At 38.9% G+C, this 1128200-nt stretch overlaps 7 protein-coding genes, 3 long non-coding RNA genes and 2 pseudogenes across 40 annotated transcripts; 7 read left to right on the top strand and 5 right to left on the bottom strand.

Moving 5' to 3' along the window:
* Positions 1-97459: 97459 nt before the first annotated feature.
* LOC101689705 lies at positions 97460-210149 on the bottom strand. 3 transcript variants are annotated; one of them, XR_006604055.1, is made up of 8 exons: positions 210039-210149; positions 207977-208168; positions 189400-191764; positions 188630-188736; positions 184114-184302; positions 171826-173111; positions 170895-170993; positions 97460-97574 (listed from the first exon to the last, which is right to left on the bottom strand). It is a non-coding gene; the product is annotated as an uncharacterized LOC101689705 (long non-coding RNA). The 3 variants fall into 3 exon arrangements; XR_006604053.1 differs by lacking the exon at positions 97460-97574 and having other exon boundaries at positions 169041-173111; XR_006604054.1 differs by lacking the exons at positions 97460-97574; positions 184114-184302 and having other exon boundaries at positions 169041-173111.
* Positions 210150-254245: 44096 nt separating this feature from the next.
* On the bottom strand, positions 254246-260773 carry KCTD12 (potassium channel tetramerization domain containing 12). Its single transcript, XM_013057213.2, has one exon. The coding sequence runs from the start codon at positions 260365-260367 to the stop codon at positions 259384-259386; it is 984 nt and encodes a 327-aa protein (XP_012912667.1). The 5' UTR covers positions 260368-260773; the 3' UTR covers positions 254246-259383.
* Positions 260774-262913: 2140 nt separating this feature from the next.
* LOC123389462 lies at positions 262914-266256 on the top strand. Its single transcript, XR_006604060.1, has 2 exons — positions 262914-264063; positions 264360-266256. It is a non-coding gene; the product is annotated as an uncharacterized LOC123389462 (long non-coding RNA).
* LOC123389461 lies at positions 265100-288133 on the bottom strand. The gene is made up of 5 exons (XR_006604059.1): positions 287962-288133; positions 279562-279646; positions 271037-271080; positions 268310-268488; positions 265100-267920 (listed from the first exon to the last, which is right to left on the bottom strand). It is a non-coding gene; the product is annotated as an uncharacterized LOC123389461 (long non-coding RNA).
* A 13725-nt stretch (positions 288134-301858) lies between these two features.
* On the top strand, positions 301859-310876 carry ACOD1 (aconitate decarboxylase 1). Of its 2 annotated transcripts, XM_004754401.3 has the most exons (5): positions 301860-301975; positions 305239-305400; positions 306258-306347; positions 308154-308359; positions 309263-310876. In XM_004754401.3, exons 1-5 carry the CDS (start codon positions 301964-301966, stop codon positions 310206-310208), a joined length of 1416 nt encoding a protein of 471 aa, XP_004754458.1. In that variant the 5' UTR covers positions 301860-301963; the 3' UTR covers positions 310209-310876. The 2 variants fall into 2 exon arrangements, with proteins under 2 accessions (XP_012912668.1, XP_004754458.1); XM_013057214.2 differs by lacking the exon at positions 306258-306347 and having other exon boundaries at positions 301859-301975.
* Positions 310877-328911: 18035 nt separating this feature from the next.
* On the top strand, positions 328912-338214 carry CLN5 (CLN5 intracellular trafficking protein). Of its 2 annotated transcripts, XM_013057216.2 has the most exons (6): positions 329015-329146; positions 329622-329727; positions 331783-331948; positions 332446-332490; positions 333436-333661; positions 336229-338214. In XM_013057216.2, the coding sequence occupies exons 3-6, from the start codon at positions 331865-331867 to the stop codon at positions 336738-336740; spliced, it is 867 nt and encodes a 288-aa protein (XP_012912670.1). In that variant the 5' UTR covers positions 329015-329146; positions 329622-329727; positions 331783-331864; the 3' UTR covers positions 336741-338214. The 2 variants fall into 2 exon arrangements, with proteins under 2 accessions (XP_012912669.2, XP_012912670.1); XM_013057215.2 differs by lacking the exons at positions 329622-329727; positions 332446-332490 and having other exon boundaries at positions 328912-329146.
* Positions 338215-340974: 2760 nt separating this feature from the next.
* On the bottom strand, positions 340975-359248 carry FBXL3 (F-box and leucine rich repeat protein 3). Of its 4 annotated transcripts, XM_004754408.2 has the most exons (6): positions 358861-358989; positions 357454-357623; positions 354267-354615; positions 351578-351700; positions 348057-348228; positions 340975-343477 (listed from the first exon to the last, which is right to left on the bottom strand). In XM_004754408.2, coding segments are annotated over exons 2-6 (1290 nt in total). In that variant the 5' UTR covers positions 357456-357623; positions 358861-358989; the 3' UTR covers positions 340975-342833. The 4 variants fall into 4 exon arrangements, with proteins under 4 accessions (XP_004754465.1, XP_004754466.1, XP_044926814.1 ...); XM_004754409.3 differs by lacking the exon at positions 357454-357623 and having other exon boundaries at positions 358861-359248; XM_045070879.1 differs by lacking the exons at positions 357454-357623; positions 358861-358989 and adding an exon at positions 359043-359170.
* Positions 359249-370379: 11131 nt separating this feature from the next.
* MYCBP2 (MYC binding protein 2) lies at positions 370380-643374 on the bottom strand. Of its 13 annotated transcripts, none has more exons than XM_013057218.2 (85): positions 642742-643374; positions 614427-614502; positions 606501-606716; positions 598475-598628; positions 594129-594325; positions 587589-587831; positions 587291-587362; positions 585582-585678; positions 581540-581613; positions 581269-581407; positions 579467-579543; positions 578357-578561; positions 576755-576919; positions 574003-574161; positions 571630-571834; positions 569097-569242; positions 568670-568771; positions 560307-560414; positions 553820-553939; positions 552431-552512; positions 544673-544790; positions 539205-539409; positions 538446-538599; positions 529899-530071; positions 528725-528850; positions 528504-528631; positions 522719-522810; positions 520145-520279; positions 518239-518322; positions 517121-517217; positions 514231-514423; positions 513445-513719; positions 509760-509981; positions 505142-505333; positions 502686-502892; positions 501734-501865; positions 497874-498052; positions 495431-495573; positions 494001-494101; positions 493095-493313; positions 486545-486770; positions 485160-485278; positions 484407-484494; positions 482016-482065; positions 480073-480245; positions 478693-478837; positions 475780-475995; positions 472418-472473; positions 469550-469665; positions 466444-466541; positions 465627-465743; positions 464547-464687; positions 455906-455980; positions 452776-453000; positions 451778-451910; positions 448054-448176; positions 445114-445293; positions 430633-432276; positions 429367-429536; positions 428383-428627; positions 426100-426267; positions 415453-415610; positions 413918-414117; positions 412931-413080; positions 409484-409644; positions 407773-407929; positions 407366-407590; positions 404438-404503; positions 402783-403022; positions 402375-402473; positions 394809-394889; positions 393508-393774; positions 392758-393041; positions 391269-391365; positions 388993-389112; positions 387152-387253; positions 386315-386443; positions 385809-385941; positions 384519-384622; positions 382291-382479; positions 381382-381489; positions 379940-380149; positions 377189-377296; positions 376370-376535; positions 370380-371208 (listed from the first exon to the last, which is right to left on the bottom strand). In XM_013057218.2, the coding sequence occupies exons 1-85, from the start codon at positions 643041-643043 to the stop codon at positions 371093-371095; spliced, it is 14292 nt and encodes a 4763-aa protein (XP_012912672.1). In that variant the 5' UTR covers positions 643044-643374; the 3' UTR covers positions 370380-371092. The 13 variants fall into 13 exon arrangements, with proteins under 13 accessions (XP_012912672.1, XP_012912673.1, XP_012912674.1 ...); XM_013057219.2 differs by having other exon boundaries at positions 402384-402473; XM_013057220.2 differs by having other exon boundaries at positions 445114-445269.
* A 55-nt stretch (positions 643375-643429) lies between these two features.
* Positions 643430-967177, top strand: SCEL (sciellin). Of its 10 annotated transcripts, XM_045070864.1 has the most exons (36): positions 643430-643585; positions 681533-681637; positions 760516-760687; positions 803791-803930; positions 812598-812861; positions 878414-878475; positions 879443-879560; positions 882282-882341; positions 885999-886067; positions 891028-891096; positions 891890-891928; positions 894006-894086; positions 896081-896146; positions 913100-913180; positions 915356-915421; positions 918634-918693; positions 922644-922688; positions 923661-923720; positions 924021-924080; positions 927639-927698; positions 928200-928259; positions 929667-929726; positions 933775-933834; positions 934480-934539; positions 935568-935627; positions 938377-938439; positions 942056-942115; positions 942259-942318; positions 942461-942517; positions 950242-950298; positions 955854-955946; positions 956651-956722; positions 958547-958621; positions 962283-962391; positions 964642-964744; positions 966193-967177. In XM_045070864.1, the coding sequence occupies exons 6-36, from the start codon at positions 878433-878435 to the stop codon at positions 966207-966209; spliced, it is 2043 nt and encodes a 680-aa protein (XP_044926799.1). In that variant the 5' UTR covers positions 643430-643585; positions 681533-681637; positions 760516-760687; positions 803791-803930; positions 812598-812861; positions 878414-878432; the 3' UTR covers positions 966210-967177. The 10 variants fall into 10 exon arrangements, with proteins under 10 accessions (XP_044926799.1, XP_044926800.1, XP_044926802.1 ...); XM_045070865.1 differs by lacking the exons at positions 643430-643585; positions 681533-681637; positions 760516-760687; positions 803791-803930; positions 812598-812861 and adding exons at positions 861073-861255; positions 864067-864181; XM_045070867.1 differs by lacking the exons at positions 643430-643585; positions 681533-681637; positions 760516-760687; positions 803791-803930; positions 812598-812861 and adding an exon at positions 861073-861255 and having other exon boundaries at positions 928203-928259.
* LOC101680165 lies at positions 705449-707128 on the top strand (annotated as a pseudogene).
* Positions 967178-997235: 30058 nt separating the features above from the next.
* On the top strand, positions 997236-1056400 carry SLAIN1 (SLAIN motif family member 1). 3 transcript variants are annotated; one of them, XM_045070882.1, is made up of 8 exons: positions 997236-997355; positions 1011109-1011248; positions 1038961-1039110; positions 1040234-1040383; positions 1042476-1042817; positions 1048590-1048745; positions 1053361-1053646; positions 1055318-1056400. In XM_045070882.1, exons 2-8 carry the CDS (start codon positions 1011206-1011208, stop codon positions 1055391-1055393), a joined length of 1203 nt encoding a protein of 400 aa, XP_044926817.1. In that variant the 5' UTR covers positions 997236-997355; positions 1011109-1011205; the 3' UTR covers positions 1055394-1056400. The 3 variants fall into 3 exon arrangements, with proteins under 3 accessions (XP_044926817.1, XP_004754475.3, XP_044926816.1); XM_004754418.3 differs by having other exon boundaries at positions 997341-997942; XM_045070881.1 differs by lacking the exon at positions 1038961-1039110 and having other exon boundaries at positions 997341-997942.
* Positions 1056401-1065845: 9445 nt separating this feature from the next.
* LOC123389463 lies at positions 1065846-1070140 on the top strand (annotated as a pseudogene).
* The last annotated feature ends 58060 nt before the right edge of the window (positions 1070141-1128200 follow it).

The raw sequence follows: 1128200 nt of genomic DNA, 5'->3' as shown, positions 1-1128200 counted from the left end.
TGGCAAACTCAAAAGTAGCATGCAGCTTGGGTCTGCACCTGAGAGTGCAAGTCGTGAGTAAAGACATTATCTTTGGAGAGCAAGGATGAATGCTCCCATCCTAAAAGTTTTTAAGAATTAGGAAGGAAGGAAGGAAGGAAAGAAGGGAGAAACCACCTCGGTTTGGAAAGTACCCAAAGCAAATCCATTAAAGAAAGCTAAAACTGTTTCTAGAAAATTTCCTTAGATCTTCTGAAGTTTGAACAGAGCCACCTTTTTGGAAAGCTGAAAACCCACATGACTGTTTCTCCTGATCAGGAAGAGAAGCTGAGGCTGCTTGCAATTTAGCTTCCCATCTTCGAGAGGACACGCGAGCATTGGACTTGCGAGTATTGAAAATCATATGCAGACGCTTTAGGAGGGAATGACAGCAGTCTCCAGTTGTGAGGGAGAGTCTACCCTGCACCTGCAGCTGGGTTCTCTACCCCAAACAGCTAGGAGCATTTTTAAGTTAAGACTGGAGAGTCAATTTAAGAAGCAAAAAAAAAAAAAAAAAAGGAGTGTGTGTGTGTGTGTGTGTGCGCGCGCACGCACGCATGTGTACTTACTCTGCTTATCTTTCTATTTGTCTAGCTGAGCCCAGGAGAACGAGAGATACATGACTTAATAAAGGGATGTAATATCAATAGAAGCTTTTCTCCATCCTTTGTTCTAGCTGGATTTGAAGGTCAGTGTGATTTTACCAACAAATGCTGCCTATGAGAATCCATGGCGGAAAACAAACATTAGCAACAGGGCACAATCAAAATGGGAAATGAAGGACTAGCGGCTTTCTCTCCCCACCTCCCAACCTCAGCCTCCAGGCCTGAATAGTGTGGACTGACCTACCGACAACAGATGTTAGGGCTTTGTTCTTTCCTTTCCAAATAACAAAAAGCCCCCTGGGTTATCTCATCTGGGGGAAGGGAGGCTGGACTACAGGGTCACTCATTTGAAAACCTGAAGCTGAAGTACAAACTATTCCTTCCCTTTGCTTCTGGCTTTCGTCGTCTCTGGTCCACTAAGCACCATCAGCTCTCTCTGACACCCTCCACCTATTTAGATCTTTTCTACTGCTTTATAATTTCAGTTTGTTCATGGCTTTGGCGAGTCACAGTCCTCGTCCGTGACATCCTCTCAAAAAAGAAAACTCTGTGGAGGTTGTGGTTGGCTCCAGTCACTCTTTGGTGTCTGGTCATGGTTCATAAATATTTGGTCACCGTTGCGGCTTGAATTGTGTCCCCTCAAAGGACATATGGATGCCCTTACCCTCCTAGTACATGTGAATGTGACCTTATGTGGAGATCAGGTCTCTGCAGATGTGATCAAATTATGATGCAGTCATTGGGGTGGGCCCCTAATCCATGATGACCAGTGTCCTCGGAAGAAGAGGGACATTTGGACACAGACACGGAGGGCAGATGGTCCATAAAGACTGAGGCAAAGACGAGGGCAATGTTTCCATAAAGGAATGCTGGGGCTACCAGAAGCAGGAAGAGACAAGGAAGGATTCCCTATTACAGGCTCCCTGCTGATACCTTAATTTTGGACTTCTGGCCTCCAGAACTGTGAGAGAATATATTTCTGTTACTTGAAACCCCCCAGTTTGTGGTATTTCATTACAGCAGCCCTAGAAAACTAACAGTCTCCTTAGTCAATTGTCCAACCATCATCCAAATATCGGGAGAGTGTCAAATGCCCAACGTAGGAAATTTCTGCACTTTAACTGAGCTTGTGTAAGTAGCTGATGTCTACTCTCTTGTCAAGAACAAACCTGGTGACTATTACTAATAAAAAATCTCCTCAAAAAGCAAGGGAATAATCTGTTCTTTTTTGCCAGAAGTACATGCTTTATTTTACAATTTGGGGAAAAGGAAAAATTTTCAAATTGGAAAAGGAAAAATTTTCAAAAGAAAGAAAAATCAGTTCTTTCTTCTAAAACTGAAATGAATGAAGTGCTTTGAAAATGTCTTTTTATTTTCTCCCATGTAGCCAAGTTCTCATATTTTTCAAGAGAATATCTAAATATAGGAAAGATTCTGTACTTAACATGGGCCATCATTCTTCATTTTTTTTTTAATTCTTTGGTTCTCAAATAAATAAATAAATAAATAAATTCTTCGGTTCTCATTACCATCATGAAAATTACTTTTTTTTCCTAGTGCTAAACTTTTTTTAAAGTTTTTAAATTTTTTTTATAAACATATAATGTATTTTTATCCCTAGGGGTACAGGTCTGTGAATCGCCAGGTTTACACACTTAACAGCACTCACCATAGCACATACCCTCCCCAATGTCCATAATCCCACTCCCCTCTCCCAACTCCCCTCCCCCAGCAACCCTCAGTTTGTTCTGTGAGATTGAGAGTCACTTATGGTTTGTCTCCCTTCCGATCCCACCTTGTTTCATTTATTCGTTTCCTTCTCCCCAAACCCCCCATGTTACATCTCCACTTCCTCATATCAGGGAGATCATATGATAGTTGTCTTTCTCTGATTGACTTATTTCGCTAAGGATAATACCCTCTAGTTCCATCCACGTTGTCACAAATGGCAAGATTTCATTTCTTTTGATGGCTGCATAGTATTCCATTGTATATATATATACCACATCTTCTTTATCCATTCGTCTGTTGATGTACATCTAGGCTTTTTCCATAGTTTGGCTATTGCGGACATTGCTGCTATAAACATTTGGGTGCACTTGCCGCTTCAGATCACTACGTTTATATCTTTAGGGTAAATACCCAGTAGTGTAATTGCTGGGTCATAGGGTAGCTCTGTTTTCAACTTTTTGAGGAACCTCCATGCTGTTTTCCACAGTGGTTGCACCAGCTCGCATTCCCACCAACAGTGTAGGAGGGTTCCTCTTTCTCCGCATCCTCGCCAGCATCTGTCATTTCCTGACTTGTTTATTTTAGCCATTCTGACTGGTGTGAGGTGGTATCTCATTGTGGTTTTGATTTGTATTTCCCTGATGCTGAGTGATGTGGAGGATTTTTTCATGTGTCTGTTGGCCATCTGGATGTCTTCTTTGCAGAAATGTCTGTTCATGTCCTTTGCCCATTTCTTGATTGGATTATTGGTTCTTTGGGTGTTGAGTTTGTTTAGCTCCTTATAGATTTTGGACACTGGCCCTTTATCAGATATGTCGTTTGCAAATATCTTCTCCCATTCTGTCAGTTGTCCTTTGGTTTTGTTAAGTGTTTCCTTTGCTGTGCAAAAGCTTTGATCTTGATGAAATCCCAATAGTTCATCTTTGCCCTTGCTTCCCTTGCCTTTGGTGATGTTCCTAGGAAGAAGTTGCTGTGGCTGAGGTCGAAGATGTTGCTGCCTGTGTTCTCCTCAAGGATTTTGATGGATTCCTTTCGCACATTGAGGTCCTTCATCCATTTTGAGTCTATTTTCGTGTGTGATGTAAGGAAATGGTCCAATTTCATTTTTTTGCATGTGGCCATCCAATTTTCCCAACACCATTTATTGAAGAGGCTGTCTTTTTTCCATTGGACATTCTTTCCTGCTTTGTCGAAGATTAGTTGACCATAGATTTGAGGGTCCATTTCTGGGCTTTCTATTCTGTTCCATTGATCTATGTGTCTGTTTTTGTGCCAGTACCATACTGTCTTGATGATGACAGCTTTGTAATAGAGCTTGAAGTCCGGAATTGTGATGCCACAAACTTTGGCTTTCTTTTTCAATATTCCTTTGCCTATTTGAGGTCTTTTCTGGTTCTATATAAATCTTGGGATTATTAGTTCTATTTCTTTGAAAAAAGTGGATGGTATTTTGATAGGAATTGCTTTAAATGTATAGATTGCTTTAGGTAGCATATACTTTTTCACAATATTTATTCTTCCAATCCAGGAGCATGGAACATTTTTCCATTTCTTTGTGTCTTCCTCAATTTCTTTCATGAGTACTTTATAGTTTTCTGAGTATAGATTCTTAGCCTCTTTGGTTAGGTTTATTCCTAGGTATCTTATAGTTTTGGGTGCAATTGTAAATGGGATTGACTCCTTAATTTTTCTTTCTTCTGTCTTGTTGTTGGTGTAGAGAAATGCAACTGATTTCTGTGCATTGATTTTATATCCTGACACTTTACTGAATTCCTGTGCAAGTTCTAGCAGTTTTGGAGTGGAGTCTTTTGGGTTTTCCACATATAATATCATATCATCTGCGAAGAGTGATAGCTTGACCTCTTCTTTGCAGATTTGGATGCCTTCAACTTCTTTTTGTTGTCTGATTGCTAAGGCTAGGACTTCTAGTACTATGTTGAATAGCAGTGGTGATAATGGACATCCCTGTCATGTTCCTGACCTTAGTGGAAAAGCTTTAGTTTTTCTCCATTGAGAATGATATCTGCAGTGTGTTTTTCATAATGGCTTTGATAATATTGAGGTATGTGCCCTCTATCCCTACACTTTGAAGAGTTTTGATCAGGAAGGGATGCTGTACTTTGTCACACGCTTTTTCAGCATCTATTGAGAGTATCATATGGTTCTTGTTCTTTCTTTTATTAATGTATTGTATCACATTGATTGATTTGCGGATTTTGAACCAGCCTTGCAGCCCTGGAATAAATCCCACTTGGTCGTGGTGAATAATCCTATTAAAGTACTGTTGGATCCTATTGGCTAGTGTTTTGGTGAGAATTTTCCCATCTGTGTTCATCAAGGATATTGGTCTGTAATTCTCTTTTTTGATGGGCTCCTTGTCTGGTTTTGGAATCAAGGTGATGCTGGCCTCATAATATGAGTTTGGAAGTTTTCCTTCTATTTCTATTTTTTGGAAAGTTTCAGAATAGGAATTAGTTCTTCTTTAAATGTTTGGTAGAATTCCCCTGGGAAGTCGTCTGGCCCTGGGCTTTTGTTTGTTTGGAGATTTTTGATGACTGTTTCAATCTCCTTACTGGTTATGGGTCTGCTCAGGTTTTCTATTTCTTCCTGGTTCAGTTGTGGTAGTTTATATGTCTCTAGGAATGCATCCATTTCTTCCAGATTGTCGAATTTGTTGGCGTAGAGTTGCTCATAGTATGTTCTTATAATAGTTTGTATTTCTTTGGTGTTGTTTGTGATCTCTTCTCTTTCATTCATGATTTTATTTATTTGAGTCTTTTCTGTTTTCTTTTTGATAAGTCTGGCCAAGGGTTTATCAATCTTATTAATTTTTTCAAAGAATCAACTCCTAGTTTCATTGATTTGTTCTACTGTTTTTTTGTTTCTATTTCATTGATTTCTGCTCTGATCTTTATTATTTCTCTTCTCCTTCTGGGTTTAGGCTTTATTTGTTGTTCTTTCTCCAGCTCCTTTAGGTGTAGGGGTAGTTTGTGTATTTGAGACCTTTCTTGTTTCTTGAGAAAGGCTTGTACCGCTATGTTTTCCCCTCAGGACTGCCTTTGCTCTGTCCCACAGATTTTGAACCATTGTGTTTTCATTATCATTTGTTTCCATGAATTTTTTCAATTCTTCTTTAATTTCCTGGTTGACCCATTCATTCTTTAGAAGGACGCTGTTTAGTCTCCATGTATTTGGGTTCTTTCCAAATTTCCTCTTGTGATTGAGTTCTAGCTTCAGAGCATTGTGGTCTGAAAATATGCAGGGATTGATCCCAATCTTTTGATATCAGCTGAGACCTGATTTATGATCCAGGGTGTGATCTATTCTGGAGAATGTTCCAAGTTCACTAGAGAAGAATGTATATTCTGTTGCTTTGGGATGAAATGTTCTGAATATATCTGTGATGTCTATCTGGTCCAGTGTTTCATTTAAGGCCTTTATTTCCTTGTTGATCTTTTGCTTGGATGATCTGTCCATTTCACTGAGGGGAGTGTTAAAGTCCCCTTTATTGTATTATTGTTGATGTATCTCTTTGATTTTGTTATTAATTGGTTTATATAGTTGGCTGCTCCCATGTTAGGGGCATAGATATTTAAAATTGTTAGATCTTCCTGTTGGACAGACCCTTTGAGTATGATATAGTGTCCTTCCTCATCTCTTATTATAGTCTTTGGCTTAAAACCTAATTGATCTGATATAAGGATTGCCACCCCAGCTTTCTACTTATGTCCATTAGCATGGTAAATTGTTTTCCACCCCCTCATTTTAAATCTGGAGGTGTCTTTGGGTGTAAAATGAGTTTCTTGTAGGCAGCGTATTGATGGGTTTTGTTTTTTTATCCATTCTGATACCCTGTGTCTTTTGATTGGGGCATTTAGCCCATTAACATTCAGGGTAACTATTGAGAGATATGAATTTAGTGCCATTGTATTGCCTGTGACTGTTACTGTATATTGTCTCTGTTCCTTTCTGATCTACCACTTGTAGGCTCTCTCTTTGCTTAGAGGGCCCCTTTTAATATTTCCTGTAGAGCTGGTTTGGTGTTTGCAAATTATTTCAGTTTTTGTTTGTCCTGGAAGCTTTTTATCTCTCCTTCTATTTTCAATGATAGTCTAGCTGGATATAGTATTCTTGGCTGCTCATGAAAAGTACTTTAACCTGAAATAAATCCCAAGAAAGAAACACCCACAATGTGCTATCCAATATAGTTCAGTTAGTCCCTGTTATTTTTTTGTACTGAACTGTTATTGATAAATGACCTTGTGTAAGTTTAAGGTGTACAATGTGTTGATTTGAGACATTTACACATTGCAATATGATTGCCATGGAAGCATTAGCTAATACTTCCATCACGCCATGTGGTTGCCAATACAGCATAGAGAAATCAGGAAAATGAAGATGTGGGGCCATGGAGAAGAGAAACAGGAGGGACCCTGAAATAGCTCCGTGAAGGGCCTAATAGTAAAGGTTGTTGACTTTGAAGCCTGCCAATTTTAGCCCAAAAGCTATGCTAGATAACAAGCAAATGAGTGGACATAGCCCCATGACAGTAAAACTTTACAAAAGTAGAGACAAGGATTGGATTTGGCCTGCAGGCCCTGGTGTGCCAACTCTACTCTAGAGGATCAATGCAAACACCTGTGGTTTCTGATGAGGTTCTTCATTGGTCAGCACCCAGCATGGAAGCGTACACCATCATACCCAGGAGGACAATGCTGCCAACGGCCTCTTTCCTGTTTCTCCAAAGATTCAGATACAGTCAGTTACAGTGTAGGGGAACAGTTACAGTGTAGGGGAACACATGCAGCCAATGATCACACTTTCAAGGCATTACCCAAAGGAACCTGGTGCTCCTAGAAGATGTGTTCGGACCTTCCTCTGCCACATGGGACAATTGAGAAACCCTCAGAATTTCAGTGTCTGTTAGTGGTCACACTTTACCATTTGTTGACATAGAGCCATACAAATATTCTTTCTCAGAAATAACAGTAGCATGGAAAGCAAAAGAAATCCTTACCACAAGGATACTTAGATGCAGAAACCAGTATAGGTCCACAGCCCCACAGCAGCCAATAAATCTGTTACCACGGACAAATGCTTAATGACAGCAGAGTGCATATGAGTGCCCCCTCATGTCCTTAGAGCCAAAAAGAAAACTGGCACCCCATTCTATAAGGACAGGACCCAATATATACCGTCACTGGCCACAGAGAGCTGTAACATAATGTCACCCTGGTCAATTCTCAAAGCCACTCGCACGATCCATAAAAATCCCAAAGGCCTTGAACCCACCATTCTAACATGCTTAGAATGTTATTAATTGCAATAATTTCTATCTATGGTCAAAGACAGACCAGAAATGTCACAGTGTCCTGACCTCCCAATGTCCAAACGCCTCCAGAACGTTGTGCCAATAGATCGCTCAGCCCTAAACCACCTCCTTTTACAGTGGAAGACTCCATCACAAAACAACAACAATAGCAACAACAGACCCAGAAAACAAACAAACAAAAAACATTCAAGCCTCTTTTCTGCTAATGCTGTGATATGCTAGATCTGGCTTATACCTGCTTATCAGCACTAAATGTCACATTTTCAGAAATTTTGCGAGCCAACTGACATCCCACTGTAGTTCAAAATCAGCCTTACTGGGAATATTTATTTTAGAAATATCAGCAAATACTACAAATCAGGACCTTTCTTCTCCCATAGACTAATGTTAAACATTTACCAGAACACCACTGACCCTGTCCCTGCCTCATTGCACCAGCCAAAATGTCCTTATGTTTTAATCAGACAGTCCATCTCAAATTGACGCCAGCGTCCAGCAACTCCATGCCTTCCATTTGGGAATCTACCTGTTTAGCCATCCTCTCCTTGCCACAGAACAAAAGGGAAAGGTAGTCAGCTGTTATTCCTCCCAGTGACAACACATCTGGTCCACACTTCAGATAATCCATCTCAGAATCACTCAAGATACTCCTACAGCAGTAACAGCTGTTATCACCGTGATCATTCTGTGATCCGACCCCACCGCCCATAAATCCTCCAAAAGGATGGATCAAACTTTGAAAAGATTAAATTTAAATATGAGCAATTGATGAAACTAAGGTAACATTGTGTGTCAATTAAATATACATCAGTGAAAGAAAGAAATAAAAGTGGGCATTTGAAAATATTATGACAAATATTTTAATTCCAGATTAAGTCAAAAGGAGCACATCCCCCACAAGCAATACAGCGTAAGACTAATTCCTCAGACAAGCTGCTTCTGCAAAGTTGAGAAGAAAGAGCAGCTGTGAATTTTGGCTTCAGTCCAGCTTGATAAGTTAGAGATGGTCTGCGGCTGTTCGTGGAAATTTTAATGTTCACAACTACACTCTTTAAGATCTATAACAGGGATTGTTTATCCCTTGCGGTTTGCAATTGATTTCTCTCCCACAGAAGGGGAAATAAGCCTTGTTCTAACAGTAAACCCTTCTAGACTGCAATAATAACATAAGATGATGAATCCTATTCTTTCATTATTTTTATAACTGTGCTCCTCCTGCCCTCTCCCTCATGTTTTTTTGTGCCTAATGAGAAAGAAAAAAATGATAAAAAAGTGTAGATTTATCAACAGATCATTCCTGAAATTTACACATAAAATGCTATTCTGACTAAAAGAATCACCCTCAATAGTCAGCCATAATGTATACATTTCTACCATTAGAGATTCATTCCTTTGGTTTAAAAAATTAGTGTATTAAACCATCTACATTTTAAAATGAGCCAAATTATACCAAACTGGGAAAACTTACATTCTTCAAACTACATTCTTTGGGCGCCCTGAGTTAACAAGGCTCTGGATTGCACTAAAGGAATGCATAAATGAGCTTAGACCTGCCCAAGAGAGATCTTGATGAAGAAAAAATAGTTCCTTTGAAGTATGTCTTTCTTTTAAAGACTTTATTTGTTTGTTTGTTTGCTTGCTCGCTCATTTATTTACTTGAGTGGCAGGAGAGAGAGAGAGTAGAGCATGAGTAGAGGGAGGAACAGAGGAAGAGGAGAGGGAGATAATCTTCAGCAGACCCCGGGCTGAGCACCAAGCCCAATGTGGGGCTCACTCTCAGGACCCTGAGATCATGACTTGAGCTGAAACCAAGAGTCAGATGCTTGCTTAACTAAATGTGCCTACTCAGGCCCCCCGATGTGTGTCTGAAGATAGTACCATCTCACATTTATCTCCACATCACAAGGTAAGATGTTAGGTAATATACCCAAGATGACACCACTACTAAATGGTAGAGCTAAGTGTTGAGTCAAGATCTAATTTCAAGACTCAAGTCTTTTTCTATACTATGTTGCTCAGGCAGTCAGAAATGAGGAATCGAGCTCTGGTAATAGACAACAATCTCAGAATTATGCCATGTTTTTATCCTGAATGACAGCTACCGTAGTCTATGACAGGTTTAACTGTTCTTGGGCAAAAGTCTTTGGCCAAAGCATGATCCTAAGGATTTCATTTTCTGTTTTTTAAAACCCACGTATTAGGTATTTACAGAAAGGTAACCTTGAGAATATTTATTTACTAGGACTTGTATTAGTTTTCTGTGGCTGCCATAACAAGTGATCACAAACTGTGTGGCTTAAAACAACAGGAATTTATTTCCACACAATTCTGGGGACACAAGTTCAAAATCAAGGTGCCAGCAGGCCGAGCTCCCTCTAGAGGCTCTAGCAGGGACTTCTTTCCTAGGCTCTTCAGCCTCTGGCCACCGTAGGCATTCCTTGACTTACAGCCACATCTCTGTTTCCATGTAGCCTTCTCCTCTGTTGTCTGTATTGTTTTTCTTTGTCTCTTCATTATAAGGATATTTGTGATGACATTGAGGAACCACCCAGACAATCCAGAGTATTGGCTTCTCTCAAAATCCTTAACTTAAATCCATCTGCAAATAACTCTTTTTCCAATTAAGACCAATTATTAGTTCCAAGGATTGGTACTTATTCTCTTTGGGTTGTCATTATGTCATGCTTGGTGAAACCTACGTTTCACTCACATGCAGGAGAACTACATGCAGTGGTAGTTAGACTGTCAATCTATCTTGGCTTCTTTGGACAAAATAGGCATAATACTACTCTTTATTCCTTTTCCTCCCCATATCCCTACCACCATCCCCAGCCCCTATTATCCCCCACACCACCTTCAAACCCTGGTGCTTGGATCATGTTTAGAGGGATCCATTTCTGGAGTACAGGTAAGCCATAGGCTGTAAGTAACATTGTCCTTAAACTTTGGCTACTAGGATACTTGCCGTGGATCTTGTACTTTGGAGGCCCTCACTCTGGCTTTGCTATGGCTGTACCCTTCCCCACAAAGCAAAGTCCATGGTTCAAGGAGAAGTGCTGACCTAGGGCTCATGCCCTCCCCTCCCATTCGAGATCACATTCTGGGAACCTGTAGTCTCAAAATTCCCTGCCCACAGGGTCCCTTTGTCTTTCCTCCCAAGGAAGGACTGAACTGCCAGTATGGACACCCCCAGGCCTGAGAGATGCCCAAGATGAAGTTATTTCAGGTGTGGATTTGCTCTAACGAAGACACTGGGACATCTACACACATGCACTCCAGGCCAGAGCCAGGTGTGGGAAGTGAAGGTGGGAGGCATATGGACTGAGAGCATCCATTCATTCTCTGACCCAAAGCCCTGAAAAGGTGGATCTGGTGGTGAGGATGGAGATTAAGGCAAAACCAGGCATGGCTAAGATCTGCTCTTGGCTTCATCATGATGGGGCAGGAGATGAGAATCCCAGTCACTGTGGACAGCCAAGCAACTATTCTGCTTGTTTAATACCTACCAAATGCTAAAAATATATAATGCTTGCTTTAATATGTTAATGGTCTTAATAATGTTCATATTTTTTGACTGAATCATTTTACTTCCTACAATTTAGTCCTTAAAAATATTCCAAAATACAGAAGAGGTGTTAATATACAGATGTTCATCCCCCCCACCATGTTTTAAGATAATAAAAAGTTAAGTGTCCCAAATGGCCAGTGACAGACAGGTAGCTAAATAAACTGTGGTATATTTAAATCAACATAACAGAGCTTATAAAAACAATGTTTACAAATTGTTTTATGACACGGAGAATCTCTATAACCTTGAATAAAAAATAAAAGATATTTGATACAAAATTATAACTATAAAATGGTCCCACCTGTGTAAAAACTAATTCTAGGGGGGAAAAAAATGACTTCATGGAAATGACCAAAATATTAATTCTGCACAGACAGGAGTGTTCTAGATTCTTTTTATTATACTTCATAATTTAATTAACAAATTCTTAATTTTTTGCACCACAGACATTACTTTTACAACCAGATTTTAAGCAGCAACACTAAAAATAAAACACTAAGACCACTGACACATGATGTTAATCAGTCTCTTCCCAAAACCACACAGGATGACAGTTGAGAGAATTTTTTTTTTTAAGGATATAAAAATAGTAAGAATGGGGACAACAGCAACACAATTTTAGAAACTAGGAAACTGGTGGATAAGAGCACATTGATGATATAAAGCTGAGAAAAATGACCTTACTACCAGCAGCACAGGGAAGTCAGGCTGATCCATAGAAAAGTTCAGGAACTAGAAGAACCCACTCATGTAAAAGCAGGAATATAACTGGGCTATAAAAACTAGAAGGCCAATGGAAAATCTGCACAGAATTTATTTAGAACCTTAGTAGTCTCTTCCACTCCAACAGAAGATGGGTTTATTCTCTTAAAAAGAGTGAACCAGAGGGAGTCTGAGCTGGAGGCATAGGCAGAACTGAGGCTCAGTGTGTTATTTTGAGAATAAGGGCAGTAAGTCAATGGTGAGATCCTTGCTTGCTTCCTCCAAAATGCTGGTGGAGAGGCTTACAGTTTTCAGATAGGAAACTGACCAAACCAAGAGGAAGGACACATGTACTACAGGTTAGGGGGGGTATCCCTCAGTATAAAAGCCACCCAGTGATAAGCCTTTCCATACACATCGTTACCTGCCACCCTTTTATTGCCTCATTCTAAAAAATAAGTGGAAGCCAAGGATCGTAATGCTTTTGCAGAAAAGTTTCCAACATGAAAGAGAGAAGTTAAGACATCTAAAAAGTAGAAAATAACTCAAGGGAAACAAAAATATTGCAGTGAACAGAAACTTTGAAAAAACCATAATTGAAACCTTCAGAACAGTGAGATAGTATCCTTAATCCACAAAATCAAAACACCAGGCAGTTTTCATTTTTCTGATGGGTGTGTAGTATTCCATTGAATATATCTACCACATCTTGTTTATCCATTCATCTGTCAATGGACATCTGGGCTCTTTTATTAGTTTGGCTATTGTGGACATTGCTGCTCTAAACACTGGGGTGCAGGATCACTACATTTGTATCTTTGGGGTAAATACCTAGTAATGTGATTCAGCCGTCAAAAAAAAAAAAATGAAATCTTGCCATTTACAATGACATGGATGGAACTAGAGGGTATTATGCTAACCGAAATAACTCAATCAGAGAAAGACAATTATCATATGATCTCACTCATACGTGGAATTTAGGAAACAACACAGAGGATCATAAGGGAAGGGAGGGAAAAATAAGACAAAATCAGAGAGAGAGGCAAACCATAAGAGACTCTTAACTACAGAAAACAAACTAAGGGTTGATGGAGGGGAGGGAGGAGGGGGATGGGGTAACTGGGTGATGGGCATTAAGAAGGGCACTTGATGTAATGAGCACTGGGTGTTGTATGCATCTGATGAATCACTAAATTCTACCTCTGAAACTAATAATACGTTTATATGTTAATTACTTGAATGTAAATTTTTTAAAAATTTAGAAAAAAAATAAAGTAAAATAAGTAAGTTTCTTTAAAAAAAAAACCTTTAAAAAAACAAAACGCAAGGCCATAAATCTAAGAATATTACAGGGGAAAAAAGCTCTTTGCACTTTACAAATAATATGATAGCAAAAATAAAAATCTCAAACAAAAAGGTTTGGAAGCCAAGTTAATTGTTGCAGGATGAGAGTGGTAGAGCTGATCCTCAAACCTAACTTCCCACTATTCTTCTCCCTTCCTTCCGTCAGTGCCTGTCCCCATGTGCTCTCATGGATGCAGGCCGTGGTTTAAAGAATTCATCTGCACCATCTAAGCCTTCCTTAGAACTGTTATATCAAAGCTCTCACTTCACGAGCAATAAAACTTTATTGCCAGATTCTGCCATTTATCTGGAAATAGAAGAATAGGTTTCCCCCGCCCCCTGTTTCTCTCTTCATTCTTAAATGCATTCTATGCAATAATTTTATAATACCAATTGCCCACTGGGTATTTTACTTTATTTTTCCAGGCAGCCCACACAAAATGGACTCTCCTTTATAGCCTTTGGAAATAGTAACTTGAATTAGAAAGAGGTATTGACATGCTCCCAGAGGCAATCCACAGCTCCAGCAGTAACTTCCACTAACACCAGCCAGCTCCATCTGAGGAGAAAGCAGCCCCATCCTGAGCCATTCTTCGCTCAGCCCTCCAATCTCGGAGATCATTAATTACCCACTCCGTCAGCACATTTGCGCTGTATCTGTAGGTGCTGACAACACAAGCCCGTCTTCTTTTATATGGTTCTTTGAAACTTTCACAGCAGCCAAAGCTCAGATTTAATCATTTGATTCTGATGTACTTTCTTTAACACATTGTAGCAGCATTTAAGTACAGTATGACAGGTCTGGGACTGTGACAACCCTACTGATCAGAGCTTTTCTCACAGCCAGGGGTCCTTCTTTGTGAAAAGTTAAATTCCTGGCTTTGCAAAGCTTTTAGTCTTTTAATCTGGGGGTGCTGAAAGCTTTTGTTTGTTTTTGTTGCCTTCAATACGTCCTAGAGTTCTAGGAAGATCAAATCGACAATGATCAAACTGGTTTCTAGTTGCACTGCATCAGAAGCATTACAGAAAACAAAAGCCCATTCAAAGAGTTGTACTTTTAAAACTGCTATGGGAAACTCATAAAATAAAGGTATTTGAGGAAGTCATTCACACCAGTAAGATGTCTAAGCAATTAGAATTTGCCAAAAATGAAATCTCTTGGTCCGTCCAAACCACACACACATACTTTGTAATTTATGAACTATGTTATTTGGAGCATGTAAGTTTATCTTTACAAGAGCTGTAACACTTATCAGATAGAATTCCCAAAATAATTTTGCATATCATTATCTCATTTGATTGCATGTGTGGCCCCGATGAATATGGCCAGGGGCTCTTATCTCCAATTTGTAGAGGGTGAAACCACTTTTACAATGAGTGAAAAGGGCTTCCTTTTCACTTCACATAAATGTTACTCCTTTGCATATACCAAAGCTTCTAGAAGTAGCTAAAAGCCAATAGGAACTCAGTAAATGTTCTGGTGGAAAAGAAACATATAGGTTTTCAAAGAAAATATTGGTTTTCAAAGTTATATCTTACAGGACTTCAAAGGAAAATATTTGCAAGAATAAAACACATGATAAAATAATGATGCAGCTTCCTGAAAAAAAAGTCTCTAGACTCATCCTCATAACCTAAGTCATCCCTGGGATAATAGGTCAGCCTGGCTTGCTCCATCTTTTATAATATCCTTGGGTCAGAAATCAACAAAGTAAATTAGGTAAAACCTAACTAATGTTGGGTTACTTAGCAAATGGCTATTAAAGAAATAAAGTCAGTTCTACTATTTTGAATTACACAAAGCAACTCAAAGAATGCCAACAATATAACTTTAGTGGAGAAATAAGTAAATTTTATTATTAGCAAATAAAATGGTCCTTATAAGGGTTGCTTTGTGTCTATAGTCCTGTGACATAGGTGGCCCAGTTGCTGGGTGATTATCTATTTCCCTGTCTGACCACCTCCACCTCCCAACCCCAGGGTACGGTCTGGGTCTTATTCATCTTGATTCTGCCAGAACCTATCTGATCCAAGTATTATGGGCACTCAATGAATGTTCAATGAGTAAGTTAATTAATGAATAAAGAAACTGAGGCTGAATGGTTGTTGGATACATCTTGGCAGAGAAAACAGCATAGGCTGCAGAGTGAAAAAAAAACTTAAGTTCCCATTCCAGCTCATCCAAAAAGAAGCTGCACGATCTTAACTATTTTTTTTAAATATATTACTCGGTTCTTATGCTGATGAAACTAAGATAGAAGACACCGTATTTTTTTTTTTTAAGATTTTATCTATCTATTTGACAGACAGAGATCACAAGTAGGCAGAGAGGCAGGCAGAGAAATGGGGAAGCAGGCTCCCCACCAAGCAGGAAGCCCAAAGCGGGGCTCGATCCCAAAACTCTGGGATCATGACCTGAGCCAAAAGCAGAGGCCTTAACCCACTGAGCCACCCAGGCGCCCCCAATCTTAACTTTCTCAACCACTCGGAGTCCCTCTTGCCTCAACTATGAAAGGAGCATAACAGGAAATAGTGCCTATCATGCAGGGCTGCCCTGATGAAAGGAGAGAAGGGGGTAAGCATGTCACCTGTTTTCCCTGACACCTGGATTCTCTATCAATTCACTTTCACTATGAGTTGTTGTGTTGTGTGTGTGTTGTTTTTTTTTTTTTCTACCAAGCAAGCTAACTTTAGATCTCCAAATATCATAGCCCTGAGTGATTAAGCTCTGAAACAGAGTTCAACTAAATTCACTGTCCTCCTTCAATACACAAGACAGGAAGTGATTAATTAAAAGTGTGTGCCAGTGACCACCAATTAAAATAACAAATGAATAGTGCCTATGCTACCATCCACCAAAAATTCTCCATGAATACAGCTTTGATGTTAGATTATTAATCTTATTGAGAGTGAATATTCATTTGACGGCTTTCAGATTAATAAGTGAGTCTCAGTAATTTGTGGGAATTTGGACTCCAAAGTGATTTAGTGACAGCAATTTCTACATAGAGAAGGTATGGCTCATGAAATAGCTTGGAAACCAAGATTAAGGCCAAACGTGATTGAAAGGAAAAAAATAAAAATCCAAAACCTCTGTGGGAATTCCCTACTTCCACCCCTGCAGAGGATAAAAACCCCCGACCTGGTGTGATTTCTAATTCCCTGTAAGCTTTTCTACAATGCAAATGTCACGGTGAAAAATTTGGCAGTTGCTTTCAGGAAGGTAAGTTGCCCAGATCACTAGAAAATGTTTTGACATTTAAGTGACCCTTCCATTCTGTTTTACAAAAGGAGTTCCAATTAAGCTCAAAACTCTCCTCTTATTTACTATCCTGGCCCTAAAATGAAGGCCATGAGAAGCTGAATGCTATTTTTGCTGTGGGAGCAAGGCTGAGTGCTCTGTGAGAGAGAATAAGAACTCTCAGCCACCTCCCAAGAAGACAAGAACAGATGAAAATTGTTTTTTGTCTTGAAATGTATCACCATTTCCCCACAGCATTGTTTTTTTGTTTTGTTTTTTTGTTTTTTGTTTTTTGCTTTCTCTTGGCTGTGGCCTAATATAGATGCTCAATTCAGCTGCTGATACTTCGGGAACAGTCTGATGTTGGAAGGTTCTGGTCCTGGTTTTGCTACAAATGTATCATGTAATGTCAAATAAGCCGCTTCATTCCTCAGAACCTCTGTTGCATCAGATCATTTCTGAAGCCCCTTCCAGCCCCAATTCTACAGTGCGTGCATTTAGGGTCAGGAGTGATGGGGAAAGCTAGAGGGCCATCTGCCATCCCCTGTTTCCAGCAGAAACCCAAATGCTAAAGTAGAACAACTAAAGTGATCTGAGGCTGAAGGGGGGACTCCACAGTTACTCAAGTGAAGAGTCCAGAAATGAGACCCAGACCTCAGCAGGTGCTGGCAGGCTCTGGCAATCTAGGGGGTTCGAGTTCCAGACTTATTTGAAATAATACTGGACAAAAGACACTCCTGTTTTTTTCTCCAGGGCTAATTAGTATTCTTTCCTTGCAGGCTGCTGGAATCATACCAAAGTAGCTCGAGGGAAAAGGTGGAAATGGTTATATGAATAAAATCTGGACCTAGGAAAAGACTGGAATGGTGAATCCTTCAGGAAGTAGTCTCTTGCTTACAGTCTGGATCACTGCTTCCTCCTACATAATCTGGTCCCCCTCCCCACGGCTCTCCTCTTCCTCCTCCTCCTCCTCCTCCTCCCCCTTCCCCTTCTTCTTTTTCTCCTCCCCTTCTCCCTCCCAGTAAGCTTTCTCTACTCTCCAGCCACATAGAGAAATAGGAACCACCGCTCCTGACTTTAGATGTTACAGTTCTACTCATATTTAGAGAAAAACTAGCCTTTCTGAATCCATTTCCAATTTCCCTGGACAGAGGTTCTGAATGAACCATAATCTATGCTTATCCAACTGTGGCCAAAAACCGTTGGTGTAAACTTCAGCTAAACTAAAACTTCAGCTGTGAGATCGAATCTTGCTAAGCCCTCCTCAGACATAATAGCACAATTTGAAATGTTATATGAATGTTCAACCTCACTCCCTTTCAGGAGGCAGCTAATGGCCAAAACAGTTTTTAAACTGTTGAGATTGATATTATTTTTTTTAAGAAGGGCTATGCAATTAACTGCAATCAAATTTAAAATGAGAGCTTTTAAAATGCCTTTCCAAACTTCACTTAATTTAGTTACTGTGACTTGGTTCATATAATTCAGAATATTTGACTCCAAAGATGATTTCCTCTGGAATCTCTTCTTGAAATAATTTCCTTAGTCAATAGGAAACATTATACTTGAGTTCCCTGATAGGTTAAGTTTATAGCTTCCCTTGTACGGAAATTCCAAATTGATGTCAGGACACTGAGGATAGCTTCAGGAATTTAAAGGAAGAAAGAAATGGCCAGGAATATTTAAATACTCTTTCCTCAAGGAGCATCAAAGTAATGATTGCTAGTTCCTGTGAGAGATTTATAGAGCCTTTCCTTTCTTAGCTGACAAAACATATCAATTTATTTCTACTTGCTCATTTATTCAGCCAGCAAGTAGTTATTTGCTGTCTACTCTGCAAAAATAATAATTTGCTAGATTCTTTTTTCCACATGTAACCAGATTGGTCATTTGTTACCAAGAGAAAAATGTGCTCCACTATGCCCAATTATGAGTCATTTTAAAAGTCATTAAATATCTACCAGAAATACATTTTCAGAGTTTTATAAGTTTTTTATTCCTGGGTAAAGAAGCACATGTAAAAATAAATAAATAAAATGATAGACAAAGAAAGAAAGCATTAGTTAAAAGTCACGTGCAATCCCATTCCTTCCTCTGTCAGACAGTTTGCTTGTAAATTCTGACGGATTTTTTCCTATGCATACCCTGATACAAACTATATATGCCTGTAATTAACAAACATATAAATGCATATAAGACACACATGCACAATTTTATTATAGAATCAAAATGAAAAACACTAGCCTGAAACTAGCTTTGGCCACTTGTCACTATATTATAACTATTTGCTCTTAGCTACCTGGACCTTTTAAAAGGTAACATAGTGATCCATTATTTGAATGCAGCAAGTATCTTTCAAACTACCTAATTATACTCATTGTAGGTTATTTCCAAGGTTATTTCCACTTTTTATATGAACATGGCCTACGACAAACATTCTTATCTGCCTATCTTTGTTCGCTTGAGTCAGCATTTCCCAAGAATGAAATCCTAGAAATGGAATCACTACATCAAAGAGTACACACAGTTACCATTTAAGTAATAGCTGCCATTTGCTTTCCAGAAAGCTTTTACCAAATTACAACCTCACCTAGAATTCATGGTGATGCCTGTTCTCTACGCCCTGGCCGCCCTGGCTGGTGCTAACTGCCTAATAAATCACTGCTACTTGTCCAGAGGCAGAAAGGTTATTTCAATGTTTTAATTTGCATTTCTTAGCAACACGCATTTACCTATGTTTTGGGGATTTCTTCTGACACTACCGATTTATTGTTCTTTGCTTCCTTTCTATTGGATTAGTCTTTTTATACGGATTTGAGTTTGCTTTAGATAGCATTGCTGTTAACCCTGTGTTGCCTGCACCTCCATTGCCTTTTGTATAACATTTCTCCAGTTTTCGATTGCCGTTCAGCAAGCCTATGATCTGAAACTAGTACAAAAAGTTAAATCTTTGATGTAATCAAGAACATCCTTTTTTTTTTCCCTTTGTTTCCTGGTGTTCCCCTCATATCTTCTTGCATTAGCTTTCTATGCCGCTGTAACAAATCACTACAAACTTGTGGTTTAAGACAACACGCAATTATTAGCATGCCATTCTAGTGCTCAAAAGTCTTACACCCGAGGGGTTGGTGGGACTGCATTCCTTCCGCAGGTCCTAGGGGCGAATCCATTACCTCTCCTTTTCCAGCTTCTAGAGGCTGTCTGTATTCTTTGTCTCATCACCCTATGCCCCTGCATCTTTAAATCTAGTGGTGGAGCATTTCCAGATCTCTCTCTCCCTCATCTACCTCCTTCATCATACCTCCCATCTCTGTCTCTGATGCTGACCCCCCTGCTTCCCTCTGATTAAGACCCTTGCCATTACATTGCACCCCCCAGATAACCTAGAATAATACATGCATCTCAATTAATTAAACATCCACTTTAATTAATCTGCAGAATCCTCTAGTTAGTAAAGTAACAGGTTAACAGACTTCAAAAAGTAGGACACGGACAACTTTTATCAATGGGTTATAAACATTATTCCCTATATTATCTTCTACTATGTTATGAGTTTGATTTTTTATAATTGGAAAAATCTAGGCTTTATTTAAGTATAGTATGGACATTTATTTAAACCTCATAAATGGTGTTGGGTCCATGGTCAAAGGAACGAGACTGATACAAAGCAAAGGTCAAGCAAAGCTTTATTTCGTGCCAAACATCAAGATTTAAACCTACCACTCCGGGCCATCTCTTGCAAAGAGGCAATCTCTCTCTGCCTTACAGACTAGCTTTTAAGGGCAAAGGCCCTGTGGTTGGGCCTGGCCACACACAGGTAGCCAATGAGATTGTAACACAGAGAAAAAGCTGCACAGTCATGCTAGGTCACACATAAGTGACCAATTGAATTACAATTTACCCTATAGTAGCTATTTGAACTAGCCTATCACCTTGGTCAGAATTGGCGCCCAAAGGGTGGGGTCCATACTCCTTGGTAGCTAGGGAGACAGTATGTACCCACACTGATTGGATACCTCCACCTGGCCTGACCCACCCTTGTATTTGGGCTTTGTTACCTGGGACTGGTTTCCCGGACTTGCTTTAAAGTAAGTTCCCTGAGCAGGGGAGTTGGGGGGCGGCATGGTCAGTTTAAGTTTTACTGCATAAACAACAAAATCATTGCTTAACCGGATGGAATCGCTCTGGCTAAATAGGCCCTTACAAAAGGGACATCTGACTGGCTTAGTCAGTAGAGCATGTGACTTTTGATCTCAGGATGGTGAGTTCAAGCCCCACAGTGGGCATAGAACTTACTTTTAAAAAACTGAAAATAGGGGTGCCTGGGTGGCTCAGTGGGTTGAGCCTCTGCCTTCTGCTCAGGTCGTGGTCTCAGGGTCCTGGGATCAAGCCCCACATCAGGCTCCCTGCAGAGGAGCCTGCTTCTCCCTCTCCCACTCCCCTTGCTTGTGTTCCCTCTCTCCCTGTGTCTCTCTCTGTCAAAAAAATAAATAAATACTTAAAAAAATAAATAACCTTTGCTTCCCAATGGAGTCACTCTGGGCACTAGCCTGCGCTCTGGGTAACACGACCTCGGCTTACACTCCTCAGCCCATGGGAACAAGGCTTCTGCCACCTCACATCTTCTTTCCCTGGAGCTCCCCAGTGTCCTCCTGTGCCCCGTCTCATTTGCCATCCTCATGGCTGCTGCCAGAATGTTCCTCCCCAAAGTCAAACCATCCATGTCACTTCCCAACTGAAAACCAACAAAATTTCCCCACTACCTGCAGGATGCAATGCAAACTCTGTGGGGAGGTGTCCCGGTCCCTGTGGGTTTGGACCAAGGAGTTCCTGTCCAGTTATCCCCCTGCCAAACCCCTTGTGCTCTCATCACACTGAGCAATGTGCAGTTTGGAAGATTCCCAATGTCTTCTTTTATCTCAGGCTTCTGAGCCTTGTGTTCCTCTGCCGGAAATAACCCGCCCTTCCCCATATCTGCCAGGAAAGGGCCACCACTTCCCAAGACCCAACTCTAAAATTGCATCCTCTATAGAGGCTTCCCTGAAGAGCCTCCCTACCTCCCAATCCATATCTCATAGACCAGACTTATTACCTTATCAGTTCTTTTATTATTCTCTGTAGCTTATAGAGACTCAGGAGACAGCACAGGGATTGTTCTGATGGCTTTTACAGTCTCTCAAAGTCGATGTGCTTCTCTGCCCTAAGCCAATCAAAATTAACGCATGATTACAGAAACCCAAGGAGCTCGCCCTGCAAAGGACTTCTCCAGGTAAGTTCAGAGGAATGTGTTCAAAGGAACCAGTTCCTCTCCCTAAACCTCTTTATATCTGTCAGACACAAGGGCAGGAAATAGATCCTACTGTATGTGTATAAATGAGAAAGGAATTGACTACAAGAAGTAGGTGCTCATAAAATTACTGGAGGGGCTGTAGAAGAAGCTAGGGGGCCTTGGAACTATGGGGTTCCAGAACACTCTACCATAGGAATCAGGCAGACACCGCCTTCAACCCACTGCTACAGACACCACAAGGGTCCTATGAAGTGACAGATTGATCTCAGATGCTGTAACTGCCTCTCAACCTTCACTGCTCTGAGCCTTGCTGACGGGTACAAGGCTTCAGCCTCTCCTTTCCAAGTCTCAACAGGTAGAACCTATTTTACACAGACAATATATCAGCTCCAAGAGTCTGGTGAAATTAGACTTAAGTTTTCTAGCCTTTTGCAACAAAAGACAGGACACAGAGAGAGAGGTGGAAATGTTGAGAGGTGGGGATACGTACAGCCAACAGACCATCCCAAATCGCCCCTTTTCTATAAATATTTCAGAGCTGCCACGGCTCTGTTCACACCGGTCTGAGTACATGGAATATTGTCCTGAGGTTGGTTAGCATCTGCCTTCCTTCACAAGACCTCAACAATGGGGACCATGTCAGCTCTATCTCTATCTCATAGCTTCTCAAGACTGATCCCCAAGCAAGGCACACAACAGTGAACTAATACATGTGCACAGAGGGCCAGGCCATCTTGTGTACATATCCCTTCTGGCCTCACCACACAGCCCATGTCTTACCTTTAAGACACATGCACAAAGCAAGAGAAGAAATCAACCTATCACAAGAGCACAGATTCTGGAGCTAGAGAGGTCTGTGTGCAAGTCTAGGTTGCATATGATCTTGAGAAACGTTTCCTCGCTGAACTCAGTTTTCCTCAGCTTTCCTTCTTTGAGAGGCTTGTTAGAAATGTTGAAGAAGGCAGTGCAAGAAAAGCACAGGCCGGATGCTGAGCGAGGGCGGGGTGTTTGCCCCCTGCTGCTGAGTCCCGCCCTATCTATGTTTCTTGGTCCATCTCATGTATCTGCAGTCGGGAGGGTAAGCACTAAAAGACATTACAAGGAACATCAATTTTAACTTTTTTCTGCTGTAACTGATCATCTTAATTATTTTGTCCCTTCAGAGTCTTTTATCTGAATATTTCGAAGGATGTTACAAGCATGAATTGTGATACATAATTGATAACTAGAGTCGCTGAGGCTTAAGGGCTGAGGGATTTGTCAGTTGTCTAGTGGTCCTCATAAAACCAGTAGCCTGGGGGTGCCTGGGTGGCTCAGTGGGTTAAGCCTCTGCTTTCAGCTCAGGTCATGATCTCAGGGTCCTGGGATCAAGCCCCGCATTGGGCTCTCTGCTCAGCAGGGAGCCTGCTTCCCCCTCTCTCTCTGCCTGCCTCTCTGCCTTCTTGTGATCTCTCTCTCTCTCTGAAATAAATAAATAAAATCTTTCAAAACAAAACAAAACAAAACAAAAACAAAACAAAAAACCAGCAGCCTGCTAGGCTTTCTGCTATGCTTTCTTTTTTTTTTAACTCTTCTTTCTTCTTTTCTTCCTCTTCTTCTTCCTTCTCTCCTCCTCCTCCTCTTTTCCTCCTTTCCTGCTCCTCCCCTCTTCTCCCTCCTCCTCCTCTTCCTCCTCCTTCTTCATAGTAGTAGGAACAGTATTTAGTTGTTGCCATCTAAAATCTGATTATCCTCTCTGCCTACTTGTGATCTCTGTCAAATAAATAAATAAAATCTTTAAAAAAAATAAAATGAATTAAAATAAAATCTGATTATCTGCAAAAGCCTTTTTCAAGATGGCTTGTTATTGAGTGCTCTAACCAAAATTACCTGTTTAAGGGCGGAGAAGAGTAAGAACTACGGAGACAGAAACCCTAGTGTCAGATCAGTTTTCTGCTTCTAACCTAGTAAAATTGAGACAACATTTTGTACTTTATCATCTTGTTTCTTTTTCCCTCAGATTCCTGAAGCTCCAATCTTCAGCACATTAATGTGGTGTGGGGAGCCGTAGAGCTGGTTTTATCCCCAACCCTTCCTCTAGTTCCTCTGGGACAGGATTGAGTAAGTAAGACTGACAGTCTGCGGGTTTTGAAGCCTCCTATCTGAACTGACTAGTTAAGCCATGTCCATCCCAGCTGCGTGGTTCTGTGAGCCCCGTGCACAACTCTGAGGCCCGCGGACAGCGAGGAACCACAGCATTCTTCATCAATGGTGTACAAGAAGCCAACAATCTCTTGGCCTTCCTTTCCAAGTAGAAGCAGCAGCAGGTAGCAAAGAAGAGTGAATCACGATTTGTCCTTGCCAGGGCCAGGGCCAAGGAACCATCGTGTTGGGGGCTGCTGGCATGCCGGGGCCAAGCAAAGCGGGGAGGTAGCTGAGAAGACAGCTTCACTCTCATGAAATGCTAAATACTTGGAATGGGATGTTTATGCAGGAGTCTTCCATATAATGACTTGGGCCCATCTATGAGTACATCTAAACTGTGTAGTCATGCAAACTAAAGGAAAAAATTTTAAAAAAAGAAAGAGATCAGAACGTGATCACACTAAAAAGAGACCTTTGAAAATGGGTAATCCATCTCTTATCCACCCTTATCCCCCTTCTTTTTTATGGATAATAAATATAAGAATGAGAAGAGAAATTAATGATTTGCTCAAGGTCATCCAGCTTATCAGAATCTGAGTTAACTTAAGCCATCTGATTCCTAGATCAAATCCCACTAAAGTATAGGTTATAGTGTAGATGCCCTTGTGAATTATACTTGGCTACTTCTGGACTCAATTGGAATAAGAGAAAAAAAAAAAAAAGAAAAACAAATCAGCGTGCCATTCCAAAGTATATATTCAGACTGGACTTAACCCAGTCTGTCTGGTCTAAACCCACCCCAAGAGGTCCAGGCTGGAAGCACCAGGCATCCCAGAGACTCCTATTGTGAAATCTTCCTTGGTTCCATTAGCTTCCTTAGACTTCCGGTCAGCTGCTTTGCACAAGTGTCTCTTTCATGTCAAGCTCTACCTGTGGAGCTTCTGACCCTGTAGAGCAGTCTAGCTATGGAAATCAGACATTGCTAGCCAGATTTGGCTAAGTAATGATATATTTTTTTAAGAAAATCTGAAAATCCCAGTGGTTTACTAAAACTAGTATTTATTTCTCACTTCTGAGTCTACAGGTCAGCTGGGACTCTGTCTTTGTTCTGTGCATGTTCTCATTCTGAGATATGACACAAGCTGAGAGGATAGCTCCTAGCAAGGTCCTGTTCCCATGGCAGACTGTGAGAGCGAAAGGCTGAACCAAACCACACAGCATACATGTGTTGTTGTTTGCAAGGGCATAAATCATGTCCACCCACATTCCATCAGCCAAAGAAAGTCACAAACATGGCTCATCCCAAGTATGGGACATAAAAACACCAACTAGGGTTGCCTGGGTGGTTTAGTTGTTAAGCCTCCGCCTTCGGCTCAGGTCATGATCCCAGGGTCCTGGGATCGAGTCCCACATCAGGCTCTCTGTTTCACAGGAAGCCTGCTTCTCCCTCTCCTGCTTCCTCTGCTTGTATTCCCTCTCTCACTGTCTCTCTCTCTCTCTCTGTCAAATAAATAAATAAAATCTAAAAAAAGAAAACATAAATAAGTAAATACATAAAAGCACCAACTACTCGGAGTCATGGCAAGGGTGGTGATGTAAGATATTCTTAGGAAGACTAGGTAGGTGGAAACAATAGTGAGACATACCACAGCCTAAAAATGCTGGTAAGTAAATGATGCTTTCTTGAAGCATAAAAGGCAACCAGCTGTACTTGGTGTAGATCAGTTAAAGAAAGTGAAAATCATAAACATTTTCTCCAAGGCCTTTGCAAGGTGAATAGGAGTTTTCCAGTCTTAAAAGATTGAAAACGCATTCTACATAGGAAAAAACACCGTGAGCATTAGCATGAATGCATTAAATAATGTATTCAGAAAATTGTGAGTAATCTTGTAAGAATGTATCATATTTGTTGTCCTTTCCTCCTACCTAGATAAAAAGATTCTTCAGTGTATAAAACATATACACACAGACAGATGCTTAAGATTCAAGGGGGAATCACCGGAGAAAGGTGAGGTTTAGGAGATGGTGTTGATTCCCTAAAACTTCCTCAAAACTCTAAGTATTCTTACATACCTGAGTATTCAAAACACCACAGAGTAATGGGAGGGTGGCTATAGCTTACCCCAAACTTGGCACTAAAGTTTCTGAAAATAAGGAAAGAGAAATTGTTACTTACATGGGTCACTATGTTCAGAATATAAAAAGAAACCACAAGAGGGTTCAGTTCTAGGTAAAATGGAGTGACTCTCAACACCTTGTCTCTCCCATTGAACGCAGCTATAAAATCTGGATGCAAGGAGCAGCTATTTAAAGACTACGAAAAGTAGAAGATACATTAGGAAACCAGACCAAAATCCAAAGCATTGCTAAACTGGTAGTAAGTTTACCATTGTTTTTCTCCAGTAGCTCCAGCCAGGACTTGAAGGAAACACGGGAGGCAGGTGTTAAGGAGACAGAGTCCCAGGGAAGGCCATGAGTTCAGCTCAGTGAACGGGAAGGAGGTCTACTGGTACCAACAACAGCAGTATCCAGTATCCAGGCACACATCTAAAACTCTGCAGAAGGACATTTAATCCCTGATTGGAGAAGCTGTGGTCCCAAAAGAATGAGGTAAACCTCTGTTGCTTTTTTTCCCTCTTCCTTTCCTTCCACCTCTTGGCCCTGGACACAAACACGGCCATGGGAGGGCATGGCAGTGTGTGCTAAATAAAGTCCTAAGCTCCTGACTGAAAGATGGGAAAGAAAATCTCTTAAGAAATGGAAAACACCAGGGAAGAACTCAGGAAACTGATTCCATAAGGTAATTTATGACCTCTGAGTCTCACCTTGATCTGGACACACGTGGATCTAATCCTAAACCGCATAGTGAAGACTTTAAGGACTGAACCAAGATAGAGACCATCACCCAGGACCCAGAATGAGCCACTGGGTGTAACACATGTGAGACAGTTATGAATAGCACTGAAAAGGCTTTGAAAATGGAAGCATATTTAACCATGTCCAACAGAGGATTGGTGAAAATGGGTAGCCCAAACCCAACGGGGCTGATTCCCTGCTAAAACAAAAATTGCAATACTTTCCCTTAGAGTCAAGCAAAATGTACAGTTTCACAATATTCAAAATGTCCAGAATACAATCCAAATCTACTCAATATATGAAGAACCAAGAAATTCTCAACTCACATGGGAAAAGGAAATAAAAAGCTATCACCGCCAAGGTGGCTTACATGCTGAAATTATCTGACAAAGACTTGAAAGCAGCTACTATAAAAACGCACCAATAAGAAATTGCAAACACAGTTGAAACAGAGAGTTAGAAAATTTTGGCAAAGAAATGGAAGATTGAAAGAAGAACCAGAGAGAAATTTTAGGACTGAAAAAATATAGCACCCAAAATAAAAAAAGCTACCGTATGGGCTTAATAGCAAAATGGAGATGACAGAGAGAAGATTCAATGAACTTGGAAATGGATCAGTAGAAATTATCCAGCTTGAATAACAGAGAGGAAACCTGTTTTTTAAAAGATGAGTAAAACCTAAAGGACCTATGGTACAATAACAAAATGTCCAATATTTATGTCAGAGGTAGTCCAGAATAAAAGGAAAGAACGTAATGTAGAACAAAATATTTAAAATAGAACAATGGATGAAAATTTTCTAAATTTTATGAAATACATAAAGTATGGTGAACCCAAATAGGATAAGTATAAATAAATTCATGCCCAGACACATTATAATCAAACTGCTGAACACTAAACACAAAGAAGGTTATCTTGAAAGCATCCAGAAAAAAAAAACGATGCATTGCTTCCATGAGAACAATGATTTTAATTACTATGTATTTCTCATTAGAAACCATGGAGGCCAAAAGATGGGAACATATTTATAGAGTACTCCTTCTGGTAACAGCAGAATATACGTTATTTTTAAATGCCCACAGATATAGCAAGAGTGACCATATCCTGGATCATAAAATCTTCAACAAATTTAAAAGAATTTAATTCATTCTAGAGTCCTCCAGAAAAATATCTCCAAGTTCATATGGTTGTACGGGTGAATTCTATCAAACATTTAAAAAAGAAATAACATCAGTTCTAAACAATCTTTTCCAGATAACAGAAGAGAATGAAACACTTACAAATCATTTCGTAAAGCCAGCATTACTCTCATACCAAAAGCGAAAGACTGAATAAGAGAGACAACCGCGGGTGCAAAACTCCTCAACAAAATATCAGCAAATCAAGTCCAGCAATATATAAAAAAGAGTGACACATCTCAACAAATGCAAAGCTGATTTAACATTTGAAAATCAGTCAATGTATCTACAATATTTTCACTCCCTATGGAAGGAAAAGCACACATTCATATCAACTGATACAGGGAAGACATGTGACCAAATTCAGTGCCCATGGTGATAAAAACTCCAAGAGACCTAGGAACAGAAGAGAACTTCCTCAGACTGATAAAAGGCATCAACAAGAAACCCACAGCTAACACCATACAGAATAGTGAAAGTCTAAATACTTCCCTCCCAAGATAAGGAACAACACAGAAAGATCATCTTATCACTTTGATTCAAAATTGTACTGGAATTCTCAGGACAATGAGGCAAGAACAAAAACTAAAATGCATACACCGCGGAAAGAGAGAGAGAATATTATCTACTGAAAGATGACACAATTGTCTGCATAGAAAATCCCAATGAATCTACAATAAATCTCCCAAGACAAATATATGAGTTTAGCAAGGATGTAGGATACAAAGTCAACACACTGAAATAAATCATATTTATATTAGTAATAAACAATTAGAAAGTGAAATCTCTTAGAGATACCATTTGTAATAGCTCCACAAATATGAAATATTTAGGCATAAATCTAACCAAACACATACAGAATTTGTATACCGGAAGTTACAAAATGCTTATGAAATCTGGAAATTACAAAATGCTGATGAAATATAGCAAAGAAGACCTTGATAAATAGTCATATCATGCTTATGGACTTGGAAACACTATATCTTTAAGACACCAATTCTGTCCAAACTAGATTTAACATAATTAGAATCAAAATTTTTGCAGGATTTTTGGTAGATACAGACAAGTTAATTCTAAAATTTATATGAAAAGCAAAGGAATTCAAGTAATTGATGCAATTTTGAAAACTAAGAATAAAGTTGGAGTAATCCCACCACCCTATTTTAAACCTTACTATAAAGTTATAGTACCCAGTGTGATACTGGGGAAAGGTTAGACATAGAAATCTACGGAACAGCATAGAGAGTTCATAAATAAGATCACACAAATACTGCCAGTTCGTTTTGGACATATGCAAACATTACTCAATGGAAGAAATGGTAGGCTTTTCAACAAACGGTACAGAGCAATTGGTCATTCATACGAAAAAAAAAAAAGAATCTCAACCCAAACTTTACCCCTTAGGCAAAAATTAACTCAAAACGGATTTCAGACTTAAACATAGAGTCAAAACTATAAAACTTTCAGACAAAAACAAGAAAATGTATGATTTTTTTATGGCAAAAACAAAAAGGTGCAATAATCCTTATAAGTAATAGAAAAAAAACAAAAACAGTAAATTAGACAAATCAGAAGTAAGAGTGCTTGCTCTCTGAAAGATGCTATTAACACAAGGAAAGACAAGCCACAACCTAGGAGAAATCTCGGCAAATCACATTTTCAAAAAAGAACTTTGATCTAAAATATGGCAAAAACTCTTAAAACTCAACAGTAGGAAAACACACAATCCCAGGTTTTTAAAAATGAGCAAAATATTTGAGCCCCTCGTAAGGGAGGACATGCAGAAGGCAATCAGCACCTGAGAAGACCCCAGACAGCGCTAGCCGTTAAGAACGGCCAATGAGAATGGCGATGAGATTTAGGACACATCTATTAGAATGTCCAAAACAAAACTTACTGACAGTGTGAAGGGCTGGCAAGTGCCAGGGCAACGAGAACTTTCAGACATTGCTGATGGGAATGAGAAAGAGCTCAACTGCTCTAGAAAACAGTTGGGCTGTTTATTAGGAAGGTTAACATACCCTTCCCGTGGGGGGCCCACTTTCTCACTCCTAGCTGTTTCCTCCAAGAAACAAAAACATGTCCCCACAAAAAATGCAGCATCGATGGTCACAGCACCTTGATTTCTCATAGCGAAAAACCGAGAACAATTCACATGTCCTTCAGTGGGTGAGGAGATCAGCAATGTCACTCGCACCCACGTCATGGACTATTACTCAGCCAGAAGAAAGAGAGAAATTAGTGATTCCCACAGCAACCTGGGTGACCCCAAAGGCACGATTCTGGTGGAAAGAAGCCACTCAGAAGTTTCTGTATTGTACGATTCTATTACATGACATTGTCCAAAAGACAAAATTGAAGTGACTGAGAACAGATCAGCACTGGGGGATTAGGGAGACAGGAGAGATGTATGACCATAAAAAGAAAGCCTCAAGGAGATTGGGGGTGATGGAAGTATTCTGTATCCTATTGGGGTGATGCTTACCTGAAAATAGACAGATGTTAAAATTTAACTATACACACCCCAGAAGTATATTTTACTATGTATTAATTTTTCAAAAATGTAAAAAATATTGGTAAAATGTCTCCACTCTTCGTACTCTGAGTCCTGTGTGAAATTTCCCTCATCATCGTAATAAATGTAGTGTAACGAACAGTAATAAATACCAGATATCCTGAAGGTGAACCCACCGAGCTATTTATTCATGAGTTTATCCATTCATTTATTCATTCACTCAACAAGTTCTTACTGAGCACCTACTTCTTCCCTAGACACTATGAGTCACAGGATTCAGCAATGTGTATTGTAAGACCGTAGTTTGAAACATCTGCCAGGGCAGGCTGAGGGCACAAGTTAAAAAACCACAAATTGTCAGAGCGATCCTACATGAGCTGAAATAATAAAACCCTGGAACTCAGCTATCCTCTGCTCTGACTTAAATTGAGGACAGATTTTAGAAGATGGAGAGGAATAAATGGGTTATAATATGTAAGTATTAGTTCTCCCAACCGAGCTTTTAATAAACAGTAAGTGGCAGGGAGTTCGAGATAATATCCCTGCTAAGCACCTGGAGTGCATTATTCCATCTTTTCAGTTAAATCCAGAGCCACTTGATTTTTGAGTCAGCCCAGCTGGGGGTAGAACCACTTAACAAAAGCTGAGAAGTCTGACAAGTGCTCCAGCCCTGATAGAAAGCCACTCTGCCTCGACCCAGAGAAGCTGGGGGAAGTGGAGATGGGAAAGGTCATGAAAAATCTCCATAAGGGATTCAGAAAGTGTAAGCTTGAGCCATAAAAATTTTAGGTATATCCCATAGAACTTACTGTATCAAACATTGAACCATATTCCAGCTCAGTATTAGGAAATGACCACCAAAAATTATTATATGGGTTTTGGGTTTTTAAATTGTTAATTTGTCTAATTTATAAAAGGTAAGACAAGGGGCACCTGGGTGGCTCAGTGGTCTAAAGCCTCTGCCTTCAGCTCAGGTCATGGTCCTGGGGTCCTAGGATCGAGCCCCGCGTCGGGCTTTCTGATCAGCAGGGAGACTTCTTCCCCCTCTCTCTCTGCCTGCCTCTCTGCCTACTTGATATCTCTCTCTGTCAAATAAATAAATAAAATCTTTAAAAAAAAAAAAAAAGGCAAGACTACTAGTATGAACTGAATTTTGTGTACCCCCCTCCCCACACACACAAAATTCATATGTTGAAGTTCTAACCCCCAGTGTGATGGTAGCGATGGCCCTTTGGGAAGTAATTAGGTTTAGATGAGGTTATGAGGACAGGTCCCCCATGATGGAATTAGTGCCCTGGTAAGAGAAGACACCAACGCTTTCTCTCTCTCTGTCATTTGAGGACACAATGAGAAAGAAGTCAGGAAATGGGCTCTCACCAGAATCCGACAGCGTTGACACCTTGATCTCAGACTTATGGTCCCCAGAACTGTGAGATATAAATCTGTTTAAACCACTCAGTCTGTGGTATTTTGTTGAGACAACCTGGGCTGACTAACATACCGCTTCTAGGTCATGACAAGAGTAAGATCATTATAATTGGTAACATACACTGAGTGCTTAAGATATGACATATCATTTCATTCAATCCTCACAATATTCTTGTAAATTAACTTGCTATCATTATCCCCAAATCACAAATAGTGGAATCTTTCCAAAGTCACCCAGCTGCGGGTAGCAGATGTGGGGTGTAGACAAGACACTAAAAGGAGTTCCAAGGTGCAGCCCACTGCAAACTGACGTTAAGAACCATCCAAAATCTTTACTATTGACCTTGAATTAAGGCGCAAGTTCTAAATAAGACCTGGGTGGAAATGGTCCCTATGGAGATCATAGGGTTAATCCATAAACGATTCCTATCAACGAAAGCCACCTATAACCTTCCATGATTCCTGGAAGATTTCTCCCAGATAATAAAGCGCGTAACTAAAAGAGGTTAATGGTAGAATACAGAGTACTTAAATCTTCCCTCTAGTCAAATAACTAAACCTTTTCAATGCCCGCCAGCCAAAATCAATGAGGAACACATCTATATTTAAGCAGGTCCAACTTCTGGCTCACTGCAGCAGAGGAGACCACACACCATGAGGAACCACGTATATCTTAGTTAGAGGGAGTCAGAAAGACCTAGTAACAGGTATCAGGCTTCGGTTAGGTGACTTCAGGGGAAAGTTTCAGGGATTGCTCGGGATTGGATACTCTCAGGAAGCAGGACGAACTCTGTAATTCTAGAATTCTTAGCTAGGAGAGGAGTACAAAGTCAGACTGGAGCTGTGATTGGAAGGAAGCAGTGGTCACCCCCAGCAGGCAGGAAAAGGGAGCGTTCGGTATTTTCGTGGTATGCACAGTGACCTGGTTTTGTTAGCGTGTGCACTAGACTGCCGAGCGGGCTTGTTTTGTGTCTCACTTCTGCATGGTCACAAAGCGACCTTGTCTGATGGCCCTCTGGGAGGTTCTTGTTCAACAGAATGGCACCAAGGCCCGGCGGTCAGGTTCAAGCCAGCTCCTAGCAACAGCAGTGCCCAGCTGACAGCACCAGACCCGTCCTGAGCTGGCGTGGGCTGCTTTTCTCTTTCTCAACTTAAACTTTTCTTTCTGTGCTCATAAAATATAGGCCTGGGAAAATGAAGTTTGCAATGTACCAATTAGGTAATTGGCATTGAGTTGCCATTCAGATGGAGTGTCTAAGAAACTAATTAGCATATAATTGTAAGGGAATAGTGTTGTCCTTTAACAAAAATGAGATAGACCACTCCCTGAATCAACAAGCTATATATTATGTAGCAGTGGGTGCCCTTTCAAAAAGAACAAAATCCCTTTCAGCGCTCTTCCTTGGCACAGAGATTACAAAATCATTTTTCACCCTGTCCAAACGCATCTAAATGTTTTCTTAGTGTCCACTGAGTCTTTCCAAGGCAAAAAAAAGAAAGAGATCATGGAAGCCAAGGGAACATTTAGATTTTAGTAGAGGGACTTCTTGGTGACAAATACAGTGGAAAGAGTGTGAGTTTTAGAATTAGATTATCTTTGTCTAAGCAGTGGCTTAGACTACATTGCATGAATGACCTTGAGCTTGTCGCTTAAACTTTCTGTAAAACAGACATAATAATTATACCTGCCATCACACATTAAAGATAATTGAGATTAAAAAATAAGAAAACACTCTATAATCCCTAAAAACATTCTATATACTGGCCATATTGTTCCAACATATATAAAGTACTGTGCTACTGATTTTAAATGCATCACTGATGTCTTAGAAATAAAGATAATGAGGGGTGCCTGAGTGGCTCAGTCAGTTAAGTGTCTGCCTCTTAATTTCAGCTCAGGTCATGATCTCAGGTCTGTGAGCTGGAACCCCATGTGGGGCTCTGGGCTCTGTGCTCGGCAAGGAGTCTACGGGAGATTCTGTCTCTCCTCCCTCTGCCCTCCCCCTCCCATTTTTTTTAAAGATTATATTTATTTATTTGACAGAGAGAGATCACAAGTAGGCAGAGAGGCAGGCAGAGAGAAGGGGGGAAGCAGGCTCCCTGCTGAGCAGAGAGCCCGATGTGGAACTTGATCCCAGGACCCTGAGATCATGACCTGAGCTGAAGGCAGAGGCTTTAACCCACCGAGCCACCCAGGCACCCCTAGTAAATAGATACATCTTAGAGGAAAAAAAAATAAAGAAGAAGAAGAAAGAAGGATAATGATGTAAAAAAATATATATATACCAATCATATTAGGATATCCCTTTAAATTAGGCATAGAATGTTTTTGATTTCTAAAAATCCTCTAAAATTTGTCGCAAGTTTATATAAGATGTTTACCTCAGGAAAGTTAAAAAGATTCTCTGAGACTCATCTCATCTACTATCAAACTGGCTCAAAGCCATTAATGTAAAATAAATGACCCACGGTATCATATTGATTTATTATTTCATCTTGTAAAAAATATTCCAGTCCTTAGGGCTCTGAGGGCATGTAATTTTCAAAGAAGAATAAATAGTGAGACTAACTCAAAATTAAAGGCACAGAAAATGGCTACATTCTGTGAAAGCAGGTTAAATAAGTAGTTCGATCAATATGCATGTATCAACGGAGAATTGGAAGCAGGAGTTTCTCCCTGGCTCTTAAGGTACAAAATCTTAAGGAAAAAAAGAAACAGCTCGATGAATAGAAGATAGATTTGAAAGAACACGTGATGAGCAAGGGTCTAAATGAAATTCACTGGGCTGTCTTGAGGAAGCAAAAATAGAATACATGGAGACACACTGCGGAGCTCAAGAGAAGAGGTCCCACTGTGAAGGCACCATGCAGACTGAAGCCAAGTCAGAATGCAGAGATGGCCCAGCCTCCACCCAGCCATCCAGGCCATTGTTAATACCCAGAAGCACCATGGATACAGTCAGAGCTCATAAACCAGCCCATCTCCCCATGCCTGCACCAAGGAGCTATACCAACTCTCCTCCCCACTGGAATTCAACGAGAACTTTCCTTTGACAGCAGTGCACATGGATCAGTGGCCGTTGACTAGCCAGCATAAGTGACATCCAGTAGAGCCCCAAGACTCTGCTTGGTCTATATCAGTCTAACCTCTATGGAAATCCCCTTATCCCAAGGAATTCATAAGCCCCAGGTCTATATGGGGATCTGAAGCATGGCATCTGGTGAAGTGGTCAGGGTACTAGAGAAATTCCACATTAGCTGATACTGAACAAACCCAACCTAAGATCCCCCTCTCTGGAAAAATGTGTGTGCAAAATTGATGAGAAAAAGGGATGCCTGGGTGGCTCAGGTGGTTAAGCATCTGCCTTTGGCTCAGGTCATGATCCCAGGACCCTGGGATCAAGTCCTGCATCAGGTTCCTTGCTTAGTGGGGAGCCTGTTTCTCCCCCTGTTTGTGTTCTCTTTCTCTGACAAATCAATAAATCAAAGCTTTAAAAAGGAAAAAAAAAAAAGAATTAATGAGAAAACAAAACAGAATTCCTTCTCCTCCAAATATCCTTGAGGATCCCAAACTTCTAAGATGTCTATTAGACCAAAGAGATTACCACACCATACACACATTTATAATCCTTACTGAGCCTCTTGATTTAAAAAGTCAAGTGTTGGGGTGCCTGGTTGCTCAGTGGGTTAAGCCTCTGCCTTTGGCTTGGGTCATGATCTCAGGGTCCTGGGATCAAGCCTCACATCGGGCTCTCTGCTCAGCAGGGAGCCTGCTTCTCCCTCTCTCTCTGCCTGCCTTTCAATCAGCATTTGTCGACAATTAATTTGTGTGGACAGATACACATTTGATGGACTGTCCCAGGCTTACTCTGCCATTCCTCACTAGGCATCATCAATACAGTTTGGAGACTTGTCCCTGTTCCAGAGTGAGCACTAAGTAGTCTAGACCAAAAATGGAAATCTCTTCAACTACAAGCATCAGAAAGCCCTTCCAAGCCAACAGCTCATGGCATTTCCCAGGAAACAGCCATCAGCTCTGGAACAGGCATGTGACTCAAGTCAGGTCAAAGAGCCATCAGGGGCAAGTTTTCAGAGAGAGTCACGGGTAGAAATGCTCTCTTGCTCTTCTGCCAAAATTGTTGAGAAAGCAGAGAGCTTCATTTGCTACTGGCCGGACCTTCATGACAGTCAGGGATCCAGCTTTAGCGTGGAGCCTATGCTGTGAACAGCCGACAAAATGAAAAAAGTTGGGATCCTTAATTGCACCCTAGACTGGACCAACCTATCTCAAGGCCAGCCCTGCTTAGCTAAGTGCCACCCATACAGTTAATCAACAACTAAGCCAGTTACATTTCTGCTACTTGTGACCAAAAACAACTGAATCAATATATATGGCTATGATGCTAGTTTTAGGAATATTTGTGGCTCTAGAGACCAAGATATTTCCTAAACACAGAGTCAGTTTTCACCTGAAAATATACCCTGTTCGCATTCTCCTAGGTAATGGCTTGTCCCTCAGATTAGAAACCAAAAATAATATAAAGAAAATCTTTAAAAAAAAATAATTAGAAGGCTTTGGGAGAGGATCAGAGTTAAAACACCCCTTCTTGACCCTGTAGCAAAGAGACCACATGTTCTATGAGAAAATCAAAATCCCTTGAAGGGATTGAGTGTATTCCTAATGGGAATGGGAATTAAAGTGAGAAGACTCTAAGAGAAAAGAGAAAAGCTAGAGCACTGGATGCTGACTACTCTTGTTTGGAGATTCTCTTCCAGGGCTTGACCCAAGAGGTCCTAGGTTTTATTTTACTGATGAGCAGCATGTCCCTTTGCAGCATTGTGGTAAACTTGTGGCTATGCTGGATTGTAAATGGACCAGACTCAGCATCTAGATAGTCTCAGACGTGACAATGGTGACGGGGGCATAGTCCCTGGGTAGTGTTTTCTCACCTGAGGAATACCCACTTTAACAGGATTTGCTGTCCAGGGTGCTCATGAAATCCTCCGGCACCATGAACACCCAGTCAGCAGAGTGAATTCGTTTCCTTCTATGAGGCACCTGTGAGGCCCATGCAGCCTGAAAACGAGAGATTCTCTGAATCGGTACCAGCATACCACTTTATAGATGTTAAGACCCTGCCCATCCATTTTAGAGGATCTTGCAGATTCTCGTTTCAACAGAAAATCAATATATGGAAAGTAATTCATGTATCAGCACAATTAGCAGGGCACAGAGCAGAGACTAGTAAAGTAAGCATTTTTTTTTTTTTTTTTTTACTATTTGGAGTAAAAAATAAGTTACTGCTATTTTTTTCTCCCAATTGCTCAGCAAAAGAAAATACCATTTTAGGATGTCCACCTTTACTGGCTAGTTGTAGATCTATTTGACTTTAATTGCTTTTTTAGGAGAAATTTTTATCTATTACATGAATGCACCAGGCTGACTTACTAAAAAATCTATAGAACCTTTTCATCAGGAAAAAAACCAAGTTCCTGAAAGAAAATAAACCTAAGAAAAAAAGTACCATGCAAATCACAATGTAATTAATGTTTTTTAGTTTGGTTGGGTTCTTCTGCCTGCCTCCAACCAATTGCCCACATTATCAGATGCTTCTTGTGTAATTTTGATTCAGCTAAATCAACTTTAAAAATTAGCTTATTGTCTCACTTTTGTCACTTATTTCAATCCCAAATATATGTTTTATTTGAGCTCTTTAAAAAATTATGCCATGCTTTGAAATATTCAATCTTTGCCCTCAAGTTTTAGCGGTTATATTTTTGTTGTATTGAAGTGAGAAATCACTCAAGGGAGACACAGCAGCACTCTCCCTTCGAATGGCTCAGCTATGTACTGTATTTGAACGTTATCAATATTAGATAATGTTTTTGAATTCTTTTGAAAATAGAAAGTCCAAAACATCAAAAGGAAATCTCTTAGATAGGCACCACATGCCACTCCTATGGTTAAAAATGGAAAGCTAATCTTTGGAGCAGGAATTCATAGTGACACCAGATCTCTGCTTTTGGTTATTATGATTTTCATTATTGCTCAGTAATTGGTTCGTAGGGCAGTAAAATAGGACACCACAAGACCCATTTTCAGCACAGCAAGCAGTTATAGGGTTCACCATGCAACCTGCAATAGCCTTACTGTGCAATGAGAAATACATTTCCACCCTCCACACTGACAATGTTGCCAGTAGGACTGCACTCACAAGACAATAAAACTGAGACCAATAGGCTACACCATCTCTGGTTGGGCGGGTAAAGCACAAAAGGAGTTGAAGATTTGGCAGAGACCAGTTAATTTGGACAAGGGATACCACCTATGCAAAATCATTTAAGTCCTAATGTGGGTCTAGGAATGACTCTTCTCAATGGTCAAATTAATTTTATAATTGTTAAGATATTGTTTGCAAGTGTAGGCAGTGCTATTTGCATAAGGTGTAAATGAATGTGATTCAGATACCTGGTATTTCTGATTTACCAACGCTGCCAAGATGGTCTGTGAATAGTAGGTGAGGTAGTTTACTCCCCTGATAATTCTAAGGGGATTATATGACAACTAACAAATATAGCAACAGAGTCATTGGTTACATCTCATTCCTTGCAGAAGGTACAGAACTGAGGTATGCATTCCGTTGACACATCCCTTTATTTTCCCCGCAAACATACAGTGAGACAGAATGAACAAGGTACTGTTCGAGGAAATAGGAATGATCATGAGACGAGGCAGACACTGCACTTGCTGTCCTGTGGCTGTCCACAGGAGGAATGACATGAGCCAGGCACCTGTCCATTCTGTTTCTACAGTAATCACAGCACGACCTTCAGAGCCAGACAGACCTGGAGCAGAATCTGGGCTCAACTCGCAAATAACTTACCACTTGTGTGCCTTTGGGCAAAACACATAATTTCTCTGAGACTTGGTTCTCTTGTATGTTAAAAAAAAAAAAAAAAAAGGTGGGGGAGGTAATAGTAATATTTTCCTCATAGAGACTTTTAGGATTCAGATAATCTTGGAAAATACCAAGGCAAGTGCTCAAATAACAACTCTCCTTCAAATGATGACAATGTGGCAATGACAACAGCAATGAGGATGGTGGTGGTGATGACAGTATTAAATGGGGAAGGAAGATAATTATTAGAACTTCAAACAGCTAGAGATGACCACTATCTTCTATGTATAACTTGAAGTATATCAGAAAACCCTAATTCTAACCACCAATGGAAATATACCCGATCTTTAAGTCTGCCCCTTAGGAATTCATGCCTTTGATTTCAGACCTTGTACCTGTTAAAATACAGAGGCAGGGAAGAAAAAACATGCAGGCATATTTTCAGTCCTTAACATCTTAGGATGAATTATTTCATTATATCCCAAATGGAGGACTTATTCGACAAGGTTTTCATTTGTGGATAAGAGGAGGGGTAGAGGGGCACCTGGGTGGCTCAGTGGGTTAAGCCTCTGCCTTCGGCTCAGGTCATGATCCCAGGGTCCTGGGGTCGAGCCCCACATCGGGCTCTCTGCTCGGCAGGGAGCCTGCTTCCCCCTCTCTCTCTGCCTACTTGTGATCTCTCTCTCTCTCTCTCTGTCAAATAAATAAATAAAATATTTTAAAAAAAAAAAGAGGAAGGGCAAGTCCAAAGTACAGGGCGTGGTTATCAGGCATATATGGGACCTGCACAGTCAAGAGTATGTAGACGTAGCACTTATGGTCAAGAAAGAAAAAGGGAAGGAGCTTCTGGGGGGCTCAGTCGGTTAAGCATCTGCCTTCAGCTCAGGTCATGATCTCAGGTTCTGCACTGGGCTCCCTGCTCAGTGGGGAGCCTGATTCTCCCTCTCCCTCTGTCTGCTGCTCCCTGCTTATGCTCTCTTTCTCTCTCTCTATCTCTCTCTCTCTGTCAAATAAATAAATATAATCAAGAGAGGAAGGAAGGCGTACAAAAGAAAGAAAAGGAAGGAAGGAGAGAGGGAGAAAGGAAGAGAAAGGGATAAGGAGAAATGGCAGCAGGCGGGAAGATGGGAAATTTTTAAATAATGGCTAATGTGACTATTGTAAGGACTATTCTGAAGACTTTGCATGCACATCTCCTGTGGTACTCACAAGAAGCTTCCTAGATACAACTATTCATACTCCTGGTTTACAGCTGAGAATTTGGAAGCAAATCAATTTTAAGTAACTTCCCCAAGATGTACAGGTAACGTGAGTGGCAAACGCCAACATCCATACTCCAAGATCCTGACTGCAGAGCCTTCTCTTAATGACTGTCCCCAAAAGGTTCTTTCAGCACTTCAATCACATGACTGTTTTGAACTGTGTGACATTTAGCCAATATATTACTTAGGGTTCTCCCGAGACACAGAACCAATAGGGTATATTTGGTACATTTAAAAGGATTTATTACAAAGGATTGGCTCACATGATTACGGAGGCTGAGAAGCCCCGGGATCTGCCATCTGCAAGCTGGAGGTCCAGGAAAGTCAGGGGTGTAGTTCCAGTGCAAACCTGAAGGCCTCAGAACCTAGGGAGCCAATGGTGTAAAATGTCAATCCAAATCCAAGGAGAACAGGAGAAGATGGGATGTCCCAGCTTAAATTGAGAGCAAAGCTGCCCTTTCACTCTATCTTTTTGTTCTACTCGGGCACTCCCTAGATGGGATAATACCCATCAGTGTTGCCCAGGGCCATCTTCTTCATTTCTGTAAATGCTCATCTACTAGTTAAATACCCTCACAGACACTCATCTTCACTAAGCAAATGCTCATCTATTATTGAAACACCCTCATAGACCCATCTGAAAATCATATTTTACCAGTTATCTGGGCATCCCTGAGCCCAGGTAAGTTGACACATAAATTTAACCATCTCAGCCAAGATTCTCAAAGTTCTTGGTATGTTTAAGTCCATCCTCTGAATCAATGGGAAGACCCATTTTTCTATCAGGAACTTTCTGAGCCTACAACACAAAAGGAGACAGTAGAAATGAGACCAAAGGATTCTTGTGTCCTGATGCTTTTATGGGGACGGTCTGAAGAGATACAATACGTGCTGACCTACAGGCAAGGTATTTTGGAAGTCCTTTATAAGGAAGGGACAATTGCTTCCCTTTGAGCACAGCTGTTGGAGTGTAGCAAAGAGTGCTTTTTTTGACACAAGATAGACATTGATACTTAACAAAACAGGGCTCCTAAATCCATCACTTTGGTAATAGATGGAGTAGGGACACTACAGCACTTACTTTCTGGCATTACGTGCAGCTGTGGTTGTATTGGACACTGGCAGCCCGCACCTTGGTAGAAATGTGGGCAGGAGGCAGAGGAACAGGGAACGTATGAAATGTCTCAGCTGAGGAACATCTTGTGGGGATTGAATCTTTTGCTCCCTATTTATGATAGCTCTCATGGGGCTGGCCTGAATTAAAAGTAAAATGAATTCCTCACCCTGGAGAACCAAGATGTCCTTTATAGTTTCCGGCTTCAGCTTGGGACAACTTCTAAGTCTTATTACTAATGTTCTCTTTGCCTTCTGAGCTCAGCTGGCAGAGATAGGATGTTAGCTCCCTACTGAGGAGGATTATGGAATGAAAGACAGGGATCAAAAAGTGGGAGAGGCCCTTTTCCACCCCACAGACCAATGTTATCTTTTAATTTTCATCAGTGTTATGACTGTGGAGGAGGGTATAAAATCAAGAAAAAGAATGGAGGAAGGTGACACTTCTAAAATGACTTCCAGACCTATTAAAACATCAAAGCCAAACTATTCCCCCAGGAATCATAACAGTTGAAAGGAAGACATTTCAAGAAATGTTTTTCTTCATATTCACAAAACCTAAAGCTCCTCATCTCCATGGTATTCTACGTTTTTATGTATTTTAGCAGCTTATAATGACTTCAGAGAAGAAGTAAAATTATGAGCGCATTTTGTTTTTAGATTGCATTTTAGATTATATGTATTTATTATAAGATTCTATTGATTTAGATTTTATATATATTATATACATATCATATATGTAATCTAAAACACAATCCTTAATCTTTCATTATCATTCTAGCCTTATCCAATAGGGACGGAATAAAAATTGAGGTTGTCATGTATATCAAGATAGATAAAGAACACTTCTACAGGACTATTCTTTATGGAAATATTTTTTATTGTCACAGAAATGTTTCTAACCCCTGGAACACAAAAAAAGTGTGCAGATACAAAAAAGCTATAAAAGGCTCTAAGGACCTACAGTTAAGAGGACATCTACCTCTAGAAAAACACACACCCCTCTTTAAGTGTAAAGCTCTGCCTGAATCTCTTTCAGATAGAAAGAGCACCATGATACGGTAAAAATCAAACCTGATTTGAGTCAACTTTTTAATGCACAGTAAGGTTAATAGGATAAGCAGTTATAAACTCCTGGTAGGCTTATGAACTCTTCCCAGACGTTTTTACATTAGAAAACCCAGTCGTCAGACATCTCAACTTTGGGGGAGAATTTGCTCTTCCAAGCTTGCTGTAGCTCTCACAGGAATGGAGGAATAAATCTGTCTTCTCTGCCAGTATCCCCTAGCAAGAGGGGAAGCGGAGGTTTCAATCTCTCCAAGGATCCGTTTGTGCTCTCGGCAGCAGGCAGTGGGAGCTGCCTAAACAGATTCCTTCTTCTAAGGCTTGTGTGAGACTAGAAATCATGATGCAAACCAAGGGGTCGGGCGTATAATACATTTGGCGTTACTGTCCCCAGATAGACACGTACAGGTCAGACCGTGTGTACTGATTGGCCATGCAAGAACTATGGTCACCATATGTTCAGATTTCTGTGTTTTCTTAATTCTATTTCCTCCCCACCTTCCTTTAGCAGTTTATGGTTCCTTTTCATTGACAAATTACCAATGCTTAATTTATAAAACAGACAAAGTGTAAAGTCACCATAGTGAGGAAACCAAAACAAAGGGAAAAAAAGCAAAAAGAAATAATAGATCAAAATACTTCCCATCACAGAGGTATGATCTGTTTTCAACCTTTGAGCCTCTAGAACACTCAAGGGGAGCAAACACTACTCAGAGGTGACCCGACTATGATATCATTTTATATCTGTTTGGCGGGGGTAGAGAATGTGGGAGTGATACTTGTTTAATTTACAAATAAGCCAGCTTCCTAAAACAAGGGCTAAGGATCTGAGAGATTATTAAGCATTTTTAGAGAGCACATTTTCTTACTCTGGCTTTATCAAAATAAAAAGAAAACATCTTGAATTAGAAAACCCCAGGAAACTCCCCAGTCTGCCCTAGTACCTAAATGTCTAAATAGTATCTTACGAAAATAATAAGTAAGTACCTTTCATTCCAGGCTCTTGCAAATCCCCCAGATACTTAGAGCTCTCTCCCAGACTGTCCTGTTAAATCTGCTATCAGCTACAGGCCCCTGCTCTAAGGCCAAGTCACTGTCCTAATTGAGGATTATGAGATTCTCTGTCCAAGATTAAGCACTTGCCTATTCTGACTTGTTAAAACTTAATTTATTTGTCCAAACCCCAGCTCCCCTAAAAGAAAATAGACTTGATCTTAAAATAAAGGCAGTTAAAATGAAGGCAGTTAAAAATTCCCATATCATAAGGAATTTTCTCCTTTCCTATAGCTAACTAATGGTATTAACCTACTCAAGAATGTTTGCTTAAAAGGAGATGACCAGGACGAGGATATGGAATAGAATTTGCAGACTTAATTGTCTTTCCAAGCAGCTTGGTGCTTGGGATAGTGTCCCAAATTGAGGGTCATAAGCACCAGAAAGGAATGCTTCCCTCTCCCAGGCTTCATTTCTACTGCTAGTCTCCATGACTGGCTGATGGTGTTTTGATTGGTATCAGCCCATCTCTGAGAGTCTCTTGGTCTCTGGAAAGTACTAGTAATGTCATGGTCTTTGAGCTGCAGAAATAAAGATCTGATCTGGTTTCAGTATCTTCACCAAGGCTGGGATACAGTAAAGACAAGAAGCCTACTGGTGTAGAGCCAGTTGGTCAATGACATACTTTGGCCTCACAGAACACCTCTGTTCAAAGGTCAATGCACTGTGTTCAATCAACATTTTATAATCTCTTCCCTCCTTCCTTCACCCTTTCTTCTTTTTACCCTCAAGGCTATTCACCATTCCCCTAACATGCCAAGAACACTCATAGCTGTGTCTTTTCCTCAAATTGTTCTTTCTGTCTAGAGTTCCTTATGACTAACTACATCTGAGAAGTAAGCAAAGGAGAACTTTTTCCAAGGTGCCCAGTCCAGATGGATGGAAGGAAAGTGGTGCCATTAAGTGCATTGAGATGCAGACACAGTGAGGAACAGACCTGGGAGGGAAGGAGATAGTGGAGATAATCAACGTGGGGACCTGTCGTGTCTTTAAAGATCTATAAAACATTTCAGAAGAGAGCCACGTAGCAAATTATTCAGGCAGAGTTTGGGGAGGGTGATAGATACATGAGAATCATTAAAGCAGTGATAAATGAAGAGATTTCCAAAGGAATGACAGGAGAGGGAGAAAATAAATAAGATGAATGAGGACAGCACCTTGGTAAATGTAGGAAAATAGGACACCAAAAAAATGTAAACAGTGTAATAAAATTCCCCAAAAATGAAGAGAACAGGCAAGTAGGAGAACCAGAAGACAGAAAGTTCTTCACACAAACCCAGGAAGGATCAATAATGTCAAGGAGTATCAAGATGCGAAGCAACAATAGAACTGGGAAAAAAAAAATGAGTCATTAGATATGGTCATTACAAGATTAAGTAAAAAAAAAAAAAAGATTAAGTAAACCTTGAGTGGAAGGCACCCCAGCTAACCCTGGAATGGGACTGCCTGGGTTTGTAGACTAGCTGAAACTCTGTGGCCTTGGACAGATTATTTATTCTTGCCTCCATGTCCACGTTTATAAAATGAGGATCACGATAGCACCTACTTTGTAGAGTTGACACGAGGATCACATGAGTGACCACGTTTAAAGTGCTGAAACCACTGCCTGACACGAGCTCTACAAGGATGTTTCCTGCTATTATTGATTATTATAAGATTTCAAAGAGGCAGAAAGCAATACATAGATGGCCAAGCATATTAATCTTTGAAGAAGTGTGGCAATAAATCGAAAGGGAGAAACTGGGCACTATCTTCAGTAGGTAAAAGAGTATAGGCACTTTTCCTTTGACTTTCCCCTACAACAACACTAACGGTAAAGGAAAAGAATATCAAATTCATGGATAGTTTCAACATCAACTAGTAACATGGAAACTGAAATTCTTGTCAAATGCTGGAAAACACCACCAAAGTCCTTATGGGCATTCCTAATCTGACATTTTTTAAAACGTGGAGGTCAATGCCTGTTGGTCTGATTTGCTTAAGGTATATTTTTATTTCCACCAATTCTGTGATTATTTACCTTGTTTAATCAAGTAACTATCAAGTATATTCCTTTCTCATTGTCTCTACTTTGGCTTTAAGAAGTAATCATTGCATTATATTAGATTTGTAAATAAAGCAATTCACTCTATCCAGAGAAACATTACAGAAAAACTAATCTATACAGCACATGTTATTACATTAAGTGAGAACAAATTATGCTTCCCCAAATAATTTTACCTTAACTCTGGCCATCAATCATCTCATACTTAGTAAACAAAATGATTCTTCTCTTTAATTATGTAAATCCTTACATCTGTGAGTGAGAAGTAAGCAATAAAGTAAAGATTTATTATAAGGAATGTAAGGTACTTTTTTAAAATTAAAAATGACTGTAGTTTTTAGTTTTCCCAGAATTTGGTGTCTTTCTGTTGATACAGTATTCCATTGTATTCTTATTCCTTACCCTTACAAAGCTTCCATTCACATCAAAAGTATGTTCAAGACCCTGACCGTGACCATGAAAGTTCTCTTTGTCCTTATGATTACATCTGGTAGAACTTAGCTGGCCACCTGCTATCTATTATTTTATTTAATATCATAGGATACTTTGGCCTGTTCCACAGAGCCTTTCAAGTGAAGTTTGGTTGGGATTTTTTATTGTTGTTGTTTCTTTTTTTCTTTTTTCCATTTTGAAGAATGAGAAACTAGAATAACAGAGAAAGATTTTTAATTTGTTTAAAGATTTTATTTATTTATTCAACAGAGATCACAAGTAGGCAGAGGCAGACAGAGAGAGAGAGGGGGAAGCAGGCTCCCCGCTGAGCAGAGAGCCCAATGAAGGGCTCTATCCCAGGGCCCTGGGATCATGACCGGAGCCGAAAGCAGAGGCTTTAACCCACTGAGCCACCCAGGCGCCCCGATTTTTATTTTTTTAAGCCCATTAAGAGCTAACATTTGGAAAGGAAAGCAGCAGGATTTTCACAAGCACGTTACCAACTGACCATATGGTGACCAGTAGAGACCTGGTAGGCATGGTAGGTCCTGTAAGTCATGGTTTGCCTATCCATGTCATGCTCCACCAATCATTCTATAAAAGAATCTTAGTCCCACGGTGGGCTCTCTTTTTAAGGGACATTTTTCAGTTTCCTAGAATTTGCAAGGACACAAGTTTAACTTGGGAAGCAAAACTAATAAACATGATTGATGAATTATCAGCAGAGTGTCAAGCACTGAGAAACTGTCCATAGGTGCAGTCAGAATGGGGAAAAAGGACATCAACAGTAAGGAACAGAAGTGAACATCCACCTGACTGGAAAGGTATGAAGGGTGAGGAAAGTCTCCCGGTCGCAAAACTACATGCAAGAAAAATCCCAGCAGCCAGTTCTGCCCAGGGAGAACAGAACCTGGTGCACCTAGGAGAATGCCTCACTGGCTTACACACCTGCCTTCTCATGGACCCCTCTCAGTCCATACACTTCTTGTTTTATCTGGAACAGTAGAGTTTATTTATAATTTGACATTTTACATATTTTATAACTCTACTAAGCCTGTAAATTACAACAGAAATGTCTCATATGGCAAACTAATTACTAGAAAAGAAAGAAAAAGAAAGGAAGGAAGGAAAGAAACAAAAGGAAAGAAAACAAAAGGAAAAAGGAAACATAAAAATGTGTGTCCTCCTTAGAAAGAAATTCGTGTTCTTCCATGGTTTATTAGGTGTGGCTACAGACTATTTTCCAAAGATGTTTGTGCTTCTGGTCTTCTCTCCTTCAGAATTATGCTGCATGGAACACGGAGTCCTGTGTGGCCCCACGGAAAATCTGCCCACAGCTTCCCTGGCAAAGCGTAACCGCAGCTGCTGTCAACAGACCTAATTCTGGCTGTGTGTACCAGCCATACACATGGAAGGGACATCCACCTTCCTAGACATTGTTGTGGCCCACTGCAGGTGTTTGATTCTATTGATAAACTGACTTTAAAATGACATAGCTGATTAAGCCATTTCCAGGAAATTTAAAAAAAAAAAAAGGAGCATTGGTTTAGAGGTTTAGATTAGATTGAGCATCAGGAAAAAAACCCTCTGCCCTGCATCACTGCCAGTCTTGCCAGTTGACTTATTTTGTTGTGTATGGAGGGGTGGGGGCTGGGCAGCCTGACGGCTGCTCACCAGTTGTCTCATTGACATGGCTGCACAGAGCTCCCCCCATGCTCCTCAAGCCTGAGACCACCCACTCCACACCTAGATCTGCAAGGACCTTGAAGGACACTTCATAAACTCTACTCTATGCCCCCACCACGTACCTGGCTTGATCCCCGCTGCTCCTTTTCGGTTTATCCTGATTTTCTACTCAGTCTTTCATTCTATGACCCAACTGATGAGTCAGTAGAAATCACACAAATAAATCCTTTTTTTTTTTTTTAACAAGTAAATCCTTTAACACTTAAATGTATGTGGCCGAATTCAGTGAAGAATATTGAACAAGTGCTTAATGTGTTTCTTATAGTTAGCTGCCACACAATGGTCGTCATTTTTAAAAGGTAAGAGAGAGAGAATTTCTTGAAATTCTGTTCCTTGATGCAGAACAGATGCTAATAACTTACCAGAAAAGTATTCAATTCTCACACAGGTAACTGAAATTCCTTTAAATTAATAAGCGTGTCAGCCTTGTTACTTTTTTATCTTAACAGTGGTACCAGGAAAGAGCTTTCTTAATCCAGGAGCACCAGTCATTTGAACTCTGCCAATGAACTCTAGATTTCTGACTAAATTTATTAATATGCCTCATTACCAGACTCCAGCAAATCACAAGTGTATTATATTACTTACTCATTAAGAAAACGTTTTATACGTCCACTATTGTGCTGTGCTATATTCAACCATAAATGTGGGGTCAAAATGCCTCACAGTCAGTGAATATTTATATATGTGTGTGTACATATACACAAATATATATGTATGCCATAATTATATATAATTATATATAATATACAAGAAAAATAACAGAAGACAAGGAACGTTACTTCATGCCATTCTAATCTGAGCTCTTCCTCAATTTGATGTTACCCTAATACCTAATTTCTCAAGGCCACCTTCATATTCTGAAAATGGGGAGTTTAGACTACATGCTTGCTTAGAACACTCATAGCTCTAAAATGTCAATGAGTTTAGATTTAAAAAGCATAAATATCTAAAGTCATGGTGATAAAAAACAGAGGGTAAAAAATATAGTCAATAATACGGTAACAGTGATGTCAGGAGACAGATGATTAGCTATACCTGCGGCGAACATAGCATAATGTATAAACTTGTCAACTCACTATGTGGTACCTCTGAAACTAACATCACATCATGTGTCAACTATACTCAAATTAAAAAAATAGTTAAAAAAAAATAAACATCTAGACAAGGTAACTTGGGCTAAGTGTTGACTGACTATAGATATTAAGGAGGTTTAGAGTAGAAGTCAATCATGGCAGCCTGGCCGGGGGAAGACATCCAGAAAGAAGGCAAAGCAGACCAGGTTTGAGGGATTATAAGATGGATGGGGCGACTGGCGACTTGAACTGCCTACTGAGGTGGTGTGGTGCGCAGCTACATTCAGATGATGGAACCAGGTTCCTTATGCTGAGGGGACCGATGAGGCTGGCTGAAGGGGGGGAATTATAGAAGCTGTGATGAAGCTGAGAAGCAGTTAGGAAGAAACCGCTTCCTTCACATCACGCTAACTGCTTAAGTTACTGGTACATAATTTTTAACTGAATATAAGTAAAAAGCCAAATCCTATTTCACAATAGAGCATATAACCTTCACTTTCTATTGAAACAGTTACTCACACTGGATTCTTCCTATTTTTTTTTTAATATTTATTTGTTTTATTTTATTTTAGAGAGACAGGGAGACAGGGGGTAGGGACAGAGGGCCAGAATCCTCAAGCAGACTCCCTGATGAGTGCCGAGCCTGTCTCAAAGCCCTATTAGAGGCTTGACCTGGGGCTCCATCCCAGGACCCGATCATGATTTGAGCTGATATCAAGAGTTGGACATTTAACCAACAGAGCTACCAGATTCTTCCTATTAAGTACCAGGTAAAAATACATCATTCAGGGAAAATAGTGATTTTGAAATTAGATAAAGGATCTAAGGAAATAGGCATGCTTGTATTCCTTTTCCAAGCCCAAATAATCTCCCAAGAAACCGAGAATATGAATATCAGATTTAATTCAAGGATTCTGCACCAATAGGATATTTCGTCCAGGATTTCTGGGTCTCTGACCACATAAGGTTTGCTCCCTGTGTCCAAGCTCCTCTCCAAAAGTGAAGATTGAAGATCTTCATGCTGCTTGTTCAGCCTAGCTGGGCTTTCAGTTAGTAAGCAAGCCCTGAATTTGTAGGACCTTTAGCCCCACCTTTAGTTTGGCTGCCCTATGGATGTTAATCCACTTTGTCCCAAGTGAACCCCTGGAGATCTGTTTGGATGCCAGCTTCACGTTCATGTCTGAATTCTACTGTGTGTGCACCATTCACAAGATGGGGCTTTTTCTCTTATTCCTAGTTGCTCCTCGAGTTTCCCTACCTTGAATTTTATCCCAAACTCTAGTCTTCTTGTCTGGGGTTATACTTACCTAATTTGCGACAATCCCCTATTTCAAGAGCCATCATATAAAAGACCAGAAGTTTTCAGTTTAAGCGGTCTCCATTGCTTACAGTCATGGTTCATTGCCCCATCAATGTTTATTTGGGCACTCCCAGGATGCGAGCCTCAACAGGGCTCAACAGTGGTTTCAGGTGCCCATTAACAGGACAGGAAGGTGTTTTGTTTTGTTTTGTTTTGTTTTGTTTTGTTTTTTTAATAAACATATAACGTATTATTAGCCCCAGGGGTACAGGTCTGTGAATCACCAAGTCTACACACTTCACAGCGCTCACCATAGCACATACCCTCCCCAATGTCCATAACCCCACCACCTTCTCCCGACCCCCATCCCCCCAGCAACCCTCAGTTTGTTTTGTGAGATTAAGAGTCTCTTATGGTTTGTCTCCCTCCCGATTCCATCTTTTTTCATTTATTCTTTTCCTACCCCCCAAAACCTCCACAGGACAGAAAGTTTTGTTTTGTTTTTTAAGATTTTATGTATTTATTTGACAGAGAGAAATCACAAGTAGATGGAGAGGCAGGCAGAGAGAGAGAGAGAGAGGAGGAAGCAGGCTCCCTGCTGAGCAGAGAGCCCGATGCGGGACTCGATACCAGGACCCTGAGATCATGACCTGAGCCGAAGGCAGCAGCTTAACACACTGAGCCACCCAGGCGCCCCAAGGACAGAAAGTTTTTGAATTGTCTCTTAGCTCCCAGAAGATTCCAGGATCTATTGCCACTGTTAGTCAAAGTCTGTCCCCCAAATTTGATTGTATCAACAGCTCTTTTAAGGCAGTGGGAACGAAATGTCATTTCGTTTAAGTATGGTTCTGGATCTCACTGTAGCTCTCTTAGGAACTCTAGAAAGGAATTTATAACACTCTGTACTTTGCCACATTTTTTTTTTTTTTTTTTACTGCTGTGTAAAAATCACCATAAACTCAGCGACTGAAAACAGCATCCATGTATCTCACAGTTCCATAGGTCAGAAGTCCAGGTAGACTTAGTTCTTTCATGGAGCCAAAACCAAGATGTCGACTGGACTGATTTTTATCAGAAGACTCAGAGGAAGAATTCACTTCCAAAACCATTCAGGTTGTTGGCAGAACTCTCCCTTCCCTGAAGCTCTCAGTCTGAGGTGCCTTTCCCTCCTGACTGCCAACCAGAGTCTACCCTCAGATTCTAGAAGGAACCCACATTCCTTGCCTTTTCCATCTTCAAGTAAACAATGGCACATCAAGTCCCACTCATGCTTCAAATCTCTCTGACTTCAGTCACCAAGCAAAGAAAATCCTCTGCTTTTTTTTTTTATTTTTTTAAGTTTTTATTTATTTATTTAACAGAGAGAGAGAGATCATAAGTAGGCAGAGAAACAGGCAGGGGGGTGGGGGAAACAGGCCCTTTGCTGAGCAGAGAGCCGGATGTGGGGCTTGATTCCAGGACCCTGAGATCATGACCTGGGCCGAAGGCAGAGGCTTAACCCACTGAGTCACCCAGGCACCCCCAAAATCCTCTGCTTTTAAAGGCTCATGCAATTACATTTAGGCCCACCTGGATAAACTCTTTTTGCTCAGGTCAACTATGCCTATGTTATGGGTTCAGTTGTGTCCCCCCTCAAAAAGATATGTTCAAGTCCTATCACCCAGTACTCTACAATGTGACCTTATTTGGAAATAATTTGAAGAGGTAATCAAGTTAAAGTGAGGTAATTAGAGTATACTCCAATCCAATATAACTGGTCTTCTTATAAAAAGGGAAAATTTAGACATATAGACTGACACAGAAGGAAGAGGATGTGAGGATATATGGAGAGAATGTCACATAAAGAAAGAGGCAGAGTGCAGTCCAAGGATACCAAGGATTGACCTCCCCCAGCAGAAACTAGGAAGAGACAAAGAATGATTCTACCCAGAGTCTCAAAGGGAGCATGGCCCTACCCATACCTTGACTCAGACCTCTAGATTCCAGAACTGTGAGTTTCTCTCGTTTTAAGCCATCTATTTGTGGTGCTTTGTGATGGCAGTTGTAGCAAACTACCATGTAACATAACACAATCTGAAGAAATGATAACTCACCACATTCACAGGTTCCAGGGATTAGGGTGTGTGTGATGTTGAAGAACTTTCCTAGAAGCCCCCTACCATACTTACTCTATAGCTCTTTCATAGAATGTGAAGATCCTATGTTCTGAATCCCCCCAGCATCTTTTTCTCAGACCACATTCCTTTCTCCTCCCAAGGCAGAACACAGACCCACTGATTTTCTTCAACGCTTTATTGAGATGTAACTGATACACAAAAATCTGTACATTTTTAATGTATATACCTGATGAGTTGGGACATATGCAAACTCCTCTGAAATCATCATTACAATCAAGGTAATAGATATATCCATCATCTCCCAAAGTTTCCTGTGTCCCTTTGTTTTTGTGTGTGTGTGTTGTAGAAACATCTAACATGAGATCTACCTTCAACAAACAAATTTTTAAGGGCGCAATGCAGTATTGTTAACTCTAGACACTAAGCTATACAGTGGATCTCTGGAACATACTCATCTTACATAACCGAAATTTTATATCCATTAAATTCTTCCTTGGCTCAGAGCATTTTTTAAATTTCCTTACACAGAATTCCTTTTAGTAGACTGAACTGGGACTACTATTCCCTCCGACCAAAGCCCAAGAGAAGACATAGAAAAGCCCCCTAAATTCTTTTTCAGGGATTCAATGACCAGAAGTTGGAAAGACAGTTATGTAATTCAAATACCAGGAGCACTTTACATAGTTCCAAAGTGCTCAAAGTAGCTTTGTGAACAAGACCCTAAGGATGACTCTGGATTACACGAGAGGAACACAAGCACAGCTAGTGCGTTAGGGAGCGACGCCTCTGTAAATGGTCTACCAGACGCACAGATGCTGTAAATGCTCAACACAATGTCTTCATCAGAGCAATTTGTTCTTACTGACCTTACTTGTTTAGAACAGAAACCTCAGGTCTGAGCATTGTTTTCCAAATTCCCAGCCTTTTTGGTACCTTTCCTCTCCCTCTCAAAGAAGGATTGATTTCCCTGAAGCCACTTAAGCCCCTGGAGTGAATAACACAGACTTTGTCTGAGAAAAATGGGATTTCTGAGGTTCCTCTTTTTTTTTTTTTTTTTTTTAAGATTTTATTTATTTATTTGACAGAGAGAGAGATCACAAGTAGGCGGGGGGTGGGGGGAGCAGGCTCCCCGCTGAGCAGAGAGACCGATGCGGAGCTCGATCCCAGAACCCCCGGATCATGACCTGAGCCGAAGGCAGAGGCTTTAACCCACTGAGCCACCCAGGTGCCCCTCTGAGGTTCCTCTTGATCTCCAGATACTCTGTCCTCTTATTTCCTGTCAAACACAGATGCTCCTCTTTCCACACCTTTTCTATCACTTAACAACACTGCTCTCTCTTCCTTCCCCAGGAGAGTCTCTGCCAAACATTTTCTCCATATGTAGACAATGCATCATACTTTCTGAGAGCCATAATATCCATTCGTAAGCATGAATTACTGTAGGCTCAGGGCCCAGAGATCAGCCTTGACCCAAAAGCTTTCCCCAACAGGCAAGAAGGGAGAGTCAGCAGCCTCTGTGGGTTACCAGGCCAGAGAAGCCTGTCAAACCCCACCATTTGGAACTGGTATGTGAGCGCAGCATCTGAGCACAGGTCTTTCCAGGGACTCAGAATGTAAAACATTCTGCAGGCAGGAGCAGAAACCGAAGGAGTCACCGGGCAGAGGTGATAAGCCTCACTCATGACACAAAGAAAAGCATGATTGGGTAGAAGCCACAGGAAAAGAAAAATAAATAAATAAAGGTAGTGTGAGAGTGAAAGGGAGGGGAAAGCAGAGACAAAGAAAAGCAAAAACAGCAGAATGGTAAGGTAACTGGAAGAGGAAGTGATGAGTTCCACCTCTGAGGGCAAAGCCCACCGAGTCTTTGCCAGCTGTGTGCTAGGCGGGCAGAGCCAGCGTCCTTAGTTTCCTTAAAATCAGTCCCCAGCATCTAACGTTATAGAACATTTTACTTCATTTTCTCAACCTTATTTTCTTCCATGTTTTACACCCTCAAATGGACTTCGGTTCTATCATATAGTTTCAACTCAAATCATTACATTTCAGAGAAAGAATATATACATGCCACCATGACCTGTCCTCTTAAGAGGACATTACTGATTTTTTAAGGCAGACTTCGATTTTATATGTAAAAACCACGTAACCAATGAGCAAGTTCAAAGTGTTTCACCAAAACTTTATAGTATAAGAAAGGAAAAAGTATCTTCCTAATGATTTCCAACATTTAAGAAATGTATTGACCCAAGGTTATGCGTCACTGCTCTTAAACATTTTCTTATCATGAATCTAACACCCTACTAGAAAATTGTGCCCCAGGAAATATCACAAATTGAACAATTACATAACCACTACCAAGTCAAGAAATGGAACATACTTCTCATACTCTCCTTCAGTAACTTCAGTAACTTCCTTCTTTCTTCCCAAAAGATAACTGCTATCTGTAAATCCACTTCTGGTCTGCACTTACCTTTGGCTCTAGTTCTGTCCCCCTTGGTCCCATGTCACAAGTGCAGTTGTGTTTCTCAGCAGACATCCCTGGAAAAAAAAACTGGGCTTACTGGGCTTACCCCTCCTGATTTCCTTTTTCACCTAGATCTTGACTCTATAATTCTTTACCACCTTGTTAGCTAACCAATGCTTTCAAACATATTTTTAATTTATTTTTACACCTTTCATAGGTATTCTCTATTGTTGTAGTTGGACTGAATTGCTGTATCAGCCATACCAGAATTGGAAATCCCAGGCAGACGAAACCTGCAGTTACTCTTTTTAACCTTCTTCCCCTCAGCCACAAAAAAGCATGAGAATATATTCATGGCTCAGCATATAGACACAGAGTAGTGAACTTGACCCCAGTATTTTATCTTCTTTTATAGTAAGCTACAGTCTTCTAGACATAGTATATTAACACTCGAACAGCATTTTAACTTTCCACTTACCTTCTAAACACTAACTGATTATTTAACTACTTAATTGGGGGATTCTAGTGCTTATCCATTCAATATTTACCTAGTGGAAATACTGATTTGTGTTCATTTATACATCCATTCAAATATTTTTGATGGTTTCTACATGCCAAACATCGTTTCAGGAGCCAGGACAAGGCAGGCAAGAGCTCTGCCTAGGAGACATAGACAAAACAAATACTTGAATAAGTCAGAAAATTGACAGAGGGTGGCATAAAAATGATTATGTATTAAGAAATATTATGTGAAGAATTAATATAGATTGTTGTGAGAAAATAAAGAGTGATCACTTTATAATATAAATCATGAAAGGCTTTCTTGAGGAGCTGCTTCCAAAGCTCAGATACGGAGGAGCCACAGTGTGTGGTCAGAGAGAAGAGCACTCTGGGTAAAGGAAAGAGTTTGTGCAAACACTCTGGAGCCAGAACAAGCCTGATTCATTCAAAAAACACAACACAGGGCCAGTACGGCTGAGTATAATAAGTGAAAGGGAAGGTGCAGTAAATGAGGTAAGAGTCACATACTGGACCAGATTAAGGTGGGCTTTGTCACCCAGTATAAGGAGCTGATATTTTATCTCATCATGGTAAGTTTTAGGGAATATTTAAATGGGTTTAGAAAGGGAGAGGGAAGGTGGAGTTGACAGAATCTACATTATATTTTTAAAACAATTTCTCGGGGCACCTGGGTGGCTCAGTTGGGTTAAAGCCTCTGCCTTCCGCTCAGGTCATGATCCCGGGGTCCTGGGATCAAGCTCCACATTGGGCTCCCTGCTCAGCGGGGAGCCTGCTTCTTCCTCTTTCTATCTGCCTGTCTCTCTGCCTACTTGTGATCTGTCAAATAAATAAATTTTTAAAAATCTTTAAAATAAATAAATAAAATAAAACAATTTCTCTGGCTGCCATGTAGAGATTATGCTGTGCAAGGGGGTAAGTGAATTAGTGTTGAACAAAGAAATTATTTTTAAAATTACATAGGTTCTCTCTATTTTTTGAAGATTTTATTTATTTGTCAGAGAGGGATAGAGAGCAAGCACAAGCAGGGGAGCCATAGGCCGAGGGAGAAGCAGGCTCCTCACTGAGCAAGGAGATAGATTAAGTGACCTGATTCCATGGCTCAGGGATCATGCCCACAGACCAGAGTCTATGGCAGATGCTTAACCAACTGAGCCAACAAGGTATCCCTGCTTAGCTCTTTTAAACAATGACTATATAGTACTAGGAATTGGTTACAGTGGCGCCTGGGTGGATCAGTTAGTTAAGTGTCTGCTCAGGTCATGGTGCCAGGGTCTGGGATGGCACCCCTCAGTGGGGATCCTGCTCTTCCCTCTGTCTGCCATTCTCCCTGCTTGTCCTCTCTTTCTCTCTCTGTCAAATAAATAAATAATATCTTTAAAAAAAAAAAAGGAATTGGTTATAAAGCTATAGAAGACCTAAGATTTAAAACAGGGTATGATGAAACAACTTGAGATTCACCTCTACTACTTCCAGATTGAAGAAACCAAGAAAAGTAGCATGAACATGGCCCAGACACTAGAGTCCTCCAACAACAGAACCTTCATCATCACCTTGTGTCTAGGTCAAAGCATGGAGATATCAAGTGTGTGTTAAATGAAGGTATGCCAATTTGTGATAGACCATATGAGAATGGTCACCTAATCATCAAATTTAAGGTAAACTTTCCTGAGAATGGCTTTCTCTCTCCTGATAAACTCTTTTTGCTGGAAAAACTCCTACCTGTGAGGAAATAAATAAAAGAGACTGATAAAATGGACCAAGTAGAACCGGTAGACTTTGATCCAAATCAGAAAAGATGGCGCCATTACACCATTACACCGGGGAAGCAAAATAAGATGATGAACATCGTCAAAGGGGGTTGTTCAGTGTCAGACCTCTCAAAGAGGGCAGTGAATAATACCACTGGCATCTTTTTTGGGGTAGTGAACAAGTGAAGGACTATAATCATAGCTCACTACTTGCTATTTTTTTAAAATATTCAACTATAGTTGTGTTTTAAAAGTTAAATGAATAAACTCAAGTATAAAAGCTCAAAAAAAACCTTCTTATGTTCATATAGTATCATGGTAGGAGCCTTCTTTAGGTCTACACAATATGGGACTATCTCAAGCAGCTGGAGCCACAGAGAAGATGTGTTATAGGAGTCATCACAGCAAACAATCTTCCACCAATTCTCTCTCTACTAGGCAAATCTACCTACAAGCCAGAGGACAAGGGAGGCTAGGAAATTTAGTTCACTGAGGCACTGAGCTTTACAAGAGATCAAAGAACAATAAGACAGTTGACCAGCCACAAGACAAAAGCAGAAACAAGGAGACCAAGAGGAGCCTGATGAAGTAAGTCAAATGAAAATTATAGTTGATTGGACCATAAAGGTAGAAATGGAAATGACCACAAATAAATGGAGTCAATATATTTGAAATACAATTAATAAAACTCATTGGGAGAGCAGATGTAACAAGTGAGAGATAAAGTGCAAACTTAGGGATAACTTCTAGATTTTTTTGCTTGAACAACTGAAGAGATAATGATACCTCTAAAAGGATGAGAGACTAAAAAAAAAAATCACTGGACTTTAGATGTGCTAGAATTAAAAATTCTATTTTGGCCATGTTAAATTTTAAGTGCCAATTAGAAATCTATATGGAGATTTGGCATGGGATAAATGAGCCTAGAATAATGGGAAAATATCAGGACTCAAGATATAGAACTTGGGACTCATTGGTATAAACATTGTTTAGGAAAAAAATGGGATGGATGAAATTACCAAAGGAACATATATAGACAGAGAAAAGACACCCAGGAGCATTCCAATACTGCATGCTGTTGACAGGTCAACAAATATAAAAACAGAGAAAAGACCATTATATTGGCAACCCAGAGATCACTGATGATTTTGACAACAGCCACCCCTGTTTAGTTGAAGGCATAAAAGCCAAATTAGAATGGGTTGAGAAGAGAATATAAATATTATATGGGGGGAACTATCAGGCTATTATGAAGAAATTTTGTTCCAAAGAAGAGCAGAGAAATGGAGCCACAAAGGAATGAATTTTTCATCTTTTTAAAGATAGGCTATTTAAGATAGGAAAATTTGATTAGATATTGATGGAAGGGGCGCCTGGGTGGCTCAGTGGGTTAAGCCTCTGCCTTCGGCTCAGGTCATGATCCCAGGGGCCTGGGATCGAGTCCCGCATTGGGCTCTCTACTCAGCAGGGAGCCTGCTTCTCCTCATCTCTCTCTCTGTCTGTCTCTCTGCCTATTTGTGATCTCTCTCTCTCTCTGTCAAATAAATAAATAAAATCTTAAAAAAAAAGTTTAAAGATATTGATGGAAAATTATCTAGTGGAGGGATACAGAAGATGCAAGAGACAGAGGAGGAAACTTGATAGGGCCAAGACCTTAAAAAGTTAAGAAAAACATGATTCAAAACACACAAGTTGGAGGGTTTGACCCTTGATAGGCACAGGGACACTCCATCGACAACTCCATCAGAGTTGGCCACAGAAGCAGGTAGGTTGGTGGCTGGGGATCTCAGAGGGTTTCTGTTTAATTTCTTCTGTCTCAATAGTGAAACATGAGGACAAGGTCATCAACAAAGAGTGAGGAAGTAGGGTATGTAAGAGTTTAAGGAGAGTTTGAAAGAGGGTTTGAAATTGTTTTGAAAAATTAAAAATAAATATGCAAGGGATGTATATTAGGGCTGCCCTTTATAATAGCACCATCGGAGTAGATGACTAACAGATTTTAACTAGGCAAGTACAACAGAGCAAATGAAGGACTTTAGGACAGTTACTGGTTTATGATGGTGCACTATGGAAACAACGTAGAGTCATGTCAAAAATGAGTGGCTAACTCTCTCCTGAGTAGATATGTAACACACCTAGCTAATCACCTACATGATAGCAAGCAACGCAGCCTTCTTTCAGTACCACAGAATGTCTGTATATGGCTGAACATCTGCTCAAAGCCAAGAATGACCAGCCTGACCAAACCAAGCAATAGAATCCAAGAGTTTTCAATAAAAAACAATGAGTGTCTTCTACTCCAGGAGTTCATTCTTAATTCCTTACAAAATAAATATTTGTGTTATTCAATTATTTATTTATATGGGATAACTAGAGGGGGGAGGGTATTAGTATTTTTATCTACTGACATACGTGTGTTTTTTTTACATTTTGGTGTTGAGACCCCTATGTGAAACTCTGTAAACTCTACTAAGCTTGGTCAAATGAAACAGATTCTTACACCCAGGAATCCAAATTCCCAGGAGGCACATGGAAGCATTTCATTTGAAGCCATCTGATACAAAAGGTCAGAAGCTGGGAGGCTAAAAACAATTTTTCTCTATCATGGACCATTCTGGTTGGTAAACTGGCCGTGCCAGTGACGACTCAGTAACTCAGCCTATATAAAACATGCTCCAAAGGGTCCTAAAATACAAGATTAGGATTTCTAGTAGATGTGAAGGTTATTGGCTCTAAGGGAATGATTTTTTGAACCAGCGGAAGATTAATGAAAGATTTGTTAGAAACCACAAATATAATTTCTTCTTCTGCAGTTTCCAAGATCACATTGCAGAACATTCCATCTAGAAATCAGTAATGTGACAAAATAGTTTTTGTTTTACTCTAGGTAGACAATAAATACAATGCAGTGATTTAATACAACTGCATGAATTTCTTTCTCCTTTATTGACATGGCATATGCATCATTTTTATCTACCATGTCAGCTGCTATTATAAATATACTGATTTTTGGTATTCCTTAAAATAACCCGTTTGACATCATTTGTGTGATATACACATGCAAAACAAATTTGACATAAAAACAAAATAACCACATATAATTTTCTATTGCAAGAGTCCTTTTGGAGACTGAAATTTCTAATGAATAACCTTAATCAATTTATAATCCTGAGACACTGGAACTATAAAAGATCTCAGAGACCATCAAGACCAATCTTCTCATGTTAAGAAATAAGGAAACTGAATCCCAGGAAGGACAAATGTGTTTTATACAGGATCACACAACTCATTAGAAACAGAACAGGGACAAAAACCCAGACCTTCTGACTCCACTCAAAACACTGGGCTGGTGATCAACTTAAAATTTATAGACCACTCCAAGAAATAATAGATCTATTGAAAAACATACTTATGTAAAGTATGAGGCAGCTTTGTTAAGCAAATAATCAGAATCTTAATGAAGTCAGGATGATATTAATGAAAATTAAGAACCCAGACTAGTGAAGAAAGGAAAAATTATTAAACAGCTAATAAACTTAGTTTCCCCCATTAACTTTGCATTGGCTTACCGGACACTTTAACACTGTATGAGAGCTATATACAGATGTCTTTTATCTTTTAATCCTAGTCTTAAAGGATCTGGAAAGGAGCCACAAATTCCAAGAAGCCGGAGAAACAAAAGTAAATATAAATGGGCAACCATGTTAATTTAAGAAATTTCAGGCAATAGTTCATGTACCAAAAATGAGTTTGAAGACTAGATGTTCTACAAACAGGAAAAGCTTAGGCATCAAAATCCAATTTGATCAAACCACTTTGTACAAAGGAAAGGAAATTGTGTGCAAGATAGTTTGCAATGAGGTTGTCTGTCATTTCTGAGAAAAAGACTTTATATTCATACAAGATTCATAAGCAAAATCATGTCAAGTATGATGGTGTTGTTAAAGGATATAGCTGTAAAGTCAATGCATCCACCACAGTAAAAATTATCTTTCATGTAAATATTGAGAAACATTTTAAAATGTGAATTCTAGTTACTAATTTTAAACATCCAGTGAGAAAATGACTATAAAGAAATTGAGCTTATGACTGTCTGTATGCGGGCACCAAATGCCACCAGGAAAACACCCCAACCCAGTCTCTTAGGGGTCAGTAACAATGTCCCTGGCCAAAATGATTGTGGGGTGAACAACATATATCCCTGAGAGGGCCAGTAAGACCTTCTCAGCATTGTAATGATCTGTATATATTTTAATCTCATGATTACAACCTACAAAACCAAGACCTATACCAGTATCTGAAAATTTAAAACTCAATATATGCTTTATCTCAAGAAAAAGAACTCTAAGATTGGTTCACCAAATCTTGAAAATCAACATTGTTAGCTGTGAATATAGTTCCTATATTCAGAGTTCAGTAATTCCTATGTTTTTAAATAATTTCTTACATAAGAAATGATGTGTTATTATAGAAATGTAGAAAATATGCACATAAACAAAAAAACTATAAAAATGAATTATAAATGATAGGAAATTAAAAGAAGGCAAGGATGTCTCCTCCCTCTACTCTATATAATATTATATTGGAGGTACTTGCAGTCTTGCTGTAAATCACAAAAAGAAGGCATTCCAATTGGAAAGAAAAAGTAAAACTTGCCTTGTTCATAGATGACATAATTTTATATACAGTAATTCTTAATGAATCTACAAAATAAGCGATCAGATCTAAAAAATGAATATAAAACAGTCATAGTATATAAGGTAAATGTGAAAAGTCAACCATATTTCCATAAACCAACAACAATCTTTATGTTCTAATAAATAATTGGAAATTTTAAAAATTCTAAATGCCACTACAAGAGTATTAACAAATGAAATAGTGAGGATAAACTTAAAACACAAATGCAAGATCTCCACACTGAAAACCATAAATATTGCTGAGAAAACTAATGGAGACCTAACTAGGTAGAGAAACATACCATGTTCATGGAATGATTGATTCAAAGTTAATCAATTCTCTCCATATTGATCTATAGAGTCAATACAACTTCAATAAAAATGCCATGAAGGTTTTTTGACTTGACAAACTGACTCTAAAATCATGCGGACATAGAAGGGACCTAAAAGAACCTGAAACAAATTTGAATATGAAAAACAAAGTTTGGAAATGTAATCTACCTAATTTGAAGATTTACCATATAAAGCTACAGTTGTCAAGGGAGTGTAATAGTAGCATAAAAATAGACATATGGAAAAATGGAACAAAATAGTGAATCCAAATATAGTTCCACAAATACATACTCAGTTTGGGGTCTTTAATTTTTCTTGGTCTGGTTTGGTTTGGTTTGGTTTTTCATTTTTCATTGTTTTAAAATTTTATTTAAGTAATCTCTTCACCCAACATGCAACTGGAACTCATGACACCAAGACCAAGAGTAGGATAGGAGTGGAGCCTACTTTTAAAAAAAGATATGTTTGGCTTTAAAAAAAAAAAAACAACTTACCAAGGTTATCTGTAGAGGAAAAAAGAATGTTTTTTCAACAGATGGAACTGGACAGTTGGATTATCACTGTGGAAAAAAAGATGAACTTTAACCCTTACTTCACACTGCAAACAAAAACCAACTCCAAATGGATCATCAATCTAAATATAAACTTTAAAACTATAAAACTTCTAAAAAATAATAAAACAAGAAATAGAAAAATCCTTTGAAGTCTTGAGGGAGGCAAAGATTTAATAAGTAGAATACACAAAAATGAGTACTTTTTAAGGATATGATTACATGGACTTTAGAAAAATTTAAGACTTTTGTTTCTCAAAAAACACCACTAAGAAAGTTGAAAAGCCAAGTCAAAGACCAGGAAAGAATTTTGCAATACATATACCTGGCAAAGGACTAATGTCTTGAATAATAAAGGACTCTTACAACTCAACTGGATGATAGTCCAATAAAAAACCAATGGGAGCACTGGGGTGCCTGTGTGGCTCAGTCAGTTAATCATCTGTCTTCAGCTTAGGTCATGATTTCAGGTCCTGGGATTGAGCCCCACATCAGGCTCTGCACTCAACAGGGAGTCTGCTGCTCCCTCTCCCTCTGCGCCCCCATCTCTCTCTCACACACACACTCTCTCTCTGTGTGTGTGTGTGTGTCTCAAATAAATAAATAAAATCTTTAAAAAAAATAATATGAGCAAAGGATTTGGATACTTTATAAAAAAGACTTATGTATGGCTAATAAGTACGTGGAAGGGTGTTCAATACCCCTAGTTATCAGGGAAATGATAATTTAAACAAGATACTGCTACAAACCCACTACAATTGTTAACATTATAAACACCAATAGGGGGGCGCCTGGGTGGCTCAGTAGGTTAAGGCCTCTGCCTTCGGTGCAGGTCATCATCCCAGGGTCCTGGGATCAAGCCCCACATTGGGCTCTCTGCTTGGTGGGGAGCCTGCTTCCCTCTCTCTTTCTCTGCCTGCCTCTCTGCCTACTTGTGATCTCTGTCAAATAAATAAATAAATAATCTCTAAAAATAAATAAATAAATAAATGAACACCAATAGTACCAACTATTGACGTGAATGTGGAGCACCTGATACTCATACATTCATTACTCATGGCCATGTAAATGGTGCACTCATATTGGAAAGTATTTTTACCCAGCAATTGCACTCTTAAATATTTACCTGAGGAGCTCCTAGGTGGCTCAGTCGGGTAAGCATCCATCTCTTGATTTTGGCTCAGCTCATGATCTAGGGTGGTGAGATAGAGCCCTACATCAGGCTCTGTGTTGGGCATGGAGGCTGCTTAAGATTCTCTCTCTCTTTCAGTTTGTCCCCTCCCTAAAAAGAAAAAAAAAAGATCTTTACCAAAGAGCAATGAAAATATATATTTATAAAAAGTCGTGACATAAGTATTCATAGAAGCTCTATTAATAATAGCAAATAAATGGAACAACCCAAATGTCCATCAAAAGAGAAAAGGATACAATCAGGTACTGCTCAGCAATAAAAAGGAACTAACTACTGATATATACAGAAACATAGCTAAAATCTCAAAATCATCATGCTAAGCAAAAGAAACCTGAATCAAACTACATACTACAAGAGTCTATTTATATAAAATTTTAGAATGAGCAAAACTAATCCATAGTGACAGAAAAAAAAGTAGTGGTTGCATGGGGCAAGGAGTCAAATTTTTTACTGAAAAGGAGCATGAGCAAAATTCAGGGGGATGATGGAAATGTTGGTATTTGTATTGTGGTAGCAGTTCCATAGGTATATACATCTGTCAAAACTTGAAAGTATAATAGAGCTTCCAGACTGACAAGCAAATAAAAAAGAATGAAGGAAATTTTAGCAAGTCAACAAAAGTATGCAAATGGAGAGGGGAAAATAAATAGCAAACATCAAATAAGAAGGCATAAAATCAAGTATATCACATGAACCGACCTATTTTTAAAGGACATTCTGGCCTCTGTTTTAAGAAGAGACTGAGAAGGTATAAGCAAGTTTTCTTCTAAATATTGCCTCTATAAAGAAGTCTTCTCTGGCTCCCTTGTCTAAAGCAGTCACACACATCCCATTTATGATTATCATACATAGAAAAATGCATAAATGAACAGAAAAATTACTAGAATTAATGTTGTATTAGCAAGAGTTCTGGATACAAAAAATAATAAATATATAAATCAATTTTGTTTCTGTGGAATAAGCAAATAATTGTAAAATATTTTGAAATATCACAATGGCATCAAAATATCAAAAACCTAGGAATCAATAAATTATAAAATATTACTGAAAGAAATTAAATAAGACCTAAATAAATGGAGGCATGTAATCATTCTCATGAATTGGAAAACTCAATGTTATAAAAATGTCAACTCTTCTAAAATTTATCTATGGATTCAAAATTTGTTTATGGTTGAGAATTTCTACAGCTTTTGGTAGAAGGTGGCAATCTAAACTCCATATTAAAATGCAAAAGACCAGGGTGCCTGGGTGTCTCAGTGGGTTAAGCCTCTGCCTTCAGCTCAGGTCATGACCTCAGGTCCTGGGATTGAGCATGCTCAGTGGGAAGTCTGCTTCTCCCTCTCACTCTGTCTCTGCCCTCAACTCCTGATCTCTCTTTTTCTCTCAAATAAATAAATAAAATCTTAAAAAATAAAATAAAATGCAAAAGACCCAGAATAGCCAAGATGAAAAACAAAATAAGAGTACTAACTTACCTAGACATAAAACTGCAGTCACTAGAACAGCTCAATATTGCCTCAAGGATAGACAGATACACCAATACAACTATTAAAGAGGCCAGAAAGAAATTTACACATGTTCGATGACCGGATTTATGATAAAGATAACACTGCAGAGCACTAGGGGGAAAGAGACTACTTCAATAAATGGTTCTGGGTCAATTAGATATTCTAAATAAATGAAACTGCATCCCTACCTTATATTATATAGAAAAATCAATTTTAGGTAGATTGAAGACTTCAATGTGAAATGCCGAACAAACTTCCTAGATGAAAATGTTAGTATATATCTTTAGGATCTTGAAGTAGTTTCACCCGAATATAAAAGTCCTAATGATAGGGAATAAGATTGATAGATTATAGTGAAATTAAGAACCTCTACTGGAAGATTCAAAAGAAAAAAAGTACATAGGCAAGATATAGGATTGGAGACGATGTTTGCAACACTTACTTGCAACAAAAGACCCAAACACAGACTGCAGAACTCTTATAAATCATCATTAAAGATACAATTCTACTCACTTGAATAGGATAACCAAAAGGTTCAAAAAGGATAACCACACGGTCAGCAAAGTTATGAAAACTGTCCAACCTCAGTAGTAACCAAGAAACACAACCTGAGATCATAAGTCAGTATCACTCTAAGTGCACCAGAATGACAAAAATTTTAAATCTTGATAATATAGTGGTGATAATTCACTAATATATGCATTTATGATTTCCATGTATAGTGTCCTCCACCATACATAAAAGTTACAACTAGTTAGAAAATAAATGGTGGGGGAGAGGAGTCAAGATGGCGGAGAGGTAGCAGGCTGAGACTACTTCAGCTAGCCAGAGATCAGCTAGATAGCTTATCTAAAGATTGCAAACACCTGAAAATCCATCAGCAGATCGAAGAGAAGAAAAGCAATTCTGGAAACAGAAAAACAACCACTTTCTGAAAGGTAGGACCGGCGGAGAAGTGAATCCAAAGCGACGGGAAGAGAGACCCCGGGGGGAGGGGCCGGCTCCCAGAAAGCGGCGGAGCAACGGCGCACAAAATCAGGACTTTTAAAAGTCTGTTCCACTGAGGCACATCGCTCCAGAGGCTAAACTGGAGCGAAGCCCATGCGGGGTCAGCGTGGCCTCAGGTCCCGCAGGGTCACAGAAGGATCAGGGGTGTCTGAGTGTCGCAGAGCTTGCGGGTATTGGAACGGGAAAGCCGGCTACAGAGACAGAGCCGACAGTAAGCTCGCAGCTCGGTGTTACCTTGAACCGGTCGCAGGCTCGGTGAGCTCGGAGCGCGGCCGGAGGTCAGGCAGACGGGAGTAACTGGCGCTGTTCTCTGAGGGCGCACTGAGGAGTGCGGCCCTGGGCTCTCGGCTCCTCCGGGCTGGAGACCAGGAGGCCACCATTTGTATTCCCGTCCTCTGGAACTCTACGGAAAGCGCTCAGGGAACAAAAGCTCCTGAAAGCAAACCCGAGCGGATTACTCACCCCGGCCCCTGGTAAGGGCGGTACAATTCCGCCTGGGGCAAAGACACTTGAGAAACACTACAACAGGCCCCCCCCCCAGAAGATCAACAAGAAATCCAGCCAAGACCAAGTTCACCTACCAAGGAGTGCGGTTTCAATACCAAGGAGAGCAGCAGAATTCCAGAGGAGGAGAAAGCAGAGCACGGAACTCAGGGCTTTTTCGCTGTGATTTTTTTATGTCTTGCAGTTAATTTAATTTTTTTCTTTTTCATTTTTTTTTTTCTCGCCTTCTGGTAAAATTTTTTTTTGAACTTTTACCTTTTTCTTTTTTAACGTTTTTTAACCAGTTTATCTAATATATATATTTTTTCTTTTTAATATTTTTCTTATTTGTTTTCTTTTTTTTTTAAATTCTTTTCTCTTTGTTTTTCTTTTCTCTTTTTTTTTCTTTCTTCCTTTTTGAACCTCTTTTTATCCCCTTTCTCCCCCATCACGATTTGGGATCTCTTCTAATTTGGTTAAAGCATATTTTCCTGGGGTTGTTGCCACCCTTTTAGTATTTTACTTGCTCCTTCATATACTCTTATCTGGACAAAATAACAAGAAGGAAAAATTCAACACAAAAAAAACAAGAGGCAATACCGAAGGCTAGGGACCTAATCAATACAGTCATTGGTAATAGGTCAGATCTAGAGTTCAGAATGACAAGTCTCAAGGTTCTAGCCAGGCTCGAAAAAGGCATGGAAGATATTAGAGAAACCCTCTCGAGAGATATAAAAGCCCTTTCTGGAGAAATAAAAGGACTAAAATCTAACCACGTTGAAATCAAAAAAGCTATTAATGAGATGCAATCAAAAATGGAGGCTCTCACTGCTAGGATAAATGAGGCAGAAGAAAGAATTAGTGATATAGAAGACCAAATGACAGAGAATAAAGAAGCTGAGCAAAAGAGGGACAAACAGCTACTGGACCACGAGGGGAGAATTCAAGAGATAAGTGACACCATAAGACGAAACAACATTAGAATAATTGGGATTCCAGAAGAAGAAGAAAGAGAGAGGGAGCAGAAGGTATACTGGAGAGAATTATTGGGGAGAATTTCCCCAATATGGCAAAGGGAACGAGCATCAAAATTCAGGAGGTTCAGAGAACGCCCCTCAAAATCAATAAGAATAGGCCCACACCCCATCACCTAATAGTAAAATTTACAAGTCTCAGTGACAAAGAGAAAATCCTGAAAGCAGCCCGGGAAAAGAAGTCTATAACATACAATGGTAAAAATATTAGATTGGCAGCTGACTTATCCACAGAGACCTGGCAGGGCAGAAAGAGCTGGCATGATATTTTCAGAGCACTAAATGAGAAAAACATGCAGCCAAGAATACTATATCCAGCTAGGCTAACATTGAAAATAGAAGGAGAGATTAAAAGCTTCCAGGACAAACAAAAACTGAAAGAATTTGCAAACACCAAACCGGCTCTACAGGAAATATTGAAAGGGGTACTCTAAGAAAAGAGAGAGCCTACAAGTGGTAGATCAGAAAGGAACAGAGACCATATACAGTAACAGTCACCTTACAGGCAATACAATGGCACTAAATTCATATCTCTCAATAGTTACCCTGAATGTTAATGGGCTAAATGCCCCTGTCAAAAGACACAGGGTATCAGAATGGATAAAAAAACAAAACCCATCTATATGTTGCCTTCAAGAAACTCATTTTAAGCCCGAAGACACCTCCAGATTTAAAGTGAGGGTGTGGAAAAGAATTTACCATGCTAATGGACATCAGAAGAAAGCAGGAGTGGCAATCCTTATATCAGATCAATTAGATTTTAAGCCAAAGACTATAATAAGAGATGAGGAAGGACACTATATTATACTCAAAGGGTCTGTCCAACAAGAAGATCTAACAATTTTAAATATCTATGCCCCCAACGTGGGAGCAGCCAACTATATAAACCAATTAATAACAAAATCAAAGAAACACATCAACAATAATACAATAATAGTAGGGGACTTTAACACTCCCCTCACTGAAATGGACAGATCATTCAAGCAAAAGATCAGCAAGGAAATAAAGGCCTTAAACGACACACTGGACCAGATGGACATCACAGATATATTCAGAACATTTCATCCCAAAGCAACAGAATACACATTCTTCTCTAGTGCACATGGAACATTCTCCAGAATAGATCACATCCTCGGTCCTAAATCAGGACACAACCGGTATCAAAAGATGGGGATCATTCCCTGCATATTTTCAGACCACAATGCTCTAAAGCTAGAACTCAACCACAAGAGGAAGTTTGGAAGGAACCCAAATACATGGAGACTAAACAGCATCCTTCTAAAGAATGAATGGGTCAACCGGGAAATTAAAGAAGAATTGAAAAAAATCATGGAAACAAATGATAATGAAAATACAACGGTTCAAAATCTGTGGGACACAACAAAGGCAGTCCTGAAAGGAAAATATATAGTGGTTCAAACCTTTCTCAAGAAACAAGAAAGGTCTCAAGTACACAACCTAACCCTACACCTAAAGGAGCTGGAGAAAGAACAAGAAAGAAACCCTAAGCCCAGCAGGAGAAGAGAAATCATAAAGATCAGAGCAGAAATCAATGAAATAGAAACGAAAAAGACAACAGAACAAATCAACGAAACTAGGAGCTGGTTCTTTGAAAGAATTAATAAAATTGATAAACCCCTGGCCCGACTTATCAAAAAGAAAAGAGAAAGGACCCAAATAAATAAAATCATGAATGAAAGAGGAGAGATCACAACTAACACCAAAGAAATGCAAACTATTATAAGAGCATATTATGAGCAACTCTACGCCAATAAATTTGACAATCTGGAAGAAATGGATGCATTCCTAGAAACATATAAACTACCACAACTGAACCAGGAAGAAATAGAAAGCCTGAACAGACCCATAACCAGTAAGGAGATTGAAACAGTCATTAAAAATCTCCAAACAAACAAAAGCCCAGGGCCAGACGGCTTCCCGGGGGAATTCTACCAAACATTTAAAGAAGAACTAATTCCTATTCTCCTGAAACTGTTCCAAAAAATAGAAATGGAAGGAAAACTTCCAAACTCATTTTATGAGGCCAACGTCACCTTGTTCCCAAAACCAGACAAGGATCCCATCAAAAAAGAGAGCTATGGACCAATATCCTTGATGAACACAGATGCGAAAATACTCAACAAAATACTAGCCAATAGAATTCAACAGTACATTAAAAGGATTATTCACCACGACCAAGTGGGATTTATTCCAGGGCTGCAAGGCTGGTTCAACATCCGCAAATCAGTCAATGTGATACAACACATCAATAAAAGAAAGAACAAGAACCATATGATACTCTCAATAGATGCTGAAAAAGCATTTGACAAAGTACAGCATCCCTTCCTGATCAAAACTCTTCAAAGTGTAGGGAGAGAGGGCACATACCTCAATATCATCAAAGCCATCTATGAAAAACCCACCGCAAATATCATTCTCAATGGAGAAAAACTGAAAGCTTTTATGCTAAGGTCAGGAACACGGCAGGGATGTCCATTATCACCACTGCTATTCATAGCACTAGAGGTCCTAGCCTCAGCAATCAGACAACAAAAGGAAATTAAAGGCATCCAAATTGGCAAAGAAGAAGTCAAATTATCACTCTTCGCAGATGATATGATACTATATGTGAAAAACCCAAAAGACTCCACTCCAAAACTGCTAGAACTTATACAGGAATTCAGTAAAGTGTCAGGATATAAAATCAATGCACAGAAATCAGTTGCATTTCTCTACACCAACAACAAGACAGAAGAAAGAGAAATTAAGGAGTCAAACCCATTTACAATTGCACCCAAAACCATAAGATACCTAGGAATAAACCTAACCAAAGAGGCACAGAATCTATACTCAGAAAACTATAAAGTACTCATGAAAGAAATTGAGGAAGACATAAAGAAATGGAAAAATGTTCCATGCTCCTGGATTGGAAGAATAAATATTGTGAAAATGTCTATGCTACCTAAAGCAATCTACACATTTAATGCAATTCCTATCAAAGTACCATCCATCTTTTTCAAAGAAATGGAACAAATAATTCTAAAATTTATATGGAACCAGAAAAGACCTCGAATAGCCAAAGGGATATTGAAAAAGAAAGCCAAAGATGGTGGCATCACAATTCTAGACTTCAAGCTCTATTACAAAGCTGTCATCATCAAGACAGCATGGTACTGGCACAAAAACAGACACATAGATCAATGGAACAGAATAGAGAGCCCAGAAATAGACCCTCAACTCTACAGTCAACTAATCTTCGACAAAGCAGGAAAGAATGTCCTATGGAAAAAAGACAGCCTCTTCAATAAATGGTGCTGGGAAAATTGGGCAGCCACATGCAGAAAAATGAAATTGGACCATTTCCTTACACCACACGCGAAAATAGACTCAAAATGGATGAAGGACCTCAATGTGCGAAAGGAATCCATCAAAATCCTTGAGGAGAACACAGGCAGCAACCTCTTCGACCTCAGCCGCAGCAACATCTTCCTAGGAACAACGCCAAAGGCAAGGGAAGCAAGGGCAAAAATGAACTATTGGGATTTCATCAAGATCAAAAGCTTTTGCACAGCAAAGGAAACAGTTAACAAAATCAAAAGACAACTGACAGAATGGGAGAAGATATTTGCAAACGACATATCAGATAAAGGACTAGTGTCCAGAATCTATAAAGAACTTAGCAAACTCAACACCCAAAGAACAAATAATCCAATCAAGAAATAGGCAGAGGACATGAACAGACATTTCTGCAAAGAAGACATCCAGATGGCCAACAGACACAGAAAAAGTGCTCCATATCACTCGGCATCAGGGAAATACAAATCAAAACCACAATGAGATATCACCTCACACCAGTCAGAATGGCTAAAATAAACAAGTCAGGAAATGACAGATGCTGGCGAGGATGCGGAGAAAGGGGAACCCTCCTTAACTGTTGGTGGGAATGCTAGCAAGTGCAGCCACTCTGGAAAACAGCATGGAGGTTCCTCAAAAAGTTGAAAACAGAGCTACCCTATGACCCAGCAATTGCACTACTGGGTATTTACCCTAAAGATACAAACGTAGTAATCCAAAGGGGCACGTGCACCCGAATGTTTATAGCAGCAATGTCCACCATCGCCAAACTATGGAAAGAACCTAGATGTCCATCAACAGATGAATGGATCAAGAAGATGTGGTATATATACACAATGGAATACTATGCAGCCATCAAAAGAAATGAAATCTTGCCATTTGCGACAACATGGATGGAACTAGAGTGTATCATGCTTAGCGAAATAAGTCAAGCAGAGAAAGACAACTATCACATGATCTCCCTGATATGAGGAAGTGGTGATGCAACATGGGGGCTTAAGTGGGTAGGAGAAGAATAAATGTAACAAGATGGGATTGGGAGGGAGACAAACCATAAGTGACTCTTAATCTCACAAAACAAACTGAGGGTTGCTGAGGAGAGGGGGTTTGGGAGAAATGGGTGGGATTATGGATATTGGGGAGGGTATGTGCTTTGGTGAGTGCTGTGAAGTGTGTAAACCTGGTGATTCACAGACCTGTACCCCTGGGGATAAAAATATATGTTTATAAAAAATAAAAAATTTAAAAAAAGAAAAGAAATGGTGGGGAATCAATATTAGAAAATCAATTAGAATAGCAAACAAAAATGGGTCTAATGAATGCACAAATGCCTAAACAATATTTACAAAAAGTAGAAGCTTTTGTCAAATATTTAATTCAGCCAAATTAATTTAATGTAATTTCAGTTAGAATCCTAATTTTGATGATTCTGTTGGGGCTTTGTGGGGGAGAGAAGATGGATAAAATTTTTTTAGGATTTGTAAGATAAAAAAGGGTCAATAATAGAAAAGAAGATTGTGAACAAAGAAAAATGGTAAGGGGGATATATGCCTTTACAGATATTTAAATTTACTGTAAAGTCATTAATAATCTCTGGGACTGACAACAGAAATAGGTAAATATATTTGTGGAACAAAGTAGAGTCAAGAAATAATCCACAAAAGTGACATTTTAATTTGGTGGGAAATAGTTGGTTTATTAATAAATGATCTTGGCATAATTGGCCGTCTACAAGAAAACAAGCTGGATCTACCTCGCACCATATGCCAAAATGAATTCCAGATGGGTAAAATTTTAATGCAAAAATATTTTTGAAGTTTCTAAAAATTAGAAAATTAAGAAATTTTCACAAGCTTGAAGTAGAGAAACACTTTCTATGCAAGACATAATGGTCTGAAGCCATAAATAAGAGACATATTTTGACTTCACAAAATTAAAACATATATATAGATGTCAAATCCACTGTAAACAAAGTCAAAATAAACAATGATAAACTAGGAAAATATTTGCAGTTCATGTGACAAAGGACTTCTATATCTGACAAGCCAAAAGAATGCCTCTAATTTGAAAAATAATGAAGAAATGAAAGAAAAATGGACAGAAGCTATAAATAGACCATTCAGGGATGCCTGGGTGGCTCAGTGGGTTAAGCCTCTGCCTTTGGCTCCTCATGATCTCAGGGTCCTGGGATCAAGTCCCGCATCGGGCATTCTGCTCAGCAGGGAGCCTGCACCCCCCTCTCTCTCTGCCTGCCTCTCTGCCTACTTGTGATCTCTGTCAAATAAATAAATAAATAAATAAATAAATAAATCTTTAAATAAATAAATATGCCCAACTGGCCAATAAATGTGGAAAGATTCCTGGCTTCATGAGAACCTAGAGAAGTAGAAACTATAGAACAATTGAAGTGGCCCTTTTCACCCACATCAGTAAAAATAAGATGTATGGCATTCAGTGCTGATGAAGATGTGGGGAGAAGAGCACTCTCGCATTTTCTTGCTGGAACACAAGCTCCTTGCAATAAGCTAATATTGAGAGGTCCTGCAATTGCTATAAACTTCAAAATATACATATCTTTTGACCAAACAATTTCACTTTGGAAAACCTATTCTATAGAAACAAAAACATCAATGCATAATGATAAATACAAGGATGATTGTTGCAACGATTTTTGTAGCAATAAAAAGGGAAAAAGAAAAAGCCCTGGAAAAAAAAAATGAATGTCATCAATACAGAAATAGTGAAACACATTGTGGAATATCCATTCTATAGATGTGACTTTTTTTTTTTTTATTTTATTTATTTATTTGACAGACAGAGATCACAAGTAGATGGAGAGGCAGGCAAAGAGAGAGAGGAGGAAGCAGGCTCCCTTTTGAGCAGAGAGTCTGATGTGGGGCTCGATCCCAGGAACCTGGGAACACGACCTGAGCCGAAGGCAGAGGCTTTAACCCACCGAGCCACCCAGGTGCCCCTAGATGTGACTTTTGAAACAAGAGAGAAAGGAAGGGGGAAATGGGGAGGTGCAAATCAATGGGTATAAAGTTGAGGTTAAGGGGCACCTGGGTGACTCAGTGGGTTAAGCCTCTGCCTTCGGCTCGGGTCATGATCTCAGGGTCCTGGGATCAAGCCTCACATTGGGCTCTCTGCTTGGCAGGGAGCCTGCTTCCTCCTCTCTCTCTGCCTGCCTCTCTGCCTACTTGTGATCTCTGTCTGTCAAATAAATAAATAAAATCTTAAAAAAAAAAAGTTGAGGTTAAGATGAGTAAGTTCTAGAGATCTAGAGTATCTAGATTATGCCTCTAGATAACATTGTATTGTCATCTAAAAATCTGTTAAGAGGGTAGATCTCATGTTCAGTGTGCTTATTACAATAAAATAAAATTTTAAATTAAGAAAAGAAAGGAAAACATTTAGATCAGTATCTATTCACTTATGGATATCCAGGATGCATAACTAATTTGCATGCAAATAAGGATCATATGATAACTACTTTGTAAAAGAGCAAATGAGATCCTGTAGGTGTGTATACATTTCTATGAGCACTGAGAAAGTCCCAGAACTTTAACACCCAACATATATATATCAGTTTGAAATATCTGGGTATAGAAGGAATGAGAAAAGATCATATCTTGGTACATCTTTGGATTGTTTCACTAATTTCAATGAGCACATATTTTGTAATTACAGATTTTTACTCAACACCTCTTCTAGAATACTTGTTAACTAATTGAAAACAGACATTTGACCATCGTTTAGTATAAACTCACACATTCTAATTAATATAAATTCTTTCTCTTCTCGTCTCTATCACTCTTCTTTCTTGACTTGGCTTTTGCCCTCTCTCTAACCCTTCCCTAGCTCCCTTGTTAGCACCTTTTCCTCACTCATTTTTTAAATCAAGTCATTTCTGATCATCCCTTCCCATAGCCATTCCTTTCCTGTGGGCTTATGGTCTTTATTTCTCTTACTTATGGTCCCAAATCACCACAAATTCAGAGAAATGTAGGAGACAGATAAGGAAATCAAAAATTAAAATAGACTGAGAAAATCTCTTGATGTAACATACATTAAAGTTCTAGAGGGAAGTACACAGAAATCCATTTTGGAACACCAAAAAGTTACCAACCACCTGGGGCTAAGCCTTTACAGCAAAATCCTGACATGGGAAATGGTGGGTGTATGTTGCCATTCATTGATTCTCGTTTTCTCCAGCAACATTCAATGTTAAGATTAACCACATGAATTATAGAAGACGGCCTACTGGACTAAAATTGTGCTAAAAATACATTTCCTGTTCTGAAAAATGTAGAGAAATAAAGATGCTGCCAGGCTAGTAAAATAGGCCAACCAAAGTATCAATCTGGAATTCAAATTCAGCAGAAGAAATAAGAATCATGCAAATGCTATCCTATTCTTCTCTAAGTTTCCAGCATTTATATTTTTACTCCTTCTACAAGACAGAGGCAGTGCCTAGCTTCACAGAGCCATGCAAGTGAGATGCATGCAAACAGAAAAGGAGCACAGGATGTTATGGTAATGCACATTTGTCGTCCTTTGGTTTGATTAATTAATTATAAAACTTTTTGTTATATGTGTTGATTCGGATGATTTGTTCAGGGGTCATTTTTCTTTTTTTTTTTTAAGATTTTATTTATTTATTCAACAGACAGAGATCACAAGTAGGCAAATAGGCAGGCAGAGAAAGATGGGGAAACAGGCTCCCTGCTCAGCAAAGAGCCCAATGTGGGGCTCGATCCCAGGACCCTAAGATCATTACCTGAGCCGAAGGCAGGGGCTTAACCCACTGAGTCACCCAGACGCCCCAGGAACATGACTGCTCCTTGCAAGAGCACTCTTGGAACAAAAGAACGTGGAAGAATTCAGGTAGAGCTCTACTGATTTCCCCTCTTCTCATCACACCACAGCACATGACCGCTACCGGGATGGGAAGGATAGACACAGGAGGATTTGTTAGAATTGGGCAAGCACACCTTTTTGACTCTTTGGCTGGGTCATCTTCCAGAACACAGAAATATATTCCTTCAATAACATGGGGAAAAAAGTTTATCATCTCGAGAACTTGCTTTGTATGGAGCAGAATTGTATACCTATGGAGAACATAACCAAAAGCTCTCTTAGAAATACCTGTCTCAGCTCCTTTTTTTTTTTTTAATAGATTGAGTCAGAGCAGAGCAGTTAAATAAGATGTTCAAAGTCTCACAGCTACAAAGTAGTCTTTCAATTCCATAATTCTATGTCCCTAAGGCAAATGCTTTGAATGAGAAGCAAGCAAATATTTCTTGAATTTCCACAAACATGAATTAAAATCTTTTTGAGAATTTCTACAGTAGGAATGCTACTTTAAACACACAAGGAAAAGGGGTGCCTGGGTGACTCAGTCATTTAAGTGTCCACCTTCGGCTCAGGTCATGATCCTAGTGTTCTGGCCTTGAGCTCTGCAATGGGCTCCCTGCTCAGCCAGCAATGCTCTCTTTTGCTCACTTACTCTCTCTCTCAAATAAATAAATAAAATCTTTTAAAAATACACAAAGGAAATTTGCTATTAAAAGAAGCTAAGCGCAGAGGACCATATCGGAGGGGATGGAAAACTGAATGGGAAGGAATCAGAGAGGGAGAAAAACCATGAGAGATTCTGGACTCTGGGAAACAAACTGAAGGTTACAGAAGGGAGGAGGGTAGGAGTGGGGTAACAGGGTGATAGGTATTAAGGAGGGCATGTGTTGTGATGAGCACTGGGTGTTATATGCAATTAACAAATCATTGAACACTACATCACAAATTAAGGATGTATTATATGTTGGCTAACTGAATATAATAATAAAAAATAGAAACATTAATTAATTAATTGTTTTTTACTGAAATAAATACCCTTTCATCAATACTGGGTTTCAGTTTTTAAATACTACAGTATTTTTCTGAGCGAAGGAAGTAGTGCATTATATTCTTAAACCATATCAGTGAAGAATCAATGCTCTTGTCACAATAGCTAGAGAAAAATCATTGCAATGATCTTATCAACTCTACCATTAGTTACTGAAAAATGTCTTGTGTTTCTATTCCACTAAATAACGTGCCCAGTGTGTTCTTCTTTTTAAAGATCTCATTTATTTATTTGAGAGAGAGAGAGAGACAGAGAGAGCGAGAGAGAGCATGAGCGGGGTGGAGAGGGAGAAACAGCCTCCCACAGAGCAGGGAGCCCAGTGCGCAGGGCTTGACCATGACTTGAGCTGAAGGCAGACGCTTAACCGACTGAGCCACCCAGGAGTCCCATGTGCCCAAGTGCTTTTAAAAAATAAAGGAAATCTCAAGATTGTCCAGTCAGAATAAGATCAGCACATTTATTCACTCCCCATCCCGGGAAGTTCTGTTAATTCTGACTTGCCTTTTGCTTCTCTGCCTCCCTCCTTTAGACCTTTCTTTCCTGGCATTTTAATTTTTTTTTTATTACACGTTTTTTGTCAGCTGCAGGGCACCACCTGTTTCTGAGCACTTGGCATTCATGTCTAATAAATTGTTCTATAAATACTTTGGAGCCTTTCTTTATGGTCCTTGTCAACCTTTCCCTACTACATTTTTCAATCTTCAATGATTATATTTGCAATCATACCTCAAATAAGAGGAGAATATTCAGTCCTGGTCTAAGAGAAGGCACAACATTTGTAAAGGATGGTAGGTGAAATCATGTCTATTTTGGGAAATGGACATAACGTACCACAGCATATTCTCTTCCTCTTTATCTTTATCCCAGTGCTGCTTTTCCTTTTGGTGCTTGTACCTCAACTATAACAACACACTGTAACAACTAAATGTTACACTAATGTAACATTTTAGTTCAACGAATATTTCAGTGCCCAGGGTGTGGCATCCGCTGAATATCACAGACGAATGAAATATGGCCAGTGCCCTGGGAGCACGCAGTCCCAAGTGGAAGGAAAACAGGGTTCAGTTACTATATTACAAGGTGGTTAGTGCTTCCTAATAGAGGTATTATCATGGATCGAAACATTGAAGTTGTTCTTAAACTGCATCTATGGAGTAAAGCATATGAGTAGTGTACACATGGGGAATTAGAATCCAAGGGACTAATGGAGGCAAATGTTACTTAGAAGACTCTGCCTGTGGCTATCTTTGGCCACTGAAGATTACCCTGTTCTGGAATTAGGTCCTCCCTCCCTGAATATCCCAAAGTGGATTCTCCTTCAAATTCCAACCTATTTCTGCCCCTTCCACAGGGCTGGCTCAGTCCACCTCACCTGGGGACCTCTGTGAGATATTTATGCATATACCTAATCCAGTCTCCAACTTCTTTCCCTGCCCTAAGACCTCTTCCCCTGGCAGTTCCCATGAGTGAGTTTCTCCAGCTCCTACAGCCTGTAATTCCTCACTCACTCAGTGGCTGGTGCTAGTCTCAAGCACTAGGACCAATCACTGCTTTGGAAGACCAGATCTCCTGCTCACGCCCCAAACAATAACCCATATTAGCACAGAGAAGACATCCACCTGAAGAGATTGCAAACTCGGGGATATGAAACCAGCCAAAAAATAAAGATGAAAGGGATAGAAAAAGAACTAAAACTATCAACCCAGGGCAGAAACGAGATTTCAAATAGAATAGCGAAGTCTGACTGGAAGCATTTTCAGGGGGTTCTCCAAGGTCACCAGGTTGATCATTTCCTTTTCTCCTGATTTGCAGTTTGTGTTGGAGTTTTGTTCTGTTCTGTCTTGTTTTGTTTTGCATGCCTCCAATAGTTTCTTCCCACATCTCGATAGCCCAGAAGGAAAACTATAGTTTTCTCTTCATCCAAATGCCACATTTAGCCGCTTTAACCCACACTTAAAGCACCAAGAATTCTGTCTGGAGAATTGAGTGGGTAGAAAAAGGTAAGTAAGTGCTCTGGTTCAGCTGGGTTCAATCAGTCCCCATCTTCCAGTCGGCGCTTGAAAGAAGGAGGCTTTTAAACCTCAGAATACTTTGAAGAAACTCTTACAACTTCAAAGGAGTGTCAGTGGGAGCCTTCGAAGAGCATCTTTTCTAGCTTCTCTGTGATGTCCCTCCCAGCCGAAGCTCTGAGGTAGAACCTGGTGTCTCCAGGCTCCTGGGTTCCTTCTGTGAAAGAAGCTGACTCTTCCCCGTTTAGTTGGGACTTTTGTCTGGCTACTTCATGCCTTTTTTTTTTTTTCCCTGAAACTATAGCATCTTTGGGCAAGGATTTCCACACGTTTTCTAAGCAAGGGCTTCAGCTTCGGTCTTATCTGAGGGCAAGTTCTCTGGGCCTGCTTCTCCCACAAGATGTTGTGTTTCGAAACATCATCAGGTCTCTCCTTTAGTGTGATTCATCATGATACTATTTCCTGTGTAAACTTGTGCCATGCAAATACTACCTCATGAATACTAAAATGAAGGTGGAAAGAGAAAATATTCAGCATTTCCTCAGAAAACCTTAACGTCTTGAATAATTTCAACATACTTAAGTTGAAAATGCTTATATGAGTCCCATGCATTTCAGACAAAATACAGACCGGTGTGGGCCGAAAAGATGCTGGTAAATTATTTAGAATGTAGTGAATTTCCCGTAGAGACAATGATATAAAAGATTCTCAAATGATATGGTAGCAGTCCTCATTAGCACATCTGATTCCATTTGACATTAATTGTACCACTTGCGATAGCAAACTGCACGCATACCAGAGAACCCCAGAACATATCACATACTCTGCCATAACTCCCCACCTCACAACCAGCCCTCCTTGGCCTACCGCCAGAACGGCACAAAAGGGGAGAATAAAACAAATGTTTGTCTAGCAACTATCAAGTGCTGAGATGGGGTAACATAGAAATTGTTACTTGATTTCCTATCAACAAGAAATTTGAAAAGCCAGCCTGATAGGAACTATAATTATATGATTATAGAATGTTAATGTTGCTCTATTTCCAGGGGCAGACTTACAGTATTCCTCTGTGCACCAGGGGACCCTGCTTGGTGATAGATGTAAAGAGGAATTAAAATGCTGTTTCTATGCTCAGTGGAGTTTATAGAAGAATGGGCAAAGCAAACACCTAAACAGGTAAATGTCCTCAGGAAGCTATTGCTTTCATCCAGTCTTCATTAGCAGGATGGGTCTAAAACTACGCACCAAGAGGGGGCACCTGGGTGGCTTACTGGGTCAACCAGAGGCCTCTGGCTGAGGTCATGATCTCAGAGTCCTGGGATCAAGGTCCAAGTTGGGCTCCCTGCTTGGTGGGAAGCCTGCTTCTCCCTCTTCCTCTGCCTGCTGCTTCCCCTGCTCGTGATCTCTCTGTCAAATAAATAAGCAAAATCTTCAAGCAACAACAACAACAAAAACTGACCAAGAGGTTTGGAGTAAGAACTAGCTGCACTAAACAGTTTTGATAAGTATCAGCCCAGCACTTACATGCATCACGAAACCTAACTTCCACCCTGACCGTGACGTTTCACGGGAGACCGCACAGAAAGCACAACAAGCAACATCCCACAAGGTATAAGAACAGTAAACCAGGCTGCTCTCTTCCCTCCCCTCCTTGATATTTCATATTACGCGTAGAATTTTTTTTAATTTTTAAACATTTTTTTTAATTTTAAAACTTTTTTAAAAGATCAAATTCCAGATTTCTGAACCGCAGAGGAAACTGTCCAATGTAAGAGCATAATTGTTCTGGTCTCTTACTTCTTCCACTGTCAACAGCTCTCCCTGTCCAAAGCTGTGAGAATGTGGGTCATCTCTGCAGGACGGTCCCTCATGATCACTCAACGTTGACCCCAGCTTGCTTCTGCTCAGAATCCTACATACACTGGCAAAGCCCGTGTTGCTACAAAAGGACATATTTCTAAGCCGGTGCGGTGTCGTTATTTGCTACAAAAGGACATATTTCTAAGCCGGTGCAGTGTCGTTATTTAGAAATAAACGTCTATGATTTCCCTTTATCGTCTTGTTCAGTAAGTGTCCCTTTGTTCAGAGTGACCTGGCAACGTGTGACTAACGGGAACTTGCAGCCAATTTTTTAAAAATCCATTCAGAAGTCTCCATTGAAGGAGGGAAAAACTGAGAGCCTAAGGACATTTGAGAAAATGCCAGGGGCTTGTTCAGAACTTGCTTATTAAACCCCAGACCTAGTTAGCAATAAGTTCTTCTCTTTTAGGTGAATAAGGAATGATCTCTAAGGTGCCTGCTGCTATGATTTCAAGCGAGCAGGGTTTCCTTAAGAGAGCAAGCTTTTTAATGATATGAGCAGTGGATCTGAACCCTTAAGCTCTTACTTCAGAAATTCATTTCAAGGGACTGATTTCTGCTTTCAGAATTCATCAAAGCCCTAGCCTGTCCTTACTCCGTGGAGATGAGCTTCTTTAGAGGAACGTGCCTTTATGTGATGTGTGCCGCCCAAGCAACATGTATTTTTAACCTGGGTGCGCCATACTGGGGCAGGGCGGGGGTGGGGGGTAGTCCACAGAAACGTTTCCAATGGGTGAAACAGCCTCTCTCCTATTCGCTCCAGTCTGGGAGCAAGGCATGAAATACAGTGTTCCATGCATTTTAGTTCTCAATTAAAATTCTTCTTTGTCCTCGGTCTAAATTCTTAATCCAGACTCGACTTAATTTCTTTCTAACACGGACTCCTGAGCCGCTGAGGACAACTGAGGACCCATAAAAATTTCCATTTATACCTGGAAAGTCTTCTCCAGCAGGCCCCTTTGAGAGGGAGAAACTAAACAAGAGACTAGTAAGAGCTCACCACCCTGCATTCATCTGAAGTCTTACACAGGTGCATTTAATCTTCATAATTATCCTATGAGGCAGCACAATTAATGTCACCATATTACAGCTGGAGACAACTGAGGCAGAATGTTTTCAAAGTTACACAGACACTGAGTGATAGAGACAGGTTATAAATCCAGGGGCCACGTGCTGTGTTACCAGGGCTGGATGTGAGAAATTTCCTTGGATTGACCCTCAACAATTCTGAATCATTTATGGTGGGTTGGGCTAGGAGAGGGATGGAGGTGGTGGATGTTGGGGCAGCTCACATGGCTCACGAACCAGCCATTGGCCCCAAGCCCCACCCCACAGAGCTGCTTATTGAACACAGCTGCACACGACTGCATGGAGACCAAGTACCAGTAATTTTTTAAACTCTGATCATTCTAACACACAGGTGGGGTTGAAAACTACATCTCATAGACTGTTAACTCTAGTCTCTCCAAGGAGTGAAATCAGAGGAGAGAGGCAGTGACGTCATGTTCAAGATGGCCTCTGTCTCTTACTTACATAGAAAAAAGTAGCTGTCCATGTCATGTTTTGGACTTGGCAATGGGGATGGAGATTGTAGGTAAGGAGAAAAGTTCTTACCTCTGCCTATCCAAGAGAGTCAAGAGCAGCAGAGTCAGTGGTGTGAACAGCCAAGAGCAGATTCTCAAGCAGACTGGAAAGGACCATGGTCCAGGGAAGAAACTTGGCAACTTATTCAGTAGGAAATAAAGATGAAGGAAATCAAGCAGAGAGGTCTGACACCAAAGAGCTGGAGTCCAGTTCCGATGTCTGGGCTTCAGAGACAAGAGGAGAGTTCATACCTGACCAGACTGGCACAAACCAGGGAAAGCTCTGGTCATGGAGGAACTGGGATCCTAGGAAGGATGCCCACTTGTGGAGAAGTGGCCCTGAGGCACAGTCCTTGAAAGACCAGTTCACTAGGTCAAGGTTCTGAGAGGACCAGAAACCAAGCTGGCCTGACTAGGAGCCTCTACCTGAACTTGCTAAATGTCCGGGGCCTTGGCCATGTCCTTGCCATGTCCTTAGAAACAAGGATGATTTGACTCCTGGAGCTGATATTCTGCAGGCAGTGCGCCAGCAGACCTGATGCATATAGTGTCACTGCAGCAGGCATGACGCTCTGTGAATTACAGTTTTTCTGGCAAGGCAACTTCAGTTACATAGACTGAAAAAAATAAATAATCAAATCAGATGCCATTGCAATGGAGCAACACAATGAGGCCATTCCATCCCCCTCGCAAAATTTCTTATGTAACATCAAGGTCTAACTTCCTGATTTTTAGCAGAGTAAAAGTGAAAAACAAGTAGAAAGCATAGGTATCCACAGTGCAGCATAGATGTGAAACATAAGGGATGTGTATCATATAAAAGCCAAGATTGGGACCAGAGGACATGGCCCCATTATGTTCATATAATGATTACACTATCCTTAAATTTTCAGTCAACACAAGAGAGGAAACTTTTGGAGAATGAAGAATGGCTCCCCATGCTGCCAATAAGAAAGACACAGCTACCATACTGTGTACCTGAAACTTACACAGTTCTATATGTTGATTATTTATCAACGAAACTGGAAAAAAAAAAAGAAATAATGTGGCTAGACAAGACATCTATTGTATTGGCAAAACAATTTCGGCAGCTTAATTCAGATGCAGTCTTTGAAAACAGTATCATTCTTTCACTCTGACCCATTTGCTTAGAAATGATGATGATAGATCACCCACGTACAGTTACCGTTCACAAAACCTCAGATTCGTGGAGCTTCTTGGGGCAGAAACTCTAATGGTGCTTAACACAGAATAGATAGTCAATGGGTATTTATTGAATTGAAAGCATGGTATACGATGACCTCAATATTACCCATCACTGGGGTGGCAAGGGTAGAAGTTTCAGAAGGAATTTAGGTGATCCACCAGAATGCATTCCTGATGAAGGATTTTTGGTCATGAGCTGGAGTAAAATAGTGGTCTCATTGGTTACATTTACTAGGATGATAAGTGTTAAAGACATCTACATTGTTTTAAATATTAGAATTACATCATACCACACCTGGGAATATATGGACTCATTTCCTCTTCCATCTCTTTAATGGCACATTTACCTAAAACCCATTTTATCATAATTTATTATTTTATCTATACTAGAGAAGCGTAACTCCACCTGAGAATTTTTTCTATTCCTTTAGTTTTCTATTTTGACAAACTAAACTTCAAAACTGTCTTTAACCAACCTGGAGATATTCCGTTTTAATTTCTTATTACAAAAAAAAGTTCAATAGATTCATAGCCCTTCATGTATGCTAGCATGTTCTCAGTTTCTTTGACATTTCCAACGTCCTTTCAAAGGTATTCTAACCTATTTCTGCTCATATTAAGGATTTGTTTTCATCTAATTTATCTAAGACAACTTTCATTTTGTTTAAATTTTTGCTAAGCATTTAGTTATGGGGCTGTGCTAAGATGCTCAACCTTGGAAACTTTGAAGCAACACAGCCAAAGAGACACGAATCACTCCTTTTTGCCTAATAATCTTGAATTAGTTGGGAGGTAACCTTGAAATAGATGCTTTGGCAAGGAGCTCAAGTTGTTCAAGAGTGAGGTGGAGGCAGAGAAGAAGAGCTATCAGAGGTATAGCCTGCCCAAGGCTCTCCATTTGCCCCACACTCCACTCCAGAGAGGGTTTCCTTTCTATAGGAAGCCTAAGGACACTCAGATCCCTTTTAAGGATGTCACCATGTACGTTCGTTTCCTATGACTGCTGTCATAAAGTGCTACACACTTGGTGGCCTGAACAACACCTATTTATTCTCACAATTCCAGAGACCAAAAGTCCAACGTGGTTTCACTAACCTGAAACCAAGGTACAGACAGGACCACACTCTAGAGGAGAATCTCACCCTTTGCCTTTCCCAGTTTCGAGAGCTATATTTCTTGCATTGTATCTCTGGCCCCATCTTTCACCTTCAAAACCAGCATCACGGAATCTTGCTTCAGCGGTTATTGCCTTCTTTGTCTGTATCAAATGTCCCTTTGCCTCCCTTCTGTAATAACACTCATGATTGCATTTAAAGGCCCCCTAGATAATTCAGAATAACTCTGTCTCAAGATCCTTAATTTAATCACATCTGAAATGTCTTTTTTATCATATAAGATAGTGTTCATGATTCCAGGAATTAGGATTTAGATATCTTCCGGAGCCATCATTCAATCTATCATAGTTTGTTATCCTCCTTTCCATATTTTAACTTGTTTTACTAAACATGTTATTTGTATATATTTTGAAACCTTTGTACCACAGTAACAGAACTTTCTTTTATCCTTATTTATTCTACTTTTCATCCATTCACTCTTTCCATTCAAAGTTGTGTACCTACTTTTTGCCAGACAAAACAATAATCAGAGCAGACAGATATGGCATAGATGTTGAAGTGATTAAACAGGAAATTTAAGATAACTATGACTAAAATATGAAAAGCCCTAATGGAATGAGTAGGCAACATGTGAAAATAAATGGGTAAGGTGAATGGAGAGACAGAAAATACAGGAAATAATTAAAAGGAAATACTACAAATCAAAAACACTAGCAGAAATGAAAAATGTCTTTGATGGGCTCATTAGTAAGCTGGAACACAGTAAAGAAAGAATAAGTGAGCTTGCATATAGGTCAATCGAATCTTCCCAAAGTGAAATCAAAGAAAAATAAGTATTTTAAAAAACAGAACAGAACATCCAAGAATTATGAAAGAATATGAAAAATATAAGTATACTTAATGGGAATGCCAGAAGAAAATGAGAAAAAGAAAGAAGCAGAAGAAATATTTTAAGGACTATTGACCAAGTAATTTCCAAAATTAGTGACAGACAACAAACCACACATTCAGGAAGCTGGGAGAACACCAAGCAGGATTTAAAAAAAAAAAATCACCTTAGACCTACACATATCCTTCAAACTGCAGAAAACTAAACACAAGAAAAAAATCTTGCAAGAAGCCAGAGAGAAGAAAACACCTGACCTCTAGAGAAGCAAACATAAGAGTTACAGTTCACATCTTGCTAGAAACCATGCAAGCAAGGAGAGAATGGAGTGAAATCAGTAAAGTATTGAAAAAAGAACCCCCAACCTAGAATTCTATACACAACAAAATTATCTTTATAAAGTGAAAGAGAAATAAAGACATTTTAAGAGCTTTTTCAGACAAATAAAAACATGGAACTTACCACCAGCAGAACTGTAGGTGGAAGGAAAGGGATATGGTCAGAAACTTGAGTCCACATTAAGAAAGGAAGACAGAGAAGGAATAAATGAGGGCACTTTTGTGTGTCCATTTGGTGGAGCTCTGGTTTCAGTTAGTCAATCAGGCACTAAATCTAGATGTCATAGATGTGATTAAAGTCCATAATCAGTTGACTTTAAGTGAGATTATCCTAAATAATCTGAATGAGCTGATTAAATCTGTTCAAAGTTCTTAAGAGCAGAGCCTGTTTTCTTTCACTTTATAAACAAGAAACTTCACATGTGGACAGTGGTTTCAGCTTTAAAAGACCAGAAGTTCCAGCCCGCCTTTCAAGACAGCCTGCCCTGTGGTTTGGGACTTGCCCAGCCAGTATAAAATACATATATTAAATATGTATGTAGATATAATGTGCATATATATATACATATATATATCTCACTGGAATTTTAATTTGAATGTGTTTGTGAGTGAAACTGAGTATTTTTTTCATGTGTTTAATTCTTGGTTTACAAGGGTAGCTTTTCTTGGAAAATTGGTACTTTGTGAAAGGGAAGGGGGAACAGGGGGAAGGGAAAGGAAAGAAGAGAAGGAAGGAGGGAAGAAGGAAGACAGGGACGAGATATACTGAAACAGTGGATGTCTCATTTTAACATGATTAATTCATTTCATTTGTATTATTTCTAAGTTTGCTTTAAAATTTTTAGTCTAGAGATGCCTGAGTACCTCAGTTGGTTAAGGGTCTGCCTTTAGCTCAGGTCATGATCCTGGGGTCCTGAGATTGAGTCCCAAGTCGGTCTCCCTGATCAGGGGGGAGCCTGCTTCTTCCTCTCTCTCTCTCTCTGTCCCTCCCCCAGCTTGTGCATGTGCACATGCTCTCTCTCCCTCAAATAAATAAAATCTTTTTTAAAAAAGTTTTTAGTCTAGTTTTTAAAACTTCTCTTTTACTTTTAATCTTTGTAGTTTTAATTAACATTAATATTTTAAGTGTTAATTTTCAATCACATCCTTTTTTTAAATTACCATTCTTAACCTTTTATTTTCCCCCATGGAACGCCATTTCGATTTCCTCTTCTTTTATACAAACTTAATCTGTTGACTGTGTTTCGGAAGAATTGTGTTCTGACTGCAGTGGGGAAAGCCAGCAAACATGAGAGATGGGGAAATTACCCTGTTGCCTGTATTATCTGCTACTGCCTAATAATCACCCCCAAAATGCAGTGGCTTAGATGCAATAGTCATTGCTTACCTCTCGTGATTTCTAAGGGTCAGGAGCTCACACAAGGCACCTCAGGACAGCTTGCCTCTACTGCAATATGTCTGGGGCTCCAGCTGGAAGATTTAAAGGCCGGCACCTGGAATCCTCTGAAGGCTTGCTCACTCACAAGTCTGACATTTGATTCCAGCTGTCAGCTGAGACCTAAGCTAGAGCAGTTGGCTGGAACACGTACACATGGCCTCACCAGGTGGCCTGGGCTTCTGCACAACATGGTAGCTGAGTTCTAAAAGTAAGCAAGCTGAGAGAGAGAAAAAAAGACAGCAAGGTAGAATCATACTCCCTAATTATAACCTAGACTTGAAAGTCACGCAGCATCACTTCTGCCACATTCTGTTGGTCAAGACAGATGCAAACACACATCTAGTTTTAATAGAGGGAGGATATTGTTAATGTCATATTCTTTGAAGAGTGTATGAAATGGGATATATATTGGTGGACCCATATTTAGAAACTATAATTTGCTAGAGTGCCAGATGTATCTGAAACAATCCTTTGAGTTCTTCCTAAATGAAACTTCATGCCTTCCAAGTGTGGCTATAAAAATAAATAAATAAATGCAGGAACAAATAAATGAATGAATAAATTACTTCCCTTGGTTAACTTGGAATGATTTGTGGCACTATATTTCTCTGCCCACCATTTACTTCATTGAAGATTGTCAACCACTCACACATTCTACAAATATTTGAGAGTGCCTGTCACGTCTCAGTCACCGAGCCAGCATCTAAAAAAATAATGACAACATTACAGATTCTCTGTCCTTAATGAGCTACAGTTTCGTGGGAAATACTGAGAGTAAACCAGAAATTGTAACTCAAATATGTCTTGTTTGAGAACAATGGTAAGTAGTGTTCTACAGAAGTATCTAGGAAAGACTCATTACCTAGACCTTGGAATTGGGAACAACTTCCCAAGGGAAGTGACATCTAATGTAGAAATAATGAATAAACAGGAGTTAACCAGGAAATATGTATTCATAATGCAGGAATGAGTGGGGGCAGAATTATTCAAAATAGAAGGAAGAGCACGTTCACAGTTCACAGGCGAGAGAAAGTATGGCTTGATCATAAACAAGTACGTAATTAGTTTATTATGGCTAAAATGTTTGTTTTGAAAACAGTCATGAAAATAGTTGAGACTAAATTGTTCAGAGCTAGAACTAGAAAGGCATGTTAAGGAAATGGATGTACACTATTGATCAGATTTTTTAATCCCAACTTGTCCTACCCCAGGCTTCAGATGTTCTATGCAAAGCATGTTCTCCAGTACAAAGACTCCTTCAGTCTCTACACTATCCTTTCTTTACCCATGGAGGGCAGGAAGAGACCGAAGAAGGAGGCAAACTGCCCCAGATTGGTGGGTATCAGTTTTTACAAGCAAAGGAACTTAGTCACAAGGCTCGTCTTGCGCAGCCATAAGACAAGTAGACCCTAGATCAGCCAATCAGAATCTTCAAAGTATATAAAGGCCTTAACTGGGTTTAGCCACATATACCATCCAGATGGTCGAAACAATACATTCCTCTCTCTCAAGGCTGTGACCTTGAGAACACCTCCCACTTTGGAAGAGGTGGGCAGAGCCTACACTCCAAAGACAAGGGAGAAGATGAGGAGCCTCTGATTGCTTGGGTCCACCTCAGGGTCAACCAGCAGTCACATCTACTTCATGAGCTTCCCCAACATATATCAAAAATTCAGAGACAACAACTGTTGGCAAGAATGTGGAGAAAAGGCAACCCTAGAATATAGTTGGAGGGAATGTAAATTGGTACAAGCATTATGGAAAACAGTACAGAGGTTCTATAAAACATTACAAATAGAACTACTATATCATGCAGCAACCCTACTTCTGGGTACATGTCTGAAGGAAGTGAAATCAGAATCTCAAAGAGATATCTGTACTGCTATGTTCACTGAAGCACTGTTCACAATGACCAAGATACAAAAACAACCTAAGTGTCCATCAACAGACAGAGGAATGGATAAAGAAAATATTATATATATATATATATATATATATATATATATATATATATCCATAAAAAAGAAGGAAATCCTGCCATTTGCAACACCATGGATGGACATTGAGGGCATTATGCTAAGCACAAGTCAGACACAGAAAGACAAAAAGGCAAATACTGTATGGTCACACTTAACATGACAAATCTAGGGGGGGGGGGAAGCCAAATTCATAGAAACAGGGTAGAGTGGCAGCTGCCAGCAGATGGGGAATGAAAGAAATGAGATTTTGGTCAAAGGGAACAAACTTCTAATTATAAGAAAAATTAATCCCAGGACTCTAATCTTCAGCATGGTGACTCTAATTAACAATACTATATAATATACTTGGAAGTTGCTAAAGAGTAGGTCTTAAATGTTCTTACCACACAAAACGTATTGTAATTACATGAGGTGATGAATGATACATTTATCACATTGGGCACCATAAATGTACATAATGTTATGTGTCAATTATATTTCAATAAAGCTGAAAAAATTCTAATTTTAAAAATCCCCCATACAGGGGTGCCTAGGTGGCTCAGTCAGTTAAGGGACTAAATCTTGATTTTGGCTCAGGTCATGGGAGGATTTGGGGGTCATGAGATCTAGCCCCTGCATCAGGCTCCATGATGGGCATGGAGTCTGTTGGGGATTCTCTCTTTCCCTCTGCCCCTACCCCCACCCCCACTCATGTTGTCTCTCAAAAAAAAAAAAAAAAAAAAAATCCCCTACATAGTCTTGGTGTACAGTAGGAACTCAGTGAATGTGGGAGGAAGGATTTCTAGTGAGAGGCAGTAGGTTGTACCAGAAAGAATACTGAATTCTACCATTAACTTACATAAGTCACTTTTCTTGAGTCTCAGCTTCTTTGTTGTCAAATGAGGAGACTGGTACTTTCATCAGAAACCCCAATGTTGAAGAATTTGCTGCTAGCCCTGTAACTTTAAATCCAGCACACTCATATTGTATTTTTTTTTTCTCAGAAGAAATATATTGCTTTGGAAGAGCCCAATCAAAGAGCAATAGAAAGAGAAAAATAGTCTACTAACTCAACATATCACTTTATATAAAAATAGAAGAGGCTCAGAAAACACTAAAGCTTGGTAATATTTTAAATTCCTAAGTGAAAATAATATGTGTATGTTAAAACCCTGAAAGCAAAGAATTAACTTCCTCTGATATCTGGCAGCCCCAGAAAAGAGTGATAGATTATGTATTTGCTTGTTTGGAATGCCATTTATATTCTATTCAGTGCTGGAAGATTTAGAACATCATGAAAATGTTGCAGCTCTTAGGGAAGAAGAAAAGAAAAGAAATAATAAAGTTAATCCTCGGATTAAATGAAAAAAAATTAAAGGAAGAAGAAACAAATCTCAGAATATAATGGAAACAGATATCTTCTAAGAGGAAAAGGGAGTATATCATGCAGGTAAATGCAAGCTTAAAAAGGAAAAAGATAAATTTGTAGTAGATTTGCCACATTACTGAAACACACCACCAAACAAACACCAGAGCTTCACTCTATAGATTTAAATACATAATTGCTTCATGGTCCTGCTAAATGAATTCAAACCTATAATTGCTTAAGTTCCTATTGTAAGCGAAGTTTTGCAAACTCTCAAACACATTTGGGAAAAAATTGCTACACTCAGCTGTGGCTTGAGAACAATCAAAAGACGCTCATGGCATTTCTCAAGTTATAAGAAAAATATTCAAGTATGGTTTATTCTAATTTAGACCAGCATCCAATTAAACCCAAATTTTGCACAGTTCTTCATTTGAGCATTAAAACTTACTTTTATTAAAAAACTTCAAAAAGCATTCTTTTGCATTTTCTTCCATATTCCCAGTGAGATGCGTTATCTGTACTGAATTTATCATTCAATGCAGTGGTACCAGGTGGTCTCGGAGGCTTAATGAGGATTTGATTACAGGCGCAGGGGGGGAAAACTGCAATGAAAATGCCTTCATTCTGGACACTTAACTTTCTCATTTGTCTCAATATGTTACTTTTTAACTAAAGTTTCATATTTATACCTAGCAGAGATCAGGCTGAAATAGCAGGGCTTATCAACATTGGCTCGACAGAACTGTGTTCAGATCTTATGTTGCGGGGCACCTGGGTAGCTCAATGGGTTAAGCCTCTGCCTTGAGCTCAGGTCATGGTCTCAGGGTCCTGGGATAGAGCCCCGCATCGGGCTCTCCACTCGGCGGGGAGCCTGCTTCCCCCTCTCTCTCTCTGCCTGCCTCTCTGCCTACTTGTGACCTCTCTCTCTCTCTCCTCTCTCTCTCTCTCTCTGTGTCAAATAAATAAATAATCTTTAAAAAAAAAAAAATCTTACATTGGCCTATTTTCCCAGACCGTATCCTCTGTAAACGGAGAAGTCAAGGAGATTCCATCCATAAGCGACTCTACGAATAAACAGGCAGGTGACATCTAAATGGTTCCACATGGCTTACTACGCCATGGAGTCAAGTTTTTAAGATAATTTTAAAGGGAGAGAGGAGGCTGTAAAAAGGAAAGAGGAAAGGAATTTGTTTGCAGCTGATGTTCCGGAAAGGAAAGCTAATGTCAAATATGACATAAGTTTAATAAGTCACCGTCTTGCCAAAGGTGACTAGTTACTTTTGAAGGTAATCCTCTCTGAATTGGGCTAGAAAAACATTTGACTGGCTAGTATCACTTAAATAGACTTTAGTTCTAAACAAATGGGAGGAGAGAAACACTGAGTGCCTGGTGACCTCCTGCTCTCCCCTAGCTTCTCTATTCCCGGTTATATTTCTCTTTTTTGCTACAATCCCCAACTTCTATATAAGGAAATAAAGCCTCTTTTGCTCTGCTGAGTACTTTTATGAGTTTTGGTTTTTCGGCGGGAGGAAAGGGGTTGGGGGTGAAGGATGAGAATTGCTTTGCAAAAAGCAAGAAAATGATTTCGAACTCTGTGACCGATGCGGGATAAAAAGAGGCAGAAAAATAGAGGACTATATGAGTGAAGTCTCCAAAAAATGAACAGAAATCATAAGGCAACCTTTAGATGCTCAAATCTGTGATTTTTGCAAGATTTCTTAGAAAACAATATTTGCATATCAGGAGCGTGAGAAGCTTTATTTCATATCTGGGTTACACATCAAAATAAGCCCTGAGCATAGAGGGGTCTGAATATAGAGACTGAAATCAATGGCACTGAACAAGGTCAGCTGGAAATCATTATCAGAAAAGGTCATTGAGACTCTGGTCTTGAAGACATCTCTGAAGTCATTTAGCCCATCTCCCCCATTGCCCTGGGACCCATCCAAGCCACCACAAGCAAACAGCATTCCTGCCTTCCGACACCCTTCCTTATGACAGAAGAGTCCACCGTTTCGCCAAAACATCACCCAATTCTCACAGTATCTACCAAAAATCCACATAACTGAACGACTCTCTAGTGCCTACAAATTTACCTACCATTTAAAGTCAGCAGAATTTGTCAGCATCAATGAATTAATCCGTTTTCCTAAGAAATGTTTTAATAATTCAGCTATGAGATTAATAATAGAAGGTTTTGCTAAAACTACAGCTCATCAGTTTCCCAGAAGGAATCAGCAATTATATCAAGACTTTCAAATACCTTTTCTCATTACTTAAGGTATGATTTCAAATTTGGCTTCTTTTAGAGGGAAGAAATAGTTTATGAACATGTACTGGTGGGAAAGTCTTTTGTCAGCATCATTTGCGGTTTATTGGGATGGAATCACTGCGGCCTGAAATGGGTCTGCTGTGCCCCACCAGACCAAAACAGCCAAAAGGCTAACACAAGCCATTCAGCGTGTCATTAAAATTCAGTGACAATCAGGGTGGAAGTGACCTTTACAAATGAGGAGACAAGGCCAGGATGGGCGACTAAACTGTATTTCGAACATGATTTCATTTAGCCATCACAGTTAGTTCATTCTTTTTTAATCTTTAACTTGTGAAATGACAAAAATGAAGGCAGGTTTTAAAAGAGAGAGAAAGGAATGAAGATAATTCATGAGCTTGGCACACATATGCTGAATAATGCAACATTTACCATAATAGAAATAGCCCACTTTTTTGTCTTAAAAACACTTGGTTCTTTTTTCATTGAAACTAGACACATGATTGCTACGACAAAAACAGTACACACTTCTGAGGTCCCAAATCTTTCTTCCATTCACCAAAATCAAACAATAACAAAGTTTGGTTTTTGTGTATAAATAGCATTCATAAAAACATACATATACTATATTTAGATAATGACCTATTTTAATTAATAGCTGAAAAGAAATATTTATTCTTGTTTTTTTAGTCCTACATTACTGGGAAGTGTCCTACTCTAATTTTATGTCATTGTTCTTCTCCCTATGGATTCAGGCAGAACACGTACCACAGAATAAAGACATTTACTACCTAAAAAGCCTTTGCAGCAACTGTCCATTTGATGAACTTGTTCGCTTTGACTATAATCAAAGCACTGATAAAAACCAAAACAAGGCGATCCTGGGTGGCTCAATGGGTTAAAGCCTCTGCCTTCAGCTCAGTTCATGATTCCAGGGTCCTGGGATCAAGCCCCGCATCAGGCTCTCTGCTTTGGTGGGGAGCCTGCTTCCCCTACTCTCTCTCTGCCTGCCCCTCTGCCTACTTGGCACTGTCTGTCAAATAAATAAATAAAAATCTTTGAAAAAAAAATTTGGGGAATGGGAAAGAGTTTAAGGTGAAAATAGAAAAAAAAAAGTCTACTTTTCCAATGACTCCAAACAGGTAAATGTTGATACAAGACCCCATCTTTATCGATTGGGTCTAGTTTCTAGACATTAGTCTACCACACTGGGCCATTCACTGAGGAATCCTCCCAACCAAGTTCATGGATGGAAAAGGACCTACAGATGTTTCCAGGGGAGTCGGCGGAGCACCGGCCACAAATGGAGGCCATAAGAAAACTCAGTACCGTTTGATTTAATTCATTTAGAACATTATTATTAGACTACAAAAATGTAATTTAATAGAAATAAATTTATGTATGACAGAAAGTGTTTGGTCTCAGCTGTCTTAAATGATTGAATTGTCATAGATTTTGTTGATGCTGATGCCGTTCTCTTATCCCGAAGTGCATACATTAGGTTGACCCGTGTCCAACCCATCATGCCCTTCTCTCCCGGAAAAGCCCTATTTGGAAGCTGGTAATTCTGTTTGCCTCCTAAGAATGGTTGCTGGTTTTCCTTTTTGTTTGTTTCGGTTACACTGGATTTTGGTTTTGTTCACATCTGTCTTTGACTAACTTTATAATCTTCAGATTTTCTGGTATGTGAATGGTTTCATGTCTTTAAAATACTGTCTTTTTTGTGAGACATTGTATGAAGTAGCCACAAAAAGTCAAGAGGAAATTAACTTTTTTTCTTTTTTTAAAATTTTTTATTTTTTATAAGCATATAATATATTTTTATCCCCAGGGGTACAGGTCTGTGAATCACCAGGTTTACATACTTCACAGCACTCACCATAGCACATACCCTCCCCAATCTCCATAATAAATTAGTCTAAGGGAGGGGCACCTGGGTATCTCAATGGGTTAAGCCTCTGCCTTGAGCTCAGGTCATGATCTCAGGGTCCTGGGATTGAGCCCCGCATCGGGCTCTCTGCTCGGGGAGGAGCCTGCTCCCCCTATCGCCTGTCTCTCTGCCTACTTGTGATCTTTCTCTCTGTCAAATAAATAAATAAAATCTTAAAAAAATAAAAAAGAAAAAAGGTAGTCTAAGGGAAATGTCCTTTCTTTTTTTAGTGACTGCTTCATTAAGAGGCTTATAACCCAACTCAGACCAAGGCAAAGTAGAAGATGCCTTCTTGGGAGCTTCTGGGAAAAGGACGCCTGCCTAGGGGAGCTACTGGATGGAACAACATCTCTTGTCCTGACTTTTTCATGTCTAGAAACTGCTATGGCATATTACTGTCTACACAGAGAGCCAACACTAAGAATGGCAGATCACAGATGGAAAGAATTTGAATCTCTAAAACCTCACTGAGATAGGACCCAGCCATCCCTTAGATGTACCTGCTGTCCTACTGCTGATCTTCCTATTTTATACGAAAGAGAACTTCATTAGGGCTCAAGCCAGTGTGAATCAGAGTTTCTATTGCTTTCAGATGAAAAGACTCTAACTGATGTAACATACTTAACCACATTGATTTAGTTCTTATTATGGACAAGACCCCATGCTCCTTCCCTCAGACTCTCATGAGCTTCCCCAAAAGATGTGAGAAATAGTACAACTAACTTTGTGGAGAAACCAGTGGACTGTGTAATTTTTAATGAATAAGCTGTACTTGATATTAAATCACAATTTTAAAATAGAAATATACACGCTGCTATGATAGCACAGCATCTGGAGCACCTAACCAGAAAGCAGGAGTCTTCCACCTCTTTTGCTTAAAGAACATAGAAATGGTCAAACAATATATGACTTTTTTCCTGCTGAAGGGACTGCTGATCTAACTCAATCATGTTGATAACCAAGTATTTGGCTGGGGTCTGAACCGGATTCCCTCGCCTTGAAAGGGAACAGTAGAAGCCCTGAATACTCAGAGCCAGAGGGAAAACCAGACCAAAGACCACTGGGGGGGGGGGAGGGAAGAGGTTTGAAGATCCAAGAGACAGAAGCCAAGTGTCAAATCCAAGGGTAAAAGGCAAGAATCAATGCCAGGGCCTAAAAGCTAAATGAACCTGTAAGTCAAAATCCAAGCTAATTAGAACCAGCCCAACAAAACATGGGTTTCCAGAACTGTCTCCACCACTTCTCCACCACTCCACAGCACAACTGTATTTGTGCTTCCTTGAAGGAGACAGCAGGTGTAGGATGCTTGGAAAGATGAAAATGGCTTCCAAGACTAGGACTGGGCAGGCAGCCAAGGGTCTCAAAATCAGAACTGGGTTTTAAGCACTTAAATATGAATAACTACAATGGCAGGAAGCAAAGTACTTGTTGCTATGGCAAAAATATGAAAGCAGAATTTTTCTCTTGTGTGGCAAGGGCTCTCTAGTGAGAAATAATATGAGAAGACACAGGTGTTATGGTCATGATAAAGGTCAATAATCCTCAAGTACATTTGAGGATGCTGAAGTTCTATAACACTCGATCATTGAGAAAGAGCAGAGATCAAGTGTCTTTTGCATAATTCTTCCACCAAAAGACATCGAGACTAACTGAAACTCAAGTCTGGACTGTGGGATAGCCCTCTGGAAAACACCACTGGGGATCCACTGCCGAGCAGAGCAGGCTGCCTGCCGAGATGAAGGGAACCGTCACCTGCCGGAGGTTATGTTACATATTGTGGGCCATACCGATCGGTGCATCCGAATGACTGTCAATATCCAAACTTGAAACAATTCCAGTGATAGGAATGAACATTAAATATTTACCAGCCAGTGCACCACCAGATCAATGCGCTCATCTCCCTCCCTTGAGGACACACAATAATAAATGAATAGACTTGGACCAGCAAGAACGGTTTGCCATAAAATTGGAAATCAGTGATACCACTATGGTTACATGACTAGAATAAGCAATAAATGGAGGCTGCTGTCATTTTTTTAGAGAATAGTATAATAACAAGGAAATAAAAACAAGGTAAAGGGAAAATTTCCTTATATCTGCTTTATTTATTTTGAATTTGTTCGATGAATTCTTCCAGAAGTCCCAGGCTACGTGTCCTTTACAAAACGACATATTGTCCCAAACTAACAATGTCTCCTAATCCTAAATCAAGTTTCTGTCAATCTGTCCCTTAAAATATTTTAGGTTCAGATTCTCAGTTTGTGTCTCTGCTGAGAAAAAGTCCAACGACTAAACGTCTTGAGGAGGAATGGAAGGTGGGGTTGCAATAAATAGTGTCAAAGGAAGAAAAATATGTGTGTTTTCTTTTCATCTTTATTTCATTCTCTCAAATCTCATGCCTTACAAGTTCTGTGAACCAAAAAAAAAAAAAAAAAAAAGTGCTCAAGTCCTGACTTACCGTGGAAAATTCTGATGTTAATGTTGTCTCTCAGAACTAATGAGCTCTAGGACTTGATCTAGCTAGTTGTAGAAGCTTCTCTGATATAGTTAATAGTAAGATTGTGACTACAATACCACGTCCCGTCCACAAACCGGGTAAGGTCTTCCAGCAGTATGACAATAACACCTTCGTGGCTTTCATTCACTCCCTCCCAAATTAAGTGACTAAGTGACAAAACCAAATAGAAGACATACCTGAGAAAACGCCAGAGCGAATCAGCCAGAAGCTGCATCCGGGACCAATGTGTTCCTCCCCTGAGCCAAAGAGTTGGCCCCAGCCAAATCCAAGGAGGAGACCTAGGGCACACAGGTTGGTACAATCAGAAAATACGTCTCCTCTTCGAGAAGAGAATTGGCACTAACTAAAGAGAAAGATAAGTTCCAATTTATTACAAGTAGGGAGCCCTATGAAGTAGAAAACCATTTCAGGGGCCTAAAAATACTTTTTTCCTCTGTTGCTAATTTTGAATGTTGCTTTTCCCTATACCTGAATATAAATTCAGCAGGATTCATAATATGTGAAATGAACAAAGGAACTTGTTAGAGCTTTTCTTTATCATAAAGCCTGCTCTTTACCATTTCACATGTTACGTTTCTCTATTTTATGCTAAAATTTCAAAGAGCGCTTTAAATGTTAGATTGTTTTCCTATAGAATTTATCTTCCTGTAGAAGTTCCAAAGCCTGTAGAGCATGCTTCTAAAATGATGGGAAAGCATACATATGTCAATAGTAGGAGTTGTTTAGTTCGCAGTGCCCCTACAATTACTCGCTGAAGTTGTCATTAGGTAGGTTCATTCGGTTTTAGGGTTTTGGGGGGATTTTTTGGGTTTGAGGGTATTTTTTTTTTCTTTCTTTGTTCCTCCAGTCTATGCAGATTCTGCAAACCCTCTGGAGAAAAGGCCCAGTCAGTGACTTTCTTCTTGCAATATCTGTATCAAGCCAAATTAACAATATGGATACCAATATGCCACCATTTATTAAAATGCTAATTTCATTTAATAAATCATCAATGATCATTTATTGAACCTCTAGAATGTGCTACTACTACTATTGAGCCAGGAGATAAGGAGACAAGTTAGCAGTCTGGCAGCAAATCGTGAAATCCCCAGGGTTTTCCAGACAAGTAGGGTTCAAATGTGAAAATGAGCGTGTAAAGAAATGGGGGTAGAGAATTTTTCAGTTTCCAAGATTCTGCTTGGTGTAAGCATTGTACCCTTTTGCAGAACAAAACGCTGCAGAGGGCTGTTGCCGTGAGATTGGAGACACTAAAGTAAAAGGCTTTCGTTAAAGAGCAGAAGCCAGTGAAATGTGGTCGGAAGCTCCCAGTCCCATGATGGATGAGAAGCCAACCCGGGTAGAAGGAGGGAAGAGAGTGCACATTGCACTGTGCAAAGAGAGCAAAGGAACTTGAAGACCTCTGGGGAAATCCAAAAGAACAAAGAGCATCCAGAGAAGGGGGAGTAAGGAAAAAGAAAGTAACAGCCACAAAGACTTGGTAGAAGCAAGGCCAAGAAAGAAGTCCAAAGAACATAAATTATCTCATGTGATACTTTTTTAAAATGCTTTGTTACATAATGTAGGGTTCCCACTCCTACTCAGTTCTGCCCACCCACCCCCCGCTCCTCCCCAAGGCCTCCTGCCAGGTCTCCCTCCTCAATGTCTTCAGTAAACACTACCAAAAAAAAGAAAATACACATACAAAAATCTTTGATATTTATTGGATTTCTTGACAAAACCATTGACTATAGAACATTCCAGATCTGGGTTGAGGCAGACTGTAACAGAATCCGGATGTGGCCGAGGAGACAGTGGATACTGGGCTGGTTTCACACACAGAATCTATCAGCAGGACAGATGCAGCTTTTTCTGAGGCCTAAAGTAGTATCAGGAGGATTATCATTTAAGAAAAAAAAAAAAAATCCACAAAAACACACATTTATCTTCAGGGGCTTGGAAGGAGGCCATACAAGTGAAGGTTACCAAAACTAAAGCTTCGTTTGCTTCGAATCAACCTGCCTATGAGTCAGTCAAATTATGGAGACTTTTCCGAAGAGAAATACAAATATTGTTTGAGAGTTTTCTTCCTTTAAGACAAGAACTCAGAACTCTGGATAAAGTGGAGAAAGGATGGGACTATATAAAAATAAAGTTATTTATAAAGTCAATATTTACCATTAATTATCTAAATCATTTCCTATATACCCATCATTGACACATTCTTTTAATTAAATGCATGTCTGATATAGAAACCATCTCATTATGTTACTATAATCAGATAGGAGCAGTTTATGTCATTACGTTTAAGTACACGTTAATTCCCAGTGTCAAAGTATATATAGAATGCTGATTGCATTGGTTTCCAGTTACTCTTATTAAGACTTGTGAATAATCTGCATGAATTATAGAGCATGTTATTATTGTAATTATGGGTGGAAGATAAACAGAAAGTATACCGTGCTTATTTTTTAAAACCCCCTTTACAATGAGGGATGTGTGTCTAAGAAGGAAGAAAGAGGTGTTATCGCTTCTGGCATGGTTTCACTAAACAACTTCCCTGATCTATGCCCTTCCTGCAGCTCAGTGCCTTCCCTGCCAGAATTTTCCACCAAGAATCCATACAAAAGCATCAGGAGAAGATCATTAGAAGTATATCAAATATGCAGATTTTTAATCAGAATATTACCTTTCTACCTGCATTCATGTTGATTTCGCACTAGGTGGAAGTTCAAGGCAGAGCAGGAAATAAAATGCCATTTGACAGTTCTGTTTCAGCACAGAACAGGGGTGCTGGCCCAGTCTCCCCTCCCCCTTCTTGGCAACAACCTTGGCTTTTCCTATGAAGGACATGACTCCTTCCAGTTTTCTGGTCCCTTGAGACGGTCTCAAGGGTATTGAAGGGACAGCATGTGACCCAGGCCAGACCAACCGGACTTGCCTCCCTGGGAGGCTGCATCTATCTCTAACAGCATGAAAGGCAGATGGAAGCCATTGGGGCTGAGTTCTTCCAAGGCCACAGGCCAGAGAAGACAGTGCAGTGAACAGCAACAGTTCCCTGAAGCCCGTCCAGCTCCCGTCCTTGCGCAGGCGTGGTGACTCAGCAATTCCTTCGCATCTGCAAGCTATCCAGAGCCATTCCTGCAAAGTCCTTCTGTGCTTAAGTCAGGAAGAGCTGGGCTCTGTTGCTAGCGACCAATGGGTCCTAACATGGGGAGAGAGGTGGTGACCTCCATGAACAGAGCAGTCCATCATCAGAAGAGCGGCTCTTTCTGATTTTATAGTCATGTTCATTTCTCTCTATAATCTTGGAACTACACTAAAAGGAAATCTGAAAGCAGTCTTAAAAGCAAAAAATCCCCTCCCCTCCTGGGGAAACAAAAAACAAAACTTCAATGAAAAATTTAAAACATTAGTTTTTACTAATGTTTACTATTGTGGATTTCACAAAATCCACAATACCATGTCTAAAACTACTTAGACAAGATACAACAGGAGAATTTTCTTTTGGGATTTTACATATATCCCAAAAGAAAATGTGGGGTTTTTTTTCCAAGTACTTATGAAGCTAAATGAATTTGGGTGTTAAAAAATTATTTCTTGTGGTTTGAGGACTTACTGAGACTTTTCTTTAAACGCTCTTCAAGACCTATTTGCAAGCTTACCTTCATTCTTGGGGGACTTGAAAAATAGTCTAAAAATGTTTAACTAATTTTTAAATTTGTCAAAAATATTTTCAGGGGCACCTGGGTGGCTCCGTGGGTTAAGCCTCTGCCTTGGGCTCAGGTCATGATCTCAGAGTCCTGGGATCGAGTCCCGCATCGGGCTCTCTGCTCAGCAGGGAGCCTGCTTCCCTCTCACTTTCTCTCTCTGCCAGTCTCTCTGCCTACTTGTGACCTCTGTCAAATAAATAAATAAAATCTTTAAAATATATATATTTTCAGCACATTTGTATTTATGTATATGTCTGGATTACTTGAAAGAGATTAATTTTGACAAGTTGAAATGAGAAAGGCAGTTACCTCCAAAGGCAGCCTAATTGCTTTATCTACTTAAACAAGGAAACAAGTAGATAAAGTGAATTTTCCAAGCACAGCATTCTCCTAATGTGTTCACCACCAGCCTGAGAGGTTAGCATAAGACAGTCTAATATGCCCTCAGAAGAGATCTCCAATTACCTTTCTATATGGAATCTGCCATTGGAGGCAGGCCAGTCATGTTCATTTCTCTCTATAATCTTGGAGCTACACTGGAAGGAAGGCAGGCCTTTTCTCTCCAGACAGGACTTACATGCTGCCAACTACAGAGGTTTCTGCTCTAATGTCTCCATGTAAATTCCCCGGATGTGGACCAAATGTATTTCTAGACTTGTACATGAAAGCACTTTTAAAACAGCAAAGCCAATCTATGTCCAGCATAGCTGTATGAGATGTATTCATAAATTGCTAATAATTACAAAATAACCCTTGGCTTTTTCTGCCTATATTCTGGATCATTCAGATTGGACAAACTCTGTCAAGAAGCAGTCTCTCTGATCTTACAGAGAATGCTTACCAACCATACTTCAAACCAGGGTGTGGCAGTGGAAAGTTTATAGTTTTAGCAAGACCTATAAACCCCTAGATAACATTTGCTGATACTAAGATTATGGAGATAATGTGTACTGTGGTGGCAAAGAGAAAAGCAAATGATAAAAATCTTGGTAACACCTATTTTGGGTCCCGCTTAGAAATCAAAGGTGAAGTAGAATATGAATTGAGTTCCTTTAAAAGAGCCATGTGAATTATGGGGTCAGGGTGGGCCACAGACAATGTGGTTTTGTGGCCCATACAACAGGGATGGTACCCACGGCCATGTTCCCACATGCCCCATCTCTGGGAACAAACCTTGGGTTGTTTCTCCTCAGTTCCCCCAAGTAAAGGCGTGAAGGTTTTATTTTCCATGTCCCATACAGTCCTGGGTGTCGAAGACCTGTATTTTTGCTTTTGTATTCTATAGTTAGGTTTGGGAGTGACATTGGCATTTGTGGGTGTTCTGGGTCCCTATAAGGGGGTGAGATCTGTACTCAGGGGCTCAGACAGAGCTGAACAAGCATCACTGTTGCCCATCACATCAGCTCTTGGTGGAGGTCCCCACCAGATATCCCCTCGAAAACCAGTTGCTGAAGCTCCTGGGCAGGGATGGACAAGCACTGCCAAGGCCACCTTGACCTCAGTGCTGTTCCGATGGCAGAAGCCCCCAGAGTCTCAGTGCCCTTCTGCTCCCCTTCCTGTGGTCACTTCAATGTGGCCATTGTGTGGCCCATTGATGGCCTCAAGTGTCACAATCCATGCCTCATCCTCAAGCACAGCCTCCCAATGCTCTCCCGCTAGAGAATCACTATTTGTTTTCTCAGGACACCCTCCTTTCTCCCGGCTTCACTGCCCTCACCCACTCCACCCAGCTGAGATGACTCTGCCTCAGACGCAGGCATGACTTCCCTTGAGAGCTGGGTAAGTTTCGAGGAGTCCTTGCTCAATAAGAGCAAGAAGCTATCCTTATCTAAGCACAGAGAACAGGTTTGGGTAAAATATCAACCCAATCTCCTGCATTCTCTCCCCTCTCCAGTGTGAGGGGTGGTCTCCTCATTGGAGAGGTAGTTTTGGTTCCAGTTTCTGGACTTTCTCTCACTTGCACCAATGAGATCTCCCAATTCCTAGCCTTAAAATCTCTTCCTTGCCTGATTATGGAGGGAGTCTTTACCTTCAAAGCAAAAACCCTCCAATATCCCCCAGGTCTCCATACTTCTCATCAAAGATGGTACAGCATTCCCTCCTCAAGAAGAGATTCAATACTTTTGGCATCTTGATGCCTGAAGTTGGGGTCTTTCCAGGCCGAGCCCTTTCTATGATACACTCTCAGTCATGGGATTATGACAGCCTCTGTCTAAAAACAGCTGGGATTTCTGAGCATTTACCTCAATGCCATTTTTCTCCTGGGGACACAACTCTGATTTCAAACTGACTTGTTCTAATTCTTACCCAGGATTATTATTATTATTATCTGTTTGTGGAACAGATGTGCTTCAAACAAGGACTCTTCAGAATTCCAGACAAGTGTGCCCAGGTAAGGGGTATGAATTTCAACAATCACAGAAGATGAGTGTGCACAAACAGATATTTCTTTGTATCTTCATAACTCGACACAGCCCATACACTCCTTTTTTTCTGCTGATGACAAAAACATAATCATTTCACATGGATATTAAAGAATGGTAAAACAGAAGGCTTCAGTCTGAATAGTGGTGGGAGCCCCCAAACCATAGACACCAACCATTTTCACTCACATTTCACTTCCTGTCATGGGGATAGTGGAGAAAAACCAGTTATGTGACTACTGGCCCCTAACTGAGTGGTGACGGTAAAGCAGGGAGTGTGGAGTCTTGTCATCTCTAGTCAAGTGAGAAGAACTTTAGTGGGACCATTGACAAAGCTTTCTATGCACAATGGGGTCAAAGAATTTGATCCCATTGTGCATAGAATTTTACTCAATGAAGTTATGTTCTTCTCTCACAACTTTCTTGGCGTGACCATTCAGGGTGGAGAGAGACTTTGTCTTACCCCTTTAGGTGAGCTCTAGGGCAGGCCCCTCACGTTACCTGACTGTTCTCAGATAACGTTCACCAGTCATTTCAGAACCGCTGAAAGTAGACTTGTTTTAATAATTAATGTACGTTTGAATGTAATCACCAAAAATTTCATTCAGGATTAAAGTGTCCACCTTCCCTAGCTCAAGCCTGTGCTGAGGGGGAAGTGAGCTGGGGGAAAAGAAGCGAGAATCTGGAGTCCTCCTTTTTTATTCTGTCAGCATCTCCAGGAACAAACCTCCACACTGGCTATAGCTTCTCACCCCTCAGGGCTTGGAGCATGGAGAGAAAGAGGAGTCAGAAGCAGGACAATATCTCGCTCAAGTGGCACTACTCTGAGATTGGTTTCCACAGAGCCTGGCAGGTGTTTGAAATGGAATTTTTCTCCTGTGGAGGTTTCTTCAAAGCCTCCTTGGCAGCGGGCTGAGGCCTGTCCTATGTCTGTTTGCTCTCAGATCTATCCTTTACTCTACCTGCTCTGTATTTCCACAGGGCTGGTTTCTTGGGGTTTGGCTAGTTGGAGGCACTGAATGGGAAACAAAAAGCGGGAAGAAAGGGAGGAGCCAGGGCACATCTTTCCATGTCACCTCATATCCAGTGGCCCCTCCAGCTGTGGCTGTGTTGTCTCAGAAGCTCGGCTCCCATGAAAGAGCCCCACTCAGAGTCCAGATCCCTTCCAGTGGTCCCAGGGCATGGGCTGCAGTAACACCGCCCCTCACGTTGTCCTCCAACCCAAGGGCATAGCAGCTTCCTGCTCATGCCCATCTCTGGGTCACCTCTCCACCCCCTGTCTGGATCTCAGTTCTTCTGTCACCCATATAAATCATTCACCACAGCAAAGTCCCACCACTGTAAACACTGGAAAATGTCTCTGTTTTCCTAGTTAGACTCTAATGGGGTGCTCCTGGACACATACACACACACACACACACACACACACACACACACACACTGCTGCCCCATGACTAGGGAACCTCCCCTTCAACCCCCTGACCTGGGAGTGTAGTCTGGCTTGCCACATGCTGCTTTTCCCTCAATCCCTGCTCACCGGGAACACTTGTGCATCTTTTAGTGGAGGACCCCTCTCCCTGCCAGTGGCCATCCTGTCTAGAATCTAAGATGAACCAGCTTCATATGTCCTAGACATGGTCCTCGAGGAAAAACCCACCACGGAAATGGTCAATGGAAATCTAATTATTCCCTGTCTTAGCCAGGGCTCCCTCAAAAGCAGACTCTGATACAAAGGCTTGGGATTGTGACCTCAGGGAACAGGAGTGAGGGATGGGGAGTGGAACAGTGGAACTCTAAGAGTTTCCTCTTAGAGTTCTGCCTTAAAACCTTACAAATGTATTATCTGAGGGTCATGAGGTCAGAGGTTTGAAATGGGTCTTACAGGCTGAAATCAAGGTGTTGGCAGAACCGGTTTCTTTTGAAGTCTCTGAAAATAAAATCCATTCCCTTGGGTTTTTTTCAGATTCTAGAGAATGCCAGAATTCCTGGGCCCTAACTCTAACCTCTTGCTTCCAACTTCATACCTTGCACTCTGACTCTACTGCCTCTTCCTTATAAGGACCCTTGTGGTTACATTTGACCCATCCAGATAACCCAATAGAATCTACCCATCTCAAAATCTTTAACCACATCTGAAAAGTCCCTTTTGCCATATAAGATAATGTGCTTAAAGATTCCAAGGTAAGAATGTGACCATCTTTGGGGTGTCATGATTCAGCCTACCACAGACATACTGGCCACTGCTGTGGGCAGTTCAGTCCTGCAGAACCTTCTAAATGGTCTTACAAAACCCTTCTCAGAACTAGCTGCCTAGAGGACGAAAGGGAGACAATAGCAGCACCCATCCCCTGTTGATCGAGGTTGTCTCTGGGGCATTAACTCCCACAGCCACATCTCATGAGGGTGTTGGGGGGAGGAGGAAGAAAACCCTTCAAAGGCCTAAAAAGGAAAAATCAGGATTTATCTCTAACAGCTACTACAAGGAAGAGATACAGAAAGAAGCTCCAAAGACTGGACTAAAGCACCAAGAAAGGCAGTTAAAGAAATTATTCTTTGCCTGGCTAGAGTCAGTTCTTACTGAAAGTTCAAGCTCTTCTCAGATAACATAAGAGATAGAGCCTCTGAGCCCTGACTGGGCAGATTTCTAAAATGTTACCAGAGTGAGAGAATCAGGAGGTCAACAACACAAGCTACTCCGTCATTCATGTTCTCAAGAACCACCACCCTTTAATGAGAAGGCACCTGGACTTGTAGAAAACATTAGGGCTGACCTCTGTCTTCCACCATTTACTAGAAATGGAAGAGAAGTATCTGTGGATGGAAACTGCCAGAAGCAGAGGGAGTAACACCACTGCACTGGGAATCACGAGTGTCAACAAAGACAATGCTGTCTCATTGATCAGAGAGGCAAAAACTAAGAGGAGGAAATAGATAGAGTTTTGGAGAGGGGATGAAAAAAATGAGCATTCTGACAATTTCTTTGGAAGCATGAACTGATAGCTTTTTGAAATGCAGTCTGGCCTTTATCTACCCAAATGTAACAGGTGCAGCCCCTTTGACTCAGAATTCTGCTTCTGGAGGGAAAACAAATCTTCCAGAAATATATAGACAAATGAGTAAAAAAATCATATGAAAGCATGATTGTTACAACATTGCTTTGAATTGGAAATTGTCTGAGAAGTTGTTTAAGAAAAAAAAAGGTGAGGTAGTTCTTTATGTACTGACGTGGGAGAAGCTCATGATACATAAAGAGAAATAAGCAAATTGCAAAATAGTGGGTGTGGTACGATCCTGTTTATATTTCGCAAGAGAGTATTTGCATGTGTGAAAGCTTAGTGTGATTTGACTATCATGTCGCAGCCCTGCTACGTTCTGGAACAGCCTTCGCATTATTGGTCCCTCTCACGGCCAACATGGGCTTCACAGAAGAGAAGCTGTAACACCAGAGCGGCTTCCTTTGTGGGACTTCTTCTTTTGTTTATGAGTAAAATGGGCGATTACGATGACAAATGAATATGAAGTCTGTGTTAATGAGAGTGCTGACAGCAATAAGAAAAGAAAATCCATTCTCTTGAACAAAATGGGATATCATCAATTGTTAGATGTGGCCAGTGGTGTTTAAGTTTTGCTTGTTGCTATTCTTAAAAGAGTTAATGAAACCCCTCTAGGTAAAAAATAATTTTGCTTTAAAATTCTAAACTCTGGCACCCCTGGGTGACTCAGCGGGTTAAGCATCTGCCTTCAGCTCAGGTCATGATCTCGGGGTTCTGGGATCGAGCCCCAGGTCAGGCTCCCTGCTCAGTGGGGAGTCTGTTTGTCCCTCTCCCTCTGCCCTCATATGAGCCTGTTCATGTTCTGTCCCTCCCCCTCTCTCACATAAATACATAAAATCTTTAAAAAATAACAAAAAATAAAATAAAATTCTAAACTCTGTATTCCCTTTTCTATGAAAATAATTTATTAAATGATTATTGTTAAAGCAAGACAAAATGCCTGAAGAAGACTATTACTATAGCAGGAATAATTTATATCTATTCCTAAAAGCCTGGAAGGTCTGACAACCTCGGGCTAAACAGAGCATGGGATACGGATGTTGCTGTCTTGCAAAGCCCCCACTGAAATAAAACTGGAGGAACAAAACCAAGATGGAAACCTACAAGGACTGAGAGGATATAAGAGGGTATAGTCCTGAATGGAAAACGGGTGTCAACACATTTTTGGAAGAAGGAAGAGTGTGAAGGAACCGAGAAAGCTGAACAACAGGGTTGTCAGTGGCAGGAGGGGAGGACATGAACAGGAAGTCAGTCATTTCATTCAACAAAACCCAGAAAGTCCCGGGCAGGCATGGGGGCACAGCTGCCTGAAAGTGTTAAGCTGGGAATTGAAAACAGGAGCATCTGCGAGCCTGTAGGAGGGAGTCAGACCTCTGGACCCTCGTCCTCATCCGACACAACTGGGCCATTGCTGTTGATGGGGGCTCAGACACATACGGCAGCTTCCTTGATCGCTTTCCTGTCCACTAGGTATTGAGCTCTTCCTGGAAGGGAGTTGGGGTAAGATATTCTCCTCAAGGAGCAGAGCAAAAAGCTTTGGGACAGCCGCTGCTTCTTCGCAATCCTGGGAAAACTGCCACCATCCCGGTAAGATGTAGAATTCCAAGATCGTGGAAAGGGCAAAGACCTTCTCCAGGGGACCAGAATGTGGCTCCAAGACTGAGACCGTAAAGCTGTTTCATGGTATAATGTCCCTTTGCAACTGGTTTTGCCCCAAAACACATCCTACAGTTTTGAGAGAGCTAGAAAAGAGAGAGAGAAGGTTGGTGGGGAGACCATTGTCTACCCTGGCAGAGGGGAAAAAAAAAAAAATTGTATTAATCTAAGATGGCAGAACACATCAAATTTAAATTCCAGGCTTATACCCACTGCAGTCAGCAGAAAGCCCTGCCAACAATCGACAGCTTATTCGGGAACTACCCAAAGCAGCAAAATCCTAGAGCAAGCATGCATAGATCCCTTGTCCTGGGAATTAGCAAGAATGAAATCCGGAGACATCTGGTAGAGGCCACAGCTCCAGTCAATGTGCACAAGCCAATGACCGCACAGGCTGGAAGAGCCCCCAGAGCTGCTCAGTGTCACAGGACAAATGTTGCCCAGGTATGAGTTTTCTATTCAAATCCTCTCAGCTCAAGAGAGGTGGATCCTATAACAAGTACTCACTAAACCGAGTTACAAAAGTCTAAGATGAAGAAGACCCACAATCCGAAAGAGTTAACAAATTCAACGGAACTTGTTAGTGACTGTGGAGCCGGAGTCACCAGATGGCCGATATCAGGACCTCTCCTGGCCCAGCTCTATTGGTGACCTGTTGCTACCATACTGTCACCTAAATACCAACCACTAAGCCTCAGTGGCTCACAATAATAAATATTTATTTTGCTCACAAATCTATAGGCCATCTGGGTAGTCCTGCTGCTCTAGGACGGGCTTAGCTGATCTTGGCTGGACTCGCTTACGGACGGGCAGCCAGCTGGGGCCTGATTGTCGAATGTGGCCTCATGATACAGTTGGGATAGCTCCCCTCTGGTTCTTACAGTTCCTCAACCCAGCAGGCTGGCCCAGCCTTGTTCTTACGAAGGAGGTTGGGGTCCAAGGTAGCAAGCAAGCAGCACCCAAGGCCTCTTGTGGCCAAGGCTCAGAATGGGCTCATCTTTGTATCTGCTGCCTTTTATTGGCCAAAGCAATTCGCAGGCCAGCCCAGTTTCAAGAGTGGGAAAGTAAACCACCTCTTTACAGGAGGTGCTAAAATTTTGCATTGCAGGGAGCATAGGAAGAGGGAGGGGTGATAAATGAAAGCCATTAAAGCAATTAATCTACCCCACCAACATCTTGACATAAGAGAATTAGTTCCCTGAGTAAATCAGAAGAACTTGGTTAAAGGCAATGTGATATCCTAGAAGGAAAAAAAGAAAAAGAAAGAAATGTGTGTATATATATATACATATATATATATATTCTTTCTTCATGTATATATATATGTATATACATATGTATATACATGTATATCAGTGAGAAAACTGCTACAATCTGAATCAAGTCTGTATTTTGTGAATAGCAATATTAAGTTCCTTGTTCTGACCAATTCAGCACGGCTCTAAGGTGTTAGCAAGAGGAGAAGCTAAGTGAAGGACATACAGAAACTGTACTGTCTCTGCAAATTTTCTGTAGAATTAAAATTCATTCAAAATAAATTTATTTTTAAAGAGCATTATAAAAAGAACCTGGAGGGAGCCACTTTGGTGTGCAGCCCCCGAAGCTGGGTGTACCACCAAGTCCCGGACAGCACTCTGTCCTATTTTGGGAAACCCCCGTGGCCTGAGAAAATCTGGCAGCACGCAGGGCATGAAAAGCCTGGGCAGGTGGCTTGGCCGGGGCCGCGTCTCTGCAGACCTCCCAGGCAATAGCTGCCCTGAGCCTCCAGCTTCAGCAGGGGAGGGGCTGGCTCCGCAGGGCAAAGAGCTGTGCCAGCATCCTTTCTCAGGGTGTCTGAGGGCTGCTGACCCTGCTGGCTGTGGCGGTGGGAGCAAACGCCACCTGGCCACAAGCCTGCAGTGCCTGGGGAGACTCTTTTCCTCTCTTTTCAAGTGAGTGAAATCTAGGCTTGGCTGACTCCTTCTGGGAGACGTGACAAGCTTTGTGATTCTTTGTGAGAGTGACAAGCAGCAATCTTTGGCGTCCTCATCCCTGAGTCTAACGGGGAGACCAAATAAGACACAGAAACACAGGATTATGGTACAGTGGGACAAGATCCATGAAGGGCAGTTTCCCAGACCTGGTTACTCGAAGCAACCCTCCCTCTGGGCACTACAACTGGTCAAAGAAAAGTCTTTCCCCAAGGTGTGCTAATCAGACCCTGTCAGACTCTGTCATATAGGAGATGGGATCTCTGGGAGGAAAATGGAGGGCTATCTTTCTTTCTCTGATATTAGAAGCAGTTATAAAAATACAGACTGTCCGAAGGTAAAATTACCAGATGGAAGAACCAGGCTATGGAAAGAGAAAATCATCACAATGTAGCTGCAGCCCCTGGATACAGCCAAGCCTGAAGCCAGAGGGACCTTTTGGACTTCCATACCTCTGGCCATAATCCACTTTGAGTTGGGTACTCTCACACTTATACCCACAAAAACCTTGCCTATTGCAGAGATCAGGACCTACAAGTGGGGTTGGGAATTAACAGGCATTACAATGAGCATTCAGCTGAGATTAGGTGAGATGCCAGGCAGGCAGGGTGGCCTTTCGCGTTATGGGAGGATAACAGGGCTTGCTAAATGCAAACAAAACAGCTGGGCAGATTTGTCGTATTTGTGTTTTGGGATTCAATGCAATTCATCTCTGTGTGTCTGGGGAAACCAACTGTGACAAAGTTAAAGTGGGTTGACCCCCAGTTTCACACACTTTGGGACGGTTCCTAAAAGTCTGGGACCAAACTAGCTCTCTGATGGCAGAAAGGGAAAGTTCCACAAAGCCTCACCAAAGAGATTACTTCTTCTCCCCGAAATTCTTATGAAGATACAAAAACTGATTCTTCTATTTCCAAAGGAGGTCACGTCAGGATGCAGGAAGAGGTAGAGCACAGGAGAAACCCTAGTTCCCAGGTCTCTCAAATATATTCCCTGTCCCCCAAAAAGCTACAATTCTCCCCATTTTAAAAAGACTTCCATAAGAATGAACCCCACATCATTATCCCAGGCCAAGGTTCCAAGGGCAGGGACCAAGAGGCACCCAAGTAAAGACTTTCTGCTAAGAGACAGAAACTCCAAAAGCAGGTTGGATTACGGAGCCATGTTATAGTCAGACTGCTGGTCTCTGTCACCAAGCCCGCTGCATTTCCAGAAACTAAACAGGCTGGCCTCCCTCTGAGATCTCAAGGCAGTGTTATTTCCACAGATTGTCCCAGCCCTGCAAACAGGCTTCTGATGGATCGTTCCACCCCTAAGGCAATCCCCAAGCCCCCAAACCTACACTAAAGGAAAATGGGCTCCAGTTCTCCAGCCGTTCTTCCTGAACTTTATGGGTAAATTCAAGGGAAGGATTACGGGAAGTCACATTTCAGCCTGCCTCTGGCCCAAGCACCAGGGCAGTATGACCGGCAGTAAATGGGATACTGCCCTCTCACCCCATCTGGCTTACGTCTAACCCTCAACTGATTCGGAATTAGGAAGGAAGAAGGATGAGTAATTAAGCTCTGCCTCAAACCCCAAGACCAGAAGGTTGGTACTTTTACCCCGCAGGCTTTAGGGACCAGGAGGGAACTATCACCAGTTTCAAACAGGATTAAGGCAGGGGAAAATTCATGGTGGGGTTCGTGAAGATAATCATGACAGCACGGTACATTGGCAGGAGAGGGGCTGACTACAAAAATGAGGAAGCGACAGCAATAGAAGAACGAATAATGGCTTGAACCACAGAGCGCAACGAGTAACGAGTATGGAGAAGCACTGGGGGACACAGAAGTTGTGCAGAAGATGAAAATCCCACCAGCAGAGGAAATAAAGCAAAAGTGCACACCTTGGAAGCCAGCACTCAGATGAAACTCTGCGGACTGTAAATAGAGACAAGTCCCTCGTGTTCTGTTTTCGTTGGAGGGAAGGGAGCAGCGGACAGCTGGAATTCTCTCTGGAACAGAAGGAAAGATTTTCAAACCCCTGTTTGTTTTACACTTGAAAAGGATTTGTCCTGAAAATTTCCAAGCTGTATAGATGTTCTTAAGGGACCTTGGCAAGACATACACAAAAGAATGCATTGGTTGGCTTAGCTGAATCCGGCCTGCTGGGACCTAGGAGCCACCAGCTCCACGGCGCCAGGTTTTAGGTTAGATAATGAGGTTAATTACATTCCTTCTGGGTTCCCTGTAACCTGGATGAGAGCACAGCACTAAGCTAGCCTAAAGGAGTCTCCTGCCTATGGAAATACGCAAACCAGAAAGTTCTGAAACACACTTCCATGATTTATAAAAGCCGGACGAGATTATTACCTGCCCAAAGGAGTTTAGCATCCGTCCATTTCCCCCGATAGTCCTTCCCTGACTGGGATTCTATGGAACACTGCCTTTCTTTCCATAACTTAGCTCCCCTCCTCCGTCACAACTTTGTGACAGTCCCTAGAGAGTTCTTTCTACCTGGGTCCCGAATAAACACCCACTGGTATCTCAGGCAAATGCAGATTCTGTTTGGTAATTCTAGTCTGTGCATCGTATGGGGTCAATGGGAGGACTGAATGAAATCTTGCAGGGTACGTGCTTAGCTTAGCTTCTAGTATATAATGAAAATCACATATGGTGGCTATCCCTAGTTACAAATAACACTGAAAAGTCTGGCTTTGGCTACAAAAGGATTTAACAAAAAGACACTTCGATGTTCCGAGTATCTAGGAACCCACCCCTAATTTCACTCCAGTCTCTACTTCTTCCTCTGTCGATGCCTCTCTGGAATTCATATATCAGAAGAATTCAGGCACATAGATGCTTAAATTTAATTAAAAAAAATTAATGGCAATCCAAACACCACCCAAGCATTCCTTGGCTAAGTGCAAGATTATTATTCACTAGCACACTCGGGCTTCTCACCCTTTACAAAGAGTAAAAATTATTTCTCATCATCAGCAGGGAGACTTAAAGTTCTTTCCCAGAAACAGCTTAGAGTTCTTTCCCCGACTTGGCCAGCTGCACTTGAATTCAGGGTTTCCGCCCTAGAAAGAATGCGGTTGAGTCCAAGTGGGATGAGTCACTGAATTCTAAGCAGAGAAGTTTTCATCTCTTTTAAGAGGAGCAATGGAGAGTTCCACGTTTGTGGTGAAACAGTGCTTGAAGGGGACCAGGACGAGAGCCATCCAATGTCACATCCTCTCTTCCAAGCTTCACAGCTAGGAGAGGAAGGGATGAACTGACAGGAAAGAAAGAAGAGCTGAACTCTGGCAACAGGCCACTTGGCCTTGTGGAATTACCAAGTAAATCTTGGCCAAGAAAAAAAGGTTCTTGAGCAATGGTATGGAACATGAAGCCCCTCCAGATGCTCATGAAATGCTTGTTGGCGTCTGTTGAGAGCCCTGGGCCTCATTGAGGTCTGCTGTGCCGCTTGCCACTGATAGACCTACAGACTGCATCCTATCTCCACCTTCTTTCGCCGAGGTCTCTATAAACTACACTGTTACTTTTTTTTAAGATTTTTTTTGTTTATTTGACAGACAGAGATCACAAGTAGACAGAGAGGCAGGCAGAGAGAGAGAGAGAGGGAAGCAGGTTCCCTCCTGGGCAGAGAGCCTGATGCGGGACTCGATTCCAGGACCCTGAGGTCACAACCCGAGCCGAAGGCAGCGGCCCAACCCACTGAGCCACCCAGGCGCCCTACACTGTTACTTTTACTTTTGAGATTTGCAACACTTAACCCTCTCCCAAACATCAATCACGTGGAATGTGAAAATGAGCTTTTGTGGCATTGTTTGCTGGAAGAACAAAGTTTTCAGAGGGATTTAGGAATATGGGAATCACCTAAGCTTTTTTTTTTTTTTTTTTTAATATCATCACTGAGGATGGGACCATTTAATTTTGTCAGTGTTCTTCTACATAATACTCCATTGAATCATCAGCTCTACCTTGAGAAAGGTCAAGTCGATATTAGTTCCATTTGATAAAATCATGTAACAGGCATGTAATGAACACCTACTAGAATTCAAACTGCCGTGCCGGGTGCTTTGGGAAATACAAAGCTGAGTAACACATGGTCCCCACTCTCTAGTAGCTTTTTTTTTTAATTTTACTTATTTATTTGACAAAGAAAGAGAGAGCACAAGCAGGGGGAGCAACAGAGGGAGAGCTGAGCAGGAAGCCCAATGCAGGGGTCCATCCTAGGACCCTGGAATCATGACAGGACCTGAATGGCTTGGAATCAAGCCAAAGGCAGATGCTTAACTGACTGAGCCACCCAGGTGCCCCTCTTGTAGCTTTCAATCAAGAGGAAAGACAAAGCAAAGTGAGCTATGAAAAGCTTTGGATTATTTCCCATAAACTCATGGAAAAGCATGGAAGGATTGTAGGCAATAGCATGACACAATCCTAGTGGTATTTCAGAGAGCTCCCCCTGCCTGCAGGATGGAGAACAGATTTAAAGGAAGCAAGCAAGTCAGAAAGCACCAAGGGGCTACTGCAACAGTCTAGGCAAGATACAGAGGAAGCTCAACCTAGTGCCCGGAATCCAGAGAGAATGCGGAGAACACATTAAAGGATTTTAGTCAGGGAAAATTAGTAGGACTGGTGACAAATGATTGACTGATGGGGGCTGCTGAGGAAATGTGAAAAGGAACATCACGCCTAAGTCTTCAGCAGCTGGGGGGGATGCAGTACAGTGGCAGAGACAGAGAAGGGCCAGGACAAAGGAGCCTGGGAAGGCTTCAGGGAACAATGACACCGCAGCGGACAAGGTTGGGAAAGCGGGCTAGGGCAATGAATGCCAAGCATGGAGTCTGGGCTTCAATTCAGTGAGCAATGGAAGCTTTTAAGCCGTAGAACAACAAGACTGAAGCAGTTCTCTTGGAAAACTAACCTGATCAACAAAGAGACTGAGATTTCAAAAGGTTAACTGGGAAGACAATGAGTCAGCGTCAGAGGTGAATCTAATATGCAGGTCTTTGGACTCTTGGTCTGATCTGTCAGAGGAGGAAACTTGCCGGCTTCTCAGAATTCTAAATACGCACTCCCGTCTCCTAGAAGTCTTCTGCCCTTCCTGAATCCCACAGCCTTTAGGGTCAGCTTGGGCTGGACAATTAGCACACTGAGAATGGATGGCTACTTGTATTTAATATCAACCGAAGAAGGTTGTTCTAATCACAAATGTGCAAACATCAACTCTAATTGTTAAATGTAGATAATAAGACTCCTCCAAAGGTAGGAATCTAGCAGAATTAAAAGGGTACGGAATACTATAAAAATAATAAAATGGCTTGCCAACACAAGTTAGTACTATAAGACAACAGAAGTAATAACCACATTTTACTGAAGTTGTAATCTGTGACAGCAATGACTTCAGCCATTATTTTGTCTTCACAACAGCCGAATGGCAGAGTCGGCATTCAGGCCCAGTTCTAACTCACTCCAGACATTTGGCTTTTAAATAATCTGCTTTTCTGCCCTTCCCAGTCATTTGCTAGGGAAAGTCCGAAAGAAGCTAGAAAGAGCAAAAGAGCTTATTTTTGTACAAGGACATGGAGCAGTGATTTTCTTGTGGCTGCGTAGGCCACTGTAGCAGACAGACGTCTTTTACCCGGAGCCACAGTGAGAACCGACCAACTCTGGTCACGTCCCCTTTGCAATCTTCCCTACTATTTAGGAAGAACAACAAGATCCTGTTACACTGGAAATAAAGACAGGGGAGGGGGACAGCATGAGAGGGGAGTGGGCTGCCATTAACACCACTTACTTTAAATAAACACTGCATGAACAAAAACAACCAGGAAATGAAAACAAACAAAATTCTAAGGAGTGTGTGCCCTTTCTGTATGTGCGTGCACAGAACTAGAGGGAAGGCGCTGGAAAACCAAACAGCCAGAGTCAGCAGGAAGCAGTGGGCTTTCCTGTTCACTTCTCAGAGCTGTTGTTTTCATGACATAAAATGCTGTGTGTTGGCGCTTCCATTTTATTAAGGCCCTTGGGTAGATTGTTTCTTTTTTAATGAATGACATTATTTGCTAAAATAAATTTAATAAAGAAGTTCCCGTGGGAGCAAAATGATGAGTTTTTTTTTAGCGAACATTTTGTAATATAACGTTACCTCAACATTTCTCTTTATCATATTTATTCATGACCAGGCAGTGAGTTTTAAATCTGCTCCTTTTGGAATCCATCTATTGAGAAGAATGAAGGTTGGGCTTAAGGAGAAGTGAGTCCAAAGGAGAGGAGCTCCTGTGCTGGGCTAAACATTCATGCTGGTTGGAAAGGAATTACGGAAAAAAGGAGCCATAAGAAAATACTTTGTCAAAACAACATGACTACAGCATGCAAAAATTAACTTTTTAGGGTGCCTGGGTGGCTCAATGGGTTAAGCCTCTGCCTTCGGCTCAGGTCATGATCTCAGAGTCCTGGGATCAAGTCCCGCATTGGGCTCTCTGCTCGGCGGGGAGCCTGCTCCCCCCCCCCTCCAGATCCCCTACCTGCCTCTCTGCCTACTTGTGGTCTCTCTCTGTCAAATAAATAAAATCTTTACCAAAAAAAATTAACTTTTTACTAAAACAGATTCTTAATTTTTGCCCATGATTAACCTAATATTCTCAGTTTCATAGCACTGTCTATATTATATCAAAGTATTGGCCCGTTGTAATATCAAATTAAGGATAATACGATCTTTGGGAGTCATGTAGTCCATGCAATCAGCTGCAAGCAATTCATTATAAATGGCGATTCCAGAACGAACAAATGTCAATTCAGAGGAGGAAAGACAGAAGGGAAGAGTGAGAATGAGAGAGTAAGGGCAAGGAACAGGGGAGGGAATCACTCCTAAGCCCAAGACATGACTCCTGATGGAACAAGGTGCATGTTTCACTTTTATATTTAAGTTATTAAAACCAGATAAAACAAAGTGGCTTAAGAAAAAAGAAGGGAGCAGTAAATCTCAAAGACGTTGTTCTTATAGCCATTTAAAACTATAGTTTAGGGCGCCTGGGTGGCTCAGTGGGTTAAGCCGCTGCCTTCAGCTCAGGTCATGATCTCAGGGTCCTGGGATCGAGTCCCGCATCGGGCTCTCTGCTCAGCAGGGAGCCTGCTTCCTCCTCTCTCTCTCTCTGCCTGCCTCTCTGCCTACTTGTGATCTCTCTCTGTCAAATAAATAATAAAATCTTAAAAAAAAAAAAAAACTATAGTTTAAATAGATAGAACACGCCATGAAATTAAATGCTTTCCCAAAAAAAGAAATAGGAAAAAATCAAATAAAGCGACATGATAATCTTGGTACGTGTTGACCTTTAGAATATTTTTTTAAGCAGAGATGAAGACTTAAGGATAGCTTATTCCAGCATACCCAAATCTAAAAGAAAAATTGTTTATTGACATAACAGAATTATCTAAGATCATATGAACATGGTTCATCTTTTTTTTTAAGTGAGATGAAGATCTTTAACAGAAAAATTAAAGAATTTTTATTGTCTGTATATCAAATGAGTCGTTAAAGAAAACAGAAGACTCAGTCTAGGAATCACCAAAGAAACTACAAAAAAATATTTACAATACCTCTTTCTTTCCTGCTTTTTCTATAAATAATAGTTTTACATTGGAAAGTTGGAAGGATTTACTATAGAATCATAGATCTGGAAAGAACCTGTCTAAAATTCCTCATTCTTCTAAATGGGAATGATTTCAGACCAGGCAAAACTTATTTCTATTCAACTTTTTCTTAGGAGGTTCAGAAAAGGAGACACTACAGTCTCGAAAATGCCCATCAGTCTATCCCCAACAACCTTGAAAAATCATTTTTAACTCTAACATGAGACCAATAAAAATATAATCATCAACTTTCAGAAAGGACATTTTTCCTAAATATTGCCTTTGGACACTTTATCTTTTTTCTTCTTCTCCTGACTAAAAAAAATACAAATCAAGGTATTTGTGACCTATTTTTCTAAAGCCAAAAACATAAAGAAAATAACTTTTTAGATAAGTAAAGGAGCCAGCTGGTCCATAGAGGAGCCTGAGAAAGGCCCAGACAAGCATCAGTCTGGCTCCAAGGAGACCCTGTGTCTGCAGTAAGCAAATTATGAAGGGACTAACTCACCTGGTGAATCACCACAGCTGATCTACATCAGAAAATGGCAATGCAGAAAAAATGAACACTGCTGTGCCTGATGCATAGTGGGGACCTTCAGCCCTAGATTTGAAATTGCCCTCCACAGCCCAGCTTCTTTGTATCAGAGAAGAAGAAAAGCTAAGAGACCTCTCCCTCTTTTAATCAATGCTTTGGTGTGAGGTGATGGATGTCCCTAAAACAGATGTTCATTGTGATGGTCATTACGGAATATATATCCATATCAAATCATTATGTTGTACGCATAAAACTAATACAATGATACATGTTGATTATATCTCCATGAATAAACAAATAAATAGACCAAGGTTGAAGCAAAATATGGATTTCAAGAACCTTAACAACAGAACGATGATAACACGGGTAATAATAAAAACCAGAGGAAGGGGAAAGCTGGAGGACGTGTGCCAGTTTTCTAAGTTACAGAGCCAGGAGTCCAGTGATACTGTCTAAAATTTGAATCTGTAGTTTTAAAAAATGACTACATTCTATTTTTTCTAGCAAGGTGCCTGAGAGCCATGCAATGAAATTAAATGGCTCACAGTGAACATTTCTCTCCAGTTCCTGCAGCTTCTGCCTGTGCCAGTGTCTCTGATGGATGAGAAGCTTGGCAGGCAGGAGGTTGCCCCAGGAGGAACCCTCAAAAATGAGGGGCAGGAGGCGGTGGATAATATGGGCCGAAGGAAGATTCTGAGGTGGGTTTGGCAGTCTTTCAGAAGCTGCCTGATTCCTCACAGCCCCAGCTCCCCTCCGTGGTTTTCCTCCCTCTTTGTCTCACCTCCCCGCTGTCTCGCACTGCTCCTGGGATCAGAACTCCAAGTAGCAACCCGCACTCAACCCTTGACTCAGATTCGTTTGGGAGAAGCCACCTGTATTAGTCTGCTCAGGTGGCTACAGCCAAATACTACAGACTGGGTGGCTTAAGCAACAGAAATTTATTTCCTCACAGTTCTGGAGGCTAAAAGCCCAAGATCAAGGAGCCACGAGTGTTGGTGGTTTCTGGTAAGGCTTTCTTCTTGGCTTGAAGATGGCTGCCTTCCTTCTGTGTCCTCACAAGGACCCTGATCTGTGCACAGGCAGAGAAAGAAATCTCTCAAGTCCCTTCCTCCTCTTGAAAGGACGCTAGTCCTATTGGATTAAGGCTTCACACTTATGACCTTGTTCCTCACAGACCCTATTTCCAAATATAGGCCCCTTGGGGGTTAGGGCTTCAAAATACAAACTGGGGTTTGGAGAGGGCATGACTCAGCGCCTAACAGCATCTAAAATAAGACCTCACGGTGAGGAGACATCAGCTCCATGCTGCTCCCACAGGGACTCCCCACCCCAAGATAAACAGTTGATTAACTGGAGGCAGTAGAGGGTCAGAGGAAACATCCCACTGTCCTTCTTCTTAACCAAGCTTCCTCAGGTGCCGAGGTCCAGAGCCACTGGTGAAGACTCAGGATGGCCGACAGCGCGGCTCACAGATCTCCCGCGCTCCTTACCCCCTCAGTGAGAGGAGCAGCATCCAGGTGGTGGCAATGAGGAAGTCGAGGCAATCCCTGTACCCTCACAGAAGAGAGGAGGTGGCAATTTCTCAAAAGAAAGTCAAGAATAGAAACCATATGGTTGAATCCAAAGCCCAACACCCAAAAAATGGAGGCTACAGTTCAAAAGCTTATGGTACATACATGTTCTTTTTTCCTAATTGATTAAACCGTATTTTTCCGCTTTTGCATAACACTCGTAATAACACCTAATGTCAAGGTCATAGTGAAGAAATGAAATTGCAGATACCATGTGGTCAGTCCTGTGCCCAAGCCAGTTGCCATCACTTGACAAGCATGACTTCTCTTTCGGCTTTTAAAAATGTATCTTTCTCCCCCTCCACTGGAGACTGGAATGTAGACTGGTCTCTGGTTAGCCTGAATCTATCATTCACAGGGGTTTTATTGTGTTTTACTGTTGTCGGTTTTTAGAAACTACCTCTGGGTTCTTATGTTTCAAATCAAATTTTGTCGAAGTGAAAACAAAAAATTTCTTTTTCCGTGGACCTCTTAAGCTTTCTGATTTCCACTAAAATGAAATTTGGGGTACGAAACTATCGTTTCACTGATTTGGGGACAAAAAAATCAAGCTTACTTCAAATATGTACCAGTGTGAATAATCTATCTGATTCCTATGTTAGAATGAGCACCTACTTCCAGAGCTCGGCTTGGGGGCTGGTTAGAGAACCCCTGTCATCAAAGGAGACCCTTATTTCACAGGAAAGATGACAGGAAGAAGGGCTGATTCCTGTTTTAGACGAGACAGAATTATCTCCATGGCTTTTTCTCTTACTTAGTCAATAGGGATCTCTGTTTCTCTAAGTCAACCTCATTTTCCAGTTCTTGGATCTGTTAGCATCCAAACAACATCTACTTTTCCTCCCAAACTATTTCCACGTTTCAAATTCCCATCCTGCAGTGATTTCTCTCCTCCTCCTCTCCATACACCCATGTGGTTCTCGTACATTTCTCTCCCTCTTTGAAGCTCACACTGGCCTTTTCTTTTCTTCCTCATAGCTTGCTACAGCAAAGCCCTTCCAGGACCAGTCTGTCTCTATGAGGCCTTCGTGACAATACAGTGAAAATCTCCGTGACAGCTGGCTCCCGGGATGACACACAGATTTTAACCGATGTTTGGTATTCTGCTCACAGTTCTCGGGGCCTCGTGGAGAGGGTCTGTAGCTTTGATAAGAGCATCCCTGGACAATCTCCACAAACATGTCTACCTTCCACCCTCCTGACTTCTCTAAAATTAGAGAGGAAAACTGCTGTGATCCTAGTGGAAGAATAAAAGAGGCCTGGGAACAATCAGCAAATCTCCACTTGGGTTGACCAAACAAAATATTCAACCCCGACTTGCCGAGAGCAGCCTGGTGCCAGGGTGCCAGGCTCCAGCAGCCCACTCTCCTGGTGCACGCTTGCACACTTCCCTGACAATGACCAGAGACCACAGCCTCACAGCTCATAGCAAACAGGAAGCAAGGGAAACCACTGCATGAAAAGGGGTGAGAGCCCCAAGCCACCAGAAAAGCTCATGGGGGCGCCTGGGTGGCTCAGTGGGTTAAAGCCTCTGCTTTTGGCTCAGGTCATGGTCCCAGGGTCCTGGGATCAAGCCCCACATTGGGCTCTCTGCTCAGCAGGGAGCCTGCTTCCCCCTCTCTCTCTGCGTGCCTCTCCGTCTACTTGTTATCTCTCTGTCAAATAAATAAATAAACAAAATCTTTAAAAAAAAAAAAAAAGAAAAGAAAAGAAAAGCTCAATTCCAGACTTCCAACATCTGCCCCAATGATATCCTGTGCCTTTGTCAACTAAGCAATTTGAATTCTCTCCATTTCTTTTTCTTTTTTTTCAATCTCAAACAATTTCTTTTCTTTTCTTTTTTTTAATTAGCAGATAATTTCAGGGGTACAGGTCTGTGATTCATCAGTCTTACACAATACACAGCGCTCACCACGACACATACCCTCCCTAGTGTCCGTCACCCAGACACCCCATCCCTCCCAACCCCCTCCAGAATTCCTTCCACTTCTAATGGACAGACCACAGATACCATCTGCCCATGCTGTCACCCAGTGAAGGAATTCTGTTTGTAACATTCCTGAAGCTTAGTCACCCAACCTCTGCTAGACTATTTCTAGAAGGCCTTGAGGGATAATGGACAGAGTTTGCTCCCTTTTTCACATCCTATTTTGATTTCTTCTCCTGCAAGCTGAACAGTCGTGAGTCCTTCCCTCACTCTAAGCTAGACATGTTTTGTGGGTCCTTCGCTCTCTCAGTTGCTCTATTTTTATTATACTTGGGTTTCAAAGCTGGTGTCCAAACCAAAGGTGTTCACAACTCCAGCTAGTATTACTGACAATATTACTAATAGGATACTACACAGACATTATTATCGTCTGCATCGTGGTAGGCAAATGGCCAGGGGCTTTAGCAGTGATTACTTAATACTCCTCATTACATACTGGGACACGAATTAGCCTCTACTTAGCTCCCACTTTCTGATTTTTCTCCAATAGTTGGGCAGGCCCTGAAAAAAAATCACATTCATTCCCTTGTGAATTCAAAACATGTCTTACAAATGTCAAGATTACTTCCTAGGAATTTCTTGTTATTTAATATTACCCATTCCTGAAAAGGATCGTCAGCAAGAACTAAGGAGCAATAAAATTTAATACAACCAGGACTGGAGGAAAATGCATGTTAAAATGTGTGCAAAATCTATGTGACAAAATGAATCAGACACTATGGAGGATCGCACTGAACGGCGTAAACATGGAAACCAAACTTTTTTTAAAAATCTGGTTACGTGTCCAGAAGCTAGAGCCAAGTTGATATTAACAAAAGCGGCAGACCCATGCCTGCGTCCTGCTGCCTATATTAAGTGGGCAGACACTGGACGCTGGGAGGTCCTTATGCTTTAGAATCTCTGCAGAGCAGGCTGAGAAGTGAGGGGAAAAAAATAGAAGGCAAGAAGGAAGGAAAAGTAGGAAGGATGAAATCAGTAACAGAGCTAACCAAGCCTGCTTGCCTCATACAAACGGCATTTCTGCCAAGAGAATAGAAAATGATGATAGAGCGTTTCCTTTTCAATAACCCATCTATCAACAGCCTCTGTTGTGTAGCCGCTGTAATGATTCATGCTGTAATTAGTAAAACCTTCCCTATCTATAGTCTCTAATGTGAATGTGCAAAGAAGAACATCATGTAAATATCCTAAAATAAGACAGTGCTCCGAGACAGACACACACACCCAGAGCTGGACGACAGAGAAATAAAAGGAAAGAGCTGCTCTTTTTCGACTTCCGAGTGTTCTGGGTCCGTGCAGGGAGGGAGAGCAATCTGTGGGTTTGCGCTTTTCTGTTTTGTTTTGTTTTCCAGGAGATAGCATCTGCTGAGAGCCTTTCAAAAATGGAAAGAGAAACTCCTGCAGGTTTCGAGGAGGCAACGTTGAAGAGCTGTCTTTCCTGAATCACAAACTGCAGCAGATAAACAGGAGAAAGTAACTAAAGGTCATCACACACACGCACGGCCTTCTGAGTTTGGGGCTTTCCTTTTTCCTTTGGCCACCACACTGCCATCCAATACGTGGTGTTTTCTTTGCAGAATCGAGAAAAACAGGCAAGCCAAAAGCGATTATTTTCCAGAAGCTTTGCTTGTTCAATGTCCTGGGAATTGTTGTTGTCTGGTACATTCGGGAGTCACAGCAAAGCTCCATGATGTTTATGGATTGCTTTCCAGCTTGATGTTTCTACCATTCTCTCGCCTCCCAACAGATTTCGGTTGCACCTGTCCCCCTGCTCTGTGAGCGTGAAAGGACAGCTAATGTTCACTGTCTAAGGCTGCCCTGCCCTAATCCCAGAATCATAGGAGAAGTCTGAAAACATAAAGCAAGCAGGATTTTTCTCGAAGACTCATTAATCATATTTTGAAAGGAATAAAAGACTTGACAAATTTTTCCTATTTTCTGGGCAAGTAAAAAAGAAGGTCTTGGAACCATCAGATAAAATGTATTCAATTTACATCATACCATGTGTGTGCCCAGAACTATAACCAGGCACTGTAAGGGATGTGGCATTTTGAAAATACAGGACATGGTCGTTGCCTCTACACAGTTGAAAATGTAACTGAAAAAAATTTAGAGGATAATGAAAAGGCCACAGGAAGAAGCAAAGTCTCAGGAGGGACAGAAAGTCCAGCAAGACCTTGAGCCAGCAGATTTGTGGAGAGCTAGAGAGGGAACTGCGGCCTGAGAAAAGCACGATTAAAAGCAGAAGGGAGGGACCACTCTGAGACTTTTTAGGCAGACCCGGTAAACCTTAGAGGAAGCAAACAGAGAAACCCAATTACCATGCTAAAAACAAGCTTCAATTATTTTAATTCTAGGAAGGGGTCATTTTTCTGCTCAGGAGGGCATCAGATGCTTTGGAGTACATGTTTTATTTTCTTTTCATTTGTCTCAAGTTCTATTTCCTTTAATGTAATAAATTCCTGGTGGAAATGGGGAGGAGGGGCGGGCAAGTTGGGTGGTGGGGGTTGTTTGGCTGGTTGGTGGGTCTGGTTTTGGCTGGTGAACGTTATGCAGGACCTGAAGTACTGCTTCCTCCTAAGCAAAGCACAACCTCTTTTACTGCGGAAACCACATGCACACAGCCCTGTTCCTCATACCACCTGCCCACCCATACTGCCGGGGCTAAGGCCTAATAATAGTTGGGGGGGAGAAGGGGCCGGGCAGGGCTAAGGGTGAGGGAGGAACACTCATAGCATGAAAGCCAGATGGACTGGGTTTGAATTGTTCTGTTTTCAGGATTTGGTGGGGCATTGCTTATTAGTATTTTACGAAAGATAATGTTCTATTATTAATAACTTCAACTCCACCGGAGATGGAAATAGTGCCAAAACCCGTACCTGGGAGAGAACAGTATTTATTTCATTAAGGTTTGATAACATCCACAAAAGTAGCCCCTTCTTTCTTATGGCTGTGTATCTCTGAGGAGGCACCCTGATTTTCTGTGTTTGAGTAATATCCTTCAGGCTATTGCAAGACTGTTGGTTCTGTTGTTTAGCTTTGAAATTCCTTTTTCATTCCCTTCCTTCCATTGACCCAATATCTAGGCAAAGCTGTGAAACAACCTGAAGACAAAAGAAAGGAAGGGATTTGTAAGTGAAGGTCGTTACCATGTATTGTCCTTCAGATGTCAGATCTCTGCCAAGAGCCTTACCTGCATTATCTCATTGAATCCTTCCCAGCACCCTAATGAGGTAGGCATTATAATCCCCATTTTATACAGGAGGAAACTGACAGCTCAGAGAGGTTGCATAAGTTTTCTAAAGTCACATTTTGGCAAGCGGTGGAGCTGGGATTCGAAGTCTGCCCTGACCATCATGGAAATTTCAGTATGGAGCATGGGGTGAGTGAAAGGGGAAAGGGACCACGGGAGATGTGAAATTAACCCTTCAGGTGTCAAAGCGGCTGATCTCTCATCCTGAGGCAAGAGGGTGCGTGAAGAAGAAGAACTAGGATCAGAGTTTGGAACAGATGAGAGATCCAGAAGGGATAAGCAATACCCAGGAAATAAAAGCCTGGTCTCAACCAGAAATCACCCGAGCCCCCAGATTCTCTACTCTCATCAGAAATTATCTGAGTGGTTTCTGCCCTGCATGGCTATGGACAAACTGGGGAGACAGACCTTCTCAGAGACGCCAAAGACTAGAAACCAGGAGTGTTGCCCAAGAAGGAGAAACGGTCTGTTTTTACACAGGGTTGGTGACAACCTTCTGTGTGGGAGGAGTAAGACTGGTTGAAGAACCAAGAAACAGACCAATAGGCTGTCACAACGGTATCTGCCCATCTTCAAAGCACATGAAATCTCTGGCACATGCTGTCATTTTTTAGACTGCCAGTGTTGAGAAGACATTACTTAGAAAGACGGTAATTTAAATGTTACAGGATGCTTTTTTGTAAGCTAGAACAGGGATGGTGCTGGACCAGTGTGTGGATATGGGCAACTTTCCTGGAAGTACTTGGGGTTTACTCCAAAACCCTAAGAAAAAGTGTCTTTCACCATCATAGGAAGTTTCAGGACAAGCAAAAATGTTCTAACCACATTTCCATAAGAAAAGATCTGAACAGTGATGATGATATTCAGGTCCCTTAAAATTATATCTGCTGGAAAAGTCCAGAGAAACCCAGATGTCAGGGAGGAACAGCCTCAGAGAAAAGCCCAGTTAATGGAGAGAGAATCTGGTATGCTGGGTGAGAAGTAACGCAAAACCTGAGTGTCCATAGGAAAAGAGCTGGTCGACACAATGCAAGGCAACACACTGACACCCACCCTTTGAAACTCGGTCTCTTGATGGCACTTAAGGACCTAAACCCAAGCAAAAGGAATTCACTAAGGAGTACTTGGATATCTCTGTCTCTTGGGATCCAAGACTCCGAATTTCAGCACAATCCATAATCTTAAATATCCCCCCTCATTACTAATGCCATTCAAACCCCAGGGAAACTCTTCACATTCTCGCCCTGTCTTTGAAAGAAGTGACAACTGTATCCAAATGCCAGGAAGGTTTAGGGGCTATGCCACTGCCCATTTCAGTGATTGACAAGGCTTCAGAGTGCCGGGAGGACACAAGCAGCCAAAAGTACTGAAGTAAGGGAAAAACAAATTAAATAATGTGTCATAAACTTCTCCAATATTGTGAAATAATATATTCTTGCATAATGAAGTATATCATTTCCTACTGCTACTGAACATCCATTGTCTTCCTTTTCTTCACATTCCAAATTGAGGCTCTGGCGGCACTCACAAATTAGCATACCATTCACAACAGTTGCATGTGGAAAATGAGGGGCGTTCTTCCATATTAAATAGTTCCTGTTACTCTTAAATTATACATATATAAATTTATACTCTTAAACTACACCTAAAGATCTAGACATAACGTGCATAAAGCAAAATATCCTTTCTTTATATTGACAACTAGATGGACACTGAACACTAGAAGTAGTAATAGTTTTATTTTTACAGATAAACTTAAATGATTTAATTTACATTCAGAAAATTTAAATGCCAGCTCTATTTTAAAAATTGACTGCAGTTTATGATATTCAACAATTACACTTTGAATTTTAGCTCTTAATTTCAGTATATCTTTTTAAATATTGTAGAAAAAGTAGTCTTTGAAATTTTTAAAAAGGTTTTATTTTTCAGTATTTGCCTTTATTTTATTTTTTTAAGTATGTTTAAATTTTATTTTTTAAGTATGTTTAAATTTTGTATGCTGTTAATAAAACTATACTTTATTTTATACTTTAGATTACTGAGGTTGAAAACAAGCTAAAACATAATAAAAATACACCAAAAAACTCAGAAAAATTAAAAGGCTAAAATTTTTAAAAAATAAAAATTTGTTGTAAACTGAAGGAAAAGATATATTTTCTAGAACATGTTCACTTGATTTATACTCTGAAGTCTTAAGACTTCAATATGTGGGCCTCCCATTTTTACTCTTCTCCTGGGCCACAAAAATGTTGGGGGCAGGACGGCTATGCTCCCTAAAATGGAGAAAAATATATAGGAAGACCTTTCCTTAATGTGAGAAGCTGTATTTTTAAGACCCTAAGCGAATTGTGCACTTTGCCTTTGGAGAGCTTGGTAATGTAACTGAAACAGCTGTATCTCTTGGAGTCTCTCTTACAAGACAGCTCCCACACACCCACATGACCAAGAATGGGCTGGGCTCCAGAAAGAGAGTCATTTTACTGTGGACAAAAGGTGAGATGAGCACCAGGGTCAGGAGGCAGAATTCCGGGCCATGGCAACCCAGAGGATATATCAAGGGCAAGTCATGAGTGCCAAGTAGAGATGCGGCAGCCACTTTACTAGACCAGAGAGGCCAAGACAGATGGATTCCCTAGGGAGACCAGCAGCAGCCAGAGCACAAGGACAACGGCCCCCCCAGGCATTGACCGTATTATAAGGGCCCCTCTCCTCCTCTGTCTTCTGGAGGGTTCCCTGATCATGAGATGTCAAGGACTGCCTCTTGAAAGAAGTGGCTGTTGATCCACAGGACCAGAAGTTTACTACAGGGGAAGGCATCAGACCCAGGCAATTCCTGTAAACTGGTGAAATCTAGGAACTATTCAGGTCCTAGGGATACAGATGAAAATATTTGGTATGAACATTATTAATAAGTAATAATATCCTAAGGCTGGTCCTCGAGGAATGTAAAACTTGAAAATAAAGACATTATTAAGCAAGACTAATCCATTAAAAAAAAATTTCCTGAAAGACATAAAATACTATTTTGAGATACATAGTTAAAAATCTGGGATTTTCAACTTTTTTGTCTCAAACTTGAAGTATGTAATATAATATATGAGGCATTTTAAGGAATCAAGACACCTCAAAAGATAATTTGGTCGGTTAGTTTTTTTTAAGACATAACAGATATGGTTTACTCTTTCAGGCTGTAAATGTCATAGGCGCCACTTAACCAAAAGAAATAAACATACTCAAGATAGATGCTGCCTGTTCTAAATCAAACACAGCAAAGAAAATGCGCTGGGAAAGGATCCTTCCCCAGAGAACCATAAAACGTATTATGCTTTTTGGGGGGGAATGAGTCCTTTTTTTTTTTTTTTTTTTTTTTTTTTTTTTTTGCAACAGTCAACATTCCCCTAAAAGCAAGTGGGACCATCCCTCTCAGCCTGGGATTTTTGCCTCTGAAAGACAATTTTAATTGAGAACTTCTATGTCCAGTCATAGGTGAAAGTATGAGAGCTTTCCCGAAGTTTTCCTATCACGAGGAAACAACTCCTGCAGCCACATTCGGGGCTTTCCAATGACTCCAAAGGTCCATGCAGGAGGTGGCCTTGCCAAGATGGGTCCCCCTCAGGCAGATGAGGGGAACTGAGGCAGACGTTGTCAGTGGAATTGTCTGAATGGTTACTATTTCTCCACTGTTACAAAGGAAGATTTTCTTCAGGCCATTTAAATAGGCATAATATTTATCACCCGTGTTAGCTCTCCTGGAACATTTTAAAAGGACTCTTCCAACTGACCTCCTTTAAACAAATGATGCCTCTCTGTGTAATCCTTAAGAGACAAGAAGCAGAGATGCAGAGACATTGCCATATACTCAGACTAGCCTATTAAATCCTGGTCTGCAAAAACAAACAAGCCATCTGTCACCCATGAGACCTGGAAGCGAAAAAGACACAAGCTACCACAATCCACTGAAGCCCAAACCACAAGGCAGCCTCGGTAAATTGGGGACTTGAGGTCACCCTGGAAGGGCAGCCACACTTGAAATCCCTATGGCTGCTGCCAGGTCCAGGGGACATTTCCTCCAGCAGTCTGGAGTCCGGAGAACACAAGCTAAAGTCTCAACTGAGGATCCAGTAGGCTTCTGTATGAGTCTTCCAGAGTTTCTCCAGAAAAATGGAACCAATAGGGTAGAGACAACACAGACAGAACAATTTCTTTTAAGTAATTGATTCAAGTGACTGTATTAGCTGGGCAGGTCCAGAACAGGCTGGCAGGTTGGAAATTCCAGCAAGAGTCCTGGACTCTCACCAAGATGCTCCAAGCTCTAGAATCAGGTCACTTAGCATGGGAGCTAGTCCACCTTGCACAAGTACAAAGTCACCCCCCATGGCCTCATCCCAAACATAGGTAGGGATCCCACAGTTCCAGATACTTCTTAGCCCCCTCAAACCCTAAGGGCAGATCTCTCCCATACAAAGCACCACACCCTGTCCGAACATGGAAAATGGGCCAAATGGGTTCCCATTCCCTATACCTGTGCATGGATCATGACACAAGCCCCGAACGCAAGCACTGAACTGAGCTATCAGTGCAGTCACAAAATCCACCTGCCCCGTACTTTTGGGCTGTGTCTCTCAGACATCCCAACAAGACAGTGTGAGATATTTATAAATCACTCAGAGATCCCCAGATTGGTACCACTTTGTGTAAAAACTGGGCACTTTTAGCAGCTCTACACTTGCACATACTAGGAAATAGGTTCCTTTAATCTCTAAGCTTACTCTGAGTTTTAAAGAAAGCCTTTCCCTGCTGTTTTTGATAACAGAAATGATAGCGGAGTGAAAACAGAGGTAAGACCCATCTCAGGCTCAGGAACCACCACATGAAATGGGTCCCTGAAGCTGCAGGGCTCATCGGGAGGCAGAGAACAACAACAACAACAAAATACAAAACAAAACAACAAAAACAAACACACAAAAACAAAAAAACAAAAGGAAAGGCATGGAGCACTCATTTCCTTACATTTGGAATCACTTTCTCTCTCTCTCTCTCTCTCTCTCACACACACACACACACACACACACACAGGCTTCATGGAGGGTTCTGGAGGCTACAGGAAAGGAATATCATACAGCAGAGTGAAAACCAAACTGAACAGCATCACCACAAAGGATAAAATTTTCCAAATTCGTATTCATTCTCTAGCAAGACAAATGCAAGCAACCGTAGCATCCTAAAATGAGTTACCACAGATCCTGGTAGCACTATAGAAATTAAATTAGTTCTTCCATCCTTAGGACAATAGATCATTTGCATGGTAATGGGCGGCTGAAGCACCCAAGGAGCCTTGTTTTAAACAGGGAAGTGGCCTCCATTTTGTTTCACGCGGTGCTGTCCCCAAAGAGGGAAGCGGAACAGCAGGGACAGATGATTTTGTAGACTTGTTATCATCATTGGTAATTAACATTTACCAAGCATTAAGGGGACACTCAGTGCCTAGCAGACACGAAGGCAGCCAAGTGGGCCCTTGGCCTAATTTCAGCCCCCAAACATCAACAAAGACCAGCCACCAAAATCAATAGCAAGAGGAGGCAGACTTGGCTCATCAGACCGAGAATTGCCTGATTACACAACAGGAAAACGAAGTGGCCAGAAAAGAACTTGAAAGAGGAAAGCTGATTTTTAGAAACGTGTCATTTCTTTCCTTTACCCATTGACCTCCTCAGTAGGACTTTTGTAACAAAGGTATCATTATTTACAAAAGTGGCTTATGGCAGGCCAGAGAAGAGACCTGAGGATTAACAAAGATTTCTTGTGGAATAGAGGAGGTTTTGATTTCAAATGAAGGAGCAAGTTCTTCATCATTCAAGTTGTAGTTCGAGTCCCCAGTAAAATTGAAAACTTAAAACAGTCCTGTTGCCACATCTTGAGTTGGACATACAAGGGAAATTTCCTTATAACTAATAGGAAATCTGCATTCCTGTTTTACACTAGATCGTTTTTGGCCTGGTTCAAATCCCTGGAGGAATGTAGGGCACAGAGGTAAAGGGTCTGCCTACCAGGGTTTGCATCAGAGACAGGAAGCCAAGCCTCCTCTTGTCTTTCTGACCCAGGGCTCTTCCGCGTCCCCAGCACACTAACAAGTTCTACAAACTCTGATCCAGGTTTGGGCAGCAGGGACAGGCAGGCTCCGTGGGGAGCCTCACTCACTCACCCGGGGCTATCACAGTTAGATCAACCAGTAAGCGGATGTGCTTCCCTTCTCTCCTTGTTTCCTTCTAGATCAGTTCCTCTTTCCCCCACGAGCCCCTCCCCAGGTCCCAGCCAGCCTTGCAAGAAGATGCAGCTCAGACACGGCTTTTGCAATAAAACACAGGGCCCAAGGTCAAAACCTACTCCCACCCACCTCCTCTTTTCCTTACTCACCCACGGTTCCTCTCTGTTCTGGCCCTTACGTCGGGGCTTTTTGACCACAAGCCCTACAGACAGACTCCCAAGGAGCCTTCATTTCCCTGCTTCTCCCACTTTCCACCCAGTCATCTTTGCTCTCACCCTCTGCATGAATGTCTTTCTTCCCTTCCTCCCTCCCCCCCACCCCATCCTGGTCACCTGACTATCCCTCCGTCCTTCTGCAACTCTTAATTCCAGCATCCGGAGCTCTGCATCCTTCTGAATCACTCCCACCCACTGCCCAGATGGGATTCAAGTGCCTCCCTTGCTGGTTCCCAAATGTGTATTTCTATCGTTGCTTCCTTGCACTCACCACACGTTTTACATCTCTGCGTGCACTCTCTTCGAGGGCAGTGACCATCTGCTTTCACATCCCCGGGACATAGCACAGTGCCTGGATTCTCAATAAATATTTGTTTGAATGAATGTAACACAAGTAAAAATATCCCAACTCTTTCATTTAGCTAAAACTGCTGTTGTTTGCATGTTAGTGACTTAAAACCCTTTCATGGGTTCTTTAACTGATGAACGAAGCAACTGTTTTCTTTTCTTTTCTCCTGATTCTGATTTCCCTACCTCCCCTCATGAGGCACTGCCTCTTCTACTTTGTTCTTTCCACCAAAATCTACAAGTTCGAAGACAATCTCTCCACTCAAAGAGTTAAGAGAGACTTGGGGTTGCACGGGTTGCATGGTACGAAATCACTCACTGCACGGGAAGTCCTTGCAGTGACAGATACACCGAAAAAAGGGAAGAAAGCTCTTACCATGAACAGCACACGTGCTGCTGCTGAGCAAAGGTGCCCTTGAAAATGCCATCACCACCGCCACACTCCACGCCTCTCTTGGGCAGCAATTTGGGCTGCCCAAAGAGCACATGAGGTACCCCAGATGCCCCCTTCTTCTAGATTTCCTTCCCACTTTCTCTTTTTCCCCGAATCTCCATCCCCAGCACTCCATCTCACCCTCAGCGGCCATGACCTTGCACTGGAAAGATGGAGTTCGGCCCAGGAGTCCTCCCGTGAGCTCGCGCCCTCACATGCTGCCCCGCCCATCTCATCTGCACCCTCAGACTCTCCTCCTTTCTTGAGAAAGGCGAACACTGCCCGCTGCCCTTGTGCATCAGATCCCAAGCCTCCCTGCCTCTTCTTGGGCATTTCTTCAGCTCTTCTTTCCTCTCTTGCACAGTATCCATTTTTCTTTCTATACTGGATACTTCCATTAGACATACATAGTCTTTCCTCCCATCTTAAAAAAGGAAAAAGGAAGGAAGGAAGGAAGGAAGGTCGGTCTCTACCCAGTTCCTTCCACATTTTCTACTTCCTTTCTAGCACTGCTCCCCAGGAGCCATCAGGAGCAGTGTTTTCAACTTAACCCTTTGTGTTGTGACTTGAATCTACACCAGTCACACTTTTACCCTCAGAAGTCCATCGAGGTCCCCAACACCCTCTACAACACTAAAGCTATGGCCAAGTCTCTGGCTTTGCCTCATTGACATTTCAGCAGATTTTGTGAAGGCAGGAACTACTTTTTCTGATTCCTCCTCACTGGCTTGGAGGACACCTCACACTCCTGGTTTGTCTCCTCCTTGCCTAGACACTCCATCCTGATTGTCCTTTCTGGTTATCCTTCATCTCCCAAATCTCTAAATGTTAAGAGTACTCCAAACTCCTTCCTGAATTCTCTATACTCACTCCCTTGGTAATCTCATCTAGATTTATCATTTGAACTGTCATTTTTATCTTAATGATTTCCAAAGATATCCAATAGCATCTTAAATCTATCATATCTGGAACTAAGCTCTCAACACATACCCCCAAATTAGCTCCTTTCTTGTTAATTGCAACTGAATTCTTCCAGTTACTCAGGCCAAAACTCTTGGAGTCATCTTTAGATCCTTTTTCCATTTGCCCTACATCAGCTCTGTCAGCCAATTCTGTTGACTCTGCTTACTTTTTGCCTTCATCAGCATCTTCTATTATTATTAAAGGGCTCTAAGCCTCACACAACTCCAGAAATTGAAAAGGAACCATGAATGCTATCAGGAATGACAAAGAAGGCAGAAGACCCCAAGAAAAGCCACAGTTCTGCTTAACCCTCAGAACCCTCTTTTTCCCTGTTCCCCCTGATGTGTCTCCCCACATCTGCTAATATTATTTCATTTTTGTACCTTTCACCCAGTTTCTACCAGTATTGCATCTTACATATAACTGTAGCACAATGTCAAAACCAGGAAATCAACACTGGTATGCATGGATAGTACCATGTCATTTAACCATATATGATGATTGCCATAAGCACCACCACAAGCAAGATACAGAGCGATTCCATTGCCACAAAGATCTTCCTTGTGCCACCCTTTTATTATCACATCTACCTCCCTGTACCCCTAGCCCCTGAAAATCACTAATCTGTTATCCATCTCTTTCATTTTGTCATTTTGATAAAGTCATATAAACAGAGCCATATAACATGTGATCCTTTAAGACTGGCTGCTTCTCACTTGACATAATAGCCATGAAGTCCTTAGTAGTAATTGGGTGCATTGATAATTTGTTCCTTTACATTGCTGAGAAGTATCCTATGCTATGGCTATTCCATGGTTGTTTAATCATTTACTTATCAAAGGACGTTTTTGTGGTTTCCAGTTTTTCACTATTACATATAACAGTGCTGTAAATAATCCTGTACAGGTTTTTGTGTAGGTAGCCTGGGTGGCTCAGTCAGTTAAGCATCCAGCTTTTGATTTTGGCTCAGGTCATGAGCTCAGTGTTATGAGATCGAGCCCCACTTCAGGCTCTGCACTGAGCATGGAGACTGATTGAGATTCTTTCTCCCTCTCCCTCTGCCCCTCCCCCCTTCTTACTCTCTTCTCTCCTCTCTAAAAACAACAACAACAACAACAAAGCAAAACAAAACACATAAGCATTCATTTCTCTGCCCAGGAGTGCAATTACTAAGCTACATGGTAAGTGGATGTTTAGGGTTTCATGTTTGGATGGTTTTGTTTCGTTTTAGAAACTGCCAAACTACTTTCCAGAGTGACTGTAACATTTTACATTCTGAGATAGTTCCAGAATCCAACCACTTCTCACCACCAGGATAGCACCCAGATCCAAGTCACAGTCCTCCCTTTCCTGGATCATTTGAATAGCACCTTAACGGCCATCTCTCCTTCAATCCAGGTTTTTTTTTCCCACCCCTTCAGTCTATTTTTAGTCAGCAGCCAGTGTGAGCCTGGTAGGATGAAAATCAGTTTCTTTTACTCCCCTGGGTGAGACTACGCACTAGCTTCCCATGGCACCCTGAGTAAAGTCAAATTCTTTACCATGATAGAATTTCATCTTCCCTCTTCTCTGACTCTATTCCCAGTTATTCCTCCTGTCACTCACTCTTCTGCTGCTATGACAATGGTGTCCTTGCTCTGTCGGCACATGACAGGCCCTCTCTTGTCAGCTTCACATTTGCTGTTCTCTTTTCCTAAAAAGCCCTTCCACACAGCTCATTCCCATACTCCTTTCAAGTCTTTATTCAAACACTCCTCCCAATTAGGCTTTCCTAGTCATCCTACCTCCCCGCCAACCTGCCCTGCTTTGTTTTTCTCCTTGGTGCATTATCACCACTACACATGTGACTTGCATTGATGGCCATCTCTTACCTTTCATTAGAATGAAAACACTTGGAAGGCAAGGATTTGGTCAGTTTTGCTCCCCACTGAATTCCCAGAGTCTGAAATAATTCCTGGTACATGACAGATGCTCAATAAATATGTTTTAAGTGAATGGATGAGTGGAGGAATGAACAATCGCTAACTAGAAAAAGATGATCGCCAGCACCCCACATTTGTTCACAATGTTCCTGTGTAGAACACCATTTTAAGCACATTGAAATGGAGGTCAAAGCAAAACACCAAAAGCATTTACAAATGTTCCCAGAAAATAAAAACAAATGCATATTTGTAGATGGCCACATCAATAATGCACTGAGCCACTGGGCCAGAGTCCTTGCATGTCTGCATCTCTAAAACAAAACTCTGGATCTGCCCCCATTCTGAAATGTCCTATCAGAACACACATTTCAGGAGGCCACAAGTTCATTCCCTGAAAACCTAGAGAAGAAAGCCTCATACCATTTACAGCCACCCTTTGGTTGTCAATCCAAACACAGAGGCAGACTCCTTCACTCCTGTAATGACTGATTCTCAATGCCTGAAAGAATAGAATTTTACCTCATTACCCACTGCATTCCACTTTGAGCCAAAGTTATGCTTGGTAAGAGAGAGAATTTAAATCAAAAACAATAGGCAAAGAGTTCATAGCATGTGTAAGAAGGTTCAAAGCCAAGAAGGAGAGCTTGCTAATAGGCCAACAGGTACTATGACATGACACAGACTTGCTAGGAAAAAATATTTTAAGTAGGCTTATTTCTACTTTGCTTACTGATGTCTTTTTTTTTTTTTTTTTTTTTTTAGTGCTTGCTATGAAAATAGCCAGTAATGATATAGTACCTATTATGTACCAAAGACTTTTCTAAACACTTTACACATATTAGCCCAACCAATCCCCCCTCAATACCATGAAGAGTTAGACACTGTCATGGGCCCCAGGTTACAGACAGCTTTAGCAACATGTCCAAAGACACGCAGCCAAAGAGTGAGGCCCCGTGCTTCCCGAACCCAAGCGGCCTGGCTCCGGAGTTGTGTTCCACACTTTGCCTCTTCACTTTGTGTTAACATCTGAGCTAAAATATGTCCCCCTCGTTATCTTGCTAAATGTTTAAGACCACCCAAGAGCGACTGAAGAGCTGAAGTAAGCAGCCTGCTAAGTGGTAGGCAGGGTTTCCAGTTGAGGACGTCCGACTCTTAAAGTCCTCTAAGCGGCCTATTCTAGCCTCTCCTTCCTCATTTTCTACATTGAACTCTGGAGGGGGGGCTCAGGGGGTTCTGTCCATGGGCTGCCCACCTTCATGGGCAGCTTCCCAGCCTACAGTAATACATACACACCAACTAGCCTCCCCTTCCTCCTTCCTGCAAATCACCTTCCCCTAATCATGTTGGAAAGAAAGTGCATCCATCTATTACTGAGACTCCCTTTAACAGTCCACTACTTACCTCAAAAGAAGTTTTTATCTATCAGGTTTCAGAGGCCAAGATAAGAATCTCAGAGAGCATAATGGAAATACTTTTGACTGGGGTGGGGGCAGAGGTCCCGTTCTGGTAGACCACAAATCACATCCTTTGAGCGCTTGTTTTTATCTTCAAGCAAAGCTGGCAAAGCCACACTGCCTGTGTGATCTCTGACAAGTCACATCATTTCTCTGTACCTCAGTTTCCCATGCCAGAAAGGAGATTAAAACATAGCTACTCCGTGGCGGGCGTGAGAGGCTTCTTTGAGCTGTATACAGAAAGCAGTATTTAGAAAAGTTCTTGGTTAAAAGTGAGTGCGATGTAAATATTTGCTATTATTAGCCCTCTTATTAAATGCCCTCCACACTTCCCAACATGGCGGCCTCAAGGAAGGAGGAAGGAGAAAGGCGGCTTTCCCCCTCCTCCATTCCCAAACTCCTCTCATCTAGAAATCTTTCCCGCCACTGGTTTTCAAGAGAGCTTGTTTTATGCCTTGTGGAGTGGAGAACTGGGTTGACTTAATATTACTTGCTATTCATATAGTGTTTTTCTTCCTTAAAAAACCTCTGTGCAACCAACATTACTTTGCATGAGACCAAACAGAGATTCTTTAAAAGGAAGTCTTGAAAGAAATGTTTTGGGCCTCATTTTCAGGAGTGGCCAAGCTGCTTCAAGTCTGTTTACTGTGAGAAATGTGACACAAACTATCCCAAAAAAAGAATTTCCACAAGACAAGGAAATGGACTTTGTTCAAATGGAAAAAAAAAAAGGCTATTTTACATTTATCAGCATTTGAGAGTAAATTTGCATTATTCTGAATGTTTTGCATGGTGCTCTTTAGGCTTCTTTTAAAAGGAATTTAAGAGAAGGAAAAATAAAGAGAACAGTAAAATAAAAGAAAGGCCTCCTTTGCTTCTATAACTCCCACCAAGGAGATTAGCAAAAACAGCCCACTAAGCGGAGTTATCCCCTCTCCCTGCACAATCCACTGATAATCTTCACCTCACCTGATGGAAACTTCTATGCTTCCTCCTACTTTTGCATGGGATTGTTCATCTTCCTCATTCAGAAGCTATTTCCCACAGCATGAATTTTAAATATCCTCATTTAACTCTTGCCTCACTGTGCTCTGAGAGAAGCTCTGAAACTTATAAACGGGAAACACATCCTGCTCCCTATTCCCTACCCGAAGACATGCTTCCGTGATTATTTATGGCAGCGACTCCAGCAGTACAAGACCTGTTGCAACTTTCAATCCAACAAAAGGATTTGCTCAGGAAATTATGAAAGAAGCCAGATAAACGGTGAAATACCTGCATAGTTAGAAATGAAGAAATTTTCCTAAACAAGATATCCTAAGACACTCTGCTTCCCCTGAGCTGGAGGACAAGAGTTGCTACTCCTTGAGCTTAGGGATGAGTGCCTGGACGACAGGAACTCCCCTCAAATTAAAGCTTGATTAAAAGATCAGCTTTTGGGGGCACCTGGGTGGCTCAGTGGATTGAGCCTCTGCCTTCAGCTCAGGTCGTGATCCCAGGGTCCTGGGATAGAGTCCCGCATCGGGCTCTCTGCTCAGCAGGGAACCTGATTCCCTCTCTCTCTCTCTCTCTGCCTGCCTCTCTGCCTACTTGTGATCTCTGTCTGTCCAATAAATAAATAAACTGTTAAAAAAAAAATCGGCTTTTAGATCCATACTTCCATTCCAGATGTCTGGACTGGATCTGACATAAAAGACACGGAGCTACTAACTGTTGGGGCCCTGTGATTCTGCCCCACAAGTAAGACATGCTCAGCTGATGTCCCCATCGCAGGTGACAAGTCAGCGGGTCTGATGGGAGCCACCGCCTCCTCCCTGGCAATGGCTCTCACACATGCCCTTGATTGTTCCTTCTGTCTGCTCTGAGGAGACTGCCCTCCTTCAGCAAACAGTGCAGCAATTGCTTTGACGTCCTGTTATCACACATCCTGTTCCCAGGCACAGATAAGAAGACCTGTGTCCAAGCAAGCAGAGTGCTGTCGCATTTTCTTCATTAGATTGAGTGATTAAATTGCCTAATTATGGGCGTGTTGTAAGCCTGTGGTGGCCAGATCTACACAGCTGGGCAGGGTTTGTGCTGCTGGTTGATTCCAGAGAACACATACGCTGATGTTGAGTTTTGCGTTTTATCCCTGTAGCTCTCCTTGGCTCCACGAGCTTTCTTTGAAGTCAGCGCTTGTTGTGTTAGATCATTAGCATGCAATCGTAATAACGCCAGAGCCATTAACTGGTTCATTTGTCAATTAATGTCACTCAGTTCCATGGCACAGACTGTACTCATTCTAGTTAACTTTCCCAGAAATAAGTATAGGTTACCAAAAAGACCAACTTAAGAAAAGTGACTAGATCATCATAAATCCAGGACCCCAAAACATAAAGCAATTCAAAGGTACCATGGGTGGAGGGGGTCATTTTTCTTATGTAAGCAACTGCATTGCATACAGAATGGCTCCTTAAGAGTGCCTATTTATGTAAAACGAATATTTATATAAGACTGTAAGCCAGCACCTGTACTAAAACTTATATATGTAATTAATACCTACATATCAAAAGTTCAGAGTCTAGGGACACCTGGGTAGCTCAGTTGGTTGGACGACTGCCTTCGGTTCAGGTCATGATCCCGGAGTCCCAGGATCGAGTCCCTCATCGGGCTCCCAGCTCCATGGGGAGTCTGCTTCTCCCTCTGACCTTCACCTCGCTCATGCTCTCTCTTTTAAATAAATAAATAAAATCTTTAAAAAAAAATTTTCAGAGTCTAATGTTCACACACGTAATGACATCACCATAACCAAAGCTTTTGTGGATTTTCTCTATGTCTTGAAGCATACAAAGCAATGACACTGGCTCTTCCCCCAGAGTCACTGTGACAACGTTCAGCATTACACCAGAATTTATTCTATTAATAAACCAGGAATGAACACTATTTGCCAATATAGATCATTATATGTCATATCAAACAGCCAGAAGGGCAGATGTCCTGGCCCTAGTGCATGGTCCACCCTGTCCCAAAGGTGGATATATCCATATCAAGAAGATGAATTAGTCAAGCTCTCTCTGCCAAAGGCCATGGATTGCTCAAATCATGCAACTAAATTCCCTGATTCGAAGAATCTCTGTAGCTTGTCTGTGTGGGTAAGACGCACTTGATGCTGACACCAGGACTCATCAATTTACTGAATTCAACAAATAGGCATTAACGGTCTAATTCAGGCTTAGGAATACAATATCCTCCGGGAGCTTGAATTTTAGACAGACATTGATCAAAGAATTATATAAATACCTATGAAATCCTGCTTGTGACAAATGCTATGAATGAATGGTATAGACTCCTAAAAGAGCAGAAAATAATCTAAACATATCAGTATTGTTATTATGCTGAGCAGGTAAAAATCAATGTACTATTTAACTTTCAAAATTCTTACATGTTAGTTCATTGAATTTAAATGAAATAAATTTTTTAATTAAAAATCTCTACATACGGGGCACCTGGGTGGCTCAGTGGGTTAAGCCTCTGCCTTCGGCTCAGGTCATGATCCCAGGGTCCTGGGATCGAACCCCACATCAGGCTCTCTGTCAAGCAGGGAGCCTGCTTCCCCCTCTCTCTGACTCTGCCTGCCTCTCTGCCTACTTGTGACCTCTGTCTGTCAAATTAAAAAAAAAAAACTTTAAAATTCTCTACATACTTAGATAAAAAATAAGGAACAGCTTACTATAGTGGATGGGCTAAGCTATGTTGCAGAATAAGTAATAAATAAAATCATGGAGACTAAATACATCCAAGGATTATTTCTCACTAAGGCAAAAGTGCCAGCAAGTGTGGCAGCTCCCTAGGGAAGCTCCCTTCAAGCAGGGAATCATCTTAGAATTCCAGAGCATCTCAAGCTGTGGCTTCTAGATCAGATGGCAACAAAAGTCCATAGGGCAAGGGACTGCAGGGTCATGCACTGGCTCTTGCATGTTCCATTTACCCTGAGAATGCTAGTAAATGTGGGGAACATGGATGTTCAGTAAATATTTCTGCCAATGAGTGGGAAGAATGTGGTTCTTGAATGAGTGATCTATCTTTTTTGAGACGATTTTCTCATGGATCAAACAGAAAAGGTCCTTCAAGCTATCTCACAAAGTTAAGAAGACTTGCAGAGACGACCTTATTCTCTGCAAAGGGCCAGAGAAAAGACTATTATTGCTATTTCTACCACAACCACCAATGACAGCAACACCAAAGGAAAGCATACAAACTGAATGGAAGCATGATGGGCCTGGACTAGTTTCTGCCAATGGAACAAGCCACCCTGTTTGGCTGGGCACCTAGGGACTGACAGCACCCTGCAACCATGTCACCTGGGAACATTTAAGGGGGCTGGAAACAGCACTAGAGCAAACAATGCAGACACTGGTCCTTCCCCTACCTCTCGGAAAGTACAATTTGACTTCCAGGTCCCTGCACATTTACCTAGTGAGCTAGTCTAATTGTCCTAACAGAGAGTTAGCAAAAAAGCTAAATACATCTACTATTTTCTTATCCTGAATATTACCCTGGGTCAGAGATAAGGTATATCACTTGTTTAACTGCCATTATAGGTCCCTGTCTGACCATTAATGGAGGCCAATGGCCTTGATCTAAATTATAGACCCTTCTTTACCTAACTAAAAACCAAGAAACCCGTAAAGAAGCAATTCCTGGTTCTCGTTAGGGCTCCCAATTGTCTTTGCTAAAATGGAAACTGAGGGGGTGTTTATCTGCTTGAGAAATATTGTATTTACTTAGACTCTCCAAAGCGTGTCTGTCCTCAGCACCAATATATCTGCTTAATATGCTCCGCTTATTGCGTTGGTGATGGATACCAGCATTAGGAGCACAGCATGACAAATGTATATTTGGACCTTTTGAAAATCATGTCAGGCTTTTTATCAAGAGTTTTAGTTGTCTGTCTGCCTGTGCAGCTATTCACAGCCAGAGCCAAAAACATGTGATAATATTAAAGGAACACTAAAATTAAAAAAAAAATGTTTCTATAAAAACAAGTAGAAGTGAAAGAGAATGAAATGAAAGTAATTGATTCTAAGAAAAAAATCTCAGAGTGAGGAGGAATGAGATGGCAGAAAAGTAGGAGACCTAAATATCACGGTGTCCCAGGAGTTCAGCTAGATAGTTATCACACCATTCTGAACACATACAAACTCAACAGGAGATCGAGTAGAACAGCAGCAATTCTAGGAACAGAAAAGTGAACATTTTCTGGAAGGAAGGATGTGCAGAGAAGTGAATCCAAGGTGATATAAAGGAAGATATACCATGGGGAGAGGTGCCAGCAAGCAGTAGAGCAGCAGAGCACAAAATCAGAACTTTTAGAAGTCTGCTCCACTGAGAGGTGAAGCTCCAAACGCTAAGCCCTTGCAGGGACAGTGTGGTCTCAGGACAGGGTCACATAAAGACTGAGGGTGTCTGAGTGTGGCAGAGCCCCCAGGGATCGGAGCAGGGAAGCCAGCTACAGAGACGGAGCCAAGGAGGGACACTCAGCTCGGGATTACCTTAAACTGTGATCCAAGACACAGTGAAGCCACTGCTCTTCAAGCAGGGACCCCACAAGTGGCAGATCCAAGGAGACCCCTACTCCTTCCTCCTCCGGGGGAGTGGTGCACGAGCATACTGCAGGAATCTACTGGGTTTGGAGACTCCAAATGGGGCCATGCACCAGAGAGAGAAATGCTCGGTCACAGGCCAGGTGAGCACAGAGCGGGCCCAGAGACTAGGGAGATGGGAAGAATTGACTGCTTTTCTCTGAGGGCCCACTGAGGAGTGGGGCCCTGAGCTCTCAGCTTCTCTGGGCCAAAGACTGGGAGGCCGCCATCTTCATTCCTATCCTTCAAAGCTCTATGGAAAGTGTTCAGGAACAAAAGCTCCTGAGAGCAAAACCGAGCAGATTACTTAGCCTGGTCCCTGGCAAGGGTGGTGCAATTCTGCCTCAGGTAAAGACATTTCAGAATCACTGCAAAAGTCCCCTCCCCCAGAAGATCAGCAAGAACATCCAGCCAAAACTAGGTCTACTGATCAATGAGAACTGCAGAACTCTAGAGCTAGGGGAATACAGTACATAGAATTCATCACTTTTTCCCCATGATTCTTTAGTCTCTAAGTTAAATTTTTTTAATTTCATTTTTTTCTTATTCTATTTTTTTTTATTTTTCCTCTTTCCTATTTTAACATTTTTAACTATTTTATCTTATTAATATCTTTAAAAAAATTTTTTTATTTCATTGTTATAGTCAGATTCTATCCCTTCATTATACTTAACCTTATTTTTTGTATACATATAGGTTTTTCTTTCTTTAAAATTTTGGGATACAGTTTCTTCCAACAGATCAAAATACACCCTAAATCTAGCGTATGGCTTCATTATAATATGCAGCCTGTTCACATTCTTTTCTCTTTTTTTTCTTTTTTCAAACAACTTCTTACCTTATCAATTCCTTTTTAGAGCCTTTTTAAATTTCTTTGGGGTGCCTGTGTGGCTCAGTGGGTTAAGCCGCTGCCTTCAGCTCAGGTCATGATCTCAGGGTCCTGGAAACTAACCCCACATCAGGCTCTCTGCTCAGTGGGGAGCCTGCTTCCCCCTCTCTCTCTGTCTGCCTCTCTGCCTGCTTGTGATCTCTCTGTCAAAAAAATAAAATCTTTAAAAAAAAAATAAAAATAAATTTCCGTCTTTACACTCATATTCCATCCCTTCATCGTGTTTACCCTTATGTGTGTGTGTGTGTGTGTGTGTGTGTGTGTGTGTATAAATGTCTTTCTTTAAAATTTGAGAAGCAGTTTCTTCTAACAGACCAAAATACACCCAAAATCAAGTGTGTGGCTCTGTTCTATTCACCAGTCTAATATATATGTTATATATGTGAGTGTGTGTATTTTCCCCCCTCCTTTCTTCTCCACCCCTATTTCAGGTCTCTTCCAATTTGATTAGTGTATATTTTTCTGGGGTCATTGCTACACTTTTAGTGTTTTGTTCTCTCATTCATCTATTCTTTATTCTTATCTGGGTAAAATGACAAGGCGGAAAAACTCACCTCTAAAATAGAACAAGATGCAGTACTAACTGTTAGGGACCTAATCAATATGGGCAATAGTAAGATGTCAGAAGTAGAGTTCAGAATGACCATTAACAAGGTGCTAGCTGGGCTCAAAAGAAGCATGGAAGATAGTAGAGAAATCTTTCTGGAGAAATAAAATCCTTTTCTGGAGAAATAAAAGAACTAAAATCTAACCAAGTTGAAATAAAAAGAGCTGCTATTAATGAGGTACAATAAAAAATGGAGGCTCTAACTGCTAGGATAAATGAGGCAGAAGAGAGAATTGGTGAGATAGAAGGCCAAATGACAGACAATAAAGAGGCTGAGAAGAAGAGAGACAAACAACTACTGGACTACAAGGGGAGAATTCAAATGAGAAGTGATATCATCAGATGAAACAATATTAGAATACTTGGGATCCCAGAAGCAGAAGAAAGAGAGAGGAGCAAAAGGTATATTGGAGTAAATTATAGCAGAGAGTTTCCCTAATTTGGCAAAAGGAACAAGCATCAAAACCCAAAATTAATAAAAATGGGTTCACATCCTGTCATCTATTTTAGTAAAACTTACAAGTCTCAGTGACAAAGAGAAAGCCCTAACAGCAGCTCAGGACAAGAGGTCTGTAACATACAACAGTAGAAATATTAGATTGGCAGCAGACCTATCCAGAGAGATCTGGCAGGCCAGAAAGAACCAGTATGATATATTCAGAGCACTAAATGAGAAAAATATGCAGCAAGAATACTACATCCAGCTAGGCTGTCATTGAAAATAGGAGAGAGAAAAAGCTTACAGGACAAACAAAAACTAAAAGAATTTGCAAACACCAAACCAGCCCTACAGGAACTATTGAAAGGGGTCCTCTAAGCAAAGAAAGAGCTAAAAAGTAACAGACCAAAAAGGAAGAGAGGTAATATATAGTAACAGTCACCTTACAGGCAATACAATGGCATTAAATTTATATCTTTCAATAGTTACCCTGAATGTAAATGGGCTAAATGCTCCCAAACAAAAGACACAGGGTATCATAATGGATTAAAAAGAAAACAAGACCCACTGATATGCTGTCTGCAAGAAACTCATTTTAGACCCAAACTCATTTTAGATTCATCCTTATACCAGATAAATTAGATTTTAAACCAAAGACTATAATAAGAGAAGAGGAAGGACACTATATCATATTAAAGGGTGTATCCTACAAAAAGATGTAACAATTTTAAATATATATGCCCCTAACATGGGAGCAGCCAGCTAAATGAACCAGCTAATAACAAAATCAAAGAAACACATCAACAATAATACAATAATAGTAGGGGACTTTAACACCCCCCTCACTGAAATGGACAGATCATCCAAGCAAAAGATCAACAAGGAAATAAAGGCTTTAAATGACACACTGGACCAGATGGACATCACAGATATATGTAGAACATTCCATCCCAAAGCAACAGAATACACATTCTTCTCTAGTGCGCAAGAAACATTCTCCAGAATAGATCACATCTTGGGTCACAAATCGGGTCTCTACCGGTACCAAAAGACTGGGATTATTCCCTGCATATTTTTAGACCACAATGCTTTGAAACTAGAACTCAACCACAAGAGAAAAGTTAGAAAGAACCCAAATACATGCAGGCTAAAAGGCATCCTACTAAAGAATGAATGGGTCAATCAGTAAATTAAAGAAGAATTTAAAAAATTCATGGAAAAGGTGAAAATGAAAGCACAGCTGTTCAAGATCTTTGGGACACAGCAAAGGCAGTCCTGAGATGAAAGTATATAGCAATACAAGCTTTCCTCAAGAAACAAGAAAGGTCTCAAATACACAACCTAACCTTACACCTAAATGAGCTGGAGAAAGAACAGCAAAGGAAACCTAAACCCAGCCGGAGAAGAGAAATAATAAAGATCAGAGCAGAAATCAATGAAATAGAAACCAAAAGAACAGGAGAACAAATCAAGGAAACTAGGAGCTGGTTCTTTGAACGAATTAATAAAATCGATAAGCCACTGGACAGACTTATAAAAAGGAAAACAGAAAGGACCCAAATAAATAAAATCATTAATGAAAGAGGAGAGATCACAACCAAAACCAAAGAAGTACAAACAATTAAAAGAACATATTATGGCAACTATACACCAGCAAATTTGACAATCAGGGAGAAATGGATGCATTCCTAGAGACATATCAACCACCAAAACTGTACCAGAAGAAATAGAAAACCTGAACAGACCCATAACCAGTAAGGAGATTGAAGCAGTCATCAAAAATCTTCCAAAAAACAAGAGTCTGGGGCCAGACAGCTTCCCAGGGGAATTCTATCAAACATTTATAGAAGAACTAATACCTATTCTATTAAAAAAATAGAAATGGAAGGAAAACTTCCAAACACACTTTATGAGGCCAGCATTACCTTGATCCCCAAACCAAAGATCCCATCTTTGGAGAATTACAAAAAGGAGAATTACAGACCAATATCCTTGATGAACACAGACGCGAAAATTCTCACCAAATACAAGCCAATAGGATCCAACAGAACATTAAAAGGATTATTCACCACAACCAAGTGGGATTTATACCAGGGCTGCAAGGTTGGTTCAACATCCGCAAATCAATCAATGTGATACAATACGTTAATAAAAGAAAGAACAAGAACCATATGATACTCTTAATAGTTATTGAAAAGCATTTAACAAAGTACAACATCTTTTCTTGATCAAAACTCTTCACAGTCGGGGCACCTGGGTGGCTCAGTGGGTAAAGCCTCTGCATTCGGCTCAGGTCATGATCCCAGAGTCCTGGGATCGAGCCCCACATCGGGCTCTCTGCTCAGTGGGGAGCCTGCTTCCTCCTCTCTCTCTCTCTCTCTGCCTGCCCCTCTGCCTACTTGTGATCTGTCTGTCAAATAAATAAATAAAAATCTTTAAAAAAAAAAAACTTCACAGTGTAGGGATGTAAGGTACATACCTCAATATTATAAAAGCCATCTATGAAAAACCCACAGCAAATATCATCCTTAATGGGGAAAAACTGAGAGATTTTCCCTAAGGTCATGAACACAGCAGGGCTCTCCACTATCACCACTGCTACTCAACATAGTACTAGAAGTCCTAGTCTCAGCAATCAGACAACAAAAATAAATAAAAGGCATCCAAATCAGCAATGAAGAAGTCAAACTCTCACTCTTTGCAGATGATATGATACTTTATGTGGAAAACCCAAAAGACCCCATTCCAAAACTGTTTGAACTCACACAGGAATTCAGTAAAGTTTCAGGATATAAAATCAATTCACAGAAATCAGTTGCATTTCTATACACTAACAGCAAGACAAAAGAAAGAAATTAAGGAGGCGATCCTATTTAGAATTGCACCCAAAACCATAAGATACCTAGGAATAAACCTAGCCAAAGAGGCATAGAATCTGTAGTCAGAAAACCATAAAGTACACATGAAAGAAATTGAGGAAGACACAAAGAAATGGAAAATTTTCCATGTTCATTGATTGGAAGAACAAATATTGTGAAAATGTCGACAGTACCTAAAAAGATCTACACATTTAATGCAATTCCTATCAAAGAAATGGAACAAATAATCCTAAAATTTATATGGAACCAGAAAAGATCCTGAATAGTCAGAGGAATGTTGAAAAAGAAAAACAAAGTTGGCAGCATCACAATTCCAGTCTTCAAGCTCTATTACAAAGCTATAATCATCAACACAGTATGGTACTGGTACAAAAACAGACACATAGATCAATGGAACAGAATAGAGAGCCCAGAAATGGACCCTCAACTCTTACAGCCAACTAAACTTTGACAAAGCAGGAAAGAAGGTCCAATGGAAAAAAGACCGTCTCTTCAACAAATGGTGTTGGGAAAATTGGACAGCCACACGCAGAAAAATGAAACTGGACCATCTCCTTACACCACACACAAAAAATAGACTCAAAATGGATGAAAGACCTCAATGGGAGAAAGGAATCCATCAAAATCCTTGAAGAGAACACAGGCAACAAACTCTTTTACCTCAGCCGCAGCAACTTCCTCCTAGAAACATCACCAAAGGCAAAGGAAGCAAGGGGAAAAATGAACTATTGGGACTTCGTCAAGATCAAAAGCTTTTACACAGCAAAGGAAACGGTCAACAAAACCAAAAGGCAACCGACAGAATGGGAGAAGATATTTGCAAATGACATATCAGATATCCAAAATCTATAAAGAATTTATCAAACTCAACACCCAAGAATAATCCAATCAAGAAACGGGCAGAAGACACGAACAGACATTTCTGCAAAGAAGACATCCAAATGGCCAACAGACACATGAAAAAGTGCTCAACATCACTCACCATCAGGGAAATACAAATCAAAACCACAGTGAGATACAATCTCACACCAGTCAGAATGGCTGAAATTAATGTCAGGAAACGACAGGTGTTGGCAAGGATGTGGAAAAAGAGGAACCCTCCTACACTGTTGATGGGAATGAATGCTAGCATAGCCACTCTGGAAAACAGTATAGAGGTTCCTCAAAAAGGTGAAAATAGAGCTACCCTATGTCCCAGCAACTGCACAACCAGCTGGTGTGTTCATGCACTGTTGTGTAACTTGAGTGTGTGCATGGCTGTGGTTGTGCCATGTGGCTGTGCCACAGTGTATGTGTATGGTGTGGCATGTGTGTGACTGTGAATGTGTGATTCTATGGGACTGCACGCATTGAGTGGGGTGGGGGATGTGATTTTGGATATGTGTGAGTCTTCGCAAGTCTGTGTGAGCGTATGTGTGAGTATCCCTGTAAGTGGGGATGTGAGGATGTGTGAAATTGTGTATGAGTGGATACATGAGTGTGGGTGTGTACGTATGCGTGCATGCAGGCACGTGTAAGGATATGTAGGAGGCTGTTGCCCAGAGCAGAACACTTTTAATAAACCCAAGGAGTGAGGCATTTCCATGGCCTAGAAGGAGACAAAGAGTACAGGGAGCTAAGGGGTAATTAGCATAGCAACTTCCTTCTTCTGAGATCCCTCAGACCAGCACCACATTCACTATAAAAGTAATTTCCTGAGTAGTCCCATAGAGGCTGAGGTCCGCCTTCCTGTCCATCTGTTCACTGCTCTTTTTATCCTTCCTAGCCCAAGAAGGCAAAAGAACTCCAGGAGTATCCGTCATGAGCTCCCAACCAGCTCTCTCTTCTAGGCACCCTGCTACGTCTGTATGAGTGAGGAAGGTGCCAACCTCCACCATCCAGGCCCAGAACGTTTTCCAAGCCCTGACATGTTCATTCACGAGACTTTCCCTACCCAACCTCCCCTAACTCCAAACTCTCCCTCAGCTCTCAAGAATAACCTTTACATTTTGAATGACATATCGAGGGGAATCAACTGTACAAAGAGATGAAATCACATGACTAACTACACAGGGTGATTTTAATGAGTATAATAGTCAAGTTTTATTGAGTACTTACCATGTATGTGCCAGCCACTCTACTAAGTCCTTTATCCACATTTTAATCATCACCACATTCCTTTGACATGGCTATAGTCAGGACTTTTATTTTAAAGGAGGAGAGTGAAATCCAGACAGTTTAAGTAACTTGTCTGAAGTCTACTCTCTTTTTTTTTTTTAAGATTTTATTTGTTTACTTGACAGAGATCACAAGTAGGCAGAGAGGCAGGCGGGGGGTCGGGGGTGGGGAAGCAGACTCCCCGCTGAGCAGAGAGCCCAATGTGGGTCTCGATACCAGGACCCTGAAATCATGACCTGAGCCGAAGGCAGAGGCTTTAACCCACTGAGCCACCCAGGCGCCCCAAGTCTACTCTCTCTTTCTCTTTGTTCTCTATTATTCATATTCAGTAAATTCTACTGATGTGTCCTCAAATTCACTGATTTTAGCCTGTCTTCTCTAGTCTACTACTGAGTCCATCCAATGAGTTTTTACCTTGGCTATTATATTTTTCAGTTCTATAATTTCCATTTGGTTCCCTTTTTATAACTTTTGGGTTTTTGCCCAGATTTTCTAACTTTTCGTTTGTTTCAAGAAAATTCGTTTGTTGTGAAGCATTTTTACAGGGCTGCTATAAGTTGTGTGATCATATTAAAATGTGATTCATCTCGGTGTTGGCATCTGTTGATTGTCTTTTCTCATTCATGTTTTGATCTTTCCGTTTCTTGGTATGACATGTGACTTCCTATTGTATGCTGGGCATTTTGGATAGTTTATGATGAGACTTCATATCCTAGATTACCTTCTGTTTCTAGCAAGCAGGGAGATGTAGTACAAGGTGGGATGCGTGTGAATGTTTGAATGCCCTGTGGGCCTGCCCACGCCATCAGAGCAAGAGAAAAACACCAACTCACACTGCCTCCTTGAAGACAAAGGCATTCCTACTCAGCTCTTCTTCTGCCTGATTGACACCTTCTTGTTGAAAGTGGGGCACTAACTCCTACACCCTGAGCTTAGCTGCCATCAGGGGAGGGGCAGGAGGGAAGTGGAGTGCCAGCAAACCCTGCCTCCCAACATCTAATCCTGTCTTGTTGCTACTGGAAGGAGTAGAGGCTTAGCTCCCTGGTAGGGAAAGTGGAGTGCTGATGGCCCCAGGGTGCACAGCCTCTGTCCCATTGCTGTTGAAGAGGAAGACTCAGGTCAGCACTGGGTCCTACTGACCCTCCCCTGACAGATTGGCACTGCTTGGTTCCTCTGGGCAGGGCATGGGAGATCAGCAGCCCACTTGGTCCTGCCAGAACCAGCCAGTGGGAGAATCGAGGCACAGCCTACTTCCTCAACACACAGGACAGAAGGTTAGCTTCCAGTTCAGTCCTGCTGATGCCTTCCTGTGGGGTTATGGGAGCATGCTGCCTGCTTCCACACAACACGGGGGTGGAAGATAGAGCGGTCATTCCACCACTGGTGTTTGATGCTTGGCTAGAGTAGGGTAAATGTTTTCAAAATGCTTCCTGGTCCTTCACCTAGGGGAAAGAGAGTCTTCTTGGAGCTTCCCATGCCTCTAGATGGCTCTGGTTTGGAGGCTTCTGAGGGGTCTATACAAAGTATAGAGATGTTTGGTATCCCAGAAAACCACCATGTGTCATTCCTCAAGTCCTGTGGCCTCAGGAGGCCCTTCTTCATTTACCTTTCAGGGACTCCCTAGGCTTGTTCATTGTTTTACGCCCAGAGACGTTTCGTTATAAGGGACGGGATAGGGAGGGGGAGAAACCTCATAGAAATGAGGCTACCCCTTCTTGGTGGAACTGGAACGTTCCAGGGTATTATAAACTCTAAATGGTGAGGCCAGAACTTGAACCATGAAATCTAGTCATAGAATTATTATTTTAATTGTCATGCTAACACTAGTCATAATAGAAATTATATGTGTATTAGTTTGCTAGGGCTATCAAAACAAAATACCACAGATTGGGTGGCTTACGGAACAGGAGTTTATTTGCTCTCAATTCTGAAGCCTGGAAGTCTGAGATCACCGTGTCAGCAAGGGAGGTGTCTTCTGAGGTCTCTCTTCTTGCCTTACAGATGGCTGCCTTCCTGCGTCTTCATATGGTCTTGCCTCTGTGTGCGTCTGTGTCCATTCTCTTTTTTAAAACTAGTCATACTGGATTAAGGCCCACAACAAGGACCTTATTTAAACTTAATAACCTCTTTAGGACCCTGTCTCCAAATACAGTCGCACACTGAGGCACTGAGGATTAGGACTCCCAATACATGAATTGGGGTGGGGGGCTGGGACTCAATTTAGCCCATAACTATATGCCATATTGTATAAAGCAGTATTTTACATAAAGGTAAGATATTATAAATGTATATTATATGTGAGAAAAGTAGCCTAAACGTATAGTTGTTTCTTGGCCTCTGGTGACTTCACCAATTTGTACATTAACCATAATTCATACTCACTTATCTGGCCCTTCTCCTTAGTATTATGACAGGCATGGATTATAGCTGATTGAAGGAGTGCAAAGGAAGAAGCTATTGCCCTCTCTGAGACACTCCGGTTGAGAAACAGGAAATCCATTGGCTCAACATGGCCTTTTCCTGAAAAGAATGTATCTTGCACATTCGCCACAGGCAAATCTAAATACAACCAGGCCAGTCTGCCCACCACCAATGTGGAGCTCAATGGTGCCTCTGGCCTTTCGGTGCAGTCCTTGTCTGGAAAGCCTTCTTCTCTTTCTTCCACCTCTCCAGATCAACATCCACATCCAGATCCTTCCAGGCCAGATTCAAACCTTTTCTTCCATCTAAGCCATTTCTGATTTCTTCTCACTTCTTCAACAGCACATGGTAGCCCCAAAGAAATTCCTATGAAGTGACTGACATATTCCCTAACTTCTCTCTTTACAGAGAGTAAACCTCTCAGGACTGAGAGTTATTTTTTTCATCTACATCACTTATGATTTGGATTGTGTTGAAACTTGTGGACACTTAGGATTCCATCAATCCAATGTTCCCTTTTACAACACTGTCCTTCTTTCTTTCCCCAGGCTAATGCCTGAGCCACCCTGTTGATAGAAAGACATCTCACCACTGACCTATTCAATGCAGCAAGCCTGACTTTAATCTAAACAAGGCTAATGAGATCCTTCTGTAGGATTTTTAGACCTGGTGCCCAGAGATTTGAGACCTTAAAAAGAAAAGTTTGGATGCTGATATCTCAATATCAGTCATGTTTCCTACTATGGGTAAAAAAGAGGCAGAAAAATCTAATGTTCAAATAGAAGAAGGAGCAGCTGAACAGAAACAAGCAGAATCAGGACTGGAGGGAATGTTTGGGTGGTTGTTAATTCTCTGCTTCCAGTCAATTCCAGAGTCTTGACTGAATTCCTGTCCCTGGGTTTAGCAAGACCCCCTCAGTATTTAATAAATTCCCCCTTTTAGTTCAGCGAATTTAAATAAACTTTCTACCAAATTCATCCAAGGAATCAATCTTTATGATCCATTCTCCATGAGGTTGATGCATCGTACCTGCCCCTCATTGTCTACTTTCCTGAGCCCTCTTAGCCTTTTAGCCAAGAAAGAATATTATAGTAAAGGAGGTGATGGCTATTAACTAGTTCAGTCAGCATTTACTGAGTACTCTGTGATGCCGGGTGCTAGATATCAGACCCTTGCCCCCTGGAATGCCCTCTGACTACCCTCCATACTTCCAAGAAGTTGGCATTCAACCACTGGCTAAGCTCACTTCAACTCTGACCTCCCCCAGAATCTCCCTTTGTTTCCGGAACAGACACCCTCAACATCCCTGGAGCCACATTTCTCACATTTCTTGGTTTCAGGATTAACATTCATTAATTAAAAAAGAAAAATGCAAGGTTATATAGATTGTAACACATTCTCTCAGGTGTGGCAAAACGGAAAGAGGACTAAACCCTCTTTCCGTCTCCTTGCAAGGAATCCATACTCTCAAACTTCACAGAACAGACTATCTCCTTAATATCTGATTTTCAGAGAACAAATCATAGAAACAAATATCAGATCACTAAAGTTTTGGCTATTTTTACGAGTCTGCACATTCATATACATCCTTAAACTATGGATTTCACGAAGCAATGTGAATTCTGACCACATTTTAAATATCTAAAATAAATGAGTTAATTATTTGCTCTGAGACCAACACAAGGATTTTGCACAGCTACCAACCTGCTTTTCACAGATAACATTGTAGCTGGTGTCCCAAGCCATGCTGTCACCATAAAGAAACACTCCTGCTTACTTTGCGCTAAATCTACAAAGCACACGTATTTTTGCCTGCCAAGCATTCGAGCCTCCCCCTCCACCCCGTGTCAGAATTATGAATTCTGTGGTACCGATGGTATTCTACCACACAAAATGAACGGTTAGTGGTGGCAAACGATTAGCAAGGGACTACTGCAGGTCCCATAGAAAAACTAGAACAATAAAAAAGTCAAAAACCGGTCTCTTGGACACTCCCTGGGTCTCTCCCCGTGGACCAATTAACCAACACATTCAGATGTTGGCAGTCCTTCTTATTTTCAGAACCACGGGCCCAATTACGGGGCTCCAAACAGCTACATTTTATAGCTGAAATGATTTAGAGCCAATGTTTTCATTGCACAGTACGTGTTCCTCTTTGTTAAAACAAAAGTTCCCAGAGCAGGCCCCAACTGAGGCGGGGAAGGGGAGGCAGGCAGGCAGAAAGATCCCACATGCAAAAAGCCAAATGCAAATTAGAGAAAAAACAGCAGTCTTTGGACTTCAGCCCTTGTTCTTTGGGATTCAATGCCAAATGGGTATTTAAAGACACCCTGAAATATCACCAATTTAGAATGTACTTCTTGCCTTTGTTGAAATGCTGCTCTGCCACAGGGCTTGTTGAACAATAAGCCTAATTCGATTACCAGAGGGCAAAAAACTAGCTATCCATCTAGTTTGCTTTGTTAATGACTAAGTCAGGTAGATGATCAGAGACCCTATTCATTGTTTAATGCTCAACCATTAAAAATATTTGGAGTGAAGGGTGGGAAATGGGCTTCAATTATTTTTTTCCTCAAGTAGGCACTAAACCCAGTGCGGAGCCTAACCTGGGCTTGAACTCACGACCCTGAGACCAAGACTAGGACACTTAGCTGACTGAGCCACCCAGATGCCCTAGACTTCAGATTTTAATACCGATGAGGATGGAGCCTCAAACCTGTGTCAAGCCATCCACTGAAGAGGAGAGCTGACTCACTCTCACAGGGTTAGCCCATGGGGTTTAAGTAAAGAAGACATCTACCTTCTGGACTGGATTGCATAAAATCATTCTTCCCTGACTAGCATCTTATAAATGAATTTTCTGTTCACCGTTCCACCTTGGGTAATTAAGAAATGACATATGATGAAAAGGGAATCTAACTCCAAGAGTGGTAGAGATTTAACTGCTTTAAAACTTTTTTTTTTTAAGATTTTATCCACTTATCAGAGAGAAAGCACGCACACACACAACCAGGCAGAGTGGCAGGCAGAGGTGGAGAGAGATGCAGGCTCCCCGCTGACCAAGGAGCTAGATGTGGGACTCGAACCCAGAACCCTGGGATCATGACCTGAGCCAAAGACAGCACCTTAACCTACTGAGCCACCCAGGCATCCTTTTTTTTTTTTTTTTTAAACTGCTGTAAAACTTTTGTACTCAGTGGTTTTCTGTGAGGGGAGAGAGGAATATTGCCCACCAGAGATCATTCAACAATGTCCAGAGACACGGTTGGTTGTCACAACTAGGGTGAAGGGTGCCACTGGCATCTAGGGAGAAGAGTCAGAGATTTGGTTAAACATCCTACAAAGCACAGGACAGGCCAGCACAGTCCAGAATTATCCAGTCTATAATGTCACTAGCGCAAAGGTTGAGAAACACCATTTTACACTTCCACACAAATTAACCACCAGATACTTTCAAACATTAAGCTAAAAGCAGGTTTCCATAAGATTTTATCTCATCTGAACAAGGTGCCTAGGGTGAGAAGGAATTAAGAAAAGGGCAGGAGGTCGCTCAAAGGGTGAGCAGAAAACTGAACTGAACACAAAACTTCTCTCCATTTCACTTGAGCTTAAAAACTAATTATCTACTGGAAACTTGGTCATAATCAGCCTGATACCTCATCCCTTATCAAGAGAAAAGTCGGCTTCAAGCCTTTTTGCACAAGTGTTCAAATTCTTCTTTACATGAAGAAACAAATTTCCCTTCATCCTCACTCACTTGGGGCTTCTTTCTGGACGTTTACATCCTAGCATTTAGCTTTTGATATTCAAGACAGAAAATAGGCCTTGTTTATAACAACCTTTGAGTATTATATTTCAAAGTCAATTTCACATTAGGTACCCAAAATTCTATATATTTTCTCTAGGAAACAGCTCTGGGAAAGAGATATCAGCCAACTTCAAGAATTCTCATCACATCACAGGTACCGGCTCCCTCAGTTCTTTAAAAATATTGATACACATCTCAATCTATCAGATCAGCATTCCCCATCTGGTTTCCTTAGAAGAGTAGTCTCTCATGTGCTGCCCTCAGAGTCACGCATTCAAATAAGATAATGATATTATACTAGAAACAAGAAACTTGTGTGTGGACTCTGATCCTGGCATTCTGCCAAATGTTCTACATAATGTTATATTATTTGCCATCCACAATAAACCCTATGAGCTGAAACTCATTATTCCAACTGCTAAAATGGAGCTGGAAGATTCCCATCAGGGGAGCCTGGGTGGCTCATTCGCTGAGGGTCCAACTCATGATTTCAGCTCAGGTCATGATCTCCAGGTCATGAGATAGAGCCCCATATCAGGCTCTGTGCCCAGAGTCAACTTGAGATTCCCTCTCTCCTTCTCCGTCTGCACCCACCCCCTCAAAAATAAATAAATAAAACCTTTAAAAAAAAAAAAAAAAGATTCCTATTGTATAGGGAAGTAACTTGCCCAGATTTCATGGCTAATAGAGAGCCTGGGATGTCGGTCCAAGTCTGTGCTCAAAGTCGGTGTTCGTAATTACTACATCCTACTAGTGGGTTAAACAGAGTTAAAGAAGAATTCTTTACTGCAGAATTTCTCAGGCCCTTAAATATATCATCTCTAAATACAAGCTCTAGGGGAGCCTGGGTGGCTCAGTTGTTAAGCGTCTGCCTTTGGCTCAGGTCATGATCCCAGGGTCCTGAGATTGAACCCCGCATTGGGCTCCCTGCTCAGTGGGAAGCCTGCTTCTCCCTCTCACACACCCCTTGCTTGTGTTCCCTCGCTGTCTCTCTCTCTCTGTCAAATAAATAAACATATCTTTTTAAAAATAAATAAATAAATAATAAAATATAAACATGAGCTCTAAATGTGTTTCCCAGCCTGATTTGTCCCATGCCACCTTTTTCACCACGAAGCATCTGGCATGACCAATTCCCAAAAGAACCTGTTGAGAACTACACCATGTTCTCTACCCAGAAGAGCCTGGTCAGAAAAAAAATCTGAAGGGGAGCTCGCACAGTTAGTTGTGCACGAAGTGACCTGAGCCAGTGACCACAGGACCACCACTGAAAAGCTCTGTGAAGCAGTACAAGTGTCACGGGGCTGATGAGAGAAGATCATTTCCCAAAAGCAGAGGCCAAGGGAGTCAGGTTTTTTGTAGAGTCTCCTTTAGAATTTAAAGCAAGCACCGTTTTCTCCCTGAGAGCCTCCTGTTGAGGTCTTTACCAACGAACAGCTGGAGAGCATTAAAAGCTGCGGGAATATTTTCTTACCTTCTAGAACAAAAGACGTTAAACTGCCAAGGGAGGTTTGGTGACTTATGAAGTGTCCCGCATCACAAGCAGTTTGGGCGGCTGCAAGAGCGGTTCAGAAAGGCCAAAAATGAAGTGTTACTATTGAATGAATTTCCACATTTTCATAATATCGTTAGCGTGTTATGCTTTTCAAAACTTTCCGCTGTGTTCCTCACTTTTATAGTGGAAGGGGAACAAGGGAAAGTCAGGTAAAGAGCATTATAGCCCATGAGTCACATACACTTGAGGGAAGCCAAGAGGAGAGACAGTCAGCAAAATAAAACCAGATGTGAATTTGATATGATTATACCAGCCCTTCCAATGGGACAAACACTCTCAAATTCACATTTTTTTTTCCCTTGGAATCGGTTGCATCACAGAATTCTTTCAAATAAGTGAAACACTGAGCATCTCTTGCCCAAAAAGAATTACATGAAACCCACACAGGGCTTTTGAGAATTCATTTGCATTTGAATGATGCAAATTATAATTTAGTATAATAAAGTCTGGAACTGAGAGGGAGAAATTATATGAACAACTCCACTCCCAGTCAAGTCTACTCCTAGTCCTCATCCCAACCTTCGGCCAACATGTCCCATCAGAGATGTTTTTCTGCAAAATAAGTCCTATCCTTCCTAATACGGCCACACCTGCCTGTCACTGATAAGATCAAAGGTGGTCTACGCATGTAGTTATTTCCACCTGATAATATATTCTTAAAGATTCCCCATGAACAATGGATGTTTCTGTCTGAGTCTTCTTTGGTACAATAGCTAAGGCATGATGGTGCCATAATTAAGAGTGAACCTCTCAAAGATATATTCAGGTTCTGATGTAGAATCAGCATAGGAACAAGTCTGTATTATAAAAGATGGTATCTTTGCTGGGGGAAAAAAACAATATTCATCAATTATACATTATTAGAGTACAAACAACTATAAAAATACTTCATTTTTCAAACATAAATAGGATAACAATGCAAGAAAAATTGTTCTTTCCTTGGAATGGTTGACCCATGTAATTTCTAAGCCTGAATATTACAATGTGGGGAAAGGAGACTCAGGCATCACTCACTGTGCATGTCTGTCGCATCTCCACAGTATGGTACTGTCCCCTTAAAGCTGAGCTTAAATTTTTCAAAAATAATTTCATAAAAAGTATGAATTTATAGTCTCTTTATCAACTCTCAGGCTTCAGAGAATCTTAGATGTCACCTCGCGTCCCTAGCCAGCCCCTTCCAGTCAGGACTGACTTCTTTGCTGGAGCGCCTCTAACAGAGAGGCAGCTGAGGTAATTACCTCCTGTGTTTTGTGTTTCTGCTCTGAAAATACTTCCATAAACAAAAGCAGAATTGACCTCTACAAAGTTCCTTGGGAGCAACACAAACTGAATCTAGTCCTTCTTTAAAAAAAAAAGACTGAAAGGAGTCTCAGTGGCTCAGTGGGTTATGCATCTGGCTTCAGCTCAGCTCAGGATCCCAGGGTCCTGGAAGTGAGCCCAGAGTGGGGCTCCCCGCTCGGCAGGGAGCCTGCTTCTCCTTCTGCCCTCCCCACCACTACCCACCCCCATTCATGCCCTCTCAAATAAATAAATACAATTTTTAAAAAATAAAAATAATAATAAATTAAAAGACTGAAAGGCATACTATTCCACTCTCGAAAGGATCCGCTCTCCCTAGAGCCAAAGTTGGCCCATTCACTCAACCATGCCTCATGTGATGGGTGCGGAGACTAAACATCCTCGTCGCCCTTCTTTGACACTGTCATCTCCCAACCTCCTCCTCCTGGACCCAACCTTTTGTGTTTGGGTTTTCTCATTTTCCTTCCTTCCCTTCCTTCTCTTCCCACACCACACACTCGCGCCTATCTCGTAGACGAACACTACCCATGCTCAATCTTCAGTGCAGGTTTCTGTTTCAAGCTCAAGTCCTAGCCGAACCACATGCATGCATCAGAGGCATCTCAATCTCAAAGAGCCAGAGTGACCTCTTGCCACCGCATCCCTGAGCTCAGTGAATGGAATCTACCATCATCCAAGGGAGGCACTTTGGAGCCATAAGAAAATCCTCTTTCCCCTCTCAATACATCCTTCCAATAAATCCATTGCCTAGAACATGCTTGAATTCTGTTCCCTCTTATCGATCCTCCTCCTGCCACGTTCACTCAGGTCATTGCTGTTCCTCACCCATTTCCCTCTCTAGGGCCTGAGCGATCCTCCCCAAACACAAGCACGTCACCTTATTTTAATCACAAGGAAAGAAACTATACCTAACTAAACCCCCTTTCGCATCATATAAAAGTACACTTACTGGTCATACTCTGTAGACAAGAGATATGCACATAAATGGTATTCTTTCTTTAATCAAAGCGTGGTTGACATACAATGTTATATTAGTTTCAGGTGTACGACATAGTAATTTGACATTTATATACAATACAAAATGATCACCTCGATAAGTCTAGTTACCATCTGTCACCATGCAAAATTATTACTTTAGGGACTATATTCCTTATGCTGTACTTTACATCTCTATGACTTACGTATTTCATTAACGGGAAGTCTGTACCTCTTAATTCCCTCCGTCTCTTCATTCATCCATCCCCCACCCCCCTCCCCTCTGGCAGTCACCAGTCTGTTCTCTGTCTTTGGGAGTCTGTTTCAGTTGTGTTTAGTTTGTTTGTTTGTTTTGTTTTTCAGATTCCACCTATAAACACCATACAATGTTTGTCTTTCTCCAACTTATTTCACTTAGCGTAATAGCCTCTATGTCCATCAATGCGGTCACCAAGCTGTATTCTTTTTAAGAAGAGGTTTGAGCTAAACAAAAGAAACAGTTGTCAGAAAGCAAGGGCTACAGCTTTACAAAACATCCCCACACAGCTCATCAGTTCTAAGCTGTTAGTTGACAATAAACATATGGGAGGAAACAACAATATAAGACAGATTTAAGAGCCCCATAAAAAATACTTGTGATTTCTGGGCGCCTGGGTGGCTCAGTGGGTTAAGCCTCTGCCTTCGGCTCAGGTCATGATCTCAGGGTCTGGGATCGAGGCCCGCATCGGGCTCTCTGCTCAGTGGGGAGCCTGTTTCCCCCTCTCTCTCTGCCTGCCTCTCGGCCTACCTGTGACCTCTCTCTCTCTCAAATAAATAAATTAAAAAAAATCTTTAAAAAAAAAAAAAAAAAAAAAACTTGTGATTTCAATAAGACATTTTCCAGACCCCTCATACCTGGGTAAAATCAAAGACCACATTCTGCGATGCCTTTCAGTTTTTAAGAAGGAAGTTAATCTTCCATTTGCCCCATCATTAATAACTCTGTGGTATATTTATGCCTGTCTACCCTCACAGATTACAGGGGGGATCTAATGAAGAGTTTGAAGGACTGTGATTCAGCAACAGAAACAGAAAACTGCATTACACTTTTTTCATGAGGCAGGTTAACTTCTATATCATATGAATTGTCTCTTTCACAAACAGCATCCCATGAGAGATGAAAGCAGATTCGGTTAGTCCTCAGTCACTTTTATGAACAAAGCAGAGTGATTTAATTATACATTCTTGGGCTCCTAAAATCAGCTCTGCCATTCTTTGCCCTTACAGTTTTCAATAAATGCACACTGTGAGTCACAACTTTGTAGCTTCTTGACAATTCTCCCACAAAATATTTTAGATTCATTCACTTGTCTAAATCTATTTAGAAAAAATATTTAAAGGGTGATGATGGACTGGACCTAGCCACATTTCAAATGAGCAGAATGTCCTAAATTTTCAAATTTACTTATTTTTTTGACAAAATCCACAGCACATTCTCATTTAAGTAGTGTAAAATTAAAGGAAAAGTTTTTATTTGATTTATTTGATCCTGAAGACTAACACACTCTAAAAACAAACACACAGAAACAAAAACACTAAATCATGAACAATAAATGATTTCAATTAGGTCCCAGGCCAAAAGTCTGACTTGTCTCATACTCCAGAAACAAAACTGGTTTTCTTGCACATTTGTAAGTGTTTACGTAAGTACAACACAATGAGTTCTCTTCTCCTCTTCCTTTAAAAACAGAAATATTTTGATTGAAATTTTTATTTTTCATTGTCCCTTTGGAATCTGACACAAAGATGCAAAGCCACACAGTTAGGTGTCGCCAGCAGCCCCTGGAGAAGTTGACCTTGATTAGCTTAATTTGAAAGAATCATTTTTCGAATGGGTTCATTAACAGATACTATTTGAATTCACTTTTCATAGTCCAGCTGATAACCGGAGCACATCTTTTGGTGGTCATAGATCAAGCTCTTCAACCTCTCCAGAGACCTATAAGCATAGATATGTTTATGACCAAGTCACTGTCCTGTCTGGCTACCCAAACAAGATGATTTTGATCAAAATCATCCGGGAAAAAAAAAGAGGTTTGGTTCTCTTTCAAAGAAGGAAAAATAATTGCAGTAGTTTTGTTGTTTTTTTTTTTTTTCTGATTGTGGCCATAAAATGATTTTTTTAATCCTCTCCAGGAACTTAGAGGCTATTTCAGATGCAAGAGAAAACTTGGGGGAAAAAAAACAAAGAACAGGAAAGCCATTCTTAAATATGATATTTGTACAACATCAATTCCTTACCTAAATGCAACCCAAAAGAGGAGGACAATATCTCTCTATGGTGGATAAAAATAAATAAATAAAACTTGAAAGTGGAAAAGGAAAGCACTCAGAGAAGATGTGTTAACGTTGAGGATTAACCTCTGTAATGCTAATAAGATAGGGAAGGAAATGATAAGGATTTTCCACCACCTTTCTCCTGCTGAGCCAGAGATAACAGAACCTCACTGCCAAGAATTTGTTTATGTATTGCCATCTATGGGGAGTTCCGTACATTTCACCCTATTTTTGTGCATGTAGAATATGAGCATTTTTAAAACCTCAGAATGGCACTGATTACAGATATTTTCTTTAACTTGAGACTTTTAACAGGATCCATAACTCATTATGGATTCATCTCTGTATTTCAGCTCTTGGTTTAAAACCCCTAGTACCACATATGTCAATCCATGGCTATCTAGAGCATTAACTGAAAATGTCAAAAGTGTATTTCTTCATCACAGAGGAAATAGAATTATAAAAATTAGATCTTTCAATTACAACTGACATTTACCACTCTCATCAAGATTAGCCTTACATGTGGTTGAGGTCAGAGGTCGAAGGAGAATGATTCTATACTCCCACCTAACTCCAGCACAGGTCTGCCATTAAGGTTTTGTTTCCACCATTAGTAAATTCTTCTGCTATCTCCGTTCTCAGTCATAATAGCCACAATAGCTATACTTTACTGCAAATTTCCTAGGCACCAAATACTGTACTGCACCCTTAATAATTGACAAAAGGAGTCCTAAAGTATGGACACTAAAGTCAGACTCCATGTATTTGAACCCTGGCTCTTGGGAAAATTACCTAACCTTGCTAAACTCCTGCTTTCTCAAGTGTAAAATGGACTTGATTGTATCTATATCATAAGGTTCCTACAGAAACGATGTGACGATGTTTGAAAAATTAAGCATTTTTCCTAAGATCATAGTCAGCTAAAGAGATGAAAGGACCAGATTCAAACTTAGTTCTTATAATGCCAAATTTCTGAGTTCCCATAACTGTCCACTGTGCCACACCACCTCTGGGAGGGTGACAAGGATTACATGCAGGTGCCACAGAGGAACAAGCCACCAACACACACAGTATTTCCATTCCTGGGAGGAAATCCAGACCTTTGAGGTCCCGGGGTAACCTAAAGCAGGCAGATCCTGTTGGACACTCAGAATTTTAGGAAATCATATCGGTGACCTGTTGTTCAGCTGGACATCATAGGGGCGGATACAGTTTCTGACCAACAGTGCCCGACACACAAAAGAACACACACACAGGACTGAGGGTAGAGAATGAGCCAACTACTGAATTCTAAGAAATTCTATAAAGGAAAGAGAAAAATTCCTCCTCCCAGTGAAACATTTATACTCCTTTCCCAACTTCAGCACCCCTCAAACACCTTGATACCTACATTTTGGTACAGAAGATGAGGGTACAATTCAGGAAATTTGGAGTGAGTCATGGTGTCTCTTGATTGTAAGCTCCACGAAGGTAGGATGATCATTTTGTGTGTGTGTGTGTGTGTGTGTGTGTGTGTGTCCACTGTACTCATATTAGTTAGCCCATGCTATGTTAACACTCAGTAAGTACTCTTGAATTTAATTCAGTCAAATTGCTACTGTGATCTTCCCCCATAGCACACAGAATCTGACCCTCCTGTTTTGTCTTGAACTCTCAATATCTAGCAATATTCAATTTGACATACGTTTGGATCCCATCCATATTAAGCATCTGCAAGGCAAAGACCTAAAGCCACACAGATCAGACAATCAACTCAAGGAAAATGGAAACATTCCAGATCAAAAGGAATGTGCATTATTCTAAATGGCCCTGTTTAATATAAGATAATGCAATTTGATAGAGGGATGTAATATTACACGATGTTAATCCGGATTTAACACAGACTTTTCTCCTTCATGAAATCCAGAAGCAGTCTTTCAGTGTTTTTTTTTCTTTGCAAGACACTACATTCATCTGAAGACCTGGCTGGGACAAAAGAATCCATTTTCAAGGTGATTTATTCACAAGTCGGTTCTTATTTTAAGGCTCAGTTCCTCCCTAAACAGGCATCTCTGGAGGCTGCAGTGTTCCCTTAACAAGACTCCTGGCTTCCTCTAGAATATCATTCCACTTTTCAGAACCTATCCCAAAGAAATAGTCACAAATGCAAAGAAACATTTGTATTATGAGAGAAAAAAGTTTGGTTTTTTAAATAAGCACATAACTTTTATAAATAAAAGACCCAGCACAACAAAATGATTAATTAAAATTCAGGTGCATCCATTGATGGTAAGATTCACCTTTTTCCACATTTTAACCTCTCTGAACTTGAAATATGTCTTAGAAGTAGTCAGCCAGCATTTTATTATCCCCGTCAGACACGCAGTAGACAAGAAGTAGCTGTCATTGCCAGGCACGCATGAACATGGTCACAGATGTTCATCTTGTCATTTCCTCAGTTGAATTATGTACATTGTTGGTACTACACACGTTGATTTCACTGCTACTTAAAATGTATTCGAAGTAACACTGTGATTCAGCACTGCAAAGAAAAGTTTTGTGTACACAGAAAGGCATGTAAATAGAACAGCAGTGGGTAAATTTTGTATTGGTGAGGCAAATATTCGTCACAGGAGGAATGATCACTAGTTCACATTTTGTTCCAAAGCGATAAATCATGTGAGTACTTTATGGGACATAAGTAGATGAAGAGATGTTGCATTTTCTAAGTCATATGCAAATGCATATGCATGTGTGTGTGTGTGTGTGTGTGTATTTCTTCTCCATGCCATATAATGCAAATAAAGGGAAAAGAATTGCCAAATCCCTGAACTAGAAAGAAATGTCAAAGCATTAAAAGGCTGGTACTACTGACAAATTTTTCATGGAGGGTAATCATTAAGGCTTTGTGTCATAGCTTAATTAAAAACATTATGGTCCTTTCATATCAGTATGTAAAATAATAATGTGTCCTAAAGTCAATGGCATCTTAAAATCACATTTAAAAGAAAGATTCCCTGGAGACTTGAGAAAACTTTGGGCTTCAATAAAAATATAAAAGCAGCAAACAAAATTTCAGTCACAGCCAAGATAAGATGATTTTAAAATAGTGTGGAAAAGTGAAAGCAAATATATCAAAATGTTAAAAGTAAAATGAGATTAATCTCTATTTTCTTGTTCCTTCTCTAAATTGCTAGAAGAATGCATTTTTTTAATTAGCTACAAAATAATACTTCAAATATTAAAAACAGAGATGGGAATGTATCCCCCTGATCTTAATAACTTCCTTTATAGCTGTTATTGTTATCCATCTAAATCTTTTTTGAATCCATTTATATTTCATATCTTTCTTCTTCTGTGGGAAGCACATCCTATAGATTCATAAGTTTCAAGCTCTACCTCCTGTCTGGTGTTGCTGGCTTGGCCAGTGCAGGTCAACGCAATCCACATTCTTCACCCTTCCATAATCTTCAATAAAACTTCCACAGCCTTGGTATTCCAGCCACAAATGCTAGTTTATTAGGTTTTCTTTCTCCAAATATTGAAGCTCTTTCAGAAAACCTAAGGACCTTTCCAACTCCTCTTTCTTGGTACTTAGTAATTATTCTGAGCTCACCACCCAAGACCATCCTGAGATCAGGTCTATCGCAGACCAAGTATATCCCCAATTCATTTAACCATTCGTGACATTTTCCCACTTCTTTCCTATGTGACAGAAACTAAGAGAACTTCTTCTGGGCATCTGAGTGATCAAAGAAAGGGCCATTTAACTGGCATTTTCTGCAACCTTGGGATTTTGGATAGCAACTTTAATACCAAACATGAGAATTTCTGAGGTCACCCAGAAGATGAATGAGAAGAGCAGAAGGTGCAGATGGTACGGAAACAAGGAGATACGGAAGCCGAATTGAACGTCAGAACCAGGCGAATCTGAACCAGCTGGATTCACGCTGGGGAATGTACTCCCAGACCCCTCTTCCTCTCTGCCCCGGATCTTTCTAAGTGTTACTGCATTTGCAAAATCCATTTCTTTCTTCGTTTCTCTCTCTCATGCTTTTGCAGCCGGAATAAATCGTGACCCATTGCCACAGGCAGTCTTGGGTTGCAACCAAGAAGTGGGATGAACCCAACCTCCCACGCTTGGGCTCTTCATCCTCAACACTACCAGAAGACCTCCACCAAAGCAGCATCTCCATTTGTCTCTGAAGTTCACAAGCTTCCATTCCAGGGCCTCATACACCTTCAGTCACTTCCCAAAGCTGACATGGACCTGCTGCAGAGGTGGCAAGAGTATCAGAGGACCACCCATCAATGCCACCAGCAAAGGCCACCATGCCCCACACTACACTCTCCCACTGGCTCCATCAGTCAACCAAGTCCCTAAATCCAAAGTTGATTATAGAAGTCGTTTCTATTTAGTCCCTCCCACAAGCACATTCATTTCCTGGTATAATTACCAACTCACGTAAGCATTTAACCTGCAGCCCATAAGCATGTTCAACTCCCTATTTTCACCCTATCCCACCACTTACTAGTTAAAATAATAAATTAAATAGAATCAGGCTTTAATGCTACTCATTTACAACTAATGATCAATGTATGAATTGGTCTGAGATTAAAGTTCAAGTCTTTCTTGGCTGGAGCTAGACTTTTCCCAGTTCTTGGACACAAAGGCATGGTGGAGGAAGACGGGATGCCTGGGCACCACAGTGATACAGAGCCCCTTTCAAATCAGAGATGCGACACATCTGCTCGTGCAGGGAGAGGAGCAGCCGACACACAAGTTTGGGGGAGGAGGGGGAAGGGTCTGCTCTAAGTGTCTCGTCACCATTACATTAAGTCCTAAACTTCATAAAGTCAGAACCTGCCAAAAATAGCAAAGGAAGGATATATCTCATTGCTCTGTCATGTGTGAGACGTTCATTAGCATTTCATGCAGGCAGGCAGAAAATTGCTGGAGAAAGGAAGAAATCACATTCCTAGCTCATTCCACCAAGCGCTGCAAATCTGGCATTCCTGCACGGGAGGAAACCATCCCTGCTGGCAGCAGACTCATCATCAACCCAACTCACAATGAAAACACAAAGAAAGCAAAACACCCCTGCATCTTTATTGCATTCAATACCTTGTGAGTATTTATCAGACTCAGGAACATTTCCTGGAATCATTACATAAACTCTCTGCTCTCCCGAAGTTCCAGGCTCCCTACCTGAATTCTGTTTAATTCATTGGAACAGAGGTATAATTAGTTTCTCTAATGAGCAGCAGCATCGGAGGCATCTGAGGAAGTGCGGGAAGAGAGGAGAAACGGCATCATTGCGCTCCGCGCACCGGAGGGAGGCTGGGGGTCACCTGCGTCTCAGCCCCATCCACTCTGCCCTTTTCAGAAGTGGGGTCCTCTCTACCAGGCAAAGCTGCTGCCTAGCCCCAAGGGATCAACCGGCCACGATGCTGAGTTTGACTTACACCTTTGAGGTTATGTCAGTGCTTCTAACCCTGCAAATTTCTCAATTATCTATGGCAACACAGAACTCATGAAGTAGAAGAAGGCGAGCCCTTTGGATACTTGACCCCATTTTTCATCACACCCTTTATGCAGAACCGATTAGCGAGGAACAGGGTGGACAGTTTGCAATTTTTCCTGTTCTTCCTTTAATGGCCCTGCTTCTGGCAAAACAGTAATAAACAGGGACAATCGAAAAGCCACGTGTCAAAGGGGGGACAGGCTAGGTAATCGGCGTCTGATGCAGAAATGTGGCTTGCGCATCTGTGTCCACCTGGGAGAGGAGGGCTCTGTCTTGCAGCAGCTTGAGGGACCAGTCTATGGTCTGAACAGTGCTTTGCATTATCAATTTGTGCTGATGGGGTGGGGGGGGGATCTATTACACTGTCTTTAGTGTGTGTCTTTGAATTGACTTTCTGTCACCTGCCTCTTGAGGACCTGTGTCGCTGCTGGCAGAAGACTGACAGCTCTCCACGGCCCTTGTCCCTGAACGTTCCAGGCTGAATCTCAGACCGCAGAACCAAGCCTTAGCGCCCTTCTTTCCATTCGGTAGCAGGATTTATTCCACTCCGTCCAGTCCTCAGGGCTCGTCATTTAAAACAATAAAAACCAAAAAGAACGACCTAAGAATATTAGCTGGTTAGGGATTTAAAAACCGAGTTCTTTGCGGAACACTGAGTGACATGGGAAAAGCTCATCCTATAATAGCAAGTGAAAAAAACAGGATAAAATTATGGATGCGACATGATCTGATTGGATTGTACATGAATGTATGTGTGTGTCATTCCAAAATACTAATCTTGATCATTTCTTGACCATGCAGTTAAGAGTAATCTTAATTTTCTTCTTTAGGTTTTCAAAAATTTGCTCAATTGAGCATGTATTATTTTTATATGTAGAAAGAAAAGAATCTCTTCAAACTGCTACACGGATATAAAATACTCCTCTGTTTAAACCTGCATTTCATTGTTTATACTACAGTCTGCTACACTAACTCCACTCCCTATCATTCAGATTCTCCAAGTCCCACCCACATGGCTCAACTCCGGTTCTAACATCCAGAACACAAATGACGTGAGCAAGCTGATTTCTGGGTGGCCCCTCCACAGGTCAGGAATCATGAAGCAGAAAGAGCGGGGGGAACTGACTGCTGGTCCCCATCCTGCTCCTAAGAATAATGCAAGAAACTTGGAAATTCCTCTGAGCACCCTGGGCCAACTTCTCCCCATATATGAACTGAAAGCTTGGGCTGGACAACCCAAGGGCCCATCTCTCCACCGAAACTTCTACTTTTCATGAGCTGCTGGATCTAACTGCACCAGAAAGTTCCAGTCACCATGAGTGTGCAGTGACTGCAAAGTTCCATTCACAAGGCAAATGATTTTCATTCAACAGGAAATGGTGAAAGCCAAGAGTCATAAATACCCATAAATATGTTTTGTTTTATCTCAGAACAAATCTCTCAGGCAAAACAGTCATTACGGATATAAATACAGCCCAAACCTCTACAGTATAAAAAATTGAGGGGGGGTGGCAGGGGTGTGTGTAAAGGAGCTCAGAGAAGAGATCAGTGAGGTGGGCTTTAAGAAACATTAAATTAGGGGCACCTGGGTGGCTCAGTGGGTTAAGCCTCTGTCTTCAGCTCAGGTCACGATTTCAGGTCCTGCGATCGAGCCCTGCATCAGGCTCTCTGCTTGGCGGGGACCCTGCTTCCCGCTCTCTCTCTGCCTGCTGCTCTGCCTACTTGTGATCTCTCTCTCTCTGTGTCAATAAGTAAATAAAATAAAAAAGAAAAGAAAAGAGGGGCGCCGGGGTGACTCAGTTGCTAAGTGTCTGCTTTTGGCTCAGGTCATGATCCCAGGGTCCTAGGTTCAAGCCCCACATCGGGCTCTCTGCTCAGTGAGAAGCCCACTTCTCCCACTTCCCCTGCTTGTGTTCCCTCTCTCGCTATGTCTCTCTCTGTCGAAATTAAAAAAAAAAAAAATCATAAAAAAAAGGAAAAGGAAAAGAAACAATAAATTATACACTGTCCCAAACATAAATAAGGAGTTTACTGTATACCCAACATTTAAGTTTAAGAGAGTCTGAATTCACCTGAATCCTTAGGTGACTCAAGTATAAACCCCTGGTATGATTACAATAATCTGAATCTGAACAATTAGTCATAGAAAATATAACCCTTCAACTTGGACGAGATTACTGACATGTTAGCTAATTTCTTAAAATTATGCAAGTCACACATTTGCTGTCAAATAAAATTCAAACCATACAGATGTACTCTACATATAAAGTAAAAACATGGAAGTTTCCCTCCAAGTCTTCCCCCTGCCCACAGCTCTGCCCACAGGTGACCTATGTTGTCGACCCTTTTTATGTTTTTAAGATTTTATGTATTTATTTGAGAGAGAGCGACATGGAGCGCTAGAGAAAACAAGCATGAGTTGGTGGGAGGGGGAGGGTGGAGGTAGAGGGAGAAGCATTGACCAAGGAGCCCGACATGGGGCTGGACCCTGAAATCATGACCTGAGCTGAAGACAGACACCCAACAGAGTCACCCGGATACCCCCGACCCTTTTTGTTTTAAATGTGCCTATCTTTGCATAGTTCCTATCTGTACCTCCCAAAGCCCTACAAAAATATCCACAACTATCAGATGTCTTTGTTTTGTCAAATTTAACCAAAAACTGGACAAATTTCCTACTAAAATAGAACAGTTCCTTTCCAAAGAAAAATCCATTACTTAATCTCTTCTGAATGGATTCCAAGCATTATTCTCTAACTCTGCTAATCTTATTTTTGAAATAATAAGCAGATCAACATGAATCTTAAAGGCAGAAATGCTACTGGGACAGCAAGAACAGCAGAGAAGACTCCGAGGGTGTGTGCAGCTTCTGACTTCCCAGACCTGCCCGTGCAGACCTTATTAGCTCAGACTCTGAGAGCTCAACAGATGCCCCAGATCAGTTACCATGTGAAAACCCATCCAGTCTGTGGGAGCTGCTAGTAAACAGCACCCCAGCTCTTCTTTCTTGATTTTCTTTCCTCTCTCAACTCTTCCTTCTCTGCAAAACTATTCCCAAAACTACAGTTCAAGAAGAATCAGGCATTTCGGAGGTACAAGAAGTCCAGAGATGGCTCTCTGATTAGAGATCAGTCCTGGACCTTTCATTATTTAAATGCTGATGTGGACAATGTATTACTGGAAAACCCAATTTTCTGGGAAGTCTAAAATTCAATGAAGGTTTTGCAGAGATCGCTGAAGTATGGAGGTAATAGAAAAGAAAATAATTTATGAGATTAAATACAATTAGCCAAACAGCTTAGGTCCAAAACATTATTGAGCTCAGGGAGGAGAAATGATGGGTTTATTTTTCCCTTAAAATAGAGGAAATATACCATATCTACCAATAAGTATCGTTTATTGGTGCTTACTACCCTAAGCATCTTATACAAGTTAAACAACTTAATTTCAACAAACCTACAGGAAAGTAATATTATCATCTTCATTTTAAAGATGAGGAAACTAAAGATCAAAGAGCTAGTAAGTTTCATCTGGCAGGATCTGGGCTCTCCCTCCTTGTAGCTAATGGCTACAGCAGTGTCAGCCCTCACATCTCCTTCCTACCCCATCCAGAGGAAGAGAAGTTCTCTTCTGCAATTCACACACTCATTGACCTGTTGTGTCACACACTCTTACTACGAGGACAGGGAGGCTGGGATATACCAATTAGACTAACCCGATGAGAGCCAACTAAGTATGTACCTGGAGGGAGGGTCACTATTACCTAAACCTCCTGGCTGAGAATGGAGATAGTAGCAGGAGGGAGATCATGGATCCTGGAAAGGTGGTCTTCCCTGAAATGTCTACCATAGTATCCATCCACCTGAAAAAGAAGAACAGAAAGTTTCTCCAATGGTACAATTATAATCATCTTTCAGCTTGACACTATTACATCTTATTGGCATTATCTGTTCTGAAACAATATGTCCTCTCTGCAGTTCCTTTTTCAAGAAAAGCCCAAGTTTTATTCTAACCTCTCTTCTCCAGAATCGATTTCTCCTGGGGACAACAGTCGGTTTGTAATACATGTTGGGTACTCTCAGGAACATATGTGACCATTTTTTATGAGGAAATTTGATAGTGCAGAACTAGGACAATCATATACTTTTTGATGAGAGAAAAATAATGATTTCAAATAAGACGACTCTGTCTACCTACTCATCTTTTGTGCGTGTGTTATTTCACCCTGAGTTACGGAACTAGCACTCTTCTTACACACAAGCAAAGCACACAAGTGAAATCAAGAACTGTATGAGTCCTTAAGAAGTACTCAGAACTATTTCTCTGCTTTTATTCTAAACAGATAATTAGCTATCCAATTTAAAAGATGTTCTCAAATGAAGATGCCACAGTGTTCCTTGGGAACACATTTTAAAGTTTAATGATCTTTACTATCAGCAGGATGCCTGTATTGAAACTAACACTGAATTCCATTTAATCCATGAATATTTGTGAAGTGTGGAGGGCCCACTACGTGCTCCTCCTGAAGCTCAGAGACAGATCTCAACAGAAAACATTGTCCCCGTTAGCCTTCGTAAACTAGAAGACCACAGTCGTGCACAGCCCCACACAAGTTAATCAACAGATATGTATTTGAGTCGCTGTGCTAGGGAAAGTGACATGCAAACACGCGTCAACATTATCCTCAACCTCACCTCCCCAGGATACATGTTTGCATTTCATTTTCCTGGTCTTCATCGTTTCCATGGCTTTCCTCTGAACCTCCTGCTGGTTTTCCACAGCTATGATAAACTGCTGTCTCGCAATGGAACTCCACAAATAGAAACAACCAAATGGATCCTAGGAAAAAATAGTGGCTTTTTTTGGGAAAACAGATTCCCAACCACAACACCCTTTTACATTGAGTTGTCCTTAAACGGAAAAGAAAAATAAGTATAAAACTGAAAGAGTAAACATAACAGATCTCGACTAATCATCCAGGGGAAAGGCTTCATATCATTGTTACTGCGGATGACTAATCCGATAAAGCCCTTAGCGAACACCAGCTGTCCATAATCAAAATAGACTCGCAACCATTCCCAGGCCCACGGTGATGCGCACACATGCTGCCGAGAAGGACTGATTCTATCAAAGCCTAAGCAGCTCCGAAGTTCATTTAGTTCTGCTCCTCAACAAGCCTCAGGGCCATCTTAGACCTCTCCAAGGAGGGTATGAAGCTCCAGGGCAGGCATATTAGGGAGTGATTGAAGTCATCTAGTTTAACGCAAGAATCCCTCTACTACCACCGTGTTTATCCGCTGAAGCAGCCCCAGGGAAGCCGGTCAGGGTGGCTCCAGAGACCGTTGTCAAGTTCCAAATACTGGGGAGCCATTCCTTCGAGTAAGTCACACCCCTCCTGTCTGTCATTCCCATCCCAAGGTGTCTAACCCTCCTTCCCAGGACAGGGCTTTAAAGAGAGAAAGACAGCTCTCCTGGTGCCTTAGTCACATCTCCCACTGTCTTCTTCGTACAGCATCTGACAGCTGCATGTCATTGGCGTCTTTCTCCCTGTCACTTCAGTTCAGCAGGTTACATGATCCAAAATCCAGACTTTTTGCAAAAACTTACCTGCTTCCTTTTCTACCTTTTTTTTTTTTTTTTTTTTTTTTGCTGCTGTTAAAAGGTGCTTATGTTTATTTTGTCCTCACTCAGAACTGAATGAGTGAACCAATACGTGTCATCATAAGCCTTTATCCTGAGGATATCCTTTTCGTCATGAGTCAACATTTAAGCGGCTCGACACCCGTTTGAACTCTCCTCTGCCGCTTTCCTCTGCCTGGGAGTCTCTCCACATTCAGTCTTCTCCATGCAGTCCCTCTGGCCCGGTGGATTAAGGTCAGGTAGCAAATGCCTCTATTCTCCATCATCTAATTGATCATGCTGCTGTGACATTTCAATCTCTGCTGCATCGGGAGAAGCAGCCTCATGTTCGATGGTATTGCTGTGGAGGGAAACACGGAAATAGAAAAAGCCCATTAACCTTCAGAAAATGATAGTACATTTGGTGCTTCTCTTAACACCTGATTATTTTCTAAGCAGTAAAACTTCCAATTTATTAAGCCCTAGGTGGGTAAGGAATGATTTATCAAACGGAAAACCCGAGATACCACTTTTACGTCATTTTGTGGCAATCCCACCAGCTGGGAGAGACTGGAGCAAGGACCCATCGACGAACACCACAGACCTGAGTTCCAAACACTGAGGTGCTCTGTCTGCACATTTCTAGGTTGATATTTACACAGATAACGCTAATGTGTAACTCCAAATGGCAGAATTCAGACTTCATCTGAAAGACCCGGGATTGTTAAGTACCCAATATAGACCCAGGTTCTACTGTGTATATCGGCTTCACCCATCTTAACTCACCTACCCTTCAAAACATCCTGTTCACACCTGGAGGATGGGCTCCATTTTGCAGATGAGTTCCCTGTGGACACTTGTGACTTGTCAAAGCTCACGTGTCAAATGGAGTTGAGGTAGAAAACAAATCAATCACTAGGTCGGTATAGCACAAGTGTTTCTCATCTTTCCTCCTCTCCAAGACCTAATACGACAAAATTAATCTCTGCTTTTGCTTGCCCTAAGTTTTGATTAGTTATACAGACAAAAGAGACAATCAGAGGGGAGTAAGGATCCCAAGAAGGCTGCCAACATATGTCCTCAAGGATATGTCACCAGGCCTGCCACCAACACTGATCTTGGCCTCAGTGACTCGAGGGTGCTTGTCACACAGGAACACCACCAGGCTGCCTTGGCATCTGCTGCTGGCCACCCCTCCTTCAGCTGCTTGCTGCGGAAGCCTGACTCCAAACCCAGCCTCACTGTGAATATAGGACCCTCCAAAACCTGGCAGCCCCGAGACAGTACCCAATTTTCCCATCTCTGAGGCAAGGTCTGAAAACCCGTTTTTTAAAAATGCTCCAGGGAGAGGGGGAGACCATTTTTTTCTTTCTCACTTTCTGAGAGAATTGGGAAGCTTCCCTCTGAGATGTTTGTGGGCGGGGGGGGGGGGGAATCCTTGGGGTGGGGATGCAGTTTTCCTTCTGAAATATTTCCAGGTATTTCTGAACCTTCATACCACTTACTCCACTATTAAGCATGTGAACATCGTGAACCTCTTTTTTTTTTTTTTTTTTTTGGGTAACTAAGCACAGAACAAACTCTACTTTGCCATTTGCTTTATAATTGTAGGCTAGTGACATATGTTCCTTTATCTACAAAATGGTGATAATATTACCCTACTCCGGGGAAATCTTGTAAGAATAATAGAGAAAAGCCTTTAAACCCAGTTATAGCAACCACCCCCATAGACAAAGGTTTCTAAAGGATTTGGGAGGAGTGGGAAGGAGCACAGAGGGAGTAGGATGATAGGAGGAGACTCGGAGAAAGAAGCCCCGCCCACCTCTCCCCAAGTCGTAACATTCTAGCCTCTCTTCTCCTAATACAAGCACTCTTCCAAGATCTAGTTCTTCTTCTGACCCAGCAGGTTCTCCATCAGACCTCCTCCAGGTCCCAGGGAACTATTATTTCCACATTAAGGCCCCTTGCTTAAGATTTCATTTAAGAATCTCACATTTTTATATGTGCCTTGCTGCTTTCCAGACTACCCAAAATATGCTAATGCCATGGCTAAAGATTCTTGCAGTAAGAAAATTATAGTAATGTTGAATCTGTTTACTTTTCATCTTAGAGACCCATTACATCACCATCTACTTCCGGCTCTAGTTTAACAAAGGTTGACAAGCTTATAGAGCCACATATCAGGAAAGGCATAGCCAGTCTACAGGGCCGACCCTCCTGGGATGCTACATCCCCAGTCAGCCTCAGAGTTAATAAAATATCACCTATCGCTGGAGAAATAAGGAATACAAAAGAAACCTCAGCTGAACACCACCACGGCAGAATTATGAAAAAAAAATGAAGTCATTGCTTGATTGGATTTAAAAGGAAATTACATAGAACAAAAAGAACATTTCTCTTGGTCAACCCAAATGCATAATGCTTAACTTTACTGAAAGCACTATTTGCCAAGAATGTGTATCAGTAATTATAGGTCAAGCCACTAACAAAAACTCAGGAATCAAATCATAAGAGACTCTTAATCTCAGAAAACAAACTGAGGGTTGCTGGCGTGGAAGGGGATGGAGGAATGGGTTCCTGGGTGATGGCCCCTGGGGAGGGTATGTGCTATGGTGAGCACTGTAAACTGTGTCAGACTGATGAATCACAGACATGTTCCCCTGAACTAAATAATAGATTATATGTTAATTTAAAAAAATAATGTGGGGAGGAGTAAAGATGACGGAGAAGTAGCAGGCTGAGACTACTTCAGCTAGCAGGAGATCAGCTAGATAGCTTATCTAAAGATTGCAAACACCTGCAAATCCATCGGCAGATCAAAGAGAAGAAGAACAGCAATTCTAGAAACAGAAAAACAACCACTTTCTGAAAGATAGGACTGGCGGAGAAGTGAATCAAAGCGACAGGAAGATAGACCCTAGGGGGAGGGGCCGGCTCCCAGCAAGCGGCGGAGCAACGGAGCACAAAATCAGGACTTTTAAAAGTCTGTTCCACTGAGGGACATTGCTCCAGAGGCTAAACCGGGGCGAAGCCCACATGGGGTCAGCGTGGCCTCAGATCCCGCAGGGTCACAGAAGGATCAGGGTTGTCTGAGTGTCGCAGAGCTTGCGGGTATTGGAATGGGAAAACCGGCTACAGAGAGAGAGCCGACAGTAAGCTCGCAGCTCGGGGTTACCTTGAACCGGTCCCAGGCTCGGTGAGCTAGGAACACAGCCAGAGGTCAGGCAGACCGGAGTTACTGGGCGCTATTCTCTGTGGGCGCACTGAGGAGTGGGGCTCCCGGCTCTCGGCTCCTCCAGGCCGGAGACCAGGAGGCCGTCATTTGTATTCCCATCCTCCGGAACTCTACGGAAAGCGCTCAGGGAACAAAAGCTCCTGAAAGCAAAGCCGAGCGGATTACTCAGCGCGGCCCCTGGTAAGGACAGTGCAATTCAGCCCGGGACAAAGACACTTGAGAATCACTACATCAGGCCCCTCCCCCAGAAGATCAACAAGAAATCCAGCCAAGACCAAGTTCACCTACCAAGGAGTGCGGTTTCAATACCAAGGAGAGCAGCAGAATTCCAGAGGAGGAGAAAGCAAAGCACGGAGCTCATGGCTTTCTTCCTGTGATTTTTTAGTCTTGCAGTTAATTTAATTGTTTACTTTTTCATTTTTTTTCTCTTCTTCTGCTAAAATTTTTCTTAACTTTTACCCTTTCCTTTTTTAACATTTATTAACTAGTTTATCTAATATATATATTTTTTCTTTTTCATACTTTTCTTTATTCATTTTCTTTTTTAATTCTTTTTTCTTTTTCTTTCTTTCTTTCTTTTTGAACCTCTTTTTATCCCCTTTCACCACCCTCACGATTTGGGATCTCTTCTGATTTGTTTAAAGCATATTTTCCTGGGGTTGTTGCCACCCTTTTAGTATTTTACTTGCTCCTTCATATACTCTTATCGGGACAAAATGACAAAGCGGAAAAATTCACCACAAAAGAAAGAACAAGAGGCAGTACCAAAGGCTAGGGACCTAATCAATACAGACATTGGTAATAGGTCAGATCTAGAGTTCAGAATGACAATTCTCAAGGTTCTAGCCGGGCTCGAAAAAGGCATGGAAGATATTAGAGAAACCCTCTCGGGAGATATAAAAGCCCTTTCTGGAGAAATAAAAGAACTAAAATCTAACCAAGTTGAAATAAAAAAAGCTATTAATGAGGTGCAATAAAAAATGGAGGCCCTCACTGCTAGGATAAATGACGCAGAAGAAAGAATTAGCTATATAGAAGACCAAATGACAGAGAATAAAGAAGCTGAGCAAAAGAGGGACAAACAGCTACTGGACCATGAGGGGAGAATTCAAGAGATAAGTGACACCATAAGATGAAACAACATTAGAATAATTGGGATTCCAGAAGAAGAAGAACGAGAGAGGGGAGCAGAAGGTATACTGGAGAGAATTATTGGGGAGAATTTCCCCAATATGGCAAAGGGAACAAGCATCAAAATTCAGGAGGTTCAGAGAATGCCCCTCAAAATCAATGTGAATAGGCCCACACCCCGTCACCTAATAGTAAAATTTACAAGTCTTAGTGACAAAGAGAAATCCTGAAAGCAGCCCGGGAAAAGTCTGTAACATACAATGGTAAAAATATTAGATTGACAGCTGACTTATCCACAGAGACCTGGCAGGCCAGAAAGAGCTGGCATAATATTTTCAGAGCACTAAATGAGAAAAACATGCAGCCAAGAATACTATATCCAGCTAGGCTATCATTGAAATAGAAGGAGAGATCAAAAGCTTCCAGGACAAACAAAAACTGAAATAATTTGCAAACACCAAACCAGCTCTACAGGAAATATTGAAAGGGGTCCTCTAAGCAAAGAGAGAGCCTACAAGTGGTAGATCAGAAAGGAACAGAAACAATATACAGTACAGTAACAGTCACAGGCAATACAATGGCACTAAATTCATATTGCTCAATAGTTACCCTGAATGTAAATGGGCTAAATGCCCCAATCAAAAGACACAGGGTATCAGAATGGATAAAAAAACAAAACCCATCTATATGTTGCCTCCAAGAAACTCATTTTAAGCCTGAAGACACCTCCAGATTTAAAGTGAGGGGGTGGAAAAGAATTTACCATGTTAATGGACATCAGAAGAAAGCAGGAGTGGCAATCCTTATATCAGATCAATTAGATTTTAAGCCAAAGACTATAATAAGAGATGAGGAAGGACACTGTTTCATACTCAAAGGGTCTGTCCAACAAAAGATCTAACAATTTTAAATATCTATGCCCCCAACGTGGGAGCAGCCAACTATATAAACAAATTAATAACAAAATCAAAGAAACACAACAATAATACAATAATAGTCGGGGACTTTAACACTCCCCTCACTGAAATGGACAGATCATCCAAGCAAAAGATCAACAAGGAAATAAAGGCCTTAAATGACACACTGGACCAGATGGACATCACAGATATATTCAGAACATTTCATCCCAAAGCAACAGAATACACATTCTTCTCTAGTGCACATGGAACATTCTCCAGAATAGATCACATCCTCGGTCCTAAATCAGGACTCAGCTGGTATCAAAAGATTGGGATCATTCCCTGCATATTTTCAGACCACAATTCTCTGAAGCTAGAACTCAACCACAAGAGGAAGTTTGGAAAGAACCCAAATACATGGAGACTAAACAGCATTCTTCTAAAGAATGAATGGGTCAACCGGGAAATTAAAGAAGAATTGAAAAAAATCATGGAAACAAATGATAATGAAAATACAACAGTTCAAAATCTGGGACACAACAAAGGCAGTCCAGAGAGGAAAATATATAGCTGTACAAGCCTTTCTCAAGAAATAAGAAAGGTCTCAGGTACACAGCCTAACCCTACACCTAAAGGAGCTGGAGAAAGAACAAGAAAGAAACCCTAAGCCCAGCAGGAGAAGAGAAATCATAAAGATCAGAGCAGAAATCAATGAAATAGAAACCAAAAAAACAAAAGAACAAATCAATGAAACTAGGAGCTGGTTCTTTGAAAGAATTAATAAAATTGATAAATCCCTGGCCAGACTTATCAAAAAGAAAAGAGAAAGGACCCAAATAAATAAAATCATGAATGAAAGAGGAGAGATCACAACTAACACCAAAGAAATACAAACTATTATAAGAACATACTATGAGCAACTCTATGCCAACAAATTTCACAATCTGGAAGAAATGGATGCATTCCTAGAAACATATAAACTACCACAACTGAACCAGGAAGAAATAGAAAGCCTGAACAGACCCATAACCAGTAAGGAGATTGAAACAGTCATTAAAAATCTCCAAACAAACAAAAGCCCAGGGCCAGACGGCTTCCCGGGGGAATTCTACCAAACATTTAAAGAAGAACTAATTCCTATTCCCCTGAAACTGTTCCAAAAAATAGAAATGGAAGGAAAACTTCCAAACTCATTTTATGAGGCCAGCATCACCTTGATCCCAAAACCAGACAAGAATCCCATCAAAAAAGAGAGCTATAGACCAATATCCTTGATGAACACAGATGCGAAAATTCTCACCAAAATACTAGCCAATAGAATTCAACAGTACATTAAAAGGATTATTCACCACGACCAAGTGGGATTTATTCCAGGGCTGCAAGGTTGGTTCAACATCCGCAAATCAGTCAATGTGATACAACACATCAATAAAAGAAAGAACAAGAAGCATATGATACTCTCAATAGATGCTGAAAAAACATTTGACAAAGTACAGCATCCCTTCCTGATTAAAACTCTTCAAAGTGTAGGGATAGAGGGCACATACCTCAATATCATCAAAGCCATCTATGAAAAACCCACCGCAAATATCATTCTCAATGGAGAAAAACTGAAAGCTTTTCCGCTAAGGTCAGGAACACGGCAGGGATGTCCATTATCACCACTGCTATTCAACATAGTACTAGAAGTCCTAGCCTCAGCAATCAGACAACAAACGGAAATTAAAGGCATCCAAATTGGCAAAGAAGAAGTCAAATTATCACTCTTCGCAGATGATATGATACTATATGTGGAAAACCCAAAAGACTCCACTCCAAAACTGCTAGAACTTGTACAGGAATTCAGTAAAGTGTCAGGATATTAAAAAAAAAAAAATCAGTTGCATTTCTCTACATCAACAACAAGACAGAAGAAAGAGAAATTAAGGAGTCAATCCCATTTACAATGGCACCCAAAACCATAAGATACCTAGGAATAAACCTTACCAAAGAGGCTAAGAATCTATACTCAGAAAACTATAAAGTACTCATGAAAGAAATTGAGGAAGACACAAAGAAATGGAAAAATGTTCCATGCTCCTGGATTGGAAGAATAAATATTGTGAAAATGTCTATGCTACCTAAAGCAATCTACACATTTAATGCAATTCCTATCAAAGTACCATCCATCTTTTTCAAAGAAATGGAACAAATAATTCTAAAATTTATATAGAACCAGAAAAGACCTCGAATAGCCAAAGGGATATTGAAAAAGAAAGCCAAAGTTGGTGGCATCACAATTCCAGACTTCAAGCTCCTTTACAAAGCTGCCATCATCAAGACAGCATGGTACTGGCACAAAAACAGACACATAGATCAATAGAACAGAATAGAGAGCCCAGAAATAGACCCTCAACTCTATGGTCAACTAATCTTCGACAAAGCAGGAAAGAATGTCCAATGGAAAAAAGACAGCCTCTTCAATAAATGGTGTTGGGAAAATTGGACAGCCACATGCAGAAAAATGAAATTGGACCATTTCCTTACACCACACACACTAATAGACTCAAAATGGATGAAGGACCTCAATGTGAGAAAGGAATCCATCAAAATCCTTAAGGAGAACAGAGGCAGCAACCTCTTCGACCTCAGCCACAGGAACATCTTCCTAGGAACATCGCCAAAGGCAAGGGAAGCAAGGGCAAAAATGAACTATTGGGATTTCATCAAGATCAAAAGCTTTTGCACAGCAAAGGAAACAGTTAACAAAATCAAAAGACAACTGACAGAATGGGAGAAGATATTTGCAAATGACATATCAGATAAAGGAATAGTACCCAAAATCTATAAAGAACTTAGCAAACTCAACACCCAAAGAACAAATAATCCAATCAAGAAATGGGCAGAGGACATGAACAGACATTTCTGCAAAGAAGACATCCAGATGGCCAACAGACACATGAAAAAGTACTCCATATCACTCGGCATCAGGGAAATACAAATCAAAACCACAATGAGTTATCACCTCACACCAGTCAGAATGGCTAAAATAAACAAGTCAGGAAATGACAGATGCTGGTGAGGATGCAGAGAAAGGGGAACCCTCTTACACTGTTGGTGGGAATGCAAGCTGGTGCAACCTCTCTGGAAAACAGCATGGAGGTTCCTCAAAATGTTGAGAATAGAACTGACCCAGCAATGGTACTACTATGACCCAGCAATTGCACTACTGGGTATTTACCCTAAAGATACAAACGTAGTGATCCGAAGGGGCACGTGCACCCAAATGTTTATAGCAGCAATGTCCACAATAGCCAAACTATGGAAAGGACCTAGATGTCCATCAATAGATGAATGGATAAAGAATATGTGGTATATATACACAATGGAATACTATGCAGCCATCAAAAGAAATGAAATCTTGCCATTTGCAACAACATGGATGGAACTAGAGCGTATCATGCTTAGCGAAATAAGTCAAGCAGAGAAAGACAACTATCATATGATCTCCCTGATATGAGGAAGTGGTGATGCAACATGGGGGCTTAAGTGGGTAGGAGAAGAATCAATGAAACAAGATGGGATTGGGAGGGAGACAAACCATAAGTGACTCTTAATCTCACAAAACAACCCCAGGGTTGCTGGGGGGAGGGGGGCTGGGAGAAGGGGGTGGGGTTATGGACATTGGGGAGGGTATATGCTTTGGTGAGTGCTATGAAGTGTGTAAACCTGGCAATTCACAGACCTATACCCCTGGGGATAAAAATATATGTTTATAAAAAATAAAAAATTAAAAAAAAAAAAAGAATAAAGAAAAAAAAGAATGTAATTCTGGGGCAGCTGGCTGGTTCAGTCATTACAGCATTTGCCTTTTGATCTTGGGGTCATGAGTCTCTTTAAAAAGTTAGGCTTTTTATACTTGTATAAATAATACAATCAGTTGTATTTGTAGATGAATGTGATTGCCCCACTTTTTAATTAAATAAAATTTGTATCTATACTGAATTTGGTCAAGATGTTTATCCATAAATATAGCTATATAACAACTAACTCTAGAAACAAAGTCAAGATGAAAGATATACTTGTCAAGTATAAAATCTGATAAAATTTTAGTTTAGCTTCACAAGTCTCAAAAATGACCTAGATTGGATTACATGTTGATTCCCTTCTTCCTTTCCAACTACCTGTTTTGCATCACAAACCAGACTATTCTATACTTGTGATCCACTTCCTGAGTATGTCAAAAGGCCAGTGGTCCTTCTGTCATTTCAATGCCCCTCTCTCTATGCATTTCCATACACCTTCTCAACAAGTATCAAATTAATGAGCTGTTCATCTCCAAGTCACTACTGAGGCACCCCATAAATCAAGAGATGTGCTTTTGATTCAACACATCACCCTCATTTCTTCTCTGCTAGCCCCTAAAAAGAAATCATTCAGATCAGGGGAAATTATTTCCAGAAAAGAATCATCAAAAAGGTGTTTCAAAAGGGCACCTGAGTGGCTCAGTGGGTTAAGCATCCCACTCTTGTTTTTGGCTCAGGTCATGATCTCACTTCACTGTCATGAGATCCAGCCCCAAGTTGGGTTCTGTGCTTAGCATGAGGTCTGCTTGAGCTTCTCTCTCTCTCCCTCTGCCCCTCCCTACCATGCTCACTTGCTTACTTGCTCTCACTCAAATAAATAAATAAATCTTTTTTTAAGTGTTTCACGGCCTTCGAAATCTACATCAGATCTGTAAAACTTTGATAGTGAAGTGTTGGCTAGGCACTATCATTTCAAGATACTATTTAAAAGTAGCATAGGTCCATGTAATATGATATGCATTTGAGTATGCATGCACAATGACTTAAATCAAATGCAAAGACATAAATATAAACTATTGCAGTCGAGATTTATGTGCATGTGTGTTTAATATTTTTGACAGCTCAATATTCACTTCTCCTTCCTATAGGACACAAATCTTCTTTTGGTGAATTACTTCTTTCCCATTTTATTGCTTTGGTGGAAGAGTAAATCCAGTGCCTGCATCCTACTAAGAATGTCAAATTAATGAGCTTTCTCCACACTTCCTTGGAAAAGCCAGAAGCCTGGGGAATCAGCTGCTGTCTCCCAGGATCTGCAACTTATGTGAGAGATACTGGGATGGAAGAAGCTGTTGGAATTCCACACTTCCCACCTGTGGTGCCCAAACATGATCATTCCTGGTCTGAAAACACTCCCAGCCCCCAGAGCAGCTTTAAGTAATGACTATTACCAAGTCTGATTCTTAGCTTTCCAAGTGATTTTCTGAGTTCCTGGTAAATTTCCAGGAGATTCCTTTCTTCAATTGCCCAACGTCATCTTCTGTTGCCTGCAACCCAAGGACCCTGATCATGACTGTTACTTTTGACATAAACACTAAGAAAGAATACACATTAAATATATTATTTACATTCTTGGTGATTAGTATATATTTGTAGATGCATTTTGTTGATCAATGACTAAAGAGGGTAAAGGAAGTTGCATTTTCAGGCAGGAAGATTGACATGAGCTCTCTCCAGGAAAGTAAGAACTGAGAAAACATCTTTTTCAGACCTTGTGTGTATGTGTTTGTGTGTTTCAGATACTATATATACATATAACTAGTGGTATGTTCTGAAATTTTATTAGTACCTTCAATGGAATATCAATTAAAATTGGCAGCCGGGATGTTCAGTGAGAATTCCTAACAGCAAAAATGTGAGCTGCCTTTCTGTGTTGGAAAATTTTGTATTTTGCGCAGCCAATTAAAAGATCATCTCATCCAACTATTCAATATGAGTTTATTATGCTCAAATAGCTATGGATATTTTATTGTTCACTCTTTGCGATCTTTTCTAATAACTACTAACTGTCCTGATGAGCCCATATCACCCCGCCAGGAGGAGATTTCTTCGTTTTGTTGATGCAGAACATTAACTTAATGTTGCAGAACTTAAGGTCTTCTCTTTTATAAACTTATCATATCCTTTCTCTCCCTGCACAGTAAGTCTGATTTAATTAGCTCCCAGAAATCAGTAAAGGTACTATTTTCATCTTTGCTTGCCCTTAATCCTTATTTGATTAAAATATCACATGCTTAATTGGGTTGCATTTACCTCAACCTCTTCCCTTCCAAATATGGAAGACAGCCTTGGGACTGCTCAGGTGGTTTCACAGGTCCCTTGGACTCCACAGAGGGCTTGTGGCCAACCAGCAGATGGGAGTAATGCACAAAATGCCAGTTCCTCTCCTCAGGGGCTCTGCCCTGCACTGCCACGCCCCTGCACCTCTTCTGTTTCCTGTTCCTGCACATAAGGGAAGTGGCGACATTTGTAAGAAGGAGGAGGATGAGTGGCACCAATTACTCCCCGTTCAACAAGCTGGAATCTTTTCAGTCTTGCAGGTCTTTGAAAAGACTACAAGTGCTATCTAACAGAAACCCTGCAGTATTGACCAGAAAGGGCTCACTAAAAATCTCAGCATCTGAAAAGGAAAGAGAAGAACACAGGCCCCTGTCAACAAATATTTTTTAGGAAAGTATGGGTATCATGGTGACACTTTTACCAATGAGGGAATTTTCAAGATGTGGGGAGAGGGAGACAGTTGGGCCAGGGAGAGAGAGAGAATTTCTCTCTGCTCCAAGTGGAAGCAATATTGCATCAAAGTCATTTTCCCACCAGTAGGCATCTCCAGGGTCTCCACTAAACAAGGTGTAACTGTAACATAAAAACGGTGGTGGAGGAAATGACTGATTTCGACATTACCCTCAGGGCTGGTTTCCTGTGGGGCCACCATAACATAGCACCATAAACTAGGGAGCTTAAAACAACAGAATTTTTTTCTCTCACAGCTCTGGAGGCTTGGATTCTGAAATCAAGGTGTTGGCAGGGCTGGTTCCTTCTGGAGGGAGGGAGGATTCTGAGGGAGAATACGTTCCATGCCCTTCTACTGGCTGGTGGTGCTTGCCAACAATCCTTGGCATTCCTTGGCTTACAGCTGATTCACTCCAATCTGTGCCTCTGTCATCACGTGGCATTCTCCCTATGTATCTCTGGGCACAAATTTGCCTCTTCTTATGACAGCAGCGTATTAGGACCCACCATTATCTCGGATGACCTCAACTTAATTTGATTACATAAGCAAAAGCCTTATTTCCAAATAAACTCACATTCACAGTAAAGAGAGTTAGGACTTCAACATATCTTTTTGGGAAACACAATTCAACCCACGGTGCCCTCCATAAATAAAGTAGCCTTGTGCTATTCCCAAGCTATTCAGTGTTCATCTTTGTATGTTCAACACTTTCTAGAACTCACAGTGGTCCACAGTCAGTGGCAACTACTCAACTACTCATGGAGTACCCTTGTGTGGGTGTGTTGCCATAATTACATTGAAATGTTACAGGGTAGAGGACAATGTGTTGTGAATAAGAGGTAAGGAACAGAATTCATCTGGATCCAAATAAAGGCCGTTTGTTCACTATAAACCACAAGAATTTTGCCTTGTCGGTGTATCAGAGAAGGAGTTCAGGGCAATCCATAGGTCCACCAAGATGGGCAACATTGACACTGGTGAGCACTGTGGGAGTGAGGAAGAATGTCCTACATGCTGCGAGGTGTGACTATACCGTGGTAGCAGCCAGACTGTAATCATCACTTATTTGTTACGCTGTTCTGAGACTCTGAGTCTCTTCCAGTATGCCTTCAAATCTGTTAATGCTTAGAACGCGTACATATTAAGAAACACTGTTTTCAATTTTAAGTGTAGATCAAATGTTCTAACTCCAGCACCTCTCCCACTAAATGACACCTTTGTAATTTACCAATTTCCTCACTCCGTGCATTGTCTAAAGATGAAAACCTCTGACCTATAAAGGAAATGATTTGTGGTAGCTGAGTGCTTTTTCAAATTTATCCAGTGATTCGTTCCACGGGTATAGGAAAATAGATTTCGCTCAGGGCTTGAATAAAATCACCCAACTTCACCAGAAAAAAACTTGGATTCAAAAATATGAATCTCAAGACCCCATCTATAGCTTCGGAGAGCACCTAGGAGGATTTGCCCAGGCTACAACCTCCAGAAACTGTTGGGGAGCCAGAAATCCCAACAGCAGGGATTTATTCTGAAGATGACCAAAGAACAGCCTGACACAGTGGAAATACCCCCCCCACACACACACAAAGTGAAGATTTTATGGAGAGCCCTTTATCGGGTATGTTTCCAACCAAGAGAGCTAGAAGTAAACCCAGGAAAGTCATCTGCTAAAAAGAAACCAAATGCAAAGCAAAGGTGCCTAATCATGTCCCCTCCTTCATAGTTGTCCTAGGGGCCGGCCCTGGGACTCTTCTTCCCGTGGAGCTCTGCATAGCATGTCTCCCGAGGACATCTTACATAACGTGGATGATGGAGGGGGCCCGTGAGGCAGGAGAACTGCACAAATATTCTCACAGAGAAGAAAGTCCCATTCAGTGAAGGGAAATGAGGGAGAGAACAGAGATCTAGAGAAAAGAAAAAATGTGTTCTGCTTTTGCTCCCATGGTCGGCTTCCTCATCCCTCAGCAACCCTCTTCTTATCTAACCCGCTGATTGCTGAGTCCTCTATGTTTATCCCGAAGGCCAAGCGAACATTAGATGGAAAAAATGAGAGCCCAAGGCGCACTGGCCTTCCACCACTCCCCCTGATCCTGGGCAAAGCTGTGAAGGAGACGCTCCCCCTGCTGAGACGCTGGGTGAGATGCAGAGACTGAACCCACTACAAGCCAACCCTAGAGTCTCATCAGTTTACAGATCGGAAAAGGACTCTGGAAATGTCACCGGTGCTGAAGCTCTCTCTCCTGACCACACCTTGGCTTCTCTGTTCCTCAGAAGCCTGCTCTGCTCTGCTCCACAAACCACTCTAGTCAGAACTTTCAGGCCACTGTGCTGGGGCTATAACCAAAAGAACACGTCCCCTTTCACAGGACAGCCTAGTGCCGCAAAGGCCCTTGTTTTTCCTGGGCATAGAGCTGGACCTCACCCCCAGTTCCCTCAGAGTTGGCTATAGCCACAACATGGAACCCTAACAAGGGGACAGTAAGGGACACGAGCCACTCGTCCATCTGGCACATGGAACTTCCGTGCACAGGAATCTTTGCTCTTGGCCCACCCACTAGCCTGATGCAACCAACACAACCACATAGGAAGCCACGCAGAGAGGATGGCAGAGCCACATGCCAGGGCCACAGGGTAGACAGAGCTTGGGTCCCAGAATCACCACCAGGAAGCTTCAATCAAAGAACACCTTTCAGGGTATTATATAAGCAAGAAATAAACTATTATGTTTGAGCCATTGCACATTCTTGACTCCAATTTTTTTCTTACTGCCATGAATCCATCTTAATACACCTTCTTTCCGAGGTGCCCACCATGGACGCTGTGTGCTTTCCCACGCTGGTTTTCGCTAGAGCATTTCATTGGGCAATCATGCTTTTGAAAACACTGCAGATGATGTAAGAGAGTCTTCCCTACTGATGGCAAAACTTTGCTAAGCAACTGGCGTCTGATATTATGCAAAGGAAACAGGGCAAGCTATAGAGTCAGACTGGGTTTGCTCTCCTTTCCACAGTATTCTGCCCAGGTGATTAATACCACTCCCTTTATCTTTCTGAGCCTAAACCTTTCTCATAACTGGGACAACTAATTAGCCCAATTAATTATTAAGATACAGTTGTAAAGAGTAAGGCTTAAGGAGTAGAATCAAGTAGAATCACTGTATTAAGTGCCAGGTATGCAGAAGCTATTAATGTCATTATTATTTATATTTACTTGTATTTACTCGATTGTACCCTTTAAGTACAGGAACAAATATCTGATTCATCCTTTTAACTTCAGCATTAAACATGAGTTCCCAGAAGACATGGACTATGTCAAATTTATCTTTGCATCCCTCATCCAGAACTGTGATGGTTACTTCATGCAGGGAAACTATCCTTAGTATTAATATTTTTACTTACTAACTCTCACCTCCAAAGCAAGGATTGTGTCCGTTAAATCTTTCTCTGGAATCTAGAAGGGTGGCCTATATATACTAGGCCCTCAACAATAGTAATTAGTAAACTAATTTCTCAAAAAAATATAAATTAAATCAATAAACCAGTTTCTCTCTGGTAGGTAGTTGATGTGATTCTGGTCATGGGGACTGGTGGGAGGCAGGGGTCACTAGAGAGCAGGTGGGTCTGTGAGGGAATCTAGATTCCAAACCAATAGCTGCCTGGAGTTCCCAGACCCCCTACACCACATATGGGGCATTGCTCCTCACAACCACCAGAACATTCTTTTGAGATGGCACGTTCTCCAGTTCCCACTGTGTTGTTAAAAGTACACAATATAGCCTAACCAGCTACCTCAAAAAGTTGTCATGAAATTCATCTAGTGCAAAAAAGTTGATAGAATGCAAGTTTTTCTGGGAAATGGACTGGTACTGCTATATCACCAGTTTACTTTATGTCACAAAATAATTATCTTTCCCTAATTTCCAGAGTCATAAATAGAAACAGTGCCTCTAATTTTGATGTTGTCATTTAAAAAGTGAAAACAGTACTAAAAAAAAAAGCCGATGTGAAATGATATACACATATGGAGAGATGCTGTTACCGTTATGGTTGTTTCTACAAAAGTCCCCTCCAGTCTTCTTTGTCGTCAGTACCTTGGGTTCGTCCTTTCCCTTCATCTGGTGGGAGATGCTGTGTCCCATTCTTCCCCTGGGTAAGGTAAGGCCATGTCTTACTTTAAAACATTATTATTAAGACAAATACTCTTCTACTGTATGTTACATAAAGACAAATATCTTACCTAAAGACAAATATTTTTATTATTAAATTGTCCATTTCTTGGAAACACCCCCAGAAATGACTCATTTCTTCGAAAAGGTTATAAAGCACTCCACTTTGTCCAAGACATAGCTGAATCGCATGCCAGTGACTACCTGGTGATAAGTCACATTTCAGTTTCTTAACAGTGTTTCAACCATGAGGAGACTCATAAACTGCTTTTGAAATGAAAAACGGGAATTGGGAGGAGAAGGCGGGGCAAGAGCTTAAATGAGAAAAATAGGTTGAAATTAAACTTGGACGTAGCTGGAGGAAATGTAGTTCAATTACACCGTATATAAATAATTGCCCTGGTTACACACCTAAAGAAGTTTGAAAGAAGGTGCAGTGTCACCAGGAGGGTCTGTCCAGCTGAAGGCCAAAGGACCCTCAAAGTGACATTTACTTTGGGGCTCCCTCCCTCGGATAAGGCCAGTCGTCCCCTTTAAAGATCTGCTATTCCATCTTGTCAGCACACGCAACGAATTCAGCTCTTGAGGACGGAAGTTCACAGGAGATAGAGGGAAAAACAAGAAAGGCAACATATCCACTTACACTGAGCCTTGCAGCTTTCAGGACCCTCGTGTGTGTCTCATCTGGCCAGCCTGGAAATACAGCCTGAAGGTGGTTCGCTTGGTGCGCCCCGCCGAAGAGCGGGCTGCAGGATTCTGATGACAGCCTTTCGGTCCGTTCCTTTCCAGCACAGAACACACCTGCCTCTAGGAGTCAGTGCGTCAAGCTGGGGGAAATGGGCGCCTTTTGCCTTCCTACTGTGCCACCCTTGGCCTCTCTGTCCCTTGGTCTCCTTCCTCCCACGTGCTTGCCCTTACTAACCGCCACCACCCCCCCAACTGGATGGCACAGTCTTTCTCATTCTTCATCATATCGATCGGGTCAAGCAAGGGTCTCAAGCTTCCTGTTAACAGCATGTGAAATGCTTTCTGTCTCAGGTGACTCTTGCCACCGTTTGATCTCCACGACCATGCGATACAGTTATCCAAGTTGTCAGCTCTCTTTATAAGAGGTCCTGTTGCTTTTGCCCAGAGCAGAATATATATGTTAGGCCTGGTTTTTGAGGCAGATGTTACTTGTTTGATGGTGTCATCTGTAAGTCCTTAGGTTTCAAGTTCCATTGGAGGACAGATATCCTTATTATTAAATTGACTTCAGAAGCACAGATTTCTTGCCAAAGGAAGTCTGGAGGAGGAGACATTGTAACTAAAAGAACAACTGGTACCTGCGACACAAGAACGTTGCTGAAATAACAATGGACTAGAAATCGGAGTACCTGGGTTCTCAACCTCCCCCACACCCTCTGATGGCCAGAAGGAGGCCAGCATCCACGACCTCCCACCAGGAACCAGATCAGCCAGCAGCAGCATCTCGGATTCCCGGCATCCAAAACTATGAGAGATAAACGTTTGTTGTTTAAGCCACATAGTCCATGATATTTTGTTTTAGCTCCGTAAGACACCCAAAGCCCTACAGTTAGGACCAGGTCCAAACCCTTTGCTAAAAGAAGTGGCACAAATGTCTGAAGAAATCGCCCCCAGGGCAGCCTACTAAATGCCAACAGTCCCAGATCTTGGGTTCCGCTACTCGGAGGGCAGAATTAGAAATTAATTTGTGTCAGTGCCAGCCCTACTCCCAAAAACGTAGCCAATGACCTAGATGGTCTAATTCAGAGGACGGACACTCCAAAGGCCACCTTCGGCAATAGTATCTCCCTGGCCTGGGAGCCAACAAGCTGGGCACGTGCCCAGGCACCATTCACAAGTCCATTCCTCTGGAATCAGCTCTGCTTTCTTCCCGGGGCTCTCTGTCAAACTGCATATCCCACTAGCTGGGAGGCAGAAGCTCATAGCTCCGAGCCGGCCCACCAGATGTAGCTGCCAAGCGAGAGAGAGCCCCAGAGGCCTGAAGAAAGAACGGGCGGGGACCGGAGGGAGGGAACTGGTGAGAGGAAGGAAGCAGATGGGGCCACCACCAACTTCTCCCGGCACTGGCCCGACTCCACAGTAGAGAGGTCTGCTCCTGCCTTGAGTCGGGGTGCTAAAGCCATTATTTCTAGCTTACAGCCTGCCCAACCAGGCAGCACCCCTTGCCTGGGAAGGTAACCAGAAGAAGCCAGGAGCACAGAACAGTGGGGACACTGCTACAGCAGATGGTGGCCATGTGAGCTGGGGTGGCAGCCTGTTTGGAGGAGATTCTGTTCTGCTTTAATGGCATCTGCTTCCAAGTGAGCCAGAGCCTTCAGATCTGCTGACTCCGCTGCTCCTGGATCCAAGTCGGTCACCGGCTCGGCATCCGGACCCCTCAGCCTTCGGGCAGGCTGCGCGGAGCTCAGGCAGAAAATGGAATTTCCCCTTCCTGCCTCGTTAAAGGAACCATCCAAGTTCACTTCTCCAACAAGAGTAATTTGGGCTGAATTGAGTCTTGAGCAGCGATGAGCCGAGGCATCGAATGGCACGGGCCTTCCTGTGTCTTAGTAAGAAACACACTGGAGTCAGAAAGAACTCGCTGCACACATCCTCCCTCCCCTGGGGCGCGTGCAACTCCATCTGCCGCTTCACGTGCGGAGTGCTACGGATGGCAGTCACTTCTGAAAAACCGTTAAAAAAAAAAAAAAATTCTTTCCAGGCCATACTTTGCATTTTTACCTCCACTGAGCATATCACCGGGCACCAAGCAGAGAATACTACGGGTCACGAAATCTCACTAGCTTTAGATGTTTCTACGTTTGGGGAGTGGGCCATTCTGGAGGTTTCCTCTGGAATACCCAGATAATGGAGGGGCCATATTGATGTTTCTCATAACATCTCTCTTAATACCCCTCCTTAGTTTCCCCAGTGTGGACCCCGCTGTCATTTCAGCTTCTTCAGCTCCATGTCGGGCTTGAGATTTGTAGTTCCAGTGTGGGCTGTGAGGAGAAAAATGTAAGAATGAGATCATAGGTCTTACTAAACCCCACTGCCCCAAAACACAATGAGCCGCTTTTGGCAGCCCGGCCGGTTGGACAGGAAGGCCAGCGGCTGAGGAACAGTGCCAAGCTTTAGCTAAGAGCTCGGTGTTGAAAGGTTTCAGGCAAAAATCCTGAAGCAGAGAAGTGAAATGCTCAGGGAGTAGAGCCCCACAAATCGTGTTTATGGGATCGTCTCTGGCTCCCAGCACCCCAGTCTCCATTTCCACCAGGCAAACAGAAATAAACACAAACTTGGAGCCACCTCACCCTCCCGACCCTCCCCAAGCGACCCAGGCTTGCAGCAGGCTCAGACTTCTCTCACTTCCCTTCTAAACACAAGCCCGACTCAGCACCCTCCACTCCACCCAGAAGGTAGGTGGCAAAGAGCCAGGCTCTGGCGCAGACAGAGCAGCAGAGACACGAGAAACCAAGCCCCTGGGCATGTGGGCCACTGCGGGGCGGGCAGAAGGGAAGGTGGTGTTGCAGGGAAGCTTCTGCAAGCCCTTGAAGTTTAAGGCCCCAGGAATTGCAACTTAGAAGGACCTCTGTCTGCTTTGGTCATTTACTGCTAGAAGCCCTAGCCCAGAGTGAGTCGTGGGAACCCAAGATTACACAGAACTCAAACTCAGGTCTCCTGGGCGCTCTCTGCCCACTACTCCTCATGGTTTTCTTGTGTGCCGGGCAAGAAGAGAACGGAAGAGGATCACGGAGCAGGAACATCTGAGAACCTCTAGCTCCAGGGTTTTCTGAATCAGAAATCGTGCGCTTTTCATCTGTTCTGCTCCGAAGACATGTCCTTCTCTCCTCGTGCCAAGTTGGAATGGAGTGGGGCCAGGACAGAGCTCAGCCCATGTCTGGACCCCAGGGGCTCCTTCCTGCAGCCTGGACAGCCTTGCAGCTACAGAGGAAACATGTGGAAACTTAGAAAAAAGGAAGCTGTGGCTTAGCATTAGCAGGCAGCATACGGAGACACAGGGCTGAGAGCTGAAGCTTACCCGCAGCTTAGATCCCTATCTCACCCACCATCTCCAAAGCCACTGGCCAGAAAAGCTAGTGTGAAATAATGTCGATTTCTTTGCCTCTCCTTACAGGGTTTCGAGAGCTTTTAAAAGAAAAAAAAAAAAAAAAAGTTCCATCTTCTTTAGATTGTGGATCTTTTTCTTTTTTAAGATTTTATTTATTTATTTGACAGAGATCACAAGTAGACAGAGAGGGAGGCAGAGAGAGAGGGAGGGAAGCAGGCTCCCTGCCGAGCAGAGACCCTGAAATCATGACCTGAGCCAAAGGCAGAGGCTTAACCCACTGAGCCACCCAGGGGCCCCTGTGGATCTTCTTATAGCACAAAAACCTAGAATTTTAACTCAGGGCCATGCCACCTCATAAGAAATGCAGATTCATGGTGAAATCCAATACTCCAGAATTTTTCTTGTGGGTCCTCCGGATGTCGTTATTGCCTTGGTACACAGAATGTACCAAGATAACAGAAACTGCTCTTTGTGCTACAGGCCAGGGATCTCAGATACATCAGGCAAAAGAGATGTTATTATTCCCATTTTACAGACCAATAAAATGAGGCTGAGAATTACCGGTTGCATGATTTGCCCCAGATCTTACAGCTGGTCCCAGGGCTGTGATTCCAACGCAGGTTTGAGTCTGAAACTGGTTTCATTCCCAGCCGTGGCTCCCTCCACCCACCTCCAGTACCAGTGGCTGGAACTCAGTCACCTCATGACCCCACTCCATAAAACTGAGCACAGAGAACCCTGGAACACCTACCACCCCCACACTCTCTTTGACCACTGAGACTCAGCGAAGGGGAGCTCTGCTGTCCCTGTCCCCATGAAATACTAACCCAAGAAAGGCAAACTACTTCCTTTTCCCTGAGAGCCGCGTGTCACCTACAGATCTCCTTCTGATATGCCAGTCGGGGTCCACCCATGCTGGCTGCTACCAAGTTTGTTTCCTCTGTCATATTTATAAATTTGTGCCCATCCCTTTGGCAATGGTGTTTACCCTAAGTTATAATCCTACGCAGAGGAAATCTAGGCTGTTTAATTTTTGATTCAGTATCAAACAAAAAATCACCCAGGATTGGGCACTTAATGAAGATGATGGTGGTGAAGAGGAGGAGGAGGGCCTGGGATGCTCTGTGCCCGTAAAGCATCTCCAAAATGATCCGTAAAGATTTCCCAGCAAGCCGACGCAGAGGACTCAGTAGACATGGGCATCAGAGTCTCTGTGAGCAGCCATGGCTCCCTCCACCCACCAGTAGTACCAGCTAAGGGCTTGGCGTCTCCCCCCCACCCAGGGCACTGAACCCCAGGACGGGGGAGGGCCCGAGAGGCTCAGAGGCAGCAGGAGGCCACTGCTCCAGGAAGAGCACCTGTGCATAACCAGAAGCATCACCTGTTCTCCACGACAGGGAACCAAATGCCTCTGAGTCATCATTACCAAGCTCAGAGCCAAGCTGACAGGCGGGAGGAAGAAGTTAACACACCTTCACATGGGGCCCAAGGACTACTGGTTTCCGTCATGATATGCGGAGCATGGCTCTAAGTGGGAGAAGCTGGAACAGAGAGCCCAGTCCCTCAAGTAAGCCAGCTGCATTTCCCCCACCCTCCTGGAGAAGGCTCTGCGTCCCACCATCCAGCCCGCTGAGTAGGGTCAGTGCCATAGCACAGGGCCTCACCTCCTAGAAAGCAACAGCAATAGCTATGGTCCCATATGGAACAGGGCAGCAATGACAATGTAATAACTGGAGAGACACTGTCACACGGGGTGGAACTTCTTCCAGGAGGCACTCAGAGCCTAGCTGTGAATATCTTTTAAAATGTTCCGGGCCCCCTGGGTGGCTCAGTCTGTTAAGCACCCAACTCTTGATTTCAGCCCAGATTGTGGTATCAGGGTCCTGAGATCCAGCCCCACACTGGCTCTGGGTTAGGTGTGGAGCCTGCTTCAGATTCTCTCACCCTTGGGATGCCTGGGTGGCTCAGTCGGTTAAGCTGCTGCCTTCAGCTCAGGTCATGATCCCAGGATCCTGGGATCAAGTCCCGTGTGGGATTCCTTGCTCAGCAGGGAGCCTGCTTCTCTCTCTGCCTCTGCCTGCTTATGCTTTCTCTCTCTCTCTCTCTCTGACAAATAAATAAATACATAAAATCTTTTGAAAAAAATAAGTTCTCTTTTACTCTCTCTCCACCAGGTTAAAATGCTCAGAAGCTTTTCCCCCAGGTTTTCTGCATAAATCAAAAATTACCTTTTATCTTCTAAAGCAATTAGACTTAAGTGATTGTAAATAAAGAAAACAAATAGCTTACATTATACATCGAGTCAATATATCACATATCCCAGACTAATAGCTGTCGCCCTGATTCCATCTTGCATTTAGGACATTTGCTCTTTATTGCATTCGTGGTTTGCTGAGTGCTTTCAGGGAGAATAAATAAGACTTTGAAGGAATAGCCGAGGAAATTTCTAAATGGGAAGTCTTTTTTTACTTTTAAAATGATTTTACACTTATAAGCAATTGTATGTCAATAACTTCCAGTCTTTTAAGAAGTTGTACATTTTCGGAAAGGAAATCTACTTTAATATGAACACTTGCTTGCTTGCTTTAGAAATAGGACACAGAAATCAATCCACAGATATATTTCAACTCTCTCTTGTCATTTTTGTTATTTTATTCCAGAGCTCACAGAGATGAGGACTGGAAAAGAATGAAAATGTACCGTTTGACTCATCTATCCTTATTCTGTTTTAATTGCAGGTAAAGATGACACATTATAGTGAAGACATTTTATTACGATTCAGAAAGAAAAAGGTTGAGTGAGTTATGAGCAGTATGGGATGGGAGCACAGAAAGATTCATGAAGGTTCGGTGCAGGAATACCCATCATTTCTCTGCATGTGGTATTGCAACAGATAGATAACCCGCACGTCAGGGATTGCATCTGCTTAAATAAATGGCATCAGCTTGCTATAAATATTGAATATTGTCTTTTCTATTAGAGTAAGCATTAGTAATGATACCACTATCTCTGCATTTGAGGTCAAATGGAAAGATTAGTGTGCCAGGTTCTAGACTGATGAACTTTGACCATCCTTCTCTCTAGCACCCACATCCAGTTCACAGGCCTGAGCCACGGTGGTGGGAGTGGGAGAGAAAGGGTATGAACACACAGTCGGGAGCCAGCCGGAGTCCTGACCCTACCCCTCACTAGCATTAGACCTTGACCAGCTGCCCTGTCTCTCACTCTGTGCCTCACTCTCCTCCTCTGGAAAATGGAGCAAGAATCATTGCCTGTTGTGTGGATTCATGGAGCTGCATGGAAAGCACTGAGAACAGTGGCTGGCACCTAAGCATCAGGTCTTTTGAGGACAATGATTCTTTTTCATATTGAGGCCTTCTTGAGCACGGCTACTTCCACTCCTCTCCACACCTACTTCCCACCCCCTCCCCCACCTCACCGCCTCCGAGCAACTGCAGCAAGTAGGATCCTAGCTGGGCTTTCTGCTTTCTGCTCACCCACCACCAACACCACCATTGCCCGCTCCAGCCACAGATCAAGTCTGATATCCGCGCCCCCGGTACTCACACTACCCAGGAGACAGAGCCATCCCAGCAGCCACGACACTTAAACCATTTTCTTCATCCATCTACATTCATGTGTAGTGGGGCTGAAAAACACATGTTTTAAAGGCTAATTTCAGAAACCCACTTTAGATAGGAAATCATCTTCACTTGGGGTATACCTTAATAAGCAAACGTGGGCAAGAAAGATAAGTCCCAAGATTCTTACTGTAAGGAGGGACTAACTCCTCCACGCGAGCAGGACACATACACTGGGTGAATGGTGGAAAATAAGTTCAGTGAATGGAGAAAGGCCAAAATGATTTCAACGTACAGAAAAAGATGGCCAGAGAGAGATGCCTGGCAGCTGGGGCTGGAGAAAATATTTAAGAAGGAATGAGGCCTCTTGAAGTTTAAATTGTTTGCATTTCTGAGATATGAAAAAGACCCAAAACTTAAGTAAAGTCTTAAATAAATTGGCTCAGGTCCTCCAAGAAACAGACAGGATTGGATATGTAAGAGATTTACCAGGGGAAACCACAGAGTTCTAAGAAAGATCTGATGAGGCTGATGGAAAGTCCTTGAGAGAAAGTCACTGTTGGAGGAGTCCAGGCACATCACAGTCAGCAACAGTACGCACGCCATGCTAACAGCAGCCCACTCACTGCGGAATGACACCCGGGGCTGTCAGCCAGCCGTGCCCCCAGAGGAGGGTCCTAGAGCTGCATACCTGCCCTTGCCACCACCTGGGGTCACCTCAGCTGACGGGAATCATGTCTGATTCATCATTAGATACTCAACTACTCAATAAGTTAATGAGTAAACAACTATTGAAAGTAAACAACTATTGAAACCAAATGTGCTACACAAGAGAATTATTGTACTCTGCCTTCTATTTTATTGCATTTAAATTTTCCTTAACAAGAAGGTTAATTTAAAATATTATTTAGGGGGCGCCTGGGTGGCTTGATGGGTTAAAGCCTCTGCCTTCAGCTCAGGTCATGATCGAGCCCTGCATCGCTCTCTCTGCTCAGCCGGGAGCCTGCTTCCCCCTCTCTGCCTACTGTGATCTGTCAAATAAATAAATAAAATCTTTTTTAAAAAATACATACTGTTATATATATATATATATATATATATATATATATATAGAGAGAGAGAGAGAGAGAGAGAGAGAGAGAGGTGCCTGGCTGGCTCAGTTAGTTAAGTGTCTGCCTTCAGCTCAGATCATGATCCCACAGTCCTGGGATCGAGCCCTACCTTGAGCCTACTGTTCAGTGGGGAGTCTGTTTCTCCCTCTTCCTCTCACTCTCCTCCCCCATGCTTTCTCTCTCAAAGAAATAAGTAAAATCTTTTAAAAATATATTATTTAGGAACCCTGTGATGGTTCCTCAAAAAATTAAATATAAAAAAATTTAAATACAGAATTCTTACATGACCCAGCAATTCTACTCCTGGGTATATACCCCAAAAGAACTGAAAGTAGGGACACACAGACAAATCTACGTTCTCATGTTCACAGCAGCACTATTCATAATCGCTAAGAAGTGGGAACAATCAAAATGTCCTTCAACAGAAGAACGGATGAACAAAACATGGTATACACATACAAGAGAGTATTATTCAGCCTTAAAAGGCAAGGACAATGGACGAATGGATAAGGGAGATGTGCTCCATATACACTATGGAGTATTATGCCTCCATCAGAAAGGATGAATACCCAACTTTTGTAGCAACATGGACTGGACTAGAAGAGATTATGCTGAGTGAAATAAGTCAAGCAGAGAGAGTCAATTATCATATGGTTTCACTTATTTGTGGAGCACAACAAATAGCATGGAGGACATGGGGAGATAGAGAGGAGAAGGGAGTTGGGGGAAATTGGAAGGGGAGGTGAATAATGAGAGACTATGGACTCTGAAAAACAATCTGAGGGGTTTGAAGTGGCGGGGGGGGTGGGAAGTCGGGGTACCAGGTGGTGGGTATTATAGAGGGCACGGATTGCATGGGGCACTGGGTGTGGTGAAAAAATAATGAATACTGTTTTTCTGAAAATAAATAAATCAATTTAATTTAAAAAAAAAAAGGGCAAGGACAAGCTACCCCATGCTACAACACAGATGAACCTTGAGCATCGTAACACTAAATAAAATAAGCTGGTCATAAAAAGACAAATAATGCATGATTCCAGTTATGTGAGGTAACCACTGTGGTTTCAAATTCCTAGAGATAGGAAGAAGAATGGTGGTTACCCTACCAGGTGGCAGAGAGAATAGGGAGACAGGATTTAATGGTTAGAGTTTTGATTTGGGGAGAAGACATTCTGGCGATGAATGGTGGGGACGGTTGTACAGCTTAGCGCCGCTAACGTGTACATCAAAAAATGGTAAAAATGGTAAACTGCGTCTTATGCATATTTTACCACAGCAAAAATACATATTATTTAGAGATTATATCCAGTAAGGAAGAAAACTACAATGGGATACCTTCTGCTACCATGTGCTCTTAGGCTTCAGGCTCTAAGTCTCTGCCTCCAGATCCCCAGTGAAGTCAGTACAGCTATGACTTCTCCAGGCCCAGCCATTTGACTGGTGGGCTGGTTCCAGGGCTTTCTCTAATTGTCTTCCTCCCAAAGTCTGCTTAGGGCAATTTCTCCCAGGAGCCTCCTCTTAGACCAGCCATTCCTACAAAGGGTCACAGAGCCCAGGTCTTGGTAGCTCATTAAGTCCTAGATGCTGGCCCTGTCCTTTGGTCCCCTTAACTGAGATTCATTTCTTTCCCTGAAAGACTTCTGCCAGGGAGATGGCATGACAAAGAAAACCCTAATGAGACACTAACTGAATCTTTGGCAAGAGAGCACCATGGCGGGCTGCCCCCCACAGCTCCCCACTGGGCCATGCCCCCTGGGTTAACAATAAAGAGGATCAAAGAAGAACCAGGGCAAGAGGCAAACTGGCCTGTCTTCACTGCCTGCTTTCTTACCTTCTACTTTTCTCATGCTTCTGACCCTTCTCACTTTCCACTCTGCTTCAGGCACTAAATGACTTCAGATACCCTGTCATTCTCTCCATCTTCCTTCCTGCATATCTGTCTACTCTATAACTTCTATCATACAAGAAGTTCCGATCATCAGGAACCCTAAATTCAAAGTTTGGGCTCCACATACTTCGTGTTCAAGTCGGTGTGTCAAACACGGTAAGATGCAATCAGCAGGAGCTGTGGGAGCACTGACCACCAACACGGCGGACCCAAGCTACCATAGGGCCTGGATCTACACATTGTTCAAAAGGTCAGGGGAAGAGGGACCAAGAGGGCATAGGATGTTTGAATAAAGGATGCAAAAAGTATAGCTATTCCTGGGTGCCTGGGTGGTTCAGTTGGTTAAGCAGCTTCCTTTGACTCAGGTCATGATCCTGAAGTCCTAGGATCAAGTCCCACATCAGGCTCCCTGCGGAGCAGGAAGTCTGCTTCTCCCTCTGACCCTCCCCGCCTCATGCTCTCTCTCTAATAAATCTTTAATAAAAAAAATAATAAATATGACTATTCCCTTGCAGCGATGGCAAAATAGAGAGTCTGTCCCTCTCTTCCCCCGAGTAGCTTCCCATGTCAGTTTACTTTTAGGTGACCCGAAAGCAATTCTAATAGTTTTAATCAATTAATTAATTAATTAATGGAGATGAGTTCCTTCCTAGGACCTTTAGAAAACCTCGCCAATACACTTAGGGACTAAGCAACCAATAAAATGCCCAAATTGAATTCATCCAGCCCTGCGGTTCGGGAGAGTTAGGTCCACACAGCCAGCACTGGCAACATGTGCACACCATCCTGCTCCAGACCCTCTGCCACAACGGTCTCCAGAAACTAGATGCTCTTCCCCTTGTGCTAGCCAAGACGGCCCCACACCAGCCCCAGCTTTACTGGCTTCCAGAATAAAGTCTGATTGGTGGGACCTAGGTCCCATGTCTATACCCTAACTGGAGGGCTGCTGGGTAGCCCTCCAGGGGGAACTGGTAGCTCTCTCAGGTAGGGGAGTCTCTGATCCTGGGCACCAGAGCCACAGGCAGTGACGGAGATACTCTATTTATATGGCAAACCTCATCATGGTCTCCTCAGAAGGAGTATATTCTAAGAACTTTAAATTTTCACAAACTCTTTAATTTTAATGTGGAGAATGTTTAACAGAAGAAGCTTACCAATATTTCTCTGTCCCTAAGTTTATTTGAGGGGATTTCAGATCACACACACTATAGCTCCTCTCGCCTCCTGAAAGAGTCAAGTCAGCTAAGGCAGGTTAGAGAAACATCTGCCTCTCTGTGGCACAGAAATTCAAACAGGAATGTCTCATAAGTGCAAAAGCTTCTGTGAAGAAACCAAACTTTCCCTCGCCTCTTCAGTTTAATGGTATGCTAATCATACTATCTGAGGCATGTCTGAGAATAAACTCTGAAAGCCACAGTTTTCAAGAAGATACCAAGAGTCTAATATAGATGTGTATCTACATCCTAGAAATCAAATTCTCTTATTTGAATATTTATGAAGCTATATGGCAAGGTTAAAATTTTCCAGTGGCCCCAATCAAAAAGCTCTTTTGCTTTCATATTATTATGCTGTGTTCAACTCAGGGGAGGTATTTTTAGTACTCTATTGCTAGGTACTCAACTTCCTTCTCCCATCAGAAATATAATTGACTTTATTTTTATCTACCTCTACGTTTCCTTAATAGGATAACCTTCTAAACATCCGTGTCTGATAAATAGTCAGATTTCCTTATAAATGTAATGTTTTCAGCTCTCACTGAAGATACCATAAAACTATAGGAAACTCATCTTGGATGGAATGTTCCTTTGGGAATTTTGTGCCCTCCATCTTCCAGTGCCTTTCCAGAAATGGGTATCACATGAGGAATTGCTTCTAAATTTGTGTTCTAGAAGATATTCTGCCTTTCCTGAAGAGCCGAAATTATTTGTCTTCCCAAAAATGAAAACTAGTCATGTCGCTCATCTCACTTTGGCCACCAGGAAACTCGGTGCCAGTTTGCAGGCCAATTATGTTTGGATCCATTAGCTGCAACCAGAATTGAAGCTGTTCAGAATCTTACGACTCAGTAGGACACTTACCCACTTACAGCCTCTCAGCTCCAAATCCATGCTTTTTTCTGCTCTGTAAAAATGGATATGGTCCCTTTAAATGTTTTTACTCTGCCAGCTGGCACTGCGTTAACCTTTGGAAAGACATTTCAGGAGAAAAAGATTTTCTTTCCTGGTTCTGGTGTTTAATCTCCAGGCTCCCGCAGGGCTCGCAGCATCTTGAGGGGTCTCTCCCAGCTTGTGTGGCTTCTCCAGCACCTGCAGCAGAAGCAGCTTCTCCCTTGCCAGACTCCTGCAGGGCACAGTAGCCCGCATCCCAGAGCAGCCCGCGGCCCTTCCAACACCCCTTTGGGCAGATTTGTAGCAGAGTTTCTGTGGCAAGACAGCTCCCTGTGAGCAGCTTTCTCCAGCGTCCTAGATCGCAGGTTGCCAGCAAATACCTAAGGGTGACTTTCTAGAAAATTCCAACAGCACAGCACCACACTGACTTCTCTGCTATTGTCAGCCACAGCTGCACCCTCCGAAGGAGACCTGGGTCTCTTGGATCCAAGGGCGCTCTCCCCCCACCCGATCTCAGCCTGAGGGATAGTGGTGATTCCCTCTCCCACGTTCTGTTATTCTATAGAATTCTCTTTACTTCTTCCCCAGCAACTCCTTATTGCTCCATTTCCCTGTTAGAGTCAGTAATTCCTTATATTAAACTTTCTGCGTTCAAAGGACTATGGTTCTTCTCTTCTGATTAGACCCACACTGATACACTCAGCGTATGTGCACTTTATATTTTCTTCCTATCCTGACATCTGCTCAAACAGATTTTACCCCTCGGTTCTATTATTTTTTTTTTAAAGATTTTATTTATTTATTTGACAGACAGAAATCACAAGTAGACAGAGAGGCAGACAGAGAGAGGGGGCGGGAAGCAGGCTCCCTACTGAGCAGAGAGCCCGATGCGGGCCTCGATCCCAGGACCCTGAGATCACGACCTGAGCCAAAGGCAGAGGCTTTAAACCACTGAGCCACCCAGGTGCCCAGTTCTATTATTTTTATTTTTTTTTAAAGATTTTATTTATTTATTTGACAGAGAGAAATCACAAGTAGGCAGAGAGGCAGGCAGAGAGAGATAGAGAGGAGGAAGCAGGCTCCCTGCCGAGCAGAGAGCCCGATGCGGGACTCGATCCCAGGACCCTGAGATCATGACCTGAGCCGAAGGCAGCGGCTTAACCACTGAGCCACCCAGGCGCCCTATTTTTATTATTTTTAAAATTCAGATTTCACTACTTAATTGTGTATATGCTCTCTTTACTCTAAAACTATCTGTGGAATGTCAAGGCCAATAATGAATTGAAATGTCTATGCAAATGAGGGTCATGCCTATTTAACTTGCTGTGCACCTTTCCAGAAAGGCATCTGTCTCCATGCGGTAAACCAATTATTTTTGACGAAGATAATGAGACTAATGATCCTAGGTTCTTCCATCCCACGTTAGACTTTTCTAACAGCTGGAATAGGACCCTTAGAAGTTTAGAGATTCGTACCAAAACTAACCAACCGATAGACCCATGATAATAATAGTTCATCACTGTGCTCCTCAAGTCAAAATTTTTTTTTCCTACATGGTTCCTGAAGTTCACCTGACCTGCCCCAGGCTAGCATCTGATTCAAGAGATCCTAAACACAGAGAGATGGGTAAAGATGGAGATGGAAAATTTTATGAGATGGAACAGAGATTTTTCCGACTAGTGTGACGGAGCAGAGGACAGCAACTTTACAGAAACATAAGAGAGACCAGTGAGCACTGTGACAGTTAAGGAGTAAAGTCTCAGACCAAATTCCCAGGGTGGCCCCAAACTACAAACCTCCCAGATTAACCATCAGTTCCCTCACCACTGCCCCAGGGACGGAGGGCCGTGGCAGAGGAGCTGACTTTTGTGAACCTCCAGGCCCCATTATATGCCCTCGAGAAATTCCTTAACCTCTAGAGTAACAATGCCCACCTCCCATGGCTGCTGGGAAGATAAAAAGAAGCACTAATATGAGCACCCTCATCACGGTGCCTGGCGCATCCCAAATCTTACCAAATGTGATTGCCTGCCACCCTTCTTTTCATTTCCTAGGGCTGCTGTAGCAAAGAACCACAAACAGGGTGCACTTGGGTGGCTCAGCTGGTTAAGCAGCTGCTTTGGGCTCAAGTCATGATTCCAGGGTCACGGGATTGAGCCCTGCATTGGGTTCCCTGCTCGGCAGAGAGCCTGTTTCTCTCCCTCCCTCTGCCTGCTGCTCTGCTTACTTGTGCTATCTATCTCTGTCAAATAAATAAATAAAATCTTTAAAAAAAAAAAAAAAGAACCACAAACTGGGTTTGTGGCAACAGAAAAGTATTGTCTTCCAGTTCTGTAGGCAAGAAGCCCTAAAATCAAGATGGTGGCTTGACCCCGCTTCCTCTCGAAAGCTACAGGGGAAGGATTCTTCCTGCCTCTTCCAGCCTCTGGTAACCGCAGACATTCCCCGTCCTGTGGCAACACAATTCCCACCTCTGTCTCCACCCTTACATGCCCTCTCCCTGTGTCTGTCCATCTAGTCTTCCCTGCGCGTGTCTGTCTCTGTGGCCAAATTTCCCGTCATGCTGCATTAGGACCCATCTTTAGATGAGGGTCAGTAGACCTCATTTTAACCCAACTCTCTGAAGACTCTTTTTTTTTTTTTTTTTAAGATTTTATTTATTTTATTTGACAGACAGGGATCACAAGTAGGCAGAGAGAGAGCGGGAGGAAGCAGACTCCCTGCTGAGCAGAGAGCCCGATGCGGGGCTCCATCCCATTCGAAGGTACTGAATTCCTTTGTCTAAGGTCACCTCTCCAACTCCCCCCACATCAGGGTCTAAAACACCCATCACTAGGCCCACTCTTAGGTCAAAGACGTCCTATCCTTCCACATTTGATAAAAGCAGAACATTTCTGGGGAGGAACACACAGTCCTTAGTGCCCGTGACTATTTCATGGGCACCAGGAGACTGTATTCCCTGGGGGTCGCCTCCGTCAGCCATCCCCAAGGGGAACAAATCCAACCTTGGACGTGCGTTGGTTTTGTTCTCTGCCCTGTCCTCAGAGCTGTACGAAGCCCTGGGTGTGAAATGGCATATCCATCTGCCTCTACAGAGTGAGACCAAATAGCACCCAGCACGTCACGTTGCTGTGAAGAGTTAATGATTAACGCGGCTAAAATGCTCAAAACCATTCCTGGCCGCAAGAGAGATGCTGGTAAATATTGACTGTCATCATCATCATCATCATCATTCTTGGTAATGACTGAGAAAACACACAAGCAAAGGAGAAAGGGCTAGAGAAAGGACACCGGAAGGCCCCCAGGGGGTGATGCGGGAGGGAGGAGGGGTCTGAGAGGAAGTGGGTGCTGAGCCCGAAGGGAAGGAGGGCAGGACCGGCGGCTCCCAGCCCACAAACGCGCGGACAACAGCCCCGTGAGCACTGCCTGTGTCCCGGGCACACGGCGCTCACAGAGGCCCGCTGAGAGCCTGGCACTGACCCGTGACCCTCTTTTCCCTCCTGGACTGAGCCAGAAGCATTTGTCTAACTGCTCTGCCGTAGTCAAGGTGTGATAAAACGCAGCCGACTGCAGCGGGGAGAGGCCTCCATAAATTAGAGAGGGACTGTGTCCCAGAATCTCTGCACCGAACCAAAGAAATAGGGAGCCCCGGGGCACTGGAAATGAGCGTCCTCGATAGTCAGCGAGTACCCACGGGATCCCACGGGGCCTAAATGGAAGGCAAAGCGCCCGAACACAGGTTCCCCAAAGTGTGTTCCAGGTGGCTCAAGAAAATAAGAAGTATTCAAATAGGTTTCTGGGTTAAACGGAGTTTAAAATATTTCTTCAGAAAGAGGTTTTCAGAGCTTCTGATATGCCTAAATGTGTTGTGACAACCCCTCACAGGTGGGTCCTGTGCTGTGTTCCCCTCACGTGCTGGAGAAGAAAAGCCTGTTTTTAAAAGTATCCGGCGACCGGTGTCCTGTCAGGAAACACTGGGGCCGTTGGTGAATGCTGGACAACGTGTCTCAGAGGGCAGGTCACCCAGGGTTTCTGAGCCCTCTGTTTCCTCATCTGAGAGATGAAAGGCCTCAATTGGCAGTTCTTGGCTGAGCAGCTGGTAAAAGCTGTGGATGGCCTCCCCATGCCGGGGTGCCTATTACACACGTGCCAGACTTTTTTCCCATACAGTTTCAGGAAATCGTAAGTCTCTCAACGCTCTGATGTTCTAAGACCCCTTCCATTCCTTGTATTAGAAGGATATCATGAGAGGGGAAGCTGGGTGGCTCAGTCGGTTAGGCATCTGCCTTCAGCTCAGGTCATGATTCCAGGGTCCTGGGATGGAGCCCCGCATTGGGCTCTCTGCTCAGCAGGGAGTCTGCTTCTTCCTCTGCCTCTCCCCACACCAGTTTGTGTTCTCTTTCTCTCTCTCAGTCACTCTCTCTCTAATAAATAAATAAAATCTTTTAAAAGGGGGGGGGGGCTATCATGATAGATAGCCATTGCTTTTACTCTGTCTCCCTTCCCATTCATTTCGGGAACAGCACCAGCCTCCTCGCGAAACCACCTCTTTCCCATTCTCCTTCCATATATGTCCACACAAGGGGACCAACTGCTCCCTCCCAACTCCAGAAGCTGGTACATCACCCAAGCCTGCTAACCAGTCAGCGTACCCCGTTCCCATGGCCACAAGGAACCACATGGATGGTGCGATGTTAAGAGAATTCTCGAGGACGCAAGCTGGGGCTATCGGATGAGGGAGGGAGGGAAGGAGGAAGGTGTCCACAATGTGGGTATTAAATGAGCAGGACGGAAGCCTGCAGTCTTGGTAACCATCTTTATCGTTGAAAGGGAAAAGCCATTCCTGGTTATATTAGCTGAATCACCTCTGAAATCCACTTCATTCCCCCCCCAAAAAATATCCCATTTATGTGAGACAATAAGTATTTCTTCTGTTTAAACCAACTTGCAGCTAAAAGAGTGCTGAATAATTCAGACATCAATCCTGGGAGCCTCAGGACGGCTGTGAGGCTCCACATTAAGGGGCTCACACTTTGCTGAGTGTGGACTCAGCAGAGAGCCACTGTGGAAGGACAGTAATGGATGACCGTGCACTGGGAGGTCCTGTGACCCGTGAGAGCTGTGTACCAACAAGGCCCCAGAGACTCCAAATAATCTGTCCCCCGCTGCTCCCTGCTTCCTGCAATGCCATCATGGAGATCCGCCATGGTGGAGAGGTGGGGATGGGGGAGGGGGGAGGATGTCACAGAAACTTTTGAGAATCTAACAAATTTAATCAATCCTCTTCTTTAAAAAATATACAAAAATATCTGCCTGTGATTACAGGGGTTTTACACTCCCTGAAACCCCAAAGAGCCTCTCTTCCTCAAGGGTCTCACTTCAGGATTGGAGAAATTGCTGGACGTGTCAAAGATGGCAGCCTCTCGGAGGGCTAGGGTTGGGAAGGGAGTAAAAATTGAACTCCCCGAGGACACAAGAAGGGAAACGAGAGAGCCGAGATAATCCAATAATCCACAAAGACTCTGGCATTGGAACAAACAGCATGAATCGATCCCACAGCCTCCCCTCTGCCCTTTGAGGACTTTCCACCTTAGAGCAAAGGAAAGCCACCAGGGCAAGAGCCCCAGGGTCAGATTCGGAATCGACCTGTGGTCAAGTCTGGACTCCTGTGAAAAGGGATCTCGGGAGAGAGGACCCTTCAAACTCCTATCCATCATTCATACCTCGTCCCAGTAACACATTTCCAGAAGGAGAACAGGTGAGTCAGTGCATGCAGAGGGAAGAGGTCTGAGAACGCGGGTCTTCGGCTGTCTGCCTTTGTCTGTGCCTTTTCTGCAGAAGCGCTACTCTCTGAGAACAGCTACTTATCCCAAACTTTGGAACATCTTCCTAAATAATTGTGTTAAATGGCTATGTTCTTTCCAACTGTGGGAGGTTTTCTTTTAAAAAAAAAGAAAAAAAAAAAAAAAGCTAGGCCTCATAGCTGAGGAACTACTGAGTTTATAGTTGGCCTGACATTTAATAGTAAAGTCAGACGCTGACGGTGTGACAAATCCTCCCCCATTTTTCTTCTCATCCTTAAATTTTTTTTATCAGAAATGGTCTCCCCCACTGCAGCCTGCGCGGTCCACTCGCAGCCTCGGAGCCCACCCCCAGCAACCCCTGGCAGAAGGTAGCCAAGGCCAGGGCACCGCCACAGCTCCTCTCCTGGCCAGGACCCTCCCACCAAACCGAAGTCACGGGTATTTTTCTCCTGCCATAAAGGATGTCAGATCGAGGGTCCCATGTCAGGAGCGCTCAGGCGACTCTTGTGTAAAACACATTTTACGAGTGGGAGCTTTTTGCCAAGAATAAGAAGGGTCTCGCCTGTGCTTATTTCAGTCTCAAACCAAGAGCAGATAATAATTTATGTTTGCCTCACTCCTCCACAGCTCAGCTTCTGCCTGCGTGTGTTACCTGAGACCCCTGAGTGGAAGCGGCGTGTCCCATCCGCTCCCTAGCAATGCTGTCCCTCTCCTTTCAGCTGGGCCCTGGTCCTCACCACACGCTTGCCGATGACGTCTGCGCCTGGCGCTGGGTCCTCGACCTCACTTCAGGGGTACTGGTGCCAGTAAATGTGAATATTTTTCAACATCGCCGCCATAAATCCTGGAAAAATAAGAACAACTTACTCTTATATGAACTAAGAAATAAGACGTTTACATCTAAAAAGCCAATTTCGTGGGGGACCTGGGTGGCTCAGTCATGAAGGGCCTGCCTTCAGCTCAGGTCATGATCCCAGGGTCCTGGGATCGAGCCCCGCATGGGGCTCCCTGCTCAACAGGAAGCCTGCTTCTCCCTCTCCCACTCCCCCTGTTTGTATTACTTCCTCGCTGTCTCTCTGTCAAATACATGCATAAATAGCAAGTGAATTTCACAAAGGCAGCTAGCTTCACTTTATTTTGAAAGGCTTGTTTCAGTACCAAAATCACTCAGCTTGATATCTTCCAACAGGAAGCTCATTAAAACCTGAGAAATATCGTGAGCCAAGGCCTGACACCCGTCAGCTCACAGGGCAAGAATCTGGAGACGAGGATCTGTGTTTTATGAATGACCACACAGGGGCACAGCCTCGGGCAGCGAGCGAGGACTTCACCTCAGTGCCCCTAAGGAGAGCCAGAAAGTAGGAAGTCTGTATTGGGGTCTCCTCCTCTCTGTTTTCGCCCCCTCTTACACTTCACAGAACCCCTTGGAAGCTTCTCTTTGTTCTCCATCCTCAGACTTCATCTTCATGCTGCTTCTCTGTGTCAAAGGGCTCTAGACTTTAAAGTACCAGCATGGGGGTGGGGGGTGGGGAGAGGTGCGGGGGGGACCTGGGAGGCTCAGTCAGCGACGCGTCCAATTCTCTATTAGCTCAGGGCATGACCTCAGAGTCCTGAGACTGAGCCCCGCATCAGCTCTGGACTGTGCAGAAACTGCTTAAGATTCTCTCCTCCTTCCTCTACTCCCCCCCCCCCACCCCGCCCCTGCTCATTCTCTCTCTGGCTCTCAATTAAAAAAAAAAAAGTACCTCCCTGGGATGGCAGTTGTAAGACTGTTGCAAGAGCAAGTCTGGCCTGTTAAACAGCTTCATGGAGTTGTCAGGCACCATCTGGCAAGATGCTTCTGCCTCTCCTTAGCAACTGCTCCCACTCCCACGCCCATGGCTCTGGTTACCTTGCCTGCTTCCCTAGTTACCAGCGCTCCCCATCTCCTGCACACCCCTGCCACCACCCACCTCCGCTTGCAGCTTCCCTGGTGAACCCCCCTGGGGGTGGATGCCAGGGATTCTGCCTTCCAAGCCCAGACTGACTCTCAGCACCAACTCTGGTTTTCATCCTGCCAAGCCCATAGTATGTTAGTCAAAACCCCCAGTTCTAGAGTTTTAATTCAGCATTAAATAGTCCGATCCGTTATCCCAGTGGATCGCAATCCTGAAGCTCGTTTGAATCCCCCGGAAATCTGTAAAAATTACTAAGTCCCCAGGTTAATACACAGCCTCCCCAGAGATGTTGATTTCATCGGTCTGTGGTAAAGCCACGTTTTTTTAAGCCCTGCCCTGGTTCAAAGGGGACCCATGGTTATGATCTAACCCAACAAATACACAGTGCTGAGCTCCCTTTCACATGCAAAAAAATAACTGGCTAACAATGACTACAGTGCCTGGGTGGTTCGGTTGGTTAAGCATCTGACTCTTGATTTCAGCTGAGGTCGTGATCTCAGGGTCAAGAGACTGAGCCCCACCTTGTGCTCTGCACTTGGCGGGAAGTCTGCTTAAGATTCTCTCTCTTCCCCCTCCCCCTGCCACTCCCCCTGCTCTCTCTCAATCTCTCTCAAATAAATGAATATATTGAATCTTTAAAAAAAAAAAATGATGTCTTGGACAAATACTAAAGAAGTTATCGCAGTTTAAATTAAACAAATAATCCCTCCAGATATTTTAGTATGCCTAACATTCAGTAAAATACATATTTTATGATGATATTTTGTAAAGACTAACCCAATTTTTTAGTCTTCGTGGAACTGCATCATGCCGTTCTGGCCACAGACTTCATCACGTGACTCCCCGGCTGACCTTGGGAAGCTGGAAGTCCTTCATATGTGAAACCCTGAAACAGTCGGTTACATAATAAGAATGTCATTAACCATTTTCCCAATTAAATCTTCGCAGTTTTTTACCCCGTCCTCCAATCCCTTGCTATTCCCTGTGAGGTCCATGGATTAGCAACACAGACCAACTGGATCAGAATCCCCATTTTAACCAGAGCCCCGGGAGAACCTGCGGCGGCATTCAAGTGTGAGAAGCACTACCCAGCAAACTGCCTCGATCCATTTCGGTGGTAGAACACTGCTTTCAAAGCCCTGCCTCTGCGGCCTTGGCCCTCCATAAATCCTCCGTTCCCCCCGACACCGGACCACCTCCAGGTTCCAGAATGTTGCTCTCCCAACCTCCTTCTCCACCATCTGCTAAGCCCTCTTCTCCCCTTTCTGCCTGAAAGCGGCATTCCCATTTCTCCGAGACCTCACCGAGTCTCTCCTCTCCAGAATGTGTGTACATCTCCCCGCCCAGCGTTCTTTTGATGCCTCTCATTTGATGGCACTTGTCTAGCTACACATTCAGCCAACAGCGTGGCTATTCTGGTTTTACTATTCAGTCTTTATTTTGCCCTTGCCTTTCCAAGTATTTCTGTCCTGTCCATCCCACTTGTCCATCACTTATTCGCCTTTGTACCTGCCGTGGGGTTTTTGCACTAACAGAGTCAACAAATATCTGGTGTTGGGCTTTGACTTAGGTCTCTGAGGGAAAACTACATGATACATAAAACCTACAAATCTGAGTCTGGAAACTGGTAAAAAATTTACAACCTCTAAGCTTTGCTGGCATTCAAATTTCCAATATGCTCAACATAGGAGTTGAGAATGACCAGTATATAAATAGATACTGAACTATTTTAAATAACTAGAGAAAATAATTATCAAAAATGAAAGCAAGGGATGCCTGGGTGGCTCAGTTGGTTAACTCGCTGCCTTCAGCTCAGGTCATGATTCCAGGGTCCCGGGATCAAGTCCTGTAACGGGCTCCTTGCTCAGGAGGGAGCTGCTTCTCTCTCTGCCTCTACCTTTCACCCTGCCTGCTTGTGTTCTCTCTCTATCTCTATCTCTCTCTCTGATAAATAAATAATAAATAATCAAGACAACATAAAAGCAGGTACCGGCTAACAATGCACAAAGAAATACTTCATGTCATTGCTTTTAAGGACATTTAATCCAATAAAATCCCGCAGCCACCAACAGCTGCCATTGACCAAAATGCACTGGCAAACAATCCCAGACCCACAATGTACAAATAAAAGCATCTCAGGTTCCTGCATATAGGATTTCTAGCAGGGTACAGACAGTCCCCAAACTCATTTCATTCCCCTCCTCCACTGAATGATCCCATACATGGCAGCAGGAAAATTCAGGGGTAAGTTTTTTTCTATTTTTTTCACAAAGTCCATAAATATTATTGAGAATTAACAATGTATCCAGCCATAGAGACACAAAGATGACTAAGACGTGTCCTTCCGTTGTTCAGTCTTAGTGGGAGGAGACATAAAGAGATCATTTTAACACAACGTGGAGCATGCAGCATACACAGGGTATTATTGGAACACTAGGAAGGGCTGCCTGACTCAACCTGAAGCAATCAAGGAGGGCACTTTGGAGGTGGTGATAGCCTGAGCTGAGCCGTAGTGTTGGAAAAGGTATTAGTCAAAGGAAAGAAGAAAGATATTCCATTTAAGGGGGACACGCAGGGGAGGGAAGAGGTAACGGACACCATGGTGTGTGGAAAGAGCTCAGCTTGTTCTGCAGAATAAGAAGCAGGAAGTGAGGAAGTTCCCTTCACAGAGGCAGTGAGAACTTGCCAGCTGATAAGCTCCTTTTCAAAAGACCTTGAACTTTGTCCTGAAGGCAAACAGAGACTAGCTAGGCTTGAAGGCCTCCCTGTAGCTTCCAAGATCTAATTCAGAAAGTAAGAACAGCTTAGATTCTACACAAACCACACACATTAAGAACCATGGAGTCCTTGTCAACATGGCTGAGACACTGATTCCAAACTTTCTCGGATCATCTCTGCAAGTGGTTATTGGGGAAAACGATCCAAGATAAATCCCTTCCAGCCCAGGTTCTACTTTCTGATGCCCAATGACTGACAAAACTATGGACCTCTGTGGTAGCCCCATTCTCCTGAAGGCACTAACGCATACCACAGAACAATATACAGTGTTACCAAGGTATGGTAATAAAATAAGAACCACAGAATTAAAGGCCAACTGAGGACAAGAGCCTGTTTCCCTCTCAGCCCTAGCTAAGAGCTCTCTTCAGCAATCTACACTTTCCCTCCAATAACAGCTCATCCCGTCAGGCATATGGTATATGTTTATTATTTCTTTACCTCTAGTGTTTTAATTGAAAATACTTAGTAGGTTTTTTTTTCCTTTGCAACCAACCAGTTCAGTTATTTGCTTTATACTTACACACACACATACACACTCAGATTTTTACCCCATTTTGAGAGGTGAGAAGCGGCTTGATTTGAATATTGGCATTTTGTGAAAGTTTGCCTCTGTATAAAAAGTAAATTGTTTGGTCTACATGTTCAAAACCATTAACACAGATGAAAAACACCAGCAGGAAGTAATTCGGTTTGGCTCAGGCAGGTGACAAAATGAATTATACCGAAAGTTACACATAAGCTGGAATCATTCAACTGCCTGCCTTTAAAACATGTCATGTCTCCAACCTGAAACTTACATTCTGATTTCCCTGATGGCTCCTAATTGGGTCCAGACTTTCAAAATGGGTGAAACTGGATTAACGCGGCTTCCTTCCCTCAACCTCACGGTACCTGGAGGCAACATCCCATCCTTCCGTGTCACCTGTGCACCTTCTGTTCTTCTAGCAGGGACTCTACTTTTGGGGGATGGGGCAAACGCACATATTTACATGTTTTTTTAAATCTTTTCAGGACCACAGAATTAAGTAATCTTTAGGAAAAATGGTGATGATAAAACTTAGAATAATGTTAAACAGGTAAGTGTGATCCTTAAAAACATAAAAATTGGGGGGCACCTGGGTGGCTCAGTCGGTTAAGCGTCTGCCTTCAGCTTGGGTCATGATCTCAAGGCCCTGGGATGGAGCCCCACATCGGGCTCCCTGCTCAGCGGGAAGCCTGCTTCCTCCTTTCTCTCTCTGCCTGCCTCTGCCTACTTGTGATCTCTGTCTGTCAAATAAATAAAATCTTTAAAAAAAAAAAAAGAAAGAAAGAAAAAAGTAATTTATATACAGCATTTAAATCTGAGCTTAGCACATAGGAAGCTGTAAATGTTAGCTATTATCACTGTCATCATCATAATCATTAAAAGGCACCATAATCGATTAATCTCGGTAATTCTCAGAAAATAGTGCCATGGAATATCACAGGATATTTTCTATTTTATATTCACACAACCCCTCCTTTCCTGGGGTTGGGAGTGGGGGGGGACTCATCTCAAGAGGTTGTATTCCAAAGTTAGCAGGAAAGTTTGATGAGGCAGACATCGTTGGTTAAATGATCAACCCCACTTCCAGCCTCTTCCCTGGGTCCTCTCCCAGCTTGAAATGCCCACATGACACAGCTCAGCAGGAAAAACCTTCTCCCTTCTTCCTACTGAAATGATGGCTGGGCTGCAGGAACCTTCCTTGGCCAGTGAAGGAAATGCAGAAAGAATCAGAACTGCCAGGACTAACACCACCGGGCCCCTGAACCAAGGCCAGCAACAAACCCCCCTACAGATTTCTCTCCAGGGCATGAAAAACAAACTCCTTCTCAAGTGAGACATCATATTCAGGTTTTCCAATACATGCGGCCAAAAGTGCTCCTGACGGACACCTATACAGACTCCACACTGCTCTTGAGACAGACGGAGAGGTGCCAATCTGCACCAGATTCAGCCACTGCCACGGAAGGGTGGCAAATTCTTTTCCTAGAGTAAAACTAGGTCCTTAGCGCTGGTGCTTCCACATGTTCCGCCTTCCGCCTTAGCCAGCATATGCTAAATCCCAGAAATAACCAGAAATCCCTTCCTTTCAGGTCTCCTCGATTAAAATCCTCCGGCTCTTGGGTACAGCCCCCCACTTCCGGCCACCCAGGAAGCCCCGGCCTGGATAACCAGTGTACCTGTCACCAGTGCACCCATAACTCTTGACGCAAGCATCACAAGGTTTCTCTTAAGTGTGACCCAGGAGGGAGGCACACATCTCCCATCACTTGTCTCCCTCCACCACATCAGTTTTATTCTGGTGGCCGGTTTTTCCAGGCTCCGCTGGTTTTCAAAAAGATGCTCCTGGCCAGCTAATCCTCGGTCCCTTCCTGCTCTGTTACAGTCTGTTCCAGTTGTAGACACAATCAAATTGGTAGAAGCTATGGAGCTTCGGGGTGCCTGGGTGGCTCAGTGGGTTAAAGCCTCTACCTTCGGCTCAGGTCATGGTCTCAGGGGTCCTGGGATCAAGGCCCACATCGGGCTCTCTGCTCAGCAGAGAACCTGCTTCCTCCTCTCTCTCTGCCTGCCTCTCTGACTACTTGTGATCTCTGTCTGTCAAATAAATAAACAAAATCTTTTAAAAAATTAAAAAAAAAAAAAAAGAGCTACGCAGCTTGTGAACAGCTACGCAGCTTGTGAACAGCAGAGAAGGTTTCCAATCATCTTTTGTGTTATTGTTATTTAGACAATCAAGCTGCTCGTTGAAATTAATACATTATTAAACTAGTTTTAAATTGTCTATGGACTTAAGATGGTACTACTTCAGCTCCAAAATTATCCCACCAATTCAATTAAAAAAAAAAAAAAATGAAGACACTGGAACCCAGACTATGTAATTGATAAATTTTTCTTCATAAAATTAGTTCACATTCCAGAAACAAAGGTTTGTCCGTTTAATATCATATGAAAAATTATAGTCACCTTGGCTAAACAACAGTGTCAGTAAATAGCATCTAGATAGGACTGGGGAAAAAAGAAACTATATTCTTGCTGCCAGCAAAAAGATAAATTTTGTTGGCCTTTGAAAGCCAGGGGATTAACTAGCGTTTGGGGGAGATGCTTTGAAAGATACAGAACCTGTCATATTTTCTGCTTCATGAACTAAACATAAACACTGGGAAGGCTGTAATGGGTGTGTTACAGCTGTCTGCCAACAGATGAGGCTTTTGAGGTTGTGAGCCCAAGGAATAGCAAATACCATTCTGTGTTTAATAAGCCATATACCCTCCAGTACTGAGATTACCCCTGACAGGGAGTTAAGATTTGGAAATAACTAGTTCTTCCAAGTCATGGAGGTATGACGTAAGATCCTGTGATTGTAAAGAAATTACATGGATTGTGAAAGGAGAAACTAGGAGAAATGTCATTTTTTTTTAAAATTCACTAGAACTTACAAAACGGGGAGAGGCTGAGCTGATGAAGTATTTGAATTATCCAAACTACTATTTGAAAATGATTTAGGCAACAGGAGACACAAAACAATATATTTGTTTTCTAGCAAAACATGTGTATGTGAATTGAGGTGATCAGAAACTCTTCCCAGATAAGAAAAACGTTAAATCATCGGGCGCCTAAGTGGATCGGTCATTAAGCATCTGCCTTCAGCTCAGGTCATGATCTTAGGGTCCCGTGATAAAGCCCCGCATCGGGCTCCCTGCTCAGTGGGAAGCCGGCTTCTCCCTCTCCCACTCCCACTGCTTGTAGTCCCTCTCTGTCTCACTCTGACAAACAAATAAAATCTTAAAACAAAAAACACAGAAAACTTTAAATCATCATAATAGTAAAGATAAAAGTCACTTTCAGGCAATAGCTCATTAATATACCAAGAATAGAGTCACCACATATATAATTCAAGTATAATATCATCCTCCAGACACATATTCCTAAATAAAGAGGCAGACAGCCTGTATGGGGATCTGGCTCTTGCTGTGTTACTCTGTGCAAGTAACTTAACATCTCTGGGCCTCCGTATCCAGATCTGTAAAATGTGGGTAATAACTAAATTGTAGGGTTGTTAAAATAAGTGAAGTGGTTGATACTTGTACAATGTTTAGATCAGTTCCAGACACATCGTAAGTGATATGCGCAGGATAAATAACGAATAAGAACAACTGAGTAGCTTACTTGATGGGATAAATTTAAACGAAGCACTCAATGGAAGGAGCCATGGAACCCTCCAGACCAACCTCTTAATCTCATTACAAAAATCCTCTAAAACGCACCAACAGACCTTTGACACACTGCGAGGAAGAAAAGACTGCCTCTCCGTACCGCCCACCCGGAATCCTCAGTCTCCAACACAGGAGAGAAATCCAACCCCCTCCATAAGGCAACAGCTCACACCTCTTTAAGGAGCCCTCACCACCCTTCCCTCCTCCTGTTCTTCACGCTGAGCACCTTTATGCCTTCATCCTTCATCCTTTATGACTTGGATGCGGCCAGTTTCTCCACTGCCTGCAACACCTGCCTTTACAGGCACTCAGCCTGTCAGGTCCCTCAGAAAAATGGGGCAGGATGTCCCCCGCTGTGGTCTGTGTGGCATCTTTGACAATCTCTTCTGGATCTTGATTTCTAGTAAACTGAGGCTTGGATCACATGCCCAGCTTTTGGTACCCATGTCACCCAGCTTTCAGTTAAGGAAACTAGCCTCTTGGTCTCCTGAAAAAGCCGGAGCACTGAGCTCTACCCTTACATTAATATTTTTAAGCCTGAACTGAAAAATGTCTATTTATCCTTATTAATAAATCCTACTTTATTATTAATTGGGATAAATGTGTGTGCAAATGGAATCTTAGTATGCCAAATCAGATTTTAAATGCCTAGAGGAAATTAGGTTGTTTTTTTTTAACAGAAATCTTATAATGAAAATTTTGTAAAGCAGATAGCTATCCTTTGATTGATTTTTTATGTAAATATCTACTAACATATTATAGTTGCCTAAAGCAGGATACAAATATATTAAGCTTTGGATTATAGCATATTATGTTATTAGAACAGATCTGCCCTCCTGTACTTTGATTAGGCTAATACTCAAATCAGTTTATTTTCCCTGAATATACTGAAACCGGAAGATTAGCATGCCGAAGACAAGGCCAGGAAGCCACAGACCAGAAAGCTATGTCCAGGTCTGAAATGTCCAGAAGATGAAAATATTTAATTAATTAATTAATTAATTTTTAAAATGTCCATAAGGTATACTATCCTCACAAGGCAAAGCAAGAGTAGATTCTTTTGGCTTAAATGTTTCCCTTCATCCCCTTTATATGAATGAAATAATTAAGAAAAATGAAACATTATAGTTGACTCTTTCCTATTTGTTTCCTTTCCATTTCATACGATTCCTTGTCCTTAGGCAAAGCCTTCTACGGGCTGGCCCTAATTTAGCTCTTCTGCTTCATGTCTGATGACACTGCATCTGTCACCCCTAGAGTTTCACCAGCCACACCCACCTGGACCTCAGTTCAACCCATTTCTCCAAACCACTCTTGACAAAGGAGGCTGCAGGTAAGATCTCAAAGCAATCCTGTGGTAAGACAGCCAATTTCTGGTGTGCCTGGGTGAGCTCTGGGAACCACAGCTGGGATGTGCCCTTCTCTGATGCTTACTCTCCCCGATCATGGAACACACTATGCATGGCTTTCTAACTCAGTTTCTGACGAGGCCCTCCTGGCCCACTACTAAGGCTGAAGCCCTTGCCTGTGTCCAGACACTTAACTGAGGCCTGACAACTTCCCCAGCCCACTTCCAGATGAGTTACCACCTGAGATCCTGTCATAAACCAGAAAGACCTCCAAGCACCATCATGCCCCCTCCCACTAGAGTTTCAGTATCAGTTCCCTGACCAAGGACCTCCCACCACATTGGAAAATTGGCTCAAATTTGCCCTGGGTCTTTCAACATCAATATTAGGATTGCCAATGTTAAATGGAAGCTTGAAGAAGAAATAGGCAAACTCGTGGGTAGAGAAAACCTCAATTTCTTCTTCCACAGCATAAAAGGAGTCTCACAGAAATGAAGATTCAGGCCCTATTCCTGGAGGTAACAAAGAGTCAAAGCCAGGAAGTACTGAAAACCCATTTGAACCCATTAAACCTTCGGCAGGACCAATCTGCTCATGGGAAGATTCTCCAATCAGAAGACTACTCAGGTGTAGAAGATTGATGGTTTGATTCATCCGGGCTTGATATCTTGCCAAGCAGATATGAGAGAAGGACATGGGAACAAAAGAATTGATCGTTTCCAGAGAGAGTCGGAAGTGATGGAACATAGCATCTAAATGGGCTGGGAAATGAATTAAGTATATAATATGGGTGACGGAGAAAGAAAATGTAGAGGAATCAAGAGTCTGGAAAGCCTAATGAAACAAAGAGCCTGAAGCTCTTTGTTGGAGGCTATGTCCAGAGAGAGGACATCTGGATACGAGATTTCAGCGATGAGGTATGGAGGATGACAGTGCGAATTACGGCTTTTTAATGACTTGATGAAAAGGGAGCTAGGGGAAACTGGCGGAGATAAGTCAGCCAGAACTCTGAGTGGCTGTTGTCATTCAAGTCCATCTGGAGTCACCCAGGATGTGGCACAGCTTAAGGGTTCACTGAAGGACCAAAGTCACAGGGCAAAATGGAGCCTCTCTCAGAATGAGTGGGGGATTAGCTCATTTAGGGCAATCACTTAGAGGGGCGGCTCAGTAGGTTAAGCATCTGCCTTTGGCTCAGGTCATGATCGCAGGGTCCTGGGATGGAGCCTCTTGTCAAGCCCCCTGCTCACCGGGGAGTCGGCTTCTCTCTCTCCCTCTGCCCCTCCCTCCGCTTGTGCTTCATCTCTCTCTCTCTCTCTCTCTCTCTCTAAAATAAATAAATAAAATCTTTAAAAAAAAATATATATATATATATAAGGACAACCACTCAGACGCAGAACAGGAAAAAGAAACATGAACTGTCAAGAATCCTTCCATGTCTAAGATTAACTACAGGGAGATAAAAGGAATTCTCAGTTTACACGCTCTGGGTAACTCTACAAATACAAATTTAACTTCACCAAGAACAATTATGAAAGCATGCTCCCTGGTAGGAACAGTGCAGCTCAGGTGGTACAGCAGCACAGCGTGAGTTTCCAGAGGTTTCTATTTCAACATTAATGAAATAGAACCCACCCTCAAGTTACCTTTCAGCATAGCAAGAAAATGAACTCAGGGGATTACCATTAAAACTTAAAGTAGAAAAAAATACATACTTGGCACATACGTAATTTCATTAGTTTAGAGAGCTATTTACAAATCATTAAAAGCCATGACACCTCTAATGAAAAAGAAAATGGCAGAAGAAAAAAAAATGACACTGGTTCTAGCTGGGATAGTAAGTTGGTACAACAACAAAATTATAAAATATTAAGTTCATGCCATAGAGAAATGCCAGTTACTGTAGCCTCCCCAGTATCACCCACTGATTTCCTTGGAATGGCATTCCATTTCCATATATCATTTGCACTTAGCATGGAAGTTCTAATATCAAACAGAACCTAAAAACTCATGAATGGAAAAGCAAAAGGTAAAGTTCTATTGGCCCTACTTCCTTTGATAAATAAATAATAGTGACATTGGAAGGCCAGTTTCATGTTAAAAGTTCCAACTTGCTCCCACGGAAGTCCATTACCTAAAAATGACGAGCTAAATGGCATTGTTTGAGGCCCCACCACTAGATCCAAAGAAGGACCCTTCACAGTTTTGGTTAAAGTAAAAGCTTCTCGACAAAGAACCCACAAGCATTTTTCTGATCAGTACTCATCCACCAAGTTTATAAAACCCAGAGATGGACTCTTAGGTTGGGGGAAAAGAGATTGAACAAACTATGCTTGACTTGCTGACATTTAATTTCTTCCACAAAGTAAAATTCCACTCATCTTGCTCGTTGATGTGTCAAACTCTCTAACATCGTGAGGTTCTACACCATATATGACATCCAACTGAGAACGCAGAGGAGTAACTGGTAACCCACCTCCTATGCTAAGACAGAGAATCAGGGTCTGCACCCACTAATTTCCTCCCCTAATATCTGTGTCACCAACCACTACTTTACCACGGAGAGAACAAACCTTTTTCGACAATTCTGGGAGAACCAGGATTCTTGGCAGGAAATTAATTCCTAACTAAATCATTTTTTAATATCTGTCTTCCTATGCAGGTCCCTCTTTTAAAGCTGTGGTTGGGTTTATCATTATTTTGATAATCAATTTTTATTCATCTTTGTACATAGGAATTGAGATCCTGAATTGAAACTACAAAAATCTCTTAAAAAATAAAAACAATGTATCTGTTGAGGGCTCGTACACCTTAACGAGAAATCAACTTTTGATATTGATGTTTGAAATGAGTTTCAGTTTTAAAATTATAAGCAAAAATTGTGCAAAATAATGAGGAAAAAAAGAGAGAAAACACACATTGACACACACACAACTTTTTGTCTCATTCTCTTAAATCCCAAAGTGACTCAGATGCTAGTGGTCAGTTTATTTTTGGGTAACATTGGGCGCCTGGGTGGCTCAGTGGGTTAAGTCGCTGCTTTCAGCTCAGGTCATGTGATCTCAGGGTCCCCGGATCGAGTCCCACATCGGGCTCTCAGCTCAGCGGGGAGCCTGCTTCCTTCTCCCTCTCTCTCTCCTGCCTCTCTAACTACTTGTGATCTCTGCCAAATAAATAAATAAAATCTTTAAAATAAATAAATAAATATTTTGGGGTAACATAAAAGTATGCCAATATTTTTCTCACACTGAAATTTGGGTAGGGAGTAGAATGGGCTTCTTTTCAATTAGCTTCAAAACTGGAGCCAAAAAAAACCAAAAAACAAAAAACCCAGATCAAATGTAAATCAATCCTTTTCACAGAACAAAATATACTAAAGTAAAAGTTAACGTGTGTGCTATAGGGGAAAAAAAATCATACCCCTCTACTTCAGGTTTCATAGATTAATTCAATGTTTTTAAATCTTTTCCATAAAAGATCATCCTCTCACTTTAAAATGAGAAAACTGAGCAAAAGCAAAACTGTAGTTATTCCATGTTTCATTCTCTGAAATAAATACATTAACATAAAGCTACTTTTCAGCATGACACAGGAACAGTGAAACCATCTCAGACAAATATTCTATAACCTCTCTGTCTTAATTTGACAACTTAATCTCCAACACTGGCTCTGGAACACTTGCTGACCAAAATATTTCATGAACTACTCCTCATATTATTCAAAAAAATAATAAAACATATCACACTGAGTCATTTTTCTTTTTAGAACACCAGGGTAAAATCTTGCAAAGATTCAATGGAACAGCAGTGTCCCTCTGGGGATTAATTTGGCAAAGATAGTATGACTGGGAGAATCTTTTTTCTGGTGAGATATGTAAGAAAAGATACAAAGCCATAAGTATTCATTTGTCCTTTTCCTCCCTGTGGTGACAATATAAAAAGGGTTTATCTACCTTTATTCTTGATTGCAGCATAAATTTAAGATAACCTGCTCCCTTGTAGACAATCCACTTGTAGGTCCTTGGGCCCTGACATCTGCATTCCTGCAAGTTTGGGCTCTGAGAAGAAATTCTTCATGCCCAGAGAAAATGTGTCATAAAATAACATACGCATGGCAAGTGTGACTATGAGTCAGTACTTTTTCCTTTATAATTGGTCATTCCAGAGGAAGAAAACCATTAAAAATTGCCCTAAATATGAAAGATTTTCTTTCCACAACATATTTTGAGATTCATGACTGAATCAAAGTAGATAATGATTAGAGTTTAAATCAAGAGGACTATAAAGCATTAACCAAAATGCTGATGGTTAGAGGGACTAGGAGGGACTAGAAAGCTGTCAGCAAAACTACTCACAAACATGTTCTTTGCTTGCAGGAAAGCTTTGAAGACAATGTCATGCTAATTAATTTTATTGATTAAAATGACAGTTTCTCTACCTGTCGGAGTAGAAATAATCAAATAGTTTTGCCTTTACACATTTTCCTTGTTGCCAAGAGGGTTACCAATTTAACCTTTTGGCCTCGGAACAAGATTAGCTTTTCAACCAAAATGTGACTAACAGAATCATAAAACTTGAAAAGCAAGGTATCATGCTCATTTTGAAAATATGCAGTTCGAGATTTGCCAGATTCCCAGCTTATTTTTGTTCTTTCTAACTTTCTTCAACAAAACCAGTGAAACTGTTATCTTAAACAGCAAGACTTTTTCTTTCTAAACGTGAAGCTTTGGTTGTCAAATCCTAGCCGGAACGTGTGCTCCCAGGCCTGGCTGCCAATCTCTGGCCCACAGAGTAGAATCATTCTACTGCAACATCGCTTGCCCTTTCCCCAAGTTCCCAGCAAAAAAGATCTCTGTGAGCCAAGTCGCCAAAAAGATAGGTTCAGGATAAACTGCAAATGCAGACTATTTTTGCAGAACTGACTCTTCTTTCTTTAAACTAGAAATAAACCAAATTAGAATTTGAAAACAAAAATTAGAGAATTTTTTTTTTAAATGTACTCTTTACCCAAGTTTTGAAGGAAATGGTGCTGGAATAAGACATGTGAACTTACTACATTTAACAGGATAAAATCTGAAAGAAAATATTTTTTTTTAAGATTTATTTATTTTGCTGGGGGAGGGGCAGAGGGAGAAAGAGAGAGAGAATCTTAAGCAGATTTTCCGCTGAACATGGAGCTCTATGGGGGGCTTGACTGGAGGGAGAGAGGACAGGGGGCTCGATCCCACAAAACTGAAATCACTACCTGAGCCAAAATCAAGAGTCAGGGGCTTAACTGATCAGCCACCCAGGCACCCCTGAAAAGTATTCTTAATATAACTATTTATATTTCCCAGGTATTATTTTCTCCCCCTTGTCAGTTTTCTACTTTTCTCCTTTTTCCCTCTTTATCTCTATCCTTTGTTTGGGGAAGTTGTCCATGGTTCAAACTTCTTTCAATTTCTTTTCTCTCTCCACTTGGTAGTTCACAGTAGAACACATCTGTATATCACTTTATATATTTTGCAACAGTTAGCACATTTGATTCTCATAGCCATCCTACGATATAGTCCTAAAAGGTACCACTACCTTCCATTCTAAGCTTCCATTCTCTACCTACCTGAAACCACACACCTATTAAGTGGTAATACAGACACCTGCGAGACTCTTCCAATTGCCTTCACCCCCTCTAAGGAGACCACGCAAGCAGGAACATCTCTCTTTTTCATCAATGTGACCTCAGCAATTAGCATAGCTTATGTTATACATACATAATTATACATAAATGATCATTGTAATATGCTCAATATAAGATCTTATTTATTGATTAATTTGGGGAGGAGAGAATATGAGTGGGAGTGGGGGAGGTAGGTAAGGACAGAGAGAGGGGAAGGACACTCCCAGCTGAGCAGGGAGCCCGATGTGGGGCTGGATCTTGGGACCCTGAGATCATGTCCTAAACTAAAGGCACATGCTAAGCTGACTGAGACACCCAGGAACCCCTATATATTATATTCAATATATTGAATAAATAAATGAGTGAAAGCTAGCTCTACCTCTTATACATGTACAAGATCATGCACTTTCCAAAGTACTTTTTAAAATATGAACTCCCCTGGGGTGCCTGGGTGGTTCAGTAGTTTAAAGCCTCTGCCTTTGGCTCAGATCATGATTGCAGGGTCCTGGGATCGAGCCTGCTTCCCCCTCTCTCTCTACCTGCCTCTCTGCCTACTTGTGATCTCTGTCTATATATATATATATATATATATATATATATATATATAGACAGAGATATATATATATATATATATATATGTATATATATATATATATATGAACTCCCTGGATGAACCCATTTTATGAATTGGTAAGGTCAACTTTGGCCCTAATGCTACTGATAAAGAAACTGTGGCTCAGAAAAACTGAAGAATTTATTCAGAAATAATAGTCAATAGCGGTTCCAAGCTTAGAGCCTAAAAAAATATCAAGTTGAGAGAATTTGGAATCCTGTATGAACCTGCGGGCTACTCTTTACTATAAGGCCGCAGTTAGGTGAAATCAGTTATGTGTGGCTAATTATTTTCATCATTCTGTATCACTCTAATATTGTATATGTATCTGTGTATGTTCCAGTGCAAGCCTTTTGAGATATGAGGGGAAAAAATTTTACATTTTTTTACTAGCCCATTGCCTCTAAGCAATTGAATTAAACACAATTAGTTCCTTTTAAATTTTAAAACCCATCATGAAAAGATCAAAGCTTTCTAATATTATTTAAGCCACGATAGCAGTCCCTATATCACTGTTCTGTATTAACACTCCTTTAAGTAAAAAACGTCCATGACCTCACACATGACCACAAACATTCCTCACACATCACATATCGCATGTATGTTCACACATGTTTGGCGCATACGCACTGTTTCTTGCAGTTTTCATCACCATTCACCACCCTGCTCTTGGGCCCTCCAGATGGTCCGCTGGTTCTGTTCACAATGAACTCCAAGATTCCTCTTTGCTAACTGCTGGCTGCCAGCTGAAGCTGTCTGTGGCAGCTGTCCCCCGTGGTCACCTGCAGCTATGCACGGCGTGGGCCTAGCCTCAACACAGTCTTCAGGCTCTTCCTCTACCTACCAACTTCATGGCCATAACCAGTCCTCGACTGTCTATGCAGAAAGGAGATTACCTATGCAAAAATGTAAATCACAAATGTAAATGTAAATCACAAAATCACAAAAATCACAAATCACAAAATGTAAATCACAAAAATGTAAATCACAAAAAGTCATGTTGAAAGAACAATAAGGGGTGCCTGGGTGGCTCAGTGGGTTAAAGCCTCTGCCCTTGGCTCAGGTCATGATCCCAGGGTCCTGGGATCGAGCCCCGCATCGGGCTCTCTGCCCAGTGGGGAGCCTGCATCCCCCTCTCTCTCTCTGCCTGCCTCTCTGCCTACCTGTGATCTCTGTCTGTCAAATAAATAAATAAAATCTTTAAAAAAAAAAAAGAAAGAAAGAAAGAACAATAAGTATTAAACCAGGTGAGACCTGTCGATCTCAGTTTTCTGGTCTCTGAAGACAGCAAACAAGCTTGTAGAAGAATTTGGTTATCAAGATAAAGTATATTCCTTATTCGCTATTTATTCATTTATTCAATAACTTTAATAAAGAGTGTAGGATACAGGAGACCTCAGTTAAGTAGGTGGGGGCTAAATGGAATGAAGGGAGAAAGAAAGGGATGCAAGTTACTATTTCAAGGAACTGAAATCAAGATTTCCGGCTAACATCCCCATGATGTGCTCTGTTGTCTTCGGGCCGTGTGCTTCTGCCCTTAGTCTGCAGGAACCCTCCCCCCCATACCCTTCTTCTGCCGCTCTCCACTCTCTCCTCCACACTAGCTAACACTGATCCATCCTTCAAATCTGACACCCAGTGTCGCCAGAGGCAACCTTCCCTAAACCCACCTCCCAACCACAGTAGCGGTCCCTCCTCGTTGTGCCTTCCACTCTCATCTACCATCACGTTAGCTCTAACTTTACATCTAAAATATTTTATTTGGGGGGCACCTGGGTGTCTCAGTCAGTAAGCATCTGCCTTCAGCTCAGGTCATGATCCCAAAGTCCCAGATGGAGCCCTGCATCAGGCTTCCTGCTTGGTGAGGGGTCTGTTCCCTCTGTCTCTGCTCCTCCCCACACTCGTGCTCTCTTTCTCTCTAATAAACAGATAAAATCCTTTTTAAAAAATAATAAATAAAACATTTTAAAATTTATTTTATTTCATAAGTAAATAAAATCTTGAAAAGATAAATAAATAAAATATTTTAATTATATTTAAATATATTTATTATATTATGTAAGAATCATTTTAGTCATATTTATTTTATTTAATATATAGTATTACATATTTTAATGATTTACTCTCTGTCTCTTCAGAACCTAAAAGCATGCCAACCATCTAGGAGGTCCCCAACTAATGTTCTTGAATAAAGAAATGAATTAGTATATAATAGATGTAAGACAAAATGATGTAAGCTCTCAGTGGTTAAAAATGCAAGTTTTAGGGCACCTGGGTGGATCAGTGGATTGGAGCATCTGCCTTTGGCTCAGGTCATGATCTCAGGGTCCTGGGATCGAGCCCCACTTCGGGCTCTCTGCTCAGCGGGGAGCCTGCTCCCCCCCCCCCCGCCACCGCCTGCCTCTCTGCCTATTTGTGATCTCTGTCTGTCAAGTAAATAAATAAAAATGTTTAAAAAAATGCAAGTTTTCAGTCACATTGCTGGGCTTGGATCCTTCTTCAATATTCACTAGTTGAAAGAAACTTGAGAAAAGTACAGAGATTAAAGTTGTCTCAAGTAATAGGAGATTTTTAGTAAGGATTCTGTGATGGTTAATTTTACATGTCAGCTTGGCTCAGCTTTGGTACCAAACTAGAAAGTCAAACCCAACTGAGATGTTTCTGTGAAGGTATTTTTTAGATGTGAGTAACATTTAAATTAGTAGACTCTGAGTAAAGCTGATTCCCCTCCATAATGTGGGTGGGCCTCATCTAATCTGTTGAAGGCCTTAAGAGAAAAGACAGATTTCCAAAAGAGGAAGAAATTCTCTTCAAAACTAAAACATAGAAACCATGCCCAAGTTTCCAACCTGCTGCTGTATGTGGAATCAGACTCAAGACAACAACCTCAACTCTTACCTGAATTTCAAGCCGCACAAATTTTAGATTTCCCAGTCGTTCTTCATAGATCAAATAAATCAATCAATATCTCCTCCGTGGTATATATACATACTTCTCTATACTATATACACATATATACATATATGCATATGTACTCATATATGTGTGTGTAATATTGGTTCTCTTTCTCTGGACAACCCTTCCTAACACAGATCCATATTAGGGAACCCAGGAGAAGTCAACAGTCCTCCTTCACAGAAAAAAGAAAAGATAGACTCAGACTCATGGAGACCGTGGAGGCCCAGTCACACAGAGCCTCAGCAGCAGGCACTAGTACTTCTCATCCTTGGACTTTGCCATCAGTGTGGCTCTGCTACTACTCCCGTGCGTCTCCCATTCTCCAGTAGCTAGAGACAGGCTGCTCCTATGCTGATCTGCTCATCTGTTCCCTGGCTCGTATCTTCTGCTGACTCACAGTTTCTGCCTTTCTATCTTCCCTGTCATTTCTGCCTCTTCCTGACCTTGATCTAAGTCATGACTTCATAGCACCAACATGACTCCCTGGTTTTCTCCTAAGCGACCTATGTTTCAGCTCCCACAGCTGGCCTCTTCCCTATCATTGTGATTCACAGATCCCATTCCTGACAGAGAGACTTGAGTTGGCACAACTCATCTTTTGGGGCCAGATCATAGTATAGGCTTCTGGACAGCCTGTGAATTGGCTGACTTTGTAACAGTGAACTACAGCTGGGGATGAGCCTTGTGAAGCCATGCATGGCCATCTGAGACCATTTTTTCATAAAGAACCATGACAAAGTTTCCCTTGGAAGAGCTATGAGTATACGGTGACACGTCTACAAAAGGGGACAAGGCATTGGCAGAGAAGAGCAGCCGCCACAGGCTAATGAGAGCAGGATGTCTTTCCCACCCCTGTGGAGGGAACAACCAGCCCATCCACGTCTACAGTACAGACCACTTCCGACCTGGGCTCTGTCACTATCAGGGACAGAAAACCTTGGGTGTTCCACTGGTTATAATAATGAGAGGGACTGTAAGATAATGATAGCATTCAGTGTTGTTCTGAGTAATATAAACATAGTATTCACAGTGTTCACAGCACTGTCGTGAGCTCTAAGCTTTTATTCTTGCATTAGATTAGAGAACCTTCAGAAATTTTTATTATCTTTGGGGGAGAAGGAGTTTGAGCAGGACCAGGCCAAATTCTGGCATAATGTTTATCTGTGCCATAGATTTGCTGACCCTTCTTAAATTCAGTCTTTTTCTTTTTTTTCAGATGTATTTATTTTAGAGAGAGAAAGAGAGAGCATGAGCAGTGGGAAGGGCACAGGGAGAAAGAGAGAATCTCAAGCAGATTCCCCACTGACTGCAGAGCCCATGGCAGGGCTCCATCCCATGACTCCGAGATCATGACCTGAGCCAAAACCAAGCATCAGACACTCACAGACTGAGCCACTCAGGCGCCCCTTACATTTGGCTTCTTGATGTTGTGGAAAATTGCAGTGAGACTTTTAAATGACCTCCAGGGGATTAATGTGGGCCCTTACAGGTCATCCCTAGCTTGAGAAACACTGCTAACTGAACAGTGACAAGGGCTTCACTGAAAAGCCAGCAGGTGGGTATGGAGCTGTACCTTGCAACCCAGCAGCCTCTGGTTATACATGACTGTGCACATTTAAATAAATTTAAGTTGAATTAAATTAAAAATGTACTTCTCAGTCATAATAGCCCGTTTTCAAGTGGCAAACGGCTAGAAGAGTGGACAGCCGAGAAGTAGGCCACCTCTGTTATCACGGAAATGTCTATTGACAGTGCCTGAATGGCACGCTTGCTGTGATACTCGAAGTGAAAGGAACGAGAACACAGGCTATTAGACCTTTCCTTACAGAAGGATGATCTTAACATTTCTAGGAAGGTACTTCTGAAGAGATTTCCAGGAAAAAGAATTGTTGGTACCTTGCCTTATACTCGAATTTTTAAAGAAGTTGACCCATTTCCTAGAAAGTAAAATGAATACACTGTAAAATGTGGCCAAACACCAGAGCATGAAACGCCCCTGCAGTCCCAAGCCCCATGATCTCCTAAGAAACGTATGCCATGAAGAAGGTGCCTAGCTCAGCAAGACCCTTACAGCAGCAATTAAAGTCAGAAAATCAGTGTTTCTCCAGAGAAATCCTGCATGAGCCTTTGAGAAAGCCATCTGAAAGCTGTCTAACAATTACAGCTAAGATGGGGAATGGCAAGTCTGAGGGAGGAAAACCCTGGAATTCAGTAGAGAGTCTACAAGCCTTTCTCCTGAAGGCAGCCATGTTCTCGCCTGGTACCGAGAATTCTTAGCCAGGTGTTGGGGGGCTGTGAGAAATCTAACACCTCGGGACGCCTGGGTGGCTCAGTTGGTTAAGCAGCTGCCTTCGGCTCAGGTCATGATCCCAGCTTCCTGGGATCAAGTCCCACATCGGGCTCCTTGCTCCGCAGGGAGCCTGCTTCTCCCTCTGACTCTGCCTGCCTCTCTGTCTGCCTGTGCTCGCTCTCGCTCGCTGTCTCTCTGACAAATAAATAAATAAAATCTTAAAAAAGAAACCTAACACCCTCTACCAGAACAAAGGAAAAAGTCCAGAAATAGTACAGGAAACAGTACAAAGTAGAGGACTGGATAATCAACCAGAAGTTGCACAGCTTCTGAGCCTACAGTTTCCGGCATTGACAGTTAGAGGGCAGACAGAGGATCCCGCCAAGGTGGAGCAAGACAAGAGGACTGCTCTGTGAAGACCCGGTCCTCACGGAGTTCTTGTTTATTCAACGGTGTGATGAATCACCTCCTTTTACTCTTTTAACCTTCTTACAATGGGCAAACACTATTTACATATAATTGTAGCCTCTAGGAATACATATTTTAATCTTTCGTGTGGTCAAATTTATTAGTCAAGGTCTCTAAACCTGTTGGATTAGAAAGCAGGTGGCCTGAGTGTAGCCTTGAATTCCTGTGTACACATAACCTGGTTTGCCTCAGCGGCTCTGGTTTATGTTCCTGTTCAGGCGTAATTATTAATAGAGCCCCCTTCCACTCACAGAAGTCTTAATTTGGACAATAGATATATGGCCACCTACCCATAATGCTATTCTCTAAATGTGTTCCAAAATGCCAAGGGCAAATGTGTTGTTTTCAAAGTCTGGTGGTTTTAGGGCCACTTTCCATCTCAGCAAATGTCACCTTGGATGAAAGACATTACTTCCCCAAGTTGGCATTGTTGGCCATTTTCAAAACTATTTCATTCCGATGCCTTTTTTTAACCTCTCTGTACTTTTCAAATTCAATTTTAGTGTCAATTTTGCTTAGCACAGTCTTCTTCTTGTCCTTCACTCTTCAAGACTTTTTCCCTTTGGCTTTCTATGTTCTTACCTCTGTTGTCTATTTTTCTACATTTACTGTAATACGTGTCTCCTATTTATGGTTCCTTTCCTTCCCACATTCAATTTGTCTGTCATGTTCTAAATGACTGTTTTTGAGTAAAGGATAGCATTTCACAAACAACCACTGGTAGAATGTGTACCACCAATAACTAACCTTTTTATTCCACCTCAAATATATTATATTGAACTTAGTCTGATAGGTTAAAATTTTTAGTGCCTTTAAAAATATCTGAAAAGCTGGGGTGCCTGGGTGGCTCAGTCATTAAGCGTCTGCCTTCAGCTCAGGTCATGACCCCGGGATGCTGAGATCGAGCCCCACATCGGGCTCTCTGCTCCCTGCTCCGTGGGAAGCCTGCTTTCCCTCTCCCACTCCCCCTGCTTGTGTTCCAGCTCTTGCTGTCTCTCTCTCTCTGTCAAATAAATAAATAAAACCTTTAAAATATATATCTCTGAAAAGCTTCAGGTTGCTGGTAAATATTTACCAACTGGCTTTGGAGGTAAGGAACCCTGATTTGTAGTGTTTGCTTATTTCTGTGGTTTAATAGTCTCACCATGGATAAATTCAAGCTACCAATATGACTTCAACTGATCTGTGAAAATTTAACAATCGTCCTGATGAGCCAACAGGAGCTAGCTTCAGCAAAGCATAGCAAAACCCTTTGCTGAGATACAAAAATAAAATTTCTGAAAAACAAATCACATAATAATATTCTAATTATTTAAATTTTGTATTTTATCATAAAAGGAAAATAAGCTTATATTGTAAATATATATGGAAAGAAAACTTTTATGGGAAGCTTATTAAATAATAAGTAGATATTGAAAATAAGCTTCTATATGAAAATAATAACATCAAAGATTCTGTTTGGTAAGTAGAAGTTTCGATAGGGGCTATTTCTGGTACTAACTTGGCTCTCTTCCCCCAAAGATCATTCTCAAATCCCAAGAACATTATTATGCAAGGTTAGGACTCCAGGCTCCATGACTGCCACAGTAAAACAAATCCATGGGCCAGGAAACTTCCAAGCTCTGGATGTGAGCCTCAGGGCAGAAAGTGAAAAAGTCAGACACTATCAGAGCTATAGATCACTTTACTAGCTATTAAAAAACCCTTTGGTATTCAGAAAATTTAAAAGATTGCCTTCTTTCTATTCTAAGAGATTCCAGAAGACCTACAGGTTACATTTGGAATCAGTGGTTTTTCACAGATCTAAGCATTATTTTTATTTAAAGCCAATTTATAGCTTTGTTTAGTGCTATGGCTTCATAAACAATAGAAACTAAAGTAGCTTAGAGGTGGGAAAAGTCCTACGAGAAATAAATAGTTTAAGAACCACTCCCATCCATTCTAATGATTTAATCAAACTTAAGAGTTCTGAAAGAATGCACTAACCAGAGACATGCAGTGAGAGCAAAATGAATATTTTCTAGGAAACGGTCTGTGGCCAACACAACACTACCTTTGAACCTGAAATATGTGGCCTGAGGGGGAAGAACTAAAGGCTAAAGATTACAGACCCCAAATGTATTAAGATACTTGTCTTTGAACACATCAGCCATATATATTATTGTAGAATTTTTAAAATCCATATGCCAAACTCCACAGATAACAGATTAAAAATAAAATAGACTCTACTTATAGTCATAAATTGAGGCATCATTTCTAGAAATAGCTCATTTGTTGTTAGACACTATGATAAAAGCTCTGCACAGGGCGCCTGGGTGGCTCAGTGGGTTAAGCCGCTGCTTTCAGCTCAGGTCATGATCTCAGGGTCCTGGGATCGAGTCCCGCATCGGGCTCTCTGCTCAGCGGGGAGCCTGCTTCCCTCTCTCTCTCTCTCTGCCTGCCTCTCCATCTACTTGTGATTTCTCTCTGTCAAATAAATAAATAAAATTTAAAAAAAAAAAAAAAAAAAAAAAAAAGCTCTGCACAAATGATTTTATTTATTAAGAATGCTAAGAGAGGGGCGCCTGGGTGGCTCAGTGGGTTGGGCCTCTGCCTTTGGCTCAGGTCATGATCCCAGGGGCCTGGATCGAGGCCCGCATTGGGCTCTCTGCTCAGCAGGGAGCCTGCTTCTCCTCATCTCTCTCTCTGTCTCTCTGCCTATTTGTGATCTCTCTCTCTGTCAAATAAATAAATAAAATCTTAAAAAAAAAAAAAAAAAAAAAAGAACGCTAAAAGAGGGGTGCCTGGGTGGCTCAGTTGGTTAGGCAACTGCCTTCGGCCCAGGTCATGATCCCAGGGTCCTAGGATCAAACCCCATGTTGGGCTCCTTGCTTGGCAGGGTGTCTGCTTCTCCCTCTCCCTCTGCCTGCTGCTCTGCCTGCTTGTGTTCTCTCTCACTCTCTGTCAAATAAATAAATAAAATTTAAAAAAAAAAAAGAACACTAAGAGATAAAAAGTATGATCTACACTACACGTTAGGAAACTGAGTCTGGATCAGAGACTTACCCACAGTTACACAGCTAGAAAATGGCAGGATCTGAGCTGAAACATAAGCATGACCCACAAAGCACCTACATTTAACCAAGGCCGCCCTGTCAAAAACCTTAAAATCAGTTTAGGCTCTCTGACCACTCGTCCAACTGCTACAAAGCTACCCCAAGATACTATGTCCTAGGCAGCCACAAATACAACAAAAGAACTGGAAAAAATGTAGATGTTCGGCAACGTTAAATGACCTATTCATAGGATAGAGTATTTTTCAGTCAAAGGTTTGTATTCATCAAGATTAATGAGATGAGAAATTGATGATATAATATCCCAAAAAAAGCAGATCATAAAACCAAAAGTGCAGTATTTCACTGTGTAAAATAGACATATATGTGGATGGGGGCTCCAGGGTGGCTCAGTCGGTTGGGTGGCTGACTCTTGATTTGGGCTGGGATCATGATCTCAGGTCAGATGGAGCCCTGCACCTGCATCCAGATCCACGCTCAGTGGAGACCCTGCTTGAGATCTTGAGATTTTCCTTCTCTCCCTCTGCTCCTCCCTCTGCTTGTGCATGTGCTTTCTTTCTCTCAAATATATATATACATATATATATATATATATATATATATATATATATATATATATGTATATATATATATGGGAAGGATGGGAAAAGCTAAAAGAAAAACACAGCAATATCTCTGATTGTCTCTTGGATTAGGATGTTTTTGTTTTGTTTTTACTTTCTTCATCTATTTTTTGTGATGAAAAATATTTTTATAATGAGAAAGCATCATTTTTAAATTCAACAGAAGCCTATATAGAGTTCTCATTCCCACATCTCATGAAGGAAATGTTGGAACTATAAAGGGTCAAATAAAGTAACTAGAATGGTCAGAGGAAGGGGTAATAAACTAGTATTATCAGCTCTAGGAATTGTTCAAAATGTTCTGAAATACACAGGCAGGAAATGTCCCAGTTGAGTCCGTCCTGGCTGGGGAGCACACTGGACAGAATCCTTAGTCAGGAACAGGACAGAGGCCCAGGCCAGCCCTAGGATCTCTCAGCTCCCTTATAGCCAAGACCCTTGAACAACTTGCCTTCCCTCCCTACCTCAACTCCCTCATCCCCATTGACTCTTTAACTCACCATAACCCGGCCTGCCCCCATATCTTCCTCCCCCACACCATGGAAATTACTGTTATCACTGCAACCAACATTCTCTTTATTGTCAAATCCGACAGTCTCATCCCATTCTTGTCTTCTATGAATGACCCCGAAGCTGCCAACTGACTGCTTCCTTGAGCATCTGTTTCTTAGAATCCCATAGCAGACACACTGTTGCTTGGCCCCCCAGGCACTCATTCTTCTATACTCAGGTGCCCACACACTTTCTTGCTACACAGTGCCAGCTGTGTTCAGGCATAGGACAGCAGGATACTCAAGGGGAGTAGGCCTCTCCCCCATGCCCAGGAGATGAACTGTGTTGGCTTAAACCAATCAAGGAAATCTCATTCTCCTTTGCTGCACATTGGTTTAGGAGTTGGTACTGGCCAATGAGACCTGGTAAGCCCTGCTCTTTCTCTGAAGAACAGTTCTTGTTTTTATGGAGCTCATGGGCTCTGCTGGAATACCATACGTGTGGGGGGATGCCAGGGCAGGAAGAGGGAAGATGTGGCCAGCCAGAGATGGTAGCGGGTATACAATGCACGATTCCTGTCTTTTGAACACAGTTTTTAGTATCTGATACTGTAACAGCCTTTTTGTGATCGTGAGAGGAAAGCCAGGAGAATTAACAGAAGCTAACATACAGCTTTGACATGGAACTATCTTCCCCTAAACTATTATGTAAGATGATAAAAGCCTATTATTTAAGTGACTCTTAGTAAAGTGTTCAGTTCCTTGCTGCCAAAGATATTCTAGTCAACCCTGATACACTCTCCTTTCTGGCCTCCCTTCGATACCCCGTCTACTCTTCGGGCCCTCTCCTGAATTCTACCACACTTTGCGTGGCAGTGTTCTGGAGAGTGTCACCTTTGGCCTCCTTATTATTCCATTCACTTTCTCTTTGTGCTTTCTCTCTTCCACTTGGATGATTTCAACTATGCATATTTATTTATAGTTCACATAAATATTTACTCAAAGTCTACTATGAGCCAGATCCTGTTCCGTTTTCTAATGTTCTGGGAATATGCTGATGAATAAGACCACGGAGAGACAACAGAGAGGGAAGGAAGACAAGGGAGGAGAGAGAATTGAGGATCTTTTCATGAGTCTTTTTATGAGATTTATGGTATGACATGGCATCTATAGTTAAGAAATCAGTATTGCACATTTAAAAATTTGTGAAGAGGATAGGTCTCATGCTAAGTGTTCACACACACACACACACACACACACACACACACACAAATGGAGGGTTGAGCAGAAGGAAGAAAACTTTTGGAGATAGTAGATATTTTATTGCTTTAATTGTGGTAATGGGTCACAAGTTTCTGCTTATGTCCAAACACACCAAATTGTATACATTAAATGTGTTCAGGGATTTTTTTGTTTTTGTTTTTTTTTGTTGTTGTTGTTGTTCTGTTTTGATACATCAACTATACCTCAATAAAGCTATTTTAAAAACAAAAATACAAAAGAAAGTTCTTTTACAAAAATGTACAAGTCGTCCGCCTCTTTTTCTATGGAATTATCTTTTTCATATTTCTTCTAAGAAGTGTTTTATACTGGACACGACTTTTTCTATTCTCTGAGTCTGCATAGTACAGATAGTTTCTGTACTATGTTTCTTAAAGATTTTATAAAACTTCTGGTAAATTTATCTGGACCTGAAATGTTCACTGGAAAAGGGCTTTTTATTTCTATGTGAGTCAATTTTGAGGAGTTATATTTTTCTAGGAATTCATCTATATCTTCAAATGTATTAGCTAAAAATTGCCCTCTCTTCAGCTTTGGTTCATCCCAATAAGTTTTTACATACAGTATCTTTATTTAGCTGTGATTCGAAATACCTTCTAATTATATTACAATTTCTCCTTTGACCCATGGGTTACTTAGAACTTTTTTAGTTTTCACATATACTGATTTTTTTTTTCTAGACATCTTTTTGTTAGTGATTTCTCTCTGAATTGCATTTGTAGTTAGAAGACATACTCTGTATGATTTTATGATCTTAAATTTGTTTAGACTTCCATTATGATATGGGATCTATCAATTTTTTATAAACCCATCTGTTCTTAAAAAGAAATGCATTTTTTATTTCTTAGATGTCCCATATGTGACCATTAGATCAAATCTGTTAATCTATTGCTCAAAATGTTCTCTCTTTATTAATGTCCTTTTCTTTTTTTTTTTAAAGTAAGCTCTACACTCAATGTGGGGCTTAAACTCAGGACCCCAAGATGCTCAACCAACTCAGCCAGCCAGACACCCTATCCTTGTTTACTTTCTTGTTAACTAATTCTATTACTTCCTAGAAAGACGTATTAAAATTTCCCACTATGACTATAGAATTGTTTATTTCCCTTAACAGTTCTGTGGATTTTGCTTTATATATTTTGAAACTGAGTTATTTGGAGCATCCAAATTTGTTATAATATTCAAGGGAATTAAACATGTGACCTTTATCTCTAGTAATACTTTTCTGTCTTAAAGCCTATTTTTCAAATAAATATAAATACATAAGCTTTCTTTTCGTGAGAATTTGCCTGATTTGTTTTTTTCAATCCTTTAATCCAATCTTTCTTTATCATATCCATTGCCTTTTAAATGATTCCATAAAACTACTATCTCTGTTGTGTTCTAATTACAGTTTTGGCTTCCAAAATAAGTATTCACTTCTCAAAAGAAACAAGAAACAGAACTGGTATTTCTGGAATCATGGTTTGTGGTTTTGAATATCACTGGCTTGCTATGGTAAACCCTGTCTTTCTCTGAAGACCAGTTCTTGTTTTTATGGAGCTCATGGGCTCTGCTGGAATACCATAGGTGTGGGGGGATGCCAGGGCAGGAAGAGGGAAGATGTGGCCAGCCAGAGATGGTAGCGGGTAAACAATGCTAAGTGTAGGGTGAATGTGGCAAGTCCAAATGCCTACAAGGACCAAACAGCCAATTTAGGCAATTACACAAGGCAGGAGGGAACTGTCCAGACTGGGGATCACTTGCCCCTCTAAAGGCAGCTGTTTATTGTCTATCAATCCTTACTCTGTCGGAATGTTGCCAGGTCATTTTCAGAGCACCTAAATCTAGATTTGGGTGGGCATACTATGCCAGTCAAATAAATCACATCTGTTACTTACATTTGCAAATGCTTGGCTCCACCTGCAAAGCCTGGAAGAGATTACAGTTAGGAGGATTAGAACTGGAGAAGGCTTTTTCCCATCCCTGCTTATCCTCCTCATTGGGCTCGCCACTCCTCTTTATGAAAAGAAATTCCTCTTAAGCAATGTAAACCTAATTCACGTCCTAGCTCTTGACAAATGAATTTTGAGATTTTTTTTGGCCTGGTCAGCTACCACAAGCAGTATGATATGCTGGTCATCCCTAGAGATATAAATGGGAAATGGTAAGAAGCAAGAGTGGGGCTCATGCATGAAGATGTACCCAAAAATTGCGACCAAAATAAAATTTGAAATGTCGTCTAGGGCCCATGTTGGCAGCCCTATGCCAACTAATCTCACTAACCTCAGCCCAGGTTAGTCCAGTCTGAGAAAAAATATGGAAAAAAGAAGAAAGGAAAAGTTAAGATGTACCCTCCCCCCAAAATATATATATATATATTTTTTATGTGTGTATATATACATATATATACACATATATACATACACACACACACACACACAGAGGCACGTGCACATACAAAATCCTTATACTTCTTTATACTTCCTTATACTTCCTTATACTTCTGCTCATTTGTTATTATTTCCAAATCATAAAATATTAGTGATGTATCTCCAGACAATCTTTAGAATCTGTCCCACCACCAAGAGGAGGTGCTCTGATGACTGGACAAACAGAGTGTTCTTTACCAAAAAGAAGAAGAAAAAGAAGGAGAAGAAGATTGAGCCCCTACTACTTACAGATCACTTTTAGCTGCTTTTATGTACGCTATTTTATGTAGCGTCCTAAGAAAACTGTGAAGTACTTCCATTTTATAATGAGAAAACTGAAGCACAAAGAAGACAAAGGACTTACCAAGGTCATAGATTTAATAAGTATTAGTTACCAGGATTCAAAAGAGGTCTCTTGTATGGAAATCCTGGGTTTTTCACTCTATCACACCTTCTCTGACTGACAATCAGATGAGAATCTCAGCTCCAGCAGCCTGTTTCTTAGACAGCCTTGACTTCTGACAAAGTGTGGGAGCTGAGAGGTGCCAATGTCAGGAATTCAAAACTGGGTGAAATGAGAAATGAAGAGCGGGACTCCGCATGTAGCAAAGGCAGGGCTGCTGGACTGTAACAAGTAAACACTTACGTCTGATTTGTAAAACCCTGTGATTTCTCACCTTCCCCACAACCAAATCTCCTTCCCCTCTCCTCCGCATGCAGACCTCGTACCCACATTACTTCTCTGAACATGAAAGCCATTTTACCTCAAATTCAAAGAAATTACTTTTCTGTTTCCCTTTTTACAGTCTCTTTCCACAACCCAATCAACTAATTACTTGAGCTTAGCAAACTCCAAATTTCCACAAAATTATTTCACTGTCCACCTTCTTATATTTTTAGTATATTAATATAGGTAAGTCAGTATGTATTGCCTCAGGTAAAGAGAACACACTCTCTATATAGATTAGAACATGTTGGGGCGCCTGGGTGGCTCAGTCATTGGGCGTCTGCCTTCATCTCGGGTCATGATCCCAGGGTCCTGGGATTGGGCCCCACATTGGGCTCCCTGCTTGGTGGGAAGCCTGCTTCTCTCTCTCCCACTCCCCCTGCTTGTGTTCCCTCTTTGGCTGTTTCTCTCTGTCAAATAAATAAATCAAATCTTAAAAAAAAAAAAAAAGATTAGAACACGTTGAGTAACAAAAAATTCCTTCTGCTTTAATGCAGTGTCCATGAACAGAATTGTATTTATACCTGTTTAGAAATACTGATCATGGGGTGCCTGGGTAGCTCAGTGGGTTAAAGCCTCTGCCTTCGGCTCAGGTCATGATCTCAGGGTCCTGGAATCGAGCCCCGCATGGGGCTCTCTGCTCAGCAGGGAGCCTGCTTCATTCTCTCTGCCTGCCTCTCTGCCTACTTGTAATCTCTGTCTGTCAAATAAATAAATAAAATCTTTAAAAATAAAAAATAAAAAGAAATACTGATCATATAAAGTACATATCTGTAGCATGGTATTCTGACACAATTTTTGATGGGTCATATAGTAACTGTATTGAATTTGTCATATAAGAAAACAGGGTGTTTTCTTTTAGACAGAAAATAAATAAACAAGAGAGTAGATAATTAAATTAGTTCTCATCCTCTTCAATATGCACAATATAAATTTTCTCAGGGAATTGTGATAAAAGACATTTTACTAGAAAAGGAAATCCATAATTCATATGCCATCTCTCTGGTTAATAGTCACACTGGCCCGTCAGAGCAAAGTCTACAATTGTCCTTCAACATTTTCATTATCAAAGGTTTATTTTACAAATAAAAATGATACATGTATAACCCACTTCCCAACATTGTAAAATTTAACTTATTCTTGGGCTTTATTAGAGATTTTAGATATTCATTCTGAAGTGAACAGCTTCTCCCCAAACTGATCTCAGGCTCACCTTGTTCACAATTGCTGTATATCTCTGAAAATTCACAGAAGCTGTAATAAAACATTTAGTAGTAAAGACAGTGTCTTATTTGCCTCAATCAGTATCTACCACAGTTCCTTGGAATGAACTGTGGAAGGAACAGAGAGCATATGAAAACTGTAAACAAATAGGTGCTTGCCTGTGTAGGGGAGAAAAGAACTTAACTCTACCTTTCAACATTCTTCTAGCTGGGCTAAGAATCAAACTGACAGGAGACAGAAAAACGAGAAAAAAAATCAAAGTCTAATAATATGTATACCTCCTGTACACATAAGAGAGATCAAGGAAAACTGAGTAACTCACCGAAATGGCTGAAGCTATCATCTTAAATATCACCTCCAGCTAAAGGCAAAAGCAGTTGGGGAGTGAGTTACAGAAGCTTACCAGGAAAAGCACAGTAAAGAAGGGTTAGGTTGTTATGCAAATTTAAGCCCCCATCTTCTCTGCTGATAAATTTCTAATGACTTAAGAGTGTCCCCTTTTTCTTGATACTGAGGAAGAAACTTACGAATGGGGATTTCTCTTACACATGTAAATGTCTCTTACTACCAGCTAACTTCTACTCAGTTTTCAGAGTTTCTCTTGCCTCTGCAGTTTCTTAAAATAACCAGCTCGGAACAGTCAATATGCCAAAGAGGCAGATCTTGGGGTGGCAAAATTTGCTCCCTTACACCCACAAACAAAATTAAGCTTTAAATATAGATTTCCTGTACAAATGACTCAAACCTATTTTGAAGAGTTCTCCCATCTCCATCGGGAAGGTACTTGGGAAAACAGAGTCATTTACATTTAACTGAAAGTTCACTTTATAATTTTGCTATAAAATTGTAAGTTTTCAAAAAAATACTTGCTTATTGATACACTTTCACATACACGCACACATATGGCATGTACTGAAATTCTTTGCAAAAAAGAAACCATTCAGCTTTCCAACTTGATTATGTCCTATCCCCCTTCAAGAAGCAGTTATTGTCATATGAGAGGGTCAATGATTATAAAAAGAATTATGTTTCTCTGGTTTTTAATAGAAAAATTCGTGAAGTGCTTTTATGAAGAGCATTTTTAAAATCTCTAGCAGTTTATTTCATGCATTTCTAGGACCTATAGCTAAAATCAAAAATCCATTACCGTTTCTTGAAACATTTCACTGGGCATTACAACTTGTATAGAAATAGGTCCCCCAAGGGCCCACATTATCCTCAGTGACACCTATACCACAGTGTCCCATAACTCCTGAGTCAGCCCAGTGAATCACGACCAAATAACAGCAGAGGAAGTAAAGATACAGTCTGAGAATAGTTGAGTGTAATTCCAATCCTATGGTATCTTATACACCACTATTCAACACTGATAAAATATAGTGGATCTATCTATCTCATAGAAACTGGAACAGAAGTAAAACAGTGAAATGAGAAATGTTCAATATATAGCAGAGAATGTTGTCTTTCTCTCCTGGAACACTGAGTCTTCTAGGTTACTTGCTCACAAATGTTTTTTAGATCCCCATGTCTGGGGATCTCTTCAGGAGATCATTTGCCTAAACAGAAAGGACTTAGTAGAATAAATGGGTCATAAGTGAGATATTGAATGAAAAATAACAAGTAAATTAGTAATTTATTTCCAGAAGTAAAACTTTTTTTAAAAAAGATTTTATTTATTTATTTGGCAGAGAGAGAGATCACAAGTAGGCAGAGAGGCAGACAGAGAGAGAGAGAGAGAGAGAGGGAAGCAGGCTCCCCGCTGAGCAGAGAGCCCAATGTGGGGCTCAATCCCTGGACCCTGGGACCATGACTTGAGCCGAAGGCAGAGGCTTTAACCCACTGAGCCACCCAGACCCCCCCCTCACTGACTTTTATATACTAGAATAAAAAGCAAGCTGTCCAAGATCCATGGGATAGACTCTTACAGACCATATTAGTTCCCTAAAACTGCCATAACAAATTATCATATACGTGGTGGCTTAAAACAACAGCAATTGATTCTCTCACAATCCGACAGCCAGATGTCCAAAATTAGCTTCACTGGGCTGAAATTAAGGTGTCGGCACGACCACGTTCCCTCCAGAAGCTCTAGCAAAAAATCCTGTCCTTGCCTCTTCAGCTTCCAGGGGCTGTGCCGTCCCTTGGCTCGTGCCCACACCACTCCAACTTCAGCCTCGGTGGTTGCATGGTTTACTCATCTTCTCTCTGTCTTCCAATCTCCCTCTGCCTCTCTCTTTTAAGGACAATCACCATGGCATTTAGGGACCTCTGTCATAACCCAAGACAATCTCAAGTCAAATGCTTAACTCACCCAATATCTGCAAAGACCTCTTCTTCACAAGTGCAAGTTCCAGAAATTCGATTGGAGAGATCTCTGAGGGAAGGTGGAGAGGCAGTTTCAATTTACTGTACATACCAAGACCATAGCTCAAGAATTTAATTGTGAGTAAAGAAAATGATGAAGAAAAAAAAAATCTGAGTTTTCCAAGTCTCACACGACATCTTTCTCAAGTCCTTGTTGAACGTCAGCGTTGTAGAGAGTCGTTTAGGGTCTCAGTCACAATGACGTTTATGGATTAATAGATTATCCGCCCTCAGGCAGTCATCAATCAGTGGGGAAGCCGATTTCTCGGCCATTTATCTAATAATAAAGATACATGTAATGGGAGCGAGCGATCCTCTGACCTGACCCTGAAGTAGGACAGAACATGTTCTCTGATTATCCTTCAGTGCCTTCCAGCAAAGTGTTTTAGCTTAAAAGTTGCCTTGGAGACCACCAGTTTTTTTTTTTTTTGGCCACAGAATATTGTCACTGACAGGGTTACAAATAGGGAGGCAGAGTTTACTTCTCAAAATGTCAGGTGAGGTGCGTGGAAAATGTCAGGCCAGCTTTGGTCGCCCGGTGCTCACCTTTCAGCGGCTAATGTATGTAAATGATCCCATCCAGGGGCCCAGCTGTTGGATGTGGAAATGTGCTGATGAAACTAAATTGGGATTCTAGAGAATGCAAATCAAATTGTAGGCTAAATTACTGAAACACGCCAGCCCTCTTCTGAAGCATTCTAGACCAACCCAAGAAAAATGACTAATGGGTAATAGGACACAGTCCTGACAGGAATCATAAGCTAGGAAGGAAGCTGCATGTAAAATAATAATAAAGAATATTAAATTGCCACCAGGCCCTGCCAGAGACAAATGAAAATGGAGCAGATTCTAACCACCAGTCACTTACTCAATCCCTTTGAAAATGTCCCAGGAATCTGGAGACAGAGAATGCTTTCACCCATATTCCCTTTCTGCTAGAAAGGGATGTTTTCTCAGGAATGTTTCCACACAGGAAAGGGCAGATAGGGGATGCCCTCTGAAAAGGAGGCCTCCTTCCGGCCAGTCCGTCCCACTTCCTTGAGCACCAAGGTGAGATAATGGGCTGCTTTTATCAACTACCTGTAAAGAAAATTGTGCACTTTCCCCAAGATAGCCATAGTTTCATGGCTTTTCATTTCTTCTCTTAGAATGTCATTCTTCTCGGGCGCCTGGGTGGCTCAGTGGGTTAAGCTGCTGCCTTCGGCTCAGGTCATGATCTCAGAGTTCTGGGATCGAGTCCCGCATCGGGCTCTCTGCTCAGCAGAGAGCCTGCTTCCCTCTCTATCTCTCTCTGGCAGCCTCTCCGTCTACTTGTGATTTCTCTCTGTCAAATTAATAAATAAAATCTTAAAAAAAAAAAAAAGAATGTCATTCTTCTCTTATCCATATAAAATATGAACTAATTGTTAATTGTTCATAAAACTAAAGATTCTTTTTTACTCCTAGGTGATTCCTTTTCATCAGAAGACTATTTGAGGTCTTTCTGGAAGTTTAAATGCAAAGCTCTGTCACTGGTCCCTCAAGCGAAACCCAACCTGCAGCTCTGGGCATCGAGCCGGCCAGCAGCAAGCCGCACACGTGCCTGCAAAGGGCAGGTAGAAAAACTGCGGGCAGAGGACAGGCAGCCCCTAAGCTCCCAGGGCAGCTTACTTCAGCCTTATTCTTATCACACTGTTTATTCCTCCTTGATTTTATTGACCTATGAGGACAGCGGTTTTCAACCCCAGCTGCACATGAGAAACATATGGGAAACGTCTATAAACATAATTGAAGTCTCATACCTTCCCCCAAACATGGATTGAGTTGGTCTGACATGGGGCCCCAGCATCACTATTTTCTTAATTCCCCAAGTGACTCTAATATGCAAGCAGGTTTGAGAAGCCTCGCTCTGCTTGCTGGCTTCCACTACTTTTGACCAGTCCTGTCTTCTCAGACTCTCTTCCACATTCACCTCCCAGGGCCCACCGTATGTATCCACTTCTTTTTCTAGAGCCCTTTAAACTTCATTTCGCTGCCTGAAGCGGTAATACTGTCCTGCCCTTCTCCAGGCTGGATACATTGCCTGGCAAGGCTTTCTGTTCAATTCTTTTCCAGATCCTGGCTTCTCCCACCTCGCTCCAATGGGACATCCACCAAGATCACAAAACTCACCTTAGCAAGAGTCGCCTACCCACCGGCTATCTCCCACCTTCACTTTAGCGCATCCCAAATCTGATAAGTCACTTAATCCTTTCCTCCTTGGAACTCCCGTGACATTCTGTGCCTTAGTACACATTTGAGCCGAACACCTTACCATGGCTATACCCTTGCCTACCTACGCATTCAGAATTATCACCATGTAGCGCCAAATAAACCCTTTGTTGTGGGAGGCTATCCTGTATGTTAAGATGTTTGACAGCGTCCCTGGTCTCTGCTCACCAGATGCCAGGAGAGCAGCCCAACTTGTGACAACCAAAAATGTCTCCAGACATGGCCCAGTGATCCTGGGGGAGGAGGGAAGAATTACCCAGTGTCTACCCCATTCAGAACCACTGCTCCATCTGTATGTCTAATCTCCCAAACTACTTCAATCAAGTTGGTTCGTCTGTCATCTGGTATATACAGTCTTCCCAGTACTAATTCTCATCCAAGTTTACAATCCATTATTCTGAAGCATCTTCTTCGTCCTGAGTTGATAACCTTCAGCTTTGATTCACTTCCCAAATGATGCCAACCCCAAAGCAGCTAAAACAGATTCTCACATGCTCTGGTCATCCTTAACTCCCCTGCGCAGATGACCACTGGGCAAATTCTGTGGAGCGTATCCCAACACAGAGTTCCAATCCATACAGTTATTCGGAAATCTCCTTAAAATCACTACTGTCGGGGCACCTGGATGGCTCAGTGGGTTAAGACTCTGCCTTCAGCTCAGGTCATGATCTCAGGGTCGTGGGATCAAGCCCCTCATCGGGCTCTCCGCTCAGCAGGGAGCCTGCTTCCCCCTCTCTGCCTGCCTGCCTCTCTGCCTACTTGCGATCTCTCTGTCAAATAAATAAATAAAATCTTAAAAAAAAAAAATCACTACTGTGATTTTTCCATTACATAGCTTTGTTGCATAAAGAGTGGTCTTATGCTGAGGCACCTGGGTGGCTCAGTCGGTTAAGCATCTGACTTCAGCTCAGGTCATGAACCCATCGTCCTGGGGTCTAGCTGTGTTGGGGGTCCCAAGCTCAGTAGGGAGGCTGGTTCTCCCCCTGCCCCTCCCCTCACTTTTCTCTTTCTCTCTAAAATAAATAAATGAATAATCTATTAAAAAAAATATTGGTCGTAAGCTATAAACCCTGCAAACACTAAATGAATTTATATAACAATGTGAATGTTAACAGAACATAGACCAGGACTTTTTTTTTTTTTTTTAAGATCTTATTTTTAAGTAATCTCTACATCCAATATGGGGGTCAAACTTACAATCCCAAGATCAAGAGTTGTACCTATTGAGCCAGCCAAGCACCCCAAACCAGGACCTTTCTTAACATTAGAAATGCAAGTTGATTCCTGACTCTGAACACTCTTACCCTCCTGAACAATTATTTATTCCTGCCTCTGACTTGTGGAATGGGAATTGTAATGTTCTTGCAAAGACCTCCGAAATTCCAAATGGGGTGGAATTTCATTTCAATTCGAGTACCAACTCTTAATTACTTGAGCCAATGGAGAGGGACAAAGCACCAAAAATAGAATATTCATATTATACAAATTTAAGCTCATACTGACACAAACATGTATTCTCAATTTTTCAGAAATTAAAAGGTGACTTAAAGTTATTAGGCTGATTTTATGGCGTGATTCAGAATTCTTCCAACTGAAGAACTGCAAATACATATGAGCATTATGTTATTGACATAAGACAACCAGAAGAGCAACTTCCCGGAGTTCCTCACTGTAATTAGAGGTGATTTCAATGTCAATGCTGTTCAGTAGCTTCATATAAAATTTTTATTCTCGTCATAATTTTTTCGTGTTATCTTCATTAAACGCTTGTTTTTATTGTGACAAAATACGCATACAGAAAATGTATGATTTAACCATAATTTTGAGAGATTTATTCATTTATTGGGGGGGGTGTGTGTGCACAGGTGCAACAGACAGAGCGGCAGAGGAAGAGAATCTCCACCCAAGCTGACTCCCCACTGAGTGTGGAGCCCCAGGAGCTCAATCCCACAACCCATGAGATCAACACCTGAGCAGAAACCAAGAGTCCAAGGCTCAACCAACCCAGCCACCCAGGCACCCCCCATTCACCATTGCTAAATATCCAGTTCTGTGACATTAACTTCATTCACATCGTTGTGTCGCCATTGCTACCACCCATCTCCAGAATGTTTATCTTCTCCAACATATCTTAACATATCTCCAACATATCTTAATCTTCTGTCTACTAATAACCCGCTGAATATCATTTCAAGTTAATTTGCGGTAGCTCTTATTGCAATAAAGTTAAGTCTACCTACAGGATTTATATGGGTTTATTGATGCTCCTATATAAAAAGAATTCTTGTCTTCTCATAGTTACGCTTCATACATTCCTGCTACCCAATGCCTGATTAACCCTGTCCCCTCACCATTTTCCTTTCAGCACTCCAGGGGAAATCAACATGTGCAAGAGCTTCTAGTTGCCTCCAATAGTACATAGAGTACAGGTGGCTGACTAGACAACTATGGTTTCATATCTGCAAAATTAGAAAGTTTTTTTTTTAAGATTTTATTTATTTATTTGACAGAGATCACAAGAAGGCAGAGAGGCAGGAAGAGAGAGGAGGAAGCAGACTCCCTGCTGAGCAGAGAGCCCGATTCCGATTCCGGGATTAATCCCAGGACACTGGGATCATGACCTCAGCTGAAGGCAGAGGCTTTAAACCACTGAGCCACCCAGGTGTCCCTAGAAAGTTATTTTTAACAAATATAACTCATTTTGCTTAAAAAAGTGTTATGGACATTGCTTATACGATACTAAAACAAAAGCATGCTCATTTGGAGGTTTTGTTTTTCTTTTTAGGGTGTGTGTGTGTGTGTGTGTGTGTGTGTGTGTGTGTTTTAACCCTTTGGCTTTTAGACTAAACCACTTTTGGTTCAACAGGTACAAAGTGTTAATCACTGAGGAAGACAGAAGTTTTGTAAAGCTTTATTAATAAAGTTTACCTTAGCCTCCCACAGCCCTAGCTTTATTAATAAAGTTTGTTTTAGCCACACCTCTCTTTTAAAGGCTACAGCAGCTTCTCTGGAACATAACATACTACCCAACTATCACAAAACTCCAAACTTTGGATTGAGGAAAACATTGCTACATTGATTTTTATACCGGAACTGCAGACTCTCATTTTGTGAGAGACAACAAAAGATTGAAGTGGACAGCATTGATAATCACTAAGGCATGTCTCCAAGATCCATGTCTTTCATAGAACCACGAACAATCATCCCCACCACACTCTAGCTCTTGTTTAAAAACTTCTCGATAAGGAAGCTGTATATCACAATAAAAAGTTGAGTTCTCCATAGTTTCTCACGACAGCATGTGACAATTTTAACTTCAACATTTTTTAAAAAATGACTTCCTTCTCTCTGCTCTTTCTTAATGATTATTCTTATTTAATTTGCTGTAACTAAGTGAGAATTAATACCATCCTCTTAACCAGAAGTTGCTGGCAGGTTTATTAGTTATGTCATATAGTAGAGTGCATCAAAGACAAATGTCAAAGGATTCAAGCCCTAAAGACTCTCTTCATCTGTTAGGTCCAGAAACTAAAACAAAGCACTGATTTTCTTACTTATCCCCCAAATCGACTCAAACCTAGAATTAAACTCTTTGATGAGGGTGCCTGGGTGGCTCAGTCGGTAAGCATCTGCCTTCAGCTCAGCTTATGATCCCAGGGTCTTGGGATCGAGCCCTGCATCAGGCTCCCTGCTCAGCGGAAAGCCTGCTTTTCCCTCTCCCACTCCCCCTGCTTGTGTTCCCTTTCTCACGGTCTCTGTCAAATAAATAAAATCTTTAAAAAACAAAAAAACCTATACGATGATAATAACATGAAACTTGTTTTAAGAATTCTTCTCAGATACCAGAAGGAGACTCTAAATTCCAGAGGAGAGATACAACAACAATATAATCAAATTTCACTGTTACTTGTCATAGTTCATGCTGCTGTAACAAAAATACCATACACTGGAGGAGCTGAAATAACAAACATTTACTTCTCAGTTCCAGAGGTGGGGAAGTCCAAGATCAAGGCGCTGGCAGATTTGGTGTCTGAGGAGAGGACACTTCTGGTTCACAGACATCCAGCTTCCAGTTGTGTCCTCCAATGGTGGAAAAGACAAGGTTGCTCCCCGGGTTCTCTTCTCTGAGGGCACGGATCCCACTCTTGAGGGCCTCACCCTCATGAACTAGTCACCTCCCAAAGGCCCCACCTCCGGACAGCATCACACTGGGCGTTAGGATGTCAACATATGAATTTTGGGGGTAGACACAAACATCCAGTCCACAGCACTGTTGTTCTTACTTATATTTTACAAGTATCACTTCCAGATGGAGCAGGCCACACTGTGACCTACTAGCAGTGGCTCTGACATTAGCTCATGGAAACTACTTAATACTTGGAACACACGTGGTTCTGAGCAGAATTGTAAGGTCAGAGCATCATGGCACAGACCGTTTATTTTTTTTTTAAGTCCTTGCAACTGTCATGTTAAAAACTCACAACCCTCACCAGCAGAACATTTGGAACCATATACTCCAGTGTTCCAGGGAGGTCAAATTTCTTTTCTACAGCTCTTAAAAGGCATCCTTGAAACTTTCCAGTTAAGGTTTTCAAAACTTTGTAATAAATAATAGCCCTGGATGAAAGCCTGTAACATGGCTCTCAGTGAACTTGACTTCCACCATAAAATGGAAACATTGTCAAGATTTGGGGTTTCAGAGCAGCTGCCACCTAATAAAAATGCCCACATTAGTTTAGGTCTTTTTGTAACCTTTGTAACTTTCAAGTCAGATAGAGGCATAGTCATTTCTATTTATTTATTTATGAAACTACAGTTATAATTTCTCAAAAAATATATATGTATAAAGAGGGATTATTGATTCTTAGAAGCGCTACCAAAAGAAAAAAAAAAGGCAAATTTTAAGTTTGGTCTTTTTCTCCCGAACACCTGAGAAAGGATGAATGATGTGAGCATCCATTTATTTATTCAACAAACTTTTATTGATGATCTATTATGGGCTGAGTACTGTGTTGAGCCCTGAGGCCAATACAAAGAAATAAATGTCCCCCCCCCACCACCATCCCACATAAATGGGGTAAATCAATGTCAAGGCTGAGTGAAGATTAAAAAACCACACCATAGGGGCGCCTGGGTGGCTCAGTGGGTTAAGCCGCTGCCTTCAGCTCAGGTCATGATCTCAGGGTCCTGGGATCGAGTCCCGCATCGGGCTCTCTGCTCAGCAGGGAGCCTGCTTCCTCCTCTCTCTCTCTGCCTGCCTCTCTGCCTACTTGTGATCTCTCTCTGTCAAATAAATAAATAAAATGTTTAAAAAAAAAAAAAAAAAAAAACACAGCATAAAGGAGAAGCAAGCAGCCCCGTCAGCAGGCAGCCTGAACGCCCAGCGTCCCTCGCATTCCTCTCGCTGGAAACCACGTGGTTTCATTCAGTGTTTTTCAGAGACAGATAAAGGCTGAACAGGAAGATACTTCTACTCCCCTTTCCCTTCCATATACAGAAACAAGGGCTTATTCTAACCTTAGATTCTCTCCCTCACCCACTTGGAAAGTAGTCGAAGGGAGAGAGGGAATGAATGTATGAGGAACAATTTGTAAATCACTTGGGAAATGTCTGTTACTAAAACAAAGGGGAAGTCCACATAATTAATTTTAGAATCTGTCATTACTGCGCTTCCTCTTTTTTCCTTCTTGTTCTTCTGCTTTAATTTTACTTGCACTACGGTTTTGCACATCGGTGAATAAAAAGACGTGTCTTCGGTCAGGTTGGAGTGGTCATTGTTTCTCCATCACGACCAGGAGCAACCGTCTTCTCCTTCACCCTCTCCTGCTCCGTCCACGTCAAGGCCAGTCCAGAGGAATGGGACCCCCTCCTCAGTCCAGGATGTCCCTTACTCCAAACCCCTTCGGTGCCCAAGGTGGACACCCCCCCACACACACACACACACACATCACCACCAGCTCAGCAATCCTGTACTTCTTTTTCCCTTTGAAACTTTTTCCCATTGAAAAACCGGGGGAGGAGGGTGTGAATCATGCTTAGTAGCTAGTAAGTGTATTCAAAACAATTGTGGGGGGAAAGGTCAGGTTCATAAAACTCCAGACATGCAAAGTATATATGGCCCATCAGTGCTAAGTTTTCCCTGATTTCTGGTAGTGTCAGAAGTAAAGGCCCTTCACCTGGCCAGTCTACCGTTTCGCTCTCCACTGTTGAAGGTAAAGAAAATACACCTGAAAGGAGACTGGTGTGTCTCAAACATATTGGGGACTCAACGAATGCCTGTTGCAGCTAAAAGTTGAGTTGGTATTTCAGAGCTCTTGATGTACTCTAACAGGTGCTCAATAAAGTGCCTAGTGAATAATTAGGTCTTGCCAAGATTCCATAAAATGTCCTTGCTCCTCAGATCTAGGGATTAATAGAATTCCTCATTCAAACATGGTGTTCCCAATACATTGCAAGCAAATCTCACAGAAAACCGAGTAGCCTGGGTGGTTGAACGGGAGGAGAAAGGTGAACAAAACCTTACCCCCCCCTTGCAACCAGGTGCTCCGCATGGGGCTCAGAGTACATAAACCTGACCCCGCACACAGTTGCCTAACTGGCTTCCAGCTCCCGAGGCCCATCAAACCATCGCCCACGAAGCTCCCAGGGATCTCTGAAAAAGTGGCATTATTTTTTATTATTTCACACCTTGCTTAAAATTATTCAGTAAACACTAAGAATTAACATCTCTACCTTTGAACACGGTATATGAGGTTCACCGTGCTCTGGCTCTCACTTCCACTCCAGCTTCTTTGTTGGCTGGCTAGGTTTTTTTGTTTTGTTTTTGTTTTTGTGGGGGAGGGCTTTTTTCTCCCCCATGAGGTTCTGGTATTCACTGTGTTCAGGTCTTTCCTCCAGGAAGCTGGCCTATGCTTAGAAGGCCTCTGCCCTTTCGCTTCTTTACCTATAAGCCTCGTTTCTGGCACCTCCTCCTCCAGGAAGCATAAGGCTGAGTCAGGTATCCCCCTTCCTTTCTCCAACAATTACTCAGACTATCCCAGCACTGCACCTCCAAGTTTCTTATTATTTGTCTCCCTTCTCATGTTCACTGCTTATTCATTCTGGCACAGAACTGGCACAGTCCGGCACATAGTGGATACTCAAGAGATTCTGAATAAATGAATGAATGCTGGATGGCTGTACATGGGGAAAAGTTACAGCAGCCAAGTTAAGAATTAATGGCCTAAAGTGGCCCCTGAGTGCCTCTTTTCTACCTCGCCCCATAGGCCACTCTCAGGGGGATCTGTGATTGGAGAGAGAGGTACATTTTGGCCCCAAAGAGACACTGACCTTGAAACTTCTTATATGCGAATAGAGCTAAGAACTTAGGAGGTTAACATTTGGGGCACCTGGGTGGCTCAGATGGTTGAACGCCTGCCTTCAGTTCAGGTTGTGATCTCCAGGTACTGGGATCAAGCCTCACACTGGGGTCCCAGCTCACTGGGAGTTGGCTTCTTCCTCTGCCCCTCCCCTGCTTGTACTCTCACACTCTCTCTCGCTCTCTCTCCCCCCATCTCTCTCTCAAATGAATACATAAAATATTTTGTAAAAAATATTTTATGTATTTATTTGACAGAGATCACAAGCAGGCAGAGGCAGGCAGAGAGAGAGAGAGAAAGAGGAAACAGGCTCCCTGCTGAGCAGAGAGCTTGATGTGGGGTTCGATCCCAGGATCCTGGGATCATGACCTGATCATGACCTGAGCCACCCAGGCACCCTGAATAAATAAAATCTTAAAAAAAAAAAAAAAGGTTAGCATTTTCCCTATTCATCAAGAAACAAGCCCAGCACATACCAGCAGAAGTTCTCAACCCTACCACCAAGTTGTTAATGACAGAGGAAGGTGAACTGTCCTGAGGATTGTTTACAAGGTCAGGTCAGAATATCTTTAATGTTTATGGTTCTCTTGGAAGTTTTTGTAAATTTATCATTTTTTCCATAAAACGAAACCGATTTTTTTGTAAATTACCTGACAGTTAAATGACTTAATTTCCCAACTCAAATATATGCATCTCAGTTAGTCCAACTGATATTCCAGGAAAGGGCCCCATATTTATTCTATAGCTTCCTATCCTTTTTCAACTCCCCCCTAGAGAATACATTGACATTAAGGCTCCTCTTTCTACACTATATTCCTAAAAACCAAGTGTCATCTTTAATTCATGGGGGGCAAAAAGCCCTAGAATAAAAATGGATAAGGGTGACCTTCAGAAATAGAAAAAAATGGAGGACATGGGAGGACTTGTCCTCAGTATGAAGAATACACATAAAACTTCATACTTGTGGGGTGCCTGGGTGGCTCAGTGGGTTAAACCTCTGCCTTCTGCTCAGGTCATGATCTCAGGGACCTGGAATCAAGCCCCACATCGGGCTCTCTGCTCAGCGGGGAGCTTGCTTCCCTCTCTGCATGCTGCTCTGCTTACTTGTGAACTCTCTCTGTCAAACAAATAAATAGAATCTTGTTTTTTTTTTAAAGATTGTATTTATTTATTGGATACACAGAGAAAGATCACAAGTAGGCAGAGAGACAGGCAGAGAGAGAGGAGGAAGCAGGCTCCCTGCTGAGCAGAGAGCCCATCACAGGACTAATCCCAGGACCTTGAGACCATGACCTGAGCTGAAGGCAGAGGCTTTAACCCACTGAGCCAACCAGGTGCCCCAAATAAATAGAATCTTTAAAAAAAAAAAAACTTCATAGTTGTACATCTAATTATTCTAGAGTTACTCCATCCACCATATCCCCATTCCCTTGAGAATTCCCAGTGAATCCCCATTTCCATAGCCACTACAGAAAATAGTACCTACAGGTGATTTCTGTCTTGGCATAACTTCATACAAAAAAGACTCATATATTTGCATCAACGTGAAAAGATAATCAATACAGCACTCTTTGGAGCAGAAACAAAACACCTGAAAACTTAAACGCCCATCAAGGACTGGTGAAATAAATGCCAGCATATCCAGACAATGACCCACCACACAAAATACCACGGAGCTATCAAGTCAAAGGAGGTGCATCATTGCTACACATTCAGGCACGCATGGCAAGAGCTCCAGAACGTGTGGTTCAAAGAACGCAGGACACGGGGCAGGTATAATTCCTGCTGAACAGAAAAAAGGGAGGAATATATATATTATATATAGAATGTCTCTGTAACAACACACCAATGGTTCCCCCTGGGGAGAAAAACCCCTCCAGGGATTACTGGAGGAAGGAGACTCATTTGCTAGGATATACAAAAATTACATTGCTCAAAGTTTCCACATAAACTTTCCAAAAACAAAATTGTTTATGTGTGTATTTGTACATAAACACACACACTTTCAGAACAAAAGCTATCTAGAGGAAGTACAGGCAAAAGCAAAGAGGAAGGGCGAAGCCCGGCTCCCTCTCCACGCGCCACTCCTGGCTTCCGGTGCCACAGCCCAGCAGACCAGGCTGTTGCCCCCCGCCTTCAGCTTGGCTGATTTCTCAGTCTGGAAGGCTCTGTGCTCTCTTTCAAGAGGAGGGTCACCAGTGATGGAGGGGATACAGGGGAGAGACCCTATCATAAAAATGCAGATTCTCTCCCAACATTCTGTGGAAATTTATCTTCACAAATTCTACTTTTAATTAAGGCATGTCTCGAAGTTTCTATTTTTTTCCCCTACAAACTTTTTTTTTTTTTTTGAGAGAGAGAGAGAGAGAATGCAAGTATGAGCCAGGGAGGGACAGACAGACAGAAAGAGAGAGAATCTTAAGCAGGCTCCATGCCCAGCATGGATCCCAACACAGGGCTTGATATCAAGACCCAGAGATCATGACCTGAGCTGAAATCAGGAGTGAGACACTTAACTGAGCCACCCCTACAAACTTTAAAAGGCATCTTTCCCTTCATTCCCCACGTTCGAAAATAATTGGCATGTGCTGCTAAGACTGAGGTCCAAGAAAATGGGAAGGACTCTTCCTCCACCCTAACAACCCACCTTAACAGGCATTCAACAGACAATAAACTGGGGCCGAAGCCTGTTCACTCCTGGCCAAGCTGGCCAGTTACACCGTGAGGAGTTCTGAGGGCCCAATGTTCATCAACAGCCCCACAACAACCTGGGAAGCATTCCCTCCCAGTACTTAACCCCTTAAATGAAATCAGACCACTCTTCAAGCCAATCCATACCCAGGAGTCAAAAGGAATAATTAAAGGAGTGAATGTTTTATTCTTTAGTGTTTAATAGAATACATAACAAGTCACATAATCAATGATTCATTACTTCACACACAGGGAGGAAAACAGTATCGAGTAGGTCTCTTATACAACTGGTTGTGAACAGGGAAAACAAATCTCTAGAGCATTTAGACGGTTGAAGAAATCCTCACTTAAAGTTTGGGCACGTCTCAATTGTCTTTTTTAAAATACAGAGGGATTTTTTTTTTCTTGGCTTTCTGTTTCATGAGGAAAGTCTGATAATCGTTATTTTTTTTTCTTTTCCCCTTCTATTTTGAGAAAATGGCTCAGTGATACGTATCACTTAGCATGTAATGTTTTCAACAATTGCATAATCCAGAGAGCTCTGTGGGAATCTTACATTGTTTGGCAGTTAAGAGTTTTCAGATGTAGGGAAAAATTTAAATAACATATAATTTAGGTCTTCAAAATTAACACCCACAGTGGACATCTTAAACTTTTGTCATTAAATGTCACTAATGATGTGTAAGTGGTCACAAATTATCATCATTTGTGATCAATAGTAATGGCAAAATTCACCTGCCTATAAAGTCACAAACACAGCTGTAAAATACTTTACATTACAATTAATGTTCACATACCTCAAAATACATTTAAAATACAAAAAAACTTGGCGGGGGGGGGGGACCACAAAATGTATAAGGTGACAAGAATTCTTGGTCAACTATTCATCTTCCTACCACACAAGATTAAACTCTAATATAAATTAGTCTGCTTGGATTTCTTCCATCTAAGTTTCAAAGGCCCCAGTAGAGAATCTAAATCTTCAAATTCAAAGATCTTTAAGACTTTATTGTCCAAAATTGTGACAAAGAAAAATTAACCTCAACATAACTTGTTTCTGGCTCTAGGAAACCCTGTACCAGGTACTACAGCCACTGAAAACCCAAGAGTATTTTATTTATTCTCTAGAGACAGACAGGTCATCTAAGAAAACTAATTCGGTTTTTTAAATGAGTTATCATAAGGAAAAAACAAAAGAAATTCCGAAGGATTTACTCTGCTAAGTTTACAATAAAAAATATTCAGTCTACTATTTTAGAAATTTAAGTCAATTGAATAAAGTACTTATGATTGAGACTATAAAAGAAATTCTTACAGAATTCAACCACTCCAGTCAATACTTTTCTAAATACGTGCACTAGAATTTAGCATTTTTCATGTGGAGTACAAAATGTTTCGAATATTAGAATTTACCATAATTTAAAAAGTAAAAAATTACCAAAGCTTCACCTTACATGGCTTCAATGTAATGACATTCCATGGAAAATTCCAATAAAAATTGGGATATGTTAGAGAATTGCCAGTTGCCCATTTTTGTCTGAGAATTCAGATTGTGCATTTCCTCAGAGAAGCAACAGGCCCCATATATGGATCTGGTTTGAAAGAGAAGACAATTTTGGCTAGTTTCACAAATTTTCACTTTGCTATCAATGCCAAAAAAAAAAAAAAAAAAAAAAGGCAAAAAAAACAAACAAAAAATAATGCCACCACCGCTACCACAAAAAAAAAAAAAAAAAGAAAGAAAGAAAGAAAAGGAAAAAAAAAGGCAGCAGCAGCAGCACAAGAATAAAAACAGTACAGAAAGGGAAAAAAATTTTTCCAAAAATTTCCAAGTCTCACACCTCTAAGGAATATTTTCCACAACATATAATCTGAAAAATTAGACTGAATATGGTTCATGGTCTACATGTACTTTAAAAATAGGCAACTTATCCAACTCCTGGTGCAAAAGCACTGGACGAGGTACCTGTGTCTCTAGCCACCACTGCCAACAATCTTTTTTTTTTTTTTTAATAAAATTTGTTAAATCTCATGTCACTCACTTGTACTGATGAACCAAACAGTCATTAAAGCCATAACACAGGTAATTGCACGCTATACTGGGTCAGTTTCATGCAATCATAATTATGTGAAGAATTTATGACATTCTCCCGGGTTATCTGAATGGTGTCTTTGGAGGGCTTACTGGTACGGACCCTTGATATCCCATCCAAGATCAGAGGTGACAAGTAACACTCCAGCCCACTTTGTAGATCACAAAGGGTCCTTCTGTGGCCCACAGTACAGGGAAGAGAAGGGACCCAAAAGCACCCATGCTAAGTCACCTAGCCACAGTAATCTAAGCCACCCAGCACAGAATGAGTTTCCCACCCAGCCTTCACGTTGGGCTGAAAGTAGAATATTTGCATTTTTTGACTGCCAACCTTAGAGGAAACAGTCATTCCTAGGAAAAGAAGTCAGTTTATGATCTCTGATCATTTAAATTCCCAGTCTTTGACATAATGCAAAGGGAGGGTAGCACTGCTGGGCAGCCAGAATGTGAGGGAAAGTAAAATCCATGTGCCCAAAGACGCAGAATAGTTCAACTCAAAGTTTTACGACATAAAATTCATTAGGACTTGAGTGGCACAAACAAAACTTTAGCACTGTCCCAGGACTCCTGGAATTGTGCAGATTTAACAGAGAAAATCAGAATCCCGGAGTCTTGCCACCTCTCAGTGGCTTTGAACTGTCCTAAGATGTTCTCACATATTTGTTGTTTGCCAAACAATCTAACAGAACACCACATAGGGTGGAGAAATCTGTGATGCTCTTTTGTCCAGAAAGTGACTTTGCTAAATCATTTCAGGCTTGAAACAGAGATAAGCTCTGTTGCACTACCTACTCTGAGAACACACCCAACTTATACACAAACACAACTTCCTGGATTTCTACTTCCATTTCCCTTACAATTACAGTCTTTATATACCAACCTAACTTTACCTTTCTAAAAATGTAAGTCCAATGAAAAGACCTCAAATCTGTTTACCAATTAAAAAAAAAAAAATTAGTGGGTTAAAAATACAAGTACCTTCTTTTTAAGTGGACAGTTAACTGACATATTATTAGTACATAATTAATAGCCAAGGAAAAAAGTATGGAGCAAACTCAGTTTTATAATCACGTCTTTTTTCCTAACCCAGTGTCCCCAGAGACAAGGATCTGAGAAACTCATGAAAACATGTTGCTTTAGTATATACACCATCTGATGCACGTTACTGGGAGTAGATATAGGAAATTATTTAGCATTAGTAAATGAATTAAAAAACTAAATGATTCGTGTAAAATGTTTATATATGGTATATACAGGTTGGATCACATGAGTTGTAAGAATAAAACTGTTCCAATTCTTAGTATCTGTTACGGACATAGTAAGATACAGTACAAGATTCATTTTTAAAAAGAAGAAAAAATAGCACTAATTTGAACACTGAAAACGACTCTTACAAAATCTTTAAAAACATACTTCAGAGGAACTGCTGTAACTCATGAAAAAGGAAAGGCTTCTCTGTCATCACAGAATATCCAAAGGAGCCTCACAGCATGAAAAGACAAGGATTCACTTCCCTTCACCTAAAGTGTAGATAGAATATGCAGTGGGGATTTATTCCATGTTAGAGTAAAGGTATAAGGCAACCAGGTCTCCTTCTGTTTCTCTTGCATTTACCTAAAAACACGATTTTATTGCTGAACCCACTTGTAAGCACTTTCTTGCCTTTGTTTACAAACGTTTCATTGTATAGCTATGTACAGATGGGCAGCCCTGGGTGCTTCTGTCTCTCTGCAGCTCTGTCACCCGAAGAGATTCCACCTTAATTTCAAACCATCTGCAGGAAGAAGTGGCATTTTCAGGTTTTCGGGGTTTGCCCAGAAGTCAACATTGGCTGGGCTTGAAGAAAATAAGGATTTTTAAGAAGAGATCTTAAGTTTAAGTAACCAAGACCAAACAGATTTTGCTCGTTAATAGATCTTAAAATCAGAATGTATAATCAACAAGAAAATAAAGTTCAGAAAAACCTAAACTAAAGTTCAAAAACTACTGGGTAACTCTTTGGTTAGGTTATGTAAGTATCAGCAACTTCTAAGTTTAGGACTCAAAACAGTTAGTTCAATAAACTGCCAGATAAGAGTAGATCTGTTACTAATCTTTACAAAATGCTTTGCATGTTTGTGTGTACTATTTTTTTTTTAAATGTGCGTGTACTCAAACGGATGGCACAAACTTCCAACTTTCAAATAATAAAGGAATGTGTCTGCTCCCCCCTTCCCACCCCTTCACCCCTCCTTCCTCCCTCCCCCCCATCCCACCCCCCAAGTCTTACAAGCTAAGGTCCTACTGCCATTCACTGCAACAATACGGGCTCTCCTAATACCCACGACGTGCATTATGGCTACCCAGCTCCGGTTACGGTCACAGCCAGGTGGCTTCCCGCAGTGCCGGGTGACCCGGGCTGTCTCGCCCTTGCTTGCCGGCGTCAGCACTCTTGCTCCCTCTCGCCGGTAAAGGCAGCCATGTCGACCGGTCGAACTAAGGGAAGCGGGCGCTGGAGCCAAGGAGAAAGGATGCCTCCCCACGCAGGAGGGTAACTTTCTACAAGTTTAGGCCACAGGCGAAGACTTTTCATTGTGCACGGAAAAGATACGATCCTTCATTGTGCCAGCACTAGATTCTTTTCCTACTTCTACCTATTAACGTGTCAAAACTTTATTCATTCTGCAGTCTCTGTCTCCACGGGATCCTAATTCCAGGTCCAGAGTCTTCCATCCAGCTCTCTCAAACTCTACCTTTAAAGAGGGTCACAAAGGCTACGTAATGACCTTTGAAAACACTAACTAGTCCCAGTGTTATCAATTCTGATCTCTTGAGCCCCGAAAAGAGTCAAAAGAGCTTGGGATTTCAGGGAATCTTCTACACACTGGACAGAGTCCCATCTGGTTCTGAACAATTCTGCCATTCCCAGGTACTTGGTGACTTTGTGGCCACACTGCCTCATTAGATCCAGACTGAAGGACAATCCAGGGGAGGGGTGGTTGGAGTCAGTGGGGCAGAGGAAGCACTGGAGGGGGTACATCGGGGCTCTCTCGGTTAGCGGGGTCCAAAGAAGACGAAGAAGCCGAGAGGATCTGCGGCTGCAGGTTCTCAAGTGGGGCGTGAGTGGGCCTGGCCCAGCTACTAAAGGTGGGAGAGAGGGGCATGGAAAGGCGTGGGGTAGGAGCAGGAAGGCGGGGGATGGGAGCGCTGGAGTCGCGAGGGGGTCTGGGGAGCTCACTCCCGGCAGAAGACGTACTCCGTGTAGCTGGTCCAGATCTTGTCCTCGCTCTGGTCGGTGCTGCTGGCGAAGGCGCAGGTGCCCGTGGAACTGCACGCCACCATGTGGAAGCCCGACTCGGACAGCTTGTCGAAGGCCTGCTCCAGGAAGTTGAACTTGAGGTAATAGCGCGAAGTGTAGCGCTCGGGAGGCCGGTCCGGGTCCCGGCTCTCATTCAGGGTGTCGCCGAACACCTCCTTGGCCAGCGACGTCTTGCCGCACACCGTGATGCGTGCCACTCGCCGGAACTTGGCGTCTGCCTGCGCGTCCCGCCCGATGGTGTAGGAGCCGCGGTAGCCGATGGTGATGTAGCCCGAGCGCCGGCTGCCGTCCAGCGACTGGGACGGCGTGAGCAGCGGGCCCGCCGCACCCCCGGACGGGCTGCGGCTAGCCAGCTCCAGCGTGGGCGAGGGCGCCCCGGCAGACGAGCCCTCCTGCTGCTCGGGCTCCGCGTAGCCGAGCGGCAGCAGCTCGTCGCCCAGCGAGCCCTCCTTCTGCACTCCGCGCCGCGAGTGCGGAGGCGGCGGCCCGGGGCCGGGCTGCTGGGGCGCCCCGAGGCGGCGCACGAGCTCGGGCAGCTCGAAGTACTCGGCCTCGCGCTGCAGCCGGCTGCGCTCGGGGAAATAGTCGGGCAGCACGAGCTGCAAGTCCCGCAGGTAATCCAGGATGTAGCGGAAGAGGAAGCCGTCTCGGTCCAGAAAGAAGCGGCCTTTGCTGTCCCGGGCCAGCTCCTGCGGCTGCTGCTGCGTGAACATGCGCCAGAGCAGCGAGTCGGGCACCGACACCACGGTGCAGCGCCGGGTCACATACACCTGGCCCCCCACGTTCAGCTCCACGATATCGGGGAAGAGCGGCGGCTCCGCCGAGGAGGACGAGGAGCCGCTGCCACCCCCGCCGCCGCCCCCGTTGGGTAATCCACGTGTGCTGTCCGCTAGAGCCATGGCAAAGAGGGGGCCGGTCCGGGGTGATGGCAGGGAGCGGGGCCGCGCACCGAAGCCGCCGCCGCCTTTGCCGGACTCTGGCTCAGCCCTGCGCTCCGGCCGCCACCGCCACCACCGCCGCAGCCGCTGGGAGCCGCGCAGAGCCCAGCGGTGCAAGCGCGCTGCTGTGCGCCCCCGAGGACCGCGGTGCGCTCGCCCCGCCTCACCCGCGCGCTCCAGGCGAGTGCCGGCTCTCGGCCGGCGCGCGGCTTAAGTAGAGCCGCCCGCTCGGGCGCCGCGGCGCGCAGGAGGCGTGGGCGGCGGTGGAGCGGCGGAGCCTTGCTCCCCCGGGCGGGAGGGGGCGCCGGCGGAGCCAGGAATCGATTTGCATCCTAAACGCTGACGCCGCGCCCGGCTGCTGGCTCCACCCCGGCTCGCGCGCGTCGGGGACGACCCGACTCCCCCGCCGCCCCACCTCCACCTCGCCGGGCCCGCGCTCCAGCCCAACTTTGTTCCCCTGCAAAACGGATGGAGGAGGTTGGGACCGGCCGCTCCGGAGGACCAGCTTCCTTCGGAGGGGCAGTCGCGGCGCCCTCTGCCCTCCTAACCCCGCCTGGGAGGAGGACGTGAACTTTCCGGCTCCCCCCGCAGTCCCAGCCCCGGCCCGGCCGCCTCCGGAACTGGCCACTTTAAACCTCGGACCTGTGGCGCTGCCCTAGTCGGATGTTGTGTTCCCGAAAGTTCTCAAGAGAGGCCAGAAAGCTGGAGGGACGAAGGGGCCGCCCCAGGCCCGAGGCAGCCAGATACTACGGGCGTTAACGAGTAGTCTCGGGAAAGCCGAGGAACAGAAAACTAACCTCGCGCTCCAGCCGTAGAACTCTCTCCGACAGTTTCTTCCATGGGTGAGGCGGCAAACTCTGGCTGAGAGACCTCAAGGTGGGAGGAAATGAGCTGCTGTGGCTCCCGGAGAAGTCCGGTGCGCTGGAGGAGTGACTTGGTGGCGCGTTGCCGAGGGCGGAGGACGCGGCCTCCTCCCGTGGCGCCTTCGAGGCCGAAGGAACCACTGAGCCTCCCGGCCCCCTTCAGCCTTCGCTGAATCTCGCGGTAAAATAAGCAGGTTTTGCAGATCTAACGTCATTTGGGAAAACCACCTTTCCGCCCCTGCGTGTTTCTCCTCTCAAAGGGCCAGGTGCACCGCGGTCCTTCCAGGCGGTCCTCTGAAGGTTGCCTCTAAGTCTCAGGGCCTCTGGACTTGTGGAGGCCCCTCTGGGATCCTGGTGCCCTGAATCCTCCCTCCTCGCATTCACCTGGCGCGCTGCAGCCCAGAGGACTCCTTCTCCCGCACCTCGCCAACCCTTCCCTGGCTTCGCAAGGCCGAGGAGCCCGCTGGATTGCTCCTTCCACGTGCCAGCCCAGCCAGGCCCAACACATTCAGAAATTTCATGTTGGTGATGATCTGATCCTGACTTCGGAAAATAAGAGCGCTACTGGGCACTGAAGAATGAGGACAGAAGAGAGGGCGGAGGGAGGATCTTAAGAAATCCCCATGTCCATGAATAGTTCTGCACCGCTCTTTGCCAAGGCCCTATAGCGAAGAATGCAAGGTTGAAATAAGATCCAAAGTGCTTTCCGCGCAGCCCAGCAGGCAAACGGTCAGAAGTCCGAGCGGTTGTCAGATCAGTTTGAAGTACATACCGTCAGTCAGGATAAATCAGGGCAGATCTTTGTTCTCCATAATAATGTTTTCCCGTGTTGTAACTACCCAATGAACTTTACAGTCTTCTCACGGATAAGTGTCATTTTTTTACTTTGAAATGTTTATGTCTGTTGAACAATTATCTCATTCATGTCAGAGTGCTGAAATACGATCCAGCCCCAAACTAGCTCACTTAATTGCAAGTACAGATTTTGATACTGAATATATTTGACTGCTCTTTTTTGTTTGTTCTTTCGGATAAATAATAGATGACACAAAAAGTTCCAAGTTCCGAAGCTGAATTTCTAGATGGTTGTGCTACTATTTGGTATATCAGTGTCACAAGACTGACAAAAGCAGTCTCTTTTCTATAAACCCCAGAAAGGCCTTCTTTCCATATATATTTTTGTATCATTACTTTGTTCACTGTACCAGCAGATCCTTTCAGTTCCACCTTAAAATATATCCAGACTACCAACAAGTCCTCCCTTGCCCATAATCACCACCCTGGACCAAGCCACCCATCATCTCTTACCTGGATTATTGCATTGGTCTGCTAACTGCACCCCCCTTTGCCCCCTAAAATATTTATATTTTTATTTAATATTTTATCACCAGAACAAAAGGAGGGATCCTATTATAACCTAAATCAGATCATGTCTCTGTGCCCAAAGCCTCCCAGTGGCTTCCCACTTGACAAAAGAATAAAAACCAAATTCCTTTCATTGGCCTACAAGACTCTACAGGATTCATGGCACCTGGGTGGCTCAGTGGGTTAAAGCCTCTGCCTTTGGCTCAGGTCATGATCTCAGGTTCCTGGGATCGACTCTCATATTGGGCTCCCTGCTCGGTGGGGAGCCTGCTTCCCTTCCTCACTCTCTGCCTGCCTCTCTGCCTGCTTGTGATCTCCCTCTGTCAAATAAATAAATAAAATCTTCAAAAAAAAAGAAGACACTACAGGATTGGAGCTGCCCCCTAGCACCTCTCCACCCTTCTGCTGCCACTTGACCAGGAGCTTGCCGGCTTTAGCCACCTTAGCCCCCACCCCCCCACCCCCATTTGCTCAGGACCTTTGCACTTCCTATCCCCTTTGCTAAAAGACATACCCTCCCCCGCCTTATCTTCCTCACCTTATTCAGGGGCCTACCTCCTCACCTTCTTCAAAACTCTATAGCCAGACCTTCCCTTGATCACTTTATTTAATACAACACAGCCCCACCCAAGCAGCTTCCCCTTCTCTGTTTTGTTTCCCTGAATTAGAATGCAAACAGAGAGTTCAGGGAGTTAGCTTGATTCATAACCACATCCCCAGTGCCTAGAACAGGAGTGGTATATAATAGTCATTCAAGGAGTATCTGCTGCTCACTGGCTCATTTGACCAATATACATTAAGGGCCCTCTACTGTGTTCCAGGTAGCTTGTTAAAAAACAATCTCTGCCTTCTCGAAGCTTACAACAGTATGGTGAGGATGAGAGATAATAAGTATATAGATAGGTAAGTTCACTTTAGGTAGAGATAAATGTCATGAATACAATTGTGAAAAGAGATAGTATCTTCACTGTCAGCCCCTCTACTTTGTCTAGACTGGCGGGGAGGGCCTCTCCATGAAAGTGACATTTGAGCTGAATAACAAGAGAGAGAGAACCGTGGGAAGCTCTGGAGGCAGAGCATTCAAGGCAGAGGGCAAAGCTAGTTAAAGGCATCTAGGTAAAGAATGAGTTTGGTACAGTTCACAGTAGAAGTTTATCTATGGTTATCATCTGCTTGTATCTTGTGAATCTTCAAAGTACCCCTGAAGAGATGAGTATCAGCTCAATCGTGAGAGATACTGCTTGCCTGCACAGCAGCGGCATGCTACCTTTGGTCTCTCCGGTGGACATAACCCATTCATCCACCACAAGCAAGTCTACCACAGGAAGACACTGGGATTTCCTTACAGAAGTCTAGGCTGTGCATGAGAGGCATGATAATGAATGGCACAGGTGATCTGAGACTGAAGGAATACTTTCTGGTCAATTTGGTATGTTCTATTTCTTGTCTGTTGGTTAGTAACATGAAATTCAAGAGGAAGTGTGATTGGGGAACTTAAAAGCTGGGACCTAAGGGCCTGCGTGTTTATGAGCGAAAGGAGGGCCTGAACTCTGGCTTCTTGTGTATGTTAAATATGCTTAAGGTAAGGGAGGAGTTGGGAGATCGCCAGCGCTGGGTCTGGTCTCAGTCCAGTTTCTGGTGATGGGAGAGGGATGCTCACTGTTCCTCTGCAAGTGACTCTTTGGACTTGCCTAAATAAGAGTGCTTTTTCCTTTCCCCCTACAGTGTAAGGTACTGGAAACATCTCTGATCTACATTCTCATCCGATGTCCATCTCCCCTCCACGTACCACCTTCTCCTCCAGTCAACTTCCTCCCTACTGTGCCCCCCATGAACTTGGCAAATATTCTGCACACTAAAGATCTGAGCAAGGAAGTAAGGACGGTTATGAGAAGTGCGAAGTTAAAAGGGGAAGAAGAGCTGAGTGAAATGAAGTGAGTGCCTCGGAGGATTGAATGAATTTAACATAAACGATCAATAAACTATAAAGCACCATTCAAATGTCAAAACCACGATTTCCCACTGCCTGTCAGAGTGCCTGACGAGCCTTCCCAATAAATAGTGGAGGAATAAGTGAATCGCAAAAAACACTGAAATGAATGCTGCGAGGAGAGGGGAGAAGAGAGAGAATCGCAAATTATCCCAAACAAATGTTTTGTTCATTTATCATCCTCCCAAAGTGTGTGAGTCCCTTCCGTGTGCAGCCTTTAAAATTCAATGATGTGTTGGTTTCAGAAAAAGGAAAGACCTGGATACTGAACTTGAAGTAAAGCCGGGTACAGAAGAGTCTTAATAAACACTCAGTACAATATACACCACATCTAATCCTTAAAAAAGAGAGAGAAAATGTTAAATGAGGGACATGGCCAACGTCTAGGACATGGCCTAGAAAATGAAAGAAACCCCAACATCACTACGATGTGACTTTTATACTTAATAGAACCAAACACAGGAAGAAACATTAATAATGTTGGAAATTTTTAACTTTTTATTTCCATAGCCTTACAAACAATGTCTGAGACTTTTCCCGGACACAAGTAATAATATAACAGTAGGCATCCCTAGAGCACTTCCTATGTGCTGACCCTGTTAGATCCACCCAGGCACTGGCACATTTCACCTATGAGGCTAGTCCTATTAACCACCCTATTCTTGGAAGAGCATATGAGCAAATGAGTGGTGGAGCTGGGATTTGAGCCCAGGCAATCTATCTTCCAAATTGATGCTTTTAAATGCCATTTTTCCAGCTTCTCACTTCTTCAAATGCTTTACATGCACGAAAGAAATTGGTTCTATTATTTTCCCCACTTTACCAATGAGGTATCCAAGACAAAGAGAGGTTTGGTAACTTGACCAACAGCCGTTTATCCCTGGTAGGAGCGGAAATGGCCCTCAAGCTCCCTGTGCTTGTGAGCTATACGGGTGGTGACCGAAAACTCAAAGGAGCTGCCCTGGAAGGACTAGGACTAGGAAGGAGTGAAGTCTTGGCTTCCTTCTGCCTTCTAGCTGTAGCACAATCTTGCCTCCAGGAGAAATCTCCAAGGACGCATTTGAGCCCACAGACAGAATGGACTCATTATTGTTCTACTCTTCACCCAACCCAGTCCTACACAAGGTAAATATGACTTCATTCCTGGCCTCCTAAAATACCATAAAGGTTTAAAGCACTGGGTTCTTAGTATGTTTATTTACTCTGATCTCATTAACTCTAGACAAGGATTAAGTGAGTCGGTGAAAACTGCTGAGACCTGGTTCCAGTATTCCAAAGCAAGCAGCATCCGTTGGTCTTCTGGGGCTTGTGAAATTAAACAAATGAATTCTACTGGTGGCTTTCCATATCAAGCTGAGTACAGAAATAACTGGCCCTCACACACACACAGGTGACTCTGGAATTTCTCTTCAAGACTAATTATTAACATCACTGATGTTTCCTAAGAACTTGAAGGCCTTGGCTTCGGACTGTGGGACTTCACCTGGAGGTTAACCATGAATGAGTTACCACATTCTGTTCCTGCACCCCACTGTTTTGAGGGGTTTTCTATTGTCAGCTTCACCTGATAATCACAACTGTGTCAGCAGGTGTCATTCAACAGTGTCCCAAACGCAGGCAGGAGCTCAGAAAGGTTAGGTGACTTCCACTGCCCCTCAGGGAGCAGCAGAAGGCAAAGGTGCCTCACAGGGAGATGGATGCCCGGCAGGGAGGCCAACAGATGCTTCGTGACTCAACGTTCAGTGCTCTTCCGGCTCGTCAGCAGCCCTGTCAAATCTACTCCATTTCATGCCCCACAGGAGGGTTGTCATTCAAAATAATCACCTTGGAGACTATATGCTTATTTGGGAAATGTCAGAATAGCTCACCGATTTATCTGTTGAGGAATTTTCTTCTGAGCTTGTTTACAGAAGAACATCATTGCCTTACTTTATATGTATGCCAGATTTGGGGTCAATCTCTTTACAAGGCTATAAAACAAGGCACCTCTCCACAGGACAGACCCACGTGTCTGAGAATAAATTAGGACAAAGCCAGTTTTCACAAGCGTGAAATTAAGGTGATGATTATCACGTACTCACCTTTTGACACTGGGCTTTAAGGATCTCATCCCTGGAGTTCTCTATATGCTGAATAGTACTGAGGTTAGGTTTTGCAGAAAAAGGAAGGGCTGATTCAACCGCAGAGATTTTAATGTGTGGTTCCAGAAAGTCTGCATATTTCACTGTGAGGTTTGGACAAGAAGCCAAGCCACTGGCTAGAATATAATGGGCGACTTCTTATATAATTGTAAGATCATTTGTTTGATAAAATTAAGTGGGGGGAGGGAACCTTCCCTAATTTGCTTTCCAGTTACTGCGGAAATATGCATGATATTTCACAGTAAGGAAATGGCCTCAGACTCTGCTAAACTTTAAATTGATACTGCCTATTATGACTTATGTTTAGAAAATAAGTTTCTTATCCTCAAGTGTATGAGAAAATCATACACTTTGGAGTTGGGTGAACCCAATATGCTTCTGCTGGCTTTGTTATTTAAAATCTAAGAGTTGGGGCAGAATTCTTTAAATATTGTGAATTTCAGCTCTTTATCTTAAAATACAGCAAAAACGCTGGACTCTTATGAGATTAAGTAAGATGATGGAGAGCGCTGCATTTCGCTGTGTCTGGCAGATAATGGGCACATCATAAACATGGTGCCACCTTCCAGTTCCTGTCTCCATCACACTTCTATAATCCAAACAGTTCCTTGCTGAATACGCTTATCTTGAGAGTTTCATTACCTTTTCCCCTTGGATGACATCTCTAGTAGTATCAGTAGTGTCTTGAGGTCTACAACATTTCATCTGCTATTCCCTCTTCCTCTCAGAAGTCAGTAATTTCCAAAATAAATTTGCCCTCAGGTTCAAAGATTTAGTCAAAATCTAGACAGCTCAGAGGTTTCAGTGTCGGGGCTCATTTGTCATCCTAGGCTTTGCAACAATTAATAAAATGGCTTGGTTTTATTCTGAACTAAAAGTTCAGCCACCGGCAACACCTGGGAGGGGGAGTCTAGGTGGCAGGGGGCAGAGGTTAGACGGCATAAAGGAAGTCTAAGGAAACTCCAGGTGTCCTGAAAATCCAAAGACAGTGACTTCCTTGCTGTGCCCAGCCCAGGAGCCTAAGCCAGGCAATGATGAAGAATCGGGCCTAACCACGGTAGAGCAGCAAGAGCACCAGCTCAGATGGCAACTGCAGTGTTTCCCCGCAACTTCCGGGGTCCAGCAGGTCCCCAAGAGGAAGAACACGTGTGTGCCCTGCAAAGGAAACAGAAGTTGTACGTCGATTGTAGCACACATTACTGGAAGAGAGAGCAACCATATGAAAGAAGTTTAGTGCCTCTTCACATTGCATTCAACATCCCTTTAAATATTTATAAAGCGCCAGCTATGTGCCTGATCTTGTTGGAAGTCACCATGGCTCTAGAGGTCTATGGCCCATGAGAATCTGCACAGTATCAGAGTGAATGGCCACCCGTAGGGCCGTCGAGAGTTTCCATGTCACACAGGAACATCATAGGGCGGGAAGATACCTTCCTGTGTCAGTTATCATCCTCCAAAGGAAAAGAACCAACAGGATGGATATCTATATCTAAATATCTGTCATTTGATAGATAAAGATAAAGACTGATTTTAAATTAGCTCACATGATTAGGGGGCGGGTAAGCAAAACTTTTGTAAAGCCAGCAGGCTGGAAACTCGAGCCTTGAGATGGAATTCTTCTTTGGGAAACCTCAGTCTTCTGTTCTTTTGACCTTCTGTTGACTGGATGAGGCCCTGTTGACTGGATGAGGCCCAGCTGCATTATGGAAGATCATCTCCTTTACTAAAATGAAATAATTGTAAATGTTAATCACATCTTCAAAATATCTTCACAGCCATTGTCTAAACAATGGGGCACCAGAGACTAGTCAAGTTGACATGGAAAACTAACCACCACACCTTCCAAACAGTGTCCTATTTCATGAAACTGAGCTTCTTTTTTTGTTTGTTTGGTTTTTGGGTTTTTGTTGTTGTTGTTGTTTTGCAAATGAATATTTTCTTGTCTTCTTTGTGTGTGTGTGGTATATAAACATATATTTTTATCCCAGGGGTACAGGTCTGTGAATCGCCAGGTTTACACACTTCACAGCACTCACCAAAGCACATACCCTCCCCAATGTCCATAACCCCACCCCCCTTCTCTCAACCTCCCTCCCCCCAGCAACCCTCAGTTTGTTTTGTGAGATTAAGAGTCACTTATGGTTTGTCTCCCTCCCAATCCCATCTTGTTTCATTTATTCTTCTCCTGCCCACTTAAGCCCCCATGTTGCATCACCACTTCCTCATATCAGGGAGATCATATGATAGTTGTCTTTCTCCGCTTAACTTATTTCGCTAAGCATGATACGCTCTAGAAACTGAGCTTCTTTTGAGGAAAGATGGCTGTTGGTCAGCAAAAAGCCACAGGTTCATAAGCTGTAAAGAACCGAAACTACATGCATGTAGTAGAGCGTCTGCAACTGCAGGTTCAGCTCCCTTAGTCACTTCAGACGGACTTTGGAGTCCAAGCTGTGAATAGATGAGCTCCGGGGGTCTCTCTCTTGGCTGTGTAGCTTAGGGACAGGAGGAAGCCCTCTCCTGCATTTACAGCCCATAAACCCAGGTACAGTAGGTGTGTGGACACACTGCACTGTATCTAAATGCTCCTTTATTAATGAAGATGTTCTTTATTATTAATTCATCTTTTATGTATCATTTATATGTGACTCTGTTAAGGAGGTATAATGAGATACAGTGGAGGAAAGCTTTTCATAACTAATCTGACAGTGCCCAGCCACCTCCAAAAAATCACTTTTCACACCCACCTATGTACCTCTCTATGCCTTCAGTATCTAGGCTATATAGGAAGAGAGTGTTAAAGGATCTACTTTTTCTACCCATGAATGAGACACAAACCAATGTTGTTCAGCTTTCCAAGGAGAGAGAAAAGATAGTTACCATAAAGTAAAGGCTAGAAACTTGACCACCGCCTCCAAAAAATTCCAGAATGGATTATTAAATAGACTGTGGACTTTTTAGAGCGAGAACTGACCACTGGAAACAGTATCAGATAACTTCTACCAAGTCATCTCTAACAAAACACTTTTACTTCTTGAGCTGCATTGCTAATCTCATGCAATGTAGTAATACTGCATCATAGTATATTATATTTTTACAAGTTCTTTGAGAGCTCGATCATAATATCTTTTTGGACAATTTAGGGAGAGAGGCTGGATTTAATTATCAATTACATGGGCACATTGTTGGTAAGATAGGTCTATTCAAGATTGTTGATGAATGGAACAATGTCAAAGTGAAGAGAAAGGAGTAGGAACAAGGTTCTGTTTAAGCTCTTTTCTACTAAACTTTTATCAGCAAATTAAATGAATATATGACAATCATGTTAACAAAATTTATAGATGACACACATCTTGCTGGGCTCACCAATCCAACAAATATGGAATTAACATTCAAAATCATCCACAGAGGCTTTAGTAACAAAAAGAAACAAAGAGAGAAAGTAACAGGGATAAATGTATATCATACAGTTGTTTAAGATGCAGCTTAGCAGAAGGTCATGTGAAAAATTTTCTGGAACTCTGCAGCAGTTGCAAGTTCAAGAAGCAAATAAGATGGAATATCTGTAACACAGATACACACACACACGCACATACACAGGCACACCAAATACAATAGCTTTTAAAAGCTGGAAAGAACCCCAGAAATTATTCAAATCAAATCCCTCATTTTACAGAGAAAAGCTGAGCATGCAATCATAGAAACACAGTAACTGATAGTAAAACCAGTATTTATGTCTTATTGTAGACATCAAAACTTTGAGTTGTTTTTATTGTGGTCTTGATTTGCATTTCCCTGATGACTAGTGATGTTAAGCACCTTTCCATATACCTTTTCAATGGCCATCTGGATGTCTTCTTTGGAAAAATATCTATTCAATTATTTTGCCTACTTTTTAGTAGGTTATTTGGGTTTTTGCTATTAGGGTATAGAAGTTTCTTATGTGTTTTGGATATTAACCCTTATCAGATATAAGATCTGCAAATATTTTCACCCATTCCAAAGGTTGCCTTTTCATTTTGTTGATTGTTTCTTTTTCTGTGCAGAAGATTTTTTAGTTCAATATTGTCCCACTGGTCTATTTTTACTTATATTATCCAAATATCCACTGATGGATGAATAAAGAAAATGTGGTATATACATTAAATGAAATATTATTTAGCCTTAGAAAAAGAAGGAAATCATGCCATTGGGACATGGATGAACCTGGAGCACATTATGCCAAGTGAAATAAGCTAGACATGAAAGGACAAATACTACATGATATCACTTACCTGTCAAACTCCCAGAAACGGAACAGAATAGTGGTTCCTAGGGGCTGGGAGTAGGAAGAAATAGAGAGAGGTTAGTCAAACAGCACAAAGTTCAATTCCATGAAATGAATAGATCCTTAGAGATCTACAGTACAGTACAGTGCCTATAGTTAACAATACCATATCATGTACTCAAAGTTTTGCTAAGAGTGTAGGTTTTATGTTCAGTGTTAACACAAATAATAACAATAAAGAAAAAAGTTATTTCAATAGGCAACAGTTATTTCAAAGAGCATAAGCAAGATTTTGAGGAATACAAAAACCATATAATGGCAAGAGATTTTTAGTTTAGCCTAGCATATAGTAGAATCGCCTAGAGGGGGTTCTATTTGAGGTAGCATGGCAGCTATATTCTTCCCAATACCAAATAGCAAAACTAAGATCTATAAGTAGAAGTTAAAAAGGAAAATTCGGGTGTAGCTATGAAAACCTTTTGAACAACTGAAGCCACCCGTTGATGGGAAACGCCACTTCAACAAGAATTGTATTCCCAGGCACCTGGGTGGCTCAGTGGGTTAAAGCCTCTGCCTTCGGCTTAAGTCATGATCCCAGGGTCCTGGAATCGAGCCCCACATCAGGCTCTCTGCTCGGTGGGGAGCCTGCTTCCTCCTATCTCTGTGCCTTGCCTCTCTGCCTACTTGTAATCTCTCTCTGTCAAATAAATATATAAAATCTTTAAAAAAAAAAAAAGAAGAAGAATTGTATTCCCATTCCTGTGATAGATCTAAGCTCTAGGCCCACTGAAAACAATTGACATAAACGGGATTCAGAATTTGGGTGAAGAAGGTACAGTAGATGATCTACTTCCTTTCTATTTCTTTCTTTTTTTTTTTTTTTTTAAGATACATTTTTTTTACACACATAGAGAGAGAGAGAGCACAAGTAGGCAGAGTGGCAGGCAGAGGGGAGAAGGAGAAGCAGGCTCCCCACTGAGCAGGGATCCTGATGCAGGGCTCGGATCCCAGGACCCTGAGATCACAACCTGAGCCGAAGACTGGCACTTAACCAACTGAACCACGCAGGCCCCTCTTCCTTTCTATTTCTAAGATTCTATCATTTCAGACAACTGCCTCACCAACTTCTTATGCAAAAATAAAAAGGATTTTTTTTTCTCATTTCCTCTCCCATTTTCAGGGATCAAAACTTGATTTAACACCTCTAATTTTAGAGAACTTACAATCATAATCAATAGCTAATATGCCTTATACATTCCCCATGTGCCAGGATACATGGCAAACAGTAGACCAATGATGCCTTAAATGTCCACATACCTAGTGATTACCAGATTTGGGGGGAAAAAAAAGTCAGGATTTTCTTCTTGTTGTTGAATATATGACTAAATGTGAGGGCCATGCTCTCGTTATGATCAAATATTTCCAAAGTGTTTTATAATCATTTTTATTCATTTACTTAAATAAATTCAACGATACAAGTATAACAAGTGAACATTTACTAATAAATCTAGTTTTATAAGTACATTAAAGTGGAATTAAAAGCCTATTAAAAATCAGTGCCAATCCACATAATTTAAATCTTTATTGCACAGGGCGCCTGGGTGGCTCAGTGGGTTAAGCTGCTGCCTTCGGCTCAGGTCATGATCTCAGGGTCCTGGGATCGAGTCCCGCATCGGGCTCTCTGCTCGGCAGGGAGCCTGCTTCCTCCTCTCTCTGTGCCTGCCTTTCTGCCTACTTGTGTTCTCTGTCAAATAAATAAATAAAATCTTTAAAAAAAAAAATCTTTATTGCACAAATTGATTTTTTAATTATATTGGTTTCTCTCCTGTTCATTCTAATAAAATCTTATATTATTGACCCCTTATGCTATATAAAAACTGAAGCAAAAAAAAACCTGAAGCAATCATTAAGTATTTAGCAAAATCCATAGAATTTTGTAATGCAGAATAAATTTTAATGTAAAATATGGACTTCAGTTTAGACTAATGTATCCATCGTCACATCAGTTCTAACAAATACATTACACCAATGGAAACACAGAAGAAACTTCAGAGGTGGGGAGTTTATGGGAACTCTTTGTACTTTTTTTTCAATTTTTCTGTAAACCTAAAACTGCTCTAAGAAATGAAGTCTGGTAATTTAAAAAAAAAAAAAAAAAGAAAAGATTGAAGCAGTCAGGGGCACCTGAGTGGCTGGTTGGTTGAGTCTCCACTTTCAGCTCAGGTCATGATCCTGGAGTCCCAGAGTCAAGCCCTACGGCAGGCTATCCACTCAGTGGGGAGTCTGCTTCTCCCTCATACCCTCCTCCTCATGCTGTCTCTCTCACACACTCTCTAATAAACAAAATCTTTAAAAAAATAAAAAATTGAAGCAAACTTTCATCAGCCCTTTGATTAATTACAATTAAGCCATGCCCCCAAAAGTGTCTATCACCCTGCATTTATCACTGTTTGCAAATATCTCAGCCATAGAAATATAGAGATACTAAAGATAGAAAGAGGCAGGCTCTCAATTATAACTGTCCCAATGTGTGACATCATCACAATCTGGAAGCTTAGCTTTCCCCTACCCAATTTAACACAGGACCGGGTGTTTTTAATATATCCTAAGGAGAGTGGGAGGGTTGTTCCATGAATTTTATACATATTTGGACTATCCGATCCCTATTCCTAATAGAATCTCCATCACCCTTCCAATTCTTCTAGCCCTCTAATTAGACATTATATCAGCCCATCCCAACTGGCCCCAAGGACTCATGTTGTTTGCACAGTGAAAGTAGCTGTCACCAGGCCTGGAGTGCCTGTCACGTGCAAGGCCCTGAGCCGGGTTCTGGGGACACTGCCGTTTCTAAAGCAGGCGGCCTTCCTCTCCTCGGCAGAGAAGAAAAACATCACAGGAATTTTACAATAAATAAACTATGTTTATCACACTCACAGTGTTCACACAAAAAATACCGATTGAATGAATGAATTCAACTGATTAAGAACATGGATTCAGTTTCACTTTTCTCCTCCTACCTACTACCTAGAAAATGTTTACTAAGAAAAAAAATAGCATAGACAGAATAACATGTGCATATCCAAAGTGCTTAAACTGAATATGTTTAAAATATTGATATAATCACTTAGTTGATGTCCTAAGTTTCAAATAAGGCCTATTTTTTTTTTTTTTTTAATTTAAGAGGAGTATTTTTCCCTGGTTAGCAGCTTCAAGTGACCAGAGGACTCTCCTGCGTGTTTTGTGAGAGCACCTCAGGAAGGCTGGCTACGTGTGTTAAGTATTTAAATGTTCTGACCAAACTTCTGAGGTTCGGTTCAGAGTAGCAGCGAGGGAACTCTCTGTTCTGTCAGCAGGATAAGGCAGTAACTGCGCACCCTGTCCGAGAACATCAAAAGGCATGTGTTTGTTTGGTTTTCTGCCAGCTCTTTCCAGCTACTCAGGTGAGGCTCAGAGTTGGACATACCCAGGGAGGGAGCGGCAGGTGTGGGCAAGGGAGTGATGAAGACGACGGAATGCATCCAAGTGGTGCACGGCGGGGAAAGGAGGGCACGAGTGGGGCCTTCTCAAAATAGCACTTGAAGACATAGGATTATGCTTCACTATTCTTTTCTCCTCAAAGGAGGAGTTCAGGGAGCCAATAGAGCACATAACAGGGTTTCTAACCAAGAGGGAATAATAGAAAGATCATTTCCCACCTCTCGCCTTTGCTGTCTCTCAGTGTGTCTCTCGCCTCCTTTATTAACACGACATGCCTGGAGCCCGCTGCTTCGGGGCTACTGGAAGAACAGAGCCTTTTCGGCTTCCCCTGGATTAATCAATATTCCTTTCACTTCAATTCTCTTTCGACCTTCAAAAGTAACCTTTATGGGTGACTTGTCCTCTTGCTGGTGTGAAAGGGACTGGATTGCTGGATTTGATCATCATGTTATTTCTATTTCTGTCTGGCTAAACACTAAAATCCTAACTCCAAAGTCTGAACAAAAAGCAGGTCCTTATTCCTCTAACCAAAATAGTTCCTTAGCAGGGAAATGAGACTCAAGAAATACAAGTATACCCCTGGGGATAAAAATAAATGTTTATACAAAATTTAAAAAAAAATACGAGTAAGACAAAAAACAGTGTTGATTTTATTTCCAATGACCCAATTACAATGAGGAGTCGTATCACCGCCCCCGACAGTGACCTGTGCTGGTAACCTGGAGGAAGGCAGGAACCTGTTCCAGGTGTCCCGCCCAACACTTCCACAGCAATCTCTTTGGCCCAAACTCAGTCATGGGGCCACATCCTCCCTGTGGGACCACCAGGAGGGGGGCAGCACAGCCACCAGCAGGTTCCAGAACACATCGTCCAGACAGTGGAAAGTTTCTGTCCCCTTAGTCTCAAGGCATGTGAAAGTCCCCAAAGGATCCTTCCATTCATACCATCCTGCTCAAAGGAGAGTATCCCGGGAGCTGTCACTGTGCTCTCTGCTTACGAATCTCTCTTTCTCTTTCTCGCCAGCCCCACGTCACCCTCAACTTCAAGCCTTCACAGCACAGAGGCTATTCCATTTTATTTTTGTATCTGAAATACATGAGCTTGCTCAGTAAAAGTTTGGCCAGTGCATGAATGAGTCAGTGCGTGAACAGCTAAACTGGACAGGGGAATCTGAAGGAAGACCTGAAGAAGACATATGTTCCAAGGATCTAATTTGCCCAATTGGCTTATTTTGGGTTTTTTTGAAAAATCACAATTTATTTAGTTTTTCATTTTTTCCCTCCTCAAATTGTTTTATCCAGTGGGAAGAGAATTTTTTTAAATTTTAATATTTAGAATTGCTAAATTTTCAATCCGATGCCCTGATAAAATCTTTTCTCTGAAGGCCCAGTGAACATAAATATGAAAGTGGTTTATGAATTTAGAATTTAGAACCAAAAATGTTTACGATGTGCTTATCCACAAGCACTGGGTGGGAGAAAATCTTCCAGAAAAGCTGAACAAACAGGGATTCCTATCAGCTACTTATCATCTAGCTCAAGATATTTAGCATGAGACTATAAACAGATCCCATACATTTTCCTCCTGTGCGGCTATAGATCAATAATAATGCCTTTGGGTGATTTGTAATATATAATAACTTAAAGTTCTACTTTTTTACTGTCTCACATGTAAAATGGTATAGATACTATAATATGCCACCTTTTCAGCGAGAAATCATGGGCATGTCAACTGTCTTTTTCATGACATTATAACCCTATAGCTTCCTTTCATTAATATGAATTAATAGCAAGTAGAGGTATTGATCGTCTTCAGTTTTCTGAAACGTGCTGTGGGATGATACTGCAGAAAGCAGGGATAAGCTTCACTTTCCACAAATGTTGAATGCTTGGCCAACCACTTTCAAAATACTGTATTGTTACAATGATGAGTAAATAGGCAAGGCAAAGTTTTAGCTTGTGTTTAAATAGGCTGTCGGGAAATAAAGAACTCCGTTGGTTTTGCATCTGTTTTGCTTTTGAGACTGGAGATATGTATGTGATGGAGGAAGAGTAGCACCTAGTGGTAAAACGTATCAGCTGCACCCACCAAGTAGCCAATGGAAGTGTTCCAGAAAGTAATTCAGCCACTTTTGAAAAATGAAATTTGTGTTTCAGGCATTTTTAAATGCTGGCATCTTCGATTCCTCAGATGGGCGTTTATCGTGTCAATTACAGAATCTGAGTCAACTCTATATGCTTGAATATTTCCAGATAAAATGTAGAGACAATCAATATAGCCAAGAATTTAGAAAAAGACCCTAGGAGTGCCTGTTTGGCTCGGTCAGTTAGGGGTCAGACTCTTGAACTTGGCTCAGGTCTTAAGCTCAGAATTGTGAGTTCAGGTCCCACACCGGGCATGGAGCTTACTTAAAAAAAAAAAAAAAAACCCTAAACTTCCCAAACTTTTTACAGTTACCTAAAGTATATATGGTAAATGGTACAGGTTAAAATAATATACTTCTTAGATGACCTCAGATTTTATTTAACAATTATCTTGTTTTGAAACCAATATTGCTTTCTTAAGCAATGAGTTAGTATTTCACTGAAATTATTCAAAGAACTTATAGTACATTTCTTCTATTTTAAGATTTATTTCTTTATTTGAGAGAGAGAGAGGGCAGGAAGAGGGGCAGGGGAGAAAATCCTCAAGCAGACTCCCCACTGAGCTCAATCCCAGGTCCCTGAGATCATGACCTGAGCCAAAATCGAGTCGGACATTTAACCGACTGAGTCATCCAGGCACTCCAGAAGTACATTTAAATAGCTATGCTGAACTTCACTTTTCTTTCAGTGATGGATAAGCACAACACAGTATTTTACACCCTTTGGACATAAAATAAATTAATAATTGAGGATTAAAAACTTATATAGTAGAAACTAATTTTAATTATATAGCTTAGAGTTTGGATGCCATTGACAGAGGTTAGGAGAAATCACTGGTAAAAGTATGAATAATCATTTGTGTATACCGTTATTCCTATACTAAATATAAATCCAACTCAAATTTTATTCCCCTAGTGGGGTATAATCATAAGAGTACGTCATTTGTCCATGAGACCCTGACAGGAAAAGACAGAACGGTGAAATTCGAATTGCACTAAACATTTTGCTTTGATTCCCCAGGCTCTTTTTCTAGTAGCAGACACCCCCCCCCCCCACACACACACACACACTCAGGCCAATCATCATATCCTGCCCATTGGTCTTTGTGATTATTCCAAGGTTGTCCATTCAAAGTGCAGCTTCCAGCAGAGACACCTTCAACCAGAGCTGGAAGGGAAGCCCCTTCTCTCCCCTTAGGTGGGCAACTGTAAGGGGTAATGGTCCAGCCACGAGCAGCTTTTGCAGCAGAAAATGCAGGCAAATAACAAGACATATAGCCCTTAACACATGAGTCTCTCATTCTCTGGCTCATGTTTTAAGTTCCTGTTTCTCCTCCCAGTGTCTCTTCCCATATATCTCTTTGAGACAAAATCTACTTCAAGATAGGTGTCCACAACCTGAAGAGAACTGACTCGTACCGCGTTTCTAAAATAAGACATAGCTCTGCTCATACCACCGCCCTGGTCAGAAATTTCCACTGCTCTCTACTGCTTGGAAAAGTAACGTCCAAGTGCTTCTGACTTTGTGATTCGGCTCTAATCCACCTTTCCAGCCTCATCTCATTCAATCTAGCGAAACTGCTCCTTATTTCTCCAAAACACCTATGATTTATTCTCATTCACTCTGCCCCATGAAAATGTTTTTCTACCTCCAGACACCCCCGTTTCCACCTTCTGAAATTGTATCCACTTTTAAGATCGACCACCAGTGACTCATCTTCTAGAAACCCTTCCTCATTACCCCACGAATCAGCTAAGGTGAGGGTCAGCTGCCTATAAATGAAAATGTAAAATTATAATCGTTTAAAGAAGTGAGAAATTTAATTCTTGCTCACGTAAAAGGAGCCTGGAGGTAGGAATTCTTGGATGGTTACAGCGGCAACACAGACACCAATATATTAGTGTTTGTGCTACACCAACAAATTAGCACTAACTTAACAGCTCCAAACAATGCACTTTTATTATCTCCCAGTGTCTGTGAGTGAGGAGTCGGCTTTGGCTTAGCTATGAGGCCTCTCTTAAGGCTTAAACCAAGGTGTTGGCTAGGCGCTAATGTCATCAGGAACCTGGCAGCTGGGGGGCGGGGGGGGGGGGTAATAATACTCCCTTGGGGGAGTAGGGGGTGGGGAGGTGGAATCCACTTCCCAGCTCCCTCAGAACTGAATTTTTGGCAGAATTCATTTCTTTGTAGCTGTAACATTCGTCAAGCACTTCTTTTTCAAGGACAGCAACAGAGAGAAAAGAGTCTCTGCTGCTTGGAGTCTCTGAATTCAGGGAAGGCATAGGCCCTCTCCCCTGATTAGGGCAAACCTACCCAAAATAATCTCCCTTCTGATGAACTCAAAGTCAACTGATCATGGACCTTAATTACATCTACAAAATTCTTTCGCCCTTGCCCTATAAGGAAGTGTTGTTGTGGGAGTGATATCCCACCTCCTTTGCCTGTCCCATTGTTTAGAAGAAGCAAGTCATGGGTTTCATCCTACCCCAGTGAGAGGGGATTCTAAAGATTTTTTCTTTATTTATCTGACAGAGATCACAAGTAGGCAGAGAGGCAGGCATAGAGAGAGGAGGAAGCAGGCTCCCTGCAGAGCAGAGAGCCCGATGTGGGGCTCGATCCCAGGACCCTGGGATCATGACCTGAGCCGAAGGCAGAGGCCCAACCCACTGAGCCACCCAGGTGCCCCGTGAGAGGGGATTCTAGAATGACATAACTCATCGGGGGCTACTCAGTATTGTCCACACAAGCAGGGACCCGGGTCCTCAATTTTTCTGCTCTACCTTATCACTAGCCTCCACCCTCAAGTTCCCCTCATGATGGAAGAGGGTGCTAGAGCTCTACCCATCGTGTCCTCCTAAAACACTGCAGAGATGAGGAAAAGAAATAGAGCAAGAAAAAGTATTCCTCCCACCTGAGTCAGTCGCCTGTAAGCAGAAGTCCCACATGTTCACTTAAACCTCTTCAGGCTCAGCTGCCAGCAATAAGAAGTACATTATCTGTAAAGGAGTTATTAAGAAGCAATAAAGCATTAAAGTCAACCTGCTTTTTGTTGTCACCATCCACCAGCAATTCTAAACAATCCAGTGATACTCCTTCCCCAAAAACACTTTACTGGTGGTCTAAACTGTAAACAATTGGTGTGATTACAGTTGAGTTTTAATAATATACTATATAGGGATGCCTGGGTGGCTCAGTCAGTTAAATGTCTACCTTCAGCTCAGGTCACGATCTCAGGATCCTGGATCAAGCCCCACCTTCAGGTGGTCCCTGCTCAGCGTGGAGTCTGCTTCTGCCCCCTTCCCCATCGTGCTCACGCACTCTCTAATAAATAAAATCTTTTAAAAATAATAATATATGTGCAAGTTTCAAATTAACATAGTTTTATTACTTATCCTCTAATAACACAGTATTCTATTTGGAAATTAATTCAAAGAACTCCCCGTTTTCCTCCCCTCACATGAGAACTTGTTTATCTCAAGAGTACATTCATACGCTTTAGAAAATCTTCCAACTCCTGGAGTGTCTGGGTGGCTCAGTCGGTTGAATATCTGTCTTTGGCTCAGGTCATGGTCCCAGGGTCCTGGGATAGAGTCCTGAGTCAGGCTCCCCACTCAGTGGGAGGCCTGCATCCACCTGTGCTCTCTGTCACTCTCTCTCAAATAAATAATAAAATCTTAAAAAAAAAAAAAATCTTCTGACACATCCCTGCACTGAAACAGTAGATTCCAAGTAAACAATGATAGCATAGGAAAGAAACAGAAATGGAATTACTTCAATTCCTTCATTCTGAGTTGTTACTTTGTATTTGAATTTAAGACAGTGGAAGAGAGTGTGTGCAAACTGTGAGGTGTATTGTTTTGTTTGGGGATTGCAAATTTTAATTTATGTATGAAATGTATGAAATATTTCACTTCATGGTGATGATTTGAAATTTTTTAAAAAAAATTTTTTTTTCAAGTAATCTCTGCGCCCAGGGTGGGGCTCGAACTTACAGGCCCAAGATAAAGAGTGGCACACTTCACCCACTGATACAGCCATGTGCCCCTTTCTTCTTTTTTAATTGTTAGTTATTTCTAAACTAGAGAACAATTTCAGAAAATGAAACATCATGTCAGTGGTCAATTTAATAGGTGCCTATCTTTGCAGATATTTTGGTTTTATTAAATTTTAACTTTTATTAACTTTATTAGTTACTATAGTGTCATCCATGACTATGACAAACAATTATGCAATTTAATAGGTTATTTTCTTTCTATTTTATTACTCCTGACATAATTATGGAGCTCAATGACCTTGACCTATCTTTCAGGAAATAAATAGGTATAATAAGTAACTACAGAACTAAGGTAGCATGCTTTGCTGAACCCAGTTTTGAGATGGGGAGCTCTCAACTTCCTGTAATTCGAACATTTGGTTTCCTCAAATGCCTCCTCCATTAATCTGGGGAGGGAGCTGGAGCAGAAATTGTTTGTGCCCTCTAGACTGTAGCTGGCCCCAGGGGGTGCAACCCTTTGTTCAGACTTTCACAATAAAGAAAGATCCAGGGGCACTGGCCATGACAAGGACAGGGTCAATATGTGGACATTCTCAAATGCAATACTTGGTTATTTCATTGTGCAAGAAAACAAGGATTTTGTATTTCAAAACTAAGTCATTTCTATATTTTAAATTCATATTAATAGAAATTGAATTCTATTTGTTTAAGTAACTTTTAATAAATGTTATTCTCAGTAATATTGTTATTTACTAAATAATAATGATGTCATGTGTTAAATAATACTTATTTAATAATATAATATAAATAATATACACTGAGTAAATGTTATTAAATGATAATACATTCAATTTTAAAGTAAGCATCAAATCTCCAATGTGCTAAATACAAATAGGTCAAATGCAAATGGAAAAAGAATAAAGCAGGGTACATTCTGGAGTTAACAGGGTGAGGATATGTACCCCATAACAGTGAGGATAAGATACACATGTTCACTCCAAACCTCCTAAACTTTCTCCACGGCAGTGGGTCAGGGCTGGGGAGAAGGTATTAGAGAATCTGCCTGGAAACCTCACAAGAACACCTCCTCCCCTTTGCAGGGTTCTGATTCTTTTTGTCACTGACCCACCTCCAAGTCTTCTAGGCCAAGAGATAAATAGCCCATGCTGAGCCCGCAGAGAAGAAGCGAGCCAACCAAAGCCCAGGTGAAGAGGTGTGGTGCTTCTGCCTCAGAGGCTCCCTGTTCCTTCTAGGATTCCTCAAAACGGTTCCCTCTGGCTCAGAAGAGACTCCTGGCTTCTGGACGCATTCTGACAACTAACACGGTGGCAGAGGCTCCCAAGACTGCAATTCGATACGCTCTGACCTTTTAGACAAACTGAACCCGAGATCATCTTAACACAAGAGAGTAAAACAATGCTTTAATGGTGGAGTTTGTGTTATTGAATGTATTAACACCAATTTTTTCTATTAGTGGAGAGAGTCATGTCAACAAGGGGCCTGTGTCAAGCAATGAAGTGAGCCGTTACGGTACAGCAGCTAGGAGACATGGCGGGACCAATGTTAGCTGACACCCCAGAACTAATATCAAGGTCTGCGGGAAACCAAAACCTATTAAATCCCTTTATAAAGGAACGGACGTTGGCAGCAAACTGTCAGACTCTTCAGACCTAACCCCTCTGCGCCAGACCACTTAAAAAAGGCAAGTGATGCCGAGGGCTCTGCAGGATGGATCTCTGAACGGAACCGAGAGCCTTCCCTGCTTGAACATCAGAAGGTGGCCATCTCTCGGACTTGTGCCCCATTCGCTCTTCTCCAGCTTCTGTAATCTCAAGTGTTCCTTATACTGACTTCCTCTATGGCCATAAAATATAGCCACCATCCCCTTTAATAAAAAATACCTTCAGGGCGCCTGGGTGGCTCAATGGGTTAAGGCCTCTGCCTTCAGCTCAGGTCATGATCTCAGGGTCCTGGGATCAAGCCCCATGTCGGGCTCTCTGCTCAGCAGGAAGCCTGCTTCTCCCTCTTTCTCTGCCTGCCTCTCTGTGTACTTGTGATCTCTGTCTGTCATTTAAATAAATAAAATCTTTTAAAAAATTTAAAAACCTTCAAATGCCCCTGCATCCCCCTTTTTTCTGTTTCACAAAGAAGCTCCTCCAAAAAATCATATGCAGGGGCTCCTGGGTGGCTCAGTGGGTTAAGCCGCTGCCTTCGGCTCAGGTCATGATCTCAGGGTCCTGGGATCGAGCCCCGCATTGGGCTCTCTGCTCAGCAGGGAGCCTGCTTCTCTCTCTCTCTCTCTCTCTCTCTCTGTCTGCCTCTCTGCCTACTTGTGATCTCTGTCTGTGAAATAAATAAATAAAATCTTTAAAAAAAAAAATTCATATGCAGATGGTCATGTCCACCATGACACCCCTGCTATTTACCACTGCCAGCTGGCTCCTGCTCCATCACTGCCCTGAAAACGCTTTGATAAAGATTCCTGAAGGCCTCCTGTTGGCCAATGTAATTTTTGGTTTTTTTTACTTTTTTTCAGTGATCCAAAATTCATTGTTTGTGCACCACACCCAGTGCTCCATGCAATACGTGCCCTTCTTACCCACCACCAGGCTCACCCAACCCCCCATCCCCCTCCCCTCCAAAACCCTCAATTTGTTTCTGAGAGTCCACAGTCTCTCATGGTTTGTCTCCCCACTCCTATTCTCCCCTCTGCCACTCACTTCTCCTTTCCATCTTTTATTCAGATTCTCTCTGTCAAGTGACCCTGTTGATCACTCTGTGTCTTTAAAACTTTTTTCCCTTTTGGGTTTCAAGAAAACACACCTAATTCTGCTGCCTTGCTCAAAGACTTTTTTGTTGTTTAAAGGTTGGTGTTCCCTAGGGATCTGCACTCAGGCTAGTCATTACCTATGCCTCCAGTTGTGGCCTCCAGACCAGGACCATCCTCATCCCCACGGCCCTGTGTTAGAAATGCAGATTATGTTGCCAGAATTCAGGATACCCAGTTCAATTGTAATTTCAGATAAGCAGTGAATAAATTTTATGATAAAAAATATGTAGGGACGCCTGGGTGGCTCAGTTGGTTAAGCAGCTGCCTTCGGCTCAGGTCATGATTCCAGCGTCCTGGGATCAAGTCCCACATCGGGCTCCTAGCTCTTCAGGGAGCCTGCTTCTCCCTCTGCCTCTGTCTGCCATTCTGTCTGCCTGTGCTCTCTCTCTCTGATAAACAAATAAAATCTTTAAAAAAAAAAAAAATATGTAGAATGGGGGCTCCTGGATGGCTCAGTGGGTTGGGCCTCTGCCTTCGGCTCAGGTCATGGTCTCAGGGTCCTGGGATGGAGCCCCGCATTGGGCTCTCTGATCGGTGGGGAGCCTGTGTCCCCCTCTTTCTCTGCCTGCCTCTCTGCCTACTTGTGATCTCTCTGTCAAATAAATAAACAAAATATTTTTTTAAAAATGTTGGATGAGGGGCGCCTGGGTGGGTCAGTGGTTTGGGCTGCTGCCTTCGGCTCAGGTCATGATCTCAGGGTCCTGGGATCGAGCCCCGCATCGGGCTCCCTGCTCCGCAGGAAGCCTGCTTCCCTCTCTCTCTCTCTCTCTGCCTGCCTCTCTGCCTACTTGTGATCTCTGTCTGTCAAATAAATAAATAAATAAAATCTTTAAAAAAAAAAAAAAAGGAGGATGAGTATGTGTCATGTACTTTGGGGACATACTTATCCTTAAAAAAAATTGTTTATCTGCAGTTCGAACTTAATCAGGCATCTTGCATTTTTTTTAATTTGCTAAATCTTACAATCCTAAATGCACATTTATAGTCCCTGTCACAGTCCTACTGAAATTCTGGAGATGGGACCCATAATGTTTTAATAAGCTCTCCAGGTGATTCTAAGTTCCCTAAAGTTTAAGGAGCACTGCTCTATCTCATACCGGTAAGTGACCTCATCTGCTTGACATGACAACACTTCCCCCAAGTGTGGGATGCTCCCGAACTGCTAACTGATGTGGGTTTTCCTGAATTTGATTTAATTATGGGACCCACTTCTGCGTGGAAAAGCAGGAGGAATCCAAGAATCCAAGATCAAGGGTTTGGCTTTAGAGCAATTTAAACCTGTCTCGGTGTGAGACAGAAAGATTGGGGAGTGGACACAACAAGGGACAATCTGGTTTTTTCCCTGCAATTCCCTTTAGAGAATTTAAAAAAAAAAAAAAAAAAGCCCCTGGAAGCACATTTGCTGTATCCAGTCCCACATCCTTATCTCTGTAAGGGAAGGTAATGGACGGGTGGAGGCCCCCCCGTAAGTGTGGGGCTCTGAGCATAGAGGAGCGAGTGCCTCCCTCTGGAGTTTCTCTGAGCCACTGTGGCTTTTGAGTCTGGAAAGGCTTGGACGGTGAATTAAGTTGCACAGTTGCACAGTTATTCCATCTGAAATAGTCTTAAGGACTTAACTCTGAAATTGTGGAGGAAGAGGTAGCCTTTAATGGAAATAGCGCTGTTAAACACCTGCGGATCCCAAGATCCAGTCATTGAAAGCCCTGCTCTTGTTCCCCACACTAGTTCACTGAGGCCACGGACCATACCAGATACTGTACAGACTGGAATGGTTCGAACCGTGGCAATCACTGATACAAGAAATACTGAAAGAGCTGGGTTCCAATGAACTTCACCGATAAATGTGGTAAAATTCTTGATATGTCGCTATTATAAGGAAGTAAAAATCCCAACGGTGAATGGAGGTTATTAGAAGGAGCAGCAGCAATTAAGTCTCAGATACATACATAACTTTAGGATGAAAATATCAAGAAGGATAAAGGGAAAATCATGGAAGCCAGTAAGAGACATTCCATAAAATAATAAAAGACAGGACATTTTCATAAAGGTAAGGTCTTTCTTGATGGCAAGAAAATATCACAAGTTAGAGTAATGCTCATTATTTATTGAATGTGTTCAGTATGTCACGTGCGGAGCTCTTGTAATTCTATGAGAGATTTCAATTTAAAACTCCCTTTGTGTGGACTAGATAATGACCCGCCTACTAGCTTCTTCCCACCAAGGGCCTGGGAAACCGATTTGGCACAGTAGGTGGCACTGTCTCCCCGGGGTTTCTCAGTCAGGGTCCTGCAACGGAGCAGAACCTTCCTGAGGGAGGCGCTGTTGACACCGCCCACTGTCCACTTGTCTCTGCATCTGCCCATCCCGGTCACCCCAACCTGTGCCACCCTGTCTGGCTGCCTGCCTCTCTCTGAGGTTGCCCTCCTCCAGCAATGCTCTTGCCCCTCTGCTACTACCGGGAACATTTCTATTCATCCTTTTCTCATCAGGCCTTAATGAAATGTCCCCTCCCCGTGACACCTACTTGACGCCTCCAAAATGTGTAACCGCCACTTGAGTGATAACCTCAGCTCTCCGTCAATGCCCGCTGTTGCACGGCAGTAACGCTTTATAGTCACTCGTGCATTCCTTCATCAAATATTTATTGATCACCTGCTATGGATCAGACCCTGTGTCCAGCCCTGAAAACAGAAAGATGCCTGGTGCGTGGGGTCTGCTCTCACGCAGGTGGCGAGCTCCAGGGGGAGACAGGGACCTGATTCCAGGATGGTGCACTAAGGATGGGTGACGATGTGCCAGGGTGAGCCGTAAACAACTGAGTTAGCAGAGGAGGTGTGATGCCTAAGGAGGGTGATGGGGCGGGGGGGAGGGATGCCTGGGAGGGCAACGCAGGGAGCAGTCAACGTTGCTAAGGAAGGGAAGGCACTCTGGGCAGTGGGGAGAGTGGAAAGGCCTGTCAGTTACCAGTGCTAGAGCTGGGGAAAACCTACAAGCAGCTGGGTGTTCGGAGGAACTCAGAGAGACTGACAAGAGATAAGGTTAGAGACAGGAGTAGAAATCAGAATTCCCCTCCTTTTAGGAGGCTTAGCTCTTATTCAGGCAGCATATTAGAATCACCCAGGTAGCAGCATAAAACTACAGGGGGCAGTCAGTTGAGTGGTGGATCCTTGACTGTGGCTGAGGTCACGATCTTGGGGTTGTTAGATAGAGCCCACCATGAGGCTCATGTTGAGCCTGGAATCTGCTTAGGATTCTCTGTCTCCCTCTCCCTCTGCCCCTCCCCCCACCACAGTCCGCCTCTCTCTCCAAAAAAGAATGTATATATATATATATATATATATATATATATATATATATATATGTAGATAGCACACCCCAGATTTGCTGATTTCACAGATCCAGGCAAGGGCCAGAAATCTTCCATTTAATAACCACTCAGGTGACTCTGATGCATTTGCCCAAGAACTGCATTTTTTCTTTTTTTTCTTTTTTTTTTTTTTTGCATTTTTTCTTTTTTTTTTCTTTTTTTTTTCTTTACTTTTTTTTTTTTTTTGCATTTTTTCTTTTTTAAGATTTTATTTATTTGGGGCACCTGCATGGCTCAGTGGGTTAAAGCCTCTGCCTTCAGCTCAGGTCATGATCTCAGAGTCCTGGGATCGAGCCCCGAATCGGGCTCTCTGCTCAGCGGGGAGCCTGCTTCCTCCTCTCTTTCTCTGCCTGCCTCTCTGCCTACTTGTGATCTCTGTCTGTCAAATAAATGAATAAAAATCTAAAAAAAAAAAAAGATTTTATTTATTTGACAGAGAGATAGAGATTACAAGTAAGCAGATAGACGGAGAGGGAGAGCAAGGAGCCCGATGTGGGGCTCGATCCCAGGACCCCAAGATCATGACCCGAGCCAAAGGCAGAGGCTCAACCCACTGAGCCATTCAGGCACCCAAGAACTGCATTTTTAAGAAACCTCTAAAAAGGGGCGCGTGGGTGGTTCAGTGGGTTAAGCCGCTGCCTTTGGCTCGGGTCGTGATCTCGGGGTCCTGGGATCGAGTCCCGCATTGCATCGGGCTCTCTGCTCAGCGGGGAGCTTGCTTCCCTTCCTCTCTCTCTGCCTGCCTCTCAGCTACCTGTGATCTCTCTCTCTGCCAAATAAACAAATAAAATCTTTAAAAAAAAAAAGAAAAGAAAAAGAAAAAGAAACCTCTAAAAATGACGGGAAGCCCTTGAGGGACTTCTCAAACACATAACAAAGACTTGAGCTGTAGAGAAAACAGTCTTGTGGTCTAAAAGAGGATGCAATTAAGAGGATGAGGGTGGAAGCAGACAGTACTCGTAGGTGGCCTTTTCTGGCCAAAGTTAAGAAATGCTGAGGGCTCCAAGCAGAGCAATAGTTTAGAGTACAATGAAATTCCCCCAACACCACCCAGGTGCCCCATTTAATGCTCTTTTTGAGGAAAATACTGATCCTTCCCACAGAACTCTGTGTGACTCACATATGGCAGAAGACAGAAATCGGGCTCTTGAATTTCAACAACATGTTGGCAATGCTGTCTCCTTCCATCCAGCCTCTCTTAAGAGATGGATTCTTCCACCAGCAACATAGAACATTGTAAGGGCCTATTTAGCCAGAGCAATTCCATCCGGTTAAACAGTGATTTTGTTGTTTATGCAATAAAACTTAAACTGACCCTGCCCCCACCCCCAGGGGAACTTACTTAAAAGCAAGTCCCGGAAACCAGTAGAATATGGTCGACCAGTCCCTGATAACAGAGCCCAAATGCAAGGGCAGGTCAGGTCAGGTGGAGGTAACAGAGCCCGAATGCAGGGATGAGTCAGGCCAGATGGAGACATCCAATCAGAAAAGCCTGAATACTGTCCCCCTAGCTACCAAGGAGTGTGGGCCCCGCCTTTTGGGCACCAATTCTGACCAAGGTGATAGGCTAGTTCAAATAGCTACTATGGGGTGAATTGTAATTCAGTTGGCCACCCATGTGTGACCTAGCATGACTGTGCAGCTTTCTCTGTGTGTTGCAATCTCACTGGCCACCTGTGTGTGGCCAGGCTCAACCAAAGGGCCTTTGCTCTATAAAAGTTAGTCTGTGAGGCTGGGAGGGGTCTCTCTCTCTGTAAGAGGCGGCCCCGAACGGTCGGTTTGATTCTCGCTCCATGCTTGGCGCGAGAAATAAAGCTTTGCTTGACTTTTGCTTTGTATCAGTCTCGTTCCTTTGATTACAGACCCATCAAACATAATTTAAGGTCCAGCTTGGAAAACCCAACCTCAAACCCGTTTAAAACCAGCCCTTTCCAAAGGATCCCATGGGGCCTCTGATACTGAGAGCACCGAGGGTCTCTCTCTTGCCTACCTCTTGGAGCTCTCCCCAGCTGCCAGGAGGCTAGACCACACCAAGTAACCAAGCAGGCTCCTATTACCGAAGCTCCCTGCACAGATGGCTTCCCTTACTAAGGTGTTTTCTTCTCTTCAATTTTTATGGATGGTATATACACAGAACATCCACTTAAAACCATGTCCCTGTGACTTTTGCAAAATTAGAGTTACTGCCCATCAAGTTGTACAAGCTCCCTCATGGAAGAGCCGGATGATAAACTGCTTCTTCATTCAGGGCAAGAAAAATATTAGTTCCTCACAAAGTCAGCCCTGCATCTTGCTGTCAAGCAGTAAGAATACTATTATTCAACTATTTCCCCTATTTGTCTCAGCTCCAGAAAAGTAGAAATTATTGTGCCTTCCTGCATTAACTGATTTGTCTCAAGGGCCCTGGAACATTGATTCCCCTGCCATATTAATTAATGTATCTCTGGTCTAAATTGTGCACTGTGTTTGATTCTGTAAATTGCCTCCGGCTTTTCTAGAAATAGGTGCGCTATCAATTTAAGGAAATGCATTTTTGTTTTACCAAAAATTGGTTTCCTTCAAAACTTTTATCTCAGTTTTCTTTAATTTTAAAAGGTTTTATTTATTTATTTGAGAGAGAGAGAGAAGCAGGATCCTGTCGAGCAGAGAGCCATAGGCCCAGGACCCCGAGCTCATAACCTGAGCGCAAGGTGCCTCACAGGTTTTTTTGTGTGTGAATTTTTCTATTTAGTTAATCTCCATACCCTGTATCAGAACCCAAATTCCATGAGGAGAAAGACTCCATTTAACCTACTCACTGTGTAGCCTCAATACCTAGCATTACTCCTGAGGGTCTGTGGTACCTATACAGGTCCAGACAAACCAACTGTGCTTCACCAACAAACAGCCTGAAAACCCCCAGGAGTTAAAAGAACAAAGGGTTTTTTTTTTACCCTTCCTCACTCTACACATCATAGAAATCAGCTGTGGGTGTTCCCTGCCTCTTAACCACTGGAAGAGGACCATGAAACAGAGAAAAGAGAGAGGAGAAGCCACAAATCACTTGTGAGCACTTCCCTTTCAAGAGCCAAACCCCAGTCACAGGGCCAGGAAGTGGAAGTGTCCCTCTCCCAGGAAGGGTTCCTGCACTAAGGGAATTTAGTGATTGGTAAGCCCATCTGTTAACACTACTGTAGGAATTAAGTCATCTAGGCATACAAATTACATTTTCTTCAGTTAGCTAGGTGCTCTTGTGGAGGCCAAGAAAAACAAGGCTGAACCCACCTCGAGTCTAGCCCTGACATAAGTACACGCATCTTGACAAAGCAAAAGCTGGCACCTTGCACCCCCTCTCCACCCGCTCCCGCTCCCCTCGGTAATCTGTGTGACCTTCCTCAGGCACAACTGGCTGCTGCCCTAAAAGAAAAACAAATAGTTAACTTTCAGAGATCACAATCCTGCAAGACAGGAGTCTCCCTTGGTTTACAAATGTCCTAGAGATTTACAACAAAGAAGCTATCTTATCAACAGCCCAACTTCCAGAGACAAATAACTCAGTTCCTCAAGCCCTAACATCGCCCTCCCCTCCATAAAACTGAAGGAGGCTGAGGCGGAAGAAAATGGAAATAAAGTTAAACCTAAATCTCACTAACAAGGACACTTGATAGGAGGCATAGGACATTCCACCAGGAAACTCCCAATTGTCTTCATGTTAGTGCCTCCTTAGACAGAAAAATGGCCTTGGCTTGATAATAACCAGGCCTCCAAAATCCTGAAGGTCTTCTTTACCCAGATAGCCCTTCTGAACATCCCCTTTGTCCTCACCTACTGCCGAGTCCACCCCTACTCTACCTTTAAAAACTCTGACTGTAATCTGGTTCGGAGTCCAAGTCCCTACTCTGCTGTGTCGGGCATACTTGGGCCCAAGCTCAAGCTTGTCAAATAAACCCTCGTGTGATTACATAGGTGTTGGCTCCTTGGTGGTCTCTCAGACGCGAAAACGTGGGCATAACACTCTTTAATCATTCTTTCCCGTGTATCTTTAGTGTTTGGTACATTCGAAACTTACTTTTTTTTTTTTTAATATTTTATTTATTTGACGGAGATCACAAGTAGGCAGAGATGAAACTTACTTGGTTTTGTTTGTTTGTTTTTAAAGATTTTATTTATTTATTTGACAGACAGAGATCACAAGTAGGCAAAGAGGCAGGCTGAGAGAGAGAGGAGAAAGCAGGCTCCCTGCTGAGCAGAGAGCCCCATGCGGGGCTCGATCCCAGGATCCTGGGATCATGACCCGAGCCGAAGGCAGAGGATTTAACCCACTGAGCCACCCAGGCGCCCCGAAACTTACTTGTTTTTTAACTGCCTGATTTTCAAAGTATCTCACTGTACTTTGACTTGGTTATATTTAGGTCAAATATATTTCACCACACATAATATCTCCCTCCTACAAATAGCTCAGGAAGTCTAGAGAGCTGCATACTAACTTTTCCTGAGACCAATATAGTACCAGAGGCCTTTGTGCTACTGGATTTCTTTTCCTTTAGTGCCACAGGTTCTTGGTCAGCCACTTTGCGAAAAGAAGAGAGGGAGACCAGAGGAAGAATGGTGGGCAACAAAGCAAAGTTGATTGAGTGATAGTTACTGAACATAAACCCAAGAGGGTTGCCTTTGGGCGTTTAGATAAAGGGGTTTTAACAGGCTTCTTGGTGGGCTGTTTTAATCTGATTAACCCTCAGTGTGCCTGCAATCAGATTTTTGTCATCTACCTATCACTTTGCAGGGGGCCGGAGGAGGGAGGTGTCCTTCCAAGGTGGTGTAAAATCCTTTGAAGAATGGTTTCCTCTTAGGGCAGCTTCCCTTGTCCCTGCCTGCGGGCCTTTTTTCCAACTACCCTTCTGACTTTTACAGAGCTGGTGGCAGTTTCCCATTCTGTAATAGGATAGCCCAGATAACCTGAAACCCTTTCACTTCAAAACACCTGAAAACCCTGGACAAAATATAACAACATCCTCTTAAAGCCTGCCTGAGCTTAGAAGAAAATAAGGGAATTCCAAGGGCCAAAAAAACGAGAATGAAAGTGCAAACTACAGTAGGAAGCCAGGGAGCCAAGAGTGTGTCAATCATGTGGTTGGTGGGGCTTTCCAGTCTGATGCTAGCCTCACGACCTCAGGGTTGAGAAAGCGAACACGTGCGTGCACTCACATGGGAACAACGTGGGGGTGTAACGCAGAGGGAGAGAGAGAGAGAGAATCTTAAATAAGTTCCATACCAGACTCTAAGTTCCTGGTATGGAACTTATTTAAGGGCTCCACCTCAGGACCCTGAGATCATGACCTGAGTGAAATCAAGAGTCAAACGCTTAAATGACTAACCCAGGCACCTCTCAGAACTGAGATTTTAAAGTCTTCATGGAAGCAGGAGACCTCAGTCAAGTTGAGAAGTTACAACTGAGACTCCATATAAAGCTTGACTTTCCAAAAGACCTCGGCCTAAGTAAAAGTTACACCTAGAATTGCCATATTTAGCAAATAATAACATTAGCATTGTAAGGGCCTATTTAGCCAGAGGGATTCCATCTTGGGTTAAACAGTGATTTTGTTGTTTATGCAGTAAAACTTAAACTGACCCTGCCCCGCCTCAGGGAACTTACTTAAAAGCAAGTCCGGGAAACCAGTCCCAGGTAACAAAGCCCAAATACAAGGGCAGGTCAGGCCAGGTGGATATATCCAATCAGTGGGACGCGCATACTGTCTCCCTAGCTACCAAGGAGTATGGGCCCCGCCTTTCGGGCACCTTTTGGGTGCCAATTCTGACGAAGGTGATAGGCTAGTTCAAATATCTACTAGGGTAAATTGTAGGCCACCCATGTGTGACCTAGCTTGACTGTGTAGTTTTCTCTGTGTTACAATCTTATTGGCCACCTGCGTGTGGCCAGGCCCAACCACATGGCCTTTGCCCTTAAAGGCTAGTTTGTAAGGCAGAGAGGTCACCGCCTCTTTGCAAGAGATGGCCCCGGCCGGTCAGTTTGATTCTCGATGCTTGGCATGAAATAAAGTTTGCTTGACCTTAGCTTTGTATCAGTCTTGTTCCTTTGACCATGGACCCAATAGTATTAGAGGATTTTTTTTCCTCCATCGGTGGCTACGGTTCTTGGTTACATCACTTCGAAGAATTGAAGAGGTAGACCACACAGTGTTGTGGGCAGCAGAGCAAGGGTCAAAGTGACAGTACGAAGCTCCCAAGGAGGGAAGGCACCCAAATAGATTGCTACCAGTTTCTAAGTCTGAGTTTTAAGGGACTTGTTGGCACACTGTTTCAATCTGATTAACCTTCCTTCTGCCTGTCATCCAATCAGATTTCGTCACCTATGTATCGTATGGGAAAGGGTGGAGGGCTCCTTCCAGGGTGGTGTAAAATCCTTTTGAAAGTGTCTCCTCCTTGGGGGAGGTGGGGAGCCTTGTCCCCACTTGCCTGCCTTCCAATTATCCTTCAACAGCACTCTAGTTAAATCAGTAATGCAATGAACAGCAAATAAATGTTTAATATAGGTATGTCCAGTATAGTATTTGGCCATACTAACCCTAGAAAATTATTTGTTGCCTATCTGAAATTCAGATTAAACCGGGAGCTGTGTATTTCATCTGGCAGCCCTAGATAACACCAGAAAAACCACCCACCAGTATAGAGAGTCAACAAGAACACCTGCCTATCTCCATGTGGGCTCAGAGTAGGGGCAGGAAAGTACCTCACCACAAGAATGAACAATCATAGGTCTGCCCTTCCATGATCTTATGATTTGACTTTATACTACCTGCATGATCCCCATCTACCAAGGCAGAAATAAGCATGAGAACTGCTCCCTGCCCTCCCAACCCCAAGATCATAAAATGCTGGGACTCTCCCAGCAGAAGTAAAACCTGCCCTGAGTAAGGAAGGGCTGTGCCCTCAACTCGGGCTCCTATGGAGATCCACAGACAAAACTCTGAAGTGGAGAACAAAGGCAGAGGCAACATAGAAAAAATTAAATATCCTTATAACCTGCAGCCCATTGACAAATACTTGAGGCAGGCAGAGTGTAACATTCCTCCAGGGAACCCAAACTTGTCTCACTGCTAGTGCTTTGTTAGAAGGAAAACAACCTTAGCTTGACAATAGCTAGGTCTCCAGGGTCCCAGGAGTCTTCTTTAGCATATCAAAGTCCTTTTGGAAACTTGCCAGAGTCTTTACCTCCCCCAGCTCCTACGTATATAATCAGCCACTCCTCACAAGCCCTTGGAGTTCTTTCTGCCCCAGGGTTTTAATCACCTTTTGGGACCAAAGACATCTCAAGAATTCTTTCTTGCCCACTGGCTCCAAACCCCACCACTTCAAACCACATCAACTTCACTAAAGATGCATTCACAAGCCAAAATTAAAAAACATAGGGGGGGTTGCTTGTGTACAGCAAGAAGGCTGGCCTTTTCACTTACCAGTTAAAAAAGTCAAAAGAGGGGCGCATGGGTGGCTCAGTCTGTTAAGCATCTGCCTTCCGCTCAGGTCCTAGGATGAGTCCTGCATCAGGCTCTCTGCTTCTCCCTCGGGGAATGTGCTTCTCCCTCACCCTCTGTCTGCTGCTCCCCCTGCTTGTGCTCTGTCAAATAATAAATAAATAAAATCTTAAAAAAAAAATTAAAAGTCAAAGTGCACAAAGCCTTTGAAATACATCCAGGACCATTCAAAGCTGATTACTTCACCATGTTCCTTTAAGTGGGGCAAATCACAGTATCTGGTTTCCAAAAGTAAGACTGTGATTCTCCTCAGGCCCACTATATCCCACAAATCCATCAACATGGCCGAAAGAAAAACAAAAACAAAAACAAAAAACAATTCTAGGGGCATCTGGGTGGCTCAGTAGGTTAAGCGTCTGTCCTAGGCTCAAGTCATGATCCTGGGGTCCTGGGATGGAGCCCTGCATGGGGCTCCCTCCTCAGTGGGAAGCCTGCTTAAAAGAAAAATAAAAAGCCAATTCTAGTGACAGAAGGCTCAGCATTCATTAATGCATTAAGAATAGATCTAAAGGCACTTCAGTGCTTTTAGTCCCCTTTTCTCACTAAAAAGTGTTTGTTAACTAAAACTAGAGAAAAGCCCAAGCCTGCCACTTACAGAGCCTAAACTCAGGGACTGCACTTCCCCAAATTTCCCAGAGACTAATCAACATCACAGTACTTTCCCGGTCAACGCCTCAGTCCCAGGCACATCAAGACAATTGGTCACCGAAAGTATTCTTCATCTTTTTTTTTTTGACAGAGATCACAGTAGGCAGAGAGGCAAGCAGAGAGTGAGGGGGAAACAGTCTCCCCACTGAGCAGAGAGCCTGACGCGGGGCTTGATCCCAGGACCCTGAGATCCTGACCTGAGCTGAAGGCAGAGGCTTTAACCCACTGAGCCACCCAGGCGTCCCAATATTCTTCATCTTACTAAAAGGCAAAGTAAGTAAATATGTGAATGTTTTCCTCTGTATCTTCCTACCAGCAACATTCAGGCAAAATAAACTAATAAGTATTTCAAAAGGTTCTCGCAGACAGTGTCCACACTGACAGCATGGAGAAGTAAAGAAGCATACAGACTCTTGGCTCCTTGAGCTTTGGTCTCCTCATCTGCAAAATACCAGCAGCCATGGGACCAGGATGGGCAATGAGATTGTGTTGAACGTAGATAAAGCTCTTAGCTCAGTTCCTGGCACAACATACACACTCAAGAAAGATGGTTATTTGGATTATTAAGTTTGGGGCTTTTGTATCATTGAGATTTTATATTTCAGAAACATTTACTAAATTATTCCATTTTGTACATTTTGGGCTTGAAATAGCAGTTTTGTTGGTATTGCTTGATTATTCTCGTGCAGCTCGTCAGAATTTACTGACTCGTGCAAATTATTGTCTCTTACTGTGTTTGGATGCTCATCTGGTTGTTCATCTTTGACTTTCAATATCCAAAAGTCTTCATTGAAACTTAGGAAACATAACAAGAATCTCGATAATCTTTTTCTTCCCACTTTTTAGAAAGCAAAGCTGACATACTTTATCTTGTCTATCTTTATTTTTTTCCAAAATGTAAGAATAACTGTAAAAATAGCACTTTTTTTCTATCTCCTACCATCAGTGACCCAGAACTAACAGTCTGTATTTCTAACTGACTGATTTTCGGAGTATTCAAACTCTAAGTAACCTTTAAACTGAGTGTGTATGTTATGCCATCCATTGTTTTACTGAAAGAGGAGGAGTTAAAAAAAGCTCATTTTTCCCCTCTGGCATTAGGCTGCATTGAGCGTATGAGTATTAATAATCTTTTAAAATTGCTAACAATTTGAAGACATTACCTTCTCTCTGTAAGGACACAGTGCTGAATCATCTGGAGTGAGTTGTAATAGATTTGTCCTCAGTCACCCATAAATTCTTATTTGGTCTCCTTTGTGGCCACAATATAGTATAATGTCCTTTGGCTATTGATATTCAATAAGGTTTTTCTTGTTTGACATTAAAAGTCCTAAATGGAATCAAAACACATGATCTAAACTAATACTTCTCATGATTAAAGGTGCACCCAAATCACATGCTGAGAAACTTACTGAACAGATTCTGATTTGATAGGTCCAGGCTGGGCCTGGAATTCTGCATTTCTAGCAACCAGCAGATGCTGATGTCTAGAACACACTGCAGCAGCACTGGTGTAAGCCTATGGTTCCCAGAACATGGTTATGGCACCAGATGCAGGGACACCACCTGGGAACTTGTCAGAAATGCTCACTTTTGGACCTCCTCCCAGACTTTGTAAAAGAAACTCTAGGGACAAGTCCTCCAGGTGACCCTGATAGACACAGTTTGAGAACCACTCTTCTAAACAAGTAAATCTGCTTGCCTAGATGAACTAAGTGTTGGGTTATTTCCCATGATGAAGAGACCCAAGGCTGTCTTGGGACTCAGACAACCAAGCCAGACAGGCTAATGCTCAGTTATGGAAAGGAGCATTTAACAGATCCATCCACACTAGTGAGTCGGCTTTGGGGTAACAGACGCTGCCAGGTGCCAGCTGAAACTTTGTCAAGCAGGTATGTCCTCTGCATCCAATATGCAGGCAGCACTGATGCCCCCAGCCAGCGTCAGGGAAGGGTGACATGAGGTAACACAGCAGCGCTCAGTTGCCCAATGGAGGAAATGGGCAAGTGCTTACAGCAGCTGTTAAGCAGGGACACCAAAAATGTAAGACTAAATTTTTGAAAGAATTTGACATTTCCTCCCATAAAAGCATCAAAGTAGATACCTGGGGGAAACATATCATTCAACTTCTTTACACTCCTTTTACCATTTAGCATGGCTGAGTCTGGAGCCAGACTGCCCATCTCTAAGTCCTGGCTCTCCCACGTCATGGGGTGACCTCAGGCAAGTCACTCAGCTCTCACCACCACAGCTTCCTCACCTGCATCTCACATTTTGTGAGAATTAAACAGTACATTAATATATATAAAGCTCTTAAAATAGTGCCTAATATTCAGTGTCTCATAAATATTAATTTTTATTACAAGTAGGCATAAAGGGCAGAAGGGCCCTACATTTTTTTTTTTTTCCAGTGCTAAGGGTCATTAAAGAAATAATTTGTGGCCCCGTGGAACCTGACACAGCTTAGGAGAAATCAGACAAAAGTCAGAACTGCATGGAGAGAAGAGACAGCATCTGGAGAGTTCTGTGGGCCCCGGGGAAAGACTGAGAAAGAGCAGGCTAGAGCTAGAGCAACTGTAGGGCTCTTCACAAAGCCAGGCACATATCTGGAGAGGCAGCAAGCCTTAAATCCCAGAGTGGAAGCTGGGAGACCAGTAAGGGCTGACTCCACAGGAGAACAGTAACATCATCAGTAAATCTCAGGATCTTAGGCTCTCACCTTGGCTACAAATGGAATCATCTGGGGAGGATTAAAAAAATACTGATGCCTGCATGTCACCCCTAGAGAGTCTGTTTCTGTAGTCTGGGGCCTGACCTGAGGAACAGATTTCTAAAATCTCCCCTACTTGAGTTTTTTTTAGGTAGAAAGGGTCAAGGATCTTACACTCAGGTCAACACTGATCTTAGTTGTAACGGGCTTAACTCTACATAGATGATCAATGAAATGGCTAGAAAAACAGTCCCTGCTGATTATCTCCACCTTGTCTCCTCTTTATGTTATGCTCTGAACTTAGCTCACTCTTTTCTGGCTCCTGGTTGTTCAGAGAGTACCTTTTTGCTCTTCAGAAAAATGCTCCCCTTCTTCCAGACTTCTTGTCAAGGACTGAGACATTATCGTACAAGCAAGCTAACGATGTAGCCTACCGCAGTTTCATGGATGGTGGCTGAAGACATGAGACAACTGGGCCAGAGACAAAGAACTTTTGTTCTCACAGAGAATTACTCACAGAAAGAATATCAGTTTTTCTTGCAGGAAGAAAAGCCCCTTTTCCCACAACAACAGAAAAAGGAGACATCTGCACATACAGCAAACTTTATTACGAGAGAAGAACCCTGAATTCAGGAACCTAAGTCTTTTATAGTAGGCAGTAAGCCTGCCTGCCCTTTCCTCCAAAGAAATAATACTTCTACTTTCAAAGGCTGTTTACTACGCACATTCTTCAAAAGATATTCTGAAATAAAGAGTCAGTGCGTCTGCTGGCAAAATGTGGAGATATGTGTGAGACCCATGCAGAATGGTCTTCCAGCATACTTCACTTTCCTCATCTGAAAAACTGTTATAATGATCTCATTGGAATGAAAAACTTCATGTCTTCTGCTACACAATTATCATAGTAGTTCTACAAAGCTACAATGTCTGCGATGTATGTGGAGCCCTCCTACATATGAAGCAGTTCACAACTTATGCAAGTGTACTGTGTGGCATTTCATATTTTTAGCTTACTCGCCTACTCTATCCTTGTTGGGCCATATTCAACCTTGCTTTTGGACTTATTTTAGTTTTTTTTTTTTAAAGATTTTATTTTTATTTATTTGACAGAGAGAGATCACAAGTAGGCAGAGAGGCAGGCAGAGAGAGAGAGAGGAGGAAGCAGGCTCCCTGCTGAGCAGAGAGCCTGATGCGGGACTTGATCCCAGGACCCTGAGATCATGACCTGAGCCGAAGGCAGCGGCTTAACCCACTGAGCCACCCAGGCGCCCCTTATTTTAGTTTTTAATTATGTCATTCCTAATCATTTTCTTTCTTCCACCCCAACTTTCCACTACTTATTTACCTTAAAATTTTAATACTTTGAAACATGATCAGTCCTATTCATTCTTGGACCTATTCCTTGTTATTCATGCACTGGAGCAACATGAGGGACCCCCAGGGCAGGGGCACACAGAATACCTCTCCAAATTAAACTAGCAAAATCCACACATGACAACTGGGTTCTGTACAAATGACCCATACTAAAGATGAGATGAAACCACAGATTTCTAAGAGCAACGACAAGGTCTCAGGACCATGAAGATACTTCAGGAAGACATGATATGCCACAAGTAAGCATACACCTTCCCAGTTACAAGAAGTCAAGTGTAATTTCTGAGAACTACACTGAAAACATGACCAAACAAGAATGTGCTGTCATGTATGGGAGTGTTGCAACAAGAAGAGGAAGATGATCAGTACGGATTCTTGAAGGGGAATAAAAAAAAAGAAGTAAACAGAGACCATCTAGCATAACCTGAAAGGACTGCATCTGGTGAAGACCAACAGAGAAGTAGCCCCTGTGTGGGGGCAGGGACATGTGAATGTCCTGGTGAATGTCCTTGAATTCTGCTGCCACTGTTGTGTTCCAGTCCTAGACTCCGCAAGCAGCCTGCCATTCCCGACCTGGCTTCCCAGCCCTGGTAAGGACGCTCCACGGTTAAAGTACCTAGCCTTGCAACCCAAAGGTATAAAATGACAGACTGGCATTCTGATCTATGCCTCCACCTTTTAAGAGGGTGAGGCATCCCTCCCCAGTGGAGCTCAGCACTCAGGGCTGGATCCAGTGGGGTCGCACACATGACCTCATGAAGGCACATTCCTAGCAAAGCCCTACTGGGTTGGCCAGTTTGTCTCTTTAAACTCCTCTCATGACTCCATGCCGCCAACTGGTCCCAAGGTCAGATTTCATCCCTCCGCAGGCTGAGCTCCTGAGCCGAAACTGGTCCCAGCCTTCCAAAAGTCCACGCATGCAGAGGAGCTCCAGAGCCTTTCAGGAAAACCTCTTGCCATCCATCTTTGGACAAGTAGGTAGAATGTTCCTCCCGGAGCTGAAATGCAATTTCTCAACTGTCCAAAAAGTAGAATACGGGAGGGACTTGGAGCTACCATACCCACATAGGGTACACAGTCATGCCTTCCCTCACACATTCATTCACACAGCACCCAGAATGGGGCAGAGACTATTAAAGGTACTGGAGATACAAAGACAAATGATATGGAAGCTACTGGTCCTGAGGGCATTTTGTATTAGGGTTCCGCAGAGAAACAAAACCAATAGAATGTGTGTGTGCTGTGTGTGTGTGTTTGACTAGAATGCATGCAAGTAAGATAGAGATTTCAGAGAATCAGTTCATGTGATCACAAAGGCTGGTTAGTATGAAATCTGCAGGGGAGGCTGGCAGGCTGAAGACCTAGGGAAGAGCGGACCAGGAGACTTCAGTCTGAACCGTGGTCTGGAGGCAGAATTCCTTCCCTCTTGGGGGATCTCAGTATTTTCTCCAAAGGACTTCTATTCATTGGATGAGGCCCATTATAGAAAATAACCTGCTTTCCTCAAAGTCTATTGATTTAAATGTTAATATACCTTCAAAGCAATATCTATACTGGTATTTGACCCAATCCACAGATACCATAGCCTAGCCAAGTTGACACATTAAAAAAAAAAATACAGGCAAAACTTGTTAAAGTTCATCAGACTTACTAAACCCATCATACCTTTATTTATTTTTTTTTTTTTAAGATTTTATTTATTTGACAGAGAGGAGAGGGAGAGAGAGCACACAAGCACGGGGAGGAGCAGGCAGAGGGAGAGGGAGATGCAAGCTCCATCCCAGGACCCTGGAATCCTGACCCCAGAGGAAAGGCACATACTCAACCGACTGAGCCACCCAGGCGCCCCTCATCATTCTGTTATAAAGCTTTTCCACGATGAGATGCTTAAAGTTATCTTAGCCTATTTTTCATTTCATGTAAAAGTGGTCTTAGGAATTGCTCAGATGTTAAATAACCTGTTTTGGGGACCACTATGAGTATAAACCAACTGTCTAAGACTAGACAGCCCAAGGGAAACAGTAATTACCCAGAGAAGCAGAGAGAGATCCAGAGTAGCCAAGACACAGTGACTAATCATAAGCAAAGAAGCTATGGGGCAATTGCCCTGGGCAAGGGCAGGGAGGCAGGCAGTGTATCCCAGCAACTGGGCAGGGGACCAGGAACCAGAGATCTGAATCTGTAAAAATGCAGGGCAGGACCAAATAAGGATCGAGCTGGGGAAAAGTATGATTAACTCCCAATGACCTTCTAGATTCTTCATCTCAAGCTACCAGGAACTCAGGCTGGCACACTTGTCCCCAGACAATGGTGACCAAGGGACTGACAAGGAAGGGAGAAATGAGTGTCTTTGAACACCACCCATGCCCTATTTTACTCCATGGGGTAAAATTGTTCCTAATTTTCTTAGAATTGATTGTTTCTAATTTTCAATCTTCTAGCAAATCTGTGCACTTTTTTTTCACTAGATTCTTACATACATCCATGCTGATTTCCTCAGTATAAATTTTTTGAAGTGGGAGTACTGGATAAAGAAGTGCATATTGTTCTGTGTTTGATGCAGGGCATCTAAGCCCAAGATGCAATCCTAGCTTCGCTGTCAGTGCACTTCCCCAAGGTCTGTGAGAAATCATTTGACCATCTCTCCATTCCTTCCTTGTTTCTTTCTTCATCCCCTGGTAGGTTAGACAGCTCATCACCGGGAAGCTGAAGTGAGCGTACGTATATGGGAGGTGTTGAAATAGTGGAAACTTTAGCGTCACAACGCAGAGAAAGGGAATGGGCTGGAGTGAAAGGTATAAAGGGAGTCACGTAGCTAAGTCCTCCTCTGGTTCGTGCCTGAGAGAGCCTCTGCTTTCGACATGATGCTCAAGGTATTGTTACATTTTACATGGCTTATTTAAATTGGTGTTCTAGCCTACCTCTCCTTTTCTCAGTGTCCTTATAGCTTCTTGCTTCTTCATCAAAAATGGCATTTTGGCATTTCTCACAGCCTCTGGGCTATCTAATTACCTGCAACTTTTTTTTCATTGGTGCCTTCCCAGTAAGAGATGTGATTCTGTTGCATAGAATTAGGAAGAAAATGAATCATTACAAATTCACTGAATTTTAATCTCTCGGTTTTGTCTGTGTCCATCCCGGAATGGCCAGATTGCCTCCTGATGATCTGTTTGCTGTCCTTAGTTCCCTGGAGAAGATGATCTTTTTGTGGCAGGAATTCTAACATCTTGGTTTGGTATTTTAGAAAGCTTAGCACAGTGCCAGACATGCGGCAAGGCCTTGTAAAATATTTATCAAATGGCTGCACATTTTGCCCTAATTTATACACTGATCACAGTATTTTACTAAAAAGTTGTAAATGCCATGAGAAAATCAGGAAGACCAAAAAACATTTTAGAAATAGACAGGCTCGATCCTGCAGACAGCTGAGCAGTTGCATGTTTACGGTCTCATGTGCCCTTCTTCCTTGGGAGAATTTCTGTGGGACACTGGTGCTATGCAGGACTTGTCAGGAGATCCCCAGGGGGTGTACCTTTGTAGGTCACTAGCACCCTGGGATCATGCAAACAGATGCCACAATCCCTTTCCAGGCTTCACGTTGGTGGGCCGATGACACACGCTCCCCATAAGCCTCTCCCAAGCCAAATCAAACCCTGGAGAGATGAATGACTAATCACTAAGTGCCCTCAACTGTGGGAGCTGTGGGGATGGAAAGAAAGCTTGAAAAGAGGTCATTTTGCTTAGAACAAGGGATCCAATCAATTCTCAAAACTTTAAGTTTCACTTGGTGGATCATGAAACCAATGCTTTTTCTTCCTTCCCTGCCTCTGTCCCTAAATATGTTTACCCACATTCCTAGCAGCAGGACAATCAAAGTTTTGTTATTCTCCATCCTAATTAGAAGCATCCATGCCAACACCCTCACTCTCCCATCCATCTTCTCTCCTGCTCTCTCCCACCACAGGCTCCCTTCACCTTTCTATCAGAGCTTCAGAGACATACCACATAGCCCATCCTTTTGAAAATGGCACTGGTTCTGAGACTTGGTCATCTGAAGACTGAAAATAGGGGACTAGCTGGTGGCCAGGTTGAGGACTTTCAGCTGGGCACTGGTGCCATCTCTGTACCTCTGCCCACACACCGATCAATCAGGGAACCCCAGACACCCCAGATCCTCTGATTCAAAAACCCCTCGCCCTATATAGCTAATGTTTTAAAATGGGTATCTGATGCTCAGAGAGGCAAAGGAAGTTGTACAATGATGCAATAATCAGAGCAGAAAAGGGAAACAAGCTGACATTTACTAAGTGGTGCTAAATGCTAGGCATGTCTGAGACACAATTGAAGAGTGGGTGTTTTTAGCTACACATAATAGATGTTCTCTTGGGAATACGTGTAGAAAACAAAATCATTGCCTACACATTGAAGAACTTGATATTTAAAGGAACTGCAAAACAGTCTGCTGCAAATAATACTGCAGGTTTTGATGATCTGCTTTGTGGGCGACAGCGGAATGGTCTTCTCCGCTAGGATGGGCATGGGCATTTCACATTCAGCAAGTTCACAGCAAGACCATCATCACTGTCTGGACAGCAGCCCCTCTTCCTGTGCTCCCTCTCTTGGCAGAGGGCACTGCCATATCACTACCCAGACCCCAGGCTTTTGCCTGCCCTTGTCTATCCTCTCAATCCATTTGCTACACAAGGGCCTCCGAATATCTGCAAAACACAGTCTGATAATATCGACCTTTTTAAAGCTAGCACTATGGCTCCCCTTTAAGTCACAGACTCCAGCCTGGTGGAAATTCCGCCACTCAGTCCTAGCCTGCAAAGCCCTCTCACCTCTGCCCACTGTGTACAGCTCTGCAGCTGGGCTTTGCCTAAATCACTGCATCTCTCGCACCTCCAAGCCCCAGTCTGTACTGCCACCTCTGCCTTTAACATCCATCCTTGTCCTGGGCACCTTCCCCTGCTGACTCCCCTAAGACTTCATAACCAGGCCAGGTATCCACACCTCCAGGTGATCTCTACCAACAAGAACGAACAGGAAGTGGTTCTCAAGTGTATTTTAAATTTTCTAGTGGCCATATTTTAAAAAGTAAGAAGCCGATAAAATGAATTATAATGGTATATTTCACTTACCAATACATCCTAAATACTGTCATCTTCGCATGTAATCAATATTTTACAATTATTTTTGAGATCCTCTATAGATTTTTTTTTCCTACTAAGTCTTCAAAATTCAGTGTTTATTTTACTCTTGTGACACATTCTAGTTTGGACTAGCCACATTTCCAAATGCTCGATAGCCCAGGTGGAGAGTAGCTACCACATTGGCCACAATAGCACTAGAACATTTAAGAATCACCTAAAGATCTTAATGAAAACACAGAATCCTGTTCTTTGCTTCCAAAGCTTCTAGTTCACTTGGGGGTGGGGGGGTATTCTCATTCTGGAGATCCAGAGTAGGGACCAGTTCTCATTTTCAACAAGAACTCTGTGTGTTTCAATGTTTGTTTTCCTCTTCAGGAAACACGGCTTAATAATTACATGCAGCAGTCTGGAGTTAGACCCATAGGAATTTGTGTCCAAAGTCCTCCATTTAAGAGTTGTATAACTCAGTGACATCAAGTCTGGGTCTCCTCACCTGCAAAGCAAGATGATGCTCATAACACCTACCCAGAAAGTTGTGGTACAGTAGATACTGTATTTACAAGAGTCAGCGTGACACCTGGCACGTATCTAATAATGGCAGCTCCTAGATGACCCACCGGCCCCAGCATGCCTACCTTACGGGCAAGATATCCCCCTATCGTCTCCTCACTCTGTGCTTTGCTCTGCCATAGCCCACGCACTCTGTGGCCAACATCTGCATGTTGGTCTGTGTCCTCAACTCGAGGACAGAAACTGGCTATTGCATATTTCCACATCCCTTCGCCTCACACAGAGCAGGGGCTCCGTGCTTATCATTTCTCAGGAACTGAACTTAAGTTGATTAACTAGGTTTCCCCTAGTTAATCCCCTAGTTATATAAAGAGCAAAACTCTTCATATAAAAGTACCTCAAGCTCTTGTATAGCAAGGAATAAGCAAATAACGATTGAGTATAGCACTGTTCTAACACTCTTTTTTTAAAAGTCTGTCACAGAAAGCTTTGCCAGAGTGATCCATGGCTTGGCCGTGGGGCACCTGACCGATCATGTTATTCAAAGAAGCAAGAGAATGATTCTGGATACTCTGGGCGTTGGCTTCCTGGGAACCAGTACAGAAGTGTTTCACAAAGCCAGCGAATATAGTAAGGTAAGAAGTTCGGGGGTGGCTGGGTGGCTCAGTGGGTTAAAGCGTCTGCCTTGGGCTCAGGTCATGATCCCAGGGTCCTGGGATCAAGCCCCACATCGGGCTCTCTGCTTAGTGGGGAGCCTGCTTCCCCGCACCCGCTACTCCTCTGCCTGCCCCTCTGCCTACCTGTGATCTGTCAGATAAATAAATAAAACCTTAAAAAAAAAAAAGCCTGCTCATGACGTATACCCACCAATGTGCCCGGGGATGTGTGTTTATGGCCTATTATTCTACTCTGTTTTGGAGATAGTACTTGGTGTGCGTAGGATTGTTGTATACAATTTTATGCTATATTTATCCGAGTTTTAATATTCATCCGTATTCTTCACTAAGTTACTGTCTGAAGACCAATTTTAGGAAGAGTGTCTTCCCTAATAGCATCTACTATTTATTCAGGCAAAGGCTTTAAAAGTCTCTGGACAAAAAGCTGGTTCAGCACTCTGAGCAGAGTGGGTGTATATGCGGGAGACAGAATACCCACTCTCCAAAGGATGTGCTTGGTACGGACAACTGGTCCACCTTCCCTCCTGTTTAACCTCAAGGCATAAATAAGAATAAATTCAGACTGCATCCCCAGGCACACCTGTGGATCTCAGCCTGGGACAGAGAAACAACATCACCTCTCCTTTCCATGGAGAAAGTTGTGTTCTTCTACAAGGAAGAGAGGAATGCAGTGGTTAAGGCTACGATCCACAACGAAGTGTTCATATAAGGACTATTCAAGTTATGCCTCCAAATATGAGGAACGGCTCTTGAAGCAGCAACTTGGCATGCTGTGTTTCCACTCTGTATGGCTCACTGATATTCTTTCGTTTCAGATCTACAGTTCCAATGTGTCCAGCAGTGTTTGGGGTCGACCAGAGTTAAGACTCCCGCCGCCATATGCTGCTTTTGTGAATGGTGTGGCTGTAAGGAGGTTTACAAATCTTTTCAACTGTTAAGCAATAACAATTTCAGAGCCAGGAAGTATCTCAGAAATCTTTCAGTTTCCATATTTCATGGATGAGCCACTGAAGTTCAGGGAGATGAAGTGGTCTGTCCTCTTTTCTATGTACTTACTTTTCGTGTTTGACAGTGAATTGATGCTTTTCAAACAAATTGTGAAGTATGGGAAATAAGATGGAGGATTTAGATAAAAACAGTGTAAGCTATCTAAATCTGGAATATATATAGCAAAAAATATAAAACCTGATATCCAAACTCAGTTCCTTGTGTTGTGACCAGTACCAGTTTCTCTTCAATAACCAGCTTTTCATCCATCCTCTCAGTCACCAGATAATTATTGAGAAACAATGACCACATGCAGTCGATATTTTCTGAAGCAAAAATCAGCACTTTTCATCTGACAATTTTTTCGCTTTGTCTATCAGTGGCAGTCTGTATCTATATACAAGATATAAGTTAGATATGAATGTGTTGGGATTTCTGAGATATTCTTATGGTTTGTGGGACAGTAACTCAGAATATTAAAAGTTAAACCCAATAGCACATCCAGCAGTAAATGTCCAGTGTCCAGACCAACCATATCCCATAGATATGGAATTCTATTTTTTAAAAGATCTTATATATTTTTTATTTGAGTGAAAGAGAGAGAAAGAGCATGAGCCAGGAGGAGAGGAAGAGAGAGAGGGAGAAGCAGACTCCCTGCTGAACAGAGAATCTAACATGGGGCTCCATCCCAGGACCCTGAGATCATGACCTGAGCGAAAGGCAGATGCTTAACTGACCAAGCCACCCAGGTGCCCCAATATGGAATTTTATTATTTTTTTTAAGATTTTATTTATTTCTTTGACAGAGAGAAACATAGTGAGAGAGGAAACACCAGCAGGGAGAGTGGGAGAAGCAGGCTTCTCCCTGCTGAGCCGGGATTCTGATGTGGGGCTCCATCCCAGGACCCTGGGATCCAAACCTGAGCTGAAAGCAGACTCTTAACGACTGAGTCAACCAGGTGCCCCTGGAATTCTATTTTTAAGGAACTTCTGGTTATTACTATTTCATATAAGGGATAAATAAATGTCTAGAATGAAGAGAAATAAAACCTTGGAGCAGCAAATAATGATTTTAAAACATAGCTTCATAGTTGGGGCACCTGGGTGGCTTAGATTGGTTAAGCATCTGCTTTCGGCTCAGGTCATGACCTCTGGGTCTACAGATCAAGCCCTGAGATGGGCTCCCGGTTTAGTGGGGAGTCTACTTCTTTCCCCTCTTCCTCTCTCCCCTGCTCACGCTAAAAATAGTTATTCTGAGTTCAAGAGTTATTGCAACTTCCCCATAAGTTTGAAATTATTTCATAATAAAAAGGTACAAAAATTTATGATCTGATATGGAATAAATGGCATTAAACTTTTAGTGCAACTTGTTTGAAGGGTGGAGGAGGGAGAAAGGAACAACCACCTACTTTCACAGCCTTATTTTTAAGGGGGATATAGCTCTTCCCAGGTGCTGTGGCAGAGAGCTCTGGCCACCTGGGTAAGATCTGAGCTAATTGATAGGCTTTCTAGTTGCTCCCCAAAGTCCTGTCTGCTCTGGGCAGAGGACAGCATGTCCTGTGCCCAGCCACATGATCAAGAATTACAGCCAGCTTCTAGGTTTTATGTTCAGATCATAGGGTCTAAAAATCTCATATCAAATAAAGTTATTACTAAACTAAACTCTTACTGGTCATTGCATTCAGGGAAATAATTTCTTGGTTTTTGTGTGTCTGTTTACACAGATTCACTCAATGGATTTTGACGACACATGGCATCCCGCCACCCACCCTTCTGGAGCTGTCCTTCCTGTCCTCATGGCTTTAACAGAAGCTCTCCCTTCAAGTCAGAAGTTTTCTGGCCTTGATATGCTGCTCGCTTTCAATGTTGGGATTGAAGTACAAGGCCAATTAATGCATTTCTCCAAGGAAGCCAGTGACATACCAAAGAGGTACGGAGAGAATCTGTCCCCTGCAGAGGCACACAAGTTCCCCTTCACCTGTCAATCGTTATCTCTGTGGAGCCTTCTGACATAGAGGTTAGCTCAGTTGAAGATAATCACATTAGCGCTGACTGCTAAGTCAATTTTCCCATCACATATCAACCATATATCCATAAACAAAGGTATGGCTTCAGAAGTACTAATGAAAAGTCTCCTTTGGGTTTAGAGAGTCAAGCAACCATGAGCATAAAATTAATCAGAGCCTCGTGCTCAAGGATGATTCCTGTCATTCTGGTATCCACGGGTACTCTGAACCTTCCTAATCCCATCTCAAAGCAGAATCTACTTTGACATTTGCTAAGGTCCTTCAGACCAAGAACATTCAGAAGATCGTGAAACTGTTCAATTGATTAATCAAAAATGGTCACATGTATACTGTATCATATAGTTCAATCTTGTATTTCCTTTTTACTTGATCCCACCTGCTAGGAGAGAAGTAGGATGGAATTCTCAGTGAATTTTCACAGTTTCTACCAGGCTCTCCATTTTTATGGCTACTTGCCATATTATTATGGCTACCTATGATTTCAGCAAACAACTTATGCCTTTCTGGCAATAATTATTAAAAATTTACTGCATCAGGCACTATTATAAGTATGTGGACTCATTCAAAACTCACAAAACCCTATGGGGTAGATATCATTATTAGCACCATTTTGTGAGAGAGGAAGCAGGCACAGAGAAGTTGAGTGACTTTCCTAGGATCACACAGCTAGTAAGTGGCAGAGTGAAGATTTGAACCCAGGCAGCAGGTCTGCAGGATCTATACTCCCAACTACTATACCACTGCCTTCTGGTGACTGAGGTCTGTAATCTCCGGCTCTTTGCTCTTTTTCTTTTTTCACTTTTCAGATTCCACCCCCCTTCAGTGGTAGGAACTTTGGGGAGCGCGGCCGCAGCATCCAAGCTTTTACGGCTCAGCATGGCTAAGTGCCAAGAGGCCCTGGCTATTGCTGTCTCTCATGCCGGGGCACCCATGGCAAATGCTGCCACTCAGACCAAGCCTCTTCATATGGGCAATGCTGCCAGGCATGGCATGGAATCGGCTTTTCTAGCGATGCTGGGTCTCCAAGGAAACAAGCAGGTCTTGGATATGCAAACGGGCTTTGGGGCTTTCTATGCCAACTATTCCCCACAAGCTCTTCCAGACCTAGATTCCCACACTTGGCTGCTGGGCCAGCAGGACGTGGCATTCAAGCGGTTCCCTGCACATCTGGCCACGCACTGGGTGGCGGACGCAGCTGAGTCCGTCCGGAAGCACCTCATCACAGACGGAGCCCTGCTTCCCACTGACCATGTTGAGAGAATTGTGCTCAGAATTCCAGATGTCCAGTATGTCAACAGGCCCTTCCCAGACTCAGAGCACGCAGCTCGTCATTCGTTCCAGTATGTGGCCTGCACCACACTGCTCGATGGTGGCATCACCGTCCCCTCATTCCACAAATGCCAGATCGACAGGCCACAGGTGAGAGAGTTGCTCAGGAAGGTGGAGCTGGAGCACCCTCGGGACAACCGGCCCAGCTTCGACACACTGTACTGCGAGATAAGTGTCACTCTCAGGGATGGAGCCACCTTTACAGAGTGCTCGGACACCTTCTACGGCCACTGGAGAAAACCACTGAGCCAGGAAGACCTGCGAGAGAAGTTCAGAGCCAATGCCTCCAGCATGCTGTCCTGTGACACCGTAGAAAGGCTTTTAGAGATCATCGAGAATCTAGAAGACCTAGAAGATTGTTCTGTGCTGACCACTCTGCTGAAAGGACCCTGTCCACCAGAGATGGTTTCAAAATCTATCTAGCATTTAACAATTCCAACATACAATCTCTCCTGAGGCTTATCAACATCTAAGTGACTTTATATTGGGGAGAATTCGGTGATTAGCTTTTAAAGCCAGGGCTTACAGTCGGTCGGCCCAGAATAAGGGAAGCAAGTTGGAGAGAGTCCAGAAACAGAATTGGATTTTTATGGAAGGAGTCTTGTCCTATAAATTTTGCCAGACAGTTCCAATTACCTAAAGCAAAATAATAAACATGTAAGAAACACAGAGAAATTGATTTTATAAGCATTCATAAGGCTGAAATTCAAGTCACCTCTAATTTGCTTATAAAGTTAATCTTTACAGAGGACTTCTTTATGAACTTCACGAACCTCAAGGTGTAGGGGGAATTTGAACCTACATGTAAATTTGCTGACAGTGGAGAAGGCCTCTGGCCTACTGTGCCACCAACAGATTTCTTACACCATGGGTTTTTACAAATCCTCCACAGGGGAAGGGGTGCTACCAGGTTTAGATATAAGGAGTTAGTGGACCCAAATCCTGCCCCTACAACTTACTAAATGTGACCCTAGGCATGTTGCTGGGTAACCCTCTGCCACAGTTTCCTTATTGATAAAGCAGAAATAAAAAGCAGTGTAAAAAGAGTTTGGCTCTGGAAGCCATGCTGTTAATCACTGCAATATATTGCCTTTTGTTATAAAAATTTCTCAGGAAAAATACCATGGATGAAGAGTCGGAGATATAATACAGGATGACAGGGGGGAAAAAGTATATATGTGAGTAATTAAAAATAATGATTTTGTAAAATAACAAAAATGTTTTATGAGGTTAAAAATTGCAAATTTAGGGTGCTGGGTGGCTCAGTTGGTTGAGTGACTGCCTTCAGCTCAGGTAATGATCCTGGAGCCCCAGGATCAAGGACCACATTGGGCTCCCAGCTCCACAGGGAGTCTGCTTCTCTCTCTGACCTTCTCCCCTCTCATGCTCTCTCTTACTCTCTCTCTCTCAAATAAATAAAATCTTTTTAAAAAAAATTGCAACTTTAGCAACAGATATAAGCAAGGAGTTATTACAGTGAATGTATTCTAAATTCCTTGTGTTATTTAAGAGGGCAAAGCTATTGGGGTGCCTGGGTGGCTCAGTGGGTTAAAGCCTCTGCCTTTGGCTCAGGTCATGATCCCAGGGTCCTGGGATCGAGCCCCGCATTGGGCTCTCTGCTCAGTGGAGAGCCTGCTTCCCCCTCTCTCTCTGCCTGCTTCTCTACCTACTTCTGATCTCTGTCTGTCAAATAAATAAATAAAATCTTTAAAAAAAATAAAGAGGGCAAAGCTCTTAACTCTAGACTATGATTTGCAAGTATGCATGTTGACATTTCCAGGGTAACCATTATAAGACAGTAGTAAAATGTATCGCTTCCAGGTTAATAGAGGGAGAAATATGGAATTAGGATAAAAAATAATCCAAATGAAGGCAAGAAAGGAGGAGGAAAAGAAATATGTAATAGGTAGAACATACCGACAACACAATATAAAACAACAGGAAAGGAGCGCCTGGGTGGCTCAGTCATTGAGTGCCTGCCTTCAGTTCAGGTCATGATCCCAGGGTCCTGGGATGGAGCCCCACATCGGGCCCTCTGCTCAATGGGGAGCCTGGTTCTCCCCCTCCCACTCCCCCTGGTTGTGTTCCCTCTCTCGCTCACTCTCTGTCAAATAAATAAAATCTTAAAAAAGAAAAAAGAAAAAAAAACAGGAAAAAATCTAAATATATAACTACAAAAAGAATAAATAGACTAAATACCCCAGTTAAAAAATACAAAGATTTAAATAAACAAAATCTTAAAAAAGAAAAAAAGGTGGGGGGTGCCTGGGTGGCTCGGTTGTTAACTGTCTGCCTTCAGCTCAGGTCATGATCCTGGGGTCCTGGGATTAAGCTCTCCCATTCCCCCTGCTTGTGTTCCCTCTCTCACTGTCTCTCTCTCTGTCAAATAAATAATCAACATCTTAAAAAAATATATAAAGACTATGTATACATTAAATACAATGTTTAATAAATTTATTAGCATCGAATTTACATATCATTAATTCATCTATTTTGAGTGTACAGTTCAATGAGTTTTAGTAAATTTACAGAGTTGAACAATCATTGCCACAATCCAGTTTTGGAGTACTTCTTTTTTTTTTTTTTTTTTTTTTTTTTTAAGGTTCCATTTATTTATTTGACAGAGAGAGAGAGAGAGAGACAGACAGAGATCACAAGCAGGCAGAGAGGCAGGCAGAGGCAGAGAGAGAAGCAGGCTCCCCACTGAGCAAGGAGCCCGATGTGGGGCTCGATCCCAGGACCCTGATCATGACCCGAGCCAAAGGCAGCGGCTCAACCCACTGAGCCACCCAGGCGCCCCTGGAGTACTTCTTTCTAAGATTTTATTTTTAGTAATCTCTCCACCCAATGTAGGGCCCAAACTCACAGCCGGAGATCAAGAATTGCATGCTCTATCAAATACCTATTTCTACCAAATATCTATCAAAATACCTACAGTACCTCTGTCATGCCAAAAAAAGCAAAAACCAAAAACCAAAATTCTTCCTGCAGGCCTGGAATTAATCCCCATTCCCACCTCCAGTTCTCAGCAACCAATGATCCATTTTCTATCTCTATAGTTGTCCAGACATTTCATATAAATGGAATCATATAGGGGCACCTGGGTGGTTCAGTCAGTTAAGGATCTGCCTTCAGCTCAGGTCATGATCCCAGGGCCCTGGGATCAAGCCCAGTGTCAGGCTCTCTGCTCAGTGGGGGATCTGCTTCTCCCTCTCATTCTCTGCTCTAAAAGAAATAAAATCTTTTTAAGAAATGGAAGCATATAGTAGGTAGTCTTATGTGTCTGGCATCTTTCACTTAGCATAATGGGTTTTTCCCCCACATATGTATCGGTACTTTATTCCCTTTCATTGCTGAGTAGTGTTCTGTTGTATGAATATACATTTATTTACCCATTTAGTAGTTGAGGGACAGTGGACTGCTTCCAGTGGGTCTAGTACAAATTATGCTTCTATGATCATTCATCTGCATGGCTTGGTGTGGTAGCACCTCCATTGTTCAGAGGTAGATACCTAGGAGTTGGAATGCTGGGTTATTTAGTTAGTACATGTTTAACTTTATAAAAAAACTTCTCCAGGGGAACCTGGGTGACTCAGTCCCTTAAGTGTCTGCCTTCGGCTCAGGTCATGATCGCAGGGTCCAGGATCAAGTCCCACATCAGGCTTCCTGCTCATTGAGGAGCCTGCTACTCCCTTTCCCTCTGCCTGCCACTCTGCCTACTTGTGCTCTCTCTCTTTCGGTCAAATAAAGAAATAAAATACAAAAAACTTATCCAAAGTAGCTCTAACACGTTACATTTCTACCAGTAATATATGAGGGTTCCAGTTTCTCCACACCCTAACCAACCCTTGGAATTGTCAGTCTTTTTTATTTTAGCCTATCTAGTGTATATATAATGGTATCTTGTTTCAGTTTACATTTTCCAAATGACTAATTCTTGCTTATTTTTTTTTAAATTTATTTATTTGACAGACAGAGATCACAAGTAGGCAGAGAGGCAGGCAGAGAGAGAGGAGGAAAGCAGGCTCCCCGCTGAGCAGAGAGCCCGATGTGGGGCTCGATCCCAGGACCCTGGGATCATGACCCGAGCCGAAGGCAGAGGCTTTAACCCACTGAGCCACCCAGGTGCCCCAAATTCTTGCTTATTTTTGAGAATTATTTTAATTAGTTTGTCTTCTTATCCAGTTGTAGGAATTCTTTATATAACCTGGGTTATATTTATAAAACATATCATATATGTTTTATAAATATTTTCCCCCAGTCTGTGGTTTGTCTTTTCAAGTGTTTAGTGGTCTCTTTTAAAGATCAAAATTGTTAAGTTTTGATCAACTCCATCTTACCATTTAAATTTTTTTATTAAAAAATATAGAAAACAAAAATAAAAAATGTTATTGTCCCTGCTTTTAGTGTCATCAGAAGGTTTGTTTTTTTTTTTTTTTTTTTTTTTTTTTTTTTTTTTTTTTTTTTTTTTTTTTTTTTTTATTTTTATTTATTTATTTGACAGAGAGAAATCACAAGTAGATGGAGAGGCAGGCAGAGAGAGAGAGAGAGGGAAGCAGGCTCCCCACTGAGCAGGGAGCCCGATGTGGGACTCGATCTCAGGACTCTGAGATCATGACCTGAGCCGAAGGCAGCGGCTTAACCCACTGAGCCACCCAGGCGCCCTGTTTTTTTTGTTTTAAATCAAGTTAAATAAGTTATTCAAGACTCATAAGGATGCAAAAAAAGTTTAAAGTAAAAAGATGGGAGAAATATGTATGGAATACTAACCAAAGCAAGCTGGAATAAATAAATGTTAATGTTAGACAAAACAGATCTCAAGCAGAAAGCATTACTGGAAACAAAAAAGATGACTATATAATGATAAAAATTTCAAATCAGTAGGTAATTAAAATAATTTTAAATAATACTGAACTACAAGGAGAAATAAATGAATCCAATGACACACAGAGAGAATTTTAACACTAATCTCTTAGTAACTGATCTCTCAAGGAAACCCAAAGTAAGTAAACTACATCAAGATTTAAACACAATATACATGTTTTATGTAAAGGACATATAGAGAATTCTGCACAAAACAACTAGAGATTTCACAATCTTTTAAAAATCTCACAGAACATTTACAAAAAAAGGACCATCTACTGAGCCATAAAGTGAGTCTTAACAACTTTACAAAGGATTGGACGATATAGATCATTTTCCCTAATCATAATGCAATTAAGTTTAAATTCAACATAAAAAAGATAATTGGAAAAGCTTGAAATGTTTGGAAATAAAAATTCTTTTAAGTAACTTTTGGATCACAGAACCGTCATTAAAAATTATAAAACATTTCGAACCAACCAATAACAAAAATAGTATATATCAAAATTTGTAGGATGTAGCTAAAACAGTACTTAGAAATGTGTAGAATTTTCTATGGCTGGCTCTCTATCACTTGGATTATGCTGTTTGATAAGACATATCATATAACTGTGATTAATTTGTTTGAACAGTAAATAAAAAGTAAATAAAACAGGAGATAAAAGTGGTGGTTTCTATTATGGCCTTCAGATACAATTTAATTATCCTGTCTTTATGCACTTCAGAAATTTCTAGTGGTGAGATCTAAGGACTAGTAATAATATCCCCAAGATCTAAGGGCTAATAATAATACCCCCAGTAATAATATCCCTTTGGGCCAGTAAAAACCCCTGCTAAAAACAAGACAACAGGTGTGCCTGGGTGGCTCAGTGTGTTAAAGCTTCTGTCTTCGGCTCAGGTCATAATCCCGGGGTCCTGGGATCGGATCGAACCTCACATCGGGCTCTCTGCTCAGCGGGGAGCCTGCTTCCTCCCCTCTCTCTGCCTGCCTCTCTGCCTACTTGTGATCTCTCTCTCTCTCTCTGTCAAATAAATAAATAAATCTTTAAAAAACAAACAAAAAAAACCCAAGACAACAGACCCAAAATGGAGTCTTAATGCTAAGCACCACACACTAAAATGAGATTTATTTACAGTTTCAGCGCTCGCAGAAATGGAATCTTAAACCAATCATTCAGGAATTGCCAGAACAATTAAGTAATATGCCTGACAGACCCCTGCCATCCCCTAAAGGAAAGTAACCTTGAAATAACCAATCTATTTTGTCGAATGTAGCTTCCTTGTTCTTATTCCCTTCTACCTTTAAAAGTTTTTCATTTTATAAGCTCCTTGGAGCTCCTTTCTATCTGGCTAGGTTAGATGCTATATGATACAAATAAATTTTTGCCCAAATAAGCTATTTTTTTTAATGGAATATAATGTTATTTATTTATTTGGGAGACAGCAAGTATGTGAGCAAGTGAGCAGGAGCAGGTGGGGCAGAGGGGGAGAGAGAGAGAGAGAATCTCAAGCAGACTCCATGCTGAGACAGAGCCCTGATGCAGGGCTCAACCTCATGACCCTGAGGTCATGCCCTGAGCCAAAAACCAGGAGTCAGATGCTCAACCTACTGTACCACCCCAGTGCCCCATGAATAAACTCTTAAAAAAATTTAATACAGGGCAGCTGGGTGGCTCAGTCTGTGGAGCATCTGCCTTAAGCTCAGGTCACAATCCCAGGGTCCTGGGATAGAGTCCCATGTCGGCTTCCCTGCTCAGCAGGAGTCCACTTCTCCTTCTCCCTCTGCCATTTCCCTGGATTGTGTTCACTCTCTCTCTCTGCCAAATAAATAAAATCTTCTTAAAAAAATTTAATGCACCTCAGTTTATCCATCTTGATGGATGTTTCAGACAAACAACAAAGGTTGGAGAAAATGATCTCTCCTGAGGAGACGACAACATTCAAGGTGATCTTGATATTGGTTATTATGCACACTAAGTGACCTTGACAGAGAACATGAGGGGATATGTATCTGGGGAGGGAACATAAGGGACCTCTGCACTGGCAGCCCTGCACACCATCTCCTGCTCCCCACATACAAAAAAAGCTGAGGTAAGATAGGGAAAGACTTGTTGCCCACATTCCTTTCTAGATGATTCCTTTCCAGGAGGGTCAAAAGTATGGGCATTTTTGAGCCAGAGTGCTGGCAGACAGCTTTGATGAAATGGGAGAGTTAAATCAAGCCCCTTTGTCTCTTGCATCCATGAAGCTGGGGAACAGGACAGCCTGCGAGCCACTCACCCTGGAAAGCCAGACCACCACTGAGAAAACCCACCCGAGCCTGGGACCAAGGCTCCAGCTCAGAGAGAGGCTCATTTTAGCACTCTTGGTGTTTCTGCATCCTTAGCACACATTTGAGGCCTTGAGTCAAACTACCTGTCACCAGACACACCCAAGGAACCCCAGTACTGGCTGGCATATATGTTTTGGGGATCTCCAAGACCACATGTACATTCAGGGATCACAAGATGAAGTTAGGGGACTCAGCACAGAGCTGTACTCATGGTTAAGGTTTATTACAGTGAAAGGATACATGACAGGATCAACTAGAGAAAAAGCCAATAACAGCAGAGTCTGGAGGCTTCTGATGCCCTCTTCCACCAGTCAGGAAACACACGAGTGCGTTCCTCTCTCCAGGAGTGAAAAATTCACCGAAGTGTGCACATTTTTTCTCCCCTGGAGAAAGCCTTAGCACTCAAGGTATTTAATAATGTTTGGTCATGTCGGTCCCCTCCGCCCAGCAAAGATCATAATCCCAAACTCAAAGAAGGAAAGCAGGTGTTCGGCGTAATTCTGCACAATCTTGGCAGAGCAAACTATTTTTCTCAGACAGGGGGTGGGTTAAGTGCCAAGCTCCCAGATGCCAGCCGAGGACGAACCTCAGGAACAGGACTTAATAAAGACAGCAGCTTGAGGCCTGCTATATTCTCTCTCTTGCACAACGTTTCCCACCCCGAAGTGCTCTTCCTTCCTATTTGTGTGGTTTTGCAGGGTACAGAGACATGACACAGAAAATGGGCTTTGCCTCCACTCCAGGAATTGTCCTGCTCTGTAGCACTTGGAGCTCTACAAGCTGTGTGTTCTCTCACAGTAGTAACTCCAACTGATGGCTCCAGCAGCTTACAGCTGTCACAGACCAAAGAGCGGTAATGATTTTAACCCTGGCACTGAAAATGAGACTTATGGGACTTTTTTTTTTTTTTAAGACTATTTATTTATGTGAGAGATGGGGCACCCAGGTGGTTCAGTGGGTTAAGCCTCTGCCTTTGGCTCAGGTCATGATCTCAGGGTCCTGGGATTGAGCCCTGCATTGGGCTCTCTGCTCGGTGGGGAGCCTGCTTCCCCCTCTCTCTCTGCCTGCCTCTCTGTCTACTTGCAATCTCTGTCAAATAAATAAATTTTTTTTAAAAAGATAATTTATTTATGTGAGATAAAAAGAGTAAGACAGAGAGTGCCTGAGCAGGGTGAGGTGCAGAGGGAGAAGCAGGCTCTCCACTGAGCAGGAAGCGCGATGCAATACTTGATCCCGGGAGTCCCAGATTATGACCCAAGCTGAAGGCAGATGCTCAACTGACTGAGCCACCCGGGCTACCCCAGAATATGTGACTTTATATAACATAAATATATATATTTTATATGTAAATATTTTTATATATTTTATAACAACTTTCCTTGGAAGCCTTTATCTGAAAAAGATATCACAGTCAGCTACGTGCCCTATGTCCCCACCTTAAGGTCTGTATGGGTTTATAAGGGGAACCTCTTTGAAGACTCTGAGTAAATGGTGGGTGTTCTTTATCAACAAATTTATATCAAGGGCGTCTTATGCCAGAGGATGTTCCTGGTGCAGGTGATAAAGCAGTCAACAAAACAGACAAAAACCTCTTGCAATCATGAGTTCATAATTTATAAGCTGGGAGCAGAGATACAAGCAAACTCAGTACGTAGGACAAGGAAAGTGCTCTGTACCTATATTGGGCCAGCAGTGCTTCCTCACTCCTCCCCAGTGAGAATGTGAACCTTCCATAGGTGGAATCCATGGTTTTTGGTTCTTCCCGGGCCGAAACAGAACCTGTGACAACAATAACTTTGTGGGACTGGAAATATGCAGGACCTCCTCGTGCAGAGCAGCACTCCAGAACTGAAGGGAGGGGGCAAGGTCACAATGAGATCTGCTGCTTTTCCTTCCAGCAGAGGGGAGCACCTGTGCAAGAGCACGCACATGTAGTCTCTTCCCATCCACGTGAAATCTACCTGCAATGTTGCAGGTTCTTATCACTCGGGCTGAGATCCTTTTATTCTCCTTCTTCACCTACTTTAGATTTCAAAAAAATAGCGGTAGTTCATTGCAAGTGAAACACTCAAAAACAGATAAGCATTCCGCAGGCTACTCTGGTTCCTGCTAAACCCTGGGTGCCCAGTGGCAGACCACTATAGAGGAAGGACATCAAAAGAATGTATGAGGGGTGCCTGGGTGGCTCAGTGGTTTAAAGCCTCTCAGCTCAGGTCATGATCCCAGAGTCCTGGGATCGAGCCCCTGCATCGGGCTCTCTGCTCAGCGGGGAGCCTGCTTCCTCCTCTCTCTCTCTGCCTGCCTCTCTGCCTACTTGTGATCTCTGTCTGTCAAATAAATAAATAGAATCTTAAAAAAAAAAAATGTACCACACACAGTAACTTTAAAAAGTGTCATGGCTTTATCTGAATCATATGAACAGAAAATCTTCACAAAAATCCTGAAGATTAGTTTAGTCAACTAATTCAGTTGTAAGTGCAGAAATCAGCATCCAGACATCATATCACTTAAACTCTCCCTGTTTTTGTTTTTGTTTTTTTTAAGATTTTATTTATTTATTTGACAGACAGAAATCACAAGTAGGCAGAGATGCAGGCAGAGAGGAGGAAGCAGGCTCCCTGCTGAGCCGAGAGCCTGACGTGGGGCTCGATTCCAGTATCCTGGGACCATGACCTGAGCCCAAGGCAGAGGCTTTAACCCACTGAAGCACCCAGGCGCCCCTCTCCCTGCTTTCTGCTATCTTTCTTATTAAAGACAATTCCACCCATCCCAATCACAGTTGGTGTCCTTACAGGAAACAACCTGGAGGTTCACGAAAAAGCCCTTGGAACAGTCCAACACCCATCTGTTTGAAATATGGCACGAGAGTCATTTCTGACTTTAAAGAAGTGAAAGTGTGCTTGCCTAGAAATCAAGTATTTCTGAATAATATCATGGCGTTTTTAATCTTTGAGTCAGGATTACACTGAAAGTAAGTGTTGGAGTGTGTACCTCATGTGGCTGGAGCTGTTTTTACTTGAACAAATTCTTCTAAATATTACCACCAAAGCATCACTTTTCAAATACCTTTGAAAGCCTCCCTTGCCATCTTACCTCTCTCTACACATGGCTCCTGTGGAGGGGCCACCTCTGAGCCACTCTGTGGGCAGTGGCCTGGCAGGAGACCCCTCCCGGCAGCCTTGAGCACAGTTGGACTTCTGCACAGCAGTGGCCCCGGCAGCATCATCGAACCTACCAGAAGAGAAGATACCTGGGTGGAAGAAAATGTTTCTTAGGCAACTGACAGCATGACTGTGAAGAAAGTTAAAATGATCAGCTTGCAGTGGCCTCTCAAACGCTACACTGTTTGGACAGAAGCCCGAAGCCACCTTGCATGGAAAAAATCTGTTCCAACATGATACTTCATTTAAATATTGACTTAGTAAGAGAAAATGAAGGCTGTATGTACTCGGATCAATAGGAAAAAAATTACAGCAAGGTTAATTTGAACCATACAGCTGAATGATATCATACAAGAGAACTGTTATACTGAAAATATTTTCTTACAGAGTAAGCCAGTGTATCTCAAAAGAATGCATTTTCCCTCTGCTTCAAAGCCAGCTGGTCTCATTGCCTTAGAGCACCGTCCCCTACCATGTCCACCCACATCCCACCCCCGTGCCATTAGGCAGTCCCCAAATGAAAGATAATTTGTTAAGCAAAGCAGTTGCACTGATATTCATTTGCAGCAAGGAAAATGGGAAAAGGCCATAGAGCCTGCTTACCAGGCAGTAAGCTTTTCATCCTTTTTCTCCCCCTCCATCCACAAGATTATCCCAACCCACCGTGACTTCGCAGCAGGAAGGTGTCAGCTGCCAGCATGTGGGAAATGCAGCCAAAGGAGTCCTCCACAGAACCGCTGATGGGGCAGTCCTGGCCCACCCCAAAACCACCTGCAAAGAGAGGAAACGCAGGATTATTTGAACCAGCTGACCTATGAACAATTAATACTTCATCAAAGAATTAAGGCAGAGGAGAGCAATAACCCACGATTAGAATGGGAAAATAACATTTCTTTAAGTCTTCTGGGGTCAGCAATGATTTAATTAATTCGTTAACTTCATTTTTAAAAGTCAGAATAGCAACCTGTATTTGTCAAAGTTGCTCCAAGATCCTTTTGTAAAAAGCTGGTGCCAAATGCTGAAACACAAACCCAATCCTTAGGGAATTTACATGGCTTCAATGTAGCCCTTGTAGAAAGTGGATTTTATGGACATAAAGGAATTATATTAACCAAATGATAATAATAACAAACATTTTGCATCAACAGCAAAATTCTGAAGACACAGGATGGGATACCATCATGATAATAATTTTTGCTAAGTATTTCAAGTGTGGTATAAAGTAGAAATATATATTTTAAAGAGCACTTGAGATAACTTCATTCATCCTAAAAACAAAGATATAGCTTTCTGTATTAGACTAAAAGATTTTTTTTTAATCACTGTAAGTTTTTGATTGATTTACGAGTAACGCCAATTTAGAAGTGAAAACTAATTTTTTTTTTTTTTTTTTTAAGATTTTTATTTATTTATTTGACAGAGAGAGATCACAAGCAGGCAGAGAGGCAGGCAGAGAGAGAGGAGGAAGCAGGCTCCCCACTGAGCAGAGAGCCCGATGTGGGCCTCGATCCCAGGACCCTGAGATCATGACCTGAGCCGAAGGCAGCGGCTTAACCCACTGAGCCACCCAGGCGCCCGAAGTGAAAACTAATTTTAACATCAAACCTCAAGGGCAATAAAATTTACAAAGTTATCTCAGGGCATACCTATTTGCAGAGAAGAAGAAAAGAATAAACCTACAAGATACCAGCAGCTCAAATAAAACTAATCTCCTTTACGTCCGCCCCATGTTTTGTAAAGATATATTTAAATTTATGTTGTATATATAGTATGTAGCAAGTCTCCAAAAATGGTGCCTGATATCTATACCTCCTGGTATTTTTTCCCTATTGTAGACTCCTGTCTTTGAATTTAATCTCTCTTTTGATCAATGGAACATGGCAGAGGTGACACTGAGGTCATCTGTGGCTGGAGCATAAGAGGAAAGCCTGGGTTTCCCGGAATGCTGTTCTAAAGGATGCCAGCTCTCAAGTGAGAAGTTCAAACGCCCAGGGTCTGTAGGTTCCCAGGAAGCCCAAGCTTGCCAGAGGGAATGGCCAGATGGCCGTGCAGCCACGTCTCAGGTGTTCTAGCTGATCCCAGCTCAGGCACCGGACACTGGCATGAAGACACCGTGGTGCTGTCTTCACCAGTGATACCTTCAGCTGTCTGCAGCTCCAGTCACCATGCCGCTTGCCAGAGAGATCTCAAGTAAAGCTCAAGCTAAGCCTAGTCAACCAACAGAACCAGGAAAGGTAATAAATTATTGTTGACGGCGCTAATTTTGGTGGTACTTGTTACCCAGCAATATATACCCGGAATACTTGGTACATAAAACAGCAGTAAGCAACCTGTTCAGATGGACCTGTAAGCATCCACAGCAGCACACTCCTTATCTGATTCTCACTGTAGGACTTCTCCAAACCACCTTCAAAGATTTGAAGGATATTGTGAACATTTAAAATAATCTTAAAACAGGGGTTGCCTGGGTGGTTTAGTAGGTTAAGTTGATCCTGGCACTCTGGGATCAAGCCCTGAGTCGGGTTCCCTGCTCAGCGGTGGGGGCGTGGGAGGGGAGGCTGCTTTTCCCCTTCTCTCATGCTCTCCCTTGCACTCTCTTAAATAAATAAAGTCTTTTTTAAAAATAGTAATCTGAAAATAGTGGCGCCTAGATGGCTCACTCAGTTAAGCATCTGTCTCTTGATTTTTGGCTCAGGTCAAGATCTCAAAGTCATGAGACTGAGCCCTGCATCAGGCTCATGCTCAGGGAGGAGTCTGCTGGAGATTCTCTCTCTTCTCCCTCTGCCCCTTCCCTGGCTCCTGTGTGTACACAGATGCGTACGCATTGTCTCTCAAGAAAGAAAGAAAATCTTAAAAAATAGTAATCTTAAAATAAAACCAATTTTAATAGTTTAGGCAAACTGTAAACAAACTAAACCTGTTTAGTTTGAAAAAAAGATCAATATATAACATACAGTTCCTTAGGAGGGGATTAAATAAGAAGTAAAAAAATCTAAGACAATTATATTTGTAAATCAATCACTTATTTTAAAATGTGGAATCACCTATCTATAAAGTGATTTCCACACTGAAAAGGTCCAGAATCAGGTAACCCTCCACTGTGATTTCCAAAGTCTCAAGGCCTCAAGACGTGGGCTGCCTACCACGTGCCACCTGTCCCCTGTCACCTGGGAGCTGAATCAGCACCTGTACTGGAACAAGAGCTTCAGGTGATTCACGTACCTATTAAACTTAGAGACATGCTTTTATAGAGATGTGGTTCCCAAACTTATCTGCATAGGAGAATCATCAGGGAATCTTAAAAATTCCAAAATCCTGGTCATAGGTACACAGGCATAGATGGTTTTAAAGCCCTCCAGGTGGGTCCAGGTACAGTCAAGTCTGTGAACCACTGGTCACTCTTGATAGGTACTGGTTCTCAAGTTTGGCTGCACAGTGGGAGAACCTGTGGAACAACAAAAAAGCACTACCATCTGTTTCCACTCCCAGAGAGTCTAACGCGAATGGTCTCAGGTGTGACCCAGGAGCTGAGACTTTTTAAAGGCTTCCCAAGTGACTTCCAAGTACATTAAAGTTTGGGAACCGTGACCTAGAGCCTGGCACAGAGGCTTCAAAATGGGAGCTAAGTCTGCACTGCTCTTTCTGGAAAGGGGTTTAAAGTCAGTGAACATTAATTAAAACGAACAGTTGGTCTCACAGCTTTTAGCTAACTCACTGGTATAATGACAGCTTCAAGCTTGCTGGAGTTCAGGTCTGCCAATTCTTGTATGTCCCCACGGGCTCTCCTGGCACTTCCTCCAGCACATTTCTCTTCTGCTGGGCTCTCTTTCAAGTGATTAACAATGTACATCTGCTCAGCATTAGGAGCAAATAGCTTCACCTTTAAAAATAGAAATAAAAACAAATGATGTCATTGCCTCCATGAAAATAATCAAGCAAATCAATCTCAAACCAGGAAGGAAAGTCAGAAAACCACTAAGTAATTCCATATGCCTTCTGGGCCAACACCAACTACAAATAGCAGCCATAAGGAAGAAATTGTAGGAGACTTCTTGAGGGGGTGGTGAGCTCTAAATTACCTTCTAGAAAGAAAGTAGAACAGAAAGTTTGGTTTCCAAATACACATATCCACATATCTATACACACACACACAGAGTAATTAATATGTGTACGTGTGTATACATGGACCTTAAATAACACACCTATGCAGCCAAAAATTCATGTATAATTTTGACTACCCAAAAACTTAACTACCCATAAGCCTGTTGACATAAAGCCTTACTGATAACATGAACTGTTAACACATATTTTGCATGCTATATATATTATATACTGTAGCCTTACAAGGAAGTAAGATGAAAACGAAAATGTTAAGAAAGTCATAAAAGAGGGCATCTGGATGGCTCAGTCAGTTAAGTGTCTTCCTCCAGCTCAGGTCATGATCCCTGGGTCCTGGGATTGAGCCCTGCATTGGGCTGTCTGCTCAGCAGGGAGCCTGCTTCCCCCTCTCCCACTTCCCCTACTGTGTTCCCTCTCTCACTATGTCTTTCTCTGTCAAATAAATAAATAGAATCTTAAAAAAAGAAAGAAAGAAAAAGAAAACCATAAAATATATTTATAGTACTATATTGTATTTATATTAAAAAATTCTATGGATAAGTGGACCTACACAGTTCAAACCCATGTTGTTCAAGGGTCAACTGTACAGGCTTTTTTTTTTAAGATTTTATTTACTTATTTGACAGAGATCACAGCTAGGCAGAGAGAGGAGGAAGCAGGCTCCCTGCAGAGCAAAGAGCCCGATGCGGGGCTCCATCCCAAGGCCCTGGGATCATGACCTGAGCGGAAGGCAGAGGCTTTAACCCACTGAGCCACCGAGGCGCCCCCTGTACATGCTTTTTAAAGAGATGGAAGAGAGGACTTGATTTTATTTTAATATTTTATTTATTTATTTATTTATTTATTTGTCAGAGAGAGAGGAAGAGCACACGCAGGAGGCAGAGGGAGAAGCAGACTCCCCACTGATCAGGAAGCCTGTGCTGGACTCTGCCTCAGGACCCTAGGATCAGGACCTGAGCTGAAGATAGACACTTAACCAACTGAGCCACCCAGGTGTTCTGAGAGCATCTGATTTTATAGATAGAAACACAGAGGGCTCAAAACCATAGAGGATTGATTAAATCTATCATTAAAGTCTTTCCAAAGCTGGGATTCTCAAGCCTGCTGCATATTAGAGTCACCTGGAAAGGCTGAGGCCCCGTCACATGGACTCTCTGGGACTGAAGCACTAGCTTGGTTACTGGTATGTCTTAAAATCTCCAGAAGTGATCCCATCAATTATCAGAGTTGGCAACCACTGATCAAAGACAAGTAGGAAATAAAACTCACAAATTCAGTTAAAATTTCAGGGGTTTTATTTATTTATTTTTAAGATTTTATCTATTTATTTGAGAGAGCACAAGCGAACAAGAGAGGGGAAGAGGGAGAAGCAGACACCCCGCTCAGTGGGGAGCCTGACACAGGGTTCAATCCCAGAACCCTGGGATCAGGGCCCAAGCTAAACGCAGACACTTAACTGAGCCACCCCCACCCAAGCACCGCTAAAATCTAAGGGGTTTTAATGTAAAAAACCCAAAGCAGACCATTTGGTCTCAGTTGACTCACTTCCACACAATCAACCCAACCAAGCTCTGGATTATCACCCCCAGTCTGCCATCAGAAATAATTCCTCTTTCCGCAACCATTGGACCCTGCAGGGTCAGAGTCATGAAGATTAGGAGGCAAGGAAGGAGGCTCAAGTAGGCACCTATATACTGGGGCCCTTGGTGTCATACTTTCTCCATTGACATCCACCTTACCCCAAAACTTGCAGGTCCACTTCTCCAGGAACTGGATAAGGCTGGTCTGAGACAAAGGTCCCTTGACTTGCTGGGAAGGTTTTAGCCTCCTGTTATTAACCTTTGTATTTGTTTAAAATATATATTAATAGTCTAAACATTCTCTCTTCCCTGTATTTTTGGTTTTGTTTTTTTGTTTTTTTTTTTAAAGATTTTATTTATTTATTTGACAGATCACAAGTAGGCAGAGAGGCAGTCAGAGAGAGAGAAGGGAGGAAGCAGGCTCCGCGCTGAGCAGAGAGGCTGATGCGATGTGGGGCTGGATTCCAGGACCCTGGGATCATGACCTGAACCGAAGGCAGAGGGTTTAACCCACTGAGCCACCCAGGCGCCCCTATATTTTTGTTTTACAAAACCAAGTAATATCTCCAATCCATGTGATAGATCCATGGGAGAGAGTCTAAACACATATATAGCCCATTATTAGTATAAAGGGAAAAAAAGCTTACAACATTCTGATGGGCTAGAAAGATGAAAAAAAAAAAAAAGTGGACTGGTTTTTAAACCAGTAATTCTGGAAGCAGATTGACTTGCAGTTGCTTTGAGAAATTAACCAGATCTACCTGCCCAATGTACAGGTGAAAATAAAAATTTAAATTTCACTTAAACTCTACCCTTCTCCAGAGAATCCTATAACTCTCTTTTTCCCTTTGAGGAGATGCCATACAGTTCCACTGGTGGGCAAGAGCTCAGTGGTTGATAAACATGATTTTATCAGACTACACTAATGTTCTGAGTACTCTTAAACTGAGCAAAGACCCAAGGGAAACCGATTGGATTATAATTCAATCCAGTTTTTTTTTATGGATCTTCAAGATTTGAAAACCATGAACTAGGGGAACCTGGGTGGCTCAGTGGGTTAAACCTCTGCCTTCTGCTCAGGTCATGATTTCAGGTCCTAGGATGGAGCCCCATGTCAGGCTCTCAGCTCAGTGGGGAGCCTGCTTCCCCCTCTCTCTCTGCCTGCCTCTCTGCCTATTTGTGATCTCAGTCTGTCCAAATAAATAAATAAAATATTTTTAAAAATAAAAAAAATAAAAACCATGAACTAGAGAGAAGTCAATATAATGAGGGATCAGGCAACAATAGTCTATCTGCATCTTTAGCCTGGGATACTGGGGTCATAGCCAAAAGAACAGAAGGCAGAACCAGACCAGAGCAGATGGGAGCTACAGAGAGACTGAGTTAGGGCTAATATGAGGGACTGCTTTCTCACCATTAGAGCTCCCTACACCCGGAATGAAGAGACTGCAGTCCTAAGAGAGAAGATCCTCACCACTGACAGCAGTGAACTTGAAGCTTGTTTCTATAGCTCCAGGAGGTCCTGAGTAGGATGAGAAGCTCCCCTGTGTTCCTCTAGCATATCCCATTATTTGTAAACTGTTACTTCGGAGAGCTGTATTAAGCCAAGCTCCTGTAAATACCCACGGGGAATCCTGCGGGTGCCCTATCAAACTGAACATTACATTTCAGCTGCCATAGCTAGGATGTGTTGCCCACCCTCCTTCACACCCCAACCCCTCCCCCTTCCCCGCCCAACTCGTTCAGGTCTTTGAAGAGGTCATTTCAGCCTTGGGGATGCTAAACTGAAACGCCGGTATGCAGGAAAGCTAGGAGGGCAACCACCTAAACGTTTAGATAAGTGATGCCCTGACTGAATTTTTTTTTTTTAAGATTTTATTTATTTATTTGTCAGAGAACACAAATAGACAGAGGCAGGCAGAGAGAGAGGAAGGGAAGCAGGCTCCCTGCTGAGCCCAGAGCCCGATGCGGGACTCAATCTCAAGACCCTGAGATCAGGACCCGAGCTGAAGGCAGCGGCTTAACCCACTGAGCCACCCAGGCACCCGCCTTGACTGAATTTCCACAGAATTCTCCAACCTGGGGCAGCAAGCGGGCAAAGGTGGGGGGCCTGGGGGTTAACGAGTTCCCATTAGCCCTCAGAAGGCCTAGTAGGCCTGAGGAAGCCAGTGCCGCTCCCTTCAGCCCAGCATGGTTCATGCGGGCGCCTGTGGTGGCATCAGCCCCCTCACGTACTCCCAGACGCTTCCAGATACTGTGACGGTTCACAAGGGCTGTGGGTGAAGTGAAGGCAAGATGCTCTCTCGGGAAACAAGGGACAATCCGTTATAACGCTTTTAATGGACATAGGTCAGTATCTTTGTATCAAAGTATGGTAGGCCACGGGTATCTCACCAGAAGCAGGGCTGTCTTGAGGTGGCTGAAGGGTCACAGAGGGGTACGGCAGAATCTCCTTCCCCACGGAAGTGGTAGATCCCAACAAGGAAGAGCATCTGGGGCTAGGGGACGAGGAGGGTTAAACGGCGTTTAGAGTGATGTGCTATCGCGGGGTAGGACCAGTCATTCCTCCATCCCTGTCGTCCTCACCGCACCACCACCGCCAAAGGAAGATTCTCTCACGCAAATGTTTGCGGTCAGCTAGTCTGGACCCTGGGGAGCGGCGTGAGAGTTCCGTGCTAGAGACTCCAAAGAATGGGCCCAAAGCTGGATTTTTTGTTGGTGGTGGTTTGGTTTGGGGGGTCGTTGCGGAGCGGAGGTCGGAAAATAGCTCCAAAGAAGGGGTGAACTTTAAACGCAGACGCGGGGCCAGAAGCACGGGCATTCTGGGTCCGTTTCTTAAAAAGGAGGCTCCGAGGCCCGGATGGAGCGGGAGCGGAACCCAAACGCCTTCCTGGTCGGCGAAGCTAGGAAGTCGCCACCGTGCAGGCCGCAGTGGACAGGAAAAAGAAGCGCGCCGAGGGGCTCGGCTCCCTCCCACTCAGGCGAGCGACGGGCGTCGCGGGCCGGGGAGAGGGCGGGGCCGGCCGGACCCTAGGGGCCGAGTCCCGGGTTGGCGCGGCGCGGCGCGGGGGCGTGGCTCCGCGCATGCTCAGCTCGCGGGCTGTCCGCGTCGCCAAGCTCGAGAGGCGCCGGAAGCACCGCGAACCGCGCCATGGTGCGGGAGGGGAACGCCGACCCGGGGGTCGCGAGGCAGCGGGCCGCGGGCGCGGCGCCAGGGTGCGCGCTTTGGTGCTGGGCCCTGGTGCTACTGTGGCTGGCGACAGCCGCGGCCGGCCCCTCCCGGCGCCAGTGGCCCGTGCCCTACAAGTGAGTGCGCGCGGCGCGCGGGCGGGGCGGGCGCGCGCACGGCGGGGGCTGGCGGAGAGGGGAGCCTGGGGCCGAGAGGCGCTCCCGGCGCGGTGGGAGACGGAGTTCAGCCCGTCCGAGTCGCCGCTGCCTGCCGCTCGCCGCCCTCGGGCCTTTCTTCGTCTCCTCTAACACTTGAGCAAATTTCTAGGTGATGTAGGCTCAGGACAGTCCCTAGTCAGGGAAGAAACGGGGAGTAATGTCATATTATTGAGTGACTTTTAGATGCAAGTAACCGACTGTTTGAAGAGTTTGGGGAGACTTTAACGCCCTGCACGCCGTTAGTTATCATGAGCGCGTACCCGTTGGCACAATTTACAGCATGACCTACTGGCCTGGGTTCTCTGAGACTGACGTTTTTATCCCCCAAAGTCACGTGTCCTTGGACCCAGGCACCCCCGGAAAGTTGGTGACCTCGTTTGTCCCCCGTTTCCAGTCTGCGTGTAGGATGTGGTCGCAAGACCAGGATACAGACTGCGAACCTGTGACGCTGATTGGAGCCTCTGACGTAGAAGAGGATTTACACGGCTTAAGACGACCAGGTGGTTAAACACACCGAAAGAAAACGTGTTGTTCACAATCAGGCAGGGCTTTTGAAAACGCACAGCCATTTGGGAGGACAGAACAGTGAGTGGGGTGTCAGGTGAATGTAATGGTCAGGAGAGAACTCTGGGTTCCAAGCTGGGCGCCACCGTCACTAGCTGTTCCATACTCCGGATCCCTGTGACCTCGGGTCCCGAGTGAGCGGGAATAGTAGCAGCATTTACCCCGGGTTTGTTAGGAGGATTACATCTAGTAAATGTCAGCTGTTGTCAGGCCTCGATATTAGTGTTTTCTGCTCACTGAAAGGCTTGCACCACTTCCTTGTTTTGCTTGAGATATATAAAAAGAGAAGTTTGGGGTTTCTTGGGGAAAAAATTCAATAAAAGGTTCATAAGAAGTAAAAAAAATTAAATGTTCAATAAAATAAGGGATTGTAAATCCAAAACTACTTGATTTAAAATTAGGGCAAGGTATGGACTATAACTCTATGATTCTATAAAAGTTTCTAATCTCAAGTGAATATAATAAAATTTAACTTTAATAAGCTCATACAAATTATGCTTTTGAAATTACCCTTAAACCTACAAGAGGTTTAGCTGTGGCCAAGTGAAAACTATATAGTTATGTATTTGTTAAAACCAGATGAGCACCTGTAAAACAGGTAAGAAGTATACCTGAGTCTTATAAACTTTGTGTGCGGTGGGGGATATTTTTGGCTAACATCAGTATTCTTCTTAAAATAAGACATTTTTGTTCCTGTGTTAGGGTTAAAAGAAAACAGATCTTTCTAAACCCTTAGAGATCCAGGATTCCTCGAGGGTAGATGGAGGCAGCCTCCTTCTTTCGTGGGTATATTCTAGTGCCACATACGGAAGGTGATCGGGGTAGGTACTACTACTGTCCACACCCTAGCCCTACTGCCACGGCCTTCTCTGGGGTATTCTAGTTACATTATTACAGTAATCTACCTGACCTCAGCCTTAACTTCCCTTCTCTCACTGCTGTCCTCTAACTCATAGAATAAGGTTTGTTTTGTGGCAAATCCAGTCAGACCAGGTCTACTACTTAAAAATCCTTGAACCTCTCTGGGGCTCACTCCTCGCCAGTGGCCAGTCGTAGCTTCCAGGGCTTGCCGATCTTGCTGCGTCAGTGCAAAATGACAGTCTCTGCGTCCCTCTCCTGCCGGGAAGGCTGGATTCCTCATTCATAGTTTTATTTACTTGCTGTCTTATAATACTTAATGTTTCCTCTATTTTTGTGTCCTGACCTTCAGAAGTATTTTAAAACCTAAACCAGGTCTTCATCTCTTTCTTTCCCCTCCTCATCTCCACATCAGGTAGAAGTGATTTCTTTTTTGGGCCCATAGGACTCTGAAGGGAACATCATTTTAATTTTGTTTTCCTTCTTCCTACTATAGCGTCTGACTCATAGTAGAGCTTGAATAAAATTGGTTGAAAATAGAAAATATATTCTATTTAGTCATTTATTTTGGAATCATCTTAACATGGAGAGTTTAGATAATTAAATGTCACTTGAAAAAACTACTTTATTCAGTAAATATTTGTCTACTAAATAAGACCTGATCTGTCAACATTTTAAGATACAGCCCCCATTTTCAAGAATTTCACAATGGGAGAAGGAAACTAAGAAGCATGCATTTAGCAAAGTGCTCTTAATATATCATTTGCTATCAAAGCCATCATTGCTGGGCACCTGGGTGGCACTCAGTGTCTGCCTTCAGCTTAGGTCATGAGCCAGGGGTGCTAGGATCAAGCCCCAGATCAGGCTCCCTGCTGAGTGGGGAACCTGCTACTCCCTCTCCCTCTGCCTGCTGCTTCCCTTGCTTATGCTCTCTCTCTCTACTAAGTGAATAAATAAAAATAAATAAAGACATCATTGGCATTTGTTCACAGGATAAAGAAAATGTTTAAACACCATGGGCTAAAGTTTTGAATGTTTTCTCTGAAAATGTTACATGTTCTGGATTTGAAAATGTGCAAGAAGAACCACATTCCTATTAGAATCTAAGTTAGTGGTTTCTTTTTCTCTATTAGACGCTTTTCCTTCCGTCCAGAACCAGATCCTTATTGTCAAGCTAAATACACGTTCTGTCCAACTGGCTCACCTATCCCAGTTATGAAAGGTGATGATATCATTGAAGTCTTTCGGTTACAAGCCCCAGTATGGGAATTTAAATACGGGAACCTCCTGGGACACTTGGTAAGGCTGCATCTTGATCTTATAACTTTGGTTAATTAGATGATTTATTAAGTGGATGAGGGAATAATTGCCATTCAAAGGGCTAATGGGAGATAATGTTTAATTGGTGTTCTTCATGGTAAAATGAATAGTCAGTGGGGTGCCTAGGTGACTCAGTTGCTTAAACATGTGACTCTTGGTTTGGGGTCAGGTCATGATCTTGGGGTCATGAGATCCAGCCCTGCCTCAGCTCTGTGCTTGGGGGCAGACTCGGGTTAAGATTCCCTCTCTCTCCCTCTGCCCCGCACCTCTCTCTGAAGGGCACCTCTCTCTCAAGGGCATGCACGGATTCGCAAGCTTGTGCACATGCGCTTGCTCTTTCTCTTTCTCAAATAAATAAAATCTTTAAAATGTGTAGTCAAAAAATATTACCGTATTTTGTGACCCTGACAATAACAAATGCAGTTGCTCTAATCCTTTTTGATTGTCCTGTATCCATACCCCCCTCCTGTACCCAGCTCTTGGAAAGTAAGAAAGGAAGTCCAGAGGAAGGGGCAAGGCAGGTGAGAAACATTTCACTTCCAGTCCCTGCTGTGCACATTTCTGCTAGGATCGCTCACCGCTTGACCCGCTAATGCCCCTGCAAAGTATATAGACTGCCTGAGACTGTGGCACGGAGCTTCTCAAATCAACTCTAAGGAAATTAAGAGCATGTCCATATAGCAGACATCCTTACTATCTGAGATAGGCAGCAGTGGTCAAAACCAGAGTGGAGGGGCACCTGGGTGGCTCAGTGGGTTAAAGCCTCTGCCTTCAGCTCAGGTCGTGGTCCCAGCGTTCTGGGATCAAGCCCCTCATCGGGCTCTCTGCTCAGCGGGGAGCCTCCTTCCTCCTCTCTCTCTACCTGCCTCTCTGCCTGCTTGTGATCTCTGTCCGTCAAATAAATAAATAAAATCTTAAAAAAATAAAAAATAATTAAAAAAAAACGAGTGGAATGGTGAGTGCTGTGAAATGTGTAAGCCTGATGATTCACAGATCCGTACCCCTGGGGCAACTAACACATTATATGTTAATAAAAATAATTAAAAAAAAAAAAACAGAGTGGAGGAGAGCCTGGAATTTGAGGAGCCATAGAGCGGACACAAGAATAGCAACATGGAAGAGGAATGGCTGAGCAGTTGTTCTACCTGAACGCAGTTGTGGTATATTAACATTTTCTCCCATTTGGTTCCTGGACCAGTAGGTCCTTCACAAATGCTTTTATTTTTTATTTATTATTTTTTTTAAAGATTTTATTTATTTATTTGACAGAGAGAGATTACAAGCAGGCAGAGAGGAAGGTAGAGAGAGAGAGAGGAGAAAGCAGGCTCCCTGCTGAGAAGAGAGCCCGATGCGGGACTCGATCCCAGGACCCTGAGATCATGACCTGAGCTGAAGGCAGCGGCTTAACCCACTGAGCCACCCAGGCGCCCCACAAATGCTTTTATACATGTATGGTTTTTACACAGAAAATTATGCATGATGCCATTGGATTCAGAAGCACTTTAACTGGCAAGAACTTCACAATGGAATGGTATGAACTTTTCCAACTTGGAAACTGTACATTTCCCCATCTCCGACCTGAAATGAATGCCCCTTTCTGGTGTAATCAAGGAGCTGCCTGCTTTTTTGAAGGAATTGATGATATTCACTGGAAGGAAAATGGGACGTTAGTTCTAGTAGCAACCATATCAGGTAAGTTTCAAAAAATATGGCAGTATCTGACGATTACATCAATATCCAAATGAAAAAAAAAATTATTTCCATTGAGACATTTCAGTCATGTTCTACTCTTGATGTCAGTTTACAAAATGTACTTCTGGAAGCAATAACTTTTGACCCAAACTATTGCCCATGGCAAGTTCACTTTTAGGTGATGGATGGTGTCTCTCCTCTATTCCATGGGGTGGGGGGGAGAATGAATTTTCTGCAATTAAATTGGACTTAATAAATGAAATAGTGGAAGAAAATCCACAAAATGCTTGACAAAATAACTGATTAAAGGTCCTGTTCACTGTATCTGGAAAAAGACTTAGTGATGATACCATATTTTTATGTCAAGAAGTATTAATAGCTGTCTCTCATGGGGACTTAACTTGGCTCAGCGGTTCCAAGTGCTTTATCTATATATCACATCATTTATTATCATAACCACCACCCCCCGAAATAGATACTGTTACTCTGCCTCCCCCGTCATTTTACAGATAGGGAAACTAAAGCACGAAGTGGGATTCCAGACCTGGCAGTGAAGCCCTATTGACCATTTTCTTAACGACTTCGCGCCATTGCTTCCCAAAATATGCATGATCTTACAGACTTGAGGCTCCTTGAGCAATTGAAATATTTTATCTCTAACATTTTCTTAGATTTTTTTACTTTTGAATGTATTGGAAAGTTGCTGAAACACTTAGAATTTTGCTTCATGTGTTGTGTTGTTGGGTAGTGATGAAAAAAGTTCAGAGCTTTCATCAGAAACTAGTGTGTGACCTTGGGTGACCTTTTACTTTCTTGACTCATAACCTCATGTGTAGAGTGGGGATGAGACTATCATTGGATCCTAGAGGTAGGGAGCTTGCCCATAGGATTCATAGAGCTCTGCATTATAATTGTTGCTCTCCTAGAAAGGGAATAATCTGGAAGGAAAGCCCTGTTTGTGATAAGAATTTTGCAGTCAATCACAAGACCTGAGGATGTTAACATGCTTTCTACTTTGATAGCTCTTCGCACAGCATTTTGGATTATGTTATCTGACAGTTCAGTGAGGAAAAGAAAACACTCTTCTTTAATATGTAAGGAATTGAGGGTCAGCCAGGTAGCATGATTTACCAGTCTCTTAGATCACAGGTCTGGTTGTAGAACCAGGGATAAAATGTCATCTGGGGATCTTCTAACTATAGTCCATGCTGTTATCTGATCTTCCTTACTGCTTTCTAATTGATATGCCCCAAACCATCCCAACAATATCAAAGTCCATTTCTCTTTTAACTGTGCTCGGTGTTCATATTCTTCTTTTCATTCCAGATCAGTTACATTTCTTTCTCTTACTCTCTGAAAATCCTGACAACGGTATATGATATGAACAAATGATCATTATTTCATGTAAAATAGTTTGTAATATGCTAGTACTTAAATCTTTCAAGTTATCCTTCTGCTTTGTGATTAATCCTGTTCATTGATGTTTTCTCATGTTACATAGTGTTTTGAAGTATTCTTATCTCTTAATTATAGCAGTGACTTTTTAAAGTTGAAGAACACTAAGAACAGTATCCCCAGTTCTAAGAAAACAGGCTTTATATTATTCCACACTTTTAATTCCATAAATTGATCAAAGCAGCCACTCTTCATTTTATAGGACATGAAGTATTGATTTTATAGACTCAAGTTTGAGCACTTAAGAAAGGTTCACATAAGGTAACAAGGTGAAATGTTGGGGCCAGGCTCTATTAGACATTGTAAATGCTCAGAGGAGGTTGTAACCATGCAAAGTATGGCATTCTGTTAAATTTTGGGAAGATTAGTGTGGTACAAGATGTTAGGAGAGTGTGAGACGTTCTGGAATCACATCCACAAACGTGGCTAAAAACATTTCCACTTTAGTTCTTCATTGTAAGAATGGTTAGGGGATGGTTGTAAGCAGGACCCCAACAGCTACAAGTATAGAGAGAAAAGGGAAATAACAAATATTCAAGGAGGATAGGGCATAGTAATTACTTTCTCTTGTAACATTAGTAGGCCAGCCTTCTAGAGTAGCCGGTCCCCCGGCTGCTGTTCATACTATATGCACACTGTGCTGCATGTGACAGAAAAATTCTGCATGGCCCCCTCCTCCATTCTTCACACTGCCTTTGTCCCATTCACTTTTACCTCTTCCTCAAATTTTTCCTTGTTTTCTTTTGCCTCTGAATCCAAGAGTTGTTGAGTTGGGGTAAAGAGAGGGCTCCTGCATGTATCTAATTTTGCTTTTGACTATACTTTAAATGTTTATAGAACTGGTATGTAAGGCTTTATACACTTATTATAGCTGATGTTAACGATTCAGAAATACCTGGTGCCTTGAAAAATAGAATAAAAACTGGCTGAGCTTGGACTCCTATTGTGAGATGCAGGTTTGGAACTATTAGTATAAATAATAAATAATTAGGTAAATAAAGAATAATAAAAACTATTATTTATTCGTGCCCTTAATCATCAGGTTAGAACATTTTCATAAAACTATTTGATTCGCTTTGATGCTTACATAGGTAATTTTTTTTTTTTAATAGGAAACACATTTAACGAAATGGCAAAGTGGGTAAAGCAGGACAATGAAACAGGGATTTATTATGAGACATGGACTGTGCAAGCCAGCCCAGAAAGAGGGGCAGAGACATGGTTTGAATCCTATGACTGTTCTAAATTTGTGTTAAGGACATATAAGAAGTTGGCTGAACTTGGAGCAGAATTCAAGAAGATAGAAACCAACTATACAAGAATATTCCTTTACAGTGGCGAACCTACCTATCTGGGAAATGAAACATCTGTTTTTGGGCCAACAGGAAATAAGACTCTTGCTTTAGCCATAAAAAAATTTTATTACCCCTTCAAACCACATTCGTCAACTAAGGAATTTCTGTTCAGTATCTTGCAAATTTTTGATGCAGTGATTGTACACAGAGAGTTCTATTTGTTTTATAATTTTGAATATTGGCTTTTACCTATGAAATTCCCTTTTATTAAAATAACTTATGAAGAAATCCCTTTACCTAACAGAAACAAAACACACTCTGATTTGTAAAATTTTAATTCTACTGCTCTTTTTTTCTGTTACCAGCATGTGTTTTTCAAGGGGTGATTACATTTGTGGATTTCTTAGGCCTTTCTGTCTTGGAGCAGAAATGCACCTGGGCAGAACTGCCACCTATCATCTCAGGACTTTTCTTCAAGAGAAGCTGAAACACTGCGTTGGCCAAAGTGAGCACATTAGGTGACCTTGATTGCAAACTCCAAGCCTCTGCTAATAAGAATTATAGTTCGTATCAGATACGTAGGATCTTCGGGTCCTGTATTTTTTTAAATTGTGGATATGGTGTGCCAAGATTTTTAAAATACCCTCAGTGACATTCATGATGGGAGGTACTTTTTTCTGGTATGGTAGTTAACGCTTTTTCCTCATTTTTTGGTAGTTTAGACTGACTTGACAGCTTTTATAACTTTGGGGACCAGGTCTAGTAGTTTGGTTTTGTTCTATTCACTTAAAGACTAATTTGGACACCCTAATTGCTGCATTTGTGCTTCCGGATGAAGTACAGTGTTAAAGAGCACAAGTTTCCAGCTAGCATTTTAGAATTAGCTAGTAACTGGCACTTTGTGATTTAGGCAGATGAGCATTTCTGAACCTTAGTGTCCTTATCTCTGTGATGAGTCATCTTGTCAGGATTGTTGTAAAGGTTGAAGCCATATATGTTTGTCATAGGAAAGTTAAAGTAAATGGTCGCTATAATGATGAGTCAAAGAATAAAGTGCCATCTTTGACTTGGCCTAATATAGTTTACATGCCAACCTTTCATGGGTTTTATGGTGATACCCTAGACTTTGAGCTGGCAGTTGAATGCGTCTGCAGTTCTTTAAACACAGGGGACACAGAAGTATCTGACTGCAGATGCACCTGGGTGAGCAGGCACCCCCTGACTCCCCTACTCCTCTGGTATTCCTTCCACTCAGTAGAGATGCCAGCTCAGTAGAAGAGGGTACACTTCTGACAGGGGACAGGTTTTTGTCAAGATCTCCAAGTAGCTGTGCTTCCTTCCATTTAGGGCCATCAAACAAGGTTTCAAACCCTAAGTTGGATGATCAACTGAACACTACTGTTCATAGGAAAAACACAAGTCAGTAAGATGGTGAAGCAGAGACAATCTGTTTAACACATAAATTATGTTATTTAGTTTCTACTAACAGTTGAGTGCCTCTTGAGAAGTTAGGTACATTATCATTGAGTTCTCTTAATCCAGATGATTAAATTGGGGCTTAGAAGGTTGAATGACCCTTCCCTGGCTACCCAGTTAATGGTAACGGAGCCATATTTGAACCAGTTCTGTTGACTGCATGGCAAACATTATGAAGTGAGGTTTAGTTGTTTTCCTCAGACAAGTGTCCGTACCACAGGTTACCAACACTAGGTTACTAGTCAACTACAGATACCAAAACATTTTAAAGCAACTTATTGGAGTAATTTTGTTTCTGTTGAATCTAATAAAAAAAAATGGCTTGTACTTTGTATGTCTTTTATTTCATTTGTCTAGGAATTCTTTATTGACTTTTTAGGCACTACAAAAAACCCAGCCCTTCACCACAGATAGCTTGAGAAGCACTGCATTATTTTGCTTACTGTAGCACAAAGGCAGTCTTGCTCAAATACATGGGAAGAACTTTGTTTCACTGCTTACCATTTGGCCTATAAACTCATATTAATAGTGCCTAAACATCCCTAATTAAGTTTGTCCCTTTAACCTGCTAGTTTAGTTGTCTTCAGAGTGTCACAGATGTGGATCTTTGCATTATCTCCACCTAGTGGCTGAATTCGGGCAATGCCAACTTTCACTGGATTTTTAGGAAAATTGATCTGGGAAAACAGAATTTTGTTTTCTAGAACTACATTGGGCAAACAAGCAAAAACTCCTGTGCCACATTTGTGTTAACTCTAAAGCACAGAACTTGGTTCTGTAGCAAAGACAAATGAGGACATCTGGATGTGGAACTTGAATTTTAAAGCAAGATTCTAGTTTAAAAAAAATCAGTATTTTTCAGTTCCTAAGAATATTAACAAATCAAGGAATTCTCTAAAAATAACAGGCAGACTGGGTGACTAGAGAAGAGCATAAAAATCCCATTAGTACTTAAGAATTTATCAAACTTGTCAACTGTACTTATAAGATGAAGTAGGGCTTCTGGAGTGGAGATTGAATGAACATGCTTTCAAAATGTCTAGGCAGGAATTTGCTGATTAAATTTTGCTGCCCTTTGACCTACTATATAACTTAAATGTGATTTCTATTTTTCTATTTGTTATGAATATATAAAATTTCCTGTTAAGACTGATTTAAGGCTTTGGAATAAATATATTCCCACTTATTAATTCTGGTTCAGTGTTAAGAAAGTATCCCACAAAGTGTCATCAAATATATTTTAATAGTTACAGGGGAACAGTCAAAAGGTTAAAATACTATTTGGAACCCTTGATATTGGCTCCTTTGAAATCAGGGGGAAAAAATTTCTTTGGAAATTGCATCTAGCTTTATAATCTGGTCTGGTGGTACTTAATGAATTTTGGGTGGGACTTCATTTCCTTTAAGATCATTTATTTATTATTTTTTAATTTATTTGACAGACAGAGAGGGAACACAAGCAGTGGGAGTGGGAGCGGGAGAAGGAGGCATCCAGCTGAGCAAGGAGCTGGATGCTGGATCCCAGAACTCTGGGATCAAAACCCGAGCCAAAGGCAGATGCTTATTAAGGGATGAGCCACCCAGGTGTTCCCCCCCCCCCCGCCCCCGCGCCTTTTTAAAGGAATTGTTGGTATGTTATACAAAGAACAGTGTTCCAAAAGCACACACACATTTTTCCCTGTTCACAGCCAAGGCAAACGGGCTGGCCAGTTTGTTTCCAGCATCTTCCTACTTACCCGTCATTGTCCAGGTAACTTCCTGTGCTCTCAGATTTGCCTATCTATGTTTTCTCCCCACTACTTAATAAAGCCTTTTACTGGACTGATTATTCTAAAGAAACGCTCTTGGTTCACTTTTGGAATAAATGGTTTTGTGTCTATTGTGTCCTATATGTCCTTGTGTTTAAAGTAGAGTTGGGTGTCACAAAGCAGGTAAAATTTTTCTAGCTGCTTCCTAACAGTAAAATCTCAAACTGAAGCTGGAGTCTGCAAAGACTGTTCCATTTTGTATGGGGTACAGATTACTTACAGCTTCTTAAAGGACCTAGTTCAGGCCTGGAACCTTCTTCACACCAACCCCTCCCCTCCCACTTATCTATTCTAACCTTTTCTGTAAATATAAATATTTCTTTAAATGTGTAAATTGACTTATCTTTAGTCGTGCTCGTTTTTGTTTTTTGTTTTTTTCTGGTAGTATTGTTAAAATAGCCCAGATTACCAAGGGAAACTGAAGTTATTTTCTGGAAGCTGTGAAGACAGGAAATAAAACAATCTCAATAGTTTAGCAACTATTCTGGTTGGGACAGCTGGGTGGCATGGCACAGACCATTAAGCATCATACTCAGGTTGTGATCTCTTAAGTCATGAGATTGAGTCCCAGGTAGAGCCCAGTGAGGCTCTGTGCACAGCACGGAATCTGTTTAGGAGGACTCTTTCTTCCTGTGCCCCTCCCCCCAGCTCTCTCTCTAAATAAATAAAACTTAAAAAAAAAACCCAAAAAACTATTGTGATTGTATGGATTTATAGAAGACATTTCTCTATGAAAAGACTACCTGGGTTTAAGGACTTTTAAGAATTCTGTTTTAAGGGTGCCTGGGTAGCTCAGTCCTTAGGCATCTGCCTTCGGCTTGGGTGGTGATCTGGGAGTCCTCAGATAGAGCCCCGCGCTGGGCTCCTTGCCTACTTCTCTCTCTCCCACTTCCCCTTGCTTGTGTTCCCTCTCACTGTCTCTCTGTCAAATAAAATCTTAAAAAAAAATTCTATTTCAAAACACCTGTTTTATAATTCTTCTAAAAGCATAGTCTATTCTTTTTTATTTAACCATTTTCCTTACACAATTTGAAAAATAAATTGACATTTCACAGTCATTTCCTATCACTTTGGTCATCAGAGTTTATCTCAAGAAAAGATTTCATTTGCCTTAACTTACTACATCTTCAAAACAGTCATTCTACCATAAACTTAATATTAAACACTGTATTTATCAAATACAAATCCAAAACTAAATCCCTAAGTTTGTATGCTTAACTTGTTGGAAAACCAAGTATGTATTTTAGGGTAGTTTTTAAAAATTATAATAATACAACAGTGTTAGTAACTATCTTTATTCTCAAATTGATAAAAGCATTTAACATATACTTTACAGTATAAACAAATTAAGTGCTACGCATTTTGCTTATAAAGTGACTTAAGTATTTCAAGCATTAATATTCAATTTGTACAAAAAAGTACATTTCCAAATAAAGCTTTGGTTAGTAGAACTCATTATGTACTGTCAAATCCATTGTCCAAAGTTGTTCAAGGAAAAAAGCTTCATCCACTAACACAGGTATTTCTTGTACAAAGCTATTTACTATTTAGTAAGAGGGGAAAAGATTACAGTAATTGCTTTTAATTTCCAAGTCTGGATCAGCCTTTTTTCTTCTCATTTATATGTGGCCAGAATACCAAGACTTTGAAAAATCACCTTTTACTTTATTCTTAGGAAGGTAATCTATTTAAAAAATAGATTAGATCTGTAAGACTGTTAGTTTCCATAATTACCAAGATGCTTTCCAAATATTTCAAGCATTATTGTATTAGTCAATTGGGGTAAATCACTTCTAATTTCCCTTAGGAAAGGTGGTATCTACTAGCACTAGTGCTCAGAATCAAAGCTTATATAATACCTCAAAAAACTAAATGTAGCCCCAAACTTAATATTTTTATAGCAACGTGTGGATTACCTTTTATTCATATGAAAGTAATAAAAATGCTACCTAACTTAAATAATATAAAACAGCGTTTTAACCAAATTAACAATCACAAAACTTAAGACATTTTTCTATTAAAATTTTCCAGTCCACTGAGCAATATTTACTCAAAAATATGATTATGAACTTAAATATATCCTCTTTTAAGTTTACTTGTTTATGCTAACCTGTACACTGGTGCTCCTTTTATGTTTTTTGAAAGCCCTGCTTACGTAACTATTTAATTCCAAAATGGAAAAATGAGCCATCACTAAAATTCACTGGAGAATAATATTCTTTCATGGAAATAATTTATAAATATTTTAAAGTTCTACTTTTAATTACTTCAATTTGGCTTTTTTATATAGATAAGCTTTTCATTTCAATTACTGTATATTTCAAAACTAGCTTAAACAAAGATAAACAAAACCAAGGAGAACTGGTAAAGCATTCCTTACTTTACATAGGATGCCTCAAAGTGTCACATACATAGTTAACATCACAGAAGAGAATTTATATGGTTTAGCAGATTATAGAGCAAACCTGAAAGTTTATACAAAGTTAAATACTGCCTCCCTTCCTGTTTTTTTTCTTTTAATTTGATCTTGGCTGTTTATTATCCTTCTATAACCACTGTGACACTTCCAGTTGTCTACGAGATCCAATTACCTATACATACCTCTTTAAACAGCTCTGTAACATATTTCAGAAACATTCAACCAATCTTTTTCATTCAATATGACATATCCTACATTTTTCTCACAAAATGCTCTGTCCTGAGCTATAGTAAACACCTTATAACAGGTGTATGTATAACTGAAGACCCTAAAATGTCAAGTTTACATTTTTAAAAAATGCATAGAGAACATAACTTTGGAAAACCTATTAGTACTCACTTCTCAGATACTGTAAGACACAGGTTTTGTTTCTTTCAGACTATTAATCTTCAATAACTGGTTATTACTTTCAGATCTGAACCACATTTAAAAAACTTTTTCTGAGCTTTGACTGCTATTAGGCTGAAGAAAGAGATGAAGTTTTCTGACCAAAACTGGTCCATGGGTCTTCCAATAAACAATCCTTACATATTCAATGCAGGTATCAAATTTCCATGCCACAAAATAGAATTACATCAGAACTACAGGATATAAACTCTTATTATAATACAATATGCTTAATATTAAGGTGCTATTCATCATGTCCTACATCATTCAGTCTACCAAGTGGGCATCATGTCTGGAAACCATACCCTACCAAGATGCTTGGACACCTCCCAATGGATCTGCTCCAAACTGTATTTTTGGTCAGGAATTAATACTTCTTCCATAATGGATAACTGAGACAGGCGGCCACCACACATCTTCACAAACTCAACAAAGGCACTACATGAGACTTCACATTCCCCTAGTCCAATAGCTGACAAATTTTTACAACGTTCTGCAATGCGAATTAACTCTTCATCAAGTGGCCGTAATCCATTAGCACATACTACTAATTCAACTAGTCTAGGGCAAGTCATTCCCACACGGCCAAGCACATCTTTGCTTACTGATCTCCCAAAGTAAAGATGGGTGGCAGGTATTTCATACCGAAAGAATGGATCAAATTCCTCTTCATATAAAAAAAAATACATCACTAAGTTCACTTTTGGTGAATGTCTGATGAAAGCATCCCAGCTGCTTTTCTGAATAGTATGGAAGTGTGTCTGTCCAGGATTCTCACTGACTACATCAATGCGCAAATGTTCTAATCGGACATGTTTTTCAGAAGATAAAGCAAGCAGCAATTCATCACTTAACAAGTGGTAATTCAGGGCCAGTTCACGTAAGCCATGACATTGATCAGCCACACAGAGGATACCTTGAAAGAAAAAAGACCTAATTATTTACAGATTTTTGTACAAGTTCATTATCTGTTCAAAAAAGTTAATCAAGTACATGTCTCACAATAAAGGCTTACATATTTTCCGATCACAAAACTACAATTTAGTTATGTGGTTGGATGAGCAGAAAGTCAAACATTCAAAAACCTATTACTAATTCTGTCTATTAACAATGAGACAGTAAATCTGATACCTTAAAAAGAAGGTGAAGCTCACTTAACAACTTACATCATAAATTATTAATAAATACAGTTGACCCTTGAACACCGAGGTTAGGGACACTGACCCTTGTACAGTTAAAAATCTGTGCATAACTTTTGACTCCTCCAACACTTACTCACTAATAGTCTACTGTTGACCAGATGCCTTAGTGATAACAGTCAATTAATACATACTTTGTATGTTAAATATATTTTGTGCTACACTCGTACAACAAAGTTAGAAAAAAGAAAATACTAAGAAAATCTTAACAGGAAATATATTTATAGTATATGTCTGTATTTATTGGAAAAAAAAAAAACAACAAGAAACCACATGTGGACCCACAAAGTTCAAACCCATGTTGCTCAAGCATTAGCTATATGTTAATATTCCATAACTTAGTAACGTTTACCCTAGTTATGCATGGACAATGCCATAGTCTTTAGAAAACTTATTATTAACACCCAACTTGTAAGTTAAGCCAAGAAAAGTTAAGTGATCATTGCTATAGAGGCCAAAGGACATTTTTTTAAACTGAAAACTTAATCCTAATTAAAAAGAAAAAAAAGAGGCAAAGCCAAATAAAAGAATCAATGTAACTTAAAAAAAAATTAGACAAATTTTAGAAAAATATTTCTAATAGGTGAGCAACAAAGAGTTTTAACTGCTAATAGTGCAAGATACCACTAGATAAATGAGTCCAAGGTAACTAATTCACATGAATGGAAATATTAAATATAACTAACATATTCTAACATATCCAGAAAGCAGTTCTATAAATGTTTCCCTAAACTCAGGGCACTGTGCTTCAGAACTGCCCCAAACCCCTATCAGCAGATCTTACCAAAGGTGAGTACCTGATCTCAGAAATGGCCTAGTATAAAAATTCTACCCCAAACAGAGAGCCTGTACTACTTGATAAATGATCCATTCAAACCATTTATTTCTTGTATTTAGAAACAAGGATAGAAACAAAACACACATCACATTATCTACTATTTATTGTGTAATTATGGTATGTCAGATACTTGATATGCTATCCCATGAATACTCAAAAAAATCTAGAAAAATAAGTATTATTTCTATTTTGAAGCTGATGCAGCTAAAGACAGCAAAGCTGGAATTCAAACACAGATTGACTCTTAAGTTCATGTGCTTAACTACTGCTTGAGAAGTGACAAAACAGAGAGGGAATTATAAGATAAAGTTTAACAGCAGTGGAAGGAGAATATCGGCAATACAATCAGTGAAGAGATAAACTGAATCACCAGTATAAGAGTCACAAAAGAGGGGATAAAGGATATCTGTGCTGGAGCACCTTGGTGGCTAAGTCAGTTAAGTGTCTACTTCTTGGTTTCAGCTCGGGTCATGATCTCAGGGTTGTGAGATCGAGTCCTACATCAGACTCCATGCTCAGTGCAGAGTCTATCTGTCCCTCTCCTTCTGCTCCTCCCCCACTATACTCTCTCTAAAATAAGTAAAATCTTAAATTTTTTAAAAAGATTTCATTTATTTTAGAACACAGGCAGAGGGAGCAGGAGGCAGAGGGAGAAGCAGGCTCCCCACTGAGCAAGAAGCCTAGTTCAGGACTCCATCCTGGGACTCCAGCTAGGATCATGACCTGAGCCAAAGGCAGATGCTTAGCCAACTGAGCTACCCAGGATTCCATAACATAACATATAACATAACATAACATAACACATAACATAAAATGTAACATAATGACACCTGTGCTTTCAGCCACAGCATTCAGCCATGGCTGAATGAGTTTCCACTCTCCATAAGGTGTGTATATACTTTGAAATAAATCATTACCCAAGATAACATGATATCTCTTCTTTACAATCTCATAAAGCCCAATATAAAAAGAAAACAAATACCAGACCGTGGTGACTGAAGGGATATAGAAAGGGCAGCAAAGGGGCGCCTGGGTGGCTCAGTAGGTTAAAGCCTCTGCTTTCAGCTCAAATCATGATCCCAGGGTGCTGGGATCAAGCCCCGCATCGGGCTCTCCGCTCAGCGGGGAGCCTGCTTCCCATCCCCCTCTCTCTGCCTGCCTCTCTGCCTACTTGTGATCTCTGTCTGTCAAATAAATAAGTAAAATCTTAAAAAAAAAATTAAAAAAAAGAAAGGGCAGGAAAGAATCAAGGATGTCGGCCAGGTCTCTGACAACTAGGATGGATGGTACCATTTACCAAGACAGCACACAGGACAAAGGAAGAGATTTGGATAGAGAGAAAAGAAAGTTCATTATTAGTCTGAAGTACCAGTGAGACACTCCAGAGCAACTGGGCCACCGGCAGCTCCACACATTGCTCTGGAGTTCCAGAGTAACTGTAACTGGGAAGTGTTAACATACAGAATGAAACTGAAGCCACAGATGACCATGCACAGCCCAGAGTGCAGAGTAAAACAAAAAAAGACCCAGCACAGAACACAGTGAAACACCAAAATTTAAGGAATGAAAAGAAAAATCAGCAAAAGGAATGGTAGGAAAAATCAGAGGAGGAAAATCAAGAATACAGTATCAGTCAAGTCAAGTCACTAGTATCAAATGGTGCCTAGATCAAGCAAGAAGACAATTATAATTACTATATGAAATGGGAAAAAAGTCTGATAAAATATTCAGTGAAAAAAGAATAGAAAATAGCCCTTAATTTCAACTTAGAGAAAGAACAGTCCCAATATGCAAAATATAGATAGAAAGAAAATATGCAAATATATTAAATTTTAAAGTGAAATTCTCTACGGTTATACTCTTAAATTAAAAAGCATTACAAGTACTCTCTTTCATTTCCCTTTTTGAACAACTTGCCCAAAGCCATTAGATAAGACCACACAAGTTTATACATGCTATCAGAATTGATGTGTATATATTTAATAAAAGTAAATGAACAGGAGATGGGCTAGGATAAAGAGAATAATGAACTCACAGTTTCACAGAGAAACTAGAGACCTAACGGCTCTCTTAGTATAGTCTAGTATGGGAAGTACTGTAAGTTATGTTTAGAATACTATGGAAACAACACATGGGTGAATTAAACCAGAGAGGAGGAAATAAGAACAAAACCAGAATTCTGAAGGCAGGCCTGGAGTTAGCTAGAGGAAGAAGTGGGAGAAAAACTGAATTCCACAAAGTACAGTGTATTAATGCACACACAGGGACTAAGAACCATAGTTATGTAGGACTCAAGTAAAAGCAGAAGGTAAATGAATAGCAAACAAGATTAAAGAGACAGGAGGAGGTAAGGATACAAAGGACCTTGTACGTTATGAAGCTATGAAATGTGGACCATGCTCTCACAGCAAACTTATAAAATAGACAGAAAATGTGACCAAGGTCACATTAGAATTAAGTGCCAAAGGTCCATTCTTCTTAAATTCTCTTTTATTAGATTATTACTTTCAGTAGTAATCTAGAAGGGGCAGAATCAACTAGGGAAATACTGCAATACACCTAGCCATTCCAATCACCAAGACCCTCCATGTAGGACACATGGAGGACAAGTAAGTAATCTCCATCCAAAAGGAAATCATTTTCTTGGGGGAAAGCCAGGCTTTAGTCATGGTAAGAAGGTGGGAAGTATCCTGCAACGACATCAAGGATTTAACGGTCTTAAAAACAGGTTTCCTAAATAACACAGCCCAAAGACTGGGAGGGATGTCAACAGTGGGAGGATGTGTCAGAATGGAAGCCTCAGGGAGTAATAATACCAAGTGCAAGTTTAGTGCTCGCTTCGGCAGCACATATACCAAGTGCAAGTTTATACTTAATTTACAGTACGAACCATTTGGAATTTAAAAGATCTCAAACTGAATAATGTAGTAATGCTTAGAAAATTCTATAAAAGTTGGAGAGAGCTTTCATAATGCTACTCCCCATTTAATGGGCTCTCAGCTCCAAAACTCCACTTAAGAAAAGGGTTATTTTGCAAAATCTAAGGTGGCGACTTTAGCATAGTTCTCCTCCTTCTACACAGTGAGAAGAAAAGCAATTTTGAAATTGCTCTGATTCAAAACCTACACCCTGCTGGCTCAACTACAATTAGAGTAAATTCTATCTTACCTGAATGGGCAACCTCAGGCAAATCTTTTTTTTTTTTTTTAGTATGTCCATTTTCTTGAACATGTTGGACACAAGTTGCCAAATAAGAGTAGAAAATAAGTGAAAGTTAAGTGTCTAGGTTAGGAATGCCACAAACTTTATGTTATTGCATTATGACATTAATATTAAATATTTATCCAAAAAAGATGAAATAATATTGACCGATCTATGAGGTTAATGATCACAGTTTTTAATTTGATAAGTGCATCAATACATTTTACTAACATGTTATCTGGCAAAACACAACACACCTGCTGGAGAGACGTGAGGACAGCTGCTCATTTTCAGAAGCTTGAGTGTATCGCTGTTGTTGGCCACTAGTACTTTGAGGGATGGATCATCTACTGGGGTATCATCTATTTTAAGCGAGGACAAGGATTTGGAGTTTACAAACACTACCGTCAGTGCAGAAATAAAGTGAGACTGAAAAGCAAAAAAAATTAAAACAGTTGCAATCTTCATAGAAGAGAATAGAGGGGTGTTCATATAATTCACATAAGGATCCATCTAAACCCCAATGATATATTCCATAACTATTATAGGGGTAGCATCCCTCCACTTTGTTGTTGGAGATATGGCAAAAAAGAGAGGTGACTATTTGTTATCTTTGAGGAAAAGATTTTTAGTTGTAGAAGAAAGAGATTTTAAGCCTCAGGCTGCGTGTCTCTAAATCACAACTGTCACTGGTGAGTAAAAAGACAAATTACGGAATCCAGGATGAGAATACCTCTCAGATACTTCGTATCATCTTATCTGGAAACCCTATTCCATTGTTTTATAACACTGAACTGCATTTTTTTGGTCTGATAATGACCATTAAAACATTTATAATTATTAGCATAATCATTAAAATTATAATAAAGATCAACTCAGAAGCTATGAAAGACTCACCTAGAATATAAAAGCTCATAGAAAATTTGATTCTAAAATAAGGAAAAATCATACCTAAACAAAATTCCAAGTTTAAAACTCCTTTAAATATGTTCAATTATCTACAATATTTTCAAGCTATTTTATTCCAATATATTTCCCCACAAATGTACCAATTATTATTACTGCATTTATTATATACATATAATTATGTTGGAATCTGACCTAAAGGAACCACTGCAGAATAGCAGGAATTAAAGCATGGTCAGCATATGTAACTTGGAATCAGCTAAACCAATGGACGAGGAATTCAGGAGTAGGAAAGAGAGGTAGACATATGCTCCAACATCATCTTCTACATAACCAATCTCACCCTCCACTTAGCTTTATTTATAAATTCACTACAGCAGTTAAAAGGAATGAGGGCAGGCTAACACAATGAAACACCATTTTCATGGTCACATTCCCTAACTTTCTTTTCACCTACAATTAAATAACTAGTTAACTAATTAAATTTTGACCTATCTTCTCTTAATACTTTGACATCAACCTCAATTCTTTGACCTTGTACAGTCACATGTCATTAGCATACTCACAACTGTATTACTGCCCTTTCCCCATTTCCCTCAGATTTATCTCTGGTCAAATACAACTTCTTTTATGTTCTTTTCTGTTCTCCCAGGATTTCCAAGATATAGAAACACCCTATTTCAATCTTTGACAAGAGCCAAAATGGGGATCAAGGTGGAGGCAGAGAGAACTTCTACCAGATGCATCACAGTACCCAAAGAAAAACTACTAATGTACACATTTGTTTTTTAATTAGGTACATAGAAAATAAATTCAGAACATATAATTTCCTATATAGAAGTCAGTACTCTGACTTAATCAGAATCTCCTGTACTGCTCAAAGGAGGGGGGAAATTCAGGATAGGGAAAGTAATCTAAAATCTCAAAGCTTCTCAGGTGATTTTCATGCACATTAAGTTTGAGAACCACAGTGCTCTGACTCACATACTTACATTCTTAAATGAGGAAAACATTTTCTCTCAAATGTATGTAAAGAACCATTTAAAAAAATCAAGTAGGGATGCATAGGGGCTCGGGTCATAATATTAGGGTCATGAGATCAAGCCCCATATTGGGCTCCACATGAGGTGTGGAACCTTCTTAGGATTCTCTCTCTCCCTCTCACTCTGCCCCTGACCCCAGCTGCTCCTGCTTGCTCTCTCAAAAAACAACATCAAATAAGACTTTTAATCAATTGGTGATACATTTCTTACTGATATTCCATTCTATTACCACCTGGGTTATAACACACACTCAATTGAATACAATTTCTTCCTAAATCATCCTTGTAAATTAAACTGTTAGGTGTGTTAAATGGATATCTAGATTTTAGTTTGCAGTGTACTCTGATAAAAAAAACTTTCAAATTATTGTTAGATGCTAATATACCCAACATTAACTAACATACTTAGGGGACCTTTATCAATTGCCTTTCTAAAAACACACACTTGGGGCACCTAAGTGGCTCAGTCAGTTGGGCATCTGATTCTTGATTTCAGCTCTCGAGGTCATGGGATCGGGCTTCACATTGGGTTCCATGGTGGGGGAGGAGTCTGCTTGGGATTCTCTCCCTCTCCACCTCTCTTTGCCCCTCCTTCCCACTAGAATGTGCTTTCTCTCTAAACTAAATAAATAGGGACGCCTACATAGCTCAGTCAGTTAAGCATCTGCCTTTGGCTCAGGTCATGATCCCAGAGTCCTGGGATTGAGCCCCACCATCAGGCTCCCGGCTCAGCAGGGAGCCTGCTTCTCCCCCTCCCTGCCTTCTGCTCCCCTTGATTATGCTCTCCTTCTGTCAAATAAAATCTTTAAAAAATATAAATAAAAATAAACTAAATAAATCTTTAAAAATGTATTTTTTCTATTTTAAGAGACTAGTTATTAGAGACACCATCTAATTACATGTAGGATTATGTTGGAATATATATATAAATATAAATAGTTCACTCTTCACAAAAAACAAAAAAACTTCTCTTTAAATAAAATCTATGCATTAATCCAAGCTGTACTAATTTTTGCTCAAGAATAAATCTTTACCCATTACCAGAAGATTTTATAATTAATCTATACTTGTTCTCACTACTGGCACTGTCTACTTTTCTTTGATTAAAATTTCACCAATCTGCTCTGAAAGTCCAAAAAGGAGCTGCTATATGCCTTTTTTCTAATATGCTTCTCAGTTTTACTTAGTCTCTTTTAGGGTGTCTTGTTGAACCCTCTGCAAATTTCTTTTTAAAGATTTTATTTATTTATTTGACAGAGATCACAAGTAGGCAGAGAGGCTGGCAGGGGTGGGGGGGAAGCAGGCTCTCTGCTGAGCAGAGAACCGTATGGGGGGCCTCGAGCCCAGGACCCTGGGATCATGACCTGAGCCAAAAGCAGAGAGGCTCAACTGACTGAGCCACCCACACACCCCACCCTCTGCAAATTTATTCACTCTTAACTTTTCCCACCAAGAAGCACAAGGTGATCAGAAAAAGGAAAAGCTTTTAAAAAAAAAATCCTATTGCCTAACAATCTAAACAGTAACCAGTTTTCCAATGAGTGTACTATTTTTCTTACACTCCCATTGTCACTACAAGAAATGTAACTACCAGGGGCACCTGGGTGGCTCAGTGGGTTAAGCCGCTGCCTTCGGCTCAGGTCATGATCTCAGGGCCCTGGGATCGAGTCCCGCATCGGGCTCCCTGCTCAGCAGGGAGCCTGCTTCCCTCTCTCTCTCTCTGTCTACTGTGATCTCTCTCTGTCAAATAAATAAATAAAATCTTTAAAAAAAAATAAAAAAAAAAAAAAAAAAAGAAATGTAACTACCAGTAACAAAACCAGCAAATACCTTTGGTAAATCCATAAAGCTTGGTCGAGCCGTTGAAATAAGTCCAAGTGTTTTTAAAGAGCAGTTTACCAGTTGTGATAATATATCACAAGCTGCTTCAGCAGATTCTTTGCTGCTGTCCACCTTAAAAAAGAACAGATAATTTAGCCATGCCTATATTTACATTTCTATGCATAATCTTAATTTTACAAAAGCAAGTTATTAATTACATTACAAAGAATATTTATTCTTTCAATCATATACCCTCATGTACAATGTCAGCTTTTTCTGAGTCTCCTTGAAAAATTTTAAGTGCAACTGTCAAGACTTAAATTTTGTTATGATATAATAAAGGACTTGATTTTTAAGCTGATTTACTCCAAACTGACTATATAATATATAATCTAATGGAACACATGAATTTATAGCTTTTGAAAAATAATTACATATTTGGTAATAGATCTAATTCTACATGCAAATACAGTGTCTATGGTACACAGGTTTCAAGGCACCAGAAAGTGAATATTTACTCAAAAGGTTCAAATTAATCAAAACCTGGGATTATCACTAATGATATTAACGGAAAGATGAATGTGAAGTAAAATGAGGACATCTGACCAGTCAAGCATGAAAATCTGAATCAAATGAGAAGCAGCTGCTCCCACACAGAAACATTTCCTAGTGAAGAGTAATATGGACAAAAACTCCTGTGGGATATGAGAAGGAGCTCTAGTTGTTCCATGAGCTAAAAAACATCTTAAAAGAGAACAGTTAAAAGTAATATGACTTTCATTTCTAGAATGATGTACCTTACCTTAACCCAAAAATGTTCTGAAGAGCTGGCTGTAAAACTGTCAACTGTTTCAGAGCTGTTTATAGTACTTTTCTTTGACTAAGTATTTCTACAGAAGTGGTTCCTAATGTGTGCTCCCTAGACCGGCAGCATCATCATCACCTGGGAACCAGTTAGAAATGCAAATTCTCAGGCCTGTCCCAGATCATCTCAGTCAGAAACTCAGGGGGTGGCACCCAGCAATCTTTGTCTCAACCAGCACTCCCGGTGTTTATGATACACATAAAGTTTGAGAACCACTGTTTTATACTCATAATTACTAACACCTGTCTGGCCTAGTTAGTGATAAACTCCACACACATATAATCAGGAGAGCTCAGGAGACTATTACGGTATGGCTCTTTTGGTAAATAAGAAATTATTTTCTCAGGAAAATAAATAATCCCTAATAAAAATGTTTAAACTTACAAGAAAGATGTTTTGTAAGGATTATGCAAGTTGGATACAGCTGAACTGTGTCATATGGCTGTAAAGGAGTAACGCTGACCCAGCCAACCCCTGGATGGAAGTGGTTTTTAGATCTATGAGATTATGTTATTATGCTCATCTTTTCTCAAATTTATGACAGAATACTCAGACAACTCAAAGATGACTGAAACCGAAGGAAGGCTCTTGAGCTTTCTTCATGGGGAGATGGGGGGAGGGACAACACTTGAGGAGTTCTGGGATTTGTCTGATTCTCTCACCATTCCCTCACCCTTACCCTCAGGACTGCCAGGTAACATACAGGACATCCATTTAACTAAGTATTATGCCTCAAATAATGAATGGAATATATTTACACTAAATATTATATGTTGATTATCTAGAATCAAAACTCAATTAATAGGCATCTTCTATTTTTCCTTGATAAAGCTAGCAATCATATCCCCAGCAGACTAAGAGCCTTTGCGCATTTTTCTGGGAAGACAGCCAAACGCACCCAACCATTCCTATCACCACCACTCTCCTCCTCTTCAGATACATATGGAATAATAAGCAGGTAATCTTTATCTAAGAAGGAATGACAACTTTGAGAGCAGTCAAGACTAGTTTTGGCAAAGAACTCTGGGTTGAGAACCACTTTATCTAGGTTTAATCTGACCTATTTAACAACTGCTACCTATGGGTAATCAGGTATGCCATGTGTTCCTTTTCAACAACTGTCAGGTATGTTAAAGGTTTAGTAAACATGTTTACGTTCCATTATTTATCCTCAGAACAAAACATTATAAGCCTCTGTACTCCTATAAACCACTGTGATTCCTTAAACTATTCTAGACATCTCAAAAAGCCACCCAAGTTCATTTCTCTCGTCACTGCATGAATTCCCTTCTGGCAACGAAAAAGAAATAAACAGTTCCCTTTGGCATTCTTCCAAACACCTTTGCCTATTTCTCTCTAAAACATACTCTTCTGAACCTTTTACATAGTATTTCTGTATCTCCTTTTTATTTGAAGATCCCATATCATAAAGCCATCAATAACCAGAATTCAGTCCCTATTAAATAGTAATAGCAATTAAGTTTTGGTCAATCATAATCTCCACATTTTTTTATTTTATTGTACATTTCTTTTTCCTCAAATTAACAATAATGCAATGTGACTGTCAGCTTTGGTAAATGATTTATACTTATTTAGAAGTTACTTCTGTTCTTTTAAAAAAAATCAACAGTAATTATGACTCAGTGGAGTAATTTAGCTCAAAAATAATTATTTCTCACAGCTTCCAACGTATGCTATAATTCTCAATCTTTTAGGAACTTTCTCTAAAAAGGCAATATTCTAAAGACAGGGGAAGACATATTGGTTTAGGACAAAAAGCCAAAACAAAATATGCTTTTTTTCTTTTTTTAAAAGAAAGATTTAAAGTATTACCTTGAAGCTGACATACTGCAGATGGTTTGAATGTCTTTTAATAATCTGTTTGATCAGCTCTGGATGTGTAGCTTTCAAGTAAGATGTAGCTGGCTGATTCAGTTCAAATTCAAAACATCTCCACAAGTCAGGCATGTGAAATACCTGGTTCCAGTTGCGGCAAACTTGTGAAGCATGAGCCCGGTCAAGAAGAGGCAAATACTTAAACACCTGGAGAATAATGTCCTGAAGGAGATTACCCCAATCACAAGTCTGAGAATGCTCATTTGTAGTCCTCAGTTTCTTAGATTTCTCTGCAGTACCTTCTTCTGATGAATTATGGTCACTATCTCTTCCTCCTCGTTTCATCCTATTCAGAAAAATGCATCATTTTTTTCCACATTTAACTTTTGAATAAAAATTAAGCCAATACTCACTATCACTGAGATGCATATATATGTTCATAAATAGAAACACAAACATGCAGAAAGAACTGGATCAGTGATTCAAGGAGAATATCAAACAAAATGGAAAATGCCAGTGGAGACCAACTGTTATTTAAATATTCTATACAGGTGTTTTTAAACATCTATTTATACTATACTACTTGGGGGAGGGGAAGTATCGTGATTTTGAAACTAAACCAAGAATTGTATTTCAAAAACTACAGTCAACTAAAAGGAATATAAAAAAGAATCTACAGTGACACTTCCCAAAGGTTTCTTAAAAGTCATCTAAGGATACCTGCTATATTTGAGTTCTTAAATTTAAGGAGACAGTCCCAAGAACCTGTAGAAAGGATTTGAATTAAGTAACCACCAGATCTTTCCACAATGAGTAGTCTGTGATATGCATTACTACCAGACCCAATCTTTGCTTAAAATAAGCAAATCCACCCCCCTACTATGCATTGTTTGGTCCAAAATGTGGTTTCTTCTTCCAACATATCAGTTACTACTGCAATATTTACCCTAAGTTGTATTTCTGAACCAGGTTATGTATTTATTCTGTGTATATGTACTACCTTCATTTCATTTGTTTCTTTGAAATAGTCATTGTTGCAAAACAGTAGCGTGATTAAGAGAATGGGCTCTGGAATCAAGCTCCCTGGCTTTGAACTGTAGCTCTACCTCTCACTGGTTCTAGGGCCTCAAACAAACTACTTGATTGACCTTCCTGTGCACTTCAGTTTATAAAATGGGGATAAAAACATACAGGGTTCTTGTGAGGAATTAAACTGCATTAGGGCTTGAAAAGAGATAGAGAATGCTGAACTCAGGTACACGAAAGCAATCCAGCATTAAAGACATTAGTGTGTGACACACAAATGAAGTATGTGTGAGTAAGTGCAAGAACACATGCTTATGTAAGAGAAACACATACTGGAAGTAGATTTACCATATTAATTAACTATAATAAGCAGAATTATACTGTATTGTATTACATTAATAATATAGTAATAGGATTATAATAGTGGTGGCATTACAGGTGTAATCAGATAAAGAGGACTTTTTTTTTTTTTAAGAGATCTTGTTTTGATTTGTTATTCAGAAAAATAAGTACTAAACTAAAAAATAAGTACTCCAAATTAAAAAATAAGTACTGCATGATCCAAACTAAAGGAGTAAGTGCAGACCAATCATTAGTACCCCTATTAGTTTAGGCCTGCAACATTTTTATCTCTAGAGAATAGTTCTGGCAGGGTAGTGGTTTGGAGTCACAGCTTTTGCAAAGAATGGCTTGTGGCTCCAAACTCCCTTCTTCTGGTATATGAGTGTACAAAAATTTCTGATTTCTGTGTGGGATGAAGGATGTACATATGCATGACTCTTAACCAAATATGTCTCTGTAGACGCTCTCTATCCAGCAGCCAGCAAAACTTGTGAAAGGACTGGGGGCTGAAAGGAAACAGAATGGCAAAGGCCCCTTCATGCCATTAAAAATCTGCCCAGGTCTTAGCTCATGTGCAATAAATGAACTACATTCCTCACTGATCCTACTTCCAAATATGTGAGTTAAAGTAAACAACCAAAAGGGGAGGGGAAAGGAGAAAACAGAATGACACAGGTGATGGCAAGAGGGTAGTTTTATGAAAGATTAAAACTTGCGTGTTAATGTAAGAATATATTTTTTAATGTGTTTAGAGAAAAGGCTGATTATACCTTTTAGAGAAAAGAAATTTACTATACCTTTTAGAGAAAGGGTATAATTTACAATATAGTCTTTAATATTTTTAAAAAAAACCTCTTCTAGGAATAATGTCCCACTAGAGGCTGAGGTCACACTGTCATTATGACCCATTTTTCAGCTCTACCTTATCCTGGAGGCTTACTTTAATTTTAGCATAGAAAATTTGGGTCAAAGAACAAAGAGTCTGCTACCCAGCAAACTCATAATTTGGCTTATAATTTCTCTTCTGACTGCCTAAAACTACTCATAATTTTGAGATGCAGAGTTCAAAAAAGAATGAAGCTGTCTTTATAACTACTACTCCTTATTATACAATGCTGATTGTCTGTTTCTGGAGAAAATCTTCTAAAACCATAATTATTCAACTTACAGATGGAATGATTCATTTTACTTTAGAATATAGGGATATATAAACAAAAATAAAATGACAGCCTTATTTACACAATTATCTTTGCTAACACTTTGCTGATACTAACAATAGTTCCTTTCTTTTGTCACTACAGCCATTTTAAGTATGTTTCAATATCTTTCCAAGTTGAGTGGAGAAAAAAAGGTAACATATAAAAAAGACATATGCAACACTGAGGAATAGTAATCTCTTGAACTAGATATAAGACTGTATGATTGCCAAAGTATATTTTAAGCACTTACTAGTTTATGAATACCTGAACAAAAGTCTGTAATATGTCAGAACTATAGTACATATAGCAACAGAAAAAAATGCAAGGCCAAATGCTGATAAAAATGGTTCTCTGTATTATTTTCATTCATGCATGAAAATAAAAGAACACTGTAGGCACCTAATAAAATTTTTAAATGTCAATCTTTTCCAAGATGATCTCGTTTATTCATGCAAAAAAAGTTTATATTGCTTCTAAAAGTATTTAAACCTATGTACACATGAAGCTCTTCTGTATAAAGAAAGCTAAACAATTCAGAGTATCCACCAGTCTGCAAAAAATTTACATCAATAGAGTATTAATCTCCTTCTTTTAGTCAAAGTGAAAACACCTCTTACATTTGAACAGGAAGAGTGCAGAGGAAGAAGCTGGACAATAAATGTCAATGACACTTTGCAGAGCACCAAAATCAGGTTTCTTCAGGGCTCCAGCAGTTCCATTTCCAACTGCAACTTCTCCAGGCCCCAAATAATTCATGCACCTTAGGCCCCAAGAACATTTGTTGGGACTGATATTATCATGATGCACCAAAGGAAAAACAAAACAAAACAAAAACAAAAACAAAAATGAGGAAAAACTACAGACCAGTTGAGCAGAGCACAGGGAGTTACTGAACTAATTATTAATATTTCCATACACTCTGAAAGAAGCAGTAAACTGGTTCATCAGGAGAGCTGAGGAAAACACTCAGCTGTGTCCACCATGTGTATTAAGCACTTTTAATAAACTGTGCATGTAGTAATTTAAAAAACCCATTTGTACTACGCTCTAAAAAGCCTGTTTTGGCATCACATTCCCTTTCCGTTTCTGTTCTGCTTTGACGATTATCAAAATTAACTTGCATGAATATCAAAATTAATTTGCATGAGTATCAAAATTAGTTTGCATGAATATCAAAATTAGTTTGCATTCTTCGGCAGGAATGCAAGAAATTAAAAAGTGGGAAGAGATTAATTCTCGGAACTAAATGGTAGGAAGAGTGAGGTGGTGACAATGTGTGTACAGTCATTTGCAGGAAACTCGGAGTGGACGGCATTTTTATAAATATTTCAAAAGAAGGCGGAAAAAAATAAGAAACTAATTAAAAGATCTGGGGCACTGGATTGGGTATCATCAACAACAAAATAATGGTAATCTAACCTCTTCGCTCGGACATGCAGGTCAATCATTTAATAGGCTGCTTCCTGTTCTCGGTCTGCAACTCCACCTGAAACGCTGCCCACGCCTAAGGCTGGCGCGAAGCTGCTCATCACAAGTTGGCCAAGTTTTCCACTTGGCTACGGGGCCGCAGCGTCCCCTCCTCCTGCGCCACCTCCAAGGATTGGCTCTCCCTGACATTTCTCACGCGCTCCACCCAGGGCAGTCTGCTTTGACGTCTTAACGCCCCTCGCTTTCCACACTACACGCACCCGCACAGCCCACGCCGGGAAGAGCCCGGCACAGCGCAAGCTCCACGGTGCCCGTCACCAATCCCCGCCAAGGGTAACAGAAGCGGGCGACAGCGGCCCCGAGCCCAAACACGCACCACGCCTTGTTGACATGTTTTGAAGCAGGCGTCGCGGGGAAACGCCCCCAAGCAGGCTCCGAGGTCTGGGCGCCGCGCCCCACACGACGCTCCCGAGGGGCGGCGAGTACGCGCCCGGGACCCGCCGCCCCCTACCCGCCCTGCCGCCCACGAAGGTCGGCGGACGCACCCCAGCCCCGCCGTCACAGGGGGGCTCGGGCCCTGCCCCTCCCGCCGTTACCTGCTGCCGGGGGCGGCTTCCCCCACACACCACCCCGGGCTCCGGGGACGGCGGCGGCTGGTCCCGCGGCTCTCACATGAGGCCCCCCGGGAACCCGGCTTTGCGCTCCCGCCGCCGCGGCCCGCCGCGCTCCGCCCGCATCCGAGACTCTGGTCCCGCGGCGAGCGCCAACCCGGCTCCACCTTTGCGGCTCTGGCTGCCCCAGGAGAAGCCTCCTTTCGCAGTCCCGCGCTGCCCGCGTCCTCCTTCCGGGACGCCTTGTCGCCGCGAAAGACTCCTTCAGCGAGCCGCGGCCACCGCGTAGCTCCCAACCGCCTCGGCCCAGACAGCGACTCCAAAATGGCGTCCGGGGCTCGCGGCCGCGCGCTTTCCCCGGCGCGTCTCCGCCCGAGGGAGCGGGCGCGTGTCCGCTGGGGCGCGCCCGCGGAGGGCGGGGGAAGGCGGCAGTGGGCTGCGCCCGCCGGGAGCGCGCACCCTCGGTGCAGCTGGGGGCCTCCGCCTCCGGGTACCAGGAGTCTGTTGTCTTCCTCCCCCAGACGCTACTGCTACTTTTAGGGGATTCTTCGTTTTGAAGCCAGTGTGGGAGGGCTGGAGCGGGCTAGATGGCTGAAAAGCTATCTGCGGTTGAAACTGGAAAGTTTAGGGAGGTGGAGCAGGAAGGGAGAAAGGAGTGTCTCCGCAGCTGGGGACAACTCCACAGCTGCATCTCCGCAAAAAGATAACCTGTAACGGATTACAGCGGACTCACCTGCGTGCTGCGGCGCCGGGTTTGGGAAGGCCACGCCTGCGCCGCGGAGCCCGAAGGGTTAAATACAGTCTCTGAAAACTGACACACGGCACAAGTCCAGAAGGTGTTGTTGTTCGTTTGACATATGATGTATCATTTGCTTGAGGGGTACAGCTCTGTGAACGGTCAGTCTTAGCCAGTTCACAGCACTCACTATAGCACATACCCTCCCCAGTGTCCATCACCCATAAAGCTGCGGCGGATCAGGGAAGAATGGTTGGCGGTGTTAACGTTGGGATTACGAATGATTTTTCTACTTAAAATATTTGTACTTTCCAATTTCTCTAAAAAACACTTTGGGTCGTCAGAGTTACTACTTGTTTAAAAAAAAAAAAAAACCACCTTTAGGGGCGCCTGGGTGGCTCAGTGGGTTGGGCCTCTGACTTCGGCTGGTGTCATGATCCCAGGGTCCTGGGATGAGCCCCGCATGGGCTCTCTGCTCCTCGGGGAGTCTGCTTCCTCCTCTCTCCCTCTGCCTGCCTCTCTGAATACTTGTGATCTCTGTCTGTCAAATAAATAAATAAAATCTTAAAAAAAAAAAACACCTTTATAAAGTCGGATGGGACTACTGAAATTTGTAAACAGCTTTCTGAAACACAATGAGAAAGTATAAAGGAGAAGATGGTTATTTAAAAGATAACCTACAGGTGAAGCCTTGAGTCAGTCATGGAGTCTTTGTGTCTAAGTGCTACCTGCTTAACTTGTTTTAAAAGTGTGGGGTTTTAGATGCTGTGTTTTCTTTTTTTTTTTTTAATGTTTTTTTTAAAGATTTTATTTATTTATCAGAGAGAGAGGGGAAAGAGCAAGCACAGGCAGACAGAATGGCAGGCACAGGCAGAGGGAGAAGCAGGCTCCCCGCCAAGCAAGGAGCCTGATGTGGGACTCGATCCCAGGACGCTGGGATCATGACCTGAGCCGAAGGCAGCTGCTTAACCAACTGAGCCACCCAGGCGTCCCATAGATGCTGTGTTTTCTTAAAGTTAGAAATATCCTTGACAAAATCATGACTTGAAATCATACACCGTCCCTCTCGCTTCCCCCCCCAAATAAAAAGAAAGTGATTTTTCACCCCAAGAGGTCTTCTCCGTGATCTGACCTATGTGTTAGAGCCTGGAAGCAGTGGTCCCTAGCCAGGACTCTACTCTTCTATGGGTCCCCAGAATTCACTCTTGGAAGTCAGGTGTAAAATTACATTAAGATTGTGGGAAAATGCCAGCGGTTCTTCTTTGAGGGCCTGGCTATCTGATCTTCAGGTCAAACGGATCAAAGTCTCTAGCAACATAATAATGTGGATGTACCTGAACGGCAGCATTTTTTTAGGTTGCTCAGTGACTGAATGATGAAGGACGACAGGAAGTATAAGACACGCAATGATAATTATTAGTGGAAGAAAAACAGGTAAATCAAATCAGGCCCATGTATTTAAAGCGAGTTTAACAGTATAAATAATTGACAAAGCACATTAAACCAGTTCACCAAACATAACTAGGATATATTGTGTTACGTTCAAACTCTCATACTCCAATCGTAGTCTGTTTTAAAATCCTCATCACGGTCTGTTCTCCCACTAAAGAAGATAAGGATCTAGACACATTTCACCTGTTGAATGTTCCCTCTCCTTTCCTGTTACTGTTTTTTTTTTTTTCATGATTTTATTTCACCTTTTTGTAACTTGTGTTTTAGAACTTGTGTGTGTGGGTTTTTTTTTAATTATTTTTTAAAATTTATTTATTTGACTGACAGAAATCACAAATAGGCAGAGAGACAGGCAGAAAGAGAGGAGGCAGGCTCCCTGCTGAGCAGAGAGCCCGGTTCGGGGTTTGATCCCAGGACTCTGGGATCATGACCTGAGCCAAAGGCAGAGGCTTTAACCCACTAAGCCACCCAGGCGCCCCAACTTGTGCTTATTTTTAAACGAGTCAACACTTACTTACATTTGTCAGTTGTATTAGTCAAGATCAGTACCACTGAAAGGGAAGGAAGGGGGTGGCTGTGGAGTAGTTCGGTCCAGCACAGAATCTTTTACTGCCAACCCTGTTTAGAATTGCCAATACATGTGATAATAACAAGCAAACCAACATTTATCAGCATTACTACTGTTTTTAAATTCTCTACAGTATACCCCATCTGCCAAGGACAGGTTCTTCTCACCTCCACACCCACCTTGACCCTTGACCCTTGACCCTCACTGGTTAAGATAGATTAGGTTATGTTGAGTCCTTTCTAACACACCATTGTAATTATTCCTTGTTTTAATGACTTTCACAGTTAGGAGTTCTGCCCTAGGATTCAGTTTTCTATAGTGTTCTGCAATTAGGGTTTGTCTCGTTTTTCTCATGATTGGACTGACGGTAGGATTATTTGGGAGAAAGATCACAAGTATATAAAGTACCATTCTTATCATATCATATCAAGGCTACCTGTTGTCAAAAGGACTTATTCCCTCTTGGAGTTGACTTTCATCAGGGTGAGGTCAACTTGCTCTGCTCCAAAATTACTTTTCTCCCCTCTGTTTCCGTACTGTACTGTTTGGAAGGAAGTCACAAAGCACGGGTCATTCTAAAGGGTTGGGCAGTTATACTCCATCTCTGTGAAGGAGGGGAATGTCTACAGAAATTGTTGGAATTATTCTGCATGAGAGGATTGCCTCCCTATCTCTTAATTTAATATTTTTATGTCTTTATTGCTTTGTATTGAAATCTTTGTGATTTCCTCAGATATGTCTTTCAAGTCACTAATTTTTTCTTCAGATCTGTATAGCTTCTGTTAAGCCAATCTCTCCCTGTATTTTTTTTTTTAAGATTTTATTTATTTATTTGAGAGAGAGACAGTGAGAGAGAGCATGAGCGAGGAGAAGGTCAGAGAGAGAAGCAGACTCCCCGTGGAGCTGGGAGTCTGATGCGGGACTCGACCCCAGGACTCCAGGATCATGACCTGAGCCGAAGGCAGTTGTCCAACCAACTGAGCCACCCAGGCGTCCCCTCTCCCTGTATTTTTTGTTTCTAAAAGTTACACTTGGTTCTTTTCACATCTGCTTGATCTTTCTTGATGTTTTTTTCTATTTTGTTTTTAATTCTTTCTTTCTTTTTTCTTTGATCATTTTAATTGCATGGAATGATTGGGGGTCTAATCTTGATTTTTGTAAATGTTTGTTCATGGTGGGCTGTTATTCATGTATTTTATGATTTGGGGTGGTGAGTTCATCTTCTGTGAAGCTTTAGGTGTAGGAATCCTGTGCAGCCTGCTTGGGGGGGTGTCACTCTAGAGAGGCTTTTTGTGTTTGCCTCTGCTAAGTGGTGCTGGGTGTTACTACCCTGGAAGAACTTTTTTTTTTTTTTAAAGATTTTATTTATTTATTTGACAGACAGAGATCACAAGTAGGCAGAGAGGCCTGCAGAGAGAGGGGCGGGGGAGGCAGGCTCCCTGCCCAGCAGAGAGCCTGATGCGGGGCTCCATTCCAGGACCCTGAGCCAAAGGCAGAGGCTTTAACCCCCTGAGCCATGCAGGCGCCCCCTGGAGAACTTTTTATCATAATTTCTTGACTCCTGGGTTCTTGGGTTATGACAGGATAAATTCAGGCTCCAACCTGAGTGAGGGCAGGCCCATGGCTATGAATTCTCAGAAAGAGAATTTTTCTTTTTCCTAACTTAGAGCTCAAGCTAAAATATGTCACTTAACTGTTAATCTCCCTGTGGTCTGGGACAGCTATTCCTTGAAAAGGATAAAGGTCTTCAAAACTCCTACCTTATGCAGGGATCTGGTTACAACTTCTTTCTTCTCTCTCTCTTTTAAAAATTATTTTATTATTTTTGAAAATATTTTGTTTATTTATCTGACAGAGGGAGACTACAAGCAGAGGGGCAGCAGGGAGCGAGAGAAGCGGGTTCCCACTGAGCAAAGAGCCCAAAGTGGGGCTTGATCCTGGGATTCTGGGATCACGACCTGAGCCAAAGGCAGACGCTTAACTGACTGAGCCACCCAGGTGCACCATGGTTTACAACTTCTTCTGCAAACTCATCTCCCATCCCCTATAAGACGCTGTCTCTTCAGATAGTTCTTTCCCTTCAGTCCTTCCCTTTGGTCACATGGGCTGCATGTTCACTCCTCTCAATTCATTTTCTATGTCTTTTAACTGCCCTTTCATATTTTCTCTCTTTGTTTCTCTTTGCCACATTACATATTATCTTCTAACTTACTGATTTTCTCTTTGCCTCCAATCTAGAGTTTATACCAACTATAAACTGAAATTGAAAATCCCATTCCCCAAATTTCTCATTTGCTTTTCATATTCATCTAATTTTAAAATAATTATTCCTGGGGCGCCTGGGTGGCTCAGTGGGTTAAAGCCTCTGCATACGGCTCAGGTCATGATCTCAGGGTCCTGGGATTGAGCCCCGCATTGGGCTCTCTGCTCAGCAGGGAGCCTGCTTTCTCCTCTCTCTCTCTCTGCCTGTCTCTCTGCCTACTGGTGATCTCTGTCTGTCAAATAAATAAATAAAATCTTTAAAATAAAATAAAATAAAATAATTATTCCTTGGGGGGCCTGGGTGGCTCAGTCAGTTAAGCATCTGACTCTTGATTTCAGCTCAAGTCATAATCTCAGGGTCATGACATTGAGCCCTCTTTCAGGTTCTGTGCTGAACATGAAGCCTACTTAGGATTCTCTCTCTCTCTCTTTCTCTCTCTCCCCGCCTCAGGGTTCCTGGGTCGCTCAGCCAGCTAAGTGTCTGTCTTTGGCTCAGGCCATGTTTTTTTGTTTTTAAGATTTTATTTATTTATTTGAGAGAGAGAGTATGAGCAGGGAGAGGGGGTAGAGGGAGAAACAGGCTCTCCACTGAACAGGAAGCCTGATGCAGAGCTCGATCCCAGAACCCTCAGAACACCTGAGCTGAAGGCAGAAGTTTAACCCACTGAGCCACCCAGGCTCCCTGTATGTCTATTGTTTAATGTCTGCCTCCCTGACTAGAATATAAGACCTAGGAAAATGAGAATCTCAGTCTGTTTTGTTCACAGATTCTAGGCCCCTACCACAGTTCCTGGCTCAGTAAATGTTTCTCTGAAGAATGAAAGAACAGGACAGGACAGGGCTTATGTTCATATTACACAGAGCAGCAGTGCCTGGACTTGAGCCATGTTGTGGTTAAAATAAATCTGTCCTGGGGAATAGCTGTGCAGTTAGATGTTGCAGGGGAGAGGAGAATCTTAACATGTGAGTAGGATGGTGACAAGAAGACAGTCATAAGTGAGTTTGCTTATGGGCCAGAGGACGCAAATTATACAAAGAACTCTGTGCATTTATGACTCACCAATTTCACAAGGCCCATAAGGAATGGGAAACCTTCTCACAGAAAACAGGGAATCTGTTAGTAGAACCCAGGAGAAACTAGTGCAGCCACTGTGGTCCTCCTCTTCCTTATTCTCCTTCACCTCGTCTATATCTTCTACTTCCTCCTCATCCTCTTCTTCTTCCTTCTTCTCTCTTCCTCCTCTTCCTTCTTCCTCTTCTCCTTTTTCTCCTCCACTGTCTACAAGAAGCTTGGTGGTTGCAAAGAAAAAGAACAAGGTTTCTGTCCTTCCACAGCTGTCTAGAGGTAGAACATCCACCAGGGAGATTAGAAAATGCTTGTACAACACTTATTTCATACAAAACCCTTGTATGAAAAAGTTCCTAATAATAAGATTAACACTGTATACAAAGGTGCGGAGGGCATGAGAGAGAATAGTAATGGGCAGGGAGAGCTCATTCATTGAGCACGGTCAGTTTTGAATCAAATCTTGAAGAAAGTAATGGAGTTTGGCAGAAGGGAGGCAGGCAAACTATCCAAGTGGCAAGAAAAGCACAATGCCAGGAGTTAGTAAGATCCAGAATCATAACTAGAAAGTCATCTAGACTTTCATCTAGAAAGTCATTTCTAGAAAGGACTGAAGTCTGTTAGGGCATCTGTAGTGGATACCTGTTCAATTGTCTACCTAGCATCTCTTTGGCGGGGGTGGTGGGGAGCACTTCCCCATCTACTTGGTTTTAGTCTCAGCTTCCTGGAGCTCACGAACCTTGCCCCTTTCCATTCAGTCTAAGACAGTCTGTCCCCAAGGAATTTTGAATTAATTCTGAAGGAAAGAAAGTTGCTTCCTTGAGTGCTTGGACTTGTAGCATCTAGACTCAGGAGCAGTAGGTAGTCACTTCCTACCACATGGTCTGGAAAGTAATAACAGGTGCTCCGCAGTGAGAAAGAAGAAGAAAATAGAGGCAGAGAGGGGACCTAAAGGAGAGACACCGCCAGAGCCCCCAGCCCTGGTTCTACTCTATTACCAAAGCCTGGAGGTATCCCAACAATTGCATCTGTTTTGCTTGGTTTTTGTTTACTGAAGTTATTTTGAATTTGTCTTCTTTTGCTCATAACCAAAACTCCTTACCCTGCAAACCTGACCTGGAAGTTTTCTTCCTTGGGTCTCAAATGATGTTTCTTTTCAACTGAAAGGTGACAGTGGAATTTGGTCTCACTGTGTCCGATGTCCAGAAGTGGGACTGGGATGTGGCATCAGAGACTATAAGTCAGAGACTCCATAGCTTACATGAACCAAGTTCATGAACCACGAACCCTGCCTAGTTATGCAGGGACAGTGGAGCTGGAGATGGGCTTGGCTTGGATGGAGTCACAGGAACATGAGTGATTGCCTCTTCTTCCTGCCATGCAAGCTGACAGATTATCCACAGATCTTACTATGAGAAAGATGCCTGTGGTACTTCCCTGAGGGGCAGGTAGATTTCTAAAGATTCTGGTTCTGCCTTTACTGGATATGCAAGCTTGGACAAGCTACTTAGAGTTGTCTGTGCTTCAGTTTCTTCATCTGTAAAGTGGGAACAATAATAACAATAATAGCAATATCACTTACTACACAGAGTCATCATTAGATCTAAATGAAGTTAATGCATGTAAAGCCTATAGGTCGGTTGCAGGCGTACAGTAAATGCCCAGGAAACGTTAGCTACATCTCTGCTATTATTATGACTGGTTCTAATTAGCCTCACTGGTGAGGACACCCACTCCTCCATGGTGTCATGTCTCAGTAGTACCACTTCTCTGGGTTATTCCGCTATGCACAACCATCCTCTGCCAGATTAGTCCAACTAAACCATTTCATCTTCTCTATTTTAACCTTATCGAGGATTAGACTGCAGGCTTCTCAAAGGAAAGACGTGATGAGAACCTTCTCCTTCAAGCCACTTTCTGACCTGTTTCTTGCATATCTTTGTAAAATACATGTCTTTGCTCAAAAACAATCCAAAAATAGGTGACCAAACCAAACTGTTGAGAATGAGATTCTAGGTCAGTACTGTTTATTAGAAATATATACAAGTCACATGTGTAATTTAACATTTTCTTGAAGGCACATTTTTTAAAAAAAGCTAAAAGGGAAGGCACCTGGTGTCTCAGTCAGTTAAGCATCTGACTCTTAATTTCAGTTCAAGTCATGATCTCAGGGTGGTGAGATTGAGCCCACCGTTGGACTCTGTGCTTAAGATTCTCTCTCTCCCTCTCCCCCTGCCCTTCCTACCCTCACTTCACATTGTGTCTCTCTCTCTTTCTCTCCAAAAAAAAAAAAAAAAAGTAAATAGGAACAGGTAAAATTAATTTTAATAATATATTTTATTTAACCCAGAATATCCCAACTATTATATTTCAATATGTGAGCAATTTAAAAATAATTCAGGGGGCGCCTGGGTGGCTCAGTGGGTTAAGACCTCTGCCTTCCACTCCAGTCATGATCCCGGGGTCCTGGGATCTAGCCCTGCGTCAGGCTCTCTGCTCAGCGGGGAGCCTGCTTCCTCCTCTCTCTCTCTTTGCCTGCCTCTCTGCCTACTTGTGATCTCTGTCAAATAAATAAATAAAATCTTAAAAAAAAATAATTCAGATATTTTCGATTCTTTGTCTTTTAGTACTGTCTTTGCAAAACCTTGGGCTACTTTTTTTTTTTTTTTTTAAGATTTTATTTATTCATTGGAGAGAGAGAGGGAGAGAGAGAGAGCATGAGAGGGGAGTACGTCAGAGGAGAAGCAGACTCCCCACGGAGCTGGGAGCCCGATGTGGGACTTGATTCTAGGACTCCGGGACCATGACCTGAACTGAAGGCATTTGCCCAACCAACAGAGTCACCCAGGCATCCCCTTCCCCCTGCCCATCCCGCCCCGGGGTACTTTTTAGCCTCCACGAGACTCAGTTGCCTCATCTGCAAAAGGCAAGCAGTTGTGCGTAGGTTTGTGGAAGACGGAAGTGTGATCACATGCACGAAGCCCCTTGTATTTGTGTTCTGCTGCTGCCGTAAGAAATTACCCCAGACTTAGTGGTTTAAAACAAGACAGACTTATTAATGTATGCAGTGCTAGAGGTCAGAAGTCCAGGTAGGCTAAAATCAAAGCGTTGGTAGAGAAGCCTTCCCTCTAGGGGCTCTAGCAGAAAATGTTTCCTTCCCTGTCCCAGCATCTACAGGCTGCTTGCACTCCCTGGTTGCTGGTCCCTGCCACTGTCTTCACAGCCAAACAGTGGAGGATCTTCCAGCCTCTATCTCTGGACTCTGCTGCTGTTCCCACCTCTCCTCTGGCTTTGATCTCCCTGCCTCCTTTTTCCCATATTAGGAATCTTATGATTACATAGGGCCTCCTAGATTAATCCAGGACAATCTTCCAATCTCTGGGTCTACACCCTTCATCACATCTGCAAAGTCCCTTTTGCCACACAAGGCAGCATATATTCGCACCTCCTGGGGGTTGGGACGTGGGCGTCTTTGGAAGGCTGTCATTCACCTGCCACACCCTCCACTGTGCAGTAATGCAGGGTTTGGTTCCTCTAAGCTCTCCACAGTTTTTTTTTTTTTTTTTTTTTTTTTTTTTTTTTTTTTTTTAAAGAATTTATTTATTCATTTGACAGAGAGAGATCACAAGTAGGCAGAGAGGCAGGCAGAGAGAGAGAGGAGGAAGCAGGCTCCCCGCTGAGCAGAGAGCCCGATGCGGGACTCGATCCCAGGACCCCGGGATCATGACCTGAGCCGAAGGCAGCGGCCTAACCCACTGAGCCACCCAGGCGCCCCTCTCCACAGTTTTTTTAAAAAAAGATTTTATTTATTTATTTGACACACAGAGAGAGATCACAAGTAGGCAGAGAGGCAGGCAGGGGGGGGGGACGTAGCCTCCCTGCCGAACGAAGAGCCTGGATATGGGGCTCAATCCCAGGACCCTGAGATGATGACCTGAGCCAAAGGCAGAGGCTTAACCCACTGAGGCACCCTCCACAACTTTTTTTTTTTTTTAAGATTTTTATTTATTAACTTGAGAGAGAGATTGAGAGAGTGAGAGGGAGCACAAGCAGAGGGGACAGAGGGAGAGGGAAAAGCAGACTCCCCACTGAGCACAGAGCCTGATAACAGGGGCTCCATGTGGGGTTCCATCCCAGGACCCCGAGATCATGAACTGAGCCAAAGTCAGACACTTAACTGTTAAGTTAAAAACAAATGTTCTTATTTTTAGGAAACCTTGATTCTAGTTCCTAACAGCATTACTCACACATTTTTGTAAGTGTCTATGAATGTCTTATCCTTGGCACTTGGCACAGCACATTGCATCGACTTACCAACTCATGTTCATCAGGTACCTTTCATGTGTAAATCATGGTTCGTAAGGAGTTGGGAGCCCAGCTCCCATCCTTGTGAGTATGTACTGTCAACTGTAGGTATAGAATGGCACTCAAATATTTATAAATGAATTAATAAAGCAAAACAGCTTATTTCCACCTCAGAGGAACAGGTCATTGCTTTAGTTCTTACCATAGTCTCTCCCCGGGATGCTCTTTCCTACTTTTGCTTGTCAAAATTTATCCATCCTTCAAGACTAGGTTCAACACCTGCTCTTTTCGCTTTTTTGTGGAAAAATGGCCATTGTAAGTTGCACGTGAACATGTTCCCTGCCTTGCTTTGTTAGCTAAGAAACTTATCTCAAGCTGATGGCCTGCCTGTTCTCCACGAACTATGCAAGACTGTATGGTTACTTACTGGACACTCATCTCTAACCTGGGATTTTTTTTTTTTTTTTAAGATTTTATTTATTTGACAGACAGAGATGACAAGTAGGCAGAGAGGCAGGCTTGGGGGCGGGGTGAAGCAGGATTTCTGCTGAGCAGGGAGCCCAATGAGGGGCTCGATCCCAGGACCCTGGAATCATGACCTGAGCTGAAGGCAGAGGCTTTAATCCACTGAACCACCCAGACGCCCCCTGGGATTTCTTTTCATAATTTTTCTTCACTGTTACTCCCTTGAGCATTTATCTTTTGTAGTCTCTGAATTTCCTCTAAGCTACCTTGCACAATTTGTGAAACGAAGACACCATACATAAGTCATTTAAAATGTATTATCCTCCTGTGTCAGTCAGTTGGGTCCTCTGGGAAACAGAGTGATTTTGTTGATTACTTTATAAAAGTTTAATAAGGGCCTGGTTAATATGATGGGAGTTGGCCAATTTCCTAAATGTTTTCTTTTCCTGTCTTTGGCATATGTCTGTTCACTAACATACATATTTATATGTTCTTCCCAGTGTTTAGGATTCCAAAATGTACTTCAATGCTATTCTTCTTTTCCCTATGAGTTATGAAAGTCATCTGTGTGCTTTGTTAGTGAATTTGGATAGATTTTTAGATCTTAGAGGTATTTACATTTTGTTCTGAAGCAATAGCTCACACAGTTGTCAGACTTTATCACTGTATAAAAATGTACAGTGGTTTATTGACATGTACATTCCAATATGTTTACAGCTGCAAGATAATGAGGCACACTCCGTATTGCACTTCATTAAAATTTCAGGCTCAATGTAACCTAGAAGTTTAAATGAAACTGCATTTGTAATTTAGTAATTCTTATACAGGACAAACATTGATATCTTTATATACAGTGTGATACTTATTACATTTATATGCCAGGCCTAACACAATTTTTTTTTTAAATAACAGTCTAGGAAATAAACCAGAATATTCCTTTTTTCATCCCCACCCGTGATGCAATTATACAGGATTACAAAAAGGCAGTATACAATAAACAATGATTATTTTTCTTTTTTGCTTGAAAGCCAGCATCATTCTTAGTCCATGGGCATGGTGATTCTTTTATATCAATTATCTATAAATGTTCAATGCTTCACAGGCCAATGACGGTAATGGCCACATGCAAACACCTCACAAGTTTGATGTCTTGGTTCAAAAGAAGATAAACCAAAAGAATGGGGAAATTTTCATAGCAAGAATTATGTACATGGTATTTGGCATCCTTCTTGCACTGTGAATGGTTCATTTTCATGGATGTAAAAATGGTCCCGTCCTTATCCTGAGCAGAGTTTAAACTTTACCACATCCACTTGGGGGATGAAGGCAACTTTTTCTCTGTAGACAAAGGAATCTGAGTGTTCTAAAAAGTGTGAGCATTTCTGCACACTCCACAACCCAGAGCAAATTCTTCCCCAGTGGGTGGATGAACAACATGGAGCGGACATTCAGTTCCTTCTAATTGTTTGCCTTTGGGACCTGTATAAATTTTGAAGGAGGCAAAGAATATAACTGAAAAAAACCCCACATACATAGAAACCTAATGTAAATATAAATCACCAATAATTTATTCAAAGAAATAATATGGCTATGATTATACAAATATAAAATTTAAAAATTAATTTTCTAACTACAAAAGTAAAAACATTTGCCATAAAAAATTCAACATACCAGGTATATACAACAGAGAAGGGACAGAATCCCTTATCCACAACATCCTCCTTAGAAATAACCCTTATGAGCCATAGATCTTATTCTATTTGTGAATGAGTGAGATACATCATCTAAAAATTTTTTATTTTTTAAATTGAAGTATAGTTGACACACAATGCTTCAGCTTCAGGTGTATAATATAATGATTCTGCAGAATCTAAACACTATGCTATGCTCACCACAAGTGTAACTACCCTCTGTCACCTACAAAGCTGTTCTAATACCCCTGACCATATTTTCTATGCTGTTCCTTTCACCCCCATGACTTATTCCATAACTAGAAGCCTGCATCTCCCACTCCTGCTTTACCCATTTCGTGCTTCCCCCATTCTGGAACTATCAGTTTGTTCTCTGTTTTTATGGGTCTGTTTCTGCTTTTTTGCTTTGTTTTTTAGTATTTGTCTTTCTCTGACTTACTCCACTTAGCATAATACCTTCTAGGTCCATCCACGTTCTCACAGATGGCAAGACCTCATTCTTTTTATGGCTGTGTAACATTCCAGTGTGTGTGTACACATACCACATCTTCTTTATCCATTTATCTACCAATGGACACGGAGGTTGCTTCTGTATCCTGGCTATTGTAAATAATGCCACAGTATACATATGGGTGCATATATCTTTTTGAATTAGTGTTTTAATTTTCTTTGGGTAAATACCCAGTAATGGTATCACTAGATCATATGATGTTTCTATTTTTATTTATTTACTTTTTTAAGTAGGCTCCATGTCCAGCCCATGGAGTCCAAAATGGGGCTTGAACTCATGAACCTGAGATCAAGACCTGAGCTGAGATCAAGACTCAGAGGTTTAACTGACTGAGCCACCCGGGAGGCCCTGGTATTTCTATTTTTAATTTTTTGAGGAACCTCCATATTGTTTTCCACAGTGGTTGCATCAGTTTGCATTCCCACCAACAGTGTACGAGTGTTCTTTTTAGTGCACTTGTTATTTCTTGTCTTTTTGGTTCTAGCCATCCTGACGGGTGTGAGGTGACACCTCACTGTGGTTCTGACGCGTTTCCCTGATGATGACTGATGCTGAGCTTTAGATACATCATTTTACAGCAAAGAGCGATGAACAAAAATGGTCATGAAAACCCATCAGTTCAGTTAAACAGAAAATTATTCTGGATGAGAGAATATGGAAACTTTGGATAAAATGTTTTTCTCCAAGTAAGAGCAAATTTAAGTGTGAATAAGCCATGTTACCCTTCTATCTCTCTGAAAAAAAAGCACATACTGATGAATGGGAAGACTGATTATTAAAGACTGTTATTTTTAAAAGTATCTGAAGGGAGATTAGTAGAAAAATGAAAATCATTGTAAATATATGAATGGTAAAATAATATAAAATTTAACGATCTGGAAGAAGCATTTTGGGGAAGATATAAATTAATAATAATCAAATAGATGAAGCTTAAAAATGGACAGTAAGGAGGGCATGCGATAATAAAACTGACGAATCACTAAACTTTACCCCTGAAACTAATACATTGTTAAGGGCGCCTGGGTGGCTCAGTGGGTTAAGCTACTGCCTTCGGCTCAGGTCATGATCTCGGGGTACTGGGATCGAGTCCCGCATCGGGCTCTCTGCTCAGCAGAGAGCTTGCTTCCTCCTCTCTCTCTCTCTCTCTCTGCCTGCCTCTCTGCCTACTTGTGATGTCTCTCTGTCAAATAAATAAATTAAAAAAAATACATTGTTAATGTATTATTAATTATGTTAATTAACTTAATTTAAATAAATAGAAAAATAAAAAATAAGAATAAAAAATGTATAAAAACCTGTATTTTTCTGACTTAAGTGCATGACACCATCAACGATGGTTCCTGCACACTGCAGTTCTTGTTTTTTTTCTGGGACAAAACAAAGGGCCATTTATTCAACAGCATTTACCTGGTGCCCAATGTTTGAACGGTGTTATAGCAGGTCCTTGGGATGTAAAAACTAACAGTACATGGCCCCTATCTTCAAGGAGTTCATAATCTAATCATGATGGTGAAAAATTATAGTAGTAAAGGTAAAAACAAAAGAAAACATACCTGCAGACATCTGCATGCTTACTACTGAGGCTCTGGTCTAGTATATCAACTCAATTTTGTACCAGTCAGAGGCAGGAACTATTGTCCCCACTTTGCAGATAGGCAAACTGAGGCAAAGTTAACTTAATCTTTCTTGATTCTTAGGTCCCTCATCTTTAAAATAGGCACAGCAATATTTAACTCAAAGGAAGCTGTGAAGGTTAAGTATCCTGGCACAAAAAAGGTAATTAGTAAATATTTTAGAAAGTAATAGAGGAATTATCTACTTTAATTTGGACTCTTGTCCTCATCCACATATTAAAAATTGGAATTAGTGGGTTGACCGTGCTTAGAGAATCAATCCTCTGTCCTTCTAGGTAAAATGCATGGCCGTTTTCCCTGCTGATTTCATTGTGGGGTCTGCATTAATTCTATTCTAGTCTCTGAAGGAATGGATGAATTAGAGTAAATCAGTGTAAATATATGAATGGTAAGCAAATACATGAATGATCCAGCAAGAGGCTGGACAGCATGCCTCAGTCTGAACGTTAGGCCAGCTACTGAACCTCCTCTTGAGCCCTGAACCTTCCATCTCTGAGGGTGGGGATAACACCATCTACCTTATAGGTCATAAAAACTATGGAAGAAAATACATGTGAGGGGCACATGGGTGCCTCAGTCAGTTAACTGGGCTCCTTGCTCGGCGGAAAGCCAGCTTCTCTCACTGCCTGCAGCTTCCACAGCTGTGTGCTCTCTGACAAATAAATGAATAAATAAAATCTTAAAAAAGAAATGAAGAAAAAAACTAGATGTGAAAATGCCCAAGATAGATGTCCATTCTTTCTTTCTGCCATCTCTCTAAATCCTTTCCTGCCTCATTCCTCTGGTTAACAGCTGTTGCCAGGGTGAGGTCCCTGTGTTGGCTGACTGGTGTGATCGTGTGAATTGCGAGGGGAGGCCTTGCCTTGTCTAGAACCTCTCAGTGAGGATCCCACCTCTCCACAATATCCATTTTAGTTCTAGCTAATCTGATCACTTTCAGTGTTTGGTTGTTGTTTTGTCTTCGTTTCTGAACACAGAAGAAACTTTCTTTCATTAAGTAAAATGTGGACTTTCCCTGATGATATTGCTGGCCTCTAAACTTCCTCAACTATAAATTGCTGATCTCTTGAGCTCCTCTATGTCATAAAGGCCAGGGAGGAAGACTGACTCCCCTGGTTCCCCTTTACTTCTAGACCACTAACTTAAAACTTTCATTCAGTAGCAACACCCCACCCCCCACCCAAGCTAACCCAATCTAAACGCTGCCCCATCTCACTCCCTTCATCTGCTTACCACCCTTCTCCTGCTATTAGGTTCACATCTTTATTTAGGCCATTATCCTAAAGACCTAGCCTCTCATTATTCTGATCTTGCTTCTTTCAAAGTCTATCACATCTCCTTAAATAAAAAAAAATTTTTTTAGAAGGGGAACAGTGTAACAATTTATTTTTGACATGAAGAAATAGAAGTAGCCATACTAAAACAAAACAAAACAGAACAAAACAAAACAAAACAACTCTACTTATTCTTTCTGGATAATATATTTCTCATGGTTTAAAAATAAAAAGAAAAAATTTTAAAAAAAACCCCAAAATCACAGAAATCCTTTAAAATAGTTATATTATCAATTCGTAATCCCCCCCCCATTTCTACCCATCTTCCTGGTTTTTCCCCATAGCTAATTAATTTTATTAACTTCTAGTGTATTGTTCCAGTAGTTAATGCACATATAAACAAATGTAAGTATATATTTTCATTTCCCCTTTCCTTACAAGACTGTATACTATATACCCTGTTCTGTAACTTGATTTTTCATGTAACAGTCTCCTCTACATCTTCCCAGATCAGTACACAGAAACTCCATTTTCATCATTATTTCCTCTTTTTGATGGTGCACAGTACATAGTATTTAACCACCCACCTCCTGGATACTTGAATTGTTTACAAATTTTTGTTACTATAAGCAATAGGCTTGCACATTTGCCTTTTTTATTTACTTCACATATGTACGTATATCGCCAGAAATGGGACCCGTTGAAGGGTAGATGTGTTTGCAATTTTGAGAGGCACAATCAAACGGCTTTCTCTATAGGTTTCTAGCATCTGCACTCTGATAAGCAGTGGAGGAGAGTGTGTTTCCCAGCCTTAACAAAATTGGGTATTGTGCTGTAAGTACTTTTGTGTGTATTTTCACCAATTTCAGATATACCTCATGTAAAATTCTCCTGTATGGTCACATTTACTCTACCTTCCACTTCTCTCCCTTCTCACCTCATTGGAACCATCAGGCTCCTAATCTCTTGTAATGTTTTCAGTTTCTTTTGGTTTCATATTCTTATTTTTTTCAGCCCAACCTCCATACACAATCATTTGTCCTGTATTCTCAGTGGCTTAGCCCCTTGGCTTTCTGATGCTCACTGCACTGCCAATTCCCAGCCATTCTAGATCAAATCAAGTTCAAATCACTTGTTCATTTCATGGCACTGGTTCCAGACTTCTCAAAAAAAAAACAAAAAAACAAAAAAACAAAAAAATCACAGAAATCTTTTAAAATGGTTATATTATCAATTCGTAACTTCAAACTTTACATGGCCCTTTAGTGCCAAAGAGTGATTCTTTCACTAATCTTTAGCTGATTTTCCTTCTTCTTCTCAGGCAACTGTCTCCATTACAACTTCTGACCTATCATCACCATGGTGTTTTTTCTACTTCACTCAGAATGTCAGAAGCTTACAAGGGCCAAGAAATTCCCTGATTCTTCAGGCTAGTTTGAATTGGGTTTCTGCCACTTGGAATAGCTACCATGTGATCATTAAACCAGAAAGTATATACATCACAATCACTTAAAAATATTAAAAGCATACCTGCAGGACAGTGTGGTAGTTCTTCCTTGGGAATGCTAGTCATTCTTTGAAAGTCATCATGACAAGCATTACAGAAATGTGTTGTTCCAAAACAGAAAAAAACAGCCACTGAACAGCAGTAGCGACATTTATATTCCAAAAAGTCTGTGCCATGTTTTGGACACATCTATAACAAAAGAAAATACATAGACACAAGATTATAGCAAGTCTATTTCAATTACACTTAAGATAGTCATGTATATATAGCTCAGTGATTCATATTTTCTGAGTACACATAACTCTCAAAACTGACTGAAAAACTGGTGATAGATACATGAAAAAATTAATGAATAAATGTGTGGCTTTGTCCAAAGGGTACAGAGAAAGCCCCAAATTCTCATCTCAGATCTATCAGAACCAATCTGATTTAATAAATAAGACAATTTCCTGGTGACTTGTTCCTGGTCAGACAAACTGAATAGTTGATATTTCATTTATCTCTCAGTCTCACAGCTACATTGTGAAGATTTCGAAGATTGGAGTGAGGTAAACCTAAAACTGTGGCTGTAGGTTTAAGAAAATGAACTAAGGAAATTTATTACTTGTTGAAATATGGTGACTATTGCATGGAGGACAAAAATTATAAAATGCAAATACTATCTAAGAGAATAATATCTATGAATTAATTTGGAGAATTATACACTGCTGTATAAACATCAGAAAACACTGGGCAAAAAACCTGCTATTCTATTCCCACAATATTAGTTATATTATTATTTTTGGAAAAAATAGAGGTTTAACATTTCTAAACTATCCTTTCTAATAAAATGTTCTGCCCACCTGAGCCCTGGACACATCAGAACAGGCACCACAAATGAGCTCTCTGGGATCATAATCATCCCCTTGACCAGCCTCAGCATCGCAACGAGCTTCGCCACCAAAATATGCCTATGAAGAGAACACAATTAGATTATAGCAGGAAAAAAGACAACCTTGCTATGGGAGATACAGTATGAGCATAGTGAAAGTAAGATCAAAAGTCTTAGAAAATACTATTATCTATTAAATACTCCCTTGCAATGCCAAGTAGATGCCTGTATAGGTGGATCAGGGTATGAAATAAATCAGCTTTAATTTTGGAATAAACTCATGCTTATAGTAGGAAGTTCAAACACTGTACTGTCAAACCAAAATAACGAGAGAATGTATAATATCCCAAATAAATATCAAGAATAAGATATTAAGTAATGATGAGAAACTGCTTTTTCAGAGCAAAGTTTCAGTAATTTTTCTCATTTTGAAGTAGTAAATGTTTCCTCCTACTGGTCTGATAAATATGCTCAAGGAATTTCTGAATTTTAGGGGTGCCTGGGTGGCTCAGTGGGTTGAGCCTCTGCTTTCAGCTCAGGGTCCTGGGATTGAGCCCTGCATAGGGCTCTCTGCTCAGCAGGGAGCCTGCTGCCCCCACCCCCACCTCTGCCTGCCTCTCTGTTTACTTGTGATCTCTGTCTGTCAAATAAATAAATAAAATCCTAAAAAAAAAAAAAAAATTCTGAATTTTAACACTGTAGTACAAAAAATATGCCTAAAAAAATATTAGTACACAATTAGAATCCTGGGGCTAATGGGACAGAAAAAAAATCAATTTTGATCATACAAAAATTTTTAAAAAGGAAAACAAAGGGGTGCCTGGCTGGCTTAGTCAGTACAGCACAGGACTCTGAATCTTGGGGTTTTGAGTTCAAGCCCCATGTTGGGCATAGAGATTACTTAAAAAAAGAAGGGAAGAGAAATTTGGTGATTGCTTAGAAGATTGCTCATATTTATAAAGCTACACTGTATAAAGAACTCAGCAGTATCCAATATACATACTTGATAAATGAAATGATGTTGGTGGATGGTTTATCTGTATTTTCTCTGGACACAAAATAAATGAGGCCAATTATAATTGGGGCAATCTGCATGGACAACTTGTCCCACAGCCATGTCCATACTTGAGGATAAACAAGATGAGTCAATATAAATCTATTATCTGCACCAGAAAAACAGGTCAAAAGACAGGCTCCATTGATAAAGAGGTTATAAATGGTTATCCACCAGCTAAATCTGGCCTCAGAAGTGTTTCATTTGTCCTGAGGTCTACTGTTTATTTTAGCTGTTTCTCTTTTCCAGATTCCCTGCTTAGCTTCCTAGAAATTGGACTGTCATCCCTGTGGTAATGAATTAACTATTAGTCTTGCCTTGAATGTATGTATATTTATCTGCCTTTCCACCTCTTCAGCCTTCCATTCATTAATTGTATTTTCTTTTCGTTACATTGGGAGACTACGTACTTTTCATTTACAGATTGCTTCAATCATTTATTCATTCTCTAACTAACCTAATGTCAAGTACTGGAGAAACAGAAATGAAAACCACTGTCTTTGTTCTCACAGGACTTATCAAGTGATACAGAGACAAGTGAATCAGTAATCATAATGCAAAATACGGAGTTCTACAAAGAAGGTATGCAAGAGATCAACGTCGTGATAGCAGAGTGGAAGTGTGGGGACATTACAGAGCAGGTGAAACGGAAGTGTGATTAGACAGATTTAGCTCTGCATATGAGCATGTCACTTTGGGTGGGTGTCAGGTCAGATAAAATGCAGGGGAGGAGTAGGGAAGAGCATTCCATAAAGAGGAATAGCCTATGCAATGGCATGAGTTTGGGCAATTGTAGGCTGCTCAGTATTTTGTAGTATGGGGCACAAATGGTAGCATTTTGGGAAATGAGACTATAGATGTGGACAGGTGCTACACAGGATCAGAAGCAGAAAAATGACACATCAGACCTGAGGTTGTGAAATATTCATCTACTAGCAGCGATAGAAGTGTAAAGGATGGAATGGAAGGGGTACGGGCTCCACACAATGGGCTGAATAAGAAGGCTACTATAACTACCAAAGAAAATGATTAGGGTTACGGAAGATGTAACAGAAAAAAAGAACTCAGAGAGATTTGTGAGAAATTCAAATGTGTGGAAAGCAGTTAAATATTTTGATCTAAATCTCAAAAATTTTGGAAGAATGATACAGATGTTTGGCAAAGACGTGGATATACAGGAGCTCAGCAAAGGTAAGGAGGTTATTATTAGGCATGAACACAGTGCTAAGAAACTAAATATGTAATGAGGAGGTGAATGAAAAGGAGTTAAAGACAACCAACCAGAATGGAAGGATATCATGAGTACTATCCCGGAAGCCAAGGAATTTTAATGAGAAAATGGTGAAAAGAGTGAAGTAGGAGACGTTTATTTAAGAATCAAATGGTTTGCCTAGCAGGAGATTACTGATGTCAAGCAGCTTGGGTAGAGCAACAGAGCATGATTTGGAAACAGTATGTAAAGGTAAGAAAAAAAAAAAAGAGAAAAGAAAAACCCAAACAAATTAAGTAAAAAAAGAATTCAACTTCAAATGTAGTATCAAGCTTTTTGATTTTTAATTTCAGACTTAAGATGTAAGAATTAGATATCATTATACAATTCAGGTCAGAATCTGAATCACATAAGTAATCTCCAGTTCTTAAAAATTCCTAGTTTAATTTATAGCATACCTTTCTGCATTTGTAGCAGACATAATATGCATATCTGTTCATGGCATAGCCAGCTGGGTCATTATAAAATCTCACACCAGGAGTTGTGATAGCTTCACTCTTATGCAAACCTTCATATTCCAATCTCATTAAGGCTTTTCTTCTGACATCCTCATAGAGTTCTTTTATTGGATCAAGCAGGTCTTTTAATACTATATGATTTATTTTGTTCTGAAATTTAAAAAATAAACATTCCTTAGCAAAATCATTTATCTATGAATCCAATAAATATTTAAGTGGGTACCTAAGACTAATAAGCACTATGCCAGGAGATCACCAGAGAGTGAATGTTTTCTCAATAAAATGCGGGTTAGAAATAAATCTGTAAAATCCTCATAAGCCTGTATTTTTCTAAGATCAGGGACAATAGGGGAAAATGGGACATATAGCACGAAAATTCTGTTTCATTAGCTTCATATTTCCTGAATCTGAAATGTTACCTCTGGTTGCCTTAGCTCTTCTGGGAATAAAAGTTTGCCTTGCTGCCACAAATAAGACATACTCCCTCTGTGTGGTTCCTTGGGGCTGGGTAGACGCCAGGTAACAGCAATGAGGAGGTAGTATTTTCTATATGTTCATATATCATTTCCTAAATGTGACCTTTCTTTGTGGCACCACATGAGAAGAGAAAGCAAATTACTACAATCCTATTGATTGTTCCTCCGTCTAACTAAGCAATGACTGTGCTGTCTTTCTATGTTAAACCCTTTTATACCAGTCTGCACGTCTGTTGGAAATAGAGAGAGCTTAAGAGAACAAAAAGAAATGAAGAATGAATTGAGAAGGCAAGGTCAATCACAATCTTAAACAAAGGTTTTTTTTTTTGTTTTTTTTTTTTAAATTAATCATCACTGGCTTGCCAAAATAAGTGGTCATTTTGCTTACTATCTTTAAAGAGATGTGGCAAAATGTCAATAATTTTTCCTTATTTTACCTAAGATTCTAAAAGAAACTGGTTTTTTCAGGCTTCATCTTTAATGATGAAAACCCAGACTTCATCTTGAATGGCAGGTGTCAGAGTCTACAAGCATCACAGGCTCATACATTTTGGTAGTCATCCGTTGTCATGTTACACAATCTGAACTCTGAAGGGTCTAAAAGTGGTGACAAACCGCCTTTAATGCGTGTTATCTAAATGAATTTTCTGATACAGTATGTTTAACTCCATTTAATCAGCTTTTAATTGACACTCACCATTTTGAAATGCATTATAACAAACAGAGGGATCTTACAATATTCTCTGGCATCACCTGGATGAAAAGGGTAGAAACTGATGGGGGCTGGGAGGAAAAAGTAAACTGGGAAGGACACCAAGAGATGTGGAAGCATTTATTCTAAAAGATGAAGATAAAGATAAAAATAAAAATAGATAGAAAGTAGATAATTTCTGAATCTCTCCATACCTTGCAAATGGGACAAGATATAAATCCAAATGTTATCCTCGGACCAAGCCATCTGTTTTCCAAAACTCGTCGGCAGCACTGTAAGTGGAATACATGACTGCAGTCCAGCTTAAATTAAAAAAAAAAAGAGAGGGATATAAGCAAATGTGATAATGATATGTGCTTGAATAAATGGCAGATTATTCAATGAAGGTGCTAGTTAAAGCAGATAAGAGAAAAATCAAGTTTAGGAAAATGAATTTGCGCCGATTTCTGTTACTCATGAAATATCATTAACTAGGTCTTTAGCTTGTTCCAATTTATTACCACTTGCATATTAATGCCACCTTATAAAGAGTAAGTTAGATTAGGGAGCAATTTAAAATTATTCCCTTCTGTATTTCATAGAAGGAAGGAACTACTGATTTTATTAAAGAGTTAAGATTTATTTTTGGAGACTATTCATTTAAATCATAAGAACTGAAAATATAAACCAGTGGTCAAATTTAAAAAGATATATTTAGCAAACAGTAACTTCAATAATATCATTAATATTATAGATGTAGGCATATACATTATGTATGGATAGGTGTGTACTACTATGTATACACCAATCACACAGTGATACCATTCCATGTTTTAGAAATTAAGAATAGTTACTAGATAATCTAATTGTTTTTTTCCTCCCTATGAACATTTTATATTTTGTTGATTATATAGGCTCACACAAATGACAAAGTAAAGCTGAGCACACAAAATGGAAACAGAACATATAGGGACGGAATCGGCTCCTCAAAACACTGGGAGGCACTAGGGGCACATTTTCCCCCAAGGACGTGAACAGTCCAGGGATCTGTTTATTTCACAGATATACTTCTATTTCCCATGTTAGATTCCAGGCCCACCCGATGCTTTAGAAGCTGAGACAACCTGAATAGCTGGTGCTGCCGAGAGCGCCTCGGTGAAGCAGATCATGCACATGTCATCGGCGTCCTGCTTCAGCGTGGTGGCGCTTTTGTCACAGCCGTGTAGACAGGGCAGACAGTGCTCTTCATTCTTGACACCTCCACATGGATGGCCACAGGGATGCGTCTTACTACAGGCTATCTTAGCATATTCCTATTAGAGATAAATTATAATGGCATAGAAAATATCAAAAAGGCACACACTCTGATAATTATATCAATTATATTAATGTTCTAAGATATTTCCCACAGGAAATACATATTAAGGCTATATAACAATAAAGTTATTTTTATTCTTTTTTTTTTTCAAAAAAGATTTTTAAAAAAATTTTTTTATTTAAAAAATAAAAAAATTTTTTAAAAACATGTATTTTTATCCCCAGGGGTATAGGTCTGTGAATCGCCAGGTTTACACACTTCACAGCACTCACCATTGCACATGCCCAATGTCCATAACCCCACCCCCCTTCTCCCAACCCCCCTCCTCCCAGCAACCCTCAGTTTGTTTTGTGAGATTAAGAGTCACTTATGGTTTATCTCCCTCCCAATCCCATCTTGTTTCATTTATTCTTTTCCTACCCCCTAAACCCCCCGTGTTGCATCATCACTTCCTCATATCAAGGAGATCATATGACAGTTGTCTTTCTCTGCTTGACTTATTTCGCTAAGCATGATACCCTCTAGTTCCATCCATGTTGTTGCAAATGGCAAGATTTCATTTCTTTTGATGGCTGCATAGTATTCCATTGTGTATATATACCACCTCTTCTTTATCCATTCATCTGTTGATGGACATCTAGGTTCTTTCCATAGTTTGGCTATTGTGGACATTGCTGCTATAAACATTCGGGTGCACGTGCCCCTTCGGATCACTACGTTTGTATCTTTAGGGTAAATACCCAGTAGTGCAATTGCACTACTATAGGGTAGTTCTATTTTCAACATTTCAACATTTTGAGGAACCTCCATACTGTTTTCCAGAGTGGTTGCACCAGCGTGCATTCCCACCAACAGTGTAGGAGGGTTCCCCTTTCCCCGCATCCTCGCCAGCATCTGTCATTTCCTGACTTGATTTTATTTATATAAAAGAGAGTGAGTGAGCGTGAGAGAGCTCCCAGAAGCATGGGGAGCATTAGGCAGAGAAGGCAGAGGGAGAAGCAAGCTCCCCACTGAGCAAGGAGCCCAACTCAGTGCTCGGATCCCAGGACCCTGGGATCATGATCTGAGCTGAAGGCAGATGCTTAACTGACTGAGCCACCCAGGCATCCCATCACTTTTTTGTTTTAAAATTTTATTTATTTATTTGAGAGAGAGAGAGACAGAGAGAGAAAGCAAGCAGGGGGAGGGGCAAAGGGAGAGGTAGAAGCAGGCTCCCTGCTGAGCAAGGAGCCGATGGGAGGCTCTATCCCACTGAACAGAGGGCTGACACTTCACTCACTGAGCCACCCAGGTGCCCCTATTTTTATTCTTTAACTGAACATAACTTAAGAATTATTAGCAAATTTTTTTAGTGTGTAATTTCTAAATTTTAATTTAAAATTTTCAGTGTGAAATTTTTCTTTTCATGTGATTAAAAAAATTTCACTTCGCATAAAGGGAATGCTGATAAAAAGGGAAATGTAATTTTAATCTATTTACTTTTGTGTGTAGTCATGAAGCAAAGAATTTCTGGATATACAATCTCCCAATCACCACCTATCCCCTCACTAAAATGGGTATAAACAACATACAGGTATCTTTCATTAGCTGAGCCCTATCCAAGTTCTTGCTAACTGAACTGAGGAACTAAAAATATCTGGATGGCATGAAATATGTGTATGGATGTTCAGGACTAAAGAACTCTCAAATATTAGAAGTTGATTGTAGGGAAATAAGTGAATAAAGTAGGTAAGAGGTCAAGGAAATGCAGTCCAGAGATTTTTACCTTTTTCTAGCACAAGAGCAAACATTAAATATTTATTATGGTGATAGTTGATAAACACACACTGTATATTGGGGTTTGAGAAATTTATCTGACCCATTCTCTAGCTCTGATAAAGCATTTAGGTCTTAACATGGGGATTATATTAATTTAGAAAACTGAAGTGATGCTGAGCTGAGCTCTAACTCTTATTTAACATGAAGTAAATACATCATGAGGGAATACATGCTATTCCTTATTGGGACAGCCTGACTATCTAAGCACATACTCACCTGGCAGTCTGCATCAGAACACACACTGCCAACAGCAGATAACTCTGTTCCACTCCTGGAACCACAGAAGCGGCATGCTTCTGAGCTACTTGTGGTTGGCTTGCCTAGGTTCAAGAAGAAAAAGAAAAATCCTCAAGAATAGGTTTTCCACATATTTTAACACAATTAATAGAAAAAACCTACAGGAAAATCAGGTTTGTATCAGTTTGCTATCACTGGGAAACCAGCCGGGCAGTTTTACAGTGGAAGGGTTGTTAAGACGTCCTAATTATAAGGTAACTAAACACAAAAAAAGGAACAAGAAACTAAAGACCTATTAGAAGTCAAACACATAAGAGGTTGAGCAGATAAGGCAAATCCCAGCTCCAAAAGCATAGTTTCAGACAAAACAGAATAATAAATGTTATGCAAGAATATACAGAAGAAAGATAAACCTTTAAGAATTTCTATAATAACAAAATTACAAGGCATAGAAGAAAACCTATTGTTAGAGAATATGAAAGCTTGAAAAAAAGAAGAATTCCCATCCAAGGAACTAGTACTGACAGAGCAATATGAAAAGAAAATTAAATATCTGAAACAGAAAGAAGGAACACAAGCCATAAAACAAGAACAGAACAGGAAAAGGACAGGAAGATATGGATGCAGACCAAACTCATTTTAAAACACAGATACCAAAATTCTAAATATAACAGTAATAAATGGAATTCAGCAATATTTACAGGAAAAATAGATTTTTAAAAAGAATAGTTTAACTCATGAATACAAGGATGGTTCAACATTAGAACATTTATTAATGTAATATATGACTCTGATAGACTATAGGAGAAAAAAAAATCAGCCAGGAGAAAAAAAGACCATGCTCTCATAGCATGAAAAATTAATATGAGTGGAGTTATATTTGTTCAGATTTTTACTAACTCCAACATCATAAATTTGTGTCAGTCAGACTATAAAGGTAATGAAAATTAAGAATCTGTAAGATTCAATGTAACTTTAAGCTGAGAATCTCAACCAGATTTACTTTAGTAAACCACGTGTTTTGGGGATAAAATGACTTGCTCGAGTGCACATATCTAGTCAATGACAAAGCAGATTTCCTTACTTGAAGTCTAATGCCTCTCTGCTATAGAACATTGTCCGGAACATGTAACAACAAACAGTGATTAATGATTCCATAGTTATCAGAATATACCCGAAATAATCCACATTAAGTAATTCATAGTAAGTAAAGAACATCTAATTAAATCCTAAGCAGCAGGCATGGTTCAATCCTAAATCCTCTGCTACCTGTGTGCTCTCGGAATTCCACCATCGCCTTCATTGTTTTAGAATCTGCTAGTGCCATCAACCAGAACAATTTGGTTCTACCACAACCTTCATGAAGGTCAACCTTGATAGCTTCTTCTTCTTCTTTGAAGACCTATTGTTTCATCAAAGAAAAGGGAAAAATATTTTATTTTTCACTCTGAAGGAGGAAGTATAAAATTTAATTACTCAATAACAATAATAGCTTTTATTTACTAAGCACTCTAAGGATTTCGGACATTTGCAGTCTTGTCCTGAATCTTGACAATGACCCCATTTTTATAAATGTGGAAACTAAGTCTCAGGTTAGCCGACTGTCTTGATTTACACAGTGATAAATGAGGCGGCGAGGAACTCCACTGAGGCTCTGACTGCAAAGTCCCTTTCTTCCCATCACAGCAAGCCTCCTTCCCACATTTATTTTAAAATTTACTGAATGTATCCTATGCTCCAGAAACTGCTCTGCGTGTACAGACAGAAGCCGGCACCTGTCTTTGATGAGTCTTGGTTCGCCGATGAAGATGAAGGAATCTGTCACAGTCAGTGCACAGATTTCCACATACGTTGCACAAGATGATAGCTGCAGTTTCTCCATCATCATGGTTGTCACACATAGGCTGAAACAAGGCATTTTCACATGTCATATTACATTTGCAAGAACGTCCCAGATGCTCATACAAATGGAATGTAATTTATTCACAACAATAACGTTATTGTTCTGAAGTCTATTAGGAAAATTTAGAATCTGAACATTAAACAGAATTATGGCAAGTGTACTCAAGTACAAAAGCCCTTAATTCAATAATTAATGTGCTGAACAGTTTCAATGATTAATAAAATAAGCATGTATACTTTGATTAATAAGTTAAGCAACTTTCTTACCCCATGTTCAAACATTCTGTATGCTAAATGAATAAATGATTCATTTTGAAACTTGAACCTTAGTGAGAAAATGTTGGAAGGGCCTCTATAAAGTCTTCCCTCCCAGTGCACCTAGGGATACCTATCAAACTACTTTAAGTACTGTGTATTTGTGAATAAATGAGATGTCATGGTGCCTCACTTACTGCTCTTATTTCCTTCTTACCATAAGACTGATAAAGCTCTTTTATATAATTAAAGCCTCTAACACGCTATGAAGAGGGGACCCTAAGTGAAACAGACTTGTGAGATGACCATGGGCAATGTGCCACAATTTTCTGCTAAGTGTGGAATTTGGACTTGCAGATTCTTTTTTTAAATTTTTAAATTTTTTTAAAATGCTAAGCTAGAGCTTACTTATAAAGAAAAACAAGATACATTTTTATAAACAATTCTGTTCTTACCATTTGTTTTTGCTGTCCATCCTTTCCCATCCATCTCCCCGAAGAGAGACGATCTACATGGTCCTGATCCAGCACGCACAGTGAAGCTAGAGCAAGCCAGAGCTATTAAAAGGAAAGGCTGTCACAATACTGAATTTTCAGAAAAGACTTGTAAAGTATTGACTGTTTGACACATTGTAATAGCTCAATAAATGCTAGCTGAATTTGAAAATACATGGATACCCACTGGCACTCAGGTACCAGGCACACGTGCTCACTGCTGTATGAGCCATAGGCACAGTAGGCACTCAAATATTTACTGACTGCTGCTGGATGAACCATTCTGGTTTTTACCTGACATATAATATTATCCTTTATTGGTCTACTAAGGAAGCAACGTATCAATAAATGAATTTACATATTCAATATTTACTGTACCGATGCTTCTTGCAAATCTTCCCATCTAAGTGGCATCTGCCTGAGGCACTATGTTCCAAGCAAGGTGGCACGATGACTTTCATTTTACACAGTCCCAGGAGTGGGTGGGTACATATTAAATCCTTCTGGATAAGAGCAGCTCCTTAGAAGTCTCTGTATACCCCTAAATGCCTAGCACTATCCTTGGTATACTTTGTCAGAAGTAAATGTCTAGCAAACTTTTGAAAATAGCCCTCAAAAACAGTTTAAAACTTTCTGGGGCTTAACGGGTGAGCTTCAGTTTTTCACGGAAGGATATATTTCTGAACTGAAAACTGAATAGAACTGAAATAATGAAAAGGAGTTATTTAAGAAGTGCGTATGAGTGTCACCAGACATGAAGAGGAAGACAAGGAACAATAGAAAAAGGAGAAACAGAAGCATGAAGTGTGCAAGGAGAAATGGGGGTGCAGAAGGAAAGCATGCGCGTGCGTGGTGCTAGAACTCTGCTGTTCAAGGAACTGCTTCACAGGTCCACTCACCAGCAGCACGGCATCAAGCAGCTTTTCCTGCCCCAGAGAAAGACAGTCTGTCTTCCTTTCCAGACTTCAGAAGATTAAATCAAGCAATTTCTGTTAGTGTTTACTTCTTCCTAATGCTGCCACACATCCCTGCTTCAAGGAAACCCCTAATCTCTCTTGGATGTACATGGGACATGAAATTTGGTAGGTCAAAGTGACTACAGATGTCTCACCTGAAGAATGCAATCCTACTCACTAGCTAAGAAAGTCTGCCTCACCTTGTCCAGGGCTTACACTTTTTGCTTTTTAAAAAGTAAGGTCTGTAAATCCAATAGGTAGGCTTTGCTTTAGAATAATTAGGCCATACCAAACGAGTAAGGGAGGGCCTTGTCTTTGAAGGAGCTTCAGTCTATCTGAGCATAAGGCTGACACTGAGTTTACTGTGTAAGCTCCAGTAAAGACATTACTAGAGGGCGCCTGGGTGGCTCAGTGGGTTAAGCCGCTGCCTTCGGCTCAGGTCATGATCTCAGGGTCCTGGGATCGAGTCCCGCATCGGGCTCTCTGCTCAGCAGGGAGCCTGCTTCCCTCTCTCTCTCTCTCTCTGGCTGCCTCTCCATCTACTTGTGATTTCTCTCTGTCAAATTAATAAATAAAATCTTTAAAAAAAAAAAAAAAAAAAGACATTACTAGAAAGACAACATAGCCTTTTCTAACCAGATGATCCTTAGCCTCCCCCAAAATAACAAAAACGAAATAAAGAACACATAACAGTGAGCGTTTATAACCACTAATTCAAAAAAGCCTGTCACACTTTTTCAGTAAACACAGTTTTTGGTAAAAAATTGGATTAAGCTGATTTATTCATTTAAGTTTGTTCAAACTAATTACTGCAATGATAAAGACCACATAAAAAGAAACTCCTACCCTAGTTGTTGCAATACATCTCACTGGAGATCTAAATTCTTCCTCCATCTTGGTCAAGGCAATGATGGTTTCTGCAATGGCATTTTTTGTCACTCGGGACCATGCTTCAGACAGATGACCCTATTGAGAAAGAGAGAATAATAAATAACCAGACATGTATAATAGTAATATTAAATTCTCTTCTCTTAGATAAAACTCATCAAAAGGAAAGACTTGTTAGTGCAACTTTTAAAAAAAATTTTATTTATTTATTTGAGAGAGAGAGGGAAAGAGAGGGAGAGAGTGCCAGAGAGAGAGTGCATGAGTTGGGGGAAGAGCAGAGGGAGAGGGAGAAGAAGAAAGAAGACTCCCTGTTGAGTGAGGAGCCTGCTGTGGGGCTCAATCTCATGACCCTGAGATCATGACTTGAGCTGGAAATCAAGACTGGACGATCAACCGACTGAGCTACCACATGTCCCTGTGAGTGCAGCTTTAGATTCAGGGGCATACTTCTGAAATAAAAATCCTTCACAACTCTATGAAAAATTCAACTTCTAATCACTATTTTAATGATTGGAAAGTAAATAAAAAATCAGGTTCTCATTCTCTTTTTCTATAGAGCTCAAGAGTATTTTCTCTTACATTTAGATAAAAACATAACAGAAGCATTGAAGTATCGGGGCCTGGGTGGCTCAGTTAGTTAAGCCACTGCCTTCGGTTCAGGTAATGATCCTGGAGTCCAGGGATTGAGTCCTGCATCGAGGACTGCATTGGGCTCCAAGCTCTGCAGGGAGTCTGCTTCTCCCTCTGACCTTCACCCCTTTCATGCTCTCTTTCACTCTCTCTCCCAAAATAAATAAATAAAATCTTTAAAAAACAAAGTAGTACTAAAGTATCTATGCTCCAGAAATTCTGATTATGAAGACTTGTTATTGAACACAAAATATATAGATAAGTGAATTGCTTTTAGATGAACACTAGAACTGGTGAGCATAAATGAGTTCAAATAAAAAGAAAAAAAACCTCTTTTATTTATTTATTTACAAAGATTTTATTTATTTACTTATTTGAGAGACAGAGCAAGAGAACAAGCAGGGGGAGCATAAGGAGAGGGAGAAGCAGGCTCCCCACTGAGCAGAGAGCCTGAAGCAGGGCTTGATCCCAGGACCCTGAGATCATGACCGGAGCCGAAGACAAGTCACTTAACCGACTAAGCCACCCAGGTGACCCTACAACTAATAACTTGGTTTTTGCTGAACATAAACACCTGTCTACCATAGAGTTTAGGTGTTCCTAAATATTATTCCTTGGTATTTTCATCCAGTGAACATGCTGTGAAAGACTTATTGAAAAGTGAGAAAGTTATCCATTTTTCCAATTGAGGAAACGTCTTTGCTGTTGGGAAGTGACAGAACTTTCTATATCCCGAGAATATCCTCTCTTGTCTCCCATCCATTTGCTATCAATCTTTTTTTTTTTTTTAATATTTTATTTATTTATTTGACAGAGAGAAATCACAAGTAGATGGAGAGACAGGCAGAGAGAGAGAGAGGGAAGCAGGCTCTCTGCCGAGCAGAGAGCCCGATGCGGGACCTGATCCCAGGACCCTGAGATCATGACCTGAGCTGAAGGCAGTGGCTTAACCCACTGAGCTACCCAGGCGCCCCCATTTGCTATCAATCTCTTAAGAGGCAGTTCCACTTCCTCTTCCTCCAAGATGTTTTGTCTAATCTCTCTCTCAGAAGCCCACATTTCCACAGCACCTTGCCCTCATGAGCCTGAAAATATAATGGAATGTGAGGAAACTAGCATTGTGGAGCAACCAATAAGAGCCCGGTACTTTGAGAAGTAATTCCCTTTTCTCCACACTCCCAGATCTCGCCGAAAAGAACATCTAACAACAATGACAGAGAATGTTAATAAAGAAGAGCAAAAGGTTTATAAACCAGGAGAACTAAAGAAAAGGAGAAACTTTTGTTTTTCCTTTAGGGTTTTGATTTGTCAGGCTCAAAAAAGGTATATTTCATTTTTCAAGTTTTTAAGTCTTAGAAGACTAATATAACAATTTGCAAGTAAGTTAACTGGAAAGCTTGAAATGAACAGTTTTCCCAAAGGACAAATTAATCACTGGCTGAAAAGACAGACGGCACGATAGTTAACCTACTAAACAGAGGCTTTAAGTAAAGCAAAATAACACCAATGTACTTCTGCTATTAAGGTAGCAGAATAAACTCCTTCTTTTAATCAGATTTTGACTATACTTCAATGACAAAATGATCAGGAGGATGGGAACTCACTGCTGCCATATCCTTGATAAGTTTAATGATGATCTCTGAGATTTGGGTAGGAGTTGAGCCCTTCATCCACCAATGACTTTCACCTCGACGGACATAACTACAAAGAAAAGTCAGCATTTGCAAACCAACCAGTGACAGTTACAGATAAATATGATGAAAACTGCTATATTTCAGCATGCATTTTAATTTTTTAAATGATTCAAACAACTAAAGAATTTTAAAAGGAAATTAATCAAAGTATCACCCGTAAGATATTCAACTTCAACCCTGAGAGTAGCTATTCTGATACATGTTCCCTTCCATGTATTTGTATATTATTTTTGTAGCCTGCATCTTCTAGAACAGAGCTGTTCAAAGCATATTCACAGACCACGAACTATTTGTTACCAATCCACATAGAGAGAGATATTAAGAGCTTGCACCAGAATATGTCAACTATATCACTGAGTATACTACTCTTTATTTCAGCTGACTTTTTTTTTTCTTTCGTAAAACTATCTAGATGAAGAAAACAACACACTGATTTATATTCTGGTACTACTTAATATCATGGACTGGCTCTTTGACTAGACTGTTCTGGATGTCTAATCTTCTGCTGTTATACGCAATTCTGTAACAAACTTCCTTGCATATATTTTTGTACACATGTATAAACATCTAGAAGTAGAACTGGTAGGTCAAAGGATAGGCATATTTTAAATACAGTGATATGTTATTAAACTGACATCCAAAAAGGCTGTAGTAATCTACATTAGATGCCATAAAAAATGCCTATTTCTTCATAATGCTGCCAAGACAAAGATATTGTCCTACTGTTTTAATCTACATATCTCTGATTCCCAGTTAAGTATCTTTTCTTTTGTCTACTGGCATTTGTAATTTTTCTTCTTGGAACTAACTCTCTTGTCATATATTTTTCTATCAGTTGTTTGTCTTTTCTCATTAATTTATAGTAATTTTTTAAATATTATGATTAATAATTTATTCTCTACTATATAGGTGTTAAATATTTTCAGGTCAGTTTATATTTTAAAAACATTTTCATATAATTAGCCTTCATTTTTATGTAGCCAAATCTGAGAATTTTTCCTCTGTGACATTTGTATTCTGTGTTTTAAGGAGGTCTTCCTGGATTGAAGATTACAAAAATAATCTTCTTTAATTTGTCCTAGTAGATTTTTAAAGGAAATATACATAAAGCTTTAGTTGATCTCAAGTTTACTTTTGGATATGGTGTGAGATAGGGGCCTACAATATTTTTTCTACATGAGAAGTATTCCAACATTATATTCAACATACAAACATACCTTCCTCTCCCCATTAACTTGAAGCTACACCTTGGTTATATACAGCATTCTCTTTTATACATGCATTAGTTGTTTATGGCTTCTATTTGGTAAACAAGCAAACAAGGTGGAATTTGAAATCCTGTTTTAATTCTCCAAATAGGATTTACTATTTTACTACTAAAGCAGATGTAATGACCAACCTGGAATTGAAAATCATTGGAAGAGTAACTGTGGTAACACCTTTGCCCACAGTGGTACCAGCTGTTCCTGTGATGGTAGTTCCTTTGGCTTTTAGCTGTACTGTGAGTGCTTTGGCAATGCATCCCAGAAACATGTCCAAGATACCTAGCTTATTCCAATCTCCTTTTTCGGTTGAGTGAATGATATCACTGATATCTGCTGGGGGAAGGGATTTTACTCCTATGATGCTGGCCAGACGATTAGGGGTCACCTCAGGCAACACTCGTCTTAGTAAGGAGGTTACCTGATAAGAAAAAAGGAAAGAATTCATCTTAAAGACTGTTGTTCTAAAGTTCTCATTTTTTAAAATGAGCCTAGCGGGTGTTCTAGGACTCCAAAAGCTTTCAGAAGGACAAAAATATGATTTAAACACTATTTTAATTTCTGAAGTGGTAATTACCCCTCCAGGGCAGCAAGAAAAAAACATGTCTTTATTTGGTCAGGAATAAAGAAACATTACACATCTCATGGTAACAAGACAATTAGTAGAGCAACAGCACAGTAGTAAAACAGAACATATTTTGTTCTTCCATATTCTCATTACAATGAGTCAAAAATAAAAACCATGGAGTAAAAATGCAATTCAAAAAATCAAGTAACAAAAAATAAAGATCAACAGTTAAGACTCTAAGGTGATTCTCTTTGATAATGTAATTTTTAAGTGTTTTGAGGAACAAGTAAGCCAAAAGGTAGGTGGAATGACCAGTCACCTGTCTCTGGACTCGAGGAGAGGCCGTATGGAGCAGTGAAAAGAGATCCTGGAGTAGAGTTAGTTGCTGAGCCAGATACTGGCGGCCCACGTTAGAGCCACTCAGGGCTAAGACCATAGAGAGCAGCTCAAAGCAGTAAGCATCAGAGGAGGCATCTTCATCATTGGGCTGAGAATTGGCATTTTCTTTGCTTGATATAGCATGTTCCCATTCTTCGCGAACTCTGGTGGCTTCCATGCGAATAGCCTGGACGATGTGAGCACACACCTATTTAAAGACAACATAAAGGATATGTAAAAACCTACTTGCAAATCTGATGTACTACTTCTAGTAAAAAAAAAAAAAAAAAGACAAGAATATTAGTTGATAGTCAATTTAATTATTTCTCCCCATTAATTTCCATCATACCATCTTAATTCATCTTATAAACAATTAAGAAAATCTAGCAGATTTCTAGGAGAAATTCTAGCAGAATAAAAATCTTAACATTTAAATCAGCTACTATGTAGAAACTATTTATATACAAGTTGCCAATACCCCTGCCTGTGGTTTAAGACATCAAACAAAAGCAAATTACCATAATTTATCACTTCTAAGCCATATTTCCTTCCAGATATCATTAGCATTTCTATTCATAATGTGTTTTATAATTGATGGCATTCATAATGTAACTGGCAGCAAACTTCCTTTTTTTAGTGATACATGAAATACAGCACATTTTATAACTGGTAGAATCTAAGATTCAATGATACATTGTTAAAAAGACAAAGCACAAATAAATTTATTGATTTAACAAGTTGAAAGTTAAAATGATGGGCTAATTTAAAACCAGTGTTTTATTTGACTTCTGAAGGGCTGATTATTATGTTATCTAGGTACTTCATTATATGAACAATCTAGCACTACCCCACCTCTTTATAATTAAAAATATTAACACTGATTTAGTTAACACTATAATTGCTCAGGAAAAAAAAAATCAACTGACACAAAAGAACAGTGGGAAAAGGAACACAGAAAATGCAAATGAACTTTGATATATCTGGATATTTGACACCAAAATAAAACAATCTACCTGAAAATGAGAAATAACAAATAGTAGTAAGGTAAGAAAGTTAACATTCATAACAAAATCTTTAAAGTGATGCAGGTATGCCTATACACTCCTTCGTCTCTAGAAAAAGGCAGATACAGTCCACAAGACCTATAAGAGTCAGCAAAGAAAAGCTTCCATAAATTTTGGAAAATACTTTACACCCTAAAAACAAAAGCTGATGAAGACAATGAAATGACTATTTACCAACCTGTTTTTGTAAATTAGTCAGCTTACTCCTGCTGAATATGATTCCAACCATATGTTCTTTCAGGTCAGCATCTGATGTTGCCTTTACACACAAAAAGGGAAGAAAAAAAAACCCCACCAGGTTCTTTGAATAAAATTTGTGTATTTGATCTTAAAGTATCTTGAGAATTAACTATGCAGGTATTTTTTATAAGGTGAATTTATTTTAAACTGAGTCTGTAACACTAAGACAAAGGGTAAGGTTTGAAGAAACCACTATTGGCTAACAATGACTCCAAGAAAAAAAGAAAAATTTCTGAATTTAAGAAATCCAGAGAAGCATACTACTTTTTCATGAACTTCTTTAATCTGTCAATTTGATTCACTTTAATTACATCTATTTCTAAATTGTGAGGATCCTACATTTAGTTATTAGAACAACTCTGAAAATGATACTTGGTTAAAAGGGAAATATCCTAACAAAACTCTATGATAATGGTATTCTTAGAGTAGGCTAATCTACTGCTAACAGGAGTCAAAGAAACATATCATAAGAAGAGAAATAAAGGCTGGCGTTTTATAATGCTTATTATGTGAATGGTACTCTCCTAAGGTTCAGATACACAGCCATATAGTTATCACACACACAAATACTCTTATTTAATCTTCAGAACAAGCCCATAAGGTAAATTTGATGTTTGATTTTACAGGTAAGGAAAGTAACACAAAGCTTCTCTTCTTTTTTTTTTTTTTTTTTTTTAAAGATTTTATTTTTTTATTTGACAGAGAGAAATCACAAGTAGATGGAGAGGCAGGCAGAGAGAGAGAGAGAGGGAAGCAGGCTCCCTGCTGAGCAGAGAGCCCGATGCAGGACTCGATCCCAGTACCCCGAGATCATGACCTGAGCCGAAGGCAGCGACTCAACCCACTGAGCCACCCAGGCGCCCCAAAGCTTCTCTTCTAAGAATAAAAAATGACTCTCAGTTTCACTTTCTTAGGACAGAGAAAGCTACAAGAGCATGCAATGCTAACCTTAACGAAAAAGAGCTGATCATCTACAAAACCATATAATTTTGATGCCTATCAGAAAAATGAAGTTTGCAACCAGGTAAACTAAAACCCAAATAGACAAGTACATATACAGGTGGACACTTCAAAATTTTCTCTGCACTTGAAAGTATAAGTAAATGAACAAAGGATAATCAGTAAAGCTCCTGAAGACTTGAACAAAACTATGAACCAAATTGAACAGATAATTATAGAGCCTCCTCACAAAACAAAAACAGAGTTCGACTTCTTTTCAAGTGCATGTGGATATTCGCTAAAATATGTGAGTCAGAATTCAAATCTTAACAATTTTAAAAGACCTGAAATTATACAAAGTATATTCTTTGACCTCAGTGAATTATACTAGAAATTAGTAACAGAAAGCTATTTGAAAAATCCCCAAATATTTAGAAACTAAACAAGAAACTTCTAAATTATCCAGGGGTTAAGGAAGAAATCAAAATGGAAATAAAAAAAAATATTCTGAACTAATGAAAAGAGAACGAACATATAATCAACACACCAAAATTTGTAACACTCGACTAAAGCAGTGCTTAAAAGAAAACTGTACCACTACTTATAAAAAAAGATTTCAAGTCTTTGAAACTAGAAAAAGAACAAATCAAACACAAAGCAGATGGAAAGAAGTAATAAAAGAAGACACATCACTACAGATTCTATTGATATTAAAAGAATAATAAGGGTATATTATTAACAACTTACACCAAACAATTTAGCAACTTAGATGAAATGAGAAAATACTTGAAGCACAAAACTATCAAAGTTCAGTCAAGAAGAACAGATAACTGCATTAGCCTTGTATCTGTTAAAGAAAGCACACTGGTAGAATAATTCTCTTGCTAGTTGAAACGCTAGCTAGATTATACATTAACAAATGAGAATTTTTTATAGTTACTTTATCTTCTTATTTTAAAAGTTCTTTCAGAATTTTCTTAAATAGCTTTGAGATATACAATGGAGTATTACTCAGCCATCAGAAAGGATGAATAGCCACCATTTGCACTGACATATATGGAACTCAAGGGGATTATGCTAAGTGAAATAAATTAGGCAGAGAAAGACAATTATCATATGGTTTCACTTACATGTGGAACATAAGGAATAGCATGGAGGACATTAGAAGGAAGGGAAAAATGAAGAGGGGGAAATCAGAGGGGGAGACGAACCAGGAGAGACTATGGACTCCAGGAAACAAACTGAGGATTTCAGAGTGGAGTGGGGTGGAGAGACGGGTTAGTCCCCTCATGGGTATTAAGGAGGGCACTTATTACATGGAGAACTGGGTGTTATACGCAAATAATGAATCATGGAATGCTAAATAAAAAACGAATGATGTGGGGTGCCTGTGGGTAGTAACTGAGTGTCTGCCTTCGGCTTGGTCATGACCCCAAGGTCCTGGGATCGGGCCCCGCATCAGGCTCCCTGTTTAGCGGGAAGCCTGCTTCTCCCTCTCCCAGTCCCACAGCTTGTATTCCCTCTCTCACTTGCTCTCTCCGTCAAATAAATAAAATCTTAAAAAAACAAAACAAAAAACTAATGATGTACTATACGGTGACCAACATAATTAAAAAAATAGCTTTGAGATATAGTTAACATACTATTCAGTCATTTAAAATATATAATTCAGTATTGTATTAAAATATACAATACTATTCAGTCATTTAAAATATACAAATATACAATTCCTGGGTGGCTCAGTGGGTTAAAGCCTCTGCCTTCGGCTCAGGTCATGATCCCAGGGTCCCGAGATCGAGCTCTGCATTGGGCTCTCTGCTCAGCAGGGAGCCTGCTTGCCTTCCTCTCTCTCTCTGCCTGCCTCTTTGCCTACTTGTGATCTCTGTCAAATAAATAAATAAAATCTAAAAAAAAAATACAATTCAATGGTTTACAGTATATTCAAATATATGTGCAACTATCACCACAGTTAATTTTAGAGCATTTTCATCACTCCAAAAAAGAAACACTATACCTTTTAGTTATCACTCCCCTAGTTCATTAGCTTCCTTTTATTTTTATTTTATTTTATTTTTTTAAAGATTTTATTTATTTATTTGACAGAGAGAAATTACAAGTACACTGAGAGGCAGGCAGAGAGAGAGAGAGAGAGAGAAGGAAGCAGGCTCCCTGCTGAGCAGAGAGCCCGATGCGGGACTCGATCCCAGGACCCTGAGATCATGACCTGAGCCGAAGGCTGCGGCTTAACCCACTGAGCCACCCAGGCGCCCCCATTAGCTTCCTTTTATTAAAGAAAAATACACTGACATATCTACTAACATATAGCAATATATGAATTATCTTAATGCATAAAAAGAAAAATATTTAAGAATATCCATTTGAGGGGCAACTGCGTGGCTCAGTCATTAAGTGTCTGACTTTGGCTCAGGTCGTGATCCCAGGGTTTGGGATTGAGCCCCATATTAGGCTCTCTGCTCCACAGGAAGCCTGCTTCTCCCTCTCCTGCTCCCTCTGCTTGTGTTCCCTCTCTCGCTGTGTCTCTCTGTCAACTAAGTAAATAAAAATCTTAAAAAAAAAAAGAATACCATTTGATAAAAACTCTCAGAAAACTAGGAATAGAAAAAAACATCTTCAATCTGACTAGCGCATTTACAAAATATCTACAGCTAACATCACACTTAATGGTGAAAGACTGAATGTTTCCTATTAAGATCGAGAAAAGGCAAAGATGTCTGATGTCACCACTTGGTATTGAAGGCCATAGCTATTACACTACACAAGAAAAGAAATTTAAGGCATATGGGCTGGGAAGGAAGTAAAACCAACTTTCTTTGCAGACAATATGATTATCTATGAAGAAAATCCTAAAAAGTCTACAAAAAAAAAACCCTTCTAGAACTAAGAAGTGAATTTAAGAAGATCACAATTATATTTTTACATACTAGAAATGAACTGAAAAGTGAAATACCATTTGCATTAAATCATTAAAAACTATTATTTACAGATTATTGTTAATATTAATATAATTATTTAGGGATTAAGATGTGTATAAGACCTGTACAATGAACTACAAAACATTGCTGACAAAAATTAAAGAAGATCTAGATAAATATATCATGTTCACAGATAGGAACACTCAATATTACTAAGATGTCAATTCTCCCCAAATCACTTAGCAATTTGGTACAGTTACAATCAATATTTCAGGTTTTTTTTTTTTTTTTAAGAAGAGGAAAAGACAAACTGGTTCTAAGCTTTATATGAAAACATAAAGGGCCTAGAATAGCCAAAATAACTTAAAAAAGAACCAGGTTGGAATCTGATCTCATGATTTCCATAAGCTGCAGTAATCAAGACACTCTGATGTTGGTGTAAGAATATACATATAGATCAATGGAAAGACTGAAGAATACAGAAACAGACCTACATATTTATGGTGAATTTATTATTGATAAAGGATAATTTTTTTCAACAAATGGTGATGGAACAACTGGCTATCTACACGCAAAAATAAATGAAATTCTGGGGCATCTGGGTGGCTTAGTAGTTTTAACATCTGCCTTTGGCTCAGGTCATAATCTCAAGGGTTCCGAGACAGAGCCCTGCAGTAGGCTACCTGCTCAGCAGGGAGTCTGCTTCTCCCTCTGCCTTTCATCTTACTCGTGCTTTCCCTCTTTAATAAATAAAATCTAAAAAAAATCCACCATCCTAATAGAATAAAGAGATTAAAAAAATAAATAAATGAAACTCAACTCTGACCTCACACTATAAAGAAAAATTAACTTAAAATGTATATGGCTATAAACAAAAGAATTAAAATTTTATTCCTGTTAGAAGAAAATCTTTGTGACATTAAATTTTAGGTAAGATTAAAAAATCGCAAGTCATTTAGAAAAAAACAGACTGGATTATACTTCCTCAAGATCAAAAACTTCTGTTCCCCAAAAACAAACAAAAAACCCCAAAACACTTCTGTCCCTGAAAGATAAAACACAGAGTAGGAGAAAATATCTGAAAACGCATATTGGCTAAGGAGTCTTTATCATATATATATATATATATATATATATATGAAATCTTTCAACCTAATATAAAAAAATAGGGGTAAAAAATTTGAACAGATACTTCACTAAATAAAGTGATGGAAAATAAGCACATGAAAATTTACTCAACATTACTAATCATCAGAGAAATCCATATTAAAACCATAATGAGATACTGCTACATACCTACCACAATGGCCAACATTAAAAAGAGTGACAATCCTTATAAAAAATAAAAAATTAAAAAAAAAAAAAGTAATAGAAAAAAAAAAGAGTGACAATCCTAAGTGCTTTTGAGAGAATGTGGAGCAACTGGAAATCTCATACACTGCTGGTAAAAATGCAAATTGGTTCAATCACTTTGGAAAGAGTTCAGCAGTTTCTTACAAAGTTAAACATACACTTATCATACAACCCAGCAATTCTACTCACAGGTATTTACCCAAGAAAAATGAAAACATACCCATACAAAAATCAGTTTTATTTATTAATAGCCAACAAAGAAACAACATAAATATCCATCAAAAGGTCAAAGAATAAACAAATTATGGTAAATCCATAAAATGGAACACTTCTCAGCAACCAAAAGAAACAACTACTGATACGTGTTCCTACATGGATGAATCTCAATATCATTATACCAAAAGAAAGAAACCATAAGAAAAGGTTACATTCTATCTGGTTCCATTTATATGACATCTGGGGAAAGGCAACACTCCAGGAGCAGAAACAGTTCAGTGGTTGCCAGGATCTAGGCATGAGGTGAGAGGACTGACTGCAAAGCACCCAGAGGGACATTTTATGAGTGATGATTTTACTACTGCATATATTGGTCAAAATTCATCAAACAATACAGTTTAAAAGGATGAATTTTTTCCTTATCTAAATTCTACTTAAAAAACCTGATGTAAAAAATGATTCTCTTAATAATTATGCTATTTCATGGGCATCTTACCACTAGCATAAACTTTCCCAATCAACCTTAACATCTCAACCTACACTCTCCTACTGTTAGTCCAGCCTCTTCAAAGAGCTCTACTCAAATCCCTTCTGTCATGCTAACTCTGACTCATGCCCTTTCTAGTCCAAGTCATACCCAATACCTACCCAAAGCCTCCTCTGACTGCTGCAGGGCATAATATTTTCAACATATTCTGAAACCCTGTGACATGTGCTATGTTTTCACATACATAAAAAACAGATTAGATGCTATAGAGTATCCCTACTGATTTCTTCTTTGGGGTTGTGTGAAAAGTTCACATCTAAGAAAATATAGTTTTCTGAGGGCTTGGTACCAATTACCATAGTTACTTAGCACAAAATCACCATTTGCTAAAATTCAGTTGATTTAATGAATAATCACACAGTCTTGTAGTCATTCAAATGAAATCGCCACAGGATGCTAGAAGAAACAACCAGACTTTATAAAATCGTACTTTCTATGGAGCCCAAATAGAAAGATGTGGATGACTTAGACATTACTACACCAGAAGGCACAGAGCTAGACTACATAAGTCCTTGAAATTATCTTTCAAAGAGCTGCCAAGGTGGTTATCTGTAACATCTAACAACATAAGAATATTGAGACCAGTCAGGCTTGACCTCTTTTTGGAAATAGGTGAGGTTTTCCTCTTGGGTATAGTGCTTTAGAATAGAACAAATAAGTAAAGGCAACCACATTTTAAAAGAAATTTCAAGAACAAGATAAAGAACAGGTTATTCCAATAAAAACAGACTGAATGCATGTGTGTTTATGCCATGGATATAAAGACAAATCAGATTATGTACTTGGTTTTTAAGAAGCTACGATTCAGTAGAAGAGACAAATCTGTGTACAAGTAAACATATGGAAGAAATTGAGAAGAGACTCATCGAAACTATGATGAAGTTTAGCAGAAGGAAAACTGCATATTTTGCGGGGGGAATGTTAAAGAAGATTCCTTGAGGAGACAGTATATATATATTTTTTTTTTTAAGATTTTATTTATTTATCAGAGAGAGAGAGGGGGAGAGAGTGAGCACAGGCAGACAGAATGGCAGGCAGAGGCAGAGGGAGAAGCAGGCTCCCTGCTGAGCAAGGAGCCCGATGTAGGACTCGATCCCAGGACGCTGGGATCATGACCTGAGCCGAAGGCAGCTGCTTAACCAACTGAGCCACCCAGGCGTCCCAAGGAGACAGTATTTTTGACAGAGACTGTGAAAGGCAGAGTAAATGGAGGAAGGAGATCACTGACGGCACACGGTACAGTAGATGCCTAAGCTGATTTTACAAATCCCAACACTTGAACACAACAGCCCAAGATACAGAGGAAATTTTGTTGTTACTTATAATGCTAGCTATATCATACATAAACAAATAATTTCTTTTGATAGTTTCTTCATCTTCTAATTAAAGTAAAAAATATTAACTGCATATTAACTATCATCTATCCATTAAAATACATGGCAATAGGTAATTTCACTGAACAAAAGTAAGAAAATGAAAAAAAAGAAATAAGTATCTTTAGAATACAAATAAATACATTGTATACTTTTTCCTCTCCTTCAGGTGAGGACAGTAGTGCTTTTTCCTCTTGTTCTGGTGTAGGTTCAGCATCTCCAGAGATGAGCTTTCCAAATACCTGATGAAGACAGGAGCATGAGATGGGATCAATGGCAGTAATTATTAGTGTAGAAGCTAAAGGATGCATGAGCTAATTCTGCAGGCTTTATAATATTACTATGCTATCCTTGCTATACTTTTAAGAGTTACGGGTGCAAAATGAAACACAGGAGTTTTGGGCTATGAGAAGAAGAGAAAATGGGTCACATCTGTTGCCAGCCATCTCTAACAAGTTTTACAAAGTATTTTGTTACTGTTTTGGTATTGTTATTGAGTAAGATTTTATTTCAGGGCATCCTGTGCTAGATTATGTAGTAAGGACACTCACTTGAGATGTAATAAGTCTGAACACTCGCAGAGTCTCGGCTTCACAGTTCCTTTGCTGGGCCACACTGGCTGAAATCTGGCCAGCAATTTTGGTGCTTTCGCCATCCTTCCAGCCCAGGACTTTCACTTGTCGAACTCTCAGTGTATTTTCTGGGCCCTTTAATTCAATCTTGATGATGAGATTATCCCCTCCTGGAAGTTCACTTGTTACCCAACCAATGTGCCTGGAATCCAGATCAACCTAGTATAACAGAAGAGGGATAGAAACCTGATACAGCTGTCTCACTCTCTTATCACTGTCCTAGACTTAGCGCTAATAACAGCAAGCTCAAATCACAAAGACCTGTGCAGAGACCAAGATTTACTGTGTTACTTCACACTGATTATCTTACTTAAACCTTGTGAGGGTAAGTAATATTACAGTAGCTATTACACCGATGAAGTGAGGTTAACACAGGTTAAAGGATTCTTAGTACTAGATGGAGCTGAGAATTAAAATGCAGGTCTGAGCACTTTCCAGGGACAAGTTATATAAGTAACATCACTAATCACTATATGTGACAGTCCTTTCTGTATACTGACTATGAGTAAGAGCACTCACGAGATCAGCATGGGGTCCTGTTTTGTGGATTTTTTTTTTTTTTTTTGGGTGGTGCATCTTCACATAAAAGTACCATTTAAAGATAAATTTTTTAAAAAAAGATGAGGATTTTTGATGTGCAGTTACTTAATATGTTTTACTTTTGAAGAAAAATTATATGTAACTTCACTTTTATGATTTCTTATTTCACTGTAAAACTTTTTTTCAAGGATTAAAGTTCAATGCACTGTAAAATGGTTTTGACACTATTCACTTGATAACATGAAAACCATTATTACATTATTTGATGTCAAAAAGAAAGGAGCTGCAACTTCTACATTATTTATGTAGACATCTAAATTGGTATTATTTTAATTGATAATGCCAATTTTATAGAAAGAGCATTAAGTATAAATAAATAGTACCTCACGAATAGGATTATTTCCCTAAATTTTTTAGCTTTTTAAACAAAATTAATTATTTAATCCAAAATCTCAATTCATTCTGTCCATGATTTGAAAAACAAAGCAAAACAAGTGGTCAACATTTATGGGATAAAGTTGCTACAGAAGAACTCTGATAAAGTTTCACTAACACAAGTCAGTTTATACAGAATTTCAGATACACACCCAAATAAAATTTAACTTGTTTCTAGAGATGGTTTGTAAGATCAACTTGCAGCCTGGATACAGTTTCAGTGTTCTAAGTAATAGATTCAGGCTGGAGGACAATTATCTACATTTTAACCTGAGGTGTAGGTGTTCATTGTGAATTGGATTTATGATGCATTTAAAGCACCCTGAATCTTTGTAAGGGAGGTGGAGGCAGATTGGAGGACTGTAGGTACAGTATAAGCGTTCGTGGCAGGAGAGCATTTAGGGCACTAATGGATAAGATGTTTAGCACAGAATGGTTATAAACATTCCTATATCTGGAATATTTGTCAGGTTAGTGTTTTATAAACAGATGATTTTCTATAGTACTTTGGTAGCATGCCAAAATTAGAATTTAACAGTGGAGGCTGAGAAGAATTTCTCCCTAGGTAGCAAAAAATTTAATGACAAAATTTTAATTACCTGCTTTATTCTGCACAAATCTTCTACTGCTTTGCCAGTTAAGAAGGTCATTGAGGTAACTTTATTCTAAAATAGACAATTCACAACAATTATTATCCTATATTCCTGGTCCTGAATTTACAATGGTTTCTTATGGCCTACCAATACCACATTAACAGTAACTGTCATTTTTCTTCCCAACTGACCTCACTCCCTCTGCCTGATCAACCACATTCTTACAACTCCAGTCTTGCCTTATTCTCACAAATTCTACCTTCAGTCTCCATGGGCTCTGAAAGAGGAGCTTGGCATTCCCTCTTTTTATCCAAAGTCTAAAGACTGATTTTTTAAAAAAGATTTATTTATTTGAGAGTGAGTGAGTGAAAAAGAAAGAGCATGAGAGGGGAAAGGGGCAGAGGGGCAGGTAGACTACCCACTGAGCAGGGAGCTTGATGCAGAGCCCGACATGGGACTTGATTCCAGGACCCAGGATCATGACCTGAGCCAAAGGCAGATGCTTAACCAGCTGAGCCACTCAGGCACCCCCAAAGTCTAATGATTTAAATTCTATCCCTATCATGAGACCTTTCATAACTCTGTTTGCCACTCCTGTCCCACTCTCTCTGCTATACTTTCATTGCTTCTGGAGGTAAAAGCAAGGAAGGTAGGGGACTTAACCAACAAATACTTGTGAGTGTCACAATGTACACGGACTGCCTTACAGATTTGGAGAAGGATGTACGAGAATGACGGGTTCTATTCTCTCGAGATCCTTGCCACACTAGGGAAGGAACATTAATTAACACATGAAATAAATATCAAATAGAAGTTTAGAATCTTTAAGTACTGAAAAGAATCATTCTAGTACTAGAGCCAGAGACCCGAAAGTTGAGTAACTTTTATGTAAGGCACATCAAGGAACAGATTAGCACATTAATTCCTGAGAGAACTGCATACTTAGCTGTATGTCAGGTCTAGGCTAATCCAATTCTAACAATTGCTGTGTATGAGGCACTGATGGTGGGCAGGTGGGGACACAGAGGTACATCAGCCTCAAGGATGCTTGTAACTCAGAGGAGGTTTCTTAAAAAGAAAGCAGATGTTGGCTAACCTACTGGGGCTTTTATTTTTAGTCTTTTTAATTTGTTTTTTAAGATTTTATTTATTTGACAGACACAGATCACAAGTAGGCAGAGAGGCAGGCAGAGAGAGAGAGAGAGAGAGAGGAGGGGAAGCAGGCTCCCTGCTGAGCAGAAGCCCAGTGTAGGGTTTGATCCCAGGATCCCGGGACCAGAGATCCCAGGTAGAGGGGCCTTAACCCACTAAGCCACCCAGGCGCCCCCCTACTAGGGCTTTTAAAAACGAGTATTGCTACGATTCTCTCCCTAAAAGGGAAAAATGTCAAATTGATTGCCATCATTGTTCTGCCGGAGAGTATGTCCTGGCTTAAAATATACCATGAATTATACATAACTTTGTACTAAACAGTAAATTCTAGGTAGAAAAATGTTTTGATTTCTTACACTTGACTTTCTAGTTGTGCCAAATGAAACTCTTGGCTCCAAAAAGGAGATACGCCTTATGATATATTAGCTAAACCCCCTTTTCTTATTCACTGCCAGGGAACAGGAGTTAGGGATGGCTGTGGATGGCAAGGAATGTTGATGGGAGACTGGACTTCTGATGTTGGCATCCTATACGGGTTATCCAAGACCCAACCCCACTACTCTGGCTCCTTCTGGGAAAGAAAATACATGAATGGAATGGGGAGAAAGCTAGCAATGGTCAAAGGGGATTTATTTACTTATTTATTTTAAAAGATTTTATTTATTCATTTGACCGACAGAAAGGCAGAAAGGCAGGCAGAGAGAGGAAGAGAAGCAGGCTCCATGCTGAGCAGAGAGCCTGATGTGGGGAACAATCCCAGGACCCTGAGATCATGACCTGACCCGAAGGCAGAGGCTTTAACCCACTGAGCCACCCAGGTGCCCCTCAAAGGGGATTTATTAATACTGTTTCTGCTAGCAAGCCACAACCCTTCTGAGGGAAAAATTCTAAGGAGTTCCTTCCCCAGGAATGGGGGTAGAAGCATGCGAGGCAGCTGGTGTTTCTTCTTGGTTCTCAACAGTCCAGGAGATAGGACTCTTTTTCCTTTGTTTACTGCCTCTTGTCAAGGAGTACTAAATTCAGTTCAAACATGTGAACAGGCTAGGTTAGGAAGAATACAAATTATGATTATTCACGGTAGTCTAGATACCCCACCACCACTGCCATGAAAGCTAAGAGTGAGGGTTGGAAACTGAGAGCTAATTACATGATAGGTCAAAGTATGTTAAGTGCCATCAGAGTAATATAAAAAAAGAACCTAGAGAAGGGAAAGAGTAAATTGTTAAAAAAAAGATTTTATTTATTTCAGAGACACAGAGATAGCAACAGAGATAGAACATGAGTGGGGAGGAGAGGGAGAAGCAGGTTCCCCTCTGAGCAGGACCCTGGGATCATGACCTGAGCTTTAGGCAGACACTTAACTGACTGAGTCATGCAGGAACTCTGGAAAGAGTAATTTTTATAGAAGAGGTCCTGGGAGAGGAAATTTTTCCTGGTCTTTCAAGATTCTGGAAGAATCGGATAGGCAGAATTTAAGGCAAGGACTTCCAGGCCAAGAGAAGAGCTGAAACAAGGGCATGTGGGCAGGCAGTTACAGTGCATTCATTTATTCTGCTTAGCTGGGAGCCAGGGTGTTCCTGTATCACATCTCTTTTTAGAATTGGTATTCCATAGTGCCCCAGTCCTCTTAATGTTTTTAGATTTAAGATTTATTTGGGAAACATAAATGTTGTTTGGTGAAGTTCTACATGAAAATCTTTTTGCTAAACTCAGAAATGATAGGGCATAGTCACTGACGGTCTGAAAAGAACTAATGAGCCACAAATTAGTTTCCTTTCTTACCCCGAGATCTCGCGAATTGTCCACATGGACAGATACGTAGCGGGCATTGATTCCTTTTACACAGTTGATGGTGATGTTCTTAGTTTTGTTTTTATCCTCATCTCCTGATTCCCAAAAGGTTTCTGTAGAACCATCTGTCAAACTGCCGATCATGGCAGGTCGGCTTGAAGTTTTTATGTCAACAATGCTGGTTAAGTCCTTTAGGCACATTACTATGCACAATTCCTACCGGAAACAAATGCACGTTATTACAACACTGAAATGGAAATCTTTCCTGGTAATAAGACAAACAAGACATGAGGTAAGAAACAAATGAACCAAATTGTTTAGGAGTAACCTGTAGTTTCTCCTTCTACACACTGTTGAATGTTAGCGGGATAATACAGGACAGTGGGTCAATGACTGACCTGACTCATTGCTTCAAAGCCAGACTGAATACTGATGCTAAAACTTTCTTCACTATCTCCATCATCTGATTTTGACAAAATATTGTTAATGTGATGAAAGACATTACTCTGATGGAGGAACTGGTGATCAGACTGCTTGAATTTCAGACTCCAGCACCTAAAAAGGTATAAGCAATACATTAAATAATTTCTAAGGAATTCTTGGAAAAGCACTCCATAGTTAGTATTCCAAAAAATCTTAATGTTCCAGGTGAAAAACAGAAATGGGAAAAAAAATTAGGAAATAGTATCACTGCCTTTTTCTGAGAAATAAAGGCAATTTCTTTGGGACAAGGTAAGACCTAAAGAAAGTTTGTTCATTTTACATCTAGAAAAATACATTTACATATAAAGAAATTTGCTTCTGTAGCCATGAAGATAAAGGGTATAGAAACAAAAAAGGTAATAGATCAAATTTGCAGTTAGACAAGTATTACCCCAACTGAAATAGCCTCTCAAATTTATTAGTTTTAGAATTCTATATTAATTCATCAGAGTGTATATAACACATCCTGCACTTCAAAAATCTTGTGAGGAGGAAAACACAATCTCCCCTCTGCTGGTCTTATCATTAGGGCTGTGGGTAGCCAAAAATCACTCCATCACCTTACAGCTTACAAAAGTCAATGGAGCATTCATTTATATGTGTGGCTCCATATATAGATCTGATAACAAGGTTCACAATGTAGAAGTAATGTTAAAATCTTAGCAGGCTTTAGACTTAAAAGTAGGTGATGCTCCCTACCTTCAATTTTTCTCAAAATTCTTTTCAATTCAAAATCAGTATTTTAATTTCTATTTCTGAGACTTTATTCTCCCTCTCCCTTTTATGACATTTAAAAGTCTCCTCTTAAGTAACGGAAAAATTTACATGATGGTATAAAATGTAGGGGACATGATGAAGGTCACAATTCTTCACCGAAAAGCTCACTCCCTCACTTGCAGCAAAGACATTTGCTGCTCTGAGTGGGAGCTGTAGGCTCACAGAAGACCAAGTGGGTTACACAGGGCCAGAAGGAGTAGAAGGGGGGAATCAGATACTTAGTAGCTTCATGGCCTTAGCCAAGTGACCTCTCACATCCTTAGTCTCCACCTCTGTAAAATGGGAACAGCACACCCCAACTTCCTGGCTCGAGGGGCCTCCCAAGTGCACTCCCGGGGACACAGGCCCAAGCTCTTCTTGTTTCCACAAGAGTTCATTCTAAAACATAGCAGGGAGCTAACCATCCACAGGAGTGGGGAGGACCAGGTTTATATCACTCATTCTATAGCAAATAACTGACCATCCCCTTTGCAGTAAGCACCAGTCATTGGGGAGTGGGATGGAGGTGGCAGGGGGAGTACACAGAAGTAGGTTTTTTAAAAATATGTAATCTAAATATATTTAAATATATTTGGGAAAAAACAAAAACAAAAATCTCCTCTTGGGTAGCACTGAGACAAGTGACTTGGGGTAGAAGTGAGGTGGGATGTGAGGAAAACTGTTACAGACTGATAATTCAGAGCATCAAGAGTGTATTAACCTCATTTTATAGAGGGGCAAACAGGTGTGAGCTAAGAAGGAGAAGTCTTTGTATTTTACTATTTAACAAGGTCTTTCAAGCATTTTGTGTTTGAATACTACATAAAATATCTTCTCCACTGTACCTAGAACACTTAGATGTAAAATTACCTTAGGGCCATTTGCTGTAATGAACTGCCACTGGGGAGAGACATCATAAGATCGGAGATTGTCTGAAGTAAGCGGTGAAATGTGTGGGGTAAAGGATGAGCAGCTTCCCCGGCAATCACTATATCTGAGAGGGGATGTTCACATACTCTCGTGTCCTTCTCCTAACACAGAAATGGAAAGCGAGTTGATCAGTCTGTATACTGAAAAGGACTTTCCCCCCACACAAAAAAATTATGTATACTTAGAAGTGTTATGTATACAATAAAGACAGTTATGTAACAGAAATGCAAGCAAGCAAACTAAAACCAAATCATACCCAAAACATGCTTTCACTAATTATGTTTTGTACTATCTTTTAGGGAAAAAGTGATGAGGTCACTCATAAATAAAATCACCAAACAAATGGATACGGTATCTGTATAGATTCTGGTGAGCTCACAAATATACCAACAAGGCAACTTCTATGTTTGGAGCCTCAGCCAAACCGCTGACCTACAGAGTAGTCAGCCAGTAGGCAACTGTTTTCATCCGATAAGTTTTAGGTTGGTTTGTTATGCAGGAATATTTAGTTGTTAAAGGTGTGAAACAATCTTACACTGTAATTGTGTATTTTTTTTTCTATTTCTCCTTGCAGTTCTGTCAATTTTTACCTATTATTTTTAAGACTATATTACTGAGGGGCGCCTGGGTGGCTCAGTGGGTTAAAGCCTCTGCCTTGGGCTCAGGTCATGATCCCAGGGTCCTGGGATTGAGCCCCGCCTCTCTGCCTACTTGTGATCGCCTGTCAAATAAATAAATAAATTCTTTAAAAAAAAAGACTATATTACTGATGCATACATGTTTAGAATTGTTCATCATTTTGTAGAAAGCTTTTTTATCCCTATTATTAATTTCATCTTAAAACTTTCTTTTCTTCTGATATTAAAGAGTCACACCAACTTTATTTTGTTCGGTGTTTGTCCAGTATATATTTTTCTAAACTTCCACTTTCAGTCTTCTGTATCCTTATGTTTTAGATGTGATGCTTATGAACAGCATCTACCTTTTGTTTTATCATCTATTCTAACAATTTTTGTCTTTAATTAATTTTTTAAAAGATTTTATTTATTTATTTGGGGGGGGGCATGAGTAGTGGGGAGGTGCAAAGGGAGAGGCAGAAACAGATCCCTGATGAGCAGGGAGCCTGATACACGACTTGATCCCAGGACTCTGAGATCATTACCTGAACTAGAGGCAGAAACCCAACTGACTGAGTCACCCAGAAAACCTTTATTTATTTATTTATTTTTAAAAAAAGACTCATTTATTTATTTGAGAGAGAGTAAGAGTGTGTTTATGTGTGTGTGTGTGTGTGTGTGTGTAGGGGGAGTGCCAGAGATAGAGAAGCAGACTCCCTGCTGATCGCAGAGCCCCACACAGGGCTCTATCTCATGACCGAGATCATGACCTGAGGCAAAATCAAAAGTTGGATGCTTAACCAACTGAGCCACCAGGCATCCCAATTTTTGTCTTTTAAATGGAAGATTTAGTCCTCTTTGTACTTATTTCTAATATGTTACTTTCTATTTGCACCACTTCTTTCTATTTTGTTTTCCCTCTTGGGGAGGGGCTGAGTTGACTTTTCACATTTTTCTATGAGTTTGGAAATTATACACTCTTTTCTTACTTTCTTTTTTTTTTTTAAGGTTTTATTTTTAAGTCATTACACTTTGTGTAATGACACACACTCAACTTAATCTAAAGCTAATCAAAAATTATTATCAGCCCACTGAACACCAACACCAATCACCTGCCTCCTGATGTATATGGTACTGCTGTGTGTATTTTGGCACTAAGTTTTACAAATCACTCCCATTACATATTATCACTTTTTATATAGTCTTTGTTAAGATTTAACATTTTCTTTTCTTTTCATTCTCAGATCTCCCATGGAAGATCTCCTATTGTAACTGAAGCGCATTACAATTTTCCTTTGCAACAGTCTGTTTGTGGCAATCCCTCTGTTTATTTTCTGAAAATATCTTTATTTTTCCCTTCTTCTATAAAGATAGATTCATTGGATTGACAGTTATTTTCTCTCAGCACACTGAAGTATCAACTGATTGCCTTTTAAAAAAAGTTCACCGTTTTACAACTTAAAATACGGTTACTGAAAATTCAGTTGTCATTCTTACTGTCCCTACTTTAAGTATAATTTTTCCCTCCATGGCTACTTTAAAGACCTGCTCTTTGTTTTGGTTGTTCAGTTAATTCACTATGATTTGCTCACCACGATTTTTCTTTATTCTGCCTGGGGTTCACTGGGCTTCCTGATTCAATGTATTGTCATCTGTAATCAATTCTGGATAATTTTCAGGTATCAATTCCTCAAATAGTACAATTTTCCATTCTGTCTATCCTCTCTTTCTGGAACTCCAATTAGATAAAATGTTACACCTTCTCATATTTTTCACTTTTTAAAGGAACTCATTTTTTTTCTGTTTTATTCTGGATGATTTCTTTAGGTCTCTCTAAACAGTTCACTAATTTCTTGACTAATCTGCTGTAAATCTCAGAACTGATTTTTTTGTTTCACTGCTTTTTTTCTAACATTAGTTATTATACTAACATATAATTCTTACATGTTAATTTATTTAGTTCTTTTTCAAATCTGTCATTCTTACATTTCTTCTTACATTATTAAAGTTTGTCTTTCATTTTTTAAAGCACATTAAACATAGTTATACTACACAGATAGATAATAAATTACAACTACTGAAATTGTTGAAGGTCTATTTCTGCTGCCTGTTTTTTCTGCTAGTTCTCACTTAGGGTACTTTGTTTCCTTGTGAATTTTAAGAATTTGGCTATGATAATGTTGTCTGATATCTTTGCAAATTAATCATAATTAAGCATATAATTTCAGAATGCCTGCAGGTGAATTAAATGCGGTCTAGTTTTCCATTTACAGATGAGGCCAGTAAGTCACAATGTTACAGATGTGGAAATGGGTCTAGCACCCAGGCTTCTAGGGTCCTAGTCAATGTCCTTCCATTATGCAGGTTGTTTCCTATAAAATCCAAGTCCTTTCTAGCCAAGCAAACATTTTTAAGTTTCATGTCCTTACATAGTACATTTTTATTACCAACTTAAAGCAATGTTGTGAAGTAGATAGATCTTCTATAGAATAATGTTGCCCTGTTTATCTGTCTTATGTAGTACTGTTAACAGTATATACCTTTCAATTCATTGTTTCAGGACAATAATGTTTAGTGAGACATCAGAACTAAATGACCGTCTTTGCCAGAGAGAAAAACATGTTGCTCATAGCACTGAAATTTTACTCTTGCCTTTAGGTTATATAACCTGTGAATGAGCTCATGCCTATTATTATATTATCTGAAGATGGTTCTACTCTTCTATAAAAAGATGGACCACCCCCACCCCCACCAAAAAAATCTCACTTACTTGTTCTGCATTTTCTTTGTTTGTTTTATTTTCCTCATCCTCTTCTTCTTCTGGTTCCACTGGAGCAGGAGTTAATGATGCCACAAAATGCCACAGAATATCATGTAGAGAAGTTGTTTGGATAACATTACACAGAAGCCAGTTGAAAGCCTGAATAAATGATGGTTAAATGAGTCAAAGATAAAAAGAAAATATGTGAGTAAACATTACCAAGTATTCCATGGACCAAGTATTTCAAGTAAAGATACTAAAAACATCTGACTTTCATTTTACCAAAAACACACCAAACTTGAAATAGTCAGTAATTTTGGTTCCCAATTAAAAAACATGATAGGGAAAATAATACATATGAAATGCAACGCAGAAGTCTTTTTTTCAAGCCACTTTTTACTTCAAAGCTTCATCTTCATATTAATTTGCTAAAGCATATTTTTTTCCCAACTTGTATTTAGGATAACATAAAATGTTTTTCAAGTTCTATACTTAAATGTATTTATATTATTCCCATCATCGTTGAAGTGGCAGGTTATTTATTACACTGATGACAAAAAAGATTAAAAATATAAAAATACATATAAAAATATGACAGATAGCAATTCCATCATTTCCAGAGAATAGGCTCAGAAAAGTTATTATAGTTAAATTTATAAATCAAAAGCCCTACTTGTCCTCTCTTTTTCATGATTCTTCTAACTGAAATGATGTCATTCTTACAAAAAGCTTTTTTAAAAAAGATGCTAACAGGATTAAAACAATAAAGCACTACAGAAATAAATTTCCTGAGAGTGCTTAAATATGGATCTTTATATTCACTTATATTCATAAATGAAGAGTTTCATTTTGATGTGAACATTGTATATTTCTGATTGGCTAGTGTCTCTTAATTTTTTGATATTTCTGTTGAGTAGAAAAGAAACTAACATTAAAGAAAATCATCAAATGATTTGTATTATCAATGAATCAATAACCCCATTAATGTATTCATACCTCCATGGCAAAAACTCGGCAAGCAGATTTCCTTAGGGCCTGTTTCATTGCTATTTCAAGACCTTCTAGATCATGATGTTGTATAACAAAAGCTAAAACTGGCCATTGAAAATTTCGTTCTCCTTTGGAAAGAGAACTGTGGGCTGAGATTAGCCGGGAAAGCTCAGGAGATGGATGCCTCAAGAGGGAAGAACCAACTTCTATTTATTAAAAAAAAAAAAAAAAAAAAAATTAACTTTCATTGACAATAATACATACAATTAATATATTTAAGATGATATTAAAATAACAGTATCTAGGTTATTCACTATAGTATTTTTTTTCTTCTTTTTTTGGGTTTGTTTTGCATGTGACACAACTTCAATTTTTACTGAGGCTGAGAAAGATTAAATATACATTTTTTAAAGATTTTATTTATTTGTCAGAGAGAGAGAGAGAAAGCCTGGGAGGAGAGGCAGAGGGAGAGGGAGTAGCAGTCTCCCTGCTGAGCAAGGAGCCAGATGTGGCACTCTACCCTGAAGGCAGATGCTTAACTGGCTGAACCACCCAGGCATCTGGAAAGATTAAATACCTTACTTTCCTATAATCATGTAGCTATTGAGTTATCAAACTGAATTTTGAATCCAGGGCTGAATTTTAAGTTCATGGTTTCTAAAACACTCTTAAAAGCTAAATGTTGTATTTTTTTTCCCTAAATGGAATCTATATAAGATATATAATTACCTATGTATAAATACTAGATTAAATCTTCATTTAAGTGGGTTACCTGATAAATCACCATATTATCCTTTTCTCTTGGATTTCTTTCTTTATTCCTGACACAGAATCAAGCAGCTCTAATTCGAGGCTACTGATACTAACTAGTACAGATTATTTAACTTTTTCGATGACTAAGAGCTACTTGTATCCCCACATTATCTATTCAGAGTGGAAGTAGCTCCACTATAGAAGCTCTATAGAGTTAGAAGTGTCTATTGGGAATGAGAATAATTGTGAAAGTAAGTCACAGGAACCACCAGTTCACTGGAACTTAGTAAAAGGAATAATGGTGGCAACATGTGACTTAGAAACTAACAGGTAAGATTTTATTTTATTTTATTTCACTTTATTTTAAAGATTATTTATTTATTTATTTGACACAGAGAGATTACAAGTAGGCAGAGAGGCAGACAGAGAGAGAGGAAGGGAAGCAGGCTCCCCGCTGAGCAGACAGCCTGATGTGGGGCTCAATCCCAGGACACTGGGATCATGACCAGAGCCGAAGGCAGAGGCTTTAACCCACTGAGCCACCCAGATGTCCCTAAAAGGTAAGATTTTAAAGGTCAATTTATTCTTGAATTATCACTGGATGCTCTCTAGGTCTCTTCCAACTGAGATGCAAAATTTAGACAGGTATACTGTTGGGTGTGTCTCATAAAAGGAATGTCAACACAATGTAAAATTAATCCATTTCCTTTAAAAAACTAGATTTTAAAAAATATCTGCAAATAAAACCATTTGGACCACACAATCTTCCTTTTTATCTTTATACTCACCAGTGTCTCCACTGTTAACTCTTCTTCTAGGAATGGCTTTCACTCGTGCAGGTAAGATGGAGTGTTGTTTATCATATTCAGAAGCAACAACTGAGTATGATCTTTGGAAGACAGTTCTCTTTGCAAGATCAGTGTCGGTTATGGGGCTAGTTTCTAAACTGCAGAAAGAACAGAATGCCCGATAAAAACTTAGGAGAAGAAGTGAATAAAGTGAAATTATATCTAACTTATAGTAGTATAGTCAAATATATGAACTTATATCTCATGGAAAAACACAAATTCAAAGCCAACTTGACAAGCGCTCTTTAACTCACAATTTGATCTTTCCAAATGCACTAACATTTTGATTGATTTCAGAACCTGTGTCCCAAAACTTCTGGTTTTCTTAAATCTACTTTGCATTTTTAAAAAAATATTTTATTTATTTATTCGACAGAAATCACAAGTAGGCAGAGAGGCAGGCAGAGAGAGATGGGGAAGTAGGCTCCCCGCTGATCAGAGAGCCCGATGCGGGGCTTGATCCTAGGACCCTGGGATCATGACCTGAGCCAAAGGCAGAGGCTTTAACCCACTGAGCCACCCAGGTACCCCTACTTTGCATTTTTAAATGAAAAAGAAGAAAAGGTATTAAATGTTCTAAACTCCTTTCAAAATCAAAAGCATTCTGGTGGAAGTTATGTCACGATATTCAAGAAACCTAGACAGATAAATTCGTAAGAGCACAGAAAAGAAAGAAAATAGATATGTACATACATAACAAATTGGAAAGTGAAACAATTCAAGGTTCTTTCTGTGCCTGAGTTTTCTATTACATTTCTCATTCTTGGGAAGTGCTGCCCACAACCCCTTCTAAAACATGGCCACACTAAGTATAATGAAAGGTAACAAACTGATTTTTGGTGTAGAGTTACAGTATACTGACATTCTGGAAGAACTCAGTTTAAGTAAACTAACAATTTTTCTATTTACTATAGCAACATTAAAAAATACTTGAAAAGTTACTAATATAATAATATATTATACTAATATAATATTGAAGCTTTTCATAAAAAAGAGAAATACCTTTCCTTACTTCCTCTCTAAGACAGCTTATTCTTTCAGGTGTTTTTTTTTTTTTTTTTTTCTGTTACCTCATTCCAAATAGGGAAATTTTGCTCACTGTGAGTTCTGAATTTCTTCTCATCATTCAAGCCAGGTTTGAACTCTTATGTCTGCCAGTCATGCTTATACGTTTTCTAGAAACTAGTTACCTCCCTGATGTTTTCTGTACTCACCACCTCTCTAAGGGTATAGACATTCTCATTTGAACAGGCTGTAAATACCTCATATAATCCAGGGTGGTAAAAGTGCCTGGATGTCAGCTTGGGCCAATAGGTTCCAGAATGACCAGAGAAGAGAGTCTAATTTAATTTAACAGAACTAATTTAATTCACTTTATAAATGGTTTTACTACAAAACTCAAGACCTCTGTTGTGCTTTCAGAAGAAGTTTATCAACTTGAAAAACAAAACAAAACCCGAACTGCTATACAACCTAAAAAGAAAATGACTCATTCTCATAAAAATGGTTATGCTTGTAAAAAAAGAAAAAATTCAAAGATAACCACCACAACCTCAGCTACTTTCCATCAGATTACTCCCTGTTGTGGGGGGCTGTCTGGTACTACTGTAGTTTGATTAGTAACATTCCTCACCTCTCTACACTGGGATGCTGACTAAACTAGCCTAGTTATGGCAAACAAGGATGTTTTCAAATACTGCCGGTGTCACCTGCAAGGCAAAACCACCCTTTTACACCCCACTGATTTAATGGAATCATTATTCATTATCTTTTGTAATAGCTAGAATTTGTCAAGACTTTTTAAAGAATAGCTCAAAGATGCTCTATTCCCTGAATTACTATATGCTTGGGATGTCTCAACCTGGCTGAATATAAAACACTTGAGTCATAGTTTCTTTTATTTAAGACTTTATGAAAATTACTCTTACGTGTAAAGTATATAATCTTTAAAATGTGCTTTTCATGCATTTATTTGATTAATCCATAATTTAGTTCTAAGATTCCCAAGACCCTTTTTTTAAAAAAAATTTTATTTTTTATTTTTTATAAACATATAATATATTTTTATCCCCAGGGGTATAGGTCTGTGAATCGCCCAGTTTACACACTTCACAGCACTCACTAAAGCACATACCCTCCCCAGTGTTCATAACCCCACCCCCTTCTCTCAACCCCCCTCCCCCCAGCAACCCTGTTTGCTTTGTGAGATTAAGAGTCACTTATGGTTTGTCTCCTTCCCAATCCCATCTTGTTTCATTTGTTCTTCTCCTACACACTTAAGCCCCCATGTTGCATCACCACTTCCTCATATCAGGAAGATCATATGACAGTTGTCTTTCTCTGCTTGACTTATTTCGCTAAGCATGATACGCTCTAGTTCCATCCACGGTGTAGAAAATGGCAAGATTTCATTTCTTTTGATGGCTGCAGAGTATTCCATTGTGTATATATACTACTTCTTCTTTATCCATTCATCTGTTGATGGACATCTAGGTTCTTTCCATAGTTTGGCTATTGTGGACATTTCTGCTATAAACATTCGGGTGCACGTGCCCCTTTGGATCACTACGTTTGTATCTTTAGGGTAAATACCCAGTAGTGCTATTGCTGGGTCCTAGGGTAGTTCTATTTCCAACATTTTGAGGAACCTCCATGTTGTTTTCCAGAGAGGTTGCACCAGCGTGCATTCCCACCAACAGTGTTAGGAGGGTTCCCCGTTCTCCGCATCCTTGCCAGCATCTGTCATTTCCTGACTTGTTAATTTTAGCCATTCTGACTGGTGTGAGGTGATATCTCATTGTGGTTTTGATTCGTATTTCCCTGATGCCAAGTGATATGGAGCACTTTTTCATGTGTCTGTTGGCCATCTGGATGTCTTCTTTGCAGAAATGTCTGTTCATGTCCTCTGCCCATTTCTTGAGTGAATTATATTTGTTCTTTGGGTGTTGAGTTTGCTAAGTTCTTTATAGAATTTGGACACTAGCCCTTTATCGGATACGTCGTTTGCAAATACCTTCTCCCATTCTGTCATTTGTCTTTTGGTTTTATTAACTGTTTCCTTTGCTGTGCAAAAGCTTTTGATCTTGATGAAATCCCAATAGTTCATTTTTGCCCTTGCTTCCCTTGCCTTTGGCGATGTTCCTAGGAAGATGTTGCTGCAGTTGAGGTCGAAGAGGTTGCTGCCTGTGGTCTCCTCAAAGATTTTGATGGAGTCCTTTCTCACATTGAGGTCCTTCATCCATTTTGAGTCTATTTTCGTGTGTGGTGTAAGGAAATGGTCCAATTTCATTTTTCTGCATGTGGCTGTCCAATTTTCCCAACACCATTTATTGAAGAGGCTGTCTATTTTCCATTGGACATTCTTTCCTGCTTTGTCGAAGATTAGTTGACCATAGAGTTGAGGGTCTATTGCTGGGCTTTCTATTCTGTTCCATTGTTCTATGTGTCTGTTTTTGTGCCAGTTCCATGCTGTCTTGATGATGACAGCTTTGTAATAGAGCTTGAAGTCTGGAATTGTGATGCCACCAACTTTGGCTTTCTTTTTCAAAATTCCTTTGGCTATTCGAGGTCTTTTCTGGTTCCATATAAATTTTAGAATTATTTGTTCCATTTCTTTGAAAAAGATGGATGATACTTTGATAGGAATTGCATTAAATGTGTAGATTGCTTTAGGTAGCATAGACATTTTCACAATATTTATTCTTCCAATCCAGGAGCATGGAACATTTTTCCATTTCTTTGTGTCTTCCTCAATTTCTTTCATGAGTACTTTATAGTTTTCTGAGTATAGATTCTGCGTCTCTTTGGTTAGGTTTATTCCTAGGTATCTTATGGTTTTGGGTCAATTGTAAATGGGATTGACTCCTTAATTTCTCTTTCTTCTGTCTTGTTGCTGGTGTAGAGAAATGCAACTAATTTCTGTGCATTGATTTTATATCCTGACACTTTACTGAATTCCTGTACAAGTTCTAGCAGTTTTGGAGTGGAGTCTTTTGGGTTTTCCACATATAGTATATCATCTTTGAAGAGTGTTAGTTTGACTTCTTCTTTGACGATTTGCATGCCTTTAATTTCCTTTTGTTGTCTGATTGCTGAGGCTAGGACTTCTAGTACTATGTTGAATAGCAGTGGTGATAATGGGCATCCCTGCCGTGTTCCTGACCTTAGCGGAAAAGCTTCAGTTTTTCTCCATTGAGAATATTTGCGGTGGGTTTTTCATAGATGGCTTTGATGATATTAAGGTATGTGCCCTCTATCCCTACACTTTGAAGAGTTTTGATCAGGGAGGGATGCTGTACTTTGTCAAATGCTTTTTAAGCATCTATTGAGAGTATCATATGGTTCTTGTTCTTTCTTTTATTGATGTGTTGTATCACATTGACTGATTTGTGGATGTTGAACCAACCTTGCAGCCCTGGAATAAATCCCACTTGGTTGTGGTGAATAATCCTTTTAATGTACTGTTGGATCCCATTGGCTAGTATTTTGGTGAGAATTTTCGCATCTGTGTTCATCAAGGATATTGGTCTATAGCTCTCTTTTTTGATGGGATCCTTGTCTGGTTTTGGGATCAAAGTGATGCTGGCCTCATAAAATGAGTTTGGAAGTTTTCATTCCATTTCTATTTTCTGGAACAGTTTCAGGAGAATAGGAATTAGCTCTTCTTTAAATGTTTGGTAGAATTCCCCCAGGAAGCCGTCTGGCCCTGGGCTTTTGTTTGTTTGGAGATTCTTAATGACTGTTTCAATCTCCTTACTGGTTATGGGTCTGTTCAGGCTTTCTATTTCTTCCTGGTTCAGTTGTGGTAATTTATATGTTTCTAGGAATGCATCCATTTCTTCCAGATTGTCAAATTTGTTGGCGTAGAGTTGCTCATAGTATGTTCTTATAATTGTTTGTACTTCTTTGTTGTTAGTTGTAATCTCTCCTCTTTCATTCATGATTTTATTTATTTGAGTCCTTTCTCTTTTCTTCTTGATAAGTATGGCCAGGGGCTTATCAATTTTATTAATTCTTTCAAGGAACGAGCTCCTAGTTTCGTTGATTTGTTCTATTGATTTTTGGTTTCTATTTCATTGATTTCTGCTCTGATCTTTATGGTTTCTCTTCTCCTGCCGGGCTTAGGGTTTCTTTCTTGTTCTTTCTCCAGTTCCTTTAGGTGTAGGGTTAGGGTGTATACCTGAGACCTTTCTTGTTTCTTGAGAAAGGCTTGTACCGCTATATATTTTCCTCTCAGGCCTGCCTTTATTGTGTCCCACAGATTTTGAATCGTTGTGTTTTCATTATTGTTTGTTTCCATGATTTTTTTCAATTCTTGTTTAATTTCCTGGTTGACCCATTCATTCTTTAGAAGAATGCTGTTTAGTCTCCTTGTATTTGGGTTCTTTCCAAACTTCCTCTTGTGGTTGAGTTCTAGCTTCAGAGCATTGTGGTCTGAAAATATGCAGGGAATGATCCCAATCTTTTGATACCGGTTGAGTCCTGATTTAGGACCGAGGATGTGATCTATTCTTGAGAATGTTCCATGTGCACTAGAGAAGAATGTTCATTCTGTTGCTTTGGGATGAAATGTTCTGAATATATCTGTGATGTCCATCTGGTCCAGTGTGTCATTTAAGGCCTTTATTTCCTTGTTGATCTTTTGCTTGGATGATCTGTCCATTTCGTGAGGGGAGTGTTAAAGTCCCCTACTATTATTGTATTATTGTTGATGTGTTTCTTTGATTTTGTTATTAATTGGTTTATATAGTTGGCTGCTCCCACACTGGGGGCATAGACATTTAAAATTGTTAGATCTTCTTGTTGGACAGACCCTTTGAGTATGATATAGTGTCCTTCCTCATCTCTTATTATAGTCTTTGGCTTAAAATCTAATTGATCTGATATAAGGATTGCCACTCCTGCTTTCTTTTGATGTCCATTAGCATGGTAAATTCTTTTCCACACCCTCACTTTAAATCTGGAGGTATCTTCGGGCTTAAAATGAGTTTCTTGGAGGCAACATATAGATGGGTTTTGTTTTTTTATCCATTCTGATACCCTGTGTCTTTTGATTGGGGCATTTAGCCCATTAACATTCAGGGTAACTATTGAGAGATATGAATTTAGTGCCATTGTATTGCCTGTAAGGTGACTGTTACTGTACATTGTCTCTGTTCCTTTCTGATCTACCACTTGTAGGCTCTCTCTTTGCTTAGAGGACCCCTTTCAATATTTCCTGTAGAGCTGGTTTGGTGTTTGCAAATTCTTTCAGTTTTTGTTTGTCCTGGAAGCTTTTAATCTCTCCTTCTATTTTCAATGATAGCCTAACTGGATATAGTATTCTTGGCTATATGTTTTTCTCATTCAGTGCTCTGAATATATCATGCCAGCTCTTTCTGGCCTGCCAGGTCTCTGTGGATAAGTCTGCTGCCAATCTAATATTTTTACCATTGTATGTTACAGACTTCTTTTCCTGGGCTGCTTTCAGGATTTTCTCTTTGGACTAAGGCTTGTAAATTTTACTATTAGGTGACGGGGTGTGGGCCTATTCTTACTGATTTTGAGGGCCGTTCTCTGAACCTCCTGAATTTTGATGCTCGTTCCCTTTGCCATATTGGGGAAATTCTCCCCAATAATTCTCTCCAGTATACCTTCTGCTCCCCTCTCTTTCTTCTTCTTCTGGAATCCCAATTATTCTAATGTTGTTTCGTCTTATGGTGTCACTTATCTCTCGAATTCTCCCCTCGTGGTCCAGTAGCTGTTTGTCCCTCTTTTGCTCAGCTTCTTTATTCTCTGTCATTTAGTCTTCTATATTGCTAATTCCTTCTTCTGCCTCATTTATCCTATCAGTGAGAGACTCCATTTTTGATTGCACCTCATTAATACCTTTTTTGATTTCAACGTGGTTAGATTTTAGTTCTTTTATTTCTCCAGAAAGGGCTTTTATATCTCCAGAGGGGTTTCTCTAATATCTTCCATGCCTTTTTTGAGCCCGGCTAGAACCTTGAGAATTGTCATTCTGAACTCTAGATCTGACTTATTACCAATGTCTGTATTGATTAGGTCCCTAGCCTTCGGTACTGCCTCTTGTTCTTTTTTTTTTGTGGTGAATTTTTCTGCCTTGTCATTTTGTCCAGATAAGAGTATATAAAGGAGCAAGTAAAATACTAAAAGGGTGGCAACAACCCCAGGAAATTATGCTTTAACCAAATCAGAAGAGATCACAAATCATGAGGGGGGTTAAAGGGGATAAAAAGAGGTTCAGGAAGAAAGAAAGAAAAAAAAATGAAAGAAAGAAAAGAATTAAAAAAAGAAAATGAATAAAGAAAAGTATAAAAAAGAAAAAATATATATATTAGATAAACTAGTTAAAAAACATTAAAAAAGAAAAGGGTAAAAGTTACAAAATTTTTTAGCAGAAGAGAAAAAAAATAAAAAAAGAGAAAACAATTAAATTAACCGCAAGACTAAAGAATCATAAGGAGAATGCCATGAGTTCCGTGCTTTGCCTTCTCCTCCTCTGGAATTCTGCTGCTCTCCTTGGTATTGAAACTGCACTCCTTGGTAGGTGAACTTGGTCACGGCTGGATTTCTTGCTGATCTTCTGGGGGAGGGTCCTGGTGTAGTGATTCTCAAGTGTCTTTGCCCCAGGTGGAATTGCACCGCCCTTCAGGGGCCGGGCTGAGTAATCCGCTCGGGTTTGCTTTTAGGAGCTTTTGTTCCCTGAGCACTTTCCGTAGAGTTCCGGAGGACGGGAATACAAATGGTGGCCTCCTGGTCTCCGGCCCGGAGGAGCCGAGATCCTGGGGCCCCATATCTCAGTGTGCCCTCAGAGAACAGCGCCCAGTAACTCCTGTTCACCTGACCTCCGGCCGCGCTCCGAGCTCACCGAGCCTGCGACCGGTTCAAGGTACCCCCGAGCTGTGATCTTACTGTTGGCTCTGTTTTTGTAGCCGGCTTCCCCGTTCTAATACCTGTAAGCTCTGCGACACTCAGACACCCCCGATCTTTCTGTGACCCGGCGGGACCTGAGGCCAGGGCTTCACCCCGGTTTAGTCTCTGTAGCGATGTCCCTCAGAGGAACAGACTTTTTAAAGTCCTGATTTTATGCTCTGTTGCTCCACTGCTTGCTGGGAGCCGGCCCCTCCCCCTGGGGTCTATCTTCCCGTCGCTTTGGATTCACTTCTCCGCCAGTCCTACCTTTCAGAAAGTGGTTGTTTTTCTGTTTCTAGAATTGCTGTTCCTCTTCTCTTCGATCTGCCGATGGGTTTGTAGGTGTTTGCAATCTTTAGATAAGCTATCTAGCTGATCTCCTGCTAGCTGAAGTAGTCTCAGCCTGCTACTTCTCTGCCATCTTGACTCCCCCCGCCCCCAAGACCTCTTATATTTCAGTATGTTTGATCGATTAGGTAAAACTTTCAAGGTAGTATTTTCTTTCTTTTGAAGCACTGGAGACATTGTTTCACTTTTTTTCTTTCATTCAAAGTTGTTCAACAGAAGTCTGAATTCAGTATCAACTTTTCCTTTTGCAAAATGACTTCTTTTTCACTGCTCAGATACTTGAGAAATTCTTACGGTTTTTTTACTTGGAATTTCAGTAACTTAACCAAAATTTTTTTTTTTTTATTTTAAATTCTGTTATCTCTCATAGTCACCTGCTATAAAAATTTCCTTTTAATTTGGAAATTCAGTACTTATTCATTTGGGGAATTTTTCATATAGTTTTAGATATATTTTTAATGATATTGGTTGATTTTTCTTCTTTAAAAATACTAGTCATTCCTCCTTTATTTATTAAGATTTAATTTATTTATTTGATGGAGAGAGACACTGAGAGAGGGAACACAAGCAGGGGGAGTAGGAGAGGGAAAGAAGCAGGCTTCCCGTTGAGCAGACAGCCCGAGGTGGGGCTCCATCCTAGGACCCTGGGATCATGGGCCAAGGCAGAGGCTTAACCCTCTGAGCCACCCAGATGCCCCATATTATTATTTTTTTTAAAAGACTTTATTTATTTATTATCTGAGAGAGAGCATGAGCAGGAGGAAGGGGTAGAGGGAGAGGAAGAAGCAGGCTATTCACTGAGCAGGGAACCCAATGTGGAACTTGATCCCAGGACCCTAAGATCATGACCTGAGCTGAAGGCAGCCGCTTAACCCACTGAGCCACCCAGGTGCCCTAATACCAGTTATTCTTAGGTTAGACTGTCCTGTTTCCATGCCTGTTTTTTTCATTGTTATAATTATTTATATTTCCCACAGCATAGAACTGTGGGAAACAGGATTCCCTAGACTTCCACTTTCTTCTGATACTAGTGATGATGTTCAGGGCTTCTATGTTAGAGGGTTTCACCTTGACTATGCCAGTCTATGATACACAGAATATTCTAAGATATTCCAAGATATATGTAAACTTCTTTTCATTGTCTTTACCTGAAAGTTTATGCTACTTGATTTTGGTCCTAAAGGTTAATAACAACTCAATGAATCACATTTACTAACTAGTCTCAAAATGGTTTCTAACTCTTTAAGAAAATCTGTAGAGATACTTTATTACCTTCAAAGTTATAAAAGGCTACACTGTACTCTTCAGAGAAACTTTTAAAAATCTTTCTTCTTTAGAGAAAATTTTAAAAGCAGTTCAAAAAAACTCTGATGAATGATCCACACAGCCGGGGGAGGGGGGAAGTCGCAAGTATTTTCAGTGGAAAAACACTCATTTGGATATATGAATTCTACTGTCTGTATTCAACTCTGTTATAGTAGTTTATAATAATACTAGCATAGTATTAACACAGTGGCATACCTGAAGAAGTGCATTCTTTCTTCCTTCAGCAAATGTCTTCCTTTCCAATGATAATGTGTATGCAGTTACTCATGTCTGATATCCTGACACGATCCTAAACTTATCCTTTTCATTAGCCAGTTAGCCAACAAGCCACACTGACTTTTACTAGAAAACATTTCTATTATCCAACTTTTTTTTCCCATAATCATTGCCAACATAATCCAACTCCACACACTTAGTGAAAATCTTTAACTAAATTTATAAGCTTCTCAGCTGACACTGTTTAGACTATCTTTGCATTTTTATCATGCAGTTTCTCCTCCAAAAAGTCATGGTGGTACCCTAATTCCTTCTGCATTATATTTACATGCTTTTATTCAGTTTTCAAGAAGGTCTTTACACTGATGTTACTACCATACTTAAGTGAGTGAGAGAAGACTGTATACAATATTCCAGTGAATTCAAGATTTATTTTTGGTACTAATTTTCCCATGGAACTTTCTTTAAGGACTGCCTCAAACTGACCTTTCTCTAGTCTGGTTTACGACAGCACTCAATGATATAGTATTATACAACAGAGTCCTTCATTATTACTTCCATTAGTTGATCTTTTCTCTCCAACTAGTCTGCCTCTGCTATCAAGGACTTTGTCTTATTCATGTATGTATGCTTTTTCTTACAGCTCTAATAGTTAGCAGAGATTCAATGTCCTTCTTGAGATGAAAGGACATAACAAAAGAACTTCTAAAGCATTCTTTTCTAGTTCAAAGTCCTTCTACCACCAAACACTGCTATTCAACAGAGAGGAGAGAAGTGAAATACCTTGGAGGCATAGACTTCATATTGCTCTCTGGCTCTTCAAATACATTAGGACTTGCATCTGGTGTCACGGATATGTATGGGGCGGGTACAGATGTTGAACGTAGGTATCTCATTTCATCCTGGAATAGGTTGTCATCTTGATAGCCCACAAAGTTTTCATGATGATGCCTGCATTAAATCAAACCCAGTGACTTCAAGTATGACAGCACCATAGATACTTTTCATTTTTAATCTTGCTCATAAAAGTAAAAGCAGCACATGTAACTGTAAGGGTGAAATATTAAAACAATCATAGATATAAGTAGAAGGAAATAAAAGTGACAATTTCATACATAATTATTCCAGGTACTACAAATATTTCAAATCCAAAATTGAACTCCTTTTCTTTTATTTTGAGAACTTCTCTATCCCCTATTGTTTTGATGAGTGATCCCACCAACTATCCAGGTGCCTGGGCCAAAGTATCTTGGTGTTGTGGTAAGTCTAGTCCTCAACTATGACCAGTTATGACCACTCAGCCCTATGAATACTAGGTTTCCTCTCTTCTGACTCCCTGTCATCATTGCTTGGTTCAGGCTCATGTTTCTTGCATGGGCTATTGAAATACAGTCACCATTTTTGGTAGGAACATATGTAAGAATCAAATTTGAGAACGATTAGATCCATGAAATGTTCCATGGGGTTGGGTGGGTGTAGGTGTCCATTCCCCAGAAGGCTAAAAATATAAAATCAATATTATGGTACAGTGGCATTTTTTAAAACATGTTTTACAATTTGATTCTTTACTTTTCGAACTGGAACAGAGAGTTGTTAACCTAAGTCTACTAAGTGGTCTGACTTAAGCTAAAGATTTATTGCATTTGGCATACTAATGATCTCCACCTTGGTCTCAAATGCATTTAGTATCACATTCCATTTTGTTTCCTGCTTGTTTTATTAAAATAGTAAGTAGAAAACTAAAAAAACCCCCAAACTATATAATTCTGCTACAGAGAGGACAACATCATCAAAATGGAAATGTTGGTTGGTGAGCCATTCCTGCAGGCAATTTCCAGAAATCTTCATTTGACAACTGTTGAAAAGCAGTCTGAATTTGGTATATTAAAGTCTGTTTACAATGCCAGTGTACAGTGTATGGAAGTATAGGCTGTACAGCTCAAGTCCAATACAGGAAAATAGTATACTATTAACAGGTTTCCCTCACCTTCAGTTATACCCTTTATGAAGTTTCCATGTTTGAAGCAGAATGATCTTATAACTACAAATCAGTTTATGTATTTCCCTGTTTAATATTCCTTAACTGTTCTCCCTGTGGGATAAAATCCAAACTTAGTATTGACTGCAGAGCCCCATATTATGTGGGCTTAGGTAACTACTTCTGGGGCATTTCCTATGTTTCTCCCAAAGGCCAATGCTTTCACCAGCCTCTGATTCCTTAAATGTGTAATGCTATTTCATGTGTGTCTTCACGCACGTGCCTTACTCTGTGAGGAACTGCTTTCCTCTACCACCTACTTGATTGATTCCTATTTATCTCTCAAGACTGCTAAAATGTCAGATCCTTTGGGAAACCTTTCCTGATTCCTTGGAAAGATAGGTACTCTCCATCCTTCAGGCTCTAACAGCATTCCATGCATACTTCTATCACAGAACTCCTCACAAAAACATTTTAAATGTTTCCTTTATGGGTCTGTCTTCCCACCAGAGTGTGGAACACCTGAATTGTATTATATTTATGTATTATGTACATACATATATACACACATATACATATTATGTATATGTACATATAAAATATATGTACATATAATGTATACATAATGTATATGTACATATATGTATTATATTTATCTTGGTATCTTCAAGGTCTAGAACAAAGCTGGTTCCCAGCTAACTAACATTTAAATACTAACAGAATGAAACTTTAAAAAATGAAAGATTTCAATAGCAAATTTTTTTTTCCACTATAGTACTTCCACCTATTAATAGACTGAAGTCAACTTTCCAAAAACTAAAAGACAGCTATTGTCTTAGTTTCTAAGTCATTTTTGCACTAATAATACAAATTGATATAGCGTTTACATGTTTTTTAAAAATACCTACGACCACAAAGTGTGTACCCTACCAGACATATATTGGTCAAAACAACTCACAAAATACATTCCTGGAGGTCTTTTATTGTACACAAAAGGAATGTAGTGTGGGTATTCAGAGAATGATATTAATCAGCAATGGCTATTAATCCCAAGTGATTAAAAACAAACAACCACCAAGTTATATTACCTAGCTAATGTCTGCAGGTAGAGACAAGGCATTTTAACAGGAAGATCCTCAGAAATGCCCTCTTTCACGCTGGGAAGATGAGACTGAAATGGCTTTGCAGGATGGTAACAGAGAATGCTTGGCTCCGCTGCACTGCTCAGGGACAGCAGGAAGAGCGCGTTTGCTTTAATCACCTGGTGAGCTTCCATGGTGGGCAAGGCACGAGGAGTCTTGACTTGCACTGGCTTCCTCCTGGACTGCTTGACCTGGCAAAGAAAACTGTGCAGTGATCTCCTTCTACTTGGATTCAAATGTCAAATTTCTTAGCCTGGCTATTGTGAGTTCTAATAAAAATTACTGAATACTTACAGAACAATTTTAAAATAATAATAGTGATTACTAAAAATAACATTCACTTCATGCTTTTCCTGAACTGTCTGAAATTATTTTATTTTGGACACAAACTATCTCTTTCCTTCCCTTGGGAAAATTTAAATGTAATTATTTTTTAAAGGGTAAATAGTGTGCGCGTGTGTATGTGCATTATATGTTTGGAAAAATTTTAGTTAGGTGTGCCTCTAGTTCCCATAGACCTAAAACATAATTAAGGGTTTAAGACAAAGAGAGGAGAAAGTGGAAAAGGAAAAGGAGAAGGGAAAAGAGGGGAAGTTCAGAGAGATAAAGGTGAAGAGGGAAAGCTATGTACATGTATGGAGTAGTATACCATTAATAATAAAGAATTACATAGTAAATGTTTGTCAGTCAGGCATATGTGCCACAGGTTAGTTGTCTTGTATTATTTAAAGATATAATTTATTTTTGTAATTAAAAATAAAACAACTAACCTAGTACAATATTAAACTTGTATATTGTTCCTATTATAAGATAAGCTGATCTTTAATATCATTTCTGTGGAGTTATCTAATATTGCATGATGATAAAAAGGGATTTTTATAAGATTGATTCCTATAATTAACAGTATAGCCATAACAGAATAAAAAATACCTTCTCCCTCGCAGCAGCCTGTTTTTCACGGAGGTATTTTTCTCTACAGCGATCACATACCAGATACCAAGTGCTTCCTCCTATGCCGCCATCACCACAGTTACCAGCCCATCCTCCACAAAAATGTCCAATGCTATTGTAACCTTGTCCACCAGCATACCGGCCACAACCTTGAAACAAGCGCAAAAATACACTGTAAGTGTCCTTAACAATCCAATGCTTGACACTTGTACATGAATGACGATTTACCTTTGCAAAATAAGAAAAATACTGAAGCAAGTATCTGACTTTTTTTTTTCCAGGCTATTAGCTGTATCAGAAAACATGCTTGGCTAAAAAATAACCAGTTAAGTAATGCCTAAAATACCGGAGATACTCTATATAGTTAGGGAAAAAGAAATTTAAGATAGGGGTACATTTAGGTTTACTGACATATGCCAATAAAATTGGACAAAATATTCTGTAGGAATGGTTTATTTTAAGAAATCATGTATTTTACAGAACATTTCATGTATAATATGTAGAAAGAAAAAAAAATTTAACCAAATTCATAATAGGTGAATTTTGGAATACTAATCAATTATTACAGAAATCCTTACATTTATCTAAAATATAGTCTTCTGGGCACCGGTGGCTCAGTTGGTTAAGAGACTGCCTTTGGCTCAGGTCATGATCCTGGAGTCCCAGGACTGAGTCAGCATTGGGCTCCCTGCTCAGCAGGGAGTCTGCTTCTCCCTCTGACCCTTCCCCTCTCTCATGCTCTCTCTCTCTCATATAAATAAATAAAATCTTAAAAAAAAAAAACCATAAAATACAGTCTTCTGATTAAATAGTTGAGATGACTTCCATAGGAAAATGACCAGGGAAATCAGTATAGTCTAATTTAATTTGCAATTTTTAATAGGAAAACACTAAAATTGAAGGAGACCTAATACTGGAACCTCTCCTATGTATATGGACAGGTCATTATTTCTGTTGTGTTAGACACCTTAACAAAACCTTAACAACACCCTTTGGGTAACACACAACATTTTAAAAATGAACTATTTTAGAATATGATACATTAAGTACCATTGTACTAGATTGCCTTACTACTATAAGAATTTCTTTACCTATTTTCCACAAAACTGATGCTGATACACTTTAAACAGTTTCCCTTTACTTTAACATAATTTATAGAACAGCTCAACTTAGAAGTGACTAAGTTCCTTTTTTTTTTTTTTTTTTTTTTTTTACACAAAGTACTTACAGATTCAATATTTTTACCTGGGTGAGCCTGTCGCATGTGATATGTCACTGGGTACGGATGGGATTCTCCACACAGCTCACAGATGGTATCTTTCTCTGGTCCTCCCACTGCCAGCTGGGCCATCTCACCAAACAAATTACCCCTGGGTCGAACTTCTGTCTTTTCCTTTTTCTTTTTGTCTTTTTTGGCCTTCTTATTTTCTTTTTCACACTCTTTCTTTTTAAGGACTGCACAAGAACCAGGACTTGGAAAAATCATATTCTGGGAAGCTGCTTTGATAGTAGCCAGAGAGATGTCTTCCCAAAATGCCACTAAATGTTGTAAAGTTAAGGGAAGAGGAGATTTGGACTTCACTGGGTGGTGCATGGACATTTCAAAAGTGGCTTCGGTTTTCCCATCCTCACATTTTTCATGTAGAGGTGGTTCTTTAAGCATAGACAACACCTTATTTTTGTTGATACTACCCATTTTAGATATATCTGGTCCATGAGGTGCAATATTAAACATATTCAGTGCAGATGATATCTCCAATGAATGTCTATTTTTTAATTTGGTTTCCTTTTCTTCTGTAGGCTGTTGGCTGTTTAAACTATTTCTTATAGGAGCATGTTCTTTGGAAAGTTCAGGATTAAACTTTAAGAAAGACGAACAGGCCATTGCATCATGGACTATGCCTTCATGCCACAGAAAAGAGGCAAAGACTGCTCTGGCACACTCAGCTACAGAAGGGGACATGGCTTGCTTGGCTGGCTCTAAAGGTTTGGATCCATCTCCTTTAAAGAGAAAGCTAGATTTTTCCTTTTTGGGCCTGGTGTGCCTATTAGCACATTTTCTACTTATTTTGGGGGATGCTCTCATTTCCTGTTCATCTTTCAGTGGTGCTTTTCCTATGCTGAAATGAACTTTATTGGAACTTTCATCGATACTCTTAAATTCACTGCTTTCATCACAGGTGCTATCTGTTAGACTATTTGTTTTCAAAGTACTTGAAGTGCAGACCTCAACCACTTCACTGTGAAGGTTTTCTTGTACCACATGGGGAGAAGGAGCTCTATTTTCGGATCCAGGGGAATCTTTAGAATCCTTTGGTACCGGTTTTGGTTTTGGCGATGTTGATCGTCCCCTTAATGGTTCTGTGAGGGGCATTTTCTTCTTGCGAAGGGTATCTGGGTCAAGTGTGTAAGAGTCTGATTTAGAACGTTCCCGAGGAGGATCAAGTTTAGTTTTAACAGGAGCAGTGCTTTTTTGAGGTAGATTTTTATCATGTGGTGAGGAGGAGCGTGGAGAACTAGCACCAGAAGGGCTAGACCTATTGGCTGGGAGAGTCTTTGGCTTAGGAGATGATGACCGAGAACCTGGTCCTGGGGATTCAGCTCTAAAGCTAGAAGACATCCTCCCATCAGATTTTAGTGTCTGCAAGGTGTTATGGTTGGGGGACAAGGACCTACTATGAGAGTCCGACCTCAACTTTGCAGCATCGGATTTCAACATCAGGGATTCACTAGCTGATAAGCCTTCTGTACCCCTTGGCTTCTTCTGATCAGCAGTAGTCCGGCTCATACGTCCATCAGGTTTAAGTGATCTGCTGTGTTTAGAGGGCAGTTCTGATTTTCCTGGTGTAGAGACTGGTCTAGAAGATGTTGAGATAGTTCCCCGGTCACCTGTATGGTCCATTTTATAGTGAAACTTGTTAATAAAACTATAACTTACTGACAATATAACCACTAAATAATTGAATAAAAACACAGCTAAAAAATGTATATTGTCATAGACAAAAATACTTAAAGAATAAGGAAAAAAGGGAAATATTTCTTGTAAAATTTCTATTGCATCATTACACAACCATTTCCACCAAAAACTATTTTCATGGATGCATAACAGACTGAACAAATACCACCTACGCATCAGTATGAATTATCCCTGATACCTCAATCTCAGCCCTAGTACAATTTTTCATTAGAATTTGAATGCAGGGGAAGACTAGAAAGAAAAACCATAACTATTTTCTGAATAATAAATTAAAACCGATGTATTTTAAAGTATAAAGTAGTTGAGCTAAATTTCCAGTAGAGTCGTACCTCACATCATTATTAGGGTAATGGTAAAGGTCATACTGAATTAGGAAGCTGGATCTATATATAGATACACTTATTATTCTCAAGTACACAAATAGATACGATTAGGCCGATAAGAGCTGCTTAGGAAACACTAGTGATTGGATTAGAATTTATAATTAATATATGAATGCCTGAAAGTTAATATTTAATTACATGTAATTCAGGCAGTCTATTGTTTATAAACAGACTGTATTCTAAAAGTTTATTAAGTTCACTAAGTTTAGCTGGTTAGAACTTAGAGCTTGTGTCTTCTAGAAAAAAAATGGTGGGATCCTGAGAGTTAGTAGTACAAGTCTGAATCATGGGGCCCTGAAATAAGGAGTCAAGAAAATGACAGAAAAAAGGGGATTAAAAAAAAAAAAGTCTCTCTTTGCCAGGCAGAGCACTAGTTGTTTCTATAGGGACACCACTATTCTTGGCGTCCTGGCTTTCAGGCAGTGCCTCTCCTTCCTCATGTTCTCCTTTGAGGCCTTAGAGCCAGGCTGTCTTTGTCACAGGTAATAAGGGTCAATCTAGAACATTACTTTTCTTCCATAAAATAAAAACTTCTACCTTTAATGCACATAAAATTAGTTGTAAGGAGAAAAACAATCTGATTAAAGTGATTCAAGTGGTATTAAAGACTAAAAACTCATAAATCTTGCTAGAAGTATTTATATTTTTTGAAAAAGGGTATATGGTAAATTGAGATGGATCTCTTAACTGGTTATATTACAGGTATTTCTCTCTCTCTCTCTTTTTTTTTTTTTTTTAAAGGGATGCAAACAAATTTGGATAATGTAGGAAATATTTTTTGGCTGGCCTGTATGTGTGTGTGTGTGGGCATGTGCAAGTGCACACAGGTGTTTGTAGCCAATACTCTAGTTGTCTAAATATCAAGATAATATTGCCATAGAATTTGCCCTCCTAATGGAAGGTCCAGAAGGACAAGTATCTTTGTCTGCTATTTTTCAGTGATATAATGTCAACAATGGGTCATGGAATATAGCATGTGCTCAATAAATACTTTTTTCTTCTGTTATTCCCAAATTTCACATTCCCTGAAAATCCACTTTTTATAATGATGACTCCCAAGGCCACAGGGCAGAGGTAACTATAGCCACTATGGAATAAGGGTCAGATGCTGGCAAGTCTTGTAATGTAGAAAAATAATGAAGTATGGCAGATAGCCTCTCCAGAACATATTAATGAATGGAGCAGTTATTTAACTGTGAAACACCAATGTCAAGAATAATTATTCTCACTCTTTGAATAAGAAAAATACACTAAACATAATGTTCTTCAGTTTCTACAGTTCTTTAGCATTCTATCATGAATTTCATTTATCATATGTAGTATGTATTCTCTGCATAAAGATAGTATAAGAGACAAGGCTAAATTGAGGGAAAAGTTGTGAAAAAAAATTACATTATAAAAAAATTCTAGACACTGATGCTACCTTGTAGAGCACAGATAAAAAAGATGTAAAATCTGACAAGTAAGTGCTCTCAAACTGTACAAAGGTAGTTTAGCAAACTGCTGCTCAAATTACTGATCTAGTAATGGGTCCATAGAGCAAATTTTATAAATAAACTCTATTTGGTAGAATTAAATATCAACCTAGTTCTTTCCACTAATTTTCCATGTGTGATGTTTGGAGTACTAATTTCTGTTACTAATTTGATATCCTGAAGTGCTATCATCATCACATTTACTTCAGAAACTGAACAATATGTAACAGTAAAACTAGACAATTAAGTAAACAGTAAATCTTTTATGTTTGCCAGTCCTTTCTCTAAGAGATCAATTCATGAATCGAAACAGGTATGCTTTCTAAATCAATGGTGTGCAATTCCTCATAAAGGGAGATCTCTGTGGTTGGCTGAATAACGGAATCTTACAAATAACAGGAACACCACTTGTCATATGCTAGCAATAAATGTTTGCTATGTAGAGAAGGTCAGAGAGTACAGGCGCCTGTACAGTTCATCTCTTTGCCTCTAGCAGTGATGAATATTTTCTCAAGATCTGTAAGTGGCCAAAGCTGAATACCTTTTGGGAGTCTGAGTTTATAAATAATGCAGAATTATTTCTTCCTGAACTGTTAATTGCCAAATTATAAATAAATCCTTTTGACAAATTTACTTTTCCAAAACACATTACATATATTTTTAAAAAAGAATGTCATGTTTGCTAAGTATGATAGGCCCATATGCTAACTAATTGATGTTTTTCTTCTTCATTTGGGTTTAAAAAGTTTTGGAGCATGTAGTAAGTATTAGGAAAAACTGTCATTTGTAGCTGCTTGAAATATCAGTACATATAAAAAAGATCAATAAATATAAATAAAGTATTTAGAACATCCATAATACTTTCACATTCATCACTTAATTTAGTTTAATCATTGTATTTATCGTATGTAAGTTTAAGTGATAGTAGGCAAAAACTGTCTAGTCTCAATGCAATTCTGAAGAAAAAATAATACAGGGCGGGATGGAAATTTAGTACATTCAAATAAATCAGTAAACATGTTAAACGTTACATATTCATTCACCAATGACCTGTATAATTCTTTCATGCCAAAAGCATAAATGATCAGGTTATGTGATACTACACTATAATTAACATACCATAATATAATACTATATTGTGCTATGCCATACTATGTATCAGGTTATACAACTCTATATACCGTACAGATCAGGTTCTACAATACTATTTACTATCCTATAGGAATATATAGTATCACTGTGAACTGTAAAAATGAGGAATGTAAAAACGTTTTACTGATTTCTAAGAAAAAGGAGAATTACTTGAAAGACTTATGTAATATGTTAACTACTGGTACAAAAATAATTTGATAAAATTTTCTTAAAACACAGGATTTTAAGTTTAATTAAATATTACTTTAAGACAAAAAAAAGTGTAGGCATCTATAGTCCTATAAAAGACCAAAAGCATATTTTTAAACTATCTGAAATTTTATCAGTTGTCATAGTAGTTTGAATATTTCTAAATTTAAAATTTTAAAACTAAGAAAATGCTACAAAGAAGACTTAATGACAGATGGGACATGTAGGTTTAGACCTATGTATCTATGTATGTATATCTATCCTGATAACTAAGTTAAACTAAAAAACTTTAACTTAATTTTCGAAGAAGAAACTAAAACAGGAAAACGATTTAACATTCTGTAGCAATAAAATAAGTTTAAGGCTAAACCTGCCACCTGAGATACTACATTCTTACAGATCACAACATCCTTTATGCCTTATACAAATATACCATCTGTTCTGATGATACTGACTTAACAATTTCCCAAATCAGGGACTTCTTTCAATATCTCTATTTTGTTTTTGTTTGTTTTTCCTATTTTGTTTTTTTAAGACCTTACAGAGGTCTGATATTAAGTAAAAGTAATACTTAACCTATAAATATAATTAACATGCATATCAACAGGATAATTAACAATATATTATTGAATAAATACAACATAAATTGCCCCCAAATATCAAATTTTAAATAAAATGATAAACTTTAATCTTTAAAAATGGAATGGAATGGAAATGACTGAGGTGAACTAATAAAACTTTATTGAAACCTCCTATGTTCACTACGAATGGCCCATCCGTGAATGCACGCATACCCACCCTTGAGTTTGTGAGACAGAGATGAGAGAGCAGAGGCAGGCCCAGCTACACCATAAGTTTTGTAAATGCGCTCGCGAGAAGCAAGGTTGTGAGATGGAGATTCTATAGTGGAAAACATTGGCAAAGAAGCAGCACAGATTCAATGGAAAAAAAAATTCAGCAGAGAACACAAGCAGAAACAAAGCATTTCAAATGGTATGCACAATCACCTTAGTAAAAAGTTTGTATTTTGCTAAATTTTCCAATAGGTTTATATTTCTCTAAAATTAAAATGGAAAACAAAGACCAAATTGATTTAAATTAATTAAGATAGCTCCAAATGCATTAAAAGTTAAGGCTCATTTCTCTCATAAACCAAATTTGAACATTCCTTTTTAGACTAATATTTCTTTAACTCATTTTTCTTGTCTTTGGTGCTCACTTACTTATAAATAAAAGTTTATAAGTAAATTTTTTTCTTTTGTAAATAGTGGGAGATACAGAAATATTACTTACAGTTTAGCATACTACTGTTGCCTAGTTTTCTATATGGACACATGACTATGACTTTTCCAGTATGTATGGAAACATTTAGGGTTGACTACTTTTCTGAATCCACCTTTGGTGGGAAATGTTAGTGCTACTCCCAATATTTAGTATTTGTTCTATATAGCCTATTACTGAGATACCAAATTTTGTTTATAAAAAGTTTTGCAACACAAAGCAAAGCAAATTTACAAGTCACTGAAAAATGTTAGACACATTAATGATTTATCATGCAGAAAACGAAGTACTTAAAATTATCTTTTTTTCCAAATAACAGAACTTCTGAATTATAATCTTTTAAAAGGAGTATCTTAAAAAACCTTCTATCTAAATCTGAAAAAAAAAAGTATTTCATTTAAAATTTTAACACACAGCAATGAAAATAAATGTAATCCATTGAGCTAAAATAAATTCAGGCAGTAAGGAGATAACTTTATTATTGAAACAAAAATTGGATACAACATACACTTTTCTCAAAACAGAAAAAGTAATAGTTGACTGACTTATTAGCATGGCCAAGATTAAAGATGAACTACTCATAAGCCAAGAAGTCCTTCCATGCAAGGTATGGACTATGAATTACATGTCAGACACTGTTCTAGGAACTGAAGATAAAACAATGAACAGAAATAAAGTCGATGCTCTTATAGAGTTTATTTATCTTCAGGTAAAAGGAGAGGCAACAAACAAATATATACTAGCTCAAGTGGTGACGAATTTGGGAGCCACAAGCATGCAGATGCTGAGTGACATTCCATGCCTGGAGAGGACCAGTTAGGGATGGCGTCCAGAAGAGAAAAAGCCCTGGGACATTCCTAGGAAGACACAACAGAGGAGGATGCAGAAAAGAGAAATGAACAGTCAATGAGGTAGGAAACATCCAGCAGAAGATATTTCAGGGAAAAAAAGAGGGATCAACTCTGTCACACACTCCTGGACAGAGTACCAGAGATCTTAGTACTGACGAGCAAAAGTGACTAGTAATTTCTGTGAATAAGGATGACTGCAAGGACCTCTTGCAGTGGTTCAAGAGAGAAAGGCAGGAATGCATGGAGAGGCGGGGCATACATGCCCTCAAATCATTTTCATCTAAGTTTAAAAAAAATAGTAATTTTTAATGTTTTTGGGCACCTTCTTTATGAAATCTATAAAACCTCAAAGGTACCAAGCACTGCGAAAGGAGTTCTTCTGCTATTTAAATCTCATGTAATACAAAGTCTGAACCCGTCTCTGAAAATATCCATTAGGAGGGTACTAGTTTTTGGCTAGAAGAGTTAATTCAAGGAAAATTCAAACTACAAATTTAAGGACACAGTCTTTTTTTTTTTTTTTTAAAGATTTTATTTATTTCTTTATTTATCAGAAAGAGAGAGAGAGAAAGCACACAAGCAGGCAAAGAGGCAGGTGGAGGCAGAGAGAGGCAGGCTCCCTGCCGAGCAAGGAGCCCAATGGAGGACTCGATCGCAGGATCCTGGGATCATGACCTGAGCTGAAGGCAGTGGCTTAACCCACTGAGCCCCCCAGGTGTCCCTAAGGATACAGTCTTGTGGCTTGCTTGCTAAAATCTATGAAGACAGGGTTTAGCAGGAGGACACCGGAGAAGAAATCAGAATACTATCTTAATTGGAAGCGCCCATAAACATAAATGTGAAAAATAAGGCAATTTGTAGGGTAAGGTGTTAGAGGTTTAAGGACAAACTCCTGGAAAAGGGTTTGAAGTCAAAATTGCTTTGAAGTCTTTTCAATATGTTACAAAGCCTAGAGATATTGAATTCCTAGCTATGATTCAAGTGAATAAGAAGAAACATTTTTTGGAAGTCTTAAATGCCTAAAGAAATTAAGCTGTGACTACACACTTGTTCTATGCATCTAATTTTCACAAAATTAGCTCATATTTGAAAACAGTTTGTTACAATTTTTAAAAAAGATTTGTATTTTTCAATTTAAGAAGAGAAATAATCCTTAAGACATACATTGATAACTTTATACAAAAGAAAAAAAGTTAATCAACTTTCAGGCAATTTGTTAGAAACTAAATAATCATGTTCTTTTAAAAATCTCACTTTTTAGGCAAAACACCTAATTATTAAATTTGCCTCTGTGGAATTCTGATTATTTTGGGTGCAACATACAGTTCACTAAAAAGAGTATTAAAAGCAGGATTAAAAAACAGGATTAAAAAACAGGATTAAAAAACAGGATTTTTCTCCAGTACTCATATGAAGTCTATGCTGTGTGTTTGGTATAAAATATCCCTTTATTAACAATATGGTTCTTAATATGTCATTTATTCTTAGTTTTCTTTGTTTTGGATCCCAACTATTAAGTTCCCTGGGGAAGTTCGTTCATTTTCACATCACAGGAACTCTGAGTTCACTGTAAACTGTACTTAAAAAAATTACTCCCTAGGTATTGATAAGAAAAAAAAAACAGTATAACTTTCATTTTTAATAGGAAAGCATTCTTGTTTCAGTTTAACAAGGACAAAATGTGGTTCTGCTGTGAATTTTAGAACCCTGACCTTTGTCACTGGGAACATAAACTGGAAGAATCGAAGAATATGTCACCATCTAGTGGCAGCACACAAAACTGCAGTTCTGGGATTTAAAAAGTAGCATATACTTCTTTTCATTGTTAAGTCAACAATTAAGCAATGATTAGAAATGTTAGACGGAATATTAGAAACAACACTATGCTGAAAATACATTACATATAAGAGGTCAGGTGTCTAATCATATCGCCTATGTCACTATCCCTGACACTCTGATAGGAGAAATAATATTGATGGAATTTTTTCCACTTAACATCCATCTTGTAGAAGGCTACAAATAACTGGCAGAAATAATCTTCAGCACCTATTTCTCCTCCTTTTCTAGTTCTCAATCTTAAAAAGACTTGGATTGGATTTGATAGTCTCAATAAAATTACTAAATGTAATCCTAACATAGATATTTGAAAGTATTTGAGGACATTTTATAAATAAATCTATGTCAATGCTCAAATTTCACTATTCTGTCCATTCTTATACAACCTACATTGATGTGTGTGTATATATATGTTTTAAAATATAAGAAAGAAATCTAATTCTATAGATCCTTCATAAGCAATGATCATAAAATTTCACTGAGCTTATTATGGTAGAACGACAGGGACAGTGCTCCTGACTTTCTTCACCTGATTTAAATCCCAGTACTGTACATTTGTATTCTGCTCTGAATAGAACTTCAGATATTTTTGACAGTATGGATGCCTTCCACAGACAGAAAATGGTTAAGTTTAACTTGATATTCTGGAAACTATTTTAAAATTATCTATTTTAAAAAATATAAAAAAACTAGTTTATTGGTTCTTGAGACATTATATAAATTAAACATTTAAAATGGTCAAAAGATGTGAGTAATTGAACAATATGCAGATAAAAAATTAGTGTAATTAAGTATAACAATTATTCTTACTTCTGTCTATTAATAGTTTGGAGGATTTAAAAGAAGGTGATAGTAATAATTACATACTCTTAGCTAGCAGCCGCCTGGACTGACAGTTTTAGATGCAATATCACTGCATGATCAGTAAATCTAGAATACTAGTAAATGTAGGAGGAAAAAAACTGAATTAAGTGAATGCTAAAGGAATGGGAAATAAAATCTATTCATTAAATGAATTATAAAATAATGAAATCTAGAACAAAATTTCCAACTGAAAGATAAAACAGAAATAAGTTTTTCATTAAAATGTAACACTAACCTAAATGAAAAGAAAGTTGTAAGAAAGATGGATGACCCCTAGGATAACCCCTAAAACACAATCTGTCTCTAAGTAACTTCGAGACATAACTGCACCTGCATAAAACATATTCACAGCATATTACTGAATAAATAGTAAATTCCAAGTAACTATGGTTAAGGGATATAACATTAGGGAAAAGTGTATCATTTCAGAGTTTTTGATGGCTGAGATAGGAAAATGCTGAGAAAATTTGATGTGTATGTATCCTGGGCCTTAGAAAGAATAACTTCAAAAAACTCCATGAAAAGGTTAAGTATTACTCCTTAAGCAATAATGTGAGGTGCAAGAGAGCTGGGAATGCTCTCAAAAATAAAAATCTGGCTCTCCACAAACTTCTTACTAACTGTAAGGTGAAAAGTGGTAACTATTCATCAGAGAAATCAGACACTTTGTTCTGGTTCAAAACAGGAGGATACAACAAATGTAGAACAAAGACAGCTAAAACTGAAACCAAAACAAAAAGGTTTTTAGAGAAGATACTTATGTTTGAAGAAAGAAGAAAAGAGGAGAACATAAATTCAAGGTTCCATCTGTGCCACAGCTTCATGGTAGGCAGGTAAGCAAATGGGACAAATTTTGTGGTATGATTACAATCCAGGATAGAAAGGACTTCTCAGTCTTGGAAACAAAGCTGGCATTTATACACTACCATTCACAGTAATATCTGAAAATAGTGTTACTACATGAAGAATCAATCTCAAGAAAAATAAAAGTTATGCTGTAAAATGTACACTGAAGACTAGCTAGGAAACCTTAACTGTTTCTTTCCAAATTCTTTCTTGCCACTCCTTCCACACTGAGAATAAAACTGCTCTCTCTCTCAGGCTATGATTTCTTCTAAGCTTCCCTGGAGCTTAAGATATGTTAAGTGCTTGCATCAAAAGGCAATAGTGATACCAGCAGATAACACGCATGGGGCACCCCACTTATGGCAGGGTAAACAGGGCTCAGATGTGTCAGTTACCTAACTATATAAAGCTAGTATGTGGCTGGAGGGGAAATTTGAGTTTTAGGTCTTTCCATCACTTCATCTCTGTAAGTTAAATAAACACAGTGTTGGTATATATTTATATTCTCAAATGTAAATAAATATGCATGCAGATACTCAAGTGGACCTTTTAAGTCACATTTAACAAATTTTGGTTTCATTTAAGAATGTGACATACAGGTGTAACAGAAAAACTCTTGTTGCAATGTAACCTTGAGGTTTCCTATCTAGGCTTGAAAGTCCTGTCAAAATAACAGATAACATAACAAATAATGACAAAATAACATATGTTACATGTTTAAAATGTCTGGGAGAATACTAAATTGTCTTCATTATAATTTTTTCTACAAGAAAAATAAATACAAACTACGTAGCATCCTGTATAGTAGATATAAACGCCCATGTTAAACACAGTCATTTGGGATAGTTTCTCAGTTGGAGGATCGTGCTTAAGTATACTCAGAATTATCATAACTCTGTATATTAGGCATCATATAGGCATTATAGCGTTTTATTTATTTATAGTGGTTTTAATTAGTACTGAAATATTTTTCCTCTTCTTTGAAGATGTACTCTGAGTAAAAACTGGAATATCTAGCGTGAAATAACAAGAACTACATGATCTTAAATTCATGTTTTACACTGAAGAAAGTGATCATCTTAGGCATTTATACTCAATAAAAATTCCTTCAATGCCTATGATGTATGAGACCTGGGCAGGGGCTATGGAACAGAAAATGATGCTTTCAAAAGGAAGGAGTAAAGAGTGAAAAAAGTAAGCGGTATGATATTCTTATAGAAATCAGGCAGAGATATCATTTTCCACCTCAGTTCACTAGACCCTCATTGCAAAATTGTTTACCAATTCTAAAAACTCCATAAATAATCTGAAATAAAAAAGTAAATTACAGAACAGTAAAGAAAAAGCTTACATGCACACTTTTCTCTCTCATGCCTATCTACACATAAGGGAAATTTGTAATTTTTTCTGTAATCATTCTATTTCACTACAATAACAGTTGAAAAAATTTGTGTGTATATATAATTTTGTTAATTTAAAAAAATTACCAAATTAATTTAATGTACTAGGATAAATACCAATTCCAAGATTAATGAAAAACTACACCTCAGGAATAAAACAACCTAAAGAATTACTGATAACACTCACAGAAATTCTAGGTAAAGTTAACATGTGGGTCAGTTTAATGTGTGTCTACGTAGAGCTTGTCTACTTAACTGGGAACCTGAGTTATGACATTTAGGAAATCTTTTTTTCCTTTCCAACTATTCTGCACTCTTAAAATTAAACTATAAAACAAACAAACTAATAAAACAAAACAAACAAAATACTCTAGATAAAACAAATGTAATCAGAAATTTTAAAAACACATATTGGGGCACCTGGGTGACACAGTTGGTTAAAGTGTCTGACTCCTGGTTTCGGCTCAGGTCATGATCTCAGGGTTGTGAGACTGAGCCCTGTGTCAGGCAGTGAATTCAGTATGGAGTCTGAGTTTCTCTCTCCCTCTGCATCTCCCCCACACCCACCACCCTGCTCCTGCTTGCTCTTTCTCAAATAAATAAATCTTAAAAAAAAAAAAAAAAAAACCCACACATATTAAAGGCCAGTTTTGGCAGTATTACTTATCAGTACACAAAGGTGAATATTTAAAACATGGCACTTGTAGTCAGTAGGACTGGCCTCACATTCTGGCTCTACCATTTTACTGTACGTGTTTCTAGGGAAAATCATTCATTCTAAGCTTCTGTTTCTTTGATGGTGATATTACCTTAAATGAGGATGTATTAAAGTGCTTAAACATAGTGTTTAGTACATAGTGGTGACTAACAGTATAAGCAAAAATTAGTAAATATACGTTTTATTTTCGTATCATAAAAGTGTAAGACAAAAATGAGTCTCATATTACTAATTAGTAATGGGAAATTCAGTATGTAGCCATCTTCTAAAGCAAGGTGAACTGCTGGTGTGACAGACAGCAATGACGTTCAGGAAAGAATACCCTGCTCAGGTAGTCTTAACAATCAGCACTCTGCCACATTTAATTGTCTTAACATAATGTGATTAAGACCATTGTAATTTATTTCCAAAACATTAAAACTATTTTTACATTCCGCACTGTTTTTAGTCTTGCTTGAAATTAAGAATTCTGGTTTCTAGAATTTGGAAATCAAACTTCAATGATATTCTGATGATACTAAGAAGTTTAGAAGAAAGATTTAAGTAATCCTCATTGTTGGAGTACAGGCAAGCAATGATTCAGAACATTGGTAACTGAGATATGTCTAGGACACGATTTCAAATTTGCTCCAAGATGGTAAAGGAAGAAGTGGTACTAATAACATCTAGACACAAAAGGCACAAAATTACTTTGATACAGTGTCAGTTGGAAGCCCATTATCCTTTGGGAGAGACAAATCTAATTTTATTATGGTTGTTATATTTTGAAATATTTCATTAAATAATTTCATTAAACTTGCCTAATATATAGTAAAATCCTAGAGAAGTTTATACTCCTATAAACTCTAACATAGAAAATAATATCATAATGAGTAACATCATTTGCATGAAGTGGGACTTTCATAAATATCTCATTCAGTGAGCATGCCTACATATTGTATAGCTGATATATGAACTGAAGGCCAAAAAGAACATATTGTTGTCATACTGCAAGAAGCTTTGAGAATTTTATGTGGAAGCCTCAGGAGGTCATTAAGAAAAAAGAACACTCCATTAAGAGTAATTTGTTTGGGTCTATTTTACAGATCAATGTGAGTTACTATCCTGGAGGAAGGGCAAAAGCAATCCCAGAAGGCAGAGCTAAAATCAAACGACCACTTTAACATAGTAGGAAAAAGAAAAACAACAACAAAAAAATAAAAAGCAAGAGAAGAAACAATAATTTGAGAAAATCTGGAAACCTAAAATTGCTACACATTTCACAGATACCAAATTCACTTAAGAAACAAACAAACCAGTACCACCTCTCCTCCACCCACTTGTACAGTGAAATAGGTTTATTCTTTTGGGGCATCTCTAAGTAATAAAGATCCAGTGTAAAACAATGAAAGTTATCTCTATAACTGATGCTTAGCATAGTCATGCATATTGTAAAAGAAGAACTTAAATAAAATAGTTTTTTCTTAACATGCTTTAGCATATGTATTTGCTTATGTTGGAATTAGAATAGAGAGCATAATAGTCAGACTGCAGTAACTATACTTAATAAAAAATGAGTGATTAAAAAACAAATGTCTTAGCTGCAGAATGTCTTAGCTCAAAATAGCTTAAATGCTTCAAAAATGTGGGAAGGGATAACATCCTCATAAAATAAAACCAGTCAAGTGAGTTGATAAATAATCAGTAACTGATAAACAACTTGGAACAAAGCTTCAGAAATGGCTTCATGAGGCATGTAAGGCTGACAGACTTACTCTGAAGCTGAGGCTGCTGGAAGGAAAGGGGCTGTCCGAACACAAATGGGCTGTGGACTAGGGAAGAGGGAGGTTTTGCAGCTTGATCAAAGATGGAAGGAGCTGGGAGATTGGGCCGTGACTGAATGGAATTCAATATGGCACTCAGTTGGTCACCTGCAGTGGGCAAAACAGTCAAAACTACAACTTGTTATTAATTAACATCCAAAATGGCAAAGAATATGGTGCTTTATGACATTCAAATAAAGTTAGACACTAAATAAAACTATGCCAATTCAGAAATGAGTGGAAACTGGTGTTGATTATCTTCAAGTTAGGGACAAAATGTTGCATGTTGTTTTAATACTCTTATGTAACAGCCCACCTACAAAAAAAATTTTATGTAAATTCATATACAACGTTGAGCAGCAGCATGGAAGAATTCAGAGTCCATGAAGAATCTATGACAGATAAGTTGACTCAGTATCATACCAGTGTAAATGAAGATCTAAGTAAACAAAGTCTTCTACATAATACCTAACAAATAACTAAATAACCCTGCCTCATATGCATTACATGACATGCAGAAGATAAGCAAATATGAAAAGGTTTTTAAGTAAATGTAGAACTGAAGGGAGGCAAAGCCTATGTTATTAACTTAATATATTTACATTTAGTTAATATATTAATATTTTCATTAAGTTGTTCCTGCCAAAGAAATTATGCTTCTTAAAAGCATGAACTCCTTTGCTTGGATGAATAATATAAAAATCTGTAAGACCTACAAGATAAAAAGGAGTATGAGCTATCTAATTTGAATAGTAGCTCAAATGTGAATTCTGACATTTTTCCTTAAAATTAAATGCAAAGGACTTTAACAGATAAATATTTTAAAAAATATGAAACAATATAATTAGATGGATGATCCTTATAAGATTATGCATATTAAATAGTTTGTATGATGCTGAAAAAGAGAAGAAGAAAAAAACATCTAGAATAGTTGATGCAGAAATTGGAAAACAGTACCTTTCCAATCCCTAAATATAATAAAGTTTTTAAAGTGAAAACTTTAAATGAAGCAGCAAAAAGCAAGAGTTATATGGAAAGAACTATGTATACAGCTACATGTCTACTTTTCAAAAACTTAACGCTGAACATTACAGAAAGGATTTTAGAGATTATGAAGAATTTTTTACAATTAAGAATAAAGAATTTTTGCAAAAAACAATTTCTTGAACTTCGACAGTCTAAAAATTTAAAGAAAATGGGAACTACTGTTAAAGGTAAGTTCATAAACAAAGGTTAGATATATCTAATTAGATTTAAGTTTCTTAATACTACTTTGCACCATCTAAATATTTAAAAAGCACATAAACAAGTACATGATATTTCTGAATATTAGCAGAATCACACTTTTAAAAAGTAATATTTTATTATTTCTACTTAACAAATTTTCTCAGCAATGTCTGTCTCTTAAAAGTTGATTTATATATCTATGATGTTTTATAATATTTTAAAGACTGATTTAAAGTGATAGCCACCAGTACAATTTAGACATTACAGCATACAATTTGAAATAAATGTGGCTTTAAAACAGATTATTAACAAAGCATAGTAGCGGTAAGTAAATGCTGAGATTTTAATTTAAGAATCGACAATGGGAGAGAGAAAGGGACATGAAGAAAAAACCACCAAGCATTTACCCTACTTAAATATGAAGATCTAGCTCAAGTTAGTTGAAATCTGACCTACCAAAACTAAGCAAGCAGGTATCCCCAAGCCTGAAGGATAGACCAACATAACAGAATAGGAAAAGCCAAAAAGAAATCCTGACACTAGGCTTCCTTCCTATGAATACTTTGTGGAAAGAAATAAAGGTATCCAACAAAATGTAGTTTTGTTCTAAATTGAGCATTTCCTTTACACTGATGTCATTTTGCATCTTGTTGACTATTGCATTATTTCACTTGCTCTGCAAGTCAGGTCTAATGACACTGTTTTTATTCCTTGACATCAAATCCTACGAATTAGTGTAAACAACATTTTTTTTTAATATATATATATATTTTTTAATATTTTATTTTTTATAAACATGTATTTTTATCCCCAGGGGTACAGGTCTGTGAATCACCAGGTTTAGTGTAAACAACATTTTAAAATAAAATTATTTCCACAAAGGCTATCTTCTCCCTCCTACCATCATCGAACAAGTAGCAAGTAGCCAGTATGCTACTTGCTGATGATATGCTGATTTAGAAAAGAAGTCACGATCAGGTACATGGAAAAGAACAGGAATGTGTCTGAATTTAGATACAGATACAATTTTAGATGAAATTCGGGTATAAATTGTTCTGAAATACTTACTTGTTTGCATTGTCCCTGACACTGGTCTCTTTTAATACTGCAGTCCAAAACAGCTACACACAATTTATATTTTTTGGCTTAGGCTTTTGTTTTTCTTTTCACAACTTTCTGATTTCATTACACATACCAAACCCAAAGATGTCATTCATTTCATATGATTCTAAATTAACTAAGGTAACTTAGACATTCAAAACTGCACATGTAATAAGGTTGATGTGTAATATTACTTAAAATGTTTTGATTTTAAATGGATCATTGTAGAGGGTTCTTTTTTTTGGTCATTAATACTACTCTTAATAATAAGTGGATGATAAAAACAATAGTTCTTTTACTAGATTTCACAGAATCTTTATGATGTGAATTCTGAGCGAGTATCTTTAAAATAAGAGCATATAAGCAAGAACTCCTATGAAACGTAAACTAAAACTGGTAAAAATGATAACATAAAAACAACACTTTTGCAAACATTTTGACTATTAGTTTTCTAGGAAACTTTAATAAAGTTTCACAGGTGAACAGTAAGAAAAATGGGTAAAAGAGAAGGTAATAAAAAATATTAAAGTTGGGTAGGTAAAAGACTCACTTTCAAACACCTACCTTTATTATTTCCAAGTCCATAATCAAATCCTTGGGCGCTGCAACTTGCCCCTTTATTAAAAGCTTGCACTGAGAAAGGGCTTGGAGGAGGAGTTTGAGAATTTTGATCCAGAAGAACTTGTTCTATAATAAAAGGCACAGCTATAACATTAGTTTCCTATGTGCTAATCCCTATTCACTTACATTTCTAGACTCTTTTCAAAAAATCAATCCCAGCACTTCCCTTAGGCAATACTCTTCAGTATGAGAGATTTCAGCAGTGAAATAGCTCTTCTGGAAAATACCCGTGAACAAAGAGAGAGTTGCCAAGAAAGACTTTATAATGGTTAGATTTTAAAATAACCTCACATTTAGATTTAACAATAAGTCTAACAATTAGGGCCATCAACACTTGACAAAGTAGATGACAAATCTTTGTTTTCATCTATCAAATACACAGTGAAACTTAGGAACTGGATATGCTCTTTTGGAGCCAATTTGCTTTTACTGTGGCTGGATATATCACTGAATGTATACTAATATTTTTGGACCAGGAGCTCAAATTTATAACAAATTTATATAAGAGTATTTTATAAAATAAAAACAGGCACCTATAAACCAGAAATCAAAATATTTTGTATATCACTACTCAAATAGTAAAAAGTCTTAAAAATGTCTAAGTATGTGGTACTTTTTCTATTTGAATATCTAATATATAAAGTATTTTAAGTTCTGAATATAAAAATTACGGAAAATTTATTTCTAACTTATTTTTACTCATTATATAAGGCCATTTCCCCCAAAATGAAAGGATGATAAACCAAGTCATGCAGTCAGAGCTATTTGTACATGCTCAAGTCAATCCTATTTCATGAAAAAAAAAAAAAAAAGGCAAATATTTTATTTGGTTTACTACATAATTAATAAGCTAAGTTATTCTCTATTATCAATCAAGTGGCCATAAGATTCTGTATGATATAGGACTAAAAACACTAATGCCAGAATTCAATAGCTAATTAATGCCAGCTAAAAAAGGCAAAATAAAATCTGCCAAATGAAAAGTAAAAAAGAGAAAAAAAGATTCCATCAAAATAACATAATGAATAATGAAAATTTTTGAGTATAGTTTTTAAAAGTCACATCTCTTTAAAGAGAAAATGGAACTAGAAGGTGGTGGTGGAATGTGTTCCTCCTCCCTGTGAATCAGACTCCTGCTGTACCACTGGTACTGTACGTCTACCTCTTCATTTACATTTCTAGACTCTTTTCAAAAAAATCAATCCCAGCCCTTCCCTTAGGCAATACTCTTCAGTATGAGAGATTTCAGGGGTGGAAGAGCTCTTCTGGAAAATACCTATGAACATTAATCTCAGTGGGAAAGATGACATCACTCTTAAAACCTCAGAATGGTCTTAGCACCAAGCATGAAGTCTGTTTCTAACCAAGCAGTAACTTTGCCTACTAGTTTTACTTAAAGATATCAAAGACCTGTCTGTAAAGAATTTTAACGAGAGGAAAATTTTATTTTACTTATACTACCTCATATAAATTGCTCTAGTGCCAAATCCTCTTATTTCCATATTAGAAACAGTTACTTGCTAATACCAATGAGCAGACTATTTGGGATACAATTATCAACGAATCTTAGTGATTTTAAGGCACTAACTCATCACTTTTTTCCAGAGCACCCCAGGTCTTATGTTAATTGAAGAATCACATTATTATCAAATATATATGTATCAAAGAGGGAAAGGATGTTAAGTGATGGCAGAGAGAAATGTAAACTTCTGCTTTTAGGGCTGAATATCTTTCTTAGCAGAAATAATATCCTAATTTAATTTAAGAAGCATTTTATCTAAGAAGAATCTTCTACCTTCTAAGTAAGTAAGTAAAGTAATTAAGTAAGTAAAATTCTCCCTTTAAAAGTCAGTCTTTAGAATAGACAGTATTTTACATTTTAATAACAGCTAACCTTCCCATCTGGCACCTTTATGTTATTATTTGTTCATGGAGCTTTCATATCAAACTTATATTTTCATTTTGTAAATGAGAAAACTGAATGACAGAGATGTTAGGAAACTTGGCCACGGTCACACTATTGAAAAGCTGCAGAGCTTGTATTTGTATTCTAGCAGTCGAGCTCCAGAGTCCACTTTTACACATGAGGCTGTATTAGGGTATACTGCCAGTTAAAATAATTATTATACTAGGAAGGTCCTTTGATAGTTACCTACACTATTCTCATACTATTGAACTATGTCTTCTATAAAGGTGATTCCACTTTAGGTATTTTTATTTATATCTAAATATTCCTATATAGTGGAAATGTTTACAAATTTCTGAATACGTAGTATGTATGTAAGTATATTATAAATGAGAAGGTTATTCCGTAAAATGTCTGACTTACATCAAGTGAACCCTTTTTCATTCTCACAACAAATGGAAGAACAGTTATGCCATAAGGGAGTAGGTTCTCAAGTTCTATTCCTTGACTACTGATACAGGCTGGTGTGGTGTCATGAGCACAGCACTTCAAACACGAATGAAGATTCTGGCTTAGGTCTTACATCTGCCATAGAGCCAGCTGTATAACTACAGGCAAGTCATTTTAAATTCTGTGACCTTTAGTTTCCTTATCTCTAACATGAAGATTATGTAACTTATCACACAGGGTTGTTGTGAGGAAAAAAAAAAGGAGGACTTTAATATACAATATTAATACATCTAAATGTACTCTGTCATTCATGAAGCTTTAACTTTTTAAAAAATCTATTTATACTTATGGCCATATTACCTCTTGGACAATAAATACTGTGAACTTACTCTCTTTTGGATAAATAAACATGTTCTTTTATTTATCTGACCTTTTCCTTTACGTTTTGGGATTTGATTTGGAGTAAAATCTATGCTTGACTTAACCATTTATTTTGATGGCCTAACTAATATTTTTGTGACCCAACTTGTATTTACAAAACTTAGTATGCAATTAGTATGTTTTAGAACAAGGAACACAAAGATTAAAAACCCGTGCCTGTCCACAAGGGACTCACAATCTAGGTGTAAAGATATGAAAATTAACTTCAATATAGACACAGTTTTATCTAGTAGTGAATATAGTTCTTTGGGAACACAGAATTCTTGACTCAGTCAGTTTCAGTTAAAGCTTCGCCCAAGAGATGACATGGTCTGAACTTGGAAGAACCATGTTTCTGCCCACAGGAGAATGAATAGAGGGGACAATAAGGAAAGTCTTTTATTAAATAAGACCGTTACTAAAAAAGATAAAGTTGAAAGCTGAAACTCTAACAACAACATAGTAATGCTCCAAAAGATGCTATGCATTTATCCAATGCTCAATGAGACAAAATTTAATCAAATGAAATTGCCTGGGAGAAGTACTGTGATTAATGGTTTGAAAAGTGAATGTCCATTTAGTGGCAGAAAGGGTGAAACATTCAGCCCTGGACTGGCACAGAATAATGAATTCATATGAATCCACATCAATGAAATAAAAAGCATGGTTTTCAAGGATGGAATCATATGTTTCATATTTTCTTTTAATTCTCTTCTTACATGTGCATTCATTTAGTATCCATTATTTTACAAACAAATGTTAACAATTTTAAGATTTTAACCTTTAGTTTTGCTTTTTTACCTAAAAAAAACCCAAACAAACACAAAAATGCTGTTTACTTCTGCATTCCAAAGGTTAATCAGATTAAATCACAAATTTAAGCCAACTTGCCATCTTCATGTCGGAGGTACTGGTTTCCGCCTCTGTCTCTAGCTAAGGACCATGCCTCTCCTTCATCACTCTCACAGAACTCTACCATGCTGTTCTTATCCAGCTGCACCCACGCACCTTCAGAATTGGTTACCTAGTACATAACAAAAAGCATGATTGATTGGCTTGACTCTTTTAGGGCACTCAGACTGAAAACCAGCAACAAATTTAAGTGTTTGAACAGGGTAATCATTCAGAAAGTTTTTACCAGAAATTAGTTTCTGAAATTAAGACCACAGCCTGAGGTAAGACAGAAATCAATAAAAAGTTCTGTAAAATACTGCTTATTTATGACTTTGGTAAAAATAGTAATTTTTAAGGCACAGGATAACCCCTAAGTAACTTGAAATATTACCCCAAAACAGGTGGCACTCTCTCTCTTTTTCTTTTTTGCACCTAAAATGTCCTAACATGGCAAACTATTATTTAGATTGGTCGTGTCTACAATACAACCTGAAAATGACCCTGACACTGAGAAATAGCATGACACACTACATCTTCAAGCTCATCAGTGAGGCAAATGCCACAGGTGACTAAAAAGTAATTTTATTTGCTCAGGACTTCAGTGAGACACATAAATGGGAACAAAGAAATGTAACTTTATATATATTACATCTCCACACCAATTCATAGCAAATATTTTAAAGTGCTGTTAATCAATGATGTTATAGTACATTTGTAATTATGAAAAGATATATGCACATACCAAACATTCATATGTACAATACAAATCATTTTGTTAATATATTGTTCTCACAAGGATAATTATAAGAAAAAAATTACTTAAAAAAGAAACAGAAAAATTATGTTAGTAATATTTGTAATACAAGTAAAGATAAAGAACATTAACATTTAAGCACCTGGGATGGAAATGGCAACCTTTGGAAGAAAGAGATGCTCTGGTTGTATTATATTAAAAAGGAATAATTTAGAAGTCATGAAGCTACAAGAATCCATACCTCTCCCACTGCTTTGACTTTGTTTCCCAGAACTAACATTCCAATTGGGATACCTCTAAGGTTAGGGCAGCTTCTGATGTTGTGACCGGAAGGTCCTGTCTTCACTACCTTGTACATGCCTGGCCCTCCTCGCAAGAACGGCATATCTTGTTCTTGCATTGTGGCTTCCTGTGGGCAGCAGGAGTTTATATCTTTGAAAAAGTCATCAGTATTAGTTTTAGGTTCCTGAAAATTTGAATAGGAAAAAAAAATACAATCTATTATCACTTTGTCATCCTCTTATTAATAGCTTTCACAGCAAGTCTATAATACTATCAAACAAGAATACAATAACAGAATATATACATTAATACCACTACTAAAGAATCTTTCAGTTTCTCAATGCTGAGTAATACTTAAATAGATGTGAAGAAAAGTTAGCGGGAGAGCATATGAACCTCTGGGTTTTTGCCCACCACAGTTTAAGAAATATGGTAGTACTTAGTTTTATTTTTATCTTTTAATGAAATATTAAAGAGTAGGAACAACAAAAAAATACACTCTGTGAACCACAACTGAATAATTTTGAATCATTATTACTGCATTGCTGCATGTTGGTATGGATTAAAAAGTCTAAATCTTCATTTCCTTACACCTTATAATATTTATTTATAGAGAAAACAAGTGTGAAGACTCTGGAGACTTATCTATAAATAGTGATAGCAATAATGAAAAAAAGGGCATAAAATATAACTGTATCTTAATATTTCTAGTTATGAATGAAGTAAGAGTGCTTTTAAGATTTTAACAACTCATACTTTCTTAATATAATACAAATAAAAATGTCTTGCTAGATTTGCTAGGCCATTACTAAACATATTAATGCTATTAACAGAAAAAGATGATTATACTTCCAGTACAGAAATTAATATCAAAGATGCATTTTTACAGAAATATAATGCATTTAGATAAAAAGGTTTGTTTCTAAAATGAAAGAAAAGGATATGCTCTAAATTTTCTGTTGAATCTGAAATCTGAATGAAATTGTTTCCTATGTGAATGTAATAAAGAGAAATAACAACCTCCTCACATTTGTCTTCTTCCCAAACATATGTAAAGGAAAGTTCCATACCGGGGTTCTTCTATTGTCATTACTACTCCTTAAAGACAGATTTAAACTGTACTTTTAAAAACAGTACTAGAGACTCTAAAAATTGTTTTATATTTAAATACAACAAAAGATGACCATAATGGGACACTTTTTCAAACATTAGGTTAAAATTAAATTAATATTTAGCAATGTCATATAAATGGAATAAAAATGAAAAAACCCACTAATATTTATACAAGATAAAATAATCCTGAATAGTTCTATCCTTCTATCACTACAAGGAGTCTCATACTAAAGGGTCTTTCCTATGGTAAAAAATTAAATATAAAATCCTGAGGTTAAAAAAAAATGTGGATTTGAGAATTCTGTGTACCTGTGACTTTAATTCAATATATGATCAGGGAAAAAAATTTTTTTTTAAGATTTATTTATTTGACAGAGAGAGATAACAAGTAGGCAGAGAAAGGCAGGTGGGGGTGGGGAAGCAGGCTCTCTGCGCAGCAGAGATGTGGAGCTGGATTCCAGGACCCTGAGATCATAACCTCAGCTGAAGTCAGAGGCTTAACCCACTGAGCCACCCAGGCAACCCCAATCAGGGAAAATTTTTAAACCCACTATTAACCTTCACATAATATTCCATAAATTTCATTATGGTGATAAAAAATCACCAATTTTTACATATACAAATATGTACTAGGGATAGTATTTATTTACATTTAATATAATTGTCATGCTGTATTTATCTAACATTGTTTAGTCATACATTGACAATTTAATAGAAATGAGAATTTTAAACACCTGAAAAATTTAGATTAGAATTATAATCTAAAGTAAACTTAAAATATGCATTGTCCTTACCCATGCATTTGTATTTATATAGACTTACATAGGAATACAAAAGATGGTGCTCAAAATAAAAATGGGAGAGTAAGGGTCTAAACTTCAAACTGTGTTACTACACTAACAAAGTTCTCAGTAAACATTTAAAAATGTCTAGTTGTGAATAATCAATTTTAGTAACTACATCATGCTATTTCATAGTTGGAAGAGGCACGTTAGTCCTATTTACAACTCATTTAAAAAAAATTACATAGTATGATGTCAAAAACAAGCAAATATGAATAGATTTAGTGAAAAATCAATTTCACTCGTATTCAATGATATATCTACAGCTTTTAACTGAGTTATAACAATATTTCTAACTTGATCATTTAGTGTAACATTAAGAGGTAAGTCTTGGCAAAAACTAGTGACAATTTCAAGTTATTCAGTGAAAGGTAATACATGAGAACTTCTATTAAAAATTTGTTATTGAACTATACAAATTAATAAATACAAAACAAGGTCTACACTTTTTTTTTTATACTAAGCAGCATAAGAAGAACTGATATACAAAAAAGGTCATAGAACTATAGCTGTCATGCTCAAGCAACCCTAGCAATACACACTTCATTCAGTACAGAAATGGAAGGCCTGGTGCTCGCTTCGGCAGCACATATACAGAAATGGAAGGCCTGCAACCCTAGCAATACACACTTCATTCAGTACAGAAATGGAAGGCCTGCAACCCTAGCAATACACACTTCATTCAGTACAGAAATGGAAGGCCTGGGGGCCAGCCTGTGAAACTGACAAAGTGCAGTGCTCTTTTTCCTCCTTGCATTCCCACCCCATTCTCAGATGAACATCCAAAAGGGCATGTGAAAGGCTAGGGAAGAAGAGAAGAGCCACAGAGTGGGGACTCGCCCATTAAAATAAGCAAGCTCTGAGAAAGCCAGATGTGGATGTCGTTGTGGGAAAAGCTAGTCATAAATTACATATGCAAATCTGAAGTCATATAAAAGCTTAACTTAAACTAATAATACATTCTTTGGCAAAAGTAGAGGGAAAAGGATTACCATGGAGACTCAACTGTAGCACTTTTTTGGCAAAAATTCTTTTATTAACCATAAGCAAAGGCTTCAAAAAGTAGAAGGTAAAATTTATTATACATGCTGAAATACCTGAATAATGTATGACTGTTCCTTATAGTTAACTCACCTGGGGAAAAAAAGCTTTGGAAGTCCATGAAAATACGTCCAAATCCCTGACTCCTTGGCTAGCATTAAAGATACTCTGAGCGACAAAGTTTAAGAAAGAAAAATATCAACAAAGAAAGGGAACAGAATATTATCTGCAGAAGATGCGTTTACAGTAACAACATTGCTCTGTACTCTAGCACCAGCACTGTGATATTATTTTACTAAAGGGAAACTGAAGCCACCTGAGTAAACCACACAGCAAAGAAAGACTGATAAATTTAAGTTTTTGTCAAAAGCTCTCCATGGATATAGTGTGTCATGCCATTTACTAAAATTAAGAGCCAGACATTGATTTAAAGCTTAAGACAGTCAATGCAAGTAGGAAACCTTCAAACTCTTTTAATAGACGACATATGTTTCAATACACGCTAGATTTGTTTTATGACAGAAAACAGTCTGCTGTTTTTATAAAGAAAGTGTAAATAATATAGATTGTATTGATAGTGCAATTATCATTATGAATAATAATGGCATGTAGAATCTGTGGACATTTTTACTTTTTTAAGTACAAAAAAGAAAAAAATTAAAAAGCTAAAAAAAAAAACTAAGTCATTTTTTCAATTTCCCTTTCTTCTCTGAATGAGAAAAAATCATTTGGAAATGTTACTAAAAAAGCTGTTAGGAAATATGTTTAAGAAAAGCATAAAGAAAAACATACAACCTGAATCTTTTCTCAAAAGACAGACCTAGTTTTCTTCATTTTAAAGTTTAGGAAATGCACAGAGCATTTTCATCTCTGTTAGAATCTAAAAATATTTTGTTAAACAACCAACTTGCAGCAGCATGGTCCCAGAAAAATCAACATCTTCACAAATGTCTTAATGAAAATGTAAATGGGATACATTTTACATAAAAATATCATGCAACTGAATATATTTGTATGATCTGAAATTAAAATCTCTCCAGTGAATAGCAATTACAATTTTACTGCTTATGTAAATACATTGAAAAATGGTTATTTTGGGGGGAAAAAAAGAGGACACTCAAAATGTTAATAAAAGCTGTCATCATCTAAAACTTCAATACAAAAGAAATGTAATTCCCAACCACTTATAAGTCACTTTTGATAATGAAAATTTATTTAATATTCTCTAGTTCTGTATTTTCCTCATGTATATACGTATGGACAGATGTAGATACACACCCATATACATACATATGCATGTTAATTCAGAAATATAAGACATATGAAAGCCAGAAAAATGAATTTCTAGTAATATGCCTACAAATAAATCTGAAACAAAATAAAAACCAAAAACCAAACCCCCCTCCACATTTAAAAATATACAGCAAATAGGGCCCTTTCTCTTTACGTGAAAATACTATTCTTTGGGGAAAAGAGATGTCCTTACTGGCTCACTCATGTATATAGAATTTTTGGGCTATGTGCTCAATGGTTTTTCTCCTTCACAGAAAATAGTGGTGCAGACCTTTTGACATAAAACAATATCAAGATTTTTTTAGCGTTTTCTACTTTTTCTAGCATAAATTTCTGTAGCGTTAAAAGCAATGTAAAAAGCATTGTGAAAAGCAAGGCAGAAGTTAGTGATAAGAAGCAATGTGGTGATTAACAATATTTAAAGCTTGTACTTTTATGTCAGTGTGCATAAGTCTTTCCTGAGTCTGAGAACATGAGTTAACATGTATAATGATATTTTAAAGTTACATTACTGCTAATCATTATAATAAATTGCCAATCAAATCAATTTTGTACGTATTAATCATATATGGAGTTGAATTTGACACTTGTTTGCTTTTGTTCTGAATTTGTGGAAAATTCTTAGCCACACTGGTTTACTATTATTATTTTAAGAATATGCTGTCCAAATAAAATTCAGTTTATCAAATATCAAAAATACACCTGATAGAAAGCTTGAGTTTAAAAATAATATATACTTGTATGGTTTTCTTTAGAAAATTTAGGAAAGTTGTTTAAAGATATGAACATGCATGAAAATATTAATTTCTCTGAAGTCTCAATTTCTTACTTTAAAATACATAAATTAGGATTCATAGATTAATAGGAGTAACACTATGTATGTGTGTGTATATATATATATATATATATATATATATACACACACATATATCTATAATAATCTAAATCCTTTTATTCTCAAAGACTAAATACAAAGATGGTCTCTTAAGAAAATTAAAACTTGAAGCATACTAAAACCCTAACTAAACTAATGAGCACTAAACTGCAACTCTAAGTTGATAATCTTTCAAGGCACAGAAGATCAAGCAAGTGAGTAATTTTCACTGTGAAAATACATGACCAAACATGCCAAATGTTCATGCAAAAATATGATAATAATTCTTTCATGGTGCTGCCTGATGAGCAGAGTTAAGAATTGCCATTTTTAAAGCAAAAAAGATAAAATCTCTCAGGAAAATAAAAAACAGCATATGTATAACAATTAGTGTTACTTTAATTGCCTTAATTTCATTTTGTAAATGGTGTATTAAGTAAATATTTAGTATTTACTAAGATTAAAAAACAGATTATGTATACATATACAGAAGTCTATGAACATAACAAAACCAAGCAATTCAGGGTAAGTTAAAGGTGTGGCTATCAGGCATCATCAGGTAACCAAGAAGAATGAAATTGGACATAAATAAAATGTGAAAAACATTTGCTAATTTGACCAACTGCCCTGGGTAATGCTGTTAGAGAGATTACCAAAAGATATTTTCCCTTCATCTCTCTTCCACAACTTCAGGGCCCTAAAATTTAGAAAATCAACCTACTTTCTATATGTGAACACCAATCAGCCTAAGCAGGTTTGTACAAATGGATGGAGATGTTTTGAGACACAAGTTGCTTCTGCAAGAATTCAGATAATATAGGCATTATAAAGTTATTTTAGAATACTTCCAATGAGGTATTATTTAGTTTCTGGATATAAATTCTAACACTCAACCTTCACAAAGCTGGAAGCCTCATTTCTGGCAAGTATCCAAAGAACTGGGCCTCTAAGTTTCAAATCACTTTATCTCCTAGCCCTATCCTAGAAGTAAACCTGTTTTCCAAAAATTTAAGCTCTACTGTAGGTAGTCAAATATTTCCCATGTCAAGTACATAATTTATTCTCTCTCTTTTTCTACTTATATTTTCCTCAATGAATGAAACATCCTATTAGCCTGCTTATATTTCATAGTTTCCAATCTTCAGGATTTTAATTTAAGATCAACATTTTACACCCTATGCCTTCTCAGACTGATGTACATCAACTTCAGAGTCCAGAGCACTAATCATTTCATGATGGGACCATGACCTATGCCACCTTCAACATGTATCACAATATTCATCCTCAATCAACCATTAGGGTCATGAATATTCACATTTATTTAATTTGGGAGTTCAATCCAAAGGAATATGATTTTCAGAGCTATATATTTACTATATCCTTTTGTAATTATGTATATCTTTCTCTCTCCACTACTTTCTACTTGTGATCTTGGGACAGTAGCTATCTGTTGACACACAAAAAAAGAATAAAATACATTAACATCACAGGTCACAATGAAATTAAAGGAGAGAATATTAAATGAGAAGCAGCATATATGTGATAGGAATTATTTTGAGAAGCACAATCATATCAAATGCCAAGATTTAAAATTTAGTATTCAACAAATGTTGAAAGCCTACCATGAGCAAAATGTAGTATTTAATACTTTGGAAGAAATGTGGATGAATAAGAAGGGATTCTTAATGAGTCCTTACCCTTAAGAAGCTTAACAGAAATAAGAGGTATACAAGTATAAGTGGGCCACAGGCAAGAAAATAAACTGAACATTGTGGGTAAGAAGTAAGGCTTTCCTACTTTTACAAAGTACTAAGGAAAGAGAGGGAAACCTAATTTCCCCAGTACTTCTATGCTTTCTACCCCCACTCCTTTACTTCACCATATTAACTAGTTTCCAGTTTCCAAACATAGCAGGGCTCCATAACTTTAAACAATTGATTCTCTGTCTAGAAATTCCTTCACTTTTCTTAGCAACTTTTCTTTAAGATTTTTTGTCTCAAGTATTACTTCCTAAGTGAAGACATTCTGTAACTTATCACAGTGCAACCTTATTATCTGAGTATGGCATGTCTGTCAAATTATATAGTGAGGACCCCAAGAGGAAGAACTGTACTCCTTATTTATTTTGTATCCCTTCCCTTTCCTCTCTACTCAGTGCCTACCTCCTATCTTGGTATTTAGGTATATTAATAAGGACTCCATAGTCCTTGAGTGAACAACTAATAAATTGCTAACTACAGCATTACTGAGAAGTACAGATAAGAAAAGATGACAACAGAAATTTCTGAGCCTGGTCAACTAGGAAAACAGTAAAAATGCTAGGAAAAAAAAAGGAAAGCATTTTAGACAAATGAAACAACAGTAAACAAAGATTCTAAGATGCACAAGTGAACAGTCTGTTCTAAAATGGGCACAAAGTTCTGGTTTTCTTTTAAAGGGTACAATGTCTATAAGCACATAAGCACCTCACATAAAAGGGTCTTTATTCTTCATATTATTCCCTGTTCTTACCACTAATTAACATATATATTTTAAAAATACAGTTATATATAATAGGAAAGTCTAATGCTATTTACTCTCTGAACTAAAGCATTACTAAAGTGCTAAAAGAGAGTGAAAGTCACATTTGCACTAAGTGAGGATGCCATCAGTTCTTGGCAAAGTAATGAAGTATTGTGAGGCAGGCCAACAGTTAGTTACAGTACCTATTTGCAATGACAACAGGAGTTCTATAATATGGCTAAATACAGAAGACAGTGTAACAAAAATCACTTTAAAGTTTACTCTAAACAGGATTATTTACGGTGATTTTTAAAGATAGTTCATGAAATGTTTAGTCAGTGTTCCAATTTCTAATCCTCGCTCCCACTCTTCCCAACAGTTTGGGTCAGGATCTGCATAGAGTACATACACTGAAGTGAACACAAAATTGTTTTAACAAGAAAAGGTTTAAGAGGTAGATGTCAAGTTTGCTAAAGGCAACTTTTTGGTATTTTTCATCTTTTTCAGTTAGTGGAATCTGTCCTTGGTTATTTCTGTATTATTTTTAAATCTCCAGACTCTCTCCCTCTCTCTTTTTGGTTGAGTAGTGTTTAACAAGCATTAGCCGTAATTATACTTGATTTATTTATAAATGGACTGAAGTATAAAGGGAGAGTAGGTAGAAAGTGAAAGTGTTTTTCTAACAATAAATGTAGTAAGAGATATAAATAAGGAAGTAGAAAGATACATTTATTTAGCTGTATTAATTCCCTGAAAGGATGAAATGGAATCAATATTCCTTCTACCCCTATCGTGTTTAGCCCTACAGAGTAACCTACTCATTAACAACACTGACTGTGTAAGGGACCTGCCCCCGTCCCTACAGACAAAACCTTAAAAAACTAGTCTGTCTTTGCCTACACCAGGCTGACTGTGTGAGTCCTCATCTAACAACTGCATTGAAACAACTTTATACCAAATCTGTTTGGAGCCATAGGCCAGTTAGTTTTATCCCCTCTCTCATCTTTCGTCGCCACATAAAATATAAACCTTTCTATCATATACCTGTTTTCATATTTTTATACTAAAACTGCTGTATGCTTCTCCCTGATTCAGCATCAAACTACTGCCATCTGTCCCATTACTTCATATTGTATCTAAGGGGACCCCTCCTTCAATGGTAAACATCTTTAACCCTGTGGGTCACAGTGCTGCCATCCACCATCTGTGTGTCTTTGTGCTGATACAGATGATCACCTAAGTGCTAAGCCTTTTAGTTCTCAGACTGAGGTATTTAAAATGACTTTCCCCTCCACTATACTTCAGCTACAGGCTCATGGTCACATTAACAGGCCATATCATTCAGTAAAATGCTCTGTGAAAAAAACCCTCAAATATTCTATTTTATCACACACCATCTATCCTTCTGTCTCTTCAACCACAGTGTACTTATATATCCTATTCTAGGATTTATTATGCCTACAAATCCCTTGGATATTCCACTTCTCCTTTCATTTTTCTAACTCAGGCTGAATTCCGCAGTTGGTGAACTCAAGTCTTCTTTCATCAACATCTGAAATTCTGTCCCTATTTTTTCTGTCACAGCAGCCCCAAATTCTGGTCATTGCTATAATTGACTCTCTTGGCACTTTTGATTCTAGACACATAGGACTAGGGGTGAGGAAGGGAGGAAGGGCATCCAGAATGGATCCATCCATTGGTCTCATTGGGTCCTTAGTGGCCCACTAATTCAAAAACAAGTAGTTTTTCTTCAGGTCCCTCTCCTGTTTCTCTCAAACATTATTCCAAGCCTTTATTGGATGTCTAAACCCTCTAACTTAACTCATTTGTTTCCATCTTAACTGATGTCTTTCATCTTTTCTATCTTATAAAACTCATGGTCTCCTTCAAACTCTTCCCTTTCTCTCACCATCCCTAAAAAACCTCTCTCACAAAACAACTTTCCAAATGTGCCCTGAATTCCATTTTCTCCTTCTTTTTCAGTCTTCAAATTTCTTATCTATATCTGTATTTCTGCCTTTGTATTGACATCTTTCTTTTTTAATTTATAAGGATCTCAAGTCATTACTAAAATAAAGGATGGGGAAAACCTCAGCCTTATCAATAATCCTGGGCATTCTGAGTTACCTACATTAAAACAGAACTCATGTCATTCTTCAACATAAAGAAAGGCTAAAAAATATCTCTACATTTCTTCAAATAAATCACTGACAACCTCTTTCACATTCCAGCAAAAATGCACCATGAAGTATTTGTATGGCTCACCCATTTAGCTTTTTTTCTTACTTCCGTTACTGCCCTTCTCTCTCTGGTCTCAAGAAGACCATTTACTACAAACGGTCTCTTGAATGGGGTTTAAGAGCATCAAATAATGGAACACACTGTTCCAAAATGAAACCAGGGGATTTAAAACTTCAACACACAACATTTCTTGCTCTTCCTTTCTGCTTTTGCTTATTCTCATTTTATCTGTGTGAATATATTCCTCTTCCAAAAGCATCTCCTCAAATTAGCAAACAAAGGAATTAAGAAGAAAATTTTGGAGTGGGAGAGATGGTAAGGATAATAAAATTTAATTAATGCCTTATCAGAGATAATGGAAAATGGTTTCAAACTATTTAAGGCTAACTTTTTAGATACAGATGATAATTATTATTCCTTTTCCAGACTAGTCCCTCTTTCCAGAGGCTCAAAAATCCTTTTCATTTTTATTTATTTATTTACTAAAGGTTTTATTTATTTGTTTGTCAGAGAGAGAGAGCACACAAGCAGGGGGAGAGGCAGAGGGAGAAGTAGGCTCCTGTTGAGCAAGGAGCCCAATACAGGACTCAATCCCAGGGCCCTGGTACCATGACTGAGCGAAGGCAGACATTTAACTGACTGGGCCGCCCAGGTGTCCCTCCCTTTCATTTTTAAAAGGGAATTCTTTTAAAGAAGATATGGTTTATTTATTCAAAACTTTATATTTTTAATTATACATTTAGCATTATTTGGCTTAATCTCAGTAAAATAGTATGCCAACACTCTCCAAACTTTATCACACACCTAATAGTAAAAAACAGATATATATCTCTCCCTACTGTAGTATTATAAAACATATATAAAAGAATATAAAGAAGAATGAGATCAATAAATATGAGTAGAAGTTCCATTATTTCTTTCCCCAAAGAATCATCATTCATATCTGTCCCTTTGGAGCACAGAATCTGGACTACCAAAGAGGAAAACATATAATATATTGAATGCTTTAACATAATAAGCTAACCTTATACATGGATTTTTAAGAAATTCAACTGTTTAAACTACTAAGTTTTTTTAAAATAAAATTTTGCTAGTGCTATTTATGAACAGTGTCATTAGGACTAAATACATTTGATGGTGAGGAAAAGGAAAAAAAAATCACATATTTCTGTTAAATTATAAACCCATAGGTTGCTATTACATTTACAGCAATTTACAGACACTGGCTCTAAGTACTCTACTGCATTTGTTAAAGAGGTTCAATGAGTTCTCTGACACCAGAATTCAGTTTCAACTAGAATACTCTAACACCACTAAAAAGACTAAAGAATCCTTCTTATTTTTACACCACAGTATTATAACATAGTAGTGTTTTAAGCCAAGAAAGAACAGAGGCAAACTTGGACAAAACACAGAGAACTAATTACAAAATGCCAACACACAGAAGAAATATGTTATGCATGTTTTTGAATGCATAATAACAGTGAATTCACAATTTTTAGTTTGGAATTCATTCCGAACAGTTGGGTGAATAAGAAAGGGAAAAAAAGTATACTTTCATTCTCTACTTCTTTGAAAGGAATTCCATAGACCTAGTTTTATTTTACTACCTCCTGCTTGTGATGGGTCATAACAAGTACTAAAGACCTTAGCCTTGCCAAACTCCACCTTCATTACATAGAAGCTCCTCAGAATTCAAGCACTTATAAAGTAAAAGTTATTTAGTTGTGGTTTACCTCAGAACTGAAAAGCCTTAATTAAAGAAAGCTCTGTAATGAGGACAGAGTGTACCTATTACACATTTTAAAACCACCTTTTACTTACGTCAACTGGGACCAGAAGACTCTTGCCAAGATGCTGATTGAAGGACAGGCACCAGGCTTCAGTGTAACCATTCATATTAGGAACATACTTCTTTATTGTCTCATCATTCAGTCTCAGCCATACACCATCATCATTGTGGATCTACGGAAATAAATAGCGAAAACAAGCCATGCCCACCTTTAAGTCCTAGGAGGCAAGCAAGGGCTAAAAGGCTGTAGAGTAGGCAAACAATGGTGGACATGAAGAGTAAGCATCTAGTTTTTGCAGGAGGTACAAAAAAGAGAAACTTTAAGGAAAAAGCAGCAAAGAATGACAAGCAAGGTGGTAATTCACATAGTAAGACAGTAAAAACAATGTCACTTAAGAGTAAAAGCCCAAAGAAATCACAAATTAAGAGTTTAAAAATAAAATGTTTGTTTCTCAAAAGAACATAAATTCTTCCCTCACCTCAAGTTGGATTTTAAAAATCAGAAGTTACTTGGTTGTATTAATAGAAAAATATGTTGTCCAAAGTCAAAGCAATATGTGTGTATTTTAAACACATTTAAAAACGAACAATACTTAAAGTACTTAAGAAAAGTGGTACCCATTTTCAATGAGTACTTGTACAGGTTCTGTTTTTGTTTTTTTTTTTTTCAAAGATTTCATTCATTGGTTTGAGAGCCAGCAAGAGCACGAATGGTGGGGAATGGCAGAGGGAGAGACAAACAGACTTTCTACTAAGCAGGGTGCCTGACATGGGGCTCAATCCCAGCACCCCGAGGTCATAACCTGAGCTGAAGGTAGACACTCAACCCCTCAACGGACTGGGCCACACAGGAGCCCCCAGGTTCTACTTGTTAAAATTAAGTTTCTTTCAGGTGAAAAATATAATTTAATTTATTTGTTTTTAAACATAATTTTAGTTATTTTGTTGATAAAGAAAAATAAAATGTTTGAAACTCAATTAACTCAATTTTCCAAACACTATCCAAACCAATTAAAACATACTAGCAGAAAATTTAGTAACCTTATTAGTATACAAATAATGCAAGAACTTTCCGTCCAAAATTTATTACCAAGTGTTTCTTTACAAATTACCTCATCAATGAAAGTGATTGTTCCATTGACTTTTACTATGCCTATCTGCTCACTTTGAAGGGAAGGGTGGCTACGGATACGGAGTCCTGCACTATCCTTGGCCACAAATTTTCGAACCTGAGAAAGGCAAAGACAGACAGTTGAGACAGAAAATCATAGAACAGACATCTTATAAATGGTAAGAAAATTAAACAGATTTGAAAGTATTATAATTCTGAGAAAGTTTCCAAAATCACTTGCAGCTGGTTTCCCTGTGCAAGTTAACACTGGTTTATTTATAAAAACAGAATTTGTTTTATGTGTATGTATTAAATATACATATATAATTTCCTCTCTAAACTTTAAAGGCATAGGATAAAAAGGAGAAAAGACCCATTTTTTTCTTTTTAGAAAGATTAGATACAAGTTCTATTATCAATATTTCCTTTTTAATAAACAGTTTACCAAATTCCCTATACTTTTTAGATGTTAGGAAATTATTTTTTCTTTTGACAGGATAGGATACTTTCCTTGGAAACCTTATGCACTGAACTTCAATAAAATTTTTGTTAATTGTAAATTTTCAAATAAGAGAAGTACACAAGACCTATAAATTACCATAGCATTATACAAAGAAGACTAAATGTACATGTTTTAAAATTGACAAATGATTAGAATTACCACAAAATACCCTTCAAATGGATTTTGGGATACTTAGAATTCAAATACTGAAATCAATCAACTAAAATATTAGATACTGATGGCCACCTTAGAACATCAATGAATAAAATTACTAATTCTCTAACCAATTCAGATTCTTCTATCATTCTATCCTAACCTTATTTGGTTGAGGTTCAGTCTTTGGTTTGACCAACTGAGTTCCTGGTGGTATCATCCCTTTTGGTGGGTCCTTTACTTTAACTTCTAGGCCAGCATCTGTAAGAAAAGGAAGGGAACTGTAACATTTGAGACTACAAGGGGGAAGGATCCTTAAACCTACCCTTATATAAATTCGCAGACTATTTTATTTATTTATTTTAAAGATTTTATTTATTTATTTGACAAAGAGAGAGGGAGAGAGAGATCACAAGTAGGCAGAGAGGCAGGTGGAGAGGGGCAGTAAGCAGGCTCCCTACTGAGCAGAGAACCTGATGTGGGGTTTGATCCCAGGACCCTGAGATCATGACCTGAGCCAAAGGCAGAGGCTTAACCCACTGAGCAACCCAGGCGCTCCTCATAGACTATTTTAAATAAATAAAACAAATGTCTAAATTGTCTTTTTAAGGTGATTAATATTTAAAAGCTAAAAAACGGACGTTTAATTACAGAGACCACACTGACGGCTACCAGAGGGGACATAAGTGGGGAATGGGTGAAATAGGTGATGGGGAGTAAGGAGGGCACTTGCTGAGACAAACACTGAGTAGTGTATGGAAGTGCTGAATCACTGTATTGTACACCTGAAACTAATACTACACTGTGTTAACTAACTGGAATCTAAATAAAAACTTTAAAACAAAAGAGAGAAATATTTGAAAAATGACTTAAGGATTCCAAATGAGTGTCTCAGAGGTTCAAGGAGGAGAAGGAGTCCTTATTCTCTGTCTACGAAATAATACTGAAAAAAGTAAAAACAAGAAACCCTAGAGCAGTTAAATGTTAGCATCAGATCGCTGCGCCAGGTCACTGTGTCAGATGGTGACATCAGCTACACCAGTCTAGCCAGCAGGCAGTGCAGCATGGTGGCTGAAAGCTGGGGGTCTCATGTTGGACTGTCTTGTTGTTTGCACATGTACTGCTGATTGTCTGTTAGTACCTCAATGTTTTTATCTATATCATGAGAATGAGAACAGCACCTACCTGGCTGAGCTATTGTGAAAATGAGACAATTTAAAATATAAGATGTGCATAAGACAATGTAGACATAATTTAGTGAACAATAAATATTAGCTATTGATAGTATTGTTATTCTTTCTTCTTTTTAAATTTAATTAATTTATTTGACAGACAGAGATCACAAGAGAGGGAGGAAGCAGGCTCCCCGCCGAGCAGAGAGCCCAATGCCAGGCTCAATCCCAGGATCCTGAGATCATGACCTGAGCTGAAGGCAGAGGCTTTAACCCACTGAGAAACCCAGGTGCCCCTAGCATTGTTATTCTAATGAATGATTATCTGTCCTTGCCTAGGGTCAAGCAAGGTCCCAGTCTACTGACAGTTTGGTCACATTGGAAAAAAGTTAAATTCCAAAGGTAGGATAGAGGGCACCTGGGTGGCTCAGTTGGTTAGGCAACTGCCTTCGGCTGGGGTCATGATCCCAGAGTCCCGGGATCAAGTCCCGCATCGGGTTCCCAGCTCCGTGGGAAGTCTCTTCTCCCTCTGACCTCTCCCCTCTTATGGTCCCTCTCAAATAAATAAATTAATTAATTAAAAAAAAAAAGGTAGGAAAGAAAATGATGCTAAGTAAATATGAATTATTTTCTTCAGTTTCATTTCAAAAAACAAGTATGTGGATTTTTCTTATCTACCTTGTATTAGTTTTCTTCAGCCCACTATTAGTGAAAATTAAGCCAGTCTTAACTACCTCCACTTTTGAATTCTTAAAATTTGTACTTCTCATGGATCACTACTTATATCGTACTTCATGTGATTTTGTTTGCTCATTTTGTCTTGCAATCATCAGTAACTGTTAAGACTAGACAGGAACTGTCTTACCTAGAACAATGTTTTGCTCAGAACCAACTAAAGTTTGCTGACTAAAGGCTTTATGGATATGTTGAAATAAAGGAGAATGAAGTAAAGACTGAGGATAAAGGTCCCTGGAATAGGGACATCTGATATATCTGATTCTGTACAGTTACATTAATGCATAGTGTATCCAGTTACAATCAACATAAAGTGCCTCTCTACCTTCACTGTAAAAATAAACTACTTAAACCAGAGTTCCTCAAAGGGTATTTTGGTGGAATGTCTTTTTTTTTTTTTTTTAAGATTTTATTTATTTATTTGACAGAGATCACAAGTAGGCAGAGAGACCGGCAGAGGGAGAGGAAGAAGCAGGCTCCCCGCTGAGCAGAGAGCCCGAAGCGGGGCTTGATCCAGGACCCCGAGACCATGACCGGAGCCAAAGGCAGAGGCCCAACCCACTGAGGCACCCAGGTGCCCCGGTGGAATGTTAATCAGTATTGCTTTTATCTCTACCTTCAATCCCTCTTCCCTACAGCAAAGGGTTTCAGGTAAGTGTTAAAGTTAGACAAGATTCTTAATTTCATCGCTTTTAGAATCCCTTCTATGTTAATGTGAATTGTATAAATGTCTAAGGTAAGAGTTTTAGGTTTTCCAAATCTACCTCATCACAGAAGCCCCTTCTCTTGAAAAGCATCAGGAATTAGTGTTACAAGAAATTCATACTGATAAACACTTATTAGAGCTTTCTTGTTCTACTGTTGTCTATTATATGAATAGTAAAGGAAAAGATTAATGACCAAAGGAAAAGCAATATACTTTTTAGAGTTAGTGGTGGATAAAGAAACTTCAATCATTCGATAATTATTTATTGAGCAGCCACTATGTGCCAGGCACTTATCTAGATTAGGAAATACAAAGATGAATAAGATGGGCTCTGCTCTATGCCAGGAAAGAAAGACTGTAAGAGGGGGATGAGGTAAGCACATGGTGAGCAGCAGAAAGGAGAACATCGTTGACCAGTCACATTAGAGAATGGAAGAAAGGAGTCATGAGTGCTATGATGATACCATAAATTATTACAAAATTTTGAGATGTTATGAATGTACTAATTAAGTACTCACTGTAAAGGAGGATGAAGACCCAAATAAGTAATGGAACCTGTCCATGTGTCTATGATATAAGTTAAGGAGAAAACCAGAACAGAAAGACAATTCTGATTTTGGTTGTCTGCACTAAGTAACTCATAACTTAAAGAATACCTATTTCAATGCCATCAATGGTCACATGAATAGTGTAGAGCCCAATAGCCCCTGGAGTCCAATTTGCACAGTAAGTGCCATCGTTATTGACACGGATCAGCATATTCTCACTGGGTCTGAAAAGAATAAGGTGTAATTTACTTTTGGTTAAACAGCTGACAACATCATTAAGATAATTTCTAACTGTATTATTACAACAGGTGGCAATCCTATTGTCCTGTCATAGTATGTGTTCCCACCCTCCCAAATGACCCATTTTATTTTTCTTCTCCTCAAACCTTTATGACCCTTCTTCCTCACTCTCAGAAGATCACAACCTTACCACTTTTTCAGTGAGAAATGGAAGCAATTAGATACATCCCCAAAGTTGTAATCAGATTAATAAACCAACTTTCCATATCTCTACCTTCTGTCCTGATAAAATCCAAGAAGTGCCTTGTTGCTTATTTAAAGCCAGCCCCCTCATTTGTCCTGTGAATCTCATTCCCTCAACACTTCCATGCTGTAATTGCCTTGCTCATTCTCACTCATCATCAACTTCTCCCACTTTACTGAATCATTTTTATTTCCATCTCATTTCTATACAAACAAACTTCAGAATCTCTTAACTTTAACATTCCTTGATATTATGACCATCAAGACTCTAGTAAGGTCTCATGTCCCTTTTCCCATTACATCAAAACTTATCTAAAGAATGGTCTACAATCACCCTCTCCATTTCTTAATTCCCAGTTCTCTTCCACAACTGGTCCTAGATAGGCCTTTGTTCCCAGCACTTCACTGTAACTGCTTCTGTTGGTCACCAATGACCCCAAATTCAATGGTCATTCCTTCATCCTCAGCAATCCCTCAATAGCATTTGATAGCTGACAACTCCTACTTTCTTGAAATATCTTCTTTTTGCTTCTGCAACATTCTCCAGGTACTTATATTGCTTGCCACTGTTTTTTAGTGTTTTGTTGGCTCTCCTTCTGACTGCCCCTTAATTTATGGACATTCCACATAGGTCTAGTTCTTTTTTCTTTAAATAGCATCTCTCTAGTTGATCATCCATTCCTCTGTTTTAAATACCATCTCTATGTAGAGGACTCAAATTTTATTTCTCTCCTGAATTTAAAACTGAAACATCCCCACTTAGATAGCCAGGAGGCATCTTGGCATCTCAATTTTTAACATAGCCAAAGAAGAACTCTTCTCACTCACCCCAGTACCAACCAAAACAAACAAACAAACAAACAAACAAACAAACAAAAACGCCAGCTCATTTCTCAGACTTTTTGACCCTCTTAGAAATCATGATACTCTACATCAGAGATCAGTAGTATTTTCGGTAATGATATTTTAATCTACCGTGCAATACAGTTTTTGTCACACTACTTAACTACTCTATCTCTGTGAAACAAAAAGCAGCCACAGACAATACGTAGCTAATGAGTAAGGCTATGTTCTAACATAATTTTCTTTACAAAAACGGGCCTGATATGATCTGCAGGCTAAAGATGGCTAAACCCTACTACTATACCGCTCTCTGATCTCATCCTCATCCACCTTCCTTCTTGCTCACTACTCTCCTGCACTGCTCTCTTTTGGTTCCTTGAAGACATCAAGCTCCGTCCACCCCAGAACGAACTTTTTTTCTCTGCCTAGAACGAACTTCCTCCAAATCTTAACATGATCAACTACCATCTAGCTCTCTAATGAGAAAACACCTCCTCACACAGGCCTCTCCTATCACCCAATACTTTGCTGGACTGTCCTATCCTCATCACTCTCTATCAAAAAAAACTTACTTATTATTCCCATTTTGTTTATTTATTTATAGTTTGTTTCTCTACAGGAATGTAAATGTCCTAAGAACGAGTACCTTGTCTATTTTGTTCATAAAAGCCTATATCAATGTCTCTCACATAGCAGATGCTTAATTAATAATATTGATGAATAAATAATGCATTTACTTAGATAAGACTATCTTAATTAGGTTTAAAATACCTAATATATATGAAAAAACTATTTACAGGCAAATGGCCACTATTTTCTTATTTAACATATTATAAATTTATAGAGTTCGTATTTCTTTTATAAAAATCATATGCTTCCATTGTATGGACATTTTATAACTAAAATTAAGCCTTACATAGAATGTTAATGCCCTATTTCTAGACAAAGATACATTCTCAAAACTTGGCTATTTTTATAGAAAATTTTATAGATTATGCATTAAAACTCTACTTGGAATACATGTGAGAATAAAGTCACAGTAACCTGTTAATTTCTAGTAAGTTATGTGATATGTGCTATAATGAAATATATAAAAATCTTTTCAGGTCCACTTTGGAGCTTTTTCTAAATTTTATGGAGGTAGTAGTCTCTCCAAGGTACATTCTATCTAATAATTTTTTCAAGGCTTCCAAAAGTACTTCTCCTAACAAGCAAATAAAATAGTAAGTCAAAAAATCAGCTCAAATCTGGAGATAAGAATACTCAAAAACTGAAAACTTAAGACTCTGAGCTAAAAATAAAAGTACAACATGTACTGAAATTGCTCTATAACATATAAGGTGAAGGAAAGAAGGAATAAAAACCCCAGAAAAGAAAACTAACAACTCTAAAGAAGCCAATATGTATCTTTTTAGATACTAATTATTCTTCCTCTAGGACCTTAGCATTATGTAACATTGGCAATATTGCAACTGATATATTCTATCGGTAAATCTACACATTATAAAATCTGTGGTAAATCTCTACTGGAATGTAAAAAATACTATAAAATATCTGCTTATGGAAAATAAAGTTGGAATGTAGGTTGATGTAAATTATAAGCAGCTGACAATACATGTCTTAGCTATGTGTTGCAAAAATGATCCTTACCTTTTAGGAGTTGGTGATGCAAAACGTAGTTCTTCAAATGAGTAATTTTCATAAACCTTTAAGAAGAGACCAGTAAGAATCCAGTAAAATAAATTCCAAGACCAGTAACTCATTAGAAACATTCCTAAGGCAGTGATAAGAAAACAATAACACAACTGGTTCTCCATATAGGAGTAAAAGAAAAACTCAATTACCTACATCATACCCTTTACAAAAATAAATTCTAAGTGTGCTAAAGACCCAAATGTAACAAACAAACCATCAACAAACTTAGAGGAAAAAAAAAAATCTTCTGAGTACATTAAATTTTTAGATTTCTCACCAAAAAAGATGCTATAAAGGGCAAGGATAAGCCTTCACCTGGGAGAACAGGATTTGCAATTCACAACCAAAACAGGATATACATCCATAATATAAAGACTGCTGCAACTGGACCTGGAGAACAATCTGTTTCTCAATAAAAGGTAAAAAAAAAGTCTGGAAAAAATTATGGTGAAATGTAAAGACAAAAATGGACTGCAGGTACCTGAAACTAGTTATACTATTCCCAATATTTTTGTATTCCTGCAATATTGCCAAATTGATCATTAACTTTCAAAGTTCAGGTAAAGTTCTCCAACTGGCTCATTCACTTCTAACTTCTACTCTATTTAAAGAAAGGCACATCCACACCCCTCAGAAGCTTCCCTCCTTTTTCCCACTTCTCTATTTTCACGAATGTGATTTAGAAAAGACCAAGCTGCCTTCACCTACTAAAAAGTCACAAATGAGAAATATGCCGCTTAAGGGTAGGTCTAACAGGAACTCCCAGGGTTCCAGATTCCCAGCACAATGTGTTTTCCACTCCACCATTTTCCCTCAGAATACATACTGCATTTATTAATGAAAGAACAGATAATATCTCATTTTCCCTATCCTCCACAATATTTGGTTGACTGCTGAGTAGCACACAGTAGGTGTGAATGGCTGATAAAAGAAAATCCCTTTCCTAGAACATGCACTGGTATCTCAGAGACAGTGTAGGATGGTATACTGTAAATGCTCTAACTCTACTCAGGATAGTCTTGAAAAGTTCTGATCAATCCAAATGATTACTTTCCCCATGTTCATATGACACACACTGCAATGTTAACACAGGATTTCCCAATTTCATCTGATTCTTCAGGATGGGTGATAACTCTTTTCTCATCAGTTCTCTTTCATTCTCTGTAATGAATATTTCCTTTTTTCCCCCTTTGTTTTAAAATCCTGACCCTGACATTCATCACTCCTAATCCAACTTAAAATGTGTGATTACTACCATAATAATTCTTTTGGCTGTATAACATAAAAATTAACAAGCATCTGCACTAATTACTTTCTTTTCCCTCTCCTGTAGGGTGAAAGAGGTGACACTCCTGTTTAAGGCCCACCCCTCCCTCATAAAGAGTTTGGAACTCTAGACTCTATTTCCATCTCTCAGACTATCTTCCTGGTTTCCTTCCTCTGGACTGTCTCCTCATCAGTATTGGGTCTAAGTCCTTCTCTATTCATCCCAAACTTAAAAACCTTCACTCAATGCCATTTCTGCTGTTTCTTCTTAGAACCAAATATCTTGAAAGACTTAATCTACTCATTTTGTCTCAGTTATTCTTACTTCTGCTCAATCTATAAATTCTTCTGACCTACAATGTTTTAAAACTGCTCCTGCCAACATCATTGATGAATTCATTGTTGCTAGAACCTTTTCAAAACTTTGCTTCTGCAGCATAATTTGCTTAACCCCTCCCAAACTGTTCTTTCAAGACATGCCATAAGGAAGTGATCAGGAAAATCAAACATGGAGTCAGACTTCCTGCCACTTGTGTGGCCTTGAACAAGTTAACTTCACCTCTCTCTGTGCTTTAGTTTCCATGTATGTAAAATGGGAATAAAACCAGAAATTTATAGGGCTGTTGTGAGGATTATGTGAGTTACTGTAGGTTAAGTGGGGGAAAGTGGCAAAAAGTAAATGCTGGTCCTAGCTTAATGTCCTATCTCTTTGGCTAATATTATTATCAATGTTTCTTTTTTTCTTTCTTTCTTTTTTTTTTTCTCTTAACCTATTTTGTAAATCAATGTTTCTCAAAGCGTAGGTTTTGAATTTGAATCACTCTTCATATTTGCAAATTCTTGAACCCCTCTCCAGACCTACTGAATCTAAATCTTCATATTATTGGAAAATCTCCTTTTTAAATAAGCGCTGCAGATGATTTTGATGCAGACAAAAGTTTTAGAATCAGGTGTTTCTCAGGATCCTGCCCTGGAACTTCTCCCTTCACTCAAAATGGAAGATAGATATTATCTGCTTCCATGATATCATGAGTAATCCAAGTGCTATTTATTCCCAAATTCTTGTCTTGAGGTAAGATCTGTGATCACTTCAGGTTTGTACAACCAACTTCCTTTTATATATCTTCGCACGGATATTTCAGAGATATCTAAAATTCATTACACCCCAAAATATTATCTTTTTCACCAAAATCTGCTCCTCCTCCAATATCAATCTTACTACTTAAGGTCAAACTGTGAATTTCACCTTTTATTTCTTACCTCTTTCTCTTTATCCCCTTCAGCTACCAAGTACTACTGATCTTGAAACTATTCTCATCAGTTCAAGGGATTAATACATTTTACCACATTAAGTCAACACTCCCTCTCCAAAAGAGACTTAAACCCAATCATGTCTCTTGATCATCTGTCCAATAATTCTCCATATTCCATTATGATCGTTACCAAACACAAATCTAACTGTGCTGTTTCTCTAACTGAAAGCCTTCAATGGCTCACTACTGTTCTCTGTTACAGGCACAATTCCTAACTCCGCTTTAACTAATGTGCAATTTTCTAATTTAATCTAGCAATGCCTCTGGAGAGAACTGAAAATGCTGCACAAAGTATTTTAAAAAATCTGTCTAAAGGCAGTGGAGAGCAAAAAACCCCCAAAGTAGAGAACCCAAAGACATAAGGCTGGCATATAAGAGAACCCCAAAGTGAAGGGGGGCTAGGTAAACTGAATTCTTGAAGGGTTCTATATCCTAGGTAGAAGTGGTAAATTGAAAATAGACAAATACTTTTGCAGGAAATGAAACTGAGTTTTCAACCATCTCAATCTCTGACTGGATTAACTTGATCTATTACTGGAATCTGCCTTAGGCATCTGCCAAAAAAATAAGTGAAAATCCTCTTTGGAGGAAAAAAAATCATCCTAAAAAAAATATTCCAAGTTTGTACCTATCAATAGCTCTTGACCTGTAATTTTGTGTCTGTGTTAGGATCACTGAAATGCCTGTTAAGTGAAAAGGGTGGAAAATAAAACTTTTCTGATGAGTGAAATAAATTACCTTCATCATTGTTATGGCAATATACCGAGCTTCCTTCACTATCATGGGTTCATAGGAAACATCCAGCTTCGGAGATGCCAGCCCGCCAAAGGTCATATCAGTATTGGAAGGCACAGTTGCTACTGCAGGGCTGCCAGGGATCCTTTGAGGTTTTTTCACTTGCTCTTGTTGTAAAGATGTTTTTTTCTGAGAAACAGGAACGGCTTTCACCTCCACCTAACCACATTATAAAAACCAAATACTATTACTATGTAATTGTCTATGACACATTTAAAGAAATAATTAACAAGTGTGGACCCACATCTCCATAAATTTTATGTGACCACTGGTCCGTCTCAGGCATTCCTTTCAAAGGTGTGCAAAATGACCGCAAGATAATTCTACAATGTGAATCTGTGTAAAAGAGGTCTTGATTTCTGGAACAAATACTCATAGACATCAAAACATAAAATAAAAATAAATGCCACTATTCATAAAGTACAGGACAGCAGAATGAACCTTCAGTGAATTCTTGAATTCTTGCAGGGAATAACATTAAATTACTTTATTAGGTAATTCACATTTAAAGCACCAATCTCCATTTTAGCTATACTATTCTGCAGAAGAAAATGTACTCTATTGATAAGACTTAAAAAATAACACATAATAGAAGAATTTGGACTGGCATTATGCCCTGGGAATACTACAAATCCATCTTATATTTAAAAAACATAGAAGTTTAAAGGTAAAAAGTAAAATTCTTTAGCTTAAATGCATTGCCATCATTAAAAGGTTTAAACTTTAAATGTAATAAAAAGAAAAAAAGGGAAAAGATAAAAAGTGAATACTTCCAAATTTAAAGACACCTGATTTTTAAAATTACAGTCATTGTATTTTTTGGCTGTATACAGCCACTTATGTACACAAATATATAGCCGCATATATTTTGATTAAATCTTTCTTTAAACAACTACAATTACACTAAATAAATTAGCATCAAAAGTACATTTGCCTATGTACTATGAACCTTGAAGTAAATCACTGAACAATTTTATACTTTAAGAATACTGAGATATTGCAGAATGACAGTTACACTACTTTTTTTTTTTCCCTAAAATAAACTACTCTGTGAGTGAATAGGATTTTGTGGCTTAATAAATTCTAAGCTTCAAACAACCAAATCACTTTGCAACAACAAATCTTTGAGGGGTTGGGAGCCGCTGGGGAACTGCCCGAAACAAATTTTCATTCAATACATTTTTTTTTAGAAATATAATAAAAGTTTAAAATGAGATAGTTACATTAATTATATCATAATGGATTCATTTAGTGCATTAAAATATGCTCTAAAATGTTATTATTAATTAATGTCTCAGGAAAGACATATCCAAATAACTATATCCATTAATGTAGCATATGACTATTTCCGTTTCCCATTCTTTTATTATCCAAATTCATGTATTTCTAATTTTTTTATTAAGTTTTTTATTGTAATTCTAGTATAGCTAAGATACAGTGTTTCAGATATACAATATAGTGATTCAACAATTCTATACCTTACTCAGTGCTTATCACACTAAAAGTCTACTCCCATCACCTATTTCAGCCATTATCCCCCAATCTCCCTCCCCTCTGGTAACCATTAATTTGTTCCCTACAGTTAGGAGTCTGTTTCTTGGTTTCTCTTTTCTTCCCTTTGTTTTGTTTTTTACACATAAATAATTTCACATATAAGTGAAATTATTTAATATTTGTCTGTGTCTGACTTATTTCTCTTAGCATTATACTCTCTGGCTCCATGCATGGTGTTGCAAATGGCAAAATGTCATTCTTTTTTGTGGCTGAACAAAATTCCATTGTGTATGTGTGTGTGTGCATATATACAACCTTTTCTTTATCCATTCGTCTGTTGATGGACACTTGTGCTGCTTCCATAATTTCACTACTGTAAATAATGCTGCAATAAACACATATGTATATGCCCCTTTGAATTAGTGTTTTTGTATTTTGGGGTAAATAACCAGTAGAGTGTGATTACTGGATCACAAGGCAATTCTATTTTTAACTTTCCAAGGAACCTTCACCACAAACTTCTAATTTAATATGTACCAATATTATATTTTAAATGTTTCAACAGTACCAAATACAGAATGTACCTAGTCTTTTAAAATTTAAATTCAACTAATTAACATATAGTGTATTAGTTTCAGAGGTAGAGTTCAGGGATTCATCAGTCTTATATAATACCCCGTGCTCATTACATCACGTACCCTCCTGAAAGTCCATCACTCAGTGTGTTTGAGTCTTTTAAAAAATACATACAAAGTTTTAAAATGTGTTCTGGGTGTGGTGCATAATCAATGAATTCTGTTACGCTTAAAAGAAATTAATAAAAAAAAATGTGTTCTTTCACTGATTTATTCAATCACTACATAATAAGGGCCTTCCCTCTACGTACATAAATGAACACTTTCTTATACTTCTTTTGATCACCATACCTCCTAGCAAAATGTAAGACAGAAATAATAAAATATATAACGTGGAAGTGTATACTAATTAATATAAATAAATCATTTAAATAATTTTTTGGCTTCCTCTATAAATATGAAGACAGTACTGCAAATGGGCCCTAGCCACTTGTTTTTCCCTAAAATTTTATTAGTTAAAATAGTCAGTGCTTTGATGACTATTTTTTTTTAAAGATTTTATTTATTTATCTGTCAGAGAGAGAGAGTGAGCGAGAGCGAGCATAGGCAGACAGAATGGCAGGCAGAGTCAGAGGGAGAAGCAGGCTCCCTGCGGAGGGCAAGGAGCCCGATGTGGGACTCGATCCCAGGACCCTGGGATCATGACCTGAGCCGAAGGCAGCTGCTTAACCAACTGAGCCACCCAGGCGTCCCATGATGACTATTACTTTAATTCTGATATAATTACCTTCATATTGGGAACATGTACCACATCCCCATATTGGTCTTTTGTTTGAACAGTTATGGTGGTAGGCCAACCACAACGAATATCATCCTTGTTCAGGATCAGAGATGTTTTCTGAGGATCAGCATAAGAGTCTGGCTGAAGCCACCTGAGAGTGACGAAAAAGCAAGCAAAAAACTAAATATTCATCAGTATCTTTAATGATTAACATGAAATTAAGCCAAATGAATAAAACCTGTATCAAACAAAATGCTAAAACCATATCTTCATTTCCAATGCAGTGAAAATCACAAGTGTCTCCCTTGCAAACTGTTAATGACAAATTTGTTAAAAAATATGTCAAAGTACATGAGATTTCTGATGGTTTTATAAATAAAATAGAAATAATTTTAAAATCAGAAAACTTGACATTTTAACATGGATGATATAATAACCAAGAAAATGAATTTAGGTTATATATATTTTAAGTCTTAAGCATATGCATTTTACTGAAGGACATCTGCCTTAATTTGCCAGACTGAAAACCTGGGAAAGAACAGCTCCTCTATAAAAGCAGTGACAGAAATGGCATTGTACTTGCTTGAGGACAGCTAGGTTAAAGATACACTATCTTCTCTTCACACAATTTTTCAACTATCTTTCCTCATTACCTTCCATGAAAATTCTGTCAAATTTCTATACTCTGGGATATCCATTCTTGAATTCATTGCATGATCTACATTCAAGTTGTCCTGGGAGATAAGTGATAAGTAATTCTGTTGTGTTACATAAGATTGTCCATAAAGTTAGCAGTGAGGCTGATTTAAATGATTTTCTATTTTCCAATCACCATTTTGGTTTTTAAGAACCACAGAGGAATCTCTTTTATTAAAACTAAAACTGGGAAGAAGTTGGACTTCTGTAATTACTAGTAAAATCAAACAAGCTAGGATATTTTTTCTTTCCATTAAAAAAAAGAAGCAAATAGCAAAAAAATAAATGAGAACTCTACAACCTCGAATTATTTCATTTAAATTCTTAATTTATATTTATATTATTGGTAGCTTTCAAGAGAAATCTGATTAAAATAAAATACAGTGATAAATTTAAGTTTAGTCTAGATATTACATGTTATTATTGAATATACATATACTTCTCAATTATACCATGTGCTCCATCTATTTTTTTAAATAAAAGTTCACCAAGGAAACTTTAATCAACTAACAACAACCATATATTTTTAAAATATTTATCATTTTATACTTCAGCAAGTTCAAAACATATAAACCAGATTATTTAAGGCTGCATTTTAACATCTTAATGACTTTCCTTTAGTTTTTCTTCAGAAATAAGGAGAGAGACAAGACCAGACAGTCAGGAATTGTAGTGCTTAAAGCGTATTACCTTGCAAGCCTGCCACCACTTGATCCTGGAACACAAGCAATAAAATCATCCAGAAAGGACTGTTCATTGCTTTGGATTTGAAGTGGTAAATTTCCTTCAAGTGCCTCTAATATAGTTGGTGAATGAGAAAGAGCTAAACCCTTTCCAAGAATACCAGAATGGGTTTTGCACACCTGATGGGTAAAAGAGAACAGTTATGTATTTAAAATGTAAAATTTAAATTACATGAGTTTCTTGAACTTGCAGAATTTTAGGGAGTCCTTTTGGGGGAACATATTTTCTCTCCATGCCTTACAGCTCCTTTAGCCTATAAAATAGGTTCCCCAGGCGGGAAAAAGAGCCTACAAAATAGGCTCCCCAGGAGGGAAAAAGATGGGATAATACTTCCAGCCTCTTTCCTTCCACAAAAACAAGTGACACATCAGAGATATGCATGCTACCTGAGACAGTGCATCCCTGCCCAGTCTAGCCCTCGCTGTGCTGCATCCCCATCTGTCTGGGCCAGGCCTCCCTCTACAGGCAGCTGTGGAGTCTCCCACTTTCTGTGTTCCCATTATTAGTATCTTTCCTGGTTGGACTATATCTGTTCTCTTAGGTGGGTGGGGATCAAGGTCCTGCCTTGGGCTAAAAGTGGACAGAAGCCTGACTGTGGCTGCACATAAACTCTATTAGCCTGTCAGCAATTGCATTAGGGTATTTACCCTAAAGATACAAACGTAGTGATCTGAAGGGGTACATGCACCTGAATGTTTATAGCAGCAATGTCCACAATAGCCAAACTATGGAAAGAACCTAGATATCCATGCACAGATGAATGGATAAAGAAGGTGTGATATATATATATATCACATCTATATCTATCTATCTATCTATCTATCTATCTACATACACACAATGGGATACTATGCAGCCATCAAAAGAAATGAAATCCTGCCATTTGCAATGATGTGGATGGAACTAGAGGGTATTATGCTGAGCAAAATAAGTCAATCAGAGAAAGACAATTATATGAAGAATTTGAGAGGCAATGTGGGGGGTTTGGGGGCTTGGGAAGGAAAAAATGAAGTAAGATGGGATGGGGAGGGTGACAAATCGTAAGAGACTCTTAATCTCACAAAACAAACTGAGGGTTGCTGGGGGTAGGGAGGTAGGGAGAGGGTGTTTGGGTTTTGGACATTGAGGAGGGTATGTGCTGTGAAGTGTGTAAACCTGGCGATTCACAGACCTGTACCCCTGGGGCTAATAGTACATTATATGTTAATAAAAATTTTTTTTAAAAATTCAAAGTATTTGGAATAGTATTTGATGAGGTCAAGATCAAATAATGTCTGTTTTTATTATTACTGCTGTGATCAATTCATCTTGGGAAATAAATAAGATTTAAACCATTAGCTGTAGGTACCTGACTCTATCTCCCAATTAGTTGAATTCTTAGACAAATCATAGGATTTCTCTAAACTGCAGTTATTGTATTGTAAGGTGCAAAAGAGAGTATTGACTTCAAAATGAAAATTCCAAAATAGATAATATTAAAGATATGATAAACTATAAAGTGCTCTATAGGCATTATTTATATTACTACTATTAATACTCTTTTCTCTTTTTCTAACTGGTAAATAAAACTTTCAAGATCTAATTTCAATGTCAACAGTTCTGTAAAGCCTTCCCCTATCCCCCAGGTACTGGGTAACTCTTCTTCCAACCCCCCACTTCCCCCACTCCCACCCCCAGGATTTATGTCTCCTTTCAGATTTAACAACCACTGTGCAGCACAGCAAGAGCTCACTTGAGTTTCTCCCACCAAGAAGTATCTTTATCTGCCAATGAATAGAATCAAGTATTTGAGGAAAGTCTTATATTCAAGAAAAATAAGGTTGATCTGAATGAAAATAGTCCTTTTAAATTAATGCACAATCTTATCCTTATGATGTTTGGAACAATACCTGCAATGCAGCCTCTTCAAGAATTTCAAGGTCTTCCTCTAATTCATTACCTGTTGTGTGAATGAAAAGTTTTATCAACATATATCAATATTTAGTTTAACTTTCTAGTCCTTTGCATTAATTATACCTTTTTCATAATTCTGATATTCCAGACTGAAAAGAACTATTATCGTTTTGGATCAGTCTCAGTGCTTTACCTTTTAAAGTGTAATTTTCAGTGTGAATATAAGCTATAATTCTCAAGGCAATACTAAAAAATTATCCATTGAGTGATTTGCATAAGATATAGACTATATTTAGGCATATAAATGTGTACTTTTACATTTAGCCTATTTATAATCCCTTCCCCCCCCAAATAAGGGAACTGATTATTTGGAATCAGAGTCTTTTTATTTTGGTATGTTATAGAAAGAAGAGCTATACCTTTAGTAAAAAGAGTCACAGGAAAAAATGAGGTAATAATTGTATCCTCTATCCCTTTTCTCCTTTATTGTTTAATATAAAACATTACTAAGGTTATACATCTTAAAAAGGAAATATTCATATTATCCAGGAGTTGTAGAATGAAAAATTCTCCCATCATCTCCCTTCTGAAGATAAACAGGTCAACAGTTGAAGTATTGTTCAAGAAACTGTATGCAAATAAGTTTATGTGTGTCAACATACATATTTGTCCACACACACACCTATATTCATATATATATATAACATAATGTTCACAAAAATGGGACTAGCTTTTGCAACTTGCTTTTCTCAGTTAATATAGTTTGGAATCTTTCCTGGTAAGGACATAGAGAACTCCTTTTGTTGTTGGTTTTTATAGCTGGACACATTTCCACTGACAGATGTACCTTGAGTTATTCAACCAGTTTTTCAGGTTTTATAACCATAAGCACTGTTATATTAATCTATCTTACAACACGTATTTTTTGAGCATTTGTGCAAGTAAATACAACAATTGCTATATCAAAAAGTAGAAGGCATAGAAAATTTGAACAGGTATTAACAAATTTTCTCCAAAGGTTATACCCATTTTCTTCATATAAATAGAACACAAGATGTCTCATTTGCTCGTACATGTAACAACATTCAGTAGGAACAGGGGAACTGAGAAGCATGGAAGGGAACAGAGAAGGAAGAAATGAGAAGAAGAAGAGAACGGAAGAAGGAGGATGAACTGAGAGGTGTAGTCTCAGAGGGAGGGGCTATAGATGGACTTCTAGGGATTAGAATTGGGGAAATACAATTATTGCCTTTTATTCCCAAACACTGTGAAAATAAATGTTCAACGCCAAGCATCACAGAATCAGTAAACATTTTTAACTTTAGTTTCACCTTTATCATCCTGATTATAAATCAACTTACATATACAAATTTGTATCATATAAAGAGGTACTACTCCTGCCAGTGCCTCATTTCTCTGCTGTGCTTCTCATGAAAACTCTTCTAAAGAGATATCTATTCAACCTGCACCCCCGCTCTGACTACCCATTCTTTCACTCTAGTCTAAAGGCCTTCTGTTTCTCTCCTATATTTCTTGTTGAGTATGTAAGTAACCAATTGGTTTCTCCACTCGATGGTAGATTTTAACTGACTTCTCAATTGCATTCAAAAGAATGTCCTCTCTCCTGGTTTTATTCCTACCTCCTTGGCTGCTATACCAGAGTGTTTTTTACACCTCTTTCATCCTGTCTGTCCATTTTTGACACTCTGGCAAGTCCCACCTTTGATCCTGGGGGATCTTCTAGTTCTTATTTGTATTCTCTTCCTAGCCCATCTTTCACATGGTCCATGTCTTTAAATATCAAGTGTGTTCAAATTACATTTCCACTGACTTGTCCCCTGAGTGCCAATGAATATTCACCTGCCAACTTGATATGTCCACTAAGATATTTAAGAAATATCTCAAACTTTTGGCTTAATATCATATATACAGTGCTTAACCCAGTGCCTGGCACATAGCATGTACTTACCTAAGGAGGGTTTTTGTGCATGTCTGTGTGTGAATAAAAAAGACCAGAGGACACTTCAGTAAAGAAAACCCAAACTACTAGTATATTACTATTCATAAATGTATGTGACTACTGAATTGATTTTGATAATTTATTTCAGAATGTCCTAAATAAGCATATTCTACTCTTGAATTTTTTTTTAAATCATAAACACAGGGTGCCTGGGTGGCTCAGTGGGTTAAGCTTCTGCCTTCGGCTCAGGTTTATGATCTCAGGGTCCTGGGATCGAGCCCTGTATCGGGCTCTCTGCTCAGCAGGGAGCCTGCTTCACCCTCTCTCTGTGCCTGCCTCTCTGCCTACTTGTGATCTCTGTCTGTCAAATAAATAAATAAAATCTTTAAAAAAAAATCATAAACACCTAGTACTCGACCAGACTTACCAATAGGAAGTGCTAGATCCTTTTTCATCAAAGCTGCGGCACAAACTCCACCAAGATTGGCTAATTCTTTTTCCAACTGAATAACTCCCTGGATAATCATTAAAAACAAAAACAAAAAAACAAAAACGTGCTTTAAAAAAATGTTTGTAGGACAAAGTGTCTGGAAGATAAGGTAGCTTATTAATATAATGTGATTTGCATCCAAGCCTAACTTTTGAGACCGGAAGGAAGAACAGGTCAGCTAGTGGTTAAATTAAGAGTAGAAGAGGGTCAATAATACATCTCCTACATGTTACAAGGTCCAGGCCTATAGGCTCATCTTCCAAAGAACTTATCATTCACTACTTTAAAGTAGCATGATAATTTTTTTCAACTTTTATTATATGATTTGAAACACTTAGAAGGGATATTGAGTTAGTCCCATTGTGAAATCAGGTTCTATTATTTACTCAGAAAGGTACAGCCACCTGAGGGGATTTGAAGCAGGCACAATTATACTTTCTTTAAAGGCTACGTCATGTTGCACAGACTCCATTCTCTTCATGTATTAAAAGTAGCAAAAAAAGCAAAAAACAAAAAACAAAAAAACAAAAAAACCACTACACAAAATTAAACCAGAAGGAATTCTAAATTATACACCCTAACTTAAAATAAATTTCAGAGTTCTTGAATACAGGTAGCAAATACAACTTTAGTTAATAGCAGCCCTCAAAAACACACTCTTAATAGAATGAGAAGATAATTCCTTCTTACCTCATCAGGTCCAGGGCTAAACTCGTATCCAATTGCAAAACATTTAAAACCATAGAAAGAAGCTTTGTCATCTTTCACATAATCTGATGCAGTTTCCAATGAAAAAAGGGCCTCATTTCCTAAAGAAAAACATTGAGTTCAAAATCTGAAACAATTTTATTAAAATTATATAAATATAAAATTAAAGATATAAAATATCTTTCATCTATCTCAAGATAGGTGGCAATACAAATCAGATACTAAAAAGCCCAGTCTTTTTGGGGTGTTAGGGGTGTTCCTGTATGTGCCGGATTAAGACTGCTAAAAACCACGCTGGCCAACAACAGAAACATCCCAAGTGAATTGTAATTATTTTTCTTTAGGACCAACCTCTCAACATCAAATGTTCTACCTTTGTTACATAACCATTTTTTCAATTACCTGTCAATTACCAGGGTGACCTAGGTTAGTTAGCCTTTTCTGTTTCAAAATGAGCAATCCTCTAACCTGGCCCCTCACAAACAAACAAGGCAGGTCAGACCAGAAGACACAAGCTTCTGAATTCAAACAGGCTGTGAATTTGAGGAATCACAAGAATATTTATGGTTAATTGGTTAAAAACACAACAGACTACATACAGTTTTAATAACTTACAAACTTTCTTTGAAAGAATACCAGTAATAGCAATAACAGAAGTGCTGCCTGTCCGTCTCTGACACACACAACCACAAATGCGAATACACATCCCTCCAAGCCCAAAGAACTGAAAAACAATAGCTTTAACATAACTCAGAAGGGGGGCGCCTGGGTGGCTCAGTGGGTTAAGCCACTGCCTTCGGCTCAGGTCATGATCTCAGGGTCCGGGGATCGAGTCCCGCATCGGGCTCTCTGCTCAGCGGGGAGCTTGCTTCCCTTCCTCTCTCTCTGCCTGCCTCTCTGTCTGCTTGTGATCTCTCTCTGTCAAATAAATAAATAAAACCTTTAAAAAAAAAAAAAAAAACCATAACTCAGAAGGTTAGGTGGTTGACCAATTCTCCTGAATGGAAAAGAGTCCTGTTAAGTTCTCAGTATCTTTCACTTACTGGGGAAAATAAAAGAGCAAATCCACTTTTTCTAGAGTTTGTTCCCAACTGTGCAGGCAGCCACTCCTCAGTATTAACTCTGCTTTGGTCAAGCTAATCTTTTTCCAGAAGATCCTCACAACATTCTCTCTTCTAAAACTCAGTCATGCTATACCCCACACCCAGAGTCTTTTTCAGTACTCAAGTGCAATCAGATGCATAGCAGGTCTTGAAAAAATCCTTCCAAAAGTTGTAAACATCTTCAGTGATGGATCCTTACTAAGTATAATTATTATAAGTGTGTAGATTTTACCATATTAAACATGAAGAGAAAAAATAACTTACCTGGCAACACTAAAACCATAGTAGGCCACCCAGCGGACCCTGAAAATTTCTTTAATTCTATCCAGGAATTCAGATTTTCATGAACAGATGTTAATTTTGGTCCATATCCTGAATTCTGAATAGTTCTAACAGGAATCAACAAACGAAGGACATCTTCTGACTGTGCAGTGCCACACTGGGGGTCAAACTCGATCGTTATCCACCGTACACATTCCGGGAATGTCACCTGAGATGAAGAGGACACTTTGTTAAGAAGAGTTTGATTTTCGTCTTTTTTTCCTATTTTAGAAAAAGGACGTATCGTAAAAATGATGCTTTCAACATATGGCAAACTAAATTTTAAGTAAGAAATTAATAGAGTAGTTTCAATATGATAAAAAATCATATTAATGTTCAGTATCAATTGTCCCAACTCCCTGCTTGCAATTTCTACTGTTTTCTATCTAATACCTGGTTGATACATTAATAATATTTGTATGTACATACTGATAATACTTAAATAATATTACAAGGTTAATTTCTATAGACATTGAGCTAATCTTCTTGTGGAAGTTCATTTATATAATAAATTTTCCATTTCAGTCAAAATACATTTAAGGAATATAAGTAGGTAAATGAAAATATAATTTGATGGGTAAAATGTAAAGATATATTGATAGAAAGTGAATAAATCATTAAAATCTAAGGTTTTAGTCACTTTCAGGTTATCTATTATTCATAGTATGTGCTACAAATGATACTTTTCAGTAACAAAATACTTCAGAACTTCATATATTATGAAAATAAATAAATATTAACACACGATGAGTGGTGTTTGGGTGGCTTGGTTGGTTAAGCATCTGACTCTTGCTTTCAGCTCACGTCATGATCTCAAGTTTGTGAGATTAAGCCATATGGGAGTCTGCTTCTCTACCTCTGCTCTCCACCATGTGCACCCACAACATGTGCTTTCTCTCTCTAATAAATAAATAAACCTTAAAAAAAAAAAACCACATGATGAAAACCTAGATTTTTATGTTTTCTTAACCTAAAGTTTTATTGTAATGTGAGTTTTTCATGACATATAATTACATTATTTTTAAGGCCACTTTTAAGCTTTTGTTACCATCATGGCAGGAAAAATCCTGTCTTAAAAGTCAAATTACAATTAAACAGGACCATGTCAATAGTAAACTAAGAAATAGTTATAGGATATATGAGCCTTAAGAAATCTCCTAAGATATTGGTCTAAAAAAATTACCTAGTTTAGACTAAAGCAAAAATCTTTAGTAGGATTAAAAAAAAATCTCCATTTAGGGGTCACTGGGTGGCTCAGGGGGTTAAGCCTCTGCCTTCGGCTCAGGTCATGGTCTCAGGGTCTTGGGATCGAGCACTGCATCAGGATCTCTGCTCAGCAGGGAGCCTGCTCCCCCACCCCTCTCTCTTTCTGCCTGCCTCTCTGCTTACTTGTGATATCTCTCTCTCTGTCAAATAAATACAATCTTAAAAAAAAAAACCTCCAGGGGCGCCTGGGTGGTTCAGTGGGTTAGACGTCTGCCTTCGACTAGGGTCATGGTCTCAGGGTCCTAGGATCGAGCCCTGCATCGGGCTCTCTGCTCAGCGGGGAGCCTGCTTCCCCCACCCCCTCTGCCTGCCTCTCTGGCTACTTGTGATCTCTCTCTCTGTCAAATAAATAAGTAAAATCTTTAAAAAAAAAAAAAAACTCCATTTAAATGAAAAGCTCTTGTTCATAATTACATAAATGCAAATTAAACCACAAGTAAAATACCATTTCTTCCATTTTATTAGAGGTCCAAAATTTAATCATGTACTCTGTTGGAGAGGCTGTGAGAAAACAAGCACTCTCAAACATTGGTGGAGACACAAAATAGTATAGCCTCTACAGAAGGGATTTTCTCAACATCTAGGAAAGATACATATTCATTCACTTTCTGACTCAGTAACCCCAAATGTATGAAGCATATGGCTCTTCAGTCTATATTTGTTTGACCCAGAAATCCCACTTCTAAGAATTTACTTTGAAGATATACTTCTAAATACATGAATAAACAAACAAGAAAAAACCCAAACACATACACAAGGTTATTCATTGCACAAAAATTTGCAAAATACTGTAAATACCCTAAATGCTCATAGATAAGACTGACTGAAAAAGCTATGATATATCTTCACAGTGGAGTACAAACCAATTTTAAGAAAGAATGAGAATAATTTCTTTAAGTGGATATGGGGAGATTTCTATGCATGTTGTTACATTAAAAAAGTACAAAATAGTGTATTTGCTGTACTACCATTTTTCTTTTTTAGATCTTATTTATTTGCTTTAAATGAGAGAGTGAGAGAGAGAGAGCACACAGGTAGAGGGAGCAGCAGACTCCCCACCAAGCAGAGGACCCAATATGGAGCTTGATCCCTGGACCCCTGAGATCATGACATTAAGTTGAAGACGCTTAACTGACTGAGCCACCCAGGTGCCATGGTGTGCTACCATTTTCCATTAAAAGAAAAAGAAGACTACATCTATATCCGTCTATCTATTTTTCAAAAAGGAAACAAAGAAACACCAGGATACTCAGTGTAGTAAGTGAGAACCAGAGAAGGGAAAAGGAAGGGCCTCATAATTCTGAGCATATTATTTTGTAAAACTTTATTTCTGGTGTCATGTTAACTATTTTACACATTTAAAAAATAAAATTAGGGGCACCTAGGTGCCTCAGGGGGTCAAAGCCTCTGCCTTCCGCTCGGGTCATGATCCCAGGGTTATGGGATGGAGCCCGAGCCGGGCTCTCTGCTCAGCAGGGAGCCTGCTTCCTCCTCTCTCTCTGCCTGCCTCTCTGTCTACTTGTGATCTCTATCAAAATAAAAAAAAAAAAATAAAGTTGAATCAAGTAGGATGGGGGAAAACCACAAAAATTAAGCACAAAAACCCAAATAGGGCTATCCTTACAGCAAAGTGATCATAAAGCAACCTGCGCATATAGATGAAAAGAACTATTCCAACTTCTGAATATAGTATTTCGTTATATAATGTCACTGGGCTATATTCTAAAGACAAAACATTTTGAAAGGAAATTGCTTAGGAAATTGTTTTTTACAGTGACATCTAAATGGGATAGACATAAAGAAAAGACCCCTACGATGTTGACTGGAATTAAAAAGGAATGCTCAAAAACTGAAAAAAAAAAAAAAAAACATAGGAAAAGGACAAAGAATCCAGCTTGAATGAACTTTCACCTGCCAAATCAACTAAAATTTGAGCGTCAAAATGAATAATGACAGCAAAGGATTGTAACATTAAACAAAAAGAAAATTCTTAAACCTGTATTGATATAAACACGTAACATAATGGATGAATGTTTAAAAGTGGAGGGGATGGGAAAACTGTCTTTTAAAATTGAACACCAAATGAAAGGAATAAGAGAATTAGAAAGCTACCATTTTGAAACTTCCTATAGGAACAAGTGATTTGGGTTAAGAATCACCAATAGGTGCTAAAAGCCCTGGGTGAAATTTGTTAGGAAATGATATTTTTTATATAGTCTCTAGCTGTCTACCCATGAACATTTTCTTCCTTTCTTTTTTTTCCCAAAGATTTTATTTATTATTTGACAGTGAGAAAGAGAGAGAGAGAGCGCGCACAAGCAGGGGCAGCGGCAGAGGGAGAAACAGGCTCCCCGCTGAACACGTGGGGTTCCTGGAATCATAACCTGAGCCAAAGGCAGCTGCTTAACTGACTGAGCCACCCAGGTGCCCCTACCCACAACCATTTTCTTTCAAAGGGAAAAAAGATGCTTTTTTGGTGGAGAAACTTGCCAGATACCCTCTTAATCAAGTGGTAAGTACTTCCTGATGGGATGCACTGAAAAGAATACAGCATCACTTATGAAGTGTTGCTGCCCAAAACACTCAACCTGAGTTTAATCATTAAAAAACAATCAATCAAGTCCAAATAAAAGGAAATTTATAAAACCACTGATTGTATTCTTCATAAATGCCAATGTCCTGAAAGACAAGGAAACCCTGAGGCACTGTTTCAGATCAAAGGAGACAGAAAAGACCTCACAAACAAATGCAGTGGATGGGTTCCGCTGGAACCCAGATTTGGATTTAGAAAAATGTGTAATGCTGTTGTTGGGGCAACTGGCAAAAATGTTTATCTTGTAATATGATCTACTACTACTATTAATTATGATAATATAGCATCAATGTTAAATTCCCTAAATTTGATTGATGTATTGTTGCTATACAGGAAAATCACTGTTCTTAGGAACAAGGTGATGGGTAATGATGTTTGCAACTTACTCTTAAATGGTTCAGCAGTAGTAAATCCATATAAATAAATACAACAAATGTGGCAAATATTAACTGATGAAGCTGGGTGAAGGGCATATGGGTGATCATTGTACAAATCACTTTTTCCTACAGGTATGAAATTTTTTTTTTAAGATTTTATTTATTTAGTTGACAGAGATCACAAGTAGGCAGAGAGGCTGGCAGAGAGAAAGGGGAAGCAGGCAGGCTCCCTCCCTGCTGAGCAGAAAGCCTGATGCTGGGCTTGATCCCAGAACCCTGGGATTTTAAGAGTGGGTTAGCATAAGAATGGCCAGCCTGAAGGCCAGGAAGCCATTTTACTGAGCGTGCCTAACTGGTTGACACTGTGTAAGTGACTTGAGATAAGAGGAACTAGCTAAAACCTGAAAAAACAACTTAATCATATACCACCATAGGCGGTGGCGCCACAGGGACCGGATGTTAATGAAAAGCAAATAGTTAACTTGCAGAGATCACAATCCTGCAAGACAGGAGTCTCCCTTGGTAATATCCCAATTTCCAGAGACAATGGCTCAGTTCCTTGAGGCCTGGTGTCCCCCTCCCCACTATAAAACTGAAGGAGGCTGAGGCAGAAGGAAATGTAAATAAAGTTAAATTTCTTCTAAACCTAAATCTCACGTAACCGCCAGGGTGGTGAAAAGTTAAACAAAGTTAAATCGTCAAAGTGTGGCTGTAGCTATGAAAAAGTGCCTTGAAAAATGCTATATAAACCCTTGGCTCTGAGAACTCGGGGTCCTTATTGAAACCGACTGCGTCCAGCAGATACTCAGTACCCTAACAGGATCATGACCTGAGCTGAAGGCAGAGGCTTTAACCCACTGAGCCACCCAGGCGCCCCAAATTTTGGCTTTTAAATACTTATAACCATTAAAAGGAACCAGGGCATTTTGTAAAAATGGCTGGTTTTAGATCTAAAGCAAGAGATATAAAAGAGGCGCCTAGAATACCTTACACCAGAGAGGAAGGATGCTATGAATGACCACAGGGGGTATGTCTAAAGGATTCAGAAGGCAAGATGAAGAGGCTCCTATTTAACAGAGACATATGATCCAGTTTCTTAAATAAAATGTAAGGAAACAAAGAGTTGGAGGAGAACCTGTAGATAACAAGAGACTTAAGAGACATAATAAACAATAACAATGTATGGATCTTATCTAGATTCTAATTCAAGCAATTAAAAAAAATTAAACTCTTATTTGGATCCTAATTCAAATAATTAAAAATGTGCACATGATTACATGAAGGAATGAGCTTTTTTGGTGTAATAATAATATAGTTACTTTTTACGGGTCCTTATATTTAGAAATGTATAATGAAACATCCACAAATGTGCTTTAAAATAATCTAGAAAGGGACAAAATGGGTGGGGAATAAATTAAACAGGTCTGGCCAAGAGTTGGGTATGGGGATGGGGTAAATGGGTGGTGGGAATTAAGGAGTGCACTTGTGAGCACCGGGTGATGTATGGAAGTGAATCACTATATTGTACACCTGAAACTAATGTCACAATGTATGTTAACAACTGGAATTTAAATTAAAACTTTAAAAAAAAGACTTGGTAACTACTGAATCTGGGATGACTGGTGTGACTGTACTGGTTTGTCATTTTATATATTTACTGTAGTCTACATAAAATGCTGAATATTTTACAAGTAAATACAACGTATTATTAAACTGATGAAGTAGATGAATCCTCTTTTTCCTCCTTAATTTACATGACACAACTTAAAAAGCAAGGAAGGAGGACTCTGGATACTCTACAATAATATTGTATTTATAAATATTCTATATGGTTTTTGTTTGACATTATCTGTATTAGAGCCCCTTAAATCCTATCTTGGATATGCAAATTTTCAGAGCTCAGGTTGTGGTATAAATATTATCAGGTCCAAAAAAATGATTTTAAATTTTGATATTTATATCCACTACTATTACAATACATAATATGTTTAACATTATATACTGCATTATACTTATAAGACATATTAGCACAATTCTCAGAAATACCCGGAAACTACATGCTTTAACAATAAAAATTCTGTCTTTAAACCCCTTTGTGTATCTGACAGCACCTAACCACCTGCTGATTTCTATATTTAAATGCAAAAAAATTATACTTTTAAACAGAAAGTATCTAAACAAAGTATACTTGAATACAGCATTATAAAACATCAAACCAAATTTTACGTTTAAACTCCACCTAGGAACCGGCACCTACCTTGTAGTGCATCACACACGCCGGCTTATAGGGGTGCTCACTCTCTATGACAGCGTAGTGATTAGAGGTTGTACAAGCAGAGAGGCCTTGCTCAGGCTGGTTTCCTGTGGTGCTATCTGTCGACTGATTGGGATTGAATGCAGGGGGTGCATACTTCTGATTCAAAATGGCAACTGAGGGAAGTAATTGTTGGACAAGACCAAAGACTTCTACAGCCACCTAGTATAAAAAAAAAAGATTAAAAGAGATAATAAAGGTAAAAATTGCTTTAAAATTATTAATTACTGTAATTGTTGGCTACCCTTAATTACCAAGAACATTACTGAGAATTCTTCTAGCTAAGTTTTTATTCAAGGAAATCTGTTCTATGGAAAAAAGATTTACCTTAGATGTTTTAGATGTTACATGAAAATAACCTCGTCTATACTTTTAAACACTTTGCCTTTTTATAATCTGCTGTAAACTGGGTTTTACTCAATATTTAATTATGCCTAAGAATCAATAGTTTATGATTACCTTCATGTCTTGACTATTGCACAGTTGTAGAAGACTCCTATCCTTCTACATTATTATTCTTATCCAAAACGAAAGACTTGGCATCAATTTCATAAATTAGGAAAATGTATGTTAACTTAAGCTCTCCTTACATATCATAATTCTAAATTATATTTATCATTCCCAAATTCATCAAATGTAAAGCCAGTAAATAAGCACAGTAATCCGGTAAATAAAACAAAGAACAGTGAGATTTAACTGATAATGTCTACCATTTAACTTATCTACCTTTGTGTGTTACTTTTAACCCAGGTACCTCAAAGATGAAAGTGTTTATTAAGGATAGATACAAAGTCTAAAAAAAGAGATATTTCAAAAAAATATTCAAAATTACAGAATTAAATTACACACCTTGGGAATAGCAGCAGCTACTGGTCCTATGTAGGCTATAATAAGGGGAAGCAGCATGGAAAACAGACTGGAAGAGCTAAGCAGTTCTGGAATGTCATCAGCTAAAAAAGGTATTAAAACTATAGTTAGAAGGTAATTTCATTGTAATGTATATACGCTGTACTAAATCTATATTTTATTCTTTTGAGCAAAATAAAATTATAGTTGACATTGATTGAATGCTTATAAAGGACGTGGCCCTCTTCTAAGGGTTTTATACACATAGCCGTATCAATTAATCCTCACAATAAGATACTTTTATAATTTCCGTTTTTTACAAGGGGAAATCAAGGCACACAATGTTAAGTAACTTACCCAAAATCATATACCTGTAAAATGATAAAGCCAGGATTAAAACCTAGAGTAACAGCCATGATTTTAAACCACTATAGCTGATACCACACATGGCTACATGTGTGACATTACACCAATTACTTAACTGGTATGTGCCTCAGTTATTCCTCTGTACAAAAGAATAATAACAGTACTTCCCTCACTGGATGTTATGAAAACTGAGTTAATATATGTAAAATGCTTAGAACAATGCCTGCACATATTAAACACTACAAAAATGCTTACCTTTATTAAGCTATATTGTCTTCTATTTTACCAGAGAAAGCACTTTGTCACTTATTTAAAAATAATAGTTCCTTAGCCCAACCCAAACCTCTAATTTGGACAGGCCAAATATTCTTTATTTTAAGAAAGTTTCCCAGGTGATTCACTAGGTGATTCCCAGGTGTGCACTAGGCTCAGGAACAAATGGTCTAGATAACAGTAAGACTGGGTGGGTAGCAATGAATCCTTTTGTAAACGAGCTCTGCGGCCAGTGTGGAGGATGGACAAGGAGTGGGAGAAAGGTGGCAGTGAGATTGCTGGGATGCTATCCATCCATGAGGAAAAGGACACAGGCCTGCACCATGGTAGCTTGAACTACAGAACAGACAGGGGAATACCAACTGGAGAGTTGCCAGTGGAAGAACTCCCAGAACTCAAATCAGATAAGTGAGTTTAGGTTACCCAGATCGTTGGATGAATGGTGATACCATTACTGGAAATAGGATACATAGGAAGAAAAACCTGCCTAAAAGAGAAAACAAAATGCTTCTCTACTCCTAAAGGAAGGATAAAGCAAACACTCAGCTTACTGATGAGTTTTTCTCTTACTAGGTTAACTAAGAAAGTAACAGGTATCAGCTAACTGCTTTTGAACACCCTAAAAAATCCTGCATATGGAGAGTACAACTGATACAAAATGAATGTATATACATGTACAGATCCACCATGAATAAAATACTCTGGGATTCTATAAGATGGTTCTTCTTAACCCTGTGTGTAAGTTAGAGAATTAAGAATTTAAAATATGACTATTAAGCAAATAAAAGTCTTACCATCCACAGCAAGAGCTCTGTGCAAGAGGTCTTTTGCAGCTCGAACAACAGTGCTTACCACAGAGAGAGCTCTGCTACAGTTTTTATCTTCTTCATTGGCTTTACTTAGAAGCTGGGATTGTAAATCTCCATCAAATTCACTCCTGTAACAAGAGTAACATATGAAATTTTACAGGGTAGGTAAAACATGATCTAACTCTAGTTATCATATTTACATCAGAGTTCCTCACTTATTTTAAGACACTACCAAGGAGAGTCTATCTTAGGAACCGATACTTTAAAAAGGCCTGAATTATGTTTAAAAAAAAAAAAAAAAAGCTGAGGGAAAAGTATTCAGGCAAAAGGAACAGTAAGATAAAGGTTCAGACAAGAACAAAATGAGCAAGTTTAAGGAACAGAGTGACAAGTGTGCCTGGAATGAAAGGAGAATGGAGGGTGACAGATGTCAGATCATGTGAGCTTTCTATGCTTTCTCTGTGAGACCGTACATTTCATGCTGGGATGGAAAGCTGAGCAAGGGCAGCACTTGCCCTGATGCACATTTCTGTAAGATCCTTCTGGCTGCACTGTGCAGAACTGACTGCAGCAAGACCACAGCAAAAGGAGGGAGACTGGGTTAGAAGTTGTGATAGTTGTTAGCCAGGGAGCACTAGTGATGGTTTGGATCAAACTGTTAATAATGGGGATTAGAAAAAGTCAGATTTGAAACATTTTACTTTAATTAATTAATTAGTTAATTAGAGGGAGACAGAGAAGAGTGTGTGCGTGTGCATGGCAGGAGGGAGAAGGGCAGAGGGTGACGGAGAGAAAGAATCTTAAGCAGGCTTCATGCTGGGTGTAGAGCCTGATGTGGGGATTGATTGGACAATCCTGAGATTATGACCTGAGCTGAAATCAAGAGTTGGGCCCTTAGCCAACTGAGCCATCCAGGTGTCCCTAAATTTAATTAATTTTAAATTTAAAGCTAAGGGTTGGTAAAGCTGGTGGGAAACATAAATATCTAAAACACTGTATTTGTGTAAGAAATAAAGTCTAGATAGCAGATGCTTCTAAGGGGCTCCCCAGCTTTTTGGAATATATAACTTCTGCGCATGATATGACTTTTTAATGTATGGTTTGAGAAAGAGAATACTATTTGTTATAGTGCTATGTAACAAAAAGTTTTTCACAAGTTGGTAGAAGGACTAGAAAACTTGTATCTCAGCAGCAACCTGCCACCAGGAAGCTATTTAACACCTACCGTTTCTATTTTATTTCACACACAGAAAGGCAGGAGAAAATTCTACATCCAGGCAGTGTTCCCAGATTGTTTATGAAGGAAAGAGAGAAAGCAGCAAATCTCTGAAAGTGATACACAACCCTGGTGATCTGAGGCTAAGTCAGACGGAGGGTAGCTACGGTGAATGATACTTACTATGTATGACTCCAGCTAACTCACTAAAAGAAAAACTGAGATGTGGTGACAAATGTATATTTAGAAGTGTTTTTTTTTTTTAAACCCCAAATTGTTATCCTTCTTTTTACATACTGGTTACATAAGGAATGGTTAAAGAGTACCTAGAGTACATCATTATGTACTCTAGGGCTTTAAGAAGTAGATTTACAGACATCAAAATACACTACAGACAGGATAATAGGATCAAGGCAACACTAGTACTTGGATAGAGTTGATTTGATCATTAATTTTTGGTATTTTTAAAAAGAAATGAATAAATTCCACTTAAATTAGAAACTGTAGATACAAACTATAAAAGTGACAATAGAGGGGCTACCTGGGTGGCTCAGTGGGTTAAGCCTCTGCCTTCAGCTCAGGTCATGATCTCAGGGTCCTGGGATCAAGTCCTGTATCGGGCTCTCTGCTAGGCAGGGAGCCTGCTTCCTCCTTTCTCTCTCTCTCTCTCTCTCTGTTTGCCTCTCTGCCTACTTGTAATCTCACTCTGTCAAATAAATAAAAGCTTTTTTAAAAAAAAAAAGTGACAATAGAGGAGCGCCTGGGTGGCTCAGTGGATTAAGCCTCTGCCTTCAACTCATGATTTCAGGGTCCTGGGATAGAGCCCCGTATTGGACTCTCTGCTCAGCAGGGAGCCTGCTTCCCCGCTTCTCTCTCCCAGTCTGTCTGCCTACTTGAGATATCTGTCTGTCAAATAGATAAATAAAATCTTAAAAAAAAAAAAAAGTAATAATAGCACACATGTCCAAGACACAAAATATTTCAAGGATATTAAAGAAATAATGGCAACTACATTTTAAAGCACTCACCTTTACAATAAAGACTGAATTTACACATTAAAATGAGACCTTTTTATATGAATTAGCACAAGTATGTGCAAGGCAGTTACACAGCATAATTATAACTATGAATTTAGCATTTTTTACCTTGGTAATAAACTGTATGTGTCCTATCACTTAAAAATAGTCCCTTTACTTCTACACACACACTCACCTATAGTAGAGTATCTGTGGAATCTGTCCTCTGGTTTGGTTTGTGCCATTACTACTCAAGCTGCATGTGCTGAATGTGAATGTCACGCCATCAGGGCACTGAACGGTGGTCATTCCTCCATCTCCGTTGGCTGTACGGCTTCCGTAGTTCCTCAAGCGCACAGCATATTTAACATTTTCCTTCACAATCAAGATATAAAGCATGTTTATAATGTACAGAGGATATAAAAAAACTGGGCAAATAAACTGAATTTGTCATTTATAGATGATTTGGTTAAACACATTTGAATGAATCAAACTGGAAGATAAGCAACACTTCCTGATGTTTACTATTTAAAGGAAAGTATACTAATTATTTCAAATGCTTTAATCAAATTATACCTTAAAATGACTTCATGAGGTAAGTACCATTACTATGCCTATTTTACTGATGAGGAATCTGAGGCACAGAGAAGTTAAGTAACTCACCCAAAGTCACACAGCTAATACGTGATGGAATTAGTATTTCAATATAGGTAGTTCCTGCTCTTAACCATAATGTAAAGCATATTAACCATAACAAAAGATTTAAAATACATTATCTATTTTTTTGATGGATTTAACTTTTGAAATAATTTCAAATGTGGGAAAAAATAGTGGTGAGTCTACTATATTTTTTTAAGAGACACTCAAAGATGGAAAGAGTTAGGTGGACAGAAATGGGAAAAAATATTCGTAAGCAAAAGTTGTCCTAAATAAGATGCACTATGTGTAGAAAACACGAGATACAGATATGTATGTCTGTATGATCTACGATATAAACCTCATAGTGAAGATTTTTTGATTTTTTTAGTACCTAAACTCTTTTTGATAATGTCTCTGATGAACTTATCTTATCCCAAATTCTGCTCTATAATAAAAATAACAATATAACTACTAGAACTCATACAGCAATTCAGTAACGTGGCAGGATACAAAGTCAATGTACAGAAATCAGTGGCTTTCTTACACACTAACAATGAAAATACAGAAAGGGAAATTAGAGAAATGGTTCCATTTACTATAGCACCAAGAACCATAAGATACCTGGGAATAAACCTAACCAAAGAGGTAAAGGATCTGTACTTGAGGAACTACAGAACACTCATGAAAGATATTGAAGACACAAAAAGATGCAAGACCATTCCATGCTCTTGGGTCAGAAGAATAAACATTGTTAAAATGTCTATACTGCCTAGAGCAATCTATACTTTTAATGCCATTCCGGTCAAAATTCCACCGGTATTTTTCAAAGAGCTGGAGGAAATAATCCAAAAATTTGCATGGAATCAGAAGAGACCCCGAATTGCTAAGGAAATGTTGAAAAACAAAAATAAAACTGGCGGCATCATGTTACCTGATTTCAAGCTTTACTGCAAAGCTGTGATCACCAAGACAGCATGGTACTGGCATAAAAACAGACACCTAGACCAGTGTAACAGAGTAGAGAGCCCAGATATGGACCCTCAACTCTATGGTCAAATAATCTTCGACAAAGCAGGAAAAAATGTACAGTGGAAAAAAGACAGTCTCTTCAATAAATGGTGCTGGGAAAATTGGACAGCTATATGTAGAAGAATGAAACTCGACCATTCTCTTACACTGTACACAAAGATAAACTTGAAATGGATAAAAGACCTCAATGTGAGCCAGGAATCCATCAGAATCCTAGAGGAGAACAAAGGCAGTAGCCTCTTTGATATCAGCGACAGCAACTTCTTTCAAGATATGTCTCCAAAGGCCAAGGAAATGAAAGCGAAAATGAACTTTTGGGACTTCATCAAGACAAAAGCTTCTGCACAGCAAAGGAAGCAGTCAACAAAACAAAAAGGCAACCCACGGAATGGGAGAAGATATTTATATTTGCAAATGACAGTACAGACAAAAGGTTGATATCCAGGATCTATAAAAAACTTCTCAAACTCAACACATACAAAACAAATAATCATATCAAAAAATGGGCAGAAGATATGAACAGACACTTCTCCAATGAAGACATACAAATGGCTATCAGACACATGACAAAATTTTCATCATCACTACCCATCAGGGAGATTCAAATTAAAACTACATTGAGATACCACCTCACACTTGTTAGAATGGCCAAAATTAGCAAGACAGGAAATAATGTGTTTTGGAGAGGATGTGGAGAAAGGGGAACCCTCTTACACTGTTGGTGGGAAAGCATGTTGGTGCAGCCACTTTGGAGAACAGTGTGGAGAGTCCTCAAGAAATTAAAAACAGAGCTTCCCTATGACCCTGCCATTGTACTACTGGGTATTTACCCCAAAGATACAGATGTGAAAAGAAGGGCCATCTGTACCCCAATGTTTATAGCAGCAATGGCCACGGTCGCCAAACTGTGGAAGGAACCAAGATGCCCTTCAACGGACGAATGGATAAGGAAGATGTGGTCCATATACACTATGGAGTATTATGTCTCCATCAGAAAGGATGAATACCCAACGTTTGTAGCAACATGGACTGGACAGGACTGGAAGAGATTATGCTGAGTGAAATAAGTCAAGCAGAGAGAGTCAATTATCATATGGTTTCACTTATTTGCGGAGCATAACAAATAGCATGGAGGACATGGGAAGATGGAGAGGAGAAGGGAGTTGAGGGAAACTGAAAGGGGAGGTGAACCATGAGAGACTATGGACTCTGAAAAACAACCTGAGGGTTTTGAAGGGGCAGGCGGTGGGAGGTTGGGGGAGCCAGGTGGTGGGTATTAAGGAGGGCACGTATTGCATGGAGCACTGGGTGTGGTGCAAAAACAATGAATACTGTTACGCTGAAAAGAAATTAAAAAAAAAACAATATACAGTTGAATTCGGAATCACTCCATTCATAATTAAAGTTAAGTACAATTTCTGTTTTGCTAATTCGTTATTTACTGCTAGACAACAAAGTTACATGCATAAACAACTTATATAGAGTAATAGTAATTTAAATTACTATTAACTAATAGTTTATTAAGCCCACTTTTTAAAAAGATTTTATTTATTTGATAGAGAAAGTACGAGAGAGCAAGAGAACACAAGCAGAGGGAGAAGGGGAGGGAGAAGCAGGCTCCCCACTGAGCAGGAAGCCCAATGTGGGGCTCGATCCCAGCACCCTGGGATCATGACCTGAGCCAAAGGCAGAAGCTTAACCAACTGAGCCATCAGGTGCCCCAAGTCCACTTTTTTTTTTTTTTAAGATTTTTATTTATTTATTTGACAGAGAGAACACAAGTAGGCAGAGAGACAGGCATAGAGAGAGGGGGAAGCAGGCTCCCCACCGGGCAGAGAGCCTGATGTGGGAATCGATTCCACAACCCTGAGATTATGACCTGAGCTGAAGGCAGAGGCTTAACCCACTGAGCCACCCAGGCATCCCCCAAGCTCACCTTTTAAAAAAGTGAGTTTTGTCACAATGAGAAGGAAAGACAGGAACTCATATTTACTGAGCTTCTCTGCTGTGCTAGGCATGGAGACAAGTACTTTATTCCATTATTTAATTTTACCTAAACAACACTACAGTATAGGTACTATCCTTCCCAATCTACAGATAAGTCCCACAGTAGCTAAATAATGAATGAAGTTCAATGTCTTAGAGCTACTATGTGGAAGAGCAGGCATCTGAAGCTACTTCTATCTAACTCTAAAACCTAACAATACTTTCTACTAAACCAGATTTTTAAGACATTTTTTGCAAAAATAGAATATAAGACAGTACAATATCAGGAGTATAGTAGTGACTCAACATTTAAAGCACCACTTAAAGGAATACTTCTCATTACTACATAAGTAAGCTACATAATAATACCTCTTATTTACAAAAGAAACATAATGAAATTACCTTTAAAGGAACAACTTTGTCAAGTCTGATTTCAGCTATATCACTGGGTGAATCATCTGTTGTATAGGTTCCTTTGACTAATTCTAGAGATGTCCATCTATGAGAATGAGTCGAATCTCCTGCATGTTCACTCTAATTAAAACAAAACAAAACCCATCATATTCTTAATTTTGTTTGTTTTAAGCAGTTTATTTTCTTGCATATAAAATTATCCATCAGCATATCCTCATACATACTGAAGAAAAAATTTTTGGTATGCTAAACTATTCACTTTTATCTGATTTCCTAAGGACACTAGAACCTAAATCATATCAATGGGCTTTCCTCATCTGATGTCTTAAAGTGATTCCCACTTCTTCATTAGAAGAGTGCAACTCTAACTATAGAACTTAACGAATTAGGGAAATAAACTAATTGTTACAAAGAACCAAGATATGGATAGATTTCCATTTATTATTAAATGATTTACATGGTAACTTTCTGTCCCATTTTAATAAAACTTAGTGAAAACTCAGGTTTTTAAATTAATTTAGAGAATATAGTAAGATAGACCTTAATCAATCAGTTAGTGTCTTTACTAAGAATCATCCATTAGCACTCTATGACAAAACTGCTTTAATCACTGATACAGGTAATAGTATTGATCTATCGTTCTCATTTCTTAAAAAACTACAATAGCAAAAAAAAATTACACAAAAGTTGTAATCAGGGGCTTAGCTATGTAATTTCTAGTCTTTTCATTTAACATCTCCCCTGGAAGTGTAAAAAATATGAGGCAGAAGTGATCCAGAATGGCACACAAAGCAATCATGCAGGATCACTTTCTTTCAATTTCTTTCACATCTGCCAGGATGATTATGATTAATCAGCTAACCCCTCCAAGATCTGGGCAGCCTTACTATGATAATGGTAACCCACACAGCAAGATGAATACTGTAAGAGTCATACTTACGTCATCAACCAATACCTCTAATTCATATTCATGAATTCCACCTCCTCCATAGACAGAAAAACCAACCACAACTATTCCAGGTTTGTCTACTGAAAAACAGATTGCATCAGGGGACCCATTCCCAGTGTTCCAACTTCTTCCTTGACTTGTTTTTGTGAATCGATTAGCACTGGCTTTAACGGAGTGGAGAGAATTAAGTCCATCAACCTAGGAACAAAAGCAAAAGCAATTATACGTCAGCAGTCTGTACCTGAGCGTTAATAACATGCCTTTAACAAAACCCCCAACTTTCTAAGAAGTTCAAAAAGATAACCTACATTTAACAAGTGGCTGTAAGCCTTCCTAAATATACATTCTATAGAGATTACCCAGCAATAAAACCAGATTTTAAACTTATAAATCATTATCACTTGACAGTATTTTCTTCCTTAGTCATAGGAGACTATACATTTCACTTAATTTATAGTATCAGAACTATAAACCTGTAAGTAATTATGGTCATAACATATGAACGAATTATATCACTCACTTTGAAAAGTGATAGCAAAATTTCACCAACATTCTATGGACCAAACGTTTTCAAACCATGAGACATCGGGCTCTAGGGATTCAGCAGAGATGGGTAGTCAACAAAGAAGTGGACTTAAGTTTCCTTTGTCAGTCAGGCTATCCTATCCCTCCTCTTATCTGGGAGTTCTGAAGACTTTTATTAGCAAAAAATGTTCTATGTCTTAAGTTTGAATACCACTAAAATATATTATGATAACTTGGCTTTCAATATTTGAATATATATATACAAACAAGTACAGCCTCACTAATTACAGACTCATTAGAGAAGATCAGTGAACTTATTTTGGCTTGAAACCGCTCTTTAATTACGGAGCCAGCTTTTGATCTAAATTGGCTGCAGAAATCTGGAAGACCCACAAGAGGAAAAAACTGAAGTTTATGATTCTAGCAAAAATTTTAAACTGCCGTGGGAAAGAAAGAAATATGGGTGTCTAAGCCAGGACCTTTGTAAACTTCCAAGTTTGTATATTAGGCACCTGCAATTTGGGACATTCTTTTTCATTAAAAAAAAAAAGCTCATAGGGGAAAACTAGACAGTAACCTTCTGAGGGGGAGCTATGTATCAGAGACTTTCTCCTTCAGGATCTGGTATGGAAGGGAAGTATATTATAGGCTGAATGACTAAGTGGGGAAAAAAAGAACCAAATTAAAATTTTCTGACAGGGGATTCAATGACCTCCTACAGCTAAGTCAAAGCTAACAAAGAAATGAAGGAAGTGCTTCCCAGGGTGAAATACTAAAATATGCGCAGGTACATGTAATCATTCAGAAATCCTAAAGGCTAAACTGTCACTATGAATCAGTAATGAGTATAGACTACATGATTAATTAACCATAGATTCTATAATAAATCTGTAAGTAAGAAAAAACAAAGGCTAGGAACTATAAAAGTAAAAGAGAAAGAAGATGTTATTTTGCAAGCAATGGCATACATGCTAGCTATTAAACATTCATTTAAGTGATAGAAGGTGTTTCACATTAGGACATGATTTTCTTTTTTGATTCTTTTTTTTTTTAAAATATTTCATTTATTTATTTGACAGAGAGAGGTCACAAGTAGACAGAGAGGCAGGCAGAGAGAGAGAGAGAGAGAGAAGCAGGCTCCCTCCTGAGCAAAGAGCCCGATGGGGGACTCGATCCCAGGACCCTGAGATCATGACCTGAGCTGAAGGCAGAGGCTTAACCCACTGAGCCACCCAGGCGCCCCAGGACATAATTTTCATAACCAATCTTCTGTCTGCTTTTTTGGGATAAAATTAGAAAACTTCACTAAATTCAGTCAAAACATTTATATAAATTGTACAACAGAGTGAGCAGGGCACTGAAATGGTTAAAAATGTTACTTTACAAAATGTAAAGCCCTTTCAAAGTAGTTTTCCCAAACAGAGTAATATTTGTTCCTTTTAAAATTTTGGCTGTACAGCAATGTGAGTGTACCGAAGGCCCATTTTACATACGTTATTTGTCTAGTGTCAGTCAAGTGAGCAGAACTAAGGTCTAATCCTCTTTACCTCCTCCATACCATGTGCTCACTATTAGCAGCCCCATTTCCATTATGCATTACCCAGGAATGCGAACGATTTTTGCTTCTGTTGTGACATCGCAGTGAGGTTGTACTATGGAGTATATAAGGAAAACATACGGTTTGTATTACTGTGACATCCTGGGCAAACGTGAGAGAGAGGGAGCAAGCAAGAACAGAGAAGTAGTATAAGGAAGGGAAAAGCAAAGAAACAATTTAGCTTGGAAGGTTTTGTGTTGTTTGAAAGAAAAACAACACAAATAGGATTAAAATTAGTTTCTACAAAGCCAAAATATGTGAAAAAAGAAACTATGTGGAAAGTTTAAACATGTGCTTATTACCCAGTCTCAAAATATAACGTTACCTCAGATCCCAGGGCTGATGCTGTCAGCTCGCTGACAATACTGGCCAGCAATCCACAGGTGTTGGAAACCAGGTGGGAGGAGAAGAGCTCATTTTCTCGCCTCAGGCTATTCCTGACTGGGAGCACAACAATAACCAACATTTTCTCCAGAACTTCACGGAAGCTTGTCATACCAGAGATATTCTCTTCACTCTATGGTACATGGAAAAGAAAAAAGTTCCAGGATATTACTGCTTTATTTTCCTTCATGTGAGTAGCCCTCAACTGCAAATCTTATTTTTCTAGATGACACCCTTAAAATTCAGGCCTGACTCTATGTCTATAAATCCATCCAGTTGCTTGTGGAACCACTGAATTTACTTTTCACTTATAAGTTCTTTTTTCAATTATTTTCTCTGTGTATCGTAAAAGTACCACATCCTTACAAGATTTTTTTTTATTAGCTTTGAGTCATTTTCACTTATACTCTTAACTTCTCAATAACAATCATATATGACAGAAAAACACTCCTGTCTGAAAAGCTTTTTTTTTATAGGGCAAGATTCCAATATAAGATAATTATTTCTGGTATATTTAGAGGTAAAGTAACTGAGTATATGAGCTGCCAAAGCGAACAGGAAGTAAGGCAACTGAGAAATAGTATGTACAAATATATTTTCTTTTTTTTTTTTTTTAAAGATTTTATTTATTTATTTGATACAAAGAGAGAGATCACAAGTATGCAGAGAGGCAGGCAGAGAGAAAGGGGGAGGCAGGCTCCATCCCTTGACCCTTAGATCAGGACCTGAGCCAAAGGAAGAGGCTTAACCCACTGAGCCACCCAGGCGCCCCCAAATCTATTTTCTAATAAAATTCTTTCTGTATATATATATAATAAAAATATGGAATTTTACTACAAATACTCCTATACTCCTACTATACTTGATTTCCTAAGAAATTCCAACCCCTACCAATGGAAAACTTTCAAGATAAAAAATTATAAAGTCCCATTAAAGACTAAGGGGGAAAATATTTTTTTCCCAGAAATAAAGGGAAAAGATGATTAATTTAAGTGATATCCAGCATTAACACTCTTTATCATTTTTTTTACCATCCAATACCATATCTTTTAGCCCACTATGGACAGGGAGTAAATGCATCTGATTTTGAGAGGGGGCAAATTGTGAGCAATGACCATTTCAATTTTACTGTAGACTAGCAAATCAAACATCCTGGGATTTAGTTCCAGCTTCTTTGCAATGCCTCAACTTCGGTAAAATCAGGGGAACTATATGTTGTAATTCGTTTATCAAAATCACCTGAATGCCCCCTGAACACACAAGTTTTTCCATACTGCTTTCTATAAACATTCCATACTGCTTTATGAGAGATAGCATAGGTAACACATTCAAAAGATTTCATAAAGTCATAAAATCTCAAGGCAAAAAAGCATCTTTATACTCAACCCATGACAGAATATTAAGTTAATTAATTAATTAATTAATTACAGTTAAAATCATCACAAGCATCATTATATATCTTTCTTAAAGCATAATCTTAGGCTTAACAAAAAGTCTCTTAGAGATAATCCTCCACCTTTAAATTATTTCTATTAATACTTGAATAAGATAACCATAACACATCAATTTCTTACATAATTATTTTTCCTGGCTTTACAATAATCAACTCCTGATTTTGTTAAAATTATAATTCTTCTATCCTTTACATCACTTTGACTCTCCAGAACTTTACTTTCTGGCACTTCTCAGAAAATCAGTTTTGGATGAAACTCAATCCCCAGTGTATTCCATAATCAACAACCTTGGAAGGACTTTATTAGGGGTATGGGTGAAGTATATTTATTTAGTTATACCCACTTAGTTTCTAATTAGTGACTAACAAGATTAATACAAGAAGCTTCCCATATAATCTTAAAATGGAGTTAATGGTGTCAATGTTTTAGTTGAAGAATAAAAAAAATATACATATACATATATGCATATCACTAGCCCCCTAGATTTTAGAAAAAGGAATTCATTCACCAGTGATGGGGAATGCAAGGTGACACTAGCTTTCTGGAGGACAATTTGTTAATTGTAAAGTCTTGAGGTGTTTTTCTTTCACTTAAGAATTTTTCCACTCCAGGTGATTTAGTTTGGAAAAATCATCATGAACACGCATAAAAATGCAGTCAATGGCATTTTCAGCATGTTTAAAATACTAAAATACTGGGAACAATCTAAATATGTGTATTTTTTTTTTTTTGAAGAATTTTATTTATTTGTCAGAGAGCGAGCGATAGAGAGCGAGCACAGGCAGACAGAGTGGCAGGCAGAGTCAGAGGGAGAAGCAGGCTCCCTGCGGAGCAAGGGGCCCGATGTGGGACTCGATCCCAGGACGCTGGGATCATGACCTGAGCCCAAGGCAGCTGCCCAACCAACTGAGCCACCCAGGCATTCCTAAATATGTGTATTTATAGAGGGAAAAGATGAACTGAATTATGCTACACCCAAATGGTAGAATCTTGCAATATCTATTAAGATAATAGAAGATGCATTCTATCTTCATAGAATATTAACAAAGACCTACAAATATTGAATTATTAATCATTAATAATTACCAAATGTTTATAGTTCTGAAAATCTTTAAATATTTAGAAATTTTATTATACCTTTAAGGAAAACATTGTAAACACTAAAGTGAATTCCAAAGGAAAAATAAGAGAATTACCCATAACTTTATCACCTAAGCATTATTTTCATTTCTCAGTATTCTCTTTCAAAATATGTACTACATACATATTACAAAATACATATGCCTTTAGCACACAGTTTACACAGTCATCATAGTATACCATAGTCATAAAGGATATATACTTTGGTTTCTGATTTTCTAATAAAAAAATGTAAAAACATCACCTTTTTAAAAAGATTTTATTTATTTGAGAAAGCAAGCGCATGCATGGGAGTACAGGAGGAGGGATGTAGGGAGGGGAGGAGGGGCCAAGGGAGAAGCAGATTCCTCACTGAACAGGGAGTCTAACGCAGGGTTCAATCCCAGGACCCTGAGATCATGACCTAAGTTGAAGGCAGACACTTAACCGAATGACCCACCCCAGGAGCCCCAACATCACTCTTGATATTAAATGTAAATATAGGGACGCCTCAGTGGCTTAGTCCCTTAAGCAGTTGCCTTCGGCTCAATTCATGATCCTGGGGTCCTGGGATGGAGTCCCGCATTGGGCTCCTTGCTCGGCAGGGTGCCTGCTTCTCTCTCTCCCTCTGCCTGCCACTCTGCCTGCTATGCTCTCTCTGTCAAATAAATAAAATCTTAAAAAAGTAAGTGTAACTATAGCTATTTTTAAAGGCTGAGCTCTTTTCTGTCACACTGATATATCCAAATTAAACTATTTGACTTAGCAATGAACATTGTACCAAGGCTCTCATTAAAGTTTCCCATTTTCCTTTTAATAAAATACACATAAAACTTCAGTCTTTCAATTATTTCCTTGGATAATTTCCTTTGCAAATACTCATCACACCTAATACTGAATTGATGATTTATCCCGTAAGAATATCTTCCAGTTTATAGACATCCACTGCTCCACCAATTCAACAGCTATGTTTTTTACTCCTGTTTCAACTAGTACCTAATTATAATCCCAGTAAATACTAAGAATACAATAAATACCTGCTGAAAGACTGAAAGAAGATTACTTAGACTAATTACATAATGAAAGAAACCATCTATAAATTTAGTAGGTTTCCTCATAGTCTCAGCAGAGTAGGACTTAGTAAGAGAAAAAAAAATCATTTTTTCTAATTTTTACAAATAAATCAGTACTTCAATTCATTCACATTTAGTTTCTAGAAAGGCTGAAATTTTTCCCGTGCTGGCTTACTCTCTAAAGTTCCTCTTATATTTACTCTTATTATTTCTAGTAATTCTACAAAGGTATTATATTAACTATAAATTTTCTTCCCATTCTGCTAATGTCCTTCATTTCTGTATGGCACTTAAAATTTTCTCATAATTTTTCTATTGCTTCAGTCAACATAAAATTGCTATTGTAAAGTAATTAGGATAACTATTCTATATTCTACTGCTTTTCTTGGCTTTCATTTTAAAGATTACTTCTCATCGACTTGATAATATTATACATGGTTTTCTTGTGTATGTAAGTTGTTTTTCTATAGTGCTTCCTAATAAACCTAAATGGGTTACTACTTCGATTGTTTTAGAATGTTTATTTTAATACATCAAAATGTTATTGAAAAAATGTTTCAAAAATTTATTTATTTCCCTCAAATTGTATCTTGGCAATCTAAAATATTATAATATAAAAGTATGCTTATAGTATCTGCAACTTTCAAGGGGTTTGGCATATAAAAAATATGTGGGAATTCATTGCATGACCCTCACATTTTTTTTAGTAGGTTAGGTTTCATTCAAAATTTTAAAATTAGAGAAAAAATATTACAGATTTATAGGTAAACATGAAAAAATTTTCCCCCTTGAATTTTAGGTCTTCTTGTGAAACACATATTTGCTTGGTAAACACCAATATAGAAGAATAAGCACCAACTTAAATAGGCCCTCCTTTGTGGTTTTCAGTATAAAAGTTCAGAGAAAGACCTACCTGGCTGAGTTTCTCCATATGTGCTACCAAAAGGGGAAACCGGTGAACTAGTGTTGAGTCATTCTCTGTGCTAACTTGTTTAACAATTGATCGTAGCAGCACCTCTCCATCGTATGCAATAGGGAAGATAGAAGTCAGCTTCACAGAAGTGTGGCAAAGAGCCGACATAACAGCTGCAAGCAATCGGCTACTCGAGGTCTTGAAGTTTGCTTCTTGGATATCCTTTTAAAAACAGAAATATGCACCCACCGAAGAAATATGGCATCAGTATAATCTACATTTTTTGGTATATAAAAAGTAAACAACTCTTTAAATTATTACAAAATTTTCTAGCATTCATTTTAATTGTCCTGTTATGAGATTTAAATAGAACAATACTTTTAAACACAACTGTTCCAAGTTATTTCCCAATGAAGATGGAAAAACTATTAAAGATGATCAAGAAAAATCAGCCTCCTATTCTCCAACCAACAACTTTATATATCCTCTGAATCACAGTCCTCTTTAGTACTATGCTCAAAGAATGACATCAAAAAGGCCTCAATCAGTATATATCTAAGGCATGTCCAGTAAAACAAGCACTGAAACCACTTTCCTCCAATAATAAATGATTTAAATTATAACTGGTGCTACTAATGTTAATGGAGCATAATGAATAATTATTATAATAAACATTGCAGTAAGGTCATAAAATTATATCATCACACTATATGGTTTATTCAGAAAAATGAGTAGCATACTTGTAAATTTTTAAAATTTTATTTATTTACTTGAGAGAGGAGAGAGGGGAGGAGCAGAGGGAAAGGGAGAAGCAGACTCCCCACTCCCAGGGAGTCCAAGATCCTGAAATCATGACCTGAGACTGAAGGCAGATGCTTAACCAACTGAGAGCCACCCAGGCACCCCAGATTTTTAAACAAAATATTAAAAACTTACCAAGACAGAATATCCTAATTCACAAAAACTACATACACATTACTTAGTTCATCAAACATCTGTGTTACAAATTCAGGCTAAAAGCAATACCCTATCTGTTAAACCAACATTTGTTAAAGTTAGCCTGCCTGTAACCTGCTCAGTGGCAAAGAAAACAACCATGTAAGATTGGACAGGTTGAGACAGTAAGCTGTGCACTAATCCAGTCCCAGGAAACTGACTGGTAAAATACACTACTCTGCTATAGAACATGGATGAACCTGGAGGACACTATAATGAGTGAAATAAGCTAGTCACAGACAGACAAAATACTGCACGATTCCACTTATATGAAGTATCTAAAATAGTCAAACTCACAGAAGCAGAGAATAGAATGGTTGGGAGGAGGGAGAAATGGGGAGCTGGTGATAAACCAGTATAAAGTTTCAGTTATGAAAGATAAGTAAGCGCAAGTGATCTCCTGTACAACATGCTCGAAATGTGTTAAGAGGTAACTCTCATGTTAAGTAGTTCTTGCCACAATGAAATACATTTTTTTAATACCAAGAATAAATTCAGTATGTAAGTAGCTTAAAAAGTAGTAATGATAAAATAAAACAAAGTTGTCTAACCAGATGTCTTCACTGGACTATCTTTCAAATAGGCTAGTATACCCTGGTGATGACAGTGAACTTTCTTAGGGGAGGAAAAGGTGCTAGAACTTCTACGACAATGTTAAATAGATGTGGTGAGAACAGTCACCTTGTGCCTTGTTCCTGAACTTATTAGGGGGGTATTCAATATTTCACCACTAAATATGATATTAACTGTAGATTCTTCTGTAGATATCCTCTATCCTTTATAATCCTAGGTTGAAGAAGTTTCCTTAAATCCTGGTTTGGTGAGAAGTTTTTATCACTGATTGCTAATTTTGTCAAATGCTTTTTCATTATTTATTGAGAAGATTATACAATTTTTCCTGTTTATTCAGTTAATATGGTGAATTACACTGGAAGTGTAATTTTTTTTTTGAAAGTGTAATTTTTGAAAGTTAAACTAACCTTGCATTTCTAAGAAAAACCCTAGTGGGTGTGATTTATCTTTTATACTGCTGGATTTGATTTGATAATATTGTTAAGAGCTTTTTTTATCTATGTTTGAGTAATGGTTGCCTGTATTAATTTTTTCTTTTAATATCTTAGGTTTTGGTATCAGGATAAAAAGAAAAGGATAAGGCTAACTTGACTAAATTAGTTGGGAAATGTCTCCGATATTTTCTGAAATAGTTTGTTAAAGATTGATATCATTTCTTTCTTATAAGTTTAATAGAATTTACCAATGATAATTATCTGCGTCTGGAGTTTTTTTTGTGGGAAAGTTTTCGATAATAAACTCACTTTTTAAATGGATATAAGGCAGTTCAGATTTTTCTACTACTTGTCAGTTCTGGTCACTTTATATTTTTCAAGCTTTTTGTCTACTTTACCTGAAGTTGCAACTTACTAATATAAAGTTGTTCATAATATTCCCTTATCAGTCTGTTGCATCTATAGTGACATTCCCTGTTTTATCCTTGATCATTTGTGCTTTTTCTTTATCTCTTGTCTCTCAGACTTGCTAGGAGTTTATTAATTTGGTTTTAATTTCAAAGAACCAACTTTGAACTTGTCAATTTTCTCTGTTTTTACTTTACTGTTTTCTGCTCTTATTTTTATTATTTCCTTCATCTTTATTACTTCTTACTTTCGTTTGCTAATTCTTTCTGACTTCTTTAGGCAGAAACTTTGATCATCAATTTTAAACCTTTCTTCTTTGCTAGTGTTATTTAAAAGTATAAAGTTCTTCCCAAGGAATGCTTTAGCTACATGTCATAAATTTTGATGTTGTACTTTTATCTTTTAGTATGAAATCATTTCTAATTTCCTTTGGATTTCTACTTTGATTCACTGGTTACTTAGAAGTATTGTCTATTTAGTGCCTTTCTCAATATATTTGCCTGTTGGTTTATTTAGTTCTAGTGTGGTCTGAAATTCTTTAATTTTAATCTTTTGAAATTTACTAAGACGTGTTTTATGGCTTAGCATATAATCTATCTTTGTGAACATGATATGTACACATGAACATAACATGCATTCTGCACTTGCACTTTCTGTTTTATAAACTTCAATAAAACCAACATGGTTGACGGTGTTGTTCAGATCTCCTATTTCTCTACTGATTTTCTGATCTACATGTTCTACTCATTACTCAAAGAGAAGCACTGAAGTCTCCAAGCATCACTGTACATTTGTCTATTTCTACCTTAAATTCTGTCAGCTTTTTTGAAACTGTCAGTATTTTGAAACTGATGTGGAGCATACACATATATGAGGCTCGCAGTTTCCTCATGAATGAATGGTTCTTAGCAAGTAAGCTCTCTCATAGCTCTCTCTCCTGACTGTTCTGCAGCTATGGGGTTGGCAGAAGCTCCTCTTCTAGCACTATCCTTGCTCTTACACACGCACTCATGATTGTTCTTGCTCTCGTACATGTGCACACTCATTCACAGATTCAAAGAGCATATCAATTGTGCCTACCAATTTTATAGCTAAACATGATAAAGCAAGCAGGAAAAAAAATGACTTTCAACTTTAAGTCACACATACCAAATCAATGTCCTAATTGATCATTTATAGAAGTTAGATATATTGAGGCAATAGCACTTAATTTTCTTGAAGAGTATTAGGTAATCTATCATATTTTCAACTAACATTTTTCAAACTGAAATTACCTGATCCAAACAATTCAGCAGATCACAAAGGCAAGCCCATTGTAAGGCAGGAGTTGGGTAGAAAGAATGAAAACAGGCAGTGAAGGTATTATGACACTCCTGGAGGACAGCTTCTAGGAGACTCAAGGGTTGACTGAGGTATCCTTGAGGATCATTATCCAACTTCACCATGCAGTGATCAACTCCTTCTGATAAAATTTTTCTTAACAAAGTTCTGGTTTTTCCAATACATTCTGCTAATTTGCTAGTTTCTTCTACAACTGCTTTTCCTGTAGCTTTGAGGAAACAAAGCAGATTGCTAATTAAATGGAGTAATAAACATGCATGGAGATACTCAATATAATTCAAGTAATTTCCTATATAGCTAAAGATTGCAAGTACTCAAAACTTAGAGATGAAACAATTTAGAGATTAAATGTAGTCCAAAATTATTTCTTTTAAAAATGTAAGTAGGAAGAAATTTTTTAAAAAGCCAAAACATTGGTTTTAGCATTTAAGTCCAAATGAGTCGTTCAAAAAATTTCTATTTGACCGAATCTGTTTAAAATAATACATTATTAGAGTATTTTTTTAGTTTAACATGATTTTTTGTTATCAACATAACAAGTAATCTGTTTTATTCTTTTTAAGTAAACACAAAAGGATCTTGAAAGCTGACTTTCTGTCTTTATTTTAGGAGAAGATTAAAGGCAGCTGGGGATCTTAAACTCCTGGTTATCCCTATACAGACCTTTCCAATGTGTCAAATATTTTCTTCTTAAAGTAATTTAAAAACATGTTTCATACCTGATACTGGGTAAATTTCACAGGTATAGACACGCAATAACCTCAGACAACAGGAACCCACAAAACGCAGTCTTTCTAGATCTAGAAGTGTAGCTGTGAACTGGAATCCTTTTAATCCTCTAAGTTCTTCAACTCCTAAGACTAAGGTGGTCCAGCTCCAGTGAAGAATACTCAACAATGACTCAAAACATTCCTAATCCAGAATATGAAAAAACAGAAAACAATTAGTTCAAATGATACCATAGGTTGAATCAAATGGAAAGATGACACTGAACTTCAAAACTTTATTTGAAAAAAGCAGAACGAAACAAAACAAAACATTATTTGAACTTTTTAACTGAGTTTTGATTAGGCCAAATAATGGATATTTTATTAGTTCATTTATCACATTACCATTAGGAATATCTTTGAAGCTTAACAAATAAGATAAAGTAGTTAGGCATGTAAAAAAGCAAAATTCTTCAATATTTGCCTATTTCTTTATTTTAAAAAAGATTTATTTATTTATTTACGTGAGAAAGAGAAAGTGTTATCAGCAAGTGGGGGGATGGGCAGAGGGCTAGAATCCCAAGCAGACTCTGCACTGAGCATGGAGCCCAACTCAGGGCTAGAAAGCTTGACTTATGAGACTATGACTTGAGCCAAAACCAAGAGGCGGAGGCGTAAGTGACTGAGGCTCTTAGGCACCCCCATATTTGCCTATTTAAAAATATAGCTTTGTTTCCCTGCTACCAACCTATCTAATTTACCATATAAGTAAGGCAAAAAATTAAAAACATTTACAAATACATGATTACTTGAAAGCAAAATTAAACTCTACACTGTTACTGTAGTATTATATAAATAAGCTGAAAGTATTTAAAGCACTTTAATAATTTTTAATATAATAAAGTATTTTATTTAGTATTAGGTAGTAATGACAGTATTAAATAACTTATTTATTATAAATAATAACTTAATAAATATAAATCAATAAATATATATAAATATATAAAAATAAATAAATGACTTAATAAGTAATAAATAACTTAATAAATAATGCAATAAATATCTTATTTATTAAATTTTACCATACAAACGATAGCCAACCCTTGATAAACAATAGAAGATATCAACTGACCACAAAATACTAAATAACTAATAAATAACTTATTTATTAAATTTTACCATACAAACTATAGCAAACCTTTGATAAACAAGTTAATAGAAGATAAACATTGACCACAAAATACTAAAATATTCTTACTAGGTTTTTAAATTCTCCAGTGTGGGTTTAGGGTAATGAGCATTCCTTTCAGTTCTAGTTGTTCTACAGGCTTTACCATACTTACATGATGACAAATACTAGATAATCTCAAAGCAAAGCACTTATTCCCTGACCTCCACCAAATTCCAGTCCTCTGGTATAGTAATACCAAGATAAGAGTTTATAGTTTAGCTTCTTAAAGAAAGAGTTGAATACATTTCTTATATAAAGATAACAATTACCTAATGACCACAAAACCACTTAGACACAAATATCAAAAAATTACTAAGCACAAAAAAAAAAGATCACTGAAAAAGACATACAGAGTCAAGATACTTATTTGGATCAAAAGCTATCAAACTGATCTTACTACTAAAAGGATGCCAAGATACCAAGGAGCCAAAGTTCTTGTAATCTTATTGCAAGCTCTATCTCTATAAACTACCATAGATCTTTTGGAAGGTCATTTGGCATGATATGTCACAATTTAAATCAGCACACTTCCAGTAGAAACACTCCCATAAGTACATAAGTAATCAAAAGATGCATATGGAAGGACATAATAGTAAAAAACAAGAAATTGATAGGTATAGGACTGAATAAATTAAGAGTACAATTATTCTATGGGATGCTGTGCAAATACAAGAAAAGATTAACAAAGAACTGAATACACTAACATGGATTATGTCCTTAACATTATGAAAATTTTAAAAACAGATGCAAAACTTTACTATTACAAACAAGGAGACTGTACAGCATGCTGTATATATACACTAACAAGTTTGTGTATGTATAAAAATGGTTTGGAAGGATATACATCAAAATGTAAACAGTAACAGGGTGACTTTAGTATACTTAGCATACTTTTAATATCGTTTATCCCCACTCCACCCTCTTCCCAGCCAAAAACGCGTATAAATCTTGTTATTTAAAAAAGAAGACAAAAAAGCATTCATCCTACACGGTTCACAAACATGAGAGACTACCAACTACATGAATAAGTCACATTCATATAGTGCCTTACATTTAAAAAGCATTATTGTATCCCTTATTTCATTGGAAATTCATAACAATGCTATCACATAGTTTATTTAGATAACTGGCATAAGAATGTTCAACGAATAAATGAAAGAAGAACTAAACTCAGGCTTTCTGACATTCAGACATTTCACGACAATTAAATCATGTTGGCTTTCCATTTTTCCATTACTGGCAACCCCAGTAATGAGGTATTTCTTTAAATGTAAAATGTGGACAGTCAAGTAATTCAACAGAGTATTTAGATATATAACTCTTGTATTTAGCTCCTCAAGCATTAGGCTAGTGCCTTTTGTCAGTATCGGTCTTAACTTTTCTTTCACTTTTTAACTCCTTCCGCATATGTATTCATACATGATTTACTAGAAAACCCACCGGTTATATCAGTTCATGTTGAAGTTCATGGTAAAGTCACCCAACATCTCTATTTTCCCATTATTTAAAGGCTTTATTCTTTGGCCTGGGATCTCAGTGCTAATATCAAAAAAATCTGAGTTTGTAAAACTCTCCTGAGATAAACTCTTAGAAAAGTGGCTAAATGCTAAATATCAAAATGAAATAGAGCACTGGACAAAAAAACCTGAAATTTTTAAAAAAATGGCTTACCACTGAGACAGTTCTTGCAAAAGATCTCTTTAAAATGTGTACAGGTTCGCTGGTTTGCTGTTTGCCCTTTGAGGCACTGCCATCACTGGTTGGAAGTCTGAAGGTAGCAGACACACATAAATTTATGTTGGAAAGTCCAATGACATTTTTCTTTTCAAAATATACATTTTTGCAATAGCAAGATATGCTACTATTAAATTTTAAGGGCTATATTATTAAGAAGTTATTTGACCAGTGTACCCAGGAGTAGTCTGAGCAAGTTGCTATGTTCATAATGCTAATTGTTACGAATTCTAACTATAATAAACTGCATAGAAACAAACAAAAATCTCTTCTTGGGACACCACCTAGAGTCTTAAAAGTGATTACTACAGAAGAAAGACATGAGAGACAGTCACTGTTGGAGAGGTATTTCTTTAGATTTTTTACACTCAAAGAATGACATTTTTTAGTGAGGGTTTACATATATTTTAATTCTTCATTCTAAATATTATTATAGTAATCTACTAGAGATAGATGGATAATAGGCATATGCTTCCAGAAATGTCTCAAATACCAGGAAGTAATTAAAATTCTTAAATGTTATAAGTATAATAAATATTATCACATGGATAATTATTATTTGACGTTTCAAATAAAAGGAGGAAATTTTTCAGCTTTACAAAGCTTGTCTCCTCAACAGTAAGAGATTTTCTATTCATTCCATTACAGTACACAACAGAAAACACAAGACAGCAGGAAATCAATCAGGCTTGCATCTGAAGTCCCCATCTAATGTCCCAGTATCATTTCTCTAAGACAAATTTTTATTACTTTATAATATTTTGAAATGGGTATGAAAATCCAGATAAAGAAATAAGTTACTAAAATACTGCTAATGGCATAATACAGATAATCTGAGTCATGAAGTTTAAAATTCAGCTCAATGTAGAAGATATTTAAAAATATACAAAATATTAAGTGTTTTTGTTAAAAATAGCTATATTTCTACTGGTATATTATAACTTGTTGAATGCTTCAAATAATTTCTTTCATTATGTCACATATATTTTATAGTATCCTAGATCATTATAACAAAGGACTGAATTATATTAATTAACTATAAATATGCTAAATACCTGTATAATAATTGGGGTATCTGACCAGCATTAACATCTGTACCATTATTTGATTTCTTTGAACTCTTAAATTGGAATACCACCCTAAGAAGAGAAAAAATAATAATGATACCACAAAACAACATGATTCAAGATACATGAAAGGAAGTTAAGAAATCCAACAACAGTGTTTTCAAATCGTATGTTAATGAACAGAGATTCATTCTTTAAGGAAAAACAGAAGTAAAAAGGAGTTGTTTTTATTTTGGTTCAAGCTCTGAAATGGCTTCATGAATAAAAGAAAGGAATTAAACCTGATCAGGAATTCCTTGGTAAGCAGCAGTCCTGTCTCCTTTTAGTCTCCCCCAGCTCAACTTTAACCAAAACAATATGCTTTTTGTTTTTTTAAGATTTTATTTATTTATTTGAGATAGAACAAGAGAGAGAGAGAGCACGTGCGCAAGAGAGAGCACACATGCAGGGAGAACAGCAGGCACAGTCGAGAAGCAGGCTCCAGCCAAGCAGGGAGCCTGACTGGGGGCCAGATCCCAGTACTCTGGAATCATGACCTAAGCCGAAGGCAGGCGCCTAAGGACTGAACCACCCAGGTGCCCCTAGAACAATAATTTTTTTTTTTTTTAAGATTTTATTTATTTATTTGACAGATCACAAGTAGGTGGAAAGGTAAGCAGAGGGAGGTGGGGAGAGAGCCTGATGTGGGGCTCGATCCTAGGACCCTGAGATCACGACCTGAGCCAAAGCCAGAGAGGCCTAACCCCTGGAACCACGCAGGCACCCCAGAACAATAAGCTTTTAACAAAATATTTCAACTTCTAAAGAGTTTAAAATATTTCAACTTCTAAGGAGTTTAAAATCTGTTCAACCATACACGATAAGCTTTAGAATTAGCTTCAAACTGCTGTAATACTTCAAAGTTCAACGAGCTGCATATGGAATCACACAGTCCAGGATCAAAGCAGTCTCCCTAGTGCTAGCACACAATCTTAGAGTAAGTGTGAAAGGGATACTTTACAGCAGGCTCAATTTATTTATGCATTCCACTTGAACATTCAGGAACAAAGAATTTTCCTCATTAATTAGACTGTTCTGTTTTTGATGAGCTTTGTTAATAAGCTGAACAAAACTGTCTGAAATATACTATTACATAACTTCTACTCATTTCAAATAGATGCTCAAGAAGAGTAAGGAGTAAACTGAATTTCTCTTCTAAATGATAGTCCTTTCAAACACACAAATCCAGAGTACCAAGAATAAAGAAGGCTGGAGTTAGAGTCAAAAGAGATTCCAGGTCTAGTTTTCATTCTGCCACACAGCCGGGATACGATGTGCAGCAAGTCAGTTCACCTCCTCTTTCTCTATTCCCAAGCGGAAAACAGAGCTAATAACAGTTTCACAAAACTGTTGAGGGCATCAAATGAGAATATAGATATGAAAGAGTTTTATAAACTAAAAAGCACTCTCCATATGAAATTTAAACAGTAAATCTCCCCTTACATCTTATTAAAGCTGTGTCATCTCATATTGCTAAAACTGAAATTTATAAACTGTTTTTATAAGGACTGTCAAATTTTATAGCAAGTATTTATTTCTTTTTTATGGCTTCCAAGTTCCTCATTCTTCTTGTCACTTTATGTAATTTCTAATTGGTAATAAATTCTTAAATGATATAACACCCAGAAATACATACAAATGACAAATGACAAAAGCAAAGAGTAGCAGTCCTGTTCTCTCCCTGTTCTGTCTAGACCTTATACTGGCACGAGATTACATAAATTTAATGTTTGGCAGTCACATTATGATCTAGTCTTACTTACACTTTTATCCTTCTGAGAGACTGAGCTGCTAAAACAATATTCCACTAACAAAAATGAGAGTTGCTTAAGTAATTCTTAAACATTTTGCTTACCCATCATCTGTGGTAATAGAAGCTTGTCCATGAGATCCACAGTCACTGCTGGGTCCGGACACTCGAGCCCATGCTACATACCACCAACCAGCTTGCAAAAGAACTGGTTCATCAAACATCATTGCATATTTTTCTCTGAGAGAAAAATTAGTGAGTCAAAGACAATGCCTTTGCACTACTCTGTTACATATATTTGTTATATATCCTTTATAAATAAAACATGAAATTCATTGTGTAAGATTCTTACTGAACATCATTAAAAACCTATTTTAAAAAGTCTGAAACAAATTAAAAACTAAAAATATCTGCACAGGAACATACACATAATAGTCATTTGTTGTCATGGTGATGGCACTCCTTACCTTGAATTCTAAAACTTGGTTAAATGTTATAAAGCTCTCATTAAAATAGCACAATTTTTTTTTAATTGTTCAAAAAAAACCACATGCCAATTTAATTGGAAAAAGAAACTATGAATTTCAGTTTTAAAGTGTTTTGAGAGGAAGTATGTTAAGAAAATGGTTCTGGAGTCAGATGGCCTGAGATCAAGGCTCAGCTTCGTGATCTGCTAGTTGTGTAATTTTGGGTAAGATATTACACCCTCTCTGTGACTCAGTTTCTTCATGTGAAAATAGGGATGAAGATGATGTCTAGATCACAGGACTGTTTTGAGGATTGAGGAAATTCAGATAAAGTATTTGGAACTGTGCCTGTCACAGTAACCACACAAAAAAATTTACTAAAATAGAAGGAGAAAGCTTATATATAAATAAGGAGATCTGATAAAGTTTTAGGTAATAGACTGTAGTGGTTGTTACTGGGATAGAGAAAAGAATGAAGGGTATCTGAGGAAGGGAAAAAATTAATGCACTGTAGAGGTATGAAAGTACAAAACAGGGCTTAAAAATGACAAGAGGTCCAGTCAGGTTAAAGCATTAAGACAGATAAAAAAGTATAGTTAGGCAGAAAGTTAAAAAAGATGTTGTAAAAGATTACTGAAGTCCTTTGATTCTAGCCTTAGGAACCTGGGTTTTGTTAGCAGGGAAATGAATAAAATCTAGGTGATTCTCTGTATGTGAAACAATATATTTTTTTTTGAAATGATATATTTTTGACTCATATTTATATGCTCAAAAATAAATACTAAGTGACAATGCCATCTTAAGGCTCTGTTAAAAATCAATCAACTAATTTCCTAAAATCTTCCTAATCTTCATTTGTATATCACATAAAAAACAACTAAAAAATATCTTCTGATACTCGTGAGTGCTTATAGTGAAAAAACTAAAAATTTTCTGTGGGTTTACTATTTTGTTCTCAAAAGCAGTTATCTGTTAAAAGCAAACTTAATGTCTTACTACCATTTTTAGTAAATACAAAACATTACAATTACAAAAAGTAATATTTATGGAGCACTTACATAAGCAAAAAGCCTATATATAACACACAAGGTTTTAACATAGTTATTACTGGTAAGTACAGTTTATTATTACTATTATGAGGTTCACTTTATTTTTTATTTATTTATTTATTTTTAAAGATTTTATTTATTTATTTGACAGAGAGAGATCACAAGCAGGCAGAGAGGCAGGCAGCGAGAGAGGAGGAAGCAGGCTCCCTGCTGAGCAGAGAGCCCGATGCGGGGCTCGATCTCAGGACCCTGAGATCATGACCTGAGCCGAAGGCAGCGGCTTAACCCACTGAGCCACCCAGGCGCCACCTCACTTTATTTTTTCCTCATCATTATATCCCCTGAAACAAATCACTAACTTGTCATAACACAAGAGAGAATTCTTGGGATTACACAGAGAGGACTGATAAAAGCGAATTCTCTTCATTTTAATGAAGTTTTATAAATAAACATCCAGATTCTGGTAACAGAAAACCCATTATCTTAACAGGTTTCAGTAAAGTTGGCCACCTCCCCAAGTGTGTTATATTCAAGCACATACTACAAGCATGGTGTCAGGCCACATGAGTGATCTGAATTATGGCCTGCTATGTCTATTTGGTACTGTAGACATACTGCTACAAGTAGTAAATAATTCTAGGACATTACTAGAAAGCTAGCACAGTAGGTGCTCTCTAAGCGATACACGAAAATAAAAGTGTGCAAAATATATGTATATTTTCATCTTCAATGGAGAAATATTTTATCTTTTAAAATACAAATACGGAAAACAATATTAGTTTTAGTACAGTTCTATTAAATACAACACTTCCTTTACCTAATATACAGCTTAATTTCTCAAGCATCTGATCACAGATTATTTATTTATTAAAGATTTTATTTATTTGATAGAGAAAGAGAGAGAGCACAAGTAGACAGAGTGACAGGCAGAGAGAGAGGGATGAGAGGCAGAGAGAGAGAGGGCTTCGCAGAGAGCATGATGTGGCACTCTATCCCAGGACTCTGGGATCATGACCTGAGCTGAAGGCAGATGCTTAACAATCTGAGCCACCCAGGCATCCCCACAGATTATTAAAAACAGCATTCTTACATTTCTTCACTCACAATGAATTTTTTTACATTAAGTATGTGAGGATGCTGCTGAGTAATGAGGAAATCTTTACCTGGCAGCACAGTCATAAGCCAACACATCGGTCTCTGCAAGAAGGTCTCCATCGGTTTCATGATCTCCTCCATCAGGACCCAACTCAAATAGCTGGGAAAAGGAGAAAAACACATCATGTCCAATTGCTCAGTCATGCAAACCTGCTGAATAATATGTTTATAATTTTGTGTGTTTCCAATAATGTGTTGGACACTCCAGAATACAAAAATCAGAATGCCTGCTTTTTAAATGTTAAATACACAACCCTACATATTTAAATTAAGAAACTTATGGCCTATGTAAATCTCAGTCCTCCTTATTTATATATTCATCTATTTATAGCAAATGTTCTCAGCTGTTCTGTACCAAATATAAACATGTGATGGAATGAGAGAACTCAACCAACGCATTTTATCTACGTGAGCTTTCAAATGAGGAAGAATTTTGCTTCAACACTTAGAATCTGTGAGATCTGAGATCCAGTTTCCTCATCCATAAAAGGAAGGAGGACACTAACAGTGCCTACTTCGTAGTAATTTTTGAGAATTACAAAAAGTAATTTTTTGTAAGCACTTAGAAAAATACCCAGAAAGAAAGGCTACAAAAGTGTTAGCTACGGAGAGACAGAGGAATAAGAGAAGATACGCATCCTTAAAAACACGGATAACAAAAAGTAGTTCGAGGTAATACGGCATGGGAAGAGGAGAGATGAAGAGGAAACAAATGGTTATAAAACAAGGGGAGGACCAAACAGTCTGGGAAAAGGATAAGATAGTTAATATCAAAGAGGAAAAGTGAGGAAATTAAATTAAAATAAAGGAGAATTATCAGGAAGAGATCTTTTTTCTTTAAAAATAGACCAATACAAATAAAAACCCCTTATTTCTCTGGAGAATTACAGCAGTGAACTACAAAAAAGGCAGATAAAACACTAAGGACAAAGAGAAGGGAACTTACTAGGCAATTACTAGGGTAGATGTTTCATTTTTTCAATTATATGCTAATGATGTGAAAATCTGTCTCCAGCTCAGCTCTTGTTCTCAACAGTCACTACATCCACCTGCCACACACCGCCTACCACCAGCTGGATCTCATAGCTCTAAAGGGACTCACTCCCCTGTCTCCTGCTTCCCCTGTTCTGATTAATGGCACTATCACTCACCTACTCACTCAGATAAAAAACCTGGAATAATCCTTTTTTCTGTATCTTTCTGCCATCACTACATCTATTCTATTGCTTGTATTGAAGTTTTGTCAATTCAAGGATGCTCACGGTTATTAGTTAGAACTCATCAGTCTTCTTATCTCAGTTCTCTCTTTGCTCTGGCCCATACACCACAGAGCTAAAAAGTTTTATTTTTGTTTAATGACCCCCAGTACTCTTTTTAAAATGAGTATCTGATTGGAATACTTCTTTAAAATTCTTCAATGGTTTCTCATTTCTTTCTTTGTAGCATGACATACAGGTCCTTAATGAATTCCCCCTAACCTGGCTCCCCTGCTTATATTCAAAAAATATCTTTCAGGGTACCTGGGTGGCTCAGTGGGTTAATAAGCCTCTGCCTTCAGCGTAGGTCATGATCTCAGGGTCCTGGGATCAAGTCCCGCATCGGGCTCTCTGCTAGGCAGGGAGCCTGCTTCCTCCTCCCTCTCTCTCTCTCTTTTCCTGCCTCTCTGCCTACTTGTGATCTCTCTCTGTCAAATAAATAAAATCTTTAAAAAATAAATTATTTTTTAACACATACTGTGTGACAGGCACAATTCTAGACACTTGCATATAGGGATGAACAATGCAAACAAAAAAATGGTGGCTATTGGAAGTAAGTTTCTGGGTAAGGGAGAGGATTTAGTTTTAAGTAGGTTCACCAGAGGGTCAAGACCTGAAGATAATGAGGAAGTAATCACATAGGTACTGAAGTAAAGAGCTGTAGTGAGAGGGAGTAGCCAGTGCAAAGATCCTGAGGTTTCAGTATGCCTGGCTTGCCTGAGGAACAACAGCAGGCCAGTGTGGCTGGATTAGAGTGAGGCAGCTGGTATAACGTAAGGTCAGAATGATAATGGCACTGAATTCTGGTGTTTTGTGGGCCCTTATGAGGCCTGTGGCTTTTAATCTAATATAAGAAGACATTGCAGGAATCTGAACAGAGAGGAGTGGCAGAGTCTGGTACTAGGGATAGTTTTTAGAAGTGTAGATCCTAGATTTATTTCCTAAGTGTAGACAATAGTATTTGCTGCTGAAGGGGATGTGGGGTGTGACAGAGGGAAGGCAATGATGACTCCAAGATTTCTGGCCTAAGCAGCTGGAAGAATAAAGTTTATTCTAGGTCAATTAGCTGGGATGGGAAAAATACAGTATTCAGCAGGTTTAGAGAGATGACCAGAAGATAAGTGTTAAATATGCTATATCCAAAATGCCTATTAGCTATCCAAGAGGAGAAGCAAAGTAGGCAGCTGTATATATGACTTTTGAGGTTTAATAATAAGAAGAAAAATACTTAAGCCATAAGGCTGGATCACTCCAGGGATGAGTAGATTTAAAAAGTGCCCAAGATTGAGTTCTTATAGAGGTCTGGAAGAGGTCTCCAATATGTAGAGGTCTGGAAGATAATAAGTAACCAGCATGAGACTTAAAAGAGCAGTCAGTGAGACAGAAGGAAAACCAAGTGTGGTACCGTGGGAGACAAGTGAAGATAGTATATAAAAGAAGGGGTTGATAAGATTAAATTATGTTGACTGGCTAAGGAAGAGGTGGACTAAGCCTTGACCACTGGCTTCAGCAATCAGAAATCACTCACATTCTTGACCAGGGCAGCTTTGGTAGAGTGGGGGGCAAAACGCCGATTAGAGTACGTTCAAGAAGGAAGGGAAAGAGAGAGAATGTAAATAAAAAGTACATAAAATTAAGAATATGTACAGAGTCCAGCTAGGTGGCTAGTCTCTATGGCTAGACAAGTACACAAGTACCTTTGCCCAGAGTAGTTCATGGTGGAAGAGTCTTCTAGCAGGAGGAAAGAGATAAAAGAGAACCTATCAAGACAGATGTCTAGTTTCTGCCTTATGGTAAGAAGTATATGGTGGATGGTACTATTCAAGAGACAAACCACTGGAAGAGAGCCACATCCTAGGGAAAGAGCATGAATTCAGTTGCAACATAAAGACCAACAACTGTCATGCCTTAAAAGCACTCACATGGAAATGGGTCAAAGAAGAAGTCAGAGCTGGACATTCAAAATTTGGGCATTATGGTATGCTGACAGCTATTTATTTATTTATTTATTTATTTTTTTTAAAGATTTTATTTATTTATTTGTCAGAGAGAGAGTGAGCGAGAGCGAGTACAGGCAGACAGAGTGGAAGGCAGAGTCAGAGGGAGAAGCAGGCCCCCTGCGGAGCAAGGAGCCCGATGCGGGACTCGATCCCAGGACGCTGGGATCATGACCTGAGCCGAAGGCAGCTGCTTAACCAACTGAGCCACCCAGGCGTCCCTCTGACAGCTATTTAAACTTTGGGCTTATTAGAGAATATTTAGGAGAAAATACAGAGGAAACAGGGGCTAGGGCTGGGTCTAGAAGAATTTAGTCTCCAGGTAGAAGAGGACAAACCTACAGAAGAGAAGAATCAACCAGAAATATGATAATAAAATAAAAAAACAAGATTTACTGCTAGAAAAAAAAATGTATATCTTAAAGAGGTGAATGGAGAAAAAAAAAGACTTCTGTTGGAAAACCTTAATCTACTCATTAATAACTGAATTTCTTTCTTTCTTCTTTTTTTTTAAAATTTTCTTTATTTATTTGACAGAGAGAGATCACAAGTAGGCAGAGAGGCAGGCAGAGAGAGAGGGGGAAGCAGGCTTGCCGCTGAGCAGAGAGCCCGATGCGGGACTCGATCCCAGGACCCTGAGACCATGACCTGAGCCAAAGGCAGAAGCTTAACCCACTGAGCCACCCAGGTGCCCCTGAATTTCTTTTTTAAAAAGATTTTATTTATTTTTGCAAGAAAGAGAAAGCGCACGAACATGCGTATAGAAGAGAAAGAGAGAGCATGAGCTGAGGGAGAGGCAGATGGAGAAGGAGAAGCACACTCCCTGCTGAACAGGGAGCCAGATGTGGGGCTCATCCCAGGACCCTGGGATCATGACCCAAGCTAAACCACCCAAGTGCCCCGATAACTGAATTTCAAAGGCAAGTTCACTTTCAGGGAATGGGAGGAGTAAAAGGAGATCTGAGACTTGAGGGGGAAAAAAATCATACCTAATATATAAACAGCATTACGGAAGGCCTATATACTTCTATACCACAACTACTGGAGAGAAGGGTCACTATGGTGTTCAATATTATCAAAACAAAATGAAAAACCTTTCAGGGACAGAAAAAAATGTATCTTCTCAAAAACTTAATAGGAATTGCCAACTAGCACTGCATCATTGCCTTTGCTTTTCTATCTTGACTTCAAATCAAGACATTTTCAATAACCCTTTGAAAGCAGTTGCTCTAAAATAAGCCAAAAACCAAAACTGTTTCCCTTTTCCTTTTCTTTTCCTTTCCTTCTTTTCTTCTTCCTTCCTTCATATGTACCTACTTACCTACCTATGCCACTGTATTAATAATTAAGTGTTCTTAATTATTATTTCATCCCTATCCTCTATATAACTCAAGGGGCTTGTAATTCTTTTTTAATTTCCATATTATCTGTATTTCTTTAGCATGTGTATTCCAATTACAGCCAGAAAGAAGCTATATCTTCAACAGTTTGTCAGTTCTGGTTCAGCTTCTAGGGGACGTGTCCTCAAAAACAATCATAGTAAGGGAGTTTTAACATAGTAATATAAGTTTTAGATATTACTGAGAGGAGTAAGAAAAGATCTCCTAAACAGATGGCATTTAATTAGAATTTTTAATGAAGCCTGCTACTGAAATTAAGGCACAAACTATAGTTTTCTCTCTTTATTTTTTAAATTATTTTTAATTTTTTTTATTTTTAATTTTTCTTGGAGAGAGAGTGTGAGAGCTTACACATGTGAGCAGGGGTCGAAGGTTGGGGAAGAGGGAGTGGGACAGAAAATCTTAAGCAGGCTCCATCCCCAGTGTGGAGCCCAACTTGGGGCTCAATCTCCAAAACCGAGTCAGAGACTCTTAACTGACTGAGCCACAGACACGCCCCTCTTTTTTATTTTAAAGGCAAAACCAGATTAATCCGAGAAGTGGAACATTCAAGATCTTAGTGAATTTTCAAAGTATGAGCACATCCTTTGCTTGGAATAACTGCAGACCCTTTCTGAGATGAACAGGTACAGTAAACTGAGGACTTTTGATTATTTTTATTTTGTCTACCCGATGAAATCCATACCCCATATTCTATCTCTAGCTTCATCCCTGGTCCCTGCCTCAGGGTGATCATGTCAGTTTACAAAGGATTTGGCATCAAAAATGCTAAAAAACTTTTAAAGCTACATCAAAATGTCCCTGCATCAAAACAGCTGTGCACCTGTCATTAAAGTGGCTAACAGAAAGGAGGCATATCAAAATGTCCTGCTATTACTAGACCACTAGGAAGTTCAGTACAAATGACTGAGATGGACTAGTCTCTTTCAGCCTAAAATTATTAAAAAATCATTTTCTGTTCACTTTCTCCCATCTTGACTTTTGATTTTCTAATGAGTCCATGATCTAGTATTATCGCATTACATTTTAGCAGAGTTTTCTCAAGTCCTCTATTATATATTATATGTATATAAAATCATAAACTAAGTCAAAACCAACATCTTCAAATAAAAAAGGGCAACAGTGTCAAAATCTGCTTACCTTAATTTTAGCAGTATATTCTCCTCTCCCTCCAAACAAACCAAGGCCACCAAGTAAAATATCAGTGTCAGCACTAAAACGTATAGCTTCTACTGAATGAGCAGAGTAACCCCAGCCCCCTCCATGACCTAAAGGATATAAATAATAATTAATGTTATAAAATATCTATGTATATATATTTCACTTAAATAACAATATTTCTTAAACATAAATATACATACTTTCAAACCTGTTTACTACACTATAATCTTCTTTGGAATAAACCTTCATTACTGCTTGAGTCTCCTCCTCTGTACTTGCAACACCCATTTTTAAATCCTGCATAGCTGCTAAGGTATCAAGGCAACCTAGAAACAAACAAAAATTCAACTCCTTGATATTAAAATTTCCCATTATACTGATGGTATAAGATGCTGTAGGGGACAAATTAAAATAATCAACTCTGAGTGTGCTCAAAAATGCACTCTAAGCTTTAAACAATATTTCATGAAAGAATACCTATAACCAGTAAGAATTCTCTATTTGGGTAATTATATGTAAACACATTCTATATATCAATGTTTTGCAAAAACTTGAAAAGTTGGACTCGCTCAATCTTTGAGTCTTTACAAGGTTCTTCCTTTTATGAAACTCTGAATTACTTTTAGATTCTTAAGAGTTCTACATGAGGAAGACATAGCAGGCTGAGAGAACCTTAATCAATGCAAGTTTTGGATGTTTACAATGATTACCACATGAAATTTGAGAAAAAGGAAGCAAGGAATTATATGTATGATCTATTTAATTATACTTAGAAATATGATTTCAGAGCTGAAAATTTTAGATAACCATAAACGAGTCTTCTTAAAAGCAATAAATAAGTAGTTACATGGATTGGTATATAACTTCTATGAAAAGAATATATATAAATTCTGAAAAAATGCTATATTTAAATTAAATAGAAGTGAAGTTGGTGTGCTGTGAAAATGGTGTTATATAAGAAAAAACAAGTAATATATACAAAATTCATAATTATATAAAAACATTTTGTAGAATTTATTTAAAAATGTATATAAATTAAATTTTATAATTATACATTTGAATATTCCATCTGCATCTCTAAAGTTTTTATATTAAAACTGAAAAAAACAGTATTTAAAAAAATTTTCCTGATAGAAATTATATTCAGGAATGCTTTATGTTTGGCCATACATGAATTGTGTTGGTTCAAGTCTGATATGTTGGTGTTTGTGGGACTGATAAACTTCTTTAAGTTAGAGGGTTTAATGTATATTGCAACTAGAATATTGTTGTTTAACACATATGAGAAAATAAAACACAAATCTAAATATTCTTTAAAAAAATCCTCAGCACATATTAATGAAAATTAGCTGATCATCAAAAGAGCAACCCTACCTAGAATGTGCAAAGCTGCATGAGATCGGGTGGTGAGAGCCCTGGATCCTGTTGGTAAGGCAAGTTCAGGACTTAGAATACTGCATCTGGATTGCATGTCTGCTGCAGAGGGAAGTCTGGCATCAGCAACCACTGCATTGTAACACCACAGTTCTCTGGTATTTGGTCGAAACCTTCAAGAAAGAATAATCATAGCACTTCAACATACAGTTTCTAAATTTCCAAAGTACAACTGATGATACAAAGAGAATATAGTCAGCTTAAAGAGGACAAAATGTAGTTCATTATTTTCTGAGTTAAATATATAAATAAAATTATCTGTCACTAGAAGTGAAATAATTTGAATGAAACAGTATTATAGATCATGATACTTGATAAGTAACAGAGCAACAGCATACATATATGAAGCTTCTATACATACTATCCATAAAAAACGTTTAAAGACAAAGGGCAAGTTGAAAGAAAATAGGTGACACATACGTATGAGACAAAACAACAATATCCACAATCCTGTAAACCAATAAGAGACAATCCATCCAGTATCAAGAGCGGGCAAAAGACCTGGAATGCGGTTTTCAGAAAGAAAGCACTAGTAAAGTGTATGTAGATGTTCAAACACTAATAAACAGTAACCCATAAGCGACCCACAATATCCTCCATCATCTCATTTCTCTTATCTCTTCCACAAAAACATTTTCAAAAAGCTGCCTCTACTTCTTTACCACTTTTTCTTTTTGCTATGAATTCTTTTTGGAAAAGTTTTTATCAACTACACAGTACATACAAAATAATAGTAACAAAATATTTTCAAATGAGGTATGAAGAATAATGGATAATAATAATAATGAAGAATAATATGCACTAGTAAAAAGAAAATTACTACTATCTCGGCTTTTCTTCCCTACTCAATTTCTTCCCTTTTCCTTCAAAATTACCTTGAATTAACAATTAGCAATTACCTTGAATTTCAAGAGTTTACCATTCTCTTGCTTTTAAGATTTTTTTCATATGTTTATATCAAAATTGTGTATAACTTAAGTTTCATATTTTGAACCGTATATGAACAGGATACACTGTTCTTTTGTTATCTTTCTTCAAACAATATTCTTACAATGTATTTTTATTTTTATTTATTTATTTATTTATTTTTATTGATCAGAGAGAGAGAGGGGGAGAGAGTGAGCACAGGCAGACAGAATGGCAGGCAGAGGCAGAGGGAGAAGCAGGCTCCCCGCTGAGCAAGGAGCCCGATGTGGGACTTGATCCCAGGACGCTGGGATCATGACCTGAGCCGAAGGCAGCTGCTTAACCAACTGAGCCACCCAGGCATCCCTACAATGTATTTTTAAAGTGATGTATGACTCTTTAAGTTCACTCATTCTTGTTGTAAAATATTTTTTTAAGACTTTATCATTTATTTATTTGAAAGAGAGAGAACATGAGAAGGGGGAGGGTCAGAGGGAGAAGAAGCAGGCTCCCTGCTCAGCAGGGAGCCTGATGTGGGACTCGATCCTGGGACTCCAGGATCATGACCTGAGCTGAAGGCAGTTGCTTAACCAACTGAGCCACCCGGGCACCCATCTTGTTGTAAAATATTAAGAGTTCATGTGACTATATTACAACTATATGTCCATTCTGTTTTTTTTTTTTTTTTAAGATTTTATCTATTTATTTGAGAGAGTGAGAGAGAGACAGAGCATGAAGGGGGAGGGTCAGAAGGAGAAGCAGACTCCCCCTGCTCTGCCAATGTGGGACTCCATCCCAGGATCCTGGGATCATGACCTGAGCCAAAGGCAGACGCTTAACTGACTGAGCCACCCAGGTGCCCCTTATTTGTCCATTCTATTACTGATAGCAAAAAAACAAAACAAAACAAAACAAAACAAACACCATTCAATTTTCCAATAAAAAAAAAAATGCTGCTGTGGATAATTTTAAACATAGCTCCTAAAGCTTAAGTACGAGACTAGACAGGAAGGAAGACCAAAGTAATCATTTTTTCATAACTCGTAAGCCTACATAGAAAATAATCATTTTTTTGAAAATCTGATTTGTGTCAGATACAGCTAACATTCAGATTCATTTATTAAGGATGGACTTCTCAATCAATGGTGCTTGATGATCCACGTGTACTAAATATAAGAGAAACAAAACTCAACAATCCCACTTCCGGCATATATCCAAAAGAACTGAAAGGAGAACCTTGAAGTGGTATTTACACATTCACAATCATAGCAGCATTATCCACAACAGCCAAGAGGTAGAAGCAACTTAAGCAACCATGGATGGATGAGTGGGTAAATAAAAGGCAGTAGAAACATACAATGGAATGTTATTCAGTCTTAAAAAATTCAGAAAGAATTCTGTCACAGGGTGCAATGCGAATGAATCTCAAGGACATGATGCTAAGTTAAATAAGCTAGTCACAAAAAAGACAAGTACTGTATGATTCCACTTCTTTATCAAAAGTTGTCAAATGCATAGACAGTAGATGGTGGCTGCTCCAGGGTGGAGGGAAGGAGAAGTGGAGAGTTGTTCTTTGCGGATAGAGTGTCAGTTTTACAAGATGAAAACACCTCTGGAGATCTACTAGACAACAGTGTGAATATACTTAACACTGCTGAATTATACACTTATAAATGGTAACATTTTATGTTTTTTAGCACAATTATTTTATGTATTTTATGTGTATTTTAGCCCCAAATTTTTTTATTTTAAACTTAAAAATAATACTTGGTGTAGAATAAATTCTATGAAAGTACCTGCTATAATTAGTACAATTGCTTATAATTTAATCTCTTAATCTAATTGGGTTTTTTTGGTGTGTGTTTATTTCTATTTCTCTGGTTGCTTTTAAAACTTTTCTCTTGGTCTTTAGTGTTCTATAGTTTCCCTATAATTCTCCTGGTTGCAAATAATGGGAACACATAATTTCTAATATTTCTGAATTTAAATCTTTTTTTTTTTTTTGGTTCTGGAAAATTCTTAGGCATTATCTCTTCAAATATTGTTTCTCCTCTATTTTCTCTAATCTCTAAAATTTCCTTCTTGGACTTCTATTAGATCTTTTCATTATATTCTTCAAATTTTTTTCATATTTTTTATATTCTTGTTTCTGTGGCATTTTGTGTAATTTCCTCTCAATTCTTCAAATCTGGTCTACTCATGCATTTAGGTAAACAACTATTCTTCACTTATAAAAGTTTTGTTTGGTTGTTTTTCAAATATGCCTCATCATTCTGAGTCTCATTATGAGTTTCTTTTGCTTGATCAATTTTACCTTTTATTTTTAAACATTACATATATAATTTATATTGTTTCTGCTAATTCCAAGATGAAACTGATCTTGTTGTTCGTCTTTAGCTGAATTTCACTAACAGTAATATTGTTTATATGTTAAGCAATCTTGGACTTTGTGCTCCTATTTGATGGAATGTTAATAAATGAAAACCCTATGGGCCTAAACAGAGGAGGGGTTTTCTCTGAAGATGATTTACACTTGTCTTCTGCTGGAGACACAGGGGTATTACCTATTTAATCTCAGTTAGGCATCATTCCAAGGCCAGAAGCTTAACAGAGTTTCAGGATCAGTTTCCATCTTAGTCACCTCACAGCTAGCACAACATATGTTTTCCAAACTGCAGCACTGCTTATCAGCATTTGCCCCTAGTGAAATCCCATGTTTATAGTGCTGACTGCTTACTTCGCAAGGGTCACCGCACGAGGTATGACTTTTATTTTTTTATTTTTTTTTTTTTATTTTTTTTTAAAGATTTTATTTATTTATTTGACAGAGAGAAATCACAAGTAGATGGAGAGGCAGGCAGAGAGAGAGAGAGAGGGAAGCAGGCTCCCTGCTGAGCAGAGAGCCCGATGCGGGACTCGATCTCAGGACCCTGAGATCATGACCTGAGCCGAAGGCAGCGGCTTAACGCACTGAGCCACCCAGGCGCCCATGACTTTTATTTTTATGCTGGCTTTCTTTCTTTGAGATGGGGGCAGAAAACAGGGGCAGTATATTAGCAACATCTTGGCTGAGTGTCAAGCCAATGTATAAAAATACAAACTTTTCTTTTTTTTTTAAAGCATAGGGGCCCCTTCAAAGTGTTTAGTTTACCAAATTGCCAGAAGTGAAATGCCCCACTCATTCTTCAAACACCAGTCTAGTTTGCACATCTACCACTTCCATGAAATTATTCTCAAAATTGCAAATAACTTCGAAGTAGCTAAACCTAATGGAATTTTTTGTCATCTACTCAGGTAAGCCCTCAGCAGTATTCCAACATCACTGAACACTCTTCTTTTTGACTCACTCCCCCTTTAATTTCTATGTCTACACACACTCTCGCTTTTTCCCGTAGTTCGTAAACTGCTCCTTCTAGTCTCCCAACTAGTTTCTCCTATCTCACCTAACTTCTCTAAATCTTAAAAGCCCTCCTCAACCTACATCCTCTGTCTATGTGATCGTGTCCAATAACATAGCTTTAGATACACCTAAACTAAAAATTCTCAAATATATATCCCAGTCCAGAGCAGTCCTTTGAACCTGGCTCACTTAACATGTCAAAAACAGAAATCTTAAACAAAATCTGTCCCTTTCTCAACTTTTCCTGGCTTGGTTAATGCCACCATGTTTATTCAAATGCCAAAATCAGAACCTTGGAAATCATCCTTGACTACTTTCTTTCCTTAACCACTTTCTAATACAAGCAAGTTTTATTGGCTCTGTTCCAAAAAATATGCTGCTGACTGCTCCTCTCCATCACCCTCCCACCACTACCACTCTAAGTTTCATGCCATCATCTCTCCCCTGCACTGCTGCAGGAACCTCCTACAACTACTCTTGCCTCCTTCCCATTTATTTTTTCACAAAACAAGTATAATACTTAATGTCACTTCCCAAGTGACTTAATGTCACTTAATGTCAAAATCTTACAAAAACTTCCTATTTTGAAGAAAATTCTATTTCCTTAATCCAGTCTACAAAGTCCTACATGTCCTGGTCCTGCCTACCCCTCTGAATTTATTTCATGCTGCTCACTCACTATGCTTTAACCACACTAGGTTTCTACAAATTCCTAAAACACCACCAGGTTTTTGCACCAAAGTATTTGGGTCTACTAAGCTCTGCTTGCTCAGAAAACTTTCCCTAACTCTTCAAATGCTTGGTTCTTTCTTATACTTTAAGGTCTTAACTTAATTGTCTCCACTGAATGGAATATAGGTCAGTGCTGTTAACCTCAATTACAGCAACTCCTTCTTCTTTAACAATACTAAGTAAGATCTATAAAGTGTATTATTTATTCACTTTCATATAGTCTATATTTCTGTTTAAAAAAAAAGACAACTTCCCTATGAGCAAGGGAATCTTATCTGTATCTTACTGTATCAATCTTTGCTTACCATACAGAATCTATTTAATATTTACAGACTAAAATTAATAGCAAAATTAAAAAAAAAAGCACTGTATACTGATGTTGGCAGTATGGGAAAATATGGATTCTCACTGCAGTTGGTGAGAGAGTACTGAAAGACAATTTAGCAGTATATATCAAAATTCTATGAGCCAATCTTTTGGCCCCGCAATTCCACTTCTTAAAAGCTATCTTATGGGAATACCCTTCCATGAGTACAAAACTGTGTGTGTATATACACACCTGTGTTTGTGTGCTCACTCTGGCAATATAGGTAATACCAAAATATTAAAAAGTAACCTACAATGTTTGTTAACCTACAATTTTTAAAATATTAAAAAGTAACCTACAAAATTTGTTACTAGGAAATATCCTAGTAAGTGTATTTTGGTTTATCCAGACTATAGAATTCTATAGAGTTTAAATAACAAAGCAGTTCTTACTGTACTGACTTGGAAAGATCTACAAACTGTCATTTAGCCCCCCCCCCCAAAAAAAACACCTTAGCTTTTAAAATGAATATATTCTTATATACATTAAAAAACACATGCATTTTTAAAAAGTGTCAAACAATATAAACCAAACTTTATACCTGTGACCCACAGAGGTTAGTAGGATTTGAGTGGGGGGGAAGAAAAACATCTGAAGGACCACACAATTCAAGTTTTGCTTTGCATTTGAAAAAGTAACATATGTGTTATTTGTGTAAATTTTGAAGTGGGAAATAAAATTGCTATTCTTTTTTTTTTTTTTTTTTTTTTTTAAGATTTGTATTTATTTGACAGACAGAGATCACAAGTAGGCAGAGAGGTAGGAAGAGAGAGAGGAGGAAGCAGGCTCCCTGTTGAGCAGAGAGCATGATGCAGGGTTCAATCCCAGCACCCTCGGATCATAACCTGAGCTGAAGGCAGAGGCTTTAACTCACTGAGCCACCCAGGTGCCCCTAAAATTGTTACTCTTAACATTTATCTGCTTTTTACAGATGCTAAGTTTCCAATTACTTGGGAGAAGTTAGCTGTTTTTTTTTTTTAAGATTTTATTTATTTAGTTTACAGGAGAGACAGAGATCAAAAGTAGGCAGAGAGGCAGGCCCAGAGAGAGAGGGGAAGCAGGCTCCCTGCTGAGCAGAAAGCCCAATGTGGGGCTCGGCCCCAAGATCCTGGGATCCTGACCTGAGCTGAAGGCAGAGGCTTTAACCCACTGAACCACGAAGGCATCCCGAGAAGTTAGCTGTTAAGAATACAAAAGGAAGCAGACTCTGTTCGGGAAGGAAAGTCAAAGTGAGCTACTACTAAACCTACAGTGTGTAGTACTGCAAGTATTTAAACCCAAAGTGTAAGTATTGAATGAGAAACACAAAGGACATAAACCAGCCAGAAGTCAGGACAATGGAATAAAACTCTGATTCTGATTATAAGAAAACATCTTCTAGCTGTTTAATGAAACGTTTGAGGAGATTACTCTTCATCTTTTAATCTCTGTTTTGGAACAAAGGAGTAAATATTCAAGGACCTGGCAAGGCATTTCAGATCATCCCTCCCAGTGCTTTCACCATTCGTGTAGAAGGCGAGGCTCAGCTAAACGCACACTACACTTCTGAGTTCTGTAGTTCTGTCAAGACTCCAGGGAAATAGCTCTAGTTATACTGTTAGAATCTAGTTCTGCTAGTAACTAATTTAAAGAATGTATTTCTAATTTAGTGAATGTATCCATAAACAAAATCTCTACTGTTGATCTTTATTTTGTTAGTGTAAATTTCTTTCATTTAAAGATTAAACATATAAAGATAATAGAAAATAAAACATCAGTTTAAACCAAAGTCCAAACCAGGGCTTGCTCTTTGGTAACTAAGACTCTTGTATACAGACTTGTCATCAGTAAATAACTAATGACTAGTCTTTCTTTACACCATGTGCCTTTCTATCCCCTCCACACTATCTCACTGTGACCACTATAATTTTGGTTCTCAGCAGCTCATGTCTTTATAAGGATTACTATAAGACTACTCACCTCTAGTTTCTCCTTATCTAATCTATCCTGTATAATGCTGCTTGAGCAACTACAGAGTGCTACTCAATCAATTCTGGCTTCCAGGCCTTTCCACAAAATGAACACTAAGACAGCAGGCTGGTCAGCAACCTGGGAAGTACTGTAATTCCTTCACTCTGAATTCAGCCTTAGGACTGATAGAAAACATGGCTTAAGACCTGGCTGGCTGACGGAAATGAAAGAAGGCATGGGCAGAGGAAGAAGACAAAGAAGTCTTTTCCCTTTCCTCATTGGTGCCACTTAAACCTTTCAATTTGTCTAATTCCTGTCCACTGACTTGGCCAAATAAACAATGAAATAGGGGGAAAGAAAAAATAAAGGTAAGTCCTAAGATGCGTCAATCTGGTAATGCAGGGGATACCTCCTACTAGAATTTAAAGCCAGAAATGCTGAAGACAGAAATTCTCTTTATTCATGATACAAAGCACTAAAACAAATTTAAAGTAGATACAACATAATTTGAATCTTTAGTGTACCTGTATCCATTCTCTACACTTTTACAGTTTCTAGAGTTTGGTAATCCTATACATTTCTACACTTCTCTATCAATATATGAATATTCATAAAGGGTTATCTTAATTATTCTATGTTGTCTTTGGCACAATTTCTTCTACATAGCTCGTAATAATTTGGTATATGGAAAACACAGACAAGATTGCTGACAGATCAAAAATAATTAACAACAAGATTCTTGAAAGTAAAACTGCTTAATATAATGACAGCAGCAAATAGTTCCGTAGCACGTACTATGTGCCTCTGCTCTAAATTCTTCACTCTTCATAACAATTTATGAGATAGGTACTATTATCACTCCAAATTTATAAATGAGAGAAGAGAAGCACACAGAGGCAAAGTAGCCACTCCAAGGTGACACAGAAAGCACACTGTGGATCTGGAATAACGCAAGGCAGCCTGGCTCAGAACATACGCTTAAACATTGCACTACACTGCAAAGGTTCTGGGGAGCACAGTTAAACAAGAGAATTCTCATGTATAAAAGGTCTGCCTTATACCTGAATATTGTATCACCACAAGAGTATAATTTGATCAGAACTTATTACTCTATTTTATGAACAGAGCTTACCTCCAAATGACATCATATACTGGATCAAGACACACACCAAATCCTTGCAGATCTTCTTGTTCAGAGTCATTAAAAGTTTTACAGCTCCCATCCACTTTATTTATCAGAAGACATTTAAATGGAGGAGGTTCTGATATAGAAGCAGGTACCAAGCCTTGGGGAAAGATATTTATCCATCTTGAAAATGCATTACCTTTTTATAATGCCTCAGCTTAGAAGATAAGTATTATTTATAAGGGAAGTATTATTATTACATCCATTTTACAGATGAAGAAACTGAGACTTGAATAAATTAAAAACTTTAAGGTAATAGAATTAGTACCAAAACCTCAGGCTGTCTAAATCTACAACTTATGCTCTTAATTTCTAGACTGTATCACTCCATTATATAATTAGTTATGATCTCACAAATGCAAGTATACATTTATACCTATAGCTGGAACTTCAAAGTTTGACTTAAGTAACCTTTCACTGAAATTAATTTCTACCATTTCTTTAGCAAGAACCAATACAGAAAAATTCCTCCTTCCAATACAGGTTTTATCCTATCACGATTTATTTAGCTCGTATTTCCAATACTCTCTAGCTTATAAATATTCACATAAACACAGACATTTAGAAGCTTCTTTTAAATTTCTTCAGATAGAAAGAAAAAAAAAAGCTCTAAGATTATATATCTCATGATAGGTAAAGATGAACCATTTATTGTCAGTTATGACAAATATTTTGGGAAGAACATTTGTTTGTTTGGGGTATTACCTATTATGTGTTTACTGGCAAAAATTTCTGATGTAGCCAGCACATGAGAATTAATAAGTGCTTCATCAATGCGTAAGAAGGTCTGGTCCCCACTTGCACCTATCCAGGTAGCTTTTCGTCCATACTTTGATCCAATGTTAGGCATGGGAGCTGGTTTTGCATTCCAATATGGCACATCCAAAATTGGTCTACCCAGCTGTCCTTTCTAAAAGATTAAATAAACCATATTAACAACATTCCTAGATAAAAAATCTATAATTTTTTATAAAGTTAAGACAGGAGACAAAAACAGGTCTATGAGAAATTATTCCTTATCAATTGTTAGTACCTTTTTTTAATTAACGAAATTCATGTGAAATTTAGACCAAAATTTGTAAAGGAATAAAATAATTTCTATTATTCTTAGGACCTCCCCCCCAATAATAAACCACAAAGTATATTATTAAAAAATAACAATAAAGCTAAAATACTTTTTCATTCAAGAAATTGCCCTGAAATACTGTCACCTGCATTTAAATGAAAAGCACAATAAGTATACAATGTTAAAAAATTAGCCTTACAAATTGTTCATTTAAAAAAATCACTGAAAAAATATTTTTGATATTTTAAGTTGACAGTACTTAAGATGATAGAAAGTCACTACTATCTTCTACTGTGTACTTTGATATTTTAAGTTGATAGTACTTAAGCTGATAGAAAGTCACTACTAAAATCAGAAGTCTGAAAATATTTGAATACTACAACTGTGAATACAATTAGAAAACTACATTTTTTATAAATGATGATGTGTTACTAAGTTATTTTACTTATGTTTCAAAATAAACAGCATAACTAAATAGTAAGGTATGATATCTCAAGTAAATAATTGTTAACTCACTTAAAAACTATGGCTGTCTATAGGTAGTAGGTGAGGTAAGAGTTTAATTTTAAAATAATAGAAAGTCTCTCATTACTAAGCTAGTAGTAGCTATCAAAGAATGCTGACAGTGGATGGGTAAACATATATCCACCCCTGGTTCAGGAGCTTGCCCTCCCTGCAAAGCACTAAGGAGGGTGGAAAATGCTGTCTCATGGTATCCAGGGTCATCTGCAAGTCCTGGGAATGAGAAATCATTAGCAAAAAACCTGAAGAACACTGGCACACTGCAAATAGCCTGGTTAGTTCTCACCCAACTATCAGGTTTCTAGCATGTTCTATCACTCCTTCAATACCACAGCAAGAAAATATAGCCACAAAGTGACTGCAAAAGCAATGCAGCTTTAAGCCCTGGGTGGAACCAGGGGAGGGAACAATGTGGCAACCACACAAACAGAGAAGCAGCCCAAAATTTCACTGTTAATTCTCAGCTTCTTTGAATGTCTATCCTTATTTTTTGACCCCCAAAAAAGCACAAAAATGTGAACACTGAGCAAAGTATATAATATTCAAAGATATATTATGCTTTTAGAAGGAAAATAATTCTATTTGTCACTGACTACTGAAATAACTATCTATTCCCTACTATCAACCAACTAATGTAAAGAAAAGCAGTGTAAAAATACAAAAGATGCCTGGACAGGCCCATGGGATTCAGAATGTGGTTACACATAAGCCATAGTTAAGTTTATAAAAGTTCACAACAAGGACTTTTGCAGGTAGAGGACAAAAATGGCTGATTTCAATTACTATTCACATTCTCCCGCAAACAACAAAACCAACACACAGGACAAAGAAAACCACACATGACTCAAGTCTATAGCAGTTTAGGAAACAGCAGATCTGATGACCTTTCAGTCACCTGTAACCAAAAGGAAAAAAACAAATTCCAAGAGTCTTCACCCTGGACCTGCCACTGCAAGCTGGAGGGGGTAGAGAGTGCAAAAGGGCAGCTTCTGAGGGACAACAGTAGAGTACTGAGGTTAGAAAAAACACTGGCAAAATCATCTGCAAAGAGAAAATCTAACCCTTGACATCAAAATATGAAATGAAGGCACACAGCAACAGCTACAGGGAAAAGGCTTCAAAGTGTGCAGGACCACTTCTCACCCATGAGACTGACGCAAATTAAAAAGATACGACAGAATATTCTGCTCACAAGGCATTTTCAACCACTGCTGGTGAGAATGCAAAAATGGCCCACAAAACAGCAGAGGCACTAACCTTCAACCCAGACAGCTACTCTAGAAACTTACCTCAGAGGTACACCTCTACTAGTATTTATTGCTTTCACTGCAAAATATTGGAAAGTACTTGCAAAATATTGGGAAGTTGTATCCAAGCTTAAGAAACTGACTGAATGAACTATAGTGTATATGCACAAGGGTACTATGCAGATATTAAAAAAAAGAATGAGGAAGATCTCTACGAACTATCACAGAATGATGTCTAGGAGATATAGTAAAGTGATAAGAGCAAAGTAAAGAAGAGCATATATAAAATGCTACCTTTTGAAAAATAAAGGGAAATAATTATATGTGTGCACATATATATAAACACACCTGTATCTATACAATACACACAGGAAGGATAGACTCGAAAACAATGAAGTTCATTACTTACAAGCATGGAGTAAAGGGGATATGGGAGGAAATGACACTTGACTGAATACACTACTATTTTTGTGTTACTTCAACTTCTGGAAACATGTTAATGTTCTACATATTCAAAAAAATAAAACTATATCTAAAGATATGAGAGGAGGGATCCTGAAATTAAAAGCAAACTGAAACAGTGCACTGGACCAGAAGCCCCTTTCGTTAGAAGTCTGAGGACAGGACTTAACAGGTGTCAGCATTTTCACCAGTGTGTTCCCAGGAATGGGGAGGAAGACTGTTATCACAGGCAGAAGAGGAACACCACTGTTTAACAGTCTTTTGAATCTTCCCCCTTTTCTGCCCTCCCTTTGGCATCCCTAGGGAGCATCATTCATTGGTCCAGGCCAAAGTTATCTCCATGTTGAAAAGGCATCTCTCTCACCCAACCCCTGACATCTTACTCACTTTACAGAGAGGAACCCCTGCCCCAGGATAGGGTGAGACAAATAGACCTGTAAAAGGGCTTATTTTCAGGGACAAGGAGAAGAAGGGTTGTTCTTGGCTGTTGCTGCTTCTCACAAAGAATCTGTTATTTGTAACTATGCTTATGAATATTAACTTTTTTTTTTAAATTAAAAAAAATGGCAAACTGAAACAAATGAATCCAACTCTATTTCAAAGGAGTAACATAATCCCACTGAAATGGGGTGGGGGAAAGAGCCCAAGAAACTTATAAACCTTATACCTTTAGCTGTGGGGAAGGACACAGGTGAGGGGGGCAGGAGTGAGAGTGAAAGACAAATCGTGAACTCCTTGTTTTTATAATGGTGTGGGAAAAGCAAATATAAAACTATTTTACCATACTTTAGGACTGAGTGAATGAGAAATAAAAGTACTCATAGTACATAGCAAAAATTCTTACTTCAGAGGAAAAGAAACAAACACAGAAAGGGTGAAGGTTAAGAAAGACACCTGTGGGGATGGGCTGGAATGGGCTTCTGATTTATAAAATACCCTCATGTATGTATATATGCATAAAAATGTGTACCAGGGATCTAAAGACACCCCACTGCAAGGAATACACCTAGTGCCTAAAACTAGTTTCCACTAAAAAGGACCCTTGTTTTTGGAGAAATGGCTGCTTCTAGGACTGATATAGAGAAGCCAGAAACAACTGGTTATGCCAGGAAGTAAGGAAATGCCCCCAAAGTGAAGGGGCATGTCACAAGAACACAGGAGCCAGCTCAAAGGGACTCTGATCCATGAAATCTGAGATAGTCTATGCACCCAATTAATTATGGACAGTAATGAGGAAAATACAAATACATGCATCTGGACCAAAAACCCCCCCAAAACAAAACAACAACCAAATGAGAAAGAAGGGTGCCTGCTTACAATAAAAGGCAAAGGGCTAACTGGTAAATGTAAGGGGGTGCTGGAGTTGGGAAATCATCATTTTGCAATCATTATAGTAAAGACTGGTTTAGGCAAGAATGGGAATCTAAATCTTGGGGGAAACTGTAAGAGAAGCATATACCTTAAAACTATCTTATTAAAAGAGTCAACCCATGAACTGCTTATTAGCTTCAAGAGAAAAAAATACTAATTATGCAGTGGAAAAATCAGACATTTTCCAGGTGGAGATAGCATTTTGTGCCTTCAGATGTGATACCTGTGGAGAACACAATATCACTTACATAGCATTTTGGCCTGGAATACACAACCTACATCTAAACATGGAAATATCAGAAAAACAAAAATAAGGACCATTTTATTAAAACAACAATAACAACAACCAAAAACCAAAGTACCATACTCTTAAAAAATGTCAATGCCATCATGATAGACAAAGAAAAGGTATAGAAATGGTACAGATTAAAGGAGACTAAAGAGACATCACAGTCAGATGCAATACCTGATCTTAAATTAAAGGAGACCAAAAAATGCCAAAAAAAATAACTGTTGGAATCAATCAAAAAAATACAAGTATTCAGGAATAAAGGATCATAATATATGCAAAGTTACTCTTAAAGGATTCAGGAAAAAATGTTTTACACACACAGACACACACACACACACAGACAGACATACACACACACACACACACACACACAGTGCTTAAGAGAGAACAAGAGCATGCATGTGTAAGTGATAATGCAAATCAAAATGTTACCAAGTAGGTGAAGCTGGTTCAAGAGTACAAAGGTGTTCTATGTACTATTCTTACTTTTTGCAATCTTTCTGTAGTTTAAAAGCATTTCCAAATAAAAGATTTTTTTCTTAAAGTACACATTTACATTTTTTAAAAAATCAATAGCTGCAAATTATATCCCAGAGATTTAGGTTATGGAGTTATGAATAGTTACCCACATCAGAGATGATATAGGCTTATTAGCACAGTCTTACAAGGCTTTTCCTTGATCTCTACTATGCCCAAATTATATAAAGCTTCTCAGAGCATTTTCACACTTTTCAAGCTTTGGCAGAAAGAGAACAAAACAGGCAACAGACAGAGACAGAGAAAGAAAAGCAGAGGGAAAAAGAAACTATAATTTTAAAGAAATCTAGTAAGAAAACCAGGCTTTTAAGAAGTTCTAAGTTAGAAAAAGTTCTATATGTTAAGAAAAATGAATCCTTGCAAGCCACTTGGGAAATAAGCTCTCAAATGACAGAATAACTCTACTGAATGCTGAAAGGACTTTGACCTGGGATAAACATGTCAAATTCTAACATAATTGTTAAATTTAATAAATTCTAATAGTACACTAGAGAAGAAAATTATTTCACAGTAATGTCATTCAGGTCTTGTGTATGCTGGATGTGGAGACAGGAAATATGCATATGCAGTAATTATAACACAAGAATTGCACTGAAACCAGAAAAAAACAGCTGACACAGACAAACTGTAAGGCAATGGTACAATGCAATACTATTAATGCTTAAAAATTCCTTACAGAAAAACTTCCAAATGTGAAGACCTGTCCGTCCATTAAAAGTACGGCCGTGTGGTTGCTGCCTGCAGTAACTTGTGTGCTAGGGCCTGGCAAAGCTTGAACAAGAGTGGGACATCCCCTAGGTTAAAAAAAAAAAAAAAAAATTAAGTCAATTTCTTATAAGACTCAACTGAAATAAAAAGCAATAAATAAACATTGCAATAAGGAATAGAAGAAATAAAAGACACTAATAGTATACTTAGTATTTATTAAAGTACCATATGCCTGCCTTCATATACAAAGATAGGTGCCAGATATACAAAGATGAAAAAGATATTAACACTGACTTTAAAGAGATTATTAAAAAGATTTCCTAAATTTACTACCCTACTTATGGACACAAAATTTTTTTTTTTAAAGGAAGAAAGTTATATTTTACAGGAAGGATTTGTGGAGTTATATAGAACAGAAGAGTTGCAGAAATGCTTGCGACGCAGGGAAACATAATTTTTATTTTTTTTTCTGAAAGACTGGTGCTACCTTTGTTTTTAAAAGGAAAAAAATTATCTTTTATAGCAATGGCACATTAGAGATCTCTGTAAATATTTATACGATGAAATAAAAATCATACACTGCTTTAACAGGAATTCAATCCAGGAGCTATATGAAACGATCAATCTTATATCCTTTTTTCTACCTTTTTAAGCGAGCTCTAATTTTAGATTTTAATAGAGTGGTTAATGAAATCAGAATACAGTAGAACAAGAGGCATGAGAGCCGTGACTGGACGCCTAGACACTAGAGCTAGACTGCCTGCCTGGCTGTAAATCCCGGCCCCACCACACAATAGCACTTGGACCAAGACTACGAACAATGTACTCCTCATCCTTCTTGTATTTTAGTTTTCTCTTCTATAACATAAGAGGATAATATGAAACAGTACCTACCCTGTAGGGTTCCTATGAACAACAGAGAAGCTCACACATGTCAAGTGTTTGGATCAATGTCTAGCACACAGTTAGCAATGAGTAAATGGTAACTAATACAATAAATGACATCCTTATATCTATTGTATCCATTCTCGTATGATTTTACATTATTACAAATAATAGGAGGCTCTATTTTAGAGACAAGTCTGATAATTTTTTTTTTAATTTAATTTTTTTATTTAGAGAGACAGAGCACAAGCAGGCAGGAGCAGCAAAGGGGGAGGGAGAGAGAATCTCCACACAAAAAAAGAAAAATAAAGAACCAACAGCTAAAAGGAAAATGAAGCTCAATGAGGCTTTGCTCCTTTTAAGATGACAGAGATTTATGTAAGTTTAAAAGCATGAGTAGAAATAAAAAGGCTAAAGGTACAATTTAGAGAGGAGAAACAAAACAGCGAGATTCCCAAGGAAAAGGTAGGTAGGCTTCATAGCACGTCTGAGAACAGGTCCCTCTTTCAAAGTAATACGAAGAAGCAAAAGAAGTAGTATAGATGTAGATAGGTTTATAGAGTTGGTGGGGTGAAGAACTTCCCACCTAATGGATTTTGTTTTTGCTGTGATGTGAACAGAAGTCATGTGTTAAGAGGAAGAAGGAAATGGGTAAGCAGAGGATTTGAAGATTACAGAAAAGGCATGGTGGTGAATGGAACAAATACATATGCAGATCAGGAGTTTTTAACTGAGATTCAAAGGACTTCTAGGAAGTCTGTGAGTAAGCTTCAGAGCTTCTGTGAACCTCCTAAATTTATAAGTTAACCTTTATGTGTATATTCTTATATCTACTGTCCTGAAGACAGACCCAATCTTTCACCAAATTCTCAAGAGGTGTTAAACCAAATAGTGCAAAACCACAAAGCAGAACAATGATTGCCCATTGTAGAGCCCTGGATCAATCTGGAAGTCAGGTAACAATCTGCGCACATACAGTGATTCATTTTTTTCCAGAAGCCTAAGTTAGACATCAAAAACATGGACAGAGTGATCCATGCTGAAGTTTTGCCATGCCCTAGCATTGAGACCAAGAAGGAAAGAAAATGAAGGTTACTGATAAGAGTCTAGGTGAAGAAAATCAACAATCTCTTTAACTTGGAGAGAAAATAAAGTAAAAAAGGTAGAAGAGAGTAAAAACATAGAGGGCAGTGGGGAATGAAGTACTGATAAAGTCAAAGGCCGAGTAAAGTAAAGCTAAGTAACAGAAGGAATTATCATCAGATTATGAGGTGTTTAAACTCAATAATTCAGAGTTGGAGTTGTGCCGGATCCAAGATGGGTTCTGTGAATAACTACCATGAATGTGGAAGTAAAATTCACTATATAGAAGGCGTCAAGATGGGCGCCTGGGTGGCTCAGTGGGTTAAGCCGCTGCCTTTGGCTCAGGTCATGATCTCAGGGTCCTGGGATTGAGTCCCGCATCGGGCTCTCTGCCGAGCAGGGAGTCTGCTTCCCTTCCTCTCTCTCTACCTGCCTCTCCGTCTACTTGTGATTTCTCTCTGTCAAATAAAAAAAAAAAAAAAAAAAAAAAGAAGGCGTCAAGATTAAGTATATTGTATGGGACCACGGACAAGGATACAAAAGTCACTCACGAATGTGACAAGACTCAGAGTGAGAATATACTGTCAAACAAGATACTAAATCTTTAGTGAATCAAAGGCTACTGAGTGAATGGTAAGTAATGAAAGGGGAAGAGAGCAGAATGGCCTTGCCTCAAAAGAGCAGTGGTTTTTTCAACTTGTGGAGGGAGTAATATGACCAAGAATAGTAGTGAAAGGTAAATGGTTTTCAACCCTGAGCTACAGGGAGCTTTGCCAAAACAAAAACAAACAAACAAAAAAACCCCACAATGGCCCCAAGGGTTATATAGTGAACTAATGCTCTCTAAATGACCAGTAGCAAAGAATAAAGGTAACGTTCTAACAACAGTTAAAGTCTCTGTAGTTTGCAAAGCACTTTTACATAAAACCTATCACTGATTATTAAAATAACTCAGGGTAGATCTGAGGAGCTTAGAGCATTTTCCCAAAAGCTGGTGGCAGACTTTCTAAAACAGTCTTTGAACTCTTTCCATAATATTAGTGAGCCCATTTATTAAATTAGTTTGAATACACAGGAAGAACAGAAAACATGTGTATGTTTGCATGCATGTGTACACACTAAGCATTTCACATACACTGCACTAATTCTTCAACAGTCCTATGGGATATTTAACGTAAAGCCTAGTAAATTGCAATTAGGTAGTTGGTAATAGATGAAGCAAAGATTTCAAACTTGTCTAAACGGTTCTAGATACTATGATTGGATAATATATTAATGCAGAATGAAGATAGTCTACCAAGAAAAAGAGGAAACTCAAAGACACTTTAAGAATGACCAAAATTCTACTGAAAAACAGAGAATAAAAGCCTCTATAATCTTTTACTAAAAATGATTTTTTAAAAAGTGGAATTCAGACATTCAGAAGCATACTGAACAAAAGAAACAAACCAAAAAGAGGGCTAGTAAACACATCATGAAAATGTCCAAAAGCCTTCACGAGCTTTCTGACTTACTTTAAAAAGCAGCAGCTAACATCACTGAGCACTTAATGTGGACTAGGCCCTGAGCTAAGTGAATGACAGGCATGATCTTCCTGAATTCTCGCAAGAACCTTCTCAGGGAAATATATTTACTCCAATTAAACAGAGGAAGAGACAGAGACAGAGACAAGTTAAGTAAACTTGGCCAAGGTCATATGGGTACCAAGTGATCGAATCAGGACCCAAACTAGAGAATGAACTCATTTTGCCAACACAACACATTAAGTAAGAAGACCATCAATAACATTTTGTTAATCTTTGCCACCATGCACACTTCAATACTGACCTTCCATTAACCACACATTATTGTGTGCTATACAATAAATTCCAGTTAAAAGCACTTGATTTACCAGACATTTTAAAAATTGCCCCCCAACCATACACTTTAATTAAATATCTACTAAATGTCTTCTTTGTGTCAGTTAATATGTATGCTATAGGGATTCTGTTCCTCCACATACGTGGTCAATTTGATTCTCAACTTGTACCACAGTTCTTGTGTCTTGCCTCCCAAGTCTGACATGGGTCAAGACAAATAGGGTAACTAGAGGGGTTATAACAGAAATGGTTTTGGCTAATTTCTGTTTAGGACACCCAGGCATAGTGTGTAAGCATTATTTCACTGGGCTACCCAGTTTACTCTTCCCACATCACATGCTACATCCTTCCAGTTACAACAATCAATGGAACCAGGAATCAAAATGTACCTGTGGGAAAAGAACAGCATCAAGCAGTTAAAGCAAACCCCACCAGAGTTTAATCTTTTTTTTTTTTTTTTTAAAGATTTTATTTATTTATTTCACAGACAGAGATCACAAGTAAGCAGAGAGGCAGGCACAGAGAGAGAGGAGGAAGCAGGCTCCTTACCGAGTGGAGAGCCCAATGCAGGGCTCGATCCCAGGACCCTGAGACCATGACCTGAGCTGAAGGCAGAGGCTTTAACCCACTGAGCCACCCAGGCGCCCCAGAGTTTAATCTTCTCAAGAAACCCTGATATCTTTTTAATAATTTAAACCTATTATATTTTTGTGAAGATGATAAATTCCAGCTATTCGAAATACTCAGCATATTGCTATAATACCATCACCTGAAGCAAGTCAGCGCAAATTAAGGGACAGTGCTCACTGATATAATCAGGTCTATGAGACAATGTTTTTTTTTTTTAGGTAACTTCTTTATTTTAAAAGCTGACAAGAGTACTTCTCTTTCGGGGAACCTGGGTGGCTCAGTAGGTTAAAGCCTCTGCCTTCAGCTCAGGTCATAATCCCGGGGTCCTGGGATTGAGCCCCGCATCGGGCTCTCCGCTCAGCAGGGAGCCTGCTTCCTCCTTTCTCACTGCCTGCCTCTCTGCCTACTTGTGATCTCTGTCTGTCAAATAAATAAATAAAATCTTAAAAAAAAAAAAAAGTACTTCTCTTTCAATAGCCATTACACCTCAATGTGGTGTAGCAGAATCTTGTGCTTATGCTGCCTGTTCTTCATATCACACACTTACCTCAGGGATGTGACTTGATTATACTCATGATTTTCACTATTTCCTTCCCACTCAGGAGAGGCCATGAAATATAATTATTTGCCGATTATTTTCTGCCCTCTTGCTGCACATGATTGATGGTCCATCATGTCTAACTGTAATGCACTTTTCTCAGCTTATACCATGACTACAAAATTATCAACATGAGCAACAATGATGATGATGACAATGAAGATGATGATAAACCCTCTTCTGTGTAATGAGCCTCAGTGAAAAACAGAAAAGTTGACAAATTCTTCCCCATACAAATTACAACTCTGACTCAGTCTCTGCATATCACTGATGTCATTCAACTATAAAGCAAAATATATGTTGCCTTCTAACACCTGTGACAGTAACTGCTCAACCCTGCAAACCACTGATATTTTACCCTGTCCAATGTCCAATATTCAAACGTCATATCCAGTGACATCTGAGAAACTGATTCTGCCAAAGACCTTTTGCTCTCTTTCTAAGCACGATATTGGTCATTAAGATTGCAGTAGCGTTTGTTAACTAGAATTAAAACATTTAAATAAAAGGAAAAAGATTGTGACCGCTTTACAAATCTCTTGACAAGAATATTAAATGGATGCTACATTTATTAAGAAATTCAACTTAATGGTTCCTTAATTATCTCTTCTCATTAGCAACAACATTCATCAAAGTAACTAAGGTTATGCCATTTCATACCCATTTTGTGTGCACTGCAAATGGATCTGACCCTACCCATGAGGGACAAACAGTGAACCGACCTTAATCCTGATGCACATTAGAGTATGGACAGCTTTTAGGAAAAACCTCTTGATCCTATCCAGCACTGCCCTTGCTGCCTCCATCCACCTCCACCCTACCCGCAACTCCCAACATATTCTTCTTAGAGGTAGAATCCAGCATAGGATTTCTGAAGTTCCCTAGGTAATTCCAGTGTGCAGCCAGGATTAAGAATCACTGGTCTTTACCATATAAATGGCAATAACTGCATCCCTGCCAGAGTAATGGGGTGGTTTCAGAACAGAGTGAAAATTCTGGATTTTACTTAAGGACTAGAGTAATTCACTGTACATAAAAGAGAAACCATACACACCCAGTTGATTCTGGCAGGTATCTTAAAAGTACAAGGGAGAAAGAGGCAGAGTAGAGATTCACAAAAGAAAGAAGGTTCTTATGGCAAAATGAATCAGAGTAAGTCAAGTCTGGCCTGAAGCTGCCGTACATATCTCCAGGCTTAATCAATTAGGCTGGTTTCAATGGTGAGGCAGCCATATACGTGGATCATGGAGACCTCTGACAACCTACTTCAGGGAGCAGAGCTGAGATGCTGTCCCTTTGGATCCATGAGGCCATTCTTCTCCCCTAGGTTGCTATCAGCCATGTCTGAGCATGGTAAGGTATAATGCTTGACCATCCTGCCCGATATGGGGCTTCTCCAAGGGCAACCTCAGCTTAAGGACACCACACTGCCTGCCTGAAACTCCTCTCTCAGAACTGCACTTCACTCTAGACAGTTCCTACTCTATCCTTCTTCCTTTTTTCCTCTCACAGGGTCAGATCTGCATTGTGTTTGACAGTTTTCCCTGCTTATTCCTGCGCTTTTCCCTTTCATCTTCCACAGGAGCTTTCTCCCAATGACTCCTTTGCACATGACATCCTGTCTTAATAACCTCTTCTTGAAGTCCTGAACTAATAAAGATAGATTTTCTATACTTTCAGCCAAAAGCATTCTCACTTCTATTATTAAGCAGGAAATGAATTCAGCTGGCATAAGGAAAGCCAAAGTAACAAGGACTTAAACAAGATAGAAGTTTATTTCTCTCTCAGCTGAGCATCCACTTGTAAGAAGCCAATGTGGCAATTCTACGGTGTCAGGGACTCGGACTCTCTTTGTCTTGTAGCTCTGCCAGTCTCAATGTGTGGTTTCGAAGTTATGATTGCTGCATCGACTTCTCCAGTTCCTGCCACTACACATAGATTCCAGGCCACAAGCTGGGAAGCAAGGACAGGAAGTGGAAGAGTACTTCCCTCCCCTTTAACAGCATGGTTCCAAAGCACATTTTAATTCACACGGCTATATCCTGCAGCAATGGAAGCAGGAAAATGAAGTCTTTACTGCATAGTCATGTCACCAACAAAAACTCTCCTCCCAAATGAGGCAGGGAAGAAGGAATATAAGGCAATATTTGATAGTCTCCACCACCAATAGTTCTTTACTATTCCGGATAAGTCAGTTTCCTCTGAGAGACTGCAGGTTCTGTTTAAAGATTATCAAAATGCTTCTATGATTTCATGTTAATATTAGATCAAAATTTCAAAACTGACAACATTAAGGGATATGAATGAATCCACTGATTTTTAAAAATGCAATTAAAAATGTAATTTAAAAATGCAATTTGGGGATATCCACTGTCTTTTCTATTGCTATGAACAGCCTTTAAGAAAATAATAATTACTAAGAATATGGAAGAATTTTGTGATAATCATAGTCACTCTTCTATTTTAAATGTATAAAATGTAAATCAATATTTCTTCTGAAGCCACAAAATCATCTATCTCCACAAAAGCACTCAACCACAAAATCAAGATCCACCAATGATTTATGGGCCACATTTTGCAAAACAATGGCATAAACACGATTTCAAGTATAGAAATAAATATTTAGAAAGAAAAAAAAGAAAACGTATCTTCAAACAAAAAGTCCTAGTACCTGGAATTGACATCTCCATGTCCTAGCTGCCCATGCTGCCCATATCCAAACGTATAGACATCTCCATTTTCCATTAAAACCACTGAAAACAAAATATACAGCTTTATTATATGTATTTTTATTTGTCATAACAATACTGAAAGCAGTATAATATACACTATGTAAAATTTACAGAGCCATTAAAATGTGTAATTGACATGAATAGATAAAGAATATGTAATATACATATATATACAATGTAATATTATTCAGCTATGAAAAAGAATGAAATCTTGCCATCTGCAACGACATGGATGGACGTAGAGAGTAAGAGAAAGTCAGAAAAAGACAAATACCATATGATTTCATTCCTATGTTGCGTTCAAGAAACAAAACAAATGGGCATAGGGGAAAAAAAGAGATTGAGAGAGACAAAGCAAAAAACAGAATCTTAACTACAGAGAACCAACTGACGGTTACCAGAGGGGAGGTGGGTGGAAGGATAGATGAAATAGGTAATGGGGATTAAAGAGTGCCCTAGTCACATGAGGACAAAATGTTTAAAACAAAAACTTAAAAAAAAAAAAAATGGGTAATTGAATCACAGGAAATTTATACTTAGTAATATAGTATAATTTTAGTTCTGTAAAATATTTGTATAGATTATAAAAATGTACAATGTTTTATATAATACATTAAAATTCTTATAAATGCCATTTAATAATATCAATATTTTATAAGATACCAGTTTGGGCCAACTGTAAAACCTTTTTAATAATGAGTAGAAAATTCCATAGAAAATAATGTTCTCTCATATCTAGGATAATTATATAGGCAGCACATGGGTTTGAGCTCTGTACAATTATGCACAACTTCAGTGAAATGTTGTAATTTTAATATCTGTCAATGCTTGTCAAATAAGGAAATACATTTAGTACCAAAGAAAGAATTAAACATTTTTTATTTTTATAAAGGTTGAACAGTACAACCTAGGCTATATAGGTCGAATGTCAGTAATTTACTAAGAGTTTAATTATTTTCTACATTTTAAGAAATATGTTGATACATATGTTTCATTGAACAGCAGCAAAATATGGGACCAGGTGGTAAAAATCACAGAATCCTAGACAGCAAAGGAATTTTAGAGATTATTTCATCTTCAGCAGTTTCATTAATTGAATTATAAAATAAGTCCATCAGAAGACAGATTAAAAACCAGATCTCTAGACAAGTACATTCTATCATGCCACAGTGTCTGTAACAAATACAAAGCTTTTACAGATTTGAGAGAAATTGTCATACTACAGCTTTTAACACATACTTAGTAGACTGCATTTGTCAAAACCAAACAACTAAGTTATTTAGCACAATTATAAAAATGCAGTTATACCCTAAAGTTCCAGCTGCTACCTGAATGGTGAAATCCACAGCTGACTTGTACTGCTCGGAGCTCACAGTCAAATCGCACAGAGCCTGGAGGATATGTTGTGATTTTGCTGGCATCTTTTTCTCCTCGTTCTCCACTTCCATCTGTAAGTGTTATAATTTGTGATTAAGCCATTATTCATCTTCAAAATAAAACTTTCAATCAGTTTACTATGGAAGAATAAGAGAAAAATGTTAAGAGAAATAAGCAAGAATCTGCAGCTGTTAGAAGTGACAGATCAAGAATCTACCTGTAAAGAAGGAATTTTGGAAAGATATACTATATATTTCTGTTTGCAAGTATCACTAAATCAATAAAAACAGAAAAGATTTGGTTATGGATAAAACCTATTAAGCTAGTCAGTTATGTAATGTAAATGGGTCATTAAATTATATATTTAACAGAATTCTAAATAGTTTACATGGGAAAATTTAGTTTGCATAAAAATAACTGCATGCAAAGTCACTTAACAATTATTTTAAACTCAGTAATAGTGTTAGTACCAGCCACTTAAAAAATAAGTTCCTAGTTGACTTTTAAATGACTTAGATTTCATATATACATCTCAGAAAGGCTACCCTGTCCATCAGTATTCCATCAATTGAACTTTAAAAAAATGTATAAAGACCAAAGAGCTTTATCCAATATATTGTAATCCAATGGCTGGCTCTTATTCATCTTTCCTGTCCCACCCTGCTCCTTAGCCATTCTACTTTGTGGTCTTTTTCTAGCCCCCAAACACTACTCTCAACCAAACCTTTCCGTTTCAGTTCTTCTTTCTTTCCCTCTCGAACTTGCTTCAAACATTTCTCTCCACCCCTATTTTTTACATTTAACTTAAATATTCTGGCATTCTGACCATAAAACAAAAACCACATTCCAGGATCTAAAACTTTAGTCCGGAAAGTGTGAATAAAGGAGACAACTCATTTTTCCTAATCTAAAACTATATACCAACTAAAATATGATCTCTGTATTATCAAGATTCAAATTCCTTACACTTGGAATAAATGTAAATCTGGAAGGAATTTCAAAAGGTCAACTAGTATAAGCCACTTCCTTGTGGAATAGCAACTCTAAATAAGTGTGTATAATATGCAGATACACATGTGGATCTATATACATTTTTAATGACATCTGAATTTTTATTGCCCATTTTAGAATGCTAGACAGAATAACATCAAATCCTTTTATGTTCAATATTACCCTTTCTTCTTTTATATAGTATTTCTAACCTTTAGTAATGATCCAGGTAAGATAAGACTGGCCTAAATTATGAGTTTCCTTTTTATAACTAAATAACATCCTATTATTTTAAAAATCTTTAAACTCTTTATAACACTAGGACAGTAAAACCTCACTAATTCGGAATAACATAGAATAGGTTGGTCCATATGACTTACTGAAAAGGTCTTTCTTAATCATAAAACATTTAGGTAAAAATTCTGTCTAGTATCTTCAAGCAGTACAGTTTACAGATTAAACTAAGTGCTACAATAAACAAAATGTGGTTACCTACATTATAATTCAAAATAGGCCTATATTACATAAAAATGTACCATAAACATAAAAGTCCTTTAACATACAAGAATTAATTGCTGGACCCAGAGGTTGAAGGCACGTTGAAGGAATCCTTCATTTCTTGAGCCCTTGGTTTGAAAAGCTAGTGATTTTAGACAGGTTTCCCCTTATAAGTATGACCCTGAAAATTCAGAGGAAGAAATTACTTTGAATTTTTTACTCAAAAAAGATCACAAATACTGCATCTGAAGTATAATAAATTCTGAATTAGTGAGAGGTTTTACTATAATAGGATAAAGAATAGGATTCCTCTTTTGCTAAATTACCTAATATGGGTGTGTCAAACTAAATCTGCAAGAATGAATGGGCTAAAAAGAAAAAAAATCACAACATTTTGTTAACTCCATCCAAAATGAAGCACAGTCTTAGTTCCGAGACTCCTCATCTTGAAAGACAGTGGAACCGTTAATACAAACAAGGCCTTATACAAAAAGGAGTAAATATTGTCTAAAAACTATATAAGATGACAGATGTATAGAAATTTTACAGCTTGATCTCAACTGGTAAAAATATCTAATTATTAAAACCAGATCTAATTTAACAGAGAAAACATATTGTGTTCACGGGATTTTGTCAGACTTAGGTAAATTCAACATTACAAGTATCATATTACTTTATATAAATGTATTGATGCTTAATTAGAAATTTTTACCTTTGAGTTTAGCATTTTGCCCTCTCCTGTGATTCAGAGATTAATAAATATAGATACAAATCCCACAATAGAGGTACAGCATCAGGGAAGGAGACAAAAAGAAAAAAAAAAAAAAGAAGAAGAAGAAGAAGCCTAGTAATTTACTGATTAAAATCATAGTGATTAAAAGAGTAACAGTTATTATTTAAAGGTAAAAATAATACGAGGAACATTTTGTTCAAGTTCATCCAAACAAACCTGTATCTAACTACATTAAATAATCTCTCAATTATTATAAATGGTGAAAACATAACAAGTAAAAAAAAAGGAGATGAAGTTTTTTATCATTAGCAGCAGCAGTGGAAGAATTTCAAAAATACATATTTGTATCTCGTATTTGATGTCAGTTAAAAAATCAAGTAAACATCTAACAGTTTAGAAATTTACAGGTCATCAAAGAATAAAAGGGTACCTGATTCGCAGCTAAAAATTCAGTGTCAATTCAAGAATCAGGAAGTGAAATTTAGCAAGATTAATTCTCCTCATTATTCAATAAAGTGATAATGAGCAGCAACATAATCTCAGATTTGCTGGAAAAATAATTAGATCTGAATATTCTTATAATTGGCCATGTAGATATAAGCGTATCTGCATTTTCCCCACTATAAGTTTGTCCATCTATGTGATAATGAAACTATAACACAGCTATAAAGTTTGACAGATATAATTAAAATATTGTGTGTATATATATGCTACATTATTTATGCATATTTGTGTACACACAGAGAGATAAGAAGATTCAATATCTAAAGGGCTCTAACTTTTAATTTTAATATTTACCTCAATCTATACTTTTTTGAGTAATCTTATAGTCATGCATATCATAAAACGTAGCACAGAACACAGTGAGTACTTTGAACAAAATGACTAAAAGAAAACAGCAGAGCACTTAACAAATACAGTTAGCTATGCACTTACTTTGTACTACACAATGAATATTTAAATACCACAGTGAAGAAGTGCTTTTGGGCACTGAAGACTAAGAGACTTGAATTGGAATTCTGGCTCTACCATTTGCTACTTGTATGACAACTGAACACTGGACCTTCTTTAAACCTTTAACTTCTATCTATGAAATAGCAATAGTGTACACTACCTCACAAGCTCCTATATAATATATAAAAAGTGTTCAATCAATATTCATTACTGTTGCTTTTTAAAAATCAGTACAACAACTGATGATATCAGTATTGTTACTCTACTTTGCAACTGGGAAAACTGAGGCTTAGAAGGGTTAAGTAACCAGCCCAAAGTAATAAGTAGTAGGGCAGTTCTGGAGTTTGATCATCTATTTTACAACCATCAAATGGCTGACATCTTAAATCTTTTCTAAAAAGAAATTAATTATATCTTTAACAAATCTCAAATTTTGTGCTTTTGGATAATTCTAAAAGAGAAAGCAAAGAATTCCAAGAATATATATGTATATATACACATACATATACATACATATACACATACATATATATCTTAATTAAATCTTTAAATCAACATAATCAGTTACAAATTATCATTCTTATCTTTTAAAAAAAGGAAAATTGAAGCCAAAGAGATCATGAAATTTCTGAACAGCCACATAGTTCTAAAAAATGACAAATTTAGGACTAAAACTGACATCTAATTCCAAAGGCTATATAATTTCCATTACACCACACCATTTCTAAACAGAAAATAGGTATAAAATACACAAAGATGTTTATCAGTGAGCCTTTGGGTTTCATATTAGTCACCCCAAGCCAGATTTCAAGACTGTCTCCAGAGCAATTCAGATGTTCCTAACTAGGAGTACTACATCAAAATCTTTTTCTATGTAAGGCACTGAATAGCTGAAACAAATGTTAATCCAGTTATCTGTTTGAAATATGGTCTATGGTTACATTTTTAAAATAACTTACTATATGTTTTATGGATTATATGTTATACTTATTAACTGAGCCTTATATAGTCTAGTTTCCCTCCAGTCAAAATCTGCCTATAAAAGGTTGGATTCTGTGACCTTCTCTGAATTTTCTCCAGTCAGCCAGAAGCTCTCCAACTTTTCAGCTCAGAACCCACTCCTGGTTAACAATAAATCCACATTTCTTACCCTCCACACACCTCCACAAAAAAGTGATAGTCAAGACAATTTTATCTATTACCATCTGACAATCTGTACCACCAATATAATTAAATGAAAGACAGAACACAGCAATTAATATAGTAAATTTCTCGTGGAAGACAAACAGGGTAAGAAAAAAAGAGAAAATCATATGTAGGAAAAATTTATTAAAAGAACGTGATTATATGTAGCAAGAGTTAAAAGCAGAGTACGTGGGAGATGATTAAATGACAGGAATAGTGAATGCTAAGAGAATAGGTAGAGAGAGTTTGTGGGTGTACAGGAATTAGTGAGTGGTAAGTTAATACTCTTTATGTAAAATAAAGCACCATTTGATAAAATATTACTTACTTACACTTTAAATTCATTTTGGTGGTAAAGAGATGAAACTGTTTCACTCTACCAAACCTGATAAAAACACATATACATACACACAACTGGCTGTATACTGTAATACCACAAGTAAGTCCTTCTAAAGAGGTTGCTACAAAAACACAGTATTGTTATAAAATAAGCCAATAGTAGATAAGATGGCAGCAAGGCCAGTTATTGTTGAGTAACTGCTACAGCTACTCAATGTAGACACTGTGAAAAGTCGGTTTTAAATTTGTAACCCTAGTCTTCACTTAGCATTTCATTTTCAAATTCTGCAAAAATGTATGATGTTTGGCCATAAGAAACTAACATGGAGCTGAAAAAGTTTTAAACTGCTTCATGAAATGTGGACATTTAACCTCAGGTAAAGTACTAGAAAAATTCCACTTTTCCTTAATTGGGGTTTAAAAAAAAAAGACAACTGAGAAAAATCCATCCTAATAGTAGCATAGTATAAAATATGAGATCAGAAATTCTGGCAATAAAATAACTGACCCATAGTATACCCCAAATATCATTCCTTAGATTTAAACATTTATGGCATTATTAGAGCACTCAATAAATGAAGCAATCACAACTTTTCCTATAGTTAATCATGTTAGATTTAAAATATCCTCAATTTTTATTTCTGTAGAATATATCTTAAAAAGTGCTCTACCAATACTTTGATTAATAAGAGGGGTTTTGTTTGTTTTGTTTTGTGGTTTTGCTTTGAGTGGCAAGCTGATAAATTGAGAGAAGCAAATGTAAATAAAGTTAAATATAATATATTGCATATGAAAGTTTAAAAATAAAATTAGTTTATAAGAGTCTTGCAGCAAAGGAAAAATAAAACACAAAACAGGTTAAGTTGTCTATATGGAATGTATGTTTTTAAAACTTCGTATTCTATTTTGTGGGATATATTCTGAGCATTTAAGAAAGCAGCAACTGGAAGTTATATTTATCAAAGAGCCCTGGTACACACACCAGGATTCAAGGCAGAATTTATATATAAATTTATAAATACTCTGCATTAAATTCTTTCCTGATCTTAGTTGACCCATACCTGTAGTTTAAAGGAAAATAAGTTTGCTTTAGGGATATGTCTAATTAATCCAGAGCTATAAGATCTCAAAGAATTACACAGAAATAGATTCTTAGTTAACTCACAGACTTGTCTAGACCTCTGACAGTTTTCTAGGACTAGAATAGGTCGATATAATAACTCTTTATTTACACCTATCAGCATTTAACCCTCAAATACCAAATAATTTGTGTGTGTTGTGTATATAAACTTTAATGTTAAAACAATGGAAAAGTATAACAGCAATCAACTCATTATCACTTTATACACTGAATTTAGTAATTTTGTTAATTCTAAAACATTTTTTAAAAAGTACTATAAAACGTCTGATAGCAGTCATTGAAGAGCAAATAATAAAGGATAAAAACAGAAAGCAATAATTATTTTTCCATCTTCCCTCAACTTTATGAAATTGGAAAAGAAAAGGTAAGGAAAAAGAAACATTGCAAAATGTCTTATTAAAGTTAACAAATAAAAAGGAATGAGACTGACAGCCATTGACAAACAGTACATCTTTCATCATGTTCTTTCTCCTCAGGCTATATAATGAAAGAAGCCAAGTAGAAGAATTAGGTTTGTGCATTTTCCCAGAGACAAAATTCAAATGAGTGGAAGAAACTGGGGAAGTATCCCACCTAATCGATAAGGAAGACCAAATACCTTTGTGCTTGTCCCGTTTATGCTTTAGCTGAGCTGGATGGGATCTGAGTCTGGCTAGAGCCTGTTCTCGATGGTTCATAAAAATAGGACCAGCAAATACAAGGGGGCCTGAGGAGAAACATTTTGTATGTGCATAGAAAAGCTCACAAAATGAAAACACTACAATGAATAAAAAATAATTCAAACTAAAAGCATGGAAATTTATTCTTTACTGTTTTAGACATTATACTTTTCTCCCAATTTCCCCACATTAATCCCCAACCCCATTCCACACCCAAGTGTTAATATCAGAACTACAGTTGATACAGTAAAATTTCTTTTACCTCATAAAATTATCATGTAGGTATGAAAAGTCTCAAGTACATAATCAGAAAGTTCAATTAAAAAAATCTTATATTTTTAATATATATATTCAAGCTTAGTAAACCAAACATTTATAGACAACAATATCTTTCCTATTAAAATAACAAAACCAACTAATTTTAAAATGATTAAATTTTAACAAGGTTTTCAAACTTTAATATCCACATCAGTCTTGCTACAAAACCAAGATAAATATTATTGACTTAACTACATTAACATTCTGCCATACAGGTAGGAAAACAAGACAGCAAAAAAACAAAACAAAACCAAAAATTACTATGATATGATATATACATATACATATATGGACACACATTCATATACATGCATATATATATATATATATATACAATCACTACTTTGTAAAGACAGGATTACAGAAGTTGTATTTAATTTTCCGAAAAGAATAAATCTAACTTCAAATATGATTTCTGTAACAACATATACAAAATCAGAAACAAGGTATTGATGCTTAAGAGGGTAATCTAACCCAAGTAACATTTTTGGAATATTAATAATTCTCTGATAAAATTATATCTTTCTGAAGCTCCACTATGTACATACACACATATACAAATGCACATTCATATAGATTATAGTTATTTCCACTTATATTCAAGAAAAAAAAAATAGCAAAATTAATCTCAATAAAAATTTAATTTGCTTTTCCCTACTATCCTTTAGCTTAAAAAGGGAAAATTGTAAGTTGTATCTTAAAACTTCTGTTCTTTTCTTATAGAATTGAACTATACTTTCCTTAAGTTTGAGTAACATCAAAAATGCCTGCAAATTTCAAAATACTCTAAGGTTACTAGTATTCGAAAAGGAAACTGAGAATATATAAGCACTGAATATTTTTAACTAAAGCCAGTTTTCATGATTCTCTACACCTCTTCAACGGTAATTAATTTTTCTAACAATGGAACAAAATAAATATCAACAAAATACGATCCTATGATAAAATTTGACAAATGCAAATTCAACAAAGTACCCTTCATTAAATATTAAAAATTGGTAGAAGAAATATATTTTAATTATGTCTTGAGATATACATAAAAATGCAGGCAAAAATGCAGGCATCCCCAATTCTATGAAAAATCAAGAGTAATATATTCTATGACTACTACAGATAGAAATATGCTAATTTAAAGTTAACAAAAATTAAATATTATTTCCTAGAATGCAGCAGCAATTATTTTCAAGGTAAAATGTCTTATTTCTTCCACATAACATTTTTCAATTAATTTACTAAAGCAAATAATATAAACCAGTCTAAAAAGCATCCAATACTTTCCAACTACTGCAAAGAACTGTAAATATAAAAATGACAGTAATATTAAGTTACATTACTCTTTTCTGATTTCTATGGTCTTCCTGAGATACTGTTTCTTCCCATAAAAATATTATACCCATAATATTCATAGTTATTTAGCTTCTTACTAACTTCAATCTCTTTAGAGTCTCTTGGTACAAAAATTTAGAAGGCCCAAAGGCAATCATGCTGAGGAAGTATACATCTGACCTCAATTTAATTCACCACTTATAATATCAAGCTATGAGGTTCTAAAATATTTGTGTTCCAAGGACTACAATAATTTTTCTTATAAACATAGTTCAGTCATTTACTTACTCACCATTTTTTGTCTTTAATGTAACAGACACCAGGTATCATGTATGTTATTATGACAAAGACACAGAGCTCATTAGAATTTAGTCCATTAGGGAAGACAGAAATAACAAAACTAAGAATTGCAATGTGTTGGGATAAATGTTATAAAGGAAATCTGTACACATTCTGAAGGATGAAAAGTGACCTATCAACAGGGGTGAAAGAATGAGAAAAAGTCTGCCAAGAGAGAAGGAAGGAAAGAGAGGGCATTCCAGGCAAAAGAAACAGGATTTATAAAAGGAAGCAGAGGTAAACAATATTGTATAGTCATTAAAAACACATATCGCTGAAATGGATGGAGTGCAGGGTTATGAAGCAGAGAGTGGTGGGAAATGAGTTTGCAGATACATATGAAAAACAGATAATTACAATCTTTTTCTACCATGAAACATTATTGTAGAGGTAATGAGATGTCATAAAATGTTCTCAATTAGTCAACAAGAATATATTAAGTACTGACCAATTTCAGGCATTACCCTGGGTCCTGGGAAATCTTGGAAAAACAAGACACCATCTCTGCTTTCTGAAGTTTGCAGTCTAATGTGGGGAGGGGAGGGAGGGTAAGTTTACACACAACTCAATAAGCCATTATGACTGTGGGCTACCAGAAAATTAAGCACACTGAACGGGCAGCCAGCAAACCTTAAGGATGGGAATGTAGGAAGTTTCAGGTACAAGAACAGAAAATACCACATAAGCTAAAACTTAAAGAGGTAGTGGTACTCCAAAGGTTCACAGATATGAGAAAAAAATGGACATAGGGAACATGAGGCTGTAGAGCAATTTTTTTTTTAGATCTATTTATTTATTTGAGAGAGCATGAGCACATGAGCAGGGGGAGGGGCAGAAGAGGGACAAGGAAAGAGACTCTCAAGCAGGCTCCCCACAAGAGTGCTAGTCTGATGCAGGGCTCAAGCTCAGGATCCTGAGATCATGACCTGGGTAGAAGTCAAAAGTTGGATGCTTAATCGACTGAGTCACCCAGACGCCCCAGGAAATCTTTATGTATGATTATTATGCAGTAAGTGCTTTTGTGCTATTTAAATCAGCAATGAGATGACACTTCATCATTTTTTTTTAATTAAGAGGAATAATGCATTAGATGCTAGAAGAAAACACCACTTTCAGATGTTAGTCTTGAGAAGATGAACTCCTGTAATATTTCAAAAACAATTTGAAATATCTGTTAAAATTTAAAACATAAAAACTCTCTGGCCCAGATATTCTATTTCTGGGAAACTCTACTATATAAGCAAAAACTCCAATATGGCTATATAAGTTTAAGAACATTTACTGAAAGGGTGCCTGGGTGGCTCAGTGGGTTAAGCCTCTGCCTTCCGCTCAGGTCATGGTCTCAGGGTCCTGGTATGGAGCCCTGCATCAGGCTCTCTGGCTCAGCAGGGAGTCTGCTTCTCCCTCCACCTCTGCCTGCCTCTCTGCCTACCAATGATCTCTCTTTCTCTCTCTGTCAAATAAATAAATAAAATCTTAAAAAAAAAAAAAGGAATAAAGAATATTTATTGTAAAAAAAAAACAACATAAAAACTTGAAAATAACCTAAATGTCCATCAACAAAATAATGGCTGAAAAAAACTGCAGTACAGCCATATTACAAACTATTATATAGCTCTTAAATAGAATGTAGTAGATCCATATTTACTAATTTAGTGTGTGTTCATGATGTAAAATGAGAAAAAGATGCTGCAAAGAATTGTATCTATAATACAATGCCACTTTTGTAAATAAACATTTGCCTATACTTTCACACATGCATAGATATCAGCACAGTAGATATATGTGTAGATATACTATAATGGAGTAAATGTATATATGGTATATGGAAGTATACTTATTAGACTAAACTCCATTTGCTTGGCAGAAAGAATGGGAAGGTAAGAGAAAAAATATAAGCAAGATATAAAAATGCATATACTATCACATTAACCAAATATGTAAAACAAAACTGTCAGTGATTTAACTGGAAATGTATAAAACTTGGTTAGAAAATAAAGAGAAAATAATAAAAGAAATAAGTTAAAGGATAGATTTGTGAAAAACTTTTGACCTATATTCCTGTATTAATTTAAAATGGCACTGCAATAAAGCACCAAAAATTTTTTTCTAATAGAATATCAAGGGGAAAAAAACAAAAACAAAAACAAAAACAAAACAGGACACCCGTATGTATCACAGTATGAAATGATGTACGATAACTCAACAAAAAAATATACACAGAAAAAAACTGGAACAACGTACACCAAAATTCTACCAGTGGTTATCTTATTACATTGTATGTAATCTTCATTGTATGTACTGCTTATTAAAGGTAAGAAAAGGGAGGTTCAGAGTGGTTAAATTCCAGAATCATACACCCCCAGTAAAAGTTAAGAAGCCAGGATCTGAACCAAAGCCTAATTTCAGAACCTATGCTCTGAACGGTCATGCCATACAGCTTTGCTAACCACAGAACATGATACCCAAGTGAAACTATTGAGAGGAAAAGGGCCTGGACAGTCAATGTAAAACGGGACTCCCAGGCAAGTCAGACATAAGCTCACTCCATCTATAGCTCCCAATTATCAAAGTTTGATTACATTCAGGGGGAAAGCAAGAAGTAAAAGTAGCCAACATTATTTGAGCTTGGTGTTCCTTACAAGAGAGCGCTGAGAAGGAATACAAAGATTAAGTTCATTCATTGATACAATTACCCAGTAGTTCTTCTGATGAGTTAAGAGAGTTCTACTGAAAAAATTCCACTGAACAAGCATTTCACCATTAAAGTTAATATAAGACTCAGAGCATTTAAATATCAATCAACCCTATATAACCTAAAAAGCTAAAACTTACCACACATATCACTGAAATAAAATACGTAAATGAATACACTGGTAACTAAGAATATACATTTAAGGAAAAAAATTATACTAAAAGAATATAAAAAAATCTAAAGACTAAGTTCCAAATTAATAAAAGTACAGTATTAACACTGTTCTTTCAGGTTTCAATAGCACACTCCACTCTGTAAGACTGTGTCACAAATAGCAGCAACTAAATTACATGAATAGTCCTGAGGCTGAGCAAATCTTTAATACAAGAACCAGGTCCTAAAATCCTGATCAACTTTGAAATAACACAAACTTAATAAATACAATGAGACAGATAAATCAAGTTAAATAATTTGATATAATCTAATCTTGAAGTTCAGAAATTTCAACATAGGTAAAAGCCAATTATTAATGAGTACAATTATTAACTTATCACTAAGTTATTAGTAACTAAAAGATACCAAAAGGCCAAGGAAAAAAAAATATAGGTATGTGTGGCAGTTGGAATACTAAAAATTTATTTTACTTTGTTTTGTCTTCCTCATTAAGGCAAAACAAAACAAACAACTCTCTCTAGCTCTTTAGCAGAATGCAGACATTCGGACACAGGCCTGGTATTCTGCTGCAGAAGATGCATGCAAGCAACTATGAACACCACTGCCTGGGAATAGGAGTTCTTGTGCTTTAGCACCAACAGAATTACCTAGACTTGTTTAAACACAGTTTGCTAGGCTCCGCTCCCTGAATTTTTGACTCAGTGGGTCTGAGGTGGAGCCTGAGAACAGGCAACTCTAACAAGTGCTCAGTGACACTAGTCCCTTTGAGACTACTTTGAGAACCACCATTCTAACATAATGAAAAGCACAGTATTTGAAAGACATTCCTCCATCCAATTAAAATAAAAATATTTTTTAAAAAGCAAAGGTAAAGTATAAACATCTTAGAACTAGTCTTTATCTTTTTAAGAAACAACGGCTTAAGTTTTAAAAACATAACTCTTATTTTGTTTATAAAGTAATACACACATTGGAGATTATTTAGAAAATACACTGTAAAGAACAAAACAAAAATCACATCTAAACTCACTTTTCAGGAAAAGTTACTACTAACATTTTGGTATCTACCTTTCTGGTTTTTCCCCTATGCAAGTGTGGATATATCTTTGTACACATTTTTTTTTTCTTATAAAACTGCTGGTAAGGGAGTGCTGGGAAAAAATATAAAGATAATATCATAAAAGAGTCATATCACCATATTGGTTTTCAATTATTTAATATGGTATAAGAATTTCCTAAAATCATTGAATAAGAGTCTGTAGTCTGACTTTTAAAAATGGGTACACACACAAAAAAATGGGTACACAGTTAAAATTCTTATTTAAAAGTATTTTTACAAAATAAAATGTATAAACAAGGTTCTCTTTGCATTGCACTGTGTTAAATGAAACACATGCATACTGTAAAGTGTTCTCACTATATGATACCATAGTAACCATGGAGGTTGTACAAAGCAAAGGACATGGTTCTAATATTTCAGTACCATGTTAGGTAACGAATGCCATAATTCAGGCCCATAATGAGGATCCTAAGCCATTAAGAAAAGATATTTTCTGCATATTTTACTAAATACTGTGTTTTAACAAAAATGAAAAAAAAAGTATGAGAAAGAGCTCAACCAAAAAATAGAAAGACAAAATTTCTATGCACCAATAATCTAAAGAAGTCTTTTTATATATTGAGGACATAGGATGAAATGGACTTGTCATAATATATATACCAATTGCCTAGAACATAAGTCTGTGTTTATAAGATCAGATACAGTAATAAAATCTCTGTAAATATTTAAATAGTAGAGTTTTTAAAACCTCTGAAAGACTAGAGTTTATGTTTTTAAGGCCTATGACACATTTTTTAAAAAAATGGCAAAAGAATATTCTGCAATCACAAAATTTCGTTGAACTAATGCATCATCAATGTTCTTTTACTTCTGATATGCAGAAATATACTACAGCTAGAGAAGAAAAGCTTTTTTACAGAGGGAGAAAAAAACTAATACAACACACAGAGCAAGCAATTACACATCATCATAAGGACTTGCTGTACTTCGGTTGCAACATAAGAAATTGCTGGTTTTTGTAGGTCAATGCATATGATTCAACCCAGTGTTTCCCAAAAAAGAAAAAACAGGTAGTAAAAAGATGCATTGATAATTATTTTAACTTTAACAAATCATATTATTTGAATAAAAGAAATTGTCACTCAATTACCAAATGTCATAAAGACGTAGAACTTAAATTTTACCCTATTTTCTATAAAACATTTAATATACAATTTTCCCCATATTTATATAATGTAAATAATGACAGTATCTACATTCTCATTAAAATAAATCAATTTTAAAAGTGATAATTTTATGTAAACATAGCCAAGGTAACAGCAAACATTCTTATATCAATTAATCAGATTGTTTATCAGATCCTAGAAAGAATAGTCTCCAAGTTCCAAGCATGTTCTACAACTTAAGTTTAATAAAAATAGAATTTACAATACATGCTATATATTTTAAGACTCCATTTATTACTCCAGTCTATGTTAAAAAAAAGTACCTAGAAAAAATTTGTAATGGTGGCTAAATGGATAATAGATTTTATTTCATGTACCAAATCTCATGTCATTTCTAACAAGCATTTAAAATAAACAGTATCAGTATTTCCAATCAAGATTTTGCCTGGCAGAGGAATAAAATCACAGATCTCTTTAACCATCTGTCTTAATCCTACAAAGAAGAGATTCTACTGGGCAACCCACAGTTTTAGTAATACTTATATTTATCTCTGTTATTGGATGAATATTGAAATATCTGTATTTTACTATCTACTTATAACTACAGTGAAATGTATTTTCAGGCTCAGAAATGGTCATAAACAATAAGAAAAAGACAATACACCTATCTTTGCAATTAAAACCTGCAAAACTCTCCAACTTACCCTTCTTGTACATAACCAGAATAAGCTTTTTTTGGGGAAAAAAAAAGACATATAAAAACATAATTATGCACTGGACTGAAAGAAGAATGCCAGGACCATGCTCAAATGGAAATGATCATAGATGACTAAGAAAACGGAAATTAAAATACTATATTAAACTTTTGTTGTTTAGGGTTAAATAATAATCATGGGTCCAAAATCTGGGAGAAAGACCAGTTCTTAGAATTCATATATTATTTTTTAAAGTTGCCATTGCTAATAGTTTTTGATGCTTGGCAGATGGCACAATTCTTAATATGCTTGACTTACTCCATAAACATCATATTGAATTAAATCTATGCTAATAGCACAAATGTAAATACCCTGAATATTTTCACATGACTTTCATATGTTACTATAATCTTACTAATTTTAATTGCCATGTCTTACCAAGTCAGCCTATTGTATAAACTTTCAGTGGTCTCAGTATAGGGTAAGAAAATGGACTTTCATATACTTTTCCTCTGCAGCTATATCTTACCTCTTCCTTCTTCTAATCTGTGTCTCCTGATTACACGTTGTCGTTTTTCTTCTTGTCGTAACTGAAGGTGTTCTTCAATGTTAACCCCAGGCACTGGGACAGCTAAATGATGGATCAAAAAAAAAAAAAAAAAAAAAACCACAAAGAAACACAAAAAAAACCATATATAGATAGATACAATAATAGATATGAAAGAACCATATGAAATTCAAGAAAGTAAAATCTAACAAAACACTGATGAAAACACAAATTATTTCTACTCAAAGAATCTTAGCAAAAAGAGAAAAAGAGCCTTATCCTTTAATTACTGACATACTGTCAGTTACCATATAAGCAGTATTGCATAGGTAACTATTAATTTTTTAGCACATACCAATATAAATTACTGAGCTGAGGACAAGATGCGTAGTACAATCCATCACATTACCTAAGAGAAGATCTAAAGGTATCATCTCCTTCACTGCATCAAGAATTCCTCTTTGTCTTGCCTCCTGACCATCCAACTCTCTTGCACAAGCCTTGCAACACCCACACACGGCACAGCCAGATTCTCCAGAACCACAACCACAGATCCTTAAAAAATAAAAATAATTAACTGAAATTCTTCTACTCTTTCCTTAAAACTCTTTTCTGTTAATGTCTTTTCAGGATTTCTGAAGTTAAGTTATATGAGTCAACAATGAAATCGCCCCTTCAGATCAGGATGTGCCAATTTTAAAGAACTGACTAGGTATGTACAGATGAAATAACTAAAAACAAGAGTTTATTAAGTTCCTCATAGGTATAACTGGTATATTCCAACAGAAAATACAAATGGATTCTGCCATCCTCAAAACCACTATCAACAAATATTTTAAAAGCTACCACAATTAGTAAAGCACCAGCAGCTTACTATTAAATGGTCTGGGTGGGTTGGGCAGTTACCAAACAAACACTGTTCTCCACCAGCTAACTTAAGGAAGGTGTGTTTAGCCATCAGTAAGTGAGCTCAGCTTGCTAGCTTCATATGTTATGTCTCCTTTTCTCTCCCTCCTTTATATGCCATCATCTCTCATTCTCTCCTTTCACTGTGTCCAATTAATTACATGGTCCTTATCGTCTTCTTTGTCCTGTTCCTATCAGTTGTGAACAAGTGTATGATACTGGATTACAACATAAAGAGAACAAGAACACTCCATAAGTTGCCTACAGAGTCAGTGAACAACTAACTTTTTTTTTTTTTTTTAAATTAAAAATTTTTTTTTTTTTAAATTTTTTGTTTTTGATAAACATGTATTTTTATCCCCAGGGGTACAGGTCTGTGAATCACCAGGTTTACACACTTCACAGCACTCACCAAAGCACATACCCTCCCCAATGTCCATAATCCCACCCCCTTCTCCCAAACCCCCTCCCCCCGGCAACCCTCAGCTTGTTTTGTGAGATTAAGAGTCACTTATGGTTTGTCTCCCTCCCTGATATGAGGAAGTGGTGATACAACATGGAGGCTTAAGTGGGTAGAAGAAGAATAAATGAAACAAGATGGGATTGGGAGGGAAACAACTAACTTTTTTAATCACCTATTACACAGATGTAGACAGAAGTCACAGCTTTAATGTTATTGCTGGATCAGAATTGAAAACCTTCAGACAGCTTTGCTGAGCCTGTGGTTATCCAGATTTGTGGTGGTACCAGAGAAAGAATCCCCCTGGCAGCATTTTTGAAAGACACAGCTAGGTGCCCTGTGAAACTCCTGGGTTTAAAATGCAAGCACTATTGACAATTTGGATGATCATTAACTAAAGGAGTAAAAACTGATAAACTAATGGGCCTATTACATTGTCTATGCACAGTTTAAAAGATAATGTGGCATTCTAAATTTATTCTAAGATATACAGCCACAATTCTACAATAATTGAAGTCATTTTTAATAGTGCAGAGTGTCCTGGCATATAGTCTTTCTTATGTTAATTTAATTAATTCATTCATTTTTGCCTCTTTAATATAGAAATCACTGTATTTGGTTAGGTACTGTCCATTTAGGTCTGCAGGTTTAAGTTATAAATAATTATTGAAAACTGACAGTAGATCTCTGGGGGAAAAGCACATAAAGAATAATAATTTTAGGAAGGATCAGAGAATTCAAAAATTGTTTTATGATACTTTCCAACTGCTTAAGTTCAGAGAAAACTTATTGTTAAAAAATCATATTCCATTAGCCTAAAAGAAAAGGCCTGTTATGTATGATTTATTTTCATATGTTAGGCCAAGTATAAAATTCTTCCCAACATTCTAGCGGAAAACCTGCATTCTGATTCTGCCAAACTCACATACAAAGTTTAAAATAATGATAACATGGGACCCCAAGCAGGAGAAAACAGGTCCAACAAAAGCAAAAGAGGATAAATATAAACAAGTATAATGTAACTTTAGAAGTGACAGTTCCTAGAACACCTAAAATCATGAACATAAATTTAATTTAAAAGAATATTATATATTCTTAATTGTTTCATATGATATTTGATATTCATATGATATTGATATTCCATCCAGAAAAGATGAATGTTCAACAAAAAAGGATAGATATTTGGCATTTATTTTAGAGAGAGATCACAAGTGGGAGGGAGAAGCAGGCTCCCCACTGAACAGGGAGCCCACTGAACAGGGCTCAATCCCAGGATCCTGGGATCATGACCTGAACCCAAGACAGATGCTTAACTGACTGAGCCACCTAGGGGCCCTATGACTTGTTTTTAAACAATGGTTTAAATGAATCAAATGAGAGAAAAGCAACTTAAGTAAAACTGACACTAAATTAGAAATTATTGTAACAGAAAACAATTATTAGAATTACATGTATATGCCAATATGCCCTCAAGAAACAACAAAGTAGAATACTCTCTGTAATAATTTTGAAAACAAATGTGTTGTGCACATTTTCCACTAGTATTTTATTTCTTCAGTATTAATCATGCTCTTACCCTCCAGGGACTCTGTCTGGACGCCCACTACTGACACAACTGGCTCCATAACCTGTACAGTCTCCACAGACAGTACACACCATGCACTGTTCCAGCTTCCATTTATGCATGCCTGGAGGACACATCATGGACTTCTCATCTTTTTCATCTAGTTCTTCTTCCAGGTCTTCATCCATTGCTGTTGCCATATTCTCAACTCCAAACCCTATTTGACAGATCAATTTATAATTTTTATGTAGATTACTCCCATGTCTAAAAGCCTGATAAAACGATAAAACATACACTAATCTAAGTGAATATAAAAAGGAATGCTTAAAATATAAGAGCAACAAAAACAAAATTTAATATGGGAAGCACAAATAAGTGCTCTCATTTCCTTTCTGCAAAAAGAGAGAAGGCAGGAATACCTCTAAGCTGTTACTTTCTGCAAATCATACTTTTAACTTTTGTTGATTTTAGTCCCTCATTTCCATCCTTACTGCCAAACTGTCATTCTCCAGACCAGAGTGTCTCCCAACCATTCTCTAAGCCATGAGTCCCACCCCTCTAGAACAACCTCTCGCTACTAGCAATTGGCAAAAATTATTATAAAGAAAAATGAAAAACTTGTCACCAAAATTTAGAAATTACATACACAAATGAAACTAAAAGTAAATGTAAAAGATAAGCCAGTTAGTCAAAGATATATATAACCCATACAACATATCAAAAATTCCTACAAACCAATAAGAAGGCAAGAAAACCAAGTTTGAAAGGATGGTCTAACATTCTCCTAAAAGCCAAGGAATGCAAATTAAAAGAAAAATGAGGGACCCAGCCTTTCTACTGCTAGTTATATGCCCAAAAGAAAAGCATACAAATTTTCACCCACATTCACTAGAAATGTTCAAAGCAACTCTATTTCTAATAATCGAAACTAGAAACTACCAAAATGCCATAAAACTTGAAAAGATTGAAAAACTGTGGTATATTCACACAATTGATTACTATACAATAATGAGAAAAAATAATCTATAAATACCTGTAACAATATAAATGAATCTTGTCAAGTTGAGTGAAAAGAAACTAGATATAATCATGTGACATAATTCTGTATATATACAGTACAAAAATAAGTAAAACTAATTCATGGTGTTAACGAGAGGAAGGTAGTAACTGGAGAGGAACATAAAGGGACTTCCTGGGGTGCCGCTAATATACTATTTCTTGAAGTAGGTGCCAATTACGGGAACATGTTCAGCTTGTGAAAATTCGCCAAGATCTACACTTATGCTATGTGTATTTGGCCACATGTATGTTTTACTTCAATATGACAAATAAAAAATTATAATGAACTATACAACGTCATAATCATCAAACTAACAAAAATCTGAGTATTGATACTATATCCTGGATGATGTGGAAAATCAAAGATACAACCTCTTCTAAGAAAAGTTTAGTAAAGCTGAAATCTACAACACCAGAAATTATACTAGTATAGCTAGTATACTAAATTATACTCACACATGTTTGCCAGGATAAAGGAGGTGTTGAAATTATTGACAAGAGTGAAAAATTGGAAATAAACTCATCAATCAGCAGAAGAATGGATAAATGGTGCCATGTCAGTGGTATGGTTTTTTACGTAGCAGTTAACAGGAATCATTTAGATTTATATATACTAACATAGACAAATTTTAAGCACACAAACATGACAAAGGATAAACATGTTTTCCTGTCGATAGCCTGAGTATTAGGGCAAAGCATATATGAGTAAGATGCATCTATAATTCAGCTCTTGGTAAAGGGCCAAGTATTCTTAAGAATCATTTTTAGTTGTCAGGAACTATTTACAGGTAGCCCGTGCTATTAAACAGGAAGAAAATATCTCCCAGAAAGGCTGCTGTCAAAAATGGTTAAAACTGAAAATGTGTGGTATAAAAGGAACTAATAATGAAGAGTTTGAAAAATGCATTTTTCTAGAATAATTTAGGTCACTCAAAATGCTAAATCAAAAAGGTGTTACCATACTTTATATAAAATTTTTTAAAAATTGGGGTGCCTGGCTGGCTCATTTGGAAGAGGATGTGACTCTGCATCTTGGGGTCGTGAATTTGAGCCCCATGTTGGGTACAGAGATTACTTAAATAAATAAACTTTAAAAGAAAAAAAAGTAAGTAGAACACTCAAGTTCATTTGCTCAAAAATTAAAAGCCTAAAGTATATTCAATTGTTTCAGTGATATAATGTCAAATAAATAAGAAATTCAGTGGTTTTCCTATTTTATAAGCATGAAATTAAATAGCCACTTGTTTTAAAAAGAGTAAGACTTCTGTTCTAAAAAACTTATGAAAAGATGACACAAAATTTTATATCTGCATGTCCAACACCTACCTTTCCCCCCTTGGTTCATGGCACCAGTGTCTCGTCCACACTGTCCTTTATTATTCACACCAAATGTCCAGACTTCTCCATTCTTCATTAAAACACAAGTATGAGCTTTCCCCATAGCTACTTGAGTTACAAAATGGCCCTTCAAATCTGTTACCAAACCTATAGGAAAGATACAGATTTCGTAAGGAACAACAATAAAACCTTTCTGAGTCCAGTAAATTATCAGTATTGTAAAAGGACCACCTCAACACAGAACATTTATTTCTGGGATAAAATAACCCACCAAAATGAGAAATAAGTAGCCAAAAGACTGGTAGGGTATCAGTGAACTTATTCTGTAAGTTTGTAATAAAGTTCCAAAATCTTAAAACATCATCATTCAGACTTGGGACAAATTTTTACTGTGGCCATTGGCTCAAGCCTGCTTCTCCTGAATGTCTGCTTTAAATGTCAAAACTCTCAACAATTCTCAGAAGGGTCACTAGTTCTCAAACTTTCCTGGTCCAAGCACAAAGAAGCCTACAAATCATGTACTTTTATCTGTTTTGATTTGCCTTAAAAAGGAATGAAGGAGGGCATGTGATGTAACCAGCGCTGGGTATTATATAAGACTGATGAATCACTGAACTCTACCTTTGAAACTAGTAATACATAATAAGTTAATTAAAATTTAAAAAAATAAGGATTGAAAACACAATAATACACTTGCTGGAGTATACTGAAACCACATTGTTTCTGTAGAAACCTGTGAGATGTCCCAAAGTAGCATTTTTCAATCATTTTTAAACTATAGGTATTTTCTTCCACAATCCAACAGCTAACTAGTTTCGCCAGTTCCTCACTATTCACATGTTACTTTCATTCTATTTGCCATAACCAAGTGCCACCCATACAATCTTAATATTTTTGAATCAATTTTAAACTGACCAAGCATTTTACCTCAAGTAGCAACAACAGTAAAATTCAAAGATTGTTGAGTATTTCCAATATATACTAAAATAAAGACTTCTCAAAGAAACTATTAAAGTATTTGTTTTATTTAAATTATAAATAATAGAATTCTTGTATTACACTTTGGGAAGATCATTCCACATCTTATTTTCTCAGATATTACTTTCCTAAGGTGACCTTCTCTTCCACTTAGATTACTTCGGTCTTTTTGCTTAACAACTCCCACTTTTAGTACTTAGCATGCTTGAAAAGGATACGTATATTTAGTAATATTATTTATTATTATTGACAGTACTAGCTGACATGTCTTAGGCCCTTACATGTGTCAGGCTCTGTGCTAAGCATTTCATACACATTATCTCCTATAATCTTATAACAACCATATATGAACCATATCTTTAGTTCTCCTTGAAGATGGAAAAAAAATGAAAGTAATCTTTGAAAAGTTAAGGAATGTAAGCCAGTTATTAACCAACTAAAAAGTGGCAGTGCTGGGATCTGTGCCTATATCCATAACCATTAAATCACACCTCTCTAATATGTAAGCTGTAATACGCCCAACTGTCTCTCAGATCCTCAAAAAGAGAGGGACCACGTCTGCCTTGTCCATCCAGCTGTGACACACAGTCAGTTCTCGATAAGTATATATTGAATAAATGCACAAGTTTTTTTCAGTGCTATCTAACAGGATCATAGCTAAACTGAACATTACTTTTAAACTATACACGAGCCCACTCCCAAATTCTGATTGACAGCTGAGGCCAACTGAGGATCTAAATATTACCACATTAAGTTAATTCACATCACCTGAGTACAGTTCAACTTAATCGCTAGAACTGTGCAACCAACATATGTCATTTCCCCAGCAGTGAGACAATCACTTAAACTTCCAACCAGAAATTTCATTAATTCTGTTTTCCTTTTCACAAAGAAATTCACAGGCTTTACATATTTACCAAATATAAAATCCTACCAAGTGGGCTGTCACAATCATACTCATTTCTTAAGAGCTAGAAAGAAAATCTAGTAACCAAATATAACAGGTTTTTGAGAGTAGAGATTATAAATATAAAAGTTTTTATTTGGCTAGTCCTATCCCACACATCCACTCACTACACTTTTTTTTTTTTAAAGATTTTATTTATTGATTTGACAGAGAGAGATCACAAGTAGGCAGAGAGGCAGGCAGAGACAGAGAGAGGAGGAAGCATGCTCCCTGTTGAACAGAGAGCCCGATGCGGGACTCGATCCCAGGACCCTGAGATCATGACCTGAACCGAAGGCAGCGGCTTAACCCACTGAGCCACCCAGGCGCCCCACTCACTACACTTTTGGTTTATCTTGCTTAACAAGTAATTCTTAGGACCCATGTATAAGATACTGTGTTGGGAACCGGGGATACGATTGTCAATAAGACAGAGGGTCTCCCTAACTATCTAATGGGGGACATGGATAATTCATCAATTATAAATCAGTTATGTTATGAAAATCATTTCTCAAGGGTACACAAAGAGCATGTCACATGAGCATCTGAATGAGTCTAAGGAAAGCTTTCCAGACAAAGTAATAGCTAAGTCAGAGTTGTACTAATCACACTCTGGGATTAGCTCTGCATGAAACCGGTGACACTGCTCCCAGCAACAACAGGAAGGAATCACAAAATATTGTGTTTGGAAAGAAATGTGAAAAATTTAGAGAACGCATGCTACAACTGTTAATTTTCTACACGTATCTTTCCAATATATAATGTCTAGTATTGGACTTCCTTTGCATAAATGAAATGTGTTTAAGATGAACTTACTTGAACTGTCAGAGTAAATGGCATCTTTCCCAAACATGTACAGCTCTCCATCTTTAGAAATAACAGAACTACTTCCATTATTACAGGCTGTATACACCACAATCTTTCCTTCCATCTTAATTATCTTTTTAGGTTTATAGGGTTTTGATTGCCGTCTGCTCTTAGCTTAAAAAACAACACAGAATAAATAAAATTAAGGCATCTATACATAAGTAAAAACAATGGTTTATATTAAAAAGCCCAAAATACATGCACTTATGATACACTTTATTTATTTATTTTCACAAAGGCCTGGGCTTCCCAATATGTCAATTAAAATGAGTCAACCTGCAAGCTTCATCTGGTTAATTAATACTTAGGCTATCACTGTCAGATCCTTTTTTTTGTTACACACTGAAATTTCCAATGAGAATTTTACAATTTCCTACCAAACCTCTGGCTTCTGGGGAGTCCAATCTCTAGACTGGCTATTTACATTATTAAAACTATTTCATTATCATATATATGATTTTCTTTCAAACTCTACCTCACATGTATTCTTATGCCAGCTGGATCCTAGAAAGCAAAATCAGTTCCTCGTCCATTCAACACATATTTAAGCAGCTACACCCAGTCAATGAAATTGTGTAAGAGGAAACATATATATATATGGAGAAAGAGTAAATAAATTTAAATGTGGATGATGATACAAGTAGCCTCTGCTCTCAAAAACTAAACCCCTGAATTGAGCAAAAGATGGGAAATAATCAATCTTCTGTTCCTTCAGTCAGTCCCAATTCTTGATGCCTTTCAGAGTAAAAACATTTTACTGTGCTGGGCACAATTCTGGGACTTAAAAATACCCTTATATTTTTTCATATAACATGATCCATATTCATGTATATGGTAACTACACTACCTGGTGCTCAAAGAAAGAACAATGTCCTCCAAATGCTAGAAGAAAAACCTGGCAGTGCTGAAATTTCTCAACTATGGCCATACACTTTATGAAGATTTTTTTCCAGGTAACTTTTATTTACACATAATCTTTACATTAGATGTTGACTTCAAACCTAATCCTTATAAGATACTACTCCACTGTTCTAAAACATATAACGCATATGAAAAGTTACAAAAAGAGAAAAATGACACTTTGAGGAAAAATTGAACAAAAGTATAGGAAAGATCAGAGACAAAATTCTTTGCTTAGGAATGATTTCATTATAGAAAAATTATAAAAAGAATAGTGATCCGTACGAATACACAGGTTACATAAGGTTTACTGCATTCTAAAATATATATTCCTTATAAAAATCCTTATAAGATTTCCTAAAATAATATATTATAATAAATAAGCTTTTTAAAATAACACTAATGAACAAAACAGATGAACAGCAGTGTATCCCTAAAGCATCATCAGTTTTTTTTAAAGATGAACTCTAGAACAAAATCAGCACTTACAGTTCTTTAATGAATACGACACAACCACATAATTAGTTAATTATGCCCCAATGTAAAATCCTCTATTAATTTGGAGAGGTTAGTGCTACTGAAATTGATATACCTCATGTTAATAAATTCCACAATATTTTTACTGAATGCCCAGTTGATCAGTCAACTTACTTGATTCTCCATCTTCTCCTTTACTCGCAGATCCTGTAAAGAATATGCTTCCATCTTCTGCAACTAAAAGGGCATGAGAGCCATCGTGTCCAACTGAAAAGTGTACAATCTTTGGAGATTTTGTAATTGGTAACTCAACCCATTTTCCTGCTGAAGGACCACCTTGCTTGATTCCAAGACTCTGGTACTTGCCAGTATAATATATCTTGTATTTATATATATATAAAAAGAGAGAGAGAGAATTACAGTGCTTTTTGGAGTAGTGTACCATATTTCACATGAGGAAAAAAAAAAGCTTCCGTATCTTACAAAAAACAAAAATAACCTGAAACCAAACTGTTTATATACTACTAAACTTCTGTGAGATCAGCAGGAGAGAAATATACATATGTTCTCCAAATATCCAGTTCTTAATGGCTTTTTCATATCTACTCAGGATGCCTAAAATCTTTCATTGTAAATCTCCTGAATAGATACGAATAAATATATATACAAATATATACAAATATATATCACAAATATACTCCAATCTCACAACAGCAGGAACTTGATAAAATTCTCGACATTTTTTCCCAATGTAAAAAACCCTACATACAAATATACCATAATTGCCTAGTAATTTTAATTTTCAAAATTCTTTTAATTACCTTACTTTAACCTTACATCTACTAGATAAACAAACTTCTATCTCTATAGATTGACCTCAACAATCTGTGACTTAATTAAACTTGTTCCTACTTCCCCCAACTTGTCGTCTCTATATCTCTGCACATTTACAGAAATTTGCAATAAATGTGCTCATCAAAATGGACTCAAAATATGAATTCATCCCAACTCGAAAAATTAAAGAGCTCTATAATTAAAATAAACATTTGTAAAAATGTAACATTTTATAAAGTTTATAAAGTTTTACACTCTTATAGTCATAATTTTCCTGTATACTATTTCAACATGAATAAAATTTCATATTAAAAGAATAACAATTTAAAATCAAAATTTTAAATATTATGTTTAAACATGTGAACTAGGTAAACTAATCAACTGATTATACCAATTTGACTATCTCATAAAGCAGAGAATGTTCATTTTTGATCCTAAAGAGTAATTTACCTTTCCACTTGCTGTTTTCATTAGTGCAAACTCTCGTCCTGCACCAAGTATTGCTGACTCCTCATCAAATCCTGTACCTGATAATACAAGACTAATAAATACTACTATACTTTAAACATGAATAATGTAAATCATAATTTTGCACTATTTTGAGTGGTTAAAAAGTCAACTCAATACCATTCAAAAACAACAATACTTGTTAAATCATTATGTTCCACACCTGAACCTAATGTAACAATGTGTCAATTACACTTCATTTAAAAGAAAAAACAAGGATGACAAAATGTCATATGCCTGACTTAAAAAAAAATTAACTATATACTACACTCCAAGGAAAAATAAAATTACAATAAGATTTTTAATTTTTTTCAAACTAGTGCCAAGTTAATTTTTCAAACATAAAAAAATTTTAAACCCATGTCAGTAATATTCCTTGAATGAACGAATGAATGATTGAAGCAATTTTAATTGAGCATTATTAGGCGTCAGGCATTACAGAGTGCATGAACCTTACCCTATATGATCCTTACAACCATTCTGCCTGGTTTACAAATGAAGAAATATGAAGCTTGGTGAAATTAGACAGGTTCATTTGGACTTGAACAATACCATGCAGATATTTGAATTAAGGTATATCAGATTCTTTGTTGCATGTTTTTCTACAGAAGAACATTTCATGTAGCTACTTCATGAATTTGAATACATATACAGAAAGACCCTTATGCACATTTTCAAATCGCAAAACTATGAGTAAATAACTATATAGGACATATTTTACAACTGTCTAATTATACAAACTACTAATTAGTTTACGGGCTTTTTAAATTTTAAAACTGTAATTTCAATTCAGTACTTTTCCATAAAGAATTACAAAAACACAACATAAATAAAATACGCAAAGTAAACCACTCATGTCAAGTTTATTAAATTTAATGAGATAATAGTCAAAAAAGTGGGTCTTACAAAGAATCCCACAATTTAAAAATAGCATCATTAAACCTGGAACAGCATGGCAAACCAAAATTGAGAGCCTCCTGGGAACTAAGGGTCCTAATTACTACTAGGACACTGCAAGAGTACATATACTAAGACAGAAATACTCTGTGGTTGTCTCTATTTCTGTATCTAAATGAAAGTTTATTAATCAGTTTATTAAGCCAATTACCATTTCCACAATCTATGAGATCATTCTATGGCTATGTTGAAAATCTGTTCAAATAACAAAGGTTTCAATGAGAGACCTATGTTTACTAATGTAGTAATTTTTTTTTAAAGATTTTATTTATTTGACAGAGAGATCACAAGTAGGCAGAGAGGCAGGCAGAGAGAGAGGGGGAAGCAGGCTCCCCGCCAAGCAGAGAGCCCAACACGGGGCTCGATCCCAGGACCCTGAGATCATGACCTGAGCCAAAGGCAGAGGCTTTACCCACTGAGCCACCCAGGTGCCCCAATGTAGTAATATTTTTAACACAAGTTTTCAAAATTTTAAATAACTGAATAAAGATAGAACATAAAAAGTAATGATGTCCCTAAATGTCATCTATAATTCTTATCAGATTAAGTATATTTTCATTTGCTCTATTCAAAATGAAAACGGGAAAATTATTAGTCACTTCCTTAAAATGGTGTTCATACAGCACACTCTGTTTTCTAACCACTTACACATATTAATTCTTAAATTGCTTTATAGTAACAGCAAAATAACCACCAAAATACTATTGCTCAAAACACAATATTAATTCTCAAAAGAATAAAGAATCTGAAAATTTAAATATGGGAGAAAGGCTTTTTGGCTATCTTACTTATAATATGCAAGTCCTTTTCCAGGTCAAATAGTGAGATACCACAGGCATGTAAACATTTTCTGGCCAGTTTCAGTTGTAATTCTTGTTGTAGCACAGGTTCAGTGCTTGTGGCAAATATTCTGACAACAAAGCCATCCTACAAGAAAAAAAACATTCAGAGTAGCATGTTTACAAATCGGTCTTTCAAGGCTTTCTATTGTCTAAGATCAAATAATTTATGAAAAAGGGATTCCATTTATACCAACTATTCATAATTCAGAGTACTTACATCTCTTGAAGCAGCTATCTGATTAATATATTCTCCATCAGTAAATAAAATATTTTGACCTTCAGTGTGGCAATCTGTACAAAAAGAGGAAAAAGTAATTATATTACAATATTAATAAACAGGTCACAAACTGATTTTACTCCTCTGCTGAAGTCAGAATGAGAGTTCTCCACGCAATAAGGATAAACTTAAACTTAAAGGAATACTGTGCTTTTTAATAAAGAATTACAAATTAGCAGAAACTAAAAAATTCAACTACTAATACTTTTACATTTTATGCTTACACTTTAAATTTTCCATAATCAAGGACCTGAAAGCCCACCTAATTTCAAAATGAATTAGAATTAGGTATAGTCTGATAATAAACATGCACCATGATGAACAAACTACAATGTTGGTTATAATCATTTCAACACAATCACATGCGATATAGGCAACACTCTACCCTTGGACATACATCACAGTCATTAGTGTCACAGAAAAATACAGATAGACCTAAAAGCTTCTGCATTTGAGGTCTATGGTATCCAACTACAGATATCCCTTGCTTTATTAAACAGAACTGGTTTTACAGTTTCTACTTAGAAGTTTAATACTCTTTCCCAGCATTTTTAGCATTTGGCATGCTATACATTTGTGTGTGTGTGTGTCTGTGTGTGTGTGTATTTTAAGTAAGCTCAATGCCCAACATGGGGCTTGAACTCAGGACCCCGATATCAACAGTCACATGCTCTACTGAGTGAGCCAGCTAGGAACCCCAAAGCATGCTATACATTTTTAAATGGTCATCTACTTCATACAGCACACACATCTAAGCTTATGAATTTCCTTTGTCTGAAAGCACTCACATATTTTGGCTGGAATAATGTGTTTTGTCAATACTGTATGAATCTCTGTGGAACAGTGCATATCTACTCTGATCAAAATAATGCACAAGTGCCATTTTAACAAGGGATACCAGTATTACAGAAGGACAACAGGGACGTGTGTTAGTGACTGCTACTAAATAACATGAAACTACAAGCAAAATCAACATCTAAGTATAAACTATATCCTTTTGGAAAAACAAATGTTCAGCAAGCAAGTATAAGAGCACACACACCTCCCAAAATAACTACAGAGAACTAGGATGAATCTCTCCATTAATTACAATACAAAAAAAATATTTCATTTCTAGTTGCACCTGAATCAACAAAACATAACATTCTGGTTTTGGAATACAGTAATGGAGCCCACCCAAATAAACTGGATTACTCCCTATCTTTGCCCAGGAGCTTCATACTAGCATACTTCCTTATTATAAATATGCAAAACACAGGCAGACCCTTACCAAATAGAGAATTCAGTGATCACAAACTGGAAATAGAAACTGGGAGACAAGGCCCACTGGTAGCCCAAGAGACTTGGTAATCAAAGAGAGGAGAAATCGAAAGAAAGAGTTCCTAGTCCACTGTACAGAATACAAAGAGGCGCAAGAAAGATGCTTCTCAAGCTCTAAGCAGTAAGATTTTAAACTAAAAAGCAAAGAAGAAAAACTCATTATAATTTCAGATAAATGCAGGGGTGAGGAGTGAAGCGGCGCAAGAAGATTGGCAAAAATTCTCATGATCTGAGGCAATCTGTCACCAGACACAGACAGTAAATGACATAAGGGTACAATATAAAAGATATGCCAACATATGAAGGCTAAAATGACAACAGAAAAAAAGCGTTCTAAGATCATCAATGCTAGGTTGAAAATAACTTATTTATAAGTTAGAATCCAAGACTGGTTAGCATGTGAAGCTCAAGGAATTACCAGATTATGTCAATTTTAAATATGGCATATTCATTATCATCTATGAACCTGACAATTTATTTCTGCTTCTTCTGGATGTGAAAACTATCAAGTTGCCCCTAGGTAGGGGGAAAAAATTGCTATTGGAGAAACTGCAGTCCAGGTCAAAGAAATGGAAAAATGATGATAGGCTTCCTCAGGCTTGAGGGCAGGTCTTCCTGCTGCATGATTTCAAAAAGATCTTCTTATCCTTTCTTTATCCAGCATGTAACGTTATAAGACAGCATCTTCAGGAAAATATCAAGCAACATCTGCCAATTAGGAAGATACACAGCACAGGACTGTCCTCCCAAAGTTTGGTTCATTCTTCTTCTTGGATATGGTGTGTATTATGAAACACAGAAAGCCACACTTGTACTATTAAAAGTTGCATTTCATATGTTAAATGATGTAGAGTGATTTAAACTGAACAGACACATTAGCAAGTTATTATTACATTGGAATAAATAAAACAGCTATAGGTAGGCCATTTTCAAATGATCTTCTCAGTCACAGTCTTTATTAATTGATCAGTGTATAAAGAAGTAAATTCTTTATATTAATATTCATCTGTTGGGGGGGGATAGTGTATTTAAGAATTTTTCTTCCAGGATGTCATTCTAAAGTAACATGCACAAAGTGTGACTGGGATGCTCTTTACAGTATAATTTATATGGTAAAAAATTGGAAGGAACTTCCATTCCAATACATTAATTAATGAAATATATTTTGTAACATTAAAATGATATTGTGAAAGACTAATTAATGGCCTGGAAATATATTCAGAATAATAAGTGAAAAGGGTAGGTTCAAAAGCATTAGGTAGCACATGACCTCTTTTTTACAACACTGCCCTTTAACACATTGAAAAAAGACAGGACATTTACCAATATGCTAACAGTGATCATACATGGGAAGTGGGGTTACAATTAGTTTTTTTTTTCTTATATGATACTTATACAATAAATGTGATTATTTTTAATATAAGTATGTATACATGTATGTGTATATACATATATACGCATATATATATGGAGATGCATGTAATTATTTTAAAATTATCATTATCATCACCATCAGCAGAGACATGGTTTGTCCAGGACTTGTGGTGATTTAAAAGAGAAAAAAATGAAAAAAATTTTTTAAAAAGCCTGTAGGTACATCTGAAAAGACAGTTATTTATAAAATGGCCTTAATAAGTTATCTGTTTTCCTAAAGTAGCTTTTTTTGTGAAACACACATAAAATGTGGCATTTACCTTAACACAGTGTCATGTGTACTACTTTGGATATATAGATGCATAGCACCATTTGAATAAATATTTGATGAAATTGTAAGAATATTTTGAAAAATTAACAAAGCAGCTTGGGAGCAATTATCTTTCCCACTGTATTCTCCAGAAGTAGTTCTCAATCATTTTCAGATGGTCAAATGCTTAGAAGTAATATTTCTGCTTTCCATGAGATTATTGATAGATACATTAAACATTTAAGATTTTAATATAAGCAAACTCTTTCATTATGCATTAAAGGTATACGCAAATTTAAAGACCTTATAATGGATAATGTATTATGCATTTGCCCAGTGTTCTACAAAATTTAAGACCCACTACCCCAGAATTTACACAATGATTTAAATGATAAATTCAGTCATTTAAGTGATAAATACGTATGTGCAACCTCAAAATTAAAGCAAAATGAATTGTATCCAAAGTGCCAGAATAGTATTAAAAAGTATAAATGATGGCATTAAAAAAATTCCTGATCCATTTAAAATGTGTCTGGAAACCCTTTAACATAAAGAGAAAAACCTAAAGTGCAACGTTGTTAAAGCAAAAAATGAAAATTAATAGAGGGTCCTTCATACCAAGTTACAGGAGAGCCAGAGTCAACCTTTTATTAGGAGCAACAAAGTAACCTCATCCCCCCTAATTTCACAGCTGAAACTATCTTGATCGGGTGAGGCTAGGGGATCAGGCTGCAGATGGTCAGTGATTTGAAAACAAATATTAAAACACTTTATACTATATTGCTGATGTCTCTTTTCCTCACATGCATTAACTTTATATAGACTAGAAAATGTTTTGTGTGTCAAGATTTTTTTCAGCCTATTTGTAAGCAAGCACTATTCCTGGCTAATCACTTTTTATATGTCCAAATGGCCTAACATGTATATCTCTTAAAATCACCTGTGAAGAAAACAAATGACTATAGTTGAATAACATACCTGGTAACATTACTGTACCATCTTGTTCCAGTGTTTCAGGGCTTATTCTTATGGCTGTCATGCTGTGGTTATTCACATCTCTATACAATAAATAACCCTGTGTACAACAAAAAAATTTGCTGTGTTATGTGTTAAAATATTTTTTCATTAGCTACTTATCAGAAAAAGTAGTCATACAGGTCTGTGTAGTTTTATGAGGTATGGGAATATGTTAATATTAATGTGTAAAACAGATTTAAGATTAAAAATATAAGAACATGGGTATGTTTAGTAAGAGAAGAACTATACACTACTGGGTATCAATTTAACCTATTACATTCTCAGATCCATACATTAGATATACCACCCAGGACAATATAGACATTTTGTTCAAATTATTTTACCACTTGCCAAGTAAGAAGAGAAATGATCACTGTTACTTTAACAAATATTTTAAGGAAAAATAGCTAAGATATTTTGGTTAATATTTAGAAATGAATAGGATAGTGGTTTTAGATGGAATGATATGCCACTGAATATTTTTCTACGTTCTTATTTCTTACATAAAATACTACTATAGTGGCAAATAAAAATCTGATGAGATGTTTTGAACCAGAAACAATCACTGAGTAATTAATTGGACTTAAAATTTAATTTCAAAATCTCCCCAATAATTAATACAGAATTATTTTTCATATAACAATAATTTCTTTAATTTTCAAAATGCTTTCAAATACCTTTTATCATCTGATGATGACAATGAGCTGTGAGTGGGGTAATATAGGTATGTAGGGATATCTTTATTCTATATCCTCCCACAAGGGACCTTGGACTTTATCTCTAAGGAAGGGACAGAAAACAAATAAATCCTCTGGCTCTTTGTCTTTCACCTGCTTCTCTTCATGGGAGGTACAGTAAGGTATCTTGACTGCTGACACCCATTTGGCCATGTTAGGTGATGAGATCACAGCAGTAAGAAAGTAACAGGCCTCGCTCTTTCCTCTTTGGTGATACTCTGCATGATGCCCCATACAGGAAGCTGTTCAGTGGGCACACCATACACTATTTCCCAGATGATATTGATTTAGACTTAAAAAAAAAAGGATCTAGTGGTAAGAATCTCTAATTTGGGGCACCTGGGTGGCTCAGTGGGTTAAGCCGCTGCCTTCGGCTCAGGTCATGATCTCAGGGTCCTGGGATCGAGTCCCACATCAGGCTCTCTGCTCAGCAGGGGGCCTGCTTCCCTTCCTCTCTCCTACTGTGATCTCTCTCTGTCAAATAAATAAATAAAATCTTTAAAAAAAAAAAAAAAAAAAAGAATCTCTAATTTGGACTCAGGTCACACAGATACAGTCCCAATTCATATTTGCTAATGGTAATTGTGATCTCTGATTTTTATCTAGAGATCCACTTAAATAAGAATTCCAACAGAAGACTTTTTTATGCCCATTTTATAGCTAAATAACAGAGGATCCAATGGAATAAGTTAACTGAGTTGTCCAAAGTCACACAGCTAATAAGGATCAGGGCCAGGACTAAAGGTAAACCTATTAGGAATGCTAAGCCAATGTTCTTTATATTACACTGTGACACTGTTATTAGCCATATTATTAAAAATACACTGTATCTGTTTAAACAGAAGTGATATTATTTACTGATCAAATAAGTACAAGCCACATGTTGTAAAAGACAGGAAAGAAAAGCTTGGTTTATTATGGATAATCTCTTACCTGAGCATACCCTAACCAAGACTTTTTTTCTTTTCTGTTTCTGATACGAGATGTAGAATTATATATATGGCCCTGCAATGTAACAAAAAAATTAGCCCATCAACAGTTTCATAATTAATAATCAATGAAAAACAACACAAATGTATGACATTTAATACTTATGTTTCTATCATGATTTTCAAAGAAGTATTATTACATCAAAATTAAATAGTACTCTAAAAATGAAGCTGAAAACAAAACACAATTCAGCATGGACATAACTTCTGCTATAATTAAAAACTATAAAGAATCACATTACCCTAACTGTTCCACTGTATCCAGAGCCTATTTTGTATAATCCATCCTTGCATAACAGATAAAGAAAAAATCCATCATTCTGAAGTAGACATTGATCATCTTCATCAACAGATATTTCTTTTAATGGCCACTTATGCATTAAAGCTGCTTTCTTAATGCCATTGCTAAACCAGTCCTGAATTTGAATTTTTCCCACCAACACTGCCTGTACACTTCTCTGTAGGGAATTTAGTATCGTTGGCACCTATTTAAAAGACAAGAAACAAATAAGTAGGTATTTTTAAGTACTGCAAACACAAAACAGACAAAATAAAGATACTTCACCATTTATGAGAAAATAAATTGTTCAGAACAATCATGGTTTGGCACATCAGTAGAAACTACTAACTAGAAGTTTACCTATAAGAAGCAAATCTCAGGAGTCCAAGGTAAAAATATCAAATTCAAAGAATATTAACTTGCATTTTTGGCTGAAAATACTGAAATATGCATCTTTCTCCCAAACACCAATAACAAGAACTGCCTATGATTTCAAGTTTTGCAGACAGAAATATACTAGATTAGTAAAAAGTATGAACACTGGATATAAATAAAATTATGCTGGATTAGAATACACACAAGCCAAAATATCTTTTGTAGGATATGCATAATTATTAATACACTTCCCATAACAAAGCGCAGACTTAAGCAAAAGAGAACGGTGCGGTACAGTTTCTACAGATGGAACAAAATTTCCGATGTATTTCTTCCACTTTGCTTTTCCATTATGACTAACGCCCATTAACATCAACAATATTCCATGATATGAAAACTCATTTGTGTTAACTGTGCATTTATTCAGCCTTCATTTATCATTGGATAGCAATATTTATCAAAGACCTGCTAATATCTGGAACACTAACTGAGTTGTCAACAGTCACCAGCATGGGACCAGCATTCTGCCAGCAGAGGAAATTCTATTCCTCATCTTTTGTCACTCTTTTACCATATCCAACAACACAGCCTGACCCCAGGAGACCACTCAGTCACAGTTCTACAGCTGTACTTTCCAATATGGCAGCCATTAGCCACATGTGTACTACTGAGCTCTTGGAAGGTGGACAGTGCTCTAAATAGAAAATACACACTGGATTTTGAAGACTTAGTATAAAAACAAGAAGGCAGAATCTTAATATTGCATTGATTACATGTTGAACTGATTTTGTGGTTATGTCGAGTGAAATACACTATTAAAATACATAATTAACCATACTTGTTTCATTTTACCTTTTTAATGTGGCTAATAAAAAGTTTTAATCACACATGTAGACTACATAATATTTCTATGGGACACACTTTGTAGAGGGAAGAGCTTTCACAGAGATAAGTGACCCACTGTTCACAGATATATTCTCCACCCCTTCCAGTTCTAAGGCCTGACTCACCCAAAATAATTTATGCTATATGTATAGATAGTATAAATATATATAGATATGATAGGATAACATATACATAATTGAATATTACAAATTCTCTCCCTAGAAGCAGCTATATTAAACTTACCTAGAATCACTATCCATATTCCTAAATAATATGCCAAAGCTTCCACAGTTCATTTTTTTGTTTGAGATACTTTCTCTGTTGGTGTCTATTATGAACGATGATGCCCCTCCTCCTATCCCAAATCCTCAAAATTGAGCTATATAATTTCTGGTTACATTAGTATTCAAAGGTCACTTATTATGAATCTGTAGTCACGGTTCATGAACCAAACTGTATAACATTACATTTCCCTCTTGTGTATTTTTTCTTTTTTTTTTGTTAAGTCAAAAACTGCCCTGTTTTGGGGCTTGCTGGTTTCTCTATACCTACCCCTAAGTGATCCTTCCCAAGCTCCTCTCAATAAGTCACAAACACACCATTTCTACTTTTCCTGCTTGGCAACACCCCTCATGAAACCCTGCTCTGACCTAGACTAAGGAATAGAAGTTAAAATTATTCCATTTTCACAGAACTAGAACAATCCTAAAATTTGGAACCCCAAAAGACTACAAATAGTCAAAGCAATCTTCAAAAAGAAAAGCAAAGCTGGAGGCATCCCAATTCCAGACTTCAAGCTATATTACCAAGCTGTAGTCATGAAAACAGTATAATACTGGCCCAGAACAGACACTGATCAGTGGAACAGAACAGAAAACTCAGAAATGAACCCACAACTATACGGTCAACTAATCTTTGATGAAGCAAGAAAGAATATCCAATGGAGAAAAGATAGTTTCTTCAACAAATGGTGTTGGGAAAACTGGACAGCCACATACAGAAGAATGAAACTGGACCGCTTTCTTACACCATACACAAAAATTAATTCAAAGTGAAGGGAAGACCCAAATGTGAGGCAGGAAACCATCAAAATACTAGAAAACAGAGGCAACAACCTCTTTGGTATCAGCCATAGCAACTTCTTAGTAAACACATCTCCGGAGGCAAGAGGAACAAAAGGAAAAATGTACTGGGATTTGTCAAGATAAAAGACTTCTGCAAAGGGAAGGAAACATCAGAATGGGAGAAGATATCTGCAAATGACATATGTGATAAAGGGTAAGTATCCAAAATCTATAAAGAACTTACCAAACTCAACACCCAAAAGACAAATAATCCGGTTGTACACTTTTAAGAGTAAGCTACTAAAAAAATGGTAGAAAACTTGCTATGAATAGACAGGATTTGACAGATCACCTGATTTGAGCTCACCTCAAAATGATCACACTAAGATTGAGAGTTTCAGTGGTGGGCCCCCTTCCAAATGTCTGCATTTGTGGGTCTTTTCTTGCTCTTTCTCCAAAGAAGATTCTGCCAGTCTTTTTCCTAGAAGCTATAAGTCTTATGGGCACCATTCCGAAAATTTAGTGAGGATTTTGAAATTCCATCATCAATAGAAAGACTTTCATTAAATCTCCATTTTCAGCTTAGCTCCTAATTCCACTCTCAGTTGTGGCTGGTTTCCCCTGGTCTCTCTGGCTCAGTTTCTTTAGACAGGAAACTTCTCTCTCTGGGATATGAGAGAAGGACAGTTGCTTGGCTAGGACAGTTGCTAGGAAGGGCAAAAGAACACCTCTGGGGTTCTCTACTTTTTCTTTTTCTTTTTTTTAAGATTTTATTTATTTGACAGATGGAGATCACAAGTAGTCAGAGAGAGAGGAGTAAGCAGGCTCCCCGCTGAGCAGAGAGCTCAATGCGGGGCTCCATCCCAGGACCCTGGGATTATGACCTGAGCCAAAGGCAGAGGCTTCACCCACTGAGCCACCCAGGCGCCCCTCTCTACTTTTCATTATACAGATTTCAGTTTTTAGCTCTTGACCTCACCACCACTTCCCAGGCACCTGCTACTTCTAATTCTAAATCCCATCTGGAGTTTTAGGTGAAAATTAACTTACTTTCTATGGGCATTAGCCTCTTAAGGAAATTAAATTTAAGCTTTCTCCTATTTCTATTTTTTAAAAATATGTCCCATTCTTAAAAGTTTATACTTTAAAAATAATTTATTATAACCTTATTTAAACCTTTATTATAACCTCCCTGGAGAGAGGGAGGGGCAGAAATTAATGGGTTTCTCCAACATGACTCCATTTCTTTCATGCTTTCTAAAAGGGTACTTAATTCTAAGATAACCCAGTACTACAATAAGAAGTCTCAGATTTCCTCCTTTTTTTCTTCTGCTGATTTTCTCTCACCAACATTGCGGCAGGACCTAGAGAATTTACTATGATCAATTAGACTTCCTTAATCTGAGGATTCCATGTCATTACCAATTTTAGAAAACCTTACCAATTATTTCAAGTACTACTCTCCACCAATGCATCACTGCCTTGTGAAACTCAAATTGTATTAATACATTAGGCTTTCTCATTCTCTATTCATGTTTCTTATTTGGTCTTCCATACCTTCTCTGTCTCTCATAATTTCTTCCTCCTTTATATCCAATAATTAACTCATCCTTTAAATTTCAGATTGTAATTATTATTATTTTTTTATGTCTAGGAGTTCAGTTTGGTTTTCTGATCCTTCTGATTCTTTTTATATTCTTATTCCTTAATAATACTTGGTGATACTTTCTTTTATTAATTTAACTATATTAAATATGTATGTTTTATATTCTATTTCAAATAATTTCAATATATATAGACTAGGCAGGACTGACTCTGCTATATTTGTTTCTATTAACTCTAAATGATAGTGCCTTTTTTTCCATGTGCTTTTTGTTTGTGAGCTCAGATGTGTTTTGTCCATGGTAAATATATGAAGCTTGGAGTTCATTCCTCCAAAAAGGATTTTATTTATTTTTTTTTTAAAGATTTTATTTATTAATTTGACAGCGAGAAATCACAAGTAGACGGAGAGGCAGCCAGAGATAGAGAGAGGGGGGGGGGGAAGCAGGCTCCCTGCTGAGCAGAGAGCCCGATGCGGGACTCGATCCCGGGACCCTGAGATCATGACCTGAGCCGAAGGCAGCGGCTTAACCCACTGAGCCACCCAGGCGCCCCCAAAAAGGATTTTAGTCTCCTTCAGTAAGGTACCTCATGGTACTCGTATTCCTGCCCTACTTTAAACTCTCAGCTTAAGCTTTTTGGAACAAGATAAGTAACATGCATTTGAATCCCAAAAGAATTTGAGATGTTAGTTATACACTCTGAGGGAAGAATTTTCTTTCTCTACCCATAGCCTGGCCAAGACGGTTCTGTGAAATGAAGTGGTTGGTGGAATGAGGCCAAATCAGGAGGAACCCTGTAAGCCACATTAAGATAACAGGCTGTAGTATGGTATCTGGGCTAGAGACAGGGATGCAGGGATGGGGCAGGTCTATAGAGAACCTCAGCTTTTGATTCAGGATATCTAGTATTGTGCACAGACCAGTGCATATTAAGCATAATACTAGAGTCAGACAGATATACATGCAAGTCCTATCTCTGTTAGCTTAAAGCTCTTAATACTATAACTACACTAAACTACTTTCAGCCTTCAGTATTCCACTTTTACTCTTATCTCCCTGCCTTAGCCCATGGACACTAAGAACAGGCTCCCCCAACATTCCCAACAGTAACACCTCCTCTCTCTGGACTGGCCAATTCAACTCATCATTTAGACTCCACCTCATATCCTCTGAGATGAGGCTATGCACAAAAATAAATCACACAATGCCTAATAAGCTCATGTGTTTATGGTCACTGTATTTTAAAAGTTTGGTATATGTAAATGTTTGTGTTATTTTATTAAAATTTAAGAATTATTTGTGTATTTTAAGCACGTATTTAAAATTTTGCCATACCTCAAAGCACAGGTGCAGAACAGTTTTGAACATTACTGCATTAGAGGAACTTCAAAATAATTCAGGATCATAAAAAGGGAAAAGAAGATTTCCGGCGGGGCAGAAAGAGGGAAAAGAATAAGACCCGAAATCTAGACTAAGGAGATTGCTCATGTTTGGCAAGGAGAGTTCAATATTGCTGAATTAAGCCTAAGAAAAGGACCCACACTCCCATTCTGCTATCTTTGGCTGCGAATAACAGGATTGAAGCAGCCCTTCCATCTGTTCTGGAGGTTGACCAAGGGGCCAGTAAAGAGCACATAACAGAGACTTAACTTCTTACTCAATTTCCAGAACAATCCAAAAGAATTAAATCAATTGTGCTTTTAGAAGAATTGTATTTCCCACTACTAACAACAATAAAGAGCTTATTCCACAGTCAGGTATTAAAAACTTAAAAATGTTCTATGTAAAGCTGAAGCAGCTCAGAAACAAATTAATTCATTAAAAAATGACATTTGAGGGGCACCTGGGTGGCTCAGTGGGTTAAAGCCTCTGCCTTCAGCTCAGGTCATGGTCTTGGGGTCTTGGGATCGAGCCCCGCATCGGGCTCTTCTGCTCAGCAGGGAACCTGCTTCCTCCTCTCTCTCTGCCTGCCTCTCTGCCTACTTGTCATCTCTGTCTGTCAAATAAATAAATAAAATCTTAAAAAAAAAATGACATTTGAGGGGCGCCTGGGTGGCTCAGTGGGATTAAGCGGCTGCCTCTGGCTCAGGTCCTAATTCCAGGGTCCCATCAAGCCCCACATCAGGCTCCCTGCTCAGTGGGGAGCCTGCTTCTCCCTCTCCCTGAAGCTCTGCCTACTTGTGCTATCTCTCTGTCAAATACATAAGTAAAATCTTAAAAAAAAAAAAAAAAAAAAAAAAAAAAAAAAAAAAACTACATTTGATCCTTGAACAGTGCAGGGGTTAGTTAAAATACTTAAAAATTCTGGGCAAGATGGGAGGTGGGGAGGACAGAGAAGAAGACAATGCAAGAGAAGAGGTGGCTGGGGTGCCGACAACAAAGACCAGTTTAAAGCTCTCAGTTTTTGCCAAATTTCATTTTATTACTTTATATATGCTGTGGATTACTTATATCAACCTTGAATAGCTCAAATAACTATAATGAGTGAGAAAAAGCAGGGGACACCTATTGACAATTAAGGTGAAATTCCAACTTGGCATCTTATAACCTTCTAAGCAGATATAAATGAAATACCTGTATTGTTTGGCAAGCGTGGCTGCCATTATTGGTGAGGATAGCAGAGATGGCCTGAAGTGTCCTTCCTGTTTCTCCCCAGGAAGCCACCAGACTAAAGAGGCAAGCACAGGAAAGTGCTGTCAGAGACTGGCCTGTGCTGTCATTCATTCCCGTACTTCGAACAGTGATTTCCAAAAGGAGCTGGAAGAGAGACTCTGCGGATAAAATAAAACTCAATTACATTCACTCGACATACAGAACACTTCATGCATCTATTTATTTACTTATACCTTGCTTCATTATAAAAAAAATATTTAAGGCACCTAGAACACTTACTTTGCATTAGTTCCTTTCTAGTTACCCTTTCCCCCGCAAAGTTAGAATATTTATATAAAAAGGAGCTTAGAGAACATTTAGTTCAACACTTTATTTTTGTAAATAAAAAAATGGAATCTATCCCAGGTTGTTTAAAAGAAACTTGTCTTGAGGCATTCACACATTCAAGAAATATCCTCTCAAGTAACAGACTACTCACTGCACTTATTTTACCTTTTAGAGTGGGAAGAATACAAGCTTCTTAAAATGTTTATAAGTATCCAGAAAATTACATATTTGCAAAACAACAGAATACATATACACATGCTATAATTTGTTTTTATGTGAACTTGCTTTATTGCTAACATAATAACAATTCACATTTGTATTTATAAAGTGAGTATGTAATTCATTTTATACCCTAGAAAAACCTTCTAGTCAATAGGACATATACCATCCCCCTTTAACAGACAATGAAATTGAGACAGGGAGATAAAGAGATTTTCCCTAAATGATGAAGGCATTTAGTGGTAAAGATGGTAAATGAACACCTGAACGTTCTATGGTCACATGAAGTTTCCACACAAAATCCCCTGAACAACTCTGCCCAAAACTTAATCAAAGACTTCCAGGTATTTCTTCTGCCAAAGGGAAGGGGAATTTGAAAATCCGTATAGAATGAGAACTCAAGACAGAAAAAAAAAAAGAAAGCAACAATCAGAAAAAGACTGCAAAATTGCGGAAGATGAAGAAAGGGAGAGGGAAAAAGAGCAAGAGAAAGAATTCGTGTACTGCAACTCTCTGAAAACTAAAAGGCCACATGTGGTTTCTCGCTGACTCCTGGAGCTCGCCTTCCTCGGTCTCCCTCACCTCCTGTCTCTCTCATCCCCGTACGCCTGTCACTGGTGCTTCCGAAAGCCTTCACTTGGTCCATCTCACGACCAGCCTCCCAATCCATCCTTCCAACCACCTCAGAATCAGAATACTACAAAGTGCTCCTTAATTAGCTCCTACCTTCACTTTGTCCCCTTATAGCCAGAGAGAAGTTTCAAACCAAGCATCTGGTTTTTTATTTAAAATCTGTTCACTCCTTGGTTAGTTGGTTCGTGCTCCTCTCCCTTCTTTCTCCCTCCTTTCTTCACTTGCCTGTATACCCTTCAGTCTCTCCTTCCGTTCACCCTTCACTCCCAACTATACTTCTTTCCCCGCATCCTTTTCTCTCTACTATCTCCGTTTGTCCATCCTTCCTTCCATCATTATCCTTCTGCCCCTTCATCTTTTAATTACTCAGAAAATATTTACTGAATTCTTTCTGTACATGAGAAACTGTTCTCGGTTGTGGTAGTACTTTGGCAAACAAGATAAAGAATGCCTGTTATCAAAAAAGTTAGATTCAAGTGGAAAAGAACAGTATAAGTGTTATAAAATAAAGAACTTTTTTTTAAGCTTAAGGAGACAGTGAGTGACTTTCCATTTCTCCTAGAACAAAAGCTACCGGGCTCCTTTAACATGGCCTATGAAGCTCCATATGGTCTAGTCCCTGCCTCCCTCCTCACCTATGGCAAAGGCTTCCTTCCCTTCACGGTCCACATTCCAGCCAGACAATCTTTGTTCAGTCATTCTCCTTCCTATCTCAGAGACTTACTGCACGCTCTCCTTTCTGCCTAGAAACACAGTTAACTTCTTCCTACTTGTCTTTCAAGTCTCCAATGTCACATCTTCAAAAAAGCCTGTTATAGACTCCCAGAACTCCCTCTGCATCCCCCATACTATTTATCCACATCTGCAATCACACATGTCTGATACTAAGTCCCATAATAACAGCAACAATGTCTGTACTGATCACCCCTGAATTATATGCTCTTTGCATAGAACATAGAAGATACTTTTACATTTACGTGAATACTTAAGAACATACATTCCAACCCTAAAATGAACAGAAAAATAGATGTAAGAATGATTTTTTTTACCTAGACAATTTCTAAATCAAAATCCATTTCCTAGGAGAAGAAGCTTGGTGTGCAATAATCAATCAAGCTACCCTGACAGTAAGAGTGATTCATAAATACCTATATTTTCATGAATAATATGAAAACAACCCAAAGTGTATTCATGTGATTACACTATTAGATCAAAGGAAAAAACAGAGAAAAATTTCAATAAAAATTTAGTTTTAAAAATGTCAAATTAATTAAACAAAATGAGAAATATAAAGTGATGGTAAATCCCTCAATAGAAAAATAAATCAAAGCACTAAAGAGACCAGAAGCAAACACTGAAAGGATAAAAGAGAGACCAAAGAAGTATAGTAGTATCTGCAACTATTAACAAGAAAAAACAAAACAAAACAAAAAAACAAACAAACAAAAACCCTGGCCAAATAAATATATAAAACAAGATGTTTAACAATGGATAAAAGACAATGGTATGCCAGAAGATCTAGGAAATAGAAATGATCAGCAAGTAACTCAAAGTAATAAATAGGATATATAGGTTTTAGTGGATATTTTAAGTATTTCAATTATTTTTTAAGTGACAAGCCAGAGATCAGCAAAAAATTCTTTAAAAAAAAAAAAAATCAGTGAATCATGAGAGACTATGGACTCTGAAAAACAATCTGAGGGGTCTGAAGTGGCGGGGGGTGGGAGGTTGGGGTATCAGGTGGTGGGTATTAGAGAGGGCACGGATTGCATGGAGCACTGGGTGTGGTGCAAAAATAATGAATACTGTTATGCTGAAAATAAATTAATTAATTTAAAAAAATAAATAAAAAATAAAGGAAAACTTTTAAAAAATCAGTTAAATAAATAAAGCTTTAGTAAGATGCTGTGATGCCAAGTAATGCATCACAATAGTAATATGATCACTGGTGTTACCATAACAATAATCAAACAAGATGCCTGCTTCTCACCATATGACAACTTTTATTTAGTAGTAGTATTTAATAACACAGGGTGGGGGAGGGTATTTTTTTTTTTTTTTTAAATTTTCAGCTTGTCTCCCTGGCAAGCACTCCCTTCCCCCACTAAACCAAACAAAAAAACTAAACACAAAAACTAATCACCATGTGATTCCCTACCCTCCCCTGAAAAAACCACCACCAAAACAAAACCAGTATGACATGTAATTAGGTTCTCACATGTGGGCCTAATAAATACTAAATAACCAAGTAGAAAAGAAAGATCAAACTCTAGTCCAGACCAACAGTGTTGTCCCCAGGTGAGCTGCACTGGCACACCACCCAGAAATGTATTCTAAATGCAAATTCTTGGGTCCTATGCTGAATCTACTGAATCAGAAACTCCACAGATAGGACCCACATGACTCTGATATGAACTAATGCTTGAGATTTAGAAAAATCTAGACTTTAGCATCAGAGAAAAGTGATAGCCAATTTCAAACTTGTGCCCCTATCTCTATTTCTCTTCCTCAAGAGCTCTCAACTTGCTTACTGGATTATGTGTTGAACCTGTATCAATAACACGAAAGGCATGCATTTATAAAATCCAAATACATTTTACAAAAAGAAAACCTATTTACTTATTGGAAGCTGTCACTAATTCAAAAGCATTATCTATAACAAAAATGGGTTTTTGTTTACAATGGATACAAAAGAAATGCTGTCTGTTGGGAAACTAGATGTGCTGTTTTGGGTTGGCAGCATTTGTTTCCTCTCTTCTCACATTTTTAACTACCCAGAATAACACATAAAGTTAGAGAAAGTCAATGTTCAATATTTTGGCCTAAGGTTTAATGAGAACAAATTAAATTAATGGCGATTATAAGGCTTGGGATTATTTCTGGGTTCCAAGGATTTACGTTTTGCTTTTTCCCAATCATCACAGAAATCAAGAAATGTCTGTGCATGAACTGTAAGTATTAAACTATAACTCTAGTAGAACAGAGCAAAATACCTTAAAATTTACACCCCTGCTGTTTTAATACCATAATTTAAAAACAAAAACAAACACTGCATTACAGGCAGTATATGCTTCATAAGAGAAGCTATTTACATTTAAAGACTTCATTTAATGATCCTGAGCTCTTACCTAGGACCTCAGGTGGCTCTGACTGAAGGCCTTCTGGCTGCTGACCCTGAAGTACGTTAAGCAGGGCCTGGAGACTCCTGAGGCATAGGGATGGGTGAGAAAATCGTGTCTCCTTGATCAATTCAAAAACTTCACAAAGTCCAACTTCAATGATCTGTTTAAGATGGAAAAAAAAAAAAAAAAAATATATATATATATATATATATATATATATATACACACACACACACACACACCTTGTAATAGGTAAGCTAATAACACTTTCCTGGGTTTTGAACCAGTACAGCTTATTTCCCCAGCAAATGATTAATGCTTCCATATTTAAAAGGCAAAAACAAAAAGAAATACATTACCCCCACCAAAACCAACCAAACAAAAAAACCCACAACTACCCATGATGTTTAATTTCAAGATTCAGAAAACCATTTAGTATGGAAGGCTAAAAAATAATGGTACTATTTTAAAAGCAGTTACAGCATAAGGAAGCCATAAGAAAATAACATGAAAATTGTAGGAGTGCACTAGATACTAGGTTACATTCACTCAGAAAAAATAAACTCTATTAATTTAAAAGTTCATTTGGCCATACTTAACTACAAATCAGCAATCTTTCATTAAAAGTCATGTCAATTGTTACTTGTGACCAGAAAAAAACTCATTTAAAACGGAGTTTTTCATCTTAGCCCTTCCTATAATGGTACAGTCACATTACTATTTATTGATGGTGTTCCCTCTTCTTGTAGGGTTTTTCACAAAAAGAATTAAAAACTGTCTACTTAAAAACTCACTACTATTTTTACTTTAATTATCTTATCACTCCTCATCAGGACCAAGGAAAGGTCTGACTCAGTACCCAGCAAAAGACAGAGAAATCTGCAGCTAAAGTCTGAGAGAGAAATGTGATGATCTGGTATTGGGAGATAACTTCAGTGGAATGACAGAACAACAGACAATGAAATCCCATTCTTCAGTCAGTGGCAATATTTTGAGAAAGAGGTGTGTAAGATCTTTTCAGACGGTGTCAAATTATTTGGAGAAGTAACAGAAAAGTTAAAACAAGACTAATTAGTAGAAATGCATCAAAGCATTAATTCTGTTGGACATAACAACAGAAGACTATCTTCCAGGCTGAGATCTGTGCATTAATCACATATAAGCACTTATTTTTGGGAAACTCACTACAGGAGATATTAAGATACACATTACACTAGTCCCTGTCTTCTAAGAATTTATACTCTAACTGGATAAATGAGCCTTGCCCATGACTCTGTTACAGCATTTATTATATTATAGTGTAGCTGACTATTTTTGTTTCCTTTTTCCCAATTAAACTGTGATCTCCTCATAGACAAGGAGCATGTCTGAACTAGATTATCTCTCATAGCTAGCCCAGTGCCTGACACATGACAGGCATATAATAAATATTTGTTTAATTGCTCTCTCAGTTGTGTGCTAAAAACCACTGCAACTCAGAAAAAAATTTTCCAGATAATGGTCAAATCAGTTGCAGGCAAGTCAGTTGTAGTTTTGATTATCATTTGCAAGGTTTCTGAAGAATACAGATATGACTAAGAAGTCAAAATAACTAGCAGGACTGTCTTTTTAGAGAAGTTACTTAACATCCTAGCAGATTTAGTTATAGCTAAGATTACAGAAGTTGCTTGTATAAAGTTTTAATTGATTAAATGCACTAAGCAGTGAAAATTTCCAGGTGATAGAGTTTCTTTTCCTGGAACAGACTAAAAAATAAAAACACCCTGTTCAAGATTTCTATCTGCTTATGCACTTTACAGGAAATGAATCTGAACTCAAAGATCTCCTAAACACAAAATGTGGGGCTCTGTCCTCAGGCCAATGGGAGACTATATCCTTTTGGTCTCCAAGAATGCTTACTCTACTGCTACCAATTGTGACTTTTCAAAATCCAAAGGAGAAGTGTCACAGATACATTCTTAGCAAGTTTTATTTATACAAAATTCCTACAGTAACAGAGAAAGTACTGAACCTTACCAGAAGGTGTAAGGCTACTTACTAATCAAGTTCCTGAGTTGTCTCTCTGGTAAGTTTAGAGTGTAAGAACAAATGTATGACAATAAGGAACTGCTTAGGAATAGAACACTGGCTTTTTTTGGTAAGACATACCCATAAAATGTTAGTCAAATGATCAGGAAAGAGAAATGACCCATCTGTCTAGGCTAACCACTGTAGATTCTCGGTACTCATTTGTACCTTACTTCACAAAAAATTTTTTTAATAAGGGGGAAAACTACTTCGTTTCCAGAATAATTGTATGTTTTCAATATATAACAAAGTAAAAATCAACCTCAAGTTTTCCAACATATCTAGCTTTGAATTATTGAGTTGAGAAACAAAAGATGTTGCAAAGTGTTTCCCCTTGAGGTTTGGCTGAGAGTATTTTACTGTATGTATGAGCTTTTGAAATTGTACTTTAACACTGAATCTTTTTTTTTTTTTTTAATTTATTCATTTGAGAAAGAGTAAGAGCTAGAAAGAAAGCACACACAGTGGGAGAGGGAGAGAGAGAAGCGGACCCCCTCTGAGCAAGAAGCCCGACACAAGACTCAATCCCAGGACCCTGGGATCATGAACTGAGCTGAAGGCAGACACTTAAATGACTGAGCCGACCAAGTGCTCCTAAGCTTCTATACTTTCAATGATAAACCATAACTACCCAACACATATTCTTCCACTTCTCTTCAGAAAATAGTGTTTTGTAAATTTACTGAATTTTTTCTTTACAGCTGCTTTCAAATAAGTAAATCCTGAAGGCTCTCTACTATACTTGAAGGAACACAAACCAAATAACTCTCTGATACAGTCAGTCCAATGTCACTGCTGAGAAAAATAAGATAAAAATATGCTTGGCCAAAGAAAAATGATACAATGAGTCTTTCAAAAAGGTTTTATTTTTGCTCTCCTCAAAATCATAGTATTTCTAAAAGTGATTTTATTAGTTCACTAACAAGTATGAACATAAAACTTGAGTTACATTGAGATGTAATAATAAATTCCTTGCCGTTAGAAATTATAACTTGTTGTATTAAATAGTCCTAGAGGAGGGCACCTGAGTGGCTCAGTGGATTAAAGCCTCTGCCTTTGACTCAGTTCATGATTTCAGGGTCCTGGGATTGAGCCCCATGTCAGGTTCTCTGCTCAGCAGGGAGCCTGCTTCCCCTTCTCTCTCTGCCTGCCTCTCTGCCTACTTGTGGTCTCTGTCAAATAAATAAATAAAATCTTAAAAAAAAGAAAAAGAAAAAAAAAAGCAATATAAATATGTTTAAAAAAAAAAAAAAGTCCTAGAGGGAGAGGGTGGAGGTAGGCAAAATAGATGAAGGGGGTTAGGAGGTACAAACTTCCAGTTAAAAAATAAGTAAGCCCTGGAGATGAAAAGTACAGCATAGAGAATATAGTCAATAATATTGTAATAATGTTGTGTGGTGACAGATGATGACCACACTTAACATGGTGAGCATTTTGAATTGTGCAGAATTGTCTGTATGGTCTATACCTGAAACCAGTATAACATTCTATGTCAACTATAAGTTTAAAATTGCTTTCAAAGTCCTAGAATCCATTCCAATACTTCCAGAATACATTTGAAAAAGCTGAAGAGGAAACCAAAAGTAGACTTATATATTACCACAGAGGAAAGCATATTGACTTTCAGAATTTTTTATATAAAGCAAATATTTGGTAGTGATGACATTTATAAATAATAAAGAAAAAAAATCTAGAAGGCAGCGAAAGAAAGGGTGGGGGAAAAGCGGCAGCAGAGGAGGAGGAGGGTAAAAGAGGAGGAAGAAGAATTCTGCCTCTCAGAAGATCTGGGAGTGAAATGTCTAAGTTCCTATCCTCTGACATACAGATTTATCAATGACTACTACCATTTTCTTCCCTTCTCTTCATGCCCAAAAGAAGTGTTCTTACAACTTTTCAAAGCTAACAATTTTTAAGCAATATTCTTGATCTCACTCCCATCCTATCTCTAGCAGAATTTCATCTCACCTTCTTCCCCCACACCGTAATAGCTCCCAAATCTCTATTTTTAGCTGGGGCTTTTCTTTGGAACTTCAGCCCTATCTAGTGTACATGGGACACCTCAGTCAATCCGGCCAGAACTAAACGTCATCATCATTCCAGCAAAGCAGTGTTTCTCTTCAAGTTCTCCCTTTTGCAGTAAATAGCACTGCCCAAGAAACTTCAGAAATATGTTTAGATTACACCTTCTCTGTCAGCCTTCATAATCAACCAACTACTAATTCTTGTCATATACTTCCTATAGGCTGAACACAACCACTACCTCATTCCAATCAGTCACTCTTTGTGGACAACTGCAGTAGCTGCTTAACTAGTCCCTCTGCTCTAATCTCTCCACTCTCTAGTGATCTTTCTTACTAGCACCTACATAAGTTTACTAAAACACAAGTCTGATTAAATTCTCTTGCTTAAATCTTCAATATTTCCAAATCATAAGATGAAATCTGAAAGTGGCTACAGGACACAGAAGGCCCTACAATCTAGCTGCTGCTCTCTGACTCACCCAACTCCACTCTGGCCAAGAAGAGACCACTTACACTTTTTTTTTTTTTAATTTTTTATTTTTTATAAACATATTTTTAATCCCCAGGGGTACAGGTCTGTGAATCACCAGGTTTACACACTTCACAGCACTCACCAAAGCACATACCCTCCCCAATGTCCATAATCCCACCCCCTTCTCCCAAACCCCCTCCCCCCGGCAACCCTCAGTTTGTTTTGTGAGATTAAGAGTCTCTTATGGTTTGTCTCCCTCCCAATTCCATCTTGTTTCATTGATTCTTCTTCTACCCACTTAAGCCCCCATGTTGCACTTTTACGATGATGCTGTTTTCTCTGCCTGCACCTGCACGTGCACGTGCAGTCAGTGCTGCAGTTTTACCCCACCCTGTTGCGCTACACCTATCATGCCCCGAGTAACCCTTAAGTCACTAGATATGCCGGCTATCCTTACCAGACATAACTTTCTTGAGGGTGGGGGCTGTGTCTCATCATTTCATTTTCAGAGCCTAATATAAAGCTTGCTATAACTCAAAAAATAATTTAGAAGTAAATAAACTTAAGAAGTAAACAAATAAGTCTATCTACGTCTCTATCCTTTAACAAAATATGTGGAATACTAGCATCAAATGAGAGTGAAAGCAAAGTATGAATCTAAAAATAACTGTTAAAAATAATGTAGTTATAAAGCTTGGAACACTTTGGAGGATCTGGAAATCAGACAATGAAAGATGGTGTGAGCTGGGTAAAAACTGTGTTTTGTTTTTTGTTCTTTTTTCTAAGATTTTATTTATTTATTTGAGAAAGAGAGAGAGCATGAGTGGAGGGGAGAGGCAGAGGCAGAGTGAAGTAGGCTCCCCACCAAGCAGAGAGCACAATGTGGGACTCAATTCCAGAGTCCCAGAATCATGACCAGAGCTGAAGGCAGATGCTTAACCAATTGAGCCACCCAGGAAACCCTAAAATTTGTTTTAGGCAAAAAACTTAATATGAAGTACTTAGGCGGGGGTAAGACAGTTCTTTTTAAAATATCAATGGCTGTTGACCCAAAGGAACTGACAAGCAAGGGCCATATAATAAATTCAACTTAACTTTTAAAATAAAACTGCATCAAAGTGATACTTCAACAACAAATAAAAACTATCTTAATTATGCCAGAGAAAAGGAGTAGGAGAAGAAAAAAACCTCAGTGAAAAAAAGGAAAGCGAGGGCCACACATGCAGGAGGAGCAAGAGAGGAACAACTACGAAGAAAAGGAACTGATGGAAAAGAGTAGCACCTGGAGCAGAAATGGTCAAAAGGAAAAGAAAAATGCCAACATTTCGCACCTGCCTTCAAACTCCCATCACCTCAAGCCCTGAGGCCTCATTTCTTCTTCTGTGTCAGTCCTTCGTGTCACACAAATGACTGCCAAACTCACCACCTGGGAGTTTCAGTCCCCACCCACGCCGAAACCCCACAGCATGCTGAACGCCTCTGCATAAAGACATCTCAGCACTTCTTCTCCTCTCGCTTGTCACATGATCTCACAGACTGTCCAGAAGTTTGATTTCCTTGGACGTAAAGTATTTATTAATAGACTGAAGAGTTCCTTGAAAAGAAACTCAAATTCATTTGCACCTACACAGCTTCTTGTTTGCACCTTGTTTGCACCTAAGCTGATACTTCTAACTACTTATTTATAACTATGACATTTATTAACTCACTGAATCCTCACTACAATCCTGCGAGGTAGATGTTACCTCCATTTCACAGTTGACAAAACTGAGGCACAGATAAGTCAAGTAACTTTGCCAGCACCACAGAGCTAGTATTTTTAATGGTGAGTGTTTGAGCCTGACAGTTTGACTCCATGGCCCATGTTCTTAGTCACTGTACTCTATTTCCTGTCATGTCAGTACCTGATGGAAAACTCTCTACCTAGAGGAACTCACATGGAAAAGATGAGCTTGTTTGTTTTAAGTAGAAGAAGGAGGTAGTGAAGAAGGTACACTTAAGGACACTGGAGAGAAAGGGACTAAAGGAGGAAGAGTCCCAAGAGAAGGATATTTGAAGGTGACTGACTAAAAGTCAGAGGAAGTTCACAAAACCTCTCTTACTCTATGAAACAGGAAGCAAGTCATCCGCTGAGCATAAAATGAGAAGAACCTGACAGTAATGATTAAGGACAGTGGTGCACTTAGAAGTAGCCACCATGAGATGTGAGAAAAAAAAAAAAAATCAGATGAGGAACATACTTTCTATCTTGGCTGCTATTTTCAAATACCAAAATATCTACAAGATAGCTCCTCTGGGTGTGTATAAAAAACTTTTCAGGCGCCTGGGTGGGTCAGTGGGTTAAAGCCTCTGCCTTCTGCTCAGGTCATGATCCCAGGGTCCTGGGATTGAGTCCTGCTTTGAGCTATCTGCTCAGCAAGGAGCTGTCCCCCCCAGCCCCCGCCTGCCTCTTTGTCTACTTGTGATCTGTTTCTCTGTCAAATAAATAAATAAAATCTTAAAAAAAAAAAAAAAAGTTTTCAAGGCATGGCTTTAAGGTATCTGTCAGTTTAGTAAAAGGGCAACAGACCTGAATCATTTATGATAAAGGAAATCATTTTAAAATGCCTATATTTAGACAAAAGCAATATGCATAAATCATTTATGATAAAGGTACCTTTTTAAAAAATGTCTATATGTCTTTTGTTAGAAATACAACTATACCCACAATATAGACAAAATATTATATATAAAATAACATTACAGTCTTAAAATATATTAATACTTAAATAGAATGGAGTACCTTAAGAATAGCCTATTCTACTACCATACATGTTTTTATAACACCAATTAGCTTGCAAGTCTCTGGTAAATAAGGAATGATATCAGAACAATGTAAAAGTCTTATTGCTTCATATGAAATTTTCTTCCTAGGCAAAGGGCGCCAAACTAACAAGAGTACAATTATATCCTTAGGCAGAAAAGGCAAGAGCTCTCAGCTCAGCAGTTGCACAGCCAGGAGCCCTTCTAGTTCTAGTTCAAGAAAAATAAAAATGCATACCTGTACCCCAGATTCCCTCTCCAGAAGGGAGCACCCCCAGCTTTCTATGGCCCTTGGCTTGTGGTAGTTTGCTGTTCTGCTTATGCCTACTTTAACAGCAGTCGACAGGCTCAGAGCTCCACTTCTATCTGCAATGGCTCAAGGTTTACAATCCACCATTCCACTTTACTGCTTTTGTACATTTTTAAAAGCCCCTGATCTTTCTTCCTGAGCTGTCCAAGTACTTACCACTGAGTTACCAATTACTGACTTTGTTAGCACTCCAGCTATAAAACTGCAGTTTCCTGGTCTGCCCCAAACCTGTTTTTCCCCATAAGCCCTGTTAATTTTTAGTGCACAATTTTATAAAAAGGTATTTTAGCAATGCAAATATTTGTACTATAGCTGGAATGCTTGTAGGTTATCCATCCAAGTGGAACTTAAGTGACTTACCTTTGGAAGCTTGATAGGGGGCTCTTTGGATTCCTCCTCTTCATCACTATCTGACTCTCCACTCTGCACAGAGTTCTTGGATGCAGCTGCCAACAATGTTTCCTTTTTCTGCCATTCCAGAACACAATGGCGTACGTTGCAATAAATATTGAAAGCAGAAGGATTGCTATGTAGTTTGATATCTGGTATGATTACTGTATTCTCCAAGTTTTCAGACTGAAATATAAGACAGAATATATCAATTTCATATTTGTTTCCATAATCACCAATTCTCATTTTAAATAAAAAATTAAAGATTAGACATGCTAGATGACTTGCAGAAGTCAGACATGTGACACAGCAAAGATAATCTAACAATTTACATAAGTACCCTTTCTTCTACACTTCATTACTTTCTGAGTAACAACAATAACAAAACTGCCAAGGGATGGAGAGTGGCAGAGAATCTAACAGGAGTGCCCTTTGAGCCCATGACAGGAATAGAGCCAACAAAGCTTAACTGTTGTAGTATCACAGGATATTAATTTTTTGCTTTTCTAGGGGACATGAAATGTATTACGGAGTCTCAGTTACCTACTACAAATGTTAAATTACATTTTGATTTCTTTAAAAAGTAGATTTAGGGGCTTAAACAGAAATCAAAACAAAACAGAATTTTTAATTTTGGTCAACTTTTTATGGTACTGTTAGGAAATTAGATTTCTGCAGATTATGGACATATGCTTTCCTGAAGCTCTCTCCCAGCTATCAGTCTTAATAAATACTAAAAATCACGTGCTTGGTAATTTCATTGTTAAAACTCAAGAGTCCATTTCTGTTTTGGCCCAGCATTTTATTCATCAGACCAAATCACACTTTTGAGATCTACATTTATATTAGAACTATACAGAACTGGTTTAAGATAGTCTATTAATGCAAGTTACAAAAATTAGAGTATTCAGGAAGTACACCTCAAGTACCGAACACACTGGTCTCAAAATTCTACCCTTCTTCCATAAATAACTGAGGAAAAAGTGGACTAATTCTTGTTAGAAAAAATATATACCAGAATTAATTGACAAATAACATGTAAGTATGCCTTCCAGAGATATTAAAAACAAGCAATTATTAGCAATCCAAATCCAAGAACATATGAAAGAGATAATACATCATGATCTACCAAAAAACTGGCTGGTAACAATACTGGGAAAGGAATCAGCGTAATTCCCCATACCAACAAAAACAATAGAAAAAACATATGATACTCTAAATTAACATGGAAAAAGCATTTGACACAAATGAAACACCTATTCATGATAAAAAGTACAAGTAAACTAGGAATAAAAGACAATTTCCAAAACTGAGTAAAAGGCATCTATGAAATACCCATAGCTACACATAGTAAAAGACTGAACACCAGCAACCTAAGATGCAAACAAGGCAAAGACACCTATTTTCAACAATGTGATTCCACATTGTACTAGATAAACTAGTGTCATAAGCCAAGAAAAAGGAATACAAGATATAGTGAGAAATTAGTACCTACTAGACAAATTTGTTTGTAGAAGACATGTAGAGAATCTTAAAGTGTCTGCAAAAAAGTCACTGGAAATAATGTGTGGATTTAGCAATGTCATGGGATACCAGATCATATTAAAAAAAAGCTAATGTATTTATATACTAAGAATGAACAACTGGAAAATATAATTTAAAAAATAATAGCATTTAAGTTACGAACTGGGAGAAACTATTTGCATACTTCACAAAAGACTAGCATGCAGAATATATAAAGAATTTTCAAAACTCAACAGTAAAAAACAAATAGCAATTCAATTTAGAAAATGGGCAAAAGACATGAATAGACAGGTCACTGAAGAAGATATACAGAAGGCAAATAATAAGTTCATTATAGTGAGCCATTAGGAAAATGCAAATTAAAACAAAATGAGACATAATACAAACCTATCAGACTGGCTAGAATAAAAAATAAGGACAACACCAAATGCTGGTGAAGATGTGGAGAAACTGGATCTCTTATACATTGTTAATGGTAATATAAAATGGTCCAGCCACTCTGGAAAAAAGTATAGCAGTTTCTTACAAAATTAAATATGCACCTTACAGTACAACCCAGCAACTGTGCTGTTGGACATTTTTACTGAAGAAATAAAAACACATGTTCATTCAAAAACCAGCACATGAATATTCATAAAAGTTTTATTCAAAATAAGCAAGAAACAACTCAGATGTACTTTAATGGGTGAACAGTTAAACAAACCACGATACAGCTTACTACATGGAATGCTTACCCAGCAATAAAAAGGTAGAAACTAATGATATATGCAAAAACTGAGATAAATTTCAAGAGAATTAAGCTGTGTGGCAAAGGCCAGTCCCCATGCTTACATTTATATAACCTTCTTGAAATGAAAAAAAAATAAGGAAATGGGGAATAGATTGGTGATTGCCAGAGTCAAAGAAGAGGGTGAGTGTGGGGGAATCTCTATGGCTATATAACGTAGCAAAAAGGATCCCCGTGATGAAACTCTTGTACACACTGACTGCGGTAATTGTCCACAGATCCACATATGTGATAAAATTGCATAGAACTAAATACATGACCACATACAAACACAAATGAGTACATGTAAAACTGGTGAAATCTGAATAAGTTCAGTAGGTTGGATCAATATGGATTTCCTGGCTGTGATATTTACCACAGTGATGCAATACTTTAGCAATTGGGAAAAACAAGTGAATGGTATACAGAATCTCTGTATTATTTCTTACAACTGCATTACTATGATCATCTCAAAAAATTTAAAAAAATTAATAGCATTTATAATAACATCAAAACCACAAAATTAATATTTAATAAAATTATGTGCAAGCTCTGTACACTGAAAACCGAAATAACACTGCTGAAAGAAATTAAGGAAAACCTAAAGAGAATAGAGACAAACCATGTTCATTGATTAGAAGATTTAATATTATTACAATGACAACTCTTCCTCAAATCTACAAGTTCAATGAAGTCCCAATAAAAATTCTAGATACTTTTGAAAACAGAATTGAGAGGCTGATTCTAAAATTTATAAAGAAACATAAAGGACCTAAAGTAACTAAAGCAATGTTTTTTTAAATTTCTTTTATGATTTTATTTATTTATTTGAGAGAGAGAGAATGAGACAGAGAGAGAGAGCGTGAGCGAGAGAAGGGGGAGGGTCAGAGGGAGAAGCAGACTCCCTGTTGAGCAGTGAGCCCAATGTCAGACTAAATCCTAGTACTCCGGGATTATGACCTGAGCAGACGGGAGTCACTTAACCAATTGAACCACCCAGGCGCCCTAAAGCCATTTTTTTAAAAAAGACCAAAGTTGGAAGACATATGACCTGAGTTCAAAACTACTGTAAAGAAAACAGTGTGGTATTGGTGTGAAGAAAGATACATAGATCAATTAAACAAAAATTAATTCCAGAAATAGATTCAAAAGAGTATGGTCAACTTATTTTTTATAAAGGTGTTAAGACAATTCAATAGAAAAAGAGAAGTCTTTGTAAAAATGATGCCAATTAACTGAATACCGATATGAAAACAAATGAACATGAACCCTTATTTTATACCACACAGAAAAATTAACTATAAACCTATCATGGGCCTAAATACAGCAGCTTAAACTATAAAATTTCTAGAAGAAAATATAGAAAAAAAATCTATGTGACCTTGGGGGAGACAGAGATTTCTTAGAACACAAATTATATGAATCATATATATAAGAAAATAATCAATTACATTTGTGAGGCTCTTTTTATTCTTCTAAAGCACTATATAAAAACACAAAAAACCACCCCACAGAACAGGAAGAATTATTTGCAACACAGATATCTGACAAAGGACTTCTATCTAGAGTACATAAAGAACTCTTGACAATTTAATAAGATGACAATTATAAAAAGGGGAGGCAAGACAGGAAAGATATTTCACAATAACAAGATATGAATAGTCAAAGGCACATGAAAAGATGTTCACATCGTAAGTTATTAGAAAAAAGCAAGCTAAAACCACAGTGAAATAAATACCCGTATGTATTTAGAATGACTAAAATTTTAAATGCTAACAATACCACCATTTGCAAAGATATAAGGCAACTGGATCTCTCATACACTACTGGTGTAACAGTAAAATGCAACAATTACTCTGAAAAATAGTATGAATGGTTTTTTGACAAGTTAAATATTCATCTACCATGCCATCCATGAGAAAAGGGTTAACAATGCAGGTATGAATGCTTATTCCTTGTTATTTCCCCAAGGGAATCAGGGCTGACTGTGGGCCAATCCTTAGGAATATGGTCTTTAGACTTTTCTTTATGTTAGTTACTGATGGTTTTGTAAAATGCACCCAGAGCAACGGACCAGGCCTATTGGCTTGTTCCACTGCTTTGTACAAACATCAAGATTGATGATGACCTGAGTTTTGCGTACCATGGCTGACTGCAAAGCAGGACATGCCTACATGTGACCAAACCCCCCCATAAAAGTCTCATATTCTAACACTCAAGTGGGCTTTCCTGAACAGAAACATTCCATACATATCCTTATAGTTCACTGTCAGAGACAATGTGTATCCTGTGTGCTCAGACAAGGAGGAACTAGAAAGCCTATGCCTTAACTCCCTAGACACCACTAATACTATTGATTTCTCTTTCCTGCTGCCTATTCTGTACCTTTGGCTATAATAAGTCTAAGCCATCAGTGTAAGTTGCTTTTGAGACTTATCAATTTTTTGGCAAATCATGGAAGGAAACAACACCTACTCATTCCACTTTTAGGCATTTATCCTTCCAAAAACCAAAAACATCTATCCACGAAGACTAATACACAAATATTCATAGCAGCTTCATTTGTGATAGCCAAAAACTGGAAATATCAACAGGTAAATGGATTAACAAATTGAGATATATCCACTAACTGGATACTCAAAAGCAAAACAACAAAAAACAGAAAACAAAACCCCACAAACCAGAATGAACTGTTAATATATACAACTACATGGATACAACTCAAAATCATTATGCTGAGGGAAAAGAAGCCAGATACAAAAGAGTACACACCGCATGATCACATTTATATGAAATTCTAGAAAATAAAAACTGATTTACAATGACAGAAAGTACATCTGTGGTTGCCTAGAGCCATAGCTGTAGGAAGAGACAGAATGCAGCAAAGGATGAGGAAATGCTAGGGAATGATGGAAATTTTCTAAACCTTGATAATTTCTTTCAAAATTCCGCTTTAAATACCCTAACCTAAGACCCAGGCATGTTTGGTAACAGGATGCTGAAGAAGTTTCCTGTGTAATGGATTTGACTTCTTCTATAAGAAAGTAAGGGCGCCTGGGTGGCTCAGTGGGTTAAGCCGCTGCCTTCGGCTCAGGTCATGATCTCAGGGTCCTGGGATCGAGTCCCGCATCGGGCTCTCTGCTCAGCAGGGAGCCTGCTTCCTTCTCTCTCTCTGCCTGCCTCTCAGTGTACTTGTAATTTCTCTCTGTCAAATAAATAAATAAAATCTTTAAAAAAAAAAAAAAAAAAAAAAAAAAAAAAAGAAAGTAAAGTCATTTGTTAGAGGATAGGACTTATCAACTTAGAAGAGAGTGAAAAGGTTTGAAATAGTCATAGAACTATTTTATCAGAAAAAATAAGAAGACAGTCTAGCTATGCAAGGTCCATTTGGGACTGGTAATCATGAATGTATACTGGTATCTTAACTCCCTTTAGCTGCACACAATACTCACCTGCAGGGAAAGAGAAAACAGCTGGATTCATACAGGATTAAATTTTGTCAGATGAGTGCAACAAACGGGAGAAAGGAAGATGTGGTAAGCAGAATACTGACCTCCAAAGATACCCTCCCCTAGTCCCTGCAACCTGGGAATGTGTCACCTTACATGACAAAAGGTACCCTGCAGATGTGAATAAATTGCAGATGTTGAGGTGAAGAGTTTATTCTGGATTATCTGGGTGTGCTCAATGTAATCACAAGGGTCCTTATGAATGAGAGAGGGTGGTGGGACAGTCAAAGAAGGAGCGGTAACAGTGAAAACATGTCAGGGTAACGCAACATGAGAGGAGTCAACCAATCATTGCTGGTGAAGGTGTAAAGGAGCACAACCCAAGGCATGCAGGCAGCCTCTAGAAGCTGGAAAGCAAGGAAATGAATTCTCCCCTAGAGTCTCCAGAAGGAACGCAGATTTACTAACACCTTGATTTTAGCCCAGATCCATTTTGACCTTCAGAATTCTAAAACTGTAGAATTATTTGTATTGTTTTAAGCCATCAATTTATGCAATTTGTTACAGCAGCCACAGGAAACTAACAGAGATTAAGTACTTTTTTTTTTTTTTAAGACTGTGCTATCTAAGCGGAATAAGAAAGAAACTGAATGAAGGAGATGGCTAATGGACGAGGGGAAATAGAAGAGCCAATGACAGTAATAAGCAAGGAAATAAAGTAATACAGTTAAATTGTATCTTATTTCATTTGCTGAAAAGAAATGTTCATTCTTAAAATACATTGGGGGGGAAGCTCACTGGAATTTTTAAAATAACCTTTTTAAAAAAGGTGAATGAAAAATACTCCAGAAAAAAGGTGAATGAAAAATAATAGAGAGGAGGACGACTAACGACACTCTTACTATTTTACATGCCCATCATAAGCAGAAAACATTTCTTACTCATCTTTCTCTCCCAAATACCCAGCATAAGGCCTTCACAAGGTCAGTATGCATTAATGTTTTAGGAATAAAGGAGTAACTTTTTTTAATCACTCTTATCACAAGGCACTCCTAAAAAGCAGATAAAAAGCCTGAGGACAAAAGAAGAAAGATGAAACATAACTCAGCCTAACCAATCAAAGTACCCTATCTCCAAGGCCAAAGTGAATGAGGAAGTTCAATCAAAAATCATACTCAAGACTTTCTGCTAGAACTGATGAAGCTGGAGCCCCCAGCAGCCTTCATACTCAGCCAGAGGTAATAAGCCCACACACAGAAGAAAGCAGAAGCAAAAGATGAAGACACACATTTGCTGACACTACTGATGGATCCAGCTGTGTCTTAAGATAGAGCCATGAAGTAAACTTCATCCCCTATACTTTAATTTTATTTTTTGGCTTACTACTTTAAAGTACATTTCTCTCAGTTACAAAATGGAAAGAACACGAACTAAAAAGGGCAGGAAACAATTGTCTTTAAAACTTAAATATGATATACAGGCTAAGCTAAGCTATTGTTTCTTTAACTAAAAGTAGAGCTGTTCAGAAATCATAGTTATGACTTCCCTCTTTCTCCTCTCTATGCTTCTTAGTACTGTTCAAAAAAAAAGGACTCTTTGGTAGAAAGTGAAAATGTCTAAGATTTAATAGAGTCTTACTTCCGCTTTAGATGGAAAAAGAAAGATCCTTGCCCTCTACGGTCTCATCTAATTAAAATATTCCATATTGCATTTTCTTTTGCACAGCCACCCACCACCAAAAAAAGCTCAGAACAATATAGATATATCAAGATTCTCCCTAACTCATGACATATGCATAGGCCAAATCCAAGTCCCAATGTCCAAGCCAATTTTACTCAGTTTCTAGAACACATAGTTAGGAATGAGGAAAAAAAGAGAAGAGAAATGGATATGTTCCCCCAAAAAACTGATCAAAGATAACATGAATAAACAGTAAATAATTTTCATCACCCAGATATTAACTTCCAGGCCACTGCCATGAAATGCCCCCCAAATGAAACTAAATAGCATAACTATGTAACAAGGGGCTTTTTAAAAATTAAAATTAAAAAAATAGACATGAAATGGTTTGCTAGTTATACCTTTTTAATCTTGGCATTTTTATTCCAATTACTGTATGAAAAAGTCCTACTCCCTATAAATTGTCAGCAGTTTTACCTTGTTTCTTGTCTTCACTTTTGATTTGCTCTTCTGTTTTCTTTTCAACTTCTTCTTATTTAAAATTTTCTTATTCCTAAAAGTGGAAAAAAGAATTATGAAAGTTCATTATTAGGATATACAAAGCTATGAAAAATGTACTTCCAAACTAGATATCTGAATGTTTCTTCTGCAAACGTTCTATGACACAATATACTCTCCATGCACCCATAAGATACTAACACACAATATAGCTATTGAGATAATAACACAGCACTGGAATGCTAAGAAATATACATTAAATGATCAAAAAATTAAATTTTGCAAATATTTTTATAAAATTAAAAAAGGCAAATGGCATCAAATAAAGTTTTTAAAATGTTATTCAATAGTGGGGAGGCCAATAAATATTAGGTCTATTCCTTTCCCAGAAAAATCTACTCTTTGTAATTGCAAGGGCTACAGTAGAAAAAGGGACAGGAAGCAATTTTTACTAAATTGCTATAGAAAAGACCTCAACTCATACTCTTCTTATATCCTGTGGCCAGTTTTTTCACAAGGTCACAGGCCTAAGACCAAATTATTCTTTAAGCAGAAGGATGCCCCCGAATGACTTCGAGAAAGAGACAGAAAAAATGTGACAAAAAATAAGAATTATAGTGGAAGAAAGAAGAATCAGGGAAAACAATTTTATTTTATTTAAGTATGTCTCTAACACTGAGGTACACACCGTTAGGTACTAAAAAATACAACATGAAAAAGACAGTTTTTGCCCTCAAGGAGCTCAAAGACTTGAATGAAAAACATAATTTAATGATCAACAAAAGGATGCTACTGAAGAGGAGGAGGAAGAGGAAGGGGAGGGGAAGAAAAGAGGAAGAGGAGGAGGGGAAGGGAGAGACACTAGATGCTAGAGTCCTTAACACTTGGTAACTAATTTAGTGGAAGTTGTGACCAAAACAAAAGTTGCATGCCTAGGCCACCTGGAGGTAGGGATGTCATTCACAAAAACAGGAAAGTCAAGGGGAAGAATTTAGTTTCCAAAAGGAAAACATTGGTTCTATTTTTTTTTTCAAGATTTTATATATTTATTTGAGTGTGTGTGTGTGTGTGTGTGTGTGTGAGAGAGAGAGAGAGAGAGAGAGAGAGAGAACATGAGCTGGGGGAAAGGCAGATAGAGAGGGAGAAGCAGACTCCCCACTGAGCAGGAAGCCTAATGTGGGGCGATCCCAGGACCGTGAGATCATGACCTGAGTGAAAGGCAGATGCTTAACTGATGGAGCCACCCAGGTGCCCCTATTTTTAATTTTTTTAGAAGGGTAAAGGACAAAGGGAGACAGAGCATCTTAAGCAGGTTCCATGCCCAGCACGAAGCCCAATTCAGGGCTCCAACTCACAACCCTGAGATCATGACCTGAGCGGAAACTAGGAGTCAGCTGCTTAACCAAATGACCTACCCAGGTGCCCCCAGTTCATTTTTAAAGATGTTTGAGTTCAAGATACTAAAATGTCAGCAAAACAGACATGAAAAAGCATATGAAAATTTATCTTTGACAGTTCCTTCAGCTTTACTCCCTAAACCAAAATAATCACAAATTCTTGTCAATTATGTGTTATAAATAGTTCTTGAATCTGTCTACATCTCTACGGCTCTCTACATCTCTACATCTCCATGGCTGCAATTCTAATAACCTGTTACCACCACTTCTTGGTTGGTCTACTGCAAAAGCTTTTTAATTCATTTCTGTACAACCATGTTTGCCCTACTTCAATTCATTCTTCACCCAGGAACCCAAATCAACTTTTTTTTAAAAATTAAATTCTTTATTTTTTTTTAAAGACTTTATTTATTTATTTGACAGAGAGAGATCACAAACAGGCAGAGAGGCAGGCAGAGAGAGAGGAAGGAAAGCAGGCTCCCTGCTGAGCAGAGAGCCAGATGTGGGGCTTGATCCCAGGACCCTGAGATCATGACCTGAGCTGAAGGCAGTGGCTTAACCCACTGAGCCACCCAGGCACCCCCCAAATCAACTTTTAAAAACACAAATCTGAAGGGGTGCCTGGGTGGCTCAGTTGGTTGAGCATCTGACTCTTGATTTTGGCTCAGGTCATGATCTTGCAGTTGTGAGATACAGCCCCACGTGGGGTTATGAGCTGAGCCTCAGGTCTGCCTGGGATTCTCCCTGCCCCTCCCCCAGCTCACATGTCCTCAGTAGCATGTGTGCTCTCTCAAATAAATAAATAAAAACTCTAAAAAAAAAAAAAAATAGAAACACAAATCTAGGAGGTAACTATCCCACTCAAAACCCTACTAGTATCTACTCAATTCTCTTGGCTTAGAGTCCAAAAGCATGGCTTTAAAGATCTTCTACCAAGATCTGCTCTCTGCCAGCCTCTCTGCCTCATTTTGCATCCCTCTCCAACTTGTTCATCATACTCCAGCCACAAACACATCCTTCTAGCTATGTGGATCTGCTAAGCTACTTAGGGGCTTTCATAAAGGCTCTCCCTCTTCCGGGTATTCTCTCCCACATCTTTTGCTAACCACCATTCATCTCTGAGGCCCCAATAAAAGCATCACTTACTCTGTAATGTCCCAGATTGGGATAATTTCCCTAATATTCACTCTCACATCACTTACACTTGTTTCACTGTGTTATCTACAACTATAATTATGTATGGGATTATGTGTGCAATGCATTACTCCTTCACCAAGTTGTAAGTGCCAAGAGTACAGACGCCATGTATTTCTTGCGCTGTGCTCTATAGCTTCTTAGTCTAAAAAGTACTTTGAACAAAGTACTCAATACTATTTTGAGAGAAAGAAAAAGTTGGAGGAAGGAGACAGAAGTTCAGAGCTTTAAGCATTATTCAGAGGACCAAGGTTAGATTCGTGGATACACAGATACATTTAAAGGATATGTAAGCCATACATATCCATTTAGGAGCTATCCATGAAATGATTTTATGCAGATTTTGGTGCAATGGAGGTAATGGAAAACCAGGTACACGGATAAGATTTCCCCCAGAGAGCATGCTACAAAAGTAAAGAAAAAGACTGATCAATAGTGTCCTGTGGGACATATGAACAGATATACCAGCTTATACAGTCTATCCAACTATGAGCATTGCTAGAGCATGAAAAATGTCTATTTCAACTCCACTTCAAGACCTGCATCACTGCCTGACATATCATGGTTGTTCAAGAATTATCAAAAATGAACAGAAAGTTAATGAAAATTAACAGATATTTCTCATTAAGGTTTAGAAAAACAACTTCTCTTTTATATTAAATGAAATCAGTTATTTGAGCAACAGGAACATGTAACTGCTAAAAGATTAGCCCCTTTTGTACAACTTAGAAAAACATCAAGGTTCACTCAAAACTAATCTTTAGAGAAGTAGAATATATAAACCCCCCAAAAATGACTTTCCTGAAGCCTACTCATCACAGACTAAAAGTTTTCACAAATATACATCAATATTTGTTTTTGTTTAATGAACATCTTTGAAGTTCAAATGGCTTTAATACATATTCCTAAAATACTTCTTCCTATGCATTTAATTAGTTATAACAATTTTAATGAACCTAAGCCCACCAATTCCTGACTATAAAGAATCAGCTTCTCCCAAATCCCCACAAATTGATTTCACTGTGTTTTGTTGTTATTGTTGTTCTTGTTGTTAATTTGGCTTGTTTTGTAAGAAGTAGATGGCTGTCAAAAGAAAGCCAGTAATAAATTAAAAGTTATTATGGAGAAAATCTATAGTCAATATTAGAAAGTAAAAATACAATTTGTCAGTAAGCTAACATCCCCTTATATAACTAATGGAAAAGCTTAGTTGAAAACTAAGTTTAAATAAAGTTTTCATGATATCAGAGCATGGACAGATAAAAGAAAAACTCTAGAAACCAGTCTTACACAGTAATAATTCACCCTGGAATTTATGATGATTTAGGACTTCAAATCCTAAATCAAATAGGAACTTAAAATGAAAAAATGTCTGGAATTGATCTCATAGGATTTTTAGTCATTTCACAAAAAGAACCTCATACCTATGAGATTTGAAAGAATTATGTGTGCTAATAAAAGGCAAAGGCTATTAACATTCTTTAAATATTTATTTTAAAAATATTTACTTTAAAAATTCCAAGGAAGAAATTTTAATAGTTACCACGGTTTAAGGAAAAACAATTTTTTTCCTGCAATGTAAGAACAAATGAATATTTGCACGTTATTCCATGATATAGATCATTAGTTTCTCTATCAGCTTATTGCTGAGTCTGTTTTCTAAAAAAAAAAAAACAAAAGTTAGTCAAAATTTAATTTTAAAATGTCTCTCATCCTGAATCTGTTTCTTCATTTGTAAAATAACAAGATGAAGGAGATTATTTCTGAGATTCCTTTTAACTCTAAAATACTGGAGTTTCAATAAGTCCAAATACAAAGAACTTCTAGAATAAGAAGATTTCAATCTTTTGTTTAATTTCCCTTAGTAATGAGAAATGAAAAATTCCTAAGTCTATGGTCTAAGGCAAGAATAGAGAAATTTTTTTTCTATAAAGGGCAGACTGTAAATACCTTCCACTTTGTAGGCTATAGGATCTCTGTTGCAACTACTCAACCATTACAGCAAGAGAGCAGACATAGACAAACTATTTAGGAACACTGAAGTTTGAATTTCATAGTTTTTATATGCCACAAAACACTTTTTTTTTTAAAACCTTTAAAAACATCAAAACCATTCTTAGCTCACAGGCAATACAAAACAGGCTCTGAGCCAATTTGGTCTTTGTGTCACAGTTAGTGACCTCTGGTCTAGAGTGTACTTTGATAAACAGGCTCAACGAGAAAGAAAAAAAGTAACTACTAGTATGCAACACAGATAAAAACTGTTCAAAATATCACTATGCTCATACAAATAAACATTCTTTTTTTTAAATTTAGTTTAATTTTTGTATGTGTGTGTATTCCAAAATTCATTGTTTATGCACCACAGCCAATCCTCCATGCAATATGTGCCCTCCTTAATACCCACCACCAGGCTCACCCAAGGTCCCCCCTCCAAAACCCTCAGTTTTTTCCTGAGTCCACAGTCTCTCATGGTTTGTCTTCTCCAATTTCCCCCAACTCACTTCTCCTCCCCATCTCCCAATGTCCTCCGTGTTATTCCTTATGCTCCACAAGTAAGTGAAACCATATGATAATTGACTCTCTGCCTGACTCATTTCACTCAGTATAATCTCCTCCAGTCTCATACATGTTGATAATCTCCTTCAGTCCCTATATGTTGATACAAAAGTAGGTATTCATCCTACTCAAGGAACTACAGAACACTCATGAAAGAAACTGAAGAAGACACAAAAAGATGGAAGAACAGTCCATGCTGATGAACTGGAAGAATAAACATTGTTAAGAGGTCTATACTGCCTAGAGCAATCTATACTTTCAATACCATCCCAATCAAAATTCCACTGGTATTTAAGAGCTGAAACAAACAATCCTAAAATTTGTATGGAACCAGAAGAGACCCCAAATTGCTAAGGAAATGTTGAAAAAGAAAAAAAAAACTGGGGGCATCACATTGCCTGATTTCAAAGCTTTACTACAAAGCTGTGATCACCAAGACAGCATGGTACTGGCACAAAAACAGACACATAGACCAATGGAACAGAGCAGAGAGCCCAGATATGGACCTATGGTCAAATAATCTTCGACAAAGCAGGAAAAAACATACAGTGGAACAAATAAGCATTCTTAAAATTATGTCTTTCCTTTTGCAAAGATAAATTCTGGACTTCCGCTTCCTTAAAGTAAGATGATACTAGAGAGAAGCAAGCCATTTTTCTTTCTTCAAAAACTTGACTAGCCTAAGAACACTGTGGAAGTAATTAAGAACTAGATAAACCAAAACTCCAGAGATGAAAGAGCACTTCCATGGTGAGCTCAGACCACTGGCATTTTCCTCCATGGGGGTATTTGGAAAGTTTGGATACACGTGAGGTCAAATTGAGCCTAGTTTAAACAGAGGAACTCTACTAAAGAAAACCAGAAACTAGTGGAGCTTTAGCTGGAGTGAGACCAGAAATCTAGAAAAGCCTCAAATACATAGGCAGTTTCCCTAGTGATATAAAGTTTAGTAATGGGATGCTGGAGGATAGGGAGGCTGTACCAACAGAGTCAATTTCCCAGTCTCCCAATGTCTAGAAGACAGAATCCCAGTCAGAGGAGGAGTCTCCTTAATTCATGAAAGGATGGAAATTGTCAACACCTCATTCTACTTGTCTAACACAGCAAAGAGCAAAATGCTCTGAAAGAAAATAACTGCTAGGCAAATACTAAATATATTAAGAGATATACAAGAAGGAAAATAATCAGGCAGACTCAAAATAACTGTCATTGAATTTAGGAGACAAGGATTTTAAATAGATGCAAAGATGGAAAAATAGGATGAAATGCAATTTTCAGAAGAATCTAATTTTTAAAAAGCCAAGTAGCTTTTCTAAAAAATAAATAACTGAAATCAAGAAATTGTCAGGTGATTTTAAGAGCAGACTAGACTAGAGGAAAATAGGATTCATGGATTTGCAAATAGGGAAAAGGAAAATATCCAAACCCAAACACAGGGAAAAAAATGAGATGAATAAAACAGAGTATGAAACAAGTAGGACACAGTTAAGTGGTCTCATATTCATGTAAATGAAATCCAAGACAGAAAAAAGAATGGAGCAAATGCAGTATGTGAACAGGTAATTAATGAAAAGTTGATAAACATGAGGAAAGAAATCAACCCGGAGATTCAAGAAATTCAGGGAAATACAAGAGGAAAATGCAAAGAAAACCAAAGGCACACCAAAGGCTAGGCACAGTCAAACTGCTGAAACAAAGAATAAAGAGAAAATCTTAAAAGCAACAAGAGAAAAAAGATACACTCAAAAGAACAACAGTTAAGATTAATAGCTTCCATTCTCTGTGTTGAACAGTGCTGGGGAAGGAGAGGTGTAGACCTAGAATTATGTACCTATCAAAAATATCCTTTAAAAAGGAAGACAAAAATGTATTTTAGACCCACAAAAGCTGACACATAATTCATTGTCAATGTACCAATAGTACAAGAAATACAAAAGGAAGATCTTTAATAACCGTTATGTCGAATTTTTAAATAAAAGGATATAGAGCTGAAGTAGAAGAAATGGAGAAGATATATCCTGAACATGATTACCGGCCTTGCAAAAAAGTATGGCTACATTAGTATTTGACAAAATTAATTTTTAAGGCTAGAAGTATTATTAGAGATGAACTGAACACTTCATAGTGCTAACAGGGTCAATTCAATAGGAAGACCCAGCAATCCCAAATCTGATGCATCCAATAATAACATAACTTCAAAACATATGAAGTAAAATTGAGCTACATAAAAGGAGAAAGACAAATTCACAATCAAAAGAGCAGATTATAACATACCTCTCTTTAATTGACAGAACAAGTACAGGATAAAAGAGCATGGATATAGAAAATTTAAAACATGATTTATCAACTTGACCTAAATGAAACACCTAGAAAATCACACCTAACAACTGCAGAATGCACATTCTTTTTTAATGCAAATATAGAGTATTTACCAAAACAGACAACAGAATGCTGGACCACAGACTAAGTCTCAACAAATTTCCAAAGACTGCGATTGTGATCACAGAAAAATTAAACTAGAGACCAAAAGGTAAAAAAAAATAAGATATTCCCAAATGTTTGGAAATCTAAAAAAGAAAACAAAACAAAAACCCAAATAAATAACCTATGACTCAAAAACTTATAACAGAGAGTTAAAATAGAATTCAGACAATATTTTCAATTAAATAAAAATGACAGGGGCGCCTGAGTGGCTCAGTGGGTTAAAGCCTCTGCCTTCGGCACAGGTCATGATCTCAGGGTCCTGGGATTGAGCCCCACATGGATGGGGCTCTCTGCTCAGCAGGAAGCCTGCTTCCCTTCCTCTCTTCCTGCCTCTCTGCCTACTTGTGATCTCTCTCTCTCTTTCTGTCAAATAAATAAATAAAATCTTTAAATAAATAAATAAATAAAATGACATGACATATCAAAACTTGTGAAATGTAGCTGAAGTAGTGCTTAAGGAAAATGTATAGCTGTTTGCAAAGATTAAAATGCATATAATGAAAAAAGAAATTCTGAAAATAAATGATCTAGGCTTACATCTTTAGAAGCTAGAAAAACAATACCAAGTAAACAATGTAAAAAGAGGGAAACAAAAGTAAGAACAGATAATCGATAAAATAGAAAACAGACATTGAGTAGGGAAAATCAAGGAACCAAAATTGGGTTCGATAAGGAAAAGACTGCTCTAGCAAGACTGGTCAGGAACAAAACAAAAACCAAAAACCAAAAAAAACATAATTACCCATATGAGAAATAAGAAAGGGGACATCATCATAGACACTGCCCATAAATTTGACAATTTAAATACAAGGGCAAATTCCATTGAAAAATGTAACTTCTCGATATTAAATAAGGAAAAAATACAGTATCTGAATGGTCTTATATTCTGTTAAAGAAACTGAATCCCTAACCAAAACCCTTCCACAAGGAAAACTATAGACTCAGTGGCTTTACCGGGGAATTCCTCTAAATACTTAATTCACTGGCACATTTTTTCAATTTCGATCTTAAACTAAATCTTCCTATAAATATAAAAAGAAGAAACTTCCCAACTCATTTTATGACACTAGCATAATTCTGATACCAAAATCTGAAAAGAATATTTCAAAATAAGAAAATCTCAAGCCAACATCTCCCATGAACAAAGAAGCAGAAATACTACCATAGCCAAAAAGTGGAAACAACCCAAATGTTCATCAACTGACAAATGGTAAACAAAATGTGGTACATCCATATAACAGGATACTATTCAGCCATGAATGGAACAGACACATGCTACTTTATGGATGAACTTTAAAAACATTATGTTAAGTGAAAGAAAGCCACAAACTGTATGATTCCATTCGTTTCAAATGTCCAGATTACACAAATCTATAGAAACAGGAAGCTGATTAGTGGTTGCCAGGGGCTGATGGAAAAGAGAAGCAGAGTGAGTGGCAATGGGTATACGATTTCTTTTTTGGGTAAAGAAAAATGTTCTGTTTGCACAACTTTGTTAATACACTAAAAATTACTGATTTGTATACTTTCACATGGTGTGTTTCATGGTATGTGAATTATATCTCAACTAAAAAATAAGATTAAAAAAGCCACTGATCTAAACGTGATTTCAATGTTCAGCAACCTATAAAAAAGATAGATAAATTACAAAATCCAATCAATATAACTCAACAGGATAGTAAAATAAGGAAAAAAATATCATTTCAATAGAAAAAGTATTTTATAAAACTCAACAACTACTTGGATGAAATACTTTCATAAGGCAGGAAAAAAAATAATCTGATAATTACTAAATCTGGCAATTACTTAATCTGGAAGCCCGTAAATTAAACAAAAGAAATAAAAATCATAATGGTGGAGAAGAAAACAGTAAAGCATTTTTACTTGTACATAATCTAACTGTATTTACAGAAAGCAAAAGTAATCCACAAATAATAAGTGAATTATCCAGGTCACTAGATACAACACCAATTTTTTTAAAAAATCAACTAATTTATAAAACACTGTATGTACTTAAAGCTTTTCTAAATAAACCAGTTATTTCTCCTATGTAATTAATGTAATGATACTCTCATCACTGTGTTCAAGCATTACTAAATAAATTAGGGAGGAACAGTAGTCTGATTACTAAGTAGAAAACTTTTATTTACTTTCCTAGGCTGATAATTAGGAACAAGAAAAGAGATTTGAGCAATTCAAACTGATCTGGGGAGAAATGCAAACAGATTTCCTATATATAGCTTCAATTTCTTGATCTATTTAGAAGTCTTCATATGGCAGTGGGGATGGGGGATAATAATTCTACATAAATCCACCTTGGCAGTGGGCACAGCAGTCTAACAAAATGAGGGAATAAAAAGTGAGGAAAGAAGTCTCTGAAAAGTTAAACTTTAGACCATGCCTCCTTCAGATTTATATTGCAGATACCAGTAGCCAAAGTGGGTGAGAAAAACTCAAGCCATGAAGACATTGTAAAACTTTCTTAGGACAATCTGTTCACCCCAGGCCTCAGAGAGCTACCACAATGTAACAACAGTTATCAGTCAAATAAGCAGGCACACAAAAAGATACAAGGAACCCTGAGAACTAGCAGAAATACACAACAGATACCAAAACAGAGTGCAGGTGGAATTTTCAGACCCAACTATGCTTACCAAATTTAAAGAAAATAAGAGACAGCTTTAAAGTATCTGCAGCATATGAGGAATATAGCATATATGGAAGATAACCAAATCAAACTTTTATGAAAAAGAAAAATACAGTAACTGAAATTAAAGACCCACTAGGTAGGTCTGCAGCATCTCAGACACAGATGAAGAGAGAATTTGAAGAGATTAGAAAAAAGTATCAGCACAGAAAGATAAAAAGGTTGAAAATGTGTTCTTGAAACCTCCAGGTCTGAAACCTCCTTCAACTCCCATCATCCCGAAAGAGATAGCCTTTACTCCATCCAAGAATACTTCTCATACACTGGACCCTATCTCATTAGCCATCCTCAGGATTTCACTCAACCACTTGCGTCCTCTTTTTGTTCACTAGTGAAATCTCTTTAACTGAGGATTTCTAAACCTAGAAGCCTACTGGCCTCCTCCAAATGAACGGGGAAAAAAAGTTAAATGATTCTCTATTTCTCCTCATCATGAAATTTCTTAGGGAAAAGTGGTCTTGAACTTTATCAATCCCTTACTATCAAATTCCTATGTATGACTTCTCAATGCCACAAACTTCCTTATTGCTTATTCAATTCCCTAGCTTCAGTCTTTATCTTTCACATTCCACTGTATATGAGTATTGTCAGTCTACTTCTTTAAATACCTTCCTCCTACCCCTTGACTTCAACCCTTATTTTAGTGTTTCTTCTATCTTTGATGATGATTCTTTCTCAGTCTAGTTTAATAGGTCCTTTTCCTGTCCTTGAAATGTTTATTATATATATGTTATATCTTCTGAGAGTTATCTGTTCATATTCTATATTTTTTAATAATCATAACAATTCTAAATAATAATTATTGAGAGTTCAGGAACATCATCGGAATACTGATCAGGAGCAAGTTGTGTTCTCTGACAATAAAGGTACATCTACCAAAAACCTGACAACCTTTCTAGCTTCTTCAAAATCCTACCCCAACTCATTTAGTTCAGATTAGATCTCCTAATTGCTCCTTAAATGGGCCTTACTTCATGAATTATCCTCATTCTCTCTTTTTTATTCATTATTCCCATTCTTCTCCTTCAGTCTAGTAGGTCGAGTAAAGAATTTAGAGACAAATGGCCAAGGTTCAAATGCAGACTGTGTCATTTATTAGCCATGCTCTGGGAAAGTTACTTAACCTCTCTATGTTAGCTGTCTCTTCAGTAAAATCGGGTGAAAACAGTACCTCTCCTATTGGATTATAAAGCGCTTAGAGTTACACCTGGTATTTAATAAACACTAAACAAATTTTATTTCTATTATTATCATGCTAAAGTGTCTACCTTGATTTGGGTTTCCTCAGAAGCAGACTTGATTCAAGAATTCATGTAAAAGGAGCTGTTTTGAGAAGTGAGCCAGGAAAAACACTGGAGGAGGGGATCAAAAGTAAGATAGGGAAGGCAGTCAGTAAAGAGTGGATTAGCCAACTACCCTGATGGGCAACTAGAGTATGATTCTACTGGAAAACTCTGGTAGATAGTGTAGAACATGGCTCAGTTACCCCAACGAAAAATGAGGTATTTACCCACCAAACTTTTCATCCATCACTGGTTGAAAGCCTTTCTAAAGGCATTAACTTTGGCATTTCTGGCTTGTCCTGCCCATAAGCCAAGAAGGTCTCTATGGCCAATAAGAAAGCTCTCAGGCAGAAAGTCATAGACACAAGTAGAATGCATGGAGATAAATGCCAAAGAGATAGGGCTAGGACACTAATAACATCTACTATAGCATCTCTTATCCAAAAGACAATTCTTTGTCTCCTTCTTCAAACTACTATCTTCCTTATTCCTTTTTAAACACTGATTTTTTTTCTTTTTAAAATTTTTTTATAAACATATATTTTTATCCCCAGGGTACAGGTCTGTGAATCGCCAGGTTTACACACTTCACAGCACTCACCCAAGCACATACCCTCCCCAATGTCCATAACCCTACCCCTCTCTCCCAACTACCTCCCCCCAGCAACCCTCAGTTTGTTTTGTGAGATTAAGAGTCACTTATAGTTTGTCTTCCTCCCAATCCCATCTTGTTTCCTTTATTCTTCTCCTACACCCTTAACCCCCCCATGTTGCATCTCCACTTCCTCATATCAGGGAGATGATATGATAGTTGTCCTTCTCTGATTGACTTATTTCAGTAAGCATGATACCCTCTAGTTCCATCCATGTTGTCGCAAATGGCAAGATTTCATTTCTTTTGATGGCTGCATAGTATTCCATTGTGTATATATACCACATCTTCTTTATCCATTCATCTGTTGATGGACATCTAAGTTCTTTCCATAGTTTGGCTATTGTAGACATTGCTGCTATAAACATTGGGGAGCACGTGCCTCTTCGGATCGCTACATTTGTATCTTTAGGGTAAATACCCAGTAGTACAATTGCTGGGTCATAGGTCATAGCTCTGTTTTCAACATTTTGAGAAACCTCCATGCTGTTTTCCAGAGTGGTTGCACCAGTCTGCATTCCCACCAACAGTGTAGGAGGGTTCCCCTTTCTCCGCATCCTTGCCAGCATCTGTCATTTCCTGACTTGTTAATTTTAGCCATTCTGACTGGTGTGAGGTGATATCTCATTGTGGTTTTGATTTCTATTTCCCTAATGCCGAGTGATATGGAGCACTTTTTCATGTGTCTGCTGGCCATCTGGATGTCTTCTTTGCAGAAATGTCTGTTCATGTCTTCTGCCCATTTCTTGATTAGATTATTTGTTCTTTGGGTGTTAAGTTTGCTAAGTTCTTTATAGATTTTGGATACTAGCCCTTTATCTGATATGTCATTTGCAAATATCTTCTCCCATTCTGTCAGTTGTCTTTTGGTTTTGTTAACCATTTCCTTTGCTGTGCAAAAGCTTTTGATCTTGATGAAATCCCAATAGTTCATTTTTGCCCTTGCTTCCCTTGCCTTTGGCAATGTTCCTAGGAAGACGTTGCTGTGGCTGAGGTCGAAGAGGTTGCTGCCTGTATTCTCCTCAAGGATTTTGATGGATTCCTTTCACACATTGAGGTCCTTCATCCATTATGAATCTATTTTCGTGTGTGGTGTAAGGAAATGGTCCAATTTCATTTTTCTGCATGTGGCTGTCCAATTTTCCCAAAACCATTTATTGAAGAGGCTGTCTTTTTTCCACTGGATATTCTTTTCTTTGTTGAAGATTAGTTGACCATAGTGTTGAGGGTCTATTTCTGGGTTCTCTATTCTGTTCCATTGATCTATATGTCTGTTTTTGTGCCAGTACCATGGTGTCTTGATGATGACAGCTTTGTAATAGAGCTTGAAGTCCGGAATTGTGATGCCACCAACTTTGGCTTTCTTTTTCAATATTCCTTTGGCTATTCGAGGTCTTTTCTGGTTCCATATGAATTTTAGGATTAATTGTTCCATTTCTTTGAAAAAAAATGGATGGTATTTTGATAGGAATTGCATTAAATGTGTAAACTGCTTTAGGTTTGCATAGACATTTTCACAATATTTGTTCTTCCAATCCAGGAGCATGGAACATTTTTCCATTTCTTTGTGTCTTCCTCAATTTCTTTCATGAGTACTTTATAGTTTCCTGAGTACAGATTCTTAGCCTCTTTGATTTTTTTTTTTAAGATTTTATTTAATTTAGAAAGAAAGAACAAGTGAGGGTGGGATAGGGGGAAGAAGGAGAGGGAGAAGCAGACTCCCTGCAGAGTGGGGAGCCCAAAGTGGGGCTTGATCCTAGCACCTGATATCATAACTTGAGCTAAAGGCAGATGCTTAACTGACTGAGCCACTCAGGTGCCCCTAAACACTGACTTCTAAATACTCTCCTTTCTTCCCCTAACCTCAATTTACTTTCCCCCTGAAATGTGACTTCTTGCCTTCTGGAAAAATGAGGTGGGGGTGAGTGGGTGTAGGTCATTATCTCTTAATGCAAACTTGAAGATGAGGTCTTTAGACTTCTATTTAGCTAACCTACAGGAAAAGACACAGTTTGTAAGTGATGGTATGAACATACGTTCATTGTTCATGAAGAACCTTTGAATATACTGAGCATAGTGAGAGAGAGTCCCAGCAGCAGACTTTTCAAATTACAGGTCTAGAGATCAAGGGAAAGGTTTTAACTATAAATCACACACCAGGAAGTAAAAAACCAATTAGGTAGTAACTACAATCAGAGGAGTGACTGAAATAACCAAGGAAGAAAATTTAGAGAGAAGGGTACCAAGAATGGACTCTTGAGAAACTAGCTCTTTCTAAACTAGCTATTTCTATACTTGTAATCTAGTCACCTATTATATCTATCATTCTTTCTTCATTCTTCTAACACCAAAACATTCTTGAATCCATTCTGTTGTAAACAGACTTATACTGGAACACAACCATGCTCATCTGTTTACATATTTATTGCTTATGGGCACTTTCAAACTCTAACAGGAGTTAAAGAGTTGCTAGATTGTAGTATCCTAAAGCCTAAATACTTGAGGGTATTTGTTCCTATACAGAATTATGTTTGCTGACCCTTCACTCATGAGAGAATAAATACCAAGCAACCTCATATGTGTATACCTGGGTTCCCAGAAGGAAACAAGATAGATTTGAGTTTGAAATATTTGAGGAGATAAAGGCCAAAATGTGCCAAATTGAACAAAAATTATCTCACAGATCTCAGAAATTCAATGAATACCAAGCACAAGCTAAGCACACATACACACACACAAACTTTACTTAGGCACAGCATAATCAGATTACTAAAAATCAAAGGAAAAGAGAAAAACCGTAAGAGCCGTCGAGAAGGAATTATGGTTACAGTATGGTGGCACAAATTAAAATACAGCCTATCTTTCCTACTGTTTACAACTAAGAACTATGGACAAAATACAAGAAGAAAAAAGAAAAGAAAGAAAAAAGAACTGAGGACTCTGAAAAGCAAACAAAATCATTTGTAGAGCGGAGTTCAATTTGGAAAAATGACCCACAGGGGAGTGAACTTCCCAGTTCAATTATTTTTCCTTTCTCTCTAACAGCTTTGCCCAAAGGCCAGGAACCAATCACTGATCAGAGCAACAATCCAGAAGTTAAACCTCCAAGAGAAATCCTATCGTTCTGGCCAGCAGAATTAAGGAAAAGGGCTCCTGAGCGCTGAAGAATGTGGAAAAAAAATCCTGAAAAGGATAATGAGGAGAGAAAGGGAGTCCCTAATTCTATCTACAAACCTACACAGGTCTTGGGCTTACGCCAGACCTACACAGGTACAGATCAGACCCTACCAGTATAGCAATGACTCAATTGAACTGAGATTTAAAGTACCACCCATGAAAGGCAACACCAAATTTGCCATCTGAACCTAAATGAGTTGACAGTCTGCTAAAAGGAACAATAAAAATCAAAATCTTCCCCCGATTATAAGCCTTAGAGTTTATGAAACATAACATTAACAATGTCCAAGATGCAATCCAAAATTCTTGCAATGCAAAAAAGCAAGAAAAATGTGACCAATTGCAAAGGAAGAAATAATTAACGGGTACCAACTCTGAGGTGACCCAGATGTTCCAATTATCCAACAATAGTTTTTTTGATTGTGTTATGTTAGTCACCTTAGTTTTTAATGTAGTATTCCAAGATTCATTGTTTATGTGTAACGTCCAGTGCTCCATGCAATACAAGCCCTTCTTAATACCCATCACCAGGTTCACCCATCCCCCCCACCCCCCTCCCCTCTAAAACCCTCAGTTTGTTTCTTGGAGTCCATAGTTTCTACATGCAAAAATGGCAGAACACAAATCCTTTTCAAGTGTATATGGTACAATCTTCAAGGTATACCATATCCCGGGAGATATGGCTTATCTCAATCAATTTTAAAAGACTGAAATCATACAAAAATATGCAATAGATTGTAGTAACAACATAGTAAGAAAAATACCAAATATCTGAAGGTTAATAAAATAATTTTTTTTAAGATTTTATTTATTTATTTGACAGAGAGAGAACTCACAAGTAGGCAGAGAGGTAAGCAGAGAGAGAGGGGTAAGCAGGCCTCTGCTGAGCAGAGAGCCCGATGTGGGGCTTGATCCCATGACCCTGAGATCATGACCTGAGCCAAAGGCAGAGGCTTAATCCACTGAACCACCCAGACACCCCTTCTATTATAATGTATGGCTCAAAGATAAAATTACAAAAAAAATTAGAAAATATTTTAAGCTTGAGCATCTACCTTTGGCTCAGGTCATGATCCCAGAGTCCCAGGATCAGAGTCCCCAAATTGGGCTCCCTACTCAATGGGAAGTCTGCTTCTCCCTCTGACCACCCTGCCCCATGCTTTCTCTCTCTCTCTCTTTCTCAAATAAATAAATGATTTAAAAAAAAAATATTTTAAACTAAATGACAAAGAACATTCGGAATATCAAAGCTGTGGGACACAACTAAAGTAGTGTTTACATGAAAATTTATAGTTTTAAAAACTTATGTTAGAAGAAAAGTCTAAAATCAATTATCTAAGATTCCACGTTAAGAAACTAGAAAAGAAGAGCAGAGTAAACTCAAAGTAGAAGTAAATTATTCTGATGACAAGAAAGTCAACAAAGGAGAAAACAGATCAACAGAGAAAATCAACAAAGCCAAAGCTGTTTCTTTGAACTTATGAACAAAACTGAAAAACTTCTGGCTAAACTGATCAAAGAAAAAAGAGAAGACTCCAACATGAAGAATGAAAAGATGAATTATCACCACAGATCCCAGATATTAAAGAATAAATGAATGCTAAGTAGTTTTCTGCCAAAATGTTCAACAACTTAAATGAAATGGACAAACTTCTCCAAAAGCTGACATGAGAAAAAATCTGAATATCCCTGTATCTATTAAAGAAACTAAATTTGTCAAAAGCATTCCCAAAAGATAACTCCAGGATCAAATGGTGTCTCTGATGAATTCTATCAAATATTTAAGAATAATTTCTTAAGAAGTTTTAATAATTATATATGTATATATACCTGATAGCTCCAAAGTTTCATGGAAACTTTTTAAAAATACAGAAAGAGACTACTGTCCAAATCATTTTATGACACAAGGATACCTGTAATACTATAACCTGACAGACTAACAGACCAATACCCTTCAAAAATGTACATCCGAAATTCTTAACAAATATTAGTAAATCAAATTCAATAATATATCACATATAAGAAGGTTTTATCCCAGGGATGCAAGGCTGACTTAACATTCAAAAATTAATTTAAGTTTTCCTTTTTTTTCTCTTAATATATAATCATTTCAACAAATGCAGAAAAGATACTTGCCAAAATTCAATACCCACTTATGATAAAAACTAAGAGCAATGTAGAAATATTAAAGAACTTCCTTAAATTGGAAAGGCCATTAAGACACCCACAGCTAATATCGTAATATTGAAAGACTGAAAGACTAATTTGTAATTGTTTCCTCCTCAGATTAAGGAACAAGGAAAATGCAACTTTCACCACTTCTATTCAGCATAGTTATGGTGGTTCTTGTCACTGGAATAAAAGTTGGGGGGGCAGAGTCAGGGGGTGCATTTCTGATTTCTGGAAGTCAGAAAGAATAATGACTGATCTTAGAACATCCCAGAGAATCTACAAAACAACTATTAAAATTAATCCATGGCATTCACTACAGTCCACCTATTACACGACTAGGATTCACTTTCTTTATATGTATTCTGGAAAAAGCTCCTCCAGAATTCTGCTTCATCCTTATTTCCTGGAGAAACATTCCAGGGGAAGTAAAGTAGGACAAATTACAACCCCCACCGGTGACTGGTTTCAGATGGCTTCAAGAAGAAAACTTTGTTATAACCTGTTTCCTGCTAGTCATTCTAGATTCCCTTCATCTTTGGCTAGCATTTCTGCTGGTCCAGGTGGCTGATCTTGTGAGGCAGTCATCAGACCTTCTCATGTCCATTTAACATTGTAACTGGAAATAAATAACAAGAGACACCTAGTAGATCACGTGTGTCCCAAATCCCCATGCTCCATCGTGTAACAGCAGCCTTACCTCCTCCCAATGATCTGGTGCTTTAGTCCTGTCAAAATGGCAACTCCTTTCCCTTGAAAGGGGTGTCAAGTCCCAGAGATAGCTGTGCCTCAAAGTGCAACAGGACTCCTACTACAGTGTCTTCTGTTGGAAATGTTTCCCTTCTGAAAACTAGGACCTTTTAATCCCCAGTGCTCGGCTACAGAGATGGGAGTATAAATTTGCCAGTGGTACTAAGTGGAACCATTCCTATTTCCATGTGTCCTTCCTACTGGGAACCCTGGAGGATGGACCCTCATCCTGCAGGGTATAATGTCCAAATTGCTGGGTATCATAATCAGTTGTGTCATCAAGACTGTTTTGCTGCTCCATCAGGTCAGAAACTTCTGGGTGATGTGATGCGTGATGCAACAAATGGATCCCATGAATCCTCCTGTGCTAAAAAGTGGGTCCCTTGGGGCACCTGGATGGCTCAGTGGGTTAAAGCCTCTGCCTTCGACTCAGGTCATGATCTCAAGGGTCCTGGGATCAGAGTCCCGCATTGGGCTCTCTGCTCAGTGGGGAGCCTGCTTCCCCATCCCCACAGCCTGCCTCTCTGCCTACTTGTGATCTCTAACATAGAGAGATTTTCATTTTTTAATGAAAAAAAAGAAAAAAGAAAAGATAAAAGTGGGTCCCTTACTCTGAAACAATGCTATGTGGGACCTTGTGATGATGGATCTGTAAGGTCTGTAAGCCTTCAAATAGTGGCAATGGCTGAGCCTCCGCAAGCTATAAAAGCAAACTCATAAATATGTATCAAGAAGCACCTAGGTGGCTAAGTTGGCGAAGCGTCTGTGTTCGGCTTAGGTCATGATCTCAGGGTCCTGGGATCTAGCCTCACAACAGGGTCCTTGCTCAGCAGGGAGTGTACTTCTCCCTCTGCCTCTCTCCCCACTTGTGCACTCTCTCTCTCTCTCTCAAATAAATAAAATGCTAAAAAAATAAAAATATGTGTCAAATCCAGTCAAAATGGAAGGATGTGAAGGATGGTTAGTTTCCACTACTCAAGCAGGACATTCAGCAATTCAGTTGCCAGATGAGTACTGGTAAGTAGAAATCTGTTATTGGGCCCTTGCATAGCCACCACTAGTAATTTTCCACAACACTTATAGGCCAAAAGAAATACCTAACAGTAGTTTATTAACTACTTAGATCCAAATAATCAATAAGAATCTACATCCTAACAACTCAACCATTTGAAAAAATGATACACATAAACTGAAAAATATTTATAAACACAACTGCTTAATACTTGGACATGTATAATGCTAGACACTGCACAACTTCTCAAAATTGGAATCTGACTGAACATGCCACCCTCCCTTCCTGTTTCACACTAATTTTTGTGCAGTGCTTGATGTATATCACAGCAACTACCAAAAATACAACTTCAGAAAGATATGACAGCATCAAAAGGAACATAGCATGATCTAATGTCAAAACTGTGAACTACCTCTAGCTAGTTCTTTGTGACAGAAGCTGATGTGTTTCCTTTGAAATTCTGAAATATCCCATGGTATTCCTGTGTGTCTGCTATGGTGTTTCAGGGTGCCTCAGTGCATCTGGGAATCAGCACACACGTGTGTATACCCATACACATGCACTCCCTTTCTTCTCTGAGTGGGCCTAGCACCTCCCAGTAGGTTTTGCTGTGATCTAACTCTAGTTATTGGTTTGATGATAGCCAGTAGGGGGAAGAAGAGATTGTATAGTAAAGGCAGCATAGTTTTCATGTAACTACCCTCTAGCTAGGAGAAAAAGGCCACTCTTACAGCCCCAAAGAGCTTGGGGGAACTTGGGATTTCAAGATTTTCAAGTGCATCAACTCAGATGTCCCATCCAAAGAGTTGGGGTCCCATTTACTTCTAATCAAAGCAGACAACTGGCATAGAAAACTTGTGAGAATTCAACATACCTTAGAGTTCTGCTACTCTTAAAAATTGTCTTGAGCCTAACCTTTAGCCTTTTCTTTCCTCCTACTAAGGATGAGTTTCTTTACACAATGCTAAAGAAATCACCCAACTTTTTCATTTTGCCCCCAGTTACTTTCACCCTTTCATTGTCTTTCTCCAATCTATCAACATCACGTATCAACAACCATCTGATTACACTGGCCTTACAATTAATAACTTCCTGAACCTCTCAAAAGCATAAAATATTTGTACTCTCTGGTGCATTCCCTTTTACAGGAATTTCATTCCAAGTCACCACTACTCAAAGTATTAACAACTGCACAGCCACGGTGTATGCCAAGGATTATTAGCATCACTGCTCCATCTACAACCCACAGTGGGGTTCTCAATGTCAACCAGACAGCAGATAATCCAGCTCCAAAATCCCATTTTATTTATTTATTTATTTTTAAAGACTTTATTTATTTATTTACAGGCAGAGATCACAAGTAGGCAGAGGCAGGTAGAGAGAGAGGAGGAAGCAGGTTCCCCGCTGAGCAGAGAGTCCGATGTGGGGCTCAATCCCAGGACCCAGAGACCATGACCTGAGCCGAAGGCAGAGGCTTTAACCCACTGAGCCACCCAGGCGCCCCCAAAATCCCATTTTAAAGTCTACTTCCTCAGACCATTCCTAGCACCACAACTGTTTTGGGTAAAGCTCCACAGGAAACAGACTCTGAAATTGTGTTCTGTGTACCAGAGGTTTACCAGTGTAAACTCTGAACCAACAACTGTAGAAGAATGAAGGAAGTAAGATTGAATTGTAATGCAGTCACACAAAGGACTGAGCCAATCCCATGTGGAGCTCTGGCACTGGGAGTGGATCTTCAAGGTTGTCCTACCCTAGGGTAAAAGAGCCAAACATTTATATCCCTAAAGACAACAGGCATTGGATGCAGGTTGATGCTGAAGAGGAGGCATGACTTTGAGAGAAGCAGTTCTGCAGGTCCAGGGAATGCCTGGAATGGGACTCGGCTGCAATTGGTTTTAGGTGCCAGTATTCCCAACAGCTAGGGGAACTCGTACCTGAACAGAGGGATCTGGGTGGTGAACCAAGCAGCCACTAATGGAGTATTACACTAATTTGGCTAATGATGGGGGAGAATTAAGCCATTTGCCCTGCCTTCTTAGGAGGAAACACAGTCCATCCCCAGTTGATGAGAGAAAACTCTTCTTTGCAGAGGAGTACCAGCTAATAAATATAGAAAAAATAACAGAACTATTAAAATCATCATTTTGAAACCCCTAATGAAATAACTGACTCAGACAAACATTATCAAAGAATGCTAAAACCATTAGGTGAAAGATATTCAGTGTACTGGAGTTATGAACCATCATTACCTGCTTATTGCACAAGAAAAAAGGATACATTTACAGAGGAGAGATCTGGCGGGTACCACCTTACCCAAGTAAATAGACTGAGCATTAGTAAACAGTGGCACAACCTAAAAACATATGGATGGGCTGCAATATGGAGTATTCAGCACTATATGCAAAATATTCTAGCTAAAAAATGTTTAACCCAAACCTAATGAAGCCTTAAATCCTAACTCTCATTTACAAGAAATATAGGGATAAAAGACATGGAGACTAACAGTATCTGGGGTCCTGCCTTTAAAGAGGTAGATTTATAAGACATTATAGAAAACGTAAAATAAGAGTGACAGAAAACTGATCTGTGGTGGCCAAGGGCTAGGAATAGGAGGGAACTAACCGAAGAAACTTTTTGGAGTGATGGAAATGTTCTATACTTGACTGTGGTGATGGTTCTAAGACCCTTCAAATGAACATTTTAAAAGGGTGAATTTTATTATATGTAAATTAAGCCCTGAATAACCTGAATCCTCTTCAGAAAACCTGTAAATTTTTTAATTAAGAAGAGTATTCTGACTATTCTGTTGATTTTTAAAACAAAGATCTTAAAATACAAAAGCATTTTTAAATTAAAATTTTCATTTTATTTTTAAGGCTGATCACAAGATTTTCTCTTATCTTAAGCTAGGACTAATTTATCTCATGTCTACCTACCAATATGCCAACAGAGCAGTTTTTGCCTTAAAATGTATTTATATAGGATTCCACAATTAGAGCTATATCAAACACATTATTACCTAATCACAAATATAGATATACAAACTCTAATTCAATCTCACATCACTTACTAAAGTACTCCTACAATAATGTTTCTTTATAGTTCAAAACCATCAGGGTCTACTGTATAAAATCTAATTTTTAGCTTGCTGTTCAAGCTTGCTGTTCAAAGTCTCCATTCCCATTATGAATTACCACTACTGTCCCTCCTAACACCTACATGATCCCATTAACAGAGTTCTTAACATTACCTGCACATAAACTATGCTTTCTCACTTTTTGCTCATGCTTTCATGCCAGACCAGAATGCCATTTCCTGTAACACTTTTATAAGAACCTGCCTTTGTATTTTTCACCATTACCCAGATAATAAACTCAGGTATAGAAACTATGCCTTATAAATCTTTATAGGGCCAATGGTTAGCACCAAGTAGTAATCCGTGAACCTTTGTTGGATTAATTGACTACTTAACCTCTTAAAACCAAAATCCCAAGTATGTGAGATAAAGTAGCTGAAGTAACTAAGTGGGTTTAGCTTAGAGAAGAAAAGCAATTCCCTATTTTGACCATAATCTCCTCTACTGTTTCCACTTTGTTCTTCTACCACTTCAACCCACATCCCCTGACTCCTCTTTATCTCTCAGTCTAACAGTTCCTTCCTTGCTGTTACTTTCCTTTTTACCAAATGGTCAATGTCACCAAAACTTTCACTTTCTTTTTTCCTTTGACCTCCAGTCACACTAACCTTGAGCTAACTCACCCAACAGTTTTTCCCATTTCTTTGTTGAGTGAAAAAACTTATAATATCATGCTGACTAGAATTTTAAATATATAATTTTAATAAAAACAATAGCAGCAGCAGCTGACATATAGTGAGTACTTACCCTGTACAGGCACAATATCCTTTAAAAAACCCTATAAGGTTACAAGTAAAGAAACAGACAGAGAAATGCTAATTAATTTGCCCAACTTAGAAAAAGGTAGAACTGGGATTTGAACTAAGGCAGTCTGCCTTTAAGGCAGATTTAGCGACTGACCTATAAGCCTTCCCAAATGCAATGCTATATTACCATCCACACTCAGAATTGATCAGACATTCCTTTACTGATTTCTACTCCAATCCCCTTCCCCAAGTTAATGTTCTAATTTTGATCGGTTCATTCATACAAAAATACATTTACTGAGTCACTGAATAAACGAAATCATTATTCTCACATTCATCACAGTCACTGAGACCAAAAATAAGAGTAAGACATGATATTTGCCTTTTAAGTGCTCAAATGCCATCTGCCCCCTCACTCTCAGCAGTAATCAATAATATTTAGTAGCACTTAATTTGCCAAGCGTTTTAGATATATGAATTCATTTAATCTACACAGCAATCCTCATTATCATTATCCCCTTTCTACATATAAGTGAGGCATAAACAAACGTGAAATAAAAAGTGGGGCTACACCAAAATAAAAAGCTTTGGACAGCAAAGGAAACTATCAATAAAATGAAAAGGCAAACTACAAAATATGAGGAAAAAATGTAATAAAATATTACCATATATCTGGTAAGAGGTTAATACCCAAAATATATAAGGAACTCATACATTACAAAAGCAAAAACAAATACTAATAACCATTCAATTAAAAATGGACAGAGGACCTGAAACGACATTTTTCCAAAGAAGGCATACAGATGGCCAACAGGCACATTAAAAGATATTCAGTATCACTAATCATTAGGGAAATGCAAATCAAGACCACAATGAGATGACTAACTCACACCTGCTAGAATGACTGTGATAAAAAAGACAAGAAATAACAAGTATTGGCAAAAATGTAGAGAAAAGGGAACGCTGTGCACTGTTGATGGAAATGCAAATGGGTAAAGCTGCTATGGAAAACAGTATAGAGGTTCCTCAAAAATTGAAAAATAGAACTACCATATGATCCAGCAATTCCACTTCAGGGTATTTATCCAAAGGATATGAAAACACTCACTCAAAAAGATATCTGCATTCCATGTTCACCGCAGCATTATTTACAACAGCCAAGAAATGGAAGCAAACTAAGTGTCCACCAATAGATGAATGGATAAGGAAAATGTGGTATGCGTATATGTACATATATATATATACACATATGTATACATTCACAGAGACAGAATATTATCCAGCCATTAAAAAGGAAATCTTGCCATTTATAAAACCAGATGAATCCTGAAGACATTACCCTCATTGAAATAAGTCAGACAAAACCAAATACCATAAAATCTTACCTATATATGAAATCTGAAGCAAAACAAAAAACCTGAACTCATGACACAGAGAACAGACTCGTAGCTGCTAGAGGTGGGAGGTGGGGGTGGATAAAATGGGTATAGGTGGTCAAAAGATAAGGTTATAAAATTAAAAAATCATGGGATGTAATGTACAACATAGTGACTATCAGTAATACTGTATTGTTTATCTGTAAGTTGCTGAGAGTAAATCTAAGAGTTCTCATCACAAGAAAACAATAGTTGTAACTGTGGTGATGGATGTTTACACTTATTACAGTGATTTCACAATATATACAAAAATGTAATTATTATGTGATAAACATGAAACTAATATAATGTTATATGCTAATTATATAACAATAAAAAATTTTTTCAAAATCTTGAAGCAAGTAAATTATATAATATATCCAAAGTCACACATCTAAAAAGTGGTAGAGCCAGGACTGAAAAACCAGTCTAGTTTCAGAGTCTAAGCTCTTAACCACCTCACCAAAATGCCGTCAAAATCACTGACTCCATTAGGCTTGCATCCCTCAACTACTCTACAGAACATATAAAATATAATCCACAGTAATTAATTTATTCAACACCGACATAACCCATTTGCCTTATTTTTTGTCCCTTGAACACAAGCTTGTTCCCACCTCAGAGCCTTTATAATTTCTTAAAACACTCTTCCTCTAGATCTGCCTTTCCATCATTATGATTCAACTTAAATCTCAAGACCTGCCCTGAACACCCTACCTAAAATAGCTCCCCCACTATAAATCATCTATCACATATAATTGGTTTTCTTTCTTTCATAGTTACTTATCACTACCTGAAACAATCAGTTGTCTATTTCTCCCCACTAGAGCAGAAGTTCCAAGAGAGTAGAGATCTTGTCTATTTTTCTCACTGGTACATCTTCAGCACATAAAACAGAGCCTGGCACACACCAGACTGTTGGTATTTACAGAATGGATGCCAAAACCTGTGCTATACATTGGGATTACTAAAATGAATAGGATAGAGTTCTTAGCCTCAATAAACTCCAGTCTTTATAGTTAACTCCTCCCTTTCTAAATTAGAGGAAGACTAGCCCTTAATTTTTTTCAATGGCTAACTTCTCCACCAATATCTTAAACCTGTCTCTGAGATCTCTTTGACTTCTCTCCATTAATTATCCCCTCTCCCACCTCTTTAATTTCTCCTTCTCCGCTTACTGAACATTTCCCACCCACTCTCCCATATTTGAATATCCTTCCCTCAATCCTGCAACTGCCCGTTACCCCAACATCTCTCAATGACTCCTCACATCTCTCTATGACCACTTCCTCAAAAGATACCCAGTGACGGGGAAAGTGTTCTCACTTTTTAAGTATTTAACACTGCTGAGGACTTTTAATCCACTTTCTTAAGACCAGAGGTGCCACTGTCTCACAGCTGTCTTCTTTTTTCTCTTTTTTTCAGCTTCCTTCACTATTTCCTCTCTCTCACACCTTTAAATTGGAAGCTCACTAGAGCTTCATCTTCTATTCTGGCTCTATTCTCTGTCTTTAAAGATCTCATCTTCTCTTCTAACCCAACTAGTGCCCCCATTCAAATAATTGTACCATTCATTCACAACCTAAATCCAAGCTCCACTTGCCATGTCATATTTAACAAAAATGTGATTGAATTCTTATGCAAATTCCCAATAAAAAATAGTCGCAGGCTCACTTAGATAAAATAATGCAAACTAGAATAAGCAATAATGTTCTGAATGAGCACTAGAAGGCAGTAATACACACCTTAAGCTGGTTTCCATGACTACTTCTTAAAATATGTGAACTAATTCTTCATTAATTGTAATTGACAGGCTGTACAAAAATGGATCAATGACCAAAAATCACTAATAAATGTTATATACGTGATTAATCTATATGAATTTTGTCTAAAACTGTTATAATATATAATATATATATATAATATAGCTCTAGATACACAAAACTGTATTACTACACAAGTATACTAATAGAAAGTTAATATAGGAATGCCAGTCACAAATTATAAGCCTGGAACAATATACATAATAAATTAAAGTTCGAGAGGGGTTTGTAAAGATGTACCTAAAGTGCCATAATTCAGAAACTCACAGCTCAAAATTATAACTATCAGAGCAAACTGTCTAATGAGGTTTTGTGCTATTTTCAAAAACATGAGCAAGAAATCAGTTTGTGCCACTATGGCCTTCAGTTTAGATAGCAAAAGGTCATTATATATATTTATACCCAAATGATAAACTGCCCAATCCTGTAAACAATTACCCATAAAAAGTGTGAACAAAGCTCCTTCTTAACACCTCTGCAATGGGTAAGAGCCCCAGTACACAATGGTAAACTACAAATACCTGACTTAACAGCATAAGCCCTTTCATAATTAAAGGACATCTTATTACTGCCTAATACACTGCACATTCAATAAGTACAAGTAAACTCTGGAACTTATTGACAAAATACTACTATGCTTTCCCCATGTGTTGCAAGAAGCTGTGAGAAAAAAAGATGAAGGAAACTCCCAATTACCACTGTCAAAGCCAAGCTGGTGAAACAAGTCAGTCATCATCCTTCAGGGTATGTGGCATGTAGGGACAAGGAAAAGAAAACAATAGGAGAACCCTCAGCAAAAAGACACCCACATTTTAAGAAAAAGAAAATGAAAGTGATTAACATCTCTTTATATCAAGGAAGCTTAAGATACAGTGAGCCTAGGAAGAGATTGTAGGAGCTACTCAAATTTTCTAGTTGGTGGAAGCTAAACACTGTAAGCAGTCATATTTAGAAATTCTACAGCTTTCCCCCTTTCCCCACAAAACCCCTTCACCCTCTTCTACTCTAAAGTCTATAAATAATAGGGGAAATAGAACATAAGATGAAAGGAAATGGCTGATAGGACATCAGAACTCAAGTGCAGCTGCAATCACATCTCTAGAATACCAAAATGTCCAGTTGTTACCAAAGTACAGCTCTAAAAATCTCTACTAGACACCGTTTCACATCCACATAAATCTCCTTCTGCATCTCCTTTGCATAAATCTCTTAAACTCCGTGCCTTATCCAACGGCACGATTATTTAAAACTCATCCAATATATGACACCATCCTTAACCTATACCATTGCTCCCCTTAAGTGAAAGGTAGATTTTTGGGGGGTGGAAAGTGGAGGATGGAATATCACTGGGGGGTGGGGGGGGGTAGTTGGTAGAATACGTACAAATACCATTGCGGCAGAGGTACTGGAACGCCACTTCCTTCACCACTCTTGCAAATTCTCTCCGTGCAATGCCCTCTTAGCCTCTACCAATCCCTCCTCCCTCCTCAACAATACACACACACACGTGTCGTAACCGACCGGCACCATCACCTTTTCTAACATCACATGCTACCTCCCACTCTCACTAACCCCCCACAAAGACAGTCACACACACGGCAGAAATTGTTGCCACCGCACCCTATCTCAGTAAGTGCTTCCACCACCCAGCATCAAGCCCTTGTAGAAAGACAACTCAGTAAACAGGTACGCAGACACACATACATGCATGCACGTACACACACACACACACACACGAACGCACACACATGCGGCATGTGGCCCAAGCAAGGGCACTGGAGACGCACCTGGAGGCTGGGTGTCCAGCGTTGCTGCCCCCCTGGTCCCTGTCACTGAGCGCAGCTGTGTAAATCCTCCGATAGCGGTCGGCCAGGGCCCGGCCTGACAGCAGCAGCTGGTAGTGACCCCGGGAGTCCGCGGCCGGCAGCCCCAGCCCCAGCCCCGCCGCAGCCACGGAGCCCTCGGGAACCGGCATGAACAGCGCCCCCGGCGCCGAGGAGGAAGAGATGGTGGCGGCTGGGAAGAATCCGTCCCCGCCGGGCCCCGAGGAGGCGGCGGCGGGGGAGGCAGTCGCTGAGCACATCATCATCCTCGCCGCCGCCGCCGCCGCCGCCACCGCTGCCTCGTCCCTGCGGGCCGGGCAAGCAGACACGCGCGCGCACACAGCCCTTTTCCAACGACGACGGCTCTGGCAGCGGCCTCTCGTTCCCGCAGCAGGGCACTACAAAGACGGCGTCCTCCTCCTCCTCCTCGGTCTTCTCTTTCTCCCCCCTGCGCCGCCCTCGCCGCTACTGGGACCGCTCATCTAACCCCGCCACCTCGGGAGTGTGAGGAGGAGGCGGTGCCGCCGCTGCCGCCGCCGCCACCGCTGCCACCGCCGGGGTTACCCGCAATGGGAAGCTGCTGTCCGCACTGGGCATGCGCCACTCCTTGCACATGCTCAGTAACTCCAGCCCTTTTCCCTCCCCACCCCCCTCTCGCCACCACTCCCTCAGCCTCAGGGCTTTGGGTGTGGGGCGTTTGAGTGGTGCGGAATCCGAAAGAAATCCACCTCTCCGTGTTTTACTAGCAGCTTGAGGAAGCGTAGGGAAAGTGCTGGGAAGGCTGTCAGCTACAGACTCTTGGCTTCAGGTAATGGGGTTCCCCTCAGGTGGGAGAACTTGGACTTGAAAGAGGGAATGTCCTCCCCGCTGGAGAATGAGTGTTACGCACCCTCCTGATACTTTTTCTCAAAGTGTGCACTCCCAACATGAAGATTTTCTGAGAAGAGTGCTGGCTAATTCAGAATCACAGGCAGAGAAGACCAGCCAAATTAGAAGTATCAGTGGTGATCCTATTTTAGATGTTTTATCATTGGGATTAAAATCCTTTTAATTTCGAAAAACAGGTAGTAAGCTAGTGCATTTTTTTCCCTATGAAAGTAGAATTCACAGATTAAAAAAGTAGAATTTGCAGACAAGTCACATTTCCTAAATTCTTTTTCTCAACATTTACCACAGAGCCAAACCTTAGTGCAGTAGTACTTTTCTTACATACTACGTTGACCTCACACTCTTCTTTAGAATGCACTCTTATCTCCTGACAGCGGTCACTCAATGGCTTATCTTTTTCTGCCCAGACTTACGTTACTAGAGATAATTCCTGAATCTGACCTGAAGCTGTTAATTGTGACTATGTGTGACATCTGAAAACGTCATATCTACCAAAGATCTTAACATTTTATCTCTTAAAATGTAACATTTGCTGAGTCTCTTGCGCCAAGCTATTCTACTAACCCTGTATAAATAACTGCGCTAGAAATGCATGTGCCAATGAACCTTGATTCCTAAGTTTTTCCTATTTGACTCTCAATTTGAAGAGTCTGCTCAGTTTATACTCTTGACAAAATAACTTCCTAATCCTATCATTCCCAGGACTATTTTCTTTATCCACTTACTGGCTCTTAAAAAGGGGGGGGGGTATTTATTTATTGGGGGAGGGCTTGCTTGCTTGTATGCACGGGGAAGGCCGGATGCTCCTAGAAACCCAGAACCCCTGAGACCTTGGCCTGAGTGGAAACCATGAGTCCACTGCTCCACCCACTGAACCACCCAAGTGGTTCACCCAAGCGCCTCTCTATTTACTAGCCCTTTCCACAAGTGTACTTTTCAAAAAACAAAACAAAACAAAACAAAAAAAACAACCAAAACCTTGGTTAGTGTTTTGGAAAGTATAAACAAGGAGGGGAGAAATAAATTAATTCTAGCTTTTGCTGGAAGAGAGTGCTAAAGCAGTGCATTTTACCTGGGGCTTTAACGTATGAATGTCATTTTCATTAAAAAAAAAAAAATGATAGCTACAAGTGGGATAATAGAAACATAGGGACAAGGGTGCCTGGGTGGCTCTGGGTTGAACCTCTGTCTTTGGTTCAGGTCATGATCTCAGGATCCTGGGATTGAGCCCCACATCAGGCTCTCTGAGCCTGCTTCCCTCTCTCTCTCTGCCTGCCTACTTGTGATCTCTCTCTCTCTCTCTCTCTCTCTCTCTGTGTGTCTGTGTGTGTCAAATGAATAAATAAATTCTTAAAAAAAAAAAAAAAAAGACCATAGGGCCAAAGGACTGGCATGGGAAGTCATGATATTTTAGCACTGTGAATAGCCCTGTTAAACAGGTTTTGTACTGGTTTTCTCAACTATGAGCTCATAAACAAGAGCTTCTTATTTATCTTTGTGTCTTCCTCAATCCCTAGTCTAGAAACTGGCACATAGTAGGTCACCAGTAATTGTTTGTTAAACTAAATTCCCGTCCTGATGCTTCAGCACAGTTAAAAACCTCAGCGTTGGACAGGAAGCACCCCCACCCCCCCCAAAAAAGAGAAGATATTGAGACAGTGAAATGCTAGGACAGTTAAAGACCCCAATGAGTAGAAGCTGCAAGGGCTCATTACTGTTGATCAACCAGCCAGGTAGCCAACAGGCTCTGACAATCCAGAATTTAGATTCTGACTGCTATTTGTATGTCTTTGGGTAAACTTCATCCTCGGAATAATGGTCAAAGGGCATTGCATGGGATTGCAGAAAAACTTCAAACATCTAGGATGTCCACCTTGGCACATGGCTTTTCTCGAATTGTAATACACAGAACAGAACACTAGACTTTTCCGTGAGGACGGAACGGTGGCTGTGTCAGTTCCCCCACTACATTCTCAGCTCCTAGCACAGGCTCTATCTAGCCTTAAGCAGGAGGGAACCAAATATTGGGTGAATGAATTAATGAAGGTCGCCTGCAAAAAGAAGCATTTCCAGTCCGGGTTTAGGGAGTGGCTTGCTCAGTCACAGCGCTCTTGGAGTTTCTAGTGGGGATAGAATCCAGCGGCGGCATGGTTCTCAGAGTTCTTCCCACCCCTTAATTTCGCTTCGGCTTTGACCTCGCGCTTCAGTCTCAGCCAGGCCCCTTCCAGGGCCTTCTGGGTACGCGCAAAACCCGGTAACTGGATAATTTCCTGCGAAACCCGTTGTCATTGAGCGGTGCAACTAGGCGTGCGCGGAGTCGCACACATGCTCACTTAGGTGGCGGAGAGTGGCGTTTCTGTAGCGGTTGGCCGCATTTCCTTCCACGGCAGCAGCAAGGGCTGCTCTACCCTAAATTGATAGCCAATGCAGTTTTTTCTCCTCCGCCGCCTCTCTTTCCTGCCCGGGCACTGCGCGCTCCCTGGGCACTGCTACAGCTACTGCCCTGGCAGCTGGGCATTGGGAAGGTTCCCTTGGGTTGGCGGGGAATCGGGCGCATGCCGGGAACGAAAGTCACCCTTAATTCCATTGCCAAGGGGATTTGAGGGGAAGGTGGTCCCCAAGGTAATGCGCGAGAGCCACCTGAGCCGTCGCTGCAGACGGGGGATGTGGGTTTCTCGTCGCGTGCAAAGCAGGAGTCCCCTCCTGTCAATCCTGCGCGTACTACTACTGAATACCTCATACTGCCTCTGTGGTGGGCGTGGGAATGGGGGGCCCTTGTTAGTCAAGAATATGCAGAATGAAAGAATATAAAGAGATTTGCTTCTGTTTTTCCAGCCCCACTGAGTGCGGCCCCAGTACTTTCGGCGCTGCCATCTTAGCTTTATCTTCTGGCCAGGCTGGGCGTGTGTGTGCCTTTGGTTCGGAGGGAGGGTGCAGGGAGCCCTGGGCGGGTTGGGTGTCAGAATTGGCTAGACAAGACTTAAGGACACAATCGCCCGTAAAGAATAACCTGGAACTCAGGCAAATCCTGACTTTGCCCATTTTATAACGAAATTTTAAAATAAAACACATGCGTAGTATTTTTTAGTCTGTGGATGATAATCATGTTCATTTCTCAAAAGCATCTCTCCTCAATGATTGTGTAAGACTATGGCTTCATCTTTCATAGGTATAATCACAGATTTGGTCTCTCTTTTCGACTTGAAATTGCAAACCTGGGCGTACAATTTTCTAAACTCTTCAGATTTGTATTTTATGTACTCTGTATCTTTAAGGATATGTTTTTTGTTTTTGTTTTGTTTTGTTTTGTTTTTAAGGAAGCCTTCAACACTGATGTAGTAAATAACAGACAGAAACCATAAAGTGTATGTAAGAGGGCAATGATTAATGTTGTTAGTTTCATTTAAAAGGTTAACATTGTACTAAAGCTATAAGATTACAAACACGGGAAGCACTTTTGTTATGAGGAACATCAAGATTGCTGAAAATGCTGTGGTCAAGTCAAGAGTCAGGGTTGTTTCCCAAATTTGTACAACAGTGTTGGGACATTTAAAAACAAAATTGGTAGCTGAGACCATTTTTAAGACCAAACTTAGTAGCTGAGAACAATTTAGAAGGAAAAAAATGCTCAAGCTTGAATAGTGAGGAAGTATTTCACTCTTCGGTAAGCTTCCCTTAAGGACCATGATTCTACATTCTTGACAAAATGACCATAGGCACTTAAAATGAAAATTGCTTTTTGTACTATATTTAATACTCCAAAATAAACAGAAAAAAAATTAAACATGGCAATTTAAACTCTTTTACACAAAAATTACATATTGGCTTCCCTAGATATCATGACCTCTTGCTTTAAATAAATGTTGTTTTTAGAGCTTTGGAAAATTCCATAATTTGTAGGTATGAAGAAATAATGCTTTTTTCTTTTTATTCATCTTAGTTTTTAAAGATACAAATTTTATGTCTTCCTATAAATAAAAAATTTAGATTCTAGGGGGCTTGAGGTAAATATGGATGTTGTCAGCCCTGAAAAATTATTCTAAATGTGAAGATATTCTTTAAAGTGTGTGAAATTCATTAATATATATTTGAATGTAAATCATGTTTTGAAAATCTTGTTGTTGTGATGCATTTTAAACCAAAAAAAGCTTTCACAAATGATAAAGGCGTATAAAGTATAATTCTGTGAAAGAAAAATGTAAGAACCTTGCATTTTAACATTGAAAACTTCACTGTAGTTTATAAATATTAGGTTGGTCATTATTGTTAAGGTTAAATAGTTTAATAATAAAATCGTATCTTCCTAAACCTGAAGCATTATTGAAATTTTTACATAATAGTAATTTTATCATATCAAAATTTCCTTGAAATGCATTGTTGTTAAGATATTTCTTCCTAATCCAGATATCAGGATCTATCTACATGGTTCTAAAATGATTATACTAAGCGTGATCTTATTTTAAAGACATGTACCCTCTGCCAGGCCGTTTTCTCATCACTAAAATGAGGGTAATAAGAGCACTTACTTCATTAGACTCCTTGAGGATTAAGTTAAATAATATATATGAGGGATTTGCTTAGCATACTACCTGTCAAACACAACTGTTATTATTAATAGTATGTGTGGTCTCCCTTATTTGAAGTGTATCCCAGTCTTGTACCAGAGGAAGAAACAAACAGTTATAAACTTTGAGTTATACACTTGGATTTAGAAGTATGTTTTTTAATATAGTCCTTTTCACAAACACAGATTAACTGTATCTTGACCTGACAAGAAAAATAGAATCCAAAAATTATTTGTTTCCCTAAAATACTCTGTTCTTATATGATTTGTTAAGTCACAAAACATATTGCTTACTTTCATTAAGTTCAGTGGGTTTTGGGAATTCTAACTGATAGTTGCATTTTGATACAATAGTCTAAACAGATCATAATTTCTTCTTAAATGGCTGGTGGCTATGGTACACTCCTAGGGTCAGAAATTATATACCATCCATGGCTCACATTCTCTGTTAATTTACCTGTATTTAACATGAAAGTCTTAGCCCTACCTAGTTCAAGTTCCTGTTTTGATCAATATTTTTACTTTTTATTTTGAAAGTAAAAATAAGTTGATATATTAGTTCTTCATAATTAAAGATTTTGCCCCCTTTCTTTAATATCAGGTTTGCTTTCATACTGGGCCAGAGCTGTTTAAAAGTTTCTAAGAAATATAATACATGAAAAATAGTTCATACTTCCCTAAATTAATTTTTGGTGACAGTATTTTCTTAGTATAGAGAGAATAATCTTATCTGTATGATGTCACATGTTGGGAACTAAATTATTTATGTGGAAGAGCAAAGACAACATTGCTTCTGGAGAAAAACTATGGCTTCCACACAAGTATTCCTAAAGTCCACCTCTACATGAGGGTGAGATGGAAGGGCGATCATTTGCTCATTTGTTCCTGAATCCATTTCTCTCCATTTCCCTGCTCTGCTCTGTACAGCAAGGGAGTGAACCCCGCAAACTACATTTTCCAGGCTCCCTTGACAGCTAGCTTCAAGTAAGATTCAGCCAATGGAGTGAGATAGATGGTTGGGAAGTGGGAAGAGGGGAGAAACCATGCCTCCAAACCTTTTACCCCATCTTACCCCCTTCTGCTTTGGGCAATATCTCCCCCCATCTTCTCTGTGGTTCCACTCCGGCTGGGCAACTTCTTCCATGATCCAATTCTAGCCAGGTAACCTCTGTTGTGGACCCAGTTCTCACTTGGCAGCCTAGGTCCCAGAATCTGGTAATAGCATCTTTTCCTTTGGTCTCTCCAGCCTTAGGCATTATAGTGACTAACTGCAGATATCAATTCTTAGATGCCTCTGTCCTTCATTGGGCTTTTCAGTTCCTTCACTACTGTTGAAATTAGTTCCTCATATTCAATTCTCTCTCTTAATGACCTCTCACATGCCTTTCTGTTTTCCTGTTTGGACCTGAGCGATACGAATAGTCTTCCATCCAAATAATAGACTTGATTTGGCTTCTCAGCAAAATGATGGCATTTTATCATCTCATATCTGGTCTTTAAAGCTTGTGCATCTGAGCTCAGTCAGCAAAACAGAAACCTGGTTTGAAAACAAAATTGATTGATACACCACACCCAGTCCAAATTCACTGTCCCCCCACCTTCCTTGCTTTCCTCTACTTTAAAGACTGGAAAAAGTGAAATATTCTCTCTGTGAGCCTCTCCTGTATTTAGGATTGGCTTTAGGACACAATTTAGGCCAAAAAGATAAAGGAAAATCTCTTCTTATTGCTTCTGTCTCTATTTCCACTTTAAAAATGAACAGGATGGCTGACATTTGGTAACCATGAAACAAGCGGTATGAGATAAAGGCAGAGAGCATCACTGACATTGGCCTTGACATTATAGAGTCATTGAACAAAATTTCAAACTTGTTTTTATGCAAGAAAAAGAACTCTAAATTGTCTCAGTTACTGTTAATGAGGTATTCTGTTACTTGTAAATAAAAATGTTCCTACTTGATACACCAGCTCCAACATCTTGTCCAAAAAAATGTGCTTTCTATCTAGTTTCTTTGAGTAGTCTGCCTGAAAGAAGAAATATTTATGAAAAAATAGTCAAAAGCATAAAAATCCACTCATTCCCATGGGTCCTAAATTTCTTTGCTTTATTCAAGTCACAACATCAGATAGTTCACTAAACTATGTTTTATATCACGCTATTGGATTTATTAAAGATTTCTGCAGTGATATACCTCCCCCATAACCTTCCAGATCTGAGGCACTTATTCCCCTAGCTTCTGGGAGTGTTGACTACTCACCTTTCAAAAGTTACTTGTGGCTTTAGGGAGCTGTCTCGCTGAAGGTTCCACTCCATCCCCAGAGGGAATCCTCATCAAATAACAGGTAGATGTGGTGTACAAAGATCTGGACCTCTGACTTTAATTCAGGATGATTCTGAAGAGCCATCCCTGCTCCTTAATTCTGCATGGAATTAGCTAAGGCCTTTGTTGCAATTGCATTGCAGTTCCATTTCTTTCTCTCTCTTAAGCCATCCTCCTTTCCTCACTCATTTGCAGGCTGTTTTTGAAAGCACTCAGCAATAAACCTCCTGCATGCAAGTCTCCACTTCTAAATCTGTTTCTCAAGGAACCTGACTTAAGTCAGTTGGTATAGGGAGTGGTCTGAAAAAGTGAACTCTAAAATGGGATGGGTGTTAGATCTTGATCATCCACTGGTTGGTTGACAATGGGGATCTCATCTTTGGTGGACAGTTTCTAGGGTGACCCCATGATCTCCATCTCCTAATATACCTGCTCTTGTATAAACCTTTCTCCTTTGTAGGGTAGGACCTGAAATTTTCTTCTAACCAATAGAATAATGCAAAAATGACAGGATGTACACATTTACACATATGTGACTGATTAGTATTATATTATCACTCTCGTCTTGCTGGGGCCTCCACTTCCTTGTTGATGTGGAAGGAACAAGCTGCCATGTGTGAGCTACAGCATGGGGAGGTCCACATAGCAAGGAGCCAATGGTAGCCTCTGGCCAACAGCCAATAACGACTGAGTCCCACAGTCTGGCAGCCTGTGAGGAACTAAATTCTGCCAAAAAAAAAAAAAATCTGGCTTTGGAAGTTGTTCCTTTCTCAATTGAGTCTTGGATGAGCCTGTAGCCCCAAGTGATACCTTGGTTGCAGCCTTGCAGAGGACAGAGCTAAGCCATGCCTAGTCGTCGTCGTCGTCTTCTTCTTCTTCTTTAAGATTTTATTTATTTGACAGACAGAGATCACAAGTAGGCAGAGAGGCAGGCTGAGAGAGAGAGAGAAGCAGGCTCCCCGCTGAGCAGAGAGCCCAATGTGGGGCTCGATCCCAGGACCCTAAAACATGACCTGAGCCGAAGGCAGAGGCTTAACCCACTGAGCCACCCAGGTGCCCCTATGCTTAGTCTTCTAAAGTATGGAAACTGTCAAATAGTAAGTGTGTGATAAAGTCAACCACTGAGTTTGTGGCAATACTATTATGCATAAACAAAAAACCCAACAGACCATCAATGGTGGTAGGTTGGGTGTGATAGCCCTGAGATGGGTAGAACTGTGCAATTGCTGAAACTTTCACTGGAGGTGAACTAAGATGGGATAATTGCAGATGGAAAGCACTTGTAGGTGCAATGGCCTAAGCTTTTGAGAGGCTAAGAAAAGTATTCATTATAAAGATATTGGAACTAGATTACTCTTCTGAGCACCATAGATGTACTGGGAAGAGAAATGAAATGCTGAAAGTTAGGGTTCCAGTGGTCCGAAACATGTCAAAAATCTCCTACAAAGTAAAGGGTAAGTTATCACATTTCACACTTCCTACCACAAAGAAGGAGGAACAACACTTGCTAGGCTTCTCTAAGTCTACAGGCATAATATTTACTTGAGAATATTGCTCTGACACATTTCCTGAATGACACAGATGGCTGCCAACTTTAAGTACTGCCCAGAACAGTAAAGGGCTCTGCATCATCTCTTAACTGTAAAGAGAGCAGTTTTGCTTCTTGGACCATACAACATGATAGCGCCTATGATATTAGATGTATCAGTGGTGGGGAAAGATGCTAGAGAATGAATGGGAAATGAATCATAAAGAAAAGTGCACGGGTTCTGAAGCAAGGCAAAAAAACCCCAAAACCAAAACAAACAAACAAAAAACCCACCAGAAAACCTTTTAGCAAAAAAAAAGTCTGCCAGGCTATTTGGGCCCTGATAGAGATAGAGCACCTCACCATGAGATGTCAAGTTGTTGAACTGCCTGTAAGGAGCTGAGTTTTGTCAGACCCACTAATTCATAAGGTCCAGTGGGCCCAGAAAAACCTATGGTCAGGGGGCGCCTGGGTGGCTCAGTGAGTTAAAGCCTCTGCCTTCGGCTCGGGTCATGATCCCAGGGTCCTGGGATCGAGCCCCATGTCGGGCTCTCTGCTCAGCAGGGAGCCTGCTTCCACCTCTCTCTCTGTCTGCCTCTCTGCCTCCTTGTGATTTCTGTCTGTCAAATAAATAAATAGATCTTTAAAAAAAACCTATGGTCAGAGTAAGTAATATATCCATGATTGGGCATGAGCAGGCCCAGAACACAAGTAAGCTGTATGGATGTGTGGCCAGACTCCTGTGTCCATCAACCATTATTGAACTGGTACCGGCCTCTAAACTCAATTAATGTTGTTGCGTGGGATTATGAAGTCCCTTAAAACTGGCTGGTGGAGGAGAAAAAAGGCTAAGCTTTGTTCAAGCATTTTGCATATAAAGAGCAAATGACCTGAAGTAAGACTCACAGGTAGTGGCAGATGGCTTTGGCAACTGATAGGGGCTTGGAAATAGAAAGACTGAAAGATTGGAGAGAAGAAGGGCTGTGGAAGAGACATGTGAATGGATGTATGAGAGTGGACATGAAGTGTGGCAGTCTTTGAATCAAATCACATGGTGATGTGCATCAGAGAATATCCTATCAAGGTAGAGACGATAAATGACCACATAGTTGATATTTGCTAGGCTCTACTTTTGTCCACCCACAGGGGACATGCAGAGCAAATGGACAGGGTAGTTATGGTGCAGAATAGCTATGGTGCACATGCACAGAGTAGCTATGGAACTTACAGTTAGTTCTCTGCCTTAACAATGCTGATCTAGCTACTGCAACAGCCAAATATACAACCTGCCAGCAAAATATACCAACACTAAGTCCTTAATATGTTGTAAACCCTGAAGACCAACCAGCCACTTGCAAGAAAATTAGATTCCACCCTGGAAAGGCCAGTGATTCAACTTGGGTGGGAGTGATGCATAGTCTGCTGTGAATTTGCTTTCCCTACCCACATTGGCCAGAACTGTTATCTGAAGGCTTACAGAACTCTGTTTCATAAATAAGGGATTCAGAAAACCATTGTCTCAGACCAGGGGATTCACTTTATAGTAAATGATATGTGACAGTTCATGTATATTTGTGGTAGATCAAATTATGACGCCCCCCAAAACTGTCCACATTGTAATCCTTAGAAACTGTGAATATCTTACATGGAAAAAGGGACTTTGCAGATGTGATCAAGTTTAAGATCTTTAGATGAAGATTATCCTGGATTATCCAGGTGGGTCTAATGGAATCACAAGTGATTTTTTGTTTTTTGTTTTTAAGATTTATTTGTTTATTTTAGAGAAGGAGGGGGGGTTGCAAAGAGAGAGGGATTTTCCAGCAGACTCCCTGCTGAGCATACAGGCCTATGTGGGACTTGATCTCACAACCCTGAGGTCATGATCTGAGTTAAAATCAAGAGTCGGCTACTAAACTGACTGAGCCACCCAGGTGCCCCAACAAGATTCTTATAAGAAGGAGGCAGTTGGTCAGAGTGAGAGAAGGCAATGTGACAATGGAAACAGAAAGGCATGATGATTAGGAGAGGAGAAAGAGAAAAAGAGACAGATTTAAAGATGCTATGCTGCTGGCTTTGACTGTGGAGGAAGGGCCATAAGCCAAGGAATACAGGTGGCCTCTAGAAGCTGGAAAAGACAAGGAAATGAAGGCTTCCCTAGAGCCTCTACAAGAAATATAACCCTGCTAACATCTTGATTTTAGGATTTCTGACCATCAAAAATGTAAGATAGTACATTAGTACATTTGGTTTGTTTTAACTTAGTAAATTTGTTGCAGGAATAAGAAGAAACAAATCCAGTGCCAATTGGATCCACTTACCCTATCGTATAAATTACCACCCGGGACTTGCTGTATATGGAATTGAAGGTGCAATTGGGGCACAAGTTACACATAATACACCTTAAATTAATAGCTATTACATGGCACTATGTGCCCACTGGGTAGAATATAGGAATTCAAGAACCCAGAGTGAAAGTAGTAGTGGCCTACTCCCAATGAACCCTTAGAGAATATGTGCTTTTCTCCTGCTTAGACTCGGTAGTTCTAAAGCTCCTAGTTCCCAAACGTCAAATGCCCCATTGGACTTAGAATCATGGCTGCTCTCAGTAACTTCAGGCTCCTAAGTCCAAGAGACCACTAAGAAAAGAGTCTCTATACTGGCAGGAATAATTGACCCAAGGCATCAGAAGTAGATAAGGCTGCTGTTCCATATGCGAGCAGGGAGAATATGTATAACACTTAGGCAAAGCCACGGATGTGTCTCTTGATATCCCTTACAATTTTTATGTTAAATGAATAAGTACAGTTCACATAGCCTGAGAAGGGCATGGTGACTAGGGGCCCAAGGACTCTCAAGAATGAGTGTGGGTGACCCTACAAGATAGGCCACCTAGACTAGCAGAGGTTCTAGCTGAAGGTAAGGAAACCTAGGGCAGCTGGAGAAGAGGGTCATTATGAATTTCCCTTTTATGAGTGAAACTCTGTAGCAACAAGGACTGTGGTTTATCCCACTTATTTTCCTCTTTTGGGTTTCTGCAGAAAAACAACAACAACAACAACAACAACAACAACAACCCTGAATCCTGTATATAGGGTGAACTCACTAGAAAAGCAAATAAAATTAAGCAATGTTAGGTGTGAACTGAAATGGGCATTATAGGCTATTGCCCTGATTGACTGCCGTTTGCGATTGAGTCATTTCCCCGAGGTCATAGGTGTTGGCTGCTGACAGTTCATAGCTGAGCCCTTCCTCCTCTGAGCGTTGTCCTCAGCAAAACGTTGTTGCCTGGACCATGGTTGTGTCACTACACGCCCCGAGTGCGTTTTGTTTCACTGTCTTAACACTGCAGTGGTACAGGAGCCTAGCCTTACCCTTAATTTGGTGACAACTCTACAAGTCATCCCAATTTCTTAGTTCTCTGTGGGTTGGCTGATGCTTCTCCGCTGATCCTCAGTTCAACTTCTCTCTTCCTAGACTTGTTTTGTCACTTCTTTACAAGTTTTATTCCTAAGTGTGATGTCAACAAACTTCCTGCATGCAAGTTCTTGTTTCAGATCTGATTTCCTGGGGGAGTTTAAACTAGGACAGTTACTGTGATTAAGATATACAAAATTTGTCATTGCATTTGCTTGAAATATTGATGGCATTATTCATGTCATGCCGTGTTCTAAATTTCATCTTATAACTAAGTACTCAAAAAATTGCCTTCCCTTAAAACCTATTCTTTTTCTTTTCACTAATAAAAACTTCATAATTGATCATGATTTCTTGTGCACTTGGCTACTGAGAAACAGTAAATTGGGTATGTGCTACAGTCCTTTTTCAAGTTCTGATTTAAAAAATCATTGTTTGTAGCAAATGAAAGCAAAAACTTATCTTTATTAAACAAATGGCTAAGTAAGGGGACAGAGCTCAATATAAAGCCAAAAAACCTCTCTTTTCTGAACCCCAGATATTAACACTTTCAGCCATGCACTCACTTTCATACTGTCAGGGTAGCCCTCCTTACATGACAGGGAAGAGATTGTGTACTCTCTGAAGGATGAAAGGAGGAAGGGGTTGGGCTATACATGCCCAATTTCTGCTTCCTAACTCAACAATGAGAAAAGGTACTGCTTCTCCACTATGCATCTTCTATCATCATTACTCTCCTGATGATTAGAACGTATCAGGCACCTTGAACAAAAGACATCAGTTAGGTCCTTGTAGCTTCAGCATTACCTGTTGAGGGCCTCAGCTAAGGAAGTCAGCACAGAGGAGACTTCAAGAGGTAAGATACACAGGAACAAGTGATCTAATGTGAAGGATGAGAGAAATGCAGGATCCTAATCTGACTCCTAGATTCTGGGTGGATATTGATGTCATTCACTGAGATGGGAAGCCAGGAAAAGAGGCTGTTTTGGGACAGGAGATTAAGAATGATGTTTATCTTCTCTAACATATTTCTTGGTCGGTTAAGAGAATGCTTTTAGAGGATGTGACCACTCCCCAACTTACACACATTCCTTTGGCACTGATTTTTGATTTTGTCCATTCTATTCTCTACACAATGGTCATTTTTGAAAATTATATGCAATGAAATATTATCCAGCAGTAAAAACGAACACATGCTACAACCTTGTAGATGTTATACTAAACGAAGAAGCCAGACACAGAAGCCACATATTGTATGATTCCATTTAGAAGAAACATCCAATATAGACAAAACCATTGAAACAATGTAGATTTGGTTGCCAGTGACTTGGGGAGGAGGGGCGATGGGGAGGGACTCCTTAAGAGGTATGGTATTTTGGAGGGGGCAGAGGAATGTGATGAAATTGTTCTAAAAATAGATAGTGTGGATGATTGCACAACTGTGCAAATATATTAAAAACCACTAAATTGTACACTTTAAGAGGATGAATTTTATGGCATATGAATTGTATTTCAGTAGAACTTATTTTAAAGATCTGCTTCAGATCCTTCAGTGATTTTGTATTAGAATAATTAAAGCTAGCTTCCACAACAATCCCCATGAACTGCTTATTCTCTTTACCCTTCAGAGCCTTTCTTCTCCCTTCACTGAGCAGCTTTGTGCCCTAGGAGGCTAGATCTCCAGTGCACTGCAAACCCGGACTCTTCCAAGGCTACATTCTGATTGGGTTTGCCCAACAGGGAAATCCTCTCAGGAGACAGAAAGACAGGAGAAAAGGCAGGTCAAGGTATTATTCCTGGCTCTCTCCCCTTCTTCTGGCAACAGAATATCCCTTTGTGACTGGAGTTCCTGCTGGGGCATTCCTCCTCTGTGGCACCAGTTCTCAGGGCTCTGATAACTCTATTTCCTCTCTGCCTTTTCAGAGGAAACATGATTCCCATGTTTCTTCCCTTACCATGTCCATACCTCTGAAAGGATTTCCTTCCTTAAAGTCTATTCATTTGGGGGCTCCTGGGTGGCTAGTTAGTTGAGTGTCCAGTTCTTGGTTTCAGCTCAGGTCATGATCTCAGGGTCGTGGGATCAAGACCCATATCTGGCTCTGTGCTGGGTGTTGGGCTTGTTTAAGATTCTCTCTCTCCCTTTCCCTCTGCCTCTCTCCTCCCCCCACTTCACTCTCTTTGTCTCTCTAAAATAAATAAATGAATAAAATATTTTTTAAAAAATTTCTTCATTTAAACCACTTGGGATGATTTTTTTCTGGTAGAATTCTGATCGATACCCTGCAAACCTCAGTGCCTTAACACAATAAAAGTTGACTTTTCACTCATTTTATACAAGTCAGATAACCCTCTTCTGCCATCTGGACTCCTGGCCTCCAACACATGGCAGGAAAATGGTGAATTAGAAGATCATAGGGGATGCTCTCAAAGGCCTCCCACACACATCCAATGCCCAAAACAAGTCACAGGGTCCCAAGCTAACTGCTACCATCGTGGCATGGTGAACATAGGGCACTATCTCTGACTAGTACTACAAAATTGCCTTCATATTTGAATGTGCTCTCTAGTAGAGCATAAAGATATGTCACCATCTGGCCCCAACCTACCTTGTTAACTCTACAGATGCTAGTGCCCCATGCTGTGTCTTTGCACAAGCTATTCCCTCTGCCAGAGTTTTGATCCTCTCTCTTCTCCACTTGGATCACTTCAGAAATCAGCCCAATAATTAACTTGTCCAGAAAACTTATTCTGACTCTTCCCAGGGCTGATTTAACTATTGGTCCTCCATGGTACAACCATAGTGCCAGGAAAACATCTCCATTATAACATTAATGGTTCTGTTATAATTTCATTTATTCCTTCATCATCTTGGCAATTGAGCTATTGATTTCTTGGAGGCATGGATTATATTTCATTTCTACCTTTGCCAGTACCTATCACTGTAGTCACTATACAGATAATAATTTTAATTAGTAGTTCTTAGCAAAGGTAGTACTATTCCCTCAAGAGAGCATTTTGGAAATTTGTGGACATATTTTTCATGTCATAATAACCAGGAAACCCTACTGACATTTAGGTTATGGACTAGAGGTAATAAACATCCTGCATTATATGGGACAATCTGTCACAATGAAGAACACTTCTCTGTCCTGAGAGAATTTCAGTTGTACTACTGGATCTTCAAATAGATGAGAGACCTGTTTATTTTGACTTGAATCTGGAACCCAAGTCAGCTTTACATAGAAATGCTGTTTTGGTTGTCTATTATTATATAATCGAACAACCCAGAATATGGAGACTTAAAACAGTATAGGTTTATTATCTCCTATGTTTCTGTAGGATAACTGGCTCACTTGGCAAGTTCTTCTGTTCCATGTGATGCCAAGCATTGCTGCACTCAGATGGGCTCAGTAGGGCTTGAACATCCAAGATGGCTCTCTCTCATCACTGGGAGTTGATCTAGGGGTGTCATTGGGAGCACCTCAGATCTCTTTCATGTGGTCTTTCCTCGTGGCTTAGGCTTCGCTGGGTTTACATTTATAAAATATTTATAAAATAATAGATATTTATATATTTAATTATTAAATATGTGAAGTAAGATAATTATACATAACACCAAAATATTTGTAGATAGATAGAAGGGTAGATGAGAAACAAACTTTCATTTTAGTTTTCCCTTAAATTAGAGCATTGTGGTATTTTTTATTATGTATAGATATGTTATATTATTTATTAATTTAATATCAGGATAGTAAAGAAGTTGTTACACAATATTTGCTCTAAGGAGGAGATAGGGTAATAAATTTGAAAGATTACTGGTTTGTGTGAACTGAATGGATAACCTGGCATTCCCTTTTGGTTTCTGTATTTATCTTCTCTGGACACAAATCAACTCAAATCTCTAAATATATGGGGAATATGAATAAATGAATAACTTAATATATTATTCTGTGTTTTTTCCAATTATTAAAATGCATAATTCTCATGGCATTTATCTTCAAAGCTGATTTTTTTCTTGCACAGAAATAGTTTTTTGTTATTTTCTAGTTTGAACCAGATTAATATGAATGTCTAGATAATGTGTCATAACAACACTGTTATTTTTTATTGGTGTACCTTAATAAGAACAACTTCTTGATTAACTATTACATAATCTTATTTTTGGAATAAGGTGGAATTATACACAATGATTTTAGATTCCTGACCTTGCAAATTGCTTCACCTCATATTAAGATCTCTTAAGAAAAAAAGTATCAGACTTTTTAGTGAAGCCAGCCTGTGTATAAATGTATTTATCCCATACCTTTCCTTAAATGATTAAGTTGAATAACTGCTGTACTTAGAATATACTTATTATCTGAAACTAAATTCTGTAGAGCTATAACTACTAATAACTCTTCCTGTGACCTCCTACTGCTTATATAATGCATTACAATATAATCAAGGGTTTGTTTTCTAATGCTTGTATTTTCATGCCAAAATACATAAGTGGGTCTTTGATTATTAAATCACTAGCATTTCCCATAATATGATTTTTTAAACAAGTATACAAATACAAAAATAAAATAAACTCATTTAATGTCCTTTCCTCTGGTATCTGAAAAATGCTGCCCTCCTGGTCTGGTAAGCAGAGGATACCCTCCCAGTTTTTGGATAGATGTTAACCATTGGTTCTGGTAGACATATGCATCCTTGTTGATCTGGTAGACAGGTAATACCCTCCTGATCTGGTGCAACTCTCTTGGTCTACTTGGCTGATTCTACTCTCCTGGCTGGTAGACACATGCGACTTCTTTGTTTGATAGATGCTAGTTTCCTGATTTAGTAGACAAATGTTGCCCTTCTGGTCTGGTAAGGCAATAGAGAACCAAGCTCTCAAACTAAAATAGCCCTATAAATAATCACTTAGCTTCTGCTCAGGAAACAGAGCAAATGATTCTGTTAGTTACCACTGGTGTAAGGCACAAATGGCCCCTGAAAATTGTACTGTGGACAGGATATAAGAGATATAATTACTTAACTACTGTTGCTACAATAGGCTCTGGTAAACACTGTCATTTTCCTTCTTAAACTATTTTAAGGAGGGGCAAGAGAAATCCAGTTTCACATCAAGCTTTATCTTCATGCTCTATAAAACTGAATACTGGTGTGGAAACCCCATGAATTTTTGACCACAGAGAGAAAATCCCCACCCTAAGCCAACCTCTGTGTCTATATCAGTTTTAGTTTGCGGAACTAGGTCAGTGTTGATTATACTGTGGCAAAAGAGAAATTGGACTGGTTCCTTGTAAGTACAAATAGTGACTAATTTAATTGTTAATTTTTAAAAAATACTGCCAACATATAACATTGAAAGCTATGACAAATATTTTTGACATAATCTTTTGTTGCTCCCCCATTTTCCCCACACAAACCATAAAGTATTTTTTCAGTGTATTAGAAAGGTTTACTTAATCTTTGTACCAAAGAAATTATAAGAAAAAAAAGAGTAAATTTTAGAATCAACCTACCAATATTGCTTATAATATGGGTGCTAGTCTATTTGAGTTAATATCACATCTCTGACATTTAAAAATTTATCCTTATTTCAAAGCGATATAAGTTCAATCTAAAAATGAATATTGGCCTATCCTAAAAATGTTTACTGAATGTGAGAGAAAATTAATTCTGTTGACAAACAAAAATAGTGCCTTAAAGTGTGTGCGTGTACAACATCTTGTCCAATGAATCCATTTTACAAGCATGGAACTGAGCACATAAAAATTTCTTTTTTTATGGTGACATAAAAACACAAAATAGTACAAAGCAGAGAATCAGCTTATCGTCCTATCCAAGAAAAATGCATCCCCTGGTTCAAAATATAGTATGAAACAATTGTAAACACATTAGTTAGTAGTAGTATTACAACTTCACTAGTCAAAATATTTGAGTGATTTAATGGATTTTCACTTATTAGAACTATACTTTTCATAATTTCACAGATCTGATAACTATTGAATAAACTATTCTAAACTATATAAATCCCACTGCTATGATCCTATACTTTATGTAACTGGTGATAGAACAATATGGTTTTAGAGTACTACAATAACAGTTTGTCTAATATGAGTGAATTTGTTATTATGTGAGTTTGTGGTGTAACCCTATTAATAAATTTAAAAAACCAAAATCCTTCTGGGCCATTGTACTACTTTAATATGGCTAACATTCAGCAAGAAGATAGCCCTAGTTCAGAAAGTGAAATAATTGAATTGAAGAGCTAAAATGTGAGAGGGTAAGTCATAAAGATAACTAGAGGTTTAGCAGAATTTTGCAGAATCAACGAGAACTTTCCATTCTTGTCCTTTCCCTTTTATTCCACACACAGAAATCATCACTATGGCATCTTCTGCTTTATGACTATGATAACTTATTTGTTAAAAAGAACCTCAATAAGCTGATTAATTGTTACTATTTCTTCCCAAGAGGGTGAATATGGAAAGTAGTGACATTTAAAGTTTGTTATTTATTACCAGCTCTCATAAAATGCATATTTACTTATAAATCTTCAGGTGTATACACATGCATACATGCATGGGTGGATATATAGCTAAGGAATAATGAAAATAATTGGCCAACATAAATTTTCAGTTAATTTTTGGCTCTATTACATGTTTTTACATTTAGGATTTTTAAAATTGTACTTTATAGCTATTTTTTGGTAAAAATTCCATTTCTGTAGCAGATTAGCTACATTCAGTATCATATTTGTATAGCATGCGATAGCTTTAAATATTATCTTCAAAATATAATTGCAAATAATGAAGTAACACTGCTCTATTCTGGATGAGGCAACTATGTCCATAATGGTTAGAAAATGTGTCCAAGGTCATAAAAATAAGATGTGGCTTAGTGCTATATTTTATCCTATTATAAAATGGCATTTAGTATAATCTCTAAACCATGTTGTGTATGACCTTTTAAACTGAGCTTGAAAGAATTTTTTTAACAACTTGGACACATTACTTATCTCTCTGACCCTCAACATCCTTATCTCTAATATGGAGATAATAGTAGTACCTGTCTACAGGATTGTTGTGAGCTAATTCATGGAAACTCATACAACAGTGCTCAGTACATAGTAAGTGCTTAGTAAAAATGTTAACCATAGTGATTATTGAGACCACTGATCTTTATAGTCTTTTCTTTCATCCATTAATAATCCTGCTTTTTGGAGGGGATACCCTTAATTTTCTGAATTCTAATTCCATTTTCTTTCTTTCAGTAGATCTTCAGTTTCATATATTTTAGGTAGATTTCTTTCATTCTACCTTCCATACTTTTATTTATGTGTGTGTGCTGTATGTGTCTGTTTGCCTACCTACTTTGAATTTCTTTTTTAATGAGTTGCCTATTCAAATCTTTTGCTGTTTTTTATTGGGTGGTCAGTTTGGATCCCCTAGGAAGCAGATGCCAAGCTGAACATATAAAGAGACAGTAATTGCATTTCAAACTTTATAGAAACAAGGGTGACCTGCTAGTAGAATGTAATGGGGAAGAGAGGATTCTGTTCTGTTTTTTTTTTTTCCTTTCTTTTTGCAGAGAAACTTTGTGTTGCTATTGGTTTTACTGGCCCTGCTGTAGTGTAGTTGTCAGTCTGGGGTGGGAAATATACTAATAGATCTGCCATTACTTTATGAGATCATTTGTTACATTATCTTTTAAGAGTAGCATCCATTTTCTGGAAAACAGCATAGAGGTTCCTCAAAAAGTTGAAAATAGAGCTACCCTGTGACCCAGCAATTGCACTACTGGGTATTTACCCTAAAGATACAAATGTAGTGATCCGAAGGGGCACATGCACCCGAGTGTTTATAGCAATGTCCACAAAAGCCAAACTATGGAAAGAACCTAGATGTACATCAACAGATGAATGGATAAAGATGTGGTACACACACACACACACACACACACACACACACAATGGAATACTATGCAGCCATCAAAAGAAATGAAATCTTGCCATTTGCGATGACGTGGATGGAATTAGAGGGTATTATGCTTAGTGAAATAAGTTAATCAGAGAAAGACAATATCGTATGAGCTCCCTGATATGAGGGAGTTGAGAGGCAACATAGGGGGTTTGGGGGGTAGGAAAGGAATAAATGAAACAAGATGGGATCGGGAAGGAGACAAACCATAAGAGACTCTTAATCTCACAAAACAAACAAAGGGTTGTAGGGAGAGTGTGGGTGGGTTATGGACATTGGGGAAGGTATGTGCTATGGTGAGTGCTGTGAAATGTGTAAACCTGGCAATTCACAGACCTGTACCCCTAGGGCTAATAATACATTATATGTTAATAATAAAAAAAAGAGTAGCATCTATTTCAATAATTTAAATGTTAATTTTGAGAAGAAAAGCTGCCACCTTTAGATTTTCCTGTTTCTAATTTTATGTGAGGGAAACAATAATTGGTTACCTTCGAATTTTGAAATTAAAAAATGGACAATTTTTTTTTAAAGAAAAAGAAGGATAAAAGTGTCTTGGAATAAATAGTGAAAGTCTCTGACCTTAGTGCTGATTTGACATGTGTGAAAGGAGAGAAGGAAGGAAAGTTTACTATGAGGAGTCTCTCATTGCAGTGAAGCTCTGAGAAAGCATCAGCCAGGCCAGTGGGGAGTCCCAGAGCAACAAATGCCTGTCAGAGAAGTCTTATGGTAGATGGGAATGAGTAGGCCCTAGTACCCTGCCTTGCTCAGTTATTGGCTGAGAGCCGACCTGGAGAACCTGGCCTTGGTGTGAATACTGTGGTGGATCCAAAAATGTTGCAGCCATCTAGCAGCTACCCTTCTTATTTATTTGTTTATTTATTTATTCATTCATTCATCCATCCATCCATTTATCCATTTATAAGTTTTCAATTTTAATTCTAGCATAGTTAATATACAGTGTTATATTAGTTTCAGGTATATAATATAGTCATTCAGCAGTTCTATACATTTTCCCCATTCTTCATGATAAGAATATTCCTTAATTCCCATCACTTATTTCACCAACTACCCTTCTTGCCACAGTTTCTCTTGAAGGGAGATCCGAGTAACACATCTTCAAGGCCCCCACAATTGCTCAGTGTTTTCTCACAGATACTATGGAATCCCTTGCATATTTCAAATATTAATCCTTTGTTTGTTGCAATAAAAGTCTAACTGGTTGCAATAACCTGTCTGTTAACTTCGAGATGTTAGTCACAAAACAGATATTTACCATTTGTGGAATCCAGTTCTACGTCTTCTTTGCTTCTGAAGTTGCATAATATTATGTAGCATCTGAAATATTCCTAAAAGAACTTCTTCATCAAAGATTATTGAAAACCTTGTTCATATGATATCTGTTGCCAAATCCCCTTGCTATACATATATACTACACATAGAAATTTACAAGGTTGTGAGTTTGTTTGTTTGTTTTTTAAATCAAATGTCTGCTACCAGGTTGCATTATTTCCTTGACAAGTCTGCCATCCACCCACTGATTAAACAATACAGTCCATTTGTAATAGAGCAAATTCTCTGTTGCCTGAGAATTGGGCTTGGGATTGTTTAGGGGCTTACAGATCTGGCTCTGAAATAACTGGTTTCTGCCATTCTTTCTCAGTCTATATAAGAAATCTGAGAGTAGGACAATGAAAGACAGTTGGGGGTCAGTAGAAGTGGTAGGGTGGAGAGGGTGCTAAGAGAATTTCTTCCAACAATTGGGAATAACCAGCTAGAAGAAGAGATGCCATTCTGTTTCCTGATAGACGTCTTCTTTGGGAGAAATTTCTTCCCATTCTTCATGAGTCTTTCACGTATCTGTATGTCTTATGAATTAAGTATGGACTACATTTTGTTCTGGTTTATTTTTCAAGAACATTTGTACAGCAAACAGTCTTGGAACTTAAGGTTAGTGTCTCCCTCTACAGCAAAGGGCAAGAACCCTTGCTGTCTAGTGTAATAAAGACATCTTTTGGAACAAAGGTCAGGCTTACCAAGTGCCTGTCTTAAAACACCTGGATTCTCTAAATTTGAAGTTCTCCTGAAATGCAACCCATTTCATGTGCAGGTGACAGCTGTCCCTCTTTATGACTCCCTATGGGAACTGGGGCTTGGGAAAATAGCACAAAACTGGTGATGTTGTGGCTGTACTCTTGCTGTAACAAACTACTCTTCTAGTCTGATGCAGGAGTCTTGTGATTTCTACCAGCATTCCTGAAACTATGACAGATTAACTTGTTAGCTTGCAAATAACATATTCTCAGACTTTTCACAATTCTTAATATTCTGCTTAGACAGTGGGTTTGTGTTGCTTTTCTTCTGTGTTTATCTGAATATAGGAAAGGGAATTGGAAAAAGATGGCAAGACAGAAAGAAGAAATTGAGTAAACCAGTTTTTACATAATCATCATTGAATGGAGTACACAAGTTATCTATCGCCACAGTAATGCCACACAACAAACAACAATGAAATTTTATTAACTACAACAACAAACATTTATTTCACTCAAAAGTCTGAGAGATTCAGCTGATATTAATTGAGATCACTTTTATTTATTTATTTATTTATTGGCAGGGGTGGAGGGCTCCTTAATAAGCTAGGATGACTTCAGCTACGATGGCTTAGGCATTTCTAATCCTGGAATCAGTTACTTGGTCAACACAAACATGGCCTTCTCCTAGTGATGGGAGTGAGAAAGAGCATGGCAAACCTAGTTAGGCCAACATTTTCCAAGTTCCCATATCATGTTTGCTAATAACCCATTGCCAAAGAGCAATTCAGAGATAACATTGACTAAAGAAAATAAAACTAATTGGGGACAAAAATATCCCAACACAAGTCCAGGTTCAAGTAAAAAGGGAATAGCCTCTATGTCTTAGTGAAAGAATCTACAGAGTCATAATAAAAGGCATGGATACAAGAAGGTAAAGAACTGGGGCTCTAAACAGCCAATGGATTAAAGATGAAATTAAAAGAGAAATGAAAGAGTTTCTTGAAACATTAAAAAATGGAAACATAACATATCAGAATTTATGGAATGCTGCAAAATAGTTTTAAGAGGAGAAAGTTCATAACAACAAATGCCTATGTTAAGAAGTAAGGAAGATTCCAAATAAAAAACTTAATTCTACACCTTACAGAATAAGAAAAAGAAGAACAAACTGAGCCCCAAGTTTGCAGAAGGAAGGAAATAATAAAGATTAGAACAGAAATAAATAAAACAAGAAACAGAAAAAACAATAAAAACGGTTAATCAAGTTAAGATTTAGTTCTTTGAAAAGATAAAACAAAATTGACAAACCCTTAGGTAGACTAACCAAGAAAAAAAGAGGAGCCAAGAAAATAAAATTATAAATGAAAAATAGATACTACAACTGAAACCACAGAAATACAAAAGTTCATATGAAGCTACTATGAACAAGTATATGCCAACAAACTGGAATGCCTGAAAGCAATGGGAAAATTATTAGACACATAAAACCCACCAAGACTCAATCAAGAAGAAAGAATATCTGAACAGCCAATTAATACTAAAGAGATTGAATCAGTAATAATAATAATAATAATAATAATAAAATCTCTCAATGAAGAAAAGCCCAGGACCAAATGGTTTCACTGGTGAATTTTACTAAACATTTAAAGAAGAATAAATATCAATCTTTCTCAAACTCTTCCAAAAAAATCAAAGAGGAGGGTGACCTGGGTGGCTCAGTTAGTTGAGTGTCTGAATCTTGGTTTTGGCTCAGGTCACGCTCTCAGGTTCATGAGATCAAGCTCCAGATCCAGCTCCATGCTCAGAAGGGAGTCAGCTTGGGATTTCTCTCTCTCTCTCTTCTCTCCTCTCTCTCTCTGCCCCTCCCTGTACTGCCAATCTCTCTAAAGATAAATAAATAAATCTTTAAAAACAAACAAAGAGAAGGAATACTCCCAAACTCATTTTACAAGGCCAGCATTATCCTGATATCAAAACCAAACAAGGGAACTACTAGATAGAAAAGAAAACTGCATGCTGATATCCTTGATGAATATAGATGCAAAAATTTTCAACAAAATACTAGCAAACCAAATTCCACAGCACATTAAGATTGTTCACCATGATCAGCTAGTATCCCTGGGATGCAAGGAGGGTTCAATAAATGCACATCAATATGATGCATCATATTAATACAATGAGAGTGAAGAATTATATGATCATATTAATCAACAAAGAAAAGTCATTTAACAAAATTCAAGTCATACATGATAAAAAAAATTCATAAATTAAGCATAAAAGGAATTTATCTCAACACGGTAAAGGCCATATATGACAAGTTAACATTATACTCAATAGTAAAAAGTTGAAAGCTTTCTCTCTGAAATCAGGAAAAAGACTAGATTTCCCACTCTCACTGCTCCTGTTCAATGTAATACTGGAAGTCCTAGCTAGAGCAACTGGCAAGAAAAAGAAATAAAAGTCAACAGAATTGGAGAGCTAGAAGTAAAATTGTTTTATTTATAAATGACATGATCTCAAAAATAGAAAATCCTTAAGAGTAAACTAAAAAACTTTTAGAACTAATCAATGAATTTAGTAAAGTTACAGGACACAAAAGTAACATAAAAATCAGTAGCATTTTTATATACCAACAACAGTTTCTGAAAAAGAAATTTAATTTAATTAATTTATTTTTTTTTAAAGATTTTATTTATTTGACAGAGAGAGATCACAAGTAGGCAGAGAGGCAGGCAGAGAGAGAGAGAGAGGAGGAAGCAGGCTCCCTGCTAAGCAGAGAGCCCGATGTGGGACTCGATCCCAGGACCCTGAGATCATGACCTGAGCCGAAGGCAGCGACTTAACCCACTGAGCCACCCAGGCGCCCCAAAAGAAATTTAATTTAATTTAATTTAAATAGCAAGGTGAAAAATCTCTACTCTGAAAAAAACTGAAGAAGGCACACATAAGTGGAAAGGTATGTGTGTCTTGTTCATGGGTTGAAAGTGTTAATGATAATGAGTTAATTAATAAAGGATTAATCAATAATAATAAAATGTCAATACTACCAAAAGCCATTTGTAGATTCATGGTAATCCCTATCAAGATTCCAATGACAGGGGCGCCTGGGTGGCTCAGTGGGTTAAGCCTCTGCCTTCAGCTCAGGTCATGGTCTCAGGGTCCTGGGATCTGCTCGGTGGGGAGCCTGATTCCTCCTCTCTCTCTCTCTCTCTCTCTCTCTCTCTCTATTTGCCTCTCTGCCTACTTGTGATCTCTCTCTGTCAAATAAATTAAAAAATCTTTTAAAAAATTTAAAAAAAGATTCCAATGACATTTTTTACAGAAATAGAAAGAATACTTCTACAATTTATATGGGACTGGAAAACCCCCAAATAGCTAAAGAAATTCTGAAAAAGAACAAAACAGGAGGCATCACACTTCCTAATTTTTAGCTATACTATAAAGCTGTAGTAATTAAAATAGTGTGCTACTAGCATAAAATCAAATAGACCAATGGAACAGAATTAAGAGCCCCCAAATGAACCCAAGGGTATATGGTCAACTAGTATTTGGCAAGGGAGTCAAGAATACTCAATGGGAAATAGACAGTCTCTTCAATAATTGGTGCTTGGAAAATTATATATTCACATGATCTCTATCTTATACCACTCAAAAAAATTAACTTGAAATGGATTAAATACTTAAATGTAAGCCCTGAGACTATGAAATTCCTAGAACAAAACATAGGAAACAAATCCCTTGACAATGGTCTCAGTAATTATTTTTCGGAAATCACACCTAAAGCACAAGCAAAAGAATAAAAGTGGGGCTACATTAAACAAAAAATAGCTCTGTAGAGCAAAAGAAACTATCAACAAAGTGAGAAGACAAAGAATGAGAAATAAAATTTGTAAACTATATATGTGATAAAGTGTTAATATTCAAAATATATAAAGAATTCATGGCAAAGAAAACAAGTAATCTAATTTAAAAATTTGACAAAAGACCTAAATAAACATTTTTCCAAAAAAAGTGTATAAATGGCCAATAGGCATGAAAAGATGTTTGACATATAATATTGAATATAATATGGAATATTTTATATATATATATATATATAAAACGGAATATTATGGAATATATTATTCAGCCATAAAAAAACAAGGGGATCTATCATTTGTGACAGCATGAATGGACCTTGAAGGCATTATGCTAAGTGAAATAAGTTAGAGAAAGACAAATACTATATGATATGACTTATCCATGGAATCTTCAAAGACTTTTATTTATTTATTTGACAGAGAGAGAGAAATCACAAGTAAGGAGAGAGGCAGGCAGAGAGAGAGGGGAAGTAGGCTCCCTGCTGAGCAGAAAGCCCAATGTGGTACTCGATCCCAGGACCCTGAGATCATGACCTCAGCCAAAGGCAGAGGCTTAACCCACTGAGCCACCCAGGTGCCCTGTACATGGAATCTTTAAAAACAAAACAAAATAATAATTAAAAAATCCAAACAAAAACACACACCAAATTCATAGAAAAAGAGATCAGATTTGTGGTTACTAGAGGTGGGGGTTGGGGATAGGGATAGGAGGGACTGGAAGAAGGTGGTTAAATATACAAACTTCCAGTTATACTGCTAAGGATTTCATGTTCAACATTATGACTGTAGTTACCACTGATGTATGATATACAGGAAAGTTGTTAAGAGATTAGATTGGAAGAGTTCTCATCACAAGCAGAAACTTTCTTCTCATGTTAAAGAAAGTTATTGTACAATTTGTTTAACAATATATGTAAATTAAACCATCATACTGTATGCTTTAAACTTATAGAGTGCTATATGTCAATTATTTCTCAATTAAACTGGAAAAAAAATACCCTCAAAATAATTGGGGCTCTTAATGCAATCTGTCGTTCACATGAGAGAGTATGTATGAGTTTCCATGGGCTAAGTAAGCAGGATGGAATAGTGCTGGACTTCAGCCATCTACTCAGAATGCCATTTAGGATCATTTGCTGTGGGAAAGGGCCTCCAATAGCTGGAGACTATGGACGTCCCACAGGTGCTGGGAGCTGTGAGTTGGGGATAGGTCAAAAAGATTGTACTGGAATCGGTCTTCCAACCACAGTTTGGGGACCTGTGTAGTGGTGAAGTCCTTCATAGGTTGCCAAAGAACTCACATAAGCATTCTATGAGAGAACCAGTGTTTTGGGTTGCCTGGGACTGAGGCTATCTGTGATCTGTCAATTAATGACAACCAATGTAGGAAGGACTGCCTTCTTACCTGATCCACCCCCCTCTCCTGCCCCATTCCCATCAAACCTATACCTTGAAGAAGAATAGAAAAGATATAATTGAGCAGACAATATCTCTTTACACATTTTAGGCCCTTTAGCAAACCTGTAGATAAAAGTAATAGCTGTAGAGAACCACTTGTGCTGGGGGTTGGGGAGGAGGGAAAGGGTGAAGGGTGAAAGACAGATGGAGAAAAAAGTGCCTGAATCTGGTGGAATTTGCTTAAAATGATGTTAACAGAACACTATTGATTAAAGAAGATAAATCCATGTTATATTTATACCTCTCCTGAAATATTACTCCTCAATAAACCAGGTATATATAAAAAAAATACCCTGTTCACCTTAGTTGAACAACTAGCATTTAAAAAATATGCCTATCTCCAAAATTTAGACCCAAAAGAAATACAAGATGCAATTAGGGCAAATAATTTTTTAAATTTTTATTTATTTTAAAAATTTCTCTTCAGTGTTACAGAATTCATTGTTTATGTACCACACCCAGTGCTCCATGCAGTACGTGCCCTCCACAATACCCACCACCAAGCTCACCCAACGTCCCACCCCCTCACCCCCCTGCAAAACCTTCAATCAGTTCCTCAGAGTCCAAAGCCTCTCAGGGGCAAATACATTTTAAAAGTAAATAAATCCAAGGATTGAAAATGTATTCTTTCACATGAAACATCATTGCCATTGCATCACTAAAAAATGAGTAAAACTTGCATTTAAAACATTGGGTTTACATAAGAGACTCTTAATCTCACAAGACAAACTGAGGGTTGCTGGAGGGTGGCAGGGGTAGGGATAGTGTGGTTGGGTTATGGACATTGGGGAGGTATGTGATATGGTGAGTGCTATGAAATGTGTAAGCCTGACGATTCATAGACCTGTACCCTGAGGCAAATAATACATTATATGTTAATAAAAATAATTAATAAAAAATCAGGTTTATATTTTTACTATTAATGGATATGTGCTCATTTATAGAAAACTTTGGAAATGCAATATAGATATTCAGCCATAATCACACAGCTCAGAAATAACATGTTAATATTTTGGTGCATTTTTATTTAATATTTTTATCTGTGTGTGCATATATTTTAAAAGATATTGAGACGCCTGGGTGGCTCAGTTGGTTAAGCAGCTGCCTTCGGCTCAGGTCATGATCCCAGTATCCTGGGATCGAGTCCCACATCAGGCTCCTTTGTTTAGCAAGGAGCCTGCTTCTCCCTCTGCCTCTGCCTACCACTCTGCCTGCCCCTCTGTCTGCCTATGCTCACTCTCTCTCTCTGACAAATAAATAAATAAAATCTTTAAAAAAAAAAAAGATATTTATGGGGGTGTACAGGTGGCTCAGATTGTCGTGTCTGCCTTTAGCTCAGATCATGATCTCCACGTCCTGGAATTGAGCCCCATGTCTAGCTCCCAGCTCCTCCAGGAGTCTGCTTCTCTCTCTCCTTCTGCCTCTTCCCCTGCTTATACTCTCTCTGTCTATCTCTCTCAAATGGATAAATAAAATATTAAGAAAATAAAATAAAAGATATTTATGATTATACTGTATATCTAACTTTCTGTTTTGCTTTTTTACTCAAAATCATGTTATCACCATTTTTTTAAAACTAAAGATTGAGAAATTAATTTTAATGGCTATATGATAAAGAACATATGAAAGTACTATATTAAATATAGTATTATATATATACTATATATAGTACATATATGTGTATGAAAGTACTACAATGATTGTTTTTGTCATGTATTATTTACTAGAGTGGCGTTTTATGCATGTATTGGTATATACATACAGATTTAAAATATTTATGTGTGTGCATGTGTTTTATATTCTGTCTTCTGGGAACTTTTTGTTCTTTCTTTTTCCAACCATGACTGGCAATTTTAAAAAGCTCATTCTAATAAGTTCTACTTTTCAGATTTGATAAATTAGATAATAATTAAATTGTATAATTTTGCATTTGTTAACAGATCAGATATCCCATATCTTATTAAGAACTTATGAACACATACCTAGGCTATTGTGGTAGTTTAGCCCAGCAAAAATAAAAAGCATCAAGTTGGAACAGGAGAAACCTGAGCACAAAATATTTTTTTACCACCTACTAGTACTGTGATCTGTATCCATACTTCTCTGAGCTTCAACTAATTCAGTTATAAAAAGGAGAGGATGGTCCTTGTCTTCTGGGGTTGTTGTGAAAATTAGAAGATATATAAAAGAATCCAGCACATAATTAGTGTATAACATTCTGTCATCCTTCAAAGTCAAACAATCAGAGAGCATCTGGAGACCCAGTAGAAAACTGTTTAATGGGAAAGTATAATTATTTTATGCTTTAATAGTTTTTTCCCATAATGTAGTCTTTAAAAAAAATTTGGTAACTCTTACATTCCCTTCAATAAAGATAAAAACATCAGTTTAATATATAAAAACCCATAGTCTATAACCCACTTCCTTTTCTTATTTCCTCTCTAACAGTACTCTTAAGTTTACTCAAGTCTTTCTTTCCTTTTATTATTTTTTTAAATGCTTCTTCTTCTTAATTATTCAAAGTTCTGTGAGGTTCATTTTATTTATAACTAGAATTCTTTCTTCATCCTTGTTAAGTGCTAGCAACTTAATTATCAAATGAGAAGAATATCAGTCTTCTGATTGGTATTCTTTCTTTCCACTAAACTGGTTTTCAGGACAGAGAACTAAGTTTCAAATCTGTTCTGCAGGGCGCCTGGGTGGCTCAGCGGGTTAAGCCTCTGCCTTTGGCTCAGGTCATGATCTCAGGGTCCTGGGATTGAGTCCTGCATTGGGCTCTCTGCTCAGCAGGGAGCCTGCTTCCCTTCCTCTCTCTCTGCCTGCCTCTCTGCCTACTTGTGATCTCTCTCTGTCAAATAAATAAATAAAATCTTAAAAAAAAATATCTGTTCTGCAAACTCATTTCACAATAACAATGAATTAAATTGACTAAGGCACAAGAACAATTTCTTATGGTTATAAGATATACTCTGTATTTCATATTAAGCATTGACTTCATTTTGTGTAGTAGGAAATATTGTACCCAAAATAATGGTGCTTTTTGGAACTGATCCCAACTGGGATCCCCTAGTTTCATTCACAAAAAAGGTTGAGAACTGCATTAAGAATTTCTGCTTTTGTTATTATTGGTCTAAATATCTCTGAGAGTATCATCTTTTACAGAATATTTAACTTCTGGAGAGTATACACCTTGGAGGTATTACTGGTTTTGCACATGATAGGATGGTTCTCTAAGGATAATACCTAAAATGCAAAACCAAAATTGTAATGCTGGGGTTGGATGTTTTATATGCACTTGAAAATTTCTGTACTAAAATTTACAAACATTAAGATAGTTGGGGGGATATGAGGGATAGACTGGGAAAGAGCATATATGTGGATTTTTTTGGAGTTTATTTTATTTTTTTAAAGGATTTTATTTATTTATTTGACACAGAGAGGGAGAGCACAAGCAGGGGGAGTGGCATGCAGATGGAGAGGGAGAAGCAGGTTCCCCACTGGGCATAAAGTGGCTTGATCCCAGAACCCTGGGTTCATGACCTGAGCTGAAGCAGATGCTTAACGACGGAGGCACCCAGGCACCCATGTAGACAATTTTTATATTAATCCCACCCACCATAATTAAGATACAGTGTTATATTAGTTTTGGTCATATAACACAGTGATTCAATAAGTCTATACATTACTCAGTGTTCATCAAGATAAGTGTGCCCATGATTTCCTTCATTTATTTCACCCATCTTCCCACTCTCCTCCCCTCTAATAAGCACCAATTTGTTCTTTACTTTAAGAGTCTGTTTATTGAGTTGCCTCTTACTTCTTTTTAAAAATTTTTTATAATTATGTTCTTTGTTTTTTTAAATTCCACATATGAGTAAAATCATATGTTGTCTTTCTCTGGCAGACTTATTTCATTTAGCATTATAATACCTTTAGATCCATCCATGTTGTTGCAAATGGAAATATTTCATTCTTTTCAGTGGACGAATAATATTCCATTATATATATATACACAGCCTCTTCTTTTTTTTTTTAATCATCCTTTTATTTTTTTTAATTTTTTCTTTTCAACGTAACAATATTCATTGTTTTTGCACCACACCCAGTGCTCCATGCAATCTGTGCCCTCTCTAATACCCACCACCTGGTTCCTGCAATCTCCCGTCCCCCACCCCTTCAAAACCCTCAGATTGTTTTTCAGAGTCCATAGTCTCTCATGGTTCACCTCTCCTTCCAATTTCCCTCAACTCCCTTCTCCTCTCCATCTCCCCTTGTCCTCTATGCTATTTGTTATGCTCCACAAGTAAGTGAAATCATATGATAATTGACTCTCTCTGCTTGACTTATTTCACTCACCATAATCTCTTCCAGTCCCGTCCATGTTGCTACAAAAGTTAGGTATTCATCCTTTCTGATGGAGGCATAATACTCCATAGTGTATATGGACCACATCTTCCTTATCCATTTGTCCGTTGAAGGGCATCTTAGTTCTTTCCACAGTTTGGCGACTGTGGCCATTGCTGCTATAAACATTGGGGTACAGATGGCCCTTCTTTTCATGACATCTGTATCTTTGGGGTAAATACCCAGGAGTGCAATTGCAGGGTCATAGGGAAGCTCTATTTTTAATTTCTTGTGGAATCTCCACACTGTTTTCCAAAGAGGCTGCACTAACTAGCATTCCCACCAACAGTGTAAGAGGGTTCCCCTTTCTCCACATCCCCTCCAACACATGTTGTTTCCTGTCTTGTTAATTTTGGCCATTCTAACTGGTGTAAGGTGATATCTCAATGTGGTTTTAATTTGAATCTTCCTGATGGCTAGTGATGATGAACATTTTTTCATGTGTCTGATAGCCATTTGTATGTCTTCATTGGAGAAGTGTCTGTTCATATCTTCTGCCCATTTTTTGATATGATTGTCTGATTTATATAGCCTCTTCTTTATTCATTCATCTATCCATCGGCACATGGGCTTCTTCCATAATTTGGCTATTATAAATAATATTACAATAAATATGAGGGTCCATATATCTTTTCAAATTATTGGTTTCATATTCTTAGGGTAGATACCCAGTAGTGGAATTACTGGGTGATATGGTAATTCCATTTTAAATTTTTGAGGAACCGCCATACTGTTTTCTACAATGGCTGCACCAGTTTGCATTCCCACCAAAAGTACATGAATGTTCCTTTTTCCACATATCCTCTCTAACACTTGTTTCTTGTGTTTTTGATTTGAGCCATTCTGACAGATGTGAGATGATATTTCATTGTGGTTTTGATTTGCATTTCCCTGATGATGAGTGATGTTGAGCATATTTTCATATGTCTGTTGTCCATCTGGATGTCTTCTTTGGAGAAATGTTTGTTCAGGTTTTCTGCCCCCCCCTTTTTTGAAGATTTTATTTATTTATTTGACAGACAGAGATCACAAGTAGGCAGAGGGTCAGGCAGAGAGAGAGAGGGGGAAATAGGCTCCCCATTGAGCAGAGAGCCCAATGTGGGGCTCGATCTCAGGACTCCGGGACCACGACCAGAGCCAAAGGCAGAGGCTTTAACCCACTGAGCCACCCAGGTGCCCCTCTTCTGCCCATTTTTAATGGAATTATTTGGTCTGTGTGTGTGTGTGTGTGTGTGTGTGTGTGTGTTGAGTTGTGTAAGTCCTTTATATAGATACTAACGCTTTGTCAGATATGTCATTTGCAAATATCTTTTCCCATTCAGGAGGTTGCCTTCTAGTTTTATTGTTTTCTTTGCTGTGCAAAAGTTTTTTGTTTTGATGTAGTCCAAATTTATTTTTGCTTTTATTTCTTTTGTCTCAGGAGATATATTTAAGAAAATGTTGCTATGGCAGATGTCCGAGAAATTACTGTCTGTGTTTTCTTCTAGGATTCTTATGGTTTCAGGTCTCAAATTTAGGTCTTTAATCCATTTTGAATTTATTTTTGTATCTGGTGTAAGAAAGTGGTCCTCTTTCATTCTTCTGAATGTAGCTGTCCAGATTTCCCAACACCATTTATTGAAGAGATTGTCTTTTTTCCCTTGCATATACTTGCTTCCTTTGTCAAAGATTAATTGATCATATAATTGTGAGTTTATTTCTGGGATCTCTATTATATTATGTTGATCTTTGTGTCTATTTTTGTGCCAGTACCATACTTCTTTGATTACTATAGCTTTGTAGTTTTGTAATATGGTTTGATACCTGGGATTGTGATACCTCCAATTTTGTTCTTTTTAAGGTTGACTTAGCTATTCAAGGTCTCTTGTGGTTCCATAAAAATTGTAGTATTATTTGTTCTAATTGTGAAAAATGCTGTTGTATTTTGATTGGGATTACATTAAATCTGTAGATTGCTTTGGATAGAATGGGAATTCTAACACTATTGAGTCTTCCAGTCCATGAGTATGGAATATCTTTCTATTTGTTTGTGTCATTTTTAGTTTCTTTCATCAATATTTTATAGTTTTCAGAATGCAAGTCTTTAACCTCTTTGGTTAACTTTATATCTAGGTATTTGATTATTTTTGGTACAATTGTAAGTGGGAATGTTTTAATTTCTATTTCTGCTGCTTTATAATTAGTGTTCAGAAATGTAACAGATTTCTGTATATTGATTTTGTATCCTGTGACTTTACTAAATTAATTGATCAGTTATAGTAGTTTTTTGGTGGAGTCTTTATGGCTTCATACATGTAGTATCATGTTATCTTCAAATAGTTAAAGTTTTACCTCCCCCTTACCAATTTGGTTGGCTTTTTTCTTTTTCTTTTTTTTTTTTTTTTAAAGATTTTATTTGTTTATTTGACAGAGAGAGATCACAAGTAGGCAGAAAGAGAGGAAGGGAAGCAGGCCCCCCTGCTGAGCAGAGAGCCTGATGTGGGACTCGATCCCAGGACCCCGAGACCATGACCCGAGCCAAAGGCAACGGCTTAACCGACTGAGCCACCCAGGCGCCCCTGGTTGGCTTTTTTCATTTTGTTGTCTGATTGCTGTGACTAGAAATTCTGGTACTATGTTGAATAAAAGTGGTGAGAATGGACACTCTTGTCTTGTTCCTGACCTTAGGAGCCAAGCTCTCAGTTTTTCACCATTGAGTAGGATGTTTGCTGTGGGTTTTTGATATATGGCCTATATTAAGTTGAGGTTTGTTCTCTTTAAACCTACTTTGTTGAGGATTTTCATCATGAGTGTATCTTGTACTTCATTAAATGCTTTTTCTATGTCTATTGAAATGATCATATGATTCTATCCTTTCTCTTATTGATATGGTGTATCACATTGATTGATTTGCAAATATTGAACCACCCTGTACCCCAGGAATTAATACACTTGAATGTGGTGAATGATTTTTTTTAATACTTGTTGAATTTGGTATGCTAATATTTGTTGAGGACTTTTGCATCTATATTCAGGCCTGTAGTTCTTTTTTTTTTTTGTAGTAACTTTATCTGGTTTTGGTATAAGGATAATGCTGGCATCATAGAATGAATCTGGAACCTTTCCTCCATCTTCTACTTTTTGGAACAGTTTGAGAAGAATAGGTATCAACTCTTCTCTAAATATTTGGTAGAACTCACCTGTGAAGCCATGGTCTTGGACTTTTGGTTGTTGGGAGTGTTTTGATACTGATATAATTTAAATGTTGGCAATTAGTCTGTTCAATTTTTCTATTTCTTTCTTATTCAGTTTTGGGAGGCTATATGTGTCTAGTAATTATCTATTTCTTTTAGGTGGTCCAGTTTTGGGGCATATAATTTTTTCATAATATTCTCCTATAATCCTTTGTATTTCTGTGGTGTTGGTTGTTACTTCTCTTTCATTTCTGATTTTGTTTATTTGAGTCATCTCTCTCTTGTTTTTGATGAGTCTGGCTAAAGTTTTATCAACTTTTTTGACTTTTTTTTTTAAGATTTTATTTTTTTGACAGAGATCACAAGTAGATGGAGAGGCAGAGAGAGAGAGAGAGAAGAGCAGGCTCCCTGCTGAGCAGAGAACCCCATGCGGGACTCGATCCCAGGACCCTCGGTGGGTTAAGCCGCTGCCTTCGGCTCGGGTTGTGAACTTTGTTGATCTTTTTAAAAAAACAGCTCTTGGTTTCATTGATCTGTTCTGCTGTTTTTTTTGTTTGTTTGTTTTGTTTTCTTTTTTAGTTTCTATTTCATTTATTTCTGCTCTAATTTTTATTATTTCCTTCCTTCTATTGGTTTGGGGTTTTATTTGTTGTTCTTTTTATGTTCCTTTAAGTAAGGTTAGGTTGTTTATTTGAGATTTTTCTTGCTTCTTGAGGTAGGCCTGTATTGCTATAAACTTTCATTCTAGAACTGCTTCTGCTGCATCCCATAGCTTTTGGACCATTGTATTTTGATTTTTATTTTTCTTCATGTGTTTTTTGATTTTCTCTTTGATTTGTTAGTTGACCCATTCATCTTTTGGTAGCACATTATTTCGCTTCCATGGATTTATGGTCTTTCCAGATTTTTTCTTGTGGTTGATTTCTAGTTTCATAGTGTTATGGTCAAAAAACATGCACGGTAAGACTTCAGTCTTTTTAATCTGTTGAAACTTGTTTTGTAGCCTCACATGTGATCTGTTCTGGAGAACGATCCATGTGTACTTGAAAAGAATGCGTATTCCACTGTTTTAGGATAGAGTGTTCTGAATATATCTATTAGATCTATCTGATCCAATGTGTCATTCAAAACCACTCTTTCCTTGTTGATTTCCTTCTTGGATATCTATCCATTGATGTATGTAGGGTGTTTAAGTCCTCTACTGTTGTTGTGTTGTTATTGATTACTTCCTTTATGTTTGTTATTAACTGCTTTATGTATTGGGGTACTCTTATGTTGGGTGCAAAAATATTTACAATTGGGGCAACTGGGTGGCTTAGTCGGTTGGAGCCTCTGCCTTCGGCTCGGGTCATGGTCCCGGGGTCCTGGGATCAAGCCCTGCATCGGGCTCTCTGCTCCGCCGGGAGCCTAATTCCTTCTCTCTCTCTCTTTGCCTGCTTCTCTGCCTACTTGTGATCTCTGTCTGTCGGATAAATAAATAAAATCTTAAAAAATATATATTTACAATTGTTACATTTCCTTGTTGGATAGTCCCTTTCATTATTATATAGTCCATCTTTGTCTCTTGTTACAGTCTTTGTTTAAAGTCTATTTTATCTGAAATAACTATTGCTACCCAGCTTTCTTTTCACTTCCTTTTGCATGATAAATGCTTTTCCATTCCTTCACTTTCAGTCTGCATGTGCCTTTGGGTCTGAAATGAGTCTTGTGTAGGCAACATAAAAATAGGTCTTGCTTTTTTATCCATTCTGTCTTGCTGTGCTTTTGATTGGAATGTTTAGTTCATTTACATTCAAAGTACTTATTGCTAGGTATGTACTTATTCTCATTTTGTTACTTGTTTTATGTTTGTTTTGGAGTTCTTCTCTGTCCCTTTTATTTTCTTCTCTCATTGTTTGCTGGCTTTCTTTAGTGCTCTACTTGGTTTCCTTTCTCTTTATTTTTTGCATAGCTATTACCAGTTTTTGATTTTTGTTGACCATTAGGTTAATATATAACATCTTATGCATGGAGTAGTCTATATTAGTTTGATGGTCACCTAAGTTTCAACTCATTCAAAAAACACTAAATTGTTACACTCTCCCTCCCATGTTTCAGGTGTATGGTGTCATACTTTACATATTTTATTTTGTGACTCTCTTGACTGATTTTTATAAATATACTTTATTTTACTAGTTTTATGCTTCTTACTTTTCTTATTCCTGATTATGGTCTTTCCTTTCTACTCACAGAGTTGCCTTTAACATATCTTAGAAGGCTGATTTAGTGGTGATGAATTCCTTCAAAACTTTCTTTTCTGGGAAACTATCTCTCCTTCTATTTTGAATGATGGCCCTGCTGGGTAGGGTAGTCTTGCTGGTAGGTTTTTTATTTCAGCACTTCAAATATATCATTCTGCTCCCTCTGGCCTGCTAAGTTTTCACTGAAAAATAGCTGATAACCTTATGGGGTTCCTTTTGTATTTAACTATTTTTTTTCCTCTTGTAGCTTTTAAAATTCTGTCTTTACCACTACTTCCTGCCATTTTAATTTCTGTGTGTCTTGGTGTGGACTCTACTGTGTTGATTTTGCTGGCAGCTCTCTGTGCATCCTGGATCTGGATTTCTATTTTCTTCCCCAGATTTGGGAAGATTTCAGCTATTATTTCTTCAAATACATTTTCTCTCCCATTTTTTCTCTCTTCTCTTTCTGGGATATAATGTGAATATTATTACATATGATATGGTATGAGTTCCCTTAATCTATTTTCATTTTTATTATTTGTTTTTCTCTCTCATATTCAGCTTAATTGCTTTCCATCATTCTGTCCTTCATGTCACTGATCCATTCTTCTGTTTCCCCTGGTTTACTATTTCCTCCCCCTTTTGCCTACTATTCATTCCCTCTAGTGTATTTTTAATTTCAGTTATTGAGTTCTATTGATTGGGTCTTTTTTATGTTTTTTATCTCTTTGTTGAGGGTCTCACTGAAGTTTTCCAGTCTTTTCTCAAGTCCAGTCAGGATCTTTCTGATAATATGTAAGTTACTTATTTCCATTTCTTTTAGCTCTCTTGCTATGACTTTGTACTCTTCTTTCATTTGGGGACATATTCCTCTGTCTCCTCATTTTGTCTAATTCTCTGCATTTCTTCATGTTTTAGGAAAGTCAGCTACCTTTCCTGATCTTGAAAGTCGTGGCCATATGAAGAGGTCCTGTAGTGCCCACTGTACAGTGTCCCCTGTTTACCAGAACCTGTAATTCCGAGGTATCTCCTATGTGTGTTTTGTGCACCCTGCTGCTGTGGCTAAGCCGTTTTTTTTGTTTTTGTTTTTGTTTTTGTTTTTGTTTTTTGCCTCCAGTCCAATCGTTTGCAATGACTCTCTTTGCCTGTTGGGGGCAGGGTTTGGTCCCTGTGTTGGTAGCCAGTCAGGGACCACGTTGGCTTGAGTTGAGTCAAAGGAAACATTTTCCTGAGCTGCAATGCCAACAAACTATAGGGCACTTTCCCTATGTTGTCCCCTATGAAGATTTTGTTGATGGGTAAGCCTGCAGTCAGACCAGATGTCTGCCTTAAGCCCACTGCTGGGACCTCAGTTGAACAGATATGTATGGTTTTCTTCCCCTCTCCCTATGCAGGAGCCACTTTGGAGTGGTGCCAGCCCCTGTTGTATGGCTGCTTGCACACTGCCAGTCTTGTGGCACCACTTTGGATGAGCTCTGGCCAAGTGCATATTAGAGGGGGCAGGTCTGCAGGAGAATGCAGGGGTTGGGGACATAGTGCTAGCAAGGTTTGGGCAGTTCTGTTATGGGAGAGGACCTGTAGCCACTTTAGGAAATTCCTGCTGCTGGGATCAAGGGGGCAGATCCACAGAAGCATGCAGGGATGGGGCTTACTATTAGCTGGCTAGGTGGGAAGTTTTGGCACTGAGCTGGTTCCCTGCAGGTGTCTGTGTATCTAGGCTGGGAAAAGGGGAGGGAAATGGCACCCACCAGCTCTTTTGTTCTTGAAACCTACAAACAATCCCTCCACCTCAGCACATGCTCCGAGATTAGGAAACAAATCTACCTCCTATTATACCCCAGGCATTTTTCAAACTGCTGCTTCTATGCTGTGTCTCTGCAGGGCTGTTTGTTGTGCTGACTCTTTAAGGTAAGTACTCAGCCCACTGAATTTTAAAGCTCCCGATGTCTAGCACTACTGATTGTAAAAACTCACAAAGCCAAGCTCCTCTGGACTTCAAAGCCAAATGTTATGGATATTCGTCTCCCCAGTGTGGGCCTCTTGTGCCTGAGTTACCTAGTATGGGGTCCTCTTTTCTCCCCTCTCCATACCGATAAAGTCCCTCCCACCTGTGAACAGTCCTGTGGTTCCCTTTGGCTCCTGACCATGTTTCCACTCCCTACAATTGTCATTGTGGCCTCTTCTCTACATTTAGCTGTTCTGTTGCTGTTCAAGTCATTTTCTGGTTTATTTATACTCCTCCGGTTGTTATCTAGTATCTGTGGGACAGGTGAGCCCAGGATCCCCCTACTTTGCCATCTTCCTAGAAGTCCACCTATATTGATTTAATGGTACTAATAGTGTTCTAGATCTTGGGTTGGGAGGTATATTTATGAGTATTGATTATATTATGATTTGTTTATTACATCTTTATTACATATAATGTTTATATAACATTATTTGCTTATTTATTTATTTATTAAAGATTTTATTTATTTACTTGACAGCCAAAGATCACAATAAGGCAGAGAGGCAGGCAGAGAGAGAGGAAGGGAAGCAGGCTCCCTGCTGAGCAGAGAGCCTGATGTGGGGCTTGATCCTAGGACCCTGGGATCATGACCTGAGCAGAAGGCAGAGGTTTTACCCACTGAGCCACCCAGGCGCCCCAACATTATTTATTTTTAAATAAAAAAATTAATTTAACTTCCTGACACTTTTTATTTTAAAATTTCAAATATAAAGTAAATAAAATACAATAGATAATCCAAAATGGATAATACGAAAAATTCATGTACTCCTCTTAATTCAACAACTATTTTTTAAAAAAGATTTTATTTATTTATTTGACAGACAGAGATCACAAGTAGGCAGAGAGACAGGCAGAGAGAGAGAGGGAAGCAGGCTCCCTGCCGAGCAGAGAGCCGGAGGCTGGGCTTGATCCTAGGACCCTGGGATCATGACCTGAGCCTAAGGCAGAGTTTTTAACCCACTGAGCCACCCAGGCGTCTCTTAATTCAACAACTGTTAACATGTTGCCAAATTTTAAAATATTTCTGTCAATATATATGTATACATTAGTTTTCTTGCTGAAATGTTTAAAAGTCATTTGCAGACATATGAAACTTCACCCCCTAATATTTCATCATACAACCTTTAAGAATAAGAATGTTCTACTTAATCCCAGTGCCATTATTACACCCAAGAAACTTAATAATAATTTTGCATTATTTAATATCCACTGCATATTTTAAATCTCCCAATTGTCTCCAAATTCCCTTTATAGATGCATATTTTAACATATTAAATTTGACATATTGAATTCAGACACACATGTGTAAAACTCACACACACAAACACATATAACACATCTTCTTTAGACATTAATTCGTTGATTGATACTTAGGTTGTTTCCATATCTTGGCCATTATCAGTAATACTGCAATGAACATAGGAGTGCAGATACCTTTTTAAGGTCTTATTTGAATTTCCTTTGCATATATCCTCAGAAGTGAGATTGCCAGGTCATATGGTAATTTAATTTTTTAATTTTCTGAGGAACTTCCATACCATTTTCTGTAATGGCTGAACTATTAGGGCAAATTCTTTTTTTTTTTTTTTTTTTTTTTAATTTATTTGACAGAGAGAGACAGCGAGAGAGGGAACACAAGCAGGGGAGTGGGAGAGGGAGACCTTCTGCCAAGCAGGCAGCCCAATGCAGGACTCGATCTCGGGACCCTGGGATCATGACCTGAGCTGAAGACAGACAATTAACAATTGAGCCACCCAGGTGCCCCACAAATTCTTGAAAGTTGAAAAATTTGGTCAAAGTTATAAGCCTTCTCTAGGCTTATGATCTGGATTGGTGGTTGGCTTTCCATAAAGATTGTACCAAATTCTACTAATACAAACCATGTTTGTTAGTATTCCCCTAAATGTGACATTTGCTAACATTGATCAGTACAATTAAAAATATTTTCTGAATATAATAGAAAAGTGTATTATCTGTAATTTTGATTACATTTTCATTTTAATTGGACATTTTTGTTTTTTCTATAAATTATTTTTCTTATGCCATTGCCAACTTTTCCATTGTAGTTTCAGCATTTTCTAAATAATGAAAGTTGAATGACCATGTAGCGGGTTATATTTTACTGCAAATCATCTTTTACAGTTTGACTTTTGAAGAAAGCTATTGTATTAAAGATGCCATGATCCTACCAGCATTAGAGGGACACTAAGAAATGTGGAAAAAAGTGTTTCTCTATATCTTGTTCCCAGAAAGCTTATTTCTAGCACACACAGATATAAAAGTCAGTCAGGCTAAGTGATTTAAAAATTGATGCCATTTCTATGTGGATATTTGATTTTTGTAAATATTTCAGCAGTGAACCTAGATACATTTGCTAAATGTCAAAAGCAAAGCACTGAACATGGAGCAAGTTTAGAAACTCTGCTTCTACTGCTACTTGACTCCTCTGTAGAAGTTTCCTTATGGCGTTTTTGGTATGGTCATGTTTTCAATGATCAAGGTCACCTCTACATGGGCATACTATAGCGATTTTAAAATTATAATTCTTCTAGGCCTATTTTGAAGTTGGAATTTTTGAAATGTAGATTCTTCTTTGAGCACATTTTCTTCTTTCTGTATGACTGTTAAATTGAAACCTCTCCCTTCCTTATATGCTTCCTCAAAGATAAGACAAGAAAGCCAATAATGTCCAACCTTGTCCCCAAATTGTGTTAAGTGTTACTGCTACATAGTATAGCCAGGTGGCAGCTTCTTTCTCTCTTCTGCAGTGTGTTCATTTATGACCTTTCAGTTAATGCTCAGCTCTACTTTGAGGAGCAAACATGGTCCTATGGGGTGAAATATGTGAATCTCAGTTTTTGTCACCAGCATTAACACCCAATAAGTTGTCCTTACACTGACATGATCTGCAAAAATATAGGACTTTGTTTTTTGGTATTTATCAGTTATACCTTGTCTTATTTTGTAATTATCTTTATATTTGTTAATTCTGCTTACCTTCCATCCAATATTAACTCTCAGAAGGCATAGATGTGTCTTAACTTATCACTCCATCTCTGCACAGATTCTTGATGAAGGAAGTTGAGTTGAGTCATCTTTTTTTTTTTTAATTGAATTCCACATTCTATATGACTTGCTTAGGAAGCATATATAACTTTCTCTGGTTGGTCCTGAGTCAGAAGCAAGACCAAAGTATTTGGAAACAACCATCAATATGGTTCTGTTTTAAAAATATAATTGTAGGGGTGGCTAAGTAGCTCATTCGTTAAGCATCCGCCTTTGGCTCAGGTCATGATCCCAGTGTTCTGGGATCAAGCCCGATAGAGGGCTGCCTGATCCATGGGAAGCCTGATTCTTCCTCTCCCACTCCCCCTGCTTATGTTCCCTCTCTTGCTATGACTCTCTCTGTCAAATAAATAAATAAAATCTTAAAAATATATGTATATAATTTTTTAGCTTATTGTTTTCTCAGAGGAAACAAGCATCTTTCCCTCAGTTGTGTTACTGAAGTTACATCAAGGGCAAAAGTTTGTAATTATTTATCAGGAAAGACTATTTTTTCAATTAAAATTGGCATATATATTTTAAAAACCTCTATAATCCTGTGATAATATATATACATTTCACAATCATTAGAGTTCTAATGTCTAGCTTAAATTGTCTGCTGTAATTTCCATCTCCTACATGGGACTAGCTATTACCAGTTATTATTATTTATAATATAATATAATAATAATAAATAATTATTATTTTATTTTAAGTAGGAAGTGTTTTCATACTCAAAAACAAGAGTCAGTCTCTCTTAAAACTTCTTTACTTCAGGTCACATAAATTAAACTCTTTTCTCACAGTTTTTACTACCAAACTTTAAATGGTATCTGTCTCTTTGTAATGGACTTTCTCAAAATTGCCATGCAGAACATCATACAGGTTCTGACTAATGCATTATTGTTTGAAGAGTGGTAAGTGGTATATATATATATATATACATATATATATATATATATGTATATATATATATATTTATTTATATTTATATTTGTGGGATTCAGGAAGTCAATGGAACCACAAAAACAAGTGCAAATTTAGGAAATGCAAAAAATTAGTAAAGGCCTAATAACCAAATGGCAGAGGGTTTATTTAATATGGTGGGTTTTTGTTTGTTTGTTTGTTTATTTGTTTGTTAGCTATCCTGTTAGCCTAATGGAAGTGTTTCTGTTCCCATAATATATTGATATAAGTAGCAAGGAAATGAATAAAATTTCATGAAATAAATGGAATTTTCTGCCAGATTATGGTTGAGGGACAGACTTGGCCAATGGACTCGTTAATGTATATGAGGATACTGGATCTGATTCACTGAACAATGTACTTAGAGTGTGATCACATTGACCCAAATACTCTATTTTACTGGGACTATGGTATGATCACTTGCCATCTCTCTGCCCTAGCCAGTGGTGTGTGAACAAATAATATAGCTGATTTAACTGTTTGGCCTTGGAGATAGTAACTGTGGCCTCATTAGTGCCACAGTCATATGGTATGACTACACAAAAATAACCAACTAAACAGAAATCTATTACTTGACCTTCCGGTGCTTTCTTTCTTACATGGAAAAAGTGAATAGAAATTTATTTTGAGACTGTTGATTTTGCCACTTGACTTTACTTTGCAGCAGGAAACCCTATTTCCTCTTAGGACCAGTCACTCTAGCCAGGTTCGCCCAGGGGTTATGAAGAGCTGGGCTCTATAGCTTGCAGCTCAGATGCCCCTGATACCACCAGACATTCCCAGATACTCCCGGTGCTGGCACTGCTACCACTGTGGCACCTGGATGCTATTATAGCTTCTAATGTGCTTCATTGTCCTGTCCTGATACTGCTAAATGAATCCACCTCACGCTCTTTTCTTATTCTTTATGTCACTAGCTTCACATTAAAAATCCTAGAGTTTGATCCTGATGATTGGCTGAGTCTTGTTCATGCACCCATTTCCCAACTAGCACGCTTCTTGGGAAAACAAGTATCCATCCTTTTCAGCTTCTTTAGGGGGAGGTAGACTGCCATCTGTGAAGATTTAAAAGGTGGGGAAGTACCCAAGACACGGAAGGTGTGGAGACTCAGACAAATGCACTACAAGTTGGAAAGTTTAATGTATGTTCTGAGGTTGGAAAGCATGGAGAAAAAGTGGGGAAAACACTCTGGAAGTTGGACCTAGAACAAGGGGAACCCTGACAACCAAATGAAGGCATTTAGACTTTATTTGGTAGGCAGAAAAAGTCACTAGAAATTTCTGCACGAAGAGGTCAAAATGAGCTTTAGCAATAACGATCTGCAGCAGTTTGTATAGAAGAACATTTGGAGAAAGGAGATTTTGGAGGCAGAGAAACCAGTGAGAAGTCCAGGGAGTTATCTACACATAAAGTGATGGGTGTCTGAACTTGGATAGTGTCTAGAGCAAAGGAGGTGGAAAGAATAGAGCTTACTTAAAGAATCCACTTCCCTCCAAGCATTCTCAAATTCAACATTCTTGATAGCATAAATATGAATAACTCATTAAGAAGTATTCTTCTATTGCAAAGAGAACCCAGTGGCTGCTGGGGGCAGCACTCCTTAGAGTGTGGACAGCTGGGCTCTTGAGATCCTTGCAGCCAAATTTGCAAGATTAAAACTATTTTTACAGTAATACTGAGATGTTAGGTGCCTTTCTCACCATGGTGACATTTACACTGATGATACAAAAGCCACAGTGACTAACACTGCTCCTCATCACAAACCAAGGCAGTGGCACTGAACTATATCAGTAATACACAGTAATCATTGTATTCTTTACCCACATACCCACATACTTATAAAAAAAAAAAGAAAGAAAGCTGTTTCACCTAAGAATATCTTTAATGATGCAGTAAAAATACTAAGTTTATTAAATCTTGATCTCTAAATACATGGCTTTTAAGAATCAGTGTGAGGAAATGGGAAGTACAAATAAAATCGACTGCACATCAAAATGTGCCAAACACAAGCATAATTGTTTGAATTGGAAGCTAAACTAGCTATCCCTGCCTCCCCTCCCTACACATCATTTTTACTTGAAACAACAACTGATAAATGATGATTTTTGATCTTTAGCTGGTTGATAGACACTATCTTGAAAGTGAATGAAATGGATCTGTCCTTTGGAAAAAATAGTTTTTGTTGCCAATGATAAAATTAAAATTTCAAAAAACCTGTATCTGTCAGCTAACCAACATCCTAACATTTAAAGATTTTTCTAATGAGATTATTGATGAAATTAATGGATGCGATTTAAAAATTATGCAGTGAACTGTGTCAACATTTGAAAGATCTATATAACTCAGTGAGCAAATATTTGAAAAATGACCAGTGCAGGATATTAAAAGTCATGGGGAAAAAAAATCCATGCAAAGACCAAAACAAGCCAGTAGATTTTATAACAAAGAATGAAAAACCCACTGGTATGGTTTTAGATTCTGTATTGCAACTTACTTCTAAAAACTAATCATTGCCCAGTTTTAATGTTGTTACCATTGAAGAATATCTACAGTTCTCTTCCCTTCTCTAACTGTATATCTATGTGAGACTGGATTTATATTTCGACAATAACAACATATTACAACAGATTAAATATAGAAGCAAATATAGGAATCCAACTCTTACCTATTTAAGCCCTATTTTAGAGATTTCCAAAATATAAATGCCATTCTTCTAATTTTTCTGTTTTGGAAAATACATTATTGATGTTAATATATAAAGCATTTTTAATTTTTTATTTCTTTAGATTTTACTTATTTATTTGAGAGAGAGCAGGGTTGCTTATCCTCTTTTTTCATTTGGGACAAATCCTTCCATCTTCTCATTTTTGTCTAAGTCTCTATGGCTATTTCCATGTGTTAAGAAAGTTGGCTGTGTCTCTAGCTCTCAAGGGCAATGGCTTTATGAAGAAGAGATCCTTTAGTGCCTGCAGTGTAATGTCTTCTATTTTTGAGAGGCTATTCCTCTATGTCAGAGCTCAGAAAAGGAGGGAATGGAGAGAGACTGCTAATGGATATAGATAGAATTTTTGGGGGGGAGAGGAGGGTAAAGAAAATGCTCTTGACTTGATAGCAATGATGATTGTAAAACCTTGTAAATATACTAAAAATCACTAAATTATGTACTTTTAAAAAAAGATTTATTTATTATTTGAGAGAGAAAGAGGGGGAGGGGCAGAGGGAGATAGAGAAAAGCAGACTCCCCTCTGAATATGGAGCCCAATGTGGGGCTCAATCTCATGACCCTGAGATGATGACCTGAGCCAGATTCAAGAGTCAGATACTTAACCTAACTAAGCCACAAAGTGCCCCAAATTATACACTTTTAAATGGTCCATTTTATGGTATGTGAATTGAATCTCAATAAAAAAAAAAAATTGTACGCTGGAAAAAAAACAAACAAACTATGTTAGAGGTTCACAGCTAATACTGAAATTATTCCTGTTGCAAAAATGTTTTGAGTAGCGGGGTTTGAGGGGTTGGTATAAATCATACAAAGATACAAATGTTGGTGATTTTAGAAATAATCAACCTTTCTATAATTTGCTTGAGGCTGGCTAGCCTTAGTGTTTTGCTTCATTTAGATGGTAATGATCACCACCATAATGCAAAATCCCTACATTTTTCACTTTTAGCAATGGTGAGTGAATTCAGTGACAGTGACTGAAGCCATCAGATTTCATGAGACTTGCTGACATCTCAGGGTAGCTGCCATCAGGAAGAAAAGGAAGCTGGTTGGAAAGATATTGGCAGTTGGAGTAGGGGAGGAGTGGGGAAGTGGTAGTTTTTGTAGGTATAGCAGCAGGACTGTCCTGGCAGTGGTAATGCACAAACTACCTGCCTAGAAGTGGCATCTACCCATTATGGGGCAGAACTCTATTAACAGGTCCATTCCCCTGGTGGCCAGACCAGCAACAATGTCAGAACCCCAGTGCTAGAAGAAAGGGATTAAGAGCTCATGTCCCAATGGCAGAAGGCAGGAATTGTGAAAGACCAGCCACAGAGATTAGATGGTATTGAGGAGTGTGAGGAAAATGCTTCAGATTTTGTGGTCAGAGACTTCCAGATTTTGTCTAAGTGCCAAGCTGAGGTTACAGAACTAACTGTAGATCAAATCGACTAGGATTTTTTTTTCTTTTCTTTTTACTTTTTTAGTCCTAGGCTTACATTTTGGCTTGGGAGAAATGTCTGATGGTGTTAAATGCTTACTCATCTTGCATGTGGACTTTTGTTTGCTTTTTTTGTACAAGTTTTAACCAATGATGAGAATTTACTATTACTGCAAGACAAAATTAATGAGTTACTGAATATTACTAAATGACAAAAAAGATACAATACAAATTGTTGGGAACACTGTATACTGACAACAAAGAAAATGGGGTCATTGAAAAGTGTTAATTATAGAAAAACATTCTTTGCAATTTTGTTGAGTTTCATTGTATACTTTAAAATTGGTTTAATTTCCATTTTTAAGGATAAAACTTTTCTCCTCCTCTTTCATTGAGAACAAGCCCCAATTAACAGAAATGCAACAGTGATTTGCATAACAATAACTTCTTGGCATTAGAGAAGCTTGGCATTTGGTTTTCTCTAAATGAAGGGTTTGTTCTCTGCAGGCCACCACAATATTTTTATCTTAATATTTTGTAATCTTTTCATTATTTCCTGAAATCCAAATTTCAGTACATAATATATCTTCATGCTCCTTGTTGGCATACCTGAAAACACCTCTTAAACTTTTATAGCTTGACCCAATCTCACTTTCCATTTGTACCACTTCCTCCTGTGCTCTAGCCAATAGATTGGTCTTTTCCACATTCCCCAAATAATCCATGGTCTTCAGTGGCACCACACAGAATCAATTACTCCTAGCTCTGCATTCCCACCACACTTTACGTCTCCAGGCCTGGTGATTTTGGTTGGTTTGTTTGTTTTTAATTAACATATAATGTATTATTTGTTTCAGGGGTACAAGTCTGTAAATCATCCATCTTACACAATTCATAGCACTCATGGTGATTTTTTTTTTTTTTTTTACACTACATACACTCTAAGATATTTATGCAGAGGTGCCACAAAGTTCTCATGTATCTGAAGATTCACCTCTCCTGGGTAGAGAGAAGAGAATGTACTCTAGAGTCAAATCTTTCTTTTTTTTTTTTTTTTTTTAAAGATTTTATTTATTTATTCGACAGAGAGAGAGATCACAAGTAGGCAGAGAGAAAGAGAGAGGAGGAAGCAGGCTCCCCGCTGAGCAGAGAGCCCGATGCGGGACTCGATCCCAGGACCCTGAGATCATGACCTGAGCAGAAGGCAGCGGCCTAACCCACTGAGCCACCCAGGTGCCCTAGAGTCAAATCTTAATTGACATTTTAACCCCACCACTCAAGACCGGGTTAAACTTGGTGACTCATTGATTTTCTAACCTTTAGTTTCCCATTAGTAAAATTGGATGAGTAATACCTAGGTTATAGGGTCATTGTGAAGGTTGAGTAGGATTCTGTAATACAATGGGCCTAGTCTATGCAAAAATGCTAACTCCTTGCTTCTTCTTCTCATTTTATAACATGCATAATTTTGACAACGTGGTTAGAATCTCTCCCACTGGATTATACCAGCAGGGAGGGAGATGGAGCAGTATCTGGCCTAGACACCTTGACAAATGAATGAATAGCTCTGAGTTTTCTTTCCAAATTTCTTTGTAAGTTGTGGTTTTTTTTACCTGCTTTTACCTGTGTTCACACCAGACATACACTCAATTCAGTTGGGAAATTGGATGAGATTGCAGGCTTTTCATCTTCTTCCTCATGTTCAAGTTGTTTTAGATTCCAAATGGTCATACTTTCTAGAATCCTAAATGGAAATTTGAGATGAAAAATATTGTTTCTTCCTATTTGTACCTATTTTTAGTTAGCTTTTCATTCTGTTTGGATTATTATGCTCTATGTAGTTCTAGAATACATTCTTCAACCTCATGGTTGGTTTTCAAATAATAAGGTTTTTTTGAGCATCTATAAATACTTCTATTTTCTTTCTCAAAATTAACCAGGCTCAGTAATATCTTGTTAAGTTATGAATTCATTAGATCCCATATATATGCTTAGAGAACAAAAAATGACAACCATAATTGTTTCTATGAAAAATCTATAAAAGATAAATGAATGGTGGTTGAGTAATGACTTTTTATTTAACAAAGGATGAGATATTTAATCAGAGACAGTTTTTCTTTCAATACCATATTAAAAGCTTTCATATGTTCAAATTTAGAGTTATTGCCTTAGAAGGTACAATCGTTACTGCAAGTTCTTACTTTTCTCTTTTAGAAAATTTTATTAGCATGGAAAGTTCTCTCTGGGCAATGCTTTTGATCCTGAAAGTAATTCATATGTATCTTTTATGAAATTTTTATATTGGAATAAAATAGTTAAAAAAATACCAGGTAGCTTTTTCAAAAATTATACAAACCAGGATACTGTTGAAAATTAACTATTTTTAATCATTTTAGGAGTGAAAGTTTAGAGGAGGCTTTGGCTTTGCCAGGAATACTCAGGAAAAGCTATGTAGAGTTCATGTTTGAGTAAAATCTTGAATAATAGGAATTTCTCAATGAGAAAGTGAAGAAAGCATTTCAAATGAAGGGAATAACCTTTACTAGTTGATGTTGGGTTTAGCTTTTATGTGCTACCCCTAAAAATGTTGAAAATAGGTATTGTGTCAGTCTTACTCTTTAGGTAAATGTACGTATTAGGAAGGTGAAAAGAATAGGCAATTTCTCCTTCTCTTCTGGAACAAGTACCCAGGAAAATAGGCTGAGCAATGTTCCAGGTTGCTACTAGAGTGTTTCAAGGATGCTAGGTTAGTATCACTCACCCAAAACATCTTTGTTCTACAAAGTCCTTTTCCTGCATTATCTATAAAAATTACAATCCTGAAACTTATACTACCTTGTGAAAACTGCCTTAGAGGAGATTCCTGTTCTTTACCAAAGCCAAGTCTTTTCATAATCTGTGACTTGTTATATATATTTTACTGCTTCCATTTATTTTACAGGCTTTATCTTGGGGACAGAATCCATATCTGTACTTTTTAATATTTTTCTATGAGTTTAATATAGTGCTAGAATCTAGATAGAGCTTCTCAAATACCTCTTAGATTGCTTCTTGATTTGACCATGATGGGAAAGAGAGGAACTGCTGAAAAAATATATAAGGCTATTCAAACTGCAGATATGATGGTAGAGGGGAATGTGTTTTGGATATTTGCCATTGCCTTTCTACATCTACTTTCCATCCTACTCTGACTGATCTTTATGGACGGTATCAATTTGTTCCCTTGCCCTTTGGCTTCCATTTGGGTTTAGCAAATAGGAGGAACTGGAAGGAAATCTGAAGGACAGAAGGAGCGAGATTAGGTTATTTATTCACACCATTCCCACTCTGCAGGAATTCATGGCTGCTTTTCTCTACCTGGTTCACAGCTGCTTGTCAGTATCCTCCTCCCATACATATCACTATAACCCTCTTCAGTTTCTAATAATTGCTTGCTCCTCTTGCCCCTTCAGGTCTAGTGATGATAATGACTCCCAATTATTTTAGCCTTAGGGTGCTTCACTATCATTTGTTGATATCCTTAACCCTGCCCACACCCTTCTGAAGATCTTTCCATTCAGCTCTCTCATTATTCATCTACTCATATCTTGCTGGGATTCTAACCATTACAGGTGGTGGCCATAACTTTCTGAGTAACTCTGGAAATTACAATTTGCATTTTATTGTTGTTATTGTACAGCAAGATTTTTTTTTCCTTAGTTAATGTGAGTATTTACTTTTCCAGGGGTGGGAGGAAAGACAGACACCCTGAGATGGACGTTTGAGGAGACTACTATAATTTTAAATTATGACCGTCAACAGTTTGTGGAGAAAACCAAATTTCTTACCCTGCACTCCATTTTTTAAAAGCTTGTTTATGTAACAGAGATGTTTCCTGCCCAGTGATTCAGTGATCCATTATTAACCAGGCTTGTTCATTCTAACACATTGTTTTAGGTGCTTAATTGACTCAACCCTTCCATACAAGGTAAAACTTGCTTAGGAACCCCTTTGACTAGTAGAGTGATTACGCAGATAAGAATGTGAATTAAATGTTTGGGCGAATAACAATGATAGTCCCAGTGTTTCCATTTTTTAAAAATTGTTGACAGAGCAATAAGAAAGATCAAAATATTATTAGAAATGACTGAGATATAGGACCTTTAAGTAATTCTTGATATATGAAAGAATAAGGTGATCCTTAAATATTATTGCTGTTGTGGGTTTTTGTTTGTTTATCTGTGTTTGTTTGTTTGTTGGTTAAAAAAAGGAACATTCCCTTTTAGTTAAGGGCATATATTCATCGGATATTTTATGTTATGATGTATGATTTTTACATTTATATTTCTGTAAACATGAGAAATATCTAGTTGACAGCAATGCTATGATCTTAAGATTCTTTTTTAATGTTGTCCTCTACTTAGTACTAGGAAATGTGTACTTTTTGAAGCATATTGAGAAAAAATATTTCTCTAGAGTGTTCTTTCTTCATGATTCTTTTGGAGCCAATTTGTACTTGAATTAATGAAGAAATCTCTCAATGTAACTGAAAACTATCATATTGAGAGCTCTAAAGACATAAAATATATGAACGAATGAGTTTTTTATATAGAGCTTTAGAAATAGCCTAATAAAGTATCTGAACAGCAATATAACAATTTTGTACTCATATGTTCTTTCAGACTATATTTGAGTTCCTTTTCTGTTTCTAGTCCTGGACTGAGCACTAAGGATATCTTTCATTAAAAGCCAATGTCATGGAAATATTACATGTGTCAGGGGTGATGTTGAACTATTTAAAAATTCATATATCACAGTCCTATACAATCAGAAGGGAAGCCAGCAGTAAACAACAGATTTAGCTGGACCCCTATATCCTGCCCGAGTGTCCCCGAGACTTAATTCTTGGTTTTATCACCTGAAGCCTCCAGGCCATTGACTGAAGATTTGTACTTGTCCCTTATTTGAGATCAGGCTAGCTGGGTCTCCCTTCTTTGTCTTTGTGTCCTGTGTTTCTGATTCTAGACTGTGCCATGTGCTTTGACTTTCCATTTTTCCTTTAAGTACTTCAGTCCTTCAGTCCCAGGTGCTGATTTGAATTTTGGATCTTCTACTTCCTCAGCCTCTGGTTATCCTCTTGACTTTTTAGTCACCTACTTGTTTCTGGGCTCCTGGTCATATTGCAATATATATTTCACTTCTTTAGTCTTCGTTGGTTACCATCCCTTCTCTGACCATCACAGGATACTTCGTCTCTACTTTTCTTATGGTGTTTGTTTCTCTTGGTTACTTAAGTAAAGGTTTTATTAATCCTTCTAGATTATGAACTTTTGACAGCAGATAGCAATTCTTATATGTATTTTTTAAGATTTTTATTTTGTTTGTTTGTTTGTTTTAGAGAGAGAGCAGGAGCATTGTTTGTTTGTTTGTTTTAGAGAGAGAGCAGGAGCATAAAGGGAGGGGGAGAGAGAATCTGAAGCAATCTGCTCTCAGTACAGAGCCTGATGTGGGGCTTGATCTCATGACCTGAGCCATCACCCGAACCAAAATCAAGAGTCATATGCTTAACTGACTGTGTCACCCAGGTGCCACGAGAGCAAGTCTAATAGAACTGGATATACATTAATAGCATCAGATATTAAGCAATTATTTTTACCTTGTTCAGTGCTATTATGGTTATGGTTTTAAAATTCCTTACCTAAAAGAAATATATACCAAAATACTTGTCAGGTGAAATATGATTCTGGCATTTATTTAAAAATATCCTAGGAAACAAGACTGGGGATACAGAGAAGATAAAATATTGGCAGTTAGTAAAATTGAATTATGGGTACATTGGGGGGGTCACTGTACTTTTTCTCTACTTATATGTTTGAAAATTTCCATAATAAAGGCTAAATTATATATAAATACAAGTTACACATAACTATAAATATAAATAAAAATAATGATAAATATAAATAAAAGACTATATTAAAATGTTTGTTCACAGAATTGACTCCTGAAATTGCCTCTTCTGCTGGTCTGGAATGATTGCTGGATACCATAAACATCTTCCTTATTCTTATCTAAAGGGGATGTCATCTGGGGTGGGTACTTGTTCTCACAGTAGTTTCCTCTTTTCTGGGAATGGATTAAAACACAGAACAGGCCTCTAGTGGCCATACCTATGCTACATGGCACTGGTATGCTCCACCCAAGTTCATTGATCCAGATGTAGATGGACACATGCTTGAGCCAGTCACACTCTTTCTTCATACTCTTTCTTCTGACAAACTTTTAAGAGAGAACCACATAAACTGGTCAGATTGGAAGCCTGTGTGTTAATGGCAATTACCAGAGATAAGGCCTATGAACTCTCACTGTGAGGTTTTCTAGTTGCCTTTTTCTCTTTCTGTGGTTTTCATGTCCACTTCTTCCCATTGCTTCCAATGCCTCAGTATTTGCCCAGTAAATCCCTCTCCCTACTGTTTTTTGTTGAAATCATCCAGAATTTTCTGTTACCTAGAATAATAAAGAAAACTTATTTGATGTGTCATCTAAATGAAATGAACTCATTCACATCATAAGGAACAGAATGTCTGATTTCAGCACATTTCTGCATATGAAACATTTTTGTATGTTATTGTGCAGAGGATTTCCTTTCTGCCTGCTTACTTTCCTACCTTCAACACTAATTACTGAGTACCTACTATGTGTCTACACTGTGACAAGTGTTGGTTATGATGATAAAAACAGAGAAAGTTCTTTCTCCCATAAAGCTTACGACTTTATGGGGGAAATAGGTATTATCAACTAATGATACTCACCATTGTGTTATTAGAGAGATGAGTATCCAAAAGGAAAGGAATATATTTCAAAGAAGGTAAAGAGCCAGAGAACCTGATTAAGAATGGATGGAGAGTAGGGAGTCAACTTGATTTGAAGGCTAAAAGATAAACAAATTATAACTATATGAGAGGACATTGAAATGGAGATGGGAGTGAAAAGTCATTCTTGAAAAGTTGACTTCCAGAATTCTGTCCAATCAACAAAATGGATGGAAACAGAACTCCTACATGCAAAAAGATGTTTGTCACTGTCTGATTAATAATTAAGACTACATTAGAATCTGTTTAATATTCACCATTAGGATAATAGTTAAACTAGTACATTCACTTTATTATAAGATCAAAATCTCCCTGAGGTTTTACTAGCCAGAACTGTGACACATCTATACTTTCTAAGCTAGGTACCAGTAGGGGCAGTTGTAGTGAATGGCTTAGAGAATAATCTTGATTTCTGACCCTCAGGCTAGAGAAAAGTTCACATCCCCTAAAGCACATGGGTATTATATAAGCAAGACAGTCAACAAAAATAAACGGCTATTACTTGGACAACCAACAATGTGTGAGGCAGACAAGTCAAATGACCTGGGCAGGAGCTGTTCTATAGGAGCTGTATGAAGGGAAGTTTGATTGGAGAGGCTTTGAGTGAGAGTGAAAAGAAAATAATTATAGCAGTAAGTATAGACAACTCTTTTGAGAATTTTTGCTATAAAAGCTAGAAGGGAAATGAAGTGGTAGATGGACAGTGATGTAGGGACCAAGAGAGATTTGTATCTAAGATTGGAGAAATTACTGCATGTTTAATGTTAATGGGTATGAATCTATAAAGGCAAGAGTTGAGATAAAGAAGAGAGGAAATGATGTTGGTTAAGAGAGAGTTGGTAGGTGAATGCACACATGGGAGATTGGTCTCAGGAGGAAGATAATTCATCCACAGTGATAGGAGGACGTGGTCCCAGATGTGGTAGATTTGTAGATAGGGTAGGGAGCATGTGTAAATTCTCTTCTGATTGCTTTTACAGAACCCCAAAATGTAAAGTATTGAACAGGTTTCTCAGGCAGATTAAATTCTTATGTGGCAGAGAATATTTTGTAGTATCCCCATGAATAATTTCTATGATGTCTTGATTCTTGATTTTAACTAGGCTGATTGTTAGTACAGTAAGGTGATTGTTCTAAAACTATATTTATAAATAGATCCATGGGATCAGTGTTAAGATAGAAGGAAGTGTTCATGTACTTTGAATGAAATTCAAACTCCTTACTGGAGACTACAGATCCCTATATAATCTGATCTTTGTCTACCTTTCTAAACATACCAAGTATTATTCTTCCCTTGCTTATTCTGTTCCAGCAAAATTGTCTGTCTTTCTTTTTTCCCCGATGTCAAACTCATTTTAGTTTTGTGATCTTTGTACTTCCTGTTTCCCTCTTCTTGGAACACTTTTCCTTTGGGTATGCATACGGCAGTCTCACTGACATCATTCCGGGCTCAGTGAATCTCCCTAGTCCCTTTATCTAAAGCTGTGATACCCTGACCAGCCACTAGTGTATTACTGTATTTTGATTCTTTGTAGTACTTAGCACTAACCAAAATTCTACATTGAGTTAGTTGTCGTAGGTTATTATATGCATATATACTTGCATATATACTTGTTTTAGAAAATGGCTTAAGAAATACCAAAGGAAGGACAGCAAATAACATGTCTGGACATTGTAATTCTCCTCATCTCCTTAGACATAGATCAGGTATGCTGATCTATTTTATAGAACATTTAACAAAAATGCTAGGCAAAACAGTTTCAGGAGAATAGTTATTAATTCTTTAAAAGTTTGGTAAAATTCCCCTGGGAAGCCATCTGCCCCTGGGCTCTTGTATTTGGGAGATTTTTGATGACTGCCTCAATCTCTTTACTGGTTATGGGTCTGTTTAGGTTTTCTATTTCTTCCTGGTACAGTTTTGGTAGTTGATATGTCTCTAGGAATGCATCCATTTCTTCCAGATTGTAAATTTGCTGATATGTAATTATTCATAATGTGTTTTGGTAATTGTTTATACTTCTTTGGTGTTGGTTGTGATTTCTCCTCTTACATTCATGATTTTCCCAATTTCGGTCCTTTCTCTTTTCTTTTTGATAAGTCTGGCCAAGGCTTTACTGATCTTATTAATTCTTTCAAAGAACCAGCTCCTGGTATCATTGATTTGTTCGACTGTTCTTTTGGTTTCTAATTCATTGATTTCTGCTCTGATCTTTGCTATTTCTCTTTTCCTTCTAGATTTAGGATTTTTTTTTTCTGTTCTTTCTCCAGCTCCTTTAGGTGCAGGGTTAGGTTGTGTATTTGAGACTTCTTGTTTATTGAGAAGGGTTTGTATTGCTACATACTTTCCTCTCAGGATTGCCTTTGCTGTGTCCCACAAATTTTGAAAAGTTGTATTTTCACTTTCATTTGTTTCCATGAATCTTTTTAGTTCTTCTTTAATTTCCTGGTTGACCCATTTGTTCTTTAGTAGGATGCTCTTTAGCCTCCATGTATTTGAGTTCTTTCCAACTTTCCTCTTGTGTTAGAGTTCTAGTTTCAGAGCATTGTGGTCTGAAAATATGCAGGGAATGATCCCAGTCTTTTGTTACCAGCTGAGACCCGATTTGTGACCCAAGATGTGATGTATTCTGGAGAATGTTCCACATGCAGTAGAGAAGAATGTGTATCCTGTTGCTTTGGGATGGAATGTTCTGAATATATCTTTGATGTCTATCTGGTCCAGTGTGTCATTTAGAGCCTTTATTTCCTTGTTGATCTTTTGTTTAGATTATCTGTCCATTTCAGTGAGGGGGGGTGTTGAAGTTCCCTACTATTATTGTATTATTGTCAATGTGTTTCTTTGATTTTGTCATTAATTGGTTTATATAGTTGGCTGTTCCTGTGTTAGGGGCATAGATATTTAAAATTTTTATATACTCTTGTTGGACAGACCCTTTGAGTATGATATAGTGTCTGTCCTCATCTCTTATTATAGTCTTTGTCTTAAAATCTAATTTATCTGATACAAGGATTGCTGCCCCAGCTTTCTTTTGATGTACATTAGCATGGTAAATTTTTTTCCATCCCCTCACTTTAAATCTGGAGGTGTCTTTGGGTCTAAAATGAGTTTCTTGTAGACAGCATATCAATGGGTCTTTTTTTTTTTTTTTTTTAAATCCATTCTGATACCCTGTGTCTTTTGATTGGGGCATTTAGCTCATTTACATTCAGGGTAACTATTGAAAGATATGAATTTAGTGCCATTGTGTGACCTGTAAGGTGACTATTACTGTATATTGTCTCTGTTCCTTTCTGGACTGTTACTTTTAGGCTCCCTCTTTGCTTAGAGGACCCCTTTCAATATTTCCTGTAGGGCTGGTTTGGTGTTTGCAAATTCGTTTAGGTTTTGTTTGTCCTGGAAGATTTTGTCTCTCCTTCTATTTTCAATGATGGCCTAGTTGGATATTGTATTCTTGGTTGCATATATTTTTTCATTTAGTGCTCTGAATAGATCACACCAGTCCTTTCTGGCCTATCAGGTGTCTGTGGATGGGTCTGCTGCTAATCTAATGGTTCTACTGTTGTATGTTATAGACCTCTTATCCCAAGTTGCTTTCAGGATTTTCTCTTTGTCATTGAGACTTGTAAGTTCTACTATTAGATAATGGGGTGTTGACCTATTTCTATTGATTTTTGAGGGAGTTCTCTGTGACTCCTGGATTTTGATCCTTGTTCCCTTCACCAAATTAGGGAAATTCTCTGCTAAATTTGCTCCAGTAGACCTTTTTTCCCCTCTCTCTCTTTCTTCTTCTTCTGGGTTCCCAATTATTCTAATATTGTTTTGTCTTATAGTATCACTTATCTCTCGAATTCTCCCCCATGGTCCAGTAGGTGTCTATCTCTTTTTTTCCCAGCTTCTTTGTTCTCCATTATTTGGTCTTCTATATCACTAATTCTCTCTTCTGCCTTATTTATTCTAGCAGTAAGATCCTCCATTTTTGATTGCATATATATATATATATATATATATACACACACACGTGTATATATCTATCTATCTATAGATATATAGATATAGATAGATATCTATAGACAGATATATACATATATAGATATATACATATATATATACACACACATACTAGACTCATGAATAGAACAAAGTCACATATTTGATTTTGGTTGTATTCTGGTCTGTTAGAAGAAACTACCTCTCAAAATTTTAAAGAAAGAAAAACTTATATATATATATATATATAAATAATGGTAAGTATGATGAAGGGATGGAATAGGACTATAAAGATGAAAATTTAACAGATTCTAAAAAAGGAATAGATAAGATAAGAAGTTGGTTGAAAAAAAGAATTTTAAAAAAAGAGGAAAGAATGTGATCAGGCTGGATATTAGAACAAAGCCATGCAGTAGATTTAGGGTATATTTTGATCTGTTAGAAGAAACTGTATGCCAAAATTTTAATGAAAGAGAAACCTATGTATATAAAAAAATAAGGTTAAATAAAATGAAGGGATAGAATATGGCTATAATAATGAAAATAAAGAAACATTTTTAAAAAAGGCATTGATAAGGTAAAATAGTTAAAAAAGTTAAAACAGTAAAGGGGAAAAATTTAAAAAATAGAATAAGAAAAAAATAAAAAAAAATGTAACTTTGAAAGACTGAAGAATCATGGGAACAAAGCCATGAATTCTATGTGCTGTATTCCCATGGCTCTGGAGTTTTGTAGTTCTCAGTGATTGGTGAAGTTGATCTTGGCTGGATATTCTTGCTAATCTTCTGGGGGACGGGTCTGTTGCAGCGATTCTCAAATGTCTTTGCCCAAGGTGGAATTGCACCACCCTTGCCAGGGCTGGCAAAATAATGTGCTCAGTTTTGCTCTTGGTAGATTTTGTTCCCTGAATGCTTTCCATACAGCTTTGGAAGATAAGAATGGAAATCATGGCCTTCCAATCTCAGACTCCATAGGAGCCAGGAGCTCAGGACCCCACTTCTCAATATGCCCCCAACAAAAAGAAGTCAATCACTCCTGTCTCCCTGATCTCTGACCCCACTCTGTGCTCACCCAGCCTGTGACTGAGAGTTTCTATCTCTGGTGCATTGACCCATTTGGAGTCTCCAAACTCAGCAGATTCCTGCAGTGCTCTCTTGTGCCACTCCTCCTGGAGGAGGTGGGAGGTGGTCTCCCCAGATCTGCCATTTGTGGGGCCCCTGCTTGAAGAGCAGTGGCCTGACTGAGCCTCGGATCATAGTTTAGGGAACCTCGAGCTGAGAGTCCACTCCTCAGCTCTATGTATGCAGCCAGCTTTCCTGCTCTGATACCTGGCAACTCTGCCACACTCAGACCCCCTGGTCTTTTTGTGACCTTGTGGGTTCTGAGACCACACTTTCCCTATAAAGGCTCCACCCCCTGCTTAGCCTCTGGAGTGACATCCCTCAGTGAAGCAGACTTCTGAAAGTTCTGATTTTGTGCTCCACTGCTCTACCACTTTCCAGGAGCCAGCCCCTCCCCCCAGGTCTAGCTTCCTGTATATCGCCTTGGATTCACTTTTTCGCCTGTCCTCCTTTCAGAAAGTGGTTGTTTTCTGTTCCTAGAATTGTTGCTCTCCTTCTCTTTGATCTCCTGTTGAGTTTGTAGGTGTTCAGAATAGTTTAATAACTATCTAGCTGAACCCCTGGGACGTGATGTTATTTAGGTCTCCTGCTCCTCTGCCATCTTGTTCCCCTTCCCTGACTAGTTTATTCTTATTAAACTTTCCTCTAACATCTTATTGTGAAATATTTCAACTCAACAAAAAGATCAGAAGAATAGTAAAATGAATATCCATACACCCTCCTCCCAGATTAACTAATTGTTCACATTGTGCCACACATGTTGTATCCCTTTTACAATGAATAATAATTACTTTTTGAGGCATTTAGAGCAGATAACTAATACAAATTTCATGCTCATTTTATTGCCTTTAGTAGCAACTAGATTTATAAACTCTGTAAGGGTAGGAACCAAGCCTGTTTTGCACATTGCTGCATCCCTGGCATCTAACATAATGTTTGCCATGTAGTAGGCGGTCCATAAATATTCATCAATGGGGTGAATGGTGAATGAAAATAAAGAAATTAAGTCAGTCTGATCTTAAAGCAAAATATCCAAAAGTGTACTCAAGTTTTAAGGGAGATATGTCTAAACCCTCCTCTTACCTCTCTAGGCACTTATTATAAAGTCTTTCATCACATACGTGCTTATTAAGTACTCCCTAAAGAAAATTTGATTAGAGTATCCAAAATAGTCCTGACTATGATCAAACTTTGGAAAATAAGCTTCAGTGATAAAAATTTAGTGAATGGGTTTATTCAGACTGGGACAATTCATGAATGGATCTGGTGTCTTAGCTGGTCCGTGTTGCAAGTTTAAGTCCTAAAGCTGGAATTCAGGGAAGAGGACAAGCAATGAACAGAGAACAGGAGAAAAAAAAAGGCAAAATTAATGAAAACCACTACACAGGAATTCTTAGACATATAGAATATGTTCTTGAGAGTGAAGACTAAGTTTTGAGATTGGGGGATTTATAGAGGTTATTCTCTTCTGTAGATCTTCCCTTTTGTGGAGGAATCTACTACAAAGTAGAATTTCTAGTCTTTTATGTGTTTCTTACTAAAATGACCACATATGAACATATGAAATAGATAAAAAGAATAGATACATATAGAACATATGAAATAGATAAAAAGAATGTCAACAGAATATTTCCTCTTTGCCTACATAATAAAGGTCAAATATCTTAATATATAATTCAAGATCTTCTACAAAAATAACTCCCATCTGTCTTGAGACCTTCATTTTACCTGTTTTATGCCTAGCTTGGGTTGGTCCAAGAGTGGTGGTCCAGAGTTTTCCTAACCATGTTCTGTGGGGCTGTAGTGCCCTTAATAGAAAGCATCTAGTATCTCTAATAAGAACATCTGGTGTTAAAAAATTTTGCATGGTGAAAAGGTTTGGGAAATGTTTCATATTAGATCCCAGGCCCACCTACTGTAGGTTCAATGATAAATGAACCTCATTAGCTCAATCAGAACTACATTAGCCCAGTTAGAAAATCTGAAAAATTCTGCAATGAGAAACCAGTTTAATGTATGGTTTACCAAACTTACTTGACCAAGAATTTTTTTTGGCTGGCAGAATATTTATTAACATCATGAAAGATACTTATTTTCTCCAGAATGCAGTTTGCAGAATGCTGCTTAACCACCATAATACTTGGGATTCCTTGAATTTTGCTCATGTCATTCTGATTGGAATAATTTATGTTGAAAAAGCCCCCATCCTTAAAAAGATATTCCAAGGGACTTACAGAAAGGAAGTCACAAAAGACAGGGAGTAGTTGTGGAACTAATTCTGTGATTTAGACCCATGTTTAAATGTTCTCCAAGGTCTGTAATCAGCTGTCTATTATAAAGTTGGAAGTATAGTCTTTAAGTACAGTTCTGCATTCTCTCCCTATTTTGATTAATTGTAACCTCAGAATTTGGTGTCATTTACATTTTAGTCTTTGGGATAAAGATTTTTAGAATCAAGGAATTTGTACAGTCATCCTATGTGTGGAATGATGGAATGAAAGTTGAAGCAAATTGTTTCCATGAAGTTAATAGCATTTAGTAAGTTCAAAAGTGTCACCTGTTGAGTTTCACAGGATTTATTCAAATGAGTGTCAGTTATTGAAAGAATGACATAATTTTTGGGGGATGATTCATGCAGGCTTGCAGAGCCCCAAAGGGTTTGCATATGAGGCAGAGCACTATTAATATATACCTCACCATGTTTACCATCTGGCATCTCCAGGAGCAGTGGACGGTCAATTGGTGCCATCAACTGAGGCCAGCTGGGATTCCCTTATTGGAGAGGGAGGCTGGACGAAGACTCTCCTGCTGCTGGTGGGGCTGCTGCTGCCTTGGGAGAGTGGATGGGTTTTGGGAGACAAGGCAGTCTCAGACACAGAACTCCAGGAAATGTCCACCCAGGGGAGTAAGTACATTAATAAGGAAATTAAAAATGGTCTCAAGGGGGTAAAACAGATAAAGCGCTAATAGAACAAATAAATGAAAGTGTGCCAGTCACTACTCAGCAACTCAAAAGAGGCCAAGAAGAAGAAAGAAGATGCCCTACATGATACCAAGGATTCTGGAATGAAGGTGTAGGCATCCCAGCGGTTGTGTGATGACACCATGGTGGCCCTCTGGGAGAAGTATAAGCCCTGCCTGACACAGACCATCATGAAGTTCTACACACATGTCTGTAGAACCAGCTCCCACCTGGTTGGCTGTTAGCTCATGTTGTTCCTGAACTGGTTCTCCCATCTACTTTTGGATTAATGGTGGCCTCATGGACTCCCTGCTGGAGAAAACTTGCAGCAGACCCATGCCCTGGACTCATGCAGGACAGCTTCAACCAGACATCTGGCATCATAGACAAGATTTTCCAGGACAGACTTTTCACCTGTGCACCACAGGATACTTCTGCTAGTCACCCTTCAGCTCATTCTAGGAGAGGCCTCTCTTCTTCAATCCCAAGTCCTGCATTGTTTGGAGTAGAATATATTTCCCTGCATATTAATCCTTGAACTTCCACTACATGTTTCGGCCCCTCTTTGACATGACATACCAGGCTCAACAGGCCCTGGATGTCACCTTCATAGAATTCCCTACCACTTCCCAGTGGAATTCACAACCAAGACCATGCCATGTTCAAGAAGATCCATCACAACTCCACAGCTTGACTGAGGATGAAATACCAGTGTGACAAATGCCAGGAGATCTTGTCAGTGGACTGTTTGGCTGACAACCCTTCTCAAGTCCAGCTATGACAGGAGCTTAACAGTTCCCCCCAGCTTGTGGAGAAGTTCACCAAACTGTACCCTGAGCTTCTGCAGTACTCCCAGGAAAAGTTCAACACATCCTCTCTGCTGAAGCAGTTGAATGAGCAATTTATCTGGGTGACCCAGCTGGCTACTCTCACTCAAAGTTAAGAGCCGTTCTATCTCCAGGTCACTATGATGAGTTCCCAGACTTCTGACTCTAATGTTCCTCTGGCCTCACTCACTAAGGTGATTTCAGAGCTCTTTGACTCTGACTTCATCACTGCAATGGTCCCAGAAGTCTCCAGGTATAATTGCAAGTTTATGGAGACTGTGGCAGAGAAAGCTTTTCAGGAATACTGCCAAAGAACTGGGAGAATGAGATGTAAATATTACCTCTTCAAATATGGGGGTGTCTGAATTCAGTTGTCCCCAAGATGAACCATAGGCCCCTAGAGAGAGCTCTGCATGTCATCAATTGACCAGGCCTTGCCTTGAGGTGGTCCTGTCCCCTCACCAGCCTTTTCTCCCTCTGGACTCTTCACTGCAATACCTGCCTTCACTAATCATGGGAAGAAATCCCCCTAACTCAATAAAACCACCAGTATGAAAGAGAAAAAAAAAGAATGACATACATTTAAATAAATAAAATAAAATGAGAATCTTTCTTGGTGAACAGACATTTATTGACATACGCTTGTGTGCAATTATTTAGACAAATAGAGAATGGATGAACTATTTGATTTGAAACTCCTTACTTTGTCAGTTTCTCTGAGATGTTCATAAATTGTGTCATTTATTCACTAATTTTTTCAACTTAGTGCTAAGAGGTAATTTTCATGGATTTTTCCATGTTTCTGCACATCTTGTGAGCAAAGTTAGTGATAGCCTTTTGTTCTGAATGATCTTTTCAAAGATGTCTGGGACTGAACAGAAGATAGAGATAATATCTCCCTCTGGAGCAGAGGGCCAGTCTGCTTGCTGTCCAGTATGATTATTTTCATTATTGCCTCTTGAGCAGCTTTGGACAGGTTTTCTTGCAGTCCAATCTCTTATAAGATAAAGTTGCACTTTCTCAAGCTCAGGGTATCTCAGCTATGATGCAAACCCTTTTGGGTAAGCAGCACTTGCCTAGGCTGCTCTGTGTAACCTATGGAACTTGAGGGATAGGAGGAACCAACACAAACATAAATTTCAAGGTGTTGATTATGCCATGAGTAACACAGTGTTTTGTCTGCAACCCAAGAGTCATGTGTCTTTTGCCACTATCCAAAAAAACCTGTGGCAGACTAACTTGTCAGCTTGCAGAAGTTGGCAAAATCTCAGCTGTACCAATATTTTTTGTTGTTGTTATAAAATTTTTTGATACTTGTAGGAAGTATCATCTTCAGGGATATGGGTTGAAAGGTTTTTTCCCTGGATATCGTCAAGGCTTGACCTGAATCAGGATCCCTGGTAGGGATCATTACTGGATGATCAGGGTGGGCAGATTTGAATCTGGAGGGAAAAGCATTGCTAGCCTGAGGTAAATATCAAGTGAATAGGGTTGATTAGTCTTATCTAAGAAAAGCCATCTAAGCTGTATGTGAAGTAGACCTGACCTGAATGAGTGAACAGAGTAGGAAGTAGGCAGGCCTCAAGAGGTAGGATGGCTCATGTAAGTACATATCCCAGACAAAAGTGGTCAGAAGCTGGATGGTAAAAAGTAACTGCTTGATTCCTTTTTATTCTAGAGCATGACTTTTCATACCGAATGTGCTCTTTTTCCTCCTCCAAAAGTGATCCTTGTGTAAGACTTCAAGTTCTTAAATTGCTAGGTTCTTGGGCTATTCTAGTTCCAGATCTGGCAGACCCTAGTCATTGTCACTCTTAGTGTTTAAAGAAAATGATGTTCTTTGCCTGATCAGGAACATTGGCTGAACTATGATATTTTCCTTTTTTAGGGTGTGCTCGTTCCTGGTGTCAGGTTGCCTAGGCTCTTCTCCAGGATAGGCTTTTGCTCTTGGGACAAGTAACCCTTAACTATTGGGGTGAAAGTATGATACTTTGAGCCTTAAGAGATCACTTGGGACAAACATAAACAACCAACCAACCAAACAAACAAAACAAGTTAATAGTGGCTTCAAAAGTAACAAATTTCCAAACGATGTGTCATTCAGTTTTCTCAGTATAAACAGTTACAATTCCCTCAGGAATTTGGAACTGTTGGTTGTGCTCTTTCTAAAGTGGAATGTGGTTAAAATAACAGCAGTCAATCCAAGCTGGCAGGCCAAAGCAGTGGTGGCTAAGCCTCTTTGTACTCATAAATAGTCTTATAAAAATGGATATGCCATGAAATGCAATGGTCACTGCATGATCATGTGAAAGTGTGTAAAGAAAATTCCCCAGATAGTTCATACACTTAATTTTGGCCCTAATTATTGTGCCCCTCTGAATAGCTTCCCAGTTATTCTATCAGTGTTATTGGCAGGATCAACAAAAATACAAATTATTATCATTATTATTATTATTATTATTATTATTTTGAGAGAGAGAGAGAGGAGAGGGGCAGAGGGAGAGAGAGAATCTTAAGCAGGCTCAATGCCCAGTGCAGAGCCTGGCATGAGGCTCCATCTCAAGACCCTGAGATCGTAACCTGAAAATGAAATCAGGAGTCAAGACACTTAGCAGACTTGAGTCATCCAAGCACCCCACAAATTTTCATTACTTTAAGGAGAACATTTAGGAGCAGTTTATCTTAGAAATGTATATTCATAGGTTGCCGTTCAGTTTGATTATTCTTTTTTTTTTTAAATTTTTTATTTTTTATAAACATATATTTTTATCCCCAGGGGTACAGGTCTGTGAATCAGCAGGTTTACACACTTCACAGCACTCACCCAAGCACATACCCTCCCCAATGTCCATAATCCCACCCCCTTCTCCCAAACCCCCTCCCCCCAGCAACCCTCAGTTTGTTTTGTGAGATTAAGAGTCACTTATGGTTTGTCTCCCTCCCAATCCAATCTTGTTTCATTTATTCTTCTCCTACTCACTTAAGCCCCCATGTTGCATCACCACTTCCTCATATCAGGGAGATCATATGATAGTTGTCTTTCTCTGCTTGACTTATTTCGCTAAGCATGATACGCTCTAGTTCCATCCATGTTGTCGCAAATGGCAAGATTTCATTTCTTTTTTTTTTTTTTTAAAGATTTTATTTATTTATTTGACAGAGAGAAATTACAAGTACACTGAGAGGCAGGCAGAGAGAGAGAGAGAGAGAGAGAAGGAAAGCAGGCTCCCTGCTGAGCAGAGAGCCCGATGTGGGACTCGATCCCAGGACCCTGAGATCATGACCTGAGCCGAAGGCAGTGGCTTAACCCACTGAGCCACCCAGGCGCCCCAAGATTTCATTTCTTTTGATGGCTGCATAGTATTCCATTGTGTATATATACCACATCTTCTTGATCCATTCATCTGTTGATGGACATCTAGGTTCTTTCCATACTTTGGCTATTGTGGACATTGCTGCTATAAACATTCGGGTGCATGTGCCCCTTTGGATCACTACATTTGTATCTTTAGGGTAAATACCCAATAGTGCAATTGCTGGGTCATAGGGCAGTTCTATTTTCAACATTTTGAGGAACCTCCATGCTGTTTTCCAGAGTGGCTGCACCAGCTTGCATTCCCACCAACAGTGTAGGAGGGTTCCCCTTTCTCCGCATCCTCACCAGCATCTGTCATTTCCTGACTTGTTGATTTTAGCCATTCTGACTGGTGTGAGGTGATATCTCATTGTGGTTTTGATTTGTATTTCCCTGATGCCAAGTGATATGGAACACTTTTTCATGTGTCTGTTGGCCATCTGGATGTCTTCTTTGCAGAAATGTCTGTTCATGTCCTCTGCCTATTTCTTGATTGGATTATGTGTTCTTTGGGTGTTGAGTTTGCTAAGTTCTTTATAGATTCTAGACACTAGTCCTTTATCTGATATGTCGTTTGCAAATATCTTCTCCCATTCTGTCAGTTGTCTTTTGATTTTGTTAACTGTTTCCTTTGCTGTGCAAAAGCTTTTGATCTTGATGAAATCCCAATAGTTCATTTTTTCCCTTGCTTCCCTTGCCTTTTGCGTTGTTCCTAGGAAGATGTTGCTGCGGCAGAGGTCGAAGAGGTTGCTGCCCGTGTTCTCCTCAAGGATTTTGATGGATTCCTTTCGCACATTGAGGTCCTTCATCCATTTTGAGTCTATTTTCGTGTGTGGTGTAAGGAAATAGTCCAATTTCATTTTTCTGCATGTGGCTGTCCAATTTTCCCAGCACCATTTATTGAAGAGGCTGTCTTTTTTCCATTGGACAGTCTTTCCTGCTTTGTCAAAGATTAGTTGACCATAGATTTGAGGGTCTATTTCTGGGCTCTCTATTCTGTTCCATTGATCTATGTGTCTGTTTCTGTGCCAGTACCATGCTGTTTTGATGATGACAGCTTTGTAATAGAGCTTGAAGTCCGGAATTGTGATGCCACCAATGTTGGCTTTCTTTTTCAATATCCCTTTGGCTATTCGAGGTCTTTTCTGGTTCCATATAAATTTTAGCATTATTTGTTCCATTTCTTTGAAAAAGATGGATGGTACTTTGATAGGAATTGCATTAAATGTGTAGATTGCTTTAGGTAGCATAGACATTTTCACAATATTTATTCTTCCAATCCAGGAGCATGGAACATTTTTCCATTTCTTTGTGTCTTCCTCAATTTCTTTCATGAGTACTTTATAGTTTTCTGAGTACAGATTCTGTGTCTCTTTGGTTAGGTTTATTCCTAGGTATCTTATGGTTTTGGATGCAATTGTAAATGGGATTGACTCCTTAATATCTCTTTCTTCTGTCTTGCTGTTGGTGTAGAGAAATGCAACTGATTTCTGTGCATTGATTTTATATCCTGACACTTTACTGAATTCCTGTATAAGTTCTAGCAGTTTTGGAGTGGAGTCTTTTGGGTTTTCCACATATAGTATCATATCATCTGCGAAGAGTGATAATTTGACTTCTTCTTTGCCGATTTGGATGCCTTTAATTTCCTTTTGTTGTCTGATTGCTGAGGCTAGGACCTCTAGTACTATGTTGAATAGCAGTGGTGATAATGGACATCTCTGCCGTGTTCCTGTCCTTAGCAGAAAAGCTTTCAGTTTTTCTCCATTGAGAATGATATTTGCGGTGGGTTTTTCATAGATGGCTTTGATGATATTGAGGTATGTGCCCTCTATTCCTACACTTTGAAGAGTTTTGATCAGGAAGGGATGCTGTACTTTGTCAAATGCTTTTTCAGCATCTATTGAGAGTATCATATGGTTCTTGTTCTTTCTTTTATTGATGTGTTGTATCACATTGACTGATTTGCGGATGTTGAACCAACCTTGCAGCCCTGGAATAAATCCCACTTGGTCGTGGTGAATAATCTTTTTAATGTACTGTTGAATCCTATTGGCTAGTATTTTGTTGAGTATTTTCGCATCTGTGTTCATCAAGGATATTGGTCTATAGCTCTCTTTTTTGGTGGGATCCTTGTCTGGTTTGGGGATCAAGGTGATGCTGGCCTCATAAAATGAGTTTGGAAGTTTTCCTTCCATTTCTATTTTTTGGAACAGTTTCAGGAGAATAGGAATTAGTTCTTCTTTAAATGTTTGGTAGAATTCCCCCGGGAAGCCGTCTGTCCCTGGGCTTTTGTTTGTTTGGAGATTTTTAATGACTGTTTCAATCTCCTTACTGGTTATGGGTCTGTTCAGGCTTTCTATTTCTTCCTGGTTCAGTTGTGGTAGTTTATATGTTTCTAGGAATGCATCCATTTCTTCCAGATTGTCAAATTTATTGGCGTAGAGTTGCTCATAGTATGTTCTTATAATAGTTTGTATTTCTTTGGTGTTAGTTGTGATCTCTCCTCTTTCATTCATGATTTTATTTATTTGGGTCCTTTCTCTTTTCTTTTTGATAAGTCGGGCCAGGGGTTTATCAATTTTATTAATTCTTTCAAAGAACCAGCTCCTACTTTCATTGATTTGTTCTATTGTTTTTTTGGTTTCTATTTCAGTTTTATTATTCTTATATGCTTATATAATATTATATATAAGCAGTGGGGAACATGCTTCTGGAAATTGAATTTGAAATAGAAAAGGCAACATGAGTGAAAAAAATCCCAAAGTATAGGCCTTAGTCTTGAAGCAGGACTGGCTATCATAAACCAAGATTTTTTTGGTTTGTTTGTTTTGTTTTTTAAAATATTTTATTTATTTATTTGAGAGAGAGACAGTGAGAGAGAGTATGAGCGAGGAGAAGGTCAGAGAGAGAAGCCAACTCCCTATGGAGCTGGGATCCCGATGCAGGACTTGATCTCGGGACTCCAGGATCATAACCTGAGCTGAAAGCAGTCGCTTAACCAACGGAGCCACCCAGGCACCCTATCATAAATCAAGTTTAACAGAAACCCAGGAGAAGCAGGTTGGATGAGAAGGCATAAGGAATTCTAGACCCCATTGGATTTTAGGACAGCTAGTTAAGAGGGAAGGTTAGATGTACAGGAAAGCAAAAGAAATCTTTAGCTTGGTGGCAGAGACTGGGAAAAGCAAATACAGGTAGAAAGACTATTCAGGCTTATCTGCGGCTCAGGGTAAGTAGGACCACTATAAGCAAAACAAAGCACCAGACAAGTGCCTGACCAGACCGCTTTTTTTTTTTTTTTTAAGATCTTATTTATTTACTTGATAGAGACAGAGAGATCACAAGTAGTCAGAGAGGCAGGCAGAGAGGGAGGAAGAAGCAGTCTCCCTGCTGAGCAGAGAGCCCGATACGGGGCTCCATCCGACCCTGAGATCATGACCTGAGCTGAAGGCAGAGGCTTTAACCCACTGAGGCACCCAGGTGCCCCATGACCAGACTGCTTTAACAGGGCAAATTAGGGAGCGATAAAGAACCTGCAAACTATAACCCAATCTGTTCTGTGCCTGGTGATAGCTGTGTTGTTAGGAGCACCTGGAGCAAGACTGGGGCAGTTTATGTCTCCCTCCTTTGCTAGAGAACAACATTTCTCTGATGGGGAGGGTTCTCTCCAGGCTGGGTTGGTTAAGAGCCTCTCAGCCAAGTCTGGAATTAGTATAAGCAAGAGTAGAGCTAAAGCTACATGCAGTAATTCAGAGAGGAGATTTATATACACTATCAAACTGAGGGACAAGAAGGTATCAGAAGTTCTGGGAAGGAGTTGGGGTAAGCATTCCTTTTTATTCAGTGTATATTATGTGCCAGGTTCTATGCTAGGCTTTGGGATTACAAAGCTGAGAAGACAACACCTGTGATAATTTAGAGTGCCATTGCTAAACTAGACAAACTGATTGCAATCAAGTGTATATAGATGGGTATATACACTTGGTATAAAGGTTACTATAGGACTCTCCAGGAGTACACAAGGTGGGGGTGAAGGCAGAGGTTACAAAAGAGGGCATCCTGGAGGAGGTGATCACCAAGTTATGTCAAGAAAGATGAGTAGAGGGGAGGCAAGTAAAGATGAAGATATTCTAAATTGAGGTTTGCGTAAATCCTGTGAATTGAGAGAAGGCATGATTCATTCTGTAACCTTCAAGGTTTTAGGGTAAATGAGGCTGAAGAACCATAAAGAGCATCACATATTCTCCACAGTAGTAGAGAAACTCAATCACTCAGTTTTCGGTTTCTCAGAGCAGCTCACTCATGGACAATAGTGGCTGTCTAAATTACCTTTGTGCCCTCTCTAGGCAAACTATCTTGTGAGGGTTTCCTCACAATTCCTCAAAGAGTCCAAGCTCTCTCTTCAAGGGCTAGAGGATGTAGAGGGAGTAGAAATGGCCTCTTTATTTCATATATCCTCACATGCTGAGATGCCAGTTCTCTCCCTCTTTGACTTTGGAATGAGGTCACAGACCAGCATACCCAGGTAAACCCATGGTGACTTTTTCTGTGAATTCTCCCCTTAGCAGAGGGATATGGACCGACACATGTCAATAAATAGCAAACTCTGGGGCATGTGCTAATGACAGACAATTTTGGGGCTTTTCCCCCTGAGGAGAATAGATCTATTATATCCTTTAGGTCTTATAGTCCTTGGGCTGAATTCATATTTACCATCTTCCTTTCTGGTTTAAAGATGTTGCAGAAAATGAAAATGTCATGTTTGTTTAGTACTGCTTAGATATTATCTATGGTGGGGGATTGTTGCTATGAGTATTTGTTATGAACGCTCAAAAAGGCAGAGTGTGGGCTAAAGTGAAAGTACAAGAACACTGTATTAACCACAAGATTCTGATGTTTCTGGTGCTAGAAGGCAAGTTATGCAGCTTGCATTGCCCACCTCATGGGGTTATTTGTAAGATTAAATCACAAAAGGTATTTGAAAAGGAGGTGTCCCCAGGATACTCAATAAACATAAGACGTTATTATTTTGACTTGTTCCTTAACTAGCTTGCTAAAAAAAAGAGCATTTTTTTTTCTTTTGAAGTGTATCTTTTAGCTAAGAATGAGTTACCATGGTATTAGAGATACTTTAATGAAACATTGACAAATAAATGAAAAAAAAAAAACACAATAAAATGTGGTTGTTCGTGTTTTTAAAAACCTCCAATACAGTTAACATACAGTGTAAATGAGTTTCAGGTGTACAATATAGTGATTCAACACTTCTGTATAGTATGCAGCGCTCATCACAGCAAGTACATTTCTTAATCCCCATCACCTATTCCACCAATTCACCCACACACCTCCCCTCTTATAACCATCCATTTGTTTCTATGATTAAGAGCCTATTTCTTGTTTTCTCTCTCTGTCTTTTCCTTTGTTTGTTTGTTTCGTTCCTTAAATTCCACATCCGAGTGAAATCATATGGCCTTTGTGTTTCTCTGACTGACTTATTTCACCTACCATTTAATACTCTAGCTCCAACCACATCATTACGAATGGCAGGATTTAATTCTTTTTATGGCTGAGTAGTATTACTATTGTGTGTGTGTGTGTGTGTGTGTGTATGTGTATACACATATATACATATATATGTATGTATATCTCACATCACATATGTGTACACATACACACATATATATGTATATATATCTCACATCTTCTTTATCTATCAGTTGATAGAGATGGCTCTTTCCATAATTTGGCTATTACTGATAATGTTGCTATAAACATCAGGGTGCATGTGCCCCATTGAATCAGTATTTTTGTATACTTTGGGTAAATACCTAGTAGTGCAATTGCTGGGTCATAGGGTAATTCTATTTTTAACTTTTTGAGGAATCTCCATACCATTTCCATAGTGGCTGCATCAATTTTCAGTCTCACCAACAGTGCATGTGGATTCCTTTTCCTCCACATCCTTGCCAACATCTGTTGTTTCCTGTGTTATTAATTTTAGCCATTCTGACTGGTGTGAAGTGATAGCATTAATTTGCATTTCCCTGATGATGAATGATATTGAGTATCTTTTCTGTATCTGTTGGCCATCTGGATGTCTTCTTTGGAGAAATGTCTGTTCATGTATTCTGCCCATTTTTGAATTGGATTGTTTTTTGGGTGTTGAGTTGTATCAGTTCTTTTTAGATTTTGGGTTCTAACCCTTTATTGGATATGTCATTTGCAAGTATCTTCTCCCATGCTGTAGGTTGCCTTTTAGTTTTGCTGATTGTTTCCTTACCTATGCAGAAGCTTTTTATTCTGATGTAGTCCCAATAGTTTAGTTTTGCTTTTATTTCCTTTAACTCAAGAGACATTACTAGAAAAATGCTACTATGGCTGATGTCAGAGATATTACTGCCTGTGTTGTCTTCAAGGATTTTATGTTTCATGTCTCACATTTAGGTCTTTAATCCATTTTTAGTTTATTTTTGTGTATCGTATGGGAAAGTGGTGCAGTTTTATTCTTTTGTGTAGCTGTCTAGTTTTCCCAACACATTTGTTGAAGAGACTTTTTTCCTATTGCATATTTTGCTTCCTGTGTTGAAAATTAATTGGCCATATAATTGTGGGTTTATTTCTGGGTTTTCTATTCTGTTTAATTGATCTATGTGTCTATTTTTGTGCTAGTACCATGCTGTTCTGATTACTATAGCTTTGTAGTATAACTTAATGTCTGGGATTGTGATACCTCCAACTTTGCTTTTCTTTTTCAAAATTGCTTTGGTTATTTGGGGTCTTTGTGGTTCCTTGCAAATTTTAGAATTATTAATTTAGTTCTGTGGAAATGCTTTTTTTTTTCTCTAAGATTTTATTTATTTATTTGACAGAGAGAGAGAGCACAAGTAGGTGGAGAGGCAGGCAGGGGTCGGGGAGGGAAGCAGCCTCCCTGCTGAGCAGAGAGTCCGATGTGGGGCTTGATCCCAGGACCCCGAGATCATGACCTGAGCCAAAGAGCAGAGGCTTAACCACTGAGCCAGCCAGGTGCCCCTGCTTTGGGTATTTTTTATAAGGATTGTATTAAATCTGTAGATTGCTTTGAGTAGTATAGGCATTTTAACAATATTTGTTTTTCCAATCCAATGAGCATAGGATGTCTTTTCATTTCTTTGTATCATCTTCAGTTTCTTTCCTTGATGTTTTATAGTTTTCAGGGTACAGGCCTTTCACCTCTTTCATTAGTTATATTCCTAGATATTTGATTATTTTTGGTGCAATTATAAATGAATTTGTTTTCTTAATTTGTCTTTCTGCTGCTTTATTATTAAGGTAAAAAATGTAAAAGGTTTCTGCACATTAATTTTGTATCCTCTGACAAAATTTGTATCCTGAATTCATTTATCAGTTCTAGTAGTTTTTTGGTGGAGTCTTTAGGGTTTTTTTATATATAGTATCATGTCATCTGCAGATAGCGAGAATTTTACTTCTTTCTCACTAATTTAGATCTCTTTTATTTCCTTTGTTGTCTGATTGCTACAGCTAGGACTTCCAGCACTATGTTGAATAAAAGTAGTGAAATTGGACATCCTTGTCTTGTTCCTGACCTTAGGGGAAAGGCTCTCATTTTTTCATCATTGTGTATGATGTTTACTGTGGGCTTTTCATATATGGCCTTTATTATGTGGAGGTATGATCCCACTAAACCTATTTTGTTGGGGGATTTTTAAAAAAATCATGAATGAATGTTGTACTTCATTTTTATGTCTCTATTAAAAGAGTCATATGGTTTTTATCCACTCTTGTTGATGTGATGTATCATGTTGATTGATTTATGAATATTGGATTACCCTTGCTTCACAGAAATAAATCGCACTCGATCATGGTGAATGATCTTTTTTGATGTACTGTTGGATTCAGTTTGCTAGTATTTTGTTGAGGATTTTTGCATCTATGTTCATTAGAGTTATTGGCCTGTAGTTCTCTTTTTTTGCGGTGTCTATCTGGTTTTAGTATTAGGGCGAGATTGGCCTCATAGAATGAATTTGGAAGTTTCCCCTTTTCTTCTATTTTTTGGAATAGTTTGGGAAGACTAGTATTAATCCTTATTTAAATGTTTGGTAGAATTTGCTCATGAAACTATTTGGTTTTGGACTTTTGTTTATTGGGAGATATTTGATAACTGAGTCAATTTCATTGCTGGTAAGTAGTCTGTTCAAATTTTCTATTTCTTTCTGCTTCAGTTTCGGTAGATTATACATTTCTAGGAATTTATCCATTTCTTCTAGCTCATCTAATTTGTTGGCATATAGTATTTCATAATATTCTTTTACAATTGTTTATATTTCTGTGGTATTGTTTGTTATTTCTTCTCTTTCATTTCTGATTTTGTTTGAGTCAACTCTTGTTTTTGATGAGTCTGGCTAAAGGGTAATTAATTTTGTGGATCTTTTCAAAGAACCAGCTTTTGGTTTCATTGATCTGTTATATTGTTTTCTTAGTTTCTATATCACTTCTGCTCTTTATTATTTCCTTCCTTCTACTGGTTTTGGGTTTTGTTCATTGTTCTTTTTCTATCTCCTTTAAGTGTAAGATTACTTTATTTGAGATTTTTTCTTGTTCCTTGAGGTAGGCCTGTATTTATTATAAATTTTTCTCCTAGAACTGCATTTGCTGCATCACAAACATTTTGGACCATTGTATTTTAATATTCATTCAAATTCCTATACTTTTTGATTTTTTTCTTTGATTTCTTGGTTAAGCCAGTCATTATTTAGTAGCATGTTATTTAACCTTTGTGTATTTGTGGTCTTTCCAGACTTTTTTTTTTTTTTTTTGGTGGGAGATTTCTTTTTTTTTTCTTTTTTTTTTTTTTTTTAAAGATTTTATTTATTTATTTGACAGAGAGAAATCACAAATACACTGAGAGGCAGGCAGAGAGAGAGAAGGAAGCAGGCTCCCTGCTGAGCAGAGAGCCCGATGCGGGACTCGATCCCAGGACCCTGAGATCATGACCTGAGCCGAAGGCAGCGGCTTAACCCACTGAGCCACCCAGGTGCCCCATGGTGGGAGATTTCTAGTTTCATATTATTTTGGTCAGAAAAGATTCATGGTATGACTGCATACCATGAAATTTGTTGAAATTTGTTTTGTGGCTTAATATGTGATCTATTCTAGATAATGTTCCATGTGCACTTGAAAAGAATGTGTATTCTGCTGTTTTAGGATGGAAGGTTCTGATGAATATATCTGTTAGATCCATCTAGTCCAGTGTGTCCTTCAAAGCTATTGTTTCCTTAGTTGGTTTTATGTTTAGATGATCTGTCTAAAGATGTAAGTTGAGTTGTTAAAGTCCCCTACTATTATTATATGACTACTGATTATGTTTGTTATTAACTATTTTATGTGTTTGGGTATTCCATTGTTAGGTGCATAAATATTTACAATTGTTTTTATCTTCTTGTTGGATTGTCCCTTGTATTATTATAATATAGTGTCCTTTGTCTCTTTTTCCAGTCTTTGTTTTAAAGTCTATGCTATCCAGTGTAAGTACTGCTACTCAGGCTTGACACCAATTTGCATGATACTGTTTCTCCATCCCCTTTGAATCTGCAGGTGTCTTTAGGTCTGCAATGAGTCTCTTGTAGGTAGCATATAGGTGGGTCTTCCTTTTTTATCTACTCTACAACTGTTTTTAAAAATAGTTTCTTAAAGCATTGAATAATATATAGGGCTTTTCATCTGTATTTTGGGCTCTCCCTGCAAACTGACAGATATTTGATTCCATAATTCAATGTATTTTGATGAAGGAGCACTGAAATATGCAGCACTTTTTTGAAAGATAATTGCTTTAAAAAAGAGCTTTAGCTTTGACAGAGAGAAAAATATTGGTAATTTCCAAAGATGCATTAAAAAATGGGTAAAGAGGGGCACCTGGGTGGCTCAGTGGGTTAAAGCCTCTGCCTTCAGCTCAGGTCATGATCCCAGGATCCAGGGATCCAGCCCCGCATCTGGCTCTCTGCTCAGCAGGGAGCCTGCTTCCTCCCCTCTCTGTCTGCCTCTCTGCCTGCTTGTGATCTCTGTCTGTCAAATAAATAAATAAAATCTTTTTTAAAAAAATGGGTAAAGAATTCAGACAGGAGGCAGTAGGAGTGAACACACTGCCTGTTCTAAAAGTTTAGATGTGCAAGGGATATGAGAAGTCAGGAAATATATGGAGGTGGGGAAAAGATTTGTTCTCAACCAAGGGTGATGCTTGATGTAAAAGTATTGCAAAAAGAGCACAAATCTTCACAATCATCACTATCAGGGATTAAGTATCTGCCCCAAGCTCCTCCTATCAGTTGTCTGCCCTGCTTGCCAGATTATGAAAACTTCCAGAGGGAATTTTTGTGGGTTTTGTGGACAGGAGGAGTATTTTACCCTGACAGTCCCCCATAAGGCAGCAGACATTGACTTGTACCTTGCAAACCTCCTAAAAACAAATGTCTAGAGCAGAGCCCCCTTTTTTTCTGATTTTCTCAACTAGAGAAGGAGTCATGTTAGTAACTGCAGAGGCAACCTGCTTCTATAGGAACATAGGTGCAGGACAGACTGAGGTTCTTTTGTCCCTCCTTGTTCAAGGAAATACATGGCTTACACTCAATAGGGCGCATTGACTTCAGAGTTATCAAAAGTGTTATTTCTAATATTTCTACAAGTGGAAGACTATTTAAAATGAACTTATTAATTTCAATGAAGAAGTAGTTTCCTGCATTTTATGTAACAAAACTGCATAAATGGATCAGTATCACACTAGTGTTTAAAAAGAAAGCAAAAAAGAAAAAAAAGTTAAAGCTCTTGAATATTTAGTATTCTGGCTGGGAATTATATCATATTGATAATATGTTAATCCAATGTTTTCAATGAAGTCTTTCTAATTAGTGCTCACAGATAACTTAATTCTATTCATGGGGGAATAAATTTGAATACCTTTATAATATACACCCACACTCAAAAGATTTTTTTAAATGAAAATTTGTAAGTATATTATGAAAATTCTCTTTCAGTGCATTAGTTATTAAATTCTAGAACCAAAATACTAAACTCATTGTTTTCTAAAAACAGTATTTAGTTTCATGAATAAAGTATAGTGGTCCTGTCAATAGTGGGAGATTATAGTTAATAAAAGGCTGTTTAATAATTTTGAACATGCAAGTAATGAGTTTTAACTTTGTATTTTATTGTATTATGAAAAGAGGTCAGAAACCTTTTGAAGATAGTGCCTATGTAATTTCATACTGGGCAAATCTTGTTTTGAGGCTAGTGTGGTAATGCATATTATGCTGAACAGATATTTCTTGCAGATGGGTGTGGCGAGGTAAATATCTGCAGAGTAACTGATTTTTGCTGTTGGCTCAGAGACCTATGTCTGCCTGTGTCTGAAGTGTTGAGCCTGAATTGTTGGGTGTTCTTTTCTATGGCAGAGTGGTTCTGTAGAGGCTAATCTGATCTTAGCTTATATGTAAAATGTACCCCCCCCCCCAAATCCTGGGTGATTAGGACACACATAGGATTTCAAATACATGCTAAGGTCGGCCTAGGACTGACTGGTTTATCAAGCACATTGACAGTTGGGGAGATCTTTTCAATACCTGTAGAACCAGAAACTGGACCTTATGGATTTTCTTTTTCTTAAAAAACAGTTAAGTAAACTTAAAAAAATTGAAGTAGAACATACATATTGAAAAATACACAAATTAAGTGTATATTCATTTAATGATCATTAAATTGTAGCCCCTTATTTCCCTAGTATAGCATTTAAGGCTCAAAATTTCACTCTGAGCAGTTTTGATCTCACAGATTTTGATATGTTGTATTTTCTGTTACAATTCAGTTCAAAATTTTATGAGTTATTTAGAGGCAAACTGCTTTTTATCAAACATTTGGGCCTTTTCTAGGTGTTCTTTTAATTATTGATTTTCAGCCTTAATTCATAAGATTAATGACTTAAGTGACTTGAAATTCGTTGAGACTTGATGTATGGTCCAATGCTCGGTTAATTTTGGCAAATGGTTTATGTGCACTTGGAAAAAATCTGTATGCTATTATTGTACTGTATATAGCAGTTAAATGAGGCTCATTAATCATGTTCATAAAATCTTCCAAATCTGATTATTTTTTTCTTGCTTGTTCTTTCTTTTACTGAGAGAATACATTCAAATCTTCAAATCTAATTATAATGCATCCATTTTTTCTGCCAATTTTTGCTTGTTTTGAGGCTGTGTTATTAGAAGCACACACACATTTATAACAGTTAAGTCAGTCTGGTGGATTGACCCTTTTACCTTTATAAAACATTTGCTCCCTCTAGTACTGGTTCTTGGTTCTTTTTTTTTCCTGATATGTTAGCTCTAGCAAATTTTGTTTTGTTTTGTTTTGTTTTTGTGTTATATACATTTTCCCAACTTTTGTTTTTAACCTGTGTCATTATGTTTAAGAGGTGTCTCTTGTAAGAAATATACAGCTGAGTTTTATTTTTTATTCCAATCTGATGATCTTTTCAATTGGAGAATTTCATCCAAATTGCTGATAATTTTGGTTTTAACTCTTTTTATTATTTGTTTCCTATTTGTCCCTCTGTTTTTTCTTTCTTTTTCTTGTCTCTTTTGAACTGATGAAATATTTTATCAATCTATTTTCTCCTCTTTGAATTGTCAATTATGCATAATATTATGTTTCTGTCAATATGACAGCATACATTCTTGACTTAGTACTTTTATCACTGCCTAATAATGTCAGGACTTTCACTCCATATAATACACTTCTGCCTTTTTTCCTCTCTTTCCATATATATGTATATTTTAGCTCCCTCTTGGAATATTATTATTGTTTTCTGCCATTACAATTATTTATAGTTTCTTTCTATTGCTTTTCATTTTGTCTTGCATTTCTGTGTTATTGCCTGGGATTGTTTTTCTCATGTTCAACAAAATGTGTTTAATATTCCTTTTAATACTGGTCTGCTAATGATGTCTTCTCTCAGTTTTTGTTTGCTTTAAAGTGCATTTCTTCTTCACGTTCTTAAAAGACTTTTATTAAGGTACAATTTATATACTAGAAAAGTCACCTTCTTCTTTTACTTTTTTTTCCTGTCTCTTTCACTTAAAAAAACTGGAGTAAATCACAATATAAAATTTACCACATAAACAATTTTTTTAAAAAGATTTTTATTTATTTGACAGACAGATCAGAAGTAGGCAGAGAGGCAGGCAGAGAGAGAGGGGAGGAGGAGGCAGGCTCCCTGCTGAGCAGAGAGCCTGATGTGAGGCTTGATCCCAGGACCCTGGGATCGTGACCAGAGCCGAAGGCAGAGGCTTTAACCACTGAGCCACCCAGGTGCCCCCACATAAACAATTTTTAAGTGTATAGTTCAGTAGTGTTAAGTATATTCACATTATCATACAACAAATCTCTAGAACTTTTTCACTTTGCAAAACTTCTTCACTTTTATGGGGGTATAGGAATATAGCTTGACAATTATTTTCTTTCAAAATTTAGTGTCAGTATTATTGTTATTTATTTGAGGAAATGTTTTTTGTTTCTTTGACATGAGTGATAATTCTAATTTTTGGTTATCTGTGAATCCACTTCTGTTGTCCACTTTGTTGTTGTTGTTTTGGCTTTTAGTTGGTAATTTGATCTTATCTTCTGAGATGCCTAGTAACTGTTGAATGCTGGATAAGAGGCATAAAAAATTATAGACATTTGGATGATTTTATACTCCTTCTAGAGAGGATTTACTTTTCTGTTAGTAGGCTGTTTATCTAAGGATAGATTTCCTCAATTTAATCAACCATTAAGATGATTTGTGGTGAAATTTCAGTCCATGTAATGTTCATTTTATTTTTGTTTGTCTCAGTCCTGGGATATAGCCTTTCTGGGGTTTAATGCAAAGCTGAGGTGTTTACCTTGATGGTTATTGAGCAACAGTTTTTCTCTTTTCATCCCTGTGAACATGCTGAATGCTCTGATTTTGAAAGCTAATGCTCTGGTTGGCCCCTAAGCCCTATGGTGCTTAAGTGTTGGCAAGTTTCTCAAGGAGCAAATTTAGGAGAAAGTTGAGCTTCTCATCTATAAACTTTCCTTTATGTGCTTCTCTTCCCTCCTGTGATGTTGGTTCTCTTAAGTGTTGGCTGTATACATTGCTTTGTAGTGCCTTCAAATAGCTGATTTTTTTTTTAAAAAATAAGAATTTGTCTAGCTTTTTGGTGGAATTATCAGTCTGATATATAGCTGGAAATGGATATCTTCTGGAATTTCTTCAGATTAGGGTGAAGCTAAAATATGCAGATTCTCTTAGCTAGATATTCAGGTCTGACTAGAACTTGTATGTGGCTGTTCATCTCTCTGGGATGTGCCATTACCAAATTTTATCTCAGTGGGGAAATGGGCTAAGAATATTAATTAATATTTCACAGGAACAATATAAATGTGGCAAGGAAATCTATAAACAAATGTTCAATCTCAATTAGTATTAAGAAAATGGAAATTGAAATAAGGAGATGATTTTCCTCCATCAGATTAGAAAATTAATTTTCTGGGCGCCTGGGTGGCTCAGTGGATTGAGCCACTGCCTTCGTCTGGGGTCATGATCTCAGTGTCCTGGGATCGAGCCCCGCATTGGGCTCTCTGCTCAGCAGGGAGTCTGCTTTCTGCTTCCCCTTCTCTCTCTGCCTGACTCTCTGCCTACTTGTGATCTCTCTCTCTGTCAAATAAAATAAATAAAATCTTTTTTTTTTTTTAAGATTTTATTTATTTATTTGACAGAGAGAAATTACAAGTAAGCAGAGAGGCAGGCAGAGAGAGGAGGAAGCAGGCTCCCTGCTGAGCAGAGAGCCCGATGCGGGACTCGATCCCAGGACCCTGAGATCATGACCTGAGCCGAAGGCAGCGGCTTAACCCACTGAGCCACCCAGGCGCCCTAAATAAAATCTTTAAAAAAAATTAATTTTCTTACTATTTGTGGGAATGTAAATCAACCAAATCTACATTAGCAATAATAATAACTGACATTTATTGAGTACTTCCTGTATGTGTCATGAGCTGTTTAATAAGAAGGAAAAAATACTCTACTAACTAAAGGAACACTCTGTTTTTCCTACTCATTACATTCACCCAGAACACTTCTGTGACCAGGCATTTGGGTTTTTTTGCATACCAATAAATTCTCTGATACCAATTGGGTGTTGTATAATTCAGTTCTATCTAGGGTACGTACAGTTTAAACTGCTTGGAGTTAGTGTCAGATCCCACATATTAAGGACCCAGTCCCACAAAACCTCCCCTACTTCAGATATCAACAGCAAATCCCAGGATGTTAACTTCTACTCCTTTTATTTTTTATAATTTTATTTTATTTATTTATTTTTTCAGTGTTCCAAGATTCATTGTTTATGCACCACACCCAGTGCTCCATGCAGTACATGCCCTCCTTAATACCCACCACCAGGCTCACCCAACCCCCCACCCCCCTCCCCTCTAAAACCCTCAATTTATTTTTCAGAGTCCACAGTCTTTTATGGTTTGTTACCCCCTCCGATTTCTCCCAACTTACTTCTCTCCATCTCGCAATGTCCTCCATATTTTTCTTTATGCTCCACAAGTAAGTGAAACCATATGATAATTGACTCCCTCTGCTTGACATATTTCATTCAGCATAATCTCCTCCAGTCCCATCCATGTTGATACAAAAGTTGGGTATTCATCCTTTCTGATGGAGGCATAATACTCCATTGTATATATGGACCATATCTTCTTTATCTATTCATCTGTTGAGGGGCATCTTGGCTTTTTCCACAGTTTGGCGACTGTGGCCATTGGCTGCTATGAATATTGGGGTACAAATGGCCCTTCTTTTCACTACATCTATATCTTTGGGGTAAATACCCAGTAGTGCAATTGCAAGGTTATAGGGTAGCTCTACCTTTAATTTCTTAAGGAATTTCCACAGTGTTTTCCAAAGTGGCTGCACCAACTTGCATTCCTACCAGCAGTGTAAGAGGGTTCCCCCTTCTCCACATCCTCTCTAACACTTGTCATTTACTATCCTGTTGAATTTTCTACTCCTTTTTATTAAAAAAATATTATTTATTTATTTATTTATTTATTTATATTTTTTATTGTGTTATATTAGTCACCATACAATACATCATTTGTTTTTGAAGTAGTCTTCCATGATTCATTGTTTGCATATAATACCCAGTGCTCCATGCAATCCATGCCCTCCCTTAGAACCCATCACCAGCCTTACCCATCCCCCCACCCCCATCTTCTAAAACCTTTAGTTTGTTTCTTGGAGTCTGTAGTTACTCATGGTTTGTCTCCCACTTCGATTTCTCTCCTTCATTTTTCCCTTCCTTCTCTTAATGTCCTCCATGCTATTCCTTATGTTCCACAAATAAGTAAAACCATAAGTTAATTGACTTTCTCTGTTTGACTTATTTCACTTAGGATAATCTCCTCCAGTCCCATCCATGTTGATGCAAAAGTTGGGCATTCATCCTTTCTGATGGCTAAGTAATATTCCACTGTGTTTATAGACCATATCTTTTTTATCCATTGATCTGTTGAAGGGCATCTTGGCTCTTTCCACATTTTGGCTATTGTGGACACTGCTGCTATGAACACTGGGGTGCATATGGTTCTTCTTTCACTACATCTGTATCTTTGGGTTAAATACCCAGTAGTGCAATTCCTGGGTCATAGGTAGTTCTATTTTTACTTTTTGAGGAACTTCCACAGTGTTTTCCAAAGTGGCTGCACCAATTTGCATTCCCACCAACAGTGTAGGCATAACCTCTGACTCATGACTGACCAGATAAAAATTGAAATTTCCCATGACCTTCTCCTTGGGTTCAGTAATTTGCTAGTCTGACCAACAGAACTTGGGGAAACACTTACTTCACTTACTTACATTTACCAGTTTATTGCAAAGTGGTAATAAAGGATACAGATTAATAACCAGATGGAGAGGTACGAGGGTGGGTCTGGAAAGGTCCAAGGTACAGGGTCCTCTTCTCCCTTGGAGTTGGGGTGTGCCAGTCTCATGGCATGGGATATGTTCACCAATACAGAAGCTCTCCAAACTGTGTACTTCAGGGATTTTAATGGAGGCTTCACCATGGAGGGACAATTGATTCTTAACTCATATTCCAGTGCCATTCCCCTCTCAGAGAATGGGTGGTGAGAGGGGAGAGGGACTGAAAGTTAACAAGCTTTTCTTCATATCTTGATCTTTGCAGTGGCCAGCCTCAATTAAGGAGCCCACCAAGAATCACCTCATTGGGACAAAAGATGCTTCTGTTACCTAGGACATCCTGAAGGATTTAAGAGTTCTGGCTCAAACACTCCTACCTCAGAAAATTACAAGGATTTTAGGAGCTCTGTGTCAGGAAAAAGGGTTAAGGACCAAATATTAGCAGGAATCAGGAAAAGTTCACAGCTCTTCTAAATACATTATATGTATTATATATTCTTACAATGTATGAAATGAATAAAATTATCATGAATCCTATTAGTAGAAGGAAAACCTGACACAAAAAGAATTAAACAGATGTCCACATTCACTCAGATCATCAGTGACAGCTCTGACATTAAGACTCAGAGAATCTGTCTGAAGTGTTCCATACCCTTCTGCACTAATTTAGACTGCCTCTCAATTCTTATTCTAAAGCTTCTTCCTATAGACATTGCCACACAAAGGTACAAAGAAGCATGCACAAAGAAGCTCCCTGTATATTTGCTAATAGTTAAAAACTGGGAGCAGACTAAATATTCATTCATATGGAATTGTAAAAATAGTCTCCATGCAAAATATCCAAACAATGGAATATTCTGCATCAGTTACTAATAAAAAGATAGATGGAAATTTGCCAACATGGAAAAATGTCCAAGATATTGTTTTAATAAAGGAAATGTAAAAAGGCGTTTCTGTGATAAAATTAAATATCTCTATATAGATGTATGTGTGAATAGAAATATTCATGTTGATATACACACCAAATTAATAGTGATTTTCTCCTGTGGGTAGTGGTGAGGGAGGAGTTTTGCATTTTTGACTTATACATGTCTGTATTACTTGTATTTTATATACTGAATACATATTAATTTTGTATTATCTATAACATTTTTCTCTTAAGAAGATTTTAAACACACAAAAGCAGAAAATGCAATAATGAAACTCCACTTATGTACATCTAGAACAGTCAACAATTATTAGAGTTTTACTTTGTTGACTTCATTTTTCCCACATCCATTTTTTTTCTTTGCTAAAATGCCTTACAGCAAATCTCAGACATCACATCCTTTCATTCCTAACTAACTCAGTATGTGTCAATAGAATCATAGAAATTTTATTACATAATCACAGTGCCATTATCATACCTCACAAATTGACAATAACTCCTTGGCATCATGTAACACCCAGTCTGTAATGAAAATGCCACAATTGTCTCAAAAAGGTCTATTTATAGTTGGTTTGTTTAGAACAGGATTCAAACTAGGTTCTTACATTGTATTTAATTGTTAGATTTTTTTCCCCTATTTTAACCTAAAATGGTTCCCTCCTTATTTTTTTATGCACTGACTTGTAATTTAGTAATTATTAGAAGAATTCAAACATGTATTCTCATAGCTACCTATATGGCAACCCATGTCACACGTTAAATCTTATGAAAGTAAGACACATATGTATTTCTTCCCTCCATCATCCATCAATAATCAGTATTTATTGAAGGTCAAAGTGGTTTGAGCAAAAGACATTTCTCCTTTTCTCCCTCCCTTCTCACGCCTTTCTTCTCTCCTTTCTTCCTTCCAACCTTCCCTTCTCTCTCTCTCTCTCTCTCTCTCTCTTTCTTCTCTTGCTATAGTCAGGAGTTATTGGTGTGGAAACCTGGAAATCGAATTTTTTTCCCTAAAAATTATAGTAAATTTTAAATACCTTAGCTAAAAAACTCAGAAACTTAAATAACTTTCAAAGAAGGGCAAGTCAACATAATTACAATCTCAGATGGAATATTCAGGATAGTTTAAAAGTATTCAGTGCACGATAAATAAAGCTTTGCATCACTGTGTACAGCATTTGAGAGAGAATGCCAAGATGGCACAGAGTTATTCTCCCTGATCCAATGAGACCTAATTAGCACTAATGGGGGGGAAAACAGCAAATGAGAGCAGAAGTGCAATATTATATCAGGGAAAATATCCTAATGGACAGATTGATCAGTTAATGGAAAAATCCCAAGAGAAACAACGTTAAGGCCATTGAAATATGTAATTAAGAGGACAGAGAACACTGGAGGAGAAATAAGTGTGCTGTTTGTAATTCTCCAAGCAACCCTGCATAGATCAATTCCTGTTTAGAACATTTTGTCTTTATTTTGGAAAAAGATGAAAGCTAGCATTGTTGTATTCTTAGTGAAAACATATCTAGAAAGAGAACAGAATGCATATAACTATGTTTTGTTTCATTGCTCTTGCTGATTTTCGAGTGTGCATTCTAGAAATTCCCAAAGGAGGCTCACATTTCAGTCTCACTCACTCACTTCAATATCATAAAATTTGCTTAATTACAATATTTAATGATACTACAGCATTACTGTGCTTGCTGTGATGGATGCTGACCAAGAAGGAGAGAAGTGAGACACACACTTTGGAAGCTTTGCATCACAAGTGTGATAATCAAATTGCTAGCCCAACTAATCCATCTTCAAAACAATAGGTTATTTTGTATTACAAAACTCAGAATATAATTTTTCTATTGTATGTTCTTTTAAAATTATTTGGTGGAAAATTTGAAATTATAGAATGACCTGAAACATCTCAAGAATTTCACCAAAGCCCTTTGAATTAAGTGTGGGCATATTAAACAGAGTTACCATGTATTTGTTGAATCAAACTTTTTTTACTTCTAGTGAAAGAGACCAATGTAGGACTGAATAGTGATTTTAGCTCTCATTTAGCAATATACTGGAATATAAGTCACTGAAATTTACTGTATCTAGCGTATCTATTATTTGCTCTGTGTTGTGGCTAAGAACATTTAGATATGGCCAGAGCATTTATAATTTAAAGCAAATTTCAGGAGCAGGGGTAAGTGCAAAAGAATATAATGGTTTGTTGATAGGAATAAGGGTTATTGTGAAAGTTTTCAAACTAGTTATAAGGAAGTTCCTATCTAATTACACTCATTATAATTGCACTACACCCATTAGATGTATTTGTTTATTTAAACTTGCTGACCATAAACTAGGACATGCCTATGTTATTAATGACGAGAAATGATCAGACATGCAGTTAATCTTGATCCTAGAACTTGAAGAAAAGAAAAGGAAAAAAAAAAAAGCCTGGAAATAGAATTTGAAGTCTATCACTAAGGTAAAGAATCAACCTGAAAACATTCTACAGATGTCAAGGGAAAGTCTATATGGAAACAGCAGTCTTAATATTTGGCAAAAATAAATTCAAATGAAAGGTAATTGAGCCTAGTGGATAGATAATTTGCTACATGGTGTTATATTTTCCCTCTTTCTTTGTAGGAGCTATACATGGTGCTTAATGATCTCTCTTGTGTCAGAGTGTTGGATTCACAGGGTGTTCACAAATCGAAACCATAATCCAGTAATCTTTATTATTCCATGGGCATAAAGCCATATTCCCTATAAAGTCACAGCAATTATTTCTGTAATTATATGGTTGCATCTTATTCTTTAGCAATATGTCTACTATATTCATGACACGATGGCATTGCTTGTTGATATCAAGATAATACTAAACTATAAATCTTCTTAAGGCAGAGACCTTATTAATCACTCTTATATGTCTAGTATACATGGTAAACATGGCAAAAAGTACAGTGAACGACCTATAGTATAGATGAGTTTAAAATGTTTGTATCCTATTTTTAAGGCAATGGATCTATCCCCACTGACTGGCTAGAATGCTAGATACCTAATGACTGGTTGATATCTTCAGAAGTTGAGGTTACTAACACAGCTCACTGAAATGTACTGTGTTCTATGTGTTTAAGTTAAAACTTCAGGGAGGCTGGACTCTTACTCCAGGATTCCTATATATAGTCCTTCTCGAATTGATTGAAGGCTTTAAAGGTAAGGGGTGTTAATTTAGGATTTCACTGCTTCAAAAACAGTAGTAATTTAACAGTTTTCTGTTTCACTAAGGTGCAAAGTAAGACTATTAGTGATAAAGTATTTTAATTCCAGATCTCCATTTATTTCAGGCTTTACAGACTTTTTAGAAGTTAGGAAGTTGTTATGAATGTTAGTAATTTTTTAAAAAAGATTTATTTGTTTATTTGAGAGAAAGTGAGAGAGAGTAAGAGCGGGTCAGAAGGAGAAAAAGACTCCTGGCTGAGCAGAGAGCCTGATGTGGGACTCGATCGCAGGACTCCAGGATCATAATCTGAGCCGAAGGCAGTTGCTTAACCAACTGAGCCACTCAGGCACCCTGAATGTTAGTAATTCTTAATATTGATGCCAGGTTGGAAACCTCAAGTGATATTTCCCATTCTACAGGCTGTGAAAAGTATGTTTTATATTTTGTTTTGTTTTTCATAGCATTATGGAAGTATAATTGACATACAATAAACTGCATATATTTAAAGGATAAAATGACATTTTAACTTATTTATTTACATGTGAAACTATCACCATAATCATGATAGTGAGCACATCCATTATACCTGAAAGTTTTTTTGTAATCCCTCATTTCTCTCTGTCTTCCCTACCCCATGTCTCCAAGAAATCTTTGATCTATTTTCTGTCACTATAGATTAGTTTTTATGTTTCAAATGTAATATAAAAGGAATTGTGTAGTGCTTACTCTTTTTTGTCTATCTTCTTTCACTTAGCATAATTATCTTGGATTCATCTATGTTACTCTGTGTATCAATCAATAGCTCATTCATTTTTATACTGAGTAATATTCCATTATATGTATATGCTACAATTTGTTTATCCATTTACCTATTAATGGACTTGGGTTATTTACCTATTTATATATATTGGGTTATTTATAATAACTTGGGTTATTTCAAGTTTAGGTCATTATAATAAAGCCACTGTGAGCATTCCTATATAATCTTTGTATGGACATGTACTTTCATTTCTGTAGGCAAATATATAGGTATAAATGATGAGACCATATGTTAGGTCTATACTTAACTTTTCAAAAACTGCCAACTCTTTTCCAAGGTAATTCTATTATTTTACACTCCCATTAGCATTGAGAAAGAGTTGTAGGTGCTCCATGTTCTTGCCAATATTTGGTATAGTTAGTCTTTTTTTTTTTTTTAAGTTTTTCATCACTTAAAAATTTTGGAAAAATTGTTTCAGGTTTTTAATTTAAATTCCAGTTAGTTAACATACAGTGTAATATTAGTTTCAGGAGAATTTAATGATTTGTTACTTACATACAACACCCAATGCTCATCACATAAGCACCCTCCTTAATACCCCTCACCCATTTAGCTGATCCCCTGTCTGCCTCCCTCCATCGACCCTCAGTTTATTCTCTATAGTTAAGAGTCTGTTTTATGGTTTGCCTCTCTCTTCCCCCACCCTATGTCCATCTGTTTCATTTCTTAAATAAATTAAATGTGAGTGAAATCATATGGTATTTGTTTTTCTCTGACTGACTTATTTTGTTCTAACTCCATCCACATCCTTGCAATATTTGAGCATATTTGACACACAATGTTACATTAGTGGTATAGTCAGCCTTCTTAATTTTAGCCATCCTAATAGCTGTGTAGTGGCATCTCATTGTGGTTTTAATTTGCACTTCTCTAATGACTAAATGTTGAGCATTTTTTCATGTATCTTCTTTAGTGAAGTATCAGTGCAAATATTCTGATCAATTTAAGATGATAAAAAATGCACTCCTCATGTTTTCTCCAAGTATGAAGCTTTTTTCTCTTAGCTGTGCCTAATATCAGAAGTTAAAAAAATTGACAAAGCCAATTTATTATTTTTCTTTTATTAATTGTACTTTTGGTGGTGTAGTTAAGAAATCTTTGCCTAAGCCAAGGAACCAAGTATTTTCTCCTATGCTTTTGTCTAGATGTTTTATAGCTGTAGATTTTACATTTAGGTCTTTGGTGCATTTAAAAATAATTTGTTTCAAAAAACAGGGGTGTATATATGCCTTCAAATTAGTGTTTTTTGTCTTCTTTGAGTAAAAATCCAGTAGTAGCATTACTGAATCATATGGTAATTCTATTTTTAACTTCTTGAAGAGCCTCCATACTGTCTTCCACAGTGACTGCACCAGTCTGCATTCCCAATAGTGCATGAGGGTTCCTTTTTCTCCATTTCCTCACCAACACTTGTTGTTTCTTGAGTTTTTTTTTATTTTAGCCCTTCTGACAAGAGTGAAGAGATATCTTACCATGTTTATTGCAGCAATATTTACAATAGCCAAACCATGGAAGCAGCCAGAGTGTCTATCAAGAAATGAATGAAAAAGACGAGTAATGAAGATATGTAGATATATACAATGGAATATTATTCAGCCATAAAAATGTTGCCATTTGCAACAACATGGATGGATCTAGGGAGTATAATGTTAAGTGAAATAAGCCAGTCAGAGAAAGTCAAATACCATATGATTTCACTCATATGTGGAATTTAATAAATAAAACAGCAAACAAAGGGGGAAAAAAGGAGAAAACCCAAAAAACAGATTCTTTTTTATTTTTAAATTAGCATATAAAGTATTATTAGCCCCAGGGGTACAGGTCTGTGAATCATTGGACTTACACACTTCACAGCACTCACCATAGCACATACCTTCCCCAATGTCCATAACCCCACCACCCTCTCTCTACTCCCCTCCCCCTGACCACCCTCACTTTGTTTTGTGACATTAAGAGTCTCTTATGGTTTGTCTCCCTCCTGATCCCATCTTGTTTCATTTATTCTTTTCCTAACCCCCCACCCCCCCACGTTGCATCTCAACTTCCTCATATCAGGGAGATCATAAGATAATTGTTTTTCTCTGATTGACTTACTTCGCTCAGCATAACACCCTCTAGTTCTATCCATGTCGTCGCAAGTGGCAAGATTTCATTTCTTTTGATGGCTGCACAGTATTCCATTGTATAGATATACCACCTCTTCTTTATCTATTCATCTGTTGATGGACATCTATGTTCTTTTCATAGTTTGGCTATTGCGGACATTGCTGCTATAAACATTTCAGTGCACGTGCCCCTTCGGATCACTACATTTGTATCTTTAGTGTACCCAGTAATATGATTGCTGGGTCATAGGATAGCTCTATTTTCAACTTTTTGAGGAACCGTTTTCCAGAGTGACTGCACCAGCTTGCATTCCCACGAGCGGTGTAGGAGGGCTCCCCTTTCTCCGTATCCTCACTAGCATCTGTTATTTCCTGACTTGTTAATTTTAGCCATTCTGACTGGTGTGAGGTGATATCTCATTGTGGTTTTGATTTTTATTTCCCTGATGCCGAGTGATGTGGAGCACTTTTTCATGTGTCTGTTGGCCATCAGGATGTCTTCTTTGCAGAAATGTCTGTTCATGTCCTCTGCCCATTCTTGATTGGATTATTTGTTCTTTGGGCGTTGAGTTTGATAAGTTCTTCATAGATTTTGGATACTAGCTCTTTATCTGATATGTCTTTGCAAATATCTTCTCCCATTCTGTCAGTTGTCTTTTGGTTTGTTAACCATTTCCTTTGCTGTGCAAAAGTTTCTGATTTTGATGAAGTCCCAATAGTTCATTCAAAACACAGATTCTTAATTATAGAGAACAGATGGTTAGCAGAGGGGAGATGGATGGGGAGATGGGTGAAAGAACTGAAGGGGATTAAGAGTATACTTATCCTGATTCACACTGAATAAATATAAGGAACTGTTGAATCACTGTATTGTATACCTGAAACTAACATAACACTGTTTGTACAGTAAGCCAGAATTAAAAAAAAAAGTTAAGTAATTTGTATATATGGTATGAGATATGGATCGAAGTTTAATTTGTTAATGTATTGACCTAATTATTCTAGCACCGTTTATTGAAATGACTGTCTTTTCTTATTGGATTGCCTGAGAACATCTGTTAAAAAAGTCACATGCCAGTATGCCTGGGTGGCTCAGTCAGTTAAGCATCTGCTTTCAGCTCAGGTCATGATCCCAGGGTCCTAGGACTGAGACCCTCATCAGGCTTGCTGCCTAGTGGGGAGTATGCGTCACCTTCTCCCTCTGCCCATCCCCCTCTGCTTTGTTCTGTCTCTCGCTTTCTCTTCCTCTCAAATAAATAAAAAAAATATATTTTTAAAAAGTCACATGTCCCTATATGTCTAGGTCTACTTTTGGAATCCCTATTCTGTACTATTGATCTATTTGTATCTTCACATCAGTATCACTGTCTTGATATTTGTAGCTTTATCATAAATATTAAAATATAACACAAGTTCTCCAACTTTTTCAAAGTTATTTTAGCTATTCTAAGTATTTTGGCTTTTCCATATGAGTTTTAGAACCTTGTTAATTTCTACACAAAATCTCCTTTTTTTGACTGGAATTGTGTTGAGTCTATAGATCAATCTGGGGGAAAACCAGAAATTTTAACAATATTGAGTTTTTCAACCTATGAACATGTATATTTCTCAACTTATTTAGTTCTTTCTTAATTTCTCTGACTGTGTTCTATAGTTTTCAATGTCCAAGTCTTGCACATCTTTTGCCAGATTTATCTCCAAAATAGTTTTTATGTTTATGTTATTATAAATGATATTGCTTTTTCAATTTTGATTTCTGATTGTTGCTGGAATATAGAAATAAAAGTGATGTTTAGAAATATTTTGTTTATTTGAGAGAGAAAGGGTGTGTGCACACACAGAGGGAGAGGGAGAAGCAGACTCCCCACTGAGAAGGGAGCCTGATGCAGGGGCTTGATTCCAGGATCCCAGGATCATCACCTGAGCCAAAGGCAAACACTTAATGGACTGTGCCACCCAGGTGCCCCTAAAAGTGATTTTTTTCTATGTCAATCTTATATCCACAACCTTGACAAACTCACTTATTAGTTTTAATAGCCTTTTTTTGTTCCACAAGATTTTCTACATAAATGATTGACATCTCTGAATAAAGATAGTATTTTTTTCTAGTATAGAGGATTTAAAATATCTTTTTTTTTTGCCCTTTTCATGGGTTAGTATCCTCAATATAATGTTGGATTGAAGAGCTGAAAATGGGTACCCTTCCCTCGGTCATGACCTTAAGGAGAAAGTATTCTTTCATTAGATATGATATTAGCAGTAGGTTTCTCATAGATGTTTCTTAGCAGTTTGAGAAAGTTCTCTCCTTATTGCTGAAACTTGTATCAAGAATGGATTTTCTCACATGCATCTATTTATAAGATTATAAATTTTTTTTAGTTTGTTAATGTAGAGTATAATCTTTGTAGGTTTTCCCAATGTCAGTGGGGCAAAGCATGTGTCAAAAATCCTAAATTACACAGATTTCAATATGAATTTTCTAGCAGAAAATAATAGACTTCTGCAAAAAAGAGACATATAGAGTATACTATAGAAAAAAAAGATAATGTCAGTATAAAGCCATCCAGTTTTAGAGAAAAGACAACTCTAGATTTTTGATGTTACAAAGAAAGAGGGAAAAGAACAGTAAATATTTGTGCCATTCAAAGCAGTTCACTCTATTTCTGTTTGAATACTGGGCCATTATGTGTTATTTTGTCCTCTAATACTAACTTAGGTGACTTAGATTTTTGTATTATATGTAACAATCCTCCCTTTCTTGAGGTCCATCTTTTAAGAGGACATCTATAAATAGGTAAATATACCTTGCCCTGATGCGCTAAATAATATAAGCGAAGGAATTTCTCCAAATCATTGTGAAAAGCTCATTTTGTCTTCTGGGATCTCATTTGCGAGACCAGTTTTAGTCTTTTATCTTACACAGGGTATATAAATATAAGGATGGCTGCCAAATTTACATTAGTTTTTTGCTTTTTGTTTTTTGTTTTTTCTGAGGATACTGGGGGAAACTCGTTATAGTCTAAGCTGTATTTTCTTCTAGGGTTCAAACGTGTGGCTTGCTGGGTTGGGGTGTGCAGTGGGTGGAGTGGGGCATGGGCCCTCCAGTCATCTATTTATATGACTAAATGAAGCCTCGTGGGAAAGAATTCATGCCTAAGAAGGAAAGGTCAAGAAAGCAAGATTTGGCCTAACCTCAGGGATCAAAAGGGACCCAATATTATGAGTCTCACCTTGTCAGCCTCTCAGCTCTGGTCCAGGGTCACATAAGTCTTGCAGAAATAGGAGTTGAGAATTGTAGTGTCCACAGTCTCTGAGACATGAGGACACCAAACAAATTTACTCTGGTCTCTGGGCAAAAAGTCAAAAAGGAAGAGATGCATTTCCCCTTTTCTGGAGGGAACACAGAAGTTGGCACTTAGAAGTTTCCAGAAAGCTCTACGCATTTAGCATCACTGAGACTGGATCCTAGAGATAGAGTAGTGTCTGTGGCTTCTCCTTTGCAGATAGTGGAGACAATAGATTTGCTCCTGGAGACTCCCAGGTAAAACTGGAGGGATTTTGAGAGAATCTGGGGATCCCAAAGTTGTGGCTTGGGGGACAGTGGGTAGAAATATAGGTTGTTACTCTTAATGTGCCTTAATTTTATCCTATAGGTGGATGTTATATAGTGAAATATGGGCAACCCATTCTGGTTAGGTTAATTTGAAATACTGTACTTTGAGTCCAATTTAATGAGACATAAGAAAGAAAAAATTGATAAAATCAAGTACCAATCAACATATCTTTATATAAAAAAAAGTCCTCTTGTTTGACACAACAATTATTTTCCTGCTAGTCTTGACTATTTTTAGATGAAGAAAAATTTGCTGTGATTTCTAAGTGCTAATTAATTCTAAAGTTCACAGATTGGGTAATGGTAAAAAGTGCAAAAGGTGTGATTTAGAAAAATAATGTCTACTTTATGTTTATGTTGGAATATAATGGATTATGTTTCTATTGCTATGAATTTGTCATTTGTTTTTGAGAAATAAGACCTGGCCACTCACTCAAAAATGATAAATTAAAAGGGATTTTATATTAGAATATACTATTGAGGTGAGAGCCTGTAAATCATGTAAAATTATGAATAGGTACAATTTGTTATAAACAGTGGTGGCAATGCTCCAAGCATGCACCACCTGGATCAGGCATTGCTTTGGTGATACAGAGGCTGACTTTCACAAATCTTCATTCTGGTGACTTTCACAGTGGCCTCTAGCGCCCAGAGCCTGTCAGAGTTAAATAAAAAGGAAGATGACTTCATACATCCTCAGCTTGACTCAGAGGGCATTCCTTCCAAAGTATGATTTTCTACAAAACAAGATTGTTTAAAAATATGGATATTTCTAAAATGGGTATAGTATCATATCAAGATAATAATAATAATAACAGTAATAAATGTATTCTAGTCAGACTTTCTTAGAATCATCAGGCGCTAATTTCCCTAGGTGACTTTATTTATTATTCTGTTAGCTGCTTTTCTGTAAGAGAGGTTTTAAAAATAATTCCCTTATTTTTCTAACAGTCTTTGGATTTTTAATTTTAAGATGCCATTTTCACTAGCATCTTAAACTTAATTTTCACTGTTGAAAAAGAAAAATATTGCTTTTTCCTTCTAAGCCATTATTTTCCCCGTTTTAATAGTTCTCTGTCATTCTCTTTCTTTTAATAATTAAACATATCTGTGAAGTAGGTATTCATATCATTTTATGGATGGGGAACTGAGATTAGTTTTGAGTTCTTTGTTCATGTTTTGAAAAGGAAATGTGATTATGTGCATCTGCCCTCATGATGATCGGTATATAGTCATTAAGTAAACAATTCCATAGCATTTCTTAGTAGGGAAGCTTGACAGGTAAATAAGACTGTCCTTTGGAGCTCACAGGGGGAAATTTCACTTTCTCTGTGAATTGGTTGTACAGTTTTTTTTCTTATATATATAATTTTTTATTTTTTATAAACATATATTTTTATCCCCAGGGGTACAGGTCTGTGAATCACCAGGTTTACACACTTCACAGCACTCACCAAAGCACATACCCTCCCCAATGTCCATAATCCACCCCCTTCTCCCAAACCCCCTCCTCCCAGCAACCCTCAGTTTGTTTTGTGAGATTAAGATTGTAACAGTAATCTAGAATGAAATTGTAGGCCATACACTATAAGATATATGGGAACCTTTAAAAATGAAGTGATCAAATATTATGTTCATCAAACAGAAACTGTAACTCAGCTTTGGGAAAAGTCATTATCAATATCATCATTAAAAATGTCATGTGAAGCTATATACATAAATAGGTGAATTTATTCAGGTGATTTAAGCTCATACTGTATTAAAAAAATCAAAATTTTTACAGGTGATTATTTTATCTTGGTGACATATTTTCTCTTTTAAGAGAAAGGGAAAGACCATAAGCAAACTAATAAAGACTTTAGGTTAAGTAGAGCTGCAGTGAGTTCTAAAGAAAATAATACACTGACAGCTTTATTTGATAAACCTCAAATAGATGGGAAAATCAATGCTGTTCACATCATTTGGTTTGCTGTCCTATAACCTACCTTATCAAGCAGAAAATAAATTGCTTTCTTTTCACAAGTAATAAGAATGTTAACAGTCGCATCATATGAGTCTAGGCATAGATCAGCAAGTTTCGCTTAATTTGTGGGTATATAAAAATCACCATTTCAGTGGACTTATTTCATGTCCATTTCATATCCACCATTTTAGTGGATATATAGTTGATGATTGTCATCTGGGGATAGAAGTTAGAAAACCATAGAAGGTAACTGAATATCTGGCATGCACAACTGTTATTAATTATACTAATTAATATTGACTTCAAGGTTAATATGTGCTAGGTATAGTGTTGAGTATGTTAGATATATTATGTTAATTTAATTTGGTTTTATATAAACATTGTTCACTGTATACATATATTGATAATTTATCAAAGCTATGGACTGGCTTAAGGTAAGATGCAAATATATACATGAACACAAATGTTTGCATGTAATTTTAGGGATCATAAATCCTGTGAAGCCTATTCCTGAATTCTCACCTTAGGAATTCCTGTTTTAGAATACTACTTAGAGAATTCAATAGCAATAATACTGTTTCCAAATGTAACTTGCTTATTTTTATGTGTATTTGATAGCATAGAACTTCAGGAATAGAATTTTAATGACCCTGTTTGTAAGTTACATCACATGAATAACATAGTATCATAAGTGGAAAACACAATTTATACCAAAAGTACCAACTGAGGGATAATTTATAGCAGGGCAAAATTGGAAACAGTATCCAATATCCAATGATAGAGTATAGGTTAAATGGATTATGAGACAACAAAACGTCATGAAGCCATTTGTAATGAATATATACATCAATATAGCATATCACTGTGTCAAGAACTAGCTTTAAGCAGCATATATACTGTTTTGAAAAAATACACATATTAATGAAAAAATCTAGGAAAGCCCTTCATTTGATTCTTTAAAAATTCAAGCTAGCCTGGGACGCCTGGGTGGCTCAGTTGGTTGGATGACTGCCTTCGGCTCCGGTCATGATCCCGGAGTCCAGGGATCGAGTCCCACATCGGTCTCCAAGCTCCACGGGGAGTCTGCTTCTCTCTCTGACCTTCTCCTCGCTCATGTTCTCTCTCACTGTCTCTCTCTCAAATAAATAAATAAAATCTTAAAAAAAAAAATTCAAGCTAGCCTAAGAAAACAGATCTCACTGATGGGCTACATAAGAAATTTTAAAGGAAATCTACTGGGTATCCAGGAGTGCAAGGCCTTCTTACATAGCTGATGTCATGATGGAGTCTAGAGTGAGAGGTAGTTCCCAGTTTAAGAAGGCTCTAGGTGATCAGAGTTCAGAGCCTTCCTTCCAATTCTCCTTGAACATGACTCAGCCACACTGTGCCTCCCAGCTTCTTTCTGTTCCACTTTAACTGGTATATTCATTAAATCTGCTCCTTGTAAATTTAATTTGCCCATGGTACAGTATGGTGTCTTTAATTCACAACCTTTTGGTTTCAGACCCTACTGTTAACTGTTTTTAGTTTAAATTCTCAGGATAGAGCCTATTGCTTGGCTAATTGGACTAGATTTGTTTCTGGACAAACTGTTGGTTATTTCCATTAGAGAGACATCTAACTACAGCTGGGGTGATGGCCTGGGGTTGTAGTTTCATATGGTAGAAGGGTGTAGGTAGGGTAATTTTATTCAGAATGATGTAGGGATATAAGCAGTGTAAAGTAATTCTAGTGAGGAGGGCTTAGGCATCAAAAAATTAATAGTGGCTATCTCTGGCTAGTAGGATTATAAGTGATTTGAAATATGTGTGTATATATGTATGTATTTTTCTCTTTGCATTTCTCCAATTTCTAATTTTAAAATAATGATTATGTCTGACTTAGAATATAAAGAAATAATATCACTAGAATGTGATTTGTACTTTTTCCTCTGTAGTACTGTAGTTTTGGTCTAATTCCATTTGTTAGAGAATTTCCAGATTCTAGCAATAAAATGTTGCTTTGAAAAAGACGAAATGTCTGGAAAAAAAAAGAGAGAGAGAGAAAAAGAAAGGAAGAAAAAAGAGAAATGAAAAAGAAAAAAAAGAAAGAAAATTAAATATGTGTTTTATGTTTTAGGCAATTAGAGCTAGTACTCAATACCATTTTGATTCTTTGGCTTTATAGCAAGGCTTGTGCTGGGGCTGGAGAAATACAGAGATACATAAAACAAGGCCTCTGTCTTCAAGTTCTATTCAGTAAATATTAATTTAGTACTTTAATGTACAATAGGGATCCAGATGTGATAAGATATAGTCACTGCCTCCTCAAAGAGCTAGATAAGAACAGGAAGGGGATGTGGAGAAAGGGGAACCCTCTTCCACTGTTGGTGGGAATGCAAGTTGGTGCAGCCTCTTTGGAGAACAGTGTGGAGATTCCTCAAGAAATTAAAAATAGAACTTCCCTATGACCCTGCAATTGTACTCCTGGGTATTTACCCCAAAGATACAGATGTAGTGAAAAGAAGGGCCATCTGTACCCCAATTTTTTTTAAAGATTTTATTTATTTATTTGATAGACAGAGATTGTAACTAGCCAGAGAGGCAGGCAGGGAAAGAGAGGAAGAAGCAGGCTCCCTGCTGAGCAGAGAGTCCAATGTGGGGCTTGATTCCAGGACCCTGGGATCATGACCTGAGCCAAAGGCAGAGGCTTTGACCCACTGAGCCACTCAGGCGCCCCTGTACCCCAATGTTTATAGCAGCAATGGCCACGGTCGCCAAATTGTGGAAAGAACCAAGATGCCCTTCAACGGATGAATGGATAAGGAAGATGTGGTCCATATACACTATGGAGTATTATGCCTCCATCAGAAAGGATGAATACCCAACTTTTGTAGGGTACATGGATGGTACTGGAAGAGATTATGCTGAGTGAAATAAGTCAAGCAGAGAGAGTCAACTATCATATGGTTTCACTTATTTGTGGAGTATAACAAATAGCATGGAGGACATGGGGAGTTAGAGAGGAGAAGGGAGTTGGGGAAAATTGGAAGGGGAGGTGAACCATGAGAGACTATGGACTCTAAAAAACAATCTGAGGGGTTTGAAGTGGCGGGGCGGGGGTGGGAGGTTGGGGTACCAGGTGGTGGATATTATAGAGGGCACGGATTGCATGGAGCACTGGGTGTGGTGAAAAAATAATGAATACTGTTATGCCGAAAATAAATAAAAAATAAATTAAAAAAAAAAAAGAAACCTGTGGGGGGGGGCAGGAAAATAAAATTAATATTTCAAGACAATCTATGTGAAGGGTCCAACAACTGATATGAGAGTTCAGAGGCATGAAGATCATTTTAAGTTGGGGTGAATAAAAAAGACCTCATGAGAGATGTGGGATTTGAGTTGGTCTAATTGGATGGGGAATGCTTGTGTAAATGGGGGTATGGTAAAAGACATTATCAGATTGTGGGAAGAGCTAGCAAAAAGGATATAGGTAGGAGTGGTACAAGGCATGTTTGGGCAATGTAAGTGTAGTGGACTCATGTTGCAGAGTGGTAGCAGATAATATTGGGTCAAGCAGAAACAAGATTTTACTAAATACTTTTTAAGTATGCTTTCATAAAATGCTTAGAAGTGTTTTTTTTTTTTAATTTTGATTTCATTAACTAGACTATTTCAGAGCTGACTAGCTAGCCTGTGTCTGAAAAGGGGATGGTAGTCTATTGTCCTAGATCTGCCTCATGACCATCTCTCACCTAGAATCCTTAGTCTTAAAATCCTCTGTAACAAATGAGAGTCCAAAGACCTTCTTAATAAAACACTGGCATTTACATGTTGTTCTGGTATTCTAATCTAGAAGTCATGTGATTATGAATGCTTGCTTGAACTTTTACTCTACTTTAGGCTCTGAATCTACTATTGCCTTTCCTGACTATTTTCCTCTCTATTTACACTCTTCATTCTGCTGGACATCCTGATTCAGGTTTCTGGCCTTGACTTAGGAAATTTTACCATGGTACTAATTTTTGATACCCAATTCCAAGGCTTTTTTTTTTTTTTTTTTTCCAAATCCTAGTTTGTGGTGCTCAGTTATGACACCTGATGGAGAGAAATTTGGTGTAAAATGGAATCCTCTCTATCCTATCTCAGATAATTTCTTGAATGAAGTGTAAAAAGTGGTGTATATGTGTTCCAATAAAGTAGCTCACAGAAAAGTTATTTCATAAAATAGGCCTCAAGGGCAGTGTTATATTGATATCCACTCCATATACTTGTTTAATAAATTTGATAAACATTAAAAACAATAAAAATCAGTTTTACAAGTGTTTTTAAACATTTTTCTGCTTCTACATATTCTCCATGTTTTTCCTTATCAACTCCTACCATCTTCAAAAGATGATGTTGATAATAATGATTATCATTATTCAAAATAAGTATTTTTAAAACAACTTATTAGAATTGTGTTTACACAACATGTAATTATTCTGAGATGGTCAGTGGGTATGAGTGTGATAGTAGGGAGACAACACTAGTCCATTAATTAATTTAATGTCTTGGTCCATTTCCAACTATCCCAGCTCTATTCAGCTGCAGGCACAGAGGACCTTTTCTGTAGCAGGCTTTTCTCCCTCGCAGTCTCTGAATGCAACCTGTCCAAGGCAACAGTATATCACTGGGCTCAAGTGTGGCCAATAGAAGGGTCTGGAATGAATCTAAATTGAGTAGCACATCCCTCTGAAGCACCCCCTCAACCATCATCCTGACCTCCTGCCCCCTTATTGTGTTTGTCCATGGCTTAAAAAATTTTTTTTAATTTTTAATTTTTAAAATTAACATATAAGGTATTATTAGCCCCAGGAGTACAGGTTTATGAGTCATCAGTCTTATACACTTCACAGTACTCACCATAGTACATACCCTCCCCAATGTCCATAACCCAACCACCCTCTACGTACTGCCCTCCTCCCGGCAGCCCTCAGTTTGTTTTGTGAAATTAAGATTCTCTTATGGTTTTTCTCCCTCCCTGGCCCCATATTGTTTCATTTTTCCTTCCCTACCCCACAAAACCCCAATTTGCCTCTCAAATTCCTCTTATCAAGGAGATCATATGATAATTGTCTTTCTCTGATTGACTTATTTTGCTCAACATAATACCCTCTAGTTCTATCCACGTCATTACAAATGGCAAGATTTCATTTCTCTTGATGGCTGCATAGTATTCCATTGTGTATATATATGCCACATCTTCTTTATCCATTCATCTATTGATGGACATCTAGGTTCTTACTATAGTTTGGCTAAGGTGAACATTGCTGCTATAAACATTCGGGTGCATGTACCCCTTTGGATCACTACATTTGTTTCTTTAGGGTAAGTACCCAGTACTGTGATTGCTGGATCATAGGGTAGCTCTATTTTCAACTTTTTGAGGAAACTTCATACTGTTTTTCAGAATGGCTGCACCAGCTTGCATTCCCACCAATGGTGTAAGAGGGTTCCCCTTTTCCACATCCTCACCAGCATCTGTCATTTCCTGACTTGTTAATTTTAGCCATTCTGACTGGTGTGAGGTGGTATCTTATTGTGGTTTTGATTTGTATTTCCCTGATGCTGAGTGATGTGGAGCATTTTTTCATGTGTCTGTTGGCCATCAGGATGTCTTCTTTGCAGAAATGTCTGTTCATGTCCTCTGCCCATTCTTGATTGGATTATTTGTTCTTTGGATATTGAGTTTGATAAGTTCTTTATAGATTTTGGATCTATCTGATATGTCGTTTGCAAATATCTTCTCCCATTCTGTCAGTTGTCTTTTGGTTTTGTTGACTGTTTCCTTTGCTGTACAAATGCTTTTGATCTTGATGAAGTCCCAATAGTTCATTTTTGCCCTTGCTTCCCGTGCCTTTGGTGATGTTTCCAGCAAGAAGTTGCTGCAGCTGAGGTTGAAGCCATGTTCTCCTCAAGGATTTTGTTGGATTCCTGTCTCACATTGAGGCCATTCATCCATTGGGAAGTCTATTTTTGTGTGTGGTGTAAGGATATGGTCCAGTTTCATTTTTCTTCACATGGCTGTCCAATTTTCTCAGCAACATTTGTTGAAGAGACTGTCTTTTTTCCATTGGACATTCTTTCCTGCTTTGACAAAGATTAGTTGACCATAGAGTTGAGAGTCTGTTTCTGGACTCTCTATTCTGTTTCATTGATCTATGTGTCTGTTTTTGTTTTGAAATCTGGATTGTGATGCCACCAACTTTGGCTTTCTTTTTCAACATTTGGCTTTCTTTTTCAACTCTGGATATTTGGGATCTTTTCTGGTTCCATATAAATTTTAGGATTATTTGTCCCATTTCTTTGAAAAAAATGGATGGTATTTTGATAAGGATTGCATTAAACATGTAGACTGCTTTAGGTAGTCTAGACATTTTCACAATATTTGTTCTTCCAATCCATGAGCATGGAACATTTTTCCATTTGTGTCTTCCTCAGTTTCTTTCATGAGTACTTTCTAGTTTTCTGAGTACAGATTCTTTGCCTCTTTCATTAGGTTTATTCCTAGGTATCTTATGGTTTTGGGTGCAATTGTAAATGGGATCATCTCCTTAATTTCTCTTTCTTCTGTCTTGTTGTTGGTGTATTGAAAGGCAACTGATTTCTGTGCATTGATTTTATGTCCTGACACTTTACTGAATTCCAGTACAAGTTCTAGCAGATTTGGAGTGGAGTCTTTTGGGTTTTCCACATAAAGCATCATATCATCTGCAAAGTGTGATAGTTTGGCTTCTTCTTTGCCGATTGGATGCCTTTAGTTTCTTTTTGTTGTCTGATTGCTGAGGCTAGGATTTCTAGTACTATGTTGAATAGCAGTGGTGATAATGGACATCTTTGCCATGTTCCTGACCTTAGTGGAAAAGCTCTCAGTTTTTTCCCATTGAGGATGATATTCGCTGTGGGTTTTTCATAAATGGTTTTGATGATATTGAGGTATGTGCCTTCTATCCCTATAATTTGAATCAGTTTTGATCAGGAAAGGATGCTGTACTTTGTCAAATGTTTTTTCAGCATCTATTGAGAGTATCATATGGTTCTTGTTCTTTCTTTTATTAATGTATTGTGTAACATTGATTGATTTGCAGATGTTGAACCAAACTTGCAGCCCTGGAATAAGTCCCACTTGGTCATGGTGAATAATCCTTTGTACTGTTGGATCCTATTGGCTAGTATTTTGGTGAGAATTTTTGCCTCCATGTTCATTAAGGATATTGGTCTGTAATTCTCTTTTTTGTGGGGTCGTTGTCTGGTTTTGGGACCAAGGTATGCTGGCCTCATGAAGTGAGTTTGGAAGTTTTCCTTCCATATCTATTTTTTTCAGAAGAGTTTCAGAATTAAACTAGTTAAATTAATACCTTTTAATTCTTCTTTAAATGTTTGGTAGAATTCCCCTGGGAAGCCGTCTTGCCCTGAGCTCTTGTTTTTGGGAGATTTTGATGACTGCTTCTATTTCCTTACTGGTTATGGGTCTGTTTAGGTTTTCTATTTCTTCCTGGTACAGTTTTGGTAGTTTATACATCTCTAGGAATGCATCCATTTCTTCCAGAATGTCAAATTTGCTGGTGTATAGTTGCTCATAATATGTTCTTAAAATTGTTTGTATTTCTTTGGTGTTGGTTGTCATCTCTTCTCTTTCATTCATGATTTTATTTATTTGGGTACTTTCTCTTTTTGTTAAGTCTGGCCAGGGGTTATCAATCTTATTAATTCTTCCAAAGAACCAGCTTCTAGTTTCGTTGATTTGTTCTACTGTTTTTTGGGTTTCTGTTTCATTGATTTCTGCTCTGATCTTTATTATTTCTCTTCTGCTGGGGTTAGGCTTTCTTTGTTGTTCTTTCTCCAGCTCCTTTAGGTGCAGGGTTAGGTTGTGTACTTGAGACCTTTCTTGTTTCTTGAAAAAGGTTTGTATCACTATATACTTTCCTCTCAGGACTGCCTTTGCTGTGTCCCACAGATTTTGAACAGTTGCATTTTCACTTTCATTTGTTTCCATGAATCTTTTTAGTTCTTCTTTAATTTCCTGGTTGACCCATTTGTTTTTTAGTAGGATGCTCTTTAGCCTCCATGTATTTGAGTTCTTTCCAACTTTCCTCTTGTTATTGAGTTCTAGTTTCAGAGCATTGTGGTCTGAAAATATGCAGGGAATGATCCCAATCTTTTGGTACCAGTTGAGATTTGTGACCCAGGATGTGATCTATTCTGGAGAACTCCATGTGCACTAGAGAAGAATGTGTATTCTGTTGCTTTGGGATGGAATGTTCTGAATATATCTGTGATCTCCATCTGGTCCAGTGTGTCATTTAGAGCCTTTATTTCCTTGTTGATATTTTATTTAGATGATCTGTCCATTTCAGTGAGCGGGGTGTTGAAGTCCCCTACTATTATTGTATTATTGTCAATGTGTTTCTTTGATATTATTATTAATTGGTTTATATAGTTGGCTGTTCCCATGTTAGGGCAAAGATATTTAAAAATTTTATATCTTCTTGTTGGACAGACCCTTTGAGTATGACATAGTGTCTGTCCTCATCTCTTATTATAATATTTGTCTTAAAATCTAATTTATCTGATATAAGGATTGCCACCCCAGCTTTCTTTTGATGTCCATTAGCATAGTAAATTGTTTTCCATCCCCTCACTTTATTTTTTTAAAGATTTAATTTATTTATTTGATATACAGAGATCACAAGTAGGCAAAGAGGCAGGCAGAGAGAGAGGGGGAAGCAAGCTCCCTGACAAGCAGAGAGCCTGATGCAGGGCTTGACCCCAGAACCCTGGGATCATGACCTGAGCCGAAGGCAGAGGCTTTAACCCACTGAGCCACTCAGGCACTCCCTCCACCCCCTCACTTTAAATCTGGAGGTGTCTTTGGGTCTAAAATGAGTTTCTTGTAGACAGCATATTGATGGGTTTTGGTTTTGTATCCATTCTGATACATTGTGTTTTTTGACTGGGGCATTTAGCCCATTTACATTCAGGGTAACTATCGAGAGATATGAATTTAGTGCCATTGTATTGCCTATAAGGTGGATGTTACTGTATATTGTCTCTGTTCCTTTCTGGACTGTTACTTTTAGGCTCTCTGTTTGCTTAGAGGACCCCTTTCAATATTTCCTGTAGGGCTGGTTTGATGTTTGCAAATTCTTTTATTTTTTGTTTATCCTGGAAGATTTTGTCTCTCCTTCTATTTTCAATGACATCCTAGCTGGATATAGTATTCTTGGCTGCATGTTTTTCTCATTTAGTGCTCGGACTATATCATGCCAGTTTTTTCTGGCCTGCCAGGTTTCTGAGGATAAATCTGCTGCTAATCAAATATTTTTACCATTGTATGTTACAGACTTTTTGTCCTGAGCTGCTTTCAGGATTTTCTCTTTCACTAAGACTTGCAAATTTTACTATTAGATGATGGGGTGTGGACCATTTTTTATTAATTTTGAGGGCAGTTCTCTGTGCCTCCTGGATTTTGATGCTTGTTCCCTTTGCCATACTAGGGAAATTCTCTACAATAATTCACTCCAATATACCTTCTGCTCACATCTCTCTTTCTTCTTCTTCTGGAATCCCAATTATTCTAATATTGTTTCATTTTATGGTGTCACTTATTCTCGAATTCTCCCCTCATGGCCCCATAGTTGTATGTCTCTCTTTTTCTCAGCTTCTTTATTCCATTGTTTGGTCTTTTATATCACTAATTTTCTGTTCTGTCTCATTTATCCTAGCAGTAAGAGCCTCCATTTTTGATTGCACCTAGTTAATAGCTTTTTTGATTTCAGCTTGGTTAGATTTTAGTCCTTTTATTTCTCCAGAAAGGGTTTTTATTTATCCAGACAGGGTTTCTCTAATATCTTCCATGCCTTTTTTGAGCCTAGCTAGCACCTTGAGAATCATCATTCTGAACTCTAGATCTGACATATTATGAATGTTCATATTGATTAGATCCCTAGCCTTTGACACTGCCTCTTGTTCTTTTTTTTTTTTTTTTTTTTTTTGTGGTGAGTTTTTTTCTGTCTTGTCATTTTATTGAGATAAAAATATATGAATGAGAGAGTAAAATTCTAAAAGGGTGGCAAAAACCCCAGAAAAATGTATTCTAACTAAATCAGAAGAGACCCTAAAATGGGGGGAGAAGAAAGGGGGTAAAAGAAATTGAAAAAGTATATATATATATTAGACTGGTGAATAGAACAGAGCCACCCACTTGATTTTGGGTGTATTTTGGTCTCTTAGAAGAACTGCTTCCTAAAATTTTAAAGAAAGAAAAAAATATATATATATATGGGTAAACACAATGAAGGGATAGAATATGACTGTAAAGATGAAAATTTTAAAAAATTTCTAAAAAAGGAATTGGTAAGATAAGTTGGTAGGAAAAAGAAAGAAAAAAAAAAAGTGGAGAGAATTTACTCAGGCTGAAGACTAGAACAAAGCCCTGTGCTAGATTTAGGGTATATTTTGACCTATTAGAAAAAATTGTATCCCAAAATTTTTTAGAAGAAGAAACTCTGTATGTATACAAAAAATAAAGTTAAATACAATGAAGGATATAATATGACTATAATAATGAAGGTTTAGACATTTTTTTTTTTAGAAAGGTATTGTTAAGATAAACTAGTTTAAAAACGTTAAAAGATGAATGAGGAAAAGTTAAAAAAGTTAGAATAAGAAAAAAATAAAATTAAAGCAATTTAATAAACTTTGAAAAACTAAAGAATCATGGGGAGAAAGCCATGAATTCCATGCTTTGCTTTCCCCTCCTCTGGAATTCTGCTGGTCTTGATTAGTGAGCTTGGTCTTGGCTGGATGTTCTTGCTGATCTTCTGGGGGAGGGGCCTGTTGCTGTGATTCTCAAATGTCTTTGCCTGAAGTGGAATTGCACCACCCTTGTTAGGGGCTGTGCTAAGTAATTTGCTCCAGTTCGCTCTCAGGAGCTTTTGCTTCCTGAGCACTTTCCATAGAGCTCTGGAGGATGGGAATGAAAATGGTGACCTCCCAATCTCTAGCCCAGAGTAGCCAAGAGCTTGGGGCCCCACTCCTCCATGCACCTTCGGAGAAAAGCAGTCAATCCTTCCTTCTCTCTGGTCTCTGGCTGTGCTCCTAGCTCACCTGGCCATTTATTTCTCTGGCACACAGCCCTGTTTAGAGTCTCAAAACCCAGCAGACCCCTGTTGTGCTGTTCTTCCAGTGGAGGAATTTGTCTCCCTGGATCTGCCACTTGTGGGGTCCCTGCTCAAAGAGTAGTGTCCCAGCAGTGCCACAGATCACAGTTTAAGGTGACCCCAAGCTGAGCACTCACTCCTTGACTCTGTACCTAGCTTTCCCACTCTGATACCTATGAGCTCTGCTACACTCAGGCACCCACAATCCTTCTGTGACCCCATGGACCCAAGACCACATTTTCCCTGTAAGATCTCCACCCCTGCTTAGCCTCTGGTGCAATGTCCCCCAGTGGAGCAGACTTCTAAAAGTTTGGATTTTGTGTTCTGTTGCTCCACCGCTTGCCAGGAGCTGTGCCCTCCCCCTGCTATCTATCTTCCTGTCACTTCAGATTCACTTCTCTGCTCATCCTACCTTTCAGATAGTGGTTGATTTTCTGTTTCTAGAATTGCTGCTCTTCTTCTCTTTGATCTCCTATTGGGTTTGTAGGTGTTTGGAATGGTTTGATAACTATCTAGCTGAACTCCTGTGACCTGATGTCATCTCAGTCTGCTATTCCTCCACCATCTTGCTCTCGGCCCTTGCCCATGGCTTATGAAAATTCTTGCCATGATTTCCTTTTCTGTACTCTAGTTTCATCTACAAATGGATGTAATGCTTCTAATCAGCCCTTTTGTCTAGTACCCCATATATACATTTTTTAACTTGTCAACCTCTTTCCTGGGAATTCTTTCCAAAACTCTGCTAAAGATAAAAGGATGACTTAGAATCACAAAACTGGTTCTGAGATGGGCCACCTGAGGATCTAAATCAGATTAATTGACCTGATTAATTTTTCAATTGTCTTTGAGCTGTGTGACATGTTGTTCTGAGGGAGCATTTAAAGAATATGCATAAGAACACATTGAGTATCATAACCATTAAATCCTTAATGGGTAGCAGAATTAGCAAAGTAAATATTTAAGGAGTTAGATATAATTTCCTTCTTTTGGTGTGTCATGCAGTAGTTGTTATCTATCGAAAAGAATCTGAGACTTAACTGATTCACAATGTATGTCTACAAACTCTGTTTTTCTATACAGTGGTGTTTAAGTATCAGATGACTATATATTTTTTAAAAGATTTTTTTATTACTTGAGTATTTTAATATATAGTAGAGATCCAGAGGTGATAAGATGTAGTAGTCATTGCCTTCTCAAGGATCTAGCAATCCAGTTAATTACAGGAACAGGAAAATAAAATTAATATTGCAAGACAATCTATGTGAAGGGTCCAATGACTGATGGGAGAGTTCAGAAGAATGAGAAATCATTTCAATTGGGAGGAATAAAAAAGAGAGAGAAAGAACACTTGAGCACAAACAGTGGAAGTGGCAGACAGATGGAAAGGGAGAAGCAGGCTCTCCACTGAGTAGGGAGCCCAATGTAGGACTCTATCCTAGAACTCTGACAGATGCTTAACTTACTGAGCCACCCAGATGCCTCTGATGACTATCTTTAAACATTACCATGAGTATTCATTTTCAAATGAATACTCACTTTTTATATGAATCATATTGGACAAAGAGAACACCTAGATCATACTATTTTAGAAAATATTTGATGCTTCATATAATTCACCTACTATGTTTACTGAATGTCTACTATTTATAAGACAATACACTATAAGGGATATCAAAAGGAGGACAGGATATCTAAGGGATATACAAATGAGTAATACATGATCCTGGCCTTTGTGTGGAGGGATTAAGACAATTACATGTAGACATGGGCCCCGAGCAGGATAGCCAATACAGTCCTTAAAGGACAAGAAAACAATTTTAATAATAATGGTATGATCTTAGTCCTTGGCTAAGATAAAGAATAATTATATACTCAAGATGCAAATTATGCTTGGCTTAATTATCTCTATCAATTTGAAGAAGCAGATGCTCAGATGTGCAGACAGATACTAATAACTCAATTGGGAGCATTTAATCTGTATCTTTTTTTGGGTGTGGGAGAGATGTTTACTGATTTCAACTCAGCAATTTTACAAGAAATTCCACTTGTAAGGGTCTAGTCTACAAAAATACTAGCTTAATTATATATATGAATATATATCCAAGAATGCTCACTGCAGTGTTTTTTACTAGCCAAACACTGGGGGGAGAACTGTCAATCAATAGGAATGGTTGAACCAATTAGAGAATATTTATTGATTGTAAGAACATGTATTCTTGTTGGGTTTTCTCCCCAGATGAAAATAGAATCAAGCTATGAATATGGTTTTGCAATGTGCTTTTTGCTTTACTTGTAATAAACACTTTCCAAAGTCGGTACATGTGAATCTTCTACTCTTTTTACCTGGTATATGAATTTTTTTTTTAAAGATTTTCTTTCTTTACTTGAGAGAGAGAGCATGAACAAGAGAGCACAAACAGGGGAGAAGCAGAATGGAGAAGGAGAAGCAAACTTCCCACTGAGCAGGGAGCCTGATGTGGGGCTTGATCTCAGGACCCTGAGATCATGACCTGAGCTGCAGGCAGCCGCTTAACCAACAAGAGTCACCTAGGCACCCCTGATGTTACATTCTTTAAGAACAATATGGCAGACCTTTCTCAAACTGTATTCTACTATGGGTAACCTTTGCCTGTACATTCTTCAGGAGCTAAAAAGACAGCCTAGTTAATGACAAAATCCATATTTTCGTGTCAAGCTAATTTAAGGAACATTTTATCACTTAGCTTCACAGTGTGAAGAACATTAATAATTCAGTGGTTTGTATACTTTCCCACTCATTCTTCTTGTGGAGATGTTTATGCTGTATAACAACGGTACAGGGATGAAGGAGTTGGGCAAATCTCTTTGCCACCCCGTTCCCATGCTTTCTTTCCTTCTAGAATATCTGGCTTCAGCAACAGTGGAAGGATCATTCAGTAGAGCTGAAGAAGTGCTAGTGTTTGTTAGTACTTTATGCCTTCGCCCACTCCTCATTGGTGATATCCTTCATGCTAACTTTGTCTAGGTTATTAAATCCTATAATTAAAAAAAATTTCTTTTCTATAATTTGATACTAGCAAAAATAAGGCTTAGCATAAAAATCCTTTCTCCTGTGTTGAAACAAAGATTTTTAAAAATGCAGACTCTGAAGGAAGATTCCAGAGATTTGGTCTCTTGAGAACTACCCATCTGTGAAAAAATTCTATTTCTGTTGGACTCAAGGCCTGGCAATGGCAAAATGGACTGCCACTGTGAGCCATTTAGTCTGTCTCACTGGACAGAATAAATGGTTTCCTAATTGAATCTATGTCATGACATAACTGTAAAATGTGGTTGCAATAATTTTCTTTCAGCTTAAAGAAATGGCACAAAATTGTCTGCTCTTTAAAGAAGCATTTTTTTAAACTGGACTGTAAGATAATATTGAAAAAAGGAATACTTTCTGGAAAGTTATTTTACACATTAGTTTAAACTACATATTTTGCAATATTCTGAAAGAACTAATTAAAAAGCATTATGTATATGTGTGATTTTGAATAGTATCCCATTTTTTATAAGTAACTAAGAGTTTTTGAGCATAATTTCCTTTACCATTTCCTGCCCTACAGACAGACATTTTGCTACCTTTCAGATGAGATCTATAATACAGGAAACTTGACTACAAACATTAAAACATGTGTATACAGGTGATAACTACACACAAACACACACTATGTCGATATTAAAAACATCCATGGGGCCGCCTGGGTGGCTCAGTGGGTTAAAGCCTCTGCCTTTGGCTGAGGTCATGATCCCAGGGTTCTGGGATCGAGCCCCACATCGGGCTCTCGGCTCAGCGTGGAGCCTGCTTCTCCCTCTCTCTCTCTGCCTGCCTCTCTGCCTACTTGTGATCTCTCTTTCTCTGTCAAATAAATAAATAAAATCTTTAAAAAAATCCATGAATTTAGTATAACTAAATTATAACAAATTATAATAATAAAATATCTGAGAATTTAGTATAATAATTATGAAATTTCAGAAATGATAGGCAAAAGGATTATTTCAAATGATCTTAAACTATTTGGCAATCTTGTTAGATCTCCACATCACACTTTTCACACAAGTAAATTCCAAATAGATTAAAGACCTAGACATTGGAAAAGAAACTCAAGACTAAATGCTAGAAGAAAAGGGATTGAAACAGATTTATAATTGTAGCATGAGAAAGAACTTTCTTAGCACAATATAAAACCTAGAAACCACAGAAAGAAAAATCAACACATTAAAAGTAAAACAACTTGGGGTGCCTGGGTGGCTCAGTTGGTTAAGTGTCCGTCTTCAGCTCAGGCTGTAATCCTGGGTCCTGGGATGGAGTTCTACATTGGGTTTCCTGCTCAGTGGGAAGCCTGCTTCTCCCTCTTCTTTCCCACTTCTGCTCCCCCTGCCTGTGCTCTCCCATTCACTCTCTCTCTCAAATAAATAAATAAAAATCTTTTAAAAAAGTAAAACAACTTTTATTTGAAAAGACAAAAAGTTAAAAGACAAGGGAGCAATTGGTAGAAAAATACATGTAACATACATAAGGGCAAAAGATAATTTCCAGAAAATTTTCCCAATATTATGCCAATGAATAGAAAAAGACAATCAGACAAAAAGAAAATTGACAAAGAACACAAACAGGAAATTAATGAAAGAGGGAATATATGTGTCCCTCTTTCATTATCCATTTCAGCAATTATTAAACATGAAAAGTAAATAATAACTAGATATATTATTAGTCCACTTGATGGACAACTTTTCAAAAGATTCATAACGTCCATCCTTGGTGAGGAAAAACAGGTACTCTTGGACTGATGGTGGTGAATATGGGTATAGCTTTTTGTAAAGCAAACTGGAATTATCTATCAAAATAAAAATATGCATGACCTTTGACTCAGCAATTTCACAAGAAATTCCACTTGTAAGGGTCTAGTCTACAAAAATACTAGCTTAATTATATATATAAATATATATCCAAGAATGCTCATTGCAGTGTTTTTTACTAGCCAAACAATGGGGGGAGAACTGTCAATCAATAGGAATGGCTGAACCAATTAGAGAATATTTATTGAAAAAAATTCATATACCAGTTAAAAAGAGTAGAAGATTCACATGTACCGACTTTGGAAAGTGTATATTACAAGTAAAGCAAAAAGCACATTGCAAAACCATATTCATAGTTTGATTCTATTTTCATCTGGGGAGAAAACCCAACAAGAATACATGTTCTTACAATCCTAAAATAAAGCCTGGAAGAATATAAAATGATCTCTTAATGGTGGCTACCAAGGTCCAGGCTGCAGACTCAGGAGAGAAGGAAAGGAGGAGTTCCGCTTGTCATTTCAAATCCATTAAAAAAAAAAAAAGTGAAATTATGAGTGTTTTAATTTTTGCTTTTTTATATTGAACATCTTTCCTATTATAGACATGTATTGCTTTTGTTTTAAAATAATAGATGTAACCTTGAAAAGCTAATTTCTGAAGCATGGGTTGAAAAGATGAGAGACTGGAGGCAGGAAGCTAATTTAGGAGGCTTTAACTGACCGTGGGAAGAACAGTGAGGACTTGGCTTAGGGTACGGACAAAGTGATTGAGGAGAGGCCAAGGGAGTCCCTGGGAAGTGGTGACAACTAATATGAGGCTCTACTCCCAAATCCCAGTCCACAGCACTTTCCCAGAATCTTTCCAAAGGCACCATGATGCCATCACACGGGCCCCAGCAGATGCCATCACACAGGCCCCATCACACAGGCCCCACTCAGGTAGTCTAGTTCCTATGCAGGCAACTATTTCAGTTTTGATTCTGCTCTTAACGTGCTTCCACATGAGATCAGATGAAAGCAACAGTCACCTTTGCCAACAGTCCCTTGGGCTATTCTCTGCAGCTCTGCAGCCTAAAGGTTATAGCACCATGACATCAGCCTCCTTGGGGATGGACAAGCAGCTCTCAGGCTGTCTCCATGGAAGATTGCTCTCCTTTCCCTACTGTGCTTGAACCAGACTGTTGCATGTAGTCTGCTTAGACTCTACTAAAACCTTTTGCTTCCTGTTTATGAAGTCATGCTCAGAAACATGAGACCTGAGTCACCCGCAGTCTGCTCTGAATGCAGCATTGTCAGTGCCCTGAACTGTGATTGGATCATCGCACATCTCACCTTTGAGCTCCTTCATGCCTAAAGAGCACACCCTCCGACATGCACAGCTCGGTGCTCAACAGAGAGTAAGCAATTTCACACGATGGAAACGAATTCACACGGGGCACCTCTCTGAAGGGCCTGCTCTCTTTTTGCTTGTTTACTCAGAAACAGATGTTTAAACATCTGTTTGAATATTGTGAAATCTTTTCACAAATTGGACATTAGTTCCTGTAGCATAACTGGGAAAGATCACATTTACCAAACTAGAGGCAAATTGTATGATGGAAAGGGAAATTTGGTAGAATAACTCGTATAGCATTTGAATGAGAACAAGTGTAATGTTCAAAAACACTTTCGTGTGTTTAATTGGAAATATCTTGGGGCACCTGGGTGGCTCAGTGGGTTAATTGGAAATATCTTTGGTTATTTCGAGCTTTAAGTCTCACTAGCATATTATTACCTTGCATCTTTTTTCATTTTATGGATAGATTATATAAAATTGCTACACATAGAAATTTTATGGAAAACAATTTTGAATAAAATTTAGAATGTATCTGAGAGGTGAACTGGTGTGCTAGAGGAGATACATGGAAAACGTCCCTTTCTCTTCTAAAAGATTGTAAACTTTTTTGATTTTAAAATTATTGCCTGTTCACATAACATCTCTAAGGAGCTACATGTTGGCCTAAAAATAGTCCTGCTGTTTTCCTTCTGTAGTGCAATAGAAGAACATGAGGCTTATACAATTAAGATAATCTGGTTACCTCACAGACCTAATGTTTTATTTTGAATTTGAGTTATTTCTGTCTGATGTCACATAGAAGAAAATATAATTTTGCTTGTCTTTTAGCAGCAGATAATTTGTAGATTTTGTTACTCAATAGCTTGACTTTAGAAGGAATTTTGAAATTGCACCTTGAGACCCCCACCATTTTGCATATGAGATAATTGATAGGATTTACTGGTAGCTTTTTCAAGCAAAAGCATGTGACTGGTTGGAAGTGGAAAATTCAATAAGATTGTTGTTTGTCCTCCCTGATTTCAATCACTGGATTTAACAGCAATGTCTAGTTGCTTAGACATCATGTAGGGTAGGTTGGAAATGAAGAAATTACTTCTTTTTTTAAAAAATTTTTTTATTTCTTTTCAGCATAACAGTATTCATTGTTTTTGCACCACACACAGTACTCCATGCAATCCGTGCCCTCTCTAATACCCACCACCTGGTTCCCCCAACCTCCTACCTCCCACCCCTTCAAAATCCTCAGGTTGTTTTTCAGAGTCCATAGTCTCTCATGGTTCACCTCCCCTTCCAATTTCCCTCAACTTCCTTCTCCTCTCCATCTCCCCTTGTCCTCCATGCTATTTGTTAGGCTCCACAAATAAGTGAAACCATATGATAATTGACTCTCTCTGCTTGACTGATTTCACTCAGCATAATCTTTTCCAGTCCCATCCATGTTGCTACAAAAGTTGGGTATTCATCCTTTCTGATGGAGGTATAATACTCCATAGTGTATATGGGCCACATCTTCCTTATCCATTCGTCTATTGAAGGGCATTTTGGTTCTTTCCACAGTTTGGCGACCGTGGCCATTGCTGCTTTAAACATTGGGGTACAGATGGCCCTTCTTTTCACTACATAGGCAGTAACCTCTTCGATATCAGCCACAGCAACTTCTTTCAAGATATGTCTCCAAAGGCAAAGGAAACAAAAGCGAAAATGAACTTTTGGGACTTCATCAAGATCAAAAGCTTCTGCACAGCAAAGGAAACAGTTAACAAAACAAAGAGGCAACCCACAGAATGGGAGAAGATATTTGCAAATGACAGTACAGACAAAAGGTTGATATCCAGGATCTATAAAGAACTCCTCAAACTCAACACACACAAAACAGACAATCATATCAAAAAATGGGCAGAAGATATGAACAGACACTTCTCCCATGAAGACATACAAATGGCTATCAGACACATGAAAAAATGTTCATCATCACTAACCATCAGGGAGATTCAAATTAAACCACATTGAGATACCACCTTACACCAGTTAGAATGGCCAAAATTAGCAAGACAGGAAACAACATGTGTTGGAGAGGATGTGGAGAAAGAGGAACCCTCTTACACTGTTGGTGGGAATGCAAGTTGGTGCAGCCACTTTGGAAAACAGTGTGGAGATTCCTCAAGAAATTAAAAATAGAAGAAATTACTTCTAATTAAATCTTTAATTTACCTTGCTAGGCTCAATTTTCTCCAGTTACTACACACACTCGCACACACTAAAATAATATAATAGAGGCATTTTAACCCATTTTAGAGAAAAATAAAAAGCAATCATAGAGTATTATTAGACTTCCTCTTTTTTATTTAAATAATGTGTTATGTTGAGAGTGATGCTTAACTCTTACCTTTTGAGGTGACCTCCACAATGACAATGTTTTAGTGCTCCTCTATGTAGGTGTCTAGTGACCACGGGTCCTAGGTCAGTTCTTCAGCACTCATCGAGGATAATCAGTAGTTTCAGTTAATTTAGAAGCCTATTTATCTGCCCTTGGTTAGAAACATAGACTAGCCATATTCAAGTTGCCTACCAAAATTTTAACCTTGGACCCTCTGCTACTCAATAATTTTCAAAAACTTTCATAGATGAACAAAATTAGTAAATGTGAATAATATTTAAAACCCAGTGGAAAGAAATAATATTCCCATATATGTGAGTATCTAATATTCATGGTATGTGACTACCTGTAGGAGATACCATTTATCTCTCTTCTTTGATACTTTAAACCTCACCACTGGGGCAAGCCAGGCCATTAGAGAGCTATACCATGCAGTTTTGGCTACTTCAGCTACCCTTTGAGACCTCATGTTCTGTGATGCTACAAAACTTGGTGGTTTGGCAGCTTAGAATTCTGCCTATATCCAGTAGTTTGTCTGAAGCAGATTCTAAGGAACTGTGTTTGGGACCGACTGCCTGTGTTCTTTTGCTGTTATGTTCTCTACTGTCTCTTGTAATTGGCATGCCAGGTATAATGAATGACACCTGCCCATTAGCAAGATTTGTCCCTGAGGTCAGTGATGAGGTGATGAATAACAAGTCAGAAAAAATAAATAAATAAAGGAATCAGGAAGGACATTTTGAGCTTAGTAGAGAATGTGGTTTTTCCTGAAAAACTGCATACTTCCTAATATGCTTTAAGGGAAATTACATATCTGATTTGGAGATGGGGAGAAAAAAAAAAAACAAAACCAAAACCAAGCAAATATTGGGGGTCCAAGCAGCTCGGATTGTGTCTTTCATAAAAATAATCTGGGAATTGCTTAAATTTTCCTTTTGTTTTATCTATTAAGTTATTGTCTTCTGCTCTGTTCCGCGGTCAGGGTGCTTTTTGTTTTTGAAAGCTTTTTAGTAGCATCCATGACCAAATTAGTTTTATTTTAGATACTTTTTTTTTTTTTTTTTTTTTTTTTAGTGAAACAAAGATGTCTTCCCTTCCCTAATCCCCAGTAGCTTGGTTAATTAACTATGAAATCTAATGAAAATTATTCACAGTTGATAGGAGAAAACTATAGATATTCTATTCATTTATTGACTTTTTACAATCAAGAGGACTAAAACATGTTGTTTCCAATTACGCCTGCCAAAGGGAAATGGTGATTTTTTTTGCTTTGTCTGAACACAGTGGTTCCATCAGCTCCTTTTCTAAACCCTTCTGTGAGAACAAGCTGGTTCTTCTGGGAATAAAGAACTGCCTACAGCTATTTGCACTCATCTGTTCTTCTCTACATACGTGCTTGGTCTTTTCCACACACAACCAGCGGGTGCTAGTGGACAGGCCAGGCAGCATTAGTCAGGTAAGAAAGTATTTATTATTAAATGTATAATTATAAGAAAACCATTACAAAAAATGTTTTATAATGTTTGTTTGTCATATCGAAGTTATTTATCTGCCCTTGCTAATGGGGCACAGTCTTCTGTGGGCTCTATACTCTGAATGCTCCTTTATTAATGCCTTTTCTTGGTCTTTGTTACACATTGTCAGAGTAACTTGTTGTGTGCTATTTGTACCATAGATGTAAGATCACACCCCTATGTAGTTCTGGAACACTTTCGTCAACTAACGAATCAACTAACAATATTCCTCCATTTTTGCTTTCTTGCCTCACTTACATTTCAACAACTCATAGTAGGAAAGACACCTGAATTCACAGAGCACCTCCACATAATTGGTAGCAGATTGGGCTGGGATGGAAGGGAAATGCTTTCCTTTTTAATTGAATTTCCATTTTCTTATCTCTTAACATATCTCTTTTGGATGCTTCACCTCTAGGTTCTATGGGAGCAATATATGAACGTAAATATTGAATTCCTTTCTAGCATTTTCTTTTTTAAAAATTATTTTTATTAACATATAATGTATTATTTGCCCTAGGGGTACAGGTCCATGAATCATCAGGCTTACACATTTCACAGCACTTACCATAGCACATACCCTCTTCAATAACCTAGCTACCCTATCCCTACCCTCCCCACACCCCAGCAACCCTCAGCTTGTTTTGTGAGATTAAGAGTCTTATGGTTTATCTCCATCCTGATCCCATCTTGTTTCATTGTTTCCTTCCCTACTCCCCACAACCACCTGCCCTGCCTCTCAAATTCCTCATATCAGAGAGATCATATGATAATTGTCTTTCTCTGATTATCTATGTTGCTCATCATAATACCCTCTAGTTCCATCCACGTCATTTCTAGCATTTTATTTTTACAAAAATTGTAAAGCTTATGTGAAATTCACTGTGATGGAGTTTTACTGTGTGGGTGATGTAGAGGCTTTTAGGAAGCAGGTTGAGCAATGGAAATCTTAGTAAGGTAAAAAGACCCACATTGACCACTGGGCTGACTGCAAACAGGCCCATTAGGTGACCCACCTCAAAATATCCGTAAGCCCTAGTTGATCAGTGGGCTACTTATAACCAGGCACAGGTATCAAAAAAGGAAATTTCCCCATGTTCCTCACTTTCTCCTTTAACTGTATATGATTTGCCTGTGGTTATACAGATTACGGTAAAGAGTTGAAATTGGGAAAAGCACTCCTATTAGCTATTCTATCCAATGATATAGAATATTGAATTTGTCTATTTACTCATATAAATGGTAGTGACTATTTTTAAAAAATAAGTTCTGGTGACTTTCAATGTAAATGTTATAGTTTAAGGGTTTCAGAATTATTCAAATGACTTTGTAAGTTGTGAATATTTTTAAGGCATGACAAAAATATCTGTGAGCATGTGTGTGTGTGTGTATGAAACACAGCATAATTTTTTTTTTTTTTTTGTTTTTTGTTTTTTGTTTTTTTTTAATTTTTTATTTTTTATAAACATATATTTTTATCCCCAGGGGTACAGGTCTGTGAATCACCAGGTTTACACACTTCACAGCACTCACCAAAGCACATACCCTCCCCAATGTCCATAATCCCACCCCCCTTCTCCCAAACCCCCTCCCCCCAGCAACCCTCAGTTTGTTTTGTGAGATTAAGAGTCACTTATGGTTTGTCTCCCTCCCAATCCCATCTTGTTTCATTTATTCTTCTACCCACTTAAGCCTCCATGTTGCATCACCACTTAACACAGCATAATTTTTAATAGGTTTAACATTCTCTGAGTCATAAATATATAAGATTAGCTTCTAGAAGCTTGCTTCAAGGTTGCATGCTCATTTGTTTGCTGGGGCCACCATAACAAAGTACCATAGACTGGGGAGCTTAAACAACAGAAATTTATTTTTCTCACAATACTGGAGGCTGCACGTCTGAGGTCAAGGTGTTGACAAAGTTTGTTTCTTCTGAGGCCTATCATCTTGGCTTGCAGATGGCTACCATCTCCTTGTGTCTTCCCATGACTTTCCCTGTGTGCATGTCTATGATCTAATCTCCTCTACTTCTTTGTTATTTTTTTAATTAAAAAAATTCTAGTATAGTTAATGTACAGTAATGATTGAACAATTCTATGCATTACTCAGTGCTCATCATGATAAGTCTATTCTTAATCCTCTTCACTCATTTCACCCATCCCCCCCACCCACCATGCCTGATAACCATCAGTTTGTTTTATAGAGTTAAGAGGCTGGGTTCTGGGACACCTGGGTGGCTCAGTTCATTGAGCAACTGCCTTCGGCTCAGGTCATGATCCTAGCGTCCTGGGATCGAGTCCCACATCGGGTTCCTTGTTCTGTAGGGAGCCTGCTTCTCGCTCTACCACTCTGTCTGCCTGTGTGCAGGCAGGGTTCTTTGTTTTTTGTTTTGTTTTGGTTTGGGTTTTTTTTTTTTTTTTTTGGTTTGCCTCTTTTTTCTTTGTTCATTTGTTTTGTTTCTTACCACATATAAGTGAAATCATATGGTATTTATATTTCTTAATTGACTTATTTTGCTTAGTATTATACCCTCTAGATCCATCTATGTTGTTGCAAATGGCAAAGATTTCATTCTTTTTTATGGGTGAGTAATATTCCGTGTGTGTGTGTGTGTGTGTGTGTGTGTGTGTGTATTACACATCTATCTATCTATATCTATCTATAGATATCACACATCACACATCTTCTTCATCCATTCATCTGTCAGGAGGCACTTGGGCTGCTTCCATATCTTGGCTATTGTAAATAGTACTGTGATAAACATAGGGGTGCATATATCCTTTCAAATTAGTGTTTTTGTTTGAGTAAATACTTAGTAATGGGATTATTGGATCATATGATAATTTTTTCATTATTTGAGGACCTTCATACTGTTTTACAGTAGCTGCTCCAGTTTACCTTCCCACCAACAATGTACGAATGTTCGCTTTCTCCGTATTTTTGCCGACACTTGTTTCTTGTATTTTTTTATTTTAGCCATTCTGACAGTTGTGAAGTGATAGCCCACTGTGATTTTGATTTTCATTTCCCTGATGATTAATAATGCTGAACATCTTTTGCTGTATAGGTCAGCTATCTGAATGTTTTCTGCTCATTTTTAATTGGATGTGTGTGTGTGTGTGTGTGTGTGTGTGTGTTGAGCTGTCTCAGTTCTTCATATACTTTGGATACTAACCCTTTATCAGATATGTCATTTGCAAATATCTTCTCCCATTTAGTAGGTTGTCATTTAGTTTTGTTGATTGTTTCCTTTGCTGTGCAGAATTTTTTTTTTTAATTTTGATGTAGTCCCAATAGTTTATTTTTGCTTTCATTCCCCCTGCCTCAGGAGACATACCTAGAAAATGTTGTTATGGCCAATGTCAGAGAAAGGGTCTTTAATCCTTTTGAGTTTATTGTGTCTGGTGTAAGAAAGTGGTCCACTTTCATTCTTCTGAATGTAGCTGTCCAGTTTTCCCAACACCATTTGTTGAAGAGACTGTCTTTTTTCCATTACATATTCTTGCTTGCTTTGCCAAAGATTAATTGATCATATAATTGTGGGCTTATTTCTGGGCTTTATATTGTGTTCCCGTGTGTCTATTTTTGTGCCAGTACCATAATGTTGATTACTATCGCTTTATAGTATAGCTTGCTACCTGAGATTTTGATACCTCCAGTTTCATTCTTCTTTTTCAAGATTGCTTTGACTATCCAGGGTCTTTTGTGGTTCCATATAAATTTTAGGATTACTTGTTCTAGTTCTGTGAAAAATGCTATTGGTAATTTGATTGGGATTGCATAAGTCTGTAGATTGCTTTGGGAAGTATGGACATTTTAATAATATTAGTTGGAAGCTATTTTTTTGAATAGTTTGAGAAGAATAAGTATCAACTTTTCTTTAAATATTTGATAGAATTCACTTGTGAAGCCGCCTGGACCTGAACTTTCATTTGTTGGAAGTTTTTTGATTACTGATTCAATTTCATTGCTGGTAATTGGTCTGTTCAAATTTTCTATTTCTTAATATTCAGTTTTGGGAGATTATATGTTTCTAGAAAATTATCAGTTTCTTCTAGGTTGTCCAGTTGGTTGGCATATAATTTTTCATAATGTTCTCTTATAGTTCTTTGTACTTCTGTGGTGTCAGTTATTATTTCTCTTCTTTCATTTCTGATTTTGTTTATTTGAGTTGTTTTTGTGGGTTTTGTTTTGTTTTGTTGTTGTTGGTTGGTTGGTTTTAGTTAGTCTGGCTAAAAGTTTGTCATTTTATTGATCTTTTCAAAGAACCAGTTCCTGGTTTCATTGATCTGTTCTATTATATTTTTAGTTCCTATTATATTTATTTCTGTTCTAATCTTTATTATTTCCTTCCATTTGCTCATTTTCAGTTTTCTTTGTTTTTTTTTTTTTTTCTAGTTCCTTTAGGTGTAAAGTTAGTTGTTTACTTGATATTTTTCTTGCTTCTTGAGATAGGCCTGTATTACTATAAACTTCTACCTGGAATAGATTTGCTGCATCCCAAAGATTTTGGACTATTGTGTTTTCATTTTCATTTGTCTCCATGTAGTTTTTAATTTCCTCTTTGATTTCTTGGTTGACTCATTCATTGTTTAGTAGCATGTTATTCAAACTCCACATATTTGTGTTCTTTCCAGATTTTTTCTTGTGGTTGATATTTAGTTTCATAGTGTTATAGTAAGAAAAAATGCACAGTATGATTTTGATCTTCTTAAATTTGATGAGACTTGTTTTGTGACCTATGTGTGAGCTCTTCTGGAGAATGATCCATGTGCTCTTGAAAATAAAGTGTATTTTGCTGTTTTAGGACAGGATGTTCTGACTATATCTGCTAGCTCCATCTAGTCAAACGCATCATCCAAAGCCACTATTTCCTTATGGATTTTCTGTTTGGATGATCTATTCATTGATATAAGTGCTAAAATCCCCTGCTATTTTTTTTTAACTAGTGTTAGTTACTTCTTTTATGTTTGTTATTACCTGCTTTGTGTATTGGGTGCTCCTATGTTGAATACAAACATAGTTATTATATCTTCTTGTTAAATTTTTTCCTTTATGATTGTGTATTGTCCTTCTTTGTCTTTTGTTATAGCCTCTGTTTTACAGTCTATTTTGTCCAAAATAAATATTGCTACCCTTGCTTTCTTTTCACTACCTTTTGCATGATAAATAGTTTTCCATTCCTTCACTTTTAAGTTGCATGTGTCTTTAGGTCTGAAATTAGTCTCTTGTAGGCAGCAGATAGATGGATCTTGCTTTTTTTGTCTATTCTATCACCCTACGTTTTGGATTGGAGCATTTAGTCCATTTACATTCAAAGTAAATATTGTTAGGTGTATACTTATTGCCATCTTGTTACAGGTTTTGTATTTGTTTTTGTAGTTCTTTTCTATACCTTCCTATTGCTTTCTTCTTTCATTGTTTGCTGACTTTCTTTAATGCTTCTACTTGGATTTCTTTCTCTTTATTTTTTGTAAATTTATTATCAGTTTTTGATTTGTGCTTATATTGGTTTTAATATAACACTAATATAGCAGTTGATATGATGTTGATAGTCACTTAAATTTGAACCCATTCCCAAAGCACTAAATTTTTACTCTTTTCTCTTTCTCATTTTCTGGGTATATGGCATCATAGTTTACATCCTTTTATTTTGGAAATCCATTGACTGATTTTTATAGGTATACTTATTTACTACTTTTGTGCTTCCTACTCTTCTTACTGCAGCTTATGGTCTTCCTTTCCCTCACAGAGTCCCCTTTAACATTTCTTGTAAAGCTGGTTTATTGGTAATGAATTCCTCTCACTTTTGTTTGTCTTGGAAACTCTTTATCTTTCCTTCTATTCTGAATGATAGCCTTGCTGGATAGAATAGTCTTGTTTGCACATTTTTTTCTTTTAGCACTTTGAATATATAATGCCACTTTATTTTAGCCTGCTAAGATTCTGCTGAAAAATCAGCTGATAGCCTAATGGTGTTTACCTTGTATGTAACTATTTTCTTTTCCCTTGCTGCATTTAAAATTCCCTCTTCATCAGTATTTTTTTTTTTCTATTTTAATTACTACATGTTTTGGTGTAGACCTCCTTTGGTTGATTTTGTTGATGACTCTCTGTGCCTCTTGGACCTAGATTTCTATTTTCTTCCTCAGAGTTGGGAAGTTTTCCGCTATTATTTCTTCAAGTACATTTTTTTTTTCACTCTTCTCCTTCCAGGTTCCCCACAATGTATTAGTACACTTGATGGTATTCTTGAGTTCCCTTAATCTATTTTTATTTATTATTATTATTTTTTCTCTCTCCTGTTCAGCTTGATTGCTTTCTTCTTCTCTGTCCTCCAGGTCACTGATCTGTTCTTCTCCTTCATCTGGTTTACTATTTATTTCCCCTATTATATTTTTAATTTCAGTTATTGAGTTCTTCATCTCTGATTTTTAACAATGTGCTTTCTATCTCTTTGTTGGGTATCTCGCTGAGGACTTCTACTCTTTTCTCAAGTCCTTTCTCTTTTCTGAAGTGAGTATTCTTTTTTTTTTTTAAGATTTTACCTATTTACTTGACAGAGAGAAATCACAAGTAGACGGAGAGGCAGGCAGAGAGAGAGAGAGGGAAACAGGCTCCCCGCTGAGCAGAGAGCCTGATGCGGGACTCGATCCCAGGACCCTGAGATCATGACCCAAGCCGAAGGCAGCGGCCCAACCCACTGAGCCACCCAGGCGCCCTCAAGTGAGTATTCTTATGACCATTATTTTAAATTCTGTATCAGGCATATTACTTATCTCTGTTTTGTTTACCTGTCTTGCTGTGATTTTGTCCTATTCTTCCATGTCATACATTTTGCCTAAACCTCTGATATGTGTTCAGAAAGTCAGCTACATCTCCTGATCTTAAAAGTAGTGGTTTTATGAAGAAGAGGTTCTATAGTAGTCTACCATGAAATTTTCTGTTTGCCAGTATCTTGCACTTCAAGAGTATCTCCTCTGTGTGTTGCATGCAACCCACTGTTGTGGTTGAACCATATTTATGTTCAGTCCAGTTATGTGCAATGCCTTGTTGGCCTGTTGTGTGTAGGGTTTGAATCTCCACACAACCTGTGCTGTCCATAGGCCAGTCTGAGGCCATCTTGGATTTGAGTTGGTTTAGACCACACTTTTGCCAGGGCTGCAGTCTCACTGAACTGCAAGGTGCTCTTCCTGGGTTGGTCCCTGAGAAGTTTTCATTGGTAGATGGAGCCTGCAGTCAGACTGGCTATCTGCCACCAGCTGACTGTTGGGCTGCAGTTAAACCTGTGTGTGGGTTATCTCTTCCTGGGACAGGAATCACTTTGGGTTGGTGCTGTCTCCTGTTGAGGCTGCTTGCACACTGCCATGTTTGTGGTGCTGCTTTGGGAAACCAAGAGGCCAAGTTGGAGAGAATTCACTTGCAGTGGAATGCAGGAGTGGGGACACTATTACCAAGCAAGTTGGAGAGTGTCCATGCTGAGCTGGTTTCTGCTGCTCTCTGTGTAACTAAGCTGGGAGTCAGGAAAGGGAAGTGGCACCTGCTAGTTTTTATGTTCTTCTGGAAGTCTTCCTAAAGATCTCTGCCCCTCTAGCACATATTCTGAGATTAGTAAATAAATCTTCCTGCATACCCCATGTTTTTTCAAACGACTGCTTCAACACTATCTCAGAGGGGCTATCTCTTTAAGGATGGGGATTTTGTTTCCTTTGACCACTGATTTTTAAAGTTCTAAGAGTTAAGTCCCACTGACTGTAAGAACTCATGATGTTAAGTACCACTGGTTTTCAAAGCCAAGTGTTAGGCACCCCATGCCTGTAGTGCCTGGTAGGGGGCTGCTCTCTCTGTCAAATAAATAAATAAAATCTTTAAACAAACAAATAAATAAATAAATAAAAAGAGTAAAGAGGTCCTTTGATGTGATTCTTCAGTTCCATTCCTGGGAGACCAAGCCAGCAGCTAATGAGTCTTCTGATGGATCTGCCCATGTAAAAGAACCACACTTTTTGCTGTGCTCTTAGCAACTGTCATATGTAGCATGCAGGTATTATTAGTGCATCTTCTTTGAGACAAAAACAAGAAAAAAAACAAAACAAAAAAACAAAACCAAAAAAACACAATACAATATTTTGAAAAGCTTATTTTTCTCATAAAAGAATCTGTTCCCATAGATTTGACATGTTTTTCATGTGAAGTAAACAAAACATGCTATATTCCATAGGGTCCTAGTTGCTATATTCTAGAAGAAAGGCTTACCCTAAATTAGAATTCTAATCAACTGGAGACAAAATGTAATCCTTTTATGAAAGCAGTGTTCACAGCAATCCTTTCATTGCCTTATCAACAAAGATGAAACTGTTTAAGTTGCTAGGAACTTACTTGGGCTGGTAGTTTAACCAACATAATTTGGCCCATCATTATCCTAATGCTACATGTGGAAATATATGGACCTGGGACAGGGAAAAATCCCTGGGAAGGAAGATAAGATGTGCAGACAAGATGACTCACTCCCTAGAAGGCAATGTAATGAAACATCACATAGAGTCTGAAGGAAAAATAGATAGAAGATCCTTTGATTTTCCAGACATAGAAAAATAAGAAATTCCACTTTTAGCTTATTCATCTGTTGGCGTAAGTATTTGCTAATTTTATACCTTATATGTTTTTCTCCATCCTTTACCATTTCAGGCAAATGTGCTACTAGAGAATTTTGAAAATAATTTAGTTCTCAAATCCCAAATAATAGCACTAGTGAGGCAAAATGAATGTTTTCATGAAAAGCAGTAAAATGGGAGAGTGGGAGGATGCTCAGTGATGACAGTTTAAATGCTGTTTTTTTCTAACATAATACTGTTTCAATTGTAAAGCCATCGAATTCAATTATCTAGGAGTGTTTACTTGTTAACAACATATGAATTTATTTAATGATAGTGTACAATTTTTAGTAGGGCTTACCAGAAGTTTTCTAAGAATGTTGATTCCTTTCAAATCACATTGTTTTTCAGATGTTCTAACAAAAAACCCCATAGCTAATTACAGGTAGGAAATAATTATATCACCTGACTATTTTCATTGCTGGTGTTGATTTTTGTCTTAGATCCAGCACAACGATGTGCTGCTTAGCAACACACTTCCTGTAGTCAAGGAAACATTGTCACACTGTTAGAGGAAGAGATGGAAGTGGATAATTGAAAGCTATCCTTGAAGTACTGAGAAGACACTTGCAGGAAGGAAGTAAATTCAAAGCAATTTTTATCACAACTTAAATGAATTTTTTGACCTCACTGATGTCTAAACATGGTTAGAGAGAGATTTTAGAGATGGAAATGCCACCTTGAGTTTCAAGGCTCAAGTGTGTGTGTGTGTGTGTGTGTGTGTGTGTGTGTGTGTGTCTGTGATGGAGAGGCTTTCTAAAAGGGATCTTTAAGGAAGTCAAGAGATATGAAAAGAAGTAAAGAGAAGCCTGAGGGGCAAAGTTTCTTATTCTCTTACCTATATGTCTCAATAAATCACATAAAGACACCCAACAAATGTTTGTGGATCTGCCCTGCTCTGTCCCAGGCCAATAGAAGAGTATATAAGACAACACTGACCATGTGTGTTCATATAATTGCAGAGGAACTTCAAGCAAAGCAACTCCATTCACATTTTTAAATATTTTGCAGTATTTACTTTAAAGGTGTTTTTTTGTTGTGGATATTGGTTTTAAATAGTTTTACTACAATGTACTTGGGTACTTTGTTGTTCTTATTCTGCTTGAGATGCATAGAATTTCTTAAATATGTGACATTGTCTTTTATCAATTTTGAACATTTATGAGCCAGCTTCTCTTCATTTTTATCTCTGTATCATTATCCTTCCTTTTCCCTTTCTCTTCTGTGTCTCTCTCTCTCTGTATCTTGTGATTTTTTTCTGGGATACTTATAAATATGTTAGATTTTTTCATCATGTCTTATATATTCTATACTTTTTTTAAAATAATTTTTTTCTCCATGCTTCAGTGGATCCATTTTATTGAACTTTCTTCCAATTTTCAATCCTTTCTTCTGCTGCATCTAATTGATGTTAATCCCATCACTAAATTTTAAATTTTTACTATTGTACTACCCATTTATAGAATGTTTACTTATATTTAATTATTTCTTGAAGATTCCAGTTCTCTAGTGAAATTATCCATCTTGTCATGTGTTTCCTTGCATATATTTATGATAATTCCAAAGGCTATATAACTCTAAAATCTGGATCACTTGTAGCTCTGCTTCCATTGTCTGTTTCTTTTATTTGCATGATATCTGGTCCTTTTCAGGTATGCCTGAGTGTTTTTTATTGAGCACAAGGCACTGTGGTTGAAAAATTGTAGAGATAATTTGAGACTTTCACAGAAGCTATTTTCTTCCAAGGAAGATTTTTCTTTTCCTTTTCTGATTGGCAGTTAGATTAAGGGAAGATCATTGACTCCTGTCTGGGGTTTTATCTGATTCAAAGATGAGTTTCAGTCTTGGTAAGGTTTTGTCTATTTTTGTTTCATATTTTTTTCTTATAATATAGCCCTGGATTCTTAACTGGAAATATAAGAGACTGTCTAGAGATCCCTCTACTTGAAGGGCCCTAATTTTTCAGTAGTAAGACTACTGAAATCCCAGTGCAGGTAGGCAGCCCTTTAGACACAGTTTTCTGCTTGGTTTCTTAGTGTCCCTTTCCTATGTAGCTTAGGAATCATCAAATTCCTCCAGAGGAAAGTGTTGCAGAATGTTGACTTGATATCAATGAATTTCCCCTCTTTCTGAGATATGGCACTTTAAATATTGACTGCCTTGGTAGCTTCTTGATTTCTCCAAAGAGATTGTCTATATAAATTTTGTCCAAATTTAGAATTAAAGTCATATTCAAATTGGAATGCAGTAATAAGTTCACTTACTCTTGTTGACACTGACCTAATTTTCTTTTATCAGAACACTTAATTTTTCTCCTTGTGTTCATGAAAATTTTTAGGTTGCCTTTTTAAAAAAGCAAATGTAGCCATTCAACCATCAGGTCTCCCAGTTCCGTTACTTGGTTTTCTTTGGCATTTTCTATTGCCATCATTTTGCTTCTATTACTTTCTATTGCATCATTTGCTTCTATCCTAGCATCGATTACTTCTTATTGCATTAATAAAAAAGTTTGGTTTAAATTCGTCTGCTACTCTCCAGTTACTGTTTATTTTTCCTTTTGATTTGCTGCAAATCTTAACATCAATTACTGTATAAGTAACCACTTTAAAAATAGTAGATTAAAGCAATGATTTATTATTTCTTTTACGGATTGGTTGGCAATTACTTCTGCTCTGTGTGGTATCTGTCAGCTGGGGTCATATGGCTGCTTAGTTGGAGGCTGAACTGGGTCTGGAACATTAGAAATCATCTTACATATCTCTTGCCTCATCTGGGATGGATTAGTGGCTAGAGTACCTTGATTCTCCTCCATGTGTATCCCTTTCTCCAGCAGTTTAGATTGTCTTTCCTAAAGCATGACAACTGGCTTTCCAGGAAGACGAATGGATGCCGCCATTTTTCTCAAATCCTTTGCCCAGAACTGTCACAGCATCTATTCTTCTGCCTCATCCTCTAGATCAAAATAAGTCACAGGCCAGAACCAAGATGAGGGGAAACAGATTGCTGTTCTTAAAGGGGAGGGGGGTACGCATGTACAGAGATAAGAGGAATTGTTAGTGGCCGTCTTTAAAAGCAATCTACCATAGTGCATATTTATATAAAAGCATTTTTCTTTTTCCAGGACAATTTGCCAATAGTACACTGCTTGTTTGGCTTCTGCCCCAGATTTTTTACTCTACCAGCTGCTACCTTCAGTTACTTTCTACCAGTAGGTTCAGGCAAAGCATAAGCATTGGGCTCAATATCAATCTAAATAGAGAACATTTTACTTAGACATTTTCTAATTACTTATCTTAGTTTTAATAACTCTATTTCTCTATCTTTCTCTTTTCCTGAGGCAAACCCACCTATGTTCTATTCCTATCTTTTTAAATTTCCTGAACCTCATTGCTCTCTGGAACTACATCTTGCCTTTCTTGACCCTCTGAAGGTCATTTTCTCTTGATTAGATTTCTTTGTATCTTCAGAACATTGGCATCTTCTCAGCACCCTCTTCCTAGTATTGTGGAAAATACTTGTCCTGCTCCCAGTGGGAGAGCCTTTGTTCCAGGTATTGCCCTTATTTTTTTCTAATAGGATTAATCCTTTATTTCAAAGATGAATTGATAGTTCCAAATCTATTTTTATTATTATTTTTTGAAACAGCATAAAACCTGCAGCCATGTGGTACAGTGGACTCCACAGGTTATAAAGGGCTATGTGTATATAAAGTTTTACTAATTTTGATAGTTGTCATTATATTTTTTGAAAATGTAAGTTTGTTCTTGAATAGAATCAAGTTTGTCCAGATTTTCTCAGTTTGGCTGCAATATTAAACTACTAGCATATGTGTTTTAATTTTTCACCAGTTTTTACAAAAATAGAGTAGGTATAGATTTAAGGCAAATCTTTATTTTATTCCATTAATTTTTTAAAAATTACTATAGTATTCTGTGAGATGATTGAGACTTTAAGTCTCACCTAATGTGTAAGTGGCTAAGCAGTTGTAAGACCATATTATAAAATATGAAATGAAATATAAACATTCACCTCTAAATAATATTACTGAGCACATCAAATTTGTCTTTTGTAATTCAGAATTTTTCTCACTAAGAAAAAAGTTTAAAATTAAATAATGCATTTATTATTGCTTAGGTCTTTGGGGAAAAAAGTATGTCATGACTATTATTTTACTGTGTAAAGAAAGCATAAATATATATTATTGGGAAGCAGGACCTCTTTGAAAGGGCTTTGAAATTTGGTTAGGTTTTTAGAATAGAAAAGTCTCTGGCAGTAGCAAAGTACTAAAAGCTGTCTTAACAGTAGGTAACTTTTTGAGAGTTGGCTACATTTTAACCACTAGAATGAATAAATCTTTGTCAGAATCACGTATTGGTTTGTCAATAACACCTATCTTTCATAAAGAGTAGGTGGAAATTGTCCTTTTAAGGTTTATCATGCTTTTCAATTTAAGAACTCCCATATCCAAAATGTTACTGAGAACTGAAATATAGAATTCCTGCACTCTCTTCTTTGTCTGATTTGCCAATTACTCTCTGAACCTTGGCAGATTTCAACAATTAAGTCAAGTTGATGAATCGCTTATATTTTTGATTCCAGTCCTGTTAATTTAAGTGGATGAAAAGTTCATTGTGAAGATGAAAAAATTATTTTTAGTAGACTTATGCAAATAATTACCTGTTTGCTTTGTGTAATTTTATGAAAAGTAAAATTCCACAGAAATTTGAACTAAGTGTTTTCTGGGGTAGCTATAAATTATGTGGGTAATAGTTTTTTGAAAATGTGCTCTTAAATTTTAGTTTGGACAATTTTCATTATCATACCTATAGCATCACATCCTTTCCCCAAGTTTCAAAACAAATTAAAAAAAAACTATTTAAGGAATACAATGGGAAAACCGTGTTTAACAATCTATCATGATTCAGCATAGGGATTCCAATGGTTAAAAAAAAAGGAAATTTGAGACCAATGATGATTTTGTTATTGGATTAAAGTCTCTAAAATTTGTTTTAAAATTTATACTTTGAGTTAACACAAAATGTATGTTTATCAATGAAATTTTCAGTTTCAATCTAAATTTTGTTTTTCTAGTATAAATTTTTATTATACATTTTTTCAGGATGGGGGTGCTTTCTGGTGTCTTCATTAGTTTCCTTTTTAATCTCTGGTAAAACTCACTTGTATCTTTCACTTTAGGAATGTTTTTCCAGACCACATTTCTCAGTCATGTTGTCTAATACCAGCCACACCTAATATTATCCTTCCCATTCCATTCATGCCTCCTTCTTTTACTAACTCTGACCCTCTGACTTGGAGCTCATGTGTGTATTTGTGTTCATAGCAGTCTTTCCATAATATTAAGCAGGACTTCCACTGATTCATCAAAGATTTAGTGAGCACTTGCTCTGTGCCAATTAGTGTGCTAGATTTTGGAGATAAGATCATCATAGTCTCTTTGAGCTCTTTGAGATTAGGGGTTATGTCTTGTTCATCCTGGTATACCTCGTGCTTGACACATACCTGATTCATAGCTGACCTTTCATAAAACCGTTTTTTAAAGGAATCTACAAAAGCCCATCTGCCTAAGAAACGTACCATTTGTATTGACTGTTTCCTCTTAGTTCCAATAACATTTGTTCAAAATTTGGGGACTATTCCATGTACCCAGTCAGTAAAATATGGGGGAGTAAATATTGTTCTTAGATTTTCAAAAGAAATCCACTACTGTGGCAGCAAATTGCCTGAGGACAGGGAACACACATTGTGCAAACATTGCTTCAAGTACTTCATTGCTATATTAAGCTGGGTTTTAATGCAGCCTTTGGTTGAATTGCTGGCTTTCTGGATAGGATGTCTCTTGTGAGTAAAGCGATTTGTGCAGCACTAGCTTTGCAAGGCTATACCAGAAGCACACCTTTTGTTTTGTGACCCAGAGACCAAAGGTTGAGAAAAACAGAATGTAAAAGGAAATTAAGTTGTATATTTAAAAATAATATGGTATAATTATTTATATTCATATCATAATGGAGGAGAATACCATGTGGCAAGGTATGTAATATCAAGACATTTGTGAAATTAAATTAAAATTTGATTTTTAAACTGCAGAAATGTATTCCAGAAAAATCTTGTAAGTATTTCCTGATCCTTCTTCTTCTGTGAGTAATCAAAATGAAATTGAACTGAGATTACATGTTCACATTCAGTTATTCATTTCCTGACCTTGAAAACTTGGCTTAATATAATTTCTTTTCAGTCACATTAGTTCTCAGAACTATGAAACTACTATCAGGTTTTTACTTGAAAGGGTCGATTTGTGTATGGCATGGCATTGGGTTACAGTCCTGAAATCTCTAAAATCTCATTCTTTGTTTTGGCCAACTTTCTTGTGAAAAGTGAGCGTTCATGCTGACTTTAATAACCCTTATTTGTTTTTCTAGATAATGTATGATTTAGTCTTCACGGTTTGCAGAACTCAAGATCATACTTGCTCAATGCTCTTCCTTCCTTTGACTTGTTTTATTTATTTTTATTTTTAAGATTTTACTTATTTATTTGGCAGAGAGAGAGAGCACAAGCAGGCGGAATGGCAGGCAGAGGGAGAGGGAGAGGCAGGTTCCCTGCTGAGCACAGAGCCTGGTTCAATCCCAGGAACCTAAACTGAAAGCAGATGCTTAACCGACTGATCCACCCAGGTGCCCCCATTTGTTTTATTTGTGAGGAAATTACCCCTTTTGGGAACAAAGAGTTTGATAAAAGATGACTCACAGAAAGGTTTGTTTTAGGTTGTTTACCAAAAGAGGATATGAAAGGGGTCTACAGCTAAGGTGAGGCTTAAGAGACAGAAGAGAAAGAGAGGAAAGTGAGATCTAACAAGCTAGGGAAAAAAGACTTGAAATTTGAATTAAAATATGTATCTTATCGATCCATTCCTGATGTATTTATCATAATTTCTATCAAAGTTAATGATCCATAGAATTTCATAGAAATTCAAAATATTATTCAGTTAATTTTTACTTCCACTGAAAATAAAATTTTGTGAGCCATCTTTTGTTAAATGTTTTAAAACTGAACCTGTAACAATTATATCTACAAAAATGCCATTAGGTTTTCTAAAAGAACATCAATCTACTTAGAAGTATGAGCTCAACTCATTTAATGCATGTGTTTACATAGATGCTCCCCCCGACACCATCCCATGGGCAGTATGATGTACTGGAAAGAATATGAAATTCTGGGATTAGAGGAACCTCTAGGGCATGAGTCCCAGACTCTGCACTACCAGCTGTGTGACCTTGGGGAAGTCACTTCATCTTTCTGAGGCATGTTTTTCTTGCATGTAAAAAATAAAAGACACCAACCTTTCAAGGTAATTATGTATATTAAATGAGTAATATATATGAAAGTGCTTTGTAAATTATAAAGCATCATGCAAATGATAGTTATTTTATTTCAGATTAACTCAAATATTGCTTTAAACTGGTAAACTGCAGGGGCGCCTGGGTGGCTCAGTGGGTTAAAGCCTCTGCCTTCGGCTCAGGTCATGATCCCAGGGTCCTGGGATCGAGCCCTGCATCGGGCTCTCTGCCTTAGCAAGGAGCCTGCTTCCTCCTTACTCTCTGCCTGCTTCTCTGCCTACTTGTGATCTCTGTCTGTCAAATAAATAAAATCTTTAAAAAAAAATAAAAAAAAATAAAACAAACTGGTAAACTGCAAATAAAACAAATGATTGTTAATGCCCATAGTAGCCCTGGTTCTATCTAGAAAAATGTTCTTTACAAAACTAGACTTTTAATTAGCAAACTGTCAATGAATTTGGACTCTTTTAAAGAAAATCATTATACATTTGAGTCATTCGATTAGGAAAAAATATAAGCCTCCTTTAAGAGAACCCTATTAATGCTGAATCATTTATTTTTTATTCTATTCTCCAATTCTGAAACCAAACCCTTTTTTCAGAGAAGCCTCTTTAAGCTGTGGGTTGTATAAGTGAGAAAAATGTATAAGTGAGAGCACATGCACACAGGGAAACCTTCCTCATGAGACAGTGGGCACGGTGCCAAGTTTCCACTCTACCAAACAGAAATGGTTTACTTTCTTTTGAAATTAGAAAAAAGATATGAACTTTTAGGTCAAATAAATGTTTTAATGTATAATATTAATAAATTCATCTTTATGCCAATGAATCATAGATAGGACTTTTGTATTTGTCCTAGCTCTTGTAATCTAAGATGAATTCTCTGAGGAGCCCAGTTATCTGTTGTTTCAAGACACACCTGGGCACTGTTCCAGCAGAAATTTGGTTGCCAGGAATCACAGATGTGGAGTGATTAGTTCTAACCTGAGAAAGAGGGAAGACTTTGCAGCGTTGATATTTAAATCAGTCTTATGAGGATAAATATGCTTTCTAGAAGTGGAGGTGGTAGGAAGGGCATTTCTGAGAGAAAAAATAGCATGAACTAAAGGATGAGGCTGTGGAGAGAGAATATTGGAACTTGGCAGTAGTCAATAACTGACAATGGCTTCTTCAATATAAAATCATGGAGGGGGGGAGTCCATTATTTACATGCTTAAATGTTACTCTAGTTTTGTCCATTTTCTTGAAGTATTTTACAGCTAAACCAACTAAATTACATGAACACCCACAGAAATACCTAATGAGTAAGGAGTTGGTTGTTCAAAGAGCTGGTGAGCTTAGATAGGATTAATAAGGATATTGTGTCAATAATAAGGCAAGAATACCTTATGTAATAGTTATTCTTTGCAGGCAACAGAAACTGATTCTAGCTGATTCAGACAGAAAAGGAACAGAAGAGGAAATAAGAAAGGAAGCTGGCCCTGCTAATTTTCTTCCTTCCCCACAACTCCACCTGGAGATTCAGTTTAACCTGAGATCACTGAACCAATTCCATCCTTTGTCAGGAGCTCTAGGTCAATACTCAGGTTATCTAGCACCAAATATGCAACTTCTGATCTGTGCTCTCTTTCTAGCAACCCTTGTGCCTTGTTACAAGACTGGTAAGCATTATATGGTTGAACTCTGGAAACTGTTTTCTATCTTGTTACTAAAAACAGGTCCTCACATTTTAGCCTCGAAGTCCTCTTTCCTGTCATCGATGTCTCTATTCCTCATCAACCATGTCTTTGCTTCTCATCTCCAAAGGCCTCTGAGCAGGGCCTACACTGCACTGAACTGCTTATTTGCACTGGTATCTGTTCTGATGTATTGAGGTATCCTTTTCTTGGGCCATGACATCTGTTCTGACTTGTTGGTACCTGTATGTATCAGTGTTAGATATGTTCCATATCATTCCTGCACATAATTAACATTTAATTTGATGCTTGATAGCATCATTGGAATCTCAGTATGAAGACAATAAATGTAGGTCTTTTGGGTGGTATAACATTACTTCTCTTCTTCCCTTAATAATAATAAACAGGTTAGAATTATTTGTCCACCAGAAAATATTATTTTCAGAATTGGCCTCCTTCTATTATTTAAAAGGCTAGCCCTCCATGACTCTAGTCAGAACTGTTGATGGATTAGACTTTCAGTACATGCATGCCAAATATGCTCTGAGGCCAGGTATTAGGTACAAAAAGATAAATTGGCCAGGTATTCTGTCTGCAAGGAACTCACTGTGTAGGGCTTCTATTCTAGATCTGCCCCTTATTACTCTGTTCAGAATTATTCAGTTTTAAATTTGTTCACCTTAAAATTATGTTAGATTTCTCATTGACTTTTTGAAATGTAGGTGATTAGTTAGATTTAGAAGTTTATTTGAAAGTATTACACTAAGCTTGAAAGGCAATTGGGTAGACCATTGGAAATATCCATCCAAGTAATCTCTCAAACTCTCATCCATCTGGTCAGCCAGCCAATCTTCTGACATCTTTTTGGATTCATTCTTCTGCCTGAAAATGTACTTGCAAATAGAAAGACTCCCAAGAAGCTTATAGACTAGTGCAAAAATAAACACACAAATAAACAACTATAATGCCACTATAAATTCACAGGTGGATGAACGCGCACAAATTCCAGGGAGTATAGTGAAAACAATTCTAGAATCTGGAGGATTGTAAATCTGGACTTGAATTCTGGCTCTTCTCTTATTAAAGTTGTTGAGTGAGTTATTTAACATCTCTATATCTCAGACTCTTCATCTATTATATATACAGAATGTTGCTTGTCTGACACATAATAAGTGCCATCATGTTAGCTTCCATCTCTCTATTGCCCCCCTCTTTTCTTTCATTCATTCAAACTTTGGTTTCCTTATCTCAGAAAGGAAAGACTTTAATTCGATCTCTGAAATCTTTAAGAATCTAAAGTTCTTTGATTTAGGAAAGATCCCCTGATCTTGAAAGAAGTGCATTCATTACTTGTGCTCAAATATGCAGGATTATGTAAACATAGTACAACTTTATGAATAACATTGATGAATCTCAAACACACCCCGGTTCTTTCTCACTTTCAGTTCTTGGTGCATCCTGTTCCTCTTGCTTCACGATCTCTTTCTCCTGTGCTTAACTGAGTAATTCCTGCTTGTCTTCCAGGTCTCATTCTAGAAGTCATTTTTCTCAAGAATAAATTCCACGGATGATTTCCAGGGGGCTGATCTGCCAATTCTCTTTGGATTCTACTCATCCTTTCCAAAGAGCCACCACCCACTTACATGTAAATGACAAAGTTAGGGATCTCTAATCTTCTAATGTGTTTCCCTTTAAAAAGTCCATGTTAATGACTTCTTCTATAGACCCTTCTGGGGATAGGTGTATGGTTTACTGCAGAGAATGGGGATCTATTTATATTTCATCCTCTCAATGCAGAGTGTGGATAAAATTATTAATGGCTAACATGTAGAAATCATTCATTACATGCCAATCACTATGCCAGGTACCACATATGTATTATTTCATTTACTTTTCATTTACTTTTATCAACTTTAAGAAATACATTTATGAGTAAAATAGGTTTACAAATTAAGAAATGGGCAAATTAAGGAGTTTAAATAAATTTCTTACCTTTACACAGAATACTGTGTTTCCTACATATCAAGATTCCATATGTTGTAAAAATAAAAAAGGGAAAAACAAAAACAAAGAACACCAAATGCTTAAAACACTACAGTCAAAACACTATTGATTTAACAGTAGCTTTTCGGGGAGAGAAGGAAATAAGCCTTACCTACACATATTGTTTCTGAGATGATCACCTTGTCAGATACATTTGGATTGAGGACTATAAAAGTTGGTTTGAACTGAGGACTGTATGGTTTTAGAACCAATATTTTCTCATTACATCTTCAGGTTCAGAAAATCAGCTCTCAACTAACACGATGCTTATGAAAGTCCCATGAGGCAAATAAAAATTTTATTGGAAATTGTGAAAATAGGCCAACAGGAAATACAAATGCAAACAAAACCAAACAAAACAAAAACACTGATTAAATTCAAACTTGCCAACAATATTAGATTCACAAACTTTAAAATAAATGCAGAAAATAGAGAATATTTATAGGTACTAATCACTTCATAATTTTATCTTATTTAATGCTCATAACAATTGTAGAATAAACATTAACTATGGTCCATACTTAATGAGTTGGAAAACTTTAGCATAGAACCTTCCCCAGTTTATATACTAACAAAGAGCAGAGTTTGTATTAGACTTAGCTCAGAAATAGTAAAATTGGTAGGAAATTCTACAATTTCCTGGATCACAGGGATACAGCAATGCTTTCTGAATAATTGAATAAGATTAGTGAAGAGAAATATTTGGTGTTGGAACAAGTTTATTTTTTTTTTAAGATTTTATTTATTTATCTATTTGTCAGAGAGACAGAGCACGAGCAGGCAGAGTGGCAGGCAGAGGCAGAGAGAGAAGCAGGCTCCCCACTGAGCAAGAAGCCCAATGCAGGACTTGATCCCAGGACCCTGGGATCATGACCTGAGCTGAAGGCAGTGGCTTTACTGACTGAGCCACCCAGGCATCCTGGTGTTACAGCAAGTTTTTAACATGGGAGTGTCTGGTTTGTTGTAGAAATGATCATTTTACATCTATTTTCTACCAGATTTTAATTTTGTCTGTTTTAGGTTTGATGGTTATGGCAGTTTTAGGAACACGTCCACACAAGAGGCTACATCTAATTGCACTGTAATCTTGATTACTTGTCTCCATGTACCTAGACTGACAGCAACTTGTGGTCAGGTGTTTATGGTTTCTTCTTGGTTGTATTGGTGGCAGGTACAGTCAAGGGGTTCAATAAATACTTGTTGAATGAATGCAACATGGGAGAAATTGAGCACAAACAATTTTAGATTTAAACAAGGAAAGGCATAGCATGAAGAATGTGGTCTTTTCACTGGATCACAGCCGGCATCTCCAGGGCCTTTCATAAATTAGAAAAAGTGCTCTCTCAGGGTGGATAAATTAGGACAAACAACCCATTGGTAGATGTGCTCTCCCTGACTTGGCCTAGCTCTGCAAAGGGATTCTTCGAGAAAGCCATGGAGTCCAGCTATGTAATAGAACATAGATTTCTAAACCTACTTGCCCCCTTAGTCAGGCATGTTTAGCCAGTGAACAAAATGTACAGCTCTATTAGGTGTTCTAGTTTATCCCAACTTTCCCTTGATTTTTTTTTGGGGGGGGGGCGTGCAGAATAGCAGGTAAGGCAAGTGTCCTTTTGTCTTTTTTAATGAAGAAAATCCTAGTCTGCCTCATTTGAAAAAATGTAAAATGATTGCACTCTGTTGATTTATATCTTATTAAACAACCATGTCAGTCTTTATTATTCAAAGAAAGTAGATTAGGTAGATTAGTATCTTCTCTCCTTATACTGTAATCTATATATAGATTTTTATAGGATCTTATTAGATTTTGGAAACCAAAAATATTGGGCCCTGAAACTGTATATTTTAATATTGGAACGCTCTTTGAATTTTCTGTTGCCATTTTTCTTAGTTTGGATTAGGTGAGCCACTAGAAAAACAAATAGCTAAATCCAGACTCTAAAGAACATGAGATTGTTTTTTCCCTTTCAGATATGCATGTACACACACATACGTTCTGTGTTAAGTGGGAACTTAGGGGCAGCCTGATTCATAGCAAGAGACACAGGATTTCTAGTGGAATTAACAGCTCTCTGAACTTCTCTGATTAACTGCAAATTATTATTATAGTGAAAGTTTCTTAAGAAGAGTTTATAAAAACTTAAATTGTAAAACTTCAATTCATATCACTTAGACACATGCACTCCAAAAATTAAGGTATTAAAACCAATATTCCTTTCTTGACCAATGAAAAGGCCAATTAAAAGCCCTTTTTGCTGTAATAGTCTGATCATGACGCTGAATAAATGTGTCTTTAAAAAAAAAACAAACCCTTTTTGCCTTGATTATAGCTCCTCTATAGTGGGCCTTTTAAGACTGCTATTTGTATTAATTTTAATAAGGATCATGGAACTATTTTCCGTTTCAGACATAAAAGGGAAAGAGAATGTTTCAATTCAGCTTGAAAGTCCTCAGGTTAGAACATGGGTTTCCTTAGTGAGACATGTTTAAACAGTGAACAAAATGTACAACTCTAATGCATTTATAAATATAGACAGATCTCAATATCTGTTGTAGCCCCTTTTAATCTTCATTTTTTTTTTTTTTTAAATAAGTAGGCTCCATGACTTAGTTGGGGCTAAACTCAAGACCCTGAGATCAAATATCGCATGCTCTACTGAATGAGCCAGGCAGGCGCCCCCTTCATCTTTTCTTTTGTTCTGAAGTTTGTCATTCATTAAGCTAAAGCAACTAAGCGGAAAGAATTCCTATGATGGAAAAGAGAACTTGCACTTTCGCTAGCTCTGAGGGTGATTCACTCTTTGTGTGAGCAGTGTATATGAATATGGGCAGGTTCTGTTCTCTCCATTGGTAAAAAAGGTGCAAGGACAGGTCTGTCAGAAGAACCTTTGTAAGCATTAGTGAAATACATAGCAATGTGTTTGGAAGAACGCTAATCCTAGCATTAGGACTGCTAATGCCTACCAGTACTAGTTGAACCCTGCTTTATCAGAAACATTAATTTGTAGCACTTTTCTTTTTAAGAGATTTTATTTATTTATTTGACAGAGAGAGATCACAAGTAGGCAGAGAGGCAGACAGAAAGGAAGGGAAGCAGGCTCCCCACCGAGCAGAGTCCGATTCAGGGCTCCATCCCAGGATGCTGGGATCATGACCTGAGCCAAAAAAAAAGAGGCTTTAACCCACTGAGCCACCCAGGCACCCCTTGTAGCACTTTTAAAATGATGTGGATTCCCAAGGCTTTTCTGGTTCACATTGGTTTTACTATTATTGCCTTTACTGTTAAGAATAGGAAACCCTGGATTGGCTTCCAGGTGTAGAAGGAATAGATAATAGAGAATTTGTGTCATCTAGAAACAGTATTGAGTGGTAATGAAAGGATTAAGGACTTTAGAAACATTACTTTGAATCACAGCTTTGCATCTAACTGTATGAGGTTGGGCAAGTTGTTAAACTTTTCAAAGTCTTTGTTTTCTTCTTTTGCAATAGCCCCTGCCTCCAATGTTTATTGTAAGGATTAAATTAGATAATTCATGTAAAGTGTTTAGCATAGTGCCTGGTACAAGTTCAGTTCTTGGTAAGTGACAGCATTCTCTATTGGTGGCATGTGATCCTGAAGAATCATTCTAGGTCTGAAATTCCCTTCATATAGGTTGATTTATAAATCCTAGCAATAGCTACAATAAAATAAAACTCTGGAGATTTTTGAATTTGTGGGAAGCAGAACATATTGCCAAGAGAAATTATCAAATCACCCTTCATATGCCCTAAATTATTTTCAGTGAACTGGACTAGATGTATATTATAAATAAGAATAATAATGAGAATGCTTATAAAATAATATTAATGTTTTCTGTTTGTTCAATGCAAACTTTATTAACTAGGCACTTTATGTATCATTTTAAGTACTTTTAACAATGGCGCAAATTGCAAATCAAACCCACAATGAGGTATCACCTTACACCTGTCAAAATGGCTAGAATCAAAAAGAGAAGAAAAAAAATTGTTGATGAGGATCTCAAGGAAAAAGAAACCCTTCTGTACTGTTGCTGGGAATGCAGATTGTTGTACTCACTGTAGAAAACAGTATGGAGTTTCCTCAAAAATTAAAAATGGAATTACCATATGATCTGGCAATTCCACTACTGGGTATTTGCCCAAAGAAAACAAAAGTACTAATTAAAAAGATACGTGCACCCCTATATTCATTGCAGCATTATTTACAATAGCCAAGATACGGAAGCAATCCAAATGTCCATCAGTAGATCAATGGATAAGGAAGATATGGTGTATATACCCAATGAAATATGACTCATCCATAAAAAGAATAAAATCTTGCCATTTGCAACAGTATGGATGACCCTAGAGGATATAATACTAAGTGAAATAAGTCAGAGAAGGACAAATACCATATAATTTCACTTATATGTGGAATTTAAGAAACGAAATACAACTCTTACAAAAGAGGTAAGTGAAAAAACAGACTCCTACATACAGAGAACAAATGGTGGTTGACAAAGGGGAGGTCCTTGGGGAGATGGATGAACAGATGAAGAGATTAAGAGTGTACTTACGATGAGCATGGAGTAACAGAGAGAATTGATGAATCATTGTATTGTATACCTGAAACTAACATAATATTGAATATTAATTATACCTCAATAAAAATAAAAAGTATACAATTTTAAGTACTTATAACGTGGCACAAATTAGGAATCAATTTTTGTATTTTATAGATAAAGCAAGTCTCAGTATCTCTTTATAGATAAAGAGTCTTAGAGAGATAAAGAAACTTCTCAAAGATGGCACAGCTAGGAAACAGAAGCTCTGGGATTCAAAACTAGGTTTGTTTTATTTCAGAGACTTTGCTCTTTCTGATACACCTGCTGATGTTCAGAGACTATGCCGAGTGGTCTACTAAATTTATTCTTCCATGTATGCAGTGAAAGTCAGTAGGTGGTTTTGTCTCCTTAGTGAATATCAAATATTTTGCTGCCAATTTCACAGCCTGTAGAGAATCCTACATTCTCTTCTTTGCTAGAACCCAGAATCTCTTTAGCTGATTAAATTATTTCCATTGATGTGGATTTCAATTCAATCTAATAGCAACAAGGCACTGTCTTGACAAAGGATGTGCTGTTGTTAGGGTTTTTTTCTGAGAGGCAATTCTTTCATAACTTTTCAGTCAGATGAAGCTGAGAATAGCATTATTAACATCTGTCCGGTCTAGGGCAAAGAGAAATTCTAATGGTTTTCCATCTAGTGGAATTTTTCATGAGATTTACAAAATGATTTTTTTATTTTTTAAAATTTATTTTATTTTTTTTAAAAGATTTTATTTATTTATTTGACAGACAGAGATCACAAGTAGGCAGAGAGGCAGGCAGAGAGAGAGAGAAGAGGAAGCAGGCTCCCTGCTGAGCAGAGAGCCTGATGCGGGGCTTGATCCCAGAACCCTGAGATCATGACCTGAGCTGAAGGCAGAAGCTTCAGAGCCACTGCCAGGCACCCCCAAAATGATTTTTTTAAAAAAAGAATCAGTTCAGTATTAGGAGAACAAATCAGTGTTACAAAGAACAAAGATGAATGACATAGATAGCTAGGAGGAAGAGACAGGGCTATAACCTAATAATAAAGGTACCAGGAGAGAAAAATGAGTGCAATATTGTAGAGGAACCAAGGGGAGGAATGATCTGGTTCTTATATGGGAATCCAGGAACTTCTTCAAAGAACTGAAAATCATTTAACTGAGTACTGATTAGCTATGTGCTTTCAAATGATAAAGGAGAGGAATGGGCTGTGAAGGGAAGTTAAAGCTCATATGGCAAAGTAAAGTGTCAGGCAACTTGGCGATAGATCAATAGAAATAATCCAAGAGGAACATAGAACAGAAAATAAGCAAAATTGATATAGGTAGACCTATATCCAAACATATCAGCAATTACCTCAAAAGTTAATGAACTAAACCTGCTTTGCCTAATATGACAGCCACTACCATATGTAGCTATTTAAATTTAAATTAATTAAAATAAAATATAATTACAAATTCAGTTTCTCAGTTACACTGGCCACATTTCAAGTGCTTGATAGCTACATGTGAATAGTGGCTTTCATACTGGATGGTGCAGATGCGGGATATTTCTTTCATTGCAGAAAGTTCTACTAGACAATTGTGGACACAGGAAAGGTCAAATGGATTTTAAAAAAAGAAGCCAGATGCAATTATATGTTGTCTGCAAGGGATACATTTTAAATATAAGGATATAGAAAGATATACCATACAAATGTCATGCAAAACAGACTTCAAGACAAAGAGTATTATTAGAGATAAAAAGGAATATTTCATTTATTCTTCCTCAGCTTGACTTATTTCGCTAAGCATGATATGCTCTAGTTCCATCCATGCTGTCGCAAATGGCAAGATTTCATTTCTTTTGATGGCTGCATAGTATTCCATTGTGTATATATACCACATCTTCTTGATCCATTCATCTGTTGATGGACATCTAGGTTCTTTCCATAGTTTGGCTATTGTGGACATTGCTGCTATAAACCATAAGTGACTCTTAATCTCACAAAAGAAACTGAGGGTTGCTGGGGGGAGGGGGGTTGGGGAGAAGGGGGTGGGATTATGGACATTGGGGAGTGTATGTGCTTTGGTGAGTGCTGTGAAGTGTGTAAACCTGGTGATTCACAGACCTGTACCCCTGGGGATAAAAATATATGTTTATAAAAAATAAAAAATATAAAAAAAATAAATAAAATAAATAAAAAAATTAAAAATTAAAACAAAAAGGAATATTTCATAATTAGAAAAGAATCACTTCAATAGGAAACCCTAGCAATTATAGATATTTATACCCCTGTGTAGTTTTTTCCCTGACCCTGACTAATTTTCCGATGTTCTGACACCAAGTCAGTGTCCTACAATTTAGTTCAACTGAATTCTGATACTACCTGGACAGAGTTAAGGGCTGAATCCCACAGTCCTGTAGTCACTTCAGATACCTGTCACAAATGGGGTCCCCAGGAGATCTACACGCCTGCCATACTGACTACAGGTATGGGGTTTGTACAAACTTCACTCAGATTCAATAAAATGAATCATGGTACTCAAGAAAGCACTTCACAATTATGGTTTATGACACAGGCTACCATTCAGGAAAGACAAGTAGAAGCAATGTCTAGGACAAGATATAGGTGGAAGTTGTCCAAAGCTTCCATGCCCTCTCTGGGCATGCCACCCTCCCAGCACCTCGATATGTTCACCAACCTGGATGTTCCCCAAACCCAGTTTTTTTTTAAAGAGATTTTTAATGAAAATTTTATTTTGGGGGTTCCTGGATAGCTCAGGCAGTTAAGCTTCTGCCTCTGGTTCAGGTCATGATTTCAGGGTCCTGGGATCGAGCCCCACATTGGGCTCCCTTCTCAGTGGGGAACCTGCTTCTCCCTCTCCCTCTCCCTCATGCTCTCCCTCTCACTCTCTCTCTCTCTTTCAAATGAATAAATAAAATATTTATAAAATTCATTATGTAAGCACAGTTGATTAGATTATTAGCCATTGGTGATTGATCTGTTCTCTAGCTCCTCTCTCTGTCTAATCACTTCTTTGCTTTTCTGGTGGTCAGCCCCAATTCTGAAGCTATCTAGGTCCCTCCCACATGTCTCTCATAAGCATACGAAAGATGGTGAATTCCAGATGTTTTAGGAGTTCTGTGCAGGAACCAGAGTTAAAGATCAAATATTCCTATTCTACTATACCACCATGACTCATCATAAGACCTCCAAACACGTGAAGAAAAATCAATAGAATTAAAGGGAGAAACAGACAATTCCACAATCATATCTGGAGATTTCAGTACTTCTCTCTCACTAATTGAGAAACAACTAGACAAAGGAGTCAGTAAAGACATAGATGATGTGAACACCACCACCAACCATCAGAACATAACTGATATTTATAGAATGCTACACCCAACAGCTACCAACTATGTATTCTTTAAAAATGTATTTGATAATATTGGTAGGCTATAAAACAAGCCTTGATAAATCTGAAAGGATTAAAACTGTATGAAGTATCTTTTCATAACCCACAACAATTAAACAGGAAATTGAAAACCTCAAATTTTGGAATTAAACAACTTTTAAATAAGTTGCAGACCAGAGAAGTAATAAGATAAATTAGAAAATATTTTAAACTGATAACAAAATGACAACAGATCACAATTTGTGGGATGCAGGAAAAACAGCTTTTAGAAATTTAATCTTTAGATATTTATTTTAGGAAAGAAGGTCCAAAAATCAATGTTCTACGGTTCCATCTTAAGAAGGTTGAAAATGAAATGTAAAGAAGGTGAAAATAAATAGAGGGAAAGAAATTATAATAGAAATCAGTGAAATTAAAGAAAAACAACAGAGAAATTTAACAAAGCCAAGGCTCAGAGGGGATGAAGTTAAGTGGCCTGGAGATGCCAATATGAGGATGACTGAGCTGAGGGGTAGGTCATGTGGTCATGTGAAGGGTTTTATCGCCGCTGTTATTTTACTGTAGTGTTTTGAGACACGTATTATTTTTTTAACAGCATTTTGAAATTTAAAATTTGTGTATAATCTTATCTTGCTCAAAATAAAGTAAATGCCTGCCACTTTTCTATGCCTCCAATTTTCTCTTTTTGCCGTTTAGCACTGTTGGCAAGAACTTCTTCCTGATTTCTCACTGCCATTATCTTTGCTGGTTCACATCAGTATATAGATGCATGTAGATTCCATTCAAGATGTAGTGCATGGGGTACCTGGGTGGCTCAGTCCATTAAGTATCTGGGTCTGACTTCAGCTTAGAGCATGATCTTAGGGTCCTGGGATCATGCTCTGCATTCAGCCAGGATTCTTCTTCTCCCTTTCCCTCTCTCTCTGCCCCCTCCCACTGCTCCTACACACACACTTGCTCTCTTGCAAATAAATAAAATCTTTTTAAAAAAAAAAAAGATATAGTGCCAGCAGAGCTGGATTTTGTCTTAGTATAGCGTCTGCAGGAAAGTATTGTCTGGAAGAGAGGGGCTACATGTTCTTGCTTCCATTTAATATGCTGTTGAAATGTGCAAATGCTGTGTACTTTTGTAAGAATATAAGTTACAATTTGGATTATGGAAAATGACGATTTGACTACTGAATATTTAGTGTTAGTTTCTGTTGGAATTTGGATACTTTAGTTTCTTAAGTGATGGTCATAAGACTCAGTAAAAGTTTGTATAGGTTGGGGCACTTGGTTGGCTCGGGTTAAGCATCTGGCTCTTGATTTCTGCTCAAGAATAGGAATACTTGATCTTGAGATCAAGCCCTGTGTTGGCCTCTCTGCTGGATGTGGAGCCTGCTTAAGATTCTCTGTCCCTCTCCCTTGAAACCCCTCCCCCCACCCCTTACTCCTGGTAGCTTACGCACCTCTTTCAAAAAAAGCTTTGAGGGGTGCCTGGGTGGCTCAGTGGGTTAAAGCCTCTACTTTCGGGGCGCCTGGGTGGCTCAGTGGGTTAAAGCCTCTGCCTTCGGCTCAGGTCAGGATCCCAGAGTGCTGGGATCGAGCCCCACATCAGACTCTCTGCTCAGCAGGGAGCCTGTTTCCACCTCTCTCTCTGCCTACCTCTGCCTACTTGTGATCTCTCTCTCTCTCTCTGTCAAATAAATAAATAAATAAATAAGCCTCTCTTTCGGCTCAGGTCATGATCCCAGGGTACTGGGATCAAGCCCCGTATCGGGCTCTCTGCTCAGCGGGGAGCCTGCTTCCTCCTCTCTCTCTGCCTGCCTCTCTGCCTACTTGTGATCTGTCTGTCAAATAAATAAATCTTTAAAAAAAAGCTTTGAATAGCTTATGCATAAGCAATTGCCTTTAATTATGTTATTTGACCATAAGATACTTTTGCTTCATTGTGTCTTTTCTTCCTCCCTCCCTCCCTCCTCTCTTTCTCTCTCACTCCTTTCTTTCTTTCTTTTTTTCTTTTTCTTTACAAGTCAAGTAAGAAACAAACACTCCTCCCCCAAAGTATTTAAAGGAGATTTGTGACCTCTGCTGAAAAGTAGAAAATATAGAACTTTGTTACCTAAAAATTTGTGATATATATGGATTTAGCTATGCCGTAGGACTAATACTATCCTCTGAAGCTAACTACAGTCAATAAAAAAGCCTCATCTAAGATGATTTTTTGTTCAGTCCACAAATACCAGCATTATCTAAGGGCTCCGCTTTGTAGAGGTACATGGAGAGGGTCGAAAGAGTACATCTTTGAGTCAGACAGATGTGGTTTCAAATACTAGCTGTGCCACCTAGTATTTCTCTAATCTTGATTGTGTCCCTTGAGGGTTTTGAATGTCAATATTTTTAGTGCCTACTTCACAAGGTTACAGTGTGCTTTAGAAGAAATAATGCATGTAAAGTGCTGGCACATAGAGGTTCTCTGTGTTCTTCCTTCCTTGACCTGTAATACAATAAACTTGAGTGACAGGTAGTGCTTGCATTTTCAGAGAGCCAGTGTGACAGCCTGGAGGGAGAAGGCTATTCAAGCACAGAACAAGCCTTAACTCTCCTTTGCCATTCATTGGCCATCTGACTTGAGGCTGGTTACTTATTCTTTGAGTTTCTGTTTCCCCTTGTATGAGAAGATTTCCCTTGTATGAGAAAAGAAAAAGAAGATTGTATCTGTAGACATGTGATGGCTAAATGAGTTATATAAACATTTAGCACAGTGCCTGGCATAAGTAATGATCGATTAAGAGTAGCTTCAAAAAAAAGGAAAAAAAAGAGGAGCTTCAGTTCTATCATTTTTGTGCTATTATGTTTGTTTTTTTTTTATTAAGGTTTTCTTTCAAGGCACCTTCGAGTTTCACTGTGTCTTAATGATCAAAACCCTTAGGGGGTGCCTGGCTGGCTCAGTCCATAGAGTATGTGATGCCTGATCACGGGGACATGAGTTCAAGCCCCATGTTGAGTGTAGAGCCTACTTAAAAAAAAAGAAAAAGAAAAAGAAAAAAGCTCTCAGGGTTACAATCAGCAATATTAGAACTCAGATCAATTTCTCATTCAAATACTGGATATTTAATTTTATCTCTGTCTCTGTTTATGAGGGCTAGAAAAGCCAGTCTCACTGTTCCATAGCTGCAGAGCAAAAAGATGCCCTTGAGCTCATTGGAGGTTATTTTTCATAGCTCTAAGAACCTAATCGTTATGATTGATGACTGTTGTTTTAAGATTTAAAAAAAAGTCCCATCTGAAGAATTCATATCTCAGATTATTGATTTTTGTTGGACTTGCCTACTTTTCAGTGCAACAGAGTATATGATCAGGGAGGTAAAGAGCAATATTTATTTGATTAAAATTTCTTCAGCTTGATTTTCTTGTTGCTAGTGGCAACCAACAAAAGAATAGATCTAAAATGATAGGTAACAACCACAATGATTACAGTCTGTATTTTTATCGTTACCCAGTTGTGATTTTAAAGTATATTTTCTAGTGCTTGTAGTCATAAAAATGATTACTATATATGCCACCTTAGATATATTGACAAACCACCTACCCAAACAACCCTATTTCACTAATGAACCTCTTGCCAGGGCTTAGAGAGTCAGACTCAGGCCACATGTGTCATTGCTACAGTAATGGCTGTAAGGAAGATGATACTATTTATATTACAGAAATTATTTTCCAAAGTACATTTCCATTAACTGGTATGTTTTGGATCAGCATAACATTACGTGCTGCTGCAGCATTTACACAATTTGTATCATTTTGAAAATAGTATCACTTCTTAAAAACAAAACAAAACAATTGCATGTTATCTATTTAGAATTTGGTGATCCTGATATAAAATATACTGAAGTCTCCAAAGGCAACCGAAAATATACCCTTGGGAGATCTGTTCATAATCCAGTGAAATTCTATTATACTCCTTTCCAAGGACAAAAGATCTTTGTAAGCAGGAAAATAATATTAATTTTATAAAAGCATGACACACCTTTGGGATATTTGTTGGATCTTCCAAAATTGAACCTCACATACAGGAAGAAAACACTAGAGCCATTCATGACATAACATATTTCACTCTTCCTCCAATCATCTTGTTCAAGCATGTGATTTGATCTCTGCTTATTATGATCCTATCTGTCTGATTCTTGAAGTGTCATGTTCACTTGAACAGGACTTCCAGAGGAGCGGCCATTATCAAACTTATAATAAGACTTCTGCTGGATGAGAAGCCTTTTTGTTGAAAATCTTGTATACTAAGTTGTATTTCTTGAGACCACGGAAAGGTCCCCCATCCCCTGCATGGTAATAGGCAGGACCCCTGAGGAGGAACACTTTAGCCTGCTAACAGTTACAGCACAGTAGGGGATAAAGTTGGGGAGCAGAGCATTTTCTAATCAGCTGGGAATTAATGGAGCCCTCACTTCTGATGAGGGGTGACCCTTGGCAGGAAGACACGTCGCAGAAAGTACAATGTAGGGAGAGCCTCTCTGAGCTGAGCAAGTCAAGAGGGCAAGGGAGGAAGCCAAGAAGTGGTGTGAAAGGATTGGAAACATTTGGTCTACTTCAAAAAATTTCCTAACCCTGGCACTCAAGATCATTTCTACAAAAAAAAAAAAAAAAAAAAAAGTACTCTTAAAGAAAGTTTGATCTAGCCAAAGTCACAAGATACAAGTGACAGTTCCTCATTTGCCTTTCTCTAAATCTGTACAGTGATGCAACACTGCTTATCTTCTTGCCCAAATTTGCTGCATGCAATGAAGATCTTACCTTCCTGGCTCTGAGCTGGAGCTGGCTCTGAGTGAGTGTTGCCAGGGCGAATGTTGGAGTAATAAAGACGTGATGAGTAAGCCATCAATTTTAACTCTGCTTCCATTCTCCATGCTCACTCAAACTGGAATGGATTGGAGCCCTCCTTGTTTCTAGGGCTCACCAGGGGGAAACCATTTATTGAATTAGAAAACAGCTTTGTCTCTGGGAAGAACAATTTGGCTTCAGTCCTGATTATCAGGGCTTCCTCCTCTCACTAAGTATGTGCACTTCTGGAGCACTCCCTGTGGCACTGGTGGTGTCCTGTGCACACACCCAAGTCCTACTCCATGGAAGGCACATTAGAATATGCTCTCTGGCTTGGTTATTCCCATCTGTGATGTTCAATCCCATTCAGTCACATTTGTATTCATTAATTTGAAGCTCCTTCTATTTTCTTTTTGTGCTTGGGAGACCCCACACTCACTGTTTTGCCTGAATTTTCTCAACTTGTCCGCTTCTGACATTTCTCCTCTCAGTAGTTCATTTCTACAAAATCCCCCCAATTTTGAATTTTTGAGAAACCCTAGTGTTTTTGTGAACTTGCTGTATTAGAATCCCTTTTCCTTCCCCCCTCCTTCCCTTTGTTCCTTCTCCCTCCCTCCTTCCCACATTATCTTCCTGTAGGGATAAATCGTGCAGTAACTCTTTCAATGTGAAAACTGCAATATTTGGATCAGAGTTCTTGTTGGTGCTATAACCACAAATTTAGTGACTTAAAACAATATAATTTTATTATCTACATTTCTGGAGGTCAGAAGGCTGGAATGGTCCAGGAGAGGGCTATTCCTTGCCATTTCTGCCTTCTACAGTATGCCTGCATTCCTTCTGTGGGGGCCTCTTCCCTGGTCAAAGAGAGCAGCGGCCAATCAAGTCTTGCACGCTCATGACTCTGGCTTCACTTCCCTCCTCATAGCTCCTTCTCTGACTCTTACACTCTTGACTCCCTCTTTTCACTTATAAAAACCCTTATTACAAGGGTCCTTTACATTGGGCTCACCCTGATAATCCAGGATAATCTCCCCATCTCAAGGTCCTTGATTTAATAACATCTTCAGAATCCCTTTTGCCATGTAAAACAATGTATTCATAGATCCCAGGGATTAAGATGTGAATATATTGGGAGGAGGATGGGGAGAAGGTTATTATTCTACTTATTATAGACCTAATGGGCTCTTAAAAATAAGGTTATTTATATAAAGCATCATGTCATCTGCAAAGAGAGTTTGCCTTCTTCATTGCCAATTTGCATACCTTTTATTTCTTTTTGTTGTCTGATTGCTGTTGCTAGGACTTCTAGTACTACGTTGAACAAGAGCGGTGAGAGTAGGCATCCTTGTCGTGTTCCTGATCTCAAAGGGAAGGCTGTTGGCTTTTCCCCATTGAGGATGATATTCGCTGTGAGTTTATCATAGATAGGTTTTATGAAGTTGAGGATATCCCCCCATCTCTGTACTTTGAAGTATTTTAATCAGGAATGGATGCTGTATCTTGTCAAATGCGTTTTCTGCATCAATTGAGAGGACCATGTGCTTTTTCTCTCTTCTTTTATTGATTTGTTCTATCACATTGGTTGATTTGCAAATGTTGAACAACACTTGCATCCCATGGATAAATCCCACCTGGTCATGGTGAATAATCTTTTTAATGTACTCTTGGATTCTATTAGCTAGGATCTTTTTGAGAATCTTAGCATCCATATTCATCAGAGATATTGGTCTGAAATTCTCCTTTTTGGTGGGGTCTTTGCCTGGATTGGGGATCAAGGTAATGCTGGCTTTGTTAAAAAAAAAAAGTCTGGAAGTTTTCCTTCTGTTTCTATTTTTTGAAACAGCTTCAGGAGAATAGGTATTATTTCTTCTGTGAATGTTTGGTAGAATTCTCCAGGGAATTCATCAGGTCCTGGGCTCTTGTTTTTTGGGAGTTTTTTGATCACTGCTTCAATCTCGTTACTAGATATTGGTCTATTCAGGTTGTCAATTTCTTCCTGATTCAGTTTTGGAAGTTTATTGGTTTCCAGGAATGCATCCATTTTATCTACATTGCTTAATTTATTGGCATATAACTATTGATAATAATTTCTGATGACTGTTTCTATCTTCTTGGTGTCACTTGTGATTTCTCCCTTCTCATTCATAATTTTACTAATTTGGGTCCTCTCTCTTTTCTTTTGGATTAGTTTGGCCAATGGTTTATTGATCTTATTGATTCTTTCAAAAAACCAGCTTCTAGTTTCGTTGATGTGTTCTACTATGTCTCTAGAGTCTGTCTCATTGATCTCTGCTCTAATCTTGATTATTTCCATTTTTGTGTGTGGGGTTGGCTTAAACACCCCCAAACTACTAGAACTCATACAGGAATTCTATAATGTGGCAGCATACAAAATCAATATACAGAAATCATTGTTTTCTTATACACTAACAATGAAAATATAGAAAGGGAAACTAGAGAATCCATTCCATTTACTATAGCACCAAGAACCATAAGACACCTGGGAATAAACCTGACCAAAGAGGTCAAGGATCTGTATTCAAGGAACTACAAAACACTTATGAAAGAAATTGAAGAAGACAAAAAAGATGGAAGACCATTCCAGGCTCATGGATCAGAATAACAAACATTGTTAAAATGTCTATACTGCCTAAAGCAATCTATATTTTCAGTGCCATCCCAATCAAAATTCCACCGGTATTTTTCAAAGAGCTAAAATAATGCTAAAATTTGTATGGAACCAGAAGAGACTCTGAATTACTAAGGAAATGTTGAAAAAGAAAAACAAAATTGGAGGCATCACACTGGCTGATTTCAAGCTTTACTACAAAGCTGTGATCACCAAGACAGCATGGTACTGGCACAAAAATGGACACATAGAAGAGTGGAACAGAATAGAGTGCCCAAATAAGGATCGTCAACTCTATGGTCAAATAATCTTCAACAAAGCAGGAAAAAATATACAGTGGAAAAAAGATAGTCTCTTCAATAAATGATGCTGGGAAAATTGGACATCTATGTGTAGAAGAATGAAACTTGACCATTCCCTTTTCACCATACACAAAGATAAACTCTAAATGGATAAAAGACCTCAACGTGAGGCAGGAATCTATCAAAATCCTAGAGGAGAGCATAGGCAGTAACCTCTTTGACATCAGCCACAGCAACTTCTTTTAAGATATGTCTCCAAAGACAAAGAAAACAAAAGTGAAAAAGAACTTTTGGGACTTCATCAAGATCAAAAACTTTTGCATAGCAAAGGAAGCAGTCAACAAAACGAAGAGGCAACCCATGGAATGGGAAAAGATATTCGCAAATGACACTACAGACAAAGGGCTGATATTCAAGATCTATAAAGAACTCCTCAAACTCAACACACACAAAACAGATAATCACATCAAAAAATGGGCAGAAGACATGAACAGACACTTCTCCTATGAAGACATACAAATAGCTAACAGACACATGAAAAAATATTCATTATCATTAGCCATCAGGGAGATTCAAATCAAAACCACATTGAGATACCACCTTACACCAGTTAGATTGGCCAAAATTAACAAGACAGTAAACATGTATGTATGTTGGAGAGGATGTGGAGAAAGGGGAACCCTCTTACACTGTTGGTGGGAATGCAAGTTGGTGCAGCCACTTTGGAAAACAGTGTGGAGATTCCTTAAGAAATTAAAAATGGAGCTACCCTCTGACCCTGCAGTTGCACTGCTAGGTATTTACCCCAAAGATACAGATGTAGTGAAAAGAAGGGCCATTTGTACTTCAATGTTTATAGCAGCAATGGCCCCAGTCACCAAACAGTGGAAAGAACGCAGATGACCTTCAACAGATGAATAGACAAAGAAGATACAATGCATATATACAATGGAGTGTTATATCTCCATCAGAAAGGATGAATACCCAGCTTTTGTATCAACATGGATGGGACTGGAGGAGATTATGCTGAGTGAAATAAGTCAAGCAAAGAGAGTCAATTATCATATGGTTTCACTTATTTGTGGAACACAAGGAATAACATGGAGGACATTGGGAGATGGAGTGGAGAAGTGAGTTGGGGAAAACTGGAGGGGGAGACAAACCATGAAAGACTGTGGACTCTTGAGAAACAAACTGAGGGGTTTGGAGGGGAGGAGGTAGGGTGTTAGGTGAGCCTGGTGGTGGGTATTATGGAGGGCATGTATTGCATAGAGCACAGGGTATGGTACATAAACAATGAATTTTGGAACACTGAAAAGAATAAAGTGAAAAAAAAAAGGTTATTTATTGTTTTCTGGTTGAAATGTTAGCTGCATCTAACCTAGATTCCAAATCTCCAAATCTTGGCCCAAATGCTTGCTCATCTTCTCTGCCTTAAGTCCAGTAGAACAGTAGCAGATGTAATACTTTCATGAGTATATTCCATTATAGACCAGAGCGAATTCTTTATGTGTGCAGGTAATACACATTTCAGTGAGCTGAAAATGAGCTTGACTCTGCAAAATGTCATGTTATATTTTGGTACTTTTACAACTAGTTTCAAACACTCGATCATTTTAGTAATGGCACATTGGTACTATTTTGTGTGCCATAATATTTCCCAACTTTTGTCCTCATTTTTTTGTACTCCATTTTCTTCTTTTTCCAAGAAAATTAGATGAAAACTCTGTAATATTTTCTTGGAAATACAAAGGTATAGCCTGTAGTGACTGCGATGATGTAATTACCATTATTCTGTTGAAGTGAATTTTAGACCAGGATGATTTATAAGATATAGTAAAACATCAATAAACATCAATTAGTCTGGCAGTCCCTGTGTGTTCATGGGAATAAAATGTCACTCCTGTCCTTGAGGAATTCATAGTTTACTAGGAGAAAGAGATCATGTACAGAATAGAGAATTAACAAACTGTAGTAGCAAGACTCATACTAGAAAATTAAATAAGGTGATACAAATTTTGTTAGTGGAGGACACTCAGACCTTAAACATGCAAGCAAAGGTATTTCCTTGGAAACTGAAGGTAAATGTCACTTTCTGAAATTTGTATTTGAAACAAAGGAGGTTAGCGATTATAATACATGTTGAAATAAAATTTCTAATTTGAAATATTTTTATATTTGTTTTACACATTTCTTTTTGATATCATATTAAAAGATTTGACTATATTAATGAATAGGAAACAATGTACAGAACATTAAAATGGGTATTTCAGGGATTAGAAAAGAAAAGCAATTAAAATATGTATATTGATTGTTTGGATTTTTTTCCTAAAATTCCATTGAATGTCTATCCCCCAAAGGAATATGGAGAACATAGGCTTGTGGAGGAAGAGTAAGAAAACGATAGTTCTGGCTCCTGATGAATGGGGATGACAGGCAGATCTATAACATTAATTTAATACAAAAAAAATGTAAATGATTAAATCTTAGAGACACATACACAATTACCTATGGTAGTGTGGAGATAATTACATTAAGAATTAGTTGTCGGGGGACACCTCGATGGCTTAGTCATTAAGCATCTGCCTTCAGTTCAGGTCATGATCCTGGGGCCCTGGGATCAAGCCCTGCATCGGGTTCCTTGCTCAGGGGGAAGCCTGCTTCTCCCTCTCCCACTCCCCTTGCTTGTATTCCTTCTCTCACTGTCTCTCTCTCTCTCTAATCCAAATAAATAAATAAAAGCTTTAAAAAAGGGCGCATGGGTGGCTCAGTGGGTTAAGCCACTGCCTTCGGCTCAGGTCATGATCTCAGGGTCCTGGGATCGAGTCCCGCATCGGGCTCTCTGCTCAGCAGGGAGCCTGCTTCCCTCTCTCTCTCTCTCTCTCTCTGCCTACTTGTGATCTCTGTCTGTCAAATAAATAAATAAAATCTTAAAAAAAAAAAAAGCTTAAAACAAAAACCTAGTTGTTAGGAAAGATGAAAGATTAAGAGACAAAGAGTTATTCTTGAGTGATTGCCAAAATGCCCATTTTAAGAAAAAAATCTTCTTTAAACATATGTGGTACTTATGAACTCCTTTGATGTAGATTTAGTATATTCATTCAGTAAAGGATACAACTATATTTGTGACAGGACCATGTGATTATCTTCTCTTGCTTTTTTGTATCTATCTTGAGTTGACTTAGATTATAGCTTTGGAATAATCTTATTTGATCAATGTAGAGTTGCATTTCCTATCTCAAGGGTTAGAAATTTACTCTGCATGTATGTGGCGGGAATTGGGTTGAGGTCACATTAAATATGGTTATAATGGCTAGGGGCCAGTTGGCTGGCACAAATGAAGATGACTAAGAACCATTATCTTGTGTCATGATATCTGCATCCACCTGCCACCCTTTGTCAAATGATGCTTTATCCCCCTTGGAACTGTGCTTGGTGGCTTGTGGAACAATAAAATTCAATAACAGTAATTCTAATCTTGTTGGTATATGGCTAATCAGCCTTCAAGTCTATATGACACCAAAATAACTAACCCTGTTGCTGCTTTAATTGCTTGAATTTGTTATTTTGGCTACATAAAATCTTCAGAGTGAAAGTCATGTTGAAAATTAGCCGACAATACATGCCGAATAGAACTGTAAGGAAATTTTAGGTGACCTTTCATTTGGAAATAAAGACTGTTGAGATGAACTGAAGGGACCATCGGATACTACTATCCTATGGCTCTGAGGTCTGCTGGAGCCCTGGAGTGACATATAGAAGCAGGGAGAATAATGGACCAGCATCACTAGGTCTTTGACTATTTTAAACATGAACATTTGAATGACATGAACCCAGTAATATCAGATACCATTCCCTAGGGAGAGAGGTGGGCTAAGTCTTTTCAGTTTGGGTAACAGGTAAACTGAGTCAGAGATTCCAAAAGATTTTTAAAGATTTTTTTCAAATTAAAAAAAAAAAATCCCAAAAGATTTTGTATCCTTAAAAACACGCTGTCATTTCCAAGTTAAGAAACAATTTTTGCTTTTAAAAATAGGCTTAGGGCGCCTGGGTGGCTCAGTCATTAAAGCATCCAACTCTTGATTTTGGCTGAGGGCATGATCTCAGCGTCCTGAGATGGAGCCCTGCATGGGGCTCCGGTTCTGCTCAGGATTCTCTCTCTCCCTTTCTCTTTACCCCTCCCCCGGCTTGTGGGTATGCACGTGTTCTCTCTCTCTCACTAAATAAATAAATAAAATCTTTTTTTAAAAAAGGCTTAAATAATAGCCTCAATTGTTTATTAAGTTGATCTCTTTCATTTCAGAAACTGATCTCCAAGGCAAGGTCCTCTATTGGATATTTTTTGTTCCTCAGAGAATTAAAGGCTTGAAGGGCCCTAGAGCCAAGAGCATATGGCTAACACAAAGAGGGACCTGAGACCATTCGAAATTCCCACTTGTGAGACAGTGATTTGGGCCTCAACTGTCAAGATTAGTTGTCTGTTTACTTGAGTATTATTCAGTTTGCTCCTCCTTCTGACTGGGTCCTCTATCTGTATGGCAGACCTAGAACAACTGTGAATCTGACCAGTGATTTATTGTGGCCAGTCCATAAACTTGATGAGCGACAGGAGCGTGGGAATGCTGGGGCCTTTCCCATGTCTGGTGAGCTCTATGTTTTGCTGTAACTGAGTTCTGTGAACTCTGGCCTTATCACATGATCCTTCATAATACAGAGCTACCCTCAGACACCGAACTTTCCTTGGAAGTGATGATAGAGTCAAAATTGTGTGGAGCTTTTATGTGTGTGTGTGTGTGGTGTCAAAAATTTAGTGCACAATACTATCCATTGTTAAGGGAAGACAAGGCATGTTAGAGGCACAAATTGATGTTAATTTAGACATATTGCTTTAAGTGTTGTAAAACATTGATTCAAGCGTTTTGTAGAAATGTTGTTTTTGCTTAAAACACTTGGGGCAATTGACATGCTTCAGCAACCTTTGATTTTACATATCCTTCCTTTATTTTTGAATTTTATTTTATTTTTTATAACTTTTCTATTAAAAAATCAATTAATGTGTAGTGTATTATTAGTTTCAGAGGTAGAGTTCAGTAATTCATCAGTCTTATATAATACCCAGTGCTCATTACATCATTTGCCCTCCTTAATGTCCATCACCCAATGACCCCACCCCCCCCATTCCCCTCCGCTCCAGCAACTCTCATTTGTTTCCCATGATTTAAGAATGTCTCAGGTTTGTCTCCCTCTCTGATTTCATCTTATTTTTTTCCTCCTTTCCCTTATGTTCCTCTGGTTTGTTTCTTACATTCCACATATGAGTGAGATCGTGGGATAAGTGTCCCCCCTTTTACCCAACTCTCCTGGTTGCTTGGCTCTGCATCCTTTCAGCACTTCTGTTCTAGAGTGAACCTGTGGGTGCAGGCCTTGATCTGAGTTTCCATATAAACAGCAATTAGATTGGAGTTTGGGTTTTATAAGATATACAATTTCTCCTTTTAATTTTATTGCATCGGAGAAATAAGGATAATATATACCTTGTGAATCTATGTTAATAATGATCATAAACATATGTAAAGTGCTCAGGAAACTAACTAGAATATATGTTCATCCAGGGAAATGTCTATGGTTTTTCTTTGTTTCCCTTTAGTGTGGATATTCAAGAACTGTTGCCAAATAAGAGGCTGCTCAGATACAAACACAAGAGAACATGCTGAAAAAGCCTTTAAAAATGCAAGCCAGCTGGCTGCTCTAGACAAATGCTTAGGAAGAAAGCCTTCTTCATCTCATTCATAAATGGGGAAATGGGATTGCCAGGCCTAACTGGCTTGTTTATTTATTTTTGGTTTCTTTAAACAATGTATTCGTGAATAACTATGACCACATTAAGAAGAGGGTGCACTAGGAAAGCGAGGGGTGACCTTTCATGAAGTAGTGTTATAACCATCTCTATATATGGAAGAGTCTAGAGATGATTCCATGCAGGAAGCACTCTGGGTGGTGTGGCCTCTGGCAAGCAGGTGATAATCGGCGAGTGTGTGTGTATGTACTAACTTGGCTGGTGTGTATGTGTATGTGTGTGTCTGTCTGTCTCACATGAATATATTCTGTATTATGGCTCTCTCCATATATACAGAGGAGAGCATGAAACAGTGTGGAAGTAGGCAACCATCAGTTTGTTCTTTGTGTTTATAGGACCTGCTTCTGCTCTTTGTTTGTTTGCTTATTCGTGTGTTTTGTTTTTTAGATTCCACATGAGTGAAGTCACAGGGTATTTGTCTTTCTGGTGGGGGGAGGATGGAAGGATGGGCAAAAATGGGTGAAGAGAAGTGGGCCTCCAGTTATGGAATGAATAAGTCATGGGAATAAAAGGCACAGCATAGAGAATATAGTCAATGATATTGTGGTAGCACTGTTACGGGCAGACATGGTGGCTACACTTGCGAGCACAGTGTAACATACAGAGAAGTTAATTACTGTGTTGTACACCTGAACAATTGTGTGTCAACTAGACTCAAAAAACAAGACGAAAAGGAAAAGAAAATAAAGAAAAATGTGAAAATAAATGTTGATTTTTGTCTATCTATCTATCTATCCATCATCAACATTTATTTTCATGCTCTTTACACTCTCCCCTGCATTGCAGGCTAGAAGCTTGAGAACCCTGTTTTCCAGACACCTTTGCTTTTGGTTCTGGCTATAATTTATACTCTGTCAATGAAATCATCTCATGTAAGATCCTGCAGGTAAAATACAGGCTCAATGAAACCATATATGAAAAAAGAATTCCTTTGCAATTACAAATAATAACTTTCCTAATTTATTGGTTTTATAAGTTTGGAATTCTGATTTGAGACCTTTTCCCCTTTAAAGCAAGAAGTAGATGTTCAGCTTTCACTGCAATGATTGAATCCTTTATTTGAAAAAAAAAAAAAAAAGAGGGAATGCATTTTTTTCTTTTTGGCTGACTTTTAATGTGACATTGTTTGAGAGACTGAGCACAAAATTTTTAAACAGATGACAAGGCTGTCACCTTTGAGTGGTACAAATTTAGTAGCAATACTAGAGTTTTTATTATGATTTCTTTAAAGTATGAAACCCCAAAGTTATTCCTCTATGCCTTCATGATGAAATTACATAGAGTGGCAACGTTTAAGACAGTGATTGGGAGAAAGGCAAGTGTGAGGAAGGCAGTATAATTTTCATCTAAGGAAAGAGTGCTAGACTTGTGGAAAGGTGATTGTAGGTATTACTGAGCAGTGTGATGATCCTCCCCTACGAAAGTTCATCTCCAAGAAGCATTCCATCAGGCAAGCTATCAACTAGAACTGGCCTTTGATAAATACACCCACTTTAATAGCAGTCCCTGAGATGAAAAGGTTTGAATGCTTTCAAGGAATCACAAATTCATGGCACTGAATCTCTGCAGCCTGAAAATATGAAATGAAAACTCTAGTGTGCTGCCTTGAAAACCATCAAATTATAGTAGAATCCTACTTTTAGACATTAAAGGAAGACATACATAGGACATAGCATGTTACTAATGATTTTATCTTTCTCTTTATCCCTAAAATGATTTTAGGCAACTGGCTATGATATGAAAATAATGCTTCTTGGCCTGATGTAAAATGAGGAATTGCACAAGGTATCTTCCATTCTACACCCTTTATGAGAAAATCGGGAGAGTCTGGCCTTCAGAATTTCATTACAAGGGACCATAAGGTAAAGTCTTAATAATAAGCCTCCTCATGTGGTGTTTAAGATAGACCTAACTTCATTCTAGAATCTACCCAATATTTGGAATGTTGTGATTCTGAAGCTTACAGGTACAGTGTTGTTGTAAACTTAATTCCCTAGAAAGTTGGGAGACAAGGGTTTATTCTCTGTTCTTGTTACTAACTTGAATTTGGCAAATGCTTGTTACCTTTCAGTGCTGCAAATTTAGTAACAGCAGAAGAATGTCTTATTACAATGCTTATATTACATGAATTCTAAAACTAAGTTTGGTGATTTGAAGGGAAGATAGTTAGGAGGACAGTTTACTTTTCATCTAATGAAACATTTAACTTGCGAAAGGTAATCATAATATTACCAGTGGAGTTTCTTTGCTGACAAAATAGACTTCCTTTTGAAGAAAAGGATGTCAGTTTTATCCTCTTGGGAAATTTTTCGAGCCAATATTTTATGTGTTTAAAAAAAAAGAGTTTAGGCAATATAATTCACAATAGCCAAAGTGTAGAAGTAACTGAAATGTCCATCAACAGATGAATGAAGGAGCAAATGTGAGATATACATGAGTGGACTATTATTCAGCCTTAGAAAGGAAGGAAGTTCTGACCCGTGCTACAACATGAGTAAAACTTGAGGACAGTATGCTAAGTGAAAGAAGCCAATCACAAAAGGACAAATACTGTACGATTTCACTTATACAAAGTAACTGGAATAATCCCATTATAGGAACAGAATGTAGAATGATGCCTGTCAAGGGTTGAAGGAGAGGGACGGGGGAGTTAGTGTTTAATGGGTACAGAGCATCAGTTTGGGAAGATGAAAAAATTCTGGAGATGGATAGTGGTGAAGGTAGGACAACAGTGTGAATATACTGAAATCTATAGCACTGTAAACTTAACAATGGTTAAAATGACAAATTTTATGTTATGTCTGTTTTACCCCAATTAAAAAAATAAACTTAAAAAGAAAGTTTAAAATGACTTCAACGGCCTCATGTTTATCCTTTTTCCTAATTTAAGAAGGAAATAAGTCCTGTGTCTCCAAAATACTGTGTCCTGGCTGCTTTAAGTCTGAATAAAATTATCACCAGCACCTTTTGGCTCTTTTAAGATGTCTCATTTGGTAGGCCATCAGCTTTGAGACAAATCTTTGTGGCTTTGAATTCAGATAAAATAGAGTTACCTCTGAGTTGTATCTTGCATTTGTTTTACAATTATAAACATGGAAGGTAAATAAAGAAAAATAATATTACCATTTTGGAATATTGCCTTTTGGGGGATTACACACATGGCGGTTTATATTAAAGATGTGATATACCCTGTCTTCTTATTGAATGTATTTTAAAATGCACATTTTTGCATCAAGTTAAAGATGCTTATAAAATATTTTCTTATTTGTTAAAGGGAACCCCACTTATTGATAAGCTTCTTGTTTACCTATGAATATTTGACCAAATTCTTCTGTTCTTTTACCTTTTAATGGTGCTTAAAGTAAACAAATAATGCCCTGAAAAGTTGTTTATTTTTCTATCTGTTTTCTGCTATAACTCTCATAAATACCTTTATGTGTCAAAGTTTCATGCCAATAATACTAAAGTGAGAATAATGTTTCCACTTTTTAAAGTAAAGTTACAATGATCTATCAAGTGTTTTAAAATTCAGATTCTCATCCAAAAACATAATATTTATTTTAGAATAGTACCTACTCCTTTCCCCCAGCAGGTGGGTGGTAAAAGATAAGAAGAAAGAGGACATCAAGCATCTATACATATAAGGCACCTTGAATTTTCCTCCTTAATAGTCCTGCTTTTAAATTTTTAAAAAGATTTTGTTTACTTATTTGACATACAGAGATCACAAGTAGGCAGAGAGGCAGGCAGAGAGAGAGAGGAGGAAGCAGGCTCCCTGTTGAGCAGAGAGCCCGATGGGGGGCTCGATCCCAGGACCCTGAGATCATGACCTGAGCCGAAGGCAGAGGCTTTAACCCACTGAGCCACCCAGGCACCCCTAGTCCTGTTTTTAATGATGAGCTTGTTATTACTTATGTTTGGCAGGAAATTTTCATAAATGCTTAGTTCTTCTATGGACAAAATAATTTAGAATAAAATAACCATCACAAGGAATAGCCAGTAACTTATATCATTGTCCTGAATTTAAAGGTGAAAGCATTTATAATCTAAGCACCAAGATACTTGGAAGTTCAAGAAAGTTATTAGCAGAGGAGCCCTTTATAAGTCATGAGTGTCTGCAGGGGCAGGAATGGGTGAGACAGAACTTGTAATGCTAAATACATCTTGGGCAGCAGTGCTCCTGGCTTTGGACAGGATTTGTTATAAGCTTTTCCTCCCAAATCTGTTGCAAAATGTAGTTTCAAGTGCTCCCAGATAGTTATGTCAGTGAGAGTAAATTTCACAGTGGAAAGGCTGTCTGTTTGAGTCCTCTCGGAGTCAGTTATTTCCCCATGAATGGTTCAAATTTATTTTGGGTCAGTCTGAGTAAATGTCGAGGGCTTTTTCACATGGTCAAAGTGAGCTCTTCTGTAGGCACCGCCTATGAAAGTCGGACACCATGGCAAAGTTAGGACAGCTCCTCAGTCCTTTATAGGCAATTCTCAAATCCAAACTCCTCTGAAAACTCAGACTTTGTTTTCACAATTTCATTGATGATATTGTTGGAGCAGACCTGATGTGACTATTCAGAGTTTTAACTCATTCTACTTATTATAAATGTTTGTATATCAAACTGTGGAAATATTAGTGTTTGATTACAAATCCTTCCCTAGAGCCTGTCAGGAGTGTCCCATAATGTGATATGTGCACAAAAATCAGAACATTTCTGAATTCCCAAATACCTCTGGCTGCAAGGGACTCAGAAAAGGGATCTGGGTCTATATACTACCATTCATATTTGCATTACTACTACTAAGTAATGATATTCTTTTCACAAAACAAGTATTTATTGTATGCCCATTATGTCACTCACTGTGCCAGGAGTGGGATATACAATTATGGGGAAAACATACAATTCCTACTGTCTAGTTGGGGAAACAATCACATGTACAGCTATATAATTATAAAATATATCTCTATCTGTATATCTTTATGTCTTATATATTTAAATATATCAGATACAGTGTTATATGTAATATTGTCTACAGTATATTATATACATATTAAATATATGCTATGTATATAATTTTAGAATGATATAGATAGCCATATGTATGTTAGATATATGATATGTATGTTAGATATATGATATAGATAACCATATGTGTTAGATTGTATGAAAGAAAAGAATAGAGTTCAGGAAAAAATGGGGGAGGGTCTAATAAAGGTTAATGAATCAGACAATATTTGAATGGAAACCTGAAGAGTTATTGGAGTAAACGTGAAGGGGATGTAGAGGAAACATGTAGAGGAAACAGGTTGTGCATAGGTATACGTAAATGTGAAAGGCATAAAGAGACTATTTGCTTAGTACATGGCAAGGGTTAAGAGAATAAGATAAGATGCACTTTAGAAGCAGAAGAATCTAGATTATTTTGAATGGACCATGGGAAAGACAAATGTTATCCTATTTGCTGGGGAGTGATATAATCAAATTTAGTTTTTAAGTTATCATTCTAGGATATCATAGGAATTCTGAGAATGAATTGGAGTTGTACAAAATTGAAAGAAAATAAAAAGCATTTCAGATGAGAGATGATGGAGGAAAGATCAAAGTGAAGGAAGTGAAGATGAAGAGAAAGAGATGGAGTCAAAATTTAATTTGGAGGGAAGACAGGCAAGGCTTAGTAATGGATTGGCCACAAAAGTTAAGGGAGAGTCTTGCTGTTTTCTGAGTGAATGGAGGTGTCACTTGCCAAGACAAAGAAGACTGGAAGAGGTGGGTATATTTTGTGGGCTGGGATGAGGGGAGAGAAGAGTTCCATTTTAGACACATGAAGTTTGTGATGTTCAAGTGGACATCCACGTGGACACGTCAAGTAGACATTGGGATACACAGATCTGGAGCTGAGATATAAATTGGGGGGCTGTTAACTTGGGAGTTATAATACAGATGGACTTAAATCATAAGAATGGATGAGGATACTTAAAGAATGAAGACAGAGAAGAAGGTCAGAGGGTAACATTCAGGCTTGTTGGGGAATTTTAACATTTAAAAATCAGGCAGAAGTGGAAAAATCAACAATGTGGAATAAGAAGGAGTGACTAGACCGGTAGGAGAGGAACCTGGTGAGTGTGGTATCAAAAAATCCAGGAGAAAAGGGTTTTAAGAAGCAAGTGCTCAAGAATGTTGAATGCTGCAAAAAAAAGAAAAAAAAAAAAAAGGAGAGAAGGGGTCTGAGTGGCTCCTTGGTTTTGACAACAAAGGGTTAATTGTGGCCTTAGCAAAAGCAGTTTCTATAACTGGATTATGGTAGGTCAATCAGTGATGGGGTGGGGTGGGTTTTTCTCTTGTTTTTGTTTTTTTCCAGAAGCTTAGTTGTGAAGGGGAACAGAGAAACAGAGATAAATAGAGATAGATACAAGGGCAAAGAGATTATTCAAAAGAAAGTCTGAACACAGATGGGGAATAGTGAGGGGATAGAAGATGCTGAGATGCTCAGGAAAGAAGGGATCCAAGGAGTTGAGGCCACTGCTTACTCTGTGTCAGGGTACTAGGGTATTATACGTACATGAACCCACTTTAATCCTTACAACACCACTAGAAATAAGTATCACAGTTGTAACACCTGATTCCATTCCAAATGGCTAGAAAGTCCAGTGAGAATAGCTCCAGGCTTACTCATGTCTACTAGGAATATCTTCGAAGTTCAAAAGAAAGTGCCCATGTTTCTATCTTGCTCCCCTTGGTTGCCTCCAGTCCCTGCCAACTTTGCTCTGAACGGGGGCTCACAGAGTCTTTCTTCTCTTAGTCTATTTCTGTCTCATTCTCATTTCCATGTCATCCTCTGCCCTCTCCCTCAGTCCTGACTTTTTGTCACTGTACTACTTTTACTTATTTTAGTAAGTTCTCTTTGAATTGGGAAGCATCCATAAAGTTCAACAAAGCATCCATAAAGTTCAACAAAAGGTAATATTGATCACTTCCTATAGCACATCTTGCTTGGATTTATTCACATAATTAAATGACTATTGTGTGCTAAATACTATACTATACAGTGGTGAACAAACAGATACGGGGCTTATATTCTAATGTGTTTGTATGTATGGAGGAGTGCAAATGCTTGGTGAGTGAACCAATAAATTATTTTAAAAAGATAATTTCAGGTTATGATGAATTCCATGGATAAAATAATCCAGAGTAATGGGATGGGGAATTGAGTGTTTCCTTTAGATTGGGATGTCAGGAAAGTTCTGAATACCATGCAAAACGACCTCTCTCCACAGGGGATCAAGATGGAAACAAAGAGAACCCACCTTGACCTACTAGGGAGAATTGATAAAAATCAAAGAAGTGAAGGGGAAGTTCCGGAATGTGGTGTAGCAACCTACTCCCATTTCCCAGTCAAAGATGCAGAGGGCAGTTACCTAGTCTGTTCAAGGCTCTTTGACTCAAAAGGGATAACATTATGATTCCAAGCTCTGACTAATTATTTCCTGAATAAAAGCACCTGTTCTAAGCCTACAGTATATCCGAGGAAGCCTTGAACAGACTAACTTACCGGGCTCTGTAAGTGAGGCTATTACCAAAATAAGCATCTTTGGATGAAATGATTTATGTGCAAAGGTACTGTGAATCTTTTGGAGACAGTGGGCAATGTCAAATCAAGACTTTCACTGCCACAGCATGCTATCATTGTGAAATGTCGTTTTTTTTTTTTTTAGACAGGTCTTAAAATTCTGCCAAAGGCCACTTTAGTCTTTCCCTTCTCTTCTAGGAAGGAATGTGCCTAAATTTTCCCAGAAAAATGGGTGTTCCCTTCAGAGAAATAGATTGCTCAACCTTGCTCAGTGACAGCCAACTACAGAAAAATCACAATCATTAAGGCAGGGTTTTTCTTTCTTTTTTATACCCTACCAAAATTATTTAATAGAAATTCAAGACTCCACATGGTGGTCTGAGCTTCACAATTGCAGAAAAGGATCTAGAAGTTGCTGTTGTTTGACTGGTTTGACATTCCTCCAAAATACCTACCAGATACCCGGGGTGTACTGGAAGTTATATAACTACAGAGCATGACTTTGTAAAGTATGGGGGAGGTGCTTCTTCTGATTCGTCTTTTATCTTGCAAACAGTTTAGGGGACTATAATGGATAGTATATAAAGCCAAGAAATAGCCTACCTATTTTAAAAGAGCAAAGGGAATGAAATGATCATTACATGGTTAGAAAATAAGATTTATGAGAAAGGATTAAAGAAGTTGGGAGAATGAATAGAAACCTGAAGATGTCAGAGGTCAGATTGGTGCCTGTTACTATTTCTTCCCCATTCCTGAGCTGGACCTCAGAGTCACCTGAAAATCCTCTGGAGTACCTCAAGGAATCTCTGTAAGCTCTTCTTCCTACCTCTGTTCCTCCTTCTTCTGGTGTCCTCCTCCCTTTCTCTCCCATCTCTTCTTGCCTGGTTTATTTCCTCTACCAACACCTTTAGTTAATTGTCTTACAAAACTATTGTTTCCTGGCTCTCTGCCCTTTTCGTAAGAACCATTTGCTATTCCCATCTAGTGGCTAACTAAAGATGACCCTTCACGTTGGTTTCTGGCACATGGTTTTGCTTACTAAATGCTTTTTGAATCAAATATTTATAACAGTATCTTTGCCACGGCTATCTTATGTGAGTCTGGTCCTTTGTGAATGAGTGACACACACACAGAGAAAATAGCAGGTCTGTATATACACAGCAATTCCCAGCTGCTTGGTTTTCCCATTCCAGCTCCCGCCTGTGAAGATCTTTACAATAACATCAGTTTTCTCAGGCTGGTATATTGGTTGGGACAGGCCAACTGCTACGACACAGAATGTCAAACCTGCGAAGTTCAAAATTTGGATTGGAAATCCAAAATAAACGTTTGTCACTCGTATGAGGCTGGCTGGTTGGCTAAGGTTTTATGGGGCTGCTCTCGTCCGAATAGCAATGCGGGCTTTAGATCCTCTTCTTGATCCTTGGACTTCTCCATTCAGTGGGTACAAGGGGGAAAAAAGAGAGAACTGTGTATGTGAGGCCCGGAACTAGTATAGAAGTATTCATATACAGTTCACTCTATTCATAGTTCATTGACCAACACCCAGTCACAGGCTGGATCCAACTGGAAAAGTGGCTATGACATGTCACCCAGCAGTGTATTGGAAAGAAAAGAAAAATCATTTGGTGAACAACTAACTATTGTTGGCACAGATGCCATGAATGAGCTTCTATTTCTTTCTTTCTTTTTTTTTTTTTTTAAAGATTTTATTTATTTATTTGACAGAGATCACAAGTAGGCAGAGAGGCAGACAGAGAGTGAGAGGGAGGGAAGCAGGCTCCCAGCTGAGCAGAGACCCAGATGCGGGGCTTGATCCGAGGACCCCGGGATCATGAACTGAGCCAAAGGCAGAGGCTTTAACCCAGTGAGCCATCCAGGCGCCCCATTCTATTTCTGTTAATCAAATGACTCTAACTAAAGTGTTAACATAAAGTATGGCTGCCATAAAGCGTACATACAAAATCTTCAAAGAATCTTACCTTTGGGAGACCATTATATTTTGACATACAGGGTTAAAGAAATGAAGTCAAACACATGAAATCATACTGAAGGTTAAAATATACATGGTTGATATACCAGAATGGTGACCCTGCCAATATATTAAATGTTTCTCATGCAAAACCATTAGGAATATTATAGTGTCCACTGAAGACAATTCATTCACACCTTTGCCATTTTTGCAGGGTATCGGACCCTTTCCCATTTCTCTCATTTTCATATTTATTTTAATATTTTCAAAAAAAGAAAAGCCCTTTTGTGTGATCTGCTTATGTGTGTTATCACAAAAGAATGACTGAACTTATAAAGGAGTGAGAAAGAAAGAACGGGGCAGGGAGGACAAATCACACTTAGTATATAAACATGTTCACACTTTTTTTAATGATTCTTTTAGTGCTGTTTTTTAAACAATGGAGCCTATTAAATTTTGAGATTTTTCTCTCAACTATGAAAAATATAAACAAGCAGAATTTTATTTCAGTGTTTGTTTGGGCATCAGGTTTAATTATTTTTCTTTTCTTTTGGTTATACCAACTTATCCCTCTGTCTATCAGCATTAGTTCTCCCTCATACAGGAGTACTCTGGGCTTCTGGTGGAGCACATATTAAAAATAATGAAAGAACAAGCAATTTACAAACCTCAAAACCTGGAGGAAGTTTGGGAAGAAGAGCAGAGCTTGGAGAGAATAGGTAGAAAGCAGGGCTATCAACCAGATTAAAGATCAAAGAACCCAACTTCTTCCTAAAACATTCAACATTATAAAATACCATCATGGGAATTCTATGACTCATTCAAATGGCATTGTTGAGTGTGAGGATAGAAGCGACAGGAAGGCCTTGGAGCAGAACAACAAGTGGCCTACACCAGTAGTCTAGCAGATTTTATTCTGAAAATTCTGTTTATATTTAAGAAACTAGAGCTTACTATCTTTCCGTATAGTCATTCTTCCTTCCTTTCCTCTTATACAGAGCACCTTCCAATATGAGATACACACTGCAAAGACAGTGTCCAATCAATACATCTTTGAAGGAACATCAATTAACATTGCCCAGCAGTTCAAGAACCTCAAGGCTGACTAACCTTCTCAAAGGAGACCAAACAGCTCCTGTGTCTGGAGGCAATGGCCTGAGGCAGCCTGGACACCTGGGAACAAAGCAGAGAGCCATCCGTGGAAGCTCTGAGCCACATCTCCCATGTGTCTGGATGGGAGATTAAATTGCCTTACAAGGAAAGTAAGTGCCCAGGGAGATATGTTGGGTGAGTCCCATCTCTTGCTTACCTTCTACCTTGCAATCTCATTCATCTAGTCAAAGTTTATTGAGTTATAAATATGCAAGACAATCAAGGCAATTGAATGATGTGTGAGACACAACCCTGCTTTTTTAGGAATATACAGTAACTATAATATAAGATGGACAGGGCCATCTGAAAGGTACAGTCAGGAACTCTGGGTGTGGATATGTCTCCCGGTGAAACTACAGAAGTTTCAGGGAAGAATCTGTATATTTGAACTGGGCTTAAAAATCTCAAACTTGCAGGCACATTAGGGTCTGACCTTTTACCTTTGTGCATGATTAATTTATTTGACAACCTGTTCTGTAAGTTACAGAGTTATAGCATATTTGCCTGTAGTAGAACCAGATCTACAAAAACCTTTTGGTACTCAGAAGCACTACCATGTATGAAGGCCTCTTAAGGAATCTTAGGAATCACTAATTCAAATTCCCCTGTCTCTTACAGTAAGTAGAATGACTTCTGTGAACCCAAAGGGTCAAATATTTAAGGCATATCTGATTCTACTGCCCCTGTGCAAATCTGCTTTATGAAAGGAAAAGGAAAGGGAAACCCAGGGTCACAAATGGTTAGAGGAGATTTGAATAAAACATGGTCAGAAAACTCATTTTAAGATGTCTTATGTTAGGCTAAATGATTTGTTTTCCTGTGTATTTATATGAAAAAATAAGTATTTGCTTACCATAAGTATTTGTAAATAAATATGCTCAATAAATTAATCTCTGGTCTATTTCAGGAAAATGGTTGGAGATTTAAGTATCTGAGACCTAACTAAGTTGCTCCCTTTTACCGTCAACAAGTTAGATTAGTCTCTCATTCAGAAGGAGCAAGGATATAGTTATTTCCCACTGAGTCAGCTCAAAGTGCTTAGAGCCTTTTCCTCCAAGGAGCCAGGGTGCTATTCACGGAAGTCCTAGTACTGGCTGGCCAAGCTCTGGCTTCAGGAAATCAAAATGTGTTGGCCCTGACTTCAGTCTTTATTCATCTCACTTAAGCCTAGAAGGTTCTTTAGTTCCCTTTGACATTTGCGAACTAGATCCATAGCCACATTTCCATGGTTAATTTAGCAGTAGCTGATTTGGAAAGTTTCTTAAGTGTGACATCACATTATACATATTTTTCTAATTTAAAATGGCTAACAGAAAAATTATAGACTGGCAATAATGGAAAAAATCAGATGCCTAGGACCTTAAAATACTTTTTAGCTTTAAGGTCTGGGAATCTTCATAATGCATAGGATTACTTTTTCTTCATGCCTTCCTCACTCCTAGCCCAATTCTCTTTTTGGAGAGATTTTTAAAGACTAAAAGCTGAGTGTTTCAATGTCTGTCACCATTTTATCTGCATTTTCACAAGCGTTTCAGCAATCATGTGAGTCATCTCTTCCTCACCTCCCACAAATAGCGTGGGTTAAATAGAGCCATGGGAATTTTTTTTAAAAAGTAGTAATTCTGACTCTGGAATCTAAAAAGACATCGCTTACATTAAAAGCACACACACGGGGCACCTGGGTGGCTCAGTGGGTTAAGCCGCTGCCTTTGGCTCAGGTCATGATCTCAGGGTCCTGGGATCGAGTCCCGCATCGGGCTCTCTGCTCAGCAGGGAGCCTGCTTCTCTCTCTCTCTCTCTCTCTGCCTGCCTCTCCATCTACTTGTGATTTCTCTCTGTCAAATAAATAAATAAAATCTTAAAAAAAAAAAAAAGCACACGCACACACACACACACACACACACAGAGTGAACGACCTACCAATGCAGCTGCCTATGAATGTTGCATAAGGCAGATGCCAGTGATTTGTGTTTTGGGTGTTATTCCTGATATTCGGCTGTTTTGGAAGCAATGTTTGAAATCAGAGTGTGTTGGGGAACTGACCTCATTACAACATATGTGCTGAATCACTGTCCTACAACTCTTGTACCCAAGGCACAGGGCAGACATCACATTGTCAATGCACTGTCCTGGAAATGTGTGCCAGTAAAAATCTTGGCAAGGCTTGTGGGACATTTTTACTGGTTTTTCCCATTGTTACATTCATGTGATCAAGAAGATACTTTGTTCTCTGTCTCTGTCTCTCTGTCCTTCTGTCTCTGTCTCTCTTAGAATCCCTTTTTCTCTAAACAATCAAATCCTTTTAAAAATCCTTTCGTTGGAAGCTACTGATCTAAAGACTTGCCTCTCTGCATCCCCAGTGTTTTGACTGCCCTCTAGTGGCTGTTTTGAATCATGTTTCCAAAAGAGTTCATCTTTTTGTTTCTTTACCATGTCTCAAGTAAAAACCTGTGGGCTGGGAGTTGTCCTTGACGAATTATGAAGCTTTCGGGTTTGAAAAGAACAAGAAAATAGTGATGAATTTTAATCTCTATTTTGTTTCATCTTTGCAGTTTGAAAACCCCAAACCTCTGAAATGTTAAATAAATTGACCCACCTCTGTGTAACAACCTCCGTCAATGAATGCCATAGTGTAAGAATACTCATTTTTTTGAAGAACAAACTGCTTTTGTCTGCACCACTCAATTTAAGGGAAAACTACTTCTGGAATCCTATCCAAGCTCTTCATACTCTGAATAATTTCTACTGCTACTCTAATTATCAGCCAGGATGCTTATTTGTAATCACCCGCTTTCAATAATTTAAATAGGTAGTTGTTCAGCCAACTATTTTTATTCAAAATGTGACAAAAGCTAAAATTACATGTTGAATTTTATCCAGATGCTGTCTTCTTTTAGGACATGCCAACGGATGCAGAGCAATTGTTCATTTTCTTATAACATGTCAGAAGCACATCTTTACTTCATGAATCTAACCAGCAATCTAAAACACAGTCTGCAATTTATGGATCAGTTCAGTTGCTTACCAGAACCAGCAGGCAGGGCATTCTAAGATTTAATTCAGTCTGCTGAATCATCAAACATAACCACACCCAGGCTGTGTTATTCTTCAGATTTTAGAGATGAGCTTTCACTGTCTTGTCTGAATTTCAGCAAGGGTTTGGCTGTTATATTTTGGCTGTTATATTTATATTTTGGCTGTTATATTTTCCTCCAATTATAAGGGCCAGTTTGAATAAATTTATCAGTATGACTCTCACTACTTAATATTTCTGTAAAGGCCCTTAATCTCTTTGGTCTAAATTTTCTTTTATACTTTTATATACAAAATTCTCAATAAGAACTGAATCAGACAAAGTCCAGATTCCTTAAGAAAAAATTTCTATTGTTTTGATGAAGTCCCAGAACCTAAGTCAGGTTCAGTGGGGTGAGGAGGTTTGGAGTTGACGACTAAAGAAAGAATTCTTAAGACGTCGTTGGTGCAAAATGGTGGTTTATTAAAGCACGGGGACAGGACCCGTGGGCAGGAAGAGCTGCTGCCCCGGGTTGTGAGGGTAGGCATGTTATATACCTTGCGGTTGGGGGAAGGTGAAGGGAAGGGGTGGGAGGTTTCAACAGAGTTTTCACATGTTAGGGAGGGCCTACAAGGTGCTGGGGGGAGTCCTTGCCCTTATGGCTTGATCAATGTCATCTTTAGGTCAGGCACTAACATCAGGATAGTTGGGAGATTCTTGGTGGGGTATTATGATCCTGCTATCATTTACATTCCCTTCTACCTCAGTCTCTTCCAGTTTATGGTGGGGAGGGAGACATTAGGGCTTCAGGAACTGAGAGTTCTTTGCCTCTGGAAATTTGTGCTATTGATAAGGTAACCTCCCTGTTTAGGTCTCTAGAACATCTGTAGAGCAAGGGAGATTCCTGTTCTGCGGGATTGCGATCCATGCAAGTTAACTATTTATCGTTTTATGGCAGTCAGGGGTGCCTGAGGAATGCTACACATATGGAGGGGAGCGGGTGAAGAGGGGGTGCAAGGCGCCAGCTTTTGCTCTGTCCTCAGCCAGTCTCCTGCTCCCTCATCAGTTTCATTCTTTTTTTTTTTTTTTTTTTAAGTCCAGTAATTATAGCCTTCTAGGCTGGCAAAGGAGGTCTCTCTGAAAAGTCCCAGGGTTGCAAAATTGCAAAATTGAGAAGCTAGGTTAAAGGTTTTTTCTGTTTTGTGAAATTTGCTAGATTTTGCCAAGCCCCTGTTTTTGCACCAAAAAAGTTTCAGGGAAAGCTTGTTGTTATCCTTTGTCTGGGTCCTTGTTCAAAAACTGTCTGTGGAGTAGTTAATTGCTATTAGCGAATGCAAATACAAACAGTTGCCTCAAAACAGCTCGGTAGTCCTTTTGTCAGTTCCCAATGGGCCCCTCGCCAGTTTCTCATTGTGGATTTTCCAAATTTTCATCCCTTTCTTCAAATCCATCCCACAACTCCCCACAGTCACCATCACCAGATTACCTTGGCTCTTGCCTCACAGAGGAAGTAGACTATTTACAAGAGCTCCTTCAAGTTCCTTTCACTCTATAACCTTACCTGCAATTGTGATCCCAGGGGCAGGGTTGGGGTAGGGGGTGCAGAGACTTCCGATTTTCCAGGACCAGTCCCTCCACCTCTACTCTTGTTTCCTCAGAGCTCTTGCTTCACCCTTGTCTCTATGATTTAGGGTCCATCAGAGTCCAAATGACAGGTTCCAGCTCCTTCCTGAACACAGAGGCCACAGGTGGCTCCTTTGACAGAAGCTGCATGTTTTCAGTTATGTGGCCCTGACACCCTGGCTTCAAGGGATTGCATTATGGAGAGGGGCTGCAGCCAAAGGCAGCAGATGTACGGGCCGTAGCCAAAGGCAGCTCAGATGTGAGAGCCAAAACGACATGGTGTCTGAATCCTGGTTGGATTCCTGTTTGCAAGCAATAGGAAATGATTCTGGCTAATTGAACCACACCAGAATCTTTGCTGGAAGGATGTCTGTGGCTCAGATATCTATAGGGACCTAGAAGGCCTGGCTTAGAGAAGAGGTAGAAACCAAGGTGCTCTGAAGAGGTCTACAGTGGGGAGCACAGCAAAAGTTATGCAGGAGGCGCAGCAGGTTTTGCCTGCTGCCTCCACTGCTGCTCCTTTGATGGGAGTGGTCTTCAGCTGTCCCTATACTTGTCTGACTAGCTGAGGCCAAGTGACAGGCTTGCTCCACAGCCAGGCTAGGCAGGGAGAGAAAGAGCGCTGGCCCATTGGCTACTGTGTAGGATGTGGGTTCCATGCCTGGATCTACATGGTAGAAAATTCTCTGAAGGGAGATTGGAGTGTTAATAGGAGTTGGATACTAGACAGTCCAAACTAACAAATGATGATAATAGACAATTCTCTAACACAATGAAAGGCTTTTGTGGAGAACATGAATGTGAGACAGAGAAAGAGAGGAGAAGTAGAAAGCAGTAGAAATGGAGGAGCAATGGCAGAGAGAAGCAAAGATGAGAGACTCAGAGCCGTTGGGAAGGACAGAAGTTGTGTCATGATAATGGTAAGTCATAAGAGTAGAAGAGGGACTGATGTCCACTCTTGGGGGTGGGGAGACAAATGGTGACCACAGGTGCTGGGTTGCTTGGGACACATGAGCTAGCTCAATTCTGGAAGAGTAGATAGTGTTAACCTAGCTCATAGGCTTTGGAGTCAGAAACTGATGGAGGACCCTGAGATTCATACCCCACCCTAATACTCACCCACTGAGTGATCTTGAACATATTTTTTAACACTACATCCTCACTTTCCTAATCTGGAAAAGTTATATTTACATTATATGGTTGATGTAGCAGCAAAATGACAATACATAAAAGTTCTTATCATAGTTCTTGGTATATTATATGTTAACTATTATTATTATTATTATTTCATATCTCCCATGACTACAAATTCTATTCTATTTTTTTAAAATTTTATTTATTTATTAGAGAGAGAGTGAGCAAGAGAAAAGGAGAGCACAAGTGGGGGGAGGGGCAAAGGAAGTGGGAGAAGCAGACTCCCTACTGAGCAGGGAGCCTGAGGCCAACACTGGGCTCAATCCCAGGATCCTGAGATCAGGACCCTAGAGCCCACTCAGAGGGCGTGGAGAACCCTCGGGGGCAGAGAGGTCAGTGGGACAGGAGCAGAACAAGGGAGAGAGAAAAGGCCAGAGAGGTGATAAGGATGAAGGGGGAAGAGTCTAATTATTCATTTGCTTGGGGGTTACATGAAACATTGACATGCATAACAAATGCTTAGGGAGGGTTGAATGAGTTATCTAATTGTAACAAAGAGAGATGTATGGTAGTGTTAGAATAGTGGTCCTTGGTGTCAGGTGGGAGAGTTACGTCATCATCCTAGCTCCAGTTGAACCAGGGTGAACAGGACAGGGAGGGGATGAGGACCCAAGAAGTAGGACTCAATCCAGATTGTGGTGTCTCTCTCCCATTTGAGCATTATGTTATACAACCCAGTACCCATAATGCATGTAGCTCACCCAGTCACCCCTGGGGTCATTCATCCACAATTTTTAAATATCATTTTCTCTGCTTTTGACTTGTTAGGTAAATTTTGTCAATGATGGTTTTCTTCATTGCTGGGTCCTTCATGTTTGCAACTATGATTTGTGTTGATTAATGGCTAAACACTGTTTGTGAAAATATAATAAATCATTATGGAAATTCTAAGCAACTGGATTATTTTTTGCTTTCATGACTCAGAATTGGCAACTTTACAATTTGTGTTTTATCTCCTTTGGATGATTACCTTGATCAATCAAGCCAAATGGAAATAAAACCTGCTTTAGGTGGGGGTGAGGCATATGCAAGTAGCCTTTGGCCAAGTAGAGCTGACAGTCTTTCAGGGCTGGAAATACTCTTGTCCAATTTCTTCATTTTGCAAGTGTGGAAACTGAACTTAGTAAGTCCAAGTGACTTGCCAAGGCTGTCCTAGGGGAACAAATAGGATCCCATATGTCCTCCCCTTACTTGAATCATTATGGCATCACTAATATTTGGTAGAGACAGTTGAAAAACGTTATTTTCTAAGCATTGGGTAAGTGGAGGTAGAATAGAAAAAAAATTAAATCAGGTTTTATTGACCTATTCTTCATGTATAATCTCCATTCTGCAAGTGTAAGGTCTATTTTGAGAATCTGTGAGGAAATTTGAGGAAGTATAAAACAGCCAGATTTATACTTCAGAAGTTGATCTAGCAAGAGTACTCCTCCATACTACAAAGAATTTTTTAAAAAACTATATGTATTTAAAAAATAATTCTTGCCACACTTTTATTAACTGAAATTAGTTTTATTGTTGTGCTCTTTTTTGACTTGTACAAGAAATATATTACTTTTTAAAAATTATTTTTATCAACATATAATGTATTATTTGCCCCAGGGATACAGGTCTGTGAATCATCAGGCTTATACAAGGAAACATATTATCATTTTGCTTTTATTGTGTTATTTCTAGATACTACCATGTGTTTCTCCTCGTATTGGCTTGGTTCAGATAAAACTTTTAGTTGAGTTGCTTATAATAGTGATTATCTATTTGTTAACTTTTATGCTCAGTGGGCCTTAGAGCCAGGTATAATGCAGAATAAGACACCTGTGACCATGCAACGATCAGTGAAGATCCACTTCAAAGTCAATGTGATGTACTCTGTACTCATATATTCTTGATTCACTGCTACAGGATGCAGCATTGCTATCTTTCATTTGTACTTATAAGATCTAGGACATTAGTTCATTTATTAGTTCATGTGTCTGTATATGTATGTGTATACATGCCTAGGTATGTGTTTGTGTGTGTGGGAAAATAAAAATAGTATAAAACATAGTCACTAATCTGAAGTTATCTCCCAATTATGTCATCTTAGCCCCCACCATTTCTTATAAAGCATGGGTAGTGGGCCTTTATCAATTTTGTTTTTGTCCACCCCAGCATCAGAACCCATATTCTATGTTTGGGAAATGTTCTCCCTTATTGATGTCTTGCCAGAACTTACTGTTGAAATGCTGACATTAGTGACTCCATCTTTGGCTGTCCACCTTGCTCATGCTTACTCGATGACCTCTCTCGGGAATGCATGTTCTTCACTTAGAGATTAATATACATATCTTAGAAATTCCTGCCAAGGCTTGGATCAGGGGAGACTTGCTTTGGCCTCCCATGAATCTGTTAGAGATAACATAGTCTTTCCCTTTCCTGATGCACAGGTGACACCACGAGATTTAATTAAAGTTTAGTTTTCAATTAGCTGCATGCAAACCTTTTGATCTTTCTGCAGCCCACTCTCCTCAATCCCATTCCTTGCTCTATAAAATCTGTAGCCTAAGGCCTGGACTTGGCTGAGAATAGCTGTGGAGCAGCTGGATCGTTGCCTGCCTGATCCCTGATCAGTAAGATATCTTGAGTGAAACTCTTTGTGAATTGTATGGAGTCACCTACTTCGTTTTCCAGGCTCAAAGTGTCTTATCAGTTTGTGGGATACTTTACTGTCCCTCCCTTTCCTTCTAACACTCACCTTTCTTTCTAGGCTCCTTGCAGTTAGGGCATGGATCTAGGCTCTGTTAATCAGATCTATCTGCTCTCCAGATTGTGAATCAGTAACTAGTGACTCCAAGAAGCAAAGACCATCCAGAATATATTTGGACAACATATGGGGTTGGGGACAGCATACACAACCACATTTGGTTCCCAAGGGGAGTAGTGGGAGCTGCTCCCTAGGCAGTGTCCAGGGTCTGGTCCCTGAGGCTGCTCAAATGTGATGTGGTGTCTGTGCCTGACAGGAGCTTCAGTAAGTCTTTATTTGACAAGTCCTATGGTTTGCTTTTGGGAATTGCTTCTAAAATCCCTAACTTTGTTTCTTTAGCCCTTGCAGAGAGTATATGAGCTATCTAGTGTCTTTTAAATAATTTCCATTTTTGCTTTAATTAGCTGGGGTTGGGTTCCTTTATTTGTATCCAAAAACCGTGTTGCTGAGAATTGTACCAGGAGAGACTGCAGAAAAATCGGGGGAACCTAGAGTTTATTACCTGTCCTTGGAGGGGAAAGCAAAAGCTGATATTAAGAAATGGACCTGAGAAGAAACTGAAATTAGTGGGGGAAAGAAAAAAAAAAGAATGGCTACTCAAATTATCGCCTGTTGTCCCCTTGAGTGACAGCCTCATTGAAGGCTGGTGTGTGAGACAAGGTAATTGTTCCAAGAGGGCAGCTGAGGGGTGTGAGGAACTCAAGGACTGGCAGATCTAGGACTGGGCAGTTTAATAGAAGAAAATAACACTCCAAGTCTTTAGCTCTCAGCTCAAGGCACCAACTGAAAACCAGTCACTTCATGAGAAAAAAATGTATAATCTCTTTCAGCCACAGGGCTGAGATGATTGGAACCTACTCAAAGATTTATATACCAGGTGGCTTATATCAGTTTATACCCTTTTCTAGTTTCTTATATGGAAATTTCAATATTAACTAATAGGGTGCTAAGTGGAGGTCTTAACATGGGGTCGAGATGTGTGAGAAACATTGGGTTGCTTAGTGTTCAAACCATCAAAGGCCACTACACTGTGCCCTATATCTACCCCACTCCCAGTGTAAGCATTCTCTAGGGCCCATTATAAAGTCAACCCAATGGAATTGCAAGATTTTATTGACTTATATTTGCAAAACTCTGGATGATATATGAGGGAGCGAATTCTGAGGATTGTTGACCAAGGATGGAAGAATGTGACTTAGATCAAGGAGAATATGTCAACATGTGTACATGCACCTTTATGTAATTCTATATTCAACTGGGGTTGGATTTTAGTTACTTTTTGTAGTCTGCTGATGAACTTGGACTCAACAGTGGCCTAGACATTTCTTATATAACAATGAGGAAGAAATTAAAAGCTTTAGAGGTGTAGGGAAATTTTTTTGTGTTCAATCCATTCCTTTAATTCCTGATTGTGGCCCCAACTCCTCCCTGAGTTGTGCATTGGGAAATTCATTGGTGAGGAGAATCCCAGCCTTTTAGGAAATGTCTGCAGAATCTCTTCTTTGTGGACCTAAAATTCAGTGAGAGACACAGTTGAAGTGAACTCTGATTTCACTGGGGTATTAGAATCCCAGTGGCAGAAGTCATATATCAGGATGTTAACACTGGAGACAGTTGGTTTTTGGTGGGTAGTGGGGAAGAAGAGATGATTCAGTGGGTAATCACAATGGTCTGACCCCCAGAGATCTTTGGTATTTGCTAATCAGTCATGAGTAATCTGGAAATGACATATATATACAGCCCACCAAGAAAACATTTGATTTGTAAAACAACACCAACATCAACCAAAACCCCCAAATTCTAGATATGTCAACCAAAGGCCCAATTTGAACCATGACTTAAAAAAAAAAAAAAAAAAAGTGTTGGCCTTTTATTCAATATCCAAACTTAAATTTTAAATATGAAAAGGAAGCTTAGGTACTCTTGAAAAAATAATTCTGTAATGATACTACAAATGTGCATTTCTCCTAGACTTTAGCCAAGGGACCTTCAGCTATGGGAATGGCTCTACAGTGGGAAAAGGAAATGCTTGGATCTTTCACGTATAGCACAACAGTTGCTCTGAGCTCACACTTGTTCCTGGGGATCCAGAACCCCTTCATGACCAATCAGGATGAGGGTTTATGGTGGTCAAGTAAGAATTGGGATTTTGAAATGAATCTACCTCAAAGGAACCCAAGCTTTTCTCTGTTATTTTACTCAGTTCCTGGTTTTATGATGGGAATGAAAACTCTCAGCAACCACAAAATCCTTTTGTCGACTTTCCACCACATGGAGTAAGGGTTATTATTTAAGAATTGCCTAGTGGAAACCCCTAGGATTCCTAGTGGTTTTTAAAATACCATGCATTCTTTCATTTATTCAAACAATTGTTTAAAGATTTATTTATTTATTAGACAGAGAAGGAGGAAACATGCACACGAGTGGGAGAAGGGGCAGAGGGAGAGAATCCCCAAGCAGACCTCCTGCTGAGCCTGAGGCAGGGGCTGACACATGGGGCTTGATCTCATGACCCATGAGAGCATAACCTGAGCTGAAACCTAGAGTTGGTCGTTTAACCAGACTGAACCACAGAGGCACCCTATTCAAACAATTTTTATAGATTGCCAGCGGTATGTCAGAGCCTAGCATTGGTAATTGTTAGTAAAGAAAGCAGGACAAATAGAAATTTCTGCCTTAGTGGGGTAAAAATTTTATAGGAAGAAGACAAATTAATAAGTGAAGTATATGGTATGTCAGGTAGTGATTAGTGCCACTGGAAAAAAAACAAAAACAAAATTAGAGGTAGAGTAAGGTGGAGGGATTGCTTCATTTCTCACAGAGCCAATTGGGATTACAAAGGAATGAGGGCTGATGTCGGGTTCCTGGACTTATTGCGGTGACCAATATAAACACAGTTTGAAGGTAACACCAAATGGGTAAAATTATAAGCAAAACCCCCATTTCACACGATAGAAGGAATCAAAAAGTCACCTAAAAGGTGCAAGGGTGTTGACTCCCTATCTGATCTCCATTAGTTAGTCAATGTGGCAGATACAGGGGACAGATGAGTGCTGGAGAAAGATGGGTTAATGTTTTGATAGTAGAATTTAAGCTAAGCGTGCAGCATAGAGAATCCAGCTCTTTGGGGTTGATCAGTAGATACAACGTTATACCTGTGAGTACTCATTCTAACTGACACTGAACCTTAGCACTGATCATTTGGGCATTAATTTTAAAGTATTTAGCAGCTCAGCTGGCCTCCACAGAGTGGGGCTAGAGAGTCAGTACTAGACAGTGTTGGAATCTTCCCCTCTCTAGGCTTGATTGATTGTTATAGGGTTTGTTTCATAAATGGCTTCCCTTTCCACAGCAGTTTTATCATCATTAATCAGCGGGATAGCCTGCCTGGATGTTGATGTCTAAGCTGAAATTAAAATCTGTTTGTTCAGGAGGGTTTCATGGAAGCTTTGTATAACAAGAGAAGAATGATTTATGCAAAGGTTTATCTTTGAGCACATTTGTTTTCAGAACCCACCCAGTATGATTATATAAAGTGAATTAGCTTTTGTCCTTGAGCTGAGCAACTTTGGATTTGCTGCCAAGCTTTAAAGTACAAAAGGAAGATCTCCTCCTGTTGAATGTAGTTCTTTGTTAACAACGTTAAGAAAAATGATGGCGGTTTACCATTCTTTAAAATATGGCTTAGTGGGCCTGACTTATCTACATTAATTTTTTAAAATTCTTTTTCTGGAAATTTCTTCTTTTGTCATAAAATACACCTATTTCTTGCAGAAAATCTGGAAAATTCAGGAAAGTGGAAAGGAAATGTATTAACTCTCTGAGTTATCTTCTGGTTCACTTAGGCTATATAAACATTGTAAGTACGAATGCTCATCTGTAGTTTTATAAATATTCATTTATCCATGTAACCTTTCAGACTGAGTGTTTTCTTTCATACTTGGAAAGGATTAACAAACATCAGGAGAGTATGTAGGTTCTGACAAAAAACAAAAGAGATGCTTTATTCTATAATTTTTCTGAACAGGTCCCTGAGAGGCCCAAAGAAGGTTTTCAGCTGTATTTTATAGGACAGTTGCTCTCACAGAATATGTTTATGAATTGCCTTCTTTTTTCTTTTTTTTTCCCTTTTCTTTTCCTTTCTTTTTGTGCTGCTACTGCTTTTAGTTTGTGTTTTTTAGCATCGTGGTTCCTTGAATTCAACCCAGGCAGCATTTTCGGGTTAGATAGGTCCGAAATGTTACTTGCACAGACACAACATTGCTGACATTCCATTTTAGGGCAAAATCAATCTGAAATTAACTGAAAATATATATTTCATTGATCTGTTTGCAGTCACAAGAACCTCATGATACAACAAGTGTAGGTAGTCTGGTGAGGGTGCAGAAAGCAGGGAGATGTAAGCAAATAATATTTTGGTTTCGTAAGACAGGAGTATAAACAATTCATCTAAAAAAACTTGTATGGGACTTTTAATTTTATAGATATGATCTCATTTCTAATGGAGAGATAACACTAATATTAACTTATTTGTCTGTATATATTTATTGAGTGCCTGGTATGTTACGACACGTAGGACAGTAAGAAAGGCACAATACATACAGCCAGAAGTCACCTTAGCAAGGAGGCATTTGATTTCAAGATGCTTGATTATTTGATTAAATTTCATTAAACAATAGTTCAGTGATGGTTTTATGATCATAAAATGTGTTTGCTTTAAGTGCTTTAAATAAGGCATCAGTCAAAATTATACTAGATTGTGATAAGACCAGAGAAATTAATTACCTTAGTTTGGGCTCTTGTATAATTGTTCAACACCTGCCTCCATTTAAGTTTTCTGCTTTATCTTTGTCTTCCCTCTACATTCCAAAAGCATGTGCTCATGTGTCCAACCTCCCTCCCTGCTGCAACACACATACACACAGATTTAACTATCAAACCCCACAATGCCCTTTTTCTCCTCTCCACTGAGGCAAAAAGTACTCTACCTACCTTAGTTCAAGCTGTGTATTAAACAAATATATCCCTTCTCTTCCACATCAGACCATAAATCTTCAAGAGAGCTGATCTTTACCTCCAACAAGGACAAAATACTATCACTTCAGTGCGTTCAAGTACCATATTTATGAAGTACCAAAAGGAGTCGTATTATTTTACTTAGGGATCTGTCACTGGCAAGGAATAGATGCACAAACTGTACCTTGTAAGGACATAATCAGGATTTCATGGGAATCTGAGAAGAGGAGCTAATGCAGATAGTTGGGAACTGGATGCCTCTTGTGTCTCTCCGCTTGTCACTGAGTCTTTCTCTCTTGCGATTTTCGGATTTTCTTACCATGTGTGTTGTTGTTTCTTGTTCCCTGTTTCTGTACACTAAGCTGCCTTTATGGGAAATCACATTTGACAGCAAAGCCACATGGCCTGGATTTCAATCCTGCTCTACCACTTACAGCTTATGACAAGCTTCTTAATTCCTTTGTGCCTCAATATTTTCATCAGTAAAAGGTGATGGTGGGAGTTGTTAATAACAGTAATTATTTTGTAGGGTAAATTCAATAACAAAGTGAAACACATAGTAAGTACCATATAAATGGTAGCTCTTGTTATTTATACATTTTATTTTTATTTCCTCATAGCTCCAGTTGACTTGTACTATCATTGTTGTCATGATACTTTCTATAAGAGCTCTGATCCTCCTAGTAACTCAGTCCAACACTGCCAAGAAAGGAGTCTCTTTGGCTAGGTTCATCTTTTTAAACTGGGCCACATTGGTATTGGTTCCTGGCAGGCAAATGGATTGTCTGCCTTTTAGGCCAGAGCTTTGGGTCCAATCTTATGTAAGGGGTTGAGGGTGCAATCCCTTGTCCCATGGTATGGCTGCTGTCTCTCAGCAGGTATGGCCAGTCATTTTCCCAGTTTCCAGTGGAAGAGAGGGTAGGCAACTGACACCGTAAAAAAGATACTGGCCAGAGATGTAAGTGAATATGTTTTTGCAAATATCAACTGGATTTTAGTGAGTTTTTATAAATTGTTTCATAATTTTCATTGATTTTATAACCTCAAAGATATAATTCAGACTTTTTACTATTACTAAGGTGGATCCTTTAAATCTGGTAAAGACATAATAGTGTTATGGAAGGAGCACAAAGTTTGGAGTCAGATGATCAGGATGAGTTCTGATTTCTGCTCTTACCCACTGGTTAATCCTGGGCAATGCATGGTATCTCTCTGAACATCACTTTCTTCTTAAAGCTGTCGTCTGGAATGAAAAATCCGTTTCACAGAATGTAAAATATCAGTTATTGTTATAAATATACTACTTTATAGGAAATAGCATCCCTAGATAGTGCCTTGCTGAAAAACTCAGCATCAGAGCTCAGAAATAAAAAGTACAGCATGGTCACAATAGATAAAAAGTCTTTTTAATGTCTGTATTTGCTGGATTCAAAAGGCTAGCAGCATAGAGAAAAAAAAATCAATGGTAGATGGAAGATAACAATAAAGCACAAGTAATATTGAAGAACAGCAGCTCAATACTAAGCTGAAAATAACAAAATTCCAGCAGTTTCTTTAGATGAAGGACTTGAGCATCATCAAAGAGAAAAGAGAACGATTTGGAAAATTTGAATATATTGTGCTTAGGTATATCAGAGTTCACTCTCACTAATCTCATTTTAAAAATTGTAAAATTAGGGACACCTGGGTGGCTCAGTTGGTTGGACGACTGCCTTCGGCTCAGGTCATGATCCTGGAGTCCAGGGATCGAGGCCCACATCAGGCTCCCAGCTCCACAGGGAGTCTGCTTCTCTCTCTGACCTTCTCCTCGCTCATGCTCTCTTTCACTGTCTCTCTCTCTCTCAGATAAATAAATAAAATCTTTAAAAAAAATTGTAAAATTAACTTACTTTCTAGTGTTCATGTTGTTAGTAGCTCAGTCATGATTACACATGGGATTCTGATGGATAACCAGCTTACACCAGCTGGTTGAATTGTCTACGGTGTGATTTGAGGGATACACAAGCCCCCCTTCCCAAAATACTCTTCCAATAGATTGTTGATTCTTCTTCTTTATTTATTTACTTATTTATTTAAAATATTTATTTATTTATTTCAGAAAGAGAGAGAGAGAGAGCACATGCACAAGCCAGTGTAGCAGCAGGGGGAGAGGGAGAGAGAGAGGAAGAGAAGCGGACTCCCCACTGTGCATGAAGCCCGAGGTGGGGCTCAATCTCAGGAACCTGAGATCATAACCTGAGCTGAAATAAAAAATTGGACACTTAACTGACTGAGCTAACCAGGTGCCCTGAGAAGACACATTTTAGCTAGGCTAAAGAGCTGTGTTTTGTGAAAGATGTGGCTATCTGATAAATAATACCAACCATATTTATTTCACAAATATTCCTGAGGGAATAGAATGTGTTTGTAGGACAGACAAACCTCAAGCCAGACTGCCTGTGTTTGGATTCCAACTCCACAATTTATTACATTAATGACTCACACTCTCATCTTTTAAAATGAGATAATAAGGGTACCTCACGGTTATGTACTTCATAAGGTTGAATGAACTAGATTTAAAGACTGTATAAGTATTAAGTCCTATTATGTTAATGTAGATGAAAGGAAAAGTCTGGAAAATAGAATTATGCCTTAATGGGAGGTGTGTGTGTGTGTATGTGTGTAGGGGGCAGCCAAGGAACATCGTAAACAATGTTAGGAACACCGTGGGTGGTTCAGTCAGTTAAACCTTCAACTCTTGGTTTCAGCTTGGACCATGATCTCAGTGTTGTGAGATCTAGCCCAGTGTCAGGCTGCACACTCAATGTGGAGTCTGCTTGAGATTCTCTTTCTCTCCCTTTGTCCTTCCCCTCTCTCTCTCAAATAAAGAAATATATATATATTTTAAAACCAGACAAACAAAAACAGTTAGGAGTGCTAGAAAATAATGTGAAGAGCCCACCCAAAAGGGCAATGGACATCAATTATTAATTTTCCTTTTTTCCACAGTTTTGCAGAGAATCATCCATCCAGCTACTAATAAAAATACCTTTATGATGGTGGCTGTCAGAGAAAGATTAGTATAATTCTTCTCTCTCATCTTATAGGCCACTAACTCCTTTGTTCATCATTCTCCAGTTATTTTATTCCCCTTCAGTTCCATTTATTTTAACAAATATTTTTGTAGCAAGCAATAACAGTATAAGAGTTGTTCAAGGTAAATCTTATATTTATGTAAGAAAATTTGGTGACTGTGAAAATTTCTCAAGGAATAATGATGGAAGTAAACATATTTATTCTGGAACTGTTAATATCACTGCTCTATTGTATGTTTCATTAAGTGGAATGTTAAATAAGCTAAGAACTGATAATCTTCATCTTACTACTTTGGACATTGATAGCCTCTATGACCATTTAGCCTTGATGTGACTTTTGCAAAGAAGATGGCTCTGTGAATAACTTAGAATTGCATTTGTTTGTGACTTTCAGTAAAACTCAATGACAACACTTGAATCAACAAAATTCATTTCTTTCCCATTAATGCCTAGATGTAGGCATTCTATGGCTGTAATGGGAGGCAGCTCTGCTTCTTGAAGTCTCAAGGATCAAAGCTTCTGTCTTGGTGGTCCTCCCTCCCCTGGCCTCCAATTCTCAAGTCAAGCCAGCATATCTCCATCCAGACATCGGGAATGAAGAAAAGGAGAAGGGCATGTTCCCACCATTCCAGGACCCATCATAGTGCTTCATCCACCACTCTAGTCATGTTCCATTGGCCAGAACTTACTCACAGGGTTATGCCTAGCTGTAAAAGAAACTGAGAATTGTTCTCTTTACAGTCATGTGTCCTGAAGAAGGGAGATGAGCTCTTTCACAACAAATAGCAGCCTTTACCATCTTGGGTCCAGAGTAACTGTTAATCAACCTGTAAAATGAGATACACTGCAAAATGCACTTAAATGTTTATCTAGGTATTTCAAAGCCATCTCCATTTGCTCAGTTTCTTAAAATATAGTACTTAATTATCACAAAGGAGCTCATTTATTTCAAGTAGTGAATTAGAAGTTCAAAAAAAATAAGGTATAAATTTAGTCATCTTCTTGGGTTCCTAAAACCATATTTGCTAAATTCCCATAGCAGATTCCCCACAGGGTCAGTTGCATGCTTTATTGGAAGAGTAATTCCATTCTGAGCTGGAAGAAATTTCAGAAAATTTATATCTATGGCTTAAAGGCTCACATGCCACGATTTCCCTCTCAGACACTTTACTTGATTCTAAAATTTATTGTTGTTGTTGTTGTTTTTAAAACAAGCCCTTGTCTTGAACTTCATTAATAGGTCCTACAGGATGCCAAGTTCTTTTCATTCCTCTGAAGGACAAGTGTCTAATCCTTCCTCTGAGGTCCTGCAGCATCTACCTCTGATGTCAACCACATCCAATCTTACATTCACTGGAGTAATGACGCTGAAACAGCCATTGGCTACCCATTGCTGAACCCGTATGCCACTCTGGGCTTCTGGGCATTGCCTGGGTCTTTCCGGAATGCTTATTCTACTGAGGTGTCTTTATTCTCTGGGTTTCTGCTTCTCTACCCAGCCCATTCTGGAAGCCTATGACCTCATATGCCTGATGATACAGATGAGAAGTCTGGATTTGCATGATGAAAAACAAACAAACAAACAAACAAACAAAAACAAACAAAGAAAAACAAATCCCTATGTATGTATACACTTACCGTTGTAGAGACACAGTCCAGAAGGTGATAGTTGGCAGGGGGAGGACATTGCTTATGGTAGCTGCAGTTACAAATTAAACTTGGAGCTGATGATGCATGATGTAAAAGAACAAGAATCCCCAAAGAACAACATGCCCACTGTCAGAATTTATCATGATGTAAATCAAAATCAGGTGCACTTAAGATTTTTGGTAATCCAGTCTAAAATGAGTAACAGGACTTCCCACTGTAAACTGAAAATGCCTTCTTGGCTTGAAAATGACTTGGAGAAAGGATCCTCAAACTTGCCCTTTGCAAATACTCAAAAGAAAATTCACTCCTTTCTTTCAGAGAAGGAACCATCAGGATAGTGGATAAGAGCTTTGGCTTTGGATTCTGGCAGACGTTAGGAAACCCCAACTCCCTCTTCTCAGCTGTGTAATCTTCCATCAGCTACATAAACTACACAATCTCCTTAAACCACAGTTTTTTCATCTTTAAAATGGGTATAATAACAACCCTTATAAGAATATTGTGCAGAGGAAGGAAATAATTCATTTAAATACTTGGTATACTATGTACCCATTGTATGTCCTTAATAATATCATCATAAAAACTAGAAAGATATTAATGTAACTATAACTTCTTTGCTACCTTTAAAATCAGATGAGGAACCACACATCAGATTAAAAAAAATAACGTAGTATGATCCTCCATAGTACTTTAAATGCCATGGAAAACTCATGATTACTTTTCTTCCCCAGTTTCATTGGAATATAATTGGCATACAGCAATGTGTAAGTTTAAGTTAGAGAACATAATGATTGGATTTAAACACACCATGAAATGATTACCGCAGAAAAGTTAATTAATATCATCTTATATAGATACAAAAAAGAAAAAAAATTTCCGGTGATGAGAACTTTCAGGATCTTCTTTCTTAACTTTTGATATATCTTACAATAAAGTTAACTGTGGTCAACATGTGGTACATTACATCTCTAGTACTTATTTCTCTTATAACTAGAAGTTTGCACATTTTGACCACCTTCCTCCAATCCCTGTTCTCCCTACTCTTTGCTTCTGGGAACCACAAATATGATCTCTTGGAAAAAATCATGATTCTTAATATATTCTACCATTATGCTGTACTAAACTGTGCTACTGTGGTGTTTATATTCTAGTTCTTTGAATGATGAGAAGTTCAGGGAATACAGCAGGTTTAATAAGGAAACCAAAAGGGTGGTGTTCTAGAATCTTTGCATAATTATTACTCCACCTAAACCCCAATTTTAATCTCCAAAATCTCACTCTAAGCCTGTTGTGATTGCTGTGATTTCTGGTACAACTGGCTATTACCATACCTGTTTCAAGCTGGTGGAACCTGAAAAGGTCTTGCTTCATTTGACAAGGCAGAGAGATGCAGGCCTCACCTCATATTTCAAATAAATATCAGGTAAAAAGCTTCCCTACTTACTGAGCTGTCTATGGATCAGTAGATGGGCATCATTCAGGAACCTGTTAGAAATGCAGAATCTTGAACCCCACCTCAAATCAGCTGAACAGAATCTGCTCTATGACAATGTGCCAGAGAAGCATTGAGGTGAAGAATATTTGACAGCATGTATTTCATTTACTATTTAGACATAGTTATACTGGGATGATGGATCTTACTCTGTTTCAATCAATTTGTTAAAAATTCCATGTTCCCTAATTCTGTCTTCTTCTATCCATTAGTCATGACCTTTGGTCTTGGCATAAGAAAGTAACGTGGGCTATCACTATTTAAATGTCTATACCCATATTTTGTTCCTCCCCTTGGTGTGAATGTTCTTGAGCTAGAATAGTGGTGAAGCCCACAAACTCAGAGTTCAGAGAGACAGAGATTATTTCCTATCTGCCAGTTACCTCTATGAAAACTAGAGTAAATCATTTTTCTCATCTATAAAATGGGCATAAGAGTGATGCTTCTTTGCCCACTTAATTTTGTAGTGGTTCCCACAACTTATAGGGTCAGAGAAGAGGCTTTGTATCCATGTCCATTTTCTTGGACATGTATGGAAAATGTTTCTATGTATCTAAGTATCTGTGTCCATTTTCTTGGGAACTTTGATTGGTTAGCTCAGATTAGCCAGTACATGAGTCAGAATATTTAGAATTTTTGCAATTTAAACTCTCCTTTTGATTTTATTTAGTTATTAGTGGTGATTTCTGTCTCAAGGTGAGGACACAGTTTTCATCCCTATTCCCCAAGACTGACTTACGTGCATCCAGGTAAGACTGAACTTCCTCCCTGTGTTCAGCACTATCCAGTGATGGGGACATCACACTGAGCAAGGCAAAGAACGCTGCTTCTCTCGTCAGGCTTACATTCTAGTAATAACTGTACAAACTTTAAATGTGTTTACAATATCTTATTGCAACATTTACTTTCCCTTTCTGTTTCAGATAAAATTTTTTTAGGGCATGACTTACTGCATTTCTAGAACTATTATTTGAGTATTGCAAATGCAAAACCTCAAGATTATGAAAGTCAAAAAATGGGGCCATTATAATCATCATCTTCATTATCATCATTATTTTAATTCTAATAACCTGTAAGATTTATGAGAGTTGTTAATTTTTGGAACTTAGGAATAAGTGAAAGACAGGTGTAATGTCACTTTTTCAGACTCATTACTATATGAAAAATTTAGAGGCACCAAACAGCACTGAATTTATAAACCCTAGGATTTTAAGGACCAAAAAGATAGTAAGGACTAAATTTATACTCATTCTTCCTTGGAAATAAAGATCAAATATACACCAGCAGTCAAAATACATATATTTTGATTTTACAAAGATAATTCAAATAAGTCAAATTAGCATTTGTCACTTTGCTAGTCTGACAAAGGCTGGTTCTTGATAAACTGTAACACACACATATACACATTACATGTATATTTTTTAAAATCAGGTATTACCTCACCAAATACTTTGAGTAAATGTACTAGGACACGTGATTGTTTTTTTTTTCTCCTCTCAGTAAGAATAACCCCTAAGTTTGAAGTATGGTTGTTGAGGCCAGTTACAAGTTCAAGTTCAAACATTATCATCTCAACATCAAGCTAATTCATATGTAAAATATGATTAAAAACAATTTTGGGGTAGCACTTGGAAGATGAGGTTTCCTTTACCTGAAATTTTGCTCCATTTGAAAGTGGAAATGAACAGCAGATAAAGGGTTAAAGACTAGGAACTCTGGAAGGGTTTAATGACACTTATTACCAATAACAAAAATCCCCAACATATTTTCTTTATGGAAAGATGGTGATGAAATGTGTGCACTCAGTTGTAATATTTCTCCTTTTTTGTTTTGTTTCTGAAAGCCATGACCTTCCTACTGGTGTCCTTAAAAAGGAAGCAGAAGTCAGAAACGGGTTGTAATTTTCCTGTTAAAAATGACAGTGAAAAATGTGCTCCTACATGTAACTGGGAAAGTAATTTCCTAAAAAGAATTTAAATAGGCCTTGAATAATAGGCAAGTGTAGCCCAAAAACTCACTGCTTCACCATTGTTTTCTGCCTCCATGCGAGATGATGATTCTCTGAGTTCCCAGCTAAAGATTTCCAGCTATAGATTTGTCCAGCTATAGATTTTGAAGTATTGTGAAAAAAAAATCCAAACTGGAGTATTTTGAAGCCAGCTACTATTGGAAAGCCTTTCGCCCATAAAGTTATAGAAGAATACAATAATGAAAAGAATAGTGTTCATCTTTTTTTTTTTTTTTTTTTTTTTTTTTTTTTTTTTTTTACTTTCTTGCTTTGTTTCCCTCTAATGCCCCAAAGTGAAATATGCCTGGTTATTTTATATGGAGACATGCCCAACTCAAAGGACTAGGACTTTGTTCATTAAAAAAAAAAACAAAAACAAAAAACCCTTGAGATTTCACTATTATAGTCTCTTTTAGAACCTGGACACTATTGCCCCTTTTATTTTATTTTATTTTATTTTTTAGGATTTTATTTATTTATTTGACAGAGAGATAGACAAAGTGGGCAGAGCAGCAGGCCACAGGGAGAGAGAACTGAGCTGGGCGCCCAACATGGGTCTTGATCCTAGGATCATGACCTGAGCCAAATGCAGCCACTTTAACTGACTGAGTCACCCAGGTGCCCCTACTATTCGCCCCTTTTGAAACATGTGTGGCCCATAAATCTGACTTCCCTCTTCCTCATGAACCCACCACCTTCACTGAACACCTCTCTTTTGGAAAATACTCAGATTTCAAGGAGTCAAGCACATGCTTATGTTTGTTTCTGTCTTCTGCTGGACCTGATATTTTCCTAAATTTAATAATTCTACAAATGTGGTGATGTGCATGTTTTAGTCTTAAGCTGGAACCATTTTTAGCTGGTAGGTTAATACAATGAAATCAGCTTATAGGCTCAATACAACCAAATTTTGACTTTATTATAACAGTAATTTTTTACAAGGAGGAATTGAATTAATACTTGGATTTCAGATGTCAAGTGCTCTGTTTGAACTGGAGACATCATCATGATCATATTTGTGGTCATTCTTGAGCATCTGAGGCAGTAAGTGTCTTCAAAAAAAGAGAACAATAATCAAAGCTTGCTACCATAGTAAGAGTTATTACTTTGAAAGAGAATTCATGTTGATACTCTAAACGAGGAAGAAAAGGCTCTGTGGTCATTCTGGGCCAGTGCTTTGGAAGGGTGATTCAGAGCCACTTAAAATTCCTTTTGGCGGGAGACGGAGTATATATGGTCAGATGATATTTTTAAGGCTTTTCTAGGATTTGATGATCTCACAGTTCAGGCTGGACAATTTCCCACAATGACAGGTTTATTAATCAGATAATCTAGGTGTGACAACCAGTCAGAGATGCCTTTGTGCTCTTCTCAAAAAAGAAGGTACTGGACAGACCAGCAGGGAGGCACATGGATGCCCCAAGAGCTTGTCCAACCCTGCCCTCTTGTGATCTCAAATATGTGGCCAGACACCTCAACTGCACACTCCTTGCCTGTTCTCCCTCAGATGATGATCAGGTGACACAGTAAAAGCATTATTTGGATTTCAGTCCATTCCCTGATGTGTTTTTAAAGCTCGAGATAGAACTGTTGAGTTGTAAGCAATATCCTGGGTACTTCGAATTAGAAAAGGGAAGGTGGAGATAAAGTATACCTGGATGAGAACTTTTCTTTGGCATGATTTAAAGATACTTGGCAGTAGTCTTCAAAGGAGGGTGTGTGTTTATCTTTTTTGGCATGGCTTTTGTTTTACTCATTCTGGAGCCCCACCTTTTATTTAGGGTAGTATTTTATCTGATATCTTTGGCAGCGATGCTGAGGCTGCTCACAGTTTCAAATTATCTGGTCAATTTAGAAAAAAACTCCAGTAATTTACATTTATGGCATCAATTAGAAAAATATTATCCAAGCTATCGCTTCGCAGTTTGGAATGTTGGTTGTTATGTGAAGACAGCCATAAATCTGAACAATGCAAAATTTTGGCAACTCATTTATACAGAATGTGAGACTATCAAAATAAAATATCAATGAATATTTTACTTCACTCAAAAAAAATTATTTTAGTTCTCTTACCCATTATCAGCAGCTTTATTTTTTAATGGAAATAAGTAATAACGGCAACATTTTAGGATCTTCAACTATCACTTGACTGTAGACCCAAAATTTAAGATAGAGGTTTTCAAGAAGAGTTCTTTTTTTTTGTTTGTTTTTGTTTTGGGGTTTTTAAATTTATTTGAGAGAGAGGGGGAGAGAGAGAGAGAGAGAGAGCAAGAGAGCATGGACAGAGGTGGGGGTTGGGCAGAGGGAGAGGGAGAAGCAGACTCCCCATTGAGCAAGGAGCCTGACTCTTTGATCCCAGGACACTGGGATCCTGAGTCAAAGGCAGACGCTTAACCCTCTGAGCCACCCAGGTGCCCCAAGAAGATTTAATTCTTACTGTGAAAATATAGTGGCCAAATGTGTGGATTTTGGAAAAAACAAAACAAAACAAAACAAAACAAAACCTTGAGGTTGAAAACGTATTCTACCACTTACTAGCTGGGAGAACTCTGAGGTGAAAGACTCCATAAAATTATGAAATTTTTCTTTCTTTTATGCCATTCTAAACATTTCATGTGTAACTAATGGTCTGACATATAGTGAAAGCTCAAATATATTTGGTGACTCCATGAATGATAAGGGCTTTTTGTTTTTCTGTGCATGATAATTCTTTTTCAGTAACTGTTTTTATATAAAAAGACTCCTCTTTTGCTCTTTCCTAAGATCATTTGGGTTCTGCAGGGTCTTATATGCTTGAGAAGATGAAACATCACTCAGCATTCTGACATTTCTTGGTTCCTGTTTCCTATTCAGTTGCTCATTGTTGAGCATGCTAACAAAATTGTTTCTAAACCTACTTCCTTATTGTTTGGTTAAATCAGATCAGAAACATATCTAATAATAAATGCTTCATAACATTTATGTTTAAAAGTATTTAATAAATGAAGAACTACCAGTTGTTGGAGCATATAAAGGCACAAGTCATCAAAACTAAGGAAAAAGGATCGCACTTTACTAATAAAACTTAGAGATGATTACCATCTTCTGTATTCTATGGCCAGTAATCACCAGCAAATTTTGTCTGCACTTAAGTCTTATAACCACATAAAACTTAAAGAACTGGGTCCTTAAATTCTCTCCACAATGGCAGGGTAATCGTGTGGAATATCAAATATGTGTATCTTCAATATCTCAGATGGCTGCCTATCAACTCATTTAATTTCATGAACCTTACATGAGCAATGACTGTGGGACTCTCTGAGCCGGGCAGTGGTACATTTAAAAGCCAACATAGATATTTCCTATCTAAAAATTATATGCTATAGTTTAGGATAGTGACATAAATACAAATAAAATATAGTCTGATACAAGTAATAATAGAACATGGACAAAATAATGGCAGATTTCACAATAGGATGTATTCAGAGATTGATAATTATTTACCCAATATTAATTTGCCCCCTATTTCTTTTAAAACCACTCCAATTTTATTCCAGGTGGCAAGAGGTCCAGCTAAAGACTCTGTTTTCTATCTTCCTTTGCAGGAGATGTAGCCATAGGACTAAATTTCTGTTAATGTTTTGCAAGTAGAAGTTTGGGATTGAACTTCTGAGTTCTTCTTAGAGTGGGGACAAATGGCTGGGGCTTGCAGGCTAGATTGTAGATGTGATGGCTGGAGCTCCAGGGACAATACTGGGGGGTAATGTGACCTTAACAATGGAAGCAATTTAAAAGATGACAAGTGGGGCATCTGGGTGGCTCAGTCAATTAAGTGTCTGACTTGATTTCAGGTCAGTTCATGATCTCGGAGGGGGGGAGATTGAGCCCCATATTAGGCTCTGTGCTCAACATGGAGTCAGCTTGGGATTCTCTCTTCATCTCTCTCTTTCTACCCAACCCTCGCCAACTCTCTCTCTCTCTCTTTAGAATTAAAAAAAAAGGAAGACAAGGAAGGAAGAGAGAAAGAGTCTGATCACTAATAACACAGCAGAGTGAAATGCGGATTGCATCTCCTTCAGTTTTGGGGTGGAAATGCATTTCTGTCTTATTTACGCTACTTCTGTTTTCACTGTGTTACTAGAATCTGAATGCAATTTGGGCTGATATGGAATGTGTAGTGTTTTGTTGTGTTTCCTTTTGAGACAAAGGTATTGGGGAAGGTAACAAAGAGAAAGAAATGCCATGGCAGGTTATTTTAAAGGATGGATAGGAGTTTACAGGTGATAGCTGATGAGGATTTCAGTAGAATATTCACTGTCACTATTTATTTCATTAGATACCGTTTTCCTTAACATTGTGGTTGTTGGATTTGAAAATAATTTCAAGCTTACAAAAAAGTTGCAAAAACAAGAAATAATACAAAGAATACCTGTATACTCTTTACTCAGATTTATCTGTGGTTAACATTTTACTTCATTTTCTTTCATTTGCTGCTTCCCTCTTTTTTGTATTGTATTACCAGTATTAAATTATATACATCATGACCCTTTAACCCAATACCACTTTTCTAAGTATTTCACTGTATATTTCCTCAGAATATTCTCTTTCATAAGCATAGTTCAGTCATCAACTTTAATAAATTTAGCATTAGCGCGATAGTTTTATCTAAACGATTGTCCTTTTTTAATTGCCCCAATAATGTTCTTTACAGCATTTCCCCCTCCAATTTAGAATCCAATCCAGGGTCAGATACTGCATTTAGTTGTCCTGAATCTTCGGCCTGGAACATATTAATAAAAGTTGTCTTGTGTCCTTAATCTGGAACAGTTCCACAACTGTTTCTTATGTTTTATGCCAATATTATTTTTGAAGACTATAATCTTCCCCTCTTTTTAATAAAATATTCCTCATTGGCTTAATGTTTCTTCATAATTAGAGTCAGGTTACACATTCTCACCCACATACTTCATAGGTGATGTGTGTCTTTATCAAGGTGTCCCATCTGGAGGCACACAATGGCCGTCTGCTCCTCACTGGTGACATTAATATTAATCACCAGTGAAGGTGATACCCAGTTTATCCCTGTACAATTAACTTTTTTTTTCACTTGAAATTAATTGACAGTTTGTGATAAGGCATTTTAATTCTAGTGCAAGTTTCTGGTTTTCAGCAAAATTTTATCTGGATTTAGTTATCATTCACTGATGACTCTTGCCTGATCTAGTCTTTATTCTAATGCTGCCAATGATTCAAACTCTAGCACCCCCTCCACATTAACTAGCCATCATTCCACATTCTGCCTGAAAAGCATGAGGCCTCCTCCCTGTCTCATTTATTTATTTACTTACAGCAGTAGCAGTAGTTCATATTTTTCAGTGATTTGTAAGTCATTCCTGTCCTTAATATTTTGGTGCTCATATTATCCCTAGTTTGACTTGACAACTGAAGGCCCTTTTCAAGTGGGTTCCTTGTTCTTGTTTTAAACCCCCGTTGTTTTTTTGTTTATTTTTTTCTAAAGCACTTCTTCACTTTCTGGCATAACAATATATTCCTGGTTCATCTTGTACTATAAAGAATCTAGCCTGTGGGTGATTAGTGAAGAGCACTTATATCTTTCAACCCTCAGCCCAATTGATATGGTAAGCATCTGTGCAGATAAATTTGGCTCAGGTATTTTGTTTTCAGTATTTAGCTCAACATATCTCCCTAAAGTACCGCCTTTTTCCCTTTCCTTTAGTTGGAATAGTATTATTATAGGCCAAACTTTGGGATTAGATTTGCTGCTTATGTTACTTTGGTATGGTCTTTGCTTCTTCACCCTTTTGGTATGCAAAGTTAGGAAGTATGTATGTATATACACACAAACATATAGATGCATAGGCATATAAACTTGCACAAACACATGCATATACACATTCCCATGTATTTTAGAAATTAAGAGCCCACATCAATACTTTCAATTCCAGTCCATTCCTGTGAGGCTCCTTCTTGTCGTTCATCATTATGTATTTCTATGTCCCTTCTTCCTTAGTGGGAACTCTGCCTCTCAATAGCATAAACATATTTACTCATTGCTTAATGCTATAAAATATCTCAATTGTTTCAGAATCACTTCCTTCATGCCACTACAAGTACATCTACAAAAAAGACTTCAGAACTTGTTTGCAAATTCTCTATCCCCACTTTCCGCCCCATATATAGTATTTTAATAGGAGAACAAATTTTAATGTTACCAATGTGAGACTTCCATCTACTATTGACCTGAGACTATACAGTGTATGTGGAAATAGTCTTTAAAGTTCTGTGGTTCCTTCCTTGGCATGTTCATATTGTTGAATGTAAATCTGAAATGAGTGGGGTGTGTGTGTGTGCCCTGTGCACACTAAATATTGGTAGAGCACTATGAGTATTTCAAATTGCTTCTGTTTGCTTTATCCTTTTCTATTTTCATCACTCTCTATAGAATAAGAGCAAGTTGCACCTTAAATTCATTCTACTAAGTGAAAGAAACCTGTTTGGAAAAAACTATATATTATATTCCAACTATATGTCACTTAGAAGAGGCAAATCTATAGAGATAAGAAAAAGATTAGTGGTTGCCAGGGATTGGAGAGGAAATAGGTGAAGCACAGGGAATCTTACTGGGGACTTTGATAATAAAGTTAATAATAATCTATCAGTGTTGGCTCATTACAGAGTAAAATATGTATATACTGCCTGGAGCTTTCAAAGGACACCCATGTATCATTGTCATGTGTTGTTAATGGCACCTATTCCAGGAACAGACCATTCGACCATACTAATGCAAGAGATATAATAATAGAGGAAACTAGAAAGGTGGGATGGTCCAGGGGTATTTGGGATCTCTATACTTTCACCGAATTTGTCTGTGAACCTAAAACCTCTCCAATAAATAGTATATTAATTTAAAAAATAGCAAATTTTGAATCAGAAAAACTTAACTAGAGAAACAGAGAGCTTATATGTTACTGTGAGCTTCTAGAACACACCCAGCACAGTCATTAATTATCATCTAAGAAGCTGACCTAAATATTGGCAAAGACTTTTTGTTATTGTTGGTTTTGATCAGGTTTTTTTTTGTTTTGTTTTGTTTTGTTCTTTTTGCTTTTTAGGATTTATAATACATTTGGAAAAATTTAAAGGTTGAAAATAATTGTATTTTATTTGGCTTTCAGTGATCTTTAAGCCATCATTAAAATAAACTCTCAGAGATCTACTACGGCAAATCCTATTGGAATTACTCAGTTTCCTTCTACATTGTGCACCCCACCCCACCCCCGACAATTACAATGCTATGAAGACTTTCTGGACTGTTCTCAGTGGCCAGCCCCCTGAATCTGAGTTCAGATCAGCAAACTCCTAAATTTTTCTTTCATGGTGATGCCTATCTACTCTTTCTTGAGCCTCTTGGTTCTCTTACTGTGGGGGAGCAACCATGCTCCTGGGCCTGACTTCTGGGAAGATACGCAGTTTTATTATCTTTCTGCAGGCATGGGAAACACAACTCAGGGAGCACTGACAGATGGGTCATGCTTTGTATCAAGGCCTGTATTAGTCAGGGCAAGGGATTCTCTTTCTTTGCATCTTCAGGATAGTAACCTTTGATCACCTGCATTAAATCAAAATCCATTTGCTCTAAGATCCTCAGCAAAATTTTTGTGCCAGTTACTTATTACTTGGAAAATGGCTTCTCTCATTCTAGGCACAGCTACCTGGGACTCTGTGTCCTTGTTGCTTAGCTGCCTTGATGTTCTGCTCCATTGGTTTCTGTTGGCTTTGAATGGAAGAGAGAGGAGCAGTCTGGAGCAGGCTGGCTTTGATGGGACGTGTGGTTTTCAGATGGATTCCAATGTCTTTCCCTGTCTTGTGATTCATATCATTTCCCTGGTATTCATTTTGAGGAGCAGCACCATAACGTTTTCTTGCCAGCCATTGGGTAAATTTCATGGACATAAAGAAATTTTATTTAGCTATTAATAACAACAAGTGTGTTGGCTGTTGTCAATATAATAAATAATTATATGTGATAATCACCAAAAAGAAGCAAAATGCAGGCTTGGTGCATACATTTGTAGCATCATGTGAAATTTGATTTTATAGTCATGAAGTCAAAAGAAAATCTGGTGAGTTTGGAATCTAATAATGTTTATCAGTTTCCTTCTTCTGTACTGATGCCAGGGTAGCTACACAAAAGTGATACTGCAGAAGGTGTTAGTGTGTTCTAGGCTTTGCTGTACCCTCTTGTAAACTTGGAAACAAGGAAGAATGACTTAGGAATTCTGGCTTGATACTGTGTTAGTTAACTAGGGTGGCCATAACAAAGTACCAAAGATTGGGTGGTTTAATACCCACAGCTCTGTTACCTATCAAAGTTAAATATTTGTGTGAACTTCCTTCTGTGATATTTGTCCAAATAATCAATTAATCAATGTATCCATCCCTATACACCACTATATTAATTACTACAGCTTTATAACAAGTTTTTCTATCTGGTGAGACTAGTTCTGCACCTGACCACTGCTGTCTAATTCAGAAAGTTCTTGGGTATTCTCTCTCATTGAAATAAGTTTCAGAATCAATGCATCAATTTCCATGAAAAGTTCTATTGATGTTTTGATTGGAACCTCACTACATCTGTAGCTTATTTTGGGGAAAATTATAGTCTTTATAATATTAAACCTTTCTATCCAAGAACACAAGATCTGCTTCCATTTTATTTAGGTATTATTTAATGTCCTTCTAGAAAGTTTCATAATTTTCTGCATATCATAATTTCTTTGCATATTGTTTTTAGTAAGCATAGTTAATGAGGTACATCTTCTATTTTTAAAATTTTATTTATTTATATGACAGAGAGAGAAAGATCACAAGTAGGCAGAGAGGCAGGCAGAGAGAGAAGGGGAGGGAGGCTCCCTGCAGAGCAGAGAGCCCGATGCAGAACTCGATCCCAGGACCCCAAGATCATGACCTGAGCCGAAGGCGGGCTTAACCCACTGAGCCACCCAGGCACCCACATCTTCTATTTTTATCTACAATTTTTTTGAGGTGTCTTTTTTTTAGTTCTTATAGCTATTAAATCTAGATATTGAAATAAAATTATTTTAGAACCAGAGATTTAAGTTATATCCTAATTAATTGAGAAGAACTAATTACAAATATTTTTATTACGAAAAATTTTACTTATTAACTAAAATAATTAAATTAGTATTTATGTTATTCTTTTTAAGTTCCTACTATGGATTTTAAGGTATATATATACCTTATAAGGTATATGTTTCAGTCAAATTTCTGCTAAGGAAACAGAAGCCTTGAGGATGAAGGTTATACAAAGCTGCTGATGGCTTTCAGGAAATCAGGATTTGCAGGAGTTGCAGGAAATGGCTGACTGTGACTCAGCTACATATTCACCACTAAAATGAAATAATTTGCAGGAGGAATACCAGAAGCTTCTGGAAGCATCTTAAATCTAATGTTTGCCAGAGCACATGACATGCTTGCCAATGGCAAGGGAAAATATTATGGGTTCTGCTTCTCTCCCACTGTCCAAAGCTTGTGTGAGTCTCTCTTGGAGGCAGAATGTAATGCAAAGCCCTGCTGGCAGGGAATTCTGAGAAATGTAGTTCCTAGTCTTCTAGCCTTCGTGAATAAGACATCCTGGAAGTTGGATAGTGCTGGGTTATCCAGGCATAATCTGCACAACACAAAACATACAAAAGTGCAGAAAGGAAGTCAAATATTAGATAGTGGAATGTGCTCAAAGTGCTTTTATGCTGGTAAGGAGATGTAATCAATTTTTTGAGATAGTACTTCCCTCATGCCCAGTGACTCTAAGGGGTGCCTCACTCTCTTAACCCCAATTACTGTCTCTCAAATTCACAACCCTTCTCCCTGGCGTCTTGACTTTTGATCACTTTCTTCTTTACTGTGCAATAAATGTTTAAGACACATCAATTTCCTTCTCCTCTGTCTTGGGCAGGTTCTCTGGCGTGCAGATATTCTTTGGCTCTGAGGAGTTTCCTCCTGAAGATGGACATAGGAAATACAGGCTTTAGAGGGTAATGCTGAGTGGGCAATTCTCAAATGCTCTAATAGCGGTTGGGGAGAGGGGTTTATAAACCGAGAGATAGTAATTCGAGAGACAGTAATTGGGGTTAAGAGAGTGAGGCACTCCTTAGAGTCACTGGGCATGAGGGAAGTACTATCTCAAAAAACTGATTACATCTCCTTACCAGCATAAAAGCACTTTGAGCACATTCCACTATCTAATATTTGACTTCCTTTCTGCACTTTTGTATGTTTTGTGTTGTGCAGATTATGCCTGGATAACCCAGCATTATCCAACTTCCAGGATGTCTTATTCACGAAGGCTAGAAGACTAGGAACTACATTTCTCAGAATTCCCTGCCAGCAGGGTTATGCATTACGTTCTGCCTCCAAGAGAGACTCACACAAGCTTTGGACAGTGGGAGAGAAGCAGAACCCATATAAACCGCCATTTGCAAGTAATTTTTGCTTCAGGACACACCAACAAAAATGATCACAGACAGTACAGCCTTCTGTCCCTGAGCTACCTCTGGTCTAGTCCCAAAGGGTCTTGATAACATCCCACAGACATTTGTATGACTTCTCTCTTCCCAGCATCCTCTTGTCTTTCAGTTTTTGTCTTCCTGGCCTCCAGGAAACTGGCCTATTATTTCATCTAGCCCTACCCATGAACAAGTCAGAGAGTCTTCCATAATGCAAAAACCAAAATAACAACAACAAGTATCCTTCAGTGCCCCACCCACTCAATGCTGGCATTCACGAGGGTCATGCCTAGTTCACAGGTGATTCACAGGGCCATGACAATGGACTCCCACTGAGAATCAACAAGAGACTCAGCCCTTAGCCAGGGTGACAGTTCAGCTCAAGGAGGCAGTCTCCCTCATTCTCTCACTCCCCTCCAGGGGAGTAGTTTTACATGTTGCAGGCCAGCAGAGTAAAAGCAACTTTCTCACCTGATATCGTATTCTGTCCAAAGTAAGCCAGAACCACACATCCAAAAATAGAGAGATAGTGACGTCAGTTTGGGTCTGGTAGGAACTCTTGAGATAAAACTATAGGGGCAGGAACCAAATTGCTCTCAAGCCTTTGACTTTTCCCATGATTGATGTGGCCTGTGAAAACATAGTTATGGTTAAAAGACATTAATACTGATCTGTACACATAGTGTTATTTAGGATTCAAAAAGAGCCCTCTGGAGGGCTTGTTCTGGGTCAGAGACCTCTTCCCTCCTGGGATGTACTAGAGTACTAGTACTCTAGGGGTACTAGAGGTACCTAGGGGTACTAGGGGTACTAGAGTCCTCCTCCTTCCTGGGCTGTCAGAATGCACCAAGAACATCAGGAGCTGTTTCACCAGAAGTCATGGAGGGAAGGAGGGAAGAAAAGAGAGGTAGAAATCATATTTATGCAAAATGTCCTGTATGAGTTCCATTCTTTCCTTGGTTCATTACAAGAAAGATTAGCTAGGCTAAGTTTTGTTTTGTTATGATTTCTATGTTAAAATGTTAAAGAGATCAGTAGCAGAAGAAGTCTACAGGAATTTTAATGTGAATGTGAATTTTTGGATAAGACAATGTAATATTGATTTCCTCTAAAGAAGCGGTAAATAAGTTTCTGCCCCTGGCTGAGGAACTTGCTCTTTACGCCACACCTCATGAGGAAGGTACAGCTGCCAAATTCCTTGCACAATCCCTAAAGAATGTCTCTGCTTTGGAGAGGGTGTTTGCTCGGGCCTTGTCAGATTGGGCTTGAAGGGCGGGTGAGCCCACAGGGCGGGCTGCATACCTTCCCTGGGAGACCCAGGAGGCTACCCAGCCACTCGTACATAAGGCAGTGGGCTCCTCAGGTGCAGCAGTAGAAGGTTTTTCTGTGCTGAGGCATTTGCCCAGAGATATCTGAAATACTTCAGTGAGGACCTATTGATTATCTCTCTCTTTTTTTTTTTTCCTTGTTGTTTTTTAATGACTTTGTTTACCTTCAGTAAATGACTTCAATGACATAATTTTTAACATTTCTTGATTTGCTGCTGCTGTTACTTCTTAAGTAAATGACAAGTAACAGTGGCTTACATCCATGCATTGGCTGTGTGAAGAATATTTGATTCTGTAACATGAGCACATCAACTTAGAGAACTTTTCTCTTCTGCTCATAGCTTGTCATTTAGCCTGCAATGGCTTTATCTTTTAACAGTGGAAGCTTTAGGTATGACACACCAAAACTTTATAAGGAAATACATTTATTCAGAAAAGAAGTGGGCACTGAACATGTCTTCCCCCCTCTTCCTACATTTTCTGCACCTACTTGTTTTACAGGGTTTAGGAGAAACAAAGCAGGGGAAGTGGGCGGATGCTAATGCAGGCAGTGGTAGGTGCTGGGAAAGCCCAACTTTCTAGAAGAGTCACACACTTCAGCTGTGGAATGAAAGTGAACTCTAGTCCAGTTTTCCTGGGGCCCTTCTCTGGACTCCCAGTGGCTACGGTCACTGGAACTGCTCCAGAAGTCTAAGAGAGGGAGGGAGTCTGAACTTGACTTCCTCTTCAAGTCTCCTTGGTTTGGTTGTTGTGCAAGCAAAGATCAAACACTTCACATTTCCCAGCCTTTCTACATGGGATTGGCCATGGGTGTGTGAAGTCAGGGTCCACTCCCCGTTTCTGTGTTGCAGAATTACAGTTGGACTGGATCAGCGAGTCAGGTTACAGGAGTGGTTTGAGGGGGAGAAAACCCTAACCATGGCATCTTGGATCCGATGTGACAGTGGGAAGTCTAGTGTTGGCTTTCCAGAGGACACAGAATAGTACACATTGGAAAGTGGAAGGGTGGGTGTGTTGCAGCAGCAGCAGGAGCAGCCGCAGCAAGTAGTGGAGGGTGAAAAGCCCTGGCTCTTCTCTGGACCATTTCCGTGCTGTGAAACCCTAGGCATATTGCTTAACCTCTCTGAGTCTCAGTTTTTTCATCTGTGAAATGAAGATGATAATAGTACTTTAGAAAGAGGTTGTGAGGATGAACTCAGAGAAAGTTTAAGTGCTTTGAAGCTTACCTGAGAGAGTAAGTGGTCAAGGAATGTTCCGTAATTTTGAATGGGCTCTGGTCTCACTTGCACACAAATGGAGTTGTTGAAGGTTTGGCAAGTCACCCAACCATTTAAAACTTCGGTATTCTTGTCTGGAAAATGAGGTTTGTAGTAGATGTTTATGATCTTTTTCTTACTAGTGTTCCCCCTCCATGGGGAAGAGGAAAAGAAGGAGGCATGTTTTTCTCAGTAGGATTCAGTTAGCATGGACCAGAGGTTGGCCCAGCACTGTGAGCTCTTATTCCTGCAGACCCTTCTGCCCATGCTCAGTCCTTGATCAGATTGTCTCCAGCTGCTTTCTGGTACAACAGCAGAGTTGAGTTTTGAGATATGACCCACAAGGCCTGAAATGAAGTATTTACTACCTGGCCCTTTAAGAAAAAGATTGCCAACCTCTGGCCATAGAACAAAGAACAAAAAAGAGGATTGATTCTAAGTTGCATCAATTATGTTAATAGTGAAAGCTATTACAACATTTGTATTCTGCTTGATACTTTCATAATGACCTTTGCCTCTATCTGTACTCAGAGCCAAGGTATGTCACATTTTATTTGCTGATGAAAAATTGATTTCGATGGTTTCTTGGAAATTTTCCATGATAGGGAAGGAATATTCTGAAAGATACACTTTTGTAACTGCTGTGTTTTAAACATTGACTTTGGAATTATGGGTCAGTATCATGCTTTAATATATAAATATGAATTTAATCAAGTCTTTAGGTTACTTTTTAGCCTGCCTTGGGAATTTGATTGTTAGGTAGCATTAAATTTCCTTACCTCTTTACTCTTCTTCTTTAGGTATTAATAGTAGAAATGGCAGAAGTCAAGATTTATTTTCATAGAAGACATTTGAAAATATAAACGTATACAATTTTTTTCTTCCTGAAAGAACTGAATATTCAGTAGTGAGAATGGAAAATAAAATGCAAACCAACAGCAGAAAATAAAAAAGAAAAATGAAAAACATCAAAAATGTAGAAAGAGCATGAAATGCATGACATAAAAAGCAAATTACCTCATAGTGTTCTCAATGATCTCAAGGCTTTTCTTTCTCTCCACCCCACTTCTATCACACACACCCCACTCCTTAATTATTGAGACCAACTACTTTTTAATAATTTTAAATGACTTGATGAGGAGAGGAACTGTTGTAAAATCAAAGCAAATAATAAGACGTACCAATTCCAAAATACTTGCAGTTCCCTCTTTTCTAGAGACATTATTAAAATTTTTATAGATTTTTGTCTCAGCAAAGGATTATCCATTAATTTATGATAATGTTTGGAAATCAAACATTTTCTAGAATTCTCTGCTCTTTTCTGAGAATTTATCCTTTGGTTTTTTGAAGTAAAGAACATGAGAGACAATCCAAAGATGAGTTGTGAGGAGAAACACAAGTGGGTGGAGGGAATAAAGTCTCAGGTCCAGAAGGTGAGTGGGAGGGGCTGAAGGTGTAGGAAGTGGGGGCTTTTCAGATATTATGTGTGGGGGGGGGTGGGAGCAAGGACACAATTTTGGAAAACCAAGTGGCTTGAGAGATTCACTCAGAATGTGTAGGAGGTAACAGCAAAATATAGCATGCGAAAATAGCAGCAAAAAACAAGCATGAAGGTGAGGGACTGCTTGAACCCAGTTCTTTGGTCTAATCTTTTGAAGGCTGAGATATTGAGAAGGAAGACACAGAACGAAGGGTCTGATGATTTCATTTTCTTGTCAGGTGACTTCTATTCGGTTTTCCCCTGTGCCACATGGTAATGCAAATGTATTCAGTTAAGAAATGATCACTGAGCACTGGCTAAGTCAGGCCTATTGTAAACACTATAGATTTGAGGGAATGTAAGCTTGAGCTATGCCCTGGAGATGCTTACTTCCTGATAGGGAAAACAAACACAGGTAGAGCTATTGACGTGTGTGTGTGTGTGTGTGTGTGTAGATGTTTAAATCTAATATATATGTGCTATATATGTATAAATCTAATATATAAGATATGTGTATAAATATAATATATGCAGGGGCTTTTGGATGGCTCAGTCAGTTAAGTGTCTGCCTTTGCCTCAGATCATGATCCTGGGGTCCTGGGATTGAGCCCCATGCCCCCACTCTCTGCTCAGTGGGGAGCCTGCTTCTCCATCTCGCTTGCTGCTCCCCTCCGCCTGTGCTCTCTCTTTCTCAAATAAATAACATTAAAAATATATTTGCATTATATATGTGTAAATATGAACATATAGAGATATATATGGAGGTATATACATGTGTGTGCATGGCATAGATCATATAGACAAGGTAGGTAAGTTTCTCCCCAAGTTCAGCTGGGAATAGATTTCACATGATCACTGCAAGCCATATTCGAACATCCAGTGACCATCTGGAAACATGCCTGTTAGGTTAATATTGTTTATATAACTCATGAGTGGAATGGGGAGAATGTTTTAAAAGTTGCATGTGTTTCTAACATTTGTTCACAAGATTTTTAAGTATAAAACTTTAGATGCAACCCTAAGGATGTCAACTATTTTAAGAGTATAGATTTTTTCAATTTATTTACTAAATCAAAGAACTTCATGCATTTTGAACTTAATGAAATATTTAGAGTTTTAAATTGTAAAAATAGAGGAAACCGAGAATGCCGAGAAATTGTAAACATGTGTTGGGTGCAGTAGACCAAATAATGTTTCCACAAAGATGTCCACATCCTAATCCCCAGAACCTGGGGACATGTCACCTTGCATGGCAAAAGGGACTTGGCAGATATGATCAAATTAAGGGTTTTGAGATAAGGAGATTATTCTGGATTATCTGGGTGGCTTCCATGTAATCACAAGTGTCCTTCTGACACAGAGACAGAGGATCGGTCAGAAGGAGGGAATATAATGACAGAGCAAGAGGTTGGAATGAGGCAAGGAAGGAGTCAGTAACCAAGGGAAGCAGGCAGTGTCGTCTATAAGAAAGGCAGAAATACATTTTTTTTCCTTTGAACCTTCAAAAGGAGCCAACTTTGCCACCACACTGACTTTATCCCAGTGAAACTGACTCAGGCTGCTGATTTCCAGAACTGTAAGATAATGCAGTGTATTGCTTTAAGCCACCAAATTGGGGGTAATCTGTTACAGCAACAATAGGAAACTTATACGACAGTGAATTATTAAAGAGAGAAAATAGATTTTTTAAAAAGATTTTATTTATTTATTTGACAGGCAGAGATCACAAGTAGGCAGAGAGGCAGGCAGAGAGAGGGGTGGAAGCAGGCTCTCCGCCGAGCAGAGAGCCTGATGCGGGGCTCGATCCCAGGACCCCAGGACCATGACCCGAGCTGAAGGCAGAGGCCCTAACCCACTGAGCCACCCAGGCGCCCCGAGAAAATAGATTTTTTTTTTTATAAGAAAATAGATTTTAAGAGAGAAATGAAACTCCACCATGGTGGTTGGATGTTTGGAACACTGCAGCAGAAGAGAAAGATGGGGATTGAGAAGAGAGAAGCGTCCAGCCAGTCATGAAGAGAGTGTGCATAATAACAAGCTGCAATTGAAGAGAAGGAATTGTGGAGCACGACAGTGAATACTGAACATACATGGGCACCTCTCATTCTGTTGTTCACAAATAATCCTTTCTGGCTCAAAAGACCAAAGTTTCCTGGATGACAAGCCTTCTCTAAATCTATCAATAGTTTCTCAATAAGTCCCAGGGACTGACTCTTGAGCAGATCATCATTCACCCTCCAAAACCCATGTTTAGTGACAGACAACTACTTAAACTTGCTCATTAGAGTTTGACCATTGGACACATCAAATATGTCTAGATGAGTGGGGTCGTTAATTGCACTTACCTCTTGTTCTTGTTTGATATATTTTATATGTAAATAAACAAAATGGATTAATATTTCACTGATAGCTTACTTTTAGGTAGCACCCTCAGTCCCAGGCCCCATTCTAAGGGCTTGTTGATAGGAACATAATTGGTCACCATTATGACCCTATGTGGGAAGTAGTATTTTATTATCCTTATTTCATAGATGAGGAAACTGAGACCAGAGTTTTGCAAGATTACACAATTCGTCACTGGCCGAGGCCACTGGGCCTCTTAAGTACTAGCTATATGGTCTCCACTATTAAAGTCCAGAATGTATGTGGTACGCTGAGTACAGCTAGGTTACCAAGTAACATAGCTAAGTGCTACAGTAGAAGCACATACAGAATTTTCTTGGAGCAAAGAGAAAGGTGGGTTCCTGCCCATGTTTGGAGAGTGGAATGGTAGGAATATCTTCACAGAACAGGCTATGTGTTTGCCGGGCATTTAAAGGTGAGTAAGACATTGCCAAGTGCATAAGAGGCGAGGATATTTCAGGTCACAGGTGTGCCATAAGAACAAATAGTAAAGGCATAAACTGCACAGTAGTTTGGGCAACAGCAAGGATTTTGATGTTAATAGAGCTTAGGGTACACAGGGTAAGTGGTGGGGGATGAGCCTGGAATAGCCGAAAGTGGCTTCAATAAGGCAGACCACCTTCCTGTTTATTTTATCTGCCCTGTCCACTATGGTATTCGAAAGTGGCTAGTGCAACTGAAGAGCTGAATTTTTTTTAAAGATTTTATTTATTTATTTGACAGAGAGAGAGAGAGGAAACACAAGCTGGCGGAGTGGGAGAGGGAGAAGCAGATTTCCCACAGAGCAGGGAGCCCCATGCGGGACGCGATCCCAGGATCCCAGGATCCCAGGATCATGACCTGAGCCAAAGAGAGACTTAGTCTGTCTTAGTCACCTAGGTGCCCCAGAAGAGCTGAATTTATTACTTTATTTAATTTTGGTTAATTTAAACTTGAATAGTCACAGATGGCTACTGGCTGCCATATTGGGTAACATATTCCTATATGAATGTAAGGTGTTTGAATTTTATGTTACACAGGAAGTTATGATATGTTTAAGGCTGGAGAATGATATGATTGCCTCTCTTTTGGAAAAATAATATTAAACGGGAATGTGTCTTTCCTGGGAAGAAAGTAGTAACTTGGTGTGTGCTATTTACTCGGCCCACTTCCGAGCAGTTGAGAGGAACTGTGCTTTGAACCATGCAGCGCTGGTGTTGGTCACAGCTGAGTGAGATGGGGTAGGTGTCTGAGAAAAAACATCCTCTGTGGCTCACCAGAAGCCCAGGAGATGGACTGGTACAGAGGCTGTCTCTGTAGAAACACAGACGACTACCAACACCCAGCCCGCCCAACTCAAAGCATTTCTCTCTCAGAGGATTCTAACGGATACTTGCAGGAACTGTGATAAAATGGTAACATAGTACAAAGAAGAAGCAGGAAGAGAATAAAAAGGCTGCTGACAATGTCTGTCAGCCTCCGAATCTTTGTACTAAACCTCCTGTGCTGTGAGGGTTAATTCCAACAAGGCTGGGATTAGCCTGGGTTACTCTAAAAAGTAAGCACGCACAGCTTTCATCTGAAATGTATTAATAGCATTACTTTGTAAGCATGTGCCCTAAAAGTTTCAGGATGGTTTGTACCAGCTGGTCGACATTGTTTCTTGTTAACAGTAAAACTGATGATTTGTGCCTGGTGAGACCCCAGAAGGCCTGGTCACATGGCAGGAATATGCCTTACATGACTAGGAAGGTATAAGAAATTCCAGCTGGCACTCCATTTGGGTAATCCACTCACAAGTCAGTGGTTCTCTGGGAGAAAGCAGATTTTGCAAAGACCCTTTCAGAGGGAGAACAACTGAAGCTTGCAAGAGGCTTCTCTGACCTTGTACTATGAAACAGGCTTTTCCTGTAATGCCTATCTTTATTTCAATGCAGTTGCTACATTGAGTCTTTTTCCTGTATTAAGTTGTAGGTTTCTGAGCACCATTATTTGAGAGTACTGTGGCTCTTCCCTGTTTAATTGCCACTGGTAGTGTGTTTCCGTTGACTGAGATTTCTGAAGTTTATCTCTGATCTTTACATCCTGAAAGAGCCTGAGTGACAAAGTAGGGGACAGGTCTGAACAGCAAAGAGGCCAGTTAGTAGGTGGTTGAAATGGTGTTCGCTCAGGATGTTGAAGTTCCCAACTCAAGCACAGGTGGTGGGAGTCAAGTAGAAGGGAAAGGTTAGAGTGAAGCAGGTGATAGAATTTGACAGTGATGGGTCAGGGACCATTTCATTAGATGTGGATGTGGAGAGAGCAAGGGAGGAGACACAATGTCGTGAAGGCTCCAACCTCCGGTAATAAGTTCAGTTATGATAATTACTGTTTGAGCAATCTCTATAAAATGCAAAGAAATCTTTTCTCGCTTTAAGAGAGCAGTGAGTATGACCAGTGAGTTGAAGAACTGAGGCTAGTCTGTAGTTCCGCCTATTATAATTTTTATAGTTCTGCCAGGGATAGAAAAATATCATAAGAAGATCAGACTTACAAGACAGATAAACCAGATTTTTGACAAATGATGAATATCCCTTGTGTATGCCCGGTTATTGCTTCTGATCATTATTCCTTCATTCAGTCAATAATTAGTGAGTGCTATTATGAGTCAGGAACTGTGCTACACGTTTAGAACAGAGACACATTTAAGCCCTGCTCTCTGATCTCAAGGGGTTTGTGATATAATACCATGAGGTAGTTGACAATGTAGAGACTGATAAAGTGGAAAGCATTGACTGTGTACTGAAAAAAAACCAAAAAGCTAAAAAAAAAGAAAGAAAAAAAAAACAGAACTGATGATCATGAAATTATGAAATAACAATTTAAAAGTAAAGACTTTAATTATAAAAGTTGGTTTGCCCCACAAATAAGTGAAACCATATGATAATTGACTCTCTCTGCTTGACTATGGTTTCACTTATTTGTGGAGCATAACAAAAAGCATGGAGGACATGGGGAGTTAGAGAGAAGGGGGTTGGGGTAAATTGGAAGGGGAGGTGAACCATGAGAGACTATGGACTCTGAAAAACAATCTGAGGGGTTTGAAGTGGCGGGGGGGTGGGAGGTCGGGGTACCAGGTGGTGGGTATTATAGAGGGCACGGATTGCATGGAGCCCTGGGTGTGGTGAAAAAATAATGGTACTGTTATGCTGAAAATAAACAAATGAAAAAAAAGTTGATTTTCAAAAAAAAAATATATATTTTTTAAAAAGCTGATTTGCCATTCTAGATTTTTCAGTGGAAGGAAGAGCAACTCTCCCTTCTGATCCCTGCAGAATTGGTTATTTCATTCTGGAGCAGGAGGCTTGCACTGTGTTTGTGGTGTAGCTTACATTTTCTATAGGAGATGATATGACTGGGAAAGTGTGGACAGACATATACCACTCTGTGGAACTGTTATTGTTGCTGCAGAAATGCTGCTTTGGGTAGGTACAGGAATGAGCAGGAAAGTAGCAAAACTTCCAAGCAGGCTTTCTTGACTTTGGCACTATTGAGGAGAATCTGGCTGTAAGTCCTGTTTACCCAACTAGATCTCTGCTCCTACTTCCCTCATTAATTGGACCAGTCATGCCTCACATTGCCTCAGACTGCCAAATCCTGAATTATATTCGTAAGCAGGAATCTGGAAGACCTTAAGGAGCAAATCTAGGAAGGCAAAATGGATGGATGGCTCTTCTTCCCTTCGACCATCTAATCAATGTTCATACAAACTTCAAAACTCAGTATCATCATTAGCCCCCAGGCCCAGGTAGAATTCTTCAGTCTCTCTACCATGTAACTATGACCATAATATTTCTGTGTATTATTTTGTCCTGTGTATTACACTTATTTAACTCAATGTCCATCTCTCCAACCATGATGAATTCTTGGAGAGCAAGTACTGGGTCTCATTAATTTTCCTGTCCTTTGGATTGAAACAGTACTAGAAGCACTTAATTAATTAAGTGCTATTAAGCAGTACTTAATATTTGTTAAGTGAGCAAATGATTGAAGAAGACAAATGAGGGTAAGAGGGATAAATTGGTAAATCCATTACAGAGGACAATTTGCTAATATTTATCTACCAGTGTTAAAATGTATGAATTCTCGGATCTAGCACATCTATACGCATTTATCCTACAGGTGTATACACGCATGTGCCAAAGATTTATGTACAGTGTTATTGACTGCAGCATTGCTCGTTAGCAGAAGGTTCAAAATGATGGAAATGTCCATTAATAGTGGATTGATGAAGTAGATTATGGCATATCCATAGCATGAAAGGCCAAGCAGCCACAAAAAACACAGTGTAGAAAGATTGTCAGAGGATAAGATGTTAAAGAAAAAAAAAAAAGGATTCAGAATAATGTAATATGCAAACATTTCAGAAAAAAATGGAGGAAATAATTGTATCATACATTTGCTTATATGTGTATAAATATCTATGGAAGGACCCAGAAGAAACTAAATAACTGCCCTTTTTTGGAGACCAAAGTTTGGGGGGGAGTGGAAGACTGTTCATTATACTCCTTTCTATACTTTTAATTTCTGAAAATGTAAGTATATGGCTGGTTCAAAATATATTGTGTAAATTTTTTTTTTAATGAAAACTGCCTGTGAATGATCATAGCAAGTTTGTTCATACGTGCCAAAAGTTGGAAACAAATAAGATGTTTTTCATTGTGTAAATGGATAAATAAACTGTGGTATAGACAGTGGAATAGCTGAAAAGCCATGAGCTATCGGGCAGTGAAAAGACATGGAAAAACCTTAAGTGCATATTACTGAGTGAAAGAAGCCAATCTGAAAAGTCTACATACTGTATGATTCCAACAGGATGACATTTGGCAAAGACAAAACTATGTAGACAGTAATAAGGTCAGTCATTGCCAGGAGTTGTGGGGAGGGTAGGATGACTAGACAGAGCATAGAGGGTCTTTAGGGCAGTGAGAGGATCTCTACGACACTATAATGGCAGATACATGTCATTATACATTCATCCGAATCCATAGAATGTATAGCACCAAGAGTGATGGTCTAATGTAAATTATGGACTTTTGGGTGACAATGATGTGTGAGTGTAGATTCATAAGTTTTACAAATGTATGCGCCTGGTGGGGGTGGTTTATAATAGAGGAACCTGTACATGGGGGGAGGGGGTACATGGGATTTCACTGTACATGACTCTCTATTTTGCTATGAACCTAAAACTGCTCTAAAAATAGTCTTAAACATGTAAATAAATATTCTTTCAATAAAGACAAAAAGAAAACTTATTGATAAGTTAGATTTACAATGTCATTAAGGGACCCTGGATTTTGAAGCCAGTCAAGGCCATTCTCTCGTCTAACATTGCAATCCAACACATGTGGGCTATGATGATTTAAGATTTATGTACATTTCCTGCTAAAAGCCGTTGTACTTTTCTGTCACTTACTAGTCAGGGCTCAAGCCTGCTATACATTTAGCTCATCGTGTGGTCTAGCCACGGTCTCTTGGATCAAGTAGCACCCATGATCCTTTTTGGCATTTTGGAGAAATAGTGGAGCTTCATACCCAAGAATGTGGGCTCTGCAGTCAGTGTACCTCAACTGGAATTTGGGACATGTCTAATTCCTAGCTGTGTTTGTCTTGGGCTTTTGTTTTCTCATCTCTATCATGGACATAACAGCAGTTCCTATTGTGTAGGGTGTTTGTGAAGATCAAATGAAATAACACAGGTAAAGCACTTAGCAGTGATGGGCACATATTTAAATGATTAATGTTGCTATTGTTGTTATTTTCATCATCATCATTATAATCACCATCAACCATGCCTAATCTCTGCTATTTTCTTTGGGCAGGGGAATTCCTATTTGTAGCATGAAGAGTCAGAAAGGACTCAGAGCTGAGTCCTTCTAATTCGTTCTGATGTTTTTGTAGAACAAAGGTTTGGAGTCCTTTTTGAAAAAAAACGGACATCTTCATGGTGACCTTTATGCAGTTGGTAAAGAGGTCTCATCAGTCTTGCTGCACCAAGAAAGACACAGGCATGAGGGTTAAATGATTTGCCCATAGTGAAGAAAGGGGCTGCACAGAAAATGGCACTCTGGCTCCTGTGTGCCCTCCACTGAGCTCTCCATTGGCCCACATTACGCTGGCCCCATCAGAGTGCATGAAGCAATGCACCGGCTCTTGCAACACTGGCAGTAATGCAGGAATTCTGACATCTGTCTACTCCCAGCCAAAGAGAAATTGGCTCTGTAATTATCATCCTAATGATATATCTTTGTATCTTTGTTTTAGCATGCACATAACATTTTTTCCATCTGGGAGGAAAAAGGGGGACTCTTTTTCAACCCCATCGTGACCTATGTAATAGATGAGAGAAGTTCGAGATGCTTATTTGTCCCATTTGCTTTTTTTTTTTTTTTTCATTTTCCACATCATTTTTGGAATCTGTCTGGCGCGAGGAGGTATCTTAGTCCATTCAGGCTGCTATATCAAAATAGCACAGACTAAGCAGTTTACAAACAACAGAAATTTAATTTTCACTGTTCTGGAGACTGGGGGGTCCAAGATGAAAATGCCAGCATAGTTGGGGGACGGCTTCTCTCCCTGGTTCAAAGCCTGTGCCTTATCACTGTGGCCTCACCTGAAGGAAGAAGCTAGAAAATTCTGAGAGGTCTTTTTTATAAGAATACAATCCCATCCAGGAGGGTTCCACCCTCATAACCTAGCACCTCCCAAAGGCCCCAACAACCCACCATTACCCTCTTTGGGGGTTAGGATTCCCACATATGAATTTCGGGGGACACAAACATTCAGACCATTGCAGAAGGTGACAATCATTTAAAAACAATCATTAAATTAATGTATGAAAAGTGCTTAGAACAATGCCTAATGCATTAACAGTGCTATGTATTTGCTATTTTCATTATTATGTAGTAGTAAGGGCTCATTTTGGCTGATTGTTTCATTGGGTATAATATATAGAAAAGCATTGCTTTATTTAAAAAAAGGGAAAAACAGGAAAACCACTCTTCTATTTTAGGAGCTATATTCCGCAAAAAAATCCCCCCTCTGAGATGCGTGGCAGATAATGTTAATTAAAATTATGGCACTCCTGAGTAAGTCAAAAGTTGCTTTACAAATCTCATCATATCCCTCCAGGCAGCCACTACCAAGCAATTGGCATTGGGCACCTGCAATAAAACATCCCAGCCTAGGAGCTCATGTTCTAAAGAGACCTCATGAACTCAGATACAGCGAAATAGGCCGGTGGACCAAGTATTCCAAGCATGCTCGAGGCCTGAGTGAAACCGAGACCAAACCTATCTGGCCACCTCCACACCCAAACACATTATTGACTGACCTCTTCAAACTCTGAGATTCTTAATTCTTAGCAGTCTTTTTGCAGAATGTCTGCTCAGCCAGGAGGAGGTGTGAATTTTCCCCAAGTGTTTAGAATGAACCCCTTCTTGAGTCAAAGATTTGGTTCTAAATGAAAAGACACTGGTGTGGCTTAGTGGTATGGATTCCTGCCGGATGAGAGGAACCATCAATTACAGGCAGAAATAATTGCTCGGAAGCTCAAAAGCCTAAGACGTATCTTGGGCAGTAGATTTGACTTCATTAAAATTTAAAAACTTATTTTTCTGGTTCTATATTTTATGAGGACAAAAACATACATTTAAACATTCTGTAATGTAAGTTATTGCCTGTTCCTACAAGCTGGCTCTGAAACTGTTTTAGCCCTTCTTTTAGCTAAATGAATGCTGAATCATGCTGAATATAACTTCTAATTTATTTTTTGAATTGAACAAACATGTTTTTTCAACTTTCTCATCTATAGTATTAATATCCCGCCTCAATCTAACCAACATTTACAGGCATCACAGAAGTTCAGAACATATTTCTAAAATTTTTTACATTTATAAAATTCTGTGGAAGGATGGAATATACATGTATATATATGTTACTTTTATTTTTTTTTAATTTTTAAAAGATTTTATTTGACAGACAGAGAGAAAGAGAGAGAGAGCACAGGCAGGGGGAGCAGCAGAGAAAGAGGGAATACAAGCAGGGGAAATAGGAGAGGGAGAAGCAGGCTCTCTGTTGAGCAGAGAGTCCGATGTGGGGCTTGATTCCAAGACCCTGGGATCATGATCTGAGTTGAAGGTGGATGCTTAACCCACTAAGCCACCTAGGCACTCCTGTATGTTACTTTTTTTTTTTTTTTAAAGATTTTATTTATTTATTTGACATACTGAGATTACAAGTAGGCAGAGAGGCAGGCAGAGAGAGACAGAGAGGAGGAAGCAGAGGCTTAACCCACGAGCCACCCAGGCACCCCTGTATGTTACTTTTAAAGAAAATTTTCCATTTTAGATTTTCAAATTCTTCAGCCCAGAAAAAGGGCCTATTAAGGAAGTGGTGTCCCAGAGTATAATGACTGCATACTACAATTTCTGTGCCTTCCCGTCTGAACACTTCTACTTGTTGTTATGGTCATTTCTGTGACTATAGCTCAGCTGGCCTGTAGTTTTCAGGAGCTGTCTTGAAACTGGGAGGATTTGGTTAATTGTTGGTATGACGGATGAATAAAGATGACCCAGGAAGTTCTAATGACTTGGCTTTGCTTGGCAACGTCCCAGGTTTGCTGAGCTTCATGTAAAGTCTCTCTGGCTACGATGGAAGGTACATTTCAGACCCTGTAATGGGAACCCCCACCAAGCATGGCTTTTCTATGTTGTTGCTTCCTCCCCGGAGCAGGGGTTAACACAAGAGTCTACTTCTGCCCTTAGATGTGAAAGACGTTCCAAGCGTCTCTTTCACATTGTTATCTACGTTGAAATAATGAAAGGATCAGAATTCTTACATTTCATAATGCTTGTTTCCTCTGATAGTTTTATAAAATATCTCATGTATAGAATTTGTGTCCTTTCTTAGTTTCTGATTTCAGAATTTCAAAGGCCTTCTCTCTCCTAAAGGATATGGTTCCAGTGAGCAGTGTGCTTCTTGTGTTGTGCCTTCCAAGCCAATATGGGTAGATAGAGAAAAACTCTCCCTACCTTAAGTTTTGGTTTTGCTTTTTAAGAGAATCCAAAATGGGGGGCTCCTGGGTGGCTCAGTGGGTTAAGCCTCTGCCTTCAGCTCAGGTCATGATCCCAGGGTCCTGGGATCGAGCCCCACATCGGGCTCTCTGCTCGGCAGAGAGCTTGCTTCCCCCTCTCTTTCTGCCTGCCTCTCTGCCTACTTGTGATTTCTCTCTCTCTGTCAAATAAATCAATTTAAAAAAAAAAAAAACCTTTAAAAAAAAAAAGAGAGAGAATCCAAAATGGATTGGGTACTATGCCTCCTTGTTCTGTGCATTGTTGATATCAATTAAAAGGGCGATAACAGGAGTACATTCTTTTTGGCATAACGAGGCCATAACTTAGAACAAGAATTCGCCAAACAGAGACAGTAGGTCCATGAGTGAGCCTGTTTTAATTGAATTGGTATTTATATAAGGTGACACCCTCTTTCACACCACCCACCTCCTCCCTGGGTGACTCAGCCACTGAGGGAAAAGCCGCAGAACTATTCATTAACACAGTGAAGTAGAGGTAGAAAGGACACTCATTTAACTCTGGGTACACATTAGTTTCAGCAGGATCCACCTGGGGAATCGCTGCAGACAGTTTAGACAAAAGGTCCTGGTTTTTGCCTCAAGAGAGGTAAGTTGAATGATATTTTCAAACATAAATGTATCTGCTTTCCTTGTATTACTTTTCCTGTGTATTTTGCAAATGACTGCAATGAAAACTTACTGTATTAACTTTGTCGTTTCTCCAGTTAAATTTCGACAGCTCCCAAGGGGCTATTCTGCTTGTCAACAGCTCTGCTGCTTCTTGTGATTTGAGATGGTATTGCCTTTTAACTTTTCTGCAACTTAACACAATTATGGGTAGCAGAGAAATGAAAGCCTCTTTGAGTTTCCGTGTGGGAGCTGTCAGCTGGTGAATCCGATCACCTGTAAGGGTAGTAACTTCTTCAAGGCAATTCTATTTTGCAAGTGACTATAAAAACATTTTTAAAGAGGACCTCCCTGTTTTCACAGATGATGCTTTTATGGTGTACTCCATTATTTTACGGATTTGTTTTTCTTGACTGCTAAAAACATTGCAAGCACTGAGCTGTGAGGGGGAGATGACAAGCCCATACCCCCTCTACCCCATCTTCCCCAAATAAGAAAAACCACATTTCTTGCACAGTGTACCAAGGAATAAAGCAGGGTGACATGAACTGGCAGCAGGTGGGGGAGGGGCACATAATGTCCTCCAGGGATTCATGTGTATTTGGCCAACTTGTCTGTGTTATATCCTGAGTTCTAACCTAAGAATTAGTTAATGTAGATGGGGGGCAATTTTCAACCTCTATTCATATTCTAGTCCTGAAAATTGGCTTTAGAAACTGATTCTTTGATAGGATTAGAAAAATTATCCTAACCAGGCTTTCCTTTATAATTGATAACAAAGCTGACTTGTCTGACTCATGTTTTTTTCTCCACTGTTTCCATTTATGACATAGAGCCTTGGGACTCAAACTCCTGGATGCATGCAGTTTGCAAGTAGTAGCTCTGTGCCCACTAGAGGGTCTCCCTCCCAAGAGCCTTGAGGCTCTGCCTTAAGTTCTAGCCTTCTCATTGCTTCCCATTGCTGACCAGGTCATGTGTGTCTCAGAGGGGTTTAGAGCTCAATTCCCAAAGGTTTACTGAGGAATTTTATAACCTGGCTTTCAAACATTTATAGTAATCAGAAAGCTAAAGTACAGCATTTGTGGGTTGTAAGTTTACTTTTCAGTAAAGGGAATCAAATTTAAAACCGGTCATCACTTCCACAGTTTATAAAGCAAATGTGGTCTTCCTGATATCTGTCGTACTCCAGGGCTTATTGGGACAATCAGTCTGAGAAAACTGAGAAATGTTATCAGTAAAAATTTTAGAAAAGCATTGGGTTGATTTTAAATGTCAGGTTAGACAGAATGCAGATAAACAGGTCAGGGTTTTTATTTAAGTTTTAGCTTCATGTAAATCTTTGATTCCCGTGACAGAAATTTCTGATAAGAATGGAGCATAACCTTATCTAGTCTAATGCGTGAATTTTTTAGATGAGGACAACGAAACATATCAGTGTCGAGCAACTTGCCAAGACATGGTTACCAGAATTGGAACAAGAAGCCTGATTTTTTCTTACTGAAATTTTCAATGATTTTTCAAATTTCTTTCACATAAAATATGTAGGAGCAATAAATGTGCTTTCCTCTGGCTTTATAAAAAAGCTAAAATGATACAGAAACAAGAATTTCCTTATCCAGTAATACTTGTGCATGTGGTATGACTATTACGTAATGAGATACATTTTTATTTGTGGTTTACGGGTCGTCCTGTGAAACATTGTATTCCCAGGGTTTTAATCCAAGGAGCAGTCAGCCCCTCTGCAGGAAGGCAATGTGGTATGTGTTTGGAGGTAGTGGTGCTCCCCATCTGTGACATCCCTACCCCAGCTACCATTCTGTAGTTGCAATGTCTTTCCCAACACTGGAGTTTTGACTGAAATACCTAAAGAACTAATTTTTCTGTAAACAAAACAGAGAGCATATGTTTTGAATGACTAAACTCAGACTGTGGTATCTAATTCACTAAGCAGTCAACTTAAGTAAACATGATTTAACTGAGAATATCCTTGTGATCCAGGCATTAACTTGAAGCATTCTTTATGAAAAAAGTGGTAAAATCCTTGGCCAAGAGGTCAAGGGAGATCTTTGTTGTCCCACACAGCGTATCTTCTGATATTACCTGCTTCCAGGCCATTGATTGATCAAATTTCCTTTTCTCTTGCTGAGAACTTTGGAATAAGGGTTTTATGTAAAATTTCTGTGTACTGTCATTAGTTTCTCACGGTTTACTTTTTAATCATGAGTCTTCATCAGATATGTTCAAGTGTTTCTAGTTTATCACTGTAAAAATCTGTGTGATTTTAGAATTTGGGAGAGACCCTTCTTCAAATGGACGCTTTCTCAAATGACAGCTATATTTATTAGATTGCATTTTATGTCAGTTGCTAAACTTATTAAGGATACAAGTCATCCTTTTATTGTGATTATTAATTGGAAGAGTGCCTTTTATGGCTCCCCATTAAATGACAACTAGCTTACTTCTAGACATGAGAACCAACAGTGCTGAATCCTCATCGTAATTGTATACTTGAGAACTCCAAGCATCTAAATAATTTATTCTGCATTTCTTGACCTAAGTTCCCCTGGTCTAAAATGTAATTAAGTATCCTTTTATGGATTCTCCTGGGGGGAGCTAGTGAACTATAGACCATACTTTTCAAACTGGAACATACACATCCCAGAGACTGGTGGTATTTGAGAAAATGCACAGATGCCACGTGGTACAAATGCACTAAGAGCTAATTTTACTTAAAAGGTTTTGCAGAAAAATGTCCTCCTATAACTCTGCCCTTTTCCCCATTCCTTTCCAGTGTTCTTGCTTTTTTCATTAGGTAAAAGTTTGAAAGGAATCCGTATAGAAAAAACTGTGGGAGGCTGGAATCCAGATACACTTGGACTGAATTGTGATCCTACTTTGAACCAAGGGTAATTTGTATGATCATGCATGTCTCACAGCACCAGTAGATACAAAGGAAATTTAGAATTTTTTTAGAAAATTTTTAAAATCTTTTTTAAAAAATATTTTATTTGTTTGCGAGAGAGAGAGAGACTGTAGTGTGCGTGCACAAGCAGGGGGAGTGGCAGGCAGAGGGAGAAGCAGATTTCCCTGCTGAGCAGGGAGCCCCATGTAGGGTTAGATCCCAGGACTCTGGAATCATGACCTGAGCTGAAGGCAGACCCTTAACTGACTGAGCCACCTAGGTGCCCCCCAAATTTAGAATTCTTATTGAAATATATATATATATACATATATATATATATGAAGAAATAAATATAAATAAATATATAAATATATTTTATATAAATATATAAAGAGGTAGTAAATATATATATTTACTATTTCTTTCACAATAGCACAAGATATGTGAAACATCAAGAAAAAATCCCCATGAGAAAAATGTGGGACCCAATTTTAAAAAACCACAGAAATTTATTGTAAGACATGAAGAATTTCTTGAGTAAATGCTTCTTTGAGTACTGTCCCTAGATGGACAGATTGAATATCATAAATGTCAGCTCTTTTGAATTCATTTTATAGGACTCATGCAATTCTGATCAAAAGTTCCAATAAAATATTTATTTTGGAACTAAAGGAAATGTTTTAAAGTTTATATGAAAGAAATAAGTGGGTTAGAATAGTTGATAGAATTTATACAAAGAAAATTAATGAGGGGTGCTTGCACTGGTATTAAAATGTTTTATAAAAAAGACAGTAATTAAAATGTTATTTCTGTTATAAGAAACTAAAAACAACTTTCTGGAACAAGACAGACAATCATGAAGCATTCTAGAATATGTAAGAATTTTATATGTGACAAAGGAAGAATCACATATCAATTGGAAAGGGATTCACCATTACCAGAGTAAATCCATATGTAATAGAGTTTCCATGTAACAATAAAATACTTTAAAAAAATTTTTAAGAAAGCACGCATAAACATTTAATTAATCCCATTTGTCTGTCTAATGAATATCCCTCTGGAACTGATTATGTGCCAGATACTCTAATAAGTTTGTAGAAACACAACTGTAGAGAGGATGGTCTTGTTTACAGTTTTCAAGATTTAGTCTGTGTGTGTATGTGTGTATGTGTGTGTGTGAGCACACGTGCGCACATGTGTGCCCATGTGTACTTGCTCTAGGGATAGAAGAATAGTCAGTCACACAAACAGGCAGTCTGTTTGGTAAATGTTTTTACTGAGAGATACTCTTTGCTATTTGAACACTTGGTAGGGCCCTTAACTCATCCTGGGGAGGTGGGGGCCAGGTTGCAATGTTGTCACTGAATGCTTCTGGGAGGTTATATGACCTAAAGAATGAATAGAAGTCTTTCCTAAAAAGAGAGTTAAGGGGTGAGGAAAGGTTCAGAACAAAGACTGTTTGGGGCCTAGTGCATAGCATAAGCAACAGCCTAAGGGTGATAAAATGGATGAAGCCTTCAGGGAATTAGCATGATTTAGTGTGGCTGAAACTAGAGCTTGAGTGAGGAATGGGGAGTGGGGAGAGATGAGACAGGAGGGTGTGTGGACTTGTAAGCCTTGTTAACAACTTGGCTTTTAGCCTGACAGAAATGGAGCACCACTGAAAAGTTTTAAGCAAGATGGTGACTCTTTGGTAGAGAATGGGTTAGAAGAGATTAAGTCTAGAGACCAGGAATATATCAAGGAAGCTGTTAAAATAGTGAGCAGATTGTGGTAGCTTGAATTGGTAGTGCCAATAGGGAAAGACATCCTATAACGGATATGTAGGAGCAGAGTTGTGGGTCTTGGTGATTGCTTGGATTTTGAAGTCAGAAACAAGTTTCATGCATGGTCTACAGGAATTTTTAAAGACTGAAAGAATTCATAAGGGGAAAGATAATTAGAAAAGTGAAAGCTGCTGATAAAAACAATCAGAATTAGCAGGCAAACATGCAGAAAAATGAAATTGGACCATTTCCTTACACCACACATGAAAATAGACTCAAAATGGAGGAAGGACCTCAATGTGAGAAAGGAATCCATCAAAATCCTTGAGAAGAACACAGGCAGCAACCTCTTCGACCTCAGCCGCAGCAAGATCTTCCTAGGAACATCGCCAAAGGCAAGGGAAGCAAGGGCAAAAATGAACTATTGGGATTTTATCAAGATCAAAAGCTTTTGCACAGCAAAGGAAACAGTTAACAAAACCAAAAGACAACTGACAGAATGGGAGAAGATACTTGCAAACGACATATCAGATAAAGGACTAGTGTCCAAAATCTATAAAGAACTTAGCAAACTCAACACCCAAAAAACAAATAATCCAATCAAGAAATGGGCAGAGTACATGAACAGACATTTCTGCCAAGAAGACATCCAAATGGCCAATAGACACATGAAAAAGTGCTCCATATTACTTGGCATCAGGGAAATACAAATCAAAACCACAATGAGATATCACCTCACACCTGTCAGAATGGCTAAAATTAACAAGTCAGGAAATGACAGATGCTGGCGAGGATGCAGAGAAAGGGGAACCCTCCTACACTGTTGGTGGGAATGCAAGCTGGTGCAACCACTCTGGGAAATGGCATGGAGGTTCCTCAAAATGTTGAAAATAGAACTGCCCTATGACCCAGCAATTGCACTACTGGGTATTTACCTTAAAGATACAAACATAGTGATCCGAAGGGGCACATGCACCTGAATGTTTATAGCAGCAATGTCCACAATAGCCAAACTATGGAAAGAACCTAGATGTCCATCAACAGATGAATGGATAAAGAAGAGGTGGTATATATACACAATGGAATACTATGCAGCCATCAAAAGAAATGAAATCTTGCCATTTGCGACAACGTGGATGGAACTAGAGTGTATCATGCTTAGCGAAATAAGTCAAGCAGAGAAAGACAGCTATCATATGATCTCCCTGATATGAGGAAGTGGTGATGCAACATGGGGGCTTAAGTAGGTAGGAGAAGAATAAATGAAACAAGATGGGATTGGGAGGGAGACAAACCATAAGTGACTCTTAATCTCACAAAACAAACTGAGGGTTGCTGGGGGGAGGGAGGTTGGGAGAAGGGAGTTGGGGTTATGGACATTGGGGAGAGTATGTGCTTTGGTGAGTGCTGTGAAGTGTGTAAACCTGGTGATTCACAGACCTGTACCCCTGGGGATAAAAATATATTATATGTTTATAAAAAATAAAAAATAAAAAATTAAAGATTAAAGAAAAAGAGAGAATATTAAAAAAAAGAATTAGCAGGCAAGTGAGAATTGGAAAAGTAAAAATCACTATTACTGATATATGATGAGAATAAGAGAACAGTAAGAAGCACGTGATATAAATCAATGGAGAATTCACAAAATAAATAAAATAATGGATACAATTATGAAAATATGAAATTGAGGTAAAGTGATTCCACTTTCATTTATTAAATTCTTAAAGGATTAATAAGTGACAATTCTAAATGCTGGTGAATGTGTGGACATTTGTATACTGCTGGTGCATTATAAGCTGGTACGGGTTTTCAGGAAGGAGATTTGACAATAGGGATCAAAAAGGTTTTAGAGGTTATACCCCTTGGCAAGCAATTTGACTTCTAGAGATTCATCCAAAGAAAATAATCAGAGGTGTGATCAAAGATTTTTGTATGGTTTTGTTGGAAACACCAGAGAAGTTATGTTATATTCATAGACACATAAGATGAAATATATTTTAGTTGCAGAAGAAATGATCATTTAATTATTTTTAATGACATTGAAAAAATGTTGATCAGTAGGATCTAATAGGCAAAGAAAAACCTGGAAGAAAATAATGATATTGATGAAAGGTGTCTCATTTTTTTTCTTTGTGCTTTCTTTGACTTTTCACATTTTCTTTTGAGAAGTATTACTGGTATAATAAAAAAGATGGTACAGTGTAAGACTGTAATAAAGAATGACCTCATGACAGAGCCATTGTGAATATGAAACATGGTGAAGTACTTATGTTAACTAATGAGGTTTTGGCTTATAGTCCATGGTTAAGAATTTGGGTCTTCACTCATTTAACAAATGTTTTCAGCTAAAACTGAAAATAGCTCGTGAAGGGCTCAGGTGATAGATAACTTTTGTTCCATAGCATTTTTATTAATGAGTATTAAATCAGTGTCTTTTTTTTTTGTTGTTGTTAAGATTTCATGTATTTATTTGTCAGAGACAGAGATAGCGAGATCAGGAACACAAGCAGGGGGAGTGGGAGAGGGAGAAGCAGGCTCTCCACTGAGCAGGGAGCCGGATGTGGGGCTCTATCCCAGGACTTGGTATCATGACCTGAGCCAAAGGCAGACGCTTAATGACTGAGCCACCCAGGCAGCCCTAAATCAGTGTCTTCTATAGACTGAAACCGATCATTGTCCCAGAGAGTAGAACTCTTCAGGCTAGAACTCGATGCTGTCATTCTGTGGAAAAGAGATGGTGACCGGCTCACACTAAAAATAGAACAACCAGAAAATGTTTTGGTGGGTACCAGAAAACCAGTGGCCTGTAGACCTCTGGCTGCTGAAAGATTTCACTTGCATACGTTTGGAACTGTTTCACTGCTAGTGAGCAAGTTTCTCAGTGCTAAGCTCAGACTGTGAGATCGCATGACTAAAGAAATAGCAAATTTCCAACCATCGCAGCAGGCTAAATGAATCCTTAACAGCCTGATAATTACTGGATTTGCCTCTACACTGCATGTGAAGGCTAAACGCAATCCATTAATTTAAATGGACCTGTTAATGTTTGCAGTTCACGAAGACCTGTTTGTTTTCTTCTTACATAATATTTCATGTTCTTTTGGGTGCTAATGGGTTGTTTGTTTTTATTTGTCTTCCAGAAGCTAAGGCTTGTGTTTATTGGTTTGTAATTACCAGCTTCCTCTTACTCTTCTACGGAAAGCAGTTTGATGGCATTTGTTCTTTGCCAGTTTCTAGGGGTTTTTTCCCGCTTACCAGTGATCTCTGGGAAACAGGGACTAGTGGGTATGGCACAATCATTGGGCTGTGAAACCACCCAGACTTTCATACACAAAGGTGAATGCCACCAGGGCATAGACCTCTGCCAGTCTTTACCCATTTTTTGCTGTTTTTATTTCTTTATCTTACATTATCTTTTAAATACTTTCCATCACTATAGTGATGTCCTCTAGGTGAGTGTTCACGTTTGCTCTTTTTCGTAAAGATATCAGTTTGTCTAAGTGTATTAGAAGCTTGGTAAATTGGAAGATTTTGGAGCAGTGAAAATAATCAAGTATGACTCAGTGCTGATCTTATTATACTTTGGCAAAATGATCCAAAAAAGCCTAGTCTGATCTCTTTCTCAGTAGAGGTCCATCAGGGATCCATGGTAGAGGAAATGTCATTCTTCTTTCCCTTTCTTTTAGCCTGTTACTTTCCACCTGCCAGCCTCTTTTTGTTTCCTGGGTTTCTAGGGACAGGAACTTTGTTGCCGGGTCAAATCCCAACTTGTGCACGGGCTATGGAGCCTCAGGCAAACTATTCATCCTAAAACCTCTTTCCAGAAACCAGTAATTTCACCCACTGCCCACATTTCCAACTCCTGCCCTACCTTCTGAAAAAAAGACTCTGACTCCATTGAAATCAGTTATCGCACAGTTTCACTTAGGTGTAGAATGAAGATAATGATAACATCAACCTTAAAGCCTGGAGTGTGTGGGTTTTAAATGAGATTATATATATAAATATAAAAATAGAGCTCCATGCTGCTGACACGATCACATGACCCAAATACCAGCAGTCACATTGAGTTTTCCTTTTTTTAACTCCTTTCTTCTCTTATCTATTTTATCATCTTATTTTCCCCTTTTCAATCTCACTTTTCCTATTCCCTTTCCTCTATGCAACACCCCATTCCAGTTTCTTTGCTCACCCAATCTTTCTGAAGAGAACATTAGCAGAGAGTAGTAAAGACCTTGTTACATAAGCCAAGAGACATTTTGTCCTTGTGCAGGAAGGGAAGAGTGAGATACACAATCTTTTTGACAAGAAGACCCAGATGATGAGGGAAAAGACTGTAAAGACTGTAGCTCAGTTAGGAAGTGGTCCAGGAAATTATTTTAGAGTTGGGACAGGAGGAGCTGGAACTGAGATTGGGCTTAACCTAATGGACCTCAAGGCTCTTGGGAAAGTGCTATTATTACAAATAGAAAACAGTGAAGGGAATTGAGAACAACCATAAGGAAATAAAGAGAAACCGAAAAGAGGATAATTTAGGAAATAGGAGATGTTTGATAGTTTCAGATACACCCAAAGAGAAAGAAGAAACGTGATTGCTTTTGTGATTCAGAGCTTAAGAAGAGCGATCTCACCTAAAATCTAAAAACAGATGTCTTTGTGTGTTGGCTGTAGGCATGGGGTAAAAACCAGCTTTTTCTGGTGTTTGGCCACAAAAAGGAAATGAAAGATGGGCCAGAGGTTGAGAAGTTTTTTCCTCTATCTTTATTGATTTGATGTCATGATTTCATATCAGAATTTTCAACTTATGCATTCGATGCCTTAAAGAGAAAGGCTTTTGTAGTGTCCAGTGTAATAGAGACAGACAGCTTTCCCACCTCTTTTCCCATAAAATTTCCACATTTAAAGTACCATTGTTGGTTATCTGCCATTGTTAGGCATATACACTGGTAACAGCTTTTTGAGAAGCTGACGTTAGAGTCTATCTTTCTCCTGAAAAGTTACAAACTTAATTGGAATGAAACTGAAGGGCAGCACTTAGAAATAAGTCTAATTGGCCAAACCGAGGCTACTAAGATGTCATTATTAGACACCTTATAGACATACAGACACAAAGGTGTCTGAGTAGGTTTGAAACAGGATAACTTGAGTCCCTGAAATAAGTAATTTCTTTAAAAAATGCCCTAAAAATAAAATTCGGCTGTAGATATTCTTGACACTATCAATTTAAGAGGTTTGTTATCTCTGGTTCACTTGACAAAAGGATATTTAATTAATATTAATTATTAATAAGGGTTATTCTCAAAGACGTGTTGTTGATCCATTTTAATAACAGTACAAGAAATATTCATATACCCACAATACTGCTTTATATTCTGGGTAAGATGGAAAGAGTTCCACTGCAGTAAACTTTCCAAGGCATGAAAGGTGGATGAAACAGGGTCTTACACTTTAGAGGTTTTAGATCAGAGCTTCTAGGAATGGTTCTGGGCCACCAAAGAGGCTGATGTGGGGAAATGGTTAGGGCAACATGGCCGCTAAGTCCTAAGGAGGAAAAGGAGAAGGTGGGGCTGAGGGAGATTGTGTGGGAGGTATAAGAGAGACACATGCAGGGCGCTGTGTGACTCAGTCGGTTGAGCAGCCAACTCTTTGTTTCTGCTCGGGTTGTGATTTTGCGGTCATGGCATCAAGCTGCGCTCAGCATGGGGTCTGCTTGTCCCTCTCCCTCTGCTCCTTCCCCTGCTGTCAAGCACTCTTTAAATAAATAAATAAATAAAATCTTACAAAAAGAGGAACACATGTAGATTTAATGAGAAAAATTTATTTTCTCATAATATTAGTCACTTTTATTAGGAAAAAAAATACTCTTGCATATTTATTAAACTACCATCACCTGAAAATGGAATATATTCCTTTCTCATTTAGTTTGTGTCAACAGACAGCCTGGGGCTAAAAAAGAGTATGAAGCATCATTAAGTCATCTAATAGGGAGATAGATCCAGGCAAGGAGTCCGGTCAGGAATCCTGCCAGGCCACTCATGGCTTCCGTGTAGAGGCAAGAGTGAGGCTCGAGGCTGAGCTGTCCAGAGATGTTGGGGCAGCCCTTCATTGCTGCTGCTCCTCCCAGCTCCTCTTCCATTATCTTCCATTTTTCAGAACTCCAGGGCATTTCCTTGTGTCTGGTGTGGGTTATATCACATGGTACTTAGGGTGACAGGTAGTATCATGTACTCAAAAGAGCCTTGGTATTCTGGTCATAGGGACCTAATTATACTTCCTGGTTCTGCCACTTACTGTGTGACCTTGGGCAGGTTATTTAACCTCTCTGAGTTTGGGATTCCTATAATTAGAGGTAATAGTACTCATTTGGAAGGACTAAATAAAATAACACTCATAAGGCACGCGGCTCAACCTGAAGCAATAGTAGGGACTCAACAAGTGATCCCTTCTGCTAAGAACACTGAACACATAGACATATTGCAAGAAAGAGTGTTTTACTAATAAAAGAGTCAGAAATCTTAAAAAAAAAAAAAGATTTTATTTATTTCTTTGAGAGAAAGCACAAGCAGTGGGCGGGGCCGTGAGAGAGAGGGAGAAGCCGACACCTTACTGAGCAGGGACCCAGAGATCACGACCTGAGCCAAAGGCAGACGCATAATGACTGAGCCACCCAGATGCCCCAAGAGTTACGGATATCTTATATTTTGTAGACCACCGTGGGCTTTTTATATCTCCCAGCTTCTATTTGCTCCACAAGGACCTCATAACAGATAGGAAGAGCATTAATCTTGTATAATAAAAATATGGAAAAGCAATCTTCTGAACAAACTAGGAGGTTTATTTTTTTTCTTGCAAGGAGAAGTCAAGAGCTAGATCATCTAGGGCTACTGTGGCAGCTTTGTAATTCTATCAAGGCCCAGGCTCCTTCAGCTTCCCGCTCTGCTATGCTTAGTATGTAACTTTAGTCTTCATGGTTGGTCCATGGTCCCATGATGGCTGCTCCTAACTTCTGCATGCATTCTAGTTTGAGAGAAGAGGAAGCACGAAGAACAAAAGGCTAAGTTCTTCCTGGGGACTTTCATGGAAGAGGCAATGAGATAGAACCAGGTGTCCTAGAGGAAGCAAGTGGGTTTGTAGGAAACTTCCCTAGAAAGTATTACAGAGACTCTGGGGTGGAGCCAGAGAGGTGTTTACAGGACAGCTGAAGCCACTCATTGTCAGGGAGAATGAGGTAAAAGGCCATGAGCTTCATGCATGCCTTATCTCACTTGATTCCACTTAACTAGGACTTCTGGAGAATACCTAGCTATGGGAGGCATGAAAATGTCAGTCCCTCTAGCAGAATGTTGGATCTGATTAGAGCCATTCTCTAAATATAAGGTAAAGAGGAGATACCTGCTTTTCTCTGTACAACTTTGCAGGAAGTGCTGATGATGTGGGAGTCCCTGACATAGGGGAAAAAATGATGAGCTTCCAGCTAGAAAACCTCAGGTTGAGTCTCAGCTTTGCCACTCATTAGTTACTTGATCTGAGCCTTTGCTTCTGTCTCTGTGAGGTAGGGATTGTATCACTCTAATTTTTTTTTTTTTTAACTGAGGTATAGTTGTCCTACAATGTGTCTCAGGTATAGAATGTAGTGATTTTTTAAAAAATATTTTATTTACTTATTTGACAGAGAGACAGCACAAGTAGGCAGAGCAACAGACAGAGAGAGGAGGAAGCAGGCTCTCCACTGAGTAGAGTGCCCAATGTGGGGCTCAATCCCAGGACCCTGGGATCATGACCTGAGCTGAAGGCAGAGGCTTTAACCCACTGAGCCACCCAGGTGCCTCTAGAACATAGTGATTTTAACAATTCTTTGTGTTAGTGCCCACCACTTACAGTGGTGAGTCGGATGCAGAGACAGATGCAGTCCCCATCTGCTGTCATACAGTGTTATTCTGTATTATGGGCTATATTCCCTATGCTCTACCTTTTACCTTAGTGACTTAGTATTTATTTTACAGCTGGAAGTTTGGGCTTCTTGATCGCCTTCACCTATTTTGTCCATCCCTCTATCCCCCTCCCTTCTGGCAACCACCAGTTTGTTCTCTGTATTTATTAGTCTGTCTCTGTTTCTTTGTTTATTTGTCTGTTTGTATTAGATTCCACATATAAGTGAAATCATATCGTATTTGTCTTCTTCTATGATTTATTTCACTTAGCATAATGCCCTCTAAGTCCATCTGTGTTGTTGTGGAATTATATCACTCTTAAATGTTGTGAAAATCAAATGGGATAAATTATAAATTAATATATAAGCATCTAAATTATTATTCTTGTCTGAATGCTCCTCTTTAACCAGCAGAACTTAAAGGGACAGCAGAAGACTTGCTTGGGAGAGACTTGAGGTGAGATATGGTAGAACCACAAAGAAAATCTAAAAAATAACATCCATGTAGAACCATAAGCCTGTGGTCTGTTATGTCTGGCTTCCCTCATGAGCGTGTGTCAAGTTCATTCATGTTGTAGTATGTATCAAAACTTCATTTTTGAAAAATTGCTGAGTAAAATCTATGAGTGTAGCACTTTCCTGTTGTATACCACGTACTCTTTGCCCATTCATCCATCTGTGGACGTTTATGCTATTTCCACTTTTTGGCTGTTTTGCATGCTGTTATGATCATTCCTGTACAAGTTTTTGCATAGATATCTTTCCATAACCAAGAGAATATCAGAGAGCACCCAGAGAATCCTGCTCTGTGAGGCCTTGTCTGCTGCAGATGCCGTCCAGGTTCTCCTGCTGGGCACTGCCGGCAGAGCTCATAGCACTTCTGAAGCCTGAGATGTCAGGAGTCAGGTGGGGGCCGCTGGGGTCTCCCTTTCCTCTCACGCTAATGTCAGGGCACTGGTCCAGTCTTGCAGTGACTCAGTATGAGCCTTATTGCCGGTCTCTGTAGAAAGAGGTGGCTTTGGTTTAGAAGGCAGATTCTGCCTCTTCCCACCTTAGGTGTTACATCCTCTCCCTGAACTTCAGATGTCCTGTCTGGGAGATGGAGATGATAATTGCTATCTCACAGAGTATAGGATGAGGATGAGACAATGCCTGGGGAGTGCCCCATTCTGAACAGGTGCTATTATGGCCCCAGCAGTAGGACAGTTGATGACACAAAGGGCACAGATCAGAGACAGTGTGACCCAGAGCTCTTTGAATGACCTGTTTTAAGAACATTTAAATCCCTTTTCCCATAAGCACTCTATTTATTTGCTAGGTCTGCCATGACAAAAGACCATAGACTGTTGACTTAAACAACAGAAATGTATAGTTTCACAGTTCTAGAAGAGAACTAGAGGCTACAAGTCCAAGATCAGGATGCTGTCAGATTTGCTTTCTCTTGTGGTCTCTCTCCGTGGCTTGCAGATGGCCACTTTTCGTGTACTCACATGGGCTTTTCTCTGTACACATACATCCCTGGTATCTCTCTGTGTGTGTCCAAAATTCCTCTCTTATACAATCATGAGACAGGTTGGATGAGGACCTACTTAATGATCTCATTATAACTTAATCATCTCTTTAAAGGCTCTGCCTCCAAACACAGTCATAACTTGAGGTACTGGGTACTGGGCTTCGACATATCAACTTCAGGGGAGACATATTCAGCCCATAACAAGCACCTGAGGAGCATCTACTCTGTCCCAGACCCAGGGTATACAGATGGGAAAGACTTACCTTTTACCCCGGGACACTTAGTCTTTTGGTAGACATAGGCAAATAGACAATTACGACAATACCTTTTCTCCATTTACCTTGTCCTGTGTCTTACATGTAATTTTCAGTCTTTGCAAATGTATAATCAAATATACATTCAGCATTTTGTCCATTGCAGAATCTCAGTTCAGTCAGCTATGAGCTCTCTCGGTATTTACAAGCTCAGGAAGAGAATTTATTGGAGTCCATTGAGAAGCAGAAGGTTAGCCAAGAGCCCAGATTAGCTGGGCCAGACCAAGGGGGAAATGAACAAATAGTTGAGATTGAAGTTTGTCTTCACATTGCCTCTTTCCCACCCCCTTCTGCCAAATTTTCGTGACCTTCAAACACAGCTAGCCAGAGGCTGCCCACACTCCCTGCATGCCCAGTGTCCCAAGTTTAAGGCTGTTCCTTCCCCTCCCTACACCCAAACATACCTGCCTTATGTCTTTGTTCTCTGCTTCCAAGATGATAGAGGCATGAGGTTAAAAACTGAGCATTTTGATGGGGTGCCTGGGCGGTTCAGTTGGTCAAGTGTCTGCCTTTGGCTCAGATCATGATTCCGGGGGTCCTGCGATCAAGTTCCATATTGGGCTCGCTGCTCCACAGGATGTCTGCTTCTCCCTCTCCCTAATCCCCTGCTCATGCTCTTTCTCAGATAAATAAATCTTTTAAAAAATTGAATGCTTTCAGTATGTTGGTCAATAATTAAACACTTTACAAATGTCATCTAATTTGATCTTCAGAACAGCTTTTTCACGTCCTTTGATAGATGGGGGAGCTGGACTATGACACACTCAAAGTAACAGTCAGCAAATAGCATCCTTTAAATGCAGATCTTTCTACCTTCTGGTAGTAATGGTAGTCTCAGGTTGGGTTCCTAAAAGCAGTGCCTGAGAGGAATGTGGGTGCCTGTAACTTACTGAGGGTAAGCTCTCAGGAGAGAGGAGAAAGGGAAGCAGGAAGTAGAGGCAGAGGAAGGGGCTGAGCAAGGATATGTTCTCTGTTAGTTTAGCTTTAGTCTGATCCCATAGTGAGCTCTGAAGCATAAATCACCTGCATAAATTGGCTCTACCTTGGGGCACCAGATTCACATTTTACCCTAGGTCATTCAACCATTGGCTGTAAGTTGTAGTGTGTGGGGAGGGTGTGTAACCAGGTAACCCCACCAACAATCATGAGTCCATAGTGCCAGACATGAGATAGGTAGACAGGACCTGGTCTGGGCACCAATACATTCCACTTCTCACCTACTCCAGGTAGGGGTGTGGACATTCTAAGAGAAGGTCCCAAGAAAAATGATGATATGATCAGGTCCTATGGCAAATTATTGTAGGAGATACTTTTGCATCAGAATGTGAGAGGGGCTTTTAGAACCCCTGAGTTATACCTATGAACAGCTTCCTGACAGTATGGTCTTAAATTGGACTAGCACTTAAAGTTTAATGATTGATGTTTGTGTACATTATTTTTAATCATCACAAAACTATGATGGCAGTTTTCATTAGCCCATTTTATGGGCCCATTTTATGGGAGATTATGTGGTTCAATTATAGAACTTTTAAAAAAAGATTTTATTTATTTTTTTGAGACAGAGAGAGAGATTGCATGTGCATAAGCATGGGGGAGGGGTAGGAGGAAAGGGAGAAGCAGATTCCTGGTTGAGTGGGGAGGCCAACCTCAGGATCATGACTTGAGCTCTTGAGGCAAAAGCAGGTGGTTAACCTACTGAGCCACCAGGCACCCCCCAATTATAGAACTTTGATGTGATAAAGCTCGGCCTATGACTTGCCTCGGACTTGAGATCTAATGTCCCTCTGTGATTTCATCCATTGTACAGTTGGCCAGATTCTGCAAAAAACATACTACCCCACCTAGGGGACCAGCCATTCCCCTTTGCTCAGGACTTTTTCAGTTTTAAAACTGAAAACCTCACATTCAGGGAAACCAGGACCAACTTAACCATTAAACAAAAAAAGCAGTGCCTAAAGCCTATGATACTTTTGGGGGCCTACAAAAAGGTTCTAATTTTAATTCCTTTTAACAAGAGAAGAAAACAATGAATATTATAATAATGAAAGTCTGCTAAGTAAGCCAGCCTGAGTTATTTTTCATCTTTATACTAACAGTTACAAAATATAATTTTTTAACTGTGTGGGCATGCGTGTGTGTATGTGTGTGTGTGTCTGTGTGTGTCTGTGTGTATCTGTGTTTGTGAAAGAAGAAGCCTATGAAAGCAAAAGTGCCTAGGACTCACAAAGTCGTAATGCAGCCCTGAGTTCACTTTGGTTTCCCCACAGGTACTTTGCATATTTTTCTGTGAATTCCATGTCTTTATCTCCCTATAGACTTGACCAGTCTCTATCTCCCTATAGACTTGATGCATTTCTCATATTCATCTTCTTGTCTCCAGCTCCTGGCTTAGGGTCAACCATACTCTAAGCACCCAATGCCTATTTATTGATTGAATAAATGAATTAATTGATGGCCTCATTCAGCCAATTGCTTGTTATTATAACATTGGGGACATCAGCTGCTCTTGGCCTCAATTTCTACATCTGTAAAATAAATACATTGGAATAGAAGAACTCTCAGGTTCTTAGGGGACACTTGATGTCATGTATTCCTGATACCAGGTCATGGGACTTTCTTAATGTCATTGGAAAATGTCATTACCAATGAAAGAATCACTTGTAGATTCTTGAAGTCATTGTTGTATTTTTTCCCCTCCTTATTTTTTTTGTAGATCCTTACTGGAAGCCAGCATGTCCAATTTTACCTCGCGAAAAATTTCTTCCACAGGAAATGGTAATGTAGATATATTTTCCTTACTCAGAAAGCTTAAAAATCTGAGAAAAACAACGCATAGCTCTTAATTCTTTTACATAGATATGGAATGCTTAGAAGCAACAGTCTAACTTAATTAGCATTGGTCAATGTAAGACTTAGAGAAAAAGTAGGAGTGCTATAACTTTTACTCATGTAATTGCAATGCAAAGATTTTCTTTTGTGTGTGGGACATTCTGTGCTTCTGACTCCTCTGAAGTTAAAAAATTCAGTTACGGGGCACCTGGGTGGCTCAGTGGGTAGAGCCTCTGCCTTTGGCTCAGGCTATGGTCTCGGGGTCCTGGGATTGAGCCCAGAATCAGGCTCTCATCTTGGCAGGGAGCCTTCTTCCCTCTCTTCCTCTGCCTGCCTCTCTGCCTACTTGTGATCTCTCTCACTCTGTCAAATGAATAAATAAAATCTTAAAAAAAAAAAAAAAGAATTCAGTTGCTTATAATCAAAAGCACCGGGACTTCTTGACTATCATTTACTAGGTACATTGTAAAAAAGTCTTGTGTGTATATTTTTTCCTTGTATGTATATATAAAGAAAAAATGTGTGTGTGTGTGTGTGTGTGTGTGTGTGTATAATTTTTTTTTTGAATGAATGAATGAATGAAATGGCCAACCCACCAAACCGACCGTGGCTTTGTTTATCCCACACCCATGGTTCTATATTCCCGGGTGCAGCACAGGACATCATGAACTGCCCTGGCAGTTTCACTTGGCACCTGAGCAATTTTATATGTTATCTCTGATGCTGGGGTGTGAGATTTGTCCTCTCCTACCAGAGCATCATATTTTGAAACAGTGCTGAACTTGTCAGCCTAGGAGATGGATGATGGCCAATCAGATGTGCCTCTCAAGACACCCAGGTTAACAAACTCACACTTGGTCCCATATAGTTGCATCTCTCAGTTTTTTTTTTTTTTTCATTTTTCTGTTGATAGATATGAAGAATACCTCTCAGGGGACAAAATTGAGGCAACAGGGTTTTCATGATGTGAACAAAAGAAGGACTTTCTTACAGGACAACAGCTGGATAAAGAAACGTCCGGAAGAAGAGAAGTAAGAGTGTGTGTGTGTGGGGGGGGTGGAAAAGTAGAGCTGTTCTCCAGCTGGGAAGCTAGTGGCCATCTGAAAATCAGGTTCTTTCCTTAAAACACTTTGTTTGGTTTAACAGGCATACATTGGCTTTCAGATTTTCAAGAATATTTCTACCATTTTTATGATTTATATAACAAAGAGCATGTGAGTCATTAGGGAGAAAAAGCAGAGTTTCATTGTTACAACTAGCATGGGTGTTTGTGTCTCTTTGACAAATTGAAAAGAACATGACTTTCCAGTTTCCCAACAGGTACTATTTAATCGATGGCAGGGAGCCTCCTCATGTATATTCATGGTGTCAGTTGAAATAAACAAATAATAGCATGATTCCTAATTTACAAATTTAATAATAATTTATCTAAAATTCCTATATGTTCAAGTGAAATCAACACATTCTCAACTCATTTTAGTCCCAGTGGTCATATATCTCTAGATATCGGGTGGGTGCTAAATGTGGTATTACCTTGCAAGGGAAAACATTTACCATCAAGAATGTTTTGTCTGTTTTGAGCATTGCTTCTACTAGCTCAGTGTTATAGATCTGAAAACAATTACAGGCATATTGTCTCATTGTCAGCATAGATTTACAATAAACATTTGTCCAGCCCATAATTATTTATTATAAATCACACATATACATAGGCACAAGTTTTAAGATGCCCTCTTACATATAGGTACATAAAAAGCATCTTTAAATCTCACAAATCACACAAGGTAGATATTATTACGTCCTCTATTTTATAGAAGAGGAATCTGAGGCTCAGAAGAGTTAATAACTTGTCCAATCTATGCACCTGTTAAGTGATGGAGTTGAAATTTTTAACATGACCCATTGTCTTTCTGTTACACCAGTGGTTCTCACTGAAGGGCAGTTTTATCCCCAGGGCATGTTTGGTAAGAGCTGGAGACATTTCCAGTTATCAAAATTAGGGAGTACTCCTGACATCTAGTGGGTAGAGGTCATGGGTGCCACTAAACATCTCCCAATGCGCAGGGCACTCCCCACAACACAAAATTGTCAGGCCCGTAGTGTCCTAGTGCTAAAGTTGAGAAGCTAAACATTACAGGATACTTACTCTAAACTTTCTACTAAACTGCCCATGTATGGTTATCTGAGGAACATACTTGTGACTGTTAAATGAAGATGTCTATTAATTCCTGTTACCAAATCTTATTATTTTAAGGGAATATAGGGGTATTTAGAGACTCACATTGACATTTGGAGTTGACATTCTTGGACAACAACCATTTCCTCTAGTAACACACATTTACTACTTCTGTCAAAGCCTAATACGGCACTTCTATTTTTTCATAGTGGTGGAGTGATGTCAAATGTGAATCATAAATTCTGTTTTGCAAATATTTGCACAGATGTGTGAGCATAGAAATGTCTAAGGCAAATTATAATTGGTAGGAATGATGGTTTTTAGCCAAGGATGCCTCATTTATAAAGGGCCAGAGAAGCCAAGTTGGATGGTAGAGCAGCTGCTGAACGAAGGGAAAATGGGCTCTGATGCTCTCCCCACTCCTGCTGGTCCAGGTCTGGGCTGTGTGTTATGATTCTTCTTCAGGTCAGAATGTGTCCCGTGTCTGCTACTCTCTCACAAGTTTAGGGAATGGATACCAAGAGAGATGGAAATGTTCTCTTGGGATTTTTGAGGGCATAAATTTGCTGGAATTGTTTCAGTTTCACTGTTCATCTTTCTTTTTTAATTATCTACCACAGTTTCTTGTATAGCTTTATTACAAATAGTTCCAGAGTGTTGAGTAACATTAGGGGAGCGGAACCAGGAGTAATGTTGTATTTCAGGTTTAGTTGGGTTAACATGAAAAAGGTTCAGGTACTTGGTTCAAGGCCAGAAGCTCTACTACATGTTTTGACATTTCCTAAAGTTGCCTGTACTTTCAGGTCTGCTGTACAAAATAAGAAAGGGTTTGGGATTTTATGTATGAAGGTCTATGTATGTAGTAAGGGTTAACTAGGAGAAAAAGTAAAGGTTTGAAATAGAAGGATCTGGGTCCTACATCCATGCCTTCACTTACTAACCTTTTGGTCTTAAGAAAACCACAAAATCTCTGATCAGTTTTTTCTTTTGTGAATTGGGTATGACAGGGTCGTCTTTGCCTAATTCATAGGATTATTTTAAGGACCAAACAGTTCTCATGGTTCAAATGGGCCAAATCTCCTGTGAATGATCGGCCTTCTTAACCATAAATATTGGTACTTATTTTCCTGCTTTTTGTCTTGGGAAAATATGAGGTCCATCAGATGAAAATGTATAGATATAAAGGACTTAATTAAATTTAAAACATGTTTGTGAAACCTTTTGCCTTCCTGCAGAAACTGACTCTTATAATGTACACAAAGTTGATGTCCACATACATGTTCCCACACTCAGATAGAAAAAAAAAAAAAAACCACTCATCCCATAGTTGAATCATATGGAAATCTCATGGGATATATGAGAATAATGATCATTTGTACTGACAAACTTGTTTCTTTTCACCATGCTCTTTCAAGGGGAGACTGATAAAAACAAATATATGGTTGTGTTCTTATGCCTGAAATAAAATGAATTAACCTTGCTCTAAATAGTGAGCTCTTTGCTGTCTCCCTTATTTAGTGTGTACCAAATACTGTGGTAACTCTCCGTGTGACTTAGTTTTGTTCTTTCTTTACAGAGATGAAAATTATGGTAGGGTGGTGCTCAACCGACATAACTCCCATGATGCCTTGGACAGGTGGGTGTTTCAGACAAGTTACATCATTCGCAGAAACACAAAGACAATAGTTTTGAGAGAAGACTTGTTCAAGACAAGCTGAGTATTTGTGGCTAGCCTCAGGCTTTCCCTGGCATTCTGGAAGTCTCTGTGATATCATTAGAGCGAATTCTGTGCTTCTCCAACTCCATGCTTCCAGAACCACAGCTTGGGGGTATAGAATAACCAATCCATGGAGGTAGCCCTCTGGATGGGAAAAAGAAAGGGCTTCCACAGAAATGTGACCAGATAAGCTATCTCAGAATCTTAGGAAAAGGAACTTTACAATACAGAAGTAACAGTCCCAGAGTTCACTTGCTTTATGGGCAGTATACTTCTTTTGAGAAACTCCTAGGTTTGTGGAAAACCATTAAATGATACTGAATAGCAAAATTAGTAGAAAAATTTAGACAAAACTCATAATCATAATAATGCAAATACTCTAAGATTGATCAAGTAAATAGATAATACTCTTGTTAAAACACATTTATGCTCACACACTTGCAAGAACCACACCCAGCAGCAGAACCTGAGTATTTTTCAGACACAAGTTTTACTCTGTCTAGTAGTCTGTGTCTGTCTGTCACCAAACTGTATTTAGTAAAGGAGTGTGATTATCTTTCATGGCATAGACTTTATAAGTAGACACCTTAAGTATTTTAGAAACTTTTATTTATGTATTTTTCTAAACCCTTTTAAACTTCTTTGTAATTCTGACCTATTCTAAGGGTACCAAGCTTAGAGCCCTCTACACAAAGTATCTGTTTGGTTTTCTGGTTCCCAGGCTTAGTTCATCTGACTCATTGTTCTGTGACTACCTTTGTCCTCTCCTTAGTCTTCATGATTTTGAAGATTACAGCCTTGTTCTCAGATAGTCTCATCACACCAAAGGGAATCTGATCATTTCAGTCCAGCTACCAGTGAAAATTACTCCGTCCGTTTTATTGGCCAATTCCCCTCCATATATACTGGCTAATGCAGTACCTTGAACTTTTATCTTTAGTAACAAAAGTGTGTGATCCCAGAATGTTTTCCCCATAACCCATAGATAGAGTCTCAAAACACACTTTCCTAGAAGGGTAGTGCGGGTGATTTTTCTCCTTGTACTTGGTCAAATGGATGCCTGCTTAGCCCTTTTCTGCCCTTTCACATAGCCTGTAGCCACTTTGGTGAACATGTCACCCCATTTTGGAGCAGCTGTTATGTTTACTGCCATAGTACTAGGTACTGGGAATACAAAGATGCATAAAATGCCACCGTTGTCCTTAGGGAACATGCTGGAAAAATATGGATCCATAGACTATAAGACTAAAATTTACCACGGAGGTGCTATTGTAGAAGTGTGTGACAGGGCCATGGGAGAAGAGATGAGAGAGCCTAACTCTGCCTGAATTAATCCGAGATGGCACCCAGAATGTGGCCGTTGGTGTTGGCACTGCTGTTTGAAGGATGAGGAGGGGTTTCTGAGTCGGGAAGTAATGCTGGTGGGCATGAAGCAAGAGAGCAGTGCTTCCAGCAGAAGTAGCAATGTGTGCAGAGTCTGAAAAGACGAAAGGGAAGGGAAGATAAACAATATATCCTCCTCAGCTTAGGTAACAACTTTACAGTAGGCATGGACGAAGAACTTCCACTGTGTCCTATTGCCAGATTGTTAAGATCTGCCAGACAAACCTGGTAGCACAAATACTTGGAGAGAGGCCTCCTGTGAGCAGACACTGGCCCGAGGACTGGGAATAAAATAAAATCCCTGCTTCCATAGAACCTGCATCCTAGCTGAAGGTGGAGGAGGGGAGAGACTGAAAATAATGTAATGTGCTGTGTGGCCATAAGTTCGAGAAAGAATAAAGTCAGCTAATGAGACATAAAGTGACGCTGTCTGAGAAGGGGCTGTTTGACCGAAGGGAGTCTGATGGCCCTGCAGTGCGTTCATGCCTTCAACACAATGATGGGCTAGACCAGGATTTCACTCTGAGGTTCCTTTAAAACTTAGGGAATCACATTAGGCAATTTTCTTTCCTTTTCTCTTGCATCAACAGACACTGTTCCCTCTGCTCCCGTTTGAAAATGTTCACAGCTATTTATCCCGCAAGGCCCAGCTCAAACTGCACTTTACCCCTGAAGCTCTCTTTGATTCTCTTACCTAGAAATAAATGTTCTCGCCATAGAACTTCCTTGCACTTTCCCTGAACTTCTTTTATGACACTGGCCACTGTCTGCCCTTGGGTGTACATATCTAATTTGTCTCTCTAGTTCTGTGTCAGTCAAGTCCATAATTTTTTACTCTTGGCTTCCTCGTAGTCAGCAGCTACAATAAATTGTATATTGTTTACCTTCAAGTATTTGCTTAATAAAAATACACTATATCAAGTTAAAAATTAAATTCTAAGTGCATGTTCTGTTTTAGTGCTTTTCTAGATTCTGTATCTTTGATCTATCAGCTTCAAATGATGCTTTGAAGTGCAAACAGAGTAAATCATGGTATAATTCATCAAAGAGCTTGCTTTTCTTGTATCACAGGGTTATATAAGGCATTAAACAAACTGTTTTTGTTGATCGATCAGTCTGATCAAGATATTTCCATTTGCTTTAATGATCTTGATTCCTGCGATTGAACCTCCTATCCTGTCTTCTCTTCTGTTCTTGTCTTCTTTCCTCTCCCCTTTGTTCTGCCTACCTGTCTTCCTCAACTTCTGCTTGCCTACTGTCTCTCTTCTCCCTACTTCTCCTCATCTCCCCTTTCTTCCCCTCTCCTCCCTCTACATCTCTCCTTTCTCTCTTCTCGTACTCTTCCCTTCGTTTCTTTCTAGCTTTTTCTGTTCCCTTCTTTTCCTTTCTTTCTCCCTTCAGTCAGCAAGTTCCCCCCCAACCCTGTCCATGGTGCTGAACTTTAAATAAAGCTATTTGTATTCAGCCTGTTGAGCTGGCTTACGGTACTACTGGAATTCTGCAAACAAAACATAGCTGATTTTTAAGGGATTGAGTTCTTATAATGTAAAAGCCAACAGTATTGCTAACAGTACGTATTTAGACTGAAGGAGTGTAAATGCTACAAATCACAGTTTTATCTTATATTTGGTAGAGATACTCAGTAAGCATATATAAAGTGCAAAGTTAACATTTTTAGTTGAAGTCTAGACAATGGTCACCTGAGGCTATTGACAGTTTAGGTCACTCCCCGTAGCTAAAGATATGCTACTATTCTAGACAAAAATACCATCTGCTGCATTTTAAGCACACAAGCTGAATCTCGTGGTGTCTAATATATTCTATATTCAGCATTTATTGGCATTAATTCATGTAGGAAATGTACATACTTCTATACCATTCATGGGTTTTAGTTATTTTGCATGCCGTGTTCTTTGTTTTGCCTTTCCTTATCCCTAATTTGAATATGTTACATTGCAGTTAGAAATAATTGGACCCATAGAAGAATTCCTTTATTAGCATGGGGAGTTGGGTTTGCCATAATTTATTCTAACCAGGTCAAAACCTTAGAAGATTTAGATAGTCTGAATCTGTCTTTCCTTTGCAACATGTACATCTCCTATTCAAATAGGCCAAAATTTTACCAAAAACATGATAGATTTTATAATTTTTTTGTAATTTATTTGATCTTTCTGTAATTGCTTTTTGCTACAGGAAAGCAAATGAGAGACATGAGCCAAAAGCTACAATTAGTCGGTACAGATCTGATGACACTTTAGACAGGTAAGGTGTTGAACCATGTAAAGCAGAATGCAAAATGTCTATGAAATCCCATTTTTTATCACTCATGAGGTATTTAAATGTTTCTCAAAGTAAGTTTTGAACCATGATATCTTATCCCTAGGACAGAACGGCTATTGGAATTGAATAATCATCTTCAAAATTCACAAAATCTTGACTCGACATGCTATTTTCTTAAAATCCTGCTGACGGTATATTGATAAGAACAATGCTGAAGAAACTGATTTGAGTATAAGCAGGGTGGACACTACAAGGAATCCGTTCAGTTTAAAAGGAGAATTTAGTTATTTTCATGAATATGAGTAATCAGTTCTTGTTCTAACTTTCTATCCCACTGGTAGAAAAATAGCTGTTTCTGTTTTTATAGAGACTATATGTTTTAATAATCAAGTAGCTTTGATCCACTATAGTATAAAGGCTCAGTAGTAAGTGAGACTACTCTTGTGGGTGACACAAGAGTCACCAGATGGTCTATAGAATGGGTCCATTATGTTGTGCCTATTGTTAGTTCCTTCCTACACAGAGGAAAAAGGCTCATCTTTATGCAGAAAATTGAGAAACATCTATTCTTTTTTTTTTTTTTAAAGTAGGCTCCATACCCAGTGTGGAGCCCGGTGCAGGGCTTGAACTCAACACTGAGATCAAGACCTGAGCCAAAATCTAGAATTAGACACTTAATTGACTGAGCCACCCAGGTTCCCTGAGAAATATCTATTTAGACTGAAGGAGTGTAAATGCTACAAATCACAGTTTTATCTTATATTTGGTAGAGATACTCAGTAAGCATATATAAAGTACAAAGTTAACATTTTTAGTTGAAGTCTAGACAATGGTCACCTGAGGCTATTGACAGTTTAGGTCACTCACTGTAGCTAAAGATATGCTGCTATTCTAGACAAAAATACCATCTGCTGCATTTTAAGCACACAAGCTGAAACTCATGGTGTCTAATATATTCTATATTCAGCATTTATTGGCATTAATTCATGTAGGAAATGTACATATTTCTATACCATTCATGGGTTTTCAAGCCAGTCTCCCTTAATAGAGTATAATCCACACCAGAATTCCTAAGGAGTTAACTTCTCTCTTGTAATAGCCTCAAAAAAACCAAACCAAACCAAAACAAACAAACAAAAAACCCCCGAGTTTGTAGAAGTATCTGTACAAGATCTCATCTCTACAGAACTGAGTGGAGAGAGGAGTCAAAATAACTGTCCATTCACGTTGGCCTTGTGGGCTGTCCTGTTGCACCATTAATTGAAGACAGAAACCCTTTTTCTAGGAATGAATCTGAAAGATAATTATGCCTCAAGAAAGGTAAATATGTGGGAGACCGAAGCCTTTGTAGGCTGTGTATCTGAAGGTCTACATTGGGCCAGTCAAGACAGAGCCCTGGAACGTTAACAGTGAACTAGACCAGACCTCACAAGCTAACAAGATGAGTCATTCTCAACCTCAGCTGCAAATTAGAATTACTAAGAGAGCTTTAAACTTTGCCGATAACTTGGTCCCACCACCTCTTGCCCTAAAAATTCTAATTTAATTAATCTGAGGTGGACTTGGGCATTTTAAAAGCTTATGAAGTGATTCCATCATGCAGCCGGAATTCAGAACCACCAATCTGGCCCTAATCCTTCATTTTGTACCCTAGAAAATGAGGCCAGAGATGACTTGCTTTATTTACACAGAGGTTTAGTTGTGTGTTTAGTCAGTTCATTTCCAAGGCAGTCCTGAGTCCCAGCAGGATGCTACATCTTTCTAAGGGTGGAAATAGATGTGAGGGAAGGAACTGAGGAATCAGTAAAGAAAAGCAAGTTCTATCAGTAGTCAGACTTTTCATAATGCTGGCCACTCCAGATGTGAGATAGGAAATAATTTTAGGAGGAAGATGACCAAATATATTTGGTATACATGTGCATGTATTTAAATAATGCATTTTTTTAAAAATTTTATTTTTAAGTAATCTCTGCCCAATGTGGGGCTTAAACACACAACTCCGAGATCAAGAGTGGCATGCCCCACCATGGTGGCCCATAATAATGCATTTATTTTTAAATGAATTTGAGGAAAGTTATGACTTTATATTTGGAATTCTCTTTTAAAAAATATATATGTAAGTAAAAGCACAAGATGTTCTAAAGGAATATGAGTAAATACTAATGTAAGTAGCGTGCAGTAAGGTCCAAATCCTCAAGGTGGTCTAATGACTATTCGGATAACCTAGGTTGTGGTGCCCTCTAGTGTTCCATCATGGAAGTGTAACTTTTCCTTTGGTACTTTTGATCACACTGCTAAATGGCTATATTTGAGTATTTCCTGTCTTCAAGATTGACACTTATCAAAACAACCTATTTCATATCAAAAGTTGGCAGAAACTTAACTTTCAAGAGAAATACAAAGAATCTCCCTAAGTAATAAGAAATTGACGTATGTATTGGAATGGTGTATTAGAGCTCTCTCCATTGTTACTCATAGACTGATCCCCCTAGTGGCATAGAAGAGATAGTGCAGGTGAAGAATAGCTCAGGAAGACATTTTGACCTAATACAGGAGTGTTAAACAATCACACTACAGAATCAGATGTATGACACTGGGCCCTCCTAGAAAGACTTTTATTCCAGAGATACCCTACTTCTTAGTTGGGTGGTCAAGAGAAAGTCATTCACCTTCTCCAAGACTCCATTTTTTCATCTAAAAATGAAAATAATTACACCTCCCTTGTAAGGATATTTTAAAGAGTAGAAGAAAATATATACAAGAAACAGCAAAGAGTAAGTGACTGTTTTTATTATTATATCCAGTATTGCCCACATAGGCCTACACTGTAGAATTTTTATTAACTTTGTTTAATTTTAACATCAGAACTTGCCTTGATATATACCTTGAGAATGTTTGATATTAAGGTTTTGTTTGTTTTAGACAGATTGTTGTTTTCAGTGAACCAGAGTAGCAATTTTCTAAGATTATTTTTAACTCATGTTAGGGCCTCATAGACAGCTATAAAGTATGAGTAGAGTTTCCAAGGAACATTTAAGATTTAAGATTTAAGGTCATCTGACCTCTTAAAGTACTCATGGTGGTTTACTGCAGAGCCCTTTAAATATAACCATCCCAGAGGCTCAGTAGCAGTTAGTGCCAGGGATACAGTTACAGTCCTTGGCCTGATGATCACTTTGGACATGAATTTTTTATGCATGAATTCCAGGAGCATGTACAAGTTAATGCCTGGATTTTGAATGGTTCGTTGAGAATATGGAGTTCTGGAAGATTTCAATCTCCCTTCCTTTTTGCATTTAAGAGTTCATCAGTTTGTGGCATTATGTTCTATAAACAAAAATTTGTTTGGAGTTGATGTATAACATTTTAATGTATTATAGTTATTTATCCAATATTTTGGAAAAATTAGTTCGCATCTTTCTAGGAATAGTTTATGTAAAATTGACAGTTTAGAGAAAGTGATAGTAGACACATAGTATTGGATCAACAGAAAAGTTTTGCTGACATTTTGTTTTCCTGAGCCTAATTTTGCTACATCCTAGTGTTGTGCAAGTCAGCAGAATGCTCCAGGGAATAGTCCTATGACTTAAGAAGAACCTTCCTATCTGATATGAGGGAAGGAAAGGAAGGAGGCTCTGCAGTCATGAGAGCCCACCATTGGCATGAAGACCACAGGATTCCTAATTTATCTTTTCCAACACAAGGCACAAATCACCTTTTCCAGATATGACCTCCTTGTGGAGACCTGAGATCTGAGGGATTAAAACCTCTGATGGCCATTAGAGGCTATTAACTAAATGTGTTAGTCAAAGTAAACTAATTCACCAGGGTAGAGTAACTCTTTGAACAAGTTCCTTCTCTTGCCCCCAAATCTCTTGTGGTTTAGCACAATAGAAGATTACTGTTCACTCTCTTGAGGGTGCAGTGTGGTAGGCTGGAAGATGGGGGATGTCTCAGCTCCCTGAAGTGACTCAGGGATCTAAGTTCACGTTTTGATGCAGCTATCTTCAGCCCAGGTACAACAAAACCATAGTAGGAAGAGGAAGAAAGAAGAAGGAGATTACACAAGAGGTTTTATGATGGGTGTGGAAGTAGCAAACAACATTTCTGCCCACATTCTTTAGTCTAGAATTTAACCACATGGTCCCAAGTTAATTGCAATGAAGAATGGGAAATGTGGTCTTCCTGTGTGCGCAGAAGGAAAAGAAAATTAGTTTGGCAGAGATATAGCATTGCCTATGCCACAAAATATCTAAAAACAAACAAACAAACAAACAAAAAACTTGTCTTTCATTGATACCTTTTCCAGACTTGGGAAGTACCATCATTGACTGGATATACAGTTGACAATACAGGGTTTAGGGGTGCTGACCCCTATGCAATCAAAAATTGACATAATTTATGACTCCCCAAAACTCAACTACTATAACCCACTATTGACTGGAAGCCTTATCAATAACATAAGCAGATGATTAATACATATTTTGTATGTTATACATAAATGAATTCTTATAATAAAGTAAATGTTATTAAGAAAATCATAAAGAAGAGAAAATTCACTTACAATACCATACTGTATTTGTCGAAAATATCTGCATGTAAGTGAACGCGTGCAGTTCAAATCCATTTGATTCAAGGGTCAACTGTATTATTAAATAGTAATGAAAATAAAATAGTGGGTTAAATGTTCCATGAATCAGAGAGTCTAGTAGAAAGCATAAACCTTAAAAATTCCAAAATGTATCAAAATAGCCTCATAAATAGATTTTGTCTTAAGTAGCTTTTTTTTAAATTGCAAAATATTCTAAAATATAACACCTGAAAACAAATCTCTTTACCAACAAAAGGTTTTATTGTGGAGTAATTCTTTCATGACAGCAGTATGAAAGGACTTTAATGATCTAAATGTTCACCCAAACTTGTGTCTTGTTTCTTTATAAAGGATCTCAGACAGAAATGATGCCACTAAAACATATAAGGCCAATACCTTGGATAACCAACTAACCAATAGGTACCAGTATCTCTTCACTTTGGGAAAGACCCAAGTACAATAATTTTCTAAGCATTACTTATCTACTTATAATTCTTCTGTCCTACTTGATTATCTTTCTGTAAATTATTATCCTCTAGTTTTTAAACATAAAAATTCTGGAGTATATACCTTTATTCTTCTTCATGGTTAGAGAAATAGAAAATGTTTGTTGCCTTGATTAATTTTTTTTTAAAGATTTTATTCACTTATTTGTCAGAGAGTGCCCAGTCAGGGGGAGCAGCAGGTGGGAAGCAAGTTTCCTGCTGAGGAACTAACCCAATGCAGGACTCTATCCCAGGGCTCTGGGATCATGACCTGAGCTGAAGAAAGACGTTTAACCAACTGAGCCACCCAGGCGTCCCTGTTGCCTTGCTTAAATATTGAGAGTTCATTGCTTCAGGTCATCATTCTTACCACTTTCATGTTTTTGTTTTAAATGAACCTGGTGGCAAGAGTATGAAATAATGTAAATGCCAATTTTACATTCTTTTTGCTAAAGAAAATTACTGAACTCAATAAATAGAAACATAGGGCTTAAATGATACTGAATTTTATGAAATAAAATGATTTCCTTTAGAATCTAGTACGAGACAACAAGATCATGAAATCACCTTATCAAACTTATTCAAATAGTGATGCTTTTCTTTCTCTTTCTCTCAAATAATGTCTCCCTTTAAATAGAAACTCTAAATTCATGGACAGTTGCAAATTGATGCAAGTATTCATTCTTTGTTGCTGCTCATACTTTTGCCTTTCTTGTCTTTTTCCCCAGAAACATGTCCACGTTTAGGTCACCAGAAGCAGCAAAGATGTATGTATTTTTCTGATGGAAGTTACATTTTAAGAATAAAGTGTATTTCTTTGTATGCATTGAAGACAAACCAGGGTATATGCCCCTCGGGCTAAAGTTTCATTATAAGAAAGCCACATTCCTGTTGCTTAAGCAGAGTTTAGCAGAAATAAGAAAATGGTGCACGAAACTTTAAATATTTACCATCTGGATTTTTTTTTTTAAAGATTTTATTTATTTATTTGACAGGCAAAGATCACAAGTAGTCAGAGAGGCAGGCAGAGAGGAGGAAGCAGTCTTCCCACTGAGCAGAGAGCCTGATGCGGGGCTCGATCCAAGGACCCCAGGACCATGACCTGAGCCAAAGGCAGAGGCTTTAACCCACTGAGCCACCCAGGCACCCCATATCATCTGGATTTTAACAGAAAAAATTTACCAACCTCTGTTTTTTTTATATATATATAATTTTTATTTATTTTTTAAAATAAACATATAATGTATTATTAGCCCCAGGGGTACAGGTCTGTGAATCGCCAGGTTTACATACTTCACAGCACTCATCATAGCACATACCCTCCCCAATGTCCATAACCCCACCCCCCTCTCCCTGCCCGTCTCCCCCATACCAACCTCTGTTTTAACCAAACATCTTACCAAACCATCTTAACCAAACATTCTTTTCTTCTTTTCTTTTTTTTGTCTTATTTTTTCCCCTTTCCTTTTTATTTATTTTTTCTTTTTCCAAATCTTTATTTAACTTCTAGTTAGTTAGGATACAGTGTAATATTGGTTTCAGGAGTAGAACTTAGTGATTTGTCACTTACATACAACACCCAGTGCTCATTGTAACAAATTCCCTCCTTAATGCTCATCACTCATTTGATCTTTACTATTTTTCTCCCACGGATCTTTATTTTTCCCTGTTCTTATGTCCACTGACTTTCTTCCCCTACCTCCCTTGTCTTTCAAACACCATCACTACAATTCAACTGAGTCATGAAATCATGTTTGTTAGTAATCGATTTAGGTGAAGTACATTTTCTCAGAAACGTACTACTAGCGATTATAAACAGCCAAATTAGGTGGGTTTTTAAAAACAGAATTGGCTTTTAAATTTTTATTTACAAATAAAGTAATTTTCACCTTGGACCATACTTCTCAGTCATTGAAACAGGTCTGGGTTCCTTCTTTTTTTTTTTTTTTTTTTTTTAAGGGCTATGTATATTCATAAATGCTAAATAAGATGTAAAATGGTGTGATTTTCAGGGGCTTCTGGGTAGTTCAGTGGGTTGAAGCCTCTGCCTTTGGCTTAGGTTGTGATCCCAGGGTCCTGTGATCGAGCCTTGCATCGGGCTCTCTGCTCGGCGGAGAGCCTGCTTCTCTCTCTCTCTCTGTACCTGCCTCTCTACCTACTTGTGATCTCTGTCAAATAAATAAATAAAATCTTTAAAAAATAAAATAAAACAAAATAAAATGGTGTGATTTTTTTTATTTTTAAATGCTATTTTATTTATCTTTTTTTTAATTTTTAATTTTTTATAAACATATATTTTTATCCCCAGGGGTACAGGTCTGTGAATCACCAGGTTTACACACTTCACAGCACTCACCAAAGCACATACCCTCCCCAATGTCCATAATCCCACCCCCTTCTCCCAAAACCCCTCCTCCCAGCAACCCTCAGTTTGTTTTGTGAGATTAAGAGTCACTTTTAAATGTTGTCTTAAACAATCTAACGCTATTAACTGCAAAAATGATACAATATAATTCTGCAGGTCACAGTATATACAGGATTTTATTTATATATAATATGAATCCGGAGCATATCAGCATTCATTGGTCTGGATTTCAGACACACAATGTCATATAATGAATGGTTTCATTCAGTTTCTTCAGTTCTGGTTACTTGGATGAAGGCCAGATGATTTATAAAATGGCTAAACTAAAGAAGAACTTGTTTTCTGTTCTTCTTTTGTCCTTTGAAACATTTTACGGTGGGTAAAGAGCAGGTGGGAATATGAGTAGAGGATAAGACCTTTCAAAGGTAGGATGGCATAAAAGAGTTTCAAGAATGTGATTTGTGGTTGTGATTGAACAGGCAACCTAGAGTTTCGTTCAGTGCCAACACTGCCAGCACCCCGGCTCCCACCGCTGTGACAACTCCTGTAAAGAAAAAGAGGTACGACGGGCTGGTTGCATCTGCTTCTTGCTGATGTTCTGTACAGGGTTGTCCTTTATTAATTTCTGAACCAAACCATCCATCAAGATGCCCCGCAGCATTCAGAAGTTGGTCTCTCGTCCCTATTCCTTCCTCCCTTTCCAGGGATCCAGTTCCACTGGATTCTGCTGTCCTCAAACTTTGTTCCTTTTCCTCCTCTTTTCTGTTTCAAACATGCAGTCTTGGGGCACCTGGGTGGCTCAGTGGGTTAAGCGTCTGACGGTTAATTGTCTGACTCTTAATTTTGGCTCAGGTCATGATCTCAGGGTTGTGAGATCCACCCCAGGGGGACCTCTGTGCTCGCTCATTGTAGAGTCTGCTTATGGATTCTCTCTCCCTCTACCTCTGCCCTCCCCCTGCTCACAAGCTAAATAAAAGAATAAATATGATCTTAAACAAACAAATATGCAGTCTTTTCTCTAGGTCCCTTGAGGCCTTGAATATCTAGGTAATGCTTTTGATGAACAGAGTTCAGCAAAGGATAAACTACTTCAGGTAACACGTTTAGTAGAGTCCTACTGCGGGGAATGCCTTACCCTGAAATAATTACGACTGTGGGATGGCCAAATGTTGCCACGCTCCTGAAATCTGTCTGCATCGCTGGGGTCTCCTCTGCTCTGTAGATTAGGTTGGTCCTACTTCCAAGTACAGAGTCAAAGGCCCCATCTTGAGACTTCTATTTATGTAGTAGGCACAGAGAAGCAGCTAGACCTGTGGTGGCAGAATATTCTTCATGAGACAGAATGTGATGTTCAAAGCAATTTTTGCTTGTTGGAGAGAACACAGTGCTAGTGAATCATCATCAGATGGAAAACAAGCATTCACAAACCTCAGTGTTTTAAAAATGTTTTTATTTTCTTTGCCTGTGCCTAGAACTCTGCCTAGTTTGGGTTAGGTGCCAATGTTTGTGGAATGACTGGCTGATTGCCAAAAACACTCCTGCAGTCAGAATTCTGACTGTGTCTGCCGAGTCTCAGGAAATGTGATCACCTTTCTCACTTGGACCCAAATTTCACATCTCCTATCCACTGCAAGAATCTTTCCTCTGACAGATTAGGCATAATTCAGGATCACCGAAGCCAGCAATAAGACTCTACTTTTATGATATATATTGGACTAGTTCTTGTGAGTAGCATTGATGACTTACATTGAGTTGAAATCTACTTTGATTTATGCCCATCTCTTCTTAGGCACCTGCAGTGCCTCAGAGAACAGACCTGTTTCAAGAATTTAAAGCCAGCTCTCCTGTCCTTCTTATCCTAGCCTTTCCCTCTCTGGGCTTTCCTCTGATATGTCACTGTCCTCTACATATCTTCATTTTTGGTCTATATCTAAATCTTTCTGATGGAGCCCTAAGCTCTCTCTATCAATTAAAATTAAGTCCCAGTAATGTGAAGACATCTTTCTAGTTGAATATATATGTTATTGTATATATGCATATATGTACATACATATGTATACATAATTGAAGTTAGCATTAGTGGGGTGTTCACTTGTGTTTTCAATACTCTTACTTTTAGATTTTTTAAAATCACACAGCTTTTTAAAAACTATGTGGAATAGAGCATGACTGGTTTTGATTATAAAATGTTCCAGATATGCAGAAAATAGAAAAAGAGGTATATTGATGATAAACACCCATGAACCCACCAGCTACATTAAACAAATATTATTTCCCAGATTTTCTTCATATTTCTCTTTGAGGAAATCTCCACATTTTAGTGTCAAGAAAATGGGGGGGAAAGGAGCTTATTTGGGGAGCAGAGAACATAGATTGTGGTATAGTCATTTCCTTTTAAGTTTATGAAATAGTTTTCATTTTATTTCCAAATCCTGTAGAAAAGTCATCTCAGTGCCTCTTGAGTGTCAAATTATTTTCAGCTTTTCCTGGTGGACATGTGGGTGGGATCAAGTCTTCAAGCACCACATTTATAGCTGATGTCATTTCCTAACAGACAGTCCTGGATTCCGCCTCCTCCTCCAGGTTACAGTTCCACCCCAAGCACGGGAACAACCAGAATGTAAGTTAAAGGTGTCAGATGTCATTGCTTTGTAACTTAATGGTAGAATGCATTGGGTCTTGACTGTGTATAATTGAGAGAACTTTGGAATAAACTGGAAGAGATCTTGTAAATTCTGATCGCTGAACACGACAGTGCTGGGTGGGAGTGAGGTCAGGCTACCAGTGCCTCTGGTAGGAAATCTGACGAGGTGTGAGGAGTCAGTGGATGTATGAGTTTACTAAGAGCTGCCATAACAAAACCTGTAAACTGGGTTGGAGTGGGGGGTAACAAAAGTGTTTCTCACAGTTCCAAAGGCTAGAAGTCCAAGATCCTTGTGTTGGCAGGGTTGGTTCCCTCTGAGGGCTGGTAGGGAGAGTCTGTTTCACACTTTTTGCTGGTTTCTAGTGGTTTCTAGGCACCCCTTTGGCATCCCTCAGTCTGTATAAGCATCATCCAGATCTCTCCCTTCATCTTGGCATGATGTTCTCCCTGAGTGCGTGTCTGTTTCCACATTTGCTCTTCTTAAGAGGACAGCAGTCATATTGGATATGCAGCCTATTCTCCTCTAACATATCTAATTACATCTGTAATGACCCTCTTTCCAAGTAGGGTCGCATCTGAGGCCCTGTGGGTTAGGGCTTCAACATATGAATTTTGGGGGTGCACGGTTCAACCCACAAGTGGCAGAAGAGAGAATGGAATGAAGCAGCAGACAGGGCTCCACTGGCTCCTGGTACACCAACCACTTCCAGGCAGCCATGAACCCAGACAACTAGATGTGAGTTGCAAGCTCTTTGTAAACTTTAAGAGATAAATGGGTGTTTTCTACTTTTATTTTTTTTGTTGTTGAGATCAATAATTATAGCCAAAATAATAGACTACATGGAGGATACTTTGTTCTACAAAATCCATGTTAGGAATGTCAACAAGCATTTGATTTCATACAGGATTATTGAATGCCAGATATTTTTCTAATATCTTGGGATGTATCAGAGAGCAAAACATGAAACCTACCTTCTGATCTTCAGAGAAGCAGACATTTGTGCAGAACTCTTATATTCTATGCCATCTCTAACACACAAAGAAAAATAAGTCTCTGATTTGGTTTTGCTTTAGGGTATCCAACATTGTTTTTATGTCTTCAACCCCCAGAATATATTTAGTGAACATTTCCATGTTCCAGTGGGACTTATTTTCCCAATGCAACCATTGGAAAAAAGAGTTATTAAACAGTATGCTGGTTTAGCATTAGATTGTTTTATTTCCTAAAATTGTCATCTGTTGTGTAGGCTTTTGATGTCTCTTTTATTTCCAAATAATAGATATATTTGGAAACCAGTGTCCTTTATTACAATTTAGGTTGGTTCTATAAGGATGTCCATAAACTTTTTCACACATGTTGCACCTATATATATTTATATATATTACATATTAGTTTTACATGTATAATTATTAAACTTGTTGAACAATCACAACTTAGAATTGTATCTCCCTTCTATTAAAATATTTTCTTTTTTCTTCTTTTTAAAAATTTTTAATTTTTTTTAAATAAACATATAATATATTTTTATCCCCAGGGGTACAGGTCTGTGAATCGCCAGGTTTACACACTTCACAGCTCTCACCATAGCACATACCCTCCCCAATGTCCATAACCCCACTCCCCTTCTCCCAACCTCCCTCCCCCCAGCAACCCTCAGTTTGTTTTGTGAGATTAAGAGTCATTTATGGTTTGTCTCCCTCCCAATCCCATCTGGTTTCATTTATTCCTCTCCTACCCCCGTAACCCCCCATGTTGCATCTCCACTTCCTCATATCAGGGAGATCATATGATAGTTGTCTTTATCCGCTTGACTTATTTTCTTTTTAAAGAAAAAGAAAGTCATCTATAGGTGACTTCCAATTATATGAACTGCCAAGTATGGATTATGTTTCTAGTTTAAAACCTTCTTTCCCCTCGGGCAGTGTTTAGGTATGTATCCATGAGTCACAACTTTCATGGAGACACCTGAGTGGGGAAAATAATAACTAGGAGTTTTGCTAGTTACTGTTGTTTCCTGAGTATTTTAAGATCCATCCAATTTTGTCTTGATAGATAACTGGTACTTGGGAATATTTATTACTTATTTCTAAAATCTTATGTTCATCTTCTATTTATTTTTTCGATATTAATGTAAATTGTCACTATAATAAGCAACTGGTTGTATAGCTGTGTAAGAATACCGAAGGATTATTCATGAGTTCGTATCTCATGCTTTCAATGCCCATTGAGCTTGTGGATCTCTGTTTGCACAGAACTGGTAGGGCTTGGCTATATGCCCTTACAATTTAAGCATTGCTGGATATAATTTATGTGGAAGATAAAACGAGTCACAGTGCTCCTATTTCTGGTTCCTGGATCAGATCCATAGCACCAAAATTAAAGGAAAGAGAAGATTATTGGAGTAGGTTGATCAGTTTAGATATCCTTTCCTTTTTTAGAGGCACAGATTATTAATACAATAGCTAAACTGAAAGACTCCTCTTTGAGGATCCAAGCTAATGTCATGCCAGGCTTTCAGGGAAAGGAGGGAATAATAACAATATAGCAATGCCTTTGATTTCTAAAGTGCTTTTCTTTGGAAAAGCTCAGAGTACAGCTTCTGTTTCTCACCTTTAATGCCCGTGCATTCCTAGGGCTGAAAAAGAGCCTTTTTAGTGAAAGCTGAAAAAATAGAAGCAATTATTAAATGATAAAAAAGAACCAAAGACTTGAAAAAGAGATCTTTGTCCCCAGAAGAACACAAAGAAAATGAAAATAGGTCAAAAAAATGAAAATGGAGGACTATGATTTTTAATATTAGCTAATAGCTCGATGCTAAACCTATTCCCCTCATCCTTCCCTTACACATTGGTTCCCTTCTCTCTTTTCCCATTCTCACATCTCCTGCAGGAGAATCTCCCCTTACTGCTGCACTCTTGCTCTCCTTTCTATTCTTCATTTTGTGAACCTTCATTTCTCCCATCACCGGACCGTTCCCAGAGATTTCATTTTCTCTCACATACCCCTGTCCGTGCTGCACATTTGAAACGACCACCAGACTTCTCCGCCATTGTTGGAGTAAGTCCTTTTCTTAACTTTTCTCCCCCTTAACCTCTCCATGGCCTTCGACACCATGGAGCATGTCATCCCTCACCGGTTCCTTTCTCATAGAGTATCGAAAAGTCAAACTTGGTTGTTTTGGGGTTGAAGACCTGTGTGGACGTCGTGTTTGGATTAAAATCTGTCACAGGCATGATGTATTCATTACAAAGTGTCTCAAGCTCTTTTACCAGCAGAGGAACCCATGCTATCATAGCTTTATCTATATTTACATGTATATGTATACTTATACCTATGACTACATAGGACTGTGTTTACCTCTATGTGTCTTTCTGTATCTATACCTATAACTATATCTACATCTAATTCTGGGTACAATTAACACAAGACTGGTGAGTTCAACTAGAGATTAAATGAGAATTATAAAATAACCATATATTATAGCTAAATAAAAAAAGCAATTTCTTAAAACAGGTATCCTTTTATGTATGATATACGTTAGTCTTATGATGAGAGGTTGAGATCTGGGTGATCAAACAGAATTTTGGAGTTACGAGTTAAATATCTTTGAAAGCCTCTTGCCTTTTTTTTTTTTTTTAAATAAAACAAGGTTAAGGAGAGAAGCTCTGATTCATGATAACAAGACATATAGCATTTAAAGTTTGAAACTTAAATAAAACCTTTTCTTGGTTTCGAAGGCCGCTCCTTGGTCATTGGGATGGAAATATTTTCTGACCTCTTCTTCCTTTTTTTGCTGAGAAGGGAAAAATCTAGCATCATATTTGAATGACCTCCAATGTCAACAAGGTTATTTCTTCTGAAATATTCTTATATATTTTTTATAATTTCTTTTCATTTGAATTAAGACTGAATCAAGATTTAACTTTTATAATTGCTGTTCCGTGTTACTGTCGTCAGTCTTTCCTTCTACCTCTGTGATCAAATCTTTGCTTCACTGGTTTCCCTCCCTTCTATATTCAAGCCCCTTTCACCTTAAAAAATAGCTTCTTAGAAATTGATATCCGAGGGGGGTCTGGGAGGATCTGTTGACGGTGTCAGACTCTTGATTTTGGCTGGGGTCATGATCTCAAGAGTTGTGAGATCCAGCCTTGGGTAGGCTCTGCACTGAGTTTGAAGTCTGCGTAACGTTCTAGCTCTTGCTCTCCCTCTGTCCCCCTCCTCCCCATGCACAAGTTCTCTCTCTCTCTTTCTCTCTCTCTCTCTCAGAAAAGAAAAAAAAAAAGAATAGCCTAAGGGCTCCTGGGTAGCTCAACTGTTTAAGCATCTGACTCCTGATCCTGAGTTCAAGCCCCACCTTGGGTTACGGGCTGGTCATGGAGCCTACTTAAAAATAATTATAATAATAATAATAGCCGAATTACACAAATCAGTTCAACGGGGCACCTTATCTCTCCACTGCAGCCAAGGTTTTCAGAAAAGTTGATGATACTTGCCATCTTTATTCTCTGGTTCCCACCACCATAAATTTGTAGAAGCAGCTCTCCTCAACGTCACAAATGACCTTGCTGATAAATTCTTGTTGACGTTTCACTCTCTGTGATTACTTGACCCTCAAAGGACATTACTGGCTACTTGTGCCTTTAGGAAATCTCTCTCCTTCTCTTTTGAGAAACCCCCCTACTCCACACCCCAAACGTACTCCTGGGTTTCCTTCCTCTAACCAATCTTTCTCAGTCTCCTTTGCCACCTCGTTATCCTATACCAGCCATTTATTGGTCATGCTCCTGAAGCTTCAAAGTTCCTCCCCTCTTCTCGTTCTGTATTCTGCCCCTCCACAGGTTATCCATGCCCAGGACCTCAATGACCACATGTGTGCTCTTGACTCCACTTATAGCCACTCCACACCTCTTTTCTGAGTGACTTTGGACAGCTAACTATGTGCTCAACATCTTCCCTTACATATCTCAAAAGTCTTGTAAACCTCACATGTTCAGAATGAAATTCCCAATTTTCCATACTAACCTGGTGCTCTATCTCAACTAAGAACACCATCTTTCAGCCCACTGACACTTGAAAACTTTACGTTATTTTTGACACTTTTTTCCCTTAATCACCAATATCCAATCCAGTTAGTAAATCCTATCAACTTATCGGCAAGATACCTCTAGAATCCATATGCCTCCATTCATTTCTATTATCATATCTTTTCTGGACTACAGTAGTAACTACCTAGGTGTTCTCCCCTCAGCTATCTGGATACGCACTCCCCTAATCTCTTCTCTACATTAGCTGCCTGAGCGATATTTATAAAAGGATAATTGGAACATATCTTCCCCCTAAATAAAAATGACTTTTCATTTTTCTTAGAATAAAGACCCAAATCTTTAGCACTGACTACTGCCCTTACCTGGCTTCTATCCCTCATAACTCCCTTTTGCTCTCTTTTCTGGTCACATAATCTGTTTTAAATGCACCATATCCCACCTTTGTAGACTCTTAACATAGAGTTCCTCTCTGCTTAGAATCCTGTCATTTCCCCCATTTGGAGGCACTTACATTCTTGTGGCCATGTTTTCATCTGTCTTCTCTTCGAAATATCACTTCTGCCTGTTCTGTCCTCTCTGCTTCATACTCACTCAGGTATGGAAGACGGCAGCTTCCTCCCTTGATTTGTCCACACACCCCCTGCATAAGATTTCAGTAAGACGTGGGATGGCAAAAGTGCCAGCAATACATTGTAGAAGCCCAGCCCAAACAAGGTCAAATGTCATGTTAGAAATTCCTGTTTGGTAGTTCTTGGTCACACCTGTTACGGGTTATTTCTTCTTGGCTGAGATTTCTCTGCAGGCCTGATCTTGTCGCTCTTTTGCTCAACAGCCCCTCACTCCTTCTCTCCTCCATCTTTCTTTTTCTCTCCCCCTACCCCCCCCTTCCTTCCACCCCTCAAATGTGTATTAATTATTTATGCAGGCAGTTCAGTTCTCTCTTTGCCGTGCCAGGCTCTTCTCAGAGAATCTCATCCCCATAACCAAGCATGATGATATATTCTCTCTTTGGGAAACATTCTATGCTACTTTTAAAAATAAAATTATTTTCTTGTGTCACAATAATATAAACATCCAGTCACCCACATTTAAAACATCAAAACTGTCATTGGCCTATCTCCTTTTTCTTTTTCAATAGTCACTGTAATGAAGGTGAGGGACTTGGGTGCCATTCAAGAAAAAGGATATGACCACGGTGGGGGGGTGGGGGTAGTTGCATACTCTGAGCCTTATTTGAATGACACTTTGATAGATTTGTCTGGGGAAGGAGTCACTCCCACATAAGACTTTCCTAAAGCTACTGCACAGGGGCCACCACCCAGAACGGGAAGAGGGCAAGGGAACTCATGAACGAAAGGAAGATTCACAGAAGGGCTTTCATATCTAGGTGATGCCACTCAGCAGAATGGAAGGCAGTCCTGGGTCAGAGAACTCTGACAGGCAGCAGCAGTTGGAGGTCTTTTATGGCTCCCAAAGTTGCATAGCATGGACACAGAAGAAATCTCAACACAAGATCAGCTGTGGGATCATGAGAAAAACATCAACATACTCTGGGAACTCTGATGTTGTAAAGAAAGTTTCTAACAGGATTGATTCAGGGAAGAGGTTCTGAAAGAGGTGTGCCATTTGGAGAGGAATTACATAATACACAGGGTGATTTTAAGCCCAGTGATGCCACCAATCAGGATAGGAATAAACAGGAGTAGAATGGGGAATACACGGTTGGTTTTAAGAGGCTGAGTTTTGATTGGAACAGGTAGGGTCTGTTTGTGGAGGTGACTACCAAACAGTGGGAGATGGGGGAGGTGCTCAGGCAAGACATTTGTGCCACAGACCCAGGTTTGGAAATGATACCAGAGATTTAAATATAGTATCTTCAGAAATGGAGAAAATATTAAATGAGAAGAGAATGAAAGTTGAACCTTGATGTGTGTCTACACATCAGGTGGTGAAGGAGGAACCAGAAAATGATACTCTCTTACAATTGCATGGTAAAGGTGAAGATCAGTATGAGATCAGTAGCAGGGATGCAGAGTGAGTGGATGCTGTCTACATCCCAAACCAGCCCAACTTTCAGTCTAGTATGAATCTCACTTCCACCATAGCTTTCTCAGTCCAAGGAGTTATTTTTGTCATCTGAACTCAAAAAGCTTATTCTCTACAATCCTCACTTGGCATTTAGTTGCTCATTACCTTAGAACATTACTTATTTTCATGGTATACTCATTAATGAATGGTATCATCTTATAATTCTATGAGTCGTCCATACAATTTTATCCATAGTAATTTGTTAATAAGTACATATTAATATCAATTTATCAATGAATTGTAGAGCGAGTCCTTGAGGGTATAATAAACACAAAGATTGCAATAGCCACAAAATATGTGGAGACATGGAGGGGGAGCCAGTAGAGGTTGTGTTTGAGGTACAGTAGGATAGGCAAGAGAAGCCAAATACAGAGATAAGGGGGGGATGGAGCCGTTCCAAGAAGAAAGGATTGCAGGACAAAGGTTCTAATGCCAGAGAGTGTGGTGTGTGTGTGTGTGTGCATGTATATTAATGTGTGCACACATGCACACACACCCATGTATCTGTTCACGTGTGTGAAACTATGGGACTTCTATCCAAGAGGCATTATCTGCATTCATCCTCTATTAGTTATGTTTAGTGGTAGCAGGAAATCTAGTAATTGCAAATTCAATGTCATATGGAAAAATGTCTAGATATCCATTTGTAGATATTCTATGATAAGTTTAAGTATCTTTTCAGAATATCAGATTTCTTTTTTAAGAGTTAGTGGTTTGCTGTTCTGTGATTTGAGCTCTGAGTGTATGCTAGAGATTATAAAATCTATAATAGAAAATGCCAATGTCATCACTATGGGAAATTGTTTGGTAAGAACCAGTGAAGTCTGCCTTTCCCACTTCTTTTGCTTTAGGATGTGTCAGAAAGCTTGACGCAAAACGAATTGTCCCCAGTCATTTGGATATGTCTTCAGTTTTCACGTTCTTAAACTTTTCCTCATTTTTGAGTTCTTCAAAAGAGTGATTACATTTGCCAAGCTTGAGCTGGGGCATGGATAATAGTCTCCATTCATGAGAAATATTCCATCACAGCACAATGAAATACGGACACAGAATTTCTAGGAAGTTGATGTTGAAGTTGCTTCTGATTCCAGTACCAACCATTAAATATATTCTCTTTATGATACATTTAAGGGCATCTATGTGTTAAAGTGACTTAGAGATTCAGTGGTTAAATGGCATGTGGAGCTCATTTAAGAAACTCACTGAAGCTGACTTAAGGTAGTTGCTTAACAGACAATATGAATGTTTACGATGTTACCCATTATGGTGATTCAAGACCAGCAATTAAGCCACTGCCAGCACTATCACTACCAAAACACTAATGTGCTTTTTTTTCTGGAATCATTTCCAAAGATAGAGAATAAAACACATAGCTTCTGATAAAGTTAAAATAGTGGAAACTCACCTAACAAATTTGTCTAGGAAATTACCATATATTTAAAGGCTTGCTATGTACTTTTATAATTTCTCATCCATATTTGTTTCAATCTTTTTTTCTTCAGTGGATTTCACTTTCAGTTAGCTGGTTGGTGGAGTTGAAGGAGGAAAGAAAATCCTGATTGAGATGTGAGTTGCCATGGCAACTTTGCACTAGTTATATTTTTCTGTCTGTAACTATAAATGGTAAAATGTAACCTTTCTAATTATACTGCTACATTTTTAACTCTATTGGTACCAAACACTCTGCAAAGTTTGTTGTCATGGTATTAAATCAATATATTTTATTTTTTATCTCAACCAAATTCTTATATTAACTGTTTCATAAAAATGGAATCTGTTTCATAAAAATGAAGATTCTAAGACCATTAGTAAAATGTCAAAGTACAGTGGGTTTAAAATATTATCTGAATGCCTAGAAATACCCATTGTAGGGACACCTAAATGGCTCTCGCAGTTAAGCATCCTGATTCTTGATTTTGGTTTAGGTCATGATCTCAGGATTGTGAGATCCAGCCCCTCCTTGGCTCCAGGCTGGATGTGAAGACTTCTTAGGATTCTCTGTCTCCCTCTGCCCCTTCCCTTCCTGCATGCACGTATACTCAAGTACTCTCTCTGTCTGAAAGAAAGAAAGAAAGAAGAAAGAAAGAAAGAAAGAAAGAAAGAAAGAAAGAAAGAAAAGAAATACCCATTCTAGACATTCAAAATAATTAAAACATTAACCTGAAATAAGGTTTTGAAAAGCTTTATTTTTGAATAGTGTTATTTGACTAGAATGAGGAGAAAGCTAATTCAAAATGTGTCAGTGAAGGGCTTAACCTTTAGCATTGGGTTAGTTGCTTTTTTTCAGTCCTATGAGGTCAACATAGCTTCTGGTTTCATAACACTGGCTTTAAGTAACTCATACAGTCAAACAACAACCAACAAAGTCATCCTTGCTTTCCTCCAGTCTAGATTCCAACAGCCCTGATCGCTCTGAGCCCCTGTTGCTTCTCCTGCTGCTGGGGGAGCCCCTCGAAGTATAATGAAGTGGGGGATATTCAGGTTCTGAAGCAGGGACAAAGAAGAAGCTGTGAGAATCAGGATACCTATGAACAAGCCCCCTGCCAAGTTGCAGCTCCCTCTGCACCAACCATAAAAAGGAAACAGTTTGATTTTTTAAAAAAATTATTTCACCCTTTAGTAGTATTGTTTGAAGGTCTATCAACTAGAGATTATAAATCTCACCTCAGAGAAAAGCATGAAAATTCTAAGAGGTTAAAGGGGCTGTCTCTGGTCATCTAAACCTTAGTGTTAATGACCTAAATCATGTTTCTTTCCTGTTAGAACTGGGCAGAGTTGGGACATGCTGAAGTATGGTGGCTTGGATTTCATGAACAGGGCTTGGCTTTAGAGCAAGAAGACAGGGCATCCTGGGTATGGCGCAGTGCATGTGACAGAAGCATACTGTGATGTAGGAACTGGGCTTCCAAGTGCCTAGGAGGAGGGCAGTGGGAAAAGTGGGTAGGGGGTGTAAGGACCCCATTTTACTTAGGACTGTCTGCATATGTGGTGGCACTTCTTTGTCTTCTGATCTTTCTTCCTCCTATGTCAGGAATATACAGAATATTAAATACATGGAGTCCCACAGTATATGTAGCCTTTTTGATCTTGTTTCTTTTACTTAGCATAATGCATGTGGAATTCATCCATGCTGTTCTGCTGTATGCATCAGCTGTTGATTCCTTTTCATTGCTGAGTATTATATGGAGCCACGCAGTTATTTATCCATTCACCTAGTAAAGGACATTTGGGTTGTTTTGGGGGGGTGCTTCAAATGTTCTCACACAGGTTTTAGTGCATAGATGTTTCTTGGCATGATCATTTCTCTTGAATAAATGCTTACAAGTGGGATTGCTCAGTCATATGGTAAGCATATGTTTAACTTTATAGGAAACTGCCAGCTTGAAAAGTGGCTGTACCATTTTGCACCCCACCAGCAATGCATGAGATTTCAAGTTGTCTCACTTCTTCAATATCACTTAGTATTGTCAGCTTTTTTTTTAAATTAAAATACAACATATTATTTGCTTTAGGGGTACAGCCTGTGCACCATCAGTCTTACACAGTTCATAGCACTCACCATAGCACATACCCTCCCCAATGTCCATAACGCCCCTACCTCCTACCAGCAACCCTCAGTTTGTTTCCTGAGATTAAGTCTCTTATGGTTTGTCTCCCTCCTGATCCCATTTTGTTTCATTTTTTCCCTTCCTTCCTTCCATGACCCCCCCAACCCTGCCTCTCAAATTCTTCATATCAGAGAGATCATATGGTAACTGTCTTTCTCAGATTGACTTATTTCGCTTAGCATAATACCCTCTAGTTCCATCGATGTCGTTGCAAATGGCAAGATTTCAGGTTTTTTGATGGCTGCATAAGTATTGTCAGCTTTTTTTTTTTTTAAAGATTTTATTTATTTATTTGACAGAGAGAGATCACAGTAGGAGAGAGGAAGGGAAGAGATCACAGAGAGAGGAAGGGAAGCAGGCCTCCTGCTGAGCAGAGAGCCCGATGTGGGACTCGATCCCAGGACCCTGAGATCATGACCTGAGCCGAAGGCAGCGGCTTAACCCACTGAGCCACCCAGGCGCCCCCGTATTGTCAGCTTTTAAAAGAATTATTTTAGCCATTCTAATAGGTGTGTAGTGTAGCTTATCCTAGTTTTAAATTGGATTTCCTAGAGACTAACAATGTCAAGCATCTTCTCACATGCTACTTATCATTTGTACATCTTCTCTGGTGAAGTATCTGTTCAAATCATTGGCCTATTTTATTCAGTTGGTAGTTTGTTTACTTACTGTTGACTTTTGAGTTTTAAAAAGATGATATACTGCTTTCAAGTCCTTTGTCAGGTATGTGATTTGCGAATTTTTTCTCCCAATGTGGCTTATATTTTTCATTCTCTTAATAATGTATTTTCCAGAGAAAAAGTTTTTAATTTAATGAGGTCCAACTTATCAAATTATTATTTTTTTAATGAATTGTACTGCTGGTGTCATATCTGAGAACCCTCCTCCTAACCCATGTTACAAAGATTTTTCTTCTGAAAGTTTTATACTTGTGTGTTTTATATATGTTTATGATTTTTTACTTCACCTGATAATAATTGGGCTGTTCTTTTTTTTTATGTCTTTGAGAAAATATCTAAGGACCAAAAGCTTCTGTGAATTCAGGAATACTTAAAATTCTGTGACACTTTATGTCTATTTACCGGAAAATATTGACATTTTTCTTATAAAGCTGAGATGAGTTATGCTAATTGAAATTGTATTAACCACAATTGCATCTACGTACATTTGATAAGTGCAGTATATAAACATGAAGGTGCTTAATCTACAGCAAGTGCTCGGGGCTCTGTGAGCTGAAGACACCTTGCAATGACCCTGCTTTCCCACAGTCACGTGGGACAGATCAGGACCTATCTTCTCCTTTAATAAAGAAGCAGAGGTTGAGAGAATCAGCTGTCTTACTAGAGACAAACTGAGTTAGTGGCAAAGCTAGTCTACAATCTAGGTCTCTGGAATTTAAGTCCTGTATATGCCCTATTGCTGGGTTATGGTTTATTGAAATGGCCCCTGGGCACCAGGAAATGAGACTTCATTGCAGTAATCATTCTTTTGAACATACGCCGCACATTCAATAAGCCCTTGGGAGCAGGGGCTGCCCCTTTTCTAGTTTTTAAATTTTGTTCTGTGTTGCTATGTGTCCTAACATTATACCTGGGGCATCTGTGGTATAAACGCTCATTAACAATGCCGTCCTTGGGCAAGGAAGCAATGCAGGACAATCTATCATTATTAGATTTTCCCTGGGAATATTGAAAGGAGTATTGGTTTAATGCAGTACATTATAGAGAAGCACATGAGATTCAACATTAGAAAAACTAGGTTGGAACCCTGGTTAGGCACCATGATGCAAGGAAAATTATTCATCCTTATTGACTCATTAGAAAAAAAACATTTTCCAGGGGATAGATGTATGATTGGACTAAAATACTGTTTGTGATGCCCAATTTCCAATTTCCAAATTCCCTTGGAAAAGTTAGCATGGCACTAAAACTCAAAAAAATATAAGTTCCATCTCCTTTATCCTTGTTAAAAATTCTGTGTGTGGGAAACAAAGACTAAGCATAATGGGAAGTAAAAACAAAACTCAGAATTAAACATTACAGTCATTTATTCTTGGTTCAAACCTGGGTGTGTGCGGCAGTAATGAAATGCTCTTCACATAGGCAGACGAACAGAAGTCACAGAGCCAGGCATGTGGTGCAAAAAAGCCATAATGGAAAGAAGTGATCTTTGTAGCAGCATGTGAAAATGAAGTAACATAAACTGCTTCACAGGGTTATTTCTATTAGTTCTGGCCTTTGGGCTTTTATCTACAAATTTTCCCATTTCTTGTGAAAGCTGCCTTTTTATTCCTGGAAGTTATTCTTAACAATAATAGCCATTAATGTGGTGGTGTCAACCCTGCAAAGGGTCTTGGGGGCTTGAGGGAAAGACAGAGGGTAGAGCCAAGGGTCAACTTATCCAAGCTTAAACATTGCATCTCAAAGCGGTATTCAAACAGGATCATGCCACATCCATGTCTCTTGTTTGCTTCTCTTCAAAACATTCCCGGCCACAGCTTCCTGCCTCGCTCTTGCATTTTAATCCCCCTGCTTGGCATCCCATCAAGCTCCTGGCATGGCATGAATGACTTCTCTCATTGCCCCTAAGGGTTTGGGTTCTGTCATCTGTGGCTGTCATTGCAGAGATGCAAATGAAAGCTCTTTTGAGGTGAACGGAAGTCAATGTGGCATTGCCTAGCCCTGGCCCAGCGGGGGCCTGAATGCAGCACCCTGGGAAATAAATGTGTTCCTCTGCTTCTCTTGGCCTTCACAACTGCTTGCCCACCTTTTCTTTCTGAGTCATCCCCAAAGCATATCTGCACCGTGTCCCCAGCTCTCCTTCTCTCCCCGTGTCTGTTTCCTGGATACACCCGGTCGATATTTACCCACCTCTCTGAGGGCTTAGCCATTGTAACATGGAAGAAATGGAACTTTTTATCAATGTGATTCTGGCATAAGCAAAGTTTGGCACCATCCTTTTTCTCCTTTTTGCAATCCTCCTTTCCATCATTTTACCTCTCTCTTGCCTGTTCACAGATATCCAGTGTCCTGGATTTACTAGCCAGGACTGACCCATCTTCTTACCCCTTTCCTCTGCCCCTGGAAGAAAAGCATATAATCAGCTAATCCACGCAGATACACAAAAGACACATTATCACTTGTGATATCCCATTATTCCCCACACAGGGATATTTTTTGAGAAGAGGAGATAATGGTAGTTCAAATAAAATAATATCTCGTTGTAAAATCTAGCACTAAACCAGAACAGGGAACTGTTTTTTTTTATAAATTGTTTTTGCTAAATTTGAACAGATTTTAGAAGTTTCACTACTCATTTCCTTCCTTACCAAATAGAAATCCAGCCTATCACCCCCTCTTTTAACACCATCTTTAATTTTTATTTGTGTTTTTTTTTTTAATTTCTTTTCAGTGTTCCAGAATTCATTGTTTATGCACCACACCCAGTGCTCCATGCAATACGTGCCCTCCTTAATACCCACCACCGGGCTCACCCAACCCCTCCACCTCTCTCCCCTCCAAAACCCTCAGATTTTTTCTCAGAGTCCAGTCTCTCATGGTTTGTCTCCCCCTCCAACACCATCTTTATTGAGCACCAAAATCATACACAATCCTAGTACTTGGGATATAACTATCCTTCTAGGAACTTATAGCCCAGTATAGAGACAGAAAATTATTTGTAATCCAAAATAGTGAGAGATAGGCCATAAAGAGGATGTACTATGGGGAGACATAAGGATATATCCAGCACAGCTTTGGTACCACCAGATTCAGTAATGTCCAAGCCAAGTCTGAAGGGCAAGAAGGAAGTATCCAGGGGAAAGGGAGAAGCATGTCGGCCAGAGAGCAGAGAGCACATGGTGGTGGGGTCGTTAGGAGTGCAAGCATTTTGGCAGTTAAGTATTGGGTTCCCATGGGGTAATAACAACCACAGCACAACACATAGAGCGAGCACTTAGTGTGAGCCAGGAAGAGCTTAAATGCTTTGTAGGCCCTTCTCCGGCCTTCAGTGCCGCTGTCCACACAAGAGCCAGGAGACCCACCGTGCTCTCCGCTCTGCTGCTCCACTGCCCGTCACCCGGACAATCATTCCCATGCTCTGCTGAGAAAGATTTAGAACTAATCGCATCATGTCCTCCATCCCTATGGCTACGGATTCCCCAGGAGAAGCCCACTCTGATCGTTGCTTGTCACCAGGACTAGTCCCACAGAGCTCTGTCCGACACGGAGCCTGACCTGACCTAACAGTAGCTTAACCACTCAAACCTTCCACAGTACCACCCTGGATGTGTCCACTGTTCTCATCACAACGGGCTGCTCTGCAGTCTCATCTGTGGCTCAATGGCACTCTGCTCTGTTGGGCTCTCCCAGAGGACTCACTTCCACAAGATCCAGAGGAAGTGGAGAGGTCTAGTTTGCTCCTCTTTGCTACTGCTTATCAATTTTAGCTTTCTCCTCCCTAGAACTGCTCCATCTTCTTGAAATCGTGGCATCAGGAGCGCCTCTTCCTCATTGCAGTCATCTGTAGGTCTCAGAGTCACTCACCCGCACCAGGCTTATGGTCTGTCTCACATGTGTCTCCTGTCATAATGCTCGGTGATTTCCAAATCCATGTGGAGGATCCTTCCCCACTTTGACCTCTCATTTTCTTGATCTTCTCTCCAATAATTTGTCCTTTGTCCTACCTTAGCCACCCATAGATCGTGCCCTTCTGAATAACCACACAAATTTCAAAATCTTCCCATTCTGCTTCTACTTTCTATCTGCTCCATTCAGCTCATTCTCACCAGTCCTCTGATTCCAGAAGTTTCTCAGCCTTGTCCCCACCAACCACCAATCCACTGACTTTTCACATTTCCTCTCCCCTCATATCCTCTGTTCCCTCCATGTCCATCTCAGATCCCATGGTCCCTCCTTGTCATCACTTCCTCACATCCCGCTTCCCCTCCTTCACCACCATTCTCTTTGTTGCCCTCACTTGGCTGAATTATTAACTTAGTTAAATCCAACTCTCGGTTTCCTCTGTTTCTGCCCCCTAAGCTGCTGAATGGGCCATTGGAAAAACAATGGCGACTAGCTTTAATTCCATGACCATGAACCATGACCACAAACCAGTAGCTGAGCTACTGACACTGCCCAAGGATTCCTAGCAAAATTTGGCGGGGTCGAGGGCAGGTGGTGCTTACGGAGCCAGATTATCCGCTTTGTAGAGTACCTAATGTAGAAAGCTGCTAATAAATGTTTGTGAAATAAGATCATGGTCTAATTTAGTCCTGACAACATTCAGCAATCCTATGAGAAAGGTCATTACAATAAAGAGATGGAATCAGGTTGACCCATTATCACATAGCTCTGACAGTTCAGATAGCTGGACTCCAGAGCCTACGTGCTCACTTAGCATGCGGCAGAAGCCAGAGGGGTACCTGGAGTCGAGATCACAAATGTACTTTAACTAGGTATGGAATTTAACAGGGAACCACTAGGGTGGTAGCGGTGGGGGTGGGGGTATGACATGACCTGGGTAAGGTACTGACTCCATCCAAATGATGGACATAATTGCCTGTCTGCAGTTCCTAGGTTATCAAATCACACTGGCTCAGAGTCTGCCTTGGCTCTTGTTTGGAAAGTTTAGGCTGACAGTATATACTTGCTTTGCTAGCAGCAGACTGGCCTGTGCTGCCAATATTTAAGTCAGATTTAGTTAAGAGCTTCAAATCAACTTTATCTTGAGGTCTGTAAAACTGAAAACCTTTCTTGCTGTTTCCATAGCAGCCTGATGGTTGACATAATTCTTAAAGAAGATTATATGTTAATGCCCAAGAACCATTTACTATGCTCACGCGCTGCTGACCCAAAATGCCACAGCTTGAGCTGGATAGTCTAGCAAAATATTAAGCTTTTAAAAGGACACATTATATTTCAAACTATAGTGAGAGGGGATGGGGTTTCCAAAAATCTGATTAAATGAACTTTGAAAATACCCACAATTTAAATATTTGACTCCTCTTAAGTTTAGTGCTGTATAGACTCTAGCCTTTCAGCTACCTCGTGCAAAGCGGGGGTGGGGGGTGCGGGGTGTGGAAGATGCATGAGTTATTTCCATATAGGCCGTAAGTACATTTGGTTAATAGATGCTAAAATTTGCCATGTCTCCATGGTGAAATGAACTGCTGTTTTCTGTTTTAAAGGGAACCAACTGTTCACCCTCCAATACCTCCAAAGCCCAGTTCTCCTGTTTCATCTCCTAACCAGCTGAGACAGGAGAATAGGTGAGACCTGGCGTTCCAGAATCTCTTGCTCAAATGAAGAAATTAAAGAAATGAAAGCAAATGAATTGTGACCTGTTTTGTGCAAAGCGTGGGTATGTTTTGTGCACATATTCACAGAAGAAGCACTTATAAAGCTTTTCTAATTGCCAACACAAGTGCGTATTTATGTTTGCCTTCGAATACTTATAGCCACATCCTGTCTTATGGATACACCTTCAAGATAGGAGCTGAACAGTATTCATGTCCAGAAAATGTTTATCCTCTGGTTTCTTCTAATTTATGTATGAGGAAGCATTATTTAAGGAATCTCTTTCTTTCTGTCCCTGTGTATATATACACATAGATATAGATGTATACATATATAGTATTTAACATAGATAATCTAGATAGAAACTGTGTGTGTGTATGTATGTGTGTACACACTTAAGTTTCCCATTAAAAGCTATATTTTCTAAAAAAAAAAAAAAGCTATATTTTCTGATGAAAGATGTTCTTAAAACTTTGTGTTACTTCTCAAACCTTCCTTATTTTAGAAATACTTCTAGGTAGGTTTTTAGTATTGTTTTAGCTAAGGAATTTGCAATTTATTTCAAAACTATTGCAATTAAAAAATGTTCTCTGAATCAAGGGAAAAAAGACAGACTTGTTTTTTCATTTTGAATCTCTGACATTCTATAATTAATACTTAGAAACAAATTCAAAGATCTGAAAAATTTCCCACGTGTTTCTGTTAAACTGTTTAGTAATCTTGAGCTGTTTTTCGAGACGTACGTTGCACATTTCCATTATCATTGTGAGATTTTAAAAATATCTCATTGAAGACTGAGTACATTAGATCCGCTTGATTGCCTGCCTTTGATTCTTTTGTATTTTTACATTTTGATGGTGATTTTTGTTGACAACATGAAGGAAAATTCTAGAACTATTCTTTGGGAAGAGGGTAACTTCAGCTAGGAAATGCTGACTGGGCAGCAGAACTCTGTAGCGTTAGGTGTTAAGCCTATTGAGTTAAAAACCCAGGTCTGAATATCTATTCAGTGAAACTTTGCAGAATCTGAAATTTTGTCCTTAGGGTGAGAAGGTATTACTTTTCCTTTTAATGAGCCAAGAAAATACTTCTTCATTGAATTAATGAAAGATATAGACCAAATTTATAACTTTTTATTTGTGCAATGATTATAATTATACTCTTAAAATAACTGGAGTTTTTAATCTTATATTATTTTTCCTTTTGTAGTATTGAGCAATTAAATTTTAATTTGAATAGGAATTTTTAGGGATCCTTAAATACATTGGCTTTAGTACTATCGAAATTCTAGTCTAAAATCAGCAACTCTAGAGCAGTAAGCTTGTGTAAATTTTTAAAAAAGCTAAATTTCATGGGAGTTGGTCTAATCCATTTTTATTACTTTAATTTCTTTCTTCTACCAGTGATCTTAAAAATAAAATTAGGACAACTTGCATGTTTTAAACTCTGTGATTACTTTAATCACAGTAAGATGATTTTAATGAAAGAATATGAAAGGGAAGTGTTTCCTATGTAATTAACACATGTTCTCAGGAGGACAAAAAATAGTTGAATATAGGTTTTTGAGAACAAGCAAGAATATATAAGTAGGTCAATCAGATAATTAGGAAAATAACAGATAAAAACCTCATATCATAAATTGTGACAGAACCTAATATCATAAACTTATTCTATTAACTTTGTGTATTAGAAACTTAAGGTATTTCCCATCTTATCTGAGAAAATATATTTTTGGACTGTATTCAAATAGATTAAGTCTTTAAGAAAAAAAGCATTCATTTGATGCCCAATAACGAAAAAGAGCCTTAAGAGAGAAGTATGAAAATGCTTTATTGATGATTGGAGACTAAAATAAGATGAATATAAATACATTTAAGACAGATATTTCTAGATATATCTAGTGGTTGAAAATATATTAAAAGAGATAAGCTAAATTACAAATTACAATAGAGTTCAGAATTTCAAATAAGAAATGGCTGAGTTCTAGCCAACCAAAAGAGCTAAAGTGAAGTTTGCTATCTCAAGCAGTGCTATTGATCCAACACTCTGTGATCTTTTTGAACATGAATGTTTCCTTAAAAATTTATATTTAGCAGAGAAGTGTTTTTATTACCTAACAGATATTATCTTTTACTTTGAAAATATAGGCAAATATGTCCACCTAAACCAGGTGTAAATACAGAAACCAACAGATCTGCTGAAAGAAATATAAGGTAAAATGATCTCTATTTATATCTATGTAATTGTTGAAGTAATAATGTTTGTCTTATTAGAATACTTAAAAATATAAGACAATCAATAATAGACAAAATCAGTCCTCCAGCTGGCTTCAATATAGCGGGTAATTAATATTTTTATATGTACCTACAGAATTTTGTTCCTTTTATTTCTATTCTTAGCTTTACATTAAGAAAGCAACCAAAATTGTCTGAACATGATAATAGAATAAAATAAACCCCTTAAGAAGGGAAAATTCCCAGTACTTGGGAATCAGGTCCCAAGGTCTGTGATACAGTTGTGCTGATGTTTAAATGAATAGGTGTAAATATGTCATTTTACTGAACTTGTTCTACAAAAGCTTTGCTAGAATTGGCTGTATAATAAGGCCATATCCAGCTCTACCCACATCATCAGAAAAAGGCTTGCAAATAGTATTGATCTTTGGGTAAGCTTTCCCTATAATAGTCCTGATTTATGCCCATTGTCTTACTCATCCTATCTGGTTCAGTATAGATTTTGGTTATATCCTGGTTTGATTATTTTTTTTATTTTTTAGGAAAAAAAACCAATTTTTATGTTTTATTTTTTAAAAAGATTTTATTTATTTATTTGACAGAGAGATAGTGAGAGAACACAAGTAGACAGAGCCACAGGCAGAGGTAAAGGAACAAGCAGGCTCTCTGCTGAGCAAGGAGCCCTATGTGGGGCTTGATCCCAGGACCCTGGGGTCATGACCTGAGCCAAAGGTAGCCGCTTAACTGACTGAACCACCCAGGTGCCCCCCCAAAAACCCTATTTTAAAAATTAGGTTTAAATAATGCTATTCTATAGGTTTATGATAAACCAGTTTTTAATTATTATGGTAAAAATATAACATTAAATTTACCATCTTATCCATTTTGACCAATGATTTTTCAAAGTTCAAAACTTGTGTACTTTTGGGGTTTTTTTGTTGTTGTTATCTCCCCTGATTCTCAGAAAAGTCCGAGTTTGAAACATACATCACATGGACACCTTACCGTTGGGGAGAATAATATTTACCTTGTACTTAGTAACTTCAAGTACAACCACATCTCAGCATTTCCCAAGCTGTGTCCCATGTGCCCCAAGATGTCAATGCATGTTCTGTGAAAGAAGGATTTCATGGCCGACCCATTTAGGAGACACAACAAAGTAGAGTTCTCTATCGCAGGTTTCTTCAGAACCTTCAATGTGCTTATATACATTCTGAATCTCCAAAAGTTGGGTATATTTCCTAAATTTACTTGACTGCAAAATTCTTTCTTCATGGAACCCTATTAACCTTCTATGAGACATTGTTTGTGAAACAGTTATTTTTTAAAAATTTTTATTTGTTTTTTTTTTATTTCTTTTCAGTGTTCCAGAATTCATTGTTTATGCACCACACCCAGTGCTCCATGCAATACGTGCCCTCCTTAATACCCACCACCAGGCTCACCCAACCTCCCACCCCTCTCCCCTCCAAAATCCTGTTTGTTTCTCAGAGTCCACAGTCTCTCATGGTTCATCTCCTCCTCCAAATTCCCTCAACCGTCTTCTCCTCTCCATCTCCCCATGTCCTCGTGTTATTCCTTATGCTCCACAAATAAGTGAAACTATATGATAATTGACTCTCTCTCTGCTTGACTTATCTCATTCAACATAATCTCTTCCAGTCTCATCCATTCTGATACAAAAATTGGATATTCATCCTTTCTGATGGAGGCATAATACTCCATAGTGTATATGGACCACATCTTCCTTATCCATTTATCCTTTGAAGGGCATCTTGGTTCTTTCCACAGTTTGGCAACTATGGCCATTGCTGCTATGAACATTGGGGTACAGATGGCCCTTCTTTTCACTACATCTGTATCTTTGGGGTAAATACCCAGTAGTGCAATTGCAGGGTGATAGGGAAGCTCTATTTTTAATTTCTTAAGGCGCCTCCACACTGTTTTCCAAAGTGGCTGCACCAACTTGCATTCCCACCCACAATGTAAGATGGCTCCCCTTTCTCTACATTCTCTCCAACATACGTTGTTTACTGTTTTGTTGATTTTGGCCATTCTAACTGTTGTAAGTTGGTATCTCAGTGTGGTTTTGATTTGAATCTCCCTGATGGCTAGTGATGATGAACATTTTTTTAATGTGTCTGTTAGCCATTTGTATGTCTTCATTGGAGAAGTGTCTGTTCATGTCTTCTGCCTATTTTTTGACATGATTATATGTTTTGTGTGTGTTTAGTTTGAGGATTTCTTTATAGATCCTAGATATCAGCCCTTTTGTAGTGTCATTTGTGAGTATCTTCTCCCATTCCGTGGGCTGCCTCTTTGTTTTCTTGACTGTTTCCTATGCTATGAAACACAGTTCCTAATTACAGGAACATCAGTGAGGATGTTTCCAGTTATTCCTTTCCATGATCACTAGGGAGATTTGTGTGGATTCAACCCCTCTATGTTAGGTGCTTCCAAATACCCTGTAGTTTAAAATGTACTTTCCCTTTGGAAGCTTAAGAAGACAGACGCTTTCACCACATGTGAGGGATGAATTAATCATCTGGACATGTTGCTTAATGCTCTTTGGCTCTGGTCAAAAAATCTCTGAACACACTTCTGTGTTTACCTGAGTAGTTAACTCTGCTTTCTTTTCCATATCCTCTAAGTACAGAACTAGAGAGAAGCCAAGGTGTTCAGGAGAAACTGTAGTTATTTCAGTGAGCACTAGATGGCAGAGCCAATGCCCAGTGAAATGACTGCTGTGGGGCGGGGGGTTGGGGGAAAGGCGGGGAGTGTGCACCTGCGTGTGCCCACACCCACACCTGCAAACCCCATGAGCTGATATGATAGAACTATTTCTTTTTTTTTTTTTAAGATTTCATTTATTTATTTGACAGAGAGAAATTACAAGTACACTCAGAGGCAGGCAGAGAGAGAGAGAGAAGGAAACAGGCTCCCTGCTAAGCAGAGAGCCCGATGCGGGACTCGATCCCAGGACCCTGAGATCATGACCTGAGCCGAAGGCAGCGGCTTAACCCACTGAGCCACCCAGGCGCCCGATAGAACTATTTCATATGCAGTTAAACTCAATAATTCCTGAACACGTGGACTATTGTTTTCTTTACTGAAAACATAAATTTCAGACAACCTCAAAGATATCTGTACTGTACTATCATTGACTTGTGTTTCCTTTTCATCCTTTGAAGGGGTCAGGATCTCGAGAACATCATCAAAGTGGCCACTTCATTTCAGAAAACTAACAAGGGGTAAGAGCTCAGAGCTTTTGAGCTTATGTTTTTCCTTTCTTTATGTTTCAAAAAAGCTTAACCAGTACCTTTAGAAGTTCCAGATATAAACAAGATCCCCATGCTGTTTACCAAATATAATTTAAAAGAAGAAAGAATCAGTCTCTTTAGATAAGTGTCCCTGAAAAGTGGGTCAGATGGACATTTCCAGTACTCTTCTTCCTCTGCTTTGTCTTTTGGTGATTATACTCATCTCCTTCACCTCAGCTGTTTGTGGTTTTGACCTTGTTCCAAATCCGTGTCCTGTATTTATGTTGCTGGCTCAGATCTCAACTTACCTGTCTTCCCAGAACCCTCGCTAGAATGTCTTAGGCCATATTGACCTTCCTTCCCAAGTGCGCTATTTCCTAACTTCTTTCTATTCTCTCCTTCAGCCAAGCTCACCTCTCTGGAATCATTCTTGATTCTTCCATGTCTTTCCCCTCAATGTAGTATCTGCCATATATGCATAAAATGCCTAAAATTCTCCTCCTGCCCACATGGCCTCACCCCAGTTCAAATCTGCATCAACTCCATCATAGATTATTAGACTAGCTATCCAGATTTACCTACATTCCCTCAGTCTTTCCTAAACCATTTTTTAAAAGATATTTATTTATTTATTTATTTGAGAGAGAGAGAGAGAGAGAGAGATCACAAGTAGGCAGAGCTGTAGGCAGAAAGAGAGGGGGGAAGCAGGCTCCCTGCTAAGGAGAGAGCTGATGCAATCAATGCTGTGTGAAAGCAGAGGCTTAACCCACTGAGCCACCCAGGTGCTCCTCCCAAGTCATTTTAAATTAACCATTTCCTCTCCTAAGCCATCACTGCCAGAGTTTTCTTCCTAAAATTCTACTGGAACAACTGTTTCGCTCCCCACTGCCCATTTAATTACATTTAACCTTTGTTAACTTGGCTCTTTCCAACCTAACATTCCAGAGTTATTTCTGACTTTGCCTTTACATTTACCTCACATGCAATGCCAAATGAAACCACATTCTTCCTACGGTTTCCAAATACCTTGCCTTTGCTTATGCCATTCCACCCACAGGGCCATTTTTCCTAGCCTCGAGGCCACTGTGTCAATCCCTTCAAGGCCTACCTATTTTTCAAGATCTGGATCAGATATCACTTCCTCTGTTGAGTCTTCCCAGAATGATTCAGGGAGATGTGGCTTCTGTTTCTCTAAGTTATTAGAGCCCCACTATTTATGTGTTAGAACAACTAATCATATTTGTTGTTATTTCATGGTATCTATATAAATACTTCATCTTTTCTATCATCGCTTTAATCTCTTTGGGCAAATATTTTGTCCTATTGACCATAAGTCATTTGCAAAGTCTGACACAATGCTTTAGGCAAAGTAGGTGCTTACATAATAGATTATGGTAAAGAATGATGAACAGCAGGAAACCTGGAGTATAAACATGCCATAATTTAAATCACATTCCTACAAAAATCCTCCTCACTCAATGGAATTTAGCAATGCTAAGTGTGATTAGGTAGTGCAGTCTCCGCCAAAAGACCTGAGAAAAGAAACAGAAGCGACAGGTAGTTCTTCTGTGTAAATGAAACTCATTGGAGCTCTGAATCTGGAAGGGGACTCCAGAAAGTATCCTGAGTGTTTCGTTTCCATTTTTCTTGTCGAAGAGCCTGGATCTCTTATTTTTATCGATTTACACTTATTGAGGTAATATTTTGTTTTTAAAAGGGATTGAACAGTTTTTTGGTGAGTGATGGGGGTGTTTGAAAGAGAGACATATGAGTAATGCTGAAGAGAAATTTGGTTTGGCACAAAGCCAACAAAAACAAGAACTACAGTTAGTTCTGTCCCTTCTGTGTAGGCACAATAAACTAATTCCACAGCAAGATGCATTCTTCACAGGGAAAGGTTACTGCTCTGACAACGGCCAGGGAAAGTGTCTGTTAGATCGACACAACCAACTACCATCACTGTGGGCCATCTGTGGGGACTAGAAATAACTTTTAATCCCCTGAGCTGCTCTTGGTGACATTCCTGTGTGACGTGGACTCCTATCTGATTAAGAACATTTAATTTACTACCCATAAGATGGTGAAATTTAATATCCAAAGCTTTCCTTGATACAAGGTCATTTTAAAAGTGCAACTTCCTAGTGAGAATATTGTCTCCATTTTGTTTAATTTACCACAGAGTGTCTTCTCATGATTTATGCCCATTCATTTGTGATAAACATGAGCAACCCTAAATTCTGATCATCATTTCACTGTGACTCATACTAGTCAGAAAGGTCTGAGACTACCATTTTACAGGATTCTTAGGTATGCTCTTTTCCTTGGAGACATGGACAGATTCATACTCTCAGAGCTGGACAGTGGAATTTCAAGCAAGAAACAACGCTGAGGCATTGTGTCAAGGGACTAGCTAGTATGTTAATCTATTTTTTGTCAGGGTCAGCAGGATTTGTATTTCAGTATTTTTCCCTCAGCCTTTGATCCTACCACCGAATATGTAACATTTCTTGAAAGGATTCACCTATGTGAATTTAACATGTTTTTAGGGTCTCTAAGCTTTTATGGCTATATATTGTGCCAGACATCTTCAGAGCCCATGTATGACTCAGCAACTATACCTGTCTAGCCAGAGCCAAAGTCTTGATGTCTCTAAAGGCAGTTTAAAAAATAAATATAGCAAGCATTTATTAAATGATAATTTTAGTAGACTTGGAACTGTTTTCTATAATGGCCAAAATTAATTGAGAGTTTAGGACTTACCAGACATCATGCTACACAATTTAGACTCATTAGTGTTTTGATTCTCTTCTCAGGTGGGTACAATTAGCATTCTTTTTGGACAGATGGAAAAACTGAGAGGGCAAGAGGGCAAGAGTCACCAGCTAATAAGTGGTGGATCCTGGGTTGGGATCTGTGTATCCCTGACCTGAGACCCTGAATATGTAACTACTCATAACCTCCTGGTCAGTACCACGGAAGACTCAGAACGAAGCAGAAGGAACATTGAGAAGGTGTGGAAAATGTGCAATTTAGAGCAGGAAGAAGGGAAAACCATGATGTGGGATCTAAAAACTAGACTAGGAAGGCAAGAGAAATTGGGGGCAAAGGGATAACAAATGTTAAAGAGAGAGAATGCTATCAGGGGCAAACAGGAACCAGAAGCCCACTAAAACTGCCTTCTTGGGAGAGAGACCTGTACTGAGATGATGCTAAGGGATATTCTAGAACACAGGAGTTTAGCCTAAATAGGTTGCTCCCCAGGAAGCGACCAGAAAGTTGCAGTTCTCAAATACAGACAAAAGATCACAAATTTAGTGGACTTGGAAGGAAGTAGGATCACAATTTAAAAAAACAGCCAGACTTACTGATGAACAGGTGTTTTCCTATAGCTACTTTGTATAGGTACATTGTATAAAGATAGAATCTATAATTAGTCAATGTGCCTATATATGTTGATTCAAATAAAACCCTGTATTAAATATTTACTGTTTAAAATATATGGTATTAAAGACTGAAGAAAATCCAATGCAAAACACAGTTGTAAATTTTAAGTGATGTGTGTGTGTGTGTGTGTGAGAAAGAGATATAGGAGCAGGGACATTACATGAGAGAAGTATGCAGCTGCTACATCACAAAATATAGTAGTATTAGTGCCATAAAAGAGATGCAAAAAAACCCAACAACAACAACAACGACAACAAAACAAAATGCAGCAAGGTTTCCAAAATTCAGAGGACTGTATTCTGTTGAAGGACTGGGGACTGTGTGTTGGAGGAAGAGGCATCTGAAGAGAGCCCTGAAGGATAAACAAGATTTTGGTATCATGTGTTGTATTCCAGGAACTCAGAAACAGTGGTTTCAGGTAGACCTGCTCTTTGACTCAGGGCTGGCTTTTACTGATGTGAGATTTTGTTTGTTTGTTTGTTTGTTTATTCCAAAAGTGAAGAATTGGATAATCTTATCAAAATGAACAAAAGCTTGAATAGGTAAGATTTGAAAAAATCTATTTTTTCCTTTATTATTGAGTTGCATCTTATGGCTTCTTATATCTTTAAGTATTTGAGTATAAGGACCCACATAAGTTAAAAAATAGCCTACAAGTCTTGAATAAAAAGCTTGCAGGAATTATCATTTCGTCACTGCTATAAATGGTTATTACAATCTAAAGATACTAATATTAAAGTATCTTTGATGTTCACACTCTATTTAGTAAGACAGTTACATAGAAAACCACAGTTCTCTTAATATAAAATATGTATATTTTATATTAATATATAAGTATGTGGGCAGAGTTTAGTTTGGTCACTGTTCTCAGGTCTATACTTTACAAAAGCCACTTACAGTCTTAGTTAGACTTACCTCCTTAATTTTGAATCCGTTAGAATTGCACACTTTAAAGATTATAATAATTGAGGACTATGTTGGAAGTGTGTGCAGTTTTGGTGATCTCTCTGTTACTCTGCCTAACATACTAAATGGGTAAGGACTAGAGAGACAGAGAAACAAGTTAAGTTTCAAATGAGCTCATTGTTCGGAGCGTCCAAAGGTGTGGTGTTCATACCCTATCTGACAACAGTGATCTTACTGTGACTTATTGTCAACAATTCATTTAAATGTGCTGCTTTTTTCAGTTTCTTCATCTATAAAGACAGAGGGTAAACATTGGCTCACATTAAAAGCAAAACACTCTGTGAAATCCATACAATGCATCACGGACCTGTTGGCTGTGTGGATCCCCAGTTTGTATTTTCTATCTTATTTTTTCCGAGGTCCACTGCAGTTTAGTGTCTATGAAAATACCTATTTGAAATAAAGCAATTTTAAGAATTATTGCTCATCTTTCCTACCCAGCTTCTACTTCCTATCTATCTATAGAAATATAAATTGGTCTATATTTCTAGAGTTACGTATCTGCTGTTACCACTGATGAGGGTTTTTTTTATTCAATGCATTTAAAGAAATCAAGGTCTGGATGGTCTCTTCAGAGCAAATCCTAAGGCAGAGCAAACAGAGAAAAGGTAAGTGCATCTGTCCCTAACCTGAAAATATGATCTCCCAGATTGCTTGCTTTATACTTTCAGACGGTTGCTGGAAGGGAGTTGTATCCTCTGGCATGGAAATGTACGAGCAGATGGAGTAGTGCTCTCAGAATTGTACATTTAGTTCAGACATAATTGCCCCAAAGGATTTCTGTTCTTCCATTCAATAAGAGTAAATGAGCAATTCATGAAGAATGTTTATTGTATCTAACCTCTCAAGATACCACCCAATTTTATTTCAATATGTAGTCTTTTATTTGAATTTCTTTGTGTTTACAGAGCCAAAAGCCTTGAAAATCTCATTTTTATGAATACTCGAACAGACAAAGACAGCAAAGGGTAAGCTGTGACTCTTACAGGCCCGTTTGATTGAGTCCTAGACTATATGCCATTTCCTAGGTTTGACCTCCTGTTCAGGACAAGGGGCAGGCAGGCTGGTGAAACAGGAGATGGGTGGAAATCTTGGTAACGGGCTCTGCCTCCCACATCTATCGGGATGACCCTGGGCAAGTCACTTAGCCTCTCCAGACCTCTGTTCTCATCCCATTAAATGAAGAGCATGACCCAGATGATCTCCAAGTTCCCTTTTGTATTTAAAAATGAAGCAACTCTAGTTGGCTGTTACAAGTAGTGGACAATAGGCTGGTTTATGAACTAATTATATTTACTCTAAGACATTTTGATGTTGGAAGCTAGTCTCTCTTCACTGAAGTCTTTTTTTTTTTTTAAGATTTTATTTATTTATTTGACAGACAGAGATCACAAGTGGGCAGAGAGGCAGACAGAGAGAGAAGAAGGGGGAAGCAGGCTCCCTGCCGAGCACAGAGCCCGATGCAGGGCTCCATGCAGGGCTCGATCCCAGCTTAGATCATGACCTGAGCCGAAGGCGGAGGCTGTAACCCACTGAGCCACCCAGGCACCCCTTCACTGAAGAAAATCCCAGAATTGTAAAGAATGACAAAGTGTAAGGATTTAGAAAATCACTACTGTTTTTCCCCCAGATTGGCTGTTTACCCTGTACTTGGTTAGTCATTAGATTTGCCTTCCTAACATGATAATTATTTCTATTGTCTTGATTATCTTTTAAAGCCATTCATCTGTGCCAGTCTGTGCCCAGAATGGTATTCTAGCTTTCCAAGTCAATCTTGGCAGATGCATTCTCAACTGTCTCTGATATAGAACACTGAAGTCTATGTGATCATATTGTGAAAATAATTGGCAATAATAATTTCACAGATACTGAATCCTTATTAAGAATATATTATTACAATGTCAAAGTGCAAGTATTATTACAGGTAAAAATTTTTCTTCTCATGGAGAACTGATGAAGTGGTAAAGCAGTCAGTTCTCTCTGAGTGGTTATATGAGCTTTATAAGAAAAGATGCGATTTCAGATATTTAAAAAATTAAATTGGGAAGGATCCATCAAAATGGTAGAAAACAGAAAAATTAGGATGAGTATCTGAAGCAATTCATTTCTGGACTGGCAAGGAGAAAAGAGATGTGGTTTGTAATGTGTGATAAACGGGCTTTCTGTTGCAGGAATGACTGAACTCACTGACATGGTAGGGTCAGTCTGTAGTCCCTGGTCCTTCTTTTAGCCTTCCCTCTTTGTTTTCTTTTTTATATTGCAAGAAACTAAGATGTCAATAGTCTTACCACCATGAAATCAGAGACAGATGAAAATGACAAAGCTACATCTGGGCAATTGGGTGACTTAGAGGGATTAACTTCGATGTTCCCTAATAGCTTTAAACCATTTGCATGGAAAAGGTTTATTGTCTGTAGTCAGTTTATGTAAAGCACTGGAGCCATCTTAGAGTTATTCCTACCTTCCCAAGGGTACTTCAGAACCTTGAACTTTTTGCTAAAAATGATATGTCTGTCTCCAAAAGGTTGGGACACCTGCTCAGTTGGTTGAGCATCTGCCTTCAGCTTGGGTCATGATCTCACTGTCCTGGAATAGAGCCCAGACTTGGGCTCCCTGCTCAGCAGGGAGTCTGCTTCTCCCTCTTCCTCTGTGCTCCTCTCTCTCGTGCTCTCACTCTCTCCTCACTCTCTCTCAAATAAGTAAATTAAATCCTTTAAAAAAAAATCTCCAAAGCATTTAGGTTTAAAATATTGACCATCTGATTTCCACCCCTGATATGAATGATTTTCATGTTTAAAGAAGGCAGTCTATCAACAAATGTATTAAAGTTAGCTTCCCACCAACTGTCCCTGAAAGGACAGAGAAGGCACAGACTGATACCTGAAGGGAACTTTTACTTTTAAAATGATTTAATGATAAAGAAAATGTGATGTGTATTAATATCCACAGACACATACCCACACAGTGGAATATTACTTAGCCATAAAAAGGAATAAGATCTTGCTATTTGTGACAACATGGATGGACCTAGAGGGAGTTATGCTAAGTGAAATAAATCAGACAAAGACAAATACCCTATGATTTCATTTATATATAAAACCTAAAACACACACACACACACACACACACACACACACATACACACACACAAAGAAAAAGCAGAAATAGGCACACAAATACAGAGAACCAACTGATGGTTGCCAGAGGGGAGGATGGTATAGGAATGGACAAAATGTGTGTAGAGAAGTGGAAAATAGGCTTCTAATTATGGAATGAGTAAGTCAGGAGAATAAAAGATACACTGTAGGAAATATAGTCAATGGAATTAAAATTACAATAGTATTATATGATGATAGACAGTAGCTACGCTTGTAGTGAACACTGTATCACATATACACTATGTTGTATACTTGCAACTAATGTGACTATTGTGTGTCAACTCTATTTCAAAGATTTTATTTATTTGACAGAGAGAGAGAACACAAGAAAGGGGAGTGGCAGGCAGAAGGAGAGGGAAAGACAGACTCGCTGCTGAGTGGGGAGTCCAGTGTGGGGCTCATTCCAGAACCCTGGGATCATGACCTGAGCCAAAGGCAGATGCTTAACCAGCTGAGCCACCCACGTGCCCCTCAACTCTATTTCAATTAAAAACATTAAATTTACTAGGGCACCTGGTTGTCTCAATTGGTTGACTGTGGGACTCTTGGTTTCAGTTCATGTCATAATCTCAGGTTCATTAGATGGAGCCCCACATTGGATCCCATGGTCAGCAAGGAGTCTGCTTGAGATTCTCCCCTTTTCACTCTGCCCCTCCCCCAACTTGTGCTTGGGCACACTCTCTCACTCCCCCTCAAATAAATAAGTAGTGTTTAAAATAAAACCATTAAATTTACTTTAAAAATTAAAAAAAATAAAGAGTTTGCAATAATTTGGCCTCAATCTACAGGTCAGTCTCAATGACTATTAGGTCTTCTGAGGATATGAAGGATAAAATATTAGAGTAATTAAGGACCCTAAGATAGCATAGTCTAATCCCCTTATAGTGGGGAAAATGTGCATGATGTGAAAGAACATGGTCACAAACCATGTTAAAATTAGAACAAGGATTTGAATCCAGTTCTCCTTATACTGATACTGAGCTCGGGTGCTATGATGCCTGGTAATAAAAGTAACCTGAAGAGTATAACATAGTATAAGCTGTCAATACAACAACTCAGTTCTAAATAGCAGGAATGTTTATTAAAAATTATTCCATTAAAATGATTGAATCGTAACTGAGTAATGACGGAGACTTTATCATTAGAATAGTTGGCATTTATTCAGCATTTTGCACAGAGAAGCATCATTTGTATTAAACATTGAGGCTTTATTTGTATTAAACTGAGGCTTTAGGTTCTGCTAACATCTTACTCCTGGGGTGAGAAATCTGCTGTTGCCATAAGAGATTGAATTACTGTCTTTCCTCTCTTTTGTGGCTCTTCTTGCTCCCTTGCTCTTCTTGCTCTCCTTGCTCCCATGTTATGAAGAAACCAAGGCCTTGGAAGTCTTATTAAAGTTAATCAAAGGATGGACAAAAATGAAGAAGGGTAAGGCCCTACCTTGCTGGGGCTCTCTTTTTGCTAGTTAGTTTTTCACACCTTGTTAGAAATGGGAGTGTAATGCTTTCCTCGACCACAGAAGAACTGTTGCACTCTATAGGCCTGTCAGAGAGTAAGCGAAGGAGTATGATGTATGCTGTTTCTATAGGACCACATGTTTGAGTTACATTGAAGAGAGTGTAGGAAATCTGCTCCATAATCTCTTATTCTGTATTTTCTTAAACAATGTAAACATGACCCAAGTCCCATATTTAATAAAGAAATATAAAGGACAAGATTGCAAACTGAGAGGTGCACTGGGAAGTTCTCAACTGATTTAAACCAAGTACTGCTGGGGAAATTAACAGCTCCAAGTTTTTCTGGCCATTTGGCCTGGAAACGTATGATATCCTTTCCAGGACATTCTTGTTTATACAGATTTCAGAGACAACTGAATGTAACCTAAGTAACACAAGGTTTTCGTGGTTTTGTTTCTGTTTTTTTCCAAAGAAGCCAAGATCTCGAAAGGATTATCAAAGTGAATGCCAGGACAGATAAAACTAGGAGAGGGTGAGAACTGTTTTGATGTTTCTGGATCTTGGTTGTATTCTCCCAGATTTCAATGTGTGATCTTTTTAGTGACATTGAGAGGGTCACATCTTTGAGTTTCCTTTCTGTCTTCTGTGTCTGATCCCTACCACCCTGATTTTCACTTTGGAGGCTCTACAATGAATTCTATCTAAATTTACCTTTGGCTGATATAATTACCAGAGATTAATTTAATTATGTTATTGATAGGCAATTTTTATAATAAAATTAATATAATTCCCATATAATGATTTTCTCCAAAAGCTTTCAATTAATCAATAATATAGAATATCTATATTTAGATATAATACTGTGAGAATACTTAGAAAGTGAACTAAACTTTTTTTTAAGAGGTAAAGACCTTGATGATCTTATCTAAGCAAAGCCCAAAGGAAGTGAAAATGCCACTGGGTTAAGAATTATTAGTGTCAAAAAAAAAAAAAAGAATTATTAGTGTCTTTAAGTCTGATCTCTGTAGGTAACAATCAATAAGATAAAATGATTCAGCATTTTAACTTCATAACCATATTTTATTAACATGGAGATAGACAATAATAGTGGGCCACATGACTTTCCCTTCTTGTTTCTAATAAAATCGCTTATTTTTTTTTTGAAGAACTGTCCTAGCGTTTGATAGTAAGTTGCCTTTTGTCCTAGATTTTAGACTTGGATTTGTTTTACGCATGAGTTACTGAAATGAGTTTCTTTGTATCTAAAGAATGCATGGTCTTGATTACATTTTCAAGGCGGATCTCTAAATTAGCAAAGATAGCCAAAAGCCAGGCTTGACTAAAACTCTTATAAGTCGGCTTCTCTAAGGATGATGGTCTCAGAAGGCAGCCCAAGAGAAAGGCTGGGCAGGTATACCCTCTGGGAGGAAAGAAATTCCACCATTTTTTCTCCTCTTCACGGCTCTGTCAACACGATAGCAGCAAGAAGTCACAAGACTTCTGCCAACCCCTACAGTATTCTTTTTTCTAGGGTCAGATGATCTCCTTTTGATATTATTCAGTGCATTTTAATGAGGGTGACATGTGTCTTCCCAAAAATGAGTCAATTTTCTTACTATGCAAGGTGTTTTTTTCTTGCTCTTTGTAATTTGTCATACTTGATTATATTTTTAAAAAGCGTGGGTTAGGGAAATTGTTGACTTTATATGAAAACATATATTCTTATTTAAAAATATATTATTATCATTATTACTTTTATTGACATTGTTCTTATTATGTAAAAATGGAATAGGCGATTATATCTGATATCTTGAGTAGAAATTTATATTCTGCCTGAATCCAGTACAGAACTTTGACTTACATTACTTCTCCAATCATCATTCACTTGATTCATGTTTTAATTAATAGCATTCATTAAAACTCATTTCTTTATTCAAAGGAAACAAGACCTTGATGGATTTATTAAAGTGAATCCTGAAGCAAATAAAAATATCAAGAGGTAAGACATTTAAAGCTTTCTCCCTTCCCTTTGGCATTCATAAGCACATTGGAACCCTGAGTGTTTGTATTCAGGAGAGTAAATTGAAATTCAAACCAAGTTCTCTTTCCCCCAAAACATATCATATTAAGCAGCTTTATACAAATGATGCTTAGAAGTGATCTTTTGCATTTTTATTTTTTGAGTGACGTTTACTATCAGGTAGACTTTGAGAAATTAAATGGGAATTTCAGTTTCTCTACTGAGTTAAATGATTTCTTGTGTGTGTGTGTGTGTGTGTGTAAGTAGTGTGTGTTTTTACAAATGTATTTCTGTATATATAAATAGTGTGTATGTATAAGGGTTTGGGTATAAGAGTATATACATGTTCTGATCAGGGTTTTCCAGAGAAACTGAAACAATAGGATATGTATATACATAGGGAGAAAAAGAGATCTATTCTAAGGAATTGGCTCATATTCTTATAGAAACTGAGAAGTCCCAAGATTTGTAGTTGGCAAGCTGGACATCTAGGAGAGCCAGTAATAAAGTTTCTATTCAAATCCAAATGCCTAAGGATTGGGAGATGTAGTTTAAGATGGAGATGTCTTAAATCAAGCAGTCAGTCAGGCAAACTCCCTTCTGACTTAGTCTTTTTGCTCTATCCCATCCTCAACTGATTGGTTGTGGCCCACTATGTTCGGGAGGACCATCTGCTTTACTCTATACATTTAAATGTTAATCTCACCCCAAACACCCTCCCAGACATACCCAGAATAATGTTTGACCAAATGTAGACACTCCGTAGCCCAGTCAAGTTAACATATGAAATTACCATCAAAATGTATATATATGTGTGTATATATATACCGTGGATATGGATGTATAACAGTATAAATATATATGTGTATGTATGTGGATGTGTAAGTAGTGTGTGTGGGTATATGTGGATGTGTTCCTGTGTGAATGGTGTGTGCATGTCTAGTATATTTGTGTGTAGCATATGTATGCCTACATGGTGTATATTTAAAGATGAAGAACTTAACAGAGTGTACTTCATTAAAAGAGTTCCGCTACCCATGAACTGTCAAGTAAATCTGGAAAGCTTATGTCCTCCTGCTTTTTATTTTTTAAAAAGCAGATGGAATATATTTAAAACTGAGCTTGTTGGTACGTTGCTGAAAACAGTACACCAAATAATTCCATGTGGTTTCCTTTGAACTTCTTTCCATTCAGTTAACTCCATACATGATATTATTAGTTGATTCTAAAATGTGTCGCTTGTGCCTGCAGGCCCAGTCAGGAGAGCAGGGGCCCAGCTAGCTGACAAGCTGGCGTACACACTGCCAGGCTGTCCTGTTCTAGCAGCATGACATGGTCGAAGGCCCAGCAATCCAGCAAGTTAGACACTCTTATATGCCCCCATAGACTGAGAAGAAAGCATTGATTTCCTTGGCTACTTAGGTGGTCTGGGATGGTAACTGGAGCAGAGAGTCTAAATTCTGGGTTCACATTTTGGCTTGGTCACTTGCTAGCTGTGTCCTCATGCTTCAGTTGACTCATCCACAAAATAGAGATCATCACACTGTCATGCCTAGCACAGAATAACTATAAGTAATTGTTAGCAACAATGAAGATTTAGATGAATTATGTTCTGTTAATGATTTAGATACTGTTCAAATATTTAAATTACTTTGATTCTCCAAGAAAAATCCTTGTATTCTTCATTTTTATTTATGAGTAGTTTAAATCATCTCATTGTTTTTCATACATTGGGGTCTATGTGTGCCCCTGTGTATACATGAAAATAAATGTTTTGCGTGTGTGTACTTGTGTTTGCGTGAGTGTGTGTATATGTATAGGCGTGCCTTTGTGTGTGTCAGTGCACATTCATATGGGCGTGTGCATGTCTTCTCAAATGTCCTGTATGTGGTTGCATGAAAGTGCTCACATGCTTGCATGTACATGGATACACATATATCTCTATGCTTTTGTGTGTATATGAGTTTATATGTACGTGGGTGTCTATGTGCTTTATGTGTGTGCATCCATGTCCATGTGTTTCAGAGTATGCAGTGTGCGTGTGTGTGTGTGTGTGTGTGTGTGTGTGCATGCACCTTGTGAGAACTTTCAGGGACACTGCTTGTCTTTTTCTTTCACTACAGGTAATTAAGTCCTGTCGATCTTTTAAAACAAAACTAAATCACGCTCCCTCTCTTATTAAAAAATTACAGGGCTTTTCCATTTCAGGTAGAATACAATTCTAACCCTCAGTAATGGTTGCGTACTTGTTCCATACAGTATGGCCAAATTAATCTTTTTTTCTATTCCTGATTTCATTCCTGCTTTATGAGTTCTTTATATGCTTTTTGCACTTTGGGACTACTTTACGCCCAACTTGTCATTTCTGACCATTGACTATAATTGTCACCACCCCTTCCTCCAATCCCAGCACCACAGGCACCAGACACTCTTTCTTTTCTTCAGAGTATATATTGTTATCTGGAATTGTGACATTTGTTTGTATCTTTGATTGTATGCTTCCTGCCTCTAACCAAGTTAGAATCGAAGCCTCATGAAGGCTAAGCCTAAGTTCATATTATTCATAGGTTTCCATAACTATTTGTGGTTTGAAAGAATGATCGAATATAAAGATATATGCATTATGAGGCATTGATTCACAGTTTAGCTCAAAATATTATTTTAAATGACTACATTAATCAGCACACTCTGCTTTATTGATTTTATTTACTTTGAGATTTAAATAATCTTCCACTTATATGTGCTTTATTTAATATGTGTAAAGAGATCAGTTCTTGACAATATAATCAAAGCAAACGCCAGAATCAACACAAACATTACAAGGGAGGGGTTACAATGCTTATTGTGTGTTATTACTTTTTCTTAAGTATTCAAATCTGGAAATAGAATTCTGGGAATTTTTTTTCTCAGACTCTGGCATTCAAATCTCATGTACTTCATGTAGGCAAAAATTAACAAGAGGTAAAAAACATCAACAAGGGGTAGTCTGGGACAGAATAGTTGCTTCTGTTGGATTAATTGTTTCATTTTGCATAGAAAATGTCTGCATTTTTTTCTCTTGCTGCTTTTAGCCTGGGTATATACAGTCTTGGATATCTGAATACAAGTCAAAACTTGGGTCAACATCTGATTGCATTCAAATATCCCTATCTTTAATGTTGTATAGATGCAACCTCAGAGACTTTGTGATACAATCTTAGCAGGACCATAGGGCATGGAAAAACAGGGATTACCTTCTGTGGAAGTTCTTTACCCATGTGGCATCCTCTGTAGATCGGAGGGGCATTTGCTTGTGCTATGTATAAGGAAAACACATAGAAACAATAAGAAAAGTAAACTTCTATTAAGATCATAAACAGAAATATTAAAAGATAACAACAAAATACTGACTACATGGAGTTTTTATTATAGTAAACATAGCTTATATTTCAGAGCTCTATAGATTTTAATCTTCCTACTATTTGTTGCCAACAGAACCAGTCAAAATTTGTAGTTTGCACACATAGTTGTAAGCACCACATGCAGATACCAGGTTGAATAACATGGACCTCAACAAATTGGTATATTACTCTTAATCCAGTGTTATGAACAGAAAACCTGATAATGAATGTCAATTTTACAAAATATAGATTCTCCAAAGTTGATTTTAAATTACCACAGCATGTTGGAGGTTGATAGTAAGAGGGTGTACTTTCTGGAATGTTCCATGAGATGCATATATAGACTATTACAAAATGTTCAGTGCACCTAGCGAAGGTTAAGAGCATAGCATTAAATGAATCATATTCGAGACAGAGTCCAAGTACAGTGTTTGTGACTGGCCTAAAGCCTCTAAGATTAAAATATTGTCTCATTGAGTCTTAGAGATGTACAAATCCCTACGTTCTTCTACATAGTTACTTTTAACAATTTTCCATTCTTTGGCATGATCTCAGTGTTTATCCTGTTTCTGAGTTTTAATAAATGGCTTTATTCATTTGGTGTTAATCTCTCATTAACCTCATCATTTTCCTTCAATGTTTTAAAGGGGCCAGAGCCTTGACAATCTCATCAAAGTGACTCCTGAAGTAAACAGCAGTAACACAGGGTGAAGATTACATACTATCTTTCTTCCATCCCCGCCTGCATCAATTTGTGCCGCTCATCAGAGAAGCTGTGTGGAAAAAAATCTTTGGGTTGGAATCAAAAAGTCTGAAATCCATTACTTCCCAGTGGGATGCCTTTGAGCAAGTCCCTTGAACACCCTGAGCTGAGGCTTCTTCATTTATAAAATGAGGATCATTTATAACTATCTGGTCTACCTCTATCACTTGGTTGTTGTAAGGATCAAGCAAAATGATGGATATAAAATCCCTTTAAAGCAAGAAAGCACTGTAAATGGAAATGATTAACAAAATCTAGTATAGTAACAGCTACAGTGTTAGATGGAATACTTGTGGGGGGCAGGTGAAAGTTTTTGGCAAATCAATACATAGTTGCTGATTGATTTTTTAAAAACTCAATACTGCCTGAATGTTATGGTTTCATTTTGAGGGTAAATAGGAATTGAGCCATATATTGATGATTTGTGTGGACATCAAAATTTGTATCTTTCAAATTAAGAACAAAGACTGGTATTGATTTTTCTCAAAACCTAATAGTAAAATTAATCTTGAGCACATATATCTTCTAAATAAATACTTAACTGATTTAGTTCCATTTTTACTTACCGTTTTTGCTTTTTGTTTTTAAGTTCCAAAAATCTTGATAACCCCATCAAGGTGGTTCCAAGAACAGGAAAAAGTATGCAAGGGTAAGATTTAATATGCCTCTGATTTTTTTGTTTCACTCATATTAATGCTTAAAAACATAACTATATTAATGATTGTAGCAGACTGACACTGAACTCAATTAATAGTTCAAGAAAAGTCATGCTGACCTTCATGACATCATATCTGAAATTTTGGCCAACTAATTCTTAATAAAATGGAGACAGTCTTTGATTACTTAGATGAACAGTTGATTTCTAAGAATGGACAAGACACTTGTGTTCTTTGATTTGTTTATTCTTCTTACACAGAGGCTGGCACAGAAGTGGGATGGGAGATGGTAGACCATAGCTGTGGGTCTAGGTCTTGGCTCTGCCCCCACTAACTGTGCAAAATGAGACTGGCCACTTCCCTTGTTTCAGTTTCCTTGTCCTCACAGTAAGGAAACTGGACCAGGTGCTGTGTAGTCACTTCAATGCTAACACAATTACTCAGTGCCAGTACGATGAGTGGTATCATGGACAGAGCCAAGCGCTCTTGAGTTAGATTACTTTGTTTTCACTTAATCTTCTGTGTCTCAGTTTTTCCCTTTGAGAAAATAGGGTCATAATACTTCCTATATTGAATGATTGATGTGATATCTTGTTTATTACAACCTCCCAAAATACCCTAAATGCAAAATATGATTTGGAAAACAAAAAGCTTAAGAGCAATTTAAATTTGAGGTTGTCTTGAAAGAAACAAGAATAAATGTGAGGATTCACTTATATATATATCATATAAATCACTTGACCACTGCCTGGCACATCATGAATTTTCTAAAGCCATTGGTTATTGTTTATTATTTCTATGCAGCAGTAATTAGGTCCAAATATATATATATATATATATATATATATATATATATATATTCATAGCACTGGAAATCTCCAATCCTTTGAGATGATCTCTGTATTCATAACTATTATATAACAAAATATTTTTATAACAAAAAATGTTTCTTGGTTTTAATATTTGCAACCACATGATGGAAATCGACCACTGACCTAATCATTTCTTCCACATTTTAAAGGGGCCAAAGTCTTGACAGCCTTATCAGAGTGTCTCCTAAAACAAACAGAATTAACCAAAGGTGAGGTTCATGGAATTCCTCTATTTTTTTTTCTATTTAACCTTAAAAAAATGTGACTTGAAGAGATTATGCTCAGTGAAATAAGTCAAGCAGAGAGAGTCAATTATCATATGGTTTCACTTATTTGTGGAGCATACCAATAGCTTGGAGGACAAGGGGAGTTAGAGAGGAGAAGGGAGTTGGGGGAAATTGGAAGGGGAGGTGAACCATGAGAGACTATGGACTCTGAAAAACAGTCTGAGGGGTTTGAAGTGGCAGGGGGGTGGGAGGTTGGGTTACCAGGTGGTGGGTATAATAGAGGGCATGGATTGCATGGAGCACTGGGTGTGGTGAAAAAATAATGAATACTGCTATGCTGAAAATAAATAAATTAATTTAAAAAAATGTAATTTACTGTTCTACCATTGAGGCAACCAGTGATGGGACCCAGAATCAACAGCTTTGTGTCATAAACCTAGTGTTCATGTCCTTGCTCAGGCCTCCCAGACTGTGGGCTTCAATGGAGGATAAAGAATTTCTTAAAATATCTCTTATCAGTATGGGTTTGTGTTCCATGCTTGGGATTTCAACATCATTCTATTTCAGCATAATAGTTCAACATAATAATTTACATGAAAGGATATGTGCATGATAAAATTGCTTACAAGTTAATTCTAAAGATTCCTTAAGTGATACAAACCTTTCTGGCCTTTTTACTCTTCAGGATGTATGACATAGTGTCCAATAATAATGCATATCCAATTAGGCAACTTGTTTAGGTCTTTGGGGTTAGCGTTGGTATGAAAGCCTATTGTGATAATAGGAAAGTCTCTTTAAAGGTATGATTGCCTGTTTGGGTGCTTAGAATAAAAGTAATTTATGTAATCCAAAAGTCTTCTTGTTCTGATTTAGCCTTGCATGAAGTGCAATTCTGAAGTGATTTAATTATTATCCTAGAGTAGCCTCAGTGTTACACATTCGCATCATATATATTACCTGCACACTTCGGAATTGGGAAATAACTATTTTTTAGAAGTCCCAAGTTTTGTTGTTTTGTTTGCTCGTTTTTGATTTTTTTTAAAAATATTTTATTTATTTATTTGACAGAGAGATCACAAGTAGACAGAGAGGCAGGCGGGGGCAGCAGGAGCCCGATATGGGGCTCGATCCCAGAACACTGAGATCATGACCTGAGCTGAAGGCAGAGGCTTAACCCACTGAGCCACCCAGGCACCCCTGTTTTTGTTATTTTTTAGAGAGGGAAGCAAGGAGTACATGTAAATGATAAACAATTTTGTATTTTTCTCTTGTTCGTTACAACCTCCCAAAATATCCTAAATGCAAAATATGATATGGAAAATAAGAAGCTTAAGAGCAATTTAAATTTGGGGTTGTCTTGAAAGAAACAAGAATAAAACTAAATTAAATTTTCATATATACATAATGGTATAAGATATGAATTCATAGCCACCCGCTTTTACGTAGGGCTAAAGGGAATTCAAGTAATGAAGAAGGTGTGTTTTTTTTTTTTTTTTAAGATTTTGTTTATTTATTTGTCAGAGAGAGAGATTGAGCACAAGCAGGGGGAGCGGCAGGCAGTGGGAGAAGCAGACTCCCCACTTAGCAAGGAGCCCAATGCAGGATTCAATGCCAGGACTGTGGGATCAAGATCTAAGCCGAAGGCAGACGCTTAACCAACTGAGCCACCGAGACACCCCTGATGAAGTTTTAAGTTAGCAATAATTTCTCTTAATGTAATATTAAAGTTGAAAAGAATGTATAGATAATTATTGATTTTGAATTATTTTACCAGCTGTTACAACTTGGCATCATTTTTTTAGGATCCAAACATGTTGCCTCAGCAAACACAAGGTAGATATATCAAGATTATTGAAGACTCCTGAGCAAGTCTCCAATTTCTGCCAAAAAAATAAGATCAATCATTTGGCTAAGGGCATTCTGAAAGGGGACATGAAAAAAATAAGAACAGATTGATTTGTTGATGTGTAGTGATACTGGATGGACTCTTCTTTTTTCATTGTTTCAATTTATTTCATTACAATATTAAAGTGAATGCTCTATAATCCCTACTTAAGAAGTCCACTTTGACACAATCATAGCATTACCGTAAATTTATAGTTAGTAAATCATTCATTCATAAAACTAGATAAACCAAAGAATATTGACTTTCTCTTCTCCACAAACCCAAGGATTAGTTTTTAAATGACTCAAGAAAATTGGTGACATAGCATTCTTATATTTGACCATGATATTTTCGCATGACATTGACTGTAGTTCTGTCTTCTTGAGGAGGTAAAACTCGTTGTATCTGGGGTCAAAGGTCAATAAAGCATGCCAGAGTAACTCCAAGGTACCTCTCTCAGGATTACTATGATGACGGTGCAAAACATGGTGCAGATATAAGGAATTACTGTGAGCATAGAGGGAACATGATAGTGGAAAGGAGTGTGAGGGTTGGGGTCAAGTTGCTATGTTTCCAAACCTGGTTCATTATCTCTTACTTCTTCCTACTTGCCCCCAAAGAGCCTTAAATTCCATGAAGCTCAATTTCTTATTTGTAAGGGGAGGATGGTGATATCTACCTCAGTAGGTTTTTTGAGGATTTTTAAAATCTTCGTAAAGTAGAAACTTGGCAAGCATTACTTTTTATCTAGGATCCCATTGTATAATCCACATGTATCAAAAGAAAAAATGTCAGTCATAAAATTTGCAGATTTTTAGCTGAATTTGAACTTTTATTTTGTTTTAGCAGGAAAGAAGGTCTTGATGAACTTATCAATGTAAGCCCCAAAGCTGTCAAAAACATGGCTGGGTAAGAGAAAGATGTTATTTGTTTGTTTGTTTTGACTTTTTTTTCCTCTTTAAGTACAGTAAGAATGTAAGTGGCTTATAGTTATTCTGTGCACAAACTGCATATAGGTCTTAAAAAGCCATCACAGTTTTTATATGTTCCTGGAAATAAATATCTATTTGTTACTAGCAAGAAAGAGCGATAGCTGGAGAAAATAATGTGGTAGTGACTTCCCTTCTTTGTCTCTGGAACTGATGAAAATATATTAATAATAGTTTGTGTTTATAAAGACCTAGAACATTTTATGAGATTCATCATCAGCAATACCATGCACTTCATTTTTAGGGAGTGTTCTCTGGTAGTCAGCAGAAATTTTATGAGCCGTATTGTTCCTTAGATCATTTGATGCTTCCAGCCAAGTTATGGGCCTAAATTTGTTATTTCTTTAGGTGGTGTCTATAAGATGATAAACTCATGTTTTCTCTGGGTACATGAGGATTTTTAATACAGTTTCACACTAAAGGAGTATATAGATAATATACACATTATATAAGATTATATATTATATATGTCATATATAATATATATACATATATACACATGTCACTTAAGAATGTTCTCATGATTTCCCTTATTGAGTTTAGCTGGTACATATAAAATTGCAAAATTTTAGAGACGAAGAAAGGAAGCTGAGAGAACTCCCAGCCCTGTTAGTTTGAATAGTTTTGAAAACTGCTGTTCCAGTCAAATTGATTCCATTTCCAGAAGAGGAAGCAGACTCACGAAGGCTAAGTGATCTGACCAGGATCACAGAGAAAACTGGTGGAAGACTGGTAGTAGTTCTGTGATATGCTAGGCAGAGAATAATTACTGAGCACCTACTGGGTTTGAAGCTTACAACTAGGTATCATTAGTTGCACATTAGGTATAATTGTAGGCCATGGACGCCAAAAAGAGAATTCAGTAGACATATTCAATCTTATTAACAGCAGGCAATTATCAAAAATTAAAGCTAATTATGTACTGGGGGCACAGAGATGTTACTCCAAGAGAATAATAGGTTGTCAATTTAATATATTACATTTTGGAACACTCATATTCTGCTTGCTGAATATAGAATGCATTGTCAGGACATTGCATTTAAAAAAAGGTGACATTAACTAGCTAGTATAGTAAACATGACAGGCAGTCAGCTTCATATTCATAGATTCCTAGGAGTAGATGTTAGGGATGGGTGGATTCTTACAAATGGTCTGATCTCCTTATTTTAACAGATGAGAATAGTGAGGCCAGGAACAAAAATCTCATAGTCTCCTATGAGTTCTTCTCACTCCCAGACCAACTCCTGGTCTCGAAATCACAGACACAAACTTTGATCTTAAAATAAATCAAAGTTAATTAAGAACCTATGGAAATAGAGACTTATAAAGCTAGGATTGTTGCTCTTGCCATGGGATAGCCCAGAGATGTCCTTTACTTCTCTTCAGAGTCTCTTGAAATACGGCTTCATACATGACAATGGCACAAATGTGCAAATGCCTGCAAACTTTACAACTCTTCAACTACGTGGAGGTAATAATGGCTAAATATTTGGATATATCTCTTTACTACATCCTTGAAGCAAAACAAATGAAAGCAGTCACTTGAGTAGGAAGAACGTTACATTTCCTGGATAAACTTTAGATATAAGATTCCTTTGTATGCAGGGATCCAGGGCCTTAAAAAAAAATAAGGTCTATACATTTGTTATTTTTAGTTCATTGAGATAAACCACATGATGCTATCAATCAAGGCAATTCAGAACTGACACCAAGATCTTTATTTTGTTAAAAACGCCGTGCTGTCTTTTTAGAAGTAGTGATGAAACATAGCATCTATTTCTATATTTTCTAAGCTAGGATTTCTCAAACTATAGGTCAAAACCCATTAAAGCGTCTTGCAATTAATATAGTAAGTGGCAATCAGCTTTTTTTCAGTTAAATTAATTAAATAGAGGGGAGAATATGAGTGTTCCTATGTAGTAAAGGTGTTATTTAATGAAATTCGTGTTTGCTTCTGTATGTCTGTCTGTCTGAAAAGAGAGTATTGGGCTGTGATGCAAAATGTATTTCTTAATGGGCTTTATGAAACAGTAATTTGAATATCACTGTCCAGGCTGTTAGATAAATCAGATTTTCTGTGCTCATCAGAACAGTGAAAATGGAAGTTCTCATGGTTGTGTGTGCAGCTTATTCTAATTTTGCTGGTACATGAATATTACATGCAGTTATACTAAGAGATATTGTGATTAATTTATATGTTAAAAGACTGTGACCTTTGAATACTTCTTCTTCTAATATATGAAATTAACCTCACTTTATTTTATTTTAATTCCAGTGTAGTTAACATACAATGTTACTTTAGTTAGAGGTATACAATAACCTCCCTTCAGAGGTTATTGTCTTTTAGGCACAGTTGAGCTTTATAAGATTCGCAGTCAGCTCATGCAAGGAAACTGTATTTTGGATAGCTGTCATATGTTATCATTCCTTTAATAGTATTTGTAGACACCAACTGATTATCTTTAATTGCAAATACTATTATTGGAGATAATTCAAAATAGTAAATATTCAATTAGCAGCTTTCTGTCTACCATGAAAATCTGAAAAGAAACTGAGTGAAGCCAGGAGCTGGGAAGCACATTCTATGGAAACGTTAGGGTTGAGGGAGGGAAATGCAGAACTTTCCTTAGAATTTTTTGGTGATGAAGCTCTAAATGCCTTCCCGTCAGTTCTTAACTTTGTTTCAATCTTTTTGATGGGTAAAATGTCTCTTATTTTTCTATAAGGAAAAAGGGCTGCTGAGGGGGTGGGAAACAGGCAGTTTGTTGTCCAAGAGGGTACGGAAAAGCCAGTGTTCTCAGTCCTGCAATTTCTTGCCAAAACAGGCTATCTTATTTCCCGGAATAAATATTAAAAAGGGGTTTAAGAGAACACTTTGAAAAATCATCACTTAAAACAAGGTATTATACTGAGGCAGTGAATGGCAGCAAACTTTGTAGGAAGAAATAGTGTTCATGACTGAGAAAAGGAACTGGTGGGGCTTACAGTAGGAAGTGGACAGTCTTCAGAGTCTGTAAGTCATTTGACCATGAGCAGCTGCATTTAATTCAGTTTTTTAGTTACTGTAAAGGAAAAAAAGTCACCAATTTAATGGATTGCTGGGATTCTCCATGCCAAGCCTTAGGCTAAGTATAATCCCAATTTTAGAATTTATTAAAAAAATATCTTTAGTTGGTGAATAGGATCTTAAAAATAACAAAGAAAAGGACATGAAAATCAGCATGTATCTTCATAATGCTAAAACACTGCAGAGTGCTAAGTTGTTAATCAGCAGATGTTTGCTGTGAATGCCTGCCAACGTGCCCCTGTGGATGTGCTCTGGCTATGAAGTATGTAAATTCAGAGCAGCTTCTCTTCTAATCCAGCATAATTTGTCCCCCTAGATTAGCTAGAAAACTTATTTCAAGGCTGTTCTATGCCAAACCAGTATGTATCATACTACACGATAAGATAGCTAATCTTTTCTTCTAATTCCAGCCAACTTGAACATGCATTTTCTCTAACACAAACTTCTTTAAATTTTTTTCTACTTAAAGAAATCAAGATCTTGATAAGCTCATCAGAGTGAATCCTGAAATTCTCACCAACAACCGGAGGTAACGGATCTATATTCATTTTTGTGCTTTGGTCAGGAAGAATGTTTTGTTTTATTGTTATTTCAAGCAGATTTGTAACCTGACTGCTCCTGCCAAAAGAACTTTATCATTAACCTGCTCGCCTTTTATTTTTCTATTTAAAGAAACCAGGATCTGGATAACCTCATCAAAGTGAATCCTGCAGTGGCCAGAAGTCGTCAGAGGTAATCAGATAAAAGCAGTCATTTCATGTTTTCATCTGTCTGTTGCCCCTGGATGGAGTGGATTTATAATGTTGCTTTATTGATCTAGCCCAACCAAAAACCTATCCCTAATCTGAACTTTTTTTTTTTCTCTTTCAAACAGTGAAGGCTTGGACAATCTCATTAAAGTGAAATCTTCAGCTCTCAGAAACCCTGAGCGGTAAATGACTTTGCCTAAGTATCTTGATAGGTCTCAACATTCTGGTTAGGAATTTTGTTTCCTTCTCTCCCAAAAAAGAGAGTTTTTCTTTTCTCTTTCTTTAGTGTTCAAGTGAAGTCACAATTGTGACTCATGTTTCTCCTGTCAGCAAGGAAACATGTTGCATTCTTCTGGAATCAACAATCAAACCACTCTTGACTCAGTTTTAACTTTTTATTTGCAGTAAGACAACTTAGTGTTCCCTGTCTGTAGCAAATGGAGTGTTAAATCAGGAGAAAAAGTATTTTGAGGAATTGAACCAAACTGGTGGCTCATAAGGATGACTGTAGAGCATCAGAAAGGATATTTAGGGTCCTCAAAATCACAGGCTCAACAGTCTGTGTGGGCTCACAAAATATTACAGCAGATTTTGTCTGTGAACTTCCAGTTTGAGTTCTACAAATATCTTACAATTTACTATCTTTACGTGACATCTTTCACCTAAAGTCCTTTATTAATAAACAATAAGATAATATACGCTAATAAGATAATATTAGCTAATGCCCCAGAGTACATTATATTAGAAATTCAAATTCAAATTGTTCACAATGTTATCATGATAAACACAGAGCTGAGAACTATAGTCTCAATATTCTAGGCTCAGAAAGCAAGTTAATCTAGGGAAAAGTGCTGCAGACCACTGGGAGAAAGAAGACCTTTTAATACACACTCACTGGCTCAGATCTTCTATCTCCTAGTTTGTTGTCTACATTCATGCATGATTTTGCCATTTCTGTTTGTATGTTTTTATCTCTGTGCTGCTGGGGTCTTTGGAATAGGCGGGCATAAAGAGGTTTGCAGAGCCATCCCTATTGAGAGTAGCATTTATCGAGCACCTCCTGTGTGACTGGCAATTTCTATACATTTAATTCTTACAACTACCCAAGAGAAATTTATTCACAAACCCTGTTTTATAGAAGAGGAAACTGTAGCTCAAAGTCATTAAATGACCTTATTAAGAAAGAAAACACATCCCAGATCTAAACATCTATAAACTCACACCTTTCTGATGTCACTGTCTAGAAGAAGAACAAAAACTGTGGCCAAAACAGTTCAGACCCTCTTTTTCTGTCCACCCTTCATATTCCCCACAGTCTCTTCCCTTCTAAGTCCCCACCTCCCACTCTGCAGCCAAAGGGCTACAATTAGAAACATTTACTCTAGAAAGTTATCACAAAAGTGACAGGGAGGAGAGAAAGTAGTCTCATAGAGGTTTCCTGATAGCTGAAATGACAGCAGACTTCTGCTGACCCTGCTACTGAGAATTGTATGGGAATATCTTTGTTAAGTAAAACCATTTCTTCATAGTGGTTTTGGTGGGGACAGATTTTTCTTTTCATTAGTAACAGTATGAGGAGGTTCCCCACCATGTTGGAAGTGATTAGGTTTACTAACCACATGCAGAATCACTAACAGTGATTACTGTAGCCAACTCTTCCCTCAGATTCCACAAAATGTACAACTGTCTCTGACACACGCGTGCACGCACGCGCGCACACACACACACACACACACACTTTCCCCTTTATCTCACTTTCCCTTCCTTCTCTCCCTACGTCTGGCAAATGTGCTTGTGCTTTGTGGACAGACAATGGCAACTTTCTCGTGTTTCTTTGCCTATTGTTTCTTAGAAGACACTAATTTTATAAAAAGGTAGTTCGTATTTCAGCAACTTCTAGAACAATTTCTATAGAAAGAATTTTCCTTATATGGATGAGATTCCTAAGAAAAGGAAATTTTAAAATCTTGGCCATCATGTTGCATTCAGAAGGCAGCCATGAATCCATGAATGGAACCTAAGCAATGTCTCACTGTTCTTTAGGGGTGACACCAGATTTAATGATGACCAGCCAGGTTGTTCAAGAATTAGAGCAGAACAGACGAACAGGAAAGCTGCATATTTGAAAAGAGTGACTTCATTCAATTGGCACAGCCACCTGCAACTATAATGTATCTATCGTACCCACTTGATTTTAGCAGGGCTGGGGGAGGATGGGGTGGGAGGGGGGAGAGGGGCCTTTTAAAGGGTCTCCCAGAGGAATAACAGCCACAGGCACTTTTACATCCAATTCAATGTGACAGGAGCACCGATTATTTAATAGTAGAACAGCAGTGAATCAGAGGCCTTTTTATGTGATTTTGCTGACATTTCCAGCAGCTGTATATTTAATTCACAGTTAGAGGCAGAATAAACTTTGGTCATCGATCTGAATGTAAGTAGATATCCCTGAGCTCCTTCTAGGAACACAACAACTTGAACAAATGCAGATGTGCACAGAATTTTCATTTATTCAGGGAGAAACTACAAGGCTTTTAGCAGGGACAGTTTCACATTTTCGTGAACCAACATAAAAGGAAGACATTCAGTTATCTGTCGCCTATAAACTGCTGCTCCCAAATGAAGATTGAAAAGCAGCTAGTGCCATTTAGGCCTTTACAGTTAGAAAAGGCATCCTTCATCTGAAGTGAAAAAATATTCTGAAGTATTTGTATTTGTATTTGCACTTCCATATTTTAAGGGCTTCCTATTGACTAAAACATACACCTCCAAGTTTTAGTATTCCAACAAGAGAAGAGGTTCTTGCTATCTTCCTGATGCAGATTTCTCATATAGCTGCTCAAGAAAAAAAGCTGGGGGGGAGGGATAACCTCAACTCTTTCCAGTGCTTCATTCCCCACGTAATCAGTAGGCTATTTTGGATGCTTCTATCTCAGGGACTAAGACACTTGATCTTCCCTGATACTACCATAACCAGATTGCAAATCGGTCTCCTAACTGATCCCTCTGCTGTCAGTTTTGCCTCCTGATCTTCAATCCATTGGCAACAGTATAGAGTGACCTTCCTAAAACACACATCTGATCATGTCATTCTGATCAAATCCAGGGGCTTTCCATTACCATTGGACAATGACCATACTCTTTAACATGGTTTCCAGTCTACCTTATCCTGCCTCCACAGGTTTTCCCACGCTTACCTCCCATCATGCTCCCCCCACCAGCAAACCCCACCCATCCTTCATCTGTATTGCACTAACTTTTACTTATCCCTTAGGTCTCAAAATAGGTGTCTCTTATTTAGCTCTGGAAGGTCCCCTGGACCCACCACCTCTGCCTCAATTGCTTCTTCTAGAAATTCTCAAGCTCTCTGAACTTCCTGTCCCATGGCTTTTGTCTCATAGAGGGAATTATTATTTAATCACCTCCAAGAATTGGGTCTGTCTTACTCCCTTCTTTATTTGCAATGCAGAATATAATGCTTGCTCCCAATTAGATGCTTAACAAATACTTTGTGAATCAAAGGTCAAAATCTCAAACTAATAGAGGACCTTTGATCATCCAGCTACTAAAGCTTATTGCTTTCCAGGTCTACCATTCTGAGTCCCCCAGAAGTGAAATCAGATTGAAGGAATCTGATATCTTGTGATTGGTCTGCTTGCTTAAGCCAAAGACTAACTCTTGCTCATGGCATAATCTCAATCAACCATGGTGAATTAGAGTCACTAAAATTCTTGGTTACATCTTATATTTAAAATACCTATGTTGTCCAATTTCTCTATGGACATGTTAATTTCTTAAATATAAAATATTAAAGCCTCTCTCATTGAAAAGAACTATATATACATTGAGCCCATTTTGCTGTGTCAACAGAACCGAAGAGTTATACCAGTAATTTCACTGTATTCTATACTCCTTTCAGAGAGCCAAATATTCCCTTTGAACTAAAGCTTAATGCCTAAGATTTAGTTCTTGGCACAAAAGAACTGCCATAGTAAATTTTTTATATGGAGGCTCTTAATTTTGCAAATATGTTTGGTACTCTACAAAAGCAATTTAAGTAAGCTGTAGAGAGAGAAACATATTGCAGCTTTTAATAAATACCTCCCACACCCTCATGAGAGAGGAAGAGCAGTGGTGAGTGAGCTGTTAACTTTCTCTCAGGCAGAGCTTATCTCAGGAGAAGTTGTGTAATACCAGACATAGTAATACCTATTTTTTTCTTAATCTGATCTGTAAGGGACGTGTCACTGTCCTTAATGAGACAGTGGAAAACATATTACGATAGCAAGGATAAATGGCTTATATTCAAAAGTTGTGCTGTGACACTACATAACAGAGGACTCATTCCCCCTCCCCCAAATTTTCAAATCTACATTAAAAAAATATTTTTCGTTGCAAAAATTAAAATTTCTTTTTAGCATTTCTCATTGTATCCACAGAGAACTTTCCTTGGAGCTAATTCCAACTGCTCATAAATGTACACAGGTCTTCCTTCCACTGCAACTGCCATGAGAAGGTTCACAATCAAGTTTTGCTCCACCCTGCTGCCTGGGTCTGGGTTTCTATAAAAATCCTCTTGTCACACTTTGGCTCACAGTGTTTCATTTTCTGCCATAGTGTAAAAGACAGGATGCAGTAGATATGTTCTTAATTAAAGAGTGAAAATTTATTTTTATATCCTTCAACTTGAGCAGTTTATGGGCAATCTGAACTTCTTTCATTGGATCTTCAGATCTAGCTGATGACATCAGTCAGGGTGAACAACCACAGCAAATACACATTCCTTGCTTTTCATAATCTGAAACTTTTCATCTTGTTTTAAATATTGGTATAGATTATTCAGAATAAAATCTTATAATTCACTCTATCGAACTTGATATGTGATGCTGTTTAATAAAAACACCAAAAATTCTATGAAACCACTAATAATATGGCTTACTTGATGGTTCGTAATTACATCACTTTGGGAGCATGCTTCTTTGAAGATGTGCATAGGTTCCAATTTTGAGTTACCTACTTGTAGTTATTAGATCTGCTCACTTCTTATTCTTCCTCAGGTCCAAACTCATTCCTGCTCTCCCTCATGAGAGCTGGGATCCAAAAAGGCTTGGGTCCTGAGGCAAGGGTGAGAGGATACACAAAGATCCAGTATCTGCAGCAGCCAGGAACAAATGGAAAGTACCAGCAAAAGAGAGGATGTCCAGGATCAGAAACAAACTAAATGTAATTGTGTTGTGAGGGCAGAAGCAGATCTCCGTTGGTTTTCTAGGGTTGTCATAACACATACCACAGACGGAATGGCTTAAAATAGAAATTTTCTCACAGTGCTAGAGGCTGAAAGTCCAAGAATAAGATGTCTGTAGGACTGGGTCCTTCTGAAGATGGAGAAAGAAGACTCTATGTTTTTCTCCTTGGCTTCTTGAGGATTGCCTTTATCCTGTAACTTCACATTGTCTTTCATCTGTGTGTGTCTTCAACCAAACTTCCTCTTCTTGTAAAGACACCAGTCCAACTGGATTAAGGCCCACTCCAATGACCTCATTTGAACTTGATGACCTGTGTGAAGACCCTGTCTCTAAAGAAGGTCGCTTTCTGACCATACTAGCATTAGGACTTCAACATACGAATTTGATGGGAGAACACAATTTGGCCCGTAACAACATCCCAAAACAAGGAAACAAAGCCAGAGTTGAGAGCTGTATATAAAAAAGAAATATATGTAATTTGGGGGTGAGGTAAGGCAGGTTCCAGGTGACTGACACCAATGGAGATGAAATATCCATCACTGCCTTTACTGATCTTTTTCTACAAGGTCATGGTGCACACTGTGTCTAGATGTGGGTAGAGCTGACTGCCTTAAAGGTTCAGAGTCTAATGTCTTCCCCTTGGGGCCCCTTTAATATCTTTTCCCAGAGCTAGGTAAGGTAGTTAAAGATTTCCCCTGGGGAAGTAGAAAAAGAATTTAAGCTTAATTTCCTATTTCAGTATGTTAGGAGAAGCTTCCATGTACAAGGCCATGGAAGGCCATGGTAATGAGGCTCTACTCCCATGTTGTAGTGAAAACCACCAGGGTCCTTAAAAAATGGCACTCAGTTCATCCTAGGTTAGTAGTGGAAGGAGAATCATTTGCTGGGACAACATTCTAATTCCTCCAAGATTCACAGTTCTGGTGATCTCACTATTTACTACTGCCAACCATCCCAGTTGGCACTCCTAAGAGAGTGGATTATATAACATTATGGCTCATTTTTTCATTTTATTTCACTATCCCCCAAGTATTTAGTAAAGTATTAATGCCAGGTTATTAAAATAGTACAGTGGTCCCTGAGGCCACAGAGGTAGCTTTAATAATCTGGGGCCAAGGACCATCAGGGTGTCAACAAAAGCCTTCTGTCTCCATTTCCAAATTTGAACGATGTGATCTGGGAGGTTTCCTTACATGATTCTAGCAGTTATGTTGAGGGAGTAAGTTCTGAATTTTACATCATTCAGACTGCAGCATCAAAAGATTGCGACATTTCTGAGCTACTTCTGAAATCTTGTGCTTTTGACATGTATTATTTAGCATGTTTTCCTGACTATAATCGCATGAAAAAATAATCTAACTAATTTCTACATTTTCAAAATTATGCAGCTAGTATTTTAAATGTGAACTTTAAGTGTGGCTATGGAATGCTGCCTAATTTACAGATTGATCAATTATTGGTGGTTTGGATGTTATGTAAAAAGAGCATTACATCTTGTTATACTGCAAGAACTTTTTATAGTATTTTTCATCCTTATCAATATTAATTTCAGGAGTGATCATCCATACTCTGATTCCATGTATAATAATCTTATTTAGATCTACTATTTATAATCATGAGAAGGGAGATTTATGAAAACTAGTGCTAATTAAAAAGGTGAAGAAAATTAGAGCGGAAGTAAAAGTGGAAAGGTAGTCCGTCAAAATATTGGAATCAATGGTGCCTACTGCTGTGTCACCGAACTTCTAGTAATTATTTACTTAGGCTTATTCAGTTCACCCACGACTGGGGGCATTGTGCCATGACTCTTATTTACATTAGCTCATTCATTCTCACCACAACCTGATGAAATTAGGTATGATTAGTCTAGTTTACAAAAAGAAGATTAGGAAGGTTGATTAACAAGGAAATAGAGAAAGAGATGACTTCATTGTTTTGACTCCTAAAAGCTTTCTCATCAATTGGGTTCAGGACAAAGGCTTTTCCAAACTCATGGGGAAAAAAAAATCAAGAACCACCAGTGTTGTAACCAAATATATGAATAACTAATGTATAAACAACATACTAGAGGATATTGTATATCATGAAAGTATATCAGATCATTACTGTAGCTCAAGATTCAAGAATCTGATTGTCCCATTTATTCTCCACATTGTGAATTGTTTACTAAAATTTTGGGTTTCATGTTTCTGTGATCTACAAAGCTGGAATGAAGACTCTAATTAAATATCCAAGAAGTGATTTCAGATGGGCAGGTGGCTTGGCCTCAAATCTTGACTCTTGTACAAATTAGTTAATTGACCTTGGAAAATTCACTTAGCCTTCCTGAGCCCCAGATGCTGTCCTGCAGGATTTTGTGAGAGCTGAATGAAATAATCCATGTGAAAATACATAGTTAGTACTTTGTGACACAAAGTTAGTAATCATTAAATGTTAACTGAATGGGACTATAAATTGGTTGTCTATTTTCATACCAGATTTCTTAAAACTACTAAACATTAGTTCTTTATTTCTCTATCACGCATAATCAATGGTTTTATAAATGAGTTGTATAGATCAATTAACTCAAAGTTGGATTTCCAATGTCCCATATAATATACATATTTTATATTTGTACATATATATTATACATGTTAATTATATATATTTTTCTCCTATAGAGACCAAGATCTGAAAAATGAAGTAAATTCTAATGTGCCTAAAAACAAAAATGGAAGGTAAGAGTTATTATAATTTCCTTTTTTGTTATCAATCCCGTATAAGTCTACATAAATTATATAATCTTAAATCTTAGAAGATTTGCTGAGGAGTTATATTATGGTATTTAGTTATAAATGCTACTGAAATACAAAAATTAATATACAGGTACTTAATAGTTGATATGGAAAAAAGTTAACAAAATTCAAATTCTGTTGGAATTTCTGTCAAAGAGCCTTCTACTCAATTCCTTCATGTTAAAGGTATCATGGAAATTCAAAGCTCTGCACTTGGGCTGTGAAGATTTATTTTTACTTTTTGTTGCTTGGTAGTTTTTCAATGGTGCAGAAAACACTCTGGGACTCTCTTCCTTGGATACCTAGTGCTAAAAGAATGTACAAATTCATCACAGCTACAAGACAGGACCTAGTTTTGAAATTTCTTTACACCACAGAGTATAATGGCATTAAAACTATTGTACTTTTTTTTTTAAAGGGCAAGTATACTTCATTGTTGTTACAGACTGTTTAAGAAAGAATTAAAAATATTTTTCCATGTTTTGTAATCCTCCCACACACATATAGGAAACCCAAAACCTATAGGTTCTTATTTTTTACCTTTGTAAGGGGCAGTTGTCTTTTCCAGTAAAAATTTCTTATGCAAAGAAATGATATTGCCAATATTGTATGGAGAGTGGAAAAGCAAAAATGATCTGGGTCACTTTTTCCCCCATAATGTCTACAAAAGATTGCATCTAATGGGTAATTTCGTTCTGTCCCTTAATTCCCTACATCATCTTCTGCCTTCTCTTCTTGTGGTCACAAAAAAACCTTTGATAAAATGAGGGAGGGTAAATTTTCAGTAGGATCTGTTTATCTTAGAAAAACATCCGTTATTTTGAGAATAGGATTGGGTTTACAATTAACCAGTCTTCCAGATAATTTGAGTATTATATGGAAGTGATCAAGGTAAAAAAAAATTACAAGTAAATGATCATGTATGCTTAAGGAATGTCTCATTTAATATGATTTGAAAGATGGTCCAATTTCAGTGTGGCTTTTTCACAAAATGGGTTTTATTGGAAGGATTAATAAAGAAATGAAATTGTATGGAACTTCAAGAGCAGGAATAGTAGTATGCCCAGGTCTCATAGAGACCTGAACTGGAAGGTTGTTCCTTCTTGGCCAGAGAACATTCCATCAGGAATCCCTGAACACTAACCCGAGTTCCTTATCATTACTGTAACTCAGCTACTCTCTGAATTTTGGCTCATCCCAGTTTTTCTCCCAGTCTTTCTTCTGCCCGTTGGCTTCCTTATTCTCTACTCTGTATCTGTTTGATAACCAAGATTCTTTGCTGCCTCTCGGTTTCTGCCTCCTCATACCTGGAGCTTATTTTAGCTTTCCGTGGTCTGTTTGGCCTCCTAAAGCAAGGCAGTATGGGTTTGGCCATCTGCATTAAAGATGGTGTGTAGAGGGAAAACACCATGGTTGAAAATAAGGTGCACAGTCTCCTTTCCTTTCCAGCAATTTCATCTGTGTCTCCTGCCTTCCATAATCCAATGATGACAGAAACGTTTGCAAACACACCCACTCTTTCCCAGGGAGATGGGAATCAGCACAATCGGTGTCTACATCCAGATGCCTTAACACCACCATTACAAGACATTTGTTGATCCCTGAATTCTGTTTTTAGGTGGTGTTTATTCTCCTTCAGATCTATCACTATCCTGTATGTGTACAATTTCTCATGGTTCTGCTATCTAAAAATTAAATGGAAAATGTCACTCCCACCCTGGCACTGACACAACCATCATAATAAAAATTTTCACCCAGAAAAAAGTGGAAAGAAGAAATCTCTAGGCCCAACTTTTATGCCCATGGAATGGATTCTGACTGCAAAAAGGACTGTCAAAATGGGTGAATGGGTAAATCTCGAATAGAAAAAAATTTGAGAAAGCTCACAGAGAGTAAGAGACGACTAAGTGTGGAAGGTTACTAAGTCAGAGAGGTAGGATGAATCCAAGTGTTAGGGCAGCAAATCCCCTCTTACAATTTTTACAATAGAGTACTTTTAAAAAAAAATATTTAAAATTTGAAATTTTTACAAGAGCTTAAGACCTTGACATTTTGTAGAAGTAAACCTAACACATATCATACAAAATAGTGGGCTTTTAATAAGAATTTTATTCTTTATGCAAAAGAGATTTATAAAGTTCATAGGGGCATGGATGTTTATCCGTTGAAATTGTTTTATGGTAGTTAACGTCAGGCTGCCAAGTTTAATCTAGTAAGACGATGGAAATCTAAATAAGAATCTTGGGCCAATGTGCTAAACAGACTTGATTCACTTTAGGAATGCATTCACTTTGTATAGTAATTGGATGTACGAGTAAATATATGTTCCTAATCAGTATACGCATGCAGATGTGCAACCATCACCACAGTCCATTTTAGAACATATTTGTCACCTCAAAAAGAAACCCCATATCGTTAGCAGTCACACATCATTTTCTCCCCAACCTGTCATCCTAGGTGACTGCTAATCTACTTTCTGTCTCTGTGAATTGCCTATACTGAACACTTCATATAAATGGAATCATACAATATGTGGTCCTTTATGACTGGCTTCTTTCACTTTTTGTAATGTTTTCAAGATTCATCCATATTATAACATATATCAGTACTTTGTCTTTTTATTCCCAAATAGTTCTTATTCCACTGTATGGCTAAACAGCATTTTGTTCCTTCATCAATTGATGGGCATTTGAATTGTTTCTGACTTTGGAGGTGTATTTAACTATTGTGAACAATGCTGTATACATAGCTTTTTCGGGGGGGGGTATCTTTCATTTTTCTTGTGTATATATTTAGGAGTGGAATTGCTAGATTGTATAGTAAATCTGTGTTTAACTATCTTAGGAACCGCCAGACTGTTTTTCAGATCAGCTGTACAATTTTATACTCTCATCGGCAATCCATGAGGGTTCCAGATAGGTAAATTTTCAGGGTGAATTTCCACTGCAGGAAACATTTTCTCAAGAGCAATTTCATTAAGAATTCTGTAAGATCCTACGCAGTGCTTGAGTTTATATTTTGTAGAGTTGTTATTTAATTGAGACAAAATTATGACCATTGATTGGAAGTTATAATTCAATGATTTTTTTTCAATGAAGAATAGATTCTTAATCATAAAACTGTTTTTTAACAACAAACATTGTGAGTCATGAGTTCTCCTTTATGAGGATTATTCAAGGCATCTGAGACAAATACTTGATTTGTACCGGTTCCCAAACTTTAGTGCATGTCACAACCACCTGCTGACCCAGGCATCACACTTTGAGAACCAGTGCTCTTTTTGGTAAGATGTGGGGCTGCCCAACCTCTAAGGTGTTGGTTTTCAACCTTCACTTGCGTGTGAGACTCACCGGAGAGGCTTAAAAGAATCCCAGTACCTAAGCTGCTATTCAAGCTAATTAAACCAGAATACCTGGTGGTAAGACCCAATAGCATTAATAAAAGCACTACAGGTGATTTCACTGGTTGACAAAGTATTTTCTAACTATTTCTATGGTTCTAAATAATAATACAAAATAGATCACCACTTATTGGCATCAAGATAGAATTTCCTGTGTAACATCTATCACCATCTCACGAAGAGCAAAGAAAGACTTGGCAACAATCACAGACCCTAGAACACTAGAGAGACATGATGATTTTGTGAAAGATATATCCTGGTTCTGATTCTGGAACTGAGAAAGGGTATCAGTGGAAAAATGGACGAAATACAAATGAAGTCTATAGTTTAATTAACAGTATTGTACTGACGTTGATTCCTTAGTTTTGACAAATGTACCATGGTTATGTGTGATATCAGTATTAGGAGAAGCTAGGTGAAGGGGTGACACGGCTTGGCCACATCATCTTTGCACTTTTTCCACACATTCAGAGTTACTCGAGAATAAAAGACCTCTCCCTTTTTTTAATTAATCTGTCATCTTCCAAACCTAGTGGCAGAGCAAAATCCATCAAAGAGTTTGTTGTTCTACATTTCAAATTGGTTTACCAGTGTTTGGGTTTTATTCACAATTATAAAAATTAAATCTTCACGAAGGCATTGTTATTAATCTCATAAACACAACTAGGAAATGCTACTCATATTATCACTCTGTCTGGGCTGCCATAACAAAAATACCACAGACCAAGTGGCTTAAACAACAGAAATTTATTTTCTCACAACTCTGGAGGCTAGAAGTCCAAGGTCAAGGTGCTATCAGGTTTGGCTTCTCCTGAGGCCTTTCTCCTTGGCGTGCAGATGGCCACATTCCCACAGCCTTGCATGGCCTCTCCTCTGTATTTGTACAAACACACGCAGATCTCTCCTGTCACGTCCTCTGCATAAAAGGTCACAAGTCCTATGGCCCCTCCCATGACCTCACGTAACCTTTTTTACCTTCTTACAGGCTCTGTCTGCAAATCACATTGAGCATTAGGGTTCCAACATATGAATTTTGTGGGGAGACAATTCAATCCATAGCAATACTGTTTGCAGATTACTTCCCTTTCTTATTTGCTGATTTTGCTAACTGGTGATACTCAATTTTATCCTGCCAAGGATGGTACAAACACATTTCAAACTCACGGACAACCTTTATGCTTTGAAGCAGTTTATCTGTTAAAATTGGGTTTTGCTTTGTATATGATATGATTTGAATGTTTCCAAACAACTGCTAGTTAGGTTAATAATTCCTGGAGTGACATATTCTAATAATCAGGTTAGAAAATCTTCTAATGTAAATTCTACTTTCTCATTACTTAGTATCATTTTAATGTAGCTGTATGTTTTGTGAAACATTCATCCTAAAACTTGAAGATGATCTTCTGTATGCCAGAGATAATATGTGAACAAATGTTTTCCTCTTCTTTAAGAGCTCTCTGGGAATGGAAGGAACAGCATGTTTAAAAATGATAAGGCTTGATTAAGATCAAAACTATCCTCTTGGTTTTCACATCTCTTCTATATCAGAGTTTACTAAATTGCAGGGAGAAAAGTGGCTAAAATTCTAAAGCTATTCCTGCTTTAAAATTTTCCTCTGTTCCAGAGGAAAAAGAAAATATGCCTACAATTTGTTAAGCATAGTGACATGTTTTAGTTGACTGAAATCTAGGTCAGGGTTCTGTAATCCTCAAAATATTGCTTTCCATTAAAAACAAGATGGAAACTGTAATTTCCAAAAGCAATCCCTGGATAATTTTCATCAAGTTGATAAGCTCAAGATACACAAGAGAAGCTTTCTACAGTGGCACTGCTGGTGTGACAATGTTACTGGAACCAATTTCAGATGGTTTTTGCCCTTGGTGAAAAGGTATTCTGTCCTAGTGTTAGAAAATATGACACATGCCTGAGGATTATTCTTAAAGGTAAGACAGTGGTTGCTGTGGAGAGTAATTCTGTTCGTGTATCTGCACAGAAACCAGAAAAATATAGTGAGGTTCACTGTATGTAAAGAATGTTAATTGAACAAATTTTAAAAAAACAGAAAACTTCTAAGTGGCCTCCGCGTTTGCTTTCCCAGGCTAGATGGCCAAGTCAATGGATCCACGGATGCTTTGAACGACCAGCTCACTGGATCTCCTGCCCATTCGTATGAAGCCAGGAAGAATCTCAGGTACTGTAGCCAAATATAAAACAAATGACAGGTCTACTCTCCTGTTTTTAAAAATCATCTTATATATAACCTGACCGCTCCTTTGAAATGCTTAAGTTTCTAATTTTATCAGTGGCTGTATGTAAACCACTTCACACAATGGCATTAAGTCAGAAACTTAGTTATTGGGAAGTTTTGATATCTGGATAGGAAAATGCAAATGTGATTTTTCCCTGAAATTTTTACTTTTTTTTTTTTTTTTTGAAGAGCCTCTTTGTGACAGTAGTGTTGAGATTCTCTAGGTAGATTTAAAGTTTTCATTAAAATGGATGTTATCATGTTAATTCATTAAGGTCAACTTTTTGAGGTTTGTGGGGAAAGAGGTGGTTTGGAAATATGAATGAAACACCTGGGAAACAAACACCAAAATGTATGATACAGATACTCCAAATAATCTTCATGCTCTACAGCAGATATTCTGAGTGACCAATTTTCATAGTGTTCTGGAAGTAGGCCAAGACAGTGGAAGCTAAGAATAAAATAGGAGATATGCAGACATTTTGCAGAAGTGGGTTAATACCCTTTTAACAATTACATTTCAAAAGTTATAATTTAAAAGGAATATATAAGCACTGTTTGTTTGCACTGAATTGGATAACAGCCTAATTATTTTTGTTATCCTTGTAACTGAACTTTAAACATTAAATAAATGGTTCATATTGCAGCTTCAATGCTGAAACCAGGCACGCAGGACCAAAGGATACCTTTGTGTATACAAGGACATATGTGGAGAACAGGTACTGGAAATTTATTTAAAATATTTTGCTCCATTTATTTCAATTTTGAAATAATCTATGTGTAAGAAGAGATGCTATTATTTTGGGGTAAGCTTGTTTTTTGTTTTTTTTTTTTTCAAATAGAAGACCATTTTAGAATATATTAAGTTCTAGGCATATAATTCTTTATAATAGATCCAGTGTTAAGTTTTTGGCAAATAATCATAAATAGTCATTGGTTGAACCAAATACTTGAATATAACAACTGTATACATAATAGGATAACCATTTGTCAGTTCTCACATAATTGTATGTAACTATTTGTCTATAACAAGCTTTATAAAATCATGCAATACAAAATGACTCCATTATTTCTATGGTAATTTTAAGTCCCATTTTAATTAAGTAACTCTAGTTCTATCTCCTCTTGTTTACTTCCAATCTGAAATAGGGGGTATTACTTTTAGGAGATACACTCTGGCTCAAATTACAGAGAATTGGTATCTCCAAAAATCTGCTGCTTGGGGTGATGAATGTTGAGGAAAACATCAAACAAGGTCATTAATTCATAATTCATTCCATTTTAAGGAGTTCAAAAATAAGAATTAGCCTAACTGTGGGATAATATACTGATGGGGACTACAAATATGATCTATGTGACATATGTGTTAACCAGAGCCCATTTCAAAGAAGGGAGAGCATCTGTGGAGAGGGCTCCCTGAAAGGACTCAAGGAACTTCATTATATGTCAGGAAGTGGACAATTTTCCAAAAAAGGTTTTTCAAAGCACACATAAGTTACCTTGTAAAATGTAGCTTCAAGTTTGATTTTTCTGTCGAATCTAATTCTCCCTAAATTGTACACTGATGTTGCAGTATAGTGTGGAGATCCTGGCTTCAGATTTGGGATTGAATCTCTATCATTTACTAACCATGTAGTCTTGGCAAAAGATACTTAATTTCTTCACATCTCAGTTTCCTCATCAATAAAATGGGAGTAATGATATATGTATGTATCTTGCACAAATGTGTGCAAACTCTTACTTAGCATTGTGGGTTATGTATTCTGACAACAGTCTGCCTGTGGGCAGTTTGAAGGGAGAGAGAGATTTCCTATTTACAAATTTCAGGGGAAGATTGTGGAATTACCACTCACTGTATGAAGTAATAGCAATGTATTGCTTCCAGCCGTAATATACTCCAGGTAGCACAAGTACTGGGAAGCAATTATGAGCGGCCAGCTGGTTAGTGCATTGCCAGACTCCGTTTGTCTCCCGGAAAGACTGACATTTACAAACTGGGGCAGTCTGAGAAATGGAACAAAGAGACTTAAAATTACTTTTTTTTTTTTTTTTGCTTTCATTCTGGACCATTCTTTTTTGGGTGTTTTCAAGTAAAAACAACATTTCTACCTATGAGTCTCTGCTTCCCTACCTGAATGGTGATGTTTGTAGGTGCTTATACTGGTTCGTGTTTTGTGTATTTCCTTTTCTCTGTTACATTACATGTGGCTTCTTTTCGTAAATGAACAAGGGAGGGGCAAGTATAAATTTCATGAGAAACAGTAACTTCTTATCCCATTCACCCTTGTCCCTGTGCTCTTGCCCTATTCTCTGTTTACTTCAGTTGGTATGTCATCTTATGTCATCTTGGAGATGGCTTATGTGTTAGGTCTTCTCTGTATTAAAAAAAAAAAGACATTAGTACATGATGTTGGTAACATCACAGAGAAGAATAATAAGGCTGCATGAGGAGGTATGTGTGCTTTGTTATCTGCATATCGGTGTGTACAACAAGACTATGGAAATCACCCAATTCTCACATGTCCATGTGTGTTTGTTTTTAGTAAATCACTGAAGGATGGATATCAGGAGAATATCTCCGGAAAATACATACAAACTGTTTATTCAACTTCAGACAGGTGAGTTTGTCTGTATTTCCACACCTAAAAGTATGTATACACACATACTTACACGGACATATATACACTTATATAGACATATATGTGTGTATATACACTTTTAGAGATAATATATATTTTATTTATTTTACTGTATATGTATATATGTATGTATGCATACATATATGTTCATATATAATATTTTATATTCACATTTGATATATTTTTATTTTATATATATATATACTATTGAAATATGTGATTCTTGTTGTCCATTGTACTTAGAGATGGCACTCCTGACAGTTACTGTTGCATACGTGTACGAATCATACGTGTACGAATGGAACAATGTACAACAACCTCTGCATCCAGGAATTAATTCTTTGACTTCCTGGCTATTGCTGCTCTCTGATTTTGATGTACTTGATGTACTTGATTCCAACAGAGCTTTGCACACCTTCCAGCTTCTTCACAGACCAGCCCCTAGACTGTTGCTGATTCCCAGGAATTCCTGTTGATGTCACATTTTTAGTGTCTAGGCTTCATTGCATCACTTGACTATGCCCTCAACCCTCCCTTCTTCTGGTTTTCAAAACCCAGCTTACTTACCCACCGCTGCGTGGATATGGATATGCTGCTATGACCCACTCTGGGCCCACTCTCAGTTCTCAAGACAGGGGTTACAGTGCATATCAAGTTAGTTCTGGGAAAGAGACACCAGGCTTTTGCTGTTGGTGATCCTTTTTTACCATTTAATGTTCAGGGGGGCCCATAGACGATGCTTGTGAGAATAGAGCCTGCAGATTTCCAGTGGACAAAATGAAAATAATTAGCATTTCAACCCAACCACTGGAAACCAGCTATAGTGCAAATTTACAACATTCTATGAATGGTATTTCTTTATAGCAGAGGCTGGACATATGACTTATGAGGGTGAGGGCTTGTCTGATTTTTATGCACAGCCTCAGCCTGAAATGCAGTGTTTGGCACCCAGCAGGTACTCAGTAAATGTTTTCAGAAAAAGAAAACTAATGCTCTATTTGCTACAGAAAACACAGATAGGCCAGCCATCAAAATTATATCCTTCTTGTCTCTTTTATAAGATCTTGTAGTACTAGTCATCTTTCAAGTGTCTTGCCTTTAAGTCACACTGCCTTGAGGAATAAAGTCATCCCTGCAAGCGTTAGAACTACAAATACTGTCTAGATAACTAAAAACAAACAAATTTTAAAAAAACAAAGTTTGGTGTTTTTTTTTTTTTCATAATGCTTTGAAAAAGGTCTTTGATTAACAGTATGATCTTAATAAGGACAATACCAACATCAGGGCTTTCCCTTGGCTCATATTGTTATTATTAACTTAAGGAAGGAAAACATTCTTCACAAAAGCATTGCTCTTAATGTGAAGAGTTTCAGTTCTGTTACTCAAGTGGTCCTTGAAATTTTATCTTAGTCCTCAGAGCAAAAGTCAGTTCTCTGCAAGACTAGCCAAGCAACTTTTTTTGTTGATTATTGTGTGAAATTAGCTGAATCCCCTGAGTTCTTATCTAAGCATTTCAATCCCATTTAAAGTGGCTTCCCCCTTTACAGGATAAAGACTAATTCCTTCGCACAATTATTTAAGGGCCTTTAGAACTTGCTCCTTCTGAATATTAACTGATGTTTAATGACTTCAGATACCCTCTTGGGTATATCCTGTTCACTCTGTTGAATTCCTTTCTCCTGCCCCTCTACACCTCGCCGAGCTCACCTTGAAGGCCCTCTGTCTTCAAGCTTTAACTCATGTGGCACTTTTTCCAGCAAGACCTCCCTGACTCCAGCCTGGGGAATAGTTGCTTCGTGGGCCACGGTCTCCTAATTCTCTCCATGTAGCCATAATACGCTGTGATCATTGAATCATACACTTGGCTGCCCTCATGAAAAGAAGGAGACCATTTCACTCTTCTTTATATTCCCAGCTCCTCCCTCAGTGCCTCTGGAATGGAAGTAGAATAGAGAGTGCCTGTTTTCTACTCTTCAAGAGCTGCAGTCTTACAGGGGAAATTTATATGTGTGTGTACATATGTATGTATGTATATGAATTATCCATAGGAAAGTACTTGCCAGGAATATATACCCAAGTACCTTTAGAGTTAATTGAAAGATGAAAATATTTATTGATATACATAAGGACTAGGAAGACATGGCTTAGAATGACCGAAAGTATAAAATTGGACAATATTCTTCTACTTGAATCTTCTCTCCTACCTCCTTCTTCTAACCATTTTCCCTCCTCTCTGCTTCTGGTCCTGGGCTTGATCCTAGGATCAAGGCTCCCAGGCATGCCTAGTTCACTTTTCCACAGGGAGTCTGAGAGTCTTTGTGGGCAGGCCTAGGTAGCACAGGGACTCTAGGGCCACTCTGCCTTCACTCAAATCCTGCTGCTGCCACTCAGCTAGCTGCATGACTGGAACAAATTTCTTACCCTTCTGTGCTTTAGTTTCTTCTTCTGTAAGTTGATGTAAAAATAGTAGTACCTGCTTTTCAAGACATGTGGTGAAAAATAAATGAGTTTAAGTGAGCCAAGTGCATGGAAAGCGCACTGCCCGCATAAAGCCGATTAGCACTCTATAAGTATTGGTTATTTAAAAAAATATATTTATTTTAGAGAGAGAGCACACATGAAAAAGGGGAAGGGTGGAAGGGAGGGGCAGAGGGAGTCAAGCAGGCTCCACGTTGAGAACGGAGCCCAAAGTGGGGCTCAGTCTCACGACCCTGAGATCGTGACATGGGTTAACACCAAGAGTCAGATGCTTAACTGCCTGAGCCCTCCAGGTACCCAGTATTGGATATTTTTATTTTACCACCCCATTGTGTATTCTACTGTGGAAATTTCAGGCCTGCCTGAAACTAATAAACTTTGTGAGGTGCTATGTAAGACAGTTCTAGTACCTTCCCAAAGGAAAAGAATTGCAGAGCTGTTGGCCTTCTGTAAGGTGCTGACCCGAGGTCTTTGGGACTTGCTGATCGTATCTGTGGTTCATGTTATTGGACACTATTTTTTGAAAATAAATAACAAAACTCTTTTCCTCATCAAATATGTGGGTTATTTCTGATTGGAGAACATAAATTTGGTCATGAAAGCTAGCCCTGTATTCTGAGTCTTAAAAGACACCAAGAGATTATAGGAGTTGTAGGGGAGCATTTTGGGGACTCTAGACCCTGGAGTCTGGGGTAATACGGACCCAACATTTGTGAATTTACCAAAATATTTTTGAGTGGATTTATATTTTTATCCTATTGAATGTTTCAAGACCTAAAATTTTATATTAATCTACTGTATAATTTTTTCTATGATATATGCAAATTAATAATTCAAAACCTCTTCTAGCTTCAAGGGGTACTCATGACCTAGTTCAATTAGGAAACTGTAAACATCTTTGCCCTGCCCAGATGCACCCTTGATTGCTAATGAATTAATAATTTGAGACTTTCCTTCATGTTAATTCTTTGATGTCATTTTGAGGTAACTAGAAGAATCAAACCTATCAATAGAATAAGTAAGTCCCAAAATTTCCTTGATTTTCACACAATTTCCTAAAGTATCAACAAAATTAACATATTGCTTCTACATGACTTTATGGGGAAAACATCCCTCTCTTGCACGATGACAAATGTATTTGTAATTCCTTACATCCCTATAGGTCTGTCATTGAAAGAGATATGTGTACTTATTGCCGGAAACCTTTGGGCACAGAAACAAAAATGATTTTAGATGAATTACAAATTTGCTGCCATTCCACTTGCTTCAAGGTAAGGACATGTTTATTATAGTTAATGAAATATAAAACTGCATAATGATGGCTGGAATCAAAATAATTATTTAATGAAATACATGAGATGAAGTTAAAGCCTTCAGAAACACTCTCATCCACATTAATAATGCACTACTTAAATATTTCGCAGAGTTCTGCAGCCTGAACCTCAAAGGTTTATAATTACTATCTTGGCTTTAGGCTTAGAGTTGATTACTGACACATTTATTACTCTTACCCTAGAGATTTAAATCTGTAAAAATATAAACACTTGTCCTCTTTATAAAAGCTTTTGCAACATTTTAATGAATCATGCGTTGCATAAAAAAGTCACAAAATCCAAAAAGAAAAAGAAATTGTTGAGAAGAAACCTAGTAACTTTTTACATGAGGCATGTGGTTAGGACTGATAAGCTTAATAGTTGAAACTCAGTCTGCTTTTGAGAACATGGTTAGTTATAACTAATTGTGGCTTAGTGTAATAAAAATAAAGCTTATGCAGAAGAATGCTTCAGCTTGTGCTCATTTGCCATTTCTTTTGCTTCTCACAATAATATTGGGTAGGTCAACATGACAGTTGTTGGTGTAACTTGATGAGCACTGGATTGGGAGTCTGAAGGCCTGAGTACAAGTTCTCACTTCACAAGCTGTGACTGTCATTTTGGACCAGCCCCTAAATAGCTTGGCTTCAGTTTCCTTTTCTGTTAAATGAGGTAGCTGACTAGACTAGTGGTTCTCAACTTGGCTGTACATTATCATCACCTGGGGGCAGTTAGGAGAAAAATAGACTGCTTAGGACCAGCCCCAGTTAAATAAAAAACTCTCAAAGATTCCTGGGCATTGGTATTTTTAAAAGCTCCTTGGATAGATCCAAGGGCCACCAGTTTAAGAATCATTTGCCTAAATCCAAGTGTCCTTTCTGTGCTGACCTTCTGTGGTTGATATAAATTACCTAATGTGGTCAAGCACCTGTAATTCTTTAGACAACTGATTGCTTCTCCTTAAATTTGCTTTTAGACAGTGACACATAGCAATCAGATATATGATGCCTCATTTTGAGAAGAAAAGTCAAATTTTAGGCCACAATTTATAGAATTCCATATAAAATAAAATGTGAAATTTGCACAATTAATTATGGGAAAATGAAATTTCCTTTTAGTTATGAAAATTTACTCAATAAAACAAAAGTTAGTCCACATTATCTTTATTGAAAGTTATTATGCAGAAAACTTTAAAATAAAATAATTCTCCCATTTATTTTTTGTAAATAACAATAATTTCCATTGATTATATATTTTTAAAAGATTTTATTTATTTATTTGACAGGAAGAGAGAGGTCGCAAGTAGGCAGAGAGGCAGGCTGGGGGTGGGGTGGGTAGAGGGAAGCAGGCTCCCTGCTGAGCAGAGAGCACGATACAGGCCTCAATCCCAGGACCCTGAGATCATGACCTGAGCCGAAAACAGAGGCTTAACCCACTGAGCCACCCAGGTGCCCCATTTATTGTATTTTGGATGATTTATTTCCATTTTTGGTTTAATTATAAAATACTACTGAGAATAAAAATGTCGCCACACTCCTCGGAAAAGAGGTATTGCTCTTATAGCCATGATAATAGAGAACCACCTGGACTTGTTTAAGCATGCTGAATTGATCAATGACAATTTGCTGCAGTGAACTCACCTCTGAAAGCCATCTAATCAGTAATAGCCTCATGCCTGAAAGTCAGCCATCCAGCAGTGAACTTGTTTCCAAAGAACACGGGTCAACATTTTTCGGCCTCCATAACCAACACAATGCAAAACAAACTGTTCCCTAAAGCCTATTTAAGATCACAGGTCTGTTTTGTCCAGTGAGACTCTAAGCAGACAACATAATTCATCCTTAGCAAGCCAGCAATACGCTTTGTGCTTTTGTTTGAGATATTGAGTGGTGATCTTGCTATTGACATTAACCCATTTTTGAAAAATTATATCTACTCTATTGTGAGTTAAATGGAAGTTCCGGTGCTAATATGCCCTGAAATGCACATTTTCAGAGTAGCGAGATGTCATAAGAGTTTGTTTGAAAAGTTCAATGTTTGGATCCTGGACAAGTACATTCTCACAATCCCTGAGGGTTCTCTTTCATCTGAGTGTTACTGTGTAGGACCGTGCTGAATGAAGTGAAAGGGCTTTTCTATCCTGTTGCACTAAGAATCTAGACACCATGCATAATACATGTTAACTTCATATATCTTTTTTTTTTAAAGTGTGAAATATGCCAACAGCCTTTGGAAAACCTACAAGCAGGTGACAGTATTTGGATTTATAGACGGACAATACACTGTGAACCTTGCTACTCTAAAGTTATGGGTAAGTGTTAAGCACTTTAAGAAATGATCACTTTTACAAATAATAATGAGCACTTGATGTTGAAAATGTAAAGTAAATAAAGTAAAAAATACTTAAATAAATAAAATAATAAAGTAAAAAAATATTTTATTAATTATACTTAGCTAAGAATTCAGCTGAAGGTAGTTACACTATCATAGTGTTTTAAAGTATATAATCTGTCAACATGTATTATTGTTGCCTGATATCAGACCAGGCATAATATAACTAAATAATGAAGCCACTTAATTTGGGAAGTTTTTTTATTTTTTCCAAACAAAAATAAAGATCTTCTTTGTTCAAATAATTTCTTGTCTTGAAGTCCATTTCTGTGAATGACCTTTTATTTTTGCACTGAAATATAATTTTGTACCTAATTTGGTTATTACACAAATCCTTTAATGTTATTTTTAAATGCAAGGTTTAGAGCTAGTTCTATATAATTTTATATTAATATAGCATCTAAGTATTTTTTAATGTGCTCTTAATTGTCATAAATGATATGAAAAGAAAACACTAAGGACTGGCATTTTTAACTCATTTTCTTTAAACTGTGAAAACTGTAAAAGTTGATCTTAAAGTTATGTACAATGTACACTAAGATAGTAAAATAAAATCCTATGAAACTTGAGTAGTTTTTAATAACCAGTGTCAGCATTTTATTTTTTAATTTAATGGTACATAGAATAACCAAGGTGATATTGGATACCAGGACAACAGCCCTACATGGGGGCAAGTTCCCTGACATCTTACTGGTGTGGTAAATAAAAGAGGAGCATGTGGGATTCTTCCATGGGATCCAAAATATGGAATTTAATGACAAATGTGTGACATTAATGAGGTACTGGGAGGCTGCATCTGGAAAATGTTCTGAGAAATACTCAGAAACCCACGTTCCATCAGGCTGCAGTATCAATTATAAGAACAAACCTAATTATATTCACACTTTGCTTTCTATTTCCTGCTTTCCCCAGCCAGTTTCCATATTCTGTTTTCTTCCTAATTTAGCAGACTTATTATGATCCAGTATTGTATCAAAGGCCTTGGTGTGCATGGTGACAATCTGAAACTTTCAGTCTTCTAGAAATCCATGACATGGATTGGGAGATATGGTTACCAGAAGACTCAGAAATCTTTGTATCTTCCTCCCTGTCTAGGTGCACTCCACAGGCATTGCCTTTTTTATAGTATGTATCAGTTGTCAAGACACGACTCTCAAGACATCTCATAAGTACAAATACCAGGCATTGGTAACTTTGTGTTTATGGTGTCTGACCAAAAGCCATAGTAATGAATGCAGTAGAAAGAAAACATTGAATGCTTAACCCACCACTACCCCGCCAATGATAGTTATTTAACATTTTTTAATTGTAGGCTTATGTTTGTACTGAAGTTGTATTTCTAACTGTTATTTTCTTTCAAATTTTCAGCAAAGTGGATTCAATAATTCTGGCACATGGAAATCAAGAGAAAAGCGTACATTAAGAAGTTACAATTTTATTTTAAGAATATTTCATCTGGAAAAGCATTTACACTGAAGATTGACTCTTGTATCTAACAATTCTGCTATTGCACAAATAATCTAATTGCCTTCAATAAGGTCATATACAAAAAGGAAACCATCTGGTGTCTGGCTAGATTTAGCCATGAAAAATTCAAGAGGTTCCAGCTACCAGTGTCCAAGGAATGATTGTTCTGAGGGCAGTGAGCTGTGTCAACCTTAACTAGGTCCATGTCTGTCCCCTATGTGTGTGTGGACATTGTGGTTGCTGTTATAGAAGAGTTTCCTTTTTCTCATCTTTGTTTCCCTAAGGATTTGGATTTACAGACATTATTGACATCCTGACAAACTGTCAAAAAAGCAAAATATGTTTCTTTTATGCTCAAAAGAAATGTTGATAGAAATTTTTTAGGAAGTTTGGCAGAAAGATGTTTCATATAAAGTTATATGAACCTCAGAGAATCACTTGACCCTTCCAAACAAAATGATTTCTAGGGTCCCTTTCTGCTCCCCAAATTATCTGATTCTAAAGCAAGTGTTGTTTTCTTCTCAAAACTACAATTGAATATGTGTTTGTTAAGCATATTGAACTAAATAGTACATTCTAAACAATTTGATGTTATCCTTCAATTTGCCAGAGATATAATTTTTATAGAATGTTTTAAAAATAGACATGGATTTATGGATAATGGGAAAAAAATCACATGATGTGGATAGTTTACATATGATAAATTGTTCAATTTTCTTTGCATGTATTTCAAAATCCCGGTATATGAATAATCTCTGAGAAATAATGGTTGTGGATTACAAAGACATGTTCTTCTGCTTGTTGCATATCTATTCATACTACATAGCACTTTACAGCTACAGACAGCATATAAATAAAAATAAAATGAATTACCAGTTACACAGAATCTTTTTGTGGAATGTCTATAAATATTCACTGACTTTGATGTCATCAGTTACAGAGATCACAATTTATTATATTCTATGCCATACTGGTTAACTTAATTCTTTAACTACTTGAACTATAGTTTTTATTTTATTATTATTATTATTATTATTATTATTATTATTTTGAGAGAGAGAGAGAGAAGCACAGTGGGGGAGGGGCAGAGGAAGAGAGAAAATCCCGAGCAGGCTCCATGGCCTGCGCCTATCCTGACACAGAGCTCCATCTCAAAACCCTGAGATCATGATCTGAGCTGAAATCAAGAGTGGGGTTGCTTAACTGACTGAGCCACCCAGGGACCCCACAGCATTTATTTTTTAAGAGCTTTTTCTTGAGGAATTGAAAATTCAATAATCTTATATGAGGATCTAGTATATTTGTGAGAAATTGTTCTTATAAACTATGTTATGTGCACATAGAACTGCTTTCTCAAAGGAAGGCATACAGAACATTGAAGAGAGGATGGAATTTTAGGGAAGCCTAAGGTAGTTGTGAAAAACGGACATCAATTAGGGAGATTAAATGATCATCATATATTTTCCAAATGTTGATAAATTTAAAGAATTATTCTTCTGTGTAATGATATCAGCATCTGTTCCTCTTAGAGACTGGTCTGCAAAGTGTTAAATACAAAACCCTTATCAAAACACAGCAATGTATAATTGTCCTATGGAGAGGAAGCCAGAAAAAAACAATTAATAATAATTTGATATTCATTAATTCATGCTTGATGAGAAGCAGTGGTAATTGGGCCATGTGTTTTATTGTTCTTTTATTACATGCTATCAGAGTGGATCAAAAGAAATAATTTTCTTAGGGTTGGAATTTGTGGCAGAAAAGGATGGATGGAAGAGTATCCCTCCCTTTTATATAAAGTCTATTAACATCTCAATGCCTTTGTAGTAATTAAAAATCATTTGAACATCATTTTAGAAGTATTCTAATTTCTAATGCTGCATTTAAAAAAACTTAAAAGAAACATATTTCTCACTTTTCTGTAGCTGTTTAATGGACCCTTCCTTCTATAATAATGTATTAAATTAAACCAAAAACTGTTGTAAAAATGGAAAGAATACAGAGTGGAGAGAGCAAGGCTTTGAATTCACTAAGACCACTTCATTATGTCTGGGTTTATTTGCACCATCAGAATACAGATTTCTAAGACGATTTGGAAGGTTATAGTTTTTTTTGTTTTGGGGTTTTTTTTTTGGGGGGGGCAGCAAATTAATTGTGTTATAACTGCTATACTTTTCCTGGGCACGATTGCCTAAATCTCAAACACCAGGTCCTGAATTCTATTGCTAATTAAGAGATGCTTCTGAAAAGAATGGCTGCAACATAGCAATATCCTTCTAAAAAAGCAAAATGGAAGAAATATAATAATCTCAGAAATAGGATTTGTTAAGATAGTATTCTTTCTTTTAATAAGGCTAAGAAATAAAAACATAGTCAGGAACTAACTTGTACACCCTAATTGTTTGATTGCAACTACTCCTGTCCTTAAATATGAGTGATGTTATGGTCCAGCACTTGCTGTCAGTGTGGTCTCTGACTTGTCTACTACCATAGAAAATCATGAGTGTTTGGAACATTTTCCTATGTGGCTTGATTCAGAGTTCTACCAAGACAAGTGACTGTTTGGTCTATATTATGGCAAACTGACAATGCCGATGTTGATTTTTATTTATATGTGTGTGTCCTACTGAATTTACTGGTTATTTTGTAACAATGTAAATAAGTTAGTTTTATAATTCTACCTATTCAGTACTCAACATTTCCCAGGGGCCCCCCTAAATGTCTCCTTTAACTTGGGGCATGCCCTTTCCCCTGTGGTCCTATTCATTACTTAAAATGTGAGATTCAGGGGTGCCTGGCTGGCCCAGTTAGTAGATCATGCAATTTTTGATCTTGGGGTTGCAAGTTCAAGCCCTATGTTGGGGATAGATTTCACTTAATAAAAAAAAGTTTTAAATAAAAATAAAATGTGAGATTTAGAACACTTAGAACATGTACCCTACCAGCTCCAACATTGCATGGATCTGTGAACCTGCTGCTTGCCTCATTCTGAGATAATCTCTTTCATTAGATGCCTACAGGTTGTTGAATGTTTTATATTTTTATTTTTTCTTTATGTCTATGGACTTGATGGTGGTGGTGGTTTTCGGTTTTGCTTTTTTGTTGTGTTTTTTTTTCTTTTTTTTTTTTGAGATTTTATTTATTTATTTGAGAGAGAGAGAGTGCAGGTGAGAGGAAGAGGGAGAGAGAATCTGAAGCAGACTTTGCACTGAACACAGAGCCAATGTGGAGCTCGATCCTACAACTGCGAGATCATAACCTGAGCCAAAACCAAGAATTGGATGCTTAACCAACTGAGATACCCAGGTACCCCTTGTTTTTGTTTCTTAAGATTCCACATATAAGAGAGATCATTTTGTGTTTGTTGTTCTCTGACTTACTTCACTTAGCACTGACCTTAAGATCCATCTGTGTTGTTGCAAATTGCAATTTTATTTTCTTTGAATACACACCAAGAAGTAGAATTGCTGGATTATGGGGCAGTTTGATTTATGTATTTATGTATTTATTTATTATTCAAGAGGCAGGGTAAGGGAGGGGTGAATGGAGAGGGAGAGAGAGAGAGAGAGAGAATATCAAGCAGACTACCCCCTGAGCACAGAGCCTGATGCAGAGCTCAATCTCGTGACCCTGAGAACATGACGTAAGCTAAAACCAAGAGTTGGACACTTAACTGACTGAGCCACCCAAGGAGAACTACAAGGTAGTTCTCTTTTTATTCTTTAGATTTTATTTATTTGAGAGAGAGAAAGAAAGAAGGTGGTAGGGGAGAGACAGAGGGAGAGGGAGAGAGAAACTCAAGCAGACTCCTGGTGAGTGTGGAGCCTGCCACAGGGCTTGATCTCATTGCTGAGATCACAACGTAAGCAGAAACAAGAGGTGGACACTTAACCAACTGCACCATCCAGGTGCTCCTATTTTTTAATGTTTTGAGGAAACTCCATACTGTTTTCCACAGTGACTGCCCCAGTTTACGTTCCACCAACAGGAATTTCCTTTTCTCTGCAGTCTCATCCATAGTTGTTATTTCTTTTCTTCCTGATAATAGTCATTCTACCAGGTGTGAGGTGATATCTCATTGTGGTTATCTGGTATTTAAGAATGCAAAAGATTTTTGTGTATCAATTCTGTATCCTGCAACTTTACTGAATGAGTTTATTAGTTCTAACAGGATTTTTAGGGGTATTTTTGTTTGTTTGTTTTTTGTTTTTAGTTCTAACAGTTTTTTGATGGAGTCTCTATGGTTTTCTTTTTTTTTTTTTTTTTAAAGATTTTTATTTATTTATTTGACAGAGAGAAATCACAAGTAGATGGAGAGGCAGGCAGAGAGGGAGGAGGAAGCAGACTCCCTGCTGAGCAGAGAGCCCGATATGGGACTCGATCCCAGGACCCTGAGATCATGACCTGAGCCGAAGGCAGCGGCTTAACCCACTGAGCCACCCAGGCGCCCTCTATGGTTTTCTGTGTATAATATGTCATCTGCAAATAGTGACGTTTACTTCTTTCTAGTTTGGAGGCCTGTTATTTCTTTTTCTTGTACAATTGCTTTGGCTAGGACTTCCATTACTATGTAGAATGAAATTGGTGAGCTAGGCATCCTTGTCCTTTTCCTTATCTTAGAGGAAAAGCTCTCAGCTTTTACCATTGAGTATGATACAAGCTGTGCACTTACCATATATGGTCTTTATTACTTTCTCTCTATAGCCACTTTGTGGAGAGTTTTTATCATAAATGGATGTTGAATGTGTCAAATGCTTTCCTCCATCTATTGAAATGATCATATGATTTTTATCTTTAATTTTGTTAAGATGATATATCCCATCAATTTGTGGATGTTGTACTATCCTTGTGTCCCTGGAATAAATCCCACATGATCATGTATGATCCTTTTAATCTATTGTTGAATTCGGTTTGCTAATATTTTGTTGAGGATTGTTGCATCTATCATCAGCAGAGATATTGGCATATAAGTTTTGGCTCCTTGTCTGGTTTAGTATTAGGATAATAATGGCCTCATAAATGAGTTTGAAAGAGTTCTAGAAGAATTGGTATTAATTTTTCTTCAAATGTTTGGTAGAATTCACCAGTGAAGTCATCTGGTCCTGGACTTTTGTTTGTTAGAGGGTTTTTGATTACTGATTCAATCTTACTACTAATCAGTCTATTCAGATTTTTAAAATTTCATCTTGATTCCGTCTTTTTTTTAATGAAGATTTTATTTATTCATTTGACAGAGTGAGAGAGCACAAGCAGGGTGAGCAGCAGAGAGAGAGGGCTCCCTACTGAATTCAGTCTTATTAGGTTGTATGTTTCTAGGATTTATCCATTTCTTCTAGGTTGTATAATTTGTTGATGTATTATTTTTCATAGTAGTCTCTTATGATTCTTTGTATTCCCGTGGTATCAGTGAAACATCTCCTTTTTCATTTCTGATTTAATTTATTTGAGTCCTCTTTCTTGGTGAGTCTAGCTGAAGGCTTGTCAATTTTTTCAAACAATTTTTCCTTATTCTCCACAAAGAATCAGCTCTTCATTTTACTGAATTTTTTTTCGATTCTCTTTTTAGTCCCATTTCATTTACTTCTGCTCTAATCTTTGTTATTTCTTTTCTTCTACTAACTTTGGACTTTGTTCTTTTTTCAGGTTCCTTAAGCTGTAATGTTAGATTGTTTATTTGAGACTTTTCTTGATTCTTAATGTAGGCATTTATCACTATGGACCTCCCTTTCAGAACTTTTTTGTTGCATCCCACAAACTTTGGTATACTACATTTCTATTGTTTGTCTCAAAGTGTTTTTAAATTTCTTTTGATTTCTCTTTGACCCATTAGTAGTTCAGTAGCATGTTGCTTCATCTCCACATATTTGTGAATTTTACTTTGTGTAATTAGTTTTTAGTTTCATACCATTGTGCTTGGAAAAGATGGTTGATATGATTTTCATCCTCTCAAACTTATTAAGGCTTGTTTCGTTGCCTAATCTACAATCTCTACTTGAATGTGTTCCATGTCCACTTAAAAAGAATGGGTATTCTTAAAAAAAAAAAAAAAAAAAAAAAAGATTTTATTTATTTATTTGAGAGAGAGAGAATGAGCACACAAGCCAGGGGGAGAGGCTGAGGGAGAAACAGATTCCTCTCTGAGCAGTAAGCCTGATGCAGGGCTCTATCTCAGGACCCTAGGACCACAACCTGAGCTGAAGGCAGAGGCTTTAACCCACTGAGCCACCCAGGCGCCCCAAGAATGGGTATTCTATTGCTTTTGAATGAAATGTTCTGTATATTTCTGTTAAGTCCTTCTGGTCTAACATACCATTTAAGGCAGATGTTTCCTTATTGATTTTCTGTCTGGATGATCTATCCATTGATGTAAGTGGGCCATTATAGTCCCCTGCTGTTATTGAATTGCTGTCTATTTCTCACTTTAGGTCTGTTCATATTTGCTTTATATATCCTGGTGCTCCTATGTTGACTGCATGAATATTTACATGTTATATCTTCTTGTACTTTAGAATTGTATGTTAGCTTTATCACAGTACAAATGTTTGGCACCATCTGAACTTTTTTTTTTTTTTTAATTTTTTTTAAATGTCATGTTAGTCACCATACAGTATATCATTAGTTTTTGATGTAATGCTCTGAGATTCATTGTTTATGTATAACATCCAGTGCTCCATGTAATACAGGCCCTCCTTAATACCCATCACTGGGCTTACCCATCCCCCCCACTCTTCCTCCCCTCTAAAACCCTCAGTTTGTTTCTTGGAGTCTCCAGTCTCTCATACTCCCCTGTGGCTCTGCAATTTCCCTCCCTTCACTTTTCCCTTCCTTCTCCTGAGGTCCTCCATGCTATTCCTTTGGTTCCCCACAAGTAAGTGAATCCATATGATAATTGACTTCCTCTGCTTGACTTATTTCACTCAATATGATCTCTAGTCCCATCCATGTTGATACAAATGTTGGGTATTCATCCGTTCTGATGGATGAATAATATTCCACTGTATATATGGTCCACATCTTCTTTATACATTTGTCTGTCAGCTCTTTCCATAGTTTGGGTATTGTGGACATTTCTGCTCTGAACATTGAGGTGCTTGTGCCCCTTCTTTTCACTACATCTGTATCTTTAGGGTAAATAACCAGTAGTGCAATTGCAGGGACATAGTGTAGCTCTATTTTTAATTTTTTGAGAAACCTCCACACTGTTTTCCAAAGTGGCTGCACCAACTTGCATTCCCACCAACAGTGTAAGAGGTTTCCTCTTTCTCCACATCCTATGCAACATTTGTTGTTTCTTGCCTTGTTAGTTTTGGCCATTCTAACTGGTGTAAGGTGGTATCTTCTTGTAGTTTTGATTTGAATCTCCCTGATGGCTAGTGATGATGAACATATTTTCATGTGTCTGTTAGCCATTTGTAGGTCTTTATTGGAGAAGTCTATTCATGTCTTCTGTCCATTTTTTGACTTGATTATCTGTTTTTTGTGTGTTGAGTTTGAGGATATCAGCCCTTTGTAATGTCATTTGTGAATATCTTCTCATATTCTGGGGGGGGGGGGCTTCTTTGTTTTTTGACTGTTCCCTTTGTTGTGCAGAAGTTTTTATCTTGATGAAGTCCCAAAAGTTCATTTTCGCTTTTGTTTCCCTTGCACTGACAATGAAACTGTAGGGGCGGCTGGGTGGCTTGGTTGGTAAGCGTCTGCCTTCAGCTCGGGTCATGATTCCAGGGTCCTGGAATTAAGCCCCACATCTAGCTCTCTGCTCAGCAGGAAGCCTGGATTAAGCCCCACATCTAGCTCTCTCTTGAGTTCTCTCTCTCTCGCTGTATCTCTCTCTCTCTCTCTGTCAAATAAATAAATAAATATTTCTTAAAAATTGAAGAAGACACAAAAAGATGGAAGAACATTCCATGCTCATGGATTGGAAGAATAAACATTGTTAAAATGTCTGTGCTGCCGAAAGCAATCTATACTTTCAATGCCATCCTGATTAAAATATCATTAGCATTTTTCAAAGTGTTGGAACAAGCAATCCTAAAATTTGTATGGAACCAGAAAAAAACCCAAATCACCAAGGAAATGTTGTAAAAGAAAAAGCTGGGAGCATCACATTGCCTGATTTCAAGCTTTATTACAAAGCTGTGATCACCGAGACAGCATGGTACAGGCACAAAAACAGATACATAGACCAATGGAACAAAGTGGAGAGCCCAGATATGGACCCTCAACTCTATTGGTCAAATAATCTTCGACAAAGCAGGAAAAAAAAAACAGTGGAAAAAAGATAGTCTCTTTAATAAATGGTGCTGGTTAAATTGGACAGCTATGTACAGAAGAATGAAACTCGACCATTCTCTTACACCATTCACAAAGATAAACTCAGAATGGAAGAAAAACCTCAATGAGCAACAGACGAATGGATAAGGAAGATGTGGTCCATATACACTATGGAGTATTATGCCTCCATCAGAAAGGATGAATATCCAACTTTTGTAGCAACATGGGTGGGACTGGAAAAGATTATGCTGAGTGAAATAAGTCAAGCAGAGAGAGTTAATTATCATATGGTTTCACTTACTTGTGGAGCATAACAAATATCATGGAGGACATGGGGAATTGGAGAGGAGAAGGGAGTTGGGGTAAATTGGAAGGGGAGGTGAACCATGAGAGACTATGGACTCTGAAAAACAATCTGAGGGGAATGAAGTGGTGGTAGGGGGTGGGAGGTTGGGGTACCAGGTGGTGGGTATTATAGAGGGCACAGATTGCATGGAGCACTGGGTGTGGTGCAAAAATAATGAATACTGTTATGCTGAAAATAAATAAATTTAATTTAAAAAAAAAGAGAGAGAGAGAGAGAAAGGAATCCATCAAAATCCTAGAGGAGAACATAGGCAGTAACTTCATCATGAGCCACAGCAACTTCTTTCAAGACACGTCTCCATCTGAACTTTATTTACTGGATCTTTGTCCTGTCATTTGAAAAGTATGGCTCTCAGAGACATTACAGAAAAGTTCAAAGACATGAGTCAGATAATGGTTTCAGTTTTTCACTAGAAGAGAGGAAACTAAACATTATGATTGCCTTATGAATGATATGAGAAGGATGTTTTAACATCATTGCCTCTGTAGTTTCTTTAATACATTCTTCTCCTTATAATATTGAATTGCTGAACTGTTCTAGGTGCTATATAAAAAAATGCATGGCTTATAATCTATTATTATTCAGTTGATCAGTCATTTGTTCTGTTATTCAATAAACTTAAAAACCTTCATTTTAATCATATGTTCCAGATCTTAGAGATGACCAATACCACCAAGGTTCCTGGCCTCATGAGATTTATAGGCTAAAGGAGCAATTCAAAAGACAGAAAATAAACATAGTAATCTCTGAAACCAATAAGACCCATGAAAGAAATAAAACATAGTGACCAGGTCTTAGAATTGGCCAAAATCAGAGCATTTTCCCCTTTAAAACATAATAAGGTAGAAGTTCAAAGATGCCAGGAGGCAAAGATCAACCAAAACTTTTTAAGCTTCCTCTGGTCTTCATCCAAAACAATATTCAAATATTACTCAGATAGCTTTCAAAAAGGGGTGGATTACATCAAGTGGCTCCGGAAATCCTGGTCCTCAGGCTGAAGTGCTCACTCAGAGAAAGGAGCCAAAGGGCCTGTTCTGGTGACTCTGCCAAAGGGGGTGATGGGCGAGACGGAAGTCTGAACAAGCCCTCAAATGGATTGGAAATCGTGGGTATGACCTTTGCTCACTTCATTTGAGGCACTAAGGATTAAGTCACTTTCTGTTTTCCAAGTGGAAACATGAAACAGCCAGCATCACTTCTGATCTGGGAGAGACTTCTCCTAGGAATTTGATAAACATTACATGTTCTCTTGCCTTCTTGCAATATGAATAATGAATCTGGTGGAAAGAAACATTCATATCTTGGTATAACTTTGTTGGCAATCACAGTTTGTTAATTTTACCTCCTTTCTCAAGAGAAAAGGGATTCATGAGCTTCAAGGGCCCTTCAGGCTCATAAAACAAGAAACTATCAAATTTGCAGAAACAAAACCGGGCGATTCACAGACCTGTACCCCTGGGGATAAAAATATACGTTTATAAAAAATAAAAAATTAAAAAAATTTTAAAAGAATTATTCATAATAGAGCTCTTACACTAATAGTATCTTGGTATATTTCAAGGATGCATTTGGTTCATGCCTATACTTGTGAAATTAGGAGATGGCTTACCAGTGTTTTTATTCTTCCTTTTAAGTTTTTTTTCTCATAATCTTGGATTATAAAAATTTCTCCACATGATTAAATTATTTGTTAAAAAAAAATTTGCAGAAATATGGATCCTTCTTAAATGTTCTTATATTGGTAAATGAACAAAGTCGGACAGAGGCTCCATGCCATATGATTCCACCTATACAGCATTCTGGAAAAGACAAAACCACAGAAACTGTAAGCAAATCAGTGAATGCTGGAGGTTAAGGGACAGTGGGTCTGGGAAGCTGGAGAGTTGAGTAAGTGAAGCACAGGGAATTTTTTAGACACTGTACTGGTGGATAAATGACACTATGCTTTTGTCAAAACCCATAGAACTTCACAGGACAAAGAAGGAACCTTATTATAAGCAGATTTAGAATCTCATTTAGGTGGTCAGGGAGCGGAGATCTCAGGATAGAATGCCGAATGTACCAAAAGAATCTAACTGTATTAAAAATGTATAACACCATCTCACTGAAGGGGCTGAGTGGAAAAATGCTGACCTAAGTAACTTTGGAAATGAGTGGCCTCTACAAGATTAATGACAAAAGTATCTATATATGAACACCGTATTCTAGCCAATAAAGTTGTTTTCTGAGGGGTCCAGGTTAACAATTTTTCAGCCACTATAACTGTATGCTGGAATTGAACAATTAAGTAAATAGTGGATAAAGGGGGTCAGATATCTCATAGTTGGAGGGGGAGATTACAGATAAGCAAAGGGAGGAGGCTAGAATGATCTGTGTGATAGTGAGTACATCCATTTGCATTCAGGTTTAGTTTAACATGGATACAAATGGTCAAATATAGAAGTATTTCCAGATATGTACATATACATGGATTGCTGTACATGCATATATTGTTCTGTCAACGGAGAGGGCCTACAAGCAATGAAACTCCAATAGCAATGGGTGTAGCTGGTATCTAGATTTGACTTCTTTTTTTTTTTTTTAGATTTTATTTATTTATTTGTAAGAGAGAGAGAGAGTGAGAGCGAGCACAGGCAGACAGAGTGGCAGGCAGAGTCAGAGGGAGAAGCAGGCTCCCTGCGGAGCAAGTAGCCCGATGTGGGACTCGATCCCAGGACGCTGGGATCATGACCTGAGCCGAAGGCAGCTGCTTAACCAACTGAGCCACCCAGGCGTCCCTAGATTTGACTTCTAATGCCATTCTCCAGTATAAGGGACTAAGGCTTCTTGGAGAAATGGCTGGTTCTAGGACTGGAGCAGGATGTATGTAAGATGAATCTGGAGCATCTTATAGTGCTAAAAAATAAGGAAGTGTTCAAATACACATGTATAAATACACACACACGCGCGCACGTGCACACACACACACACATACCCCTCAATGTGGATATGCTAAAGGCATATAGGATTCAACTGAAAGAGTTTCCAATGCCCAAGGCTGGAACAATTTGAGTAACTAAATAAATAATGTAGTACTGAATTATAACCCAACGTATAAAGTGAACATTTGCAAGTCGATGATGGTTTAAATTAATGATTGAATAAATAAATTCAATAAATGCAGGACACACAAACCTCCCATGCAGAAGAGTTTCAAATAATTTCTATAACTGCTCTGTCTTCAAGGAGGTAGAGTATACTTGTCCCCTTCTTACATGTGGGATGCACATAGTGACTGCCTTCCCCAGTACAGTGTGGGATGAAAGAAAACAGTGACTTGACAGTGGAGAGACCTGATAAGCACTTCCTCAGACAGGTTACCAAGATTAAGATCAATGACAAGAAATTATCCTGCTAACAGGCATCCATGATAAAATGTAATAAGCATGACACAATTGCTCTCTGATTTTCTTCCCTAAAAACCTGTAACCCCAATCTAATCATGAGGAACACATGAGACACATCTTTTTTTTTTTTTTAAGATTTTATTTATTTATAAATAACCCACTGAGCCACCCAGGCACCCCCACACGAGACATATCTTAATTGAAGAGCCAACATGCCTCAAATCAGTCAGTCATAGGGGCGCCTGGGTGGCTCAGTGGGTTAAAGCCTCTGCCTTCGGCTCAGGTCATGATCTCAGGGTCCTGGGATCGAGCCCCACATCTGGCTCTCTGCTCAGCAGGGAGCCTGCTCCCCACCCCACTTCTGCCTGCCTCTCTGCCTCTCTACTTGTGATCTCTGTCTGTCAAATAAATAAATAAATAAAATCTTTAAAAAAAAAACAAAAAAAGGGCCAGTCATCAAATACGATAAAGTCTGAGAAACCATCACAGCCAAGAAGAGCCCAGAAGAATTGGTGTCTAAATGTAATGTGTTCATGGATGAGATACTGGGGGGTGGGGAGAACTTAGGTTAAAACTGAAGAGTTCTGAATAAAATCTAGGCTTTAGTTTTAGTTTCTGTCTTCTGAATTTCTTTTATCCCTTCCCCAAGAATCACAGAGTCACAGGCTGTGTAGCTAAGGTAAGTGAGAACTCTGCCAGATGTTGGGCCCTGGTGTAATCAGGGTTGGGGATTCCCGGCCTGCGGGATGTCGTTCCTCCTTCCCTCCTGCATGAGCGATTAGCTAACACCACACGATTTAGGCTTTTGTTTGAGAGCGTACTCGTTCTAGCCCCAGTTTCCAAACAAGTGAGGGGACAGCTAAATGGCTATAACAAAGTCCAGTGGCTCGGGCAAGATGCTCTGTTCCCTTTCTCATGGTAAAAGAGGAATATGCCGTATCCGTGATGTTGACTAGAGCATATCCTTGCACTGCTGTCCCGTAGCATCTCACCATCAAAGCGGGCTCACAGGCCGCAGAACCATGGCCCTATCTGAGGGGAAGGAAAAGAAAGCAATGAAAAGCCACCCTGTTCCTGTGGGTCACACCCAATTGGCAACTCATGTCTCATCAGCCACACCTCACTGCTAGGTGAGTTGGTCACATGTCGGTCCTAGCCATGTGCCTGCTAAGACAATTTGAGATTTCTGTTCCTGAAGGAGGATGGACCCATGGGTTGTGGGAGCAGGTGGTCGTTTCCACTTCCTCCAGCCCCTGTGAGACCTTATCAGTGGATCTGATTACAGATCCTCCTATAAACATTGTTTTGTATACAAAGGCATTGTGATCCAATTCTCCACAGCCATTGTTTTTTTGTTTGTTTATTTTAACTATTATTATTTTTTATTATGTTATGTCACCGTACAATACATCATTGGTTTTTGATGTAGTGTTCCATGATTCATTGTTTGCGTATAACACCCAGTGCTCCATGCAATCCGTGCCCTCCTTAATACCCATCACAGGGCTCACCCTCCCACCCCACCTCCCCTCTAAAACTCTCAGTTTGTTTCCCAGAGTCCAGAGCCTTTCATGGTTCCTCTCCCACTCCGATTTCTCCCCTCTTTAATTTTCCCTTCTCCCCATGTCCTCTGTGTTATTCCTTATGCTCCACAAATAAGTGAAACCATGTGATAATTGACTTTCTCTGCTTGACTTATTTCACTCAGCATAATCTCCTCCAGTCCCATCCATGTTGATGAAAACGTTGGGTATTCACCCTTTCTGAGGGCTGAGTAATATTCCATTGTATATGCGGACAACTTCTTTATCCATTCATCTGCTGAAGGGCATCTCAACTAGTAATGTCTTTTCCGGATGAACAGAGGATTTTAGATTTGTATGGCCATTTGAGAATAATTCTGGCCTGATGCCCCCAATTTACAGGATTTATGGATGAGGAGAGTTGGGGGCTTGAATTTTTCAGTGGCAAAACTGGATTAGAGACCAGTGTGCTGAAGTCTTCTTCACTAACTGTGGGGTTTTCAAGTGAATACAATAATCTAAAATTGATCTCACCAGAATAGAGAACAGTGGCAGACTAAGCTAAGCCTCCCTTGCCATTCTCCTGTTTAGAGAATTTAGTGTTTTATTAGCTTTTAGAGTTACAGTGACACACTGCTAACTCCTACTGATCTTGTGGTTTTTGTGATTCTAAATCAATTTATGGCATACATTTGAAAAATAAGTTCTGTCCTAGCTTGCATTTGTATGGATTTCTTCTTCTATGAGTTGCTTTTTGTACTCTCCATGTGTCATTATTGAGTTAGTTAAATTTATAGTCCTTTGGCTCCCATTTAATATGAGATGCTTTAGAGTGAAATCCTGGGACCAAATAAAAGTTTACTAAAATTCTTATGTGTTATATCCATTACATACCTCCCAATTTACTATATTTATTCCTATTACTAAAAAAAAGAAATTAGATTAGGATTTACTCCTTTAAAGTCTACATTATTTTCCACATTTTCCTATTTTGTGTATGTATTCCCATATTTCTTCTAGAAATATAGCTGATTGGACTCCAATTCTGGACTTATTCCCTTCAAAGTCTGATTTTCTATTTCACTTTAAGGCCTTTCCATAAACACTTTACCTTACATTTTCTGCAGAGATATATTTTGCCACGTGCTTCTGCAAAGTGTGGGTTTCCAAGACCATTCTGGTTTCGGGCTTCTACCACAAGTTCAAGTGTTCTTCTAGACCACTGTTCATTTCCATAATTCACAAGAAAGATTCCTAGAACTCAGAGCAACTATTATGGTTATAGTTTATTATGGTGAAAACGTACAGGTTCATATCAGCCAGGGCAAGAGGCACATAGCGCAGTGTCCAGGAAACAGCAAACACGGATCTTCTGGTGTCCTCCCCCAGTGGATTTGTGGGGACTGCTCTTGTTTCTATGATAGGTGATGATAGGCAATGAGTTGTGACAGCCAGGGAACCCCATCCCGGCTTGGTGTCCAGAGTTTTTAGTGGGGTTCAGTCATGTAGACTTGGTTGACGGCTTGTGTTGTTGACCTTAATCTCCAGCCCCACTAGAGGTGGAGCTGATACCATGAGACCCAAAGCCCCACCCTTGTTAGCTGAGGGTATCTGGAGTGGCCCAAGACCTCCAAGTAAACAAAGATACACATAGCAGGCAGAACATTCTAAAGACACCCCCTCCCCCCAAGAAACAGGGGCAAAGGCTTATTCTCCTTAGGCAAGGTCAATCTTTTACTGTATATAAGTTTCAAGTAAATAATAATATAAGCCTATAAATTCAGACACACTTGGGATTCATTCCCATAACAATGCTACACTTAAGAAATATAGTTCAATTCTTAAAATGTAATTAAAAAGAGTTATCTCTTTAACTAGTGACTCTCAAAGGACATTCAAGAGGATCCAAATACATGCTCCACATCCACTTTTATTAAAATCTGCTTCCCTTGTTCCCAACCTTTCCTGCCCCCCAAAACCCTCTTAGACTCCCAGAGTATCTTAATATTTCCCTCCCTCTCTCCTCTTTCTCCTAACATTATTTAGTAGAGTTTAGTCTTAAATTCAGCACAAAAGTATCCATCCCCTTTGGAACTTGGAAGAGGTGGAAAATTGGGTTCCCTGATGCAAATTTTCTTTGACAGTCCGTAAAATGGGTGAAAATCAAAGAATATGCCAATACTATTTTTTTTCTGATACAATAATAGTAACTTCCATTCACTGGATACCAACTGTTTCATTTTCCATGCATATGTTTCTGGGTCTAATATCTCACTATTTCAGAGATGTCACATCTTGGGGAAAGTGAAGGCAAAACCATTTAAGGAATGCTACAGGTGTATACAGCAAAGGGCTTGATTCCATGATACTTTGATATGGAAAAAGAAATATGTATCATGGGAAGAAAAAATATATAAGTATCAAAATATTCAGCCTCGAAGATTCCTTTTTCTTTATTATTTCATACTCTTAAATGGTTGTCTTCTACTCTGTATTGGATGGTTAATTTAGGGAGAACAGGGGGAAAGTCTTAGGATTCTACCAGCCTCTAACAAACACAAAATTCTAAAATGCAGGCATATGTCTGTATGTTTAACTCTCTCATGAAGTGTTGACTTCTATTCTCTAGTATACGTGGAGATGTTTGAATCTGTGACAAAATTTCAATATGCTTTCTTTACTAGAGAAAAATGGGCCAGAGAGAAAACTTTTTCCACCATCTATGTGTTTTAACAGCATCGTGGGTTCATTTGTTAAACGACTCATGCGCATGCTTCAGGGTGAACTAAAACCAAGGTTGAAATACATTTTATAGTTTATTCTTCTGGAAAAAGGAGGCAGCAACCCTTCCTTTCTACCTCCGTGACCCGCCTCGCCCTTACTTCAGGCTTCAGGAGACTGATTCAATGGTGGTTAAAATAGGATGCTTTCTGTATGACATTTACTATCCTTACACTTTTAATACATGACACCATATCACCAATATATTTCCCAAATCAGCTACAATTCCTTAATCCCCTCAAATATCCAATCAGTGCTGCCATTTCCCAAATTGTGCTATAAATGTTTTCTATTTGAGTTTTTTTTGAATCATGGTTCAGAAAACTCTGTACACTGCATCTGGTTAACATGCTCTTATCTCCTTTAATCTATACATGTTGTCTCCATCTCTCTCTCTCTTTTTTTCCCCTTTGGAATTTTGTACGTTTTGTAGAAGAAGGAGAAGGGGAAGAAGGGGGAGAAAGAAAAGAAGCTGGGTCACTTGTCTTATAGTTTCCTGCAGTTTATATTTTTGTTGTATTTTATAAGTGTTTCCTGGCCTTATTCCCATGTCTTGAGATACCAGGTTTGGTGGTGGTGTGGCGGGAGTATGAAGACTACCTAGCAAGTGGTGTTGGATCCTTTCACGAGAGGTGCAAAATATTTCTCATTTTGTGATATTAGCAATTTGCCTGAGACTATAAAAAGCGATATTCTCCTTCTATTGTGCCTTGTTCATTTGTTAACCAGAACACAGCCATTGAGATACCTTCTCTCATCACTAATTTGGTTACCCATAATTTGTATAAAAAAGATAGAATAAAGTCTTTCTCCTTTATTTACTAGTTTTCAAAATGATAACCCAAAGCCCTTCATATGCTCCAAAGATGATCTATGTGTGTAAGTGTCATTAAGTATATTTGATGCGCTTTAATTATGGCAGTTCCTATCCTTATATTGTCACTTGAGTTGTGTAATCTTCAGACAGTGGGAACTTATTGAAGTTGGTTCCTGGGTCTTTTTGACACAATCCTACTAGCTCCTGATAAAAAGTTTCAGGATCATCTACCACATTTTGTACCTCAGACTTCCAACCAGATTTCAAGAACCCTGATCTCTTTTTGTGGGGGAAAAAAAAAAGGGTATTTTAAGACCAAAACCTAGGCACTAGGGTAACTCATTGCTATTGTGTTGGTCAGTATCTCTAAGCAATTTCAGTGACTAGTGCTAAAAATAAATATTTTGTACTGCAAAGGAGTTTGAACTGATACTCCAATTCAGTTTAGGATAAGAAGTTGAACTCATGATCTTAGTGGAGATCCCTTTTCTCCTATGCTATTAACACCAGTACTCAGGGACACAAATGTAACACTCATTTGCTTTATGCCTGAGTGCACACGTCACAGTCTCTAAAGAACCATATCGACACCACGATCAACAATATATGTCTCGCAATTTCTTCAATTCAAATGAAAGAATTCTAGGAAAAGGAGAGACTCTGAAAACTGACCCTATGGATGACTCTTTCTTAAGCAAAGACAAATCGCATGGGTTAAGCGTAGTTATCTGGTGTTATGTAAGATCAGTGGAAGTACTGTGTATGTGTGAAGTTCTGCTCGGAGGATGGTAGAATCTTCTTCTCAGGATTAGCACCTCAGGGGTGTCCGGGTGGCTCAGTGGATTAAGGCCTCTGCCTTCAGCTCAGGTCATGATTCCAGGGTCCTGGGATTGAGCCCTGCATCGGGCTCTCTGCTCAGCGGGGAGCCTGCTTCCCCCCTCTCTCTCTGCTGGCCTCTCTGCCTACTTGTGATCTGTCAAATAAATAAATAAAATCTTAAAAAAAAAAAGAATTAGCACCCCATATTCAGATGATTCACAAGCACGTCTATAACTAATTCTTATCTCCCCTGTGTGTGACGCCAGGGCTAACATATTTGCAGAGAAACTCTCTTGTAATGTGACAGGACTCACAATGAGTTGGTCTCCCTCCATTAGAAAGGCACAGTAGGGGTCAAGCCATACCCGATTACACCATGCTTCTGTCTGGTCTCCCCGAACAGTTACCTTCACCATAGCCACTTTGAAGCACTGAAGGAACAGATGGTAAATTTAAAAGAACAGCTTTTGAAATTTTAAAACAAATCCAAATGTAAACCTCCCTCCTCTTCTCCATCCCACTCTTTGCCAAGAAAGGGGAGAAAAACATCACAAGTATGATTCCGAGATGTTTATTTTAAACGTATCATTTATCCTAGCTTTCAAAATCCATTACAACTCATCTTAAACAGTGGGCTGTTTGTGGTTTCTTTGGCCAGCTAGTGCTTGATTTTTATCGGCTTTCTTTCCCTCACTCGTGACCAAGAGGTAGGAGCACAAGAGTTATGAGACTACAGTTTCTAGGAGGCACCTGCAGAGAGAAAGCTGCCGCCACAGCCCAGTTGACTCTTCTAGACTGACACAGAGAGCATATCACTATACCTAAATGCATGTGATTTTTTTTGTTTTTTTTTGGTGAGAAGATGCTTTATGCAATTTACCTCCTGGTTTTTACATCAGAGAGAGAAGTTTAAAATCACCGTAGCTTCCTCTCATTCTGTGATCAGGGACAACATACCCATGAAATGGCATACCGTCCATGGCGCACTAGAGGCCAAGTGGGGTTGTAACCTGCAGAGAGAGCTAGCGCACAGTCAGACATCTGCTGTGGAGTGGGGCTAGGATGAATGCACTAGGGTTTTTTTGTTTGTTTGTTTTTGTTTTTGTTTTTTTATCATATAATGAAAGAGTGTAGACCTCTTTTCAAAGTGGCAAAGTTCATGTTTTGAACCACCCACAGATTCCACATCCCAGGGAATAAAATTGGGAGAAAAAAGTTCTCTGTATGGACCAGGAATGGAAGAGAAATACGGGACAGAAGCCACAGGACTGCCATTCTCAGCACCACGTGTGGCCGAGACAGTGCAGATGCAAGTGCCTCGGACTGTGGAGAAGTGGGGTGGAGTGGCAAGTCATTCTCCCCCCTCCATCCTTGGTCTCCGTCCTTCCTGGGAAGAGAGGCTGCAAAAAGGCGATGCCATTTGCTTCCCAGAGCAACAGCTGATAAAAATCTGAGTGCCAAGACAGACATCAGGATGGACTCAACTTTCAAGGCCAAACGTAGCCAAAATATCTGACTTTATACTATTCCCAGTGTCGTGGTGGAATAAGAACCCTGGACATCAAGAGGAGATCCGGTGTTGGACTCTGGGTTGTAGGGGCTGAGGTGAGGCAACCACAAAACCTTTTAAATAAGGAAAAGTAAGAGAAAGAAAAAGAAAAGTAGCACCAAATCCAGGTGGATCAAAAAACCAAAATTTCAAAACATACAAAGAATATTAAAACCAAGAATGAAGCCAAGTAAAACCAAATATTGGGAAATAAAATCATTCTGCATGAAATAAAAATAAACATTGCCATCTTAAGAAGCCTTCAGATATCTAGAGTTATCAAAGAGATATAAAAAACACTAGCATCTTTCCAAAAAGGAGTGAGAAATGATGCAAAAAAAAAAAAAAAAAAAAAAAAAAAAAGATGGTCTTTAAAACTTAGTTGAGTGGATAAACACTAAACTGGGATAATCAAAATAATACAAATGAATTGGGAAACAATTCACAGGACTTCACCAAGAATATAGCAGAGAAGTGAAGAGAAAAAACGCATATGAAAGATCAGTTAAGAGATATGGAGATAGAGTGATATGGAGATAGTTATGCATGAATGAATGAGTGAACACATGCCAGGGGCATACAAACACACATGCACACATGTGCACTCACACTCACACACCCCTTCCTCCCCCCACAGAATCCCAGAAGAGAATGGGTGCAGAAGTAACAAGAAGAGGGATAAAAACTGAGAATTTTCAAAGCTTATGTAAAATATGGGCTGTCAGATGGAAAGAATACTCCAGAAGACTAAAAGTAAATGCACCTTTAGACACATTAACATAAGACAACAAAATGCAAATATATTCTTAAAATGTACCAGGAAGAAAAGACAGGGTAGCTACACCTGGACTTCACATTGGCAGGAGATGACAGAAGAGATAAAATTGTATCTTTGAAGTTCATAGGAAAATATCTATCTACTCAGAATTTTCATTCCAGTAGTTAACATACAGCGTTATATTACTTTCAGGTGTACAATTTAGTGACTCAGCAGTTCTGTACAGTGCTCAGTCCTCATCGTGATTGGTGTATGCTTACTCCCCATCACCTGTTTCACCCATCCCCCCCACCCACCTCCCCTCTGGTAACCATCAGTTTGTTCTCTATAGTTAAGACACTGTTTCTTGGGGCACCTGGGTGGCTCGGTTGGTTAAGCATCTGACTTGATGTCAGCTCAGGTTAAGATCTCAGTGTTGTGGGATCAAGCCCCATGTCGGGCTCTGTGTTCATCAGGGATTCTGCTTCTTTCCCTCTCTCCCTCTCTCCCTACCGCAGTTCCAGCTCTGTCTCTAAAATAAAGAAATAAGTTTAAAAAAAAAAAAAGAGGGCTCCTGGGTGGCTCAGTGGGTTAAGCCTCTGCCTTTGGCTCAGGTCATGATCTCAGAGTCCTGGGATCGAGCTCAGGGGGGAGCCTGCTTCCTCCTCTCTTTCTGCCTGCTTGTGATCTCTCTCTCTCTCTGTGTCAAATAAATAAATAAATAAATAAATAAATAAATAAATAAAAAACAGAGACAAGCAGCAAGAGCATTTAAAAAAAAAGAGTCTGTTTCTTGGTTTGTCTCTCTCTCTCTTTTCTTTTCTTGTTCATTGTTTTGTTTCTAACATTCCACATATGAATGAGATCATTTGGTATTTGTTTTTCTCTGACTGACTTAGTTTGCTTAGTGTTATACTCTGTAGTTCCATCTCTGTTATTGCAAACAGCGAGTTTCATTCTTTTTTATGGCTGAGAAATATTCCATTTATATATATATACACACACACACACATATATATATAATATCTCTTTTTTATCCATTCATCTCTTTTTAAAAATATTTTATTTATTTGACACAGAGAGAGAGTACAAGCAGGGAGAGTGGCAAGAAGGAGAGGGAGAAACAGGCTGTCCGCTGAGCAAGGAGCCCAGTGTGACACTCGATTCCAGGACCCTGGGATCATGACCTGAGCAAAAGGTAGAAACTTAGCTGAGCCACCCAGGCTATCCCTATCCATTCATCTGTTGATGGACACAAGGGTTACTTCCATAATTTGGCAAATGTCAACAATGCTGCAATAAACATAGGGGTACATATATCCTTTTGAGATAGTGTTTTTATATTTTTGGGTAAATACCCAGTAGTGTCATTACTGGATCACAGGGTAGTTCTATTTTTAATTTTTTGAGGAAACTCCATAGTGTTTTCCACAGTGGTTGCACCAGTTTGCATTCCAACCACAGTGCATGAGGGTTGCTTTCTCTCCACATCCTCACTAACACTTGTTACTTGTGTTTTTTATTTTAGCCATTCTGACAGGTATGAGGAGATATCTCACTATGGTTTTGATTTGCATTTCCCTGATGATGAATAATGTTAACCACCTTTTCATGTGTCTTATGGTCATCTAGATGTCTTCTTTAGAGACATGTCTGTTCATGTCTTTTGCCCATTTTTTTTTTTAAGTAGTCTCCACACCCAGCTTGGAGCCCAGCATGGGGCTTAAACTCATGACCCTGACATCAATACCTGAACTGAGTTGGGTTGGGTGCCTAACTAACATAAAACAACACAATTAAGCCACTGCGGCACCTTCCTGCCAATTTTTTAATTGGTAAAATGCATAATTTCTAAATCAACAGAATGGAAAAAGTGGACTATAAAAATGTATAAATCTAAGAAAAAGCAGAAAAGGAAAAAATATGGTAAACAAAAACCACAAAATATTATGATAGAAATAAGTCTAGAAATGCCAATAATCACAAGAAATGAATTCACTTAATAAATAACAGACCATCAGACTGGATGATAAAACAGAATTTAACTATATGTACCTTATGCAAATCTCTTCTAAAATAAAGCAACATAGTAGGATGAGAAGATAAAAATACTAACTGAAAGAAAGCTGGTATAGCAATATTAATATTTTCAGTGTTAAGCGAATTATATTTTAGGGCAAAAAAACATTGAAAAGGATGGAGACATCACATAATAATAAATGGAATTATCTATAAATATATAAATAATGACCATGGATACATAAAATATATCATACAACAAATATATGTGTATTTATATATACATTCTTACAATAGGACATTTAAACACTTTTCTGTCAGTAATTGATAAATAACTTAGACCGGTAGAAGATCTGAATAATATAAGCAACATTATTTCAAAGAAATACACACAAATTATATATTTTTATAAATCTAAGTTTAAATAAATATAATATTTATATGTGTATAAATTATATATGTGGGTATGTATCCAACAAATTAAATGTATACATACTATTCAAATACTCATAGAATATTTCCAAATATTGACAGTGTACAGGGTGCAAAGGAAGTCTCATCAAATTTCAATGAACCGGAGTGAAATAAATCAGACAGAGAAAAACAAATACCATAGGATCTCCTTGATACTTGGAATCTAAAAATAACAAAACAAAACAAAAAAAACCCCATAGATAGAACAGATTGATGGTTGCCAGAGGGGACATGGGAGAAGGCAAAGTGGATGAAGGTGGTACAAATTTCTAGTTATAAAACCAATAAGTCATGGGGGTATAATAGGCCCAATAAGTCATGGGGGCATAACAGGCAGCAGGAGGTATGTGATCGAACATACTGTATCATATATTTGAAAACTTCTAAGAAAGTAGCACTTCAAAGTCCTCATCACAAGGAAAAAATGTTTGTAATTGTGTGTGGTGATGGGTGTCAACCTGACTTATTTTTCAATATATACAAACCATTTTGCAATATATACAAATATCAAATCATTATGTTTTACACCTGAAACTAGTATAATGCTGTATGTCAATTACACCTCAAGAATTTTTTTCAGAGAATCAGATTAATATAGATCATAACCCCTAGTCACCATGCCATTAACTTAGGACACGATATTGTAAAAGGTGATTTATTTATTTATTTTTTAAAAAGATTTTGTTTATTTATTTGAGAGAGAGACAGTGAGAGAGAGCATGAGAGGTGAGACGGTCAGAGGGAGAAGCAGACTCCCCGTGGAGCTGAGAGCCTGATGCGGGACTCCATCCTGGGACTCCAGGACGGTGACCTGAGTCGAAGGCAGTTGCTTAACCAACTGAGCCACCCAGGCACCCATAAAAGGTGATTTAAAAATCATATATATATATACACAAACAAAAATTTTCTTTAATGTTACAAACAAACCTAAGACACGATTGCAATGAATTTACAGGCAAGCAACCACAAAAACAGGAGATTGCAAGATTTATGGACTCTGCCAAAATATTTGAGGTAAGATTAACCTTAAGTATTTTTAGTAGCAAGAAACATTTACGTAAGAGTGAATTATAATTCGGTGTGGTACACTAAATATTTCCAGTTCTTTTAGTCACGTGGTTTGATTGCATCTCCATGGTGCTGGGAAGTTATGTGCAGCCATATGACTTGCTTAGGTCAATGAAACGTAAGTAGAAGGCGTTTTTGCCACGTTTTTGAATTAGGGTACAGTTGGCCAGACCCTTTGTTCTTAGGCTGGCTGTTAGAAAGCATGGACATGGAGCCTCCCTGAGCCCAGGTACCTGAGTGAGGTTGACACTCTTCTGAGGCCTCCTCTCACTCTCTTCCTGTCTGTCCACATGTGTAAGGCATCAAAGGGACAGATTGCCACCATCTGATATCCAAGTTAGGGTTCCAGTTACTCTCTGGGTTTTTGTCTTCTACAAGCTAAATTATTTTCAATTTTCTTCTTTGGCGCTGCATTTGCAATCTATTGACCTGATCACCTCGTCAGCCTGTTTTATTATTTCTTGTTTGCTCTGTCTCCAATTTTTTAGTAGCATCTGGGAGCTTTCAGATACTGTATTCCACAGACTAAGAAAAAGTGCTGGGGCACCTGGGTGACTCAGTCCACTAAGCTTCGGACTCCTTTTTTTTTTCTTCTAATTTTATTCATTTATTTGACAGAGATCACAGGTAGGCAGAGAGGCAGGCAGAGAGAGAGGAAGGGAAGTACGCTCCCTGCTGAGCAGAAAGCCCAATGCAGGACTCGATCCCAGGATCCTGGGATCATGACCTGAGCCAAAGGCAGCGGTTTTAACCCACTGAGCCACCCAGGTGCTCAAGCTTTGGACTCCTGATTTTGGCTCAGGTCATGATTTCAGCGTCATGAGATCTGAGATCAACTGTACATGCTGGAAGCCCAGTATGGAGCCTGCCTAAGATCCTCCCACTCTCTCAGCACCCCCCAAACTCCAACACCCTTTAAAAAAAAGTGCTTAAAATATCACCAAATAAAGCCCAGAGTCTGAAAACAGAGGCTTTAAGCTGATGATAGGTTTTGCAAAACTGCTTGGTGGCTAATTCGTCCCTGTCCCAACCATTTGGCTCTTCTTCAGTTGCCAAGAACGCATTCATCTTTGAGCTTTTTTGTATTCTGTTTTGGTGAAGGCAATCATACCTTTAATAAAGTATTTTCTGCTAATTGACGTATCTTCCTTTCTGAAAACAAACAAATCATATTTCTAGAGATCAGAAATAAGAACATATCTATAATCATAATGGCACAATCCTCTAGGGCACGATTAGAACCACTGTCACTGGGAAACATTTAGGATGAGATTTTATAGCTGAAACACAGACCAGCCCTTTCTGGTATAATTACTATTCTTTTCTGAAAATTAATTGTGCACAGACCATCGTTAGACACTCGCTGATTGTTTATTTTGGATAAACTTGTAACTACTTTTTTTCAGACTGGTTTCCGACCTCTAGAATGTGAACAGTTATCTGCTGGAGAGAATGCTGAGGTATTTTCTGTATGCTACCTTTCACTGCCATTTACTTAGATTTGGATAGTCATGTCCTTGAAACCAGGCTAGCGCCTTGAAGGAGGATGGAAGAATCCACTATCGTAGGAGGGCTTGTTGCCCTGAATGTCACACAGTCTTTGAAATAATTTCTGACTTTGGTTTGCAAGACTCTGGTATGACTGCAACTTTTTTGCAAGGGAGTTTTACAAACATCCTGGAAATTATCAAAGAAGAATAACTCTTTTGAATTAAAAAAAGAACACTCTCTACCACATTAACTTTTATGATGGCAGGAACATTTGAGGAAAACAAGAAAATAGATTGTTCTATATCGAAATACTTTCAAAACCTCTAGGGCAGATACCAGTATGACGGTGGGTAGCATACAAACCGATTTTTGCCAGTGAGACTCAAGCCCTATAGATTCGTTTTTCTCTCATGAAGTAACACATTTTGAAAAAAACTCAAGATGCTTTTCAGCCTGATGTTATCCTTCAGGGTTGAAGTGATCTCACACACTCGTTTTCAAGAAATGCAAACCATCTTGTGGTTAAAAAAAAAAAAAAGTTTCTAAATTTGAAAAAAGTTTCTGAATTTTTGTTTTTGTTTTTGTATTTCAATAATCATGACGGGATCTGTTCAGGCGGACATAGTCCGACATTGTTTGTTTTGAGTATTCTTCAGAGTGGAATTGACATAAGAAGAAGCTAAATGGCTAGAAATGCAGGACAAAGCAGTGACAATGAATGCTGTTATGCTGTTTGTGCAGAAAGAAGCATAGAATGAGTGTGCCCATGTACTGTTGCAAAGGTTGTACCAGCACTGGCAACTTTGTTGATCTTGGAAACCTACTGTTTTCTAATCTGTGCTGGGTAACTTTGTAAGTTCCAGTAATATTTGCCGATTAATGTATCAGACTTTGTTCAAGATGTTCCTTGCTATTGATTTTGCATTAGTAAATAGTTTTTATTGATAAGCCACTGTGACCCGAACAGGGTATTCTGGTCGGTGCTGCCTAAGACTCAAAGGGAAATACTCCATTTTACAAGCCCGGACCCTGCAGCAAGACTGCCTCTCTTCAAATTCCGGTTCTCCTGCTTACTGGCTAGGTAAGAGTGTTGGACCTCTCTGGGCCTCAGTTTCCTCATTTATAAAACAGGGATAATAACCGAAACTACCTCAAAGGGCTATTGGGTGATTAAATGCCTTAATGCCAGTAAAGGGTTTGGAACAGGTACTAGCAGTTAGTAAACACCAATTGCTACTATTAAGGTAAATTGTAAAAAGTTTCATTTTAAGGGGAGTGGTAGATATGTGAGCTATTTATAAAAATGAAACAAAGTGACCACAAAGGAAATAATACTGATCAGAAATTAGAGATGGGCGCCCTAACCCTAGTTCTATTATTGCTTTGATATCCTGTCTGATAAATGAATGTCACAATACTTGTCCCAATGCCCCATGGCTTCTTCCTAAATTTTTTAGCCAAAATTAATTGCCTCTACTTGGACACTCCCTATACTGTTGACTTGTATTTTTGCCATGACACTTAACACACTAAGTCTTGTACTACAGTTAATTATGAATATGCTTCTTTCTCCAGCCAGATAAAGGTCTTGGTGGTGGAGACACTGTCTTACTCACATCTAAAGAGACACTGTCTTACTCACATCTAAAAATCATCTAGCATTGTGACTTGAACATAATAGACATGTAATAAGTATTTATTAAAGAGGTCTCTGACAAATATAGCTTGCCATATAAACAGAATAACTATCATTATTACTATTATAACTACTACTATATGTAACTTTACAGGGTATAATTAAATGGGTTATTGGCCCGAATTCGAGAGGTAGAGTTGGGTGGGGTTTGAACACGGCAACCCACACAGGGATTATTTATATAATATGTGGCTTGCGTATTTTTGTTTTCTCTCTGCATTATCACTGCACGTTAAAATGAACACATTAGATGCAGCAAGTATGATTCTAGCTTTTAATTGGTCCAGATGTGAAATAATCAATTATTATGGGGTTGCAAAAAGCCCTCTAAATCCTTCCATGATGTTACCACACGATAAATGAGGCTTATGGAAATATCTACTTACGTTTTTGTCTAAATTCCAGCTAAAACTTGGGGATTGATTTATTTATTCATTTATTCTTAAAAAAAAATTCAATGTGTCTTTGCTACGTGCTAGACACTGTGTGGGGAATTGTATCAGGGCAGTGGGGACCCACAGTATTCGAGTCTATTCTATATGGACAAACAGGAATCTTCATTAAGAGGCAAACGAAATCAAACACCATAGTCTGATTGAACTTGAAAACACAGTTGGGGAACTTTGATCTTAGGTTAAACACTTAAAGTGATTTCCTCTTCTTAGAGTAATTGGATCTATGGGCATGATAAATGTGGTGCCCATCTTAGGGTATGTCCATTGCACTGATGGAAAATTTACATTTAAAATGTATGAGGCTCCCTCTTAGAGGACTTTTACCCTAAGACAAGGATATAAGGAAAAGAGTGGTTGCACCACTAAAAACTATGCTGAGAGCCGTCATTGTTTTCATGCCTGAATTTGGGCGAGTTGCCTAACCTTGTTAGGTCCCATCTGTAAAACTAGGATAATAACAAGCTGTTCCTAGATTCCCTCAGAGAATTAGATTTACACACTCAAGAAGAAACTGCTGCCTTTTCAGTTCTGTGGCGAGGTCAATTTGATGTCCATAGACAGTGTTAAAGATATATGCAAACATACAAATCAAAAAAAGTTTTTTTTTTTCTCTTAAAGTTCAGTAAAATGACTTAGTGACCATAGTTCTGAAGCTTAAGCAATGGGAAGCAATAGAGAAATATGCATTTATTTATCTATCTGGTTTGATTGTGTGATATATGGATGTTTCTCATCACTTTATGGTATTTCAAATACATTGTTAAAGCAAAGTTCTTAATGAGATGTGCACTTTTATATTTCATAAGCTTCTGAAATCATATATTATATATAAAATAATAATAACTTAAAGTGGAGCAACTATGCATGCAATTTCTTTCAAAGCATAAAGCTTTGCAAATTTGCATCAAAATAAAAAATCAAGACTGCTTAATTAAAACCTTGACACCATCAACCTCTTTAATTACGTGTTAAAGAGACAGGCATCCTGGGGATACCAAGTTAAAATCTGTGTACATTCTGGTCCTCTCTGGTGTGTGTACATGAGTAGCTCACAGAAGGGGAGACAAAAAGAGATGCTTTAATAGAAAGGAAAAGAAATTGTTTAAAATTTCTCTGGACATGAGTCATTTCATACTTTTTAAAACAGTTGTGAAGAGGGCAAATTTGTCTTTTCAGAAGAAGAATGAAGAAAAGAAATTTAGGGCAGAATGTGTCATCTCTATTCTATGTCTAAATTGCAGCGAACACTTACTTTTTAAACACTAATGTTTTATTTGATAACTGTGACTTAGAAGACACAGTTCTAAGACTTGACTACTGGTTGCTTGGCTGTATTCTGTAGACCGTAGTGAGTAAATGGGGGAGGTGTGGGCTGTTTATTTCACTGCTTCTCTAGAGTATATACATTTTGTAATGAAATGACTGCTTTTCTTTACATCTGAATTCTTGCTGTCTTCACTATTATGTGTCTCTTCCCAATTTCTTTTGCTAATGGGGAAGCCCGCAGCTCTTTGTTCTCATTGTGTCTGTTGTCTCCCTTTCTTTGTGTTGCAGGGTTCCTGCTACCCGCATCTGCCACTGAGCATGCGGAAAAATCCTTCAATAGATTCTTTACTTAGGACTTTCAGGAGTATTACTCCACTTCTCCAGGTTTTAGTAGTCACCAGGATATCCAAAAGATAGGCCGAAACTTGGAAAGGTGATACAGGTGGTTCAGTGGTGGTCTAGCAATCGGGAACTCCAGACTGGAAGGGTCTGAGTAGTTATCACACATACTTCTCCAATTTATGGAAGCCCTCACCACGCAAGTTAAACGCAGATCACCCACCCTACAGGCAGAAGCCACAGATACTGATTGATAACTGAGAAGACAAGTGTTTCAGAGCAGGAGGGCACAGAGTCAAATCTAAAACCAATGATAAAATGTGCATGTAGTTACAGAGCGATGTGGAACATTGGCACAATGATCAGTATGCAAAGTCCTGGAGCAGGAACTCTTACTAGATGGCCTATCATCTGAGGATGAGAACCAGTTGTGTGGACTTTTCTCATAATAAAATCTCAGACTTTTCCCGATCGTGTTAAACACTTGCAATGCTAGGTCAATACTGATTGATGGAAACTGAATTCCATTCTTCTGCCTAAAAGCTTCCCCGCTCCCCTCTCCCGGGCAGATTTGCCAGTGGTTTCCAAAAGATATAAAAAGAGCGGCCTTGCAGGTGAGTTTAGGGATATGGGAAAGAGTCCGAAGGTTTTCTTTTTCTCATTTCTTTTTTTCTCCGTCCCCTTCCACCCCGTAAGTGTGACCTAACAGCTTGTCAATTATTAAAGAGATGGAGCGCTATACAATTTTACTCAGGTTTCGCCTGTAATGATTTTTGCTTGTTTTTTTTTTTAATATTTTATTTATTTGAGAGACAGAGTGAGCGAGAGAGAGAAAGAGAGAGAGAGAGAGAGCACGCACAAACTGGGGAAGAGGCAGAGGGAGAGGGAGAAGCGGACTCCCTGTTGAGCAGGGAGCCCAACATTGGGCTCGATCCCAGGACCCTGGGATAATGACCTGAGCCTAAGGCAGACACTTAACTGACTGAGCCACCCAGGTGCCCCAATTTTTGCTTGTTTTGTTCAATGCTCGATGGCCAGCTCTTAGAATCGTGTCCGAAACAGTTAAGTGCTCAAATATCTTTTGTCTGATAAACGTAAGAATATACATAGTATGGAAAATGCTCTAGCATTATTATGACAAACATCGGTGGTAACAGAATAATTTGAATTCGACTCTTTTAGAATAAACTAAACACCTGGCTCTTCAGCAGCGGGCCACTCTCAGGATTTCTTCTTTCTCCTTGCGCTCCTCTCCCACCATTTTGTCTCTGGGTTACCAATTAGTGGATGAATAGCATGGTCTCCAAGTCTTTCTGTTCCACTTTCTCATTTCCCAGCCCTTAGGATAACGGTCCCTGGCCCTCTGGTTCCTCAGCCAGTGGCTAGTGGCTAAGGTCATTGAGCACAAGCTCCTAGACCGTCGCAAACGAGAGGGCGCGGCGTGCACTCCTCCAGGGCAGACACCTGCAGCGGCTTTTTTGGAACAGGCTCAGAGATCCGCACAGTTCGCTCTCCCCGCAGCTGCGGAAGCGCCTGTGGCGGGAAAGTTCGGACCAAGTCCAATCAGGCACCTAGGGCTAGGTAGCGCGGGCGGCGGCCCCAGGACCCCAGCCTCCGCTGCCTGCCCCGCCCTCCCGAGTTCCTCTTTCCCCCGCGGCAGGTCCTCCACCGGCCCCGCCCCCCGGCATCGCCCCGCCCCGCCCCGGGGCCGCGGCTAAAACCCGGAGCCGCCGCGGCGCCCAGGGGACTGGAGGGACGCTCTGAGCATGTGCAGAGCTGTTTGGCGGCGGCTGCCTCGGCCGGAGGCTGGGGCCCGGTGCTGATGCGAACAGCCGGCTCGGCCTCTGTCCCAGCGTGGTGGGCGCCCCGGGCCCGGGTGGCAGGGAAGGAGCCATAGTCTCTCCGCGGCTCGAGGAGGGGGGCGCGGCGGCGCGCACCATCCCGGCGGCCGCGGCGCCTTCGGGGCCCACGATGATGGCGGAGCAGGTGAAATGCGCCTCGGCGGGGGGCGGCTCCGGAGCGGGCTCCGGGCCGGTGGTGAACGCGGAGCTGGAGGTGAAGAAGCTGCAGGAGCTAGTGCGCAAGCTGGAGAAGCAGAACGAGCAGCTGCGGAGCCGGGCGGCCAGCGCGGCCGCCGCCCCGCACCTGCTGCTGCTGCCGCCGCCGCCGCCCGCCGCGCCGCCCCCCGCCGGGGCCTGCAGCCCGTTGGGTCCGCGGAGCCCCCCGGCCGCCGCCGCCGCCTCGGGGGCTCTGGGGCTCGGGCTGGCGTTGGGCGCCGGCGGCGGCGGCAGCGGCGGCTCCAGCCCCGCGTTCTCGGGGACCTACTGCCTGCCCAGCCCGGCGCCCTCCCTGCTCTGCAGCCTGGCGCAGCCCCCCGAGGCGCCCTTCGTCTACTTCAAGCCGGCGGCGGGCTTCTTCGGCGCGGGCGGCGGCGGGCCGGAGCCGGGGGGCGCGGGGACGCCGCCGGGGGGAGCCGCCGCGCCGCCCTCGCCGCCCCCCACGCTGCTGGACGAGGTGGAGCCGCTGGACCTGGAGAGCGTAGCCGCCTGGCGGGACGAGGACGACTACACCTGGTATTGCCGGGCTCCGCTCCTTCCCCCGGAACCCCGGCCTCGGAGGCCCGGGGACGGCGGGGGAGGGCGTGGGCCGGGGAGGAGAGGGGGACCTCGTCCTTGCCCCCGGACGTGGTGGCCTGGCAGGTGCCCAACTGGGCGAGGAGCGGAGGCTTTTCACGGGGGCGGAAACCTGTTTCTCGTAGCTCAGGCTGAGCCAGCTGGGGATGAATGGGTCCCCTGCATCTCCCTGTCTTCTGCTCTGCGCTGATGACTCGGTCCCCAGCTCCCTGTTAGCATTAACTAAAAAATCCGTGCCATCTTTTTGTCACTCAGTCCTGCCCCCCCCCCCGTCATTTTTGGGAGTAGCGGGGGATGGGTAGGGGTTGGCCTCAGTCTGCGACTGTTCGTGGTCTCTCCTTCCAAACGAACGCTGGGCAGGATTTGCGAGCTCTGCGGTCTCGTCCCGTGGCGTCCCAAGCCGCCCAGGGACGGATCGGTCTCTCCTTAGAGAGTCGTGCTTGCAGCTGGACTTGTGCAGTCGCGTGTCCTCCTGCGCTGCCTTTTCGTTGATAGCGTCTCGTTTCAAAGGCTGACTTGCTTTTTGAAATATGCTGCCCTCATGGGCTTTCCTGTCCGTAATGGTGTCAAAAACGAGGGCTTTTTCAGGGAATGGAGTGGCAGCATGAAAGTACGGTTACTTAGAAATCAAGGACCTTTCTTCAATTTTTAAAACTGAACCGTTGATTAAAGAAAAGTGAGAAGCAACTTTTTATTTTATTTTATTTTTTTAGAAACCGTGAGTTGGTTATCAGAAGACTTGTGGTTGGCATTATCTTTTCATTTGAAATCTGGCTAGCTCTGTTTTCCATCAATGAGTAACTGTGGGGGGGGGGGTCTGATTCCCTTATTTTTCATGCTGCTTTCTCATGGGGTTAGTCCTTTCATGACTGACTTCTGGTTGGTTCCTTTGCTTTCCTCCATCAGGAGAGGTAGTGGGACATGATAAGATGAGTTGAAGCCTCAGAGGAGGTCAGACTTAAGTTCCTGCAGGGAAAATGAACAGCCTTCACCTTTCCGGAGCTGCGGCATGAAGCACAGTTGTCCTTTTACTTTGAGTCCTTCTACTTCTGACCCTTCCTGTTTTTTGCAAGCTGGGGTTTCCTTACTTTCTCTGTGGTCCTGTTGCATGATCCCACAGAGGGAATGAGAATGGAGAACCCTACCGGTTTCCCCGTTAAGACCTGTGGTGTTCCCTTATACTCTCAGAACCCTTGATGGTAACGTGCATTAACTAGTTGGCCTGATTCGGAGAATCAAAATGGATGGAGCTACAATAAAGCATCCTCTCTTCCTCCTCCTCCTCCTCCTCCTCCTCCCTCCTTAGTGCTCCACCTGTGGGCAACTGTGCTGGTTGCTCAAGTTGTAAAGATCAGAACAACTCACCACTATGCGTAGCTTTGAGCCATTCTTTAGAAATGACACCTTTGTGTTTGTGGAGCCCAGGCTGTATTGTAAACAGTTTCATCCTGAGCGTGGTACTAGAAAGTGCTCTCATGGCGGTTCTTGGGTTATGATCACTATAAGCCCTTATGCTACTTCCAAATTATATTATCTTGATTTAGGGCCCACTTGGCCTTTTCTGGAGATACGTGAATGGTAGAAGGCAACTTATTTGTATTTTTGATGGGCATCAATCTTATCCATTAAAAATGTTAGCATTTTAAAGCCTGTGATATAGTTATGATTTTATAAGTGTATTCAATTGGGTTGGTATATACATAGCTAACAGAATTATAAATTTTTTTCCATTGAATAGACTTCTACCTATTTATTTATCATCCAGCTACTGCTAGAATTTTGATATGCAGGCTTTTCATAGTTTAATTTTTGTCAAAATAGTATTGGAATAACTTTGGGGGAAAAATGATCTGCTTAATGGAATTCCTCTGTTAGCACTTGAGATGGTTTGAAGTGGTTGTAAAGTATAGCAGGTTCTACTAATTTCACTCATCAAATATTCAGGGGAGTACATGAATCAATGTTCCGACACTTTATGGATGTTTCCACAGACAAGCGGCACACTGTTTTACAGCATGTCTTTCTCAGAAGAAATTTAGGACTAGAATCCCATGTGGAAAAACGGAGGGATAATTATTCTTTGGTGGAATGTAATTAAAACATTTTTAAGGTCACCTGATTTACAGAAAACTTTCTGTCCTGACACCTTATACATTAAAATATTTTTGTATTACATTATCTTGGCCTATTGATGAACAAATAGCAGGCCTCATTCTCCAAGTTGAACCTACTTGTTAATGCTGATGACGTTCTTCATCGCTGTAAACTGTGTACGTCCCTGTCCTGTAGTCTCACAAACAGGGTGTTTTTCATTTGGATTGCCTCATACGTTTAAAGGGAGACAGCTTACCTTTATTTCGCCTGTTAGGAAACCACTGTAGTGGATAATAAGTACCTGATTATTCTAAAAATACTTGAAAATAGTTTTACATTTTCACCGTGGAAGAAAAAAGCCCTCACAGATGTGAGTATGAAGTCATAGGAGTCTTTCCTCTTGTCCTGAATTCATTACCATGATTCAGAGTTTAACTGTTAACATTCTGCAGAGCCTTCAAGATACAAACATAATTATCCAAATCCTTAAATGCACATCAGTTTTTTTTAAACTGCCTTTCACTGAACCTATCTTGGACATCTTTGTCTCCCTGTAACAGTTGCATCATTGTTAAAGTAACCATATTTATTAAGGACCCATGTACTGTTGACTGTCTCCCCTATAATTTTTCATGCATTTTTATCATGGTTTCATCCTGATGACTTAAAATTGATATTTGATTATTTAGAACAGTATTTCCCGCAAGATGTTTTATCTTCAGGAAAGAAAGTTCACAGATGTAGATTAATCTTTGAATATTTTAGAAGTTCTTTCATGCAAGTCCCATTTTTTTCTAATAAAACCTTGTAACTCTTCACCTTTTATTAACAACCCCGACAATACTTGGCTCAAGAATTATGTGTAGGAGGAAAACCGTTAGTTGTAGAATCAGTATTTGCTTGATGATAGTTCATTAGTTAATGAATGATCAATCAAGTCTCTTAGGTCTTTTTTTCCAAACAATTATTTAACCTACATGTATCTTCTGTTTATAAAAAACCAAAACTTTGTGAGTAGTGTGTTCTCCTTTTCATTTTGATGAAAATCTTTGAAATGAAACAGTTGTCTCATTTCTTCAAATATTTATCTCAGTTGAATTTAAATTATTTTTTCTTTAATCTTAGCATAGGGCTGCTAGAAGTAAATGTCTCAGGAAATTGGATTGTGGTTCCAGGACCTTAATTTTTTTTTTTAAAGACTTATTTATTTTAGAGAGAGGGAAAGCACATGAGCAGGGAGAAGGGTAGAGGGAGAATCTCAAGCAGACCCCCTGCTGAGCACAGAGCCCCACGCTGGGCGTGATCCCACAACCCTGAGGTCATGACCTGAGCCAAAATCAAGAGTCAGATGCTTAACTGACTGAGCCACCCAGGCGCCCCCTAGAACCTTTAATTCTTAAGTCCAATTGTTATAGTCCCATAGTAAACTTCACGTCCTGCTACATGGGCTCTTCAGGGATCGCTACTAATTTGACAACCTTAGCTCTCCAGGAAACCATAGGCTAGAAAGCGGGGGGTTCTGAATTTCAGGAGCAAATTAAGCTCCAAGGATGGTGACTTTGATACATACTTGGAACATATGCCTGGATGATTTGCCAGTGTGTATGGAAGGATGTTTTCAAAATCACTGTCCCGTGTCACCAAGCTGAGAAGCAGCTTTCTCTCAGGAAAAGAGAGCAGATTGGTGTGAAGTGGCCAGAGGAGCAGTAAGTTGTTAACTTCACTCTAGACCTTTCCATGACCTATTTCAGCTCCCCTATTTCCTGACTGAGGGACTGAAGTGTGCGATGAATCGACTTTAAAAGCTCCTCCAGTTATTTACTGAAAGGTTAAAACCACAGTTCAAATGGTTGAGACTGATTCCGAAGTGTGTACAGCACGGCTGTTCTTCCCAAGCTTGGTTATGCACGTCAGCGTGTCATAAGGTCAGTTTAGTGGCTTGACCAGCATTTCTTCTTTAAAAAATGAAGAGCAGTAGAATATAAAATCAGAAGGCAGCATATCTTGTGATACAAATTTGTATCGATTGAACTTGTTTCAGTTTTACATGTGTGTGCCCTGGGCCGAAATAGTAAATATATTTGTGCGTTAAGGTCACAGTCAGAAAAACTCCCATTTTACACCATCTGAAAGCAAAATGGTGTTGAAGAAAGCAGGTGGAGAAGCCCAGCTCTCTGAAGAGAGGGTAGCACCGGGGAAAGTCAGGTCTTGCGCACCTCAGTCAGGGAGAGAAGTCTATATTCAGAAAATGTCAAGATAATGATATGCCAGCTAACAGAAAATACAGTCCTGTAGGGCCTTTATTTTAGGGGAATGGCAATTAGAAGAATATTGAAACTTATGTAAAAGGGACGTGGCAGAGATTTTAAACTTACCCAATGGAAAGGACATTAGAAAAGTCATGATTATAAAGGGGAAAGAGTGCTATGTACAAATTAAGGAAAATTTAATGAATGAGCTATTCATCTTTCGAGTGTAACACCACGACCCTCGACAGCTGGCTGAAATCCTTGCCAATTCTCCATCAAAGCTGCTGAACACCTTGTACTGTACATATGGCACAGCTAAATGAGACCACCTGAACTGGTCTTTTTTTTTTTTTCCCCCATAATTGATTTTCAGTGAAAAGACCAGAGGGTGCTTCACTTTCTGACAATGCTAATTGAAAACCGCAGTGTTTTCTAGAGGCAAACGGAGTGGAGTGAAGTATGTGCTGAGGTCTTTGAAACCCTGCTGTGAGACACCAGAATAGAATCCAGCTCTAACTGTGGAGGGACAGTGGTAGAGTCTGCTGTAGGACAATTCCGTAACTCCCATTTGGGCTTCATGTGTCCTTTTAATAGCTTAGTGGTTGTGAATTTGCTTTGCGATGGCTGCCGAGTGTGGCTCTAGTGGGCGCTGGTGAATCAGATGCTTCAGTTCCCTCGAAGATTGATTGATTGCCTATCAGTGCTGATGCTTCAGCTTTCCTTAAAATAGGACTTGTGATGCTTGAAAGCTCTTAAATTACACGTCTGAAAATTGCCACATATTCCTTCTCAGTGTCAGGCATGTAAAACATATGCATATGTTTTGCCATATCATTTGTTTTTGTTGTTATCAGAAGGATGACTTTAGAATCAAACATTTACCTGAGAATAACTGATTTTTTTTTTTCTAGATAGTTGTAATAGTCCTTTGAAGCACTCAGGTGATTATTCTGATGGCAGGTTTGATGTTGTTCCTGTCCTCCCTGTGTTAGCATGGGAGTGAAGTTAAGTGAGGGCATCCAGAATGTGAAATGTACGGAGATTCTACGAGAAAGCTAATTGTTTATAGTCACATGCCTTTGGAAGGTCTTGATGCAAAGTTAAAGAAAATTAGAGTGTGACGTTTTCAAAGATAGCTTTCCTAATATTTGAAGAATTCTCAAGTTTTAGGTGAGGGTTTTTCTTGTCTCTTGCTAGATTCTAATATAGTTTCATCAGTGGAACTAGAGAAATTGAAAGAGCAGTTTATAAGTCACTAGGAGGTATGTGGCATTAATGATGGCAAAATGGAATATTGTAATGACAACAAATAAGGTGGTTTTTATGACTTTTTGGAAGATTGGAGCTATTTGGGGCAAATACAGGTTTTACCCTGCTTATCTAATTTTGGTGTTCTGTCACACTCAAGGAGTTTGTAGCCCTGTGATCTCCATCTTCCTGTTTCTTTAGGTCCAGCTCTCGGCCTCCCCATAGAAATAGTAGGCTCAGAGCTATCCTGGGTGCGTTGTTTGGAGACTGACTCTGAAAATGATCCATTGTCTTCACGCTTTGCACAGTGCTTCTAAAGTTTTATCAAAGTAATGCAATAAGCAGAAGGTAAATAGCGAGGCTTTTTACAGAAAGCAGGAGCCCTCTATCATTCGGACCTCTGAGTCCTCTGCACAGGCATCACTTGATTCTCATATGGTTGTTTCTTTTGCTCTTTATTTCTGAGCAGTCATTTGTACTCTATGATCTTAGACGTCTGTAGACTTGTTTTGGAAGATGAAGACTAAGCTCTCTTCTCCTCACCCCCACTCCACAATGTCATCTTTCCCTTCTCATAATGGTTTTCATTATTTTTGTGTTAAATGCTATATAACACTTGTATTATGACTATAGTGGTTATTAACTGAGCCCTGTTAATTATATGCTATTTTCCTCTCACCCTTTTTTTCCTCCAAGAGTTACTAATGACCTCTCTTTCCCCCCTTCAATTTCTTTAATCCCTATTACGAATTACTTTTTCAAATACTCTCCTGGAGCCATAAACTCGTCGATAAGGTCATGCATACTTGACAGTCTTTTAAATTTGTTTTTAACAATTTACTTTGTAATGCCATCCCTTCTGGACCTTTTAAGCCCATTGCTCCGGTCTTTACTGTTTACTTCTTAGGCTGCATGCACAGTGCTGTGTTAGTGGGAATTTCTTAGGTTTCTTGCTTATGTAGGACCTCCCATTTTTAAAATTCTTTGTCTTCATATATTTTGTTTAATCTAGTGGGGGCGGGCACAGCCTCCAGTAGTTTTCTGAGAAAGGGCATTATTATGAGAAGGATAATGTGAAATTCTGCTTATTTAAAAATGTCTTTATTCTAGCCTCATGAAAGATTCATAGTTGGGCTGGGTATAATAAGCCTAAGTCACTTTCTCTTATGTTTGAAGGCATTGTTTCATTTTGTTCTAATTTTTATTAGGTTTTAGATATTGAAGTGTCCTGTGGTTTGGATATCTAATCCTTGACTTCTTTTTTAGTGTTTTTTTTATCCCTAGTTTTCTAAAATGCCATGTTGTATCTTGGTATGGGCCTCTCTTATTTGTGGTACTGGACATTTATGGGTGTTCTCACTTGAGAATTCAATGGCCTGCCTTCAATTCTCAAAATTTTCTGTCCCCCCCCCTTTTAAAATAATCTTCTCTCCATGTGTGTGCATATATATATGTTTGTGTTTTAGAACTTGCAATAATCAGATGTAGGCCCACCTGATGCAATCATTTAATTTTTTTTTGTTTGTCTTCTTTCATTGTAAATCTGTGTCTTTGTTTTGCATCTGGGAGACTGCTTCAACTTGATCTTTCAAACTCACTTACTGAATTTTTTGTATATGCTAAAAGTTTCATTTTCCAAGAATGAAGAATCTTTCTTTTTTTAATATCTTATTATTATTATTATTATTTGTGAATGTAACTTTTTCTCTCAGATGATACCAGTTATGGTTATCTCAGATTTTTCATCAGTTCTTTCTGTTGTTTTCTCAGTTCTTCTTTCTCTCTACTTTTGGTCTCAGCTTTCAATTTAAAAGGAATGTTCTAAGTTTCTGGTGTCACTGATTATTTGCACCAAAGAGGGGGGCGTTGAAGTTGATCTAAAGCTCTGTGTGGGTGGAGCTCTTCAACAAGGGTTTGGGTGGGTAGCCAGTTCAACTTTCAGGATGCCTCGGTCTTTTCTTGGGTTCATCTGTCTCTGGACCCAAGTTTCTGTACTCCTGGGAAATAAAAGAGTAACACAAGACAGGTCTAGGAATAGTAAAGGGAAAATGGGACTAAAGTTTGAGCCAGTCGACATGGAGGTGTTCATTTCACCTCTCTGTTTCAGTAAAGTACTTCATCCCTCCTTCAGCTGAATTTGTGCCTGAAGTCAGAGCTTCTGGGCCATCCTCTGGTCTTGGGTCATGGTGGGGAAGAGGTGGTGGGGGCAAGTGCTGCTTTTGAATATGCTATGAGTCTGTGTGGTCCAATGAAGGAACTATAGTGCATAGACCCTAACAGATAAAGGAAACTTCGGAGTTCCCCTATAAGCAAAAACAACAAAACAAAACCCCACAAAAAACTACCAGAAAAAAATCCAACTCGTGGGAGTACCTAAAATCCTGAGGTAGACTGGTTGGTGGAAGCTTTGTAATAGAAGGTAAGAGCAGTTCTTATGATGCTAGAGGTAATGAGCAGAACAGTGCTTCACCCAGTGGCTTCTTGGGGCAGTGAGAGGGGTTTGAGAACAAGCAGAGACTCCGGCAGTGGAATGAATTTGTGTGTATATAAAACAGTAGGGATAACTTATTAAAGAAGTCTAAAGATAAGTTCCATTCTCTCTCTCTTTAAAAAAAAAAAAAAAAAAGCTAAGTAAATAAGAAAAAGGCACCTGGGGGCATAGTCAGTTAAGCATCCAACTCTTGATTGCGGCTCAGGTTGTGATCTCAGGATCTGAGATTGAGCCCTGTGTTAGGCTCCGCACGGGGCATGGAGCCTGCTTAAGATTCTCTCTCTCCCTGCAATCTCTCTCTCCCTCACCTCTAAAAAAAAAAGTACATAAATAAAATAAAATAAAGTTCCATAGTTGACTAGTTTAGTGGCCCATTTATGTCAGGGCTGTGGCACCTACTTGTTGTTTCACCTCAATTCCATTCACCTGGAAAGGCTGCTCAAGTCTCGACACAGAAGGACAGAAAATAATTGCTTTTGTAAGATCTTTTTTTAAAACTTTATTGAGGTATAAGTGAAGTGTAAGCTGCATATATTAAAATGTACTATTTGATAGGTTTTGGCATACATATATATCCCCATAAAACCATCACTAGAGTCCAGAGAGTGAACCATATCTTAATGCTCCAAGTTTTCTTGTGGCCTTCTGCATTTCCTCTCTCCTGCTCCCGCTTACTTCCCACCAAGGCACCCAGCCACTGGTCTGCTCGCCCGTCAGTCTAGATTAGTCTGCGCTTTCTATACTTTCATATCTATGAAATTGTATAGTATTTGCCGTTTCTTCATTTGTTTTTGGTCTGGCTGCTTAGGATTGAGAGTTATTTTAAAATTCTTCTGTGTTACATGAAACAATAGTTCATTTCTTTTTGTTGGGAGAACTATTAGATTATACGCATGGAACAATTTTTTTTTTTTTTTATCCATTCATCTTTTAATGAACGCTTGGGCTGTTTTCAAGTTTTGGCTATTACAAATAAGTCTTTGTGTGGACACATGCATTCATATCTTTTGGATAAATACTTAATGGCTCTTGAGAGGCTGGAACAGGAATAGGTGTATGTTAACTTTTTAGGAAGCTGCCAAATCTTTCCCAAAGTGGTTAGGCTGTTTCCTATTTCTGCCAGCACCGTATGAGAATTTCATTTGTGCATGTCATGCTTGCTGTGGTCAGGCTTTTTAATTTTAGCCATTCTGATAGGTGCATAGTAATACTTCAGAGTGATTCTACTTTGCATTTACCTCATGACAAATGATGAGCATATTTTCTATATGCTGTTCATTCATAGATTTTCTTTGTTGAAATGTCTTTTAATTTTTTGTCCATTTTTAAAAATTGGGTTTATTATTGAGTACGCAGAGTTTTTACATCTGTCTACATACAAGTTTTTTTTTTTATCATATGTGATTTGCAAATATTTTTACCCACTCTGGTTTATCATTTATTCTTCTGTTAGTGTCTTTCAACGAGCAAAGTTGTAATTTTAGTTTTAGTGAAGTCGAACTGATAAAAAATTTTTTTCTTTAATGGATCATATTTTTCCATGTAAGAAATTCTATGTAAGAAATATTTGCCAACCCAAGGACACAAAGACTTTTCTTATGGTTTCTTTTAAAAATTTTATAGCTCCAGGTTTGACGTTTTTATATCTCTGTTTTGCGTTAACTTCGGGTATTGTGTAATGTATGGCTCAAAATTTATTTTTTGTATATAGAATTAAATGCAGTCATTTAATTCGTATATTAATTCCTGTCCTCCCCGTGTTAGCATGGGAGGTCAAGCATTGAGCACTCCCATGTGGTGCTTTGGGGGTGCCATAGTGGAATGGAGTGGTTGTGACATTTGTTTCAGCATGATTTGCTCAAAAGGCTATCCTTTCTTCATTGAATTGTCTTTATACTTCACCAAGAATCAGTTTTCCGTACATGTGCAGTTCTGGACCGTCTTGTTTCCCCATTGATCTGTTTGTCGTCACTGTCCTCCTCAACTGTCTTCACTGCTATAGGTTTGTAATGTGTCCCACTCACCGGTAGCTCTCCAACTTCACTCTTTTTTTCCAAGGTTGTTTCGACTGTTCTAGGGTCTTTGCATTTCCATATGAATCTCAGAATCAGCTTTCAAATTTCTTCAAGAAGTTTACTGAACTTTTGGGATTTTATTAAATGGATACATTTAAGGATAACTGACATCTTAATATTTAGTCTTCTGATCTGTGAACATGGTCTGTCTTCCCATTTATATCTTTAATTTCTCTCAGAGTGTTTTGTAGTTTTTAGCACATAGGGCTTGACATCCTTTATCAGATTTATCCTTAGGCATCTTATGGTTTTGGTGTAAATGGGAAGTGAATTTTCAACAATACTGATTGTCCCTAGCATAGACATGCAGTTAACTGTAGTATGTTCATCTGGTATGCTAGAGTCTTTTTTCCTAAACTCCATCGTTAGTTTGAGTATCTTTTTTGTAGGTTCCTCAGATTTTTTGCAGAGATGATCACGTCATCTCTGAATAAAGATAGATTGACTACTTATTTCCAGTCTAAATGTTTTAATTTACTGTGTGATTGTACTAGCTAGAACTTCTAGTGCTTGTTTCGTTCCTGATGTTAGGGGAAGAACATTCAGCCTTTCACTGTTAAGAATGCTGTTTCTGTACATACCTTTAATCAGAAAGTGTTTCCTTCTTAATTTGCTGAGAGTTTTGTTTTGTTTGTGTGTTTGAATCAGGGATGGGTGTCAGATGCTTTTTTGTTTTTGAGATTATCGTGCCTTTTCTATGGTAAGCTACACTGACTGAATGTTAAACCAACCTTTCATTCCTGCGATAAACCCTACTTCTTAACAATGAAGTATCCCTTTTATATGCGGTTGGACTCAATTTGCTAAAATATCCAGATTTTTGCTTCTTTGCTCATGAGGCATATTGGTCTTCAATTTCTTTTCTCTGTGGTATTTGGTAGAATTCAGCAGTGAAACCTTCTGGGCCTAGGCTTTTCATTGTGGGTATTACAACATACGTACACGTGTTGTAGGCAAGCATATAAATGGGTCTTTTGTGACAGCTTTAAACATGAGAAACTTGCCCATCAGAATATTTCCCATTAGTTTTTAGTGGCTAGAATTGTATCCAGAGCTTATGCCCAAGCCAGTGATGGGGCAAACAGGAATGCCGCAGTGATTCAGATTGGCTTAGCCATCTGAGATTGGCAAGCCATCTTAGCCATCCAGCCATTGGTGCGTCCATCTCCAGGAGAGGTCTCCAGACAGCAGTACGAGCATCACCTGGAAACTTGTCAGACAGTCACGTTCTTTGACCACAGTCCAAACCTTCTGAATCAGGTAGATTAGACCTGCCTGCAGTCGAGTGTTAGCAATTTGTGTTTTAACAGCCCACTAAGAGATTTCGATGCACCAGAGGTTGAGAACAGCTGACTTAGGCTAGCTTGAACTTGGGGAATTAGAGTGAGCTACGTGACACTGGACTCTTCAGGGGTCTCTTAGCGAGGGGGGGGGGACTGTGGTGGTGGAAAGGATGGATTTACATAGGTGGGTGTTAATCTTGTCATAGGAGACTGAGTTGTGCCCAGGAATAAGAATTTTCAACTAATCCATATACTCCTGATGAAAGGAGGCACCGTGGTCCACGGAGGAACTCCTGAATGGATGAAACGGTGTTTCAGAATCTGCACCTGTAACAGGAGTTAGCAGACTGTATCTTGGGGCAAGTTGGCCCTGCTGCATGGTTTGTATGGTTGGTCAGCCAGACATTTTTAAATGACTGAAAAAAAAAAAGGCAAAAGACTACTATTTTATGACTTTGAAAATTATGGGAAGTTCAAGTTTCAGTGTCTCTAAATGGTTTACAGAAACACAGCCTACTGTTCACCTTGCGTACCCTCTGTGGTGCTTTGGGGCTGCCATAGTGGAATTGAGTGGTTGTGACAGAGACTGTGTCCCATGAAGTCCAAGTACATACTGGCTGCCCCTTTACAGAAAAAGTTTGCCAACCTCTGATCTGTAAGGATAATTTTACTGAATACTACCATTCCCCAACCGTCTTGGGTAGCTGAGAAATTATTTTGACAGGTGGGGGTCCTGACTACGGTGGCATGAGCGTGAATAGTGAAGTATGGGATTTCAAGAACATGTACTCGTTAGAATTATGGTAACTTTGTTTAAAGGAGTGTTACTTTAGACTTTAGTGTGATTTATAATTATAATCCAGCTTCGTAAATAAGTTAATTACTAGAAGCAGTGATTATAATTCTTTCTCTTCCTTTTTTAAGTCAGCTAAAAAGATGAACTTTTTTTGTATAACCCTGTGACTGAAAATACGCTATAGTTTACCTCAGCACCATATGTCAGCGAGAAAATCTTTAACTTAAAGTGCCTCATGGTGGTTATTTTGAATTCTGTGTAATGTTATAGATGATGAAAGCAAATTTTTCTTAAAACGTATCTTTGAAAGCTGTTTGGCTTTTGTAAGAAAGAAGCACATACCAAGTTTAGTACCGATTTGAGACAGGGTGGGGGCAGATACCTGATTATTTAAGGGTTGAGAGAATCAATGAACTTTCACTAATTTTTAGACTTTTTTTTTTAAAGTACATAAAATTTGCCTAGTTTGTCATGTCTTGTTTACATATTAGCCCGGTTCACTTAACATTCTGCTATCAAAGAAAGAGATGAAAGTGTTCATTTCTACAATGAGGTAGTCAGGTCATCATGGTATCCATTCAGAACATCATGGCGTCCGTTCCAGGCTAGTTCAGTAGCAAGAGCCTCCGATCTCAGACTCTGAGACATAGTTTCTCATAGTGTTTTGAAGTCCTCCTTCCCACCAAGCTACAGAAAGCATTACATTTTATTTGGGGGTATTTGCCTGTTAAAAAATAATTTTGGTATTTGAAGTAATCCAATGTGAGTTTTGTGTTAGTAGAAACTGTGAAATACATGTTGTTTTCCCTAGAAGGGAGGTCATGTCCATATACCTATATAATACCTATAATGTAGATTTCTTTTTTTAAGGTTATACGTTGGCTCTTCAAAGACATTCACATCATCAGAGAAATCCCTGAGCCCTTTGCAGTGGTGTAGACACGTCCTAGATAACCCGACTCCGGAGATGGAAGCAGCAAGGCGTTCCCTGTGCTTTAGACTGGAGCAAGGTAATTTCGAACCTGTACATCTACGTTCTCAGACTCTTGCCACTGTCAGCTCTGTTAGTCGCTGGTTTTGGAATTGACACTTCAAAGGAAAAGCCTTACCCCAAGGGGTAGCTGTTGCATGCGATTTTTCCACACTCCTCCCACATCAGACTTTCTCAAGGTAGAATATAGTTTCATGCTTGTTTTTAGCCACATTCTTAGCTTGTTTCAGTTTGTATTGAAAGGTAGGAAGGCATATTATTTTTCTGTGTTTTTTTTTCCTTTCTCTATGCAAATATACCAATAAGTAAAATGGTTTAGCCTTAAATTTTCTGGGGACAGCAACAGGTGGTGTGGCTGAAATCCAAGATAGAAAATGGAGGTTTCACTGGGACCTGAGTACTGACCTTTTTGAGTTCCATACGTATTTAATTGGTTCTATAACTGGAAGTCCTAACCTTTAGAAACTGGGAAATAATCGTCCTATTGTATATGACATTAGTTAACTTAAAGGGCTGAACATAAGTTTAAGGCCAAAAAAAGGGAAAAAAAGGGGAGAGAGAGAGAGAGAGTACTGTCGTGGAAGGAAAAATTACAAAGGAATTCTAGTCCTTAGCTTTTGTCATTTTGTATTTAATTAAGACTATGATCACTGAGGATTTTGCTCATCTCTTAACCCCTCGGTATCTTCTTCATTACCTCGGGGACTCTTTCCATTCCACGGATTCCCTGTATCCAAATCACACTTGAGCTTGGAAATGCAGAGTCCTGCCTTTTCCAGATTAAATAATCAGAGTCCCTGGGAGTAGGGCCGAGGGAACCTGCACTGACAAGTTCACCACTGTGATTGTGGCCCACAGTGAAGTTTGCGAACACTACCTGTAAAGCCCTTCAGGGATAATAATGGGTATCGAAATCTGGACATGAGACAGAGTATAATAGGTGACACTTCTTGAGCTCTGAATTCTGTGACCATCAGTACATTCAGTCCTTGCCATCCTCTTATTTAGTCTAACCACACGCCTGTGAGCTAGGGACACACTCACTTTTAGGGAAGAGACAGGTGAAGTTGAGAGAAGGTCAGATTACTGGGACCAGCGTGATACCCCAGGGACAGAACTGGAAGCTGGGTCTCCCCAACCTTAAAGATTGTCCTTCGTCAGTGGTCTCTGCTGCTTTTTTGGCACAGTCATAAGTAAATATCAGCAGAAATTTGTTTAAAATATTTGGGAAGCATCAAATTAAAGGGCACATTTTATTAATATTTTAACTAAAGCAAAATGAGGGATTTAGTAAGAAGTTGGATGGTGGGGTAGGAGCAAAGGAGTAGCATTAGGGTAAAAATGTTGGAGACACTCTGATCTAAGAGAGCAGCGCTGTGAGGCAGCAGACTCCAACCTTCACTCTGTTCCCGTTTACCCGACTGACCCTGAGCGAACCATTAAATCCCTCTGGACTTTAAGGGCTGTGTAGACTGTCTCTAACATCTCTTGATTCAAGGACTTTTCATATGGACATTTTTATATATGAATTTGCACAATTTTATTTGAATATATAAAATTCAAATGAAACTCAGAACTAGAATCCTTTAGTTCAGGGGTCGACAGATTTTTTCTGAAAGGGACCTGATAGCAAGTATTTTAGGCTTTGCAGGCCACACATTCTCTACCATCAGTAAAAAGCAGCCATAGAGGCAAACATTAGCAAACAAGGCTGTGTTCCAATAAACCTTTATCTGTGGATACTGAGATTTGAGTTCTCATGATTTTTTTTCCCATGTGTCACAAAATATTTTTAACCATTTAAAAAAGAACAAACCCATAAAAACAATTTTTAGCTGGTAGGTGTTACAGAGCTGGGGGGAGGTTGGATTGGGCCTCCCAGGCCACAGTTTGTGACCTCTGCTTCATTTGCCCACAAGGAAGAGTTATATACAAAGTTGATTTAAAAAATGGAGACTTTGTTCAATTTAATGTAATTAATTCTTATTGGTGGCTGCTTTTGAGATTTGAGACTAAGTGCCTGATCAGCTAATTTTCTCTTCATTGACGCGGGGCTGAAGCAGAATGGTGAGGTTATGAGGACATGCATTAATGTGTTTATTCATAATGTAATGTATTTCAATTTCATGTAAGAGTTTAAGTAGAGAACTAGCTTTTCAAAACCTACCTTAGTGTTTTCCAAAATTTGTTTTCTACATCCAAATCCTCTCTTGCTGTGATACTAGATGCTTTTGTTCTGAAAATCAGTAATCCATTCATGAGATAAGAAGTCACTGTCTACAATCGGTTGTTCTTTGGATGAAATTTTTTTTTTTTAATTTAACTTCTATTTTATAGGGAAATTTTTCTATAGCTTAGAAAGTATTAATCTTACGGGTATTGTAAGGAAAATAGCAGATTCCTACCCCGGCTCTCGTGCCCATGTGATTACCCAGATGTGGTTACTTAACAAGAGCTATTTGTTGTGGTTTTGCTATTTATCTCTCATGATTCCCATGCCCATGTGGCTGTGGCTTGAGTTGTCAGTTCATTACTTTGGATGTTGAAGGTTTAATTCTTCAAACACTTTTTTCCCCTTACACTTTCTCTCTGCACATCTTCCTTCCCATGTAGCTTTTTACCAATTTGGGGATACATTAATATTGATCACAATACAAACAATCATATCTCAGCCATGCCGTATTTTTATTGTTCTGTTTCTCTTTTTTGGTCTAGCCTTTTATTTTTCCTAGAGTTAATTGTGAAAAGACACTTACTTACTGTTTTTGGTTTTTGTCCTTAATTTACCCCCAGATGCTCCAAATGAACTGACCACTGGTATAGTGAGGCAAACAAATCCACCAAGGGTGTTAATTGTTTTATTTCCCTTTTTTTTTTTTAAAGATTTTATTTATTTATTTGACAGAGATCACAAGTAGGCAGAGAGGCAGGCAGAGAGAGAGAGGAGGAAGCAGGCTCCCCACTGAGCAGAGAGCCCGATGCGGGACTCGATCCCAGGACCCCGAGATCACGACCTGAGCCGAAGGCAGTGGCTTAACCCACTGAGCCACCCAGGCGCCCCTCCCTTTTTTTTTTTTTAACTGTTCCTGCTGGTGTCTCCCTCTGATCCCCTGTCAGGCTCTGAACTCCTTCTCTGCAGGACCCCCCACCCCCACCCCCAACACCTCACCTCAGAGCTGTCCTGGGAGGATGTCCCCCTGCCCTCATCCTGGGAATTCTGTCCACTCCTTAGTTTAGCCCTGCCTGTGTCCCAGATGCCAGGGCTCCCTTTTCCTTATGTTTCCTCTCTGTGCAGAATTCCTAATCCTGTTGCCTTTTCAGGGAAGCAGGAGAGGAAAGAGGAAATGGGGGAGGGAGAATTTGAGAACCTTCTGTGTCTGAAAATGTCTTCATTATATCTTCAGTCTTGATTGTTCTTTGAGCTGGGTGTAGAATTCTAGGTTGGAGACCATGTCCAACAGAGTATAGAAGATGTTATTTCATTATATTTCAGCTTTGGGATTGCTGTGGAAGGTCCTGTAACATTCTCATTTCTGATTCCTGTGAGCTTTCTTTAAAATAACTTTTAGGAGCTCCTGGGTGGCTCAGTCGGTTAAGGATCTGCTTTCAGGTCAGGTCATGATCGTGGGGTTCTGGGATTGAGCCCTGCATCAGGCTCCTTGTTCGTGTAGAGCCTGCCTCTCCCTCTCCTCCTCACTTGTGCTCTCTTGCTATCTCTTTCTCTCTCAAAATAAATCAATAAATTGAGTAATAGATTTTTTTAAAGGATTTATTCAAGAACGAAATACCTTTTAGATAGAATCTCAGACTCTTTTAATTTCTAGTACATGACATTTTCATTTTTTTGTGCTGGTGGGCATTTTAAGCAGAAAACTTGAGTTCTGCAAAATGTCCTGATTTCTTTCTCTGTAAATCCCTCCTGTCCTCCAGTTTTCTCCTTTCTTTCATGCTAGATACTCCTTTTAGTCAGATGTTGAATCCCCTGGATTGATGTTCAGATTTTTATATTCTGTCCTGTTACATATCCATGCTACTGATGTTCTCTTTTCTTGGAGGTTTTAAAAACTCCTCTTTGAGGGACACCTGGGTGACTCAGTTGGTTAAGCAACTGCCTCCAGCTCAGGTCATGATCCTGGAGTCCTGGGATTGAGTCGCGCATCGAGCTCCCTGTCCAGCAGGGAGTCTGCTTCTCCCTCTGACCCTCTCCCCTCTCATGCTCTTTCTCTCTCTCATTCTCTCTTTCTCAAATAAATAAAACCTTTAAAACAACAACAACAACAACAACAACAACTCCTCTTTGAACTCCTCTGCTGCTCCTCTGAGCTCCTCCTATTAAGTACAGGCTGTGTGCTAGACACTTTGTAGGGGATGGGGACACAGCAGTGGCCAAACAGATAAGTCCATGCCCTCATGGAGTCTGCCTTCTCGTACACAGACCTTCTCTTAATCCTCCCGTGTTTGTGAGGGACCGTTATTTGTGTAAGGTATTTTAAATGTAGTCGCTTTTCATTTTGGCTTATTTAGGCAATAAAAGTGAAAGAGGAGCAGCTGCTTGGGAAAGGGAGGGAGCTGAGGGTCCCAGTATTTTCCTAAACAGTCCTCCTGTTTTTGCGTCACTATAAAGCTTTCTGCCTTCAGTGGTAGGCTGTACATCCAATTCCAGAACATTCCAGACTCTTGTTGGCTTGTCCCCACTGTGGGCCCCTACAGCAGAGAATGTCAGAACCCAAGTCTGTTACCCAATGTTTATCCGTTTTCCATTTCGAAATGAAGTTCCCTTCTCAGACTGATAGGGACTCCTCTCCGTTCCATCTTATTTGCAGGTTTAGAAGACTTGGAGTTTAGCTCTCATTCTAGTGTGTTTTTACAGTTAATTGTATTGTTTAAGTATAACTGACAGTTTCAGGTATACAAATATAGGGATTCAGCAATTCTGTACATTTTTCAGGATTTTTCAAGATATGTGTATTCGTAATTCCCTTTTTCTGCTGCACACATCCCCCAACCCTTCTGATCATCACCAGGTCTCTGTATTTAAGAGTCTGTTTCATGGTCTCTTTTTTCTGTATTCATTTGTTTTGTTTTTTAAATTCTATGTGAGTGAAAGCATTTGGTATGTGTCTTTTCTGAGTTTCTTCACGTAGCATAATACTCTCTAGCTCTTTCCATGTGGTTGCAAATGGTAAGATTTCATTCTTTTTATGGCTGAGTAATATTACATTGTATATATACCATATCTTCTTTATCCCTTCATCTATCAGTGGACACTTGGGTTGCTTTCATATGTTGACTTTTTAAATAATGCTGCATTAAACAAAGGAGTGTGTGTATGTTTTCAAATTAGTGGTTTCATATTCTTTGGGTAAATACCCAGTATTTACTGGAATTATTGGATCATCGGGTAATTCTACTTTTAAAGTCCTAGCTACAGCAGTCAGATAAGAAAAAGAAATAAAAGGCATCCAAATTTGTAAGGAAGAAGCAAAACTTTCACTATTTCCAGATGAAATGATAGTATATATAGAAAACCCTGAAGACTCCACCAAAAACTACTAGAACTTGATAAATTAATTCAGTAAAGTTGGAAGACACAAAATTAATATGCAGAAATCTGTTGCATTTCTATACACTAGTAATGAAGTAGCAGAAAGGGAAGAAAACAATCCCAGTTTTAATTGGCACCAAAAATAATAAAATACCTAGGACTACACTTAACCAAGGAAGTGAAAGATCTGTATACTCTGAAAACTACAGTACATTGATGAAAGAAATTGAAGATGAGGCAAAGAAGGGGAAAGATCGTCCATGCTCACGGATACAGAACCAATGTTTTTAAACTATCCATATCACCCAAGGCAATCTGCAGATGTACTGCAATCTCCATCAAAATACTAACAGTATTTTTCACAGAACTAGAACAAATAATTCTGAAATTTGTGTGGAACCGCAGAGGGCCCTGAATAGCCAAAGCAATCTTGAAAAAGAGGAACAAAGCTTGTGGTATCACAAGATATACTACAAAGCTGTATGAATTGAAACAGTATGGTACTGGCATAAAAATGGGTGTGTAGATCAATGGGACAGAATAGAGAACCCAGAAATAAAGCCATGCTTTATGGTCAATTAATCTGTTAACAAAGAGGCAAAAATATACAATGGGGAAAGATAGTCTCTTCAACAAACCGTGCAGGGAAAACTGGACAACTACATGCGAAAGAATGAAACTGGGCCACTTCCTTAAACCAATGTGGACATAAACTCAAAATGATTAAAGACCTAACTGTGAGACCTGAAGCCATAAAATTCCTAGAAGAAAACATAGGCAGTAATCTCTTTGATATCAGCTGTAGAAACATTTTTCTAGATATGTCTCCTCAGGCAAGAGAAACAAAAACCAAAGTGGACTACACTAAAATGAAAAGCTTTTGCACAGTGAAGGAAGCCATCAACCAAACAGAAAGGCAGCCTACTGAATGAGAGCAGAGACTTGCAAATGATCTATCCAGTAAGGGGTGAATATCCAAAATATAAAGAACTTTTGCACCTCAACACCAAGGAAACGAAATAATGCAACTAAAAATGGGCAGAGGACTGACCCCAATAAACGTTTTGCCGAAGGTGGACAGATGGCTTGGCCTGCAGACACATGGAAAGGTGCTCAGCATCCTTCATCATCAGGGAAATGAAAATTAAACCTTAAACTCCTCACACCCATCAGAATGGCTAAAATCAAAAACATAAGAAACAAGTGTTGGCAAGGAAATGGAGAAAAGGGAGCCCTTGTGTGCTGTTAGTGGGAATGCAAACTCGTGCAGCCACTGGGGGAAAGAGTATAGAGTCCTCAAAAAAGTCTTGTGTGGTTTTGTAAGAGAATAGGGAGGAATTAATAGTTAGTCTTCAATACCAATTCTTTTTTTTTTTTAAATTAGATTTTATTTATTTATTTGACAGAGAGATTACAAGTAGGCAGAGAGGCAGGCAGAGAGAGAGAGGAGGAAGCAGGCTCCCTGCTGAGCAGAGAGCCCGATGCGGGACTCGATCCCAGGACCCTGAGATCATGACCTGAGCCGAAGGCAGCAGCTTAACCCACTGAGCCACCCAGGCGCCCGCTTCAATACCAATTCTTACTGACTTCCAATTAAGGGAGTCCTTCGTCCCTGACAGCTAATTAACTGATACCAGAAATTGTGGTTTTAACTTTATTCCTATTATAGCATAAATATTTAATTGGGATAATGTGAGCATTCCATATTTTAGAACTTTCAAATAATTCTAATAAAACACCTGTTTAGATCTCATGTCTCTCTTAATCAGCATTTCCAAGTAACAAAAACTTTGAGATCAAGTTTGTTGCCCTTCATTTTAACATAAATTTGCCCCAGGACAGTGACTTTGTTTCACACTGGCTAGAAGGGAACCAGACACCTTAACGATTGCTGTTGCTAAAATAAATAATTTTTGTTTAATTCTTATTGAATTAAACCTTACAATTACTGCTGTTACATTTTTAGTTTTGGTTTCCAACATTTTAAGGTGAGGTGGAGTCTTTGCACTCTTTCCTCACTGGCCATCTCTCGCTTATCAGTGTCCTGTGAAGCTTAAAATAGTTTTTACTTATCTTACTGCATTTTGTTGCAGAATGATAAGTGCCTCTATGCTCCCCTCCCTCTTCCCCCTCCTGGAATTTAAAGACCTTCGGTGAGACCTTCCACTGCTGTGACCAGGACAGATGAGAGATAGATTTTTTTGAAAGGATAGTTTTCTTCCCTTTGTCTTTCTTTTCCTATCTCTCACACTTCGTAACCAAGGGGTAGGGAGAGTTTCTTCTCTGGGCGTTCAAAAGAGATGGTGCCTTAATTAGAGAGCAAGTTAGCGGTCTCCCTGCTTAAGAAGTAAATTTCCCTGGGAACACATGTGAGGTCGGGCTTGTCAACCTCGGTTTCTGTGGGTACGTTGGATAGCGTTTCTTCCAAGGCTGTCCCTAATTGTGCAGCTGCTAATGAGTTTATGTGGATCGTGACTTTGGGAAGGGCCCCTGTCTCTCTTCTTGCTGTCAGCCTTCTCGGGGAGGGTCTTCACATAGCCTTCACGCTCTGATAGCCTCATGACCCTGCATCTAGGTAAGGTAACAAAACTTAGCAAATTATGGGAGTATGTATGGGAAATGTTCATGTTTTGTTGAGGTTGTGAGAACAGGCTTATTAACATCCTACCTTTCTGAAGAAAGTTTGTTTTTCTGGAGAAAACGAGGCACAGAAAGGAATATTTCATTATTCAATTTTATTGGAAGACAGCACCTGCATTTAAGAGCTTTTTAAAGATATTGCTGAAGGTGTAAACACACACACACACAACTAATATGTATCTGATGCCCCCAAATTCTCAATTGACTAGGTCAATTAATATTTTAATGGAAAATTAATTAAACTGGAAGTTTATTGGAAGAATGAGATCCCCAAACTTATTTCCTGCTGTTCCAGACTGGTCTTTTCATACCAAATTTCATACTGTATAAGGTCTTCTATATCAAGTGGTCAACACTGTCCAGTTACTTAAGCATTCTCACCCTCTTCTACTTTAATGTTTGTTTTCTATGGTTGTCAGGCAATAAATAAGGATGTTTATAAAGCAGACATATTAAAGGCTTAAATGTCAGATCTGTTTACTAATACATTTGAAAATGGAAATGGCTTTTTTGGATAATGTACAGAAAGTAATGTTAAAATAATTCATCATTGAAAGTTAAATCTTTTAGTACCTTTTTTTTTTTCTCCAAGATTTTATTTACTTGAGAGAGTGAGAGAGAGAAAATATAAGAGAGGGGAGGGTCAGAGGAAGAAGCCGGTTGCAAGAAGCAATCCCTGGACCCTGGGATCATGACCTGAGCCGAATGCAGATGCTTAACCCACTGAGCCACCCAGGCGCCATCTTTCAGTACTTTTTAATTTGCATTGGACCCTGATTAGAATATACAGTCTTAGACATATTCAGTATCTTGGTTGGTTTTTCTCTTTGAAAATGGTCCTAACAATGTTACTTTCCATTTGGAAGTGTCTTGTTTTGTGAGCATCTTTTTACTTAATTTTTAATGTATCTATGCCTTCTTTCCAACTTGGTGAAGAAGCATCTGAGGACAGGAGCCTGCCCTCGTTTCCTTTTGGATACCAAAACTTAAGAAATTCTCAAACATGATTTAAGTTCTGAATGGGTTTTTTTTTAATGATTTATTAATTTGAGGACATTTAAATTTTTTACATGAGCAAAGAAACTAATTGAACATTGATGTTGTAAAAGACATCCAACAAGCCAAGCTGGAAAGAATTACCTGATGGTGCTCAGTAAAATGTTAGTGTTGGCGCCTGGGTGGCTCAGTGGGTTAAGCCTCTGCCTTCGGCGCAGGTCATGGTCCCAGGGTCCTGGGATTGAGGCTCGCATGGGGCTCTCTGCCTGGCAGGGAGCCTGCTTCCTCCTCTCTCTGCCTACTTGTGATCTCTGTCAAATAAATAAATAGAATCTTTAAAAACAAAAAACAAAAAACAAAACTTAGTGTTGGGGGTGGATATTTGAGTCTGTTTTGTTCGCTGCTGTTGACCCACCTGTGCCTAGAACAGTTCCTGCCCTGTGGTACGGACTGCCCTGTGGTCTGGACTGAGTGATAATTGTGGAGTGAATGAATATGGTGGGGGGCATTTTGATTTCGTAGTTAGACATGGGGCTCACTAGGCCTCCGTGTTCCTTAACTCTGATTAAGAGCAGGTCACGTTCCCACGACTTATTTTATAACTGAACTTTTGTGCCTCTTTAACCCCCTTACCTGTGTCACCCCCACCCCCCGTTTCCTCCTGGCAGCCAGCAGTTTGTTCTCTGTATTTGAGTCGGTTTCTTTGTTCATTTGTTTTGCTTTTTAGATTCCACATAAGTGAAATCATACAGTTTTTGTCTTTCTTTGTCTTATTTCACTTAACGTAATACCCTCTAGGTCCCCTCATGTTGTTTCAGATGACAAGATTTAATTCTTTTTTATTGCTGAGTAGTATCTGTGTGTGTGTGTGTACACACCACGTCTCCTGTATCCATTCATCTGTCCATAGACGCTTAGATCACGTCCATGTCCTGCCTACTGCAGATCATGCTGCAGGGAACATAGGGTACATATATCTTGTTGAATTAGTGTTTTTTTCTTTGGGTAACGTAGAAGTGGAATTGCTGGATTGTATGGTGCTTCTATTTTTAATTTTTTGAGGAATCTCCGTGATATTTTCCACAGCGGCTACACCAATTTCATTCCCACCAATAGTGCACAAGAGTTCCCTTTTCTCCACATCCTCGCCAACACTTGTTTTTTCTTGTTTTTTCGACGCCAGCCAATATGACAGGTGTGAAGTATTAGCTCGTTGTTACATTTTAGTGAAGGAAAGAAAGAAAGCATGCCACTTGTTTCTAGCCCATTGCCTGTTAAGTGGGGGCATTTAACAGATTTCACAGGGCTATTAGAAAGATTTCAGGCAGTGTTGAATGTAACATTACTTTGATAAGTGTGAAGTGCTATGGGATTATGTGGACACAATCCTACTGTGCAGTTCTTTATTCAGAATGTGAACCAGAACATAAAGGGAATCCTCTTAGTTTGGCTGTTTATACTTTATAGGAAACTAATAGCATTTTTTTTCTTTGGGTTGGTGGGGGGGTTTGTTTTCTATACCTGTAAGTCAACATATCTGTTCGAGTTGGGATCCCAGATTAGAAAGTTTTGAGCATCATTTAAGAACAGTAGAAAGTTTAAAGCAACTTCATTAACTATTTCTTTTTCTTCTGCTGCTTCTTAGATCGATATGTATTCCATTTCTGACATGCTTTTCTCTGGTCTTCATCACTTCCCCCACTTGTTTATTTTTTTAAGATTTATTAGAGAGAGCGAGAGAGAACACGGCATGGGTGTGGGGGGGGATTGGACAGCAGAGAGAGAAGCAGACGCCAGACTTCACTGAGCCAGGGGGCCTGCCTGTCTGGGGGCTCGATCCCAGGACCTCAGGATCACAACCTGAGTTGGAAGCAGATGCTTAACTGACTGAGCCACCCAGGCGCCCTTACCCCCACCCTGTAGACTGTAAATAACAAACACCCATAGAAATTTCATGAGCCTTAACTCACGTGACACCCTAAACTGAAGTAAGGCTAATTGAGAGCCTTTGGTGAGTCCATGCCATGGGGCTGGGATGTTAAATAGCCAAATAATGATTTAAAAAAAAAAAAAAAAAGCTTATCTGAGTAATTTGAAGCACCCAGTATGTGGCTTAGTTAATTTGGGGCCAGTTAATAAAAGCTTATCTTGCCTGAAGATCCTTGAATATCCATAACTATTGAATCAGGACAGGTCACATTTGAGGAGTGTGGGTGTAATTTTCACAAAGAGTGTAGCCCTACACAGTTACTGCCTTGGGTCATGTTTCCTTATGAGCATCTTTCATTTCCTCTGGGATTATATGCTAAGCACATGGAAATAGATACTGCTTCTTAACGGAGTTTTTCTTTTATCTTCCTATGATACTGGTTCCTGTGCTTGCCTTGGTTGTTATGATGTAGCATTCCTCTCTAAACTTAGCCAATGGAAAAGAAAGTTGTCAACTAATCCAGTGCTCTCAAGGTGGTCTTTTCATTTGTTAAAAGCCGCACAGATTGAACTGAAACATTAGGAAGTTATTGAGTGTCTGTCTCCTGGACCCCATCCAGCCTCTCCTTGCCTGGCCTGAGATGCTATCTTCATCAGCTCATGTTTCCAATCTCGAGGTGCTCTGTCAAATTGGGAACACAAAATTAAAACTTACTCTGTGTAGTTCATGTTAGGTAAACTTTGTAAGGGAGTGCCTTTCTAATCGGAAGAATAATCTGGAATCATACCAACATCTGCAGAGATGGGGTCTCTTGACATTTGCTATTTTTTATTATTATTTTTTTAAGATTTTATTTATTTATTTGACAGAGAGGAGCACAAGGAGGCAGAGAGGGAAAGGGAGAAGCAGACTCTCCACTGAGCAGGGAGCCTGATGCGCGGCTCGATTCTAGGACCCTGGGATCATGACCTGAGCTGAAGGCAGAGGCTTAACCACCTGAGCCACCCAGGTGCCCCACTATTTATTATTCTTGTGTGGCAGAAATGGAAGACACATTGTCATGGCTGTGGCCTTTGATGGCATCTTTGCTTTCTCATATGTTCAGAATAGTCCCAAAGCGCGTGCTTCAGTATTGGGAATGATGCTTGGTACAGTAAGTAGCAAATCAATAAGGATTGTGGTCCTATGAAATCTGCGGTTTCTATCCCATTATATCCAGCAACATGGGCATGTGTTTGCCAGACACTCCTGAACAGCCCTCTTCCTTTCCTTTCTTTTGCCGATTACATGTGTTTCTCTGTGTTTTCTCGTTGTTCTGTTTTTATTTTGCATTTCTAGCACAAGGAAGTTATTAAAATAAGCAGTAGCTTATGACCGCGCATATAATGTTTGTTACAGTGACTCTCTATCATCCACACGCTGTTTTCTTACCCTGTTGAAGAACAGATAAAGCAATAGACACTCTCCCACCGTAGTCGATTGCTGCTTTCACAGTGCTCTAGCGATTGACAGTGAAATTTTATTCTGGGAGATGTTCATGCTTGTGTCTTGGGACCTTTACATAAATTGTCCATTTAGGCAAGAATTCGTAGCCTCTCCTTTTCTGCAACACTGGGCCTCGATCCGAGAGACGATTCAGATGCTTCCTCGTGCAGTAAAGGCGCGGCGCTGTGCTAGGGACGAGGGGCTCCGTGGTGAGGCGAGCTCAGGACCTTTCCTCAGAGCCAGCAGTCCAGTATCACGGACTGCGCAGGTAGCCGCTCTTGTTCTTTTTTCTTCTTCCTTTCCTTTCAGACAGGCGTGATGGTGCTGGCGGACCTGAGTCTGAGGGGTTTGATGGCCGGGAGACGCGTTCCCAGGGATGTGTGCGACGTCAGCAAGGGTTAGGCTGTAGGGAGAGTTAATGCGGGTGGTGGGGGTGCGGGAGGGCCACCCAGGCCGGCAGCGCAAAGGTCTGGCGCAGGGGTGAGACTCCTGATCCGGGAGGAGATGGCAGGCCTTTGTGGCAGTGTAGGAGAGACAGGTGAAGGGAGAAGAAGGGAGCCCAGGGATTCTGCACGTAACGGGGGAGGTGTGCGGCGTGTGCAGGGCGCCTAACGGTTTCCCGCTTTAAGACGGCTTGGAAGCCTTTGCGTAGTTTTCAGCAGAGTGACCTGACCCTAAACGGAAAGTGTCAGGGTGTTAAGTGAACTGTTGATTTTCTAGCCTTTCTTAAGTCTGGCAAGATGTGGAGGATGAGATGGTGATTTTAGAAATTCTTAGCCATGTGAGTGAAGTTGGGCTTTTGAGCATGGTTGCGTGTGTGTGTGTGTGTATTTTGTTTGTGTTTTTTTGAGGGAATTCTTTAATTTAGATACACTTGGAAATGTTTTCTTCCATTAATACCCTGTATTTCTTGTGTGACTTCTTGTGAGCAATGGTCATTTAAAATATGGCCACGCTCTTCATGATACTTAATTGACTTTGAAAATACAAAGCTTTGAGGGCGCCTGGGTGGCTCAGCGGTTAAGCCTCTGCCTTTGGATCAGGTCATGATCCCAGGTTCCTGGGATCAAACTAAATCCCCGGTTGGGCTCCCTGCACAGTGGGACAGTGGGGAGCCTGCTTCCCCCTTTCCCACTCCCCTTGCTTGTGTTCCCTTTCTCGCTGTGTTTCTCTCTGTCAAATAAATATATAAAATCTCTAAAAAATATATATATATGTGTGTGTGTGTGTGTGTGTGTGTGTGTGTATATATATATATATAACACTTTGATCTTCTTGATTACTTAAAATACATGGAGCTTTAAACTTTTATATAGTAACAGGTTTCATACATTTGAGTTTTGGAGCTCTTGTCAGCTTTTATTTGTGAATTTAATTTTTTTTTATATTGTAGCTGTAAAATTTTATTTCGAGGAACAGGGTGTGTGTGTGTGTGTGTGAGTGAAATTCAGATACGTCCTCATCATACATGTGTCTGTATTCATATTACACACGTGCGGTTTTTTTTTTGCGCGCGCCTGCGCATGCTCAGTCTGACTGTCCATTTTTATGGCAGTTTTAGATAAGCTAAGTTAGATCAGTAAGAGGATACTCCGCTTTAGGAGTTGCTGGCGTGTGCTAAAAGTGGTGACTGCAAGTAGTTGGATGTTTCCGGAGAAACCAGATACCTATTCTTCAAGAAGACCGAGAGTTCTAAGTGTGGGATCCCTACCCCTGACTGAGAAGCAGAGCTTGAGGGAACTTAAATTTTGATGTCCAGCGGTAGACTGAGCTGGGGGGACTAGTAGATGAACTCATAAAGCATTCCACTCCTGCATAAAGACCGCCCTCCTTTGCACTGTTGGGACCCTCAGTCACTCTGCTGCTGCATGTCGAGGCCTCTCGTGGGAAGTTTGCTTACGGAATAACTCAGGCATTTATGTAGTGTCTGTTGTCCATCTTTTAAGCTGGAGGCCTATCAGGGTAATACCTATACTGGTGCAGAAGTTGTTCGTGCCAGTTACTTATATATACAGATAAGCATAGTCTGTATTCAAAAATAGAGACCAGTGGGCCGAGTCTCATTTGTTTTTTGGGGAAGTTAATAGCATAAACAAAATAAACAGATCAGCAACTTCGTAGGAAATAAGAAGCTAAGGGAATAAAGAGCTCCGTGCACTTAGATTTAAGTGAATACTGCACCTTTAAATAAGAACAGATTACTGGAAAAAAAGCAGCAAATCATTATTTGTAGTCATTTTTAACTTCTTAGCAGTATGGAATTGGAATGGACAGGGCTAAGAACCAAGCTGCTTATCCGTATTTGTCAAAAGAGATCCCCCTCAAAAAGAGAAAATATGAGAGAAGTTAGGGGACATGGAGGGCAGATTCCAAACTTTTAATCTTCAGCAGTTCTGTAAGCAGGAACAGCAGACAGTGAAGAGGAAGGAAGAATAAATAACAGAAGATAATTTCTTTGAGCTCAAAGACAGCTCCCTGGTATGAACTAAGGCAGATGAGAAGAGACCTAAACCCAGACATCCTGGTTGAATTTCCAGGGTTAAAGCCCTACAGATGTTCAAAAAGAAGAGACATTATCTGCAGTGTAATAGACCTCAGGCATTTCATGAGGAATGCTGACTGCTTAGCTGGGAAATGAATACAGTCTCTGTAGTTTTGAGGAAAGGTATTTTTAAACTATGATGTTGTGCCCAGACATATCATAGATTGGGGAGACAAATGGAAGGGGATTTGGGTTTGCAAAGATTTAGAAAATGTACCATCTGTACCCTGTTTCAGTGGCGGAGGAAGTACAAGGACATGAGATCCATGAGTCTGGAAAAGAGTGGCTCTGGAGGTGCCCCAGGAGAGGCCAGGAGCAGGGAGATGAGGAAATGGGTAGGCTCTCAAGGCTTGTGATGTTCTTCGCTCAGTGGTTGGGGGCTGGTGCCAGACAAGTCCTTTCCTTTCCCTGGCCCCTCTGACCATACTCATCTCCCCAGTGAGCGAAGCTTCCGTCAGAACACTGAAATGCCACCTCTGTGTTGCTTAATGGTCACCTTAAAGTTGTCCTGTTCACAGCTGTCCAACAGAATGGGCAACTTGTAGTCCTTGACAGTGTAACAACAGAACTGTGAGATCTGGAGTTGGGAGTGAAAGAGAAGAGGGATTTAGCATGGGCTCAATATCTGACTTTCTCACTGCCACGAATCAGCGGGCAACAAGGTGATACTGATTTATCTGCTGAAAGTCACATAGTAGTTACAGAATTGTCCCCAAGTTCCCAAACAAAACTCCGGGAAAGCGGATCTGGGTGGGAAAGGGAACGAGAGTCCTGTTTTAGACCTTTGTGTATATTCTAATATTCTTCCATGTGCAGGCATTAAATTAATTTTGGGGGGTTGGTGGTGAGGGAGAGGGAGAGAATCTTAGGCTCCATGTAGAGCCCGACACAGGACTCGATCTCATGACCCTGGGATCATGACCTGAGCCGAAATTAAGAGTTGGGTGCTTAACTGACTGAGCCACCCAGGCACCCGGTATGCAGGCATTTTAATAAAATCATGCAGCCATTACTTTTAGGGCCAAGAAAATAGTTTTTTCCTTATCTAAGTTCTTAATGATATATGCTTACTTTCTACTGCTTCTCAAGACTAATGGGTCAGAGGCTTTTTCTCCCATGGGACTATAAGCACATGTATTGTGTCCCTTATTGAAAGAAGAGTATTTTAGCCCAGGAGATACCGAAGAGGAAGGAATATCCAAATTCTGTTTCCATCACTCTTCGTATTCAGGAGCACACAGGGCTTTCTAGTAGCTTGTGGGGCTCGCATTTCCCAACACACTGGACATGGTCAAGGGCAGGGAGGTTCTAACCGGTGGTCTAGTCTATCTTTCTGAAGAGGAAACACACTGTTTTCAGACATGAGGAAATCAAGCCTGTTTCTTGTAGAACTGGACTGTAGCGTCTTCCTCGACTTACCTTGTTACAGCCATATGGAGCTTGGAAGTCACTCTGGCTGGCAGTCATGGCTTGACGGTGGCTGGCGTCCAAATTAGGAGCAGCTGTCTAGAATCCGCATGACAACATCGCGTCATTGGCAGATGATTAGGTCACTCTTCTCCCTTGTTCTTTTCAGGTTAAATTAGGACTTTCACAAAGGTTGACTTTTCACATTTTGTGACTATTTTCACTGTCCTTACGTTAGATTAAAGTCATAGTCATCCAGTCTAAGGAAAAATGGGGTCTCTAAAAGAACATGCCTTTGAAGAGTAATTACTGCTGAAGTCAGTGTGTTTTTAAATCCCCCCGTTAATTGGAGATGGGAAGTCTGGTCATCTGTGCAGTTGCAGGCAGAGCTTGCTCCAGGGATGGGCAACACTGAATTTGGTCCATGTGTGCTTGGAGCTGGCAGCTTTTCTTTCATTTTGACCAGTGATGAAGTAAATACATGTTAGCTGACAGTTCAGAGAAAATTCCCTTTCCAATCCTCATTTTTCAGTTCTCAGACCATTGTCCTGGTTAGAAAACACCCACAGGAGCAGTGGGAAGAGTGTTTGGCAGTCCCAAGACTGGTGAAGGTCTGAGAAGTAGAAAAAGTCCAATGGTTACATGGTGACAACTGGACACTTGAACCAGCATGTCTTACTTTACTACTAAGACCTAGAAAACGTTTGACCCATTAAGATCAAGAATAATTATAAAAGTCAAATCCCACGAGTCCCAAGACTGGTGAAGGTCTGAGAAGTAGAAAAAGTCCAATGGTTACATGGTGACGACTGGACACTTGAACCAGCATGTCTTACTTTACTACTAAGACCTAGAAAACGTTTGACCCATTAAGATCAAGAACAATTATAAAAGTCAAATCCCTATGGAATAAATGCGGTTAAAACTCCTTCATGGTGAAATCTTATAACTCATTCAAGTAGTAAACATTTATAAATGTTTATCTGCCAGTCATTGCACGTATACAATCCCTTAGTTTCTTTTAAATCTCATACATTTTAAAACTTAATTAATTAACTCTAGTATTATTTGTAGGGGTAAATGATCTCTTTTATTGATGTTTCTTTAAGATGGTGTGTATGTCATGTTTTTGTAACTTGTTACATTTTGAATACAACCGCAGGTTTGAATATTGAGTATTACAGTGTTCTGTAATATTTAATATATATTTAAACACATAAAATGTATATTAGCATGTAACACACACCCATTTATGAACATAAGTATGTGTTAACATGTAACAAACACAGGTACACATATGGACATGTAACAAGTATACTAATGGGTACAACTAACTTATCCTGATAGCAATTAGGGAGGGAGGTTTACTAGTTCCGTAGCCTTTCTCCTTACGTGAATATACTGGCAAATGCATAACAGTTGAATCTCCTTTACTTTGTGACTGTCTGGAGAGAGTGCTGAGAACACCTGGTCCGGAGAAGTAGCAGGCCTTCCCAGCCCCCGTGTGCATGTTCATTAGGTCATGGAGAGTGGCGGAAAACTTAATGCTGCTCAAGTTTACCCAATAAAAGTAAGGGATCAGATAAGCTGCCAGCCATATGTTCCTGCCCCAGGGGGTTTGCTCAAGCTGGGGCCAAGTCCGCAGTGCTTACTTAATGTGAAGCACATTAAGAGCCCCTTAAGAAAACTTGTATTTCAGTCTGGGCAGTCACTTTATAAGAGTGAACCAGTAAAATGCTATCTTTACCTATGTTCCCTAATTCCTTTAAGTTTAGCGCAAATATTCGAGCACATCAATGTGCAAGCATTTCTGCAGGCTCTGGCCTCTAGGTATGGACAAACATAAAGTGATCACCTGAGAAGTTTATAACCGAGAGGCTGGTTTGTGAAAATACAGTCTTCTTGCCCTGGTGTTGTGTGGGTTTAGGTCAAAATGCTGTGGTCTAGATAAAACTTCCTGCCAACCTAAGAGAATAACAGGTACTAAAAGATGTGGTGTCCCCCATCCCTTCCCTGATATAAGTCCACACTGTTGCTGGTGTGAGTAGAAGACCACGTATGGGATCCCTCCAGTTTGGCTTAGTACTGAGGCCTGCCCACCTGTTGTGTGAAGAAGGAATACAAGCCGAGGATTGAACGTTTATCTTCCCTTTCTTTCTCGGGCCTTATTTTCCAGGACTCGGTGGTAAAGAACACCATTATTTAAGTGTCAGAGACATTACTCTAGAAGCCTGTGGTTTTGAAGAAACCATATTTCTTAAACTGTGCTATTTGGGACATACGTTTCCTCTGAGATGAGACTTTGGATACATACGCGAGCACTGTTGACCTACCCTGATCAAACTGTGGAATGTTCAAGGTTTAGTACTTTGCCTCTGACTGAGCTGGGGAAAGACGGAGTCTGTGAAATTGTCTAGATAAGAAGGTATGATGTAGAAAGCATGCCCTTCATTTTGAGAGGGCAGGTTAAAATGCCCAAGAATTCAGAGTTAAGGAGCAGAATATTTTTAAACTCTCCTTTCTCCTAGTTAGCTTCTAGAATATTTCCCCTCTGGATTTAGAGTATGGTTTTCCTCCAGCTAGCTGTAACTTTTCCGTAGGCTTCTTTAAAAAAAAAAAAAGCATTATAGTTTGTGAATGCATGCCACAAACTGCAAACTTTTTTCCTGTGCTTGCCACAGCCCTACGTACTATTAAATGTCCCACAAACATGCCTTGTCACATGGGAATTCTGCAAGCACCAAGATGTTACATGACTTGTTCCATAGGAGAGCCAGCATGTGGCAGGGTGAGACTGGAATTCTGGTATCTGGATTCTTGAGCCAATCTCCTTATAATCTTTTGTTGGTCTTTAAGTTATGAAAAATTGCAGTAAAGAAGTACACCGTTGGCTGTCATTGCTATATCCCAACACCTGAAATACCCTTACAATGCAGTTCTAATTCTGTGTGTTCTCCAGAGTGAGTATTATAGAACTGATACGTGTGTTAGCCCAGGGGTTGGCCAACTGTGGCCATATCTGGCCTTCAGCCTGTTCTTGTATGGCCTGTGAGATAAGAATGCTGCTCATGTTTTCAAATACTTGGAAAAAATAAAAATTTATGACCCATAATTTTTATGAAATTCAACTCTCAGTGTATATAAATAAAGTTATATTGGAGCACGGTCACATTCCTTTATGTGTAGTCTTTGACTGCCATATTGCTGAGCTGCAGAAGGAAGTAGTTGCAACGGAGACTGAATGGCCAGCAAAGCCTAAAATGACGACTAGGCTGGCCCTTTACAGGAAACGTTGGCCCGCCCTTGTGTTAGCCTGTTGCTGTGATCTCTGATTTTCACCAGCATTGAATACAGCCATCTAGCCCTTCATTTAACTCCCTTTACCAGGATCTTACCAAAGACCTCTAAAATTCCCCGGTGGCAGATGACCTTGTAGTCAGTAGGGTACAGTAGTCACCCATCTAAACAGAAACACCTTTCAAGTTTTAGACTCATCCCTTGTTACAGATCCCGCTGGGCCATCACTTGGACTTCTCCAGTGGGGGTCAGGCCGTTTCTACTATGCTGGTTCTGTATTCGAGCCTCTGTCTGTGAGCATGTTTATTGCCTTCTAATTTACGGATCAAGGAGGCCATTATTGTGTTCTCTGTGTTCTCACTAGCTCGGCCTCCCAGTTGTGGGGGAGGAAATAACCCTCCGTTCTCCCGAGGCCGTTCACTCCACCTTCGCTCTCTGTCCCATTCCTCCTGATGTCCAGGACCCCGCGTCAGTGCATCCCCTTTTCTGTAGACTATTGTTTTCTCCACTGTTTCTCTTCTGTTCTCATTCTATTAATATGCTGGTCTTTTCCCTTATCCTAAAACTCTCCTCCCTTGAATTTCATGCAAACTACAACCCTGTTTCTTCCTATTTTTATGGCCAGATCTCTCTAGAAGGAGTTATTTTTTTCTTCCTCATCTTCTATCTGCTTGACCTTGTAACACGGATTTTGGGCTTTAGCTCCTCTGTTGAATCTGCTCCCCTCAGTGGCCCAGTTGTCCAGCGAGTTGCTGTTTCTTAGTCTTTATCCTGTGGGACCTCTCTGCAGTAATTCCCATATTAACGGCTCTTTCCAGGTTGCCGTCCCTCATTACCTTTAGTGTTTGGGGGCTCTACTGATCCTTGAACTCCTGAATTCTCTCAGTGACCTTTCTTGGTCTCTGTTACTGAGTCTCCCTTTATCCACTCGTAACTGTTCCTAAGTCCTTTCCTTAATGTACGTTCCCGTGGGTGATTCCATCTCTGCCTGTGGCTTCATCTAACATCTGCTTGTTCTAGTGCCCCAAATTCTTCCTCTCTAGCTTCTTTCCCGAACTCTCAGCTCCTACATCGCTGGCACGTCGGCATGTCCTGTAACTGTCCCAGACGGCTCATCTCTCCTCTCGTGCAGCGTGCGTATCTCACGTTGCCCATCTTAGCGGATGGCTTCAGTGTCTTCAAAACCGTGGTGTTAGCCGTGGCCGCTTCCTTTCTTCCACTCCTTGTATTCATTAGGGTACCGGTGACTCCTCTTCAGCTCAGCTGTGGCTTCGTTAACATGGTTCTCATCGAACGTTCTGCTGATCCGTCCTGCTACCTTGTGATGTCCCACCAGTTCTGCTGTGAAGCCTCCTAACTGGTCTTCCCGTCATTCACTCTCTGTCCGTATCGTCCATCTTCTAAGTGACGATTTATGTCCTCTTCATAAAGTGTGTATCTGACCATGCCTTTCTGCTTCTCAGTCAGAACATGAATTGAATATTAAAGCGCATCCTCTGAGGGCAGTAAGAAGCTGCTGGCCCCAGCTCTCCTCCCTCGAGCCCGTGCCTCAGTCCGAACCACATTCGCCATTCCTTGGCCATGCTTTTTGTCTTTGTCTTGCTTCCCTGGCTTCACATAAAAGTTATTTCTGCCTGGAATGGCATTGTACTCTGCAGGATAAACCCCTCAACCTTCAAGAGCCATGTTGAACATAATGTCTTCTGGTGAAGTCTTTGGACTCCCTCAGAAAGTGAGTCACCATCTTTGCTGTGTGAGCGTACCTCACGGTGCCTTTGTTCCACTTACTCTGTCACGTCACGTGCATATCTGTCTGACTGGCCTGCCTTCTGCACTAGCTGGTCTTCAGAAATTGGAGTTGGGGGGAGGTGAGCAATCATCATATTTTATCCATCTCCGTATCGGCAGCATCTGGTACGTTAGAGCCCCGTGGTGGGGGCCTGCTCAAATGACTAGAGAAATGAATTTTATTTTATTTTATTATTATTATCATTATTTTTTAAAGATTTTATTTATTTATTTGACAGACAGAGATCACAAGTAGGCAGAGAAGCGGACAGAGAGAGTGGGGGGGGGGGAAGCAGGCTCCCTGCTGAGCAGAGAGCCCGATGCGGGGCTCATCCCAGGACCCTGGGATCACGACCGGAGGCGAAGGCAGAGGCAGGCGTTAACCCACTGAGCCACCCAGGCACCCTGAGAAATGAATTTTAAAAAGCCGGTGGTAGCAACGGGGCCAGATTTCTCAGAACAGCTGTGGAACAGGGAGATAACCATGTGCTGTGTGTGTCTTTGGAAGATCTTTGCATCATTGCTGGAGACTGACCTTTCATGTTTTTGGGTTTTGGGTCTTTTAGTATTTGAATGAAGGAATGACTCTGGAGGTGCTCTGTAAATATTGGGTGTCTGCGGCTTTCTGGAGAACTTCATGTTTTTTGTTTTTTTAAATTTTTGGCTCGGGGTAAGTACACAGGGTCTTGCCTGTGAAGATTCCCTTAAGAGTTGGCCAGTCTCTCAAGGAAGATCCTGGGTTAGGCAATGAGGGAGGAGAATATAAATTGGGGTAGCTGAGAGGAGCCACGAGCAAGGAGATACAAACTTATGACTTACTTAGACAGCAGTTCTGTGAATTTTAATACAGCAGATCTGAAATGTGGTTTTAATGAGTTTTCATCAGACTTACTAAGAACTGAAGAAGTAAAACATGTCATATAGGGCTGCTCTAGACTGATTTCTCCACACTTACTGGGATCATTCTGGCCTTCTCGGCGATGACCCTGGATTTCCTGCTTCGCATGAGAGAGAAGAGGATGTGGCGGGTTAGACTGAGCCACCGCCCTACAAGCTGCGGTTCTGCCTTTACCCTCTTCCTCTGAGGGGTGAAAGGGTAGAAGTAGGAAAGGTGAGGGCTTGTTTCCTAGAAAAACCTCCTCCCATATCCTAGTGTGCTCCCGCTGCTGTAACAAAATTCCACAGAGGAGGTGGCTTATAAATGGCAGTGGTTTTATGGCTCGCAGTTCTGGGGGCTGGCCCCTGCGATCCCGAGCTGGTGGGGTCCAGGCTCAGGCTCAGAGGGCCGCCTGCCGGGCCGCGCACTTCTCCTGGTGCCCTCGTGTGTGGAAAGAGCTTGGGAGCTCCGTGGGGCGGCCTCTGTAAGGCACTCGTCCAGTTCACCAGGGTTCAATCCTCTGGACATAAGCTTCTCCCAGAGGCCCCACCTGTAATACCTTCCTCTTTGGGGGTTAGCATGTCACCACGCATTTTGGGGGACACAGACGTTCAGACCACAGGCCCTGATTCGAAAATGCTGCTGCACGGTTAGAAGCCAGCAGAAGAAGTAAGAGCACTGCCCTCCAGGACTGACTGCTTCACCTAACTCGGAGGCTACACCGTTGGAAGTGGGGTTGATAGAAATTCCATGAAACACTCTCTTAGCTGTTGGTGAACAGTTTCTTTGACTGTAAGAAGTGGTAGCGTTTCAAGAGTCTGAGGAAGCTGTGTTGCCTTCTTGCACGGTTTCCTGCCAACTCTTGTTCTCGGCACATCCTTCACCTTAACTGTGCCACGCAGCGTTGCAGGAATGAGCTCGTCATGAGAGCGCGACCCCCATTTGATCTTGATGTGTCAGTGACCCAGCCGTAACGCCTAGCCCTCAGTGACATAAAATCACTTAGCTGGACACCAGAAGCTCACACGAACGTGAACACAAAGCTCAACAACTTAGTAGTTATTAGGAAGTATTAAAAAATTGTGCTCCTATAGGTGTATTTCTTCATGGAGTCTTTAGCTGGGCTGAAAGGTCAAAACTAACTTCTATCTTCAAAGATACTGTGTATATTGAATTATAGTTAACAAGTTTTAAAAGTTGAGCAGAATCATTTAGAGATTAAGGTAGGAATGGTAAAATGGTTTGAAATAAGGAATCTTAGGAAACTCGGCTTCGACTGTTTACTGTATGCCAGACGGTGGTGTGCTAGGCACCAAATGGCTCTCTCTGTAGGGAGAAGAACGTGTGAGGAGGATTGTTCCTGGAAAGTATTCCAGCCCTGCCTTATTGTTGAGCTCGTAGCTTCATGGAGCACCAGTCTTTTGAGGGTTGTCACTGAGCTCATTCGATCAGTTACACCTTTTCCTTTTATATAAATGAAGTCCTATTCTTTCCTAAATTTGATTTTGATTCTATGCAGAAACCTATATATTCAACAAAAATTTGAATATTTACTGTGTTTTCTATGAATTTAGGTAAGATATGGAAGGAATGTCATTGTTGCTGGGCACTTTTTTATTAATAGTTTTCAGAGTAGAGACATAAACTTAGATTCTTTCTTTTTTTTTTAATTTTTTTTTTTTTAAAGATTTTTATTTATTTATCAGAGCGGGTGGGGGGAGAGCGAGCACAGGCAGACAGAATGGCAGGCAGAGGCAGAGGGAGAAGCAGGCTCCCTGCTGAGCAAGGAGCCCGATGTGGGACTTGATCCCAGGACGCTGGGATCATGACCTGAGCCGAAGGCAGCTGCTTAACCAACTGAGCCACCCAGGCGCCCCAACTTAGATTCTTTCTTAAACCTATCCTGTCCTTTGTGAATTTGCTCTATATTATCACTGGACCATTTAGCAAATTAAAGTTTCTTTTGGGGGGTGTATTATACTGAATGATGTACAAAAATAGCTTTACAGATTTGTAATTTATTTTTTTAAGTCTGGCAACTTTAGAGATGTACCAAAAATAATTGACCATTAGACACTATTTTGGCAGAAAGAGGGACCAGTCTGTACATTAGTACTTGATCAGATTTTTTTCAGTAGAAGATGCTTTTTAGAGGAGGGAGGCACGGTAGAAGGTTTTGCTGCCCGAGGGTGTTAGCAAGGAAGCCGGAAACGCTAGAGTGGGCAGCGGGGCCCAGTGGCGGGGAAGGGTCCTGGCGAGATGATCCCATGTGCCTTCCAGATCCTGTGTGCTGTGAAGAGCCACCGCCGTACTTTAATGGAGGAAAGAAATACAGTTTCAGTAGTATCTGACAGACGCAGCTGTGGTTGTGAGTTCAGAGCAGGCTGGCGGGGGGCAGGCTGGCGCGGGCAGTGGTAGTGAGGGGTAGGCTGGTGGGGGCAATGGTGGTAGGGGGCAGGCTGGTGGGAGGCAGTGGTGGCAGCCACAGGCTGGCTGAGTAGACGGGCGTGCATCTGGTGCAGGGTGGCGAGCATCTCCATCCAGAAGCTGCATGCGGAAGAGAGCGTCCCGGGAGGCAGCTCAACTTAAGGTGTTTGGGAATGAAAACCTTCAGTGCGCCCTGGTGTTTGGGCCTAGCTCTGCTCTTCAAGGGTCGGAATAGAACCAAAAATTAGGAGTCCATGCCACCTTCAAGTTTGAAAAGCATTGGAGTTACAGGTAGCACTTTGTAGTTGGAGTATAAGACAACATAACTGCTGTTCAGAACGTTATTAGCGATTTTCTCCTATAACAGCATTGTCTTATTCCATTTTTAGGGTCATCACAACCATCACTGAGCCTCTCAAATAACTTACCATCCTCATATGAAAAGTCCATGAAATTGATCGAAAAAGATAAAATGGCCCTGTAGAAGGTTCTTTTGTTTTATGCTCTAGTGCTTCCTGGGGGCACCTCACTGGCTCCCTCAGTAGAGCAGGTGACTCAATGAGTTCAAGCGCCACATTGGGGTGTAGAGTTTTCCTCAAAAAACAAACAAGCAAACATAAAAATGCGTCCTGTTCTAACTTGTGGTAATCCTCCGCTGCATAGTGAAGCATGACTAGGATGTGATGGCTTCCGCTCCTTTCCCCCCTCTGACTCACCACAGCCTCGGGCACTGTTCGAAAACGCTGTTGTTTTGTTAGCTTGCCCCCAGGGTAATTCTCCTCCTTCTTCTTAAAACCCTCCCTGCCAAGGACAATGTAGAGCATTCTTTCTTGCAATAGATGCTAATTGTGTTCTTAGTGGGATCTTGCTGTCAGAGCCACAATCACTGTGCCATTGTGCCGGGAGGCTGGGGCACAGTAGTCACTGTGCCGAGCAGTGAATGCTGTTTACTCGGGATGCGTTGTCGCCGGCATCTGTGGGTGAGAACACGCAGTTACTGTAATTTGCCTGGCAAGTGATCAAACATCATCTGTTAAGCGAGTTAGCCGTCACAAAGAGCTATTGATTTTCTTTTTTAAATATAGAATTTTAATGAGAAACGTGGAGTCCTAGAGATTGAAGGTGTGAGAGTGGCTACCTCTCGTATTAACCCCCATCTTTCAGGGTATCTGGGGATGAGGTTCACGTATCTTGAAGTTAAGGGACTGGGAATGCTGGCTTCACGGGTCTCCGCTTGTAGTGACATATCGGGGAAGTGAGGTGACTGTGAGTTAGGGACGAGTCTTCTCCGCAGTGGCCCTTTCCAAACACTCACAAGTTCCAAAAGTGGGGTCACTGTGGAGGCAGTTTCTTCGCTTAGCTCGTTCACCTCCAGAGGGAAATGATTTTGTTTTACATAGTTGTTGGAATAGGATGGTACTTAAGGCAAGAACTCTTGCTGAAACAAGAGGAAACGTTTTGCTCTTTTAGATCACCTTGGTGATTGTTTGCAAGGATGTTAAGAATCCCAGTGTGGGAGCCGATGATTTTCTCGGTCCCCACGTCCCACAGTTTCTCTCTCTTCACCCCATCTGCCCATCTGTGAACACTTTTCAGCTGTCTGTGCATCAGCAGTGCTGGCTGAGAGTGGTCTGGGGCCTTCCTGTCACAGCAGTCCCCTGTACACTTGCTTCTCCAGGTTTTGTCCCATTTCCAGCAAATACAAACCCAGTTATTGCTTTAAGTGAAGTTTAACCTCATCTGTATTTTTTAGGTGTTCCCTCCTGTCCTGCTTATTAGTACATGTTGAAATGGTTGCTTTTCAGAAAAACAGATGTTCCTAGCACAGTAATTTGCATCCCTTGAAGGGAGAGTATGTGACGTTTGTTGCTACTTAGGTTTTTACAATTTGAGGTCTTTTTCACGATCACTAGAACTTAGGAATAGCAGGGGCGGCAATTTGGGAGACGGGAAGTAAATTAAATAGGCCAGGTGAAATAATGTAGGAATTAAATCATTTGCCCACTAGAGGTAATATTCCTTTTTGGTCCTTATTTTGAAGTATTGATGTAATAGTATGTACCATCCTATCTTTCATGTTACATAAGTAACACGTGTTCCAGATAACTGGGAAAATATTTTTTATAAAAAAATTAACAGCAAATCACCAGCTGATCTCTTCACCTGCCATCAGAAATAGCTGTCATTAAATTTTATATCCTTCTGTGATTTTTGTATTGTTTTTCCCTAAGTCTTGTTTTGGACTCATGGCAGCCATTCAGAAAGGCAGTCGTCCTGTTAGGTTTGTCCTGTAAGCCAAGAGCAGGTTCCTATAAAAAAATTTTGACCGACATTTTCTGATGCTAAATGGGTTGGGAATTAATTTTAGGAACAAAAAGATATAGGACATATGTAGTTAATATTAACATTCCCCACAGTTTCTAATTTTGACATTTTTAAGACACTGACCTTTTATATATACTATAAAACACTTAAATCCTTGTGCAGAAATACAGAGTAGAAAATAAACATTTCCAATGTAGAAATTCAAAACAAGTTTTCATTATTACACAGGTATATTGGCTTTAATCAAGCTGATTACTAATTCTTAAATGAAAGTATCCATAGGAATTCACAAATGGCCTATACTTACATATTCCTGCCTTAACAAATGGAAGTCATTTAAGATATCTTTATGAAAAGTTGCTTTGTCTTTTCTTTTTTTTTTTTTTTAACCTCTTTCCTTTCTCCCTCTGACAAATCAGCATCTGCTTCCGGATAGCTAACTGCTGCTGTTTATTTTCTGCTTCTGTGACAGCGAGCCGATGGCGGAATCCCTTCTCTTCAAAGGTCTCACTGGCTTTTCCTTACAGTCCTGTTGCAAGACTCAGCCCTTATAGCAATGGCATTAATACTCCCAGCTTCTCTAAAACCTCAAATAAAGCAATACTAACACCCGAAAGAACAGGTAATCTTTCAACTTCTTGACTAGCTGCTTGCCTTGTCAGTCCTTAAGAACAGCATAAATATCCTCTTCCCTGGACAGTGGAGGGCGATCTTGTGCTGGACAGTGTGTGCTGCACACTTTGGGTACAGAGAGGAGCCCAGCAATCTGTGTTTTAGCACCAGTAACGTGCTCTCCATTGTGTGTCGTAGGCAGTTTTCCCTTGTTAGCAAAGACGTACGTGTCTGGTGACGTTTCTGAATGCCTAACGTGCTTTTAACATTCAGTGTTGTACACAAGTTAGGTATTTTGTTAGGATTCAGGAAGATAAGGCTTTTGTGTCTTTGGTTTTTTTAATTTTATTTTTCTGATTACTTTTTTTTTTTTTTTTTTTAAATGAAGCCAGGGCTATGCAGAAAAAACAGCCACAATACCTTTTTGTGAGATGACGTTCTCTTCCTTTCCCTGTGTCCGCACCGGTGTGATTCCATTCCTACAGCTTTTCTCCCTTTGGGTCCTCTTCTTCCTTCATTCTCTTACCCAACTTGTTGCTTTTTTTTACTTTTGTGGGTGACTACAAGTCTCCTGTGACTGCTGTGCTCCCTCCTTTATTAAGGTTTTGTGTATGCTTCTGTGTATATATGCGGGTCTTTTCTGTGTGATATTTGTATTCAGAGCATGGCTTGTACCTGTTTGAGAAAAATTTATTTGATTATAATTTAAAAATCAGTTACTACTGGAGATAAGCATATCTGATTATTAATTGAAAGCGAACATGGATATGTATTATATAATGCCTTTAGATCTCTACTTCTGTAATGGGGTGCGGATTTCAGCATTGGTGACAGATGTTTATTTTCTAATTTTAACTCAGTCTACCCTCTTAACAGTTTTTTCTTGGTGTATAGTACAGAGTGATTTTTTTTTTAACTGTGAACATTGAATTTGTAAAAACAAATTGTTTATGTGAATTATGGACATGTGAAAGATATGCATATTGTCTCCCTGTTAAATAGTGATAGGTTGGTCATTTTGGGGTGACAGGAAACTAGAGAAAAAGTTGCTGACTTGATACAGGACATGTCAAGCATGATGTAGACACCCGTTCTCCAGGCTAAATAATAAACCTGTTTGCTTTGGATTTTAGGTCACAGCTCCAGGGGCTCCCCTCTCAGCCCCCAGTCCTCTATAGACAGTGAGCTGAGTACTTCGGAATTGGAAGATGATTCTATCTCCATGGGATATAAGTTACAGGATCTCACGGACGTTCAGATCATGGCTCGTCTCCAAGAAGAAAGTACGTTCTTTTTAAATTAGAAAACTTCTTGAACTAGAGGCTTCTGCTTGGAATGTAAGGAGGCAGGGAGGCTCAGGCATTTCTCCCCAGGCAATGGGTAAACATTAGATGCTTTTTCTCATACCAGCCCACCTTGGACGTGGGCCAGTTAGTGCTGCTCAGGCTCTCATGGGCATTGGAAGGTGTTAGGATATACACATGTATTATATATAAAGACATCAATCAGAACGCATTTGATATAAAGACATTGTGGTGTAGCTGCTATGGAAACTGTTTCTTAAAAAACCGAACACGCAATTTCTATAGGCCCCAGCAAATTGTAGTCCTGGGCACGTATCCCAGAACAGCAGAAATTTGTGTTTGCACAAATAGCTGTACATGTTTGCGGTGCTTCATTTGTAATAGCCCCGAACTGGTGTGACCCCAGATGCCCTCTGGGCAGTGCATGATTCATGAAGCTGCGGCGCCCCATACCCTGGAGTGGCCCCGCACACTCCGCCGCAGGAAGGGGCAGACTGCTGGTGCCGGCGGCATCTTGGATGAGGCTCTGAGGAATGTTGCTGAGCGAAAAAGGATGACTTCAGACTGCATGATTCCATTTCTGTAACATTTTAGAATGAGAAGATTTTAAAAATGGAGGACAGATTAGTGGTTGATGGCATTTACAGACAGGATGTGGGATCTTGGGGGAGGTGGATGCGGTGAAAGGGCAGCACGAGGGATATTTGTGTTTTGCGAGTTTTTGGAGCTGTTCGATATTTTGACCCTGGTGGTAGCTATTTGATCCTACAGGTGATAAAATGCAGAGGACTTAGTCCTTCCATGTACTGAGTAAAATTGGGAATATCTAAAAAAAAAAAAAAAAAAAGTTGGGTTTATATCACAATATCCCAGGTGTCGTATTATTCTGGTAATTTTGCAGAATGTGACTATTGGGGGAAGCTGGGCAGACTGCACAAGCAGTCTCTGTGTTCTTTGAACTGCATGTAAGGGTATAGTTATCTTAATATAAGCTCAATTAAAATGCATTAATAAACTTCTCAGGATAAATAATGATTGAAGAGAAGATAATTAGAAATTAGAAATGGGACAGTTTATCAGTGGTTCTGCAGTAAAGTTAACCTGTCATCTAGGAGTGAACTATGGCAGGGGTATTTATTATAAAGGCATCAAGAGGCACAGTGAGCTGTTGAGCACTGGATGGGGCTTGGTGTGTTCTGGAGTTATCTTTTCAGGTCAGCATAAAGTAGAAACAGCCAACTATCGTTTCACTGAAGCATGACCATTTCCTGCTTTCAGAATTAGTCAAGGCTATTATGAGATACAGTGTAATGATTACGGAGAGTTTCAGAAGATACACTTTGAGGGGCAAAGAGACGGTTTTATGTTACTATTCCATAGTAGTAAGATAACAATGACTTATTCTGAAAACATATGGCTAAACGATTAATGTCACTTCCTGCTTTTAAGAAATTGTGGTATTGGTAATAAGGTGAATAATTAGAAACTTCCATTTTGACTATTTTTAGATGGTTGTCATTTGGGATGACCCAAAACTATTGAAGTGTCAGTATGCTTTGAAAAAGATAGTATTAGTAATAAGTAGGACAGAGAAGCGACCTTGTAAGAAAATATTTTGTAGCTTGGGTTTTGAACTTTGCTTTGACTTTGGAAAGCTGGGGCTAGGGACAGGAGGAGTTCCTCCCCGGTAGGAGATGTGATTATTTTTATTATCTAACCCATAACATACTATTCATAATGATGATGCGTAGCTTTTCCTAAGTATCTCTCCAGATTTCAGAAGGGATCATTTGGGGAAATTGACAGACACTGACTGATGAACTGTGGCAGTATATCTAGTCTTCTCTGGAATTGGGGCGGTCTTTTTGCAGAACAGAACAGTATAATATTGGACACCTGTTTGGTGGGTTATTGTGTCTGTTTTCTTGGGATTTAATAAACCATGAGCAGGATAATGGCTCTTAATTTGAGTTGTTTACCTGGCACACGTTTTCTTCTGATACTTCATTGCCACTTAATTTTTGCTAGGTTGAACAGTCTCCATAGGTAATACTGTTTCTTGTTGTCCCAGGTCTCAGGCAAGATTACGCTTCCACCTCAGCATCTGTGTCCAGACATAGCTCCAGTGTGTCACTGAGTTCAGGAAAAAAAGGGACGTGTAGCGATCAAGAATATGACCGCTTCAGTCTGGAGGATGAGGAAGAATTTGATCATTTGCCACCACCGCAGCCTCGTCTTCCAAGATGTTCGTCTTTCCAAAGAGGCATTCCCCACTCACAGACTTTCTCCAGCATTCGGGAGTGTAGGAGGAGCCCCAGTTCCCAGTATTTTCCTTCAAATAATTACCAGCAGCAACAGTATTACTCACCTCAAGCCCAAGCTCCAGATCAGCAACCAAATCGGACCAGTGGAGGTAGGTTATATGTGCCCTTTGGACTTTAATGTGCTTTGAGCTTTATGTGTAGTAGGAAATGGCTTTTAGGTCAATGTAAATAATTAGTAAATGTTTCCCAAACTTACGAAGTAAGTCTTTAGGACCTTATTGGTTTGGTCTAAGTTAAAATCTAAAACTGACCAGCGTCTGATGACGTGTCCCAGATTTACAGATTTAGGGCTTCAAAAAAACACTGTGATGTGGCCACCACAGAATGGGTCATGCGTGGGGGGCATCTTTGTGCGGTGGCTCATTCAGGGCAGGATGGGCAGGGGGTGCTGGTGGAGTTCACAGGGGAGTCCCGTGGAGGCCTCCACGCCGAGCCGTGGCTCCTTCTGTATCCCACCAGCTGAGTGTCCGGCCTGTTCCCAGCACGGAGTGAGGAACGGGAAACGTACCCAGTGATGCTCATGTGCGTCCGGATTAAGACAAGTCTGGATGTGTCTCTCCCTCGGACGTCTGGAAGTGGGGTCTGTGTAGCAGGAGGGGTAAGGAGGCTGATGCTTGGCTTGCTAACGCAAGTTGGTCTGCCCCAGTGTCACGTGGCGGTCAGAGCACGTGTCCTCTCCTGTACGTTTTCCTTTCTCCCACTTTGCCATTTGTTTTCCAGGACTTACAGTCCTTGACCTTCAACAAACTGTAGGGAGAACAGTCAGGTCCTCTTCTAAGCCTGGTATGCTTTTACAGTAATGACCAGCCAGACTTCATCCACAGATCCCATACAACATGGAGAAATAAACCAGATATATAATTATAATTATAGCTTCTAATCATTATATAGCGCCATTTCTGGGCCCAGGAGTGATTAAACCGCTTACTTCAAAGTACTGCAAGGCCCAATACAGATCGTATTTGTGATTACCCGTTACCATTTTTTTTAGTTTTCACCTTTTCTTCTTCTGTATTTTTACCTTTCATGCTAACTGAAAGATCATTTGAAAATATTGAACATTTAGTCATAATTTCACTTTGAGAACCTTTAGATTCCAGATTTAAAAGAAAAATCGGCAGCTATGTCATGTCATAGTAACTCAACTTACTCAACCTCATAATATCAGAAAAAGCAATATGTTTGATGTGCTTAATCAAAGTCAGCCTCATTTTAAAAGAATTGTTGCTCTAAAGGTTGTCAGGTATCCTCGAACAGCCCAGCCATCCTGCAGATGCCAGCTCCGCGTCTTGATCAGTGTTGCCAGCGGATCGTTGTCTTACCTTAGAAAAGTGGCTTTACCTTACACCAAACACCACGGTGAAAAAGATTAGGTTTCCTTGGAACTGTGCTATGATGGTTCCTGTTAGGAAAGCAGAGACCTATCACCGCTTAGTGTCCTGACTGTGGTAGTTTTAGTTTTCCTTAAAGCTCTGGTCTCCACATACAAAGGAAAATGGACTACAGAGGCAATCGTCTGGACTGGACTTGTGCCACCTAGCGGTGAGAGCACAGGCTCACGAGTCCAGTCCCATCCTTAAAGGTTTCTCAGGTCTGTGAACTTGGATTTCTTTGGCTATAAATGGGCCAGATATTACCTCTTCTTAAAAAACTTAGGTATAATTTTGCATCAAACCACCTGGTGCGTATTCTTCCAACCTAAGGAAGAAACAAAATAATTACTCTTATTTTGGAGTATATGTACTGAAGAAAAGGAAAAAGGTTGTCTCCCACCCACTTTTCAAAGAAAATAGGACTCACTGGGGCGCCTGGGTGGCTCAGTAAGTTAAGGGTCCAACTTTTGATTTCAGCTCAGGTCGTTATCTCAGATCAGGAGACTGAGCCCCGCATTGTGCTCTGTGCTGGGTGTGGAGCCAGCTTGGAATTCTCTCCCGCCCCCTCTGTCCTTCCTCCGCGCACGTGTGTGTGTGTGTGTGTGTGTGTGTGTGTGTGAGAGAGAGAGAGAGAGAGAGAGAGAGAGTGAGAGAGAGAGAGAGAGAGAGAGACTCAGCTGAGCCTTCATCTGTTACCACAGAATATCATTTGAGCAAAAGTGTGAAATATGAATGATTACTTGGAAACTATCAAATATTTTTCTAAATCACCAAAATAGTATGGATAGGAGAGAATGATTGTTCAATCATTGATTCATTTAAAAATAATTAAAAAGAAACCAGAAATGCATGTTTATATTTATTGCTTCCATAGCTCCTACACTACCTAGATTCAGAAGGGGGGGCTCTTAAAAAGTTACCAGAGTATTTATAGGGGTAAAGAATTAAAAGGAGCATATTTGGAATCATTTGCCAGATGTGAAAAATGACTAAATCTTGTAGGATCTTTACTCAATGTAAAGGGAGTTGATTGGGCAGGGATTGTCGGTGGCGTGATGTAAGCACTGTTGGCTCGAGGCCCTCCCTTGCACCCTTGTATTGATTGGGAGGCCAGATCGGATTGGTGGGTAACTGAGTATCTCCCTTCCCAAGGATTCTTTAATCTGTTTTCCTAGAGGGGTAAGTCCTGGTGCCACTTCATTATGAGAAAACTCATTCAAATTCTTGCCTTGGTCTATTCCTCCAGCTTCCTGCTGCGTTCTCAGTACTTGAGGGTAAATTGCTGATTTCTTGTGAAGATAGAAATAGAGTGTTATTTTTGATTCCTTGAATATTAAAGTATATATGATCATTAACATGTTCCAAATTGTTTGACAGGAAAGGGTACTTCATTTCGATGGTCCCTGACACAGCTTGGAGGTCACAGCTAAACTCCCGGAGGAGTCATGTTCTAAATATTTACATTTGGTAGCCTTTATTTTTAAGAGCGTATTTCACGTTTAAAGCTTTGTGAAGCTGACTTGATGCTCACATGAATAAAGATTGGTTTTGAAAGCCAGATGCGTCTGGATGAACAGATTAGAAACCTAACCACCACATCTAATGCGTGAACCTTGATTGATCATGGTTTAGGGGAAGAAGTTTAAGAAAGACTTTCTTAATGTTTGGAAAATTATGTGTATGGATTATTAAAAACTGTTGTTATTTTGTTTATATTCATGACAGTATTGTGATTCTACAGAATTTTCTTAGGCGCTTCCTAAGATTTCAAAGTACCTGAGTATAAATTTCAAAGAAAAGAATTGCAGTTAAGGAATGTCATAGTTAGGGACTAACTTATTAAAGTTCAGAATATTAGGAAGAAAATGAATCCCGTGTGCTTCATGGAAGTCAAGGCATCATATTAAAATTGAGGGAGAGGGTCACAGGTCAAGATGTCTGCAGCTCTTTTGTGGTTTAACAACCACAAACAAGTGTGTGTTTATATATGGAGATGAATTAATTATGGCAGAATGAAAACAACTAGTATATCTAGGTGGAAAACAGATGTTTATGATACTACCTTTCAGCTAGATATATGGAAACTTTTATGGTAAATAGTTTGGAAACTTAGAACTACAGAAACACAATGCATATTCTAAATAATGGCTTATCATTCTTTCCCGGTGCCTCCCTTCAGCTTAAATATATATAATCGAAGTAATTTAGTCTTGTACTGAGAGAGGCCCATCTTTCATGCCAGTTATCGTGATATTCAGAAGATCTAAGCGTTGACTCTAAGATTTATCCATTCTCTCTCCTTTCTCCAGCATACATATTAATCACATTTGCAGGATGTATAAATGCCTCCTACCCGGGGTTAGCAACTTTAGCAAGAATTTGGGAATACGAGGCCTATAGTTGTTAAAAGCAGGTTTCAAGGAGATAATGAGGAAAATGGTCAAGAAATCTAACAGTAACTGGCAGTGTCTGAGCATAATTACTCTAGAAGTATCCACAGGGAGTAAGGACATGGTGTGGGGGTGGTAGATCCCTCAGCTCAGGGCTGTATAGAAGTTAGTGAGGTCGATATAATTCTTTCTGGTCTCCTATCTTAGTCCTCTCTACAGTTTATTATACTTTTTCATGTTTATGATGTAAGTATCCTTACTGTATTTGTTTAATTTTCTGTCTTTTCCCTAGACTGTCTCAAGGAGGCAAAAGTTGCTGGATAGGGCTACAGAGGCTGGGTCTAAGTGATATAGAATGAGTAGTGCAGATGGGTTTGGTTTTGTCCTCGGACACGCTTTGGATGAATGTTCAAGTACATCATTCGTTTTCTGATTTAGCTTGAAGGAAAGTGACCACAAACCTGAATGTCCTGACGAGTGTGTCTCTTTGTGCTTCAGTGCCTGTACCAATAAAAATGAAACTATCGAGGCAAGTGGGGCATGTGTGAAAAGCACGAGATTATTACAATGGTTGGTGATCCTCCAAAGTTCAAAATGTTTGAGTTTCAGAATATTATTTTCAGTATTTGTTCCATTTGGGAGAGAAAAGGTTAACGTTAAATTTATTTTAGGTTTTCTTCTTGGGATCGATAGTGGAAAAAAAGATTATGAAACCCTGGTGTAGATTATAAAACTCAGAGTCCGGGACTGTACGTGTTGTACACGGCCCGTACCCCCAGCAGCTACCATGCCTGGCACAGAGTACGTACACAGTGAATTCTGGTGCCCATATTCATTCGCTCCCTCCACAAAGTGGGGACGCATGGCCAAGTGGAGGGACCAGCGCGTCACAGGTGCCGGGGAGTGGGGAACATTTGGGAACTTGGCTCATCCACTGGGAGGCCAGTAGGCTGAGGGGTGGGAGTAGCAGGAGATAAGGCTGGGGAGGGAGGACAGAGCCCATACCTTGAAGGGTCTCACGTTGGCCATGCCTAGGGGCTTTCAGATGAAGGTGGGAGTGGCGAAGATGGGTAGGAGGTACAGGACAGGGTGCTTGGAGACCAAGCAAGAGGGTTTCGTGACAATGTGGCTGGTCAATAGTGAGGTCCGAACCAGATGTAGTGGAACATTCATTAACTCTTGTGCAGAACTGACAGGACTTGGGGGTAAGGGTATAGAAGGGGGGCGATTCAGAGGAGATGGCCCCAATTTCTGGATTAGAGGACTTGCTTGCTTGCTTGCTGGTCAGGGCAGCCAGCAGGGCGGAGTAAGTGTGGAAGGAGCGGTGTGTGAAGGGGAGGAAGGAATGAATCCAGTTTCGTACTTGAACGGGGAGGAGGGGGGCTCGGCTTGGTGTTCACATAGATGCTTTGTTTCCTGAGCTTGGGTGAGTGACCCGGAACCCGGACTTTAGTTTGGGGTCCCTGTGTCTTTCCAGGGTGCAGTCCTGCGTTGAATTACCAGCTCAGCCTCACTGAGGTCTGTAGGCGGCTCTCTGCTGCCCCCTTGTGGCAGAACGCAGACTCAGCAAGGAGAATGACTGGAAGCGGTCTCTGGTTCATGTCTCAGGAGGTTTAGAGGCCGGCTCCTAGTTAAAACTTTACAGAACTTAATGGGGTCATAGTGATGTGTTGAGTGGGTATCTCAAAACACATCAGGGTAGAATTTTAATCATTCTTCCCATTTTTATATGCTTTTTTTTTGTTAATTAATATGTAACAATTTCTAACTAAATGGCTGTAAGAGGATTCTCTAACCTCCCTTTGATACTATTTTATCCACCCACTGTATAGAAACAAATAGCTAATTGATTAGCTAATCCCTACTTCTTTTTATGGAACACTTTTTTTTTTTTTTTTAAACAGTATATTTGGTAGAACCTTCCTGGAGTTACTGAGTGTGTTCACAGAGAAGGTTAATTCCATGGTAGCTTGTTACAGTCATAACACACGTGACAATTTTTATCTGTTTATGAACATATATCATTTATGTTTACTTTTGAAAGCTACTATTTTAATTGGCATAAGCTTTATGATTTTTAACTAAAATTCTTTTCTAGACAAGCTCCGGAGAAGTATGCCTAATCTAGCTCGGATGCCAAGTACAACCGCGGTCACCAGCAACGCCATCTCTCCGGTCACCGTGAGAAATAGTCAGAGTTTTGACTCGAGCTTGCATGGCGCCGGCACCGGGATTTCGAGAATACAGTCTTGTAGTAAGTATGGTGATTTGTGATTTTTTTTTTTTTGTAAGTTTCATTTGTAACATGTTTTTCTTTTGAGGACATAGCAGGAAAGTTTTCTCCTTTTATTTTTTAACTTCATACGATTTAGTATTTTCATAAGTGCATATATTAATAAATTAATAATTAGTCAACTATATTTAATCTTCACTATCCAAGGATAGCAGTAGAAGTACTATAGGATGATTCATTTGTTCACTCATTGTCTAAACAAAGATAACCTCTGTTTTCCTCGCAGGTCTGCCTCTTTCTAGCTCTATCTGCTCGATGCCTTTCCTCTGAAGAAAGCACACTTGTTCAGTCTTGCTGTTACTTTGGTCTTGTTGTTCACCAGTCCAGAGCTTTGTTCTACCCAAAATGAAGCTCTGTTTCAGCATGTAGAGTAGTATTTATCTGCTCCCCTTCAGCTCACTACAGTCTGTCATTCATTCTCTGTATGCTTTACCCAGCAGTGAGCAGTGCAGTGAGCGTGAAATCTCAGATGCATGTGTTTTTATTTCCTGTGGGCATGTGGTGGTTCAGGTGTCCCCCTCCCATTCCGACTCATGCTGTTTATGTGGGTAGTTGGGATTAAGTCTGAGAGTGACCCCTGGCAGGCGGACTGAGGGTCACAGTCCCAATAATGATGTGGCCCAAACACAGGAGGCATGAAGTGTGTTCAGAGTGGGCCGACCAAGGTCATCAGCCAAATGTCTAAATCTGCACCCAGAGTGACTTGAAGCCCTCCTCCCCGAGTCCAGTTTTGGGGTTCAAGTGGTATTTTGCCCCATGGGACCGTTTTTCATTTCAAAATGGGAACATTAACTGAGCTGGAGGAACGGTGCTAACCGGTTTTTATCTGTTGTCTTACTTAGCTCTGCCAGTAACCCTATGAGGTGGTTTCTGACCTGGCTCCCATTTTGCAAATGAAGAGAAAGCAACAGTAAAAGCTGTGCAGCTGAAGGAATAGAGCTAGAAACTGTTCTGATTACCCTGGAGTTTATGCCTTTAACTGCAAGCGTATTCTGACTCCCGTGTGCTGTTCTTTCCCTTTCTTTATGCAGTCTTTGCTGTTTACTTTTATCCTGCAGCGCAAACACCACACACCCTTTGAAAAGGCTCCATTGATGACCTCAATAGATTTCCCCATAAAGTTCCGAAACAGATCTAGGGTGGATTCGATTTTTGGTGCTCCCCTAGTTTGGTGTGTCATATTTCACAGTCTTTGTATTTATGGTCCAGGCTAGCTCATCGGCTCCCTCTGGGCTTGGGCCCTAGCTTAGCTGATTTTCTGTGCCCTGTACCTGGCACCCTGCCTGCTATTTGATGAGTTTGCTGGGAAGGTTTGAATGCATGAGTAAGTGAATGCCCCAGGGCTATCTTAGGCCTTGATCTGTTAATACTGGAATTAACGACTTGTGTCAGGACACCGAAGACAACCTACGGAGTTTGCTGAGGGTGGTGGGGTGAAGGGAGAGCTGCCACTTGACTGGGAGGCAGCTGGGGAAGCCGGCCAGATAGAGCACGATGACACTGAACTGAGGTGAGCACGCAGCTCTCTAGTTGAGTACAGGAGTCGAGAGTATTCGCGTAGAATGGGAAAACAGAGTCGTGACAGTCACAAATGTGGTAATGATTAGGAATTTTTGTTAAGTCCAACCCCGTGTGGGTTAATAGCATGATTTGAGTGCCCGAACAATGTATATGGATGTCCACAACAGAAAGTGGCTAGTTTTGACTGAAGTGCTCAGACACTAATGGGAATCCGTCAGAAGGACATAGAAAATGCCTTGAAGTGCCCAGACACCGAATCTGTGATGCTGAGGCCACAGAAAAAAATAATTCAAAAAGATTCTAACCAGTAGAGTAAATAGTTACAGGTCCATATTTAATGGACAAAATATATAAATGGAGAAGGGGAAATTTTTCTTTATAGAATTCCAATTCATCATTGTAAAAAAAAAAATCAATGTTTGAAAATCAAGCAGTATAACAAGAGAAGAAAAACCCTTCAGAGCACTGCTGTGTAAGAGAAGGTCAGTCATACACTTCTGTCAAATCTCAGGATTCTCTTCTCATTTACTTTTATTCTTAAGTGTTCCAAGTGATTATTATGTCTACATTCTGGGTTTATATCTCGACGATCCCTAGTTCTGGGCCATTTTACTTTCTGGGAACCACAAAGGTAAGATAATAATGTTGAAAAGGCAACGTGATACAGAGGAGGGCCACTGGATTTGCAGTAAAAAAAAAAATCTGAGTCTGGGTCTTAATCATAAGTTCTTGAGGAAGTTATATGTTCTTCTGATTCTTGTTTTCTTACTTGTACAATTGGGATTTTGTCTTAACTCACATTGTTTTTTTCCACTTCTTTTAAAATACTCAAGTAGTTATCTTGAATAGTTATTGGTTTTGTATATAGGAGAATTTATAGGATGCTTTTCCTGAGTAACTTGTGTAATTTCATTTCAAATGATATGGATTGGGGTCACTGAAACTGTAGATAAATTTTAGAATTGCAATTTTCATTATATTCTTCTGACTCACTACCCTGGAACCCCTTTTCATTTTGATCTTTTTCCATGTTCTCCCACCAAAGTGTTTGTAGCTTCTTGGTGGAAGTTTTCTGCCTCATAGTTAAATTTATTCCTAGGTATCTGATTTTTTAAATTTTTTTATAGGTAGTGTTCTTTTAAAGTTTAGTTTCTGCTTTGCTGGTATTTAGAAATAGTTTTTTATTTTGATGCTGTATTCAGAGACTTCGCTAATAACTATTTATCCTGATGGTTATAGAATTTGGAATATATCTTACGTAATGAGTAGATATGAACACTGAAACCTATTCAGGAACGTTGCCCAGACCCGACACTGAAATAACCCAGCCTTCCGTCATCAGCCGAACAAACTGACATTCAATATAATGTCATATAATGCAGAGTAGTGCAGACAACATGGCTGAATCTCAGAATCATGATGCTGAGTCAAAGAAGCCAGAGAACGTACTGTGTAATTCCATTTCTATGAAGTTAAGAGTAGGAGTAACCGATCTGTGGTGACAGAGTGAGAATAACTGTCACCATTATGGGAACAGTGAGTGGGAGTGGGGGTGAGAGCCTTCTGGGCTGCAGGTAAGGCTCTGTCTTGGTGTGACTGGTGGTTCTACGTGTTCATTTTGAAAATCGAGTGCTAGACTTAATATACATGAAGTACATAAATCTTAAGTTTTTTAAAAGCGACTAAGCCAAATTCACTTTGGTTTTTTAAATCTAGGCTTTTTTTTTTGTCCTGAGCAATGTAGGCTTACTGAGCAATTAAGAAGTTTGGAGGCGTCCATATATCCCTGTCTCTCCTCTCCTTCCCTGGATTCCCCTGTGAACCTCTCAAGTTAGTTATGTTGCATTAGTTACTTGGCGCATTTGTTACACCTTGACTAGCCAGTGTATCGAAATACTCATGGTTAAAAACTACCTAATTAAGGAATTGTAGAATTGGTTGGAAAAGAACTTAGAGATTATCTGTCCACTGACAGAGGTTTTACATGTCATGGAAACTCGCTGGGATCAAAACTACCCAGAGTCTTGTGAGGACCTTAGTCAGTGTTGAGTTTCGACCGCCATACAGGAGCGTCAGCGTTCCTGTTTATGGACTTCACCTGACAGACGCTTCAGCAAAACTATTTTTTTAAGGAAATAATTTAAGAAACATTAGCTAAAACAAGGGACATTTTTTTTTTGTCTTTCTCGCTTCCTATTTTATGGTTAAGTTCAAAACCCATTAAACTACTTTAGAAAATGTTGGGTGTGTAAGTATATTGATGTAGTTTTTATGCATTCTTACCCGGAGGGCTGTTGTTCTCAAGGTAATAATAGTGCTGGTTGGGTGGTTACTAACTGACAGGCACCACTTAAGGCTTCATGTGGATTAACTCATTTATTCTTTCCACCAACCCTAGGACGTCGGTCAATGCCATGACGAAAATATTTAACCTGTAATAAGCTGTTCGTAACCTACTGATGTCACCTCTGTCTTCCTGTCGTCACAGTATTAATCGTCCCCTCATTTTATTTTCATGAAACCATCCCCAGAGCCACCATCAACATCCTAATGTCTTCCCATCAAGCATGGAAGAAACTGTCCTGTGAGAACTCAGGGCTGGTTCCATTCATTAAAGGGGAGGAAACTGTTGTTAGATGGGGCTTCTAGATAGAGTTCCTTGCTCAGAAATGTTGCTAATAGACAGGACAGGTGACGTGTCAAGAATTAGAATTTTCAGGGCGCCTGGGTGGCTCAGTCGATTAAGCCTCTGCCTTCGGCTCAGTTCATGATCCAGGATCCTGGGATGGAGCCCCACATCCGGCTCTCTGCTCAGCGGGGAGCCTGCTTCTCCCTCTCTGTGCCTGCCTCTCTGCCTACTTGTGATTCCTCTCTCTGTCAAATAAATTAATTTAAAAAAAAAATAGAATTTTCTAGTACTCACTACTGTCTGGAACCCACATTTCAATTCTGTGCGTTCCCTTTCAGACTGCACTGGCCTTGAACGGGAGGTACATTTCCTGAGTTGGGTCGCCATGTAAGTTTTCTCTCTCGCCCCTGTCCTTTTCGTTTCTAGTTCCCTCCCCGGGACAGCTCCAGCACAGAATCCACAGCGTGGGGCATTTCCCCGTGTCTGTGCGGCAGCCGCTGAAAGCCACGGCCTACGTGAGCCCCACCGTGCAGGGCGGCGGCAGCAGCACACCTCTGTCCAACGGCCTCCAGCTGTACTCCAGCTCCGGCATCCCCACACCAAACAAAGCCGCCGCGGTCGGGAGCGTGGGCCGCAGCGCCCTGCCCAGACCTTCACTGGCAATAAACGGGAGCAACCTGCCTCGAAGCAAAATTGCACAGCCTGTTAGAAGGTACGAACCTTTGTCCGCTCCACAGCCGCTTTTGCAGTTTGAAATTGGAAACCGCAGGAACCATCCTCCCTTTCGGGGTCTCCAGCACGCTGCCGTGCATGACCTGACCGCTGACCCCCTTCCTCTGGAAAGTGCTGGGGCGGGGGGCTGGGGTGTCCCTTCCTCCCTCCTCACTTCACTCCTGATGCACCACCTTCGCTTTAATTCTCCAGGTACGCTCCGTCTCTGGGGCGTCCGTGTATTTTCCTTCCCCCAGTAATTTGCAGGGCCTTTCCCCTCCTTCAGGACTTCGCTCAGATGACCCCTCTGTCCACAAGGGCAAGTCCAGGGGCGGTTGTAGCTCCTTTTCTACCCCCTCCTCCTCCCCCTTTTCCCCCATAGCATTGATCACCATCCGAGGGACTACAGATTCTCCTGACTTCCTAGTTTACGGTCTGACTGTCCTCTCTAGAAATGTAAGCTTCATGGGGACGGGGGAGGGGGTGGTCATGAATATAAAACCCCAAGGCTAAGGACTGTGCCTAGCACAGGATAGAATTGTAAATATTTGTCAAAATAGTAATCTTTCATCAAAATAGGCAAATGCGTTAGGCAGGCGTATGCATGCACACGCTGTCCCCGGCCTGGCTGGGGACGGCGCCTTGGTGATCCGGAGCTGGGCCTTTGTTAGCTTATGCTGGTAAGGTGAGTGTGGTCCAGCTGGAACTTTCCTTCTTTAAAATTTTGGATTAGTTGCAAGGCACATATCAGACAAGCTCATGGTCACGATGTGCCCTTCTTGAACTGGAGATCTTGAAGTGTTTTAGGTCAATGACAATTGCATGTCAGGGATAGTTTTGGAAGAGGCGACCGTGGAGGCAGTAACCGCAGTAATCGCTCCGGACCAGGAACGAGGCTGTGGACCCAGGGGTAGGGGTGGGTAGGGGGGGTGAATGGGTCACAGTGACGGTATGAAAAGGGGTGTTGCATGAGCAAGCAGTTTTCCCTTCTTTCTGTGGTAATATGTATAATTATTTTCCGATTAGAATAGGTGCTCAGATTAAAAAAAATTCAGAAACTATTAAAAGTAAACAAAAGTGAATGAACGCCTAATCCCATTACTCACATAGAAAGCATTTCTTATTTGCGTGTTTAATAAATTCTGGCTTATTCTCCCCCTGTAAATGCACATGGTGTTATGTTCATGGCAGACTAGAATCCCATTATTTGATGGGTGTAGGTTACTGTGACCCTCCATTGGTCCTTGAATAGGTCTCCAAGCTAAGCTCGTCTCATGGTGGTCACTGCCAGGCTGTAGGAGAGGACGTCCTCTCAGATTTAGGCCAACGCTGGGTATTCTTCTTTGCCAGTAAGCTAGGCACATCTTTATTTGTAAGGCTGCAGATTACTTCGTGTGAATTTGCTGTTTACATCCAAGGAAGTACCCATTTGTCTTTAGACTAGTTTCTCTTTCTGGTTTGAAAATACCCTTTGTCCCCGAAGGATATGTTGCAGTTCGCACGTAACAACACCCAAGGCAGTGCATGTGCTGAGAATGGCGTTTCCAGCTGCCGAGCACGTGGTGAGGGTCCAGTGCACGGCTCCCGGCACGCTCTGGAACAGGCCGGTCACGGCTGGCCAAGTGCGGGGACTCCTGGGAGTGTACTCACGGGCCGCTTTCCATCCCCGCAGTTTCCTTCAGCCTCCAAAGCCTCTGTCTTCGCTCAGCGCTCTGCGGGACGGGAGCTGGAGAGACGGCTGCTACTGATGCGGTTCGACGGGCCCCTGGAGCACGGGCAAGGAGTGGAAATGAGGGTCGAGGTACCTAGCTGGCTAGGTAACCGTGAACGTCGGGATAGTCTTTCCCTTCTGCATTTAACATATTGACTGCATTGTTTTTCAGCGGACCAAGCGCCAGAGACTAATGATTGCACTTAAATATTTGCCTGAGAGAATACCGCACCGGTCTGGGAGCCGTGGTCGTGGTATCGTGACACTTAGATCTAGGGGGTTTTTGTAGAACTGCTACGTACCTGAACACTTTTCGAGGGGATTGAGATGTGTCGATAATACTTTCTTTGTCCTGAGTTTGGTAAAGTAACTTGTTCAGTTTACTTACGTGTTCTAAACATCTTCCCATTACATGTTCGGTATTTTAATACATTGCATATTTACAACTAGGTTCTATAATTTATGCTTTGAAGTTTACTTTTTTATAGTTTACAGGAATTTTATTTTTTGTGCCTATTTCTTTTTACACCTATGTGAACCACTATGGAACAACTTAAATTTTGTGCCATAAAAATATTTTTGTGGTAAGGTACTATTTTTTTAGCTCTAGGGATAGATCAGCAAAAATCCACCATACAATTTGAAAGACCTAATTTTATGTTGAATGAGCACAACCTGAGCTGAAGCATCGCAAGGAAGTAGCCAGTTAGCGGCTCTTGTCGTTTTCTTTGTTAATTTATTGTCATACATGGGTTTCCGATTTATAAAGGCATCACGGGCTCATTGCACTTAATACCTGCAGTGTTTGCTACTGTGCCACGATTGATTTTCACTACTTTATTACAGAGGATGAGAAACTGTAATGTTTTATTAACAATGCTTCTGGAACTGGATGCATTTTAAAGCAAATAAATCTTTTTGATAGACCTTTTACAAAACCCATTTGCACTAATGAATGCTTTCTTATGGTATATGACAATATTTGTTACTGTGTACACTGCTCTTTTGGAATGTTCAGAAATAAAGACTATTTCAGCAATACCAGGTCACGCATGGCTGTGCAGCATGAGCAGTAAAAACACCATCTCTGTGTTTCACTGTCGTTGTGAGAGCAGGTATTGCCGCTTCGTTCTTAGGCAGACTAGCTATAGCTGACATTCACATTTGTGAAAACTGTTTCTCCAGAATACCCCTGGTAAGAATGGGAGGTTTTGGGTTTTTTTTTTTTTTTAAAGATTTTATTTATTTATTTGTCAGAGAGAGAGGGAGAGAGGGCGAGTACAGGCGGACAGAATGGCAGGCAGAGGCAGAGGGAGAAGCAGGCTCCCTGCCGAGCAAGGAGCCCGATGCGGGACTTGATCCCAGGACGCTGGGATCATGACCTGAGCCGAAGGCAGCTGCTTAACCAACTGAGCCACCCAGGCGTCCTGGGAGGTTTTGGTTTTGCAGTGAGGTGTAGGTTCCTTTTAGAACGGCCGTCAACTCAGGTAGCCTCTTGCCCAGAAATACTTGCGGATAAACACCAGCCGTGATGAACATTTCGTGGGGGGTTCGATTTGAAGTATCGTGCCAGTATCAGCAAACTATTCTTCTCTGTTACGTCTGATGTATGTTATAGGAAAACTTTTTTCACCTGAAGGTACTATGGAAAGGTTAGGCAAAGGTTTTAATGTTAAATATTAAAATAGAAACTTACATATAATCCCATCTAGAACAGCTTTAGATAACTCGCTGAGGAAATGAAATGTGAGCTAGAGGAGCTGTGAGATACTGAAGAGGAAGGAGTATTTTTTGAGCACTTCTTTAGTGAGAACTGTCCTAGAAATTTCGCGTCCATTTGTCTATCCCAAACCACCTGCTTCTCTCCCCATTTACAAAATAAACACACTGAGTCCAAGGTAGCATGTTAACTTTATACAGACGTTTCGCTAGTCGTAAAGCTGACTTAGGAATCTAAGTTTAGTGGATCTCAGAAATCTGTTTTCCCCACTGCTGTGCTCTCTTCCTATGAGCACATGTAGTTAGTACATTTTTTTTAAAAAATGGATTTCTATTCTGCTAAGGAAATTAAAGGACTAAATTTCAATTTAAGTTACTTCTATCCAAAAAAGTCTGTTCAGCTCTTGGGATGAAAAAGAGCTCCGTGCTTTGGATCTCCCATTCCAGGTGGCCGGAGACACAGTAAACGATCAAGTGAGTGAATCTCAGTGTAGATCCCTACTGCTCCGGAAGGGAACAAAAGGTGCTCAAAGTAGGGGGGGTTAAAGCAAGAGAAAACTCGAGACCGGCAGAGCTCACACTGTTAAATGTCACCTGCCTAGATCTCATTAAGGACTTGACCCTTGCACATTTGGGAGATGGAGAGTTAGTCCTAAAGTTACTTCACAGACTCTTCCCCTGGAGTTCTCCAGAACACCAGCAGCCTCTTGTATCAGTATCTCTTGGGAACTTACTAGAAATGGAGATTTCCCACCCCCGAGGCTTACTGGAACTGCCCTCTCGATCCGAAGACGTTCCTCCAGAACCACCCCTGCCTGCAAGGGCTTCGGAGGGGGCAGGCCCGGCAGCTGGAGGAGGAGCAGAAAGGCCGGCGCGGCTGCGCAGACGGGCCAGCAGGACAGGAGCGGAGAGGTCAGGGCGCTGTGGGCTGCGGTGCGGAGTTTCACGGCACTCTGCAAGGGGAGCTTGCATCAGAGCTCATGGTTTGACTTAGGTTTAAATAGATCACCCTGGCATTTGGGGGAGAATAGACTAAAGATGGCAAATGGAGATTGAACTGTTTCAGTAATCCAGGCAAGAGAGGCGGAATTGAACCAGAAGGATCGCAGCGGGGGTAGTCGAAGTGGCCAGCTTCAGGGTAATTTGTGAAAAGTGGATCTACTCTGTTCACAAGTGGAAACAAGCGGGCAAGGAGAAGGACGGAGTTCCACGGGTGGAGACAGGGAGGGCTGGGACTGTGGCCGAGATCAGCGAAGCGAGTCTGCATGGAGAGGAGGTCTAAGGAGTGGGAGCTGGGCACGTGGGCCTTCTAGCTGACATGAGTTGCTGGCTCCCGTGGCTTGGCCTCAGGCAGAGAAAGACCTCAGAGCTTCGTATATGGAGGGGAATCAGAGATGGTGTCGGGTTAATGGATTTGAGCAGAGCTTAATCTGTACTAGTTGTCACCGTGTAACCAGTTACCACAAAGCTTGGTGGCCTCACACAAGCTCTCACAGTTGCTGTGGGGCTGGGAGTCTGGCCACAGCCCAGCCGAGTCCCCAGGCGTAGGGTTGTGCCCCAGACTGGCCTGGGAAAAGAATCCGCTTCCACGCTCACTCACAGGGCTGTGGGCAGGATTCATCTTGCGTGTGCCGCTGAGCAGAGGCCACCCTCTGTTTCTTCTTCAGGGCCCTGTCCTGGGGCAGCTCCCAGCACTGTGGCTGGCTTCATCAGGATGCCCAAGTGAGAAGTTACAGGAGGGTGAAGCAGAAATGCGGAAGGCAGGCTCTCTCCGCTTCATCTTGGAAGCGCTTTCCCATCACTTGGCCATATTCTGTTCGTGGGAAGCAAGTCACTAGGTTCAGTCCCCCTTCAGGGTGACGGGTTTTTATTATTTTGCTTCCCACCTGTATTTTTATTATTCATGTGGTGATCTAGTTGTCCTAATAACACTGAAAACTCCACCCGTACCCCAGTTTTAAACTGTCTGTTCTTGTAGAATCTCAGAACCATACTTTTTTAAAACACTGTAGCCTTATAGTAAGTTTTGCCAAACAGCAAAGCCATCTTTTTTTTTTCTTTTTGTTAAGGTTTTTATTTATTTGTTTGACAGAGAGAGGTCACAAGCAGAGAGGCAGGCAGAGAGAGAGGAAGGGAAGCAGGCTCCCTGCTGAGCAGAGAGCCCGATGCGGGGCTCGATGCCAGGACCCTGGGATCGCGACCGGAGCTGCAGGCAGAGGCTCAACCCACTGAGCCACCCAGGCGCCCCAGCAAAGCCATCTTGCTCTCATGTTTTCCCTTAGGAGGGTCTTGGTTATTCCTGTCCCTTTAGCTTGTTCAAAAATACACATGGCCTTGCAGTCAGTGACATTTCAGAAAAACATCCTGTTGGAATTTTGATTGGAATTGCATAGAACTTAATCAGTTTGGGGGAAAGGATTTACAATATTGAGTCTTATAATCCATGAACTTGATCCAGGTCTTTTATTGATTGAAGAATTCTTTCATCTCTCAATTGTGCCAAGTGCTTCATGGAGCGCTTTTGTACTCTTTGCCAGATTAATTTCTAGGTATTTGATATTTTGATGCTATTGTGAGGGATATTTTTAAAAATTTCATTTCCAGCATTTTCTTGAATGTTTTATTCAACCTTAAGCTTATGTCAGTTCTATATAATTTATTGTTAGCCTTTACTTACATAGTCAAACGTATGAGAGTGAGTTTTATTTCTTCCTTTCCTGTCCTATTTTTGCTTTATCTTGACTGTAGTCATCAATGCAATATTAAATACAAATGATATTTTTCTTTTTGATAATTTCAAAAAGAAAGCGCTTTTTTTAACCATTAACTTTCAAATTTGTTAAGAGCATTTTTAATTACAAAAGTGAATTTTAGCCATTGTCTCCTTCTATTAAAATATCTCTTCTAGTCTTAATATGCCAACTTGATGATTTTTTTTTTAATATTGAATCGACCCTGATTTAGATATGAATCCAAATTGGCCTGGACATTTTATTCCCTTTTAAAGATAGATGGATTTGATTTATGAATGTTTAGGATTTTTGTCCAATTTTTTGAATAAAATTGATCTGTAATTTTTTTTTTTAAGATTTTATTTATTTGACAGAGAGAGCATGAGAGGGGAGAGATCAGAGGGAGAAGCAGAATCTCCGCTGAGCAGGGAGCCCGATGTGGGACTCGATCCTGGTACTCTAGGATCATGCCCTGAGCCAAAGGGAGTTGCTTAACCAACTGCGCCACCCAGGAGCCCTGATGTAATTTTTCTTAATTCTTAAACCTGATAGAGATAATTTAAGATAATGTTAGACTCATAAGATGACTTGAGAAGTACTTTGTGTTCTATCTGGACAAATTTATATAATATTGGAATTATTTCTCCTTTAAAAATTGATGATAAATCTCAGTAGTGAAGCCATTGAGGCCTAGAGCCCAGGTCATGTTTTAAAAATCTGGTGTTGTGTCTACTTATTGTACTTCCACAAGCATTATGAGAAAACCTACCCCAGTGGTGGACATCTACACGACTGCCAAATTTTGCTTCAGGTCTTTTGAGGATGTAGGATTTGGTGTATATATATGTGGATATTCTTTATCTTCCTCACAGAGTGAACCTGTTATTGGAAATACTCATTTTCTTAAAATGACTAGGAATCTATTTTTCTGATATTAAGTAGCTATAATAGTTTTTTAAATATCTATAGGATATATATATTTTTTAAACCTTTGCTGTCAGACTTTTATCATTGTTATATTAAAATAGCATATAGTTCACTTCTTAACCTAGTATGAAAATCTTTGCCCCTCTGCTTGAGCATTTAAGCCAATAGTATATAAAATGACTGACATATTTAAAAATAAGTTTATGGGGCACCTGGGTGGCTCAGTGGGTTAATCCTCCGCCTTCCGCTCAGGTCATGATCCCAGGGTCCTGGGATCAAGCCAGGCTCTCTGCTTAGTGGGGAGCTTGCTTCCCCCCACCCTTGCCTGCCTCTCTGCCTGCTTGTGATCTCTCTCTGTCAAATAAATAAATAAAATTAAATTAAAAAAAATAAGTTTATGAGTGTTTGTTACATCTGTTAGCTTTCTCTCCTAGTGGTTTGAAAATTATACCCTAATGCTCTTTTGCTGTCTATTAGGAATTAAAATTTTCATCCTTCACCAATCAAAGAATATTAATCTTAACTTTTTTTACCATCACCAACTTTTTTTAGGCAACACAAGGACATCATTACATATAATCTGGTATCATCCTACACATTAGCCTCCTGACACCTAGTCTCTGTATAGGCAATTCAAGTCTCAGCCAGAGAGTGGGAAAGAAAAATCATATGTAGATTTGGGGGCTCTCTGAAGCTCTAAGAAAACATAGCCATGTAAACAATGCAACCAAAATAGGAGATGCTTGTGGAGTGCGTAGTCCTGGTGACTTGGGGAATTTACTACAGGGCACCCCAGGACCTCTTCTACACAAGGCTACTACCTACTGTCAAGACCAGGTGTAGCTGACCTCCCTAATACATGGAAACAAAATCAGATAAAATAAAGAGACAAAGGAAAATGTTCTAAATGAAAGAATAAGACAAAAATCATAGCAGAAGAGCTACCTGAAACAGATATAAGCACTGTATCTGATAAAGGACTTAAATAATGACATAAAGATACTCACTGAACTTGAAGAAAGAGTGAAGAACTCTTAACAAAACTTCAGCAAAGAGACAGAAAACATTATAAAAAGCGAAGAGTTCAGTAACAATTAAAATTACATTAGATGGAATCAGCAGTGGGTTAGAAGATGCAGAAGAAAGGATCAGCGATCAGAAAAAGTAATAGAAAGCAACCAAGATGAGGAGCTCAATAAATAATAAATATAAAATATGCGAATAGGTTAAGGGGACACAGTGGCATCGCCAGGTATCACAATGTTTGCAATTTAGGAATCTTAGAAGGAGAAGAGGGGGCAGAAAACTTGTTTGAAGACATCATAACTAAAAAGCTCCCTACTCTAGGGAAGAAAAAACACATCTAGGCCTCAGAAGCACAGAGAATCTCTAAAACATTAACCCAAGAAGGTCCACACCAAGACACATAATTAAAATGGCAAAAAGTAGTGATAAAGAGACTTTTAAAGCAGAAAGAGTTTCATACAAGGGAAACTGCATAAGTCTATCACCTGATTTTTTCAGCAGAAACTTTGCAGGCCAGAAGGCTGTGGCAAGATACATTTGAAGTGCTGAGGAAAAAAACCTGCAGCCACTTGGACGAGTACTCTGTCCAGCAAGGCCATCATTAAGAATAAAAGGACAGGAACGTCTGGTTGGCTCAGTGGGTTAAGCCTCTGCCTACAGCTCAGGGTCATGATCACAGGGTCTTGGACTCGAGCCCTGCATTTGGCTCTCTGCTCAGCAGGGAGCCTGCTTCTCCCCTCTCTGCCTGCCTCTCTGCCTACTTGTGATCTCTCTCTCTCAAATAAATAAAATCTTAAAAAAAAAAAAAAAGAATAAAAGGAAAGATAGTTTCCCAGACAAAAGTTAAAGGAGTTCATCACCACAGACAGCCTTACATGAAATATTAACATTCCTTGAGTGGAAAGGGAAGAACATAACTAGAGTATGAAAGGAAAATATTTCACAAGTAAAAGCAGACATTAATAAAAGTAGTAGATTAATCAGTCATAAAGCCAGTATGGAGGTTAAAACACAAATAGTAAAATCAATTATATCTATAAAATCAGTCAAGGGGTACACAAAAAGATGTAAAATATATACATAAAATATGGAGATGGGAGTAAAAGTTAAGTGCTGTTAGAATGTGTTCAAACTTTAATCAATTTAAGTGTTACTGAACTTGAACACAAGACTGCTATACACATAAGACACTGTACATGAACTTAATGGTATCCTCAAATCAAAAAACCTCTAATGGATCCAAGCATAACACTAAAGAAAGCAATCAAACCACAAGAAAAGAAAAATGAACTGAGAAGAACTACAAAAATAAAACAATTAACAAAATTGCAACAAATACATACCTATCAATAATTGCTTTAAATGTAAAATGGACTACAGGCTCCAATCAAAAGACACAGGGTGACAGAGTGGATTAAAAAAAAAAAAAAACTATGACCCGTCTATACATTGCCCACAAGAGACTCACAACTCAGATCTGAAGATACATGTAGACTGAATGTGAAGGGCTGGAAAAACATCTACCATACAAATGAAAGTAATAACAAAAAACAAATTGGGATAGCAATATTTATGTTGGAAAAAAATGTACTTTAAAACAAAAGCAACAACAACAGACAAAGTTAAGTGCGCTAGGCAATGATAAAAGGTAGAACAATTGTAAATATTGCTGCAGTCTCTGCACTGGGCATGGAATGTGATGCAGGACTCCATCTCCCAACCCAGAGATCATGACCTGAGCCAAAAACCACTGAGCCACCCAGATGCCCAGAGATGCAGAACTTCTTAACAAAATCTTACCAAACAGAATCCAAAGATATATTTAAAAAGTACTTACCAGGGCCACCTGGGTGGCTCAGTGGGTTAAAGCCTCTGCCTTTGGCTCAGGTCATGATCCCGGGATTATGGTATCAAGACCCACATCTGGCTCTCTGCTCAGTGGGGAGCCTGCTCTCCTCTGCCTGCCTCTCTGCCTACTTGTGATCTCTGTCAAATAAATAAAATATTAAAAAAAAAAAAGCGCTTACCATGATCAAATAAGATCAATTCTAGGAATGCAAGAATGGTTCAATATCAATAAATCAGAGGAACACAGATGCAAAAGTTATCAACACGTTGGTAAAAACAATTAAAAAACTTAAAAATTCATTTACCACAATCAAGTAGGATTTATTACAGGGATGCAAGTGTGGTTTGCTATTTGCAAGTCAAGCAATGTGATACATTCACACCACATTAACAAGACAAAGCGTGAAAACCACCTGAATTGATGCAGAAAAAACACTTAACACGATAATACATGCATTCATGACAAGAACTTCCATGAAGTAGGTTGAGAGGAGACATATCTCCACATAATAAAGACCATATAGGATGAACAGAAAGCTAAATCATATTTAATGGAGAAAAACAGAGCTTGTCCCTCAGAGACCAAGAACAAGACAAGAAAATCCATTATCACCAGTTTAATTCAACACAGTACTGAAATTCCTAAATGTACTAGTCAGATGAAAAAAAGTCATCAAAATTGGAAGAAAAAAAAAAGGTAAAACTGCCATTAAGCAGATGACATGGTGCATGTTTTATAAACAAAATTCAAACTGCTTCAAAAACTATTAGAAGTGGGGCACCTGGCTGGCTCAGTGATTAAGCGGCTGCCTTCAGCTCAGGTCATGATCCCAGGATCCTGGAATCCAGCCCCGCACTGGGCTCCCTGCTCAGAGGGAAATCTGCTTCTCCCTCTCGCACTCCCCCTGCTTGTGTTCCCTCTCTCGCTGTCTCTCTCTCTCTGTCAAATAAAATCTTAAAAAACAAAAAAGCCAACTATTAGAACAGATAAATAAATTCAGTAAAGCCAGAGGATATAGAATATACAGAAACAAGTAATTTTTATACACCAACAGAGAAACAGAGACAGAATTTTTGAAAATATCCCATTATCAATTGCACAAACATAATAAAACGCCTATGATTAAATACTAACCAGCAGGGGAAGACTCATGCTCTGAAAATGAGAAAACACGGAGGAAGGGAACGGAGGACTACACATATTGATGGAATGATAGAACATGTTAAAGAATTGCAAGAATGAAAACTGTGAAAATGGCCATACTACCCAAAGCGCACTACAAATCTGAAGCAATCCCTATCAAAATATAGCGTTTTTTCAGAGTACTAAAAAAATAATCCTAAATCTGGTACCAAACCACAAAAATCCTCACACAGCCAAAGAAATCTTGAGAATAAAGAGTAAACCTGGAGGTATCATAGTCCCAGATTTCAAGAAATACTCCAAAGTTATAATTTTCCTGTGTGTGTGTGTGTGTGTAATGTTACTGACACCAAAAATAAACACAGATCAATGGAGGGAAATAGCCACAGAACAAACCCAAGCTTATATGGGCAATGAAGCTACAACATAGGGGCAAGGATAGGCTATGGGGAAAGACGGTCTCTTCAACACATGGTGCTTGGAAAACTGGACCACTTTCTGACCCCTTACACAAAAATAAACTTAAAATGCGTTAGAGACCCATATGTGAGACCTGAAACCATAAAACTGCAAGGAGACATTTGGCAGTAACTATTTGGACATCGGCCTTTGCAACTCTTTTTCTGGGTAGGTCTCCATAGGCAAGGGAACCAAGGGCAGAATTCAAATACTGGGACCACACCAAAATGCAATGCTCTCGTACAGCAAAGGAGACCCTCAACTGAATGCAGAGACAACTCACTGAATAGGAGAAGACTTCCGCAAATGCTACATTCCATAAGGGTTGAATATCAAAAGTACTGAAAGAACTTTGACAAGTTAACACAGAATACCACCAAATCGTTGGATGAAAACATGGGCAGAGGGGTGTCTAGGTGGCTCAGTGGGTTAAAGCCTCTGCCTTCAGCTCAGGTCATGATCCTGGGGTCCTGGGATTGAGCCCCGCATCAGGCTCTCTGCTCAGCGGGGAGCCTGCTTCCTCCTCTCTCTCTGCCTGCCTCTCTGCCTACTTGTGATCTCTGTCTGTCAAATAAATAAAACAAAACAAAACAAAACAAAAACATGGGCAGAGGCCCTAAATAGACATTTTCAGAGAAGACATATAGATGGCCAACAGACGCACAGAAAAGTGCTCAACATCACTAATCATCCTGGAAAGGCACATCAAATCCACAGTGTGGTATCAGCTGACAACTGTCCGAATGGGTATAACCCAAAAGGTAGAAATATCAAAAATTGCCAAGGGTATAAAGAAAACAGGAACCCTCATGCACTGCTGGGTGGATCATAATTTGGGGCACCCTATGGGGAAAAGAGTCTAAATATTTTTTCAAAATTACAGAGAAATAAGGTGATCCATTATTTCCACAGCCAGACACCATAGGCTTATCCTCATGTTTGGAACTTCAAAAACAAAACAAGTCAACCTACCAAGAAGCAAACCAAAGTAGATTACTAAATACAGAGAACAAAGTGGTGGTTGCTAGTGGGATGGTGGGCATGGTTTGGGGTAAAATGCATAAATGGTATCAAGGGTTGCAAGCTTCCAGTGAAGAAACAAACACTAGGTATGTGGAAACTATTGCATAGGGAATATAGGCAATAATCTAGTAATAAAAATGTTTTGTAACAGCTGGCAGCTACACTTATGATCAGCGGTTACTAATGTTCACAATTTTTACGTCTTTATGTGTACACTTGACACCAATAGAACATGTCAATAATTCCATTAAAAAAGTCATTTCATATTGGGTTAAAGAGTGCAATATTGGAAACGAGCACAGGTTCGTATCTTGTAATAGGAGCTGTTATACATAGAAATAGTATGTACAGATTATAGACGTGGCAGTACTTGGCGAATCCAGGATTGTCTCATTAACTACACTGCAGGGTGCCAGGGAGTATTAGAAGAAAGAAGCTCAGGAATGGGCAGGATGTAGTTTTGGGATGTCCTTTTATCCTATCGAATGCATAAATGGAGAATATCATCTAATACTCTGTTAGCCAGGGTTTAATCCAGATCGCACAAACTATTCCAGTTGTTTTGAAGCAAAAAGTCTTTGATAGTAGAAATTAGCACCTACAAAATTATTGGAAGGACGGTTTGGCGGGGCCAGGCTGGGCCTCTCAGAAAGGCTTTCCTAGCACTGCCAACCAGGAGACAGCGAGGTGGTTAGGGACTGGGATACATACGGGGAACAGGAACCACAGGCTTCACTAACACTCTTTAGTTTGGTCTGTGGGTCAGACTGCATGCAGGATGTCATCACGCCTTCCAGATCTGCACTAACAAAGAAACAGTTTGGCGATGGGTCTCGTGTGTCTCACCTGTGCAGTGACCAGATGGGGGATCTCTGCTCATGCTGCCACAGATTAGAGCCCATGCATCTGGCTGCACTTGTTAACAAAAACATGAGACTTCCCTGAACGCTCATCTTTCACTACAAGTACATCTGATTCATGGACTCGGTTGCATCCAGAATCCACTCAGCAAGGAAGTCTAAAAGATGAGGTTTTTAGCTTTATTTCTCTACACTGTAGGGAGAAATACCCAAAGAAGACCCATGTTCACCATGGAGATGACTGTGTTCATCTAATGGACAGTAGACAGACTGGAAGGAAACGATTAGAGAGACACAGAGAAAGTAAAATAGACAGGATTTAGTGACTTATGTAGGCTTTGGATTAAACAGAGCTAAGCCAGTTTATCAGGTCGGGCTGGAAAGGTTCATTTAGTGAACACCATGTCCACTGACTGCCTGGAGGGGAGTGAGGGCTGTGAGGTGTCTCCTCCAGTCTCCCAGCAAGAAAAATTACTGGAGGCTACAGCTGGACCAGATCTTTTGCTACAGCATAACAGGTGTCTCCATTTTTCTAGCTCAGATGCCATTTTCCTTATCTCACTGCCGACTGCTAAGCCAATGACTTACTGAGAGAGAAGACTAAAATCAGATCAACCAGATAGTTGTACATCCAGGTTTGTGGCATCATTAGTCATAGGAGCCAAAAATCGAAGTAACCCAAGTGTTCATCTGCAGGTGAAGGGGTAAATTAAATGTGGTATATACATATAATGGAATACTACTCAGCCTTAGAAAGAACAAAAATTCTGACACATGCTTCAACATGGATACGACTTGAGTACATTATGCTAAGTGAAATAAACCAGTCACGGAAAGACAAATGTAGGATTCTACTTACATAAGGTACCTAGATTAATCAAATATAAAGTGGTTGCCAGTAGCTAGAGAGCTTTTCACTAGAGGGTAAAGGGATTGAGCACCACATTGGGTACCCCAACTTTTAAGACATGCATCACAGAGACAAGCCACCAAAACATCTTGTTTTTGGAAATCAACAGTGTGTATATCCATGGGACCAACTCTGAGAAATGGCTGCTATAGGACTTTCACCCTTGGCCTCACTCAACCCAGGGATCAGTGCAGAAGCAGCTGATTGAAAGGTACCCAGTCTTATTTTCTTATCTTAAAGCTTTGATCTGAGGACAAGGCATCTAATTTACTGCCCACGTAAGAGTCTGCTGGAGTACCCTCTGGGGAGGGTCATGTTCCCATTCTCCCTCTGTCATGCTCCTGAGTACCAGTTTTTCTCAGGGGGGAGATTTTACATGCATCTTTGCTCTGGTTTTCATGTCTGGAACCACAGATTTTAAGGCTGTTGCCCAGGGGAAACCCCTGACTGCCTAGCTCTGCTGGCCCGGGGCCATGGATTCCTGGATCCAATGGGGCTGTAACAAGGAGAGAAATAGTACTTCAGCAGGATACCACACACAGGGCACTGAACACACCTCAGACTGAAGCACCCCAGTCTTTCTAGACAGGGCATGAGGGGCAGATCTGGTTTGGCACACATCTAGGAACATACTGAGGTGTTCCCTGGGGACAAAGGCTGGTGGGTGCCACCTTTGTGCTCTCCCTCTGCCTTAATCCAAGTTACCAGTATCTCCCAAAAAGGAATTTGTACACTTTCTGTCATCCTGATTTGCTGGCTGTCATCTAGGGAACTTCTGTATACCATCTGGTTTTGGTGGCCAGGGAGATTCATGCCTGTGATCCCACAGACTGTTTATATGTGCATACTTTAAAAACTGCTACCTGAGGATCAGGTCTTGGCCTCAACATGGGAAACCACTAAAAACAACACTCTACTTGGGCAATCATAGAGGTTTGAGAGACAACGAAGAGCTAGGGCAGGGGTCTACAGTAAGTTCCATCTCCTGCACAAGTCCACTACTTCAAGACTGGGAGAGGTGGCTATTTTATCTAATGCACACAAACCAACAGAGGCAATCAAGCAAAATAAAGAAACAGTATGTTTTAAATCAATGACAAACCTCAGGAAAGGTCCTTAGTGAAATGGAGATAAGCCATTTACCTGGTAAAGACTTCAAAGTAATGGTCATAAAGACACTCACCAAACTCAGGAGAATGAATGAACATAGTGAAAACTTCAGCAAAGAGATAGAAAATACAAGAAAGTACTTAATAGAGGTTCACAGACTTGAAGAGTGTAAAGCTAATCTGAAAAGCAGATCAAAGTGGTGGGACTTGCATTGTGGCCATGGATATGTGGTCCTCCTGATGACTCGTCCCTATCCAAGTCATTGCTGGTCCAGAAGGTGAAGCTGGCAGGTCAGGCCAAGCGCTATGAGACCTGGCCACCTGCATGAATGCTATGACTGGGCAGGCATCAAGCTGTCCAATGAGGAGCACAGCCTGCTCCCAGTGGCCTACAAGAATATGGTCAGGGGCCACAGTTTAGCCTGGAAGGTCATCTTGAGCATGAAACAGAAAACCAACACCAACAAGAAGTTGCAGCTGATTAAGGACTATTGGGAAAAAGTGGGGTCTGAGCTGAGGTCCATATGTACCACGGTGTTGGAATTGTTGGGTCAGTATATAAGAGCCAATGCAACTAATCCAGAGAGTAAGGTCTTCTATATGAAACTGAAGGGAAATTACTTCTGGTACCTTGCTGAAGGTGCATGTGGTGATGACTGAAAACAAATGATAGATAGTTCCCAGGGAGCTTACCAAGAGGCTTTTGATATAAGCAAGAAAGAGATGCAACCCACACACCCAACTTGCTTGGGGCCAGCTCTTAACTCTTCTGTATTTTAAGAAGAGAGCCTTACTAACCCAGAGCTTGCTGCACACCTGATACACTGCAGAACATGATACACTGAATGAAGACTGCAAAGACAGCATCCTCATCACGCACTTGCTTAGAGACAACCTAACTCATGGACCTCAGTTTAGGAGAAGAATGTGATGTGTCAGAAGGGACAGAAAACTAAATGCGTACAAGGTGTCATCCTTCTTCCCTTCAAGAAACCTTTTTTTTTTTTTTTTAAGATTTTATTTATTTGACAGAGATCACAAGTAGGCAGAGAGAGGCAGGTGGGGTGGGGAGTAGGCTTCCTGCTGAGAGAGAGCCAGATGTGGGGCTCGATCCCAGGACCCTGGGATCATGACCTGAGCCGAAAGCAGAGGCTTAAACCTTTGAGCCACCCAGGTGCCCCTTCAAGAAACCTTTTTATTTATCTCCATTACTTATTCCACTTGGATTTCCTATAGCAAAGAAACCTATTGATGTGTATGGAATCAATTGTTTATAGTCTTTTCACACTGCAACTTTGGGAAAACTCCATTCCTTGATTTGTGTTTGTTTTGGCCTTCATGGTGTGCAGTTACTGCTGTAGAAAAGCATTAATAGGGGTGCCTGGGTGGCTCAGTGGGTTAAAGCCTCTGCCTTTATTCCTTTCTGGTAGGAATCCAGAAATATTAGATTGAATGGCAAAGCATTTGGCATTTCTGCACTGGGGCTCCCAAACTGAAATGCGTCCCCATATCATATATGATGGAGGTCTTGTGTGTTTGTGACAACAGGAAGTTTCCTTATTCATTCTTCATTTGCTGCTATTTAGGTTGACAATGTCTCTTCCCAATAAAAGTTCACTTACACCTCCTGCCTTTGTAGTCCAGTATTCACTTTATTATATAATAAAAGTAGCATGTTGCTGCCAGAATGCGATCATTGTTTTTGGCAAATTAAAGTGCATGTAATTTATTATTACACTAGAAAGGGGAAATAAAGTACACCACTCCAAATGTAAAATGTCAGTACTTTCCCATGCAGATTTGTACACATGTGAGAGGGTGTCCAGGGTGTCTACTCCATGTAGAGTTGGATCACTATTATATGTTGCTGATTACTGACTGTAGTCCCACAAAGCTGTGCAAAAATGTTACGCCCTATGTAACAGCAGAATAACAAGATAAAACTACATTATATAATCCCCCTCCCCACAAAAATCTAATAGCTAATCTGGAAAAAAAATGCTAGAGTGGTTTAATAGCAGACTAGATGAAGCAGAAGAAAGTATCAGTAAATTTGAAAACACGGCAATTGAATTTGTCCAATCAGAGCAGCAAAAAGAAAAAAGAAAAAAGAGAAGTGAAGCTAGCTCAAAAGACTTCTAAGACAAACATAAATCAGAGTAATGTTTACATTATGGGGATCTCAAAAGGTGGAAAGAGAAAGAGGCAGAAATCTTATTTGAAGCAGTAATTTCTGAAAAATTTCCTAAACTGGGGAAGGAAATAGATATTCATGTCCAGGAGGCTTAGAGAGCTTCAAATAAGATAATCCCAAAGAGACCCACACCAAGACATATTATAATTAACATGTCTAAAATCAAAGATGAGAAGAGAATCATAAAACAAGCAAGGGAAAAACAACTTACTACATATAAGAGAATCTCCATAAAACCATCAGACTTTTCAGCAGAAAATTTTTAGGTAGGAGAAAGTTGCATGACATATTCAAAGTGCTGAAAGAAACAAAAAAAGCAACCTTACAACCAAGAATATTCTACCCAGGGGAAGGAGTCAAGATGGTGGAGGAGTAGCAGGCTGAGATGACATCAGGTAGCTGGAGATCAGCTAGTTTATCAAAGCATTTTGAACACCTACAAATCCAACAGGAGATTGAAGAGAAGAAGAGCAGCAATTCTAGAAACAAAATTGGCCACTTTCTGAAAGGTAGGACCTGCGGAGAAGTGAATCCAAAGTGACAGGAAGATAGACTGTGGGGGCAGGGGGGGGCAGCTCCTGGAAAATTGGTGGAGCAACGGAGCACAAAATCAGGACTTTAAAAAGTTTGCTCCACTGAGGGACATCGCTCCAGAGGCTAACTGGGTTTGGAGGCCTTGCAGGGACAGCGTGGTCTCAGGTCCTGCAGGGTCATAGAGGGATCGGGGGTGTCTGAGTATCACAGAACTCGCAGGTATTAGAACAGGGAAATCGGCTTCAGAGACAGAGCTGAGGAGTGAGCTTCCAACTTGGGGTTACCTTAAACTGTGATCCGTGGCACAGTCAGACCACTGCTCTTTGAAGAGGGACCCCACAAGTAGCAGATCTGGGGAGATCCCCCCTGGAAGAGCAGCAGGTTTGGAGAATCCAGATGGTGCTGTGTGCCAGAGACACGGATGCTCTGTCACAGGCTGGATCAGCTTTGCGCCTGGCCTGAGGCCAGTGAGACAGGAGTGATTGAGCACTTTTCTCCAAGGGCGCACTGAGGAGTGGGGTCCTGAGCTCTTGATTCCTCCAGGATGGAGATTAGGAGGCTGGCATTTTCACTCCCATCAGCTAGAACAATATGGAAAGTGGTCAGGGAACAAAAGCTCCCGGAAATCAAACCGGAGTTAATTACTTAGCCCGGCCCCTGGCAAGGGTGAGGCAATTCCACCTCGGGCAAAGACACTTGAGAATCACTACAACAGGCCCCTCCCCCAGAAGATAAGCAAGACATCCCGCCTAGACCAAGGTCACTTAACAAGGAGAACAGGGGAATTCCAGAGGAGGGGAAAGCAAAGCATGGAATTCATGGCTTTCTCTCCATTATTAGAGTCATATTGTATCCTTCATTGTATCTAACTTTATTTATTTATATGCACACAGGGTTTTTTCTTCTTAAAATTTCTGGGATACAGCTTCTTCTAACAGATCAAAATATACACTAAAACTAGCACAGGACTTTGTTCTAGCTCCAGCCTGAGCAAATACTCTCCATTTTCTTTTTCTTTCTTTTCCCAACCAAATTATCTTATCAACTCCTTTTTTAGAATTCTTTTTAAAATTTTTTTTAAATTCTCATCTTTACAGTCATATTCCATCCTTTCATCATGTTTACCCATATATATATATATATATATATATATATATATATATGTTTTTCTTTCTTTAAAATTTTGGGAGGTAGTTTCTTTTAAGAGACCAAATACTCCCCAAATTAAGTGAGTGGCTCTGTTTTATTCACCAATCTAATATATATATTTTCTTTTAAAAATTTTTTTGAACTTCTTTTTACCCCCTTTCTTTGCCCCATGATTTGGGGTCTCTTCTGATTTGGTCAATGCACATTTTTTCTGGGGTCTTTGCCACCCTTTTAGTATTTTATTTGCTCCACATATTATCTGGATAAAATGACAAGACAGAAAAACTCACTACAAAAAAAAAAAAGAAGAAGAGGCAGTACAGAAGGCTAGGGACCTAATCAATACGGACATTAGTAATAAGTCAGATCTAGAGTTCAAAATGATGATTCTCAAGATGGTAGCTGGGCTTGATAAAGGCATGGAAGATATTAGAGAAATGCTGTCTGGATAAATAACAACCCTTTCTGCAGAAATAACTAAAATCAAACCAAGCTGAAATCAAAAAAGCTATTAATGAGGTGCAATAAAAAATGGAGGCTCTTTTTGCTAGGATAAATGAGGCAGAAGAGAGAATTAGTGATATAAAAGACCAAATGATGGAGAATAAAGATGCTGAACAAAAGAGAGACAAACAAATACTGGACCATGATGGGGGAATTCTAGAGATAAGTGATACCATGAGATGAAACAACATTAGAATAATTGGGATTCCAGAAGAAGAAGAAAGAGAGAGGGGAGAAGAAGGTTGGAATTATTGTACGGAATTTCCTTAATATGGCAAAGGGAACAACCATCAAAATCCCAGAGGCACAGAGAACTCCCCTCAAAATCATTAAGAATAGGTCCACACCCTGTCATCTAATAGTAAAACTTAAAAGTCTTAGTGACAAAGAGAAAATCCCGAAAGCAGCCCGGGAAAAGAAGTCTGTAACATAAAATGGTAAACATATTAGATTGGCAGCAGACTCTGTGGATACAGAGACCTGGATGGCCAGAAAGAACTGGCATGATATGTTCAGAGCACTAAATGAAAAAACATGCAGCCAAGAATACTATATCCAGCTAGGCTATCATTGAAAATAGAAGGAGAGATAAAAAGCCTCCAGGACAAACAAAAACCAAAAGGACTTGTAAACACCAAACCAGCTCTACAGGAAATATCGAAAGGGGTCCTCTAAGCAAAGAGAGAGCATAAGAGTAGTAGACCAGAAAAGAACAGAAACATTGTACAGTACCAGTCAACTTACAGGCAATACAATGGCACTACATTCATATCTCTCAATAGTTACACTGAATGCAAATGGGCTACATGCCCCAATCAAAAGACACAGCATATCAGAATGGATTAAAAAAACAAGCCCCATCAATATGCTGTCTACAAGAAACTCATTTTAGACCCAAAGACACTTCCAGATTTAAAGTGAGGGGGTGGAAAACAATTTGCCATGCTAATGGACATCAAAAGAAAGCTGGGGTGGCAATCCTTATATCAGATCAATTAGATTTTAAGCCAAAGACTGTAATAAGAGATGAGGAAGGACACTATATCATGCTCAAAGGGTCTGTCCCAAAAGAAGATCTAACAATTTTAAATATCTATGTCCCTAACGTGGGAACAGCCAACTATATAAACCAATTAATAACAAAATCAAAGAAACACATTTACAGTAATACAATAATAGTAGGGGACTTTAACACCCCTCTCACAGAAATGGACAGGTCATCCAAGCAACAGATCAACAAAGAAATAAAGGCCTTAAATGACACACTGGACCAGATGGACATCACAAATATATTCAGAACATTCCATCCCTAAGCAGCAGAATACACATTCTTCTCTAGTGCACATAGAACATTCTCCAGAATAGATCACATCCTGGATCACAAATCAGGTCTCAACTGGTATCAAAAGACTGGGATCATTCCCTGCATATTTTCAGACCATAGTATTCTGGAGCTAGAACTCAATCACAAGAGGAAATTTGGAAGGAACCCAAATACATGGAGACTAAAGAGCATCGTTCTAAGGAGTGAATGGGTCAACCAGGAAATTAAAGAAGAATTAAAAAAAATTCATGGAAGCAAATGATAATGAAAACACAATGGTTCAAAATCTATGGGAAACAGCAAAGGCAGTCCTGAGAGGAAAATATATAGCGATACAAGACTTTCTCAAGAAACAAGAAAGGTCTCAAATACACAACCTAACCCTACACCTGAAGAAGCTGGAGAAAGAACAACAAGGAATGCCTAAACCCAGCAGGAGGAGAGAAATAATAAAGATCGAGCAGAAACCAATGAAACAGAAGCCAAAAAACAATAGAACAAATCAACGAAACTAGGAGCTGGTTCTTTGAAAGAATTAATAAGATTGATAACCCCCAGGGGACCTGGGTGGCTCAGTGGGTTAAAGCCTCTGCCTTTGGCTCAGGTCATGATCCCCGGGTACTGGGATTGAGCTCCATATCAGGCTCTCTGCTCAGCAGGGAGCTTGATTCCCCTTCTCTCTCTGCCTGCCTCTCTGCCTACTTGTGATTTCTGTCTGTCAAATAAATAAGATCTTTAAAAAAAGAAAAAGAAACAAAAAGAAAAGATTGATAAACCCCTGGCCAGACTTATGAAAAAGAAAAGAGAAATGACCCAAATAAATAAAATCATGACTGAAAGAGGAGAGATCACAACGAACACCAAAGAAATACAATTATAAGGACATATTATGAGCAACTATACACCAGCAAATTTGACAATCTCGAAGAAATGGATGCATTCCTAGCGACATATAGACTACCACGACTGAACCAGGAAGAAATAGAAAACCTGAACAGACCCATAACCAATGAGGAGAATGAAGCAGTCATCCAAAATCTCCCAACAAACAAGAGCCCAGGGCCAGATGGCTTCTGAGGGGAATTCTACCAAACAGTTTCTCCTGAAACTGTTTCAAAAAAATGGAAATGGAAGGAAAACTTCCAAACTTATTTTTGAGGCTAGCATTACCTTGATCCCAAAACCAAACAATGATCCCATCAAAAAAGAGAATTATAGACCAATATCCTTGATGAACATGAAAGCAAAAATTCTCACCAAAATACTAGCCAATAGGATCCAATAGTACATTAAAAGGATTATTCACCACAACCAAGTGGGATTTATTCCAGGGCTGCAAGCTTGGTTCAACATCCACAAATCAACCAATGTGATACAATTCATTAATAAAAGAAAGAACAAGAAACACATAATACTCTCAATAGACGCTGAAAAAGCATTTGACAAAGTACAGCATCCTTTCTGGATCACAACTCTTCAAAGTATAGGGTGAGAGGGTACATACTTCAATATCATCAAAGCCATCTATGAAAAACCCACTACGAATATCATTCTCAATGGAGAAAAACTGAGAGCTTTTCCGCTAAGGTCAGGAACACGGCAGGGATGTCCATTAACACCACTGTTATTCAACATAATACTAGAAGTCCTAGCCCCAGCAATCAGCCAACAAAAAGAAATTAAAGGCATCCCAATCAGCAAAGAAGAAGTCAAACTATCACTCTTTGCAGATGATATGATACTTTCTGTGAAAACCCAAAAGACTCCACTCCAAATCTGCTAGAACTTGTACAGAAATTCAGTAAAGTGTCAGGATATAAAATCAATGCATAGAAATCAGTTGCATTTCTTTACACCAACAACAAGACAGAAGAAAGACAAATTAAGGAGGTGATTCCATTTAAATTGCATCCAAAGCCACAAGATACTTAAGAATACACCTAATCAAAGAGGCAAAGAATCTGTACTCAGAAAACTATAAAGTACTCATGAAAGAAATTGAGGAAGACACAAAGGAATGGAAAAATGTTCCGTGCTCATGGATTGGAAGAACAAATATTGTGAAAATGTTTACGCTACCTACAGCAATCTACATGTTTAATGAAGTCCCTATCAAAATCCCATCCATTTTTTTTTCAAAGAAATGGAACAAACAGTCCTAAAATTTACATGGAACCAGTAAAGACCTCGAGTAGCCAGAGGAATGTTGAAAAAGAAAGCCAAAGTTGGTGGCATCACAATTCCAATCTTCAAGTTCCATTCCAAAGCTGTCACCATCAAGACAGTATGGTACTGGCACAAAAACAGACACATAGATCAATGGAACAGAATAGGAAGCCCAGAAATAGGCCCTCAACTCTATGGTCAACTAATCTTTGACAAAGCAGGAAAGAATGTCCAATGGAAGACAGTCTCTTCAACAAATGGTGTTGGGAAAATTGGACAATCACATGAAGAAAAATGAAACTGGACCATTTCCTTACACCAAACATGAAAATAGACTCTAAATGGATGAAGGACCTCAATGTGAGAAAGGAATCCATCAAAATTCTTGAGAAGAACATAGGCAGCAACCTCTTGGACCTCAGCCACATCAACTTCTTCCTAGGAACATTGCCAAAGGCAATGGAAGCAAGGTCAAAAATGAACTATTGGGATTTCATCAAGATCAAAAGCTTTTACACAGCAAAGGAAACACAGTGGACAAAACCAAAAGACAACTGACAGATATTCACAAATGACATATAAGATAAAGGGCTAGTACCCCAAATCTATAAAGAACTTATTAAACTCAACACCCAAAGAACAAATAATCCAATCAAGAAATGGGCAGAGGGGGGCACCTGGGTGGCTCAGTGGGTTAAGGCCTCTGCCTTCGGCTCAGGTCATGATCCCGGGGTCCTGGGATCAAGCCCCGCATTGGGCTCTCTGCTCAGCAGAGAACCTGCTCCCCCCCCCCCCTCTACCTGCTTCTCTGCCTACTTGTGATCTCTGTCTGTCAGTTAAATAAATAAAATCTTTAATAAAAAAAAAAAAAGAAGGGCGCCTGGGTGGCTCAGTGGGTTAAGCCGCTGCCTTCGGCTCAGGTCATGATCTCAGGGTCCTGGGATCGAGTCCCGCATCGGGCTCTCTGCTCAGCAGGGAGCCTGCTTCCCTCTCTCTCTCTCTGCCTGCCTCTCCATCTACTTGTGATTTCTCTCTGTCAAATAAATAAAAAAAAAAAAAGAAAAAAAAAAGAAATGGGCGGAGGACATGAACTGACATTTCTGCAAAGAAAACATCCAGATGGCCAAAAGACACATGAAAAAGTGCTCCACATCATTCAGCATCAGGGAAATACAAATCAAAACCACAATGAGATACAACAGTACACCAGTCAGAATGGCTAAAATTAACAAATCAGAAAACTACAGATGCTGGTGAGGATGTGGAGAAAGGGGAACCCTCCTACACTGTTGGTGGGAATGCAAGATGGTGCAGCCACTCTGGAAAACAGCATGGAGGTTCCTCAGAAAGTTGAAAATAAGCTACCCTACAACTATGGAAAGAACCTAGATGTCCATCAACAGATGAATGGATAAAGAAGTGGTATATATATATATATATATATATCCATCAAAAGAAATGAAATCTTGCCATTTGCGATGATGTGGATGGAACTAGAGAGTATTATGCTTAGTGAAATAAGTCAATTTATTTATTCCTTTCCTACCCCCTAAACCCCCCACCCCCCACATTGCCTCTCACTTCCTCATATCAGGGAGCTCATATGATAATTGTCAATCAGAGAAGGACAATTATTATATGAGCTCCCTGATATGAGGAAGTGAGAGGCAATGTGGGGGGTTTAGGGGGTAGGAAAGGAATAAATAAAACAAGATGTGATTGGGAGGGAGACAAGCCATAAAACATTCTTAATCTCACAAAACAGAGGGTTGCTGGGTGGGGGGTGGTTGGGTTATGGACTTTGGGGAAGGTATGTGCTATGGTGAGTGTTGTGAAGTATGTAAACCTGGCGATTCACAGACCTGTACCCCTGGGGCTAATAATATATTATATGTTAATAAAAAATTAAAAAAATAAAAAAGTAGTCCTTAATCAAAATTCTGGAGGAAAAAAAAAAGAATATTCTACCCAGCAAGACTATAATTCAAAATTGAAGGAGAGATCAAAAATGTTTTTGGACAAACAGAAGGTAAAAGAATTCATCAACACTAAACAAGCCTTATAAGAATTGTTAAAGAGATTTCTTTAGGTAGAAAATGAAAGAAAGGTGCCAATTAGTAACAGTAAAATGTATGAAAATATAAATTGCAGTGGTAAAGGCAAATACATAGTAAAATTTAGAATAATCTAATGTTGTAAAGGTGGTAAATTAATCATTACAAAGCTAATATGAAGGTTAAAACACAAAATAAAATTATTAATGAACTAATTTTTTTAAATTTATAACTTTAAAACTTCTAATAATTATAAGATAAACATGAGAGAATAAAAATGTAGAGTTTTAGAATGCATTCAAACCTAAACTGTTATCAATTTTAAAAAGACTGAATTTATGTTTTTATATGTAATCCTTATGGTAGCCACAAAACAAAAACCTATAGTAGATGCACAGAAGATAAAAACATTAGAACCTAAATATGCCACCAGAAAGAATAATTAAATCATGAAGCAAGAGGGCAAGAAAAGAGGAACTATAAAATAGCCAGAAAACAATTAACAAAATGACATAAGCACATACTTTTAAATAATTATTTTAGGAGGCAGGATCAAGATGGCAGAGTAGGAAGATCCTGAGCTCCTCTCCTGTCATGGACACCATTACACCTACAACAACTATCTCTGATAATGAATCAAAAACTATCCTAATAGATCATACACAACTAAGAATATAAAGAAAAATGCATATTGGGTGGGCATGAGGGACAGAGACATGGGTTAGTCGGGACCCATATTCTGGTACAACAAAACACAAGTGGAAGGAGTATCAGTCCCTTCCATGAGGAACAAGGGTCTGAGCCCCACACTGGGCTCCAAGTCTCAGGAGACCTGCACCAGGAAGAGGAGCACTCATAACCTCTGGTTTTGAAAACAAATAGGGCTTATGTTTAGGAGAGCTGGAGGGCCATGGCATACCAAGACTTTGTTCTTACAGAGTACACACACTACCTCACTGGCTGCAAGTCCTAGCAGAGACAACAGTTTGAAAAGACTGTGGGTTACACAAGTAGATCACTGACCAATTTTGGGGTATGTGTCTGCGGGGGAGATATCTGTTGGAATGTTCTCTGGGGATGGAAGCATTGGTGAATACCTGTTTTATTTTTTCCCATTTCTACCTTTTCTACCTAGCTGCCCTGATGTTGGTGGAGGCCATTTCAGACACTCTCCATCTAGTATGCCAGCACCACTCACCCCACTTGGCATTCTTCTGCAAACTGACCTTGACAAATGGTCCACCCAGCCCAAAGACCATCCCAAGTGGGCCCCTGCCTTGCTGGTGCTGGTGCCCACCCCAACCAGCCCTCCACCCCACCACTCCTGGCAGGCAGCCTCAGTTGGAACTAGAGCTCCTCCCAAGCTCTCCTGTCTTGAGGGACCAGCCACTTAACTCTAAAATACCTACAATAGTACAACGGGATCTTGCAGCAAGCCACACCACAGGTCTGTCCTGCCCACGAGCATAACTGCAGCTGTCACAGCTGGGACTCACAGCCAGCAAACAGGAAACCAATTTGATATACTAGTATGCCTACAAAGTCATGGCTGGGCCTCTTAGCGAGGCAGGTCACTCAGACGCCTCTTAGCGAGGCAGGGGCCACAAATGTTCACCAGAACAGTCATATAAGTCACAGCCAGAACTCAGACAAACCCACACACTAGTTATTCTGCACTAATTGTGAGCCAGCCACAACAGGAGGGTGCACACAGCCAACATAGGAGTCACTGAGCTCAGATGACCAAAAATGTTTGCACTACGGGGCCTCACGAAACATCTTTGGCATAAAGCCACTCTTTGAGACTAGGAGATGTAAATGGTCTACCTAATACATAGGGAAAAAAGGCATTAAGGAAAAAGAGAAGACAGAGTAATATGTTCCAAACAAAAGAACAAGACAAAAATCTCAGAAATAAAACTGAATGAGGGTGCCTGGGTGGCTCAGTGGGTTAAGCCTCTGCCTTGACCTCAGGCCTCCCATGACCTCAGGGTCCTGGGATCAAGCCCCCCATCAGGCTCTCTGCTCAGCCGGGAGCCTGCTCCCCCCAACCCCAACCTCTGTCTGCCTCTCTGTCTGCTTGTGATCTCTCTCTCTCTCTCTCTCTCTGTGCAAATAAATAAATATAATCTTAAAAAAAAGAAATAAAACTAAATGAAATGGAAATAAGCAATCTACCTGATAAAGAATTCAAAGTAATAGTCATAATTATGTTTACCAAACTCAGGAGAAGAATGGGTAAACCCAGTAAGAACTTCGACAAATAGCTGAAGCCTATGATAACTGAAATAAAAATACACTAGAAGAGATCAACAGCAGATTAGATGATGGAAAATACTGAATCAGTGATTAGGAAGACCGCATAGTGGAAATCATCCAATCAGAACAGCCAAAAGAAAAAAGAACAAAAAACAACGAAAAAAATAAGGCACCTATAGGACAATATCAAATTTACTAACACATTTACATTTTATGTGTCCCAGAATGAAAAGAGAGAAAGACAGAAAAGTAAAATTTCCTAACCTGGTCAAGAAAAGAGACATCGAAGTCCAGAAAATACAGAGAATTCCAAGGAACAGGAATGCAAATAGACCAAAACACACTATAATCAAAGTGCTAATAGTTAAATAGAGAATCCTAATAGCAGCAGGAGAAAAATAAGACTATGTACAAGGGAACAACCAAAAGACTATCAGCTCATTTTCGACAGAAACGTTATAGGCCAGAAGAAAGTGGCACAATATACTCACTGTGCTGAAAAGGAAAAAAAAAAACACGTCCAAAGAGATAAGGTGTTTCCTAGACAGCGAAAGCTAAAGGAGTTCATCAATACAAAACCAGCATTATGAGAAATGTTCAAGGAACTTCTTTATATGGAAAAGAAAAGGCCATTACCAGAAATTGGAAAATTATTTTAAAAAACTACAGTGGAAAAAATAAACGCATGATAAAGGCAGTGGATCAACAACCTACATAGCTAGTAAGAAAGCTAAAAGACAGAACTAGTAAAATCATCTGAACCTATAATAATTAGTCAAGGGATTCATGAAATAATAAGGGATAATATACCAAAACTATAAAACTTGAGGGGGAAGATAAAAATGTAGTGCTTTTAGAACACATGTGAACTTAAGCAATCATCCATTCAAAGTAGACTGCTGTGCACATGGTATGTATGAATCTCATGGTAACCACAAACCAAATACCTAAAAATAAAGAGGAAGCAATCCAAGCATAACATTAAAGACAGCCATCAAGCCACAAGAGAAGAGAGCAAGAGAGGAAGAAAGGAACAGAGAACTATAAAAGAAAACAGAAAAAAACCTATAAACTATAAAACTATAAACAGAAAAAAAACTAAAACAGAAAAACAGAAAATTCACAAAATGGCAATAAGTACATATGTAACAATAATTACTTTAAATGTAAATAGACTAAATGCTCCAATCAAAGAAACAGGGCAGCAGAATACCTGTATGTACGCTGCCTTTAAGACACTTACTTCAGATCTAAATACACACAAACTGAAAGTAAAATGACAGAAAAAGGTATTCAATGCAAATGGAAAAAAAAAAGGAAAGCTGGAAAGCAATACTTAATCAGACAAACTTTAAAATAAAGACTCGAATGAGACAAAGAATAACACTGCATAATGATAAACAGATCCATCCAACAAGGGGATATAATACTTATAAATATCTATTTACCTATCATAGGGGTAGCTAAATGCATAAAGTAAATATTAACAGACATAAAGGGAAAAATTGACAGTAATACAATAGTAGAAGTTTTTCACACCCCACTGATATCAATGATAGATCATCCTGACAGAAAATCAACAAGGAAAATAAACCTTAAATGATACATTAGACCAGATAAACTTAATAGCTACATAGAGAATATTCCACAAAACAGCAAAATGTACATTCTTTTTCAAGTGCACATGGAACATTCTTCAGGATAGATCACAGGTAAATCACAATAAACCTGGAATTTTGAAATCATACCAGGCATCTTTTCTGACTACAAAGGTATGAAACTAGAAACCAATTACAGGGAAAAAGAAACTGGAAAAAACACAAACACATGCAGGCTAAACAACATGCTACTAAACAACCAATGGATCGAGAATTTAAAATTAAATTTAAAATGCTATAAGGAAAATACCTGGAGACAAATGAAAATGAAAACACAACTTTAGATTCCAAAATCTAAGGAATGTAGCAAAAACAATTCTAAGAAGGAAGTCTACAGTGAACAGGTCCACCCGAAGAAACCAGGGAAAAAACATCAGGGAGCTAGAAAAAGAACACATACAACCTGAAGTTACTAGAAGGGAAACAATAAAGAGTAGAATGGATAAATAAACACTAAAGATTAAAACACAAAAAGAAAAAAAATCCACAAAACTATGAACTGGTTCTTTGAAAAAACAAAACTGATAAACCTTTAGTCAAATTCATCAGAAAAATGAGACAGGATTCAAATAATAAAATCAGAAATGAAGGAGAAGAAGTAACAATTGACATGGCAGAAATCAAAGTACAGTAAGAGACTAGTATGAATAATTAAATGCCAACAAATGGGACAACTTAGAAGAAATGGATAAATTCCTAAACACAGAATCTCCCAAGACTGAATCAAGAAGAAATAGAAAATCTGAACAGACCAATTACTAGTAATGAAATTGAATCAGTAATCAACCAACTGCCCCCAAAGTCCAGTGCCAAATAACTTCATAGATGACTTCTATAAAATATTTAAAGAAGAGTTAGCTTATCCTTATCAAACTATTCCAAAGAATTGAAGAGGAGGAGAACTTCCAAGTTACATGAGACCAGAAGTACTCTAATTAATAAAAAACAAGCCATAACACTACAAAAAGGAGAATTACAGGCCAATATCCCTGTTAAACACTGATGCAAAATTCTCTCTCTGCCTTTGCCTTCCACTCTGCCTGCTCGTGTTCTCTCTCTCTGACAGATATTAAATAAAATATTTAAAAACAAACAAACAAAGGTGCACCTGGGTGGCTCAGTGGGTTAAGCCTCTACCTTCAGCTCAGGTCATGATCTCAGGGTCCTGGTATTGAGCCCTGCATCAGGCTCTCTGCTCAACAGGGAGCCTGCTTCCCCCCTCTCTCAGCCTACCTCTCTGCCCACTTGTGATCTCTCTCTATGTGTCAAATAAATAAATAAAATCTTAAAAAAAGTAAAAACAAACAAACAAGAAGAAACTGATTTATTATCAGGAACACAACAAGGAGGCCCATTCTCATTACTTTTTTCCAAATACAGTATTGGAAGTCCTAACCATGGTAATCAGACAAGAAAAAGAAATAAAGACATCTAAATTTGAAAAGAATTAGTGTAATATACTAAGTGAAATAAGTCAGAGAAAGACAAATATAATATGATCTTACTCATATGAGGAATTTAAGAAAGAAAAGAGATGAACATGTGGGAAGGAGGGAAAGAAAAATGGAGAGGGGGTAACAAGCCATGAGAGGCTCTTAATAACAGAGAACAAACTGAGGGTTGATGGAGGGAGGAGCAGGGGGATGGGCTAAGTGGGTGATGGGTATTAAAGAGGTCACTTGTTGTGATGAGCACTGGGTGTTGTATGTTGGTGATGAATCACTGAATTCTGCTCCAGAAACAAATATGCTGTATGTAAGATTTAAATTAAAAATAACAACAACAGGGGCGCCTGGGTGGCTCAGTGGGTTGGGCTGCTGCCTTCGGCTCAGGTCCTGATCTCAGGGTCCTGGGATCGAGTCCTGCGTCGGGCTCTCTGCTCGGCAAGGAGCCTGCTTCCCTCTCTCTCTCTCTGCCTGCCTCTCCATCTACTTGTGATTTCTCTCTGTCAAATAAATAAATAAAATCTTAAAAAAAATAACAACAACAACAACAAAAACCAAACAAAACCAAAGAATTAGTAAAACTCTACTTATATATAGGATAATGCATTCAGCAAATTTGCAGGATACAAGATCAACATAAATATACTGGTTGCATTGATATACACTAATAATGAAGTATCAGAGAAAGCAATTAAGAAAACCATCACACTTACAGTTGCACCAAAAAGAATAAAATACCTAAGAATACCCAATACATGAAAAGACCTGTGCTCTGAAAACTATGATATTGAGAAAAGAAATTCAAGACAACACAAATGGAAAGATAATACCATGTTCATGGAGTAAAAGAAAATTATTAAAATATCCATACTATCCAAAGCAGTCTACAGATTCAGCATAGTCTCTCTCAAATTCCAATGGATTTTTTTTTTTACAGAATTAGAATAATTCTAAAATGTGTATGGCAACACAAAGCACACCAAATAGCTAAAGCAATCTTGAGAAAGAACAAAATTGGAGGCATTAGTAATCAAAATCATATATTATTGTCATAAAACAGGCACATGATAATGGAACAAAATACAGTCCAGAAGTAAAGCTGCATGTATATTCAATTAGCTTACAACAATGTAACAAAAAATACACAATGGGGAAAAAGACAGTCTTTTCAACATACGGTGTTGGGAAAACTGGACAGCCGCATGCAAAAGAATGAAAGACCATGTTCTTACATCATACACAAAAATAAGCTCAAAATGGGCTAAAGACTTAAATGTAAGGACAGAAACCATAAAACTCTGAAAAGTAACAGACAGTAAGCTCCCAGACATTGGTCTGAGCCATTTTTTCTTGGATCTGTTTCCTCAGGTAAGGGTAACAAAGGCAACGATAAATAAATGAGGCTACATCAAACTGAAAACCTTTTGCACAGTGAAGAAAACAGAATAAAGAATTAGCCTACTGAATGGGAGAAAATATTTGCAAATTATATAACCAATAAGGGATTATTATCTAAAATATATCTAGAACTCACACAAGTTAATGTCATAAAACAAACAACTGATTTAAAAAATGAGCAGTGATCCTGAATAGACATTTATCCAAAGAAGAACCATGAATGGCCAACACAAATGTGAAAAGAGGCTAACATCACTAATCATTAGGGCAATGCAAATGAAAACCAAAATGAGATACCACCTCATATCCATTAGAATGATCAGTTATAAATACAGGAGGTAACAAGTAATGGTGAGGATGGGGAGAAAAGGGAACCTTCATGCACTCCTGGTGAAAACGTAAACTGGAGCAATCACTATGGAAAACACTACAGAGGTTCCTCAAAAAATTAAAAATAGTCGGTTAAACATCTGACTATTGGTCTCAGCTGAGATCTTCATCTCAGGGTCATGAGTTCAAGCTCCACAATGAAAAAAAATTAAAAAACAAAACTATCATACAATCTAGTAAATCCACTTCTTGGTATCTTCCCAAAGAAAACAAAAGCACTAGTTCAAAAATACATGCGCAAAACAAAAACACAAAAAATATGTATGTACACCTATATTCACTGAAGCATTATTTACAAAGCCAAGATATATAAGCAATCTATGTGCCCATCAATGGATGAATGGATTAAAATTTAGCATGGGCGCCTGGGTGGCTCAGTGGGTTGGGCCTCTGCATTCAGCTCAGGTCATGATATCAGAGTGCTGGAATCGAGCCCCTCATCAGGCTCTCTGCTCAGTGGGGAGCCTGCTTCCCTCTCTCTCTCTCTGCCTGCCTCTCTGCCTACTTGTGATCTCTGTCAAATAAATAAATAAAATCTTTAAAAAAAAAAGGTAGCAGACATATATACAATGGAATATTACTCAGTCACATAAAAGATGAGATCTTGCCATTTGTAACACCATGGGTGGAACTAGAGGGTATTATGTTAAGTGAAATAAATCAGAAAAAGACAAATACCACATAATTTCACTCATATATAGAAATTAAAAAATGAAACAGCAGAAACAGACAATAATCCGGTGGTAACCAGAGGGAAGGTGGAGGGGAAGTGTAAATTAGATTAAAAGGTACAAACTTCCAGCAAGACTCAGGAATATAATGCAGTATAGAAATGACAATGTATAACAACTTTGTATGGTGAGAGATGGTCATTAGATCTGTAACTCTAACATATAAAAATGCTGAAGCAGTATGTTATACAACTGAAATATTAGCGTGTCCACTATGCTTGAATAGGAAAAAATAAATGGAAAGGACCTACATTCTCCAATCAAAAGACACAGCGTGACTAAAGGAATTTTTAAAACATCTATATGCTGCTTACTAGAGACTCATTTCAGATTTAAGAATGCACACAGAAAGTGAAGAGCTAGAAAAACATATTCCATGTAAATGGAAACTAAGAGAAAGCTAGGGTTGCTAGACAACCCTAGACTGTTGGGTTAAAACAGTCTGTTGGTAATGTCTGCCTCATGGTAGCCTGAGAGGTTCCTTATTTCTTTCCTTTTGATCTACAATAAATTGGACCTCCATAATTGAGCAGAAGTGCTCCTGCCTGGCACATTAGGACACCAGACCATCTGTCTGTGTGCAGAAACCACATGGATTGGAAACTCAGAAGCAGCTACAGAACCAAAGAAACCAGAGTGGTGGCAACAGCTTTAACAAGGAAGTGGAGCGTGAAAGTGGGGAGTGAAAGTCTACTGGGACACAGGGGCTGCAATTTGAGGGGACTCACTGCTCTTTCTGAGGAGAAACCCCCAGGTTTTGGGGGAGGGAAAGAGAGAGAAAAAGGCAAAAAAGGGAACTGAAGGAATGGGTCTTCTGCCCTCCGCCCCGGGATTTCAATAGGAAGTCTGCCAACTAACCTCTGGTGCCAATTCAAAGATCCTCCTACCAGGCCGTGGGCACACTCAAAGCCCTAGGTGCCATGTCCATGCCTCCCTTTCACTGTGTGACAGAATTTTCTCCCTCATGGAAAGTTCTTTTATTTCTCACTTCTGTTTGTAGTTCAGATGTTGAAACACTGCTATCTACTGAGAGCTACTGAGCCAGTAGGATTTCTTTTTATCCAGATTTCTTTTAATAGAAGTATAATTGACACACAATACTACATTAGTTTCAACTGTACAACAGAGCAATTTGACAGGTCTATACAGTAGACTACACTCATCACAGGTGTAGCTACCATCTTTGCCATATGCTATTGCAATGCCGTCAACTATATTTTCTATGCTTTACCCTGTGACATTCATTTCATAACTGCAAGCTTGTATTTTCCATTCCCCTCTACCCATATTGCCTCATTTCCCATGGCAATCATCAGGTTGTTCTCTGTATTTATGGAACGGTTTTTGCTTTTTGTTTATTCATTTGTTTTTCTAATTTCAAATATAAGTGATATCATATGGTATTAATTTTTCTCTGATTTATTTCACTTAGCATAATTCCTTCTAGGTCTATCTTATTGTCATAAATGGCAAGAGCTCATTCTTTTCCATGGCCAAGTCATGTTCCTCTGTATATGTATATTACTACATATTCTACATTATCAGTTCATCAGTTGATGGGCACTTAGGTCACTTCCATATCTTGGTTACTGTCCATAACACTGCAATAAACATAAGGATGCATTTATATTTTTGGATTAGTGTTTTAATTTCCTTTGGTTAAATACCCAGCAATGGAAGGACTGGATAATATGGCATTCCTATTTTTATTTTTTAAGGAACCTACATACTGTTTTCCACAGTGGCTGCACCAATTTATCCCCACACAAAAGTGCACAAGGGTTGCTTTCTTCCCACATCCTCACCAATGTTTATTTCTTGTCTTGATTCTAACTATTCTAACAGGTGTACAGTGATATCTCTTTACAGTTTTGATTTGCATTTGCCTCATGATTAGAAATGTTAATCATGTTTTCATGTGTTTTTTGGTCATCTACATGTCTTCTTTGGCAAAATGTCTATTTATGTTCTCTGCCAATTTTAAAATCAGATTTTTTGGTGTTGAGGTTTATGTTATTTATATATATTTGATATTGACCCCTTATTGGATTTATCATTTGAGAATATCTTCTCTCATTCAGTAGGTTGCCTTCTCATTTGGTTGATGATCTTCTTTGCTGTGCAAAATCTTTTTATTTTGGTGTAGTCCCAACAGTTTATTTTTTCTTTTTTTCCCCCCCTGCATAAGGAGCCCTATCTAGAAAAATGTTTTAAGGGCCACACTTAAAGAGATTTTTAAATTATGTTCTCTTCTAGAAGATTTATGGTTTCAGATCTCACATTTAGGTTTTTAGTCCACGTTGAGTTTATTTTTATGCATGGTATCTTTTATTTATTTTGTGCATGGTATTTTTGTGCATAAGAATGTGGTCTAGTGCCATTCTTTTGCATGTAGATGTCCAGTTTTCCCACCACCATTTATTGAAGAGATGGTCTTTTCCCTACTGTATATTCTTGCTTCCTTTGCAGTAGATTAATGGACCATATAAGCATAGGTTTATTTCTGGGTACTCTATTATGTTACACTGATCTATAGGTCTATTTTTGTATCACTACCATGTATTTTGACTACTACAGTTTTGTAGTATATCATGAAATCTGGGATTGTGAAACCTCAATCTTTGTTCTTTCTGAAGACTGCCTTGGCTATTTGGAGTCTACTGTAGTTCCATACAATGTAATTATTATCTGTAGTAGTTCAGTAAAAAATACTATTAGTATTTTGATAGAGATTGCATTGAATCCAGTTTGTTTTGGGTAGTGAAGACATTTTAACAATATTAATTTCAATCCTTGAGCATGGTATAGTTTCCCATTTGTTTGATTAAAAAAACGTGAAGGGGCGCCTGGGTGGCTCAGTGGGTTAAGCCTCTGCCTTCGGCCCAGGTCATGGTCTCAGGGTCCTGGGATCGAGCCCCACATCAGGCTCTCTGCTCGGCAGGGAGCCTGCTTCTCCCTCTCTCTCTGCCTGCCTCTCTGCCTACTTGTGATCTCTATCAAATAAATAAATAAAATCTTAAAAAAAAGTGAAGATGACACAATGTTTTCTTATATTCAGTGTACATCATCTTGCTGGCTAAGTTCATTCCTAGGTATTTTATTCTATTTAGTACAATTGTAAATGGGTTTGTTTTCTTAATTTCCTTTTTTGCTACTTCTTTATTATTGTATAGAAATGTAACCAATTTCTGTGTCTGTGTGTTGTCTTTTTTTTTTTTTAAATACACCAACACACATGCTCCCAACTTTAGCAGTAAGTCTTTTTTTTTTTTTTCCATTTTTGTATTTTATTGCTTCAAATGCTTCAAACTATGGGAAATCTTTGGTAAAAATAAAGACAATAAAATTTTCACAGTAACTTTCCACAAAGCATTGCACAGCAATGTTCTTTAGTACACATGAAATACCACAGGAATGTTCAGAGTCCTCAGTGAGGAAAGTAGCTGTACAATAGTCATAGTTCTTAATTTTAAAACAAAACTGTTTTCATAAATATTTAAAATATTTCCTAGGTTCTTATCACATATTAACATTTGTATTTTAATCAGTGTGTTGAACTTTATCTTATTATTAAAATAAAAACAATAGTTACAGAAGTATAAGACAAACCAAAACTTGTTCTATAGTATCACCTTCTGGAAAACAAACAAAACTTTTCTAATTACTAACCTGTTGAACTTTTTAGAATCAAAGTAAATAATCTTTTCTGGGGGCACTTGTGTGGCTTCATTGGCCTTCAGCTCAGCTCATGATCCTGGAGTCCCAGGATCGAGCCCCATGTTGGGCTCTCTGCTTGGCAGGGAGTCTGGTCCTCCCTTTCCCCCTACCCCTCACCTTGCTTGTGAGAAGTGAGAAGTGAGCAGATTTATGGGGTGCCTGGGTGTCTCTGTGGGTTAAGCCTTGGCCTTTGGCTCAGGTCATGATCTCAGGGTCCTGGGATCGAGCCCCTCATCAGGCTCTCTGTTCAGCAGGAAGCCTGCTTTCCCCTCTTCCTCTCCCTGCCTCTCTGTCTACTTGTGATCTCTCTCTCTCTGTCAAATAAATAAAAAAATCTAAAAAAAAAGTGAGAAGATTTACAAATATTTAGAAACTAAAAATTTCAAAACAAATAAAAATGGAAATACAGCATATCAAATCTTATGGGATGCAGCTACAGCTGTTCTAGAGGAAAGTATATACTATTAAACATATATATTCAGATATCAAAAAACTTTAAGTAAACAACCTAACTCTATACCTAAAGGAACTAGCAAAAAAAACAAGTCCAAAGTTAACAGATGAGAATTAATAAAGATCAGAGTAGAAATAAATTTAAAAGATCAGAAAAATATAGAAGGAATCAAAGAAGCTAAAACCTTATTAATCAAAAAGATAAACAAAATTGACAAAGGGGCCTTTAGGCTAAAAAGAGAGAGAGAGAGCATTTAAATTAATGAAATTAGAAATGAAAGAAGAGAAATGACAATGAAGACTGCAGAAATGCATAAGATCATGAGAGACTACTTTAAATAATCATATGCCAACAAATTATAAAATCTAGCAGAGATGGACATTCTAGGAACACAAAACTACCAAACTGAATCAGGAAGAAATGGAAAATATGAACAAACCAGTAACAACCAAAATGATTGAATCAGTAATCAAAAATCTCCCAACACAGGGCGCCTGGGTGGCTCAGTGGGTTAAGCTGCTGCCTTCCGCTCAGGTCATGATCTCAGGGTTCTGGGATCGAGCCCCGCATCGGGCTCTCTGCTCAGCAGGGAGCCTGCTTCCTCCTCTCTTTCTCTCTCTGCCTGCCTCTCTGACTACTTGTGATTTCTCTCTGTCAAATAAATAAATAAAATCTTTAAAAAAAAAAAATCTCCCAACACAGAAAACCCCAAGACCAGATGTCTTTACTGGTAAATCATACCAAATATTTATAGAAGAATTAATACCAATCCTTTTAAAATGCTTTCAAAATATTGAGAAAAATGGAACACTTCCAACCTCATTCTGAAAGGCTGGTATTACTCTGATACCCCAACCAGATAAGTCGAGCCCCCCCAAAATTATAAACCAATATCCACAATAAATATAGATGTAAGAATTCTCAGCAAAATATTAGCAAGTCACTGCAAGAACACATTAAAGAGATTATACATCATGACCAAGTGGGAATTATCCCTGTAATGCATGATTTGATTGCTCTCTTTCTCTTCCTTTACATTTGTTAATGCCAGTATTTAGGTATTTCTATGTTTGGTGTATAAATATTTACAAATGTGTATACATATTTACAAATAGATCTCCTTATTATATAATGCTGTCTCTCTTTTTACTGTCTTTTTTTTTTACTTACCTTTACTGAATATATTTGACATACACTGTTATGTAAATTTAGGGCATATGACATGTTAATTTGATACAGTTATATATTGCAGTATGATTGCTACTATAACAATATTTAGCCCTTATATCATATTACATAATTATCCATTTCTTTCAGTGATTGAGATAATTAAGTTTTAGTTTCTAAGAAAGTTTGATTGTTTGTTATTCTATGCATTTTATCTCTATGGTTATTTAATTACTTATATATTATTTATATAATTATATATATTATGTAATATATATAATAAAATAATGATATAATATCACAATAATAGTAGGGGACTTTAATACTCCATTGACATCAAAGGATAGACCAGATTATCCAGACAGAAAAAAATCAATAAGGAAACATCCAACCTTAAATGACACATTAGACCAGATGGGTTTAACAATTACATAGAGACACTCAATCCAAAGGAACAGGATACACATTCTTCAAGTGCATGTGGAACATTTTTCAGTTTAGATCATGTTAGGACACAAGACAAATCTCAATAAATTTTAAAAGAGTAAAATTATATCAACTATATTTCTGAACCTCAATGGTGTAAAAATAGAAATCAGTTACAAGAAGAAACTTGGTAAATTTACAAATTTGTGGACATCAAAGAACATGCTACCAACAACCAATAGGTCAGAAAAGAAATAAAAATGAAATAAAAAAAACTTTGATACAAATGAAAATGGAAAGAACATACAAAAATTTATGGGATAAAACAAAAGCAAGTTTAAGAGGAAAGTTCATAGCAATAAAAGTCTTTATTAAGATTCAAGAAAAATCTCAAATAGATATGATGGCAGGGTAGGAGGATCTTGAGCACACCTTGACCCATAGATACATCAAGGCAACAATTACATCTATGCAAGTAACTCTGAAAATGACCTAAAGACCAACAGAACACATCTTCCACAGCTACCTATAGAAAGAAGGTCACATCTTAAAGGATAAGAGTGGCAGAAACGCAGTTAGGAAACAGGTCCCTGGCATGACTACCACAGAGAGGAGGACATCATAAACATGGATGAGCAAGGGAGATCAGACCCTACAGCAGGTACCCCTGGATCTGGGGCTTTAAATAAGTAGGCTTAACTCTGGGAGAGCTGGAGGGATATAGAAAACTGAGTGACCAGCCTTAAAAAGCCAGAACTCCAAATAATGGCCTAACATAGCCCAGAAGCAGCAGTTTGAAAAATGCCTGGGGTATATGTGAAGGGGATTTATTAACTAATCTTAGAACGTGCACTAGAGGGGCAAGGGATCTGCAGATTACTCTAAGCACAAAAGTGCTTGTGGGTGCCTTCCCTTTGCCTAGATAGCCAGATGCTTGCAGAGCCATTTCCAACACTCTACATCTACCTTGTTAGTTCTCTCTCCCTACCCCAGCATTTCCCTGTGGACCAGTCCCAACAACCTTGCCCCTTATAGCAGGCATCCTTCCAAAGTGTCTCCTGCCCTGCCACACATGTAAAGCAGCAATGGCTGGACCAGTGCCACTCCAAAGTACTCCTACCTTATGGAATGGGGGAGATAACTGACACATGCAGTTCTTGCAACCAGGCCTCTTAGTTATTTGCACAGAGAGCAAGCCCTGCCCTGTGGTGTGTATGCAGCTGTGGCAGAGGCTAATTATGATGAGACAGGCTGAATGCTAGCCCCACCCACAAGCAAACCAAAATCCTCTGCAGTCATACCTTTCAACACCAGAGGAAGAAAACCCTGCCTCGTGCCCCAGGATAGGCAAGGCAGGTCATTTCAACCAGCCCAAGTCACCAGCATGCCCATAGCAATCATGCCTCAGCTACAACAGGGCACATGCAGGCCCATAAGAGGCACCTGTGGAATGCCTGGTTCTGGTGACCAGGGAGGATTGAACTAGAGGGCACCAAGAATGTTTTCTACCCAAGGGCACTATTTTCAGGATCAGGAAAGAGTTAACACCCTTAACACAAAGTTGGACAAAATGAGGAGACAGAGGAATATGTTCCAAATGAAAGAAGAAGATAAAAATCACAGCAGAAGAGTTAAATGAAATGGAGATAAGCAATATTTCTAATAAAGAACTCAAATTAATGGTCATAAATGGTACTGAACTCGAGAAAGGAGTGTCTGAACTCAGTGAGAACTTCAACAAAGATAGAAAATAAAAAAAAAAAAAAAAAAACAAACCCACCCAGAGATGAAAAAAATTCAGTAACTGAAATTTAAAGAAATATATATACTAGAGGGAATCAACAGCAAATAAGAGGATGCAGAAAAATGAACCAGTAATCTGGAAGGCAGTAATGGGCAACTAAACTGAACATCAAAAAGAGAAAAAAGAACACTAAAAAATAAGAATATGTTAAGGAAACTGTAACATCATCAAACATAACATTATGTGTATAATTGCATTATAGGGATTGAAGAAGAGAGGGAAGGGGCAGAATTTATTTGAAAGAATAACTGAAAATTTACCCAATCTGGGTAAGGAAACAAATATCCAGGTCTAAGAAGCACAGAACCCTAAATAGATTAACCCAAGGAGGTCCACACAAAGACATGTAATAATTAAAATGTCAAATGTAATGATAGAGAATTTGAAAAGAATGAGAGACAACAGTTACATATGAGGGAAATCCCAGCAGAAACTTTGCAGGTCAGAAGAATGTGGCATAATATATTCAAAGGGCTGAAAGGAAAAAAAAAAAAAAAGAAAAGAAACCCTGCAACCAAGAATACTTTATCCAGCAAGTTTATCATTCAGAACAGAAGAAGAGATAAAGAGTGTCCCAGAAAAGATGGAAGTTAAAGGAATTCATGACCACTAAACCAGCCCTACTAGAAAAATTAAGTGGGGCTCTTTGATTGTAAAAACCATAATAAGAATAAGAAAAGTAGGAAGCACAAAAGCTGTAAAAATAAGTATATCTGTAAAAATCAGTCAAGGGACTCACAAAATACAAGGATGTAAAGTATGACACGATAGACTTAAAACATAGGTGGGAGAGGAGGAAAGAATGGGTTCAAAATTAAAGTGACCATCAACTTAATATAGATTACTGATGCAGAAGATGTTATATACAAACCTAATGATAATCACAGATTTAAAAAAAAACAGTGATAGATAATCTAAAAATAAAGAGAAAGGAATCCATGTATATCACTAAAGAAAGCCAACTAATTGAGAGAGAAACAGAAGAAAAAAAAAAGAACCACAAAATAAGTAACAAAATGGCAATAAGTATATATCTATCACAAGCTATTTTGAATGTCAATAGATCAAGTGCTCCAATTAAGAGAAAAAGGTTGATGAAATGGATAAAAAAGCAAGACCTATCTAATATGATGCCTTCAAGAGACTCATTTCAGAACTAAAGGCCCATGCAGATTATAAGTGAAGGGCTGTGAAAGCATTTATCATATAAATGGAAGTGAAAAGAAAGCTAGGATAGCAATACTTGTAAGGGAAAAAACAGACTTTAAGACAAAGACTGTAAGAAGAGACAAAGAGGGATACTATATAATCATAAAGGGAACAATCACCAAGAAGATATGACAATTATAAATATATATGCATCCAATGTGGGAGTACCTAAATATCCAAGCAACTACTAACAAATATAGAGAAAATAATTAACAGTAATATGATAATAGTAGGGGACTCAATGCTACACTTAAATCAATGGACAGATTATCTAAACAGAAAATAAACAAGGAAATAATGGCTTCGAATGACACAATAGGTCAGATGGATCTAACAGATGCATTGAGGGCATTCCATCCCAAAGCAGAAGATGAATTCTATTCAAGTGCACATGGAACATTCCTCAGAATACATCACACATTAGGCCACAAAACAAGGCTCAACAAATTAAAAAAGATCAAAGTTATACCGTGTATCTTTTCTAACCACAATGCTATGAAATTAGAAATCAACCACAAGAAAAATTCTGGAAACAGCACAAATACACGGAGGTCAAATACTATGTCACTGAACAATAAACAGGTTAACCAAGAAATCAAAGAGGAAATAAAAATATACATGGAGATAAATGAAAATGAAAACACAATGGTCCAAAATCTTTAGGATACAGCAAAAGCTATTCTAAGAGGAAAGTTTATAGTAATATAGGCCCATCACAAGAAGAAAGAAAAATCTCAAATATACAACCTGACCTTACACTTAAAGGAGCTAGAAGAATAAGCAAAACGAACCGGCAGAAGGAAGGAAATAAAGATTAGAGCAGATGTAAGTGAAATAGAAACAAAAACAAAAACAAAAACAAAAAAAACAATAGAACAGATCAATGAAACAAGGAGCTGGTTCTCTGAGAAAAATCAATAAAATTCATAAACATTTACCCAGACTCATTAAAACAACAACAACAAAAACAAGAAAGAGGACTCAAACAAAATTAGAAATTAAAGAATTAAAGAGGGGAATTAACAACTGACATGACAGAAATGCAAAATATTATGAGAATATTATTAAAAACTATATGCCAAAAAATCAGGAAATCTAGGGGAAAAAAATGGAAAAATTCCTAGAAACATACTATCTTCCAAAACTGAATCAGGCAAAAACAGAAAATTTGAATAGACTGGTTAATAGTAGCAAAAATGAAAGAGTAGTAAAAAAAAATACAAACAAAATCTAACACCTGATGGCTTACAAGTGAATTCTACAAAAGATTTAAATAAAAATACCTATTTGTATGAAGCTATTCCAGTAATAGGAGAAGAAGAAAAACTTCCAAATTCATTCTAGGAGGCCAACAGTACCTGGATAACAAAAACAAAGACAGTACAAAAAAGGGAAAATAAAGGCAAATATTCCTAGTGAACCTAGATGCAAAAATCCTCAAGAAAATATTAGCAAATCCAATTCAACAATATAGTAAAAGAACTGTTCACCATGATCAAGTGGGATTTATTCCATGGATGTAAGGATAGCTCAAAAATGCAAATCAAACAACACGACGTATCACATTAACAAAATGAAAAATACAAACAATATTATCACCTTAGTAGATGCAGAAAAAGCATTTGACAAAATTCAACATTGGTTCATGATTAAAACAAAAAACAAAAACCAAAAAACAACTCTCCATGAGGTGAGATAACAATATATCTCAACATAAAAAGGCTATATATGATAAGTCTGTAGTAACATCATACTCACTGGGTTAATCCTGATAGCTTTTCTGTTAGAGAGGAACAAGGCAAGGATGTCCACTCTTGCCACTTACAGTCAACTTAGTACTGAAGTCCCAGCCATAGCCATCAAACAGAAATAAATAAAAGGCATTCAAATTGGTAAGGAAGATGTAGAACAGTTACTATTTGCAGATGACACAAAAGCACATATAGGAAACCCTAAAGACTCCACCCCCCAAAATTAGAATAAATAAAGTTGCAGGATACAAAATATACAGAGGTTGACTGCATTTCTATATAGTAATTCTATATATTAATAATGAAGTAACAGAAAGAGACATTAAGAACATAATTCCATTTACAATTTTACCAAAAATAATAAAATATCTAGGAATAAAGAGGTAAAATATCTAGAACTCTGAAAATTAAAACATCAGTGAAAGAATTTGAAAACAGGAGCAAACAGAAAGCTATTCCATGCTGATGGATTGGAAAAATTAATTGTTAAAATGACCACATAACCCAAAGCAATCTATAGCTTTGATGCATCCCTTATCAAAACATCACTAGTAGTTTTCATAGAACTGGAAAAAACAATCCTAAAATTGTCATGGAACCACAAAAGACCCTGAATAGCCAAAGCAATCTTGAGAGAGAAGAACAAAGCTGGAGGTCTCACAGTTCCAGATCTCAAGATATACCACAAAGCTGTAGTAATCAAAATACTAATGTATGGGCACAAAAACAGACATATAATCAAAGCCCAGAAACAAACTCACACTTACATGGTCAATGAGTCAACAAAGGAGCTAAGAGTATACCATGGGGAGAAACCATCTTTTCAATAAATGGTGTTGGGAACCCTGGACTGCTACATGCAAAAGAACGAAGTTGGATCACTTTTACACCACACACAAAATTAAACTCAAAATGGATTGAAGACTTAAATGTGGGGCTTGAAACCTGAAACCATAAAACTCCTACAAGAAAACATGGGCAGTAATTATTTGACATCAATCTTAGCAGCGTAGTTTTGGATATGTCTCCTTAGGCAGAGACAACAAACAAAAAGGAATTGCACCAAAAAACAAAAAACAAAACAAAAAAAAACAAAAACAGTTTTGCACAGCAAAGAAAACCATTGGCAAAATGAAAGTCAATCTATTGAATGGGGAAAGATATTTGATAACCAGATAAATGATATTTCTGATAAGGGGTTAATATCCAAAATACATAAAGAATATATACAACACAACCCACACACATAAAAACCAACAATCTGACTTAAAAATGGGCAGAGAACATGAATGGATATTTCTCCAAAGAAGACATACAGATGGCCAATAGCCACATGAGAAGAGTTAACATCATTACTCATCAGGGATTTTCAGATCAAGACTACTTCACACCAGTGAGAATGGCTAGTATTGAAAAGGTAAGAAATAACTAGTGTTGGCAAGGTTTGAGAGAAAAAAGGAACCATCATGCAAACTGTTGGTGGTTATATAAATTTCACAACCACTGTGAAAAACAGGTTGGAGTTTCCTCAAAAAATTAAAAATAGAAATATCATATGATTCAGTAATTCTACTATTGGTATTTATGAAAAGAAAACAAGAGCACTATTTCAAAGAGATATATGCACCCTATGTTTATTGAAGCATTGTTTATGCTAACCAAGATATGAAAGCAACTCACATTCATCAATAGATGAATGGATAGGCAAGATGTAGTATAAACATACAATGGAATATTACTCAGCCATGAAAAAGAATGAAATCTTGTGATTTACGACAATATGGATAGACTTAGAAGATATTATGCTTAATGAAATAAATCAGAGAAAACATATGATAGGGTTTAGCTTAGATGTAGAATCAAAAAAACACAATAAACAGAAAACAAAGTCTCATAAATACAGAGAAAAACTAGTGGTTAACAGAGGGGATGTGGGTGGGAGAATCAGCAAAAAAGGTGAAGGCATTAAAGTGTACAAATTTCCAGAAGATGTAGGGCAATGACTCTCTAAGTCTTGGTTGACATAACCACAAACTTTTGGAACCACTGAACATGTTAGACGTTTCTCTCTTGCAGTTTCAAATTTTATTCATTAACAACATCAAATTTATCAAGGACATCATTCCTTATTCATTAAGGACATTATTCCTAAATTCATTAAGGGTATCAAATATGTCCATTTTGTCACCCAAATATTTTGTTTTTCCATAAAAAATACGCATCGGAAATTGAGTTCATATGCTCTACTGTCCCTTATGATGACCCTAACCTGGTAGGTCCATAACCAGCAAATGGTTATGGTTAGTGCCAATCTCTGAAGAAAAAGGGAAGGAGAGCTATTCACTGGATCTTTTAATAAAATCAGCAAGTTTCATTGGCTTGCAAAAGACCTTGATAATCAGAATTCCTTCAGATGCTGAAGGAATGGTAACTCTGTCCAAGACAGTGATTCCAAATGACACCTTATTAGAGCAATTGTACTGAAATCATAAATTAGTACCGAAGTATCTACTACTCCATCAGTTAGTTGCAATTCCTTTAAAATTTGTTTAAATTGACCAATAATGCTCACTTCCAACTCTATAAATACATTAAAATTCTGTTAACTGTAAAATTTAAATAACATAACAAATTCTTAACAAAATAATCTTGCCGCACTTATCTGACATAAACTCAAAGTTTTGCAGTTTTCAGTGAAAGCGTCAAGTTGGATCCCAAAAATCTAGAGCAGACTGCAACAGCATAATAGGTTTTGATGATTATTACTCAATAGTACAAACCAACTGTATTTGTTACTAATAGGAGGTACAGATTTTCACATATTAGCATGGAAAGTCATAGAAAACACATCCATAGGTGTCAAAATAATTTTATTTTGCTAGCTGCTATGTCTTCCTTTATGTGGTAAATCGGAGGCTTTCTGATATCTGTAACTAGGAAATAGTTCCAGGAGTTTCATTATTTTTATTTTCTTAAGCTACATTTCAGAGACTTAATAAATTCGCGTTTTGTGTTTCCAGGTGTCTCGTTAATTTTGAAGTGGGTAAGCTTTCAGTTTTAAGACTATTTTAAAGCTTACACACCCCGATTTGTTATTTTCATTGCACAATGAAGCAATAGGAGATATGAACAAAGAAAGAAAGAAACAGACTCCTAAAAATGGGGAGCAAGCTGGCGGTTGCCAGCGCTGGTAGGACATCAAGGAGATGATTAAGAGGTAAAACTTCCAGTTATAAAATAAATCACAAAGGTGAAAAGCACAGCACAGGGAATATAGTCAGTAATACTGTAATAACGTTAAATGGTGACTGCCCTTGTGTTGAGTGCTGAACAGTGTATAGAACTGGTGAATTACTATGTTGTACACCTGAAACTAATATAACATTGCATGTTAATTATACTTCGGTAAAAAAACAGGATAATGTTATAAAATATTCCACTTTTTATCTTTTTAGGAGACGCACATGAAATAATAATTTGTTGATTAGAGTCAACATTTTTCTCATAATACCTTGTTTATACTTTCAGATCCAGCAATGATGTTTGACCTTGATCAGACCCCTGCATATTACATGCCACGTTTGTTTTTACCTTCTAAAAACAAATGATCATCTTAAAGGACAATCACCGCTTGTCCGGGGCAGAAGTCCAGGTTGGGAGGAAGTGGGTTATTCGCTCAGAGTTTCTCGAAGCTGAAATAAGCTGAAGTCACGGTGTTTGATGGTTTGTTTTCCTTTCTGAAGCTCAGAGTGTCCCGCACCTTCATTCACGTTGTTGGCTGAATTCACTTATCTTACACTGATAGGACTGAGGCCCCTGTTCTTCGCGTGGGCTGTCAGCCTAGGGTTAGCTAGAAGGTCCTACCTGGTCGTGTGGCTCCGTCCTTCTGCCTTAGATCATTCTGGATAAGCTCAGGTTCTTTTAAGGGCTAATTGGATTAGATTTGGGCCATCTGAATAATCTCCCTGTTGATTAGCTCAAAAGTCAACAGGTTAGCAGTCAAATTACCGGAGTGATTCTGAAGCGTTTTGAATGCAAGCAAGAGTTAATTAGTCCAAAGCCTGTACATTAGGGGGCAGCCGAGTTCTGGAGGGCCACCGTGGAATGCTGCTTACCACCTTGGTTTATTATGTTGACGCTCAAATTAACTATTACATGCCCAGAAAATCCAGTGAGAAACTAGTGAAGATCAAATGACCTTCTCTGGGTAAGACATGGCTTTATCACATTATTCTATCAGTTGAAACTTAACATCACTTGCACCTCACAATTGACCATTTCTTAGTGTGCACGGGTCTTGCTAAGGATCCATGCAGTGCTTTCTAATATTTTCTTATTTTCTTTTGTTCTATTTTATAACTTTTTTAGCAAAAGCTGATCATAACTCAAAAAATGGATTTCACAAAATAGATTTCACGATCCATGATTTGAAAAACGTGGTCTTAATCGTCGTATTTTATTTTAATTAGTAATTTTCAAAGTCTTATTTGTAGTAAGAAATGCTCAAGTATATTTATGCAAAAATAATTATTTCTGAATAAATTAATACGTGCGGATGGGTAAGCAAATGTATAATCTTCAAGTTTGTGGATTATCCTGAAACAAATGGCAATACCAGTACAGTCCACAGGAGGGCAGCATGTGTTCTAGGTATATTTTAGACAGCCGCGCAGTTCTCTAGCTGAGTGCAAATTCTAGGTGAATTATTTACAGTGTGGTGGTATGAGCACTAGAAGAACTCAGAGGACTCACACTGCACCGTCGGCACATGACCTGGACCCTGAGCAGAATCTGGATGGGGGGGAGCCTCATATTTTGAAAGAGATGGGAAGTAAAACTCTGCCTGGTGGAAAAAACCCAAAACTACCAGTTATGATAAAGCTTGGTGTTCCTGGTTTCAGCTGTACTCCAAAATGCATGCTCCTTTTTCTTTTCTCTTCTTTTAAAAAATATCATTGTAAAACTCCACATTCTTCAAAAAACAAGTAAATAATAAAGTTATCATAACTCTTCAGCCTCACATCCCTCCCTCTACACACACTCTCCCAGGTCCCGGAACCTGAAAAGGCAACCCCAGCCTCTCATTCCACCCAGTCACGCAGAGGCTGGTTTCCACGAACAGCCCAGCCAGACCCAGCCCATCCCTCAGTCTTTCTCGGAGGTGACCTGGCGACAAGGGTTGTTGAGCCCGAGTGTCTGAGCAACCCGTGTGTCGAGACTGTTAGTTGAGTGCTTGAAATGGAAGTAGCTGACGTTTGGAGGAGAGTGGTTCAGGACCTGCTACAGGAACAGAAAACAGCATATATTTCTAGAGTTAGAAACAACCACTGTACTGTTGGAAGTGCAGTTCGAATCCCAGAATCAACCATTTTAAACCCGGCCATTTAAAGATGGCTTGGAACAAACCCTCTCATTACGAAAATCCAGAAATGAGCCATCTTCTGGAAATTGGATAAAATATCTCAAGTACAGATATTCTCTATTCCTTTGGTCATGGGATAGCAGAGCCCTAGAAAGTATCAACCATCCTAAAGTTAATGAATGGACGCTGCTATCACAGCTGGGACTTCAGTTGACATCAACCAACGGAGGTTTTCTTAACTCAGAATAAGTGGGAAGGGGCAGATTTTTATGGATGCATATGTGAGCATCGGAATGAAGGATGAGTTGAACATTTCTTCTTGTTTATTTTTTAAAGATTTATTTATTTGAGAGAGAGAGAGTCTGAATGCATAGGTGGAGGAGGGACTGGGAGAAGAGGAGGGAGAGGGAGAGAAGCAGGCACCCACTGATGCAGGACTCCACACTAGGACCCTGAGGTCAGGACTTGAGGGGAATCAGGAGTGGGTTGCCCAACCCAATGAGCCATCCAGAAGCCCAAAACATCTCTCCTGTGAGTTTCTTTTGTATTTTATTTTCCTATACCTGGAAGGAGGAGAGTGATAAAATAAATAACTAAAAAGCAAGGAATATGTATGATGGGTGAAAAGATCCAAATATAAGAACACTCACTGAAGGATTTTTATCATAGTAAGAAACAGGAAATAACCTAGATGAGCATCCTGTGGAATTTGGGTAAAAAAAAAAAAAAAAAAAAAAACAACCATGGGACACAGTGGAAGACTATATGGTGGTTAAACGGAATAAGCTAAATTGTATGAGATAACATGGAAAAGTGTGGAAGACATAATATCTTTTCAGGTTTATCGAGAAATAATTAAGATAAAGTGGAAATAATATTGCATGAAGAAAGCAAGTGGTGAAGGACAGATACAAGATGAGAACATTTATGTAAAGGGTAATATTAAAAATTATAAATTATATATATTTAATCACACAACTTGAAAATACCTACAAGGAAGGATAAATCCCCAAATCAGAATTTAATTTTCTGGGGGGTGGGAGGAGAAGGTAGTGTAGCTAGAACTCTAATGTCATGTTTAAAAAAACAGAATTCTGAAGCTAATCCAGCAAAACGTTAAAATTCCTTGTTCCTTGAAGTTTTATGATAGGCACATAAAGATTTATTGTAGTGGATTTTGTTCTTTTGGGAGGTTTTGAAATATAAAAATAACATTAAGGACACATGCAAAAGTAAAGATCTAAAAACAGTCTCGAACAGTAACTGTTGTCCAGATACTCAGTTTGCCAGTTCTTAGCGCTTTCAGGTAGAAATTGTGTTAAATTGTGCCTGACTGAGGCCGCACCTCCTCTGCTAGGGGGAGAATCAGAGCAAAGGAGAGGCTGCAGGACCGGGGCAATGCCACCAGAGTCTGGCCACCAGCAGGTGTTCTATTTCCTCCCAGATGGGAACTCTTCCAGGGGAAGGACAGTCTTCGATCTTCCTGTGCCAATCGGGGCACATCCAGCCGAGCGCCAGGGACACAAAGGCCACTAAAAAATCAGTAATGTGGTTCCTCTGCGGGGCTCTGAAGCAGGTTCAGACCGACTGGACGCCCTTCCTCACGTCCCTTCCCTGGGGTCCTGGGAGTCGGGTTTCCCATCCTAGGACCCATACCACTCTGTGGAGTCACCGTGCTCTTGTCCCATTCAGTTCGGAAGCAGAAGGGTTTTGGATTAAGAAAGATGATCTGGGAAGCCCTACCAAGATCCATTACTCTGGATTGCATTGGGCTCCTCTCCTCACTGGACCATGGACGTCGGGAACAATGTGTGTTTCTCGGTTGAATTTTATTGGAAAAAAACTTGCACTGGCTATTTCTGACTGTGATAGAGCTTAGCACGTTTTCTCTCAAGGCCTGCCATCGAGTTTCTGAGGGTTTTCATCGTCGCTGTCTGTAAGCCAGGGTTTTGAGGGTTCTCTGCGTGAAAGATGCAGGAAGAGTGGTGGTTAAACGGAATAAGCTAAATTGTATGAGATAACATGGAAAAGTCTGGAAGACATAATATCTTTTCAGGTTTATCGAGAAATAATTAAGATAAAGTGGAAATAATATTGCATGAAGAAAGCAAGTGGTGAAGGACAGATACAAGATGAGAACATTTATGTAAAGGGTAATATTAAAAATTATAAATTATATATATTCAGGGAAACTAGAAATCTGGGCTCATCAGGGAAACTAGAAATCTGGGCTCATCAGGCCCATGATACTCATTCTTTCTGGGCAAGAGAAGCAAGGCTCCAGTTCCGCACTGTCTCCTTAGAGTTAAGTACTTATATCCCAGATTAGCTATTTCATGGGAGAGCCAGAGAGGACCCGCGTGCTGTCTGTGTACTCCGCAGAGACAGTTCTGTCATTCTCTGCCTCATTTCTGATAACTATCTTTTGATTCATAGTGCCCAGCTTGATTTTTTTCCAAAGGATAAAGAAAAACACCCTGGGTATTATAATGCAAGTTGTCAGGCTGGTTGAGGCTGGTGATGGTGGCCAGGAGGATGTGGGTTACACTGTAGGCCCCGCTACCTCACTAAGAAAACAATGATTCTAAAGAATGCAGAGAGGTTAAACTCATCCATCTCTTTGTGGGTGGCGGGAAATTATCTCTGTGTGGACAGAGTGGGGACAATGGAGGAAGAAATGAAGAATGGAACCCCAGAGCCCTTGTCGTGGCAGGACCATGTGAGGTTTCTGAGCTAAGGGATGGGGGGTGGGGGGTGGGGGGGCAGGTGGCCTGGTGGGCAGGGACCGGGAGGGAAGAAAATGGGAGCTGTCCACTCTCACTCATGCCTCCAGATGTGACATTCGTCAGACTTGACTTCTGATATTCATTGAGAGGAAAGAGAAAGTGACTTCGTTTGTGAGCTCTCATGATCTCTTGGTACTTGACTATTTAAAAATAAGTTTTAGGTCTGGGGCGCCTGGGTGGCTCAGTGGGTTAAAGCCTCTGCCTTCGGCTCGGGTCATGATCCCAGGGTCCTGGGATCAAGCCCTGCATTGGGCTCTCTGCTCAGTGGCAAGACGACTTCCGCCTCTCTGCCTACTTGCGATCTCTGTCAAATAAATAAAATCTTAAAAAAAAATAAGTTTTAGGGGTGCCCGAGCAGCTCAGTAAGCTGAGAATCCTACTTTTTTTTTTTTTTTTTAAGATTTTTATTTATTTGACAGACAGAGATCACAAGTAGGCAGAGAGGCAGGCAGAGAGAGAGAGGGAAGCAGGCTTCCTGCTGAGCAGAGAGCCTGACTCGGGGCTCCATCCCAGGAACCTGGGATCATGACCTGAGCCAAAGGCAGAGGATTTAACCCACTGAGCCACCCAGGTGCCCTGAGAATCCTACTCTTGATTTCGTCAGGGGTCCTGACCTCAGGTTGTGGGATTGAGCCACATGTCTCCGTGCTCAACGTGGGGTCGGCGGCTTGAGCTTCTTTGACTCCTTCTCCTTCTGCCCCTACCCCACACTCCCACCCCTGGCTCTCTTTCTCTCTCTAAAGTAAACAAATCTTTAAAAAAAAAATAAATTTTAAATGTACTTGTCAGACATGTGATTGTATATTATTATGGTAATTTTTTTAGAGAAGAAAACCAGACTCGGAGAGATTTCCTTCCCTATGGTCATATGTTTAGTGAATGGGGGAGGTAGAATTTAAATCTAGGTTTGTACTGGAGTTCCAAGCTATGTTTATTCTACTATGCAACGTTTGGACCATAAAGTGGATTATAACACAGATGAGAGCATCCACGCGCACAAACAACATTCACTTACGTGTTTTCATTGTGTTTACACAAGAGATTTCCCAAATGGGCTGTATGTTCCCTAAGGGGTACACAGGCTGATCAATTGAGAGTATGGGAAGACAACGTGAGAACCTCCATTTGTACTTTTATCTCCGCTTTTTAAAATTACCACTTTGGATATACATTGTAGTACATATATTATATTACAAAAATTATTTATATCATATATAATACATGTATAGATATAGGATGTGTGTGCTTGTGTTTCTGCATGTATGAGATACATGCTTAAAATGTTTGGAGAGTGCGGATACAAGCCAGAGTTTGGGAGCTACAGCCTGTGGATCAAATCTGACCCATCACGTGATTTTGTAAATTTTAATGAAACACAGCCGTGCTCATTTGCTTTCACATTGTCTATAGCTGAGCTGAGTAGTTGCATCACAGGCCATACGGCACACAAAACCTAAAATGTTTCCCATGTGGTTTGTACAGAAAATGTTTGCCAACCTCAGATTTACCGTGAAGTAGAAGTAGACGATCGTTTTAAAACAAAACTTTGACCTTAAATATAAATTGGTATTCGGGGGCGCCTGGGTGGCTCAGTGGGTTAAGCCTCTGCCTTCAGCTTGGGTCATGATCCCAGGGTCCTGGGATCAAGCCCCTCATCAGGCTCTCTGCTCAGCGGGGAGCCTGCTTCCCCTTCCCACCTGCCTGCCTCTCTGCCTGCTTGTGATCTCTGTCTGTCAAATAAATAAATAAAATCTTTAAAAAAAATAAAAATAAAAAAATAAATTGGTATTCAATCACTGCACTGCCTAGAAGTGGATAGAACCCACTGTCTCATCTCAATTATCATGAATCAACTTTTTAGTTAGTGCTTGATATGCCATTGCCTGAAATCCTGCACCTTAGCAACCTATTTTTGTAAAATAGGTCATGATGAACTGGCTGAAGAATCAGCTCAGAGAAACTAAAGGGAAATGTACAATAATGAACAAAAAAGGATACTTTCTGTAAAAGTCAGCCTGCTTCTACCTGCCTGAGATGTGGCTCTCTAGCACACCCCCTCCAATCTACTGAGCAGCAGGATGTTCAGAATTTCAGCTGTGAGCTCAGGCTTGCTAGTTGCTCTTAGTCAGTCCTGACCAACGTGGCCTCAACCCCATCAACAGGATGTTTCTGGAGTAATTCTAGGATCTGGTCTGCCTGGGGTCCAGATTTGTTCTTTGCTGCCCCTTTGGGATAAAGCTTCAACCACAATCTACTAAGCTAGGGTTGAGGCTACTTTGTAACTGGGAGGCATGACCTTATACATGCAAATATCCTGTTCCAATTGTATGGTGTCTCTCCCCCACCCGTTCTGCACACAGAAACATTCCAGCAAGACTTAACCTCATAGCTAGTTTAGCTCTAGCACATTCTTTTCAGATCCACGCTCAATTCCGTTCCTCTGATGGTCCATTTTGGGTCTCTAGCTTGCCTTACAAGTAAGAGCAGAAGGGTTTTGTTTTTTTTGTTGTTGTTGTTTTTTAAAATTTATTTAACAAACAGAGACCACAAGTCAGCAGAAAGGCAGGCAGAGAGAGAGGGGGAAGCAGGCTCCCCGCTGAGCAGAGACCCCCCCAAATGTGAGGCTCGATCCCAGGACCCTGGGATCATGACCTGAGCCGAAGGCAGAGGCCTTAACCCACTGAGCCACCCAGGCACCCCAAAAGCAGAAGCGTTTTGCCTGCAGTCTTCCTGAGCAGTAAAATATGAGCTTCAAATATTTGAAATAAGCAGGGTAACAAACCACTTTATGAGATAAATCAGTCACAGGTACAACATTTCTCAAATAATGAAGCATCTTGCTGCTGTTATCCCAGTTCCTCCTGGAGTTCCTAACAGGACAGACAAGTTGCTAAGAGCTGTGGATGCTCTTAGTGTACAGTGATCAGAGATTAATCATTCCCCACAACAGTGACTCCTCTACTCGGTGGAGACCGTGGCTTGCGTCGAAACTCCAGACCTGACCGGCTCTTGTCAAGGACCTCAAATAGGGGAATGCTCGCTTGCACTGTCCAATCAGTTCCGAGAAACACGACGGTGCTGCCGGATTCTTCAACGGTGTTACATTCTTCTACAGAGGTGGGGCTGACCCAGCAGCCACTCCTGAGATGTTAAAGATGCACACAGACTGTTATCGTGCTTTGGGTTTGAACAACTTTGAGGAAAATCTACCCTCGTTCCCTATCATTCTTGTAAAGATTCACCACACCATGAGGAATGCCTCCCAGAAGATGCTTGATTTTGTCCTTGATCTCACTTCTTCCATTCTTGTCGCTCCTGCCAGACAGGTCAGGTCCTTCAATGCGTAAGTAAGTCAGATTGTATTTCCTCCCTCATTAAAGTCTCTCCTAGTTCCCTATAGCAATAACTAGAGCTCATGAGACCCTGTGAAATCTGACTTCCACCTGCTTCTCCACACTCTGTGCTCCCCGTGTTTTAGCCCCATTGGACTTGCATGTTCATTTCTACCTCAGGATCTTGGCAGTTGCTCATCCTTGGAAAGCTCTTCCCCAAGATATATGTGCGGCTGCCTCGATTTCATCAGCCATGTCTTAGCACAGATGAGGCCTCCTCAGAGAAGTCTTCCTTGACCACCCTAGCTGAAATAGATATCCCCAAGGACTGCTCATTCTCTTCCCCCAATGTCCCTATTTTATTGTCTCCATAGCACTTATTACTCTTTGAATGTATGTGATTTATACCATTTATGCCATTTTATTTGTTTATTTACTTATAATTTACTCATGTATTTATTCACATCCACTTTCCAATGAGAGGAAGTTCCATGGAAGCGAGCTTCATTTGTCTTCACTGCTTCATGTTCAGACAATAGAGATATGTTTTCAATCAATACTTCTGGGTAAAGTATTGATTGAATAATGAGGCAAGGACTAGTTTTCTCCACTACTTCTTCCATCCGTTTTTCATCTTCATGCGCTCCTGCATTCATTCTTGCAGTCCAGCCTCAGATTTCACATTACACAATGGACTTTGACGTCAAGATCTACCACATCTCTACAAACAGAAAACTCAGCTCAATAGTCCTATTATTCTAAAGTGCTAAAAGAAACTTCCATACCATTAAAGTTTCCACAATTACTAATGAGAAGTCTCCAAAATCTTCTTTGCTAAATGCCTGCATATTCTTACAGATGCATCAGATTGAAAAATGGAAGCGAGCAGCCCATGAAATTTTTCAAGTACTGTGCAAGTTAAGATCACATGGTGGGTTTCAGAGACATCTTCTTTGATTGATTTTTGAGAATTGTGCTACTTTTAAAAGAAGTTAGGAAGATACAAAATGGTAGTCAATAACAACTTTTCAAATGTATCTAAATCATACATTTGTAATTTATTTCAGTGTAATTAGTTGTGCAGGCGTGTCAGGAAGGGTGCGATCAGTGGAGAACCCCACTGAATGATAAAAAGGATTTCTTGTAGGGATTTAAGGTTAGGCAGCAATGGGAGCTGGGGAAGCTGCTCGGTGAGGATGCTGTCCTTGCGGCTGAGTGCTGGGCCCAAGTCGGCTGGGAGGTCAGAGTGGGAAGAAGAGCAAGGGACACGGAAGGCCACAGACAGAGGGAAACCAGGAGGATGAGCTGGAACTTGTGTCATCTCTCGCTGGGACTCAGGGTGGTCCCTGACTGCTTCCAAACTTCCGACTTTGATGCTGTGGGTGACTGGAAAAGAGCAGGTGTGCTTGGCCATGGAGAAATCTAGAAGGAGCTGGAAGAATTAAAGCCTAGATATTGCTATGGGCCAAGGAGGTCACCCAGCAGACCCATGACAATGTGTATGACATGAGCCGAGACAATGCCTTATTCTCAACCAACGCTTGCTGTAAATATGGCTGGTGGCTCTCTTCCACCTTCTAAGTCTTGAGTAAATTTCCTTTGGCCAGTCCTAACTCAAACCATGCTGGAAAACAGTTCTGGCTTAGCTGATTTTTTGCAATACTAAGTCACCACTCTAGGCCCTGGATTTTACTAAGCTCTCTATATAATCCACACAGACAAAAATATGTATTTCTTTGAGGCTCATTGATTCCAGATAAGAGCTGGATACTATTCAAGGCTTCACCTTTGACCCCACTTTCTCTTTTGGAGGTCACTCAACCACCTTGACCTTAAGATACTACATTGGCTAATTAAGGGCATTGAGCTCATATCTCTAAGTGGCTTTCCAGCACCATGATGTCCCAACTCTAAGATTTATCTTTTTCTTATTTTTTTTTAATTTAAAAGAGGAGAGTATAGAAAATGCAACCAAACATTGTCTTTGATAAGTGTAACTATTTATATACTGGCTCTTAATCAGTGAAGTTTTAAAATACATCATACTTTTTAGAGACATGTACTGAACTCTTTGAGGATCAAATGCCACGAAATGTGGGATTTGCTTCAAAATAATAAGTGAGAAAAGGAAGCTCCAGGAAAGAAAGGGAGAAAACATGAAACAATAGACCATAGTTAATAAAAGATGAAGTTTGTTATTCTTAAATGTGGGTAATGGGTTTATTATATTATTTTCTCTACTTTTCTCCGTGTTTGAAATTCTCCATAATAAAATGTTTATTGCAAAATTGCCGGCTAAACAGTTTTGGATGTTACATTTTGGTTTTCCTTATTTTATTTTATAATTGACTATGAAAAATGAGGTCTAGGGCGCCTGGGTGGCTCAGTGGGTTAAGCCGCTGCCTTCGGCTCAGGTCATGATCTCAGGGTCCTGGGATCGAGGCCCGCATCGGGCTCTCTGCTCAGCAGGGAGCCTGCTTCCTCCTCTCTCTCTCTGCCTGCCTCTCTGCCTGCTTGTGATCTCTCTCTGTCAAAGAAATAAATAAAATCTTTAAAAAAAAATGAGGTCTAATTGCTTCATTGTATGATCTCCAGGAGAACAGAGCCCTCTGCCCATATGATAATTTATATTTACTGGTCTCCATAAATCATTCTTCTCCCAGGCCCCAGGTTGCAAGCTCAGGCCTGGGAACTTTTGTTCACTCACAGGGAAGAAGATGAAAACAGTCAATATACAAAATTAATACAATCCACTTGTTTTCAGTGAGGTGCTTCCCTTTCGCCCCTGGCAGAGCCTTTCTAGTCCAACACTACCTGAGAATAAGCCTGTTTCACGTTGTTTTGGAGGGAAACCTCAGCCAGCTCTAAGAGCTGGGAAGGAGATTTGGAAGTCTGACCTTTCCTTACCAGGATTTCAGTGGATCCTGTCTGACCAGCCCCTTCCGGGATCCCCACCAGTCTGGTGGGGATTGTTTTCAGTCAGAGAGGAGGGTTCTCTGGGCTCTGCTGGGTCCATTGTAATTAGTCCTTGGGATTGCCACCTTCCAAAATGTTATTAACATGTACTGTTTCCTATCATTTCATCTACGATTCTTTTTCTTGTAATTAATTGATAACCTTTTTATCCTTCATTCTAAATTTTAGGGCTTAGTGGGTGCTCGAGATAAATGCACTTGTTTAACCCTGTCCCTTCAGCTGGAAATCTCTGCTGGAGGATGTTAGCCCAGATTGCCCTATTCCTTGTTTTCACAGAACTCATTTCAGCCGTCTTACACGGATCAACCTTCCTCCCTCACGTAGGAGCTGGCTGCGTATCGTGAGCCATGGCGGGCTGGACTTGTGGTATCTGCCAGGCTCACCTGTTGAACCGGATTCCTACTTTCAGAATCTTTTGATCAGTCCTGTCTCTCCTGACACGAGTAATGCTTCATTGGATAGAATTATTATTCTAGCCTAACCCAACCCTCTGAGTGATTATTACTGTCAAAGCATCCACATGCACTACAGAAGACTACACTTATATGTGTTTAAACGCAGAAGCCAGACTAATTCGACCTTCTGGAAGGTTACACTGCCAAATCCTGCTTAAACAAAACAGGCAGCTACACTGTTTGCTCTCGTGTATGTTTGCAGTTCGGCAAAGGGGGACCGTCTTTGGCTCACAGGGATCAAAAATTCCTTCTGGTTATTTTCTTAGGGGTGCGTAAAGCATCTTTGGTGAAGGCGGTGAAGATGTGAAGACGGTCATCAGAGGTGAAGGGGACAGCTCCCCTCCATCACCTTGTAGGGATTTGGTGGAGAGGGAAGGCCGGAAAAGATGCATCCAGGGCCCCAGGAAGGACCCTGGGAAGTCTTGCAGGGCCCGGGAGAGCACAGCAAGTCTCCTGTCTCCTACCTTTGCTTAGGTCTGCAAGCTGCAAACCCAATCCCAAATTGTGATCTTGTGCCAATTTGCAGAGCTGCTCTTTGAATATACACTTTAACATCTCTGCTTTGGTTTACACTGTTGTCTTCACTATAAAGAGAATGGTTTAGATTGAGCAATTCAGGCAAAATACTTAAATAAAGAAATCCCCCAAATTCCGTGGATTCCTATCTTTATGGATTTACCTCTTATTGCAAGATAGGGATAAACTTATGATAATAACACCTCACTCTCTTCCTCCACTTTTTTTTGTTTCTTCCTCCTTCTCCTCTTCAACTATTTTTTTTTTAAAGATTTTGTTTATTTATTTGACAGACAGAGATCACAAGTAGGCAGAGAAAGAAGAGGAAGCAGGCTCCCTGATGAGCAGGGAGTGTGATGTGGGGGTCGATTCCAGGACCCTGAGATCAGGACCTGAGCTGAAGGCAGAGGCTTTAACTCACGGAGCCACCCAGGCTCCCCATCCTCTTCAACTATTAATGTTCATACATTGAGTCCTTGGTATTTGATATTTTTTAAAAAAGTGATAAGACATAGTTCCTGTCTTCAAGGAGCTTACAGTCAATACAATAACATTTACTCAGAGGCTGTTATTTAGTGAGAAGAGAAAATGTTTCAAAAAAGCCCAGATTTTCACTTTTCACCTTCCTCTGCATTTAGAATTGTACCCTCTGTGCTCTTTTCCACTTTGTGCAAAAATATTGTCATTGGGGCAGCTGGGTGGCTCAGATGGTTAAGGTTATGTGTCTGCCTTTGGCTCGGGACATGATCCCAGGGTCCTGGGATCAAGCCCCACATCCAGCTCCCTTGCTCAGTGGGGAGCTTGCTTCTCCCTCTCTCTCTCTCTCCCTCTACCCTTTCCCCTGATGCGCTTTCTCTCTCAAACAAATAAATTTTAAAAATCTTAAAAAAGCCCATTATCGTCACCATACACAAGTCCTCCAAATTTATTTTTTACAACTCACATGCCACCCACATTTGTCCAATCCCCCTTTAATTGTTCACAGAGGGATGTGTCATCCTTGGGTTGAGTTTCTTTGTCCTTAATTTGGAAGTCTGCTTCAAACCCACCCATTCTTTTTTTGTGGAGAACATTCCTTTTCCTTTCGCCTGGAATACAGCTGACTGCAAGTGAGCGTCTCATCTGTTTTATATTTCTGTGTGCACCACTCCAGGGGTTAGAGTTGGTTTTGTCCATTATCTTCATTGAATCCATCTCCTGCATGTAAACGTTTTGAAGGGAAATGTGAATTGTGCGAGGGAAGGTAAGGATGTTGAGTGTGAAGACTGTTTATTTTTAAAAGATTTTTATTTTTTTTTAATTTGAGGGTGGGAGGGGCAGAAGAAGAGGGAGAGGGAGAAAGAATCTTAAACAGGCTCCTCACTGGGCATGGATTCCCAAGGGGGAGCTGGATCCCATGACCCCCAGATCACCACCTGAGCCAAAGACTGAGATCTAATGCTTAACTGACTGATCCACTCAGGCACCCCAGGCCTCATTTTACTTTTATTTATTTTAAAAAAATTTTTTTAAAAAAAGATTTTATTTATTTATTTGACAGACAGAAATCTCAAGTAGGCAGAGAGGCAGGCAGAGAGAGAGAGAGAGGAAAGCAGGCTCCCTGCTGAGCAGAGAGCCTGATGTGGGGTTCAATCCCAGGACCATGAGATCATGACCTGAGCCGAAAGCAGAGGCTTAACCCATTGAGCCACCCAGGCACCCCTCTCATTTTACTTTTAATTGGCTGGGTATCCCAGGTACTCAGGCATGCTTTTGCCTCAGTTTCCCAAATTGGGTCAAGTAATGGCTCTGTTTATTTCATGGACGTTGGAGAGAAGAAAAGACTACACATCTAGGCATGCAAAGTTGCCATCTAGGTTTCATCTGCTTTTGAGGCTGTGCAATGTCATGAAATATGGTTCCCTGCTGCCATGTTACAGAGCAGGAAGATGCAATGTTTCATGCTCGGTGTAGTTCAGTGTTTGTTTTGAATTCATTTATCAGCTTTGTGCCTCCATTCTCATTCTGGAGGGAGGTTATATTACTCTGATGAGATAAAATAAACTTAAACAAGTCCAACTTGTGGAGATAACTTCCCATGCCTTATGACTTCTTCTTTTGTTCCTTTCACATCAGGGCTTTGTTTCTGTATCCATATATCTATATATATGGATATATAAATATTCCTTCTACCTGCTCATGGGGAAAGTAACTTTCCAAAGTTGACAGTGAAGTTTTTTTCCTTCTTCCAACAAATAATAAAAAATACTTAGATCCCTAAATTTCAAGGGATAAAAATGAGGGGTAACTCTTCTATATTAACTTATGTATGTATGTATGTATGTATTTATTTATTTATTATTTTTAAAGATTTTCTTTATTGATTTGAAAGAGAGAGAGAGCACAAGCAGCATGAGGGGTAGTGGGAGAAGCAGGCTCTTTGCTGAGCCGGGAGCTCGATGCAGGGCTTAATACAGGACTAGATTCTGGGACTCTGGGATCACATCATGAGCTGAAGGCAGACACTTCACTTACTGAGCCACCCAGGTGCCCAAGAATTTTTTTTTTTTTTTAAGCTACTTAGTTCATAGCTAGAATTGTTTCTGCTCTTATCCCATCTCAAGGGGAAAATCTATGCCCATAAATTAGGCAGCAGTTCCACTGCCCTCGAGACTTTTTATACAACTGTGATTACTATAATGCCTTAAGAATATTACTTGATTTACCAAAATCTTATTTGTACACAGATTTTTAAGAAATGGTGTGAAATCATGCATATCATTCTCCACAAAGTGGTCATCTTTTAAAACATTAGATGATTCTTGTCTCCCTTTAAAAGCTTATGTATGTTTTCTATTGTATTTAGAAGAGAATTTAAACTTCTTGTGGCCTTTAAAACCCAGTATCATCTGACTCTAGCTCACCTCTGCAATGTTATCCTTCACCAATTTCGCTTTGCTTACTACATTCTTTTACATTGACTCATTGATTTATTTATTCACTTGGGCAATTCTTTTTGGAGGACCTAATCTGTGTTAGACATTGTTCTATACACTCTAAATACCACTGAGAAAGGGTATTGCCCATATGGGATCAGTACTTCAGTGGAGGAGAGATAATACATAAAATAATATGTAATATATCAGAGATACATCCAGTGAAACCAAATACAATAGGTACCGCAGGGCAAAGATGGAAGAAGATATCTTTGTCTTGCTGGTTAAGGGAGACCTCCTTAAGGAGATAACATCTTGGAAAAACATCAATGAAATGAGAGAATGAGTCATGAGATTTGGTAGAAAAGCATTCTGGGCAGAGGAAATAGCAAATGCAAATGTCCTGAGGTAGAAATTGGTGTTTGAGTTTGATGGACAACAGGAAGAGGAATGTTAGTGGAGAGGAATAGGGAGGGGTTCACAGAGGATGAGATCATAACGACAGGTAGGACAAGATCATGTAAGAACTTGTAGTCTTGATTTGGAATAGACTGTAAAATTGTAAGAAAGGAAGCCAATGGGAGGAGATACATGTGGGGATTGTTGCAGTTGTATAGGTGAGGGATAATAGGATCTTGGATTAGAAAAAAAAAAACAACAAAACCTCTAGATTCTGGAAAATTATTTGAATTCTGGAAATAGATTTTAAAGGTTGAGTGAAAAGTATTACTATTGGATTTGATAGTGTAAAAGGAACAAGAACTTAAGGATGACTTCTGAATTTTTAGCCAGAGCGACTGTGTAAATGAAAGTTCCATTTACTAAAATTGGGAGGACTGAGGGAGGGTCATGATTTGAAGAGATGGCAGAGTTTTGTTTTGGATATGTGGGGTTTGAGCTGCCTTTTAGATAAAGATGTCCGTTGGAAATGTCTTGGCAACTCAAAATGTAAATCTGGAGCTTATGGGAAACTTTTCAAGTGGGGTATCTGGATGGTATTTGAGCTGAGGCAGTGGATAAAATCAACCAGAGAGCTGATGTGGCTAAAGAAGAGAGCAGAAGAAGAGAAACAGTCTGCATGGGAGACTGTAGAAGACCATCAGCTGAGGCAGAAGAAAAACTGGACTGTGTAATGCTCTAGAAACCAACTGGATAAAGACTTCCAGAATGGAAGAAATAATCAGTAATGCCAAATGCTTTCGACCATATCAAGTGAGAAGACTGTCCTGACAACTGGAGTTGGCAAGATGGAACCACCGAGTGTTTACCTTGACAAGAGTAACCTAGGTGTAGTGTTGGGTTAAACTGAGCCAGTTGATATTATTTAGCAAGTTAGCAGCTGACTAAGAAATACATTGAGTGAAAAACCCAATAGTCTTCTTACATTTAGCAATATTCTAATGTAAACACTTGAATAGCCAAGGTTGTCAGAGTTCAAGGTCTTTGTTAGGGTGAGTGAAACTTGAGTTCATAAAGTTAATGAACACAGGAGAAGGGTTCTTGAGATATGGGTGCTCAGGTGCACAGACAGGGTGGGATAAAGAGATTGTACCCAGTTCGCAGAACCTCATGATCTGAATTCAAATCCTAGCTCTTCCAGCTGCACAACCTTCCCTCAATGGACCTCTTGAGTTTTGGGTTCTTTATACAAAGGAGGAATGCTATTAACTACATCAAGAAATGGCTGCAAGAATTAACGGGAATAACATATGCAAAGGGATTAATAGCACAGTTACTTAGTTAGTTTCCTTCTCTAAGGACTTACTGAAAAGTCTCATGAACATTCTATGTCATTGAATGCTGAAGTTCACACCAAAGGGCCTCTATTTCCTTGGATTTCTTTTATATTAGAGAAATAAAAATAATTCAATTTTAAAAAAGAGAAATAAAAATAGCTCAATTTAAAAAAAGACAGCTCCAGCTTCATCCAAGTGTGGGTAAAGCTGATCGTTACTGTGCTCAAACTCTTTACTGGAGGGAGCTATTCTACTGTTTCCTTTTTGAAGAGAAGCAACCTCTGCCTGTCTCCCTCCCTTCCTCTCTCTTTCTCTCATCATTCTCTTGGTCCTTCTGTACCTTTCTATTTTCTTCTTCCTGTATTCTATTTCGTTTTATTTTCTGATTTTACAAATAACACTTATTTATTTTGGGGGAAAAGGAAATACTTTTTAATTCTTAAGGAGACGGTTTTAACCAGTGATGGCAGTGCCAGGTAATCTTTCCCTAGGAATTTCCCAACAGGTGACTTCTTGACTCTCCTCTGGCTGCTCCCACTTTCATGATGTTGAGGACAAGGGGAACTCATTCTTGTTCTCATGTGGCAGAGAGTGACTAAGCATGATAAAGGACGCCCATGGAAACTTCTATGGATCTTAACTTCATGATATACTTCAGACATATCCCTTTCCCCCAGCACATTTTTCTTTTCGCATGGTGTCTATGTAATTGGGGAATTGGAGTCATAAACTGTTTATGGAGTCCTACCCTTCTTGCCTGATTGACCAGGGGGGGGTCATTCAGCTGTGTTAGTCCTCCATACCCAGCTCCCAGACGCTTCCCAGGAGCCAACCATTCTGCCCAGTATGGCTCCTTCAGAGTCATTGCCCAGGAGGTAGAAAGAAGACTTCTGTGCCTGGTGGAGAATGATGACAAATGACTCAGCTTTCAGGAAGCTGAGTCCTGGAGCACTTGGGGAAGCAATTCCTCTCCTAAGAGAGTTGTGGGTTGGCCTGCCTCTTTTGTTTATTGTTTCATGGAGGTAAATGAATCTGAGAGACAAAATGTGTTACAAGATGAACAAGTTTACAAGCCCCTGTTTTTGCTGAAGTTGTGTTTGTCCCACTCAGCTGCCACTCTGTAAAGAGGAAGGAGACTGGCTTTGCTTAGGACTGATTCAGAGGTACAGGAGGAAAAGGGACCTGCACCTTGACTAGAGCTGGACTGCTTTTTGGAGCCCAACAGGTTTTTTTTTTTTTCAACAGGGAGATTTTCAGTGCTTATATAAACTTGACAGGCACCTTTGATTTGTATTTTGAATCTTGCCCAAGTTTGTGCAGCACACTTTTGGTTTTGTCTATGGGAAAAATTGTGAGTTTACCTATCAGAAGACCACTTGAAAACCACACGATGTAGGTTGATGTGTAATTGCTCTGAGTTGTTTTTAAATGAAGGAAATATGAAGTTCTAGAAACAGACACTCAGTGTTGAAATTCTTGGCTATGGAGCAGATTTGGCTGGGAGAAACTTGTGAACTCTGAAAAATCTTCATGTCATTATTCATTTAAGCTTCAAAATGAAGTATCTTTGGTATCAGCCATGGAAACCCATCCACATTACTAGATCCTGGAGCTCTCATCAGATTGAATGGTGAGGGAAATTCAAGTGGCAAACGCTTGACATCATGATTTCCACAAAGTTTTATCAGAAAGCCCCGTTTTTGCAAGATGAGTTATATTTTTTGGAGGAAATAACTTTTTTTTATTACCACAAAAAATTAGGAAATATTTTGAATTTTTTAGAAAGTTACATCCTTTGACAAACATGACCCTGATGGTATCAGCCTCTTAATATTTTGTAGCAGAGACAAACAAATGTATTTATTTTCCTAGGTGGATCACTGGGTCACATGAAGTATGTGAAAACTAGTTTTGGTGTTTCTAAGGTAATACCAATAGTTTTAAGGATCCAAAGTAAATCTACCCAACTCTTTACGGTATGCTAATCAACAAAGGCTTGCCTGTTTTCAGAACTCCATGATAAATAAACTTCGTGTCCTCCATACAAAAGTCCTAAAATTTTAAAGGAGAATGTTAAAAGCAAGATTTTAAGGGTCACTTTGGCTGCTAATTTAATACATAAAATGAACTTCAGTTACAACAACAGAGAAATAAGACCAAAATCTCAAACCCAACTGTCCAACAACTGCCAGATGGTTCTTATCTCATAAAAACTCACATAGATCTCCAGAAGTCACATCAGTAGACAGGCCTGTTGATTTTTGTTCTTTGTCCTGTTTCTATCACTTGTTATCTTAACTATAAATTTTCTGTAGAGTGGGAAATAAATAGGATTCTTCCATCCACATTTGTATCTACTCTAAGAATTGAGAGGAATCCTGACATTTTTTCCCCCCTGCAACTATGAAATGTGAAGGCTGATGAAAACACTCCAGTTCAGGGCATCAAATTCTACTAAACACCAGCAGCAAATGCTGATTTTGGCCCCTGAGACACTGTTGAGGAAGCAGTGTTCGGAGTGTTCTCTATGATGAACTTCTCTAGGCTCTCAGGGAGCTACAAGCTTCTGTAACCTGAAGTAGAACCATATGTGAGGAGCGACATTTTAATTGTTGCTTCATTTTTCTGGGTTGAGGTCAGAAATGTTCTGACACAGAGCATATTCATCATTGGGTAAGCCCACCCTGTTGATGGCAGAAAGAAAGAATCCAACATAATTCTAAATGCCTCTGATAGTTTCGTCACACAGGTTTGGATGCTGGACTTCTCTCACTTAACAATGAAAAGCCTCTGGAGAATTTGAGGCTATTCAGGATGCTGGCTATAGTTGAAATAGATTAAAATGGTCAAAAGGCTTCCTGTTCTCCCAAAGCTCCCTTATGATTGTTAATTGATGGAATAAATAGCTATTGCTATCCTAAAGGATTATTTTACATAGAGTTTTCCAGACATTTTCCCTGTATATCCCCCCAAATTAGTGTTTTAGTAAAACATGGCATATGCTGCATATTATTCAGCTTTTGCAGAATAGTAAGCGTGCCTATTGCACTGTAGTAATTTCTCATTTTTTTCTGTGCCTTGATCTTGTCTCAGTAGTTATCAAGAAAAGCAGAGCTGTATTATGGTTCTTTTTTATTACCTCTTTCAGAAAGGGAAACAGAGCGCAGATGGCTCCATACTGGGGACTTGGTTACTACTGAGGTTTTGGGGCTGAGGATGAACCCTCCTTAGCTCTCACTCCTAGTTCTGTACCCTCATCAAGATCCAGGACTTTGCGCGGACTCCGGGGGTGTATTGGTGATGCTTTTAGGCCTTTTTAGCACAGCTCCTGTTTTACGTTCATACTCAGAGAACCAACCCTGGCTGTCTCTTTAGGAAGCTTACATTGCCACACGTTGTCACCTTTCTTCCTTTCTGTTTTATGTCTTGGCTCACAGTGGGAATAAATGGAGGATTTTTTTTTTTTTTCTTTCAAGAGTGGCAAAAATAACCTGAAGGAATCACTGTTTTCTAGCATTTTCTTACAAATATTGTAGCATAGTAAGTAAGAGCTGCCTTGGAAGAAAGCTGACTATATACCAAGCACAGAGCAAAGCGCCATATGTATCCTCTTTCCTTATTGACCTCTCTGTCCTCATGCACTGTGCTCAGCCTTGTGACCTTTCTGTCCTTTGATGGCAACAGGTGGGTTTCCATCTCACAGCCTTTGAATTTGTCCATGACTTTGCCTGGACACTTTTGAGATGCTCTTCCCTCTGCTTCATGTACCTGATGCTACCCATCACTCAGGTCTCAGTTCAATGTTACCTTTTCAAGAAGACTTGGATGATGAACTTCTCTGTGACATTTATAGGATGCATCATCATCTGAAATGATCTTGTTTATTGGCTCACATACTGATTTTCTGCTTCCCCTGAAACTATACACTTCCAAAGAGAAGGAAACTCGCCTAAATTGTTTTCTCTTCCATCCTCAACATGCAGAACAGTTTGTAGTCTGTGTGGTACTGTTTCTGTATACCAAATATGGTATAGCAGCTGCTCTGTTGGTTGAATAAATGAATGATCTCATCAAATATTTATAACAATTATATGAACTATTATCTCATTAAACAATAAAGAAACTGAGAGTCAGAGAAGTTAAGTAATTTCCTTGATGATGCAGAGCCAACAAATGGAATTTTCTATGTTACTGAATTTTTCAGATTTTCATCAGCTTCAATAAAAGTATCCTCCTTCTCATCTTTGTCCTTGTCATAGCATCACAAGAATCACCTTAGAGAGTGAACGACTGATGTGCTTACCCCTAGTATATTTACTCATTTATTCATTTATGCCCTGACATGCTCTAGTAAAATTTCAGGTGGCTCAGAAACACATGCCCTGAAGCAAGATACTATCCATCAAATAAGTGAAAGAGGAAAAACATCCCCAAAGTAGAGGAGATTAAAAATGTAGGATGAAGCCAGGAATGAGATCAGTACCTAAAATGCTCATCAGAATTGGGTGCATGTTGAAAGGGTCATTCACAACTTTGGCTTTACATTGTCCAGAGGAGAAAGAACAACTACATTCTTCAGTGTTCTTGTAAGCAAAAATTAATGGGTGATTCAAAAGCAGAAGAATTTTGAGACCCCAGAGAAGTGTCCTTGGTTTTTCTCATAATGAAGACATTGTGTTATGTAAGGAATGAAATTCTTACAGCATCTATATGGTAGATATAACCAAAATTTTCAAAGCCTAACTGAGGGAAGAAAATAATCCTTTCGGGACCCTAAAAGCAATTCTATAGAGACCCCCAAAATAATGTTGTTGGGGTGTCCAGCTCCGTGCTGGATGGCTTAACACAAAGGATACGCTTTGGGCCATGTTGGAAGTATCAGGTTTATGTCGGGTCATTAATACTGTTTTCTAACCAGGCTGATCAGCATTGGATGGAAGGAGGATGGGACATAGACACACACACACACACACACAACTTCTGGCAACTATCTGGAGTTCAAAGACTCTAACTCTGATACTGGTTATATGTGTAATCATAAAGTTTGACTGTTTCTGAAACTCAGAAGAGGCTAGTAGCCCTGGCATAGATCATTGTATCTGGGGTAGGGAATCTTGGGAATTGTATTTTAATTTGAAGAGTTATTAATGTTAATGCATTATTTGCTTGTGCAATGGAGACGATATTATAACAAATGTTTGTGTTACACTCTTTTCTACCACCTCCTGGCAGATCTGAGCCATTGGGAGCAACCACTTGGTATCCCACTTACGAACGGTTGCTTATTCCTGCCCTAGTTTAGGGAAAGTGGAACCTTTAACTGTGAGCCTGAACTGACCCTTCATCTAATCTCATGGAAACAGTGATTTAATTTTGGTGAAGTTGATCAAATCATCTGGATGGCTCAAAATATTAAATAGCTCTAATGAGATTTCCACACCCAAGCAAGTAATTTTCAACAGTGGATTGATTATACAAGAAGGAAAACCTTTGGTGTGTCAAGCATCCATACAGTTGCTGGGAAATAAGTCAAGGAAACACTAATCAGTTCATTTAGGAACTAATAACATCAGCCCCAAGGCTACAAGAGCCATTCAGACTGGGCTTCCTCCGTGAGGGGCACATGGTCTCTGAACTGGTGGTAGAGTGGATTTCATCAGATATGCTGTCAAATGCTTCATAGAACATGCCTCGGAGAATTAAGCATCCACTGTTCATTCAATTTTATCAGACACTAGCAAAGTAGATTTTCCAGTAAAACAGGAAATTGCCCTAAGGCCATGCTTTTGAACATTTATTCAAGATGTACTTTAAATGCTGTTTCAGCTGTCATTTATTGCTATCGGCAGAAATGTCTGCTTTTGTTGCAGATGAGCAGTTCTCTTTAATCATCAAAATCAACTAAAGTGCGGGGGAAACAAGAGCTATAAAATTAGAGCGTGTGCAAGAAAGGTTTTGACGCAAGAGCAGTTGAAGCTAATTTGAAACACAGTGGAGATCCTGAATTGGCAGCAGAGAAATTTATAAATTTCTTTCTTCTCATAATGTTAATCAGATACACTATTTTACTATGTATACGAGGGCAGCATAGCATAGTAGTTAAATGCATGAACTCTGGAGACAGACCTTCTAATTTTAAATGCCAGTTCTGCAACTTCTAACTTTTGGAACTTGAACTTACTAAACTTCTTTGAACCTCAGTTTCATTAAGTAGGGAAGCTGTATCACTACATTGCACACCTGACACTAATATAACAATGTGTGTCGAATACACTCAAATAAAAAGATTTTATAAATAAATAAATAATAGTACAATGGCAAGAAAAGTATAATACTTAGTAAGCACTAGCTCATTATTTACTAGTGCTACTATAGCTCTCTGCAAAATTGGTGAGGAGTCATATGAAAATTTGAATATAAACATATTGACTCTATGTAGCAATTCAAAGTATCAAAATTAATAACTTCTGAAACATATATCAATTAAAGATTTTAAGAACCACTATGAAATTTCCAGCTTTGTTTAGTAAGTACAGAATGTGTGTCTCAGAAATACAGAATGAATATATAGCAAAAGAAGGGCTCAGTTTTCAAACAGTAATTTGTAGGAAAATTATAAATGTCACATCTTTCAGTAGGAAATAACCTCCTGGTAGATACATGGCAAATTATATAAAATATATACAAATGGGTTCATCATAGTCAATAAATGAAAAAATATAGTTATTTCCCATTTTATCATTCATGAATCTAAGCCAGCATCTCAGGAAATGACCAGCTGATTTCATGTGGAATTCATGTGGTCTACTTTCTTCTAATCTGAAAATAGAAGAGCCAGTAATGTCTTTTGCCTTGAGTCACTTTTGAGGAACATCAGGTCATCTCCTTAGTGTAGTAACAGAAAATGTTGCCTTTCTGACATTTGTATTAAAAGGCAAATTTAATATATAAATGATAGTCCAATCTCTAAGTTTTTTACTGCTAGAGAAGCAAATGGCTTCAAGTCACTTCAGGGTCACTGTGAAGACATAAGCGACACTGACTCCTGTATGCCCAACAATTTGTCTTGATATGTGAGGAATATAACTTTGTTTTGAAGTTCACAAGAGCTCATTCCTCAGTTTGTCAGAATGCACTTCATCATGAGTGGTCTGTGGAATATTATGCAACCTTTACTCTGTACAGTCTGGTAAGGAGACAAAATATCACCCCCAATTCTAGAGAATGTAAAAGAAGGGCTGTGAGAACTTAAGTGAATTATGTCCAGCAAGGAGATCATAACTTGTATTTCTGGCTCATAATCTCACACTGTCATTTTACTCCCACCTTCTTTGGAAACATTAAAGAATGTGTCTTAATGTAGAGTTTTCTGCCTATTTGCAAATATAAATTAATGATATTTCACACTGTATATATAATATAGAAGTCAATTCTGCTGTAACACTTTGCAAATGTGAATTTACTTCCAACGTAATTAGTATATTAGAGAACAGTTTGAACATGAATGAATTTCACACTCCTATAGGTATTATTCTGCCCTCAGAAGCCTTAGGTCAACACAGAAAACTGCACTCAGCAGACCCTGGCAGCACAGAAATACACAGAACTCACCCCTTACACCTCAAACATCTACCAGCTGTGTGGTCACTGAGTGCATTGTGATACTCCTATCTACATCTGCTATGGTGACCTCCCCACCAATTTTAGAAAAACTCTCTTCCACCACTCCACAATGACTCAAAATCTGCAGTCCTTCCAGACATAACTCCTGCAAGCCAACTTTAAGTCTTTTTCAAGTAAAATGCCATATTTATGGTAGTATTTACATAATCCGTAACTATTTAACATGAGTAAACTGTTCAGTTCTTAAATGTGTGCTGCTGTTTGTACAAAGTTTCTTATCTTGTTTTTAAGTGTCTGATAAATGTTGTACACCTAACCCCAAGGTTTTCCATACAGTATGTGGTTTATGTTGCAAGATATTACAGTGATTTCTAGGAAGGCATATAGCCCATTACAAAAGAACCTTACATGGCATGCGGATTATCATACTCTTAAACTCCATAGTTAACTAACACTTGTTACGTCAGGCAATGCTGTATACATGGTGAAGGATACAATGGTGGCCATTTTGGTCCCTGCCATCTAGGAGTAGGTGATCTGTCAGAGATGGTTACACACATAAACAAATTTAATGATAAGTCACCTTGTGTTCATCAGTGAACAATTACAATGGGAAGGTGCACAGAGAGAGTAATTCCACCCCAGAGGATCTATAAGATTTTCTTGGAAGACCTGAAGTTTGACTTGGCCCTGATAGGTGAAAAGGGACTTTAGCTGGCAGGTGGGAAAGATATAGAAAGAAGGATCTTCTGATACTCCTTAATGACAGTTTAGAAGTGTTTCCATTAATGGTCAATGTTAAGTCCATGATGGTAGACTCTCTGAGGAACGAAACGACTACCAAGGAAGGATCTCTGTGCATCAGACTGTTGGCTTCCTTGAAAAGATAGGGAGTCTGAATTAGGCAAACCCTTCTTGGTATCTGCCCACCATTCCTCTGAACAACCCTCTTCTCATTTTTGCTGTTGCTCTTCCTCTGACTCCTAAAGGATTTTTATTTCTAGTGGTTGGTTCTTGCCTGAGTATTATTTGATAATGAAGCTGTTGCTTAGAAAGAATGTGACCTCCTCCAGAAAGACTGACAATTTTAGAGGAGTAACTGGAAGGGAAGTAGAAGCTTAGAAAAAAGACATTTGCTGAGCACCTACCATGTGCCATGCTTTGTACAAATCAGTTTTATATTTGTGAACTTATTTGATTATTGCAATAACTCCATGGACTCTTCTAGTTCATCCTTCCTACTGTGAAGAGATAGAGATGCTTGCTGAGCCTACAGCAGTGGTTCTTTTTTTTTTTTTTTTTAAGATTTTATTTATTTATTTGACAGACAGAGATCACAAGTAGGCAGAGAGGCAGACACAGAGAGGGGGGGAAGCAGGCTCCCCACTGAGCAGAGAACCTGATGCAGAGCTCGATCCCAGGGCTCTGGGATCATGACCTGAGGGGAAGGCAGAGGCTTTAACCCACTGAACCACCCAGGCTCCTCTACAGCAGTGATTCTTAACCTTGGCTGCACATTAGAATTTCCTGGGGTGGAGGGAACTTTTAACATCCCTTTCCTACGCTACTCTTGACACAATGGAATTGAGCCTGGTGGTGGTGGGGCAGGTATTAATTTTTCCTTAATGCTCCACAGGTGGGGCCAATGTGCACCTCAGGTTGAGAACCACTGATCTAAAGGTAGATCTCATATCCTTGCTATACCTGCCTTACAAGGGAAGTGTGACAGCAAACTCATCTGTCTGATGTAAATGGTAGTTTTTATAAACTCTAGCCTTCATATTTTAATATGAAAGAAAAGGAATTCATAAAGCTATTGACTTAGGAATTTTAGAAGGGTTGTGTTTCAGAGTTTTGTGCAGATGAATTGCTACGTTCATGTCAAAATAGATACATATGTGCTGAGGATGAACCTGTTATTGGACATTTGGATTGTTTCCAATTTTTTTGGTTCTATGAATAAAGCTACAGAGAACATTTGTATACACGTCTTCCTGTAGACATACCGTTTCATTTCTTTTGGGTAAATACCGAGGAATAGGATAGCACTGTAATATAGCTGGAATATGTTTAACTTTATAAGAAACACTTTTCCAAAGTGGCTGTACAATGTTGCATTCCCACCAGCAATGTATGAGAGTTCCAGTCACTCCACATCCTTTTCAATACTTGGTATAATCAAGGCCCTTAATTTTATGCATTCTATTGGCTATTCAGTGCTATCTCATTGTGATTTCAACTCACTTTTCTCTGATGACTAATGATGTTGAACAGCTTCTCATATTAATATTGTCTTTAAACTACAAAATGTCTTCTAACTATTTTTAAGTTAGGTTAATTGTCTTCTTAATACTGAGTTGACATTCTTTCTCAGTAGGATTTCCCTGAAAGAATGAAATACTTATGCCCAAAGGCATATATTATATGTAACACATTAACTACACTCTAATACTTCTATAATGGTGCAAGAGATGCACAATTCTTGGGACAATATCTTGGGAGAATAGAGAAAATAGTCACACAAATAAATTTCTGTCCTCTGTTTCAGATGAGAAACTGTGTTAAAACTCATTTTCACATTTACATAATGCATAATATTTTCTCCTAGTTGGTGTCTTGCCTTTTCATTTTTTTCTTGGTCTCTTTTAGAGAGGTATTTTGAATTTTGATGAGGCCTAATTTATCATTTTTAATCGGTCATGATTTCTGTGTCATTTCTTAGAAATCTTACTTTCCTCTAATTTAAAAATACTTTCACCTGTATTTTCTTCTAGGAATTTTATAATTTTAGCTTTACACAGAAGTTTACTGATTGCTTTGAGTTTAAGAGCCAAGGCTCATGTGCTCTTTTTCCATGGGAATATCCAGTCATTTCAATACCATTTGTTTAAAGAGTCTATCTTTCCCCATTGAGTTACTTAGCTATCTATCTCTTCTTCTTCTTCTTCTTTTTTAAAAGATTTTATTTATTTATTTGTCAGAAGGAGAGAGAGAGCATGAACAAGCAGGGCGAGAGCAGGGACCCTGATGCAGGACTCAATCCCAGGACCCT

The sequence above is a fragment of the Mustela putorius genome, unplaced genomic scaffold (genome assembly GCF_011764305.1).
Source record: "Mustela putorius furo isolate JIRA1106 unplaced genomic scaffold, ASM1176430v1.1 tig00003974_pilon_pilon_pilon, whole genome shotgun sequence".
Classification (NCBI taxonomy): Eukaryota; Metazoa; Chordata; class Mammalia; order Carnivora; family Mustelidae; genus Mustela; species Mustela putorius.
The sequence above is the reverse complement of the archived record's forward strand: the minus strand, read 5'-3'. Positions and strand labels throughout refer to the sequence as shown.

Bases quoted from the DNA above. Each gene is read 5' to 3' on its own strand.
- FBXL3 (XM_045070878.1), bottom strand. From the start codon at position 358,284: ATGATTGACCTGCATGTCCGAGCGAAGAG. The intron at 351,701-354,266 runs GTAATACTTTAA...TTCTTTTTTAAG, and splicing joins TGCAGTATGTCAGCTTCAAG to GTGGACAGCAGCAAAGAATC. The intron at 348,229-351,577 runs GTATTTGCTGGT...TTTGCTTTTCAG, and splicing joins GCTTTATGGATTTACCAAAG to TCTCACTTTATTTCTGCACT.
- SCEL (XM_045070864.1), top strand. From the start codon at position 878,433: ATGTCCAATTTTACCTCGCGAAAAATTTCTTCCACAGGAAATG. The intron at 918,694-922,643 runs GTAAGAGCTCAG...TTATTCCAAAAG, and splicing joins TTTCAGAAAACTAACAAGGG to TGAAGAATTGGATAATCTTA. The intron at 958,622-962,282 runs GTGAGTTTGTCT...ACATCCCTATAG, and splicing joins GTTTATTCAACTTCAGACAG to GTCTGTCATTGAAAGAGATA.
- ACOD1 (XM_004754401.3), top strand. The intron at 305,401-306,257 runs GTAAGAAGTTCG...CTTTCGTTTCAG, and splicing joins AAGCCAGCGAATATAGTAAG to ATCTACAGTTCCAATGTGTC. The intron at 308,360-309,262 runs GTACGGAGAGAA...TTCACTTTTCAG, and splicing joins GCCAGTGACATACCAAAGAG to ATTCCACCCCCCTTCAGTGG.
- CLN5 (XM_013057215.2), top strand. From the start codon at position 328,992: ATGGTGCGGGAGGGGAACGCCGACCCGGGGGTCGCGAGGCAGCGGGCC. The intron at 329,147-331,782 runs GTGAGTGCGCGC...TTTCTCTATTAG, and splicing joins CAGTGGCCCGTGCCCTACAA to ACGCTTTTCCTTCCGTCCAG. The intron at 333,662-336,228 runs GTAAGTTTCAAA...TTTTTTTAATAG, and splicing joins TCTAGTAGCAACCATATCAG to GAAACACATTTAACGAAATG.
- MYCBP2 (XM_013057218.2), bottom strand. From the start codon at position 643,043: ATGATGATGTGCTCAGCGACTGCCTCCCCCGCCGCCGCCTCCTCGGGG. The intron at 587,363-587,588 runs GTAATGTGATTC...GTTACATTGCAG, and splicing joins GATACAGTGGAACAGTTAGG to GGCCATATATATAATTCTAC. The intron at 518,323-520,144 runs GTAAGCAAAATG...TTCTCTTCTTAG, and splicing joins TCTATTACCACAGATGATGG to GGTGGTATTCCAATTTAAGA.
- SLAIN1 (XM_004754418.3), top strand. From the start codon at position 997,341: ATGATGGCGGAGCAGGTGAAATGCGCCTCGGCGGGGGGCGGCTCCGGA. The intron at 997,943-1,011,108 runs GTATTGCCGGGC...TCTTTTTTTAAG, and splicing joins GACGAGGACGACTACACCTG to GTTATACGTTGGCTCTTCAA. The intron at 1,042,818-1,048,589 runs GTAGGTTATATG...ATTCTTTTCTAG, and splicing joins ACCAAATCGGACCAGTGGAG to ACAAGCTCCGGAGAAGTATG.
- KCTD12 (XM_013057213.2), bottom strand. From the start codon at position 260,367: ATGGCTCTAGCGGACAGCACACGTGGATTACCCAACGGGGGCGGCGGC.